The sequence below is a fragment of the Puma concolor genome, chromosome B1 (assembly GCF_028749965.1).
Source record: "Puma concolor isolate L17-30 chromosome B1, mPumCon1.1.hap2, whole genome shotgun sequence".
NCBI classification, from domain to species: Eukaryota; Metazoa; Chordata; class Mammalia; order Carnivora; family Felidae; genus Puma; species Puma concolor.
In genome coordinates this window covers 59,699,682-60,759,396 of record NC_141670.1, presented here as the reverse complement: position 1 = coordinate 60,759,396, position 1,059,715 = coordinate 59,699,682, and the positions used below count along the sequence as shown (strand labels likewise).

The 1,059,715-nt window shown below is 38.9% G+C and overlaps 4 protein-coding genes, 1 long non-coding RNA gene, 1 other non-coding gene and 2 pseudogenes across 22 annotated transcripts; 4 read left to right on the top strand and 4 right to left on the bottom strand.

The window, feature by feature from the left end:
• Positions 1-12,117: 12,117 nt before the first annotated feature.
• Positions 12,118-12,219, bottom strand: LOC112859179 (U6 spliceosomal RNA). The gene has a single exon (XR_003223483.1). It is a non-coding gene; the product is annotated as a U6 spliceosomal RNA (small nuclear RNA).
• Positions 12,220-13,258: 1,039 nt separating this feature from the next.
• On the bottom strand, positions 13,259-127,443 carry LOC112858881 (putative ATP-dependent RNA helicase DDX60). Of its 6 annotated transcripts, none has more exons than XM_086703903.1 (39): positions 127,280-127,437; positions 120,022-120,143; positions 119,097-119,206; positions 118,895-118,964; positions 117,534-117,723; positions 116,128-116,469; positions 113,769-113,885; positions 111,307-111,468; positions 108,880-109,041; positions 101,334-101,475; positions 99,990-100,145; positions 96,766-96,871; positions 95,703-95,818; positions 94,052-94,212; positions 89,871-90,123; positions 88,143-88,309; positions 87,440-87,598; positions 85,511-85,660; positions 82,882-83,001; positions 81,634-81,729; positions 79,930-80,045; positions 78,483-78,613; positions 78,287-78,396; positions 65,147-65,251; positions 64,514-64,642; positions 63,104-63,228; positions 58,643-58,801; positions 55,392-55,539; positions 53,079-53,231; positions 50,809-50,913; positions 45,517-45,717; positions 40,162-40,266; positions 39,727-39,868; positions 37,956-38,077; positions 30,313-30,460; positions 29,400-29,542; positions 24,860-25,011; positions 17,226-17,288; positions 13,259-13,993 (listed from the first exon to the last, which is right to left on the bottom strand). In XM_086703903.1, the coding sequence occupies exons 3-39, from the start codon at positions 119,098-119,100 to the stop codon at positions 13,894-13,896; spliced, it is 5,130 nt and encodes a 1,709-aa protein (XP_086560029.1). In that variant the 5' UTR covers positions 119,101-119,206; positions 120,022-120,143; positions 127,280-127,437; the 3' UTR covers positions 13,259-13,893. The 6 variants fall into 6 exon arrangements, 5 of the variants coding, with proteins under 5 accessions (XP_086560029.1, XP_086560030.1, XP_086560028.1 ...); XR_015250137.1 differs by lacking the exon at positions 120,022-120,143 and adding an exon at positions 21,767-21,909 and having other exon boundaries at positions 13,940-13,993; positions 127,280-127,438; XM_086703904.1 differs by lacking the exon at positions 120,022-120,143 and having other exon boundaries at positions 126,979-127,443.
• Positions 127,444-213,287: 85,844 nt separating this feature from the next.
• Positions 213,288-620,097, top strand: PALLD (palladin, cytoskeletal associated protein). 7 transcript variants are annotated; one of them, XM_086703909.1, is made up of 23 exons: positions 213,288-213,444; positions 232,474-233,465; positions 383,894-384,072; positions 393,990-394,056; positions 395,582-395,687; positions 398,688-398,762; positions 403,364-403,505; positions 404,030-404,053; positions 418,587-418,706; positions 420,990-421,332; positions 577,714-578,394; positions 588,933-589,068; positions 592,734-592,832; positions 593,815-593,865; positions 595,027-595,248; positions 599,170-599,319; positions 607,926-608,020; positions 609,911-610,043; positions 612,957-613,164; positions 615,961-616,126; positions 616,655-616,788; positions 616,949-616,994; positions 617,919-618,057. In XM_086703909.1, exons 2-22 carry the CDS (start codon positions 232,555-232,557, stop codon positions 616,960-616,962), a joined length of 4,056 nt encoding a protein of 1,351 aa, XP_086560035.1. In that variant the 5' UTR covers positions 213,288-213,444; positions 232,474-232,554; the 3' UTR covers positions 616,963-616,994; positions 617,919-618,057. The 7 variants fall into 7 exon arrangements, with proteins under 7 accessions (XP_086560035.1, XP_086560033.1, XP_086560037.1 ...); XM_086703907.1 differs by lacking the exon at positions 616,949-616,994 and having other exon boundaries at positions 213,289-213,444; positions 617,919-620,097; XM_086703911.1 differs by lacking the exons at positions 577,714-578,394; positions 616,949-616,994 and having other exon boundaries at positions 213,289-213,444; positions 617,919-620,097.
• Positions 531,205-543,756, top strand: LOC147581663 (uncharacterized). The gene is made up of 2 exons (XR_015250138.1): positions 531,205-531,584; positions 542,631-543,756. It is a non-coding gene; the product is annotated as an uncharacterized LOC147581663 (long non-coding RNA).
• CBR4 (carbonyl reductase 4) lies at positions 559,015-697,619 on the bottom strand. 5 transcript variants are annotated; one of them, XM_086703915.1, is made up of 5 exons: positions 697,270-697,618; positions 694,635-694,755; positions 693,851-693,987; positions 691,171-691,305; positions 559,015-559,154 (listed from the first exon to the last, which is right to left on the bottom strand). In XM_086703915.1, the coding sequence occupies exons 1-5, from the start codon at positions 697,409-697,411 to the stop codon at positions 559,081-559,083; spliced, it is 609 nt and encodes a 202-aa protein (XP_086560041.1). In that variant the 5' UTR covers positions 697,412-697,618; the 3' UTR covers positions 559,015-559,080. The 5 variants fall into 5 exon arrangements, with proteins under 5 accessions (XP_086560041.1, XP_086560040.1, XP_086560044.1 ...); XM_086703914.1 differs by lacking the exon at positions 559,015-559,154 and adding an exon at positions 594,988-599,627 and having other exon boundaries at positions 697,270-697,619; XM_025922087.2 differs by lacking the exon at positions 559,015-559,154 and adding an exon at positions 676,893-677,237 and having other exon boundaries at positions 697,270-697,612.
• A 26,247-nt stretch (positions 697,620-723,866) lies between these two features.
• On the top strand, positions 723,867-725,289 carry LOC112858882 (Y-box-binding protein 1 pseudogene; annotated as a pseudogene).
• A 68,242-nt stretch (positions 725,290-793,531) lies between these two features.
• Positions 793,532-972,524, bottom strand: SH3RF1 (SH3 domain containing ring finger 1). Of its 2 annotated transcripts, XM_086703899.1 has the most exons (12): positions 972,385-972,524; positions 970,389-970,875; positions 858,128-858,403; positions 856,975-857,070; positions 831,098-831,400; positions 825,926-826,036; positions 817,440-817,612; positions 816,093-816,263; positions 813,402-813,661; positions 812,103-812,464; positions 802,479-802,837; positions 793,532-793,839 (listed from the first exon to the last, which is right to left on the bottom strand). In XM_086703899.1, exons 2-12 carry the CDS (start codon positions 970,779-970,781, stop codon positions 793,671-793,673), a joined length of 2,673 nt encoding a protein of 890 aa, XP_086560025.1. In that variant the 5' UTR covers positions 970,782-970,875; positions 972,385-972,524; the 3' UTR covers positions 793,532-793,670. The 2 variants fall into 2 exon arrangements, with proteins under 2 accessions (XP_086560025.1, XP_086560026.1); XM_086703900.1 differs by lacking the exon at positions 825,926-826,036.
• Positions 938,016-938,605, top strand: LOC112858203 (large ribosomal subunit protein eL31 pseudogene; annotated as a pseudogene).
• Positions 972,525-1,059,715: the final 87,191 nt, after the last annotated feature.

Sequence of the window (1,059,715 nt, the reverse complement as noted above, 5' to 3'; positions counted from 1 at the left end):
ACAATCAACAAGGCATATCATAGTCAAATTCACAAAATACACAGGCAAGGAAAGCATTATGAAAGCAGGAAGGGAAAAAAGTCCTTAACCTGTAAGGAAAGGCAGATCAGGTTTGCAGCAGACCTATCCACAGAAACTTGGCAGGTCAGAAAGGAGTGGCAGGATATATTCAACATGCTGAATTGGAAAAATATGCAGCCAAGAATTCTTTATCCAGCAAGGCTGACATTCAAAATAGAAGGAGAGACAAAGAGTTTCCCAGCCAAACAAAAACTAAAGGAGTTCGTGACCACTAAACCAGCCCTGTAAGAAATTTTAAAGGGGACTCTGAGGGGAGAAATGATGAAATAAAACAAAAACAACCAAAAGCGACAAAGACTAGAAAGGACCAGAGAACACCACCAGACACTCCAACTCTCCAGGCAACACAATGGCAATAAATTCATATCTTTCAGTACTCATTCTAAATGTCAATGGACTAACGCTCCAATCAAAAAACATAGGGTAACAGAATGGATAAGAAAACAATATCTATCTATATGCTGTTTACAAGAGACCCATTTTAGACCTAAAGACACCTTCAGATTGAAAGTAAGGGGATGGAGAACCATCTGTCATGCTAATGGTCACCAGAAGAAAGCCAGAGTAGCCATACTTATATCAGAAAACCTAGATTTTAAAATAAGGACTGTGACAAGAAATGAATAAGGGCATTGTATCATAATTAAGGGGTCTATCCACCAAGATCCAACAATTGTAAACATTTACAACCCCAGGGAACTCCAAAATATATAAATCAATTAATCACAAACATAAAGAAACTCATTGACAATAATAACATAATAGTAGGGGACTTCAACACCCCACTTACAGCAATAGACATATCATCTAAACAGAAAATCAACAAGGAAACTATGACTTTGAATGACACACTGGACCAGATGGACTTAACAGATATATTCAGAACATTTCATCCTAAAGCAACAGAATACATATTCTTCCCAAGTGCACATGAAACATTCTCCAGAACACATCATGTATTGGGATACAAATCAGCCCTCAACAAGTACAAAATGATTGAGATCATACCGTGCATATTTTCAGACCACAATGCTATGAAACTTGAAATCAGCTGTAAGAAAAAATTTGGAAAGAAAACAAATACTTGGAGATTAAAGTACATCTTACTAAAGAATGAATGGGTTAACCGAGAAGTTAAAGAGGAAATTAAAAAGTACATGGAAGCCAATGAAAATGATAACACCACAACTGAAAACCTCTGGGATGCAGCAAAGGTAGTTACAAGAGGGAAGTATACAACAATCCAGGCCTTCCGAAAAAAGGAAGAAAGGTCTAAGATATACAACCTAATCTTACACCTTAAAGAGCAAGAAAAAGAACAGCAAATAAAATCCAAAACGAGCAGAAGACGGGAAATCAATGCTATTGAAACCAAAAACAACAATAACAACAACAAAAAGAGCAAAAACAACAACAACAACAACAACAAACCAGTAGAACAGATCAATGAAACCAGAAGCTGGTTTTTTGAAAGAATTAACAAAATTGATAAACCCTAGCCAGTTTAATCAAAAAGAAAAAGGCAAGGACCCAAATAAAATCAAGAAGGAAAGAGGAGAAACCACAACCAACACTGCAGAAATATAAACAATAATAAGAGAATATTATGAAAAATTATAGGCCAACAAGTTGGTCAATCTGGAAGAAATGGACAAATTCCTAGAAACATATACACAACCAAAATTGAAACAGGAAGAAATAGAAAATTTGAACAGACCCATAACCAGTAAAGACATTGAATTAGTAACCAAAAATCTCCCAACAAACAAGAGTGCAGGGCCAGATGGCTTTCTAGGGGAATTCTATCAAGCATTTAAAAAATAGTTAACACATATCCTTGTGAAGCTGTTCTAAAAAATAGAAATGGAAGGAAAACTTCCAAACTCATTCTATGAAGCCATCATTATCTTGATTCCAAAAAGAACTACAGATCAATTTCCTTGATTAACATGGATGCAAAAATTCCCAAGATACCAGCGAACTGGATTCAACTATACATTAAAAGAATTATTCACCATGATCAAGAGAGATTTATACCTGGGTTGAAAGGCTGGTTCAAGATCCACAAATCAATGAATGTGATACATCATATTAATAAAAGATAAGAATAAATAAATAAATAAATAAATAAATAAAAGGACAAGAACCACATGATCTTCTCAATAGATGCAGAGAAAGTATTTGATAAAATACAGCATCTTTCTTGATACAAACCCTCTAGAAAGTAGGAATAGAAGGATAATACCTCAAGATCATAAAAGGCATATACAAAAGACCCACTGCTAATATCCTCAATGGGGAAAAACTGAGAGCTTTCCCCCTAAGGTCAGGAACACAACAGGGATGTCCACTCTTGCCACTGTTATTCAACAAAGTATTGGAAATCCTAGCCTCAACAATAAGACAACACAAAGAAATAAAAGGCATCCAAATTGGCAAGGAGGAAGTCAAACTTTCACTCTCTGCAGACGACATTATCCTCTATATGGAAAATCCAAAGGATTCCACCAAAAAACCATTAGAACTGATCCATGAATTCAGCAAAGTCTCAGGATATAAAATCAATGCCCAGAAATTGGCTGCATTTCTATAAACCAATAATGAAGCAGCAGAAAAAGACATCAAGGGTGCAATGGTGCAAGAAATTGCACCCAAAGCCATAAAATACTTAGGAATAAACCTAACCAAAGAGGTGAAAAGTCTATACAATGGAAACTATAGAAAGCTTATGGCAGAAAAATTTTTAATGTTTACTTTTGAGAGAGAGAGAGAAAAACAGAATACAAGTGGGGGAGGGGCAGAAAGAGAGGGAAACACAAAATCTAAAGCAGGCTGCAGGCTCTGAGCTGTCAGCACAGAGCCTGACGCGGGGCTTGAACTCATGAATCATGAGATCATGACCTGAGCACATGTTGGACACTTAAGCAACTGAGCCACCCAAGCTCCCCTCATGAAAGAAATTGAAGAAGACACACACAAAAAAAGGAAAACTATTCCATGCTCATGGATTGGAAGAGCAAATATTGTTAAAATGTCCATACTACCCAAAGCAATCTACATATTCAATGCAATCACTATCAAAATAACATCAGCATTCTTCACAGAGCTAGAAAAAAAAATCCTACAATTTTTATGGAACCAGAAAAGACCTTGAATAGCCAAAGCAATCCTGAAAAAAGATCAAAGCCGGAGGCATCACAATTCCAGACTTCAAGACAGTATGGTACTGGCACAAAAGCAGACACTTATATCAATGGAATAGCATACAGAACCCAGAAATGGGCCTACAAATTTATGCCAATTAATCTTTGACAAAACAGGAAAGAATATCCAATGGAATACAGTCTCTTCAGCAAATGATGTTGACAAAACTGGACAACAACATGCAGAATATTGAATCTGGACGACTTTCTTACACCATACACAAAAATAAACTCAAAATTGATGAATGTCCTAAATGTAAGACAGGATGCCATCAAAATCCTAGAGGAGAAAGCTGGCAGAAACCTCCTCTTTGACCTTGACCTCAGCAACTTCTTACCCAAAACATCTCTGGAGGCAAGGGAAACAAAAGCAAAAATGAAATATTGGGACCTCACCAAGATTAAAAGCTTCTGCACAGTGAAGGAAACAATCAGCAAAACTAAAAGGCAACTGACAGAATGGGAGAAGATATTTGCAAAGGACATATCAGATAAAGGGTTAGTATCCAAAATCTATAAAGAACTTATCAAACTCAACACCTAAAAAATAAATAATCCAGTGAAGAAATGGGCAAAAGACATGGATAGACACTTTTTCAAAGAACTCATCCAGATGGCTAACAGACACATGAAAAAATGATCAACATCACTCATCATCAGGGAAATACAAATCAAAATCATAATGAGATACTACCTCACCCCTGTAAGCCACCCAGGCACCCCTACATTACATTTTTTTTAAATAACCAAACTGGTACTGGGAAGTCTTAACATGTTTAAAATATATGAATTCAATCTAAAGGCACCATTTTGACATTAACCTCTAATGGGTCTTAATTTGTTTTCTAATAAAATATTTTCTCTGCAGACACAAACTACCACCACTATTCTGCCCTGAGTCTAACCTTCAAGTTTAACTTAGCTCTTTGTAGTCAGTTTTTTTTTTTCTTAAATGGTCCCTAAACATATGCACTCATGTTTTTTTTTTTTCCTCATCACTTCATCTCTGTACAAGTACAAAACCATCTTTTACTTATGATCTGTGGTTTCTTTTTACAATCTAGCCCCCAGCAACAGTCACAAGATGGTAGGGTGAGAAGACCTAGAAAGGCAGACAGGTACACTCCCCCCCCCGATGGAACCACTGGCAGCAGCCTCTCTACACGTCTGATTCCTACCAGAAATGTTGCTGAAACAACTGTTTCAATATACTCCAAATTAAATCATTAACTTTAGTTCCTCAAATATTTGTCTGATATATCTGACATAGTTTAATGGCATCCTAATCCATTCGGTCAACCAGATGAGAAGCCTACCTCCTCTCCTACAAGATTCATACTGAATTCATTATCGGATCTTGTCAATTGTATTTCCTAAATATCGTTCATATCCATCTCTTCTTTCTACACTTAGCATCCCTGCCTTTGTCCAGGATTTTGTTTTATCACTTCTGACTTGACTATTTTCAGGGGCTCCCAACTAGTCTGTGTCTCCAGTATTACTTTTTACTCCAGCCACTACATAATTGAAAGTTTCATTCCAAAAGAGAAATCTAGACTTTTTACCCACTTGCTTTACTGCTTCTGATGGATCTCCACTAAGTAGTTGATAAAGTTCAACTGCCTATGTGATATCTTCCTCAATAATTCTAAATACATATAACTGCCACCTCCATGTTCACAAAGACTATTGTATTATATATATTTATCTCACAAGGATGCTTTAAGAATTAAATGATATATTACCTGTAAGACATTTAGCACAGTACCTAGCATATTATAAGTTCCCAATAAAAATTGTTATTATTATTGTCAGTTGGAAGTATAGTATGGCAGTTAAGAGAGTGCCTTTTCAAGAGAGACTGCTTGAGTTCAAATTCCTCAAAAAAAAAAAAAAGAGCTGTATACTTAGTAGCTGAATGATCTTGGGCAACTTATCTAATTTCTCTGGGTCTAATTTCTACATCTGTACAATGCAAATAACAATGACATCTATCTCAGAGGCTTATTTTAGTAATTAAAGGAAATAATTTCTATAAAGTACTTAGCACACACCAAGGATAAACTTGTAACTAGTTTTTACTGTACTCCTCCTTTAATGTAAATATCTACTTATCTCAATCTTCCCACTTGACCAGTGCTTCCTGCTGTGCATGGCATATCGTGAGCATTCAACCAGGATGTACTGAGTTGAAGTATGAATATATGAGAGAATGAATGCAGGAAGGAAGAAAGGAAGGAAGTATTTAGGAAGCTTAATTGGACAGTTACATATACGTTTGTCCATTAGACAAGAACTTGGAATGTAAATTCTTTTTTTTTTTTTTTTAATTTTTTTTTTCAACGTTTATTTATTTTTGGGACAGAGAGAGACAGAGCATGAACGGGGGAGGGGCAGAGAGAGAGGGAGACACAGAATCGGAAACAGGCTCCAGGCTCTGAGCCATCAGCCCAGAGCCCGACGCGGGGCTCGAACTCACGGACCGTGAGATCGTGACCTGGCTGAAGTCGGACGCTTAACCGACTGCGCCACCCAGGCGCCCCGGAATGTAAATTTTTAAATGTATTCAAATAGGGGCATCTGGGTGGCTCACTTGGTTGAGCATCCAACTCTTAATTTCAGCTCAGGTCAGGATACCAGGGTTGTGGGATAGAGCCCTGCATCAGGTTCTGCACTGGAGTCTGCTTAAGATTCTCTCTCTCCCTCTACCCTTCTCCCCCTACACGTGCTCTCTATCTGTCTCTCTAAAATAAAATAAAATAAAATAAAATAAAATAAAATAAAATAAAATAAAGTATTCTAATAATTCAATAGCATAGACCTGGGCAAGTATGGTAGATAGAAAAATAAAATAAATTTAAGAGACCCTGTGAAGGCTACATCAATAATATATTAGTATTGTTTGTATAAAGAGATAGAAAATTCACTGAAAGATAACAACTTTATCATAACAAAGTGAAAGATATAAAAGATCTACAGAAAATCTCATGTTGTAATTTCCTTCTATTGTTATATCATACATGATTTGAAAAAAATGGAACGCTCCGGCCTTTCAGTACTATGCTGTAGAAACACTAGTGGCAGTTTACTTATAAAACTCATATTTTCTAGTGAAGGAAGAATTGTTACACGGTACAGAGCTAAGAATGCACCACATGCATGCACACAGACACACACACACATTCTCTCTCTCTGTAATGTACTAAGGTAATACTTCTGCATATTTTCTTTTTCTCTTATGCTTTATATTCATCAATTCACTTCATAACAAACCTGAAAAGTGATGTAGAGATTTCTTTCATGGAAAAATATCAGAAGCCATGGAGGCTAAGGAGAAAAGAAGCCAGAGCTGATGACTGTAACAACTTACTGTTCAGAAGCTAGGAGAAAAACAATAAAAATCTGAAATATTTAATATATGAACCCAGCAAAAAAAGCCAACACTAGCTAAATATATCATTTATTAAACTGAGTTTTATTTTTTCTTCAGTGTTCATTGACTGCATATCCAACCAGCATAAAATCAGCTAAGGTCAGGGCATGATCATACATTCTTTCATGGGGGACTAAATATGTATGTAGAATTTTGTGAAGAAGGCAAGTCATTGCAATGAAAGAGTCTGCCTTCTCTGGTTTCTAGGACACTGTTCATTTGCACTAGCTACAATAAAGGCTTGTTATCAACTCCAGCGTCACAAGGGTATGTGGTACAAGCATTATCGATCTATTTGTTAAGTAGGAAGTTAGATTTGGTTTCATATTGGTACATCCACATAAGCAATAAGAACTCATTTGGCTATACAACCTAATAAGGACTTTGACCCTTTGCAATATTATGAAGATGACAGAGTTAGGGCCTTCATTCAACAGGAAGATATAACAAAGATCAAGATGGATATTGAGAAAAGCAAAAACTGGCTTTCAGAAAATTCTCAGGCTATGGAAGCCTTGCCCACCTGCCATGAGACTTCCTGAACCACACACAAATCACTGTTGAAATCACAACGTTAAGTTATGAAGAGGTGAACATTTCCCTTAACCCAGTTACTGATACAAGTAAAAATTACAGACCCAAACATTTCCCAAGATGTCCGTATCTTCCTTTCTTTTAATAAAAATCCAAGACAGGGTAGCCCCATTCCTCCCAGGTCTTCCTTTTTGCAACAAAAACACCTAGACATAACACAAAAAACAAGAATAGGAAACTTGAGACTTGAGAAATGACATGACAATGAGTTCCCTGAGTTTTCTTGTTGTCTCTTATCTATCCAAAGGAGATGAGGAGGGGCTAATCACCACTGCACTTCACCCTCTCCAGGTGTCATTGGGCTTCTAACTGCCCTCTGACCTAGTGTCAATAAGAATAAATAAGGCAGTGTGTGAGATGGAGCTGATCAGAACCCTGCCTTCACCCCTCCCTGGTGTGTGTGTATCAGGGAGCCGGGGGTGCTGAATCTCTACCCTCAACCCACATTAATTGGGTAAGTAAGAAGGAATTAATTGGGGCAAGAGAGAACTAATCACCTCTGTCTACAAACATTTCCCGTGACAGCTGAGCTTCCATCCTCACCCTAAAACAACAGAACAGTGTGAATCAGCCCTGTTTCTCTTCTTACTTGAAGCTCAGTATACACCCCTATTCAAAGGTAAGGAACAAGACCATGAAGGCACAGTTCCACTTTCACCGGGAAGACGTCACAACGACTGCTGCCAGGGAAGCTGAACTTCAACAATGTTGCTATCTGCATGGAGGCAATGTCAGCTTGTGCTTCTTTAGCTAGAGTGATGTCAACAGGTCTAAAAGAAAGCTGAACCCCCACCCACCTCATCATGCTCTACACTTCAACTCATCTTCTAAAAAAGATTAAACAGGACCTAGAGTCTCATAGCAAATTATATAAAATGTCCAAATGTCCAAAGGATACAATAAAAAAGCATTGATCATATCAATAATTAGGGAAATCAAAACTTGAATGAGAAAAAAACACTGATGCCAATACCAAAGTAAAGCTGATGTAGAAATTAAGTGACAAGGATTTTAAAGCATCTGTCATTAAAATTTTCCAACAAGCAAATGCACATCCTCTTGAAACAAATAAAAAATGGAAAATCCCAACAGAGACATAGAAGTTACAAAAAATGAAATGGGAATTATAGAATGGAAAAATTCAATAAAAGAAATTTTTAAAAATTGCTGGATGAGTTTAATGGTAGAGCAGAGATGACATATGATGGAATCAGTGAACTTTACAACAGATAAATAGAATTTATGAATCTGAAAAACAAAAAGAAAGTAGTCTGAAAAAAAAAACGAACAGAGTTTTAGGGACCTGTGAAGCAATGCAAAAAAGTTAACATTCATATAATTGGAGTCTCAAAGGAGAGGAAACCTGGGTAGGGCTGAGAATATACTCAAAGAAATAATGGCTGAAAACGTCCCAAATTTAGAGAAAGGGTATACCTACAGAGTGAAAAACGTAAGTGGACCCTAAATTTTAAAAAGCATGCGAAGAAAACACCATAATTAAATTCCTAAAAACTAAAGACAAAGAAAAAAATCTTGAAAGCAAACAGAAAGAAACAACACATAACCAATAGCAGAATACCGATTCAAATTACACTGGGTTTCTCATCTGAAACCATGAAGGCCAGAAGTGGCACACTTTTCAAGAACTGACAATTTTAAAAACCTGCCAATCATAAATTCTACCTCTAGTGAAGATATTTTTTAGAAATGAGGAGAAAATAAAAACTGTCCACTGAAGCAAAATTAAGATAATTTTCACTAGCAAATCTATCCTTCAAGAATGGGTAAAGGGAGAGGCACCTGGGTGGCTCAGTCGGTTAAGTGTCTGACTTTGGCTCAGGTCATGATCTCACAGTTCATGAGTTCAAATCCCACATCAGGCTCTGTGCTCTCCGCACAGAGCTTGAAGCCTGCTTTGAGTTCTGTGTCTCCCTCTCTCTCTGCCCCTCTGCATGCTCATGCATGTTCTCTCTCAAAAATAAATAAACATTAAAAAAATTAGAAAAAGAAAAGAATGGTAAAGAAAGTCCTTTAAACAGAAAGGAAAGGATTATAAAAGAAAGCCTGCACCTTCAAAAAAGAAAAAACTAAAATCAGAATGGGTAAAAATAGAGTTAAATATAATAATTCTTCTCATGAGATTCTTACATCATATTTAATGATTAAAACAGAAATTTTAACATTCTGATGTGGTGCTTGATGTATGTAGACAAACATCTAAGATAGCTATATTCAAAAAGGAGGAAGACTAAAGGGATCTAAGTAAAAGTAGCATAGTAAAACTTGATACCAGTAGACTGTGATAAGTCATCCACGTATATTGCAACCACTAAGAAAACTGTGCAAAGTGATATACTCAAAACCACTATAAGTAAATCAATATGGAATCCAAAGATTTTTAGGTAATTCACAGGAAGGCAAAAAAAAAAAAAAAAAAAAAAAAAAGAGAGAGAGAGAGAAACAGAACAAGAAACAGAGGAAATATAAATATTAATAGCAGCTTTACTTCTAATAGCCAAAAGCTGGAAACAACCCAAATGTCCTTCAGTGGGTTAAATGGTTAAACAAACTGGTACAACCAACCATACTATGGAATACTATTCAGCAATGAAAAGGAACACACTATCGACACATGTAACAACCTGGATTAATCTCAAGGTAATTATGCTGAGTGAAAAAAGCCAATCTCAAAAGGTTACGTATTGTAAGATTCCACTTCTACAGGTCTTGAAATGACAAAAATTACGGAATTAGAGAACAGCTGGAGGTTGGTGGAGGTTACAGTTGGGGGCAGGAGTGTGTAATTAGATGGGACTCAGGGAGAAGCAGGAGGGAGTTGAGAGGGGAGTGGTTTTGATTATAAAAGAGCAGGAAGATTCCTTTTGGTAACGGAAGTGTTCTGTATCTCGCTGTAATGCTGGTCACACAAAACTACACATGCAACAAAACTGCTTAGAACTAAATACACAGGAATGAGTGCATGTAAAACTGATGGAATCTGAATAATGGGTTATATTTATATCAGTTTCCTAATTTTGATATTGTACTATAATTATGCAAAATGTTACCATTTAGGAAACTAGGTAAAGGATGCATAGGATCTCTCTGTATTATTTTTTTTTATTGAGATATAATTGACACAATATATTAGTATACCTAAATGTTTTGGTATTTGTATATTTTGTATATATTTGTATATTTATGAAATGATCACAATAAATCTAGTTATCACCACACATAATTACAAATTTCTTTCTTGTGATGAGAACTTTTAAGATTTACTCTCTTGGCAACTTTCAAATATACAATACAGCATTATTAACTATAATCGCCATGCTTTATATTAGATCCTATGATTTATTTTTTTTATGTTTATTTATTTTTGGAGAGACAGAGCGTGAGCAGGGGAGGAGCAGAGAGAGGGAGGCAGACACAGAGTCTGAAGCAAGCTCCAGGCTCCAAGCTGTCAGCACAGAGCCTGACGCGAGGATCAAACTCACAAACTGCAAGATCATGACCTGAGCTGAAGTCAGATGCCTAACCAACTGAGCCACCCAGGCACCCCTATCCTATAACCTACTTATTCTACAAGTGAAAGTTTGTAACTTTTTACCCCCTTTACCCATTTTACCCACCCCACCTCCCACTTCTGGTAACAACCAATCTCTTCACTGCTATGAGTTCAATTTTTGTTTTATTTTATAGATTCAATGTATAAGTGAGATCATATGGTCTTTGTCTTTCTCCGACTTATTTGACTTAGCATAATGACTGACCTGAAGTTCCATCCGTGTTGTGGCCAATGACAAAAATCTCATTCATTTTTATAGCTGAATAATATTCATATATATATATATATATATATATCCCACATTTTTACTTATCCATTCATCCATCAATGGACACTTAGATTCCATCCATGTCTTGGTTATTGTAAATAATGCTTCAGTGAACATCAGAGTGCATATATCTTTTTCAGTTAGCATTTTCATTTCCTTCAGATAAATGTTCAGAAATGAGATTCCTGGGTCATATGGTAATTCTATTTTTTATTTTGTGAGGGACTCCCATAGTATTTTCCACAGTGGCTGCACCATTCCCAAAATAGTGCACAAGGGTTCCTTATTCTCCACATCTGCCAACACTTGAATAACCATTTTCTCAGACATGAGGAAACTACATGATACCTCTTGTAGTTTTGATTTGCATTTCCCTGCTGATAAGTGATGTTTAGCATCTTCTCATGTGTCTGTTGACCATCTGTATGTGTTCTTTGGATAAATGTCTATTCAGGTCATCTGCCCATTTTAATTGGATTATTTGGAGGGTTTTGGGTGTTGAGTTGCATGAATTCCTTATACATTTTGGATATTAACCCCTTATCTGATTTATCCTTTGCAAATATTTTTTCTTCATTGGCATGTTGCCTTTTTATTTTGTTGATGGTCTACATTGCTGTGCAGAAGCTTTTTAACTTTATATAGTCCCACCTGTTTATTTTGCTTTTGTTGCCTTTGCTTTTGGTGTCAAATCCAAAATATCATTGTCAATATCAATGTTGTCAAGGAACTCGCCTAGTTTTCTTCAAGGATTTTTATGGATTCATCTTATTTTTATGTCTTTACTCCATTTTGAATTAATTTTTGTGTATGGTGTCAGATATTGGTCCAGTTTCATTCTTTGGCATGTGGCTGTCCATTTTTCCCAGCAACATTTATTGTAGAGATATTCCCTTCACCATTGTCTATTCTTGGCTCCTTTGTCATAAATGAATTAACCACATATGCACAGGTATATACATATATTTTTAATATGGAATAGTTCACAAATTTGCATGTTATCCAGGAGCATGTGCTAATCTTCTCTGTATCCTTCCTGTTTCAGTGTATGTGCTGCTGAAGTGAGCATGGTATATTATTTCCAGCATTTGCATCTTTTTCTCAACATAAAAATTTTTACAAGTGGCTCTTCCAGAAGACCCTTTATAGACCTAATGCCAATATGATGTTTTCCTCTCATGGGAAAAAAATGGGAATAAATTACGGTGGTAATAATGATTCTCCAGTAAATCTTACCAGGGTGTCTATACATATTTCTCAGAAAGAAAAATTTCACATTATCACAAGAAATGGAACATAAAATGTTTTCAGAGTTCCTACATAAATTCTCTTTTCAAAAGTTGCTCCACGTTACTTTTTAGAGTTATTGCTAAAAGGCAAAAAGGAAGCAAAGGAAGCTGACCATTAGACCTACCTTAAAGAGGTTAGGTATAACTTCCTCTTTTACTAGAATGCCAGTTTATAGGAAATAATCTTAGTCTATCCCTAAAACTTAGGGAGCCAGTTTGGTTCAGTCATGGAAAAAAAATCTTCATGTATTCATCAGACTTATGAAACCACAAGTGAGAGGTGGAAACCAACGTGACAATTTATTACTATTGTGTATCAGTGTTTCTAGGAAAGATCAGTAGTGGGCTACTGACCATTGAGTGGTCAATAGAAACGGCTTTGGTTTCTATGTATTTTGGTGTCCAGAAATTGTTACATTGCAAGTTTTCAATAATGTGAATGGGTCTAAACCAAGGAAACTAGAGACCCCTAACATGGCACATGCAATAATGGGACATGTCCAGGTAACAGAGTATTCTTTTATCTCCAGACAAAATGAAGCACAGGTGTTTTTCTAAACCAATGTAATATATGTATAAATAATTTCATACAAAAGATCATCTTCAGTAAGACATCTGGATAGAAGGAGAGAACAGACCTTTTGCTCTGAGGATAAAATACTCAAGTTGAGGGTCTAAAATAGTTTCTAAAACTGTGATCTGAGGCTTAAGGCTAGGGAGTGAAAGTGATTATATGTGAACTATTTATTATATACAAAATGTATATGTGTGTGCAAATAGTTTGACAGATGCATAGACTTAACACAAAGAGACCAATGGTAAGTTGACTACACCCATTTTATTTCTTTGTGGTTTTTCAGTCATTTATATACAATTAAAATCAAGCCAAATCACAAGCTAAGTTTGTTTTAAAACATCACAGGATTCATGCCAGAACTCTCATTTATATTTTTTAAAAAAGTAGTTCAAGTTTACTACAAGCCAACATTTTAAAGACCATATATATAAGTCATATAATCACATTTAAGTTAATTAAAGAAAATATATTTCAACTTCAGTGTACTGTAGTAGCTTATTCTAGCCTTAATAGACTTTTATAAATTATGACATTGAGGCAAAAAATGTTGAGAACGTAATATTTGTTTAGGCCTCACAGAGTAAAAATTGTTCTTCAGTCACAAACAAAATCTTCGCATTTTCTCAATCAATCCACAAACTAGCTGAAACATAGGCATTATTATTCAACTATATAAAGAAGCCAAGATTCAAAGACATTAAATAACTTTTCCAAGGGTACTCATGAAAGACATGCCAAGTTTGATTATAATTCTGACTCCAAATTGTTACTTCCACTTCATTATATATGTATTTATGACCAAAAATATGAGGATCACAAAATATGACTTGAAAAATGCTCACGGAAAAATTTTAAGTGATCTGGATAGTCTTTGTTTTTAAACTCGGTTAAGTTTTTCAAAAAAGGTTTCACTCAATTGTTCAAATGCTAAGACCACATTGTCATCTTCATTTTCACATAGTTCACGCAAGGAAACACTGTAAATGGAAATACACAGTATTTTAGTGAGAGTCAGTACTATAAGAAGGACTTTCTCCATGTGGGAAGAATTAAGAAAATCCCATTACATGATGAAATGTTAGAAAAATATGAAGAATGATGATAAAAAACATGTTTATCTTAAAAAAAACCTTGAATGGAAAAAATAACAAAATAAAGATAACAAAACAGTTCCCGTACAGTTCCTCTTCACATCAATTACCAAGAGGATTTTAAAGGCCAACAAATTTCATGTAAACCTATCCCTCTTCCCTTCGAAAGCAACAACACAAATTCCCCTCCTTTCTCCATACACCTCTTTAGAGGCTATCTTGTGATTTTTTTTTTTTTGGCTACCGTGTCCAATATATACTGAAACCCACAAGTAACTACTGCTAAGAAGGGCAAAATATTACTTCCTTTACCTATATATGTAAGAAAATTAAAAAGAAAAAAACAGGGTGTAATAAACAGAATAATGGTCTTCCAGAGAGATTTATGTTCTAATCCTCAGAAATCTAGGACCATGTTAGTTTACATGGCAATGGAGAATTAAGGTTGCAGATGGAATTGAAGTTGCTGATCAGGTGACTTTGAGATAGAAAAATTATTCTGGATTTTCTGGGTTAGCCCATTATAGTCTCAAAGGTTCTTGTAAGCGGGAGAGGGAGGCAAGAGAGAGCTCATCTCAATGTAAGACTTTCCCCACCATTGCTGGCTTTGAAGAGGGAAGGGGACCATGATAAAAATAATGCCAGCAGCCTCTGGAGCCCGGAAAAGACAATAGAGCAGATTGTCCTAAAACCTCCAGAAAGAAATGAGCTTTGCCAACATCTTGATTTTAACCCAGTTAGACCCATTTTGGATTTCAGGCTTCCAGAACTGTAAGATAATAAATTTGTGTTGGTTTAAACCACTAAATTTGTGGTAATTTGTTATAGCAGCAATAAGAAATGAATATGCAGGTGAAAAGAAAGGAGAGAGGAAATCCACAAATGAACCGTGCAGCTGCAGTGATAAAGTACTGAACACAATCAGGATCTTTTTATCAACCTATTGTAATTCCTATTACCTTGGTTTCACTAGAGTTCCAGAATTTTTCCTAGTGTCTTCATTGACCTACTACAAACAATGACCAGATCTGTATCTGTAACACTGAATTTCCTCCTAGTTACAGACCTATAATTATGACACCGACCATTTCCTCTTGAATGATTTCCCACAGATATTATGTGACATATATAAATTCTAACTCACTATTTTTGGTTCTTAGTCCTCCTCCAACCTCATCCTTACTTTTATGTTTCTTATGTATCATTAACTAAAATAGAAACCTTGTTATCTTGACCAACTACATGGCCTTTATTGACAGTTTCTTTGAATACTATCTCATAAATACTTCTCTAATCATCATTAGTTCTATTCCTTAATTCAGACCCACACCCACTCTCACCTGCATGGCTGTTATAGCCTTTGAGTTTCTGCCACATATATAAGCCATACACATCTCTGTCACACATATAAACCATAGACCCATATCATACTCATGTCTATGCATTGTCTACACATTATTCAAAATATTAAGCCCAAACTCCATAATATGAGAATTAAGACCCTTCTCAAGGTATCCAAATTGTCTTTAAAGTTCCTTTAAGCAACTCAGCATCTTCCCCCATCCCTATCACAACTCCCATATTCCCTATGCCACTATAGTGAGATCGAAGCCAATACCTGACATATCAGGCCCTTTCTCATTTCTGTACTTTGAAAACACTATTTCCTCCGCCCCCTTAATACACCTTAAGACTTAGTGAAAAAAATTACTTCATTTGAAAATCTTTCTCTGAATCCAAGGTCAAGTTAGTTGCCCCCTTATCTGTCACCCTAGCACTTATTACCTTTTTAATATCTACAAGTAAGTTTCCTCACACTACACTGTAAGATTATGTTCAAAGAAGGGATAGATTTAATGATTATCTGTATCTTAAATGCTTAAACATATTCCTCAAATCAGTAATGTTTCAATAATTTTTAAAGAAAAAAATGAATGATATTTCTAGGATCAGATTTTGAGACAGCTCCAAAGTCTCTGGAGTTTCTTGAGATGCTCTTGAATAACTATGAGCTACTCAAGAAATACACTACATAGAGATACTCAAGAAACTAGAGCAGTTCCCTCTGCTCTAGCATCATCATAGTTTCATTCTCTGTATAAAACATCCAAACAGGTCTAACTAATCTTGTATCAAAAAAATAAAAAAAAAACAATGACCTAATTAGCAACAACTTCATGAAGATGAAGAGATTCATGGCAAATTACATGTATTCATATATGTGAAGAAATATAATTTTTAAAGCAAGTGATAGAATAGGGAAAACCCATAAAGTATTAAGGTACATGCAGAACAGAGGCTTTAGGAAGATGTATATTTAACCAGGAAATACATGATGGGCTTAAGGATGGATCTTCTAATAGAGCCTTAGGATGGGGGTATCCATATAAAGTTTGGAATTGTTTGGGTCCCCACAGAGCTCTGTTAAAGATGAAAACAGGAAGCCAATATGAGAGATTAGTGTCAGATGAAGCCTGGGCAAAACACTGTATAAAGCAAGAGAATCCAGAATATGTAAATTGATATATAACCAGGGACCAATGGAGCCCTAAGGGGCCCTGTGAAGTATCATGTATCTGACAAACACTGGTTATGGAAACAGAATACTAGCATCTAGGAATTCCTGAGGTTTTGGAATATCGTCCTATTATGCAGTGCCTGAGGCTAGGGTTCTGGTCTGAATTAAACCTTACGTCAAATGGGCTTTGGAATTAATTCTACTATAGAACCAGGGCAACAGGGTGTTGAAGAGAAGCTCTGCAAATTGTTTGGGGAGTTGAAAGGTGTGACATCTAAGAAGCTCAGTGCCACTTCTAAGTATAAGGTCAACAGGGGTGCCTGGGTGGCTCAGTCAGTTAAGGATCTGACTCTTGATTTCAGCTCAGATGGCGATCTCATGGTTCATGAGTCTGAGCCCTGCATGGGCTCTGCACTGACAATGCAAAGCCCGCTTGGCATTCTCTCTCTCCTTCTCTCTCTGCTCCTCCCCTACTCATGCTCAAGCACTCTCTCTCTCAAATTAAATAAACTTAAAAAAAGTATGAGGTCAACAAACTCAATTTAATTACCATTAAAATTTTGGAAAATATGAAATCAATACTTAAAGTATATAACATACCTGATAGATCGAATGGTGAGTGCAAAATCTTTCAACAACTCATAAGCAGTTCCTTCATTCATCCTAAACAAAATATCATTTTGAAAATTAATAGTATAAAAACATTAAAGAACTTATTTGATACTGAAATTTTGGCTTTGTCAATAAGAGATTACTTTAATCTGTCAAGACATGTTTATTAGAATGCCACAATCCTAAAGGATAATTCAATCAACAGGAGTGATAATTATGAATTCAAATATCACAAATACAATACGCATAGGAGACTGACCATTTCAGGAGAAAACCAAAGTAGGAAAGTTAAGCTCAGAAGAGTGAATGGGGGCTGCAGAATCAAAAGGGAAGAATCAGACTATTTACTAATGTCACAACTACTTTTATTCATGACAATGAGTCATATTTTTAAAAATATTTAAATATTTAAAAATATTTTTAAAAATGATCAGAAATACATCCGAGGGGGAAGAAGGCGGCAGGGTAGGAAGACCCGAAGCCTGCTTCATCCCATGAATACAACTAGATAACTATCAAAACATCCTAAATACACCAGAATCAACCTGAAGACTGACAAAACAAATTCCACAACTAAAGGTAGACAAGAGGCCACATCAAAAAAGGTAAGAAGCACAGAGACACGGTTTGGGAGAGAAACATACTGTGGCTGCTGCAATGGGGAGGGAGCCACAGGCATGGAGAAGGGCAAGAGACAGACTAGCACATAGGGGATTGTACAAGGAGATGTTTCCCCATACCAACTGGCTTGGAAAATGAGACGGTCTAAATTTCATGAGTTCTTACAACCAGCAGGGCCTAAATAAAGCCTGAAGTTTTAAAGGTCAGTAGCTGTGGCACAGATAGAGCCCAAAGGCATCGGGGCTGCTCTTGGAGAGAAGACAGGGCAAACAGCCCACAGATGCACAGCATGAAAAGAGTTACCTGAAGAGTGGCTGCGGCACACAGTGGGGAGGTTATTTGCTCTTCTCAGAGTATGTTTCAGAGAGGCAGTGTTCACAAGAGACCCCTCTGGGAACAAAGAAACTGGCCAGCATAATTTCCTCCCCCATCCCTCAGCATAGGCAAAGGGCCACCTGCAGGAACCAGCACCATGCTAACAGCTGACACTCGCTACCTAACTTGCTCACACCAAGCCTTATCCCCACACACACTCTGTTGGAACCACCCTTCCCAGTCATTCTTGCCTCAGTCCCAGTGCTGCAGGTACCCTCCCAAAGAAGACCAGCCCAAACCTGTGCCTATACCATGTCTACCAACATAGGAGCTCCTCTACATAAGGCCATTACTGTAAAAAACAGGGGAAGTAGCTGAGTTTCCTAACATAGAGCAGACACAGAGACTTAGACAAAATGAGAAGACAGAGGAATTTGTCCCAAATGAAAAAACAGGACAAGGCCATGGCCTTGAAACAGATATAAGTAACATGTCTGATAGAGAATTTAAAGAAATGATCCTAAAGATACCCATTGGACTTAAGAATGGAAGACATGAGTGAGAACCTTAACACAGAGATAAGTTATAATATATCAGAGATAAAGGGCTCAATAAACAAAAACACAAACATGAATGATGGAATGAACAGCAGGATGGAAGAAGCAGAGGAACAAATTAATGACCTAGAAAACACAGTATTAGAAAGTAATCAAGCTGAACAAAAGAAAAAAAAAAGAATTATGCAAAACAAGAACAGACTTGGGGAACTCAGTGACTCTATCAAACATAAAAACATTCATATTATAGAAGTCCCAGGAGAAATAAAAGGAGACAAATGATTTATTTAAAGAAATAATAGCTGAAAACCTCTCTAATCAGGGGAATGAAATAGATATCCAGATCCAAGAGGCACAAAGAACTCCCAACAAAATCAACAAAAGCAGATAAACACCAAGACACAACTAAAATGGCAAAATATAGTGATAAGGAAAACAATTTAAAAGCAGCAAAACAAAATAAGACAGTTACATATAAGGGAAATCCCATTAGGCTATCAGGGTCTTTTTCAGCAGAAACTTTCCAAGCAAGAAGGAAGTGGCATGATATATTCAAAATGCTGAATAGGAAAAATCTGTAGTCAAGGATACTCTATCCAGCAAGTCTATCATTCAAAATAGAAGAAGAAATAAAGAGTTTCCTAGACAAAAACTAAAGCAGTTCATGACCACTAAACCAGCCCTCCAAGAAATATTAAAGAGGATGCTAAGGAAAAATGAAACACCAAAATTGACAGTATGAAGGTGGGAAACACAAAATCAGTATAAATGAATCTTTTTTGTAAAATACCAGCCAAAGAACTCACAAAATTAAAGTATGAAAATAAGACACCATGTACTTAAAACATGGGGAGGAGAGGAGTAAAGAATGGGTTCAAATTAACTGACCATCTACTTAAGATAGATGGCTATATTCAGAAGATATAACCTAATGGTAACCAAAAATCAAAACCACTAATTAATATGCAAAGAATAAAGAGAAAGAAAGCCAAATATATCACTAAAGAAATCCATCAAATCATGAAAAAGAAAATGACAAGAAAGAACCAGAGAAAATTTTCAGAAAGAACCACAAAACAAGTAATAAAATATCAATAAATATATATGTATCAATAATTACACTGAATGTAAATGGACTAAATACTTGAATCAATGACACAGGGTGACAGAATGGATTTTTTTTAGAAAAAGACTCATCTATATACTGCTTATAAGAGCATTTTTAGTCCTGAAGACACCTGCAGATTGAAAGTGAGAGGATGGACATTTATCATACAAATGAATATCAAAAGAAAGCCAGAGTAGCAATACTTATAATGAACAAACTCAACTTTAAAACAAAGACTGTAACAAGAAGTAAAGCACCCAAATACATGAAACAGTTAATAATGAACATAAAGGAATTAATTGATAACAACACAATAAGAGTAGGGGGCATTAACACCCCCACTTACATCAATGGACAGATCAACTAAACAGAAAATTGTCAAGGAAATAATGGCTTTGAATTACACACTGGATCAGCTGAACTTAACAGATATATCTAGAACATTCTATCCTAAAACATCAGAATACACATTCCTTTCAAGTACACATGGAACATTCTGGAGAATAGATCATGTATTAGGCCATAAAACAAGCCTCAACTAATTCAAAAAAGATTAAATCGTACCATACATCTTTTCTGACCACAATGTTATGAAACTAGAAATAAACCACAAGAAAAAATTTGCAATGACCGCAAAGAGATGGAGGTTAAGTAACATACTATTACACACTGAATGTGTCAAATAAGAAATCAAAGAAGAAATAAAAAATACATGTAAACAAATGAAAATGAAAATACATAGGTCTAAAACCTTTGGGATGCAGCAAAAGCAGTCCTAAGAGGGACGTTTATAGAAAAACAGGCCTACTCAAGAAGAAAGAAAAATCTCAAATAAAAAAACCAAAAAACAAAAAACTAATCTTACACTCAAAGGAGTTAAAAAAAAGAACAATAAGCAAAACCTAAAGCCAGCAGAAGGAAGGATATAATAAAGATTAGAGCATAAATAAATGATATAGAAACTAAAAAAAAAAAAAAAAATAGGTTGATGAAATCAGAAGCTGGGTCTTTGAAAAAAATGAATAAAATTGATAAATCACTCTCCAGACTTATCAAAAAAAGGAGAAAGGACACAACTAATAAAATCACAAATGAGCGGGGAAAAATAAAAACCAACACTAACAAAAATACAAATAATTATAACAGTATATTATGAAAAACTATATGCCAGCAAATTAGACAACCTACAGGAAATGAATAAATTCCTAGAAACATGAAACCTACCAAAACCAAAACAGGAAAAAACAGAAAATATGAGCAGACTGACTACCAGTAACAAAATTAAATCAGTGATCAAAAAACTCCCAACAAACCAAAGTCCAATACCAGATGTCTTCACAGGCAAATTGTACCAAAAATTTAAAGAAGAGTTAAAACCTATTCATCTCAAACTATTCCAAAAAAATGCAAGAGTAAGGAAAACTCCTAAATTCACTCTATGAGGCCAGCATTACTGTCATACCAAAAACAAGTAGAGACACCACAAAAAAAAGGCCAATATCGCTAATGAATATGGATCAAAAAAACTTTCAACAAACTACCAGCAAACTAAATCCAGCAACACATTTAAAATAAATTTCATATTAAAAATAAATAAAATAAAATTTTAAGATTAAAAAATAAATAAATAAATAAATAAATAAATAAATGTAAAAAATATATTAAAAAAGCAATACATTAAAGAATGTTTCACCATGAAAAAAAAATAAAAAAATAAAAAACCATTAACCACAATCAAGTGGGATTTATTCCTGAGTTGCAAGTGTGGTTCAATATTTATAAATCAACCATATGACATATCACATCAATAAGAGAAAGAATAAGAACCATATGATCATTTCAATAGACACACAAAAAAAGCATTTGACAAAGTACAACATCCATTCATAATAAAAACCCTGAACAAAGTAGGTTTAGAGGGAACGTACCTCAACATAATAAAGTCTATTTAGGAAAAACCCACAGCTAACATCATCATCAAAGGGGAAAAACTGAGAGCTTGTCCTCTATGGTCAGGAACAAGACAGAATGTCCACTTTCACCACTTTTATTCAATATAGTCCTGGAAGTCCTATCCACAGCAGTCAGACAACGAAAAGAAACAAAAGGCATACAAATTGGTATGAAGGAGTAAAACTTTCACTATTCGTAGATCGTATGACACTATATATAGAAAACCAGAAAGATTCCACTAAAAATCAGCTAGAGCTGATAAATGAATTCAGTAAAGTCACAAGATACAAAAATCACCGTACAGAAATCTGTTGCATTTCTATACACAGGGAGGAAGCAGCAGTAGGAGAAATTAATAAATCAACCGCATTTAGAATTGCACCAGAAAACAATAAGATACCTAGAAATAAACGTAACCAAAGAGGTAAAAGACCTGTATTCTGAAAACTATAAAATGTTAATGAAAGAAATTGAAGATGACACAAAGAAGTGGAAAGACATTCCATACTTGTGGATTGGAAAAACACATATTGTTAAAATGTCTTTACCACCCAAAGTAAGGTAAACATTTAAAGCAATCCCTATCAAAATACTACCAGCATTTTAACGGAGTTAGAACAAACAATCCTAAAATTAGTATGGAACCATGAGAGACCCTGAATAGCCAAAGCAAACTTGAAAAAGAAAAGCAAAACTAGAGGCAACATAATTCCAGACTTCAGGTTATATTACAAAGCTGTGGTAATCAACACAGTATGGTACTGGTACAAAAGTAGATCAATAGAACAGAATAGAAATCCCATCAATAAATCCACAATTATATGATCAATTAGTCTTCAACAAAGCAGGAAAGAATATCCAATGGAAAAACAATGGTCTCCTCAACAAATGGATAACAAATGATGTTAGGAAAACTAGACAGCAATATGCAGAAGAACGAAACTGGAAAACTTTCTTACACCATATACAAAAGTAAATTCAAGATGGATTATAGACCTAAATGTGAGACCTGAAACCATAAAAATCCTAGAAGAGAACACAAGCAATAACTTGTTTGACATTGGCCATAGCAACTTTTTTCTAGATAGGTCCCTTGAGGCAAGGGAAACAAAAACAAACATAAATCATTAGGACTACATCAAAAATAAGTAGCTTCAGGGTGTCTGGATGGCTCAGTCAGTAGAGTGTGAGACTTTTGATCTCAGGGTCATGAGATCAAGCCCCACACTGGACATGAAGCCTACTTCAAAAAAAAAAGTAGTTTTTGCACAGTGAAGGAATCAACAAAACTAAAAGGCAACCTATAAAATGGGAGAAGATATTTGCAGATGACATATCCCATAATGGATTGTATCCAAACTATATAAAGAACTTACAAAAATCAACACACACACACACACACACACACACACACACACACACACACACACAAATCCAATTAAAAATGCCAGAAGACATAATGGACATTTCTCTAAGGAGGACATACAGATGGCCAAAAGACAAACGAGGAGATGCTCATCATCCCTTGCCATCAGGGAAATGCAAATCAAAACTACAATGGGATATAACCTCACACCTGTCAGAATGGCTACAATCAAAAGCACAAAAAACAAGTGTTGTCAAGGATGTGAAAAAAGGGGAAGCTTCTTACACTGTTGGTGGGAGTATGAACTGATGCAGCCACTGTGGAAAACTGTATGGAAGCTCCTCAAAACGTTAAAAGTAGAACTATCCTTCAATGCAGCAATTGCTTTACTGGGTATTTATCCAAAGCATACAAAAACACTAATTCAAAGGGATACATGCACTCCTATGTTTATAGCAGTATTATTTACAATAGCCAAGATATGGAAACAGCCCAGGTGTCCATCAATTGATGAATGGATAAAGAAGTGATTTATATATATATAATGGAACATTATTCAGCCATAAAAAAGAATTAAAAATGCCATTTGTGATGACATGGGTGGAGCTCAAGAGTAGAATACTAAGTGAAATAAGTCATCCAGAGAAAGACAAATACCACATGATTTTACTCATCTGAGTAATTTAATAACAAAACAAATAAGCATAGGGAAAAAGAGAGATAGAGGCAAATAAAGAAGCAGACTCTTAACTATAGAGAACAAGCAGATGTTATCAGAGGGGGTGGGGGGGCAGGGATGGGTGAAGTAAGTGATGGGATTAAGAAGTGCACCTGTTGTGATAAGCACCAAGTGATCAAAATAAAAACTTTAAAAATATAATAAAATACATCTGCATGAGTGATCTATGAAATATAAAAAAGTTGATCAACATTTCTCAAGTGTCTGGAGTTTTAAATACTTTAATTCAATAAATACTGTTCAGAATTTTATATAAAATGCCTACTGAATTACTGACTGGTATGACAGAATGCTCCTCCCACATCCACCTGCTCAATGTCTGGGCCAATTTTTCTTCTCCCAGGTAAATCCAAGATGGTTTACCCCTCCTTACTGTTTTTGAAAATGTATTCCCTGCCAAAGAGCTAACACAACTGTCATATGCTCAGTCCTCAGATGTGTGAGTTACATACCTTTTTATATACTTCTCTCAGATAATGGTGAGCATGGCACTGTTTGTTATTATTTTTCAGTTTTAAAATATCTCATGATGAATAAAATAGGATAGTAATAAATAAAAACACATCTGTGAATATGCACAAATATTTATATCTGTAGTGTACATCCTTAGGTCAAGTGAGTCAGCCTAAGTCCCAAAAGTATGTTGGTAAACCACAAAAATAACACAGAGTTTGTTATTCCCTCTTGCCATTAATCTACCGGAAAAAAAATTCCAGTATATTTAGCATGATTAACCTATACTTAAAATTATAAAAGGCTTTGCCTAAAATTCATTAGGTTCATCCGTTAGATAGCAACGCAAAGATGGACACATAAATAGAACCAAAGGTAGAGGTAGAAATGAAAGAGAAAGATGCAGACACAGACATGAATGCAGACATGGAGACAGAAATAAAGGTAGAAGTAGAAATGATTAAAGAGCAAGAGAGAGTGGGGGGATAGGTGAGGATAGACAAAACATACCTGTTGTCCTGGACTAGTCCTGTCAAGGAACCATGTTTATAGAAATCAAGTGCATAAGCATTAAGTGGCATTCTTCTTCCTTGGTTATCAAATATCTTTGACCACAGCACAGGAGCCTGAGTGTGATTGATACCAATTGTGCGCAGAATGACCTAAAGAAATACAACTTTTACTGTTATTTATGTATAAAGGAAGGTAATGCTTTCTTATATTGTGCTTTGTAGTTCTTTTCCTTAATCAACATTTTTGAAGCATACTCTTCATGGTGAAGGAAGAGGGGGTCTTTCATACACACTGGTTTGTTGCTGTCCTAAGTACACCTAGATAATAGTACCTATGAACACTGCTAACCTCACAGCATACTCTTGGCAATTTCAACCTTCCAACCAGTAGAATAATAACAAGACTCACTAGGAAATAAAAGCTAATTAAAAATTTTTTCATTATCCTAATTTGTACAGGAGACACCTTGTAAAGAAAGTATCAGAGAACTGGTGCCTTGTTTAAGAGAAGAGTTCAACTGAACAACTCTAACAATTGTTAGAACACAATTACCAGAATTAAAAGGAAAGGGAGAAAGATGTAGGGGGATAAGAGAAGAAGGAGGAGAAGGAAAAGGAGAAGAAGGAGGAGGAGAAAGAGAAGGAAAAGAAGGAGGAGGGGGAGGAGAAGGAGGAGGAGGAGGATGAGGAGGAGGAGGAAGAGGAGGAGGAAGAGGATGAAGAAAGAAAGAAAGAAAGAAAGAAAGAAAGAAAGAAAGAAAGAAGACGACAATGAGGAGGAGGAGCAGGAGGGGAGGAAGGAGATGAAGAAGAAGGAAAAATAAAGAAGAAGGAGGAGGAGGAGAGGGAGGAGGAGGAAGAAGAAAGGAGAAGGAGAAGAAACAGAAGAAAGGGAATGAAGAGAAGGAAGAGGAGGAGGTGGAGGGAAAGGAGGAGGAGAAGGAAGAAAAAGAAGAAGAAGAAGAAGAAGAAGAGGAGAAGTAAGAGAAAGAGGAAGAGGATGAGGAAGGGGAGGAGAAGGAGGAAGGAGAGGAAGAGGAGGGTGAGGAGGAGGAGGAAGAAGAGGAGACAGAGGAGGAGGAAGTAAACAAGCCAATAGCTTTTGATGTCTGCTCATGTTTTGAAAACTGTATGGGGTCAACAGGAAATCTAATATATTAATCAGTAAAACTACTTTCTAAAATAATACGGTAGTAGCTTGGGAAACTCTTTTATTATTAAGAGTTTTGGAATATTCTTGGGGCACCTGGGTGGCTCAGTCGGTTAAGCATCAGATTCTTGATTTTAGCCCAGGTCATGATCTCATGGTTCATGAGTTTGAGCCCGCCATCAGGCTCTGTGGTGATGGTTCAGAGCCTGTTTGGGATTCTCTCTTACCCTCTCTCTCAGCCTTCCCCCAACTTTTCTCTATCTCTCTCCCAAAATAAATAAATAATTTAAAAAAAGAGTTCTTGGATAATCTTATTCCATTATGATCCAGAAGACAGTTTTGACTGCAAAAATCCAGAAGATTTACATTCAAGGGAAAATGCTGCACATGTATACCAGAAATTTGCAGCAGCCCAGTTTGTAACAGTAAAGACTAGAAAAAAACACAAACAGTTTTTAATAGGAAAATATATCAATGGGTTTTTTATATTCACACTCTGAAATATTATGAAGTAATAAAAATAAAATTGAGTTTCACATGACAATATGAATGAAACTTAGGGGCAACAGCGTTGAGTGCAAAAAAGAAAACAAAACAGCAAAAAAACAACATTCTGGAAACTATGGAAACTTTTCATAAAATCAAAAGCAGCAAATATAAAAAGTGACTTTACAGTATTATATTTTTAAAAGGAGCATTAAAAACACAAAATTTTGGATAACTGCCACCAGGGGAAAGGGGAGAAGCAAGGGAATAAAATCGAAGAGGAGCACATAGATCCTGAGTCCATGGGTGTTCATTTTAGTTTTATGCTTTATACCTTATCTCTATGCTATTTAAAAACATTGAACATAAATATTTAGTATTAAACTAAAATCTAACAAACAATAAAAGCTAAATATGCTTTGAGAGGTTATAACTTACACTAGGAAAGTAAATTTGCATAAAGTGAGTTGGGGAAGGCGAAGAGCATGTTGCCATCATGGAATACTCTGAAAATATCCATCAGTTCAAGATGCTACAAAATAGAAGAAATAAAACTGGCCTCCTCTCTCTAGTACACCATCAGGAACAACAATGAGTCTGAATTAGTTCATGTTCTGTACCTTAAAGATCTCTTCTAATTGACGGTGACTGTGTGGCAATAAGACACAGACATTATACCCTATTATAACTGTATTCATGCCCTCCAAAACCCCAAGGAAAATTTTGCATATGGCAAGGAAACAGAAGTTAATGGTACATACTGACCGTAAGTTAAATTAATCATAAAATAGAGAAAAGGGAAAATTATGTCTTGTTAAAATGTCTGGTTTTCAATGTTATTAGCTATAAACTTCTTATGGAAGTAATGAATTGTTTATGATTCTAGAAATAAAATACAGGGGAAAAAAGCTTCATAAAATCTTATAAGCTAAAGTTCAATCCTCTATTATTTCCATGCCAGAGTTTCACATTCCTCCACAATCTGTAAGACACCACTCATATGAGGGTAAAGCCCTATAGCACTAGCCTCAAAGAGCTTCACATAATATCAAGAGCAGTAGTTTCTAATTCATTTTTGAACTATATACCTTTTCGGTAAAAAAAAAAAAAAATCCTTTCCCATCTCTTCTTTCATTAATGTTTTTCTCTCATCTTATAAAACAGAAAGTCTCCTCAAACTTACTATGGTACATTTCCTTGGGGTTTGAAAACGTACAGACTACCAACAAAGAGCAATACGGCTTTCTTATCAAGAAAATGGATGACTTTACAGACTAAGTTAAAAATACTTTTTTTCTTTTAAATTAGGTTGTTTCCAACTATTTGAATTCAACAAAATTAAAGTGGATCTAATTAAGCTATTCATTAAGAGCACATACAAAACATATTTGTGATAATAGATTGCTAGGTGATTTGGCACAAACTCGGAAGGAATTAGAAGAATTGTATACCACTGTTATAACAAAAGTTGCTCCGTTCTGAGCTACTTATCTATTTGAATAAGGTTTCTCAGAATTCAAATTAAGTTTTAATTTTGGAACTCTGTCTCATTCTAAAAATAAGTAAATATTCATCCTCAGTTGTATGGACTAATTTTAAAAGAAATAGCTTCGTCCATCCCATTTGTATATACATTTCTAATACAATGTTAATTTTATTCTTAGCAATGCTTCTCAAAATTTGTATTATATTTAAGTTTCTGTAATAAACAGGAAATAACCATTAAACTGAAATTGCATACTATTTAAGCAAAGAAATGTGTCAGGTAGGGTGACTTCATGTTTAAAAATATATTACATTAAGGTAAAATTATGTAGGGGGAGGTACAATCTAAATACAAGAGAAAAGAACTATGCCATATTTGAGATTGTTAAAAATTTTATTCTTGACTGCTTTTAGCTTTATAATTATGGTTATTCAAATGCTTCAGTATTCATATTCTTTTTTATGTATTAAAATGATATGATGGCTTTATTTTAATTTAGCAATGTTTATCTAAAGCTGGAAATTATATCATCAGAAATTATTTGAATTCATGATTAAAATGCATGTGTCGACTTAAAATGCACAAGGGTCTATTTAGGTTTTCAAGATTCTTTTAAGTGATACTGGACTATTTTACATAATAGGGGACTATCTGATTTTGGACTAGGATGGAGTTTTGACACTAGCGTTAAACCATAATATCAAATGTAACAGAAGTTTTTTTCTTCTCAAACCTTGTGTTAAAATATAAATTAAATTTCTACGAGTTTATTCCAACATGCAGTGGGTTGTCCAGCATATTCCCAAGGTGTCTAGTTCTTTACACTGCATTTTGGACACTAGTGATCCTGAATATATATGGCATTGACAGCATCTATAACAATACTGGGAAAGCTTGAAGATAGTTTTATATGCTCTTTTCATGGCAAACTTGCACCAATCTACAAAGAGAGAAGGGAAGTGTATTACTGGGAATTCTGCATAATGGAGCAGGGTCCCTCAGGCCAACATTGAAAAGCTGAAATCATACTGGCCTCAAGAGTGACATTTCCTGGATAATTCTGATCATACACCTGAATTTTTTTTTCAATTTGAGAAATTTGAATCCCTTCTAAATAGCCTAGAAGGATAAGTCCAATTCTTTCTCCTTTTTAAAAACATTTTTAAATGTTTGTTTATTTTTGAGACAGAGAGAGAGAAAGTGCAGGGGAGGGGCACAGACAGAAGGAGACACAGAATCCGAAGCAGGCTCCAGGCCCTGAGCTGTCAGCACAGAGCCCGATGCCGGGCTCGAACTCATGCACTGGAAGATCATGACCTGAGCCGAAGTCGGTTGCCTAACCAACCGAGCCACCCAGGTGCTCCAATCCAACTCTTTCTTAAGGATCTTTTATTTATAAACCCCATTTCCACTTACATGGTTTGGAGTATTTGGCTGAAACAAATCACCATCAGAGTTTCCAGAGAGGCAAGCAAATGGAGAAATAGCTACTCTTCCTTCTTTGCAGTTCATCAAGTGAGACACAAGTTGGGAATCCTCACATTCTTTTCCTGTGAAATCTTGCCATAACAGGTTGGGATAGATTAATTTTTAAAAATCAGACGAACTGTTGAGCTTTATGCACCTATACTAGACCATGCTGCATATGGAGTCCTTCAACTTTCCAGGACCGACATCAGACTGAGATACATCACATAAAGTGAGTGGTACATCTGACATAAAGTGAACAGCACAGAATTCATTCAATAAATGTTAGCTATCAATATAATTATCAATGTAACATTTTGCATACTTCAGTTCCTTGACCACCAAGTAATAAAAGACTACATTTAAATTGCATAATCTTTTAATATCGAATTACTGTTATTACCTTGGTGCTTTTTCCTATTTTTTGAGAAAATGGAGGCATGAGTATGAACTCATTTGCCCAAGGTCTCACTGCTAATAGCAGCAGAGCCAGAGCTTGGACCCAGGCAATCTGCCAAGAGTCTATGTTCATGAATACTACACATATTTCCTCTCAAGAAAACAAGTGACAGAATAGTCTCTTGTTTCTCTTCATCTTACAGATGTCCTTAATGCATGTGCCAGCCTTGCCCCAAAAGCAACCTTTAATCAAGATGGGTTTGCAAATGACTCTATTTAATTTTATTCTCCATTACCCTTCTGACTTCTAATAATCAAGACTTTCTTTCTTTGGAAAGTAGAAAGAATCCCCTTATTTTAAGGCAGACTGATGTTTCCCAGGCTCTACCCTTCTTCTGGGAAAAATATTCTTAGAAAAATTACTTTTTCTTTCTAATCCACAATGGGGCTAGGATATACTTACTTATTTTTGACAATGGGAGTTGATATTCCTGTTTCATATCAGCCAATTTAGAAACACTTAGTAGGAAGGAGGCGAAGTCTTTTGTAACGTTCATGTTATACTCATGTAAAGCATCATTAAAATCCTCAGGAAGATCCTCAAGGAACACCTAAGTCAGCAAGAAGATCATTAAGAACACCTAAAGGCCAACTATTTTTCAGAAAGATCTATATATCTTTCTCAAAAACTGAAACTTTGGAAGAATGGCAAAGAACACCGCAATATAATTCTGTAGTTACCTATTTATTCAACAATGTAACTGCTTCATTCCTTCATCTGTGAAATCAAGGTAAAGTTCATTTTTTGTTTCTATATGCATTTATAAAAACCAATACCCTCACTCTCAAAAATTTGCTTTCACACTACTTCATCGACACCCTCTTTTTAAAATTTTTTTAAGTTTTTATTTAAATTCTAGTTAGCTAACATAAAGTGTTATATTAGTTTCAGGTGTGCAATTTAGTAATTCAACTCTTTTGTAAAACACCGGGTGTTCATCACAAGTGCAGTCCCTAGTCCCCATCATCTGTTGCACCCATCCCTCCACACACCTGCCCTCTGGTAACCATCAGTGTGTTCTGTATAGTTTGAAGTCTGTTTCTTGGTTTGTCTCGCTCTCTTTCCCCCCTTTGACACTTCTTTTACATTACACTTCTGAATATTTCAAAGAATCTAGTAACATGTTTCGAGAGCAAACAACAATAAAAAGTAGTACACTTGCATGCCTGGAATAACTCTCACTTGGTTGGGAAGGTTTTCAAACCTCACCGGATTCATTTTGTCAATATTTTGTTAATTATTCTTGCACCTACATTCATAAAAGAGATGCATCTATAGTTTTCCTTGTTATAATGTCCTTGTAGGGTTTTGGTATGAATTTTAGGTTTTTCTCCCAAAAAGAGTTTTTATCCTCTGGAAGAGTTTGTGAAAAATTGGTGGTATTCATTGAATGTTTGAAAGAATTCTCCAATGAAATCATCTGGGCCTGTTTTTGTTTGTTCATTTGTTTTGTTTTCGTGGAGATTTTTAAAAACAATTGATCACATTTCTTTGATACCAGACACTGAGGACTTCTTATATCTTCCTTGGTTAGTTTGGGAAAGTTACATTTTCTAGGAATTTTCCCTTTTTGTACAAATAGCCAGATGTCTTGGCATAAATCATTCATAATATCCCCCTTTTGTTCTTTTTGATGACCAAAGTAAGATCTGTAGTAATGTCCCATTTTCCTTCCTGATATTTGAAAAATTTACCCTTAAGTTAGATTTTCTATTTCTTTTGTTTGGTTTCCCAGCTTCTTAAGTTGAAAATTAAATCATTGATTTTTTTTTCAGCTTCTATTCTTTCCTACAATATGATTATAAGGCTATAAATTTCCCTACAATCACTGAATGAATTGCATCTTGTATGTGTATGCTTCTTTCACTATTTAATTAAAATATTTTATAATTTCCATTTTTTTGTCCTATATGTATTTTTCTTATTTTAATTTTTTAATTTTCTTTTTTAAGGAATTTAATTTATACCCAAAATGTATTTTATCATAGTAAACATTACAAGTACAATTTTTTTTTTAAATCAAATAGTGTTAAAAGGCTTACAACTACATGAGGTCTCTGTATTATACCCATGCTTTCAGTCTCAGAAAAATGTTAACTCTTTTGCTATTTCTTCTGATGTCCTACATGTATTTGGAAATGAATCTGTTAATTTTCAGACACTTAAGGTGTTTCTGATTCTTCTGGTATTGATCTGGCATTTTCTGACCTGGCATTTACTTTCAAACTTTCTTGGACTATATAGCTAAGATGTGATTTGTATAAACAGCATATAACTGTGGGTTTTTTTTCCTTAATACAATCTAAAAATGTTAGTATTTTACATGATGCATTTAGCACATATATATTCAATGTAGTTACTTACACAGTTGAGTTTATATATACTATTTTAGTATTTGGTTTCTATCTTGACTATATATTATATATTATTTTCTCTGTTCTTCTCTTTTTTTTATCAGTTTGTCTTCTATCATCACTTATTTGTGCATTATTTTGCTAATCTTTACCCCCAGAGATTACAAAATACATCTTTAATTTACATGACTCTTAATACTGCAAGAACCTTAAAATATTCAAATATATTTACTCTTCCCAACACCTGCATTATAAATGTCATGCATTTTAGTTATGTACATATATTATAAATTTATTATAATACATTACAATTATTTTTAGGTACAGTAGGTATTATCTACCCACACATTATCCTTTCTAGTGCACTTCATGCCCTGTTATATTTTCAAGGTTCCCAAGTTTAGATTTTTTGTTTGCCTAAGGCATATATTTCTTTTAGCACATACACAAAAACTATTAGAACTGATAAGCAATATTAGCAAAGTTGCAGGATACAAAATCAACATAAAAAATTTGTGTTTCTGTACATTAAGTATTTGAAAAGGAAAGTAGGACAATCTCATTTACAATAGCATCAAAGGAATAAAATATTTAGGAATAAGCTTAACCAAGGAGGTGAAAGGTCTCTCCACTAAAAGCTATAAAACACTGCAAGAAATTATAGGGGACACAAATAATGGAAAGGCATGCCATGTTCATAAATTGAAAGAATAATTACTATTAAGATGACAAAACTATCCAAAGTGACCTACAGATTCATTATAATTCTTACCAAAATCCCATGGCATTTTTTACAGAAATAGAAAAATAATCCCAAAATTCATACAGAATCACAAAACACCCTGAATAGTCAAAATGACCTTGAGGGGAAAATAAAACAAAGCCAGAGGCATCACCATTCCTAATTTCAGAATATATATCAAAGCCACAGTATCAAAACAGTATGGTACCAGCATAATGAAAGACCTATAGACAAATGGAACAGAATAGAGTCCAGAAGTAAATCCAGTATATGGTCAGCAGCTCTTTGACAAGGGTGCCAAGAACACACAATGGGGAAAGGATAGTTTCTTCAGGCAAAATTTGATATACACATATAAAAGAATGAAACTGTCCCTTACCATACACTGTACATAAAAATAAACTCAAATGGATTAAAGGCTTAAAGAAGACCTGAAACTATAAAATTCATAGAAGAAAATATAAGGACATGGGTCTTGGAATTTTTTGTTTGTTTTTTTTGTTTTTTATGACACAAAAAGCATAGGCAACAAAAATGAGAATAAACAAGTAGGATTATATCAAACTAAAAAGCTTCTGTACAGCAATAATAATAATAATAATAATAATAATAATAAAGCAAAAAGGAATTTCCAGAATGAGAGAAAATATTTCTAAGCCATCTATCCGACAAGGGGATAATATCCAAAATATATAAGAATATTCTATAACTTAAGAGCAAAAAAAAAAGGGGGGGTAAAGGACATGAATAGACACTTCCCCAAAGAAAACATGCAAATGGCCACCATATATATTAAGTCACTCAACTTTTAATGATGGGTATTATCAAAAAATCAAAAGATAAGTGTTGAAGGGAATATAGAAAAATTAGAATTCCTATACACTCTTGGTGGAAATGTAAAGTGGTACAGCCACTATGGAAAAAATTTGAAGGTTTCTTCAAAAATTAAAAATAGAACCATATGATCCAGTAATCCCATTTTGAAGTATATATCCAAAATAATTGACATAAAGATCTTGAAGAGATGTATGTACCCCCATGTTCACTGCATCATTATTCACAATAGGCAAGATATGGAAACAACCCAACGTCCATCAACCGATGAGTGAATAAGATAATATGGAATATACCTACAGAATATTATTCCATCTTAAAAAGGGAGGATATCTGGGGCACCTGGGCGGCTCAGTCAGTTAAACATTCAACTCTTGATTTCGACTCAGGTCATGATCTTATGGTTTGTGAAATTGAGCCCCAAGTCATGCTCTGTGCTGAGAGTACAAAGCCTACTTGGGCTCCCTCTCTCTGCCCCTCCCCTGCTCTCTCTCTCAAAATAAATAAAAAACATTAAAAAAAAAAAAGAAGGAAAATTTTCTATTTGCAATAACATGGATGAACCTAGAGGATATTATGCCAAGTAAAATAACCCAGTTGTAGGACAAATACTTCATGATTTCACGTATTTGGAAATTATATCTTATAAATTTTTATATTCCATTTATATCTTAAATACTCAAACTCACAGAAGCAGAGAACAGAACGGTGATTGCAAGGGCCTAAAGAAATGGGGAATTGTTTTTCATTGGATATGACATTTCTGTTATACAAGGTAAGTAAATTCTAGAGATCTGCTGTACAACAAACTACCTATAGTTAACAATACAATACTGTGCACTTTAAAATACAAGAGGATAAACATCATGTTAAGTGTTCCTACCAAAAAAACAAACAAACAAACACCCCACACACTAGGAAGTTTGGGGATGTGATGAATATATTTAGTACTTTGGTTATAGTGATGATATCATGGGTATATGCATATGTCCAAACACATTAAGATGTATACATTAATCATGTGCAATTCTTTGTATATCAATTATACTTCAATAACAATAAAGCTAAAAAAATAAGGTAGATATATGCATATCTTCCTGATATGTTATTAATTCAATCACAATATATTTACCCTATTTTAAATTATATTTAAAATATATACAAAATATATATACATATTTCTGTATGAAAATAGAGTAGGATGAAATTTTTGCCCATCTTCTGCTAGCTTCCATTATTTTGGTTAAAAAGTCGGCCTTCAATCTTATTATTGCTTTTTTTCAAGGAAATGTCTATTTCAGCTCTAGCCAGTTTATGATTTTCTCTCTTTTTTTGACTTTGAGTAGTTTTTGTTTAATATTTCTTTATATTTAACCTTCTTGAATTTGACTTATAAGCTTTTGAAACTATGGAGTGCTGGGGCGCCTGGGTGGCGCAGTCGGTTAAGCGTCCGACTTCAGCCAGGTCACGATCTCGCGGTCCGTGAGTTCGAGCCCCGCGTCAGGCTCTGGGCTGATGGCTCGGAGCCTGGAGCCTGTTTCCGATTCTGTGTCTCCCTCTCTCTCTGCCCCTCCCCCGTTCATGCTCTGTCTCTCTCTGTCCCAAAAATAAATAAAAAACGTTGAAAAAAAAATTTTTTTAAAAAAAGAAACTATGGAGTGCTATCTTTTATCAGCTTTGGAAAACTCCAAGTTATTAGTTTTGAGTACTCTTCTGCCATTTGTCTCCCTTCTCTTCTTAGGGGACTCCCATTACATAACATTAAACATTTTGAATGTGATCCATAATTCTCTTATGCTATCTGCCTTTATTTTAATTTTTTCTCTTTGTTACCATTTGGATACTTTCTATTGAGCTGTCAGCTCATTGATTCTTTCTTCTGATATATATATATTCTGATCAGATATATTTTTCAATTCTTAAGTCTCCATTGAATTATCTGAGAAAGGGTGCCTGGGTGGCTCAGTTGGTTAAGCATCCAGCTCTTGACTTCAGCTCGGGTCCTTATCTCACAGTTGTGAGATCGAGTTCGGCATCAGACTCTACACAGAGCATGAAGCCTGCTTGGGATTCTCTCTCTTCCTCTCTCTCTGCCCCTCCCCAGCTCATGCACTCTCTAAATAAATAAACAAATATTAAAAAATTATCAGATAAAATTCTAATTATATGGTGAAAATCTCCATCTTTCTGAATTTTGTCTATCACTTCTCCTATTTTCTTTAACATATTAACCATACTTATATTCTTTGTCTCTTAACTCCAGTATCTGAATCATCTCTGTGTGTACTACTATTGCCTACTTTTCTTCCTGCCATCTGGTCATATGTTCTTGCTTATTCACTTTTTTAGTTTTGTAGCTTTTTTTTCACCAGAAATTGTTTATAAAAGGACCTGGTAGGCTGATGTCATCTTCCACCAGAGTGAGTTCTCCCCTTTTTGTATTTGGTTAAATGAGTGAAGATGTGATCACTTTGATCCAAGTAGAGATTAAAGTGGTATTGTTGGTATTGCTAATATTGTTTTCCAGTTTTATTAAGTTTCAGTCTATATCCATTTTATCTCTGTTCCTGAGTCATGACCCTCTTGGAACTTTGAGTATGAGACTGGTGGGCCTAGTTTTCTCAGTACTAAGACTGCCAAAGATTTACCTCTTTCCTACAGAACTTCCTAACCCTTTATATCCTTCAGCTCTAAAAGCTTTCAAAATGTTTTGAGGGGGATACAAGCCTATGAATAAATGCAGAACCTTCCTTTTTGTGGGTTTTCTTTAATAAATTCCATAAGACTGCAAAAAAATTTTGTGTAGTAACCCAACATTTCATGCAGATCTGGGACTCAGTATAAACATCCTCAGTACACTCACAGAAATACTATGTCTCTCAAGTTTTTGTCACTTTATACCCATGTGATCACTAAAAGCTTTCATAATTTTTTTTAATCTCACAGAAGAGGATCTGTATATGCTAAGAACATTTTCAAACCATGTACAGAATCAACAAATTCTTTGGGAGAAAAACCATGGTTAGAGATTCCTATCACACCTTGAATAAGTTATTGCCGTTGTATAATTTTAGCCAATCATTGTTTCCACAGCTCTCTGTTGCAATACAAATGATGACCATTTACTATACCCTACCTGGAAGTGCACAAATTTCCAATAAACTTTAAGAAAAGCGAGAGAGAGTGACAGTGAGAGAGAGCGGAGGTCTTCATGCAAAACCTTCTTTCATTGTGTATTTTTATGATGTCTTTGTGAGAATTTAGATATTGACTTTCCCAAGTTTAATATAAATCATTTAAACAAAGCGAGCAATACTTCAAGCATATACATGTGATGAAAAAATGTGAAGATGATAGATCAATAACTAAAGATGTGTTCACTGATCAAGACAACATTGTGTGAGGCCTAAGATTTGTATTTGTGGAATTAGACAATATAGATTAACTCATCTCTTTTTGTTCTTTGTCACCTTTTACTAAGATTATGTAGTACAACCGGACTATCCCACTTTCTCAGATTCTTATGGAGTAAATTGGTAATAGTATTTGATGTTGATTTAAAAATAGCAAATCATGATCAAAGAATATTTTGCAAATAAAATCGGCAAACAGTTTTTTGTTTCTATTCTGTATGAGTCAAGGAATGATTTCTTCAATGACTATTCTAATATTTTTTTCAATGAGGACATTAGAGTTCACAACATATACTTCCTACCATAGCCCTATCTCAACATAAAAAGACCCTATGAGAACTACAGATTCAATGATAGGGACTTTTCTTTAAGTTCATTAAAGTTCCTTCAATGTATAATTATCTACATGGTTTCTTTAGCTGCTGAATGCTGTAATTTGATACAATCATACAAGCAAATGGAAAACATGAACAAAATTCTTGATCTTATTTTTCTTAAGGCAAGTGATCTTTTGATAGGTTTACAAGGGATAAGCTTATGAATTTGAGGTTAAATGTAACAGTCATTACAGAAAGAAAAATTATTATTCCACAAAACAAATGAAACCTATGTTGATAAAAATCCTACTGCTGCTGAATCACTTATGATAGGCTCTATTTAATTATACTAATTATTTAATGTTATCAGAAGCATACATTTTACCTTTGATTGATAAAACTTGAGAGTGGTATCTTGGAACTTCGCTGGAAGCAGTCTTCTTCCAAATAGATTTGCCAATACTAACACTAGCTTTTCCATAACATCTTGAGAAAAATGTTTTGAGCCTATATAAAACAAAGTGTCTTGTTACAAATGTAAAAACCGGTATCAATCCCATTTTTAACATTTAAATTGTATGTTCTATTGCATTTCATTTCATGAAAACTGAAAATTTGTGACAAATATAGCAACCAAGGAATGCCTCCGTCTGCTGACAGTTTACATCTGTGCCTTCTTTTTCACTCTTGCTACTCCCACTCTAATTCATACCCTAGCCATTCCAACCACAAATTGCCTCATCTCCTTACCTGGATTCTACTCCCCAAATTCGGGCTATGATCAGTTTTCCTGAAGCATTTTATGATCATGTCTCTCACCTATTCAAAAATCTCCGATTGTATCTAATGCCTCATAAACAAAATCCAATCTCCTTAGTCTAGCATTTAAGGCTTTCCAAAGTACAGCCCACAAATCACCTCCGAGCTTTACCTCCCTGTCTTACCTTCTCGCCACTCATACTAAGATACCATCAACTTGACTTACGTTCTATTCTTCACAACACATGAGCACTATACAGTAGTGATTAAAAAGGTGCTACATTTAATAACTTGGGCTCCAGAGTCAGACTCTTCCTATTTCAATCTTGGCTCTGACACTTAGTAATTTGTGTGACCATGGCAATTTATTTAACTTCTCTGTGTCTGAGTTTCCTCATTTACAAAAGAGTGATAGCCATATTATGTGCCTCATAAGGTTATCAAATTTTCTATCTCCATGTTTATAATAGCATACACCCTCATACCCCACCCCACCGACACACACATAGCAATAAACACAACTGTATTTCCGCTTGCAGGAAATTATTTCTCCTGTTGCAGAGCTTTTTGAGGAGAATTTCCTGAGTATCCTTGTTTCACAGAACAATGCATGGTCAGAGCATAGTAACTAAACCTGCACAAAGTAAACTGTTGTTATCAATTCATGATAGAAGATAAAGAAACGCTCTGAAAGGCACTGCATTTGCCAGGCATTAGGAACTATAACAAATGTAAGCACAAAAAGGAAAATATTTCTTTTAGGGACACTGTTTAAAGGTCCATGGTTTAATTATTAAAATCAAAAAGGTTTTAATAAAAAATGTGTTAAGTGGAGTATTAGCTGGACATTAAAATGGAATTCACAAAAAATTTACATGATATTGGCAAAAATATATTTTGGGGAAAGCAAGATTCTAGATTATGCAATTAGAGTAATTAAATTAAATTAAATTAAATTAAATTAAATTAAAGTAATATCAGTTATTTAAATATAAATATATAGTTACAGTCTAAGAAAATACGATTGGAAGAAAATATACACAAACACTGATGGTGAATTTCCTATTTAACATAATGCTTTCCTATATCCTTTTTCTATGATGAGCATGTGTAACATTTAATTAGAAAAAATATTTATTAAAAAACCATACATTATTTAATAAGTTCTGAATCCTGGAGTCCAGAAATCACTAAAGTTCATAAGAAATTGACATTTTAAAATAGGTGTCACAAAATATGGCTGTCTTCCATACAATTAGTAGGTATATAAAACTTCATTTTATCTAGTTTGGCATCTCTAAATTATCTAAATATTTGTAGAAAAAAATACTCAAGTGTTGGCTTCATATAGTCTCTGTTACTATTTTTAGATTATATACCCAAAACATCAAGCTTACCTTTCTTAGTTGGCTGACAAAGATTACGGAAAAGGCCTTTTACAAGAAAACTGACAAACACAAGATTAGAAGGCTCATGATAATGCAAATGTGATACAAGTCCAGCAAACCCCATCAGTTTACCTTCTTGATCTAAATAGCCCTAAAGAACAAAAATAATTTATTAGTTTGAGCCAACTCACCACAGACATGAATTAATAACGAACTGATTGTCAGTTTAAAATAGTACTTAATGCCAATGTAAGAGAGATTGCTAATCATTACCTCGCCAAGTTTTGGTAATTATATCAAGTGTAAGAAATATCAATCAATGGATAGGACCTTCTAAAGACTATAATTTGGCATGATAAAAAGTAAAGATAGTTCCATTCCTTTTCAAAAAAATAAAACAAACAAAAACAAAAACAAAAAAACAAAAACAAAGGACAGCCATACCTGTTTCATAAGAAACTGCAAAGAAAACAAGAAGTAAAGTTTTAACATCTCCGTGACTCTGGGTTGTTTGAAGGACAACAATGAATGCTTTAGCACTGACAGCACCTTGAAAGAATAATTTACACCATGTTAGTTCTATGAAATTCATTTGTAAATAATAATATGGGTATACTGTAATTCAATTTTTTTTCCCTGTATATTAGGATGTTTTGACATCTTAAAAAAACGTCTCTGGCTGATGAGAGACTGCTCCTCCCAGTGCTGGCTAATTTCTAAACATAATAACAATTTGCCTAAAAGCATGCCTATCGTAGGCAAACCAACCAATCCCAAGCATATACCCCTAACTACTTCCTTCAGTGACTCACATCCACAGAGTCAAAATTTCTTGTATCCTAAATCATCCCAGGGCCAGGTACCAGGCCACAAGAGGCCACCTGTACCGCCCACACAAAGCTCACTAGAATTATTCAAACCAACCAATGCTAAACTGCTTATCCTGCCCTGCCTTGCTTTTCCTATAGAAACTCTAATAAAAGCAGGCACCCAAACCTTCCCACTGCTCTTATCCTCTGCCTCCTGACCAGCCTGCTGTCTTTTGAACAGAGTCCTGCATAGAGTGCCGTGGTTCCTGTCATTAACACTTTTACAGTACTTTATTTTCCTGAGCTCCACCTCTGACTCCTCTTGTGGCTGCACCTGACTGACCATCACACAAAAGAATACAAAACAACAGGATAGGTATTACCCAAGACTCAGTCACATTTCATATTGTTTGCTTTGCCATCTTCTGGCATGGTACATCCTTCTTTTAACAACCAGAACGTATCAAACAGAATCATCAGAAATGAAACGTATTGCCAAATAATCTGACAATAAATGTGAATCCAGTTTAAGAGTTTACAGCTCTTGATTTGTTCTGTGAGAAAACAAGATATGCTGTGGCACGTCCTGCAGTACTGTTGCAAAAATAATGGAACTATCTTGATTAGAACCGAAGTAGTAAAAAGATTGCTTGGTTTCCAATATAAAATAGCATTGAGGTAGCAGTTCAGATATCTTTTATGCGCCCACTAAAATGTCTATGAGGTTCCAACAAAAGGAAAACTTCCCAACATCACCAAAATTTAAGCCTGGCCACCATTAAGCTTATAGAACCTAGGAAGAATCTGCAATCATTTTAAGGCCAGTGGATTCTGTGAAAAGAAGTGGGGGGAGGAACGTAGAGAGCAGAGAAAGAAGGGAGAAAGGAAGGGAGGTATAGTGGACTTCACCTTTACTCTAGGACGATTCTTTCTCAGGGTGCCAAAAATGCCCTTCCTGCTACCTCTTCTCTCTGTCACTCTACATTTAGAATTAGATGGCAACAGCAAGAAAACAGCAGACGACTAAGAGGGTGAGCAATTCATGGTGGTTCACTGTAATCTTAGAGATGTAGACACATAACTAAAGTCTGACTAGGACAGTAAGGACTCTGACAGCAATGCATAATGTAGTTTGTAGTGGTGAATGACATCCACGTGATCAATGTGGCAGCGAGACTGGCAGGAATAGATCAATAAGCTTTCAGTCCAGAAAAGATACATAAGTTAAAAATCTACTAAATACTGACATTTGGGCCAAAAGCCATTCATTTAGCTTCAGATTTAAAAGGGTATTTGGGGGTGCGTGGGTGGCTGAGTCGGTTAAGCAGCCAACTCTTGATTTCGGTTCAGGTCATGATCTCACAGTGGTGAGATCGAGCCCCACATTGGGCTCTGTGCTGGGCATGGAGCCTGCTTAAGATTCTCTTCTCCCTCTTCTTCTGCCCCTCCCCTGCCAACACGCTAAATAAATAAATAAATAAATAATAAATAGGTATTTGAACAGCAATTAGGTGGTGAGAGAGAAGCCAGAGTAAAATCATGTATTTTATTCCTTGGCAATCCATAAGATTTATTTCTTTTTTCTTTTCCTGAAATTTATTGTCAAATTGGTTTCCATACAACACCCAGTGCTCATACCAACAGGTGCCCTCCTCAATGCCCATCACCCAATTTCCCCTCCCTCCCACCCCCCCATCAACCCTCAGTTTATTCTCAGTTTTTAAGAGTCTCTTATGGTTTGCCTCCCTCCCTAACTTTTTTTTCCCTTCCCCTCCCCCATGGTCTTCTGTTAAGTTTCTCAGGATCCACATAACAGTGAAAACATATGGTATCTGTCTTTCTCTGTATGGCTTATTTCACTTAGCATAACACTCTCCAACCATGTTCCAACCATGTTGCTACAAAAAGCTCTATTTCATTCCTTCTCATTGCCAAGTAGTATTCCATTGTACATATAAACCACAATTTCCTTTATCCATTCATCAGTTGATGGACATTTAGGCTCTTTCCATAAGATTGAAACAAACATACCTGCATTCAAAAGTGACCAAAACCCACAATAGATCAACTCTTTATAAGAAAATTGATCATCTTTCTAAAATTATTGTCATGCTAAACAATACTTATTAAATGTGTGCACAAGCCGGGGTGCCTGGGTGGCTCAGGCAGTTAAGCTCTGACTTTGGCTCAGGTCATGATGTCACAGCTCGTGGGTTCAAGCCCTACATCGGGCTCTGTGCTGACAGCTCAGAGCCTGGAGTCTGCTTTGGATTCTGTGTCTCCCTCTGTCTCTACCCCTCCTCTGCTCTCAAAAATAAATAAGCCTTTATGTTCTGTCTCTCAAAAATAAATAAGCATTAAAAAAATTAAATAAATAAATAAATAAATAAATAAATAAATAAATGTCTGCACAGAAATTAGGACAAACGTCTTTAGCCACAGGGTAAATGAGAAAATTTCAATGAGAAATATAGAGAAAACAAATAAAAACGAGAGAGAGAGAGAGAGAGAGAGATTTGATGCTATATAAAAAGAGATATATGCTATATATAAATGAATAAGGATCACAGTGGAGCAGACAGGAGATAACATTTACAATTTAGAAGGCGTGGTAACAGTAGTCTTCACTGACAGTAATGTTAGAACAAAAACTTGAATAAGGTAAAGCAGGGAGACTATGCACACAAAGTCATGGTCCTCAGACTGAAATGTGCCTGAAGTATCTATGGAGCAGTAGTGGGCTCATGTGGGGGGGGAAGAGAAGGGTGAGGTCAACAAGAAAATCAGGGACCAGGTTCTGTAGAACCATCAGGAAAACACTGGTTCTTACTCTTAAACAAAACCAAACAACAACAAAAAGGTACCATAAAGAAAAAAAAGGTCGACCTATAAAAATTGTTTTCTTCATGCAGCAACAAAAGTTTTTGAAAAATTATTTGGCATCCTCGGATGTCCTAAGACAAGACCTCTACAAGACAAGGCACAACAGCATAAGGTAAGTGGACAATTATAAACTGACATTTAAAAAAATAATATTTTATTAAGATGTGAAAGAGTTCACATAAGAAATAGTGAAGAATTTCAGGAGAACTAAAATTCCATAGCAGACTTAATATCCACATGTGTATTACTAAAGAGCAGAACTGAAACTCTGGAGAGCAGCATTATCAATGTGAAATATAAATTTCACATTATTTATCATAATGAAGAAAAACATAGCATTAGAGAACCAAAAAAGGATTTTTGATTTAACAATTAAACCTTTTCCTGAAAAAGTTGAACAAATTAAAACAGAAGCAAATATCAAAGATCTAATTTAAGAAACCTCTTTTGCATTCCAAAACTACTTGAGCATTGCACAATGCAAATACATTTAGCAATACTGAATTGCACACTTAAAAATGGTTAAGATGATACATTTTATGTTATTTGTATTTTACCACAATTTAAAAAATCTGAACATGAAGGGGAGCCTGGGTTGCTCAGTCAATTAAGCGTCCGACTCTTGTTTTCAGCTCAGGTCATGATTTTGGGGTTCGTGAGTTTGTGCCCCTCATTAGGCTCCATGCTGACAATGCAGAGCCTGCTGGGGATTCTGTCTCCCTCTCTCTCTCTGCCCATCCCCTGTTCGCTCTCTATCCTTCTTTCTCAAAATAAATAGATAAACATTAAAATTGTTTTTTAAATCTGAACATAAAGTTTCAAAGCTCTTAACATTTAATAACAAAAACATCAATTTAAAAACTGATTCACAGAACAGAAAATCGTGAGGAAAAGAATTTGACACATAAGGATTTTTTTTAATATTCATATAATTACATAGACAGAAAAAAATCAAACTAACTACAAGAAAACAGGAATTAGCATGGCTCCACTAGGGGAGACTAAAAAAATCTACTCCTCTGTAACAGTAAATGCCGGAAGAAAAGAAGCTATCTTAGTTTGATGTGATGAGTAAAGAGAATATTCTAAGAATTTTATGTCCACATTTGAGCCTTTTATGTATAAAGATTAGATAGATCTTCTCAAATATGCCAAGGCAAAGAAAATAAACCAATTCAATAAACTTTCTAAAAAATATTTTTAAAAGCTTACTAAAAATGTGTTTTTCTTTCCTACACAGAAGTAACAATTAAGAATGCAGAAATGGGGAAAGTTTTGGTCTAAAATGATATGTGCTTGCTTTGTAAGACCATCAACAACACAAGAGCCAACTCATCACAGAAGTCCTAAAAGAACCCTCACATTGACAAACACATTGACAAACACTGATTTCACTGGGCATATACAAAAACAGGGAAGAATGGGTGTCTTTAACAATGCATCTTCATAAGGATGAAAATCAAATTGGTTTAATTATGAATTTTAAACCTCTCATTGTGGGACTGGACTTAAAATATTTACCTGAGCAAATAAACTTCAGGAAAAGTTTACAACCATATTCTGAAGTCCAATTAAATATATCAGTATTTGAAACCAAATGCATACCTATGCCAAAATACCAAAATGATAATATCACTCACTGTCTTTGGATGATAAAACCTTTTCCTTCTTTCAACCTTTTGCATTATCTAAATATTCTTTGATGACTTTGGGTTACTACTTTTTTTACAAAAAAAATATAAACTTTTATTATGAGATAACAACGAATCCTGTTCCTTTTGAAAACCAGAATCTAACCCACATCTTTTAAAATCTATAGCCTGCACGCTTAGTCCTGTAGGATTATGCTGATCACACATGAAAAAGGTAATCTTTAATTCCATATGTCCATCCAGCCATGAATTCTATAATTGATAGAGGAGACAAATAAAACTAATTATTATTCTCCCATTCCACTCCCAACCTTATACTATTTAAGACATTGCAAAACATAAAAAAACCTGATGAAACAGAAGAGTTACTGCTACAGACTTCTAATCAAGAGCAAACCCAATCACAGCGCAGCTAGTAATGAAGACAATAGCTCAGAAAATGTCAAGCACGGTACCTTTGCCTTAGCATCTTCTGGGTCATCTCCCTTGGAAGCCAGCAGCATGAGTCGCAGGACCAGGGTTATGCTGAGAGGAAACTGTCCTCTCAGTTCAGGAACATTGGATTTAATGAGTTTTCCTATTTTGGGCAATGGAATATCAAAGAAATATACATCTCCCATCAGGTCTTGACCTCGTCTTCCAGCACGTCCAGACATCTGGAAACAAAATTACAAAGTAAAACCTCCCTGAAAGATGGCAGAGTAGGAGGAGGACCCTGACCTTGTCTCATCTCTTAAACACAGCTAGATCAACATCAAATCATCTGAACACCTAGGAAATCAATCTGAGGATTAAGAGATCAATCTCCATAATTTGAGGGAGAGAACATGGCAGGTACGCAACGTGGAGAAGTGAATTGGGGGAGAGAAAAGCCGCCGTGTCCCAGAGGAGGGAGCCCTTTTCACAGACGAGAAAAAGAGAAGGAGACAGGGAGCAGAGAGTATCAGGTTCACAAAAGAAAATCACTACCCCTGAAGAGTAGCCACAGAGAAAGAGTGGGGGAAAAAAGGAGTGAAAACATACACACAGGAGTGCACAAGAAAATTGTTCCCCAAAACCACTGACAGGGAAAAAGGAGAGGGTTTCAATACCACCATTTTTTTTTATAAACAGCAGAGTAGAGAGTCTGAAGTTCTGGAGGTCGGCACCTGCTGGTGCTCCAGCGAGGAAGCAGGGGGGAGCCCAGGGAGAAGGGAGAAGTGATTTCCTTATACGGAGTGCATTTGGTAGAGGTGATACAGCCTCTCCATGGGCAAAAGATCTGGTGGGCACCACTGAGCTGCCCCATGGCCTGTATAGGAACAAAGACTCTGGCTGAGGACAGCAAACCCTGGCATCAGCTGTGTGTTGTGATTTACCATAAACTTCAAGCTGCTGCTGCTGTGTGGTTATGCAACTGTTTTATGGGGTAAGCCAGGCCTGGCCATAGCACAGTGAGACCCTCTCCTACAGTGTAAGCATAGGTTGAGCCCCAGAAGTCTCTGAAGTGTATGATTTTGAAACACAGCCACAGCTGAGACAAAACAGAGGAGAGCTATACCACCTGACAGGTGGACAGCTCAGACACAGACAGGGTGAAGGTAGGGATCTGACAGAAGCTGGAGACACAGGAGGAATGATTATTTCTGTGTCTGAGAGGGTGTGAACTTCCCACTCCAGAGACTAGAGAATGGGGCAAAGCCATTTTCACAAATAGCCCACCAGCATTGATTGACTTCAGTGAGCTAAACTGTGCCACTGGGTAGAGAATGGAGGTGTTACACCAAGCCCCACCCCCACACCCTCCAGGCACATCTCCATTTAGGCAAATCCGCCTAAGAATTAGAGCAGCAGGCCCTTCCCCAAGAAGACCAATAATGATCCAATAAAAAGATGTATAGTATAAGAATGGATGAAAATAAAGAAGACCCATCTATATGCTGCCTACAGGAGACTCATTTTAGACTAAAGACATTGGAAGATTGAAAGTGAGGGTATGGAGAACCATATATCAGGCTAATGGATGCCAAAATAAAGCTAGAGTAGCCATACTTATATCAGACAAACTAAATTTTAAAACAGACTGTAACAAGAGATGAAGAAGGGCATTATATCATAATTAAGGGGTCTATACACCAAGAAGATCTAACAATTGTAAATTTTGTACTCCCAACATGAAAGTACCCAAATATACCAATCAATTAATCACAAACATAAAGAAACACATTGACAATAATATGATAACAGTAGGGAACTTTAACACCCCACTTATAGCAATAGACAGATTACCTAGGCAGAAGATCAACAAGGAAACAATGGCTTTGGATGATTCACTGAACCAGATGGATTTAACAGATATATTCAGAACATTCCATCCTAAAACAGAATACAAATTCTTTTCGAGTGCACATGGAACATTCTCCAGAATAGATCACATACTAGGTCACAAATCAGCCTCAACAAGTACAAAAAAACTGAGATCATACCATGCATATTTTCAGACCACAACACTTTGAAACTGGAAGTCAACCACAAGAAAAAATTTGGGAAGACCACAAATACATGGAGATTAAAGAACATCCAACTAAACAATGAATGGGTTAACCAGAAAATTAAAGAGGAAATTATAAAGTACATGGAAGCAAATGAAAATAAAACCATGACAGTCTAAAAACTTTGGGATACAGCAAAGGCATTCCTGTGAGGGAAGTATACTGCAATATGGGTCTACCACAAGAAGTAAGAAGGTCTCAAACACACAACCTAAACTTACATCTAATGGAGCTAGAAAAGGAACAGCAAATAAAGCAATAAAGCGTAAAGTTAGCAGAAGAATGGAAATAATAAAGACTAGAGCAAAAATAAATGATATGGAAACAAACAAAAAGAACACCCAGTAGAACAGACCAATGAAACTAAGAGCTAATTCTTCAAAAGAATTAGTAAAACTGACAAGCCCCTAGCTAGACTTATCAGAAAGAAGAGAGAAAGGACCCAAATAAATAAAATCATAAATGAAAGGTGAGAGATCACAATCAACACCACAGAAATACAAACAATGATAAGAGAATACTATGAAAAAATTATATGCCAACAAACTGGGCAATCTAGAAGAAATGGGTAAATTCCTAGAAACATACAAACTACAAAATCTGAAACAGAAAGAAATAGAACAGACCCATAACAGCAAAGAAATTGAAATAGCAATCAAAAAATCCAAACAAAAGTCTAGGGCCAGATGGCTTCCCTGGGGAATTCTACCAGCAGACATTTAAAGCAGAGTTAATACCTATTTTTCTCAAACTGTTCCAAAAAATTGAAATGGAAGGAAAACTTCCACACTCATTCTATGAGGCCAGTATTAACTCGATTCCAAAAACCAGACAAAAACCCCACTGAAAAGGAGAATTATAAGCCAATATCCCTGGTGAAAATGGATGCAGAAATTCTCAGCAAGATGCTATCAAATCAAATCCAACAGGACACAAAAAGAATTATTCACCACGGTCAAGTGGGATTTATTTCTGGGCTGCAGGGGTGGTTCAATATTTGCAAATCAATCAATATGATACACCACATTAATAAAAGAAAGGATAAGAACCATATGATCCTTTTAATAGATGTAGAAAAAACATTTGACAAAATACTGCATCCATTCTTTTTTTCCTTTTTTTACAGCATCCATTCTTGATAAATACACTTAACAAAGTAGGTATAGATGTAACATATATCAGCATCATAAAGGACATAAATGAAAGACCCATGCGTAATATCCTCAATGGGGAAAAACTGAGAGCCTTTCTCCTATAGTCAGGAACAAGACAAGGATGTCCACTCTCACCATTACAATTTAGCATAGTACTGGAAGTCTTAGCCTCAGCAATCAGACAACAAAAAGAAATAAAAGGCATCCAAATTGGCAGGGAAGAAGTCAAACTTTCACTATTTGCAGATGACATGATACTCTATGTAGAAAGCTGAAAGTCTCCACCAAAAAACTGCTATAACTAATACATGAATTCAGCAAAGTCACAGGATATAAAACCAACATACAGAATTATTTTTTTCATTTCTATACACCAATAACAAAGCAACAGAAAAATAAATCAAGGAATTTATCCCATTTGCAATTACACCAAAAACAATGAGATACCTAGGAATAAACCCAACCAAAGAGGTAAAAGATCTATACTCTGAGAACTATACAACACTTATGAAAGACATTGAAGAGGATATAAAGAAATGGAAAAGCATTCCATGCTTATGGACTGGAAAAACATTGTTAAAATGTCTATACATTTTATGCAGTCTACACATTTAATCCAATCCCCATCAAAATATTGCCAGCATTTTTCACAGAGCTAGAACAATCCTAAAATTTGTATGGAACCACAAATGACCCTGAATAGCCAAAGCAATCCTGAAAAAGAAAACCAAAACTGAAAGCATCACAAATCTGGATTTTAAGCTATCTTATAAAGCTGTAGTCGTTAAGACAATATGATCATTAACTCCATTTTACAATGTAGAAATAAGGACATGGGGAGTAGAAGAAACTTGTCTATAGTTAAACACCAGAAAGTGAAAGGTCCTGAATTCACACCCTGGTAATTGGATTCCCAAGTTCAATTTCTGAAATATTATAAGACCCTTGCTCCAGAACCCTAACTCTGTGATTCCCAAAGATGATGTGGGAGAGGAGAGCTCATGCAGACACAGGAGCAGGAGAAGAAATCAGGAGAACGGGGGTAGAGGTTGGTAAAGTGGTGGGAAATAACAGGGGTGTTATATTGGGTAGGAACAAAGTCTATAAGGGAATAGAAAGTAAGTGCTTAGAGGGGAAAAACTTGAATATTGGCTGATATATCAAAATTTGATGCCACTGGCAGAAAGAATCATCAAATGTTCCTGAGTATGGAAGCCTATAAAGACAAACTATACTGTGTGCGGGGCATAGGAGAGTAAGGAGAATCGAAAATCTAGAGAACTGTTTTAATAATACAAAGCCAAGTGCCTGGGTGGCTCAGTCAGTTAAGCATCTGACTCTTGATTTCAGCTCAGTTCGTGATCTCATGGTTTGTGATATTGAGCCCCGCGTCACTCTATGGAGCCCTGTGTCGGGCTCTGCACTATAGCAAGGAGCCTGCTTGGGATTCTCTCTCCCCTCTCTCTCTGTCCCTTCCCCACTCTTTCTCTCTCTCTCAAAATAAATAAATAAACATTTAAAAAGTAATAATACAAGGCCAAGAATATATGATGAGAGATAGTGAAAGCAGAAATTGCAAGGCAAAAATCAAATACCACTACATGTAGGAGAATAATGAAATGGGCTTGGTAAAAGATTGTGTATTGGGAGCAAAAAAGAGAGAAGTGTTAGCTCCAGAGGCAAAATCATATGCACAGGAAATGAATGAGTAAATGTTTATCCAGCACCTTTGATGTGTATCTTTTGTAGAAATTACTTCATTTAATTTTTACAAATGCTATGGGATAATAATTATTACCCCTATTTTGGAGATAGGAAAAAAGGATCAGGCGGGTCAGATATCTCACCTAAGGTCACATATCTGGTTAGTGATGGCCACACCATTCCAAGCTCACATGCTTTCCCCTATACCACAGCTAAAAATGACAGTCAGGCATGAATGAATGTCAAGGTGTGCTAGCACACAAACTGCAATATGTTTGTAAACTAACAGCTCACATTTTTTACTATTTTATGGTCCTATTTTCATGATGCAATAGTGAGTGTATGCATATTGAAATACCTGTCTGTAATTTAAAGCATCCAGGTAGACTGAGTTTTGAGCAAAAACCACAGATTTACAAGGCATGTTGATGCCTAAAGCAAGTGTCCCAGTAGCTGTCACCACCTAGAGAGAGAAAAAAATTATGTCATAAAATAGCATTTCACTAGAATGCCATATAGTTACTAAAACTCTTTGAAGTTCAGTTGAACCACAGTGGGAAAATGGTATTTTCCCAAGTGAACCAAGTGGCTACAGATACTAGCCACGTTGGTAATCTTGTTATTTCACAAACACATCCAGTACATTCTCAGCCCAGGACCATACCAGTCACTGCTCTGCACGTAATATTCTTCTCCCAAATATTCGCCTGGCTTGTTCAGTTCTATGCTTGAATGTCAAAGAGAAATTTCTGGTCTACCACACCCAAAATAACCACCCACACTATCCTACATTATTTCTCCTCATAGCATTAATGACTACTAGTATAATAGTGATAGTATTTGTTTATTTCTCCTATACCAGACTCCAAGCCGTATTCACCATTGTATCTCCACACTGAGAAGAATAAATGACAGGTGTTCAGTAACTATTTCTTAATAATAACTAAAAAGGGAATTTCCTTATGACACAGTAATAATACTTTTATAAAGCCACTTCTGGGCAATTGCCTACTTCATCCACTGTAACTTATTTGTGAAGTTTATTTCTTTGGAAAGAACATATTTTATCATAATACTAAAACAAAGTTTCATTTTTCCCTCTGAATTGCCTTGATAACTGACCAAACAAAGGGGTAGGATAAACTTTAAAGTTTCTTAAATGATCAACTTTTGCTCATTTTCTCATATAATGTTGGGTATTTTAAATGGCTTTCTTTTTCTCTTTACATTGACTGTCATATATGCTACGGTTTATTTTTAATATTTAAGTATTTAGAATAATTTTCTCTATTTATTCTGTAACTGAATACATCTGTGACAACGCAAAACACATTTATTAAGAATTTTTCTAAAGTTCTTCAATTAAAAAAAGTGGGCAGAGTAAAAACATTAAATTTATGCTGTAACTAGAAAAAAACACCTTTTTAAAAATGTGTTCTTTATAACAAAGCTATCACTATTTCCATAGTGTCTTTTCTACAGTGATCCAATTATTCATTTATTAAAATAATAGTAATTAAGACACTACCACTTAACATATAGTATTTTAGACACAAGACATACTGATCAAAATAAGTGTGCCTATTTTCCTGAGCTTATAATCCTGGAGAAAATTTTGTGTCCAGTTATTGGCTTTTAAAGCAAATAAACAGCTTATTATTAGTTAAGAGAGAAATTAAGCAAAGTTGTTAATGACATAGTTTTGTTTTTATCCAAATTAAAAAAATTACCCTTGAATTTTTCTCAACATCTAGTTCAAGATTAAAGGATACTCCTTACTGTAGTACTCTCTCACTCTCTCCTCTCAACCCTCCTCCTCTTGCTCTGTCTCCCTCCCTCTCTCTCACTCTGTGTCTCTGTATCTCTGTGTCTCTGTCTTTCTCTCTCACACACACACGAATGTAATATCCATCATATAAAAATTTTAATATGGATAATTTTTTAAACTCACAGGCTATTTTTAAATATTACTCAAGATGTAAACAAAGAAATTATATAAATCCTCCTTGTGGATTTATCCAGATTATCCCCATGCACCCTCATGGAACATACTAAGTAAACATAATAAGGGTTGGTTTTCAAGCTATTTAAAGTAATCTTCCTCTTGTCCATTATTAGTGATAGGAGAGAGAGCATTTAGGAGTGACTCATTTAGGAATGATTCATTGCCAAGTTATGCAATGGGGCACTGAGGAAGCAATGCATTCTTGCTCTTATTTCAGCTATTAAATTGCGAAAAGATTTGGTCAAAATCCTATCATAAGCGTCCTCCAAGCCCAGGAAAGAATGTCTGTAGCCAAAATTATATGAACAGCTGACAAAATTTCCTAGATATTATAAATGAAACACAAAGGGGTTGTTCCAAGATCATAATAGGTGTGCTTCATTACAGAAATATTTAGAAAAGTGTCTGTTTAGAGAATATTTTAATCTCTTGAAAAAGAGAAAAGCTAAATGATAAACTTCAAAACTCCTCCCTCAATTAAATGAGATGGAAGAATATGCAGTGACATTATGGGCTATTTAAAAAAAGATATAATTAGATGAGAAAAACGTGGTCCATTTTTCATGGACATTCACTTTCCTACACACATAGCTTCACTTTTTGGAATGAAAACATTTACCTACCTTAATAAATCCTTTCCTAAAAAGAATCTCAACTAACTGTTTTTCTTTGAAGTTTAAAGAGCTGTGATGATATCCAATACCCCTTCTTGCCAAAGCCTTCAGTTGTTCACCTTTTCTTGTGGATTTTACTCGATCAAACACCATCTGCAAAGTCTGAAAGAAGCAAGAGTGTTAGGGATTTTGATCATTTCTTATCTAAGTTTAAATGAAAATAAAATAGTTAAATGAAAATAACAGTCATACTATGCAGTCGTTTGACAAAACGAAGCAAGTGCTTGAAATGGACTCTACGTGAGTACAAACAACATTTTATGGCAGCAGCAGTAACTATAGGAAATATTCCAAAATCTTGAACAGACTGTCTCTCACTTTCTCACCCCACTACTCAGGTGAAAAGTCCTGATGACACAGTAGATAAAACACCCAGAGGAAGTGTGAGTGCATGACCTGAGGGAGCCTTGCAAGCTCTCCCCAGGGAGAAAGAGAAACTTCTCCAGAATGGCCGGGCAGGTTCTTCACCCCATATGGTGGGGGAGTGCTTACTTCTCACTGCAAATCCATCACAAATGGCCTTAAAAATGTCAATTCCCTAAGAAGGAAATCCACTTGTGTAGAGTTATATGTACAAAGATAAATACTGCTTACGAGAGGGAGAAAAAGAAAAACAAAAAACAAAAAAAAACAAAAACAACCTAAGTGTCCAAAAGCCAAAGACACTTCAGTTGTATAGTCATCCATGCAATGGAATATTGAGAAGGAATTCAAATGATGATGTAAATTTATGGTTATTAAAAAAAGAGAGAGACCATGAAGTTTACAAAAAAAAAAAGAAAAAAAAAAGGTATATAATAGAACTGTGTGTGTAGGCGCCTGGGTGGCTCAGCCAGTTAAGCATCCACAACTCTTGGTTTTGGCTCAGGTCACGATCTCACGGTTTCATGGGTACAAGCCCCACGTTGGGCTCTGCACTGACAGTGCGCAGCCTGCTTGGGATTCTCTCTCTCCCCCTCTCACTGCTCCTCCCCACTCACCCTGTCTCTGTCTCTCTCAAAATAAATAAACTTTAAAAGAAAAAAAAAGACCTGTGTGTGTGTGTGTGTGTGTGTGTGTGTGTAGTCACAAATGAAAGGTTCATCCAGAAGAGAAGTGATTACCTCTGATTGATGGCATTGTTTTGTTATATTAATTTGTATTTTCAAATTCATCTACCTTAAGCATGAATTATTTGCATTAAAAAAGGGTTTTTTTGTTAATATATATTTTTATTATTTTTTTATTTTTATTTTTTTCAATATGTGAAATTTATTGTCAAATTGGTTTCCATACAACACCCAGTGCTCATCCCAAAAGATGCCCTCTTCAATACCCATCACCCACCCTCCACTCCCTCCCACCCCCCATCAACCCTCAGTTTGTTCTCAGTTTTTAAGATTCTCTTATGCTTTGGCTCTCTCCCACTCTAACCTCTTTTTTTTTTCCTTCCCCTCCCCCATGGGATTCTGTTAAGTTTCTCAAGATCCACCTAAGAGTGAAAACATATGGTATCTGTCTCTCTCTGTATGGCTTATTTCACTTAGCATCACACTCTCCAGTTCCATCCACGTAGCTACAAAGGGCCATATTTCATTCTTTCTCATTGCCACATAGTACTCCGTTGTGTATATAAACCACAATTTCTTTATCCATTCATTAGTTGATGGACATTTAGGCTCTTTCCACAATTTGGCTATTGTTGAGAGTGCTGCTATAAACATTGGGGTACAAGTGCCCCTATGCATCAGTACTCCTGTATCCCTTGGGTCAATTCCCAGCAGTAGCACTTGTACCCCAATGTTTATAAAAAAAGTTTTAATGAAAAAATTGACATACCACTTTTAGATATAACAATATCTTTTTAGTGGTATGTTTTAACTACAATATACAAAGCTTCTGATTTTGACAAATTCTGTGTACATTATTTAAAGAGCATTGAACCATATGTACCCAAATATTCAAATGAAGCATGTGGGATTGAAGTCTAGAATTCAGGCTGAGAAAACCCTTTTCGTGAAAGAAAAAATAATAAAAGGGCAGACCCTCTCAGGGACTAATTGTTAACAAACAAGAAATAATCTATAAATCCTGATCTTATCCTTTTTAGACATGCTCTGCAAAGCCCTCAAGAGTTATGTGTAACTGGAAGTTCACACACAGAGATTTCTATTCTCGTAGAGATTGCATTTAGTTATTGCATTCAATACTGTCTATAACTGAGAAATAACAGCTGATGAGCGAAATCATTTCCTGGAGGAGCATTTCATTCTAACAGCTGACCTCTGTGTCTATTGCTTTTTGGTTAGCATAGGTACACTCCTGAGGGATTTCCAGGTTCTTCTCTAAAGTCCTGAGTAGATTAGTATGTTCAGCTTCATGTATTAGTCTTTGATCCATTTTTCTGGGATTTTTCTGGCTTTTCTCATCTCTGTGCATAAAAATAAATGTTAAGCAATGAATAGTCAGATTTGCTTACCATAGTGAGCCCATGACTTCCCAGACCCCCTCATCACCCAGACAGTCATTCCTATATACATCTGTACTATTTTGACTCAAACTTCCTCCTCTAATGCACTTCCTCATTAGCTTCTGGGCCTTGTGATCCCATAGCAAAACAATTTCCCTGTACACCCATATTTTCCCTGAATGTTCCCTTACCTTCTTGCTGCAAGTAGCCTTCTTACCACATCCAGTTCTCCCCAGAGGACTTTGATTCCTCTTGCTAAATTGGTGATCATTTTCTCTTTCTCATCTTTCATTACTCTAGGCTTGGAGGTAACGTGGGCATACTCCTTGCTCCACATTGCCAATTTCAGGCCATTCTCCTTTCCTTCTTGTGGTAGAGGCTACAAGCTCTCTGAGTTTGGTTGGTAAGGAAGGGCTCTCAGTTACACTGTTCCCTGGAGAATTGTTCTCAACTGACAAGAGCTTCCTGGACAAGAGCTTACAACCTCTCCTCAGAGTGAGGAAGTTGCCCACAGCCAGTAATTGACTGACATGAAGTACAAAAATCAGCCACCTTGACCCAAGTTGGGCAATTTTGTGATGCTCTCAGATCTCCCTGTTGGATCAGGCTCAGGCAATGTTGCAGCAAGACCCATATCTATGCATATTTTCTTCACTTTCCCTTTTTATGCTTCCTACACTTTCTTACAGGGCCCTCATGAGCTCAACCTTTCAATAAATCACTTACATCGATACCCTCCTTTCAGGGTGCACTACTAGGGAATCTTGCCTAAGTTATGGCCGCATAAACCTCTGCCATGTCATCAGACTGTATTATCCATTACCTCTCAATGTAACAGCCTTTTATAGATACCCAGATCACTTACCCTTTCTTTGATTTTTTTTTCAGTTTTCCCCTTAACTGTGAATATAAGACAACTCCAAATATGAGAAGATGAGCTCACGTGTAACCCATCACTAAGAGGTCTCACCTCCAGCTAACATAACCCTTAACTCAAGGATATAACTATGGAAAGGCCTGGCCCTAATGTTTGCAGAGCATGAGGCAGAGTACTAGTGGAGGCCCACATATTGTGGTTTAACTATTTATAAGTTTTAAATCAAGGTAACAAACTATCAAATAAAATATATTCTCTTCTCCTACTTTGACAAATATAACTCCATAACAATGCAGAATTTAAAAGGGTGAGAATGAGCTCCAGGTGGCCAAGTCCCCTAAGATCCACTGACACCTAATATTATTGGAATAGATACAAAGAGAGGAGGACCAGAGTAGTACTCTCCAAAACACAAGGACCAAGGCAGAGGCCCCCTCTCACTCTCCGTATAATGATGGTGCTGAACAAAGTGTTAAAACATTCTTTGTATTTTTACAGTGTGAATTGTTGGTCACTAATCCAATTTGAAATGATGTCTCCTGGTGCCCTGAAGAAAAGTTGTCTAAAGATCAGTACTAAAAAGGCTTATACTTCCTACACTGTCTCTGGGCTCTTCACCTTCCATTACTTCCAAGGAAATAATACAACAGGCAGAAATAATAGAGGCAGAAAGTTCAGCAGCGAGTTATAGCTTGCCCTAGAATTTGAGAATTCTGAATCAGAGAAGCTCTAAAATCTGTGTCAGCTTTGAAGAAGTATCTGCGTTTGATTGCTCAGACTTATTTAAAAATATTTATGAAATGACTATTACCTGTCAAGCAACATGCTGAGCACTAGAGATAAAAAGAGAGAATTACTAATAATGTAGGAAAAAGAAAGACAAGTAAAAATAACAGCAATACACTATAATAATTGATCTACTAATTATTAAAAGTGTAGCAAGAACACAGAAAAAAGAACACTAAATTCAACTGGAGAATTAGGGAAAGATTCAGAGAAGAGATAGCAAAATTATGAGTGTAAGCTTTGGGGGCAATCACAAAGGAGTGCAATTAGGCAGATGGGTCAGATCATGGAAGAACACAGACGCAGAAGAACAGGTCATGTAAGGAGAACCATACATACTGAATATTGTTGGAGGGGAGTGGTAGAAAGTAAAGCTGAAAAAGTTAGGGCAAAACCTAAAACCTGCTGGCATACCAACAACCGTCAAAAAATTTAGACTTTATCATCTAAGCAAGGAAAAAAGAATATTGAACACGGAATAATTTAACCAATTTGAATGTTAGCAAGGGCCATTGTTAGCTATACTGGAGAGTAGTGACCTCTAAGGCTCTGGAGTCTAAAAAGAAGACCTCTATCGTCATTCAAGGAAGACATAATGAGCATCTAAACCAGACAGCAAGTAAAGCAGAGAGAATAATAGGGAGAGAATCTTGGACCTAGAGTTGTCAGGATTAGACATGAGAACGAGGAAGAGGAGTCAAAAATAAATTTCTACCAGGGCACCTGGGTGGCTTAGTCAGTTAAACACCAACTTCAGCTCAGATCATGATCTCATGGTCTGTGAGTTTGAGCCCCATGTCAGGCTCTGTGCCCACAGCTCAGAGCCTGGAGGCTGCTTCAGATTCTGTGTCTCCCTCTCTCTCTGCCCCGCCCCCTGCCCCCCCCCCCCACTCATGCTCTGTCTCTCTCTGTCTCTGAAAAATGAATAAACCTTAAAAAAAATTTTTTTTAAATTCAACCAAGCATAAAATTGGCATTTCAATGCATTCTAAAATTCATCCTATATTCACTTATGTGACTGTGATGGTAAATCAGTGACACCTCCATGTTGTGACCCAAGACAACATGTGTTGATTTTGATCTGAGAACTGAGAGCTGCAGTCACATATGCTTAGTTTGAGAGATGATTATGTCAGGTACATAATCCACCTATGCTCATAGGCTGTGGTCCTACCTCTCTGAAGTCCTAAATGAGACTCATCTACACAACTGAGGAATACATATATAAATATTATGGCCACTTATCTTCACCTGATTCTCCCACCCAAATTTACACAATTGGCAAATAAGTCCAAGCAGTAATTAGAACTTCTTTGTTGCACGTTCAAAGTATGTTTCCGACTGGACTTATGAAGTATTTTAACCTTTTTAGCCACTAATTTGTTTAGTTAAAATACTTACATTGTCTTTTGTTTCTCGATGGATTTTTTAACTTTTCGAAGTTTGTTGGTCACATCATGGGCTTCTTTATCAGCTTTGAGAGACCTTTTTTCCGCTTGCTTTTGCTCCAGGGAAGTTCCCACACTTAAAGCCCTCTCTTCTACATCTCCTAAGTTAAATCTACAAACAAATGAAAAGACTCCTTGCCTTGAAAACAATATCATATCAAGATTCAAATAAATTTGCACCTACTGTTAACATCCTGACATATACTTGTCAAGTTTTTAATTCCACTAATCTTTAGGTCTACCTCCTAAACAGAATCAAAGGCCCTTAGCATTCTGTAAATATATGTAAGTTCAGATTTCACAAATCTTCTGTGAATTTTAGAGACTCCTTTATTTTTCTCTTTATTTTTTCCCCCAGTTTTATTGAAGTAAAATTGGCATGTAACATTGTATAAGTTTAAGGTGTTCAGTAGGATGATTTCATACACGTGGATATCACAAAGTAATTACCATAATAAGGTTTGGTAACACATCCATCACTTCACATAGTTACTTTTTGTGTGTTAGTGTGGTGAGAAGATTTAAGATCTACTCGTTTAGCTATTCTAAAGTACACAATACAGTATTGTTAGCTATAGTCCCCATGTTGTACATTAGATTCCCAGAACTTAATCATATTATAAAAGTTAATTTATACCCTTTAACCAACATGTCTTCATTTCTCTCACCCGCTGTGTGCCCCCAGTCCGTGGCAACCACCAATCTACTCTGTTTGTATGGGTTCAGCTTTTTTAGATTCTATATATACAGTGAGATCATACAGTAAAACTTTGCTCTTAGGCAGTAATGGAGATAATCTCGGGCTCTCACCCTAACCTTCTGGATTGTAGTTACTTCTTTCCAGAAACCAGATAAACCTCAGGTGTTGCTGGCCTTTACAATCCAGAAATGTTTCCAGGCTCTGGGCTTTATACCTTTTGAAACGTAAATACCTAGGGACCTGGTGGTCCAGACTTCCTGCTACTGTAGGACTTAAACTAGCAACCTAGTGCAGGTTGTAACGATTTGGCCCTTTCAGACCTGATATATAAACTAGGAAAATAGGTAAAAGACCAAATTCACATGGTATGTGAAGAGTAATATGTTTCTAGGGGAAGTAAAATTTAAAAAAAAAAAAAATTCCTTATCTTTACATCACATGCATTTCCCTGAGTCAGGAAGCTAGGACCTTTGATAAGAAGACTGAAATGTCCATGGAAGTTTTAATCTCCTCTCAATATTTTATTGGCAAAATGCTGCGGCTGGCAGTAGCCAATAGCCATCATTACTATACTAACCACAGCTTCTTACAGCAAATCGTAAGTTGGCTCTCATCAATAAAGCTTTCTAAATGTGAGGCAAAGAGTTTTTGTAAAGTCTTTAAAGAGCTAGCATGAAGAGAAAATCTTGTTAGCTACTGAAAAGTAAATAAATTGGCATACTGGTGAAGCAAAGATTTAAAAAAAGGCAGTCTATACCACATGGCAGGAAATTTTATACAGTAGACAATGAAACAATAAAGTTAGTAAACACTTAGACCTGCTATTTTCAGACACTACTCTAACTGTCTTATATATATTTACTCATTTTGTATTCACAATGATCCTATGAGGAAAGCACTGTTACTATCCCGGTTTCACTACTGAAAAAATGGACACATAAGTGATCTGCCCAAGACTCCACATTTGTATGTGGCTGAGTCTGGCCTCCAAGTCCATGTTCTTAACTATGCAATCATGTTGTTTCTCTTTTATATTAATGCAGCTTACATGATCTAGGTGAACATCTGTATGAAATGACATCATTTCCATCACAGTATTTCACTGTTAAAAATCTAAATCACTTGGAAATAATTTTTTCCTCTCAAATCTCTCTGATAACCTATTTGAAATGAATGTGCTCACGACTGGACTTTAGCCAATAATACTGTGTAGTGCTACACTTAGGACTTTCATAATTTATTTGTATTTAATTCTCACCCCAACCCTATGCATTACTATTTTTCTCACCTTATTTTGCAAATGAGGAAACTAAGTTTGAAAGTCATCAGGTAGCTGTTTCGAAGTGCCATACTAATTGACAACAGAGGTAGGATCCAGACGTGAGCCTGACTGTGAAATGCATGTTTTTAAGCACACTGATACTGTCATTAACATTAAACATGCTTCACACTTTTTTTTTTTCTAGAGACCAGACTGGAGACGTTGACAGGTACAACTATTACTTGAAAAGCTCTCAGATGCACAGATTGAGCCCTAAAGTATCCTGATTTGTTGATGATCTGGAGTTACTTATGAGTAAATTAAACTGCATAAGACCAAGGATTTTCATAGTACATTTTCTAAAGAGCCCAAAATTCCATAGACATGCCAAGAATCAATTCCTCAAGCAAAATTAAATCCATGATATTTTTGTGAAATATGTTCCTTTTTTTTAAACATTGATGGATTTTAATGAATCAAAATTAAACAGAATTATTTAACAAAAAATAGCATAGGCAAAGTTAATGGGCAGGTGCTAGACTCAGAGAAGATAACTGCCAAATTAGTAACTGACAATGAATTAATTAGAATTCCTGAAAATAATACTCTGGTTTCTCTTCAGATCGTATAAATCTTCCGCCTTTTAGAATTCCCGAAAATAGTAAAAAAAAAAAAAAAAAAAAAAGCTACAAAACCCAAAAGAAAAATTACTTGAATAGCACATGAGCAAAAACTTGAAAGACTACTTACTTGAAAGAAATGCTCAAAGTCAATCCCGATCAGAGTAATGCAAATTACAACAGTAGCAAGACATGATTTTACACAATCAGAATGGCAACAATTAGAAAAACCGATCCCACAAGCTTGTGACGATAGGTCACAATAGAACCTCATGAACTACTGATGGGACATAAGCTAAGAAACCACATTAGGGGTAAGTCAACTTACCCCATTAGTTTGTCCACACTACAAAATATGGTGATTGTGCTCCTAGGTATAGGTTCCAAAGAAGCTTTTACAGGTGCATAAAACACTATATATTCTATTATACACTGCCCTTTGTTTCTTTTAATTGTGGTACAATTAATATACAAGATTATATTAGTTTCAGATGGGCAACAAAATGATTCAATATTTGCATATATTATGAAATGATTGCAATAATTCTAGTTAATATCTGTTACCATACATAGTTACAGAATTTGTTCACTTGTGATAAGAGCTTTTAACAACTAATCTCTTAGCAATATATGCAATACAATATTCTTAATATAGTAGCTATGCTTTACATTACATCTCCATGATTTATTTATTTTATATGTGGAAGTAAGTCTTGACTCCCTTCACATATTAGGTGAAAATATTTTACTTTTTAAATATTTTAAGCACGTATGTGTACATGAACAATAAATATAGTTATTTTTGGATTTCTATTTTACAGTTAGGCTTCCAGAAATATCCCAGATGCACAGAATTGTGTTTGTTTCTAACTGAAATCTATAGCCACACTCTAAAGTAAAGTAGGTGAGCTGTGTAACTTCTTAGTAGTTTGAAAATGTATTTTCCTTGTCCCAATAACAAAGGTCAAAGGAACCACTGTACTGTAATCTCCAAAAGTTCCAAACACAACAATACATTTAATTATCATTATTATTTTAAATATATATCACCAGTAATGATTAATTACTATATGTCTATTTAGGTGTAAACAATTTCATTAAACTTTGCCACTTAAGCGAGATTATGTTGCCTTATTTATTATTTATTTATTTATTTATTTATTTATTTATTTATTTATATCTGTGGCTTCTTTAAAGTTTCCATGGCTTAAAATAGTCTGAAATTATCTAAAGTAAATAAAGCATTTTTTCTGATCCCAAACTATGTGATACAACTTAATATCCAATTAATAAATATATTTTCATATAATTTATACTTCACCAAAACTGGATGATTACATTCAATTTTAAGCTATTTCATGGTACAGCACATAAAATTTAGCAAGATAGCAGTGTCTCAAAGTTACAGTTCCCATAACCATAAATTAAAAACAATAAAATACCCCGTGAATAAAGATGCTAACATATAGTAAGGATACTTTAATTTTATATGGGATACTTGTGTGCATAAACATTCAATTTATTTTGCAAAGAACCTCATTATTTACTGGAAATGTATAAGACCGAAATAAAAATATAATAGTTTACAATAAAAATATAACAAAAAAAGGAGTAGAAAACTATTTAAAGATGGCAATTTGTAATAACACAAGTAAAAAAAATTTTTTCAAGAACTGAACTAGAAAGATGCTAAATATGCATTCTGCTAACAAATGAGCACCAAAAACAGTAATGAATAGCTTATTACAACAGTGGATTTTGTAACTTTCCTCACCTTAAAAGAATAAGCCTGATACAAATTATAAAAAAAAAAAATTAAATTAGATGACTTACAAAAAAAATAATGCCGGTAACTTTTCCATTTTCCTTAGCTTCTCAACGAGCAGTGGAAACATTTTTACTGTGTTTCCTGAACTAAATACTGAATCAGGACTAAGATTCCTCAGAACCATTTTGGCCTGTAGCAATGAATAAAAAATTTTATTAGTTTTAAATGCTGCATAATAAAAAAAGGAATTACTACTTTTGGCTAAAATATTTTCATGGTCATCTAATCTATGTTTCTGAGCTTTTTAAAATAAAATATAATAACAAAGTAAGTATAAAAATATAAAATTTTGTAAAGAAACCATCAAAGAAATATGTAAATCAATGCACTAAAAGAACAACGACAAAAAGAGGAATATATATATACATGCACACATATATGCAATTTAACATGCAATTATTTAAGTCGACACAAATCAGTCAGAAAGAGGTTGTTGAGTAAATGCTGTTGGTTATACTGTGGCTGAAGGTAGGGTAAATCAGTTTCTCTCCATGTCATGTATAAAAATCACTTTCAAATACATTCTGAATGTTTTTAAATGACAAAATAAATGGAAGGAAATGGAAGTTAATTATGTTTCTGAATGGGAGATGATCTAACTCAAAACGTAATGTAAAAAACTCACATGGGAAAAGTCTAATATATGTCACTCCCCAAAAATCAAAAACCACAATGTGTGACAATAAGACAAGCTTCAAAATATAAAAACCATCATCAACTTACTTAATATAAATATGTAAAACTTACATGATCCCAAGTTAAGGTTTTAATATACAAATAGTTCCTACAAGTTGCAATAAAAATCATGAAAGAAAAAAATTACAATTGGAATGCCTGGGTGGTTCAGTCAGTTAAGCATCCAACTCTTGATTCTGGCTCAGGTCATGATCTCACAGTTCGTGAGATCAAGCCACCCATCAGGCTCTGTGCTGACAGCATGGAGCCTGCTTGGTATTCTCCTCCTGTCTCTCTGCTCCTCTCTCTCTCTCTCTCTCTCTCTCTCTCTCTCTCTCTCTCAAAATAAATAAACTTAAAAAAAAATCCCAAGACAGCAGAAGATAGAGGAGTAAAGAATCTTCTCATTTACTGTTACTGTGATTTCAATCTCTCTGCTGTCATCAAGAACACTGACTCTGTGGATAGTGACCCCTCTGTTCTTATCTATTATAACACCAAACAGGAATTCCTGGCTTCTGGTACATGTTTTAGAAAGCACCAAGTATTAAACAAAGACCAATTTCCTTTTCCTCTTTCTATTCTATCTCTGAATCACTAGACTTCCAGTTCAACTTACAATCCTAAAATGAAAATTGAAGACTAAAATAATAACAATAATAGTAGTGGTGATAATGACACCAAGGTAACTCAAGAAAACAAGGAACATATTGTTTTGCCAAAAAACATGTGAAAATTACCTCCTCAGCATGGCCATTTTTAATCCAACTTGTTAATTCTGCCTTTAAGCTCTCTTCGTATTTTCTAACATCCAACTTTTTAATGACTATTTTATTCTTACAATGAATGGATTTCTCTGGATCCAACTCCTTGAAAAGAAATGCCACAAAGTTAAATAAAATCATGCAAGAAAATCCAAAGATGTTTCTCAATTATACATTTCACTAAAAGAATCACAAGCTTCTTAAGAGTATAAACTATTAAATGTCTTTTTATCCCCCCGAAGTTTCCAGTACATAAACCTAACAGGACACATGAACTCTTCAAAGGAAAGAATGCAGAGCAAAACCAAGTAGAAGATGAAAACAGACAGCAATTAGGGCGTAAAGAGAGAAGGGGAGCACAATGAAAGAAGATGAAGGAATATGAATCCAAGATGTAAAAGGAGACTAAGATATTGTAGCACCCCAGAAATTGAAAGAAAGGAAGAAGAATGTCTGAGAAGGGGCAGTTGTATTTTGGAGAGTGTATGTATGATTTTAAAAGATTAGATGCACATGATCAGAAAGGGTGAGAATTTGTCTTTATGAACAGCAGTGTTACCATCCACTATAATAAAATTAATTCAGATTAATTGTGTAATTATTACTTACTTGGGCCCTGGGCCAGCTTTCCCAGAATTGAAACATGGTATCATAAAGCTGGATGGTTTCTCGAGGGGAAAGGGTAAGGTCAGAAGGAAATCCATACTTTTCAATCTACATTTAAAATAAAATTAACAATTTTAATATTCTTGTATTTTATCTTATGTTCTGTCCTTTGCCTCATGAACCTAGGTAAAACCTCCGAACATGAGAGACGCTATTTTGGAACTAAAACTTTATTCTGTTTTTGAAACAGTAACTACAACGGACTATTGAACTGGGCAAAGGAATAGGACTGAAAACAGGACTGTTGCATGTGCATTCTTGATAAAAACTAGACACTCTGAAAAAGATATTTTCCTAGTAACTGACATAATGTACTCAGAAAACCAATAAATTATAAAATGTCATCACATCTTCCAATCATAATTCTTGGAAAACAACTTGTGTAAGTTTCCTGATAGGGAAAGATAGGATAAAATAGGCAGAGAGGGAATGATTAGGACCTGAGGTACCAGGGTAGGAAAAGACACATATTTTGGAACAATACTAGGAGGGTCTGACCACAGCCAACCCCCCTCAGGGGTAAGTGTCCTCTTAAGAATGTAATAAACACCACCCACTCCCCCTCAGGTTTCCCTCAGGAATTTGACAAAAGACCTAACTAAAAATAAGTAGTAAACCATAAAATGCATAACCCAAAAGGAATGATATGGCCATAGACCACCCCTCATACAATGGAAATGAGCCAATCACGAAGGGACAAGCCAGCACCTAGACTTATCAAGCCAATGAGGGTAGGACCTGAGCAGGAACTAGGGGTAAGGGAAGGGAGGGCCGACCGGAACCCTATAAAACAAGGACTCTAGCCTATAGTTCGCAGGCATTCACTTTCAAATGTCGCCTCTCTATAGAGAGCTTTCCTACTATTCCTCCTTTCTGGTCTTAAACTGTAATAAACTTTTGCCTGCTGCTCATTTTGTGCCCACCTCTTCATTCTTCGAAGCCACAAGACAAGGAACCTGGGGAGTTGAAGCAAAAACTCCTGCAACACCAGGTCTTGCTAATAAAGACCTTTGGCATTTACTTTTCAATGGGACAAAATTTGGGTTGCTACCCAAATCTGTGCTTCCCAGTTTGCAATTCTAAGACCCAAATAAATACTTTTGTTTTAGTTCAATTCTTCCTCTTTTTTTCAGTCAGCAGCCTCAGAGTCACTATCATGAATGCAAAGACTTTCAAAACAGCACTAAACTAAAAAGTTCAAATGATGGTCAGTGCTACATGCAAACAAAATACTAACCAAGAGTGTGCTTGATTTAGCAAAATTGGGGAAAAAAATAAAAACTCCAAAAAGTGGGTTTATTGTTTCCCAAACCTTTTAATTGGGCTAATTCTCTATAGATGCTTCCACATTTCAAATCAAGAGTACTGGGAAGCTAAAAACTTGGTGGACTATTTAGACAAGAAATCACAACCGGTACCCTGCAGGTTGAAATTGATTCAATTAGTAACATGATTCTTTGCTTTAGAGTACCAACCCAGGCTAAAGGGGACAAGTCTTACTTGCTTAAGTTCTAAGATAAGAACTTGGTCAACTTTAACACGAACACTTTCCGATCACCTTCAGGACAGTCAAGAAAGCTTCTTCCCCAGCTCAGTCCCTTGGTTCTGCTTTAAGCCTTTTGGATAATGCAGGGCATTAATTTCTCCACAAGTGTTTTAAAGCATAAATCAAAAATTCCTGTTTCTGAAAAAGCTTGCATTGTAGTATTTTCTGCTGATGTCAGCCAATATTGCTAAAAAAATTGCCTGTCAAACCATGATCCCTGAAATGCCAATAGGTATTCTTTAAAAGAAAGGGGAGGAGGAGGAGGAAGATGGCGGCGTAGGAGGACGCTGGGCTCACCGCGCGTCCTGCTGATCACTTAGATTCCACCTACACCTGCCTAAATAACCCAGAAAACCGCCAGAGGATTAGCAGAACGGAGTCGCCGGAGCCAAGCACAGACGAGAAGCCCACGGAAGAGGGTAGGAAGGGCGGCGAGGCGGTGCGCGCTCCACGGACTGGCGGGAGGGAGCCGGGGCGGAGGGGCGGCTCCCCGGCCAAGCAGAGCGCCAGAGTCTGGCTTGCAAAAAGCGGAGGGGCCTGACGGACTGTGTTCCGACAGCAAGCGCGACTTAGCGGCTGGGAGGTCATAAGTTAACAGCTCTGCTCAGAAAGCTGGAAGGCTGGAGGACAAAGGGAAGGAAAGCTGCTGAGCCCCCGGACGACAGAGCTCAGTTTGGTGGGGAACAAAGGCGCTCGCCAGCGCCATCTCCCCCGCCCATCCCCCAGCCAAAATCCCAAAGAGCACCAGTTCCTGCCAGGGAACTTGCTCGCTCCGCGCAAACACCCAACTCTGCCCTTCTGCGGAGCCAAACCTCCAGCAGCGGATCTGACTCCCTCCTGCTGCCACAGGGCCCCTCCTGAAGTGGATCACCTAAGGAGAAGCAAGCTAAGCCTGCCCCTCCTGCCCCCGTGCACCTTGCCTACCCACCCCAGCTAAGACGCCAGATCCCCAGCATCACAAGCCTGGCAGTGTGCAAGTAGCCCAGACAGGCCACCCCACCCCACAGTGAATCCCGCCCCTAGGAGAGGGGAAGAGAAGGCACCCACCAGTCTGACTGTGGACACAGCTGCGGGCTGGGGGCAGACATCAGGTCTGACTGCGGCTCCGCCCACCAACTCCAGTTATACACCACAGCACAGGGGAAGTGCCCTGCAGGTCCCCACCACGCCAGGGACTATCCAAAATGACCAAGCGGAAGAATTCCCCTCAGAAGAATCTCCAGGAAATAACAACAGCTAATGAGCTGATCAAAAAGGATTTAAATAATATAACAGAAAGTGAATTTAGAATAATAGTCATAAAATTAATCGCTGGGCTTGAAAACAGTATAGCTGACAATAGAGAATCTCTTGCTACAGAGATCAAGGGACTAAGGAACAGTCACGAGGAGCTGAAAAACGCTTTAAACGAAATGCATAACAAAATGGAAACCACCACGGCTCGGATTGAAGAGGCAGAGGAGAGAATAGGTGAACTAGAAGATAAAGTTATGGAAAAAGAGGAAGCTGAGAAAAAGAGAGATAAAAAAATCCAGGAGTATGAGGGGAAAATTAGAGAACTAAGTGATACACTAAAAAGAAATAATATACGCATAATAGGTATCCCAGAGGAGGAAGAGACAGGGAAAGGTGCTGAAGGGGTACTTGAAGAAATAATAGCTGAGAACTTCCCTGAAGTGGGGAAGGAAAAAGGCATTGAAATCCAAGAGGCACAGAGAACTCCCTTCAGACGTAACTTGAATCGATCTTCTGCACGACATATCATAGTGAAACTGGCAAAATACAAGGATAAAGAGAAAATTCTGAAAGCAGCAAGGGGTAAACGTGCCCTCACATATAAAGGGAGACCTATAAGACTCGTGACTGATCTCTCTTTTGAAACTTGGCAGGCCAGAAAGAATTGGCACGAGATTTTCAGGGTGCTAGACAGAAAAAATATGCAGCCGAGAATCCTTTATCCAGCAAGTCTGTCATTTAGAATAGAAGGAGAGATAAAGGTCTTCCCAAACAAACAAAAACTGAAGGAATTTGTCACCACTAAACCAGCCCTCCAAGAGATCCTAAGGGGGACCCTGTGAGACAAAGTACCAGAGACATCACTACAAGCATAAAACATACAGACATCACAATGACTCTAAACCCATATCTTTCTATAATAACACTGAATGTAAATGGATTAAATGCGCCAACCAAAAGACATAGGGTATCAGAATGGATAAAAAAACAAGACCCATCTATTTGCTGTCTACAAGAGACTCATTTTAGACCTGAGGACACCTTTAGATTGAGAGTGAGGGGATGGAGAACTATTTATCATGCGACTGGAAGCCAAAAGAAAGCTGGAGTAGCCATACTTCTATCAGACAAACTAGCCTTTAAATTAAAGGCTGTAACGAGAGATGAAGAAGGACATTATATAATAGTGACAGGGTCTATCCATCAGGAGGAGCTAACAATTATAAATGTCTATGTGCCAAATACCGGAGCGCCCAAATATATAAAACAATTACTCATAAACATAAGCAACCTTATTGAGAAGAATGTGGTAATTGCAGGGGACTTTAACACCCCACTTACAGAAATGGATAGATCATCTAGACACACGGTCAATAAAGAAACAAGGGCCCTGAATGAGACATTGGATCAGATGGACTTGACAGATATATTTAGAACTCTGCATCCCAAAGCAACAGAATATACTTTCTTCTCGAGTGCACATGGAACATTCTCCAAGATAGATCATATACTGGGTCACAAAACAGCCCTTCATAAGTTTACAAGAATTGAAATCCTACCATGCATACTTTCAGACCACAATGCTATGAAACTTGAAATCAACCACAGAAAAAAGTCTGGAAAACCTCCAAAAGCATGGAGGTTAAAGAACACCCTACTAACGAATGAGTGGGTCAACCAGGCAATTAGAGAAGAAATTAAAAAATATATGGAAACAAACGAAAATGAAAATACAACAATCCAAACGCTTTGGGACGCAGCGAAGGCAGTCCTGAGAGGAAAATACATTGCAATCCAGGCCGATCTCAAGAAACAAGAAAAATCCCAAATACAAAATCTAACAGCACACCTAAAGGAAATAGAAGCAGAACAGCAAAGGCAGCCTAAACCCAGCAGAAGAAGAGAAATAATAAAGATCAGAGCAGAAATAAACAATATAGAATCTAAAAAAACTGTAGAGCAGATCAACGAAACCAAGAGTTGGTTTTTTGAAAAAATAAACAAAATTGACAAACCTCTAGCCAGGCTTCTCAAAAAGAAAAGGGAGATGACCCAAATAGATAAAATCATGAATGAAAATGGAATTATGACAACCAATCCCTCAGAGATACAAACAATTATCAGGGAATACTATGAAAAATTATATGCCAACAAATTGGACAACCTGGAAGAAATGGACAAATTCCTGAACACCCACACTCTTCCAAAACTCAATCAGGAGGAAACAGAAAGCTTGAACAGACCCATAACCAGCGAAGAAATTGAATCGGTTATCAAAAATCTCCCAACAAATAAGAGTCCAGGACCAGATGGCTTCCCAGGGGAGTTCTACCAGACGTTTAAAGCAGAGATAATACCTATCCTTCTCAAGCTATTCCAAGAAATAGAAAGGGAAGGAAAACTTCCAGACTCATTCTATGAAGCCAGTATGACTTTGATTCCTAAACCAGACAGAGACCCAGTAAAAAAAGAGAACTACAGGCCAATATCCCTGATGAATATGGATGCAAAAATTCTCAATAAGATACTAGCAAATCGAATTCAACAGCATATAAAAAGAATTATTCACCATGATCAAGTGGGATTCATTCCTGGGATGCAGGGCTGGTTCAACATTCGCAAATGAATCAACGTGATACATCACATTAACAAAAAAAAAGAGAAGAACCATATGATCCTGTCAATCGATGCAGAAAAGGCCTTTGACAAAATCCAGCACCCTTTCTTAATAAAAACCCTTGAGAAAGTCGGGATAGAAGGAACATACTTAAAGATCATAAAAGCCATTTATGAAAAGCCCACAGCTAACATCATCCTCAACGGGGAAAAACCGAGAGCTTTTTCCCTGAGATCAGGAACACGACAGGGATGCCCACTCTCACCGCTGTTGTTTAACATAGTGCTGGAAGTTCTAGCATCAGCAATCAGACAGCAAAAGGAAATCAAAGGCATCAAAATTGGCAAAGATGAAGTCAAGCTTTCGCTTTTTGCAGATGACATGATATTATACGTGGAAAATCCGATAGACTCCACCAAAAGTCTGCTAGAACTGATACATGAATTCAGCAAAGTTGCAGGATACAAAATCAATGTACAGAAATCAGTTGCATTCTTATACACTAACAATGAAGCAACAGAAAGACAAATAAAGAAACTGATCCCATTCACAATTGCACCAAGAAGCATAAAATACCTAGGAATAAATCTAACCAAAGATGTAAAAGATCTGTATGCTGAAAACTATAGAAAGCTTATGAAGGTAATTGAAGAAGATATAAAGAAATGGAAAGACATTCCCTGCTCATGGATTGGAAGAATAAATATTGTCAAAATGTCAATACTACCCAAAGCTATCTACACATTCAATGCAATCCCAATCAAAATTGCACCAGCATTCTTCTCGAAACTAGAACAAGCAATCCTAAAATTCATATGGAACCACAAAAGGCCCCGAATAGCCAAAGTAATTTTGAAGAAGAAGAACAAAGCAGGAGGCATCACAATCCCAGACTTTAGCCTCTACTACAAAGCTGTCATCATCAAGACAGCATGGTATTGGCACAAAAACAGACACATAGATCAATGGAATAGAATAGAAACCCCAGAACTAAACCCACAAACGTATGGCCAACTCATCTTTGACAAAGCAGGAAAGAACATCCAATGGAAAAAAGACAGTCTCTTTAACAAATGGTGCTGGGAGAACTGGACAGCAACATGCAGAAGGTTGAAACTAGACCACTTTCTCACACCATTCACAAAAATAAACTCAAAATGGATAAAGGACCTGAATGTGAGACAGGAAACCATCAAAACCTTAGAGGAGAAAGCAGGAAAACACCTCTCTGACCTCAGCCGTAGCAATCTCTTCCTCGACACATCCCCAAAGGCAAGGGAATTAAAAGCAAAAGTGAATTACTGGGACCTTATGAAGATAAAAAGCTTCTGCACAGCAAAGGAAACAACCAACAAAACTAAAAGGCAACCAACGGAATGGGAAAAGATATTTGCAAATGACATATCGGACAAAGGGCTAGTATCCAAAATCTATAAAGAGCTCACCAAAGTCCACACCCGAAAAGCAAATAACCCAGTGAAGAAATGGGCAGAAAACATGAATAGACACTTCTCTAAAGAAGACATCCGGATGGCCAACAGGCACATGAAAAGATGTTCAGCGTCGCTCCTTATCAGGGAAATACAAATCAAAACCACACTCAGGTATCACCTCACGCCAGTCAGAGTGGCCAAAATGAACAAATCAGGAGACTATAGATGCTGGAGAGGATGTGGAGAAACGGGAACCCTCTTGCACTGTTGGTGGGAATGCAAATTGGTGCAGCCGCTCTGGAAAGCAGTGTGGAGGTTCCTCAGAAAATTAAAAATAGACCTACCCTATGACCCAGCAATAGCACTGCTAGGAATTTATCCAAGGGACACAGGAGTACTGATGCATAGGGGCACTTGTACCCCAATGTTCATAGCAGCACTTTCAACAATAGCCAAATTATGGAAAGAGCCTAAATGTCCATCAACTGATGAATGGATAAAGAAATTGTGGTTTATATACACTATGGAATACTACGTGGCAATGAGAAAAAATGAAATATGGCCTTTTGTAGCAACGTGGATGGAACTGGAGAGTGTGATGCTAAGTGAAATAAGCCATACAGAGAAAGACAGATACCATATGGTTTCACTCTTATGTGGATCCTGAGAAACTTAACAGGAACCCATGGGGGAGGGGAAGGAAAAAAAAAAAGAGGTTAGAGTGGGAGAGAGCCAAAGCATAAGAGACTGTTGAGAACTGAGAACAAACTAAGGGTTGATGGGGGGTGGGAGGGAGGAGAGGGTGGGTGATGGGTATTGAGGAGGGCACCTTTTGGGATGAGCACTGGGTGTTGTATGGAAGCCAATTTGACAATAAATTTCATATAAATTTAAAAAAATAAAAATAAATAAAAAAAATAAAAATAAAAGAAAGGGGAGTGTCTTTTCACAGGTGTTCTATTAAATAGGCTTCTAGAAGGTTTGCCATTGGAAATGTCAAATCTCAAAGAAGGGACAATCATATACAGATTTCTCCAAACTTATGTGACGATAGGGCATTTGTTTTAGTAAATACCTGTTAAGTTTTAAAAGCTAGGTTTGGAAATTCTGGGCAATAAAGCCATGCCAAACACACACATTTGGAAAACAACAACAACAACAACAACAACAACAACAACAACAACTGGTAGAATGGAAAGTACAGTAGAGTTTGAATTAGAAGATTTAGTTTCAATTCTACTTAAAAAGGCCAGTTTAGTTCTTCATCCATAATATAGGAATTAAAATATCTGTACTTCTGCCTGATAGAGTGGTAAAATCAAATAAGATACACATATCGGCATGATTTTTAAACTTTTAAAACTAGTAGATACGTAAGTCCTGAAGATCTAATGCACAGTATCGTCATTACAGATAACAATACTGTATTATAAACATGAAACATGCTAAGAGACTAGATCTTAATTACTGCCACCACAAAATAAAATCTTAATTATGTGACCTGATAGGGGTGTTAGCTAAAGCTACAAGGGCAATCATATCACAACATATAAATGTGTCCAATCAGCATGTTGTACACCTTAAGCTTTCACAATGGTACATGTCAAATATATTTGTTAAAAAATCAATTAGTCTTGAATTAAGCTTGTGAAAAAACTGTAGGATGCAAATCATTCCATGGAATTATCATTTAGCATCTCTCAGTTGGACTATTAAAAGCTAGCTAGATAGTAATGACTGCATTATGTCAACATAGTAACTGAATATGTTATTTTGGAATGTTAGCATTTTGTTCTTTTATTAACACTACTTGAAGGTGGTGGGGCACCTGAATGGCTCATTTGGTTTAAGCATTGGACTTCTGATTTTAGCTCAGGCATGATCTCACCGTTTGGTTTATGGGATCGAGCCCTGTGTCACGCTCTATGCTGACAGCACAAAGCCTGCTTGGGATTCTCTCTCCCCCCCTTTCTCTCTGCTCCTTTCCTGCTCTCTCTCTCTCTCTCTCTCTCTGTCTCAAAATAAATAAACTTAAAAAAAATACTACTTGAAAATGGCAAACTTTTTGCCTACTAAAATACATATATGTAAAATAAATTCAAAATGTGTCACAGTTTTTAAGATATAAATCTTATTTCTGTCACTAGAATGTTTATGATTTCTTAAGTCTCTTATTTAACCTTTGTACAGAGCGTGGCTTTCTTCATTTCCAAAATGGACAATAATTCTGTCTATGCCATAGATTTGTTGTAAGAATTAAGTTAGGGGCGCCTGGGTGGCTCAGTCGGTTAAGCGGCCGACTTCGGCTCAGGTCATAATCTCACGGTCAGTGAGTTCAAGCCCCGCGTCGGGCTCTGAGCAGACAGCTCAGAGCCCGGAGCCTGTTTCAGATTCTGTGTCTCCCTCTCTCTGACCCTCCCCCGTTCATGCTCTGTCTCTCTCTGTCTCAAAAATAAATAAACGTTAAAAAAAAAATTAAAAGAATTAAGTTAGATTACATAATAGGTCTAGTGAAATACTTGGCACGTGGTTGATGCCTCAACTGTCAATGACCAACTTACAAGTCTTAATTTTTTAAAACTAGTTTAATAACTCTGTGGCTAGAAGCTGGGAATTCAATTCAATTTTTCTCCACTACGCAGTGAAAGAACTGGCAAAACCTGAGCCAGCCTAGACACAGAAGGAAGAAAACTAAAGGGTCACAGATTTGTCCCATCCTTCCTTTGTAAACACAATAGTATTATACCATGATGTTATTTTTGCAAACTACATTGTCCCTAATGCCACAGGTGATGGTAGGCATTGATCTGTACTGAGCAAAAAGAGGCAACAGTTCTTTCAAGGACTTCCTGGGGCTGACAGCTCTCCAGGAGTGCGCAGCTGTTCCTGTGTGACATGGTAATTGGTGGCAAAGGCCAAGCTCTGCTTTTTGCCAGAAATAAGCCTCACATGGATGGAAGGGCAATCCTTCACCTCAGTTGGATTAAGGCCAGTTTACTCTTCCTGTTCCACCCCTTCCCTTCTGAGATGATTTCTATGATAGAGCTGTAGGGGCGACAATCAAGGTGGATGGCTCTTCTCTTTATGTTGCCACAATTTATTATGCTTTTTCTCACCACTCAGTTCTCTCATATTAATCTGAAGTTTACTATACAAGATCAGGAATTCTTTACTTGTTTGGAAAAATCTACCTGTTTTTCATTGATGCTCCTTTAAGGAAACATACTATAAAACATATGCTGCACACACAGCTGTCAACACACATTTAATAATGCTCGGGCCTTTGAGTACATCCTCTATGAGTGCTACAAAAGTCCCGAAGTCAAGAAGACTCATACAACAGCATGACCTTTGCAGAAGTCACACAGGGTCAGAGCACACTGTAGCAGTTCTGTTGCTTTCCAGTTACTCCATTAATAGCTACTGAGAATAGAGGAAAGGCACTTGGACCAAAATGCCATTCTTGCTAGGTACTCCAAATCACTGTGCTCATTGCTACTTAAAGATAACCTGCCTTGAACCATCCTCCACAAAATAAATAATTTTTTAAATACTATGCTGTTATAAAAATGCCAAGTGATGACAGGGAAAGAAAAAAGGAGACAGAGAGAAAGAGAAAAGGAGAGAGAGGCAGAGACAGAAAAAGACGTCTATTACTTATGTGTGGGTCACCATCCATATTCTAAGTCTGGGGTGTGAGTTAATTCACAGGAATTTTGTCCATAGTTCAGTTTTATTTAGAGTTTGGATTGGGCCATTGCCACTCAAAAGAGAAACTTTTGTAATAAAATTTATAAGAAAATTACCAGGATTAGGATTCATTCAGTTGCTTTTAGAAGCCATTGCAATATTGCCCAAAAGCTATAGTGATTCTCATGCATTCACTCATTCAAGGATTTATTCAACAGATTATTTAGAATACTGTGATGACAGGGCAAACTCTGTACTCTATCTTGATTGCAACCTGCCCCCAACACTTATTCATGGTGCAAGAATGAGTTAGCTGAATTATCTATGCCTCACCTTCCTCATTTGTAAATGGGAATATTAACAAGACATCCATCCTAAAACTATTGTGATGTTTCCAAGACACAAAATATGGACAATTATTAGAACACAAATTCAATGCTCAATTTAGGTTGGCTGTCTTTATGTACCATACATTTATTAAGCACCTTTTATATACAGTTTGTTAGGAACTCATAAGGACACAAAATTTGTCTTCAAGGAGTTATTCTAGTAAGATAAAGGAGACATGTATAGAAGTAACTTTAGCAGTAAGCTGATCATGACTGCTGTCATACAAGAAATACAGACAAGATGCTATAGAAGTAGAAGATTACATCCAGCTAAGGAGGTCACAGAAGGACTGAAGATGTTTCACATTAGAGGAGTCATAAAAGATGAACAGGATCTGGACAACTGGCATTTAGCATCTAGAGTGAAACACTCCAGGAACAATATAAATTATGAGGTAAAATATAAATCTTACCTCCAGGTAAGATACATCAGATTTTGGGGTGAGGTCAGAGAAGCCATAGGAAGCCAAGCTAAGGAGCTGTGCATTCAGTAACTTCCAAAGGAAACTCATTAAAGCTTGGCAATATCATAATTATGTTTTAGGAGGCTTAACTGACAACTTGGATTTTGGAAGGAAGACAGATTTTGGAAGGAAGACAAACTACTAATTATCACTCTGAGAGGCAATTAAGCTTGAATGGGCCATTCCTAAGAATAGAATGAGAAAGGAAGAGAATTATGAAAGGAAAATTAAGAAATCTTCCTCCACAGACACCCCAATACCCCAAATGATGTCCCCAAACCTCTACTTTATTAATTTGCTACCAGAAAAATCATGTTGTGACTGGTATGTGAGCAAAACATCTTTTCCTTATTTAACCTAACTCAGTGATCAGATTCTCACATATACTAGGAACTGTCCACATATAGTTGTACACTAAGAGTCAATGTCACAGAAGTGGATGGAGAGACACGCATGTTGAGAAGAAGGAAAATGAACAAAGAAAATCTCTAAGAATAAATAAAATTAACCAAAAAACTTCAGGTTAAAATTTTTCATCATTTTCAAGCGTTGTGAATCCAGACACCACTGAGTGTTCATTGAAGACTACAAAGTTGGGGCGCCTGGGTGGCGCAGTCGGTTAAGCGTCCGACTTCAACCAGGTCACGATCTCACGGTCTGTGAGTTCGAGCCCCGCGTCGGGCTCTGGGCTGATGGCTCAGAGCCTGGAGCCTGTTTCCGATTCTGTGTCTCCCTCTCTCTCTGCCCCTCGCCCGTTCATGCTCTGTCTCTCTCTGTCCCAAAAATAAATAAATGTAGAAAAAAAAAAATTAAAAAAAAAATAATAAAAAAAAAAAATAAAAAAATAAAAAAGACTACAAAGTTATTTTTGTTACTTTTAAAAAAACTAAGGTTAGGGGCGCCTGGGTGGCGCAGTCGGTTAAGCGTCCGACTTCAGCCAGGTCACGATCTCGCGGTCCGTGAGTTCGAGCTCCGCGTCGGGCTCTGGGCTGATGGCTCAGAGCCTGGAGCCTGTTTCCGATTCTGTGTCTCCCTCTCTCTCTGCCCCTCCCCCGTTCATGCTCTGTCTCTCTCTGTCCCAAAAATAAATAAAAAACGTTTGGAAAAAAAAAATTAAAAAAACTAAGGTTAGAAATATTATTCAACCCTGAGAAAGGAGGATATCCTGCTGTTTGAAGCAACATGATGCACCTTGATCACATTATAAGTTATACAGAGATAAGTCAGAGCAAGACAAGTAACTGCGTGGTATCACTTACATGTGGAATCTGAAAAAGTCAAACTCGTAAAAAACACAGTAAAATGATGGTTATTGGGGGATGTACGGTAGGGTGGGTGGTAAGATCAGTGTTGTTTAATGGTACAAACTTGCAATGAGTAAATAAAACATAGAAATTTAATGTACAATATAATAAATATGGATAATAATATTGTACTATAATTATGTAATGTGATAGAGGTGCTAAATATTGTTATAACAATTATTTTACAATATATAAGTACATCAAAATAACATGTTATACACCTTAAATTTATGCTACATGTCAAATATATACAATAAACAAAGTAAAAAAGAAAACTAAGGTAAAATGATATAAAGTATGTAGTCTATAATTCTGATAAGAATCATGTAGGCAGCTTTTCAATTATAATATATATACAAGTAATTTATATTACTCATAACAGATATGGCTAAAGTATTACTTACATGATCTGTTGTTAGTGCAGCACATGGGTGAAAATGATCAAAATAGATGTCATCATCTGTTATTGAACATATATGCTTCTCTAAATCATTGTATCTCTCTCCATAGAGCACTAACAATGAAGAACAAGAATTTCCAAATCAATGGACACATAAGGACTGGACTGATTTTAGGGCAAAAGAAAAATTCCAAACATACCAAGTCTAACTTTATATGATTCCTTCATTCGAAAGTGATATTTGTGAGAATTGGCACAATAGCCAGCATTTCTATTTTTTCCCATTGTACTGTCTTCTTGTTTCCAGTAGCGTTTTACTGATTGTAGCCACCTTAAAAGATAAATTTACATATCATGTAAGCAGTAATATAGTAGTACTTCTTGTGACATTAAATATTTTATTTTTTTTTTATTTTTTTTTTTTATTTTTTTTTTTCAACGTTTATTTATTTTTGGGACAGAGAGAGACAGAGCATGAACGGGCGAGGGGCAGAGAGAGAGGGAGACACAGAATCGGAAACAGGCTCCAGGCTCCGAGCCATCAGCCCAGAACCCGACGCAGGGCTCGAACTCACGGACCATGAGATCGTGACCTGGTTGAAGTCGGACGCTTAACCGACTGCGCCACCCAGGCGCCCCGACATTAAATATTTTAAATAAAGAAAATCTCATATGCTGGGGTGCCTGAGTGGCTCAGTCGGTTAAACGTCAGACTCGGCTCAGGTCATGATCTCACAGTTTGTGAGTTCGAGCCCCGCGTTGGGCTCTGTGCTGACAGCTCAGAGCCTGGAGCCTGCTTTGGATTCTGGGTCTCCCCTTCTCTCTGCCCCTCCCATGCTCATAATCTTTCTCTGTTTCTCAATAATAAATAAACATTTTTAAAATTTTCATATGCCTTAAAAATTGTACTTAAAGGAATAGGCCCTGGAGGTATACTACCTGAGACTGAATCCCAGCCTCCTTACTGCTATCTGTGGTTCTTGGTTGAATCACTGACACTCTCTGTGCCTCATTTTCCACATTTTCACATTCCACAAAAATGGAAATAATAACAGTAGTATTAGAAGTACTATTTAATAGTAGTAATCACAAGTAGTAAATCATAAGGGTTGTTGGGTATTTGAAATAAATTAATATTTGCAAAGCACTTAGAACACTGCCCAGCACATAGTAGTCTTTGCTATAATGGTTATTATTAGTAGGCAAAAATCTAGCCCAATGACAAAATGATATGGGCCTTTCAATTATTAAGTCTTTGCTATCTTTCCAAACATCTACAAAGTGGGCCAAGATAAGAAATCTCAGGGTCTGGGGCAGAGTGTGTCATTATACTATTTTATTTTTTATGTCTTGCTGAAGGACTAAAACAAAGAACACAGATCTATCACTTAAAGTGAACTTTTTTAGGGATACAAAAGAAATTTTCTACTCAATTGCAGATCTGCCTGGGACATTCCTTGATTTTCTTTTATTAAGTGTGGCCTTTCTCAGCACCTGCTAGGAGGTGCTATTGGTGTTCTGTTCCTTAAATAGTCGGAGATAAGTTAATAAACTCACCAGAATGTTATGAAACTCATCAGAACCCATATAGAAAGTATAAAATTTTAAATACAAAAGCATTTATATAAGTTGGAACATAAGGCCTACTCAGTAAGATGTTCAGGGTTACTTATGGTAGCTGAAAGAGCCAAAAAGGGACATCGGATCATGACAAGGAGATGCTCCCAGACTTCTGCTCCAATTTCTCCACCAAGACAATGGACCTATTAAAGCAAAAAATTTCTCCTTTGAAAAGCTTACTTAAAAATAGCAAATTAAAACAGGACGTAAGAGCTTGGATCATCATACACACTTTCCTGTTACCTTTAACTGCCCATACGAAGTTTTTATAAATATCCCCAAATCCAGATAATAGAAAAATTTGACATGTATTTTCTTGGTTTTTTAAAATATTTATTTACTTACTTTTGAGAGAGAGGGAGAAAGAAAGAGAGAGAGGTAGGGAGGAGGAGAGAAAGAGAGGGAGAGACAGAGAGAGAGAGAGAGAGAGAGAGAGAGAGAGAGAGAGAGAATTCCAATCAGGTCCACACTGTTAGTGCCATCAGCACAGAGTACAACAGGGGGCTCCATCCCACAAAATGTGAGATCATGACCAGAGCCGAAATCAAGAGTCTGACGTTTAACCAACTGAGCTACCCGCGCACCCCTACACAAATTTTCTGTAATCCTCATAACCAATCCATCAATAATTCCTCTTTCTCTTACTTCTGGAAATTTCTTTCAAATCTACGCATTTCTTTGCACGTCTACTGCCAGCCAAGTCATCATCATATCTCAGTGCACTACCACAATATCCTCCTGACTATTATCCTAGCTTCCCTTAATGCCCCCAGCATTCTTCATATCATTAGCCAGAATGATTCTCTAATTAAATTTCTTCAGTATCTTCCTTTACACATGGAACAAGATATTAATTCCTATTATAAAAATGTAAATATCTTCTATTTGCCCCTATAAATCTCCATTGTTTTCTATCCTGCTCTCCTTGGCCAAAAAAAATGACCTATAGAGATTGCTTTAAAAGAACTCCAATATTCTCATGTTCCACTGGACTTGGCCAATGGACAGCCTTGGCAAGGGATCAGAAGAAGGGAGGAGAATGAGAATGAGGTCTTTGTTCCACTGGGTCCTTTCCTTAATGGTTACCTTGAACTAGCTATGTCCCTCAACTAAGATAAGTACTCACAGTGTGGCTAGCTCAATCAGAATCTCCTTCTGAGTCTAAGTAACTGCTTCTTTGCCTTGTCCCTTAAAGCACAGGGGTAAGTTACTGGCCTAGATTACTGTATTAATCTTTATTAATGTGAGTTTCCCTCACACACATTTTTGGAAAACTCTCTTCTTGAATTGTTGTGTTTTTACTGTGCCATTTGTTTCCTGTTGGGTCCATGACTGATAAAAATAACTTATATAACTGTCATTATTATTAGAGACCAAAATTCTTGGCTTTAGAGATCAAAGTTTGGATTTTGAAATTTCTATCCAGGAAAACTTATGCCATCGTGGTTAATTGTGCTCCCCTGAAACAGTAGTCATCAATAGCAGGTATCTTTGCCACATAGAGCTCCGCAGCATATACTAATAACCCCTATTGAATCACAACAGGAAAACAGAGCCAAAAGATATATGATTCACTGGGGAAACCATTTAAAAGGCAGCACCTCCCCCACCCCCGCCATCACCAAACCTGAACTCTACACAAAGGGACAGAAGTCTTGAAGCACCAAATATCTTCATTATAACACTTACGCACACTAGGAAATCAACCTAGAGAAATAATACCAAACCTACCTCATCAAATATAACATATCTGATCCTTTTCACCCATGCTTGGCGATGAGGAGATAACAGCAGAATTTCAAAGCAGGCAGGCACTGTAATAAGTACCTAAAAATAACATTGCATAAACAAACATTTTGAATACTTACTATGTGCAGACTTTGTTATAAGAATATAAAGATAGAGTTATAACTCCTAAATGTACCTGCTAATAACTAGGATATAGTATTACTTTTGAGGATGTTTCTTTAAAATTGTGATATATTAGGTTGAACCTTATGAAACTATAATTCTTATGCATCAAAGTGGCAAAATATCAGTTTGAAGTTTAAAATTCTTATCTATAAGCATTCAAAGCAATACAAACAAAGTTAATCATCACAGGTTTATTTCCTCAAAATCGGACCCTGAGATAGTTTTGTTTGAAGAATTTCTATTTTCAAACATGGGGAGAAGCAGGATTGGGCTGAGGAAGGAGCTAACCTTCAAAACAAGCCTGAAGAAACCCCGGCCAACCTGGCTCAGAATTCTGGAGTGAATACTGGTTGTCAGAAATAGTCCACATCAGGCCAAAATGTCCCGGTGTTCATACTCTAGCCTAACTCAGCCACAGGACACAGACTGTGGAGGCAGAACTGGAGGAACTGACAGCTAGTATTTGTCTTGACCAACCTCGCCACATTTGGGCAGCAAAACTGCCCTTGAGAGGCAATCTGGGTAGCATATCTTCATGCCTACTTTGCTGTGTTCTACGATCATCTTTTCACTTTTTGTTCAGTCTTACTTGTTTATTTATGAATTCGTTAAGGAGGAAAACTATCTATGATTTACTTAGTGTCAGGTATTCTATCAATAACACAACATTTTTGAAATTATGATGAGTATCCTACTCATCAAGAACGGTAAGAGTTTCCTAATTAGCAAGACAAAGTAATTCTTGTTAGAAATCGGTGTTTGTGAATTTTTAACAACATTGGATTCTTCAGATCATTTTGAATCCATTTATAAATCAAGATGATGCAGTAAACAATAACTGAAATATGAAATCAAAATTTAAGCATCCTCAGAGAAAGACGAGTGCTAGTTCTCACTCTTTGGAATATAACAATATTAAATTTTCTGTAAAGTCATTCATCTCTTGTAAATTCAAAAAAAATATTTCCACAAGGCTTTGTGCAGATGTGGAATCTCTAGTGTAAGAAACATATATTAGTACTATTAAGTAATTTAATAAAAAATGGATTAATTAATATATCCTACCTGACAGTTTAGGGCATCATGACGATAATCCCTTGTAAAAACACCACATAGAGCTTCACCATTTGGCAGATTTTTGGTAAAACGACTCTGAACAGTTGCTGCCACTTGATTAACAAGGGCCTGATTGATAAAGGATTGATAAAGGAAGAGATTCAATAATCACATAATAAAGCACGGGTGAAACCTCAGAGAACGACAGGAACAGTCTAAAAATACGTATGACTACAAGTACAGAAGCTTAACAGCCCCTTTCTTATACCCATCTACCCTAAATACACTCACATATTCTCTTTGAGATATTTGACTAAGCATGTGAACCTCATTGATAAACCTCAACTTAAAGTAAAATGGGAAAAAAATGGCTTAATCAGAAAAAACAGGAAATGTTGCTCACACATAAGAAAGAAAATAGCTGAATACCTTTGACAAAGGCTTAGAAAGAAGCTGTGAGTCTACTATAAAAGAAAGATCAAGTGAAGGATAGTCAGATTTGTAGTTCTCATATTTGGGGGCTTCCTTCAGATACGTAAAGTTTAAATATAGATACATGAATACTTTGGATCAAGTAGGTAGCCTGGCTAGTGGAACTGAGTATGTGGAAATCTATGAACATCTATTTCACACTTATGCACACACCACCCCCCCCCCAAAATCCACATAGATTAAAACATAAAGGTTAAAACATACACATAAAGACACTAAAAGTGAACATTTTCATATATTTTCATACATCTGGGCACACACATGGAAATACTAAATGAAAACATTGATAAGCCTGACTACACAAAGATATGAACAGATTATTATCATTTATATGACCCAATATAGTAAAAAGCCAAAATAAAAGTATATTTATTATAACATATAAAGAATAATATACTTAGTATACAAAACTCTAACAACTCAATAAAAAGAAAAGCCCACTTCTTCCTTAAAAATCAAAACATGGGCAAATGCATCCACAAGTAGTTCATGAATAAAGAAATGTCAATGTCCAGGGGCGCCTGGGTGGCTCAGTTGGTTGAACGTCCAATTTCTGCTCAGGTCATGATCTCACAGTTCGTGAGCTCGAGCCCCACATTGGGCTCTGTGCTGACAGTTCAGAGCCTGGAGCCTGCTTGGGATTCTCTGTCTCCCTCTCTCTCTGCCCCTCCCCTGCTCGCACTCTCTCTCTCTGTCTCTCTGTCAAGAATAAGTAAACATTAAAAAAATTACAAAAACAAAATGTCAATGTCCAAAAATAATCACATAAAGATACCCAAAGGACTAGTGATCACAGAAACGCAAATTGAAATCTGAGAGAAGTTTTCACCTGTCAGTATCGCAGAAACTTTATTTTTATGGCAGAAACTTTTCAAGTGATAATAGAAATGTTGGAGAAGAAAAGAGACTATACACTGCCATACGTGCCAGTGGAAATAAAAATGGATTTAAACTTTTAAGAGAGTAATTTGGCAATACGTACAGAGTTGACTTACTAAAATTCCATCTCTGGTTAGCTTAATTTTTCTTGATAAATATTATTAATTCCTGCAATGAGCACTTAATGTTTTAATAGCCATGAAAAACCAAAAAGCTACAATAAAAAATAAAGTGCCAATTTCAATTAACCGTATTGATCAATCTCGTTCTCAGGCTGACCGCAAGTCACTAAACTTTACACATTTTCCTAGAAACTGAAATGGAATTTGAATTCATTTTAATCTATAGAATTAAAGTTATCTCAACTAAATTTGCCTTTCCTAAGAGTAATCACATTATAAGCAAAGGGTCATGAATGAGGAAATGCAAACATACTCTCCATAAATCAAACTTTCTCCTAAACGACAAAGATCATACTTTCTGTTTTTAAGCTCAACATTAGGCAGTAATAGACATAAAAGAAAAATGGCAAAACAATCTGGCTTGAGAAACAGGCCAGTCACAAATGCCCAACAGCAGATTAGATCAATCTCATAAATTCTGGAAAGGCAGTATTAGATTCCTAAGAGACTCAACATTGCCCAGCAAAGTGTGGGTGCTTCTCTCAATTCAAATATAATGCTGAATGACAAAATCCCAAGACCAGACTTTTTCCTCACAATGGCTCTAAGAAAAGTGTTATTTTGGCCTCTGAAACTGGCAGGGGAAAATGCGGGTCAAAAAACAAAGTAAAAGTTCTGGAAACAGAGAATAAATTGGTGGGTACCAGACGGTAGGGGGAAGAGGGGATGGATGAAATGAGTGAAGGTGGACAAAAGGTATGAACTTCCAGTTTTAAAATAAGTAGTAGATATGTAATGTAGAGCATGGTGACTATGTTTACCAATACTGTACTGCATAGCTGAATGTTACTAAGAGCATATATAGATCTTAAAAGTTCTCATCACTAAAAGAGTTTGTAGCTGTATGAGGTGATGGGCGTTAACTAAGCTCACCGTGGCAATCATTTCACAATATACACACATACCGAATTATGTTTGGTACACCTTAAATAACACAATAATGTTATATGCCAATTATAGATTAAGAAGACTGGAAAATAAATAAATAACAAAAAGTGAAATAGATTCACCACGTGACTAGATGCATTATTTTAAAAGAGGAGGTTCAGGAATGAAAGAGAAAATTCAAGTCACGTGAGCGCTACCTTTGTTGGTGCAACATACACGACCACCCCTTCATTGCTCTCCTTCAGCACTTTCTCCATGCAGTAGTAGGAAGCATAGGTTTTGCCCGAGGACGTTGGGGCAACAATCACTGCTGACTCATTATTATCCACAACATCGAGGAGTTCACGCTGCAGGGTTCAGAACACCATTCATGTGGATAACAGGAACAGCATGTTACCAAAACAAATATATGAATACACTTCCAATATTTTTCTGAACTTCAAATGGAATAACTGGGAGTTGAAAACACATGAAGAAACATAACAGGAAAGTCTGAAGAACTCGCGGCATTGTCTCAGAAGAGAGAATTGTTATGCTTTTGAGCATCCGGAGGTAGGTTTGTGTGTGAAAAATGGAGACTGAGACTGAAGAAAGTTATCTTGTCATTGGGAAGATTATTTTTTTCTAAGTATTTGTCATTGACTAAATACAGCTCTTCTCCAAAGGCTTTGAGAAATGAAGCTCTAAGAACTAACCAGTATGTATTTTTTATGATGGTGAAAAGGTAGCTGAGGAGAAAAAAATCAACCATTCATAATTTTACCAGTTATCTTTTACTTTGTATATAGAAGAATACCAGATCCCTCCTTTGGAGGGCATGTGAAATTTTCATCCCCTCAGTTTATGCTTTTATTCATCAAAATGATGAATAATCAAAAAATCATATGATTTGGCAGAAGATGGAAAAACATCCCAAACCTCACTCAGTCCGCACATTCTTCATCTAGGTCCACTCTGGGCCACACCTCAAAGTGTACATCAAAAGAATTGAAATGTGCAGGGGATTAATGGAGAGCATCTGGCTGCTTTGTGTCCTGCACTAAAGTAAGGAACTAGTCCTCTCATTACTGAAAAGGAGGGGGGAGTTTTTTAAGATATCCCACCATCATCAATATAAGATAAAGTCATATTCTGTTTTTTTAATATGATTATTTATTGTCAAATTGGTTTCCATACAACACCCAGTGCCCATCCCAACAAGTGCCCCCCACAATGCCCATCACCCACTTTCCCCTCCCGCCCCACCCCCCATCAACCCTCAGTTTGTTCTCAGTATTCAAGAGTCTTTTATGGTTTGCCTCCTTCCCTCTCTGTAACATTTTTTTTCCCCTTCCCTTCCCCCACCGTCTTCTGTTAAGTTTCTCAGGATCAACATAAGGGTGAAAACATATGGTATCTGTCTTTCTCTGTATGACTTATTTCACTTAGCATAACACTCTCCAGTTCCACCCATGTTGCTACAAAAGGCCGTATTTCGTTCTTTCTCACTGCCAAGCAGTATTCCATTGTATATATAAACCACAACTTCTTAAGATAAAGTCATATTCTGAACTGGAAGTCTGTTTGATTGAACCTATGAAATTGCACTTTTATAGGTAAACATGTTCAATTTATCAGCAATTTTTTTAGTCCAATCTATGCAGAACCACACCATTTAATTCTAAGTTTTATATCCATCAATTTTACATTTATTTATAGAAGAATGACTACTATGGTGACATGTGTAGCATGTAAATATCTAAACAATTGCTGTACTATTTAAACTACCAAAATTCTGCACATTTACATGTGAAATCCTATTGACACAGGGAAAACACAGAGATTGCTCCGCAATGATACAACTGGATGACACACAGACAACTTTAAAAATATATATGTGAATTCATCAAAGTACCTCCTAGGCAATGGCCAATATACAAAAAAATGAATGAAAAGAAAATTTCACTTTAAGCGAAAAAGAATTTACCAATGACATTTTCAATGACGAAATAATTTTAAATGACAGGACTCAATATTAAGTTCATGCCAAATATAAGATGTAAAGCCACAATAATGAAAAGTTTCTGAGATAACATTTAATAATAAAATACAAATAAAATAAAATTTTTGTTTCATTCAATTATTACCTGCCACGTGTCAGGAATAAAATCCTGAACTCTGGGATCTGAATCTTTTCTCTCATCTCGTATCAAATAATGGCCCATGTATTGTAGTTGAAACCGAACTGGTCCCATGCCAACTGAATATTTATCCATTTTCTTCTCCTTTATGTCATCTCCTACAACCTATATTAATTCAAAAGTCCATTTGGAAAGTGATTTTAAACTATAACATTGTTTAAATAATTAAAATATTTATTACTGAGCACTTTTTATGAGAAAAGTATTTTACCACATTTTCAGTTTTGTAATATTTATTGAACAAGTTCTTTACCACCTAAATCATTATCTTAACTGTGAGTATATTGATAAACATCAAGATTTTCAAATATCCATTATGGTATTTATAGCTACAATCGAATGTATTTAAAGACAATTAAATAATTACTATATAGTTTTTAAACTGTTTGCTAGAATTAAACACAGGATTAGTTTTAAGGCTTTGCAGAAATTACCTGGAAGTTAGTCTGTCCAGACAAGCATTTGTATCAATTTTCTAATTCTAGATTATCTCAAGTACAGGCAGCTGAATCACTAGTAAATGACTTTGAACTTGGAGGAAATACTGTCAGTATAAAAAAAAAAATCTAGAAGAGGTGACTTAATTTGCAAGATACTTTATGTATACCCAATAATTATTCTATTAAAATGGAGCTATTCTGAAAATTACCTGGGTTGGATATAAAGAACTTGTCAATTCATCAAATCCTAAGTACTTCAGACATCTGGCTATGAGTTGCTGATCTGCCTCCTGCAAAAGTTCTGGGTATCTGTCCATCAAGGAGTGGATCCTTTTCATCATTTGAACAGCTATACTTAAATCTTTTGTGCTTTCACCTTAGCAAACAATAAACAACATACAAAGATCATCAAAAGTAATGTTTGATTATCCAAGATTAGTCATCCAGGCTATCAATCTGACCTAGTTAAATTCACTATCTTAACATTAACAAAGGTTTTGGAATAAAGAGGACTAGGAAAAATGTAATAAAAGTGCAGCTATACCCACTTCATCATCTCCATGGGTAACCGGGAAATAGCTGTGCAAGTAACAGAGACAAAGAAAAATCTTATAGTTCATGATAGAAAGAAGATTGTTAAAGTTCAAGGTTGTATAAGCGTTCTGGGGAACAACAAATCTTTTCTCCACCTATTATTTTCATGTGTGCTCTACCGTGGTCAAAGAAAAATATTTAGATGACTTTAAAGATCTGGTTAAAAACTTTGCAACATTTATTGAATTCTACTATTGACCACAGATAACTATTTGGTGTAATCATTGGAGGGTGTCAATTCAATCGGTCTGTCACAACTGCCAGATACAGACTTTGCTAATTCTTCTTCATTTCTTTATAGTTATAAATATCCTTTTTATTCCTCCACACTTCTAATCTTTCCATACTTACCATGTTAGGGCTGTTTTTAATTTCGCCTTTTCTCCAATAAGCTTATATTTTAGCTATCTAACAAATATTACCAAACACCCACTGAATACTGTAAGAGACTACAAAACAAATTCAATATAGAATTCTTACCCTCAGAAGAGTAAGCCACTGAATTCTGATCTTTCTCAGTAGCAATCAACTGCAAATTCTGATACAACATGTTGTTTAGGGAGAAATATATAAGCCAAATCTTATGCTTCTCACTGTGACAGAATCCACAGTGAAAGGCTGACTATGTTAAAGGAGATTGAAGTTAGCAGAACAAGAGTAGAAGGAAAAAAAAAAAAAAAGAACCTGGTAACCATGTGTTAAATGGATTCAAGTGTGGAGATGCTCAAACCGGACAGATCACGTAGGTTTACTAGGAAGAATTGTCAGTTTGGAGCTATTATGGCACATGATCATTCACCTGTTATCAATTTATATGTCTCTACCCAGTTTTATTTCTCCTTTATCTTCCTCTTCTTGTCTCTTCTTTTTTATTCTACCACATTCTACAGAAATTGCAAAGTAGAGCACATGCAAGCAATAGCAACATTTGGAAGAATTCAAACATGCTCAGCAAACATAATCCTTAGTTTTACCTAGCAAGAAAATGTTTGCACTTCAGATATCAAAGATGAGTGACAGATTCTCCCAGGGAGCCTCACCGTCATTGTTGGTTCCCTTGACTATGCGCACAATTTTGGAAGTAGTTATTCTTAAGCCTATCTTTGATTTGATTTGAATTTGTTTAGGAATGTGCTGTATATTTGCTACTTAGACTCTCTCTGAGATTTCACTGCTCACTGATAAAAGAAGTAATAAGACTTACAGGAATTTTGTAAGGATAAAATCACATAATGCATCTAAAGCTTCTAACACAAATTTCCAGTTAATAAATGACATCCATTATCATTACCTTATTTTATTAATTCTCCAGTTATCAAAGCAAAAAATATAGAGTCACATACCTTTACCGCGACACTGTTCTTTCCACGCTTTCAAGCAGGCAGTTAATGCGACCATTTCAACTCGAAATTTCACAGAGTTACTTTTACATGATTTTAAAAAATCTTCCAGGTTCTTTATTCCAGAGTTTAAGTTCTCTTTCATTTCCTCTTCAATGGAAAATGACAGAGCATTCCATTTTTCCTCCTCTTTTTGTTCTTCCTTAGCAAATAACCTCTTCTTATTCTCTCTAGTAATTATTTCAGCCTTGGTCTCCTGACCAAAAAGGAAAACAAAAAAAACAACATACCATAAAAGAAGTTGGAAATATCCCAAGATTAAATTTCACATATGGGAGAATATTTTTAAGTCTATATTGATTATTTTGACAATCATCCCATTCTTGAATAGGAACAACTTTAATTTCAGTATCTGTTTCCTTTTTTTTCCTAGTATCTGTTTCTTAAAGCCTCTGTTAATTGAAAATTTATGACAATTAAATTTAAGACTAAAAAGCCTCTCCACAAATAATTTTGCAGATTTCAAGTGGTGTAGATCAGAAACATCAGGCCATTGTTTTTTCATGTTTCCTGCATTTGTTCCTGCTGCTCTCCCTGTAATGGATTAAATACAATATGGACCCACTTTACTATACTTTCACCAACCCAATTTATTAATCTGCAAAAAACAAATTGGAGAATTGTAGGGGCACCTGGGTGGCTCAGTCGGTTAAGCATCCGACTTTAGCTCAGATCATGACGATCTAAGGGTTCATGAGTTTCAGCCCCGCGTCGGGCTCTGTGCTGACAGCTGAGAGCCTGGAGCCTGGTTCGGATTATGTGTCTCCCTCTCTCTGCCCCTTCCCTGCTCTTGTGTTCTCTCTCTCTCTCTTCTCTCTCTCAAAAATAAATAAATATTTTTAAAAATTCAAATTGGAGAATGTATTGACAAGAAAATTCTGATAAACCTCCCACTACTCAGGTTAGTCATGAAACTAATATCTAAACTTTGCCTATAATAAAGTCAATATTAGTTGCCACACTTCTCAATACTTAATTCTAATCAATATTATTTGAGGTGTCCCAATGTTTTCATCTACCAAGTGGGTTAACTCAGCATGGTTCTTTCTCAATAAGAGTGACCTTTGGCCCTTTGCCATACACAATGCTTATTATATCTTGAATATGCAGACTTACTGAACAGTTGCTACAAAAGCACATTTACACAATGTTGAGGGTGTTTAGTCCCAATGAGAGAATTTATTTAATTACTAATGACATAAAAGAAAAAAATGGGATTTTTTTCCAGTCTTCATATCTTATAGTATGTAATAAGAATTTTTGCAAACTCTCTACTTTATAACATCTCTCAAAAAAACAAAACAAAAAACACAGAACCTTCTTGCTAGCCCTAAATGAGAGAGAAAAAGTCGTAATTGGATGATCTCACTAACAATAAAATTGGCTATGAAAATAAAAACTCTTCTATAGTCTGTTTTCATTTCCTATGATATATACTGAGAAGTGGATTGGTACTTCCTATGTAGTTCTATTTTTAATTTAGTAACCTCCATATTGTTTTCATAGTAGCTGTACCATTTACATTTCCACACACAGTACACAAGAGTTCTCCCTTCTCCAAATCCTTGCCAACACTTGTTACCTCCTTTTTCATGACAGCCATTCTGATAGGTCTGAGATGACATCTCGTTGTGGTTTTGACTTGCATTTCCCTGATGATTGGTAATGTTGAGCACCTTTTCATGTACCTGTTGGCTATTCATATATCTTCTTTGAAAAAAAAATTCTGGGGCGCCTGGGTGGCGCAGTCGGTTAAGCGTCCGACTTCAGCCAGGTCACGATCTCGCGGTCCGTGAGTTCAAGCCCCGCGACGGGCTTTGGGCTGATGGCTCAGAGCCTGGAGCCTGTTTCCGATTCTGTGTCTCCCTCTCTCTCTGCCCCTCCCCCGTTCATGCTCTGTCTCTCTCTGTCCCAAAAATAAAAATAAAAACGTTGAAAAAAAAAAAATTTAAAAAAAGAAAAAAATTCTTTTCAGTACTCAGCCCATTTTTAATCAGATTGTTTGTTTTGCTATTAATATGTTCTTTAGATATTTTTTTTTAATTTTTTTTCAACGTTTATTTATTTTTGGGACAGAGAGAGACAGAGCATGAACAGGGGAGGGGCAGAGAGAGAGGGAGACACAGAATCGGAAACAGGCTCCAGGCTCTGAGCCATCAGCCCAGAGCCCGTCGCGGGGCTCGAACTCACGGACCGCGAGATCGTGACCTGGCTGAAGTCGGACGCTTAACCGACTGCGCCACCCAGGCGCCCCTGTTCTTTAGATATTTTAGATATTAACCCCTTATTAGAGATAGATTTTGCAAATATCTTCTCATAGAGTAGACTGCCTTTTCATTTCAGTGATGGTTTCCTTTGGCATACAGAAGCTTTTAGTTTGATGTAACCTCAGTTATTTATTTTTGCTTTTGTTCCCTTTGCTTTTGATGTCAAATACAAAAAAAAAAAAAAAAAAAATCATTGCTAAGAACAATGCCAAGGCACTTACCCCATTTTCTTCTAGGAGTTTCATGGTTTTAGGTCTTTTATTCAAGTCTTTATTTTGAGTTGATTTTTGTGCATGTTATATGGTAGGAGTCTACTTTCATTCTTTTGCAGGCAGATGTCCAATTTTCCCAGCACCATTTATTAAACTGTCTTTCCCCCCATTATATATTCTTGCCTCCTTTTTCTTGAAACAACCATATATGTGTGGGTTTCTTTCTGGGCTCTCTATTCTGTTCTATTGATCTATGTGTCTGTTTTTGTGCCAATATCTTGCTGTTTTGTAGTATATCTTGTGTATATATTGTGATACTTCCAGTTTTGTTCTTTTTTCAAAATTACTTTGACTATTTGCGGTCTTTTATGGTTCCATACAAATTTTAGGATTATTTGTTCTAGTTCTGTGAAAAATGTTGTTGGTAGTTTGATAGGGAATGCATTAAATCTGTATATTGTTTTGAGTAGTATGGACATTTTGACAACAATAATTCTTCTAATAGAAGAGCATGGAGTATCTTTCCATTTTTTTGTCGCTTTCAATTTCTTTCATTGATGTTTTATAGTTTTCAGAGTACAGGTGTTTTACTTCCTTGGTAAAATTTATATCTAGATATTTTGATGCAATTATAAATGAAATATTAATATTAGTATTAGTATTAGTGTGCATTCAGCCATTCTATGTCTTTTGATTGGAGAATTTAGGCCATTTATATTTAAATTAACTGTTAATAGGTATTGACTTACTATTGCCACTAATTTTTTTCTGACTTTATTCTTCTCTTCTCTTTTTCTCTTCCTTTGTGATTTGATAGTTTTCTCTAGAACAATGCTTATAGTCCTCTTTCCCTGCTTTTAAAGTATGCAAATCAGCCTCTTTCGGAGAAAGATAGGGAATGAGCAGTTTGGTATGCTGCCTCTGTGCTGAGACCTGGGGAGATAGCCAGGCTAAAGTCTTGTGGGTCTTGTGGATGCAAGCTTTGTTGGCATTTCAAAGCTAGATGTTTTAGGGAGGCTCATTCCTCAGGTGGAACTAAAATGTTGGGGTGCTAGACCCAAAATTTTGGTCCCAATCCTTTCCTCCTGAGGGAAAAACTGAAGACTTGTGAGTTCTCTCCCAACTGTGTCTCTGCACCAGTGGTGGAGTTTTTGGCGACAATGTGTCTCAGCCTCTTCTACCTGTTTCATTGTGGGTTTTTTCTCATTTGTCCAATGTGTAGGAGTTCTTTCTCTAGTTTCTGGATTGTCTTCATGGAGAATTCTTCTGTATGTCTCTGTAAATTCATTATGTCTATAGGAGGAGGTGACTTCAGGAAATTCCTATATTGTCATCATAGACCAGAACTCCCAAAGAACTATATTTTTAATCTTACTTCAACATTTCTAAATCCAAGCCTTTAGTAACTTAATATCTTATATTCTTTTCCAAATACATATATATATTTTATTATGCACAGTGGATCATATATAACCTTTTATATGGAGGTTAGACTTTCTTAGCAAATAAATAATAAATAATCCAACGATCATATATAAAAAGAAAAAGCATAGCATGGAAAGAAACTACCAAAGGAATTGAACAAATATCAACTTAAGAAAAGAAAAAAAAAAGTTTTAAATGTGATAGAATTAATAGAACCTACATGTGCCTTTTTGTTCTTGGGTACACTGAAATTACTCTTTGGCTTGACAGCTTGAGTTACAACAACTTTTGGAGAGACTGATTCTAATGAGCTCCCATAAAATCGTTGAAAAACATGATACTTCTGCACAGACCTAAGAAAACGAGGATCTCTAGATTTTTCTGAAAAAGAAAAGACTTGAAATGTAAAACTATTATTTTTTTTCAATAACATTCTCACTAATTCTTCATACCATCCCATGCACACATGTGCTTTTTAGTTTGAATAGTAATTTAGTCTGATTTACTTTTGTTAAAGAGGGAATCTTAAGTCAGGCTAAATCTTGTCTATGGAATAATTCCTTACTTTATTTAAAGGACAGAAGTGACAAAACACTCTTTCACTGTCTACTTCCCAAAGCAAATATTAGGATGCTACAAAGAATGACAGATTCTAGGTATTACCTCTGTTATGTGCCCTGTGAATGAGTTTAAGAAGAAGGTAGGGGCAAAATCTAGAATATATCCATCTTAGATATTCTGGCTTCTGGCATCACTTGATAGGAAAATCCTTACTCCAACCATAGCTGCAGAGCCAACAGTTTAGCAATTGAAGAATACTTTCACTATGGAAAAATCCAATGACACAGGAAATCCCAACAATCAAGGTATGACTTGCTCCCACACCCAAAACAAACTACAATTTAGACAATAATTAAGCTGGTTAATTTTTCTGTGTCTATATCTACATATATCAAATTAAACCACTTTGGAAGGATATTAATGGTTAATCTAAAAGACCCCCCCACATCTTTCAGGATCTTAGTAGCCATTTATAAACGCAGACTGACAAGTATTTCATATGAGCGAGCTTACTATGCACACTCCTCAATTCTTCTGTAAGTTTTGTCAACTTGAAGAAGGGTGGAGGTTAAGCGTCAGGATAGACAAAAGTGAGATGAAGACAAGGGAACCAATGAGACAAGATCCCTAATTCGATCTCTATGGATCTACTGTTAGTGATCTCATGGGCCTCTTTTTGCAGTTCTAACCGTCCTCAGCAGGAAGGTACATAAAATGCTAGAACTTGGTACACGTAATCAACTGGGTGATGTAAAAGCAGCTGAAATTGCTTGAAAGACTATGGCCTTGGTGTTTTGAACTTCAAGGAATACACAGGCATTTTAACTATAAACCATATTTCTTTAAAACAGCTTCTAATTTTTATGGGGACAAATGCAGGATTGGTTCACTTCCTAGGACATCTGCATACCTGTGTACCTATGACTATCAGTAAACGAAGTGGGACTTCTTCATTACCATCTTTACTGTCATACATCTAAATACCTTGTAGACTATCATTATTCAAGAAATATAACTTATAGGGTGCCTGGGTAGCTCAGTCAGTTAAGTGTCTGACTCTTGATTTCAGCTCAGGTCATGATCTTACACTTGTGAAATCGAACCCTGAGTCTGCTTAAGATTCTCTCTCTGCCTCTCACTCTGTCTTTCTCCCAGTTGCGTGCACATGCATATGAGCTCTCTCTCAAAAAAAATTAAAGAAAAAAAAAGAAGTATAACTGTGGCTCCTAACCTGATAATTTTTCATTACAAAATAAAAAGCAGAGACTGAAATTGATATTAATTTATTTCACCAGAGTCACAGTACTCACCATCAAATTGACACTTTGTCCTGTCATAATCATCACTAAGCGGTCTGTGAGAATGCCAATGCACAAGTTCATCAAATTCCTTTTGTTTAACCAGTGAAGTTACAACAGGATCATCGCTATGATACAAAAAGAAATATATGCATATTTTAAATTTCATGCTTCCAAACAGAACACAGCACAGATTTCATTTTTTTAGATTTCATTTTTTAATATTTTTAAAAAATCACAGCCACCTTTCCTCTTTCTGTAAGATGATGTGGGTGTTCGAATCCAGAAAGCAGTTTATTAGGTGCCTAAGAACCCAGAATCTAGCCAACATGTCTAACAGTACCATCAACATCAACAAATATTCATTATTGATCCATTAATTAAAAACATCCAGCTGGAGTACTTTTTTAAAAATGTTTATTTATTTATTTTGAGAGAGAAAAAGAGAGCTGCACATGTGCACATGCATTGGCAGGGGAAGGCAGAGAGAGGGAGATAAAGAATCCCAAGCAGACTCTGCACAGCCCGCATAGCCAGTTGCAAGGCTTGATCTCACCAACTGTGAGATAATGATCTGAGCCAAAGTCAGGAGTCAAACGCTTGACCGACTGGGCCACCCAGGCAACCCCAGCTGGAGTAATTTTACTCTAAGATTAAAACCATGTTGATTTGGGGGCACCTGGGTGGCTCAGTGTGACCGACTTCAGCTCAGGTCATGATCTCGTGGTTTGTGAGTTCAAGCCCTGCGTTGGGCTCTGTGCTGACGGAACAGAGCCTGGACTCTGCTTCAGATCCTCTGACTCTCTCTTTCTCTGCCCCTTCCCTGTTCATGCTCTGTCTCTCTTTCTCTCTCAAAAAGAAATAAACATTAAAAAAAATTTTTTTAAACCATGTTGATTTTAACCTAGTTAATATCAAAGACACTGATAAATTTGCTATTAAACTCATTCGGTATTACAAACACATATTGCATCTAATATATTCCATTTAATCTGTTGCACTTCATAGAATTGCGACATTTGTTGTAAATCATTTGTCCACCCAATCATTTATTGAGACATTTTTGTTCTTATACCTCTTTAAGAAAGGCAAATCTTTCAAAATGTCACCAACAAACTTATCAACCAATTCACATGACATTGGAATAAAACCCAAGTTAGGAATATTTTCCTTGGAAGTATCTGTAAACAAGTAAAAAAAAAAAAAATTAAGACATTGTCAAATGTGAAACTTTCATACAGGAATATTATACATCATTTTGTAAAGTTTTACATTAAAAACCATTTTTCATTGATTTTATTTACATTTATCAATTCCAGACCTTCCCATACAGCTATTACCCACATTAAAACATTTTGGAACATAGCAGAGTATAACGAAATAGGCACCATTTAGGCACATAGGTAAGTAAGTAGAAAAATACCTGTGTCCTCTTTATTCCTTTTATTTTCCCCCATTATAAGGAATTTGAATATGGAACTCTTACTCAGATATCTACCCTATAAATACTTTTAAGAAAATGAAATAAAAAAGAAGTTAGGGGAAATGAAATTTGGTATCTTTACAGTATTTTCTTACATGCTCTTTGATATCCATGTATAGATATATATGTGTATATGTATTTCTATATATACACATAAACTTGATAGATACCGTACATAACACACATATATCCTATATATAATATTTGGCTAATAAATGCTTTTTTATTACTATCTGGTTCATAATTCTAGGTAAGCTGCTATTTCTGTGCCTATTAATCCCTTGGTGTTCACTGTTCTGTGTTTGCCTGACATCTTCCCCCTCCAAGTCTCTGCCAGAGCACTTTTCTTCTTACAGCCATGTGAAGAAGGCCAGAAGTGCTGAGTCTCCACTGCCCCAGAGATAACCCTCAGCCAAAAACATGACAAGAATTTCACAGTAAATGCCCCAGTCTCTTCAGGTGAGACATCTCTGAGGTGGTTTGTACACCATTCTAAGATTCTCAGTGAAATCTACCTGTAGTTACCCACAGTGGAAACCAGTAGCCTGTCCTACATTGGTTTTGTTCTCTTCCCGATCTTACCTAACCACTTCCTTATTTGCTCTTCCTGGGATCAATAAATTACTTGCACTCAATAGTCTGTGTCTGGTGAGGGGTGCCTGGGTAGCTCAGTTGGTTGAGCGTCTGACTTCGGCTCAGGTCATGATCCCACAGTTCATGGGTTTGAGTCCTGCTTTGGGCTCTCTGCTGACAGCTCAGATCCTGGAGCCTTCTTTGGACTCTTTGTCTCCTGCTCTCTCTGCCCCTTCCCCACACGCACTCTGTTTCTCTCTCTCGAAAATAATAAACACTTAAAAATTTTTTTAAAAATTTTAAGTCTTGGGGCGCGTGGGTGGCTTGGTCGGTTAAGCGTCCGACTTCAGCTCAGGTCATGATCTCACCGTCTGTGGGTTCGAGCCCCGCGTCGGGCTCTGTGCTGACAGCTCAGAGCCTGGAGCCTGTTTCAGATTCTGTGTCTCCCTCTGTCTCTGCCCCTCCCCTGTTCATGCTCTGTCTCTCTCTGTCTCAAAAATAAACGTTAAAAAAAAATTTTTTTTTAAATAAAAAATAAAATTTTAAGTCTTGGTGAAACTCATCTGGATATAAAAGTATATATATTCTTCCCCCATATTTGGAAATATATAAACACATCCCAAATTCCCATTAGCTTTCCTTCTCATATTCCTTAGGGGGACATTTTATTCTTCTTGAAATTCAATCGTATGGAAACATCTTCTGTGATGCTATGATGATGGATAAATTCGTTTTTGTATTTCTTACAATGGTGAATTATTTCTTCATTCTTAAATGATATTTTAAGAATTATATGTAATTTCACTATATTCTGATTTCTATCATTGTTATAGGGTAGTGTATCATAGACTAATTTTTGTTCTTTAACTCTTGTTAAGATATTTATTTTTTTGTATTCTACAGCGTTACTATATTGTATCCAGTGTGTGTTTTTATCTATGAGTGTATACGTGCTTATGTTTAATTTAGCCCACTTGGGATTCATCATACATCCTTATATGTGCAATCCTTGTCTTTCATCAATCCAGGCAATACCCAGCCACGATCTCCTCAAATATTGTCTAACCCACATTGGTTCATTCTTTCCTTGTGAATCTCCAAATGAATGAAAGGCTTGACTTCTTCGTTATATCTTCTTTTTTGACATATCTTTTTTTATTGTTTCATCTCTTATTTCTTTTTTTTCTTAAGTTCTTTCCAGCTTTATTGAGATGTAGCTGACATATAATATTGTATAAGCTTAAGGTATATAACATGGTCATCTCTATTTTGAAGTGTAATTCTTTAGATCTATTTCTAGTTCACACATTCTCTTTAGCAATATCCAATCAGCTTTTTAACCTATCCATTGACAATATTTTCATTTCTACAACTTTGGTTACTTTATTTCTCATGTTTCAAATTTCATATTTTTTTAAGCATTTTAAGTATGTATATAGTATATTCTACTTTTGATAATTACAAAATTATTCTAGTTCCATAGCTTATTGTTTCTCTTAGCAGTTTATTTCCTCTGTTGTTTTATAAATTTGTATTTGTAGTCAGATTTTTCAGAGTATGAGTAAAACATGTATCCTGTAAAACCAGGCCTTATGATGTTTTTCCCCAACAGAGAATGTACCAGATTCTTCTGATCACCTTATTTATCTGGCTTAGTGTTATCTTGACCCTACTTACAATGTAATTGAAACCACAGATTCTTGGGAAGATGGACTTATAATTAAAAATTATCAGAGTAATTCATTTTGAATTACCCAGAGATCAGCCTCTCCCTTTATTTTTGACTCCTGGAATTTCCCTTCTATTTTTTTAAGTTTAGCTATGATAATACAAAAAGATGTTTGGTGTGTCTGACCAGCATTTCAATTGTTTCCCGAAAGAGATTTTTCACCTGATTTATACCGCCATATTGATAGAAATGAAACTCACATATAACTGGCATTTTTTTAACTGGCAACAATTAGTTACGAGCAAAACATACATATATATATATGTGTGTGTGTGTGTGTAGATATATGTATGTATGTATATATATGTATATATATATATGTATGTATATATATATACACACACACACACACACATATATATATATAACCCCAATGATACAGTGAGAGGTAACTTATTATTAAAATGCATAGTGCCAGAAAATAATTTAGACCTGTAGCATTTAGTTAGTGGTGCATTCAAAACATTTTCAGAGACTTGAACTGTCATTTCAAATTAATTTATAGATTTATTACCTTTGATTGGTGATGGACTCTTTTCAAGAAAAGAAAGTTTTGTTGTTCTCAGAGGAAATGGCTTTCCAATAGAAAACTTTCTGACCAACTTTGACACAGTATTCCAGAGATGTTCATAATCCTTCATAATGACATCTCCCAAATTCAAATGTAGGCCTATATAATATTTAAAAGTACTAAACATTAAAAGTCATCCCTATATATAGAGAAGCACACATTTTTACTAAATTCATAGAGTTCTGAAATATTTCTCAAACAGTGAAATTTTCAGTGAGTTCCACACGATACCTAAATGAATATGGTCCCTAATGTGACTATAGATTTTCAAATTATCTTGTTTTCCTATTTGATAGCTAAGTATTAAGATTACAACTGTCTTAACTAACAATAACTGTGAATATCAATTTTATAAGGTTAAAAAAGGTTATGCCACATATAACTTCTACAACCAATAAAACTGAACAAAGCTCATTTTTCAGAGATGAGAAAATTTGTAGAGGGTTGCTAAACTTAAATGCAGTTAACTCATTCCAATGTTTGCTATGTGTAGGAACCAAATTCTAGAGGTCAAATAAGTTTCAATAGTGTACAATGGGCTATAGCTCTCTTAAAACATGTTTTTTTTTTCCCTTTTGGCTATTAAGAAACAGCAAAAAATTTATTCTAAGAAAATAATTCAAAGAAAGAAAAATAAATTTTAATTTTTTATTTTTTTCCAAATATATAAATCAGCTTTATCTTTTTTTTTTTTTCAACGTTTATTTATTTTTGGGACAGAGAGAGACAGAGCATGAATGGGGGAGGAGCAGAGAGAGAGGGAGACACAGAATCAGAAACAGGCTCCAGGCTCTGAGCCATCAGCCCAGAGCCTGATGCGGGGCTCGAACTCACGGACCGCGAGATCGTGACCTGGCTGAAGTCGGACGCTTAACCGACTGCGCCACCCAGGCGCCCCAAATCAGCTTTATCTTTGGGAAAAAATTAAAATTCCCTAAATATCTCATAGTAATAGGTTGATTATATTAATTAAAGTAAATATTTTTTAAATGTTATGCATATATTTAAATGAAAAATTCAACTGTTAAAATGATCCAGAAATGCTAAATACCCAAACACATATTTTTTCTAAGAATACTTGTGGAGTATATTAAGTTAAAATTTTTAAAAATATAACATTCACTCTGATTGCAACTAAATAAAACTTATATACATGTATAAACAAAGATTGGGAGGAAAATAATTGTTATATGTTGGACATATAGGAAAATTATTTTGAAATTTTAAGTTCTTTATAATGTTTATCTCTGGGTGAAAGTACATTATTATAATATATTAAGATGGTACCTTCAACATTTTCATTTTCATAGTAAAAAGCAATATTCTTCAACAAAAGCTCATCACTTAAGTCGCAAAGGTGAATTAAATTCAGATTCCAAAATTCAAAAATGTTTATATTACTTAGGATGAAATATTCACACCACTTTTTCTGAAAATTAGAAATAAAACCAAGTCACTGACAATTGCTATACTCGCAATAAACTATTATACAACTTCAAACACATCAATAATCCAATGAAAGACAAGTTGGCAAGGTTCCTCCAATTCTTATTAACGTAAGACCTTTTGAGCTGGATAATGATGAATGCTTTATATCTAAAAAGACTGGATCATAAAATAAAACCAAACTGACCAAAAAATTAATTCAACATTGTTCCTTATTCTGAATCACAGAAACCTGTGTTGGACTCAATACAATTTTTTTCCTCACACTAATGCACAGATATAGTTCCAATGCTACAGAAATAATTCTGCTTTCAAATGCGCCTCTGTTCTTTACTGAGGTTTTAATGTTTTCTGGTTTTACTTTCAGGTCAAAAGAGAATTTAAAATATGGCATTTGTTCAGGGGAAGATGCTGAATCCTCAAACTCAAAGATTCCGCTCCATCTACTTTGGTGTGCTCTTGTGGAGTTTATGACAGTGAGGTTATCTTCATGTCTGACACAGGCAGAATGTCTTCACTGGCCACACTTAGTTCAGAGCTGAGTAGACATGAGTAGACAACCTCAGCGAGTAAAAGCCTAGTCATCTTTTCAGCCAATGATAGCGTTTGGGGAATAAAGTTCAGTAGGGGGAAAACCGAGTGTTCTCTGCTCCACAATCCCTCAATGATAAAACCAAACACTTTCCGAACATGAACAATTTATTTATCTATGTTGATGTGGAAACTGACCCCAGAAGTATCCAATAGAAACGTAACATGGGCAAGCAGCATATATCTCATTCTAAATTTTCTAGAAGTCACATTTTAAAAAAAAGCAAAATTAATTTATTGATCTAACATGACCTATCCAAAATGTTATCATTTCAATGTGTAATCCATGTAAAAATATCAACAGAATAGTTTATGTGTTTTTCATACTAAATTCTTTTGAAATCTGGTGTTTCTTTTAAACTTAGAGCACACCTCAATTCAGACTACCCACATTTCAAACGCTCAATATCCACTTGTGGCTATGGGCTACTGCTTTGAAAACCTAGTTTTGACCAAATAAGTTAGGGAGACTGCCCAAGGTTCATGAGAAATCATAAATATCAAAGTAGGAGCCTCCTGCCTATAGTGTAATTTAAACAATAATAAAATACTAAAAAGACCTCCACAGAGCCATAGAGCAGTGGTTCTCAAACTTCAGCATAAGCCTCACATGGAAAGATTTTCAGATAAAACACAGATTACTAGGCATCATCCCCAGAGATTGATTCAGTAGGTTTGGGATAGAGCCTAAGAATTTGCATTTCTAAGAAGTTCCCAGGTGATGCTGATGCTGTTGGTCAAGGGAACCATACTTGGAAAACCACTGTCATGTAAGGTTCTCTCCACCTAATCCTTTCACAAAATACTACTAAGTACACAGTAACGTGTGAAAATAGTATAGCAAATATTCCTCATTTTATACACTTCCTACAAGAGGTGCCTCCATGTGGTCTCCAAGTGTCAAGATGTGAGTAAACATTAAACTCTCCCTTCAGTTTGCTTAGCTGCTTTCTCCAGAGGTCTCAGAACATGCCTTTCTTTGTGAACATTTCAGAGGCTACCTGAATTTACACTTCCAGTCACTGGGTGCTACCAAAATGAAGCATGGAGAATAGAAAGGAACAGAGGGATGCTTGACTGTGGGATAATCAGTTGTTTCCCAACATTAAGAGAGCAGAGGATGGTGGGAAGGGCACAGATTTGGAGGCTGGAGAGAAATGAAGTTAGCTCCAACTCGATCACTCAGTTGTGCTAATGGGCCACTTAACCTTTCTGAGCCCAAGTTTTTCATTTGTAAAATGAAGATATAAGAGTAGTAGTATTATATGTTAATAGGCTAGGTAAAGTACACACATAAATCTGGTGCCAAATAACTGGTAGCTATTCCTATCTTGCCCAGAAGTCCATGCCATCCTAATTAAAAAATGATGGTTTCTATCAGCTACAACCACAATGTCCTGCAGAGCCATCTTAGAACATTCCACAATTTAGACAGACTTTATAATATCCTTTTCACCTAATGACCATTGTCCATAAAGAAAATTGCTTATAAAACTCTATAAAGGAGGGGCACCTGGGTGGCTCAGTCGGATAAGTATCCAACACTTGATTTCGGCTCAGGTCATGATATCACAGTCCTTGAGATCGAGTTCCCTGTGGGGCTGTGCGCTGACAGTGTGGAACCTTCTTGGGATTCTCTCTCTCTCTCTCTCTCTCTCTCTCTCTCTCTCTCTCAAAATAAATACATAAACATTTAAAACTTACCTAGAGAAAAATTCCCCAATGGGATTTGGGATATAGGAAAATATTTTCTCCCCAAAGCATCAGCAGAACCACATGATATTGTGTTCACCACAACACAAAACCTTGTAACACTTGTTAGAACAGTTGCAAATGCCCATAAATACAAACCTAGATAAACAATCATGAATATTTGTTTCTTAACTTTAATTGTTGATCCTACATCCCTATTATGCTATTTCAATAAATACAATCTAAGCACTACAAAGAAAAATCCAATTCAATTACTTCCTAGTCACACTCAGATCAATTCCCTTCATGAGTCTCCACTGCATCTCCCATGCCAGACTTTGACAGGAGTGTTACCTAAGTGTCATCCTCATTTCAGTAAAAAAAAAAAAAAAAAAAAAGTGCCTACCACTCAGTATGGCTGTCTCCAGTTATACCTCACTCTTTAGTATTCTATACAGGCAATAGTCCCAGATCTCTTCTATAGAGATTAAATGGTCAAATGGCCATGGATTGGCCTCTAGTTGGTTCCATGGAATTCCTAGTCTACTGAAATATAGTCTTCAAATTTAGAGGGTTTTTTTTACATGTCATTTCCCACTTAAATCCCCTCATCTGGCTTCTGAGAACTCTGTGAAGAATCACAGGTTCTCCTTCCCTCTCGATCAACTACCATGACTCATTTAGAGCCTACAGGAATTTTCAGATGCCTTCCCTCAGGAAGCATAGGGAAGATTTCCCACACTTTCATGCCTAGACAACACACTGCATTTTCCAGACAAGTTCCCTGGCATACATAGCCACAGGTATCCTAGGTGAGGGTAGCTTTCTCCCAGTCTTTTTCCTGGGAACTAAATCACAGCTTCTTTTTATACACAGACCCCTGAAACTTTAGGAAGATTCTATCATGCCCTTCCCACCCCGCTTATGGTGATTCTATTCACTTATTCCCCAACTCTCTCCCCCTCCTCAACTCATGGACACTTTATGAGGGAGATGTAGTGGGGGGCAGAAGATAGTAATTGTCTTTTTCTTTTTTTTTTTTTTTTTTTTAATTTTTTTTTTCAACGTTTATTTATTTTTGGGACAGAGAGAGACAGAGCATGAACAGGGGAGGGGCAGAGAGAGAGGGAGACACAGAACCGGAAACAGGCTCCAGGCTCTGAGCCATCAGCCCAGAGCCCGACGCGGGGCTCGAACTCACGGACCGCGAGATCGTGACCTGGCTGAAGTCGGACGCTTAACCGACTGCGCCACCCAGGCGCCCCTGTAATTGTCTTTTTCAATAATATTTGTTATACATAGACCAACAATTATTATTTTTCCCCAGTCCCTAAAGAATCCCTAACTACATTTCAGAGTTATCTCAACCTGTATACAAGGAAGCTGGGGTCTTCATCCACCAACTCCTCATCTGTCATTGGTGGAAGGCATGAGAAACATTAATACCCCAGCATTTCAGATCAAGAAAACAAAACCTTCAGGCAGAGAGTTGCACTTACAGTAAGAGGGAAAAATAGGTAAGTGGGAGACATAGATAAGGAAACAACAATAGCATCTGCCACACTCCCTGATGAATACTTCCTCACTCCCACCTGTTGACCCATGCCTTTAACTTTGTCTAATGATCATTCACAATTCTTTATTGATCATATCAGGACCTCCAGTTCTACAGTTCCTCTACTTTCTCCTTATCCAATAGAGTCCATTTGGTCTGTCTCCAGGAAACTTTGTTTCCTAGTCTATCATTTTTACTACCTTCTTGCAAAGATACTAAAGTCTCTTTTCCTTTTTTATTTTCCATCAAACTGTATAGATCCACTAATAGCATTTTTGTGCCTAAATTATCTTGTCCCTTTTTTCCATACCATCCAATTAGTTGCTTTCCTTGTGCCTATGGCCATGTTGTTGAGACTACAGAAAAAGAAAATCATGCAATAATACATACCGATGCCACTATAATTGGTATCTCGGTTTCTCAGTACAGTTTACTCCCCTAAGTTTCCCAATAAATATTTCCAAAATATTTCCTGGTTCTAAACTTCTGGGCTTGCTTCCTTGCCACAACATTCAGCATATGACTTTGTCTCCTACTTCACAAAGAAAATTGAACCAGCACATAGGAACAAAGTTATCCTACAACTTCTATCACAGCCAATGTTGCACTGTTCTTTCTTTATTGTCTCCTATAAAAATGGCAATATTGCTCCCTCTGTATAAGAATATACTCTAGATCCTATCCCCTCTCACCTTATTTTCCTTGTATTTTCATCCTATTCTCTTAATTTTATGATCAGCATTTAAACATGCTCTGTCTTTGCCATTTTAAAAACATTCCTAATAGACCCACTTTCCTATCCCATTTTATCCTGTGTCACTTTCCTTAATCTCAACCTGTTACATGTAAACTTATTTTCACCTTTATTTTCTCCTTTCTACTCACCACTGAACCCACTCTACCACAGATTTTTGCTTCTAGGCTCTCCATTAATATGTCTCTTCATTAAAATCAACAGTGAGTCCTATGTCATTAAACCCAAAGTAGTATTTTTGGTCCTCAACCTCCATAGCATTTGGTACTATTAACCACAACCACCTTTTGAAAATCCCAGTTCCTTTGACCTTCACAACAATCTATTGTCTTAGCTTTCTGCTCTATTCATCTAAGCAGCTCCTTCTCAGTGTCTTTTGCTAGTGTCAATCTATCCCTAACCATTTAATATTGGAGTATCTCAGGTCTCTGTCCTAGGCTCTCTTGTCTTTCCTAAAATAAGTTTATCCACCGCCATGGCATTAATTAACATCCATAGGCTAGTGATTCCCAATTCTTTACCACCAACTTATTCCACTCCACTAAGCTCCAAACCAGTATTTCAAATTGTCTACTAGATATCTCCATTTGGATATTTCACTGGCATCGTAAACTCAATATTCCCAAAACTGAATTCATAATCTTTCTTCGCAATTATACTTCATACAATGATATTGTCCCCACAAATGCTCTAGCCAGAGATCTAGAGTCATTTGACTCCTCCCTTTTCCTCATGCCCACACTAAACAAGTTTATACTTTAAATAATTCTTGAAATTGCCTACTGCTATTCATCCCTACTTACCATTTCCTTAGTCCCTAATATCATTAGCACATATATCAACTGAGGTAACAATCACCCAAATGGTTTCCCCAAATCCATTTTTACCTCTACAATGAACTCTCTGCATTGCAAGCCAAAGAAATTTTTTTTTAATGTTTTGTTTTGTGACAGAGAGAGAGCATGAGCAGGGGAAGGGCAGAGAGAGGGAGACACAGAATCAGAAGCAGGCTCCAGGCTCTGAGGTTTCAGCACAGCGTCCCACGCAGGGTTCTAATTCACAGACTGTGAGATCATGCCGAGCTGAAGTCAGACGCCTAACCGACTGAGCCACCCAGGCGCCCAGAAGAAATTTTTTTTTAATGAAAGTGCCATTCATCTCCTTGCAATCATTCAGTTGGTTCTCATTGTGCTTATGATCAAGTTAAATCTCCACATTCTCTTCACAGGACCTATACAGACCTATATGATTTGTCTCTTACCCATCTCTTCAGCTTTATCACTTTCTCTTTCTATTCTAGTTCTACAAGTTGTATGACCAGTTCCTTGATCATGCCATTGTCAGGATGATCCCGCATGCTGTTTCATCTCCTAGAATCCAGTGTCCTTCCTCTCACCAACTTGCCAATCCCTCCTCATCCTTCAATATTTGCATTACTTCACATCTCTTCAATTCTTGGAAGAAGCCATCCTTTTCTAACTGAACTGAGACTTTTTATCACCAGACTCTAAAGTATCCCGTAATTCTTCCTTCATATTAATTTTAAAAAATCAGTATCTGTCTTCCTGCAAAATGTAGCTCTATGAAAGTGGTAGGATGAGATGGGTAAATATAGTCTTATTTTTCTCACTGTATCCCCATTGATTCACACAATGCATATACATTAGATAAATATTTTGGGGCTAGCTTACTAATTGATTGGTTCTAAAATATTTTTCTTGAATATTTTGACTAAAAGTGTCAAGATTCTCTAAAATTTTCCATTTAGGGGCGCCTGGGTGGCTCAGTTGGTTGAATGTCCAACTTTGGCTCAGGTTATGATCTCATGGTTTGTGAGTTTGAGCCCCACATTGGGCTCTGTACTGACAGCTCGGAGCCTGGAGCTGCTTTGGATTCTGCATCTTCCTCTCTCTCTGCCCCTCCCTTGCTTGCAGTCTGTCTCTCTCTCAAAAATAAATAAACATTAAAAATTTTTTTTTTAATTTTCCATTTAAATTGATCCACTAATCCCACTTCTGGGCATGAAGTCTAAGTCAACATCCCCAAATCAAAGGAAAAGGCTTACACTCAAAAACCAGGAGAATAGCAGCAGCATTTATAACAATTAAAACCCTCTTAATATTCCACAATATAAGAATGGGTGAGTAAACCATGGTACATCCATTACAAAAATAGTGGCCACTAAAAAATTATGCTAACCAAGAGTATGAAAGAAAATTTCTAAAAATATGTGAGAAGAAAATGTCATATATGAATATGAATATATATATTCATTCCAATGTCTCAAACAATAACAAAAAATAACAGAAAGACTTATTCACTTAAAATTAAGAGAATAAACCAAAATATTAATAGTTATTGACTTGAATAGTGGGTACCTGGGTAAGTTTTTCTTTTGTTTTTGCTATTTTCCTACAGTCTACAAATATTCTCTAAGTAATATCTGTAATGGACAAAAATAACTATTACATTTATATCTTTAATTCCTCTCAAGAGCAGAATACAATGGTTACCAATCTCACATAATTAATAACACAAAAACCTGATCTTGACAGAAACTGGAAGAAGGAAAATAGAGAGTTTTTTCCTTAGACTGGATATATAGCATGCTGTTTGTTATTATTACCAAACAGAGTTGTTGAAATTAGCAAGAAAATGACTTGGGCCATTAAACCTTTAAAGTCCCCAAAGGGCTGCCATTATTCCCTTTTAAATCTGTTTTGAAGGTGACTGTGGTTTCTTTATATCACACAATTGAAACAAAAAATAAACAAACTAATACAGAGCATATTTACCATTTTCAAGAAAGTCTGAATGTTCTTAGCCCAATGGGAAGTGATGAATCTAGCACAGGCCCTTTGAGAAAGAGGTGAGTGGAGTAGAAAAACCACACTGAGACAATGCAGTTTACACAAATCTTCCATTTCTTGCATCATGTTTAAGCAATTACTTTCCATCTGAATAAAATAAAGAAGGCAAAATAGAGACCACCAGGCTATGAATTGCATGTAGTACCACAACAGTCAGCAGCCACATTTTCCTGTGTAGGAACCACACTTTATTACATTCTTAATTCTATGTTTTTGAGTTTTTTTCTTCATACATAAATTTGAATGCATATAAAATACAGAATTCAGGTAAGGGGACAGGGAACTGCCAGCTGAAGAGCAGTTTACATAAAGCATTCGTTAGTATTTTTAGTTAAGCCTAACTTTAGGTGAGCTGGTCCAGCATCTAAAGAAGCCATGATCCCACAGCACTTTGCACTGATGGAGCCATACTTTAAATGCCCTATTCTGTCTAAAGCATCATACTGTAAATTTTTTTCATCTTTTTATTTATTTTTGAGAGAGACAGACAGAGCGAGCGAGGAGGGGCAGAGAGAGAGAGGGAGACACAGAATCTGAAGCAGGCTCCAAGCTCTGAACTCTCAGCACAGAGCCTGATGTGGGGCTCAAACCCTCAAGCCATGAGATCACGACCTCAGCCAAAGTTGGATGCTCAACCGACTGAGCCACCCAGGTGTCCCTAAAGCATCAACTTTAAATTTTTTTTTCAATGTTTATTTATTTTTGAGACAGAGAGAGACAGAGCGTGGGCAGGGGAGGGGCAGAGAGAGGGAGACACAGAATCTGAAACAGGCTCCAGACTCTGAGTTATCAGCACGGAGCCCAACACGGGGCTCGAACCCACAAACCGTGAGATCATGACCTGGGCCGAAGTCGGACGCTTAACCGACTAGCCACTCAGGAGCCACTAAAGCTTCATACTTTAAAAGTAACACTGAACGTTACCACAGTGAATAAACCAGGACACATCTAAAAAACTTACCCAATTAGAAAAAGTGTGAAGAAATGGGCATATTTAACATAATGGGACAAGGGTCTCCAAGCCATCTTCAAATGTTTGCAGGGTTGTCAGTAAAACAAAACTAAGACTTATTTCAGAATGCCCCCAGAAGGCCAAATAGTCTAATAGTTAGAGAAGTTCCAGAGATACACTCGGTCTGGTATCATTTTTGTGATAATAATTTAAAATGTCGTGCCTAATCATGTAAAAAATATTTTACTAAAAATATATTCAAGTAGATATTGGAAAACCAAATATAAAGGATGTTAGGTAAAATGCTGTAAGTCCTGTTCATTTCTCTGAGAGTGTACAAAAATGCTACAAAATGTTTCATTTTTCTTTAATAAAAACTTTCAAGCAAGAATGCCCTCGCAGTCAGGTTGTATATAAAAATAATGTGTGTACACACATGTGTGTGTACATGTGCATATGTACACATATATATATAAGGAGGACTATTTACTGGAGAGCAAATCCATACTGGCCAGCAGATTCTTAAGGGACTCTATCAACCATAAAGAAGTTTAACACATTCGGTGGGGGTGAGGGGGGCGTACCTGGGTGACTCAGTCCATTAAGCCTCCAACTTCGGCTCAGGTCATGATCTCACAGTTAGTGAGTTTGAGCCCCTCATTGGGCTCTGTGCTGACAGGTCAGAGCCTGGAGCCTGCTTCAGATTCTGTGTCTCCCTCTCTCTCTGTCTATCCCCCACTTGCACCCTCTCTCTCTCTCTCTCTCTCTCCCTCTCTCAAAAATAAACATTAAAAAAAAACAGTTTTTAATAAATTAAAGTAAAATTTTTAAAAAGTTTAAGACCTTTAGTACTTCTCTAGCAAGGACAGCACTAAGACACTACAATGAGGATGTTCTTTCTAAAGACAGTTTGGTATTATGGAATTTGAACAAAACAGACATGGGTTCAATTCACACTGCTATTTAATTGAGGAATGTTTCCTGGACTATCTGAACCTCAGGTGTTCCCATATGTGAAGTGGGAATAACAATACCTCCCTTAAAATGCAGTTGTGAGTATATAAAGGCACAAGGCATAGAGCCCAGAACATGATAATGTAAGCTCTCACCATGTGCTAATTTCCTTTCTTATTCCTCCTTCTTCTGGATGATTGGACAAATGTGACTTGAATGGGTACTAAGAAGTACAAAAATCTGTATAGTAAAACACTAGATCATATAACAATATAATAGATATTTCCTGTAAACAAATTCCAGTTTTTCCCTCTTGGGGGGAAATTTACATGAACAAACTAGGGAAATAAATAAAATACCAAAAGGAAGAAAAGGCAGATAGAAATCAATAAAATTTCAAAAGTGGACAGCAATGACATTTCACAGGAAAGTTATAATAATCACACCTCTTGGATGTCAGTGTTCTGATCAGAGATAGTCTTGTTCCTGTTTTCTAAAAAGTGATGGTACATTCTCAAAGACAACGAGCATGAAGTAACGCAAAGAACACGCCGAATGTCAGATCCTTCTGGCCAGAGTTGCTTAAGCTGAGAAATAGTTTCACATGCCTGTCACAGAAGAAAACTGTAAACATCATGACATCTAAAAAAATATTTTTATTCAAGTGATCTTACCAGAAAAAAATCATACAAAGATAGATACAGGAATTACATAAAACTATAAATATTTGTTAAAAACAATAAATAAAATTTTAAGATGAGAGTGCTCGTATCTGTAATATACAGAGAAGTATTAAAAACTGAAAGACAAAAAAAAAGTGATATAATCCTTTTAGAAAGACAATTGATAAGACCTAAGTAAGCAACATATACACTTACCTTTTGACACATCAATTCCATTTTTAAAATCTACTCTGAAGGTATACCTCTAATAATACAAAATTGCACATACATATCATTAGTCATTACAGCATTCATATTTGTATAAATATAAATTTAAATATATAAAACATATTTATATAAATAAATATAAATTCCAGAGTAGGAAATTGGTTAAATAAATTACAGTATATCCACACAAGGGAGTGTTATGCAGCTATATAACATAATGAGACAGATTTTTAAAATCTCTTTAAAATGATTTCTAGAACATGCTAAATCTGAAAAGAAAGTCACTAAAGAATATCTACATTATGTGATCCTTTATTTAAGAAAGAAGAGGATATAAGAAAATACACACGTCTGCTTTTTTGTGCAAAAATTAATTAATTTTTAAAAGGAAAGAAAAGAAACGACACCAGAAGGATAAACCTGTAACTAAAGAGACAAGTTACCTACAGAAGTCTTTGGGAGTGTGGTGAACAGTAGAAAACGGGATCAGAGTAGCAGGGATAAGAGTAAAGTGTCACTTTTTAGAGTATATCCTTTTGTATATCTCTGATTCTTAGAATCATAAGTATATTTCACATACCTTTCACATACCTTCCAAAATAAACAGGTTAATTTTTAAAAATCTGGATATGGTTGGGGTACCTGGGTGGCTCAGTTGGTTGAGTGTCCAACTTCGGCTCAGGTCATGATCTCACAGTTTGTGAGTTCAAGCCCCGCGTCTGGCTCTGTGCTGACAGCTCAGAGCCTGGAGCCTGCTTCGGATTCTGTGTCTCCCTCTCTCTCTCTGCCCCTCCCTGCTTGTGCTCTCTCTCTCTCAAAAATAAATAAACATTAATTTTTTTTTTTTTTTACTTTAAAGATCTGAATATGGGTGGGAGGGACCCAAAATGAAATACAAATATTAACCAACAAACCTAACTGTATTAATAATGAATAACATAACCAAACTGAATGGGGTGAGCAGGAAAAGAACTAACCTAAAAAACTTTGGAAAGCAGTATTTTAACATATTCTATGACTAAGGCTAAAAAGAACTGCACATAAATCCCGTAATCCACCTAGTGAATATGTTTCTCACATGATATGGTTAGCAATTCTAAAACTATATGTATACATTAGAATTGATGAAAAATAAGTAAATATATTGTATGTAATGAGAGAGCTGAATTTCTCACAGTTGGAGAAAGAAATAACAAATAAAGAAATGGGAGGGGTAAAATGAAGGATGCGAAGTTGAACTGGAGTAAAAGTCATTGGTGTGAAAGCATGATATTTAAGATAGATGATAGATACATGATAGATAAATACATAGATACATAGATAGATTTTAAAAAATAGACAGATGTGTATGCATGGCTTAGCATATACACATATATTTCCTAGCTGTGTCTGCTGAAAAGTCCTTATAGTAATGACATCCCAGTGGAAATGAACAAACATTAATTCCCAGATCTTGGCTTCTAAATTCTACTTTCCAATAAAAGCAACCAGAACTGCTTAGAGAAGTAGTTGATTTCAAGGCTGGGATAGAAAAAATACAAGATAAGAATGGTACATCTTATGGTTTCAAAAAGTGTAAAACAGTGCTCAGAAAGACCAGGCTTGATGAGTTTGAAGATAAATATACATCCATGTAGCCATCACCACCATGTATATCATCATCAAGGTCATGAAAGACATCAAGGTCATGAAAGATAAGGAAACACTGAGAAACTACTACAGATTGGAGGAGACTAGATAGAAATAACTAAATGGATGTGGAGCCCTAGACAGAATCTTGGAACAGAAAAAGGACATTCATGGAAAAGTAAGTGAACCTCAAATAATGTCTGAAGCTTAGTTAATAGTATTACACTGATGTTAATTTCCTGGTTTTGAAAAATGCACCATGGTTACATAAGATGCTAACATTAGGGAAAGCTGAGTGAGAAGTCTATGGGAACTCAGTACTATTTTTGCAACTTTTTTTTATAACTAAAAAATTAGTTCAAATAAAAAGTTTTTAAAAGTTTCAGTACCTCGTCCATCATATGTTTCCATTTTAAATTTCCAAAAAGAGATTCTAGTGCTAAAATTCTACATTCTTGCAATTGTTTAATCAGGATTTTATAAGCATTCTCAATCATCTTTTTATTCTGTAAAAGAAAAGCAAGTCACATAAATTGTCATAAATAAAATATCTAATCACTTTCCAACTACAGAAAATCATATATGAAGATATAATTGTGAAAATATATTTCCAAGTTAAAAAAATTACACTAATGCCGGGGCGCCTGGGTGGCGCAGTCGGTTAAGCGTCCGACTTCAGCCAGGTCACGATCTCGCGGTCCGTGAGTTCGAGCCCCGGGTCAGGCTCTGGGCTGATGGCTCGGAGCCTGGAGCCTGTTTCCGATTCTGTGTCTCCCTCTCTCTCTGCCCCTCCCCCGTTCATGCTCTGTCTCTCTCTGTCCCAAAATAAATAAAAAACGTTGAAAAAAAAAATTAAAAAAAAAAAATTACACTAATGTAATTACAGATCATCAACAATACTTTTAAAGCCTGTCAAGCAGCACTATGTTGTCTTTGCTGAATTAATTTTTGTCTGGGAACTTAGTGCATTTTATTTTTTTAAAAACTTTGTAAAAAGTATAATTAGCATAACATAAAATTCACGTAAAGGGGACAATTCAATGTCTTTTGGTAAAGTTACAGAGTTGTGTAACCATCACCATAATCTAATTTTAGAACATTTCCAACATCTCAAAAAAAAAAAGTGCACCCATTTAATACATTATATTTTATTGTGAAAAATTTCAAACATACATGTAAATAAGCAATAGCATAATCTCCCCTCAGGTACCTATCATCCAGCCATTATCATCATACACTGTTTTTATTATTTATATTTTAGTTAGTTAATATACAGTGTAATACTGGCTTCAGAATTCAGTGATTCATCACTTATTACACTGAATTTTTATTTGCATTTCATATAGTCCTCAAATAGATAAGTGAAACAACCTCTTTAAAATGAGTACTCACTAACCTAGGAAACATATTATTATACTAGAAATAAAACCTAAAATTTTAAAAAAATCTTCTTTTTCAATTTTTTTAATGTTTATTTATTTCTGAGAGAGAGAGAGAGAGACAGAGTGCGAGCAGGGGAGGGACAGAGAGAAGGAGACACAGAATCCGAAGTAGGCTCCAGGCTCTGAGCTATCAGCACAGAGCTCGGCGGGGCTCAAACTCATGAGTTTTGAGATCATGACCTGAACTGAAGTCAGTCACCCAACTGCTGATCCAGCCAGGGACCTTTAAAAAAATCTTCTTAAGGACGGACTGGGAAGGATGTTTGTAGAGCACTCTTCAAGCTCAGATTCAGAAACTGTTTTCACAGAATGAAATGAGATCAATTGATTACAGTTCCTCTTCCCAATATAAAAATCAACTCCAGGGCTGATCCTACCCACAGCAGGCAACTAGAGTTGGAAATAGTTTAATGACTGGGATTCTAACTATAGCAAAACAAACTATCTTATCAGATTTCATGACAACCATCTGGATGTTTCCAAATACCAGAAGGAGTATGACAGTATTGTCAAAGAGTAAAAAATGTTAATTGACTCACAAATTATTTTGATGAAATACAGAATTAATATCTCCATATGAGGATTTACTATAAGTAGTGAAAATTAACCAGAAACTAGATTCATTTATAAAATTAGTATTTTTAACTCCCCAAATTTCAATGTAGTAATTGTCAAATATAACAATGCAGCAAAATAACAAGATCAAGCAAAGGATTAAAATCTAAATACTCTGAAAATTCTATTAATGCCTTAATATTATGAAATAAGCATTTTGCTTATTTCCCATCCTCATCACCCTTCTCCATTGTTTTCTCATTAAAACTACCGTATTAACAAGTATTTCACCAGTATGTCTTAGCAACAGAGGCATGAGTTTTTACCTCCAAATGAGTGCATTTCTGACTTTCATTAACTTGGAGGCAGTATACCACACAGTAGTTACGCACATAAGGGCTAAAGTCAGACTGCTCCTTTTCAATCCATGCTTTATTATTCATTTACTATTGATAATGAGCAAATTACTTACTCAAGTATCTATTTCCTCATCTGCAAAACACGGATGATACTTACACCTAACTAAAGGGCTGTTGACAAGATTTAAAAAATGACTCATGAGAAGTACCAATCATTGTTGTTATTACAAGTTCTGAACATATGATTGCATTTGTATTATCATTATTGTTAATTTTCTATACCTCTCTGTGAAACCTATGATAATTTCCATAGAAGTGGTAGAAATAAAAGTCAAGTAACTTGGAAAATTCTGTAAAAGTCTAGAAGAAATTTATATTTAGATATCAATTACCTCTTTGAAAAAAGTTTGGTTCGTGCACGTGCTTGGCATAAGGTACGCATAAAGTCGAAGAATATTGGATGTTTGCCCTGAGGAAAGCACAACATTGACCTTGATTGACCAAGACTGAATAATTAAAAAGTTGAAAAGGTGCGTTTGCAGATGGTTCAGGCCTTCATCTGCAACCATCAGGTAATATGGGTAACTGTCTTCTAAGAAACTTTTCCATCCTTGTGATAAGCATCCAGAAAATTCTGTTTGAACATCAATGGTGGTATTATGCTGAAGATGAAGAATGAAAGCAGTTCTCAAAGGAAGAAGTTCAGGGAAGCTGAGATATGCATACTCAGCATCCTGTAAGAATAGGATAAAGTATATTTTTTTTGAAATTACCATTTAGTTGGTTTACACGTATCATTAAAGTCATAAGAAGAAAAGGTTCCGATACAGTTTTGTTCTGCGTTATAGTCAGACCTTGACTGTCATTTCACAAATACGTGCCATAAATCACAGTTTGGATTTAAATACAGGCGTCCCCATTAAGCAAGCACATAATGCTCAGGGTTTATCATACTTTCCCTTCGTAGTCTAATTCTTTTCCTCTCCAATTTCACTTCAAAAAGAAAAAGGAGAGAAAAAATATGCAAAAGCAAATGGCGGATATAAATTATCCAGAACAGGAAGCTGAGGTGAACCACTTGGAGAGGACTATCCCAATTTAGTATGATTGTCCTGAAGCAGCAGAGGTTTTTCTCAACAGATCAAAATTAGTGCAGTAAACTGGACTGGAAACATTAGGTTAGAATACCGGCTCTGTATTCAAAACATCACTTGCAAGAAGTCAGCAATGTTTAAAAATCTAACAATAGTGTTGACTGCAAAATGACTGAACAGACACATTCCAAAACCCTTAAGGGTAATACCTTGGTTACCTTCAGGGATAGGATAAGGAAAGGGTGGTAGTGGTTATACTTCTGTATTTGATACTGTTAATATTTTATTAATTATATTCATAATCAGAAAAGGAAGACCAAATACCTTCCCTCAGAGGTATTTACTATGGAACAAAGAATAAATGAAGTAGTATCAATGAGCTTGACATTTTTCCAGGCTCAAAGAAACTGACTACAGAGTTCTGAAAACAGAAGCGCTTCTCCGAGTTGGAAAAGTTGAATCCAAATGAGCTTCTGTAGAGACTGCTCATCCTCCTTCATGAGCGTGTGTGTCTTTATATAAAGTTTAATGGTTGCAAATAAAATATAACCTTAAATGTGGTAACTTCTGAATACGGGGACTATGGGTATTTTTTCTGTTCTTCCCTTTAAACTATGAATTCTTATAGATGTATTTAACGTGTTAATAAGAAAAAAATATAAAATAGTAGGGAATTTTAGTTTAGGTCTTAAATCACATGTTACCTTGAAGAAAACTATGGCAAATTGTCCTCCTTTACTGATAAGATCCATAAGATAGCATTCAATTACATAAAAGAAGTGGAGCTGCTGCCCCTGCTTTAATGATTCCTCACATATGCATGTAGCAAGTAATGAATCGCCATCAATCAGAAAAAATTCAGATTCAACAAAATCATTGAATAAACTGGAACGTCTAAAATGAAAACAGTTAAAACAAAAATTACATATTGATTAAATAAGGCCCCCAAAAGACAGTAGCATTGTCATTATTCTCCCATTATCACTATCATCAGTAGGTGAATTTGCCAAGGAATTATTTTATATCCGTCTCTACGCTAAGACTTTTCAAATATATCCATATGTATGACTATCCCTCATAGGAAGAAGGTGGGATCATTCCCATTCTATAGACATAGAAAAAGAGGCTCAAGGGGTGCCTGGGTGGCGCAGTCGGTTAAGCGTCCGACTTCAGCCAGGTCACGATCTCGCGGTCCGTGAGTTCGAGCCCCGCGTCGGGCTCTGGGCTGATGGCTCAGAGCCTGGAGCCTGTTTCCGATTCGGTGTCTCCCTCTCTCTCTGCCCCTCCCCCGCTCATGCTCTGTCTCTCTCTGTCCCAAAAATAAATAAACGTTGAAAAAAAAAAAAATTTTTTTTAAAAATAAAAAAAAAAAAAAAGAAAAAGAGGCTCAAAGAGACAGAGCAAATTATGTAAAACCACATGGCAGAATCTGGATTGGAATCGGGAATTTAGCACCTCTATTCTGAATATAGACCTGTGTTAAATTTCCTCCCTGTTTAATCAATACTATTTCTTTATAAAACAATAGGTTCATTGATAGCTGTGTACAAATAATGCAAGACAAAACTGTTTCCATTCACTATCAAACAGCTCTCAAAGTTCTATGTTAAACAATCATATATGTATTTATATATGCATGTGCATATATAATTGTATATAATATACTATAATATATATACTGAGATAGATACACATTACTTTCATGTCAAATAGATATACAGGAAATATGGTATCCAAATGTACACCTCTTTTTTAATTTATTTATTTAAATTTAAGTTAGTTAACATACAGTGTAGTACTGGTTTCAGAAGTAGAACCCCGTGATTCATCTCTCACATAGGACACCTGGTGCTCCTAAAAGTGCCCTCCTTAATGCCCATTAATGCCTTAATCCCTCCATTTAGCCTATCCCCCCACCAGCAACCCTCAGTTTGTTCTCTGTATTTAAGAATCTCTTGTTCTTTGCCTCCCTGTCTCTTTTATCTTATTTTTCTCTCCTTTCCCCTATGTTCATTTGTTTTGTGTCTTAAACTCCACATAGTGAAATCTTTATTACAATACTCACTTGGCTTTTGGCAATGCACTCATAATTAACTGTGACATTTTTTCTAAAAACATCATGTGTTCTTCTAAACCTAAAAAATAAATTATTTACTTATTATTTGAAAAAGAAGAAATAACAATAAAGTTATGTTAATTCTATTAAATCCATGTAGCTTAAAGAATCATTATTTTGTAATTTATAAATATTTTAAATTGAAAATTACCCATTCTTGCCGCTCTCTGGACCTCGAACCTGAACTGGAAAACATTAAATATAGCAAATTTCCTTTACTGTGGTACCTCTAAGTGGCAGTTATTAATGAAAATGACAGACCTACAAAGAAAGAAGAAAAATTAGAAATTCATTTATTCCATCAACAAATAGTATTAAATGACTACTGTGTGTTAAGCAAAACATCAGGCAATGGGAATATATGAACAAAGAGCAACATGCTGTTAGTTCTCATGGAGCTTAAAATCCACCAGGAAAGACAAATATTAATCAGATAATCATATGGACAATGGAAAATTTAAACTGTGACAAAGAGGATAGAGGAAGCATCCTAATGAAGTAATGCTTGAGTTGATTTCTGAAGGATGAAACAAAATTTAATTAAATACAGGGATGGGGGGAATAGCATTCCAGGCAGAAAAGACCGTGTACAAAAAATACCAGAAAATACCATGTACAAAAGTCTTGTGTCATGAATGAGCGTGGGTGGTTCTAGATCCAGAACAGAAGTCAACGAGGTTGGAATGGAGAGAGTGAGGAAAGAGTTAGCTGTACTAGAGGGTTACAGAAATATGAGAGCAGGCAGAGCCTTTGAGGGCATGTTTTCATCCTAAAATCCACTGACGGACTTTAAGCACGTAGTGTTATGAGCGGCTTTACATTTTGAAAGATTACTCTGGCTGCAGTAGAGAGAATAGATAAGATGGGATCAAAGTTCCTGTTAGTAAAGCAGAGAGAAAACCACAGTTCAGAAGGGTAATGAGAGTAGTTTGATGTAATACAGTTTGATGGTAGTTTGGGGCCCCTATGGATATTAAATATTTGAAAGGTTAGTTTAACATAATTTTGTAATGGATCTGATACGGATGAAGAAGAGGGAAGAGTGAAGGTTGTCAAGGATGATTTTAAGATTCTACCTGATGCAACAGGATGGAGGACGAGGCCATTCCCTGGGCAGGAAACCTTGGAACAAGTCTACATTTCAGGGAAGGATCATGAGTTCATTTGTGGTCACTCTGAGTTTGACTTGAGTTCAAGACTGTAGGACATGTCACGTGAGTAATTAAATATGTAGGTCTAGAGGTCAAACCCAAGGTCTGGGCTAGACCTGAATATGTGAGTAACTTGAATATTATTGTAAATAAGGCCACTGAGGTAGAGGAACCTGCTTGGACAGACAGACACAGTATCATGAAAGAAGAAGAAAGGACTGAAAATACAGTTTTGCAGATCACTAATATTTAATAAATGCCAACAGAGAAGAGGAAGAGTCTGCAAAGGTAATTGAGAAAGAACTGTCAAAGAGGCAGAAGAAAATGCACTTGAGCATTCTGTTACAAAAAACAAATATTGAGACATTCTTCAAATACGCCATATAGTGTGTTAGGGCAGTGGAACTTGATAGATAGATGATAGACAGATAATAGATAAATTAGATAGATGGATAGATAGATAGATAGATAGATATTCATATTATATGACATTAAAGAACATATAATGATGAGGTACACATTGATATTAAATATTAGGGATGCCTGGGTGGCTTAGTCGGTTGAGTGTCAGCTTCGGCTCAGGTCATGATCTCGCCGTTCCCAAGTTAGAGCCCTGCGTCGGGCTCTGTGCTGACAGCTCAGAGCCTGGAGCCTGCTTTGGATTCTGTGTCTCCCTCTCTCTCTGCCCCTCCCCCACTCGTGCTCTGTCTCTCTCTGTCTCAAAAATAAATAAACATAATAAATATTAAAATAACAATGCATGGAGGTTCATGACTGCAAAAAATGAGTAAACTTGAAGAAAAAAGAAATTACTGTGGCTGGAATGGAATGTTTAAGAAACACTTAATGGAGACAGGCAAAAGCATGGTCTCTCGCTTACCTAGTTATTCCCCCTTTTATCAGACCTAAAGAGCATCTACTCCTTACCAAGCATTGCACTTGCTGCCACATATGCAAATATGCATAAAACATGGTCCTCTCCCCTCACAATCTGGTAAGGGTTTAAAGAGAATTAAATCAAAAAGTGTAACGTGCTTAGTGACCTAGCAGAAATGGTACAGAAAGCCATTAGAGAATTAAAAGAGTTCTTCAATCAACTGGAGTAGTCAGGCTCTTGTGTTCTGAGGTTTTGAGGACACATTTAAAATATGAGAAAGAATTATGGAAGCATCTTAGAGAAGGTTAAGAGATACAGAGGATCACATCTCAAAGAGCAAAACAATACTGGTTTAATGCACAGAGATGTGAAACCACATGACAAGTTTGATTCCACAGGTTGTTCCACATGGCATAAAACAGAATGATTTGATTGGAAATGAAATAGGAAAAGTAGCTATAGCTCACATTATAAGGGGCTTTTGCCTAGGGAAGAATTTTAGAGAATTTCCCCAAAACTCTCTGCCATCCAATTCATACAATTCCCAACCTTACTAACTGCACATTAGCCATACTGTTTTACTTCAGTTCTCCAAATTGTACCAAGTTCAAATATAAAAGATGATTCCATGAGAACTGAGTAAACGGGAGAATATTAACCCCAAGTATCTTACAGAAGGGATAGATCCAGAAAAGGTAGGGTCAGATTGAATGAAATAAGGTAATTCATAGGTTCCCAGAAGTTCTTAATGTCTCAAGAATTTTTCTTATGGTACTCCTAGGACAAAATAAATACCTAACAGTTTATTTATTAAGGAGTTAGCTCCAAACAAATTAATAAGTCCTAACATAATCATTTGAAAATAAAATACACATAAACAGAAAGAAATAACATCGTTTTAAATTAAATAACAACAATTACTAATGAGATATGTGTGCCTATTGGACACTACAACTTTTCAACAAAAGCCATGGTGGGAGAATAAAACCCTTCTCAATTTGATAATTAAGGGGTTCCATAGCTTGCCTGCCTACCTCCTCTCATATATCATATAGGAAACTTTTCCTATGAAACTTCATCCTGAACTCAGGCCAAACTTACACAAAATGTACATAGAATTTGTATCACTATGCCCAGTTCTCTCTCATTTAAGGGAGAGTCATGGTAGGGAAAATAAAGCCTGCTACCCACCACAAAAACCACTGAATAAATGTATATTTAAAAATCTGAATTATCAGACATGGGGGGTGGTATTAAGAAGAAGCTGGATGAATAAACATGATTCAAGGCCAGAATAGTCCTTTAAAAAGTTTGAATTAGCATTCTCAATAATCACAATATTATCTAATACAATAATAACAGGCTGCTACAGAAAAAACAAAAGTAAATCCTCAAAAAAATTTATACTTTCAGGAAAAAAGTCACATGCAGAGCAATAAAATGGACATGATGAAATCTCAAGTTACAGATCGGAAATCCAGGAAATTCCTTAGAAGGCATGAGAAGAAAACAAAGAGGGGCACCTGGGTGGCTCAGCCAGTTAAGCGTCTGACTTCAGCTCAGGTCGTGATCTCATGGCTTGTGACTTCAAGCCCCACAAACAGGCTCTGTGCTGACAGCTCAAAGCCTGGAGTCAGCAATAGCACTGCTAGGAATTTACCCAAGGGATACAGGAGTGATGATGCATAGAGGCACTTGTATCCCAATGTTTACAGCAGCACTTTCAACAATAGCCAAATTATGGAAAGAGCCTAAACATCCATCAACTGATGAACAGATAAAGAAGTTGTGGTTTATATACACAATGGAATACTACTTGGCAATGAGAAAGAATGAAATATGGCCTTTTGTAGCAACATGGATGGAAGTGGACAGTGTTATGCTAAGTGAAATAAGTCATACAGGGAGACAGATACTATATGTTTTCACTCTTATGTGGACCCTGAGAAACTTAACAGAAGACCATGGGGGAGGAGAAGGGGAAAAAAGAAAGAGAGGAAGGGAGGCAAACCATAGGAGACTCTTAAAAACTGAGAATAAACTGAGGGTTTGGGGTGCCCGGGCTCAGTCGGTTGAGCATCTGGTTTCGGCTCAGGTCATGATCCCACGCTCTGTGAGTTTGAGCCCCATGTAGGGCTCTGTGCTAACAGCTCAGAGCCTGGAGCCTGCTTCGGATTCTGTGTCCCCTCTCTCTCTCTGCCCCTCTCCCACTCCCCTCCCTCATGCTCTGTCTCTTTCTGTCTCAGAAATAAATAAACATTAAAAAAATATATTTAAAAAAATAAACAGGGTTGATGGGGGTGGGAGGGAGGGGAAAGTGTGTGATGGGCATTGAGGAGGGCACCTGTTGGGATGAGCACTGGGTGTTGTATGGAAACCAATTTGACAATAAATTTCATATTAAATAAATAAATAAAGAAAACATTAAAAACTTTAAAAAAAAAAGTCTGGAGTCTGCTTCGGATTCTGTATCTCCTTCTCTCTCTCCCCTCCCCCTCTTGAGCTCTGTCTCTCTCTCTCAAAAATAAATAAACATTAAAAAAAAAGGAAAAAGAAAAAAACAAAGAGATGGAAAATAGAAAAAGTACTAAGAAATATAGAGGATAGATTTGAAAGTTTTAAATTCATCCCATGTTAATTCAAGAAGGAGAAAAATAAGATTCCAAAATGAGTAGGGATAAAAATAATAAAAGATATAATATTTAAAGTCATACAATAATACTGGGCCAGAGTTAAAGAAAAAATACACATTTTTAGGTTGAAAAGTTTTTCCAAGTACTAAGAAAACATAATGACAGAAGAGAAACACACACCTAGCAATAGCTCCTTCGAACTGCAGAGCTCCAAGAATAAAGATGGGGATGTGCTACGAAGAAATGGAAGTCAGGGAAAGCATATGTGAAATGGTTAAAGGCATGAGCACTCTAAGCAGAAGACCTGGGTTTTCATCCTAGTAATGAAACATAACATAGTTTTATAATCTTAGGCAAGGTATTTACTTTCTCTGTGTCTCAGTTTACTCATCTATAAAACTGGGACAATAATGTTACTCTCCTCTGGCTGTGTTTTCAATGTATGTATGAGTTGATGTATAGAAATTGATTAAGGAGCACCTGGGTGGCTCAGTTGGTTGAGCATCTGGCTTTGGCTCAGGTCATGATCTCACAGTTTATGAGTTCGAGCCCTGCATCGGGCTCTGTGCTGACGGCTTACACCCTGGAGCCTGCTTCGAATCCTGTGTCTCCCTCTCTCTCTGCTCCTCCCCTGTTCATGCTCTGTCTCTCTCTCTCTCCTTCAAGAATAAATAAAAACATTAAAAAAAAATTTTTTTTAATTGATTAAAATTGAACCTGGCACACAGTTAGAACTGAATAAAATGAGGAGCGTTATTGGATGTTTTGGTAAAAGAAAATATAATGTTTTCAAAGTTCCAAGGGGAAAATATTTTGAACTTATAATTCCATACCCAGTCATTCACTCCATTAGGAGGGCAGAAAGACAATATTACTAGATATTTAAGAAGTCACCAACCACCTAGCCTGAATGATAATGTTATTTAAAGAGACAGTTCAGAAAATTAGGGGGTAGATATCAAGCAGAAGGACAATCAAGAAACAGTATAACTACATATGATCCAGGAAAATTAAAGGAAGCTATAAAGAAAAATAGGAGGATCCATGATACTCTGAATTTAGAAAAGTATCGATTTCAAACAGCGGTCTTAATGATAACTACATTTCCAAGTCAACCATATAGATTGCTTCTACAATAAATAACATAATAAATAATTTTGTGACTTGTTTACTTGACTTCCCATTTTTTACTCTACCAGAAACAAATCACAAAAATTAAAGTCATAAACAGGCACCTGGGTGACTGTCGCTTAAGCGGCCAACTCTTGATCTTGGCTCCGGTCAAGTTTGTGGGATAGAGCCCTGGTGGGTCTCTGCACTAACAGCAGGAAGCCTGCTTAGAATTCTCTCTCTCCCTCTCTCTCTGTCCCTTGCCCGCTCTCTCTCTCTCCCTCTCTCTCTCTCTCAAAATAAATAAAACATTTTTAAAAATAAAGTCAAAAATACTGTAAACTATGATAAACCATTATAATATAAAAGTAATATAATTAACCAAATTGGAAAGTTCAGAAAGGGATGAATAGTGGAAAAAGAAGAGCGTATATTAAGTTCCTCATTTTTCATCGCAGAAAGTCCAGAGAGAGCATCTAAAGATAATATATCAAAAATTAAGGGCTTCTGGAATCAAGAAGTTAAATTGCCTTTCTCATATAAGTACTGAACCACTGTGTTGCCAAATAAATATAAATGGGGAAATTTCATTTATACTTATATTTCATTTATACTTATATTACAACTTCTAATGAATTAATAGATCTTGTTATTTTTAGGTGCTAGAACAACAAAAATACAGGCAAATAGCTACTTCCATGTAGAAGTGCATCACTGTTGAAATATTCCAGCAAAGACGAGCCTGGGTGCCTCAGTCAATTGAGCATCTGACTTCGGCTCAGGTCATGATCTCCTGGTTCATGAGTTCGAGCTCCACATCTGGCTCTGTGCTGACAGCTCAGAGCCTGGAGCCTGCTTTGGATTCTGTGTCTCCCTCTCTCTTTGCCCCTCCCTCACTAGTTCTCTGTCTCTGTCTCTGTCTGTCTCAAAAATAAACATTAAAAAAAAAGAAAGAAATACTCGACCAAAAATTTTGACCTGAATTTGATCAAAACTCTAGTAGCAACAATTAATTAACGAGACATTTATAAGATAGAAGAACCTGTTAAATGATACCAGGAAGATTAGAATCTCTACAAGGCCAAAAAAAAAAAAAAAAAAAAAAAAAAAAAAAAGGAAAGGGAAGGGAAGGGAAGGGACTCCAATTTATTAACAAATTACAAGAGGATGAAAGAGACTACAACAAGCCTAAAGACATATTATCCAATCACAGTAGTGCCAAAACCTTATCTGGGTTCTGATTTAAACAATCTTTAAAAGAAAAAAGAGAAGGGATGGGAAAAAGAGAAATCATAGATTATTAGAGACAGCCCAATTCAGAAAATAAGGCCCAGGGAATGATGGAACCTCTTGATGGAAAGAGTCAATTTCCTGAAACACTGGAGAAAAGCTGACCAGCAATGGACAGAATTCTAGATGCCCTCCAAGACTCCAGCCACCTTGGTGCACTGCCCTGTATAATATCCTCTCCTTGGGTGTGGGCAGGACGGGAAGATTGAATGGGATAGTCTCTCCCATGATTAGGTCACATTACGTAAGACTCCAACATTCCAGGAGACAGATTCTCCTGATAGCTTTGAAGACATAAGCCACAATGCTTTGAGAGGACCACCTGGCCGGGAGCTGAGGGTGGAATCTAAAGGCTGAGAATAACCCACAGCCAACAGCCAACAAGAAAACAGAGAACCTCACAATCCCACACCTGCAAGGAATTGGATTCTTCCAACAACTGGAAAGAACCTGGACAAGATGGCAGCTCCAGTAGGCACCTTCATTTTAGTCTGGTGAGGTGCTGAGTAAAAGCATTCAGTTACTCTGTGTCTAGACTTCTGATTCACGGAAATTTATAAAATAATACATTTTTATTGACTAAACTTCCCAAATTTGCGGTAATTTGTCATGCAGCAATAGAAAACAAATACATGCCCTTTGACCATTTTTACATTCTTTTAACTGTTATATAAGAAATAAATGATTATTGCATGAAGCCACTGAAATGTAGGGGTAGGTAGGAATCGCCTGTAAGTTATTCGAACGCAGATTCTGATTCTGCAAGTTTGTAGTTGCGCCCCGATTGTGCGTGGAGTGGGGATGCTATCTGCCTGCCGCTACCGATGTCTAGGTCATACTGGTTACGCTCAGATCTGACCTCGCTTAGTTTCCCTAAGGCCCCAGATCCCAGCATTCTTTCTTTGAAGAGGTCCCCTTAAAAGCCTGAACGCTCGCCCCTCTCCTTCGGATTCCAGACCCCGCGCTCCCCACCTGCGTCCCTTTCCTCTGCCTCTCCCCACGCCTTGCCTCTCGGCGCCAACGGGAGACCCGTCCGCCACCATTTTCGGGGGGGGGGGGGGCGCAGCGGGGCGCGTCCGGAGCCGCTCCCGGGCCACCTCCCGCCTGGACCAGAGAGCTGGAACTGCGAGCGATATCTCCACTCCGGGTTTCTCCCTGCAGTGACCCCGGTCGCCTTGGAGCCCGCTCCCACGCCTCCCCCCCCACCCCGGTTCGCTCCCCGGAGCACCTCCCGTTGCTCCCGCCAACCTCCACCCCGGCGTCCGCACCGGACCTGTGGCGTCGGTGGAGCAGCTGACGGGCACCTGCAGGGAAGGAAGCGACCGACAGGGGCTCAGAGCGCGGAGCCCTGAGTGGCAACTCGAGGGGGCGCCTGAACCTGGGCTTCTGACCTGCCGAGCCGCCTCGGCCAGTCTTTTGTACCCGGAAAGGAAGTTTTGGTTTCGTTTCTCACATCGGGCACGTTTGAGTTTCGTTTTCCTTTATCACGAAATAGGTCCGACGGGTTTCAGAAGAGTGAGTCTGAACATCCTTCCCTTCAGTGGGGAAGACATAGCAGAAACGGTAACCTGGGCTTCGGAATTCGGACAGGAAGCAGAGGGGAGTGAGGCCGAGAGATCTGGGACAGCTGGGAGATAAAAATCAAGGAGGGGCAGAGTTTAGAAATAGATCAAGTAGAACACTGTGGAATCTGAAGTTCCACCGTGGGTCTTGCTGCTCCCCTTTGATTCAAAAACAAAAACAGTGGGAAGGAACACCTGAACGTGGAGTTCTAGTAGGAGAAGATAATGATGACTGCTCTGTGCAAACTATATGTGGAGCCAAGAAACACCATTAAAAAATCAAATTGAAAGCGCAGCCCGCTCGCTTTTTACTTCTGCCTTCTTGTTATTTTCACTAAATGCCTGCCCGTCGTGGCAGAAACTATTGTCAATTTGGGTTTTAACCCTAGCCTCTCTTTCCTTCTAGTCTCTTAATGTGCTTAGATTCATGTGCAAATATACTCGAATTCTAGGAAGAGGCAAGTGGAGGTGACAGTGGATTTGGGTAATATTAGCAACAATGGAGAGCCACAGCTGCTTTGTCTGCAAGGCAGGTAAAGAACAGATGGGCAGACACTGTCCCACAGAAAACAGAGCAGTGCGTGACATATTTTCTTGTCATAAATTGAAGAGTCAAGTTGTTAAAGAAAAAGGTAGGGACGGAGAGACTGGACATTGCTCACATCCATCAGGCACCCATTCATTCATTCACTTATTTACAAATTTGTGATGACGAAACTGAGGAAGGAAACGTAAAAATTTGGAACTTGACACATGACTGGCCTAAAGTTCTATTATATTCATATCTGTCTTTCTCTAACATCTCTAATAATGATAATCCTCTCCTTCCTCCTGTCAAGAAATCAGTGTTCTAAATCCTGCGACCCGTGAACATGTTACCTTCTCTGGCAAAAGGTACTTTGCAGAATTAAGGATTTTGAGTTGTGGAATTATGCAGAATAACCTGATGGGTCCACTCATTGTCTACAACACTTCTTCCCCCTCTTCCAAATCCTCTGGCTCTTTTAGGCCAGATGTGCTCTGAACCTGCCCTGTCAAAGATCACCGATGATGATCTAATCATTGAGAAATCTAAACAATGCTTGTGCTTGTTTAGTCCATGATCCATTTACTTCTCTCTCTCTCTCTCTCTCTCTCTCTCTCTCTCTCTCTCTCTCTCAAATGCTTGACAGATATCTAACCCATCTCTCTTTTCCAAAGAGCTTCTTTTCTCTTGGCTTACAATATTCTTCAAATCTATTCTCTTCCTACCTTGACTATCAAAATGGATGGATTATCACCTAACAACTGTTCAGGTGAAAAGCCTGGGAATCATTGTTGCACCTTCACCTCCCTCAAAACCTTAGTGAACTGGAACTCCTGATACTTACAGAATCTCTTCTCTCTCTCATTTTCCAAAAGCTAGAGCAAACAACACCATTCCTCATCTGGCTAACTGGAACAGCGTATTCCCTTCCAGCCTCCAGTGTGTCCCTCCACTCTATTTTCTAACCTGCCACCAGGGTTATGTATTAGCATGTAAAACCAAGCACATCAAGTCCCTGTTAAAAAACACTTCCATGGGCGCCTGGGTGGCTCAGTCGGTTGGGCGTCCAACTTCAGCTCAGGTCATGATCTCACAGTTTGTGAGTTTGAGCCCCACATCAGGCTCTGTGCTGACAGCTTGGAGCCTAGAGCCTGTGTCGGATTCTGTGTCTCCTTCTCACTCTGCCCCTCCCCAACTTGTGCTCTATGTCTCTCAAAAAGTAAATAAATGTAAAAAAAAAAAAAATTAAAAAAAAAAACCACTTCCAACATTTCTTCATTGCTTTTGGACTAAATCTACCTAGTAGTATTACCTTTCCTTTGAGAACTCTCCAACTCTGCTTTGCTTCCTTTCACTTGCCCTAGAGTTATGGGGATGGGCAAACACATGACATCTAACACTGGATAGATGTGGTTAACCACAATTTATTAGTTATGTATACTCACAGCCCTGCACACCATGTAAGGCTGTATATATATATATATATATATATATATATATATATATATATGGCTTGAACTCAGGAGCAAAATAAACAAGGTGGGACTGTGGGAGACAGACTTTGTAACAACCAGAAGTGGGGAGACCCCTGGTGCCCTTGGGAAGACAGGATTACTTGTTTAATTACTTTTGCTGGCTGACAAGGAAGTGAAACTGTTAGGTAAATGCGGTTGTTCTGGCTGAGAAAGGAACTGGCTAAGTAAGGAACCCTTCTCTCCACATATGATCCCCAGTAACTTTGTTACTTTTTTGCCATTTACTACCCATAGCCCAAATACCTTTATCTTGTCAATTGTTCACATATTTATTGTTCATTTTTCTAAAAGGTATAAAAGCTTCCTGCTCTGGTCCCTTCTTCGGGTCTTTATTCTCTTGTTTAGGTTCCCATGTACATATAAAAATTCAACAAGATTTATATGATTTCCTCCTGTTAATCTGTCTTACGTCAGTTTAATTCATAGGCCCAGCCAGAGACCCAAAGAGGGTAGAGGAGAATTTTTTCTCCCCTACAGCAGCACATGGAAATTTAGGACTTACAATACAATGCTTTGGCATCGTTTTAAGCCTTGGTGACGATTGAAGACCTTTTCCCTAGGAAACAAAGTAGACACTTGACCAGGAGGGAGGGGACCAAATGGAGAGGTGATCATTGAAAACATAATTTTCATTTTTTTAAAGTTTATTTATTTATTTTGAGAGAAAGAGAGCAGGGGAGGGGCGGAGAGAGAGAATCCCAAGCAGACTCCACACTGTCAGCACAGAGCCCAATGCGGGGCTGGAACTCACAAACTGGGGGATCATGACCTGAGCTGAAACCAAGAGTCGGACGCCTAACCAATTGAGCCACACAGGTGTCCCAAAAACATAAATTTTAGAGGTGCCCTCTTTATGGCCAACAAAGTCGGCTAAGAATCTGTATGACACTGATGCAGGCAATGCATGTCTCCAGAAGGCTTGAATTTAGTTTAATAAATCCCTGCCACAGTAGATCCCAATGGGAAATCGATTTGCTACTTTGTTACTTAAGAGCTCTTTGAAGAGTTCATTGGACCTCTGAATTAAACCAATTAAATTGCAAAGGGCATATAGGGAAGGTGGAAATTCCACTGAATGCACTTTTTAAGAGCCCACCACTGTTTTAAGAAATGAAATGAATTTTCAGTCACTATCAGTAATATCTGGAACTCAAATGGATAAAGAATGTCCTCCAGAGGTGTTGTACTGTGGCTCTGATATATGCAGAGATACCTGTTATGTTAATTTATATTTGGGGTATCTGTGAAGCAAAAGATTTCCAAAGTTCTCTATCAAAAGGAGAGACTCTTAGGTCACCACCCAAGAATACATAAAAATGTATTGATGGGGCCAAATTATTGCTCTGGGCATCCATGCTGAGATGACTGTCTAAAGTCTGGCCAATTTTGCTGACCCTTGGGTCTCTTCTTTTATCAGGGAAACTTGGTTAAGAGATGGGAAAGCAACAGCATCCCACTGAGCTCCATCACATAGAGTGGTGGTGATTCTATCTATAAAACCTACAAATTCCCAATTTTGTTCACTCAGTTTTGTTCCTCAGGTAGCCAAAATGTCTGGGAGAGGGGTGACCTCCTCCAACACAGTGGCTCCTGGCAAGGGACTAAGAAAAGGAGATAATGAGGACCTGTCCAAGTAGGATATGCCAGAGAGCCCACATGTGACTCCATGCTATAGCAAGGAGGGCTTGGTTGCCAATCCAGGTTTGTGAGGTATGGCATCCATGACCCAAAGTATAATGGGCAATTGAGTACACAAGGTCATATGTTCAGGGTCTATAAAAGTCTCTATTTCCAGGAGATCCCAGCATGTGGCCAGTAAATGTCACTCTAATAGTGTATAGCACAGAATTGAAGAAGGGCAGTATTGTGTATCAGAAGTCCGTTGGAAACTTATGGACATTATAGGTGGTCCAGAAACTCTGGGAGTCATAAAAGGAGGTCAGTATAGCATCTACAGTAGAGAGTCTCTGAGGATACTTAATGAAGGTGCCCCTTGATTTCAGTTTAGACAGATTTCATAACATTTTGTTGGAGGGGACCCCATTTAAGGTGGACTGACTTGCAAGTTAAAGTATCAGTGAGACTAAAAAAAAATAAGGAAATGCAGAATATGCTGCCTCCAGACCCCAAAAGAACTAAAAGTTGTTGGACTTGTATTAATATTTTGAGTGCTAAGAGGGATGATAGCTGGGTCATGACATTGCCTGAGATGGCACAGTTCACCACATAATTTTCAAGAATTTCATCTGAGTGGCAGGACCTTGCACTACGTGTGGAGCAATGGCCCATCCCCTTTTTTGTAAGCCACTTTGTTGGCATTTGCATGTCCTGAATGAGCATTTCAAGTGAATTAATTAATTTCCCCATAATTGGACATAGATAAGACCTTGCCTTCAAAGACTGTGTGCAATGGAAAGACTGCTGAGGTACCCCATGGGTAGCCTGGTAGAGGTGTATAATGTCTAAGAGGCTGTTGAAATGGGCACTGATGAGAACATATTAACAATTTCTACAATGCCAAATTATTTAGTGGCTACTGTTTGGATGGAGCCAGTAATTTTAACACCATTGACTATTGGGTATGAGGGCCTTCATGAGGTCCACAGCATTAGGCTGTGGTAATCCATTGTAAGAAACCATTCATTCTTTTCAGGTTTAAGAATATGCTAAATTAGGGGCGCCTGGGTGGCGCAGTCGGTTAAGCGTCCGACTTCAGCCAGGTCACGATCTCGCGGTCCGTGAGTTCGAGCCCCGCGTCAGGCTCTGGGCTGATGGCTCAGAGCCTGGAGCCTGTTTCTGATTCTGTGTCTCCCTCTCTCTCTGCCCCTCCCCCGTTCATGCTCTGTCTCTCTCTGTCCCAAAAATAAATAAACGTTGGAAAAAAAAAATTAAAAAAAAAAAAAAAAAAGAATATGCTAAATTAGGCTGCTAAATGGATTAGCAGCAGGGAGGATGATCCTTCCTTCATTCATTAGGTCACATATAATTCTGTCTTATGCTTAAACTCCTGAAAATTACTTGTCAAGAGTATAGCAATTTAATACTACATTGTTTTGCCTTTTACTTTTTCTCTGATAATGATCAGATTGTTGTTTCTGAAGCTTACCTGACATGGCTTTGTAAAGAATCTCAATGTTGTTTTTCCAGATGTGACAAATTTTTTTAAAGTCCAGATTGTTACATGCTTTCTTAAAATCATAATGCTAGCATATTTCATTACAAAGAGAGTGCATTCTCTACTAAATGTGTTCAGATTTGAATTGTGTGATCATACCTCCAATATTAAATTTACAAATCATAAATAAACGTATGGTATTGATAAATTCATATGTATACATATAGAAGAGTAATCACATCAACAATAATTTATTTACTTCTTTATCCTCCAGAAATAAAACATTCCAACAAAATCAGAGATACAGGTACGAAATTAAGTTGAGTTTACTGGGTCTGTGATATTTCTGCCATAGGCTTTTCAACACCTGTTGATAAGTCAGTGAGAGGAAACACTGGGGGCTGGACATGCCAGCTCTGTAGAAATTCTTTCCCAAAATAGTGCTGAGCAAAATGTTAATCCAACAGAAGTAGACACTGAACAGACCTCAGAATTTTGTGTGATAGAGCAACTGTGTCTTCAACGATTGGAATTTTTTAAATATATAACTCCTCCTTTGGTCCAACAGCTGATTTCCTCCTTTACCATATTTCTCCTTCCTTTCTGTTTTCCATGGGAATGACAGCCACATCCTTCTACATTAGACTTCTTTGGTAAACAGCTTTAGAAATTGTTATACAGCTGTCTCTAGTCGTCTGGTAGTGATGACTCCACTTGCAAGTTTGATATTCCCTTGGTATCTCCACGATGATATCTTCACGGGGCATGTAAAATGCAAATTTTAAGAGAAAAAGATGGCTCTCAGTTTTTATTTAGATCAAATAAGTTTGAGAGCCATTTTTAAATAGCCAATTACTTTGGTAGATTTGCCTTTCCCTTCTGGTGAGGTAAAAAAATAAAATAAGATAAATAAATCAAAATGCCTCATCCAGTCAAGCCTTTGTTTCTCTATATCAACTCAATTTAAAACATTAAAATCTTCAGCCCTAAAAAGATGTCTACATTTTTTAATAATGCGTTCATATTGTAAGTACAAATGATTTTCTTCTTTTTCTTTCCATTAGTATTCTATAATGAGTTTTTTTTTCTATAAACACAACATAAACATCACTTTCTATGACCACTTTAAAAATCCATGAGTTTATTTAACCATTTCATCAGTTAGAGATTTAGGGTGTTACCAATTTTTTTGCTATTATAAAAAATGTCTGGATAAACATGATATCATATAGGTCTTCAAAGTAGAGTAGGATGGGATGAATCAAAGGATATGAACTTCTAAAAGTGGGAACATTTAGGGGCGCCTGGGTGGCTCAGTCGGTTAAGTGTCTGACTTAGGCTCAGGTCATGATCTCACAGTTTGTGGGTTCAAGCCCCACATCGGGCTCTGTGCTGACAGCTAAGAGCCTGGAGCCTGCTTCCGATTCTGTGTCTCCCGCTCATTCATGCTCTGGCTCTGTCTCTCAAAAAGAAACATAAAAAAAAAAAAAAAAAAAAAAAAAAAAAAAACCTTTAAATACTCAAGGTAATAAAGCTATTCTACAATAAGCCTCTTCTACCAGTTTTGAAGCATCCAAATCCAGAGACTTTCTTAGGCAAGGTTACTTATTTACATTATTACACACTGGAATTAAATTTTGCTTACTGATTCTTGCCAAAGGAAGTCGATATTCATTTCTCATGTTTGCCAACTTGGAAGCAGGCAGAGGAGGCAAAGTTCCCTAACACTTTTCAGTTACACACATGTAAAGCAGCCTTAAAATGCTTCAGGAGTTCATCCAGGATCACCTACAGGAAAAATATTTCTCAGAAAGATTTTATTTAGACAATTAAACTGCTTGGTAAAATGACTGCATCACAGTTTTGTAGATGAATGTTCATTCGCTGAAGTCAGCATTTACTTTATTCATTTGTGAAATTAAAGTAAAATCCCATTTGGTTTCAACCAACATCTATAAATGCAAGTATCTTTCCTCTTAAAAATCTACTTTGACTCTATCTAATCAAAATCACCATTTACTAAGATGCACGCCCTAAGCTAATCTTAAACTTGTATCTATTTCAAAGACTTTAGGGGCATATTTAGAGAAGAGGTAACAAGTCAGTACAGTGATAACAGTATAAATTCATTATTTAGTTCTGATTATGCTTTGCTGCCCTTTGTGAAGCACTTGTTTGTTACCTCATACAAGTTAATCTATTAGAACAACCTATGAGTTTGGCATTTTCATCTACATTTTATAGATGAGAGAACTGAACGTCACAGAGGTAAACTTGCTCTAAGTCACACAAGGGGGTAAGTAAAGAAGTAGCTGTTGTTGGTACTATAAGCTAGATTAGCTTCCAAATGTTATACCTAAGCAAGAATTCTTTCAGAATCAAAGCTAGAAGTTTCTTTATTTAACTAAAATAGCATAAATGGAAAACTGTGACATTAAACATACTCTTAGTTTTCTTCTGCTACAACTACTGTTTTAATTATTCACTTGGTATTTTCTTTCATTTAATTTATTCATACCATGCACTATTCCAAGAATTAAGGTACGTTATAAGGATGAAGATAACACAAGGTAATATAAATTAAAATGTGGTAAAAGAAAAGAAAAACAAGGGAGAGAGCATAAAACAGGCCACAAATTATACTCAAAGATTTCTAGCAGCCAAACGTGGAAAGAAAACCTCATCACTTAACAAACACATTTCACAATGTCCATGACATACATAGTTATTTCAGCACTAAAACCACATAAGGACGTCTTGGTGGATTCTTACAAAAAGTACTACGTGAATATGATGAAGAAAGTCTCCAGCCAAATCTTTACATGGACAATGTGACAATTCCCCCAGGGCTTTTTTTCATCTGATTCTCTGTATGTGTGCATGAACAAAGACCACAGAAAAGGGCAATAAATTCAATTCTGCCGAGGAGCCAAAGTAATGCGTTAATGTGTCTTCACTCAGTTTTGTACAAATATTACTGCTGTGCTTTTTTTTTTAATGTTTATTTATTTTTGAGAGAAAGAGAGATAGTGCGTGAGAGGGAGAATCTGAAGCAGGCTCCAGGTTCCGAGCTGTCAGCAGAGACCCTGACGCGGGGCTCGAACTCACGAATTGTGAGATCATGACCTGAGCTGAAGTTGGATGCTTAACCGACTGTTGTGCTTTCCATTTGTCTGCTTCTGTGCCAGTGTTGAACACTGTGCTAGGGGTGTGTGTGCTACTTGCCAGGTATAACCTCGCATTGTGAGCCATCTTCTCCGATGTGCAAGCCATATATTACAAGCTAGAAGGTAAGCTCTTTGAAGGCAGGAATCACATCTTCTAACTCTGATTTTTCTACACAGTTTTCACATAGTTATTACTCAAATCTTTGTTAATTGACAGATATAAAAGTTATTCCCAAATTGTGGCACGTGTAATATTAGAAGCACGTGGGAGAATTTAACATGACACACAGATGGAGCATTAAATAATATTAAAGAAGTTTTTAAAAATAAAAACCACCCCTTTTCCAAATCTCTTTACTTCTTTCTGCTAATCCCAGAAAGTCTGGAAGTGGTAGGCCTCTAATATCTCTCTAGAACTTAATCGCCTCTTTTTTTTTTCTTTTTAGTAAGAAGCAGCTTCAGCTGAAAGCCATGATAACTATATATATTTTTATACTTATCTTAAGTTTTAAGACCAGAAATCAGAGATCTTGGCTATCTACTTACAGTTCAGGATATATGAAGTTTCCTTTTGAAATACTATAAAAATGGGTCTATTTAAGAAAAAATTATAGTTTCAGTGGTCTGGAGGTATATCCAGAGGTATACTATGAGGTTAGAGAACATAATTTAGTGCTAGTCTCCTTTTTTTAAATCTATTCATCAGGGTTATACGATAGAAACAAGCTTCTACATTGTCAGATTCTATGGAGGTTTTCTTGATTTGTTGACTATTGTTTTTCTTATAGTTTATTTTTAATACGAAATTGGGAACAAGGAAAATGTTACAAATAAATTTATTATTGCAAATAAATAATTTTCTGAATTATTTTCCTGCTTTCACTCTTTTCAATAGACCTTGAGTTAGGGTACTCTTTCTTAGGTGACCAACTCAATATCCTCTCAAGAGGACATCAAGCTCTTGGTCTAATTCCCCTTCCTGCACTCCCAGTCCTAGATGTAAAACAATCTCAAGGGTTCAGCTGTCGAGTTGTCATTTTATTTAAATGACTGTTTGTCTACATCTTCTCTATTGCCACTGAATGCTCTGATTTGTTCCAAGAAATGCAAAATTTTAGATATTGTTTGTTAGATTGTTAGGGAAAGATGTTTGAATTAAAAATTAAGTTAAATCTGGGGTGCCTGGGTGGCTCAGTCGGTTAAGCATTCAACTTTGGCTCAGGTCATGATCTCTCTGTTTGTGAGTTCAAGCCCCATGTCAGGCTCTGTGCTGACAGCTCACAGCCTGGAGCCTGCTTCAGATTCTGTGTCTCCCTCTCTCTCTGCCTCCACCCAGCTCTCTCTCGCTCTCTCTCTTTCTATCTGACTGTCTGTCTGTCTCTCTCGCTCTCTCAAAAAATAAACATTAAAAAAATGTTTTTAATTAAGTCAAATCTAAACAAAATTGGAGAATTTTACCAACAGCAAAAGTGAGTAATTAGCATTTGCAACAGTAATGAGAGTTGTTCTTACAATTAAATAAATATCTTGCACCCACAGAGGTCAGGGAGCATTTCAAAAACCACACACCTCTCTTTTTAGCAACTCTTGTTCACAACATGCATCATTAACTGGGCCACAGGCATAACAATGTTCAAGTAAGCAGCTTAACAAGAATCATTTTTTTCATTTTTACCTATGAACTAATTTTGCAAAATTTTCAATGGTAAAGTTTCAGAATTGTTCCAAGTGTAAAATAATAATAATAATAATAATTTAAATAGATTTTGATTATAGAAAAATCAACTTAACATTATAAAAACAAATGGAATATCTTATATTAATTCAACCCTACAGGTACTGAATCCTTTATAGTAGCATACATTTAATGACTATCAGTATTGTATCATTATAAGTATCACAAATCTCACCTTTTGTTGAAAACCTAAATTCACATCTTGGAATTTTGCCGGAATATATTTTCTTCCAAACAAGTTTGCCAACACTAACATGAGTTTTTCCATCACATCCTAAGAAAATTGTTGCGAGCTTAAGCAAATAAAGGATAGATATTATGGTAAATAAGAAAAAATGTTGATTCCATGGATTCCTTCCTTAAGTTTGTTTTTATGATACATTTCCTTTTGTGAAGGACAAATTTTTCTGGTAAATATACACCTCAGAAAATGATCATTTCTGCTATGCTATGTGTGCATTTATTTTTAGTAAAGGCAGGCAGTTTTATATTCTGTGCTTCCTTTTAATTCTTGCTACCTTCACCCTAGTTCCACCAACAAAACACTTATCAACTAGTTTCCTGATCTGGACTCTCCTCACTTGAGGCCATCCTTGAGAATGATCCAACTTCCCAAAGCATTATGATCATGGCTCTCCTCTACCCCAAAATCTCTAATGGAGTTTCAATGCCTAATTAAAACAACAGCAAAAAATTCCAGGTTCCTTGAACTGCCGCTTAGTGTTGCAAAATCCAGCCTAAAACTAAGCTCCCAGCCTTACCTATTGATACTTCCCAACACTGGATCTAGATTCTGGTCATCTTTTCTTACTCTCCATTCCCCATAAAACCTGAGCACTAAACCATACTTGTCAAGAGGTGGCTAGGTTTAATTAACCAGACCATGTGACCATGGCAAAGTTATGCAACCTCTATGTGTCTATCTCAGTTGCCTCTTCTGCAAATATTCTTAATTAGTTAAATGATACCTAAATATTTCCCTAATGTTTGTTATTAGTACATGTAATAAAAACAAATTCACTGTCAGTATCTAATTTTGAGGGCATCTGTAAATCTGAACATTTAACATTTCTTTGTAGAACAGAAGGAGAAGAAAGAAGAGAAGAAAGGGTAGGATAAGGAGAAGAAAAAGAAGAAAGAAAACATTTCTGAGGCTTGGGCTATTTTATAAATAGGTTGTTGGGGCACCTAGGTGGCTCAGTAGGTTAAGCGTCCAACTTTGGCTGAGGTCATGATCTCATAGCTCCTGAGTTTGAACCCCACATCAGGCTTTGTGCTGACAGCTCAGAGACTAGAGCCTGCTTAGGCAGGCTCTGTCTCTTTCTGCCCCTCCCCTGTTCACACTCTGTCTCCCTCTCTCTCTCAAAAATAAATAAACATTAAAAAAAAATTTAATACGTTGTTGTCTTTGGACTACATATATAAAATCTGAAGCTCACCTTTTGTGATTGGCTTACAGAGATTATGCAAAAGACTCTCATAAGAAAACTGACACAAAAAATTTGACGTTTCATGACCATGTAAATGTGATGAAAATCCTTCAAATCTCAGATTACCTTCTCGACCTAAATATCCCTGCAAAAAATAGAAAAAAAGAAATGTGTGGTTTAATTCAATTTACCAGGCACTTAAATATCATTTAATACCAGTATGAGTGATTGATTAACACTTGACCTCATTTGATAACTACGTCAATGGTAAGTAACATTAATCACTGCATGCTGCTTATAAAGACTTCAAGTGGTTTGGCATGGTAAGAAATCCACAAAGTATTAATCACAGAGAACAAAAAGCCAAAGGACAATCATACCTTTCTTTTTTTCTAAATTTTTTTTTCAACGTTTTTTATTTATTTTTGGGACAGAGAGAGACAGAGCATGAACGGGGGAGGGGCAGAGAGAGAGGGAGACACAGAATCGGAAACAGGCTCCAGGCTCCGAGCCATCAGCCCAGAGCCTGACGCGAGACTCGAACCCACGGACAGCGAGATCGCGAGATCGCAACCTGGCTGAAGTCGGACGCTTAACCGACTGCGCCACCCAGGCGCCCCACAATCATACCTTTCAAACAAAAGGTAAAGTTTCCAAATTTCCAGGGCTCTGGGTCGATTAAAGCACAGCTATGAATGCTTTAGCATTGACAGCACTCTTAAAGAGGAGTACTTTAATTTATCCAGTACTTGTAAATAATGGTAAGTGATACATATTATATATACAAACAACATAGATAATATATAATGTTCCTAGGATATATCTTATGTGAAAGTAAATTTCACTTGATTTTATATTATTTCTTTGAATGTGTTTTTACATAATATACGCTTCTTAAATAAAAGAGGTCATATAAAGCAGAATTGCTAGAAATAACACATATTGGCAAGCAATCTGGTAATTCTCTGGAATAGTGGTGACCAAAAGTGAGCTGAAAAATAAAGCATGAAAGCCAATCCAATTCACAATTTTAGCTCTCTTAAGCCATTCTAAAGGCAAGCTGTGTAGTTATATTGTTCTGAATCCTGAGATATTCCACCAAAAATGATGGAACTAGATAGTTTATAATCAACAGAATAGAACTATTGCTTGGTTTCTAGTGAAAATGGCAACCACCTGGTCACCCAGGTAATCTCAATTTTTTAAATAAAATATCCATGCATTCTCAAAAAATGACCAAAAACTTCCCAATTTCTTCAAAAGATAGGCTTCAGTCTTTAGGCTGATAGATTTCAGAATTATGGAAGAATTTCCTCTTCCTATAAGGCCAATAGATAAAAAAGGAAGGTAAGAAGGAGAAAGAGAGGAAGTCTGTATTGACTTTAAAATAGGCAGTCACCCCTTTTCTGGAGAAGCCAAAATGCCCTTCTTTTGTCCCCTCCTTACTCTCAGTCAGAGGCTGCAACTATAAGAAAACAATAGGCTAGAATATTGGGTGAGGGAGTCATGGAAGCGTATTTCATCCTTAGAAATAGATCTATAACAATAGTGTTGCTAAAACAGAAAAATCTTCAGAGCAATACATTCACGATATTGCAGTGATTAATGACATCTTTATCATCAACAACTCAGTGAGCCAGGAAATGGATGTAGAAGAGTGTCACTCTCAATATGGCAAACCTATACTCAAGAAAAACCTGGCGCCTAGGTGGCTCAGTCGGTCAAGCGGCTGACTCTTGATTGTGGTTCAGGTCATGATTTCACAGTTTCATGAGTTCATGTCCTCAGGCTGTCAGCACACAGCTCAGAGTCTGCTTGGGATTCTCCCTCGCTCTCTGTGCCCCCCCCCCACATTTATACACTCTCTGTCCCTCTCAACATAAATAAATAAACTTAAAAAAGAAAAAAAGAAAAACCTGCTAGACACTGAGAATTGGACTAGAAGCAGTGTCTATCAACCGACTATCCAAATGTAGATAGTAAAAGATATTTGAACAAATCCTAAGTGAACAAAACATGAGTCCTGAAGAAATCCATACACTATACATTTGACAAACTGTAAGATTTAGATAATTATGATGTATGTTAAAGACAGGAAATAGGTTCAAATAAGGTAAAAATCAACATGGGTTTATAAATGAATTTTTCACAAAAGAAAGTATCACCTTAAGAACTTACCATTAATTCAACAAGTTTTACTAAATTCTTTCTATGTAGCAAGCTCTATTCTTTTTTTTTTTAATTTTTTTTAATGGTTATGTATTTTTGAGAGAGAGAGACCAAGTGTGAGTGGGGGAGGGACAGAGAGAGGGTGACACAGAATCAAAGCAGGCTCCAGGCCCTGAGCTGTCAGAACAGAACCATGTAGGGCTCGAACTCATGAAGCTCAAGATCATGACCTGAGCCGAAGTCAGACACTTAACCAACTGAGCCATCCAGGCACTCCTATTCTAACAAATTCCTAATAGAAGGAAGATTAAAAAATAAGGATCAAAGACTGGAGGATGTCTGGCATTAAGGAACAGGAAACCAGACAGTGTTATAGAAGGTCTTGAGTTACAAGAAAAGTAGGAGATGATATCAAAAAGATCAATAATGGGCCAATTATTTAAACATCAATCACCCATTCATGTTTAATGTAGTTTTCTTTGAGTATTGGAACTAGGTATGGGTAATTTTTTTCTTCTTTCAACTTTTCTATGCTGTTTAAATATTCCTTAACAAATGGATTATTTTATTTTAAAATATTATTTTAATAATAGCAATACTGTAGTCTTCATCCTTATCTATGATTTAGAAGAGTGATATGTTTTGAGAGTAGGATCAATCTTTAATTTCAATTATACATCTTTTAGCGATTTTTAAAATGTAAAAATTTCTTAACCTAAAGAACTAATTTAAGGGCAAATGCTGACAATGTAACAGCATTTAAGATATATGAAAATCAACTATGCCACAAAACAAATCTAGAAAGTCGCAAACCAAGTTCTGTTACCAGTTCTAACTTATACTTGATCTCCTTTAAAAAAGGAAACATAAAATACAACATTTAGAAAGGATGGAGAATTGGGGCATCAGGCTGCCTCACTCAGAAGAGCATGCAACTCTTGATCTCAGGGTTGTGAGTTAGAGCCTTCACTGGGTATTACTTAAATAAATAAAAAACTTTAAAAAAAAAAAAAAAAAGGATGGAGAAACCAGCAAATTGTTTGCCCATTCTTCTCTTTAAAGAAGGCTAAAACACGGGGCGCCTGAGTGACTCAGTCCGTTAAGCATCCAATTTCAGCTCAGGTCATGATCTCATGGTTCATGAGTTTAAGCCCCAACTCAGACTATGTGCTGACAGCTCAGGGCCTGAATCCTGCTTCAGATTCTGTGTCTCCCTCTCTCTTTGCCCCTCCCCCACTCACACTCTGTCTCTGTCTCTCAAAAATAAATAAACATTGAAAAAAATTTTAATAAATAAAAAAAAGAAGACTAAAACAAAAATCAAGCAAACAACAACAATAAAAAAACTTGACAATTGAGACCATAATGATGATGATAGCTGATACATATGTGTTTACTATGAAACAAACATGACACTAAGAAGTCCTTGACCTATATTAGTTAAATTATTTCTTACTACATACTATAGTTGCCATGATTATTCTCACTTTACAGCTGAAAGCTCTGAGGTTTAGAGAAACTAAGTGCCTTCCCTAAAGTTAGTCAGTAAACTGTTGAACCCAGGATCTATTCCAGACCTTGATAAGTCTATAGCCAGTATTTAACCATTATAGTATATTGTTTCTCACACACTAAAACAATACCAGGTAACTCTTATTGTCCTAAATGCTATCTTTGGTGGTGAAACAAAACAACTATTACTTTAATTATTATTATATAACTAATTATAATTAGTTGAGTTATTAAAATAATTATTCCATTTTTCCTGCCCTTAATAAACTTATAATGTGCAAGAAAACATAAAGTATTAAAGAATCGATGAAACGAAGAGTTATAGCTATAGACTTCAAAAGAACAGGAGACCCGACTAATACATAGGCTAGTAATAATAACTCAACCTCACACAATGTCAAGGAGGGCATCCTTTGCCTTAGCCTCCTCTGGGTCATCTCCCTTGGAAGCCAGAAGCATGAATCTAAGAACCAGGATTATGCTGAGAAGGAACTATGCCCTCAGCACAGAAACACTGGATTTCATGAGTTTTCATAATTTGGGCAAAGGAATAGCAAAGGCATAAATCTTCCAGCAGGTCTTGACCTCATCGTCTAATACATCCAGACATTTAAAACCAGAAAAGAATCACAAAATAAAACTTGTCTAAATAATTTCCTATGAATAAGATAAAAGAGCTAAGACTATACCTGTTATCGTAGATTGGCTTAAGTTAATTGTGCATGAAGTCCTGAAATTACTCTATGCTACCATGGTACTTAGGAAATTCAGCGGGCGGGACAAGCATTTATATTTAACATATCATACAGATATCTGTACCTGGCATTATAAGATGCTATGCAAAAGAATTCAAAACGTGGACTCTCCCACACTCAAGAAATTTACAGTGCATTTTCTGTCCCCTGCCATTTCTCTTACCACCCACCCACACAAAGAGAGAGCTATAGAGAAAGAAACACAGACAGAGAGAGAAAGAATGAACAGAAGTAGAAACTACAAGTAAAGTTAAAATTAATGAAATAAAATCAATGTGCCTAAGCTCTTGGAGACACAAATCAAGTAAACTCACTATGATGTTATGAAAAGCTTCTTGGAAGAAGTATGTCAATAACCAATCCTTTAAAGCAGAATTAACAGACATTTATTGAATGCTTAATATGTGCTAGGGCCTTTATGCAAGTTATTTTAGACAGTCCTTATAACAACCCTTTGAGGTAGATAGTATTGCCACCCAAACCAAAGAAGAGGAAACAGCACAGAAAACCTAAATAACTTATCCACAGAACATCAACTGAGAAGTAGCAAGATTCAATCCCTGACATGTTGATTACCACATGTGTGTTCCCCAGGTCCATATTAGCCTGCCTCCAGAATTCTAAAGAGGAGAGTCGTGAACATCACACAGTAAATAATCCAGGCAAAGAAAAATCACACAGAAGAAGGCAAGAAGACAGAGACTAGTAAAGAGTAAAAAGACTAATTTGGTTAGGGTTGTGAGAGTAAGAAGATAGGAATTTAGACTGGTAGAATGAGAAGGAGAACTTGTTGATAAAGAGCTCGAATACTGGCTGATACTTGGAAATTTGATCCAAGGATAGAATAAGTCACCAAATATTTCTAAGCAGGAAAATTAGATTAAAAAAAAACTAGGGTGTCAGTCATTTTCAGAACAGAACAGGATATGAGCAAATGAGAATCATGGGGACTGTTAGAATAACCCAGGGAAAAGAATGAAGGATGGATCCTGGCTGCAAAAATTCTAGGAGATGAAGGATAGGAACTGCCTACAGAAATTCTGAGTCAGGAATCTGAGAGATCACTACAGGAAAGTAATTGATGGTCTTTATAACAGAATGACTATCAAGAGCAAAAGGAAAAGGAAGCATCAAAGGCAACTCCGGAGTGGTAAAGTGTGTACAAAGGATAAGGAAGTGTTTATCAAGTAATTTCAATGTGTTTCTTTCCTACTTCATTTAATCCTTACAAATACTGTGGGGTAGGGACTATAACTTCCATTCTGAAAATGGGAAAGGAGGACCCAGCAGTTTGGATATGTCACCCTAAGTCACACATCTGGTTAGCAATATTCACATATATGGGAACACCCAAATATATAAAACAATTGATAATAAACATAAAGGAACTCATTGATAATAAGACAATAAAAGTACAGGACTTGAACATCCCATTCACATCACTGGACATATCACCCAAACAGGAAATCAACAAGAAAGCAATGGCTTTGTGGTTTTTGTTAATTTTATTTATATTTTTTTAAATTTAAATCCAAGTTAGTTAACATATAGTATAATAATAATTTCAGGAATAGAATTTAGTGGTTCATCACTTACATATAACACCCAGTACCCCTCCCAACAAGTGTCCTTCTTAATGCCCCTCATCCCTTTAGCCCCCAAACCCAAAACTCCACCAGCAACTTCAGTTTGTTCTCTGTATTTAAGAGTCTCTTATGTTTGCCTCCCTCTCTGTTTTTATCTTGTTTTCCCTTCCCTTCCCTTCCCTTATGTTCATCTGCTTTGTATCCTATATTTCCCATATGAGTGAAATCATATATTTGTCTTTCTCTGACTACTTACTTCACTTAGCATAATACACTTGAGTTCCATCTACATTGTTGCAAATGGCAAGATTTTATTCCTTGTGATCACTGAGTAATATTCCATTGTGTGTGTGTGTGTGTGTGTGTATACATACATATATATGTGTGTGTGTATATATATATATATATATATATACCACATCTTCTTTATCCATTCATCAGTCGATGGACATTTGGGTTCTTTCCATATTTTGGCTATTGTCAATAGTGCTGCTATAAACAACATTGGGGTGCATGTACCCCTTCGAATCAGCACTCCTGTATCCTTTGGATAAATACCTAGTAGTGCAATTTCTGGGTTGTAAGGTAGTTCTATTTTTAATTTTTTGAGGAACCTCCATACTGGAAAACAATGGCTCTGAATGATACATTGGACCAGATGGATCTAACAGATATTTTCAGAACATTCCATCCTAACAAAGCAGAATATTCTTTTCAAATGCATATGGAACATTCTCCAGAATAGATCACACATTAGGCCACAAATCAAGTCTCAACAAATTCAGAAACATTGATGTCATACTATGCATCCTTTCTAATAACAATGTTATGAAGCTAGAAATCAACCACATGAAAAAATCTGGAAAGAGCACAAATACATAGAGGTTACATAGCATGCTACTAAACGATGAATGGACTAACCAAGAAACCAAAAAGGAAATCAAAACTACATGGAAACAAATGAAAATGAAAACACAATGGTCCAAAACCTTTGAAAAGCATCAAAAGCAGTCCTGAGAGGGAACTATATAGCATTACAGGCCTACTTAAAGAAGCAAGAAAAATCTCAAATAAACAACCTAACCTTATATCCAAAGGGGCTAGAAAAAGAACAAGAAAACTAAACCTAAAGCCAGCAGAAAGAAGGAAATAATGAAGATTAGAGCAGAAATAAATTATATAGAAACTAAGAAAACAATAGAACAGGTCAATGAAACCAGGAGCTGGCTCTTTGAAAAACTTAACAAAATTGATAAACCTGTAGCCAGACTTATCAAAAAGAAAAGAGAAAGGACTCAAACAAAATCAAAAGTCAGAGAGGAGAAATAACAACCAATACTACAGAAATACAAATAATTAAAAGAGAATATTATGAAAAACTATATGCCACAAACTGGACAATCTGGAAGAAATAGATAAATTCCTGGAAACATATAAACTACCAAAACTGAAATGGGAAGAGAAAACTTAAACAGATCAATAACCAGCAAAGAAGTTGAAACAACAAAGAAATTGAATCAATAATCAAGAAACTCTCAACAAACAAAAGTCCAAGACTGGATGGCTTCACAGGCATATTCTACCAAACTTTAAGGGAACTTAATACCTATTCATTTCAAGCTATTCCAAAAAGTAGAAATGGAAGGAAAACTTCCAAATTCATTCTATGAGGCCAGCATTACCCTGATACCAAAACTAGACAAAGACTCTACTAAAAAAGAGAATTAAAGGCCAATATCCCTGATAAACATGGATGCAAAAATTCTCAATAAAATATTATAAAGCCAAATCCAGCAATACATTAAAAAAATAATTCACCACAGTCAAGTGGAATATATTCCTGGGTTGCAAGGGTGGTTCAACCTTCACAAATCAATGTGATATACCACACCAATAAGAGAAAGGATAAGAACCATATGATCATTTAAATAAATCCAAAAAAAGCATTTGACAAAGTACAATATTCATGATAAAAACCCTCAACAAAGTAGGTTTAGAGGGAACATACCTCTACATAATAAAGCACACACAAAAAACCCACAGCTAGTATCATCCTCAATAGGGAAAAACTGACAGCTTTTCTTCTATGGTCAGGAATAAGACAGGGATGTCCACTCTAACCCCTGCTATTTAACATAATACTGGGAGTCTTAGCCACAGCAATCAGACCATACAAAGAAATAAAAGGCACCCAAATTGGTAAGGAAGAAGTAAAACTTTCACTATTTGCAGATGATATTATACTGTACAAAGAAAGCCCAAAACACCACCAAAAAAAACAGCTGGAACGGATCAATAAATTCAGTAAAGTCACAGGATACAAAATCAATGTGAGGAAATCTCTCGCATTTCTAGATGGCAATAATGAAGCAGCAGAAAGAGAAATTAAGAAATCAATCTCATTTACAACTGCATCAAAAAGATATCTAGGAATAAACCTAACCAAAGAGGTGAATGACCTATACTTTGAAAATTATAAAACACTGATGAAAGAGATTGAAGATGACACAAAGAAATGGAAAGACATTCTGTGCTCATGGATTGGAAGAGCAAATATTGTTAAAATGCCTATACTACCCAAAGCAATCTACATATTCAATGCAATCCCTATAAAAATACCACTAGCATTTTTAATAGAGCTAGAACAAACAATACTAAAGTTGTATGGAACCACAAAAGACCCTGAATAGCCAAAACCACCTTGAAAAAGAAAAGCAAAGCTTAAGGCATTGTAATTCTAGATGTCAAGTTAAATTACAAACCTGTAGTAATCAAAACAGTATGATACTGGCACAAAAACCAGACAGACACATAGATTAACAGAACAGAGCAGAGTACCCAGAAATGAACCTACAACTATATGGTCAATTAACAAAGCAGGAGAGAATATCCAATGGGAAAAAGACAGTGTCTTCAACAAATGGTGTTGGGAAAACTGGACAGCAACATGCAAAGAATGAAACTGGACTACTTTTCTACATCATACATAAAAGTAAACTCAAAATGAATGAAAGACCTAAATGTGAGACCTGAAACCATAAAAATCCCATAAGAATTCACAGGCAGTCACTTCTTAGACATCAGCTGCAGCAACCTCTTCCTACATGTGTCTCCTGAGGCAAGGGAAACAAAAGCAAAAATAAACTATTGGGACTTCATCAAATTAAAAAGCTTCTGCATAGTAAAGAAAACAATCAACGAAACTAAAAGGCAACCTATGGAATGGGAGAAGATGTTTGCAAATGACATATCCAATAAAGCGTTAACTATTCAAAATATATAAAGTACTTATAAAACTGAACACACAAAAATCAAATAATTCAATTAAAAAATGGACAGAAGACATTTCTCCAAAGAAGACATCCAGATGGCCAAAAGACACATGAAAAGATGTCCAACATCACTGATAACCATGGAAATGAAAATCAAAACGACAATGAGGTACTACTTCACACCTGTCAGAATGGCTAAAATTAACAACCCAAGAAACAACTGGCATTGGCAAGGATATGGAGACAGAAGAATCCTCTTGCACTGTTTGTGGGAATGCAAACTGGTGCAACCACTCTGGAAAACAGTGTGGAGTTTCCTCAAAAAGTTAAAAATAGAACTACCCTATGACCCAGCAATTGCACTACTAGGTATTTACCCAAAGAATACGAAAATACTAATTCAAAGGGACACAGTTATCCCGATGTTTACAGCAGCATTATCTACAATAGCCAAATTATGGAAATAGCCCAAGTGTCCATTGACTGCTGAATGGATAAAGAAGATATAGTAGATATATATATATATATATATATATATATATATATATATATATATATATATTACTCAGCCATCAAAAAGAATGAAATCTTGCCATTTGCGATGACGTAGATGGAGCTAGAGAGCATTATGCTAAGCAAAATCAGTCAGAGATACAAATACCATATGATTCCACTCATATGTGGAATTTAAGAAACCAAACAAACACGTAAAGGAGAAAAAAGAGAGAGGGGCAAACCAAGAAACAGACTCTTAACTATACAGAACAAACCGATGGTTACCAGAAGGGAGATGGTTACCAGATGGGCTAAATGGGTGATGGGGATTCAGGAGTACACTTGTGATGAGCACCAGGTGATGTATGGAACTGCTGAACCACTATATTGCATACCTGAAATTACTACTACACTGTATGTTAGCTAATGGGAATTTAAATAAAAACTTATACATACATACATACACACATACATAAAAATAATACAGTGAAAGTTTAGGACAACTAAGTTCAACTAAGACTGTAGATATGGGATTATGATAAAATTGAAGTATTTAAAATATTGTTGGTATAATTAATGGTAAGTGCTCTCACATGTTAGGAAGAGAATTAACATTTTCTCATTCTCAATACATGACATGACCTTTTAAAAAATATAGAGAGGGGCGCCTGGGGGGCTCAGTCGGTTGAGCATTCGAATTCAGCCCAGGTTGTGATCTCATGGCTCCTGAGTTCAAGCTCTGCATGAGGCTTTCAGCTATCAGGAGCCCAATTCAGATACTCTGTGCGCCTCTTTCTCTGCACCGTCCCTGCTCACGCTCTCTCGCTCTCAAAAATAAATAAACATTTTTTAAAACTTAGAAATGTTATTAAAGTTTTCTGCTTTAACTGAATTTCTCCAAACACAGGCTACCTCACATTTGGGAAGACTAGACAGTTATTCAGATGTGTTTAAGCTCAAGGTTTAAGTTCCCAGTAAGGTCTGCCACCCGTGTCTCTAGAAACAAGTAAAATCCAAAGGGAGAAAAGATATTTTCCCTCCCTGAAAAGAAAATGCCAAGGCATCAGGGTAGGATAACAAAATAATGTGATAATGAATAATCATTCACATTTAAGGTCCATAGTAAAAGAATGATACTAAATTTCTTCCAAGAATGAGATTTTAAGGAGAAGAAAAGGGGACTCAAATGCTAAAGAGAATCAGGAGTCCCTTAAAGAGAAACGTCATCTGCTGCACGGAAACACTAAGACCGAGAAGTTCCAACCTAGGGGTTTCTTCAGCCCAAAGGTGATCTGGTTCATACTGATGAGGGACAGACACAGAAAAATGTACATCCAGGAGGCTGACTATAGCCTGCATAGTTTCAATAAGGATCAAATACATGCTGGTTGCTACATCCTTAAAGGGTCTCATATCTCATTAATAGTTAATATTGAACTAAATGGTAAGCAAGAGAAATCTTGTGGAAGTAGCTTTATGAGTATAAATTCGTAGAAACATTTATGATCCTATACCGGCTGCATGCCCCACACCCCTTCTTGAGCACTAAGCATATTAACCATGAGCCTCACACAGCAAAAAGTGCAGCTGTTTCCATCCACAGATCCCATCCCCACGCTACTTAAATAAACTCACAAAGCTGCATCATAAAACTTCTCAAGAATTCTTTCTTGACCACTGAGCTTGATGGCCCTGGGACAATTCCCTTGCCTGAGAAAAAGGCTACATGTCTTTTAAAGTTTAAACAGCAATATCCTAAAAGATCATGAAATGGAGATAAACTCCTTTTATCTATAAAATTACAACCTCCACATTCCTATTCTGAGAGAGTTAACATGATCAATATTTAAATGAGAAAAGAGGAAATGGTTAAGAATAAGCAAAAGATTAAAATTTATATTTTAAGACTTCGTAAATTTTTTTTTTTTGGCAGTGTGTGGAGAAGTGGAAGTTTTTCTTTCCCTCTGACTTGTATACGTGTTTTCACATTTCTCTGCCATACAGTAAATGACCAGATGCTGCAAGACTTCATCTTTGCCTTTGTCTCTGAATGTCTGCTATAGGCCTGTTCTCATTTTTCTCTCTCACTCTCACTCCTGTTTTTCTTCTGCTTATCTCTCTTTCCTCCCTTGCCTGATAGTACAGAATATGGTGTGGTTTTTTGTTTGTTTTTTAATAATTTATTGTCAAATTGGTTTCCATACAACACTCAGTGCTCATTCCAACAGGTGCCCTCCTCAAGGCCCATCACCCAGAATACAATTTTTATTCTTGATGTTTTTAAATTTTTTTTAACATTTTATTTATTTTTGAGACAGAGAGAGAGAGAGCATGAACAGGGGAGGGTCAGAGAAAGAGGGAGACACCGAATCTGAAACAGGCTCCAGGCTCTGAGCTGTCAGCACAGAGCCTGACGCAGGGCTCGAACCCACAGACTGCGAGATCATGACCTGAGCCGAAGTCGGATGCTCAACCGACTGAGCCACCCAGGTGCCCCTATTCTTGATTTTTAAAAAGTTACTTGGGGATCTCCGGACAACATCCTTCCCTCCAAAAATTCCACTAAAAAATTATAATAAGCTTTCTTTTTTAAAAGCACAAACTCACAGCAACAGGGTGAATGGCAATAAAATTTTGGAATTTAGGGGCACCTGGGTGGCTCAGTCGGTTGGGCATCCGACTTCAGCTCAGGTCATGATCTCACACTCCATGGGTTCAAGCCCTGCATCGGGCTCTGAGCTGCCAGCACAGATTCGGATTCTGTGTCTCCCTCTCTCTGACCCTACCTCGTTCATGCTCTTTCTCTGTCTCAAAAATAAATAAACATTAAAAAAAAATTTTTTTTTAATTTTGGAATTTGTAAAGTAGAAGGTAAATGATCCCCAAATAGTCAATACTAAACTTGCAATAAGGAAGTCAAAATTCACCTGATGGCAGAATTCTCGAGACCCAGGAACTGATGATACCAAGTGCCACACACAGAAAAAAGTTGAATGAAAGGAAATACATGATGCAAGAAATGTCAAAATATTTTCTATATTCCCATGAAAAATAAAGGGGCACCATGAAGGATCAGGGAAATAATGATAACTACACTAACATTATTAAGCCATTTCATGCTAATTGTGAGAAAGGAGTGATGCGGACAAATCACACGGCATGAAGCAAGAAGATATAAGGCAACTGTGGTCAAAAGTGTTAGCCCACATAGGAAGTAAAGGGAAAAACACAAACTGTAGCCTGTTTGTAGATGAAAGTGCCACATGACTCGTTATTTCACACTCATCGTTCAGCAGTGAAAGTAGAGATGACCTATCTATAAAACACCTGGGTAGACGGAGTATTGAACAAAAATAATAGACTAACGTGGCTTGTAGATTCCTAAGACAAGTATTCTGGCAGCTGTGATTACCTACAGAAAGAATAAGAGTTAATTCAAAGTATAGCACGTTTATAAAGACACAGGATCTATTTTCTGCTTCCGGCACTGAAAAACTCTTAACTTTAACCCACAGGCTCTTGATGTCAACATATCAGCCACATGGTTCTTCTTTCTAGTTCCTGAGTATAAACAAATATACTCCAACTGCAGGGTCTAACTTCTGTTTGCCTAGCCTAAAATGGTTTCTCTCAAATCTGCATTTGTAGGCTCTTTCTGATCTCTCTATAAATGTCGAAAAGGACTTCCAGGACCACAATTTCCAAGCTAACCATGTTCACCTGTCCGTTCTAGACCTTAAAGATCATGAGGACAGTGACGTCAATTTGTCTTATTCACTGCTGCATCCCCAGTACCTGGAAGAGTATTTAGCACACAGTAGATGTGCAATAACTATGTATACATACACGAATGAATGAATTAAAAAACAGCATACAACCTTCCTTAAAATAACACTTTTCCTTACATACTCTAGACAATCACCTTATCCTATCCTCATGCTTTGCTTATGAAGGTTTAATTTATACAAATAACTGATCCAAGTAACTGAACATAATAAAGTTAAATTTTTTCCCTTACTTTCCTAACATCAGCTAGGAACCCACTCATCCATTTAATGCTGGGTACATATAATTGCCCTCTCTTCCTCTCAAATGCACTGATAGTAATCCATGCCATAATTATTTTAATCATTTAATGATAGAGAAAGCAAAAATACTTTCTAAATGATATTTACAGACCCATCTAAATTCAACCCATTATTTGGTCACCTCAAAAAGTGCATTAGGAAGGAAAAAGACAGACTCACATCACTAAAATTTAGAATTTAACTATGAGTACTGTATTTAAAACTTCTGTGAAGCAAAGGAATCACCATTTCATTAAGAAAGGATGCTGAATTTTGTCAAATGCTTTTTCTGCATCGATTGGCGGGATCATATGGTTCTTATCTTTTCTTTTATTAATGTGATGTATCACATTGATTGATTTGCGAATGTTGAACCAGCCCTGCATCCCAGGAATGAATCCCACTTGATCATGGTGAATAATTCTTTTTATATGCTGTTGAATTCGATTTGCTAGTATCTTATTGAGAATTTTTGCATCCATATTCATCAGGGATATTGGCCTGTAGTTCTCTTTTTTTACTGGGTCTCTGGTTTAAGAATCAAAGTAATACTGGCTTCATAGAATGAGTCTGGAAGTTTTCCTTCCCTTTCTATTTTTTGGAACAGCTTGAGAAGGATAGGTATTATCTCTGCTTTAAATGTCCGGTAGAACTCCCCTGGGAAGCCATCTGGTCCTGGACTCTTATTTGTTGGGAGATTTTTGATAACCAATTCAATTTCTTTGCTGGTTATGGGTCTGTTCAAGCTTTCTATTTCCTCCTGATTGAGTTTTGGAAGTGTGTGGGTGTTTAGGAATTTGTCCATTTCTTCCAGGTTGTCCAGTTTGTTGGCATATAATTTTTCAAAGTATTCCCTGATAATTGTTTGTATCTCTGAGGGATTGGTTGTAATAATTCCATTTTCATTCATGATTTTATCTATTTGGGTCATCTCCTTTTTCTTTTTGAGAAGCCTGGCTAGAGGTTTATCAATTTTGTTTATTTTTCAAAAAACCAACTCTTGGTTTCATTGATCTGCTCTACAGTTTTTTTTAGATTCTATATTGTTTATCTCTGCTCTGATCTTTATTATTTCTCTTCTTCTGCTGGGTTTAGGGTGTCTTTGCTGTTCTGCTTCTATTTCCTTTAGGTGTTCTGTTAGATTTTGTATTTGGGATTTTTCTTGTTTCTTGAGATAGGCTTGGATTGCAATGTATTTTCCTCTCAGGACTGCCTTCGTTGCATCCCAAAGCGTTTGGATTTTCATTTTCGTTTGCTTCCATAGGAATCACCATTTCAGAATAACCCTTTTGTAACAGGCTGGTTATTCATTCATTCATTCATCTGTTCATTCACTCACACTTTAACTTTTACTGAGCAACAACCATGTGACAAGTTCTCCAATAGTGGATGTGAAGAACAAAATGAGTATGGCCCTTGGCCTCAGTTAATAATCTTTTTTTTTTTTTTTTTTTTTTTTTTTTAATGTGCGAGTAGAGGAAGGGAGGAGAGAGAGGGAGACACAGAATCCAAAGCAGGCTCCAGGCTCTGAGCTGTCAGCCCAGAGCCTGATGCAGGGCTTGAACTCACAACTGTGAGATCATGACCTGAGCCGAAGTCAGACACTTAGCCGACTGAGCCACCTGGGTGCCCCAATAATCTTTATACAAACTCTTTTCTCTGGTTCTTTCCTTTTTAAATGACCAACTTATGTTTTTATATATAGTATAAATTTTATATTGCATACATGCACATACACCAACACTAAAAGGAAAACTGAGCAGAGTTGTTCATGGTATTTTTTTTCTGATATATGCCAAGTAATAACCTTTATTTACACTTATACTCTTCAGTTTTCTTGAGATCACAAAGATAAATATCTTGAATGGCAGTATGACTGCCTTTCTACACAACCTTTCACATACACACGTGTGCATGTGCATGAAAAGGATAAAGCTAGTGTCTATTTTTATAAATCACTCAAAAGGAAAACTACAAAAGTAATTTTATGAATATCCTTGGTGAATTTATGGAGCCTATGCCCACCTAGAAACAGAATATTGCATTCTTCTGAGACACACTATTCAAGAAGTTAAGAAGCATTGTTACGGAACCTGGTCTGGATCACCGGGCGGAAGAACTAAGGGGCACTGGAAGATCTTGGAAGGCAGGAGGTTGATTTCACAGTGGGGGGGGTGGCTCAGAGGAAATCACAGCCCAGAGGTCTGAGTCCAAAACGTAAGCAGAGGGGACAATTTATAATCTGTTACTTCTGCATTCCTGGCAAGTGGAGTGGGAAGAAAAACCCGGAAGGGGAGTCTTGGTGCAGGGACTGGAATTCCCCTTCCAGTCCTGTCGGCCATTTTATAACAGATTTTTCCCTATTAGTATTTGCTTGTAAACTATACAAGATTATCCTACTCTTTTCAAATTCATTTAAAGGTACCGCACCTAGAGGCGCCTGAATGGTTCAGCCGGTTAAGTCTCAGACTTTGGCTCAGGTCATGATTTCAAGGTTCTTGGGTTTGATCCCTGCCTGGGCACTGTGCTCTCAGCCCTCAGCCTGGAGGCTGTTTAGGATTGTGTGTCTTCCTCTCTTCCTGTCCCTCCCCTCTCGCGCTCTGCCTCTCCCTCTCAAAAACAAATAAACATTTTTTAAAAATTTACTATGAAAAAAAAGGTACCACACCTATTAACTCTGCCTAGAACCTGTTACTCTAGGGGTGGGGTTATTACTGAGGATGATGAGATTATACACAATGGTTGGCTAGCTCAAATGTAACACGGAGATTAGAGATTACCGGTGGATTGCAGTTAAATTTGGGAGGGGGGTGGGTCTCTTCTTAGGTCACAGGCCTGTGTAACTGCCCTGACTGCGGAACACCTGGGGCAGCACCCTCCCAGGTGTTTCTGCAGTCCTCCCAGAACTCCTCTGGAACTCCACTCCCTGATCTATACATTGTATACAAAGTTGAGCAAAACAATAGGACACTTAGACCCTTGCAGTATATCTCTGATTTAATTAGTCTCTTGTGATTGTCCACCTTTAAGTGATGCAGCCTTTATTTTTGCATGTCTGAAATGTTGTAAGCCCTGTGCACAGCAAATCGAGATTTGTAATTGGCCTGACCCTGCAGTAAATGAAAATATGAGTGAGGCATATGGGATCTTCGTCTGTGAAAGTTGACCCCCATACCTTTTCCTCTCTTACTTAGCACTTCCCCACAGAGGTCGCTGGCCCTTTCCAGAAGTCTAGGACAAGTTTTTTTCCATTCCTGGAAGAGATACCTTCCTCTTAGTTGGACTATGTCATTAGAAAAAGGTCTGACCCAAAGTATATCTCAATTATCCTCAGGAAATCTTTAGGACAAAATAAAATTATGTCCTAGGCACTATGTGTTTAAAAAAAGAAAAAGAAAAGAAAAGAAAGAGGAGTATGCCTAATTACCATAGCTATAATATTTCATTATAGATATTTTTTTCACTATAGAAATAATTTTAAACTCTCCTAATGAGTGGAATAGGCAGAAAAGAGGTCAAATGAGTGTTATGGAAACTGGTCTGGAATCACCTGGCAGAAGAAGCAAGCAGCACTCAGAGATCTTGGAAGGAAGAAGGTTTATTTTACACTGGTGGGCCCAGAGATCATTCTCCAGAGATCTGAGCCCAGAGCCTCAACAGAGGGGACAATTTATAGTTACTTCAGCCTCCCTCATTGGTAGTAATTTGGCACCTGAGGCAGGGGGGTAGGAAGGAAATCCCGAAATGGGAGCCTTCTGGCAAGGACTGGAATTCCCTTATCAGTCCTGTCTGTCATCTAATAACAGATTTTTCCCTAACATGAGTTGTAATAAAATGACACTTTGGTTAGGTGAAATAAACATTTGGCATAATTTTTCACTTTTCACTGACATTCAATACTATGCCTAACTTTATTTTTTAATGTAAAAAACAAACAAACAAAAACTATCTACCCTGACAAATCCTTTTACAAACAGTATCTGAACTGACACCTTTTCTTTAAAATACTTAGAGTTGTGACAATGTCTAACACCCCTTTATGCTAAAGCCTTCAGTTCTTCGCCTTTTTTTTTAATTGTACTTGTTTAAATACCACCTTCAAAGTCTACAAGAAAGAAATTGTAGGAAAATCGATAATTTATTTTAACTCATTTTGATTTCAAACAGAATCAAAGGCTATTTGCATGAACCCAGTGTTTGTACTTTGCACAAAGTAAGGCTGTTCTTTTACATTAAAGCTACATAAGTAAGAACATTTTGTGACTACAGAAGCAATCTTCCCAGTTTTTGGAACAAACTGTCTCAGAGAAGAGATTCTCATAAACCAAAGAGAGAAAGGTGCTGTTAAGGCAGTAAACAAGATGCCACAGACAGGGGAAGTTCCAACCTGCTGCTGTAGAGAGAGATCAGTTCTCTCCTGAAAACTTTTCTTCCCAGGCAGGAAGAACTCTGCTTCAAGAAAGCAGAGCATGGGGGCCCCTGGGTGGCTCAGTCGGTTAAGCGTCCGACTTCGGCTCAGGTCATGATCTCGCGGTCCGTGCAGTCCATGAGTTCGAGCCCTGCGTCGGGCTCTGTGCTGACAGCTCAGAGCCTGGAGCCTGTTTCGGATTCTGGGTCTCCCTCTCTCTCTCTCTGACCCTCCCCCATTCATTCTCTGTCTCTCTCTGTCTCAAAAATAAATAAACATTAAAAAAAAATTTTTTTTTAATAAAAAAAAGAAAGCAGAGCATGGACCTTAACCTAGATGATTAGAGAACTTACTGTGAATCACTCACAACTTATATACAAAGCTCTAAAAATGTCTATACCCTTTTAATCCTACTTCTAGGAATTTATCCTAGGGAGAAAATCCAGTGAGTGGCAAAAATATCAAAGGTAACACTGCTTATAAGAACAAGAAAAAAATTATGAAAATAACCTATGCAGCTGAGGATAAGAAGACTAGTTAAAGAAATTAGCCACCCGTCTCAATACACCCTATAAGGTTATTAAAATAATGATGTAGTTCTATTGTTACTGAGAAAAATGAACAGGTGAGGAAAGCAGATTACGGACTGATTTATATAATATGATACTATTTTATTAGTAAATAAAGATTTGGAATGTCTATATGGGTATGGGGTTTTTTGTATGCTTCCACAGGAAGAAAATCTATGAGGACAGTGAATATCTGTGAGCTGTGACATTGTTTTTATTCTTGCTATTTCTATTTCCGCTATAAACATAACATACTTGCATAATAAAAAAAATTGTTTAAATGCCATACCATCTCTGGATATTTCAATATCTATTTAATGTAGTGAATGTCATACAGAAGGTCTCTGAGACTGAGACATTCTGAAGATATTGCTTAAACTATATTTTACCACACATACCCAAATATGATGAGCATTAAAATATACCATATGGGACTCAATTCTAGAATCAGGCCATACAGTAATCCAGGATAGCAGAATGAAATAAAAGAAGAGACTGACACTCTCACAGGCAAACGACTAAGCAAGAAGACATCACCTATAGAAATTTAGCACATGAAATATACATAATTATTGCAAAGCAAACAAAATTACATACAGAGATAATAATAATTCAAAGATACCGTAATGAGCCAGTCTCCGTCCCGATCACAGAATAGAGCACACTGACATCAGCATATAAGCAGTTTTCAGGGATCTCCAGAATCTTTTTCCGATTCTTCAAGAAATTAATATATTCAGCTTCATATGTTAGTTTTATTTTCAACCTTCTGGCCTTTTCCTACTCTTTTCCAATGCTCTTACTTAAATAAATAAATAAACTTTTAAGTAATAAATGTTCACATTCAGCCAGCACAAGAAGGCTAAGACTTCCCAAGTCCCTTCATTGTCTACTGATTCTTATATGCAGTTCTGCTAATCCTGAGTATAAGATGGATGAGCCAACAGAAAGGAAGGCCCCTCAGATACACAGATTCAGGTGGGAGAGAGTATGTCATACATGGAGAACAAAAAAGATTGAATCTTACCAGATAGGGTAGCAGGAAATGACACAGAGGAAAGCAAGGACCAACTCATGAAGAGCCTTATATACAACACAAAAAGACTACGCTTTCTGAACTTTACAATTAAGGAAAAACACTAAAGGCCTAAATGTGAGACCTGAAACTATAAAAATCCATAAGGGAGCACAGGCAGTAACTCTCTGACAATGGCCATAGCAACTTTTTCTAGATATGTCTCCTAGGGCAAGAGAAATAAAAGCAAAAATAAATTATTGGGGCTACATCAAAATACAAAGCTTCTGCACAGCTAAGGAAACAATCAACAAAACTAAAAGGCAACCTATAGAATGGGAGAAGATATTTGCAAATGATAAATCCGATCAAGGTTGGTATCCAAAATATATAAACAACTTATAAAACCCAATACCCAAAAAACAAATAACGCAATTAAAAATGGGCAGGTTACACGAACAGACATTTCTTCAAAGAAGACATAACAGGGGCACCTGCTGCTCAACCAGTAGAGCATGTGACTCTTGACCTTGGGATTGTGAGTCTGAGCCCCACGTTGGGCATAGAGATTACTCAAAAACATACAGGTAGCCAACAGACACATGAAAAGACATTCATCATCACTCATAATCAGGGAAATACAAATCAAAGGTACAATAAGATATCATCTCACACCTGTCAGAATGGTTAAAAATCAAAAACAAAAGAAACAAGTGTTTCAGAGGATATGGAGAAAAAGGAAACCCTCATGCACTGTTGGTGGGAATGCAAACTGGTGCAGCCACTATGTGAGACAGTATGGAGTTTCCCAAAAAGTTGAAAACAGAATTATCCTATGATCTAGTAATCGCACCACTGGGTATTTACTCAAAAATACAAAAACACTGATTCAAAGGGATATACGCACCTCTATGTTTATTGCAGCATTATTTACAATAGCCAAACTATGGAAGCAGCCTGTGTCCATTGACAGATGAATAGGTAGGTAAAGAAGATGTGGTGTGTGTGTTTTATATCATATAATAATATTCATATACGTAAGAATAAAAAAGAATGCAATCTTTCCAGTTACAACAACATGGGTGGAGCTAGAGAGTATAATGCTAAGTGAAATAAGTCAGTCAGAAAAAGACAAATACCATCTGATCTCACTCATGTGTGGAATATAAGAAACAAAACAAATGAGCACAGGAGAAAAAGAGAGAGACAGACAAACCAAGAAACAGACTCTTAACTATAGAGAACAAACAAACTGATGGTTAGCAGAGGGTGAGGGGATGGGTGAAATAGGTTATGGGGATTAAGCACTTGTCGTGATGAGCACTGGGTGATGTACAGAATATCTAATATTCTTTGAAACTGAAATTGAAATGTACTTAGATATCAAGATGATTTTATGATTTTATGGGTACCAAGTCATGCAAAAAAAAAAAAAAAAAAGATAAAAATCTTTGTTAATTAGAGATTCAAAATAAAAGCTGAGTCAACTTCATGAAGACAAAGGTTCCCAGACAACCTTCAGATATTCAAAGAAATTTCTCTCCCAAGAGCTACCCAGGACAATGACCAGGATCTATCTTAAGCCTTTAGAACATGTGTACTACTTAACTCCTCTCACAAATGCTTTTGGTGTTACTTAGGTGCTAAGCACTGTTTCAGGCACAAGAAGATAAATCCTGCCCTCATGAAGTTTGCACCATAGATCTGTGTGGCTTCAAATATCACTACTTCTAGTCTATTGGGTGAAAAAGGGCTATAATAATCTCCCTGAAACCATGATCTTTGAAAATAATTTTAAGGGTAGATAATCTATGGAAAATACCCTATTAAACACAGTTAGCCAAACATCTTTATTTGAAGACTTCGGTTATGTTAATGTGTACTGTGAATCTCCAAGAAAGGGATATGGCATTATGCTTTTCCCCAACTTATTTGAAGAAGGAACTCCTGCATTAAAAAATAAGCATTACTAGTTCATAGAAGACCAGAAATACTGGGCTAAAGGACACACTCCAAAGATAAAACATTTTGGAAAGAACAGAAGTGTTTGGTGCAGTGGAAAGTGTAGCACACTTGAAGTTCAAATCATACCTCTAATTACTAGCTCCCTGGGTTTGGTCTTTCTCCTCTATAATGTGAGAATGATATTATCTACACTGTAGTCCTTCAGGATTGTGGTAAGATTCAAAAGAATTAAATACATCGGGATTTTCTTTTTATACTATATTATGCAACATAAATATGAACATGTCTTTTATTTACATAAAGATTTATCTAAAGATCATTTAACAATGCTTGGAATGGATCTACGGAATTAGCTAAATGGTAAGTACTACTTTTGTGCACAATGTGCAGTATGTGTACAATGTTTTGGAAAGTAAGAATTTCAGAATCTCCTAAATTATATCTCGCAGGTAACCACATAGTCTGACTATAAATGAGACTATCCCTTACTTAAGCAATTAGTTTTCTAAGAATTTCAGGTTCTGACTGATGTTATGCTTTTATTTTGATTTCTGGAAAAAGAGTGATGCAGTTTCCAAAGTGTCTGCCATCCTTTCATAGATGCCTTAGTTTCCTCATCTCTAAAATGGGGATAATTACCCCAGTGCCACAGGTTTATTGTGAGGACCAAATATATATAACACACTATTAAAATATCTGGTGCTTTTTTGGTGTCCCATTTATAAAGGTGATTGATTATCAACGTGTAGACACTCTTTTTTCAGGTTATCAACACCGTCACTAAAAGGGTATCGAACACAGTTGTTCTCTTCTGTTCCTTAGCTGGTATTCTTTAAACCAACCCAGATGATATATAAAGTGATACAGAACGATGATACATAAAATATCACTAGTTTTCCACTAGATCTTCATTCATAAACACAACTGTTTCATGCCACAGTGCTCTGATTTTACTTTCCAAAAATAAAATAATGAGTCAAAAGCTGTAGATGCTGGTAAATGGAAAGAGGCTGACAGCAGTTCTTTCTAGGACCATCTGGTGCTAACAATCTCTCAGGGAGCCAGGCAGCTTCGTGGTGATGACTATTCAGCTTTTTCTCTCTCTTTTGTGTAATGCTTACCTTAGGCGCTCAAAGAGAGTTTAATGTAAATGCATGCCTCAGAAACTTAACTACAGTTGTCTAAACACTTAAAAAAGCAGAAGTCTTGGGGTACCTGAGTGGCTCAGTCGGTTAAGCATCCAACTCTTGATTTCGGCTCAGGTCATGGTCTCACTGTTCATGTGTTCAAGCCCCACATGCTGACAGTGCGGAGCCTGCTTGGGATTCTCTCTCTCTCTCTCTCTCTCTCTCTCTCTCTCTCTCTCTCCTTCTCTCTCTGCCCTTACCCCCTTGCTCTCTCTCTCTCTCTCTCTCTCTCTCAAAAATATATAAACTTTAAAAAATAAAATAAAGTACAAGTCTTTACATGTATCCCCAGACATAAGAGTCAAGATGTAAGAAGACTCGACACAACAGTACAGCCTTGCAGAAGTCATGTGGGGTCAGAGGATATTATAGAGGTTATGTTTGCTTTCCAGTTACTCCATTAATAGCTACTGAGAATAGAGGAAGGCATGTGGCCCAAAATTATATTCTTGCCAAGTACTACTAGCCACTGTACTCACAGGTGGTTAAAGATAACCTGACTGGAACCTCCCTAAGCAGAGTAAACCATTAAAAAATATTATAAAATTTGGGGTACCTGGGTGGCTCAGTCGGTTAAGCCTCCGACTTCAGCTCAGGTCATGATCTCGCGGTCCGTGAGTTTGAGCCCCGCGTCAGGCTCTGTGCTGACCGCTCAGAGCCTGGAGCTTGTTTCAGATTCTGTGTCTCCCTCTCTCTCTGACCCTCCCCCATTCATGCTCTGTCTCTCTCTGTCTCAAAAATAAACGTTAAAAAAAATTAAAAAAGAAATATATAAGTGACTGGGAATGCTATGTTGAAAATCCAGAAAATCAAGCACCTAGGTGGCTCCGTCAGTTAAGTATACGACTTCAGTCAGGTCATGAGCTCATAGTTCTTAAGTTCAAGTCCCACTTCAGGTAAGCATGAGCCCACATCAGGTGAACACAAGCCCTGCTTAGGGTGAGCCCTGCTTCTCTCCTCATGGGATTCTCTCTCTCTTTCTCTGTCTCTCTCTCTCTCTCCCTCTTTCTCTCTGCCCCTCATTCACTTGCACCCTCTTTATCTCTCTCAAAAAACAAAAACAAAAAAAAAAGAAAAAGAAAAGAAAATTCAAAAAATCACTGGAAAAGTTTAAAAATGATGTGTGTTCATCATATATCTATTCTCTAGGCTTGGAGTAGGTGATGGAGAGAGGCATGAGGGGCCGGAACGTGTGTTATAGAATTTAGATTGAGCCAGTGCAAAGCAAATGAAAAGTTACATAATAAAATTCTATTTGAAAACTTCCATGAGATAGAATCACTTCAGCTAGGTTTCACACACCCTTGATCATCATAGCTCAGTCTTTGAAGTCATTTCCTTTCAGTCACTCACTCAGGCATTTAATCTACAAGTTGTTCAATGAAACCCTAAAGCTGAAAGCATTCAGCCTGGCAATCAGACCATGTGAATTTGTATCCTAGCCAGACAATTACTAACTATAAGTCCTTGGACTATTTAACTTCTCCCCCACTTACTTTTCTTATCTATAAATTGAGGATTATCATAGTATACTTATTATCAAGATTTTGTGAAAATGAAAAGAGAAATACATATAAATTCTTAGCAGGTACTGGCCACACAGTTAAATGTTCAACCCATGTTGGTCATTGTTATTCCAAAAATATATTGAGCAGCCTTTAGATCCATGGCACTATGAGCTAGCTATAAGATAATCCAGAAGTGGAAAAGCACCAAACTTTTTATCGAAAAGTTTGGAATCTAGTTTTTAAAAAAAGACATGGAAAAAAAAAAACAATAAATTACAGCAGCAGGCTGGCCACAGTTGGTGTCATTTTTTAAAATACAAATAAGTTAGAGGTGTCTGGGTGGCTCAGTCAGTTAAGCATCTGTCTCTTGATTTCTGCCCAGATCATCATCCCAGGGTTGTGGGATCGAGCCCCATGTCAGGCTCTGCACTCAGCATGGAGCCTGCTTAAAGATTCTCTTTCCCTGACCCTCTCCCTCTGCCCCTCTCCCCTACTCATGCTCTGTCTCTAATAAACACATACATACATACATACATACATACATACACACATACACACATACATATGTACATACATACAAATAAGTTATATGTTCTCAGAAAACAAGATTACTTCCAGAAGGAGAGATCATAGAAAGACTTCTGAAAATCCCTCATTAGCAGAGACATGGAAGATGAATAAGATCTGTAAATCTATATTTTAGCATCTGAGGTGAAGCATTCTAGATATAATATATATCGTGAAATCTTCCAGGTGAATCTAGTGAATCTAGACTAGAGAAGACCTTGAATGCCAAGCTAAGAAGTAAGGAATGTACTTGTTCCCAGAAAAGCATATTGAAGGCTTTTTAGTAGAAGAAGGAGAGGATGAGAATTATATTTTAGGAAGATGAGTGGAAAGGTAGAATTTTGAACATAGCACAATGAAAAGATCAGCTGTTGGCTAATATCACTGTACCTTCAAGAGGTAAGTTGAGCCTAAATAGCCTAGTCAGGGAACAAGATGGAAAAGGAGAGAAAAGCAAAAGAAATTAATAAATTTTTACACAATCACAACTCATTGTCTTAACTGAGATCTCCTAAAGCTTCCAACTTATCAATCAAGCACGAAAAATCATGTCAAGACTTTCATGTTAATGAGACGTGTCTTCTTCCTTGTTTAGACCATTTAATAGTGATCCCATTCTGACATGAACAAGAGGTGACAATACAGTTGTAGCTGCACTGTTAGTCACAGAAAAGCTAGAGTGAAATGGGCGCTAAGAACAAGCTAGGTATGGAAAGACAATGTCTAGGAAAAAAATCATAATAAGCTAACCAAAGAACCCAAATTAGAATTTTCCATTACTTTTTCTCTAGAGGTAGTTAATAAACTTTGAATGTCACAGATAACATTGAGATTCTAGTCTACAGTCTAGAAAAATGTACACACGCAAAGTTGTTAGGGAGAGTCACAGTCTCCCATGAATGTTTAGCATGCCTGCTCAGCATGACTGATTGCCATATTCATGTTCATTGACCTAAGGTTAACATTATCTACTATAAAAAATACATGCTGCAATTCTATGAAAATTAATTGAACCACTTTCCAGTTGTGATATACATTAATCAAATTCCTCTAATAGGACAAATATGGCTTTATACTTAAAATATTTAGTGCAGCACATAAGTGAAAATGATCGAAATAAACATCATGTTTTACTGAATGTACGTGCTTCTCTAAATCACTGTATCTCTCTTCATAGAGCACTAAAAAGAAAGAATATCCAAATTAATGGACACATAATGACTGCAATATAGATAACGTTAAAGGAAAATATAAAAACCTTCTATATCAGGCTTACTAAGCCTGACTTCTTCATATGATTGATTTATGTGCAAGAAACTTGATACATCTGTCAGACTTTATTTCAGAAATAAATTTTTTCTCATAATCTTGTCTGCTTATTTATAAGACTGTTATACTGACTGCAGTCACCTTAAACAATAAATATGCAGATTATTTAATCAAAATATGGACCCAGTTACCAAGAATTTAGACAAGTTAAGCAAAGATAATTCCTTAGATCTAAAATTTATACTTAAGCACATGAGTTTAGGGTTTAAACTGCATGAATTTGAATTCGAGCTTCATCACTTCATAGTCGTGGACTTTAGGCAAGTTCATTAACCTCTATATGACCTCTATTCCCTATTTCTTCATCCTAAAATGCAGGATAATAAGTTTGTTATTAAGTTTGTTATTAAGAATTCCTCTTAAGTTTGTTATTAAGAATTAAGTGAATTAATATATCTACCACATAGGAAATACTATGTAAAGGTTTTGCCATTGTTTTTCTATCATTATGGTCGTTATATACTAGGGAAAATCAAGTTTGGTAAAAAAACAAAACAAAACAAAAAAAACCCCACAAAAAACAGAAACAAAAAAACAAAAAAACAATACTTGATATCCAAACTATGGCTTTGTTGCTCTTATGATCACCATCTGCAAGGTGGTATCATGTTAAGAAGCCTCAAGGTCAATGGCTGTGCCCAGTTATTTCTGCTGTGGCTTTACTTCTTGGGTGAGAACAAAGAATAGGGAATACAATATCACTTCAGATGACTTTGAGAATGTTTGGAAATTTTCCTACAGTTTCAGACCTGGCTGTGGGAGACCTTGATTTTCTTTTGGAGAAGAGGTCTTCCTTCTGCCTTCCAGGAAATATATGTTCAAGAAATGTTTAAAGAAGTTTATTCTCTAAGTTTCAAAGATAAGTCAATAGATTTATCTGAAAGTTATAAATGTTATGGAAATAACCTTAAAGACTTTAGACCATATAGCTAGTATAATTCATTCAATATATAATAACAATTCTGTCCAAAATGAAACCTATACTTATTTAGTGAGAAACTTAGAGTTTCTTATGGTAGCTGAAAAAAATAAAAAGGGACATTGGATCATGACAAAGAAATGTTCCCAAAGTTTTCCTCCAATCTCTCTGTCAAGAATATGGACCTGGTAGGCGCGCCTGGGTGGTTCAGTCGGTTATGCGTCCGACTTCGGCTCAGGTCACGATCTCACAGTTCGTGAGTTCGAGCCCCGCGTCGGGCTCTGTGCTGACAGCTCAGAGCCTGGAGCCTGCTTCACATTCTGTGTCTCCCTCTCTCTTTGCCCCTTCCCTGCTCATGCTGTGTCTCTCTCTGTCTCAAAAATAAACATTTAAAAAAAAAAAAGAATATGGACGTGGTAAAGAAAAAAATATATATCAGTTGAAAAGTTGATTTGCAAATGATAAATGGAAAAAACACAGAAGCAGAAAATAGTCATACAGTTTCATATAATTAAGCCTAAATAAAGTGAATGGTGATGTCAGGCAATACAAATCACTGACACTTACCTCTTCTTCAATCTCTACAACTAATCTATCATTAATTCATATAAATTCCAATCGTAAAAACTGATTGTGAAGCCATGTTTTCTTCTCCATCCCTATTGGCATTCAAGCTATCATCACCTAGATTTCTACAATAGCCTTCTGATTTTTTTGTTTGGTTCCACTCTTTCTTTGTACACTTCATATTGTAGCTGTAGGGGATTTTTACCATAAGTCACATCAGGCCATGCCACTAATTAAAGCCCTGCAATGTCTTTTTAATGAACGTAGAGCAAAACGTAAACCACTTGACTGGAAGTGTATCACCCTGCTTGATCTGGCCTCTCTCCTTTCCGCCAAGTTCTTTTCAGCCTGCTCTGTCCCCTTATTCACCCTGCTCTGGACACACTGGCCTTGTTTCCATTCCTTGAACACACTTGTCTCACCTCAGGGCCTTTACATATACCACTCCCTCCACTTAAACCCTCACCCATCTCTCTTCCTGACTATTCCTACTTATCCCACAAATCTCAAGTGATGGTCAGTTACTCCCTCAGAAACACCTTTCCTGAGCATCCATGTCAAGCTGTCCTTACCTCCCATTTTACCATTATCATAGTCACAACAGACTAACCTTTTCCTTCACAGTTCTTATCACAGTGTCTACTTACATTTTCATTGTTATGTTTCCTGGTTTAATTATTCTTTCCCTAAACCAAAAGGTGATTGCTGGTATACCAAGGAAAAAGCATGCTTTACAAATAGCAGGCACTCAATATTTGTTGAATGAATCAATTACTTTTCACCAAACAATACAAATTAAGACTTAGAGAGGAAGCTCAAAATTTGATTTTAATTAAACAAAATAAATTAACACACTTGGGACCCAACTGGAGATTTACTACCAGAGCTAAATAAATAAATAAATAAATAAATAAATAAATAAGCAAGCCAGTATATTTCTTTATCCCTTCTGTCTTTGATTTGGTGAGATTATAAACCACTTTACCAAATGTTGTTCTTTTTTTTTTTTTTTTTTTACCAGCTAGCAATTTCTCCAAACTCTCTAAAATAGACATTAATTTGTAGAGTCTTTCTATAGGCAAGTTTCACACATGCATAAATGAGAATAATTGAGTTACCCAAGTTTTTTTCCCCTCTTTTAAAATTTTTTACCATTGAAGTATAGTTGACATACAATATTAGTTTCATGTGTACAACATAATGATTTGATAATTCTATACACTACACGGTGGTCACCACAAGTGTAGTTATCATGTCACCATATAACAGTATTATAATATTATTGACTATATTCTCTATGTTGTACTTTTCATCCCTGTGACTTAATTTTATAAGTGGAAGTTTGTGTTTCTTAAAACCCTTCAATTATTTCACCCATCCTTCCCCCTGGCAACCACCACCTTGTTCTCTGTATTTATGAATCTGTATCTGTTTTGTTTTGTTTGTTCATTTATTTTGCTTATTTTTCAGATTCTACATATAAGTAAAATCATTAGGTATTTGTCTTTCTTTGTCTGACTTATTTCACTTAGCATAATACTCTCTAGGTCCATCCATGTTGTCACAAATGGCAAGATCTCATTCTTTTTTATAGCTGAGTAACATTTCATTATATATACCACATCTATATCTATTCATCTATCAATGGACACTTAGGTTATTTCCATATCTTGGTTATTGTCTCTTGGGCATCTGTCATAGCAACATTTGTCTAGGCATGTCTCCCCAGGCAAGGAAAACAAAAGCAAAAATAAACTACTGGACTACACCAAAATAAAAAGATTCAGCAAAGGAAATCATCAACAAAACAAAAAAGCAACCTAATGAATAGGAGAAGATAAATCCAGTAAGGGGTTAATATCTAAAATATATGAAAAACTAAAATAATTCAATACCAAAAAAAAAAAAATCCACTTAAAAAATGGGTAGAGTTGACCAAGTTTTAACATAATTGTGCTCATGCATTTTGAGATGAGACTACAATTCAAGCTTCCAGATTGTAAACATCAAGGGTTTTGCTTTGTTTTGTTTCCATTTAGAATGGAAACATTCAAGGTCACCAAGACAGAACATAGTCCAGTGAATAAAAAAGAAAGAGGATTTGAGAATTAAACAAAGCAGAACAATGGCATGTTAGCCTGCTCATAATTTCACACAAGGAAAAAGTAGACTCACTATAGGTTTGTCATCTTGTTCTCTTTAAAATTAAAATATCTTCAAACAGAGTAATATAAACTTGTGTACTTCATCTTCAGTTCACATTGATAATAATTTCGCTTTGTCTCACCAGATCTATACCATTCTCCATTTTGCTCTCTGACCAAGGAGTCTGACTTTGGACATTGGCTCAACTGAGCTTACTCATTCTCTGGCTTTTGTTGGGTTTGGCCAGTGGAAAACTCAGGCAAGACAACGGAAGGAGAGAAAATAGGTCAAGGTCTTTATTCTATTGTCTCCCTCCCCAGGAAGTCAACTTTGGGTGGCTATGTTCCTCGATCAAGGTCATTGCTCTTCCAAAGAGGCATGTTTACAGACTCCTTCTCTTTATGAGTTCCATACTGCTTTCTCCTCCCTTCACTGCTACAGATAGTAACAGTGTGGAGCCGGTACTATTTCTGGATTACCACACTTACCTTGTGGTTTTCCTCACACAAACCTTTGTAAACAGCTTCTGGAAAAATACTTCTGTAAAACCTACGCCAATTTGAATATACAATATATTTCCTGTTGGTACAATGGCTGACACAACAATGTAGACAGTTACCATCATAGACAGAGCCCGACATTTTTTAAATTAGAAATTTTAGAGCATAATCACATTAGGCTATCAACCCAGAAATATAACATTGAAGCTACCTCATCAAATATAACATATCTAATCATTTTCACCCATTTTTGGCAATGATGAGGAAGCAGCAGAATTTCAAAGCATGCAAGCACCATAATTAATAAGTACCTAAAAATATGAACAATTACTGTAGCTAACTTTACTGAGCATCTATTTTATCAGACATGGTTATAAGAAACTAAAAACTACAAGTTTTTACTTGTACTTACTGATCAAGTAAGTACTTACTGATCAAGTATTATTAGGATGGAATATTGCTATTTAGGGAAGTTTCATTAAGTTTCATTAAGATCACAATATATCTTTGATATTTGTAATTTAAGTTCTTTTTGTTATGAGGATTCAGATTAATGAAACTAGAAAAAGCTTATGCTCTGTAGTGGTTGCTTTACATTTTTTTAGTTTTAATTGTTTACCTGTAATTTCAGTAAGGGAAAAAAATCTATCTATGATTTACCTAACAACAGAAACACAACATTTTTAAGGTAACTTTTATTTTGAATATCCTTAAATATTTCTTCTAAGAACAAGCAATTTTGAATAGAAAAGAGAGCTTCGGTAGTTATTTTATAAGGTACTGGGTTTGTTAAATCTATTTGGATCGCTTTATAAATTAGAATGAGGAAATAACTTTTTATTTGAAATTTCAAGTCCTAATCCAAGTGTCCATAGAGAATAATGATCGTCGTTCTTACTCTTTAGAGTAAAACAACCTTACATTTTCCCTATAGCAATTCCATTTTTTATAAATTCAGTGAAATTATTTCCACAAGGGTTTGAGATTCTGTAGATTTCCAGTAAAAGAGATATATGAGTACTGTTGTACAATTTAATTATAAATTCATTAATATGCCATACTCGATGGTGTAGGATGTTTTAAGGGTAATCTCTTGTGAAAGGATCACAAAGAGCTCTATCCCATAATAACTTTTTGGTAAAATGATGCTCAACAGTGCTGCCACTTGACGAAGGGCCCGATTGAAAGAAAAAAAGACCCATTAGTCACTTAATAGGGAACAGTCATAAAGACCTCAAAAGACAGTAGAATTTGTCTGTGGGTATATTATTCTATGAGTCTAGAAAGCTTAACCTCTCTCCTATCTCTCAGTATTAACTAATGGATTTGAGGTACTTGACTAAACAAACAAGGCTTAGGTGATAACACTTAGCCAACAGTAAAATGGAGATAAACACAGCCTCATCAAAGGAAAATCCAGGAAAAGATCTCCACACATCAGAAAAAACTTCCCACACAATCAAGCTTAAAGAAAAGGTGTGAGTCAGTAAAGGCAGATGATTCTCTGAATCTAAGCATGAAGCCTAATCTGAGAGCAGACATCAAGAACAGAAAGACTTTTTCTCATCCCTAGTTTTTTGGAAAGTGAACTAAATCTACCACACAACTGAATTATTTTGAAAGGAGAGATTCAGGAAGGAAAGAGAAAATTCTAGTGCAACATGCACAACCACCTCTTCATTGCTCTCCTTCAGCACCTTCTCCATAAGGGAGTAGGAAGCATAGGTCTTGCCTGAAGTCCTTTGGGCAGTAGTCTCTGCTGACTCCTTATTATCCAAAACATCAGAGAGCTCACTGCAGGATTCAGGGCACCATCTTTTGTCGAGGGAGTGAAGAGCATGTTACCAAAACCAAAAGGATCTCATTTGTATTCTTTTTCTTCTTCACCTAGATTATGCAACGTCCAGGAGAAACTTGAATCTCTCAAGATTAGGTGTGGTAAACAGTCATAGAAATGTCAGGAGAATGCCAGATTACTGAAGTTATTAAATTAGAAAAGAAATTTTGTTTTCCATTTTCACCTGGAGGGAGGGGTTTCTTCCTGAAAAATGGAAAGGAAGTCTGAGTGAAGCATCCTTTTTAGTTTTCTAATTATTTGGCATTTTGTAAGTACAGAAAAAGCTTTGCAAAACTGAATTCCAAGAAGTTAGTAATGCCATGTTAGCCTAACTTCACGTACCAGATAGATATTAATATCTTTTCCTGACGATGAAAATAAAAAAGTCAAGAAGGAAAAAAGACAATGAAACATCATTCTCTAGTTATGTTCTCTGGACACAGGAGAAACCTACTACCTTTGAGGACTTCTGAGGATGTGTCCCAGAGACATGCTAGACTGAACTGATCAGAAGAAGTACAATGTGCATAGGACTAATGAAGATTGTGGGTGTCTTGTGATCTATAGTGAAGAACTGCTCCTCCTTCATTAGGAAAAAAAGAAAATCAAGTTCTGACCTCCTACATGGATATTTTAGTCCCAATTCATTAATCAATATTTTTAAATTTTAAATAAATTTTAGAACAGCTAAGATAGTGGGAGTCCAGGGTACAACCGTCTATGGATTCTGCACATCTTTCTGTTTGGTCTGAAACTTTTAGCCCATTTGTCCACAACTCTTCTATGCAAATCCAAGGCAAAATTGACTGATCACGTTAGAAAAAGTTAACTTTCAAAAAATGCCCAAATTACATAGTGACAGTTTGTATTACTAGCAACCAAACAGGAAAGAATGCACAATCAGAGTTATCTTTCTTATCCAGTCATAGACAGTGTTTCTGGAACCTAGATATGAACTCCCAGTTTAGATCACCAAATTTCCCTGTATGTGTTTATACCTACCTACTGGTTTTTCTGTGGTGATAGGCAATATTTGAAAGCTATTTTAGGCTAATACGACTCAAAGATGTCTACGTGACTCCATCAAAGTACCCACAGTTCTTTGTTGTTGTTGTTGTTTTATTTTTCCTTTCTTAAAGCCTTTATTTTGAGACATGATAGAAAAATCTTGGAAAAGTAAGACATGATCACAGTTAAAAGTGAAGAAAATCTAACCAGAAATCTTTAATGCCTATCAGCTAATGTTAAAGCTAAAGTTCTGGTGTGTGTGACATGCTGCAGGGCTGAAAGGAATGGTAATTAGTATTCCTTGCCTTATTCTTCACCCTCTCCTTCAACAGAGCCCACACCAACCTCCTCATAATCCTTCTCAAGGGCAGCCATGTCCTCCTGGGCCACAAAAAACTCTCTTTCCTCCTTGCCCTCACCCATGTACCAGTGAACAAAGGTACACTAGGCATACATGAGTAGGAGACACTCAAGACAAGATGATTAAATAGAACTACTTGAAAAGAACTGTCAGTTTGGAAATGTAAAGATATGTAGTAATTTCATCCAGTATCAAAATTATGTATCTATTCAATCCCATTTTTCTCTAATTTTTCCTTTAGCTGTCACTTCCACATTTCAATCTTCAGGAAAGTAAAGAATAAAAGCACAGACTCTCTGAGTCACGTGAATAAATAATGCCTGAAAATAGTAATACACAAATACTCCTGATATTTCATAAAAATGACTCTACTACTGTTGGAGACATTGATAAAGAAGATCATGGGGAGCCACAGGATCTTCAAGGAGCCCTTAGACTGCTAGGCAGGCAGGACCCATTTCTACCCAACTCCTTCTCTACTAGACCATAGTTTTTTTAAATAGTTGCTATTGGATATCTACTACCCAATAGCTACAGTTCTCAAAGAGTTCTGAAAACCACGCCCTTCCCTCTTCCTGTCAAGAACTATAAAAGGGCTGAGATTTCATCCTATCTGTAGGCTAATCTTTACCTCTGCCTTAGTTTCATTGGTACTGGCAAAAGATATGAAACTCTTAGGTTAGAAACAAATGACTTTATTATTCACATTATTGCTAACACAGCATAAACATCATGTGTGTCAATTCCCTGTGTCCATATTCTCCACAAGGGAGATACAGAGCCCAGGTACAAGCTACACATAGAGTGGGTTTATGTCACAAGTAAGGAATCCTCAACTTAAAAAACTCAAGTCCTCTATAAGGGGCTTCAAGACAACCTACCCATTTGCACTGGAGGAAGACATTATCTCTATTACACTGGAGAGTAACCAAACCTGGCTTTTACTCTAGAAGAATACAAAACTATCCCCCAAGGCTGTTCACTGTACATCATCCTTGAAATCATAATCTGAAACAAAATATGTCAGTGCTTTTGCTCTCAAGGCATGCAGAACAAGAAGAGAGGCATGCAGAACAGTAAAAGACACACAGAGAATCACGTCTCAACAGCAACTTCCTGTCTCCCGGGTAGTGATGGCTTCCCTTCATTGATGCTACCATGTTTCCATTGCAGTGCCTCACCTGCTTTGATGATCCCCTGAATTCTGTCCACAACTTAGGAAAGAGTCCTTTTTTTACACTTTCCTCAATGTCTTTTTGAATGTGCCATTTTTCCCCATTGAGACCTCCTCTTTGAACCTCCGTGCAATTCTATTTCTCATCTGCAAAACAGAGATAATAATAACTATCTTTGAGGATAGTACTGAGAATACAATCAGATAATGTATATGAAGGTTTTAACATAACAGCATTCAATAAATATGCTAGTCATTTTTAATGTTTTTTTTTTCCTTTGCAGGGCACCTGAGTGGCTTGGTTGGTTAAGCGTCCAGCTCCTGATCTTGGCTCAGGTCATGAGTTCATGGTTCGTGAGTTCAAGCCCTGCATCAGGCTCTGTACTGATGGTGCAGAGCCTGTTCAGGATTCTGTCTTTCCCTCTCTCTGCCCCTCACCTGCTTGTGCTCTCTCTCTCTCAAAATAAATAAATAAACTTGAAAAAAAATTTTTTGCTTTGAGTCAGACTCTGCATTTTGTTTTTGTGATTTTATCTTTTTAAAATTTTAATCCCAGTATAATTAACATAGAGTATTGCATTAGTTTCAGGTGTACAATATAGTGACTCAACAATTCTATACATTCCTCGGTAATCATCACAATAAGTATACTCTTAATCTCCTTCACCTATTTCACCCATCCACCTACCCACACCCCTTCTGGTAGCCATCAGTTTGTTCCTGTATAAGAGTCTGTTTTTCAGTTTGTCTGTTTTTTCTTTGTCCATTTTTGTTTTCTTAAATTCCACATATGAGTTAAATCATATGGCATTTGTCTTTCTCTGACTATCTTACTTAACAATATATCCTCTAGGTCCATCCGTGTTATTGCAAATGGTAAAAGTAACATCCTTTTATTTTGTGAATTCCTTGACTGATCTTTATAGATATACTTATTGCCTTTGTGCTTCCTACTTTTCTTACCCCTGCTTATGGTATTTCTTTTCCACTTAAAGAGTCCCCTTTAACATTTTTTGTAAGGCTGGTTGAGCAGTCATGAACTCCTTTAGCTTTTGTTTGGGAAAATCTTTATCTCTCTTTTGATTCTGAATGATAGTCTTCCTGGATATTCTTGGTTGCAGATTTTTTCCTTTCAGCACTTTGAATATATCATGCCACTCCCTTCTAGCCTGCAAAGTTTCAGCTGAAAAATCTACTGATCACCTTATGGATTTCCCCTTTATGTAACTGTTTTCTTTTCTCTTGTTGCTCTTAAAATTCTCCCTTAACACTACTTTTTGCCATTTTAATTACTATGTGTCTTGGTGTGGACCTCCTTGGGTTGATTTTGTTGGGAGCTCTGTTTTCTTTTTCAGATTCAGAAAATGTTCAGCTATTACATTGTCACATGTAATTTCTTTTTCTCTCTTCTCCTTCTGGGATCACAATAATGTGAATGTTATTACACTTGATGGTGTTCTTGAGTTCCCTTAATCTACTTTCATTTTTAATTATTCTTTTTTTTTTCTTGATGCTTTCCAATACTCTGTCCTCCAGGTCTCTGATCCATTCTTCTGCTTCCTCTAGTCTACTATTTATTCTGTCTAGAATATTTTTAATTTTAGTTATTGAGTTCTTCATTTCTAACTGGTTCTTTTTTATGTTTTCTATCTCTTTGTTGAAGATCTCCCTGAAGTCTTCCACTCTTTTCTCAAATCCTGAGTGTATTTATGACCATTATTGTAAATTCTCTACCAGGAATATTACTTATCTTCATTTTATTTAGCTCTCTTGCTGTGATTTGCCTTTTCATTTGGGGCATATTCCTCTCTCTTCTCATTTTGACTAGCTCTCTGTGTCTATTTCCATGTGTTAGGAAAGTTAAATCATCTCCTGCTCTGGAAAGTAGTGGCATTATGAAGAAGAAGTCTTATAGTGCCCTGAAGTGCAATGTTCCCTGTTCACCAGAACCTGGTGCTTCAGGAGTGTCACCTACATGTATTGTGTGCACCCTACTATCATGGCTGAGACTCACTTGCCTTCAGCACAGTCATCTGCAATGGCTCTCTGCCTGCTTTGGGCAGGGTTTGATCCCTGTGTTGCTAGTGGGCTGCTTTGGGTTTTCGTTGAGTCAAACCAGGCATTTGCAAGAGCTGCAGGAGCACGAAGAGCTGCAGGAGCACTAAACTACAGGGTGCTCTCCTTGTGTTGTCCTATGAGAAGCTTTCATTGGTGGGCAGGATCTGCAGTTCATAACGAATATCTGCCCCTAGCCCACTGCTGCAGCCACAGTCAGACTGGTATCTGTCGTTATCTTAACCTCTCCCTGGGACAGGAGTTAGTTTGGAGTGGCACTGGCCCATTGGGGTTGCACACTGCTAGGTTTGTGGTGCCGCTTAGGATGGACTCCTGTTGAGGGTGGTCCACAGAATGTGGGACAGGCACACGATGTTAGTAAGGTTTGTATTTGTCTCCTGTGGGAAGGGACCTGCAACAGCTTTACAAAACTCCTGCCACTGGACTGGATGGGGCAAGTCTGCAGGATAGCATAGTGGCTGAGCACAAGGTGCTGACAAGGTCCACACAGGTCACTGTGGGAGAGGAGCTGCAGCTGCCCAGGAAAACTGCTAAGGCCCATGGATTGGAGGGGGGCAGATCCACAGAAGGGGGGTGGGTGGAGCATGCTGATAGCAAGCTAGATGGAGAGTGTTCCCACTGTACTGGTTCCTGCAGGCGTCCACATATGTAGGCTGGGAGGCAGGGGAAGGAAATGGTGACTGCCAGCTCTTTTGTTATTGGAAAAGTCTCCCAAAGATCCCTGCCCCTCCAGCACATGCTCTGATATTAATAAACAAATCTCTATCTATATACCCCAGGGTTTTTTTTTCCAAACTGCTGCTTCTATACTGTATCTGACTGGGGCTTTTCATTGTGCTCTTTATCGACAGAGACTCATTCTCCTCTCTTCCTCCAGCTCTCCCAGACCTGAGCCCTCTGAATTTTAAAATTCCAAGTGGTAAGCCGTGCAGATTGTGAGAACTTATAAAATCTGGTTTCAAAACCAAATGCTATGGAGATCTGCTTTCTCAGTGTGGATTCCCCATGTCTGGGATGGCTGGCATGGGGTCTGCCTCTCTCTCCTTCCTGTGCCTGCAGCATCCCTCCCTCCTACAGATTGTCCTGCAGATCAGTTTGTCTACCAACTGCATCTCCATCTTTCCCTACCCTCTTCCATGTGGGCTGTTTTCTAAATTCATTTGTGGAGGGGCTGTTCTGCTAGTCTCCATGTCATTTTCTTGATTATTTGCACTGATATGGATGTTATCTAGTTGTATGCAAGAGGCAAGGTGAGCTTAGCGTCCTCCTACTCTGCCATCTTCCCCAGAAGTCTTTTTTTTTTTTTATTTTTAATTGAATTACAGTTGATCCATGATATTATATTGGTTTCAGATGTACAATATAGTGATTTGACATTTACATACATAATAAAATGCTCACCACAGTAAGTGACTATCTGTCATCATACAAAATTATAACAATATTATTGACTGTATTCTCTATGCTGTACTGGGTAATTAATGTTTTTATCGCTACTCTTTACCCACAGAATATAGTCATTTATCTTCACCTCAGCAATATTCTTTCCATGCTCTAAAGGAGGTAATTAACCCTACCCATTTCAACTTGGGATTTCACTGAGTTATCTTACACGATTTCTTTTTAATCTACTAGGTTCTTTATTCCAGAGTTTAAATTTTCTTTCAACTCCTTCTCCATAGAAAATAGCAGATCATCCCATTGTTATTCTATTTTCTGACCTTCTTTGAAAATTGGCCTTTTTCTTTCTCTTTCTAACAATTTTGTCAGATTTAGCAACCTGCTCAGTAAGAAAAGGAACATAACATGAAAAAAAGTGGAAATATTCCAAGATAACATTTCATTAGTGAGAAAGTAGTTTTCATGTATTTACTGATGATTTTGATCATCATCCTATTGTTGGCATATTTTCAATGCACTTTTCTTAAAATTAAAGTCTGTGCAATGCAGACCTACTTAAATTTCAACATAAAGTAAGTAGTGTCTCTCACAGAAAATTTTCTACATTTCTGAGTGGTATAAATTATTAATAAAGGACTAAATGTGATAAAATTAAAAAGAGAAAGAATTGTCATTGAGCTTGACAATAGGGAATATTCTTATGGATTATTTATTCATTAATTTATTCATTCTTTTTTCCCCACAAAGCATTTTGACCCCTCCCTTCCCTGGTGATAGAGATCCAATGCCAACAGTCTCTAAGCAGATATCAAGCAAAGAGAAGAGATAAAATTTCCTATTGAAGAAATAGAAATCCCTCACTATATATGGAATTTAAGAAAAAAAAGCAAAAGGAAAAAAAGAGAGAAAAGAAAACCAAGAAGCACATTCTTAACTACAGAGAACAAATTGATGGTTACTAGAAGGAAGGTGGATGGAGGATGGTTCAATGGGTGATGGGGATTAAGGAATTCATTTGTGATGAGCACCGGGTGATATATGAAAGTGTTGAATCTCCATATTGTACACCTGGAACTAATATTACACTGTAAGTTAACTAATTGGAATTTAAATACTTTTTAAAAAATGGTCTCACTGAATACTCAAAAAAAAAAAAAAAAAAAAAGGAAAGAAAGAAACAGAAATCCCAATATGCAAAGAAGGACCCACACACTCTTGGAGTTGTAATTTATCCCATCTCCCCAAAAGTTGGATCTAACACTTAATTCCCATATTGTGTGAATTGCAGTGCACTCAGCACTGCATGGGAAAGAGTAGTGAGGCACAGTGGCCTAGGCCCTCAAACCATGTGTCAAAGCACAGCCTCAGGGGTAGGGGGAGGTGAAGCAAGTCCTCTGCACTGTTTCCTTCTGGTCCTTGTGCTTAAAGCAAAGCCTGTAACTCTAACCCAGAGTGCCTCATCTGGCCACTCTCAATCAGGAAGAGGTGAGATCTATGGGCTGAGGTGAAGTCTCTGTAGCCAAAAAAGCAGGTGCTCTGGGAAGACAACTTGATGGACCATTGAAACAGTTCTAGGAGACAGACCTCAAAGCAGTGCCAAGAACATTTTAGTGTAATTGGTCATGACCAATTCAGAAACGCTTTGTGCAAAAAACCTCTCTCTAAATGACATGTGTTTCCTTGGAGTCTTTTTGCTCTCAGACTACTCTGTTAGTGTCAGGTCTGGTAAAGAAAAGGAAGAGTAGAGTTCTCATTAAAGATTTCCTGAAATTGGGGGTGCCTGGGTGGCTCAGTCGGTTAAGCATCTGACTTTGGCTCAGGTCAGGTCATGATCTCACAGTTCGTGAGTTCGAGCCCCACGTCAGGCTCTGTGCTGACAGCTCAGAGCCTGGAGCCTGCTTTGGATTCTGTGTCTCTCCCTTTCTCTTTCCCCCTCCCCTACTCTCTCTCTCCCTCTCTCAAAAATAAATAAACATTTTAAAAAATAAAAAAAAAAACAATTTCCTGGAATTCGTATGAAGGGGAATTATTTCCATATTTGTTTTTTTTTTTCTCTGAAGCTTTTATTCTTCATTTCTCAAAAGATTTCCATACCTACTCAAATTTGATAAGGCAGCTGTAATGAATGCCTTTGGTCATCAGTCTGGTATGTGCTCTCTCAAACATTTAGCACTGCCAACCTCAGAAGGGACTTTTAATGAAACAAAGGTCTTTCTTTAATTCCCAACCATGAGGGAATTACAACTAAAGTCATAACCACCATCACAAGCAAAGTCATAAAGTTAGCCATTTGTTCAGTCTTAAACATAGTTACATTACCTGATACTTTTTTTCTGCATTATCTTTTTTAGTTTTTGTTTTTGTTTTTTTTAATTACAGGGATTTTATGTTTATCCACAAGTATAGCCCTTGGTGGAGAACAGAAAGAATATTCTCTTAAAAAAAAAGAAAATGGGTATGGAAGAGCCCCACTCTTACAAAAGGAGACTGTTCTTATCTTCGATCCAAACAAAAGTCCCCAAAAGATTAATGTCATAAGTAATTTACAAATGTTTAGACAATTTTCAAAATTCAAGCAAGATAACAAAGCTGATGAGTATATTAGACAAATTTTTACCAACTATATGTAAAAGACTTTCATCAAAATAAACAAATGCTTCTTTTAATGTAAATTTAACATTTCTAAAATTCTTTTAAACATTTTTTAACATTTATTTATTTTTGAGAGACAGCATGAGCAGGAGAGGGTCAGAGAGGGAGACACAGAATCCAAAGCAGGCTCCAGGCTCTGAGCTGTCTGCACAGAGCCCAATGTGGGGCTTGAACCCACAAACTGTGAGATCATGACCTGAGCTGAAGTCAGATGCCTAACTGACTGAGCCACCCAGGTGCCTCTAAATTTTTTTTTTTTTTACTGTTTATTTATTTATTTTTTTTGGAGACAGAGAGAGAGAGAGACAAAATGTGAGCAGGGGAAGGGACAGAGAGAGAGGGAGAGACAGAATCCAAAGCAACCTCCAGGCTCTGAGTTTTCAACACAAAGCTCAATGTAGGGTTCGAACCCACAAACTGTGAGATCATGACCTGAGCAAAAATCGGACATTTAACCGACTGAGCCACTCAGGCACCCCTTGAATTTAACATTTCTAAATTTAAGCTCCTAATCCTTTCATGATTTACCTTCATTATCAGAGAAATCTATCTTCTACTATCAGAAGGAGGATAAAATACTAAATTCTATATAATTTTCTTAGAATTTCTAATGTCAAATAAGTAAAATAATAACTCATTTATATAAAAAACATAAGAAAGAAAAGCATGGAAAAAACCTCCAAGGACACAAACAAACATCAGGGCAAGGAAAACAAAATAATGTTAGAAAAAAATTAGGTAAAATATATAGAACCTAACTGTAATATTATACTGTTAACTGTACTGGAATCCTCTTTGTACTGGATAGTTCAAGTCACAATGATTTTTTTTTAAGAGATTGATTCTAATGATCTCCCATAAAACTGTTCACAAGTCTGATTCTTTTTCAAAAAAGAAAATATATGTGGAATTTAAGAAACAAATACAGGGGAAGGGAAGGAACAATAAGATAAAAAGAGAGATGAGGCAAACCATAAGAAACTCTTAAATTCAGGGAACAAACTGCGGGTTGCTTGAAAGGGTGTTGGGTGGGGAGATGGGCTAAATGGGCAATGGGCATTAAGGAGGGCACTTCTTGGGATGAGCACTGGGTGTTATACGTAAGTGATGAATCACTAAATTCTACTCCTGAAACCATTACTACATTGTATGCTAACTAACTTGGATTTAAATAACATTTTTAAAAAAGGAAGTGAGAAAAGATCACTCAGGCCTTCTGAAACTATCAAAAAATATGGGTAATGTTCTTCCAAGAATAATTTCCAATCTAGTGATAAGCATCTAGAAAACCTGTTTGAGGGGCACCTGGGTGGCTCAACTGGCTGAGCTACTGACTTTGGCTCAGGTCATAATCTCAAGGTTCCTGAGTTTGAGCCCCACATGGGGCTTTGTACTTGTAGTACAGAGCCTGCCTCGGATCCTCTGTTCCCCTCTCTCTCTGTCTCTCCCCCACTCAGTCTCTCTCTCAAAAAAAGTAAATAAATAAACATTAAAAAAAAATTTTTTTTAATAAGAATCCTGTTTGAACACCAAAGTTAGTATTATGTTGAAGATGGAGAATTAAAACAGTTCTCAATGAAAGAAATTCAGGAAAATCAAAATATGCACAGTCTCCTGTGGTGAGGGAAAAAAGTACACTATTTTGAAATCATCATTTAATTTTTGTTAATTTTGTTAGTTGGAGAAAAGAGGGATATACAGCCCAATTGTTTTGCTCTGAATTGCAGATAAGATCTAGGCTTTAGTCCTTAACTATCATTTCACCACAAGTGTATGCCATGGGTCAAAATTTGGATTTAAATCAAGTGTCTTCTTCATTTAAGCAGGCACACACTACTTAAAGTACTTATCAATTTCACTTTGCACCTTCAAATTCTTTTACTCTCCAAATTCAAAATTGGATAAAAGTAGCAAGGGGATGAATATATTTTATCACAGTTGGGAAGCTAATGTGAATTCTATCAGTAGATAAAATGTAATGTTTCAGGTAATGTGATTTATCCTTAAAGAACGTTAAGTCTTTAATCAGGAGATCAATATTTGCATTTTTTTTTTAATTTTTTTTTTCAACGTTTATTTATTTTTGGGACAGAGAGAGACAGAGCATGAACGGGGGAGGGGCAGAGAGAGAGGGAGACACAGAATCGGAAACAGGCTCCAGGCTCTGAGCCATCAGCCCAGAGCCCGATGCGGGGCTCGAACTCATGGACCGCGAGATCGTGACCTGGCTGAAGTCGGACGCTTAACCGACTGCGCCACCCAGGCGCCCCCAATATTTGCATTTTGAAGAGAAGTAGTCTAGATTGTCAATTACAGAAGAAGCCTAACTTTTCTGTATCAATCAGAAAATTGCTTATATCTTTAAATAATATTAAAACAAACCAATCAAAGAAAACAAAACCTTATAAATAAAAATTGAACACATATACACCAGAATTCTTTTTCTTTCCTTTTCTTTTCTTTTCTTTTTTTTTTTAAGTAAGCTCTATACTCAATGTGGGGCTTGAACTCACAGCCTTGAGATCAAGAGTCACATGATCTACAGACTGAGACTGCCAGGCACCCCTAAACCAGAATTCTTAAGAATAGAATAACAATTGCTTCCAGGGAGTAGGATAGGAGAAATTCTGTATTTGGATTGAGATTTACTAAAATTGGAATCTATTCAATTTGTAATTTTAAAAAGCTATATATATTACCTGATTGGGGATATTTAACATAGAATAAATAACAAGAAGCCTAGTATTTTGGTTGAATTTGACATTCTACTGACCTGTAAATGAAACTCCTGCTGAGTTTTAAAGTCTAAAGTATTTCCTAGAATTTAAGGATAGGTAGCTGGAGAGCAAAAAGGCTATCAATAAAATTGCCCCTCATTTCTCATATTCCCAGATGCCCTTAAAACAAACATCCATCACAACGAATAAAAATTAACTGGGGCACCTGGGTAGCTCAGTCAGCTGAACATCTGACTTCGGCTCAGGTCATTATCTCACAGCTTGTGAGTTTCAGCCCCGTGTTGGGCTCTGTGCTGACAGCTCAGAGCCGGGAGCACCTGGAGCTCAGATGCTGTGCCTCCCTCTCTCTGGGTCTCTCCCCTGCTTGCACTCTGTCTGTCTCTGTCTCTCTCTCTCTCAAAAATAAAAACAATTTAAAAACATTAACTAATGTTAATATATAAAACATATGTATACTGTATATAATAAATATAAAAACACTAATGTCTATTATTTCTTAAAAAACAAAAATAAAATACCATATTCAGCTTTTTAAAAGATTTTTATTTTTTTAAGTAATCGCTCCACCCAACATAGTGCTCAAACTTAAAACCACGAGATCAAGAGTTGCATGCTCTACCGACCGAGCTTAGCCAGGTGTCCCAAAATATCACATTCTAAATCTTTATGACCAAACCAAAGCAAATTCTTAAAAAAATAATTTTAGTTATCAACCACTTTGACTTAATGACATTTCCAAAACTCTTTATCCAAGAACTGCAGAATACTCTTATCAAGAATACATGGTACCTTCACCAAAACGGGCCATATATTGGGCCATAAAACAAGCCCTAATATATTTAAATAACTGATATTATACAAAAATATTTTCTCTTCCCATAATTGAATTATATTAGATATCAATAGCAATAACATAACTTGAAAAAAAGTATAAATTAAAATAACACACTTCTAAATAACTCATTGTCAAAGAAAAATCAAAAGAGAGATTGCAAATTATTACAAAAAGGGATTGCAAAGAGATATTACAAATTATTTCTACTTAAATAGTAAAGAAAAAAACAATAGACATATAACAAATTATTTCTACTTAAATAGTAAAGAAAAGAAAACAATAGATGCAAATTTGTGGTTTGCAGCTAAAGCAGTGCTTAGAAAGAGATTTTAAACATTCATAATAGAAAGGAAGACAGGTCTTGACTTAAGTTTCCAATTTAGTAAGGTAGGGGGAAAAGAGTAAATAAATTTCAACAAAAAAATAATAAAGATAAGAGAGAAAATCAATAAAACTTTTTAAAAAAGAGGCAAATAATAAATAAAATAACAAAGTCAAAGCTGGATCTTTGAAAACATCAACAACATTGACAAACCTCTATGTAATTTAATCAACAAGATAGAAGTCACAAATCAGTAATATGAAACATGAAAAAGGGAACATTACTACAAATCTTCAGACACTAAAAGGAAAATATGAGAATATTATAAACAATTTTATGGCAAAATATTAGACAACTTAGATAAGATGAATAGTCTTGACATATACAATTAGCAAAATGGGCAAAAGGTGAAAAAAAGTATAAATGGCCTGTATCTATTAAAGAAATTGAATTCTTTATCAAAAATCTTCACACAATGAAAATTTCAGGCCCAGATGGTTTCACAGGAAATTTTATCAAATTTATCAAAGGAGAAAATAATATCAATGTTACAAAGATTTTTAAGAAATCAGAAAAGGAGGAATGACTTCCCAACATATTTTACTAGCTCAGCATCATGCTGTTACCAAACCTAGACAGACTTTATAAAAAAAGAAAATTACAGATCACTGTCCTTCACTAATATATATGTTAATTTTAACAAAATATTAGGAACCATAATATAATATTAACAAAATATTAGGAAATGGAATCCAGCCATGTATTAAAAAAAAAAAAAAAAAAAGTATGTCATTTTTTTGACCAAGTAGAATTTCCCCAGGAAATTCCCAGGAATTTTGCCAAGTCTACTTAACCAAGTAAAAATTTCCCAGGAAAAGGTGCAGGAAGATGGCGGCGTAGGAGGACGCTGGGCTCACCGCGCGTCCTGCTGATCACCTATATTCCACCTACACCTACCTAAATAACCCAGAAAACCGCCAGAGGATTAGCAGAACTGAGTCGCCGGAGCCAAGCACAGACGAGAGGCCCAGGAAAGAGGGTAGGAAGTGCGGCGAGGTGGTGCGCGCTCCACGGACTGGCGAGAGGGAGCTGGGGCGGAGGGGCGGCTCGCCGGCCAAGCAGAGCCCCCGAGTCTGGCTTGCAAAAAGTGGAGGGGCCTGACGGACTGTGTTCCGACAGACAGCAAGCGCGACTTAGCGTCTGGGAGGTCATAAGTTAACAGCTCTGCTCAGAAAGCGGGAAGGCTGGAGGACAAAGGGAGGGAGAGTTGCTGAGCCCCCGGGCGACAGAGCTCAGCTTGGTGGGGAACAAAGGCGCTCAACAGTGCCATCTCCCTCGCCCATCCCCCAGCCAAAATCCCAAAGGGAACCAGTTCCTGCCAGGGAACTTGCTTGCTCCGTGCAAACACCCAACTCTGTGCTTCTGCGGAGCCAAACCTCCGGCATCGGATCTGACTCCCTGCCGCTGCCACAGGGTCCCTCCTGAAGTGGATCACCTAAGGAGAAGCGAGCTAAGCCTGACCTTCCTGCCCCGTGCACCTTGCCTACCCACCCCAGCTAATACGCCAGATCCCCAGCACCACAAGCCTGGCAGTGTGCAAGTAGCCCAGACGGCCACACCACCCCACAGTGAATCCCGCCCCTAGGAGAGGGGAAGAGAAGGCACACACCAGTCTGACTGTGGCCCCAGCGGTGGGCTGGGGACAGACATCAGGTCTGACTGCGGCTCCGCCCACCAACTCCAGTTATACACCACAGCACAGGGGAAGTGCCCTGCAGGTCCTCACCACGCCAGGGACTATCCAAAATGACCAAGCGGAAGAATTCCCCTCAGAAGAATCTCCAGGAAATAACAACAGCTAATGAGCTGATCAAAAAGGATTTAAATAATATAACAGAAAGTGAATTTAGAATAATAGTCATAAAATTAATCGCTGGGCTTGAAAACAGTATAGAGGACAACAGAGAATCTCTTGCTACAGAGATCAAGGGACTAAGGAACAGTCACGAGGAGCTGAAAAACGCTTTAAACGAAATGCAAAACAAAATGGAAACCACGACGGCTTGGATTGAAGAGGCAGAGGAGAGAATAGGTGAACTAGAAGATAAAGTTATGGAAAAAGAGGAAGCTGAGAGAAAGAGAGAGAAAAAAATCCAGGAGTATGAGGGGAAAATTAGAGAACTAAGTGATACAATAAAAAGAAATAATATACGCATAATTGGTATCCCAGAGGAGGAAGAGAGAGGGAAAGGTGCTGAAGGGGTACTTGAAGAAATAATAGCTGAGACCTTCTCTGAACTGGGGAAGGAAAAAGGCATTGAAATCCAAGAGGCACAGAGAACTCCCTTCAGACGTAACTTGAATCGATCTTCTGCACGACATATCATAGTGAAACTGGCAAAATACAAGGATAAAGAGAAAATTCTGAAAGCAGCAAGGGGTAAACGTGCCCTCACATATAAAGGGAGACCTATAAGACTCGTGACTGATCTCTCTTTTGAAACTTGGCAGGCCAGAAAGGATTCGCACGATATCTTCAGTGTGATGAACAGAAAAAATATGCAGCCGAGAATCCTTTATCCAGCAAGTCTGTCATTTAGAATAGAAGGAGAGATAAAGGTCTTCCCAAACAAACAAAAACTGAAGGAATTTGTCACCACTAAACCATCCCTACAAGAGATCCTAAGGGGGATCCTGTGAGACAAAGTACCAAAGACATCACACAAGCATAAAACATACAGACATCACAATGACTCTAAACCCATATCTTTCTATAATAACACTGAATGTAAATGGATTAAATGCGCCAACCAAAAGACATAGGGTATCAGAATGGATAAAAAAACAAGACCCATCTATTTGCTGTCTACAAGAGACTCATTTTAGACCTGAGGACACCTTTAGATTGAGAGTGAGGGGATGGAGAACTATTTATCATGCTACTGGAAGCCAAAAGAAAGCTGGAGTAGCCATACTTCTATCAGACAAACTAGACTTTAAATTAAAGGCTGTAACAAGAGATGAAGAAGGACATTATATAATAGTGACAGGGTCTATCCATCAGGAAGAGCTAACAATTATAAATGTCTATGCGCCGAATACCGGAGCGCCCAAATATATAAAACAATTACTCATAAACACAAGCAACCTTATTGATAAGAATGTGGTAATTGCAGGGGACTTTAACACCCCACTTACAGAAATGGATAGATCATCTAGACACACGATCAATAAAGAAACAAGGGCCCTGAATGAGACATTGGATCAGATGGACTTGACAGATATATTTAGAACTCTGCATCCCAAAGCAACAGAATATACTTTCTTCTCGAGTGCACATGGAACATTCTCCAAGATAGATCATATACTGGGTCACAAAACAGCCCTTCATAAGTTTACAAGAATTGAAATCATACCATGCATACTTTCAGACCACAATGCTATGAAGCTTGAAATCAACCACAGAAAAAAGTCTGGAAAACCCCCAAAAGCATGGAGGTTAAAGAACACCCTACTAACGAATGAGTGGGTCAACCAGGCAATTAGAGAAGAAATTAAAAAATATATGGAAACAAACGAAAATGAAAATACAACAATCCAAACGCTTTGGGACGCAGCGAAGGCAGTCCTGAGAGGAAAATACATTGCAATCCAAGCCTATCTCAAGAAACAAGAAAAATCCCAAATACAAAATCTAACAGCACACCTAAAGGAAATAGAAGCAGAACAGCAAAGGCAGCCTAAACCCAGCAGAAGAAGAGAAATAATAAAGATCAGAGCAGAAATAAACAATATAGAATCTAAAAAAACTGTAGAGCAGATCAACAAAACCAAGAGTTGGTTTTTTGAAAAAATAAACAAAATTGACAGACCTCTAGCCAGGCGTCTCAAAAAGAAAAGGGAGATGACCCAAATAGATAAAATCATGAATGAAAATGGAATTATGACAACCAATCCCTCAGAGATACAAACAATTATCAGGGAATACTATGAAAAATTATATGCCAACAAATTGGACAACCTGGAAGAAATGGACAAATTCCTGAACACCCACACTCTTCCAAAACTCAATCAGGAGGAAATAGAAAGCTTGAACAGACCCATCATCAGCGAAGAAATTGAATCGGTTATCAAAAATCTCCCAACAAATAAGAGTCCAGGACCAGATGGCTTCCCAGGGGAGTTCTACCAGACGTTTAAAGCAGAGATAATACCTATCCTTCTCAAGCTATTCCAAGAAATAGAAAGGGAAGGAAAACTTCCAGACTCATTCTATGAAGCCAGTATGACTTTGATTCCTAAACCAGACAGAGACCCAGTAAAAAAAGAGAACTACAGGCCAATATCCCTGATGAATATGGATGCAAAAATTCTCAATAAGATACTAGCAAATCGAATTCAACGGCATATAAAAAGAATTATTCACCATGATCAAGTGGGATTCATTCCTGGGATGCAGGGCTGGTTCAACATTTGCAAATCAATCAACGTGATACATCACATTAATAAAAAAAAAAAAGAGAAGAACCATATGATCCTGTCAATCGATGCAGAAAAGGCCTTTGACAAAATCCAGCACCCTTTCTTAACAAAAACCCTTGAGAAAGTCGAGATAGAAGGAACATACTAAAAGATCATAAAAGCCATTTATGAAAAGCCCACAGCTAACATCATCCTCAATGGGGAAAAACTGAGAGCTTTTTCCCTGAGATCAGGAACACGACAGGGATGACCACTCTCACCACTGCTGTTTAATATAGTGTTGGAAGTTCTAGCATCAGCAATCAGACAACAAAAGGAAATCAAAGGCATCCAAATTGGCAAAGATGAAGTCAAGCTTTCGCTTTTTGCAGATGACATGATGTTATACATGGAAAATCCGATAGACTCCACCAAAAGTCTGCTAGAACTGATACATGAATTCAGCAAAGTTGCAGGATACAAAATCAATGTACAGAAATCAGTTGCATTCTTATACACTAACAATGAAGCAACAGAAAGACAAATAAAGAAACTGATCCCATTCACAATTGCACCAAGAAGCATAAAATACCTGGGAATAAATCTAACCAAAGATGTAAAAGATCTGTATGCTGAAAACTATAGAAAGCTTATGAAGGTAATTGAAGAAGATATAAAGAAATGGAAAGACATTCCCTGCTCATGGATTGGAAGAATAAATATTGTCAAAATGTCAATACTACCCAAAGCTATCTACACATTCAATGCAACCCCAATCAAAATTGCACCAGCATTCTTCTCGAAACTAGAACAAGCAATCCTAAAATTCATATGGAACCACAAAAGGCCCCGAATAGCCAAAGTAATTTTGAAGAAGAAGACCAAAGCAGGAGGCATCACAATCCCAGACTTTAGCCTCTACTACAAAGCTGTCATCATCAAGACAGCATGGTATTGGCACAAAAACAGACACATAGACCAATGGAATAGAATAGAAACCCCAGAACTAGACCCATGAACGTATGGCCAACTCATCTTTGACAAAGCAGGAAAGAACATCCAATGGAAAAAAGACAGTCTCTTTAACAAATGGTGCTGGGAGAACTGGACAGCAACATGCAGAAGGTTGAAACTAGACCACTTTCTCACACCATTCACAAAAATAAACTCAAAATGGATAAAGGACCTGAATGTGAGACAGGAAACCATCAAAACCTTAGAGGAGAAAGCAGGAAAAGACCTCTCTGACCTCAGCCGTAGCAATCTCTTACTCGACACATCCCCAAAGGCAAGGGAATTAAAAGCAAAAGTGAAATACTGGGACCTTATGAAGATAAAAAGCTTCTGCACAGCAAAGGAAACAACCAACAAAACTAAAAGGCAACCAACGGAATGGGAAAAGATTTTTGCAAATGACATATCGGACAAAGGGCTAGTATCCAAAATCTAGAAAGAGCTCACCAAACTCCACACCCGAAAAACAAATAACCCAGTGAAGGAATGGGCAGAAAACATGAATAGACACTTCTCTAAAGAAGACATCCGGATGGCCAACAGGCACATGAAAAGATGTTCAACGTCGCTCCTTATCAGGGAAATACAAATCAAAACCACACTCAGATATCACCTCACGCCAGTCAGAGTGGCCAAAATGAACAAATCAGGAGACTATAGATGCTGGAGAGGATGTGGAGAAACGGGAACCCTCTTGCACTGTTGGTGGGAATGCAAATTGGTGCAGCCGCTCTGGAAAGCAGTGTGGAGGTTCCTCAGAAAATTAAAAATAGACCTACCCTATGACCCAGCAATAGCACTGCTAGGAATTGACCCAAGGGATACAGGAGCACTGATGCATAGGGGCACTTGTACCCCAATGTTTATAGCAGCACTCTCAACAATAGCCCAATTATGGAAAGAGCCTAAATGTCCATCAACTGATGAATGGATAAAGAAATTGTGGTCTATATACACAATGGAATACTACGTGGCAATGAGAAAGAATGAAATATGGCCTTTTGTAGCAATGTGGATGGAACTGGAGAGTGTGATGCTAAGTGAAATAAGCCATACAGAGAAAGACAGATACCATATGGTTTCACTCTTATGTGGATCCTGAGAACTTAACAGAAACCCATGGGGGAGGGGAAGGGAAAAAAAAAAAGAGGTTAGAGTGGGAGAGAGCCAAAGCATAGGAGACTGTTAAAAACTGAGAACAAACTGAGGGTTGATGGGGGGTGGGAGGGAGGAGAGGGTGGGTGATGGGTATTGAGGAGGGCACCTTTTGGGATGAGCACTGGGTGTTGTATGGAAACCAATTTGACAATAAATTTCATATATTGAAAAAAAAAATTTCCCAGGAAAAAAAAAGTTGAATTAATACTCAAAAACAATCAATGTAATTCACTAAGTTAAAAAACATGAAGAAAAACATAATAATTTTAATACATGTAGAAAAATAACTTGAAAAAATTTAACTCTTGTTCATGAAAAAACTCTCAGAAAACTAATAATAGAAAAAGATTTCCTCAATCTGGTAAATGGTACCTACAAAACAACTACAGCTAACACAATACCTAATGGGGAAATAATGAAAGCTTTCCCTTTAAGATAAAGAATGAAATAAAGATACCTACTCACTCTACTTCAACCTTTTGGAAGTACCAACCAGTGGAATAAAGCAAGAAAAAGAAATAAAGACACAAAATCAAAAAAGAAAAAATAAGAATATATTTGTTCACTGAAGACATGTAGAAAATCCTAAGAAAGGTAAATGAGTGACTAAAATTAATAAGACAGATTAACAAAATTGCAGAATATGCGGTCAATAAGAATCAACTATATTTCTATATACTAACAGCAGAAAAGGAAAATATTTTTAGAAATTCAATAGATAACATCAACAACATTAAATATTTATAAATACATATAACCAAAGATGTGGAAGATTTCCACACTAAAAACTATAAAACAATGATGAAAAAAGACAGGATCTAATAAATGCAGATGTATAACATATTTATGAATTGAAACTTTCTAAATTGATCTAAGATTTAATGAATAACAATTATAATCCATTCAACTTTTTTTAAAAATAGAAATTGTCAAGCTGATTCTAAAATTCATGTGAAAGTACATAGAACATAAAATAACCACACTTGAACAAAGAATAAAACTGGGGTGCCTGAGTAGCTCAGTAGGTTAAGTATGTAACTCTTGATTTTGGCTATGGTCAATATATCACAGCCATGGGAAACCAGAAAGGGAAGAGCAAAGTAAATCCAAACCAAGCAAAAGAAAAGAAAGAATATGAATTAGAGCAGCAATTAATGAAGTTAAAAACAGGAAATTAATAGAGACACTGAATGAAACCAAAAGCTAGTTTTTTGGGGGAAAAAAAAATCAATAAAACCTATAAGCCTCCAGTCAAGCTAAGAAAAAAGACAGGACAAAAATTACTAATATCAGAAATGATAGGACATCACTATAGATCCTGTGGACATTAAGATAATCAAGGAATACCTTTAACAATTCTGTGTCCATAAATTTGACAACTTAGATGAAATGGACTGATCTTTAAAGGATGCAATCTGCCAAAACTCACACAAGAAGAAATAGATAATCCAGACAAGTTTATATCTATTAAATAAATTGAATCCATAATCAATGACCTCCCAAAATAGAAAGCACCAGTTCCAAATGGGTTTCCTGGTGAATTCTACCAAACAGGTCAGGAAGAAGTTATACCAATCATCTAAAATCTCTTTCAGAGAATGGAAGCAGAGGAAATACTTCCTAACACATTCCATGAGGCCAACATTACCCTAATACCAAAACCAACAAAGTCACTATAAGAAAACTACTGACCAATATTTCTCTCGTGAATGTCAATTCAAGAATCCTCAACAGAATACTAGAAAATCAAATCCAAGAGTGAATAAAAAAACTATACACCACAACCAAGTGAGATTTATCCCAAGTGTGCAAGTCTGCACAAGGGATTTAGGATATAATCTGGTCATTGACAGCTATTGACAACTACAGAAAAAAGGATGTTTTCCCCACCATCACTAACTTCCTCCCAGAAGTTGAATTATCACTTATATGTTTATCACTTTACAGTGATATCACTTTACAGATATATGAATACACAACATAAAATTTCAGAGCTCTTTATTTTTTATTTCAACAGCACTTACCTAGCTTTTGGCAACATGTCACTCTAAATTATATATCTGTTACATATTGAGGGTTCAAATGGTCTTTTTTTTTAAAGATTAGAAGATTCTGCAATGTGATGAAGTTAATGATGAGTTAATTATGTGACGAAGTTAATTATGAGTTACTGTTAGGGAAAGGAGAGATGGCAATCCAATTATTTTTAATATATTGAATCAGAGCTTCTTACAAGATTGTTGTTTTTTATAAAGTGTAAATATCAAGATTGAAAATCACTGATTGTTACTGCTATTGGGGCTGTAGAATAGAACTGACAATTACTAAATATGGCTAATGTCTTTTATTCTGGCACTTCTAGGATGGCTATATTTTATGTAAATGGCAGCCCTGGAATAAAAGAAGAAAAATAAGAAGTGCACTTATTCCTACAACAAACAGAATGAACAAAAAAAGGTATGGTAACATCCTTCACAGAGCAAAAGATCTAATGCACAGGCAGACATTAATAATCATACCAAAAATTTTAAATCACAAATTCACAAAATGCACAGAGATCACAGGTGCCTTCCCTAAAGAATTAATGCTTGAGCTAAGGTCTGAAGAATCAGGACTGCCTTATAGTTAATGTGTCGGAAAAAAGAAAGTCAGTAAAAAAGTATTTCTGACATAGAGAACAGCATTTCCTATGACAGGAAACAAGGTGGAAAGTACTAGATTCAAAAAAGAAGTTAGTGTGGCTGCAGCAGAGAAAGTGAAGAATCAGTTTGTGTCAGAGATGAGACAAGAGGCTCACAGAGTCTTTTGAGGAATGTTACAGTGGTGTTTCGTTTTCACCCTAAGAGCAAAGATAAGCCATTGATGGGTATTAAGGTAGTTGTAATTTGATTAGACAGTACTGCATCTGGAAAACATTACTCTGGCTTCCATTCAGAGAACATATTGGATGGGGAGGTGTGTAGAAACTATTGAAATAGTTCTGGGGAAAGATGATGGTGGTTTGCATTTAATATGATATTTAAAACTAAGAGATATGGATTTATTTGAGGGATATTTTGGAAGGTAAATTTGACATGACTTGGTAATAAGTCCATATAGAGAGGGCGGGGTGAGTTGGGGGTATCCAGGATGACCCCTTGGATCCCAGCTGGGGCAACAGCATGCATGGTGGATCTTGGGACCAAGAACCCTGCAAATAGAGCCAGTTTCAGGTTCAGACATAAAAATATGTGAGTCACTTGAGTACTAAAGATAATTGCAGAAATTGGTGTAGATAAGAGATAGAAGAAATCACTGTGGGCTGGGATTGTTGGGGAATAATTCATAGACGCAGCGTTTGGGCTCGGTTCCTTGTTCATACGTCTATCCCCCTTCAAACATTTACAGAACACCTACTTTTTGCTGAGTGTTGTGCTTGTTAAAAAATAAGAAAAATGCATGAGCTTTACAGAGAAGCAAATCAACCACTATAGTACAATCCATTGAAGACTCTGACAGAAGTAGCATAGCACAAAAATCTGCAGGAGCATTGAGCAGGAGTGCCATCATCAGACTAGAAGCATCAGAGGATGGGTTTTGGTTGCTAATTTTTAAAGGGAAAGTTGCACTGATGAGGGAGAGCTTCAAAGAAGTGTTGGGAAGTTGGGGCGTGTCAGGGAATACCATAAAGTTATTACACAGCAACTCATGGTATTCTGCTGGCCCTGAATGCAACTGAGTTTGTTTTTGTTTTTGTTTTTGTTTTTTACCATGGCATATCAAGTGACCATGCAATGAGAGACACCTATCAAAGGCTGAATGTCATCAGATCTTCCAAATCACAGGCAGGCAGTACAGTATCCACTTGAATGATGGAAATGATACGTTAAAGATCATGGCCAAATATACCCAAGGGGCATAAGTGGGTTACACAAACAGATAACACGTGTCACCTCTGTTGTTCTGATTCCCCTCTCTCTTTCAGGTCAACCTCTGGCCTAATATGGGGTCCCCTACTCCTAGCTGACAGAGAAGAAGGGAAAAAGCCTGAGCCCAGTTCTTGGTTTATCAGTTCAATATGTTGTTGTAAACCAAAATGAACAGGTGTTGCATGACAAGCTTAAATAGCAGTAACCATGACAGACAGTGGTGAGGGGAAATCCTCCTGGTGGACAGGATTCTGGCAGTACTTCTGGTCATCATTTGATTATGGAAGGAAAAGTGGTTGGAGGTACACATACACACATCCTCATAGGCAGGAACAAACAAATAATTTGGCCGGTTCATCAGGGGCCTGGAAGAAGCAAGTTTGAAAAATTACAGACAAAGTTATCTAGGAGACAAGTTTGTGGCTCAAACTATGATAGTGGATACAAACTGTGCAGTTCTTTGTGTCTCAAGTTCACACCCATAAGAGATCATTCCCTAGTCGGGAGCCTAAACAATCAAGTGGACAGGATGATACATCCAGTAGATAGCAGCCAGTCTCTGTCCTCTGCCTCCTAGGGCTTGCGCAATGGGCCGTGAACAGAGTAGTTGTAGGAGCAATGAGGGAGGCTACGCAAGTGCCCAACAGAATGTGCACTCTTCCACCACAGTGCTTTGGCTGTTTCCACTGCTGAATATCAAAACTACCAGCGGCACAGACCTAAGTAGAGCCCTTGATCTGGTACTACCCTCCATGGAGAACAACCAGCCACTTGGGAAAAGTTGATTCCATTAGATCCCTTCCACACTGATAAAAACAGCAATTCTTCCTTATTGGGAGTGATATCTATTCTGAATATGGGCTTGCCTTTCAGACAAAAAGCGTGGGAAATTAATTACTCACAATTGTACAAAGGGTCACTAACAGAATTCCGTGTATAAATAACCCAGCTCCCTCATCCCCAGGTGAAATATTTGTGTGGTGCAGATTCTACCTTGGCTTCTAAAGTTTCCCAGTAGGATTAAGGATTAGTTACCCGCTGTGAAACCTGCTTCATGACAAAACTGTTAAAAGCTGCCTTCCCTTTCCTGTCTACCTCATCTGCCTACCGATGACTCCTTGCCATTCCCAAAATAAATTCCCCACCACTCCTAAAATAAACTATTTGCACTCAATCCCTTGTCTTGGGATCTGCTTCTGGGAGAACTCACTTTCTCACTTCAGACTAGCCATGCTGTTCTCCCTCTAGTTCTTCAAATTGTACTAAGCTCTTCCCCACCCCAGGACACAGATGCTTAAGGGACTAGAGGAGGAAGATGAGTCATTGAGATTAAACAGAAAAGAGAAAATGAAGCCCAAGAAAAGTACCGAATGGAAAGAGTTTTCAAAAGGATAGTGGCAAATGCCACTAAGAAATGAAAGAGTTAAGTAGGAAGGTTTTTATACCAAAGCAAGTACATGCTCTGTGAAATAGAAGGGACAGAATGCACTTACTCAACAACTGTTCAGTGAGCAACTGCTATGGCAGGCACTGTGCTTGGGGATAAGAATACAGTGACACAAAAGACAAAAGCAGTCCCTGCGGTGGTCAGAGAACAGGAAAAAATAAACAAAATTTACATATTTAAAAACCCTATTAAGTGCCATGAAAAAATAAATAAATAAGAGGGTTATAAAGAATTAGATGGGATTATTAGGAAAGATACCTCCAAGAAAATGACATTTCAGATGAGAACGGAACGAAAAAATGGAACAGCCATGCCAAGGGCCACGGACAGAGCATTTCAGCAAGAAACTCAAAATAGCACGTCAGTAGGGAACACGCTACTTACGCTCTAGGAAATGACAGAAGTCGGCTGTGACTGGCGCAGAGGGAACTAAGTAGAGTGACATAAGCTGAGACTGGAGAGTTAGGCCAGGGTTGACTCATCAGGATAGGGCATAGGGTAGGAATTTCATTCTAAGTATAATCAGAGTTCAGGGCACAATGAAGAGAGGGAGTGACATGATCTGATTTATATTTTTGAAAGATGACATTGGCTGTTCCTTGTAGCATGGCTATATGGAGGGCAAAACTGACAGTAAAAGAGGAAAGTTGTCAAGAAAAAGTGAAAGAGAAAAGGCAGAAATGTTAAACCTCATCTACTTTTTCAACAAGTTTGTTCCTTAAGTTAAAGTATAGAAATAGAAATCTAGGCAGAGGAGAGTACAAAATCCATGCCAGTCTTTTTATTTTTATTTTTTATTTTTTTAAATTTTTTTTTTCAACGTTTATTTATTTTTGGGACAGAGAGAGACAGAGCATGAACGGGGGAGGGGCAGAGAGAGAGGGAGACACAGAATCGGAAACAGGCTCCAGGCTCTGAGCCATCAGCCCAGAGCCTGACGCGGGGCTCGAACTCCCGGACCGCGAGATCGTGACCTGGCTGAAGTCGGACGCTTAACCGACTGCGCCACCCAGGCGCCCCGATGCCAGTCTTTTTAGATGGAAAAGACTTGAGCACATTTGAGGTTTGGGCAGTCTGTGAGGAGAAGGAAGATAGAGGGAAGAACAGATAACAGAAGACTTTCTGTAGGATGAAGGAAATTTCTGCCTCCCTTTCCTCCCAAGATTTCACTGAAATTTCAGAAAATGTACTCATTTTTAGTATTATGTATTCATAATTATACAGGAAATAAAAAGGAATTCCTGGACCATAAAAAATAAAATGGGATAAGATTGGTAGACAAACAGGAGGAGAGAAAATTATAGTCTTATAGTTCCCAAATGTGGCAATGCCCTACAGGGACATTTTAGAAAATTTTCCAAGAGACGCTGGCATTTAATGGTAGGGTACAGAAATATTAGATGTCTTGCAAATCACAGATAGTTTCTATTGTAAAGAATTTCCCTGTATCTTGTACAAATTTTGACTGCCTCACTGGACATTCATGTAGATTACAAATAGACATAATTTTCTAATCCTAGAATTAAACCTTATATTACTTATAAATACAGCTTATTCACACAGTTTTGATATAATGGAGTTTATGCAATCCTGTGTACATCAAAGAAGATTATCCTTTGTCTTATTTGGAACTTAACCCAAGAGTTGTTCACCATTTCAAAATATTATGACATCTACTACAAAGTTACCCAAGGTATCTGAAATACCAGTATAGTCCATTTGTAGATGTTAAATTCATGATAATTCTAATGTAAGTATAATATATGAACACATCATTATTCTAGTCATGCTCAAAGATTTCCATTATAAAAATTTATGTTAAAAATTATTTTCAGATATTTATGCTAATCTTTAAATTCTGTGTGAGGATCTGGGGTCCTAAACACACAATCTACAGGAGAGTTTCCCTAAAAATTCCCAAACACACACTTAAGAGTCCATAATTAGCCTTCATCCTATTTAAGAGAGAAACAGGTTAGGGAAACCCAAGTCAGTCATTTTACTAACCACTGCATTTATTTATAATATGAATATAAAAGGATCGTCAGACAGAAAATAATGATCAGACAGAAAATAAACACCAAAAATAAAGAGAAGCAAAATAAGTAAACATATTGAAAAACACCTACTTTATAAGAAAAGAGATGATTTAGAGGTCAGAAAAGAACTACAGAAAATTCCAACTAGTAGTCTCATAGAGAAACAAAAAGATATTGAATATAGGAAGCAGAATATACTGCTAGTGAAAAGAAAAAATACAGGAAGAAGAAAGTGTTCTTGAAAAGTAAAAGTATAATTGTAGATATAAAATAGTTTGCTGAACAATAAAATTGAGTCCCACGTTGGGGACTAAAATATAGAGTCCAGAAATCACCCAAAATACAGAGGAAAAGACAAAGGAATAGAAACCAAGGAAACATTTGGACATTTGAAGGATAGATTTAAATATATAACCCATTTAACAGGAGGAAACAACTGGGATACCAAAATGAGTAACAAAAGTAATCAAAAATATAATATGACAAAATGTAATTTAAGAAGACTGACCCAGGGCTAAAAGAAGATAGGAGTCCCTAGACTTTAAAAATTCTTATAAAACAAGGCACATTTGATGAAAAAAAGAAACCCACAACTAGATACATCCTGGTAAAATTTCAGTGCACCAAATATAAAGAGAAAATCTAAAATCTGCCAAATAGACATGTTAGCTATGAAGGAATAGAAATGAGAAGCAGTACAGTAAGGCAAATGAGAGCATGAACTCCGAAACCAGGATGTCTGGATTGAAGTGAATTCTTAATTCTCCATCTAATAGGTTGTGTGAACTGAGGCAAGTTGCTTACTCTCTCTTTGCTTCAGTTCTCCCATCTGCAAATTTGGAATAATATTGTTCTAGAGAATTGTCAAGATAAAATATGTTAATACATAATTTGCATAAAGAGTACCTGGACATAATTTGAGCTGATTTATGTAAGCTCTTTTATCATCATGATGAACACTGAAAGCTCTGACACATGACCAATGTCTTTAATATCCTTTCATGCTTTGAAAAGTCTACAATAAGCAAGTTTTCATGACATAGGATACATTTCCTACTATTTGGGTCTAATTACAAAACTTGACTCCATAATGAATGTTTATATAGTTAGAATGTTATAGTGATTTTTATTGTTTTTTAAGTTTTAGACTCAATTTATAGGAAAATAACAATGAACTTAATTTATTCAGAGAATGCAATGTAAATATTTTAAACACTGACAATATAAAAAGGCCAATATTACTAACCAATTTAGGAAACATAAAAAGAAAAGAGTGGTGGAAAAAGAAGTAAGCATGCTATTTCTAGCATTCTTTTTTTGTTGTTGTTGTTTTGTTTTTTTTTTACAACAGGGAATCCAGAAATATCACCCAAAGAGGACATTGAAGACTGAATGTTTACATCCTCCCAAATTCATATCTTGAAGCTCTAACCCCCACATGATGGTATTTGGAAGAAAATGGATGGGTAAGTGGATAGATGATGATAGATAGATAGATGAGAGAGTGAGAATGAGAGAGTGAGAGAGAGAGAGAGACAGAGAGAGAGACAGAGAGAGAAGCTATATATACATAAACCTGTTTCTGAGTAGAATATCAGGCAGGATACATCCCAAACAATTCCCAAAAGCTTTGGATATAGCAGAGAGGCAAGGACCTTGGAAGCTGAAACTCATCCTGGAATCATTTTAGCACCCTCAACTACCAGCACCTGTACTAAACCTCAAACTGCAAGCCCAAGATTCACTGACTGATCTGTTATGGCTTTCAGGGAAACTACTCAAAACCGTAAAGATCCGTGTTACCTCGGTGCCATCTTTCGAACCTCTAATTCTGCCTTTACAGGAACTGCTTCTGCCTGTGGTAGTCTCCTTTGCCCTGCTTCTTCCAGAAGAGTTTGTTAGGCGCTCCATTCTCAAGGCCCCTTCGTAGTTGATGTCACCTTCTTTGATTATGGAAAACCTTGGGAAATTAAATATGAATTTATAAATGCAACTTTGTAAACACAAGAGAAGAGAGAGGGATAACACCGGATAAAAGCTCATTTCCGCAATGAAAAAGATCTATGTCAAGGACAGGAAGAGGAAGCTGCTTGCTGCTACCGATGTCTAGGTCATATTGGTTTTGCTCAGATCCGACCTCCCTTATTTTCTCCTCAAGGCCCCAGATCCCAGCACCCTTTCTTTGAAGAGGTCCCCTTAAAAGCCTGAACTCTCACCCCTCTCCTTCGGATTCCAGACCCTGTGCTCCTCACCTGCATCCCTTTCCTCTGCCTCTCCTCATGCCTCCAGGGCCTTCACTCGCCTAGTGGGCACTCCCCAGATCCCCCACCTTGCCCCATCAGAGCCCCCAGAGCAGCCTCGGGCCACCTCCGCGTTGAATCTTTCCAGTGACAAAGAAGATATAGAACCCCCACAGGACATCTCTGTTCCAGGCCCATCCCTAAGGACACCCTTTACCTTGACCCTCCCACTAGGTCACCAGGAGCCCCGGGGCACCCCCCACTCCTCACCTGTGACCTGAAGAGCTGCGGGGCGGGCGCTCTTTCTCTCATTAACCTTTCTCTCATTAACATCCTCAGCTGCTTCACCCTGTGACTTTCCTCTTTACAGGCAATTTGATCATCTGGACCAATCAAACCATCCTTCTCCTGTGCCAGGACATTGAGAGAAATTGCCTAATAGTTATCACCTCAAATTTATTGCTTATGACCATGACTGCTCTATTTTTTTATAGTGGTCCTTAAAACTCTACAGCATTTTATTGTTCTCTTCAAATCCCCTCAGCATGCATATCTATTTCAGAGAGAATCCTCCCAACTGTCTGATGCTTTCCTCTATATCCTTACTTAGTCTGAGAAGATCATATGGTACTCCATACACAAAACAACTACCCCCCTTTGATTTGGATTTGATTGACTCCAGCTTTCTCAAGAATCTCACCCCATTATCTTTTAATCATATCATTAATCTGTCCCACATCATTAATCTGTCTACTGGTGTGGTAGGGTGAATATTGTTCACCCAGAGATGTCCATGTCTTAATTCTCAGACCTGTGAATATGTTAACTTACGTGGTAAAAGGGAATTTGAATATGTGATTAAGAATTTTGAGATGAAAATATTATCCTGGATTATTGAGGGTGAACCAGAATCCTTAGAGAGAGAGGAGGTCAGAGGGGAGAGAAGACACTGCTGGCTTATAGAGGGGGATGTCGCAAGCCAAGAAATACAGGCAACCCTCTAGAAGCTGGAAAAGGTAAGGACACATGTTCCCCCTTGAAACCCTCAGAAGTAACAGCTCTGCTAAGACCTTCATTTTAGGCTTTTGACTTATAAAATTATAAGAGAACAGATTTATGTGTTTTAAGCCAATGAGTTTGTGGTGATTTGTTACAGCAGAAACAGGAATCCAGTATAACTGGCATTTATCATCCATTCCATTAAAATAGTCAAGTCACTTTCATGCTTGCAACAATGATAGGAATGAGCCTGTGCCCTATTTCATCTCTTCCTTTCCATCATGATATTTCATAGGAGTATACATTCACCATCTCAACTTTGTCCCTTTCAGATACCCAAATGTAATTGATCTGGTCTACCTTTAGACCAAAATCTTCCCTACAGCTCATCTGCCAAATTGTACCACTGATGATCTATTGGTTGCCAAATCCAAACAACACTGTTTAGTACTGACTTACTAGCATCTTGGCAATATTCAAGATTTTATGCCAGTATCTCTTGATTTCAGCTACACTATCCTCTTCCAAATCTATATTTCTTCTTATATTCCTAATCAGGATTAATGTCACAATTATATATTTCTTACTAGTCAAGTAAGAAACCTGGAAGCCTCACTTTCCTTAACACTCAGTGAATTCTAGCTCATGACATATCTAAATTGTATATTCTCTTTTCTTTTTTAAAATTTTTTTATTGTTTATTTTTGAGAGAAAGAGAGAGAGAGAGAGAGAGAGAGAGGGAGGGGCAGAGAGAGAGGGAGACACAGAATCCAAAGCAGGCTCCAGGCTCTGACCTGTCAGCACAGAGCCTGACGCGGGCTCCAAACTCATGAACCATGAGATCATGACCTGAGCTGAAGTTGGCTGCTTAACCGACAGAGCTACCCACCCAGGCGCCTCTGTATATTCTCTTTTCTATTACATCTTCCACTGACTAGTGAGCTTCATGCTTTGTCATCTGGCTTATTGCAACAATCTGTTCACTTCCTGACTCCAAACTATTCTCTCCATTTCATTTTCTACTCTACTGCCAGGGTAATTTCTCTAGCAGGTAAACCTAATTGTCGTTCCCCGATTTAAAATCCATTAACATGACTTCATTGCTTTCAGATTAGCTCTGCCTATTCACATTTCATCGCTTTTTAGACCTCCCAAACTCCACAGCTTCATGGTGACAAACGAGTATTTTGATTCACATGATCCAATACCAATTCCACCACATATTAGCTTCAACATGGTGAATTATAGTTAACAAGCCTCAATTTCCCATCTGTAAAATGGGGATAATAAGACCTAACTCAAAGTGTTGTTAAAGAATTAAATGAACTCGTTTTTTTGTAAAGAAGTCAAGTACAAAGCAATAGGGTACAGATATTATTATCTTCAGTAAATACTGGGAAAGCTGAATGGAGCACTAGATACCATGTTCTTGCCTGAGTTATGAGGAGTGGTACCAACCAACTGCGCTCAAACATCATAACTTTCTAGTTATTCCTTTTTAGGCATTCACTACACATGTATTTATGAAGGATCTAGTATGTCCCAGGCACTTTTTACACACTGATAATGAAATAGTAAACAAAATATAAAATCTCTTCCTTCACAGCTTACGTTCTAGTGGACAGTATAAACAATAATAAGAGAAGTAAAAAGAACATTGTGTTAAAGATAAGCTATAAAACAAGGAAGAAGGGATATAAAATACTGATGGAGAAAGGTTAAATTTTAGAATAGACAGGAAAAGTCCTGCAAAGAAGGTGACTGACTGAAGATCTGAAGGAAGGAAGGGGTCCCACCATTCTGTTATCTGGGAAACACCATGCCTGACTGAGAGACAGCAAAACTCTAAGGTAGAATGAGCCCCATGGGTTCAAGGAACAGCAGAAGGGTCTGTGTGGCTGAAGCTAAAAGATCAGGGTGAGTAGGAGAAAATAAAGTCACAAAGATGAAGTGAGGAGGCAGATTCTGTATGACCCCAGAGATCCAAATAAAGAGCTTGACTTTTACTCTGAATACAATAGGAAGGTAAATACATTGAAATTTTGGGCCTTATTTAAAATTTCTTATTTTTATTGAAACTTGGAATGATTCATGTATACATGTTTCTTTTGCTTTGGATAAAATTTAAAGAAAAAAATCAAATGAAGTTTAGCATAAAAATGGTGTAACCAATTATGTTCCTTAAGTGTTTGAGAACCTAGTACTTTATATATGCTTTTCTTTTCTTTTTTTGTTGTTTTTTTTTTCCCCTGCTACCAATATGACCATTGTTCTCATAGCTTTTCTGACAATTTGCTTGCAAGACGAAATTAAGTCAAGATAGTTTAATATTTTTTAGGATTATAATGTCTACAGCATTTCTTCGAAAAGTTCATTCTGTATCATATTTAGGTTTTAGTTGTATAATCATCAGTACAATATTTAATTTCTAAATTAGAAATGCATACAGAATTAACAAATGCATATGCTGTATCTATAGAAAAGCAATTAGCTAAAAATGTCATAAATGATTTGTTTAGGTTTTCTCTTACGGAGAGGCTCCTTGGTAAAGCAATGATACACTCAAGCAAAACTACAGTCACAGTTACAGAAGTCAGATGAGCACACTGGGTCTGTGATATTTCTGCCACAGGCTTTTTCAACACCTGTTGATCAGTCAATCAGAGGAAACCTCAGGGGCTGAAGGCATGCCAGCTCTGTGGAAATTCCTTCCCAAAATAGCAATAGCTAAGCAAATTGCTAGGCCAACAGAAGTAGAGGATGGACAGACCTCAGGATTTTGTGTGACAGAGCAACTGTCTTCAACGGTTGGCATTTTTTCAGTGCTTAAATCCTCCTTTGGTCTAACAGCTGATTTCCTCCTTTGTCATATTCTTCCTTCCTTTCTGTTTTCCCAGGGAATAACAGCCACACCCTTCCACATTAGACTTTCTTTGGTAAGCAGCTTCTGAAATTGTTTTACAGCTGTCCCTAGTCGTCTGGCAGTGAGCACTTTCAAGTTTAATATTCCCTCACTAAATATTTCCATGAGGCATTTAAAATGCAAACTTTAAGAGAAACAAATGGAAGGCTGTCAGTTTTTATTTAGATCAAATGAGTCTCAAAGCCAGTTTTAAATAGTCAATTATTTTGGTGGCTTTGTCTTTCCCTCCAAATGGAGAAAAAAAAAAAAAATTCAAATGACTTCATACAGTTTGGTGAAGACTTCATTTTTTTTTTTTTTTTTAAATATCAACCCAACTCAATTCGAATCATTAAAATTTTCAGCCATGCAAAGGTTCTTAAGTTTAAGTTATGGTCAAACTATAAAAACTATTGGTTTTCTTTCTTTTTCCCTTAGCGTAATATAATGAGCATTTTTTAGTTGATATAAACACTTTAGAAAAATCAGTTTTTATGGCCACTTGAGAATTCCATGAGTTTACTAAGCTGTTCCATAAATTGCATTTAAGTTGCTTCAGTTTTTCGCTATTATAAGCAGTGTGAAACTGGAGTGTTTTTACATAAAGCCTTTCCTATAGTTAAGATTATGTTCTCAAAGCAGATCTAGGACAGACTGGGTCAAAGGCTATGACTTTTTTAAAAATTGTAGTTAAAACTCAATGTTACATTAGTTTCAGGTGTAGAAGACAGTGATTCCACAAGTTTACACATGATGCTGTGCTCACCACAAGTGTAGGCTACCATCTAAAGGCTATGACATTTAAAGTTAGCCAGGTGAAGTTGAATGTTCACATGTGCAGAATACGGTCCTTTTATAAATGGATCTGATGATTTGCCAATCAGCAGGCAAAAGCGGACCAAGGTTAGAAGAAACCTTATTTAAGATATTTAAAGTCAATGAAATTTATTTTTAATTGTCTGAATTAAAACATACTGGAATCAAAATTTCTTTGATTAATTATGCTCTATTTACAACACAAAGGACTTTAAAAATCTTTTACTCTGTAGTAGATTCATCAGTAAAAAAAAGGATTTTAAAAGATTAAAATGACTGTAAGCTCATTATGTGGTTAACTTTTTTGTCTTAAATTTTTTTAATGGTAAGTATATCAAGCACATACAAATTTGAAATACAAAAAGAAAAAAAAAGATTAATTGGAAGTTTCTTTTAATTTTATCTTCCAGATACAATAACTAACATACAATGTGCTTATCTCATTTAATAGTATATTTGGGATATGCTTCTATATCACTTCTTCTTATATTATATTAGAAAGTACATTTTAAAAATTATTATTATTATTAAGGAAAAATATAATGAGTACAAGGAGTAATGGTCAAGATAAACCCTGATGCCAATTTTTCCCTCTGAGGCCATTTTTTTTTAAGTTTATTTATTTATTTTGAGAGAAAGAGAGAGCTAGAGCCGGGGGGGGGGGGGGGGGGCAGAGAGAAAGGGAGAGAGAAAGAGAGAGAAAGAGAATCCAAAGCAGACTCTGCACTGTCAGCACAGAACCTGATGCGGGGCTCGAACTCAGGAACCACAAGATCATGACCTGAGCTGAAATCAAAAGTTGGACACTTAGGGGGCCCCTGGATGGCACAGTTGGTTAAGCGCCTGACTTCAGCTCAGGTCGTGATCTCAAAGGATTGTGACTTTGAGCCCCTATCAGGCTCTGTGCTGACAGCTCGGGACCCAGAGCCTGCTTCTAATTCCGTGTTTCCCTTGCTCTCTGTCCCTCCCCCCACTCACACTCTGTCTCTGTCTCTCTCTCAAAAATAAATAAACATTAAAAATTAAAAAAAAAAAAAAAAAAAAGAGTTTGACGCTTAGGGACACTTGGATGGCCCAGTTGGTTGAGCATCTGACTCTTGATTTCGGCTCAGGTCATGATCTCACAGTTCATGGGTTCCGGTCCCACATGGAGCTCCATACTGTGCAGAGCCTGCATGGGATTCTCTCTCTCCCTCTCTCTCTCTCTCTCTCTCTCTACCCTCCCCCTGCTCATGCTCTCTCTCGTTCTCAAGATGGATGAATAAAATTTAAAAAAAAAAAAAGAATTGGACACTTAACTAACTGAGCCACTCAGGAGCCCCACTCTGATGCCATTTTTAAAAGTAGCAATACATGCACATTGGAGTAAAGTCCTTTCCTTCATATGCCAGAAAAATAAGAGAAATTAAAGGCATAGATGATATAGATATAGATGTAGATGTAGATATAGATATATAGATAAAATTACACATAGATATATATGATGATACTATGCACAGTTATGCATACTGGTTTTATCCTAATTCTATCTTTATTAGAGTCTCATAACTGCACACTTATTCATTCTACATTCTTTTTTTTTTTTCCAATTTGTGTGAGCTTAAACAACTTTTATTTTGCTCAATGAAATGAAATAGGAATCCAGTTCCTTAAACTATCAGAGGCATCTGTGAAATTGAACAAGGCCAGGAAATAGACCAAAATACATGTAGTTATTTAATATATGCTCCCATTTCAACATAATGTTCTTCCTATACAAGAATAAGATCTGTCATTCCACTTCCCATTTTCCCATTCCTTATTGCTTATCCATAAGGAATTTGTTAGTACTCCAGCACTCTTGAAAGGCTCCTCCTCTAATACTATTTCTTTTCTGACAATTGTCCTGGGTATTTTGCCATGCTAATTCCTCTAGATAAACCCTATATCTGTTTTTCTAGTTCCACCAGAAAAAAAAAAAAAAAGTTGCTTTAATTGAAATATATGACACTTATAGATTATTTTTATAAAGAGTTGTTACAAAATCAGTTCTTCCTATTCTTTTCTTTATGGGATCGTAAAGGTTTGTTTTTGTTTTCTACATCTAGGGTGGATGTTAAATTTTGTGCAAAGACTCATTAATAAGCTATGGAGATAGTCATATCGCTTTTCTCTTTTGACTTATTAATGTGGGAATTAATGTTAGATCTTCAGATGTTAATATAAAACCCAACTGGCCATGCTATATTCTTTTAATATACCACTGACTTCTTTTTACTAATGAGTTTTCCAGATTTTATATTATATTCAAAACACCAATCTGTACTTTTCTCTCTTTATTCATTTTGACATCTATGTTATTGGCTTTATAAAGAAATGTTAAACTTAGTTTGCTTAAATTCAACAAAAGCTGCTTTTAAAATTAGTGATACTGGCTTTTAATCCCAGAAGAATAAAACTTTTATACTTGGACCCTATAACCCAAGTTGAAAATGAGATTATTTCAGATTAAGATTTATAATAGTGCCCAAATACTCATATAAAAACATGGATTATTAAATCTATTCTCATACATCAACTCTACTTTTTTTACTGTTATGATGAAATTATTTTTCTCTATTCATTTTTGTGCACATACACAAATTTGCAAATATCTTGATTAGCAGAAAGTCTGTGATCAAAAGACCACCCATAGGCTTGGGCTGCACATGTGCAGCAGATTTTACTACGGCTTATAAAATAAAACTCATGAGACACAAATCTGAAGTTTACTGTCTCCAAATTATTGTTTGAGTTTCCTTACATCATGACAGTTGGATGTAAGATAATGGAAATATGTAAGAGTTGGAAATAACATTTAATCAAACAAGTCTTTGGGGGCATCCCTGATTCTGTGGCATGTATCCAAGCCAGATACAAAGTAAGAGAAAGGGGGCACCTGGGTGGCTCAGTCAGTTAAGCCGCCGACTTCCGCTCAGGTCATGATCTCGCGGTCCGTGAGTTCGAGCCCCGCGTCAGGCTCTGTGCTGACAGCTCAGAGCCTGGAGCCTGTTTCGGATTCTGTGTCTCCCTCTCTCTGACCCTCCCCTGTTCATGCTCTGTCTCTCTCTGTCTCAAAAATAAATAAAACGTTAAAAAAAATAATAATAAAAACAAAGTAAGAGAAAGAAGTAGTAGGAAGACACCGCGGTTTGAAACACACCAGGATCACCAGATAGACCAATAAGCGACTCATTAGGACAATTCTGTGTTAAACTGAGCATTTTGTGCCTCAATTTTTAGTTTGTTTCTTGATCAGATTTCTGTTACTATTTTACTTGTTGTTCCATAATCCTCATTTGCTGGTAGAGAGTGCCAGGAATGAGGGGAGTAAAATGTTCAGAAGTGGAGGTAAATAGGCCAGTTCCTTGAGAGCCAGAGGATTTTCAGAGCTTCCTGGGCCACCAGGGGAGACAAGGGAGGCAAGTCTGCACACTACTTTTCATACCCCTTTCATCAAAGAAGTATTGTTTGTCTGAACAACGAGGGTCTGCATCTTCTAAAAGGACATTTGTAAACCAGTGCACTAAAATAAACTATGTCCTTAATTAATCTGAAACTGTAAGGCAGACTGATCGATAACATGAAAATAGAGTAGTTTATAGCTTGGAAGTCTCAGTACAGAAGAAAAGTCAGTGTAGTCACTGAGTGAGAGGTCTGGAGGATGATAGTTTACAGTTTTGAAAATGGAGCATGCAAGTGTAGCCAATGGACTAAAGGTGTGTTAGAGAGCCTTCAAGACGACCACCAATGATCTCACCAATTGGTATACCCCTGTGAAGTCCCTCCCACCTTGAATAGTGCTGACTTGTGTAACCAAGGGATATTGCAGAAAAGATAGAATGTGACCTCCAAGTCTAGGTCATAAAAGACAATGTATTGTGACTTACAGTTTCCTCTTTCTTGAATCATTAACTCTAGAGGAATCCAGCTGCCATCCAGTTTCTTAAGGAAACTCAAGCGATGATATGGAGAAGTCCACAAGGCTCCTTCCAACACAGCTTTAACTTTCTAGGCACACGAGTGAGCCACCCTGGAAATAGATCTCTAGGCCAAGTCATGCTTTCAGACAAAAGTAGCCATGGGCAACATCTTGATTGCAATCTCTTGATACCCCAATTCAGAATCACATAGCTAAGACCCTACTGGTTCCTGACACACAGAAACCGTGTGAAATAATAAATATGCATTGCCTTAAGACACTAATTTTTTCAATAATTTGTTATGAAACAGTAGAGAACTAATACATGATTTGAGAGATGGAGCAGGTCCATTTATAACATCTATAAGAAGAAGAATGGAGATGAAGATCATGATAAATAAGCAGGTCAAAGAACCAATATGCTACGTGTGGAGTAAATAAACAAATAGATGCTGACCTCACTCAGGATGATGGAAGCACTCGAAGTAAAGAGAATCAAGAACCCAACTAGATCCAAAGTCTTAACTGAAAAAAAAAACATGGATGGAAGATGCACTTCAAATCAAAACAGCAGGAATTTTTATGAGAAAAAAAAGTAATCATTTGAAAGCTGAACTGAGACACACTGAAGGGGCCACTGACCCCACTTCCCAACCTTGGTACACATAGAAATGGCCTCTGGGGGGGGGCGCCTGGGTGGCTCAGTCGGTTGAGCGTCCGACTTCGGCTCAGGTCACGATCTCGCAGTCCGTGAGTTCGAGCCCCGCGTCGGGCTCTGTGCTGACAGCTCAGAGCCTGGAGCCTGTTTCAGATTCTGTGTCTCCCTCTCTCTCTGACCCTCCCCCGTTCATGCTCTGTCTCTCCCTGTCTCAAAAATAAATAACCATTAAAAAAAAATTAAAAAAAAAAAAAAAAAAGAAATGGCCTCTGGGGGTAAATAATAAAAGTACAAGAGAAACTGTATTACTGTTTATGTACTAATCTCATCTATGGTATTAATGAAACCTTGTTATAATAACTTAAGGGACTTTGCCAGGAGTCTTTTTTTTTAAGGAAAATAAGGTTTGATTTTCAGATTCTTATAATATTTTTAAAACAAGCATGATTTGCTACACTCCTCACAATATACAAGAAGAGTCACATTTCTGTATCTTTTTAAATAGAATCCTATCTAGCTTGGAGGCCTATCTCAGGACCACAAGCTACCTTTTTTGATTTTCTCCTTCTTAAGACTTCATCACTTCTCTGGTGTTACAGTGGTGTTGTAGCAGGATATAGGAACCAGGCAATCCAGGCACATGTGGGAAAGACCCCTTCTGGGCAGTAGACCAACATGCTCACCATTGAGATTCATTGTGAGATTTATTGTTCTAGCCCCCATGACCATGAGAAAGTAGAGACATCTACCTCTTTCAACGCAGCCCCAAAAACCATGATGCTTAATCCCAGTCCCAGGTGTCTTCAATCAGCCCCTCAAGGAATGGGTGCTTGTCCTCCCCTGCATGACCATCACTGTTGACTACAGAACCCACCACCCCTCTGTCCTTCTAGGTTCTGAGAACCCAACTCTCTGCCAGGCTTGAAACCAGGATCTTTTCCTAAGAACACTAGCCCTCATTTCCCTATAGATAATTCAACAGGTTTGTTTTAATAATACATGCAAATCAATATCACTTTGAGAGATTTTACACTTTAAGCCTTTTATTTCTATAAAAAGTTTCTTAGGACAAAGGAACACTAAATATAACAAAATTTGGCTATCCTTCCTGGAAAAAGGAAGGGGAAACATACATTTTCTTTTATTTGTGAATGATTCTACAACAAAAAAGAATGAGTCATTAATTTATTCATAACTCTCTATTTTTGTTATTCTGTGCAGTGAATATTTATTGCATTGCATGCCCATCTCTTCTCTTTTTAGGAACTGCAAGAATGTTTATCTTTCTGGTATTTTTTATTGAGACATAATTGACATATAACATTATATTAGTTTTAGGGGTATGACATACTAATTTGATATATGAATATATTATGAAATGACCATGATACATCTAGTTAACATTCATCACCACACATAGTTACAAATTTTTTTCTTGTGATGAGAACTTTTAAAATCAACTCTCAGCATTTTTCAAATATGCAGTCTTTAAATAAGAGAAAAATATTAGCACAAGTGTGCATGTCCTCAACATACACTTTAGGTGGGATTGTAAAATTAAACTGGGATATACAAAAGTTATTTCTAGATACATTTTGGTCTAGAGAAGTAATATACTTGGTGACTCCTGCACGGTTTACTATTAATACAACAATAAAAATTTTTAAAACATTGAGATGAAGGGTGAGTTATATGTCTAGCATCCATTTATCTTAATAGCATTAATATATTTGTTTTACATGTCATTTTTAACAAGTTGCCTCGTTAATCTCAGCAATTCTGTCCACAATTAAGGTAATATCATGGAGAGGTTACAGCATTTTGATTCCTATAATCCCTTCCATATTCAGTTTATGTTAGGACACAATAGAGATTTTTGTTTAATTTTTCATTATGACATTTTTAAACACAAAGAGTACAGATACTAACGTAACTAACACCCACACCAAGATATATCAAATCTTACCACTTTTTCGTATTTTCCTATCATTGCTTTCTTTTTAGAAATATACTGCTTAATACAGTTGGAGCCACTGTCCCTTCTCTAACCCAACCTCCCAGAAATTTCTGCCAGTGCCTCATCTTTTTCATCTGTGTTTTGTGTTCCTGAGGCTGGAGATTGTCTGTTTTAAATTTTCCAGAGAATATACCTCACATCTTGTCCAAGTGTAGGAAAGGGTAGTCTCCTGGCTTCCTGAAGTGGATATGGGATAGTAGTGTCTAACTCTTCCTCAGGGATTCTTCAAACCAATACTTGTTGTCAGATCCTATCTCACTTCCAGAAATATCCAAAATTGCCAATGAAAATTATTTTCAAGGAGGGACCTAGTGCCCACAATTCCTGAGCCTTTCTGGGACTTTGTGGGGCTAATCACTGCTTCTCATAGGCATATCCTTCTGCAAACACGTAAGTTTTCCAATGTTATTAGACCACTCATTTTTATGTTAACCATTTTCCAACAATTTTGTCCATTTCTGGCATCTTCTACTGTCTTCTCTACCTGGAGAAGGTCCTTTTGGATTTTTACTACTATCTTACAGGGTTTTCGTAAAAAGAAGACAAGTGCATGTATTTCGTCAGTCCGAGGGTCTTTCCCCATAAATATAAATTTTAAAAACACTTATTAACAAGTACAATGGCCGATACAGCCCACAAAAGTATCCAGTTTCAAGAACCATTTATAAAGGGGCAGTTTTGCCTGTGAAGAAAAAGCACAAGAGCAGAACTTCCTAAGTTTTCCACCATCAGAAAAGACTTCTTTAGATAAGAAAGTGGACCTACTCTGATGGTCTTATTTAGACAAAGAAGACGCAGCGCTTCATTTCCAAATGAACTTAACTGGAAGGTTTTGTGATTACTTTCCCCTTAGATTCAGCTCTGCTACCTGACCTTGCCACATAAACACTTTCTGTTCTTGTTAGCTCTATCTGTTAGTTGGAAGTTCAAAATATTAGAATACGTTACGATGAGATGCTATCGAATAAGTAATAAAATGGCTGTGAAGCTTTTCTTTTACAAGTGTGAGAGGGCTCATGATTCTCCTGAAAAATATTCATTTAACTTTTATTTTTTCTTCAACAAATATTTATTGGATGCTCCTAATGTGTTAGTCATTGAGCTACAAACTCAGCGTAGCAGTGTTTATAAGATTCAGTCCCTGTATCTTTATGCCTACTTAATCCTACTATGGACTGTGCCTTTAATACATATGATAGTCCCATAATAATTTTTAATTAACAACTAGAAGTAAGAGAACAGTGGGACTCTCCACTCAATTTGACAGGTGGCTAATTTTTTAAATAGTTAATTTGATTTATTATTTCAAGACAATCTACCAGATGACTCAACGTTGAATGCACAGAGCAGATGATTATAAGAAGAGCATTTCTCATGAGTATCACTTTTTCTACTTAGAATCACATACTGTACTTCTAATTGATTAAGAATATGTTAAAAGGGCAGGTGGTGATTTCCAGCCACAAGGTCAGGGTGTAGAGGGATATGTGTAAATCCTATGTTTATTAGATCTATAAATACAGTTCTCTCTACACTAAGTGCCTTTAATTTCTAAGAACCCAGCCCTCAGACCCAGGGTTGCTTCCCAGTCCGCGGCTGGAATTCCTGATCGTGGCAGTCTGCTGAAACATGAGTTCAGTTACCAAATATAGTTGAGTGGAGTAAGAGGACAGATGCAAGTCTGAGGCCACAGTTGCCTCAAAGTGACCAAGGACCAAGCAGTCTCTAATGAATAGGCAAGACCAACCTCTGCTCCCACAGAAAAGAAGAAATGCTCATCTGAAACCCATCACCTTTTCAGAGTCTTCAAAGTAACCAAGGCTTGAAAAGGTTTGTAAGATATTTCTTAATAAACTATTAGGGCAACATTTTTTAAACTTTTTTTTAAAAAGCTAAAAATATAATAGTTTGCCTGAAATTATAGTACTGTTTAGAAGATGCCTTGATTTTTCTTTTATTTGGAGAGAAAAGCTAATGGGAATTTTGTAGTCTTTCCAGAAACAAATAATACAGATTTGTCTATAGGCTTTATTTCTACCTACACTGTCAAAGAACTGAATTTTCTCTTATAATCTTAAGCATGCTAAGTTTGTGCTATCAGTTCCAAAAGGATTAAATGTAATTATGGAAGCAACCTTTGTCAAGATTGTATATATGTTATGTTTCACAGAAAATATGAATATAGTTAATTTAAAACCTCACCCATACTTAAGCTAAATACCGATGGCCTAAAATTATATTCTTTAGGTTTTAGTAACATTTTAAGTTGTTGACTCTACTTCCAAAGGATTTTTAAAATCAGTTTAGATAGTAATAGCAGACATTTTAAATTATACCCATGAATAAAATTTACATGTTTATTTATAAAAAAAGATAAAGCTTACTAAGGGAAACTACAGTCAAATTTAAACATCACGGTATGATTTTATATCATGTTGTTTGAAGTTACGTATGAAATTGTCTTGAATCCAATATATGAGGTTGATACAGAATGATTTGAGGCTCATATTACTTTTTTAACATTTGCTAAAAATACTAATTGCCTTCTAGTATGAATAATGTGACCACATAGAAAGCCCTGACAATGTAATACTACGCAAAATCTGTTTGATCATGTATGTACAGAAATTGCATGATAATTGTCCTTTCCAGTATTTTTTCTCAAAGAAGTTGAATGTTCACTTGGATTACTCAGATTTTAAAAATCAGAGTGTATTTGACAAACTACTGGTAACAATAGACAAGGTATAAGAGATTTATCTTATTTCTCTTATACCAATAAATGTTTTTTAAATATGTGATTGCACATTCCTAGAATACAAATTAGCCCTCACATTCCAGCATCTAATATGGATTAGGGTCTCTAATATCTTAGGGACTCTTATGTCAGTTCGGTCTGAGCTTCTTTTTTATTGCTAAAACTGAAAATTGAAGGGTTCCTATAGCATACCTCACAATAGACTAAGTATCTAGTTTATACTGGACAATTACAACCGCCTTGATTTCTTCATTGAAAAAAAAATGTAGAGGGGCAACACTGGTCAGGTTTCAAACACTATGATGCATTCTTAAAGATATACTAACTGAAATATGCAAGGACAAGATAAGAGACTCCACTTCATTATTAATAATATGTGTGAAGAATATCAAAGAGTATTGTGATAACGGCATTCCAGTCAGGAATTTCAGTCATCTAGAGTTAGTTAATGGCTAAAGCAACTCTGACTGTAATTTGTAACTGTTAAATCATATTAGAGGATAGAGAAACAAATTTGGTAAATAATTTTTCACCTGCATACTTTTGATATTAAAACTTATTTTTTTAATTTAAATAAATCCATTCCAACCTAAGCCAGCTTGACTACACATAAAATTGCTTTCCCAAGATTCCTTTTCTACAAACCTCAACTTTTTATGTTCATTCATGTTTTGTCCTTTTTTTTTTCTTTCTTTCTTTTTCTGAAACAATCAATTAGTAGTTATACTTTAGGACAAAAAAAAATTTTTCCCCCTTTACAAAACAACCTGCATACCTCACACCTTTGCTTAGCAAATACACATCCTACTTTCCTCGCATAGAGATGTTTCCCTTAATATTTCTAATGGTTTTAATGACATATTCTAATTAGAATTCTTAACACTTAAGATCCTTAATTCCTAATAAAAGGTAAGAAGTAATTGTGGATAGCTATAACACTAGCATTCTATGGGTTGGCAAATTTATAAAGTTACTTTATGATTTCTAGAAGTATATTCTTCATAGTAAATTTTTCAGAGTGGCACAAAAAATGTTTATTTACTAATAGGCCCAAGTCTTTTTAGTTCCTCTGTAAAAGAAGGCCAAAAGTGTATAAACCTATGTTCAGTAATTTAATGTTTCAGCATTTTATCTTATTTGGAATTGATCTAGATATTCAGTGCATATCATTGTTTAACTTATCTCAGTGTAATTTTAAGGTTTTAAGTTACTAAAAAGATTCTGGAAATGATTTTTAAGTAGACATGCCATAAAACATAATTATTGTTTAAAATTCATTTATAAACTTTTATCTTACGTATATTTAATTTACTTCTTAACAATTATGTTTAGATTATTTGTGAAAATTTCATGAGACATTAAATAGCTAACCATCACGTTATCTTTCTTGCTAACAGATTATTTGACTTTTTTATAAATCAAGGTGAAATAAAAGTTGTGTGTCCCCTTATATTTAATGCTGATAACTCAAAAGACATTCCTATTATAATTAAACCAACAAACTTAAACTAGCAGGGTTGTTTTCCCCCCTGAAGATTATCCTTAATAATGTGAACTTAAAAAAATATTAGGGTTACTTTCTATATTTTCAAGAATATACTTGATTTATATAAACACTTAATTTTCTGTAAGCCTATTAAGTAGAGCTCTTTACAAATTAATTTTGGCAATGCTATCAGGAGGTAAAAAAAATTTTGATTCATCTGCAACATAGGTACATAGACATACATAAACATATAAACATATGCAAACAGAAATCTTAATAGCTTTTTTTTTTTTTAATTTTAGCCATGAGACAGGTATAATAATGCAAAACTCATGAGTTTATAAAAGAGCAATTGGGTCCAAATAGTGTTTCTAGAAGATGGAATAAGTTATCTGCTCAGATGGCTGAAACTTTTTACTGATATCTGTGGAGAAGACTTTTATGATTTTTCTATTTCCAAATAGACTTTCCTTTTTGTTTGTTTTTTCTCTTCTGATAAGAATTATCTCTCTGAATTTTGCATTTCAAAGAGATGGCCCTCAGTTCCTAGAGATGACCAAGGCAGAACATTTACATCTCAAAGGCACAGAGAAAGAATGCAAGTTCCCCCAAGAAGAACTTTTGTTTCCTAAGGCTAGGATTTTTATAATAACTACAAGGCTTTTGAGATGAATAGGAGAGGTTTGAGGATTGGTAAAAAGGATAAGTGGACTTTTTCTGGTTTTGTAAAGATTCTATTTGTAAGACCATTTGTACAAGTTGCCCTCAATTGATAGTACAGCTGTTTTTAATTCCTCAAAGGATTGGGTTGCAACTTGAATATGTCAAGGCACTGATCAACCCAGCCAATTACATTATGTTCAATTTGCTTCTTTATATCAGAGAGATCTTTAAGATACAAACCAGAAGTTTCTTATGTCCTGGATTTAGAGCTGTTTGTCTTTGGAATCCCCCCCCCCCCAACATAGTTTTATTTAGCTTAGGAGAAAGTCCTTTGAAGACATTCTTATCGGGATTTGAATATTAGCTCTCAATTTGTCCAACTTCTGACCATAGACAGACTTAAAAAAATCCTTTCAAATATCTTGTTGGGTTTCAGCTGGGACAAACAGTAAATATTCCTGGAAGTATTGAACAACTTCATGGACCCAAGAGGTACCCTCAAAGAGGATGCAAAAGATACTATACAAGTTCCACAGCCACTCCTAAAGATAGCCCCCCCCCCAAAAGTAAGACTTAGATAACTCTGTTGAAAGCTGGCTACAATAAGTAAGACCCCTGCTGCAAACTGGAGTGCAACACACATTTCCGTCTGACCATATTTTGGAGGCCCACAAACTGATAGCTGCCAAGTCAAATTCTCAGATCACAAAGCAAGACAAACAAGAAGGCAATAGTTGTTCCTGGGAGAGAAAGTGATGCAGTTTTAGGGTGATGGTGAGGGGTGGTCCAGAGCCGATGGCCAAGAAAGAATTCTTGAAGACATCTTTGGTGCAAAAAGGTGATTTATTAAAGCACAGGGACAGGACCCATGGGCAGCAGAGCTGCACTGGGGTTGTGATGGGTAACTGATGTTACACCCTCAGGTTGGGAGGGGTTTAAGGATAGAGTACGTCTCTAAGGAAGTTTGGAAGCAAGGTTTCCAGAACCTTGAGGAGCTAGCTGTTGCTAGGGAAACACCATTTGTTACCATTTAGTAAAACCTCAGTCATGAAACCCTTTAGATTATATCAGGGGGCCATAAACTTGGAGTATGATTGTCAGCATATATCTCAGGTGAGTTGAGATAAAAGCAAGTTTCCAAGGAATTTTTACATGTTAAAGTAGACTTATAGGATCCTCAAGGTTGAGATAATGTCAAGCTAAGATTCCCTTTTACCCCTAGCAAAGTGTCATCATTGGGGCAGCTGAGCTCTTAAAGGGAGGTCACTCTGCTGGTTTTAAGATCGTGTCAATGAGCTATAGGCAGTAAAGGAATTTAATTTTTCATTTGCCTTTATTTCCCACATTACCATGCCAAAAACTTAAACCCCTTTCCTTTGTTCTTGGGTAGCCAGGAGTGTCCAAGGAATATCACACATATCCCACCTTGAGCGGGAGGGGTTGTTAGCTTGTATTTTTAGCCTATACTTGCCCTCAGCTTGCCTCATGCTTCCTCATCAAAAGGATCAATAACCAATGGGTCTGGATTTGGAAAGGAAGAAACTGTGTGAAATTTACCTTCCTCTCTGACTGGCACTATAGAGTTCCAAGGAAGCTGATTCTGCTAATAATTCTCACCCTTCACCAACTTCTTCCAGTTTCCCCAGAATTCTTTCTGTGAGCTCCTGAGTGAGTAAGTTTAACATGGAAAGTGTAGCCTGATGAAGTTTTGGGGTAATGGTAAGGTTTGGAGCTGACAGCCAAGAAAGAATTCTTGAAGATGTCTTTGGTGCAAAAAGGTGATTTTATTAAAGCACAGGGACAGGACCCGTGGGCAGAAAGAACTGCTTTGGGGTTGTGAAGAGTGACTGGTTACGTACTATGGAGTTGGGGGAGGTAGGGTCAAGAGGAAGTTTCTTAAATGGATTTCCATATGCTAAAGAAGACTCAGATTACTGGAGGCTTAGCTATTGTGAAGCTAAGGTTGTTTTTCCCTATAGCAAACCATTAACATTAAGACAGTAGGAAGTTCCTGGACTTTAGGCTATTGATAAGATTGCCCCTTTTTTTGTAATTGTACTAAGATATTTGTAAACTGATGGAGATTCTTATCAGTTTAACCATTTGTTTTCTGTCCTTTCCTTTGTTCTTGGGGAGCCAGAAGTGCCTAAGGAATATCATACATATCCCACTTGGTGGGGAGTTTGGTGGAGGGTGGGAATTGTGCTAGCTTGTGCTTGGTCCTCAGCTTACCTTATGGTCCCTCATCATAGCCCATTAATTTTCATTTTAGTTTCCCCTTGGTTGTTTAAGGGATAAGTGATAGCAGTTGACTAGAGAATCTCTCAGAGTCCCTCAGTCTTGGGAGGGGCCCATATGGAGGCCCTCTTCTGAGGGTAAATATGGGGGTATTTGAGTTGGTGTCAAGGATTCGACAAACCTTTGTTGCAGGATTTTTTATCTCAATACCTGATCCGTTGTCTTGCTGCTTTGAAGGATGAAGAGGTGGACACAAAATGAGCAGCAGGCAAAAGTTTATTAGAGTATAAGATCAGAAAGGAAGAATAGTAGAAAAGCTGTCTTTATAGAGAGGGGAAGTTCAAAAGTGAATGTCCACTGGACAATAGGCAAGGGTCCTTGTTTTATAAGGTTCTGGTTGCCCACGCCTTCCCTTCCCCTTTGTTCCTTCTCAGGTCCTACCCTCATTGGCTGGATAACTCTAGGTGCTGAGTAGTCCATTTCTGATTGGCTTGTTTCCATTGTATGAGAGGTGGCCTAAGGCCATATTTAGGTCTTTTGTCAAATTCTTGAGGGAAATCTGAGTGGAAGTAGATGGAGTCTGTTACATCCTTAAGAGGAACCTTATGTCTGGGGAGGTTTGCTGTGCTGAGACACTTCCAGCATTGTTCCAAAATCTATGTTTTTTCCCACCCAGGTAGCTCAGGTCCTAATCTTTCCCTTTCTGCCTACTGAATCCTATCTTTTCCTGTCATACCTTCAAGAACATTCATTTTTCCAGTGTTCCAGTTGATTGCAAATGAGACACCATTTTCTAGGCCAGAGATTTGATTATGGCCCCCCAAAGGAGAATGCAATAGGAAAGGCCCAGTTGTTTTAGGTTTCTAGCCTTAGGGCTATTGCACTCATAATGCTAATAGCTCAGACTTTTTACAGTTTTGTGGTCTCTTCAGAGATGGAGGATAAATTATCCTAGGTAAAGTGGGATAATTTTTCATTAGACTTTTGCAGTGAATATTTCAATGAAGCTGTTTGGAATCTTGAAACATTTTGGAGACTTCTGCATGCCAATTAAAATAGGTATCTTATTCTGTTTGTTGATTTGGAAACTCTTGCTTTCAATTACACTTCTTAAATGAATGATCTTGTCTAATTGGAATGTTCCCCATAATGGCCATTGTAATTCCAGGCTGTTTTAGTAAGATTTTGTCATATTTTTAGATATCTATACTTTCTAGGACCATAAATCTTAGACATTAAATATGTAGGTGTGCCAAAATGTGGTGTGCTCAGTTCTTTGAATCTTGAGAATCTCATTTCTTTAGTTAAGCCTTGGTTCTCTCGGAGTCGAATTAAAACCTAAGAGTGATGTGCCACTGGGTTGGGAGCTTTGCGGTGTTTTTAATATGCCTTATTTCACAAAAATTTTCTTGAGGTTGGTTGGTAAAATAGCATCAATCTAACAGTCCATGACCAACTTATCCTAGCCTGGGAGTCTTAGAATTAGGTGGTAAGTGCTGATAACGGCACCCTGCCCTCCAATGTTGTGGCTTTGGCTTCCAAGTTTCCCATTTGCAATAAATCTATTATTCTTTTTACACGATATCTTTATAATGGCAGACACCATAATGGCTTTTACATGTGCCTATTTAGACTTTGGTTTTGATGGTGTAAACAGTCTTCATTTCTTATCTTAATTTATTTTCCCAAGAACCCCAGTAATTTATGCTGTGAACTCACCTCAGGCTTTGTGAGTCTCCTAATGACTGCCACCCAGTATAACTATCCCCAAACCTTTGCAGGACCCCCAGAACCTTTCTGGGATTTGCTTGCTTGCTTGCTTGTTTATATATACTGTGTGTGTGTGTGTGTGTGTGTGTGTGTGTGTGTGTACTTTTTTTTAATGTTTATTTATTTTGAGAGAGAGAGATAGAGATGAACAGGGGAGGGGCATAGAAAGAGAAAGAGAGAGAGAGGATCCACAGCTGTTAAAATATTTCTGTTAAATCTATCTGTTCTAGTGTGTCATTCAAAGCCACTGTTTCCTTACTGATTTTCTGTTTGGATGATCTATCCATCAGTGTAAGTGAGGGGCTAAAGTCCCCACGATAATTGTATTACTATTGATTAGTTCTTTATGTTTCTTGTTAATAGTTTTTATGTATTTTATGTATTTTATGTAGTTTTTATGTATTAATTGTAAATATGCATACATATTTACAATTGTTATATCTTCTTGTGGGACTGTCCTCTTTATTATTATGTTGTGTCCCTCTTTGCTCTTGTTACAATCTTTTTTTAACATCTGTTTTGTCTGATATGAGTATTGCTACTCCAGCATTCTTCTGACACCATTTGCATGACAAATGTATCTCCATTTCCTCATTTTCAATCTGCTGGTGTCTTTAGGTTTGAAATGAAGTCTCTTATAGGCAGCGTATACATGGGTCTTGTTTCTTATCCACTCTATCATCCTGTCTTTTGATTAGAGCTTTTAGTCCATTCACATGCAAAATAATATCAATAGATAAGTATCAATAAGTACTTATTGCCATTTTGTTACTTTTTTTTTTTTGTGGTTGTTTTTGTAGTTTTTCCAAAAACCCAGACTCTTAACTATAGAGAACAAACTGATGGTTACCAGAGGGGAGGTGGGTGGGAGATGGGTGAAATAGGTGAAGGGGATCAAGCATCGTGATGCTTATCGTGATGAGCTCTGGGAAAGCATAGAATTGTTAAATCACTATATTGTATATCTACAATGAATATAACTCTGTATATTTCCAGTAATTATACTGGAAATTTAAAAAATAAAAAAATGAAAAATATTAAAAGACAAACAATAAAAATGAAAGGAAGAAATTTAGTCTAAGAATTGCCTGTGATTTCAAAATAACAGCAACAAAAGTTTTAAGTCTTTTTCAACTTTTGTTTTCATGGTGTAGTTTTTATTTTGAAATATTTTAGCATTGGAATTTGCTACCAACAATTTTTGTTACTTTTTTAGAAATTGTTTAAATAAACAAATAAAATAATTAAACAAATAACAAATTAAAATGCTTAATTTAAATTGTAAAGTCACTCATAATTTAACTGGTTTGTTTTTCAAAGAATGTGAAATAAACAACAAAAAATGTTCCTAAATGTCCCACCCCTGAACCCTATTTCTGCCCAAGCCCTGCCACAGAGATAATCAACATTAATTGTTGGTTCATGCTGTTCCAATCTTTTTCGTGTAATTATTCCTAACTAATATGCATTTTAAAATGCTTATCGAAATGTTACTACCCCATCTGTACTTTCCTAACATCAAATATTCTTTCTTTCAAAATTATAGTACCTTCTCAACGTCTCTACAAGGTATTGCATAAGCAGATTGCAAAATTTCTCCCCTTATCTAAATTCTTTTATTATTTTTAAAAATTTTTTTTTTAATGTTTGTTTATTTTTGAGAGAGAGAGAGAGAGAGAGAGACAGAGCCTGAGCAGGGGAGGGGCAGAGAGAGAGGGAGACAGAATCCGAAGCAGGCTCTGGGCTCCGAGCTGTCAGCACAGAGCCCAACGCGGCACTCGAACCCAGGGACCGTGAGATCATGACCTGAGCGGAAGTCGGACGCTCAACCGACTGAGCCACCCAGGCGCCCTTCCCCTTATCTAAATTCTTAAAGTAAATAACCATACTATCCCCAACAGGAAAAGAAAACTTTGTAGTTAAATGCAGGTTTCAACCCTAAATCCACCACTTCCTAACAGTTCAACTTTAGCCAAATAATTTAATGTTTTTATGCTGAAGTTTTGAGTACAGAAATAATAAAAAAGAAAAATAATGACTATCCCATCAATTATTCTGAGGATCAAATAGTTCACTACATGAAAGCAGGCACTAGGCAACACTCAGAAGCTGTCTTGTAGGAAGTTCTCAGGGAAGGCTAGCTTTTATTGTTTCTAATTGAATTCTTTCTACTAGACTCTGCTGTTTCTCATGCATATGCCTTGCCTTCCCGCTCCCAGTCCGGGAAATCTTTACATGTCAACAGCCTATAGTGCCTTGTCTCATGGGGATCATGCAAAGGGTGTTCCACAAATATTTTTTAACCGACAAAATAGAGGATTATCTTGATTGTCATAGATCTGGTTTTCACATAATTATCACCAAAAGTCAGCAAGTCTCAAAACAAATGTTATTCATAGTTTCTAAACTTGTCTCTCTTTCTCTTTTCTTTTATTTCTGTATATTCATATATGTTGTGAATCATACATATTTATATTTATATTCAGGAACTCAAAAATAAATATTTTTGCAAATACTAGGGTAGTAATGCCATGACAACTTAAGATGATAAAATGGCTTGTGTTAGAATGAGTGATGTACATACCAAATTTAAAATGTTCAATGAAAACTCACATGAGTGCTCTATATTTCATAGTAGATCAAGAGTCCAACAGAATTCAAATGCTTAACTTAGGAAGAAGTTGTAAGCCATAAAATTATATTTAGAAATAATCCATAAATTAAGCAGCATAAAATTCTTCAGAATGGATGAAATATGCACAGGGATTTAACAAAATAGGCGACCATGGAAGTTTATAATGGAAAGCAATATTTGCTTGGGAGAAGTCAAGATGCTGATAAGCTGTCCACTGAAGTTCAAGGTGGAAGGACATCTATAATGCCTCGTAGCATTTGCTGACCTTCCTAAACTTTGCTTCACCAAATATTTGCTTAAGTCTGGCATCATGCATAAATGTCAAAGCTCACCTGGAAGACTTTACCTTCAGAACGCCATGAGGATACCTGCAGCTGCCTGCATGGTGCAATCTGAGAGAACCTAAAGCACCTTTAGCCTGAGAGTGTCCTCCTCCTGTGACTGTCACCACCCTCCCACTAATAGCATGCCTTCCAAAAGAGCCATGGTCAGGGTGCCTGGGTGGCTCAGTTGGTTGAGCGTCAGACTTTAAGTCAGGTTGACCTCACAGTTTGTGAGTTCAAGCACCCCTAGGCTCACTGTTTGGTGCAGAGCCTGCTTCAGATATTCTGTCCCCCTTTCTCTCTGCCCTTCCCCTGCTCGTGCTCCCACTCCCCCTCAAAACTAAATAAAACATTAAAAAAGATAAAATAAAACAGTCATGGTCTGCAAATACCAATATTAACATACAAATATGCATTTTCTTTTCTTTTCTTTTCTTTTAGTTTTTTTTTTCATTTGTACCTTAACAACTTGCAAGATAATTTGAGGCTGTATACAATAAAAGCACAGTGCAACCGCCCAAAAGCAATGAAAAGATTTAAGATAAATCAAATATAAGAAATTCAGAATCTGACACTTTCTCAGTTTCCTACTTCTGCCTTTTCTCCTATTAGAATGTTAGCTCCTTAGGGCAGAGAATTCTGTCTTACATCTGTGTCCCAGCCTGTAGAAGCGCCTAACACAGTGGGCACACAGCAAAGATGCTGACTGAATAAGTCAGCAAAGAACGTAAAAAAAAAAAAAAAAAAATTGGGAGAGGGGTCTAAAAAGATTTGTATTTCTGTGATTCAAAATTTAACTCTGAGCTTGCTAGCATCATGCCAAAGAGCATTATCAAGGGTTACTCTTGGTCTAGTCGTAAGAATGCCAAAAAACAAAAGAAATGTTTTTCTGGTTCTGAATTTTTTCATGAGAAACTTTCTTGGCCAGTACTGAGAAACACAAAAACCAATGTCTTTAGAGACAAGGTTTTTATTTTGCGGTGTCAGACCTCTTACTGTCTTGTATTGGTGAAACGAGCATGTTGTGTGTGTTTTATGTTTTTACATTAACAGCTATTTACAGATAGCATGGATTACTTTATCAAGTTCTTACTAGGAAACAGAGCCCAGGGCATGAGTAACTATTGGTAAGACAGGTGAAACAGCTGGGTAAAAAGAACAATGCTTCACGGAGGACACCTGGTCCCAGACACATCCTGCAGTGGGACCTGGATGGCTGAGAGCAAGGGGAGGGAATGAAACATTTCTGCCTCCTGTCTTCGTTCACATGGCTCTGTCTCCCATCAAATCCTAGGAAGGGTTCAATCCATGTCTCAAGTACCAAGTATTTCTTGGTTTCTCTTCGTCATCTGCCATGACCCAGACACTGTGCCAAGCATTCGGCATTCCAAGACTGTCAGTTACATCTCTTCTTTCAAGGTGTTCACAGTCTAATGGACAAAGGGTTCTCTAACTCATATTAATAACTCAATAAGACGAATGTTAAAATACTATGCAAAGTGTCACGTTTGGAAGAAAAAAGTACACAGACTGGGGAGTCAGAAAGCACCAAAAACAAGTGAAATAATCAAGTTTTTAAGGACAAACTGGAGTTTGAAAGAGAAAAACAGAAAGGAAGCATGTGCAAAGCACGAAGACATGACAGAACGTGGAATTTTCAAAGAATAGCACATAAAGCAGTAGGGCATGATTGCAGCATGTGTCAGTATGAAGATAGAGGTTGAGGCTGGAGAGTTTCCCTCAGGGCAGGCTGTCCGGAAGCCCACAGATAAACTGCATGTCACGTTTTGGACCTTCTCTTATCCAATGGAGCTTGCACCATTGGAAAACAGATACCAAAAGAATGACATGGCCAAATTTGTAAATATGTTCTCTCCCACCATCTTCGATCTCTTACTGCAGTATGCTTAAACTATGTTTAATAACAACTATCATGGTTCTCCTTGTATTTGAGTTATTTTTTACTCTTGCCTTATCCCTCTAATCTCTCCCATTAGATTACAAAACATTAAAGGAGAGAAACTATGCCTGGTTCATCTCTGCCCTCCTTGAAACTTCCCTGGAACATACTAAGTGATAAATATTCAATTGATTTCACGTTCAAGTTACCTTTCCAGGAAAGGGAGGTGGAAGAAAGGAAGAGTAATTATAAAATGCGCAGGGCTAGCAAAGAGCCATTTTCTCTCAAAGGGAAGAAGCTAGAACTATACAAATTCCAAGATATTAGGAAATAGCTGTGGCATATGAGAGCGTTAAGGGAAGTAACAATTAAAATAAATTATTAATGATGGTTGAAGAATATATGAAAGAGAAAAAGATGAAGAGAAGAATTTCCAAGCAATTCAAATTCCAGAAGAGGGTAGAGGCGGGAGGCAGGGAAGAATTAAAGATGTAGGAGAATACCTTATTCCTCAAAATTTCAATATCTTTCAATTCTCTTTGCTAAATTGGAACTTGTTAAAGTTTTTGGCATTCATCTCACTTCTTTATTCATTAAAGACAGTATAATTAGTTCTCTTCAGTGTATTTCATGTTCTGTATCTAACACACCAGCAGAGAATTACCGAAAACACCGTTTGAAATAAAACATAATATCTGAGGGAAATAATGGAGATGTTTGCAGTTGTATTTCTTTTGATTACAATCTTTTAATTTTGGGGTGTGGACTGACATGAAAATCTCTGAAGCATGATTTCCCAGTGAGTTTGGGCCACCTGGAAACCTCCCTTGTTCATCCGCATTCAATGAGCATTTTCCCTAGACCCTGTGCATGTTCTAGCAGCAATAACTGGGTTGCAAATTAAACCCAAACCATGTATGCCATAGAGCTATTATCTTCTTTTTCACTGTGCAAGCAGTTTTTAAGCTACACCTAATCCTGACAACTGGATCCTGTCAGATGGCGCCTCTTTAAAACCAAAATATAAGTTAATAAGCAGGTGATTTAATCTGCCTCTAGCAAACACTCCCTGTTTGAAAAAAGGAACTAAAAAGTGTTTCATCATTCATAAGTTTCCTTTAAACTATCTCATAATTTTTTATGAAGGCTTAAAATTCATCCTATCATGTTCACTTTGCACTAAGTATAATTAAATTAATGGCAGAACTCTGATATTAGCAGAAATAGCAGAAAACTGATCCAGTTTTATTAGTCTGATAATATTGCTTAGGATTCTTGGTTGTGAAACTATAATATATTGGTAGGAAAGTGTATGGTTAAGATAATGAGCTCTAAAGTCGTTGTCTGGGTTTGAATCTTGGCTCTCCGAGTCACATTTTCTGACTCAGTTTCCTTCTTTATAAACTGGGGCCTATTGTGGGAATTTTAAATGAAATAATCTACATAATGGTTCTTGAGGCAATTCCTACCTATGGTGAGCCATACATTGTTAGCCATTATCATTATCATGATTAGTATTACTAGTGCTTAAGCTAGACGAATTTATTAGGTAGCTGATTTTCTATAGCGGGAGTTGGCAAACTTTTCCTAGTAAAGTCTGCATAAATATTTTAGGTTTTGTCAATCATAAAGACTACTAAACTCTTGCATTTTTCCACAAAAACAGTCAAAAACAGTCAGGTGGCCACACTCTAAATGCAGTCAGAAGTCAAAAGGCTGTGACTCTGAAATGATCAACTCAGACATTTCACTATCTCAATACATCTTTCCAGATCCTCAGTCATTCATACTACATCTTTCTTTTGCTTTCATTGGGCCTTCAGTCCCTTAATCTCTTTATGATCAAACTCCTACCCATGAATCCCAATCCAGCATAGACTTTAGAATCCACCTGTATCTTGCTGATATTCTCAACAACCTTGTCCATTTTCTTTCCATCCTACCTGTGCCTCAGAACCTGGAGCATCTTACTTGCACAGTTTCACCTGGACTACTGAGCTCCAGTGAAGAGAAGTGAGCAATCACACTGATTAATGACATTATAAATACGTCACATTTAACTTCAACTAAACCCTCACCACTGCCCTTAAATCTTTCTTAAGGAAATTTTTCCCTTTCTCTACAACAGCTATTTCAAATCATCTGCTGTCCTTATAAACTTCCAAATCGTCAGAAGTCTCAAGCTAGGAACTCTCCTTTCTTTCAATTATACATGTATCCAGATTCCCCCTGCTCCTCTCTTCCTCTCTCTCTCTCCCTCCCCCTTTCTCTCTCTCTCTCTCTCTCTCTCCCCAACACACACACACACACACACACACACACACACACACACACACTTTAATTACTCCATTACTTCTCTCCTTCGACAATGGAAGAACAATATTCCCTTCCAACCTGAAGTCATTTGTACTATAATAACCCGTTTCATCTCACATCCTGGAAGACCTGGTCTATACATCATCCCCACTTTTTTACATGGTTCTTCTGCTTCTCCCTCTCCATTGGCTAATTCCATTAGCACTGAAACACATACCTGTGCCACATCCTAAACAAATAAACCCATTAGATTTCATACTTTTGTCCACCTACTACCCCTATCTGTCCTCCCTTCTATAAACTTAGAATAGTCTGTAGCACTTGCAATCTATACTTCTTTTCATTCCATAGTTTCTCAATGTATCTGGAATCTGGCTTATATCTCTGTCACATACACCAAAACTGCTGTGGCCAATGGTGCTAAATGTTCCCAGTTGCTAAGTCAGAAGGAAAAAAGCAGCTCCTTTGTGAGATTCCTTGCCTAGCTTCCCTAACAACTGTCTCCTGGTTTCCCCCCAACTCTCTGGAGGATTGTTTCCTTTTTCTCTCTCTTTCTTCCTTGACCTTATCCACTCCCATGTCTTATAGTGCCACCCTTAGCTAATACTTCCCAATCTAGTTTTGTTCTCTTTTCTCACATACCAGTATCTCACCTTGCCTTCCACACAATACCAGAGTTCCCAGTTGCAAAAGGTGCAAATCAAAATTAAAGTTTTTTTTTCCTCAAAACGTCCCCCATTGTGTCATGCCAAGTTAGTGGCAACACCCATCCCATTGTTTGAATAAGAAATCTATAATCTTGTCTCTGGAATTTAGTCAATCACACGTTTCTGTTCTATCTTCTCTCTATTGCTTCAGTCCACTGTTTTTCTTCCCAATGTCACTTATTTTGACTTCTGTCATATTTTTTTTCTACTGTCACTCATATTCCTTAGTGGCAAGTGACAGAAATATTCTTTGGTCAACTTGAGTGCAAAGCGAATGATTGATAAGAGCTATGGCAATTCACAGAATGAGGCCCAGAGTGTATTCTGGAGGCCAGACCACAAGGCCAGAAAAAGGTTCATGTGTGGCTACCACTGCTGTCACAGCCGACTGGTCCACACTTCAGCTCCACCTCCAGGCCTCTGCACAGCCACCACGGCTGCCCCTCCATACTCCATGCTGCTGCATCCATTACCACTGCCAGAAACTAGAGTGTTTTCTCCATGGAACCTGCCTCAAAGTCCAAGATGGACGTGTGTAATTGCCATGTGCCAAGACTTGTACCCAGGCTCCAAGGGGCTGGGAAAGCAAACATTTGGAGGTTTCACATTCCATTATGATAAGTGAGCTTACTTTCTCACAGAGGCTCAGAATATGAGGAATTATCCAAAACTAAAAAGGAGGTTCAGATGATGAGTGTCAAAGTTAAAGCAATGAGAAATGTACATAACTCTGAGAATAGGACAAAAGCCTTCTCAATGACTTCCTTCTTTCAACTTGCCTTCCTCTTCCCCTGACTCAGTCATCAAGTCAGGCTACCATGAGTTATCTCTCTAAAATGCAACTCTGGTGATGTTTCCCACATACTTAGTCTTCTGTGTCTTTTAACCACACCAAAGATGAAATTCAAGTTCTTCACATGGCTTCAGGCCCTCTAACCCCACTCCTGCTTTTTAAATTTGTCTCTGGTGATATCTCCCCTCTCCAGATAGATTTCTGTTTCACTGGAGCTGAGTTACCTGAGTCTGCCATACTCTTCCTGGGATCCAAGACTTTGTATATGCTTCTGTCGCTGCCCTCTTTACCTGCCTAACTCTTTTGTGCCCTTTACATATTATCCAATAGGCTTCATCTTCTGTAAAACTTGTCTTGGTCCTAATCCTATTATTCCTTCTAGGTGCTAACATAGCACTTTGTTCTTCTCTCATCATGGCACTTGATACACTAAATTATATATGCTTATGACTTATTTGTATCCCTCATGGACTAAGTTCCATGAGGGCAGAAACCCATATTGTTCAAAATCACATTTCCCCATCTCTCTCACACTGAGTTCAATATAAAATATTAATTTCTCCAAGGCCAAAAACAAATAAACAGACCAATAGCTTCTCTTGCAAAGAAAACTAAAATTTTCAAGAAATGGAAATAGGGGGGGCGCCTGGGTGACTTAAGCATCTGACTCTTGATTTCAGCTCAGGTCACGATCTCATGGTTCATGAGATCTAGCCTTGCATCGAGTTCTATGCTGACAACACGGAGCCTGCTTGGAAATCTCTCTCTCCCTCTCTCTCCCCCCTCCCTTTCTCTCTCTTCCTCAAAAATAAATAAACTTAAAAAAAAGAAAGAAATGGAAATATGGTCTGTTTTGTCTTCAGTATACTTTTGGCCCAAGCATGTCTCTTCCAGTTTTCATGTCTCTTCTGGGCCAACGTTGCCTGATGACTTGAACCGTCACACAATTTAAGAGTTGACCCCTACATTTGCTTCTCCTAAATCATCTACCAGTTCATGGGTTCAAGCCCTGACAACTCAGAGCCTGGAGCCTGCTTTGGATACTGTGTCTCCCTCTCTCTCTGCCCCTCCCCTGCTCATGGTCTGTTTCTCTCTGTCTCTCAAAAATGAATAAAAACGTTAAAAAAATTTTTAAAGAACTGGTAAGGAATCAGAATGATTCCATTCTGGAGCACAGACAGGACAAAGAAATTAGAGTAATGTTATAAAGACATTATAATGTCTTTATATAAAGTGACAAGACCACTCTAATGGATTTGTAAGATTTACTAGGAGAATAGAGGGTAATATATCTTAGTAGGTACACTAGGACTAGAATGTGGAGAATCTCATGATGCCCACAAAACAGAGTAACTTTCTAAGAGGACATCTGAGACGCAAGTACAAATTTAAACTAAAGAAGATGTCATAGGTTAATATTGAGCTTTAAAATCTGATTACATATCTTCTGTTGAATTGATAGATTCTATGAATCCCTGCATCCTATGTGATGGTAAATCTTCAAGGTAGATTTCTGGAATGCCTCTACGTAATGCTCTTTGAGATTAGAGACTTTTAGGGGTCAAAAATGCAAGCTAGCTCTTTTTTGGTCATAGAAGAGAAAAGAACATTTCACTTAATCAAACAAAATCTCATCACTCTAAGCAGAATCCCTAGGTGGGAAACTGCTTCTGGACAAGCAACTCAGTTCTGTCCTCATGAAGCCCACTTACCTTATGGAGAATGAATGTCTAAGTTTACGCCTGACCCAACCTATAAAGTTGAGTTTTACCACATCCAAGAAGCTTCCTTTATTAACTCCTAGACTCAATCTTGAGGCAAAGTTCCCTTCTTAAGTTTTCCAGATCTTCCCTCTATCGTTCTATGAACAATATACAGAAAAAGAATAGCATACTTAGAGTAACAGGAGAGGCATTGCTTCATAATATTTAGCTCAAAATGCAGTGGAATTTCAATTCTTGCCCAATTATTTTACAGATAATGAAACTAGTGGTGGTATTTCCATACAACGAAAATGGAAATGCTGGTGGTGTTTCCATATAAATGTCCTATGCAAGGCACAAAGTACTCTCATATATCCTTAAAAGGTTAAGTTAGGCACTCATAACAATGAAGCTCTTTTCACTTTCCTTTGACACCCTGTCCAAATTTTATATTATTTGTTTAATATCTTTTCCACCTCCCTGCTTTCACAACTTCACGTGACTTTTAACTCCTTCAACATAAGGACTATGTCCTTAGTCTGGATCAAGAGTCAGCAAACTTTGGCCCCTAGGCCAAATCCATCCTACTATTATTTCTGTATGGCCTGCAAACTAACAATGTTTTTTAATATATTTTTTAACTGTTGAAAAAAATCAAACTTGAAAGAAAAACAATATTTTTGATATGTAAAACTTATATAAAATTCAAATACCATACCGGTGTCCATAAATAAAGTTTTGTTGGCACATAGCCATGCTTATTCATTTATGTATTGCCTATGGTTGGTCTCATGCTGCCATGCAAATTTGAGTAATTACAATAGAGACAGTACAGCTCACCAAGTCAAAAGTATTTACATCTGGCCCTTTACAAAACATTTTGTGTCTCCAGTCTAGAACATAACTATACCTCTAGCACCTGAAACTCAGCAAGTGATTATTAACTATGTCTTGAAATAACTGTTGAGTGAATAAGCATGAATGCACACAGGTGGACACAAGGAAAAAGTGAACCAGTAAGATTTCAAATATTTCACTGAAAACTGAAAACAAATAAGAGTTGGAATCAAAATGTATTTGTGGTTTATGGTGAGATAAGCAGAATCAGATTTACTAAAATATCAACAAGCTACTAATCTCATACATTAATGAAATTAGAGCTTTAATGAGGTGCGAGTGGCGGGGGGGGGGGGGGAGACAGAAAAGAAGGAGGCTCTGAGAAGTGCAGAGTGCCCTACTACACTCTTTAGTCTCTACTGCAGATATTTTCTTTTTGAATTACTCGTCGCTGGTTAGTGAGACACTTAATATTCACCCACAAAGAAAATATTAAATTAAAATGATAAATTATAAACATAAGCATACTTGATGTTTCTTCCAACTTAAAGGATAGAGAAAAATGATTTTTTGCAAAAGTGTATTTTTCACTTTCATGTTTCTCCCAACTTGTAGATTAGTAGTAGTATGATAATAGACGCACATGTGAGCGTTTGGGCGTGCGCGCACGCGCGCACACACCCACACACCCAATACTACTAATGGCAATTCTGTCGGTGTTGTTTTTCAGGACACAAGAAGTAAACTGGTTTCCAGTGCCTCTGGCCTTCCTGTTAAGAGCAGACAAAGAGTGTATGAAGACTATTCAACTATGTCAGAGACTTCCTCTCATGACTCCTTCTATGATTCCCTATCAGACATGCAGGAAGAAAGCAAGAATGCTGACTTCTTCCCTGGGCTATCTGCTTTTCTCAGCCAGGAAGAGATAAACAAGAGTCTTGACCTGGCCCGGAGATCTATCGCCAACTCCGAAACGGAAGATTTTGACTCAGAAAAGGAGATCTCGCAGATTTTCAACACCTCTCCTGTAAGCCTCTGTGAAAACCCTTCCCATAAGGAGACCAAGTTTGGTGAGTCAACCTCCTCAGGAAGACCTCATGATAATAGGTCAACACCTGTCCAGCCTCTGCCTGAACAAACCGCCCCTATCTCTTCACCTGCTTCAAAGAGGAAACCTGCCATATCACCCCTGCTTGCCAGCCCCAGCTATATCCGGAGCCTCCGAAAGTCTGGAAAACGTGGTGCAAAATCTCCCAACCCAAGTGTAAAGCCCAAACCAGCATATCAAAGTAAGACTGGCCCCCAGAGCCAGCTATGTGACAAGGCGGCTAATTTCATTGAGGAGCTGACGTCCATATTTAGAGAAGCAGCAAAGCCAAGAAATAGAAGCCCAAATGGGGAGTCCTCATCACCAGACAGTGGGTACTTGTCTCCTAAAAATCAGCCATCAGCCCTGATGGGTGCCTCAGCCAGCCAGAGCCCCACTGGAGACCAACAGGAGATGGAAGCAGAGGTCAAGTTGCCCGAAGCCAGGCATCGTTACCAGAAAGACCAGAACAAGGCAGTGCCATGCAATAACATGCCTCACCCACAGCCTCAGAATGCACTCCGCTTGCCCTCAGCTCCAAGATTCATCCAGAAGCTTCGGAGCCAAGAAGTGGCAGAAGGAAGTAAAGTTTACTTGGAGTGTAGAGTCACCGGAAACCCAACTCCTCGGGTCAGGTAAGAACGTTTTTATTATGAAGATCAAATGATCTGTGTTGACTTTTGGTTTTACTTTAATGTGGAATGAGATTTCCTGGATAGTTAGCCCTCTGGAACCTGAAGTCGTGTTTTCAAACAGCTGCAGGGCAAAAGCATCCTAGAATCTCAAATAGTAGCTTTGCCAGTTATCACGGGTGGAATGTATCTGTTGTCATGAACCATGTGCTACGAAAGGGAAGGCAAAGGACTGGACAGGCACAGAGGGGCACAAATGTCCTGTTAAACAGGACTCCAGAATTAATAGCATCCAAGGAAACTTAAAATGTGCAACTCATGTATTCAAAGCACTGTGAAAGTGTGTGCATAATTTGAATACGAGTTGCTGAAGATGGTTGAAAGTGTGGCTAAAACTAGAAGTTGTCTGGCTGCATAGAGATGAAAGGCACAGGTGTGCAGTGGCCAACCACAAGATTAACCCTGACCTAAGGCATGGGCTAAGGGGGCACATATTCACTTTAAAAAAAAAAGCACCCCCAACGCACCTTCAATGTAATGCAACCAAGGAAACAAAGAAAGATAAAGCCAACTGAAAACAATGCAGGTGTGATGTTTATACACAGGCTCTGGCCACTACAGCATGGCTGTAGCAAAAAGGTCACGATTCGACGAGTGTGTGGTTGGTTGGAGGCAATATACACTTACGTCACCGTGACCATTCTAATTTCTGTTAAGTTCTTCCTCCCTCATTGCCGAGTTCGTACTTTCTGTGCAAAGAGGTTAAGAAGAGTGACTCTGGAGTCAGACTGCAGGGTTTCCACCCATGGCTCCACCTTTTATCAATTGTGTCACCTAGGCAAGTTACGTTGTCATTTAGTATCTTCATCTGTGAGATGGGAATTAAACTAAAACCTCCCTCCTTCTATTTTATGAGGACGACATCACACGTGTGAAAAAATAAAACTGTGCCTTGCGTCTAGTGACAGTTGCATTAGTATTATCTATTATTTTTATTGTTTCTCATGTCTTAATTTTATATGCCAAAGTGAAAATAACGTTTCAAGTTGGATTGCACTACAAAAATAAGCCATTCATTCATTTACTTTGAAAGTTTTGCTGTTATGAAGAGTGTTTTACCTAGATTATGTAAATATTAAACAGTAAATTTGACGTTGTGAAATTTGGACAAACAGTAAAGTAGATCTCATCCGCTAAAAATTGTAACGCTGGTACATTCTTATTAATATAGCATTTCACAAGCCGCAGACTTGGCCTCTTACCCTACATCCACTAATACACGCTTAGCGAGAGTTGGTTTCTTGGGTTGACAGGGTATTGCTCACAAACATGAAGTAAGCATTAGCATTACTGACTAAAACGTGGTGTAATTAAAGGCAGGGAATTTTTTTCCAACCAATTTGTTCAACTAATTCTTCTTGAGTCACCCTTTACAGTAATTTTACAATATTGCTCTTAGAAACTGACAGCAGGGGGCAGTAAAAAACTTCTTAATGGGTTCCTTTCATTACGTGATCCTAAATTCTGCATTTATGTATATTTCCCATAAAGAATTTTCCTTATCATTTTGCCTATGATGGAAATGAAATCGTGTGATTCTTTTGGATTCTATTTGGGTTGTTTTTAACCTACTAATCTTGGGACAAATAATTCTGCAGGAGAAATACTTTCACAAGTCCTTCAAAACGGTTCCACAGGTTTTCAAACTACATATGACTCCACTCACATTTGCCTTACCAAAACAAGCCCCTTTCAGACGTATTATCGTGGCAAGTAGACTTACCACACCCTGTCAAAAATGACAAAAAACAATCCATTTAACATTAAAGGATTAATTTAGGTGAGCAGACCATAATTACTGTATTAAAGTTCATTGAACTATTTAATAATTTGGAGGACATCAAATTCATGCTTCTGTCTCCTTTTTGCTGGGGGTGGGGGGAGGCTGTGTGCAGGGGGAGCATTAATTTAGCTAGTAACCACAGAATTATTAACTAGTTTTCCCTTGTCATATCCTGGTCTACCAAAGTCCATGCCCAATGCCCATTAGATATTACAAATTATGCCCTTTTAGAGTAATTAAGTCCTTGATGAAATGCTCCATTGTTTAAAGTTAGCTGGTCTTTTTTATATCCTTTTGGAGCTTTTGTTTGTTTTGTTCTGTATTTTGAGAGGGGAGTGTACGTGGGTGCTGGATTTTCTTAATTTCTGTTCCAAAGATCTTGGTACTCTCTTCCATGCATTTGTCAGTATACCAAATGCCTAGGAACATTGAGTTCCTTTTCCACATGAGACTTGAGGGTCTATAGAAATAACCTTCTTTGAAGGAAATTTCACATGAAGAAGAAAACCTGGGGCACCTGGGTGTCTCAGTCAGTTGGGTGTCTGACTTGATTTTGGCTCAGGTTGGGATCCCAGGGTCTGTAGGATTGATCCTTGCATTGGGCTTAAGATTCTCTCTTTCTCTCTCCATCTGACCCTGTCTTGCTCATTTTCTCTCTCTCTCTCTCCTTCTCTCTCTCTCTCTCTTTCTTTCTCAAATAAAAAATTTGTTTTTAAAAAAGAAGAAAACCTTAAACAAAATATTAATACACTATACTGGAGCATTTTAGAACCTGGCTCACACTCAGTCCAAGTGACTCTAAACCCAGAGACTGCACAGACCTATTGATTGCTCTAAGATCCCAGAAGCAGGTAACAGAACCCATAGAGAGTAAGGGGATGTCAGAGGAACCCAAAGCAAGCAATCAGCAAAGGCCTAACAGGCACTGATTGGTAAGCGTGGAGACATTCAGCTGTAGAAAAGTCAGCAACCGTACGACAGGTGAGCGCAACGTGGAGCAATTGCCAATGGTAAGGTCCAGACAGACTTTAAAGGAATGCACCACAGGAAAATATGGCAGCAGGTATCAGGATCCAGACACAGGGACAGGAGCCCAGGTAGAAAATTCTACCCTTCAAGAGTTTAGTTAAGGGAAAGGTGAGGCTGCTGCTCCAAAGAACAATAGGACAGTGCAGGGAATAGAGACTCAGGTATGATTAAATGAGGCAGGACTTTAGGGACTAAACTCATGGTGGGTTCAGAATCGGGAAACAAATTGTTACACTGACAAGACTGGGCTACTAAGCTGCTGGCCTGGAGCTTCTCAAATGTGGCCTAAATAGAAACCATTTGGTCTGGGAACCTGGACATAGTGAAACTTACAGATGTAGATAAAGTGACCCCAACTAAAAAGGAGGCCTGGTGGAAACAGTAGGATTGAAGCCAGGCCAGTCATTTTGAGGCTTTTCTACTTCATCCTCCCACAGATATAGCTGGCACAGATACCAGTTATAACCACAAAGAGGACTGAAAAAAATCTGTTTGCCTTCTTTATTCTTGCAAAGTTCCAACAAAACCTCAACAAAAGAGAAAAACTAATGGAAGAAAAGCTTATGTATAACTGAGGTCATATACAATTTAGATACTACTCAAATTACACACAAATTATTCGTTAACAACTTGAATTATTACATTAAATAAAATTGAGTCAGAATTCATAAATTTTTGTGATTATGTCCCAGTGGTTCATATTTCTCATGTACTTCTTTACAATAGTATACAGACATCGCCTTGCCTATTCCCTCCTCTCTCAACTTTTGTGAGTTGGTGAAAAATTCATGAAGAATTTTAGTTCAAAAGTAACTCCAGTAGTATTAAAATGAGACCTCATATTTTCACTTTATGTTTTTCAAAATATTTTATTATGGCAACCATATATTTCAAACCATTTACATATAAGGGAACTCAGAAAACTAGGAGATTATTTGCCTAGTAACGGAAAAATAGTTAATTAACCATAGAGACCAGACTCCTGTCTTCTGATTCCTAATCAGACACTGAGTGACTCATGAGAAGATTTAGCCACTGTCACTGCTGTTTTGCTTGTTATGTGTGATTACTGAAAAGCTCGAAAAGGACATGAGTGGGGCTACCATCTGGAATTCATATTCCAAATATCTTTAAAGAAAATGATACCCTGATAATTTTCACAATATGTTCTATGTTAAAAAAAAAAGAGCCATTCATGGTCATTCTGTTTATTTGCAGTAAGGTAATACTGCAAAGTAAGTCAATCAACATAAACCAAAAAATGTTAGGATGTGGGGGGAAGTAGATATTCTCCATCAAATAACTACAAACAAAACAATACTGTTTATGAACAGTAGTCCAAACCATCCTCATATTCAAATTGTATTGTGAGGTAAATGTGTACATACTCATAAGGGAGGAAAACACTTTTAAACATCGACTTATTGCAGTAAAAGTGAATCCAGGGGCACCGGAGTGGCTCAGTTGGTGAAGCGTTCGACTTCAGCTTAGGTCATGATTTCACAGTTTGTGGGTTCAAACCCCACATCGGGCTCTGTGCTGACAGCTTAGAGCCTAGAGCCTGCTTCGGATTCTGTGTCTCCCTCTCTTTTTGCCCCTCCCCCACTCGTTCTCTCTCTCTCTCTCTCTCTCTCTCTCTCTCTCCTAAAAGTGAATAAACATTAAAAACATTTTCTAAAAAAAAAAGTGAATCCAGCAGTTGTCCAAACATATCGAATATTCTCAGTACAATTACTCATATCTCATAAGATGCCTATTCGTTCATCATTATTAGCTTAGTAAAGTTTCAATTAATATATGTAATTAAAAGTAATTAAATTCTTCTTTTTAAAATCAAAACCCAGTGCCTCCAATGCTTCCAATTAGTTTACATTAGTGAGACTTTGATCATCATCAAAAGCCAAAACAAGAGAATTAACCACATCAAATCTATGCAACGCTGTCTGTAGAAATTTCCATCTCCTCAAAAGAAATTAGAAATAGAAACAAACCACTGATTCACTTTTCTTACTAAGGACATCAGTATGTTCTGGTCATGGATTGCTTTGGCTTGGGAAAGCATGGCAACAGTACCACTAGCCAGTAGGTTATGAATATGCGGTGCTTATTAAGATCCAGATGGCTTAGTTCCAGGTGTATTGTTTGTTTTTGCTATAGAATATTGTCACAATGCGACACCAGATAATACCATTAGATTATCAGTATGAAAAAACTGACCATACAAGTGTTGTTACAGCAATGTGAAATGTAAATAGATACGCAAAATTTGGAGAACAATTTTGTGATACACGATAAAGTTGAAGATGTACATACCCGAAACTTCTATCTAATAACCGATTGCCTACTTGATATATCTGCTTGGATATCTAATAGGTTTATTAAATTTAATATATCCCAAACTGAACTCTGGCTATTCTCCAAAAACCTTCTCTTTCTAAATCTTCTCCATGTCAACAAGTGACAATCCTCTTTCCAGCTGTTCGAGGGAAAAACCTTAGAGTCATCCTTGGCGCCTCTCTTACTCGCATCTCACACCATCCAATGCATCCAGCAAATCCAGTTGGCTCAACCGTTGATATAGAATCTAGAATCAGACCACCTCACACCACCTCCACTAATCAGGCTGTCATCATTAGCTGGTCCAAGCCACCATCATCTTCCCCTAAGGTATTTGTATTACCTCTTTGATCTGTCTGCTTGTTTCCATCCTTACTCATTACAGTCTATACAGCACCTAGCATGACTCTTTTTAATAAAACTATGATCAATGACGCAAAGCTTTCCAGTGCCTTCTCATCTCACCCAGAGTGAAATCTGTAGGCCTTATAAACGTTAATAATTAGGCACCATCTCTCTGATTTCATCCCCTGCTATACTCCTGTTCGGTCGACTCCAGACGCAATGGTGTCCCTACTGTATTCCAATATGCTAGGATGTTCCTGTCTCAGGCCTGTCTCGGGCCTGTGCACATGCTGTTTCCTCTCTGTTCCCTCTATGAAGTTCTCTTCCCTCAGATATATGCAGGATTCGATACTTCATCTCCTTCATATCTGTCCTTAAATTCACCTTCAGAGTATGGCCTTCCATGATTACTTGATGTAAAAGAACAGATCCTGCCCACCTAATTCTCTATTCTGCTCTCTTGTTTTGTTTTTCTCCATAGACCTTATCTGATACGCTCTGCATTTTACTTGTTTTTGTCATTGTCCATTTCCCTGAGTAAAATATAAGACCCTTGAATACAGGGACTGCCATCTGATTCTTGTTATTGTTTTTTTTTTTTTTTAATTTTTTTTTTCCAACGTTTTTTAATTTATTTTTGGGACAGAGAGAGACAGAGCATGAACGGGGGAGGGGCAGAGAGAGAGGGAGACACAGAATCGGAAACAGGCTCCAGGCTCTGAGCCATCAGCCCAGAGCCTGACGCGGGGCTCGAACTCACGGACCGCGAGATCGTGACCTGGCTGAAGTCGGACGCTTAACCGACTGCGCCACCCAGGCGCCCCTGATTCTTGTTATTGTGTCCCTAGGGCCTAGAATGGTGCCTGGCACATAACAGATGCTCAATAAATATGTATTGAATAAATGAACTTCACTCCTAGCTATGTATCCGAAAAGAACTTTTGCTCATGTGTATAAGGATACATATATAAGAATGTCCATACCAGCATTGTTTGTTTCAAAATACTGGAAATAACCTAAATATTCATGAAAAAGAAAACAGACACCTCTTTGAAACAGTGATTTTATTGCCTTCACATGTAGATCCAGAAGTGGGATTGCTGGATCATATGGTAGTTATCTTTTTAATTCTTTGAAGAACCTCTACACCATTTTACATGGTGACTATAACTTACATTCCCACCAACGGTATACAAGGGTTCCCTTTTCTTCACATCCTTACCAGTGCTTAATATCTCTTGTCTTCTTGATAGTAGCCATTTTAAAACAAGCTCTGTGTCCATTGCTATATGAATAAGGAAAACGTGGCACATATATACTAGGGAATATTATTCAACCATAAAAAGGAAGAAAATCCTGCCATTCACAACAACATGGATGGACCTTGAGGGCATTACCCTAAGTGAAATAAACCAGAGAAAGACAAATACCATATGATCTTATTTACACATTGAATCTTAAAAAAAGGCAGACTTGCGGAAACAGGGAGTTAAAATGCTGGTTTCCAAGGGCTGGGGGACGGTGGTAATGGGGAGATGCTGGTCAAAGAATACAAACTTCCAGTTAAAAGATAAATAAGTTCTGGGGATCTAACGTATATCACAGTACAGTGAACAATACTGTATTGTATACTTAAAAATTTCTAAAAGACTAGATCTTAAACACTCTTACCAGACGCATGAAAAAGAACTTGTAGGGGCGCCTGGGCGGCTCAGTCGGTTAAGCATCCGACTTCGGCTCGGGTCATGATCTCACGGTCCGTGAGTTCGGGCCCCGCTTTGGGCTCTGTGCTGACAGCTCAGAGCCTGGAGCCCGTTTCAGATTCTGTGTCTCCCTCTCTCTCTGCCCCTCCCCTGTTCATGCTCTGTCTCTCTCTGTCTCAATAATAAATAAACGTTAAAAAAAAATTAAAAAAGAAAAGAACTTGTAATCATGTGAGATGACAGATATGTTAACTAATCTTATTGTGGTAATCATTTCACAATATATAGATGTATCAGATCATCACAGTGCACACTTTAGACTTACACAGCGTTATAAGTCAATTGTGTCTCAATCAAGTTAGAAAAAAGATAAGAAAATGGCTAAGTTGTGATATATATTCACACAGTGAATGAACTAGTTTTCTGAGTCAGTAGGTCTGAAACTCACAAATATAATAGCAATCTAAAAAAAAAAAAGCTGCCAAAAAATGGATATAGATTACATGAATAAATTCATCCATATGAAGTTAAATTTGCAAAACAGTACTATTCCAGGCTTGGGGATATGATAAGAGTATAGAGAAATGCATGGGAATAACAAATACTAAATCCAGATAGCAATAATAGTAGAGATAAAGAGGAACGTGATTAGTAAGGGGTGTGTAGAGGGCATCAACTGTGTTTGCAACGTTTCATAGCTTAAGATGGGTAGTAGAGACACAGATGTAAATTGTGCTAATTTTATACTCAATGTATATCATATTTGGTAAATGGGAGCAAGCAAAATGGAGTAGAATCCAAAGGAAACAACACCACTGAATTTTATAGTTTCCTATCTTTCTTTTTCTTCTATCATTTCCCTTTATTTATTTCTAAATCTTTTAATTTTTTTCTTTTTCTGTACATTTGCATTGACTCGAGAAACTAAGTCTTTTATATTTTACAGAGGACAACGTTTCCTAGGACATCAAATTACTATTGAACTAGAAACCAAAAGAGATTAAACAACAGAGTAGCACCTTTATTTTCACTGAGATGAAGAAAACCTTATTTCTGATTCCTCCTCACAGGTGATTTCTGTGAGTTGATAAATTAAGGCACTATGACCTATCATGCTATTTTGTCCTCTTGCCTATCCTTTCCATTCTTTCTCAGCCCCTATCTCCATTCCAATATCTACCCACTTGTAATTCCCACTTGAAAAATGAGCTATACCTCTATGATGCTTTACCTGCCAAAAAACCATCATTAATACGAATATAGAATCTGCTTCTATAGATCAGTGAGTGAAATAGGATAACTCAGTATCACTGAACCCAGGAAATATTGCCTGTTTTGTGGAACTGTTGTTTACTGATTTGAACATTACAGAGTAACAGCAGCTACCTTATTACCTGTTCTTGGTCAACCCATGACGCCATGATGCTGTGATACTCCAATTCCACTGCACATAATGCTGCTCATAGGGATATCTCAAGAAAAAATCAAGAAGCAAGCTTGATATTCACGGCAAGTGTGAAATGTTATTACAGTTATAAATTTGAATTGGTTATAACAGTATTGATATATAGCATGAGGTAGCAGTAGCCAAATCAGACAGCAGCATCTGTTCTAAGAATTGATTCCATCATTTCAAGTTAACATCTCAATGGCCAAGTTTCTGGATTTTATAAGAAAAGCAGTCAATAAACAAACATCAGCATAAATTCTCGGAGGAAATAAGGGGAGTCACAGAGAATCCCTTTAGAATTAAAAATAATGCTTGAGCATTTTTTAAAAAATGCTATGGAACAAAGAGCAGAAGTTTAGGGGCTGACAATACAGATTCTGAAGCAAGAGTGTGAATCTTCCCTCTATCACATATCAGTCCAGTCACCTTGGCAAGTTATTTAACCTTTCTATGCCTCAGTTTCCTTGAGAATAATAAAAGTACCTACCTCTAGTGTTATGATGAGTGTTAAGTCAATTAACACAAGGAAAGAGCTTAGAACTCTGCCTGCACATAGTAATAGCTTAATAAATACTAAGGTATTGTTATGAAGTAATTATTATTACAAAGTGTTCACCTTTATTGTTTATTGTCTTTGATTTGCTATAAGCTCCCTACACTCTGCCTTCTCAAAAATCTTTGAATCTATTTCCTTTCTTCAAAATCTTCATGCTACAATTCTTTCTTGTACTGCTAAGTATTCCCAGTGGTACAGGGTTTATAGAGAAGGAACACTTCAACTTTATAGACTAACCATAATTTGTAAGGAATACAGTATATCTTGAAAGGTGTTTTGATCCTGTTTCGACCATGAACCTTAGATTTGTATCTCAAGTTCAGAATCAATACCCAGGCTGCCTTGGGGTGTTGGGATATTGTCCCCTGGTCTCTGGCTATTGTCAACTTTTACCTCACTTGGCCTTCTGTTCCTTCACAGCCTCAAAGGATGGGATCAAAGCCAAAGATAAGTCATTTCTTTCCATCTCTACCCCTCCCTCCTACAACTAATTATCTCCCCATCCTCTCTTCCTAAATTTTGAAGCTGTGAAGGTCAGCCTTCTTGTGGATTACCCACAACTTGGAAAGCCTTCTAAAAATCAAGTCTCTGACTATTGTTTTCTTGCTGCATTTAAATTGCTTAGCCATTTTCCTGAGTTAACTTCATGGTTCCTTGTTGAATATTTGCCAAAGCCAATTGAAAGTGGTTCCCCAACACTTTAACCACTCCCTGTTTTTGTATTCCAATAATTTCAGCAGGAAGAAAACTCTAAAAATAATTTGAGTAACAAATGCAGGCTTTTCCCCCAGCTAGATATATTGGCTTTGGTTTTGTATTTTCTTCCTGCTAAGTATTATACCATCCAGCAAAGCTCTCAATAGGAAAAGAATGTGCTTTTTGGAAGTTTAATTTACTATTATGCAAAATCCTGTGAAACAGTTGTTTTGAAAGAATTTGACTGAAGTTTGGGATGGATACTTTCAGTCAAAACTGCTCAACACCTCAAGTCTTTTCTGTAGAGTTGCTTAAAGTACTTCTGGACTGTTTCTTCATTTTGCCTTAGGGCAGTGCCGCCTCACGGATCACTGAACCTGTTTAGGCGTAATTACAGCAATTCAAGCACTCCACTTCCATGTTGCATTCTTTTGACGGTTAGAAGGAGTTACTTTATAAGTATAAGTGTAGCAAATACAATTGTAAGTCTGAAACTTGATGCAGCTGAATCTGCTGACCAAAATGCAAAATTTTTCTACCAGCTGGCATGTTCAAATGATGTGTAGCAATAGAAAGGATTCTCTCCTATTCAGTTTTAATGTTTTTGAGCCAAGAAATAGGGCCATAGTTAATATCTGCTGGAACAGGAGTAAACTGCTAGTCACCTGAGCACTGATAGAGAAAAGCATTTCCCGGCAATCAAAAGCCTTTCCTGGTAAAAAATTAAAAATAAAAAAGAGAGAGAGAGAGGAAGGAAGGAAGGAAGGAAGGAAGGAAGGAAGGAAGGAAGGAAGGAAGAAAGAAAGAAAAATTATTAATTCCGAGTGGAAACATTGTTCTCTTGGTTATGAGTTCTAACAGTGAAGTCTGATTCTGTATAATAGCATATGGGAAATCAGGCCATAAAACAAGTTCCTAATCAATGGTTATATGGTCCACATGTGGGCCAGATAACCTAAATAAAAATACCCTACCGAATAGGATTTCTTTTTACCTAAGGTGAAGTTTTAGCCTTAGTTGCTGGAACTGGAAAAGTATTTTCTAATGGAAGAATAGAAGGTAAGTCTGGTTAAAAGGATTTCCAAGTATTGAAGGAGAATCTTTGAAGAAGAAAGAGAAGAAGAAGGAGGAGTGTGGGGAGAGTGGGAGAGGAAGACAAAGGTGAAAAGGAGAAGAAATAAGTTAGGAAGGGAGGGAGAGAAAGAAAATTTTCATTTGAAGTTAATTGGTTCTTTCCTTAAAAGCCAGGGAGATCTTCAAAATCATTTTTACTTCACATTCTATACCCAAGTTTACAAATACTTGCATCTTAATGAAAGAAGATGTTAATTGAAACCTTGAAAGATGGTTTATACACAGTGTAGTTCAATGAGTTAAACACAGGGCTTTTTCCATACACTTCTACACATAAGTTGATAAACATTTATATATTAAGGAAACAAGATATTACTTGAAAGATCTATTATACGGGGCCCCCTGAGTGGCTCCGTCAGTTGGTTGAGCGTCTGACTTTGGCTCAGGTCACGACCTTACGGTTCATGAGTTCAAGCCCTGCATCAGGCTTGCTGCTGTCAGCACAAAGCCTGCTTCAGATCCTCTGTCCTCGTCTCTCTGCCCCTCCCCGACTTGAGCTCTCTCAAAAATAAATAAGCATTAAAAAAAACAAGACTCGGGGCGCCTAGGTGGCTCCGTCGGTTAAACGTTCCACCTCAGCTCAGGTCATGATTGCACAGTTCTTGAGTTCAGGCCCTGCGTCGGGCTCTGTGCTGAGCATGGATTCTGCTTGGGATTCTGTGTCTTCCTCTCTCTCTCTCTCTCTCTCTGCCCCTCCCCCACTCGTGCTCTGTCTCTCACTCTCAAAAATGAATAAACATTAAAAACATTTTTTTAATAAAATAAAATTACAAATTAAAAAAAAAGACTTGTTATACACATTGTAGTAAAAAAATCATTTTTACCATCACCGAAGTTATCACAGACTAATTTCATTAGCAGAGAACACTTCAGTTTTGCTTATGCATAGGGAAGGCAATAGATACATAGTTGATGAAGGCTAAGGAGATAGGTAGAAAATATTTGTTTCAGTTTTGGATTTTGAACCACCACAGACAGAGATTAAGAATTTTCTACATCATTATATGAAGTTGGTTATGATGAAGCAACTATCATGGACCAGTAAGCTTTCTGGACTAATAATACTGAAAAGGTATAATTCACCAATAGGAGGATTTGGTCAAGGCCAAGGACTTAGCTAGGCCTTGTCACTCCTGTCTACAGGCTTTGTCATCCCCTCACAAGGAGACTTTGGAAGTTAACACCAGAAACTTACTATAGCATTCAACCACATCATACATGTCTATGAAGTCATCACTAAACCACTAAACTGTAGGAAGCTCATGCTAGAATGTCATTTCCATTCTTCTCAAACCCTTTGCTTATCGTTCTAAAGTCACAAGTTAAAAGAATTCCTCTTTCTTTTTCTGAGAGAGCTACTGAAATCGAGACCTTATGAATGTTGTTGTCATTCTCCTAATAATAATAATGGAAAAAATGATATTAATAACTGACTTTCTTGAGAACTTAGCACATGCCAGACATTCTTCCCACATATAAACTCACTCTTCCTACAAGGTAGATGATACCATATTTCTTGGGTTCTAAGACATATATTTTGTCACATTTTAGCATCTCCATAATTAGAATGCATCTTGTAGTGGAGAGCATTTTACAGTCACTATCTGACCATAGTTGTGATATGGTTGTGATGACCTGTGCATATACAAATTTGGTCAGAACTGTTCATTTTTTTCACTTTAATTGAGTTGTTTGCCTTTTGGTATTACATACTGGTTTTTTCCTTTCTTAATAGATAATGATGTCTTATAATGAATGGTATATTAGTTTCACTAAGCTATAATATTATTATCTCCATTTTAAAAACAAGAAATAGGGGTGCCTGGGTAGCTCAGTTGGTGAACATTCAACTCTTGATTTTTGCTCAGGTCATGATCTCATGGTTCCTGGGATTGAACCATGATCTCAGAATTTGTGGGATCGAAACTGCTTCAGACTCTGCCCTGTCAGTGTGGAATTCTCTCTCTCCCTCTCTCTCTACCCCTTCCCTGCTAGTGCATGCATGCATGTGTTCGTGTGAAATCTCCCCCTTTCTCTCAAAATAAGTAGACATTTAAAAAAATAAAAATAAAAACAAGACGGGCACCTGAGTGGCTCAGTTGGTAAACATCTGACTTTGGCTCAGGTCATGATCTCAGGGTCTGGGAGTTCAAGTCCCACATCAGTGAGCTCCAGCCCTCATTGGTTGAACATAAGCCCTGCTTCGGGTGAGTTTGTGCTCCATTTTGGGTGAGCTTGAGCCCCACTTGGGGTAAGCACAAACCCCATATCAGGTGAGCCCTGCTTCTCTCTTCTTCTCTCTCTGTCTCTCCTTCTCTCCTTCTCTCTTTCTTTCTTTCTTTCTCTCTGCCCCTCCTGAGATTCTCTCTCTCTGTCTGACCCTCGCCCACCTGCACCCCCCCTCAAAATAAATAATTAAATACATAAATACATAAATAAAATAAAAACAAGAAACAAAAGGATGAATAGCTTACAAAAATTATCCAACTGCCCAGAGTCTTTACTTTTCAACCATTATTACTCTAGTGTCCATAAAATCAGAGGGACACACAGCCTTGCTTACAGAATCGTGCCCCAATAAAGTTCAGGTGAACCCCAGCATGCCACTAGAAACACCTGCTATGGTAGCCATTATCTCCTGAAAAGCGAAATGTCCATGAATTGCTTTCTTCCATTGCTCCAGACAAAAAACTTGGAAAAGAAAAGAGCCATGACCAATGATTTCCTGGTCCTCGGGACAAAACCTTACATCACATATACGTCTAGCCACTCTGTATTGTCTGCGTGAGGGAGTCTCGGCATCTTTATTAGCAGGAGCAATCTCCATTGCTGCAGCTTGTGAAAACATGGGTTCTAACTTCCACTTTCAGAGCCAGTTAGCCGGGTCTCTCTCTTTCTCTCGTAAACAGAGCAGTAATCCCAAACAGAACGTAACAGATATGATTTGTAATCCGGTGTGGTACTATTTAATTCTTGTGCGTAGTGGCCAGCGTTTTAATTAAGAATGTGTTGGCATATGTTGGCCAGCATCCTCATACATGGAATCATTCTGTGCTCCAAGAACAAGGACAAATTATCACTGCCTGAAATAAAGAAGGAACGGGCCCCAACAACACCAACAACGTGTTAGTTCAACTGATTTCTGATAGACATCTTCAACAAAAGGCCGTTGTAAAATACAATACAATAAGGTTTGGGGTTTTGTTTTGTTTTGTTTTGTTTACACAATACACAGTTTTAACTTTGAACAGGCAGCTATTAAAAGGGAAGTATCAGTATGGAAGAAATCAAACTGACATTTGGACAGTATGTAGGATGAGTGCTGTTACGGCGTTGAAAATCAATGCACACATCAAAATGGCAGATAATCCTCAGCTCACCAGAGCATTCATGAGGGGCCACGTGGGGTGGTGATTACAGAGGGGTGGGCATTATGTGCGTAATCAGGAGAGCTCTCTAGAAAAGCACCATCCTACCTCAGGGTTGAGTCAGTTTCATTTACAGGAAACATGTGTACACAGTCAGTTCTACAAATATCTTGACCCATTCATTTCTATCCTACGGTCCTAATAGTTGAGAAAAAAAATTTTTAATTGGAGGGACTGGGACGTATGCTTTAAGTACCCATTTGTTTAACTATTGATTAATGGAACATGCCAATGTGCTACCTCAAACTAGAGATGCCATCACTCTTTGTTAAATAGCAGATAGTTCACAGAAAAACAAGTACAATCGCTCTCACATGAGAGAATTGTTGTGTTTTGATTGTATTTTTTTTTTCAATTCCTAACAGGCCAATGCAGGTAGAATGATGAATCCATTATAATGAGGTGTGCCTATCCTACTCCAAATCAAAGTAATTTTACTACCACTGTATAATAGATAATGTATACCTGTAGCCTACATTGCCAATTAAAATGTTTCGTACTTACCTCGTCTCTTTCATCTGTAAATCTTAAAATCTTAACATTTATTCATCTAGGATACTATGTAAAATGGCTTTAGCTCTCTGGAATTTAAAGGTGTGCCTTCTAACAAGAGCTGGAAGCAGCTCATTGCCTTCCAGCAGAGTTCAGCTTCCCACACATACCTCAAGAGCTCACACAGCCGTATTTTCCTCAGAACACAAGACTAGTGCCGATTCAGAATGCACTATGTGGTCTCAGCAGTTTCTTGACCCCATGGGGTCTTCCTCAAGGCCTCAACTGCCCACATGTGTTTCTTCTCTTCTTTTGATGGTTTTCAGGCTTTCAGATTTTGACAAATCAGAAAAAGATCAAACCCAGCCGAGAACCTGTCTTTCATTACAGTTTGCTCTAGTTGAAATGTTAAATTTTCTCACTTGCATGGAATTAAAGTAAATTATGATCCAAACTGAAAGATGAGTTGGGTTCATCTTCTCTCTCACTCACATCCACATTGCAAATAACTTCTTTTTCACATTGCCTCACCTAACGTATCTTTTGCCCTCTTGCTGCACTTTCGTCTAGCAGGACTGCTCATCCCTTGGGTGGATTTCTAGAATCCCAACTTAGTTTGCCTTTCAGCATTCACATAAAATGCCATACCTGCACTAATCTCTTCTACTTAATGTCCACGGGATGATGGGTGATGACTGTCAGAAATTACCTGAGGCTGTTGGCATGTAGTGTTTTCTCAAAACCTCACCTGCATGGCTATGTTTGGTCAACCAAACCCAGTAAGCAGATCTTAGACTATCAAAGCAGTCAGCAAGCTTGAGGTCGGGGGTTAAAAAAATTATAGACAAATGAAGGCTCAACAAAGAGAATTGGAGAAAGAAAAAAGGTTGAAGGATTTGAAGCAGATGACATCCGACACTGTTCCAAGAAGGCTGAGTGCTAGAGACCATCAAGACAGCCATATATAAAACATTTCCAGATCAAACCACCAGGCGAAACAAATTAATAAACAAGAGTCCCCTGCTTTGCTGACCAGTTGTGGCATTTGTCTCAGCTGTTTGTGAACCAATAGTTGTTTGCTCACCACAACATTTATGTGACAGCAATCCTGAAGTGACATGAGTCATTGCTGAAAAGAGTAATGCTCACAGATTGCTTCCTTATGACTTGGAGTATTAGGTATGGAAGGAAATGAAGACAATACTTCCTTTGGGCTCCCTATGTCTTCTTAATGGATCAGAAAAGAAATTTGAAAATATTCCTTTAGTCCAAGCTGCCACAAAATTGTATTAAGGTTATGAAAACACGAGTATTTAAATATGAGATCTATCAGTCTGCTCTTGTCACTTTGTCCCCCAGGATCCTCTGACTGGTATCTTTCTGAGGCCCAATAGATTCTCTTTCCGCTCTCCTCCATCCCACTCTTGCCCTCAGAAGCTGACCTGTGGAATTCAACAGATTCCTTCAGGCTCTGTTTGGGTTCAGCCCCGGGGAGCCATGACAGGTCGTGGGAGTTCAAGGGACTTGGTTCCCTCACTTCTTCCCTGTGGGTTTATGCTAACTTTCCCCATCAAAAGAAGGTCCTTACTCAGAATGATGCTCTCTTCTGTGTTCACGAATCTGCAGCCTCCCTTTTACTTCTAATTCTGCAGGCTCAAGAATGCTAACATGGCTTTATAGCCCCAGGGCGATACATTATCCCTTGTGGTTTCCTTGTACCTTGACAACACCTTTGGATCTAGTCCTTTCCTGAAGCCTGCCTTGAGTCATCTGGGATTTAGTTTATCCTTTCTTCCTAGTTGGCACCTGATAACTTCAACTAATAACTTCATCTTCTGATTTTTCCCACACCTTTGAGATAAGATGACCCATAATCCTTGAAATCTAGATAAGGGATCATGACCAATTCCTGAAATGCTTTACCCTGAAATTGCTAAGGTAAATTCTAGATTACTCACCGGCAAATTATCTGGCTTGGAAATTATTTTTCCAACCCTATCCTCCCTTTTACTCCTCATTGTTTGCTTTAAGGATTTTTAAGTAAGCCAATTCCAATTCTGTAATTTTGGTAAAAGATGTGAAGGTGCAAAAACACATTTTATGTCATCGGTGGAATTTCCTTATGCATTCTCTGTCAATGAGAACAATAATGACTTAAACTTAATAGGGCGTTCCATATGCTTGGCATTTTTCTAGGGATTTTGTATCCATTCTCTCATCCAATCCTTCCAAGAGCTCTAAAGAGTGGGCTCTCTTATTATCGTACTACCATTTTACATTTGAGGAAACTGAAGCTCAAGGAGATAAGTAAATTACCCAAGGACACAGACCTGGTTAGTGGTGTCTCTGGGATTACTAACTGCAAAAGTTGGCTATTTGGCAGACTTCCTAACTGTTCGTGGCTTACGTATTTGAAGCGGTGTTTTATGTATTTAACGGTGCATAACAAACCACTCCAAAACTTAGTGACTTAAAACAACAACCTACTATTTTCTTCTACTCACTAGTCTATCTGAAGAGCGGCTACCACAGGTGTATTCTCAGGCCTTTTTGTGTGTGTTCTCCTGGACTGAGTGAACTCTAAGGAGAGTACAGAACACAGGATGCTGTGGGGGGAAGGGTGAGGAGGGTGGTAGGTACAACAGGGTTACAGTTTGAATTAGGGGTTAAAACAGAGGCAGGAAGGAGAATCCAGATTGATGGTAAGGAAGAAATGCCTAGCATAAGAATCAGGAGTGCCTTTAAGAGCTGTGCTCTGCCCTTCGAGCCCAGACTCCCTTCTTCAGTCATGTAGCCTGCAGCATGGTATAAACACAGTGTGAGAGCCAGAGGAAGAAAGAGAGCAGAGCATCACACAGTTAAAAAGGCCATGACCTCCTCAAACTCTCATGGAACTCATTACCAAGGTGCACACAGAAATGCCAGAGCTGGTTTTCTCCTCCAAAAAATTAGATTGGTAAATTGCTCTGTTGAATTTGTATCTGCTTTATTAAAACTTGAGAATGATCACTTAATATAACAAAATTTTTGAGGCATTTTCAAAAATTATCTAAGATCCAGTTCAACCACAGTTTCTCTGGGGGAAGCTCTCAGGGGACAGCAGAAGATACAAAATCGAATAAGGGAGGTGTTATTTTATTTTATTTTATTTTATTTTATTTTATTTTTATCAGTAAATCATTTTTTATTTTTTCTTTTTTTCTTTTTTAATTTTATTTTTTATTTTTTATTTTTTTCTGATTAGACCTATTTATTTATTTTATTTTGTTTACTTTAATTTTTTTTTAACTTACATCCAAATTAGTTAGCATATAGTGCAACAATGATTTCAGGAGAGAATTCCTTAGTGCCCCTTACCCATTTAGCCCATCCCCCCTCCCACAACCCCTCCAGTAAGCCTCCGTTTGTTCTCCATATTTATGAGTCTCTTCTGTTTTGTCCCCCTCCCTGTTTTTATGTTATTTTTGTTTCCCTTCCCTTATGTTCATCTGTTTTGTCTCTTAAAGTCCTCATATGAGTCAAGTCATATGATTTGGGTCTTTCTCTGACTGACTAATTTCACTTAGCATAATACTCTCTAGCTCCATCCGCATAGTTGCAAATGGCAATATTTCATTCTTTTTGATTGCCAAGTAATACTTCATATATATATATATATATATATATATATATATATATACACCACATCTTCCTTATCCATTCATCCATCGATTACATTTGGGCTCTTTCCATACTTTGGCTATTGTTGATAGTGCTGCTATAAACATGGGGGTGCATGTGTCCCTAAGAAACAGCACACCTGTATCCCTTGGATAAATGCCTAGTAGTGCAATTGCTGGGTCGTAGGGTAGTTCTATTTTTAGTTTTTTGAGGAACCTCCATACTGTTTTCCAGAGTGGCTGCACCAGCTTGCATTCCCAAGGGGAGGTGCAATTTTAAACCAAAACATTACATATGAATTTATTGGGTTTTGATATTTTTGTTTTTCAAAATAAATACCAGATTAAAGAAATGAAAATAATGTTTAAACAAATATGTACTCACCTAAAATATTGCCTTAAATGTGTATTTTTGTGTTAATGAAAACTTCAAACTGATTTTATGTTTTCAAACAGGTTTCCCACCAGTGCAGATGGTATACAACTTAATAATATTTTACTTCATCAACTTGCTGTGGTCCTCAGGTTCTATGTAGGAATAATTACATGCTATAAAAAATTGGGGGAAAAAATCCTTGATGACAATTCACTTTCTGGAATTGTGCATGTATCTAATTTGATAGAAATAGAGCAGCAATAGCTAACTCTAATTTATTGATTGCAATTGTCAACAAAAGAAAGTAGTTAATTAAGATCTAAAAGACTAGAGGGGCGCCTGGGTGGCTCTGTTAGTTGAGCAGCCAACTCGGTCTTCGCTCAGATCATTATCTCACAGTTCATGAGATGGAGCCTTGCTTTGGGCTCCATGTTGAGAGCGCAGAGCCTGCTTGGAATTCTCTCTCTCCCTCTTTCTCTGCTCCTCCCCTGCTTGCACTGTCTCTCAAAATAAATAAATATACTTAAAAAAATATCTTAAGATCTTTAGGTCTTAAGATCAGTAATCTCAACCCTCTCACTAAACAAAATATTTCATTGCAAATAGGTCCCTTGCCCTTTTATTCCCATAGTGTTATTGAACGTCTATTGCATGAATTTGAAATATATTGTTCATGTGATGAACATTTATAGAACACTCCCTGAGGGTAAAGTTCTGTCAGGTGTCAGAGGCTACCACAACAGTTTGGTCCATCACTTCAGTAAACCTAGAATTGGGGGAGGGAGATAGACAATGCATATAAATGTAATTGGAAGTTTCTGCCTCTCAAGACACAAATACAACTGTCTCCTACTCTTGCTGAGTTTATGGTTTGTGAAAGTTTAAAATGTACCCTAGATTTCTTCCATTTCCTTCCTCACCAACTGGGCTACTGTTTCTGTACATGCTGCTTCTGTGGTGCACTAAGTAGACTCAGATGTGAAAATTCAGAATCTCTTTAAGTTCCATGTTTAAAATGCTTTCATTCACATTATCTAGCTTAATAACCTTCACAGAAAATGGTGCCAAAGAAGGCAGGTGAGAGATCACAGGAATATCCACAATATATATAAGTGAGCTAAGAAGGCAGATCATCTGGGGAGCTCTGTGCCATTTTAAGACATCCGTGTTCACTGATAGCCACTAATGACCACCATGCCGTTGTGAGATTTCAACACATAGCCCTCTCCTCTCCCCATCTCGCTGTCACTTCTCTCCCTAATCCTCTCTACTTCTCAACTTTCTCTTCCCTTCTGCATTGCAGCCGAAGCTCCAAATTGTTTTTCCTCTACTAGTCAGGGCAATGTTGTCCTCCTCAGAAGTCTTGGCATCATCTGGCCCCTAGATATTTTCAACAGAGAATTCTCTCCTTGGGAGAAATTCTTGTGCAAACTATAAACCATATTTAAAAAGTTTTCTCTCTCTTATCACATACTCCTAATTCAAGGCAAAGGAAAATAACACATTATGTTATTAGCTATTGCTTATAGAAGAGAAATTTATAAATCTATACATAGATAGAAATGAACATGTATAACTGTGGGACTATGTGATGATTTTTTTCTTTTTCTACCGTTCGTTAGAATATTGGGTAATAAGACTGTTTTGGAATAACAAAATACATCGCTTCAAAAGACTACATATAATTTTTAAGCTGATTATGATAAATCCAAAATCAACGGTCAGATCCTTATGATTATTTTGCTTGAACAAATTATACAGACTAAAGGCTGTCTCCAAATCTCTGGAGAAAATGTCCCAGGTATGGATGTAATTCATCTTAAAGCAGGGGGTATGATAAAGTGCCAAGGCTGTCTGGAGCAGAGCTACAAGGTTAGAAGGAGTGAATGACTTGGTGTGACAATAGGTGATGCCACATATCACATATGTTCTGTCTCATTTCCAATGAACTTGGCCTAAGAAACTCAAGATATGAGGCTTTTAAGTGAACCAAAACTCTGGGCCATACTGAGAAAACACCTACCAGGAAAATTATAAATGCTGATAGAAATGCTCATACAGTGCAGATACAAGGCAGATATAAACCTGGTGCTGGCCATCAGGTCAACAGACACAGCTACCTTACTGAAGACATGTGTAACAGAAAAGTACTCTCGCACCGGAGTAAATCCTCTCCCGACTTGGCAATTTGAGGGTAAGAGTAGGGTGTCTTACAGGGGAATCTTCCCATTCATAAGCCTTACTCTTATTAGAAAGAACCTGCAAGGCAATAAGATCTTTACTACTCAAAGGAAACACAGCACATTACTTACACCAGTCATCCTAATGCTTTATTCATAAGTATTATCTAACCACCGAGAACCACCAGGTATTACAGGGAAATAAATAGCATGAAAGAACTTTCCTTCTCTCTTTTCATAAAGATGAACAAATAGGGCTAATCTCAAGAGGAAGCAAAGGCATTTAAAGAAAAATTTAAAAACAGATATATATTTTTTTTACTTCTAATTAACAGTAGGAAGACATAGTTCTGATAAAGTAAAAATGTGTTTATTTTGGCAAAAGAAAAAAGAATAAGACAGTGAAATTTAAAGTAGAATGGCAAAGGGGTGCTTGGCTGCCTCAGTAGGTAGAGCATGTGACTCTTTACCTTGGGAATGTAAGTTCAAGCCCCATGTTGGGTGTAGAGATTACTTAAAAATAAAATCTTTATTTATTTATTTTTTAATTTTTTTTAACGTTTATTCATTTTTGAGACAGGGAGAGACAGAGCATGAATGGGGGAAGGTCAGAGAGAGGGAGACACAGAATCTGAAACAGGCTCCAGGCTCTGAGCTGTCAGCACAGAGCCGACATGGGGCTCGAACTCATGGACTGAGAGATCATGACCTGAGCTGAAGTCAGACGCCCAACCGACTGAGCTACCCAGGCGCCCCCAAAATAAAATCTTTAAATACATACATATATACATGCATAAAATAGAATGTAAAAAATAAAAAATTCGATGGATAGTCTGAAAAATCAAACGAAAGGACTAATTATATGGAAAGAAAGCTATGAAGTTTCTTAGAATGCAAATCACAAAGAACAAGAAATGACAAATATAAGGAAAAGGGTAGAGACTGGAAGGACATTCATGAGGCCAAGATCCACCCAATAGAATTCCCATTAAGAGAAAGAAATAATGGAGGGGAAATAATTTACTGAAGGAAACAATAGAAGAAAATTAGTCTTAGCTGAAGAAATACAGGCATTTTTGGGTTGAAAGACACATGAAGGAAGCATTGGGTAGAATATAGGTTAAAAGACTTACAGGGCTCCTGATGAACTCTCAAGATGAAAGAGAAAATTCTAAAAGCTTCTAAAGAATCAAAATAGGTTACTCAAAGTGGAGAATCTGTCTAACACCTGACATTTCACCAGAAGTACTGAACCCTTGAGGGCAATAATGCAAATCCTATTTGAGTGTATATGTTTTAGAATGAGGTCTGGAAGAATATACATCAAACCTATGGGAGTTGAGGGAAGGAGAGAGGAGGACTCACTTTTACCTCTCTACCCTGCTGTTGTTTTAATTTTTAGAATGGTCTTTTATGACTTTCATAATTAAATTAATTTAGAAGAAAATAGTAACTCTGTAGCAGTGAATAAAATTAATTGCCAGGGAAAGAGACTAGAGGCTGTTAACTCAATTAGACTGTTGTTACAGTAGTTTCCAGCAAGAAACTGAGAGAGAAAAGGCTACAGCAATAAAAATCAGAGGCCAGACTCAAGGAGCATTTTGAAGATATTTTTGATGATTTGGTCAGTTATTGAAATTAAGAATAAAGGAGAAAGAAATGAAGATGATTCTTCAAATTCTTAGTCGGAACGACTAAATGCCATCCAGTTAGGAAAGACAGAGGAGGATGAGATTTATACTGGATATTAGGGAAAAGTTGATCGTACATTTATTTTGAGTGTGAACTATAGATAGGGCATTCATATAAAAGGTCTTGCCCATGGTCTGAAATGGAGGCTGGAGCTAGGGAGGAATTTCAGGTGTGGCGATAGCTGGGCCATGGGATATGTAAACAAGAGAGACAAAAACTGATGACAGAGACTTGTGGGAAGCCCTGCACTCAGGGTAGCTGAGAGAAAAAAAAGCCAGTGCTACCTGAGAAGGAGTGTTCAGAAACAAAGAAGAATCTGGAGAGTTCAATGTCACAGCTAAAGAAGGTCATTTTCAACAAAGAGGGGAAGTGTTTGTTACATCAAAAGATAAAGAAGAAAGAGTAGAAATGCAAGTTTTGGCAACTGACAGTGCCATTGAGAAATTTCAGGTTAATAAATATTTGAATAGTCAAATAATCTTGGAGGGTATATTGAACGCTTCATTGGGTTTTTCTAACATGGGTATGTCTTTTTGCTGAGAGGCTTCTAACATCTTAGCAAACAAGGGTGGAAAATCTCTTTCCAGGGTGCATACTAGATTTCAAAAGGAAACCTAAAGTCAAAGAATCAGCCCTTTAGGGATGGGTTTCCAGGATTCCAAGCTGAGGTCAAACTACATATCTATGAGTGCCAAGTCCAAGGAGAAGCAAGGACTGATTCCAGGGCACAGAGACCAAAGCCAATAGGGGCAAGACCAGAGCTAGAGGAAGGACAGAGAATACAAGGACACCAAGAGCAACAAGATGGTCTGAAAATCAGTCAGAGGATATTTTATCTGTTGCCCTATGTGTTTGAGACTAATATGTTTGCTCTCTTCAACCATTCCTTCTCTGTCTTATTAGTGCAAATTAGTTATCTGATAGTATTTCCCACAGAAGAAAGTTTTAGTCATTTATATCCCCAAGATCTATTACCTATACAAATATCCATATGGAGAATATTGATACTTTCCTAATGTGTATTATGATGAAAGAGAACCGTATATCTCCATTGTTGTAATAAGGGAAGTGGTTCCTTCACAATTTTCAACTTTTTACATCTTTCACTGAATATGTTTTCTCTTCTAAAACTTTCTTTTTTTTTTTTCTTACTTAAACCCAAGTTAGTTAACATATAGTGTAATTCTAAACCTTTCTAGTACATATTGCTAACATCACATATCTGGCTCTCATTGTTTATTACCGCGAATACATTCTATCTTCCCTTCTGCAGTACAAGAGATAAACACAGGACTCATGAGTTACTCTCCTTTCAATCCTCTACAGTCCCTAGAACAATGTCTAAAACATCACATGTTCTTCATGTAAGTTGATTATCATTTATTACATTACCCAAAGATGACTGCTGAGGATTATTCGTAATACTTACTTATATAGATTTTTATAATTTTTTTATTAATTTTTTTATGTTTTCTTTATTTTTGAGAGACAGAGAGAGACAGAGACAGAGACAGAGCAGGGGAGGGGCAGGGAGAGGGAAAGACAGAATCTGAAGCAGGCTCCAGGCTCTGAGCTAGCTGTCAGCACAGAGCTCGATGCGGGGCTCGAACCCACAAACCGTGAGATCATGACCTGAGCTGAAGGTGGACACTTAACCGACTGAACCACCCAGCTGCCCCTATACTTTTTTAAGATTTTATTTTTTTAAGTAATCTCGAAACCAATGTGAGGCTTGAACTCACAACCTGAGATCAAGAGTCATATGGTCTATCAACTGAGACAGCCAGGCACCTCTAGATTTTTATACTTTTACAAGTGTTTTAGCGTACATAAGATCTCTTAATTTTCATAAGAATTTATTAAATAGGGAAGTTGATTACCATTTAATAGATAGGCAAACTGACATTCAAGGAATTCAAAGATTTTCCAACAGATTCAGTATTAAAACTAGAATCTAGATTTCTTGATTCTTTTTTTTTTTTGTTTTGAGAGAGGGCGTGCGTACACGCATGTGTGTGTATACACAGGCAGAGGAGGGGTTAAGGGAGAGAGAGAATCTTATGCAGGCTCCTCCCCCAGTGCAGATCCCAACTTGGGGCTCCGTCTCATGACGTGAGATCATGACCTGAGCCGAAATCAAGAGTCAGATGTTTAGCTGACTAAGCCACCCTGGCACCCCTGAATTTTTTGATTCTTAATTGGGTCTTTCCTTTACTATCAGAGCTGCTCATTAATTTTCTATAATAATTGAGATTCGAAGAACTAAATCTACAAATCCTCTGCCAGTGGTTTTTATGTGGTTGTGGCAGGGAGATTGGAGTGGGGGGTGGGGGCAGGTACTGGAGTGCTATGCATATACTGCTCTTCAAGGACCAGTTGGAAATGTACGGTGTTATTACCCTGCACATTACCACAGTGGGTGGGAAACGTTTATAGCATTTAATGAGATGGGATGTTGCACATCTTGCAATACTGGCTACAGCACAATGAGAATTAACCCATCTGAATACCAATTGCTCTTCTATTGAGAAACTCAGCAAGTTTAGGCAAAGTGAATTATAGTTACCTCTTCAAGTTTATAATCTCCCCTTTTGAGATCCATAACAAAAATCTATAAAGTAAAAGTCAAAGCTTTTTAGTCATTATTCTTAAAACAAAAGAAGGTGAACACGTGAATGGCAAAAGTCCAAAAATTAGTCTTACAGGAGGTAACTAAGCAAAAGCAGGAATTCAGCACACAATCCAGGCTCATATTCTTTCTACATAAAAATACAACTACTACTTTATCGAATAAATAATCACATAAGCAGCGTGGTGTGTAATTTACAAGATTTAAAGAACTCTAAGCACCAAGGTGTCAGTTAGAGACTTCACTTAAATTTTAACTTGTTAATCACCCTTTACTTCTCTTAATAGAAAGGAGAGTTACGTAGAAGTATCCTGAATCTTTTCTTAAGGCTAGAAGCTTCCCGCTCCTCTTTATTCTACTGTTAGCTTTAATAATTGAATTACCTCAGACATATGACTCTCTCCTGCGCAGGACTTTCATAGAAGACCCCTGACTTCTGATGCCTCACATCAGCCCTTCTTTAGCCCAAATGGATTCCCTTTGCCCTTTCAGCCAAAAAAAAAAATGAAAGGAAATGACATGTTAGAGAAGGCTCTTTTTCTCACTGCCACAAACTCTCTAACAACTTTTATCCCAGTCAGGATAAAGCACTCTTGGCCTTGAAGACATGAAGCCACCCCTCTTAGTCCCTTTCCGACTATTACCTCCCTTGTATTACCTTTTAAAATATTTACCATTAAAAAAAATTTCCTCGACTTTAGCATTTACAAATTGCCTTTACTACAGACACATTTCTTAAAAGGATACGCCTTTGGGAATTTTGTTATGTTGTTTAGGGGGAGAATGTAAAACAACTATAGCCCTTTAAAGTGTTACTTGTGACAACAAACAAATGTTTTAGTCGATCAATCAATTATAAAATCTTTCCAAAGATTGGAGGGTCACTTAGTTCTAAGAATGTGTTCATTTGTTTTCTGTTCATCTGGTATACCGAAGCAAATTGTTTCACTGTGATATTTTACAAACTAACATGTATCACTTTGTATTTCTAATTAAATTTCAATTAAGGAACCTTATAATTATCTTCTATCAACCAGCCAAGGACAGAAATACCTCATACTGAATCATACTTACACTAATAGTGAGACCCTCAAGGTTTGGCATTTATGTTTACCTCAGATAGACGTCCAAAAATTGTGATGATTATTCAAACTCTCCAAACATCTTGAGTCTGCAAAATTTGGCTGGCAATCTTGTGGGAACAAGCTTTTTCGCAAGAGCCCAGTATGTCTGCTTCAAGTCCTGGCTCAAAGTCAGACTACAAAGGCAGATGAAAATGAGAGAGAAAATTTTATCTAAATATTTCAAAAGCTTCAAATGGGTGAAGGTTCATGGGAAGGAACAGTTTATTTTCTTTAAAACCAGTTCAACATAATTTATATCTATTGCCACATTCATGTTGAACCTGTTACTATAGTCATAAATTGGACTTCTCTCTCTTAAAGTGAGAATAACCATTCAAGAAACTTTATGTGAGATATTTTATATTCTTGGATCCTTTCCCTGTTTTAACACACAAGAGTGACAATACCAAAATAAGCTGTGTTTTTATTTGAATTGCCCTACTATATAGACATAGTACATAAATACTTATTGAAGTATTTACTTAAGCAAGTAGGGTATTAAATAAGATAAAGAAAAAAAAAACTATGAGTTGGGAGAAATGGGAGTGAATATATTGATACTGTATATAGTTATGAAATGTGCCTCATAACTGGAAGTAGAGAACCAGTCAATTAATTATTCTACATTAACAATCCACTCCTTTTTTTCTATCTGGAATACAGTAACATGTTTTAAAGCCCTTTCCTTTCAAGTGAAAAGGTAAACAAAAAAGAGAATCTGTCTTCACAACAATCTCCCAAGTTTGGGATGCTATGGCTTCATGCTCATATTGTTCAGAGTTTAGCCCTCCCTCTGTCCCCACAAAAAGGAGTCATCTTATGGACTATTAAAAAAAAAACCAGACATTTCACAGATGAAGATAAATTCATAATGTGTAATAAAGCTAGTTTCCAGAATTATAATTTGGGGTTTGTCTTTTTAAACATATGGAGTACCTACGAAATAGAGGATGGGTTTTTATACCTATTTCATTTAATTCTCACAACTGTGCTATCCCATTTTACAAATGAGGAAAACTGAGGCTTAGAGAAATGAAGTAACTTTCCCACAGTTTGTCAGGTAGAAAATGAGAAAACTGAGTTCAAATCTTAGTCGTCAGACCCCAGGTCAAGTTGTTTCACTGTTCCAGTTTAATTAGTATTCATTGGGGGCACCTGGCTGGCTCCGTTGTAGAGCATGTGACTCTTGATCTCTGGGTCATGAGTTCGAGCCCTATGTATGGTGTGGAGATTACATCCATACATAAAATTTTAAAAATCAGGATTCATTGGGAAACCTAAGGTTTCCATAAAGGCCTCTTACAATTTCTTTTCACAGTTAATTTGTGTGAAATGCCGCACTCAGTCTCATCATCTAAGGGCTCCAAATTACCTTTGTCATCTTTGTTGATTCCCTGTTGATTCTTATGAACTAAAACACAGCTGCATATACTCAGCTTTGTCATACTTTTTATGAAGGAAACCATGTTGGACTCCAAGAACCTTAAAGGCACCTGAAGCTTAAAAAGAACATTAATTGTGACACCGTAATATGCCCGGGTCATTCCAGTCTTTGTCTGGGAACATGAGCCTTTATGATTTTCTCTTTAGCAGATGCTTTCGCTGGTTTCCATGAAGGCTTTCCACAGTTACTGAGCTTAATAGGGTCTTCTATCAGGTTCCTTCTCAACTTTTCACTTTCACAGGCAGAGACTCCAAAGATAAATTACAGGCAAGCTTAAAAGATCAGAAAGGCTTTCACATTATATGAGTGGGTGATTAAGTTTGATTTGTGTCTGTTACAGTAATTTTGTCTTTCTCCAGGCTTCCTCCTCTGCTTCTGAAACAGAAAACTGCAGAAAGCACCCCACCCTCTTCATATGCTTCAAGATTGCCCTAATGATGTTTTCATCCTGAAACAGGCTGTGAGAGTGAAGGGCCGTGTCAAATGATGACAATTTTATTTCAGTTAGCCAAGAGCCTGAGTTCAAGCTGAAGTTAAAATGAGTTTCAGTTTTTACTTAGTATATGCATTTTTAACAAAAACAAGTAGAAGTATTTTTGTGTTTGTTTTTGCATTCTTCATTCTCTGTCTTCTTGTCTTACCTTGTAATGACTCAGCAGTATTGAAAGATGATAAACAGGGATACCTGGGTGGCTCAATTGGTTAAGCATCCAACTCTCGATTTAGGCTCCAGTCATGATCTCACAGTTCGTGGGTTTGAGTTCCATGTTGAGCTCTACACTGACAACACAGAGGGATTCTCTGTCTCCCTCTCTGTTTGCCCCTCTGCCGCTCATGCTCGCTCTCTCTCTCTCTCTTTCTCTCTCTCAAAATAAATCAATTAAAAAAAAAGATGATAAATTCCTTCCTGGCCAAGAAGCATTGTGGGCATCACACATTCTCCTGTCTCTCTGATCCCTCTCCCTGAACGGAAAATTTCCAGCAGGTTGGAAGAGAAAGTCACTTGCTGCTGGAATGATAAAGGGTCATTTTGCACCATAACATTATTGAATTAACCACAAGACTCTGGAGTTTTTCTTTGGCATTTCTTTCCTCCCCACTTCAGCCTTCATCTCCCATTACATTTTTGTGAAAGGACCAGAGATGTACTCTAAATTGCTGACTGATCTTGGAGACGGCAGTTAGGTCTCAGAATTCCCTAGGGACAAAGTTGATTGCAAAGTCTCCCACTAATGAATACAGTTCATTTCAACGAAATTTATACTTGAAAGAAAACAATGGAAAATGTGGTACAAACACACTGCAGTGTTTATGCAAATATGTTGACTCACTGTTAGGAGTCAATGAACTGAGTAGTTCACTTCTTATTCTGCAGGACTTAAGACGGGAATAAATAGGGAGGCAACTGCATTCCTTCTTTGTCCATTTGTCTGTTACTTAGGTTTTTGCTTTTTTCTTTATTTTTGCTTTTCTCTCATAGGTGAATTGTTCAGATGACAGCATTTCCAACAACAATATTCAGATTCCTATCATAGAAAAATGTCCTCTCTTCATTGTCTTAATTGTGATATAAATTTTATTGTGAACTAAAAACATCTAGGAATTGGATTTTTATTTAGTTTCCTCCTTTCTTCACATGTTTGATACTAGATACAGTTTTTTTTAAGTAAATTGTTTACCCAATTCATTTCCTGCAAAAAATGTTGAAAAGGGACCCTCCCAATCAACAGATATTTACTGAGCAACTGCTAAGTGTAGACACTGCTCAAGGGGCCTGGAATACAGTGTGAACAAAACACAAAAATTTCTGCTCCTGGAACTGACATTTTAGTTGCAGGAAGAAGGGGGAAGGTGGGGTTGGATATAACACTTAACACACCTTTAACATTACTATATGCTCAAATTCTTAAGCTCATAGCATCATTAAGCGCGCGCACACACACACACACACACACACACACATACACACCTTTAAAATTACACGGTAATTGTCCACATTTTACAAATGAGAAAACTAAGGCACAGAGAGGGTAAGTAATGTGTCCAACACCACACAGGTAGTGAGAGATAAGGCCAGAATTCCAGCCCAACAATCTGACCCTGTCGTGTGTGTTTTTACCCTAATAAAACTGCCCTTCCCCGATTAATCACTATGTGGCAGGTTTTTAGTGGCACAGAATTCTGAAGCAGTTTGTTAAGTGGTCTCGCCTGGGAAGCTAGTCTTTTACCGACCTTGACACTCGGCATCAAACACAACCCAGCAGTTTCTAAAAATAAAGGAATTAAACCTGTGACTCTAAAGTTAATTCTTTTGATTTATCTTATATCAGAAAAACTGAGGCAGACAGCAAACTTGGGTGAGAATCTTTCACATTCTTAGAAAAGTCTGGACTTATATAACAGCCTCCCAACTTGCACCATGGTCCACCACCTGCCCCCCCAGCCCAGGATGTGGCCTGGCCCAGAATCAGGCCACAACCTTGGTACTTCTGGGGACAAAGGGATGCCATTTTTTTTCTCATCTGGAAAACACAAAGATAATACCTCTGCGAGTTCTTTTGCATATCAAGTGAAATTTCTAATTTTTATTTTAATTAAAATTTTACTTTAATGAAATAATAAAACAAAAGCACACTTTGTACACTGCATAAGGGGAGGTAAATAAATGCCTTCAGTGCATCCTGAACACATTCACCAAATCAGATGGCCAAAATGCAGCTTCATGCTTCCTTCAGGATGGAGAGCAAGGACCATTTCCAGTAAGCTTTTCCACCAGCCCGCCTTGCTTCACCTTTCTCCTCAGACCTCTTGCTGCTACCATTTCCATATCACATATTCATACACTGTCTTTAGTTATGCTAAGACTTTGTGCCACTTCTACTGGAATAAAGCTTAGATCCTTGTGAGCTGGTACTACATCAACTACTTCTAAATGAAAGAATAACATAGTAGTTAAAAGTACATCCCTGAAACCTGTCAGCTAGGACTCAATTCCCAGCTCCACCATTTACTAGCCATGGGACATTGGAAAATCATTTGTCTGTGTGCGCCTCATTTTCCTCATTTGAACGATGGATAGGATGCGTTGTGACTTGCTTGGGTGGAGGTCGTGGCTCGGGCAGTGAAAGAATTTACTGAAGGCAGAACAAAAGAGATAAAAGTTTATTGAACACGCTGCAAGGGAGCAGCGGCCAGGACAGCAAAGGAGAGACCACCTGCCAAAAGGCGGTGGTGAGGAGGGCTGTAGTAAAGGGGGGAAGGTGAAGAGGTATGGGAATGTATGGAAGTTTCCTTTTTTGGCACCTGTAAGTAGCCGGCTGTAAGTGCTGGCTGTAAGTAGCCTATTGGTGAGCTACTGCTAATGGATATTTTGAGGTGGGTCGCCTGATGGGCCTGTTTGCATTCAGCCAGTGGTCACTGTGGCCCCTTTACCTTACTCAGGTTTCCATTGCTCAAGTCCATTGCCTAAAAGTGGCCTCGACAGGTGATAATATTGTGGAGAGGAATACATGAGTTAATAGACGAAAACTGTTTAGGACAGTATCTGATTCACAGTATGTGCTATGTAAATCATCTTCATTCTTCTTTTTTATGTCTTCCTTCTCCACATAGTGTTGCCTCCAATGTCCAGGGGCTGTGGTTGGGCTAGGCAAGATGTGCTGCTAAATGGGATGTCTAGTTTAATGTAGAAAACACGATTTCAGGAAGTTTTCTTACTCTGCCTTTGCTGCTGTTATAAGGAACAAGCATTACCACCAACATAACGAGGTAGATGAGATGATCTAAAGCCTCAATTTTATTCGTCATTGTATATGGTACTTATTATACTCTGTCCCAAGAGACTGAGTCATTGTTTGAAGGGTGCCTTCCCACACCCATCTGAGCCGAGGAAAAGTTGCCCTGCCTTACAGACACCATTGGTTTCCTCTAATCTTTCAAGTAGTCTTAACAAATACTACATTTGCAGGTCATATTTCATTGCTAAAGTCTCACAAACGTTTAGTTCTCACCGGGTATGTTAGCATCTTTGGGAAAAAATCCACCATCTTTAGAGAGAAAGCAGGGTCCATGAAGGAAGAGATTATTCTAGTTCTGTTTACTCATTAAAATTGTGGAAGGTAAATGAATGAATTTGGTGTACACATGTATTATGTATAGATATATTCATGTATTCACATGTATTTGAAATATATATATATATATATTTAAAATAATTGCCTTATGTATATAACCTTTCTATTTTTACTGCCTGAACACTGGAAACAACCCCTTGATTCATTTCTATAACAAGGCAAATACCACATGATCTCTATTCCAAATGTCATTGACTTCTCTGTCCTAGATCCATTCCATTTGTACAGTTACTACACTATTCTTTTCCTAACCTAATGTTGATATGGTCATAACCAACAGTATTTTTTTGTAATGACAAAGCAACTGAGTTTATATAACATGCATTATCTCTGGTCAAAAAGAAGAATAGTTTCTATTCATATAAATTATGATGGGGAAGGTAGAATGAGCCCTCAGCAATTTTAAATGAGTTAATTATTTTAAATTAGTTAAAATATGTGCTAGGAAGCTGCCATTTTCAAACCCTTCATTTACTTGATTTAACAGACAGATAAAACGCTAGTTAAATGCACAATTCTATTCTAGAAAGGAGGGCTTCTGGTAGGGAAAAAATCGTGGAGTGGCCCTTTTGTTTAACTCAGCATCTTAGCCTTCTTTGTGTATGTATAGGTTGGCTACAACTGAATTTAAGAGTAAGAAATGACAAGAAGTGAATTGGTGTATGCAGTAATCTGAGAAACATGGAATTCCTGTAGGAAATCTGAGAGGAAGTGAGTGAAGAACAAAAATGAAATGGAGTGAGAGCAGTCAGTAAGATCAGAGTGCTGAGAACATATCAGCAGATGTTAAGAAATTTCCAGAAGCAGGATGAAAAAGAAAGAAAGAAAGAAAGAAAGAAAGAAAGAAAGAAAGAAAGAAAGAAAGAAGAAAGAAAGAAAGAAAGGAAGGAAGGGAGGAAGAAAAAAACGAAAGAAAAGGACTTTTAACAAAGGGAATGTTTGTTTTTCAATTTAAAATTTTTATTGTTCCTGCTCCTTAAACCTTCCTTTTCTCCCCTAATTACCAGCAAATCTCTTAGCCCCTAAAAGCCTTGTGTGAGTGGAATTCTGTGGAAGTGAAAAAAAAAAAAAAAAAAAAAAAACCAACCCTGATCTAGCTGGGTTCATGAAGAATAGAGTAAGGGTAGTACAGAAAAAATACTGTTATTTATATTTAAAGAATCAGGAACTTAGAATCAGAAGTTACAAGAGAATTTAAGCCCCTGTGAATTCATAAATGTTTCTTACGGCCATTAAACTGCCCATGAATCCTGGACTGGAAGGAGGTGATCCAGGATGATCTACATGTTGAGGATGTCAGCTAATGTGTGGGTGACAGTGGTCACCTTCCTCCAAACAAACATCAGTTTGTCACTGTTTTGTTTAAAATGTGGTGGCTAAGGGGCTCCTGGGTGGCTCAGTCATCAGATTCTTGATTTCGGTTCAGGTCATGATCTCATGGTTTGTGAGTTGGAGCCCGGCATGGGGCTCTGTGCTGACAGCACAGAGCTTGCTTGGAACTCTCTCTCTCTACCTCTCTACCTCTCTCCTTCTCTCTCTTTTTCAAAATAAATACACTTTTTAAAAAATATGGTGGCTAAAATGACTACAAAATTCTAAGTGGTTTATTTCCAACATGGATAAGAACATGGGAACGTGGGACTCCTCTCATTCACAGACCATACTACATTTTTGACAATGCTATCAAAGCAACGTAACTTTGCACCATGCATTTTAGTCCACAATGTGCTTATCTCATAATCATAGATTTTTTTCACATGAACAAGCTAGGGCCCCTCTTCCCCTCCCAAATCTGCACTTGAGAATTTTCTTTTATAATCTAAACTTAGGACCTTATATTTTTCCCTATTAAATTTCATCTTTTGGGTTTTCTTGGCCAGCATTCTAACCTGTTGAAATATTTTAGAGTTCTGATTCTATCATCCCTTGAGTCAGCTGCAGATTTGATCCATATGCCTTCACCCTGCAAGGGGTTATAAGGTGTTGTGGGAAAAGAAAGGGAATATGAATCTCAAGCCCTAGATTGTCGACCCCTATTTACCGCTAGCTGGGTGTTGCATACACTGGGCTAGTACCTAACCTTTCTGAACCTCAATTTACCCACTTGTAACATAGGACAACCAATCTCTGGCAAATTTGCCTCAGATTATTATGAAAATCAAGTGATATGTTTGGGTGTGCACAAAAATATACACACATACTTGCAAAATCAGCTTTTTCAATTAAAATAATTGTCATGTAAATGTATGTATTCTTAACATGCATATCATCCCTGTATTCTGTAAAAAAGATTACACTGCAAATACAGCTGTGAAGAATATAAAGCCCTCTGGGATACCTATAAATATCTCCTTTCAGGGGTGCCTGGCTGGCCCAGTCAGAAGAACATGCGACTCTTGATCTTGGGCTCATGAGTTCAAGCTCCACATTGGGTGTAGAGATTACTTAAAATAAATAAGTAAAATTTAAAAAAAATCTTCTTCTAGGTGAATGCTTGATACACACAATTATCCAGTTTTTGCTTCTTAAGCGCCTTCTAGATACCAGACCAAATGCACCAGGTGTTTGATATGCAAAAATTAGCAAGACACAAGTGTCCTAGCTCAAGCCAAGGATAAGAAATTCTGAAAGATGAAAGAGGAGTAGAGAGTTGAGCCACTAGGAGCTAATGTTTACTATTATTGCTCTGACTTAAAGAGGTAAAAGGTTGTTTCTCTGCTCTTATCAGATTTAAAAAAAAAGGGAAAAGGGATCATTTCCTTCAGACTCAGGAAAAAAATAAACAGGGAAAAACTAATGCTCTCAGCAGATCTTATTGCTTCTAAATTATCTTTACACTTTTTGAGTTTTGTTTTTTGCTTTTTTTTTTTTTTTTTGATGTATAAGAAGAAAAGCAATGACCATTTGAGATGATTTTTGAAAACTAAGTTCTTCCCACCTAGTGATTAGTTTGATCTAAAGAGATTCCTTGAAGCTGAGTATCAGAAGAGACAAATAAAATAGTGATGTGAGATTCCCACCCCCAGAAATTCTGATTGAAATGATCTGGTATGGGGCCTGGGCATCAGCGGGGAAATCTAATGTGAGGTCCCAATTGAGAATCACTGCATAGGTGATAAAGCCCTAGCAAAAGTTTAAGTTGGAAGCTCTCTGGATGTAAGTCCTATGATGTGAGACAATAAAGATATAATAAAATTCTTATAAAACACGGTCTTACATGTTGGTTTCTTTTAAAGCTTCTTTAAAATTATTACCTTGACTATTTTCATTATTGGAGTTAATTATTTAAATATAATTTGGGGAACGTAGTAAGTAAAAAGAAACTTACTATTTATTAAAGCTTGAGAAAATATCCCAGAAAAAATACCCACTTGATGATTTAAACTACATGACTATTACCTACCATCTGTTTAATTAAACTGCCATGTAGTGTGCTTCTTGAGTCATGAATTTTCCTCCTTCACAAAGATATTACTGTAATGATTAAAATTATCAAGCGATTGCAATGTCACACCTCAAAAAAAAAAAATCAGTGTTAGAGCATCTAAACCAAGAGCATAAGGACAGTCAATGGAAAACAGATGTTCATCCTGGTGGGTGTTCAAAACAATTTTTTTAAGTCAGATGTCTCTGTGTAAGTGTTTGTATAGTCTCAAAACACAGACTCGAACTAACAGTTTAGATTTTTAAATGCTCACTTGTTTGATATGATAATGTCAATTAGGCAAGCCACATATTATTAAAATCAATTATTTGATTAATTGATCTTTTCCACCTTTTATTCCTATGGATTTTTCAAACATCTAGTAGCGCAGAATCTTGCTGTTCTTAACCCAAACCAATCCCTCCGCTTTATTCACCCAACTATTTCCCCAAAAAACAGCGAGTATCCTGTTTCTAGGGAAAAATATATCCCACAATTTATTTCAATATTCTGGTGAGAGATGCAAAACCAAGATATCCATCAAATGGTTATTCAATTTTAGAGAAGGTAACTATTAGACATCTGTGGCCATTTGTTCAAGGAAAAAAAATAAGACTTGGAATTTAGAAAAGAGCTCTCTAACCCTCAGAAAACCAAGAGAATTTTAAATATCTTATTTTATAGATGCATTTGGCAGGGCAATGAAATTCTATCCCCTAAATAAAGTTGATGATGCTGATGATGATCCACTTATGTCGAATTATATTATTTATAAAACACTTCCATACATTTATTCCTCCCAACATCCTTGTGTAATCATTTCATGAATAGAGAAAATAGGTCTGAGTAATTAACTAACTTACCCATTAGCCATAGAGAATATAAATCATTGGAGATTAAAATTCAAGTTTGTTTCTTTCAAAACACAGTACCATTTCCCTGGTATAAAGACATATTATTAAATGCCTAGGATGAATGTGAGCCTAGGACTCCAGAGGGATTGGGAAAAGGGCTTAGATAATAAAAAGGAAAGAAGAGGTCCTCAGAGATTATGGTCGTTTTTAAAAGGATGAATTTCCTTTTTCTGAGACAGTATGAAACCACAAAATTTTCATCAGAATAGAACATGGAAATAAAGTAAAACACACAGGACTTTAATCACACCATCCAGTGGGGAGAGTTACCATATCCAAGTCATCTGAACTCCCTCCCCAAAGTCTACAATATTTCAGCTATTGTATTCTATGTTCCTCTGGGATATAATAGAGTAAAACCTTGCAAGATTCACAGGGAAAACCAAATGTAGAACTGAAGCAAAATTGGCCTCTTTGGCAAAATGACAAAACACAGTAAGTCCCTAGAACCAGGCTGGACATCAAGCTTGAGATTATTTATGAGTTTCTATAGAGGCACTAGAAGAGTCCCCCTCTGCCAGACATTCACCTGGACTTCTGAGTTTACATTCATCATTCACCATGTGGGTATACTCTTTTGTAACTTTACAAATCACACTGGGCTCTCAAAGTCAAACTTTTGCTCTACAAGAAATCATTCTCGTTTATAGGAAGATGTCGGTGTTTAGTTAGCTTAAGGACACATGTCATGAATTCTTCAATTATCAGTTCAGATTTGTTCTTCGGTTTGATATTCTGTTCCAAATTATGTTCTTTCATTGAACTGTAACCTTTCACCTATGTGCCACCATTATCTTGTAGGGGAAAAAATGGCTTCTAACTATACATCTTGCTATGAGTGCTAATGTGCAACTTTGAATTAGTGGAGAATTTGCCAACACTGGTATGTATCTCTTACAAAGTTCTCAAATGCTGCGGGAAGTTTTACATTTTGTAAGTCCAGGAACAAAGGTGTGGCGTTATCTATGCACTATAATTTGTGTCTTTGTAACACATGACACATTTTTGTGCCTCAAATTTTTGTACTTGTTGCAAAAGCTGTTTTCCAAAAGGTTATTCAAACGTATTCTCACACTGGCCTGTATGAAAGAAAGCCTAATCACTGCCTTTTTGCCTGAATTGGATAATCTATTCTCTCAAACTCTAATAATTTGGCAGACAAAACACAAATCTGTTTTTATTTTCATTCTTTGAATATTAATTACATTAAAAATTTTTCATCAGTCATTTGATTCTTCTCTTTGTGAATTGTTTGCTCAGGTGTTCTGTCAATCACTTCAGTAAATTAAAGAAACTCAAGGCCCAAATTAGGAAGCTGTTGACTACGTGGTTTGTTTTTTTTTTTTTTTTTTTTTTTTTTTTTACCTTGCTTGAGAACTATGACCTCATTCAGAGGAAGGATTCCATGAGTGTATCTCATAACTAGAAACTCAGGAGTCACAATGTTACATGTGCATGTAGTAAAATTCTTGAGTACTTTGTATATTAGTTATTAAGAGAAACACAGTAAAGCTTCAAAAATAGGAACCATGACTAATTCTTTACCTACTCTGCTGAAGGAGATATGCATGAGGATAAAAGTAAAAGTGAAGATAAATCTATTAAGACTTTCAAAGTCCTTTGACAGCAGTTCATAATAAAAAGTGATTTTGTTTTGTTTTTTACTGCCTTGTTTTCTTTTAATTGGATCAGGAAGTTGTGAGCTACAGTTTGTAACTTGCTGAGAAACAGGTGATGTGAATCATGGACTTCAAACAGCTTTCTGCAAATAGTGAGCTGATTAACGGTAGGAAGCCAAGGACAAATGAAGTGGAATTAACTAGTAGGGTTTCTATGACCCCTGCTACAAACGTATGATTTTAATATTGTGATAACGATTTGGAAGGTGAGGTACGCAGTAACATTTCCATCCAATTTGCAGCTAACATTGAGCTCCCATGAGCTTCCTTTTCAAGTGGGGCAGATGGGAGAAGTCGGTTTGTTTGGTTTTTTAAGTTGGCAGAACAGAGGCAGGTAGACGTAAGTGTGGACAAGGGCAAGGTTACGTGTTTAAGGAAGCTTAATACTGCAAAACAATGAATCCCTCAAACCTATGGGCTGTCCAAAACCACCCATTAGGTTGGTATGTGAGCTCTGAATACTAGCTGGCCAGCAAAAATCCATCCGGTTTATTAGTTAAATTTTCCTGTTTGGAAACCCAATGGCGCACACTATCCTAGCCGGAACAAAATCACAACACCTCTGCAGTAAGGAAGCTGTGGAAATCTTGAGAAAAATTTTAAAGCTAATCATCATTAGGTATTTAATATGTGTTAGGAATCAAGCTAACAACCACACATGTTGTATCGAATTATCAAAGCCACACATTCTCATGAGGTAAGACTTTGGTATCATTGGTCCATTTTAAGGATGTGAAAACTGAGTCTCAGAGATATTAGGTAAGTGGCCAAGCTTTACCCAGACAGGAAGCGAGGAGTTTGGAATTGAAACCAGACTGAGTCTATCCTTTACTGCCCTCCTATGTGATAGAAGGGGGAACCACATCCGTGAAGGGACCTGAGGAGACTGTGAGGAGGGTAAGTCAGTCTACAAAGAGAGAGCTTCACCAGGGCTCTTGTAAAACTCTACAAAAGGTAGGGACGGATAAAGCTAAGGCAAAGGGAGGGCGCTAACTCCAGAAGAAGGTAATGCCTCTTGAGAGTCATTAATGCAGGGGATAACAACAATTGAAAGATATTTAAAATGTAAAATGTTCAGACAAAAAGTAACAAGCAACATACTTGCGGTCAAGAGATTGAGGAAAACAAGATTACTGGAGAGAATATCTATACACTTGGGCTGGCAGTAAAGACAGATCACTATGTCTGCCCACAACAGAACCCTTGGATCAGGAAAGGAGGACTAGGGTGAATAAAACTAAGTTTCTGTGTGATGTTTCTTAATTTATCCTTAAAACAATTTTTTTTTAATATTTATTCATTTTTGAAAGACAGAGACAGAGCACAAGCAGGGGTGGGGTGGAGAGAGAGAGGGAGACACAGAATCCGAAGCAGGCTCCAGGCTCTGAGCTGTCAGCACAGAGCCCAATGAGGGGCTCGAACCCACGAACTGTGAGATCATGATCTGAGCCAAAGTCACATGCTTAACTGACTGAGCCAACCAGGCGCACCCTGAATCTATCCTTTTAAAAACTATAACCAGGTATGTTTACCCAACTGTTTCCAGTTGGCCTGGCTTTGTTTTTGGAGGTTTTTTTTTTTTTTTAATTTTTTCTTCTTATATTTAACTTAGATTTCTATATGCACAAAACTGCTTCCCCAACTGGATGCCTTGGAATATGCATTTCCCTTTGTCTCGAATGCCCTCCCCTCCTGCCTCCCGCCCCACCCCCCACTATCATTCAATGGGGAGGTCTTCTGGGTAAGGTGGGGCATCCTGTATTTTTATTTGCTAAATCAGACAACCCTAAATTCTGGGAAGAATCTCTGTTGAGTGTATTTCTCCTTCTGGTATTTATGACAATGGTGATTTTTTAAGATTATCCTTTGAACTTGTCTGCATATGAGTGCCCATGATAGCACAGAACGTGTCTGTCCTGCCCCCTCGGTGCTCAGCATAGCACTTGGAACACCGTGTATTGTCACTAAAACCTTGTTAAATGCAAGACACCCTTCAACTTGCAGATGAACAACATTTTACGGGGATGGGAAATATCAAGTCAGCATTCTTTATAAAATATCTGATATTTGAAAACCTGTTATTAGGTCATTCTTGTTTCTTGCTTTATTTTTGTGATTTTCCCTTGTATAGAAAATGTCGTGGGGCACCTGGGTGGCTCAGTCAGTTAAGTGTCTGACTTAGGCTCAGGTCATGATCTCGTGGTTCGTGAGTTCGCGCCCCATGTGGGATTCTGTGCTGACAGCTCAGAGCCTGGAGCCTGCTCTCCATTCTGTCTCCTCTCTCTGCTCCTCCCCCGCTCGTACTCTGTTTCTGTCTCTCTCAAAAATGAATGAATGTTAAAAAAAATTTTTTTTTCTTAAAAAAAGAAAGAAAATGTCACTTCTTGTAATTCCTGATTGTCAAGGAACGCTCGCCCACTTTTCACTTTCTCCAGTGCCTTATTCATTGTCTCTCATGCTTCAAGTCACTAGCAGTTAGTGGGAAAATCCTTACTAACAGTGTTACCAACACTGCAACAACTCAATATGGTGAAATTTGTATCATAAAAGCTACAGCAAAAGGCTTCCGTGTCTCTCCCTCCAATGTCACCACAGACATCCATAGCCTCATAGTGTTACTTATGAGATATGTTTAGAATTTTTGAAAAATAAAAATAATCATTATCATTTAACAAATCATAATACAGACTTGAGAATCTATTATCACAACTCTGCTGCAAAACTTGTTCTACATTTATAGGAAGGTGGAGGGGATATAAACAGATTGAAATATTTAAGACTAAGTAAGCCCTTAATTAAATTTTTAAAAATGGTTTATATTACATAGCAATATGAGAGTCCTCAGTATTTTATATGTAAAGAAATTTTTTTAATATTTTGCTTTTATAGCTTTTTAATAATAATCCTGATTCCAGAAAGTACCAGAATTTAATTCTGGAGCTTCTCAAAATAAACCATCAGCTTTCAGGTTATCTCAAGAGCTTCAGTGATATTTAAAGGGCAAACTTATCAATGCATATCCTTTTATGCAGTATGATTTCAATTAAGTAAAATATGTTTATTTTTGAGAGAGAGAGAGAGAGAGAATGAGTGAGGGAGAGGCAGAGAGAGGGGGTGGGGGACACAGAATCCGAAGCATGTTCCAGGCTCTGAGCTGTCACCACAGAGCCCGATGCAGGCTCCAACCCAAGAACCGTGAGATCGTGACCTGAGCTGAAGTCAGATGCTTAACCGACTGAGCCACCCAGGGATCCCTAAGTAAAATATAAATGGTATAAACTCGAAGAAAATACATCAAATGAAAAACAGTGTTTGTCCCTAGGTAGCATGATTTTCAGTGATTCTTCTGCATACCTCTTTTTTGTTTTTAAGCAAGGTCTACACCCAATGTAGGGCTTGAACTCACAACCCTGTGATCAAGAGTCATATGCTCTACTGACTGAGCCAGCCAGGCACCCCTCTGCATATGTTTTTATATTTTTAAATTATATGCAATAAGATACATTATCATGAGAAAACAATAAAAATACAGTAAAACCTTGGATTGCAAATAACTTGTCCTGCAAGCATTCCGCAAGACAAGCAAACATTTCTAATAAATTTTAACTTGATAAAGTGAGTGATGTCTTGGAATACGAGTAACAGGATGCCAAATGTCACATGATCACAATTGAGCCAATGGTTCTTGAAATTTGCTTTGTTATACGAGTGCTTTGGATTACAAGCGTGTTTCCATAATGAAATATGCTCGCAAACCAAGGTTTTACTGTATTTAGTTTCTTTTACTAGGGTCCAGTCTTCTTCTAAAGAGGAATAAAAGACAAGGGAGAACATGTAGATCTAGCATTATTAAGGATTTCTCCCATTTTTTTTTTCCCCAATGAATTGAACTTGTTGATAAGTTCTGAATACCTGCCCTAAGTGCTATGTGGAGACATGTTAATGCTGGTTAGGAACAGAGCATAGCATAGCGAGTGGAATCACAGAAACAAAGGAGACTAACACCACTCTGGAAGTCTGAGGCCTGAGAAAAACCCTCACTGGTGTGCAGCCTAAGCAGGAGGGAGATGCCAGGATCTGCCTAGGGGGCAGAGGTATAACTGGGTTTGGAGCCACTTTACTGAGACCACTGCATTGCAACCAGCCTTGCGTTGACTCTGCTTGCTGGGAAATCTTGCTGCTTGCTGGGTTTCTTCCAGAACGGCCACAAGGCTATGTTCAAATTATTTTAGAAGTCTGGGTATGAGTATTAGAAGGAAAGACTCAGTATTAGCAGATCAATCATCTCTATCCCTGCTTTCTGTTATACAGTTAAACCAGGGGGTGAGGTAGATCGCCACACGAGTAAGTAGGGCAGCTGTTTCATGTCTGAGCACTCCTGCCAAGTATAACAGATTTGGAAACAAAATGCAGTTCATTCCAAGGCAGTTGATTTAATCCCTCATTATCCATCTATGTATTCAGCATCACGGCCTGTCTTGACACCTTATTAATAATTTATTCAAAAGCTCTGTATAACATAGTTGTTAAGAGCTGGGGATCCAGTCAGAAAGACAGGATCAATTCCAGGCTCCGATGTAAATAAGTCGTGTGACTTAGGGCGCATGGTTTAACCTTCTTAAACTTCCATTTCCTCTTTTGTAAAATGGAGCCAGAACAACCTTAAAGATCAGATCAGAGATAAAATGCTTAAAACCTCTTAGCACAGTTCTTAGCACATATCATGTGCTTATAAATGGTAGCTCATATTATTAATACCTCTCAAAATAGGGAATTTCTAAGAGGGTGAAGTACTTTCCTCCTTGCATGTACATATATTTTTCATTTCTTAAAAGTAGGCTTTCTGAAAGTAAAATTCCTACAGGATGCTTTCAATGTGTGCAAATGAATCTCTTGGTAGACTGAATTTAAAAAGCCAAAAATATCCACCCCCACCCCCCACCACAAGCCTAAAACCTTTACCCTGTGTTATTTTTTAAGTCACATAAGTCATATCTAAGAGGAACATCACTGTCAATATCAGTCTTCACATCCTAATTCAAAGTAGCTGGGGAAAAAAAGACTCTGAAAAAACAGAAAAGTACAGAAATTTATGCTAGGGAGGAAAAGTTTCCGAGTTTGAGGCAATGCCCTGATGCTCTCTTGCTCCTAAAGTATAGGATGCTCCATACTCTCGTGACCAAAGCGTAAAGTCTAATGAGCCACTACTGCCAATAATTTACAGCCCTGTTCTATTGTGAAGGTACCTGCCGTGCACAGGTTAGAGGCAGCAGGGCAGGTGTTTCTGTGACTATCCTCCCCAGGAAGCATCCATATCCAATGGGCTCTCAACTCATAGTTCCACTTGCTATTTAATATATGTTGCCCTAAAGTGTTCCATGCATCTGAGGATGGTTCACTAGATCTGAGTCCATTGCAAACAGAATCTCTATTGAACTATTTTTTATGTTTTCCTAGGGGCAGACTAATGTTGAAACCACAGCCCTTCAATTATATCCATATTCATCCTAGACACAAGCAGTATGCTGATCTAGCCCAACACAGGATGCAACCATATCACAGCGTATTCTTCTCTTCCACTGTCCCTTTAAGTTTATTCCATTGTACTGGGGTGATGCTCCCTTGTCCCTGGATGAAAACTCCAGACACTGGCCACTCCTAGGGAAGACTCCTCACATCTGCTTGAAATCACAAGCACAGTTGCTATCGGTAATAAGAAGGCCTAACCTGGGGCGCCCAGGTGGCTCAGTCGGTTAAGCGTTCGACTTCGGCTCAGGTCATGATCTCGCAGTCTGTGGGTTCGAGCCCCGCGTCGGGCTCTGTGCTGACAGCTCAGAGCCTGGAGCCTGTTTCGGATTCTGTGTCTCCCTCTTCCTCTGACCCTCCTCCCCCGTTCATACTCTCTCTCTCTCTCTCTGTCTCAAAAATTAATAAATGTTAAAAAAAAATTAAAAAAAAAAAAAAAGGCCTAACCTGATGTAACTATCAAACCTCTGAGCTTGACACAGTGTGACATCATCTCCTCTCCCCCATTTAGGACCTATTTCAAGCAAGCATTGGGGAGGGAGACTCCCACCTGCTATTTTTTAAATTAATTAATTAATTTATTTATTTTAAAAGCTTATTGGGGCGCCTGGGTGGCGCAGTCGGTTAAGCGTCCGACTTCAGCCAGGTCACGATCTCGCGGTCCGTGAGTTCGAGCCCCGTGTCAGGCTCTGGGCTGATGGCTCAGAGCCTGGAGCCTGTTTCCGATTCTGTGTCTCCCTCTCTCTCTGCTCCTCCCCTGTTCATGCTCTGTCTCTCTCTGTCCCAAAAATAAATAAACGTTGAAAAAAAAAAATTAAAAAAAAAAAAAAAGCTTATTTATTTATTTTGAGAGAGCGCATGCACATCCACCAGCAGGAGAGGGGCCGAGAGAGAGGGAGACAGAGGATCTGAAGTGGGATCTGCACTGACAGCAGAGAGCCCCACGGGGGGGGTGGGGGGGGCTTAAACTCATGAACCGTGAGATCATGGCTGAGCCACCCAGACGCCCCTCCCACCTGCTCTTTAATCTCTCCCTGTTCACCTCCTTCCCTCCCCCTCAGGTTATACTTCCCACCAGGGTAGAAATGGGAAAGACAGGAGAAGATGGTCCTTACTTGGCTGGGTGACTTTGCTCTCTCTGGGCCTGTAGATGGCTACAGTCAGCTCTTTTTCTCACCGGGGAGTTGTGTGCACTGGAGTCTTCTGCTGACCCTCTCTCTTCTGGTTGCAACAGCCAGGCCGAGGCAGTCTCCTGTCCGGTGGCCACATGTGACTCCTTCTCATCCCCTGCAAACAGGCTACTCATCTCCAGCCCCGTACTGATGAGGTTTCCCCTCACCCCTCCGGGATGAGGTGGGGCCTATTGCAGCTCCATTCTACAAGCCCCCCAGGTACACAGCCCGCTGGCCCAGGCCCACAAACTGGGAGTGAAGACATGATCAGCTCTTCCTTGGCTCCTGCACATGCAGAAACTTGGACCTCCTCCCTCCATAACATTTTCCAGGACATGATAGGCCCCACAGTGTACTTCAGCTTTCCTCAGGCACAAGTCAGGTACCAATCATCTGTGTATCCCTGGTGTAAGGAGCACATTTCAGAGTTCTAGAGGTGGCACTTTCCCCCATCACCAGGTTTGCGGTGGGGAGGTGGCACCTTCCATCACCCCTTCACAAAGGGAGACACGCATCTGGAAACAGCCCTCTTCAAATGAATCTCTTCACCAGTCTTGTCTCTCTCTCCGAACCCTGACCACTGTTTACATACTTCATTACCTGAAGGGCTTGGGTCTTGAAACTGGTTCTTAATTATTTTCTTTACATATGTGGATATATGTATCCCCCTTACTACCACATTTGTGCTTCAGTTGAGGCAGAGGCTGGAAGAGCCCCATTCGAACATCCTATTACATAAGTGAAAATGGAATTTCTTTGGAATGGCATTTATTGTCATGGTGCCAGTTCATCATAATCAGTGTTACAAAGGAAATACCAAAGGAAGCAATAATGATCTGCCATTTATTGTGAAACATGACCTAGGTGTGTCTTCTTTCTGTGTTTATAAAATGCCAAGGTTCACATTGTAATGTAACTTTCCACGTAGCAATTGAAATCCCAGACTAAGAGGTTACTACAGGACTAGGTTAGAGTGGATGGACTGCCCGTATGATTGATTTACTCTAAAATAGCTCCTTATTTTAGATGCTACAAATCCCCCCCTTTGACTTACTCTGAATCACAAAAGCCATTGACAACAAATGCACAAATATTTTCTCTGGAAGAATGCGGTCAAGTACAAAAGGAACCCTGAATTTTTGTCAGTAACAAGTTTTTCACAGCACTTTATATTTGCCCATAAAGTATTGGCCTTATTAAGGTTCTTTTCATAATGAGGTTTTAATCTCTAAAGCTCAAATTATTTGACAAGTTAACCAGCCAATATCAGAGCAAGACTACAAGAAAATGGAGAAGTTCAGAAGAATTTTGCTGAAAAGAAGGGTCATTAAGGGTACAGAGCATGGGGCAATGACCCAACCCTTTTGATAGATGACACAAAAACTATTTACTTCCAAACTGGGTAAACTATGTAAACCAGTTTTACCAAACTGGTAAAAAAACTATTTACTTCCAAACTGGCCCTACTTTGACACTTGGTTTTGATCACCAGAACATACCTGAAATATTTTAAGATAGCATGTTTAAATATGCATGCTTTGGGGGCACCTGGGTGGCTCAGTTGGTTAAGCATTCAACTTTGGTTCAGGTCATGATCTCATGGTCTGTGATTTTGAGCCCAGCATCAGGCTCTGTGCTGACAGCTCAGAGCCTGAAGCCTGCTCGGCGTTCTGTCCCTCTCTCTCTCTCTCTCTCTCTCTCTCTCTGCCGACTTCCTGTGCTCTCTCTCTCTCAAAAATAAACATTTTAAAAATATTAGAAATAAATAAATATGCATGTTTCTAACAAAGAAACATTATTGCAATGATAACATAAGAGCCATTTGTAATTAATAAGCCTCTTAAAGAAAATGATCTATAAACCAGTGCATTTTATCTGACACGTATTAAAATTATGTTTGAGTTCATATAAAATTTAAATAACATCTTTTATAGATTTCAACATATATTTCAAATATAAAAGTTGCCCTCAAAATACAGTCAGGTGGAATATGAAAGAGTGGGATTATCAATACAGTAACTTCATGATAGGCATGAACTGAAACAGGTTACAGAATATTCTTTCTGAAGACCAATAACTAGGTTTGTAGTTTACTTTGAAATCAAATAGTTTAGGTATCCTAAAAGAAACATCTGACCTTTGGGGTACCTGGATGGTACTGGTTAAGCGTCTGATTTCAGTTCAGGTCATGATCTCACGGTTCATGGGTTCAAGTCCCACATCGGGCTCTGTGCTGACAGCTCAGAGCCCCGAGCCTGCTTCAGATTCTGTGTCTCCCTCTATCTCTGCCCTTTCCCCACTCACACTGTCTCTCTCTCTCTCTCTCTCTCTCTCTCTTTCTTTCAAAAATAAACATTTTTTAAAAATTGAAAAAAAACACCTGACCTCTAAAAAAATAATTACAAAAATAAATACCTGACCTTTAAAAAATTCCCCTCTCATTCTATAAAACCATTCACTAGCTCTCCACAATGACACCCATCACCTTACATAATCCTTTAAGAATGAAGTCCTTCTCATCCAGTAAAACTGCAGCTGGAAAGCAGGCAGACAGTAGAAAGCACTAGAATTGTACACAGTGTTGACAGTGTAATCTGAAACTACTCAGCAGTTTCTAGTATCAGGTTCACACATAATTTGAAACAGACAGATTTCTTTTGAAACTTTCTCTAAAAGGTTTTACTTTAACTGGAAGGCAAAGAGTACAATTATCAGGAAAGAAATTATTCTTGCTAATCAAAATGAATTAAATGAAAATAAAATGAGTTAAGTCATTCATAGTATCTTCCCAGTAGTGTGTGTTCCCAAGTCCCTGTTTCTGTGATCAAGCCGTCAGGGGATCAGAGAAAAAAAGCTCGTTAAACCATTTGGACATCCATTCAATCACCATTTATTGAGCATCTAATAAATGCCAGGTACTTTTTAAGCACCAGGCTTATTAGCATTGTGGAAGGTAGACCCAATCTACCCTAATGGAACTTTAGTCCTCAAATACATTTCCACAGAAAGTTGATTTGCCATTTGGATATCCATCTAGAAATGGACAAAGATTTTATTCTATTGAAAAAAAGTATATACCCACACAAATATTCTAGCATAACTAGGCTGTTGGGTATTATGATGATTAATTTTTTGTGTCAGCTTGACTAGGCTCAGCAATGCCCAGATAGTTGATAAAACATTGTTTCTGGCTGTGTCTCCTGAAAGTGTTGCCAGAAGAGATTAGCATTTGAGTCAGGAGACTGAGTAAAGGAGATCTGCTCTCACCTTTGTGGGCTAGAATGATCCAATCCATTAAATCTCCTCTTATATGTCTACATATTTCCTCTTGGCTCTGTTTCTCTGGAGAACACTGACTACTGCATACAGAATGTTATGGTCTGAACATTTGTGTCCCCCCTAAAATTCATATGCTGAAAACTTATGCCCCGGGTGATGGTATTAGTAGGTGGGGCCTTTAGGAGGTGATTAGGTCGTGGGGGTGGAGCCCTCATGAATGGGACTAGTGCTCTTGTAAAAGAGACCCCAGAGAGATCTCTTGCCCTTTCACCCTGTGAAGACACAGCAAGAAATGTCTGCAACTTCCAAGAAGGCTTTCACCAGAACCAGACCACACTGGCACCCTCGTCTTGGACTTCCAGCCTCTGGAACTGTAAGAAATAAATTTGTTTATAAGCTACTCAGTGTATGGTAACTTGTCATAGCAGCCCAAACTGACCAAGACCATTAGGATTCATTTGCTTTGGAAAGCAGAGTTACCTGCCATAACAGAGGAAGCACTGTCAGTGGAAAAGTAGGAAAACACATCGAGTGTCTAGAGGGAAGCATTTCAGGTACCTGCTATTCTGCCCAGGAGCCAGGAAGATGACAGTGAGACCCAGGCAGGCCCTAATGTCTACCCTTTCCTTTAGAGTCCATTGCTCCCAGGCCTTTCTGGATGCAGTCAAGGATGAGCCAGTGAAACCCAAATCACTTCCGGGACCACTTTTCCCAGAGTTGCCACAGACAGATGCTGGAACGGGCTACTCATAAATAAGCAGGCCACCTGGTAAAGGATGATAAGCAAGTGACTAATTTCAAGTATCTTTTTTAAGTTGGAAAAAGGAAGTTCAAAACATATTCATAAGCTTCTTTCTTAACTTATTAAAAACCTTCATTCATGTTTACAACTCACAGATCACTCAAACTTGTATTATTTTTCCAGCCTCTTAAAGGAGATTACCAAAGTTTCCCTTTTTTTGAATTAAAGGAGATTCCATCCATTTCGATGGACTAGTCTATCCGAAATGGGATCAGTTTTGAGATTCCCCGCGTGTACACCTAATTATTTTAGGAGAAATGTCAGTGGAAAGAATAAGATCTACCTCACTCCTTCCTACCCTTAATCTATAGACATTTCCCCACAATAACATTTAAATTTCATGCCTTTATTTTGCTTTTTACAATTTGCAAACCACTTTTACAGATGCTGCCTAAGCCACTTACTGTCATTACAACCAGGTTATTATTTTACAGATGAAGAAACTGAGACTTAGAAAAGTTAACAGATTGGCTCAAAGGTCACATAGATACTAAAATAAACAGGAATTCAAACCCAATACTTGTAACTCCAAGTATTTCTTTCACTCTACTAATTTATTCTCCTTAGTACGTGCTGAGTATTACAGGAAGAACATTCTTACTACAATCACCAAATATCTGCTCAGTGTCTTTTATGTTTCTGGCACTATACTAGGTGATTTACATATATAATTGCAAAATTTACAATACTAAAGTAGGAAACAGAGGCACAGAGGACATAAGTAATGCCTGAGATTCATTCATTCATTATTAAAGGAGGCTTAGAAATAAGTTGGTATTCTAGGCACTGGGGATACGCTTATTAACAACAGGGGTCAAGTTCCTGACTTCAGGGAGCTTATGCTCTGGGAAGAGGAAGAAGGCAGCAAATAAACAAATGAGCGAGTGATATAATTTTAAGTGATATAATGTTAAGTGCTTGAGGAAGATAAAGATATAGGCTGAAGAGTAAGGGATGCAGGATTACTTTAGATGGTGTGGTCTGGGAGCAATCTCCTGAGAGAGGAAAGTTCTACCGGAAGCAGAAACCAGCAGAGACAGATCCAGAGAGCAGCATGTTTGAAGAATAGAAAGCCCAGTTGCCCTAGAGCATGGAGAGAACCAAACCATGTGGGGTCCTAAGCCATGGAAAAGGAGTAGTGACTCTTATTTAATTGCAACAAAAAATCATTAGATGATTCTAAGAAAGAAAGTGATCTGAGTTTTGCTTTCAGAAGATGCCTGTGGCTCCATATACTCTGTGTATGGACTATATCTAGGAAAGTTTATGAAGGAAGACAGGTGAGTGAGTTCAACAGGAAAATAGAATGACTTGTTGTAGCCATGGACATGGTGAAAAGAAGTAGAATTTACAAGATATTTTTGGAGGTATAGCTGGAAGAACTTTCTGGCTGATTGTAGGAATTGACAGATGAGAGAACAAAAGAGAATGTGGGGCCTACACGATTGAGTGGATAGTAGATCTACTAACTGAAATGGGAACAATGCGGGGGGAGGGGGGTCGGCATGTATCACAGGTGGATGACCAAGAAGAGAGTTGGAATCAAGATTTATGCTTCAGAGATGTTAAACCGGAGCTACAGATCAGTGTTCTGACCAGTTATCTCAGCAGTTAGGCATAAGAATCTGGAGCTCAGTGGAACGGATAAAGCTAGAAATAAAAGATTGGGAGATAGCATTTAAAGTCATAGCATCACACGAATCTGATCTGCTAGAAAATGAAATTATTATTTAAGGACACATAGAAAAAAATCCAAGGCACCATGCAATTATTCAGATATCTTCCGCCACCCACCTCAAGGACTAAAGTCAAATCTCAGTGTAACTGAGTATACTGAGAAACCCCCAAAATATTACCTATGAAACTATAAGTTTTCCCCCTCAGCTTTTCTTTGTGTTAGTAATTTTAACATATGTGTGTTTTAAATGAATGTAGATTTTGTGTGTGTGACTAAATATAGCAAGAAAAACTACTCATCTTCAGTGTGCATGTAAGGAGGTGGTGGTGTTCCCTATTTATAGATACAACACATTAAAAATTTGTTGCCTGTTGTGATGTGAGTTGCAAACTAAAGTCTTCCCAGAACTAGGCAGCTCTGCCTTATGGCATCTCTTGCAGTCCGTGTTCCACAGAAGCAAAAGAATTGTGAAGCAATTCTAGAAGGAAGCACCATGAAAGAAAATTTATCTGAGCTTCACCAAAATGGAGAGGATGAAAGCTCCATTCTAAGCCTTGCTGTCCTTAACTATGACGTTATCATATAGTTCACACTATTCAAATGTGACTCACAGGGAATTCACTCAGCATTTACTGAGAGAGCTGAATTAGCATTTCCAGGTCTCTTGTTCAAATGTTAATAAAGCCGGTGTTTCTTACTAAGGTGAGATTAGGTAAGGCCATGTAGATTGCAAAATAACCAGGTCCCAAGTGAGGTGACCTACTCCCCTCAGTCTACGGTGAGTTTCAACATTTCACCTCTTTATAATTCCTTCTAGACAAATATAACTGCTTATTATTCATTCATTCATCTAGTTAGCAAGAATCTGAGGAATTTCCAGAGAAGAACACTGTGTTAGGCACAGATAGAAATACACATGAGATATGTTACTCTTCAAGAGCTTATTCGAAAAGATGAAATAATCTAAAAATATGGATAGACACAAGATATTATCTATATATGGCCAAGGAGGGAATATATCTTGCTTATTAAAATTCATGACTGAGATTAATAGGCAGAAATCCATGGAGGAATTTGGAGTTTAGGGGCTGACCCTAGAAATGGCCATAAATGAAAACAGCAGCCTAGCTAATGATATGTACTACATGTGAATTAGTCTCTCTAGGATTCCAAGAGGGTTTATGTCATTATTAGCTTTAGGTCTGTATCTTCATGTTTTTAGAGAAAATCACTGCAGATTAAGACTAAGTCATAGATCTCCAGATGGATCAAAAGCAGATCCACCCTGGTCGTCTTTGCTCCCAAAAAGAAGCCTGCATCTTCCTAAAGTCAATACGATATTACCCTTGAGGAATCTTTAGTCCTTCACTTTTTTCCCTGACCAATGCTATCAAAACAAGCATCTTTTCCTGTTCAAACCCGTGGTCGCTAAACAAATAATTGTTGAGTGTTTACTATATGCCAGTGGATATTATAGTAGGCTCTGAGGATATGGAAAGGTATGTTTAGAGCCAATTCCTGTCCTTTGCGCACAAGCAATTAGACACGTGATCTATGCTGCATGAGTACTACGGCAACATGGAACAAGGGGAAAATACATCACCCAAGCTGAGACCTGGAGGAGTCTTAGAGAAAAGTCAGGAAAAGGAATAAGGAAGGAAGATGTTTCAGGCCAAGAGAATGTATGTGTGAAAGCTGGGGGTGAGGAAGAATACCACATATTCATTCCTCCAAAACCGCTCCAACTTGACTGAAGCAGGGTGAGCTCCAGAAACAGGGATGGGATAAGACTTGGAGAATTAGGGGGTGGTCAGTTCTAATGTCATCTGGAAGGCAAGGGAAAGCCATGAGGGCCTCAAGAAAAAAAAGCTCATGGTCAGATTTATGCTCTGAAAAGACCTTTCCTAGATGCAAGATGCTGTTGTTTCACAACATTTCTTATTTTTTCTTATTTGTTATTGGACCTGTATTTGTTAGCTTGTCACCGTCAGGCTACTTTATGGGGAAAAAAAAAAAACCAAAATTCAGGGAACCTACTTTGAATTGAAAGGAAAAGCTGTCATAATCAAAAAGCAGATTCCTTTTATATATATATATATATATATATATATATATATATATATATATATATATATATTTTATGCTCTGTGAAATTTTTTAGCCTTGAGAAAATTTTGTCTTCTAAGTCAAGCCAAATAATGCTGATGTCTGTCACAGAATTAGGGTAGTTTGTGTTGTAGAGTGGTTTTTTTTTCTTCTTTCTCAAAATACCCACAAACTTTTGACCTGTCCTATGACCAAATTCTGGACACAAAGGGAGTATTTTGATTATAATAGTGTGAAATAGATCAGAGATAATGTAAGAGAAAGGATATGGTCTCTTAGCATTTAGCTAATCTTTTTGGTCATCATCCAACAGAAAATTTTCTCTGGGAGTGCAAAAGTATTAGTTACTAAAAAGTAATATATTTTATAGACTCTAACTTCAGCTCACACTCTTCTCTAGATTTAGACCTTGTTATAAAGAATAAAATTCTTTGTTTTTATAGGAAGACTCCTACCTATAATTACCAGTTCTAGGTATATATATTTTAGAAATTGTATGATTCATGAGTCCATGAAAATATAAACTTGTTCTGTTTCGTAAATATATTTCTTCTTAGCATGTTTCTTCCCACATGACGTAAGGATTACCAACCTCATTCTTTTCTTCTAGCTTCAGTCTTAACCAGATATCACAGTGGAGTGCTAAGCAAAAGAAATTTGTATATTGATATAAACAATGGGATCATTTACATATGTGTTTTTCATGGACACAAAATGAAGCGTTTCCACATAGAGTCCCTGTGGATAGGCCAGGCTCAGCAGAGATAAGTAAATGCACTGAGCCTAGGGATTCACCACATTGTTCCTTTGGAACATGTTGCCCTGGGGTTCCTTGGTTGAGCTTCCCACTTCTGCTCAGGTCACCATCTCACAGTTCAAGAGTTCCAGCCCCGCATGGGTTCTGTGCTGTCAGTGCGGAGCCCATCTCTCTCTGCCTCTCCACTGCTTGCATTCTGTCTCAAAAATAAATAAACATTTAAAAAAAAAAAGAAGAAGAAGGAAAGAAACATCTTGTCTTAATTGGGGAGGCAACTCAGAAAAACAACTGGAACCGTATTCTGCAACACTCTTTCTAGCTGTGAGCACATCCTCTCACTTGCCCTGCCAGTAGCTTCCTGTAGCTCCATCTTAGAAATAGCCAAATTTTGATAGCATCACATGATCTTCATATGTTTGAGTTCAAGAAATTATTGTTTTAGATGCCAGAAACCTGTTGAGTTGTCCTTGAGGTTATTTTCAGTTATCTAATTTTTTTATTTTAATTTTGAAAACTACCCAAGATGAAAGTTGAGTATTCTAGTGCAGAATTTTTTTTAAGTTTTTTCTTTAATGTTAATTTATTTTTGAGAGAGAGAGAGAGACAGCATGAGCAGAGGAGGGACAGAGAGAGGGAGGGAGGCACAGAATCTGAAACAGGCTCCAGGCATGGGGGCTTGAATTCACAAACCACAAGATCATGACCTGAGCTGAAGTCGGATGGGTAACCAACTGAGCCACCCAGGGGGCCCCTCTAGTGCACAATTTAAGGCAGTATGATCCCTCTGGTTCTATGAAAAATTTGGTTAATCTATTATTAGTTTTTATTTCTATTAATAACCAATAAGCAAATACAGTAAATCCTTGGATTGTGAGTAACTTGTTCTGCAAGTTTCTGCAAGACGAACAAATGTTTCTAATAAACTTTAACTTGATAAACAAATGATGTCTTGCAATAGAAGTAGTATATGAGGCCAAGTGTCACATGATCACAACTGAGCCAATGGCTCTTGAAATTTGCTTTGATATACGAGTGCTCTGGATTACAAGCATGTTTCCAGAACGAATTATGCTCACAAACCAAGGTTTTACTGCATCTAGCAAAAAATCCATTGGTGATAAAGAGCAAATTAGAGGCACACAGATAATTTCTGTCATAGTTAATACTAGTCCTGAGAAATTGTCTGTTTTTTATTTTGTTTTAAGGATTTTATTTTTTTAATCTCTACACCCAACATGGGGCTTGAACTCACAACTATGACATCAAGAGTCACGTGCCCTACCAACTGAGGCAGATAGGTGCCCCAAACATCTTACCTGTTAAGATAAATTATTTATTTCATTTTTTCTCTTAGTAATTGGCACACTAAAATCATTACAAAAAAAAAACTATTTGTTAAAGGTGCACCTAATACATTTGTTTTCATGAGCCTCTGTTCATTTCAAGAAGTTAAATTCATAGTCTAAATAGTCTTTACACAATCTCACAAAAAATGCACTCACACTCAGTGTAAATTGAAAAAATAGTAGAGTATTTCAATACAAAAAAAAATCATCTGCCTTTGTTTAAACCCTGCCTAAATTGGCATGTGCTTTACATTAGTCCCATAGTGTTCAAACTTGCATACATATGTGTGCATTTTGTATGCTCACAGTTTAGTGATGGTGTACACACACACACACACACACACACGCACGCACACACACGCACACCTGTCAATACAAACTGAAATCTGGGGAAAATTTTCCTAATGTAAACCTCCAGTAAAAATAATAATAATTATTATATATGTATATATAATACATTTATACACACACACACACATACACACAAAGGCATCATGGATTGCTTTAATTATGTTTTAATGGGTTCTCAGAGTTAGAGTCGGTGAATTATTCTTTTATATTTCAGGTGTAGTATCCTTTTAAAGAAAACATGTAAATGTAATCTTTTCATATGTGCATCCCGAAAAGGGGAAAATCTAATTTAAACAACAACAACAACAACAACAAAACATAAATCATCTCTGCTGGTTTACTTTTTGCAACAGCTGTTAGAATTCAGAGACGAACGCCGAAATGTCTGTAGGAGTTCTACAGTTCGCCACAGAGAAACATACCTCTTTCACCTTCATCGGAGAGCATCTTATCAGCAAACGCATGAACTCAAACAATAACCACTCTTATCTGCAAAGGCCAGGTTCAGGCTTATTAGTGAAGTGAATTGGCAGCTGCCGCTCCCTGCATAGCAACTGGGCAAATATTGTTCCAGCCCCTGAGTGACCAATGAGAACCACGACAGCGCAGTCGAATCTTTTCAATACAAGTAGTGTTAGGGTGAACAACCTCTCTTTCACTCTCGTTCTCCTCACATTTAATCTTTACCGTTTCAAGCGTATGATCTCATCTACAGACTGTAAATACTTGGGGACTTTTATGAAGGGAAAATATTACAAAGTGCCGAAGTTTGCTTCAAGAACAGCTTAGGTAGGCACTTTAGTTGAGTTACTAGCAATTTGTATACGTTGTGGTATTTGAAAAGTATTGTAGTGTTAGTACATTCCTTATGGATATATCTAAATGTTAGTGTATGAATTAATAAGAATGATGATTTTTATTACTATAGAAAGAGCTAGAATAATGAAAATTAAGCATACAGCACGCTTTCTAATCACTTAATAAATGAACCAGGCACCTTGTTCTGAGACTTCTGGCAGAAAATAACTCTGCAGCAGGTTAATGGGTTAGAGTGACACATGGTGAATCAGGATTAGACTTGACCTCCACTGTTTTGTAATTGAAACTTTGTGTAAATTGACCCCACCCTTCATTAACTCTTCTGCTGCCAAGTTTTTATATTCCAGAAGAGAAAACATAATAACAATTATGAAGTGAGAGTAAATGCAGAGATGAGCTTTTAAAAACACAGTTGGGGGCTGGTTTTTCTTTGCAATCCTAAAGGAAATGTCACAGAATTTAAATCCATACAGCACAACATTGACTGTGTTTCCTGTGTCTTTGCTTCTACTTGTGCTTTTTTGCTTTGTTTTTATGATACTGGCAAGCTTGGAAGCTTCTACCTCCTGCGTAAATGTATATGGTTATAACTCGGCAGGGAATCAGGGCTTCAAATTACGTCCTCAGGGTGCAATAACCTTGGTTATTTACTGAGTGCAAAGTAAACAACTCGCTCTAATATTAAAGGTTTCAGTGCAATCTGTCACAGGGTTTCCTAATAGAAAAAAAGTTGAATAATTGTCTCCATTCAACTGATGAGTTTTATTTCAAACAAATTGATACTGTCCTTGTAAATGCTGGGATGTTCAGTTTTTGTTTTTCGTCCAGAAGAAACTTCCCACAAATGCAAACTCATTCTGGCCACCAAAGAATTTTGTCATAGAAGCAGCATGCTTTCTTTCCCTTGTGGGTTTTGAAACTTGGCCACATGGTATTTTTGAGTTGGCAGGGTAATACCTTTTAGACCGCGCTTGAGGATTCTGCTTAATTGAGTACAGCAGGTTAACAAAAGTGCCAATGTTCCTTAAAAACAAAAACCCAAATGCTCTGTGGATGTAAAGCTAATGCTAAATATTGGATTAAATTGCCAATTGCATTTTTCCATGTTTATCTTCTGAGATAGGAATAAAATTAAAGTGTGTTACCATAGCAGCATCTGTAACATTTTATGAGACAAAAGATCCTTTTTTCCACACAAAGATCCAAGCCAGAAGCATTATCCATTAAGGAAAGCAAATAAGGCTAGAGGGACATATTTTTTACAGTCATATTATGGAAATACTAAAGATCCAATGGCCTGAGGTCAGATTGTGGAACACAGCTGTTCACATTCATTTTTGTCCTGGTTTGACACTCTCCGTTAATTCCTAAATATTGATCAGTTTTTACCCTGCAACGTACCTAAAATTGGAAATGTTTTCTCATCCAAACATTGTAGGGATAACAAAGAAGTGGATAGAAATGTCTACCTTGGGAAGCATTTATATAGGCTTTATGCCTGACTCAGTTTTGTAATCTAGATTTTTACTCTCTCAAGCTTATTTCTTTGGCTCTATTCTTTGAAAATGATCGCAGGATTCCTCTTCGAAGGAAGAAGCACAGAGATCTTAAAACCTTTTGGGGCCATGACTTTACTTTGCACTTCATCCTATCCACCCTTCTGGTCTTTGTCATGTCTTTCTCATTTCTCCTTTCTTCTCTTTATTACCACTGCTGTGTTTTTCTCTTGTACTTCATTTTCTGGTTTTTGTGGGGCAGAACGCAAGATTCTTGGAGGCAAATTTCATGCCGCGTACAACATCAATCTTCAAAAATTGCTTGCTGAGTGGATTGCCAAACCAAAAGATCTTAAAGTTTCCTCTGCACATTTTAAACATGGAGATAAATTAATGTGCTGAATAATTCTATTACCTCCTGAGAGTACTGCAAACAAGTGAGTTACAGCACTTTCACATATAAGCGTCCTCAGTGCCAGCCTCAGTAAGCACTCGGGAAATACTTGCTGAGGGAGAAAATGAGTAAATGAATTAATAAGCAACTGAATATTCATAGTGTCTCATAAAACCTCCTATACAGTACACCCCTATTCAAAAGAGCATTACTTGCAATGACCAAGAAGTAGAAGTAACCCAAGTGTCCACTGACAGATGAATGGATAAACATAGGAATATTATTTGGCCATAAACAAGGAAGAAAACTCTGACACATGCTATGACGTGGATGAATCTGGAAGATAGGATGCTAAGCGAAATTAGCCAGTCACAAAAGGACGAATACTGTAAGATTCCATTGATATAAGTTACCTAGAGTAGTCACTTCATAGAAACAGCAAGTATTTAGTGGTTGTTGCGGCTGGGGGCGGCAAGAATGGGGGTTACTACTAAATGGTTACGGAGTTTCAGTTTGGGAAGATGGAATGAGGTCTGGAGATGGATGCTGGTGACAGTTGCACAACCGTGTGAGTGCACGTAATACCACTGAACTGCACACTAAAATAAGGTTAACATGGTATGTTTTTGTTAGGTCTATTTTAGCAACATTCTTAAAAATCTCATATCCAAAGAGAAATATTGTATTCATGACCAGAGAACACATGATACACATAGTATAGTAACTTGGAGGATAATGTGGTCCTCATAAGACCTGAAATAACAGAAACTTAAAGCATGGGGAAAAAGGCTCTTCTCACTGACAAGCTGACAAGGAGACCTCCTGTTCTCCCTGAGGCCATTGTCAGTGCGGTGGACACAAGTCTCTCTCTATTTGTCAGCGAAGTTCCCCACCGCGTTTGTCCCTTTACCCAGTTCGTCGTGACCGTGATTATAATCATCAGTTTGGGGGTATCACTGTTGAACACTTGCTATGGGCCAAGCATTCCACTAAGCATTTCACACCCACGGTCTAATTTCATCTTCACAGAAATCCCATGAGGCAGATATTTGTCAGATATGAAAAACCAAGACTCAAAAAAGGTAATTATCCAGGATGGTATATTTGATTAAATAGGAAAACTGGGGTGCAGATTCAGGTCTGTTTCAGGCCTCCAGAGGCCAGGATCTTAACTACTTTTCTGTAGTGATAGAAAAATACTAAGGGGACTGTCCACATTTGATTTTCCCTGAGGTCTGGAATCCTTTCAGAAGACGTGGGTGTCTAAGAGCCCTTTCAAATTAAATTTGTCCAAAAATGAACACTTGAGTTGACATCCACTTCCCAACCCCTTCCTTACACAGTCTCAGTTAAGTGGCATCACCATCTCCCCAGATGCTTAACCCGAGCCTAGGACTCAGGCTCTCCCTCCTTCACAATCCACTCCAGCAGCAAGGCTACAGGTACAACCTCCACATGTAAACACTCCACTGCCCACCCCTGCTCCACATCATCATCTCCTCCCTGGACCTCAGCAGCCACCTCCTAAATAATAGCCTTTTTTTAAAAAAAATTTTTTTAAAGCATTTATTCATTTTTGAGAGTGAGAGAGACAGAGCATGAGCGCGGGAGGGGAGAGAGAGAGGGAGACACAATCCGAAGCAGGCTCCAGCTCCGAGCTGTCAGCCCAGAGCCCGACGCGGGGCTCCAGCTCACGGACTGTGAGATCATGACCTGAGCCGAAGTCGGACGCTCAACCGACAGAGCCACCCAGGCACCCCAATAATAGCCTTTTTATTCTTCCTTTTGTCTTCCATGCATAATTAGAGTGGTCTTCTAAATATATAAATCTGATCATGACATTCACCTGCTTGTAACCCACCAGAAGCTTTTCATTGCTTTTAGCACAAACCTGCTCTTCTCAGTATGGTCGACAAGTAAAGCCCAGCTAGAGCCGATCCACCTCTCCAACCTCATCTAATACCCTTTTCCCCATCTTACTCCTATTGCTATGCTTTGAGTAAGTTGATTTCCTTTCCATGCCTTAGGACTCCAAACACAGGAAATCTCAGGACCTGTGCATTTACGGTTCTCTTTGCCATAATGCTCTTTAAAGCCCTTATCTTCTTATGATCACAAGTCTCAACTCAAAAATCACCATCTCAGGAAGGCCTGTCTGAACACCCTGGCTAAAGGATCCCTCTTCTACCCCATTTCTCTTCATCCCATTGCCTTTTTCTGTTAACTGTGTATCATTCGGCGCCATCTAGAATTACTTATTTATCCTCTGTATGTGTTTGTCCATCTCCTTCCCCAAGACCTTTAGCTCTTTAAGAACTGATAGTTTGTGTTTTCCTGTGCTATACCCCCAGTACCTAAAACAGCACCTAAAATACAGAATGAATGAATGCATGAATGAATGAGAAGATTGATGGCCATGTAAGTAAATATAACCTCAAACCCTCTGGCTTTGATCTGTGGGGAAAAGGACAATAGATCAGTTGCTACACTTAAGAAGGATGAGCACCATGATGCAAAGACTTCCAAGGGAATATGGCAAGTTGGGGAGGAACCACCTCAGGCTGGAACAGTCAGGGCTCTCTGGAGAAAGTAGTACTTATAGGAGGCCCTCTTTCCTGAGGTCTGTTCATTTTGTAACAGGAAAGCATAAGGGTATCCTTCTTAAAATGTACGAGGCAGCATAACATCATTGGTGTGGAATACAAACCTTGATACTCTGTTTCTAAATGCTGGAGACTACTAACACAGTCACCATCACTATGCTCAACTATCCTTAGAATAGGATACTTTTGGATCTATCAGTTAAAGGGAAAACAATTTATGGGAAACATCTCCCTCTTTTATAAGGTTTATCTTTAGCTTGCCAGGATGGCTGCATTTTTGGATGGTCTGTGTCACATCTTGCTTTCTGACTCTTATTGATAGTGTCATGGTGCTTAATTAAGCGTAATACTGGCATGAACAATATAGTCACGGAATGCTGGAGATAATAAAAAGGGCATGTTGAAAAGCATCAGACATTTATTGGATAAGTTAAAATATGATTTTTATAAAACCTTCCAAAGTCAGAGATTTAAAAATTTTTTGAATCACCTGAGTCACTTCATACCCCTAGTGAATGTAACGGAACAATGGCTGATTGTAAGTACTTGTGTTTTAGTAGACACTTATATGGATGTCCCTTCTATGTTTTGCTACTGCTCAATCTCCCGCTTACACTCCTACGGTAGCTTCTTACGGATCTCTCTCCTTGTTATTCTCACCTTCCGCAAATCCATCTTCAAACTGCTGTTAGGCCAGTGCTTACGATAAATGATCACTTCATGCCTCCATATACCGCGCATCATACTGCAATAAAATAATTTAGTTGCTGTGTTTGGCTCCCTAATAGACTGTGTGCTCCTTGAGGGAAGGAACTGCCTTTTTGTCTTTGAATTCTTAGTATCCAGTATCATCTGTCTTATGGTCGGTGTTCGATAATCAGTCGAATGATGAGTCATTCCCAAAAACCTTCATATCATCAACTTTCCCCTTTGTATAAGTGGGGAAATATTCAATACCCAATCTTTTCACCTAAATTTGAGTCGAAGGTTTGTAGCATTTGAAAGAACTTATTAGATACAAGAGAGAGCTCACGATATGATGGCTTTGTCAATAGATGCTCTGAAGAGTTAGGGAAAAAATGATAAAGTAAAAGATTAAAGCTAGAAAAATTTCTCCACTTTAGAATGTATTTATAATTCTCTGACTCACTTAAAAATGAGAGATTGACATTCATCCGTTTTGTATTACCTGTCTTTTCCCAACTGTTATGTCTATTATTTTAGCATTCAGGATCAATGGCTTACTTAGCCCTTGAGACTCTAGTTAATGTCTTTCAATCATCATGACAACAAAACAGGTATCTGTCCCCAGCTGGATCCCTTTGCCTTGAGTTAACCTAATGAGCAACTTGCCTTTAGGTGTGTTTAAGAAAAGGCTAGGCTATAGCAGAGTTTCCCTCACTTTAGCACCCATCAGAATCCCCTGGAAGCTTATTGAAACAGAGATAACTTGAGCTCCACCCCACCTCCCCGATATTCTGATTGACTATATCTGGATTGAGGTTTAAGAATTTGCATTTTAAACAAGTTCCTAGGAGATGCTGCTGCTGATACAGAAACCACACTTCGAGAAACCCTGGTGTACAATGCTTCTTTAACCTTGATGTAACAATAATGAATCACCTGGGCATCTAGTCAATATGCAGACTTAGTGTCAATAGGACTGAAGATTGGGGAGGGATTTGAGACTCTGCCTTTCTAAGAAGCACTCAAGTGGTGTCATGGCTATTGGTCCAGGGATGACTTTTGAGAAGTTCTCTTCTCTGGCTGCATACTAAAATCTGAAAAGCTTAGAATATATTGCTGTCCAGGTGCTGTCACCAGGTTCTGTTTCAATAGATTTAGCTCAGGGCCCAGCATTTTTAATGAGCAACCTCAGATGATTCTGTTATAGTCGATCCATGGTCTGTATATGGAGGAAAACTGGTCTGGAAAGAATAAAAGCTTTTGTGGAATTTTTTTTAATGTTTATTTATTTTCGATAAAGAACGAGACAGAATTGTGAGCTGGGGAGGGTTAAAGAGAAAGGGAGACATAGAATCCGAAGCAGTCTCCAGGCACAGAGCCCCATGCAGGGCTCGAACTCACAAACCATGAGATCATGATCTGAGACGAAGTTGGACACCCAACCAACTGAGCCACCCAGGCGGCCCTCATCTGTGGAATTTTTATACAAACACAACTCTTGCAAAAATATATAAACTACTTACAGAATATATAAAGAAATACTATTATATTTTATTGTTTTTAAGATATATTTTTCCATATTTTAATATCTTTAAAATTGGAAGACCTTTTACAATCAGTAGTGCTTACAAGATTTGGTAGCATTTTATTTCTCTGTGGTACACAAAAAGGTTGGTAGATAAAATAAGGGAGTTCTTACTTTCTGCAAAATTCAGTAGTTTAAAATGATTTGAAGAAACCCAAGCATGTCTTAGGAAACCATTAAAATCCTACAGGAGATAAGCAGCAACCTCTTTGACCTCGGCCACAGCAACTTCTTACCAGACACATCGCTGAAGGCAAGGGAAACAAAAACAAACATGAACTGTTGGGACTTTAAGATATAAAGCTTCTGCACAGCAAAGGAAACAATCAACAAAACTAACAGGCAGCCTATGGAATGGGAGAAGATATTTGCAAATGACATATCTGATAGACCTTTAGTATCCAAAATCTGTAAAGAACTTATCAAACTCAAAACCCCCAAAGCAAACAACCCAGTTAAGAAATAGGCAGAAAACAGGAATATACACTTTTCCAAAGAAGACATCCAGATGGCTAATAGAAAAATGAAAAGATGCCCAACATCACTCATCATCAGAGAAATACAAATCAAAACCATGATGAGATACCACCTCACAGCAGTCAGAATTAACAACGCAAGAAACAACCAGTGTTGGCAAGAATATGGAGACAGGGGAACCCTCTTGCACTGTTGGTGGGATTCCAAACTGGTGCAGTCACTCTGGAGAACAGTATGGAGATTCCTCAAAAATCTAAAAATAGAACTAGCCTATGATCCAGCAATTGCACTGCTAGATATTTACCCAAAGGATACAAAAATACAGACTCAAAGAGGTATGGTACATGCACCATAATGTTTATAGCAGCAATATCAACAATAGCCAACCTATGGAGAGAGCCCATTGATCGATTAATGGATAAAAAAGATGTGGTACACACACACAGACACACACACACACACACACACACACACACACACACACACACACACTGGAATATTACTCAGCCATCAAAAAGAATGAAATCTTACCACTTGCAATGATGTGGATGGAGCTAGAATGTCTTATATTAAGCGAAATAATTCGATACAGAAAGACAAATACCATATGATTTTACTCATATGTGGAATTTAAGAAACAAAACAAATGAACATATGGGAAGGTGGAGGAAGAGAAGAGAGGGAAACAAACCACAAGAGACTCTTAATGATAGAGAACAAACTATGGGTTGATGGAGGGAGAAGAGTGAGAGATGGACTAAAGGAGTGATGGGTATTAATGAGGGTACTTATTGTGATGAGCACTGAGTGTTGTATGTAAGTGATGAATCACTGAATTCTACTCTTGAAACCAATATTGCACTGTATGTTAACTAAAATTTAAATTAAAAAAAAATAATAAGCAGGTCTTACCCATAATATAGCAACATCTTTTGGCATAGTTTAATTCAGATTTTCCTTATACGAGAGTTTAAAAAAATATCAAAAGCATTTGCAATTCTCCTTCTCTTTCTACGAAAGAGGATATTTGTGGTTCTAGGAACAGGAGTGAAGGGTAAAGAGGCAGTTTGGAAAAAGAGAGGTGACATTGATCTTTAAAAGAGAAATTCAGTGCCAGGGGCTCTTGAAGGAGCCTTGACAAAGAAAAAAGAAGGGAGGTAAAAGGAAAAAGTTGGCAGGAGGAAATGGGCAGTAGGAAAGCCGAGCTGCACCGGTCTGGGAAGTGGAACTTTGGGAAGAGGGGAGGTGTGCATGAGGAAGGCAAGGGATGTGTGGAGGCACTGTGAATCCCCTCGCTTCCTGAAGGAGTTTTTACAAAGACCTGGGCTTTTTCAAAGTTTTTAAAGCTTAGAGTGTGCTTCCTTTCAATGTGCACATACTGAGACAAGGTGGTCTGGAATATTCACAAACAACTTGTTAATTTAAAATTGAAAAATAACATTGGCTTGCTCAACATTATCTTCTAGGGTAAACACTGTTGCTGAACTTACCCTCCATTAATTTAGAGCATCAGAAAATGTAAGTCTGAATCAAAGAGCCTATTACAAAGGATTTCCCAAATCGGTGTTTTCTAGGTAATCAGAGCATGGAAAATATTTGTGGATGGGAGGAAAAATTGCACACATAGATGATAGATAGGTGATTGACAGATGACAGAGATGGATAGATAGATAGATTCCTAGTGTTAAGGGAAAAAAAACACATATGGTAGAGAAAGTTCTTCATGTTTTCAAACTAAGCAGAGAACACTGAGATGCACACTCATTAACATTCAGTGTAACACTGTTCTGTAGAATTCCAGTTGGTGCCCTCTGTAGATCTCAATTTCCAGTTTTAACTAATGCCTAGCAGTTTTCTATTTGTCAAATTAGGGAAAGGGTTTTTATTAGAAAAGAAGAGCATATGGAGCCCAGAGAAAGGGATAAAGGCAAAAGCATCTAAAATAAACTTCAGCTCTATACTTTTGCCTGAGGCAGACCTTGCTTTCAATCCTTTGGAAGTCCCATTAAGTCTCCTGACAGTGGGAGGGCAAAATAGTTGAACAGGATAGCTACTAACACGAGCTTTGGTCACACCATGTAAAGTCCAGTTGTTTGAAAGTTACTTAATCTCCTTAAGCCTCAGTTTCTACCTTTGTATAATGCGGGTGAAAAGGATGTCTCCCCCAGAGGGACATTGCAAATATGAACTGAAATGCCATATTGAAGCACAGAGTTAAGTAATCATGACTGTCAGCTATCATCATCAAGTGCGACTAATGGCTAAGGTTCAATATATGAATGTTTCAGAATTGAATTTGGGAAACATAGAAATACTCAGATATTTCATCAATCCTTTTTATATGCGGCAATATGTACATGCACAAGCAGATGTAAATCAATATATTTCCAGGTAGATACATGTGAATATAATATTGGGTGTTTAAAGATAGTGCAGTGTTCCTCAACTAAATAGTGAAAAAACAACAATTTTCTTTTTAAAACACCAGAATTACGTTTATACCTCTGTTGTGAAGAACAACCTTTGGTAGCCTAAGGAGGCATTTTTTTGTATTACGTAGAAAATTATTTCAAAATGCTTTCTTACTTGTTGTTTAAAACATAATATTATCGGGGTACCTGGGTGGCTCAGTCGGTTGAGCGTCCGACTTCAGCTCAGGTCACGATCTCACGGTCCGTGAGTTTGAGCCCCGCGTCAGGCTCTGGGCTGACGGCTCAGAGCCTGGAGCCTGCTTCCGATTCTGTGTCTCCCTCTCTCTCTGCCCCTCCCCCGTTCATGCTCTGTCTCTCTCTGTCTCAAAAATAAATAAATGTTAAAAAAAAAATTTTAAACATAATATTATGTTATACTCATTGTTGCCTCCAACTGAAGCCAGTGCCTATGCATGGAAGACTTTCCACTCTTGAGTGATTTCATACTACTTGGTTCCAGTACTTTATCATTCATTGAAGGCCAGAAAGGACTGGAGCAAACAAATGCCTGGAGTTGATAATAAAAGGATATTCATTAGTGAATGTTCTCTTTTTTCCCTCCCTATTAGGATTTGAACTCTTTTCTGCATATTTCAATCCTAATGTACGTATCATCTTGCCTAAGGAACAAGAGAAAAGACAAGTAAGATAGGTCTAAAACTAGGGGCACCTGGGTGGCTCAGTTGGCTGAGCATCTGACTCTTGATTTCTGCTCGCATCATTACCTCACGATTCATGGGATTGAGACTCACATTGGACTCCACATTGAGACGGCAGAGCCTGCTTGGGATTCTCTCTCTCTCTCTCTCTCTGCTCCTCCCCTGCTCATTCTGTCTCTCCCTTTCTCTCTCTCTCAATCAACAAATAAATAAGCTGAAAAAAAAGAGATGTCCAAAACTAAAATAAATATAGAGACATTTCTTTGTGTTTTTTTAGGGAAAGGCAGGAGGATGAGAGGCAGTGAAACCTGACCTTATTCCTAGATATTTCGTTAAGTCTATGTTGTGGATGAATCAAGTGAGGTTTTACCCAAAGTTATCAAAAAAATGTCAATGTGAACAGATGATGCTGAAACTAAGAAGTTGTCTCCCAGATCAGTGCTTCTCCAACATTAATGTGCATACAAATCACCTGAGGATCTTGTTAAAGCAGATTCTGACTCAGTAGGTCCAGGCTGGGGGCTGAGATTCTGCATTCCTGGCAAGACTCTGCATGACACTGATGCTGCTGGTCTGCAGACCACCCTTTGAGCAGTAAGGCCCTAAAGCACACAAGCTGCTGTCTTGTGTTGACCATTTATTTCCTAATCTGGGTTTATCTAAGTAAAAGCTACAATCTACTGATCAGTTTGAGTTGGCTAAAGGAAAGTCTAGACTGAACCTGCTTAAAGGAAACATCTATCTTCCATGTAAGGCTAAAGAACTAATTGGACTGAATTTTACACATATCAGTTGTTGGGATATTAGTGAGATAGATACACACACACACACACACATATATATGTGTGTGTGTATATATATATATATATATATATATATATATATATATATATATATTAGAGAGAGCGAAAGCTAGCGCAAGCAGGGGAGGGGCAGAGAGAGAGGGAGACAGGGACTCCCAAGCAGGCTCCATGCTCAGTGTGGAGCCTGATGTGGGACTCGATCCCACAAACCATGAGATCATGACCTGAGCTGAAATCAAGAGTTGGAACTTTAACCAACTAAGCCACCCAGCCACCAATGTGTATTTATTCCTGCTGCTGCTCAGTGGCCTCACCTGTTAACCAAACCTATCTTCCTTGTCTATTATCCTTCAGTCTCTTTCCTTCCACCCAACCTTCCAAATCCAAACTGAGGTGGTAGGGTTCCTAACCCTGGGAAAGTCACAGTTCCGATTTTTTGTCCACCAGTCCCGTAAGCATACTTTCATTTACTGAGCCTTAAACTTTTCTTCACTGAAATAAGGAGACTGGGAGTACATGAAGTTAAGGACAAGACATGTAAAGTGCCTACAGAATGGCTGGCACTAAGTTGATACCAAATGGTACCAGATCCCATCCCTATGCCCCTTGTCTTGTTTCACTCTAATGTGCTTTTGCATAATCTTAAACCATTACAGGTAGACATCACGTACATTCTAGCCCTAGCTTGAGACCATCGAGATTTTTTTCACCTCTTTTCTTCAATTTTAATTTATAGTAATTAATATTCTTAAAGTCTGATTTCTACACCTTATAAACATCCCTCTACTAAACAATTATAATATTATAGTCTAGGTTGATTTAGAACACTAGCAGATATGGATCTAATGTCAAATAACAAAGGTGATACCTTTATTGGGTCTCTCACATTAAACAGATATAATTTTAAAGAAACATGATCATGGATCACCTTTCCTAGATCTCAACCCCAAACAGTTATTTTATATTTTGTCATCTTTTCATTTAGATTTCAACTTAATCCTTCATTAGAATATGTGTTAACACTCTTAATTTGTATGATTTGCTTAATGAAAAGTAGGATATATAAAATAAAGTCACTTTTAAAGCATCTAAAGAATTGTTTGCCATCTTAATCACCAAAACATGTCAGAGACATTATTTAAATGTCTTCTATTTCAATCTGTAGTTTGTCTCTGCCATCCAAAAATGAATAAACTTTAGGAACACCCAGCTGTTTTCTGAATATGAACAGTCAAATGTGGACCATGTGTGATGGAAAATTCTCTGATGGCTGAGGATGTGGATAGACTTGAGGGGGATAGTTTGATGGAAAGTCATTGTGTATTTTCATTCATTTCTCTAACATTTACTCTGGCTCAGGTACTAGGAGTATGGTGGTGAGCAAAATATCCCCTCCATAAAGTACCACACATGTGCACACACACATACATGCAGAGTACATTTACTCGGAATTCCTACTGGAGTCCCCCCCACACCTTCTATTATCTATTTTATACCAGTTCCAATGTAACTGTAAACTTTTTTATGATGAAAATTAAAATTAGCTAATATGGTAGAATTTCAAATTGACAAGAAGACAGACATTCAGGTTTTAGAAGAAAAAATCTATTTGAGGGGAACCTGGGTGTGGCTCAGTTGGTTGAGCATCTGACTCTCGATTTTGGCTCAGGTCATGATCTCATGGTTCCTGGGATCAAGCCTTGTGTTGGGCTCCGTGTTCTCAGTGTGGAACCTCCTTGGTATTCTCTGTCTTCCTCTCTCTCTCTGTCCCTTCCCTGCTCATGTGCTCTCTCTCTCTCTTTAAAAATAAATACTAAGTAAAACAGAAACTAAATTTACAAAAATCTATTTGATAACAAATGTAACAGCATCCCTAATGTATTGAGAAGCCTCTGAAAGATATAAGGAGCAAAGGATACACCATCCATGATGCATAATAAATATAATACTGAGTTTATAGCACATTGCAGTTTTCCAAGTGGTTCCGTGACCAGTATCTAGTTCATTTCTCACAACATCCTTGTGAGTGGTTTGTGTTATCAATATAAGTAGAATATGTGAGTGTGCGTGAATATGTGAGACTGTGTTGTGGCATATGCATGTGTGCAGGAGAAGGAAGGGGGAACAAGACATTATTAACCCATTTCATAGATAAGGGCATTAGAAGTGTGACCAACAATGTAACTTCAGTAGTACTGGTAGGTCCCAGAAAAAAGATTTGAAACCAGTCTTGCACTGGCACCCCACTTCTCTCCACTAACCCAACAGCTCTAAGATTCTTTATGAAGTAGGGATTAGAGCCATCTCACAGGTCACCTACACAGTAATGACTACATATGCAAGCACCCTTCCACAGAAGAAGAAAGGGAAGGGGGACCGGAATCCAGTCCCCAGTGCAGGTACCATGTGTGCCCCTGACCTGAGCATTTTCATTCTAGGAGCTCAGGGCCAGTCTGATGAGCAGCTGTTGTTTTCTGAGACACCAGCTGAGGGAGCATTGTGGACACAGCAACTGATGAAAAGCTCCCCAGCTGATGGTGGACCCAAGTGGCTTACCCACTACCTACATGAGCAGGGTTTTTAGAACAATTTAAGAGTTGACTTGGGGAATCCTCTCGGCACCCTTCGGAGACCAGACTGTGTGATTTTCACACTATGACATACTATTTAAAAATATTGGATCTCGAATCCTTTATTGAGCAGAATGTCAAGAAAACAGCATTGGCTAGATAAGCTCCTTTCCCTAAAACCCAATAGAGTAATGTTGCTAACTATTGTAAGTCTAACTGCATTAAAGATGTGTTTAGATATTACCAATTTGGCTTGTATTTTGGTAATTTTGCAATTGGGAATAAATGTCTTTGAAATTTTTTGGCTTAACTGGAGTGAGCACTATAAGATAGGTCTAGTATACCACATCATCTCTCCCAGTCCTCAAGAGACCTGAAAAAGAAAGATGGCTTTCTATCCAAGCAGTGCCAATCAAGATTCTATTTCCAACCCCATGAAAAAGAAAGCTGAGCTTCTCCACTCCTTGATGCTAGGATTCCCCACACTCATGGCAAACCATCATGGACTGGAAGCATCCCAAATTTATGTAGCCACTCCTTTTTTAGAATGCAGATCACATTTTTTATACACCTCATTAGACTTCTGAACTGAGGCTTAATTTGACATTTCTTCACCCAGCATAGCCCAGAATTGACTATTGTCTGGATGCAGGCCCCAGTGATCTTAGCTAGAGTTGATCATTGATTTAGGAATTGTGAGGAGGAGAGGAGAGCGGCAACTCTCTACCTTTACTTCAGAACTGGTAAAATTGAAGTAGACAGGAATTTATAGACTTATCAAGCTAAAATGGAAGGTGAATCAGTGTCCAAGTATGGATTAGAATCCAGAATTAGGTTCTAATTATAAACCTAGTTTCTGATCATCAGCCAAGCCACTGGTCCTAGCAGAGTTTGTTGCTTCCTGGGTTCAAAGCAGCCATGCTTATGAGAGCAATTCGGGCTATGTGAAATGGGCCTAACTATAAATACCAGGAGTCTTTAAAACCCTAACTCACCAAATCATCAGTTCAGTCTCTCAATTCCCCATTAATGTTTTTTGTTTTTTTTTTTTTTTTGCAAATTTTAAAGATATTCTCTCCTGGATTTCCTTTTAAAAAATCAAATGCCTTCCTCAGGGCAAGGAGCTATGGCCAGGAACACCTTGCAGCAAGAGGGTAGGTGAAAAGACCAAGTGCAACATCCTGGATGGTACCTGTATAGAGCAGTGCTTCTCAATGGCAGGGGGATTTTGCTTCCCAGGAAACATTTGTCAATGTCCAAAGACATTTCTTGGTTATCACAACTGGGAAAAGAGGCTGCTACTGGCACCTGCAGGGTAGAGGCCAGACATGCTGCTAAATATCCAACAATACACTGGGTAGTTCCCACAACAAAGAATTTTCCACCCCAAAATGTCAATAGTGCTGACTTTGAGAAACACTGGTGTGTAGATAGAAACAACAACCTGCTCGTCTTTCAAATGATGGCAGCTGCGAAGGTCTTCAGAAGTCTAGGAATTTGGAAAATTCTAGAGTCATGATAATGTATCACCAAAGGAAAAAAAAAAACTTGAAGGCCATATAGGCGGCATCTGGTCAAATGATTGCATAAAATTTAAAATAGTTTTCACCTTTTACTTAGCTTGCTAGAACACACCCTTTGCCCTTGAAGAACAGGAACTGATTACATCATCCAGTAGCAGCCCTGCTTGGCTGAAGCAGCAGACAGTTCACCAGATTTCCCAGGAAAGTCTACCCAGCACAGGTTCTGCCAGGGCCTTCAAAGTGCAGGGAGGCTTTGGTGCTGGGGAGAGTGGAGGTGAAGGGGATTGCCAGGGGCCGTTTTGCCAATTTCTCCCAAATCAGGTTGCCCTGTGCATGGCTGAGGTTAGCCCTCACCAGCTGCCTTCTTACCTATTCGACTTCTCTGCTACTGTGCCATTTCTCTAACTAGCACCACTGAGGAGTAAGAATTTCACTGGCTCCTCCCCCACCCCATGCCACCATTCTCTCCACATGGGAATCTACTCTAGAGTTGGGGGAACTCTCCTGCCATTCTCAATAGCCAAAGAGTCACCACTTAGCCTAATTGTACTCAGAAGGCTCGGTTACAAGGCAATGGAGAGCATATAGAGGGTGTGGTGTGTGAGGGGAGATTCAAATGGCAAGGGGAGACTGAAGGGGAGAGGGAAGGGTGAGGATATAACACTGCGAGAATTGTCACAGGAAGATAATTTCCTGCTGCTCATCTGGAGAGCCAAATTCATTTATTTGGAAACTTGGTTGAGTCATTCTTAAGATGAATCTGGTGCTAACTGTTGGATTTGGGTCAGCCTTGAGTATGGTCTGAAAATGCTATGGAGTGTCCATTCCTAGCAGTGGTGATCTCACACGTCTGTGCAATTCTGAGTCACCGATTTGCTTTCTTCTCCCCTGACCCCATTCCCAGTTTCCTACCAGGATCATTGGCTGCCTTGGGAGTTTGGGAATTTGAATTTGTGAAAACTCCCTAGAGCCAAACCCCATGAGCTGTAAAACTGGCCCATTATTCTGAGAATCTTCAAAGGTTAAAGAAATATTAGAAAGGGAAGATGGGAGCTTCTTAAAGTCTATTTGCCCACCTCATCATCCCCAGATAGATTGTCTGTAGATTTTTATGGAGAAAAGGAAATAGTTTCAGATACTTTTTCTTTTAAGCAGACTCTGGGTTAATAATTCTCAGGTTACTTCACTAAATTAAAATGTTTTGATGTAGGAAGAACAAGATATATTAAGGAATAGCCTGTTCAGTGTCTATCAAATATCCCTTCAAGTAATATTATTTTCCTTCAGCCAGTTTCTTCTTTCAAGTATTTCCTATGAAAAGCTTGATTTACGATCTTTGGTAAAATTCATTTCTTAATTTGTGGAGCTTTCATTTTTTTTCCTGACAGTGAGTTTTCATGTTTGGATCAAAACTTGAAATTGAAACAGGTTTCTGTAAAAGTCTAGATAGTAGGACAGCTACGAGACAGCCAGAGTAAAGCTAGCTATTGTCAAACACAAACTTACTGGTTCCCAGAACTGGCTCCCTGAGCAGGGAAAGTTTGCATCATTTTTAAAGCACTTTAATGTGCCATAATTTGTCATTCATAATTGAAATATATGGTAAATTATGCTTCTAGAAAAGTTATCGCTCTGATCCATGTCTGATCTAATGGGACCAGCTGCTTCATACTGCAGGCAGGGTTCTTGTCAGCTTACTCCCTCAGGGCCAAACAGGTGTGGCCTTAGCCCCAGTCTAGGTAGGAGACCTCCAAGGAAAGCCCAGGTGCTTTAGGAAGCTCCACGATGAGATCAGCTATTGGCCCAAATCCCTCTGAGTCAGAATTCTGAGTCATTTTTTTTTAAAGGCGATTCCCTATTCATTTCCTCCTGTGACTACCTATGCCCATGCTTCACAGTCAAGTGTTCTACAGCAGTGAGATCTTCTTTCCTGGAATAACCCAGTCCACTCTTCCCTGTATCCCTACCCCCGTTACCAAAAAAAGTATTGCTGAGCCAATCCCTTCATATTTGAAAGCTCAAGACTGAGGAGATCAAGTTAAAAACTCTGTTCAGAACTGACACTCCATATTAAAGATAGGAAAGAGAGGTTGTGGGGGTTATTGAGGATGAGAGGTTTAGCTATAAAATTATTGAAATTCAGACATTAGGTGAGACTTCTTGCAACTGAGAGAATCAAGCCTAATGGGCTCCTTTGCCCAGTGCCATGCCTGGAAAAGACTTAAACACCTGAAGTTCTCTCAAAACTCTCAACATGATCTCCTTCTCACATGATCTCCTTTGCTTCTGTTCTGCATACATGTGTGCTGCCTCAGTTTGGCTCCAGGTCTACCCAAGCATGAAACTCAGCCCTTCACCAATTTTTGCGAGGAAGTCCCCTTGCACCAAACGTCACATTATGATAGAAATTGCTGTAGCCCCCAGGACTGGCACACTTAGCCCCAAGGTCTTTCCCCTGGTTGACCAGAAGTCTTGACCTCTCTGCAAAGGTCCTAATGTAGCAAACTCCTACTATCTGTCTTAAATCTCTTCCTGCATATAGTTCTCTTCCTCAGAGAAATTTTGAGACCAGTTGGTATCATCCTTGTTACAATATCATTGGAATTCACAAGGATAGCACTGGGGATTTCTATACAACAATGCCACAGAACTAATTCATGTCATCTATTTACCAATCAAATATTTAGTGCCTCCTAAGTAGCAGGAGATGTGGTCTTGAATTTTATCTTTGGCAGTAGGAGTAAGGAATGCTTCCTGGTGACCAGCCTAGACCACCAGGAAGAAGATGTTCAAGGACTGGGTGAGCATGCAGATGTTTATAGCACAACATAGTCTTGGTAATAACGGATTTAACTGATTTTATTGATTACTGGGCAAAACTACACTTCAGTGTAGAAGGACAGAACATCATGGAGCAAAGAGTGGGATGAAATAAATGATGGAGAGCATTTTCTGTTCACTCAGAAGGGGATCTAGAAAGCATATACCTTCCACCATTTCATTGTCTAAGCACCTCCCAGCTTCTTGCCAGAAGAGTTACTGTAACATCTCCTCCTACGCAGTGAATGGCATTGAAGAGGTTTCGTAATACCATGAATCTGCATTAAATGGGGCTCTATACAAAAATTCTTGGGTTCTATAGTCAGGTGATGGGTTTAAATCTCAGTGAGCCAGATACTTACCACTTAATTCTAAGTGAGTCCTTGTCCTCTCTAAGCTTGGATTTCTCAGTTTATGAAGAGATCATGATATCTCCCTACAAAATTGGTGTGAAAATTAGAGATGTAAGGGGGCGCCTGGGTGGCGCAGTCGGTTAAGCGTCCGACTTCAGCCAGGTCACGATCTCGCGGTCCGTGAGTTCGAGCCCCGCGTCGGGCTCTGGGCTGATAGCTCAGAGCCTGGAGCCTGTTTCCGATTCTGTGTCTCCCTCTCTCTCTGCCCCTCCCCCGTTCATGCTATGTCTCTCTCTGTCCCAAAAATAAATAAACGTTGAAAAAAAAATTCAAAAAAAAAAAAAAAATATTAGAGATGTAGGTGTATAACATAGACTAGGGTATAGCAGACACTCCATAAAAGGCAATCACAAGTTTTACTACTGCAGATTCTTTCTCGTCAATAGTACAAACAACTTTTCATAAAAATCTCACTTATAACCCTAAGTATAACCTCAATAATATCAACTGTACACTTATGTATGATTACTTCTATTTCCACATAATGTTAGTATATCTTTTTAAACTGTATTTTGAGAAAATCCAAAATGGTATGCTTTTTGGTATAAAACTCCTGGCCAAAAATGTTATTACATCTTCTTTCCTAAAAAAATAATAACTAAAACTTCCTTTATATCAGTGACAGAAAATACTAGTCTTCATTTAGCTTTAAAGAAATGTTGAATGTTTTCCATGGAGAATGAGAAGGGGGTAAGAGACAAGACTTCAAAGTAATAAGTATATAATCCTAATAAGTCGTTTATTTATTTGAGAGATAATTTTCAAAATATGGATGATTGAAATAAGCCATGGAAATACTACTCCTAATAGTATTATTATAGATCATTATGAACTTGAAGAGAGGAGTCCCAAAATACCACAGGAAATGTATGTAAAAGAAATGTTTACGGCGCGGGGAAAACAATACTGTCCAAACAGAAGAGAAGCTTTACTCAGAACCTAAAGTACCTGGAAGTGTTTTTATTTTGACACCTCAAAAACTGATTGAGTCATGCTAAACTGTGCCTCAAAACCCAATTGTTCGAAGAGGAGAATGCAATTTAATAAACCGATCTGTTCCTAAAATTCAGGGATTTTACTGCATGGAGATCACCAAGTTACAGCAAAAAATCAGGTTAAAGTCTCTTATTTGATTTGCCATTTGACACTTCTTCTATTGTAGTTAATTCCTTAGATATCAAGTCACTATTGTAGAGGTGGCAATTTGAAGTATTTCTTTTAAGTTCATCTTAATCTACAACATGTCTTTTCTAACTTAGTCTGATCTGTCTAAAAGCCAAGGTATAAAGAATAGTGCTATTATACTGCGTGAGGCAATGAGCCCTACAGGACCAAACTTGAAGAGGAATCTAGGTCATTGTTCTGACAGATCTGAGCTTTAATATTTAAAGACACCTACATGTCTAGAACCATGCCAAGTAGTCATGTGATTTGAGGCTTTGCTTCTGAGACTTACAGTTGAGTAAAATGCAATATAATTGACCCCTTCCTTTAAAAAATAGTCAACTATGCAAAGATTACTACAAGAGACTTAATGAAGTATAACACACAGCAAAATTACTGATTCTCAAATAATGTTCTCTGTAAGTTTTATTTTATTAACTCTGGATTTTTAAAAATCATGAAATGCATTTTTAAAAATGTTTATGGTTAATCTAATGCCTTCATAAGGTTTTCCCTCACCATTCTTATAAATTCTCATCTCTTTTACAAAGGTTTTTTTTTTTTTCAACTATAGTTAGATTCTTGAATTCTTTCAAACATAGTGGGCCATTCACTCCAGCTTCTCTCCGCTGGGTCTGTTCTAATTAAAGGCAGTAAGAGAAATCCCTTGGCTTACTTTTTCTATTCAGTATATGTCTATTCAGCCAAGAAAAGTATACTTTGTTTAATAAAGAGATTGCTAATCACCAAGCAAAAGGAAAGGGAAGATGGTATAGACAAAGCCATGGATAATCAAAAGTTTAGATTTGAAATTCACACAAAAAGCACATGTTTTTTTCCATGTGCAAGCTCCACCTTTCCAGCTAGGTCTCTCTTGTGAAGTTATCATCTACTCAGGAACTAGAGGAGGGAAAGGCCAGAAGACAGGAGGGTACCGAAAGCAACTTGATCATCCAAAGACAATCAAAGTGGAAATATGCATCTCTAATAACATAGAATACAAGGAGTCCCTGTTTTAAAAAAATAGCACATTACAGTTTACTTGTCAGTCAGTCGTTTGGAATCAGAATATATTTTCCATTAGACGTAATGTTACAAAGCAGGCATATCCCCAAAATCCATCTAATTTATTAAGTTCAGTTTGAAATAAAGAGAAGAATACAGTGCCGTTCCAATTATTGTCATTACAAAATTTTAAGACATAAAAGTGTTTTTTTATTATTATTTTTCAGAAGTGCTGTGCTTGTGGAACGACACTGGGTTAGATAATTTTATCAGAGGCTTGCAGGAAGGGGACATCTGGGTAGTTTCAGACCATTGGACATTAATGGCCCCTTGGTTTTAGGTGTTATTGGCTCTCTTACATTTGTCGGTCACAATTGGGAAAACTCTTGAAATAACAAGTTAAATAATGCAAGGTAGAGGTTATGGGAAAAGGGGTTGTTTGATTATTTTTAAAAAACTGGGCAAGCTTTGAAAAAAAGAGGGAAGTAAGGAGTTGCTTACTGATGATGCAAATACAAGTAAAAGAGACTGAGGGTAGAATTCACCTATTGCCGATCAGTGAGAGGTTGAAGAAAGGCACCTGGCTATAGGCAAGGCAAGGCATGTGAAAAGTTAGGAAAAGAGGTCAATTCCTTACCCTGGTTTCCAGGTGACAACACCATTCCTATTTAGTTACTAGGCAGAGTAAACAGAATGGTATTTAAGGAGTAACCTGAAAAAATCAGCGGTGTGGAAGGGGAAGCAGTGTCCTATAAAATATTCACAAATCAGACATTTGTAACACAGGAACTGAATTTTTTTTTTCCTTTTGATAAGCTTGTATAGAACTTCATGAAACCAGCAGAGTGTAAAGGGCATGTATTTGCAGTCACACGAACTTGGATTTGAATTGCAGCTCTGTTATGTCATCTTGAACGAATGGTCTAACCCCTGTGATCCTCAGTTGGGATATATTACAAATCAGTATAGAATGTCACTGTGAGGGTTTTATGTTTGCTGGTGAACTAGACATTATGTTGCCGGTGAACTAGACATTCAATAACTGACATTTATCAGCTTTCTGAAATTTGCCAGTAATGCCTGACAGGCTAGATGTTCAGTGACCTACCTGTGGTGTTTGAACCTGTACCAAATCCAGTATATTTTTATCCTGTAATATATTTAAATACATAGTAGATCAAGAACACAATAAATATAACTCACTCTATGTGGGATTGTTGGAGTTGCTATAGAAATTGGGCTGGGCTTCTGACTTTCAAAAGGAATCCTAATTAATAGAATCTTCTCATAGAGTTATCAATTCCAAGTAAACGAATTATCTCTTTTATAGCTAAAGGTCAAATGCATTTGAACTTGTCATTGTGAGACTCATTTTCTCAAGTGAATGATAAATGAGCAAAAGGCTGTGGATTAGATAAATGGACTGGATGTCATTAAAGACCTAAAATGAGTCTGTATCTGTCCTTGACCTCCATGAGGATGCACAGTGTTAGATCCTGAGGTTATTTGCTCTTTTTATTGAATCAGTGATTTGGGTTCTTTAACAATACCTGTCAGTTTGTACGTCTAGAACCAATGAAATACCAGGCTATTATAACTTTCCTAACTCTGCTGTACTTTGGCAAGTGTGGCAGAATAAATGAGAAACGTACACTTCCAAAGCACAATGATTTATTGAGAAGATCTGTACTACATAATAAACAGATGGGATGACGCCAGAAGCACATGGTATAGTGGTTCCCCCAGAGACCTTCTTTCCTCTATAGATCACATCATTTACTACAAATGCTTAGAAGGCTTTGAAGACTTTGTCCAAGACATTTATTAATTAAATAAAGGCATATTTATTAAAGTAAGTGTGCTGTCATTTTAATGCCCAAACCATGCCTCTCTCTAAAAGCTAGTAGTTCTCACTTAATGCAAAGTGTGGTTATATTCGAGTAAATGCATTAACCCACTTACAGTGAAGCAAGACAGTGTCTCCAGATTTCTGTGGTCCTTGGAACTTGACAGTATGGATATGTACTCAGTCATGAGGGTGCAGGATCTGGTAAACCTAAGAATAAAAATCTGCCCTGCAATGTGTGACTTTTGCCTACTCGACAAAGTATCCTTATTATGTTTATCACCAGAACAACCCATGCTACACTTCTCTTGTTATAAATGGAACTGAAATAAGATTTTTTGGTGATTTGGGTATATATCATTTCATCCTCCATTGAAATCACACTTGTAGATTGTACGCACATTCCACAAAAATGTCTTTTGAATACCTATTATGTGCCAAAGCCAATACTGGGTTCTATGGCTTTAAAGATGAATGGGACACACTCCTACCTACAAGGAGTTCAGGGTAGAATAAAGAAAGGATATGCATAATGTGTATTATCTTGTAATACATCTCACGTGCTACAGGGATACTAGGACACAAATGCCCTGAAAACATCAATGAGAGAGTGATTAATTATTCCTTGGGGACCCAGAAAAGTTTTATTGAGGTGGCATTTAAAGTGGGCCTTAAAGGTGAGAAGTGGCTTGTAAGTCAGGTGAACAACAAACATTTGTCATCCTGGGGGAGGTTGCTAAATAAACAGAATGTGTGTCCGTGCAAGGCATTCTTGTCTTTTGTATCAGGTTGGCATTGTTCATTCATCAAAATCCATACAGAGCTAAAAGCCTGGGGAAGTGCCCTTTGGACATTTCATCCAGAGAGAATAAAGGCAGGAGTATTTCCTCGAGGTCACCCCTTAGCAATGAAAATGCAAGTCCTATATGTTGGGTCTATTCTCTGCATCATTTCAAGTACAGAGTAACTTGACCTTGTAGAGAAATGAAGGTGAGGAAACGGCTAGAATCCTTGATTTCTAAGGAAATACATTTAACCATCTCTCCGCCTGAAGAAAGTTAGCAAAGTATCCAGGTTATTGATGTTTCTTAAATTATACTTATCTCATTTAACACTAAAGGTGTTTAATTGAGTCAACCCTGACCTGAGCTTCAATATATTAAATGCAGCACTTTTACTGTTTTCAAACTGCCACTGTCAGTTGGTATATCTAATAAAAATTAAATGTTTTTGAATGAGAGAATAAAATTACACCCTAAGTGAAGTTAAAAAACCAAACTCCAGAGGTACCTAGGTAGCTCAGTCAGTTAAGTGTCTGACTTTGGCTCAGGTCATGATCTCACGGTTCATGGGTTCAAGCCCTGCGTCAGGCTCTGTGCTGACAGCTCAGAGCCTGGAGCCACTTTCAGATTCTGTGTCTCCCTCTTTCTCTGCTCCTCCCCCACTTGCGTGTGCTCTCTCTCTCAAAAATAAATAAACGTTAAAAAAAATTTTTTTTAGAAGACCAAAATATAACTGGAGAAAGGATTTGCAATATGACTGGCAGAGTGGAGAACTGTGCTATACCCAGAGTTCTCACAGACAACATTAAAAAATATATACAGACAAGTGAAAAGCAAAGATAATGAGCAAGAAATTCTAGAGAAAATAATGATACAAAAAAAATGCTCAATTTAACTCATAATGAAATATAAATTAGAATAATAGTCATACATTGGGTACATACCATATATTACAAAGATTGGCAAGTACAAAATTTTAAACATTTAAAAAATTTTTTTTGATGTTTATTTATTCTTGAGAGAGAGAGACACAGAGCATGAGCAGGGGAAGGGCAGAGAGAGAGGGAGACACAGAATCTGAAGCAGGGTAGAGGATCCGAGATGTCAGCACAGAGCCCAACATGGGGCTCAAACTCACAGGCCGTGAGATCATGACCTGAGCCAAAGTCAGACACCCAACCTACTAAGCCACTCAGGGGCCCGAGCAAGTACAAAATTTTAATACTACCCAATATTGTCAAGAACATAGGGAAACAGTCTCTTTCATAAACTCAGGGGAGGATCCAGCATTTGTGCCTAAAGCTCATACAATTTGGGAGGCCTCTTTGAGAAAAATAACTATTTTACACTATTAAGTACAACCTTAAAATTTTACTTATAAAGAGAAAAATTCCAATGAACTATAACCTTTCAAAAGATGACAAACACCACAAACATTGCAAAATCTAGAAAAATAACAATGTTTGTATTAATTTACTGTCTGGGATATCTCTATAATACCTTTTTTTAAAAATGTTTATTCATTTTTGAGAGAGAAAGAGACAGAGCACAAGCAGGGGAGGGGCAGAGAGAGAGGGAAACACAGAATCCAAAGCAAGCTCCAGGCTCTGATTTGTCAGCACAGAGCCCCACGCGGGGCTCGAACCTGTGAACTGTCAAATCATGACTTGAGCTGAAGTCACACGTTTAACCAGCTGAGCCACCCAGGCACCCCTCTATAGTACCTTTTTACCTATATATATTTTTTATTGCATACTTTCTGATTATCATTTCATGTGACAATTTTATAACATTTTATACAAAGAAAATAGAAATAAAAGTCACGGTTGATCAAAAATTTTTTTCATTTTTGATAGCTCAGAAAAGTTTCTTTCAGACTCACAACTTACTGGAAATATCCTATAAATCTCCAGGAGACCTAAATTTGTAAATTTCAAAAACATCTAGAAAGTTTCTTTCACATAAGATCTGTAATATTTCAGGGAATTTCAAATGTTGTTACATAGTGACTAATCAATCTTAATGACTCTTTGAATTGACCGCAATCCTTTGGTAGTTGATATCTTTGTCATGGTGGTATGTGTTGTTATTTTCCATGCCAGTATTTCCTGTCAAATCAACAAGAAACTGAATCATTTTCAATGTATTTATGATTCACTCTTCTTCATAAATTCAATCATCAAATAAGCCAATAGCCAATTCACTACTCCTACTTAAAATTCATTGTGGCCTTTTAATGAATTACTGCTTTTGGAGTGATTTGAATGTTTCCTTTTTTTATTTCCTAAACAATTCACTTTTTTACTTCAAAATAGCTTTTATTGGTTTTACCACTCATCTTTATTGCTTTGGTTTCATATTCCATTAGTTTTTAATCTGAATTTAATTTTATTTCTTCAATAAATAACTTTAAAGATGGCCAAAAAAAAACCCTTTTCCTATATGTCAATATCAGGAGTCTATAATTTATCATGTATTATATCGAAATCTTCTAAAAGGTCTTTACAAATTTCAGTTAAAATGGTGTATTCCCAACTCAATCTTCCCTAAGTCTGATCTCCAAAATACCCAAGAGTCAATCTAACTCCACCTAGCATGTGACAGGTATGACAGCAGGAAAGTCAAAGTAAAGAGACAGTAGTCATAATCAACTGTCGTTAAAATATCTTACTTTTGCTAATTTTATAAAACTATTAGAAACATCTACACATTTCAAGATCCCAGGCCTTGGACGAAGGCCATGGAAGCGAGGCAGTCTGAAGCTAAAGATTAATTAGCTTGCTGTAAATACTCCTCGGCACACCCTCATGGTGAAAGTACAAATTCTAATCATATATTTGTAGAACAATGTGTTACCAAAATTTAGAGTCACACATCCTTTGGTCCCACACTTCCATGTCTAATTACTCATTCTACACTCATTCTACATAGACTCTCACAAATGAACAAAACTTTATGCTTCAAAAATATTCCCTGAAGGATTGCTTGTAACAGAGGGAAAAACACACTCTAAGCATTAATACAGGATTAGTAAACTTAGTTATAGATGTCTATGCTATGATATGCTGTGTAGTTATTAAATGAATAATTAAGAATAAGTTACATATACACAAATATATATTATATATACATAGACACCCAAATTATATTTTAAATGGAAATAGTAAATTATAAAACAGTATATAGAGTTCAGGCACAACTGATTTCTTATGTAATTATATTTATGTAGAAAATTTCTGGACTATTTATCTTCTAAGGATTGAACTGAGGGGACAGAGAACTTCTAATTATAAATCTTTGTATATTTTAATACTATTCCCTTCCTTTTTTGAACACAATATATCATTTTTATAATAAAAAAATATTTACAACTGCTGTTCAAGATTCTCATGCATCAATTACTACTTTTTCTCTTTAAACTCATCTTTTTTATTTTTTATTTTTATTTTTTTTTTTCAACTTTTTTTATTTATTTTTGGGACAGAGAGAGACAGAGCATGAACGGGGGAGGGGCAGAGAGAGAGGGAGACACAGAATCGGAAACAGGCTCCAGGCTCTGAGCCATCAGCCCAGAGCCCGACGCGGGGCTCGAACTCACGGACCGTGAGATCGTGACCTGGCTGAAGTCGGACGCTTAACCGACTGCGCCACCCAGGCGCCCCTAAACTCATCTTTTTTAAAAACCTAAAATAAAAGGGTATTTCTTCAAGAATCCCTGCTTGCAGATGACCTGAGTTTTAGCTATTCTTTTTTATTTTTGGTTTTGTTTCTGACTGCTCTGTATTAATCTCAATCTTGTGACCGGAACTTTAGGACAAATACAAACCCAGAATATCAAGATTTCTTGAATGATGCCTTAGTGGAATAAAATATGGTTGACTGGGTGATCAGAATGATTTAAGGTATTTTGTTCTGAAATTATATTATATTGAGTAGACATCATGATCAAATAGAGGATATAAAGAAATTCTAGCCTTCAAGTGGTTACTAAGGGAGGACAAGAGACCAGAAAACTCACAGTCATCTCAGGAGAGAGTGATGGTTGTATTCTAGAACATTTGTGAGAGAGCCTTCCTTAAAAAGAAAAAGGTAACTCCTGAAGAAGGGTATAATATTTATAACATAATGTCAACTTTGCCTGGGGAGACAGGGGAACGTGCAGGCTTGCCTGTGAGCCGTCTTTAGCATACTTTACTAAATGACGCAAGGATATTAAGAAATCAGTGATTTATCACTATTTCCTTATGTCTCAATGTCTTCTCTTCTGCAAGTTTGGATTTGCCATAGAACTTTTTTTTTTTTTAATCTTAGCTAGTTACAACATAGGTCCAAGAATTCTAGCCTTTCGACAAACTATTTACTTAAAAAAAAATCCAATACATAATAGGTCTGTAGCTTGAAAGAATAAAAGAGATGGAATGGCTTGTTTCAGAGAGGAACTGTTTGGGCATGAATGGCTCCCAGAGCAACAAGACTAGCTCTTGGTCACTTTGGTCCAGAAAACCTCTGGGGCTTTAGCTCAATCTACATGTCATTAGAGAGCACTGATTCTTAAACTCCACATGTGTAAGAACGTTTTACAGAGCTTATTAGAAAGAACCACCACCACCAACACATGGTTCAGGAACACACTGCTTTAGAGCTTTAGGTGTACCCCATGGAAAGTCACCGTGTCTTGCTCCTGCTCCCCGATCTGTAAAAATAGGAATGAAAATGGATTGTCTGGTAACCTAAAGTGCTTAGGCTAGCTTAAATGATAGAAATTTAATGCCAGGACACAAATGGATAGAAAAGAAAGCAAAGCCTTGGAAGTTAGTTGCACAACCCAGTTGGGAGAAGTGGGAATTCATTCCTTGCTGGGAAAAAAAAACACATCAGGGCTATAGGACTCAGCAATAGCTCTCTACTTCATATCCCACAGCATGATTTCTGCCTTCCAGGGGCCATCTTTAAGAACCTCTCCATTTCTGCCCTCTGCCCTCTGTACTTTCTGTGTGCTTCCCACTGAATCAAACCAAGACAAGAGGGGGCAAATGGATAGGAAAGTCCCAATTCAGAATAGAGCATTCTTGCAGCTACTGGCAAGACTGTAGAGGTCAATGTTTGGGTCAGAGAGTTGGCCTGGCCAGCGGGGCAAGAGTAACATTGTCATAAGGTACAAAGTGTGGCACCAATGCATTGAAGACCCTTGAGAATGAGGTTTGGAAAAGACAAGTATCTGTCAAAAGAGGGCAATGTACTTGCCTGGAAAGCTCTGGGTAGACCACTCATTCACTTGGCCATTTAATCATTTCATTGAATGTTTCCTAAGTGTTAAACACAATGCTACATACTAGAAATAAACACACATCAACACACAGTTATCTGACCTCAAGGAGCTTAGAGTCTAATGATGGTGATAAACAGGTAAATAAATATCATCCAGTGTGACAACTGCTATAAAGAAATGTATTGGGTGTGTAGGAACCCAGAGAAACAAGGAATCTAGAAGACTTTCTGTAGGATGTGAAGTTTGAGCTACATTCCAATAATTAATTTTTTTTAATGTTTATTTATTTTTGAGAGGGAGGAGAGAGACAGAGCATGAGCAGGGGAGGGACAGAGAGAGAGGGAGACACAGAACCTATAGCAAGCTCCAGGCTCTGAACCATCAACACAGAGCCCGATGCAGGGCTCAAACCTGCAGACTGCGAGATCATGACCTGAGCTGAAGTCAGACACTTAACCGAATGAGCCACCCAGGCGCCCCTACATTCCAATAATTAGACAGAGTGAAGTGGGAAGGGAACCCACATAGATACACTACTGGATGTGAAGACACAAATGGATTTACCACTGTGTTGGCTGAACTCCAGCAATTTTGCTCACCTCAACCTCACCTCTCTTTATTATGCTCCATGTCTAGACTCCTTTTCAATCATTTCAGAACTGTAAGGAAAATAAAAATACAAATTACCTTTAAAAATAAGGAATTATTACCATCCAAAGAACTGCAAAAAAAAAAAAATGTGGTTTCTGGAGGGCAGCTTTGGGGAGAAACGTACCTGGCTGAATGTATTCAACTATGCAGTGATATCCCAGGCATAGATTAGCCACTCTAAATAGAAATTTTGTTCCTATCAAGTCCATTTATTTCTAACTTATGGACTGACTGTGGAGGATCTTTGAAAGACCTTGTGCAACCCAGTGCCATCTGGAAACTTCCAGCGTTTATCAACATTTTAATAGGCCAGTTAAACATTCTTGACCTGGCTAAGTTACAATGCAAAATGTCTCAGGATTTATTTTCCCAAGAAAAAAATATATAGCAGTTTTTCTTCATCTCAGAATACGTAACAGTAAACTTCACATTCTGAAGTATTTTTAAGGCTATTGATTTGCTTCTGACTAGACTTACAGGAGAGTATTCAAATGAAAATATGTCTCATTAATTATGAATATATCTTTTTACCAATAATTTTATTACATCTTATCAACAACTACAGAAAAGAACTATTTTTCAAAATATAAAAAAATTCTACATCTTAACTCAGTTTAAGTTTGTTCATTATGTTTTGTTTAGGATGTTTCTTACTATTTTTATACTAATCCTCAGGTTAGAAAGCATTTTCACAAGCTGTTAGGGTGAGGTATTATTCCTTTCTTTATAAATGAGGCAAGTAAGTTTTGGGGGGTTTTTAGTTGTTTTTTTTTTCCTTCTAAAACTGGTTGGGGAGGGATAGTGTGGATTGGCCTGATTTCAAATATGCTACAACACATCCATGGGGGCTCCCCAAAGGGGAAATCACCTCCTGCGTGGTTAGACGGGAGCCCCTCTGAGCGGTTCCTGACCTCAGGGAAGTACACACTCTTGGGGGGTTTTGTGCCCTTAGTGTGGTGTTTTGGGCTGAGTCGCTGCAGGGCTCCCACCAAGTGGCCCGCTAATACTGCACAGGATCAGCTAAGTCAGGTCAGCTTGCTGTATCAGAACATCTAGCTGGGCCAGGGGGGCCAGGTTTTCCAAGATGTGCAGTGAGGACCGGGGACCACTGCTCAGTCAAGGATGCCATTGAAAACTAGCTGTGACTGTGGGACTTAAAATGCACAGGCGGGCTTGAGAGAGGTGTTTATGTACACGTGCACACATAGCCACACATATACATACACACATAGGCTTATGAGGTAAGTAAGTTTTAAAAGGTTTAGTGACTTGCCTTATACTGTGCAACTAGTAAAAGTTGAACTGGGGATGCCTGGGTGGCTCAGTTGGTTAGGCGCCCAACTCTTGACTTCGGCTCAGGTCGTGATCTCACAGTTTGTGAGAAAGTGCAGTCCGAAAGTGCAGAGCCTGCTTGGGATTTTCTGTCCCCTCTCTCTCTGCCCATACCCTGCTCACACACACTCTCTCTCTCTCTCTCTTAAAATAAATAAACTTAAAAAAAAAAGCTGAACTGGTCTGCTCCTTCAGTATCTCCCCAAATGTCCACAGGATGCAAAAAAAAGGGGGTGGGTTCTGTGGTCAAAGTAGTTTGGGAAATGTTGGAATTAAACAAAGCCAGATAGTTTGTTGTTTTTTTTTTCTTTTTACACTGCAGACATTTCAGAGAATGGATATGTGCTAATGTGCTTTGTAAATCTCCAAGGAGAGAGAGGCTGCAGCATTTTCAAACATGCTTGAGCGTGAAATCTTTGATACCCAGAAGTATCTTATGAGATTAATCATGGAACATAATCTGGTAATGCTACCCTACCTGAGGCTCCTTATCTTATAGTAATTCAAGAAAATAACTGAAAACCCTCTGTTAAGAAATGAGTTTATGAGGGCTACAGTGAGAAACAAGGAGAGGAAGAAAGCAAGCAAGCCTGACTAATGCCATAGAAGTTGAGGCTCAGGCAGTAACATCAGGAGAGTCGCATAAACGAAGAACAAAAAGACTCTTTATCTCAAGCCAAATTTCTCTGTCAGTAAAGGACTGTCACAGGAACTAAGTGCAGACCATACATCCATCCTCTTGATTTTTCTGAGTTCTCATTTGGTTTAAACAAGATCAGAGGCCAACCAAAGGAGGCGTCTTTGAAGCAACCAACACCCAGAGAAATCTCCTAAAATATTACACATGGAAAACTTAACATGGCCAGTTTAACAGTAAGCCCACTACCTGAAAAAAAATGATACAATAGTATCTGAATTTGAGCATCTCGAGATGTAACAAATAAAGAATAATTACACTAGTGGACTAATCTTGAGTAAGCACAGAGAAATTAGGGGAAACTAAGAAAGTATTTCTATAAAGTAGAAATTTATTATGCTGCATTATGAACATTAACAGCAAAAAAGGTTGAATAGAGTGGGTGTCTCTGAGAATTCCTGCTGTGAGAGACTGCAAAAGAGTTTGCTGGGGAAATGCTTGCTACCGAACAATGCCATTGGTGGTGACTCATCCAAAATTCAGACACAGGCCTAATGAGGCTCTGAGAGAATGCCTGGCAAACTCAGTCCTATTCAGTGAGGCAAATAGAGGGTAAAAAACAAAAGTTCTCAACTGATACAGTTTTCCATGACGCCGTGTGGTTCCTGCAAGTCGAGATATGGCATGTCTTGGTCAAATGATTAGTTGACTACCATCTACCACTTTGGTCATCAGAAGACAGAAGAACACCACAAAGTGAGGAGGGGTTTTTGTATTTTTTTTTTTTTTTACTATTAAAATCCTTCATTTAGATACTTCTGAAACTATCCTTTTGTCGAAACTGCTCCTCTGGTTCAGAGCATGATCAAGCAGGTAATCACCCACCTTAATGGGGTATTTCTGCCGATCACTCGAAAGGTCTATGCAATCTCTTCTGGAGATGCAACCTCCTTGGAGTTTCTCAAACTTGGTGGCTCATCAGATCCACTGGGGAGATTTTTTAAATTACCCATGCCTTGCCCCCATCCTGGACCAGTTAGATAGACTCTCTGGGGATAGAATCTATCTGTTAAAAGTTCTTTAGGTGATTCTAAGTAAAAGTCAAGATTCTCCAAAAGCTGCTGTTCATTCATGACTGGTGACTAAGTAGGTTGCCTAGTCTCTGACGAATGATCCAAAAAATTTCAAAGAATTAAGCGTGAAGAAAATGCTGCCAGCCAATGGTCAGTATATAGTCAGTTGCTCGGGAACCAACATGAGGCCAGTATTGAGGCAACAGAACCTGAGAGCTATGATGAATGCTAGTCAGTAGAATCCAAGAAAATGATCCACAGACTAGAGAATGGAGCCTGGACCAAGGAAGGGCCCCACAGAACTTTCTCGAGACTAGACTTCACACATGCAGGGGCTGTTATGGCATTTTCACTTCCCCTGGTCTCTGTAGCTGCCACCAACTATATTCTTGGCACCATTATTACCCCCCAAAATAAAATCGAATCTTTTTTGTCTCACAATTTTAGATAGCATAAAATATATCAAATATAAATTCCTGCCACCAGAGGAATATACTGTTCATATTATGAATTCAAAATATGAATTCATATTCAGACTTTTTGCTGTGCAAATGCATAGATTCTTGTGCATTTAAGTTTGCCTAATTATCTTCTTAGAACAAATTTCTAGAAATGTAGTTTTTTTTAAGTTTATTTATTTAGTTTGAGAGATACGGAGAGAGCATGAGTAGGGGAGGGGCAGAGAGAGAGGGAGACCCAAGGGAGAGTCTCAAGCAGGTTCCTTGTGGCCCAAACTCAGGAAACTGTGAGATCATGACCTGAGCTGAAATCAAGAGTTGGATGTTCAACTGACTGAGCCACCCAGGCTCTCCTAGAAATGTAATTTTTTAAATTAAAGGGTATAGTTGTTTTAAATTCCGATAGTAATTGCCAAAATGCCTTCCATAATCATTGTATTTGCTTATACTCCTGAAAGTACTTCTCTTTCTCTTCTCCATGTTCTTGCCTACAAAGTTGAATTTGTCTTAATCCTTACCAGTATGAGAGGCAAAAATAAAAATCTGTTTTAATTTGTGTTTCTTTGGTTATCAGGGAACTTGAGTGGCCTTAAATGTGATTTGCAGCCATCTTTTTGTTAATTGCCTGTTGGTGTCCCTTACCTATTTTAGTACTGGTGGTTGTTGCTGCTCTTAACTACCCAAGGCAACCATCTGGGCTATGACCTACTTGCCCTGGCTCAGCTAGAGTGGATCAGGCTTCCATAATTCTAAAGGAGGCTCCCTCCAAGTCAGTTTTCTCACACAAACTATTTGTTCTAGAAAAAGATGAAAGGAGCACCCGGGTGGCTCAGTCAGTTGAGTGTCCAACTTCAGCTCAGGTCATGATCTTATGTTTCGTGGGTTCAAGCCCCACATTGGGCTCTGTGCTGACAGCTCAGAGCCTGGAGCCTGCTTTGGATTCTGTGTCTCCCTCTCTCTGCCCCTCTCCTGCTCATTCTCTGTCTCTCTCAAAAATAGAATAAACGTTTAAGAAAAGAAAAGGATGAGAGCTTGGGGTTGAACCCTTGGGGTTGTACGGGGGTTAGGAACATTGACTACACGCACTAGGGGTAACTGATACCCATCCTGTAAAACCTACAATGCTGAGGCCTGGGGGGAGAAGACTAAAGGAAATATCTTAAGAGGATAAGCTGAGATTTTTCTCTTGCTCATAACATTCAGTTCCAAAGATATAAGGCATAGGAAGATGCTGAGCTAATGAGCTGCTCCCAAGTTTGCATATTATACCACTTAAAGAGTCATCTTCTTCTATGTGAGTCTTATTTCTACAAAAAATCTTCTTTCTTCCAGAAAGAAGATTCTGGTTGGTCCATCTCATCAGGCACCCATCCCTCAACTAACTAGCTGTGGTCCTTAAAGCAGGATCATATTATATCAGGAACAGCAGCTCTCAATATGGCATCTGGAAGAGGCTCTTGAGTGAACAACTGAGTCCATTACTGTACCTACATGGCTTATAACCAAAGTGGTCTGCAGTGTTTCATAGGCACAAGTCTGAAGCATGCCCACAGCAAGCCTCACCGCTCACCTGGTGAGCCCACATCTATATCTCAAGATGGCTTAATTTTCTCCTCCCAAATGCTCTAATGTTCATGAAATATTATACTGTTAATCTTCATGAGACTTGACACTTCATGACTTATATCACTGTGATATTGCCGCTCGAACACAAATCCATAACCCAAATCCTTGAAATATAATTAAGTGGTTACCGAAGTCTCCCAAGAGCAGCTGGGAGGAGGAATGACATCATATAATACACATCAAAACTTTTAAAAATCCTCATTAGATAGTTCTCTTTTTCTTCCCCCAACCTCCCTCTTTTCTTTTAGTCCTTCTCCCACATCCACGGCTGTTTCTGTTCTTATTTTGGTTTTTCCTTTTTTTTTTTTTTCTATGCCCCAATTTATATGAATCACTCTGGCATTTTTGGGTATCTGTCATTTTTCTCCACGCCCTGCTCTGATCAGTATAACAGGCATAGGATAGCAGATGAGGAAGGGGAAAGCTGGAAATACTTTTGGCCTTACCAAATTTTGTCTTGCTGAAATCATTGCAGTTTTCCACAAAGAATGGGCCATCCCAGGAGGCACCCAGGACTTCTTCCAGTTCTTGCCTCAACACCCACCCCCTCTTCCTTCCTGTCTTCTGCTGAGCTGAGTAAAATTCTTTCCAAGGCCCTTGAGAGTCTTGCCTCTCTGTAAAGCCAGGGAATCAAATCCTGAACTCAAACATGCAACAGCAGGGTCCGGCTTCCTCCATTCAGGCAGCCACTGCGTCTCCTGTCAAATGTAGACTAGCTACAATTGTGTTCACCTGTGAATAATAGAAAACCCAATTTACGGTGGCTTAAATCAATAGGGGCTTTGTTTTCTCCAAGAACAAGAAGTATGACCTGAGGGAGCTGCTGGTGTTGATTCCAAAGCAGCTTGACTCATCAAACGGTGATCCCAGAATATAGCAATGGAGTAGGGGGTGGGGACCGAAAGCTGGTGCAAGGAAGCGTGCTCTAGTTGCATGACTAGGGTCTGTCCCTACTGGGACCCCTTGACGATATCTGAACATTCTAACTCAGAACTGCCCAACCAGCAGGTGAAAGAAAGGCGCATTTATCCGTCAGTCCCCACCTACCCACACTCGGTGGGTGGGATCAGTACTTCCAGCTGCTGAGAGGGCTCCTGCAGGCCCTCATTCATGCCTCACAGAGGCCTGCAAGCCGCAAGCAAGAGGAACACAGGCTAGTTTAGGGAACGTGCTGTCCCGGGAGTTATACTTACGGGGAGCTGCAAGCACTGGCTGGAGTAAAAGGTAGGCTATGATGGTGTGATGTGGGACCCAAGACGTGCCTCATGCAGCTCAGAATCTTCTGAACTTGAGATTTTTACATGCTTCTTTAAATCCGGGAAATTCTCCGTCATCCCCTCCATGTATTCTCTCCTTCTGGGATCGCTTCTGTACCAGGGTGGTTTATCGTGTCCTCCACAATGCTTCATTTTATTTTATAGATTCTATTTCCTTATTCCTTTCCAATTCCAAACAAGCTCTGTACCCCAATCTCCTTGTACACTACTTCTTTTTTTTTAATCTATGTCCAATTCGTCATTTGATTCATTTACGCTATTTATTTAAACTAGTATATTTTCCTATTCAGTATCTCCAATTGGTTACGTGTAACTGTTTATTTGTTCTTCTTTTCTTCAATATCTTCCTTCACCTTTGAGAATATTTGATGCGTCTTTATTTTAAACCCCTTAGTTTATCCAGTCCATCAAGTATGTTTCATCTGGGATAATTTCTCCACTTGGGATTTTCCTTTTTATTCTCCTCAGCAGTCTCTGTGTTTTTCCTGAGAGCGCTTATTCTGAGGGCATTCATTTCCTTGGTGGATAAAGAATCTCTGGGAAGAGGGGTAGAAGCCAGGACCTCAGTCTGTACCCTTTCCAGAGAGCTGCCTTAGGGCTGGGAATGCCTAAATGTTACTCTCTGGACACAGTCACTTTTTGTTTAGCATGCCTTCCTTCTCAAACAGGTGACCCTGCCCCTGGGGACTCTCCCTTCACCATGGAAGCTTCTGTGTGGAGGGTTGTTAAGGAGGCAACGCATACAGCTGGCCAGATGGCCTGAATATTTGGTTATCAGCTCCCCACCCCAGCTGGTTGTCACATCACCAAGTGTTCTCAATCCCAGCTACAAGACTGAGAGGGGTAGATACAGCATTGCTCCCTGAACCTAGGTCCTCCTCATGGAGTCCAGCCTTTCCTCCATATTGGGTCAACATTTTCACACACATGTTGTGATCCAGCTTCCTTGTGGCTCCCAGGGGCTTTCTTCCAGTTTTTATGTTAACTCTGGGTTCAATATCCCCCTCCCCATTTCTGTGCATCTCCAGAGTCGGGTTCCAGAGTGGCAACGAGCAGCCTGGGTTAGTTCCTGTTCTGACAGATCTGTAAGGAAGGGAAGATCATGCGTTAGTGGAGTTCTTTTATGAAAACCCCTTAGCACAAATAAGGTGGTTATGTGTGTGACTCCATTTCCCCAAATCTTGTGCAGTCACAGATTTATTGTCATATCTGTCTCCCACCTACGAATATCTAGAGTTTAGCCCCTGACCAGTTTGTGATCAATCCTGGGAAATACCTGTGACTAGGTAAAGATGACTCTGGCTGGCCCCTTTGTCATCAGTGACCAGGCTCTTGCTAGTATGAATCTGATAACAGCAAACTGAGTTCTACTCTAGTTCCCAAGTTTACTCCAAGAGCTATAGCCAAACTCTATCATTTGATCTTGTTTTCCTGAAGGTTGCCACAGTCACTTCATTCTCTTTCTTCCCTCACATGAGCTCCACCAACAGTGAAAATTCAGGTCATTTCACCAATTGGTGGTGAAGTCTAAGCTTGACTAGAAACTCTTTGCTGTAAATCACTACCCACTGGCCTGAACTGAGTGTCTCAGTTCCTATGGATCCTATAAGCTGTGCTCCATCATACCTTTCCAGGGGACCATCTGCCAGAGGCCTTGAAATACAAACATGAAAGTAGGACCTTTCTCTCCCTATCCTGTTTATCAATGACAAAATGACAACAAAGCAAATAAACAAAAAAAACCTTCAACATAGGAATCTCCTCAACTCTTCAACTTGATATGTATATTTTGCAGGACTATTAAATTGCCATAACCAAAACTGAGGTCTAGAAAGTCTTATTCTATACCCACATCCTAATGACAAATCATACAGGCTACATTTAATTTCTGGCATTGATCTATTTTGAGGTTGTGCCTTTCCAATGCCATTTTAATGCATGATTACCTGGAACTTGGTCTCATACTCCTTGCAGATTTTTCTCATTTCTGGTAGGATGTAGCTAGCCTTCACCAGTGGTTTCAAAGTCTGCTTGATTCTTTGCCTTACCAAAAGACCTCAGAGGGTGCAGTCTCATTTAATGAAATCAGAGACACCAATCCTGACATGTCTACTACAAACTTCTCTGCTTCCTAAAATGGCTCAATTTTGTTAAGACATAAGGGGTCTGTCTTAGCTCAGGCTACTATAACAACTTACTATACACTGTGTGGCTTCAACAGCAGACATTTATTTCTCACCGTTCTGGAGGCTGGAAGTCCAAGATTAAGGTGCCATTGTGGTCAGTTCCTGGTAAGGACACTTCTTCCTGGTTTGCAGATGGCTGCTTTCTTGCTGTGTCTCTACGTCACACAGATTGCACAGAGATAGAGGAAGCAAGCCCTCGCCAGTCTCTTCCTATAAGAGCACTAATCCCATCATGAAAGTTTCACCTTTGTGACCTAATTACCTCCCAAAGGTCTCATCTCCCATTGGAGATTAAGGTTTCAATATATGAATTTTGGAAGGACACAAACATTCAGTCCCTAGCAGTGTCTTTGAAGTCTGGATTAAAAAAAAATAAAAACAGCCTATAATTTCTAAAATCATCTTCTCAACCCCTCCTAATTAAGGGAACTCATATGCCACCATCTACATGTGGCAGTTCCCATGATTTATCCAGCCTCAGCACATATTGGCAACTCTGATCCCAGAGAACTCTCCATCGTTATCTCTGATTGGGGGAATGATACTTCAAGAACCATCACAGTTGGGCCAAATTGACCCTCCACTCGTTTGCTCCACATTTTCAACAGCTGAACAATGATGAAAGTATTCTTTGGCTGAATTCTGGCATAATGATTTTATGCAAGGTGCAGCAATGCATTATTCTTTGGGTCCCAAATACAAGGCATTTGCTCCCAAATATAAGCTGAATTAAACCAGATTGCCATGTGCCTACTGCAAAGTCTGTCTCGATATGGCGACTCATCCAAGAGAAACAGGTGTGTCTCCCAAAATATCTTAATGAAAAAATATTTGCCTATTTTACCAGAAGCTCTTTAGATATGGAGTGGAGGGTTTTGCACAGTGTTCCATAGAGCTGAACTTCCTAGAAATCTTCTCATAGGGCCCTTGAGCTAAACCGCACAGCACAGGATCCTCCTTAGAAAGGGGGGTTTGGAAAAAAATGAATGTTCCTACTTTAGGATTGATGTCTCTGAAACCATGGAATTCAAAAAACTCTCTGCACTATTCTCTCATAGTATTCAGAACTACTGAGTTTAAGTTGTAAAGATGTCCGTCTTACCAGTATAATGGCTGAAAGTTCTACTTCTTGAATGCCTCTTTCTTGCTAGCTTCCTTCAGTAACAAGTGGAGAATAATGGAAATAGTCTCAGCGGTGGCATGACAGAAACAATTAATTTCTAATGTCATTTTTAAGTGCATTGTATGAACTTAATCTCTCAGACACCGATGTCTATGTTTCTTATAGGGTGACCAATCATCCCAGTTTTGACTAGGACTGAGAGGTTTCCTGGGATGTAGGATGTTTAGTGCTGAAGCCAAGAAAATCTGCAGCAAACTCAGAGGAATCGGTCACCCTAGTTGCAAGCCCACTGAAATATTGCTAAGCTAAATGTCTCGACTAACGCATCATGTTTTTGATGGCCGCGCTGCACCAAGGAGCATGTACCATAATTCTTTTCAGAACTCCTCCAGCCCTATATCCTGTCCTGATCTTTACCTATCCACATCATCTTTTCCTCATCTTTTGGGTATGTGTCAACACTCCCTAGAGTTAATTGTGCTACATCCTGTATTCTAGATAATGCCAGAAATTGATGTAGGTTTTAGGTTTTGGCTGCAAGGGACTGGTTGTGAAACATACATATTTATAATTGAGAGGAAAGTGGTAGAAGAATCCTACCTCCTTTGGCTGGTTTGTGGAGTGAGCTCAGCCCTACACATCCAGATATGAAGTAATTAGAAATAATGAGCCCCTGGGATTACCCCAAAGTCTTCCAGGGGATACAGAGTGTGCCCAAGTCATGCTGGCTATGAAGGCTAGAACTCATTATGGATAAAAGAGGGAGAATTAGATAAAACTAATTCATGGGCATATGTCCAAAGATTGTTTAAAAACATGGTAGTGGTGCCACATAAATAATATACGGATCCCACAAAGTCATGCCAACATTGTGAAAAGAAACCTGAGTAGTACAGCACCAATCCAGCTGCCCTGAAAACCTAACAGTGTTACTCTTCTGGTTTGTAGCTGGGAATTCATTTAAAAGCTGGAGAACTGGGTTTCGGCTGTTCTTTTTCTGCCTAAGTAATGTCACAAGTAATGTCCATCAGATGTAACTCTGGATGTGGATGACGCCGTTACTTTCATGGAGAAACTCCAGTCTCGAGAAGAAAGTGCAAAGTCTCTACCTCTTGGCTTGGTTTCTGCCTCTTGTTGTCTTTATTTTTATTTTTTTCTATCGTCTGAGTGCTACATTAGTCTTAATCGTCTTTTCTTAAAAGTCCTGGACTTTACTATTATTAAAAAAGACATGTGTACTTTGTTACTCATATTTAAAAAGTAGTAGTAGTCATAAATTAACAGGAGGCCCATGCTGCACTTGGGGAGCTCTGCAGGCCCCCCAAAACAGCCCTCAAACCAAGAGAGAGAGCAGCTTCCCTGGCTGGCTGCTAGGTGGTTTTTGGCAAAGATTTCCTCTCTGGAAATTGCTCATATGTGTATCATACATGTTTGAAATAGTTTTCTCCAATTTGGAAAACCATAAAGCAGCAATAAACAAATGGAATTCTGGTGAAAAATCCTTTATAAATATTGTACATGCTTTTACAAGTGTTGATTCAATGGTCTCATTTTGCCTTTGCTTTTGAATAGCGAACTCTCATTGCTCATCTACACTTCCAGATGTGGTTGGGTCCCTAAGCTGTCCACTAACTTGGGTATATTTTTCACCATTAATTATTTTTTTAAAAAATTCATAAGAACCTAGTGCTGAAAAAGGAACCAAAAGTACAATGAAATGAAATCAACCCGAGTAACAAAGGACACTCTTCTTTCCAAAACGTGTGTTCATCCACAGCTCTGCAGGGTTAACCACGTCAGTGTGGGACACTGCCATTTCCATGAGCTGTTCGAATTGTCCAAAACTGCATACATGAATAACAACCAAAGCAGCAATGTTGTCAATAGGCTGTGGGTCTTTAAAATACAATAGCAGCAAGATATCTCAAAGTGACAGATGGCTGGAGCCAAGAAGCGCTAATGCAGGGATGTTAAGAAGTTGGTGGATTAGGGTCACATGATTTAAGGAATAGACTAAGAATGAATGGCTCATATTTCTTGCAATGTACCTTTTGGATATTTTTGCCCTCATTCCTAAGGAAGATGCTAAGTTAAAAAAAAAACTTTGATTAGACACTACTTTTAAAAATCCATATAAAACACGCTTCCATTTCACACACCTTCTGTCTCGTCATGGAAATACATGTGATTAAAAAAAAAAAAGCTACTTTGTGATCTATACCTCAAACGGCTTGGGTACTGAACAAAGGAAAAATGATTGATCTTCATTGCCACTTATCCACACATACTTTTGGTAATCATGAAGACGTTCTTCTTACTGCTTCACAAAACAAACAAACAAACAAAAAAAAAAAAAACAAAAAAACAAGAACAAAAAAAGCAGAAATTGGGGTCTGAGTATTAGTTTCTGGCCCAAGTGTATTTAGTGGCAAAAAAAATTCTTAAATACTAACATTACATTTCAACAAGGCGGGAGAAGACTGGATTTACATTCCTTCTTGAGTTAGGTTTTGTTTTTTTTTTTTTTAATTTTTTTTCAACGTTTGTATTTATTTTTGGGACAGAGAGAGACAGAGCATGAACGGGGGAGGGGCAGAGAGACAGGGAGACACAGAATCGGAAACAGGCTCCAGGCTCTGAGCCATCAGCCCAGAGCCTGACGCGGGGCTCGAACTCACGGACCGCGAGATCGTGACCTGGCTGAAGTCGGACACTTAACCGACTGCGCCACCCAGGCGCCCCAGGTTTTGTTTTTTATATTCACTCTCTTTAGATAATCAAACACACGTGTAGCCACACCTTGCCACCTCCAGGAGGGATAGATTGGATGCGAGGCAATGGTAGGGATCCTCAAAGGCGAATCTCAGAGGTGTCTGAGATGACATCTGAAAGCCCACTCCGCTGCATCCGTCGCCAAAGGGGTGCTCGTGATTCTTCTCACATTGTCTTTGAGGTGTCAGTCACCAAAGCAATGAATGTCAACTGTTCTCAATCCCACCAGTTGACTTGCTCTGAAAAATGTACCAGCAGGAACCTATAGTTTCAAATAATCACTGCTTTGTGGTCAAACAGGGGAAGAATATCCCAGTCAATTTATGAGGTCTCTGCCTTCAAATTCTGGATGAAAAGACTTTGTTCTAGCTAGCTGAGGAAGGTTATTTATGATGTGATTGTTAAGGAAGGAATGATAATGTTACCATTTTTTCCTCAAAAACATTTGTTTAAGAGGTCTTGGGTTTTCATGACTGCCACAGTATTTTTTGCCTACTCTTTATATACTGCTTTTGGCTGTGAGAGTAACCTGGGTCATGTTTCAAGGAGTCAACCTTAATTTTGTGACCAAAGAATCTGTAACCATAGATATCTTGCCTTCATTTTGTATACTCCCCATCCTGTCTTCTTTCTAACTTGTTTGGTTTTAAATCATGTGGAGAAAGGATTCTAATAGCTGCGTGCCATCTTTTGATATGGTTATTAAACGTTTTCTCATTTCAGGCCATAAGGATAAGGCCTTATCTACATTAGATCGTTTCCAAAAAATGAATCCGAAATTTGAAAAATATCCTAAATTAATTCAGAGCAGGGTAGTTCATAGAATTAAAAGAATATTTTATGGAGGCATCTGGGTGGCTCAGTCGGTTACGTGCCAGATTCTTGATTTCGGCTCAGGTCACAATCTCGCGGTAAGTGAGATTGAGCCCTGTGCTGGGCTTTGTGTGGACAGCGTGTAGCCTGCTTGGGATTCCCTCTGTCTGCCCCTCCCCTGCTCACATGCATGCATACACTCTCTCTCTCTTTCAATCTCTCTCTCTCTCTCAAAATAAATAAAATAACATTTTTTAAAAACTGAAATAAAAATACAAAAAAAAATAATTTATGGGTTTCGCCCCCTTTTCTTACAAAAGAAAATTTACTTGCATTTCTTTCAGCTTGGAAACTTCACTGCAGCTACTAGAGAAGCAGGTTAGATACTGTATATCATTTAACTACAGGAGAAACAAATGGGGTTTATTTTTTTAACCGAGTTCACCAGATTACATCATACCATACCATCTGTTCTCTGTTCCTGGTTTCTGATTGAACCCCATATGATATTTCTCAAGAGGCAGGTGCGTCCTTACCCTTTGCAACAGGAGAACACCTATGCACATATGGGGGGGGGAGGGGCAGAAGGAAAGAGAAGGGAGAGAGAATCTTAAGCAGGCTCCATGCCCAGTGTGGAGCCTGATGTGGGGCTCCATCACATAACCATGAGATCATGACCTGAGCCAAAACCAAGAATGGACACTTAACCAACTAAGCTGCCCAGGCACCCCTTTCCTACCAGAATCTTTAACGGTGGCTCCAAGAATCTGACTTTTTAACAAGCTTTCAGGTGATTCTTAAGTCCCTAAGTTTGGGGAATGACGGCCGTGGGAGACAGTGGCAGGATTCCTTGTTGTTTACCCCAGGATTCCTCAAATAATAGCCTGTGTCTTACCAAGGTGTATGGCATCCTGACCACTAGATGTGGCAGTTAAGACCAGACCACCATGAGGATGTAAGCAGAAGTGTTGTGGGCACCTTGAAAGACAGCTGACACAGGCCCCTACTGCTTCTTCCTTCTTCCTGGCTGGAAGGGGGACGCAATGGTGGTGCAGCAGCAGCCACCCTTAGAAATGAGGTCATATGCTAATAAGGGCAAATTAGCAGAGGAGAAGGAAGCTTGAGTCCCTGACAATCATGAGCAGATGATCATGAGTTCCCAAACATGCTAACTTTACATCTCTTTTACATGATGTCCTCTTTAATCGCTCATTTTTGTGTTTCATTTTGTTTTTAGTCATGGGGTGGGGTAGGATAGATGTTGTATGAAGCTGAACCTAATCCTAAGTGATAAACACACCAAGAAAAATAGTCTTCTTTCCCCTAAACAGTCCTAGAGCCTGCCCATTACCAATAAACGAATTTCTTTTTTTTTTTAAGTATATTTATTTATTTTGAGAGAGAGTGAGAGCAGGACAGGGGCAGAGAGAGAGAGAGAGGGAGAGAGAGAGAGAGAATTCAAGGCAGGCTCTGCACTGTCAGTGCAGAGCCCAATGTGGGGCTAGAACCCAAAAACCGTGAAATCATGACCTGAGCCAAAGTCGGATGCTTACCAGACTGAGCCACCCAGATGCCCCTAATAAGCTGATTTCTTATAAGCAAGCACCTGTTGTGAGAGGTTTGGCGATGGATTCCCCCACTTGGGACACATAGTTTTAGCAGCTCCTGGGTCACAGAGAAGAAACAGGAGCTGATCAAAAGTTGAGGCAGAGGTAAGGTGCTCCACAACCTTGTGAAAACGATAGGAGTCCAGAAAGAGTATAATGAAGTCAAAGAGCAAAGCCTACAGGTTGAGTCAGACTCCCTGGGTCGGGTCCTGGCCCCTCAGTAATTTTCCATGTACTCTTCAGCAAGGTATCCAATTCCTTCAGACTGCATGTCCTGTACTATAAAATGAGGACAGGGGCGCCTGGGTGGTTAAGCATCTGACTCTTGATTGCGGCTCAGGTCATGATCTCGCAGTTCGTGAATTTGAGCCCTGTGTCGGGCTCTGTGCTGATGACACAGAGCCTGCTTAGGATTCTCTCTCCCTCTCTCTCTGCCCCTCCCCAACTCTCTCGCTCTCTCTGAAAATAAATAAATAAACATTTTTTTTATTTTAAAATGAAGACACTTATAAAACCAACTTGACAATGTGATAATGACAAGTAGATGACACAAAATATCAGTAGTAATTTCTCCAAGTAAATAACGATTGTGGTTGTTATTTTTGAAATAGTAAGAAGAAAACTGAAACATCAGGAAACATAGTTAGGAAGTTCCCTCTACCACCTCCCTCACAGCCTGACTTTCTTCAAACTTGCAAAATAGATACTGTAAGGGGTTGAGTTTTGGAGGGAGAAAGAGATGTTTAAATAAGATTTTGAATTTCCTACTATTGCAATGCAAATAAATGACCAGTAAAGTTCTGTGTTGCTCTCAGGGAAGAAAATAAAGTAACTCTAATGAGAACAGGGAAGGGAAATGAGAGGCAGCTATAAAAAGTGATGTGAGGGGCATCTGGGTGGCTCAGTCACTTATGTTTGACTCTTAAACTCAGCTCAGCTCATGATCTCGCGATTCATGGGTTCGAGCCCCACATCAGATTCTGCACTCTGCGCTGATGGTCTGGAGCCTGCTTGCGATTCTGTCTCTCCTTCTTTCTGCACCTCCCCTGCTTGTGCGCTCGCTCTCTCTCTCTCTCTCAAAATAAATAAACAAAATTAAGAAAAAAAGGGGGGATGTGAGCACTCCACTTATTTGACAGGCTGGATGGTCTCAACCAAGTCACTTATATTCCTAGCCTCAGTTTCCTTTTCTGTAGGATGATGATCACTATAGCTACATCGCAGGATAATTGAGATGAGCAATGAAACAACCATGTAAACGTGCCTTGTAAATTACAAAGAATGGTGGATACGTAGGGTCTTATTACATATTTAGACTCCACACTCCATTCCCAGGGGTGGCAGGAACTCTCCAAAGTCTAAGTCTTCTCTATGCAAACTAACCTGTGCTTCTGACATAGGTTATCGACAGAGACTTTAGGCATCTCCAGCTGCTAGCTTTCCAAAGCTGTACTGGCCATACTCTTACAGGTAACCTACCAGAATAAAATGTAACTACATCTCTGAAATTTTTCAGTGACACACGCACCTTAGTCACTATTTTATTCCTTTTCTGGCACAGGGAGAGTTCTGAAAGGCCAGCCATATTCAAATAATAGGAAGAGATACAGAAATCTCTTCTAAATATGATGGGAGTACATGACGGGGTTTACTGTATCGTGATCTGAAGCTCTTAACATCAGGGATCAAACATACTACCTGTCACCTTTGCCTAGCCAAGAGAATGAGCTCTTTCCTCCAAGGTAATACTGGCTGCTATGAAATATGTATTTGTTTATTCATGAGCTTTACTCCTGCTTCATTCCCCAGTTGCATTATTTGGTAGGTCTCTATAAATTCTTGTACACCTTTTTCCCCACATGGTGTGTTATCTCAGATTCATTTTTAGGTTTCTAGAAGGCAACAGTAATTTGTATCATGCTCTTAGTTCAACATCCAGCATATCTGGATGTTTGGTGCACTATATGCAGTTTTTTTGTTGTTGTTGTTGTTTTTTTTATTTTTTTTTTCAACGTTGATTTATTTTTGGGACAGAGAGAGACAGAGCATGAATGGGGGAGGGGCAGAGAGAGAGGGAGACACAGAATCAGAAACAGGCTCCAGGCTCTGAGCCATCAGCCCAGAGCCCGACGCGGGGCTCGAACTCACGGACCGCGAGATCGTGACCTGGCTGAAGTCGGACACTTAACCGACTGCGCCACCCAGGCGCCCCTATATGCAGTTTTTAATAAGGTGCATGTCCAGCCATGACCAGGCCCTGACTGCTTCTTCCTTTTTGAGCTTCTGATATGTGCCATGTCTCCACTGGGTACTGAGCTATGGATAAGAACATGCTCACGAACCACCCTCCTGCAGGAAAGTCAGTTTAAACAAAGACGCAAAGTATATTTGATAAGTGGTGGGAAAGCAAAGTCTAATGATGGAGGAAGACCTTCCGAAGAGATAGATGACTTAAGAACTAAGACCTGAAGGATGCATAGAAACTGGATCGAAGGCCATAAGTATGAAAGCAGTCAGTATGGACCAGGAGCTGAAGGAAAACCAGCAGACTGTAATGCAGATGGGAGATGGAGGGGTTGGAGAAGTAGGCAGCAGCCGCATCACCCATGGCCTTAAATGACTTCAAAGTCACTTAAGTGACTTTTGTTTTTAATGTAATCAAAACGGGCAGCCACTTAGTTGTTTTAAACAAGGAAATGACCTACCCCCATCTGCATGTTAAGGTGGTGATACTGGCTGGGGCGCCTGGGTGCCTCAGTCAGTTGAGAGTCTGACTCTTGATTTTGACTCAGGTCATGATCCCAGGGTCATGGGATTGAACCCTGAGTCGGAGCCTGTTTGTGATTCTTTCTCTCTCTCTCTCTCTCTCTCTCTCTCTCTCTCTCTTCCTCTGCCTCCCTCCCCGCTCATGCTTTCTCTCTAAAAATTAATTAATTAATTAATTAAAATAAATTTTAAAATTCTTAAGTATATTTAAAAAAAAATGATGGCAATACTGGCTGTTGTGGGGATAACCAAATAGGAGGCTCTTCAGTTGTCTGGACTGGAAAGAACTGTGGCTCAGACTGGGCTGGCAATAGAGCTGGAGAAATTTGGGGTCTGCCATTTCTCACATGGTAGTGGGAGATCTTCCAGTAAGTAGAACCATCTCGATCTATGGTGCTTAAAAGTGAGGGATGAGAATGACTAAGGAAAGAGTATTTATAACAAGCTCCAGGGTTCTTACACATACAATCAGTCTGATTAAGTTGAACTGACACCTGAATCTCCTATGGCTAGTGGATGTCTTAAAAGAATAACAACAACAGCAAAGCACAGAATCCACCAGTCTGGGGCCATGCCGGGTCTTATCTTCTGCAAGCTTTCAAGAACATCAGATGTAATTGTGACCAAACTTAGTCTTAAACAAAAATATGTTGCTTCATTATGACAAGTATAGTTCTCCTAAACAATGGGCAGTAGAGTGTGTATATGAAGCTTTTCCAGTGGTAAGGATGAATTTGTGCAAATCCATCCACACATTTTCCTGACTCTAGAACAAAATTAACTGAATCTAAGACATAAACCACCCAAGCTCCATGCTAACAATGTAGTCAATAGACTTAATGCTACAATATTTCTTTTTTATGCTGATGGCAGTTCCAAAAAATGTCCTTCAATGTGCCAAAATTCAGCGAACCCAACCCGAAAGATGTTTAAATTATACTGCTCAATGCAAAAAGTAAGCCACAGTGTAATAAAGAGAGTATAATGTTATACCATGGTTGGATTTGCATTTGCTAGATCACTTTGGGAGCCATGGGGAGGCCAGCTTAGGGAGACAGCCTGGGACAAGAAACACCACACCCAGGCTCTGTAGTCTGTTCCTGCACACCCTGACTTTCTCCCATCTTGGAAAGAGGCGACAACACGCTTGCCAACAGAAGAGTGCAGACTTTAGATGCAGACCCTGACTAAACTCCTGACTAAACTGTCCTCATAGAACATCTGACACAATTAAATGGCATAGTGTTTACAAAACCCGCAGACAGTAAGAACTCAACAAACTTCTACCTCTTTTTGAATAAAGTGATAGAATACTGTAGACCAGCAATTCTCAAAGTAGGTTTTGATGTTCATTTGTGTGAAATCACTGAGCATTCTGATTTAAAATACAAATCCTTGGGGTGCCTGGGTGGCTGAGTTGGTTAAGTGTCGGACCTCAACTCAGGTCGTGATCTCATGGTTTGTGAGACTGAGCCCTACATCTGGTTCTCTGCTGTCAGTGCTAAGCCCACTTTGGATCCTCTGTCTTCCACTCTCTGCCTCTCTCTGTCTCTCTAAAAATAAATAAACATTTAAAAAATTAATAAATAAAATATAATACAAATCCCCGGTCCATGCCCTGAACCTCTGAATTCAAGTGGTCGAGCCAGGAATCTGCATTTGTTCAAGACCCATTTGATTCTGATCCACAGTACTTGAGAACCACATTCCAGACTAGCATATGCGAGCATATTTAGTTTTATTGCGCTTTGCTTTACTGCACTTTTGCAGATATTGCGTTTCTCACAAATTCAAGTTTTGTGGCAATCCTGTGTTGAGCAAGTCTGTGGACGCCATTTTCCCCATTTGTCCTCTTTGTGTTTCTGTGTCACGTTCTGATAATTCTTGCAATATTTCAAAGTGCTTTCATTATTATTTGACTTGCTGCAATCTCATGATAAAACTATAATGGATGAGGAGTTATTTCTTATGGATGAGGAAAGGAAGTGTTTTCTTGAGATGGAATCCATTCCTGGTGAAGATGCTGTGAGGATTGTTGAAATGATGACGAAGGATTTAGACTGTCACATGAACTTAATTGATAAAGCAGTGGCAGGGTTTGAGAGGACTGACTCCAGTTTTGAAAGACATTCTACTGTGGGTAAAGTGCTATCCCAAAGCATTGCATGCTACAGAGAAGTCTTGTGAAAGGAAGTGTCAATCAGTGTGGCAAACTTCACTGCTAACTTACTTTAATAAGAAGCTACAGGGGTGCCTGGGTGGCTCCGTCAGTTGAGCATCTGACTTCAGCTCAGGTCATGATCTCACGGCTTGTCCCTCTCTCGCTCTGCCCCTCCCCCACTCATGCTCTGTCTCTCTCTCTCTCTCTCTCACGTGCGCGCTCTCTCTCTCAAGAATAAATAAAACATTAAAAAAGAAATTTAAAAAAAAGAGGCCTACAGCCACCTCAACCTTCAGTAACCACCACCCTGATCAGTCAGTCATTAGCCATCAACATGGAGGCAAGACCCTCCACCAACAAAAAGATTATAACTTGCTAAAAGCTCAGATAATGGTGAGGTTTTTTTTTTTGCAATAAGAATTTTTAAATTAAGGTATGTATATTGGTTTTTTAGACATAATGCTATTGCACACTTATTAGACTACAGTATAATGGAAACATAAATTTTACAGGCACTAGGAAACCAGAAATTTCATTTGACTTGTTCTATTGTGGTATTCACTTCTTTGCAATGGTCTGGAACTGAACCCGAGGTATGCCTATACATACTTAATTGTTCTGCAGCTGTTTCAGATGCATATGGGTTTGTTTTGTTGTACTTTTTCCCTCTTCCCCAGCCATTGATAAACCTCCGAAAGTTCAGCCCTGGGCCTTCCATCACATAATCCAGCAGAAGCTGGGTTCAATAAACACTTGGTTTATCTAACGGCATGCAAATCGCATTGTTATGGGAAACTTCTCTCATCACTACCCAAATTTTTCAAGACTTACAGTTTATTCACTGTTGTAACTGTCCTATAAATCCTCATCTAAAGTTCATTTCTGGGGGTGGGGGGCGCCTGAGTGGCTCAGTCGGTTAAGCATCCCACTTGGGCTCAGGTCACGATCTCATGGCTTGTGAGTTTGAGCCCTGCATTGGGCTCTGTGGTGACAGCTCAGAGCCTGGAGCCTGTTTCAGATTCCGTGTCTCCTCTCTCTGCCCCTCACCCACTCATGCTCTGTCTCTCTCTTTCTCGAAAATAAACATTAAAAAAATTTTTTTTTAAATAAATAAAGTTCATTTCTGGGGCAAGGGAGAAAACTCCTAGCCTCCAGGAAGAGAGCTGTGGAATCCCACCTGGCAACAAGGACACAACACAAATCAGAATGAGAGAGGCGGGGAGACCTGACTGCTATTTTCAACTCCTTAGCCTTCCAGCCTCTACCCTCCACCCCAGGCTTGATGTTTCGGTACTAGAAGTTTTTCTTATTCACTCACTCTATCCTTTGCTGTTTTTATCTGGAACTCAGGTTCCCAATTTTAGCATTATGCAAAGACTGTGTTTATGCACAAGTCCCTGTCCCAAGTATATAAGAATCCCACGACAAATGGTGAAAGGCATGGCTCTTTTGCCACTTGCCCCCCTCTCTCAGCAAGTGTGACCCAAGACGTCCATCATTTCGTTAGGTGGCAGATGAGGTGCCTGGACTGTGAACTGCAGTGACCTATGACCCACCTTTGCTTTTCAGAAGCTTATCATCTTGAATTTATGTAGGGATGAGATGCTGCGTAAATCTGCCATGAAAGCCTTGTACAGGCAAAAGAGGGTGATTCTTCAGGTCTGTGAGCACATGCTTTATCCGTTTGACTTCTATGGGCACCCTACGGCTTTTATTTGGGCCAAAATATAGAAGCCAAGCTTTCATTGTAAACAGATGGTGCTGCTAATAAGGAAAGTTAAAAATTCTTTCAGTCATTCTCCGACACAAGAAACCTGAAGAGATTCTGCTTTAAAATCTCACTAAACTATCAAACACTCCCTCTCCCCATACTCCATAGGCTCGAGGTCACAACATACACCCCTTGCAAACAGACAAAACCTGGTCTCCATTCTTTCCTTTTCCCCCTACTTCCCCATCCTCTCCCCATGCCAAATTCTACATTCCTTTGGTGTGGATACTATAAATATAAAGTGAACAAACTCAATCCCAAATCACGAGGGGGCTTTTCTTTGCATGACCACAACATAAGCATTTGTCCATCATTTTGGGATTTTTATGAAGCCTCTAAGAATGTTCAGAATTCCAGTCTTGCTCAAACAATGTCTCGCTAGTCAGCGGGATTCAGACGTTGAAACTTAGGACAACTCGGGAATTTCTGGTTAGAAGAAAACATAATCCCAAAATGTCTCAATGTGAAAGATTTTCTTGTCTCTTCCTCCTTTACCCTTTCGCTTTCAGTCCAGAAAAAGAAATGTGGAAATTCTTATGTTTCCTTTAACATGAGGCAATTTGAATTTGATTGTAATCTCCCTGTCCTTAACCCCGAAAGAGAAGCAGCATTATTGTGCTGTGTTGGGTCTTTACTTAAATTTCTCCATCAGATAGCATCTTGTTACATAAATACTTTATGCTTTTAAATCTGAAAATCATTGATAACAATCGCCTGCTAGATCATACTTCTGGGGCTTAAGTCTGAGAATGAATCATCCAGACCCCTGAGGTGTTCTTGGTGAGTGTTCTGGAGGAAGGGGACACCAGAGGTTTTTATCCAGTCACCTGTGCCTTGGGGAAGGACCACACTCAAACTGTTCGAAAGAGATTTTTTTTGGAAAGAGATATTTTTAAAATTTCCCAAGGAAGGTAGATTCCATGACCTCCTTAAGTAAACTGTCCAGTGTTGCAACAACGTTAGCATTTTCAGAAGAGAATTAAATCTACTGTCACTTATCATTAATTTGAAACTTTGTCGTTTGGGCACCAGAAAACATCCCTCCCCGTATCAAGGTCTTTCTGCAGTGTATCTGAAAGCTGAATCATCTATTTGTATGAGAAATGATGAGGAAATGAAATTTTGAGAAATCTCGTCTCAGTATCTCTGTTTAATAAAGATACCTGTTCTTCCAAACTCAGTATTATTAGGAATATCAAAAGAAATCATGTGTCAGGCTGCCCAAGTAAGGTATTATTTGTATCACCACCAAACAATAATCATTCTAAACTGAATCTGGAAATAATTATTCAAATTTACTCTATTATAGAAATAATATGAACTCCTAAAAAATTACTGTGAATATAAGCTTATATTAATGGATGCAAACTTTATGTCTATGAACTAGCATGTAAATACTTCTCTAAGCAAACTAGGTATGGGGATCACCCAAAGCCCCCAGAAGGAAATTCTCTCCCTAAAGTTGAGGGACTCACTTGAAGAACAGAACCCGGAAGCTATACGATGTTTTATAATGCCTGGTGCAGGTACCGGACGAGCAAGAAGGGAGGCAGTGGACTGCATCACGGAATGGAACCCTGTACATAAGGTACTCGGGTAGCTCAAAGTGATTCAGAAAGTAGGAGTGTGAAAGATTGAGAAAAGACACCCCAGGCAACGGGAACTGCAAATAAAGTAAGGTTATGACCCTCTTAGCAGATAAGGTGGAATCTGAGCCAGAAAATGAGTAAGAAAATGGGCACTTTGTAACGCTAAGCAAAAAAAAACTTGAAATGAAGCTGTAACAATTATGAATATATAGTCATCAAAAAATATCGAAGCCATCTTATAAAGCAGAAATTACAAAAGATATGAGGAAAAATACAAAGGAATGTAAACTCTCTCAGTCTATGACAAATAAAGTAAAAATACATGAACTTTGAAGTAGACATAAATACCAAAATTGATAATAAAATATGTTATTCAACTCTGTATCCTGAAAATGTAGAAACTACTATTTTTTCAAGTCACTAAGGAACATACATGAAAATTGACCATAAATTAGGCCACAAAGTAAAAGATAATTGATTTAAAAAATAGCAACATTATGAACAATATTCTCTGATCACAATGCAATGAAACAAAAAGTTATTATTAAAAGCTCATTTATGAATATAATTGAATATAATTATTTATATAATATATGTAATTATATAAATATAATTCCTGTAATAAACTCCTCTTAGTCATGGTAATTTTTTTAATGTGCTGGTAGATGCTATTTGCTAATACTTAACTTGGAATTTTTCCAATGATATTCATGTTCATAATTATATTCACTTATATGTGTAAATATATATTATATTTAATATAATGTAATGGTATATATAATATAATATATGCTTATTGGCTATTTGAGTATGTATATGTATATATCATATAGATTATGTAATATATATAAATGAATATAATTATGAATATGAATATCAATGGAAAAATTCCAAATTAAGTATTAGCACATTGCATCTACCAGCACATTAAAAAAGTTACCATGACTAAGTGGAGTTTATTATAGGAATGCAAGGATAACTCATTACTAAGGAATTTATTATATTCCATCAAATTTATAGATCTAAGGAGAAAAATTATATGATTATTTCTAAAGATACTAGAAAAAAACATTTGCACAAAAGCCAGTAATCATACTTGACCCCAGAAAAAGGCCTCAAGGAAATAAAGATAAATTAACACTTCCTTAGCATAATAAAATATATCATTCCCAACCCAAAGCCCATACTATATCTACTGGGAAAACAGTGGAGGCATTTCCATTAAAATCAAATATAAGACAAGAATGCCCACTATCATTACCGCTATTTAACATCGTACTAGATTTAATAGACAATGAAATTAGAAAAAAAGTGAAAAGTATAAAAAATGGAAAGCAGAAAGTTAATCTTTATTTTTAGACGATATCATTATATAGTTACAAATATAAAAGAATTGAGAAATATCTATGAACAATAAGAGAATTTAGTAAGATGAAATGGCACAAAATGAATACACTGTAATAAATTGATTATATCCAGTAAGAAGATGTAATGAGAGAAAAGACCACATTTACAATAATAATAAAAGGATAAAATACCTAAGAATAACTGTAACAATAAATATTGCAGGACACATCTGAATAAAGCCATAAAACATTGATGAAGGACACAAAATAAGATTTGAACAAATGGAAAGATCTACCTTCTTGGCTAGGAAAATCTGACAACATAAAAGCTATTGATTCTCTCTGTTGTTTATCTAAGTGCACTTATAGTAATAAAAATATAAGGATTTCTATCATTATTTATTATTTAGTCTGAAATTCACGCAGACAAATAAACAAAAACGAAACACAGGAAACAGAAGAGCAATGAGAGAATTAAGCTCACTAGATATTAAAATTAAAAGCCTCAATAGTTAAAACAGTGTGGTAGTGGCACTGAAATTAAAAGATCAACCAAGAAAATAGAATAAAATGTCCAGAAATAGACTCACTATATACAGGAATGTAATACATGTTAAAAATGACACCTCAAAACAGTAGGTAGGAGATTATCATCATAAAGTAGTAGCAGAGCAAAGCACAGGCAACAAAAATAAAAACAGACAAGTGGGACTACATCAAACTGAAAACTTCTCTGTATCAAAGGAGACAAACCACAGAGTAAAACACCAACCTAGGGAATAGGAGAAGATACTTGCAAATCATGTATCTGATAATGGGTTAATATCTCATAGATAAAAAATTCTTACAATTCAACCAAAACCGGGGCGCCTGGGTGGCGCAGTCGGTTAAGCGTCCGACTTCAGCCAGGTCACGATCTCGCGGTCCGTGAGTTCGAGCCCCGCGTCAGGCTCTGGGCTGATGGCTCAGAGCCTGGAGCCTGTTTCCGATTCTGTGTCTCCATCTCTCTCTGCCCCTCCCCCGTTCATGGTCTGTCTCTCTCTGTCCCAAAAATAAATAAACGTTTGGAAAAAAAAAAAATTAAAAAAAAAAAAAAAAAAAAAAACAATTCAACCAAAACCCCCCACAAACAACCTGACTTAAAAATGGGCAAAGGAGGGGTGCCTGGGTGGCTCAGTTGGTTAAGCGTCCAACTTCTGCTCAGTTCATGATCTCATGGTTTGTGAGTTCAAGCCCTGCGTCGGGCTCTGTGCTGACAGCTCAGAGCCTGGAGCCTGCTTCAGATTCTGTGTCTCCCTCTCTCTCTGCCCCTCCCCCACTCACACTCTGTCTCTCTCTCCTTCAAAAAGAAATAAACATTAAAAAAATTTTTTAGGGGCGCCTGGGTGGTGCAGTCGGTTAAGCGTCCGACTTCAGCCAGGTCACGATCTCGCAGTCCGTGAGTTCGAGCCCCGCGTCAGGCTCTGGGCTGATGGCTCGGAACCTGGAGCCTGTTTCCGATTCTGTGTCTCCCTCTCTCTCTGCCCCTCCCCCGTTCATGCTCTGTCTCTCTCTGTCCCAAAAATAAATAAAAAACGTTGAAAAAAAAAATTTTTTTTTAAAATAAAAAAAAATAAAAAAAATTTTTTTAAATAAAAACAATGGTCAAAGGACTTGAATAGACATTTCTCCAAAGGTGATACTCAAATGGCCAATAAGCATATGAAAAAATGTACACCATTATTGATAATTAAAGAAATTCGAATCAAAACCATAATGAGATATCACCTCATACCTATTAGGAGAGCCACCATCAAAAAAGAAAGAGACAGGGGTTGGGGGGAGAAGGAAAGAAAGAGAGAAAGGAAGGTAGGGAGGAAAGAAGAGAGGAAGGAAGGAAGGAAGGAAGGAAGGAAGGAAGGAAGGAAGGAAGGAAGGAAGGAAAGAAGGAAGGAAGGGAGGGAGGGAGGGAGGGAGGAAGGAAGGAAGGAAGGAAGGAAGGAAGGAAGGAAGGAAGGAAGAAAAGAAATTAAGAAAAGAAATTTAAAAAAAATAAATTAACGAGTGTTGGTGAAAATGTGGAAGAATTGGAACCCAGGGGCACCTGGGTGGCTCAGTTGATTAAGCATCTGACTCTTGATTTCAGCTCAGGTCATGATCTCATGGTGTCTGAGATTGAGCCCCATGTCAGGCTCTGAGCTGACAGCTTAGAGCCTGCTTGGGATTCTCTTTCTCCCTCTTTCTCTGCCCCTACCCCACTTGTGCTCTCTCACTCTCTCAAAATAAATAAATAAACTTTGAAAAGAAAATTGGACCCTGTGTGCACTATTGGTAGAAATGTGAAACGGTGCAACTGCTGTGGAAAGCAGTATGGAGATTCCTCAAAAAATTAAAAATAAGGGAGCCTGGGTGGCTCAGTCGGTTAAGCATCCAACTTTGGCTTAGGTCATGATCTCACGGTTTGTGAGTCCAAGCCCTGTGTCAGGCTCTGTGTTGACAGCTTGGAGCCTGGAGCCTGCTTCAGATTCTGTGTCTCCCTCTCTCTCTGTCCACTGCCCCCCCAGCCCCTCCTTGTGCTCTGTGTGTGTCTCTCTCTCAAAAAATAAATAATAAAACATTAAAAAAAATTTTTTTTAAAAATTTTTTTTTTCAACGTTTATTTATTTTTGGGACAGAGAGAGACAGAGCGTGAACGGGGGAGGGGCAGAGAGAGAGGGAGACACAGAATCGGAAACAGGCTCCAGGCTCTGAGCCGTCAGCCCAGAGCCTGACGCGGGGCTCGAACTCACAGACCGCGAGATCGTGACCTGGCTGAAGTCGGACGCTTAACCGACTGCGCCACCCAGGCACCCCTAAAAAATTTTTAAATAAAAAAAATAGACCTACCAAATAATGCAGCAATTCCCCTTCTGGGTATATATCCAAAAGAATTGAAAGCAGGATCTCAAACACACATTGACTGACTGATGTTAATAGTAGCATTATTCATAATAACCAAGAGGTATAGGCAATCCAAATGCATCAACAAATGAAGGGATAAAGAAAATGTGCTCTGAACCTGCAATGAAATACTGTTTAGCCTTCAAAAGCAAGGAAATCTTGTCACATGCCACACCATGGATGAACTTTGAAGACGTTATCCTAAATGAAATAAGCCAGGCACAAAAATGATTCTACTTATACGAGGTATCTAAAGTAATCAAATTCATGGGAACAGAAATTAAGTAGATGGGGCACCTGGGTGGCTCAGTTATGCACCTGACTCTTGATTTCAGCTCATATCATGATCTCAGGTTTTGTGAGTTTGAGCCTCGAGTAGGGCTCTGCTCTAACAGCGTGGAGCCTGCTTGTTATTCTCTCTCTCTCCCTCCTGCTCTGTCTCTCTGTTTGTCTCTGTCTCTGTCTGCCCCTCCCCTGTTCAAGTGCACACCCTCTCTCTCTCTGTCTCTCTCTCTCTCAAAACAACTAAATAAAACATTAAAAAAGAAAAGAAAAGAAAAGAAAAGAAAAGAAAAGAAAAGAAAAGAAAAGAAAGAATTGTGTTTGCCAGAGGCTGAAGGGAGGGGAAAATTAGAAATTATTGTTCAATGGGTATAGTGTTTCAATTTTGTTAAATGAAAAGTTCTAGGAATCCATTGAGCAACAATATGAATATACTTGAAATCCTTGAACTGAACACTTAAAAATAGTTAAGATGGTCAATTTTATATTATCTGCTTTTTACCACAATTAAATTTTTTTAATTATTGTTTTAAAACGTGGTAGTGGGGCAGCTGGATCATTACTTGGAACAAAATAAAGCAGGGTCCATATTTTATCAACTAAACCAGGATAAAATGCACATCTGTCAAATATCTAAATGTCAAAAAATAAAATCATCAAAGTAGATGATATGGAAAAGGCCTTTCTATATACTTCCTCCTATCACATAAAAATGAGATACTTTCGCATGGCAAAGTACCATCAGCCAAGTCGAAAGGCAGATGACCAAAGGAGCCAACAATCTGCAGCTCATACACAAAGAGATGATCTCTTTAATATGTATGAACTTTAAATAAATCTGTAAAGAACAAGGCCAAGAGCCCTGTAGAATATGGGCAAAGTACAACAAGCCACAACAAAGGAAATAGAATTGGAGCCTCAACATACGAAGACATTGCTCAACCTCACCCAGAATCAGAGAAGCGCAAGTTAAACCATCGTGAGACATCCTTTTCACCTATCAGATTGGCACACTCCCAGAAATTTGATCATACACTCTGTTGGTAAGGCTGTGGGAAAACAAGAACAAGTCAATATTGTTAGTGGGAGTGTCAATTGGCTTAGGCCTTTTGGGGGGCAATTTGGCTGTATCTATCAAAAATTAGAAATCCATAATCCAATAATCCAACTTGTGGATGTTAATACCATAGATGTACAAGTGTAAAATGGCAAATGTGGAAGTTTGTTTCAGAGCTGATTATTGGAAACAACTCAAACGTCTATCAGTTGCATCCTGATGGAATAAAATTGCAGTGTATTTATCCAAGGGAATACTATGCAACTTTAAACATGAGCATGTTTCCTGTGTGCTGATATATATGTAAATTGTATCATGTCTCTCCTCTTCTCAAGACCCACCTGATGGCTGTCCATTGCTCTAAGAGTAAAAGCCCAAATCCTTAAACTGGCTTATAAGAGCCTATGTGATCTGCCCCCTGTTGCCCTTCTGACCCTCTGTGACATTCTGCCTCACTTTCTCTGCTCCAGTCACACTGGCCTCTGTTTCTCCTTAAATATGCTAGTCATACTCCCACCTCAGGGCCTTTGCACTACCTGTTCCCTCTGTCTGGATCACATACTCCCCAAAGGATTCCGAAGCTCACTCTCTCACTGCCATCAAGTCTTTGCTTACATGTCATTTTTTCAATAAGGTCACCTCTGACCACTCCATTTAAGATTGCAATCCGCCACCCCACATTCCCAATCCCTACTACCTTGTTCTAGTTTTTCAATTGCTCTGATTATATTCTAATACAATATATAATCTACTTATCATGATTGTTGTCTGCTTCATGTACCCTCTCCCAAGATAGAAATGCTATGGAGCAGGGGTGCCTGGGTGGCTCAATCAGTTAAGCATCTGACTTCAGCTCTGGTCATGATCTCACAGTTCCAGGGTTCGAGCCCCACATCGGACTCTGTGCTGCTCAGAGCCTGCAGCCTGCTTCAGGTTCTAGGTCTCCCTCTCTTTTGCCCCTCCCCCTCCCGTGCTCTCTCTCTGTCTCTCAAAACAAACGTTAAAAAAATGCTCCAGGGTAGAAAGTTTTGTCAATTTTGTCCATACCTCTATCCCCAGCATATATAACAGTATTTGGCATACAGTAGGTGCATAATAAGTGTTTGTCTCTAAGTGAACGAATAATCGAACATATGATATAGACAAAAGATCCTAAAGTATATTTAAGAGAAGGAGAAAAGTAAAGGACAGTAACTGTTCTGCATACAGTCTTTTTAAGAAATGAAGAAAAAAGTAAGAATTTATAATTGCTGGTAGGTGGATAAAGAAACCTGAAAATCTACAGAAAAAGACTCCTGCCTTGGAGGAGATGTATGAACTGGACATATGGGAAACAGTGGTAGGAAGGAGGCTGCACCTTGAACATATACTCAAGGTATATACCTTGAATAAAAGTATACACACCTTTTTTTTTCAAATTATGTGAACATATTACTTATTCAAAACCTTTAATTACACACACACACACACACACACACACACACAGAATAATGGCACAGCCCCCAGAGAAAGACCTAATTTGGTAGCTCTGAGAAGGGCCCAGGAAATTTACATTTTCAGCAAGCTCCCCTCCTCCCCACTCCTGAGACAGGTGCTCTAAGGACCACACACAGTGAGAAAGCTTTCACCACTCCCTCTCCTAACCCAAGAAATTCTGCGGAACATTCAACATTGCAATAGTTGTCATTTGGAGCACAAGCAAGTGGGCAGATCACAGAAACAAAGAGCAATTTCCAGGAACATCTGGCACCACTAATAGGTGCAACTCAAAAGGTGGTCTCCTTTGTATATGATGTGGAAGGACTGCAGAAACTTCACCTTTCCTTCAGTCTCATCTGCACACACAGAGCCATGAGAAAGGGGTGCTGTCTTTGCCTGAGATATGTATGCATGTTGGGTATTTCAACTAAACTTCAGACTTCAAAAAGTTCAGAGTTTTAGCACAGGCAGTTAAAAGGGATATATTCAGGTCTTTGTGCTCGTGGTGATCATATACTAACCACCCCCTGCCCCCATTATTCCTTCTGCTTTCACCTTGGCATTTTAATCAATAAAATGTTCCCCCTAATTCACAGAGGAAAGATTGTTCTACCACCCTTTTGCTGGAGATGAGAAAGGTGGTGAGGACTTGAAATGTATCTTAGAGACACTCACCCAATTAGGCCACCCTGCTTTACAGTGATGCCTTTCAGACAAACAAAAGTATTTGCCTCTGTTATTCAGTGACTCCAGCAAAACTCTATAAATGAAGTGTAGTTAACAAATGAAAGAACCTAATAACATACAAGGGACTGAACCTGCCAAACCCAGAATATTTTCAGTTTGAAAAGCAAACTCATTCTTACTAACTTTACATTGATTCTCAAAGGAGGGGGACATTTAATAGGTGAGGAAAAAATTCAATTATTTCGTGACCCATTACTTCCTCAAGATGCTAAAAATAAAGATATACACCAAAGTCTCAACATTTTATTTCCATTTCAAAAAACATTTTTTGCACTATCTCTATTTTGGGCCTCTCAAGATTATTCTATTTCTGGAACACACTTTCTGATGTTTTCTAATTGACTTCAAGAATCTATCATGCTGTTGACATTTTACATGCTACATTAAAATTAATAGCATCATGGGTCCCTTATGAGTTTCTTCCTTAAATTTCCAAATACAATCCTGGGTTTCTGTTTCTCAAACTGACCAATGAGAAGCAGTTCTGTGACTCTAAGATAGGGAAACAATGGAAGTGGTGAAATAATCCTTAAAAATGTTTAAACTTTAGGCCCTGTCTGAAATCTGTTACAGTTGGCAAGTAGGTAGGTCTTTATTAAATAGTTGGTTTTGTTTCTCCTATTGTTTCTCCATTATATCTGTCTGTGTGGTTGGTAACTGAGTCACTATGACATAATGCTGCAGAGAAAGACTGTAAAACAACCAGACATATGCACATGTTCATCTCTCAATGAGTCGCAATCTTGGGTCTGTTCCCTAGATATTGGTGGAAAGACTTGATTAATGGCAGACTTGTTCAACATAAAAAAGAACAAAAACCAGATTTATTCTCAGCCTTCTTTTTCCTAGGGGCTTCATGTGTAATGTAGTAATTAATTTATAGCTTTACAGTAAGGCAGCATCAGAGAAAACAGTTCAGTTCACCAGAATGTAGATGGAGAATGTAATTGAGAGATACCCCCTGCGTGAAAGGGTAGGTACATAAGGAAGAGCAAGGTGGGAATTGATTTCTTTTATAACTACCACAAATCCACTACTAGTTACCACCTGGATTTCCCCCCAAGGTGTGTTCAGAGACGCCGTGTTGACTAAAAGAACGAGGTCTTTGGGAAATGCTTCAAACCGCAGCTGAACGGGCTTTAGAAACCGTGGGTGGAACTTGCTTATTATCCTCTCCACCGGTGATTGCAATCCCCGACCAAAGTCAAAGCCTTCCTAAGCGTTATAAGGGCTTGGAGCGAGAGGAGCTGATCGCCTCGCGTCCCCGCTCAGGGTTATTTGTGGAAGTGAGCGGCATTCCTCGCCAGGACACACCCTCTCCCCCTCCCCAGCAGCCCCCTCTCTGCCACACGCGCACGGCGCACACGCGGCCCCTCGGCGAGACGCGGCGCACTCGGCGCGGCTGCAGTCGGCCCGCCTCGCATCCAGCCTGCTCGCGAGGGCCTGGCCGCTGGGAGGCTTCCCGGGAGTCCCGGCACGCCGAGACGTCTTCCTCGCAGCCTGCGAGGGGCCGGGCTGTGGGCGGCTCGGCTGCCCGTTCATTTTCTCCGTTGTATTCAGCAAGCTAGGCTGAATTCCGAGACCCGAGGTTGCAAGCTGGGAACAGCTGAGATCTGAAAGACCCCCGAGGGGAGCTTTTTTCAGGGGGCAGAGCGTGTCTCCTGCTCAACTGGTAAGTGAGAGCATTAAATACCATGTAGAGGGGCGGGAAATACTGCTTGGCAGCGTTTCCCCGCAGTGGCGTGCAGGTACTTCAGTGAAACGTACTGTTGTGGGTGTTTGCTAGTCGTGGGCTGGGTAGACCGTCTTTCGCTACGGTTTTCCTAATTCTTCCCGGGATCGTTCTTAGGGGGCGGGGGTGGTGGGTCCAGCTCCGCGCGCGACTTCTCTGTTGTTAGAGTTGGGGTGGGGGAGGGGCTGGAGGCGCGGGGTGGAATTCCCCCCCCCCCCCGCCTTTATTCATTTAAAAAAAAAATGATACTTTGAGAGAAGCTTCTCTTTCGGGCGTTTATATGCCTGGAGCAGCTTGCGCCGAGTTTGTATTCCTTCTAATTTCTTTGTAATCTGTTCCATCCCTGGTTGAAGTAGAAGGAAAACTTTCACACAGGGAGCAGTAGGACAACCTCTAATCGCTGATCAGTTGCTGAATGAATTTTAGCTGGAAACACTTCAACGGAAGGGTTTGGTGTTTTTTCCCATGAGAAGTCTGGGTGTTTTCACACCTGTTGCTTTTCAGTTGCCTGAAAGTTAGTTTGTTTTCTTGGGTTTCACTTGATTGCAGTCTTTTGTCTAACAAAATCAAATGCTACGTTTTCATTCTCTCCTTCTCCTCGAATCCCTTTGGTTGGGGTCCCCTTCGTTAGCATTCAGTTGGCCGTGGTTCTTGGGGAACAAGTGGCAGGCAGAATACAATACGGAGGAATGCATTCCTGATGGCTTGTCTACCATGGAAAGACTAAAGTGAAAAACTGACAATTCCACAGTGGTTTTTGTGGAAAGCATTGCTGTTGCAGTTTTAGAAATATTCAATTTTGGAGAGGTCTTGAGATTTCCCCCAGTCTACCTGCAGTATGAACATAAAGACCCTGCCTGACACCTGTGCTTTCCAGGGATGCTGAAGTCACCTCTCCCTTGACAGACAGACTACTGATGAAAGAGATAGGTGATGTGTTTTGTGGCAAGGGCCAGGGAGGAGGAGGACCACCTCGGAAGGGGCATGAAGTTCGTTTTCAGTTTTCAGAGGATGAAGAAAGTCTTCAGGATACTGGAATGCAGTTTAACATCCTGGTAGGTTAAGTTGAATTCTTGTCCACATGATGAAAAAGACTTTCAATAGCCCTTCTCACACTTCCAAGTGGAGTTCGGTGGAATGCTTGTTTATTTCTGTTGCTGATAAATCCATGGGAAATCTCTGCTGAACCCAGCAATTTTAAAAAAGCAAGTCCTAGCTTATAATTGCACACATAATGGCAAACAGGTTATTTTCAGTAACCCAAGAGCCTCGAATTTTCTTCGACCATTACAGGAACAGCACATACTATGAGCATGCATTTGAGCTTTCATCTCCCCCGCACCCCCCAACTGAAATGGAAAGTTTTCCTTGGGTGTCTGATGAAAAAGATTACTGCCAGATATGATACCAGGCTATAAAATACCATCTTTCTGAAAAGATTATGGCTATTAGACATTAGTGGTCACTAGCTACTATATAATTTTTCATTGTTCCTTTAGGGACGAGACCTGCTTTGACCATCATAGTGTTTTCATTTGTTGTTTATTTGTTGTGCGGTTTTGCTGGGTCTTTTCTTTTTGCTATTGAAAATCTCCATTCTTATAGGTGAAATCACAGACTAGAATTAGCAGCAATGATAGCTCTCTGGGGCTAAAATTAGAAAAGTCCATGGGGCTTTTCATGCATATCTCTCTTGTCTCACACAGATTCCACAGTCTCCTTTAAAACTCTTACTTTAGAGATTATTGTAAGATGATGCTTAAGTACTCCTTTTAAAGCATTTTATTTGGACAGTTTTTTTTTTCTCTTGAGCTTTAATCATACTTTACCAGTGCATGCTGAACTTTGTTTCTGTGAGATGCCCGAGGGCACCCCCCAATCCATTTACCATCCCTTCAAAGTCTATAGACTTAACTCTTTGAGCAGTTCCTTTAAAAAAAAAAATAAATAAACAAAAGTTCCAATGGCACTTACAAAATACAAGGCTGGGTCCTCTGATGTGATGGCAGATGGCAGTCGTTTGAGCTTTATTTATGCCCAGGACAAGCTCAGTGTCTCTTAAATTAATCATGAATTGAATAATTGATTTCTCACACCTTCGGCTGCTCTTAATCTCCAGCTGTAAATTTAAAGATAGGTTACTATTAAGGTCTAGTTCACTTGGAAACGCTTTCAAAGCCTATCAAACGATTTTACAGCTGGGTCAAATCTAGTTGTAATACACATTATGAAATGCGGTGACCTAAACTTCAGGCCCTCCTGGCTTTCTCATTTTGAAGACGGGCTTCAGCGACCTTCCCATTTGTTGGTCAGCTCCAAAGATGGTGGGGTTGATGGATACAATGGGTTTCTGTAAATGTAATTAAACGCGTCTCTGCCAGCTGCCTGTGGTATTCGTGAATGTTTTCATAAGAAAAGCTGTTCTTCGGCTTTATCTGCCCACTGTGGTTTGTGGCATGTTGTGCTATTCTGCAGCCCTTGCAGTTTTTTCCTGAATGATTGAGCTATGATGTCATGTGCTATCTCAGCGCGGAACCCTTTCAGGGCTTTGCTGGGGTCTGTGTGCCTGAGCAAAGGGAGTGGAAGCTCCCTCTGAGCACTCTTGGTAGCGACTCCCCGTCTACTCCAGCACATTCCATTGCCTGGAGACCAAAGCCACCAAATGATTTGCGGTCAGAGTGATTTGGGGCTGGTTAGAGATGATTTAAAAGGAAGGTTATGGGCACATGAAGTGTAGGGTAAAGAAAATATATTTTACTACTTTATTGAGACCACATGGCTCCAACTTGAACTTTTTTTTTTAACATGGAAATTGTTGGCTGAACTGGCTCACGGTGTCTCTCTCCACCCCCCCCCCCATTTTTCTTTTTTATTGCCTAGAGCAAAGAAGTATACTTTCTATTTATTGTAGGCTTGATCTCACCATTTTTTCTGAAAGTTTGAAACATTTTCTATGCCTAAGAAAACAGTAAAAGTTGGATTTCTCCATTGCATTCTTCAAGAGCCAAAGACCATTGTTGGAGAAGAGACTTGAGTCTCTTCAGTAACTGGAGACAGTTATGCCATGTGACTCTTGGGGAGGCATCAGTTAAGAAAGACATGTGGTCAGTCCACCCCATGGTAGCAGAGGGAACACAGAATCTCAGTATTGGCAGGGTATGTATATCTCTTGATGAGTAGGAGAGCTGATTTTTATAACTGAGGACTCATTCCCTGTGATTGATAATGGGGCCAAATAAAATGGAGTCGATTATTTCCAGTGCCCTAATAGTGATGATAGAACTCCGAGCCTAGTGACCATGTCTCTTAGTCATCCATGGGACTACATAACCCTTAGGTCCACACTTCCTTTGTAAAACTAAGCTACCATCTCCTGCTTCTCCTCTGTGGACACAGATTGGCACAGTAAGTCCCCTATTTCCACCGAACAAGTTCCTGAATCTCTGTCCAGCATGAACTTCAGGTACTTATCCTTTCACTTTGTGGCTCATTCTACCTCAGTCTTCAGGGTACATACTATAGCCTGAGAGCCCATTACAAACTATCCAGTAGCCATCTCTATGAAACTGGCTAGCAAAACTGCAGGGAAAGGTAGCTCATGAGTGTCCCCAGTCCCTTGGAAGCTGTCAGTCCAGGGTCTGAGGGCCATAACTGTGATGTAATGGAAGGCTGCTTGAGGCATCCCCCCAAAAGCCTTCAGAGTTGCTGGCATATAAGCCATCTGTGCCAGTCTGGATTTCCACGGTTTGCGTCTGTGCCTATCCAGGGTTTAAAAGGAAAATGTATAGAGATCAAATTAGTGTGGTGGCTTATGAGAAACTCTTATAATTGTAGAATTGGAGACAGGTCAAGAAGGTGGTATTGTTTGAAGGGTATGGAACTACACTGGAATTGAGGGTCCTCCTTTTGCCACCATATGAGTGCAACACATAGATAAAGCTGCTTGGTCACATTTATCGTGTCTTTCATAAACGTGATGTCATAAGATGCTCAGAACGACACTGGGAAGCAGGTAGGGTAGATAGTGTTCCTTGCATTTTACAGCTGTGGGAACTGAATCTCTAGAAGTTAATGACTTGCTCAAGGTCACGTAGCATGTGACTGGTAAAGTTTCACCTCACATCCAAAACTTCTAACTTCAAATGCTCGCTCTTTCCACTGTAGCAAGCAGCTTCCACAACTCTTAACCTCTATGGACCTCACTCTCATTATTTACAAAAATGAGGCCTTTGGCCCAGAATATAATGGTCCATTCCAGCTTAAAATTCTATGTCTGGTGAATCACGGGCTGGAAGGGACTTTAAGAAATCACTTAGTCATACTCTTTGCTTCCAGGAGGACACTGTCTAAACTATTTTGAGAAGAAAATGTCAGATCTTTGGTTTGTTTTTTTGTGTTGGTGGTGGTGGTGGTGGTGGTATGTATGTGTGTTTTAACCCAGAACAGGAAGGGGCCCTGGAAGGTATCTGAGTGCCTTCTGGGGTAAGAAAGGAAAAAGGAGCTACAATGTCAATGCCTCATGGGGAAAGCCCTGTCTAGGATCAGCAGCAGTGCTTGCCTCACTAGAAGTGAATGTCCAGTCCTGGGATTGATGTCTAAAGTAAGAGATCAGAGTCACAGGCGTGCTTTGCTGGTTGGCAAGGAATTCTGTAAGGAGAGATCAGAGACGTGGTTACTCTGCTAAGAGGAAGAAAGAGCTAGGTGACTCAGTAATGATCTTAAAGTTTATTAAGGGCTCCTGGAGACAGAGTGACTTCAAATCAGTAATGGTTCTATTTAAAGATACAAACAGAAGAATCTTCTTCATTCAGTAAATGTGACCAACAGAAAGCTGTGCTGATCTAGTTCTGACTTCGCTTGTATTGGTGGGGTTGGCAGAAGAATAGGGATGGGAGAAGAACGTTCTCTGGAAAGGCGGTACCCTTGAACCTATGAGTTGAGACCTTTACCTCAGTGTCTCCCTTTCTTCACAGCACTGTTCTCTGCATGCTGGAGCTCCAGGTAGGGTCTGGCAGCCTTTCAAAGACCGTGAACTGTCAATGGGCAACTACCAGCAATCAGACCAGATTACAAATCCTGGCTTCCATTACTCAGCTAACTTGATTATAATAAAAACACTCCTTGGTTTCTCAATGTTCTTCCTGTTTCTCTCCCATGAAGTAGATGTTGGGGGGTGGGGGGGGGAGGGGGGGTGGGGAAGCAATGACTTTGGAGCCAGAAGAGTTAAGTGACTACCACAAGTCCACGACTTACAGATTGAGCTTGGATAAGGCATTATCTACCCTAAGCCTTAATTTCTTATCTTTGAAATGGGGTAGTAATAATACCTACGTTAAAGGTAACTATTCCTGAGGATCGATGGAGGAACATAGGAAAACATGCTGTGAAAGTTAGTTTGGATCATGAGTAGTGGTGGTAGTGTCAGGCCCTTTCTGTAAATCGTGAGGTCACTGAAGTTTCTTTTTATTCTGCCTTAATTCCATTCCCAGGCCCAAGTCAGAATTACGGCAGTTTTTCCATACTTGCTATGTGTCAGGAATGTGATCATGTATTTAATCTTCACCAAAATATTATAAAGTAGACCTTTTATCCCTGTTTTATTATCTGGAAATTATGTTCTAACAAAATGAAGCATCTTGCCCAAGATCACATGGCCAATAAATAACAGAGGTAAAATGGAAACCAAGTCTGTTTGGCTCTAAAGCCAATGTGCTTTCAGACCTTGAGAACTGAGGACTTCGCTACCCAAATACAGACCCAGTGTTCTTGGTGTCAGGTTGCGTTGATCAGGCAGTTGCTTGACTGGCCTCCTCAGTAGTTGACTCTAGACCAGTTCCTTGGGCTTGGCTGGGTCCCTTAGCTAAGGCTTCATCTTCATCAGCTTATCCTGATTCATGCCCCATAGTCTTCTGTCCTTTATATGTTCTTATTCCTAGGTAGCCTGTAGGGAACCCCTATGTTCTCCTCCTGCTCCAGGTATATTCTTCCTCGGGAGTATCCTGCCTTCTTTTCAGCTTTCTCTCAGAACCAGATAATCCCCCATAAAGACCTTGTAGCTCTCTACAGTTTGCCCCAACCCATGACATGAGCCCATCAAGTCCAGATCAAATGCCCACCCCCTCAGCAGGTTTACTGTTTGCACTCCATTGGAAAGAAAACCTTAACCTGTTAAATACAGCTACCACATTACTCTAGAACATCACAGAATGAATTTTGAGAGCTGAGAAAGAAAGCAGTGGAGGTCATATTATAAATGTGGAAACCAGGGGCGCCTGGGTGGCTCAGTCAGTTAAGCATCCAACCTCAGCGCAGGTCATGATCTCATGGTTTGTGAGTTGGCACCCCACATCGGGCTCTGTGCCGACCACTCAGAGCCTGGAGCCTGCTTCAGATTCTGTGTCTCCCTCTCTCTCTGCCGCTCCCCACTTGTGTGAGTGTGTGCGCGCACGTTCTCTCTCAAGAATAAGTGTTTAAGGGGCGCCTGGGTGGCGCAGTCGGTTAAGCGTCTGACTTCAGCCAGGTCACAATCTCGCGGTCCGTGAGTTCGAGCCCCGCGTCAGGCTCTGGGCTGATGGCTCAGAGCCTGGAGCCTGTTTCCGATTCTGTGTCTCCCTCTCTCTCTGCGCCTCCCCCGTTCATGCTCTGTCTCTCTCTGTCCCAAAAATAAATAAACGTTGAAAAAAAAAATTTAAAAAAAAAAAAGAATAAGTGTTTAAAAAACAAAACACGGAAACTGAGGCCCGGAGAATTGCCAGCCCCAAATCGCAGCTCTGGGCCAGAGCCATGGCTGATGCCAAATCTAGTCAATATTATCCTTCCTTCCAACTTTAGAAATAGTGTAAATTAGCATTTTGTCACATCCACATACCATAGTCTGGTGTGGCCCCTTGGTCAGTGTTTGGAAATAAGTCTTTCTTTTGCTACAACAGCCTGTTCAGACCCTTAACATTCAACACAAGAACAGTTTTCCTTTCTGCAACATGCATCCCTTCTGCTGAACTTAAGCCTGTTTACCCCTCAACAGGATACAAAGAACAGTTGATCATTCTCAACTGTAATTCATGGATGGGAAGAGTTAAGTCTCCCCTTAGCTTTCTTTCCCTAGGTTAAATAATACCAGATCTTTTTTGCTTTTTCTCATAGTTCTTGTTCTCCAACAATTTCATCATCTTTATTTCTATCTGTTGAACTATGTCCAAGGACTCCATGCCTCTCAAGCTGTGAAGTCCAGAACTGGACAAAGAAGTCTCATAAAGGTATGATAAAGTGACGATTACCTCACAGTTCCTTCAAACTGTGCTTCAGTTAGTGCAGCCAGCTTTCATGCTCATGTTTTAAGTGACAGCCGGACCTCACTGGATCATTTTCAGCTTATTATCCTCATTTGGCTGGACATTTCTTAGCCTGTGTTTGTGATAATCATTTCCTCAAAGTATTATTCAGAACTTTTCCTATTGAGTGTTTTTTTTTTTTCGTTCTTTATTACTTCTCCAATTCATGAACTCATTTGGGATTCTGATCCTATCCTACTGCTTAATTCTTAACCCAGCTACTGTCCCCAGTAGCTTAGCACATTAAATGTCCCTGGAATTCACCCCTGAGAAGCAGACCCCTGAGACTTCTGGCTGCTCAAAGCACTTCTCCCTCATGACTCCAGGATCTGAAAAGCAAGCAGTCTGCCTCCCAACACCAGGCCCGCAAACCATCAGACAGAGTTTTTAAGTGCTGGCTGTGGTAAGCACTTCCATTGGAGAGCCTTCCAGGGGACACCTAGCTAAGGCCAAAACACTGGCCAATTCAGAGATAACTAACCAAACCCAGATCTGTCCTAGGTACAATGGCAGGGGTCTCCAAGATTTCACTTTGGCTCAGAAATGGGATAATTACAAACATTTGCCTTCACAGACTACATTGATCTCCATCGACTTAAGCAACTCCTCTGAAGAAATACATTATCTGTGTTTCACAGATGAAGAGACAAAGTCCCAATAGAGTCAAGTGACTCCCAAGATCACACAACCAAGATTAGAACTCAAGATTGCTGTCCTTAAATTCCTTATGCTTTGGGGTGCCTGGGTGGTTCAGTCAGTTAGGTATCTGACTCTTGGTTTCAGCTCAGGTCATTGTCTTCCAGTTTGTGAGTTCAGGCCTCACATCAGGCTCTGTGCTGATTGTATACAGCCTGATAGTATTCTCTCTCTGCCCCTCCCGCTCATGCTTTCGCGCTCTCTCTCTCAAAAATAAATTAAACATATTCTTACACTTTACCATACTTTAGTGTTTTTAAAAGCTTAGAATTCTTAAAAATCCTGAGTGGATAGGGTGGAGAAATGCTTACAAAAATGCAGATTCTGGGGCCCTCTTTCCAAGTCCTGTTGATTCATGAAGACTGAGTAGAATCTTGGAATCTACATTTTAAGTGACACCTCAGAGGGTTCTGAGGGCAAGTGTCAGTAGATTATATTTGAATAAGCCCTCTCTTAAACTACACTTTCTAGAACAGAATCTTTAAATGTATCAGATCTGCCTTTGTACTGTGACAAAGCTCTTGCATGAAAACCAGCCACAGACCTCTCCTAATGAGATAGTTGCTCAAGAAGGCACCCTGGACCCATGGCTGTGGCTCTCAGAACCTGCTACCCAGATCTTATTCAGTCCTGCCTTTGACCCCTTCACTTTGCCAACCTGTTTAACTTTCCTTCCTCCAAGTAATCTGTCTTGACTCCGCACTCAGCTCTGGGTAACTTCTGGCCCCTGGTTTTGTCATTCTCCAGATACGGCTCCAGATCAGAAAGCATATCTCCCTGAGGTCTTTCCAGGTGCGACCATATAATAGACTTGAACACTAAATCTTGAGAGGGAATCTGATAACTCCCCAGGAGGTCTTTATCTGGGGAACCTTCTAATCACCTGTACCCTAGTTGGGCATCACTTTTCTAGAGGAAAGATTCACAGCCAGCCCCCTTAGAGACACTGTGGTTCTTGCATTCCTACCACCCAATAAAGCTCACAATTCTTTTTTACTTGAAAACCCAGCTACTCCTGTAGGTTAGGGAATGGGTGATAATAATTAGCATTGATTGAACACCCCCAACACAGCACGTACTGTGCTGACTCCTTTTCATGGGTTGTGTCTTATTACCTACCTTTCACTGATTAGCACATCCAGGATGGTTGTGCATGGTGCCATTTCCCAGTCTCGGGATTATGTGTTCATTGAATTATCAATACTGAGTCCTACTGTGTACAAGTTACTTGAGTCTTTCAGGCTCCCCAAATCTATGAGAGATCCCTGGCTAGATTCTTGAACTATTATATGTAATATATAAAATTCTTGATTTATTGAGGAGGAAGTCCAGTCCTGAAGAAAAATGTTTCTGGAGTCAAAGCAGACTGACAGTGGTTGAAAATTTATGTGGAACCCAACTGGATTCCTGCTCTTGGTAGATGTTCCACTCACTGCCTCTTCTGTCTTCCCCTTTTCAAGAGCGGGCATCTTCTACTCTACAGGCTTGACTCTCCCCACACTTTTTAAGAAATGTATCCAGATTGTGATAGTGAGGGCAGGAAATAATCTACTTTGACAGCAGATGACACAGTGCAAAGAAATGTGTTTTTTCTCCATCTTGGTCTCTGCTATCTTGTGACACCCTGAAGAAAAATTTCTGAACATAAACCTCCTGAGTGATTGTCAGATGTATACCTTGCCTTATGTTTAGTAGATGTGAGAGCTCTTTGAGATTATAGCAGAATATTTGGTGCTGGAGGGAGAGGGATGCTTGAAGCCTTTGTGGAGCCTGGGCTTAGAGCCTTAGGATTATTGTCCATACATAAAAGCTGAGGTTTTGCTGAAATATCCCATTACCTTGTGTTATAACTTGGCAAATTATGGAATAAGACTGATGTCAAATGACTTGGTAAAGGGTCTCTGCATATTGTGGCAAAATTCTACGCCCATCCTTAATTAGGTCAAGTTAAACTGAAAAGGAAAAACAGTCTGGTTTGCTAACCACATTGGAAGTATTACTTTCAGGTGGAATTCATATCCAGATTGCATTGTCTGACTCGAGGATAATACACAGGAAGCAGTCGGGGGTTTTCTTCCTTTGCGTAAGCTGATCCAGAAACTGATATTGTAGCATCAACAGTTACCACAGTGCACTAGCCAGAATAGCCCCGCTTAAGGTCTTGCTATTTGTCTTACTGTGAGCGCACAGTATTTCGTGGACAATTTCTAATACACACGTGCTGGTTATTACTACCAATACGGATAGCTACTGAGCTGTTAGGGCACCAGCACGTCCTGCCCATGTACTTTGAAACTTTATCTGCTGAAAAAAAAATTTCCCTCCACTAATGAACTCTTTTAGGAAAGAAGACTTGGTTACAAGTGTCTGAAGCAGCAGAGTGACAACACAAGTGAGCTCCCGTTTCTAGGTTGCGGGTGATCTTGCGAACACTGGGAAATAAAAGCCGAGCTTTATATTGTAGTTTCTCATGAAGATCTTCACTTTAATAAGTTAGCCTTTACTAAGGTCTGATTGGGAGCTTCTTTCCATTTAGTTTCTCCTTTAATCTAGTAATTCCATGTCATAAGTACAATTATTGTCCCCATTTTCCAGATGAGGAAACCGTTTCGGAGAGGCTAAGTACCTCGCCCAAACTCAAGGAGGAAATGACAAGAGCCATGGTTCTAACCTAGGTGTGACTGATGCCAGAGCCCATGTTATCTGGAGGCCATTCTTTCAAAGCCATTTGTTGGGGCACCTGGGTGGCTCATTGGTTAAGCGTCTGACTTTGGCTCAGGTCATGATCTCGCAGTTCGTGGGTTCGGGCCCCTCGTGGGGCTTTGTGCTGACAGTGCAGAGGCTGCTTAGGATTCCCTCTCTCTTCTTCTCCCTTTGCCCCTTCCCTGCTTGCTCACTCTCAAAATAAGTAAAACAAAAAGCCGTTCGGTGCTTCCACGGAGGAAAATAGTTAAGTAGTTACTCCCATTTGTTTCAAGTGATAGACAGGAGCTCTTTGGATGTTGACATCTTTTAAACATTTGTTGAGCTTTGACTGTCCCAAGGGTTTAGATAGGCTACATCATTGAATACCCTGCAATAAACAAATCGGCCTGCATGGCCATAGGGGTTCACATTTTCTGTTTGGCTGTGGTATATGAGTAGGGCTAGAAGAAATAGGCTTTTGATAGTTGCAGGAAAGAGGACCCAGCAATAGAAGTCCAAAAGCGTGGTTCTAATCCTGGATACCATAGCTCATGATACTCTCTTCAGCTCTAGACCTCTATTTCTTATTCACTCACAGTTGTTTCCTTTATGTAAATTGAGAGTGCCACCTGAAGTTCCGTGGGAATAGCATATGCATTAGAAGCAGACGTATTTCTTTTCTAATTCTGGCTCTTCCAACTAAATATCAGTATTCAAATTAGTCTCTGATCCTCTGTATCCTGATCTGTAAAATGGAGTCAGGAGTACCTATCTCTAAGTGTTGTAAAGATTAAAATGAGACAATACCTGTGATGTGCATAGCACGGCACCAGAGGGGTGTTATGACTACTGACCTTTAAATGTTAGCTGTGTCCCTTTCTTCTACGCCCTTGTAGTCTGTATTACTGAGTTGTGTTTAATACACTGATACGATAAGGAATTTGTGTCCTGAGTTGTGCCATCCACAATGTTGCTTATATGGAGGCAGTATTGAGTAGTGGTTAAGAGTATGATCCCTTTAAGGAGACTAATGAAGTGGAAATCTGTGTTCTGCCATTTCCTGTGTGACCGTGGGCAAGTTACTTAATTCCCTAGGCCTCCATTTCCTCTTCCTTAAAATGGGTCTAACAATGGGCACTTTGCTCAAGGAGTTTTTGGGAGAGCTGAATTAGTTAATAAATATATAATAAGCACTTAGAAAATAACTGGCACAGGGTGAGCACTCGTTAAATGTCGTTATTATTACCTGTTATCTTTGTGGCCCCTTGTAAGCTTTTTAAAATAATTGGTTATGGTTAGTTGTGCAGGGTGAGGCCATGAAACAGATTTTCTCAGTGCAAATGGGGCTGCTCACAGGGGGCTCGTGAGAGGCTGAGTGCTGACCTTGGCCCCATTAGCACCGTTTTCTAACCAGCTCAGGCACGGGGCCGTAATGAGGATTATTGAAGTAACATATGGAAAACTCTTACAGTTAGCTCTTGGGAGAGGAAAAGGCACTAAATAAATACAAGGAATTATTAAAAACTAGGAGACGACCTCACAGGGATGCTGAGCCTTGTATATTATTTGCTATTCTAAGAAGAAACTGGGGCAGGAAGCCAACTTCATCACCAGGTGACAAAGTGGTCTCCTGGCTGTTGTTCAAGGGACGGCGGCATGTAGCTTCACCTCAGCAGATCCTAGGTCATCCACAACCTCTCCCTGCCTGCAGGCATCTCAACCTTCCCATACAGACTTGGGAAGAAGAAGGGCCAGGGTCCCTGGTCACAGGCCAGCACCCCTCCTCCCCGCCCCCCCCCCCCCCCCCCGCCCCGCTGCCCCCACTCGACCTCCTATGTACCATCACCAAGGGGCTTCCTTCCTCAGGATTGCTGAGAGGTGGTATTCTAAGTTAGGACCCACGGAGCAGAATGCTGATGCTGAATTCCCTTTGGTACCAGTGCAGGTGACTCAGGGGCCACCAGCGATCTGCTTCCACAGCAGGACTCCAGTCCCCATCTGGGCCAAGCCCAGGGCTCTGTTGCCAAGTTTTGACAAGTGTGTGAGAGCACACAGCTCTGTAATTTTGGAGATAGCAGGCCATCAGTCCCTATTTACAACTTTACCACCCACCCCTGAAACGTTATTCTCTGCAGAACCAATGCTAACACCAAAATGAAATCTACTTAAAGTGGTCTCCAGGTATCACTTGTGAAATGGTGTATAGGAGGCTTCCAAGAATGAATCAAGATCTGGCCCACCGCCACCACATAGCTTAAGGCCTCTGGTTTCCCCTTGATAGAAGTGGCATAAGATTAATTTCCATGGCTCCAAGCAGTGATTATAGAAACAGCCTATTTCCCGTTGCCACAAAATAAATAGTATCTCAGCCATGATATCTTTCATTATGAAGTCTCAGAAGATCAGGATACCTACGTAAGTCTCATCACTCAGGAATTCAGCACTTAACGACACATAACCTTAATTTGTACTTTTCTGGTAACAATACGGTTTAAAAATACAGATAACTTCTCTACATAATGGTACACATACCACAGGATCTCAGTCCTTAAAACTAAAACAATTAAGGCATTTATGTAAATAACACATTAAACGATACTTATGCATAAAATATTGTGAAAACATAGCCTGCTCTCAGTTTGCATGGCAAGAACAGTTTGAGAAACAACGAAACCGTGAAAGGTCCACCACTCAAAAAGATAGGATTCTCTCTCGTGTTCCTTTCTGCAACTAGCTTCAAACGGTATCATCAAATATGAAAAGGCTTGAACATTTCAGTAGCCTTTTAAACCTAGAAGTCCTGAAAAGTGAAGATCAGAATTCTTTTCTCTGACATCTAAAATTTTAGAAGGATCTGGCTCGCTTGGTTAGGTTCTTTGGAAAGGTTTGGCAGACTGCATTGACTACAGTGCAAAATATATAGAGATATTCTGGCCCCATTATTACAATGGAATATTTTTTTTTCTTCAGAGATCAGGATTAGTTATTACAATATTGAAAGAAAAAGATGTTTTCCAAGGCTGCTGTGGAGGCATATCTTAACAGTCCACCCCAACAATAATATGCTTGTGTGTGAACGACCTCTTGAGCATGGGACAGTGGCACATACCCTCAGAAGCAGTTGGGGGAAAAGCCCCGCGGGTTTTCAGAGGCCCCTCCATGTATTCCAGTGTACCCCTCAGATTAAGGAACTTTCATGCGTTTAGCACTTTTCTAAAAAAAAAAAAAAAAAATTACATTATTTTCCTTATTTATTCAACTTGTACACTTAGAACAAGGCACAATCATTACCCTCTTTTCTCTTCCCCTTTCAGGTCATTAAGGCCATTCTCTGGGGCCTTGACATGAATTCTATCCTGGTGTGTGGTTTGTTGTTTTTTTTTTGGTTTGTCTGCTTCTTCTAAAGAGCTAATGTGCTCCAGAGAGTACCAGAGGTGGTTCTTAACCAAGAATCCTATAAGCTACTTTTCTTCTTTTCTCATTCACCAGAGTCCCCCCCGCTCCCCCCCCCAACATTTAAGACAGAGGAGAATGCTCAACAGTTTGTAAAAACTACTAGAGAAATGCTCACAATGTAATAGCTTAAACTTGAAATCTGTCCATATGCATTAGAAACAGCTGTTTTACAGCCTGAGAGAGAAAAATTAGAATTCTGTGGCATAAGGGTGGGAGAAAATGGGCCATTTCACTGTAGAGAGGGACTCGAATTCTGTATTAAGTCATCTAAGTGAAAAGTTTTTGGTCCTTATGGGTATAAATTAATATGAGAGAATGCTTTCAGGAAAGTGTAAGTTCTGTTTGCCCAGAAGGTGAGAGATTTGCCAGTTAGTCCTAATAAATCCAACGAGGGAAAGGAGCCCCTTTGGAGATAGGTGACGTGATGCTCATTAATGGAGAATGTCTTGGCGTGAATACTTTTGCATCAAGTATCTGCTTTCAAGGTCTCTTCATGAATGTTCTTTTTATGTGCTGGTATCTTTTTCCTTACACAATCTTGGTGAAAAATACTGTAGCGGGGTAGTATGAAATGACCTCACTCTCTTCCATAACTAGCCTACCAAATGTAGCTCTGATCATTCTCACTGTGTTTTGTTTTTTTCATGGCATTGCCCTATTTGAAATTACTTACGTGATAATTTAAGTGATTATTGTGTCTCTCCCCAACTGGAGTAAAAGCTACATGTGTGTAGGCACATCTCGTCTTTTCGTGTGTAGCCAGGTCTTCATTTTAGCTTCTCTCAATTAGCTTCTCTCTTCTTCCAGCAAGATTGTCAGGTTCCAACCCAGAGGATGCTTGAGGGATGGAACTTTGATTCATTTGACCTCTGCAAGAATCGCTTCATAGTTTAAAAGGCATTTTGTTGTTGGGACACTGACTCAGCAGAGCCAAGAACTTTCCTATAAGCTGTTGCTTGGTCGTTAAGGAAACACAACAGAATACAACCCTAACATGTCACATTCTACAGATCCTAATTTGTGATACACTGTGATATTTTTCACCCACTGTCTGAAGCAAGATGAGATAATCCCTGGCTGGTGTGAATTTTTTTTTTTTTTTTAACATCTTTTTGCATTAATAGATCTAGTTTTAGGATTAAATACTTAAGTGTATAGGACAATATGCCAACATTTGTTTTCTTTAATCAAGTCCATTTAATTCTTAGTGTGACTATGGCTTTAGAAGGTACAGTGGCTCTCATAGCAGGGGGAACCTTCCTGGACAGCCAAAGGAATAAGGGCACATGTTACAAACATATTTATAACCCAGATCAAATGGAGGAGCTCTCAAATAGGAACAAAAGGAACAAAAATGAAAGACTAGTAAGTAATTGAATACATCCCGAGACTTAATTTGCTTTCTGTGCCCCCACAATGTACCCTTCCCTTAGCTTTTGTAAGGAATAACTGGCTAACCTTTTGAGTAAAATGAATGAAGCCCCGAGCCAAAGGTTAGAACTGCATCGCTGTGTTTAATCTTCCTAACAACGTTATGAGGTGGTGCAAATAAAATAGGGGTTAAAAGAGCCTAGTAGTTAATGAATGATAAAGTGGTAATACAAGTATCTTTTAATAGAGCACAATTGCCCTAAGAAGCGTATCCTTTTTTTCAGCTTTTAAAATGCTGCATGGGGCACGTGGGTGGCTCAGTCGGTTGGGCGTCTGACTTCAGCTCAAGTCATGATCTCACGGTTCGTGGGTTCGAGCTGTCAGCACAGAGCCTGGAACCTGTTTTGGATTCTGTCTCCTTCTCTTTCTCTCTGCCCCTCCCCTGCTTGTGCGTATGCGCTTTCTCAAAAATAAACTTAAATGGTGCATAGATGGCTTTTCAAATTCATGCTTTTCTGTAGGTTTCTTTTTGGTAATTTTAATAAGTTTAGCATATATAAAGTAATATTTGCTTTTGGTTAAAAAAAAAATCCTGCAGGAAGCTCCAAGATGAAAAGTGAAACTTCTCTCTCTTGCCTCTGCTTCATTCCTCCCCTCCACATAACTTCAGAGTTTTAAGTTTCTTATAAGACTCTCCGGAAGTTTACTCTTCAGGTAAACACCATTGCGGTATTCCTAGACACAGTATGCTTTTTGACAGCTTCACCTAACATTATTTTTAAAGGCTGCATAGTATTTCCCTGGGTGGAATACCATAATTGATTTGCTCCTTTTCTCCTCGCTGATGGACATTTAGGGCAAGATAAGTGTTTTCTGTTACTTACAAAGTGCGGAAATGAACATTGTTGTACAACCGTGTTTCATGGGTCTTTGTGCCTTGTATGAGCATAGCAGAGCATAACTTCCTAGAAACGAAACTGCTGGGTCAAATGCATGTGTACTCTAAATGTTAGTGTTGCCAGATCCTCCTCTTGAAAGGTCATACCAGTTCATATTTCCCCATTAGTTTCAACAGCTTTCCATATATAGGAGTCTTAGCTCATGTTTTAAATGTATTCCTTTTCTTTTTAGATGTTCATAGAGCTCCCACTTGGAAACCACCTGTACCCACCTCCACTAAGCATACATACTCTGCATAGTCATATGTGTATAGTAATGCTGTCTGAATATCCTTTTCTTTCCTCCTTTATGTAAAGTATATACATTTTGTTGGGGGTGGGTGGTGAAAGAATGCCTTTCCAGGATCACAGTTTAACTTAGCTAATTGCAGTTCGGAGATTGATGGAAGAAGGCAAAGGGTTCAAGAGTGAAGTCAATTTTTCCTGAAGTTGGGAATAAATCTATAAATTCTGGTTCTGTGAATCGCTGAAGAATTATTGTGTAGGGATCAATAAATCACTTCTAAAGCAGTGTTAGAAGACTATTCCCTCTTCTCCGTGCACTAGTTACAATTACATTATTAGACTCCAGGGTGCTGGGCAAACTCATTCTGTTAGCTTTTAACATTGCAGTAAATGACCTGGCAACGGATTTAACATTTTCTTTGTAATGTCCAAAATTAACTCTTTAGTTACTGGCCAGAAAATCTCTAATGCCACCAGACTCTTAGAGCTATTTAGTGTTTCAATTCTTAGTCACTTAGAAATCATAGGATATTTTCTTTGTGGGAAGAAGAGGTGGGGAAAGAGGGAGGAATTTGAGCTCCACCTCAGTGACGGATGTGAGGATAAATGAGAAAAATGGGAGGTCAGGATTATCGGATATCCGCATATTATGTATATTGAGCAAAAATACACATTTTACGTCTTATTCAGGAGAATTGCTTTTGGACAAAAGTAAATAACTGTACAGAATCACAGGTTTTAGCTAAAGGGTGGGTTTTCTTTTTCGTGTTTTGTTTTGGTTTTGTTTTTATTTCTCAACACTGAGAATAGACCATACCTGATGGGACAGAGACAGACGAAACACAGCACAGGAGCTGGAAGGCGGGCACACCCTCCAGAGGCTTGGGTCTGAGGGTGGAAATGTTGAGGAAGCAGACGGAGGCTGTGAAGAGTCCTACACAGCATGACTGTGGCACAGAGTTCCTTCTGTAGAGAACTGTGCTTTCCTCTCCCAATGGATATTTTTATGTGAGTGCCAGTCCCCAGCAGAAATCATGATTTATCTTCACCCTTTGGGTGGTATGTGATTCTTCTCCAAGAAGAGTGTTGAAAAATGCAAGAGGATATCAAAAGGTAGGAAATGGGAGGATTTTCAGAAAACTATCAGAATATATTTGCAAAATTTCATGAAAATCAGTCTTTAGTTAAAAGACAACTTTTTAAAAATCCCTTTAAGGCTCTCAAACGTGCTTTTGAAAAATGTAATTATACCTCATTGGATTTGAAGTTTAGTGTGTGATTATCTAACAGACATTTTTAAAGTTAGAGGTCCTACATTAATAAGGCTAAAATGTGAACTTGAGCAAAGAGAAAGTAGAAAGTTTAATACAAAGCAAGTTAGCGATGAAGGTGATTAAATTTAGGAAGTCTTTTTTTTTTTTTTTTTTTTTTTTTTTTTTAGAAGAAATGGTCCAATATCCTGTATTGACCCAGGTTTTTGTACAAAGTGTGAAATTGTTTTCTTGTTAAATTTTTTTTACTGTTTATTTTTGAGAGAGAGAGAGTGAACGGGGGAGGAGCATAGAGAGGAGGAGACACAGAATCCGAAGCCATCTCCAGGCTCTGAGCTGTCAGCACAGAGCCTGACACAGGGCTCCAACTCACGAACTGTGAGATCACAACCTGAGCTGAAGTGGGAGGCTTAACAAACTGAGTCACTCAGGCGCTTCGATTGTTTTTTAAAGTATATTTTGTGACACACTATTTGCAAACATGGAAATGTAGCATTTTGTGTGCTGAACATAAGTTCCATTTAACAGCTAATATATCCCCAATAAACCATTCTAATTAAAAAGCCCCTGGAAACTTCAAGAGTTACCTTGATTAAATTAGGCTAATCTAATAAGTGCATCATAATTAAGAGGATTATGCCAGTCTTTAGTATTCAGCACACCAGGCCTTAGATGTTTTGTCCCACTTTCATGCGTCAGCTGTCAGTTGCTTGCTAAAAGAAAGATCATGGCACCAGTCATCATGGTAGTCGCTCCATCAATCAGCCATTCGGTTCTTGAATTCTCTCTACAAGATTCCTATTTTCCTCCATCTTGAGTATATCTAGTGACCGGGAACCCCCTCATTCCAATCCATTCCATCTTTGGGCATGTGGAGTAATTTTAGTCATAAGAAACCTCAGGGAATTGCTTTAGATCCTTCAAAATTGACTTAATCACAGTACCTGGACACATTTTTTAAGCCTACCTCCAGATAACCTGGAGAAACTATGAATCAATGGAATATTAAAATCTGGAGGGACACTAGGATTTTCTTGCCCAAGAGGATTGAGAAAAGACTATGAATGTGAAACAGCATTTACATACAGCATGAACTCCCTCTGTCTTTTTCTAGCACAGGGTAACTGTGCTAGAAATTTCTCAACATCCACAAATTGCCAAAATGATAAGGTAGTGTAGAAAGGCTTTCTCTTAATGTGCACAGCTTGAAAGAGTGAACTGTTGGCCAAAACTCTTCCTTGTCCCAAGCAATTCTTGAGGACCCCCAAAGAAAGGAGTGGCTGAGTTGGAGATAGTATTATCTAGATGTCTGGATATGCACCTAGTGAACTCTGAGAATTAAAATCCTCCACAAGATAAAGTCTTTTTTAAAAATTTTTAAAGTTTATTTATTTACCTTGAGAGAGAGCACAAGATGGGGGCAGGGGCAGACAGAGAGAAGGAGAGACAGAATCCCCAGCAGGCTCCATGCCATCAGCACAGAATCCAATGTGGGGCTCGAACTCGAGAACTGTGAGACCGTGACCTGAGCCAATACCAAGAGTCAGACGCTTAACTAACTGACTGCACCTCCCAGGCTCCCCAAGGCAAACTTTGAATATACTGTTCTTTTCAGCCACAGCAAACATATGTAGCCATTATCAGGGACAGTTTAAAATTACAAAAACACGTATTTTTATTTGCTATGCAAGCGAAGGAACTATTATAACTTCCTCTAACTAGCAAGTATAATATGCTAAAGTCTCCCCCACCCCTTACCCTGTACCACATAATAGTTTTAGAGGTTTGTTTGGTTTTGTCTTTTGCCAAGTCTTTAAGTACTTCTGAAGCCAATTTTTAAAAGTTGTGTATTGTGCCATCAAAGTAGCTTTGGGGCACGCAGGATGTGAGCACTGACTGATGGAATGGAGCCAGGTGGGTGCTCAACTTGTAATCAGCAAAGAGTTTTTTTTCATCATGAAAATCCATATTTCTCAAAGAAAAAGATTGAAGTCTGTATCTAATCATAACATTAATTTTAACACTTGAAAACTTAGAGTCGATTGGAGTGAAATGCCAGCCTGAGGTCATTTGCTCTGAAAAAGCAACTGAAATGAAACCTGCCAGTTTATTTGTTATTCAAATAGCCTAATAAAACAAAGTATAATTAGTCCTGACTTCCTGCTCTTGCTCACACACCTGAGGCCCCTCCCTGCTCCAGCCACAGCTCCACACACCCAGGATGTAAGGGGAAGCAGTGGAGACAGCTTTCTTGGGAAATGGCTCACCGTTCTACAGACTCACAAGTATGTATCTGATCCCAGTTGATGGGGGTAGGACAGATGCTATTTAGAGAATTACCTGTGTGAATCAGAATCAGAAAGGTAGTTGCACAGCAGCGTTTGCTGGGTGTTTGTGACTCTTTCAGGAACTTGATTCCAGGAGCGCGTCAGATGTTTAATTCAGGTTTCTCTGTGTGTGGGTATAAAATGTGGCTCAACGCTTCGATGAAAACATTCTCTGTTAAGATAGTTGGTGCAGGCATGTGAGTGCTGTGTGCCAGCCCTGGAACTCCCTCTATACGTACCTCCTCATGGGCTCATTCCCAGTTCCCTCCTTGGTGGATGCTTCATTTATTACAGTTCTTCTAGGAAAGCTGACCTCCAAGTGTGGACTTCTAGAAGGAACACAAAATAAGAAAAAGGGAAAAGCACTTAGAAAAGGGGGGTGGCTTTGATGTGAGCTAGCTGGGAAAATCTTGGAAAAAGAAAGAAAACCAGTTTCTGTAAGTAGTTATGGACTGACGGGACCAGTGTATGGTTGAATTTTGCTGGCTCGCATGCTCTGTTTTTGGTGTTGGTTTTGTGGTTCGTACGGGACCACGCTAGCTAGCCAGACTTGAACGCCATTAGACTAGGGTCAGAACATTGTGCGAGGAGGCCACCAAGCCTCCCCTCCACCTCAGCCAGATTGTCCACCAAATCTGAGAGGCTGAAGCGCCCACCCTTGCCTGCTGAGCCTGGTTCAGCTGATGGGGACTTATCAACCAGTGCGGTGTTAGCTGAAAGCTCTTGTGGAGAGGGGATGAGAGAGAAGCAAAGCCCTTGGAATTCTGAAGTTTTAGCTTTTTCAGAAAGGGATATTTCCCACTCATTTTCTGTCCCCACTTTGACCTGTTTTCTCCTCCCTTACCCCTGATCATGGTTAGCTGGCTGCGAGATTAAAGCAAGAAATGGAGGTACTGATAAACTAGGAAAAATTATAGATGATCCTCCTGTACTTTGATTTGGGGGAAGAATGTTCCACTGTTGAGGGAACAGTTGTATTCAATGTAATTGCTTGTCACATGCAAAGAGAAAACTACTGGGCTTGCTAACGGTCTATACATCAACTGTTTTATGTGGGTTTCTGTATTTATGTCGAGTTGAAGATACCAAGAAGTCTTATTTCCCTATCCTTACTTTGGTTTTAGTCCTTCTGGGTTTCGTAAGTCTGAGGTAATCGTTGTATCTCCATGGATGGGTTCCAAAAGCATAGAAGACTGACAGCATTGTCTAATAAAACATCTCCCATTTTATTTCCTTTGGAATGCAATCCAAGTTACAACAATAGCTAGTAATTACCTGCCATAACTGTAACAACAGAATAGCTGAATGTGCACCTCTAGCTGTTTTATGTATGCAATTTCTCATTCTCGGCCTCTCTCTCTAATCCATTCTTTCCCTCAACGCTGTGAAGGCTTGGAAACATTCAGTACCAATTTTCACAGTATAGGTAACTTTGAAGTATGACTTGTCAGGTCATGCTTACTTATTTGTCTGCCCGCATAGAGGATTGGTAAGGATGAATCTGTTTTTTAACAGGTGTAACAAGAACTTGTGAATGAGTGACAGGAAGGTTGGGAACTTTTTTTCCCCCTCATAGACTGTGAAGTTTACTTTTGTCTACTCATGGGGATGAATCACATTTGCAGAGTCAAAATATCCACTAAAGCCAAAATCACATTTTCGAGTTGCTCTTGCAATGAAGTAAAGTAGCCATGTTCCTATTGATTCCTGTAATTATAATGGTAGCCTGTTTCATTCTTTGAAATGACCTGATTTGGACATCATATTATACATTGACCCTGAGCATTTTCCAAAGGCGTGGGGGTAAGGGAGGGCCCAGTAATGCCATGTGCCATGGCAAAATGGCTGCTTGTCCAAAACAGAAAAAAAAAATTCTTAGAGTTAACAGTCAGAGCTAGCAGTCAGCATTTCACGTTGACTCCTGTCTAAGAAAATAATACGTAAACATAGACTGTTAAATCAGACATGGCCAACATGTTTCAACTCAAGTGCCAGCTCTGTCTAAATGGTTGGTAGCGGTTGCCCAGAGCACCGCTGGAGAACTCCAGAACGAAGTCTGGGGCCAGCGAGAAAGAAGTTTTGCTTTGTTACTGATGTCTGTCATCAGCACTGGAAGAGGTAGTTGTAAAGTGTAGGGCTGGTATTCAGTGTCACTATTGTAGAGTTAGATGGGATCTTAGTGATAATTCAACCGTGTGTTTTCCAAAATGTGTTCCATGTACCATTAATCTTTCAATATGATTCTCAAAATATGTTCTGTAGTCAAATAAGATTGAGAATGATGCCTGCAGTTTTTCTCTCTTGGAAATTTAGTGTATATTGGCATAGTCAAAGTTCTAGAAAGTTCTATAGTAAAGACAGATGTTTAACTCCTTGCTCCACAAACCTATTGTGCCACAGGACCCTTTTTCAATGCTATCTGTTAACTTGCTGCAGAAATAGTTTTTTGGGACACATTTGAGGAAACACTGGTCTAGTTCATTCCTCACATTTCACAAATCAACTCCAGCCCTAAAAGAGAGGACAACTGGATTTCATTCAGCTTAGCTGGTCTGTTGACCAGGTGAAACCAGAATCCTGGACTGTTGATTCCCGGCCCCTAGGCCCTTTCTACTACATCACCAGCGTGGAAAATACTGGACATAATCTCAGATTTTAAGAACTTCAGCAGCACACATACTTAGTGTAGATTCTACCTGCCCACTTCTATGCTGTTTCTTAGGGATACTGATTAACACCTACATGCTCCTTGAGTCCAGATATGAAGAAGCTACCTCTTCTGGTCAAAACAAGATAAAATCATTTTAGAAGTTCGGTTTATTTGAGCTGCATTTACTCCTCTATTTTATCTTTCTTTCTTACGAGATAAATGATTATGAGAGGAAAAAATTGGTAGACCTGAGGCTGGTTTTGGTTCAAAGGCCATTTTATCACTTCCTGGGCTTTGAATTTCAAAAACTCAGTCTATTGGTCTCTTTTTGACCAGAAGGTTAAAGTACATCTGTTGTCCACACAAATTTAGCTATTGTCCTTTGAGCTAAGAAGTCATGAAATGATAAGTATAGTAAATTTAGACAAGGCCTAATTTCACTTTGGTCTGCCTATAAATTCACATGACAGAATAAACATGGTGTGTCTTGTGGTTAATGTGAACATGTGTAAAAAATTAAATACTTGGTGACAAGACAAAAAATACTCCATAAAAATTAATTGGTGTTTAATTGAGGATGTATGAAATGCACCATTTACGGATGGCTTGACTTTGAGCTCAGGCATAAATAAAATTCATCTTGGACAATCACCAAAATTGGGAACTTATGCCCATTTCATGGGAGAGCACTGTCATTCCTGTCATTCTTTTGGGAGAAAGGAACACCTAGAAAATAGAACCCCTTGTGGAACCACTGATGTCTCTGGGTTTTGTTCCGTTGGTCCCCCCCCCCCCCCCCACCTACCCTGGCCCCTTGATTTACATTATAATAGCATCTTAAAAACTAGTTCCTTTAGTTTTCTTTGACCTTGTGCTTCTGTGAAGTCATGTGGCTGCTTGTACTTAGGGAGAAAGGGGCAGCTGCAGGCTAAATTTGCCTTCCTATAATCATTGCTATCCCTTTGAAGATAAATTTTTGTAGGAAGCACAAATCAGTGGAGTTGGGAAGTAAAAGTGGAGACACATCTTTCAACATAACTTTGTTTCTCCATGACTATTAGGAAACGTGACTTAGAGAAGAAAATGAAAACTCAACTATTCTTAAAGGCTTTTATTTAATAAGCACTCAATTTTCTATTAACTGGCTTCCAAGATTTACCATTTTCCTTAGAGTTGGAAAATATTAGCCAAGATTCATTGATGCAGCATTATAAATTTTATAAATCAGATTTTTCCATCTTAAAATTTGTTCATGTTTAAAATGCAGGGCACAGAAAATTTCCACAATACATAGTTGTGGTTCAAAATGAGAAAGATACTGAAGCTGTCAATCATAAAATCTGTATTTCTGTTTGTGTATTGAATAGATAGTTCTAGTCAACGGTTAAACCAAGCGATGCCATATGTGATTTTTTTAAACATAAAGTATTAGTATATCATGCTGGGTAGTACATATTCCACTTTGCCTGTGGATTTGCTAGTCCCTTCCATTTAACAGTTGAATTTATTATCATAAAAATCAACAGTATTGTCCTGTTTTGGAGAACCAGAGTGTTCTGGGCTTTCCCACATGTGTATCCCACTCCTAAATACAGTTCTGAGCCTCACTGCCAGTTGCCAGGGTCCTAAGAGAAGAAAAAAAGGAAGGCCACATCAGAGAGGTCAACTTAAAAATTTTCTTACACTGTCCAAGAATGGAAACGATTGTTGGTTTTCAAAGGAGGTCTCTTGTTCAGAAGCAGCTGTGATCCCCCTGATTTTAGTTACCCTTGTGACCCCTTTTGATCCTTAACCAAACCAGTTCCTGTGACTGTAGTCAGATACAGCCACTCTCTTCCAACAGCCGAACTCTAACCAAATCAGAGGTTACATTTGACCTCACCTTGAAATGTAGAAAGTGAACAATTAAATATTGAACGTTTCTATGTAAAACACCTTCTTGAATTTCAATCCTGCCATATCCTGCTGGTGCTATAATATGATCCTTGAATTTTTGGCACTGTCTCATTTTTAGTCTGGAATGTCTGAAAATTTCGGAAAAAAAAGACATTATGCAACAAGAAGAAATACATCTATTAAAACAATGTAGATTTCAAAAAAAAAAAAAATCCCAGCATGAGTAATATAAAGAAATGTGCCATCTTACAGACCTTGAAATACTATGATCCTTTTTTCTGTCATCTCTTATGGACAAAAAAAAATTCCAGTCTTGTAAAGTTCATCAACATTATCCCCTCTCTAATAAACTAAGTTTAACCTAAGTATTCTATCCAAAACTAACCTCTAATCTATATGTATCAAGGTATAGCCAATTTTTAAAAATTTTTGAAAGCCGTACGTGCTTCCATGTGATAGAAGAGCCTCTGTTCATTCGATGAAGTGTATTCAGTATTTCCTAGGTCTATAGTTGGGTTTTCTTCTCTATTTGCCTAGCACTGGCCTCATGAAATAAGAAATCCAATTTAGCTGACATTGGTACCCTCGAGGAATTCCTAGATCGGAGTCGAGGTGCCATCAACCCCTTGATGAATGAACAAATGATTGATGAATGAATGAATATGACTGTATCTCCTAGTCCCTTTTACATTTTATTTCCCATTAATGCAAGATTCTTTTCATGCCCTGTTTATGACCTTGGAATCTGACAATCAGTCTCAACTGGCTTACTCCTATACGAGCAACTCTTAATTCTTTTAAATAGAGATTTACTCCACTAATTTTCAGTGTTTGCGCCTTAGCTCCCCATCACATGGCAATCACATGGTTGCTTAGCTCCACCAGATTAGAGGGGAAGAATCTGTAAAACTTGTTAAAATTTGTTTATAGCTATAATAAAAAGTTTGATGAAAGATGAAACTAAATGTATTAAAGAAAATGAAATTGTGAAGATTATCCGGATTTAATTATCCACATTCTTTCCTTTTTAAATTTCTATACATAAATAAGAGTAGCCATTATCTAAAGATAAAATGAGAACTACTCCACAAGGTTTTGAGGGAAATAAGGCCATATGTACCAAGTGCATGGCATAAAATAGGCATTAAATATATACATATTTACTCTCTCGATTTGAATTTATATAAGTCTTTATGACTATCATGGTTCCCAAATATTGTATCCTCATCCTAACTATGAGATTGTAGTTATATATTTTAACTATTTAATAGTTAAAATGAAGTATGGACAAGGTCTGATTCAAGTTGAAATTTATTAGAAGTACAGAATGGGAATGTAGATAATTAGCATTTTGATTTTCCAGTATACTAACCAGTGTTTTACGCACTAGTTAAATGACTTCCAGGTGTAATGAATAGAATTAAAAAAAAGTCCAGGGGTGTCTTTCAGTGGAACTTTACCTAAGTAGACTCTCCCAGCTATATTACACACTTCCACATGTGTTCTCTCTCCACCAAACCCTCTCCCCACTCTTAAAACAGAAACAGCTTCCAGGATCTGGAGGAAAGGGAAAAATGTATCTTCCAAGAAGGCACCACATTGAGTATGGCAAATGTGTTTTGTTTCAGAAGACTTCAACTTCAGTTGCTTTGTACCCTGCCTGCCCAAACGGCCATGCTGAGAATTCTGAGACCTCCAGTTTCACTAGCAAAGAATATTCCGACCAATTAGAGATGTCTGCCACAGGGTATGCAAAGAACACAGTGTCATTACGTGTTCCACGCATTTACCAGACCTGTGTTTTTGTTCTCTTTTCTGGCTTACCACACCAGTATTGCCTTTCCTAAACTGTACTGGCAACCAGAATGTAAGATAGGAAAAATTTCAGGTCAGAATTGAATCAACAGACCTTTTACCTGTTCTTTAAAGAATACTGAATGTCTTCAGTCCTTTCCAGAAAGCTGATAGAAGTATGACCTTCAAGAAACTTAGCAAAACAAACATGCTGTGAGTACATCTCATCCATCTCCTTTGTTGCACCAGTGCTTTAAATCTCCAGGATTCTCTTAGGTTAGGCAAGAAAGTGATTTGTATTTTGTTTATTACATAAAGAATCAGACAATGCTGATTTCCTGTTTTGAAGTAGATGATTTTGAGTTTAATTTTGTATTTTTAAGATGTACTTCGGTATGAGCAAGTGAGGGTAGATAGACATCTCTCTCTATATGCCTTAAGGCAAAAACTGTAATAGGTATTATTTCAGCTATTGGTTCAATCCTTTCTTCATGTGTAATCTAATTCTTTGATCAGTTCAGTGCTTTAAAATGTAGGTTTTGGGGTGCCTGGGTGGCTCAGTCGGTTGAGCATCCAACTTCAGTTCAGGTTATGATCTCACAGTTTGTGAGTTCGAGCCCTGCATCGGGCTCTGTGCTGACAGCTCAGAGCCTGGAGCCTGCTTCAGATTGTGTCTCCCTCTCTCTGCCCCTCCCCGACTCATGCTCTGTCTCTATGTCTCTGTCTCTGTCTCTCTCTGTCAAAAATAAATAAACTTTAAAAAAAAATGTAGGTTTTATGGGGTGTCTGGGTGGCTCAGTTGATTAAGCATCCAGCGTCAGCCTAGGTCATGGTCTTGCCATTCCCGAGTTTGAGCCCTGCGTTTGGCTTTGTGCTGACAGCTCAGAGCCTGGAGCGGTTTCAGATTGTGTGTCTCCTCTCTCTCTGCCCCCTCCCCCCGCCCCTGAAAAATAAACATTTAAAAGAATAATAACAAAACCTGCATTTTATATCAGGTATGGCAAGGCCAATAGACTAGGACAGGACTGCCATTGAAAGATAGTTTTTCATAGTTCCCAAGATTAAGGAGCTACACCATGGGGGAACACAGGGCAATCACCAGGTACTCCCTAGGAGAGGGAAGCATGGGTAAGAGCTTTTATGGATTTTCTGCAGGTAGGAACAGGTGAAGCAGGGTAAGCAGATTTAAGATTGGCTAGTTTGAATAATCACAGGGAACTCCTGGGCATAGGGGCTGCTCCTAGTGTTTTGCTCTCTGGCCCTGGGGTGATTAGAGCAGGGCAATTGTGTCCCTGAGTGTGAGAGCCCAATAGAAGGGGTGGTAGGAATGTGGCTCTAGAAGGATTAGCTTTCATATGGAATGTGCACCCAGAGGAGTCATTTACCGTTGTGAAGAATGGGCTAGCTCTGGGAGGGCTGGTCTTTCTGGGATCAGCAAGGCCCAGATGTCAAAGCCTCAGAATTACAGAAAATAAAAAGGTATGATTAATACATTCCATATACCAAACATTGTGCTGGAACATATAGTATGCTTATAAGTTAAAAAGGCCAGGCCTCTACCCTGGGAAAAGTTGTATTCTAGTAGGATAGAGAGGCACATGAAGAACAGATTTCAATAGAATGTTGGAAGTCAAGTACCACAGTAGTGATAAAGACAAGGTGCTAAGTCCCTTGACACATTTAAGGACCCAATGTGGGTATATAATCTTAGAAGTGCTATTATATTTAGTATATTTAATTACTTGGACCTTTCATCAAAGAATTTTCTGTATCACTTCTGGAAAGACTTCAAATGTAGTCCTAAATATAAAACCCTCCCATTTCACCAAGAACCTTAGAATCATGAAATTTTACAGCTCTAAAGTCTCATGTTCTCATATATATGAGGAACCTGAACCAGGAAGGCTAGCTAACTTCCCTAAAGTCACAGTTGAGCCTCTGCTAGGCCCTTGCTGGCTCCAGCGTGCAAATGGTTCCAATCATAAATTAAACACATTTATCTAAATATTGGCCAGGAACCACGCTGCCCTTCTTGTTGCTACAGGGAGTCTGCCATCTAAATATTTGCAGTTCCCCCCCCCCCTTGAGTCACACCCTATCTTAACCACATTTTAATAACATAGAACTGGTCACTTGACAGGTACTTAATATCAGTAACAATCTGACTTTCCTGAGTGTCAAAGCAATATAAATGACTCACATTCATTATTGTACTTAATGCTGAAATGGGACAAATTTCATCTTTTCTCTGCACTAGGTCTTCTGTATTTTACAATCAGAGATGCTTTTTAAATTTTATTCATGGAGCTGGAGAACAAATAGCATTAGTGTTTAGAAAGCAAGAAGCAGATCAGTCTAATGGTTTGTAAGCAAAGCACCAACCGTGTCACCATATGCAATTTTTGAAGACAAGGGTTGAACCATCTCAGAAGACAAAATAGACCGTTGCAGAAAATGCATTTGTTGCCTTACTCCTTCTGCCATTTTTAAAGTATATTTCAAGTATTTTATTGTGCTTACAGATTAGTGTCTTCAGCCGTATACGTATCATCATTGCTCAGGTTATAATTGGTCTTAATTCATTTTTCAAAAACTACAGATTGTATGGGATAAGTATGCTAGAAAGCATTCTGCAACATATACTCGGAAAGTAGATGCTAAATTTAGAAAGAATCTCATGGTCAAATAAGTTGAGTAAATACTAGATTGGACAGCGTTAAATTTCTTTTCTGCAAGACCTTCTGGGCCTTTAATGAGAAAATGGGAATTGCAGACACCAAGAAGTGAGACAGAATATATAGCATCTTCCAGATCTAGTAGTCCATAGATCCTTCACTGTTGGGTTTTTCATGGAAAGCATATTCCAGAATAACAAGTGGCAGATAGTATTTTGAAAGCATCAAGTATACAATACACAATGGATCAATAAAAAAAGTTAAGAATTTTTTCTGCCATGAGGAAGCCTATTTCCTAGGTGGGAAAATCACGAATACAGTAGGCCTCAAATAACAGTATGAGGAAATAGTATAGAAGCTATCACAAAGTGCTATGTGATCAACTGTCAAAGGAAAGATGTTCAAATGTGTTTAGTACAGAGGTAGGAGAAACAGAACGTAATTCTACATGCATTTTTGTGCAAGGGACTAGAGGTACAAGACCCATCAAATACGGTTGCTATATTAAAGAAATGAGCATCCTAGAGGGAAAGCCAGGACCCAGTGATGCAGGTTAGCATGGTCAAAACCTAAAAGGCCAGAACTGCTTAACCTTTGCATGCACGTGAGTTTCCTGGAGGATCTGAACTGACGGGAGTAGATTTGGGATGAGGATCAAGATTCTGCATTTCTCATAAACTCCCAAATGATGCTGATGCGGCTGGTCCAAGGATCACACTTTGAGGAGCAAGAAGTTAGAGCAGGAGTTGGCAAAGTTTTTCTATAAAGTCCAGATAGTAAATATTTTAGGATTTGTGGGCCATGTGCTCTGATGCAACTACTCAACTCTGTCACTGTAATGCAAAAGCAGCCAGAGACCATGAGTTAGTGAACGAGCATGGCAGTGTTCCCAAAAAAACTTGATAGCCTCTGACATTTGGACATTCTATGATTTGCATATATCACAAGTTTATCCTCTTTCTGAAAAATTTTAAAAATCTAAAAAACATTCTCAGCTCATGGGCCATACAAAAACAGGTTATGGGGGCTGCCGGCTGTAGGTTTGCTGACCCAGGAGTTAGGAGTTAGAGGACCAGATATCACACTCCTCGAGTACGAGGCAGAGGTCTCCTTATGAAGCATATCTAACCAAAGCAGTTACTCTTTCCTTCTCTTAAACCTCCACTGTACTTATGATGCTTAACTTTACGTCCAAATGTTGGTTTGTATCTTTTCCATGGAAGATAAGGACACTTATTGACAGTATAAACTCAACTAGTTGCAGAGTTTACCAGGCATTACCTGTAAGATGTAATGTAGTGCCTTTCATATGGAAGGTGCCCAGCAAGCATGTGTTCAGTAGAATTTCATCTGTTACAGGAGCCTATAGCTTGACTATGAGGAAGAGTGGTTCCTAGGTGGGTTTAATGAAGAGGGGAGGAGAGAATCCCAAGGAAGGGAAAGGATAGGCAAAGGAAAATCAGCAAGTGATACATGAGGACTATGTAGGAAATAATAAATTCATGCAAATATTTAATAGAAGCAGAGGGTTAGTATAGGAAAATGATAAAAAAATAAAATCAGGGCCAGGTATATGAATGGCTGCAATGACAGGTCTGAAGTTGAAAGACTGATGTATGTAGGGAAGAGCTTTAATCTGATATAGAATAGAGAAAGAATCTATAGTTTACTGCAGATGGGGAAATCAACTTAATCCACAGTCAGTTCTCATGGGTGAAGATCTGGTCTGGGATTATGGAAAGAGAACAGGATAGAATGAACTGGAAGCTGGCTCTAGGCTGGAATGTTCTCTAGGACTGTATGAAGACACAGGAAATGAGAAAATGCCCTAGAATCAAGAAATCCTGCCCTTCTCAACAGTCTCAGAAGTAGTATGTGTGTTGTTGCTGAGGATGCTCTGTTGGCTGAGTGGTGGTGGTAAATGTTTTCTAATTCCCAAAGTCTTATCTGTTCCTTTATGACTAACCCGTATTTAATTTTTAAGTTCCGGGAATTAATCCCCTGAGTAGTATTAGCAAACTGGTTTTATTTTCAGATTAAATATAAATACCTATATTCTATCTCAATATAGAAAAAAGTCTCTGATGCCCTATTTTTATAAAAGGACGCAAAGTCCAAAGAATTTCATAGAATAGGAGACTCAGAGGAAATCTGAGTGCTGATTAAGAGGTAAGTGGACAATACTGTCCCAGAGACTTCATTGCTTTTGGTTGCAAGTGGTACATTCCTACATATTTCTTTAAAAATAAATCACATTTAGGGGAGGTTTTAGGGCAGCTTCATGTTTTTTTTGTGAAAATCCTGTTGAGAGTATGAGGTGCTGGGGGAATAAGGCAAGTGTGTGTGAGAGACAGCATGTGCTAAAACAGTCTGGCAGCCTGCAGCCTCTTACACCCAGGTCCTGGTTGTTTGGGAGAGGAAAAGTGCTGACCAGCAAGAATGAATTACAGCACATCCAGCATCTCTCTACCTCGTGGAGGCCAGGCGGTCTGCTAGAAAGGTTTGTAAATACCAGAAATGTGGAAGCCATTAAATCTGCTATTGCTCAGCTGATCGGGAGTCTTAGGGTCAACAAAAATAGTGCTGCCTACGATTTTTCAACATGATGACTAGTTTCCCCTGATACATTAGATATTTTGAGCATAATGTTTAGATTTCATATTTTTCTTTAGGTAAGAATCATAAAGTTGTAAGAGGCATCTACGATAAAACATTTTATAAGAAGACACTTTGAATTTCTGTTCCTTTTATTTTGTAACTAAAATGGTCTTTCCAAGTTTGGTGATATCCCTTATTTTGAAGTTGATGTACAAGATGCTTTACGAAGAAAACCTATGGGCAATGTCTAGTCATTAATTTCACAGTCTCTAAGGTTTCCCTCAGTAACATCAGCACAGATCTTTTTTTTTTCTTTTAATCAAACAAGCATCTTATTACAGCCTTTCACTTCTGCTTTATTGTTTTAAACATCACCATTTCCTTTCTTTCTCTCCTGCCCTTTGACCTCCATTTGGCCTGCAGATGGTTCTGTGAGGGGAAGGAGCTACAGGACACTCCCGACATTCAGATCCGCTGTGAGGGTGGGGACCTCCACACCCTGGTCATAGCAGAGGCCTTTGAGGACGACACAGGTCGCTATACCTGTCTGGCTACAAACCCCAGCGGCTCAGACACAACATCTGCCGAGGTGTTCATCGAAGGTAAGGAGAGGTGCATGATTTAAAGGGGTGGTTGGGGTCTGATAGCTTGAGTAGAGCTTCCCTGTGAACATGCTTTCCCAATGCAAACAGCATAACAGCGTGATTCAAACCTCATTTCTCCTGAGAATTTTATAACGAACAGTCTGACACTTGCGCATACATCAGCTAATGTCAATATTTGTTCCTTTTAATTGAAAACATTTCAGCTGTGTTAACTTGAATTTACTTAACATGTAAAGTGTCTAACTCATTTTTGATTTCTCTAGTGAAGAGAGAATGGGAACATCTAGAAAAACCGTGTCTATCGACCAGATAGAGTTAAACTATAAATGACTTGGGAAATCGTTCATGGGAATGCTAAATGATTGAATATTTTTAAATGTTCTCATTTGTATTCAATTCTAGAATTTTTGCCTCTTTTGTGAAATTCCGTTATTCCAGCTAAATGTATTGTGAACTTGCAATCGCAGGATGAAAAAACTTCAAGGATCAGTGTTGTATTAGAAAATGGGTAGGCAGAAAGTAGAATATTTCTTTTGTTCTTGACAAGACTCAGCCTGCGGGGAATTAGAAAGCTTGACGTGAAAGTATATAGTTTTACACTATTATTGGATTTTGATCAATACCTATAATTTAAGTTGGAAACGTTTTCAGCACCCACAGTGTATGTTTTGTTTCTATATCCATAAATTGGTGAGTACTCTGTTAATTGGTTGCTTTTCAGAGTAGTAGTTAAGGGGAGTCTGGGTGGCTCAGCCACTTAAGCGTCTGACTCTTGATTTAGGCTCAGGTCATGATCTCACAGTAGGGAGATCCTGAGATCCAGCCCTTATTCCCTCAGGATTCTCTGTCTGGGTCCTTTTGACCCTCCCCTGCTTGCGTGCGGGCTGTCTCTCTCTGTCTCTTTCTCTCTTTCCCTCTTATTCTCTCTCTCTCAAAAAAAAAAAAAAAAAAATCAGAAGAGAAAATAGTAGTTGAAATTCAAAAAAAAGATTAAAATCCTTGAGGTCTTCATGAACTTACTCTTCATCTTTTTGTTTTTTTTAACTGTTTAACATCACTAAATTTCTTTATTTAAAGTAGAAAAAATCAAGATATGAATCATAATTTGTAACTCTTTCAAGAATTGACGAAAGAAATTTTAGAGGAACTATTACCACTGACTAAAAGCGTGTATCTTTACTTTCAGTAAAAGGATCCTCTGCACTGTCTTTGAATATCTGTGAGCTCAAGGGACCTTGCCCTCTTAATGAAAGCAAACACTTTTTATAGAACAATAAATAATATTTACATGGCATTTATAAGTGTGTACATACTCATGCATAATGATCAAAACCTCTCTGTAAGTCCATGAGATATTATTAGTACAGTATCTCCTTTTTATAAATGGTGAACTGAGACCCAGAGAGGTTAAAGCGACTCTTGCAAAGCCCCCTGGGGATTTGAACCCAAGCAGTCTTGCTCCAAGGCCCAGATTTTTAACCACTGTGTCATACATGTTTCAGAGTGCTAAATGAATGACAAAAAGACTTAAAATTTAATAAGTTAACGGTTTTAGCCATGGGTGGGCTGTGTGGCAAACATGGTAAAGTATTTTAGAATACAATGAAGGGAACTTAAACTTGCATAAGAAACCTGTTTGCTAAGGATGATCAGATTTGTCTTCTAAATCCAACTTCAGATAGAGCCTCTTAAAATTAAATGCTTTATTTGCTTTTAGCTTTGCTAAAATATGGTGAAATATGGTAAAATATGGTGAAAATGGTGAATTTTAGAGTTTATTGCTGTTATAGGTGTTATGTGAAATCACATGCAGTTGAATAGACTACCAGATCATTTCAGCCTGCATTTAATGTCCTACTGTGGTCAGATAATGCAGGTACAAACATGATTAAGACCCATTCTTCAAGTATCAAGGAGTTCCCAATCTAACAGCAGAGATGGGCACGTTAAAAAAAAATAACCAGACTCTAAGTGATGTTATAATAAGTGATATAATAAAAATGTATCCAGTGTTACAGGGATACAGATTAGCTTAAAAAGGTTAACTGGAAGATATGTAAGATAAACCTACTATTGATATAATGAAAGGAAATATTTCTCTACCTCTAAAATCAGTTTTGATATCTAACTCTGGTAGACCCAAAACATTCCCACCACAGTCTTTATTTTTATTTCAGTAAATTGGGCTCTTCTGAGCCTAAATGTCCATCAACTGATGAATGGATAAAAAAAATTGTGGTTTATATACACAATGGAGTACTACGTGGCAATGAGAAAGAATGAAATATGGCCCTTTGTATCAACGTAGATGGAACTGGAGAGTGTGATGCTAAGTGAAATAAGCCATACAGAGAAAGACAGATACCATATGTTTTCACTCTTATGTGGATCCTGAGAAACTTAACAGAAACCCATGGGGGAGGGGAAGGAAAAAAAAAAAAAAAAAAGAGGTTAGAGTGGAAGAGAGCCAAAGCATAAGAGACTCTTAAAAACTGAGAACAAACTGAGGGCTGATGGGGGGTGGGAGGGAGGGGAGGGTGGGTGATGGGTATTGAGGAGGGCACCTTTTGGGATGAGCACTGGGTGTTGTATGGAAACCAATTTGACAATAAACTTCATATATTGAAAAAAAAATTGGGCTTTTCTGTATGGAAGCTCCTGAACTGCCGGTCCACTTCTGCCTTTGAAATCATTTGGATGAGTTATCAATATGTGAGAAGTAATCTCTGGTTCTATATACCGTGCCAGGACTTTAACAAAGATAATGGATTTTTTCCCAGTGCGCTGTTAACAGTGGACTTACTTAGCCAACCAGCCAGCAGGTATCTGTGAGTTCAGACAGACTGTGTGTTAGGAGAGGGTGAAGGAACTGGGCAGAGCAAGAATAAAGATCCATTAGGAGTTAGTCTCCTAAGCCTAATACAAGGTACTTCGGAAAACTGGCTCCTTGGCCTTGTAAAGTTTGGATCATAATTCACAGGGAAAAAAATGAGATTTTTGTGTATTTTCATCCCAAAGAACAATTACGTGTAATAGAAGAGAATTTCACATAAATTCTTACTCTCGTATTATGACCGAAAGTAAGAAATTTTTATATGTACTCATTCCAACACTGAATTAGACTCAGACATATCTCTACTGAATTGTATCCTAAGCCACACTGCTATTACTGTGTCAGCATGCAGTCATTTGCAGGATCTACTGAGGGTAGGACATTTTTTTATAGAACTTCAGAGTCTCAACAAAACCTCTAAAAACTTAATGTAGTGGTTGGAAACTGTCTAAATTTCACTGTCCTCTGCAGCAAGTTTTAGAATGACACAAAATAAATTACAGCTTAAATCTCAGTCTGCGCCTGGGATAATCTTTCCTACATGTTGAACTTCCAAGAGGATGGCCCTGGGATGGAAGAGAAACTAGTCAGAGTGGTGTAAGAGGAGGCAGAAGACATGTTTTGGGAGACAGGACGATGCCAGCTCGCTCTCCAGATGCTTGAGAGCCCAAATGAGATGAGGACAAGGAGGAAACCACTGGGTTCAGCAACTGTGGATGTTGTTGGTGATTTTAACAAGAGGGGTTTGGGGAATCTGGAGAGCACAACGGTCAAATGGAATGAGTTGAGAAAATGTGTGCAAAATATACGAAGAGAAGCAACAAATAATAGATCATGTTGGGGAAGTTTTGTTCAACCATCAGCAGAGGTGTGAGCCAGAATCTGGGAAGAACTGTGGGGTAAAAAAGATTTTTTTTCTTTCACTTTGCTTATTTGTTTTCATACCAGAATAACTAGAGTATGTATCCTATGCTAATGCAAATAATCCAAGAGGGAAAACCTAGATCATGTAGAAGGGCAAGAAAGAATGAGACCAAAGTCTTGGAAAAGGAGAAAGGAGATGGAATCTGGCCCACATCTGGCCTAGATGGTGAGGGGGGTACCCTCCAGGACTAGATGGCAAAGAGATAATCTTAAATTCGTAATATAAATAGGAAAGGTAAATGTCAGCATGTGAAATCCAGACACCTCCAGTTTCCATCATTGTCACCCTCTTCTGATTGTAAAATGGGTTACACAGATCATTACAGCTTTAGGAACTGCAAAGAAGGCAGGATAGGATGGTGGTCCTGAAATGCGGGATGAAGGAAGTGGAATTAAACCTGACCTTGTAGGAGTTGGACGGAGAGGAGGGCAGGAATGTGGGGAAGAGGCAGGGATACTTGAGCAAGTGTAATGCACCGTGGCAGATCTTGTGTGACATTTATAGGTTCTCAGTGCTTCGAGTAATCAGGTAAAACATGTGCCCCTTTTAAGGGACATTTTGAAACATGCTGAGATGTTGTATGAGTAATGGCTCCTGTTGATCTCAGCAGGGTAAAGCCCTTCTGAGTACATGGTTTCTTCTCCTGGATTTTAAAAATACACTAAGGGGCACCTGGGTGGCTCAGTCAGCTGGGCATCCGACTTCGGCTCAGGTGATGATCTCACAGTTAGTGAGTTTGAATCCCATATCGGGTTCTGTGCTGATGGCTCAGCCTGGAGCCTGCTTCGGATTCTCCATTTCCCTCTCTCTCTACCCTTCCCCTGCTCATGCTCTTTCTCTCTCTGTTTCAAATATAAATAAATGTCCTAAAAAAATTAAAAATACACTAAGAGAAGCTGAAGGAATCTAAGCACAGCCTTGGCCATTTTCACATTATTTACTTTTAAATGTTTCTATAATATTTTCTGGCTAGCTTAGCTTCTAGTTCCATGACCTTGAACAGTTTTTCAGTGGCTCTATGCTTCATTTCCTCCATCTCCTCTGGGAGAAAATTGGATTGCTATAAGGATTGAGAGCAGTGCCTTGATACAGAGTGTGAGCTATGATTACTATTATAAAAATAGCACATTTTTATTTTTAGAAACTGAAAACACACACATAAAAGGAAGGTATAAAAATCAAGTGTAATGCTACTGCTCTGTGACGGTTACTCTCAATATTTCGATCTTTCCAGTCTTTATCCTGTATGTGTATATTTTACTCTACATACTCCTTTGTACCTTGTTTTAAATTTAACCTGTCACAAACATCTACCCATGGCATTAAACAGTCTTTAAAACTCATTTTAATGTCTTTATAGTCATTCATTATTTATAAAATTTTAAATCTTTGGCATTGTTTCCGTTGGTCTTATCTGAGTCTTAAATGATTATTGCTGCACTGGTGATTATAGCAACTGAGAGAGTAGGGAGGGAGAGAATGAGTAACTCGTATGGGGACAGAGTATAGTCACTCCTTAAATTTTGAAAGGCAGAATATGCACACGGGCTGAACTCCAGGAGTTTCTCTGTGAGGCTGGTTTCACTAAAGTCTCTCGAGGTCTCAAATATATATTTAATATGTGAATATATATTTTCAAATGGTTGATACTTGCTTTCATGAAGACTTCCTGTTTGCCGAAGTTGAAGCTGTATCATTTACTTCCAGCTTGCTTCCACCTAGAAATGTGGCTTTTTTTTTCCTTCATCAAGGAAGATGCCAAATAGACAAAAACAATGAAAACCTAGTGTTTTCATGAGGGTGAGGCAAATGGGCATTTTGATGTATTGCTATTCTACACACCTTTCTAGGAAAATACTTAAAAATGGAAATAATCTATCCATTCCTAGTGCAGAGATAAAATTATTGTAAAGCTGCCCATGTGTATTTAAAGCAGCCATTAGAAAATTATAAAGTAGGTTTCTGATGTCAGAATCCCACATCCCACACCATTGGGATGTCAGAAATCCCAAAGGTGTTTCACAATGTATTGAGTAGGGGGAACGAGCAATAACTTAGCAATATGCATAACATCATCTTTTAAAAATGTTTATGCATTTTTAGACAGACTTTGGAAGACTTTGGAAGGATATACCCCAAAGTATCTTGAGTGGTGGTATTCCAAATGATTTTTTTTCTTTAATTTTTGCTTATTGGGCATTTTCTGGGTCTTTTCCTATGAGGAAGTATTAAATAGGGTACGTTCTTTAAGTGAAAAGAGAACACCTTTTAAAGGCAAGATAGCAGGTGTATTTTTGTGACCTTTGCACTGGCACTTGTATCTTCAGAATAGAGCAGAGATCATGGGCATTTAATTCCCTTCCTCTGTGTGGGGAGCAATATAGAAATAGCATTTAGGCTGATGAACAGATAGACGGATAGTAATTGTAAGTTCTGGAACATGTCAGACTGGAGCTTCCATCAAAAGCTGAAAGTGGTGGTTTGATGAATACGAAAATGTTAACCAGAGACAGGAATGTCCTTTCCTGACTAGCAGGTGCAAAGCAGATGACCAAAGGGAGGAGACAGAAGGAGAGAGGGAGGGGAGAATCCTTGAGGGGGGAAGGGAACTTGCTGGCACAGAGAGGGAGATTTGATCCACCACCGTCTGCAAGAGCTGCTCTGACACCTGAGACACAAGGTGACTTTGAGATTTCACGAGGGTTGGACAGGTGTGCAAAAACTAGCAAAGGTTTTCTTTTCCAGGGGTTGAAACCTTTTTGGCCCTTTACCTTTCTCTGAAAATCAGCTGGAAAAAAGGAATTTGAAAAAAAGACTTTCTAAGTAGATAATCAGGGGATTTTATTTTTAAGATTTATTAAATGTTTGAAATCAGATGAAAAACAGCTATTGGTGTCCCCAATTTCTAGCCACTTTGAGAGCATCTGTGATAACTTCTGTAGGACTTTTGCTACTCTCTCCCTCTTTGAAACTCTGGCGACTCTAGTAAAATTGATCTCAGATGACCCATGATTTTCTGGTAATGGAGTCTACTGATTTTTGCTCATGTTTCCCCAGTTCCCTTCCCATACCTCCTCCTCCTTCCATCTCTATCACCTATTAAATTTTTTTTTTTTAATTTTGAGAGCGCTTGCACACAAGCGGGGGAGGGGCAGAAAGGAGGAGAGACAGAATCCCAAGCAGGCTCTGTGCCACCAGCCAGAGCCCCACAAGGGGCTCGAACTCACAAACTGCGAGGTCACCACCTGAGTCCAGACCAAGAGCCCCACCAACTGTGCCACCCAGGTGCCCCTCTGTCATCTGTTTGTGATGGTTGGCCAGTTGTGCTGCTCTTTCATTTTGTTACTCCCCCAGCTCATCCTGCATGACTGACTTTCCCCATCACCGATCTCCGTGCCTAGAATGAAGTCCAAACACTGTGGCCCTGTCTTCTACATCTCCCCTTCCATTTCTAGACTTGCCTCCCGCTGCTGCCCCCTAGCATGCTGCTCTTCTGTGGTTGCTTAGTTCACTTTCCAACCCCAGACAAGTGTTGCAGTTCCCACGGTTCCATTCACTCATTCTACAAAAAGTTGCAGGTCTGCCATTAGCGAGGCATGAAAATAAGCCCTCAGAGGAGTTACGGACCTCCATGGCACGTGAAGGTCATAACGGTACGAGGGAAGTCATGGACCACAAGTTCAAAAAGCCTCTCACCACTGCTTTCTAGTTATGTGACCTTATGCAAATTACTTAATCTCTTGGTTCCTCAATTTTCTGATGTGTAATTGGACATAGTTCACCTCTTAGGTGAGTTATTGTAATTAAATGTTGGGGCACCTGGGTGGCTCAGTTAGTTAAGCATTCAGTTACAGCTCAGATCGTAATCTCATGGTTCGTGAGTTTGAGCCCCATATCAGGCTCTCTGTTGTCAGCGCAGAGCCTGCTTCAGATCCTCTATTCCCGCCTCCATCTCTGCCCCTTCTCTGATCACATGCTGTCTCTCTATCTCTCAAAAATAAACATTTAAAATAATATAATAGGGGCACCTGGATGGCTCAGTCAGTTGGGCATGCGACTTTGGCTCAGGTAAAGATCTCACGGCTCGTGAGTTCGAGCCCTGCATCAGGCTCTATGCTGACAGCCTGGAGCCTGCTTTGGATTCTGTGTCTCCCTCTCTCTCTGCCCCTCCCCTGCTTGTGCTGTCTTTCTCAATAAATAAACATTAAAAAATATATATGTTATAAAGTGCAAAGCAGATTGCCAGGCAAGCAGTAAGTACTCAAAAATTGGTAACTAACTCCACCTCAATTTTTCAAAGAACTTACAATTTTCTAGCATATAGGATGTTATAAGGGACCTGAGTAGTAAAGTAAGAACATGGGGAGTTCAGAGAAGACAGTGCACGCCAGTATGTTCAGCTCTTTGCATTGGGGTTCTAGGACATGGAATTTGGCCGATAGAGCTAGAAAATCTGGTTGGAAATCATGCGAGTCACTAAATAGCAGGGTTTTAGGTTTTTAAATTTACAGAATAGAAACTCATCATCTTAGTTTTTTTTTTTTTAACATATGTTACATTAAAAAATGATAAGAGTTTGAAGACTGACCTAAGAAGACAAGATAAGAATCTATTGTGGTAGTGCAGGAACTAAGTGAAGAAAGTCTATACTAAGTATTAAATAAATAGGAATGGACAGCAAACATTCCAGCAGAGTTACTTAAACATGACTGTTAAAACATTAATAAAAGACTAGAAAAATACAGTCATGGAAAGTAGCATGGGGTAGCCATCCAAGAAATTACATTAATGCATATATTCTAAATGTATTTATTTTTTTTAATTTTTTTTCAAGGTTTTTTATTTATTTTTGGGACAGAGAGAGACAGAGCATGAACGGGGGAGGGGCAGAGAGAGAGGGAGACACAGAATCGGAAACAGGCTCCAGGCTCCGAGCCATCAGCCCAGAGCCTGACGCGGGGCTCGAACTCACGGACCGCGAGATCGTGACCTGGCTGAAGTCGGACGCTTAACCGACTGCGCCACCCAGGCGCCCCTATTCTAAATGTATTTAAAATATACTGCAAAGAGTACGTATAGTGTGATTCCATTTGTATAGACATATACATAAATGTATGTTAATAAGTTTTTCTGACAAATACACATTAGCATGTGCAGAATGGCATTAAGGAAGATACTGTCTTTAGTATTATGTCACACAATTCTCTCTTTGGTTACTTTTCTGTAAGCATGTATTAGTTTATATTAAAGTATCTCTAACTCAAGTTAAATACATTTCATCAAAGCAATACCAAGAATATACCTCTAATCACACTTACTTTAAATTTTTTTTTTTCAACGTTTATTTATTTTTGGGACAGAGAGAGACAGAGCATGAACGGGGGAGGGGCAGAGAGAGAGGGAGACACAGAATCGGAAACAGGCTCCAGGCTCTGAGCCATCCGCCCAGAGCCTGACGCGGGGCTCAAACTCACGGACCGCGAGATCGTGACCTGGCTGAAGTCGGACGCTTAACCGACTGCGCCACCCAGGCGCCCCTGATCACACTTATTTTAAATCTGTCACCTAAAATCTCTTGTGACAAAACACATGAGCATTAAAATGTTAAGTACATTTTGTATTTTGACCAAAAACATAAGGTGACCCTCAATTCACAAACAGTAAAGAAGCGAATGAATTTGGGAGAGGGTGATCCAAAATTGGAGACATTCTTAGTCAAGAATGAAGCCACTATTTTGTTCTAATTTATCAAAGACTCAGAAAACATCTCCTAATTAATGAGTAATGAAGACATTGAGAATCCACACAATGTAATCTCCCAAGAAAGGGTTAAAGTTTAAAACCTTGGATGTTTTACACAGACACATACATTTATTTCATAGTTTATAAGCCACTTAGAAATTTGGTTGTGGTGGCCAAAGTGATAAGAAATGAAACTAATAGTAGATTTGGCATTCAAAACAATTGCTTTGAAGAAAGCTTTTTATAGTAGATCTTTAAGTAGGTTTCTGAAAAAACAGTCCAAATAAAAATGGTCTGAATCATTCCCTATTTCAAAATAAGACATTGTATGTTATTTAAAAATGAAAAATAGTACTCTCTGAAGCAGTTCTAGATACCCTCAAATCTTAATTTTGTCATTTTCTACTTTTTCAGGTGCCAGTTCAACAGATTCTGAGAGTGAAAGTTTAGCTTTCAAATCAAAACCTGGAGCCATGCCACAGTGAGTGCCTATGATCCCATCAATTGTCTGTATAACAAAGAATGTCACGAGAATCGTTGGGGTACAAAGCAGCACGCATTGTGCTTTGAAGGAAGAGGTCTGCTGATGTCAGTCAAAGATCAAATATCTGAACGTGAACACATTTTTTTTAACTTAGGAATTTAGACTTTGAAGTCTGCATTTCATCACTGAGATGCCAAAATCAAACCATATACAATGTTAGTCTCAATGACAACTAACTGGTTGTAAATATGTAAAACTAACAGTCACATCGAGAGGAAACTAGTTAAATCATTACCAAAATATAAAGGAGGACCACTTTATTGATACAAACTGGAAAATGTCTAATTAAGCCAGAAATGGGTTTCCATTTGGATAAAGTCTATTACTGGTTAGATCTTATGAAAATGGTAAAATTTAGTTATTCTTAGGAAGACAGATGGGTTATTTTCCAAAATAATAATTATGTAAATTGATATTAATAATTTTTTGCAAAAATAAAATCAGACCTACCAGAATCTTGCAGAAAACGCCATGAATATTGAGACTGTGCTAATCAGTTTCTTTGATGTGCTAGTATATACATAACAATTATATGTATCCAGGAGCATATATATATATATATATATATATATATATACGTATATATATATATATACGTATATATATATATACATATATATATATACGTATATATATATACACATATATATATATATACACACACACACATATACTCTGCCACCTCTGACTTCAGATAAAGATCTCAAGCATAGTAAAGTTACATGACTTGCTTGAGATTGTACAGCCAACCTCTTAGCAAAGCTGGGCCTACCAACCAACTGTTCTTAACCTTTCTCTACACCTCACTAACTTTTATGGGTAAGAAGAGACAAAAATGCCAAGACATTCTCAACAAAATGAGGAACCAGGACAAAGAAGAGCTGCTAGACTTAAAATAGACCACTAAAACCATGAACTAAATACAGAACCCTAACCCTAGGACTTTTTCCAGACATTTTCTTTTCTCAGGATTTCCAACATCAAACTTTAGGTTCTCTGATAATGGCTGAATTATATATAGCTCCTTTTCTCTTACCCATGTATTTATTTTGGTAAAATCTATAAGGCCCATTCTATGTATGTATTGACTATAGCCATTCTAACTGTAGGTTATGGTTTCCCATTTCTGAAGCAGTTACAATTGAAGTGGACTGAGTACACAAAAAGAAACTGAAATATTCTGTGGAAATCTTTCAAAGAATAATTCCTGATTTAAAAAGTTCTGGGACGCCTGGGTGGCTCAGTTGGTTAAGCGTCCGACTTTGGCTCAGATCGTGATCTTGCGGTTCATGGTTTCGAGCCTCGTGTCGGGCTCTGTGCTGACAGCTCAGAGTCTGGAGCCTGTTTCAGATTCTGTGTCTCCCTCTCTCTCTGCCCCTCCCTGGCTCATGCTGTCTCCCTCAAAAATGAATAAACATAAAAAAGATTTCTGATGGAACCCACTTGCCTTTTTATTTTCCAGAGCTCAAAAGAAAACAACTTCTGTTTCCTTGACAATAGGATCATCATCTCCAAAGACAGGAGTGACCACAGCTGTGATTCAGCCATTATCCATCCCTGTTCAACAGGTAAGTCCTCGTACCTGAAACCACAGGAGTCAAACTCATTAGCAAACTTTGTGAAGCAGACTTCATGATTACAGCTTCGATTCCAACTAGTACACTCCCTGCAATATTTTCCTAAGTGGGAGCACAACAGGGGGAGGAAAGAAAACGGTAGGTAAAGTTCTTCCTTTTAAGCACTAAAAATAATGTTTAATCAAAAACCTAGTACCAGTTAGTCAACATCTGCTTTCCCATTGGGAACATCTCTAACAGCCAATAACCTGATAATACGCTCTCTCTTTGAGCTATGACTATTTGATTATTCTTCCACAACTGTGCCCTCTTCCATTTAGCCAAATTTATTAGCTCATTTAAAATAGAAGCAAGAAAAGTTGACATACCAACAAAAGTTTTTCCAGGAGCTAAACATAATCATGCCATAATAATAATAGTAACTATTATTATTATTATTATTATTATTATTATTATTATTATTGGCTTAACCAAGCATTTTTACCGTGCTTTTATTTCATTACAAGACTGCCATGTCCAAAAAAGAACAACAGTACAAACTACTGAGGTAATAGTGAGCTTACTTTGCAGATACAACAGGAATTAAAAAAAAAAAAATTAGAATCTTTAAATGTTTTAATTAGATGTATGTTACTTTGCCTTTGTGCTATGATGTGTATATTTAAAAACAATACTCACAAAAGCCTTCCCCGCCCCCACCCTTGAAGTGTAAACTAATTCCTAACTAATCACTATGTTCTGTGAGCATCATCACCAGGCCTTCTATCTATTGAGCACTCAGGTATTGTAGAGTAATACTCTGGGATCTGTGGTATGTAGAAACCATAGAGAAGAGACATTTGAAACTTGAAAAGAACCAGCCAGTATACCTTCACTTAAAGATGGTCTAAATATTTGTTTTAAATCCCTAAATCAGAGTGGAACCTATAGAAATATATCTGATTGGGGCGCCTGGGTGGCGCAGTCGGTTAAGCGTCCGACTTCAGCCAGGTCACGATCTCGCGGTCCGTGAGTTCGAGCCCCGCGTCGGGCTCTGGGCTGATGGCTCAGAGCCTGGAGCCTGTTTCTGATTCTGTGTCTCCCTCTCTCTCTGCCCCTCCCCCGTTCATGCTCTGTCTCTCTCTGTCCCAAAAATAAATAAAAACGTTGAAAAAAAAAATTTTAAAAAAAGAAATATATCTGATTATATGTAGATTTTTTTTTTTTTTTTGGTGTTCGATATTTAAGTATTGATAAGTGATGAATGCTTAGTACCATGCTAGGCATTTCATTGGAGAAAAAAATATCTGTCACCATCTTCATTCCCAGTTTATAATTATTATTAATTATGTAAATTGATATTAATAACTAAGTTTTTGCAAAAATACAATAAAACCTACTGGAATCTTTCAGAAAACTCCATGAATATTGAGACTATGCTAATCCTATTTCCTATGGGGAAATAAGAAATATAAAAATATGAATATTGCAGAACACATTAAAAGCCTAAGAGCAGGGGCACCTGGGTGGCTCAGTCGGTTAAGCATCCGCCTTCGGCTCAGGTCATGATCTCACGGTGAGTTCGAGCCCCGCATCAGGCGCTGTGCAGACAGCTCAGAGCCTGGAGCCTGCTTCTGATTCTGTGTCTCCCCTTCTCTCTATGCCTCCCCTGCTCATGCTCTGTGTCTCTCTGTCTCTCAGTAATAAATTAACGTTAAAAAAAATTAAAAAAAAAAAGCCTAAGAGCAGAAAATATGTATTTACATATGTAAAACCATAATAATGTAAACAGTACATTTTAAGTGGTTTAAATTCTACAGGAGCACTAAATGGAAGGTAATCTAATCTATTCCGACAGTATAGGCAGGAGGCTGAAGGGCTCACAGAAACTCCGTTGCTTTATTATCATCAGCAACAGTCACATAAAATTTTAACACGCTGGAGCCAGATTGCCTGCGTGTAAATCCCAGCTCTACCACTTACTAACTCGAAGAGACCTTGACTAAGTGATGTAACCTCTCTATGCCTAACTTCTTCATCTGTAAACTGAAGATAATACCATCTCTCTATCTCATAGGATTATCATGAGGATTTAGGGAGTGAATCTCCACATAACATTTAGAACAGCGGCTGGCACAGACTAACTACTGTATAAGTATTCAAATAGTCTATGCACATAAAAAGGCAGTGAAAAGTGAAACCCAATCCTAAATCACAAGCCAATGAAAAGTCTTACAAAGATAATGAATAGGCCCTTTCCATCCTAGCATCTCTACAACTGCCAACATTCCTGATGACATCTTGTCATATTTAGAAACATAATATCAGATCACTATCATCTCAGGGTAAGAAGCTAACAATTGCTTATATAGAGCAGAATAAACCCAAAGTGCTTGAAAATAAATGAATGTAGAAGGAGAAATCATTTCCATTTACTACTCTGGAATCCTTCTATTTCCCCAGAGATGAGTTCCATTCAGTAAGTATTTCAGCACCTTTATTTTTTGCATATCAAGAAAAAACAGTATCCTTCTTTTTAACTTCCTATAATTCCTTATATCAAAAAAGAGTTCAAGTTAAAAATAAGGTAGGGGGATGTTTGATAATTTACTCTCCACTGCCAGTAACTTGTGCTTTTAATTCAATGAATCCAGACCGTATTTAAAAATAAAATATAATGTCTGTGAGAACTTTGGAAAAGACCCCTGTGAAACCCCCACACACAGAAATCCATTTGGTAATAGCATTTAAAAGCTCATGGATCCCTAAGGAACCAGGGAACTTGTACCTTGAATATCCTTTTGAGTAGAGAAGAGTAACAGATGTGAAATGAGGGTGTAGAACAATGTCTGTACTGTATGTAAGAGTAGACCAGCAAAATGATATATGGCGATGTTTTCTTTCCCTTGTTTCATTCATGTGGAGTGATCCCAATAATGAAAGGTTTCTTTAGCCCATCTGTTCAGCAATTTATATATTCAGAATTTGATCCCTGTGTCTCTGCTTTTTCAGGTTCACAGTCCAACCTCGTATCTCTGCCGACCTGATGCAACCACTCCTGCCTCCTTTCCTCCAATTTTTACAAAGGTCTGACATCTGCAAGTCTCATTCTCTGTGTTTGCTTTGGTCCTGAAATTCCATTCACATGGATTCACATGTGGCTTCATGTGGCAGTCTTTAAAAATGAAAACGAACAGATCAGTAGGCTGTCATGGTTACCTTTGGGACTAAATAGGTATTTACCGAAAAATTGCTGGGTGATTATAATCTTGTGAAGGGTCTAAAAAATGTGGGCATGGTCAGTGACCTGATAGAGCTTACAATAGAGTGGGAAAGCCAAGACAGGTGGGAAAAAAGACAAAATGCTGTGTTTGAAATTGTTTGGGAGAAACAACAAGTTTTATAGAAATAAAAAAAATGGGTAATAATTCAGTTTGTTCTAAGTTTGTGTTTTGCCTTGCCAAGCTGAATGACCTCCATTTCATTTGTCAACTGCTCAACTCAGAAATGGTTCCATGTAGCATATCTTCTCTCTCTTTCTTTGTTTTTTTTTTTTTTGTCTTTGTTTTGTTTTGAGAAAATTATAAACCTTTATTGAAAGACCTCTAAAAAGGCCTAAATAAGTGAAGAGAAATACCATGTCTGTGGACTGGAAAATGGTCAAGAAATCATGACTCCCAGATTAATCTGTAAATTTAATGAATCTAGTTGAAATTCTAACATGTTCCTTGTTTCATTTGTTTGTTTGAATTAGAACTTGGCAATTTGACTCTAAGATAAACCCAAAAATAGCCAGGGTACTGCTGAAGAAGGAAAATCATATGATGGCAAGGAAGGCAGGAGATTTGTCCTTGGAGATGTCAAGACTTTGTAAAAATATAGTAGTTAGGACAGTATGGTGCTGGCATAAGACTAGACAAATTGACAGGTAATCAGAACAGAGCCCATAAAGACACTCCAGTATTTACAGAAACCTGCAGATCACTGGGTAAAGAATGAATCCCTCAGCAGAGATAAAATATATATATATATATTGGACTCCTATTTCATACTTTTTACAAAAGTCTACTCCCAGTAAACTAAAGACAAATGTAAAGAGCAAATCCATAAAACATGCAAGGCAGTGGAGAAGAGCATCTTGCTTGTCTTCTTGGGGGGAATGATTTTTTTTTTCTTCTAAGCCAGCCTGAATCCAGCTTTATTAAAGATCTTTCCATAAACAATATTTACTTTAAGACATGGCAACAAATGATATTTGACAACAACTTTGAAAGCCCCCTCCTGGATACGGGGCGCCTGGGTGGCGCAGTCGGTTAAGCGTCCGACTTCAGCCAGGTCACGATCTCGTGGTCCGTGAGTTCGAGCCCCGCGTCAGGCTCTGGGCTGATGGCTCAGAGCCTGGAGCCTGTTTCCGATTCTGTGTCTCCCTCTCTCTCTGCCCCTCCCCCGTTCATGCTCTGTCTCTCTCTGTCCCAAAAATAAATAAACATTGAAAAAAAAAATTAAAAAAAAAAAAGAAAGCCCCCTCCTGGATAGATTACAAAAAGAAAAAAAAAAAAAAAAAGATTGTGTGAAACCTTAACAAAAACAGTGCCACTCTAGTAGTCCATGAAGTTGTCCTTCGTTGCTTAGAATAGCACGTGTTACCAAGGTGTGGATAATTCAGGTGCTGTGTGACTTTAGAGGTTTTTGAAAACAGCTTCACCAGATCATCACCAGGAAATCTGTTATCTGCTGTATTGCTACCCAAGACACGGCTGATTTTGAGGGTGTCAATGCACCTCTTGATTTAAGTAGATAAAGAAGATGTGAGGTTTTGCTTTCCCTCCTCATGGGGCTTCACCACTGGGGCCTGGCATATAGAGATGTTAGGGAATTCCTCCTGGGCACCAAGAGAAATCCTTGAAAACTAGACACAAAACCTTGTTCCTCCTGAATCAGTGACATATTAGTGGTATATCCCCTTTCTCCAGAAGAAAACCATGAACCATACTGTGTGCCAAACACACAGCGTAGTAAAAAGAAACATAAAACAAACTTCTATATTTTTATAAAGGAATTCTATATTTTTATAAAGGAATCACAAACTATGGAGTGACTGGAAGCATAGAGCACCCCTCCCTGGGCATTTTCGGTGCCTTTTACCCTCTGTGTCTAGACTGTAGACCATCTCTGTTCTCTGTAGGATTGCTTTCTTCCTTCCTTGCATTTGCTTTCCCCTTTATCCCTTTGGGCATCTTTTCTCCCTGCTTTGCTGGGTCCTTTTTGGGCCTGAGCTTTGGTTTTGGAGGGGCAGGTATAGAAAATAAATCTGCTGATCTCCTTTGTATCTCAAACTAGCTTTCCCTTTGTCACCCTTAGCATCTTTGGGGGCATGATGGTGACAGTGAACGCCAGGTGGGCTTTGACAGTTTAAGAGGTGCCTCCATCTATTTCCTCCTACTACTCTGGTAAAGATTCCCAGGTTTCGCAGCTGGTCAGAGGCAGAGCAGCACTTCTGCCTGTGGGCCACCGGGCTTCGCTTGGGACGGCAGAGCTGGCATGGACTGTGGGACTTTGGGCGGTAGGGACACATGAGAGACTGGGAGAGCAGCTGGCCTCATGTGGCATTTCTTGCTAAATAGTTGGACCCCTTCAAGGAATTGCAATATCAGGTGGGCTTGGTATATGACATGAGATACCCTTATATGGACCTGAAACACATTCAGGAGTCCCAAAGTTTACCGAGTGGGTGGTGCAGATTACCAAGCACAACTTCTGAATGCAGTCTCCTTCAGTGCTCCTCATCATGTTCCTGCAGGTTCTCCTAGTGGCTCATTCTGCCTGGCTGTGGCTTTTCTCAAGATAAAAATGTTTGCTGCAGGGCGCCTGGGTGACTCAGTTGGTTAAGCATCCGACTCTTGGTTTTGGCTCAGGTCATGATCCTATAGTTGGGGAGTTCGCGCTCCCCATCAGGCTCTGTGCTGACAGTGTGGAGCCTGCTTGGGATTCTCTCTGCCTCTCTCTCCACCCCTGCCCCCCTCTCTATTTCTCAGCATAAATAAATTAAAAACAGAAAAAAAGTTTGCTCCAGGTGGAATCAAATTGTGATCCTAACTGGAGTTTTGACTCTTCAGGTCCTTGGCATCCTGCCCATTTTCTCTATCTCTGACTCTCCAAAGTTTGAACAAAACACACAATCCTAATAAATCAGAGTCTCCTTTGGTGCCTGAAAGGTCAAATATGAAACATATTTGTGTACCCTTTGAAATCTACCACAAGCAATTTCCTGGACAAGCCTGGAAGTGTTTAATAATCCACACAACCTGGAGCCTGTGAGCAGCACTTTGCCTGCTGTGGTCCATTAAATTGGCTCTTCTCTGGACCCGATCACAAAGTGAAAAAGCCCATTTAAAACCAGAGATTTCCTACATTAAAAAAAGGGGGGGGGGGTTGAAGAATGCAGTCAGAAGTAGTTAATAATCTTAACCTTTTTACTTAAAAAAGGCATTCTTGTTAACTACCGAAATTATCAAATGCCTTCTCCGACTTAACACTAGATTCTCATAGTTCCTCTGCCAACCTCATCAACTTTGAGAATTTCCTTAGAGCTCTAACACACTCACCGAAGGCCATTTGCCACAACACTTGTTTTTCCCAACAGGCCATTTGTCATCCCTTCAGATAATCCTAAGTAAATAATAAATGAAACCGAAAAGACCACACAACTTCTTGATGTAAGTTTGTTTGCTTTTGGTTGATGTACAGGTGAATTGCTTTTTCATATTTGAATTATTTTAAGATTTCTATATGACCTATGTAAGATCTCATGCTGCGAATTCAGAAGTTTAAAAAGTCAAAAAGTTTAGTTAAAAAGTCAAAAGTTAAGTTTAAGCCATTGCTAGGTCCTCCTGGAGAAAGAAGGTAGAGAACCTATGGAAGAAGACTGGGCATCTTTTGATATTTAATAACAAGTATAAAAGCTTTTACCTCTTTGCATCTGTGAAGCCAAATTAACTTCTAATCCGTCGGACTGTAAAAATGTCCTGGTCTGGAATTGGAGTGGGGTCCGGGGCAGCGAGGGTAATTGCAAAGGAAGAGGAAATGAAGGTCATGAAGGGAGATGTACTATGGGTTTTATTGTTTTACTCAGAACTTTAAAATGAGAAAATCCCCAAGCCCCTTGTGTTAATAAACCATGTTAATAAACCTGATGTAGGAAACCCATTGGCAAAGGTGTGTTGGGGGGTGGGGGGGGGGAGTACATGGAAAGTTGGAGCATGTGAAAACAAACGTATGCCTTTTTTTTCCTTCCTGTCTGGTTTTCCCAGGAATCTACGTTCATATGAAATATAATGGTTTGGGGAAGTTTGCATTCCACCAGCTGACTCTTAAATGTAGATAAAGGTAACAGGCATTACCATAAAATTCCATAAATATGAAGTGGCAATAAATTTGCAGAGAGACACGAAGTTTCCAGAGGCCCAGTAGTAAACCCTACTAATGTCATTACATGGAGATTATGAAAAGCTGACAACCAATGGGTTTAAAGGTGTTTCTTTTTATCTGAGTTAGTGGTAATTATCTTATGATGCAAGTTTTGCCTTTTTTTTTTTTTTTTTCCGGGAAGCTTTGGAAGCGTTATTGTCTGTTGTGAAATTGTGGACATGTGCACCAGTCTAACAGGGAGTGTTTTCCTTGAATTTTAGGAACTGCAAAACATAGCTGCATCAGAGGGTCAGGTGGTGGTACTGGAGTGCCGGGTCCGAGGAGCGCCCCCTTTGCAGGTCAAGTGGTTCCGACAAGGGAGTGAAATCCAAGACTCTCCAGACTTCAGAATTCTACAGAAAAGTAAGGAGAGGTGCCCATTCTCCCACATTCATTCATTTTCTTCCCTCAAGCTTCCAAAAAACCAAGAAGGGTTTAGTCATTTGGATGAATTGGTTTCTATTTTTGGGAGAGTACTAAGACCAGATAACCTGCAAATATGTGGGGTCCAGTGTATTTAAGCAGTGGTGGTCACTTGTGTAACCCTTTGAAAGTCTAATGAAAGTTGTATATACGTCAGAAAATGTTACAACTTGTGAACTCAAAGTAGGGCAAATAATTTGAGGAGGAGTATAAGCCTCCTATAAGCCCCTCTATGGATTGTGGTTTATAAAACTTCCTAGTATAAGCTGTTTGTTACTGGTGGAATTTGGGTTTCTGTATTTCTAGAAATATAAATTGATCTATCACTTTACTCTTTTGTACTGTGGAGTTCCCTATATTCTGTAGACATGTCCTAGACAGAGAAAAGGTAGGTGGATTTATTATTAATGGAATCCCATTCTAATACTCTGTTTTGATTTATTTTTTCCTCATGTGGCAAACAGAACCTAGATCTACAGCTGAACCTGGTAAGAAGCTTTTTCTTTTTGTTCGTTGGTAACGTATCTTTGGGGTTTCAATAGTTCTTTGTCTCAGTTTTAAAGCCATAAGCAGAACCATGTTTTTGCAGTTCGCTGGAAATACGAAACCCCCTTAAAGACAATATCTTCTTTATCATGGGGTGTGTCCACTGCATTTTACATCAACTTCTTTATTAGTAAAACATTAAGTTCCATTCAGACAAGAAGGTCAAGCTCAGTGGTTTAAGGCTTTTTTAAATATAGTCTTTTATATTCAGAAAGCAAAGCAAGTTAATAAAAAAAAAATCGTCCTAAAATTCCAGTAGAAAAGAACCATCTGCTACATACTTTCGCTAACCAAAGCCCAGGAACAGCTCGACCCTCCAGCTTAGAAATGCGTCTCACATGAGAGCAGCCCAGAGATGTAAGCAAAACTGACCACCGGTATTTCTCATTTATGTAGCCTGAGCCATAAACTTGTACAGTTCTCCCAGCATGAAGAAAGTCATCTTGCCCTAGGATCTCTCTTAATTACTGGGTCATTTGACCTCATCAGAGTGCTATGTTATCCGGAAGCGCCAGATCCAACTCTTCTGCTTCAGACTTCGTGGATATTTATGACTCCTCATGAACTAAAACAACATTTGAAAAAGAAACAATAATGTTTCTCTGTGTATTTTACAGGACGCCCACCTCAAGAGTACTTTCTTTTGTGTTTCTCCCTTTGGCAAAATTACAGTTTTCCTTACTCCTTGCCAAAGGTTGAAAAGCTGATTTGTGCTTTTCTCCAGCTTTGAGCAGCTTCTGCCATCATGTCCCTTAGGAGCCATGGCTTTGCTCTGTCCCTTCTTTGACAACTTGAAAGTTCTCAGTGGGCTACTGCAGGTCAGGTTACTATGGTTAGTCCCGGACCTCTCACATCCGAGCATTGGGCCATTAAAAGTAGGATGTGATCCTTTTAGGATCCAAAGGTTAAAGGGTACTGAGTAGCATCCTTAAGGAACAATTGGAATTGATCTAGTGCCTTCTTGTCATGATTACAACCAGAGATGTTGCCCCACTTAATGTGTCAGTCACCACACCAAATACTGTAGTCACTTTCCAAAACATAGAAATAGACAACTTCATATTCTGTGATAGGTCTTTATATAAAATTGCATCTTGGGGCACCTGGGTGGCTCAGTTTGGTAAGCGTCCGACTTCGGCTCAGGTCATGATCTTGCTGTTCGTAGGCCCCATGTTGGGCTCTGTGCTGACAGCTCAGAGCCTGGAGCCTGCTTCAGACTCTGTGTCTCCCTCTCTCTCCACCCCTCCCCTGCTCACACTCTGTCTCTCTCAAAATAAATACTAAAAAATTACAAATTAAAAAATTGCATCTTGCTGGTTCCCTGATACATGGAACTTCTGAGACTCCATCTGCTGCATGAGCTAAGATGTTAGGGCACACTTGTGTTTACTATTTTAAATAGACTTATTGATAGATATAAAAGTAGGAGCCAGATACCTCTTTATCTACAAAAAACGTTGATGTGAAAAAGTCACGGGCAGTTTATATCTTACGATACTTTATGTGCAAATAAAACTGAAGTTTTGAGCCACAAATTCTAAAAGCATTATTACTGGAACGGATTACTGCTTTTGATGTTGTGTTGTGGATTTTGTGCAAATTCGTGCAATTCTTTTTCATCATGTTGTTATCCCTTGTCGTTACCTACAGAGGTGATGATGATTTATGAGATATCTTCCATGATCTGTGTTGGAAATTCATAAACTAACCATCATCTGAAAACTCATAACACTGGTTAGAAGCTGCATAGTTTAGTTTCTGAGTACATATGTATTTGGAAATTGAAAATACTCAATATATTGGCTAAGAAGGAATAAATTTGGGTGTGGAGGGAGAACAGAAATGTCTGCTACCACCCCCCCCTTTTCCATCCTCTTCCCTTTTATCCCTCAAACTACAAACTTTTTCAATTATGATTTTCTGTTTTGCTTCTAGCACAATCATGATTTGATCATGATTATTTAATAAAATTAGTTCTCAGCTTGGTGGATAAAATGACCTCTAGACATACATCGGTGCCTTTTTAACATGGCAAAATCATGAAGAAAAGAGCAAGATAATGAGGGGAACTTCCTTTTAAACTGCATATCCTAGCAATATAAGTTTCTCCTTTCATGTTCACTGAATTTTCTTATTTTTCCCCCTTTAGTTAGATCTGGAAGCATTTAAGAAAACAGGGGTGCCTGGGTGGTGCAGTTGTTGAGTGTCCAACTCTTGATTTTGGCTCAGGTCATGATCCCAGAGTCGTGAGATTGAGCCTACTTAAGACTGTCTGTCTCCCTCTCCCTCTCCCCCTCCCCTTCTCACAATGTCCCTCTCTCTCTCTCAGAAAGAAAGAGAGAGAGAGAGAGAGAGAAAGAAAGAAAGAAAGAAAGAAAGAAAGAAAGAAAGAAAGAAAGAAAGAAAATGGACTCTTCCATTCTAAGCACAATAATAGAATTTGCTGAGAACAAATATATCTTGGTACAGAAATATGTCAACGAAATCTGTCAATATAAGAAAAAAGGGGTGTCTGGATGGCTCAGTTGGTTAAGCATCCAACTTCGGTTCAGGTCATGATCTCGTGGTCCGTGGGTTCGAGCCCTGCATTGGCCTTTGGGCTGACAGCTCAGAGCTTCAAGCCTGCTTCGGAGTCTGTGACTCCCTCTCTCTCTTCCCCTCTCTTGCTTATTTGTTCTTTCGTTCATTCTTTCTCTCTCTCTCTCTCGAAAGTAAATAAACATTAAAAAAATAATATAAAAGAAAAAAAAACTTGTATACAGTCAGCTATTAAAAACAAAACCCGTGTGGCGTTGGTGGCTCATTTGGTTAAGTGTCTGACTCTTGATTTTGGCTCAGGTCATGATCTCAAGGTTCATGAGTTCAAGCCCTGCATCTGGCTCTGTGCTGACCACCTGGAGCCTGCTTGGGATTCTCTTTTTCTCCCTGCCCTTCCCCTGCTGTCTCTGCCCTTACCCCCTTCTCTCTCTCAAAATAAACATTAAAACACACACACACACACACACACACACACACACACACACACACACACAGCTAGTTTTCCCTGAACCGATAATTTCTCCACAATTATATTTATTACATTACTAGAATTGCTCATTTCTCTTTTATGCCAGAGCATTAAAATGCTCTCCATCAGGGAATCTACAATAGGCATGTAGTGTCAAATAAAATTCATGATCATATTTTTTAAACAAAAACCCTTTAAACAAATGAATTCAAGTGGACTGCTTCTGTGAGCTGCTGCTATGAGAACTTCAGAATAAGCAAATGTTAAAATATAATTTCTATTTAAACAGTATTTTGGCATGCCTGACAAAACTAAGTATGATTCTGATTCTTTTACTAGTAGCCAATTGTTTTCCTTACCCTGAGCTTAAAGTTGACCATCGACATTGTTGGGGGAAAAAAACCCAAAAGATATTTTGAACTGCTTACTTTCCTTAAATGACCTGATTGGCTATCCATTAGGCCACTGAACTATTCAACTGTATAAAGTGGATGCAGGAACTGACTTCCCTGATCACCGTTTTTTAGCCACTGTTTAAATGGAAAGCAGAAAAACAGACATGACTACAGTACATCTGAGGAAAGAGACAGATTTTATAAGACTAGGCCAGTGATGTTTTCCGAATGCTAAAACATAAATAGTCTTTGAAATTCAGGAACATATCTGAGCATTTGGGTTTTATTACCCTCTCTTCCTACTCTCCAGTTCTCTGACACATTCACTCTTGCTCTCTCCTCCCTAGTTGGTGCTCAATCTCTTTTCCTCTCTGCTTTTCCCTGCTTCATTCTTTTTATCTCTTTATGCTTCTTCCCTTTTAAAATCATGTGTTAGAGCTCTAGAAATGAAATTCACTAGTACCTAGATATAGCCCCATTAGGGATTAGATATTCAGATAAAAAAAGGAACCACCAGATTCTCTCCTAATGCATTTAAGAGACTGAAACAGGTTTTTCTTGTCACTACTGTGTTGTATCTGTCTAATGTGTTTTACACTCCCTTCTCTGTCTAGACAGAAGTCGGCTTGCATCACAAATCTTTTCAGACTGTTTTGTGAATTAATAGCTAGTCAGCTTACTTAAGACCAACATCCGTTTGTCATATTACCTGCTCTGGCCTCTTTCCTTGACATTCTGACTTTATACTGATTGAATCCTTCAAAGACTAGTCTGGGGTGGAGGTGGTGTGGAGGGCACAGAACACTCATTTGACAGCTGTTAATACTCAGGCCCTTACTCAGCTGTCTGGACATAGCCACAAACTGTATTGAGTTACTTCTATAGCATTGTCTGGTGGTATGCGAAATTAAAAATCCCGTGTCTTGCTGGCTGGGAAGTTACACTTATAAAAATATGATGCCTTGTACTTTCAGTATAAATCTCTGCTGACCAAATGCCACCCATCATCTTAGATCTTCTATAATAGAATCCATGTTTTGATTCTGTGATTCAGAATGTGAAGTTAATTATATTTGTTAGATGTACTAAGGTGCTGAGTTGTAGGACAGCAATGGTAAAGATGTTTGAGATCCCAGTAGATTATACATAGTTAAGAGCTTAAAGGTTAAACAAAGTTTAAACAAAAGTGGATTGTGTGAAACCTGTGATTCTCAAACTGTGTGACGAGGTGCCCTGGGGCACCACACAGATTGACAGAGGTACTGTAATGTTTGAAAATTTTAATGCAAGTACAATGATACTCAGCATTTGATAGACACAGCTATTAGCTTGAAACAGTTCAGGGTTTCAACATGAGGTCACTCCACATTCTTTTCTATGACATCATATCTATGTGAAACTGCGTTTTTGATGTGTACATGTGCTAAACAAGTAAGTGCCACATGAAAATCAATGTGGAACATGAAATGAGGCTGGCTGTGTCCCATCTGATCTCAAGAGTTCTGCAGTACCCAACAGATGCATGCATTCATTAGTTAGTAATTGTGGTTATTTAAGAATAAAATAATATTTTTCTTTCAACTTATATGTGTTTTTTCTAATAGTAACTAACTTGTTAAGACCTAAGTACTTACTATATTCTTTCAAAATAACTACGTAACAAATGAAGGTATATATTTTGGCTTAGGAGCATCATAAAAAAAAAAAAAAAAAAACAACTATTACTGAGACACTTAGGATCCCATGGACCAAGAAAGTTTGGTTTAATCTTTTGGAAGAGAGGCACATTTGAGAGTGCATCAAAAAGGAAACTCAGTGACTCTTAGAATTCTAAATTCTCCATGATCTTACTCCAAGTCATCTTCTGCACTGACCTTCTAGAATGCTGGCCTGTGAGCCTTTCCTTTCCAGGCAGAGCCTAAAGGACTCCTTTCTGGGCAATCTGAACATCCCAAGAGAAACAAAAAATCCATATGTGTGATATGGGAGTTTTTCCAACAAAGAGGCCATCTAGATCACCATACCGGGAAGGCCAGAGTGGGCAAGCTCCTCTGTCTTCCTCTGAGCATCTAATCAACTCAGAACCATGTCAACAAAAAGAGAGAAAAAACCTCTGAAGAAACCTGCATCATGGATGATCTAGAAGAAAAGAAGCATCTTCCCTGGAAAGCAACTTGAATAAAACAGACTTGCAGAGAGAAGAAAATGTAAAAACCCAACCCTCTTCTCAGATAAGAAAATCAGCACATCCAAAGAGTGAAATTGAAAATGCCTTAAGAAGAGGGGAGGAACATTCAGAAAAAAGCTCTTGGAATGGAAAGCTGGTAGCAGAAATAAAAGTTGAGGAAATGTTTCACAAAGTAGGGCAAAAAGACAGCAAAGGACTATAAGAGCAAAGGTAAGAAGAGTAGATACACTAGAGAACTTGCTTAAGTAGACTACACCTATATATTGGAATCCCAGAGGAGAGGACAAATAAGGGGACGAGATTATCAATGAAATATTTTTTAATTCCCTAAACTGAAGGTAACTGTTCCCAGATTGAAAGGACTCACTGTGTGAACAGTGGATGAAGATAACTTCACAGCAGTGTGCATCATGAAATTCAGAATATCCAGGACAAGGAGATGATTCTGCCAGTGTCCAGGGGAAAAAACATGAAGGCACATAAAACAAGATAGAATGGCTTCAGACTTCTTAGTAGTCATGCTAGACATGAAGAGACAATGAAGCAAAACCTTCAAAACTCTGAAGTAAAATTACCTCAAACTTAGAATCCTATACCCTGCCATACCTTCAATTCTTTGTGAAGATACAGTCAAGAGTTTCCAGACTTGCAAGGTCTCGGAGGTTTTCCTCCACAACTCTTCAGGTGGGATGTGTTCTACCCAGCAAGAGAACTCCCCTAGAAAGAGGAAAATGTGGTGGATGGGAAGCAGGCCATCAAGTGCAGATGAGAGCCAAAGGGAGCCCTGCAGGAGGGTGACAGCTGGGCGTCAGGAATGGAGGATAGTTCCAGACTGGAGTTGTGGGGCACAAGAGACAGACACACTGAAGTTTTCAGCACTAAGAGCTCATCGCCACTGCTTCCTCCTTTACCCTGGTGACAGAATGGCAGGGTGGCAGGCCTGTTGTGCTCTCCCCTCCCTGCACAGCCTCCCGGTTCAGCTAAGAACATTCATTTCATCCTCCCTTCCGCCACCGGTCTCACTTGTTCTGGTGCTGAGATTTGGAAGTTGGCCACGTTGAACTTAAAAACAGAAAGCATAGGGACACCTACTTCCCCAGCTATTCGTGCTGGCTGTCCAGTTCCTGCCCACACTTAGCCCCAACAGACTTCCTCATGGAGGTAAGCCTTAAGGTTCCCAGGACTCATTCAGGGTTACTTGTCTGCCGATTACTCCTGTGGTGGTTTTTGTAAACATCATGGGGAGGCTGAAGCCAGTTTACACCCCAAGATAGTTCCTGTAAACTTTTTCTGACAAGTTGGCCTTTTCTTTGCACAGTAAGACTTGTGGTTAGGACTCAATTTTTAAAAACCAAACACATTTTTTGAAGGATACAAATACAAGAAACATAATCAAAGGACGGATGATCTCAAAAGAAGGGGGAGGATTCAATTGGGGAGGGCATGGGGGCATTTCTAAAGTATTAGTAATATTTTATTTCTTAGACTTGATGGGTGCACAGGGGTTCATTTTATTGTTATTCCTTAAACCGTGCATTTAAAATATCCTCTATATATGATACAGTTTGCAATTGCAAAAAAAAAAATCCTTTATGAAAATTTATGCAAACATTACATTTACCAGCACTGAATCTCATCTTGTTGATTTTAACCCAGACTCGTTTTTATCAGTTGTGTTAGATAAACCCACTTGGTTTGGAAGGTAAAAGCTGGATTTCTTTTTAGTTAGGCCGGACTCCAAAGGCTGGCGGGGAAGCTATGAAAGAAGGCATTTTATGAAAATGTCCCCTTATCACCCAAAGGACATAAGTAATATTATCCTTGCTGCCTCATCATTTTATAAGGTTTGGCAAACAAAGTTATTTGTATTTAACAAAGTGTTAAGTACGTCCAAAAATCTTAATGAAACTCATGGTTGAGTTCTGAGAGATATTTACATGATTAAGTAATTTTTAGCTAACTATAAAAAAAAGTATCAACAGTAAGTTTCCAATTTAGTAATTTATCACATGCCATCCAATCAAAACCTTTCATCTAAGAAAAATGGATTAAAATGGATCATAGAGCTACTGGTAATTTAAAATTTTTCCATTTTTTAAAACGGACAGTTTTTTAAATAGATAAGTAAGCCTCTAACCACCTTTGTTGGAGATAAACAGTCATCTCTTGACTTCCATTTCTGACCAGAATGTATTTTACAGATGTCTTAAAGGACTTTGTTCAAATAAGATGCTTCCAGATGAAAATGCAATATTATAGCCTAGCTCATCTCATTTCCTCATGGCTTTCTTCATTTTGGTCGTGTCAGAACCATACAAGCCATGATGCTTACTTTCTCTGAACAAGATGTGAGCCTAGTGTCACTTTGGGACGAAATTTTCTAAGAATAGAAAAGCTAAACAAGCTCTGGGGCATTTGACTAAAATTTTATCTAGTACAAGTCACTGAGACATAGCAGTGTGTGAAGATCACTAGAGGAACATCCCAATGATTGTCCTTCTGTGGTGGTGATGGTGTTCAGTGAGGTTGTAGCCTTTTCTAGAAGTTTAATCAATCTGTACGTGACGATACGTTTATGCAATGGAAGTATTCCTGGAAACTCGCATACAATGAGTTTTATTCAGTCAAATGTGAAACAGTCTTTTTGTAAAGCAAATGTTTACTTTTTTCCTGGGAACTAAATTTCATTCATACATTTATTCAAAAATATTCACGGAGAGATGCTGATAACATGCCAACAGACCAAATGCTTTCCATGTTCACAGGGGCTGTAGTCAAGGTACCAGAAATGAACATACTAATTTCACAAAAAATTATTTATAGGTGTGAGAGCTGTCTCCCAGGAGAGTTTGCCATCCTAAAATTACAATATAGATGGTGGATCTGACCAACTCTAATCAAAAAAGACTCCTCTGAGAAAATCATGTTTAGGTGGAAGCATCAGGCTGAGGGCTTAGAGACGGAAAGAAATGTGGCTTTGCGGGGAGAGCCAGAGTGCATGAAGCTCAGAATGAAGGAAGGAGAGAGGCACAAAAGGAACCTGGCAAGTAAGCAGCAGCCTGGTCATTTAGGGTTCTGTGACCACATTGAGGATTTGTAATCTGTCCCCAGAGTCATGGAAGGATGGGGTGATGATAAAATTTCATTCGCAAAAGTGCCCTATGGTTTAGAAGGGGTAATTATATATAGTAGGTCAGGGTGTTTTTTTAATGGCATAACTAAAAATCACAAAATCATAGGTAGCATAAGGAACTTTAAAATTGGCAAGATCATCAACTCCAAAACCACTTTACATCATCCCTGCTAGATAAGATTTTATCCTGTTTCTGAATGTAGGTTTCAAGGTACAGAATTATGTCTATGTTTACAGTTAAGGCATTCTCAGGCATGAACTGGTGATGGAAGTTTCTCCAAGTGTCTCCAGAAACTCCATCTTTCTAGGTATGAATAATCCAAGGTTGAGAGAAGACCTTTCCAGAGAACGCCAAACACTGGGGAGATAGTGCAGGACTGAGGCAGTGGCTCCCTGGGCAGGATGCACCTCGGTGCAGCTGAAAGCTGGGAAGGCTTCATGGCTTCCAGCAGCATCTGCTACAGGGGACAGAGGTGACCTACCTGTGCCGTAAGCCCATCTTCAGAGGGCTGCCAGTATATGAGGGTTTTTTTTTTCCCTCAAATCTCAAAAGATCAGGCTGTTTTTCTTCTGATGCCAGTATGTCCACATTACAAGCCCTTTGACTGGTCTTATATCCTATTCCAATTTATCATTGAAGACACACAGCACATCTCCTTGTGCCGATGAATTTCCTATTGAATTACTTGGGTAGTGAGAGTAATTAAAATTTTCAGATTCAGAAAACTCCTTGTTTCCTATCTTAAATCTTTCCTTACCTCATTTTACACGGAGTTCCTTGTGCCCTGAACTAGGAAAAATGCAGAACAACTAGAGAGGCTTTGTCCTCTGAGGGGGGAAAAAAAGCTTGCTCATAGGAGGCAGGATGACAGTCTTCCGAATTTTGACTTTAATGTTAATTAACCATGACCTTGAGAAAATCACTTTAGAACTCACCTGAAGAAATGAGAGATTTGGGCTAGACAACTCCAAAATCCCTTATGGTACTAATATCCTAAGTTTTCCCTTCTTTGGTTAAGTACATTTTTTTTCTTTCTGTTTAAGTATACTTTTAACTCATTCTGTAACCCTGTGTATTTAGTTATAAAATTTCCTATCCCGGGGCGCCTGGGTGGCTCAGTCAGTTAAGTATCCAACTTCGGCTCAGGTCATGATCTCACAGTTCATGGGTTTGTGCCCCACATAGGGCTCTGTGCTAACGGCTCAGAGCCTGGAGCCTGCTTCGGATTCTGTGTCTCTCTCTTTCTCCCCCACTCACATTCCCTCTCTCTCAAAAATAAATAAAGCTTAAAAAAATTTTTAAAAATTTCCTATCCCTTGTACCTTTCTAGATATATCTCACTTTCCAAATGATTACTCTTATATGAAGCTCCAACTTGAATTATTTCCACACTTTCTATCTTCCTTTTCTTTTTTAATTTTTTAATGTTTATTTTTGAGAGAGAGAGAGAGTGAGTGGAGGAGAGCACAGAGAGAGGGAGACACAGAATACAAAGCAGGTTCCAGGCTCTGAGCTGTCAGTACAGAGCCCGACGCGGGGCTGGAACCCACCAACCGTGAGGTCGTGACCTGAGCCAAAGTCAGACACTCAACCGACTGAGCCACCCAGATGCCCCTCTATCTTCCTTTTCAATTGGAAGGCCAACAATTGTGTACAGCACAGTAAGAAAAACAAAAACCCCACAGGATAACCTCATGGTTTCTCTTATTCTCTTGTTTTTCTTCTATTCAGTGAACTTTTTAATCAAATAATAATTGTGCACTTCACATGTATCCATATCTCTCAAACCTTTACCTGAAGCCACCTCCCCCCCCCCTTTTTTTTAATGTGCCAGAGTCCTCTGTCAGAATTTATTGGTGTTTATTGAGCCAGGAGCTGTGCTAGGTCCTATAGAGTATGTTTTTAAAGCTGCTGATCGTGACCCATGAAAGCAGAGGACAACCACCATTATTTTAAAGAAAATAGTCAGGCACACTTCATATAATCTTAAATATTGTTTTGAGAAACGTTTACGTTATACACGTGTATGTATGCATGGGACTGGGTCAGGTACAAAATGTATTTTCCCCCTCTGTGGGTTGCAATAAAAAAAATGTGTGAAATCCATTTTTGAGGGCAAAGTTTTCCATACTTTTCTGAAGATAAAAATAAACTGCAAAGTGTTTTTTTGTGTTTTAAATCGTTGGCCCCACCTCAAGTATACTGCATCAGAATCTCTAGGGGAGAAGAGAGGGTTAGGTAATCAACATGTTTAACAAGCCTCCCAGGTGATTCTTATCTAACAGGTTTGGGAAACCGCATCATGATTCAACATTCAAAAAAATTAATAGTCTGCACCCAACCTTATAAATAGCCCTCCTTCCTCCCCGTTGCAATAGCCTGATCTTATTGAGGAGCTAAGACATGCAGTTGAATTTAAATAATAATTATATCTAGATCTTTGTGTATGAAAGGCCAGATGTAAGGTATAAGTAAAACCAGAGTAATGCAGAGCCCTGCCAGTTTCATAGTTGTCATTTATTTTTTCTTTTAGTTTTTCACCTTTTTAAATAAAAATTGCTGATTTAAAAATACCAAAATACTTGAAATATACATTGCATTTCATAGTTCCACCATGTATTCATGGTGCTTTTCCAGTTTCCAAGATGCATCCTGAGACAGGGAACCTTTTACACTGATTGAGACAAAGGTGAGCAGAGGTGAGCATGCCTGACTTCATACCTACCCAACCCATTACACCACAACTCCTGTTTTATGAGATGCGGTCATAATTTGAGCACGATTTATGGAAATACATTATTGAAATGATAAAACATAGTATATTACCTAGGTTCAGAATTTGAATGAATTTTTCTTGTGCCATTATCAACACTACAGCAATTGGAACTGAATAGTTTGCTATTATTGAGCCCAGTTGGCTTTGTTTTCCACCGAGGTAAATACTGGGAAAGCCAGAAGATTCTATGGTGTTCTCTGTTTAAATCTACATTTGTAGTGGGCGCACCAAATGTGCCTCTTAAAGTCTATTTTGATTGCAAAATTTCAAAAATGTGTGTCGCTAAGAGGTGAGACATGAAATGAGTTATCAAAGTCATCTTGTCTTAAGTCATCTGAGGCCTGATGTTGCCGTATATAAAACTGCTTGCTGCAGTATAACCCAGTGTGATCACGTTATATTGCCTGCCAAAAGTATCCCAGTTACTTGTGGAAACACCAGAGGTGAGTTTTTAATTAACCAGTATTTTTCACTATTTTTAACACAGGAAGTCTTAAGGGATACCACCCTCTCAAAAAGAAAATAATTCCATTTGAAACAAAGTGACATTATTAAGAAGGCAAGATATAATTGAATAAAGTCAATGAATGGAATTCATGAATGGAATATAAAGGAAGTCTTTTTCATTTTATACTTTGTTTTATTTTTCATTTATTACTTTTTTAAGTATTTTTTGAGAGACAGAGAGTGCAAGCAAGTGGGGTAAGTGCAGACTGAGAGGGAGAGAGAAAATCTTATGCAGGCTCCACACCTACCACAGAACCCCAGGTGGGGCTCCATCCCACAATGGTGAGATCATTACCTGAGCCAAAATCAAGAGTCGGATGCTTAACCGACTGAGCCACCCAGTGCCCCTACATTTATTACTTTTATTTGTGTTTTAAAAATAAGATCCTTAAAGATCCTTTTAATAGGTAAAAATGTTTTTATTGTAAGGTAGGCCTTTTAACCTGCAGTTAGCACTTTTTCTTCCAGTGTTTAAAACATAAAATATGCTTTGAGACAAATTTGCTAGTTTTTATTACTGATAGTTGAAAGAAGGTACATTATTCTACAAGTCTCAAAAGTTTGCCTTTGTGGACTGTCAGAAAAGGAGGTTGGAAGAGAAATATTTTCTCTTCTCCATTTACATCAGTTAGCTATTGCTCCCCAGGACAGCATCCCCTAAATGAATGGCTTAAAGCAGCAACTATTCATTTAGTTCATAATTTTGGGAGTCAGCCATTTGGCTTGGCCTCAGCTGGGCAGTTCTGTGGTCTGCACCAGGCTCAGCCAACCTCAGTTGGACTAACTTGCTCCGGCTGTGGTCAGCTTCCAGGTTGGCTGGGAAGGAGTTAGGTTAGGATGGTACCTGTTGAAATGGCTTACCTCTGCTCTTTGTAGCTCTTCCTCCAGCATACCAGCATAGTCTTACTCACCTGGGACTTCAGTAGAGCTCCAAGAGATGGAGCAGGATGACCAAGGTCCCTTGAGGCTTTGGCTCAGCACTGACCAACGATATCACTTCCACTGCATTCTAGGTTAAAGCAACTCACAAGGCCAGCTGGAATTCAAGGGTTAGGGCAACTAGATGGTGCACGTGATGGAAGGGCTTGCCAAGTCACATTACAAAGGGGTGTGGATGCAGAGAGGAGGTTAATTGCAGCCATTTTTCTAGAAAGTCTGTACAAAGTCTTACCCTACCTACATAATATGGGAATAATCGATAGAGTGTGGGAATCAGAAAAATATCAATTCTCTTAACATTTGCCAATATAATCTTTATTTTACTGGTAAAGCATAGATAAGTATTCAACTTGAAATTAGTTAATACATTCTAGATCTAGCTTCTTTCTAATGCTAACTGGGAGGGAATATGTACTGGCAACAAAGCATTTACCATGTGCCAGGCAGTGGCCTAAGTGCAACGTATAGCCTGTCACAGGAATAGGTGGTTGGTGGGAGTGTGGAGTCTGGAACTTGACTGGGCTTGATTTCTAATTTTGCCACTCATAAACCAATTTGGGCAAACCAATTTGCCTTATGGTGCTTTAGTTTCCTATCAATAAAATGGGCTTATAATCTAAATTGTAAGGTTGACAAAAGGCTTAAGTCTAAATCTATTTTCAGTGCTGATAACTGTACCTGGTGCCTGATGAGGGCTGTGTAACCATCAGCTGTTGTTACGGTCATGATCATCATTACCCACAGTAACCCTGTGGTGCTTAATGCTTCTTAATTTTATGAGGCATGATTAATACCCTATAGGTAGGTTCTGTTATTTTCTCCTCCAATTTACAGAAAGAATGTTGACGTTCAGGAACGTTGACCAAAGTCACAGAGGCAAGATACAGCAAGACCCTTATCCAAGCCCTGACAGCTGGTTCCAGAGTCTGGGCTTTTCACGCTCTACAAGTGCAAGACTGCCACACTGTGTAATGGTAGCTTCCAAAGAAGTTGTCCGTAGGCCCAGCATTTACATATTTTGTTTCCCCCCCCCCCACTCCCCCATTGTCAGCATTTCAGAGAAGGTTGATTTTCCCCACTAACTGCTTTTCGGTTGAGCAGATGTAAAAGGCAGCTGCGTTGTAGTTGAAAGAGTTTCCACACATACTGAACCAAACTAGCTGGAGGAGAATGGAGCCGGAATCTACTGAGCATCTCTCGCGAGCCAAGTGCAGAGATACACACGTTGCAGACATCTCCTTTCATCTTCACAGATACCCCGTTAGGTATACATTATCCCCAATTTATAGGTGAGGAAACCAAGACTGCTCTTGTCCAAAAATCACAAAGCGCAGGTCTGACGGCAAAGTTTTTGCCGCTACACTGAACTGCTAAATTAAATGTAGAGACTCTATTGTGAATAGTAGGTAAAGAGATTCTACGCCAATTGTTGCCTGATTTGTTTGTTTTAGAAAGGCAGGGTGTCCGACTTCTTCAAGGTGACTTCATGGTTTCACTCTGATGAGTTCTTCTGCTCTTTTCACTTCCAGAGGAGATCTGTACCCTGGTTATCGCTGAGACTTTCCCTGAAGATGCAGGGGTCTTTACGTGCTCCGCAAGAAATGATTACGGCTCAGTAACCAGTACTGCCCAGCTGATTGTCACCTCAGGTATGTGAGCAGTAAGAGATCAACTGGGTTCTGCTCCCTAGCATTTAGTGTGTGGCTCACCACAGCAGGAAGAACTACCCCAGAGGAGAGCTCAGCCTTTAGGAATGCCTGCTGCCACTCCAGGAGTTATCCTGACAAACCAACGTCTGGTCAGGAAACAAAGGCTTTGTGGGGAGAGGGCGTAGACATGGAGATGAAGAACGAAAAGATAATGACAGTGCAGCAACTCAACACACATGGGGCTGTTTTCTCAGTCATGCAACTTGGTCTTGGAAACAATGGATCTGGTTTCCAAACATCCGCATACAACCTAGAATCATGCTGACATCAGAAGGCCACCCCTGCATCAGAGGCGCGGTCAGTGCTGTCAGCAGTTCCAACTGGAGTGCCGGTACTCATACAAACAAATCCTTATTTAAGCCTCGATTGAAACTTCTGAAAAGGTAATACAAGATAAACCTAACGTAACCCGGAGAAGCCGTAAAGATCTTAGAAATCAAATTATCATTGAAAGTGGGCTATAACTCTGATATGAAAAACTGAAGCAGTATATTATACTGTTGAAACCAATATGCAGAACTGCTTGGATATTTTTTAAAACTCAGAAATGTACCACTAGCAAAGATAACATGAAATGGCTTTTTCCTTTATTTTCTTAGAACTTTACTTGATTACTTTCTGCTATTAGTAAGTAGCTTCACTTTAGTTCGCTTTTTTTTTAAATTTTTTTTTAACATGTATTTATTGTTGAGAAACGGGGACAGAGCATGGTCATGGAAGGGGCAGAGAGAGGGGGAGACACAGAATCCAAAGCAGGCTCCAGGCTCTGAGCTGTCAGCACAGAGCCCGACACAGGGCTCGAACTCACAAACTGCGAGATTATGACCTGAGCCGAAATCGGACGCTTAACCAACTGAGCTAACCCAGGTGCCCCACTTTAGCTTGCTTTTATTGCCTCATTTCTATTATTTATTTTACAGTAGCTTTTAAAATAGTGCTTTGGCCAAGCCTGGCACGTAGTACATACAGTAGGGAACCAAGAAACAGGTTGTAGCTGCATGAGATAGTCTTGGGGAGAACAATGGAACTGCACTTGGATCTCTTTGGAAGAGTAAGAAGCTGGTGCTAGGTGGCAGCAGAGGCACAAACAAGACTGGCTTAAGGATATTAAAATGGAAGTTGTAAATGCTTCCTCGTCTTATTAAGAAATGTCAAGTTCACTGGATTGGTGATGGAGTCGATAGGAATCGGTACTTTAAATGGGCAACAGAAACGCCAGTGCTGTGATTGGAGCTGCAGAGCAGGGAGGCCCGCAGGGTTTGTTGCAGAGCTGGCTTGAAGACTGTCCCGTCAGATGGGCATAGCAGTATCCCAGCAATGTGGCCAAAACTCTGGGCTCTAAGCATCTTATGTGGCAAAAATTGGCATGCGGTATTTCCCATTTTCACCTGGGGTAAATCTGCTGGGAGCCGAACATAATCAACAAATAGTTTTGAGCGTTCAGTTGACCTCAGTAAACCTTTTTGAGTCCATTCCTGGAGCTCTGCTGGGCTCTGGGCAAGGTGGGGAATCCAAGGATGACATGATCTTATCGCAAGATGCTTTCTCTCTGTTGAGAGTTAACAAGTAAGTTTCTTTTGTACTGAATTACAGCTGTGGCAGTTATCTGAATTGGAAAAACATGATGCGATCATAAGACATTTTATTTAAACTCAGAGTTTTACTTTCCTTAGATTTAAATAAAATGCGTATCCATCATGTACCACATAAAGCCGTTATAGTTTGAGCTAATGGGTGGTGTGTTCGTGCAGATCCACACGGAAATGTGAGCAAACGAAGCATTATTCATTGACGTTATTTGTATTGTCATTTTTTTTACCAACCTCTGTCTTTAATTGACGTTATTTGTATTGTGTCATTTTTTCTTTTTTACCAACTTCTGTCTTTAATTGACATTATTTGTATTGTCTTTTTTTTTTTTTTTTTTTTTACCAACTTCTGTCTTTAATCCTGTTTGAAACTTGTTAATAATGAGTTGGTAGCTGGTCTCCCCGCTTGTGGCCCCAGTCAGGAAATGAAACAGGTTAACAGTCCCTGAAAACCAGTTTGGAAGAACCAGGTCCTCCAGCTGGCTTTGCTTCTGTACCATAGAAGCAGAGCAGAGCTCCCACTGTTTAAACAACTTAACGGGGCGCAAGGGATGCTCAGGTAGTCTATGATAGCACAAAAATAACAGTTGAACTGTAACATCTTATTTTTTTTCCTCTCTTTCCCCTTCCTTAGCCAACGCTGAAAACTGCAACTATGACTCAGTGGGAGAATCCAACAGTGATCACTTCCAACACTTTCCACCTCCCCCTCCCATCTTGGAGACAAGTTCCTTTGAGTTGGCTTCAAAGAAGCCATCCGAGATCCAGCAGGTGAACAGCCCGGAATTAGGACTTAGCATGGCAGCCCTTCAAATGCAGTTCAGTTCTGCTGAGAGGGAGACGAACGGAGTCCATCCCAGCCATGGAGTAAATGGACTGATTAACGGCAAAGCTAACAGTAATAAATCTCTGCCAACACCAGCTGTCCTCCTTTCACCCACTAAGGAGCCACCACCTCTGCTTGCCAAACCCAAACTGTGAGTATTTCTGCATGGTTTTATAATACTTTCCATACCCCTGCTAAATTGCCTTTCTGGCCAGGGAAAACTTTTTGCCTGGACTCAACTATGTGGCAAGTTGCCTTTTCTGCAGGCAAGCTGTCCCTGGCCGATGTGACCTTGCTAACAAGTGCGGGGGTGTAGGGGTTGGGAGGGATGTCCTTCAGTAATACAAAAGATACCTAAAAATAAGGAAGGTAAGTGAGATGCTTGGTCAAATCTACCTTTTGCTAAAAGCTATAACTGGTTTCAGCTGTGAAAATATCTGTCCATGGCCTGGCCTTCCAATGTATAGCAAGGATGTAGCCACTCCCCAAAGGGGATGGGAAAGGAGACCTACTCTGAGCTCTCTATTAAAAACACTTCCAAATGTTTTAAATTTAAGAATCAGTAAGGAAATCGGATAGAGATAAGCCTGGGAAGACTGAAAGCTCAGGATGGAAATTCAGTGTGCAGAACCTGGGGAAGGGAACAAAACCACAGATAACCAGGCTCGTCAGGAAGAAGAGTGCCCCTCACAACGCAACCTACTTGGCTTTGGGATTCCATAGCGCTGCGTATTTCTGTGAATACCATCTTCATATTGGATATCCATTATTTTCTTAGCATGATAAATCTGACATGAGCTGTTTCCGTTGGCACACACAAGCAGAGAGTTGTTATGAATGGAGCCATTACAATGTCAGAGAGAGGCAGAAATCAATTAACTCAATAGGTTCTATCATAGCGTAACAGACCTTGAATTACTGCCCCGATAGGGGTCATTGGAAATGTCAGAGTCCTATAAAATGTACATATATTCTGTGAGGTCATATTTCCATGAGAATGAATTTGCCAGAATCTAGGAGTTATTCTTTGTTTTTCTGGTACTGAACAGCCTACTCTCTTCTCTCTGTCATCAGCTCATTTGTTAGAAATGTCAGAATGTATAAGATATTTCAATGAGAATATCTTAGTGTATGTTGCTTTGTTTACTGATTTCATGAACCTTGTTAGACTGATCAACCAGCCAAATGAATGTCTTAAGTTAGCAAATGGGCAGACAGGTTTAGAAAAATAAACTCTGGACAATCTTGCGTTGCAGTTTCAAAAATCTATTACTACGCCATGCTTAATTTTGCATTTCGTCAAAGTTCGTTTTTCAGGTAGCAAGGCTCCTAGGTTTGTGTGCAGTACTGTGAGAGATACCAGGTAAACATTTAATACCTGTGCTCCAGCTCCCCTGAGATGCCAGACAGGTAGAATGGACTCAAAAGTGGCAGCCTTAAAAGAGATTTATACCCTGGTAGCTCCAGCCCATAAAATTAATTGCCGCTGCTGACTCCTTTTATCTTTGTATTTTGAATATGTATTTGTTGTAGTGCTTTTAATGAAATGAGGAACCTGCTGTCTCCAGGGGAAGACTTTTAATGATGAGGACTTGACTGTGCTCTTTGATTAAATGAAGTGTATCGACCATAATGGCTGTCATAAATCGGATATAAATCACAGGCGAGCAAACATGAGGAGCTGTGAACAGGCATTTACAGCCCTTCTTATCTCAGGAGTTTCAGCAGCTCGTCAGCTTGTTGCTCTGCTTTCCAGGGATGCTCGTGTGCGTGACGGGGGCGGGCATGTCCACAAAAGAGAACAGTTCTGTGTGGATTAAGAAGATGTGTAGCTTAAGCACAGGTTTGAGGAATGACACCATGATTTGCTTGGTAGTCAGATTTTCAGTACAATTTAAATTATAGGAGAAATGGACTTCAGTGTTTAATATCCACATAAAGGGGTTACTCCCCCCTCTTCATAAGGAAATTCAGGGAAAGGCAGAGTACCTAATCACAAAACCTGGTAGCTTAGAAGTAACGTTACTCGTACCAGGTTTTGCCATTGTGTTTTTCTTCCCAAATTTTTATGTGCTTAAATATATCCTTACAACATCACTTAATGCTTTTCATATTGTATAATTACCTGCCGTTTGCTAGGCAGAAAATAATTTGTGATGACACTTTCAAAATATATATATTTCAAAGTTTTCTTATGAGGTATAATACTTTTGGGGCACCTGGGTGGCTCAGTCGGTTGAGCGTCTGACTTAAGCTCAGGTCATCTCACGGTTCGTGGGTTCGAGCCCTGCATCGGGGCTCTGTGCTGACAGCTCAGAGCCTGGAGCCTGTTTCAGATTCTGTGTCTCCCTCTCTCTCTGCCCCTCCCCCACTTGTGCTCTGTCTCCCTCTGTATCAAAAATAAATAAACGTTAAAAAAAAATTACATGGGGCGCCTGGGTGGCGCAGTCGGTTAAGCGTCCGACTTCAGCCAGGTCACGATCTCGCGGTCCGGGAGTTCAAGCCCCGCGTCAGGCTCTGGGCTGATGGCTCTGGGCTGATGGCTCGGAGCCTGGAGCCTGTTTCCGATTCTGTGTCTCCCTCTCTCTCTGCCCCTCCCCTGTTCATGCTCTGTCTCTCTCTGTCCCAAAAATAAATAAACGTTCAAAAAAAAAATTAAAAAAAAAATTACATGAGGTATAACAGCTTTTTTTGGATTTGTTTTAATTACAAAGTAAATGCATGCTCAATGTGCCAATTCAAACAATACAGAAGTAATTAAAGACAAAGTTCATGCTATTTGTTCTTCCTCTTCCATCCTGCCTTTTTCAAATAACCAGTGTTACTGGTTTAATCCGGTCTTTCCCTCCTTTATTATCATCATCTTTTTTGAAAAGGTTTTATCATTGGTTTAAAAGTTGTATCCATTGATAGAGGAATGCTCGATCATTCCATTGAATGACATCTATGAATAACTTAGAATGGCATTGAAGTTATTAACAGTGACTACAGGTAACTACCGAGTAAAATTCTTACATGTGTCTGTCTCTTTTCGTATGTTGGGAAAATGAAATTTTGCCTCTTATGGTTGACAGTGAAAAACTATGCATCACCTAATCTTTTTCCATTAGCCTGTGATTTTATTCCCATTTATGAAAGGAGAGGCTTCTACTTTGGGGCTTTATGGCATTTTGTTCTTCTGAATCCTTCGTAACCAAACAAATAGGAAACAATTAGGAGGGGGCAAATAATAGGAATTAAAACATTTACTCTTGTAATATGCTAACCTGGAAATCACCTTTGACCTAACAGACTCCTGAGGAAAGATCATTTTCAAAAAGAAAATCTCTGCATTTTTTCTCTCAGTAGTTCCAGTACTGATCATGAGAAGAAAAAAAAAAAATCAAAGACTAAAAGGAAAAGATAGAAATGTCATGAATTCTCTTCTTTAGCAAGGTCCAACCACAATCCCTTATTACCCAACAGAAGTCCTCACCAATAGCTTTGCAACCCTCCCAGACCTCCAGCTGAGTCCTTCCCACCCGTCCTGAGGGTGAGTTTCCTGGTTTGGTGTCATGTTGGCCTCTACTTCAGTTTCTGCATCTCTCAGTGTCTTTGTCTCAGATACTGTCCCTCAAGTAGAAGTTTAACACAGTTCAATATAGGCTATTCAGTAAGTGCCATATGCTAAGCACGGTGCATTTGTGGCATAACTGACCACTTGCTGTAGGAACAGAAGTGCACTTAGAACACTACACAGGAAAAAGTATCATGCGTGAGAGTTAGTTATGTGACCGAGTGTCTGATACTCGTGATCTTCTGTCACAATGCAAAGAAAAGAAGCAACATGGTGCTTAAATCTTACTTCTTATCAGAGAAAAAGAGAAAGGAATAAATATAAACCTAACTTATGAAGTATTTGTTACATTACTTTCCTTGTTCAGAGTGCATCAGATTAGCCTGTTGCCTCCCACTCTCTGCAAATTGTGTCTGAAGGTTCAAAATAAACATAGGGCTCAGTTTGTTAAGAGGAAACAAAATCCCTGCTTCTCTTTATTCCTGCCAAAACATAGTCCTTCAAAGGCATGGATATGCGTGGGATCCCCAGGAATAAACCATGGAGGGAGACTTGTGAATGCCAAATTTAGTAGGTGATTTGCAAAGCATATAGAAAAGCATGGTCATGTTTTTCCACTGAGCTCACCTCCTAAATTTGACCAAACAATATATGAATAACAGGCTGTTTTCAAATCTCATTTATTTCTTTGTTTTGAATATTCTTCCTCCATCTTGTGGGAGGGAGGTAGAATATAAACTTGTGGAAGAAGCAACATGAAAAGTCAAAAGGGAGATTTCTGAAGGATGAATCAATGGACAAGTCTTTACACCCAGAAACAGGACAGGTCAGCAGATAAAATGATACACATTTGCCACTCTAATGCCAGTAATATGCACCTTAGCATGAAAAATCATGCCCTTTCTCCTGTATTGCTGATAAAACAAATTCCTAAATGCCAAAAAAAAAAAAAAAATCCATGCCCTTTGACTGGAAGGATGGCAGTAAGCTGTTTTCAGAATTTTTACATGCTTAATCAACAGCAAAACTAGATAGGGACTTAACTCTCTCTGCACCTGTTCTTCCTGCTTTCTCTTCGCCTAACCTCTAAAGAGAAAACAGCATCATTTCCTATCTGAAAGGGGTAAAATGATTTCAGCCTGAATCAGGCTTTTCGAAATAATTGCATTTCACTACCTTTGTTTATGTCTTTCTTCCTTCTCTCAGTCCCACCCTTAGACACCTAATTGTTCTGCACTTCTTGTCTCAAGAGAGGGGCATGTCCTATAAACTTATTCATACTGAAGGTAGTGGGGATTTTATGTGTCACCTCAGTGCAGTTGTGGACTGACAAAGTGAATCTACATCTTTGTAATAATAAGCACTGTGTAAGTCAGACTCCCGTCCTTTGACTGCATGTGCAGGAAGGAGGATGATAGGTTTGAGAGATCGAGGACGAGGAAATAGCAGCCTGTATCCCTGTCTTTATCAGTGATTGAACTGTGCGTGGCTTGCTATATTTGGAAGTTCCTTAAGGTTTCCTCCACACTGCAAGCACAAGTTGTTCCCTTGCCTGGAATGTTCTACTCCCCAGAATGTTCTGCTACTAATAGTTGGCTCCTTTTTGCTTTCAACTCCCAGCTACATGTCACCACCTCCCCTGACCACCCAAACTAAAGCAGCTACCCAGCCATTCTCTAATAAATCATCCACTTTAATTACCACAGAGCGTGAAACTCTTTCTGATAGCTTCTTGTTGACTTGCTTGTTAGCATGTGTATTGCTTTTGCCCCATTCTTAGAATGTAAGCTTTTTGAGAGTAGGAACCTTGACCTTTTTTCACTGCTTTTTTAACCAGACCTAGATCAGGGCCCAACGAATAGTATGCTCAAAAACATTTTTGAATGAGTGAAGCAAAGCTAGACCAACGAAAAGGAAGAGCGAGCTCTCCCACTTTTAGAGCAAGCCTATTTGTTCCACTTAACTTCATACCTAGATACACTGTAAGACTTCTGTTTTCAAACCTCACCAGTTCCAGAGTTTTCCCACTGTGTCATACTTTTCCAACTGATATCATTCACCTTATAAATGGGATGGTATGAAGAATTAAGTAAAAATCCCATGGAATAGAATTACATTGGAAAAATTCATCCAGCCAAGTTACTCAATTTGGGAACCCTTTTCAACTTCTTCTTCATTTCTCCTGTTGTTTCACTTGATCAACATCTTACTTTAAAACATTATGGGGAAAGTGAGACATTTGGAAGGTCCAGAAGGACATTTTTCCTCTCTGGTACATACTTGCAATGTTTTTTGGCCACAGTACAATCGAACTGCTAGTTCAAGGTGTGTGTACTTGACATGTTAACACCCCCATCAGATGCCAGACTCTTGATGAAAGGCTGAGAGCTTCTGTGCTACTCCCTTCCTGTCCTGTTGATGTTGGACTCCTGCTCCAACTCCACTGTGTGGCTTGGTCAGTATAACTTAGGAAGTTGAACATTTTTCCATCCTTCCACCTCTACTAGTTGGGGTTGAAGAACTCACTATATCACTGACCTCAGAATATAAATGGTTTCTTAGGCTCTATTTTACAAGCCTTACCTTATAGGTTTACGTGCATGAGCACGTACACACACACACACACACACACACACACACACACACACACACACAGAGGCAAGGAGAAGGTCAGCACAACAATTTGAGGCAAACTAAGCAACAAAGGTCAAGGAGATGTAATCATAAAGCAATTGTGAAGACGTCCTTAAGTGTACATAAATGTATTTAAAAATCTAGCACATTTCATCCTCTCAATAATTGAGCATCTATAAAGTGTTAGGTAGTGTTGGCTACTGAAGACACAAAGATGAAAAAGACAAAAGCATCGCCTTTGAATAATCTGTATAATCTAGTGATCTCTAAGATCATATTGGCAAGCACATACACAAAAATTCTACCCATCTTTTAACACCATGTCAATGTTGTAGACAAATGACCGATTCCTAGATGAATTTCATTGCAATCCAGTTGCCTTCTTTTCCCATTTAATGTTTGGAAGATAAGCCATTCTGCTTTTGATCCTGAAAACTTAATAGGCATCCGCTTCTGTTTCTGGTTAAGTGATTTTTGTTATCTGCTGAGTCTAGTCAAATAGCAAAGCAGTTTAATAGTGAAAGTGCAAACTACAGAATCAGCTGGGCCTTCAAAATAATATTAGGGCAAAAAAAAATAGGGCTGAAAGTATTGTTTTAAATTTGTTATAAAATCACATGCTTGCAAACACACACACACTCAGGCTCACACTCACCAAGCACATTGGAGAACGGTGAATAAGGAATGTAGGCAAGATCATGGGCCTACTTCTGAAGCACCTGGCTGTGCACGTAGATACGGGCTCTTCATAAATACAGTATAATGATGACTTTGCATTAACACTGTTGGTGTTGGATCACTTTAAAAACAACCCCTCCCTGATATGGAAAATTCAATCAAGGAATTTCCTGAAGTGTGAAACTTAACTAAGGAATAACATTTTGATGTATTCTTCCTCATTTTTTTTTTCATGTAAATATTGGCTCTCAGTGTCACATTCTTAGATATCAGGATAACGGTGCTCTGCTCTGCTAGCGTTTCGGTGAATGTAATGTTTTCATTACACTTACAAAAGGAGGTTGAGTCCTTACTTTTATGGCTAGTCATCTTATTTGGGGTCTAAAATATAGTTGGAGATACTTACAGATACCCCATGTACATTCAAAGTGGTGCTCAACCATCTATAAGAAATACTGTATGTACATTTCAAATATTAGCTGCTTTCCATGAAAGAGTAACATGATGGCGTAATATTTCTTTAACATTTGCATCTCATCTTGTCTCATTATGTGCGAGAGCTCCTTCAGTGATTACAAAGTAAGTTGAAAGAAGTCCCTACTGGGTAGACGCTTTTTTGAAGAGAGAGGGGCTCAGCTCAGAGATAAGAGGGAGCCACATATGAACAGTATGCCCAGAGATTATGCCGTGGATCTCCTGTCAAAATAGCAATATAGTGTTAAGCCCCAAGAAACTAGAAACAAAATTATATGTGCAGCTTAATATGAACTTTATGAAAAATAAACACCTAAATCAACTAAAATGTGTATTCTATCTTAGAAGGAAGTATATCAGAATACTACCAGTGGTTCTTTGGTGGAGTTTTGAGCAGGTTATCTTTTCTTGTTAACTAGTCCTGATTTTCCAACTTTTCAACAATAAGGTTTATTATTTTTGTAATTAAACAAAAATAATTATTTTAAAGGAAATAAGCACTTCCAATTTTGTCTCCTCCATCGTCTCTTCTGCTTTAACCTCAGCTCATTTTTCTCTTCATCATAGATGCTCCCTTCTCCTTAACAGTAACCAAGCTCGATTTTGCTCACAGTTGAAAGCAGGATGTTCTGGCATCCAATGCTCTCGCTTCCCCTCTTGGAGCTCCTCTCTTCTAGAAGCCAGTGACTTCAGGATTCCATATGGGTTTCTAGAACACACCCCGGGAAGCTCTCCACAGACAATGTCCTAAACTCGTAAATGACTTCACTTCTCCATAAACACTCTCTTTAACACCCCCACACCAACCAAAACTTTCTTTCAGTTGCACATTTCAAAAGTGACAGGAATAAAATAATTTTTCACTTTAAAGCTCAAAATAAGCCAGCTATTTTAAAGACCAGCATTTAATGTATAGTCCATACAAGGCCTTGCACAGAAAGTAGGATGAAAACGTTACCCTCAAGAACAGCAGTGAAGGAGAAGAGATGTGGTAAAAGAAAACTGAGATCCCAAGTCAAATAACAATATTATCAGCAAAATATGTGATGAAGGCACCTGCTGAAATAGGAATAATGTTGTGATAACCATAAGATTAGGAAGAGTGAAAAAGTGGGGCGCCCCGGTAGCTCAGTCAGTTAAGCATCTGGCTCTTGGTCTCAGATCATGATCTCATGGTTTGTGGGATGAAGCCCCACATTGGGCTCTGTGCCAACAGCATGGAGCCTACTTAGGATTCTCTGTTTCCTCTCTCTGTCCCTCCTCTGCTTGCACTCTATCTCCCAAAATAAATAAATTTTAAAAATAGCTTAAAAAATAAGAGTGAAAGGGGCACCTGGGTGGCTCAGTTGGTTAGGCAACTGACTTCGGCTCAGGTCATGATCTCGCGGTTTGTGAGTTCGAGCCCCGCGTCGGGCTCTGTGCCGACAGCTCAGAGCCTGGAGCCTGCTTCAGATTCTGTGTCTCCCCCTGTCTCTACCCCTCCCCTGCTCATGCTCTGTGTCTCTCTGTCTCTCAATAATAAATAAACATTAAAAAATAATAAAAAATAAGAGTGAAAAGGCTGAAGAGAACTCTGAGAAGTGATCACAAGTACGTAGAAAGGAATCACGTATTTCTTAGCAAGAGTGAAAACCCATACTAGACTCAGCATGTTCTGTGACTTTCTTTCAGTCATAGACTGTACTCTGAAGGGAGGAGCTGGAACAATGGGGACACTGTAATATTTAATGTTATGATCCTTGAGAAATGTCACTGACATCTATCATTGTTTAAAAAAAAAAAAAAAAAAACAACTCTAGAAAAATTTATTTTTAAAGGGCACCTGGGTGGCTCAGTCAGTTAAGCAGCCAGCTCTTGATTTCGGCTCAGATGGTGATCTCATGGTTCATGAGTTCGAGCCCCACATCGGGCTCCATGCTGACAACACAGAGCCTGCTTGGGATTCTCTCTTTCCTCTCTCTCTGCCCTTCTGCTCCCTCTCAAAATAATAAACATTTTTTTAACTCAAAAATTTAAAAAAGAAATCATCACTCAAGCAGTGTGTGGAGTCAGAAGGGAAGGCAGATTAGGCAAATTCAGGACCTTCAGGGGAAAGAGATCTGACTTCAGAAAGTGGAAGTAATCCCAAGAGTGAAAATGACTCAAAGGGAGGGTGAGATGGGAAAATAGGAAAAGGGGACAGTGGTTGTGATCAGAAGACTCTGAAAGTTCAAAACCTTAAGAAAGAACGAACCTTCAAGTGATAAAGGAATTTAACAGATGTCTGTTTAAGTGGAAGTTAAGGTCACAGGAGTAGAGGAAATGAAGTCAAGATGCTAGAAGAACTTAACATGGATGATGGCCAAAGGTGATGGCAGGAAATGAAAGGCTAAATAGTAAAGTCATTGAGAAAAGTGAGGAAATGGCAGAGGTTGTTGGTGAAAAGCAAGGAAGAAAGAGTGATTATAGGTGGAGCACACAAACTTCAATAAAGAAGAGATGCTGGGTGATGATGGCAAAACTGTTCTAAGAATAGCTTTGGGGAACAGGGAGCATGCAGAGCCCTCTGTGCTCAGAGAAGGTCCTGATGAAGTTAGTGACATCATCAAGGAAAGACAGATTTCAGTTAAGGCAAAAGCATTTCTATTGAAAATAGAAACGGAGGATATTGGTTAGAAATAGTCAAAGAAGCCCATAGACAATGGAAGGAATCTGGAGAAGGATCCGGGGGACGGCTGAAGAAGGAAACACCACAAGAGGGCTCTAAGTAGAGGTTTGCATCCAGAGAGGTGAGGTGAGAGAATAAGACAACAAGAATATCCCAGGGGATCACTTGCTGTTATTTCATGAAGATTATTTGTAGTTGGAAGTTGATAGAGCCATTTCTAGTATAATTCATACTTCTTTTTAGTGCCCTATTTATTTCAGTTACATTTCAGCACCATGATCCATTTCGGAGTTCCTAACCTTTTCTATCCAAGGAAGACCTTGAGTTGGGTTTTTATTGAATAAGCCTATTTCCTATATTTGGATATTTTAAAACAATTGTTCTCAGTTAATGAGTCTCTGAGCCATATATATTGAATTTCACTTTGTGTCTTCAGTTTCTACTATTGGAGAATTTATTTCCGTGCACTTTAGGCTAAAATATGTCAGGTTGCCAATTTTTTACCATTGATTTATTTTTTCTGTGAACGTGGAAGTTTCTCATTCAAACTAATACATCACCTAATGGTAAGAACATTAGTAATAGGGAAGTTTATTTTAGTTGGTTTCTATTACATGTGTAAAAGCGGACTATTCACTTTCTCAACAAACCTAAGAATGACTGCTTCCTTACTTGACTACAGTTATGACTATACAAACCTTGTGGATAACACTGGAATTGATGCAGATTTTTGAAAACCTTTTCCATATGTGGCAAGGAATTAGATATTCTTTCATTTGGTTTTAAGAATAATTTATACATTAAGCTAATTTAACAAAATATGCAGATTTTCATGAAACGAGGTGGCTGGATAAATCACATACAAAATTGAGCACATAAATTTGCTTCATTGTTCAAAAGAGAACTGTACATTAATTGTAGAGTCTCGAACTTTGCTGAACTAGGTTCATGTCTTCTGACCTCTGGATGTGAAGGTTCCCACTGGTATAATACTGCCTCCTCTGTTTATGAAGGCTTTTGTTAGTATATATGTTGATTGTAGGGGCACCTGGGTAGCTCAGTCGGTTGAGCTTTGACTTTGGCTTGGGTCATGTCCTTGCTTTTCGTGAGTTCAAGGCCTGCATCGGGCTCTGTGCTGACAACTCAGAGACTGGAGCCTGTTTTAGATTCTGTGTCTCCTTCTCTCTCGGTCCCTTCCTGGCTCATGCTCTATCTCTCTGAAAAATTAACATCAAAACAAATTTTTTTTAAGTACACACGTTGATTGTAAAGGTTTTTGATGATGCTCAGTGAAATACCTTAGGAAATATATCCATCTATTTAATTTCTGCATCCACATTCCCACTGTGTTTTCTCTATCCCATCTCAATTCAGAAACCTTAGAAATGTATTTGCTCTGTGCCCTCCTCCATTTCACAATGCTCTTTACATCTGTTTTTTTATTTAAGTTGAATGATGTATGTGTCTACAGTAGGTAGTGAGGGACTCCGGCTGCAAGCCTCCTGATATGAGGCTAGTAAAACTGTGGAATCACTAACATTACCATCCAAATATTTTTGCTTCATTATATATGTCAGGAACCAAAAAGAGTAGGTGCAGCTATCTGGTATTCTTTTTCTTCAAAAGAGTTTGTAAATAGGTCAAATATGGGTAATTACATGCCTCAGCTATAATTTTAAACTTGCTGCTTTCCTAGTAATTGCCATTAAATGTGAAGGTTGTGAAAGATTTTTGGAAAGACCGCAAAATATTTTCTTGTCCTTGTTTTTTTCTTTGTTGAAATAGTTCATATGCCATCTGGTTTCAGGAATGTATCATTAAATGCAATGTTTATAGCAAAAAAAAAAAAAAAAAAAAAAAAAGCCATAAAAGATGGCCTCAGTACAAAGCACTGAAAAGTAAAAACGTCTTTTCTTCTCTGTACTTTCTAAAACAGAGTTTATAGTTTGGACTTCCAAATACTTTTAGCCACAGAGGTAAATCCTTGCTCCGGATGACTGTGTTTTCATGTCTTATGCCCTCCTTTCCTTCATAGCTCTTGCTTTCTTCAAAGGGCATCCTTTAAAAGAAATGCGAAATGTTCACATTTATTTGTATTCTATCACAAAGCAACTTTTCACATAGAGGAGAGGATTATTCATGATGAAGCATTCTGGAATAACATCAAGAGTTTCACTGCATGTTTGTTCTAATTATTCTACCATTAGAAAGCAGAATTATATTTAGTTGTGTCATTAAATTTTTCTGATACTAAACAGCTGCCTTATTAGAAATAATTTTTTGTTTTTACCAAAAATTGGCAGAGGTTTCTAAAAGCAACTGGATGGCTCCAGAACATCCCTTTACTTGAGGGACCCCGTCCCCATTTCACCATGCTATTAGCTGGAGAGAAATTTGTATGTTGTTATTTTGCATCATAACTAATGAACAAAAGCTGTTGACTCTACAGTGCTATCCCATAAGCGGCAGTTCTGCGTTTGCTTTGTATCTGGTGCTGTAGCTGATCTGCTGTCTTCTCATACGGGAAGATCTTGGAGTAGATGAAATGCAGGCAGGCAAATAAGCAGACTTGAACCTAGGTCCAGCTCAGGCATCAAACATAGACATCTGGATTTGGATGGAGTGAGGAGAATGCAAAGGGTCCATGCTAGTGGGAGACATCTGAGAATCTGGAGTATTTTGGAGGAGCCCATGCTGCAACTCCAAGTCTGTGTCATGGGGCTGGGTGGGAGGTTGGTTTGAGTTAAATTGACATTTTCGTAAGAGTGTAACCTCTAAAAAGGGACCAGAAGTTACCCCAACTTTGTAGATGTCTATGGATGTATAAATGAAAATTTTGAATTCATGTCCTTCTTCCAGATCCATATCAGTCTGAATTGTATACTCCGGGTCAACAAGAATAAGTAAATTTCAGATGATATGAGAAAATAGACATGTTCCTCTTGCTAACTGCATTCCCCTGGGTTTACGAGCAGTCTGTCAGATATAAGCCCAGATGAATAGGTCTTTTTTCCCCCCTCATGTCAAATTTCCTCCATGATCTATTTTCAGAGGAAATTTATAAACATCAGTATTTTTTATTCTAGGAAACAAACTACTCATTTCTAGGTTCTGGTGAATTCAGCATGTGCCTCAGTACACTGTTTAAAGGTAGAATAGGATTATCATGGAATTTATAAAAATTGAGAAACCACTATATACAGTCATAAGCCAAGAGATTCTACTTTGCACCAAGCACTCCACCCCTAATAAAGGCAAGTAATAGTTTGGATATTTATTCTGATAGAAGCCATTGTTGTCATCCTGTATTTAGGACAAGTAGACATTTTTGACATTTTTTTTTTCCTCCAGAAACTCTTACTGTTCCTGGTTATGTAACCTGGTCATGTTTCATATTGATATGACATTTTAAAATAAAGGATTATTCCTTTAGTACAAAAAATTACTTCAGAGGCTTTGCACAAATACAAGCGATCATTATTAATTATTATTGACATATTTGGCACATTTGTGCTTTATTTTCCAGTCTTGGTCTTGTTTTGTTTTGTTTTGTTTTTGGTTGTTTGGTTTTTTTGTTTTTCTGTTTTTGGTCGGGTCTCATTGGGACCATCAGTGCACCTAGTCAGCCTTTTTTTTTTAAGTTTATTTTTGAGAGAGAGACAGAGCATGAGCGGGGGAGAACAGAGAGAGTGGGGGACACAGAATCCAAAGTAGGCTCCAGGCTCTGAGCTGTCAGCACAGAGCCCAGCAAACCCACAAACCATGAGATCATGACCTGAGCCTAAGTTGGATGCTTAACCAACTGAGCCACCTAGGTGCCCCTAGTCAGCATCTTCTTAAATATTGTTTTTCTCGTGACATCTTCCTGCTGCAAAAGGAGTGCCTCTGAAATGCAGAAGATCTCCCTCTTGGAATTCCTCATCCTCTGCCCCTTCTTGACCGTCTCTCAAGGCTTAGCGCACAGCCATACAGCTGGTACCCTAAAACTTACCTTCAGTGTCATCCTGGAAGTGGTTTTCACCTTTTTTCCTATGCCAGCTCACTTGATTCCTAAAGGCCATCTGTTTCACTTTTTTGTTTTATTCTCTTATTTACCAGAAGCACACCTTCCAGTAGCTCTCAGAGAAAGAGTGTAGGACAAAGTCTTTTTTAGACCCTACTTCTCTGAAAAATTTTTTATTCTATCCTCACACTGAATTGATAGTTTGGCTGGGTTTATAATTCTAGATTTGGCCTAAGAACTTTTAAAAAATTGCTTTAGATTCTTATAGTTTCTTGTGTTTGAGGAGTCCAGTGACAGTCTGCCTTCTGGGCCTTTGTGTGTGACTTTTTTTCCTCCTAGGATACATAAAATCTTCTCTTTATCCCTGGTACCCTGAAGTTTCTTCAAAGATATACAGTATTTTTCAGATATGGTAGAGAGGATATTTAGTGGCCCTTTCAATCTTAAAGCTCCTGTGTATACATTCAGGAAAATTTTCCTTATTATATTTTATTTCCTCTTCACTTTCTCTGTTCTCTCTTCCTGAAACCTGTATGTTACCCTGATGCTAGAACTCCTAAACTGATGTTTTCATTTTCTTGCCAATTTTCACTGTGCTTTCTGTAGATCTCTTCACCTTTGTCTTCCAAATGTTCTGCTGACTTTATTTCTGTCTTTTTTCCCCAAGACTTTCTTTCATTCTCTAATTTTTTTATGGCATCCATCTCTTTACAGATGTCAATCATTGGAGTTTACTTTTTTGGGGTAGGGTGACTGTTGTTATAATTTAGCTCCCTCACTCCATTCCATGTATTTTCTCTATTCAAGTTCCTTTTCTTCTCAGTATTTATTTGGACTGAATTTCATGTTTGAGGGTCTTTGGCACCAACAAATTGACTGGGAACTGTGATTGGTTGGGATTTGTCAGCTGGTAGGCATTACCCTAAGATTGAACAAGGACCCCAGATGCTAATATCTATAGGTCTTTTCTCAGAGGTTAATCAGTTGTGCCAGAAAGAAAGGCACTCGATTTCCTTCCTTGAGAAACTGTGGACAGGACTGGTGTTTGCTCAGTGGACAGCATTTGGGAGCTGAAGAATGGAAGGGGCTGTCTTTCATCATTTAGTAGATACATTCATTTAATTCTGTGTCCTCATTTTCAACCTCTTCTCTGCTCCTTCATTCTGTTGTACCAGGTGTTTCTGGATCTGTTTCCCACTGGCTCTGTGACTCTATAATGGAAGCCTCCTGTCTCCTACATGGTGGAGGAGGAATGGTGGACCAGCTGCAAGAGTAGGGGGATGAGTGGAGATGGCTGGTCTCCTACAGACTTTGAACCAATCCTCTTGAATTCAGCTCCATCCCTTTCTCCCACCTTCAGAGGATTCTAGTGATCAAGTTTTCTGTTGCTCAAGTTAGCTTCCTTCTTGTGTGCTTCACCTTCTGTAGCACTTAGATTTCCACTTTCCACTCCTGCTAACTTGATGACGACTCATCCATTCACTTTTTATTCCAATGAACTTACAACATTTTACTTCTTTTCTCTCTCTCCCTCTGCCTCCCTCCCCCCTCCCTTTATTTAGGATTTAAGGGAATGAGCAAAAATAAATGCATCCATTCAGTCACCATTTTTATTTTTATTTAAAATTTTTTTTTTTATTTTTGACAGAGCATGAGCAGGGGAGGGGCAGAGAGAAAGGGAGACACAGAATCCAAAGCAGGCTCCAGGCTGTGAGCTGTCAGCACAGAGCCCGATGCAGGGCTCGAATTCATGAACAGCGAGATCATGACCTGAGCCGAAGTTGGACGCTCAACAGACCGAGCCACCCAGGTGCCCCTCAGTCCACCATTTTTAAATAGATGCCAATTTATGGCTTTGGACCTTCTTTTTTAATTATTTAAATTCAAGTATAAAAAATATATATAAAAAAAAAATAAAAAAAATAAATAAATTCAAGCATAGTTAATATACATGTTATATTAGGTTCAGGTGCGCAATATACTGATTCAGCAATTCTATATGTCACTCACTGCTCATAACAAATGTACTCCTTAATCCCCATCACCTATTTCACCCATCCCCCATTTCACCCATCCCCCACTCACTCTGGTAACCATCAGTTCTCTGTAGTTAAGAGTGTTTTTCTTGGGTTTTTTCTTTCTCCTTTCTTTTCCCCTCCCTCCCTCCCTCCCTCCCTCTCTTTTTCCCTTGTTTGTTTTGTTTCTTAAATTCCACATATAACTGGAATCATATGGTATTTGTCTTTCTTTGACTTATTTCACTTAGCATTTTACTCTATAGCCCCATCCGTGTCATTGCAAATGGCAAGATTTCATTATTTTTGGTGGCTGATTAATATTCCATTGTATATACATACAACTCTTCCTTATCCATTCGTCAACTGTTGGGTACTCTAATTGCTTCCGTATCTTGGCTATTGTAAATAATGCTTCTATAAACCTTGGGGTGCATGTATCCCTTTAAATTCATGTTTTTGTAATCTTTGGGGAAATACCCAGTAGGGTAATTGCTAGATCATAGGGTAGTTCTATTTTTAACTTGAGGAACCTCCATACTGTTTTCCAGAGTGGCTGTACCAGTTTGCATTCCCACCAACAGTGCATGAGTGTTCTTTTTCATCATATCCTTGCCAACACCTACCTGTTGTTTTTTGTGTTGTTGATTTTAGCCATTCTGACAGGTGTGAGGTGACATCTCATTGTAGTTTTGATTTGCATTTCTCTGCTGTTGAGTGATGTTGAGCATCTTTGCATGTGTCTGTTGGCTATCTGTATATCTTCTTTGGAGAAATTTCTGACCATATCTTCTGCCCGCTTTTTAATTGGATTATTTGATTTGGGGGTGTTGAGTTTATAAGTCTTTATATATTTTGGATACTAACCCTTTACTGGATATGTATGTCATTTTCAAATATCTTCTCCTATTCCATAGGTCGCATTTTAGTCTCATTATTTCCTTTGCTGTGCAGAATGGACCTTCTTTTTAAAGGAAGACTTTTTTCTGCCTCAGAAGGCAGTATAGGACAGAGACAGAATCTCTACCACTGACAAACGAGGTGACCTTGGATAAGCATCCCACTGCCCCTAAGTCTAAGTTTCTTCTTCAGTAAAAGGGAATTATGACCGTACCTACTCCATAGGATGGTGGTCATGTGAAATAATGTGCTGTCCTAGAACATGCCATGGGGCAAGTACTCAGCTAATATTAGCTATCATTGTTTTGTTATTATAAGAGAATGTTAACAATAAATCCATTGTTACTTTACATATAAAAAGTTTCTGAAATAAGCAACTCACAAAACTTGCAAAAAACTACAAGTGAATTCTTTATATTCTTTTTTCCTTTCTCTACCTTAAAAAGATGGTAAGGGAAAAAAAATATATTAACAGCAAAACCACTGACCAATTAGGAGAAGTTTTTGTTTTCATTCAAATCACCCTAGGGTTCCTAGAAAGTATACGTATTAACTCCAGTGGGCTAAATATCAGAAATGGGGGTAGTGATAATAGTAGGCTACAGATGTCAGGCTACAAAATGTTGATAGACATCTTGTTCTTTTGTATAAGCTTAGATATGCAGCCATGCAGAAATCAGTGTTGACAGACCATTTTGTGTGATATGTTACATACTCATGGCTAAAGGCTGAAAATTCATACTCACCATGCTTTCTGCTTTGAAATATTGGAGCCTTCAAAACATTTTATTTTAATAACCAACTGAGATTTCATTAGGGAGATGTTTGTAAATGTGCCGAGGCCTGGAGACATCTTCTCCTATGACAAAGAACTGAGCAAAATAAAATATACCTAGAATTTCTATCCAAGTGTCTGGCATCCAAGAAATCCCTATTCTACAATATCATGTGTACAGAATTTCCTACGAACTAATGCTTTTCTTTCCCATTCTCTTAAAGTTCCCACTTTTCCTTTTCCCCTCCTGTTAGGTATTTGACTGACTTAGAGGCAGATATAACTAGTACATAACTTGAGAATCAAATCTGGAGATGATCTGGAGACAGCTTGAATCATTATACACAAAAAGAAAATGAATATATATTATTTGGGATAAGCCCAGAACAACCTGAATTGACAGTGAAGGAATCCAGTAGCCTTTTCTTGAAAAAAGCCAAACACTCCTCCACTCTTCTCTGCTGCTAAGCCAGGCAACATCACTAGAAGTTCAGAATCATGCCAGGTGTGTGTAGAAAGGTTACTTCAGACCAGGGATCATGACCAGAAAATTCAAAAAAGCATAGGGTGTTTAAGAATGGTTCCAAAAGTAAACATGAGCACAAAGTACAATTCTTCCCTTTTCTTAATCCTAATTCAGTTCTTTGTTTTTTAAGTTTATTTATTTATTTTGAAAGAGAGAGAGAGAGAGGGATTGCACCCAGGAAAGTGGGGGAGGGGCAGAGAGCGAGGGAGAGAGAGAATCCCAGGCAGGCTCCATGTTGTCAGTGCTGAACCCAATAAGTGCCTTGAACCCATCAATGGTGAGATCATGACCTGAGCCAATATCAAGAGCCAGATACTTAACCATTTGAGCCACTCAGGTGCCCCACTAATTCAGTTGTTAAGAAGAAACTATCTAAAGGCAAATCAAAGTGTTAAACTGATTTAGAATTTGATTCATCAGAACATTAAAATGTATATTATATAGATTTATTTATTGTCATCTGAAAGTTTATGCATACTCCAGAGATGTTGCAGGTTTGGTTCCAGACCACTGCAATAAAGCAAATACTGCAAATAAAGAGACTCAAATTAATTTTTTGGTTTCCCAGTGCATATAAAAGTTATGATTACACTGTAGTCTGTTAAGACTTAAATAGCATTATGTCTGAAAAAAAAAAAAACCAATGTACATACCTTAACTTAAAAGTACCTTATTGCTAAAAAATGCTAAAATACCTTATTTCTTAAAAAGCTCATCATCTGAGCTTTCAGAGAGTTGTAATCCTTTTGCCAGTAGAGGGTCTTGCCTTGATGTTGATGGCTGCTGATTGATCAGGGTGGGGGTTGCTAAACTTTGGTGTGGTTTTGGCCATTTCTTCAAATACGACAACAGTGAAGTTTGCCTCGTGGATTGACTCTTCCTTTTAGGGGCGATTTCTCTGTAACAGGTGATGCTGTTTGATAGCATTTTACCCACTGTAGAACTTCTTTCAAAACTGGAGTTAATTCTCTCATAGCCCACCACTGCTTTATTAAGTTTATGTAATATTCTGAGTCCCTTGTTCTCATTTCAACAATCTTCACAGCCTCTTCACCAGTAGTAGATTTCATCTCAAGAAACACTTTCTTTTAAGTTTTATTTTATTTCAGAGAGGCAGAGAGTGTGAGTGGGGAAGGGGCAAAGAGGGAGAGAGAGAATCCCAAGCAGGCTCCTCACTGTCAGCGCAGAGCCCAGTGCAGGGTTTGAACTCATGAAACTGTGAGATCATGACCTGAGCCAAAATCAAGAGTCAGACGCTTAACCGACTGAGCTACACAGGTGCCCCAAGAAACACTTTCTTTACCCATAAAAAGCAACTCCTCATCCATTCAGGTTTTATCACAAGATTGCAACAATTTAGCCACATGTTCAGGCTTCCGATTCTAGTTTTCTTGCTTTTTTCACAGTGTCTGCAGTTACTTCCTCCATTGAACCCCTCAGAGTCCTTCCAGACTTCCTGTTAATGTTGGTATTTTTATCTCTTACCATGAATTATAAATAGTCTTAATGAAATCTAGAATGGTGAAGCTTTCCCGAAGGTTTTTAATTTACTTTGCCCAGATCCATCAGAGGAATTACTATCTGTGGCAGCCTTAGACTTGTGAAAGCGTATTTCTTGAGTAACATGACGTGAAAGTCCAAAATACTTGACCCATGGCCTGCAGAATGGATGTTGTGTTAGCTGGTATGAAAACAGCATCAATCTCATTGTCCATCTCCATCAGAGCTCTTGGGTGACCAGATGCATTATCAATGAGCAGTCATATTTTGAAAGGAATCTTTTTCTCTCAGCAGGTCTCAGAATAGGTCTCAACAATGGACTTCTAATATTTAGTAATCCATGTTTTAAACAGATGTGCTATCATCTTGGACTTGTTCCGTTTATAGAGCACAGGCAGGGTAGATTTCCCATAATTCTTGAGAACCCTAGGATTTTTTTTTTTTACTGGGTATTTATTTTTGAGAGAGACAGGGTGTGAGTGGGGGAGGGGCAGAGAGTGGGAGACACAGAATCCAAAGCAGACTCCAGGCCCTGAGCTGTCAGCACAGAGCCTGATGCGAGGCTCAGACTCACTAACCATGAGATCGTGACCTGAGCCGAAGTCGGATGCTTAACCGACTGAGCCACCCAGGCTCTCTGAGAACCCTTGGATTTTCTAATGGTAATGATCATTGGCTTCAATTTAAAGTCACCAGCCGCATTAGCCCCTAACAAGAAAGCCTGTCTTTTGAGGCCTTGAAAACAGGCATTGACTTCTCTGTACTATGAAAGTAGTAGATGGCATCTTCTTCCAATAGAAGACTGTTTCATGTACACTGAACATTTGTTGTTTAGTGCAGCCACCTTTATCAAATAGCTAGATCTTCTGGAAACCTTACTGCAGCTTCTATGTCAGCGCTTGCTGCTTCACCTTGCGCTTTGATGTTATGGAGCCAGCCTTTTTCCTAAAACCTTATAAACCAACATCTGGAGGCTTCAGACTTTTCTTCTGCAGTTTCCTCACCTCTCTCACAGCCCTCATAGACTTGAAGAGAGTTAGGGCCCTGGTGTGGATTAGGCTTTGGCTTAAGAGAATGTTGTGGCTGGTTTGATCTCTCCAGACCACTAAAACTTTCTCCAGATCAGCAATATCATTGCTGTTTTGCTTTCTTACTATTTGAGTGTTCTCTGGAGTAGCACTTTGAATTTCCTTCAAGGACGTTTCCTTTACATTCACAATTTAGCTAAATGTTTGGTGCAAGAGGCCTAGTTTTCAGCCTGCCTCAGCTTTCAACATACCTTCTCACTAAGCTTAATCATTTCTACCTTTTGATTTAAAGTGAGAGACATGTGACTATACCTTTCACTTGAGCACTTAGAGGCTATTGTAGGGTTATTTATTGGTCTAATTTCAATATTGTTACATATCAGGGAATAGGGAGGCCTGAAGAGAGGGAAAGAGATGGATGAATGGCTGGTGGGTGAAACAGTCACAAGACACAGCATTTATCCATTAAGTTTCCTCTCTTACATGGTCGTGTTCATGGTGCCCTAAAACAGTTACAGTAGTAACCTCAAAAATCATAGATCACCATAACAAAGGAAATGTATGAATATATGATGAACAATTTGAAAAATTGCAAGAATTACCAAAATGTGACACAGAGACACGGAGTGAAAAATACCATTGGGAAAAAAATGGCACCAGTAGACTTGCTCAACACAGGATTGCCACAGACCTTCAAGTTGTAAAAAAAAAAAAAAAAAAAAAGGCAGTATCTGCGAAGTGCAAGAAAGCAAAGCACAATAAAACATGGTGTGCCTGTATATTCTTCACAGCTCATGGTTTGCTTTTTAAAACGATTTCACAAAAAGAATAGTCCTAACTAGAATATTGCCATGTAACTAGACACTCCAATGTCAGTGGTGGGATAGATTAGAAACCTTATGTAGAAATTCCTCAGTCTTACCTAGAGAAAGTGGATTTTCTTACATATGAAATGGAAACTTAAGGAAACTTCCTAAAATGGATTTTCTTACATATGAAATGGAAACTTCCTAAAAGAAGCTTTTAGGACCTCATATAGGCATAGGTTGTTGGTATCCTTAATTTAGCTCTTTTTTTAAATTGAGGTATAATTGACACTTAACATTATATTTCAGATGTGCAACATAATTATTCAATATTTATATACTGCAAATGATCACAATAAATCTGGTTAACATCTGTCACCATGCATAGTTACGAAAAATTTTCTTCTTGTGATAAAAACTTCTAAGACCTATTTTTTTAGAAGCTTTCAAATATGCAGTAGTATTATTAGCTGTAGTCCCGAAGCTATGTATTTTACATCTATATTCATTTATTTTATAACTGGAAGTTTGCATCCTTTGACCATCTTCACCCATTTTGCCCACCTTTTTTTTTTTTTTTTTATAAATTTTTTATTTTTCAACGTTTATTTTTGGGACAGAGAGAGAGACAGAGCATGAACGGGGGAGGGGCAGAGAGAGAGGGAGACACAGAATCGGAAACAGGCTCCAGGCTCCGAGCCATCAGCCCAGAGCCCGACGCGGGGCTCGAACTCACGGACCGCGAGATCATGACCTGGCTGAAGTCGGACGCTTAACCGACTGTGCCACCCAGGCGCCCCCATTTTGCCCACCTTCTAATCCCCTGCCTCTGGCAGCTACCAGTCTGTTGTCTGTATCTGTAAGTTCGGTTTTGGGTTTTGGTTTTTCCCGTTTGTTTGTTTGCTTGTTTAGATTCCATATGTAACTAGGATCCTGTGGTATTTGTCTTTCTTTGATACATTTCATGTACCATGGTGCTGTCAGGGCCCATCCATGTTGTCACAAACGGGAAGATTTCCTTCTTTTTTATATGGTTGAAAAATACCCCGCTGTGTATATATGTTTTCTTTATCCATTCATTCATTGGTGGACACTTAAGTTATTTATATATCTTGGCTATTGTAAATAATGCAGTGAACGTGAGTGGGTATATTTTTTATAAATGATGCTCAGTGAATGTGGGAGTGGGTATATCTTTTTAAGTTTTTCCATTTTCATCAGATGAACACCCAGACGTGGAATTGCTGGATCAATGTGCTAGTTCTATTTTTAATTTTGGAGGAACCGTCAAATTGTTTTCCCTCATGGCTGCACCAACTTGCATTCCTACCAGTGGTGCCCAAGGATTCTGTTTTCTCCACTTACCAACACTTGTTGTTTCTTGTCTTTTTGATAATGACTGTTCTAACAGGTATGAGGTGCTACTCATTCTGGTTTTGATTTGCATTTCCCTGATGATTAATGATATTGAGCACTTTTTCATGTACCTGTTGGCTATCTTTATATCATCTTTGAAAACGTCTATTTAGATCCCCTGCCCATTTTTTCATTAGATTATTTTTTTGCTATTGATTTATATAAGCTCTTTATGTATTTTGGATATTAACCCCTTATCAGATATAAGACTCGAAAGTATTTAATCCCATTCAGTGGATTACCTTCTCATTTTGTTGATGGTTTCCTTTACTGTGCAAAAGCTTTTTAGTTTGATGTAGTCCCACTTATTTGTTTTAGTTTTTGTCACTTTAGCTTTTGGTGTCAAATCCAAAAAATCATTGTGAAGATGTCAAGAAGGTTACCACCATGTGTTCTTCTCAGAGTTTTATGTTTCTAGGTTGTACGGTCATGTCTTTAATCCTGAGTTCATTTTTGTGTATGGTGTAAGATAGTGGTCTAGTTTCATTCTTTTGCATGTGACTGTCCAGTTCTCCCAACACTGCTTATTGATGAAACTCTCCTTCCTCCATTGTATATTCTTGGCTCCTTTGTCATAAATTAATTGACCATTTACATATGGGTTTATTTCTGGGCTTCCTATTCCGTGCCATTGATCTGTGTGTCTTTTTTTTAATATCCAATACCATACTGCTTTGATTAGTATAGCTTTGTTATACAATTTGAAATCAGGGAGTGTGGTACCTCCAGCTTTGTTCCTCTTTCTCAAGATTGCTTTGGCTATTGAGTCTTTTTTGGTTCTATAGAGTGTTTTAGGATTATTCTGTTTCTGTGAAAAATGCCATTGGACTTTTGATAGTGATTGCATTGAATCTGTAGATTGCTTTGAGTAATATGGACATTTTTTTTTTTAAACGTTTATTTATTTTTGGGACAGAGAGAGACAGAGCATGAACGGGGGAGGGGCAGAGAGAGAGGGAGACACAGAATCGGAAACAGGCTCCAGGCTCTGAGCCATCAGCCCAGAGCCTGACGCGGGGCTCGAACTCACTGCGAGATCGTGACCTGGCTGAAGTCGGACGCTTAACTGACTGCGCCACCCAGGCGCCCCGAGTAATATGGACATTTTAACAATATTTGTTCTTCCCATCCATGAGCAAGGTATCTTTCCATTTATTTGTCTTCTTCAGTTTTTTCATCAGTGTCTTATAGTTTTCAGTGTACAAGCCCTTCACCTCCTTAGCAATTTATTCCTAGGTATTTTAGCCTTTTGTGATGCACTTGTAAATGGGACTGTTTTCTTAATTTCTCTTTCTGACAGTTTGTTTATTGACGTATAGAAATGTAACAGATTTTCGTATATTGATTTTGTATCCTGCAACTTTAATGAATTTATTATTTCTAACAGTTTTTCATGGAGTCTTCAGGGTTTTCTGTATATAATAGCATGCCATCTGCAAATAGTGACGGTTTTACTTTTTCTTTGCCAATTTAGATGCCTTTTTTTGTTTTTCTTGCCTAATTGCTGTAGCTAGGAATTCTAATACTATGTTGAATAAAAGTAGCAAGAGTGGGCCTTGTTACTGATCTTTTACCTGTGATTATGTTAGCTGTAGACTTGGCATATATGGCCTTTATTATATTCAGGTACAGTCTTCTCTACCACTTTGTTGAGAGTTGTTATCCTAAATGGTTGTTGAATTTTATCAAATGCTGTTTTTTACATCTATTGAAATGATCACAGGAGTCTTTTTTTTTTTTTAATATTTATTTTTAAGAGACAGAGAGACAGTGTGAGTGGGGAAGAAGCAGAGACAGAGAGGGAAATACAGAATCTGAAGCAGGCCCCAGGCTCTGAGCTGTCAGCACAGAGCCTGATGCGGGGCTCAAACCCACCAGCTGTGAGTTCATGACCTGAGCCAAAGTCATACACTTAAACAACTGAGCCACCCAGGCTCCCTGAGTTTTATTCTTTATTTTGTTAATATGGTGTATCACATTGATTGATTTGTGGATGTTGAACGATCTTACATCCCTGATATGAATTCCACTTGATTGTGGTGTATGATTCTTTTAAGGTATTGTTGAATTTGGTTTGCTAATTTTGTTGAGAATTTTTGCATCTATATGCTTCAGGGATATTGGTCTGTGAAATTCTTTCCTTGGAGTGTCATTGTCTGGTTTTGGTATGAGGGTAGTGCCGGCCTCATAAAATAAGTTTGGAAGTCTTCTGTCCTTTCTGTTATTTGGAAAAGTCCACAAAGGATTGGTATTAATTCTTCTTTAAATGTTTGGTAGAATTCACTAGAGAAGTCATCTGGTCCTGGACTTTTGTTTATTGGGATATTTTTGATTACTGATTCAATTTCCTTATTAGTGATTGGTCTTTTCAAATTTTCTTTTTCTTCCTGATTTATTTTTGGTAGGTTGTGTGTTTCTAGGACTTTATCCATTCTTCTAGATTGTCAAATTTTGTTATGTATAATCGTTCATGGTAGTCTCTTCTGATCTTTTGTATTTTTGTAGTAACAGTTTTAATGTCTCCTCTTTCATTTCTGATTTGAGTCCTCAAAAGCTAAAAGCTTTTTTTTTTTTTTTTAGCTAAAAGCTAAAAGTTTCTCTCTCTTTAGTTTCAAAGAATCTGCTCGTAGTTTCATAGATCTTTTTTATTGTCATTGTATTCTCTTTATTATCATTTATTTCCTCCTTTTTCTTTGTTATTTCCTTTCTTCACTAACTGTGGGCTTCATTTGTTCTTTTTTTTCTAGTTCCTCGAGATGTAAAGTTAGACAGTTTGAGGTTGTTTTGTTTGTTTCTTGATACAGGTATTTATCTTTATGAACTTTACTCTTAGAACTACTTGTGCTGCATCTCATAAGCTTCGGTGTGAGTTTTTTTTTTTTTTTTTCACTTGTCTCAAGGTATTTTTTAATTTCTCTTTTGATTTCATCTATGACAAAGTGGTTATTTGCTAGCATTATGTTTAATCTCCACATATTTGTAAATTTTCAATTTCTCCTGTAATTTATTTCTATTTTTATACTATTGTGATTGGAAAAAATGCTCAATTTCACTCTTCTTAAATTTATTAAGACTAGTTTTGTTGCCTAATGTATTACTGATTGAGGAGAATGTACCATATGTGCTTAAGAAAAATGTTTTTTTCTGTTGCTTTTGAATGGAATGTTCTGTATGTATCTATTAAGTCTGTCTTGTCTAACATGTCACTTGAGGCTGATGTTTGCTTATTATTTTCTGTCTAGTCCTATCCATTGTTTTAAGTGAGGTGTTAAAGTCCCCTACTATTATTGTATTGCTGTTTATTTCTCCCTAACAGACTTGTTAATATTTATTTTGTATATTAGTTTCTCCTATGTTGGATATGTAAACATTTACAGATGTTATATCTTCTTATTGGATTGACCCTTTTGTTATTATGTAATGCCCTTCGTTGTCTCTAATTATGGTCTTTGTTTTAAAACCTGTTTTTTCTTATATAAGTATAACCTCTCCAGATATCTTTTGGTTTCCATTTTCCATGGTTTTCACTTTCATTATCTTTTCCCTTCACTTTGAGTCTATGTGTGTTCTTGCATCTGAAGTGCGTCTCTTATAAACAGCATACAGATAGGTATTGTTTTTTAATCCATTTAGCTACTCTGTGTCTTGTGTGTGGACAGTTTAGTCCATTTACATTTCATTAATTGATAGGTATGTATTTATTGCCATTTTGCTGTTTCCTGGCTGTTTCATAGTTCCTCATTTCTTTCCTTATTCTATTCCTTTATTATTTCATGATTTTCTGTAGTAGTATGCCATCATTCCATTCTTTTTATCTTTTGTGTATCTGCTATAGGATTTTGCTTTGAGCTTACCATGAGGCTTACATAAAATAATTTATATTTATAAGTCTATTTTAAGTTGATAACTTAAATTTGAAAGCATTTTAAAGTTCCACATTTTTACTACACCATGTTTTATGGTTTTGTTTGGTTTGGGTTTTATATCTTTTATTTTATGCACGCCTGACTAATTATTGTAGCTATAGTTGTTTTTACTGTCTTTGTCTTTTAATCTTCATACTAGCTTTATAAGTGATTAATCCATCACTTTTCCAACATTAGATTCTGAATTCTACTGTATGTTTACCTTTATTGACCTGTATGCAACAAGCTGTTTTGCTGCTTGTAAGATTCTGTCCTTATCTTTTGGACCCCCGGTTGTCTTAGTTGGTTGAGCATTCAACTCTTAATTTCAGCTCAGGTCATGATCTCAATGTTCATGGATTCAAGCCCTGCATTGAGCTCTGTGCTGTCAGTGTGGAGCCTGCTTGGGATTCTCTGTCTCCCTCTCTCTCTGCCCCTCTCCCACTTGCACTCTCTCTCTCTCTTTCAAAAATAAATAAATAAATAGTTTTTTTTAAAAAAAGATTCTGTCCTTTGTTTTAACAAATGTGTCTTAGTGGGTTTCTTTGGGTTCATCTTTTTTGGAACTCTCTTGGGAGATATCTGAATTTTCCTTCCCCAGATTAGGCAAGTTTTTAACGATTATTCCCTCAATGTTCTTCCCCTTTCTCTCTTTCTTCTCCTTCTGGAATCCCTATATTGTGACTGTTGGTCCACTTGATGTTATTCCATAAATCCTCTAAGCTATCTTCACTCTTTTTCGTTATTTTTTCTTTTTGCTATTCTGATTCATTGACTTCCACAGCCCTAATTTTGAGTTCACTGATCCTGCCTTCTGTTTCATCTAGCTAGTCTGCTGTTGAACCCTGTTAGTGTATTTTTCAGTTCAGTTATTGTATTCCTCAGCTCTGAGTTCTCTGTGGTACTTTCTTACATTTTATATCTCTTTGTTGAAGTTCTCACTGTGCTCATCCATTCCTCTCCTGAGTTTGGTGAGCATCTCTATGACAGTTATTTTGAACTTTTTATCAGGTAAGTCATTTTTCTGCATTTCATTAAGGACTTTTTCTGAGGTTTTATATTGTTCTTTTGTATGGAAGTGGTTTTCTGTTTCTTCATTTTCTTTGTCTCGCTGAGGTTTTTATTCATTAGACAAAATATCCAGCTGTCCCATTCTTGAAGGAGTGGCCTCACATAGATGAACCTTATTATTCAACGCTGCCCCAGCTCCTGGTTGTCTCTCAAGCCTTTGTTTTTGCCCAAGCAAACGTCTTTTGTTTTAGCAGCCCCCAGTAGTTGAGGGTGTCCAAGACCTGTCAGTGTCCCAAAAGGATGGATATTAGCACCTAGATTCAGGCTGATTAGAAGCCAGACCCTCAGGCAGCCACTTTTAAAGTATGGCAATATAGGTACAGTATTGTGGGACTTCAAGAGTAAGTCACACTGGCCATGATAGCTAAGTATTCTAGAGGCATCTTATGGGCAGCAATCACAAAAAACTCAGGATGCCAGATAAGTGTATAAACTCTTCCCCAGGAAATTCCAGTGACCTGGAGTAAGACAGAGAACACAAAGATGCATTCACCAGCCTCTGTCCCTGGAGTGTATCTCAGGAGCACTTAGATGTGTACTAAACCATAAGCCCACTCCTCAGGCTGAAACTCTGGGACAAGCAATTAGACCTCTTTTACAGAAAGACTAGGGATATTTTTTTAGTCTACTTTGTGCACAGTACCCTGGGAATGGTAGCTTGCCAAGAATTGTCTCTCCATTTCTTACAGTTCTGTGGGACTAAGGAACACAGGGTCTGTTGGCCACCAGAGCTAGGCAATCAAGATGCATTCCCTGGGTGGCAGCCGCAGAAACTGGGGCACCAGACACATATAAAAGTTCCTTTCTGGGAGATGCTGGCACTTTGGAGCGTGGCACAGGGAGAATGCCAAAATAGCTGCCTGCTGAGGTCTCTGTATAGGATTATAGTAGGGTCTTAGGTGTGTGTTTAATTAGAGGCCCGCCCCTCAGGCTGCAGCTGTGAAGATAAGCTGATTGGCCTTTCATAGACTGAGTTCCTTTCTCTGTTTGTTGCCTGTGCCTTGGGGGTGGTGGCCAGCTAAGAACTTGCTTTCCATTGGTTACAATTCTGTGGGAACCGCAGACGGAAGTCTTGCTGGCCACTAGGTCGGGGGATCAAGAGATGCACCCTGGTGGCAGCCACAGAAAATTAGGCACCGCAGGGTACAAGCTTCTTTTGGGGAGAACCTGGTAAGTTGGAGTGAGGCAGACCTTCTACCCCTGGAGAATATGGTAGCAGGTAGGCCCCTAGAGTTGTGTCCCTGAGTGAACCCTTTTAGTGCCGTTTCCCAGCTCTCCATAGCCTTGTGGATCTCGTGGATGGGAATCCCATTGGTTTTCAAAACTAGAATTTTGGGGGCTCATCTCTCAGGTGCAAGTTTTAAAGTGGGGTGGGGGGGGTCCGTGACATGGGGTTGCAGCTCTTTACTCCTCAGGGAGAATCTCCTAGTTTCTAGTTCCTTCCCAATCAGGGATCATGGCAGGGGGGCTGGGGTTTATGGTGAAACTGAGTCTCATCCTCTCCTACCTGTTTCAGTGTGGGTTTTTTTTCTCATTAGTCTGATGTGTAGGAGTTGCTCGCCTCGTTTTTTAAATTTTTCTCACAGGAGATTATCCCATGTGCAACTGTACGTTCAGTGTGTCTGTGGGAGCATGTAAGTTCAGGGTCTTCATATGTCACCATCTTGAACCAGAGCCTGTTAATTTAACCTGTTAAATTATTTAACTCAAATACAAAATACTGTTGTTTTTGATCCTGAAATTTGATTAGTTTACTGCTTATGGAAAGTGCTGAATATTAGCTGTATTTTATTAACTATTTGATTCTTTTAAAAAAAAACTTAATGTTTATTTTTGAAAGAGAGAGAGAGAGGGAGGGAGGGAGACAGAGGATCCGAAGTGGGCTCAGTGCTGGCAACAGAGAGCCCAGTGCGGGGTTCAAACCCACTAACTGTGAGATCACCGAAGTCAGATGCTTAACCAGCTGAGCCACCCAAGTGCCCAACTAATTCTTTTTTTTAAGTTGTTGAGATTTGTTGAAAAGTTTGACCAATGCAATAATTTTAATTGTAAAATATTAGTGTTCTTCAGTCGTTAACAATTAAGCCAAAATGAAATGCTTTAATCACTGATACTGTTGCTCACAAAATCTCAAATCCTAATTATCTGAGGTACCAGTTTAATATACTTAGATAATTGTGAGCTCTGGAGACATTTTTCAAAATTGTAGCTAGGATTTGAATCCAGCTCTTAATGAGGCAGACCAGTATTAACTGTAGCAATTCATTTATTTCCAAAAACAGCATTTACTGTTTTAAGGCTAAATATTAAGTAGCGATGTAAGCCCTGGCATTTATTTTTCAGCTGAGAAAGTTATCTGTGTTCAATAGGTGGAGGGAACCAAGTAGACATCCTGCTCACACAAAGCTAATCAGTAGTTCGACAGCTGCAATCAAACATCCAACACAGAGTGTCTCAGAGGCCGTAATCTCTGTGTCTCCTGCATTGTTTTTTGTTATGAAAGGTTTGGGGAGCATGGAGGAGGGATGGTGCAGCTTGAGATTGTGCATAGTCACCACCTTTCTTTTTTCCTAGTTAGAGCATTTTACTAGCTCGACCTCCTTTCAGCTCAAAGGAACCACATCCTCATATTATTTCATCTCTGTCTTCCATCTTTATTAGCCTTTTTTAATGAATAAGCTACTATGAAGGTTTTTAAAAATCAGCCTTACAAAATGTACTATTCTACAAAAGTGAACTTTCCAGAAAACTGACACTATTCCCTTAAGCACCAAAATGAAGTAGAAGAGGAAAGAAGTGGGCAGGACGGGGTGGAGAATAATAGTAGTGGTAATAGTGTAATAATGATAGAAATGTTCTGAAATGTCTACCCTTCTGTGTAGCCGAAACTTTTCTTGGAGGCCCAGGATCATTTTCAGGAATATCAGAGATGAATCCTGTTATCTGTTGAAGAGCTCTGACAATATAATATTTAGGTCCAATGGGCCCCTAAACAATATCTTCCTCCTGCACAATCAGCATGCCCACTGAGGTCAAAAGACAGGTCAAAACAGTTGTGTGGCTTCTCTCATTAACAGACAAACCATCCATTTTACATCCGGAAGCCCATCTGTCCCTCCCTTACTGTCCTTGCTGCCCTGCCCTTCGCTCCAGGGTCCTGGCCCTCACTTCATCAGTTCCAGTTAGTATTTCTCCCCAGGCTGTCAGTAAGAAATAAGGAAGGTATTTAGAAGAGGTCATTCACTTTGCTGTGAGAACAACTATGAGAAAGGAAGACCTCTCTTCCTCATATTAACCACCTATTATATTAAAATTGGAATAAATTCGTAATCTGACTACATCTGGCTCTTTTCCTCTAACCCTTCCATTCCTATCATGTTGTGACCCCCGAGTCAGGGTGAAAGATGTAGGGTGAGGGCAAAACCCCATTCATACTTTAAAACTCCTTTTCAGGGCTCCAGGGTGGCTCAGTTGGTTAAGCATCCAACTCTTGATTTTGGTTCAGGTCATGATCTCACGGTTTGTGAGTTAGAGCCACATGGTAGGCTCCGTGCTGACACTGAGCTGGCTTGGGATTCTCTCTGCCCCTCCCTGGCTTGCACACTCTCCCTCTCAAAGTAAATAAACTTAAAAAACACAACCCTCCTTTTCTCTAATTTTTAAAACAGTAGTCTGCCTCATTGTATATACAACCGACAGTCATGTTGGTGGAAATATTTTTGCAAGGGCTGGAAGCAGTAAGTTTCAGCTTTAGGTCTTTGTGCCTGGTGGTTGTTGGAAGTGTCTCTTGTAGAAAAGCAGGGATTAATTGTATCGTTTTTTAAACGTTATTTATTTTGAGAGAGAGTGAACATGAAAGTGGGGGAGGGGCAGAGGGGGGGGTGGGGTGGGGAGAGTGAATCCCAAGGAGCATGGAGTATGACTGGGGGCTTGATCTCACAAACCGAACCATGAGATTCATGACCTGAGCTGAAATCAAGAGTCAGATGCTTATCATTTTTGACTGATTTTCTCTTTCCCTTCACTTCTATCACCCACATTTACAATTACTTTTATTGTTACTATGTGAAACATAGTTATTCCTACTAAATGCTGTACATCTGACTAATATCCCATAGATTAACATAAACTTTACTGAAAGGAAACAGGAGAGAATGACCCAGAAACTCTCCAGTGATTTAGTATCAGTGGATGAGTTCTGCTGTGGAAAGTCTGCCTCTGGCTACTTTTTAATTTGGCTCTATTCATTGATGCAATGTTTCTTTCTTTTCTCCTTCTTCAAAAATGGCATCATTTTGTATGAAATTTTGCCTTAACTATATGCCTTAATGTTGCTATATATACATACTTGGGCAAACATTACAGACACATACACACACACACATAGAGTATCTATGTATTGGGAGTATAGGCCCATTTAAGGAGCTTCAAGATGTCAGACTGCATTTGGGATCTTTTTGCCTTTCCCTTATGGTTGTAGGATGGGTGTAGCTGCTCAAATGCCATGTAGCTGCTCAAATGTCCTCACACCAGTTTCTAGACCAGGAACTATGGGGGAGAGGCAGGAAGTTTTGTTTATTTTATTCTGAAGAAGATCCTTTCCAGCCAATTTTCCCTTGAGCGTCATTGACCACAACTGTGTCTTGGGTCCATTTTTCATTCCAAAAAAGGATGAGAAAGTGAGTATTTTGCAAAGGGGAATGGAATCACCATGACTGGCTAAGACCTAACCATTCTTGGGGCTTGGAGAGAGCCCAACATTCAAACGATTCTTCACCCACTATCTGAAAACATTGGAATTCAAGTTGGGTGGAACAGGATGGCCATTAGGGAGCTAACAGTGAAACATCGTCTGCCACAGTATGTTTAAGAACATTCACTAAGGTTGCCCTCAAGTTCATGCTTCCGTTTGCTAGTGACCTTGGTGTCAAAAATATGCTGCCAGTTGTGATGAAGAGACCGAGAAAGAAGAGCAGACCATTCGAAGAAATAGCGGTGGGGGGAGGACAATGATCAGTAACATGAAGTGTGAAACATTGAAACATAGGAAACAAGGAGCTTAATCTGTGTACAATGGGTAAAGAGGATTTGTCTGTATTGGGTTGTTCTAAACTTCATTCTTTCGAGAGGCAGCTTTATGTGCCTTTGGAGCACAAGTGGAATATGCAAACTGATGACTGTTACATAAGATACTATGCATGCAAAATAGAATGCCAGCTTGTATTGCCTTCTCTTTTGAACACTCAGCCTTAATCTGACCTACAAAGTGAATAGGGTTAAACATTGAGTGTACTTATCAAACAATGGAATGGAGACTAACCAGATGCTCAAATCTCTAAGATAATTCAAAGATAGTTGATATAAAACATATTTGGGAATTTTTTAAAAATAAAATTGTATGCAAGTAACAGTATTTTTGAGTGCCAGATGGAGAAGACATCTGTAGAGTGAGAAACTAAAGAAAACACACTTGCAAGATTAAGGCACATTTAGAAGAAAATTGTTGGCTCTGTTACTAATGAGGAGTTAGGAAAATATTTTCTCTATGTACAGAAGGTTCACTTTACTTGATGGATCACCCAAGTGGCAGATGCCAATTTTTTTTCTAAGAATTTTCTTTACTAACAAGGTGCTTTGTAGTAAGTCAAAAGTATACTATCTGGTTTCCCCTGTGCTCTTTTCTCTATTCTTCAGTGAGATTCTGGTTATTTCCATTAATACAGGGCAGCGCTGTCAATCCCTAGATAGATAACCAAGCTTTACAAAGAACCTGTTTGGTAGAACTCTTTGATCCCTATGTCTACAGTGACCCTCTGTTGGTCATGAAACAGGCAAGACCAAGTAAGAGAAAGAAGGAATGATTTAACCCATGCCCCTAAGCCTTCAAAAGAGCCTATCTTATTGGAAGTTACGTAGTCTCACTTCAAAGACCACAGACAGCATGATTTTCCGAGATGCTGCGACAGTGGTTTGGGACTGAGCAAAACACACATAGCATGCGGACCAGAGACAGCAACAGCTGTGTGGCTCATCTGTTTCCCAATGTATTTCCTGAGCTATGAAGTCTGCTTGGAGTAGTAGCATCAGTGAATTCCAAGCATGCAAAGAATCTGACCATTCTTTCTCATTTTTAAACCACATTACCTTTGTCCTTTTCCTCAACCTTCAAGGCCATTTCTCTGTGCATTTTTCATTGATTTGTGGCCAGAAACTGATGAGGCAATGGAAAACTTAAAACCTGCTATTAGTGAGGGTTTAAAAGTAAGTATCCTTCAGGAGTCATTTTCTGTAACTAAGATCTCATTCTCAAAAGACACACACATAGAACATAACATGACCATGGGTGGGGGTGCGGGGGTACCTCAAGAGTGCAAAATGACTGAGAGAGCCTCTGTGGAAGACAGAGGACATCCATGAGACTTGTGTGTGACAAGTATCATGAATAGTCTGCAGTGTCTGGTCATTTTCATTTTGCTTCTTTAATGTATGTTTTCCAGACATTCCATTTCTGCTGCCCTCACTTCATTATAGGCCTTGGCACCTCATTTCCAAGTATTCCGACAATATCTAAACTGAACTTTCTACCTCCGGTCTCTCCTCATGTGGACCCTTCTTCACCCCACATGCATGCTCCTACCCCAGCGAATAGCAGAGCACTTACTTTAGTTTTCATTATTTACTTCTATATTTTTACAAATAATACTTAGAATATTACAAGCTACTAATGGCAACATTAATAAGTATATCATTTATTGAATGCATAGCTTGAATCACAAAGCTTTCTTGGAAAACAAGTCGAAGGCTTTCAAGCATAAAGTCCAGGCAGGAAAAATGGTCTGTTTTGAGGATACTTAATGTAGAAGCAGCAGGCCTTCCCATCACACGTGTGAAGGGCATCACTAGAAGCAAGCCCAACATAAGGGTACCCACCTACTGTGTGAGTTTTTGTTTCTCATCTACTTTATTACTGCTCTCATTAGAATTCTTCCCTGTCCGTATGCCTTTATTTATGTCCTCTCTTCCCTGATGTGGCAGAGATCATGGTTTCAGTTCAAAACAGCTCCTGGTTGGAGTGCCTGGGTGGCTCAGTCAGTTGAGTGTCCAACTTCAACTCAGGTCATGAACTCACCATTCGTGAGTTCAAGCCCTGCATCAGGCTCTCTGCTGTCAGCCCAGAGCCTGCTTCAGATCCTCTGTCTCCCTCTCTCTGCCTCTCCCCTGGTTGTAAATGTGTACCCTCTCTCTCAAAAATAAATAGTAAACATTAAAAAATAAATAAATAAAGGGATGCCTGGGTGGCTCAGTCAGTTAAGCATCTGACTTTGGCTCAGGTCAGGTCATAATCTTGCGGTTCATAAGTTCGAGCCCCATGTTGGGCTCTGTGCTGACAGCTTAGAGCCTGGAGCCTGCTTCGGGTTCTGTGTCTCCCTCTGTCTCTGCCCCATCCTGCCAGAACTCTCCCTCTCAAAAATAAATAAACTTTAAAAAAAAAAAATGAGTGAATGAATGAATGAAACAGCCCCTGATTTGTAGTTGTGTTAGGAGGCTTATATAAACAACAGACAGCATAACAATTCATTGCTTCCTCATAATTACCATATCTGTAGGAACTTAAAAAATGGTGCATGCCATTTACAGTAAATGGGGCTGACTCTATAAAAAGTATTTGTAAATTTTGTAATTCTAGGGATATATGTCAGCAATTATCAGATGGTCTCAAATCCTGGCAAACATCCCAAAAGATATTTTAAAAGATAAATTGGATGAAAAATAGTGATGAGACTGTCAGTAATCCATCTCTGGTCACTCTTACAAGTTCTACATTTCCTTTTTATGAATGCATTTTTTAAGATAGTAAACCTGCTTCATTTCTTCATCCTGATTTGAAATTTTGGTTATTTCAAGAAAACTTTGTAATTTTGAGTTTTGGATATCCTAAAAGATACATTGAAAGTCTAATAATGGATGTCCGTTCTTAAGTTAACTATGACTTTTTCTCAAAAAATTTCATGATGCTATGTTTTTTGTCCTGAGCTGGAGTTGACAGGTATTAAGTTTCTTAGTTAACCTTGCAGGTGCTTTCAAGATAATTGAACATGAGACTACCGGAAAGGACTGTAAAAAAGCTGCAGTCAGAGTTGGTGGTATGGAAAGTTCTTTGAAAGATGGAAAACATTAATTTAAAAGAGTTCGAGAGTTTAAGCCAAAAGAGCTGGTCAGGTTGTATAGCAAAAGAAAACTCTACAAGACCCCCCCCCCCCCCGCCCTTTGCTGTACTTCTCTTTGAATCGCCTCTCTACTGCTGTTTATATGAAATTGATCTAAATGCTCCCATTCCAGGGACTCGTGAACTTAAGTACAGGGAATGATAGCAACTGCAAATGAGTTTAAGAAGACAAGCTGACTGTCATTATGACCTTTTTAAAACGTTCTGTGACATCTGTTTTCCATTTTTGCTAGGCTGTTTGATTAACTTTAGTTTTGCAGAATTGCGGAAATCTTTTTTGCTCAAAATAGTATCTTGAAGGAAGTGACCCTTATTTAATAGAGAAGAATGTTAAGTGTAATATGGGCTTGATTAACTTCATCCCAAGTTTCAGATTTTTCCCATTGGCTTCAAGGTCTCTTCCTCTGTATGGCTCATTTCTGTACAACCAGATAAAACTTCGGGTGGTGGAATGCTCTGATCTGGCTGGTGCCAATGTCATATTTCTAAGATGGCAAAAATGGAAGAAATTTCAAAGAGAATAGTGACAGTTCAGAAACTATTCCTGTCCTTATCTCTATTATACGAGGTCTTGTGGGCTTCTGAGCTAGTGAGAGTGTCAAGTTGTGAAAACTATTCCTTCCTTATAATGAAGGTGATCTTTTTGATAAGAATAATTGTCTTGAAAGAGAAAGAGGGACAAAAAGGTCAGTACATCCCGTAAAAACCTGGGACATGAATGCCTCTTTTGCTGTAGTTCAGTGGTCCTAGAAAGCTCATACTGGACATGGCTTAGAAGGCAAAGCAGAGCATTAAATCAACAACAGACTGTATTTTTCTGTTTGCCAGAGCACACAACAGCCCGGTTGCCCTGAGATCAGGACACAAAGGGAAATAGCTGCATTTCAACATGTCCTGGCTTCACTAGAGAAAGCCTACTGGGTTTCTGGCTTTCCAAAGTGGACAGAAGCTGGCAGATCAGCTGCCTTTACCCCTATGTGCTTAGCTATTCTAAGTAGTTTCTGAGAAAGCAATGTGGATTGTACTAGACCTGATTTTTCTATTCAGAGGAATTAATGAGCTTTAATTAGTCACTTTTTACATGGCTTCTCTGCTTCAGCCTGGCAAGTGCTGCTGGTTCCTTCATTTTCCTTGAGTTCTATACCCAGTGTTTCTTGAACAAATCTGTCTTCTGTATCTGACTTGGGCTGGTTTCATTCTCCCAGCTCCTACTTAACCCTCAAATGAGGTGACCTTAGCTCTCTGACCTCTGGCTCAGTATCGAGGCCAGATTTGTCCTGGAGAAGGAAAAAGTAAATTGGAACCGAGTTAGGTGGAGGAGAAGACTCTGTGTTTTAAAGAAAGGTTTGTTTAATGTATTATGGTAGTATTGAGATGTTCCCTTAATATCTTACAAATAATTCATTTGGAAAGAAAGCCAAGTGCATAGTGTTTTGAGGACAAGAACACTTCCTCCTTAGTGAACATACCAGATACATCATTCTGATGCTCCAGGCACTAACTTAACCAGGATCCTGTTTCCCAACTATGTTTTTTTTAAAAAAATTAGTAATAGTAGTTTTTAAATAGCTTCCAGTATTTCAAAACATCTAGTAGGTTGCACAGGTCAACTGAAGTTACTGATTTATTTCCATTTAGCTGCAATCATATTAATTCATTATGGTAACCCAACATATGCTGATTGATAGTTGTGTAGTCTCTGTTTAGCACTAAATGAGAAAACACTTTAAGTAATTTATTGGATGTAGTTGGATTTCCTTTAAACTATAAAAAATGCCTTGCCTATTTCATTCCCTCCTTTCTATTTTCAAGGATTCATTTTCTCTTTCTAGATTCCCAACTTCCCACCTGCTGTTTCTCCTCTATTCTTTTACAAACACCATGCCCTGCTTTTCAGGAGGCATAGACTAGATTAGGTCATCCTGTGTGTCCTCCACCAGCACTGAGGACTTCTCCCATGATAACCCCCATGTAATTACTCACTAGGGTTGTCTCTCCACAAGATTATATGTTCTGTGACATCAGGCTTGTATCACTCCTGTTCTTCACTTTGCCCTATCCCTACCCCAGTGCCTGGCACATCATAAACAGTAAATATCAGTGGGTTTAATGGCTAGATTGAATTCATTGTCAAACTGAGTGGCATTTATTTATTTGAATGCTTGACTGACTCCATCACTAGGCTATCATATTCTGGAGGAATATGGTATCTGTGGAGGTATTAATCATTTTTTAATCCCCAGCACCTAGCACTATATCTAGGACAGAAATTTAATTCAACTACAGTTGAGATTTTAAAAAATGGGGACACTGTAGATTTTGATAAAGAATTTAATGATCATGATTCTTATTTTATCACTAGGCAGTCCTATGAAAAGATGATCCTTTGCCCAAAATTCCACTCAATTGATGAGTCTATGGGCTTACTCAATTTCTAGTAAGTGAGTAATACCATGATTTTAGGTCTGTAAGTAGCTTAAATTTAGAGTTTTGGTTAGCGATGGTCCTACCAATCCCTGTTGTAGATAAAGAGTTTGAATGAGGTTGCTGACTGGACCTTTTAACTTGCTGTTCTTGTTTATTTTCTGCTTGTTTTGTTTGTTCAGGTCTGGCCTGGAGCCTAAAAATAAAAGCGTGCTTGCAGTTTGACTTTTGCTGTGATTCAGTTTTGCAATCTTTTCAAAACACCCTTCAGGAGACCTCCATATATCTGTGGACATCTCCTGGGTTTTCCAAAACAAACACAACACAAGTGGGGGGAATTTGGAAATTTCCAAATTGTAACAGATGGGAACTTACTTTCTTTGTTTAAGAAATGTTTGCTGCAGAGAGGGGGGAATCCCAGAGGAAAACATAAGTCTGAAATCTCCACAGGGTCCTCTGCCTTTGCTTTCCCTGGCTGGGGGGAGGGAAGGCAGCAACCATATGTCAGAAGCCAGCAAAGACCTCTCCATCCTGATAGCTCTCAACTCAGAGAATACAACTCTGGGGCAGCTACCTCAGTCCTAGGATGTTTCCCTGTGAAATCACTTCCCTCTTCAGATAACCCAGGAGAAAAACTTAACTTGTCAGGGAAGAGTGGTGTCTAATTAAGATTCAAGAAGGCTTTGTGTCCAGGAAAAGGGTGCTACTATGGAATGACTCCTGGTGGCCCTCTTTTCCTTTCTGCTTCTGCTTACATATTGGATCAGCTTAGGTAGGAATATGGATCAGGGAGACTAAAGTGTCCCTTTCACAGCCATTTTTTTTTCTCTGTACCACAGTCCGTCTACAACACCAGCACAATGGCCACAACCTTGGAGTTATAGACCTACTACCCCAGTTCCTCCATAGTATAGAACAGGACAAAACAGCCATGATGAGGGCTTGGGAAATTTAGACCTCAATTCTTATGGTCTTGCAGCATGAGATGAATGAAAGGATTCATGAAAGGAATCAAAGGATTCATAAAAGTTTAAAGCCAAAGGGAACTGCAAAGGTCACCTGGTCCAACTCCTCCATTTTTCTAGGAAACAAAATGACACCACAGAACTTCAGTGAGTTGATAGATACAATCGAGTGGCGGTAAAAAGGACACTGCATGCTTCGGGGTCAGGAATGAGCATGAATCCTGTCTTACCTCATTAGTTTAGCTATGACCTTGAATAAGTCACTCATACTCATTCTCAAACTCAAAGTTCCAGGTTTATCTATAAAATGGTATCATTATAGCATTTAAAGGATTATGGAGATGATTACCTTAGAGGAAAGTCATATAAAACACAGCATAAGGTCTGCCACTCAGTAAGTGACTACAAGTTGGTAGCAACCATTTATCATCATCATCATCATCATCATCATCATCACCATCAAAGCCAGAACCCAGGACTCAAGTTTTCTGGTTCACCACTTCTTTTATTACATTTCTGTGAATCATCTTTATATATTGTCAATACTGTATTGAATGACCCCACTTTGTATTAGTTGAAGCACAAATAGTGGGGATATCATTAGAGACCATGAGATGATGGGCAAATGATGATGTAATTCCTAAAATAAATAAATAAAGATATAACACTTAGAGAATCAAGATAATATAAACTGAATTTTATATTGAATTATGTCTTCATATCGCATTCTCTTTATTATTTTAATGATGTTTCCTTTTAAAAACACATTCTCTAATGTATTAAGAAGAGTTCTCTCCTACTTACTGTTTTCGTTCCTTTCTTATTCCAGTATTGTCACAGTAAACTGCTAAAATGGAATGCATTCCACCAACCAAATTCCAAATGATTGTTTTGGTAGTGAAAGCATTATTGATGTAGGAACTACTCATGCTGTTCTGCATGTGATCTAAATCCAAGAAACTGGTTACTTGGGGAAATGTTAAGGACTGTGTGCGGGAGAGAAAAGGACAGTTGAATGAAACCTTCCCAACTGTAAATTTTTTACTGCCACATGTGCTCAGGAATGTTGAATCTTTGCCCTCAGATTTGTTCATTATTTTTGCTTTATCATTAACGACACTAAGGTCAGGAAATCGTGGATCCAAGTAAAAACAGACTTGAGCCCTACCTCATTCTGGCCTGTTAAATGTCCCTGCTTTTTATCAATTTTCTCTCTCACCAGCTTGGATTAAGTCTCCTAATCTGACACCATTTCTTTCTTTCTTTCTTCTCCCTTTAAGAGCAGTGTGTGCATATCCTCCTTGGATTTTCAGAGTACTCTCATCAAACTATTCCCTTCATCAAGAGGAAGGACTTGAAACTCTAGCATTGGCACTAAAACCTGAGAAGGAAAACCCTTGCGACATAAAATATAAAGCTTTAAGGGCAAGAACAGTTTTCTATTTATTGGCATGCTTCCAGGACTAGCACAGTGTTTTCGCACATAGTACATTTCAATGTATATTTGAATGAATAACAAGCCTTTCTTGATTTCCAGTTTATGAGTTGTAACAATTCTCATAAAAGATTTACGAACCTATGAATCTTGTGCAAGTTACTTCTTTTATTGAGGGGTAATTAACATGTATTAGTTTTAGATATACAGCATAAGGATTCAATATTTGCATATTCTGCAAAATGATCACAATAAGTCTAGTTAACATCATCACCATGTGTAGTTACAAAATTTTTCTGGTGATGAGAACTTCTAAGATTTATTCTCTTAGCAGCTTCCAGATAGGAAATACAGGATTATTGACTATAGTCACCATGCTGTACGTGACTGATTTATTTTATAACTGGAAGTTTGTCCTTTTGACCCTACTCACCCATTTCACATCCCCCCTACCTCTGGCAACCATCAATCTGTTCTCTGTTTCTATAAACTCAGTGTTTTGTTTTGTTTTGTTTTGTTTTGTTTTAATTCCACATGTAAGTAATGCATGGTATTTGTCTTTCTCTGTTTGACTTTTTTCACTTAGCATAGTGCCCTCAAGTTTCATCCATGCTGTTGCAAATGGCAAGGTTTCATTCTTTTTTATGGCTGAAAAATATTCCATCGTGTATATATATATACCATTTTTTTTTATTCATCCATTGATAGGCTTAGGTTGCTTCCATTCTTGGCTATTGTAAATAATGCTGCAGTGAATATGGGGGGTGCAGATAATATTTTTGAATTCATGTTTTCATTTTCTTTGTATAAATATCAAGAAGTGGAATTTCTGGATCATATGGTGGTTTTATTTTTAATTTTTTTGAGTAACCCCCATACTGTTTTCCATAATGGCTGCACCAATCTGCATTCCCACCAACAGTGCATGAGGGTTCCTTTTTCTCCACATCCTCACCAACACTTATTAACTCTTATGTTTTTCAATGATAGCCATTCTCACAGGTGTGAGGTGATACCTCATTGTGGTTTTGATTTGCATTTCCCTGATGATTAGTAATGTTGGTTGGACACCTTTTCATGTACCTGTTGATTATTTGTGTGTTTTCTTTGGAGAAGTGTCTATTCAGTTTCTCTGCCCTTTTTTATTTTGTTTTATTTTATTTTTTAATGTTTCTTTAATTTTGAGAGAGGGAGAAAGAACATGAGCAGGGTAGGGGCAGAGAGAGAGGGAGACACAGAATCTGAAGCAGGCTCCAGGTTCTGCCCTGTCTGCATAGAGCCCAACACAGGGTTTGAATTCATGAACCATGAGATCATGACCTGAGCTGAAGTCAGACGCTTAACCAACTGAGCCATCCAGGCACCCCTCTCTGCCCATGTTTTAATCAGTTTTTTTTTTCCTATTGAGTTGTATGAGACTTTATTTTTATTTTTAATGGCATAGACATTAACTCCTAGGATTAATCCCGTGGTACATCCAGACAGTGAAGTATTATTCGACACTAAAAAGAAATGAGCCGTCAAGCCATGAAAAGACATGCAAGAACCTTAAATACATATTACTGAGTGAAAGAAGGCAGTTGAAAAGTCTGTATACTGTATGATTCCACCTATATAACATCCTAGAAAAGGCAAAACTATGGAGAAGGTAAAAAGAACAGTGATTGCCAGGATTTGGGAGAGAGATAAAACACAGGATTTTTAGGGCAGTGAAGCTACTCCATATAATACTATAATAATAGATACACATCATTACACATTTACTAAACTTCTAGGACGTACAACACCAAGAGTGAATAGTGGGGTAGATTATGGAGTAATGACACATTAATGTAGGTTCATCAGTTGTAACAAATGTAGCCTTCTGCTGGAGCACTCTGGTGCTGTAGCACTCTGGTGAAAGGAAGCACTTCCTTCCAATAGAGAAAGCTGTGCATGTGTTGCATGCTATGCATATGAGACATCTCTGTGCCTTCTGCTGTATTTTGCTATGAACCTAAAACTACTCTAAAAAATAGAATCCATTAAAAAATAAGGAATAAATTAGTTGATATATCAAGAGGCCAAACAATATGAATGATAACCACTGAAAAACATTAAAAAGATTATGCCTAGAAAAGGAAAACAACCCCAAAAGCTAGAAATAATAATTGAATGCCAAAGCAGCACCTGAGTGGCTCAGTTGGTTAAGTGTCCAACTCTTGATTTTGGCTCAGATCATGATCTCACGGTTTGTGAGTTGGAGCCCCGCATTGGGCTTTGTGCTGACTGTGCAGAGCCTGCCTGGGTTCTCTCTCCCTCTCTCTCTGCCCCTCCCTTTGTGCTCTGTCTCTAAAAATTAATAATAATAATCGAATGCCAGAGAAGAGTAATGAAAGTAATGTAGGAGTAGGATCTAAGAAAAAGTATTTGCCATTTCTCTGAGCGAGAAATCTGCATGATCAAGTAACCACACTCAGGTTGGAGATGTCTCCAGAGAAAGCAATTTACACCTGGAAGCCAGCCATAAAGTACCATGGCTAAAGTAGAGTTCACTCGATAGGTAGAGACTTCGGAGCTAAGACTGAAAAGAATCAGATTTTAGATCAAGTTGGATTCTATTTACTACCTATTGCATCAATGTATAGACAGGGAGAGGGACTCAGCAGATACACAGTAACAGCTAATTATTACTATTTGTCATTTGTATCCTGAGGTTTCTCACACTTTCCGGCATAGTAGTATGGGTGCTCCACTCTCATGGGCCAGACAGATGAACAAATAAAATGTAGACAGATGGTCAGAGGCCCATGGGAGGGGACACACTGGGACCCTACCCTGAGGTTGAGGCTTTGGGTGAGGATGTCCTTCAGTTTGAGGGGCAGTTTTCACTCCTGTGTAAAAGGTGGCCAGGCTCAGCAAAGGCATGGAAATCAAAAGAGGACCATAAAGGCAGTAGCCTAGTTTCAACTGTAGGTATTATTCTTAAAAGTGTACAGATGACTGTAGGATGACTGTATGTGTGTATATGTATATACATATGTATATGTATGTATACATACACACACACACACACACACACACACATTTTTAGAAACAGTATGAGTGGGTGAGAAAGGCAGAGGGAGAGCGAGAATATCCATGCTAAGCATGGAGCCTGACACAGGGCTCAGTCCCATGACCCTGGGATCATGACCTGAGCCAAAATGTAGAATTGGAAGCTCAACTGACTGAGCCACTCAGGGACCCCAGATGACCATATTTTGAAGTAAAAAAAAATCAGACACATGCTATGACAATGAGACCGCATATTTGAAACTACAACTGTCTGAGGAAATTGAGGCTATATGGTCACTATATGTAGAAAAGAGAGGGAAATTTAATTGCATGTAGAAAAAGAGGCCAAAGCCTCCAATCTATTAAGCCAAGGGATAAAGAGTTACAAAGGCCTGCAGATCTTTCCTAATTTTCTCTAATTTTTCCTGTTTTCCTAATTTTGGGGAGGGCAAGCAACTTCCCCAAGCTACATATTAGCTTGTTGTCAGAGGCTTTCTAGCGAATATTGAACCTAACGGTTGAGATACGGTAAATATCATCAAAGGATTTCCAACATTTTGAGAGATTATAACTGCTAGAATGAGAATAATTATTTTTGCCGTGGATATTTTGCTCCTAATTTAATAGTAGTGCAGGCTCTTTGCTACCAAGTCACAGCTCAAAAGTTGGGAACAGTTGGATCCCTTTTCTCATCACTTCTGATTTTGTATTCCTACCGTGTTTGGTTTTCTGCATTTATTTGTAATTGTTTCCTCACAAGACAAATATGGATGATGGGTTGAGGGACAGGAGAATATGTTAACGTAATGTTGACACAAAGGCGTCAGTATTTTAGATTACATTTGAGAAGTATATACTGTAGCCCTTTTGCTTTAGAGATGTAAATTAACACAGAAAATGTTTAGAGAATAAATTGATAGAGACCAGTGGTTTTGAAAATGTGGTCCCCCAAACCAGCAACATCAGTACCAGCTAGGAACTTCTGGGAAATGCACATTCTCAGGCTCACTCCAAATCTCCTGAATCAGAAACTCGGGTGGGGGGTTAGGAAGCAAGCAGTCTGTAATTTAAAAGCTTACCAGATGATTTTAACCACTGGTATAGATGAATCATTCAGACAAACACAATTGGTTTAGAAGATAGTTCTAAGCAAGACTGGAGTGAATGCATCAAGTCCTTAAAAAAAAAAAAAGTTTTATTCCGGCAGTGTAGTAGTTTTCTAATGCTATGTAACAAGTTACTACAAACTTAGTGGCTTAAAACAACATGTATTTATTATCTCACAGTTTTCATAGGTCAGATGTCCACATATAGGTCAACTGGGTCATCTGCTTGGGTCTCACGAGGCTGTAACCAAGGTGTCAGCCAGGCTGCACTCTCATCTGGAGGGTCAACTGGGGAAGAGTTTATTTCCAACTCCTTTCAGGTTGTTGCTAGAGTTCCTTTCTTTTCAGTAGTAGAACTGAAGACCCTTGTGTCATACCACCGAGTGGAGGCTGCCTGAAATTTTTGCCCTGCAGACAACCCCAAAAGCTCTTCATGGTACGACAGTTTGCTTATTCAAAGTTTTCAAGGCCAGCAGTAGAGTCTGTCTCTAGTCTGCTAAGATGGAGTCGGATATAAGGTAACATAATTTTGGGAGTGATGTCCCATCACTTTTGCCATAAGCTGTAACCTAATCAAGTGAGTGACTGCCTGTCACCTTTTCCATATTCTGTTGGTTAGAAACAAGTTACAGGTTCTGTCTGCACTCCAGGGCAGACAGGTGTGACTTACAGTGGACCTTATGGGTATATTCACCACCTGTAGAAATTATATATATATACATATATATATATACATATACACACACACACATATATATATATATATTTTTTTTTAAGAAATTGACCACAACTTTTAGTGTACTTTTTATTTAAAATCACATTTGAGGGACGGCTGGGTGACTCAGTTGGTTGGGCGTCTGACTTCAGCTCAGGTCATGATCTCACAGTTCGTGAGTTCAAGCCCCGCATCAGGCTCACTGCTGTCAGTGCAGAGCTCACTGCAGATTCTCTGCCCACCTTTCTGTGCCCCTCCCCTACTTCCACTTCCCCTTTCACAAAATTAAATAAACATTTAAAAATTTAAATAAATAAAGCACATTTGGAAAAGTGTATCTTTTTAAAGAAAAAGTAATGTCATTGCTCATTACAGTTTTAACAGGTTGAGGTCAAAGATAGATTTTCTTCCAACTACAAGTAAAATTTAATGTTGTTTTAAAAAAAATCATCCTAGGGGCGCCTGGGTGGCGCAGTCGGTTAAGCGTCCGGCTTCAGCCAGGTCACGATCTCGCGGTCCGTGAGTTCGAGCCCTGCGTCAGGCTCTGGGCTGATGGCTCAGAGCCTGGAGCCTGTTTCCGATTCTGTGTCTCCCTCTCTCTCTGCCCCTCCCCCGTTCATGCTCTGTCTCTCTCTGTCCCAAAAATAAACGTTGAGAAAAAAAGAAATCTTTAAAAAAAAAAATCATCCTACTTAACCAGCTTTGACCTAAACACTCTCCCACCCTGCTCTCCCATACCCACGTCCTGCTTGTTCTTCAGGGCCCCACTCAAGTATCTTCTCTTCACAAAGCCTTTCCTGATGCTTCTAACTACAACTGTTCTTCATTTTAATCCCCACCATTTTATTGTACTCTTCTGGCTTACTAGTCATCTGGGTAGATGACTTATCTCTTTGTCATTCTTTTCTGTGTCATTGAAGCCTCACTAAGTGGATGTAAGGGAAACTGAACAAATAGATGTTACATAAATGAGATCACATTTTACATCTCTGGAGCTACTCAAGCAGCATAATATATGCTACTATTCAGGTTTGTGGAATTATGAAAGCAATTAATTAATTTTAGGTGTCTTGATTTACTAAAGTCTATTCAGTGTAAAGTACCACGTTAGGGATGTAGAACAATAGTATGTAGTAGCAGCTTTGGAATCAGATACCCCTGAGCTCCGTTCCTGGCTTCTCCAGTTAATGACTGTGTGTGGCCTTGGGCATGATACTTAATGTCTCTAAACCTCACTTTCCTTAATACAGTCATTACCTAATAAATATCAAGCCGTTATTAATACCAAGTTGGAGGCATTAAAATTTCTTGACAACACTTAGCACAGTTCACGCAAGGGCGAGGGCTCTAGAATTTCAGCTCAGTTCTGGAAGGATAGCATGCACATGTATCATGCTCGTTTGAGAGGATAGTGACTTTCTGGCCAATCAGACTCAATAGACATTGTATCATTCTGGGGGTTATTTATAAATATTCTCCATCTTTGGTGGTGGTTTTAGTGGTTAGAAGAATAGAGAAAAGAGTGGGTGGAGTGACAGGATAGCGGGACTCTGTTTTGGTCAGTAGCATGGGAAGACGGGTCCCGTTCAGAGAACGGAGGGAGATGAAATAAGCGTTTTTTCCTAAATGCTGCCCTGAGGATTACACAGACATTAGGAGCGGCTTCCAGTGAGTCAGGGCTGGAATGTTCGACAGAGCAGTGCTCTGTTGAACACCAGAGTCCCACGGCGTTTCCCCGCAGCCTTGCCAAGTGTAGAAATTCACAAGGTCAGGCTCAAACTTAAAAGTCCTTTGCTTCAGTATCACGCTGAAGTCATTTTCATTCCTTGCAGTAATCTAATGGGTTCCTGTAACTTTCTCAATGAAAAGGCGAATGTTAGTGTGTTTTTCCCTAGAACGGAGGAAGTGTTTTCTTGGCCAAATTGGATATGTGAGGGTGTGGGTGCTAAAATGACTCTGAATTTGTGCCTTTCAAAAGTCTGTTGTAGAGTTCTGTGCTTGTGGGTTAGGTGAGATTGTGGTCCAACCCCCCTCCCTTTTTCCTGTTTTCACATGATAGGGCTATATAGACACTTGTAAATGATCCTTGCTAACTACCCAATGGATAGATTAGCATCAGCATCTATATGGTTTGAAAATATGGTTTTACTTATATATGAATTTTTATTTTACACACATATATTTGCCATTTACATCTACTGGTAACCTCCACAACTCAGAATTGCTTTTTAGTGACCACAAAACTTACTTAAATTCCCAATGTACATTGGCTGTTACTACTTACAATGTAAATAATTACAAAATAGTTTAGAGGAGGAATTTGGAGAGTGAGACAGGAAGAAAGTGGAGAAGGAGTAAGAGGAAGTGGCCTAGACTTGTGACCAAACCTTTTGGTATAAGGATGAAAACCCTAAACTAAAATATATTAATAGTGTAGAGGAAAAGTGAATAGACCAAGAGTTTTGACAAATCTCAGTTGAAAGAATGTTTTCATCGCTTACCCTTAGAAGCCATATGGCAACCACTTGACTACTAAAAACTAGCTAATGCTAGATAGACTCTTCAGACTTCCCCTCTTAATATTAATCACATAAGTCTCAATTTATCATGCGATTTTAAGTGGAAGGAGAAAATATGGAGTTTGCATATAGTTAATTCTTTTAGCATTTGAAAGTCCATTTTGGTCCCAGATTCAGATACCTCAGCATTTCTACCAATAACCTTTTCCTTTCCTCCTCCTCCTCCTCCTTCCTCCTTTTCTCCCTCCCTTTTTTCTTTCTCCCCAGTACTCCCTCCCCCTTACTTCTTTCTCTCTCTGTTCCTGTATTCCCTCCTTTTCAGTTGGGAGGTATTTGAGAGGAATGAGCTCATATTAACTGTGATAGCTAGCATTCAGGATGGACTCATATGAATTTTGCCTACTGGTATTCATGCTTTTCTGTCGTCTCTCAGGTTGACTCAGAGTTGGTCTGTGTGACCAATAGAATGTAGTAGAGGTGACAATGGATCACTTCCACACCTAGCTTATAGAAGACATTGTGGCCCCCTGGTTTACCCCTCCATGGCAGCCTCCATTTTGTGAGAACACTCACCAGCCCAGTTGGAGGGGCCCACATGGATAGGGACTGAGGCCTCCCACCCACAACCAGCACCAATTTGCCAGCCATGTGAATGAGCCACCTTGGAAGTGTCTCCTGCAGGCCTGGCCATCATGACTGCAGCCACATTGTGAGAGACGCTGGGCCAGAATCAACCAGCTAGAACATTGCCAAATTCCTGCCCCACAGAAACAAGGAGATAATAAGTGTTTATTGTTATTTTAAGCCAGTTTGGGGAAATGTTATACAACAAATACATTTTACACAATACGTACACACAAATAAGCAATGCTAAAAATACTTTAAAAGAAAGAAAAATTCAGAAATACAGGATTAAAAAGTCTAAAACTTTTTTTTACTTAATAAAAAGTCTATCTCCCTTGAATGTTTGGAGCCTAAGTAACTGTCTTTGTATAAATCTAAGAAGGCTGCCTCCATGTTTTTCTCTGTGTTTGTTAGAAGAAACTGAAATGTATACACACTCTATAAGAAATCACTGCTAATCTGTATCTGAAAAGCCTCTCCACTACTCACTTTTTTTGGCAAGTTATCAATGCTGATCTCTTCTGTGTTTTTAAAGTTTTAGTCATCCTAAGATTATTATGAGTATAACGTTTAGTTTATGTCCTTTTGTCATAATGCTTATTTTATATGCCTAAGTAGTGATTGCACTTATGTTTATTCATATGAGTTGATCTGAATGCAAATTCCTCAGTGCTCTGAAGTGAAATTACTATTAATGTCTTCCAGAACAAATCTGAGAGAAGATCATAATTGTGGTTTTCCAAATATTGCTTTCCAAATACTGTTAAATTATGCTGACTATTATTTTCCGTTCTGGTGCTTCTTAAGCTTATTACATGGTGATGATTTTTATATGGGAACAGTCTAAAGAAAAACACTTGTGTGATTTTAGATAGAACCAAAAACCAGGATTCAACCAAAATATCGTGGAGGACCTCAGAGTAAAATGTGTTATACCCACCTCACTGACTCACTCCCATCATCCTAAACAATGTTTGGCTCAAAGTCATTCAGTCTTTATTTTACATACACTATACAAATGTTCGGTGAGGACCTAATGTGCATGACTCATTGCTCAGCTGTGCTGAGCACTGTTCCTAGGCCTGGAGGATAGAACAGTGAACGAGACAAAGCCTCTGCCTGAATGAAGCTTACATTTTAGTCCGAGAGACAATAGATAAACAAATACTAAACAATATTGGCAAGTATTAAGGAGAAAAAGGCAGAGTGCAGGGATATAAAGAGAATGACACATAGAAGGATTTATTTTTTTTAATGTTTATTTATTTTTGAGAGAGCGCGCGCACAAGTGGGGGAGGGGCAGAGGGAGAGAAAGACGCAGAATCCGAAGCAGGCTCCTGGCTCTGAGCTATTAGCACAGAGCCCAACACGGGGCCCAAACCCCCAAAGTCGGCACTCAGCTAATTGAGCCATTCAGGTGCCCCTACAAGGATTTATGTTAGGTGAAGGTCAGGGAAGTAAAAACTGAGCTAAGACTTGGGTGATGTGAAAAGAGTAGATCATGCAAGGATCTGGAGAAGAACATTAACCAGCAGAGAAAGATCAAGTTTAAAAGCCCTGAGGTGAAAATAAGCTTGATGTGTGGGAGCTCAGAGTTAAGAGAAATTATAGAAAGGCCATCAGAGTAGGTAGAGTATGACGGGAAAGAGGGATAGAAGTGGAGGATGAAATTGGAAAAATGAAGAGAAAATTTGCAGGCCAGAGTAAGGAGTTTGGTGTTTATTCCAAGTATGGCGGGAAGCTAAAGGGAAATTTTAAGGAAGTTACGTGATTTAATTTAATTTTTAAAATATCTCTCTGGCAGCTGCATGGAGAATAGGCTGGACATAGCCAAAACAAAAAGGGAGACCACTTGATAGATTATTGTAGTTCAGGCCAAGAATGATGGTGGCTTGTGAGGATGATGGTAGAAAGTGGAGGGCATAGAAGTGATGGAGATTCAGGAGACAGGTGGTAGAATTTTCTGCTGGGTAACATCTGGCATGTAAGGGAAAGAGAAGAAGGATGACTCCTGATTTTGAGTCTAAGAACAGGGCGAAAGTGGTCATTGTGGATGTGGTAAACAGTAAAGGAGGAACAGTTTGGAAGGTGAGAGAGAATCAAGTGTTCTGTTTGGGCCATGTTAAATTTGGGGTATTTTGTACATTTCCATATGGAAATGTGAAGTAGACAGTTGGAAATACAAATCACAAAGATGTGGAAGTAGGGCTAGCAATCTGAGAGATCCCACCAAAAAGATAACATTTAAGGCCATGAGACTATGTGTTGTCTTATAAGGGAGTGCATATATATGGAGAGGAGGTCTAAGAGCTGAGCCTTGAAGCACTCCAACATTTAGAGGTCTGGAAGGAAATGTGAAGAAATACACAGTAAGGCAGGAGAAACCCAGGAGAGTGGGGTGTCAAATGAGGAAAGTGTTTCCAGAAGAAAAGAAATGAACAATCAGTTCTGTCAGTGCTGCTAAGTGGTAAAAAAACAAAAAACAGAGGACTGAGAATTATCTTTTGGATTTGGCAAGATGGAAGTCATTATTGACATAGGCAATTGAAGCTTCTAAGGACTGTGGAGACAAAAACCTGAGTGAAGTGCGTTAAGGAAGGAAAAGGGAAGGTAAGAAGCTAGACACAGTGAACATAAACAAGTCTGTTTAAGCATGTGCCGTGAAGACACATAGCAAAATAATGTAGTACCTACCTGGAAAGGTTGATTTCCTTACATTTCTTATCTGCAAGGAGAGAGGTTTTATATGACCTTTAAATTCCAACAGACTATGTTTTTCAGTTAAATAATTTGGAGTAATAGCCTGAAAGGCTTAAACTGCCTTTCAGTTTCCTGGCCCCAATTGAATGGCATCATCGTTGCCAAGGGACCATGTTAGCATCATTTGCTTCAGATGCCCATGTAATGATTTGGGATAATAATACAAACCTTAAGACATGATTTGAATATTCTATTATCAGAACATCTTACACCCATTACTTTATTTACAGCCATTTCTGTGATGCAAGTAAGTATTGTGACATTTTCTGATATAATAGGGTCAATCTCAGAGCAGAGCTATGTGCTAGTGATTAGACCTCAAAGCCTCCACACTGCCCCATGGCCAAATGGACCACAGCAGGTGGAAGTGTGACCAGGGATCTCTGGCCTGTTGTAGCTGCCGATGACTGAAAGTGAAAATAATAGCAATAGTAACTGGTAATATCCTACTACTCTGAAATAATTTTCACAAAATTATGTAATCCTATGGACCATTTAAAATGCCCTTTTATATACCTTAAATTCTCTAACTCTGATGGGTTTGAGCACGGCTCTGCTCTCCTGATGACTGTTTCCTGACTTTACCTTCTTGGAAAAAAAAAAAAAGTTCACAACTCATGTCTTCAACCTCAAGAACCGTTGCTTCGGAGAAGGTTTGAATAAGCATCTGAAATTGTTGGCCCTGAGATTGATCTAACTCGAATTTCTGAAGCTGCTACCAGAATGCTTTTCCCGTGCAGTTCAGAAGTGATTAGGAAATATTGCCCACTCCCTTGCCCTGGTCTCCCTTTCAGAAGCGACTCCACTTTGAACAGTGACCCCCCTCGGGTCAGGCAGCCTTGGTAAAGAGTCCTCTGCTCTGGTATGCGTTCCATACATTGCACTCTGAAGGTTCATCCTGCGTCTCTCGGGCCCATAAGCTCTTCAGCAGGAATGATGCAAAATTGGTGAACCGTAAACCTCTCCCTGTGGATATGAATTTGTTGGTATTTTAGTCTGCTTGGAAACAGTCTGAGAAACATTAAACCCAGCTTTTTTGAGGTTGGTCCAAATCATTTTTTTAGACAGGAGAAAAAAAATATTATGTCTCCTAAGGAAACTTGTAACCACGAACAGTAAATTTAAAAGGTTTTAAATGTTTTTTTTTTTCCTCCCACATACCCCACTTGTGCATAGTTTAAATCCCTAGTTCCTCTCACCAAAAAATAAATGCTAGACTGCAGATCAATGGGTTCGGCCCATGCAAATGTATTTCTTAGATTAAAATCCAAAAACAATGTGTGCTGGTGATACCCCACCAATCTTATCCTTTCTCCAGTTCTCCAGTAACCCATTAAATAATCATATGTACTAGGTTTTTTAAATCTGCAACCATTCATTTGTAGAAAAGTACCTTTATTTATACCATATGAACACAACTTGCTCTACTTGATGAGAAGGGACTTAGACCTCAGCTCTCCTATTCAAAGTAAACAGTCACTTCCTTTTTCAAATGTAGACTTTTCCAGGTTAACTTGATCTCTCTGGGGTAAATACTCAGGCTCAGAGGACCCGTCCCATCCATCCTGTCCTCTCTACTGTGAGGTAGGAGGAGCCTGTGACAGGAGGAGAGCCACGCAGCATAGTGGTTGCAGAGGAAGACACTTCCGGTCTGACGTGGCCTTCATTGAGATGACTTTTCCCTCTGTGTTGCTCGCTGGGTATTAGCTTCGGTCCTTGTTGGAAACCTACTCTGGCTTCCAGCCTCAAACCCTTCACATCCTTTGCCCTCCTCATCTTGACTCCAGGATCTTCAGGATATTTGGCCTGCTTATCTCACATCCACTGGAGCATATGGAAACTTCTGACTCTTCCTCATGCCATGCTCTGGCTCTCGGCCCTGGGGGAGCAGGTGTAGGGCTGGAACACACGATTGCTTTTGCTACTCTATGTGACTAATTCCTTTTGGCTTGAGGCTGGGTGACCTACTTCCAAGTACCAAATTGCAATGTGGGGCCTTTCTGATTTTGGACTTCCCCTCAACCTGTCTGAGATTTCTATATGTCTTTCATGTTTTTCCTCCTCTCTTACATGAGGCCCCGGGGAGCAAGGGGTACTGCTATGTGAAAAGGGACCGAAATAGCAAATTAACCTTAGCTGATGACTTCTAAATTTCTTCAGGAAAATATTCCCCTTGCCCAGGAGAGACTTTTACCACCTCCCTCTGAGGAGAGAAGCTACCCCCTACAACCAGATCTAACATCTGCCTCACTCATGGGCATACTGGAAAGTTCTTAATCCTCTGTGTCCCAAGATCGGGTCTGGAAATTCATTGCCCAGCTATGGGAGACCAAGAAAACTAGATTTTCTCCCTTGGGTGCCTTCTTAGAACTGAAATCCAGAACAGTTGTCCCTATGGGTTTTTCTTACAACTTTACAAATTTTCTTTTGAAAGTCAGAGCTGAGCAATGATTTTCTTGTCATGCATTGAGTTCTGCCTTTTTTGAGAAGTGTGCATGGTTCACCCTCCACGGGGCAATAGGAATTACCAAGGAGGAAAATGTGCCACATAATGTTTAGAATATCCTCTGATGCATTTTTAATTCTCAGACATTCTTTCAACTAAAGAACAAATCAGAAGTCCAAGGATTCACAAAAGTTAAGCTTGAACCAAAACCTAAAATCTCACAGTAGTTCTTTCCTCTCATTCTTAAGCTACTTATACATTAGATCATTGCTGGGTAAGAAGGAGCACTCTTACTTTTTCATACGGAAAAATTTTAGGACACACATTTCCATGGAATATGTTTTTCCCACAATATTTTCCAAAGACTTGGTCTTTGGCTCTGAAGCAACAGCGCTTCTCCAACTGGAAGTTTCACCAACGAGTCCCCCGGGTTTCTGTACTCCTGTAGGGACACTCTTCAGTCTCTGCTTTATCCTGACATAAAACTTAGGGATTCTTTCTCTTGGGTTAAAATTAGTCACTTGATTTTCATGAATTACAGTATCATACATGGCACCTTTCTTTGTAAGATAGCTAGAAAATGGCTTAAGGAAATATTCTGCCTGGTGACAGAAGAGGAATATGGTATTCTTTCTGTTTCTCTCCTAATGCTTAACCTGCAAAGGATTAGAATTCTAGTCATTCTTTCCTAATGAACCATGTTTAGGCTTTATTACTTTGTAATGATCTCTTGATCCATTCTCTAAACTAGAAGTCTTACTTCCCCATGATTTTTATTTAGAGGGAGGGATGGAGAAAGAGGGAGAAGGAGAGGGAGGGAGAAAGACAAGTCTATGTTAAGGAATCATTAAAAAATTCATTTCATAATAATTGCAAACACTGGTGAGGTAACTTAAGACTCAAATACGTATACTTACAAATTCTAATGATTTAAAATTGCTTCTTCAGGCACCTGGGTGTCTCAGTCGGTTAGGCATCTGACTTTGGCTCAGGTCATGATCTCACGGTTCATGGGTTTGAGCCCCACATCGGGCTCTGCGCTGACAGCTCAGAGCCTTCAGTATACTTCCAATTCTGTGTCTCCCTCTTTCTGCCCCTCCCCCACTCATGCTCTGTCTCTTTCACTCTCTCAAAAAATAAACATTAAAAAAATTTTTAATTGCTTCTTAATAATATGCTCACTAATATTTATTGAACATTTAAACATTGACCTCAAAGCACATAAAAATGCCATTCTTTACACAACGATTTTGATATATTTTTTAATCTTGGAGCTTGAAATCTGTAGTGCCATTGTTTTGAAATATGTAAAATTATTTCAATGTCTTTCCATGGAATTTATACCCAATCTCCAGACACTGTGGATTCCTATTATGTGCCAGCTACTCTAACTGGTATCGTTCATCAGTCAAATTCTCACAAGAACCTTGCAAACTGGACACATTCTCTCCTTTGCATGTATGAGGAAACTCAGGGTCAGAGCCATCACAGAGCTCCAGGTCATACACTGAGTAAGGGGCTCTTTTAAGCCCCATTACATATAAAATATTTGAATACATGTGAAAGAGATGACAAACTTTTTTTTTCTTTCAACAATTGCATGCTTACAGAAAAAATACTAGTAGATGAGCTGAAGATCTTATTACCCTGGGGGAGCTCTGTTGGTCCCGCATCGGTTGGAGTTGGGACAAGCCATATTCTCCTCTGAGTCAAGACCCTGAGGACTACTCTAGGGAGAGAGATTAGGATGAATGCTGGCGCAGGGGGTCCTTATAGCCTGGGCAAAGTTTTTGTTTCAGGTCTGCACCAGTTATAGAAGTGCAGAACCAAAGAGAAATTCACTCTGCTCAGGTTCCTTCAGGTCAGGGCACTATCAGGCTCTCAAAGACCCTTGCCTTTCCCCTCTCCCCAAAGGCTAGCCACAGAGCCTCCTTATCAAATTCACATCCAGATACTCTTTCATATCGTCAGGTGGTAGCAGTCCCACTGGGGAAAGAAGGAGATACTACAAATTTTCTATGTAAGGAATACATTTACTACGTATCTTCTTACAGATAAAGCATGTTGTAAATAGTAAGATAGTAAGTATTCAGTAGATATTTGTGAATAAATTAATAGAGGAATGAGTGACTAATTCTTGTTCCTTGACCCAGAATAACATGATTTAGAATGGGACCAATTTGTTCTATGTCATTTCCCTATAGGAGAATGATTTCGATAGTATACATGATATTTAATGTAAAATATATTTTGTAAATAGATCATCTCTAGGCTAGAAACCTTTTTCTATACCTTGGCCCTTTGGAACATTTTGTACTTTTTTTTTCTGTTCCAAAAAAAAAAAAAGTTCCCCTCAGAATGTTACCTCAAACCCTTTCTAGCTGACTTCCGTGTGTCAGGCAGAAAGATTCTCTCCAGGCTTCTCCAAGTATCCTGTGTGGCCTCAAAAAAAATCATACCATCTCTAATCAAGTTCCCTTTTCCCTCTAACCTGTTTCTGGGGTCCCCACATCTCTCCTGTCCTCCATTATTCATAAGCACCACCTTCTGTCTTGTCTTTCCCTTGCCCTCCTCCTGATCAGAGAAGACTCCAAGCTAACTTCTTGTCACGCCTCATTTTAGCATCAAGTCTCACTTTGCCTCACTTGGAACAGGGGATTATACAGTGTCTAATATACATTTTCCAACATATATTGGAGAAAAGACTATTCATCTTGGTAGGCAGGCTTCTCTCCAAGTCCTGTAGGGTAGTGTGGGGGTTAACAGACTTGGGAGTCAGAGAAAGCTTGTTTGAATCCTATCTCCAGCACTTAATAGTTTTGATTTGTGTGAGTTATTTCAATGATCTAAAAGATGAAGATAAAAAAAAGTAATGAATACATGAGATAATGCATGTAAAATGCATAGCACAATATTTGACAAAGAGGGTGTTCAGTAAATAGAAGCAATGATGAAGGTGGTGATGAAGATGGAGGAGAAAGTTGCTTTGAGTAACTAGTAGCCATCTTGGGAGGCCTAGGGCATGGCCCTGAGGAGGGGAGATTAGGAATGGCTACATTTTAGTAGAGAAAGGGAATGTCCTATAAGAAGGGCTCGAGGTAAATGCAAGTAAGAATGGTTTCTCTGGGGTGCAGAGTGAAGATGATATCATATCGCAATAGCATCTATTTTGTCTTAGACTAATTTAGTCCCATGCTGGTGGACATTAAGCTTGGGGCCAGTTTACACTGCAGAAGTAGGTTCCGGTTTTGTGGGCCAACTTACTGTGCACCACAGATCTTAATCTCTTTCCCAAAGAACAGACATACCAGGAGCCAGAAAATAGCTTTTAATTAATGAATTTGTCGTCTACAGTTCACTGGTAATGAGGGAAATCCTGTACTGAACATTCTTTTAAGTATAGATTCAGGATCTGGATATGCAACTAGTGAGGTAAGCAATTCAGCCCTTTTCCTATGATTGTGAGCCAAATAAATGGCTGACTTACTAATGGCTATGTGGATTTGTTTTAAGTGTGGTGGGTGGAGGTGGGGAGCAGAAGAGGGTGAGTCTTTTCTTGGCATGGGCCAAAATGAATGAAAATGCTTTGAGTGTTTTTATAGTCTGTTCTGTGACGATTTCCAGGTGGCATTCTGCCATTACTCTGGGCACACCCATATGGACTCAATCCTTTTCTGTAGGGATATCACACTTTCTAGTTGGCAGGGTAGGAACCAAAGCAAAAAGATAGTTTTCTCCCCACTCAACACATCCCTGGTTCCTGCCAAATGTGAGGTGTGGGAGTGATGTACCAAAGTAATGAGAGTAATAATAACCATGATGGGCCCTGCTAGACACTGGAAAACTACTAAGAAGTGTCTTCCACCTTCATTTTGCAGCCACTGTTCCAAAGTTCCTAGACTTCTCTTTACTGAATATTCGAGCCCTTTTTTAACACAACCCTAATCTTCAGGACATTTCCCCAAATTCAAATTATAGCAGCTTAAATTTGAAAGCAGTCTTAGAGATTATCCATTCCAACATCCTGCCTATCACAGGCATTCCCTGGGAGCACCCTTCACAGGTGGTCATCCAGCCTGTGCTCCTCAGAAACCTCTAGAAACTGGGAACCCACTTCCTGGGAGAATCAAACATTGCTGGGTGTCTGCAATGGCTTGGAGGCAGCATGATGGTGGGGTGGGGCATGGTGTTGAGGGAATATTGGACTTGGAGGCATGAGAATTAATTTGGCCCTTGTTCTTCTACTGAAGGGTCTTAGGGATAAGTCACTGTGCCTCAAGATGAATCACTCTTGTCAACTATGAGGCTGTTAGATAGATCTCAGTCACTTCTAGCCACAACATTGTGATTTAAAATTGTTTTTTCTATGTCCAGCCAAAATTGGCCCCCTGTAGCTTCTGGCTATTGGTATTAGTTCTGACTCTGAGAGTTCTAGGGGATGAGTTTTCTCTCTCATTGACATGGCAGCTCATCAAGTATTTGAAGATGGCTCCAGTGACCTTCATAAGTTGTCCCTTCTTTAGTGTAAACATCTCAAGATACCATAAATCTTTCTTTTATGACTTGGCTTTTGGACATCCTTATCTTTCTCATAGTCCTCTTCCGGACAAACTCAATTTCAGCTCTTTAAATTGTGGTCCCCAGAACTGGATGGAACATTTCAGAACCGTTCTCATAAACACAGGAAGTATTAGGACTATAGCAACCATCTTCATCTGCGTCCTTATCTAGACCGTGTGCTGCTTTTAGTTAAGTTTGCATTTAACACAGGTGTTCGAGCTGCCGTAACCATTCCCTAGCACAGGCTGTGTCTGTGGCCAGCTACAGAAAACCACTGGGTTCTTGCCACATGAGCAGCTCTTCAGCCAATTCTTCTCCCCTGTTGTGTACATGCACATTTAGTAATCCCCCCCTTTTTATTATACATGTAATACATACACCTAGCAATGTTAAATTATTGAAAAATAGCCTCTGAAATTGCAATACCCGGAGATAACATTGTGAAATTTTCTTATGTTAACATATGTAAATTATTTTTTAGAAAAATATCAGCATTTATGGTTTTTCTTACATGCTGATTTTTGTATCACTCCTTGTCTCTGATTTTGGCATATCATTCTGTTTCTGAGTATTCCTATAGCCCATTGAGCAGAGGACCTCAATCTAAAGCTGGGTTTAACCCTACTGCAGCCTCTCTTTCTAGCCTTGTCTCCAACCATTGCCCAGCTATTACCCATGCCCGCCACGGTTCAGACTTCCATATGTACTGTAATCTCCTAGAATCTTTGCCAGCCCTCCTGCCCCCATTTGTCCTTTTGGGGAATGCCTATTCATCGGTTAAGAGACAGCTCAAATATGACCTCTTCCCTGAAGTTTACCTGACTTCCTCTTCCATCCCCATTCCATGAGAACTCACTGTTCCCTTGTCTATATGTATGTTGATCTTTGACACAACTCTTTTACAGCACATGCAAGTGTATAGTTGGAGATCCCTGACTAAGATTATGTCCTACCCTGGGAGCCTTATATAAATTATCTAAACTGTAGTGTCTAAAAACTCTGTCAAAAGAGAAAGAGCTAAGACAGCTTCTCTGCCTGTTATGGCTGCTCTTTTGATGTTCATGTTAATTACCCTATCCCTGAGACACTTTGCTCTAAGACGTGGCAGATTAAATGTTGGAATAAAGGTCAAGGTTAACATTAGAGGGAAGAGAAAAGGATATGTTCTATTTGAGAGACTAAAGACAGTGGGTTTCAAAAAACTTTTTCTTACAAACATTGATACTCTTGTGTGTTCATGATTCGCATGCATACAGTCTGTTGATTAAAATTGTTTTCATTAGTAATGTGTATCATAGGCTCAATTTATTTTTGGAGAGCACAGACTAATATAAAAATAAGTTCAGCCAAAGCAGCTCATTTGAATGGTATGTGTTTTGTTTGAGTGTGCCTTTGGTGACTCTTTCAGTGAAGAACATCCATTTTTAACCCAGTCAATTATTAAAAATGAGCTGTTCTCCTTGCTTCTATAAATCAGATTTTCAAGCACACTTAATCTTAGAAGAGTGTGCATGTGCACATGTCTGCCCACAAGCATGGAACCAGAGACATTCGTTAAAACTGTCCTCACAGTGACATTGAAAAATTTGCTTTGTCTGTGTAAGTTCCCATCTTCAGGGAGAGGAAAAATGATTGGGAATCACAGGCTTGAATCCCTCAAAGGGCCAGACTTGTAAGGTTAAGATTGAGCGTGGAGCCTGGGAACTCTCCCTTGGTCTGTGAGAGGCAGGATCGCCGATCTCAGAGCTGCTGCCTAGAATTTAACTGTGAGCTGGCGGTGCCCTTTTGAACTCCCCCTGCCTGCTAAAACTCTGGTCTCTACTCTATCACGGGTCCCAAGACAGTTTCTGCTCCAGACTGTCTGAGGAGCCTGGGGAACTCAGAAAGGAAACCTTTTAAGTCTGCTTTTCTTGAGAACGCAAAACCTGCAAAACTTGGCCAGACATCACGTTGGGTCTCCCTCTGTGGTGACTCAGAAATCTCAAGGAGAGCAGGAAAATCTAGGAACACTAATAGCGTTGAGAGGGCCAGAGGGCAAAAGGGATGAAATTTGTGTTTCCATTGAGTGGGTGACATTTTTCATTTCAAAGCCTGATGTAAAATCTTGCTGGTTTTTGGTTATCTGCAGACTGAGAACATAAACACTGCTATTAAAATATTTCATCTCTCCCAGATGAGGCCCTGCACAAACTTCCTTCTATGTGCAGGACTTTCGGCAACATCCATACACAGCTTGGGAAGGCATCCAAAGTCTACTCTTGCTTTTTTTGAAGTTAAACGGCACTATCTCTGTGGGAGACAGGGTGGGGGTCAGGGAGGAGGGGTCCTAAAAGAAGGTCAAGGATGAGCCCAGGGAGAGGGAAAACTTAACACATTGAGAAACCAATCACAGTGGTTCCTTTCTATCCCTAACAGCGTAGACTCCTAAACCAGTTGTTCAGAGTTAGGCCCATTCTAGCAATATTCAGACTTGGATTACCCACAAGCTCAGTTCGAGGATTTGGTATGACTTCAGATGTTCGATGGCTGCTTAGAGCAGAGAAGTGTGTATCCCTTCAAGTGGGGGCCATGCCCTGTGCCTCCTGTGAGCACTGCTCAGCTCTGATTGCTGAGCTATAGAAGGTTCGAGATCAATAATCAATGAGCCACACACCCTGGCAGCTCTCCAACACTGCCTACTGACTTGATGAGTCCTTGCAGAAAGGGGCCAGGGTTGATGTGCCATGTGGATCCCCAAAGCTAACCCACTTAAGTCTGAATGTTCAGCTTGGCCTGTGAGAAGAAAGTATCTCTGGTTTTCACGGAGCACTAAGTCTTTTCTGTACTTTTATGCCTTTTCTTTCCATTGATCTTTCTGCTCTTCCCTAAATCAAGTGGGTCTCCATGACTTTAGATGAACATCTTCAAAATTCTATAAAACCTCTGAAGCCAGAGCTTCAGGAACCAATTAACAAGTACCCAAGAATCAAAACGTAGTCTCTAAAACCAACAATGCAAATAGATATTCCTCCCAAGGTCTTAGAACTCTTACCTCAAAATACACCTTTTATTTCAAATATGTGATTTGCATATCCCTTTGGCATGCATTTGTATGAATATCTGGTGAAAGCGTGTAAAATGTAATAAATAGAAAATTTTCTGAGTACCCCCTCCTGCAGAGGTACTTAAAATATTCAAAGCATGACACATTCAATATTAAACCTATTTTATATGCAGAATTAGAACATGAAGACAACATAAAGTCTCTGGCCTGAACTTTAAAAACTTGTAATTTGCCCAGAGCCTGGAAGAGACATTCAGGAGGTGGGCTCAACTAGCCTTGCCATTGTGTGGTCCTGCCTACCCAATTGTTGCTCAAAAGTGTCTTTCCCAGGACAAGTAAAAGGTAGGCACCCACACGTTCACACTGACAAATGTTATGTCATTTTCCCAAAGATCACCAGGCCCAGAATTGACCTCCTATGAGTCAATATAGTGCAATCCACTTCTTTGCAGTGGGATTGTTCCTAACTCTGGGTACACACACATATGAGGGCCTGTCTACACTCATTCTCAGCCATCACTCTATGCCCCCAAACACTCCCAACAGGGATTCTTTACCATCTGGTTCCATCAGGGCTACCCTCTGTCCCTCTTGCTTGTAGGTTCGGAGGCCTCTGCCCAGAATCGTGTCCTGGGACACTTTGAAGTTCCATTTGTCATCTGGTCTCTGGTATCTACTCTGTGTCCCCTGAAAGTTAGGGAAGACAGCACAATGCCACTGTCACTTGCTAATCAAGACAGCCCCTCTGAAAAGTGGTATTTAAGATTGATGTGGGGGGGGGGGCAGGGTAGAAACAGTATATATTTTTATAGATAGAAATATATTTTCCATTAATAAACCATTTTGCTGACAGCAAAAATTTTAGCACAGGTACACTCTGTCGGCTTGTGGTTGACTGACATATAGAATCTCTTCTTCTGAACTGTATTATCAATAATAGCATATGGCAAGCATTCGGCCCTCACAGAAGCCCTATGAGTCAGCCCTGTTTTTATTCCCATTTTACAGATAAGGAAACAGAGACACAGGGTAATACCATATTTAAAGTTACAGAGCTAGCAAATGACAGAGCTAGGATTTGAACACAGGCTGTGGGGCGTCAGAGTGTAGGCTCCTAACACCGCATAGCATGCCAGATTAGCGCCAAAGTGATCCCATGCAAATGACACTCACCATCATCTCCCTCTTCCAATTTTTATATTATCTCTGCTCTTATTTTCAACTTAATTGTGTACCTCTTCTTACATGTCTTTTTCAAGTCTCTCACTTTGCAAAATGGAGCTGATCTTTATGAAACATCCTCAAAACACATACAACAGTGGACTGATGATGCCCCAGACTAAAAAGACCATGCTTAATCAGGGTCACATAGTTAGGGGGCTGAGATTTGATCTTATCTATGGAAGCTTTTAAGTTGAAAGCCTATAAATAGATAGTTCCTATATTCTGTGAATGATACACGTATATAGTTCAAATTGTATTCTCTGCAGCCTGTACACGTCCTCGTCATATTAACAGACCTGACACCCCAACGGTGCAGCAGGAAGCATGCATCCCATTCATCTTTGTGTTTCCAGGGCTTAGCATTAGAAGGTGCTCAATAAATGTGCTGAGCACATGAATGAATAAAGGTATTAATAAAAGACCAACATTTGTCATACCCCACAAAAAAAGAAGAAAAAAAGAAAGGGGAAAGAGTGTGTAGAATTCACCTACCATAAAATCTAGCTGTTCCTAATCCAGAATAATCCACTGACTGTGCATATGGTGGGTTTACATTATTCCTTAATAGTTATTGTTTCAAAATGAGGCATCCCATCTCTGAGGGCTCCATGCTGGCTTGTCTGTGACATTCTCCTAAGAATTTAGAGTATAAGAGTATTATTTGGAAATAACGGTAACAAATGAAATCAGTAGGTTTAGGATCCAGGCACCGAAAGATTACCTTGAAGTGAATCACTGTTTATGAAGCCATATGTGATTTGAGCACCTCAGCCTGCCTCCTGTCTCTCAAAGTGCTGGTGTGTCGGAGGAAGCCCAAAACGAAACGTACTTTAAACGGATTTCCTGGCAGGAGCTCCTAGCAGGTGTTTATCATGGCAAGTCTTAGAAGTAGCCTGAATGCAATAAGGTCTTTTTAAACTCATGTTCCTTCAGTTAGCTACTAAGATTTGTAAGTTTAGCTGTAACAATTGGTAACTTGCTTACTGGCTGTCAGGCATTATTTCTAAGTGGCGTACAGGTATTATCTCATTTAAATTTCACAACATTTCACATCATTGTCAGGACATTACAAATGAGGAAAGTGAGGCAGACACCAGGAAAATACTTGTCTAAGTGTAGAATGAAATTAGAAATCCAGGCAATCTGACTCTAGAGCCTTCACTGTAAACTGTTGTCCTGTACCACCCCGTGATGGATTTCATCTAGAACATGCCAAGACCTGCTGATCTTTGGCCCCTTCCCTTTCTTTCTCACTAATGTCTGTTCCCTAGCTTCAATGGCATCTGCTGAGCCCCACCCTGCGCCCCTGCCAACCTCCCAGCCAGTTCTCCCACTCAGGTCCGAAAGGTCACAGGTACACACCCAACTTGCGATAGCATTAAGCAAGCTTCCCTCTCACATTTAGGAAATGTTCGTTAAATGCTCCAGCCATTTAACAAGTCTATTTAACTTCATTTTCAATTTAACCACATATCATTTCAATTTCCTTTTCCTCAGTATTGTATAGTCCTGGGAATAAAAGTTGGAAATGTGCCTATCGTAAGCTGAGTCATATTTTATGTGTCTCTTCCTCTCAAGCCACTATTTCCTTAACTTTTTTTTTTTAGGATTAAGAGATATTTTTATTGTAAAATAAAACACAGATCCAGAATATATGGCACACAAAACAAATATATGGCTTAATACTTATTGAGAAATATAGCTTATTATATAATTTGTATACGTGATGATTTCATATATAATGAATGGCTTGCTTTTTATAGCAAGTGCCCTGGTATCACCACCAGGTCAAGAAATAGAACTTTGCTACTAGCCCAAGAACCTCCGTCTATGTGATGTACCCAACTCCCCACCATCCCACAAAGTTATTACTCTACTCTAATTTACAGTATTCATGTTCCAGTTGATTTTTTTGGATTTCATCATTTCTTTAACATTATTTAGGTTTAATTGACAATAACACCTAGTTAATGGGTAAAATTTGATAAGTTTTGACATATGTCTGTATATCCGTACAACCAAGGTAATGAATATGTCCATCACTGTCAAAAGTTTCTTGCTACCCTTTGGAATCCTCTCCTCCTTCTACTCACTACTTTGAGGTAACCGCTGATCTGCATTCTGTCACTATGCATTTATTTGCATTTTCTAGATTTATGTAAATAGAACATACAGTATGTACCTTTTTCCTTTTTTTTTTTTTTTTTTTTTTGACCTGGCTTCTTTTACTCAGTGTTATTAAAATATATATCTATGTTGCATTGTATGAATAATTTATTTTTATTGATGAATAGAATTCCATTACATATATATGTACACACGTATATATGACACATATATCTATACATGTGATATATATCCCAGTGTATGCATTCAGTTGATATTTGAATTGTTTTCAGTTTTTTAATATTACAAACAAAAGTACTTGTGTACAAGTCTTTAAATGGATTTATACTTTTCTCTTAAATAAAAAACTAGGAATGGAATGCTAAATTATATGGTAGGTGAACGTTTAACCTTTACCCCAAGTAAAAGTTTTACTTTTACTTTCCAAAGTGACATATCATTTTACTTTCCTATCAGTATTTGAGAGTTCCAGTCCTTCTACATCCTAGCCAGTATTTGCTTTCATCAATTTTTTTAATTTTGATCATTTTAATAAGTGTATAGTCATATTTCATTGTGATTTTTAATTTTCATTTCCCTAATGACTAGAGCATCTTTTCGTGTGCTTATTTGCTATCTATATATCTTCCTTAGTGACCTTTTTAACATCTTTTGCCCATTTTTCAATTGAATTGTTTGTTTCCTTATTATTTTCTTATTATCAAGTTCATTATAGTATTTATATATTCTAGGTATAAGACATTTATCAGATTATGCTTTGCAAATATTTTCTCCTTATCTATGGATTCCCTTTTAATTCTCTCAATAATAACAGCTGAAGTTTTTAATTTTCATGAAGTCAAATCATAATTGGTCATATTTTTGATGTCATATGTAAGGAGTTCTTATCTAATCCACGCTCACAAAGATTTCCTCCTTTTTTCTTCGAGGCATGGATAATATACATAGGTTCAGACCTGTGATCTACTTTGTTGTTGTTTGTTTAAAAGATTTTATTTATTTGTTATTTGGTAAGCTCTATATGCCCAACATGGGACTCAAACCCATGACTCTAAGATCAAGAGTCATGTTTTGCCAAGTGAGCCAGCCTGGCACCCCCTTATGATCTGTTTTGAATTAATTTCTGTATATGGTGTGAGGTATAGACTGAATTTTTCTTTCTTCCTCTCTCAAAATACATAAATACACTTAAAAAAATATTATCCTTTCTCCACTAAATTGCCTTTGTAACTTTGTCAAAAATTTGTTGTTTGTATATTTATAGGTCTCTTTCTGGGCTTTTATTCCCTTCCATTAGTCTCTTTGTTTGCCTTCATGCCAATATTACACTGATTTGACTACTGTAGCTTTATAGTACGTCTTGAAACCAGTCATTTTAGTCCTTTGCATTTCTGTATGAATTTTAGAATTAGCTTGTCAATGTCTGTCTAAAAGCCTGTTGGAATTTGAACTGAGATTGTGTTGAATCAGTAGATCAATTTCAGAGAACCGACATCTTCAAAACATTGTCTTCTAACTCATAAGCAAAGTATATCTCTCCATTAACTAGGTTTAATTTCAGTGTATAGGACTTGTTCATCTTTTGTTAGATATATTCCTAAGTGGTTTATATTTTTATTCTACTATAAATTGTTTTTAAATTTCAATTTCTGATTGTCCATTCTTGGTGTACAGAAATAAAATTGATTTTTATATTTTGGTCCTGTAAGTTGCAACCTTTCTTAACTTAGTTTTTTGGGTTTTTTTCTTTTTTGGAACTTTCATAAGATTTTCTACATAGACTCTAGTGTTTTATTAAAAAAGGCAATTTTACTTCTCCTTACAAACTAGTTGTTTACTATTTCTTTTTCTTGCCATATTGTAGTGGCAGTGCCTTTAATGTTGAATAGAAGTGGTGAGAGTGGACATTTTTGCTTTATTCTTGATGTTTGAGGAGAAGGCATTCAGTCTTTCACTGTTAAGTATGGTATTATCTGTGGTTTTTTTCATAGATATCCTTTATTAGGTCGAGGAAATTCCTTCATTTTCCTAGTTTACTGAGAATTTGTATCAGGATGTTGGATTTTGCAAAATGCTTTTCTACCTCTTTTGAGATGGTCAAATAGTTTTCTAAAATATGGTGAATTACATTGATTGATTTTCAAATGTTGGACCACCCCATTTCATCATATTATCCTTTATATATATTATTGGATTTGACTTGCTATAATTTTGCTTAGTTTCTATATGTTTTAAATATTCCCATATATTAATAATTTGGGGCCCCCCATCTGGTTTATGAGTCTGTGCACTAAACTCCAGCTAAGCTAGCCAGAGCTTACTTAATGGCTACAAGTAAGAGTTTTTTCCTCTGCTTTAAATATTTATGTGATTTTTGACCTAGGACCATTGAAAATCAAGGAGACCCCCCCCCCCCCCACACACACACACACAAACATAATTTCTACAATCTCACATAGAGGGTCTGATTGAGTTTCATAGAGGGTCTGACTGCAGTAACACCGTAAATACTGTGCCATCCATTTATTGCTCTATAGGCCATCCTTGACACAAGCCTTCGTGCTGCCTTGGACTGAAATAGAGTCCCTGTCCCAAGGTAAATGTGATGGAGGAGACAGGCCTTAGGAAAAATGTACAAATGCTACCGTAGACTAGAGGGTTGCCCTCTGGCCGTTGTCTTTAGCTTATCAACAAACATCAGTATATTTCAATACGACTTAGGTTCTGACCATAGGGGAACTAGGCTCAAGATTTGTAGATTTAGGGGCGCCTGGGTGGCGCAGTCGGTTAAGCGTCCGACTTCAGCCAGGTCACGATCTCGCGGTCCGTGAGTTCGAGCCCCGCGTCAGGCTCTGGGCTGATGGCTCGGAGCCTGGAGCCTGTTTCCGATTCTGTGTCTCCCTCTCTCTCTGCCCCTCCCCCGTTCATGCTCTGTCTCTCTCTGTCCCAAAAATAAATAAACATTGAAAAAAAAAATTAAAAAAAAAAAAAGATTTGTAGATTTAAGCAGGAAGCGGTAAGTGACAATATGATATCCATGTGACAGTAGAAGTTGGAAGGCAAAAATTAGAAGGCAAGCAGGAGACAAACTCAGTAGGTTCCAGTGTGTTTTATGCATAGATTCAGAGAGTATCAGTGGGAGCAGGAACCATGGAAACTTTCGAACCTACCTCCCTCAGTTCACAGATGAGACTGTTAATCCAAGAACATCCCTGTTTTGTTTTGTTTTTTTCTTCTCTTGATATGATCAGAAAATACTCCCTCCCACCCAAGTTTAGCCATAATTTATTTCCTTGGAAAATAATGCCTCATCACACATGTTCAAGCCTTAGGTTAGTACACACAATGGCACTTTGCACTTCCCGGGACTCTCACCACCCTGTTCAGTCAACACTGTCTAATTAGCACTCACTTCTAGGCCCTCACCTGTCCTTTGAATCACCAGGCCTGCACTATAAGTCAGGGAGCCAGCTGGCTTGAGGAAAAGAACATACCTCTGCCAATAGTTCATAATGATCTCAGATGATTTTATAATCAGCCCCAAAGAACCCAGAGAGGGTACCAGACTCCCCTCCACCTGAGACTGTCCTTTTGTATCCATTTTTCTCCCTCATGGATGAACTTCATGTGTTTGAGAGAGGGCACCGTGAGGGATGAACAAGGAAAAGGAAATGAGTAGGAAAGCCAAAGCCAAGAGAGCTCTTCCTTACTCTTACCTCTTTTGTATTTGTTCTCTCTAGAAAAGGCTCTGAATGCTCTAGTCTCTGCTCTTTAAAAGAATTATTAGTGGGGTGCCTGTGTGGCTCAGTCAGTTAAGTGTCCAACTCTTGACTTCAGCTCAGGTCATGATCTCATGGTTGGTGAGATCTAGCCCTGGGTAGAGCTCTGCATTGACAGCATGGAGCCTGCTTGGGATTCTCTCTCTCCCTTTCTCTCAGCCCCTACCTAACTCATGCCTGTGCACTTTTTCTCTCCCTCAAAATAAAAAAATAAACTTTGTTTTGCTTTTTAAAAAAAAAAAAATGATTAGTAGAATCTTTCTGTTTCTAACTCACAGAATCTTAGCACTGGAAGACAGTGGGAGGCTGGACACTTTTTAGCAGACATGCATCACCCAGCCTTCTCCAAAAGAACATCCCAGCCTCTAAGGAGGTAATCCAAATTGTTCATAGGCTTATATTAAACCATAAGATGGATGAAGTACCTTATATAATTACTATATTCAATGTATTTGACCCATTTATGGGCACTAGAATATCAGTTTTTAAAATCAAAGTAGAGACTTAAACTCGTCTCTCTTTTGTGCCTTTTAACTATGATTGAGCTGTTGTTGAATCCCTTTAGGGCAATAGATACTCAGTAAGTGTTTACATAACAAACCTTTACATAGTACTGGTTATATACCAAACACTGTTCTAAATAACTCAGAAATGTAAGTTCATCTGTTCCTTACTCATTATAAGAAACATGCTATTAATACCTGCATTTTACAGAGGAGAAAATGGCATCCAGAGAGATGGAACAATTTGAGGTCATACAACTAGTAAAGGGAGGAGCTAGCATTTGATCCCAAGCAGACTGGCTCTTAACACTTAGCTAAGAATATATTGATACGGAATTTTTAATCATTAATGTTGATGCTTATGAGATTGTGATATGGTTTCAGCATGAAAAATGAGGATCAGATGAAGTTTTCGTTGATCTAAAAGAATGAAGCACCAGACATCAGAACATATCTTCTCTTCCAAAATTACATACAGGTTATTGGTTACAATCTGGTTGATCCCTTAGTAGTCATATGTTTATTGCAGCATAGCCCTTACCCTATATCACCTTTCTTAGTTAAAAGAGCATCATTGCTTTTCTTACTCTATGGAAATAAAAGAATCCTACAGCCATTTTGTCTTTTTACTTTTTGTGTACCTCATTACAGATCTGAAATCACTTGTTTTTCTTCAGAAACCATTAATTTTGAACTCTCCTATATAAAGAATGTTGGGGAGAAAACATTGTTTTATTTTGATAGTGGAATAGCGTCTGGCTTCAAAGTTCACAGGTGTAAACTCAATTTGAGTATCTCCTACACGCTCTTCATCTAACTTCCGGGTTCTGGCATAGCTGTGAACACATATTATTAGATTTTGTGCTCTATTTGGATTTTAATGCACTGCATAGGAAAACTCTAGCCACTCTGTCATGTCTTTCTGGTTCTTACCCACTTACTAAAGCCTGTAATTATGTGAACACTGCTGGAATATTCTTCACCAACTACTCGATTCTGATATTTCTCCAAAATACTTTGTATGCAATGACTCCGAGGAGATTCGTTTTCTCTTCTAATAAATACCCTTACAACTTTATCTTCAGATTTCTTCTACAATTCTTTATTTTGGTATATATTTTTCTATGCCTCCTTTTCTTTATTTCTAATGTACTGTAAATTCTTAATATGGTCTTGTTAATCCATCTATTAGAACAGAAGCTTTTTGTACTGTCTCCCCTGTACCAGGAGAGTGACCAAGTTGTCACTTAAGAAGCTGCAATCCCTCACTGGTAGTTTCACTCTCTGAAGATTTTAATACAATTTTCCTATTCTTCATGAAACTAGATAAACATGTGCTTTTTCTTGCTACAGTATATTACTCATATCTATCATGTTTTTTATTGTTCTGCGATTTCTTCTTTCACACAAAATTGTGTGGTCTTGTCTCTTACCCTACCTCATCCTTTTCCCTTTCTGTAGCCAGTTCTTTTGTTTGAAATGTTTATTTATTTTTGAGAGACGAGAGAGAGACAGAGAGAGACGAATACAAGCAGCAGAAGGGCAGAGAGAGAGGGAGAGAGAGGATCCCAAGCAAGCTGACTTTGTGGAGCCTGATGCAGGGCTCCATCCCAAGAATCGTGAGATCATGACCTGAGCCAAAATCAAGAGTTGGACCCTTAATCAACTGAGCCACCCATGTACCCCTATAGCCAGTTCTTAAGAAAGGAGTGGCCACGGATAAACCCAGTGGTTAGCTGTAGGAATCACCCACAAGCTAATGCCCAAGATTGTATGTGTAATGTGTTGTATACATAGGTTGTTCTAAAAAGAGTCATAGAGAAGAGTCTGTATTTGAAAACATTCAAAAAACGTTTTTAAGATGCCAACATAATGATATTTACCCAGAATAAAAGAGCTACACATATTTATTGGTTTGTTTCTAGTTTTTGTGATGAGAAAATTGTTGCATGTGATTTTTGACTGATAAGTGTGTCCTTGGGGCCTTTAATAACTCCAATGTAGAATAAAAATGAGGAAAACTACTGGACTCTGGCTATATATGTAGCGGGTTTGTGATTGTTGAACATTGTGGTATTTGAGAAGACTTAGGAGGGTTTGGAGCTATTTTCCTTCCCTTCATGTCATCCAGTCTCCAGTCAACACTGGGCAGAGCCCAGTTGAGTGCAGTGGGGCAGGGCAGATGGCGAGTGGCCAGGTAGAGAACTGTGCTGTGCACTGGGCATATACAGCTGCAGGTGCTTAGCATGGCTGGTGCAGCAGTCAGGATAACCACAACATGGTACAGGGCCAAAGGCAGAGGCCAGGTGGCCCATCACAGCACACCGTGGTGACATGATGACAGGAAGTCGGGAAGCAGATGCTGTTTGGAGGTTTGCAGGAGTTGAGCAAGCTGTCACCTTTGAAGAAACTTGTCAGCAGGCAGTAGAGACCCAGCCACTGGGCTGCTAGTCAGAGTCAGAACTCCCAAGGACTATTCGGATTACACAGTCAAAGGAGCAGTGGTAACCAGGCAGGTTCTTAGGGAGAGAGTCAGAAATAAGGAGTAAGACAGTTCGCAGTCATAGTTCCCGGAGGCCAAGGATGAGGCTGGACCAAAAGAAATTCAAGTAAAAACTTAAAGTCACTCCATCACTATACTGAAAATATGTGATTTTCTGCTTTGCATTATTGGCCCACTCTTCCTGTCATTGCCTTTGATTAAACAAAATCAAACTACCCTGGCACCCATTAGAGCTAAATGCTGTCTCTGCCTGCCTTTGGAAACCAGGTAATGATGCTTAGAGATTTTATTAGCCGTGTCTCTTTTTTGCCTCCATTGGCATGGAAAATCTAGGTAACAACAAGCAAATTTGACCAGACTGCTAACAGTCACTGAGACTTCATGTTTTCCTGCAGTTGTGTGAAACATTCAAAGGTGTGGATCCCAGCAGAACAGTGAGGTTCAAGAGAAACTTTGGAAAAGGGGAAGAAACTTCAGAGCACACTGCCTTGGCACACTCTAGTGTACTTGCAACTGTATTATGATGCAGAGCAAATTATGCTGACTGATTTTGATCCCAAACCATACGTAGATGCTTTGTTTGAAAAGTATACAGATAGTGTCAAGAAAATTAATAAGGAAAAGTAAATTCAAATAAAAAGCAGTGAGCAGATGTGTCTCCTATTCAGACGCTTTGTTTAGTTTTTGTCTAAAACAGAGATCAAACTTTTTTGGTTAAAGGCCAAATAGTAAATATTTGGGATTTAGTAGGCCATATGGTCTATGGCAAAATATTCAATTATGTCCTTGTGCTGTGAGAGTAGCAATAGACAGGACATAAATGGCATGGCATTGTGCCACTAAAAGTTTATCTACAGAAATAGGCAGTGGGACAGATTTGGACCATGGGCCCTCATTTGTTGACCCATGGTCTAATGAAAACAAGAAAACAGCATTTCTACCCACAAATACATGTAACGTCCTATTTTCATTGAACGGTGAAAAAAGCATATTGTAGCCACAAAGAGCCAAAGACACCTTTAGGTAATTTTTATTCTTTTTTTTGGATAGAGGCAATATTTATCATTTTGATTTAAATAATAGATACTGAGTACCGGTTATGTTTTTACTCAGTACTGGGGGGCGGTGGTGTGGGAGAGTATGTTGGTGACCTCTGACGTCCAGGAGCTTTTGGTGTGGTAGGGTGATGACACAGGTAATTGTGCGAAGCAGCAGCAGAGGCAGCCTGCAGAGAATAAGTGAAGGAGACTGTCAGAGGGGGAAAGACTAATGTGAACTGGTTGAGTCTTCATTAGGAGGTGTGGCTCTTAAGGAGTCCTAGAAACCAGCGTATATGTAAAGTGGAAAGAGGTGAAGAAATCAGGAAGAGCATGAACAAAGGCTATGTGTTCAGGAAAAAAATAGCGAATATTTAAAGTGGAGCAAGGTAGCCAGGCTAGCCAGGGCAAGGTGATGGATTGTGCTGTCTGTGCCTTTTAACCTTCATTAGTAAGAGAGGGATAACAATAGTAGCTTCCTGCTACGACTGAAGATTTAAGAAGTGGATATTTGTAAAGCACTTAGAACAATTCCTGGCACATAGTAAATGTTATATGAGTATTTGTCAAATAAATGCTAGAGGTAAGGATTGGTTAATAAGATATGGTAAGATGGAGTATAATTGAAAACAAAATAATTTTCCAAAGATACGTTATCAGGTAGTTACACAGTCAAGCATCTGCAGTGTCAACTAGTTTCTGGACAAGGGCCAAGCTCCTCCATTGGGCATCTGTGATTGTCCTCTGATTCTAAATGAACAACGAGTAGGTGAGGAATGTAAGAGGTAAATCACAGTTTCCAGCCTCCAGTGCCACTAAAGTTGTAAGGAAGCCAAGTCAGGAAAGTTGATTCATGGGAAAGAATGGAGAATGATTTTGCACACATGGTATTGGGGTACTGGTAAAAACATGCAAGTGGAGGCAGCCTGATGGCAGCGGGTTGCTTGAGTTGGGGCTGGAGGTGGAAACCTGCGAACCATCAGCCCAGAGGTGACCACTGAGGTCTTAAGACAAGGAAACCAGATCAAGAGAGAGAACAGGGCATTGACTATTGACCTTACACACACCTCTATTTATTTGGAAGAAATAAACTACTGCTGTTAACCCAGATCTGTGGGAAGAAAAGAGGATACAACATTCCCTGCCTCCCCTTTACTTTGTAAGTGTGAGTCAGATGTGAGTTTCATAGAAGAATGGGGTGTGAAGTTGTAAAGTACACAGTAGTCTATGTGAACAGATTTTTCCCATCTCAAGCAGACCCCACAGAGCTGCAAACAATGCTGCCTTATGAGCTCTGGTCAGTCTGGTCATGGGATACCTGTGGGGATTTCTTTCCTGCCTCAGAGAAACGGCTTCCCCAGGACTTGGCAGAGAGACCCGTCTGAGGAATGCTTCTGGCTGTGGGTGCATTCCAGCTCAGGATGATGTCCCAGACATTTTCCTTTTAATGAAGCACCAGCTCTTTTCTCCCTCTTTTAAAAAAAAAAAAAAAAAAAAAAAGAAAGGTTGTTACAAGTGGAACATAATGGGGTCCTGACTGTGTTTCATTAACTTTTAATTTAAGCTGTTAGTATGGAATTAGTTAGCAGACTTGTGAATCAATTAGCCAGTGGGATTCCGTTTTAACAAGGGGAGTACTGTGTGTTTCCAAATGCTTGCTATGTGTGTGAATGTGCAGTACAAGGAACTTTGTTGTTTGTCCAAAAGATGAAAGAGAATCCCAGCCTTGCTCCTGCCTTCTGGTTCCAGGTTGGTGACTCGGCTAGGACAAATTGTGCATCATCAAACCCTTATCTTCTGTGCAAATATGGCTGGGTTTCTGAATAAATCCAGCAGAAATTCATTTTTCATGGTGATGAACACAGACTTTCAGAGTCAGATCAAAAACTCTGCCCTGAACGATAGTGAGCAATTTGAACATTTACTCTTTGATGCAGAGACTCCTCATACTCTGGGAAGCAGCAACTCCTTGGAAATTCCACAGGAGTCTTATTAAAGTTCCCACATATGCTCCAGGGACAAAACTGTTTTCCTCCTTACTCCCAAATCCCACCTCTAGGTTGGGAGATCTGGCAGCTGATGTTCTGGGTCTTGCTTACCAACCCCCTACTGGTTAGGGAGAAAACCCCATTAGCAATTTCAGTCTCAAATCTGAAGTCCTATCATCTCACAGGAAGATGGTAACATAATTGGGAAATCTAGGGGGAAAGGGTAGAGTCAGTTCTAATGCATTATGGAGAATTACGTAGAGTTTTAAAGCCAATTTGGATAGATGAAATTGTTGAAGTAGTATCAGAAAAACTACATAGAGGGGTGCTTGGGTGGCTCAGTTGGTTGAGTGTCCAACTTCAGCTCAGGTCATGACCTCGCAGTCTGTGAGTTTGAGCCCCACGTCGGGCTCTGTGCTGACAGCTCAGAGCCTGGAGCCTGCTTCAGAATCTGTGTCTCCCTCTCTCTCCGCCCCTCCCTCGGTCGTGCGCTCTCTCTCTCTCAAATAAGCATTAAAAAAAAGAAAGAAAGAAAAAGAAAAACGACATAGAAAAATGCATAGAAGGAAAAGATAGGATTGTGATTCACATTAATATTTTGGCAGTGGAATGCTGTACAGACAATATAATTGATTAAAATAGTGTACTGACTGGCATAGAAATATATTCACCAGTATTAGAACATTTGAAAAACAAGTTAAACTATTAAGTACGATCCAATTTTAATTTTAGAATATTACATGCACATGTATGTATAGTCAGAAAAAAGAAAACAACAACCAACCAACCAGCAAAACAAACAAAAAAGTGATGGATAGACAAAAAAAATTATAACCACTATTATCTCTGGGTCCTGATACTGCAGATGGTTTTATTTTCCTTTTGAGGGTTTTGAAAATTTGTGTAATTTTAAAATTATTATATAAAATGGACTCCCTTCTCCTGAAGCAGAAAAAAATAATGTAGGGGTTGAGAGAACGTGTAAAGTCTTGGCTTGCAACCTTTAATAGAGTACCAAAGCAAGATAGAGTCATCCCAGTGGGAGTTTCTGCATTTAAAAATCATTTACTAAGGTCCATATATCAAACTAGCTATCAGTCTATCTAGCTAATTTTCCATCCATCCACCTCTGTTACCGTTAAACTCATTTTTAAAACGATGAGAGATATGGAACTAGAGTGTTTTATACTAAGCAAAGTAAGTCAGAGAAAGAGAAATGCTTATGATTTCACTCGTATGTGGAATTTAAGAAACAAAACAGATGAACATAGGGGAAGGGAAGCAAAAATAAGATAAAAACGAAGAGGGAGGCAAACTGTAAGAGACTTTTAAATTCAGAAAACAAACTGAGGGTTGCTGGAGGGGTGTTGGATGGAGAGATGGGCCAAATGGGTGATAAGCATTAAGGAGGGCACTGGATGAGATGAGCAGTGGGTGTTGTAGTTAAGTGATGAATCACCAAATTCTGTTCTTGAAATTGGTATTACACTATATGTTAACTAACTTGGATTTAAATTAAAAAAAAAAAAAAAAGAACTGAGAGATAATGGCTCTAAATTTCCTAGAAATTCTTACCCTTTGCCATAAGGCTTTCTATTCTCCAATCAAGGAGTGAAAGAAGTTGCCTGCCAATTCATTCATGAACTTACTTACTCGTTTTCTCCCAAAAATTTATTCAGAACCTACTATTAAACTGCATGGTAGTAATCCTACAATAAAACAGCCACAGTAATTTTCATTGTTCAAGAATTCTGTTTGAGATCATCTTTTTTGTGTTCCTCTTGAGTGCAGACATCAAGAGAAGTTACCACAAATTTTGATTTATGGTACTTGTGGTTTCTCCAGAAATATTATAGAAGTTATTTTAAATGTACTATTTTTTCAGTAGGAAAGGACAAACTTGTGCTGTCCAATACAGGAGCTACTAACTACGTGTGGCTATTTAAATCTAAATTAAATTAGAAATTCAGTTCTTTAGGCACTCTGGCCACGTATCAAATGCTGAATAGCCACATGGGAATAATGGCTACCATATTGGATAGTATAGACATAAAACATGCACACTGTCTCAGAAAGTTCTGTTGGACAGTGCCGGTCTAAACTTAATTGGTAAGAAACTTGTGTGTATGGGGGCATTTTTTACAATTTTTCTCTTCATTTATTAAAATTCAGATGTTTATTTGTAGGTAACTACTTTTGTTTATTCCTTTTTTTTCTGTACGCTCTTACTGCAAGCTCTCTAAACAATAAGCTTCTGAGAATTTCAACATTTGTTAGCACTCGCTCCTGAGAATAGGCATCAAAAGCCAAATCAGTCTCTTTACACACTCACATATATGTATGTACTTTTGATTAAATATTAACTTGAAATGATTGTAAATGAGATTTGAGGCTTGCAAGGACAACAGAAAAGTCTGTATAACTTTAATTTAAAACATGCTTGGTAATGTTAAACTGTTAAACTATAATCCAGCATCTTTGTTAAATAGCTAGCTTTCACTTGGTTTTGCTCTATAGCAAACTATTTTTAAAATTTCACAAACTTTTAACAAGTGTTGTTCATTCCCATAGATAGAAATGACCTAATTTCTACTTTTTGAGTAGTAACTTAAAGATTAAATAACTACCCAAGAATTTTCACAAGTTCCTTATGTTTACATTGAACTGGATCTTCCTTAGGAAGATGTCTAGAAAAGCAGAATATATGACAGTTATTACTTTATTCTTAAACATAGCATATTCTTTGTGCTTAAATATGGCATTACTGGCATGTCTGGGTGGCTCAGTTGGTTAAGCATCCGACTCTTGATTTTAGCTCAGGACATGATATATCAGTTCCTGGGATCAAAGCCTGCATCAGGCTCTGTGCTCTCTCATTATAAATAAACTTTAAAAAAATACAGCATTACTTTTTTAAGTAGAAAATTTGTTTACTTTTGTTTTTTTGGGAGAGGGAGAGAGAGCAAGCATGCATGCATGGGGGAGGGGCAGAGAGAGAAGGAAAGAGAGAATCCCAAGCAGGCTCTGTGCTGTCAGCAAAGCCCAATGTGGGGCGCAATCTCATGAGATCATGACCTTAGCTGAAATCAAGAGTCTGGCACTTAACCGACTGAGCCACCCAGGCGCCCCAAACTCGTGTAGTTTTTAAATTATTATGTAAAATGTACTGCCTTCTCATAAGTAAACACTATCTGTCCTTGAAGAGGCATGATTTTTGAAATGCATAAATTTGAATGATAGATTTAAACGATATTTAAATATCATATTATTGATGGGTAGCTCTTGGCTAAGGGTATAAACAGTTTTTTTGCAAAATAACCCAGGCCTGGCTCTCTCCAGTGTTGTGAGGACCAGGAATGCAAAAGCCTCAAAATTATGCTACTGCTCTAAACTGAGATTTTGTGGTTAAAATTTTTTTAACTCAAGAATTTAAACCATCTGGAATTTGTGTTGTCATATAGTGTGAGGTACAGATTGAAATTTATTATTTCCTGTGGTTTATTGAATAATCCATACTTTCTCACTGATTTGAAACAGCCAACTTTATCATTCTCTAAATTCTGCGTGCTTGTGGATGTTTCTGGTTTTCTCTTCCATTCCATTGACCTCTGTCTACACTTGAGCCAGTATCACACTGTTTTAATTATTGTACCTGTTTGTATCTGTTAGTACAAATACCTTAACGGGCATATACACACATACACGGAATACTCCTCTTTTTGTACTCTTTATTCTCAGATAAACTTTTGCATATCTATGTCAGTTTCAGTAAAGAATTCTGTTACGATTGAGAGGTATGGACTTAAAATTTTAAATCGGTTTTGTGGAGAATTGACATCTTTAGGTCACTGAATCTTACCATCCGCAAAGATGACTCCTCCATTAATTCTTCTAACTCCCTTGGTAAAGTTTAGTGTGAAAAAAAAAATCATGTCCCCATGTATAGACTTTGTAGATTTCATATAGAACTTGTATGTCTCATAGTTCTGTTACTCTCAGGCCTGTCACTTGCCATCAGCAACTGGCATCCAAGGCCACAAGAGTGATCCCCAAGCCTTCTGCTCCCACTGCCACTAGGGCTGCAGAGAATGGTGCATTGATCGTTCTGAGCTAACATCTCCTCCACATGGTGATCTCCCACCTGCCCAAAGCCCCCCTGGAATCCTAACCCAGTGTCCCTCTCCAGAGCAGCCCTTTTTTATTCTCCTAGTACCACCATAAGGTCAAGCTCCAATTTCCCCTTTGGGACTCTTGTGGGTTTTAAGCTAGGTATTTATTGATTATCTGATTGAAATAATTCCTCTGAAGATTACTTGAAGCTTCCATACATCAAACTATAAACTATTAACAAAAATGCCTTCTGGGGGAAAGGATGCTTTACTCTGCATGCTTCCCTACTGTTTTGTTTCATTTTTTTCTCCAAATAGGTATTCTTTGATGATACAAAGTCTTAAACAAAAATGCCTTCTCCTTCTCAAGATGAGTTCTGTTTTAAAGGAAGAACTACTCAAATGAATAGCTAGTCCAGTAATTCTTCTCTTTTGGGATCAAGGAACTCTTCAAATATTGGATGAAAACTGTGGACACTTTCCCCTGAAAATGCACATAGACACACAGTTTTGTGTAGTTTCAGGGAAGCAAGGTCACTGCACTCCAGTGGAGATTAGGGTCTGTGCATAATTGGTGTCTTGTAAGGTACATACCACTGAATTAAGATACTTGTGGAGGTTTTTATTGCTTTCAGCTTCCATGTCACACGTAATATTGCATCACAGAACAGAGGCCACTGTTTAGGGCCTAACTCCCAAAAGTTACTCCACTCCTGTTTTAGAATATTTAGAAAATTTAGAAATTTGTTCAGAACAGAGTTGCTAAAAAAAAAAAAATCATAAATTACATGATATTTAATGAGGTAAGGAAAACTACTAGAACTAATCAAAGGGGGGCACCTGGGTTGGCTCAGTCATTAAGTGTCTGATTTCAGCTCAGGTCATGACCTCACAGTTCCTGGGTTCCAGTCCCCAGCTCAGAGCCTGGAGCCTGCTTCGGATTCTGTGTCTCCCTCTCTCTCTGCCCCTCCCCTGCTCACATTCTGTCTGTCTCTCTCTCTCAAAAATAAATAAACATTAAAAAAAAAAAAAAACTAACAAAGGAATATAACCAAGTGAAAGAAATTTGTCCTTAGTTGACAGCCCCCCCCCCCACTTTCTGAGTCTTTCTTGTGATCCTTCTGCCTTCCTGAATCTACCCCAAATTTGGGTACCCTTAAGATGACCTAAGTTCTCTCCATTCCCAGAAGGTTTCCTTCATCTTTCAATTTAAACATCTCAGTTATCAGACTTTCCCAGAAAAGAAACCCAAACAGAGGAGAGGGGTGAGCCCTTATACTGCAGGAACTCTAGGGACAGATTTTAAACTGATCTGCCACAATCAAGAATCCTACTCCAAGATCTGTCCGAGTACATTGAGTGTGTGTACCCAGTAGAAAAAAGTATATATTTGATCTTACTACTCTAAACTTTATAATGGGGAGGACTTATTTTTTAATGTACCTAATAGTACAGGAATATATGTATTTTATAAGTAAATAAAAATGTATAAAATGGACCCTGGTACTTTCACTGTATACTAATTAAAATGTTTAACTTCCCCTTCCTGCTGCCTCCCACCCCAATCATACTGCTGCAAAAAGAAGGATCAGAGAGTATTTAAGTGACTCTGCCTGGGTTTGAATCCTAGCTCTGCTACTCATTAGTATGAAACTCTGGCTGGAGATAACTTAACCTCTCTCTGAGCATCAGTTTCCCTAATCGCAGAAAGTGGTAGCAAAGTACTTATGTCATGGCGTTGTTAGAAGGATTAAAATTATAATGTGGTCAGTAAATGTTGAACATGTGCAATAAGGACATAATCTTTCCCCTCCTCAATTGCTAAGCTCTTGCTCTGTTTTTCTGTTGCTCCCCTGCACTGGGTGAAATCACACAAGATCCCATAGCTTTAGAGTTTTACAAGTTTTCTCATCACAAACTAGAACATTCTCAGTATAGTAATTAAAATCTGTCTGTTACAATAATCCAAAATTGGGTCCAGTCCTACGTAAAATCTGTCCTACCCCCAACCCTATCTCAAGTGAGCCCCAACTCTGCCTGGGACACCTGTGGTCAGGGAGGCACGAGACTGGCCTCCCCTCTCTGGCTCTTGGTCCCTTATCTGCTTCCCAACTTTCTAGCTGCTGTTGCTCCTACAAACACAGGAGACTCCTCCTCTTCTCCAGGCCTCACCGTCTGGGCTTCTAGAGGCCACTCCACACAGTTAGGTTCCTTCACTCTGTCAGTCTTCTTAAGGGGAGTTCTGTTTATAATGATCCAGGCAGCCTCCCTCCCAGGCTCATTGGGACCAAGGGGGACTTCATACATGCTTGTCCAGTGGTCAGTGGGAGTGCTACCCTCTCCTGCCACAGCCTGAAGTTCCCAGGGACTTAAGCCCTTCTAGAGGAGCTCTTGAAGCCCCTCTCATTTATCTGAAAGTTAGGGGAATGTGACCTTCCCTTCCCCCAGGGTGGAACTCTAAAGACAAAACTAACTCCCTCTCCCTCTCCCCCTCCCCCTCCCCCACCCCCTTCTCCCTCCCTCCCTCTCCTTTGACAGCCTTGATCCCAGTTTTTCATTGGCTGGAGGGGGCAATCAATGGCTAAGGGTGGCAGAACTGGTTTTTCAGTCTCCAGACACATCCTACACTCAGGCTTTTGGTTTCTTGGCAAGTGGTTTAAAACTTGCCTTCAGGGTGTGGGGCATCTACCTGGCATCTATTTTATTGTTCAGAGCCTGTGAGGCTTTAGTCAAAACTGAAGCTCAAAGGTTTGCCATTTAACATCCTGTAGTAAATGTGAGGGCACTTAACCCCCAGGGTTTGATATATAGTAAATGCTCAATAAATCTAGCTGTCATTGTTATTGGCAGTAGTAGTTTTTCTTTTGGTCTTGTAAAATCTCTAACATGTATATAGGTTTACCATAGTTTGAAAAATATAGTCTGTGGCGTGTTTTATATAACCACTGTTGTGAAATCAATTTAAAGGTTCTCAAGTGGCAGTTTTTAAATGAAATAGAAGTAGGAAAAGAAAAATCAAGAATACATTGGTCTAAACAGGTATCATTTTGCAAAATTCTTGTTTTTAAATAAATGTGTTTCATCCATCTGCGTATATGTATATGTGTGTGTATGTGTGTGTGTGTACATATATATATATGTATACATACATATGTATATATTGTGATTAAAAATGTATTTGTTATAGGGGTACCTGGGTGACTCAGTTAAGTGTCTGACTTCAGCTCAAGTCATGGTCTCACGGTTCGTGAGTTTAAGCCCCACATCGGGCTCTCTGCTGTCAGCGCAGAGCCTGCTTCGGATCCTCTCTCTCTTTTTGCCCCTCTCCTGATTGTGCCCTTTCTCTCTCTTTCTCTCAAGGGTAAATAAACATTAAAAATTTTTAGTTAAAAAAATGTATTTGTTATAGGTTTCAATCAAAAACATTTGAGGGGCACCTGAGTGGCTCAGTCGGTTAAGTGCCTGACTACGGCTCAGGTCATGATCTTGCAGCTTGTGAGTTCAAGCCCCAAGTCAGTCTCTGTGCTGACGGCTCAGAGCCTGGAGCCTGCTTGGGATTCTGTGTCTCTCTCTCTCTCTGCCCCTCCCCCGCTCGTGCTCTGTCTCTGTCTCTCAAAAATTATAAATAAACATAAAAAATTTTAAAAATTAAAAACAAAAACATTTGAAAGCCACCAGCCTGTAGAACAGGATCTGAAGTTTTCCTCCACAATAATTAACAGGAGAAATTTTGTTAATTCTTGTTTAAATTCATGTTTAATAAAACATGAAGTTTTCCTTCCCGGTAATTAACATGAGAGAATCAGGGTGTTCTTACTAAAACAAGTGGGTGTGTTGATAAACTCTAAGGAATATAGAGCACTTTGTTCCTCACAGGTCTCTGCACTGAATGTAGTTTTAATCTGTGGATAATATCGAACCATTTTATTGTTCTAATGGTTTCTTAAGAACAAGTGTTGTGTACCCCAAAACAGGAGGCGCAAAGTATGTGCTTTACATTTCTGATGGGCTTCTCCCAGGGCCCAGCCAAGGAGAACACAGTGTTGACTAATGACTGACATTCAGTTTGGCTGTTTTACTGTCCTCTGGTAGTTTTGGAAGGAGTTAACTTATTCTGCTGCAATTATAATACTTAAAGTAACTCATTGCTTTCTATTCTCAAACTTGAAATACAGGGGCTCATTTCTTAAAGGATGAAAAAAATCATCGTTCCAGTACAGCTAAATCGTCCAGCAAATGTAGATGGAAGAAAAAGAGAAAACCCCTGTTCTTTGCTTCATCCAGAGTAGGCAGTTAATTGAAAAATAATCCTAGCCCCTTAACCTTAAAAATTTTTCTAAAACATTCTTTAAACCATACTATTCCTAGTCACCATGAACATATAGGCAAATTCCTTGTCACTTGTACTAACCCATCTTTTATTTAGATAATGAATTTGGGACTGGTGTTGGGAATTCAAGTTCTGTCTCTTAATGGAAGAGTGTGTACCATGTACTTCAATGTAGTTCTGTACTTCTTTTTCTTTCTTCTTTTTTCAATGTTTGTTTATTTTTGAGAGAGAGAGAGAGAGAGTGCACAAGCTGGGAAGGAGCAGAGAGAAAGGAAGACACAGAATGTGAAGCAGGCTCCAGTCTCTGAGCTATCAGTGCAGAGCTTGATGGTGGGCCCCAACCCATGAACTGTGAGATCATGACCTGAGCCAAAGTTGGATGCTCATCCAATAGAGCCACCCAGGCACCCATGTAGTTCTGTACTTCTTAAGTAACCAGTAGTGTGTGTGTGTGTGTGTGTGTGTGTGTGTGTGTGTGTGTGTGTGTGTGTGTGTGTGTGTATAAAAAGCACATGTGAAGTAATTGAAAATCAGCATGTCTGTTTGACAGGTAAATTCTTGAAAGAGCCTATGTAGGGGCGCTTGGGTGGCTCAGTCAGTTAGGCTTCCGACGTCCGCTCAGGTCATGATCTCACGGTCTGTTCTGTGAGCTTGAAACTACGAACCGTGAGATCATGACCTGAGCCAACATTAGATGCTTAACAGACAAGCCACCCAGGTGCCTCTGTAACATTCCTACTTCTTAAGGGAATTAGCAGATTGGCACTTTGTTGTCCCTAAAGAAGGTATATAATCTGTGTGCCTCTTATCAGAGGCAGAGTGCATGTCTGTTATAAAGGAAGAAAATATAAAACACTTTAAAAGTTCCTCTTTTTATAAATATTAGCTGCTAACTTTTAAGCTTCTATATTCTAAGATAAATTTCTTCCTTGTACCTTATGCAAAAATTAATTCCAGATTGATTACAAAAGACATAAAAGGAAAAGTTTGATAAATTCAAATACATTAAAATAAAAAACTTATGATCATCAAAAGACATTACAAGTGAGTAAAAAGCCACAGAGTAAAAAATATTTTTAAATCCTGTAGACAATACCAGACCTCCATCCACCACAATATGTAGCTTACAAAGTAAAAAATTCCTGCAAATAACTCTTACAAAAGGAAAAGGCAGTCAGGCAATTAAAACAAAAAAAGGTGTAAGACGTGAACAGCTGCTTCCCCATAGAGGGAATGGGAATTCAGATTGCTAAGAAACATGAAAAGATGTTCAACCTCATTCGTAATAAGGAAAATATGAATTAAACCAACAAAGATATATCATTACACTCCCACCTGATTGGCAAAAAATTTAAAAGTCTGACAATACCAAGTTCTGACAAGGGTATGAAGTAACAGGATATTTCATACAGTGCCAGTGAGAGTATAAATTGGTAAAAACCACATTGGAGGAGAGTTTGGCATCATTTGATGAACCCGGTGTTACACAAACCTTGTGACTTCGCAATTCCACTCTTAAGTATATTCTTCAAAGCAGTGCTTACTGGTGTGCACCCAGGGTCATGGATCAGAATGCTCAGAGCAGCCAGAAGCTGGCAGCATCCCAGAAGTCCATTAACAGTAGAACAAATAGGGAAATTGTGGTAGAGTCATTCAGTTCAGTATTATTCAGCGAGTAAAATAAATGAACTATACCTAAACAAAACAACAGGGACCCATACTCCCAACATGATATGGAACAAAAGAAGCAAGACAAGGGATACATACAGTATGACTCCACTTAAATAATGCCCAAAAAGGGGAGAGACAAAGAGGTGCATACATGGAATAGTAAAACTATTAAAGAAAATCTTGCAAGTCAGGATTGTAGGTACTGAGGGAGGCCAAGGGTCTGATGGGGACAGCACATGCAGGACATTTCTGCAGTGCCCAAGTGCCTGGCTTGTTCTACTTTTTGACCTGGGCAAAGGTTACATGACTTCTTTGCTTTATAAAGCTTTGTTGAGCCCTAAACGATTTTTAAAAAGACATGTAGATAGAAAACAAATCTAAGAATTACTTAAAAGAGGGAGAGAGAGAGAGAGCTATCCCCCAGAGCCCCCAGATACATTAGGCTACACTAAGTACCTGCAGCCCAAGGAAAGTAATAGAGTTAGAATCTGTCTCATTTGTTACTAGTAACACCCAGCTGTGCTCAGGGAGGCTGGCGCTCTGGCAAACCTTCTGTGGCCGCCTCATCACTATACCAATAACAGCAGCTGTGAATAGGGTCCATGTGAGCAAATGAAGACTTTCTTCCAGAAGCAGGGGGCAAGAACAGCATGGCCAAATATCTAGACAATGCTTGGTTGGTACCGCCTTTTTCTTTTTTTTTTTTTTTTTAATGCTTATTTATTTTTGAGACAGAGAGAGACAGAGCATGAACGGGGGAGGGTCAGAGAGAGGGAGACACAGAATTTGAAACAGGCTCCAGGCTCGAGCTGTCAGCACAGAGCCCGACGCGGGGCTCGAACTCACAGAGTGCGAGATAGCGACCTGAGCCGAAGTCGGCTGCTCAACCGACTGAGCCACCCAGGCGCCCCAAGTACCGCCTTTTTCTTACTGATTATAGGAGTTCTAACTATAGGAGAGGCTGGGGAAAGTAATGGAACTCTGTGCCCATGAAGAAGAAGGAAACATGGATTTTTGGCTCCCAGCCAGCAACCTCAGCAAAATTCCTTTGCTCCCCTCTGGCCATTCCCCGATTCACTGCCTACAGCAGCGAGGAGTCACCTATTAGGAATTCTCTAAGAAGGGGAAAACTGCTTCACTTATTTGCACAGTGACTGTCCCAATGTCTGAATTCTGGGTCCTCAATTCTAGGTCCCGAACAAGAGTTCATTGTTCCAGCAACACAAACCAACAAACACCACTCAACAGTAAGGATCTATAAAAAAGAATCTACCTGACCTACGAAACTGCTTTCTGGCTCACCAGGGAAACAAGGATTTCTTTAGTTGCGAATTGTCTCAGGGATTTTTTTTTTTTTTTTTTTTTTTATTTTTGGCTCCCTCGTGGGCCATGACCGTGAGGGTTTAAAGAACGGCTTCGAGGCCTGTGTTGTTAGAAAGAGAGAGAGAGAGCACTCTGCTGACCTTGGCTCGGTGAGGACTTTGGCGCAGAAAGGTGAACAGCGTGTGCTGTCAGTGGAAGCTAATTTACACCCCGTGCGGGACTGAGGCCTGCTTGTTTGGAGTTGTTTTTCCTGTGCTTACAGGATTCCTGGGAATGCTGTTCAGGCATGTCTCTGCTGGTGATGTGCTGTCATCTTTCTCTTTTCCATTTACAGTATATAGCTTTTACAGGTGTAAACAGCCTGGACTTTTTAAATTATTACTCACCGTGTGTGGGAACAGCGTATGTTAATGACATGCATATTGCTTTGCTCAGTATTGCCCAAAACAGCACCGGGTAGGAAATTTATCTTTGCAGATTTTATTTTTCTGATGGAAGTGAAAAAGGAAGTGTGTTACTTCTTAGTGAAGCCATTTGGAAATACATTAACTCGGAAACTAACATGCTGTACGTTACAGCTCACTAGGGAGGTTCCTGGGATAATTCCCCATATTTGTCCAAAAGTTGTATAAATCAGCAACCCATTGGCTTATCACAGATCTGGTAATCATCTAGAAGCTAGCTGAGGGTCAACAAATAGACATGTTTCAGGACAATCTTCAGAATTTCAAAACCATTATCTTTCAGTACATAGTTGCTTTAAAAAACTAATAATTAAAGTCCCTTCACATTGTAAGATTCTGTGGCTCTGGGCATGTATGATCTCTCTGGTTCATGATGATGACAAATGTGGATGCAGAGCCCCATAACCAAGTAACCCCACTTGAACTTAAATTGGGGCTGCGTTTCTGGGGAGCAGTGGTTAAACAGTCACAAAATATCTGTTTATAGAGCCATATGCCCACACCTGTCCTATTATTAAATAAGCGTATAAATTAGGTTTCCTGTTCGTTGTGATCAGGTAAGTATTGTATTTGATGGTGCACAACATCAAATCTTTGTCAGTGTCTTAAAAGGAATTGTGTTTTCATGCCAAGAGCCACATATTGAGAAGAAATGTGAATGAATGCTATGTGTTTTCTCTGTGAAGAAAAAGGACCAGGAGTGGCTCGTTTCCAAAACGAGAACATTAGCTGACAGATCGAGGTGGGAAGCTAACATCACTCTGCCATACGTTTTAAGGGTTGGTGTTCAGTAGGTAACCAAGCCTTTCCTAGGCTGTAGGCGGAGTCTCTAATACAGTGGGTAGTAAGTACACTCTCTCCTAAAGAATGTGAGATTGGAGGAAACTTTGCATTAAGGGAGGGGGACTTAAGCATGGGCACTGTTTGGAAGGAAACACAAATAGGAGAGTAAGAAAAATAAAAATATTTAGAGAATTTTCCCCCCATTTGAGGCCTGAAGCACCCTTTCCTTTCCTGTGTCCAATCCAATGCTTAAACTTGCCCAAATTTCCTTTAGGGTTATGTCCAAACTCATTTTCACAGTTCTGCGCATGCGGGGCTCTTGCACAACTTCGTGCCTCTCTGTGCATAGTTTTTCCGTAAGTTGGAATGCCCCTTCCCCCACCAACCCTTTAAACTCCCACTTAACTCATATTTTGGGGGCTCAAAAGAGACCTTTGTGAACTGAGACCCTCCCTCTTCTTCCCCCTACAGAGGTAATTGTTTTGACCTTATCTGTTTTACCTCCTGGTGAGTTATAGCATTTAGCACCTTATAATTATAGGGCATAGTTTATCTCTGTTTCTCTATTAGAATGTGAGATGTTCGAAGGAAGGGATTTTATCTCATTTATTATATTTGTTCCCCTTAAACCTGGCCCAGGGTCCAACACAGCGTAATAGATATTCAGTAAATGTTAATTGTGTAGTCCTTTGAGATCCAATCATCTATCATTTTTTTAATGTTTATTTATTTGACAGAGAGTGTGAAGGAGGGGCAGAGAGAGCGAGAATCCCAAGCAGCCTCTGCACAGTCAGCACAGAGCCCAGTGTGGAGCTCTGTCTCACAAACTGTGAAATCGTGACCTGAGCCAATGTCAAGAGTCAGACGTTTAATCAACTGAGTGACCAAGTGCCCCAACTATCATTTTTGAATACAGAATCAGGTTGCTATTCACTTATTCTTGTTTGCTCCAAATTGAGTAAAAATATAATTTAAGGGGCGCCTGGGTGGCTCAGTAGGTTAAGTGTCTAACTTCAGCTCATGTGATCTCACATTTCATGGGGCTCTGTGCTGACAGCTCAGAGCCTGGAGCTTATTTCAGATTGTGTGTCTCCCTCCCTCTCTCTGCCCCTCCCCTTCTCGTGCTTGTTCTCTCACCCTCTCTCAAAAAAAAAAAAAAATATATATATATATATGTATGTATATGTATGTATGTGGTGTAAAGGGTCTCCTTCCAACTGGGAGAACTGGTCATTGAACATGGATAATTTTTATCAAGAAGTGAGCAGTTAGAGTTGAAGAGTTAAAAAAAAAAAAAAGTAAAATAGTTCTTTCCTGGAGCTTACAACTTGTTTGACAGGGTGTGTGTGTGTGTGTGTGTGTGTGTACATACACTTACATATATACAGTTTTACTTGCTCTTTCAGCAAGTGCGTGTAGAGTGCTAACCATGTGGCTGGAACTGTGCCACATGGCACTGGAGATCCAAATGCATATACCATGGCACCTGGCCCCAACATTTAAATACCAGTGTAGAGCGTGGTGTGATCCAGAGGCAGACAGAAAGGGAGGAGCTTAGCAAGAGGGGAAAACAACATAAGTAAACGTTACAAGTTAAAAAATGAGCATGGAGTTTACAAAGGGCAGTGAGGAATCTGACAAGATTGAAGGTTTTACAGAGCTATTTGAGGGCCAATAAAAAGCTGTAAATAGCAAAATTTTATATTATGCTGCAAGAATTTGAGAGCTGTGAGGGACTGTTGAGCAAGGTGAGTGATATTTAACTGAACCTAATTCTGCAAACACATGTCGATTTCTGACTGTATAGAAAGCGCTGTGCAAGTACTTTGTGTGACACATTCAGAAAAAAATTTTATATATTTATAAATACATATATATTTCATTTTTTTTAAATTTTTTTTTACTGTAAGCCACTGGTGTTCCTTAGGAAAGTGTGAGAATTCCTAGAGGCCTGCGATGAAGGTGCCTTCTTCCAGAGAGAATTTGTCCTGCCAGATGTCTAAAGAAAGCACCAGTCTGGTGCTATTTCAAACTAAATCCAAGGCCTGAGGGTGTTTTTTTGTTGTTGTTGTTTTTGTTTTTGTTTTTTTTTTAAATCATCCTGATGATGGCAATCTGGGTTGTAAATCTTCAAGAAAAAAAAAAAAAAACAGCCCCCTGTAACTTTCAGTTTCTTGGGACTATTTTTCTCCCGTCTTCTGATACCAAGGTAGCTTCCTTTGTAACGCCCTCGCCTTAGATGTGTCTGTAGGTCATTTTACCTTCTGGTATACCCTCTACTGAGGGCCTTTTGGTGAGGGGTTTCAACGTGAAAGAGTCTGTGGTTATTAGGACAGCCTTGGGATTTTTTCTTTTGTCTCTTGTTTTTATGAGGCCATGAAGACTCAAGCTCATTTTCTAGCTTCTGAAAAATTCCCTCAGGGTAAAGCACCTTTAAGTACTCTGCTTACCACTCTATGTTCCTATCTTTATTTAAATTTCCCCTTATAAATTCTTATTTCTTGATAGTGTTACAGTGTTTTAAGAAAGTGATTTTTGCAATTTATCATGTGTTTTGTTATTGTTTTCAGTGAAGGGTCGAGATACCCAGGCAGGTCTATTACGTGAAACAGAAATTCTAAAATAAGATTTGCATTTTAGGTAATTAGCTATGTAGAGGATATATGGGAGAACAAATTTAGGGGATAATTATGATAGTACAAATAACAAGTAATGGGGATCTGAACCAAGGCACTTGGAGTAGAAACAAGGGAATGGTAAGTTCAGTTTTGGACTTATGTTTGAGGTGCTGGTGGGCATCCTAGTGGACATATCTAATATGGGGTTGGAAAGATGTTTCTGGAACTCAGAAGAAAGGTTGAGACTAAAGACATATTTCAGTCATCCACATAGACAGAGTGATTAAAGCTATGGAATGGGAGAAATACCCCAGTGAGGGTCTATAAAGTAGAAAAGAAGAAGGCTGAAGGCAGATACTTGAGAAAAACCTACATCTAAGGATCAGATGCAGGAAAAAGTGAAGTTAGTGAACAAAACTAAGAAGGAGTGGTCTGACAAGTAGAGAACTGGGAGGACAGGGTGTTGTAGCAAACAATGGTGGTTGGTGTCAGCCTCTGAGGAGGGCTGGGCTCATTCCTACCATGGTTTAAGATTGGGTTGGGGGGGGAGCACTAGGAAGAGGCTATTGGATTTGGTGCTTCAGTGGCCACACAAGACCTCTTCAAGGCCATTTGAGTACAATGCAAAGGGAAGAAGCAAGATTGTAAGAGGGTGAGAAGAAAATAGAAAAGGGGTATGTGAAGACAGCAAGTATCGAGACTGTGCTTTTAAAACATTTGGTGATGGGGGCACCTGGGTGGCTCAGTCGGTTGAGTGACTGACTCTTCTTGGTTTTGGCTCAGTTCATAATCCCTGGGTCATGGGATTGAGCCCTGCATTGGGCCACGCTGACAGTGTGGAGCCTGCTTGACATTCTCTCTCCTCTCTCTCTCTCTCCACTCTCTGCTTTCTCATTCTTTCTCTCTCAAAACAAATAAATAAACATTAAATTAATTAGTAAATAAAATAAAACATTTGGTGATGGAAGGAAAGAGAAAAAAATGGTGTCTCAGTGATCCAAAGGTCCTTGAGGGAGTGGGAAGTGGCCTTAGGATGAGAAACATTTTCCCATTGACAAGAGGAAGAGATTTGAAGATTGGAAGTTCAAGAAAGCACGATAGCTGGATGTGGGCCCTGGATATGGAAGGAATGGGACCTTGAACACCAGTTGGGGCTTGGATAGTATTTCAAGGGAATGGAAGCACTTCCCCTCCCAAGTTAGAGGTTGAGGAGGGAAAATTGAGTGATCTCCTAGATGGACTAGGTGTGGAGGGACAGGGAGAGAGATGGTACCTTGAGGAGAATGGGCGAGGAGAACAACATCTATTACAGTGACTCTTTGAAGGAATCAACTTTGTACCCAAAACAAAAGATTGTGAGTAACCAAAAGAGACAGAATTGCCTGGGTTTATGGTTCAGCTAACAAAATGAAATGTGACTTCTCCAGGATGCCTTTCTGATCTTCTTGCTTGGTCTTTCCCCAGTACTCCTATAGCAGCTGTGCTGGGTTCAACACGTTCTTGTTCCTTCACTTCTCCATTAGTACTCACCTCAGTGGAATTGTCTACTTGGAAGGGAAGATAAGTATCCTGATCCACTTTTGTCATCAGTAGATAGGGAAGTATTTTTTAACCAATAGGTATTCAAAAAATGCTTATTGAAAAGAAATGGGAAATTCAGAATATTAAGAAGATTTCAAGGAGAAAAGGATATGTTCAGCTTTGGGTGTTAGGGGTTTGGAGTAGGAGTATAAAGACCAAATAGAAATATGGGTTAAAGGTGACAGTCCTACCCTAAGCTACATGCTGAAGATCTGGTGAATGAGATACGAGAGGTGGTTGCCATAGAGCTGTTTTCAGGAAGTTTGTTAGACAACATGGAAAAGCCCAAAGGCATGAAGTGGTACATCAAAGAGTAGGAAAACGTATTTCAATAAAAGGAAAGGAAGAGCATGAGGTGAAAATGGTTATGACGACAGATGAGATACATGTCAGTAAATGACTTCGTGAAACTCTCCTTGTTCTGTTAGATTGGTGAACAAAAAGCCAGACTTCGGTTCACAGGACACTACCTCGAACTGTGGCTTGAAACCAGTTAAGAGCCAAGCAAGGATTACTCTTGACCCTCTCAGTCCAAATCTCAGCTCCTTAGAAATATGTCAGTACAGACCATTAATAAGAGGCATCCAGCGTGTGCTCAGATTCCCTGCTGTCTGCCATTTCATGAAGCTCGTTAGTTTACGTTCATCTGTCCAGACAGTGTGTATGTAAAAACATCTCTCTTGGACCTCATATGGTTGATCACAGAACCTGTCAAATAGAGAGCTGATCTGCCTGGATAGAAAAGGAGGGCGGGGTCTGTGGAACATAGTTTAGCAGAAATTTCAACAAGGAAGCGTCCAGGATGGCAGTCTGAGTCATGACCAGATGTAAGGGGAGAATACATTTCCAACACACTGCTGGCAATAATTTAAGTTACACTCTCTCTCATTCTCCTGCCTGCTAGTTTGCAAAGATTTTCCAATTCAGGGGAGATTTCTGCAGCTCTTCCTAATAGTAGTTTAATGTGAAGACATTATGTTATGAGCTTGTTACATTCACAATTAGGCCTCCTTGATGAGTATTTAGGTTCAGAGTCAAATCTGAGGAATCAGCTTCCAATTATACTCATTTACTTGAAGTTGTATAATGAAGAGTTATGTGTGTGTTTCTCTTTGCATTTGAAACAAATGTGGAGAAGCATATGGCAACCATTTTCCTTCTTTCCCCATCAAAACCTGGAGTATAAATACGGGTGTGGAAATTACAGCCGGCCTAAAAACTGCACAGACTCCCAACCCCCACATCCACTTAAGGGTTTGAATGCCAGGCTCTCTGGGAGAAAGGCTAGCAAGGAGGGACCTCCCTAAAGGCAAATAGATGGTTGGAATGCTAGTGTGGAAAGTCTCATTGTCTCTAGGGCTTTTTCAGGGTAGATTTTTTTCTTTTGTAAAAGGTAATCGTTTTGAAAAACATAAATTGGAATCCATTTCCTGCCCCAGGAGGGAAGGTCCAAATGATGCATTTTTCCCCCTCAAAATAATGATAACTCCAAGTAAAGATTCAGGCCTGGGGAGGGGGGGGGGTTACAGAGGGGATGATATTATTGACTTTATTGGAACCATAGAATTGTCTTCTCACTTCCAGATTAGTGCTCTTCTTACTACATCATGCCACGAACACTCTTGTAGGAACGTACAAGAAGGACCTGTTCTGAGAATCCTCCCCTGCCTCAGAGCAAGATGGTTACAGTCAATTTAGGATGAAAAATTAATAGCAAACTCAAATATATACTTAAATGGCAAATTTGACGTATATATTATTTTGACTCCCCTCTGCAAAACAAAAAAAATCATTCTTTCAGCTGTTTTGAAAGTTATTGTTATGACCAAATCATGTGTGTTCATCAGAAACCTTCTTTGCCACCTCCAAGCTCCACCTCATGGTGTGCCCTGAGCCCAGAGGTAAGATGAGAGGTCGGGGGAGCTCAGGGATGGGGCAGAGAAAGAACCAAGCTAAAGCGAACTCTGAATCCAGTCGGGAATGTGTGGGATGAGGCAACAACAAAAAAAATGTATTTAAGCCTGTCAATAATAGGTTTTGCCAGCATTTTTTAGAAGTTCCAGACCAGTCTCAGAAAATACATGATCCCAAGAACATGAAGAGGAACGTCAGTCAAGTCACCCCAAATTTATGGCTGAATTTGGGAATCGCTCCTGTCAAGACCATGAATCAAAATCTAGGAACCAATAACCTTTTTAGTTCTGAGAGTTAGAAGTTTAGAAATTATTAGAAGTTATTTTAATCCAGTAATTCCTGATTTTTTTTTCACTTAAGAACTCTTATTTTAAATCCCTCCACTAATGTATCAAATGTGTGTACCAGCAAAGCAGGGGCAGTGGAGGTGGAGATCCATTAAGTGATGGCTAAGATCGCCTGTCTTGAGCAAATATATGGTTTCTGCTGGGCTTCTGAGGATTGTTGAACTCTTACCACATCGGGAATTCTGATTTAAAATATCTGTGTTTTAAGGATGTGGAAAGTAAGATTCAGAGGTATGAGATGACTTCCCCAAAAGTGATACAGCTGCTTTGCAACAAAACTGGCTCCAGAATATAGGTCCCCAAGCCCAGTCTTGGGCTAGTTTCTTGATGTCAGTGATTGTCCGTGATACTTCCCAGAACATTGGGCTTAAAGTGAGCAATGATGGTCTTTCCCAAATCTTGGTAGAATGTTCTCAATTTAGATTTTTTCTCCCATAAAACAATGAATTTTTTGATGTTTTAAGGACTGCTACCACTTTCCTTCTTAATGACAACAAGATGAATGTGCAAATGTAAACATTAATTTCAAAACCTCGGAAACAGACTCTCACAGATGTCTTTTTCACGGACATGTGCTGTGACTGTGCTTCAGTACTGCAGGCATGCAAAGTCGGTTTCTTTTAGCAGAACTGCGTGGTGTTCCTATGGTGGAATTAAATAGAATGGTGTGTAGAGTGTCACAGATTCCATGTGCTGTAAAACCTGAACGAGTCTGAATTCACAAGCCACGTTGTATGGCACATCCAGATTCCTTCAGGTTACAGCCAATGGGAGTGATGGAAGAAAGTACGTCTATAACGTACATCCTGCCTGTATCCAAGAAAGATTTAGGGCTTCTGTCAACAAGAATTCATCCAAGCCGGTTTGAAACTGTTCAAAATCAGAGGGTAATACACTTTGGGAATTTGGTAAGCTGAATGTTATTTCCACATTGGTCACCATGGTGAACACAAATAAGCAAAATTGGTGGAATGGTAACAAGGCGGAAAGAAAATGTGCTTTCTATAGAATTTGATCTGTTCTCAGGAATGATCAGTGGTGACCATAAAGGCTGGTTGCAACATCTAGTCCAATAGCTGATAAATAACAGGGCTTTGGTAATTAGCACGATGGACGAGGGAAAGTACTGACTATTTTCAGTGGCTAAATGAGAAATCACATTAAGCGATAGGATATCCTGTATGTTTATATTACTTACCTTTGGAAACCAGCTCTGATTCTTTTTCAGGGCAAGTGTTAGGAACAAACTGTGGCTCTTTAATCACTTAAGGGTACTTCTGGGAAAATAGCTCATTCTTAATTTCTCTGCCGAGTTAGACAAGAGCTAATTGCAAAAGGATTAAAACCTTGAAAACTGCTTTGTTCAGCTTATTGCTTCAGGTTTCCCTTTGGAGTGTGGATGATGTGTTTATTTGACATAATAAATACCACCATCCGCTTTGTTCCAGGAACCAAAAGGCTATGTGCTTGCCCAAGGAATTTCTCAGTTGTTTATATGTAAGGAAACACTGCTCTGTTTTATTGGATGGAGCCATTGCAACTTCTTTCTTAAATAGGGAATGCAGAGAGCTGTACTTTCCCCACACACAGAGAAACCAGAAAAGACCCTTCCACACTCCAAATGCCTGGTTGTTTTCAACTCCGGAGAGCAAAGTGAATTAACAGTTACTGAAAGGGGTGTGTTCTTTACTTAGGAAGCTTTTCTACATGTTAATTGGAATATGCATTTGAGCCTATGTTATAGATTTCTTAGAATATTAGATGGGAGTATTTGCCATTTGCTATATATAGGTCGGAGAAAGTTGAAAACAAAACAGAACCGCTCTATGAGCCAAATTGAAGAGCCAGAATGCAGAAGAATAAACTAATCACAAGTTAGGCAGCCTGGAGTTTTTTCTGGGCTTTTGTTTCTTTTTAAATACATACCCTGCCACATGAGGAGGGCAGTTGTGTGAAATGCATGCTTTGTGGTGACTTAGAGTGTACGCAACAGAGCAGTCTTCCAAACAGCTGAAAGCTCTCTGGTCTCTTATGATTTCCAAAAGGTACTCCTTAAATGGGCATAACTGATGGGTGATTGGCAAGTGAACAACAGAGAAGGCTGAGTCAGAGTGACCTGCTGAAGCCAGCCGGGTGTCCGTGTGCGTGTGTGTGTGTGTGTGTGTGTGCTTGTGTGTATGTGTGCATGTGCGCGCGCGCGTGTGTGTGTGTGTGTGTGTGTGTGTGTGTGTGTGTGTGTGTGTAGGAGGGGGGAAGCAGTGGGCAAGGGGCGGGGGTTAAGGGAGGCTGCAAGCTTAGCAGAATGTTTGAACAAGACAAAGAGCAGTTCCAGCAACCAAATAAGGAAGTCAGCGCCGAAGGATTTCAGAATAGAAGTGTGTCAGAGACTCAAGGCAATCTGGGAGAGTAAAAACAAGCAAAGAAAAATGTCAAAGGATTTTTGTTCCACTTACACAAAATATAGAAGGAAAAAAGTATCTCTGGTCCTTAAGCAGTGATAGAAATGCAAAGCATATCTTTCCCCTTCTGTTGGCTTTTTGTAGACATGTGTCTGAAGAGATGTTTAGAAACTCTTTGAGCAGCTGAAATAATAAGCATTTTTTTGTTAAACATGAAAAAATGCAAGTTGTACATTAGAAGCACTGTAGTATTCCTTTTATGTATAATTTATGAAACTTGTCAAAGATGATAAAAGTTTCCAAGAAGCCACAAAAATATCTTGAATCCCATTTTCAGATGTGCTCTGAACACTGAGTTACAACTGTGTCCATTGAGAAAAAGCTTACCTCTTAACAAGTTCATTAAATATCCATTAGACATATTGTCTAATTAAATATGTTGATAGTTACTGAAGAAGATGTCAAAGGAGGCAATTATGCAGAGAAACTGTCAGTGCCTGTTTTAATCTTCCCAGTCTCATCTCCCAAATTCTCTATAGTGGCAAATAATATTTGTTACCAGTAATATGAATTAACATTGATTTTATTTTGATACTTTTTTGTAGCGTGGGTGGAGCAGAACAGAGATTTGGAAGAATTTCAAGACATTCGTAAACATAGTTAGAAACACCTTTTTGTGCTATAGAAACGACATAGAGAAATTGTTTCCAATAACCAAGAAATCATTTAATTTATGTTCATAGCCAGGAATAGACAGAGGGCATTAATCTTGTATCAGAATTTGTTTAAATCTTAACTAAGTTTTAAACAACTTTAGGGTAAGATAAGTGAATGAACCTACCCTTCTGCTCCTACCCCAAATACACAGTTGGCTAGCCCTCAGTTGAATCAAAAACTACCAGAACACTGCTTACTAGTAAATAGAATTTGCATGTAGAGCTAAGTGGAGGGCAGAAAAGGTCCACCTCGTCCATGTCGAGGTAATCTTAGAATGCGGTGCAATCTACTTCCGAAAATAACCACTCTTTAAAAAAAAAAAAAAAATTAAGTTTTTAAATGTTTACTTATTTTTGAGAGATAGAGAGCGCAAGTGGGGGAGGGGCAGAGAGAGAGGGAGACACAGAATCTGAAATAAGTTCCAGTCTCTGAGCTGTCTGCACAGAGCCCAGTGAGGGGCTCAAACCCATGAACCGCGAGATCATGACCTGAGCCAAAGTCGGATGCTTAACCAACTGAGCCACCCAGGCGTCCCCAAGAATAACCAGTCCTTTTAAATTTAGATATAAACCCTATTTAATTTTTTTTAATGTTTATTTATTTTTGAGACAGAGAGAGACAGAGCATGAGCAGGGAAGGGGCAGAGAGAGAGAGAGAGAGAGAGACACAGAATGTGAAGCAGGCTCCAGGCTCTGAGCTGTCAGCACAGAGCCCGACGCGGGGCTCGAACTCACGGACTGTGAGATCATGACCTGAGCCGAAGTCGGACGCCCAACCGACTGAGCCACCCAGGCTCCCCAAACCCTATTTAATAAGCCACTGTTATTTATCAGTTTCTTCAGGAAGATATCAGCCTCATGAAAAATGTTTATCGTTACTAGCAAAGAATTAAAATTTTTAAAAACGTGCAATTTAGCAATAAGTGTCAAGAGTTATACAAACAGTATTTGACCCCAAAGTTATACTTTTCAGTATTTGCCCTGAGGAAATAATTCATAAGAGGAAAGATGTATAAGCCTGAAAATGTTCACTGTAGCATTTTGTTAAAATTTCAAAACAAAGAAAGAAACATAGAGCCAAAGAACACAGAATGTTAGTCCTCTTGTCTTGATTAAGTAAATAATATGCAGCCACTAAAACTAGCAATGATAAGGCTATGAAGGTGAAAACATTAATGATAAATAATATAATGAGGGTGTAAATTTAGCTTATAAAATTAAATACTCTCAGTGTAGCTATGCTTTGAAGACTGGAAAAGAACATGGGGAAAAGAATCATGCTAGTGTATTCTGATTATGGATACATTTTTTGTTGCCTTTATTGTATGTTTTCATAATAAACATTTCTGAAAAAAAATGATAAAAAAAACTAAGGCAATTTCCAGGGTAAGAAAGAACTGAGGCTTCAGAGTTTATCTGTACAGCAAATATAAATCACAGAGCTCAGTGTGCATCAGGATACTGTGACAAAGTTAGTGATTTAGAGAACTGCTTTATGTACTGACCCGGTCTGTCGCTTATCTGCAAAACAGCAGAGCCAGCTGTAGTCCTCTGAGAGGGACACAGACAAAATATAACTTCAGAGGCTCCTGGACCATTTCTCTGTGATCTCTCCAGAATAGCTCTGGCAGAGTTGGTACAGGATTCAAAAGCCTTACCAACGGTGCTCCAGTTGAAAGAGAAGACACTGGATCCACCCCCACAGAGATCTCCTTCTCAAAGCACTGGATGGTACCCGGTAACAAACCTTGGCATTGCGAGCTCAGAATTCTAGTCTCTGCCCTCAGAGAGAGCAGTTCATTTCATCTTTCAGTGCTTTGTTTTTGATCCCTCTGCTACTGAAAATAATTATAAAGACTTCCAAGTGTTGAGGAAGTACTTTGCATAAAGCAGCTCATTTGCATTATTCACAGGAAAAAGTTAATTGAGACTTAGAACAGTACACAAATTATATACCCAGGTGTCAAAAAGCAGAGAAGCAAAGAAATCTATCTTTATAGAATTTCCTGTGATGATTTATAATAACTGGATAAAAATTAGAGATGTTAGCTATAATCCCATCCAACTCCCTATAGTGCACATTTGAAAATTGAGACACAGGACTCGAAGAGAGTTAATGGTGGAGCCCATTCGTTTGTTGAATATAGTATTTAAGTCCCTAATGGATGTTTTTCTGTCCAGTCTCTATTGCCCTTCCCTTCTTGCTCTTTTCCTGTGGTGAACTTAAATGACACTTCCATCAGTTTTGTTTTGATAGACTAAGAGTTGGAAGGAGCTTTACTCTATATTCTTAGTCAAGGTGGTACCTTAGTCAAGGTGGAAGCAACCTTGCTTCATCTAGTTTCTTATTTAGAATATAGACTCCTTGATGGCCATGTTTCTTAGTAATAACAATAGAAATTGCTAAACTGTTGCAACAGTACCATGTACACTGTGCCAAATGATTTACAGCGTCTCAGTGAACCCTCACAGCTTTATTTCCATTTTACAGAGAGGGAAAATGAGGCATGGAGAGGTTGAATGGGGTATCCAAAAACGTCCGCTTAACAAGTGACAGAGTTGGGATTCAGATCCAAAGCATGGGCATTCGAATATGAAATTGTATGACTTCAGTGAAAACTTTGAGGGTACACTTAAAATATCACGAGCAGGTGGCAGTTCTCTGCAAAATAACCACAAGTATGAGAAAGAACTTCCACTCTAATTCAGAAAATAAAACTTTGGGCTTCAAGAAGCCGGGTATCCAAATGGCAGTTTGTCCGTTTGAATATGGGAATGATAATTACAGAGACAGCTCCAAAAGTTACCTGCATGAATAAAAATTTGGAAGTCGATACATAAAATTTGAAATATAAATCCGTGAAGCAATGAAATGATACTTTTTTTTTGTATTAAGGGAGGGTTTCAGTTCAAATGGTTGAGAACTGATTGTCTCTGCATTTTCTTACGTTATGGGCCCTGCCACATCAACAGGAAAAAAGATTTGGCAGGTCAAATGTTCTGCTTGTGTACAACTTCCAAACTCCAAGCATAGGAGACATAAAGCTATAATAATTATCATTATTACTGTAATTATAATTATTCTGTAACTTACAGGATGGGAGGGGGTCCAGGCAGTGGCAGGGGAACTCTAGACCCCTGCTGTGCTTTCTCGTCTTCAACTGTCTGGAAGACATTTCCTTCTTATAAGGAAATAATTGGAAGGAATTACTTTGACTCATTCCATACCCCTCCCCAAATTAGCGTGGACCAAATGGCTTCATCTTAAATTTTCATGTTCGAAGCTATGTATCTATGAACCAAACTGTGCCAAAGGTAAAGCTGGAGATGGAAGTCTGAAGCATACCCTCAGCCAGATATTGTCTGGTGACTTGAGTTGATTACCTATTTGTTCTCCACCCCTTTCTATCTTTGCTTAAAACCATGAGATACTAAGTTTTTTGGTCATTTATCCTTGTTAGAAAAATATTTTGTATATATTATGTGAATGTGTGTGTACATCTGTATACAAATATGTACATACAGGTATATTTCGTGCATGTGTATGTGAAAAAATATATACGTATTATGACATATGTTGTAAATATACACAAAGATAGAAAGGTTTAAAGGATAAGATGAATATAGAGATTTTAGTATTTTTTTTACTTCTCAATGGATTATCATTGAAAACCACTGCTCTCTGTAATGCCCCAATACCCATTTGAAATGTTGCCACAAAAGTCCTACACCCAGCTCAGGGTGGGTTGACCTTAGGCCTCATCTTAGAACCATTTAGCTGAAGAAAACATGCAGCTCAGCCTCTTCAATGAATAGATGAAGAGACCATGAGACTAAGGGACTTTTGCCGAAATATCTCATTTCTAAGCATTTGATGAGATGATTTGTTATATTTAGAGCCTGGTATACTTGAAATTTGTTAAGATGGTAGCTCTTAAGGGGCATCTGGGTGGCTCAGTCAGTGAGGCAATGGATTCTTGATTTCAGCTCAGGTCATGTTCTCATGGTTCGTGGGTTCGAGCCCCACATCGGGCTCCATACTGACAGTGCAGAGCCTGCTTGGGATTCTGTTTCCTCTGTTTCTGCCCCTCCCCCGTTCATGCTCGCACACATGCACACTCTTTCTCTCTCTCAAAATAAATAAACCTTAAAAAAAATTTTAAACTACCGTGTTGTATACCTTAAATGTATACAATTTTTTGTTTACCAATCACAGGTCAATGAGGCTAGGAAAAAAAATCAGTTTTCAAAAAATAAGTCTGAGTAGGTATATGATAACAATGAACTGAGTGTAGCCATTGTTTTACCAAATAGCTGAGCTTTTTTGGTAGCAAAAGAGCTCTTTGCTCACCATGAACAAGTTGAAATGGAAAACTCCTTAGGAACTTAAAAAGTGAAAGGTAGAACATTTTGCAGATGAAGTTGAATGACACCAGATCAGTAGAAGCTGTGGGCAAAGTGGCTGTATAACTATAACTGACAGCGTGGTAACCCAGGACGTATCCGGAGCTGCAATGCTAACTTGGAATCACATATCACCATGTTGTTAGCCTGCAACCCAAGGCCAACTCGTTCTTCAGACGCAAGTCCAACTTCTAAGTGCTTAGGGATTTTTGTTAAGCCTTTTAAGGGTATTCACATGAATTAACTATTGTACTTTACCTACACTCCCGTAATTCACTTTCAGTGGGGCAGTTTTATTTTCCCAGATGTGCAGTCTGTTCACAGGCGAGTTATGAGTAATTAACTCGTAAAAGGAATGTCCGAATGAATGAACAACTGCAAAGCACCTGTTGTTAACAGCTGATTTTGTCTCCTCACTTAGATTATAACGAGCTTGAGCATATGAGACTGTGTTTTCTTCTTTTAAAACCTTGTGACACCTACTGATTTAGGTTCACACAGAAGACTCCGTGAATAGAGACTAAGTGGTAGAGTTTGTCTTTCTATCTGATGAAAGGAAAGTGTCAAGAGTTCAGGCAAACATCAGCTACCTAAGATTAGAGCTGCATTATGACTTTTATAGGCCCTAGGCTCTTTTGTCTTGGTGTGTCCCTTTCTCCATTAAAAAAAAGTTAGAATTGTATTGTTAACTGCATTGGTATAGAGATGAGTGTAACCCAAATTAGGTTCATTATTGTATAGTAGTCCTCATTATAATTCTTACATTTAGTTTTTCCTAAGTATAAAAATACTTAAAACTAAAAAGTTTTTTGTGGGCTGCCGAAAGTGTTGTGGGCCCTAGCCACTGTGTCCAGAGTGCCTGATGAGTATATTGGCCACCCCTAAGGTTATGGATGCAGGAGCTGCATAAACCACAAATGTCCTCATCTATTTTTACTGTCATTGTAGTAAAGAACGTTGCTAGCCACTTGTAACTTCTTCTGGTTTTCCTGATGCTTCTCTCTGAGTAACAACAGGTGGTTCAGGGATTTCAAGGATAGCAATTCCCTTCTCCTTAAGTAGCACCATGTGGCCCCGAAAAGCCGGAGGGTGCCCCCCAGCCTGCACCCTGCTAGAGCTGGTCACGCGGTCTTTCAGCCATGTCGTGATGACTGTGAGGCAGGTAACTGAATCCAGAATGAATCCTTCTGTGATGCTGAAAGACTGTGCCTTTGTTCTCTGATATGGAGTCAACTTGAGAGGATCATTTTTGTCAGACCAGTTTATCCATTGCTGGGACGCAAGGTTTTGTTAAGTGTCATCCACTTGGGCAAACAAACAAGGGAACAATGACACCAAAGTTATGTCAGGCTTCTTCCGTGCCACCCACAAGTGAAGATGGAATAATGTTGCCGTCTATAAGCTAATGAACTAAATGCAGCTGTGGTGCTAAACATGTATGTACCTGTTGCTAATAAATTAATCTCTATTGAAGCTTTTCAAAAATTGAGATAATGATTGGCAGAGGGCTTGGTTTTCAGGAGGCAAGACTGAATTTAGTCCTTATGATTGCTGTCTTTTTCTTTCTTGAATTGAAAACTTTACCTTCTGAATCTTAACCTTGTCAACTTTGCACAGAAATGACACTTTTTAAACTGGTGCTCTAAGCTCCGATGACTCTCAGCACAGTCTTCTTTCTTTGAACTTTATTTATGTGCCACATCTCATTAAATTTCATCACATATTATGAAAGATGTGGCCATTTGAAAACATTTAATAGGTAGCTAGTTTCTCTGAATAAAGCAGATTGAACCAAAGTTTAATTTGAAATGTCACTTGATATCATCCCAATCAAGTGGCCACATTACCTCAAAATCAGTTCCCTTTGTCTTAGGCTACTAAAAACAAAAAGGGGTGCCTGGGTGGATCAGTCAGTTAAGCATCTGAGTTTGGCTTAGGTCATGATCTCGGGGTTTGTGAGTTCGAGCCTCGCGTCGGGCTCTGTGCTGACAGCTCAGAGCCTGGAGCCTGCTTTGGATTCTGTGTCTCCCTCTCTCTCTGCCCCTCCCCTGCTCATGCTCTGTCTCTCTCTGTCTCAAAAATAAATAAAACATTAAAAAAAAAAAAGACAAATATACTGATACAAGAATAATGATCTTAATTCCTTGGGACCATACGACTCTCATTCACATCTAGTGAACTCATACATAAAAATCTTTATTTTTATCTCTTGAAAACTTTTACTTCATTGTATCAGTGGCAACACAGTATAATGGACCCATCCTTTAATAGGCTTATAACAGGCAGTATCAATATTATTGTCAGTTGTTGTAACTGTCCATCATATAAACTGTATATCAGATAAATTCATTCTTTTAATTACTGTTACCAAATATTTCCTCTTATGAGTTTTACGATCTACAGTGAAAGAGTTTTCCATTGTAAAATGTGTCTATTAAGTTTTTATTTTTGAAGAAAATTTAATTAGAATATTTACCCCTTATTCTCTCTCTTGTCTCATTCCCTTTCCGTGCTAGAGCCTTGGTTTGCACATTTTATTGTGTCAAAGATGTATACAGTAAAACCTTGGGTTGCAAGTAACTTCTGTGAGTGTTCTACAAGATGAGCAAACATTTCTAATAAATTTTAACTTGGTAAACAAGTGATATATGTCAAATGTCACATGATCACAACTGAGCCAATGGTTCTTGAAATTCGCTTTGATATCCAAGTTCTCTGGATTACAAGCATGTTTCCGGAACGAAGTATGCTCGCAGACCAAAGTTTTATTCTACCATAAAATAATCTCCCCAATTCTTAGTAGTCAGGTATCTTTGCCCACAGACTTTTCATTGCTGCCCTCAACCAAATCCCTGTGTATTTCCCTAATGAGAAAAATTAAGTACTTTAGAGAACATAATCCTATTAATATGAACCAAAGGATTAGTTTATTAATTCAAGGGGATGGATGCTCAAGTTTAGGATGTAAAGGATTTGGTCGAGGAAAGGTTTCGGAGTTAGGGAAAACAGGCCCAGTGCCCTCCTCCTGGCAAACGTTTGCGTTTAAATTGTCCTCCTGAGAAAGGCACTGCAACACCCACAGCAGCTCCATTACTGAGGTAGTTTTACTTCCTGTGTTTCTGGGAGCAACAATGGAATGCTGGCTGATCTGTTTGTTTTCGAAGTGTCCAAAGCATCTATGTGAAATGTAACACAAGCTTCCTTATTTTGCTGTCACCAGAGGTAATAGTATCAAGAGAATCATCTCACCCATAACCTCCTGAACTGCCATTGGGATTAGTATAAAATCTGAAAATGTGTAATCTTAAACTGATTATGTCATATTTATCTATTATCAGTCACTGTATTTTTAAGGCACAGCTTAAGGTATTTCTAATGCAGGATGAAGTTAAACTAACCAGTCAACTGATAACAGTATTTCGCCATTGACTCAGGAGAGTCGCATAAAAGTCAAATTCCGGCTCTTAACTATGCCTTTTCAGTAATCCACGTGGAATCTGTGGATGATTCCATCAGAGCCAGCATAACTCATTTGATTTGGAAAAGGATACTCAATAATGAGTCAGATCCTTCTGTGGATGAAGCAGGACATGTTTAGAAACTGCCTTAACTATTTCAGGTCAAACTGACACTGTGTACCATTAAACTTTGTAGTAATAAATTGCTGATTTACTGTTGGACATCGTAGTGTCCTAAGATTGTTAATGGACTCACCATAATTATATACTTTTCACTCCAGATTTATATTCTCTGGAGTTAACAATTTATGTCATTCATTGTTCCTCCACTTGCTTACCCACTGTTTGGTTTTGGATAAGTTACCTAACCTCCCTGTGCTCATCTTCTTCCTCCATGAAGAGGGGCATGGCCATAACAACCATATTTCCCCACGGGTTGTAGAGTAAGATAAAATGTGAGAACGCGTGTGAAGTAATTGGCATAGTGTCAGCACAAAGTAAAGTTCGGGTTATTATTTTCTAGTCGTTCCTAACTAAAGACTGTATTGTGTAAAATACATTCTTGAGACACTAGAAGGTTATAAATATACACATAAAAAGGGGAAGAACACCAGCCTCTACCTTCTACATATCAAACACCATGTTAGGCACTATACACGCAGCCTCTCACTTTATATTCTCAACACTACTCCAAGGTAAATACATTTACCTCCATTGTACAGATGAGAAAACAAAAGCTCTGTGAGTTTAAGTTTATGGAGACAGCCTCTGATTGACCCCAATCTGTCTGGCTCCACAGCCCTTGCCCTTTACAGGGTACCCTTGTAGTAGATCTCTTCAGGCCCCTGCTGGCTCAGATTCTGTGCTTCCTCTCCAGTTGCTTGGAGGCTCAAGTCTTACTTTGCTCACACAAATGCGATCCGTTCTTTTGTTTACAATTGCAGGATCTTTTTTTTTAATTTTTTTTTGCATTCCACAACTGCAGACCTTCTGGTTGTCGTGTTCCCTCTCACATGCTCTTTTATGTTCATTGGGTTCTAGTCACATTTACACAAGTACAAACAGTCCATTTCTTTTCCCCTTCTCCCTCCTCTTAATAAAAAGCTATGTACAAACCAAAGAGCCAGAAAGTTCTCTTGGCCAATGAAATACATTAATTTGTTTTTATGTTGAAACTATGAATTGTCCTTGGAGGCTTGCCCTGTACCTCCTCCCCTAATGGTCTGTCTTCATGATCAAATAATGCACAGTGTTTAGCCTCTTGAGAAGATGCACATTTTCATGTTTAAAGATTTCTTTTGTTAAAATAATTTGGTAGTTGTTGTTATGGAAACAAATGTGTTTCGTATAAAATGCTGCACTTAATTAGAAAAGGTCCATATTCAAAGTGGTCCAAGAGTTTTTAAAGGTGTACATCTTTTAAAATGAATACAGATTAAAGTTAATCTGAAGCATTCTACTCCCAGAAACATTTTCACAGAAATAATATTAATTGGAACCAACATCAGATAAAATCTATACTTGCTGTATACTATTTTCCTAGGCTTGTTCTTGCTGGCTGTATGTGATTGGGAACCATTGCAAAAGTAGTTACCTATAATGAAAGAAATGGTCCATTCAGCTACGATTTTGTACCTTTAAAAATATAGCAACAGCCAAATCAGCAACTTTTTAAAAATGATATCAAAGTGACAGAAATGAATGGAAATACTCCCTTATGCTGAATTGATATCAGAACGTATTGTGCACAGCATTGATCATTCTGAGAAAATACGTAGCAAAAGCCTCCGTATAGAAAATGTGCCAACCCCAAAGCCAAGAGTTAAGAAAATCCCAAGGTTTGGGTAATTTTCATTAAAATATTATTTTAGTGGGGCGCCTGGGTGGCGCAGTCGGTTAAGCGTCCAACTTCAGCCAGGTCACGATCTCGCAGTCTGTGAGTTCGAGCCCCGCGTCAGGCTCTGGGCTGATGGCTCGAAGCCTGGAGCCTGCTTCCGATTCTGTGTCTCCCTCTCTCTGACCCTCCCCCGTTCATGCTCTGTCTCTCTCTGTCCCAAAAAAAAAAAAAAAAAACGTTGAAAAAAAAATATTATTTTAGATAAAATGCCTGAAGACATACTAACATTCTTTTATTGCTACATGTAAATAAAGGGAATGAAAAATACAGATTTTGGCCTTAATTTATATGTTAGTAAAGCATGGTTGAGCAATCAGTGTAGAGTTGGTAGTTTTGTTGTTGTTGTTGTTGTTTTTTGAATGGGCATTTGCTGATGCTATCCATTTTATAAACTATTGTTCCCTATGCTGAGCACATCTGAGGTGCTGTGTGGTACCAGTTAGCAGTTATAGCTGTATATCTATATATATACTCTATGGTTTAGCGTCACTGCCAAGATCTTGTTTGTTCAGTGAACGCCATTTGTTTTTAGTTGTCTTTTGTCATTCTGTTAGCTTTTAACCACCTATGTTTCACCTTTTTCATTTGTGCGAGAGAATATGAAAAGGAATGGTTTGAAGGATTACTTTTACCCGTTCCACATTTCTCCCCAAACAACCAGGCCCTTGAGCAAGTTATTTCATCTCCACAATTAAATTTGCCCATTTGAAGCCATAGGTCTGTGAGCCAAAGCATGCTAACAGTGAAGCTAGTCAAAAGTCCTAAAACACAACCCTTTAAGTCCTAAATGTCAAATATTTCCAGTGTGGCCAGACAGAATCCAAAGAGTGCAGCCCCTGGTCAAATAAAAGTTGATTGCATACTTGTTCTCTATGCCTTTCATCTTACCTTAAAACCATAGAACTTTAAGGTTTAGCTAAGGGAGAATGAAGAAGAACCATCTAAAGAGAAGGTTGTTGATCAAAATCCTCACTATGCACGAGAGGATAGAGTGTTCTTTTTCAGGCTTGGCAGAAATTCCTATCAGTGCTTCTACAGATAATAGTTTTCACAGTTCTGGGACTTGCCAGAGTGATAGCTAAGATGTATCCACGCCTCCCACGCTTCACGCATAAGAGCCTTAAAAGTTGAAAACATTAAAATATTCAGTGTTTTGCACCAGTTCCTTAAATCCCCCTGGATTTGAGCTCTGAGAAATGAAAACTGGTCCACATGAATGCTGCTTTCTGGGCTCCTATGGAAGGAATAAGGCAGATATGGCAGATCTAAGGGGTCACCCTTCTTTTGCTGCCTCTTGAGAGTAAAGGAATTGGATGTTTTCTTGCAGCTAATCAACCTGTCTGTTCCACCCTCCACACCCTCCCGTGGTGGGGAAGCATGTGAGGCGGTAGTAACTCGCGCTTATCTAATTTATTCCTTCTGTGCTCTTGCTGAGAATGGACTCTTAAATCATAATATTTTAAAATTTAAGAACCGAAACTTTAAAATTCATCAAATTAATCCCATTATGGTGGAAGTAAGAAAACTTCACAGAGTTCCACAGTTAATGGCACAGATTACTAAATCCTAACTCCCCTTTTAGAGTTCATTCTTCACTGTCACACTGCAGCCTGCAAAGAAAACCCTGTGATGCGCCAAGTGATGTCATTGCTGCCGCCCTCATGGCCATTTGACACGGGAATGAGCACCCGAGAAAGTCAAAGGCTAAATAGTTAAATAGTTAAATAGTGAATAGTTAAATAGTGAAGTTAAATAGTGAAATACTGAGGTTTTTACCTGCTCATCTTCTCAAAAATTGAAAAGATGGCAGTGCCTCGGGCTTTGCCTAGAAAGAGGACTGCATTATATTGTAGGTTAAAAAAAAAAGTAGGTTACAGATTCATATGTAAATGATGATCTCATCTCGGTTTTATAATGTGTTTAAATACACATACAAAAGTCTGGAAGCAAAGACTGTAGGCTGTTAACAGTGTTTATCTCTGGTAGAATTACGGTGAAATATCCACTTTTGGTTTATTTGAATATTTTACAGATATTTTAAATTTACAGATCTATTTCAGAGGGAGGAAAGTAGAATATCTGTCTCAGGGCTGGGAACCTAGAAACCCGACTGCTCAATATTAATAATGAAGGTAGGGATAAAATTACTTGATACTTCAAATATGCAGTCCACTGGCTATTCAAATCTAGTTGGCATTATTGGCAGTTATTTGAAAGGACCTGCCCCGACAGTAGATGTTCAGTAAATGTTAGGTACTAACATTCATTCATTTATTTTATTGACAGCTTGTTGGGTGTAAAAGAAATTTGGTCACAGTGGTCAAGGAGCTTGTAGGAGAAATAGGACAGAAATAATAGTGTGCCAAACTGACTACTGGAGGATTACGCACAGAGCGAGGGTTGGTGAAAGGAAAATTTGCTGATCTGGCTGGCTTTAGGTTTGGGCCCACAATAAATCAAACAAATTTTATGCAGGAAATTAATTTGGGAATTAATGTGTCCATTTCCTACTTTAAAACACTCTAGAGTCATCCCCATGTAGGTTAAAACAAGTGACTCAGGGCCTCTTGTAGTTTGACAGAAGAAAAAGGCCGATAGGGAACGCGTTCCTAAGATGTTGCTAAATCAGAATGAGTTACACTTCTTACCCTAAGGGTTCCTAAATTTAGTTATTCATTGACACTCAGAACCGAGTAAACTAATGGAACTCTAGAAATTATCCTTTTACTTTAAAAGAGCATATCACAGGTTACTTTGTACTTTTTAATTTAAATGCTGCACATTCTGCTTGTACCTGCAAATCTGTAGCACCCTAGTTAAATATGAGTAGCCCTCGGGAACTGGACCCTCCCTTACCCCAAGCTCCAGCCCGGAGGATTCATTCCTTCGGGGCTGCTTCCATTACACCTCCGGCTTCCATTCCTGGCCCCGGGGAATGTTGCCCTGGAGTCAGAGTCATTGGACATTTCTTTTTAGTCTATAAAGGAAAAACAATGATAAACTGGGGGGGGGGGGGGGGGAATCATCCTGACTTGGCAGCCAACATCTCCATTGGCCTGGGGGCGGGGGTGGGGGGAGTTAAATTCTTTCCCATTATCAATTCTTCCTGAAAGTTCTGAGAAAGCCTGGTTCATCGCTGGCTGCCCTTGGAAGGGGCACCAGAAAGATGCAAACGGAGGAGGGTGGCCAGAAGGAGGGGGCGGGAAGCTTTGGCTAACCTGGGGCCGCTAGCTTAGTTAGGCTCGAGCCACGCCTCCTCTGAGGACTCTTATTTTGAAGGACCATAGACACAAGCCTTTCAGAGATTCACTGAGTCACACAGCGGTGCTGTGCAGCTCCGTATAAAGCGCCGGTACCTGCTGGTGGCCACAGCCCGCTGAGCCGGCAGGACTGGGAGTAAAGGAGCCCCGGGGCCCCCGGCTCTGAGACCCGAGGTAGGCGAGGGGGGAGTTGGCCCCTTGACTGGTAGAAATGTATGAATTAAAAGGAGCGGAGGGTTCGGTGGTCGGCGAGCTAGGGTGGGAGGGCTTTAAAAGTGGACGAGGGGGTGGGGAGCAGGGAGGCAGAGTAACTTCTAAACGCAGACTTTCCACCCGAGGAGGGTCCTTTCACGGAGCCCTCTCCCTCCCCCATGCCTGATCAGAGCAAGAATCACTGAAAACAGTTCCACGTGGGAATTTTGCTTCATCTTAACAGGATCGGGACTGGAGATGCTTTGCTGCCACGGATGATCCCTCCCTCATAAACTTTTCTGGCCTCATCCCTCGCTTATCGTGGCCCCACTCAAACGGGGATCAAACCTGTTGTGGAAGGGCAAAGAAAGCGAGGCTGGCGGAGAGTTAAGGGATGAGGGGATGACCTCATTCCCTGGCAGCTGGAGGGGGATGCAGTGGGGGAGAAAGGGTCCGTAGGGTCCGTTCATCTGGAGCCATACCAGAGCACTGCGTCCTTGCCCCTCCCCAACCCCATCCTCCTTTCTTTGGGGGAATTCACCTCAGTACCATTCAAAGAAAGTTTGCTTGTCACTTGGGGGCTTTCCCCCGATCAGGGTGCGGTGGCTGGAAGGCAGTAGGCTGGTCTTGTGAGGCTCGCTGGTGGAGAGGGGGTCTGCAGCTCCGCCCCTGCAGTTCCCGGTGGGAGCTGCTTTGTTAGCTGCGCTGGGCGGGCGCGGGCCCCTGGACGTGGCTGCAGAGTTAGCGGCGTGCAGCGCGGCCACGGCGGGGCCAACGAGAAAGGGTTCTGTGAACGGTCAGGCTGGCCCACTCTGGTATGCTGTGTGTTCAGAAATCTGCAGAGCTGGGAGCTGGCCTCCGGAGGAAACGGACCCCACCCTGGGTCTGGGGGCTTCTTCCCTGTTTGCCCTATTTAACATTCGCGGAGGTTCTGTCTGGAATGGTGAGTGGTTCTGACTCCAGAATGGGAGAGTTTGGCCACTTGAGCCCGGAGTGAGGCTAGCGAGTTTTGCACTTGCTGGGGACTGAAGGGGGCGCACAGGCATCTTTCCACCCTGCTGAGCTGGGTCTTGCTCCAGTGGCAGGCCTGGACCAGCCTAGCCCAGTTGCTGGTCTGCAGGCCAAACACCAGGAGGGTATGCATTCTTCAGACCCGGGAGTCTCTAGAGCCCCGTGCTAGCTGGATCTACATTTTGATTTCTGGTCACAGAGAACTAGTATGAGAAAGGCAGAAATGAACGGACCCGATTTTTGGAGGCATGAATTGGAAAACTAACCATCACACCCACTCCCCCACCTCCCCCATCCTCCAGGCTCAGCCTTGGTCTTAACCAACTTTGGAAACTGCCAAGTTTTGCCTTTCAGGACACCTTCTTAGTTGTGTTATGAGGCTCCTGTCAGAACTGCATCAACAACAGCCACTAAGGAAAAATTGTCCCACTAATTGTCCAGGCATTTTGGTTTGGTTTGCTTCTGGAGCTCACAACACATTAGCTTTTTTACTATATTTTCACATCCTCAAGGAAAGGGGATATTTGCAAGATCTGACAGACTTCGATTTTGTGATAAGTGAATTTTTCCTCCTAGTCTGTATACATTGATTGATCCGGGCAACAGTATGAAGTATACGCATCCGTATGCCTTAGAGTGAGTGCCTTCTTGTACTTTGAACAATAAATGCATGCTAAATAGGCAAGAGTTATATAATCAGCAGGTATTTCAACTAATTCCTGAGCTTTATTTTTTATTTATTTTATATAAAATAAGATTTATTTGATACTTATCTTTTTTTGTCTTTAGAATGAGGGTTGCCCAGTGCCCATGCCGCATCCATTAATCAGAAACTAGGCAAGTACAGCAGATAACAAACGTTCTAACCATCTAGCCAGCATTCTAACCATCTCTTCAGCTGTGTGAAAACTTGATCGGAGTGAAGAGCATGGGTAGATGGTTAAGAGAGTAACATAGCTTTCTTTTGGGGGACTGTTGGAATCCATGAGTCCTAATTTGACAGCTCGTGTAATAAAGTAGCTCACCTGCTTTGAATAGTGTAATGACTGCATGTCCAGTCTGTCGCAGGTGAGGACATTGACTAAGTAAACAATAGAGAAATGTCCTGTGTGGAGTAGCCCTGGTATGCTTCAGTATGTCTTTGTGTGCTCTAGTTGACTTTTAAGACTTTCTAAGATTAACAGAATGAAATTTAAATGCCACTCACCACATTGCACTGTGGTTGATCCCAAATACCGTACAATATTGTCATCTCTGTAGAAGGGCTGTAGTATTTGTCCTACTTGGAGAATAGTTGCTTCTTTCTACCCCCCAAAATATTATTTTCCCTAGACTGTAGTAATTCTTCTACTCTACTATATTTGAAACAACTATGTATTACTGAAATTTCCTGGAAATTGTCAAGGAGTCTGCACTGCTCAAGGTGGTAAGGATATTATTTCAAGAGGAAGTTATTAATCTGTTCAACAGTTGTTTGATTTTTACTCCCACTCTTTTTTCACAATCATTGAGAACTGCAAAAATATGTATTAGACACCATCTCCCCTTCGGTGTATGTTTCAACATAAACAATTTCATATCAAAAGGTATTGTACTTTTTCAACATTTCTTTCAGAAGATCCAGATAAACATTGGGTAATCAAAGTTCACTATGCTTCTAAAATTGCCTATTGTTCAGTATCTTGCAAAATAATTCTCTTCAAGGAGATTGGGGGTGGGAGGACAGACACTAAATATAAGCTTTAAAAATTAAAGTTATGTTAAAAGAGCACTCAACTCTTTTTTGAAAGTTAAATATATTGGTTCATCCTACTAATTAAACACATCAAATATATTGGTTCATCCTAATAATATTCTTTTGAGACACAGAACAAGAAGTGAAACTCTACCAGACTTTAAAGACAGGTGTAGGGAACATAAGAGTGTTGTCCAGGATCATACAAAGATAAAACTGAGGCACTTAATTCTGCCTAGTTCTATGTCCCAGGTTTCTGGCTCTAGAAAATCCCTGTGAGGCTACACTAATTCAAGAGCTGTTTTAAAGAGGATTTTGTCAAAGGGTAAAGAATTAGAGGTGTTAGCTGAGAAAGGTTTCATCCAAGGAGATTTTATGAATAACATGCAGTAGCCCATTCTTGTAGGGAAGGTCTGGAGATACGGTGGAAGTAAGGAAAGCCTGAGGTGTCCAGGAAGGAGAAACACCATTCTGACACCAGGGCGTTTACAGCTTTCTGCCCGACCCCACTAACTACTAATGGCACAGACTTCTTCCTGAGCAGTAAGTCTTCGCTGTCTTATGGTTATGTGCTTTAGGGTTAACCGTAATATGTAACATATGCCATTCCAGTTAGGCGAGCTCCCTTACTTGTATATTTTGGATAACGACTGCAAGGACAGAAACCGAAAATGTGGGATGGTTAGTTAACGTCTGTTCCCAGTCTCCCACTCAATGAGCGTTGGCCCAATTGCCAAAGCTTCACCACTCTGGGAAGCTAAGATGGTGATTTTCACAGTTTGGCATGGACTTTTGGAAGGCATAAAGGCTTATTTGATGGAAAAGATTTCCTCCTGAGGGAGAAGCTGCCATTTGCAGACAAGGTGTGTCAGCCAGAAGAAATGAGCAAATAACCATTTTCTGGTTTCTGTTGGCAAAATGTTGCATTTTTTTTCTCTATGTAAGTGTTAAAAATAGATTCATAGGAAGACACACAAAACCAAGTAAAAAGAATAGACACTGAAGTTTCACCAATGGGAGGGAAGAGAACTAACTTTTGTTAAATAGCTATCACTAACCAGGCTCTGCCAGATGCGTCAGGTTCTTTTGTTTGTTTGTTTGTTTACTTATTTATTTTGAGGGAGAGAGAGTTTGCAAGCAGAAGAGGGGCAGAGAGAGAGAGAGAGAGGGAGGGAGAATCCCAAGCAGGCACCTCACTGTCAGCACAAAGTTGGATGTATGAACTCACGAACTACAAGATCATGACCTGAGCTGGAATCAAGAGTCAGACACTCAACCAACTGAGCCACCCAAGCTCCCCATATTATGTTCTTTTACCACACTCAGTTCTCACAAAATTCTCTGAGCTAGACCCAACACATTTCCTGGTATTACAGAACTGGGATCAGGTACCCCATCCAAATAGAAATGAAGTTCCACTCGACTACCATACATAAGACTCTTCAACTTGATCCTCCTTTTCATGACATTTGTGATATCTTTGTGAAATTGCCAACCCTACTGAGAATTAGCAACCCTCTCCTTTCAGACGGGTTAGATTCTGAATGTGGATTTGTAAATTAGTTGCTGGGAATTCTGAACATACTTTTTTATTGAAATTATGTCCCACTTTGTGGTTAGGTTCCCAGGACAGCCCAGAAATCATAGCTGAAATATTCTGCTTTATTAATAGTACCATAGAACTGAGCCACTATATATAACATGGGTTTTGTGGGAACATGCACTCAAAGCTCCAACTTGATTTTTTTCCCAAGGTTTTTAATCCTAGCAACAATGGCTGAAAGGACCCCACCTTCTCTTTTTCCATTTAAACCCTAAAGGGAAAATAAAGGTACAGAGAAGTACATTTCCTTTCATACTCCCCTTGTGCTAACAAGAGACCCCACCCTGGAATTGCAGAGCCACGGGAAGAGAGGGTCCCAGCAATAGCTGTCTTTGTAACAGCAGAGGGGGAAGAGAATGGGAAAAGGGCCCAGGCACTAGGGCAGAAGTGAGGCCCATTTGTCAGCTATGGGACCTATTTTGGATGGCCAGTCAATGCGAGGTGCCTACTGGTTGACATTATTTCCTTACTAAACATAATTTTTACCATAGAACCTCAGTCTAGACATTAGTACTACTGAGTTGTATTTCGTTATTTTTATTTTTATTTATTTTACATTTTCTTTTTTTAAAATGTTTTTATTTATCTTTGAGAGAGACAGAGAAAGAGAGCAAGCAGGAGAGGGGGCAGAGACAGAGGGACACACAGAATCCGAAGCAGGCTCCAGGCTCCGGGCTGTCAGCACAGAACTCGATGCGGGGCTCCAACTCATGAACCGTGAGATCATGACCTGAGCCGATGTCGGACGCTTAACTCACTGAGCTACCCAGGCGCCACATATGCTCATTATTTTTAAAGTCAGGATCAGGTTTTGAATGGAATCTTTAATAATAGGAGGAAAACATATTCATAGACCTTTTCTTTTTCTTCTTGATGCCAGTCCACCAAATTCCCAAACAAGTACCTGTTTGGGACTAGGTAAACTTAGCGTAACCTTGAATGCTAATGTATAATTATTATATTGTAAGTAACCATATAATAAGAACCATTTGTTGGGCACTTCACACCAGAAAATGTGCTAAAATGTTTAACACACTTTGTCGCTTAATCCTTAACACAATCCCACAATCCCACGGTACTGTCAGCACCGCCATCTTAAAAATGACAAAAGGGAGATTTCAAGAGGGTAATTTGCCTGGAGTCACATGGATCAGAAATGGCAGGGCTGGAGCCTCATTAATTTGAAGATCCTTGAGCAAGTGCCCTGCCAACTGGCTGGACTCTGGGAATAAAGCAGTGGACACATCTGCAAAAACCCCTGCCCTTGTGAAGCTTCTATTCCAGTGGTGGGATGGGAGACAAACCATAAGCAAACTAAACACCCAGTGCTTCTGGTGGAGTTATGTGTTATGGGGGGAAATGAAGCCAGGGAGGAGGACAAGGAATGCCAGGTGGGGGTTGCAGCTTGATGAGACAAATATAGCAGAAGAGTGGCTCAAAGTCCACAAGATGAATCCAGGAGTGCTGACACAATTGTTTCCCGCAGCAAGCCATATTATTTTATAACACCAAATGTTTGAGTGTGTGCCATCTTCATCAGTCACTGAATACTCCAGCAAGCGACTGGGGAGGGATCCAAGAACAAAGGATGAAGGGCTTGACATCGTCTGTCCAAAGGCCAGTGGGATCTGGTGCACAAGCAGAGCGCTTGGGCTTTGCAAACGACACAGAGGTGGCCCCATAGTCGCCCTGGGAAGAAGGCAGTCTGCGGGCCAGAGGCAAAAGTGGACGGAAGAGACAGGGGGAGCTCATGGCAGTTCTCTACTGCGTGTTTCTGTTTTTCTCAGTGAACTAGAAAGCATGGTCATCAGTTGAGGGCAGGGGGAAAAGAACAGTTGAGGGAGTTTTGAGGACAGAGGAAGGTGTGAAACAGACACTTGGGAGAGGAGAAGCCTGAATTTGGCTGGAGAAATGTACACACAGGGTCTGCCTAAGGTCAAATTCTGACTCAACATCCACAATATATGGTACCTCAGAATTCTGAATTCCGTAGTCATGAGAAGGACTGTCTTACTGTTTTTTTCTTTACACATCACTTCAGTGGAACAGAGCCCTGCACTTAGTATATGTGTGGTTTGTGTTGTTGATTGGCTGCTGTAATAACCTACCTATGCACTTGTCCAGAAATTTCCTTTTTTAAAAATTGTCCTATCCTAATCACATTAATCTCATTCCACTCTGAAATGCTCAGATACATACACTTCCTAAAACAGACAGCACTGGTATACCAATTTATTCTATTCCTGATTATTTCACTGAGTTAATTGCTTTTTTTTTTTTAATGGTTTTATTCATTTTTCAAAGACAGAGAGATACAGAGCGCTAATGGCAGAGGGGCAGAGAGAGAGAGGGAGACACAGAATCAGAAGCAGGCTCCAGGCTCCGAGCTGTCAGCACAGAGTCCAACACGGGGCTTGAACTCATGAGCTGTGAGATCGTGACCTGAGCCAAAGTTGGATGCTTAGCCGACTGAGCCACCCAGGCGCCCCTCACTGAGTTAATTTCATCTCTCTAACATTAAGACTGAGTTTTTTAGACTCTGAAAGAGCTCTTAATGGTATGCTTTTTTTTGTATTACCTTGCAGTGGCTACATAAACCAAACCTCATCTTTACCATATTATGCCTTTGTTGAGTGCAATAAAGATGCCTTCTACTTTTGTATCATTGCTGGGTGGTTAGCACACTGCAGGGACACACTATAGGTAGTCAGCTGGGAAACAGGAAAACCAATTGCAATGGTTAGAATAATGCAGGAAATAGATATTGGTGGTTTCAGCTAAATTAGTGGTAAAGGAAGTGATTGGAGTAGTTGGGTCCAGGCAAAGTTAAAGGATAGAATTGACTGCACTTGTTTGGTATTGATGGCATGCAAAAGGTAAGGGAGTGTGTGATGCATCAAGGATTCCTCCCAGGGTCCTGCCAGATGGTGGCTGGATAGGGCCAAGAGGGACAAGAGGTGGGACAGCTCTGAAGGAGGGGCAAATTTTGTTTTGAACCTACTAAGTGGAGGTATCCAGCAGGCAATTAGATGCCTAGATCTGACGTTCTGGGAGATCAAAGTGGGGACAGTGAGTTGGCAGTTATCTCCACAGGTGGTAATTAAAGCCTTGGGGGAAGATGGCTGCCCCAAAAAGAGAGTGAAAAGAGAAAATCTGACTCAGTATTTGGGGGTGGGGGGGAGGAGTGAAGATCCTGTCATTTGACTAAGCTGTCATCTGCAACATCTGCCCAGTAACAGAATATTGAAGTTAAGCATATCCCAGTGTAAACCCACAAATGAACTAATTCAAAACTGGAGTTGGAAGAATTTGTAGTTTTTCTTGATCAAGTCTCATTTCCTACTTGTGTTCATAACCATAAATGGATGCATTTATATGGAAGGTGATCGGTGGATTAAAAAAAATCTATTTCAGGCACTTATTAATAGAGTGAATCCACACGTGCTCCATACTTTTCCTACACCTCACATCACTGTGCTGTGTAACAGTGTTGGAGCACATACTGTTCACATCAGCAACTACAGATCCATCCCGGCAAGTGACTGGAGATACCCAGGGACAGTAGATAAGGAGCTGGACCGTGCCTCTCCAAGGGGAAGCTTGTATTTGCAAGAGACAATGGTACATAAGAACTTGCAAATCTCCTTGAAAGGCAGAAAAATCATGTAGGGATAAGATGGCAGTTGTCCAAGTGCAGGCTATTCCTTGGCCCATCTTCACAACCAGCAAGAGTTGTCAGTTTGCAACACACAGAATTCTGTTTACTGTCAGTGCATCTGCTTTTCCAGAACTCTTCAAAGTGGTCGTGGATGGTCAGGTAAACCACCAGGTATGTGAAGCTGTCAGACCTTTTCTGTACTCAAGTTGGCTTCCTTGCTTTAGGAGACAAATAAGTGATAAAATCTGGCAGTGCGCTCAAGGAAGTTACTTGGAATTATTTTATATTTAGAGATTTAGATCCCAGCCCCTCACAAGCAATACCAAGGTTGAGACTTATGAAATCCATTTCTTTTGATAAGGGCCGAGTTCTCATTCCAGTAAAAAAAAATACCAGGGCTTTTGCTGCATCCCAGTAGGGTTGGTGGGTCGGGCAGCTGTCCTTCCCTCCGCCCTACAGATTAAAAAGTATAAAGTGTATAATTGGTTGACTCTGAAGGTGCAGTTATCGTAGGAACTTGCACCTCCTGACTCCCAACTCTGTTTTTCTTTTCAGCACACCAAGCATCCTGAGATGCAAGGTGATATTACCACCTGAAAGTGTGCACTCTGGGCAACTACAGAATTTTCTGAAAGCTTAAGCACAGATGGCAAATCTGGCAAAGTCCATTTAAGAACGCTGATTACAAGTTCAGGAGGAAAGGTTTTAAGGGTAAATGCTAGATGCTTCAAATCCTAAAGAGCAGTTTACCCGGGAAAAGAATCCCAACGGAAGAATCCGGTTGGGTTACCGAGGGAACCACACAATGACACTTTCTGCAACTTGGCCACCTGCCCTGGCCGGCAGCTGAGGGGAAAGTGTCACAGTGGTGTTGAGTGGACGGCTCAGCCATGGAGTGGCAGTCACTGTGTACCAGGTGCTCTGGCTGCTCCGCGTCTGTCCCCGCTGTGTACCTATAATGTCGGGAGCTCCCAGGCAGGCGCCAGGTGACTTCTATAGCTCGGCTTCGAGCTTGACCTGCCTGGTGTTTATTGTCTTCCTGACCATATCATTTTGATTTTGTCTACTCATTAAGCCAAATGCAAATCTGATAATGAGAGAGAAGGCTTATCAGATTGGATTTTTAAATAGTGGCTCCGGTTGCTTCATTTTACTGTAATGTTCTACTTACATCTATAATCAGGTCGCCTTTCAGAATGACATTGATGATGAATGATTTCACAGCCTGTGTGGTACGATAATTACTGGGTCACTGTGTTTGAAGTAAGCAAAATAAATTATGTAGCATTCACAGAGTAATACAGTACATTGTTAATATTTACTCATTTGAAGAATTAGCAAAGAATATGAGGAAGACTGATTATCTTGAGACAAAGTTTGGTGATATGGTTGGCTCTGCTCTGAAACGTGGGTGTAATTTTCTCTTTCACGCGATGGCTTAAATGGATTCTCTTCTGACTTGGAGCTAATCAGCTCATCCTTTCATTGCTGCTTTTGGTCTGGCTTCAGATACCATATCCCTTCTGCAGTTTTCATTTTAAAAAAATCGCTTTTGTTGGCGAGAGGCATTCAACTAAAATTATGAATCAGAAAAATAGGGCATTCTAGCTCTCGGCAGTCAGATTAAAGGTTAAAGTATTATGAAACCACAGGATCTGACTGAACCTGTGGGTCATATCCTGGCAAGGTTGACGTACACCTGGTGTTCTCCTTGACCACCCAGAAATCTGCATCGTGGTGTAGTTGTCTTAAGTTGTCTTAAGTTGTCTGCATCTTGGTGCAGTGAGGCTCAGAACTGTGTCAGTGACTCACAGGCCTGTTGCTTTCATGCTGCCTCCTTTTATTTTATTTTATTTTTTTTATTTTTTATTTTTTTTCTCCTTTTATTTTCTGACCTAGCTGAGGAAATGGCAGTCGGATCCCGTCTGTCTTCTGATGTGCTGGGGGTTCTCGCTCAAGCTGTTCACAGCCAGCCGTCTTTTCCCAGGCAACCCATGTTGCCCCTGGGTCTCTGCTGGCTTCTCATTAAAAAAACGACTAGATGAGGTGAGCTTCAGTATCCTTAGCTTTACTCTCCCGGTGCCATGTAAGGAGAGAAACAAAAGGGCATTCCCATCCAACTCGGCCTCTTTCCTCTTCATTTTCTTTCCATGATCTCTTGGAGGGCTTGATTAAAACATTTAAGAAGTTGATGACTTGATGGGTTGTGATTCCCTAGTCTTGGAGAAGTAGAAAGCTGTATCTCAGACATCAGTAAATGACACATTGTTGTTTACATCATAAACCTGAGCGTGATCAGTAAAACTGTATTAGATGTAAAAGCTTCACAGAGATCCCAGGTGCCAGTTACGCCCCTCCCCCCCAAAAAACGATAGAGATGTTGAAACAAATGTGTGATTGTGTAGATATCATAGTAGTCAAAGACCAGGGAAGTATATAATGTCATCTGACCTCACTCTAGCTTCTGTGGCTTTGCCAGGAAGGGATTCTAAAGGCAGTAAGGTTTACCATCAGTAGGCCATGTAGCATAAATAAAAGACTTCCTTGCAAACGTTTTAGAATTTTGTATGCTAATTTATATTTCAGGACATAATACCCTTTGGGTATACTGTAATTTGGGAAACGGAGGATAATTAATGAGTTGGAGCAACCCCTGAGCTAGGGTAACAGAAAGTTTAGCTTGCAAAAATCATAGGTTCCATCTGGTCAGTTTATCTTCTGTTTAGCTCAAGTCAGAGGAAATTTACATAGTTTAAAAAGAGCATTTATAGTTTACATTTGATTTTCAGCGATCCCAGTTCCTAGACCTCAGGATAAACAGACTGCATATAGTACTTATGTACTGTGTGAGTTATGTTGACATAAGGCTGCAGCCATAGCCCATTATTCTAGGTAATAATTATACTATAATCAGAAAGTCTTCCCATTGTACAGTGGTTTTGAACTGTACGTTAGTAAATGCTTTTGCTGTTTTAATAGTCAAGTAGATTCATCACATGAATTAGAGGTCTTCCATATTAGGCTTTTGGAGACACAGCCATCCTGGGGAACACATGAGGTCTTCGAGAAAAATGGAGCCTAACTGAATGCAGAGGCAAGCAGAGTAAAGAATTCAGTCAAATGATGTCATCCCAGAGAAGCAAGCCCATGCCCGAAAAACTGGCAGCAGCTTACCCATACCAGGCCACCTGAGACATTTCCTGGGCTGGAAACAATGTTACGGAAATGGAACTTCCCTGCCAAATTTACCACACCTTGCCCAAGCATGGGTACCTCTCATATTGCCTCAAGAATAATCACAGCTTTACAGCACATCTACCAAGAACTTCCGTGAAAGTGAAGAAGGAATCAGTCATGCTTGTAATTTAGCAGACTAGAGGACAGTGTAGATGTGCTTCCCCTGCCCATTAAAAGTGAGGCTTTTAGAGGTACCTGGGTGGCTCAGTCGGTTGAGCATCCAACTCTTGATTTCAGCTCAGGTCATGATCCCAGGGTCATGGGATTGAGCCCCACCTCGGGCTCTGTGCTGAGCATGGAGCCTGCTTAAGGTTCTCTCTCTCCCTCTCTCTCCCTTTCCCTCTTCCTCCCCCTCTCCCTGTCCTTCAGCCCCTACCCCCCAACTCTCTCTAAAACATAAATAAAAATAAATAAAAATAAAAATGAGGGTTTTACAGTGTGCATTTACTGTGAACTATTATCCATGAGAAAGTAATGTATCTGGCTGTGAGAATCAAATAGCTTTGTCTTTTGTTTGGTTTCAGACCACAATTCCTCCAGAAAACAATGACTACATTATCGTTAAAAATTAATAATCATGACTGTGCCTGGAAGTAAAGGTTGCTTTTTTTTTTTTTAATGTTTATTTATTTATTTTGTGTCTGTGTGAGAGAGCCCAAGCAGGGGAGGGGCAGAGAGAGAGGGAGACAGAGAATCCCAAGCAGTCTCCACACTGTCAGCACAGAGGCCAGTGTGGAGCTCCAGCTCATGAACCATGATATCATGACCTGAGGCGAAACCAAGAGTTGGGTGCTTAACCGACTGAGCCACCCAGGTGCCCAAGATTGCTTTTGACTGGTCTTTCTCTCTACCCAAATCCACCTGAATAGCTTTATTCATTCATTCAATAAATATTTAATGGTACTGTTAATTTTCAAAGTGTTGTTATATACCTTCTATATTCTTACAACAATCCTGTGAAATCCTTTTTATCCTTTAAAAATGTCACACACATATGTATATATATATGAATATATATGTGAAAATTCATATATATGTGTGAAATTTTTAAAGAATAAAATACACACACACACACACACACACACACATACACATACACACATACACACACCTCTGTTTTAGAGGAGGAAAAAACGAACCTTGAGAAGGGGGAGTATTTCCCAGAGTGGTCAGGTAGCATAGAGCTCGCTCACTCAGCTTCCCTCACCGTGCCCTAGACTCCACTCACAACCACATGCCCTCGATGTACAAGACTGCGTGACTGCTGTGGTATTCTTTAACCCATAGAATTCTAATTTTATCTAAGATTTATTAGAATATATGAGGTAAAAAAAAGTTGTGCCACAGGGAATTGAACTAAAACATCCTACAGCAGATTTTCCCTGCCAACTTCCTAATAAATGAAGGGTGAGTTCCAAACACTAAAAAGTTACCATTGGAGTATGACATGCTTTAAAATCTTTCCATATGCTTTTTAAAAAGCTAGCAAATAAATCCGGTATTATTCATTTACTCAGCAGACACTTACTCAATGTGTCCTACACTCAGCAGGTCCCCGAATGAGTAAGGAAACGTTGGCCAGGCCCTCTCTTAGACTGGGGGAGACAGGAGCCCGCAGCAGAATGCATTGGTGAGGACTATGCATCGAAGCGGATAAGGGGATGCAAAGCCCTCAAAGGAAAGGGTGCGTGTTCAGCCCCAGAAGCACCAGGGGAAGCTTCAGGAGACAGCTGAGACCTGACCGCAGACCAGTCTGAAAGAAGTTGAAGCTGGGTGGAAAAGGCAGCTTGGCTCCACACCCAAAAACTCAGAGGTGGAGAGAAGGTTATGTGCCTGGAGGGTGGCGGGCACTTGTATGGCTGGAGAGGATCCCACGTGGACGGAGCTGGGGAAGGCTTCACCAGAGAGAGACAGGCCCTGCCTGTCACACTGAAGTGTCATGGGAAGTATGCAAATCACTTTTTCGGTGAAGGGATACAGGCACAGATTGGTCAAAATATATCCCATATGTCTATATAATGTGAGAAATCTTTCTAGATACTTTTATAAAGTATTTATCTTAGTATTTTAGGGCCTGTTTATCACTTCTTACTAACCCCTTTATTCTTCTTTCAGTAACATTATCTGATTTCGATTACCCATAAGACAGGTGGTTATGAGTTTAAGAGACTCCAAAATCATAACTTTCTTAAGAAAGATTATATAAAGAATTCGACAAATGTTGGTGGGAACTGGAGCCATGGTTGTAAATATTAACGTGATGTATTCTTCCAAAGGACTTGAGAGTCCTTTTCAGAGTGGTTTGTGAAAAACTCTCAGAGGTACCACAAATTTAAATTAAAGTAGTCTGAATGAGTGAAGCTTCCTCTTCCTGTAGTTGGAGATAGCAAATAGTTGTTCCAGGATCGTTGTTCTTGCTCCTCTCACTTCTTTCCCTTCCTGGTGGTCCCTTTGGCCAGTTCATTACTAAATTATCTGCTCTAACATGAATTCAACTACTAATGTTATGACTTCACTCTTAAAACACCCCATGAACCAGGTATAGCACAACTGGTGAAAAAGCCTCTAGTTTGACAACACATCCTGATTAGATCTCTTCTTCAAACAGTACTTCCTGCAACCTCCCTCCTTCCCTTCTCCAACAAAATTCACTCTTTTATCACGAATGTGCAGATATTAACTTGTACATTTGGTGCAATTTTACACCTCTACACACTTTACCACTTTCATTCTTAGATATAAGATCCAGAACAGGAAAATACATTGGAAGTGCTCTGTGGATCCACTATATGCAGTCAAGGTGAAGATTCAAGTTCATACGTCATTTGTTTTCTCATGTTTTCTTTTATAACTTGAATAACTGAGAGCTAAATTTTTCTATTTGATATGTGTAATGTAAGTGGCTGTAAGTACCTGGTGATCATCTTAAACTTAAGGCCTTAAATAACAAACAAGGCATCAGTATCCATATTAGTAATATCTGATCAACAAAGAGTTTCCTTTATAAGAGGGAGAAAGAAAGAAGAGGCGCCTGGGTGGCTCAGCTGGTTAAGTGTCCAACTCTTGACTTCAGCTCATGTCATGGTCTCACAGTTCATGAGTTCAAGTACCGCGTCGGGCTCACAGTGCTGACAGCATGGATCCTGCCTGGGATTCTTTGTCTCCCTCTCTCTCTGCCTCTCCCCTGCTCGCTCGCTCTGTCTCTCTCTCTCTCTCTCTCTCAAAATTAAATAAATAAGCATTTAAAAAAAAAGAGGGAGAAAGAGGTACAATTATTTTGTAGTTGTCTTATGTGAATTTTAAGTACTGGTCCTGTAGGGAGAGCAAGTCTGGGGCATAAGAGATAACCTTAGGGAGCAATCATGTGGAATTTGTAGCTTGCTCTTTGCAGGTGGCCTGTATGTCATGGTAGTGAAATTGCAACAGAAGATTTATTACAGTAATTAAAGTGACTGGTTGTCATTCAGACTCCTGTAAGGCACAGTCTACCCAGAGTAAGCTAATGGTCTGTTCATTGCAAGTCTGCCAGTAATTAAAGACTATTCTGAAAAGAAGAGATTCTGAAAATGTGGTCCCCATACCAACAAGATCAGCATCACCTAGAAAACTGTTAGCAATTTAAATTCTTGGGCCCCATCCCAGATCTACTGAATCAGGAACTCTGAGGATGGGGCCCAGCAATCTGGTTTCTCAACCTTTCTAGATAATTCTGATGCCTACAAACGTTTGGGAACCAGTCCTGTAAAGGAGTATGTTGTTCCTTAAATAAGTAAGATTTGAAAATGATGATCTACCAAATGCCAGGACATCCATTTCTTACCCAAAGCAGTACCTTCTTTTTTGGCTGGCCGTATTACCGCGAAAAAATGTCAATTTGGCAATTAAGACCAAAGCCAAACAAAGTTTTAATGCTTGCTAATGAAGAAAAAGCCTGAAATTAGTGGACTAGCTAAAAGCAGACTGGCTTTCAGAGCTGCCCCATCTTCCATCCTGGTTTTAAAAGCTTCTTAATTAATTTGAAAGTTCAGTTGGAAAAAGATTGGAAAAAGATCATCTATTCTTTCCTCCTTTTTCAGATAAAGATATAGTCGTAAGATCTTTTTGAGGGCAATTTGGCTGCAATCATTGAAATGTAAAATTCACATACCCTTTGACCTGACAATTTCTAGAAATTTTTCCCACAGAAAACTCAAAACAAATATGCAAGTTGTGCAAGGATCTTCATTGTTAACACTATTTGTGCTAATGAGTCCTTGAGGAGAACATGTCCGTCATTAATAAAGAATGGCATATCTGTACTATGGAATGCCGTGAGGCCATTGAAAATCGTGAAGTGCATCTGTGTGTGCTGACGTGGATGGATAGCCATGATATGTTGTTGAAAGATAAAAGATCCCTTAGGGAAAATGCAGACACACGATCCAATTTTTGTGGACAAACAAAAATCCAAACTATAAACATAAATGTGTTATATGTATTTATATTTGCATAGTTCTGGAAGGAGAGCTTTAAAGTATTAACAGTGGTTTTCCCTGGTGGGTGGTGATGGGGAAGAATTTTCACTTTTACTTTATTATTCAAGTAGTTTCACTTTCTTATACTTGAATTTCCCACAATGAGTATGTATTCCTTTGGGGACAATAATTAGGAAGAAACTAAGTCCTCAGAATATTAAGAGAGAGCTAATTAGCAGTAGAACAAACTCTGGCACCCCGATCTCCTATTTCCCGATAGGTGTTGCTCGGCATTATTTTTCACTTCCCCATAATGGAGTTACTCAGAATTTTAGAGCAAGAATGTAGCCTAATCTAATTATACTTGTAGGAGACTGAGCCTAGTGGGGCTGAGTGATGGAGAGGGGTCTCCTCAGATTGTGGCTGAGGGAGGAAGCAGGTAGAGGCCCTTCCCAACCCCCTGGAGACATGAAAGTGAATCAAAGTAAAGGGAGGCTTCATGCTTGAAATTCATGGTCACTCTTGAATATGAGCCTGCCACTTTGTCTCCTCTTAGGGCCTATCCTTGATGGGTTCCAAGACTAATAACAAAAGCCAGAAATTTGTGTAATTTAAAGATTGAATGTACTTATTATCTTGGTGGGTGGTGACTGGAAGCCAGGGCTACTGAGCAAGAACCAGGATTCATTAACTGCCTTTCAACCCGGCAAGTATGCCATATAGAAGGACCTGACTTGGAACTCCTCTCTTCTCCCACTGCCTCTCCCTCTCATCTTAAAAGAAGGCTTCTCATATCATTACAGATGATAAAATAATTTGAAGAAAATGTAAGCAAACTCAGTATAGGAAAGAGACAGTACTCCAGGTAGTTGTCAAACTTAGAATTAAGCTCATCGGAGTTCTGCGTTCTGGTGGAATTCAAACCCTCAATATGGAATATACTTTCGTTCTGTACCTTTAGTAGTAGAAAGGAAAGGCTTAGATTCACAAAATGTGTTTTGTGCTGAATAATTGTCCTGAATCATAGTCTTTAGCAAAGGAATGAGAAGATTCTACTCTGTGACTGTATTTCATTTTTGAACTTCATCAATGTCAAAGCCTCTTGGAACTCTTATTTCCGGAAGAAAGAAAGAATTTCAAGATATTTGTTCTCCACCGTGATTTGTAATTTTATTAACTTCTTGAAGTTTATTTCTTTAAAGTTTATTTATTTTGAGAGAGAGGGGGAGAGAGAGAATCCCAAGCAGGCTCTGCACTGCAGCACAGAGCCTGACAAGGAGCTCGAATTCATGAACCCTGAGATCATGACCTGAGGTGAAGCCAAGAGTCAGACGTTTAACTGACTGAGCCACCCAGGCACCCTTGTAATATGATTAACCTCTGAGGTCACTGCAGACACAAATGAACTTCCCCTTAAAATGTAACAGAAGAGTACTTTACACTCAGTAGAGAGGGGATAGGTTATTTTGCAACTGTTCCTGTAGGGTGTAAGAAGGTTTTTTTTCCTTAAATCAGAGTATACAACTCAGTCCTCAGCATGAGAGCCACTTAACATCTGAACGTAAATGAGTCCAGTGTATTACAACGTTCTCTTTTCATTCTCGGCCGCAGCCCAACCCCCTGTTATAGTATTCTTGAATGTATTCACGTTCCGACCGGGCACGGCAGTAGACTTTCGTCCTTATCTTTCCTTGGCAACTGATAGCGTCAGAGGAAGAGATAAGCCGCCCCTGGAGAACTGAGCCATAATGGGTTCCAGACCTGGACATGCCCTCTGCGCAAGCATTTCTTTTGAAGACTCGGGGTTACATTAAGTGTTTGGGAAGTTTTGTTGTTTGCTGCTCAAGCAGCCAGATCAGATTTGCTTCATTGTAGAAACTGCAGCCAGGGACGAGGTATACATTTTTAAGGTGATCTCTCATGCTCCGGCGCACTTAGCTGTGGAAAGGAAAAGGAGGAAGGAGACAGTATGTTTTGACATGTGACAGTTTCTGTAGCAACGCTGAATTCATGGACAGGGTTGCAGAGAACCTGATGTCTGCTCTTAAAAGTCTGAATTGAATTCCTACTAGATTCTGAGATCTTAGAAGAGATTTCAGTACAAACCAAACTTTACATTTCATCAGTGTTGAAGGAAAGGAAAAGGAAACCAAAATTCTGTGGAAGCCAGGTTTGGCGTTACTTTTACATTCAGGACTTCATTTAAACTTCCTAAGAATAAACTTTAAAATAGGCTTTAAGTAAGAATAAAACTTAAACTTTATAAGAAAGCTCAGTAGTAGTATCATCCCCATTCTTGAAGAAGAGAACACTGAAGCGTGGAGAGGTTGAGTAGCTGGCAGTGGTGAGGTTCAGAGCACACGTGGCTTACCGATCACACCGCACATGGTAAGAGAAGCAGGGAGAACCAAGCCGCGGGTTCCATTCCCTCCTCTCATGCCCACACCCACCCTCCCCCCCGCCCCCGCCACTAAAAGAGAGATCCTGGGGCATATTTATTCTCTGTTATTACGTACACATATGAATGAATTTGCTAACACTTGGTGTCCTAAAATACAGTGAATAAACTCCTGACCAGTTGTTCAATGTATTTAATTCTAAAAAGCAATCGATTCCTTTAATCCTCCCTCATAGTCGAGGCATACTAAGAAATGAGGATCTGATGACAAGCAGAAGTTGTGTCTGGCCACAGAGCCAGGAAACTTAATTTTCCTAGCTCCCGAGGTATCCATGTTTGCTGGAAGCTGAGTGTGAGTGGTAGCTTGTGAGGCCTTTCTGCCTCCCGAGTGAGAGGCCTTCCTGCTGTCACCTGGCTCCTGGAGGGAACAGATGCTCTCCCTCCTCACCCCCTCCAAAAATTCAGAAGAGGAAAACCTTTCCCTGACCATAAAATGGCTTATTTTTAATGTGGTGTATCTAGACCTGCAGTGTTAAACTTCCTTATAAAAGTCCTTTAAAAGATGACAGTTCCTCACATTCCGAAGCTATTCAAAAAGCCTGGAAAATCCAGTCCACCACTGGGGAAAGTCCATCTCTCTTGTCACTTACATGGTTTCTAATGGTATGATTTCTAAATCTGTCATCTGTAATATGCTCTCCTGGATCTAGATCAGAAGAAGACAGGTGTCGTACAAAATGTGCACTTTTAACTTATGCTTAGCACGAATGTCCCCAGATGTGATCGCAGGACCTGGCATACCGTGGGTGGGCAAGACGCATGCACAGCAAGAGTGAGTGTGGCCCGCACACTGAGAGAGGGCAGGTTAGCGGGGCGGCCATGTGCCAGGCCAGCCGTGTAATGCACCATTGCCTATGCTTGGTCTCTTTCATTGCTTTGTCTCCATCGTTACAGCCTCTCTTCCCTTCCTCCTGCGTGTTCCAAGCCTGCCAATCTCACCAGCATGGATTCTCTACTTTGGATACTGCTGACCTTTCTCCATCTCCAGAATATGTCTTTCCCTCATACCCCATAAATTAGAAGTAAACCTGCATTTTCTGTAAAATAGGAGAAAGTAGCCGCCCAAAACTGTTTGTTACATTAACAGGACAATTGTGCAGTTTTGGGAATTGAATTGAAATTCAGTGGATTTTCTTGTTTTCCTCGGAACCCATTTCTATTGAAAGACTTATACCTTAGCATTTTAATAAGTAATTTATCAGAAGCCATTAATGCTAGGTGTTAAAAACAAACAAAACTATGACTCCTTTATGCCCATCGGATAAACGCACATGTGACACTAATGGAAACCCAAATGCTAGCCCTTTCTAGAAAACTAATCAATGTTGAGCCCTTCCACCACCTTTCATGTCTTCCGGAAACGTGCTGTGGTCTCCTGGAAAACTGGAAAATGGGGGTAGCGAGTTGCTGGTAAGAGCAGAGAAAGGGAGTGTAATGAGCAAGGTCTTGCAAAGCTTACACCAGCTTTATGGCTACAGTCTAGCTTTTGCTGACATTGAAGTTGATTTGGAAATCACCTGCCCTCCTGAGTGAGATATATAGAAGCTGCCTGGCAAGGCTGGTGAAGTGCCGGGAGCGGAACAGACAGAGCCCCAGTACCTGACTGGGAATGCCAAAGGTATTTACATCAGACATACAGTGCTGCACACATTTAAAGCTAAATAAATTGTGTAGTGAAGAAATACAGACTATACCCAGCAATGTGATTACACTGCTTTTATTTTTTTTTAATTTTATTTTTAATTTTTTAAAATTTACATCCAAATTAGTTAGCGTATAGTGCAACAATGATTTCAGGAGTAGATTCCTTAGTGCCCCTTACCCATTTAGCCCATCCCCTATCGCACAACCCCTCCAGTAACCCTCAGTTTGTTCTCCATATTTATGAGTCTCTTCTGTTTTGTCCCCCTCCCTGTTTTTATATTATTTTTGTTTCCCTTCCCTTATGTTCATCTGTTTTGTCTCTTAAAGTCCTCATATGAGTGAAGTCCTATGATATTTGTCTTTCTCTGACTAATTTCACTTAGCGTGATACCCTCCAGTTCCATCCACGTAGTTCCAAATGGCAAGATTTCATTCTTTTTGATTGCTGAGTAATACTCCATTGTGTATGTATGTATATATATGGAAATGTATATATGTATATATACACACACACACACAATGTATATATACACAATGTATATATACACAAATGTATACACACACACACACACACACCACATTTTCTTTATCCATTCATCCATTGATGGACCATTCATCCATCGATGGACATCTGGGCTCTTTCCATACTTTGGCTATTGTTGATAGTGCTACTATAAACATGGTGCACATGTCCCTTCTAAACAGCACACCTGTATCCTTTGGATAAATACCTAGTGGTTTAATTGCTGGGTCATAGGGTAGTTCTATTTTTAGTTTTTTGAGGAACCTCCATACTCCATTTTTTCCAGAGTGGCTGCACCAGCTTGCATTCCCATGATTACACTGCCTTTTTTTTTTTTATTTTTTTTTTAGCGTTTATTTATTTTTGAGACAGAGAGAGACACAGCATGAACGGGGGAGAGTCAGAGAGAGAGGGAGACACAGAATCTGAAACAGGCTCCAGGCTCTGAGCAGTCAGCACAGAGCCCGACGTGGGGCTCGAACTCATGGACCGTGAGATCATGACCTGAGCCAAAGCCGGACGCTTAATCGACTGAGCCGCCCAGGCGCCCCGTGATTACACTGCTTTAATGCAGCTGAACACCATTTTAGTCCATTCCATGCTTGCTGGCTTCCTGTAGCTTCAGTGAAGGCAAGCTCCATGTCTGTTTTTTGGTCATTATTAGATTCTCAGCACTGAGCCTAGTGCCAGCATGTGGTAAAGCTCATGGGTAAGAAGACACAATGAAAAAATAAAAGGCCATCCCCAAAATTAATAGTAGGTACAAGAAGCTTATAGTTGCTCTTTAAGCTGGAGTTTTTTGTTACTTTCCAGGGGGCATTAAATTTTGCCCTGATAATTGGATTTACTGTGTTTTGTGGACTATTAGGTGAATTAAGTGGCCAGTATTTCTTCTGATTTCCTCTAGTGCTTTCTGGGTTTGGATATTATATACCATATTTGGAATAGGTATGACTCAGTGATAACAGTCCTGAAAGTAGGACTTTGAACTAGAATTGCCTTTTCTTCTGCCTCATTTGTTTTTGATAATATTAATTGTTCATTCACTGGTGAACTCTGCAAAAAATGTCAGGTTTACTTTTTAGAATTAGTAAAATCAGTTTTCATAATTCTCGTCTTTTGAGAGAAAACAGAAAAGACCACAGTGTTCTGTGGAGGGAGAAGAGTGACAACCAGCCAATTAAGAGAAAAATGAGAGCTGATGTAGGGGCACCTGGGGGAACCTAATATGTGAGCATCTCATGTAGTAACTTTAGCTTTTATGCAGCATAATTTCTAGCTTTTCCCATGTATATACAGAGAATTTTTTTTAATAGAAATGTTGCCCTTCAGACACCTGGGGGCTCAGTCCATTAGTGTCTGGCTCTTGACTTTGGCTCAGGTCATGATCTCATGGTTTGTGAGTTTGAGCCCCCCACTTGGGATTCTCTCTTCCTCTCTCTGCCCCTCACCTGCTTGTGTGCTCTATTTCTCTCTCAAACTAAATAAATAAACTTAAAAAAAATGTTGGCCTTGAATGTCTGGTACAGGTTATTTTACAGATGACCACAATGAAGTCCAGAAACGACCACACTGGGAGAAGTCCACACCAATTCCCAGGTGTTTTCTAGACCAGCTGTCATTTCTTTGTGTTAGCCTGTGGCCTCCCAGTTCTCATTTTACTGAAGCGGGAAGAGGCCTTGAGGGTCTGGGCAGGTGGAACCATCAGACTAGATAAAAGATGTGCAGAGTATGCTCATGTGGCAAATGCTGTGAAAAACGTGCCCAGGTCTCTGAGGACAGGAGGCTGAAGCACTTGATAAAGTTTGAAGGCCTGAAGAAGGGGCCTTTCCCCAGGGACTGATATTGGAACTGACATCCAAAGGGTGAATGGGGGACGGGACAGGCATTAAGGCAGGAGGATTGGCACCTTGAAGGGTAAGGCTGAAACTCTGAGAATGGGGGCAGTGACAAGAGGCTAGAGCCAGGCGAGCAGGCCCGGTGGGCCCGTTCAGAGAATTCAAAATTTATCCCAAGAGCAAGCAGAGCTACTGGGGTCCCGGTAAGTGAGAGAGTCACAAGACTAGATGTGCAACTGGAAAATAAATTTCTGGGCTGCATGATGAGAACACTGCAGGGGAGACGTTAGGAGAGAGAAATGCAGGACTTGGTGGTGATGTAGATATGGTAGGTGAGGGGCACCTGGATGGTTCAGTCAGCTCAGGTCATGATCTCACAGTCTGTGGGTTCCACCCCACGTCAGGCTCTGTGCTGACAGCTCAGAGCCCGGAGCCTGCTTCGGATTCCTTGCGTCTGTCTCTCTGTCTCTGCCCCTCCCCCACTCTTACTCTGTCTCTCTGTCTCTCAAAAATAAATAAATGTTAAAAAAAAAAAATTTAGCTATGGTAGGTGAGAGACAGGGCTGACTCCTGGGGTTCTGACTTGTGAAACTGGCTCAGTGATGGTACCATTTACTCAGGAGGAAGAGAGGGTTCTAACAACAGCCAACAGAGCTCACCTCTGTGCCATGTGCTGGTCTCACTTTATCTTTGCACTAGCCTTCTTACATAGGTCCTATTATGCCATCCCGTGGATGAGAAAACTGAGATACAGAAAGATTAAGTTGTCTGAGATCATACAGCTAGTGGGAACTAGAGAGAGAGAGGAAGCATACATACAAAACAGGACAGTGCCTGGCGTTTATTAAATATTCAGTAAATGTTAGAGATCACCTCCTCTTCCTGTCCATTGATTCTTGGATTCATTCATGGACTGTGTGCCAAGCTTTAGAAAATACACTGGGGAATATAATAGATGGGGACCCTGCCCTCAGGGAGATTGCAGCCCAGTAGAGGAAACAGACCATAAATAAACCAACTGTTATCTTGCTTGGGCAGGTTGGTAGGATGGTAGGATGGTCCAGGACCCTTAGACTGAAAAGTTAGAATTCTAGCTGTTGCATAAATCTTGGATGGACATACAGGGGGAAAAAATACACATTTTGACTATGCCAAAAAAATGTTTCCCAGATGTTCTCTTGAGGTTCCACAGGCAACCCCAGCAAGTTAGGTCAGAAATAGGCATGGTGCCAGTTGTATAGGTGGGGCAGCCGAAGCTCCAAGAAGAGACTGCAACACGACAGTGTCAGGGTCTAAAGCAACACGGGTTTCTGCATCCTGGCCGCTCCCGCTGGACCTCAAGAACAGCTGCCTTTGGGCACGAGGTGGAAGGAAATGGCCCAAGTCTGACTGCCTCTGAACAGGTCAAATCACAGCTCCCCACTCTCAACTATATATAGTAAAGAACTTACATAAGAGTGCTATTAAAACAAGACGACAGAGAGGAAAAGAGAATGCCAGCTGAATTTTTTCCACTAAAGCTCATATTTAACAGATGTGTTTTCTCTGTTTCTGCAATGACAGTGTACGGGGGGACAGTTCCCTAGGTCAGGAGGGAAACAGTTCACTTACTTGTAGAGTTGCAGTTGGGTCCGTCTGTACTGAGCACAGACTGGATCCATGGTAAATACGATGATACTGTTGACCTTTTTACGTAATGTTGCTCCTCTTCCCCAGCTCCCAGATCTCCTGACGTCTGTGGCAAAGGGGCTGTGTGGAAGAATGAAAACATGGCTGAAATGATTTAAACTCAACTTTACAATATATTTGGGATATAATGTTGAAAAGGAATGTTCTCAATTCAGTAAAATGGACTAACATATTACTGTTAGGTCTCTTTTCAGATAAATGCTTTAAGTTACTATTAGCGATTTCATTTTATAAAGGCATTCTTAACCCATCTAATCTCTTACTCTCTAGTGCCTGCTGATGCACAGATTATGTTAAATTTATACATTAGTTTATGCCTACATTATGTGACCTTGACATTATATAATATTAGTGGGAGGACTACAAGTTCCATTTTTCCCAGGGCTCTCAATTTGCCTGTTGGCTGAGAGTCCAGGGTCCACATTTGGACCCTAAATTACATGGTCATCCTGAATATTAATTACTAACAGTTATTGAAGGTTTGGTCAAGCTTTGCTCTAAACACTTCATATGTAATAAGGAATTTCGTCTTCACAGCCTCAGAGGGAAGGGCTATTACAATCCCCATTTAGGGATGACGAAATAGGCTCAGAAAGATTAAGTGATCAAGGACACTCAGCCACTAATTTAAACACAGGTGATTTAACTCGGGTGTCTACACTCCTGAGAAGTACACCATTACCTTTAATTCCAAAGTCAGTAAGAAGTGTGTAGATAAAACTCCCAGGAGATGGTAGCACCTGTTAGACTAGAGAGCTCTTTGAGTTCTTAAATGGAATTGGTTTCCCAGTTTGCCAGTGCTGAGTCCTTTATGGAGACAGCGAGGACCGTCCACAGTCCAGTTTCGGTTTTACTGAGCACAGAAGACTCAGGTGAACTTGTTTTTCTTTCCTTTGAAAGAATAAAACTTAAAAGAAAAAAGTTCTGGAGGAGGCTAGATTTAGAAGTATAAACTCGGAAGTATTAGAACCGTCCTCCCTCATTTTCCAGGCTGGCCTTCCTTCTCTCTCTACGCCCTTCTCTGGAAGCCCTTCCTTACCTCCCGTATTTTCGTGATCTTGTGGTAAATCTGATTTTGTTAGTGAACCAAAGTGAAAATGAACAGTAACTGAGAGGTTTGTTATTTACTACCTGCTGAAGGCTATAAAAGAAGGCCTCGTGTTCACATTAGCACATTACTCTCACGATCCATTGCGTCTCAGGGTTGTTCATTTATAAATTAATTATTTTACAGTATCATATTAGCTTTGTCAGCACCCGGGCACCATTGTGGACTTTAGATTTAAACCTTTTTTTTTTTTCCTACTCTCTCTCATTTCTCATAAAAGTAGTCCTTATATCAAGATGAAAGAAAGGTCAAATACCAGCTAGAATCAGCACACTGATGAATAATCCTGTTTATATTCATGGAAAGCTAATTGTTTCAGGGAAGGGTTTGCTCTGATTGATATTTACTTTACCCATCTTCATCAATCTTACCTTTCATACCAAGAAGTCTAGATCAGTTGACATGGTTTCTGTTTTTGCAAACAAGTTTATTATGTAACACATCAAAATTCAATTCCTTTTCAGTTTTATTGAGATATAATTGACATAGAACAGTGTGTTAGTTGAAGGTATACAACATAGTGAATTGACCTGTATACTCCTGCAAAATAGTCCCCACACTAAGTGTAGTTAACATCCATCACCTCAAAAACTTACATCTTCTTTTCTTGTGCTGACAACTTTTAAGATCTACTCTCTTAGCGCCCTTCAAATACGCAATACAGTACTGTTCACTATAGTCCCTGTGCTGTACATGGTATCCTTAGAATTTACTGATAACTGAAAGTTTGCGCATTTTGACCTCCTTTACCCATCCCCCACTCCCTCCTTTAGCAACCACCCATCTGCTCTCTGTTTGCACAAGTTCAGTTTTTTTAGATTCCACATGTAAATGAGATCATACAGTTTCTGTCTTTTCCGTCGGGCTTATCTCACCTAGCACAATGCCCACGAGGTCCATCCGTGTTGTCACAAATAACAGCCTTTCCTTTTCGTGGCTGAATAATATTCTATCGTACATAATACATATAACTATATTTTCTTTACCCATTCATCCATTGATGGACACTTAGGTTGTTTCCATGTCCTGGCTGTTGTCAGTAATGCTGCAGTGAACATGAGGGTGTTTGTTTGAGATAGCGGTTTGTTTGAGATAAATGCCCAGAAGTGAAATTGCTGGATCATATGATAATTCTATTTTTAATTTTTTGAGGAAACTCCATACTGTTTTCCATTGCATTGTTTGGCCACACCAGTTTACGTTCCTACCAAGAGTGCACCAGGGCTCTCTTTTCTCTACCTCTTTGCCATGTTTGTTATCTCTTGCGTTTTTGACGATAGCCATTCCAACAGGTGTGAGGTGATATCTCTTTGTGGTTTTGATTTGCCTTTCCCTCATGATTAGTCAGGTTGAGCATCTTTTCATTGCCTGTTGGCAACTTGGATATCTTCTTTGGGAAAATGCCTATTTAGTTCCTCTGTCATTTTTTAACTGGAGTCTGTGTATTTTTTGGAATTGAGTTGCATGAGTTCCTCCTTTATTTTGGATATTAACCCCTTAATCAGATATATGATTTGTAAATCTTTTCTCTTATTACCTAGGTTGCCAGCCTTTCATTTTATTGGCAGTTTCCTTTGCTACAGAAGCTTTTTAGTTTGATAGAGTCTCCCTCATTCATTTTTGCTGTGGTGGCTAGGTTATGATGTTAATATGGTAATGCCTCAGAGCAAAAAAAGATCATCCAAAGTTGTGTAACACAGTAAACATCACACTGAGGACTGTTTGAGGAGAGCAAAAGAGAGCTATTTCTTGGCTTCTTAACTTCCACATCTTTACCGTAAGATCAATCAGATAGAAAAATCTTTGGTTACAGCCAATATTGCAATTGTGATAAATCAAGAATCTAACAATTTCTGACTTCTCTGTCTGTTCACCACAACATACATACATACATACATATATATATATATACACACACATATATATATACACATATATATATATCAGAAAAATAAAAAGAAAGCAAAAATTTGAGGAATGTTAAATATTAACATTTAATATTAATATTAATATGCTTTCTTAAAGGTATCTTCTTCAAGGAGCATTATATGCACCTTTTTAATGTTTTCCATAATGGTGCTGTTGTTTAGAGAATTAAAATACCATTGTGAAAATGAGCCTATGTGTCACCCACATTTCTCCTGCCATATAGCAGCCCTCTGCTGGTAGGGCAGCTATCTATCTAGAGTTGCTCATTGAGAATTAAACACTGATTGTTTAGAGCAAAATGGCAGGTTTGAAGAAGCTTTCCTAATAAGGAAGAATGATGTAATGTTTATGGAGGGGGGCCAGGTTCCCTCCGTTTGTTTTATTTATATTAGCTGAATTCCAGGGGAAAATGTGCTACGAAGCATGAGGGCTGCTAACTATATTTAGCCAAGCTCCGTAAGTAACACCAGAAGAAGGCTTTTTTTTTTTTTTTAAATTATATACTCACCAGTGTACTATATGATGTTTTTTTCCAGGCATCCTGTTTGTATATAGTTTGATTAAGGATAAATAATACTTTTAGTTACATTTTTATCTTCTCCTTTGAGGATGAAGAAAGTATCTTTTGCAGTCTCTCTTTAACTTGGCAGGTTTTCTGTGAGATGCTGTTTTGGGGGGTGAAAAGATAGATAATTAATGATGATACCATGGTTGAAATGACTCAGTTTTTCAGAATGGAATTTAAGGAGGCAAGAGCTGGTGACTGTAGTCTTTCAGAAGTAGGATCATACATGTTAGAGAGCCATGTTCTGTCTCCTGTCTGGCCAGTTTCAATCTAGATTCTCTCCCATCCACGAAACTTTCTCTAACTAGAATACATAGTCTGTGCAATTTAAGACAGTAGGCTGTGATTCTTGTACTTCGGCATTGAGACTTTTATTTAAACATTTTTATAAACCAGAGGAAAAAAGTAAAATTTGCAGCCTTATTTAAACATCAGCTTTGTAATTTGGGCATTCCCTCTCTTGTTGATGTGTTATATGATGTTTGCTTTTGCTTTGTCAAATGATCCAAGGCTTAGGTTGTATTTCATATGAGAGAAAATTCAGATTCATCTCCAACCCAAAGCCTGCTCTCTCCGCCTTGCATCTCACCGATCTTCCCCGTGGCTGGTCGATACCCACGCTCACTGCGGCTGGCAGGGCTGACTGTCCCACATAACCACGGCCTTCCAGTGTGCGTGTTCACAGGATATGGCTCTCTGTGGAGTTGGAGACTCCTCTTACTGCCAGGGAGAATGCTGTCCGGGATGGTAGAGTGCCCTCATCTATATGATGAGTAGCACCAAGGGTGCCCCGAACAGGCCTACCTGTGTGAATGTCTCAGCAGAGTGGAACAGTTCGAGAAACACAATCTTAGAAAAATTTCTGATTATCACTTGCTGAGAAATCAGTAAATATGTTAGAAAATGAATAAGAATTTGGAAAACAGCTTTTCCACCACCATGGACACATCCATCACCGCTCCCCCATGATTCTAAAGCCCTGCAGTATGATTCCTGTCCAGAATCTTCTTGTGAGAAGAAGTGAGGGGACTTCTAGAACCAGGCCTGTGGGGAGTGCTGTCTAATAGAAATATAATGTGAACTACAAATACAGGCCACAAATGCAGTTTTAATTCTTTCATAGTCATATTAAAAAGAAAAAAAGAAATAAGCGAAGTTAATTTTAATAATACCTTTTATTTAACCCCATAACTTACAAATGTCTTTTCAACATGTAAGTAATATACTAATGAGATCATTTTTTTGCACTCTTTCTTGAACTAAATCTTCAAAATTTGGTGTGTTTTTTACACATATAGATCATCTCAGTTCGGACTAGCCACATTTCAAGTGTTCAATAGCCACATGTGGCTAGTGGCTACCGCGTTTGGACAGCACAGGTCTAGAGGATATAAATTGCGTATACACTCTAAATCAGTGTAGCAGAAACAGCGTTCAGTATTCTAAATGGTCATCTCCATCTTTTCACAGCTGGAGATGAATTTGCAAACCGTATGACAGGAATAAGAGCCGATCCCGGTGGTAGAAATGGAGTTCACTTAGCAGAGAGGTATCTGTTGAGTACCTACTATGTGTCAGGACCTACTTCACATCCTGAACCACAGTTGTGTACAAATGGACAGAAAAAGTCTCCCCCCCCCCCCCCCCCCCGCACCCCCAAGGCACTGACCTCCCAGGGCTAGAGTAAGGGTGGACCGGAGGGCTAGGTGTTCAGGCAGAAAGTATAAAAAGAGATACAGAAATGTAATAATTCTGTGGTAAATGCTATGAAGAAATAAAACAGGATAATGAATTAGAGCGACGTGGGAGTCCTTTTCTTGCTCATTTGAGTATTACATGAGTCATTTAGGAAGTGAATTGGGCTGTGTGGTGTGAAAAATGTTTTTAGTTCAGCCTTAGGCAAATACTTCCTCTAATTATCAAAGTGACTCAAGAGATTCTCCTTTTCCTTTAAAAGAGAATTTCATTATTGAAAAACACCAGTACCCGAAGAAATGGAAGCCACTGAAAAAACTGGTTTCTATGTACTTCAAATAATGTTTTAGGACCAGGCCCCAGATGACAACATCTCTCCCCCAGGATATAACAGCTGACATAGCTAAAATATGAAGTATGGCCTAAATAATACACAGAGAGACTGATAATTTAGGAAAGATTTTTATGTTTGTTTTAACAGAGGCAAACAAATTAAAATTTTTTATCTGTTCCTTTTCCTCATTTGCTTAAGTAAACTTCAAAACTAAGTACTTCCAAAGAATTTGGTCTCAACTATGTGCATGAGCAGCGAATGTTGTCAAGATATGGGACTAACTGAATAATCTAGTAAGTGTACGGAATATGGAACTTTTGTGTTGAAAAAATATCTTGTTGTAAAGATGCAATAGAACTACCATATAGTGTGTATCTGTGTTTTTTATGTAGGACCTGGCTTAGAAGACAACCGGGAAATGGTTAACAGTATTTAGTTGATGCTGGGGAGGGAAACAGGTGGAACCTTTTCATAGTGTCCTTTTTGTATCTTTTGAATTTTGAAGGGCGTGAGTTTTTACTTTTAATGAAGTCCAGTTTAGCAGATGTTTTTCTTTTGTAGATCACACATTTGGTGTCTTACCTAATAAATCTTTGCCTTACTGATGGTCACAAAGATTTTCCTATGTTTTCTTCTTGAAATTCTGTACTTTAGGTTCATAATTAGCTAGAAGATACGTATCGGTTACTTTTATATAAGGTGTGAGTTGTGGGTCAGGGTTCATTTTTTTTTTGCCTATGGAAATCAAACAGGATATATGTTTGCATTTTTATCATGTGCACTTTAATATAAAGAATTTAATTCCAAAAGAGATAAAAAGGAACAGTGTACAGAAATGTCTGCAGCTATTCATTATAATTACAAATCTACTTTTAAAAAGAAAAAGTTTCGTTCTGACTACCCTGCTGATTTTCAGGAACTATCATTATCCTTGTGCTTTAGTTCTCTAAGCCAAACAAGTTAAATTCTGTTGGTCAAAAAGATTATGTTGATGCCTTGTTTTTCCAACCAGTTTCCCAATCAAAACTTGATGGCAGTATTTTATTATGGATAAGAAACTAAAAATGTTACCGGCCTTTGTAAGAGTAAATTTCAACTACATAATTAGATCCGCTGACTGGAAAGGGGTTATAAAGACAAACTTGCTGTCTCCAGGAGAAGGTGGGGATACTAAAACTTCACTGGAAATGAAAGGTTATGGATAAATTTGCGATTGCCAGAATTCCTCAGGGAAAGCACGATGTAGAGGGCTCTTCCATATCCCTTAGATGAGGAGTGGCGTCCTGCCATCAAATCGCCTTCCAAGGGGGAATGCATCTATTTAATGCTCCTATTTTATTGTACTGAGCCCATCGGAGGCCACCACACCTTCTCCGTCCTTGAGCAGAGCTGGGGCTGGAGAAATAATGACTAATGGTTTGAAAATACACTAAGTAGCAAGGGAGCCCATATATCGAAGGTTCTTTCGGACCACTGAAGTGCATGAATGATTTCTGTTTGAGGCGGTGGTGGTAGGGAGGGTGCTATCCCTTTTTCCTTTTCAAGTTTGGGACCATTGGAGGGATAACCTGAGGAGACAGAAGGAGAGGGATCCAAGCCTCAGACTTGTACTGGGGAGAACTGGAGGAGAAAGGAGGTATGTGGCTGGGCCAAGTGAGCTAATACTTCCCCCTGCAGTTAAGCAGGCATAGCTGCCCATTCACAGATTCACAGGCAGCATTATACATTCACTGGGGCAGACCCCGCTTCCCAAGAGGGAGGAGAACGCACTCTCCCTGCAAGCAGCAGGTCCAAAGGGGAAGAGGAAGGAAGGGCTGATCTGAGCATGCCCAGATGCACCTCCCATGCACTGGAAAGGGTTCTCTTCTTATGGAAGTACCCTCCCCCCCCCCCCGGCCCCGCCCCACAAAGTGGAAACAGGGTGAAGGATGGAGTGTCACTCCTTCAATGGCCTAATGTCCTACTGATGCTACAAAGTAATACTTTTTAAAGAGCATAATGCTCTTGAAAGGGGTGTGTGTGTGTGTGTGTTTAACATACACCATAAACAACTAGTGTCCTCTGGCTTATTTTCACATTTTTATGAATTCTGTGGATCTTTAATTTACTCATATATTTTAGAGACCAGGAAATATGTCCACGGCCAGAAAAAAAAAATCACTTGCAAATTCATAACTCATGTTTCTATACTTACTACATTAATCCTGTCTGATCTAGAAGGCATTAACAACAAAAATTCATATTAATTTTGGTTCCCTCGTATGAACTCCTCCTGTGCTTCTGAGATTACAGATATGCTTCTGTTTACTGGTGGCCACGATCAAGATAGAAGATCGTATTTGAAAGGTCAGGTTAGGAATAAACGTGCGCACGCACACACACACACACACACACACACACACGAATGTTGTGACTGTGTTACTAGGACATAACACTGTTAGCCAAACAGCTGTGCGTGATTCCTAAGCAAGGGCCCAGTCCTTACTCTTCTGGGAAGAACACAGTTCCCTTGTTGGAGCCTGACTGATTGATAACATATCTTTCCTTTGTTTTTTGGACTGTTTATCTGTATTCTTGTTAGAAGTGGCTTTCTGGTTTAATTGTTAGTGAAAGCCTGTTAGTGAAAGAAGTCTGTACCTTGGTGTCTTCACATGAGTAGCTGAAAGCAAAAACCTAGTTACTACTCGAAGCTCTGTCAGTGGCCTCCTGCATGATATTGACAGATGTACTTCTTACTCTGCTGTACAAGATCCGGGTTCCTTCCATCTGTCATTCTGTGAATCTCCTGTTCATATCGTCTTACAGATATTTATTTATTTATTATGTATGTTTTAAATGTTTGTTTATTTTTGAGAGAGAGCACGCGAGAAAGGGAAGGACAGAGAGAGGCGGGGGACAGAGGATCCGAAGTGGGCTTTATACTGACGGGAGAGAGCCTGTAGTAGGGCTCGAACTCATGAGCCAAACGGTGAGCTCACGACCTGAGCTGAAGTCAGATGCTTTACCAACTGAGCAATCCCGGTGCCCCTCATCTTAACAGATATTTATACCCCAGTAGCTTTTTTCCATTGTTTGTTTTAAATTTTAAAAAGAATAGTCTCATCCAGGTGTCTATACTACTTCCCTAAATGAAGGGCCACCTAATTTGTAAAATCTTATAATCTAATCATAAAACCAGTATAGTGTGCAATAAACTTTATTGTTTACATGTTTTGGAAAAGATTAAGAAAGTACAATAAGACAAGCTCAATACTATAGCTGTATATACTATGAAGTTTTCTTCTTTCAAAAGGCATTGCAAGATGTTGCAGGGCTTTAATTGTATTGAGAGGTCATAAGTATCATATTGTAGAAAACTCCATTTAATCAAATGCCAGGTAAATGCCTCTTGACTATACACAGTTGTATATAACCATGCTGAAACCTCATGTAGCTATGGTAAATCTGTCTCGTTTTTTCTTAAGAGTAATTACATTAAGTAATTGGGCTGTTTTATCTAAGAATTATTTTCGTGGTTTTAGTCATTTCTCAGGGAGGGAACCTCATTTATTACAGTTCTTCCCAAGACACATTTTGATAAGCTTCATTTACTGCTGGAAGGACTGGATCTGCCTCCTGAGGGGGAAGGTCAGTCAGCACTGTCATTACTGTGTCTCCTCCTTTGGCCTCTAAGGAATGTCAAGGTCAGTTGGTTATAAGCTAAGAAAGGTCAGAGCCATTTAAAATTTGCAATGCTTTTCCGTGGTCACAAGTCTCTTAGTGCATGCTGCTAAGCTACATCTCTTGAGCTTGCCAAAATGCGTTTTTGAGTTTTTTTTCAAGAACCTTTTTCCTCTTTGGATAAGAGGTTGGAATTGGAGCCTGGTGATCAGGGAATGATTATAGTCACACTGTGGAACCCTTGGCTTATATAACTTGGCCGTTAACATTTAATCTGGCAATGGTCAGGAGTACTGGGTGGCTCAGTCAGTTAAGCATCCGACTCTGGATTTCGGCTCAGGTCATGATATCGCGGTTTGTGAGTTCAAGCCCTGCATTGGGCTCTGTGACAGTGCAGAGCCTGCTTTGGAGTCTCTCTCTGCCCCTCCTATGCGTTCTTGCTCTGTTGCCCTCTCTCAAAATAAATAAATAAACTTTAAAAAGATTTAAAAAATAAACTAGCAATGGCCAACCTTTAAATGAAAACAAATTACTCTTTGAGGACTCAGGTCCAACCGTGCCTTCCACTCATTTATTTACCTTTGCAAGACTGAAATATGTACAAAATGTTATTGGCAGCTTATGATCTATTCAGAAATGTGGTTCACTTCTTCAGTGATAGGCATATGTTTTTTAGTTTGTTTTTTTTTTTTAATGTCTATTCATTGCTTTTGAGAGAGAGCAGGGCAAGCAGGGGAGGGGCAGAGAGAGAGTGGGACAGAGGACCTGAAGTGGGCTCTGCGCTGACAGCAGTGAGCCAGATGTGGGGCTCAAACTCATGAACTGTGAGATCATGACCTGAGCTGAAGTCAGACGCTCAGGTGACTGAGCCACCCATGCACCCCATGATAGGCCAACATAGAAATCTAGAAAGTCCTCTTTATAAATTAGTGTTGTTCGTCAATACGTGAAAGATACTATTTTTTTTAATTCCCGCATATTCAGTAACGTAGCCTCTCAAAAGATGGAGTATAAAACAAATTAATATTCACATGTCCAATCTTGAAAGACTAGATTGTGGATTTTATAGCTTGGAGGAACTTTAAAACCTATGTTAAGGGACTACTTAACAGTCGTCCAACTTGCTTTTTCACAGATAAGAAAAAACTGAGACCTGTCTCAGTTAAGGCCACACAAATAATTTGTGGCACAATCACCTCTGCCAGGGAAAGCGCTGAGTAGCCCAGAGGCAGCGTCTGCAAGAAATAAAAGTCTGTAAAGCACAGTGTGTGAGACATAAGGCATTACGTGCCTAAAACTGTCCATATGGAATATCTTCAGGATGTAGCCAAGTTGTCTCTATACGTGGCTGTTTGGGGCTCCGTTGCAATGTTTATATTCCAGTAATAAAGAAACAAAGGGGTAAGACTGACAGAACCAGTCTTGGGTGGAACCCACATTAGAAAGGTCCCCTGCGGCTGAAGGGATCGTAGTGCACATGGAACTATGGGTAAGTCCTGCTGCCTTGACCAGAGATACCACCACGTAGTAGTCCTGAGCCAGGCTTCCTCAGTTTAAGCCCATTGGCACCACCGTCCAGCTGTGTAACTTGGAGCAACTTACTCGTATCTTTGTGCCTCTGTTTCCTCGTCTGTAAAATGGAGATAATAAAAGAGGCCTTACCTCTAGGTTTTTATAAAGATTAAATATAGTTAATATAGATTAACTTCTTAAAACGGTGTTTGGTACGTAGTAAGTGCTCAATAAGAGCTATTATCAGTAGTAGTAGTAATCATCATCATGATTGATTAAATATTTGGATGAGGCCTCCCCTGGTGACTTCAGATACATGGAATGGATGTTCTCATGCTTCCAGGGTGTTGAGTTATTCGGACAGTAGCACTGTGTCGTCTTTTATGATGTGACCTGCTTTAAAATAGAAGCTTCTGCAATTTTATGCTTTAAGAGTTAATATGTTTATATGTCTTAAGAATTGTATATATTGTAAACATTATATTGTTTCTATGAACAAGGCTAAAAACACTCAAACTACTAACGGAGGAGACTATCAAATGCAAAGATGAGCGGAACACTGTTAGCCATTTGTTCTTACAACTTCCAGTGGTTTCTTTCGCCATTTTATGAACAATATACGCATTCATTGTTTACTGATTCATCAACTTCAGATAGTGCTAGTAGTGTTTAAGATGATTCTTACCAGCAAGATATTCTTGTCAGGCCTTTGGCACTGACCAGCTGATAACTGTGTAATCTCTACATTTCCATTTCCATATCGGTAAATGAAGGAAATTAGACTGGTTGGTCTCCAAGGCTACTTCCTTCAAAGGGTCAGGGAACATTTGAATTAACTTAAGCAAAAAAAAAAAAAAAAAAAAAAAAAAAAAAAAGGTGGAAGAGAGCAGTTATCGTGTACGTGGGATTCAGAGATAAAACTGATCTGAGAGTTATCTACATCCAGGTGCTAAAATAGCATCCCGGTTTTACCTCTCTTGTCTTCTCTCCACTTGGCTTCTTTCTATATATTGGCTCTTCCATGGCGGCCAGCAGCTCTGAGGGATTCTGTCCTTTGGGTTAGCTGTCCAAGGACAGAGACACATTTCCCTTTCATCTTCAGTATGAAAAATCCTGACTGGCCTGGCCTGACCTGGATCATATATTTATCCTTGAATGATTTGCTGAAGCCAACAATGATTGGCTAGTCCTGGGTCATATGCTCGCCCTGTGACCAAGGCTTGGGGGATTATGACAGGCAGACCCACGAGGAATAGAGTAGAAGCAGATCTGTAAAGGAAGGGATGAACTACTTTTACCAGATGAAAGGAAGAATGGCAGATAAGGACAACAGATGTCCACTCTTCTTGGAGTTTCAGGAAACCCATTTGAAGAGGGAACTCATCCAGTTCACCAACTAGTGAGTCATTACTTGCTTTTATGAATGCTTACTGCCATGTCGCCAACCACTGGCCTCATTCTCCTTCCAGAAATAAAGCATGACCTCCACCTCCACATTCTTTAACTTAGTGTCAGCCGTTAGGAACTCCCGGCGGTGCCTCCACAATACTTGAAAAACGGGTCCAGATATCAACATCAAGTTGTGGGCAGACATCAGTGCTTCTGATTCCAGACCCAGCACAGTCATCCCTCGCAGCTTTGTTTGTAGCACCGGATCGGGGCTTTATGACCTGCCTCACGACAGACACGCAGGGAACCATTTCCTCTTTCGGTACGGGGGCCAACTTTGTTATCACAGGATCCAATCCATGCTTTGAAAAAGAACATTGCAGCAATGGGCAGAATGCACCCTTCTAAAGAAAAGAAATGCCTAGAGATGACTAAAGTTCTCACCGAGTCCTGAAAATATCCCTGAGACTCTTTTCCTCAAGGTAAACATAAACTTGAGGCGTTTCTGACTGAAAACCAAATAAAATGGAAAACGGGCACTGGTACAAGCTTCCGCTGCCTGGAACATGATGGAGTTGCCTCACAGATGCCAGATTGGGAACCACGCTGGCAGCTTCACAAACACTCCCCTTTGGGGGATGGGAGTTTCATATTTTGGATACTGAAAAACCAGAGTATAAGTACTGTCTTATTATGAGAGCTCTGATTATTTCACCTTTCCCATATGCCACATAAAAGGACACCTGCTGATCTCACAGGTAGGGACATTGACGAGCAAACGAAAGCACAGAACACACAAACCTGGTTCTAGAAGATCTGACCCGTGGGTGTGTGAGAGCGTCACTGCGGAACTTCGACAGTGCCCTACCGGCCTTGAGGGTAGGCACAGCTTGGAGGAGGAAGAAAGAGTTGCTAGATATTATCGGGGAGGACTTCAAGGAAAGACAGATGTTGAAATGGGCACGAAAGGATGAAGACAGCCTCAGTGGATGGAGAGAAATTGGTGGGGTGTGAACCTTCCAAAAGAGAAAAGACCAAGAAGGAAAACCCAAGGTTTTCCTTGGGGGAGTTTGGGGGACAATGAGACTAATTTGGAAGAATGAAAATGTGGAGATAGAACAGGAGTTAGGGATAAGAAGGGCTGTTTGGAGCCAAATTGTGGGAATCTTCGAATTATCATGTTATTTAGGGGGAGAAATTAGAGAAGGGGGGGCACTCTGTCTTAGGCATGCTAAGTTTCTGTCACATGAACTGGGCAACAGAAGTGGAATTCAGGACTAGGGTCTGGGTCAGAGATAGATTAGGGAGTGATCGGAAAGTTCTGATGTTGGGGGAGCACCCATAGTTAGAGAGCCAGGGAAGAACCCGGGAGGAAAAGGCACAGTATCAAAGGCAAGAGGACAAGGATGCTGGTGGTAGTGATGGCAGCAGAAAAGCTTCGAGAAGGAGGGGGTGATCGCTATGCATTGTCAGGTGCTGCAGAAGGAGGGCGGAGAAGTACGGAGGAAGCACCAGCACTGACAGATTATAGGTCCAGAGCACAGCATAACTGTATCTTTATGGTGAACGAAATACCTTGATTTTCAGGAGGTTTACAAAATCAAGCCAAAGGGATAAGTTTTGCAGTGGAAAGAGAAGGGTTTATTAATGGAACGGTGAGTGGTTCCTGAGCCACTGAAATAGTTCACATTTCTTTAAGGGAGAACATTCTAGCAGAACCATAGCCAACCCAATTCCCACGGGAGCTGTTGTGAGACACACAAAACCCTAAAGCTATTTTTCTTAACTTATGGACAGAACTTATCTGTATTAAGAAACAAATGCAGTTAATGTTCACTAATCAGGTGATGATTGTTTACTGCATAAAAGTATCCTTCCGGGGGCACCTGGGTGGCTCAGTTGGTTAAGCGACCGACTTCAGCTCAGGTCATGATCTCGCAGTTTGTAAGTTCGAGCCCCGCGTCGGGCTCTGTGCTGACAGCTCAGAGCCTGGAGCCTGCTTCGGATTCTGTGTCTCCCCCTCCCCTGCTCACCCTCTGTGTCTCTCTGTCTCTCAATAATAAATAAACGTTAAAAAAAATTAAAAAGTATCCTTCCTTTTATAAGAGTCATTTGTGGAAGGATTTTAGTTTGCCTCTCCAATGCCTTGAAATCTATTTCTGCTTACCAGGAAATAACATATTCATTTTCCAAAAACTGTTTCATTGGACATGAAAACAGCATATGCATAGGATGAATGTATATATACGAATAAACACCACACTTGGGCTTGGGTAGCTGTTTATGAGTTCCTTTAAAATCAGTTTCTTTATAATGTTTAAATGTTACTGGACTGAAGAGTAAGGATCATAAAATCCGAAAGTTTATTAGGACCTTACAAATACTATGTTGTAAGTTCCCATTTTATTTTTTTAAGTTTATTTACTTATTTTGAGAGAGTGAGAGAGAGTGGGAGAAGGGCAGAGAGCCAGGGAGAGAGAATCCCAAGCAGGCTCCCTGCCGTTAGCATGGAGGCCGATGTGGGGCTCGATCTCATGAACCATGAGAGCATGACCCGAGCTGAAATCAAGAGTCAGACACTGAACCAACTCAGCCACCCAGGCCCCCTGTAAGTTCTACTTTGAACATTTCTCTCTTCGGTTGACTCTGTGTTCTTACCGGTAAATAGCCTGTGGGAGAGTGGCTTTATCTGCAGGGTATCTGTACTCCCTTAGAGCAGCACATCCGGGTGTCCTGAGTGCCATATAGCCTGATGGAACAGCTAGTCTTGTACATTAGCAAAATCTGAGGATTCTAGTTAAATTCTGCCAATATTTATTGATCTTACATGTGAGCACAGTGAGATATTGAAGATAAAATGTTTAGAAGGGGCAGGCAAGTGAGAGAATTGTTCTTCTGTTCTCTGAGTGGATTAAAGCCATTTGGTGAGTAGATAATGGTTATTTCTTTTGAGAGATATGACACTTTGCCCTTAGTAATAATGCAGTCTTACCAGTACAGAATGCACACCACTGTTTTAGATATATTCAGTTCAGCAAACATAACCTAAAATGGATGACACAGTAGGCTCTCAATGACAACGTGGAAATTTGAGCAAATATTCATATTCACCATACGAAACCTTAAAATATGATACGAATTCTTCATCTCATTATAAGACCGAAAGCTAGGTATCTGTCCATCATTTTCCCCCCAATTATTTAAAATCTCAGAGAAATGTAATGCTCAAGACCTGAATAGTTCCTCAACATCTGCCTCACAGGGAGTGGGTTTTTGTTTGTTTGTTTGTTTGTTTGTTTGCTTGCTTTTTGGTGTTTCCTTTAGAAATGAGATCACTAACTCTGCCCCAGGTATTGACAGAAAAGGTTGGAAACCAGATTTCTCTTCAAAAGTACACTTTGCCTGTGTTAAGAATTAATACTGGGGCACCTGGGTGGCTCAGTCAGTTAAGCATCTGACTCTTGATTTTAGATCAGGTCATGATTTCACCATTTATGAGTTCAAGCCCCACGCAGGGCTCTGTGCGGACAGTGTGGAGCCTGCTCAGGATTCTCTCTCTCTCCCTTTCTCTCTGTTCCTCTCCCTCTGTTCCTCTCCCTCTTGTGCACACACGTGCGTTCTCTCTCTCTCTCTCTCAAATAAATAAACTTTAAAAAAAAAAAAAAGAATACCAAACATTTTCAGTTGTCAACATTCCTTGTTAATTTCTGTTATGTCCACTATATTTTAGCAATTTTTATAAGAATCAGCGGCTATTATCTTTCGGCTGTTTTCACTGGCCTATGCAGCAACAGAAATGAAAATTATTTAAGGCATTTAACTGTGATGTGGAATTGATGCTTTTTAGATCCTGACCTCACATTCCTCCTGTGAAAAAAAAAAAAAAAAAAAAAAGGCTAAGGCTGAGACACCAGCATTCCACCCCATAGATTAATCAGGCTTATTCATTATGACTTGCCAACACCATCTGAATCTGTCCCTTATCGTATATAAGTTAGTCAGGATACAATCCGGGTTTTTTGTTTTGTTTTGTTTTGTTTTTTTGGTAAGACTGTAAATGCTTTGGACTAAATCCCTTAGCCTTCGCAAAGCCAAACTGCTACTTACGCGCCCCATAGAGAGTTGCATCTCCACAGACCTCCTGAAGGAGACCCCTGTGCATCTGGGAAGCCAGCTGCGGGATTCACGTTCTGAGGAACAGCTCAGGTCAGTGTCCGCCCTTGTTAGGAACACCACCCCTACCTGTTAGTCCTTATTCCCTGAGCTACATGAGGGACACGGCCGTGCTTTGATACTCCAGAGACGTTCCCAGGAGGATTATGGATTGGTCCGCACTTGCTCCCTGTTTCTCATGGTACATGGAATGACTTCAAATAGACATCAGCTTTATATACGAAGACATAAAGAGCTACTGTTTTTCTGTAGCAGAGCCAAATGCAGTTCTTATTCTAAGTGGAAAGGACGAGTCTTTCTAAAAGAGACTGAAGTCATGTGCTGATTTCACTCAGGTCACTTCTTCCCTGAACCCTCCTATGTAATTAATTGTGCTGAGTCCTGGCTCTATCTAGAGAGTCAGGATGATTTACAAAAGGCTCAGAATAAATTAAAGATCAAAGAGCAGGGCTTTTGTAAAGAAACCTATGTCATTTTGCAATAAATGTTAGACACACATTCCTGAGAAGTGGTCAGTTTTAATTTAATTTTAACGTTCTCTTGTTTATGGTACTTTGTAGAAAATCCAAATCTTTTATCCCTGCCCTCTCCCCAACCTTAGGAGGGATGTGTTTAAACTCAGTTATTTTTGCACTTAACAACCTCCCCAAAACCTAATGTAGTACATTCTCTTTTGGCTTATATTCACTCGTTTTTATTATGTAAATGATTGTTCTCAAGACTGTGATTTATGGACCTTTTACCAAAGGGCAATAATAAATTAGTCCTAACCAAAGCAGGTTGTTAGATACTAACGCTCACCAAGTGGACCTTTTTTTATAGGATACGAAGACATAAAGTATGAATAATAGAAACAAGAGCAAGACAGTTGAAGTACTAATATAATAAAGTAGATGGAACTTAATCAGTACTCTCTGAACTGAAGCCCGTGTAGGAGTTTTATATTCCGTTTTATAAGTTCCCAGAATTAATATATTGAGTTCTCTCATAGATCTGATACTGAGCTAATCCCAGCTGGGGAGGAATGTTGTGGGAACACCCAGTTTATTCCCTAATTCACTTACCTACTTTCCTTTGAGAATTCTTAAAATTCCCCAGTCCAGTATGGGGCCCTCCTGTTGTAGGCCTGAATATACCGAACATACCTGATAAACCCAGCATGGTATCGAAATTGCAACCGGAAATTAACGACGGTTGTTGTCATTGACAGTGATGTGTCTGCCCTATGCGGGTGTTCGGCTGGGTGTTGGGAGGATGCTGGGAGTCACAGCCCTGGCTGTCAAAGTGCATATAAATAGCAGGACCAGCACAGCTCTCCGTTCAGAGGGTGCAGCTACAGCCCCGCTTTGTCATACAATGGCTTCTGTATCACACAATAAAAAATGAAAGAAAATACATAAGCCAACAGCATATTTATTCTGAAAGCACAAATGTTTTCCAGCTTCGCGATCCCAAGAGTTCCTCCAGACAATTATAAATACTCCATCTTTATTAACATGAGCAGGGGATAAATTACTTCTTGCGATCCAGACATTGCTCCGGAGAGAGATACTGGGAATTCCCAATTTACATAAAAGTTGTTCTCCAGAAGTTTGCTTTCACATCATTTATTTTGAACTTGGGCTGCAGTTCCCCAGAGAAAAAGTGATATGTAGTAATAATAAACTAACATTTTTAATAAACCTTTTTTGTTTGTTTATCGAGCACTTTAGAGAGAATGGTATAGCATGAGGCTTTCGCGCCAACCAACCCTTCACATCCAGGTTCTGCCCTTAGACAAATTATTTGACCTCGCTGACCTATGGGGAATTTGTGAAAGGGGGATGAAAATGCCAGGTACATGATTGGTGCTGTCCCTCCTCTCCCACCCCTACTGTGGCTTTCTGAGTACGAGAAAGCCACTACTTGCAGTGGGAAGAGATAAACAGGAAAATCCCCTTGCAGTAAGGAGAACATTATCTCCATTTTTCTAAAGGTCCATTTTGTACAGTAACCAGAATTCATGCGGTGGTTCTCTCCTGTTGTGGAACGTTTCTTGAGTTCACACTGTGAACCAGGCACTGTGCTCATTTTATCCTCGCAATGATCCCGCAGTTAGTAGCGGGTGGAGTTGGCTTTCAAGCCAGTACCGTCCAGCTCGAGTCTAGCTTCTTTCTCCTGTACCACACTGCCGCTTGGCTGGTTACGTTTTCCAGGGTTGCTTTAGTCTGGTGGCAAGACAGATGACTGAATTGGAAAGTAAACTGTGTTCCACATCTCTCTCTCTTTATCCCTGTCAGATCTAAATCTTGGCCCCATCCAATGGTCTGTACAACTGCTCTAGTTAAAATCTGTGTCCAGGGGTGCCTGGGTGGCTCAGCTGGTTGAACGTCTGACTTCGGCTCAGGTCATGATCTCACCGTTGAGTTCGAGCCCCGTGTCGGGCTCTATGCTGGCCAAGCTCGGAACCTGGAGACTGCTTCAGATTCTGTGTCACCCTCTCTCTCTGCCCCTGCCCCACTCGCACTCTGTCTCTCTCTCTCAGAAATAAATAAATATAAAAAAATTTTAAATCTGTGTCTAAACCATTAGGATTGGGGGAAGGAGGCTCTTGATTTTCTATAATGCAGGAGGAGAATCCAGAGTTAGTATTTACATATTCCCTTTCTGAGCTACCCAGGTCTTCTCATCTTTGCACCATTTCACCCTAAAGAGAATCAAGTTTGAGGTCAAATATTCTTAAATATATTCTTGAATATGTAAAACTTAAAACTTTGATGATTCAGATCTTTAAGGCCCTCATGCTGTGGTGACATAGAAGCATGAGGAGAGAAAGTTCTTAGAAGGGAACGATGACCACAGAATGTTTTAGTTTTTTTTAAATCACATTGGAAGTCGGGGTTCTTCCATGTTGACATGCCTGGTGCAGTTAAAGAAGCCAGACACAGACACAGATCTAACCTGGCTCTACAGGTTACTTGCTCTGTGACCTTGAGCAAGTTACCTGAAGTGTCCTCATTTGTAAATGGAGTGTGACAAGTGCATGACAAAAAGCCCAGCCCTCTCATTTCCTCAACTGTTGACGCCTTTAGAATTGCAAGAGGGGTAAGAGTAGAGAATTTCTTAGGTTTTTTGAATGAGGGTTGTGGTACAGGAAGGGGAAAAAGGCTGGAGGCGGGGGAGGTGTTGGTTGATGGAGTAGTTGTGCAAAGCCAGACACTTTAATATGATGCTCAAAGTGCTGTCCTTGCGAGTAGGGCTTCCCAGAACTCTTTAAGCCTAACAGTTCAACCTTTACCCAGTATTTCCAAGAAGTTAAGTTTCATTTTCAGAAAAAAGCAGAAAAAAAAAAAATGGGGAAACCAGAAAAGTGATGACTTTTTATAGTATATCTTTTAAAGTAACTTCCAAAGGCTTTTCTGGAACCTCTCATTCCCTTTGTAAGTTAATGAGGACGAAGAAAATGACTTAGAAGTGTGCATTTCATCACCTCAGAGTCCAGGTTTTAGATCCATTTAACTCCAGTATTCTTTAAAATACGATGATCTGCCAGAAATCAAGTCAGACACTTACTGATTCAGAATAACTATTTTACTTCCCTTCCCACCTCTCCAGTTCCCTGCATATTTTATTCTTCTTCCAGTGCAAAATGGGGGAGTAGAAACCCTAGCAGAGTTCTTTGATGCAGCATCTGTCGGTAGCCAAATCACTGTAATGCCTGTTCATTTCTTGTGAAATGCTGCATTAATACTTTCTTGAACTGAACTGTCTAAAAGCATGTCAGCAGCTTTAAGCCCACATGGGTTAACAAACTTGGTGGTTGTTTTAATGGCCGAATGAGTAGGCTTGATCCCAGGAGAGTTAGAATACAGTGGTGGTCTGGGCTTTCCTGCCCTGGCTTCTTTGAAGACTGGCTTCTCAGAGCCACTCCCTAATCTTGGGGCAGGGAGTCCTCACACTAGATATAGGGAACGATATGTTGTCTGTAGCAACCCTGCTGGAGCCACCACACGCAGTTATTTGCTGATGCCAGGCCAAGCTTAAAATACCTTAAAACACATCGGAGGCTCTGGCCGTGGTGAGCCCAGCTGGCCAGAGTAAGGGAGCAGTGCCTCTGAGGAGGGCCATGCGGATGACTCCCAGTCCAGATGCAGTCAGCCAAACGTTGAAGATGAACATTCGAGGACTAGGATGCATAAGTAGGAAATAAGGTGATAGAACAGGCAGGGAGATCAGAAAGGAGATTTGGGGATTCAAGATGAGCACTAGATGATGGGGTTTAGAGCTGTTGGGTGGTTTTTTATGCATTCTATTCCTGGGCCAGTTCTAAATACGTGAATGCAGGGACACATGTGCTGGACAGTGGACCCAAACCACACCGACATCTGGAACTCAGCATCTGGTGAATCCTAGCAGTGTCATGGCTTTAAAAACGCTCCAGTTAAAAATGCTTTTAAAACGCTCCAGTTAAGTTCCACAGGACTGACCCCACAAAGTTCTTTGGTGTTGAAATCTTTGATACTCTGCACAGATTAAACATATAGGATCATCCTTATACTTCATACACATACTAGACCCACCTAATACATACTTTTCAGTTCCCAGGAAAGTATTTCTTGCTCTCTTTGTGGACTTAAGTGTAATCAGTTTACTGGATAATTATGGAAGGGAATGGAAAACAAGGGAAGGATGTTCCTACATCTAATGATACTTGTTAACAGAGCTAAAATCCTTTTGTTTTTTTTTTACTGTCAGCAACTTCAATTCCTTTTATTGCTCTGAATCTCTAAAAGCTTGATTTTGAAAATTAAATAATTAAATTAATAATTAAATTAACTCAATAATTTCATTATTTAATAACATTAAATTTTATTAAATTAATTAAACAATTAAATTGAAGGTTTTGTGTTTTAGTTTCAAAAGGTTTAAAGTTAAGAGCAAAGTTAGCTTTACGTATTCATGATTGTTTTATCTGGTTGTTACAGTGCCACCTTCTGTTGAAGTTTCTTTTGACAGCCATTGGTGCACTGAATTAAAAATGTCTTGGATGTAAAATTCAGCTAACTAGGGAAGCTTGAGTAAAAGAGAGTTAGATTTTAGCTAATTGTTAGCTGCTTACTAACTTCTTTTGTAAAATCTAAAATTCAGACTATTTCTTCTCGATGGAAAGTACTTGGGGAATTAAAACTGCATTATTTATTATTATTAATAATTATTGTAATTTACTCCTTATTGAACACTTGCATATTAAAGATAGGTGTCATTTGTGTATTTTAGACATGGCACAGAATATCGGTGTGTATTAAGGTTTGTATAAATAATTGGCAGTTCAGAGTCTAAAATTTTGGTGATAGTAAATTTTGCATATGTCTTTGTAGGTAACAAATGCAGAAATTAAAGTGGAAATCACCATGTGGTATTTATTAAATGCAGAGTTGATAGCACTAAAATAGGCAAATTGGATGAAGCTAGGTCTTCCAAAAACAACTTAAATGTTTCTTTTAACTTTCTCATTATGACAGGATTTTCTTCCAAAAAATTGACAAATGAGAGGACCGAGAACTCATGTCAGAAATTTTTCTCTTCATATTTCTGGTTCTATTCAAATGAAATACGGCCCCTGGGAGTCAGACGTAAAATTTCCATCACTGAGATTTATTTGTAAACTGATTTGGATCATCTTGGGTAAAACTTCAATTAGACATTGAGATAACCGGTTACTCGTAGTTAACCTAGCGCTTTGTCCACAAACGATAACGGGCAACACACTTGAGGCTACTAACCAGTGACTTACTCCGACCGGGTGTGGCCTGGAGCTGCCAGTCGCGGGGAGTTCCGTCCACACGTGATCCTCACTGCCTCGCACGAACGTTCCCCTAGTTCCCTCTCTGAAGGTGTCGCTTTTCTCTCCCCTCAGGGACCCTCTGAAAATCCAGCAACTGCAGAACCAGGTCCGGCTGGAGCAGGAGGCCGGCGCGCGGCACCCCCCGCCTGCCGGCGCCCCGCGCAGCGCGCCGCCCTCGCCGCCCTTCCCGCCGCCGCCCGCCTTCCCCGAGCTCGCGGCCTGCGCGTCGCCCGCCTCCCCGGAGCCCATGAGCACGCTCGCCTCCCGCTCCGCGCCCGCCATGCAGTCCTCCGGCTCCTTCAACTACGCGCGCCCCAAGCAGTTCATCGCGGCGCAGAACCTCGGCCCCGCGTCGGGCCACGGCACGCCGGCCTCCAGCCCCAGCTCCTCCAGCCTCCCGTCGCCCATGTCCCCGACCCTGAAGCAGTTCGGCCGCGCGCCCGCGCCGCCCTTCGCACAGCCCTTCGGTGGCGCCGAGGCCGAGGCTCCGTGGTGCCCGTCCTCGCCGTCGCCCCCGCCGCCGCCGCCCCCCGTCTTCAGCCCGACGACGGCCTTCCCGGTGCCCGACGTGTTCCCGCTGCCGCCGCCTCCGCCGCCGCTTCCCAGCCCGGGCCCGGCGTCCATGTGCGCCTCGCCCGCAGCCCGCTTCGGCCACAGCCAGACGCCCGCGGCCTTCCTCAGCGCCCTGCTGCCCTCGCAGCCTCCCCCGGTGGCCGTCAACGCCTTGGGCCTGCCCAAGGGCGTCACCCCCGCGTGAGTGACAGCCCCACGCCCCCGCTTGCCCCGCCCCCTGAGCTCGCGGGGCAGTGCCCCCTGATCCGCAATCCAGGGGTAGCCCTGGGCCTTTTTTACGAATTTCCATCCAGCCCGTGTTTAGCTTCTTACCACAGCAGCTTTACCAGACTCTTCTTGTTCAGCTCCCTTACCGTTGCCAAGTCAGTACTTTCTACTCTGCACTAAGCAATACAAGGTTCTGCTCAGAAACTACCCAAAGTCTATGCGGTGCGCCTATGATTTTGACGGTAGTGGCGCTGGCTACTATATAGGACGTCGTGCTAAGCAATCCATGTATGTTACCTCATTTGATACACTCCTGAGAGGTGTCCTTGCCCCACTTAGGGCTGAGGATTCCAGTAATTAAAGAATTTGCTCAGGGGCACATTAGCCCCCGAACTGAGATTTGAGTTCATGTCTGTCTGACCTCAGATCCATGCACTAACCAACAAACTACCCAGATATTTGAGATCAGTATTAAAATAACCGTGGAGGGGGTGGGTTATTAAGTGTACGTTTCATGTTTTTGAATTATCTAAATTAACAATTAAAAAGCCAGCCTTTACGTAGACGTAGTGATTGAGCAGAAGAGAGGAAAACGTGTACGTGTCTTTGTGTTATTAATGCACGTGAGTGAGGACGTGTGCAATGTAGTGAAGAAGTGACCGTGCCGGTTCTGTCCCTGACAGTGATCTCTATGTAAACTACATGGAACCTCCAGCTCAGTTTTTCTATTTGCAGATTATCTAAATACCTGTTTTCCCTTATGTCACAGTGATGTGGCAGCCGTCTGAAATCTTTAAGTAGGAAATCCGTGAGGATAAATAAGATAACATCTACAAGAGTACATTAAAGCCCTCAAAAGAAATATATAACGTAGGTGTTTAGCACATTCTGTCGATGCCTAAAAGCTAGCACATGCTCATTTCACTGAAGAGTTCAACACAAGTACATGTCAACAAAGGTCAAGACATTTCCCACATCTCTGAAATAAATTCAGATCCTACTTCAGTGTCTCCCAGAATCCCAATATTGTCCAGAGAGAGAAGAAGGAAACCCTACTAAAGAACAAAATGAGGGGCATCCCGTGGGTGGCTCAGTCGGTTAAGTGTTCGACTCTTGATTTCTCTTCAGGTCATGATCTCACGGCCATGAGATCGAGCCCTGCGTTGGGCTCCACGCTGGGTGTGGAGCCTGCTTAAGATTCTCTCCCTCCCTCTGACTCTGCCCTTCCTCCCTTCTTGCTTGCACCCAGTCTCTCAAAAAAAAAAAAAAAAAAAGAATGAGAAGACCTTAATTCAGGTTATTTTCATTGATATGAAAAAGTTTTCCATTCTCGGATATACTGACACCACCTTAGAGATGAGCATTGCTATGTTTGACTTTGACAAGGTGTATGAAGGAGCTTCAGGTAGCAATATCATGTTTTGATAAGCACTTTCTAAATGTCGATTATATGAATTCTATATTTGAAATCTGGCTTCTCAAATCCATATGGGAAAAACTTCAGTCAAATGAATATGTAAATAGAATAAAGGAGGAGAGTTTGTATAGTAACGTTGTGATAATGGGCTTCTACTGAAAGTTGAATGAGTCAACTTGCCTGAGAAAACTTGCTTTTTCCCTCCTACTTTTTTGTTTTCTTTTATTTGGCTGCTAGGAAATGAAGTATTATCTTGCCACAAAGAAGCTCACTGTTGGATTCAAAAAGTGGTAATTTGTTGCAGGTAATTTGTTGCAGGGACTGTTTTGTCCCTCTTACTAGGAAATGGTACCAAATCTTGCTTCCCAGGAAGATAAGTACTCATCTGTGTAATATTTCTCCTCAATGGTGTTGGGTGGTCATGCCTTTTATCATCGTAAATAGTCTTTTATCCTCTTAAGTAGAAATAATAGATTATTCTGATCTTTGAAATTCTCTTAAGAAGGTATGCAACTTCAAGAGCGTACCTCAAGTAATAGAAGCATTTGTTTATCAACATGTATCACAGTTATTAATTTTATGGAGTAAAATACTGTGTAATTGTTATCACTAAAAATTCTAGCAGCTCCTGCCATTCCTTAAAAATTAATGGAGAAGCCATGCTAATTTTGTGGATCCTATGGAAAACTGTACCCAAAGATAGACACTGTGACACCAAAGATAAGTGGCAGTAGCAGGCTACAGATTTTTAGCTCTGTGCTGGTCCAGTAAGCCCTTATTATACAATTACCCTTTCGTCTTCAAGGAATTTTTCCTTTTGCTAATAAATCATACATATCTGAAGAATTCACTCTTCTGATTCGATATATGTGACTTTTGGAACATATTTTTTCCTCTAGTATTTTGTGGGATCCCTCATTTGTATTCTGAATTAAAAATGAAAAGGTAGTTGGGGCGTCTGGGTGGCCCGATCAGTTAAGCGTCCAACTTCAGCTCAGGTCATGATCTCACGCTTCATGAGTTCGAGCCCCTCATCGGGCTCTGTGCTGACAGCTCAGAGCCTGGAGCCTGCTTTGGATTCTGTGTCTCCCTCTCTCTCTCTGCCTCTCCCCTGCTCACGCTCTGTCTCTCTCTCTCCCTCTCTCTCAAAAATAAATAAAAATTAAAAAATTTTGTTTTTAAAATGAAAAGTTAGCTTTTATCCTTCACAGTAATCCAAATGATTTGCCCAAGACCCAATTTCTGACCTCTTTGGACTTGTAAGAACTGGCCAACTGTTGTCAAATGAATCTTTTAAATGACTTTCACTTATACTTCACTGGGAATTTGTGATTATGATAGCAAATTCAGTTTTGCTTAGATGTATGGTTTCTCAAGTTGAATGGTTTTGCCATATTTATCAAGCGCCGGTAAGTAGGTTGATTATACATGATTCAGTAAGCAGAAATACTGTATTTTTTCTTTGCCCTCCTTGTTTTACCAAAATCTTACATATAAATATCACTTATCTTAGTTTTCTTAATCATCAGTTGCATAGTAGTTGTTTTATTGTTTGTTTAGCAGTGTCTTTGTTTTAATTCGCGAAAGGTCACGCACTAAGGTTTTAAATAGTCTGTGGAGATAAGGTTCTGTTTCTCACATGTCTGGGTAGCACAGGTCAAGTCAGGAAACAAAGGCCTTGGATGCCAGTGATAGACCACAAGGTCAAGAAGGCCGGTGACAGTGGGCTGCGGTCAGACTCGCAACAACAGTATTTGGTTGTTGGCTGATTGTGGTTTGGGAACTTCTGCACATCCAATTCCCCTGGTGCCTTCCTTTCTTCAAACAGCTTCATTCTTCCCAAGGGTTACTGGGGTCACCAGCAGCTTCTCAAAGCTGTTGACAGACACAAATGTTAAGTTGACTAAATCTTTCAGATGGAGGCAATGAGGAGAAAAGATGCCTTAGAAAGAAGCCTGTTTGCACTTTGATAAAAATTAGCGTATTCTATTCCCCTCTCAGTCACTGATAGTTCGTTTTACAGCTTCCACTGCTGTAAGCCTGTTCCTTGACACAGTAAATCAGCCCTGCAAAATGGTGGCAATCCAGAGGATTCAGGAACGCCACCTAGGAATAGTGCAGCAGGTCTGTCTCTGCTGGTCTCTGAGTGGCTGTACCAAGTCTTGTGGTGAAGCAGGTCAGAACTGTCCCCGAGAACGAGACTGGCGCTTGTTGGCACTGCATTTTTTGCCCATCTTCACATTCCTACAACGTGTTCTCATAAGGGAGTGCCATATAGCCACAGTGCTACAATGTTTCCTACTCTTAATTGCTTCCTTTGTATAAGGAGGCCTTTGGTGTGAAGTGATACCCCATGTTTGTCCAAAGTTAAATCGAGTGTCAATAAGAGCTTTTATATACATGTATTAATGAGAGCTTTTATTCTGTAGGCGCCCAGCTCTTTACAGACATTATCTCATTGTCCTTCTCCTTCACCCTGATTTATAAGAAACAGGTAGGTGGGGACACTGTCATCACTCTACATGCAAGGTGAGGGCACCAAGAGGTGAAGCGATTCCCCAGGGTTCTGGAATAAGCCTAAGCAAAGAGGGAGTGACTTAACCTTGGCTGTATTGCCCAGGTTGATCTCAGTTAAGTCTGATGTCTGCTATTTCTTGATTAAAGAAAACGGCTGCAGACCAACAAAACAAAATCCCCTAAGAAACAGTTTGTAAAGATTTATTTGTGTTTTAGGCAGTTTTGAAGTCAAGATAGTGGTTAGATAGTAACTAACAGAAAAGACAAAAGCTGCATTGGACTCTGCAGACATTCTCTCATTCTTGTCTTTCTCCCCCCTTGCAGGAAACAGGTAGGTGGGGGTAGGTGGGGGCCTTGTCGCTCCCCATGAGAGGCAGAGGCCCAAAGGGGTTGAGGACCTTCCCAGGGTCTCATTATTGGGTTCATTAATGTCTAGTATCCTAGAGGATTGCACAGAAAGTTGCATCCAATTCTGAACAAGTATTTCCTAGCAAATGAGTAGGCAAGTTTTCGGGGTCTGCTGTGACTGATGATGATCTGCTGAAATGTCTGCCCCAGGAACAGGTCAGAATCAGACCTGCTCATCTCAGATGGCTCTGTACCAAGTAGGTATAGTGAACACACATGTGTGAGTATATCCTTTAAAGAACCCAAAAGGTAACGTGAAGAGAACTTAATATTTTTATAGTCACCTATTTTCCTTTAAGAGCTCAGTTTATCCATTTGTACTCTAACAGCTTGGGCTTTGTCATAGAATTTAGTAAGAAAATAGAATTGATACACAAAAATTCAGTTTGGGTATCTTGGGCTCTTTCATATATTAATTCACATATTACATTCGTGGATATGAGGGATACCTAAATGCCAACATGTTAATGATTTTGCTTCCTCTGAAATGTTGTGGAGTTTAGTTATTATTAGATATCACTGAATATGAGAAGAGGAGAATAAGAGGACTTTCAGAAGTTGTATCAAGGGCAGGATGCTTTCAAGATTATTCAGTAGCCAAGAAGAAAAGAAAAAGAAAGAAAACCTCCCAGGATTTGGTGGTGTTTGAATCTGGAAGATTTTACCTTCCAGATGCATGTGTGTGTGCTTGAGAAGTTCTTACCCCCAACCACATGAATATTATTTTAAAATGTTAAGTGACTTACTGTTTAAGCTAGAGTAAACAGATCAGTAATATTTTTTGCACAGTTGGGCTGAATTGTGTATACACTGAAGTATTTATATTTCGTGTGGGAGGCTTGCATGAATTGTTTACTGGTTAAGATTTGCTTCTGAGGATGAGTTTTTGTGAAGAGTTGTGGTTTTAGTAACAGTTTACTTTGAATAAGCATTTAAGCAATTTCATTTTTAATTGTACAAACCATCATGAAAGGAGATCACCTCTTTGTCATCAAATTCTCTTGTTAAAATTTCCTAATGAGTTGTTGCTCTTCATTTATCAAAAGTGGTGCCACTGGGGACAACCAGCCACAGCCATCTTACATTAGGCTCCAACAAAGAATTCATCTTACAGGAAAACAAACTCAGTTGCCGAAGCTCTGCCTCAAAAACTTACAACTATTTTTCTTTTCTACTGTAACATTATATAGGAACCCTTAACTCTGTGCTCAGTTTTTAACACAGTTGCTTGAAGTGTTTTCTGAATTATGTCAGTCCAAATGAGATACTCTCTGAAAAAAAGGTTCCATATTAAAACAAGGGTGAGAAATATTGTGTCCTACCCCTCTTTTCTCAGGGTTCACAATGCCCTGTTGACCCTGCCACGCTCATTCAGGCCCTGAGACCTTTGCACTGCCTCGCTCTCCCTCTAGTCTTCACTCTGTCACTTGGGCCTCAATGGTTCTGTCATCTCCTCTGACCTGTGATTGACTGCACTGTGTAATACAGTCATCCACTCACACTCCCGTCCTTTCATGGCACTTACCACCTCCTGCTATGCCCTTCCTTTCACTCTTCTATTTCCTTTCTCTCTCTGCCATCCCCACCATAGAATATAATTTTTCTGAGTTCAGTCCCTTAGTTTTACAGGAAAATAAACATGGTATTGCTAGCACTCAGAACACAGCTGAACACTGAAAAGCCAATCAATAAAGGTTATTTGCACCTTTTTGGAAATTGGTCAAGAGTTCTTGGCATCTTTTTAAACTCCTTTATGGCCTTCATTCCGTTCTCCTTGGCCAGTTTCATCTCTGTGATTCAGTTCCATACTGGGTAGTTTCTGTTGGCCTCTCCAGAGCCCCTCTTAGTATGCCAGGCACAATCTAAATACTCAATATGTATTAGTTCATGTCATTTTCCTAATAACCCTATAGGTACATGCTATTAATACCCACATTTTACACTTTACAGAGGATGAAACTGAGGCACATAGACATAAGTAACTAGCCCAAGCCCCAGTGTTTTAGGGAGTAAAAAATAAGAGATTGTCCCTTCTACACCTTTAGTCATGCTGATTCAGAATTCCTTCCTCCCCCCCCCCCCCCACCTATCTACATCCTTATGATGGTTCAAGATCCTGGATACTGCCTCTTTCACAGAGCCTCTGCAGTCAGTCTAGCCAGCATTCTTTCCTACTTTTTTTACTCCTATTGCTCCTAGAATCACCATGACATAGTTTGTTCCTTAATTTATTCTCCAACTTATCAGCCCCTTGAGATCAAAGGTCACCCATTAGGATTTGGCTATCTTCTTGTCACATAGTGTTGGGACTACAGTGATGTAGCTTTTGTTTTATTATTTTTCGTTTTTATGTATAGAACTTCTACTGCCTAGAATTCCAAGGTGTCATCAGGTGACACAATTGCTTGTCTTACAAACCAACTGTTGAATTTCAGGCTTAACAGAACTCATATTGATGCTTGCCTAGCATTGTGCCTTGCTGTATACTCAGTAAATATTTGTCAGTGACTGTTAGACATTTAAAAATCTTTTAGTTGATTGATTTGATTTCAGTGTTAATTGTTCAGAACCAAGAAATTATGTGTACCTTAAATTCTGTGAGTCAAAGAAAATGTCTTTAAAATGGCGGGGAATAGAGATGAAGCAAATGCTCTTCTAATGCTTGTGATCTTGATACATTTAGGGAATCACCTTGTTAAGAGAAATATAGAATGGCCAGGGTTTTTATTTGGGTCAAAGAGTAATTTTAATTGTACTCTTTGAAACAGTAAAATACCTGGGTGGCAGGGATCCAAACCAAGGTGAACGGCTTCTCTATGAAATGTCCTAGGGCAGGTGTTCTCAGGTCCCTTAAAGAGTCAAAGATACTGAGAACTGCTTTTTAAGCAACAGGACTTATTCTGTAGTGAATAGACAGGTGTTTACTTGTCCAAGGGGACTTGGGGCTGTCTTTTACAAAAGCAGTTCCCTGTTTATATTGTTTAGATGATCTGTTCTGCCCTTGATAGCCGCCCTTTGCCCCTTTCTTTCTTACTGGTGCAAGGAACATGGCTCTCAGTGTATTCTGCCTGCAGAAACACAGTGAAGCATCTGTCATCAGAGGCTGCTCATCATCACGGAGTTGTGCAACTCATTTATGTTGTCAAGTGTAAAATAATGGGAACCTGTGTGTTCCCAATAATAAGTGATGTAACACAGAGCTAGCTTTAATGTTGCCTTTCAGGTGACTTCAAAACCTACCTCTTCCAGTTCTCAGATGTAAGGCTTTAGTCAAAAGCAGTGTAGAACTTTTTTCCCCCAAAACTATGTAATTTGTATTTGTTCTGAGCCTAACTTATTTACATGTGGTTTGATTATATGGATAGCTTTGGCATAATTTTTCTTGCCTGAGGAGGGAAGAGAGAGGTCAGAAGTGAAGATAGTGCATCCATTCACTAATTCCATGAATGTTATTTGAGGATCTGCTGTTTGGCAGGCATTGTCATGGACAAAAGAGGCATGGTGAGAGAGGGACAATTTAAAAAGAACGTACATTAATAAACTTTGATAGGTGCTATGAAGAAAACAAACATGTTACAATACAACATGGGTAGACTGGGTCAGGGTCCTCCTTTCCAAGGAGACAAAAAAAACTGAAGCCTGAAGGCTGATGACACCATCTTGAGGAAAAAAAGGAAGGGAGAAAGGCTCCAGCTCAGGGAAGCTGGCAATGTGTGCACATTTTTGTTAACCGATTATATGGTCCTAAAAATTGAGGTTAAAAATCACTATTTCTATGGCTCTTGTTGTTAATATGTCACAGCTTCACTGCCCAGCTCCTTAAAATTCAAGATCAACTCCCAGTGAGTAAGATACAACGAAGTTTGACCTCATTCTTGATATTCAAACACAGGATATCACAGTATTTTCTTTAATACCAATGTTTAACACCCTCCCACTTGAACTTTGGGGCAAGTGACTAGAAAGAAAGGACCTGGAAAAGCTGTCAGGGTAGTTTCTGTTATAGGTATCAGAAGATTAAATGCACATGGTTTATTGATTTACATAACTAGTATGGGGTCAGGCAGTTCCACGGTGGGTTAAGGGCTCCAGGGTCTCTGTCCTTCCAGACGGTCATCATTAGCCCCTTGTGGTCAGCATGGCTGCAGCAGTTTTGCGCATTTCCTTTTGACATAATGGCAGCCATTGAAAGAAGAGGCGTATTTCTTCCTGTGTGCTTCTTTTTAGAGATGAGAAACTTTTAGCTAGAGCATCTCCCCCTCTCCCACCCTCATTTCTCCAATCTCACTGGCCAGGGCTCCATCACAGGTCTCTGGCTATACTAATCACCATCCAGGAGATTGGGACCACTCAAATTAACTTAGATCACTCACCCCTGAGTTTGGGGAGGTGGTCACCTTGGGGAGGTGGTCACACTGAGGGGTGAACACCCAGCAAAATCAGGGGAAGCTCTGCAAGGAAACAAAGGGGAATAGACCGGAGGAGCCCAGGCCTCAGTATTACTGATGAGGGCCGAGTACACAGCTGTTACAGGATGCTTATGCTTTCTCTTGCATATTTAGTGATTGGCTGTTCCCAGCATTTTGGGGTGAAATGGTGAGAAGCAGAGGGTTTGGTGAACTTCAGTGTTAAATGACATCCTCAGCCTTACTAGTGCTTTCTACCATATCAGTAAGGTGGTATCAGGCACAGGATGCCTTGACTCATTTGCAGTAAACCTTTTTTTTAACTTAGAAATGTCTTATCATAAAACATATAAGCTAAATGAGGAAGCATATACAATGTATATATATAGTCTAAAAGAATAATAATAAAAGTCATACCTGTTTCTAGTATCTTTGAAGGTTCCCCACATGACCCTCCCTAGTCGTATTCACAACTATCCCTAGAAGCTAACACTACCCTGAATTTCAGAGTTAATCCTTCTCTTGTCTTAATGGTTTATATATGTGTGTTTCCCTAAGTTTATATCTCAAACTTTTTTATGAATCAGAATCACCTGGAGGGCTTAAGACACAGACTGCTGGACCCTAACCCCAAGGTTTCTGACTCAGCAAGTGTGGAGTGAGTCCAAAAATCTGCATTTCTAACAGTTTCTCAGGTGACGCGGAAGCTGCTGGCCAGGGACCACCCTTTGAGAACCCCTACCTTGGCAGAAGACTGCTGAGCTTTTTGCCTGTTTATAATTGGAAGCATACTTTATGTATTCTTCAACTTGGCTTTGTTTTAGCTTAGCATTATGTTTTTGAGATTCATCTTTGGTGATAGGGTAGCTATGAGTCATTCATTTTCACTATTGTATAGTATTCTCTTTCTGTTGAATCTTTACTCACAGCCCTGTGAGGGCAAAGGAAGAGAAGTGGGAAGCAAATTGCTTACAGCACCAACAAAAGCAATACCACACCCATCAAGCATCCAGCCCCAGCGACCCCTGGCTCACATGTTCCGACGTTGTTGCTGTCCTTGGAAAGAAACATTCTGAGGTGTCACCTGAGAGCCCTAGGCTCTCCAGGGGGTTTAGGAGGCTTGAGGAGTACCCTGCAGAGCGGGGCCTGCAGACCTTCCAGGGCCCATTAGTATAAAATAGACCTTTTATAACATTGACCTCCTCTAATCAAATCAGGATAGAAGGGAAGGTAACAAACGATATTTGCTTAGAATGAGCTAGACACTTTGTTGAATAAGTTGATTACAAAGGATCAGAAGGACTGAACTTCTGAAAGTATGAAAGAAATATGTTCTCTTTGAACTCTTCTCAACAGCCCTATATGGCATATATTTTTATATTTGTTTATAAAACATGTTAAGAAACTAATCCAAAGTCACAAACCTAATACAAGGCAGAGCCGGATTTTAAACCTGTGATTACAAATCGTTGTCTTTTCACTTTACATTGCTGCCTCCCTGGGACTGAAACACAGGCCTGCCCTATCCTTGGCATGTATCTGACCACCTGAGACACACTCCCTAAGGCATTTCCACTTTCTCTGAAAGCTGGTTCCAATTAGTGTTACCTGAACACTGCAAGCAGCTTTCATGGTTCCTTCCATAATTAGTTGGAATAGATGTAACATTAGAAAAGAGTGGGATACGTTGATACATTGTACTCTCTTTGTTGAACTTGAATGCCTGACAACTGACCATATTGTCTTGTGCTTTTGTCCTACAGGGGATTTCCAAAGAAAGTCAATAGAACCGCTAGAATAGCTTCTGATGAGGAGATTCAAGGCACAAAGGATGCTGTCATTCAAGACCTGGAACGAAAACTTCGCTTCAAGGAGGACCTCCTGAACAATGGCCAGCCGGTATGGAGAGACAGATTTGGGGCTTGTACTTGGAATATTAGCTACCCACATCAGAGAGCTCTTCCCTGACTTAGGTTCTTGCAATCTGTCCATGAAATGATTTCATTACCCCTAAACCTCAGTGTTCTTCTTAGCATTATGGCCTGAATCTGGGGGAAAGGGAGGAAAGTAGAAAGCCTTCCCTCTACTCAGCCTTCACTGTTTCCTCCTATTCATGAAAAACATTCTGGGAGTGAAGATAGCAAGTTGGAGATAAAGAGGAAAGGCTGATTTTAAGGTGGGGAGTAAAACAAAGGAGGAATTGCAACATTACAAAGAAAAAGGAACAGACCTGGGCTGGGTAGGAGGGGGAAGGCATGCTCTGGAATGATTTGTATCTAAGACATGTATTCTAAGACATGTACTGCTTCTACACAAAAACTATCTTCACTAAGGAAACAACCCCTGAAGTCTAAGACTGTCCTACTAGACCATAAATAGATAATGATTCAGTAATGAAGGAGTAATGCTTGTTCTACAATATTGTTCTAGTTTGTCAAAGCCAGACAACTAAACTCAAGAAAAAAAAAAAAAAAAAAAGAATTACATTTTAAGGGGGCAGAATTGTAGAGCAGGTTTAGTATAGTATCTGTACGGTAGATTTGGGGCACCTGGGTGGCTCAGTCAGTTAAGCATTCAACTTCTGGTCATGATCTCACAGCTCATGAGTTTGAGCCCTGTGTCAGGCTCTATGCTTACAGCTCAGAACCTGGAGCCTGCTTCCGGATTCTGTGTCTCCTCTCTCTGCCCCACCCCCACTCATGCTCTTTCTCTGTCTCTCAAAAATGAATAAACATTAAAAAAAATTAAAGATAGATAGATAGATAGATAGATAATTCCTCCATTGGACTTAAATGTTTTCTCATCAGTTGTTTTTTTTTTTTTTTGTTTTTTATTGACCCTCCTCTTACCACATCCAGGTTATTTTTAAGGGGACAGGAAGAACAAGTCTCGCAAATAAGATTTCCCAGGTGAAGGAAAGGAGCCTTTTGTGGCTTTATTTTGGAATTGCCACTGGAAAAATTTGCCTGGCTCTTAAGTAGAAGAAAAGGGCGTCTTTGTATAAAATCTCCCTCTCAGATACCTTTTTCAGAGTAGAAAGCTCTCTATGTTAAATATGTTTTCCAGGAATTTTAATTATCTCACATTGATAAATAAAAATGTGAGAACAGACCATGTTTGATTAGAAAGGTGGAGGATGGAGGAGGGGTGCTGAATGCTGCTTTTAATTATTAGGGCATCCTAATCTGAGTTCAGGAAGATTAAAATTCTAATGAGATCTTGTGTTAGTCATTCATTTCATTGAGAATAGAAGATTTTCACAAAGGGGAAATATTTTTTCCCTGAAATAAGTAATTGCATGTGTAAATACACATACGCAGGAAGCTTTCCCTGCTCCGTCAATGAAAGCCTTTGAAAGATTAAAGCAAATACTTACGGGAACTTATTCAAGCCAGGTAAAGGCATTTCTCCAGTTTTTTGGGTTTTTCTGGACCTTTGTTTAAATATTCCTTATGGGCTAAGATTCTCTTGGTTAAAGAGTCTTAAGACTTCTATAGGCTGTGATATCATACTGTGTATATTATGTTATATATTTATATTTCTTTGTTTAGCAGTGAATGACATTCACACGTCCCATGGATTTCCACATTTGAGAGTTTAAAAGGACAACTTTTTCCTAGTGTTGCATATTATTCTGTTACTTATTTTTGTCCTCTGTAGACAGGGCTTGGATAGCCATATAGCCTAGTGGTTTAGAAACAAAACTGAAGTAAATCTGGCTTTTAATGGTAGCAAGTACATTGTGGGAAAGGAGTTAGTATAACTAGTTGATATTTCTGCTTATAAGAAACAGAGTGGAAAATATTCCACTCCTACCTTTGATATTGCTACAGCTCTCCATGAAAACATTAGAGGCATTTAAGAGAGCAGGTATTTAAAACTCCTTTTGAAAACTTGAATTCAATGATTCTTTAACAGATGTGAGAAAATTAATTTAAATAATAACATAGTGGCCTGAGGCAGCCCATGCACGAAACACCTGCCTCTACCTCTTCTTGTCTCCTGCCTCTTCTTCAGTAAATGAAATAATTTGAACTTCGGGACTGTTTGTCATTTGGCACTGACTTGTTTCACTTCCCGGTTTCAGCTGGGACTAGAACCAGCAATTACTGGAAACTGTAAATTTATTCAACATATTTTCCTGATTAGAGAGTTTCCAATAGAATTTGCATCGATGTTCAGAAGTTTGGAAGCTTACTGAAATAACTTGTCTATTTTTTCTTTTAAGATTCCGTCTTACTAATTCTCTCTTTTGAATAAAACACTTGTTTGTAAAATGCCCTTCGTGGGACAGAGGGTCTCTGAAAGTTCCTCCTAGAACTGTCAATTCTAAGGTTTTTTAGGACCAACACTCAAAAGCAGGAAACAGCCCACTGGACAGAACAAACACGTTGGCATAAGAACGGCCCCGCAAATATGTTTTGGCCGGATCCAGAGCACTGGCTGCTATACGTGAAAACTTTACCACTTTCTCTGCCTGATGGGCAAGCAATCTGCATCTGAGTAGAATCTCGAATTGTGGAGATTAGCTTTGGCAAGCGTCCCTCACAGTCCTTTTGCTAATTCAGCCATGTGCAGTCATTCTCTGTGGACTATTTGCCTACCTTCACCTGCCACACAGACAGCCTGGGAAGTGCCTTTAGAGGTGAGAACCCTGAAACAGAGAGGATCATCACTGCCAGCTGGTCTAAAATTCCTTATCAGAGGCTTGGAGCTAACCAGGCTGTTTTGAAGCTGTGGATGGTTATGAAAATAACCTTTCCTTAAAAAAATACTTTGCTATTTGAATATCTCTTTTGTCTATATATTTACCATTAAAGATTGGTATATGACACATATTTCCTATGTGGTTTCTGCCTTGTTTGCTTATTATATTCACCTTAAATTTGTGCTGTATCAGTCAGTGGCTCTCAAGATTAGTTACCTCATATCCCAACACTATATTAAGCCACAAAGACCAGAAGGAGAGGTGACAGACTGAACAACTGAAGGAAGGGAAAGAAAGAGACTCCTTTTATATATAGGTATCTGAAGGTTGAGGGGAAAATAGTTACAGAAAATATCAAAACTCATTTTTTAAGATTCTTTTTCAGGGTGCCTGGGTGGCTTAGTCAGTTAAGCTCTGACTCTTGATTTCAGCTCAGGTCATGATCCCATGCTTTGTGGTTTCATGCCCCATGTCGGGCTCTGCGCTACTCACAGCATGGAACCTGCTTGGGATTCTGTCTCTCCCTCTCTCTGCCCCTCCCCTGCTCACATTTGCTCTCTCTCTCTCAAAATAAATAGATAAACTTTAAAAAGTGTTTGGGGCATGTGGGTGGCTTAGCGGGTTAAGCCTCCAACTTGGTTCAGGTCATAATCTCATGGTTCGTGAGTTTGAGCCCCACGTTGGGCTCAGTGCTGACAGCTCTGGAGCCTGGAGCCTGCTTCAGATTCGGTCTCTCTGTCTCTCTGTCTCTCTCAATTCAGTTTAAAAAAAATGAATAAATAAAATTCTTTTTCATCAGGCAGTATATAATTATGACTTTTCTAATTTTGTCTTTTTTGTGACTTACTTTGTCTAGAGGTTAACATATGAAGAAAGAATGGCTCGTCGATTACTAGGTGCTGACAGTGCAACTGTTTTTAATATTCAGGAGCCAGAAGAGGAAACAGCTAATCAGGTACTGTGTTCATCTGGACTTTTTTTTTTTTTTTTTACGTTTATTCATTTTTGAAAGACAGCACAAGCAGGGGTGGGGCAGAGAAAGAGGGGGACACAGAGTCCGAAGCAGGCTCTAGGCTCTGAGCTGTCAGCACAGAGCCCGACGCGGGGCTCGAGCTCACGAAACGTGAGATCATGACCTGAGCTGAAGTCGGACGCTTAACCAACTGAGCCACCCAGGCACCCCCATCTGGACTTTTTAGAAATATAATAATTATTCTGTTCCCTCTCCCCATAGTCTTCATGGCCACTATTCTTGGGGCCAATTCTGTAGGAAGTAGAGGGAAAGTCAAAGAAAAGCAGTATTAACATCATCAGTCAAGGTCATAGCTAATATTTATTGAGCACATACCATGTGCCAAACAGTGTGTTAAGTGACTGCTAGAGTTACTGCAGTCGGTGATAACTGTTCTTTTTATCTTCCTGTTGATCACTTTATTCTCCCTTCAAGTATCTTTCTGTTTTTGCTGTCCTGTGCTTTCATGCAAAATCCTTTTGTGTGGAGAAACATATTTCACTGAAATTATTTGAAACAGCCAGTGAATATTTAGTCAAAGTAAACTATTTATTTATAGAAAAATTATGTCTTTATTTTCCTTCACATATACATTTATACGTCACTAATCAGCAGAAAACCTAAAATGCTATTTTTGTTCCCCCCAAAAAAGTCACTGCATGGATTTGATGTAAGCTGTTTTATAATCTGCACTGTTTCTGCTTGGAGTTTCCAAATGTAGTCTCAAGATTAAAGAAGGCTTTTTAAAACCTGTTTAAATGATCAAGTCAACTCTTATAGATGTTAAAAAATGGATCTGCCTTTAATATCTGAAGATTTTTCTGTGTTAAATATTGCTACTGCAAAAATTTCACTTAAAACTAGGTATCTTGCTAGATTCTTATTTCTGTCACTAGTCTTCACTTCTTTTTTTCTACCATTACAGGAAATTGGGTCTCCTCATGCTTCTGTAGGGAGTCCTCTGGATGGTCAAAAGGTTAATAAGCTTTTCACCTTTCTTCTCCTTCTGGTCTTTCACTGTATCTGTTATCTCGTGTTCTTTGTTTGCCTGCATATCTATCTTTCCTGCCACATCTTAATTGGAAATACTATGACCAGTGTCTAAGATCAGATGAACAAAATTACTGCAGTGTGATTTGTGTCATACATTTACGAACTTGAATTTGCTTCTGTCACTAGTGGACACTCTGAACTGTGAATTGTTTCTCATTTGTTGTACCTTTCTAGGGATAAACATGCCCATTCTTAAACTGATTCATTTGATAGTAATTAAAACAACTCATTTGCAGTTTTATTCATACTGTTGTATTTCTTCCCTCAAGACGACAAACTTTTTTTAAAGGTTGAGTAACTTCTTTAAGGAAAACCTAGCTGAAACATCTTTTATTTATAATTAAATAGAGAGTATTTTCTAATGGGCTGCCTTGTGTTCACTGTGCTTTGTAAGCAAGAGAACTGTAGGGTCCTCCTTGATCACCACAGGATGTTGATGGGTACTTTGTTTTTGTCTTTTTAATCACAGTTTTGACTAGACTGCCAATCCCATTTTTCTTTGAAACATTGGTGGAGAATAGTTCCTAATAGCTGCACAGCTGAGGAGGAGTTCAGAGGCTTTGTGGCCGAGGACTGTTATGAGTGAAAAGAAATGCCATTTTTCCCATTATTCATTTGATAAAATGCTATGTAATATTGCAGCTGCTGGCCACATGTACTGTTACCCTTCTGAAGAGCTGCAGCACCCCCCCCCCCTCCCGCATCAGCTTTTACTCTACAGAAAGAAATCAGTGTTCCATCAGGTTTTATTCTTATGAACAGTTTGAGAATATAAAGCTGTTGCCTTTTTCTTTCTTTCCCCCTACCCCCCAAGAGACAAGAGAAAGAAATTCATCTTCATAGTTTTTTGGGGGAGGAGGATGATAAGACTTGAAGACAATTTGAAATATCATATATACTTACTTCCAGATGTTTTTTTGTTTTATATGGGACTGAGTTGGGCTCAGACTTGTTTTTAAGCTCCATGGTAAAAATATCACTGTCTTCTGAGTGCCTTATTGGAGGGGAGGGTAAGACTCATGAGACACACTGTACCACAAGAAACTGAGGTTGCTAACATGACCTTTATTTTTACCTGATGTAGGAATACAAAGTCTCCAGCTGTGAACAGAGACTCATCAGTGAAATCGAGTACAGGCTAGAAAGGTCTCCTGTGGATGAATCAGGTGATGACGTCCAATATGGGGATGCACCTGTGGAAAATGGAGTGGCACCGTTCTTTGAGATGAAACTGAAACATTACAAGATCTTTGAGGGAATGCCTGTAACTTTCACATGCAGAGTGACTGGGAATCCAAAACCAAAGGTAAGCTAAAAACATGGCTTTTTAAGAGTCCTGTTTTCTGAGGAAAAATTAGGCTTCAAAAGTACAGCATGTATAATAGGAGGAAGAGATACAGACTACCTTTCTCAGTACCCATGATGTAAAATGTTTAAAGTACTATTAAGTTCAAGGCCTTCCTCAGGAGGCATTAGAAACCAGAAAGAGCAGAAGAAGGGTAGAGTTTGGGTTCGAAGAATAGAATAGGAGAATAACAATTAAATAATTGACAAGGAGCTTTTCATACACCTACATCATTTATTCCTCATGTGATATTATCAGTGTCACTCCCAAATTACTGATGACTGAACTACGCTCAGTGAGGTTTAATCAACTTGCCCAAGGTCAGGGAGCTGGTGAGTGGCCAGGCTTGAACACGAACCCCATGCTGTGTACCATACAAAGAAATAAAGTTTACCATGGATTATAAAAACTTCAGGTCTTTAATCTATAAAACCAAGCCTTCCTGTATTTATAAAGGGGCTAGAGGCCAGAATACTGTTGAGAAAGGATAATCAAAGGAACTTCTGACACTCAGGTAGTCTAGGCTGACCTAGATGGGAGCCCTCTTTCTACAGATGCATGGAAATGCTAGATAAAGCATTGCCCTGTCTCTAAAGGGAGACAAGAATAACTAACTGCTCACTAGCCCAGAAAACAATGCACAGATTACACTTTTCCCTAGAACTTGGGAGAAAAGAATAAAAAAGATACCCATGAGAAACTGAAACTCCAAATTTACTTTAACACATGATATGGAGCCAAAAGCTGAGAAATTAATAGGAAATTTAGTCCAGGATGGATTAAAATCCTTAAGTTTCTGGCAGAAGCAAGCAAAAACTGCCCTATAGAACACTCTCACAGTTTGGGGCATATCAAACTTCTGTAGAGTAAGAGGGAGGAAAAAGAAATTCACAGTAAAAACTTACAGACCATAGGAGAAAATAAGCAACAATAAGGAGAATCAATAGCACAAGAAACAAGACAATAGAAGCTTAAGTATTGTGCAGTGTTGGGTAATCTTAAGCAAACTGTAAAATACCTGTGTTTAAAATGATTGAAACAATGTTAAAAGAAATAGAAACTTCAATGAAAAAAACAGGACAGTACCAAAGGCCAGGCAAATTTGTACAATAAGCATATAGAAGGGAAAATACACTCACTGAAATTAAAAGTTTAACAGTGGTGTCATAGAAAAAAGAGCAAAGAAAATAGCCTTAAAATTTTACATATGTATCCCCCTGCTAATAAAATGAGACTTTTAAAGTAAACTGTTGTTAGAGAAAACTTCTTTATTCTTGACATGATTTGGATAATTGCTGTGTATTCACAAATATGATATCCAATGCACATACTAAAAATAAATTTGCAGCTTATGAATGAAACTCAACAAGATATTGTTGTTTCCAAATATCTTAAGCTTCCAAAATATTCACAAATCCCTTGTTATTTTTAAATCTTACTCAAGGCTTAAGATCATTGCTTAAGTTCTAAGATCACCGATTCTTATTTTAAAAAACACCATGTTCACCAGAAAGATGAGCTGTTGTTTTTAACATAATTTTGCATTTCTGGTATGAATTTCAATGTTTCACAGCTTTAAGGCTTAATTTTTTAAGAACGTTTTATTGTTAGATTTTCTTCTTCACCTTTCCTTCCTCCTTCCCCTTCCTTCCTCCTGTCCTCACTGCCGCTCTTTTCCTTCCCTCCCTATCAAAGTGTGGAATATTCAGCATGTTCCAAAAAATACATCCTTTCTTTTAGCTTATGCTTTTAAAAAAAAAAAAATTCTGCCTTTTACATGCTTGTTCTGACTGAGACATGAGAAGGTTGAAAGGCGTTTCTAGTTCACCCTGTTTTCATCTTGTATATCCTCCCCTTCCCTCTCCATCAACAGTCTTGGTAAAATTGTTGGACTGTTTCCTAATTCTCATTTGAAAGTTGTAGTCCAGATATAGCAGAGGTGAGGAATAGGATTAAAGGAAAGAAACAGTTCTGAAGAACTGGCATAGTGGCCAGAATGCAAAAGGAGGAAACTGTGTTCTAATCACAGCTTCTGGGTTCCATCAGAAATAATAAAACCACCAAGCAGAGAATGATAATTATGAAGTATCATGCTTTACATAATTTAATTTTTAAGACTGAGAGTTATTAGTCTAGTTGGTGATTCATCTTTAGTTCTGCGGATTAACAATACAGGCTGTAAATTTAGAGCTAATTGAAAAATGGGGGTTGGAAGAGTTACAGCAGTCAGATCCCGATTATTCATGCCCTTATTTAGTGCTATATATTTCTAGCCTGTCCTTTCTTAGAAATGTATGCTTTGGAAAGATTTTTCAGATTCAGAAGCTTTGATAGAGAGTTGAATTTGAATGCCAGTTGTGGTCTCAATGTGCATTCTGATTTACATTAAGGAAGAAGCTCATTTTAAAAACTGAAGGCTCTAAAGGAGGTTTCTTCTGTTAGGAATGAGTTAGGAAAGCTTGAGTTTGCAAGGAACACAGATGACAACAGAGAACTTGTTGTGGCTTTAGAGAGGGGGATTTGTTTAGTTCCCTAGCCAGAAGTCTGGAGGCGGGCTGATGGCAGGCGTTAGTTCTGCATCTAGGCCATGGTAGGGCTGCTGACACTGTGATTCATCATGATGGCCCTGTGTCTCAACCGTCCAAAATAATAACTAAATCATGAGGGATCCGCCGGCCAGTGATTTTATTTAAAGATGACAAAAGGTAGGAGGACCTAGGGAAGAGGTAACTGGACCATTTTAAAATGTGTTATTTAGTCCAGATTTATTTTTTACTTTATTCTTCACATTTAATTTTCTATCAAACCAAGTTAAAATATTATTGAAAATTATTGTAAGTTTAAATACTACTGTGTTTTTTCTTAACATAGTGGGGAGAACTGACAAACACTCAACTTTGAGCATATGCTCCTTGGCCCAGAATGAAAACAGTAGGCCTCCACCCACCACCAACCCTTAACTGTTGCTCACTCCTCACTGCCATTTTGTCTAACACAGTTCAGTGGAATGGAGTAAGGAGTCTGTTACTGTTCTCTAAAATAACCTTTTTGGGGCACCTGGGTGGCTCAGTCAGTTAAGCATCCAACTTTGGCTCGGGTCATGATCTATCTCACAATTGAGTTCAAGCCCCGCGTTGGGCTCTGTGCTGATAGCTCAGAGCCTGGAGCTTGCTTCGGATTCTGTGTCTCCCTCTGTCTCAAAAATTAACATTAAAAAAATTTTTTTAAATAAATAAAATAAAATACCTTTTTACCTTTACAAGTAATATTTTTAATTCAGTACATTTGAAAATAGAAGCAAAAATGGAAAATGCCTGTGAAGCCACCCCAGAAGTTATTACTGTCAACGTTCAATCTAGATCCCTCCAGATAAATAATATGTAAAAAAATATGTCAGTAATATGTGAATACCTACTTACATACATACTTTTTAAAATATAAGGATGTATCATTTTTTAATTTTTTTTTAACGTTTATTATCGAGAGACAGAGACAGAGCATGAGCAGGGGAGGGGCCAGAGGGAGAGGGAGACACAGAATCTGAAGCAGGCTCCAGGCTCTGAGATGTCCGCACAGAGCCCGACGGAGGGCTCAAACTCACGAACCGCGAGATCATGACCTGAGCGGAAGTCGGACGCTTAACCGACTGAGCCACCCAGGCGCCCCAAGATATATCATTTTTAAAAACTAAAATAGAATTAAACCTGTTTCTCACGTACTTTTTTCACTCAAAAATCAATTTCCTGTTCAGATGTTCTGTTTAACATTTTAACATGAAAACTCAGATCAGCTCTGCAGATCACACAGTTATTCCTTATCAGTCCCCCAAACAGAGTAATACTACACACATCCTTAATCTTTAATCATTGTTTCCTTTCACAGATCTATTGGTTTAAAGATGGAAAGCAGATCTCTCCAAAGAATGATCACTACACCATTCAAAGAGATCTTGACGGGACCTGCTCTCTCCATACCACAGCCTCCACCCTAGATGATGATGGCAATTACACAATTATGGCTGCAAACCCTCAGGTAAAGATTAAGGGTATAGGTCTGGCTTCAGTTCTGTGCATAGTGTTTACAGGCATTTATTTGAAGAAAGGAACTGTTTAATTAAAAAGGTGGAATCTTATTTCTTTGACTTGAAATGATTTTCCCAAATTTTACATCCATCTGGATTTCAGAAGATAGAAAAATTCTTTATTAGTATCTATTTCATCAGGTGTTTTTCACATGAGTAATTCCAGTGTAGACGTGCATTCTTTCCACCAATGTTACTGAGGGCCTCATAGGTACACTTATGCAGGTGATGGGGTTGCAGTGCTGGACAGAAGAAAGTCCTGAGATAGAAAGTAAGCCAGTAAACAAATACATAAATAATATAATTTCAGATAGGATTAAGTTCTATGAAGGAAAAAAAAAGGAGAAAAGTGTAGTGAGTGACATATATCAATAGGCTGTAGTAAAAATCCTCAAAAAAGTAAGATATTTAAAAGAAATACAGATACACTTAATTCACTGGAATTTAAGTCGTATATAAGTGTACATAAATTATAATTTTGATAGCATCTACATATGGCATTCAGGATTATTTGTTTCCATCCAAATGTTTTCTCTTGTATTTGCCCTTAGATTTAGGGTCAAAAAACCAGCTGACTCCTTTAGAATTTAACAGGCAGCTACTGGTACCAAGTCCCCAGTTCAAGCCTGCAGATTCCTTTTTGAGTACTGTATATATTTGATACACTTTGCTGGGTACAGAAGATGCAAAAGTGAGTAAGGAGTGATTCTGTACCTTAAGACCTCCATGTGTGACAGGGTAATTTTACAAAGTCAGCAGAAGTCACTTTAAAAAAAAAAAAAAGAAGAAGCTAAAATTAACAATTATAGAACTAATGAAGATTGTCCAGTTATGTTTTTTAAATCTCTGATCTATTTATATCATTCCATATTTCATTATTCCTTTAGAAGGAAACATGAAATGTTAGAAAATGATACAAATAATTTCAGCAAAGCTTATAGACCTCTAACAGTTTGTGCAATGTTTGTCCTAATATTACATTGTCATATAAACATCTGTTTCTGCAATACAACTAAGATTAGAATGGAACTCGAATTCTCCACAAATGAGGTTGTGAGGGAGCACAGCCGACTTCACTGTCACAGTTTCCATGGTAAATATGCACTTTCTCCAGGTTCCAGTTTTTCAATCGGTGAATACATGACCATCACCTTGAAAAATAGTCAAAAGCGCAACTCTTATTGAAAGTTACATTTTAATACTTATTTGTGTTCATATTTGGAGGATTTGAGGGAACAGAAGTGCAACTTGCTTTTTTTTCTTACTGTATTTTCAGTATGTTTCCTTGAATATTATTAACAAATTTCAATTCTCAATTTTCTGCCTTTAATTAAAATAATAGAGAACTCCACAAAATCCAAACTTTTTCTTCATGCTGGGTCCTTTGTTCCTCTGTCCCCTAGAAAGCCTGGGATATATTATGGAGATCGAATTAACTGTGTTCCAGCACTCCCCAGTGCTGGTCCCGATGTTAATTTTGAGGCATTTTTCCTAGTGAATGTTTTAAACTGTTACTGGAGTCAGCGGTTTTATAGAACAAAGAACATAAATGTAAAATTGCAATTATGAGTCTGCTTCTAGTCTTCTTCAAATTATACTAACCTAGTTTTACATATGGAAAAGTTCTAAACGGGGAAGGACTTGCTGCTCATGGCCAATGGCAGGGTGCAGAGTTGGAGACTGCGTGCCAGCCTCTGAGCATTTAAACTACTGACAAACTAGTTGAAGTCATTCGATATCTATTGAAGTCATTAGATACAGGAGGGCTGCTGAAGATCCCCTTTGTAATACAGAAGAGGAGGAAGGGAAAGAAATAATACCACAAAGGCCAGAAATATCGGACAGGGTTGATGCTACCGAAGAGCCTAAATGTTGTCATTCAGGGGTTAAGAGCATGAACTCTGGCATCAGACAGATCTGAGTTGAATTTCTATCTCTGCCACTCACCACCTATGTGACCTTTAGCAAGTGGCATAATTTCTCTGTGCCTATTTCCTCTTCTGTGAAATAAGAGTAATAATATGGATTTAAATAATATACTTGGTTTACCTGGCATATAATATGCTTTCGGTAAAAGCTAGTTATTGTCATTATTTTAATTCAAAGACACTAATAACCCTGTCTTAAAGCAGCAGCCCTAAACGTTGGCAGGAGCCTGTGGAATCAGGATGTGAAGGATCAGTTCTGTTTCTAGATACTCCCCTACAGAACTGTTAGAGAGTAGGCAAGTCAGTTCAGGATGGAATTTCTACCCAACATGTTGCTGGTGTGTGGTCTTCTGACCTCCTGGCTTCTCCTCCTTACCACCCCCATGGGAAAGGAGTCAGGCAGCAGATGTGACCGTGCCACAACTGCCACAGCTGTGGGCTTGGGTGGAGGGAGCTGGGAGCAGGAGACCGGCCACACCCACAGCACAGCTGACGGGAGCCACACAGGAAGCTGGGAAGTGGCTTTGCTCCCAGCACGCTCAGGGCCCTCATCTCAGTCCCTAGCCCCCAGCGAATTCTGCTGCTTTAACCAAGCCCTGGGGTAAGTCCCTCCCTTAACTCTCTCTCAATCTTGGCCTCTACCCTTTGAAGAGGAGACAAAGGAATGAGAAGTGCACCAGTTTACCTCAGGTTGCCAAAAGCCCAGCCCTTCTAACAGAATGCCCATCTCACCTGGGATTTCAGCAAACAGTAATGTGACTGCCCTGGGTCTGTCAGAGGGAGCAAAAGATTCAAAGAGCTCCGAGGCCACAGTAACCAGAGCACTTCCTGATACCAAGAATTCCAACTACCTCTCAGTGTGAGTTGATCCACCCAGTATTCTAACTTAAAGAGGGTGAGGCTAAATTAAGTCTCCTTTTCTACCTAAGGACCAGGGGCAGGCATAGGAGGGGGAACTTGTGAAGAGAATCTGAGGAAATCCTAAAAGTGGGCATGCAGGCCTCAGATTGAAATTGCTGTGAGAGAATTTTTAGATTTAGGGTACTTGGTATTACATGCCATTCCAAGTCTCAGCATGTTGCCTGGTTGATTTTAGTTTCGAGAGTAAAACTCCTTTCCTCTCCTGGCGTCTTCAATACTGAGCAAGTATGTGCAAATATGCCACATGTAGGTTTTGTGAGTTATCACCTAGAAATTGGAACAAACTCTACCATTCATTAGACGGACAAAGAGGTATTTAAACCATGACAAACAGCAGACCATTATCATTTGTTGCTATAGGAATACCATAATAGAAATGTTTAACAGTGTTTTATTTCATCTCTACTTTATAACATCTTTTATTGTATATTAAAGTATTTTGCCATTTTGTAATTTGATTTAAAAGAAGCATGATAATAAGGCACTGGAAAACATTTACAGAGTCAAAGCTGAATTTTTCAGGATACATTAATCATGAAGGCATAACATACAGTCAAAAGAAAACTTAAGTTGATTCCCCAATTCCTTGATGGCATTTAGTTACCTTAAACTTTTTTTTCACATTTTAAAAGCATTCAGTTTGAAAGGGAGACCGCTCCTTCTATTTTTTTCTGGTACACTGGACTGTACATGACGTGGAATGACCAAGGGAAAGAGGAAAAGGCTGGCCTGGAAAAATGAGTTCAGTAATGAAACACAGACGGCAGGGCTTTCCTGAGCAGTGGAAAATAATTACACAAAGCAGCCGGGAGAAAGGGTGAGAACCAAGGAAAGAGAGAAATACTAAAGGTTAGCAGAATATTTTATAGAATATTTTTCCACCTGGGTTAATCTTTGGGGAATAAGAAACACGTTAGATATTATTGACTGCATCCAAATTCTACTTGGGATGGAACCCACAGCTCCAAGCACATACTGGACTGTGTATCACACGCCATGTATGCGGCTCTGGCAATTCATGAGAGACCAAAGCAGTCACATAGTTTAGTGAAACAATGAGTGATTGTGCGGTGCTACACCAAACATAATGCCAAAATGAGGATCGCACACTCGGTTTAAGACGCAAGTAAATCTAAACATGAATGTTTTACTTTTTGTTGTGTTGCTAAGTTACGCTGTGTTGCGCTTGGAGTTTGGAAGGGCTGTTTTGCAATTTGATGTTTCCTCAAGTTGCATTATGTATACAAGTGGCAAGCTTATATAAAGACCTGTGTGCCACAGTTAAATTTCATAAGCTAGGAAATATAAATGTTATTTCCATATTATACAAATAATTGGCTTTGCGTGAGGCATGAATAATCTTTACAAGCTGAATGTTTAATACATAATCACTTTAAGAATTCAAGCTTATTACTTGTTCTATAGCTTTAAACTCCGTGGATTTGTTTGGAATAGAAAAGTAACACACAGCTGAATTAAATTTAAGAAGTTGGTTTGCTTGTGTTTTGTTTTAGCATTATAAGGTTTCCTGGCTCGTTTCAAACTTTGAACATTCACTTCCATTACTCCTTCATGTGTTAATAATAAAGTAGATAGAAATGAGAAAGTTAAAAGCAAATGCAGCAGCATTAATGTCCATCAGAGCCCAGCAGTCACAAGGATTACTGGGGTTCATTTGCACATTAATATGATTAAAATTTTGTATGACCTTCATAAATAAGATGGTCAGACTTAAAAATCTGAACTTTCAATTGCATACACCAGAGGCATCCTTTCAACAGTGTTACAGTGAATTCTGGGATCTTTTTTCTAACTAAAAATATCAAAATTATGAGTTTGGGTGCTTTCTAATTTTTTTAAATGCTTATTTATTTTTGAGAGAGAGAGAGTGACAGAGCATGAGCAGAGAGGGGCAGAGAGAGAAGGAGACACAGAATCTGAAGCAAGCTCCAGGCTCTAGGCTCTGAGCTGTCGGCACAGATCCCAATGCGGGGCTCGAACTCATGAGCTGTGAGATCATGACCTGAGCCGAAGTCGGATGCTGAATCAACTGAGCCACCCAGGCGCCCCTGGATGCTTTCTAAATGCTCCTGGTCATTTACTGATTAGTAATATGTATTTAGCCAATAATACTGTATTATCAAACTAACAATTCTGCTTCCTGAAGGTCATGACTTCCCCTTTTATGTTCAGAAGTGAAAGATGGTGTAGGAGTTAAAAACGTGACAAATGGTGACATACTCCTTTTTCTTAAATTTGGGTAGTTAGGAAGATACTCTGTGGCACTATTTGTGTATATGGTTCTAAGCAGTAGTGTAGAAATCTTGAAAACACTGTAGAAATGTGTGATCTTGACAAAGCAGTATACCAACCTGTTGTTATTTTTTGGAGATGGAAGAAGAGGCAGGGTTTATCCTAAGTGGAGTCTAGTGGTTAGAGTTGAGTAGGACAACTTTTATCTCCATACCTCAAATGCAGCCATTACATAAATACAGTGACTATACCCGTGTGCTTGGCACCTTTCAAACAACAGCATAAGTTTTTCCTTTGGAGTAAATTATATCCTAATACCGAAAGAGAGAAAGAAAGAGAGAGAGAGAAGGAAAGAAGAAAGAAAACCTGTTGCATATGAAAAAATAATTTTTTTTGAAAAGAAAATGTTTTTAAAACAATTCTAAGGGATACTTCATGTCCATCTGGTTGTTATTATAATTATATCCATATTCAGTGCTATAATAATTTAACATTTTGAGTGTTTACTGTGTGCAAAACATAATACTAAGTACTTTACGCCTACTAACTCATTTAATCTTCATAAGAACCCCTGCAGGATTGATTAACTATATGGTCCTACTTTATCGATGAGGAAACTCAGGAGGTTAAATTACCTGCCTAAAGTCACTCAATTATAAGGGACAGAACTGGTTTATAAACCTAGACTGACTCCAGAGCTAAGGAGTGTCCTACAAAGGTGTCTGAGGCTCATCCCAGCATTAAGAGCACTGAGGGGCAGGGAAGACACTCATTAAAAGAGTTATTTTAAGGAATTAAAAAGGGGGGGGGGGGGGTAAAAGCATACTCAGGCAAAGTATAACCACTTGGAAAAATTTACTGCAGTCAACCAAGCTGTTGGGACCCCTGAAAATCATCCTGGTGCATGTCTGTGCATGTATAATGTCTCAGACTCACAGTAAAAATACCAGCAATGATTAATAATGGTAACTTGGTAACTTATGACATCAAGTACCATTTGATATTTGGAAGATGAATATCATCTTGGGTTACATCATTTAATCTTTACAACATCCATGTGAGACAAATATAGTGCACTGGTTTTTACAGAAGAAACAAAGGCTTGAACAAATTTGGTGATTTGGCCAAAATCTTCGGAAAGTCAAAACTCAAATCCAGGTTAGAGAAAATTTTCTTCTCTGCTTCCCCAAATTCAAGGTTAAAGATTGAATTTAACTTACATCTTTCTCTAACCACAGAAATGATAACTTAATGTTAACTTCCCTTGTGGGTCCTCTGGGTTTTACACAACGAGGAAAAATGTATACAAATTATATAAATCTATTTTAAGATATTCAGATTAAAATTATTTGCTTAAGTAGCAAAGCAAATACTAAGGAAGTCATATCCCATATCAGTACAATTTTGAAGCTATTTGTATAAAACAAAATATAAAATTCCTTGCCTTTGGCTTCCAAAAGAACCATGGATCTTACATGTTCACTTGTTAAATCAGTTACTACAATGCATCAATTGCATAATTTTAATGGGGGTCTTCTAAACAAGTCATGTCTAGATTTTCTGTAGCAGGCATAAGACTTAGAGGCGTTAGAGAAAATTAATTTTTCAGATTTCAGGCTGGCTTAGGGGGGCCTCCCAAGGGTTTGGCAAGAGATTAGCATGAGAGAACTGACCTGAACTTCAGATGCAACAAATCTAAATTAGAAATAATCCCTCTCGGGGTGCCTCGGTGGCTCAGTGAGTTAAGGGTGTGACTTCAGCTCAGGTCATGATCTCACCATTCGTGGATTCAAGCCCTGCGCCAGGTTCTATGCTGACAGCTCAGAGTCTGCTTTGGATTCTATGTCTCCCCCTCTCAGCCCCTCACTTGTGCTCCGTCTCTCTCTAACAAACAAACAAACATTAAAAAGAAATTTTCTTAAAGAATCCCCCTCATAATGTTCTACTTCATGTCTCCTTGGAAATTTTCAAGAAAGGCCATGTTTAACTATGACCTCAGTAGCAAGTACTGTGAATGCCAGGGTAAGTTACATATCTAGTGGGATAACACTTCTTCAGTTTTCTTTCTTTATGACCACCTCTTTCTATCTGATAGCCCCCGGTTCTTCTCCTGTCTGTATTACAGCACTAAGTGTCTTTGCCTTTTCGGAGCGGTCAAGGCCCCAGAGAAGTCCAGTCTGCGGGGAGACCCTGACAACCCTGCTGACTAGATTCCTGCCCTTCGCTGAGTCCTGCTGTGGGGTTTCTGTGTGTCCCCTCCAGCACTGTGCCCCCCTCACGTAGTTCATCATCGGCTGGAACTCAGAAAGCAGCTCCTCAAAGCATACAGCACACCTTTGCTCCTGTTACCTGCCAGTACTGGCAACTTGGAATGAAAAGGAGATTCACTTGTCAATTCTGACTCTAAGTGCACATGAGGGCAGCTCATCCACTATGAGCTAGAAATCACTGAGTCTGATCATTAATAATCTGCTTATCATTTTTCCTCTCTTGCCGTTTCCTTCCGGCCATCATCAGAATTTAGAAGTACAACTGCTCACATTCTCCTAGGATATGAGAGAAGAAAATCACTGATTTTGCCACTCTGCTAGTAATCGGGGAAAAATTAAAAGAAGGGGCTAAACCAAAAAGCCAGAGTAACAGTGGGGATTTATTCATATCATCTGAGTCCTCTAAGTATTACTTTTGTCTATCCTAGGAGAACATTTATCAATTTTTCAATTTTTCAATTTGACAAGCAACTTTAAGAGAGAAAATTTGAGAGAGAAAATATGGCTTTTCATTACATAGGCCCATATCATATGACCCCCCCCCCCACATATTTTAGATATTTAACTGCTTCTGATTTTTAAGTCATGCGAATATGATGACCTATGTATGGGTCATTATACTCTCCTTGACACCCCCATGTGTATTCTCACATAATGTTCATTTTATCATGCTGGCATCTCTTTAATGTATGGTTTTTGGAAGAAACACTACTCACATTTAAAAAATATATTACTAAAAAGATATGTTAGAAAACTAAAATCATCTCGTTTGATTTCAGAATTAGCTACAACCAATAGATATTTGACCATGAAAATGGAATTATCGCAAGAGAGTAATGTCCCCCTGCCATAGTTCACAATCCAACATTGTGTCTTAGGGAGACCATAGCAGATTACAATGAATTTGTGAAGGATTGTCATTTAAAGACCATTCCAGATAAAACAGTAAAGCTTTTTTAAGAGTCCTAAGTCAGACCTAGTCACTGAGTTCCTTAAATACAGAGTGCACTGAGGAGTTTAACTCAGGGAAAGTACATTTCTGAGAGGGATTGGTGTCGTTACTAATATGGTCTATTTATTGGTTAAGAAATAATGTCTTATGGAGAATAGGACAGTAAACACGGTGGTGCTTGAAGGTTAGTTGTTTTGCTTGCAAATCATTTCTTTTCCTGATGTCTCTGACAGGGCCGCATCAGTTGTACGGGACGGCTAATGGTACAGGCTGTAAACCAAAGAGGTCGCAGTCCCCGCTCTCCCTCAGGCCATCCTCATGTCAGAAGGTATTTCACACGTTGCTTCTCATAGGTGTTACTACGGTTTCATTTCAGTTATTACTATAAATTCAACACTACTAGAACCGTGATATGACCCCAAAAGTGAACACAGTTGCAAGACAGAAGAAAGTGAATACAATCTTAAAATGATACATTGTACGGCTCCCTGATTATTCTTGTCTGCAATTCAGAAACGGGAAAGGAACAAACGGTTGCCAATGTCGCTAAGCCCAGTTAGATATACTATCACTAATTTGTTAATTGGGGCCCAATTTATGTATGAAGATATCAAGACTCAACACCTTTAAATGGCAGCACATTAATGTGAAAATACCAGTAAACGATACACAGATATTCAAAACCAAACTTCTCCAACCAACAGCTGTCTAGACTGCCCATTACAAATTATTGCCACTAGATTTCTTAAAATCAGCTAGTTTCCTAATGTTCACATTTCAGTCACTTCTAAAGAGTTTATTTTAGATGACAGTTTTGTAGGCAAGGTGTGTCCTATTTTAAATGCTCAACAGATACTTGCTAACAATAGAGTGTGCTTTCTAGTCCTAGTTAACCCTGAGTTTGTGCAAGGATGTTGATGGAGTAACAGTAGGCAGAGACAAGGAAAGGATATTGCACTTAAAAAAAGAATATGGTAAGTCAACCAGCCTGTCATCTTGGGTTCCTATTTAGGCATTTTACACAGTATGCTCAAATAGCCCAGACAGTAAACTACAGGCCACAGATGCAAACACTTTTGGTGAAGAGAATGCATACTAAGTTAGGCTCACAGAAGGTAAGCACCAAACAAGTGGTGTTTCTGCACCTCCTCGTGATTGGATGCACAGAGTCCTTTGTTCAACAATTTGGAAGACAATTCTGGCTCTGAAACACACGGGGGTTTAATTCTAACTTGTTTGTGACAGTGTCTGTTCACAGGAACCTGTGCCTGTATGTGTGAACGTAAACACAACATAGTACCACATCCATGCTCTTGCATTTTTTTTTCTTCTGCTTCGCTTGTGTCTTCAATACATTTAAGACTGTCCATGTGCCAGTGTCTCCTAGGAAAGCATTTTGTTCATAAATTAGACCTGTAGTTAGAGAAGAGGAAACTACCTAAAACTGGGAATTACTGACCTATTAATTATACCGCTCTTGCATTTGTTCTGCTTTTTCTGGTTAAATATTTTTAAACTTCTAGTGATTAGTGACAATCTTATTCCTTTCTTACATCTTCCCTGCAATTACTTTAAATTTTATTGCTCTTAAAGGTGCCTCTAGCAACATACTTAAAAGTGAGAGAGGTACACAAAATCTGGAAGATTTGCACAATTTTATTTTAAAGCTAAAAAATATATAATTTGTTTTCCTGGTTAATATGAAAAGGAATTTTGATTGGAAAGATCTGAAATTCTTACAAAATAATAAGAAATGTTAATTTCCTATAAATTTAAAATCATAGTGGGAAGTTGTAATTACTACTGAAAAAGATTTGGCAAAAAATGAGCAGCAGTTGTTGCTACTTCTCATATAGCTTTCGAAAGTATTTAGGAAAAAAATAGGTTAATATAGAGTACTTCATTTTTTCCCATTTCCCCTTTTATTATTCATATTAGTTCTAAGAATTAGGATAGCAGAGTTATTTAACACCAGAAAGTAGCAGACTATTAAATTTCTAATAAACTTGGAAATGAACAAGGTTTTGCTTTTTTGACTTTATGTGTAAACTGTAGGAGTAAGAATCAGGTAAGGAAATTATATTATTGCTCCACATATTATTAAAAAAATAAATGACTGAGAGTCTGAAAATAACTTCTATCTTCCCCTCCCCCTCCCTCTTTGTTTTCTTCCTTTCCTTTCATCTTTCTATCTGTTTATTATCTGTCTTGTGCTAAGGCCTCGTTCTAGATCAAGGGACAGTGGAGATGAAAACGAACCAATTCAGGAGCGATTCTTCAGACCTCACTTCTTACAGGCTCCTGGAGACCTAACTGTTCAAGAAGGAAAACTCTGCAGAATGGATTGTAAAGTAAGAGCTGGTTATTGCCTGCAAATCTCTGGCTTCCCTTCTCCCCTCACTGACATTACTCTTGAATTCCTTTTAGGGAAATTATGTAAGGTATACATACATCTTTAAAATGTTTTCCAGCATACATCAGGGAAAAAAATGAAATATACTAGATGTTTATATATTGTTTTGTCATTCTTTTAAATTTTTACTAAATGTTTTCTTTCTTTAGAACTCTAAAACAAAGTCACTGGGAGGTTTTTTCCCTTTAAGTTTCCAATTTTGTTGAAGTAGTAAATGTGTTAAATCTGTTACATGTCCTAATAATTTATCTTCATTCTTTTTTCATATAAATTTTGTAGTCATGTATTTACTCTTTTATTCCTCCCATTTCCAAGGTTAGAGTGACATCCTTCTCTCACCCTTTTTACAGCAAGGCTTCTTAACCCAGGGTCCTTGGGGAGGCAGCTTTCATTAGGTGTGTGAGTTTTGAAATTGCATACAAAATTATGTATATGATATAGCTTTCACCAGTTTCTCAAAGGAGCTCAAGGCCAGAAATGTTTAATTACCACTGCTCTGAAATTTTTTATGATTGTTTTGGTTTTTTGCCCCATTATTTATTATAAGTTTTAGCTCTTAAATACGGAAAAGGTTTTTAAAAATTATTTGGGGTCCCTCTGCTGGTTCTGTCTGGGATTGCAGAACACAAATGTAAGGTACTTGAGTATTAAATCTAGGTTTATAGAAATGTGTTTTAAAAAGTACTCTTCAGAAGTATTTTATTTTCCAACATAATTCTCTCTACAGTATAAGTACAAAAGTTGAGTTTCAGCATCTGTGTATTTATATGTATATTTTTGGTCTATAATTAATTCATATAGACTACCTGTAAGATGACATTTAACAGAGTAAATTTTATTTTAGTTATTAGATGATACCAAGGGATTATTACTTCATGTGTAAAAAGGTCTAAAAAAATCTACATTTTTTTAAGAAAAAAATTATCAGTATATGTAAGCTTTAAGAAGAAAAAAATCAAAGTAAGCCTTATATCACTAAAGCAACAGATAGATTTACCCCCAAAAAAGCACCACTCCCCTGCTTTTTTTTAAAAAAAAAATTTTTTTTTCAACGTTTATTTATTTTTGGGACAGAGAGAGACAGAGCATGAACAGGGGAAGGGCAGAGAGAGAGGGAGACACAGAATCGGAAACAGGCTCCAGGCTCTGAGCCATCAGCCCAGAGCCTGACGCGGGGCTCCAACTCACGGACCGCGAGATCGTGACCTGGCTGAAGTCGGACGCTTAACCGACTGCGCCACCCAGGCGCCCCTCCACTCCCCTGCTTTTAACCCATTAGGTGCATTCCTAGACACTAACTACCATTGACCTGGTACTAAGTGCTAAAGGAAAATGACTAATCCAATCCCTCTAGTAACAAATTTGCTCATCTCCCTCCTCCCATCCCCATATCAGCTCAGAGCATGTATCTGTTCAAAATTATGACCTGCTTATAATGACCTTAAATTTCTGAAATCAGGCCTTCTTTACACAACCAGAAAAGCTGGAATTAGAATAGGGGTAGAAGAAGTGGGCATTTTCCCTTTGCCTTTAACGTGATTAGGTCTGTACTGGCAGAGATGCACGTGGATCAGTGGTTTGAGAGTGCACAGTTACTTTGAAGGACTCTCCTACTAAACATACCATGACCTCAGTCAGGATCTAACCTAGCAAGGTGGCAGTGAGCAGTGCCACCTTATTTCTAACCTTGGGAAAGGCCTGGAGCCTGACCAGGAGTGTCCACTCCCTCCTCCTCCTCCTCCTCCTCCTCCTCCTCCTCCTCCTCCTCCTCCTCCCACCTCTAGTGACCTCCAAACAGGTAAAGCAGTGTATGTGGAGAGCTGAGGGAGAGCAGGTGCCCAGATGGAGAACGGAGAGCCTGCCCTCTCCGAAGCCAAGCTAACTACTGCTGTTTGTTTCCAAACTGTCTTCATCCTTTTAGCCAGTAATTTCAGTTTCCTTTTTTCCCTTAAATTCTCGAGAACTTTGCTATATGTGCAGAGATGGGTATCTTATAGATACTCTTTTAAAGGAGAGTATCACGCAGCAAGAATGGAACTTGGCAGAGCTGGTTTTTCAAAAGAATTATTTTACAGTCCAAATGATATCTTTTTGTATGCAATTTCCCACTAGTAAATCTGGGGTGGGGGTGGGAAAAAAAAAAGCCTTCCTTAATGGTGCTTTTCTTCCCTTGGACAATCAAGGGCAAAACTATAAAGAGCTGACAGATGGCAACCATCCCTACCCCTTCACAGCACAATGTGTTATTAGCAATTAAATGTGCTTTTATCTGGTCTCTGGTCAACACAACTGTCATGCTCTCAGGATTTTATGTTTCCATTGTGATGCTAATTTGTTGAGATGGCTTTCTGGGTAATTTCATATTGCTCTTGTTACTTAATTTCAAAGATGATAAAATAATAATAGCTCTGTGTGCTGATGGATGCATTAACTGATGTCTCCATAGCTATGGCAACCCTTTGATAATAAGCTTTATAGTGTATAAATGCCAGCTGAGTGTGTTATTGTGGTTGGACACCTTTTTCCAAAGAGCTCAGCGCCCTGATCCCAGTAATCTTCATAACCGTGGTGAGGTAAGACAACAAATTTTTTTAAGTCCCCTGTTTTCCTTTTCTCTAGGAAATCTAAGAGATCTAAGATATTATAAGAGATCTAAGAGATACAAGAGATGTTTAGAAGGGAGTCCATGACTGCTCAGTAAGCCATTGAAAGGTTTAAGCAAAAGAGTAACGTGAGCCGACACTAAAACCCATCCTTATAGTACCAGAGGAGGAATCATGGTGGTTTCCCAGCTATTAACGATTTCATTGTTTCAGTATTAGAGAAATTTATATGCTCCTTTCTGGTTTAGGTCAGTGGGTTACCAACCCCAGATCTAAGCTGGCAACTAGATGGAAAACCTATACGCCCCGACAGCGCTCACAAGATGCTCGTGCGTGAGAACGGGGTGCACTCTCTGATCATAGAGCCAGTCACGTCACGAGATGCTGGCATCTACACATGTATAGCCACTAATCGAGCAGGACAAAACTCATTCAGCCTGGAGCTTGTGGTTGCTGGTAAGCAAGTCTGTGAATTTTTTTCTCTCAGAATGAGTATCGGCTGTAAAAATGTAAATTGATCCTGCATTATTAACCAGTATGGAGAACACATAAAACTGCTGAAAAAAATAGAGTGTATCATCAAAGTAGCCAACTAGGACACAAGACTTACCAAATCAGAAACATAAATTGTTTTCAGTGTAGCCATTATTATTTATCTTTCCCTTCTCCCATTAGCCTGGCCAAGAGAGAGGAGGAATTTAGCAGCTGTTCTGGTCATTCTGTTTCTCATGTGTGAGTTGGCCTCCAGTGTTCCATAGAGGAGCAATGGCATCATGGATTCCAGAACCAAACTTACATATAGGATTTGGCTGATGCATACAGTGCTACCCAGTTTTTAAAGAGGCACTGGCTTCAAAATTCAAAACTTCTAAACATTATCATTTACCCCTAGTGTCACAGTCATATTCAAATTTGCTTTTTAATGAATCACATACTATTAAATTTTGTAAAAGTACATAATGTTATATAAAGTTTTACCCTTAGATAAGGAAGGTTTATAGTATCCTTAAGAGTTGAGCATCTATTATCTGTTCTCTTTTAAAAAAGAAACAGTGTTTATTTCTCATATCCCTATTTGCAAGGTGCTTCCTAACCACTGTATCACCTGGTCCTCATAAAAGCCCTAAGAGATAATTAGAGCAAATTTTCTTCCTCATTTTACAGGTGTAGAAATGAAGGAGTGTAAGCGACTCTCCCAGGGTCCTATTTAATAAACTGAGGGCCAGATTCCCATAGTCTGTTGACTCCTAGTGCTCTTCCCCACATGATGAGTCTTTATTTCTCTTTCAAGAAATAAAATAGCAATGAGAATAAAGCCCAGGAGGTCGTGGCTAAAATCCTGGATAATGATGCTAATTAAGGCACCAGGACATTTTTCACACACAAAAATCATAAATACCTGGGCTGTTGTAGTAGGTCTTAACTGTGCTTTTAAATTTTACATCAAGTATTTGATATTCCTACACAACTAGGATCAGTTTCATCCATTCCTCTAACCATCCCTCCTCCAACCAAAACTGTTCAGCATTCTCCTGTTTAATGTTCCCTTGGGTCATATCTGTCCTCAGGATGAGACTTGAAGGTCTGAAAGACACAGGCATCCTGGTGTGCCTGGTCAGCACTTGCATTAGAAAGGTGGCAGTGCACAGCGATTACAGGTGTCATGTCTTTGGCGTCAGATCTCAGTTCTAATCCCCACTCTCGTCCGCTGGCTATGTCCTTTGACACATACATAACATCTCTGCAACCCAATTCCCCCATGTGTAAAATAGGGACCATAATGCCTCACAGAACTTTTATAAGGATTATGTCATTTTAAATGTTTATTTTCGAGAGAAGAGAGAGCGTGAAATGGAGAGGAGCAGACAGATAGGGAGACACAGAATCAGAAGCAGGCTCCAGGCTCCCAGCTGTCAGCACAGAGCCCAACGCAGGGCACGAACCCACAAGCCGCAAGATCATGACCTGAGCTGAAGTTGGATGCCCAACCACCTGAGCCACCCAGGCGCCCCAAGGATTATGTCATTTTATAAGGATTAAATCATGCAAAGCTCTGTATCATCAGTTCCCTGTGTAGCAATGCTCCCAAATGGTGGATGTTCTTCCTACTGGAGAGTGGCTTTGACATTAAGGTTCATTTTATGCCTTGTATGCTCTTTTCAAACTGGGATCCAGAAAAAGAATATTGAGTGAGGTCTGGTCCCACTTTCCCTCAAACAGCCTAGGGCAGGAAACCATATGAAATACGGTTAATGAAATAAAAGTATAATCCTCTACATCATTCAAGGTCTTAGAGAGTCTTAGGTATTTGAAATTTTCAGGTAGAATTTTTATTCTCTTCACCTGTTTCTTCCCTAGCTGTTTTGCCTTGACATATTTGTCATCCCAAAGGAGAGGGTGGTTGATAAAAACATGCATCCTCAAGTTCATTATTGGGAGCTCAGAAGAAAATAATTAAACTTTATTCTTTTTCTGAAATTGTTTACACCTCAGATCTAAGAAAACAATTTCCCATTGGATAGTAATACTCAGAGTGTTATTAACAAATAGTTCTAACTTTTTCAGTTTAAGTCATAAAGTTGTCTCTTATGGCTTCCTTCCTTCAAGGTAATAATAAAGTTGTCTTTTTATAGCTTTCTTCAGAGAATACAAACCGGAGTTTATAATTTGGAAGATGTATATTCCTAGTTTATACATAACAATTTAAAGCTGCCAAATTTAGATAAAGATGTGTCCCCCACTTTTTCCCCTTTAAATTCTATGGTATGTCTCATTTAAGCCAAGACTTAACAAATCTTCATAGCAGACATTTCAGATTGCAGGAAGGGAATCTGAGTGGATCAAATTCCTAGAAAGACTTGTTCTCCTCAGAGTCACTAGGTGGCAGTGGTTGGTAAAGGCTGCGAGTGCTTGGTGACATAATTAGTAGTGAAGCCATCCCAGATGCTAGCAATGACTTAGGAGTGTCATGCAGCCTGTCAGACAGGCATTCTGTGGACCAGATGGCCAGTGGACTGTGTGGGCCTGTCAGACTTGAATTAATTGAGGAAATAAATGAGTGGAATGAAGCATAGGAACCTTTCTTGGTAAAAGAATAATTTGGAGAGAGGACTAGCATCCTAACCACCTGAAGTGAAAAATGGTACCATAAAATAAAAGGTCTGTTTAAGCGATATTTCTAAAAGCTTCTGGATTCTTTATAGTGCCACTTTTGTATATCACTGATACATCATGCATCTCATGTTTCCTTAGCTAAAGAGGCACACAAACCCCCTGTGTTTCTCGAGAAGCTGCAAAACACAGGAGTTGCGGATGGGTACCCCGTGCGACTGGAATGCCGTGTTTCGGGCATGCCACCGCCTCAGATATTTTGGAAGAAAGAAAATGAGTCACTCACTCACAGCACTGACCGAGTAAGGTGAGAATACACGATGACTTAACTTAATCCACACCTGCTCAATAGGCCCTAAGGATATATAAAGATGCACTTTATATAGCACATAAATCTGTGTAAGAGTCATGCTATTAATGATATCAAAGACAAAAATCACTCTTCACCCTAATGTATGATTAAGCTTTTGGAAGGAAGCCCTAATGGCATGTGATGAGGCACATTCTAACTTAATTTCATCGTGATTTTTGAGTGTTATGTCTAAAACAAAAGATGAATTCATTCGCTTCAGTGGCGATACAGAAACTATTCAGTGGGCTTTGTAAAGGCAATCCTCGACTAGAAATTAAGTGCGCACATTTATTCAACCTCTTGATGTCTGCTCTTCTCTCCCATTAACTTTAATGGGGCTAGCAGCCTTTCCAGAATAAGTATGACCCTATTATCCGCTACTTGCACAATTCTGTTTCTAATGATCTAATTAAAAATGATGCTTCGTGTCCAAAGCCACTCTTTAAAAATTTAGAACGCTAATGACTTTATCCATTTCTCCAGCATGCACCAGGATAATCATGGCTACATCTGCCTGCTCATTCAGGGAGCCACAAAAGAAGATGCTGGGTGGTATACAGTGTCAGCCAAGAATGAAGCAGGGATTGTGTCCTGTACTGCCAGGCTGGACGTTTACAGTGAGTGCCGCTTCATCTCATCTCATTGCATTTATTCGTTAAATCATGAAAAATTAGACATCGGGACAGCAAATCACATGACTTTTATATAAGCTTATAAACAACTCTAGCATTTTATTTGCCAAAAATTTCATACTGCTCTTTCTCTTTCTATTTATAGTTTCTCAACATTAATAGTGAACTACACCAGGAGAACAAATACCCAAGTATCATTCAGGAACTTTGCATTAGTAGCCAAATATGCATGTTTATTTCTCTGACTTTGGCTAGTCAGTTGTTGGCTTCCTTACTCAAGCATCCTTAGGAATTAACAGTAGGCAAAGACATAACCATGTTGTTCACATTTTCTTGTTACTGTGTTCTGCAAATGACTACCTCTTAACATTTCTTCCTGTATTATAATCCTATCACAGTGTCTTCATGCACTCTAAATGTGTGTACCATTGATCCTGGAATGCATACTTCTTGTGGCTTAGCGCTTTCCTCCTTAATATACATTAAGCAGCTTAGCAATAGGTTTGTGTTTGTGTATGAATATTTGTGTACACGCATCCTGAGTTATTCACGGACTAGTACAATAGCATTATGCGATCTATTGACGTAAAGAAAACTACTAGAAAAAATTAAGAACTGATTTTCAAACTTTACCTCTTCTTGAATAGGAAGTAACTTTGTGAGGTTCTTCAAGGTTGAGTGACCTCAACCTTCCCTACTGCCCAGTTTTTTTCAATTGATTAGTGTTAAAAACATCCATCCAGAATACACCTATTGTAATTATTATAGCATTTATACATTTTGAGCTTTGAAGATTTTTTTAAGAGGGAAAGAGTTGAGAATTAGGAATCTGAGTGACTATTTCGAAAGATTTCCTGTGCTGCAGTAAGTATTTAAAACAAACTACACCAAACTACTGTGTAGCTATTATAGTCCCACTACCCTGCAGTAAATCTGCAGCATATGAGGAAAATGCAAAACTGTGCTTAAATTTTAGGATTTCTACCATGACAAAGAACGTGTGTCTGGTACATATATAAAGACATACTGTATTTACTTGAAACATTTAAGTGCTTTCCAATTACATCTTGTTTATTTTAAAAATGTTATTTTTCCTTTTTCCTTTTTTATTGTAGCCCAGTGGCATCAGCAGCCACAGAGCACCAAGCCAAAAAAAGTACGGCCCTCAGCCAGTCGCTATGCAGCGCTTTCGGACCAGGGACTGGACATTAAAGCAGCCTTCCAACCTGAAGCCAGCCCGTCTCACCTGACACTGAACACTGGCTTGGTGGAAAGTGAGGACCTGTAATCCAACATTCTTGTTAAAGCTGAGACACTGAAACAACCATTGCCTTGACCAACATACTCCTTTGTCACATTACATAAAGGGCAAAAACATACCTTTGACTGTAAGAAATAAACACCAAAATAATATTTTTCTTACTTGATATACCAAATTTAGAGTTTAAGTAGGTGATGCTAATAGAAATGTACACATTGCACAGAAAATTCACATTCATCATCCAATTTAAAACTTTTGGAATTTCTGTGATGAAAGCGATCTGAAATGCCAAATGCTAATGGAAATCCACTGTTCAAAAGTAACCAGAATTTGTATTTTCAGACGTGCCTTTAAACACTAGCTATAGGTGCTACATAGCATGACAGTGTGGAATGCTTAACACGAGGCAGTTGTACAAGTTAATACTAAAATGACTCGAAATGGGCAGCGTATTCAGACAGCTACAGTGAACCAAGTGCAATATGTGGGGATGAAAAGGAAGAGGAAATGACAAATCCAAGTAAATGCCTTGTCTTTGCAAATTGTTTTATATTAAATCATAAGGAAGGAATTACTTGCCTTAAATCTTAATAAGGTTGATACCTTAGTTCTTAACTTTCTTTTTCTTTATGTGTAGTATTTTCTTCTCATGCTACCTTGGTAGGAAGCTTACTTACAGACCATATTAAAAGGCTAATTTAAATATAAATAATATAAAGTATCCTGAATAAAGCAGAACTATATTACAGTCCATTCCACGAAAGACACCCCCACTCACCCAAATGGCCAAGGCATATAGTATTCAGAGGAAAGACGGGCCTGGAAGGAGTAGGAAGAATGAAGGAAAATGCTACCGGCACACTTACGTTGTATTCATGGAGATAAAAGTCGATGGGCGGGAGACATGATAGAGGCCAGGCTTTTTTTTGGTTTTCCTCAAAATTAAAGTATAGGTGGAAAAACACTGCCACTCAAAAGTCAGGGGATCTAGGGGCAGCTGGGAGATTGGAGCACATGTGCTATGGAAGTTTCAGTGTGTCTGAAGTCTGTGTAGTAGCTGAAGAGGTTAGATGTGTTGAGCAAGTGGAAAATGGGCCGAGACTGCAAGATTGGCATCAAAGAGAAACTGCCTGTGGGAGCTAGTCTACTCGAGGGAAATGGATTCTTGGGAGAGACAAAAACAGGTTTGTGCCATAATCTATTTTTTTTCCCAATGACACCAATATGGTGAGTGAAAAACATTGGTTCACTTCCACGCTGCCATGAAACCTTGCCTTAAGGTGCTGGGTTCTGGGTAGTTTGTAAAGGCATCTCTGCAAAGACAGACTGCTTTTTGAATGCATATTGATCCTTGCAACAGCTAGATTGAGAGGATTCTGACCAGACTTGATGGCTTTAAGTCGGAACCAATAAACTTTAGAAAGGAGAAAAAACAATTTGGCCGGATATTATGGTATTATAAGACATGAGGTTTTAATGGTACTTTGCTATGAAAAGAAAACACTGTATTCCTTATGCAAAACACATATATCTTTCATTATTTATAATAAAAACGTTGAACTGTCTTAGCTCAGTTAATTCAATACGTAGTATTTTTTAAAATAATTTTATATCTGTGTACCACCCCATATATTTCATATTACTGCTTCACATGTACAGCTTTCTACTTTTTAAGAACACCAACCAACCAAGTTTTAAATGATTCATAGGCTTAATCACTGGGTGGCAGATGTTCTTTGCAGAGTGGTGCAAGTTTCTTTGACCACACTTAATATGCATTGCTAATATGGAATTTAAGATACCATACAAAGTCTTTCATGGACCTATCTATATTGTAGAATTATGACTTACGTCATTATCTTACTTGCCAAATTTTTCTGAATGTGACTGTTTGCTAATTTGCTGGGTTTGGGGTTAAGTAGCATTATTTGCCACCTTTTATGTTGTATTTATAAAAAAAGTACTATCATACTACTTTGGATTGTTGTGCTGGTGTAATGTGGATTTAACATCAATAAATATTTAACAAATAATAGTTGCAATTTTGTGAAGCAAAATATTCCATTGGTGTAGTTTTCTATTGGGGCTGTAATTAGTACAAACTTAGAAGCTTAAAATAACGTTTATTAGCTCACAGTTCTATAGGTCAGAAGAGCTGGGTTCTGTGCTCAGAGTTCTAGAAGGCTAACTTCTATCAACACATCCATGGGACTACATTCTCATCTAGAGCTCTCCCAAGCTCGTTTCTTTGCAGTTGCAGGACAGAGGTCTCAACGTAATCTGTCAGCTAGGAGCCGCTCCCCACTCCTACAGGCCACCTGCATTCCTTGCCATGTGGTCTCCTCCATTTTCAAAACCAGCAAACAGACTCTCCCTCAGGACAGATCCATCCCACGCCTTGATCTTGTAAGGAGCCCAGCCCCTTCTAAGGGGTCACCTGATCAAATCAAAACCAAGTGAATACCTCTCTTTCCTGATAATCACCTGGTTTTTTTATCTAATTACATATGCAAAATCTTTTCAAAGCAACACCTCAATCTGTGTTTGATTGGATAACTGAGAGAAGGTGTATATACACCAGGAGGTGGTGACATTGAGAGCCATCTTAGAATTCTGCCTACCACACCAGTTTATATAAAAATTTCCTCTAAAATTGAAAAACTAGCCGAATCACTGCTACACATCAGGCAAACAAGAGACAACCCACAGCAAAACAAATAGAAGAGGATGAAACAATCTTGCCATAAACCCCACCCCTGGTGCGGCAGCCTACAATCAGGAGGGAGCTCAAAATCGCGCTTCAAGGATCAAAGGATCTGAACCCACAGGAGCACCCTAACTTTTAAGACCAGCACCTGAGAGACAACCCCCAAAACACCTAGTTTCACAAGCCAACGGGACTTAACATCCACAAGACCCATAAGGCTATAGCAATCTGCCAAACACTTGTTAAAAGGCTCCCATGGGGTTGCCCACACTAGAGACCAGTGCAGAGGCCGCCCGCTGAAAAGTGCCCAGTCTTTCTGTGAAAGAAGCCTATTTGCTCACCTTAAAACTTCAGCATGAGGGGTGGACACCTGATTTAACAAACATCTAGGGGCCCACTGAAATAATCTCCAAAGACTGAGGCTGGTAGGTACCATCTGTCTGCTCACCCCCTGCCTCACTCTAGGTCGCCAGTATTCCCAGGAAGAGTTTATGCAAATGCCTGGCACCCTGATTTTTGCTGCTGCCACCCAGGAAACACCCCTTGATTGCCTGGCTGTGGTGGCTAGCGGAAGCAGATCCCATGGGACTATAACAGGGAAACCGTTCTCAACCACCTACTGCCTGAGGGCTGAGCAGAGACAGAATGAAACAGTCTCTCTGCTAGAGACGACTATTGCTTATCGTCATAGCTGCAGCCAGAGGGGCAGGCTTCTGACACACACACCTAAGAGCCAACTATAATCCTCTCCAGAGACGACCTCCAAGGCAAGGCCAATCACTTCCCACTCTCCCGCTGCTTCACTCTAGATTGCTGGTATCGCCCCCAAAGGAGCTTGGGCACATGTCTGATGCCCTGGTTTTTGCAGCTGCTGCCCAGAGGACACCCCTCAACAGCCTGTCTCTGGTGGCCAATAGGATTTACATTCAGGAGCCCCATAAGGCTGTAATGAAGGAAATTCGTAACCAGCTATCCCTCCCACAAGATACAGCATAGAGACAGCAGACTGAAAAGCACTGCCAGTCTCTCTGTGAAAGAGAGGACAATTAGCTTGTCATCATAGCTGTGCCCTGAGGGGAGGCTTGTAATTAAATACACATCTAGGCCAGCAGGCACTATCTTCACACTCCGCCTCCACCTGGCCCCAGTTCACCAGTATTTCTAAGAAAGGAGCTCGTATACACATCTGGTACCCCTGCTTTTCTGGCTCCTTTCCAGAGGGCACATCGCTTGACAGCCTAGCCCAGCCCTGGTGACCAGCAGGGCTTCAACAGAATGGTAGCACACAAAGAAATAGCTCTTAACTGGCTATAGCCCCAGGATTCAGTACAGAGGCAGCACATATGCCCTTCTCCCAGTCTTCCGCTGAAAGAGGTATATTTGTATACTTCAAATGTTGCTGAGAATCTGGCTTCCAAACAGCCTGAAACTAGGTGCTGACTGAGGTTCTTCTACAGTTGGCACAATGACAAGTCTTGGCACCAGCCCCAACTACTAGGAGCCACTAAGGATGAAGTAGGCCGCTTAGACAATATCAAAGGTTCGAGCTAGGGCAGGGTTGGACAATAAAATTCATCTCCTACACCAGGCCACTCCTTCAAGACTGGGATAGGTGGCTACTTTATCCAAAGCATAAAAACCAATACAGAGTGTCAAGGAAAATGAACACAGACAACATTCCAAAGAAAGAACCAGATAAAACAAGAAAAAGGCCTTAGCATAATGGAAATAAGTGACTTACCTATTAAGAGTTCAAAATAACATTCATAATTATGCTCACCAAGCATAGAGGAAGAATGAATGAACAAAGTGTGAACTTCAAAAAGAGGCAGAGAATATAAGTCAGTACCAAACAGAAGTCTCAAGGCTGAAGAATAAATTAACTGAAAAATACAAGAGGGGTTCAACAGAAGACTAGATGAAAAAAATTAGAAAACGTCATGGCAAAAAAAGACCAGATGAAGAAAAAAGGATCAGTGAACTTGAGGATAGGGCACAGGAACTCATTCAATCACAGCAGCAAAAAGAAAAAAATGAGAGAGTTAAGATAGCTTACGGGACTTGTGAGACAACATCACACTGATCAACACTTGCAGCATAGGGTCCCAGAGGAAAAAAGAGAGAGAAAGAGGGAAAAAAATTTATTTCAGGAATAAGGGCTAAAAGCTTCCCTAACCAGGGGAGGGAAACCGACATCCAGACCCAAGAAGCCCACAGAATTCCAAAAAAGATGAACTCAAAGAGACCCACACCAAAACACATTATAACTAATGTGTCAAAAGTTAAAGGTATAGAGAAAATCTTAAAATCAGCAAGAGAAAAAAAAACAAACTTGTTACATACCAGTGAAACCGCAAAAGACTACCAGATTTTCAGCAAAAACTTTGCAGGCCAGAAGGAAATGGCATAATATATTCAAAATGATGAAAGAAAACAACAACAACAACAAAAACATCTAACCAAGACTACACTACCCAGCAAAGTTACAGTTCAGACCTAAAGGAGAGATAAGTTTTCCAGACAAAAGTTAAAGTTCATCACCACTAAACCAAACTTACAAAAAAGGTTAAAAGGTTAAAGGGACTTACTTAAGGTGAAAAGAAAGGGCACTAATTAGTTGCAGAAAAACATATGAAAGTATAAATCACACTGGCAGAGGCAAATTTAATACAGCAAAGGTAGTGGATTAATCACCTATAAAGCTAGAATAAAGGTTTAAAAAGCAAAAGGAATAACTATAATGACAATAATTGTTTAAGGAACACACAAGATAAAAAGCCATAAATTGTGACATCAAAAACATAAAATGGGTGGAGGAGAGTAAAAAAATAAGCTGTAGAATGTATGCAAACTTAAGTCATTATCAACTAAAAATAGACTTAACAACAGAAATTGTTTTATAGAAGTTGCTTTATAGAAGTTGTTTTATATAGTACCCACAAAGCTGAAACCAATAATAGACACACAAAAGATAAAGGAATCTAAACATACCACTACAGAAAACCATCAAATCACAAAAGAGCAAGGAAAGAAAGGGAAAAAGAATTACTAAACAACCAGAACAAATTAACAAAATGACAATAAGTATATACCTATCAATAAATACTTTAAATGAAAAGAGACTAAATTATCCAATAAAAAGACAAGAGTCGCTGGAAAGATGAAAACCAAGACCCATCTGTATGCTTCCTTTAAAAAATTCACTTCAGATTTAAGAACATACACAGACTGAAAGTGAAGGGATAGAAAGAGACATTCCATGAAAATGTTTCTGATAAAAGTCAAGATGGTAACAAAACACAAAGAAGGTCATTATAAGTAATAAAGGGGTCATTCCAAGAAGGGGATATAATTGCAAGTATTTATGCACTCACCTATTTAGGAGCACTAAAGATATAAAGCAAATATTAACAGATCTAAAGGGAGAAATACATAGCAATACAGTAACAATAAAGGAGTAATACCTCACTTTCATCAGCAGATAGATCATCCAGACAGAAAACTGGTGAGGAAACAGTGGCCTTAAACAACACATTAGACCAGATGGACTTAACAGATATATATATACAGAACATTCCATCCAAAAGTAACCGAACACACATTCTCAAGCACACATGGAACATTATCCAGAACAGATCATAGGTTAGGCCACAAAACAAGTCTTAACAAATTTAAGAAGGTTAAAATCATATCAAGCATCTTTTCTGACCACAATGGTAAGAAACTAGAAATCAATTACAAAAAGTAAACTGGAAAATTCACAAGTATGTGAAGTTTAAACAACATGTTACTGAACAACCAATGGGTCAAAGAAGAAATCAAAAGATAGATCAAAAAATACCTTGACAAATGAAAATGTAAATATATCACAACTTATGGAATGCAGCAAAAGCAGTTCTAAGAGGGAAATTTCATAGTAATAGATGACTACATTAAGACACCAGAAACATCTCAAACAACCTAATTTACATTATCAAGGAACTAGAAAAAGAAGAACAAATATAGCCCACAGTGAGTAGAAGGAGAGAAATAACAAATATCAGAGCAAAAATAAATACAGACAAAAAAGGCAATAGAAAGTAGACAAAAGGCAATGAAAAGAGCTGGGTTTTTGAATAAATAATCAAAATAGACAAAACTTTAGCTAGACTTACCAAGAAAGCGAGAGGACTCAAATAAAATGAGAAATGAAAGATGAGACATAGTGCTAATACCACAGAAATAACAAAGGATCATAAGAGACTACTATGAACAATTACACACCAACAAATTGGACAACCTAGAAGAAAATTATGTATATTCTTAGAAACATAAAACCTAACCAGAATGAAACATGAAGGAATAGAAAATCTCAACAGAACAAATACTAATAAGGAGATTGAATCAGTAATCAAAAACCTCCCAACGAACAAAAGTGCAGGACCAGATGGCTGGTCCTGAATATTACCACACATTTAAAGAAATATTAATACCAATCCTCCTTAAACTCTTCCAAAAAATAGAAGAGGAGGAGGGGACTCTAATGTCATTTTATAAGGCCAGCCTGACCCAGTATCAAAACCAGATAAGGACATCACAAGAAAAGAAAATTATAGGCCTGTATTCCTAATGAACATAGATGCAAAAATCCTTAACAAAATATTAGCAAACCGATTCATCAAAACATAAAAAGGGTTGCACAACATGATCAAGTGGGATTTATTCCAGGTATGTAAAGATGGTTTAACATCCACAAATCCATGTGATGTACCACATTAACAAAATGAAGAATAAAAACCATGACTATCTCAATAGATGCAGAAAAAGCATATGACAAAATTCATTACTGATTTATGCCTTTTTCAACTCTCAAAAAAGTAGGTACAGAGGGAATGCACCTCGATATAATAAACACTATGTATGACATGCCCATAGCTTACATCATACTCAATGAGGAAAACCTGAAAGCTTTACCTCTAAGATTAGAAACAAGGCACAGGTGCCCACTCTCACCACTTTTATTCAACAAATTACTGGAAGACCTAGCCAGAGAAATTAGACAAGGAAAAAAAAAGGCATCCAAGTTGGAAAAGAAGAAAAACTATCATTATATGCAAATGACATACTGCTATATGTACAAACCCCCAAAGACTCCACCATAAAACTATTAGAATAAATGAATTCAGTAAGTTTCAAGATACAAAATCAGTTGTGTCTCTATACACTATATATTAGAAAGAGAAATAAAACAGTCTTGGGGTACCTGGGTAGCTCAGTTGGTCAAACGTCCGGCTTCTGATTTTGGCTCAGGTCACAATCGCACCAGTTCACGAGTCCAACCCTACATCGGGCTCTGTGCTGACAGTGAAGAGTCTGCTTGGGGATTCTCTCCCTCTCCCTGTCTCTCTGCCCCTCTCTTGCTCATATGCACATGCATTCTCTCTCTCTCTCTCTCTCTCTAACTAAAAACAAAGAAATAAAGAAAAAAGAAAAGAGTCCCATTTATGATTGCATCAAAAAGAATAAAATATCTAGGAATAAATTTAACCAAGGTAAAAGAACTATACACTGAGAACTATAAGACAATGATGAAGAAACTTTCATGAAAAAGACACACATAAATGGAAATATATTCTATGCTCAGAGATTTTAAGAATTAATAGTTAAAATGTCCATAATACCCAAAGAAATCCATAAAATCAACATAATTCGCATCAAAATTCCAACAGCATTTTTCACAGAAAAAGAAGAAATAATCCCAAAATTGGTCTGGAATCACAAAAGACCGTGAATAGCCAAAGCAATCTTGAAAAAGAAGAACACAGCAGGAAGTGAAATTAGTCAGAGAAAGACAAAAATCATATGACTTCACTCATATGAGGACTTTAAGAGACAAAACAGATGGACATAAGGGAAGGGAAACAAAAATAATATAAAAACAGGGAGGAGGACAAAACAGAAGAGACTCATAAATATGGAGAAGAAACTGAGGGTTACTGGAGGGGTTGTGGGAGGGGGGATGGGTTAAATGGGTAAGGGGCACTAAGGAATCTACTCCTGAAATCATTGTTGCACTATATGCTAACTAATTTGGATGTAAATTAAAAAAAATTAAAAATAAAAATAAATAAATGAATAAATAAATAATTTTTTAAAGTGGGAAAAAAAAAGAACAAAGCAGGAAGCATCATGTACCCTTGTTTTAAATTATATTACAAAGCTACAGTAATCAAAACAGTATAGTATTAGCATAAAAAAAGTCACAGAGATCAATGAGACAGAATTCTGACCCCAGAAATAAATCCACACATATATGGTCAATTAATTTATGACAAAGGTGATAAGAATATACTCTAGGGAAAGAACAGTCTCTTCAATAAGCAGTGCTGGGAAAACTGGTCAGCCACATACAAAAGAATGAAACTGGACCACTATCTTATACCATACATTTAAAAAAATAACCCAACATGGAATAAGACTTGAACATAAGACCTAAAACCACAAAATTCCTAGAAGAAAAACATTATGTGGAAAGCTTGACATCAGTCTTGATGATGATATTTTGGATTTTATACCAAAAACAAAGGCAACAAATACAAAAATAAACAAGTGGAAGTTGTTTATTAAAATTAAAAAGTTTTTGAACAGCAAAGGAAACGATCAACGAACAAAAAGCCAATCCACTGAATGGCATTAAGTATTTGTAAATCTTATTCTCTGATAATGGTTAATATCTAAAACTTATAAAGAACTCATATAAATCAATAGCAAAAAAAAAAAGTCTTATTAAAAAATGGGCATAGGGGCGCCTGGGTGGCGCAGTCGGTTAAGCGTCCGACTTCAGCCAGGTCACGATCTCGCGCTCCGTGAGTTCGAGCCCCGCGTCGGGCTCTGGGCTGATGGCTCAGAGCCTGGAGCCTGTTTCCGATTCTGTGTCTCCCTCTCTCTCTGTCCCTCCCCCGTTCATGCTCTGTCTCTCTCTGTCCCAAAAATAAATAAACGTTGAAAAAAAAAAAAATTAAAAAAAAAAAAAATGGGCATATAGGGCATCCGACAGGCTCAGTCAGTACAGCATGTGACTCTTGGTCTCAGGGCTGTGAGTTTAAGCCTCATGTTGAGTTTAAAGGTTACTGAAAAATAAAATCTTAAAAAAAAACAAAACAAGGTAAAGAATCTGAATAGACATTTTAGCCAAAAAAAAACATACAGATGACCAAGAAACACATGAAAAGAAGCTTAATACCATTAATCATTAAGGAAATGCAAATCAAAGCCACAATGAGATACCACTTCATACCGATCAGAATGGCTATTACTAGAAATAGCAAGTGTTGGTGAGGATATGGAGAAAAGGTAACACTTGTGCACTGCTAGTGGGAATGCAAATTGATGCAGATGGTATGGAAAATAGTATAAAGGTTCCTAAAAAAAAATAGAAATAGAACTACCATATGATCCAGCAATTCCACTTCTGGGTATTTATCCAAAGGAAATGAAAACACTAACTAGAAAAGATATATGCACCCTACATTTCTTGCAGCATTATTTATAATAGTCAAGACACGGAAGCAACCTAAGTGTGCACTAATAGGTGAATGGATAAAGAAAACGTGGTATATATGACAATGGAATATTATTCAGCCATAAAAAAGAAGGAAATCCTGCCACTTGTAACAACATGGATGAATATTGAGGGCATTATGCTAAGTGAAATAAGCAGCAGAGAAAGGCAAATACTGTATGATCTTCTATGTGGAATCTAAAAAAACAAAAACAAAACAAAAAATCAAACTCACAGATACAGAGAAGAGATTGGTAGTTGCCAGTAGCAGGGGCTAGGGAGTAAGCAAAATGGTGAAAGTGGTCAAAAGGTACACACTTCCAGTTATAAAATAAGTAAGTCCTGGGATGTAATATACATGCATGATGCATGATGCATATTTGAAAGTTGCTTAAGAGGGGTTGCCTAGCAGGCTCAGTCGGTAGAGCATACGACTCTTGATCTCAGGGTGTGAGTTTGATCCCCACACTGGGCATGGAGCCTACTTAAAAAAAATAAGTAAAATAAATAAAATAAATATTTTTTAAAAAGTTGTTAAAAGAAGTAGATGTTAAAAGTTCTTATCACAAGAAAAAAAAGTTGTAATTATGTGTGGTGATGGAGGTTAACTAGATCTTATTGTGAGCATTTTGCAATATAAAAAGAATCATTATGTTGTATACCTTAAAGCAGTAATAAATGTCAATTATGCCTCAATAACAAGATACAAAAATGAAATTAAATAATTAAATACATCAATATATGAAACATTATAAATCTTGCAATAAAGAAATTTTTTCAATCTAATGTATTCCAAAGAAATTGCCACAGGATATGTTTTTCAAGAAGTATCTCATAAAAGCTTTTTATTCAGTGCTGATAAGATCAACATCCTGGGAAAAATGCTTGAAGAAGTAAGTGATGTCATAGAGGACAATTTTCCTTACAAAACTTCTGATTCTCAGGCTAGGAATGATCATCATCTTCTTAGACTTCTTCATTCATCCTAAGTACCATCAACTGACATTTCACTAGGAAAGAGTGTTTCTATCACTGCAAGGGAGTTGCTACATACATGACAAGAACACAATACAAAAGCCGTGGTGCTATGTGGGCACGAGGTGGGCTGCTGGTAACGCTATTACTTAAGAAGCTACCACACCAGCCCGAGACATTTAACGACTCAAATTAGTGCTCTGCCCAAAGTGCAAATCACATATCACCACATATCATAAAGGTGACAATTCAAACTAATAAGCTTTTTTGATTATGAAAGGACTTGGAAATATACATCTGTGGCCTAAAGCATGGGGACTGTGTTGTCACGTGATATGAAGGCTAAGGGTTGTGCTAGGTGATAGGCAGTACAGCTACTGATTAATCTCTGAGCCAGTTAGCAGGTCATTAGATAATTTCTCCAACTCTCTACCTCAACCAAAAGTAGGATAACAATTATTTGTACAAGGAGGTGTACCTATGACCAAAGATGTTGAGATCTTCGGAAAAAAATTTATGTGGAATAATACTTCAATTACTGAATATGGCAAGGTGGCTTGCTAAGGTAGACATCTAAGTAAAATTATGAAAACAAAATTCCACATAGGTTGTATATAAAAAACAATTTACGGGGAAAGGGGAGTAAAAACACTCAAAGGAGTCACAAATAAACTGACCATAATCTAATTCAGAACAAACTCCCCTCCTTGATTGGAATGGACATAAGTTGTTGACTATTTGGCTGATTGTACATACTTGCCTTTGATGTGTAAAATAAGAAAAAAATGTGTCAGGAGAAAAATGTTCTGTAGATGCAGTAAAACCTTCCCACCCATGAAATTCTTATTATAGCCAGATCATACCCAGTATCCTTTCCTAAACCATGACAATTTTAGCTTCAGTATGAAAGATGTTAAATCACTTCTGTAAGGAATAATTAGAAAAGGGGGTGTAAAATAAAAGCCTGAGTAAGAACAGAGAATTTGGCAATGCAGCCTTGTGAAAAATAAAAGAAACGGAAGTAAAACCTTGGAGCCACAGGAAGGAAGAACCTGGAAAATGGTTGCCACCAGATGTCAGTACTCTGCTCTTACAGACTGTCACACGCCACTATCCTAGGTAGAGCTATCGAAAGCCATACATAATCCTGTACATAGAAGAGGGTTTGAGAAAACAAAGCTAGCCCGCTGGTAAACTGGCCAGTGGAGGTTGGCCATACAACGCCACACAGAACAAAGTTTTAAAAGGTCACTTTTTTAGGGGCGCCTGGGTGGCTCAGTCGGTTGAGTGTCCAACTTCAGTGCGGGTCATGATCTCACAGATCGTGGGGTCAAGCCCCAAGTCGGGCTCTGTGTTGACAGCTTTGAGCTTGGAGCCTGCTTTGGATTCTGTGTTTCCCTCTCTCTCTGCTGCTTCCCTGCTTATGCTCTCTCTCTCTCCTTCAAAAATAAACATTAAAATAAATAAATAGTCGCTTTTTTATCTTAAGTATCACAGTATGTTTGGAATCAACAACTTCAAGTCAAAACACCAGAGACAAGGTGAACATGCAAGGGAGGTGCTAAACCACGCCTCTGAGAATACATTATTACAATTTTTATACTCCCTTCTGAAAAACACTCTTGACTTTTTTAGTAAATATAAAATTATTTATAGGACTTTCATGGGTTCACTCTCACTTTTAGTCTCTCAACTTTATTTTTCCATAAGACTTTAAGTTCCTCAACGACAAGAGATAGTTTAATTATGAATTTGGACTATATTTTTGTCACAAATTGTTAATTATTCAAAAGAAAAAGGACACTGAAGAATTTAATAGGAAAAATTTTAGAGATCTTTCTTTTGGTATCTATAAAACAAAGCATTGGACAAGGTGATAGATATTTAATGCCACTGTGCTTCTAAAGTGCAATGGAATTTATGTGTATTCATTTATATTCCTATGTGGTATGGCTCTCAAATGTTTGCTTACTGATTCTCATAAATAGAGTCTGTCAAGCATATAAAACCAGAAAAATCCATTATAAATACCTGTGCTGTTCAGAGCATGCAACACTTCAGATTTCACCCATGTTATGAGATACTTTTTTATTCACACTGATCTGTATTCTATGTTAAAATTTTATCTAATTAAAGAGTTTGCCTACTTCAGGAGGAACAACTCCATGTTAAATATTTAAATTAACGCTTTCACTAAATTCCTTCTTTTGGGAAGTTTACCTATTAGGGCAATGGCTCTCCAAGTGTGATGCACAGATCATCAGAAACTTACTAGAAGTGCAAATTTTTGACACCATACCCACTGAATCAGACCCTGAGGGTGGGACCCACCGATCTGAGGCTGAAAAAGCCCTCCTGATGATTCTGGCACACTAGAGCTTAAGAACCATTGTCTTAGGAGGGATCAGAAATCCTAATTCCCTACCTGCTCAGTTGATTCTAAGAGCTGTTCTTACTTGTTGTGTTCTGAAAGAATCTCTGTAAGGTTAGCAAATAAATTATTTTCCTTCAGGAAGACAGTGGTGTTTGCATGTGGTTCTTCACAGTACCTGGTAACAACAGACTAATAAGACAGTCTGCTCTTTGCCAATGAGAGTACCTTTAAGAGGCCTCAGGAACTTTGTCTTAATTTGCTGAAGTAGTGGTTGCTGCTCCTGTAGAGGTAGCCTCACTATCTGTTCAGGGTCTTCAGGATGCTAGATAGCACCAGAATCTTTCCCAATGTGAGAAAGAGGATTATCTGAGGAAAGAGGTAAACTCTCTCTAAGAATGTCCATTCACCTCATGAAAATAATGTATTATCACAAAATGTGAACAAGTTATAGAGAAACATCCTTATAAATGGAACTGGTGGGATTTCCAATTCAAGATGGTACTTTAAACACATATTTTTAGCACCACTATGTCCCCAGACAACAAAAGCAAAATACTTCAAGGGTGTGTTTGTTTGTTTGTTTGTTTGTTCAGGTATAAATCCAAAGGGGCAAAGTGAAAGGAGAGGAGACCAATGAAAGAACATTTTGATAACTAGAAACAAATGGAATTTGGGCACTAACTTAACAGCAGACTCAAAACTGAATTCTGGCCAGAATGAGAAAACTGAAAAACAACCCAATTTCCATGAGAGACCCCACAAAATTTCTAGAATTAGGGAATTTGGTACTTTTGGAAGTCAAGATGATGGCATAGCTTATAACAGCAAGACTGGTTGAAAATATATTTTAGAAGCAACTGGACTCTCTGATCCTCTCCAACACTTTGCACACAAGAGTAGATGGTAAAACACAAATTTTCTGGACTGGTCTGAGAGATAATCAGGCACCCATAGTGATAGAATACCAACAACTGAGGAATCAAGTAAAAGTTTATAGGTTTCTTCCCTCCTTTCAGTTCCAGAATACTGACAGCCAGCATTCCAGACAGTAGATATCTTCCTGGAGAATCTGACCAGCTCAAGAGAAAACCAGCTAAAATACTAGTTCTCAAACTATGGCCCAAGAACCCCTAAGAGTCCCTAGATCCTCTCAGAGAGTAAGCAAGGTAATACTAAAATGTTATTTTCCATTTTCACTCTCATTCTCTCAAAAGTATCAAGTGTTCAAAGACTACACTATGTGTGATATTGCAAAACACTAAAAGCAGAAAAAATATGGGCCCAGCTGTCTTCTATTAAGCTAGATATTAAAAAGATTTACAAAAATGTAAAATAATTTCACTTCTTTTTTTGTTTTAAAAATAACATTTTTCATAAAAATATTTATATTAAAATGAAATGTTAATACAATTTTTGATGGATAAATGTTTTTAATATTCAGTTTTAATTCTGGTAATTACTTATAGAAGTAACCCATGGCAAATACTAATAGATGTAACCCACATAAACAAGTTCTTTGGGGTCCTTAATCCTTTTTAGCACATAAATGGGTCCCTAGACCAAAACATTTGAGAACCAATGAGCTAAAAAAAACTGACTTGGGATTCTGCCAGTGAAAATGTCCACATCATCCCATGGTGAAGACCATAGCCAACAATCCCCACCTATGTACAAGAAGCTATTTCTTTTAAAATAATTTTTAAAAAAAACTTCATATTTCAAAATAAAACACATATACCAAAAAAAAAAAAAAACCAATAAAACAAATATGTAGATTAGTGATTTGTTCTAAGGCTAACATTCTTAAAATCACCATCCAGGTCAAGATACAGAATTTTGCCACATACCCCAGAAGCCCCTCTACATGTCCTATGAATATTATCATTTCATCTTGCCCCTGTTGTTTTTGTTGTTGTTGTTGTTGTTTTAAATTGTGGTAAAATAGATGCAACATAAAATTTACTGTTTTAGCTTTTTAAGTGCAAAGTTTAGTTTGCCCTGTTTTTAAATTTAATATGTTTTTAAAGTCTCTCTTAATCTATAGTTTTCCTTTCATCTCTTTCTTTTTCTTATAATTTATTTATTGAAGAAATCAAACAGTTGGGGCTGTACCATGTTTTATAGACTGGATTTTGTCAAGTGCTACTCATGGTGCAATTCAACATGTTCTTCTGTCCCCAGTATTTCCTGCAAATTAGCAACTGGCTCTGGAGGTAGATCAGCCCTGAGTTCAATCCATTGTGGTTTTTAATATCCCACTGTTAAGTATAAACAAACAGCCAAAAATCACAAAAGATCTGAGAACAGCATCTAATATGCTAAGAATCCAAAAAGTAAAGCAACTCGGAGAAATAGAGTACCTGAAGCAGAAAATTTCTATTATTAATAAACTCAGAGAAATAGAAGAAAACACTGCATCTAGGAAACAAGCACAGGATGCTATGAATAAGGAATATTCAGAAAACAAAAAGAATATTTTAGGAATTGAAAATAAGCTGCTATGGGGCGCCTAGCAGCTCAGTCAGTTAAGCATCTGACTCTTGATTTTGGCTCAGGTCATGATCTCGCAGTTCATGAGATGGAGCCCTGAGTCAGGCTCTGTGCTGACAGCATGGAGCCTACTTGGGATTCTCTCTCTCTCTCTCTCTCTCTCTCTCTCTCTCTCTCTCTCTCTGCCCCTTCCCCACCCAGCCCTCTTTCTCTCTCACACACACACAAAATAAACTTAAAAAAATAAAAATAAATAAAAATAAAAGCTGTTAATTGAAATGTAGTATCAAGATAAAATTGGGGGACATACCCAGAAAGTAAGGCAAAAAGGAGAGTGAGAGATTGAAAGGTTCACCAATAGATGAAAAAAGACCCATGCCAAAGCATACCATAATAAAATCTTATAATGCTATGGGCAAAAAAGAAGGTCTTAAGCACTTCCAGAGAGAAATATAGATACCAAAGACACAGGTTTTCTTTAAAACTTCTTAATATCAACACGAAGACGTAGGACTTTGGAGGAGTTCCTTGAAAATTCTGAGGAAAAAGGATTCCTAACCTAGTATACCATACTCGGTCAATTTAACAAATAGGAAGAATTAAAGACAAAGAATGAAGTTCTCAAAAATGTTATCTCCTATGCACCTTTTCTCAGGAAGTTACCTGAAGATGTGTTCTACCAAAGAAGTCGTAAATCAAAAAAAGTAAGATATGAGATCCATAGAGGATCCAACAGATGGGAGAAGCAAAGGGAATGTGTAAGATGATACTGAGGGAAGATCCCAAGAAAACAGTTATGCAGCAAATCTAGAGAATAACCAGTCAAGACTATAGCAGATCAGGAGACAAGAAAGACTTATTGAAAGCATGAAATTGATTCATTACCCAGTGTTTTGGCATACACAGTTGACCCTTGAACAACACACGTTTGAATGGTGCAGGTTCATTCATATGCAGAATTTTTTCAATAAATACAATACAGTACTATAAATGTATTTTCCCTTTTTATGACTTTCTTAACACTTTCTTTCTCTAGCTTACTTTATTGTAAGGGTACAGTATATAATACATATAACATGGAAAATACGTGTTAAACAACTGTTATCAGTAAGGCTTCTGGTCAATGGTAGGCTACGAGTAGTCAAGTTTTGAGAAAGTCAAAAGTTATATGTGCATTTTCGACTGCATGGGGGGAGGCAGGTCAGTGCCCCGAAACCCCGCATTGTTCAGGGGCCAACTGTATCAACAGGATATTTATATAATTGGGAAAGGTTTGGGATTAGTGAGTGTTGAGAACACAAAAAACTAAACAAATAAGATTATCCATTCCAAGGAAAACAAAATATTGTGCCGGGAAAGAAAAGTAAACACCAAATACTAACACAACTCAGCTATGAATACTGTTTATGTAATTATAATAATGTAACTGCTCATTATGATGTAACTATACTGAGAACTGGTGGAATGGGAAGTGTGCTTGCACCCAGAATGCTGGGGGTGCTTGCGGCTCACAGAGAGAAAATCATCTGCTTAGTGGGATGTTGTCACATAATGCCTAATTCTGAAAAAAACAAACATGTTAATTACAAATAAGGAGGTTAATATCAAATGACTCTCTGTCAATGTGTAAGTGACACATATAAAAACTAAATTTAAATACTGAACCATAAAAATGGTAGTGCTGGAGTTTTGGACAGTAGGTACTCTTTCAAATATATTTTATGCTTCTTTGGTTTTCTCTTTGATTGCTTTCAATCTGTAGCTTAGGTCACCTTTCTCACTCACAAGACTGATACACTGTTTTCCCAGTTGTGAAAAATTGGAAAGAAAGCAGGGCCATTATGGAAGATACACTGCAAAATATTCTGTAGGAATATATTCTCAGTCCTAGCCCCAGCCCACTCTCACTATGGATTGAAGTTTAAGGCCACCCAGTTTTAGAACTGACTTCTTGTGCATATCAAGAGACTGGTCAGAGCAAGCCATGGAGCATGGGCCAAGAGCAGAAAAGCTGCCAGCTGTGGAACAGCAATGTCCATAGGGATTAATTGGAACTCATACAAGAGAATCAGAGAAAGGTATGATTAAAATGACTCAGACTCTGGGAAACCATGAAAAAGTTGCATGATGGCTTGCCAGTTCCCTGATGGCCTAACAGCATAAATATTTACTTCTAGCAGACCCCTTTAAGGGGAATAAAGTGCCTGATGTAAAGAATGCAATAAACACAGCAGACAATGATTTTAGATTAAGTTTTCACTCTCTGCGATATTCTCAGAGATATAGATCATGGTTAACATTTTGTGAATAAACCAAAAATATTGCTCATAACCCATACGTTTCAGATCAAGATGAATAAATTTTAAAAACAGGACTTGAAAAAATAAAGCTGAGAAAGTACATCAATAAAAGTGGAAACACTGGAGTACAAAACATAATGCTGCTGGCACTCAGAGAATCCAAATACAATGCTAAGAGCCCCAGAAGAGATACCAGAAATCCTCTCAGGAGGAATGGAATTAACACTTACTAAACATCTACTACATGCCAGGCATTGTACTAGCACATTAGTGCTATTTTATTAATCCTTACAGCAATTCTAGAAATTGTTATTCTTTTACAGGTGAGTAAACAGGCTGAAAGGAGGAATGTAATTTACCAAAATCACTCAACAATTTACAGAGTTAGAATGTGAAACCAAGACTTTCTAGCCTCAAGGGCCTTATTGTTCCAATAACCTCAGCGCAAAATATATGAAACCCTCTACTGGGGCCAGACCTTATGAAAAGGAACTAAAAATTAGTGACATAACAACCTTTTAGTAGATGAGAAGTTACTATAAAAGATCACTCAAAATCAACCACAAGAAAAAAATTGGAAAGGTAACAAATACCTGGAAACTAAAGACCATCCTACTAAAGAATGAACGGGCTAACCAAGAAGTTAAAGAGCAATTTTAAAAGTACATGGAAGCCAATCAAAATGATAACACCACAGCCCAAAACCTCTGGGACACAGCAAAGGCAGTCATAAGAGGAAAGTATATAGCAAACTAGGCCTTCCTAAAGAAGGAAGAAAGGTCACAGATACACAACCTAACTTTACACCTTAAAATGCTGGAAAAAGAACAGCAAATAAAACCCAAAACCAGCAAAAGACAGGAAATAATAAAGATTAGAGCAGAAATTAATGCTATCGAAACCAAAAAAACAGAACAGATCAATGAAACCAGAAGCTGGTTCTCTGGAAGAATTAACAAAATTGATAAACTACTAGCCAGCTTGATCAAAAAGAAAAAGGAAAGGACCCAAATAAATAAAATCAAGAATGAAAGAGGAGAGATCACAACCAACACAGCAGAAATAAAAACAATAATAAGAGAATATTATGAGCAATTATACACAATAAAATGGGCAATGTGGAAGAAATGGAAAAATTCCTAGAAACATATAAACTACCAAAACGGAAACAGGAAGAAATAGAAAATTTGAACAGACCCATAACCAGCAAAGAAATCAAATTAGTAATCAAAAATCTCCCAAAACACAAGAGTCCAGGGCCAGATGGCTTTCCAGGGAATTCTACCAAACATTTAAGGAAGAGTTAACATCTATTCTCTTGACGCTATTCCAAAAAACAGAAATGGAAGGAAAACTTCCAAACTCTTTCTATGAAGCAAGTATTACATTGATTCCAAAACCAGACAAAGATCCCACTAAAAAGGAGAACTACAGACCTACTTCCCTGATGAACATGGATGCAAAACTCCTCAACAAGATATTAGCCAACAATACATTAAACAATACATTTTTTAAAAATCCAATAATACAGGGGCGCCTGGGTGGCGCAGTCGGTTAAGCGTCCGACTTCAGCCAGGTCACGATCTCGCGGTCCGTGAGTTCGAGCCCCGTGTCAGGCTCTGGGCTGATGGCTCAGAGCCTGGAGCCTGTTTCCGATTCTGTGTCTCCCTCTCTCTCTGCCCCTCGCCCGTTCATGCTCTGTCTCTCTCTGTCCCAAAAATAAATAAACGTTGAAAAAAAAAATTAAAAAAAAAAAATCCAATAATACATTAAAAAAATTATTCACCATGACCAAGTGGTATTTATACTTGGGATGCAGGGCTGGTTCAATATCCACAAAACAATCAATGTGATTCATCACATCAATAAAAGAAAGGACAAGAATCCTATGATCCTCTCAACAGATGCAGAGAAAGCATCTGACAAAAACACAACATCCTTTCTTGATAAAAACCCTCAAGAAAGTAGGGATAGAAGGATCATACCTCGAGGATCATACCTTGAATCATAAAAGCCATATACAAAAGACCCAACACTAATATCATCCTCAATGGGGAAAAACTGAGAGCTTTCCCCCTAAGGTCAGGAACAAGACAGAGATGTCCACTCTCGCCAATGTTATTTAACATAGTATTGGAAGTCTTAGCCTCAGCAATAAGACAACACAAAGAAATAAAAGGCATCCAAATCAGCAAAGAGGAGGTCAAACTTTCACTCTTAGCAGAAGACATGATACTCTATGTGGAAAACCCAAAAGACTCCACCAAAAAACTGCTAGAACTGATTCATGAATTCAGCAAAGTTCCAGGATATAAAATCAATGCACAGAAATCTGTTGCATTCCTATACAACAACAATGAAGCAACAGAAAGAGAAATTAAGGAATCGATCCCATTTACAATTGCACCAAAAACCATAAAATGTCTAGAAATAAACCTAACCAAAGAGGTGTAAAATCTATATGCTGAAAACTATAGAAAGCTTATAAAAGAAATTGAAGAAGACACCAAAAAATGGAAAAAGATTCCATGCTCCTAGATAGGAAGAACAAATATTGTTAAAATGTCAATACTACCCAAATCAATCTACATATTCAATGCAATCCCTATGAAAATAACATCAGCATTCTTCACAGAGCTAGAACAAACAATCCTAAAATTTGTATGGAATCAGAAAAGACCCCAAATAGCCAAAGCAATCTTGAGAAAGAAAACCAAAGCAGGAGGAATCACAATCCCGGACTTCAAGCTATAGTACAAAGCTGTAATCATCCAGACAGTATGGTATTGACACAAAAACAGACACAAAGATGAATGGAATAGAATAGATAACCCAGAAATGAACCCACAAATGTATGGCCAACTAATCTTTGACAAAGCAGGAAAGAATATTCAGTGGAATAAAGACAGTCTCTTCAGCAAGTGATACTGGGAAAATTGGACAGCGACATGCAGAAAGATGAATCTGGATCACTTTCTTACACCATACACAAAAATAAACTCAAAATAGATGAAAGACCTAAATGTAAGACAGAAAGCCATCAAAATCCTTGAGGAGAAAGCAGGAAAAAAATCTCTTTGATCTTGGCCACAGCAACTTCTTACTCAACACGTCTCCAGAGGCAAGGGAAACAAAAACAAAAACGATCTATCAGGACCTCATCAAAATAAAAATCTTCTGCACAGCAAAGGAAACAATCAGTAAAACTAAAAGGCAATTGACGGAATGGGAAAAGATATTTGCAAATGACATATCAGATAAAGGGTTCATATCCAAAATCTATAAAGAACTTCCCAGACTCAACACCCAAAAAACAAATAATCCAGTGAAGAAATGGGCAAAAGACATGAATAGACACTTCTCCAAAGAAGACATCCAGATGGCCAACCGACACATGAAAAAATGCTCAACATCACTCATCACCAGGGAAATACAAATCAAAACCACAATGAGATACCACCTCACACCTGTCACAATGGCTAACATTAACAACTCAGGCAACAACAGATGTTGGCGAGGATGCGGAGAAAGAGGATCTCTTTTGCACTGCTGGTGGGAATGCAAACTGGTGCAGCCACTCTAGAAAACAATATGGAATTTCCTCAAAAAATTAAAAATAGAACCACCCTACGACCCAGCAATTGCACTACTAGGTATTTATCCAAGGGATACAGGTGTGTTGTTTTGAAGGGGCACATGCACCCCAATGTTTATAGCAGCACTATCAACAACAGCCAAAGTATGGAAAAAGCCCAAATGTCCACTGATGGATGAATGGATAAAGAAGATGTGGTACATATATACAACGGAGTATTACTCGGCAATCAAAAAGAATGAAATCTTACCATTTGCAACTACATGGATGGAACTGGAGAGTATTATGCTAAGTGAAATTAGTCAGAGAAAGACAAATATCATATAACTTCACTCATATGAGGACTCTAACACACAGAACAGATGAACACAAGGGAAAGGAAGCAAAAATAATATAAAAACAGGGAGGGAGACAAAACATAAGAAACTCTTAAATATGGAGAACAAACAGAGGGTTACTGGAGGGGTTGTGGGAGGGGGATGGGCTAAATGGGTAAGGGGCACTAAGGAATCTACTCCTGAAATCATTGTTGCACTATATGCTAACTAACTTGGATGTAAATTTAAAAATAATATTAAATAAATTAAATTAAATTAAACTAATTAAATTTTTAAAAAGCCTAGTATATTCTTCATGGTTGAACAGCTGTGTACTACTAGTGGAAATGCTTACCTGGTTCTTTATATACGTACAAATCTGAAATTTTAAAAGAATATGTGCAATGTGATCCATGAGAATATATGTTAAAAAAAATCCAAATTCAAAAAAAAAAGATCACTCAAAATGTCAATATGATATACACAATTCCTATTACACTCCTGGCAAAGCACTGTATGTATTAATTTCAAAAATACACACAATACTAAAATATGTTAGTCAGCTAAACTAATTTCAAAATAAAGCACAGATTTACATCACTCTCAGGAAGGAAGAATTGTATTGCTTCTTCAGGATATACAGCATTCTGAATACCACATCAGCATTATTTGAAAACTTGATCACCAAAAGCTTTTTAAGGAAGAAATTAATACTAAACTCTTCTACTTAAACTAAAAGTGATTTTATTTACTGTTGAAGACAATTTGGAGGCTTCCAATTTAAAAAAACTAAATAATCACTTTGGTTGTTCTGGCAAATGTCACACTAGATGACATACATGACATGTTACTATAGGACTGGTAATTAAGAAGATGTTGTTGTGCCCCTAGGGAAAATGGAGGGAAATTTTGTTTTCCAAAGGGTATGCCCCGAGTTGTATTCTCACCCAAAATTCATAAATTTATTCCCCCCTCCCACCATCCTCCTTTTCTTTATTATCAACACTGAGGTATAATTCATTCATTTAAAATGTATAATTTGATTAATTCTGAAGACATATACACCCATAAAGCTGCCACCACAAGACACAAAACATATCCATCACCCTGAAAAGTTTCCAATGCCTCTTTGTAGCCCCCCCTTCATCTACCCTTAGGCCCAGACAACTACTCACATACTTTCTGTCATTTGAGATTAGTTTATATGTTCTAGGATTTTAGATAAGTAGAATTACATAGTATGTACTTTTTCTGGTCTGTTTATTTCACCCAGCTTATTTTGCAATTCACCCACAATTCACCCACGTGTATCAGTAGTTGATTCTTTTTGTACTGCTGAGCAGTATTCCATTGTATGAATATACCAGTTTTTGTTTATCCTTTCTCTTATTAATGAATATGTAGTTGCTTACAATTTTGGCTATGATAAAGCTGCTGTAAACAATAATGTACAAAATTTTGTGTGCACATGTATTTTTATTATAGTGGGAAAGTATTTAGGAGCAAAATGGCTGAGTGGTACACTAAGTGTATAACTTTTTAAGACACCACCAACAGTTTTCAAACAGCTTTTAACACTTTAAATTCCCATCAGTTACATATGAGAGTTGTGGTTACTCTGTATACTCAACAATAGGTATTATCAGTCTTTTTCATTATACTATTCTAATGGGTACATAGTGATATCTCACTGTGGTTCAATATGGTTTTAATTCAGATTTCCCTGATCACTTAAGCTACTGAGCAATTTCTGGGGTACTTACAGTCATTCATAGATCTTCTTTTGTGAAGTGTCTAATAAAATCCTTTGTCCATTTTTTATTTGGCTGTCTGCTTTTTAGTTGTAACAGCTTATTACATATTCTGAATACAAGTTCTTTTTCATATATGTATTGCAAATAGTTTCTACTAGTCTCTGACTTACCTTTCATTTTCCTAATAGTATCTTCCAAAGAGCAAGAATTCTTTATTTTGATAAAACCTAATTTACCATTTTTTTCTGCATGATTTTTGCCTTTTGTGCCCTAAGTAATCTCTGCCTATCTCAAGGTCACAAACTTTTATTTCCATATTTTCTTCTAGAAGTTTTATAATTTTAGTCTTTATATTTATGATCTTATCCATTCCAAATTAACTTTTATGTATGGTGTGAAGTTAGGGTCAAGGTTCATTTTTCTATATGACAGACTATACAGTTGTTACAACACCATTTGTGGAAAGACTTCCCTTTCTTCATTCAATAGCCTAGACAGCTTTGACAAAAACCAAATGAGCATTCTTGAGTGGATCCAGCCCTGGGTTCTCTTTTCAGTTCCACTGATCGATAATATCTATCCTTTTACCACTACCACACTTTTTCATTAGTGGTGCATTATAATTAGTCTTGAAATAAGGTAGTAATTTTTCCAAATCTGTTCACCTTATATAAAATTGCTTTGACTAATCTAGGTTGTTTATAGTTCCATATAAACTTAAAATCAGCTTATCAATTTCTATCTTTTAAAAAAAAACTGTTGGAATTCTTATTGAAACTGTACTGAAGCTATATATACATCAATTTAAGACTTAACATATTACCTGACATGCTGAATCTTTTAATCTAAGAACACAGTAAATTTCTCTACTCATTTAGATCTTAATTTTCTCTCGGCAATCAATATTCTGTAGTTTTCAATGCAGAGATCTTATACTTCTGTTAAATTTATTCTTTTAACATTTATTCATTTTTTAATAGAGAGATACAGCATGAGTGGAAGAGGGGCAGAGAGAGGGAGAAAGAATCTGAAGCAAGCTCCAGGCTCTGAACAGACAGCACAGAGCCTGACGCGGGGCTCGAACTCATGGACCATGAGATCATGACCTGAGCCGAAGTCAGACACCCAACCAACTGAGCCATACAGGCGCCCTAAATTTATTTTTAAATATTTGAATACTTTGATACTATTGTAAATGGAATTTTCCCCCATTTCCTATTGTTTGCTACAATACCAGAAATTTTCCTTTCTTTTTTATACAGTGTATTTGGTGGAAAAAGTGAATTTCTATGATGGAATCATTATTTCATTACAATATATTGTATGAAAGTTGAACCACTTTTGTTTTTGTTTTTAATGTAGTAATCATTTTTCCAATGTCAACTATTCTGCCAAGCACCACAACAAGAAAATGCTTAATCAAACTGCCTGATCAAACAAGCATGGGTATTTTTCTGGTAATGACATCTAAGTCATCATAGCACAATACTCTGACCATTAACCCTATTCAACTCATTCCCCTTGCTTGTGTTCCATGATTAGCCAACTGTATGATCAGAATTTAGGCTACTGTGGAAAATAAGGATCTGAGAGATTTGAGCATACATATGTTCTCTCAAACTTTTTCCTTTAACCTCAACTTTACTGTGGCCCTTTCGACAGTTTAATTGCTTTCATACATGATTTTTAATATGAAATTTATTGTCAAATTGGCTTCCATACAACACCCAGTGCTCATCCTAACAGATGCCCTCCTCAATGCCCATCACCCACCCTACCCTCTCTCCCACCCCCCAACAACCCTCAGTTTATTCTGTTTTTAAGAGTCTCTTATGGTTTGGCTCCCTCCCTCTCTTTTTTTTCCTTCCCCTCTCCCATGATCTTCTGTTAAGTTTCTCAAGATCCACATAAAGTGAAAACATATGGTATCTGTCTTTCTCTGACTGACTTATTTCACTCAGCATGGAACCCTCCAGTTCCATCCATGTTACTGCAAATGGCAGGATTTCATTCTTTCTCATTGCCAAGTAGTATTCCATTGTATATATAAACCACATCTTCTTTATCCATTTGTCAGTTGATGGGCATTTAGGCTCATTCCATAATTTGACTATTGTTAAAAGTGTTGCTATAAACATTGGGGTACAAGTGCCCCTATGCATCAGCACTCCTGTATTCCTTGGGTCAATTCCTAGCAGTGCTATTGCTGGGTCATAGGGTAGATCTATTTTTAGTTTTTTGAGGAACCTCCACACTGTTTTCCGGAGTGGCTGCACCAGTTTGCATTCCCACCAACACTGCAAGAGGGTTCCTGTTTCTCCACATCCTTTCCAGCATCTATAGTCTCCTGATTTGTTCATTTTAGCCACTCTGATTGGCGTGAGGTGGTATCCGTGTGGTTTTGATTTGTATTTCCCTGATGAGGAGTGACCGTGAGCATCTTTTCATGTGCCTGTTGGCCAACTGGATGTCTTCTTTAGAGAAGTGTCTATTCATGTTTTCCACCCATTTCTTCACTGGATTATTTGTTTTTCGGGTGTGGAGTTTGGTGAGTTCTTTATAGATTTTGGATACTAGCCCTTTGTCTGATATGTCATTTGCAAATATCTTTTCCCATTCTGTTGGTTGCCTTTTATTTTGCTGATTGTTTCCTTTGCAGTGCAGAAGCTTTTTATCTTCATGAGGTCCCAATAGTTCATTTTTGCTTTTAATTCCCTTGCCTTTGGAGATATGTCAAGTAAGAAATTGCTGCGGCTGAGGTCAGAGAGGTTTTTTCCTTCTTTCTCCTCTAGGGTTTTGATGGTTTCCTGTCTCACATTCAGGTCCTTTATCCATTTTACGTTTATTTTTGTGAGTGGTGTAAGAAAGTGGTCTAGGGGTGCCTGGGTGGCGCAGTCGGTTAAGCGTCCGACTTCAGCCAGGTCACGATCTCGCGGTCCGTGAGTTCGAGCCCCGCGTCAGGCTCTGGGCTGATGGCTCAGAGCCTGGAGCCTGTTTCCGATTCTGTGTCTCCCTCTCTCTCTGCCCCTCCCCCGTTCATGCTCTCTCTCTGTCCCAAAAATAAATAAATGTTGAAAAAAAATTTTTTTTAAAAAAAGAAAGTGGTCTAGTTTCATTCTTCTGCATGTTGCTGTCCAGTCTCCCAGCACCATTTGTTAAAGACTTTTTTTCCATTGGATATTCTTTCCTGCTTTGTCAAAGATTAGTTGGCCATACTTTTGTGGGTCCAATTCTGGAGTCTCTGTTCTATTCCATTGGTCTATGTGTCTATGCTTTTTGTGCCAATACCATACTGTCTTGATGATTACAGCTTTGTAGTAGAGGCTAAAGTCTGGAATTGTGATGCCTCGCACTTTGGTCTTCTTCGTCAATATCACTTTGGCTATTCGGGGTCTTTTGTGGTTCCATACAAATTTTAGGATTGCTTGTTCTAGCTTCGAGAAGAATGCTGGTGCAATTTTCATTGGGATTGCATTGAATGTGTAGATAGCTTTGGGTAGTACTGACATTTTGACAATATCTATTCTTCCAATCCATGAGCACGGAATGTTTCTCTATATCTTTATATCTTCTTCAATTTCCTTCATAAGCTTTCTATAGTTTTCAGCATACAGATCTTTTACATCTTTGGTTAGATTTATTCCTAGGTATTTTATGCTTCTTGGTGCAATTGTGAATGGGATCAGTTTCTTTATTTGTCTTTCTGTTGCTTCACTGTTAGTGTATAAGAATGCAACTGATTTCTGTACATTGATTTTGTATCCTGCAATTTTGCTGAATTCATGTATCAGTTCTAGCAGACTTTTGGTGGAGTCTATCGGGTTTTCCATGTATAATACCATGTCATCAGCAAAAAGTGAAAGCTTGACTTCATCTTTGCCAATTTTGATGTCTTTGATTTCCTTTTGTTTGTTGTCTGATTGCTGATGCTAGAACTTCCAGCACTATGTTAAACAACAACGGTGAAAGTGGACATCCCTGTCATGTTCCTCATCTCAGGGGGAAAGCTCTCAGTTTTTCCCCATTGAGGATGATATTAGCTGTGGGCTTTTCATAAATGGCTTTAATGATGTTTAAGTATGTTTCTTCTATCCAGACTTTTCGAGGATTTTTATTAAGAAAGAATGCTGAATTTTGTCAAATGTTTTTTCTGCATCGATTGACAGGATCATATGGTTTTCTTTTATTAATGTGATGTATCACATTGATTGATTTGCAAATGTTGAACCAGCCCTGCATCCCAGGAATGAATCCCACTTGATCATGGTGAATAATTCTTTTTATGTGCTGTTGAATTCAATTTGCTAGCATCTTATTGAGATTTTTTACATCCATATTCATCAGGGATACTGGCCTGTAGTTCTCTTTTTTGCTGGGTCTCTGTCTGGTTTGAGAATCAACATAATGCTGGCTTCATAGAATGAGTCTGGAAGTTTTCCTTCCCTTTCTATTTTTTGGAACAGCTTGAGAAGGATAGGTATTATCTCTGCTTTAAATGTCTGGTAGAATTCCCCAGGGAAGCCATCTGGTCCCAGACTCTTATTTTTTGGGAGATTTTTGATAATTGATTCAATTTCTTCCCTAATTATGGGTCTGTTCAAGTTTTCTATTTCTTCCTGTTTGAGTTTTGGAAGTGTGTGGGTGCTTAGGAATTTGTCCATTTCTTCCAGGCTGTCCAGTTTGTTGGCATATAATTTTTCATAGTATTCCCTGATAATTCCTTGTATTTCTGAGGGATTCGTTGTAATAATGCCATTTTCATTCATGATTTTATCTATTTGGGTCATCTCCCTTTTCTTTTTGAGAAGCCTGGCTAGAGGTTTATCAATTTTGTTTATTTAAAAAAAAAAAAAAAAAAAAAACTTGGTTTCATTTATCTATTCTACAGTTTTTTTTAGATTCTATATTGTTTATTTCTGCTCTGATATTTATTATTTCTCTTCTTCTGCTGGGTTTGGGGTGTCTTTGTTGTTCTGCTTCTAGTTCCTTTAGGTGTGCTATTAGATTTTGTATTTGGGATTTTTCTTGTTTCTTGAGATAGGCCTGGATTGTGATGTATTTTCCTCTCAGGACTGCCTTCACTGCATCCCAAAGCATCTGGATTGTTGTGTTTTCATTTTCATTTATTTCCATATATTTTTTAATTTCTTCTCTAATTGCCTGGTTGACCCATTCATTCTTTAGTAGGGTGTTCTTTAACCTCCATGCTTTTGGAGGTTTTCCAGACTTTTTCCTGTGGTTGATTTCAAGGTTCATAGCATTGTGGTCTGAAAGTGTGCATGGTATGACCTCAATTCTTATATATTTATGAAGGGCTGTTTTGTGACCCAAATGTAATCTATCTTGGAGAATGTTCCATGTGCACTTGAGAAGAAAGTATATTCTGTTGCTTTGGGATGCAGAGTTCTAAATATATTTGTCAAGTCCATCTGATCCAATGTATCATTCAGAGCCCTTGTTTCTTTATTGACCCTGTGTCTAGACAATCTATCCATTGTTGTAAGTGGGTATTAAAGTCCCCTGCAATTACCACATTCTTATCAATAAGGTTGCTTATGTTTGTGATTGTTTTATATATATGGGGGCTCCCATATTCGGCACATAGACATTTATCATTGTTAGCGCTTCCTGATGGATAGACCCTGTAATTATTATATAATGCCCTTCTGCATCTCTTGTTACAACCTTTAATTTAAAGTCTAATTTGTCTGATATAAGTATGGCTACTCCAGCTTTCTTTTGACTTCCAGTAGCATGATAGATAGTTCTCCATCCCCTCACTTTCAATCTGAAGGTGTCCTCAGATCTAAAATGAGTCTCTTGTAGACAGCAAATAGATGGGTCTTGGTTTTTTTTATCCATTCTGATACCCTGTGTCTTTTGGTTGGAGCATTTAGTCCATTTACCTTCAGTGTTATTATTGAAAGATATGGGTTTAGAGTCATTGTGATGTCTGTAGGTTTCATGCTTGAAGTGATGTCCCTGGTACTTTGTGGTCCTTGCAACATTTCATTCACAGAATCCCCCTTAGGATCTCTTGTAGGGCTGGTTTAGTGGTGATGAATTCCTTCCGTTTTTGTTTCTTTGGGAAAACCTTTATCTCTCCTTCTATTCTGAATGACAGACTTGCTGGATAAAGGATTCTCGGCTGCATATTTTTTCTGTTCATCACATTGAAGATTTCCTGCCATTCCTTTCTGGCCTGCCAAGTTTCAGTAAATAGGTCTGCCACTACTCTTATGGGTCTACCTTTGTAAGTTAGAGCCTGATTATCCCTAGCTGCTTTTAGAATTTTCTTTATCCTTATATTTTGCCAGTTTCACTATGATATGTCATACAGAAGATCAATTCAAGTTACGTCTGAAGGGTGTTCTCTGTGCCTCTTCGATTTCAATGCCTTTTTCTTTCCCCAGATCAGGAAAGTTCTCAGCTATGATTTGTTCAAGTACACCTTCAGCGCCTTTCTCTCTCTCTTCCTCTCCTGGAATTCCTATGATACGGATATTGTTCCATTTGATTGCATCACTTAGTTCTCTAATTCTCCCCTCAAACTTCTGGATTTTTTAATCTTTTTCTCAGCTTCCTCCTTTTCCATAATTTTATCTTCTAATTCATCTATTCCCTCCTCTGCCTCTTCATCTATGCTATGGCCACCTCCATTTTATTTTGTACCTCATTTATAGCATATTTTAGCTCCTCATGACTATTTCTTAGTCCCTTGATCTCTGTAGCAATAGATTCTCTGCTATCCTCTATACTTTTTTCAAACCCAATGATTAATTTTATGACTATTATTCTAAATTCTTGTTCCGTTACATTGCTTAAATCGTTTTTGATCAATTCATTAGCTGTCACTACTTCCTGAAGTATCTTTTGAGGAGAATTCTTCCATTTTGTCATTTTGGGTAGTCCTTGTGGTGGCTCAAAACTGCAGGGCACTTCCCCTGTGCTGTCTGGAGTAACTTGTGTTGGTGGGCAGGGCCACAGTCAGACCCAATGTCTTCCCCCAGCCCACCGCTGGGGCCACAGTCAGACTGGTGTGTACCTTATCTTCCCCTCTCCCAAGGGCAGGACTAACTGTCGAGTGGTGTGGCCCCTGTCTGGGCTACTTGCACACTGCCAGGCTTGTGGTACTGCTTGGATGGGATCTGGCGTATTAGCCGGGGTGGACCGCAAGGTGCACAGGGGCAGGAGGGACAGGCTTAGCTCCCTTTGCTGTCGGTGGTCCCCTGCAGGAGGGGCCCTGCAGCACCAGGACGGAGGCAGACCCATCGGAGGGATAGATCCACAGAAGCACAGCCTTGGGCGTTTGCACCGTGCAAGCAAGTTAGATGATAGGAACTGGTTCCCTTTGGAATTTGGGCTGGGGAATGGGAGAAGGATATGGCGCTTGCCAGTGCCTTTGTTCCCCTGCCAAGCTGAGCTCTGTCTTCCAGGCTCACCAACTCTCCCTCCCGGTGTCCTCTCGCCCTCCCACTCTCCGAGCAGAGCTGTTGACATTCCAGATGTTAAGTCCCACTGGCTGTCAGAACTCAACGTAGTCTGGCCCCTCTGCTTTTGCAAGCCAGACTTCAGGGGGCTCTGTCTTGCCGGGTGGGCTGCCCCTCCACTGCTCCAGCTCCCTCCCGCCATCCGTGTAGCGCGCACTGCCTCTCTGCCCTTCCTACCCTCTTCCGTGGGCCTTTTATGTATGTTTGGAGCCAGAGAGTCCATTCTGCTAGTCTTCTGGTGGTTTTCTGGGTTATTTAGGCAGATGTGGGTGGAATCTAAGTGGTCAACAGGATGCAGTGAGCCCAGCAACCTCCTATGCCACCATCTTCCCCCTCGTGAAAAGCCGTCTCCCACTTTCATTTATGATTTTTAAAGAAGGTGATCTGAAAATTTTATTTCACTCTCCAGAAAAACCCTCATTGATATTAACAGTTGTGAAGTTTTTGTTAATCTTCGATTGCCTTTTCTTCCAGGAAATCAGTAATCTTAAATATTGAAAAGATTCACAGTATTCATCTAACGTAATCATTATCCATACAATTCAAATTTGTCAAAATCAATCTGTCATGGTGCCAGACATAGGACAAAACAATGAGGGGGAAAAAAGGACCCTTAATATAAACACACAATCCACTACTGGAGACAAGTAAAGACTAAATTAATACAATATAAAATATTTTTTCCCCTGCAAAGCCAGGGGACCTTCTCTTTTTTATCAACTTTTTGTTGTAAGCAGTGCTAAAAATGTCACAGAACAGAACTTAATATATACTCTTAATAACAAACCAATCCAGCCATTATGGCAACTATACAGAAACCCCTTAATAACTGTAACTCCTCAAATTCAAGTACAGACATTAATATAAGAAATAATCCTAATAGGGGAAGAATGCAGACAAGAAAAGCTTCTTGCAGGATATAGAAAGTAGCCTTAAAGAGAAAGATTTCAATAATTGGGAAAAACTCTGTCAAGAGATGACAAGGAGCTGTCAAGGGGCTCCAAGGCTGAGGCAACATACTGATTTAGTAAATCAACAAATGTTTACTGTGGATTGGGGTTGATCACTGTGTTAAACACTAGATCTAGTTACAGTGAACTAGACATGTATGCTTATATCTCACTGGTTAGAATTTAATCGCATGGCTACACTTAACTGCAATGTAGTTTGGGAAGTATACTTTGTTTTTTTTTTTGTAGAAGGCCATGTGTCAAACTTTCATTACAATGAAAGAAGAGTATAATGGACTTTGGAGAACAACCAACAATCTCTCCTAGGATAATAAATCATCCAAGACAAAAATAAGCCCAAAGAAATTTCCAGGGTGGTGGTAAAGGAAAGTCCCAGTTTGAAAACTGTACATCACACTAAAAAGCATTCAGTCCAGATTGGAGCAGGTGGATAGGGGAAAATGCAGGGGGAAGGGGGGCACTAGGAAGATACCTCAAAGTGATAGGTCATGCTATAGAGAGGAGTTTTAGAGTTCTGTTAAAAAGTTTAGGAGACAGAACCTTGATGGATATACTTCAAACCAAACAAATATAAAACAAAGCAATTATTAACTCCAGAAAATCACTAAAAATGAGGATGGGAAAACATAATTCTAGAATACTCCTCAACTTTGTAGCAGATAATCTTCAAACATGGCCCTCAACACTACCTGGCAATTATATTACCTTCCTCTAGTCACCTCACTTTCTCACTCTCCACAATGACAAATTCAAGCCTCCCCTACTCTCCTCAAACCTCAATGCCCCTTTGAAGGTGATTCTAGAGAGTCTCTCACCTTCTCTACAGAGAAAATAAAAGTCACCATTTGAGGTTGATAGTCATGAATTTCACATAAAACCATTTTTTCCCTTTTACATGACTTCCTAACACAGGCTTTAGCTCTTCCAATATAAGCACAGAGAAAGCCAAGAGTTGATCATGTAAATTTATGAGTTTGCCAGAAAGATGCAATAAAAATACAAAAAGGACAAGGGAATGTAGGACATTGTCAAAGAATGTTATTATCTAATATAATGTTTTACTGAATTTCCAGACAATCAAGGTCCCTTTGGAATATATTGTGACAGAAGGAAGGAGAGTTGATACAGCCCTAGAACATGACCAACCATAAACCTGTACTTTTTTCCATTCTAAGTGTGTATGAACTGCTTCTTATCCCCCTTCCTGATAGATACTTAAAGAAGGCATTCTCCATTATCACTTGCTTGCTGCATATGAAGTGCCACAGGCTGTGCTGCTCTAATCCAGTAAGGGTATCTTACCTGATACAGCAGCTGTGGTCAGCAAATTACTTGGTTAAATGTGTAATAGTTCACCATCACTTACCATCAGTCCTTTGCAGGGAAAATCTCATTAATTCAATGGGGATTTGACAGGAATCACTACCTTCAACTGTTAAGTCTTTGAGACTAACGTTAATCTCTACCATTCAACCAGGAAAGATTACTGCTTCTGATTTGCTATCTTGTCAGAAGTTCCAGTAGTTTCCACCTGTCTTTTCCTACCATGAGGACTCTTACTCTATAGGTTAAACATGATGGTTCTGTCAATTACTAAATGTATCCATGATAATTACACATTCAGGAACAGGGAAAATGACCACACAGTGAGTCTAGTGATACAGTGAGCCCAGTTGTGAGACAGACTTGAGCCAGGACTCCATTTATCACCTGGCTTCTATATGCCCCCATATACACACGGGAATCATTACAGTGTCTAAAATCCCCTAGTAACAAGTGAGCTTGACCCAGTTCCCAATAATCCTTGAAAGATCTGGATAGATCTCTTTCTCCAGTGGACTGTTAAAATGTCCACACTACCCAAAGCAATTTACAAATACAATGCAATCCCTATTAAAACTCCAATGGCATTTTTCCCAGAAACAGAACAATTCTAAAATTGGCATAGAACCACAAAAGACCCCAAATAGCCAAAGAAATCTTGAAAAAGAAGAACAAATCTGGAGGAATCATATTCCCTGACTAGAAAGGTATAGAAATCAAAAAAGTACACTATCAGCACAAAAACAGACACATAGTTCAATGGAATACAATCAAGAACCCAGAAATTAAAAATAGACAAATACAGTAAATTAATTTATGACAAAGGAGCCAAGAATATACAACGGGGAAAGAACAGTATCTTTAACAAATGGTGGTGGAAAAACTGGACAGCCACATGCAAAAGAATGAAACTGGATCACTATCTTACATCATACATAAAAATTAACTCAGGATTTGGAGACATGAATGTAAGACCTGAAACCATAAAACTCCTAGAAGAAAACACAAATGGTAAGCTCCCTGACACTTCTCTTTGATGATTTTTTGGTTTGACACCAAAATCAAAGGCAACAAAAGCAAAAATAAACATGTAGGACAACATCAAACTAAAAAGCTTCTGCATAGCAAAGGAAACCATCAACAAATTGATAAGGCAACCTATCAAATAGGAGGAAACATTTGCGAATATCTGATAATGGGTTACTACCAAAATTTTATATTAAAGAAACTCATGCAACTCAATAGTTAAAAAAAAAAAAAAAATCTGATGAAAAAAATAGGCAAAGGACCTGAACAGACATGAACAGCACATGAAAAGGTGTTCAACATGACTAATCATCAGGGCAATGCAAATCAAAACTAAATTCACCCCACACCTGCCAAATGGCTGTTATCAAAAAGAGAAGAAATAACAACTGTTGGTGAAGATATAGAGAAAAGGAAACCGCTGTGCATTGCTGGCGGGAATATAAATTGGTGCAGCCACTGTAGTAAATAAGAGGCTCTTCAAAAAATAGCACTACACTATGATTCAGCAATCTCACTTCTGGGGATTTATCTGAACAAAATGAAAACACTAACTCCCTAGTGGATATAACTCTAGGGAACATAAATTCCCTGGCACTTTTAGCTCTATGTGCAAGCAGGCAAACAGTGTCCTGGAAGCCTTAGGATAGCCTGTCAACAGAAAGAAAAAGGTGGTGGCTACTGGGAATGAAAAGTACACGAGGACCAACATGCACAAGTATGGTAAAGGGTTCCAAAGAGAGATGGATAGAGATCTGACAGTTCTATGTTTTCACTCGTATGTGGATCCTGAGAAACTTAACAGAAGACTGTGGGGAAGGGGAAGGGAAAAAGAGAGAGAGAGAGAGAGAGAGAGAGAGAGAGAGAGAGAGGGAGCCAAACCACAAGAGACTCTTAAAAACTGAGAATAAACTGAGGGTTGATGGGGATGGGAGGGAGGGGAAAGTGGGTGATGGGCACTGAGGAAAGCACCTGTTGGGATGAGCACTGGGTGTTGTATGGAAACCAATTTGACGGTAAGTTTCATATTAAAGAAAAAGAGAGATCTGACAGTTCTGCTACATGTATGTCTCCTGGTGCACATATGCAAGAGTTCCCCTTGGATAAATAGTAGGGTTATAGGATATGTGTGTGTTCAACTTTATTAGTAATGCCTATTTTCCAAACTGTGTACCAATTAATACTCATTTCAGCAATGTCATATTTAAACGCTCCCATTCACTTATATCCTTTACAACCTTGCAACTGAAATTGTGGTCCACAAGACCATCAGCATAGGCATCGCTTAAAACTTTGTTAGAAAGCCGGTATATGTCAGACCCCACTCCAGATTTGCTAAATCAGAACATGCATTTTTCAAAGATCTTTAAGTAATTCATATTAAAATTTGAGAAGTCCCACTATCACTTAGTATTATCCTACTCATTAATTTTTGCCACTCAAATGCCAAATGAAATTTCATTGTGGTCTTAACTTGTATATCACTAATTAGTTAGAACATAAGTTCAACATATGTTGACTATGTGTTTCTTCTTCCATAAAATGTCTGTTTTGTAACTTTTGCATATTTTCCTACAAGGTTATTGTTACTGATTTATTACTCATTTTATATTCTTGATATTGACTCTTCTGGAATTGATCTTTGTATTTAATGTGAAGTAAAAGAACCAATTTCAATTTCCTTCCCCATTTGCCTTTGGATTCTGTTTCCATCATTCCACAAAAATAACTCTCATTTAAGAAATCAATCATTTCCATATTAGCAATCCATCTTTTACTTCCTTACTTAACATGTTCAGCAGTACTGATATTCAGGACTCCCTCCTTCAAGAAACTTTTCTTTTAGTGGCTTCTAAAACACAGTTCTCTCCTCATTTCCCACCTAGCACTCTGACTAGTCCTCAAAACTCTTTTGCAGGCTCATCTATCTCTAACCACTGAGTAAACGCCATTGTTACTCAATACTCCACCCTATGTTCACACTTAGAACAGTGCCTGGCACATAGTAAGTACTATCCAAGTATTTGGGGAATATCATCATCATATTTTCACTCTAAACTCTCTACCTGGGCAATCTCTTCAATTCTTAGTGTTCAAGACTTTAAGTACTATTTATACAGGGATGATTTACAGTGTATGTCTTGCCCAGACATCCCCCTTGGAGTTCCTAATTTATGCCTATTTGATGTCTCCTCCTAGATATCTCCAAGACACCTCAATTCAGCATGTTTGAAATTAAACTCATGATCTTCTCTCTCCTCCCTCCATAAAATTTGGTCTTACTCAGTTTTTTCTGCAAATGCTACCACCACTCATCCATGTCTGTAAATCAGAAATGCATCTGTTTCCTATAATCAATCCATTGCCAAGTACTGCTGATTTAATTTTCTCTGACCACTTACCTCCATTATTCCCACTACCCCTAGATTCAACTTCCTATTATCTCTCACTTGCATTACCTCAAATGTAGGTCTCCCCGCACTATTTTCTTTTTCAACCTTTTCTCCCCACTAAAACCAGCATGATCTTTTCAAAATGCATCACATTTCCCTCCTACTTGAAATCCTCCAATGACTCTTAGGATAAAGTGCAAAACATTTAACATGAGCTACAAAGATCTGTACAGACTAGACTTACAGCCTCTTCTCACACCACCCTCCCTTTTGCTCTGCATTCCAGGCATAATGAATGGCCTTTCAATCCCTGATTCACCATGTTCCCTCTTACCAAAGATTTTAACACATGCTGTTCCTTGTAAATGGAAGGTTTGAGTTCAACTATCGCTGCCTCAGAGAAGCCATCCCTAACGTTCCAGAATAGGTCAAATTCCCCAGTCAGATGATTTAATAGTAACAAGAGCTTCTCATTGTTGTCATGCTTATCACAATAGGCATTTTCCATTTGTGTTATTGTTTAAGGTTTGCTTGCCCCCCACCACAACCCCATTAGTCTGTGAGATCCAGGAAACCAGGGTTCATTTCTGTTTTTCTCACCATTGTACTTCCCATGACTAGTAGTATCTGGTACATAGTAAGAATGAATAAGCATTTATTTAATGAAGTAAGGAACACTCTGAATCACTGAAAACTTTTCTTTCTAAAGTATGTCCACATTTTCCTCACTCTATCATACACATAACAAAATTTCCAGAAATGGGGCTCCTGTTAATGTGTTTAAAATTGGAGTGGGGGGGGATAAAAAGCTGGTTCTGGTCCAAGATGGCAATACAGGAAGACTCTGAACTCCCCTCCTCCAAGGGCACAACAAATCTATACCTATTTATAGAGCAATTCCTCCTGAAGAACGATGGCTGACTGAACAGCCCCTGCACAACAAAAGATAGAGACCACACAGAGAATGGCAGGAGGAGACACAGTAATAAAGACAAAGTAATGAAGTAATAAATGAAGTAATAAACCCCCAACACTGCAAACTCCAGTGGGGAGGGAGAGCTAGTACTGAGGAACTGTGAGCAGACTCATCTGTCCTGGGGCATAGAAAAAAAGCTGCAGTTTATAGGACAACTAGAATCTAAGGGAACTAGAACCCTGCCAGATGTCAGAGGAGATGCTGGAACTCTTGTCTGGGTCAGAAGGGCTGGCGGGTGTCCCGGTTTCCATTCCCCTGCCACCTGATAGCACAGACTGGAACACGGTATGAATGTCATAGTTGGCCTGCTGTCTCAGCAAGCCCCAGGTGCAAAGCCCACACCAGCCCAAGACACCCTGGAGCTGGTGATTTAAAAGGGCAACTAGAATATAAAAGAACTTGCCCTAGAGCCCTGCCAGCTGGCAGGGGCACTGCTGCAACTCTCTCGGGGTCAGAAGGCCTGGAGCGCTAGTTTCCGTTCCTCCTCCAGCTCGACAACTGGGATGTGAACAAGGGTCCAAGCACACAAGCCAGCTGATCACCTTAGCAAGCCCTGGGTCCCTGGTGACACAGCCCAAACCACCCCATTCAGGCGGCCTTGGCACAGTGCACATCAGGACACCACTGGCCAGCACACTCGACAGTGCCAGCCATCTCACCAGAAAGCCACAGGCTGAAGCCCCCTGGAATACCCCAGGCCCACAGCACTTGGGCTGCAGACAATTTGCACAGGCAACCCTGGTACATGGCACTACTGGACATCCCAGCTCACACCTGCACTGGCTCCAGCTATCCCAGGGGCATCTTGGCCCAAGATCACCTCGGCTAGAGATATCCTGCCAGGGCACCCCTGTATAGAGCACCTGGGGAATGCCACCTGTCCATGTCCCATCTTGCATCCAACCACCTTGCCAGAGTGCCCCCTATGAAGAGTGCCCCAGAAGTCCCCCAGCCGTTCACTTCAGCTCCAGCTGCCCCACCAGGGTGCTACATAAACGAAATGTCCTGGGACCAACTTGCACCCTGCCTTGATTCCAGTCACCCTGCCAAGGTTCCCCCTGTAGTGAGCACTCCAAGACACCCTAGTCTGCACTCACTTCAGCTTCAGCTATCCTACCATCCTGGCCTCTGTGAGGATCATCCCAGGACTCCCTGGCTTGTGCTGACTTCAGCTTCCTCTGCCTGGGCATCCTCTACATGGATAGCCCAGGATACCCTGGTTTGCACCTACTTCAGCCTCAGCTGTCTTGCTAGAGCATCCTCTGTACAGGGAGCCCTGGGACCACCCCAGCCCATGCCAACTTCAGCTCCAGCTATCCCACCAGGGCAGACCCAGCAAGAAGTGACCTGATCCCCAGCCCACACCAGTCATAGCTCCAGCCAACCAGCCTAAGTCACCAAGCACCCACAGTCTATACAAAGAACAATATACATAACACCATCCCTTCAAGTTTAGGAGAAGTAGCTGTTCTGCCTAATTCACAGAAACAAACATAGCATAGAAAGTCAAGCAATATGAGGAGACAAAGGAATATACTCCAAACAAAAAGAATAAGACAAAACCTCAGGGCTGGGGGGGGGGGGGGGGGGGGGCAGGGGGGGGAGGGGAACACCTAAAGAAACAGAGTTTAAAAATATGCCTAACAAAGAGTTTAAAGAAATTAGCATAGCCTGGATGGCTCAGTTAAGTGTCGGACTTCAGCTCAGGTTATGATCTCACAGTTTGTGAGTTCAAGCCCTACATTGGGATCTGTGCTGACAGCTTAGAGCCTGGGGCCTGCTTTGGATTCTGTGTCTCCCTCTCTCCCTGCCTCTTACCCACTTGCATTCTGTCTCCGTCTCTTTCTCAAAAATAAATGAACGTTAAAATGATCATAAAGATCCTCAGCAGACTAGACAGAAGAAATGATCATAAAGATCCTCAGCAGACTAGACAGAAGAGTGGATGAACTCACTTATAACAAAGAAATAGAAAATATTTTTAAAAAATAATCAGAGTTAAAGAATATAACTAAAATGAAAAATATAGAAGACAAAATCAACACTAGATTAGAAGATGCAGAACAACAGATCAGCTCTCTGAAAGACAGGATAATATAAAGCACCCAAGCCAAACAGAAAAAAAAAAAAAAAAGAGAGAGAATTTTTAAAAATTAAAATAGATTAAGGGACTTCTTGGACAACATCAAGCAAACAAAAACGTTCATACTATAGGGGTCCTAGAATAAGAAGACAAAGGGGGCAGAAAAATTATTTGAAGAAATAATAGCTGAAAATTTCTCTAACCTAGGAAAGGAAACATACATCCAAATTTAGGAAACACAGAGCTCCAAACATGTTGAACCCAAAAGGTCCACACCATGACACATGATCAAAATGTCAAAGACAGAGAATTTTAAAAATAGCAAGAGAACCAAATAGTTATGAACAATGGAAACCCACTAACGCTTTCAGCTGATTTTTCAGCAAAAACTTTGCAGTCCAAAAGGGAGTGATGAAAGGAAAAAAATATGCACAAAGTGATGACAGGAAAAAAATCTACAACCAAGGATACTCTATCTGACATGGTTATCATTCAGAATTGAAGGAGAGATAAAGGATTTCCCAGGCAAACAGAAGTTAAAGGAATTCATCACCACTAATCCAGCCTTATAAGAAATGTTAAAGGTACTTCTTTAAGTGAAAAAGAAAAGGGCATAATTAGAAGGAGGGGAGGGAATAGTAAACATGAAGAGGGGAGTAAAAAATATCTTTTACAAAGTGTTTGAACTTGTGACCATCAATTAATACAGACTATTATATATTTAGGATGTTATATATAAACCTCATGGTAACCACAAACCTAAAACCTATACCACATACACACACACACACACAAAAAGATAAAGAAAGCCAAACATAACACTAAAGAAAGTCATCAATCAGAAGAGGAAAAGAAAAGAATGAACAGAGAAGAACTACAAACACAATCAGAAAGCAATTAACAAAACTGCAGTAAGTACATACCTATCAATAATTACTTTAAATGTGAATGGCATAAGTATTCCAATCAAAAGGCCTAGGGTGACAGAATGGATTAAAAAAAAAAAAGCCCCATATTTATGCTGCCTACAAGAGACTCATTTCAGGCCTAAAGACACATACAGATTGAACATGAGAGGATGGAAAAGATACTCCATGCAAAAGGAAGTGGAGGAAAAGAAGAAAAGCCTAGGTAGCAATACTTGTATCAGATAAAATAGAATTTAAAACAAAGATTGTCACAGAGACAAAGAATGATATAATGATAAAGAGATCAGTATAACAAGAGGATTAGTATAACAATCAGGCCAGGCCAGCAATTATAAATACCTTATGCAACTAACACTGGAGCACATAAATACATAAAGCAAATATTAACAGACATAAAGAGAAAAACTGAAAGAAATACAATAACAGTAGAGGACTTTAACATCCCACCTACATCAATGGATATATCATACAGGGCAGAAAATCAATATAGAAAAAAAAAAAGAAAATCAATATAGAAATAGTGCCTTTGACCTGTAACACATTAGATCAGATGAATTTAAAAGATATAGAGCCAACATTCAATCCAAAAACAATAGAAAACACATTCTCTTTAAATGCACATGGAACATTCTCCAGAAGAGATCACATGTTAAACAAAAGAAGCCTTAATACATTTAATAAGACTGAAATCATATCATGCATCTTTTCCAACCACAATGGTATGAAACCAGAAATCAATCACAAGAAAAAAAATGGAAAACACTAACATGCAGAAGCTAAACAATATGCTACTAAACAATGAGTCAAACAACAAATCAAATTAAAAAAATACATGAAGACAAATGAAAATAGAAACACTATGTCCAAAATCTTTGGGAGGCAGTGAAAGCAGTTTTAACAGGGAAATTTATAGTGATTATAGGCCTACCTCAAGAAACAAGAAAAATCTTAAACATCTAACCTTACACTAAAGGAACTAGAAAAAGAGAAACCAATAAAGCTCAAATTCAGTAAAAGGAAAGAAATAATAAAGATCAGAGAAGAAGTAAATGTAACAGAGCCAAAAAAAAAAAAAAAAAAAATAGAGACAATGAAACCAAGAGCTACAGCTTTGAGACAATAAAGAAAATTGATAAACCTTTAGCAAATAAAGAAAAAAAATAGAGGACCCAAATAAATATAATCAGAATGGAAAGAGACGAAATAACAACCGACACCACAGAAAGACAGGGATTATAAGAGACTACTATGAAAAATTATATGCCAACAAATTGGACAACTGAGAAGTGGATAAATTCCTAGAATATTCTAAAACTGAATCAGGAAGAAAGAGAAAACCTCAGCATACAAATTACTAGGAACAAAAATGAATGAGTAAGCAAAAACCTCCCAAAAACCAAAAGTCCAGGACCAGATGGATTCACAGTTTAATTTTATCAAACAAGTAAGAAGAGTTAATACCTATACTCCTCAAACTATTCCAAAAAGCAGAAGAGGAAGTAAGGTTTCCAAATACATTCTATGAGGACCACATTGCACTAATGGCAAAACCAAAAAGGAAACACAGAAAAAAAGGAAAATTATAGGCCAATATCCCTGATGAACATACATGCAAAAATCCTCACCAAATAGTAGGAAATCACATTCAACAATACATTAAAAGGATCATTTACCATGGTCAAGTGGGATTTATTCCAGGGAATTAAGACTGGCCCAATATTCACATATAAATCAATGTGATATGTCACATTAATAAAATGAAGGATAAAAATCATGATCATCTCAAGTAGCTCCATGAAGTGGAAGATGGCAGCAGAGTAGGAGGGCCCTAGACTCACCTCATCCCACAAATACAACTAGACAACTATCAAATCATCCAAAATACCCCAGAAATCGATCTGAAGACTGGCAGAACAAACTCCACAACTAAAGGTGGAAAAGATGTCCCATGAAAGAAGGTAGGAAGTGCAGATATGCAGTTTGGGGGAGGAACAGATCATGGTGACAGGGATGGGGAGAGAGCCGTGGTCACAGAGAAGGGCAAGAGACATCAGTGTACTTGGCTCTGGGAGAGCTTGGAGGACATTAGAGCTGCTCTTGGAGAAAAGGCAGGGCAAACAGCCTGTGGATGTATAGCATGAAAACAATGATCTTTAGAGCACCTGGGATACCAGTGGGGAGGTTAGTTTTTAATCTCAGAGCTTATCCCACAGAGGTAATATTCACGGAGAGACCCCCTCTGGAAATAAAGGAACTAGCAGGTACCATTTCCTTTCCCCACCCCTGAGTGTAAACACCAAGCCAACTGCATAGCACAAACACTTGCTACTTAACTTGCTTATATCAAACCCCACCCCACACTCCGGTGGAACCACCCTTCCCAGTCTCGCTTGCCTCAGTCCCAGCATGGCAGGCATTCCCCCCTAAAAGACAGGCACAAATCCCTGCCCACGTCATGTCTCCCAACCCAGGAGTTTTGCAAGGACTTGGTCCCAATGGAGGTGGTGACAGGTCTCATTTCACAAGCAGACTAAAGTACAGCTAGTTAAAACACACCACATTCAGGCCAGGAACCAAACACTGACCACAATAGGCAAAGAGCCTCTACAGACAATTGGCTTGAAGGATAAAGTGGTCATGACACAACAGCAGAGCAGATGCAGCACACATTGGAAACACTCCCAGAAATGCCAGGCCCTGAGGCCTTCAATGCAGGTCACTACAGGATGTCTTCTTCATAAAGCCATTACCCTCAAGAACCGGAGACATAGCTGACATTCTTAACACAGAAACAGGCACAGAAACATAGACAAAATAAGAGAAGAGAGAAATTACTCCCAAATAAAAGGACAAGGTCATGGCCAGAAATATAAGCAAACAGATATAAATAACGTGCCTGATGGAGAATTTAAAGCAATAATCATAAGGATACTCAATGGACTTGAGAAGAGTGGAGAAAATCAGTGAGACCATTAACAGAGATAATGAATAACACAGCAGAGATAAAGAGATCAATAAGCAAAATGAGAAATATACTTAATGGGATGAACAGTAGGCAAGAGGAGGCAAAGGAATGAATAATGACCTAGAAGACAGAATAATGGAAAGTAACCAAGCTGAACAAAAGAAAAAAATGAATTACAAAAAATGAGAATAGACTTAGGAAATGCAGTGTCTCCATGAAACATAATAACATTCGTATTATGGGAGTCTCAGAAGAAGAAAGAGAGAAAATGGGGCAGAGAATTTATTTGAAGAAATAATAGCTAAAAACTTCCCTAACCTAGGGAAGGAAACAGATATCCAGATGCAGGATGCACAGAGAACCCCCAGCAAAATCAACAAAAGCTGATCCACACCAAGACATATTATAATTAAAATGTCAAAGTATAGCGATAAAGGGAAAATATTAAAAGCAGCAAAAGAAAGAAGACAGTTACATACAAAGGAAACCCCACTAGGTTATCAGGACATTTTTCAGCAGAAACTTTCCAAGCCAGAAAGGAGTGGCATGATATATTCAAAATGCTGAATGGGAAAAACCTGCAGGCAAGAATACTCTATCCAGTAAGGCTAACATTCAGAATAGAAGGAAGGATAAAGAGTTTCCCAAACAAAACCCAAAGGAATTCATGACCACTAAACCAGCCCTGCAAGAAATATTAAAGGAGATTCTTTAAGTGGAAAGGAAAGACCAAAAATTGCAATATGAAGGTAGGAAACAAAAACGCAGTAAAATGAATATTTCTGTAAAATATCAATCAAGGAATTCACAAAATAAAAGGACGTAAACTATGACACATATCCTAAAATGTGGGGAGGAGAGGAGTAAAGAATAGGTTGAAACTTAAATAATCATCAACTTAATTTAGATGGCCATATGCATGTTATATATAAACCTAATGGTAACCACAAAGACAATACTACTAATAAATACACAAAGAATAAAGAGAAAGAAATCCAAATACATCACTAAAGAAAACCAGCAAACCATGAAAGACAGAAAGGCAAGAAAGGATTAGAGAACATCTTCAGAAATAGCCACAAAACAAGTAATATAATAGCAATCAATATATACTACCAATAATTACATGAAGGTAAATGGACTCACTACTCCAATCAAAAGACATAAGGTGACAGAATGTATACAAAAAATAATAAGACCCATCTATATACTGCCTACAAGAGAATCATTTCATACCTAAAGGTACCTGCAGATTCAAAGTGAGGGGACAGAGAAACACCTATCATGTAAATAGATGTCAAAAGAAAGCTATAGTAGGAATACTTATACCAGACAAAATGGACGTTAAAACAAAGACTGTAACAAGAGACAAAGAAGGACACTATAGAATAATAAAGGGGACAATCTAAAAAGAAGATATAACAATTACAAATATTTATGCATCTAACATGGAAGCATCCAAAAACATAAAACAGCTAAAAACAAACATAAAGGAACTAACGGATAATAATAAAATGGTAGGGGACTTTAACACCCCGCTTACATTGATGGACAGATCGTCTAAATAGAAAATCAACAAGGAAACAATGGCTTTAAATGACATACTGGAACAGATGGATTTAACACATATACAGAACATCCCATCCTAAAACAGCAGAATATACATTGTTTTCAAGTGCACATGGAACATTTTTTGGAATAGATCACATATTAGGCCACAAAACAGGTCTCAACACATTCAAGAAGATGGAAGTCATGCCATTCATCTTTTCTGACCATGATGCAATGAAACTAGAAGTCAACCACAAGAAAAAATCTGGAAAGAATACAAATACATGGAAGTTAAGTAATATGCTAGTAAATAATGAATGGGTTATACAGAAAAAAAAATAATAATAATGAAAACACAAAGGTTAAAAACCTTTGAGATACAGCAAAAGCGATTCTAAGTTTATAGCAATATAGACCTACCTTAAGAAGCAAGAAAAATCTCAAATAAACAACTTTATACCTAAAAGAGCTAGAAAACGAACAAACAAAACCTAAAACCAGCATAAGGAAGAAAATAATAAAGGTTAGAACATAAATAAAGGTTAGAACATAAATAAAGGATATAGAAACTAAAACAACAACAACATAACAGATGAATGAAATCAGGAGCTCATTCTTTAAAAAAAACAACAATAAAATTGATTAACTTACAGCCAGAGTAATAAAAAAAAAAAAAAAAAGAGAAAGGACCCAAATAAATAAAATCACAAATGAGGTGAAATAACACCACAGAAATACAATTATAAGAGAATATTATGAAAAACTACCTGCCTAGAAGAAATGGATAAATTCCTAGAAACATACAACCTACCAAAACTGAAACAGGAAGAAATAGAAAATATGAACAGACCAATTACCAGCAAAGAAATTGAATCAATAATCAAAAAACTCCCAACAAAGTCCTGAACCAGAGGGCCTCACAAGCAAATTCTACCAAAATTTTAAAGAAAAGTTAATACCTATTCCATTCTTGTCAACTATTCCAAAAAATAGAAAGGGAAGGAAAATTTCCAAATTCATTCTATGAGGCCAGCATTGCCCTAATACCAAAACCAGATAAAGATACCACACAAAAAAAGAGGACTACAGGCCAATATCTCTGATTAACTTAGCTGTAAAAATCCTCAACAAAATACTAGCAAACTGAATACAACAATACATTTTTTTTAAAAATCACTCACCACAATCAAGTGGGATTCATTTCTGGGTTACAAGAGTGGGTCAATATTCTCAAATCAATCAATCTGATACATAACATGAATAAGAGAAAGGATAAGAACTATATTACTATTTCAATATATGCCAAAAAAAAAGCATTTAACAAAGTACAACATTCTTTTTTTACATTTATTTATTTTTGGGAGTCAGAGAGAGACAGAGCACAAGTTGGGGGAGGGCCAGAGAGAGAAGGAGGCACAGAATCCAAAGCAGACTCCAGGCTCTGAGCCACATCAGCACAGAGCCTGATGTGGGGCTTGAACTTACAAACCGTGAGATCAGGACCTGAGCTGAAGTCGGACACTTAACTGACTGAGCCACCCAGGCACCCCGTAACAAAGTACAACATTCTTACTTAATAAAAACCCCTCAACAAAGTAGGTTTAGATACTCAACATAATAAAGCCCATATATGAAAAACCCACAACAAATATCATTCTCAATGGTGAAAAATTGAAAGCTTTTCATTTAATGGCAGGAACAAGACAAAGATGTCCACTCTCACCACTTTTATTCAACACAGTACTGGAAGTTTTAGCTACAGCAATCAAACAACAAAAAGAAATAAGAGGCATCCAAATTGATAAGGAAGAAATCAAATTTTCACTCTTTGCAGATGACATGATGTTATACATAGAAAACCCAAAAGACTCCACCAAAAAACCGCTAGAATAAACGAATTTAGTAAAGTTCCAGGTTACAAAGTCAATAAACAGAAATCTGCTGCATTTCTATATACCAAGAATCAAGAAAACAATCTCATTTACAATTGCACCAAAAATAAGATACTTAAAAATAAACCTATCCAAAGAGGAGAAAGACCTATGTTCTGAAAACTATTAAACACTGATGAAAGAAATTGAACATGACATAAAGAAATGGAAAGACATCCATGGTCATGGATTGGAAGAACAAATATTGTTAAAATGTCCATACTACCCCAAAGCAATCTACACATTTAATACAATCCCTATCAAAATACCATCAGCATTTATCACAGAGCTAGAACAAACAATCCTAAAAGTTGTATGGAAACACAAAAGACCCTGAATAGCCAAAACAATCTTAAAAAAAAAAAAAAAAAAAAAAAAAGCAAAGTGGGACCACTTACACCAAACCCTGCCCCTTCTTGCCTGGTAACTGTTTATCTACTGGAGTGGGACTGACACTGACCAAACCAGACAGCCTCTCCTCCAGACCAGCACAGCCCTTGGTCCCAGGCATCAACAAACAATTGTCCTGCAGTTTTGTATATTAGTCTGAGTTCTTTCTCTTTTCTTTCCTTCTCTTCTATTTTCCCTTTTCTTTCAACCTTTTTTTTTTTTCCTTTAGAATCAGGCTCATAGTTTCTAATTTGATTTTTGGTCAATTCTTATTATATGTATAATTTCAGACCTATATTATTTTTTATTTCTTTATTTCTTTCTTTCTCTGTTCTGTTTATTTGTTTGTTTAATCAGGCATTATTCTGTTTATACCTTTTCTGTACCTCCTTTATTTTCCTCTCTCTCTGTATTAAGCCTTATAGTTTCTTTGATTCTCTGCCTGTGTTGTTGTTTGTTTTTGTTTGGTTTTTTGCCCCTTTCATTTTTCTCTTTGTATGGGATGTCCCCCCCCCCCCCAACACCTTTCCTTCTTTCCAGGGTTACTTCAACAAACAAATCAAAGCACACCTGCTGGAAAGTCCAAACAATCCACCACTAAGAGCAGTGGGATAGAGAAGCCAAATACACAACAACTTAGTGCACACAACACACTCCAAAAACACTTCCTAGACAGTCTATGACCCCTTTTTAATATAGTAGTACTTGCAGGTACAGGACACATAACAAGATATTAAAACACTTAAAAGACAGAAACATAGCCAAAATGATGACACAGAAGAATTCTCCTCAAAAGAAATTCCAGGAAGAAATGACAGAGAATTGCTCAAAACAGATAAAACAATATACCTGAACAAGAATAATGGTCATAAGACTAAGAGCTCAGCTTGAAAAAAGCATAGAAGACAGCAGAGAATCTATTTCTGCAGAGATCACAGACCTAAGAAATAGTCATGATGAATTAAGAGGTGCTGTAAATGAGATGCAAAATAAACTACACAAAGTGAGAGCAAGGATGGAAGCAGAGGAGGGAATAGGTGAAATACAAGATAAAATTATGGAAAATAATGAAGCTGAAAAAAAAGAGAGAAAGGAAACTACTAGACCATGAAGAGAAGTAGAGACCTATATGATTAAATGAAACCAAATAATATCCATATAACACGTGTTGCAGAAGAAAAGAGAGAGAAAGGGGCAGAAGTTTAATCGAACAAGTTATAGCTGAGAACTTCCCTAATCTGGGGAAAGAAACAGACATCCAAGTCCAGAGGCACAGAGAACTCCCTTCAGAATCAACAAAAACAAGTCCATGCCATGACATAATCATAGTGAAACTGGCAAAATACAAAGATAGAGAATCCTGAAAGCAGCTAGGGACAAATGGGCCTTAACCTACAAGGGTAAATACACAAGGGTAGTAGCAGTCTTGTCTACTGAAACATGGCAGACCAAAAGGGAGTGGCAGGAAATATTCAATGTGCTGAATAGGAAAAATATGCAGGCAAGAATCCTTCATCCAGCAAAGCTATCATTCAGAATAGGAGAAGGCTTTCCCAAACAAAAACTAAAGGAGTTCACGACCACTAAACCAGCCCCACAGGAGATCCTAAGGGGGACTGTGAGTGTAATGCTGCAAAGACTACAAAGGACCAGAGACATCATCACAAGCACAAAACCTACAGGTAACACAATGACACCAATACATATCTTTCAATAATCACTCTGAATATAAATCGACTAAATGCCCCAATCAAAAGATCAATCAATCAATCAATCAAGATCCATCTATATGCTGCCTACAAGAGACTCATTTTAGACCTAAGGACACATGCAGATTGAAAGTGAGGGGACAGAGAACCACCTATCATGTTATTGCAAATTAAAAGAAAGACAGAGTAGCCATACTTATATCACATAAACTAGATTTTAAAACGAAGACTGTAACAAGAGATGAAGAAGGGCACTGTATCATAATTAAGGGATCTATCCATCACAAAGAGCTAACAATTGTAAATGTTTATGCCCCCAACATGAAACACCCGAATATATAAATATATTGATCACAAACATAAATAAATGTATAGATAATAACACTGTGTAGGGGACTTTAATACTCCACTTACAACAATGAACAGATCATCTAGGCAGAAAATCAATTAGGAAACAATGTCTCTGAATGATACATTGAATGATACACTGAATGATACTTAACAAATATATTCAGAAATTTTCATCCAAAAGCAGCAAAATACATTCTTCTCAAGTGCACATGGAACATTCTCCAAAACAGATCACATACTGGGTCACAAAACAGCCCTCAATAAATATAAAAGGATTGAGATCATACCATGCATTTTTCAGACCACAACGCTATGAAACTTGAAATCAGCCACAAGAAAAAATTTGGAAAGCCTCCAAATGCATGGAGGTTAACATCCTACTGAAGAATAAATGGCTCAACCAGGAAATTAAAGAAGAAATTTATATATGGGCATAAATGAAAATGAAAATATGACAGTCCAAACCCTTGGTGTGCAGCAAAGGCAGTCCTAAGAGGAAAATATATTGCAATTCGGGCCGATGTGTGGAAGCAAGAAAGGTTCCAAATACAGAACCTAACCTCACAGCTAAAAGAGCTAGAAAGGCAGCAGCAAAGAAAGGCCAAAGCCAGCAGAAGAGAAATAATAAAGATAACAGCAGAAAGAAACAATATAGAATAAAAAAATTATAACAGATCAATGAAACTAAGAGCTGTTTTTTTGAGAGAATAAACAAAATTGATAAACCCCTAGCCAGACTTCTCAGAAAGAGAGGAGACCCAAATAGATAAAATCACAAAAGAGGAAAGATCACAACCAATACCACAGAAATACAATTATTTAGAGAATACTATGAAAATTTATATGGCAACAAACTGAGGCAATCTGGAAGAAATGGACAAATTCCTAGACATCTACACACTACCAGAACTCAAAAGGTAAGAAATAGAAAATTTGAATAGACCCATTATCAGTGAAGAAATTGAACTGGTTATCAAAAATCTCCCAACAAATACGAGTTCTGGGCCAGATGGCTTCCCAAGGGGAATGCTACCAGACATTTAGAGGAGAGTTAATACCTGTTCTTCTCAAGCTGTTCCAAAAAATAGAAATGGAGGGAAAGCTTCAAGACCCATTCTATGAAGCCAGCATCACCTTGATTCCCAAACTAGACAAAGACCCCACTAAAAAGGAGAATTACAGAACAATGTCCCTAATGAACATAGATACAAAAATTCTCAACAAGATACTAGCAAATTGAATTCAACAGTATGTTAAAAGAATTATTCACCATGATCAAGTGGGATTTACTCCTGGGCTACAGGGCTAGTTCAATTAATATACTGATTAGTATATTGATTAGTGCAAATCAATCAGTGTGCTACATCACATTAATAGAAGAAAGGATAAGAACCATATGATCCTATCAATAGATGCAGAAAAAGTATTTAACAAAATATAGCATTCTTTCTTAATAAAAACCGTCAAGAAAGTTCAGATGGAAGGAACATTCCTTAACATCATAAAAGCCATATATAAAAGGCCCACCGCTGGGGCGCCTGGGTGGCGCAGTCGGTTAAGCGTCCGACTTCAGCCAGGTCATGATCTCGTGGTCCGTGAGTTCGAGCCCCGCGTCGGGCTCTGGGCTGATGGCTCAGAGCCTGGAGCCTGTTTCCGATTCTGTGTCTCCCTCTCTCTCTGCCCCTCCCCCGTTCATGCTCTGTCTCTCTCTGTCCCAAAAATAAATAAAAAACGTTGAAAATAAATTTAAAAAAAAAAAAAAAAAAAAAAGGCCCACCGCTAATACCATCCTCAATGGGGAAAAAGTGAGAGCTTTCCCCTGAGATCAGCCAGGGATGTCCACTCTCATACTGTTGTTGAACATAGTGTTGGAAGTCCTAGCCTCAGCAATCAGACAACAAAACGAAATAAAAGGCATTCAAATTGGCAAAGAAAAGGTCAAATTTTCACTCTTCACAAATGGCATGATACTCTGCATGGAAAACCTGAAAGACTCCACCAAAAAACTGCTAGAAATGATACATGAATTCAGCAAAGCTGTAGGACATGAAAATCAATGTACAGAAATCAGTTGCATTTCTATACACCAATAATGAAGCAACCAAAAGAGATATCAAGGAAATGATCCCATTTACAACTGCACCAAGAACCATAAAATACCTAGGAATAACCCTAACCAAAGAGATAAAAGGTCTGTATGCTGAAAACTATAGAAATCTTATGAAAGAAATTGAAGAAGACACAGTGAAGTGCAAAACCATTCCATGCTCATGGATCAGAAGAACAAATACTGTTAAAATGTCGATACAACCCAAAGCAATCTACACATTCAATGCAATCCCTATCAAAAATAGCACCAGCATTCCTAACAAAAGTAGGATAAACAATCCTACAATTTGAATGGAACCATAAAAGTCTCTGAATAGCCAAAGTAATGTTGAAAAACAAACAAACAAACAAACAAGGAGGCATCACAATCCCGGACTTCAGCCTGTATTACAAAGCTGTAATCATCAAGACAGTATGGTATTGGCACAAAAACAGACACATAGATCAAGGGAAAAGAATAGAGAACCCAGAAATGGACCCACAAATGTATGGCCAACTAATCTTCGACAAAGCAGGAAAGAATATCCAATGGAAAAAAAAGACAGTCTCTTCAGCAAATGGTGTTGGGAAAACTGGACAATGACATGTAGAAGAATGAAACTGGACCACTTTTTTTATATCATACACAAAACTAAATCCAAAAGGGATGAAAGACCTAAATGTGAGACAGGAAACCATCAAAATCCTACAGGAGAAAACAGGCAACAACTTCTTTGACCTTGGCCACAGCAACTTCTTAATTGACATATCTCCAAAGGCAAGGGAAATAAAGCAAAAAGAACTATTGGGACCTCATCTAGATAAAAAGCTTCTGCAAAGTGAAGGAAATAATCAGCAAAACTAAAAGGTAACCTACAGAATGGGACAAGATATTTGCAAATAACATATTGAATAAACAGTATCAAAAATCTATAAAGAAGTTACCAAACTCAACACCCAAAAAACAAATAATCCAGGGAAGAAATGGGCAGAAGACATGAATAGACACTTTTCCAAAGAAGACATCCAGATGGCAAAAAGACACATGAAAAGATGCTCAATATCACTCATTATCAGGGAAATACAAATCAAAACCACAATATGATACCACATCACACCTGTCGGAATGGCTAAAATTAACAACTCAGGCAACTACAGACACTGGCGAGGATGCAGAGAAAGGGGAACCCTCTTGCACTGTTGGTGGGAAAGCAAACTGGCGCAGCCAGTCTGGAAAACAGTATGGAGGTTTCTCAAAAAGTTAAAAATAGAACTACCCTATGACCCAGCAATAGCACTACTAGGAATTTATCCAAAGGACATGGGAGTGCTGATTCATAGGCACATATACATCCCAATGTTTATAGCAGCACTATCAACAATAGCCAAATTATGGGAAAAGCCCAAATATCCATCAACTGATGAATGAATAAAGAAGGTGAGGTATAAATGCACAATGGAATACTACTTGGTGATGAAAAGAATTAAATCTTGCCATCTGCAACAATGTGGATGGAACTAGAGGGTATTATGCTAAGTGAAATAAGTCAGAGAAAGACAGATATCATATGATTTCATTCATATGTGGAATTTGAGAAACTTAACAGACGACCATAGAAGGGAAGGAAAAATAAGATACAAACAGAAAAGGAAGCAAACCGTAAGAGACTCTTAAATACAATGAACAAAATGAGGGCTGGTGGGGTGGGAAAATGGGTGATGGGCATTGAGGAGGGCACTTGCTGGGATGAGCACTAGGTGCTGTATGTTAGTGATGAATCACAGGAATCTGTTCCTGAAGCCAAGACTACACTGTATGTTAGGTAACTTCACAATAAATAAAAATAAATAAAATAAAATATTAAAAAAATAATAAAAAAATAACCACTATGGTTATGGTAAAAAAAAAATAAAAGATGCCTCCAAAGAAGGCATACAGATGGCCAACAGGCTCATGAAAAGATGTTCATCATCACTTATCATCAGGGAAATGCAAATCAAAACTACAAGGAGATATCACCTCATACCTGTCAGAATGGCTAACATCAACAACACAAAAAACAAGGGCTGGTGAGGATGTGGAGAAAAAGCAACCCTCCTGCCCTTTGGTGGGAATGCAAACTGGTGCAGCCACTCTGGGAAACAGTATGGAGGTTCCTCAAAAAGTTAAAAAAAAGAACTATCCTAAGATCCATCAATTGTACTATTTACCCAAGAAATACAAAAACACTAAATCAAAAGGATACATGCACCCCTATGTTTATAACAGGATTATTTCAAACAGGCCAGATTGGAAGCAGCCCACATGTCCACTGACTGATAAATGGATAAAGATTTTATTATTATACACACACACACACACACACACACACACACCCCTCAACATCAAAACCCCAAATAATCCCATTAAAAATGGTCAGAGGACCTCATTCAACATTTTTCCAAAAAAGGCATACAGATGTCCAACAAACATATGGAAAGATGCTCAACATCACTAATCATTAGGAAAATGCAAATTAAAACCACAATGAGATAGCACCTTACACCCATCAGAATGCCTAAAATCAAAAAGACAAGAAATAACAAGGGTTAACAAGGATGTAGAGAAAAATGAACACTTGTACACTGTTGGTGAAAATGTAAATGGGTGCAGCCACTGTGGAAGATAGTATGGAGGTTCCTCAAAAAACTTAAAATAGAAATACCATATTATCCAGTAATTCTACTACTGGGTAATTATTTAGGGAAAATGAAAATACTCATTGAAGAGGATATACGCATCCCTATGTTTATTGCAACATTATTTGCATACCCAAAATATAGAAAAAAATCCAAGTGCCCATCAGTAGAGGAATGGATACACAAGATGTGGTATGTATATATACATACACACACACACACACACACACACACACACACACACACACACACACACACTGGAAGATCACTCAGCCACAAAAAGGAATCAGATCTTACCATTGGTGACATCATGAATGGACCTAGAGGGTATTATGCTAAGTGAAATAAGACAGTGGAAGACAAATAACACATGATTTCACTTATATGTGGAATCAAAAACAAAACAAACAAAAAATAAAAACATACCCCTAAATACAGAAGTCAAGCTAATAGGAGGAAGTAATCAAAATGGGTGAAGCAGAGTGGGAAGTATAGGCTTCCAGTTACAGAATGAATAAATCACAGGAATGAAAGGTACAGCATAGGGAATATAGTCAATGGTTTATAATTGTGTTGTATGGTGACAGATGCTACAGTTGTGAATATAAAGTAGTTGAATGACTATGTTGAATTGCTGATATTAACATAACATTGTGTGTCAACTATATACTTCAATTAAAAATATTCTTTTGAAAAAAAAAGTTCTGCAGGTAATACTGATACTACCCTTATCTCAACTATTAGCCCAAGAATTCTAAATTAAATTTCTGGTAATTATTCAAACTAAGGTCTATTGCCTAAGAGAAAATAGTTGATTGGCTTAGCATAGCAAATTCAGGTTTGTTTTTTTTTTTAATGTTTATTTATTTTGAGAGAGACAGAGAGAGAGAGAACAGGGGGAGGGGCAGAGAAATGGAGAGAGAGAATCCCAAGCAGGCTCCTCACTTTCAGCTAAGAGCCCAATGGGGAGCTCAAACTCCCAAACCATGAAATCATGACCTGAGTCAAGATCAAGAGTCAGATGCTTAACCAACTGAGTCACCCAGGTGCCCCACAGCAAATTAAGTTTTAAATTGAAAGTAAGCATCAAAATTAGAGATAAATGACCAAAAAAGATAAATTACCAAAAAGTAAATCATAGGGATTTGATCAAAAAAGAATATTCCAGGATACATACTAAGAGTCAGAACAGATATATCTCAATAACTATCACCAACAACAGGACAAAGTAATGGACTGATGATCTTAAACCAAAAAATCATAGTGGTTTAGGGAAGCCTGGGTGATACAGTCTGTTGAGCGTCTAACTCTAGATTTCAGCTCAGGTCATGATCCCGTGGTTGTGGGGTTGAGCCCCAAGTCAGGCTCTGCGCTGAGCTTGGAGCCTGCTTGGAATTCAATCAATATTTGGTTTCTTAATTAGCTAAATGAATGAAAACACCATATGGTCTTTATTCCCAGGAGCTCACAATGTAGTTGAAAGATGAAATGAATATTAAAAAAAACTTAATTATTAGATAATTTGAATATAGTTGACCCTCAAACAATGCAGGGGATTAGGAACACTGACCACCTGCACAGTCTTAAATCCACATATTGTGATGCCCAAAAACTTAATCATTAATAGCCTACTGTTGACTAGAAACCTTCCCAACAACATAAACATTGAGTGAAAACATTTGTGAGCTATATGTATTATATTCCGTATTCTCACAATAAAGCTAGAGAAAATGTTAATAAAATCACAAAATACATTTACAGTACTATAAGATATCCATATATAAGTGGACCCACATAGCTCAAACTCATGTTGCTCAAAGGTCAACTGTATATTTGCCAAGTTGTTAAGAATTCACTGAAGTTCTTGAATGGCTGCACATAAAAAACACCTGCCAACTGATTTGAGCAACAGGATGCATGCATTAAATTGCAAACTCTACCAGGTCAGAGGGAGTAGGAGAATTCGCCTGGAATGGAACAGTAAAGGCTTATTTTACCTATTTCAAGATCTCTTCCCGTATTCTACTAGTTTGTTATGACCTGGGTGAGGGGGGTGTAACAGTTAAAAAGGTTTTATTTCTTGAAGTACAAATACACACACTTAAAGGTTAAACCTATCTGTAGCTTTAATGTCATTAAGTCAGTGAAATGTATTGCTTTCTTCCTAATCACCAGTCAAATCACCCTCACTGATGATTTCAGAAGATGTGATATCCAGAGAAACTCAAACCTATGTGGGATGTTATAAAGAAGAAATGCAGGTAGCTAAAGGCCTGCAGGCGAGGCAGCATTAGAAAAATGGCCTACTCCTCTCCATAACCTCTCCTACCTTAAAAGCATCAGCTACAACACTGGAAACCATCCAGACTGCTCCATTTCTTTTATGCACCTGGAACTGTTAATGCCTAATAAAATCCAAGTACTACCATGCTAGCATTTAGTAAACAATTTGATTAGTGACACTCATTTTACTCACACTAATTAACTTTCCTACTTCCTAAATTAACTTCTTTAAAGATTATGTTGAAGATAAATTTAAAATAATTTTTTTAAGGAATCAGGAAGCTTGACATAGAAATTAGATCTGACTTTATTACTTTTTATTTTTTATTTTTATTACTTTTATCACATTGCATTTATTTAGTACATCCTATTCACACCTTTGCACTGACTTGCAATATAAAATAAAATCTGTTTACATAAAATAATGTTCAGCTCCAATAAAACTTACTTTTTAAAGTGCAGTAAATATCTAAACCATATTTCAAAATGATAAATAATAAAAATCAACATGAATCCAGTGACATTTAAAATATCACACTATTCCCCAGAAAAGAGTTCAATGCAAAATAGATGTTGCCTGATATTTCAGTTTGTGTCTTCCATTCTCGGGCAAATATTTTCTTTTAAAATTAATGCTTTAACTGTTCCTTATAAAGACATCTTATTCACTGTTACTGCATATTTACTTAAAGTATCATTTATGCTATTCATAAGTAATTATTTCTAAAATTTTATAATAAAAATTATTACATTGACTCATACAAAATATTCTGAATTTTTAAAATGTCATAATTTCTTACACTGTTTTTAAGCAGTTTGCTAAAACTAGTGTTTTGAGGATAAAAAAACACACAAAAAAAAACTACTTCTATTTCCTAAGTTGATAATATCTATGTAGCTCATTACTATACGAGATATTAAAACCTTAAGGGTTATTATTACACATCACTTTGAGAAATTCTATAGGATGGATCAACTGTACCACACTTGTATTTGTAAATTATTTTGCCCAGCTGCTTAATCAGGAGTAATGCACTCAAAGAAATTGGATTCTAAATTTATGCCTGTATCTAACTGATGTTTTTTTCCAACCTGTATAAAAATTGCTCTTCTAAGGCATATGTAAAAGGAATACAATGTTTAACTTTGGCAGGACTGCTAAAATACTGACAACTAACCAATGCCCTATAAATATTCTTATCTTAGCAATGGCTCACAAGGAACTTCTAGAGAATTTTGCCTGATACAATGAAATAATTCATGACCATCAGACCATATAATTTTTGCCACTTTCACAACAAAATATGTAAATTAAAATAATGTCTGTTTATAGCACTTGCAAATGTCTGTATGTTAAGATTGCTACAGCCTATAAGGTTCTTAGCATTTAGAAAACACAACTGGTCACACACTGTTCTTTTTAGACATATTCATATAAAAATGGAAACATGGGGCGCCTGGGTGGCGCAGTCGGTTAAGCGTCTGACTTCAGCCAGGTCACGATCTCGCGGTCCGTGAGTTCGAGCCCCGCGTCAGGCTCTGGGCTGATGGCTCAGAGCCTGGAGCCTGTTTCCGATTCTGTGTCTCCCTCTCTCTCTGCCCCTCCCCCGTTCATGCTCTGTCTCTCTCTGTCCCAAAAATAAATAAACGTTGAAAAAAAAAAAATGGAAATAGTATTTGTAGCATCAATAAGTTTGATTAGCAAATGTCACCCATGTAGGTATCAACAGCCCAAATACAAATAAATCAACAGCCCAAGTGTGCCTTTGATTATAATCACTATTTTAACTGAATAATCTGTAAATTATATCATGAGTTGTAATCCCCCATCCACTACCAGAACATGCCCTGTAACATATGGTGATTCTAAAAGAAACACAACCGCATGTGCCACATCAATAGGTTCTCCAAACCTCCCAAGAGGGATAATTTTCTTTAAATGTTCTTCTTTCAGGTCTTTCGTCATATCTGTATGAACAAATCCTAAAAGAAAAATGTTTATTTAGTTGACACTTAGAGACACTAAGACATCTGCGCAATTCTAAATAAAAATCAATTTGCATCAGAAAGTTTGAGATTATCAATAAACTTGTTTAGGAAATACAGAGTTCCGCTAGCAATCAAGCATGTTCATTAAGTTTAACTGAATAACACCAAAATATTTGACTCCCAATTATTTCGCCCAATTCATAGCACAATACAAGTGGGTAGATACAACATGAATAAAAATTTCATTCCTTGGGGAACCTGTAGTTTATGGAAGAAACACTCACTTGTACCCCTAAATATAATAAAAGGACATCTGATGAATATCCTTATATATAAAGTATCACAAAAAAGTAATTTTTACTTGATTGAGGGTAGAGGGGTAGTAGGGTTAGAGGGAAGAAAGGTGGTGACATCAACTGATTCGACAGTTCTGACAAAAATTAGTTTCATTTGCTATAGCTAAGATAGTTGATCAGAAAGACCAATATTTCCAATATTCATAAGAAAAAAATCTTATGGGATGATCCAATTCTTTTTTTTATAAAGTTTATTTACTTAGGGGCGCCTGGGTGGCGCAGTCGGTTAAGCGTCCGACTTCAGCCAGGTCACGATCTCGCGGTCCGTGAGTTCGAGCCCCGCGTCAGGCTCTGGGCTGATGGCTCGGAGCCTGGAGCCTGTTTCCGATTCTGTGTCTCCCTCTCTCTCATGTCTCCGTTCATGCTCTGTCTCTCTCTGTCCCAAAAATAAATTAGAAAAACGTTGAAAAAAAAAGTTTATTTACTTATAATGAGAGAGAGAGAGAGAAGGGCGGGGGGGAGAACAAGCAGGGGAGGGACAGAGAGAGGGAGAGGGAGAGAATCTCAAGCAGGCTCTCAGCTATCAGGGCAGAGCCCAATGTGGGGCTTGAGCTCATGAACCATGAGATTATGACCTGGGCCAAAATCAAGAGTCACAGGCTTAACTGACTGAGCCACCCAGGCATCCTTGAAATGATCCAATTCTGATGCAAGCATAATACAACATTGAAAATTCAAAATTTAACATGGCATTGGTATATGAAATAAAGCTCAAAAAGAACATGTTCTAACGTGTAGAGGTTTATAGTAAAAAGTACTATATATTACGCAACCAATTCTAAATGGTTCATACTGTAGATATATGCAAGAATTCTAAATTTATTAAGAAAATCTTGTGAGATTAGTCTGAGACAAATACATATTACCAATAAAGTGCTCAATTACATAATCACTATACTGTATAGTATTCAATCATTTAAACTTTTAAAAAGAAAGCAAATAATTAACCCTCAGGAAATTAACAATAGAAAAGATCTTTAAAATGTTAAGGTCATGAAAAATATATGGACTAAAAGTCAGACATGTGAAGTGAAATTTTAACGTGCAATCTCAAGAATACAGTTTTCAAAGCGGCTTATGTTAAAATTAAATTTGTCACTCAAATTGTAAATCAACCTAAATACAGTGACATTTTAAACTATAAGGATAAATGTGAACTAAACACTATACTGAAAATTAACATTCACTGGTTTATTATATAATACTATGTTATTATTTAATTGTTCTTTGCCTTAGATTTCACTCATAAATATCCAAACAGTTTCTGAAAAGTCTTATGAGAAATAATCATAGATTCTTCTATCACAAGGCCTATGACAGTGAGAACTTTATTAGGGGAAAACCAGAAACAAATTGAATGTCTTTCAAAAAAGAACTGTTTACAGAAATCATGGTATATCCACATGATAGAACAATATGTATCTATGAAAAATGATGCTATAGAAGAACATTTAAAAGTGGAAAATAATATTTGCATATTAAAAAGGTGGTTACAAATGCATTATCCCATTATTAAAAAGAAAACAAAAATATATATACTAACAAAAAAAGTCCCACCAAAATATTAACAGTGGTTATCACTAATTACTAGCATTACAAGTAATGATTTTTACTTTCTTCTCTGTACTTGTCTGTACTTTCCAAATCATCTACAACAGATATATATTATTTTGGTATTCAAATAAAAAGGTACTGAAAAAGATGCACAGTACTAACTTCAGATGATCTGTAATGAGGGCCTGGAATAACAAAATAATTTTACATTGTGAGATTTCACTGTGAAATAAGACAGTGAGACTTCACTGTTTCAATGTGAGATTACACTGTAAAATATGACCTCTTCTGCTACTACATTTATTTAAAAAGTCAGCAACATTTCCTTCAATCCCTTTCATCTTTAAGAACAATGAGATGGCCAGAGGAAAAAAGAATAAAGAGAAGCAGCTGACACAGATAACACTGGATAACCAGCCTCTGCAGAATTTCAAGTGAACTGTAAATGAAACTTCATCTACAGTGAAGAGTCAGAATGATCAACAGGCAATCCAAATTACCTTAAAAAGCACTATCACGGGACTGCTTGATATCCAAAGTTTTAGGTCTTTGGACACACTTATTTTCAAAGATACCTCAGAGTGTATTAGGAAAAAAAAACCTATCTCACATGTTTAAGAAGTTGAATGCATTAGGGGCATCTGGGTGGCTCAGTCGATTAAGCACCTGACTCTTGATTTCAGCCCAAGTCATGATCTCATGGTTCGTATTTTGAGTCCCGCCACTACCCCGTCAGGTTCTGTGCTGACAGTGTGGAGCCTGCTTGGGATTCTCTCTCTCTCTCCCTCTCTCTCTACCCCCTGCCCCCACTCACGCTCATTCTGTCAAAAAAAAAAAAAAAAAAAGAAAAAAAAAAGCTGAAGGAATTAAAATTATGAACCTAACATTTAAAAGACATTATTTTCTCAAAGAGTTCATGATACACTTATTTTAATCTAAGGTTGTTTTAATTCTGGCAAAACTGGCACGTTTCTCCACTAACTCTCAAAGCCCTCAACAGAAAATCAATAATGTGTTTTAATCTTAAAAAAAAAAGAAAGGAAAGAGAAAAAACTCAAAAAAACTACAGTAAAAATGGTTTGCAAGAAAGACCTTGTGACAATCAGTTAGCAAATCCCAGGCTCAACTTCTAACTGGTCCTAGTAACTTTTTCTCAAAAGCAGCATTTTGTGGTAAAAAAAGACCCTTGGATTAGGACACATTAAACTAGATTCTGGTTCCCCGCTCTGCTAATACTATCAAAGCTATGACCCAAGCAAAGTCTTGTACTATCTAAAACTGTATGACTATTTCTGTATCATATAATAAGTAGATTGAAAATGATGGACCTCTGAGATTTCCTTTAGCTCTACAAAACTATGATTCAAAGACGAAAAGTATGCCTCATTAAATGACTACTTGAAGCTTAGGAAAGTGGGCTCCCCTACAAGGACCCTCAAGTAGAATAGCTCCAATTCAGGAAGCGCTGATGCTAATCTAGGTTTTTATTCATTCAGTGTGGAAAGAAACTCATTTGCCCAGCTTCCGGCTGGATATCAGTCCTTATGGGTCTGTCCTTTTGGAGACAAAGAATAAGGCCACACAATCTGTGAGAGGCCATTTGAAGGCATTCCGCCTTGGAAAAAAAAAGACAGATCTAGAACAGAGCATGAGGTACTGAAAAGCAAATCTTAGATTTAAATAGTGAGACAAGGTTTTTTGGGTTTTGTTTTGTTTTGTTGAGGGGGGGGAGGGAGGGAGAGGGAGAGAGTGAGAGACACGAGCGCACACACAGGACAGGGGCAAAGGGAGAGGGAGTAAAAGAATCTTAAGCAGGCTACGCGCCCATGAGTGAGATCATAACCTGAGGCAAAATCAAAAGTTGGACACTTAACCAGCTGAACTACCCAGGCACCCCAAAACAGTGAGACAATTCCAGTGAGGTGAAAAGAAGTCTTATGCCACAGATATGGGCCATGAAGGCAGACTATAGTCTTCCAAAAAACAACCAGGTAAGTGAGATACATGGAACAGAAAAAAGTATCTTGAAGCTTTTGATAAGATCTTGTTCAACTTTACAACCTGGATTCAGCCCTGCTACAATCTGTGTCCATGTTAGGTCGAATTTGAGAAGGAGAGAGATGTGTGTCCCCTGAATCCAGCAATGATTGCAAGAAGTCCAGAACCGAGATCATGATGTTCAAACACCCACCTTACATGAAGATTTTCCCTCTACTGCTCAAGTTTGGATAAGGGTGTTATTTCATGAAGGGAAGTTTGCACAGATTCTCTCCAGGTCTTTGTTTTGTTTTGTTTAAATATGAAATTTATTGTCAAATTGGTTTCCATACAACACCCAGTGCTCATCCCAAAAGGTGCCCTCCTCAATACCCATCACCCACCCTCCCCTCCCTCCCACCCTCCATCAACCCTCAGTTTGTTCTCAGTTTTAAGAGTCTCTGTCTTTGAATGAATAGTTATAATGACAATCCTCATGGGATCCCTGAGGATCCCATAGCCATCCCTGAACTCTACACCGAAAGCCTAAAATAAAGTAGGCATGAGAGCCCAAGTTGAAAGGAAGGGATGAATTCACCAATACTGGCTTTTCCTCTTTGAATATGATGTTTGATATTGAGACCAAGAACAGGTCCAAGGAACAAGAACCTTTCTCTCGTCACTATCAGCAGCTTTTTTAATTAATAGACTTATTTTTAGAGCAGCTTTAGGTTTACAGAAAAATTGAGCACATTACTCCATTTTTCCCCAATTATTACCATCTTGCCTTAGGGTAGTACATTTGATGATCCAATATTGATACATTATTAAGTAAAGTTTGTAGCTTACATTAGCGTTCACTATATGGCTGGTATAATAATTGTATCCACCATACAATATAATAATTGTATCCACCATACAATAGCATAAAATAAAATAATTTTATTGCCCTAAAAATCTGCCTTCAGCTTTTAAGAATTCATGTATATCATCCCCAAATTTATCAGAAATCAAATAAAAAACATGTAGCTAGTCTCTAATGATAAGCTACTCCAGGCTCTACCAAATTTCAATGTCATTTTATGCTATAGCTCATGAACCGTGTGATCCTCATTTAAAAATATATTCACAACCCAAGACACTGACCGCATATAAACAGCCTGTTGGATTCTCTATCATATATCATAAGACCTGAGCAGAAATATTAGTAGTCCTTAAACATGCTCATTTTTGTGCTTGTATTGCACAAACTGTGCTCTCCCCTTGGCCCCACAGGCCTCTCTTCCATATCATTATTACTTTATTTATAAAGTTCTGGAAATGTTGCTCTCCTACTTGCTTTACTATATATATATGTATTTACAATGCCTTTCAAGCTGGGTTATAAAAATTACAAACTACCAGTAGGTGCCACTGTCTAGCAAATGATGTTACTGATCACTTGGGCAATTCAGGGTTTCCAGCTAAATACAAAGCTGTCACTCCTTAAACAGATAACTGAAATGTATCCTTGTACTAAGTCGAGTGCATGTCTTCCATTTTAGTTCCACAAACATGACAACACACTCAGTAAATTGTTTTTAAAAAGGTACAGATATACTCTTCCTCATAAAATCATGTACATGGTTCTTGTCCGATGAGAATTTATATTTGATAAATTCTAAAGAAAACATATTTCTTTTATCCATTTTTGGCTAGCTATATAAATAAACAGCATCTCATTTCCATATCTGTTGGTCACTACTTTAGTTTTGAGAGCTTTTATGTACAGCACAGATCATGTATTTAAATAAGATGCCAGGATTTTAGCCTATCACCAGTATTAACAATTGTGGGATGTAAACTAATTGATACACCTACCAGCTCAGGTATCAAGTCTTTGGTATATAGAAAGAATTAAAATAACCCCAGACACTTTTTTTTAAAGAAGAACAAATAAAGTTGTTGTCAGAAACTAGACTAAGATTTTAACCAGAACAAATTTCATATGTCTTAATATTATGTTTGTAAAAGCATATAGGAAAGCAGTGTGAAAAATCATCTCCCTATCAAGTGGCATATTAAGAGCACCAAAATAATATCTGTTTTGAGTAGCTGCAAAGCTTATGCAAGCATTTGTCAACAAGATTTTCTCCAAGTAGTAAATGTAAAAGCTCTTCAACTTAAAAAGGGGGAAAGGGTAGACACTTAAGGTATCCTACACAAATAAATACAATGCTGTACTACTTGTCAAAACTTAAAATGCATATACCCTTTGAGTCTTGGAAGTTTCATTCCCAGGATTATACTCATATACTCATACATGTACAAGATAAATTGCACACAGGTACTGTCACATTATTAGTTATAATGCCAAAAAATCAGAAGCAACCCAAATGCCCATCAAGAGGCAACAGGTTAAATAAATTATGGTACACCCCTAAGACAGACATTATTGTCTTTTAATTCGGCCACTAAAAGTGATACAGCAGTCACATAAGACCACATATTGTATGATTTCATTTATATGAACTGTATCAGAATAGGGAACTCTACAGAGACAGAAAGTAGGTTATAAGTGGTTGCTAGAAGCTGGGGAGATTGGAGGGAAATGGGGAGTGAATGCTAACGGCTACAGGTTTCTTTTGGGATGATGAAAATGTTCTAAAATGTATTGTGGTGATGATAGAACAATTCTTTGACTATACTAAAACCACTGAAGTGCACACTTTAAATGGGTGAACTGCATGACATATGAGTTATACTTCCATAAAGCTGAGATTTTAAAAATGTAAAGCAATTCTATATACAATAATATGGAATCAACTCCAAGATACACTACTGCACTATGAATAAAGCCAAGGTACAGAACTCTACGAACTCTATGATACAATTTGTGCTTTCTTTTTATATATATATTTATATATTCACATATTGTATATTCACATAAATACAGATTTATATTTTTATATATTATATGTATTTATACACACATACATACTTTATTGGGTTGTGTGTGAAATACTGAAGACTCTAGTTAACTCTAGTGGTTGCTTTTGAGAAAAGAAACTAGATGATTAGAGAAGACCCACTTTTCAATCTATGCCTTTTTATACTTTTGAATTTTGTACCATGTTTGTGTTATCTACTGAAAACACGTTTTTAAAGTTATGTACCCATTATAGTTTCAATTTATCAAATATTGTTTCTCATATTCAATATTTTCTAATCAGTGAGATTTATCCATGATGAGAATTTATTTTATATTTGAATACCAAAGCTTAGTAACTAACTGATCTTTAAAAAGTCAATAATATTAGGCAGGGATTAATGGCCTAATTTATTATTTTCCCTTTCTTGCTTTTTCTGTTATGATTTGCTTCTTAATTGTTTTCCTTAACTGGAAACTCCATTTGAAGGTGACCAGGAAAACTGACATAAGAAGAAACATATTTGTTAATTCTGAGGTTTGTCAGTTCTATTAAAAGACATGACAAATCTGGTTGAAATTACTACCCAAAATAAATAAATAATCCATAGAATCAATTTAATTCTTCTACTTCCACTTACACTTCACTTCTGATCAATAAACATATTCAGACTATGAATCCTGCTAAATATGTATCCCCAACATAAGAAAGGTTACCCTATGAAATGGCCACATTTTTAGCAATAAGGTTTTTTTTCTGTAGTACAAATTGGCACTGGAAAGTAAAATCTTTAGGAAAGGCTATACAAACACACTTCCATTAACACTCATAAAACTTCCCTTTGTATACAAACTGGATTCCCACTATTTAGTCTGTTGCCTTGACGACTGATTCACTTTGACAAAATTAAGCATTCCTTCTTCAGTGTTTCCATAGCATCATATATATATATGTTCCTCTACTTTATATTCATCATACAGCATTGTAATTATTTGTTTACATGTCAGTCTTTGTCACTGTACTTAGCTCCTTGTAGCAGAAATATCTTACTCATTTTTTTTTATAATTTTGGAACCCTTGCATATAGGAGACACTTCAGGAAATCTGCTGAGTTATTATTATGAGTTAGAAACACTTGCATTACCCTTAAATCATTCAACTTTTAGATCATCATGAACTAGAACTAACTCTTCACCACCCACACTACTGCAATCCCTAAAGGAGAGAAGCAAATACATACATCCCAAATCTCAAGTAATCGAGAATCAAGTAATTCTGTATATGGTTTAACTAAGCTAACACAAAAATCAACCAGGTTACATAAGCATACACAAACAGAAAGCAGTGTCAAAATGACTACAGGTTTTAGTTTATTTTCTTTTCTTTCCTCCCCTGCCCCCCCAAAATGGCTGTATCGAAACCACAGTCATTTATCAAATGTTCATTGAGATGAAGTCACATTACAGAGCACAAGGGTTATCAGGACATTTTGACAATTCCCTGATCCCTGCTAGTTCAGCATCACTGACAAATAAAACACCAATTCCAATATACAAGCTGGAGTCATTAATGACTTGAAATGGAAAAGTGGCAAAGATCTATTCCAACCTAACACTCTCAAACAACCAACCAATGAACCAAAATGTCTTTTCTCATATAGATAATCAATTCTTCAATACCTACAGTAAGCTAGGACAAAGATCCCATGGCTAACTGGCACAGGTATACAAAAACAATCATTTTATCCAAAAGCCAAGGAAATATCTATGCAAAACTTCTATCACACCAAAGAGTGATCATGTAGATTTGAGTTTTAGCACCTTTTTATCACACTCTTTACTAATCCAGGTAATTTGTGTATGTTTTTGGTTTTTTTATATCCATTTGGTCCAAGGATAGTTTACACTTTTTATAATAATGCCATGGTCTCATGTCCTTGGTAAGTTAAAACTTCTGTCTGTACTACCTACGATCTCCTGAACTGACAAATCACAAAGAACCAAGCTCTCCATTCTGCACCTCCAGTGAACAGCATTGCCACATAATTCACATGAGAACTAATAGCTTGTTAACCAATCTGCTGAAATAATGGACTTATCAAAATCTTTTTTTAAAAAGATTAAACATCAACTTTGTACAGCTCTTTCTTATTTTTTAATTCATTTTGTTATTTTCAAATTTGTACATTTAAATGGTTCTAACTTCCAGATAAAATGATTTTTGATGTTATTGTGAGACTTCTTCATATTTTTGGGATACTGAACTGTAATGTTTTCTTAAAACTAGAGTCTATTTTGTTATACTGTCTGCTTATAAATTTATGGAATCCCAGATACTTGATGCAGCATCCGTAATTTTCATTTTTGGATTTCTAGCTGGATTAGTACTAATTTTATACATGTTTAACTGGTCTGTACACTTTGGGATGGTACTTGAGGAAGGTTTCTGACTAATCTTAAAGTCATTGTAATTAATACTTACCTATTCAACATTTCTGGCCCTATTTTGGCTGAAGAGTGACATATAGTTATGACCATTTTGCAGTTCATGTTTAGGAACTTAATATGTTTTTATATAGGTATTCCAACTGCTTCTATTATCCTGTGAACTAAACACACTGCATAGCACTGAGTCTTCTGATAGATGCTTATATGCTGCATTGTTTCAGTCCCCTCTGGGAGGCCTGTAACATCTGTAGATCAGAACAGAGACCAGAATCTATAATATGGTCCCTTTCTCAAACTGAGCAACTAAACCACTTCAAGATAAGCTTTGGCAAAAGTTTTCTCTTGTAACTCTGTGCTCGCATTTGGTATCGTGAAAGTTGGCTTTATAATTATCTTGAAGATTATATCAACACACTGACACTTCATCCCTCTTTCCCTTTCCATCTTACAGATTATTTAGCATAATGTGGAAATTTAAATTGGAGGAAATTTTTAAAAGGGACTTAAGTGATCTGTAGAATGCTTTTGTTCATGAGTACAGATGGCTATTGAATAGAACTTGTTTAAAATTTCAGGCAATTAATTTGAAGACCAAAAAAACCAGATGTAAATTGTATATTTGAATTTATATTTTAAACCATTAGCATAAGTTAAGAATTGGAAAATTTATTTTGCCTTTACCAAACTACACTATTAATTCTAATCACTGTTTTAATATTTCCCAATTACCTGTAACTGACAGACCAAGTTAATTGGCTTTGCATCCCATTTAATCCACCAGTATTTTCAAGCCATGAGGAATGCCCAAAGTCAGCACATTAAAAGAAACAGGTGCACAATAATGTTCTACTTGTTTTCTTGAGAAGTCTCTGATTTCTGTGTACTTAGCCCAAATCAAACTTGCTTTGTCTTACAAGTGAATTGCATCTCTGCTGGCTTGGTTTTTCCTACATATTTAACAAAAAGACAAGTGTTCCTGATAGATTTCCTACAGAAGGCTAGCTCTATTGCAAGTTTCCCACTGTGACTTCTACTATTTTGAAAATTATTAAAAAGCCACATCTATTAAACAGTCATCTTCATTGTTGGCCACTTCAACATATGTCTGATGTTAGGAACCTTAGTTCCTCTAAGCAGTGCCTTATGCATATGTAATAGTACTTTCTGGTGCCAGGGTATTCACATTCTCATTTCTGTTACCATGTCCTACCACTTTCCTCCTCCCATGCCATTGCACAATGAGCCTCAGAGCCCCCATCCATTCATTAAGGAAACAACCACAAATAAAATTGCTGTTAAAATCTTGCTACTTCATAGACTGACTTCAAAAAGGATGTTTCTTCCCCGAGTCTGTGTAAATATCTTTTTACCCTTCAAGTTTTTCTTTGTTTTGAAACTCTAACATGAATCCTGGGTAGTTCTCTGGGGTACAATGAAGTCCAGTGAAGAGCATCTTGTCTATTTTGAAAACAAACATGTGATCCCTAGCAATTCTTTTTCTGTCTGAATACTGACTTTCTAGAGAAATTACTATGTCAGTACATGACTGCTTAGTTAAATGTGCAAATGTCATCACATATGCATTCTTGTTTGATTATTCCTTCTGGTTTGTGCTGTTATTAAAAGCATATTTTATTATAGACCTATTCAAATATTTTAAATATAAATAAGTATTGTTCCCATAAGATAAACTTAAGAAACATATTTAGGTAATAGATGCATTACTTGGAAAGTTCTGCTTTGACACTGACAAAGTCTAAATTAACTAGCAAATGTATGCCGATGAGCAATAAATCAATGGAATATTCCAAGAAGAGAGAGGACACTTAAAATGGAAATAGTTCTCCAATAGTCTACCATTTTGAATTGTTCAACTAGTGGATATGTTACCAATACTCACCCCCTACCTACCTTGAAATTCTTAACATTCAGCTCTTAAGAGTTCTTAATTTATAACTGATTTTTAAATGAGAAGTTTCTCTTGTGGTTTCAGTTTGAGAGTAATCATTTATTTAAAAATGCAATGTGGTTTATGCAAGCAAACTGGCATTACTCTTGGTCTCCTTCTTGAAGGTGGCGCACAGACTGGCAGTGTGGCCAGATGTAGCCATTTAAGTTCTGTCAAGATATAGTCATACCCTCACAAATTTCACTACCCAAGTATTTAATGAGGAGCCTCAGTGGCTCAGTTGGTTAAGTATTAGACTATTGATATGGGCTCAAGTTGTGATCTCAGAGTCATGGGATCAAGTCCCAAATCGGGCTCTGTGCTTAGTGGAGACCACTTGGGATTCTCTCTCTCCCTCTCTCTCTCTGCCCCTCCCCTGCACTCATGCATGCGTGTGTGCTCTCTCTCTTGCAGAATGAATAAATAAACCTTAAAAAAAAAAAAAAAGAATTTATTAATAGTGAAGAGTCCATGCTCCTATTCTGATACTCTCTCAGAAGTGCCTGATGATGCTGATGTACTTCCAAACACAGGAACAATCTTTGCTATTACTGTACAAAGCCATAAGTATACATAAGTTATGTTTAAAAAGAAAAACATAAAACTGGCACTATTTGAAGATGACATGATCTATATAGATATATATAAATCTTGAGGAGTCCACCAAAACCTACTAGAAGTAATAAATGAATTCAGTAAAGTTGCAGGATGCAAAACCAATACAGGAATGTGTTGTATTTCTATACACTAATAATGAACCAGCAGAAAGAGAAATTTAAAAAATAATCCCATTTACAATTATACCAAAAAGAATAAAATACTAAGGAATAAACTTAACCAAGGAGGTAGAAGACCTACACTCTGAACCCTATAAGACACTGATGAACGAAATTGAAAATGCCACAAATAAACGTAAAGATATTCCATGTTCATGGACTGGAAAAATTAATATTGTTTAAATGTCCATACTACCCAAAGCAATCAACAGATTCAGTGTGATCCTCATCCTAATACCAATAGTAATTTTTGACAGAACTAGGGACAAAGAATCCTAAAATTTATAGGGAATCACAAAAGACCCCAAATAGCCAAAACAATCTTGAGAAAGAAGGACAAAGCTGGAGGTAATACAATCCCAGATTTTATACTATATTATAAAGCTACGGTATTCAAAGCAGTATGGTACTGGCACAAAAACACATAGATCAATGGCACAGAATGGAGAGCCCAGAAATAAACCCATTGTTACATTGTCAATTAATCTGTGACAGAGGTGAAAAGAATATACAATGAAGAAAAGACCGTCTCTTCAGTAAATTGTGTTAACTGGACAGCTACAGGCAAAAGAATGAAACTGGCCCACTTTCTTACACAATACATAAAAATAAACTCAAAATAGATTAAAGATCTATATGTGACATCTGAATCCATAAAATTCTAAAAAAAAAAAAAAAAAAAAGAAGAAAAGAAAAAAGAAAAGCCAGACAGTAACATCTTGGACATTCACCTTAGCAATATTTTTCTGGATCCGTCTCCTCAGCCAAGGGAAACAAAAGCAAAAATAAACTATTAGGACTACATCAAATTAAAAAGCTTTTCCACAGGAAAATATTATCAACAAAACCAAAGGCAACCTACTAAATGGGAGAAGATATTTGCAAATGATATATCCAACAAGGAATTAATATCCAAAATATATGAACAACTTCTACAATTCAACACCAAAAAACCACAAATAGCCCCATTAAAAAATGAGCAGAGGACCTGATTCAATGTTTTTCCAAAGAATACACACAGATGGCCAACAGACACATAAAAAGATGCTCAACATCAATAATCATCAAGGAGATGCAAATTAAAACCACAATGAGATATCACTTTATACCTTCAGAATGACTAGTATCAAAAAGACAAGAAATAACAAGTATTGGCAAGGATGTGAAGAAAAGGAAACCACTGAGCACTGTTGGTGGGAAGGCACAGCCACTATAGAAAACAGCATGGAGGTTCTTCAAAAAATTAAAAATAGAAATACCATATGAGCCAGTAATTCCACTTCTGGGTATCTACACAGAGAAAACAAAAATACTAATTCATAAAAATATATGCCCCCCCCGTTTAATCTACTATTATTTACAATAGCCAAGAAATGGAAAAAACCTAAATGTGCAACCATGATGGATAAATGGATAAAGGTGTGATACATACACACACGCACACACACACACACACACACACACACACATATGGAATATTACTCAATCATAAAAAAGAATGAAATCTTGCCATTGGTAACAACATGGACAGACCTAGAGGGTATTATGCTAAGTGAATAAGAGAGAGAAAAAGACAAATAGCATGATTTCACTTGTGTGTGGAATCTAAAAAACAAAACAAACAAAACCAGAAACAGACTCATAAATACAGAGAACTGATGGCTGCCAGAGGGGAGGAAGATGAAGGGATGGGCAAAATAGGTGAAGAGGGTTAAGAGGTACAAGCTTCCAATTATAAAATAAATAAGTCACAGCGATGGAAAGTAGAATATCGAGAATATAGTCAGTAATATTGTAAAAACTTTGCATACTGACAGATGAAAGCTACACATATCATGGTGAACATTTTATAATATACATCATTTTTTAATCACTATGTTGTACATCTGAAACTAACATAATAGCGTATATCAACTATGCTTCAATTTTTTTTAAAAAAAAGAAAAAAGTTTTCTCTGACCTGGTGCGACCACATTCACTCTAATTTTCTTTCTTGCTACTTCTTTAGCAAGAGCACGTGAAAACCCAACTAATCCTCCTTTACTGGCGCTGTACACAGACTGGCCAGAATTGCCTTTTAAACCAGTAATACTTCCTAGAAAAAATAAAATGAAAGCAAATTCAAACCAATTAATGGATTACTTGAATATTTAGATAATCTTACAGGAAACAAACAAAGGCACAAAGCATTTTACCGTGTCCTTTGCTAAAATTAGGAATTCTAACCAGCATCATTTGAGTAGTAAGACTTAGGGTTGGAGTCTGCTCCAGATACAAACAGAAAACAGGTTCTGAAAGAAGCTTACATAAAACTTCGTATGTCAGGCAAGGGCTTGAGAACTGATCCATTAAGTGAAAGAAACCAATCTCATCTCTTAGTAGGTGAGAAATGGTGAAAATCCTATAGTATTTTTAAAGGCTTCCAGTAGGAAGAGGTTAAAACCAGAAAAAGTCAGACAAAGGCTGATTAATTTTATGATTCTACAACACAGATTAAGGACATATTCATTTCCAACTAAAAAAAATAGTTCATCTGAAGATAAATCTCACTAAGTTTGAACTACCATCAATCTCAATTAACTAAGGTTCATTATAAGCTTTTTGTAAAACTGCAATTTAGTTATCTTCAGTGATGTATTATAGCTAGTACTGCCTACTAAAGATTCTTGGGTGGTCTCATTTATATGAATATGAAAGAATAATTTATAATTCAAATATCAACTGTATGCAAATAAATTCTGGTAAAACAGAAGTGGGGAAACAATTTTCTGCACCAGTGACCTGTACTTATGATATAAAAATTAATCAAGAACTTCACAAAACTTTCGAAAAAGTAATTTTATTTTAGGAAAAGAAAAACACCCCAAACACTTTTTATATTAATATATCTACATTATATATTACATGCCAGTTAATGACAGAGGAAAAGAACTGTGAAGCACAGAAAGAGAGAAAAGAGGGGCACATAGGTGGCTCAGTTAAGCATCCAACTCTTTAGCTCAGATCATGATCTCACAGTTCGTGAGTTTGAGCCCTGAGTTGGGCTCTGTACTGACAATGTGGAGCCTGCTTAAGATTCTCTCTCTCTCCCCCCCTCTCTCTCTGCCCCTCCCTGGCTTGCTCAAGTGTGCACATTCTCTCTCTCTCTCTCTCAATTAAAAAAAAAAAAGAAGAAGAAGAAGAAAGAGAGGAAAAAAAACATCAGAGAAAACACAGAGAAATGGGTATTTGGGAGAAAGAGAAATATGGAGAGACACAAAAAAGAAAGAAAAATATAGGCATGGAAGAAAGGCCAAATAGGAAACTTTAGTTCATGCCACACACTATTGTTCATCTAGTGAGTAAGTGTTAACTCCTAAATCAATGAACTTTTGGTAGTTGAAAGTAGTCCTTTCTGTAAAAAGATTCTCCTAATATATTTTCAATTATTATTTACTTTTTGCACAATTCTAAAAGTTTTGCATGTACACAAAGGACTGATGTGGGTTTTTTAAATATATCTAAAAAGGGGATATTTTAGAGTTAAACAATACACCCATATTATCAGGTGACATATACAGGCCAGTATACCAGCTTCTGAGAATCCAAAATCATTACCTGGCTGTGTTACAAGGCAAAGGTCAACTAAATCTTTTACTTTTTAATCATTTACTAATCTTTTTTAAGAAAACCTATTTCTTACATTTTTAAAGGTAAATGTCAAAAATGTTCTAATTCTTATTAGCACAGTATTCGTGTTGCATCTTCAAAAGAGAAAAACCCTACATTTTGGCTTGGACAGCCATTTCCTATATTAAAAACAACAGGGCCATTTACTCTAATGGAGCAGCATTCCCCTTTTGCAGCCTTTTAAGGTAAGACCACTTAAAATTAAAAGGCAGATGATATGCTATTTTCAAATTACCAAACTGAAATAAAATTCTAAGTCATTTTGCGTTTTAAGGTCTACAAACACACCTATGTGGTTTATCTACTACTCCATGGGTCAGATGAACTGAAAACTAGGGGTTAGTTACAGTCACTCTAAAAAAACTAAAAAGATTATTCACTGAAAACTTCCTCCTAAACCTCTGTACTAGATTTATCAGTGACACACATAACTGCTGTAGAGATCATTTTCTATCCTCCACTACCTAAAATTTTTCAATCTACTTTCCTTATCTGTATTTTAAAAACCAGGTTTCACATGAAAATCAGGGTGTCCAATTTCTCTCAAAAAGTAAAACAGCTTGGGGCGCCTAGGTGGCTCAGTCAGTTAAGTGTCCAACTTCAGCTCAGGTCATGATCTCACAGTTCATGAGTTTGAGGCCCAAGTCGGGCTCTGTGCTGACAGCTCAGCCTACAGCCTGCTTCAGATTCTGTGTCTCTCTCTCTCTCTCTCTGGCCCTCCTCCACTTGCTCTGTGTCTCTTTCTCTCAAAAATAAATAAAAACATTAAAAAAAAAATGTTAACATTTTGATCACTAGAAAGATGTGAATCCGTGATTCCCGTTTTACCCACTAATCACCTAATCAAATCCTTTTTCCACAAATAAAAAGACCCATTTCATCCAAGTTTCACACATGAATAAACTCCAAATTAGTCAATTAAATATTTTTATGGCACTATGAGATAAATAATTTCACAGGTGAAGACTTACCTACATTAACAATAGACCCTCTCTGTTGTTGAATCATAGTCTTCAAGGCAGCTTTACAAGTCAGCATGGAACCCAAGAGGTTAGTATGAAGCTGGGATACCATATCTTCAGTTTTTGTTCTTACTAAAAGGCTATCCCTACAAAAAACAGCAGTGGCATATAAATTAAAAACGGGATAAAACAAATTTAAAAAGTCAAGAAGTATATATTTGAGCTAGAAAGCCTAGAGAGTCCCATTTTAAATCTGATTTGAGAGGCATTAAAATAAGTGATAAACTAGAAAAGATAACTTAGAAGCTGGCTGAGAGGTGAATATTCCTATCAGCTAAAAGTAGCCAAAAAAGCTTAAATAAACTGAGAAAATCCCATATTATAGTAAGCCTTGTTAGCAAGAAAATTAATATACTATTCTAAGTATTCTGTCCTAAATTCACCTTTTAAAAAGAAAAAAAATATCTACTCTGATACCATTAAGTTCATGAACTGAAAAAACTTATATAATGGTGACAGAAGTCAGAATAGAGGTTATCTATAACTATTAACTGGGAAGAAACTAAAGAAAGCCTTCTAGAGTGCTAGAAATGTTCTACAGTTCACTATGAATGTGATTACACATGTTAAAATTGATCAAATTGTACCCTTATTGTATATCTCAATATAAAAGGAAGTATAGATAGACCAATTTTTAAAATACATATTTTCTTCCACTTAGAAGTAAAGTAAGTTAATATATTTACTCATACCAAAACAAACAATTAGAAAAGTACTTAAGTCTGTGACTAACCTGTTAATTCCAGCTGCATTTACCAAGAAATTAACTCGACCTAAATTTTTCTCCATCTTTTCAAATGTATTTTGGACATCACATTCTTTGGCAACATCACAGCTAAATGCCAAATGATCTCCTAGACAACAAAGTTAAATTAGAACTACTTATAAATTATGACTTGAATTTAAAAATTATTCAATACACATTTGTTAAGCATCTACTAGGACCTACACCTGTGCTAATTTAGAACCTACAGAAAAAAGATGATTATGTCATGGATTCCTCTACTCATGGAGTTCAGTCTAATAAAATTGGGATGGAGGTCGGTGGGGAAGTAAACCTTAAAAATATTTCTTCATCAACAAAAAATGGCAGGAGGGCCCTTTTTATGTTCATAAGGCTTTGTAAGACTCATCTAACAATATTTATAGCTTCCACAATGACCCCATGCTACCCAATTCAACAGTGTTCTGGGTTTTATATTTTTTTGAAATTTATGGGACAACTGGGTGGCTCAGTTACCTAAGCCTCTACTCTTGATTTCAGCTGGGGCCATGATCTTGCTGTTCCTGAGACTGAGCCCCAAGTCAGGCCTGCACTGATAGCTCAGGGCCTGCTTGGGATTCTCTCTCTCTCTCTCTCTCTCTCTCTCTCTGTTTCTGCCTCTCCCCCACTCACCCTTTTTCTCTCTCTCAAAATACACATTTTTTTAAAAAATAAATTTATGTAAAGGGGCGCCTGGGTGGCGCAGTCGGTTAAGCGTCCGACTTCAGCCAGGTCACGATCTCGCGGTCCGTGAGTTCGAGCCCCGTGTCAGGCTCTGGGCTGATGGCTCAGAGCCTGGAGCCTGTTTCCAATTCTGTGTCTCCCTCTCTCTCTGCCCCTCCCCCGTTCATGCTCTGTCTCTCTCTGTCCCAAAAATAAATAAACGTTGAAAAAAAAAATTTTTTTTTAAATAAATAAATAAATTTATGTGTAATTGTTACAGTTGTGTTTAACTGGTTTCCTGATCCTGAGAATATACCCTAGGGTTTCTCACACTTTTTTTTTTTTTTCTACTATGGCACATATATTAGAATAACTATTATTCAAGGCTGACCATTACAAAGCAGGAAGCTGTAAAAACAAAATGCAAAAACTAAAAAACACACCAAAAAAAAATAACTTTTTACTAAAAACAACTGTTACTTCCCTTTAAGTGTCCATTTTTAAAAAATGCATAAATATCAAAAGAATACACTTCAAAGAAAGCATTCTCTATTTAATAATACATCATTTTAATACTCTAAAATATAGGGGTTTTTGAAAACTAAACAATTCCTTATTTTCTGGCTGACCTTGCCTATTATGTTAACACTAAAATTACACTCTCATGTCTCTGGAAACAGTGTGCAAACCAAACACTTATGGAACACATAATTCAAGGAAATGAAAGGCCCAAAGCATCCTCTGTGACTCACCGTTGGTGTTCATCTGAAAACCTGTTGGGTCCACAATAACCCTTGGAAGTTCAACCAACAGTTTTTATCTATTCCAGCAAACACTAATGGCTTGGGATGACCCCATAAGGAAAACCACTTTCTCACTCTCTTGTCAGAATAACATAATGGTAGTGAATATGAGCAGCAAGAAACATTCACTGAATTTCTCCCTGCTCTGTAACTTGTATTTTGTTTTGCTTCTTTAAAGAGCCTAATATTTTCCCAACCCATGTGCACAATTAGGGTGAACCAATCAGTATTGTTATTTTAAGGGTTACAGCCACCAGATGCATCCCAGGCCTCTAAACTTCCCAGTGCCTCCATGATAGTGAATAAGGAGCATTTGTCCGTTCTAGTAAGTAAACAATAGCAGCGTCTTAGCATCTATCCTACATCCTACTTCTCCCTACGATCAAAAGACTTGAGTTTGCAAAATAATGAAAAGTAATTACTAATCCATTATTAATAAACAGAAAAAAAAAAGAATTTTAAATGCAATAAAAAGGAATCTGGAAGTCTCATTTGTCCATTTGTAAAAACCACCAAAACAATTTAATAACCTATTAAATGCTTATGGAGGTAAAGGGCCAAAACAGGTATATCTCAAAACTAGCTGGTACTAAAAAGAGTTTTGTCTATGAAACACTGCTTTGTGTATTTGCACGTGGGCCAAAACAGCCCACAGCAAAACTATACAGAGCCTTTCAGGCTTGACACGCCTACTCTTCCTGCCTTAACTCCTTTCCACCCAGCCCAGTCTCCGGGCGGCGCCCGGGACCTCGCGGCACCAGTGAGCCCTTTACCCTACAAAGAAAGTTTGTGTCTCCCTCCTTCCAGACACCAAAACAAAACAGCGCCTCACGGTTAGCACTAGCCTCAGGGAGGTGAGGGCTTAATTAATGGGGCCTCACAAGACTAAGTCTCAAAGAAAACCCCAAGTTGTTCTGCCCTTGGCTGCAGGCAGCGTGGCAGGAAACACTGCGGGAAACGGTGATAAGGGGTTCTCCACCCAGTCTGTTGTCCACACTGAGGAAAGGCTGCTCCTGAACGTGGGAAGCCAAACGGCTAAACCTCAGAGCCTTAAAGGCCAGGCCTCGTTTTACAAACGAGGAGACTTTAGGCTCTCGGGCTGCAGCCCCACAAGTGGACAATTCTAGTTTGGTACCTACCGCCGAGGTCACCGGCGGCGGCTTTGGCCAGTTCCAGATTTCTGGCGATGATGGCCAGTCGGTAGCCTTTCTGAGCCATTAACTGGGCCACTGCCCTCCCAATGCCCCGGGAGCCTCCAAAAATAGCACAGACTTTGTCCATCTTGGACCGCGGAGTCGCAAACTCGGAGGAAGGAGGGCTAGCAGTGGCGGCCCCTATCCAGATTCCCTCGGGTTTTTAAGCCACTGGGGCTCCCCCCCAAAAAACCGCCAGACAGCCTCGGAAAAAGCACCGCTTTACGCCTCCTGCCACCGGACTTTAGCCACCCAGAAGGCGGGGGAAGAGGCGCGAAGAGTATGACGTATACGCATCAACGTCAGCACGCACAGGCCTCCAGGCCCTGCGCCCTACGGGAGACACGGGCGTGAAAGAGCCCGAGCGATGAGGACTGGCCTATTAGAGTTGCGCTGCATGCTGGGACTTGTAGTCTTCACGCAAGAATGGAAGAGGCAAGGGCGCAGTGCTCAGTGGGAAATGTACTCAAAGGAATCAAGGCGGGAGGGTACCTCCATACCCGTTGGGACCTGGCAGTCGGAATTAGAGTTCGGATGACCTATTGATTATCGTAGTTAGAACCCAGAATATACATTATTCAGAGTTCCAATGTCTGCCTTTCATCCAGGATTTGTTTTTGGCTAGAGACTAGATGCCCTGCCTATTGAAGAAGTGATCGCCAAGTACCAGAGTCATGCAAAATCTGTCCCTCCCCAAGTTGCAGACCTCACCCCATCTAGATACTACCCTTCATCTCAAAGGGTGTTGCAAAGGCAGATGCCCCATCAAGAACACCATGTATAGTAGGAACTCAAGAAACGTTAATTGAATGACTGAATAGTCTTGCAGGATGATGAAACAAGCATGGCTACTGCAAACACAAACAGGTTCCTACAATTTTAAAGAGGATGTGCTGAGTGTGCTGAGAGTTAATTAGCTAACAGTCAAGCGTTCCTTAAAAATTATACTGTTAAAAGGAAGCATTTCTTGATACAATTTTAATGCATTAGATGATTCAAAAAGTGGAAGCTTCATGGGCCCTGCTACTAAAAAATACACAACCTGGAACAACAGGACTAACACACACAAAACACTAGCTAGTAGTCGGAAACCATAAAGTGCAAAATGATATTAAAACAAGAGCGCAAAGAAAGGGGACAGATGGCAATGAAAAAATGCAGGAGTGCATGGAAAAGCTGGATTTGAGGACTGGATGCAGTTTGAATAAAAGGAAAAGAGGAAAAAAAACTATAAGCGAATTGACCATTGTTTTTAAAATATTTGTATTCCATCTAGATCCAAAATGGATTTGAAATGGCTTGCAAAAATACACAAGTGAAACTTCACACTCTTTAGGATGGCTACTATCAACAACAACAAAAAAGAAAGACAGTAACAAGTGTTAGTGAGGACATGGGGAAATTGGCACTTTTCACTCTGTTCCTGGGAATGTAAACATTAGCTTTGTAAAACAGCATCCTCCAAAGAATTAAAAATAGAATTACCTGGGCTCCTGGCTAGCTCAGTTGGTAGAGCATGCAACTCTTGATCTCAGGATTGTTAAGTTCAACTCCAGGTTGGGCATAGAGCCTACTTAAGAAAAATGAATAAAAATAGAATTACCATATAATCAAACAATTCCATTTCTGGATATATACCAAAAGAATTAAAGGCAGAAGCAGAATGTCAGAGGGATATTAGTATACCCATTTTCATAGCAGCCATTACTCACAATAGCTAAAAGTTCAAGCATCCCAAGTGATCTTCGACAGATGGATGGATAAGCAAAATGTGGTACACATACACACAATGGAATATTATTCAGGATTAAAAAGGAAAGAAATTCTGCAACATGTGACAACATGGATGAATTTTAAGGATATTATGATAAATGAAATAAGCAAGTTACAAAAGACAAATATTGTATGATTTCACTTATATGAGGTACTTAGAATCATGGAGACAGAAAGAATGGTGATTGCCAGAAGCTGGGGGGGTGGAGGTTGGATGGAGAGTTATTGTTTAATGAGTATAATGTTTCAGTTTTGTAACATGGAGCATTCTGAAGAGCCATGGTGGTGACGGTTTCATAATATGGCTGTGCTTAATACTACTGAGCTGTACGGTTAAAATGGTTAAGATAGTAAAATTTATGTTGTGTGTATTTTACCACAATTTCTAAAATCAGGGGAAGAAACCTCAGCAATACAAATATTACCATCGACATCATGAACACTATATGCAGTTTAAGATTTCTTAATGGAGTTTTTTTTGTCCCTAAGGCATACGGCAATATTGTCAAAATACTGTAATTTAAGAGCCCTTTAAACATTTCTTTTCTGAAGAGTTATACCACAAACTTGATATCAGGTTATTTATAATTTTTTTAATGTTTATTTATTTATTTTGAGTGTGTGGGGGAGCATGCAGAGAAGGGGCAGAGAGGGAATCCCACGCAGATTCCAGCACAGAGCCTGACTCAGGGCTCAATCTCCTGAATTGTGAGATCATGACCTGAGCCAAAATCAAGAGTTGGATGCTTAACCAGCTGAGCCACCCAGGTGCTGCTGTAATTTTTAGAAATTACTTTATTTTTGTCATGTTTATTTAATTTTGTCTTTTAATTCTATAAAACATTTACATGGTGTTAAGTGTAAACCACAGAACAGGTACTTCAGGGAAGTATAGCTTTCATCCTTGCCCCTGTTTTCTGTTCTCTTCCTACCCCTATAAATGACATTTTTGTTAACTTTTTATTTATCCTTCCATTCTTTCTTTTTGAAAATATTAGAAAACACATGTGTTTCCTGTTTCACCCTCTTTCTTATACAGCAGGTTGTATTTATAGTATACACACCTTGGTTGTTTTGGGTTTTTTTCCAGCATAATAATATACCTTGGAGATCATTCCATAGCTGTGTACTGAGATCCTCCCCCATCCTTTTCAAAGCTGCATAGTCCACCATTATGGGGATTGTGATTGGCAGAATTCTATAGATGGCCCTCCCCCAAGACCCGCCCCCTCCCACCCCAGCTAGTCAACCAAACACTAATCTAGGAACCACTGTGAAAGGAATTTGAAGATGTAATTAAATCCCAACTCAATTAACCTTAAAATATGTAGAGTATCCAGGTAAGCCTAATCTAATCAGGTGAAACCATTAAAAACAGAGCGTTTTTCTCTTGCTGGTGGCAGAACCAAATCAAAGACATTTGAAGCATGAAGGGGATTCAGAGCAGGAAAAGTGTTCCTGCTGGCCTCCAGACAGAAAGCAAACAGCTACACTGTGAACTGTGGATGGAGAGGGATAGCCTCTAGAGGCTGAGCTCAATCCTCAGTTAAGAACCTCAGTGCCACAGGTGCAAGGAAGTGAATTCTGCCAACAGTCTGTGAGCTTGGGAGAGAACCCCAAGCCTCAGCTGAGGTTCTCAGCTGTGGCAGCACGAGGCCACATATAGACATCAAGTCTGAGACATGAGCAGAGGATCTAGCTACATGGTACCCCAGCCTCCTGACCCACGGAAAATGTTAGATTAATAAATGTGTGCTGCCTTTTTAAAAAACAAAACATGAGTACATGATTCTAAAAGATAGGGAACCACCCTTACCTGCCCCCTCCAAGGCCAGAACAAAAGCATGAGGTTTGTTGAAAAGCTATACAAATAAAACCACGCTCTAAGAATCTATTCAGTACTAAACAAGAATGGCTTGGGGCGCCTGGGTGGCGCAGTCGGTTGAGCGTCCGACTTCGGCCAGGTCGCGATCTCGCGGTCCGTGAGTTCGAGCCCCGCGTCGGGCTCTGGGCTGATGGCTCAGAGCCTGGAGCCTGTTTCCGATTCTGTGTCTCCCTCTCTCTCTGCCCCTCCCCCATTCATGCTCTGTCTCTCTCTGTCCCAAAAATAAATAAACGTTGAAAAAAAAAAAAATTAAAAAAAAAAAAAAAAAAGAATGGCATACGTGATTCCAAGTTTCCTAGTGGTTAAAGCAAGCAAGGAAACACAATTAGTTACAAGTAGTAATTTTTATAAGAAGTAAAATCACAGAAATGCAGCATAGAGGTTGACGGGAAACTTCCTCCTCACAGATCCACATAAAGGGCTCACAAAGGATTATAGTGGACTTTGTCATAAAATGTATATGTTAAGGCTATTTTTATAGTATCTATTGTTGTAAGCAGAGAACATAGCATCAAAACCCCTTTTAAAGAAAGTAAATACCATAGGAAGCTAAACAACATAAGCAAATATTTAAACACAAACAATGAGTCTTTGTATATATGAAACAATGAGGGAATAAACCTGATTAGGGGGAAATTAGGATGATGCTGGATAATAGCAGGATTTAAAGCCAGAGGCTGGCATTAAATGAATCACTTTAACCAGAAGTCACAAGATAAAAGCTGCACCTAAAAACAAATCTAGTAATGATATCATGATGGGTTGTCCGATTTGTCTAAGCCCCTCTCCCACTACACACTCATCATATGTAATCTTGGAAAGGAAAAGCTCTTTTAGACAAATTACCAATATGTGGGTCAGCCTAAATGCCAGGTGTATTCTTGGCATCCAGCTTCACAGAGCAATTCACAGAGGTTCGGACTTTGTGGACAGTTCTGTCAATTTCATAGGAAAAGTGTTATATTTTTTCTGCACACTGTTATGTTAGCAAAAAGCATGTTTTTACATCATTAACACACAATGCAAGGTGACATTCAGAATTCTCAAAACCTTCCAATTTTTCTCACTGTGCATATATGGTAATGGTAGGTAGAGCTTTTCTTTTGCCACTTAACTTCAGTTTAAACCCCAAAGCTATTATTTAATTTTTTCCCTCTTAATGTAATACCACTACTATCCTGAGTGAGAAAACACTTATCACAACATATCAGCCATTAGCCAGGTTGGTTATTGGCAGAGGAAGTCTCTCCCTAACGCCTTGATAGTGAACTGAGAGTCTGTAAATTAAATTGGGTCTCCTTTCCCCAGCAGAACACTGAAGAAAGCCAATGGGTCAATCCATCTTTAGTCCTTTCTCCTCATGACACCAGTCACTTTTGCAATAATACGTTGACCATATTTTACACTTTTCTTTCATTTAAACCCCCATAAGAATGTATTTTCTCTTGACTCCCATTATCGGAAGCACCTTAGAAAATTCCTTATGTGTAAAGACTATTAGATTTTAAATATTGTATGCTTTATATTCTTTTTTTCTTGTTACAAAAGGAATATTGTTTAATTGTAAAAATTATTTCTGAACAACAATATTTTTGAAACTCATTGAAAGTATTGTTCATATTCATTGGAATAATTATATGCTATGTGCATTATGTCTCAACAAAGCTGTTCTTTAAAAAGTTAATTGAAAGCTCATTTCCTACTACAGTGGATCCTTGTACAACACAGGGGTTAGGGACGCCAACCCCCATGCAGTCAACAATTCACATGTAACTTTTGATTCCCTGAAAGTTTAACTACGAATAGCCTACTCCTGGCCAGGAAGCCTTCTGATGATATAAACAGTCGATTAACACATATTTTGTATGTTGTATGTATTACATACTGTGTTCTTACAATAAAGTAGAGAAAGAAATTGTTACTTAAAAATCCTAAAGACGAGAGGTGCCTGGGTGGCTTATTTGCTTAAGCATCTGACTCTTGATTTTGGCTCAGGTCATGATCTCATGGTTGGTGGGATCAAGATCTGTGTCAGGATCTGTGCTGACAGCGTGGGGCCTGCTTGGGATTCTCTCTCTCCCTCTCTCTGCCCCTCCCCCACTCTCCCACACACGCTCACTTACTCTCTCTCTCTCTCAAAATAAACATTTAAAATAAAGAAATGAAGATAAAAATCCTAAGAGAGAAAATACATTTATAGTACTGTACCGTATTCAGTGAAAAAAATCTGCATATAAGTGGACAGGTGCAGTTCTAACCCATGTTCAAAGGTCAACCATAAATGGGGGCACATGGGTGCTCAGGCAGTTGAGCATCCAACTTCAGCTCAGGATCTCATGGTTCATGGGTTTGAGCCCTGCATCGGGCTCTCGGCTATCAGCGAGGAGACTGCTTCAGATCCTCTGTCCCCCTCTCTCTCTGCACCTCCCCCATTTGCACTCTCTCTCTCTCTCTCAAAAAAAAAAAAAATAAATAATTAATTAAAAAATTAAAAAGTCAATCACAAATGAGGTTTGAAACTGCAGCTAATTGTAAGTGGATTATAACTTTCATGGGCATTTTTATTATAAGTCAAGACTTATAATTCTCACTATTCCTAATCCATAAAAAAAAATTATAATTCATAGTTATGGTTAAATATTTGTTGGGAGTCCTGTTTACACAACACTCTGTACTAAGTGCTTCCAATCTAGTGGGTCTATAATTGAACTGTCGCCTTTCCTCCCAAAAGTTGTCAAGCCATGAAGAGTAACTTGCAGTACCCAGACTGCATGTGGCCAACCTAGCTTCTCAACACAGCTCATGCTCTTATCTCAAGAAGAAAGATTAGAAAACTTCCTCAGAGTGGCTGCACAGATAGAACTTTTGTGATTAGTCGGTGCAGCTGCAGCGTTGGTTTTCTCCTGACATTCTTCTATCCAATCTGTTAGGTAATCTAAGTTGTAAGGAATGTACTTTTTATCATTTACAAAAGCCTATTTCATTTTGAACTGGAAAAAAAAAATGTGTCTTGGGAGCACTTTTATTTTGTTGAATTGGCATTCATGCCAAAAAGGCTGCCAGGGAGCCAAGACTGCCCATCATGCACTTGATTAAAACAAAAACTTAAAGTTTATTCCTACCTTCTCTCCCACAGTCCATCACAAAGTCCTCCTGATTCTTCTTCCCAACTACCACTCCAGCCTACACCCTCTCCTCAAACCTCATTGCCTGAGTGACTCACAGAGCTGATCTACCAGCCTCCAGGAATTCAGCCTTTAATCGGCCCTCAACAACACCACCACCAGAGGGCTCCTTCTAAAATACAAATCTGATCCTATCACTCCCTGAATAAACCCTGCAATCGCTCCCCATTAAGCACAGGTTAGAGCAAAGTCCTCTTATCCAATAACCTCTCCAGGATCCTCTCCTGACCACCCTCCTCACCCCTCACCCATCAACCTTCTTCCCAATCACACATTCTCATCTATACAAGGTATTTGCAATTCCCTGAAATGATATGTTCCTGCACACTTCCATACTTTTCCAAAAATTGTCTTCCCAACCTGTAATGCTCTCACTTCTTCTCCTAGTAAAATCATATTATCATTTAAGCCTTGACTCAAACATCTCTTCCAATGGAAGCCTTTTCTGATTCATAGCAGGATACGCTGATGCTCTCTTTTATTCCTCTCCTTACCTTGTTTGTGTCTTTAAGTCTGTTTCATGGAGAGATCCTGACATCAGAATTCAGGGAATTTTAGGAAAACAGTGAACAGACTCCCATGAATCTGTGAACACAGCTAGTTAAATACAAAGTCCATTTTAAGTGTGTAGTTTCTGGGCAGACGGATGACTTCTTTCATCAGGTTCTCAAGGGGAACTTTCACCTACAATGGTTAAGAACTTTCTGTACCAAATTGTAAACTCTTTGAATGCAGACATGATCACATTAATTTCTGTTTCCCTGGTTGTAGCACAGTTCCTAGGGCTTGTGAATGCTCAGTACGTTAGCTAATGGATGGATAAATGAGTGAATGAAATAACCCATTGAAAAAGAATTTATTGCTATGGGCAAGAACCAGTGTTGGATATAGCCATGATTAAAATAGCCCTGGTTCCTGTTTTCATTGGGGAAATAATCTGGCAAGGAAGACAGACATTAAACAATTAATCATGCAATTACTGTTTAATTGCAATAGTGGGAAAGCTTATAAAGGAGAAGTACAGGCTGCTAAGAGAGGACATAACTGAGGGCTTTGATCCAATCTGGGGGTCCAAGGTCAGAGAAGGCTTCTCTGAAGATGTAATGTTCATAAGTTAAAGGAAGAACTAAGACCTATTACAAAGAATGATAACTAGAGTTACTATCCATGAGTATAGTACAAGGTTAACTAGGAGATAGCAAAATTTATACATAAATAAAAATCCTAATTAAAATTCGCTTTTCATTATGAAAGAGATCATTAGCCAAAGTAGGGTTAGTGTTACTCCTGGATGAGATCACTTAGCTTGGATGTTTCACCAGGAAGCACCATGGAAGGGTATAATGCCTGAAATCTAATGAAACTCCTTTTCTTATCTACCAAAATGTTTCTAATGGTGTAAGTCCAGCTCTAGATGCTTAAGATCAAACCCCCAATGCAGCCCGTCTGCCAAGCTACACATAAGAGAACTCTGTGTTCCCAAAACTAGGTCTGAGGCTGGCCTCCCCCGCTCTAACCCCATTCTCCTATCATTCCATTCCCATCTCTTTGTTTCTTTGGCACTTTCCCTGCTCTGTCCTTCTGGCTGGAGACTATCACTTGGCTCTCAACTCACCTGCTGCGTTTCTCAGGCTCAAGTGAACTTTTCCCATCCTGGCCCTGCCACTCCTCAGGCTCATAGATCTGTATCAGAGGCCCTGGGGAAACTCTGGGACATCCCACCTCCTCCATGGACTGTGTCTGGCAGCTGTGACTGGAGTTGGACTCTGCACATTCTGACTCTTCCAAGTTCACCCAGGAAAATGTGAATCTACACTGTGTGGCTTTAACATTTGAGACCAATCTAACACGTAATGGCTTCTGCATTTCCAGATCGCACCTATGTGACTACAGGGATCTCATTTGAATGATCACTTCTTTCTGTCACTCATGTATAGGCTATAGACAACCCATCCCTCAGCTTCAATTTTGACTACAAAGTTATGCAGAATAGGAAACTTGGGCCTCTCAGACAGACACACACACACACACACACACACACACACACACACACACACACAAACTCTTAATTAAAATAGGTTTCCAGGGGTGCCCAGGTGATGCAGTCAGTTGAGTGTTGGACTCTTGGTTTTGGCTCAGGTCATGATCTCACAGTTGGTAGGTTCAAGCCCCATGTTGGGCTCTGCGCTGACAGCACAGAGCCTGCTTGGGATTCTGCCTCCCTCTCTCTCTCTCCCACTCCCCTGCTTGCGCTCTCCCTCTCTCTGTCTGTCTCTTTCTCTCTCAAAAATAAATAAACATTTAAAAAGGAGGTTTGCAATTGGAATTAATGCATGTTATGGACTGAATTGTGTCTCCCCCTACCAAGATTCATATGTTGAAGCTCTAACTTCCAATGTCACTGTATTTGGAATAGGCTTTTAAAGAGGTAATTAAAGTTAAATGAGGTCAGAAGAACTGCTATGACAAAATTTCAGAGATTGAGTAGTTTATAAACAACAACATTTATTTCTCACAGTTCTGGAGACTGGGAAGTCCAAGATCCAGGCAGAGATCAGAACCCTCTTCCTGTTATGGTCTCCCCATGACCTCACATGGCACTAGAGGCAAGGGAGCTCTCTGCAATCCCTTTTATCAGAGCACTAATCCCATCCATAAGAGCTCTGCCCTCAAAACCTAACTGTCTCTCAAAGGCCCCACCACTAATACCATCACGGCGGGGGGTTAGGATTTCAACATATGAATTTTGGAAGCCACAAATATCCCGTCTGTAGCAAAGATTAGGCCCTCTTCCAATAGAACTTCTGGACCTTTTAAGAAGAGGAAGAGACAATAGAGAGGTCTCTTTTTCTTTTTCTCTCTCCCTCTGTGTGCACACGGAGCAAAGGCCATGTAAGGCCACAGCAGTGCAAGCCAGAAAGAGAGGCCACACCAGAAACCAAACATGATGGCACCTTGATCTTAGACTTCTAGCCTCCGGTACTATGAGAAAATAAAATTATGTTGTTTAAGCCACTCAGACTGTGGAATTTTGTTATTAGAGCCCCAGCAAACTAATGAAATGTGACGGTTCACTTTCTTCTTTGCTACAACCAAGCTGATCACATAAGCTGAGTTGGGAAGAGAAATGTTACTATGAGAACCATTCCAGAACAAAAGTATGAAGAACACGAATCTCACACACTTAACGCTTGCCCATCGCTCACAGACATCCAGACTCCTAAAATCTCTCACTTACACTTTTGCCAAAGCTCAGTTTTGGTGAGGACTTTGAAATTCATTTCCTCTAAGTGGTAAATAATACAACAGCATGAAGCGTTAAGTCGCTTAGGGACATGTGAATTTAACAGAGAGACAAGTGTTAAGCTAAAGAGATGATAATCTAATAGTGAAGTATCATCTAGCATCTACCTATCCAACAATATAAATCTGCTGTGAGCTCAGGAATATCCTCAGTACCAGACACAAAGCTCTGGGGATAAGAGAACAAAGAAGGTAATTACCTGAATTGTGAAGCTCACATGTGTTGAGGGAAATGATACATAAGTAGGCTATAATGCAGTGTGATGAAGGCTATAATATAAATGTGAACAAAGAGCTGTAGGAACACAGAGCTTCAGACTTAGGCCAAGTAATGAGGGTGTGTGTGTGTGTGAGTGTGTGTGTATACATCTCTACATGTGTATACATATATACATACATATAAATAGATTTTATTATAGGTTTTTTATATTATAGGCATATGTACATTATTACGTTTGTATATATGTACATACATGTGTATATGTATGAGTGTGTGTGTGTAAAGCCAAGGCCTTACTAAGATGACAGCTGGTGCTCATTGGATATTTGAAATACTACACGCCAAGTACACTGTTTACATGGGTTTGATCCTCACAACAAACTACGATGTCGAAAAATATTATTACCCTTGTGTTTACAAACAAACAAGGAAACCAAAGCACAGAGAGGTTAAATTGTCCAAGATCACACAACCAATAAGCAGCAGAACTGGGATTTCTAACTGAGCCATAAATGCTATAGAGCCTGCCTTCCCAGCCACTATGTTACAGTACCTCTATCTGATCTTCCCAGGAGCCCTGAAAATCTACCATATCCACGTAATGCCAAATCTGGAAAGTCTTTAGGTAGTTGTAATTGTATTCAAGACTTTCTGTTGCAGGAAAGAGAAATTCACTAAAGCAATTCAAATACCCAGAGATTATTGTATAGGGCATTCCATCAGAAGGGAGCAACCTGGGGTCCCCTGGGAATATCTGGAAAGTCTTTAGGTAGTTGTAATTGTATTCAAGACTTTCTGTTGCAGGAAAGAGAAATTCACTAAAGCAATTCAAATACCCAGAGATTATTGTATAGGGCATTCCATCAGAAGGGAGCAACCTGGGGTCCCCTGGGAATAGGAAATGGTCATTGGGAATCCTCAGAAATCATAGCAGCTTCTTTCTGCCGCCTTCCTGCTCTGTGTAGTCATAAGATCTCCCTTCTTTGCTCTTCCCTGTTCTAAATTGCCACTTTTTCCTGAAGAACCACTTTATCTATGCACAGAATTGAAATAGTCTACTTTAGCCCAATAGCACTTTTCAGTTCAAGTGGCTAAAGTCTGTCTCTCTTTGTTAAGACAGGAAATTTGATTGGTCATTAGCCAGGTGAGAGATTAAAAGTGTGCTGTGTAAGTGGGGTGCTTAGAGACTTAAAGTACAATCTTAGCCAAATAACCTTGCCACAAGGGCTCAGAATGGGAGGCTGTTATTAAAACAGACAGGCTGGGCAGTATTCCACTACAGGTCAGATAGACCTATACAAACATCATCCTCCTAGGTGATCTTTACTAAAATTAAGCACTTTTTAAAAATATTCAATTTAAATTGAAAATAAGAACAAAAATAGTCTGCCATTTCTCCTACCCCCCACCTCTGGCAACCAACAATCTGTTCTCTGTATCCATAAGCTTGATTGGTTTCTTTCTACCTTTCTTCCGATTTCTTTCTTTCTTCATGTACTTTTAGATTCCACATATTACGTGAGATCACATAGTACTTGCCTTTCTCTGTCTTACTTCACTTAGAATAATGCCCTCAAGGTCCAACCATGTCACAAATGGCAAGATTTCATTTGAGAATAGGCCATCAAGATGACAGAGCAGCATGGATATCCTCAGCTTGTCTCATCCCTGAAAACACAGATTAGCAACAAACCATTTTGCACACCTAGGAAATTGATTTGAGGATCAACACAACAATCTGTATAACCTGAGCCACAGAACTCAGAAGGTATGCAGTGCAGAGAGGTGAACTAGGGAAAGAAAAGCCGCAGAGGGTAGGGAACTGTTTTTGCGGAGACAGAACAGAGAAAGGGAGAGAATATAGCACATCGGGAGGGTGCAGGAAAAACATTCCCCCGAAAATAGCTGGAGAGAAAGAGAAAGAAAGAGTGAAAACACCCCCAGGGGAATGAACAAGAAATCTGTTCCCCAAAACCATTGATGGAAAGAAAGGAGAGGGTTTCAATACCACCAGGATTCTATAAACAGTAGAATGCAGAGGCTGAAGTTTTGGAGCTCAGTGTCTGGCGGTACGCTGGTGAGGAAGCAGGACTAATCCCCAGGACCAGGGAGCAGGATGTGAAGGGTCCATGTGCCACATGGGGAGAAGCAGTAATCTTTCTGGGAGAGCATTCGGTAGGGGTCATATGGCCTCCCCACAGGCAAAGGTCCCAGCAGACCCCAGAGAGCAGTCATATTTGCTGATATGGGACAAAGACACCAGAGAGCAATGAAACCTGGTGCCAGCTGTGTGTTGTGTGACTTGCCACAATCTCTGAACCTCTGCCACTGCATGATGACACAAATGTTTTCTGGGATAAGCTGGCACCTTGCCATTGCTCAGTGAGACTCTCCCCCAGAGAGTCAGCAAGGGTCCAAGCTGCAGGGGTCTCTGAAGTGTGGGGTTTTGAAACACAACCCCTTCTGAGATAAAACTCTGGAGGGAAGTGCCTACTGGCAGGCGGACAGCTTGGACATGAACAGGGTGGAGGCGGGGAGTGGACAGAGGCCTGAGACAAAGGAGGGATGCTTGATTACCAGTTGGTGAGAGCACAAAATTCCTGTGCCAGAGACTACAGAGCTGGGCGAAGCCATTTCCACCTCTCCCACGCATCTGCATGCGCAGCAGACTGATACACCCCAGTAAGCTAAGCAGTACCACCTAAGGGACAGTGGAGCTGTTACACCAAGCCCCGCCCAACTGCACTCTCCAAGCACATCCTCCAGAAGACCAGCACAAGTCCCTCCACCTGCATAGTGTACAGATTACAGAGGGCTTCATAGTTTCAGTTCTAGGGGAAACTGGATGTAATTTCATTTGGGTTTCATTCTGTTTGTTGGTTCATTTATTACTTCAGTTTTTTTTGCTTCCATTTTTGTTTAAATTGTGTCTCCTTTTTCTTTTTCTCCTTTCTTTTCTTTTTCTTGGATACATAAAGAAAAACTTTATTTTTATTTTCTTTATTTTTAAATTTTTATTTAATTATTTTTACTTTATTTTTATATTTTTTAACATTTTTTAGGGGCACGTGGGTGGCTCAGTTGGTTGAGCTTCTGACAAGCTCAGGTCATGGTCTCGCAGTTCATGAGTTCGAGCCCCGTGTTGGGCTCTGTGCTAACAAACAGCTCAGAGCCTGGAGCTTGCTTCATATTCTGTATCTCTCTCTCTCTCCCCTCCTTTGCTCATGCTCTGCCTCTCTCTGTCTCTCAAAAATAAATAAATGTTAAAAAAAAGACCTTCCATTATAACAATTTTAATTCTATTTCACTTTATTTCATTTTATTTTATTTTATTCTATAATTTTTCATTTTTAAATTTTTCTTACCTTTTTTCTTTTATTTTCTTCCCCTTTTTTCCCTCTTCTATTCAGCTTCTATCAACAAACAGACCAAAGCACACCTATGATCTATCTTACTTTATTTGATTTTTTGTTTTGTCTTTAATTTTTTAATTTTAATTTTTTATTTTATTAATTTATTTCTTCCTCCAAAATGACAAATGAAGGAATTCACCCCAAAAGAAAGAATGGGAAGAAATGACAGCCAGGGGCTTAATTAACACAGAAATAAGCAAGATGTATGAATTAGAAATTAGAACCACAATAATAAGAATACTAGCTGGGGTTGAAAAAAGCATAGACTCTGCAGAGATATAAGAAATAAAATCTAGTCAGGACAAATTTAAAAATGCTATAACCGAGATACAATCTGAAATGGATGCCACAGTGGCAAGGATGAACAGAGCAGAGCAGCGAATCAGTGATTTAGAAGACAAAATTATGGAGAATAATGAAGCAGACAAAAAGAGGGAAATAAAGGCAAAAGACCATGATACAAGACTTAGAGAACTCAGTAACTTATTAAAAAGGAACAACATCTGAATCATTGGAGTCCCCAAAGATGAAGGGAGAGAAAAAGGGGCAGAAGGTTTATGTGAGCAAATTATAGTGGAAAACTTTCCTAATCTGGGGAAGAACACAAACATCAAAATCCAAGAAGCAGAGAACTCCCATTAGATTCAACAAAAACCGACCATCAACAAGGCATATCAGAGTCAAATTCACAAAATACACAGACAAGGAAAGAATTATGAAAGCAGCAAGGGAAAAAAAGTCCTTAACCTATGAGAAGACACTTCAGGTATGTAACAGACCTTTCCACAGAAACTTAGCAGGCCAGAAAGGAGTAGTAGGATATATTCAATGTGCTGAATCAGAAAAATATGAAGGCAAGAATTCTTTTTATCCAGCAAGACTGCCATTCAAAATAGAAGAAGAGATAAAGAGTTTCCCAGACAAACAAAAACTAAAGAAGTTCGTGTCCACTAAACCAGCCCTGCAAGAAATGTTAAGTGGGACTCTTTGAGTGGAGAAAAGACAAAACAAAACAAAAAAAGACCAAAAGCAACAAAGACTAGAAAGGACCAGAAAACATCACCAGAAACAACAACTCTACAGACAACACACTGGTCCTAAATTCATATTTTTCAGTACTCACTTTAAAAGTCAATGGACTAAACACTCCAATCAAAAGACATAGGGTATGAGAATAGAAAAGAAAACAAGACCCATCTATATGCTGCTTACAAGAGACCCATTTTATACCTAAAGACACCTGCAGATTGAAAGTAAGGTGATGGAGAACCATCTATCATGCTGATGGTCATCAAAAGAAAGCTAGAGTAGCCATACTTATATCAGAAAAACTAGATTTTAAAATGAAGGGAAATGAAGAAAGGAATTATACCATAATTAAGGGGTCTATCCACCAAGAAGATCTAACAACTGCAAATATTTATGCCTCCAATGTGAAATGCCCAAATATATAAATCAATTAATCACAAACATAAAGAAATTCATTGATAATAATACGATAATAGTAGGAGACTTCAACACCTCACTTACAGCAATAGACAGATTATCTAAACACAAAATCAACAAGGAAACAATGGCTTTGAATCACATACTGGACCAGATGGACTTAACAGATATAATCAGAACATTTCATCCCGAAACAGCAGAATACACATTTTCTCAAGTGTACATGGAACATTCTCCAGAATAGACCCATAATGGGATACAAATCAGCCCTCAACAAGTACAAAAAGATCAAGATCATACCTTGCATATTTTCAAACAACAATGCTATGAAACTCAAAATCAACCACAAGAAAATATTTGGAAAAGCCATGAATATTTGGAGATTAAAGAACATCCTACTAAAGAATGAATGGTTTAACCAAGAAATTAAGGAGGACATTAAAAAGTACATAGAAGCCAATGAAAATGATAACAGCCCAAAATCTCTGGGATGCAGCAAAGGCAGTCATAAGAGGGAAGTATATAGCAATCTAGGCCTTCCTAAAGGAAGGAATAAAGGTCTTGAATATACAACCTACACCTTACACCTAAAAGAGCTGGAAAAAAAACAGCAAATAAAACCCCAAAACAGCAGAAGGAGGAAAATAATAAAGATTAGAGCAGAAATCAATGCTATCAAAATAAAATTAAAAAACAAAATAAAACAGTAGAACAGATCAATGAAACCAGGAGCTAGTCCTTTGAAAAAACTACAAAATTGATAACCCTCTGGCCAGACTGATCAGAAAGAAAAGGGAAAGGATCCAAATAAATAAAATCACAAATGAGAGAGGAGAGATCACAACCAACACCACAGAAATACAAACAATAATAAGAGAATATTATTATAAATTATACACCAGCAAACTGGGCAATCTTGAAGAAATGGAGGAATTCCTAGATACATATAAACTACCAAAACACAAACAGGAAGAAATAGAAAATCTGAACAGACCCATAACCAGTAAAGAAGTTGAATTAGTAATCAAAAATCTCCCAATGAACAAGAGTGAAGGGCCAGATGGCTTTCCAGGGAAATTCTATCAAACATTTAAAGAAGAGTTAACACCTATTCTTTTGAATGTGCTCCACAAAAAAGAAATGGAAGGAAAACTTCCAAACTCATTCTATGAAGCCAGCATTACTTTGATTCCTAAACTAACAAAGACCTCACTAAAGAAGATAACTACAGGACAATTTCTCTGATGAACATGAATGCAAAAATTCTCAACAAGATACTAGCAAACCAGATCCAAAGCGCATTAAAAGAATTACTCACCACAATCAAGTGGGATTTATTCCTGGGATGCAGGGCTGGTTCAACATCTGCAAATCAATCAATGTGATATCTCATATTAAGAAAAGAAAGGATAAGAACCATATGATCCTCTCAATAGATACAGAGAAAGCATTTGATAATATACAGCATCCTTTCTTGATAAAATCCCCCAAGAAAGTAGGGATAGAAGGATCATACCTCAATATCATAAAAGCCATATACTAAAGAACCACAGATAATGTCACCTTCAATGGGGAAAAACTGAGAGCTTTCCCCTTAAGGTCAGGAACATGACAGGGATATCCACCGTCACCACTGTCATTCAACATAGTGTTGGAAGTCCTAGCATCAACAACCAGACAAGACAAAGAAATAAAAACCATCCAAATCAGCTAGGAGAAAGTCAAACTTCCATTTTTCACAGATGACATGATACTCTACATGGAAAACCCAAAAGAGTCCACCAAAAAAACCCGATAGAACTGATCCATGAATTCAGCAAAGTCAAAGGATATAAAAATCAATGCACAAAAATCAGTTGCATTCCTATACACCAATAATGAAGGAACAGAAAGAGAAATCAAGGAATCAATCCGATAGGCAATTGCATTAAACACCATAAAACACCTAGGAATAAACCTAACCGAAGAGGTGAAAAATCTATACACTGAATACTATAGAAAGCTTATGAAAGAAATTGAACAAGACACAAAGAAATGGGAAATTTTTCCATGCTCATGGATTGGAAGAAAAAATACTGTTAAAAACTCGATACTACCCAAAGCAATCTACATATTCAATACAATCCCTATCAAAAATAATATCAGCATTCTTCACAGAGCTAGAACAAACAATCCTAAAATTTGTATGGAACCAAAAAAGACCCCAAATAGCCAAAGCAATACTGAAAAAAAAAAAATCAAAGCTGGAGGCGTCACAATCCTGGACTTCAAGATATATTACAAAGCTATAATCATCAAGACAGTATGGTACTGGCACAAAAACAGACACTTGGATCAATGGAACAGAATAGAGAACCCAGAAATGGACCCACAAACATATAGCCAACTAATCTTTGGCGAAGCAGGGAATAATATTCAATGAAAAAAGACAGTGTCTTCAGCAATATTGTTGGGAGAACTGGACAGTGACATGCAGAAGAATGAACCTGGACCACTATCTTACACCATACACAAAAATAAACTCAAAATGGATGAAAGACCTAAATGTAAGACAGGAAGCCATCAAAATCCTAGAGGAGAAAGTAGGCAAAAAACCTCTCTGACCCTGGTTGCAGCAACTTCTTACTTGACATTTCTCAGGAGGCAAGAGAAACAGAAGCAAAAATGAACTATTGAGACCTCATCAAGATAAAATCCTCTGCACAGCAAAGGAAACAATCAGCAAAATGAAAAGACAACTGACGGATAGGAGAAGATATTTGCAAACAACATATCAGATAAAGGGTTAGTATCCAAAATCTATAAACAACTTCTCAGATTCAACACCCAAAAAACAAATAATCCAATGAAGAAATGGGCAAAAGACATGAATAGACACTTCTCCAAAGAAGACATCAAGATGGCCAACCAACACATGAAAAAATGCTCAACATCACTCATCATCAGGGAAATACAAATCAAAACCACAATGAGATACTACCTCACACCTGTCAGAATGGCTTAACATTAACAGGCAACAACAGATGTTGGCAAGGATGCAGAGAAAGAGGCTCTCTTTTGCACTCTGGTGGGGATGCAAACTGGTGCAGCCACTCTAGAAAATAGTATGGAATATCCTCAAAAAATTAAAAATAGAACTACCCTATGACCCAGCAATTGCACTACTAGGTATTTTTCCAAAACATACAGGAGTGCTGTTTTGAAGGGACACATGCACCCCAATGTTTATAGCAGCCTTATGAACAACAGCCAAAGTATGGAAAGAGCCCAAATGTCCACTGACTGATGAATGGATAAAGAAGGTGTAATATATATATATATATATATATATATATATATATATATATATATATACAATATAATATTACTCGGTGATCAAAAAGAATGATAACTTGCCATTTGCAACAACATGGATAGAACTAGAGTATATTATGCTAAGTGAAATTAGTCAGTCAAAGAAAGACAAATATCACATGTTTTAGCTCATATGTGGAATTTAAGATACAAACGGATAAACATAAGGTAAGGGAAAGAAAATTAAGATAAAAACAGAGAGGGAGACAAATCATAAGAGACTCTTAAATACAGGGAACAAACTGAGGATTGCTGGAAGGGTGTTAGGTGGGGGGAGGGTCTAAATAGGCAGGAGGCAATAAGGAGGGCACTTGTTGGGATGAGCACTGGGTGTTATAACTAAGTGATGAATCACTGGATTCTATTCCTGAAATCATTATTTACTATATATTAACTAACTTGGATTTAAATTTTTAAAAAATAAATAGAAAGAAAATTTTAAAAAAATAATAAAAAAGTAAACTTCCAAACAGTCATAAAAAAGGCAAGATTTCATCTTCTTAGAGCTGAATATTATTCCATTGTGTATGTGTATATATACCACAAATTCCTTATCCACTCATCCATTCATGGGCACCTAGGCTGCTTCCATGTCTTCACTATTGTAAATAATGCTGCTGTGAACATGTGGGTGCATATCTTTTTAAGTTAGTGTTTTTACTTCCTTCAGATAAATATACAGAAGTAGAATTACTGGATCATATGGTAGTTCTATTTTTTATGTTTTAATACTTCTTTCCATAGTGGCTATACCAAATTACATTCCTGCCAACAGTGTGCAAGGGTTCCCTTTTCTCCACATCCTCACCAACACTTGTTATTTGAAGTCTTTTTGATAATAGACATAGATAATAGATAATATACAGGTGTAGGGTGATATCTCATTGCGGTTTTGGTTTACATTCCCCTGATGATTATTAATGTAGAACATATTTTTGTGTACCTCTTGGTCATCTGCATGTCTTCTTTGGCAAAATGTCTATTCAGATCATCTGCCCAGTTTTTATTCAGATTGTATGTGCTTTTTCTTTTTTTTTTTTTTTTACTATTGAGTTGTATAAGTTCTTCATATACTTTGGATATTAGCCCCTTATCAAATACATGATTTATTTTTATTTTTTATTTTTAAATTTTTTTTTAACATTTATTTTTTGGAGACAGGGAGAGAAAGAGCATGAGCAGGGGAGGGGCAGAGAGAGAGGGAGACACATAATCCGAAGCAGGCTCCAGGCTCCGAGGCATCAGCAAGAGCCTGATGCAGAGCTCAAACTCACAAACTGCAAGATCATGACCTGAGCCAAAGTCGGACACTTAACCAACTGAGCTACCCTGGCGCCCCATCAAATACATGATTTGTAAATATTTTCTCTCACAGTAGACTCCCTTTTCATTTTGTTGGTGGTTCCCTTTGCTGTGCAAAAGCTTTTTAGTTTGATGTGGTACCACTCATATATTTTTGCTTTTGTTGCCTTTGCTTTCAGTGTGAAATCCAGAATATCATCGCCAAGACAAATGTCAAGGAGCTTACCACCTACGTTTTCTTCTAAGAGTTTTATGGTTTCATCAGGTCTTATATTCAAGTGTTTAAACCATTTTGAGCTAGTTTTTCTGTATGGTTTAAGCTAGTGGTCCAAGTTTCACTCATTTGCATGTGGCTGTCCAGTTTTCCCAGCATCATTTATTAAATAGACTGTCCTTTCCCCATTATGTATTTCTGGCTCCTTCATCATAAATTAATCATATATGCATGGGCTTATTTCTAGGGTTTCTATTCTTTTCCATTGACCTATGTCTCTGTTTTTATGCTGATACCATACTGTGTTGATTACCGTAGCTCTGTAATATACTTTGAAGTCAGGGAGCATGATGCTTCCAAATTTGCTCCTTTGCTTCAAGATTACTTCCGTTGTTCAAGTCTTTTGTGGTTCCATACAAATTTTAGAACTATTTGTTCTATTTCTGTGAAAAATGCCATTGCAATTTTAATACAGATTGCATTGAATTTGTAGATTGCTTTCGGTAGTGTGGACATTTTAACAGAATTAATTCCTGCAATCTGTGAGCATGGAGTATCTTTCCAATTATTTGTTTCTTCCTCAATTTCTTTCATCAATATCATAGTTTTCAGTATACAGGCCTTGGTTCAATTTACACTTAGGCATTTTATTCTTTCTAATGCTATTGTAAACGGGACTCTTATTAATCTCTCTTTCTGATAGTTTGTCCTTAGTGTTTAGAAATGCAAGATTTTTATATATTGGTTTTGTATCATACAATTTTACTGAATTCATTGATTAGTTCTAACAGGGTTGTGTGTGTGTGTGTGTGTGTGTGTGTGTGTGTGGCATCTTTAGGGATATATAGATACATATATATCATGTCATCTGCAAATAGTGACAGTTTTACTTCTTCCTTTCCAAGCTAGATGACTTTTATTTATTTTTCTTCCCTAATTTCCCTGAGTAGGACTTTCAGTACTATGTTGATTGAAAGTAATCATCTTTATCTTGCTCCTGATCCTAGACAGGAAAAACAAATGATCACTTGTCTTAAATGTAAAATGTACATCATTTAGTCTCCTTAACAGACTACTGTATTTTTCTCTCCTTTAAGTAACTAAAACCAATGCCCCATGAAATCTAGAAATGTTTTGTTCCAATTAAGCAGTAGTGGGTCTCAGAACAGCATGTAGCATATAATATGTGGATAAATGGAAAAGGAAGTCATGATATCTGAGGTGAGATATATGAATTATTTTAAAAAGTGAAACAGGTACCAATACTATAAGGAGTAATAATCAGTCCCCTCTGGGAAGAAGTACTCATAATTTTTTTAACTTAGGGCATTAAGGAGCAAATATTTACATGTTCCTCCATAACTTATGAATGGGGGAAAAATAGGCCAGAATTCATTTTCTTATTTTGAAAACTGACATATTAATTTATTCAGCTAATTTATTAAGCTTACTCCTAGACTATATTAATTTAAAATAAATGAGTATAACATACATGATTCTTAAAATTTTTTAAATGTTTTTACTTATTTTTGAGACAGAGAGAGACAGAGCATGAGCAGGGGATGGGCAGAGAGAGAGGGAGACACAGAATCTGAAGCAGGCTCCAGGCTCTGAGCTGTCAACACAGAGCCCAACGCGGGGCTCGAACTCATGGACTGTGAGGTCATGACCTGAGTCGAAGTCAGATGCTCAACCGACTGAGCCACCCAAGTGCCCCTAATGTAGATGATTCTTAACCAAAACTATATAAAGTATCCTTTTTCCATTCTGCAAAACAGAAATCGAGTAAATCTGTTGAAAAGAATTTGCTTAGAATGTGACAAACTAAAACATGAATATTTTTCAGTCAAAGTGAAGTCTTAGTCTGCTATTGTAGGCAAGACTCTAAAAACAAATATGAGATCGGCAATATAACATCATGTTTAACTACAGTTAGACTATTCTGGCTGTACCAACAACTGAGTGATCTTGAGTAAGTTATTAAAGTCTCCAGGTTAAATTATATTTGAAAAATGGGAAAAATAACATACACATGAGGTCATTCACAAGCATGAGATGAGTCAATCTTAAATAAAGCATATAGAACAATGCTGTCACTTCAAAATTACTAATAATTACTAGTTCTTTCCATCAGTGGGCTCTCTGGGCATATGCATTGAGAGTCATGGCTTAGTCATCACCATTAAGAGTCTCGTGTTACATCATTCTTCTGGTTTCTAAGACTAAAAAGCATTCTTTTCTTCAGCTTGTGTTTTTCTTCTGATATCTAGTACTTCTTGTACCTTAGACAAAATACATCTATCACATTTCTGGTTTCTAACTTCCACCCCTTTCATTTCTTTCAAATCACTGGATAAAAAAATATTTAAAAAATATTTGTTACCTGAGAGCTCAACTCATAAGTTTTTTTTACTTAAAAAGAATTATCCTCAAATATGTTTCTAATTCCAGTCCTCAGAATGCTACTAAAATACATTATAAAATGTGGTTCCCTGTTAGTATCTATCACATCCTCCTTTTCCTTTGTGGCATAAGTTGCACTAATATACAACTTTGGGAGCTGTTGTGAAGCTATGATAAAGTAGGGAATCAAACAAAAGTAGATAGGTGCTGGGGCACCTGGGTGGCTCAGCTGGTTAAGCATCCAACTCTTGGTTTTGGCTCAGGTCATGATTTCACAGTTCATAAGATCAAGCCTGCATCAGGCTCTGGACTGACAGCACAGAACCTGCTTGGGATTTTCTCTCTCCTCTCTCTTTGTCCCCACCCCTCACATCTCTCTCAAAAATAAATAAATAATCTTTAAAAATATCCTCTCCTCAGGCATCCAAATCGGCCAGGAGAAGGTCAAACTTTCACTCTTCACAGATGACATGATACTGTATATGGAAAACCCAAAAGATTCTACCAAAAAACTGCTATAATTGATTCACGAATTCAGCAATGTTGCAGGATATAAAATCAATGCACAGAAATCGGTTGCATTCCTATACACCAACAATAAAGCGACAGAAAGAGAAATCAAGGAATCGATCCCATTTACAGTCACACCAAAAGCCATAAAATACCTAGGAATAAATCTAACCAAAGAGGTGAAAAATCTATACACTGAAAACTATAGAAAGCTTATGAAAGAAATTGAAGAAGACACCAAAAAAATGGAAAAAGATTCCATGTTCCTGGATAGGAAGAACAAATATTGTTAAAATGTTGATACTACCCAAAGCAATCTACATATTCAATGCAATCCCTATCAAAGTAATGCCAGTATTCTTCACAGAGCTAGAACAAATAATCCTAAAATTTGTATGGAACCAGAAAAGACCCCGAATAACCAAAGTAATCTTGAAAAAGAAAACCAAAGCAGGAGGCATCACAATCTCAGACTTCAAGCTATACTACAAAGCTGTAATCATCAAGACAGTATGGAACTGGCACAAGAGCAGACACTTGGATCAGTGGAACAGAATAGAGAACCCAGAAATGGACCCACAAACATATGGCCAACTAATCTTTGACAAAGCAAGAAAGAATATCCAATGGTTAAAGACAGTCTCTTCAGCAAGTGGTGCTGGGAAAACTGGACAGCAACATGTAGAAAAATGAACCTGGCCCACTTTCTTACACTATACACAAAAATAAACTCAAAATGGATGAAAGACCTCAATGTAAGACAGGAAGCCATCAAAATCCTCGAGGAGAAAGCAGGCAAAAACCTCTTTGATCTTGCTCGCAGCAACTTCTTATTCAAAATGTCTCTGGAGGCAAAGGAAACAAAAGCAAAAATGAACTATCAGGACCTCATCAAAATAAAAAGCTTCTGCACAGCAAAGGAAACAATCAGCAAAACGAAAAGTTAACCAATACAATAGGAAAAGATATTTGCAAATGGTATATCAGATAAAAGGTTAGTATCCAAAATCTATAAAGAACTTATCAAACTCAATACCCAAAAAATAATATAATCTAGTGAAGAAATGGGCAAAAGACATGAATAGACACTTTTCCAAAGAAGACATCCAGATGGCTAACGGACACATGAAAAGATGTTCAACATCACTCATCATCAGGGAAATACAAATCAAAACCACAATGAGAGATCACTTCACACCTGTCAGATGGCTCACATTAACAACACAGGCAACAACAGATGTTGGTGAGGATGTGGAGAAAGGGGAACACTTTTGCACTGCTGATGGGAATGCAAACTGGTGCAGCCACTCTGGAAAGCAGTATGGAGGTTCCTCAAAAAATTAAAGATAGAACTACCCTACGACTCAGCAATTGCACTACTAGATATTTATTCAAAGCATACAGGAGTGCTGTTTCACAGGGACACATGCATCCCCACGTTTATGTCAGCATTATGTTCATCAACTGATGAATGGATAAAGAACGTGTGGTGGATATATATATATATATATATATATATATATATGCTAATCACACATAGCTTTAGAGTAAGCCTTCCCCTCATTTATGTGGGCCTCTGTTTATGGTATATTTTTAAAATATTAAATATGTATAATGTGTGAAACACATTTTCTACTACTAAGATATTCTTAGATTATGTAATGAATAACTCGGGAAACAAGAGATGCCACACACACACACATACACACACACACACACACACACACAATGGAATATAACTCGCAATCAAAAAGAATGATAACTTGCCATTTGCAAGAACGTGGATGGAACTAGAGTGTACTATGCTAAGTGAAATGAGTCTGTCAGAGAAAGATAAATATCACATGATTTCACTCATATGTGGGATTTAAGATACAAAACAGATGAACATAAGGGAAGGGAAACAAAAATAATATAAAAACAGGGAGGGGAACAAAACAGAAGAGACTCATAAATATGGAGAACAAACTGAGAGTTGCTGGAGGGGTGTTGGGTGGGGGGATGGGCTAATTGGGCAAGGGGCATTAAGGAAGACACTTGCTGAGTAAGCACTGGGTGTTATATACAGGTGATGAATCATTGGATTCTACTGAAATCATGATTGCACTATATGCTAACTAACTTGGATATAAATTTTTAAAAATTAATAAGTTAAAAAAAGAGCTTCTTATGGTTTGCTTCCTTCTCTGTTTTTATCTTCTTTTTCTTTCTCTTCCTCTATGTTCATCTGTTGTGTTCTTTAAATTCCACATATGAGTGAAATCATACATTTGTCTTTCTCTGACTCATTTCACTCAGCATAATACACTCTAGTCCTATCCACATTATTTCAAATGGTAAGATTTCATTCTTTTTGATCACAAAGTAATATTCCATTTTCTATATACACACCACACCTTCTTTATCCATTCATCAGTCAATGGACATTTGGGCTTTTTCCATAATTTGGCTCTTGTTGATAGTGCTGCTATAAACATTGGGGTCCATGTATCCCTTTGAATCATCATTTTTGTATCCTTTGGATAAATACCTAGTAGTGAAACTACTGGATTATAGGGTAGCTCTATTTTTAATTTTTCGAGGAACCTCCATACTGTTTTCCAGAGCAGCTGCACCAGTTTGCATTCCCACCAGCAGTACAAAAGTGTTTCCCTTTCTCCACATCCTTGCCAACATCTGTTGTTTCCTGAGTATTACATAATCTAAGAATATTCTTAGTAGCAGAAAATGTATTTCACACATTATACATATTTAATATTTTAAAAATATAGCATAAACACAGGCCCACATAAATGAGGGGAAGGCTAACTCTAAAACTATGTGTGATTAACTATTTTCAAATTTTCTATTAACATTTCATTAGTAGTTCTTTGTTAATTTGGGGGATTACACAGGTATTTCTGAGGATTCAAGCCAAAGTTTTAAAATAATAATCACAGAAAAAGTTAAGTTGGGAAAAATCTATTTATTTACACAATATTTTCCAAGCACTAGGGAAAGATCTGTTTCCCAGGGCAATGGAATACCTGATCATGGCCCACTGGAGACACACGCCCACCAATACACAGTCAGAAGACATTCCATCACTGTGTTCCCTTCACTGTGTTAGGGCCTCAAGAAATAGTGGTGAACAAAAGTTATTCCTTTTATAAAGCTTATAGTCCAGCGGGGAAGGTAGACGTTGAACAAGTATTTACGGTTGTGACAAACGTTATGAAAGAAAAGCGCAAGTGGGGCAGAGGGAAATAGAAATGTACAATGGGGGTAACATAGCCTGGAGAAGCAAGAGAAATTTCCTAAAGAAGTAACATTTCAATTCGTCTTGGTAAGAAAGAGTGAGAAAGAGTTAATCGAATAAAGAAGACAACAGGGCTGGGGTTAGTGTGGAGAAAAGAGGTATGGAACCTGACTATGCAATCATCTGAGATGGAAACTATTCTAGAAATGAACATTGGGCCAGTGTGCCTGAAGCTTGAGAGAGGAGGGAACAGTAAAATAAAATGAAAAAAAAAAAAAAAAAAAGAACTGAAGAACTATGAGTTGCTGTGGGCCTAGTTACCATCACATGCTGGGGGGAACCTCAGCGGTCACAGCTGCCCCAGTCACCATCACTGCAACTGTGAGTGGTGAGGCTGGGACCCAGCAGCCACCTGCCCTCGGCACTGCTGACACCAAGCTGGGCTCCACTGGCAGCAGCCAGGGTGTAGGGAGTGGGCCCAGGTGACCTCACATGGGTGGTACATGCCTGTGGGGGCAAGGTCATCGCAACAAAGGTTTGGGGAACAGTAAAATGGTTCAATGTAAGAAACAGATAAAGAAGATGTGATGCATTTATACAATGGAATACCATTTAGCTGTAAAAACAATGACATTTTGGCATTGCAATGACATAGTTGGAGCTAGAGAGTATTATGCTAAGCAAAAAGTCAGAAAAAGATAAATACCATATGATTTCACTCATAAGTGGAATTTAAGGAAAAAAACAAATGAGCAAAGAAGGGGGGGGTGAGAGAGGTAAACTAAGATATAGACTCTTAACTGTAGAGAACAAACTGATAGCTACCAGAGGGGAGGTGGGGGTGGGAGTGGGTGAAATATGTGATGGGGATTAAGAAGTGTGCTTGTCATGATGAGCACTGGGTGATGTACAGAATTACTGAATCCACTAAATTCTACCCCTGAAACTAATATTGCACTGTATGTTAACTAACTGAAATTAAAAATAAAAACAAAAGAAAGAAAGAAAGAAAGAAAGAAAGAAAGAAAGAAAGAAAGAAAGAAAGAAAGAAACAAAGAAGTGGATATAGTTTCATCAAAAGGAATGACACCAAGGAAGATGTATTTGTACACAAGACTGCTATGAACAAGAATGATGCCAGGAAGTACCTTCACAGTATAGGAGATGGAGAGGCTGTGGAATATGATATTGTTGAAGGACAAGGAAAGGGTACAGAGGCAGCAAATGTCACAGGCCCTGGTAGAGCTCCAGTTCAAGGCTGAAAATATGCTTTGGTTGGTAACCACTATCGATGCTATCCATCCAGGGAGTCTTCCACACAATTACCTGCAGAAGTCCCAGAATAACAAGAGTTACGGGGGGGTGGGGGGAGGACCCTATTGGCATCAACCACTGTCTTCCAACCCTTCTGTGCAGGGAGAAGTGGTAGAGGGAGCTGACAAGCCAGGTTCAGGAAAGTAAGGTAGACCAGCAAGACAGAATATGTATCAGGGTTATATACCATGATTCCGCAGGAGTTATCTTCCCCAAAGATAGCCTAGAGAGGATGGCTTTGAAGAAGATAATGAAAATCAAGATAAGACCCTATGCCAGCAGCCACCTCAACATAGGCAGACACCCAGAAAACTCTAAACCACACCTTGGCAAAGAGACAATAGCAGTCAATCCAGAAGCTGAGAATTCATCGACTCCCAAAGTTGAGCAGATCAGGTCTGAGTAAGTACCTGCTTATCATCTATACTATCATCTGGTTTACTCACCTAACAAGAATAAATGAATATGAAATTCCAGCAATAAGAAGTAAATGCAAGGTTGGAGCTGAAGATCTTAAGTGCTTGCTTTTTGCCCTTGACTACATAAATAGAACTATCTGCACTATCTATGCAGCATGGGGGTTTGATTATTTTTACCCAAAGATGTCTCTTTTTGGTAATGACAAGTGTAGTTTAAAAAAAAAAAACCTAGTTTTTCTCAATACACCTTTAAAGTTTTTTAAATTGTTCATATCTGGTCACCTTAAGAAACTTAGGAACCTCATTTTTAATTTTTTTTTTCTTAACATTTAGTTTTGGGAGAGCGCAAGCAGGGGAGGGGCATAGAGAGGAGGACAGAGGATCTGAAACAGGCTCTGTGCTGACAGGCTGACAGCAGTGAGCCTGATGTGGGGTTCAAACTCATGAACCACGAGATTATGACCTGAGCCAAAGTCGGACACCCAAACAACTGAACCACCCACATTCCCCTAATTTTTTTTTTAATTTTAGATAGAGAGAACACAAGCAGGGGAGGGGGCAGAGGGAGAGAGAGAGAGAATCTTAAGCAGGATCCATGCTCAGCACAGAGCCTGATGTGGGGCTTGATCTCACAACCCTGGGATCATGACCTGAGCCGAAATCAAGACTTGGACACTCAACCAACTGAGCCACCCAGACACCCTTCATTTTTAATTTGTAATAAAAGTTTACAACTTGTGGGTTCCTGGCTGGCTCAGTTGGTAGAGCATGTGACTCTTGATCTCAGGGTTATGAGTTTGAGCCTCACATTGGGCATAGAGATTACTTCAAAATAAGATCTTTAAAAAAAAATGTTTCCAACTTGATTTTTTTCAAGAGTCAACCAACAGCAAGCACCTATTAATAAAGTTCTTGAAAGAAAGAAAGAAAGAAAGAGAAAGAAAAAAGAAAAAGAAAGAAAGAGTAAGATATATTTTGCTAGGCCTCATAGGACACCTTGCAGATTTTGAAGTGTATGTTAAAGAAAAGAGAAAGCCATAGAAGAGCCTTAAAACATGACCATGGATACACTAGAGAAGATGTATTTGGAGGGAATAAGAGATGATATTTGGGAACCACATAGGAGCTCACTATAGTAATCCAAGCATGAGATTATGGTGGATTATACCGGGGTAGCTATAGTGAGGATGGAGAAAAGTTTATGGGTTTAAGAGATATTTTAGAACAAAATCAACAATCCATGACATGGATTATTAAAAAGTAGTCTAACAGAACAATTTAATATAGAGGGTGGAAATATAAACTGATCAGAGAGACTGGGATTACTGGACTATATTGAGGGTCCATTTCAACCTGATGACTGTCATTTTCCCGGGATGTACTCCGCAGCCAAGTGCTACTGAGCTTACCCAGAAATGCTGATTTTTCCAGGCCAAGTGTGAAACATAAACAACTCAGGAAATTCAGTGATGGCCAAGAGAGTGACTGGAATGCTGGACCATGGAATCCAGGCTGCATAAAGAAGATAATAAAGCAGGAACAGATAATATGAGGTAAAATGCATACTGAGAGTAGTTGAGAAAGCAAGTGCAAAGGCTAGGAGGTTGCTGGTGATCAGAAAAATGATGTATATATTGGCGATTTTCTAGACAATTTTGGAAATTGCTGAGATAGAAATGGAGGATAAGGTCACTGGCAATGAAGAGTTAACAAAATGAGAAGCTGGTATCAGAGCAGTGTGACCATATGGATGTGGAAGTCAACCAAGCTGATGACAGGGTTCCAAATGGAAAGAGAGACTATAAGCCAGATACCAAAGTCTCCACTGAATAATGGAAAGTGTCAAGGATGAGACAGAAGACAATCATGGGATGGGAAAAAATGAGTGTAAGAGTCTTAGCTTACCAACTGTTAAAAATACCAACTGTTAGAAACCATAATGTTAAGGGGTACCTGTGTGGCTCAGTCGATTAAGCGTCCAACTTCAGCTCAGGTCATGATCTTGAGGTTTGTGAGTTTGAGCCCCACATCAGGCTCTGTGCTGACAGCTCAGAGCCTACAGCCTGCTAAGGATTCTGTGTCTCCCTCTCTCTCTGTCCTTCCCCTGCTTGCACTCTCTCTCTCTCTCAAAAATAAACATACATTTAAAAAAAAAGAAAAACATAACGTTAAACACACACACATACACACATGCTGGAAATTTTACACTAAGGTATAAACAGAAAGGGTTTAAATGGATGAAGGAAATTAACATTAACCGAGCACCTGCTATGTGTTGGTGCAGTGGAAATCTATGCTTTTTCTGCTCCGAATACCTTCCCATTTTTCTTTCAGTAACACTATCTCCCGTTCGCTATAGAGAATGTTGTTCCCACTTTCTTCGTGGTTCTGGTGAGGCTGCCAATGACTTAACCCAATCCCCCAGCCTTTGTAAAATCAGGTGACCTAATCTAGAACAATAAGAGTCTCTTTCCTGGGAATTTAAATCTTGACAAGAACTAAGACTGGTTGGAGATGATTCCACTCATGCATGAAAATAGCTGTACCCAGAAAACAGTCAACACTTCCTGCTGCAGAGATACCAAGAGTCTCCTAGTTCTGAAACTGGGTCGTTCATTTCTTCCTTGATTCTATGATTCTAATAGATCTGCTTCTCTGCCTTAAGTTTGGCAATGTTTTTTTCTGTTGCTTGTAACCCAAGAACTCTGACATTGCCAGGCAGGGTGCTGGGTGCTTTCTGTGTGAATTTGTTTAATTTAATACTCACAATGTTCTTAAAAGGAAGGTATCATAATCCCATTCTATGCATAAGGAAAATGAAGCTCATCAACGTTAAAGTAACTTGCTTACAGAAACACAGCCAGTAAATGGTGAAGGGTAACAAGGGGCTCAAGTCTTTGTCTTGGATGCCAGAGGCTATGCTGCTTCTACTTCACAAATAAACAGATATTAACAAGTATTCCTTGATTTCTACTTTCAGACATAATCTGCTTTAAATGATCTCTGCTAAATATCACCAGATACAACAAATGGAAGTTCTATATATTGTTTTACTGTATATGAGCACTTATTTCCCTATTTCAAATATCTCTTAATCAGGGGCGCCTGGGTGGCGCAGTCGGTTAAGCGTCCGACTTCAGCCAGGTCACGATCTCGCGGTCCGTGAGTTCGAGCCCCGCGTCGGGCTCTGGGCTGATGGCTCAGAGCCTGGAGCCTGTTTCCGATTCTGTGTCTCCCTCTCTCTCTGCCCCTCCCCTGTTCATGCTCTGTCTCTCTCTGTCCCAAAAATAAATAAACATTGAAAAAAAAAATTTTAAATATCTCTTAATCGCATAAAATCCAGATCTTTTATTCTCTATTCTCTAATGTTCCAAATTCTTTTGCAGTCCATAATTAAGAACAAGTTAATTGCACATAATTTCATAATGGTGATAAGTGTAATTATGACTCCAAGATCATGCTTAATAACTGTGGTGTTAAGCAAAGCTAAAACACAAAGTCCATAAAGATGCCCTATACAGGGAAGGAAATCTACTGGACGTCACAGGAGAAACAAAGTGTAAGAAGTTAATTCTGAGGGAGCCTGGGTGGCTCAGTCAGTTAAGCATCTGACTTCAGCTCAGGTTGTGATTTCCTGATTCATGGGTTTGAGCCCTGCATTGGGTTCACACTGACAGTGCAGAGCCTGCTTGGGATTCTCTTTCTCTCTTCCTCTCTCTCTCTCTCTGCCCTTCCCCCACTTGTGCACTCGCTCTCTCTCTCTTGCTCTCTCTCTCAAAATAAATAAATAAACTTTCAAAAAAAAGAAGTGAAAATTCTCCGCCAGATATGTTCTTTCTAATTGGGAAAAACAAATTACAATGGTATGAAAAGTAAAATAATAGACGGAAATGGAACAAAGATGCAAAAGTTGTATGTGATTCACTGGGAGATGGATATTTTAAGAGAGGTGACTGTAATGTCCTACGAAGAACTTAGACATCCCTCAAATCTAGGGAAATAGGAAATGAGGAACAATATTCTTGCTTCTCTCCACAAGAAAAAATGTATGATGCCTAAAATAATAAAATGTTTCTGTGATACATGGCTGACACATAGTATATCTTCATCCCAGGGGAGAATTTCCAGAAGTTGATTTTCCAGATTTATAGAACACAACTTCTGAGTGGTCACTGTAGCAACTGTGATATTTCCCTGTGTCTTCTGGCTGAACCAGTGACAAGTTACATCACTAATCCTGAGTTTATTAAGAAGCGTCATCATCTCATGTTAGAAACGTCTCTGGAGGATTTGGTGCCGTTCTCTCATGTTGATTATTTGAGATTTATGTCCTGAAAAGCCAAACTGCATTTCTAATCTGTCATCAAAGCAGATTATCAGAACCAGAAATGACAAAATTTAACACACAGTTTTTCATGCCTAAGACTAACAGCAAAGCTGCAATACATTTCACCACATTCAAAGTAAACATGATATATTAATAAGTAGTTTTTCCTCTCTCACCAAATAACTATAGGTTCCTTCTTACTAAAAACAAATTATTTTTATTTCCCTTAAGAAGACTATGATTAATTGTACAAAATTACACTTGTCTGTAATTGAATAGATTTCCTCCTTTCCTCTGGTTTAGTGGTATATGATATATTATTAAATAGCTTGGGAAAACCCAAAGAAGGAAATCTTCCTCTTCAGGACTAAAGCCAGCTTGTTAATGACTATGTGGAACTATACGCAAGGGTCGACAAGTTTCATTCCTTCATTAATGTGACCTCTGGCAAACTGAGCAAATGGTGTTTTACACCTCAGTCTTAGCCTATTCATGCTGCTATAACAAAATACCACACAGTGGGTATCTTATTAGGAAAAGAAATGTATTCCTTGCAATTCTGGAGGCTGGAAGTTTAAGACCAAAGTGCCAGTAAGGTTGGATGAGGGTCCTCTTTTTTTTTTTTTTTTAAACATTTATTTATTTTTGAGAGACAGGGGAGGGGCAAAGAGAGAGGGAAACACAGAATTGGAAGCAGGCTCCAGGCTCTGAACTGTCAGCACAGAGCCTGATGTGGGGCTCGAACCCACAGACCACGAGAGCATTACCTGAGCCGAAGCTGGTTGTTCAACCGACTGAGCCACTGAGGTCTCCTGGAGGAGGGCCCTCTTCTGGGGTCACAGCCACGGGCTTTTCACTGTGTCCTCACCTGGTGGAAGGGGCAAGGGAGCTCTGCAGGGTCTTTTTGTAAGAGCATTAATCCTATTCATGAGGGCTCCACCCTCATTATCTAAGCACTTGCCAAAGGTCCCACTTCCTAATATCATCACATTGGGCTTTAGGATTTTAGGATAAGAACTGGCGGGGGGGTGGGGGGGGGGGGAAGGGGTGGAACACAAATGTTCAGACCACAGCAAGCTCCAATTCTAATTTACTGGAAGCACCTTGCTATCACCCAAATCTCCCCTAAGAGGACACTAGTCTTAGAAATTTGCTTATAAAAGCACAAATGAGGGGCACCTGGGTGGCTCAGTTGGTTGGGCATCTGGCTCTTGATTTTGGCTCACGTCATGATCTCACAATTCATGAGATCGAGTCCCATGTCGGGCTCTGTGCTGACAGCGCAGAGCCTGCTTAGGATTCTCTCTCATTCTCTCTCTGTCTCAAAATAAATAAACAAACCAAATACATACATACATACATACATACATACATAAAAGCACAAATGAAAGCCAAAACATTGTTATAATGTGGTGGGCTAGGACTTTGTAAAGATATATCCCTAAGGCAGGATTTCTGAACCTCAGCACTACTGACATTTCAGGCTGGATAATTTGTTTTGTGAGGGGGGAGGGGTCTGTCCTGTGCATTGTACAAAGTTTGGCAGCATCTACCCACTAGCTGCCAGTAACACACATCACTCCCGTTAAGACAAACAATGATATCTCCAGAAATTGCCCCTGGTTGAGGACTGCTCCCCTAAATTCTAGCACTTCTTCTTGGCCCCAAAGGTAGAGGGCATTTATCTGATCCTGCTAGTTGTTCCCCAGTATCTATAATCCCGTTCTGGTAGTAGAAGCTCCTGCTAATCTTATGGCACTCTAGCATGCAGACCGCATTTCCCAGCATCTTGCAGCTAAGTGGGACAAAGATGCTAAAGTCAGGTTAATAGGATTCAAGACAAAATTATGTGGGTAACTTCCTGTCATGCCCATAAAAGGAAAGGGTTCCCTCCTCCCCCCATTCTACTTTCCCCTTCTCACCGGTTAGGTGTGAACGCGATGGTGACAGCTAGCCATATTGGACACAGGGACTGAAGCTGCCTGTTGAGTATGGCAGAGCAACAACATAAAAGGCAACCAGATGATAGAGATGCCGTATCAACTCTGGGCCCAGACAGAGAAATCAACTTCTGTCTTGTGTCAGCCACAGCTATACCGGAGTCTTTGTTATAGCAGCCGGCATTTGCATCTTGACTAATGTAAATCCCAAACACTTTTACATGTATCAAGTCAAGAAGGTAGCAGTTAAGATAGGAGGAGTTCTCTTTGACCCACTGGAGTTTAAGAAAGGTTCTAACTGGGTCTCCACCCTTGACTGAAAAATAGTCCTTTTTCATTCCAACGTTGTTACCTGGGAAACAAACACTGAGCCGTGAGGGAGCACAGTGTCAGTGATCCAGCCAGGTAGACCAGCTGAACTAACACATGTGATCAAAAGGAAGACAGTAAATATGGGTGGCCCTTTTTAGGCTTAAACAGAGATTTCCATCTGATCAGGTGAGACTGACAGAGTCCCCTCCTCAGTTGTTCACTTGCATTATATGATTTGCCACAGAAAGAGCATGCTAAGATATACTTTTGTGTGCATGTCAAGAATGAAAAACACCTATCAGTGGAAAGGATCGTCAGTGTCCTAGTCACGTGCCTAGCCCATGGACAAACTCAAAAGCAATGGAAAGTGAAGGTCTGCAGGCCAAAGTGATTAAATGCATTCAGGAAGGGCTTCATGAAACACAAAGCACAAGGAAGGGAGGATATGAGGGTTCAGTTCCTCAGTGACAGCAAGAAAACCATGGCAGAGGCCTAGGGGAGGACAGGACCCTACAGACACCATTGTGCCTCACAGGACCTGCTGGAGCACAGTAATTCTGAGTGGGAGAGGGCTTTGCTTATAAGCACAAATGAGATACCCCTGTGGTAAAACCCAGAAATACCTGAGGGTGGGCCATGCATCATCAGGTGAAGCTTTAAGCTGGCCAAAGTCGACCATTAATGTGTACTGTCCTATGTCAGACAATGGTAAATGCCTGGCCCACTGAGCTTTTCAGAACTCACTTCCTATAACATTCCAGCCATGAGAAACTCAGGACAGTGTTCAGGACCAAAACAGGAAATTGTACCGACATTCTTGGGAAAACATTTTCCTTCCTGGTACAAACACTATCCTATCTGCTTCTCTCTTCTTCCCAGATGAATTTGGTATTGATTCCTGAAGCAGTAGCTGCCATCGTCTTTGAGCCTCTGCAACGGCTGGGTTCTGGACTTCTTGTTAAGGAAGGAAAATAGGCCCATGTGCTTAACTGACTGTAACTGGGTTTTCCTCACTTGCAGCCATTGCTAACTGACACACGGCTACGGGCTAATAAAGTCTGGGGGATTTATATTACAACAAATGTTGCTGAAACCCTCCTGAAAAAAGTGGTCTTAGGCTCATATACAAGCTAAGTACCTCCATGCATTTGGCTCAGTGTCTACATGGCCTTTGTGTGACTTCCTACAATATTTTGATATTCATTTACTTATCTAAAAAGACTGGTGCTGGTAAGGATGCAGAAAAAAGTGGATTCCTCCTATACTGCTGGTAGAAATATAAAATGGTATAGCCACTTTGGAAAACTGTTCAACAGTTTCTTATAAACTAAATGTACACTTTCCATATAACACGGCAATTATATACTCTTGGGCATTTATCCCAGGGAAATGAAAACTTGTGTTCAAACATGCATACATAAAAACCTGTACAGTTGATCGTTGAACAACAGAGATTTGAACTGCACAGGTCCACTTACATAGGAATATTTTACAGTATAGTACTGTAAATGTATTTCCTCTTCCTTATGATTTTCTTAATAACATTCTTTTTGCTAGCTCACTTTATTGTAAGAATGCAGTGTATAATACATATAATATACAAAATATGTAGTAATTGACTATGTTATCAGTAAGGCTTCCAGTCAACAGTAGGCTATCGGTAGTTAAGTTTGGGGGAGTCATACGTTATATGTGGATTTTCTACTGTGTGAGGGGGGTCAGTGTCCCTACCCTGCCATGCTGTTCGAGGGTCAATTGTACAGGAATGTTCATAGCAGCTTTGAAATTACAAAAACCTGGACACAACCACTGTCTTTCAAAGAGTGCATTGTTGAGCAGCTCTGGAACATCTGCAGAACGGAATACTACTCAGCAATAAAAAGGAATGAACTGTTAATACACACGACAACTTTGGATGGACCTCGAGGACATGATGCTTAGTGAAGAAAGCCCATCTCCAAAGGTTGTATACTGTGTGATTCCCATTCTCTAACAGCCTGGGAATGACAAAAGTACAGAGATGGAGAACAGATTACTGGTTGCCAGGGGTGGGGGATAGGAGACAGAGGGAGGGAGGATGTGAATCTAAAGGGGCAGAACAAGAGAGGTTCCTTTGTGGTGAGGGAACAAACAGCTCTCTGTACCTTAATTGTGGGGGCTGTTACACAGACTCATATCTGAGATCAGACCACATAGAACTATAAGCACACACACACACACACGTGCACACACAAGAATGCATGTAGAAACTGGTGAAAACTGAATAGGTCTCTAGTCCACTTAATAGTTTGCTGGTTTTGATTGTGTACTGCAGTCACATAAGATGTCACCATCAGGGGAAGATGGGTAAAGAATACATGGAACTCTAGGAATTGATTTCACTATTTTTTGTGAGTCTATAATTATTTCAAAATAAAAAGCCTTTAAAAAAATTAGCCAATCTTAATAATGGAAGAAAGAAAGAAAGAAAGAAAGAAAGAAAGAGAAAACTGGCTACCCAGAGTATCTTTTCTGAATGGAATCTATAATCATTTTCTTTAAAATTTCTCATATAGTTTTAAGTGTGAGAGATGTTTTGCCTTATTAAAGTGAATGGGATATAACTATAGAAAGAAAAAGTTGGGGATAAAGAGGAAGAAAGCAGGGAACAATACATAGCCTATAAACTTAGAGACGAGGGGCGCCTGGATGGCTGAGTCAGTTAAGCATCCAACTTTTGATTTCAGTTCAGGTCATGATCTCACAGTACATAAGTTCAAGCCCCACGTAGGGCTCCGTGCTGACAGTGTGGAGCCTGCTTAGGATTCTCTCCCTATTCCTCTCTGTCCCTCCTCCGTGCACTCTCTCTCTTACTCTCTCAAAAATAAATAAACATTAAAATAAATAAATAAATAAATAAATAAATAAATAAACAAGCAAACAAACTTAGAGATAAATGGGAATAAAACAATGAAAATATTATCAACTTTTTAGTTAAAATATTGAACTTAAGAGTCCTGTTCAAGCATGAACTATAGGTCAAAAATATAAATGCAGTGCAGATGTGAATGTTTAGGCCAATGACATTTTTTTTTTTTTTCAGAATCTTTTGATCCAGTTCCCTTTATGGGCCAAAGAAAGAATCACTGTTACCCACCACACAAACTAATCATTTTCCACCTCTCTTGGGGAAAAAAAAAAAGATGAAATTAACCAATTGTGACAATTAAACAATTTACACAAAAGTTGTATGCACTTTTCTCAGAAAGATAAATTGCACACGTTCACAACAAGTAAAACAAGAGATGCTTGGCAAGTTCTTACACCATCTCTCTTGGAGGGGAAAACAGAAGGCACCCATTGTGCCCCTCCCCCACCCCCTCGGTTGCCTCAGAGGAGGTAGTGAGTTGTGATTGAATGTACCAGTTATCCTTGAATGTTAGCATTACCCTTATTTCTATCTAGAGGCAGTGATAAAGGTGTCAGAAAGTTTTTCCTTTTTGAAATAGCCACCTGGTTATTCATAGAAGTAGCTATAGGTTCGGGACAAAAAAATCTCAAGATCAAGTAAAAGGGGGAGTCAAGATTGCAAAAAATTATTCTCCCCGGCAGTTGAGACAGGTGTGGGGTTAAGTGAATGTTGTGTAGCATAATCTTGGGTAGAAGACCGAGGAACCAGCACAGAAACTGGATTTCAGTCGCCAGGTGTTCAGAAGCTTGAGACACCTTGCTTATTAAAAGGAACTGAACTTAGCCCTTCAGGGAAGGGGTTTATCCCTGATTTTGTCAAAGCCCCCATATATATTCGTGAAACTTCACTTTTTTTTTTTTCAGTTTTACCTGTGACCTCTTGCAGTGTGCAAACATGTATAGACTTGAAATATATCCTTGAGGCAAATTACATACATTGAAAAATCCCGTATATCTTCTCCCTGGACACAGTCCAGCAAAGACAGACACACATTAAAATTGTGACAAATATTGGCTGCAGAATGAACACCCGAGTAAATGAAATTTAACACAAACTTCTAATTTCCACTCTCATTTAAAAATACCAACTGGGGATTGCTATATCATCAACTTAAATTTCAGTGGTAATTTTCAGAAAAATTAAGAAATAAAATGCCAGAAGAAATGAAATGCTAGAAGAACCAGCATAGTTATTTGAAATTATCTATTAGGATGAAACCTATTGGGGAAAACAGAGAGCCATTTGAAGGTTTATTTATTTGGCATCACATCCGTAGAAGAACCACGTTTTAAAAAAGCAAAAGGCTGAGCTACAGCCCCAATTTGGGACTCAAGATATTCAACTGTTATGAGAGACTGGAGCAAGGGAAGACTATAATTGTGACCATAATTCATATTGTACAAACTAGTCAATTTCTTTATCTTTAGCAGTGGCCGCAGAAAATGTCAAAGCACAAATTTTTTTTTCCTCTTCCCATTCTTTCATATTTTGCTGTGTTACTCACGTCCTGTAGTAACTCCTGGCTGACTTGAAAGGCTCCCTGGGACATCAATTCCCAGGACTCAATTTTCTCTATCAGATTGTTGCAAATAAATCTCATTTTATATCTCAGCTCATAACCGCAGTGAAAATGCTTTACCGTGCCTCTGCTTTCTATTGCTGTGTTTAATGCTACAGCTGAGGGCTTGATCATCTCTCCATGAGACACAGAGGATGGGAATGTTATTTCCCTTCCCCCACCCTTCAGCTCCCAGTAACAATTGAGCATTAAGGTAGTAAATCACCGTCATAATTGTCTGGATATATCCAGTCGACTGGCTTAATGAGACGGGAAGTAGGTTGCTGGGGAAGAGGAATGACATTTTAACAAGACAACTTGCATCAAACTGTAATTTATCCTTCACAACACATTTAATTTTTCTGGAAAGTTATCAGAAGCAAAATCGCCATCTTGAAGATGCCAAACCCTGCTTAACCCTTCTGAGTTACTTTATTAAATCAACAGAAGTATATAAAACATTCTTTAAATATTTGAAAAGATATGCTAGCAAAATGCTATCTACCTCATTTCTGGTGGCTCTGAAGCATGTGGGATTTAAAGTATCCTATTTAAAAAGACAGTAGTTCAACACAGTGGTCCCCCCCCCCTTATCTGTGGGGGATATGTTCCAAGACTCTCAGTGGATGCCTGAACCTGCAGATATTACCTGAACCCTATTTATACTATGTTTTTTCCTATACATACATACCTATAATAAAGTTTAATTTATAAAGTATGCACAGTAAGAGATTAACAACGGAGGTTAGTATAAATAGAACAACTATAACAATATACTGTAATAAAAATTAACTGAAAGTGGTCCCTCTCGCTCTAAAAATATCTTATTGTATTGCACTCACCCTTCTTGTGATGTTGTGAGATGATAAAATGTCTACCTTTTGGAGAAAGTGAGGTGAATGACAGAGGCACTATGGAGCCTTAGGCTACTACTACTGACTTTCAGAAGGAGGACCATCTGCTTTTGACTGTGGTTGACTACAGGTAAGGAGGACTACCTTTTCTGTATTTTTCATTCTGCAAGACTTGGCCAGTTTCAAACTTGCATTTCCACCTTGTCCTGACGAAGAAACTGACTAGACCTGAGCTTTCTGTTAACCACTTCCAAGCCTCATTAACTCTCTCAAGATCATGATGGTTCAGCATCCCAGAGTCCATGTGGGGCTGTGTTCAGATTCCGAAACAAAAGTAAAGGCTTCTCAGGGGTTTGTCAGGGCAGCGTTTTCTGCAGGCACATGGGGGTGGGGAAATCGGATTCACCCAGGAAGGGAAGCACAGAAAGAGTCATACAGTGTGAAAGTATGGCAGTGGTCATGCTTATTTCTTGATGCATAGCAGCTTCGTATGGCTGTATTTCTGAGCTTAATGTACATTAGGACTAAACAAGAAAAGAAAGAAATCACAGATGCTTCTCCTGGCTCTCTTTACTTTTTGGTTGAAATGCTTTACACGTGCTCTGTTTCAACCTGAACCATTTATAGCCGAGGCCTGCAATCACTTCCTTACCATTTTCTCTTCCTCTTTTCCTTCATCCTAACCTATCCTTGTCCCTTTTGTTCTTTTGTTCTTATTCCTCCTTTCTCCCCTCCCTCTTTCTTTCATTCCTTCCTCCCTTCTTCCCTGCTTTCCCTCTTTAGGTATCTCAGCCTCACAGAGACCCTTCCTCTTGCCCTCCAAGTTGCCTACTGGCATTTCATTTAGGTGTAATGAAGACCCATATTTCATACTTCATATGGGTCTTTTAGTTGGAATTTTGTTGGTGCTTAAAGCCCACATTTTTGGTCTTTAAGCAAGAGGCAACCACTATAGTGGAGCAGCTTTCCACAATGTCCTGAAAGAGGGTATTCTGAGAATGTGTGCTTAGCACACCTGCTCCCTCAGCTGGAAGTAGGTTTACTTACTCATGGTTTTGACTAACAACAACAAACAATTCAAACAACACAAAAACAGCTGGACTAAATGGTGGCTGCATCAGGTTTGTCCTGATTTACTCTTCACGACTGCCCTCTATGTACTGTTACTATCCCCAACCTACCCCTGTAGAAAGGGAGGCACAGAGAGGTTAAATACTTGCCAAGTTATGCGCAGCCGATCTGTGTAAGAGCTGGAATTTGAAACAGGCAGGCTGACTCCAGAGGCCCCGGGTGTAACCCACCACAACTCTACACTGCTTCTGTCGGTCAGTGGGCATAGAGGTCATAGTTTGGAGGTTGTTAAAAGCACAAATGGGATAAAATTGTATACACTCTTCTGACATTTAAAGATCATTTCTTGCAGTAACAGAGAGTGACTGATTAATGGGTATGGGGTCTCATTTTGGAGAGAAGAAAATGTCCTGGAATTACAGTTGATGGCTGCATGACACTGAGAATGTACGAAATGCCACTGAACACAAATTTAAAATTATTAATGGTGGGACGCCTGGGTGGCTCAGTCAGTTGAGCATCCAACTCTTGATTTGGGCTCAGGTCATGATCTCATGGTTCATGAATTCAAGCTCCGCATGGGGCTCTGTGCTGACAGCAAGGAACCTGCTTGGGATTCTCCATCTCCCTCTCTCTCTGCCCCTCCCCCCTCCTCAAAAATAAACATAAACATTTAAAAATAAGATAAAATGATTAGTGGTTAATTTCGTGTTGTGTGACTTTTACATCGGTTTTTAAAAATCAGTTCTTAGTACCTTGGAGATCTTTCCATATAATTGTATGATAATTAATCTAACCACACTCCTATTTGTGGATAATCATGTTTTGCTATTATAGGGCATGTTTCAAAAGAACTTCTTGAACTTACATATTTGTACATGTAAGGGCAGATTCCTTGAAGTGAAATTGCTGAGTTGGAAGATGTGCCTCTTTTAAGTTTTGATAGATACTGTCCAATTTCCCCTCAAAAAGATGCGTCCGTATATACACTTAAATAAAAATCACCACTGGAAGTAGATTTCTATTTGCAGTGTGGTTCTGGGGTTCTCTTCTTCTGGGGAAGTTGTATGTGCCGTGTGTTGATCTCTGCAGCCATGTATTGAAATACAATAGATATCCTCTGAAAGCTCAACTACTCTACTCTGTGACTCAGACATCAGGGCCCCTACCGTAAACTTACAGTTTTAAAGACCCCTCCACTTCCAGATCCTAAGTCCACACATCTGATCTCTGTTCCACAGTTAAGCGACCACCTTCACTGGTTTAAAAAAAAAAAAAAAAGAATCCTTTCCCAGCAAACATTCTGGACAGTTGCAACCTATCCTCATGCCCTTCTGGGGCCTTCTTCCACCCCTTCCTCTCCCCCACTCAGGCACCATCCTCTATGAGACAGAAGTTGCCTGACTGGCCTCTGAATGCTGGGCTTTGGCCTAGCCAAACCCAGGAGCCTCAGCAATTCCCAGGGGGGATCGTAGGGGTAATTTCTCCAAAGATGGGTTTCTCCCTAGGAGGAATTTTTATATCAGCTTCTAAAAATATACAATATTCTAATCCTCATTCCACAACGTGTCAAGCCTTTTACCCTGAAGAAAGAATGTGCTGACTCCTCTGCGCAGAAGTATTCACCCATCCACCTACTCTGATTTCCCTTTCCCACACCTCCCTCCTCCCACACAGTTGGGGAGATATCTATTTCTCAGGCTCCTACACTCAAGATCCCTCATTAACTCTCTGTCAGATTGTCCTCATCAGGTTAATAACACCCACCCTGGCATAAATACAGCTAATCGTTCTCAGCAGGTAAAATGAGCAAATTGTCCTCCTTTGCCACTTTCCTCTGTGCCCCGCCCCCTGCCTTCTCTAAAGGTCTACCGACACTGCCTCCTCTCACTCAAAGACCACATTTTAGTCTCCTCAGGCATCGGGAAGATTGTGGCCTAGTCACCTTCTCCCAGTGTTCACTTTGTGTGAAGAATGAAGTTAGTAAAGGGACAGGAAAAAAAAAAAGTTTTCCATCACCTACTTTATTTTTTTTAATGTTTATTTATTTTTGAGAGAGAGAGAGAGAGAGAGAGAGAGAGATAGAGAGAGCACACGCGGGGGAAGAGCAGAGAGAGAGAAAATAAGAGAGACACAGAATCTGAAGCAGGCTCCAGATCCTGAGCTGTCAGCACAGAGCCCGACGCAGACCCACGAACCTTGAGATCATGACCTGAGCTGAAGTCAGATGTTTAACTAACTGAGCCACTTAGGCGCCCCTCCATCACTTTAGGAAGCACAGCATCTTAGTTCCTACCTTTTCTCAAAAGAAGAATTTTTTTTAAACAGAAAACACCCCAGGAAGTACATCTGTGGCAGAAACTCATAAAAGTAATGTCTTCCAAGAATCCAATTATTCAGACTCTGTGCCTCGAAATCCTTAACTCTCAGGGGTTTGGGTTTACCCTGAAGGGGCAAGCATCCAAAAAAATGAAAGGTTGGAAGGAGTGAACTGTTTCCTAAGGGACAGGAGACACCTGTCACATCTGAATCCCCAGAAGCACAAAGGCTGTCCTCTAATTTTCTGAGAGCTAATTGTTCCAAGCCCCAGAGGGACCCTCTACCGAATCAATTTCTGCAGAGACTTCAGTCCCTGGCAAGAATAGCCTTTTCCCTTATTTTTTTTTTTTTTTTCTGATGAGCTTAACCCATTTAATTCCATCTAATTCTTTAATGAGGCTCTGTTTTCCATATGGATTCTCACATTTTTAAATATACTGTCCACTTGTATTCTGTAAGCGTTGACAAGATTGTCTGGTTTGCTTAACTTGAGCTGTACCTATTCCATATCAAAGGCAAAACAAACAAACAGAAACAAAAAAACCGAAAAAAGCAATTAATTGATTTGATTGTCAACCAGACGATTAGTTAAGCTGACTGCCTTACTGAACTAGCTAGTGATTTGGTCGACGGTGATTAGTTGATTCCTTTAAAACTATCAAACCACACAGATAGCCAAATTCCAGAAACTCTTCTAAGTAATTTCTATATTTTCTTCCTTTAAAAGCAAGCAGAAATAAGGCTCCTCTAAATTCTTTTGGGGGAGGGGGAATTTCTGCCAACTCCTGATGAGTGTCATATGACTAAGAGTTGAGCAAAAATGTAATGCAATGGTATATATCATCCAGAATCAAGAAACTCATCCAAGAAGTACGATAACTTAATCCCTCACGAAAGAATCTCTAGAAACATAAACACCCTGGATCCTGAGGAATTTTTAGTTTATCTTGTTGGAAATTCTGCAGACTCATCTCTGAATTTCAAATGGATTCAATTTTCAGTTTTTAGAAATGGCAAAGGATAACCGTTGATTTCTCAATATGGCCTTAGAGGGCCTCTTTGGTGGTCCACAGCAGGACCCCTAAGTGAAAGATTAATTATAAACTACCATTCTGGGTAGTGGTTGGACTCAGATGGGTATCCTGTATCAACTAGTAACCAGGTTTTTTCTTTAAATTCAAAAAGATTTTAATCCAAGTGTGCCCTGATCTGACAAAAACGTGAGATTATTTTTCATCAGCCTCCTTCCAGCCCCAACCCCACAGCTCACATGTTACAGCTTTCAATGAGGGGTAGTTGCTCCAGCATCAAGGACTGAGATGGAATGCCCCTGCCTCCTGGCATCTTTCCAGACCCCATACTATTTCCTTACCCCAAAATCAAGACGTGCACAAATGCATGTATGTACAAACACGCCTCGCCTTCTTTGTCATAACCTTCCCTTAATTTCTCCCCTTACAAATTTGAAATTTGTAATTTCAAATACAAACAATTATCAGAGGAGTTGAGTAAGGGAGAGACAAAGAAATCAGCTGGATATGACAATATGTGAATCAGACCTTTTACGAAGAACACAAACATTCGGACCTCAGTTTCTCCTCCTATACAACGAAGGCAACTGTGTCACTGTATCTGCCAGTGGTTTGAGAAAAGGATGAATAGGATCATGTTTCCTAAGTCTCTTTAAGTTTCAGTGTACAATGGTGCCAGCAAAGAATAAAGTGTCGTTTTCCTTCGGGCAGAATAATTAAAACTAAATCTCATGAGTCCCATCTCTATGCATGTCTCCCAAATTGATCACGCAGTGATTTTTAAGAACAGAGCAGCTCTGTGTCATTTATTTATAATCGCTTTTCATTGTTACACTGCAGCATTCACACACATCACCTTCGGGCTCTGGGGAACTGTTCACATTCATTAGGGAAAGGAAACAGTCTTTCTTTCAAATAAGCAATTTGATTGCTTCAGCAATAGGTCTGTAATTACTGGAGCACTGGGATATGTTATTGTTAATAAGATGAAGAAACCAGCCTTTCTCCAAATCAGAGGGGGTTCAGTCTCTTTTTTCCGAGACTGTAATTAAAAGGGGTGGCAGGGGTTCCCTGTGCCCTGTGATGGGTCTGGCACCAGACTGGAGACACCAGGTCAGAGACGCTTCCTCCCCTTCTTGTCCTCTGTGGAGTCGGATCGTATTTCCAAAGTCTCTTTAAGTTTCAACGTACAGCGGTGCCAGCAAAGAACAAAGTATAGTCTTCCTTCGGGCAAAAATTGAGCAGACCGTAGAACGAATACAGTGGTGGTCAGGCAGAGAGGACTTCATGCCATCTCCTCATACCTATGGCAGGAGGTCAAGGTTGTGACATCTATCCACATTCAACATAGTATAACAGCATTAACTGTGGAAGCCTGACAAGCTTTTAGAATTTCACTTTTTGTATCCTAAGGCTACATCAGAGTCTAACTGAAACGGACAAATTCAGGAAGATTTAGTACAGAAACAAATTCATTTTGTCAAGCCTTTCAGTCATTTGTTGATTTGGTCAGGTAACCGCACATTCATTGTTCAGTTCCTGTTCTAACCCAGGTGAAGCTCTTGGTTCTGGACAAAAAGGTCCCAGACTTTAAGGATCTCACTTGTGGAACTGCTCCCCAACCTAGCTTCTTGTTTCGCTATTTTGGTTCTTACCTTTATTCTTTCCTTCACTCACCCTTTTCACATTCATATTTAAAGTCTTTTATGGGGCGCCTGGGTGGCTCAGTCGGTTGAGCATCTGACTTCAGCTCAGGTCATGATCTCACGGTCTGTGGGTTCAAGCCCTCATCACGCGGTCTGTGGGTTCGAGCCCTGCATCAGGCTCTGTGCTGACAGCACAGAGCTTGCCTCCGATTCTGTGTCTCCCTCTCTCTCTGCCCCTTCCCCGCTGATGCTCTGTCTCTCTCTGTGTCAAAAATAAACATTAAAAAAAAAATTTAAAGTCTTTTGCCATTTTCCCCCATATTTTTCCTTTATGCCCAGCCTTATAACGTTACCAGCTATAAATAAGAAAAGACTTTATGTTGAAATAGGAATAATCATCGATAACACCAGAAACGACATCAAATAAAATCTGGTTCGGGGACACTGTACATAGAACCAAGTCTGAGAAGGCAGTTCTTTCAGTTACACTACTTGGTGGAGACACTTTTAGCTAAGGACAGTGCAAATCACTTAGGAGGACGTTTCAGCCACGCATTTCTGAGGGCAACTTTTCATTTTCATGAAGATTTCCAGAGTGTGAGGTTTTGAACTTGTTTCTCAAAGAGCAGATTCTTGGGGCGCCTGGGTGGCTCAGTCAGTTGGGCAGCCGACTTCGGCTCAGGTCATGATCTCACGGTCCGTGAGTTCGAGCCCCGCGTCGGGCTCTGGGCTGACCGCTTGGAGCCTGGAGCCTGTTTTGGATTCTGTGTCTCCTTCTCTCTCTGACCCTCCCCCATTCATGCTCTGTCTCTCTCTGTCTCAAAAATAAATAAACGTTAAAAAAAAAATTAAAAAAAAAAAAGAGTAGATTCTTCTGGCAGTACCTCAGGGAAACTCTTTTCTATTAGAAAAAAAGTCAATGTTGAAATAGAAAGAAGAGCTTTCCATGCTCTGGAGGATTGACGCAGCAGCCCTTTGTGTTCAGAAATAATGCTGTTGGTGCCATTCCTTCTAGAAGAGGGTGCTCTTAGATGGTTTCCACTTCAGTGACAATGGATTCGTACTTATCCACATAGTCCTTCCTGCCCCTCATTACCAACAGTATTCTCTGAGGACATGGTGGACAAGGTTTTGAAGGGAAACAGAATATCCCCCCGCCATAAAAACAGGCCACTTTGGTATATTGATTATTTTGAGCCACAGCCATTCAAAGAACAGCAAATGCAGGGAGAGGCTTTCTCTGCCCTTCCCTTATCTGCCACAGCACAGATCCTCCAAAAGGAACTCATTTGTCATAAATCCCTTCCCTGAGAGTTTCATCACCCAAGGAGGACTGACTCTTGTCACAGGAGAGGCGACTAGAAGTCCACACCACATCTGGACAAACTCTGTCACAAACTATCATACCTTCCATCTAACCTTCTAAGGGCCCATTTATTTTTCACAAAATCATATACCCTTCCCTAAAAGACTTCATAGGAAACATCCCTCTCCTTTCCTTATCAAGATGGCATTTAATCCTGAATTCTAAGCCATTTTGGGGAATTATTTTTTTCTGGGCATCTCCCAAGTGTACATGAAGTAAACATGTTAATAAAGTTCTGTTTATTTCTCTTTTGTTAATCTGTCTTATTACAGGAGACTCAGCTAAGAGCTCAGAAAGGTGGAAGGAAAATTATTTTTTTCTCTCCTAGAGTTTAAAGTTATGACAGTTATGTTAGTTAGACTTTTTGGTGGCAAGTAACAGAAACCAAATGGAGCACAAAGGGGGAATTTTATCACAGAATTGTGCTGAAGAGCTAAGTATAGAAGTACAGTCACACTTTAGGAAGGGCTAGAATTAAGAAATGAAAAGCATCCATATTCCCAAGATATGCTCTCAGACCATCTCTACTCTGTTTTTTCTTGCACATCTGCTTTATTCTCCAACACTAGAGTCCAGCTTTCCCTGATTTTCTTTCCATAAGGCCAAATATGGCCGAACCACAGTTAATGACTTTATCTGTGACTGTTCCAGTCACTAGAAGACACTGACTGACTGTCTCTCCATACTTACTGCTGGAAGAGAGAATCTGATTGGCCCTGCATGAATCAAGTGCTCACCTCTTGTTCAATCATCTGAGGCCAGCAAGGTGAGCCACACAACAGGAAGAGTCTCTAGGCGCCTACCTAGGTGGATCAGGGGCACCTCTCAAGGAAGTTAGAATAGGTTGAGTTTTGTTAAAGATCTCCCCCAGGGGTGCCTCAGTGGCTTAGTTGGTTAAGCATCCCACTCTTGATTTTGCCTTAGGTCATGAAATTGCCGTTTTGTGAGTTCAAGCCCTGCGTGGGGCTTTGTGCTCACAGCACAGAGCCTGCTTGGGATTCTCTGTCTCCCTCGCTCTCTGCCCCTCCCCCACTCACACTGTCTCTGTCTCTCTCAAAATAAATAAATGAATTAAAAAAAAAAAAACCAATATCCCCCAAAGTGTCTCCAGGCTGGCCACTAAATTCTGGAAATACAGATTAATACATGATAAGTGATTTAACAATATTATATAAAATAATATTATTTGTGTTTCTACACCGTGGTCGCCACCTTGAACTACAAGGGATGGCATCTATAGTCTTAGAATAGAAAGAAGCTACACAGCATGAATCCATGATGTTGTCATTAACATGGACATCCATTTATCTGAGCTAACCAGTCATAAATGCCCATGTGGATCATGTAAATAGATTCATACATAATGAAGAGATAATTACCTCAGCTTTCTAGTTGCAACCAAATATCCTCTAGTTACAGAGAATACTTAGCAGGCTAATTAGTAGCATTCGTTATTCTCTCCCTAGTCCCCCAAGAATGATTCGTGCTAATTCCTTAGTAATCCAAATCCTAGTGCTTCACATTCCAGCTATGTATACCCAGCTTGTGTGTTTATTTACCATCCCCTTTATTAGACTTTCAGCAGCTGGAGGATCATGATCATGTTTAAAAAAAAAAGTGCTTTCTATAGTATCGCATTTTTAGTGTAGCTGGACTTCTTGTGCATCAACTAAAGGCTCCCAAGATATATGTTAAGAGAGAAAAAGAGAGATAGGAGCTGTATCACCTTTTTTTGACTTATCCTCAGCATCATGTTTCCTGTATTCAATTTGTTAATAGCAGCAAACTAAAGATGGACCATAATTAAGGGAAGGGGAATTAGACTTTTCCTTTTGATGGAAAGAAGGTCAGAGAATTTACGGATATTTATTTATTTATTTGTTTATTTTTAGAGAGAGAGGGAGCACACACATGCTAGCAGGGGAGAGGAGCAGAAGAAACAAGAGAGACAGAGAATCTTAAGCAGGCTCCAAGCTCATCTGGAGCTGGATTCGGGGCTTGATCCCACAACCCTGGGATCATGATCTGACCTGAAATCAAGAGTCCAACGCTCAACTGACTGAGTCACCCAAGTGCCCCCTGGATATATTTTTCAATAACTCTAAGAAGTTTCTTTTCCTTGCACAAGAAGTACAAAGATAGATATCCCAAGGCTATTACAGTGAGTCAACAGTGTTATCAAGACTTCACGCTCATGGTGCCTGGGTGGCTCAGTTGGTTGAGCATCCAACTCTTGATTTTGGCTCAGGTCATGATCCTAGGGTCGTGGATAGAACCCCATGATGAGCCTGGAGTCTGCTTGGGATTCTCTCTCTCTCTCTCTCTCTCTCTCTCTCTCTCTGTCCCTCTCCCCAGCTCATGCTCTCTCTCTCTCTCTCTCTAAAATAAAAAAAAAAGACTCCAGACTTCTTTAACATCTTCTCTCAGCATCTTTAAGGACTTGGCTTATACTTTGTTCATATAATGGCTGCTGCATCTCCAGGCATCACATCTGTATTGTAGGCAGGACAAAGGCAGAATGTTACTTGTCCCCCACTCTCCACGCCCTTCCTTCCTATGCAGGAAAGTAACAGCTTTCTCATCAACCATCCAGCTGACTTCCTCTTAGATTTCATTGCCCACAGTTGTGTCACGTGGGTCTGTCAGGAGCTCCACTGAGCTTGAAGAGAAAGCTGAGCCGTCAGGTATTGGAGGAGCCAATTAAAGCAACAAGGAGCCAAAATTAAAGTTAACAGTGAAGTCTTTAATCAGTGCAATAGTATAAGCAAGAAGTTAAACTGAGAAAGCATCTACTCTCTCCTGTTTCATTTCCCGCCTGAAATGATGTGCTCCCACCACTGGAGGATAGGATGGATCAGCACAGCATAGGGTTGTCTTACTTATGAAGAAGTCCTGAGCAAACGGCTCCTGTCATTTTATGGACCCAGGGGGAGGAAGGAATGTGAGAGAGAAGGCCTAGGAGTGTAAAAGTACAGAGTCAGAGCAAAGTGTCTTCAAAGTGCTCCAATGAGGAGACCTCCAAATGGAAGTACCCAGGCTAGGAATGCAACTACACATGAGTACGTGGCCAGCCAGGGGTCCCCGGGTCCTTGACTACAATTTCCCTTAGAGGCTGTGATGCACTGGCTGGGTACCCAGTCTAGTGTCGGGAGTGCAGCTTCCCCCTGGGAATTCTGTCAGGTAGAGCAGTTGTAGCTGCCCATGGTCAGACGTGAAAAATCACACTTAGGTTTCTAACTAGGATCCAGACTATCTCAGGTTCCACCTAGCTGCAGGAGAAGCTGGAAAGTTGAAAATGTTTGAAAATGTTTCTTTCTAGCCTCTACAATAAAGGAAGACAAGGGCAAAGGTGGACAGGAACGCATGTTGAATAAACAGATCGATATCTGTCCAGCAGCACAAAGTGCCAGAAGGATGTTCAATTTCATTACAGACATTTGGACGTTTAAGGATTCACCTGTGAAATTGTAAACATATTTTCATGCATATATCTGATACCAAGTATGAGAAAGAAAAAAAAAATGTGAGTTTGAGGAAAGTAAAGTAAGGGAAAAAATTGGGAAAGGAGAAAAATGAGAGAAACGAGCAGGGATAAAATAAAGATGGACACTCTGAAACCCACAAGGACAGGAAGTGAGATCGGTAACCTGGGAGTTGAGTTTCTCAAGCCAAGGGCAAGTTGGTGTTCCCGTCATTTGTCGTGTACCTCATGACGGGCCGTTTTACGCTTGTCCCTTCAGCCTGATCTCACAGCATTATAAAATTGATTTGGCCTGTTTTTGGCAGTAGCAGGATAACTCCCCTGTCAGCATAAAAGATTTATAATCCAAAATGAATCTTGCAGTTTTCCAAACTCCTCTTCCAGCAGAAAGTTCTGAAAATGAACACACCCTAGCTCCATATGTTTATTGACCATCCGCTCTGTTAGGCTTTCAGCAGCTGTGGGATCACACTCATGTAAAAAAACAAAACAAAGCAAAACAAAACAAAACAAAAACCCACAAAAAAACAACTTCCTGCCAGATTCATTTCTTTAACACTTAATTTTTTTCTGCCAAAATCAGAGATGAATTAGCAATGATTTGGCAGCCAATTAAAATTCATAGTAAGCTATTTTGTGACCCTGGGGTCAGAAACAAATTTCCTATAAACCTTAGGAGAGTATCTCTCCTGGGTTTCTTTGGGGTGAGAAAAATTCCTACCCTCCTCTCTGGTTCTCATCTGTTCTCATCCCTCGTGCAGGGTGATGACCAGCTGTGTTCCTGAGACATTGTTTGTAAAGCCAAGAGACAACTCAATTCCCTAGTCGGTTATTTCTCTGAGATGCGGAGAGAAGATCTGTGGCTACAGCTGCCAGCAGGCGATTCTCAGCTGCAGTTGTGGGTAAGTTGTGGATCGAGAAGGGAAACAGAGAGAGGGTGAAGAGCAAAGGTTGTCTGTTTTCCACACTTTGGAGATTGAATCGTTCTACTGAGCTGAGAAGAGAAAGGCGTAGAAGGACAGCATGGCCAGGTGTTTCACAGGTGTGAAAAATATGCTAAAGTTGAAATGAGTCTTTTCCACAAGTCGGTGACAGAATTGTGTGGTGTAGGGTCTGTAAGGGAATCTCCATGAATGGAAAAGCCTATTTCACAATGTGTAAAATTTCCCATTCCAGAAGAATTAGAAAACTCCCAAATCCCCAGTAGTTGACAAATCTTTTTTGTCGATGGTCATTCCACTGAGGAAAAAAAGCAATCTTTGACCTTAAGTCATTGAAAGGATTTGATATATGCAACATGTCACTTCATGTTTCTGTATTTATATAAGGAGCAAATGCTTCCCAACATGGAACATCTGTGAAGATAATATGCCATTTCTGATCATGTGCTGTCAAAAGGACAGGAAAAAAAAGATTTATATAAAAAGAAATGCAAATATAGCTAGCTAGTCAACCAAGAGGGCAAAGGTAGGGGAGACTTACATTAACCCAATCTTCACAGTTGCTAAAAACCTGACAAAGGAAATATGAATTTTAACTAGCTGCCAAGCAATTGGTTACTCATGTGTGTCACAAAAAACAAGGGAAACTTTAATTTTCTCCTTGTCCGTTTTAAACAGAAAGGCTGTCAATTCAGCAAGTGAAGCTGCTAAACATATTACAGCAGGGCACCGTCCTACCAGCATCCAGTCTCAATACGGCATCAAGCGCAAGACCTCCGCGTCATTACCCTTCCATCAGATTTCAACCAGCCCTGTCCCTGTTATGGGCTATTTCTTTCTTGGGTATCACCATGCTTCCTGGGCTCTGCCATAGCCCCCTATTCCCAGTAAAGAAAACGTGGCATTACATCCACTCTTTTATTTTTTCTTAATTTGTTTTTAATATTTATTTATTTTTGAGAGAGAGAGAGAGAGAGAGCAAGAGGGGAGTGTCAGAGAGAGAGGGAGACACAGAATCTGAAGCAGGCTCCAGGCTCTGAGCTGTCAGCCCAGAGCCTGATGTGGGGCTCCAACTCATGAACCATGAGATCATGACCTAAGCCAAAGTCAGACACTTAACCTGACTGAGCCACCCAGAGGTGCCTCTGACATCCACTCATTTAACATGCACCATTATGAATTTATCTTCTTGGGCCACTCTCTGGCACCATCAATGGGATTTTTTGGTCACGTGCATTTTTCCAGTCACTGGTCTGTTGCTAATTTAGTTCAAGTCAATGTAACAAAAAAGATTAAGCATTAGGTTAAATACTAGGTGCTAGGGCTCCATGTCATGTACCTTGTTTTCCCTTATGATTTCAAAAATGCTCTCAAACCATTGGAAGTCTGGTCACAGTCAGAGACATCCCCAGAAACCCTTTGGGTGTTTAGGAAATGTTATTACATTAATTAATTCATTAAGCAAATATTTATTAAGTGCTGCTTACTCTCCTACTCTCAAGGAACTTACATTCTAGTAGGAGGAAGTGGGTAATAATATATCACCAAAAAATAAATAAGTTGAACCACGGAAGTTCCCACCATGAATATGAAATATGCTAATAGAATAAAGAGATTACTGTGGGGAAGAGGGATGGAACTACTTAAGATAGGGTAGTCAGGAAGAACCTCTCCTAGAAGATATTTGAAATGACTCCTGAATAACAAGGAGCTAGGCAGGCAAAGATAAGGTGGGAAAGAGTTTCAGGTCAACTCTCAGGCAAGAATAAAGCAGGACTTTAAGTAGGAGCCAGATCCTTGATAGAAGACCCTTGCAAGGAGACTGGATTTGATTCCAATTGCAACAGGAAGCCATTGGAGGGTTTTCAGCCAGATCATGATAAAATGATTTGGCTGCTGCGTGGGAAATAGACCCTGCAGAGCAAGAGGGGAAGCAAGGATTCCAGTTAGGAGGCTTTGCAGCAGTCTAAGCAAGCTACAATATCATTCTTCACAAATGAATAGTCTGTCCTATCAGGCTCATACCAAAACTGTGACTAAGTCTTACATGAATTGAATGCTCAGTGTTTGTTTGGCTGATTGTCAATCATACATTATATCATTATATCTTTACAATATGGGGTTCTTCTGACCTATAGTTGAGAACTCCTGAAGAATTTACTCTGACCTACCTACTCTGAATGTACCCTTTGAAAACAACAAGCATTTGAAAAATATCTGACTAGGGCTTGAATCTGAGGCCATGAAACGGAGAGGAGTTCGCTGATACAAATGGTCCTTAGTTCATATCTTTTTCATGACTGTGTTCCTAGCACCCAGCACAGAGGTTGACACACAAATACTTGTTGAAGGAGCTAGTGGAGTAGCCTAGTAAAAGCCCAGGAAATACTATTAAACCTTGGTAGTAGTATAGCTCCCCAATCAGCTGAACTACATAGACTTGGACACTAGCCCTGGTATTTGAAGACTGTTTTTGTGGGAGGGTAGTGTGAACTCACATCTACACCAACATTTGCATGCCAGCATCCAAGGCTTATTACTGCTCAGAGCTTCTTCAACTTTCTGACCACTCAGACAAATCCATCTTTAGCCCATCCTCATGGCCTCCAAGTTCTCATCCTCCAAGGAGACACGGTAGACCAGCATCTGACTCACACACAATGCCCTCCCTACGGGCCCCGGTCCCCCATCCTGCTTCCCAGCTGCCTTCTCCTCTGCCCTATTTCCCACTCTGCACCAAAAACAGGGGAGACTTTTGTGGGAGCAATCAAGCTGTAAATCACTATTTATATTTCTTGGAGTAAACTTAAGGCTGAGAAAAGGTTCTGGAATGACTGCCCTGGGGACTAAAGCCCATCTGGAAACATGAATAACGTGAAATTTATCCTTCCATGGATCCCCCACAAGACCAATTATAATATCATCCTTTCCGAGAATTTCTGCCAATTTTTTATGGGGTCACCAGAAAGTTATATCTTAAGTGAAAACTGCACAGATTTATATAGGGGGTAGTTATCTGGTGGCAGGAGGTACGTGGATGTAAACTACAGGAAACAATGATACTCCACAGACGGAAATGTGTGTAAATTTGCCTCTTCACTTCAGGAAGTGGAATGGATTTATTCATCCAGCCACAGATATTTATTGAGTGACTACTGTGTGCCAGGCACTCTTTGAGGCACTGAAGAGAGAGCAATGAGCAATATTCACTTTGCCCTCGTTCTAGTAGCAGTGGAAGATGGGCCATAAAGTACTTGCTAAATATGGTACCAAAAATCAGTAAGTGGCAGAGACACTCTGAGCAATGTGGAGAAACCATATAGTTTTTATAGTTAAGAGTGACATAGGTGTGCTGCCCTATTTCTTGAGAAAGTGGAATGGAATCATATTCATTGTTTGAAAACTCCTAGCATAATAAGAGATTTGACATTTATGTGTTTCCTCATACTTCTCTCCCGAGGCTGCAAAGTTTGACTGTGAAGTATTTGGCAAAAGACTTCTTTTGCTGAAGCAATCACCTGACAATGTGAGTGGGGATCTGAGCCAGCCAGGTTCTAACTCAACTGAAGCAGTTTGATTAGGTGATGAGCACACATTATCATAAAATTGCAGAGCAGTTGTAATTCACCGCATCATGGCTAGAAATTATCTGCCTCCAAGGAAAGATGTCAGTGAGCGGTCATCTTCTTTAGTGTCAGTAGTTCTTAAATTTTAGTTTCTGAAGAATCAATGGGTCTATAACTGAGATCCCAGCTTCTCCCCTAGAAATTCAGGTAGAGAAAGTCTGGGAAAGGATCCAGAAATTCGTATTTTACCACCGTCCCTTTTGATTCTGCTGCAGGTGGTGCCACGCTTGGAGAACCACCACTCTGTGTTAACCATAACATAAAGAATACTGACCTCCAGTGCCTCTCCCCTACATGCAAAACAGTATGGCCAGGGTGTCTTCCTTGGAAGGGGAGGAGAAAGGGAAAATGGTTAGAACAGTCTCCTCCACTGATTATAGCTTATTCCTTCCTCTCATGCATTCAGCAAATATTGCTTAACAACTACAATGGACAAGGTGCAGTCTACCCCCAGAGGGAGGATATAACCTTGAACAGGCATCACTCGTTGCTCCCTGGAGCGTGAGAATATCCTTAAGGATGACAAAATGGAGTTGACTGGGCCTGAGCTTGCCTGATACTGTACTGTGCCAGGTGCTCTCTCGAACATCCTTTTGCTAAGTCTTCCCAAGTTTTCTTTCCTCATTTCCTTCAAGTGCATACTGAACTGTCTCCTTTTCAGTGAATCCTCTTTCTTAGATCATTCAACATCAAACTCAACACATCAAAAGCTTAATTCCTAACATTTGCCCCAACCTACTCCTCCCAGACTTTTCTCCATCTCAGGAAAGAGCAATTCCATCTTTCCAATTGCTCAAGCCAAAAATGGAATCAGTCTACTTCTGTACTGCGTATCTGATCCATCATAGGTACTGCTGGTTTTCCTTTAAAATCTATCCAGAACCCTCCTGCTCCCTTTGCTACCACTCGAATCCAGACCATCACTACTCCTTGCCCAAATTATAGCAGTAGCCTCCCAACTGCTCTCCCAGCTTCTGTCTTAGTCCCCCCCCTCAGACTATTCTTAGCACAGCAGCCAGAGTGATCCTGTTAAAATGTAAGTCTCACCAAGTCACTTCTCTGCTTTAAACTGGCTTTTCATGTCACTCTAAATGAAAGCCAAAGCCCTCGTAATAAACCATAGGGCCTTGACCGGTCTTGGCATCTATACCTATCTATCTATTTTTCTTTTCTCCTCCTCACTCACTCCTTTCACCCACATCAAGATGGTCCTACTTTGGCACCTTTGTACTTGCTGTTCTTAGGATTCTCTTGCTCCATGTGTTCACACAGCTTGCCTCCTCACTTTCTCTGCATCTATAATCAACTCAATAGGCTTTCTCAATAGGCTTAGCTGGCCTCCCTGTCTAATATTTAAATACCTCTACTCATTTTTCCCATCCATTCTTCCTGCTTTACACTAACATCTCCACATTTTCCTATTTTTATCTTGTTTCTTGTCTCCCTCCCCTGCCATAACAGAAGCTCCATAAAGGCGGGGATTTTTGTCTGATTCTCTCTGCTATATCCCCAGAGCCTAAAACAGTGCCTGTCATGTGGTGGGCTTTCAAGACTATTTGTTTGAATAAGTGAATGCATTAAAAAATAAATGAATGAGTAAATAAAATTACAACCTTCCCCATGCTTTCCATCTCTCCTATTTTCTCCATAGAATTTATCTGTATAATTTACATATTTACTTTATTTACCGTCTACTTTTCCTTACTAGAATGTAAGTGCCATAAGAACCAGGATTTCTTTTTTATTTTTTTTCTTTAATTTTTTTTTTTTAACGTTTATTTATTTTTTGGGGGGGACAGAGAGAGACAGAGCATGAACGGGGGAGGGGCAGAGAGAGAGGGAGACACAGAATCGGAAACAGGCTCCAGGCTCTGAGCCATCAGCCCAGAGCCCGACGCGGGGCTCGAACTCACGGACCGCGAGATCGTGACCTGGCTGAAGTCGGACGCTTAACCGACTGCGCCACCCAGGCGCCCCAAGAACCAGGATTTCTATCATGTTCTCCGTTATATCCTCATCACCAAGAAGAGTACCTGGCTCTTATGTTTAAGACATATTTATAGAATGACTGAACTCTTGATGTAAGAGTTAGTTGTTTTACAGATTAAATTAGTAAAATTAAATTACTCTTGAGTAAGTTAAGTAAAATCATTTATACAACTAGCGTATAGCAGAGTCAGGGTTAGAATTTGGGTGCGTGTAGCTTTTTTTTTAATCTTTATTTATTTTGAAAGAAATAGCACAAGTAGGGGAGGAGCAGAGAGAGATGGGGGAGAGAGAGAAGCCCAAGCAGACTCTGTGCTAAGAGTGTGGACCCAGACGTGGGGCTCAATCCCACGAACCATGAGATCATGACCTGAGCCAAAATCAGGAGTCTGACACTTAACTGACTGAGCCACCCAGGTGTCCCTGGGTATGTGTAGTTTTGAATCTGTCCTCTCACGGATTGCTGGGTCTGCTCAAGAAAGCATGCAAGCTGGGTAGGCGGTTAGCAGAATGATTCCCTCTCCTGCAGAGTTCCTTCCCTCCTTTTCTCCCTCTCCTTCACCTAGCTAACCATCATCAAGAATGGATGATAATTTATGTGTCCCTTCCTCTGGAAAGCCTGCTATGAATCCTCAGCGTGCTTGGGATTAGGGTCCTTGTCTTCCTTTGTCCCAGTACTTCCCCATATCCTAGCTTACCAGCTATCTCTCCTTTTGTTTTCTCTACTAGATTATAAGATCTTTATGGGCAGGGGCTGTTTCTATCTTGCTCGTTGTTGCACTTTGGACCTACCACATGATCTGCTTCATAGTAGGTGCCCAATGAAGATTGGAAGATTGATTTGTTTAATGAAGAAGGGGGAGGGAGATTCAGGCATAGAAAATAATTAAACAAGACTCAGATAATCAGAGATGGCAAGTAGTGCTGTGTGCCTGGGGCAGAGGTTTCAGTGAGAGACGATGTGGGACACTATAGAAAGGTGAGGACAGAAAAGGTTATAAAAGCCCTGAGGGTGCTAGATAAAAAAACTTGTCTTTGCTAAACTATGGGAACTACTGAATTATTTTGAACAGAATGACACAAAATGCTTCTTTCAGAAGATTAATCTGATACTGGGAATAGATTGAAAGGAGATAGGGGAAAGGCAGAATCTGCTGCAGTAGTCAAACAATAAAAGTGAACAATATCCCAATATGAATGGCGGTAGTGGGATTAGAATGGAATAAACAGATGAAAGAAATACTGAGTAAAGATACTGGATGTTAAAGACAAAGGAGACATGGGAACCGAGGCTGGTTGCAAGGTTTTGAATCAATGTGGCTGGAAGAATAGTGGTGACTTTCAATGGGAAAAATGGATAAATTGGAAAGAGGACATAATTACGTGGAAAGAAAATGAGTTTGGCCTCAGACATTTCGAGTGTGAAATGTTCTCAGGACATTCTTGTAGAAATGAATTGAACTGAAGCTTCAGGTCTAGAATTCAGGAGAGATGTCTCTCTATAAAGCCTTAAATACTCGAGCCTCTATAATAGTAGGTGAATTAATGCTTAGCTTTCTAGGAGGCTGGCTGATGTAGACATTGGAAAGTTTTGAACTTTGATAAAAGGGTTCATTAGTTTTCTGAAAATGTTTACTAATCCTTTGTTATTAAATAGGGCAAAACTCTGAGTAGGTTAGGATGTTTTTACACCTATAACCTTTGGAGCCGGGGCTTCTTGGCATTTGGCTAAGATGGATATTAACCCTATGGACATTTGGCAAACTGCTGGGGTAAGATGCACAATGTAGGTCTGAGAAAATTTGCTCAAGTGTCGAGATAAATGCTTTACTGGCCATCTTTCTGGTTGGGGCAGATCACTGGGACTTCAGTGTTGTGCATAAATGCATAGTTTCCATTATCTGAAGATTCAAAGGAAGCTGTTGTGTACAACCAGAAACTTACCAGAGTGAAACCTGTTTATGTTTTTCTATCTACTAAAAATAGATATTTGGCGATTTAACTCTACTGCAATTTTCCAAAATGTCTGCTACAAATAGGGCAAAACGTTAGTATTTGTTAAACCTAGGTGGTGGGTACTTGCATGTCTAGTATATTACTTTCTGCACTCTTCTATATGCTTGAAACACTGTGGTTCATAATTTAAAAAAAAAAACCTTCAAAAAACAGATATATAAAGCAGAGTAGAAGACTGAGATTCTGAGACTGCAGCAAGTCTGGGAAGATGACCTCCAGAAGGCATGGAGTGACCCCACTTTCCAAAGTTTTTATCCCCTCCAGGAACAAAAGGCCATGGTGGTGACCAGGCTGTTAGAGGTCATGGGATAGAGAGGGAGGTAGTATTTCTTTTCTCAGGCTGTAGGTCCTGCAATGTCCAGAATAGTTCTCTTGAGGTCAGCGACCAGCTTGGGGAGTCACAGATCCACCACTGATGGTTAGAAGTCAACATGCTCCCATGTTGACAATTACTTGTAACCCAAGCACAGTGACAGAGAAACTTCCTTTATATCTACACCCACATTGTGTCCCTAAGCTCAGGCTTGGGCAGGGTCACTATGTCACTTAATGTGATGGTGTCCTTCTGAACAAACATACAAAAGCATGCTATGAGTCTTAGGGGCCATTATTTTTCTCCCAGGGCTGTGTGTGAGCCTATGTGACCTAGAGAACATGGGGAAAGAGCTCTCAGTCCTCTGACAGCACTTCAATTCCTTCAAGTCCTCAAAAGTCTCCAGCTTTTGGCTCCCTTCCTCTGGATAAGTCACCAGAGCCTCTATCTGCAGGCTCATGACAGTCTGTCTAAGGCTTATGCCTTAGGAAATTCAACATATCTCAAAGCTGACAAACTCCTCTTCTGACCTCAGCTGCTTCTTTCATTCAGGCCTACGTTGGAAATACCACCGTCTGATAACATCAACCACACCAAGCACATAGTAGGCCCACTGTTCCAGGGAATCAGCTTTCAGACCAAACACACTGGTAACCCCACTTGAAAGAAGTGTTCCTCGGGAAAAGCTTTGAGCTTCAGACTTCAGGAGAAGGAATCCTGATAAAGGACAAGGACCAGATACTTCTTTCAAGTCAGAACCTAAGTGGAAATCGTCTCAGTGAAGTGTCTTTCGACAAACTGCAGCAAACTTAGCTCTGACTTTCAGGCCTTTGGAAACAGCATCTAGTTCACAGTGCATCCTCTCTGGGGCAGAGAAGCCTGCCCACAGCTCCTGTGGAGGTTCCTCCGGGCCTCCCACCCAGCTCCCCGGGGGAGGGAGGAACGCGATCCTTTCCTCTCGGAGCTTTGTGATCTGAGGCGCCTCCAGATTGCTGCCTCTTCGCTCACTCACACAAGTCTACGCTCTTGCTGCCAGCCCTGCTGATCACTCTCCTCTTCCAGCCAACACGCCGCTCTGCCAGGCAGTAGCCTCCCTTCTTGCTGCACAATTAGGAACAGTTTCAGTATTCTCAGCTTTTCCTTCCTGTGCCTGTCATTTCCCCCACGAACACATGCTGCTTTGCAGTCCTCGTCACACGCAAGGCACTGTTACTGAGACAGGTCGGGCGTATGGTGCTGATCAAATTTGCTGTACCAAGTTGCCAGGACTTTCTGGAACAAATAAAAATGTAACATTCATCTCTCGGAGCACCCCCGAAACCAGACTTCCTAAAGTCTGCTTCGTTTCCATCAAAGCAGTTGAGTCCCAGATTTTACTGTGGGAGATGAGTTGATCGGGGATTTTGAAAGTCACGCTAACCACATTCCTCATATTTAGCTTCTTGGGATAATCGGAGACACAATGCCTCCTGGGGTCTTGGGCTTTGAAGGTCAACACCACTGAGTTCTCTTTCCAATTGAGAAATCCTAGATAATCACCAATACATTTCCATTCTTCTAGTGGCTCCTCTTTACTACTCTTTCCCTGTATTTTTCTTCCTGGACCACTTATAAGAATACACGAGCTCTCTTTTTCCCTGTGGCCAGGTTTGTGACCACCAGAGCAGGCAAAATGATCTGGAATCTCATCATGGCTGTGATTGGGGCCTGTTGGAGCACAAAATCAATTCTACACAGTTATACTGATCGTCAAGACAACAGAAATAATCTGAGTGTTGTTGTTTTTTTTTAGTTTGGAGGGCAGGGTATAGGAAGGGAGCCCATGTCAGGCATGGGTAGATGCTTAGCAGAAGAGGAAATGAGGGCCCTTTGAGAAACTCCAGAGTCTCCCTGGGTAAAGAGAGAGTGAATATACCTCTTGCAGCACCCAGCTTCCAGGGCACAGAGAAAAATTCAAGAGACTAATCAAAGCATCTAAAACCTTGGGCTTTGAGGTGGAAAACTACTAATCTCATCATTACTGATCCTGGATGCGGTTTATTAGGCCACATATACCAGTGCTAGTGTAGAAAAACAAAAGGTGACGGGTTGGCGAATAACATAATTCAGCTTGACCATCCAAGTTGCCTCTTGTCCCCAAAATATATGTTTTGGCAAATAGCATTTGAAGGACAAAAAAAAGGGGACGCCTGATCAAAATTAACATTAGAATAAAACAACAGAAAGTAGCAACCACAGGTGAAATACCCAAAGGTTGTTATTTACAGATGTTTTGTGCTTTCAAAGCACCTTCTCGGTACCTGTCTTTCACAGACCCTCTTCTAGCACATTTAAAACTGCTGCTTACATCTTTGGGTGTCACAAGACTTGCAAACTGTATGATTTTTTTTTAGTATCAAATAAAAACCAGAGCCTTTCTAAATTAAGCCAACACTCCTTTCCTCGAGTTTTATCTCGCTTACACGGGGCACAGAGAGTCGCAGTCTCGCCACTATCAACCTCTGCCAACACCAGCTAATATTAAGTGAATGTGTAGGATCAACAACCGAGGGTAGTTCAGATTTTTTTTAAAGCCTCTCCCATGCTTGGCTCATCAGGATCCAAACCTCTCTCCCCGGGGCTCCCAGCTCTAAAATTATATGACTCTAGCTGCTTTGGCAGCATTTCAGAGGAAAGAGAAAATAGAGAGAGGGGAGGAAAACAATAGTTACTTAGGCATCACCCCCCCAAATTCTGATGGCATTGAACAGGAGCGGGGTTTAGAGAACACCCCGGATCACCCTAGGCAGACCGACAGTGGTAGGACAAGCAGCAGCGCGTGACAAGGACACACGCTCACTGTTCCTGTTCCGTACTTTGTTGTCATCGGTCCGGCCTTGATATGTAAACAAAAACGTTTTTTTAAGTAAGAGTTCCCCAGGGCCATGTGGCTTTATCTTTTCCCTTCTAAATCAAAGGGGGAAAGAGCAGCCGCACAACCGGTTCTGTGTATTTCTTATTATGTTCCTTAGTGGTTCCTAAGGTGGTCATAAAGTGAACGACTCTGTTACATAAGACGGTCATTGTTGAACTGAGTTCTCCCAGGGCTTACGTCCTTCCCTGGTAGCAACCGTGAAACACATTAACTTTCCCGAGCAGAGTAAAATACACCCTAATGGGGAACAACTGTAATTCCTCAGCGAAATGCTGCCTTTGTGGCCTCTAAGTCAGTGTGCCGCCCCCCCCTCCCCCCCCCCCCCCCCGCCAAACTCCAGCACACTAGGACGGAGGAGTCACTGCACTTTAGATCTATCAAAGCACGCCCTTTGTTCGTAGCTGTGTCACCGAACACCAACTTTGACCAGCCAACTGCAGCACTGACATAGCACAGAAGACAAACGGAGGGGTAGGTAACAAAAGCGACATCACTTGCATGTCCAGAAAGTCAATGGGGCAGATGCATTGCTTCACTCTCTCCTGAAACTCATCACGGTAGGGCTGTGGGAGGTGGGGGAAGGGTGGTTTGACTGTGCTGGTGGGCACTGGAGCAAGCAAACCCTCAAGAGCGGAAATCCGCCCTTTCTTTGAGATGCCCTTTGGTGCTTTATTTATGCCCCCACCCTTCACCTCTCCTTCGAAATAGCATGGTTAAGCAAGTCACTGAACTGGGGGCTTTGGGTTTTGTGCCGGTCTTCTCATCAAGAAGCTGATGTCGGTCCTTGTTCGGCATCCTCCATCCCATCAGATATGGCTACGCTGTGAAACAGATAAGATTGAAGCCTCCAAATCCCTCATCTGCACAGGTTCCTTCCAAGGTCCTAGGAGGGCTCCTAGCAATGTGTTTCTCTACTTTTTAAAAAAAGTTTATTTATTTATAATAAACTTTATTTATTTATAATAAAAGTTTATTTATTTAGAGAGAGAGAACAGGCACAAGTAGGGGAGGGGCAGAGAGAAAGAGAGGGAGAAAGAGAATCCCAAGCAGGTTCTGCACTGTCAGCACAGAGCCCGACATGGGGCTCAATCTCACAAACTGCCAAGATCATGACCTGAGCCAAGATCAAGAGTTGGACACTTAACTGACTGAGCCACACAGGCGTCCCGTGTTTTTCCGCTTTGTAATAAATATATAGATGTGAGAGACTTTAACTTCAGATGGTTAAGACCATTCACATTCCACCCTAGGCCCCCTTGTTTTAGATGCCATAGAAGTGGCCATGTGTATTTTGGGAATCCAGCTAAGGAGAAGTTGAGTTAGTGAATTATATTTAGTTGGACAGTTAGTTGGACTCGGTGGGACACATTCATCTGGTTCACAGGCATATCTGTGTAAGTTCAAATCATAACTAGTCATCCTGATGTAGGCATGGATTCTAGAAAACTACCACCCATGGTGCCAACTCACACGGCATGAGGACAAGAACATGGAGGGCCAGAACACGTGTCACAGCATAGATGTGTCCTGTGGCTTCTGGCACCCTCAAGGGTGTGCATTGTGAACCTAAAACACAGTTTGAATCACATGGAGCCAGAAGCCAGTCTGGGGGAACATTCTTCCAGACTTCAGAGCCTATATATAAAGGGAACTTGATAGAGGCTATCCCAAATTTAACATAACCCTAGAATTTTATTTTTTATTTTTTAATATTTATTTTTGAGAGAGAGAGCACGTGAGGGGTGGGGGGCAGAGAGAGAGGGGACAGAGGATCTGAAGGGGGCTCTGCATTGACAGCAGTGAGCCCGATGTGGGGCTTGAACTCAAGAACCGTGAGATCATGAGCTGAGCTGAAGTCAGATGCTTAATCAACTGAGCCACCCAGGTGCCCCAACATAACCCTAGAATTTTAAATGATGTTACCAATGATTATCAATAAACAAAGATCAGTTAACCATGCCAGAGGAAAGAGTACGATTCTATTCTCTCTAGAGCAAATGAAATTATAAAATTGTTTTCTTTAAAAAGGTAACCAAAGAATGTAGAGAGGAAAAGTGTTACAGAAGTATAGCAGGCAATCAATTAATGAAAATGTATTATTTTTCTGGATTTTGTGATTTGTGTCTTATTTGTTAGCTTTTTAAAATACGTAATTTGCTGTGATTTCTTTACTCATTATGTCATAACTTATTTTGTGTACGTAATTTCCATATAACCAGGATCCAGCTCTGCCCCCCACAGCATGCAGAAAAGTGATGAGTAAAATGTTGGAAGTGGTACACTCTAAATGTTCACTGTGTTAAATGCTAATGTGAAATCATTTCCTCTGCCAAACCTGATGGCTCAGTCAAGCATCTGACTCTTGGTTTCGGCTCAGGTCATGATCTCACAGTCTGTAAGTTTGAGCCCTGCCTCGGGCTCTGCACTGACCGTGTGGAGCCTGCTAGGGATTCTCTCTCTCTCACCCTCTCTCTCTGCCCCTCCCCCACTCGCTCTTGCTCACTCTCTCTCAAAATAAATAAATAAATATTAAACAATTTTTTAAAATTTTTTTAATGTTTTGTTTATTTATTATTTTTTTTTAATTTTTTTTTTTAACGTTTATTTATTTTTGAGACAGAGAGAGACAGAGCGTGAGCAGGGGAGGGGCAGAGACAGAGCGAGACACAGAATCCGAAGCAGGCTCCAGGCCCTGAGCTGTCAGCACAGACCCTGACGCGGGGCTCGAACCCACAAACTGTGAGATCATGACCTGAGCTGAAGTCGGATGCTTAACCGACTGAGCCACCCAGGTGCCCCTAAACAATTTTTTTTAAAAAAGAAAAGAAATCATTTCCTCTGCTTTTTTTACTCTCTCCCCACGTGGCCAAAAAGCCCAGCATCAGCTGCATCAAGCTCACACATTCCTCTGGGTCCCGAAGAGCTGCCTCTTGACCACTTTCTCCACCTACCATGAGGATGACCCCCCCGAAAGCTCATTAACTCTGCTGAGATGCCCACCGACACTTCCAAGATCCAGGAAGCTGGGGATGGACTGGGCGTGGAGGGGAGGTGAGGGGAGTGCGGGCGATGCCTGCACTGGCACTGGCCTGCAATGGGCCACAGGAGGCCCAGGGAGACATAACAGCTACCCTTGTGGTCGCTGCTGCCGCCAGGCGCGGCACCATCTTTTCTGCAAGAGAAATTTACAAAAAATACATCACAGGCAACATAAAACTAGTCCAAGGCAGACCTGAAGAACAAAAACCTAGTTTTCTTCTAAAACAAAGTCTTTATGACAATAAGCTACAAAACAAATCATGACCACTGTGTTCATTTAAAAATCCATCAGGGGCGCCTGGGTGGCTCAGTTGGTTAAGTGTCTGACTCTTGATTTCAGCTCAGGTCATGATCTCACAATTTGTGGGTTCAAGCCCCACGTCTGACTCTGCACTGATGGCATGGAGCCTGTTTGGGATTCTGTCTCTCTCTTCCTCTCTTTGTGCCTCTCCCCTGCCTGGCCCTCTCTCTCAAAATAAATAAATAAATAAATAAATAAATAAATAAATAAACAAACAAACAAACAAACAAACACTTAAAAATAATCATAAAAAATAAAAATAAAAATGAATCAGTTCTTTATAGATGAAAACAGGAATCCAGACTGTATAAGCCTCCACTAGATTTCGGCGAAGGCAGTGTGACCTACATGTGATTTTTTTTTTTTTTTTTTTTGGTGGGATGGTTTGAAAACAAAAGTACTGACAAACTTGGTGAGTTACTTTGAGCTTATACTAGGGAACACCAGCCTTTCATCAGAAGTAGGAAAAACTAAAGGTCATCTTGACTTTTATTCACAAATTTTGATCTTCATTGATTTGGAATGGAGGCCTGTGGGTTATCAAACATTAAAATAATACTTTAAAAATTTATATTGAGGTTCTTTTCCTTCCCAAAGTTATTGGCCCTCCACCCATTGGTTCAATGGCATTCATTACTTAAGGAGAAAGTGGAAACAGCCAGAACAAAGCAGTCAGTGGAGGTGCTAAATGGATTTATAATTCACAACATCTGATGTTGAAGAGACTTGAAAGAACTAGTCCTGTGTGGGGGAGAGGTGGTTTTTTTTGGAATTCCAAAAGGGCTTAGCCTGAAGATAATAGTCAAAGCTTGGAGGACTAGAGCATAGAGTTTACAGGTGTTACCCTTTAAAGGATACAGGTCACGGTACAAGGTCATTTCTCCATCATATACACACACAAAAGCAATAAAAGTATTTCCTGACTCAGGACAGAGGGGTGGGGTAGAGCATAGACAGACAGGGAGAGGAGAGAGAGTTATACAAAGGTGCATACTATGGGGGGAGGGCTGGGGAAGGGGGAAAGTTAGTAGGGCAGATGTGGACTGAGAGAGGGCCTCAAACCACTGCCCCACCTTGAGTCTCCCTCGCTTCCTTTCTGTGTGGGGAAAGTGAGAAAAGAGCCCATGGCTCCTTGGGAGGAGTGAGGAAGGCAGTTGAGAATGGAGAGTTGATGAGAGCAGCACCAGTCACTGCAGAGCGGGGAGCAGTCACCACATGCTGCCTGACAGACACAACAAGGCAGGCCGGTGGTAAAGTCAACTGGGACCAAAGCGGACGCCCATGACCAAGGTGGCAAGATGTGTCCAAGGGGGCAACTGGGGCATGGAGCTCAGACCCAGGGCTTATCCAGGAAGGAGGACGAGGGAAAGCAGCCTTGATGGAGTTAAAATCCTGAATTGTCAGAGGAATTATCCAAAAGAGGCTTTTAAGCCGGAATGGGGTCAATTATCCTAAAGTGCCAAGATTGAGTTTTCCACTACCTCATAAGCAAATTGAGTGCAGTTTCAGAGAAATAAAGTTTCATTTTTGCACGTCTGAGTTGTCACTATAAATTTGAAACCCGCTATACACATCTGAGATCCCTGCCCTCCCTCTCTATGCCCCCAAAAGTTTCCAATCACAAAGGCAGCCTTGTACGCTGAGAATTTGCCTACATTTTGGGGTGTGATTAACAGGACATGAACCAGACATATAGGAACACTTTGAACTTCCAGAAATCTACTACTATCAAAGCACGACTATGAGCTTCCAGAAAGTATCTGAGAGACAGAAACAACTAGTCTCTTACATAGGGTCACAAAGACATGCAAATGGGTAGCCCCAATGTCACCCTCACACTCATTATTACTATCATGATGTCCTAATCTAAGATAATATAAGTAATCCAGTGTCTATTTTCTCACCCCTTTAACCTATTATCTTGGAAGCAGAAAATTATAATGTAAACATTCACTAAAACTCTGTACTGAGCGGCATCCACAATGATTAGGAATACCTCACAGACACCACTCCTGTCTAGCTGGGTGCACTCTACCTGGTGTTCAACCCATATGACTATGACATTTCCTTTTACAAGGCCTCTGAATTATTTATTTCCCGGTATGTGGGGCACAAGCCTGAGACCGTAGTTCTCCAAGTGCCCTGAAGCTGAAGGTCCTTGTTTGCTTTCTCTGGAGTAATCTCACTCCTTCCCTTCTCCCCTCCGTACAAGGAAGCTGCTCACGGACCTTTGTGCCTATAATGATTCATGAATAACTGAAATAAAAACATTTCGAACCCTGTAGGTAAAATAGGGATGTTCTTTAAGTTCCATTATACATTGGGTGTACCCAAGTAGTCAATGGAGACAAAATCAGAGACTACTGGTTGACTGCTTTGGTTGTTCTTGGGGAAGATCTTATTGGCTTGTGAGGGTAAACAGGGAATTCCCTCAGACTGAAGTTGAGGCACTGTTCTGAGACCTTCCTTAAGAGAGAAACTGGAGGTGCCTGGATGGCTCAGTCCGTTAAGCATCCAACTTCAGCTCATGTCATGATCTCAACGGTTTGCGAGTTCAAGCCCCACGTCGGGCTCTGTGCTGGCAGCTCAGAGCTTGGAGCCTGCTTCGGATTCTGTGTCTCCCTCTCTTTGCTTGTGTTCTGTCTCTGCCTTCCTCAAAAATAAACATTAAAAAAAAACATTTCTTTAAAAAAAGAGAGAAACTGAATTCCTGGCCATCTGTTTCTGGTATTGTGGCCCACACGTACAAAGTTCAAACCAAACAAGCCCAGGAAGATTTTTGCCATTAGCCTTTTTTTTAAAAACTTTGAGTGCATTTTATTTATTTATTTGTTTGTTTGTTTGTTTGCTTTAATGTTTATTTATTTTTGAGAGAGAACGCACAAGCAGGTAAGAGGCAGAGAGAGAGGGGGACAGAGGACCCAAAGCATACAGGGCTTGAACCCACGAACTGTGAGATCATGACCCGAGCCAAAGTCAGATGCTTAAGGACTGAGTCACCCAGGTGCCTCTTGCCATTGGTCATTAATGAGCCCTACCACACAGCATTTCTCCTCTCTGCCGTTGGAGCTTCCTATGTAATTCCCAAGCAATCTCTGTCAACCTCAGGTGATCCACGAAACATCTTTATGCATTTTTTATATTGAAAACCTATATACAGAGGCACCTGGGTGGCTCAGTTGGTTAAGTTTCCAACTTGGGCTCAGGTCATGATCTTACAATCCATGAGTTCAAGCCCTGCATCGGGCTGTGTGCTGACAGCTCAGAGTCTGGAGCCTGCTTCAGATTCTGTGTCTCGCTCTCTCTCTGCCCTTCCCCTGCTCACCCTATGTCTCTCTCTTTCTCTCAAAAATAAATAAACATTAAAAAATTTAAAAAAAAAGAAAACCTATATACATACATACACATATATGTTAAAATAATGATATTACCTTTGTAATGCCTTATATTTTCATAAAAAATAGAACCTTGAAATTCTAAGAAAAATAAAACTATTGGGACTACATAAAACTAAAAAGCCTCTGCACAGCAAAGGAAACTATCAACAAAATGAAAAGACAACCTACTGAAAGGGGGGAAGATATTTACAAATCATATCTTAGATAAGAGTTAAATATCCAAAATATATAGAAAATTCATGTAACTTAATACAAAAACCAAAAATCCAATTTAGAAATGGGCAGAGGAGAAAAATTAAGAAAGAGAAATTAAGAAAACAATTCCATTTACAACTGCTCCAGAAAGAATAAAAAACCTAGGAATAAATTTAACCAACGAAATGAAAGACCTATACTCTGAACCCTGTAAGACACTGAGGAAGGAAACCAAAGATGGCACAAACAAAATGGAAAGATATTCCATGCTCATGGATTGAAAGAATTAGTATTTTTAAAATGTCCATAATACCCAGTAGCATCTGGGTGGCTCAGTTGGTTAAGAAGTTGACTCTTGATTTCAGCTCAGGTCAAGATCTCAAGGTTTGTGGCTTCATGCCCTGTGCTGGGCTCTGCACTGACAGCGTGGAGCCTGCTTGAGATTCTCTCTCTCCCTCTCTCTCTCTTCTGCCTCTTCCCCAGTTCATGCTCTCTCTCTCTCAAAAATAAATAAACATTTTTAAATGTCCATAACACTCAAAGCAATAGATAGATTCAATGCAATCCTTATAAAAATATGTATAGTATTTTTTTTACAGAACTAGAAGAAATAATCCTAAAATCTGTATGGAACCACAAAAGACCCCCAATAGCCAAAGCAATCTTCAGAAAGAACAAAGCTGGAGGTATCGCAATCCCAGATTTCAACATATACTACAGGGATGCCTGGGTGGCTCAGTCAGTTGAGTGTCTCTTGGTTTTAGCTCAGGTCATGATTTCACAGTTTCATGGGTTTGAGCCCTGTATCAGGCTTTGTGCTGGCAGCACGGAGCCTGCTTGGGATTCTCTGTCTGCCCGTCCCCCACTCACGTTGTCTCTGTCTCTCTCAAAATAAGTAAATAAACTAAAAAACTTTTTCTAAAGATATACTACAAAGATATAATAATCAAAACAGTATGGTACTGGAACAAAAACAGACACATAGATCAACAGAAGAGAGTAGAGAACCCAGAAATAAACCCATGCTTACCTATAAAAAGGAGGCTAGAATATACAATGTGGAAAAGACAGTCTTTTCAATAAATGGTGTTGGGAAAACTGGACAGGTACATGCAAAAGAGTAAAACTGGACCACTTTCTTAAACCATACACAAAAATAAACTCAAAATGGATTAAAGACCTAAATGTGAGACATGAAACCATGAAACCCATAGAAGAAAACATAGGCTATAATCTCAATATTGGCCTTGGCAAAATTTTTCTAGATAAGTCTCCTGAGGCAAGGAAAACAAAAGCAAAAATAAACTATTGGGACTACATCAAAATAAAAAGCTTTTGCACAGTGAAAGAAACCATCAATAAAAGTAAAAGTCAACCTACTGAATAGGAGAAGATATTTGCAAATGATAAATTCAATGAAGGGTTAATATCCAAAAGATACAAAGAACTTCTACAACTCAACACCAAAACAGTAAATAATCCAGTTAAAAACTAGGCAGAGGAGGTGTGCCTGGGTGGCTCAGTCAGTTAAGCATCCGACTTCAGTTCAGGTCATAACCTCATGGTTTGTGGGTTTGAGCCCCACATTGAGCTCTGTGCTGACAGCTCAGAGCCTGGAGCCTTCTTCGGATTCTGTGTCTTCCTCTTTCTCTGCCCCTTCCCCCACTCATGCTCTGTCTTTCTCTCTCTCAAAAAAAAAAATTAATGTTTAAAAAAAAGTTATTTTAATTGGGCAGAGAAGGGATGCCTGGCTTGGCTCAGTCAGAAGAACATGGGACTCTTGATCTCAGGGTTGTGAGTAGAGGTTGGATGTAGAGATTACTAAAAAAAACTAAATAAATAATCTTTTAAAAATTGGACAGAGGGCCTGAATAGACACTTCCCCAAAGAAGACATACAGATGGCCAACAGACACATGAAAAGATGCTCAACATCACTCATCATCAGGGAAACATACAAATCAAAAGCACAATGATGTATCACTTTACATCTGTCAGAATGGCTAAAATAAAAAACACAAGAAATAAAAAGTGTTGATGAGGATGTGCAGAAAACCTCATACACTGTTGGTGGGAATGCAAATTAGTACAGCCAGTGTGGGAAATAGCTTGGAGTTCCCTCCAAAAATTAAAAATAGAATTACCATATAATCCAGTAATTCCACTACTGGGCATTTACCCAAAGAAAATGAAAACACTAATTCAAAAAAATAATATGCACCCTTATATTTATTGCAGTATTATTCTCAATAGCCGAGAGTTAAAAGCAACCCAAGTGTCCATCAATAGATGAATGGATAAGGAAGATGTGTATTTTCTATACAATAGAATATTCCTCAGTCATAAAAAACAATGGAATCTTGTCATTGGTGACAACACAGATGGACCTAGAGGATGTAATGCTAAGTGAAATAAGTCAGGGAAAGACAAATACCATATTATTTCACTTATATGTGGAATCTAAAAAACAAAATAAATGAAAACAAAAAACAAAAAAAGCAGAAATAAACCCATAAATAAAGAGAACAAACGGATGGTTTCCAGAGGGGAGAAGGTAGAGGGATGGAGTGAGGGTGAGGATGAGTGGAGGGTACAGGCTTCCGGTTATAAGTCATGGGGATGGAAAGCACAGCATAGGGAATATAGTCAATGGTATTGCAATATGGTGACAGATGGTAGCTACACTTGTAGGGAGCATAGCATAATGTATAGAGTTGTGGGATCACTGTTTTGTACACCTGAAACTAATTTAACATTGTGTGTCAACTATCCTTCAATTAAAAACCAAAAGGACGGAGGATCTGAATAGATATCTTTCCAAAGAAGACATACAGATGGCCAGTAGGTACATGAAAATGTACTCAACATCATTGATCACCAGGGAAATGCACATCAATCAAAACGATGATTTATCATGTCATACCCACTAGAATGGCTATTATCAAAAAGACATAAACGAGTGATGGCATAAGTGTGGAGAAAAGGAAACCCTTGTGCACTGCAGGTGGGATTGTAATTTAGTGCAGCCACTATGGAAAACAGTATGGAGTTTCCTCAAGTAATTAACAATAGAACTACCATATGATCCAGCATTCCACTTCTGGGTATATATTAAAAAAAAAAAAATACAACTCCCCACTGACCTCCATGTTCATTAGCATTATTTACAATAGCCAAGATATTGAAACAACCTAAGTGTCCATTGATGGATGAATCGATAAGGAAATTATGGTATGTATATATACATACATACATATAGGAATATTATTGAGCTATAAAAATGAATAGTCATTGGTATTGCAATAGTGTTGTGTGCTGACAGATGATAGCTACACCTGTGAACATAACACCAACAACACCGTGTGATTATGGCAACATGGATGGAGCTTGAGGACATTATGCTAAGTGAAATAAGCCAGACAGAGAAAGACAAATACTATATGATCTCCCTTACATGTGAAATCTTACACACACACACACACACACACACACAAATTAGCTCATAGATACAGAGAACAGATTAATTGCTATAAGAATAGGTCTTAAAAGTTCTCATCACAAGAAAAATTTTTGTAAACATGTATATGGTGAGGGACGTTAACTATACTAGTTATGGTGATCATCTCACAATATACACAAATACCAAATAATTATGCTGTACACCTGAAATAAATGTTATGTCTATTCTAATATAAAATCTTATTGAAATTTTTTTTTTACCATTTATTCATTTTTTGATAGAGACAGAGAGTGAGTAGGGGAGGGGCAGAGAGAGAGGGAGACAGAATCTGAAGCAAGCTCCAGGCTCTGAACTAACAGCACAGAGCGCCACGCGGGGCTCGAACTCACAGATCACGAGATCATGACCTGAGCTGAAGTCGGATGCTTAACTGACTGAGCCACCCAGGCGCCCCTAATATAAAATCTTAAATAAAAATATTAAAACAAAAAAAGGTTGAAAGTTCATTTATCCTAAGCATAGATGAGGCTCCACAACAGCACCTATGAAGACTGTGGGACTGGCCACTAGTCTCTTACCTGAATATCTCCATTGACAGGTAACTTACTACCTCCCAGCATCCAAGGCTCTTCCGCCTTTGGATTACTCAGGTCGAAAGTCTTTCTTTTATAAAAGACTGCCTATGATTTGCACTTTGGCCTTACTTTTAACTCGTCACACCCTGTGGGATAAATCTTACCTTACTTCCATGTGCAAGCTCTTTGGGTAACTGGTGGCTACTCCCTTCAAGGCCTCTCTTCATAGGCCAAGCTCTTTCAGTTTCTCTTACCTTTCTTCCTATACCAGGGGTCTGAGATTGCTCACCAACCTGGTGCTCCCCCCTGACCGTCCTCCAACTTGTTAGCTCCTGGTAAACTATGGTGCTCATAGCTTGGCACAGTGCTCAGCTGTGGTCTATTTAGTGCGGAGTGAGGCAGGCTTTGTTCTAAATACTGTGCATCTATTCAAGCAGCCTAGGGCTTAATTAGCTTTCTTGGCAACCACATTAAACTATGGCCTGTTTCTTAGCAGCAACTACATATGGTAGTAGCTGGATTTTTAAAACCCTAAAACAGAGCCTACCATTTACTACTGATAGACTTTGTCTTGTAATATGGGCTGATTGGTTCAGACTTTTACAGATCTTTTGCAATTCTGATTTTGCCCTTGCATGTATTAGCATTCCACTCTAGCGCTGTGTCACCTACAAATAAAATAGGCTTATTTTCTGTCTTCAGCCAGCCACTCATTAAAAAAAAATCTTGTATAGCACAAAAATGCAGAGTCCTGTGGTATGCCAATAAAAACCTTCTTTTAGATTAAAAAGGATTGATTAATTAGCAAGCTTTAGCTGTGGTCCTTCAACCATTCATAAACCTACCCAATTACCCTATCCCTCAGCCTCTGTGAGTAGGACATTAACCATTTTTTAATGGCAGCCACCATCTGAACCTCTTTTCCATTTGGGGCAATTACCTACCTTCTGAGTCTTTTAGAAGGCAGAGATCATCTTTCCAGGTTAAAAGGTGAAAAATGTTAGCTCCTGGCTGTCTCAGCTTCTTTTTGCAGCTGGAGTGCAGGCATGTGATCTATGCTCCACTAATCGGAGGCATCATGCTGTACTGCAGATCCAGGGGCTAGAGACGCAAAGAGGTTGGAACTTTAAGGATTCTATTCTGCAGAGGGTGGGAACAGCCTTATACCCTTTTGGGGACACCAGGGTCAGCAGTGTCGGCCATGCAAATGGTGGTGTTCATGCCAGTGTTGATAAGCTGTCATGTGCTCACAAGACCAGCTCTGTGATGTTTGGATGTGATTCTGATTTGTGATTTCCAAACCTGATGGTCTAGCCCTTCAGAAGAGTCTGCAAGCTGCTCTGTATCGTTGAATAAACCGCCCCCCCCCTTTTTTTTCTTAAGCTAGTTAGAACTTGTTTCTGTTGTTCACGATCTAAAAAAAGCAAATGATATCCTGCTTCTTCCCCTTATCCCAAGAGTACTGGAATGACCATGTCCGATTCCTTCCTGGATTGTAGACAGCTTGTATCAATCCCATTTATAAGTTTGCCAGTCAAATAATCCTATCAGAAAAGGAGATGAAAACATTCTGACACAATTTCTTTTTAGTGATCTTGTGCTGGCTCTTCATAATCACTGATTCCCTTTCTAAGAGCTCAGGAACCACCATCTAGTATTCTCTTTAAGATTCTTACCAAGAATCAGTATCAAGCTCCAATAATCTATGGTTTATAGGATTTGCCTTCTTTGTCTTTTTGAGAATTACAATTCCATTTTCCCCACTGCTTGTGGCTCTGTTATCTTTCATGATTTCTCAGAGATTATCCAAAAACTTTCTCGGTCACATCTCCAAAGTCTCTCGATATCTTGGGATCTGATTTTCCTTACTAGGAAAATTCTGTTATTTTCACATACCACACCACCCAGTTTACACTACAGAATTTCCCGAAAGCCTTTCCACATCCCTGAAGACCAAGGCAAGGTGTAGTAGCCATCTGTCTGTCTTCAGTATCAAATGTCTGAACCCAAATCCCCTGCCCTGAAGCCTATACACATCATCCTGATACATAGCAAGTGCCTTATGATTGGTGGAGGAACAAAGCCAGCAAATGACCTACAAACTACCCCAGACATCCTTTCTTGTCATTCGAACTTCACTGCTATTATTGTATACTTACAGTCTGCCATAGAAAAATATAAATGATCGCGTAAAAGGTAGTTTATATTATCCAGGCCTTATTTAACTTCATTAAACATCACCTTTTGGTCTCAATAAAGCTTCCTTATCTTTGGCCAACAAAAGCAGTGCAAGATTATTTCAACTTGTTTCTTTGAAGTGTGAGTCTTAAGATCATTATATTAAATTCAATGAATTTGTGCACAAATATTCACTTTTTGGGTTACCAAGACATTCAGACCATTAGAAATGGGGCTGGAGATGAGAAAGGGAAATTTCCAGAGAAGGAGAATAAGGAAGGCGGGTAATAGAGTTGGGAGAGAAGTGGTTTTCAAGGACAATGATTATATTCAGTGTAATATACCACATATTTCTCTAAAATTTTTTATATCCTCCACAATTCCTGCAAAACATGTTTAAGCAGCAAACTAGCAATTTGAACACAAAATCTCCAGGCTTCTGTTCAATTCCTAAAGAACAAAGGGCCCAGAGGGATTGAGGAAAGGGAGTTGAGAGAATATTAGCACAGGGGTGGCTGACAGAGGGAGGGAGACAGAGAGAGAGACAGGGAGAAGGAGGGGGAGGAGCAAGGAAAGGGAGAGGGGGAGAGGGAGAGGAGAAGGAGAGAGGAGGGAGGGACAGGGGAGAGTAGGAGGGGAAGGGAGAAGAATAGATAAGGAGAAGGGAGAGGGAGAGAAGAGGGAAGGAGAAGAGCAAGGAGAGGAAAGGAGATGAGAGGGAGAGGAGGGAGAGAGGGGGGAAGGAGAAGGGAGGGAGAGAAGGTGCAGGAAAGCAGAGAGAAGACAGAAACACACAGTTCCCTACCCAGCTCCTGACCCTACTGAAACCCTATGGTAGAAGATAGTTTTCTTTTTTAGTTTTTGAAACATATGCATTCAGTATTCACTCAATTGCTTTAAGTCAGTGTTTCATTTTTCTATTTATTCAAACCCATTTATCTGAGGTTGCTACTTCCCAGAGGGTGTGCTTTCTCTAAATCAGCCTCCCTCTCACAGAGCCGCACCCTCAACATAAAGGCTTTCTGAGAAATCGTCAGAGTTGTCTAGTGTCCTGGAAGCAGTAAATGATTCAAATATGGGCAATTAGACTATTTTAAGGAATTCAAAACACCACAGTTACCAAGGCTCCGGGATAGAACTGAAATGTTTCTTCTGCAGCAGAAGCTGGGTTCCATAGAGCACTCCAGAAGAATTCTCAACACATCATGCCCAGAATGCCCCCTGTTCTTCAAGAAAACGGGATAATAAAAGAGCTATATAGCTCCTAATAGGTAAGGATAGTGCCAGCCGCATGCCAAAAACTTAGAGGAATTTCTTTAACATGGATTATGGTCAAGATAAGAGAAAAAGGATTCACCAAGCCATGATCCATTGCATTTAAGGGAAAAGTCCTGCCTCAGAGAAGCAAAGGCATGCCCACTGGGAATGAACCAACCTCTCTGGTTTGGGTGAGGACAGAGTGAGGCCTGAGGTGAGGTCAGTGGGCAATTGGAACAGGGCTAACCTGTTCCATGGTTGCCTTTTAGAAGCTACCAGATGCTGGATCCCATGCAGAGACATCTCCCTATAGTGCTTGGCACTTACATTTAGCACAGATGGGATGATGAGAAAGCCAGGTCCCTCTCAAATGTGGCTCCTATGAGCGCAGCTGTGTAGTTGAAGAAGGTTACCACCCTGCATAACTTCAGATGGCCATGAGATATATGTGTGGTTGGTACCCTTTTAAAATGGTGCCCTGCCAGAAGTTAACTTGGTGTTATTTTCCCTATGTGATGAGAAAGAGGAGACCCTTCCTCAAGACAGTAGAAATGTGTTGAGGACCCACATCAGCTGTAGGAAAGGGGCAAACTCACAAGACACTTTGTGCTTTGAGGTTTTCAGTTGAAATCTGTCCCATCCCTTAGAGAACAGATGCCTGAAGAACATCTTGGGTCCACAGAGCGGTGAGCTAGAAATCACCACAACGAGGGCTTCCAGCAGTACTGCGACCTTGCCCAGCTCCAGAAGGCATCGTTCATACAGGGCACAACAAGGGTGTTCTCTGAAGTTGTCTAAAGCTGAGCCCACCTCCTGGGATGGGTTTATGTTCCTGGGCTGAATGTGCTAATGAGGAAAGAGTTGGTCATTAAGGGCTGTAACACTCTAGGCTTGGGCCTAGTAGGGAGAGAGTCCCTCACAACCAAGCCCAGTTCTAAGGAGTCAGTTACAAAAGGGTTTTGCTCTAGCCCAGATGGAACACCAGGGGCACAGGACACAAAATTAAGGAAAAGATTGGATCCCTACTCCATCCCCCTTTACTGAATAAACCCAACCATTCCCAACTGCTTAGCTGTGTCCACCACTACCCTCTGCCACCCAATATCCACGAGCTGGTAAGAAATTGAAGGGGTTTGACAGAAAATCCCAGACCCTGGCTCAGATCCCCCTACACTGAGATGAAGGTAATGTGGAACATCTTTAACCTGAAGGCCTTTGGCCAGTAAGACTGAAGAGATGGGGTACAAACTTGAATTAATTTCTACAGCAGATACTAAACACCCTCGGCCACTAGGTCAGTTCAGGGATTCGTCCTGGGCTCTGGACATGAATTGCCAACACCAAGCTCTGTTCAGCCATCAACTCCTCTCCACCCTAATCACTTACTGACATGGAATCAAGTCCATCCGGACCCACCTCCACATCCAAGCTACTAGGAAACTCATGGACGGGTAGGAAAGAAGGGGGTGGAACATTTCGGGAAGACTGACATCTGAATTCTTTGCCATTATGGGAAGCTCTTCAACGCTTGCTCTCTGGGGACAGAATGGGTCATGTTATTTCTCCAAGAAATCTTCAGGCCCAAAAGATACTGCCTTTGGTGCCAACAACCCTCCACCTATTCTCATCCTTATCTGTAAGATGTCAAAGAAAAACTACAATAAATCTAAACATTTCCCTTCTCCCAAAGGTTTGCAGTTGAATCCACACACCATTCTAAAAGAACACATCTTAATTCCCATTACTGGATACATGTAGACTTTCCTCTTTAAGAATAAGCAAAATCACAACAGAAAAAAAATTACCGAACATATGAAAAGGCTGCACATTGTAGAGGAGACAACCTGACACCAGAGCAACTAGCCCCTTTCAAAGAGTACTGCAAGAAACAGGAGAAATGCTTAAAGAATCTTTTATTTTATTTTATTTTCTTAATTTACATCCAAATTAGTTAGCATATAGTGCAACAATGATTTCAGGAGTAGATTCCTTAATGTCCTTTACTCATTTAGCCCATCCCCCTCCCACACCCCCTCTAGTAACCTTCTGTTTGTTTTCCATATTTTTGAGTCTCTTATGCTTTGTCCCCCTCCCTGTTTTTATATTATTTTTATTTCCCTTCCCTTATGTTCATCTGTTTTGTCTCTTAAAGTCCTCATATGAGTGAGGTCATATGATTTTTGTCTTTCTCTCACTAGTTTCACTTAGCATAATACCCTCCAGTTCCATCCACGTAGTTTCAAATGGCAAGATTTCATTCTTTTTGATTGCCTAGTAATACTCCATTGTATATATATACCACATCTTCTGTATCCATTCATCCATCAATGGATATTTGGGCTCTTTCCATACTTTGGCTATTGTTGATAGTGCTGCTGTAAACATGGGGGTGCATGTGTCCCTTCGAAACAGCACACCTGTATCCCTTGGATAAATACCTAGTAGTGCAATTGCTGGGTCATAGGGTAGTTCTATTTTTAGTTTTTTGAGGAACCTCCATACTGTTTTCCAGAGTGGCTGCACCAGCTTGCATTCCCTAGAGAATATTTAACTTGCATTCTTTTATTTTTGTAAGTAACCTATACACCCAACATGGGGCTCCAACTCATGACCCAGCCCTGAGATCAAGAGTCACATGCCCTACTGACTGAGCCAGGCAGGTGCCCTGTTTAACTTGCATTCTTTTTTTTTTTTTTAATGTTTATTTATTTTTGAGAGAGAGAGTGCACATGCACATGCATGAGTGGGGGAGGAGCAGAGAAAGAGGGACAGAGGATCGGAAGCCACTGACAGCAGAGAGCCCAATGCAAGTCTTGAACCCACAAGCCATGAGATCGTGACCTGAGCCGAAGTTGGACGCTTAACCGACTGAGCCATCCAGGCACCCTAACTTGTTCTCATAATGAGTAATCACTAAAGAGAGAGTCTCCAGGTGGGTCTCTAAACTAGGTTCCTGCACCGAATTCCAAGGTGGGGCAGGGGCTTCTTCCTAGAAAACAGTAAGCAATTCTCAGACACCAGTAGGGCATCCAAGAATCCAACTCAATTCTGACACTATCTACCTAGAGATAGTGTCAGATCCCACAGGTTAAGGCTCTGTCCCACAAGACCGCCCTCCCCAGGCAGCCCCCATCGCCACCATGACGTCAGACTTGGGCTGTTACCCATGTTTCTGACTGGCTACCTATTGAGGGTTCTAATGACCTCACTCTCATGTTTGATTAATTTGCTAGAGAGGCTCAAAGAATACAGAGAAACATTTTACTTACCAGATCACTGGATTATTAAGAGGACGTCTTTCAGGAACAACCAGATGGAAGAGATGCATAGGGCAAGGTATGGGGCAGGTCGTGTGGAACTTCCTTCCATGCCCTCTCCAGGCACACCACTCTCCCCCCCAGATATTTGCGTGTTCACCAATCCAGAGGCCCTCCTAACCCTGTCCGTTTCTTCTGGGTTTTTACAGAAGCTTCATTACACGATTGATGAACTCATTCGTTAGTGATTGATTCAACCTCTAGCCCCTCTGGTTGCTCAGGAGGCTGGGTGTGGAGAGTGGGGTGAAATTGCAGCCCTCTAAGCACACTATTGGCTCCTCTGAAGATCATCATTCTCAGGTGCTTTAGAAAGTCACCTCATTAGCATAACAAGAGACACCTTTGTTGCTCTCAACAGGTAGGAAATTCCAAGAGGTCTGTGCCAGAAAAGGGGATGAAAACCAAATATATACTTCTTATTATAAATCACGATACCATAGCTTTCTTCAGCAGCTTTCCGCACAGACAGGTGGCAGTTATTTACCTACAAGCAGAGGAACCGAGGCGAGCCCGGAAGCGCTCGAGTTTGCAACAAGACCGTGCTTTCCAGCTCCACTCTGCAAGTGCCGCGCAGCGCAGATTGGTACCCTGTGACACCTGACGGTCCCTTCAGGGTTACGTGTGATAACCTACCAACCCGGACAGAAGGAACAAGGAGAGTATGTACAAGCCCAGGTCACTGGGGAGAATCTTGAGTCGTATCAGATGACAGCTCCGCCAGGTTGCCCAGCCACGCAGAAGCCAGCCCTGTGAGGGCAGTTTTTGTCCCACAGCATTAGCAAAGGGAACGTGCTTTGCAACTTGAGGAACCGGAATCCACTGTCTGGACTAGCTGTCTTGAAGGATCAGCAAAGAGTTGTCTGGCTTTCATGATGTTTCCTTTCTGCAAGGAGGAAACAAACAATTCTGGATACTTCTCCATTTTGTCCTACCAGGAAGGAAACATTTTTCAAAGTCACCCCATGTTCTCGCTCTTGAGAAATCACCAGCAGAGTTAACAGACATTACAAGTACTGCAGAATCAACAACAATGTGTGTTTCTTCCGTCTCCGTGGCCATATGCCCAGAGTGAGCAGTGTAATATAAGAAGCAGAGAAAATGATTAGAGATGGGGGAAAAAAAATCACATAAAGGGAACGACCAGTCAAGATGTGAATCCAAATAGCAAATGGAGATGCTTGTAAGTGTTTGCAGCAGCAAGCACTTGCCAAAGTTGTTACTCATATCAGGCATGTGGGTTCTCTGCACACAATTGCATGAACGGCACAGTTAGCAAGGGGGATATGTGACTTTTCATAAACGATCTGTTCTTATTTTATACAAGAAAAACCAATATAAGGAAAACACTGCCATATTTATATATCAAATATCATGCTGTGTTCAATGAGACTTTTATATTATTTTAAAGACATCCTTTTTATATGTCAATCCCCATATGATCTGCCAGCAGGATTTATACATTACTGCACAATTACATTACAGTGAGAACACCAAAATTTTATTTCAACTCTGACTGGGTCTACACGATCTTTGCATTTGCTTCCTGAAGAGCAATAGCTTTCTATATATATATATATATATATATATATATATATATATATATTAGCTGAGGAGGGAAAGGGGTCAGGATTTCTGCCAAGAGTTCCTTGGGTTGGTTCTCTGAGCAGAATCTCTCAGAATGTCCAATGTAACATCCCACTTGGGGATTCAGTTGGATTGTCAGCGACAATGAGAAGAGATCGGGAAATACAAAGTTCTTTCTTGCTCCTCTCTGCTGTGGGACATACTGTTGACCTCTGCTTCTGGAAACTGCTCTCTTGGCTTCTCTGAAGTGGGACTTATCCTGACCCTCTCTTCCTGACTGTGTTACCAGTAAGAAATGCTGTGCAATGTGCCTTTCCAAACTGCTGCCTTTGGCCCTGGACTTATCCATCACCCATGCTGCTTTTTCTTGAAGGGGTTCAAAATCACCCCATTGATATTTTTCTCACTGTCACCCCAGGTGAACTGAAATTTCATGTCTTCAGCTATCTACATGACATTTACAGTTTAAACTCCTGACGCTATTTCAAGTCAACAGTCCCAAAATAAAACTTTCCCTTTTGCCTGGAAATGCTCTTCCTATCCGACCTCTGAGTCCCTTCCAAAGGCCACTGCCACAGTCACTGTGATATAAATCTTTGGTGTTTTTTGTTTCATCTCCTCCATTTCCTGTATTCATTCAGCCATTAATTCCTATTGGCTCTTTTTTCCAAAATGTCTCTTCTGGCTTGATTTTTCTCCTCATTCCCTCTGCCCCCCGCCCCTCAAGGTATAGTTCCTTATCTCCTCATGTTCTCCCTTGACCCCTCCCCCGCTTATCTCCATAACCCTGATCTTACAGACGGTTGGGGTCGCATCTTTTTTCCACGTGACTTCCATATTAGGAAACCTTTAGCAGCATCAAGGTAAATACTTCTTTTTGGCTTTCATGACTTGCTAGCATTTGGCCATAAGCTAACTATAAACTGCACATTTTCTGTGTTAGTCATGGGTTTTCCATCTCCCTACAAATATGCCTGCCTGATGTCTGCTGCTGAGCCCTTTTGCTGAAGGTCTCCTCCCTTGTAGGTCCTTTGCTTTCCCTGACACCTATTCAAAATCTCTCCACTCTTCAGTGTCCAGGTCCTATCACCTTTTTATCTAAACCTTATTCCTGTCTTCTGTGGCCTCCCTCTCCTCTGAGCTCATACTGCATTTGTAATCTTAGTTATTATAATGATGCACTGCCTTCTCATTACAATTTTCAGTTTGTGTTTTCTCCCCCACCAGACTGTAATCTTAAGGGCAAGGACAGTGTCTTTTATTTCTTCTTCCTCTCCTCCTCCTCCTCCTCTTCTTCTTCTCCTCCCCCCCTCCCCTTCTCCCTCCTCCTTCCCCTCTCTCCCTTCCTCCCCCTCCCCTCCACCACCTCCCCCCCCCTTCTCCTCCTCCTTCTTCTTTCTCTTCTTCTATTTTAAATAATCTCTACACCCACCGTGGGACTCAAACTCACAACCCTGAGATCAGGAGTTGCATGCTCCACTGATTGAGCCAGCCAGGCACCCCTATTTCTTCTAATTATCCCCTCCTCTTGCTATCCTATTTGTTTTCCCTAATCACACATTTTACCTATTTGCATTTTTTTTTTGCCATTTTTATTGTATATGTTATTGTAAGGTACCTCCAAACATTTGCAGTATAAAAAAAGTATTTCTTCTGTATCTGTCACAAGGATTGTTTTAGCTAAACACACGGTGGGTTGTGAGAACCCACTCAATAAAATAATATAATTGGTTTTGAAACATAGTGGGGCATAAGTGTATGAAATTCAGGCAAATAACAAATACATTTCAGCTCCTTGAGAATCTGAATCCAGATGGAATCATTGAAGTCTTCTTCCCCCTTTTGATTCAGCTGTGTTGTCTTTTATTATATCCCAGTACCCTGAAAATGACTTAATACAACTAAAACTAAGGAGAGAGAAAAGGCAACGACAACAACAACCCTCAATGGGTTTTCAGATGGGAATTTAAGAGGAGTAGTTAGGGGCGCCTGGGTGGCGCAGTCGGTTAAGCGTCCGACTTCAGCCAGGTCACGATCTCGCGGTCCGTGAGTTCGAGCCCCGCGTCAGGCTCTGGGCTGATGGCTCGGAGCCTGGAGCCTGTTTCCGATTCTGTGTCTCCCTCTCTCTCTGCCCCTCCCCCGTTCATGCTCTGTCTCTCTCTGTCCCAAAAATAAATAAACGTTGAAAAAAAAAAAAAAAAAGAGGAGTAGTTAAGTATATGGAACATCACACCAGACACCAAGCTCCATCACCCAACACCTACTCTAAAGAGAGAGTGAGGGGTTGGGGGGACAGGGATAAACAGGCAGAGATGGAGACACAAGAAGAGAAACAGAGACAGTGAGGTAGAGAGAAATAATCCAAACCATAGGATTTTTTTTTTTTTTTTAAGAAAAGAAAATAAATGCATTCTCTGGCATAAAGAATTGTTCAGGATCAGAGGGCAAGATTCTGATTTTAAAAGTTTTGAGTCTGCTTTCTTCAGGCCTGAGCCACTGGGTGAATTTAAATGGTGGGAGAGATTATTACAGCTTTGCTTATGGGAAGCATTTCTTTTGAGATACCCTCTTGAAAGCTTCACCCACGTCAGTTTTCTTCCAGGGGCTGACTGATAACATGCCAATCCCACACATCTGTGTCAGTGGGTAAAGAAATCACAGGAAAAGAACAGTTTAGCGTGAAGGGTGACATTCCAGCCCAGCTTTGATTTCTGTACCCATCACCACATCATAGCAATCCCACAATTGCTACCCAGTACAACATGCAGTGGCACTATATGGGGGACCGCCCTACTGCCATGGGGGCGGGAGCCAGAGCAAGCAGGCGGTTTGTCGTGTTTCCTCACATCTTCAAGAGCCCAGCTCTTCCTCTGCAGACAGGAACAGAGGAACGATTCCTTACTCCTTACCTCAGACTTGCGTCCTTGCAGGTGGCTATTGTATAAAGACTTGGCTGCTTGAGTACCACGGGACCAATATAATATATGAGCCTCCTTTGAGCACTATGTCTCTTAAATTACCCTCTATGTCCATCTTTACTTACTGTCCACATGTTACGGATCTATCACAGCCCTTAACTCAGGAATTGAAGGGAAGCCCTGGTGCAGTGCGGGGGCTGACTGCTCCCTCCTGGGAATCCCCTTTGGGACAAGGGGCTAGGCAAATCGAAAGCACGGTTGGGTTTGCCAACACTCCTGCCGGACAAACTCAGATAAATTGGTCCCAGGAGAAGCCAATAACTCAAGAGAGGAGGGTTGGAAAAGAAAAGCGAGAAATTTACCTCAGGTGCCAGCAGTTAGGGGAGGTGACAGGCTCTGCCCACAAGATAGACACCTAGAGTTCTACAGGGAGAGATTGCGGGTGAGGGGTACATGCACGAGAGCAGGCAGAGAACGTCTGATCGTGGGTGGGGGTCCGTATATGTTCAGCGTGTGATCATAGGCAGGGGAGGGGATGTGTGGGGTGTGGTCTTACGGCATTCTGTTGTTATCAGAGGGCTTTTCTGGCCTGGCGGTTGGAATGTCCTAGTCACTACAAACACCTTTATCAATGCCACAGGAAAGTGCAATAAGAAATAAACACAGTATGTTGTATTTAGAGCATGCGTTAAGCAGTCTTATGTACTTCAGGTTTCAACTCTTGGGCTTCCTGGTTGAGGAAGAGGGCTTGCTGACACACAGAGGGCTTCAAGAACCAACGTGGCCTCATTCAATATGAAGTAATTTAAAGCCAGCAGCTGTTTCACACATAGGACCCACAAGACATGGTGATGCTGGCGTCTGCTATCGTCCAGATACCCACAGAATCTCCCCTCCCCCCAGAACTAAGGTTCCCGATCCAGAATCAGTTCTTAACAGAACCTCTTACTAAACCTTTGTGAAAGGAAAAAAGACCAATCAAGACCGCAGGCCATGGCTGAATTAACTTGTATTAAGGAGTGAGCTGGCAGAGGGGCCTCAGTCTTCATGACTTTGTTTCTGCCTTTAGGGAGTTTATTGAATGTGCTTTTGTGATATAATTTATAAGGAAATTGGTTTTACTCGAAAGGACGTTTTTGCTTTATGCCTTGTAGCACCCTCGGGTGCTTAAAAAAAGGGAAAAGGTAATTCCATTAAGCTTTCAATTTTCTCTGGCAAAAGAAATGAACTAGATGTGATTGGAAAGATAAGGCACTGGCCTTCACTTGAACGGACCTTGCTCCAGGGCCTGGGGAATAAGAAGCATGGCCTTTGTTCCACAGGTGTCATTTCATGTTTAATTAGAGGGGCTACAATTCCATTTTTTTCCCCTCTATAAACCCCAACCTCAATCCGCTGAGAAAATGTTCATTAAGTTCCCAGTAGGCAGATCATCTGATCATCATCTTAGCAGCTTTGAGAGTCATGTGTTCATTCTGGGGACTCTTAGTGGGCTCAAGATCAAGGTGAATGTTAAAATCAAGACAGGCTTAGAGGAGACGAGGCCTGCCCTTTGAAGGATGACAGGATCTCTGCTTGTATCGAAGGCACTGGTCCTTTCTGCCACACCAAAAAGCTTCAGTAGGGGGGTGCCTGGGTGCCTAAGTTAGTTAAGCAACTGACTCTTGATTTTGGCTCAGGTCATGATCTCATGGTTCGTGGGATCGAGGCCCACCAGGTTCTGCGCTGACAGCACAGAACCTGCTTGGATTCTCTCCCTTTCCTTCTACCCCTCCCCTGTTTGTATGTGTGTATGTGTGCACAATAAATAAATAAACATTAAAAAAAGAGTTTTAGTAGGATCTCCTAATTCTCTTCTTTAACTTCTTACTTCATCTACTTTTGGGGGGGCAAAAGGGGGAAATAACTGATGAGGGACCATAAGGCAAGCTGAGAGTCAAGCCCTACCTAGCAACCCCCCTCCCCAGGTGGGATGTGTGTGATATTCCTCAGACACTCCTGGCTGCCCCAAAACAAAGGAAAGGACAGAAAATAAGTGGTTAAACTGATAAAAGTCTCCATCAGTTTACAAATATCTTGGTAAAATTACAAGAAAAGGACAGTCTTATCAATAGCCTAATAATGTCCAGGAACTCCCTACTGTCTTAATGTTAATGCTTTGCTAGAGGGAAAAACAACCTCATCTTGACAATAAATAGCTAGGCCTCCAGTAATCTGTGAGTCTTTAGCATATGGAAATCCCTTTAAGAAACCTCCTCAGGACTTTATTTCCCCCCACTCCATAGTTTATAACCAATCACTCTTCACAACTCCAGTGTAGCTCTTTCTGCCCAGCGGTCCTGTGCTTGTGCTTTAATAAAATCACCTTTTTGCACCAGAGACATCTTCAAGAATTCTTTCTTTGTTATGGAACCTGGTCTGGATCACCAGGCGAAAGAACCAACCAGCACTCGGAGATCTTGGAAGGCAGGAGGCTTGTTTCACACCAGCGGGCTCAGAGGAGATCAGTCTCCAGAGGTCTGAGCCCCGAGCGAGAGAGAGATGGAGCGAGTGAGTGTAAGCAGAGGGAAAAATTTATAGTGTGTTACTTCCGCATTCCGCATTAGTAGTAATTTGGCCCGTGAGGCAAGCAGAGTAGGAAGAAGAACCTGGATGGGAAGTCTTCTGTCGGGGGACTGGAATTTCCCTATCAGTCCTGTCAGCCATCTTATAACAGATTTTTCCCTATCATCTTGGCCATCAGCTCCGAACCCCCACCAGCCCAAAACCCCACCAGAAATTACTGAAAATTAAAAGAATAGTCTCTGTTGCCCAAAGTTAAGATGTTTTCACGTATCTTGGGAAAGTTTCTTTGTTAGAATCCAGTTCTGTGATCCTTAACTTATAAATTGGTGCCTCCAAATGAGAAGTCGGATACAGGGTAGCAATGCCACATTGTTTGCTTTTACATTTTGTTTTTGGTCCGAACATTTAAAAATAGTTATTGTCTTAAACTGCACTGTCTAATATGGTAGCCACTAGCCACACGTGGCTACTTAAATTTAAATTTTAACTAGTTAAAATTAAATCAAATTAGAGATTCAATTCCTCACAGTAGCCACTTTTGAAGGGATCAATAGCCACAAGTGGCTAGTGGCTACCATATTGGACAGTGCAGATAAAAAACTGTAAAACTTTCCATCACTTTCTGGAGCATAAGTCCTATTAGACAGTGTGGATCTAGAAAATATAAACTGATAAAGTTTATCATATATATTATATAACATATATTTTATCATATATATGATATATTATATATATAATATGTAGTATATTATATATATAATATATAATATATTATATATATATATATATATATATATATATATATATATATTCAGAACAGCCAAACACTTAAATAACAGTTCAAATGTAATTTTACAGCTGCCATTAGAAACATTTCAGCTATGAGGTCCTGTGATTTAATGGCCAGCTGGGTGTGGCAGACTGATCTCCTTCAATAATGGGTCTTTCAGAGGCTCCACCTTCAAAAAGAATTGAATTCCTTGAAAGGTAAAGTTGAAAATCTGCAGAAAGAGCTGGAGAAAACCTATCTATATAGCTATAGTGTCAGCAAGGACTGTGAATCTTACATCTTACTTGATCAAACATCTTCTGCTCTGGGAGGCAGGTCTTGGTGGGGCTTTTTTTGCTACTCATCCTCTTGCCGGTAGCAGCTCCTCTGAGAGGATTAAGGCTAGAGGCCTCTTGATTCTGCATGATCCAAGAGGAGTGGGTGAGGTCTGTGAGTTCAAGTTTGCCAAGCAGATAGTCATTACTCTTGCTCTCTCATCTTGAACCACCTGGATGATGAGCGACATGTTGAATGTCTGAATCTATTTCCATTATGTGTAGGTAGTATGCCTGTCTAGAACTGCTAAGGACTCCTGTGGCAGTTTTCATACCAAGACCACCACCTGCATAAGTCCTGCCTTGTTTCAGACTTATCCTTAGAGAAGATCAAAGTCTGGAAGCCTGCACCATAGCATTTGTCTTTTGTTGAGACTTTCCCTTTGTTTTGCACCACAGCAAGTGTGCTAGTTCTATTTCTTGGAAATACATGCAGAAACCCTGGTGGAATCTAATCATTGACTTAGTTGTATATCCAACTTATTTTGTTAGGTCTTTTTCATGGTATCCATTGTACCATAAAACAAGTCCACTGGTTCTCACTTTCTCAAAATAACAGCAGAGGAATAAAAGTCAGTTCTTTGTGGAAAATCAACCTCTGGGCTATACTGGGTTCTTAAAGACAATGTGCTCTGAACAGGAGTGGAATGTGGAATGGCTCTCTCTCAATGAGATAATTTTTCTGTCTGGTCTTGAACTCAGCAGTAACATGATGAATCATTCTCACTAAAGTGGGTATCCTTTTGCTTTCTAACTTAATTTCAAAGATCTCATTTTCCTAAAAAATTTTTAATGTTTGTCTCTGCCCTTCTTCATTCTCTTTTCCAAATACAGTTGACCCTGACCAACATAGGGGTTAGGTCACCGGTGCCCCATGCAGTCAAAAATTTTGAATCCCCCAAAACTTAAGTACTAAATAGCTTGTTGACCAGAGCCTTACTGATAATGTAGGTAATTAACACATATTTTGTATGTCATGTGTTATATTGCATTCTTACAATAAAGTAACCTAGAGAAAACGTTAAGAAAATCACAAGGAAGATGGGGCACCTGGGTGGCTCAGTTGGTTAAGTGGCTCAGTACAGCTCAGGTCAGGATCTCGTAGTTCGTGAGCTCGAACCCTGCGTAAAGCTCTGTGCTGACAGCTCAGAGCCTGGAGCTTGCTTCAGATTCTGTCTCCCTCTCTCTTTGCCCTTTCCCCACTTGCACTCTGTCTCTCTCTCTCTCTAAAAAATAAACATTAAAAAAATCATAAGGAAGAAAAATACGTTCATAGTATTATACTGTATTTATTGAGAAAAATCTGCGTATAAGTGGACGTGCACAGTTCCCACCTGTGTTGTTCAGGGTCAACTGTATATGGCTTCCATTGAAGACTGGAGTTTCAGTTTCTTGTATCTTTCTGAGAGACTTACTATAAGTTAGCATAAGTCCCATCTTCAATGGTGAAGGCAACCAACATTCTATTTCTTATACATCCTTCTAGAGAGCTATATATACATGCTATCGATGTACTATATATAGTCTTTCCCCTACTGACTTTTTCCTAAACAGTAGCATACTCTACCTTATCTTTTTCATTTAATGGTATATCTCAGAGATGTTCCCATATCCATGTATAAAAGACTTCCCCATTCTTTTCATGGTTATGTAGTAGTCTGATATTATAGTAAATTTACTATAATTCAACAGTTTCCTATTGACGAACATTTAGGTTGTTTCCAATATTTTCCTATTGTAAATAATACTGCAATGAATATGGTACTGTCCTTTTACACTTGATAAATAAATAAACCAGAAGACAAATTCTTAGAAGTAGAATGAGTAAATGCATTTGCAATTTTGATATTTTCTAGATTGCTCTCCCTACACATTTTATCAAATTATATTCTCAATAGCAAAATACTAAGTGTTCCTCATTTTGCCAACACAGTGATTTCTAATTTTTTAAAGTTTCCAATTTTATAGGTGAAAAATACTTCACTGTTGTTAATGTGCATCTACATTAGGAATGAATGGAACTTTCATATATATTAGAATTTCTTTTTGATGACTGTCAATTTATGTATTTACTTTTAAAGCAAGCTCTATACCCAGTGTGGGACCCGAAATCGAGTCACATACTATAGGGGTGCCTGGGTGGCTTAGTCAGTTAAGTGTTCAAATCTTGATTTCGGCTCAGATCATGATCTCATAGTTTGTGGGTTCAAGCCCACAACAGGCTCTGTGCTGACTGTGGAGCCTTCTTGAGATTCTCTCTCTCCCTCTCTCTGCACCGCACTCAAAATAAACTTTAAAAAAAGTCACATACTCTATCGACCAAGCCAGCCAGACCCCCCCAAAGTAGCAATTTATATTGGCATCAGTCATGTTGGTTAAGGGTAAGAGATCACACTTAGAGTGGCTTAAATTCAAGGGACTTAGTCTCACATAAGTTATCTCTGAAGATGGGTAGTTCAGGCTGGCATGAAGGCCACAGTGTATCAGGGTCTCAAGCTCTTTTTTTTCCTCCTCTATCACATTAAAGTGTGGCTTCCACACTGGGTATTGTCGGTAAGCGATGAATCACGGGAATCTACCCTGAAAACCAAGAGCACACTGTATACACTGTATGTTAGCCACCTTGACAATAAATTGTATTAAAAATAAAATAAAATAAAATGTGGCTTCTATCTTAAAAGTTGAAACTTACGGTTCAACAGTTGCTAGAGTACCAGCCTTCAACTCTACATTGCAGGCTGGAAGAAGGAAAAGCAAAATGGCCAAAGGGTGTGTGCCCTTTTAGGAACTTACCAGAAGTTTCCTTTAACACTTGAACTTCTATTTCAACAACTTAGTCACATGGCTGCATCCACGAAAAACTGGAAATGTAGGTTTTGATTGAGTACATTGCCCAGATATCAGTTAATAAGGAAGAACTGAAAAATGAACATTGGGGGGCACCTGGGTGGCTCAGGAGGTTAAGCATCTGACTTCAGCTCAGGTCATGATCTCACAGTTTGTGGGTTCAAGCCTTGCATCGGGCTTTGTGCTGACAGCTCAGAACCTGGAGTCTGCTTCAGATTCTGTGTCTCCCTCTCTCTCTCTGCCCCTCCCCCTGCTCATGCTCTGGCTCTTTCTCTCTCAAAAATGAATAAAGATTAAAAAAAAAAAAACTTAAAAAAAAAAAGAAAAATGAACATTGGGAGGTAATTGGCAGTCTCTGTCACAAATCCTTGGTCAATTTTACTTTTGGGCTTTTGTTCTTATTCTTACTGATTTGTGGGAGCTTTTTATATATAAAGGAAACTTTGCTATAGGAGTTACAAGTACCTTTTTTGTCTATTATTTCCTTTTGACTTTGGTTATGGTGTCTTTTTGTGTAGATATTTTTCTGTAGTTGAATGTATCAATGTTTCCTTTTTTATGGCTTCTGGTTTTTGAGTCATATTTAGGAAGGCCTTCTCACTCTGAAATGTCTGATGGTTTTTTCTAGTACAAGGATTCAGACCTTGAAAGATTCAACTCAAGGTCAAAGCCTTCTGGAACCAAATTTCTTATTTAAGTTGGAAGCAATAGCAGTGACATCTGGCTCACTGATTACTGGTAGGGATAGTTTTGTTGTCTTTGGAGACTTAACAGTATCACTAAAGTAGTCTTACCATATAATAATAGTATTGAATGATGGCTCAAAGATTAATGTGAATTGCAGGTCCCTTCAACATGATTATTGAATGTCTGGATGACTGCAATGCAATAAGAATTTGCCCTGAATGAGACCAAGGTGGTGTTTTCAAAATGGAAATTGAAGTAGCCAAGCCAGAAAGTTATTAATAGGAAACACGAAAGAAATAAAAGAAACATTCATTTGTAAATCGAGAGAGAGTCTTTTAAAACTGTCACAGTTCACATTGGCTGCTTACCACTCCAACAGCTTACTGTCTCTGATGATAATTACTCCCGGGAATAGAGCAAAGTCCCATTAGAAACATCCATATACACTGGAGCATATCCCATTATAGCCTGCAGTTCACAGGAGTTAGTGAAGGGCAAGGCCTTCTAAGCCTTGACATTGGCCAATCTCTTTTGTAAATATTCTCTCCATTACTGTGGTAGCTTGGCAAATTCTTTTTCTTGGAAAGGAATAGTTTCAATAGGATGCTACTCGATAAGGGCATAATTTAATTGGTTTCAGGTAACTTTAAATTTATTTATTCATGTTGAGAGAGAGAGAGAGAGAGAGACAGAGACAGAGAGAGAGGACAAGCAGGGCAGGGGCAGAGAGGAGAGACAAAATCCCAAGCAAGCTCTATGCCATCAGCACAGAGCTTGATGCGGGGCTTGAACTCATGAACTATGAGATCATGACCTGGGCTGAGATCAAGAGTCAGATGCTTAACCGACTGTGCCATCCAGGCATCCCGATCCTAGTTAATTTTCTAAAATTCACACGGATACACACAACAACTTAGCCTAACATCTATTAAAAGCATTTTCCAAACTTGAATTCTAATGTTGCTTAGAGCTCTGGATTGAAATATTCTGAACTTCTACAGGTATGAAAATTGTCCTATTCTCATCAGGAACAGAAAGTTAAATGCATAACAGCTGGAAACATCACCTTAATTTGCTCCTTCTAAATCTAATTAGACACAGTAAAGGCATTATATGCATGTACTCCAAGAGAATGAGATGAAATATTTGAAACCAGAGATGAAAATGCTGCCGTTTATTACAATAGCACTTTTCAAAACAGTGGCATAGTCTCCTTTGCTCCTCGCCTTCACTCAATGTGGCAGAGAGGGCCGTCACAGGAGGACACTAAGTAATAATTGACTTGCTCAGGTGGTTACAAAGGTAGATTTAGCAAAGCTATGATACAAACTGGAATTCCTGATTTTAATTCTGTTAAGTAATTTGATAACTAAGTTAGGAAAATATTTTTTTAACATGACCAACACAGTCTCTTTAAACTTACAACTTGCTGGCATTCCATTAGTCATGAAGTCTAAAGATGATGTTCCCAAGCTCTGCTGAGACCTATTGGTTATCATATAGTTGGTTATAGGTCTAGTACCTCTTTCTATGGCTAAGATGTATCTTCTAGCAGTCACCAGAGATTTTAGTACCATGAAGGGGGAGAGGGGAGCAGATTATATAGTCCCTGGTAAATCTCCACAAGCTACTTTGTTTTTTAATGTTTATTTATTTATTTTGAGAGAGAGTGTGTGTGAGCAGGAAAGGGGCAGAGAGAGAGAGAACGAGAGAGACTCTCAAGGAGGCTCTGCACTGTCAACGCAGAGCCTGATATAGGTCTGGATCTCACAACCGACAACTGTGAGATCATGACCTGAGCCGAAATCAAGACGCTTAACAGACCACCATCCAGGCGTCCCTCAACAAGCTGTTTTAAGAAGATTTTAAACTTCTTGGGGAACTAACCAAACAATGTTTGCTAGTTGGAGAGGTAAAATGCTTCATAACCACTGAATTGATTATTGTAGACATCTTCTGTTCGAGGTACATGGAAATAATTTTTATGAAATGAAATTATATATCAAATGTGTTTCAGGTTAAAAAAAGGGGAAAAAAGAAAAATTTTAAGAATTAACACAAGGGACATGTAACGGTTGACCATCAAATTTTAATCTTGAACCTTTTCTCCAGTCTTCAAATTATTAACACGAAGCGGAATGATAAATTGTAATTTTATCATTACCATATCGCTGTGTAACAAGCCCTTGTTACAAAATCTCCACCTACTGTCTCCAAAAAACCAATAGAAAACCCATACATTATATTATCTAAGTGATCTATTAACAGATGAAATTTTAACCAACTTCATACCAGGAAACTATTAACAGAGGTACTTCAATCACATAGCTTAAAATATGGAGAAAAGACAGGTAAAAAATTATCTTAAGCTGTAGTAGTCTTTTTACTTTTTAAAATTTTTATAAAATACACTAATTTCCCAAAATAAAGAATATTATGACACATTGGTGTCAACTTACACAGATGAAAGCTGATGTCAGCTTTTTTTCTAACTAAAATTCATTTCACCAAACCTTTATATATTACATGAATATCCAAGTAAAGTATTTTTTTAAAAATTCAACACACAGGAACATAATGTACAGTGTTTTATATATATATATATATATATATAAAAGGTTAATTTAGGAATGATTTCATTTTCAACCACATGATATATCTTTTTAAGACCATGAAACCTCTTGCTATCGCAAGAAGACTTTTCAGTTCATGTTTCTATTTCCCAGTTGTAATTCTTAAAAGTAAAAAATGAAAAAGGGTTTTTTATTTGTTTTTCACAAAAAAACTGTAGCAACAATTTCATTCACTACCAGGATGTCTTCCCTCCTTTTGATTTTAGGACTACCCAGACCCATGACCGCTTGGTGCCGGAATGTAACGGGAAGAGGCCAATGACATCAAAGAATGGATATAAAAAGACGGGCTCAGCTGGATCCTGCCGCCGTTGTAAGGTGTGGGCACTTTCACTCGTGAAAGGCCTCCCAGAGCTGCAAGAGAACAGTCACAGGAGCAGTCTCCCGGCTCATCCTTTACATCCGTCAGCTGGGAGGACATAAAGGAACATTTTCATTAATGACTTGTCTAATGGCTGATGGATTCCTTAGCCAGGGAGGGAGCGAGTACGCTCAGAGACCTCGGTCAGGAGCAAAAAGAATACTGTTTATTTTACACCTCCTGCACTGGTCACTTCTGAGCGCAAACCAACCTCAACAGGAAATTGCAATGAAATATACACACCATGCACAGTCCCTATTACTGTGGGAATCCAGTAACACATGCAGGATGGTGGGAAAAGAATCACAAGGGATGAATGTAAACTTTTCACAGTGTTTCTTATAGCCTTTGACTTTAGCACGAGTGCACCACTTACCACCACAATCTCACAAACGTTTTATTGTGTCCTGGGCATGCAGATCACTTGGGGTAAAATGGGCGATTACATTTCATAGCCATTCTCAGACAGGAGTACAACTTCAATTTTCCCAATTTCCAACCAATGAATCAGCTGCTTCTGTTATAAAACTAAATACATTTCCGAATACATTTTTGTTTGAGGTTGTGCTTTATTCTTATCACTTCACTGGCTTCATTCTAGGGAAATTAAAAACCCATAAAATTATACTGAAGACTAGGTCTTAAGGGTGATTCCTGACCAAACCAGAAAGATAGGGAATCACCAACTTCTCTTCTCTTGTTTCTGTCTGCCTACCCCAGGCCTTTATTGATATTGATTCAGTTATAGGTTTTAGTTTCCTAAAGAAGAAAACCAAATTAGAGAACTGGCATTTCTGTCTTAAAGAAGTAAAAAGTAACACCAGTGAGGGGAGAAAGGGGGATTCATTCTATGTCGAAAAAAAAAAAATCTCTTGCTCTCAACAGGAGATAATCCAGCTTCTCCTTAGCTATTATTTCATAAATTAATAATTTCTTAAAATCATAATCCAAAGAATTTATCTATTACAAGAAAAATTCAAGTGTAAAAAAGGAAATAAATTAGTTAAGCCTTGTAAACAATTGTCCATTTTAGCTATATATCTTTTTAAAAAGGTTTCTCTGTATAGCAAATCAGACAGTACAAGGCACACCTTACACATCAGAACCCAGAATAAGACCCATACACACGCCTTCTTCACACTGTTGGCTGGCCTAACTGTGCTGAGGGCACTGGGGTCACACACCCATCCTCTGCTCATCTCCTGACCATCTGGAAGTCCAAAATGTGCTCTTTCCATTAAATTGCTTTGTGCTATTTTGTTGTGTGATGTGACTTCAGCCTTCTCAATGTTAGTCTCCTCAGATGTTTTCCACAAAGCTTCCTGGGAAAAGGCCAGTTTTCCCATTACGTTGTAACGTGCCTTTGAACCAGCCATCTTCTCGCTTTTTATGGACAAACACGATATCTCCTTCTTTAAGTTCAAGTTCTGCCTCACTCTGAGGAGGATAGGAAACTACCACCCTGTGCCTAGAAAAGAGAGATATATTTTAGTTAAAGCCACTCAAAGTAGTGAAAAAAAAAAGGTACACTATTGGTCTACAGAGCATTAAACATAAACAGAATAGAAAATAACAGAAGTTTATAACATCTGTAAAACAACTCAAAATACAACGACTCTCTGCTTCGTAGAGACTTGATTTTAATAGAGTTGACATGTGTGTAACAGCCCATTATCGATGAGACTGGTTTATCTGAGTGACCTGTACAGCAAAAGCTATTCTTGTCCCTTTCCATTGTTTGTATCTTGTCCATACAGAAAATTTTATTCCGTTTCCTAGGAGGAAATGCCCTGTCCTTCCCTCTTCTCCAAGAAGAAAGGAATGAATTCATTTGATTGGTGAGATTAGGAGAAGTGGTTGACTAGATGGATTCAGTCCTCTCTGAACTCCCTGCCTCTAGGCTGAGTGGCTTCTGCTCTGCTTCTGCTTGTAAGCACGGATTGATCAAGGGCCAGGGGGGTCAGGCCTGCCTTCTAGAAGTGAGTCTGGAAGTCCATCTCTCTGTGTCCCTTACTTTGGGGCTTGACATGGATGAGGCAGCAATTCTAAGGCAGTTCATCTGCCTTACATACCCAAATTCTCCTTCAGGCAGGCTGTCCTACGGTCTAGACAAGGAGGGAAGGACAATGACCACAAATTCAATCCAACACCACCAGTAACGAGGCTGATACCCATTTGTCTGACAACTGTGTCTGTTTCTTTATTGGTTCTCAACTCAGATATTAGTAGGAAAAGGGATAATTATCAGTTAAAACCCCAAGAAGCCTTGTTGGTTTAATATTATCTTCCTTCTTCCTTTATCCTTAGTCTCCTTGTGCAAAATTATGATTAGCTGCCATGAAAGCCAGATGGAGGCTTTGAGCCCCATATTCTTTTATTTTTTCCAGCGTTACTTCACTCCTTTACTCTCTCTTGCTTTTTCCAACCAAGGCAGAGGAAGGGGGGAGGGTGGTATGTGGTAGTCAACCTCCAAGATGACCCCAGTGACCCTTGCCTCCTGGTATTCAAACTCTTGTGTAGTCTTCCCCCACAATGCATGGGGATGATCTGTGTGACCAATAAAATACTGTGAAAGTAACTGCGTGATTTCTGAGTCTAGGTCATAAAAGGCCTTGTAGCTTCTACATTAGTTTCTCTTGGATCTCTGAAGAAAATGAGCTGCCGCATTGTGAGAAAACTCAGCATCCCTATAGAGAGGAGAACATGGTGAGTAACCTAAGTTTCTTTCTAAAAACCCAACTAGCCAACAGTGATGTCAGGAAGCCACCTTGGAAGGGACTCCTCTAGCCCTGGTCAAGCCTTTACAGGACTACAGCTGAGGCTGATATCTGGATTGCAACCTCAGTAAATATCCCAAGCCAGAACCACCCAGAAAACCCACTCCCAAGTTCCCAGCCCACAGAAGCTGTGAGGAAATAAATGTTTATTGTTGTTTTAGGCCACTCAATTTTGGAGGTAATGTGTTACATAACAACAGATAACTAAAAAAATGTGAACATATATTTTTCTCCATTTGCTGTTATGCAGTATTCAATCATAAAGGTGATTTTAAGTTTCTACTTTCGTTTGGTTCTTAAAGTCAGAAAATAAGTTCAGAGCCTCACAAGACCCACTCTTGACTGTAAGTAAAGAATGGTATGGCTTAAATAATGATAGTCATAACAAATTCTATAGAACTGCCCCTAAACTATGAAACCCATCAGAGACTAGCCCTTTCAGAAGATTGCTAGCTTCATCAATCTCCTCTCATAAAAACTAGAATCCACTCTCATTAAGAAGGACCCCAGCAAGAGCCCCAGACTATTACTCTATAAAAAAAGGCATCTCTGCAAAAGTCAAATGGCTTCCCCAAACAATTCCTGAGCTACTCTGGGCACATGAACCAAATTATCCTCCAAGGTCTGAAACAAAGTATAGCATAGAGGCTAATTTATTATTTTTCTTCCTTCCTTCCTTCCTTCCTTCCTTCCTTCCTTCCTTCCTTCCTTCCTTCCTTCCTTCCTTGTTTGTTTTTGAGAGAGAGAGAGAGATGGCCCAAGTGAATGAGTGAGGGGCAGAGAGAAAAAGGAGAGAAAGAGAGGGAGAGAAAGAGAGGGAGAGAGGAGAGAGAGAGAGAAGCAGTGCTCACCCGAAGCGGGACTTGAACTCATGAACCATGAGATCATGACCTGAGCCAAAGTCAGATGCTTAACTGACTGGACCACCTTGGTGACTTATTATTTCTAAGAAACGTTCATTTAATTCAAACATGAGTTAACATGTTGAACGCACTGAACCCACCAGGTTCAGGGTTCAATCAAGCATGCCCACACAGGTGCTGTGTACTAAGCTTGGGTCTAAGGGCTGACATAGACTTAAAGGTCATTTAGAGCAGTTTAACTTTGGGCTAATTATCTCTGCTCTCTCAGCCTCAGTTTCCTCATCTGTAGGAAAAGGTTGTAGTAACTTAAACAGGTATTTCCATGTAATGGAGTAAGATTATGAATGGGATGCTCTTAAGTGGTTTCTGTTACATAGTTTACACCCAAAATGCAAGCTCCCATTGTGATCACGTGGCTCAGGCAATAGCAGGCGGGGGTCTGTGCTTCAAGGAGGTGAAGAATGGACCAGGAAGTCACTGGTCACCTCTATCCAGGAAACAGACTCAGGCCACAGTCTGAAGAACTGCCTGATAATGAGACATGACACTTTAGAATGATAAAGTTAGGTTTTGGAATCTCTTATCTGATATCATTAAAAGCAGGACAAATAATTTCATTATAGACTTATCTGAAGAAGGGTTTCAGATGAAAAGATTTCTCAAGTCGGATGCAAACATGTTAAAAATCCACGTGGAAAGCAATGTAATAAGTTGCCATTTGGGGGAAGTTAAAATTTGAGCAAAGCTTTGTAATTCTGGAAAAAGGCATACAGGTGACTCAAATCATATTCAGAGTAGATCTTTCATGAAATGTATTCCCCATCGGTTCTCTGGGAGATGCCTTAAAGGTGAAATGGAACAAAAATAGTTCTTGAAAAACTTGAAGTGAATTAGATTAATATTTGCATTTTATAAAATGCACTAAACCAATTTCGTCAAAAAATTTTTTGAACTACAACTGCTGCTGGGCTAAGAACATAATCTTCCTGCCAAGTTCCCAGTGGGAGCAAATTTTCATTGCAAAGTTATAAACCTCTGGGGGGCGGAATGAGAAACCCTGTGCATAATGGAAAGTGTGACACAGCCCTGATGTATGAAGGCTACCAGGTGCCGCGGTAACAGACTCTACTTAGAAATCTTCCAGCTAGGATCCTGGCCTCGAGCCTTGCAGTTTGCACACAGATTTCTAACATAGACTCCTAAGGCCAGATTCTGGGCGCAAATGGCCAACTATGTCAGGCATGGAAAGTAGAATGTTTACAGACCAACAGACACATATAAGGCACAGCTGCAGAAGCCCTTCACATCTGTTCCTCCACCCTCCGCCTCGCTTGGATTATGCTTATCTGAGTAGGGCTTTTGGGAAATTCTGAACCTCAGGAATCAAAGACCCCTCTCCCATGACATCCATGGGACCTGGTAATAATCCCACTTTCAAAATCTGCACCCCATCTACTCCTCTTCATCGTCACTGCTGCCATCCTGGTGGACAAACTCATGACGTTCACCCGGTCAAATAATCTACCTGCCCTCCCTGCCTGTATTTCTTCCTGCCTCCATTCCATTCTACGCAGATCCAACAGACCCATTTTCTTAACTGGCAATTCTGCTTGTAGTTATCTATCCCTCAAAAATCGTAACTGGCTTCCAACGCCTGTGAGGAAGGTTAATCCTCAGCCTGGCATATAAAGCCCTCAATGATTTGACCCTCATCTCTCTACCTATTGCTGCTATTATCTCCACGAGTGTGCCAAATATGCCTCTACACCTGAATGTGCCCTCCAAATATGGCTTCTACCTCTCCGTTCCTTGGTTCATGTGGTTTCTTCCACTGGGAACTCCCCGTGATGACGCCTCTGCCCATCCACACCTGATTAGCCTCCCACAGCCTGGCTCTAGTTTGCCCCTGCAAAATCTTGTCTAGCCCGTGGCTGGAAGTAATTTCATGCTTGCTCAGGTCCCAGAGGCCTCATGTACATTTCTTACGGCACTTAGCACGGTTTACATTGCACTGTTACCATCTGCATCCCTGTCTCATTCATCTTCCCAGACCATACGCTGCTTGAGGGGGAGAAGATGGTAAATTCACTTTACGTGCCTCATACCACTTAGCATAATTCGTGATAATTCTTTTTTTTTCCATGGTAATTCTGAGTAAGTGTGCTGAATGACAAAAGAAAAGGCACAATGTATAGAAAACTATTTTTAAAAAGATGCAAAGCTCCTTAAAAGGAATGTAATTTGACAAATGCTACAACACGGATGGGCCTTGAGAACATCATGCTAAGTGAAATAAGCCACACACAATAGGACAAATATCATACAATTCCACGTACGAGGCACCCAGAAGAGTCAAACCCACCGAGACAGAAAAGTAGAGTGGTGGTTGTCATGTGCTGCCAGTAGAGGGAATGGGGACTTACTGTTTAACAGGCGCTGAGTTTCAGTTTGGAATAACGCAAAACTTTTGCAAATGCACAGTGGTGATGGTTATTCAACAATGTGAATGTACTTAATGTCACTGAATTTTACCTTAAAAAATGGTAAACTTTATGTATATTTTACCACAATTTAAAAATAAATGAATAGGGGCGCGTCCGACTTCGGCTCAGTTGAGTGTCCGACTTTGGCTCAGGTCATGATCTCAAGGTCTGTAAGTTCGAGCCCCACGTCAGGCTCTGTGCTGACAGCTCAGAGCCTGGAGCCTGCTTCAGATTCTGTGTCTCCCTCTCTCTCTGCCCCTCCCTCGCTCATGCTCTCTCTTTCTCTCTGTCAAAAATAAATAAACATTAAAAAAAAATAAATGAATAAGTGAGTGAATAAAAAATAATGGAAAGAGTAGGGGAAAATAAAAAGAAAAATGAAAAAACATGGAAAGCTGAGTGGTCACTTGGCTGTTGTAAAAGTATCCCTTTGAACAGAGACCCAGGGGACAGTGTGAGGTGTATAGCAGGGCTCACAGACTTGGCCACGAATGGGTCTCTGCCTGTTGGTAGCTTTGTGACCCTGTCTGTGACAGTCACCAGAATTGAAGAAACAGGCTTGCTATACAAAGCAGCCCCATCCACATCCCACTGCCCATCTTCCCACCTCAGGCTATGGTGTTCCAGCTTCCACCTAAATGAGCACTTGCAATCTTTCATTTGTATAGATTTTCTATTTCCTTTATTTTTCTGGCCTCTCATGCATTCTCTGCAATTCATACATTTTTTGTTTGTTTGTTTCTAATCTCTCGTGGTATCAGCCCAAATTGGACCCCCTGTGGCTCTGGGAGGCACTCTATCCATCACCCTAGTCTGGGTAAGTAACCTTCACTGCTTTCTGCCAGTTGCTACAGCAATCTAATATCCAATTAAGTATTTCACTGGCAAAACCATACTAGCTCGCTTTGTAGCTTTGCTTGAAGTCCAAGTAAATTATGTCCATTGCTTCACCCGGTGGGTTCATTGTCACTGACTCAAATTAATCATGCTGGTGAAACCCGACTGACTTTCTGTAAATCTATCTCTATCCAATTTGTGTGTTTCCAAGTGTTCTAGCTTAATCCCTGATCAAAGATCACAGGTTCTTTTCCAATTTAAGAGATGGGCTTATAGGTATGTGGTTATCAGTTTAATTCCTAAACTTCAAAATACACAGAGATGATGTGCCATGTCTCCTTAAGCCCTTATCTGTCTATGCTGTTTTAGTAGGAAAAAAAAGAAAAGCCTGTCACATATACTTTCTTTTACTGCCATTCCTTCTGAAATATTTCTACTTCCTCTTTGCAATTTCCTAATTATTTTTTCTCCATTATCTAAAATAGAGTCAAAAATATCTGTTCTGTTATTTCTGCTGTCATCAATTATACATGTTCTGCTTCCAGGATGTAGCATTTCTTGCTTGTTTTCCTCAGCCTCTCTAACAAACACAAAAGAATCCTTTTGTTCCTCAGAGAATTGTCTCAGCTGACACCACAGCCGTCAACACACCTCAAGGTTCATCCCTTCTTACTGTGAGATTGCTTAAGTCCTTGTATCACGTGAATGCTTCTTCCCATTGAAGGGCTGCCCTAGTCACATTCTTTTACTTTAGATTTATGGGACAGAGCCATGGTTTGAGGGGAAATTTTATGCTTGTTCTCGTTATACTCTGCTCTCATACGGCACCAATACAATACAATGAGAACTACTTCTATGAAATTCTATCAGGAAAAATTCTACCAGAAGAACCCCAGGCTTCTGCACTTTGCCAGAGCAGGAGTTGTTGCTATTTAGGTTGTGAATCAAGGAATCTAAGATCCTGAAATACTTTCTGAATCATAGAGATGTTAAAGTTAATCTTCCCTCCATTTTTAGTACTAAGTACTTTTAATTGTGTTAAAAATTTTGAAATATCAAAACAGGTAATCCCTAAACGGCATACTTGGTAGTTTCCTACTAACCAAAAACTTTCATTCCCAGTGGATAATAGGATGTTTTCCTATACTGTTTCCACACCTTTTTCCTACTGTTTTTATAGCCAGTCGGACCTAAGAACACAAGTTAAATAAATACCATCACCATCAGTGTATGAAGGCAACAGGGTGGTGAAAAGTTGGTCAGGCTGGCTATAATATTTAATATTCTGTTGAACATATGGATTATAAAAATATAAACTTGAGCAGAAATCTTCTCCAAAGACCCCTTTTCTACTTGTAAAAATGGAAATGGTTATATGAAAAACCTGCCAGAGAATTCCAGAGTGCCCATGCCCATCTGTTCCATCATTAAATTCTCCATGTTCCCTATGTGATGTGCATCCCCGGCTCCCTGGACCACCATCACCTGTCTGCATTAGCGATTTCTCCCTTTCAGATGCACTGAACAGCAGGAGCCTGCTGTTAGAAATGAGCTCCTCTAAGAGGAAAGGGCAGGAATGCAGAAGCCACAGAGATTGAGGACATCTGGCAACTGAAAAGGAATGCATAATGGGGGAGGGAGGCAGCAGTGCCAGAGCCAGTGCCTAGGGAGAGGCTGGGCAAAATGAACGATCGCTCAGAACAGTCACACAAACACCACAAATGACAGGGAAAAGAGGAGAGAGACTCAGGGTATGAAGGAAAAACTGCAGATCGATGCCTGGGGGTGGGGACGAAAGAAGGAGCCTTTGTGACCAAAAGAAAGTAAACAAGTCCCTGGACTAACTCCAGGGACAGAAGCCCTATCCCTGGAAAGCGGAGTATTACTGCAGGAAAAAAGGCTGACTCTCAGAATAAAGGATTAAGTGAATGCAGGACAAAATTTCAAAGCTTTACTAAGAGCACAACAGATGAGAGGGAAAGATAGAATGATTTTATTTGTGGGGGAGGAACACTTTTCAGAGTACTGTCTCATTTCAAAACTGGTTTTATAAGGATTAGACCTATGTAAAGCTATTTCACCTCACTATGAAAATATATAATAAATTGTGTACTTTGTACTTAGTGCACGTAGGCTGTTTAAAGTTTCTTCTTGTCCAGCTTATTTTTTGATAATTCAAATTACACGAATGAAGGCCTCAAATTTTGTGGGTACAGATGTCCATCTGAAATACAGATTTGTAAATTTAAGTCATTGGAATGTGTAACAGTTTATAGTAAGACTTCAAATCAGTAACTGAAAATGAGACCTACACTGTAACACCTCCACAAATCAGAAATTTGATTTATAAAATGCAGGTACAGAAGGAATAAAGCTTATAGAAACAATAAAACAGATGGCACTTTTAAAAACAAATGTTTATATATTTATGCATTATGTGAAAACAGTCCACTATTTTAGTGTACTTCATGATGTTTTCCTGGCCAACCACCGGTGCTTCATTTCTAATTCATATAATCCTAGCAGATAGTTGTCTTGCTAAATATATAGTTTCTCCTAACATATTCCTAGAACCCCACTGGTTGTATCAAACAGAACTACTCCCGTGTGTAATCATGATTCAAGGCCAGAATCAGTAACACAAGGCCCCTCATTCCGAGTGGAACCCAACCAACTCAGTGTCAGGAGGGGGAGTCAGGTCTCTCAGAACTTAGGCATACTCTCCTAGCTCAGAAAGAATAAAAAGAGAATTCTCTTGGTTGGCAGAATTCTCCAGCTGCTTTACAACCAGCAGGTACTTATGTAAATGTTTAATAAAAAAGGCAAAGGATGAAAGGAGGGAGCAAAAGCTGGCGATGGAAGAGAAGCAAGAAGGAAGTAGATGCGAACCAAGTTCCAGGGATTAACACATTTCATCTGGTTACAATTCTGGAGGGGATGTCTGGAGAAAATAAAAAGAGGGCTGGAGGCCTAACCCATGTAAGGAGCACAGCAAATGGTACAAGAAGGCCAGTGCTTGCCTGTTACTACAAATTCAGTTAAAATGAATTTGGAGGATGTGGAAAAATATCCTCATGTTGGAATAAATATTCCAGCACAAAGCTTGTTTGCATTTCTTCGTTTCTCCGGGAACGACAGTGAACTCACCTCTCACAAACCACAGGCCTAGACTCATTCATGACAGGGCCCAGGGATGAACATGGCTGACGAGGAGGTGGAGCGATGGGTACAGCGGAGTCCAGGGAGCTAGTCTTCCGATGAAGAGCGTCCTGGGCCACAGCAGCAGCCACGGCCACAGCGGGGGCCGGGCAGTCCCCATCGGCAGGGCAGGAGCCGGCCCTGCCGTGGGCGCCCCCTAGAGGCAGCTCAGGTCCCACTGCTCCCTGCAGAGGCAACTCCCCGCCACCCAGCTCCACTTCCAGGGTGGGTGAGGCTGGTGGAGATGCTCGGGGCTTACGTTTAGTGGACGCGCCAGAAAGCAACTTCAACAAACCCTTTTTCTCTTTCTAGGAAAAAAAAAAGTACATTAATTAGAGATGGATGGTACTGTTGTTATTGTAATCGATAGGGTGCTAGTTTTCTATTTTTGGTTTGATTTTTTTTTTTTTTTTTTTTAAGATTTGTATTTTTAAGTAATTTCTACACCCAACGGTGAGGCTCTACCTCACAACCCTGAGATGGGGAGACTCATGCTCTACCGACTGAGCCAGCCAGGTGCCACTGGTTTGGTCTTTTAAGATTCATTTCTATGGATATTTGGTTATTTATGATCTAGCTCCCAATTCCTTCCTGTATGATGTTAACCTGACATTTGGTTGTCTTTCCTCTCCCTTTCTGCCTGCATGTTTGTGCTTGTATGACACTCCACTGTTCATCTTCTACTGAGGCAGAAGTAGATAAAAAAGTAAAGCAAAAAAAAAAAAAAAAAAACTCACCAAGTCACATCTCTGGCTTGGTGAAGACAGAAGTAGACATTTTAGGACAAAATGGAAATTTCTGATTATGGATTTAATTTCTTGAGATTATGCCTATACTGCCTCTAATTCTTATGTGCTGAACTAAACATTACTCTCCATCCATAGAGCATTTTACTCTCCATCCATAGACTTGATTCTTATCATTTATGGAGAGTAATGTCTTGATCAGGGTTAAGGACTAAAACAGTTCTCAGATGTCACCACCATGAGGAAATTTAATAAGCCAATAATGACAGAAGTCAAACCATTTCTATTGTGCAAGAATATCTTGGATTAGAAAGCCAAAACAACTCCACAAAATTTTAAATAAAGCTGCAGTATAATCAAAAACATTTTTATGTCTCTTTGCAGGCAAAAGTAGGAAAAAATTTTTCCCCAGCATCTTTCTCCACAAAAACCATCTCTAGAATCTCTTGTCTCTTTTGACACTCTTGTTCCTTGGACTGCTAGGAAAACCAGACCTAGAGCTAGGTTTTCTTCATTTCCAAACCCTGTGTCAATGTTCTTTCTGACAACCAAGCATAGACAACAATCATTTCACGTTGTTTTACTAAGATGTCAATGACATCACCAAGTCATCTGAATGGAAACATTTCAGAGGGAAATAATTCTTCAGAAAACTATAGGCAATCTGGAATCACTAAGGTCCACTAATAGAGAAATAGAATTATGAGGGGCCCACATGGAGATAGAACCCTGAGGAATTTTTCTTGAGAATATGAGTTAGTTCATACTCCATAAAAATCCCTTGGGGAAAAGGGTCTGAATCCATAAAAACACAGATCCATTAGAGACAGAATGGCAGGAAAAAGGAAGAGACAAAAGTAATGATTTAGCCAGATGACGATAAAGCATTCCAGGGAAAAAGAATCCCAGGAAACTGCAGGCCCCATTTAGAGAATACTGTTCACAGTATGAACCAACCCATGGGTTGGAAACGGGGGACAGGGAAAGATGGTGGGAGCGCTGAAGTCATCTCTGTACAGCTCAACGCAGGCTGGAGATGAGCAGAGCCAGACACTGAATCCACACCCCCCTTCTCCCCATCCCAGCCTGAGGAAGGTTCTTTGGCATTTTTCTTCAAGGCCTGGCCTTAACTCACCTTGCAGGTTTTTGCTTCATTTATTTAGCTTCTCATTTCCCAAGGGGCTACTAATACATTCCAATAAACGACCCTATAAACTTGGACTACCTGCTTGATGCCTGGACCCCATCCACCCAGTGCCTAATGCAAAGATGCATCTATTGAGCCAAGAGGCCAAGACTGAAAGAGACTGAGATGGGGGAGGAAGGGAGATGATTTAGTGAGTCCCAGGGCTAAAAGAATAAGAGAGGACATTTTGTAATTCTCAAATCATACAATGTGCGGTGAAGTGGGCCGAACAAACACCTGCCAAAGCCACAGCTATACTTCTTTAAGGGAGCCTGAGGTCTGGAGGGCCGAAAAATGAGCTGAGAAAAAATAACGTCTACACTTCTATGGGGGCAGTCAGCCACAACTTCCAGCTATTCCTGCCATGATGGAAGAAAGCACGCTCTAATCCCTGGACCCCCCACAGATCCACTGAGAACATCAAGTCCAGCGGTAAATTACAATCTCAGCAAGCCACAGCTACAGATGTTTCTTAAAAGCTCAGTTCTGGGCACTCAGAAAAATTCAGTTAACTGAATGGTGCTCAGGGAACAGCCTCTAAAGTGATTAAGAAGAAAGATGACTTGGTTCATCTAAAATGATTAAACACATTAAATACAGCTTGCTTTAATGACTTCTAAGAGATATGTTATCATCATCAGCTGATGCCGACTACCCACTGAGCAGAAGGCAGAGGATTAGGTGTTGTGACAGGGTGTGGGGGTACGGGGTGGGGGTACTAACAAGGAAAAGATGCTGCCCTAGTTCCACCCAAGTGTGCTTTTAATACCATATTTTCATGTTTTCTATGTTAGCAGAACAGTGTGCCGCTGGAGAGAGATAATTCTGCAAACACAGACACTTATCATCTAAGGGTGCCTTTGTTTTATTCAGATTCCAACAGCAGAAATGAAAATTATAGATGAATTAATAAGGACTACACTTCAGCAATTTTTCAAATGTAGTGTTAACATGCATGAAAAAGGGACATATCTTTGAACATGAACCTTAATAATTCTTCTCCTGTGGGTTTTTCAAGAAATTATTCCTAGATGGAATAATGTTTTTATACCCATAATCTTCTCTTCAGAAGATCAACTATTTGGTTCAGAAAATAATTGCCAGATGATGAGAAAGAGTAATTTCTACACGTAAAAATAATTTCTGAACATCACTAAATAGCTTTCCATTAGTCATATCATGGAGGATGAATACAAAATGGGAAACCTCGAGTTCTCCTTATCAAGCAAAAATAAATTTGATTTGAGCAACTCACGCAGCTGAAAACATTCTACCCACTGAATCTTCTTTATTCCTCTCCTTGCCTTCAGATGTACAAAGAAAGAAGCAAAAGATAAATACTCTTCCAGGACACTGTCATCAAATATCTACAGTCATATTCCCAACAATCAGTCACTATTCTTAGATAAGGCATCTCCAAAGCTTAATTCATATGATTGTCTAATAATAATCACTCACTCTTTCAACAAATATTAACTGAATGTCAAATATGAACCAACAACGCGTGAGGTTCTGGGAATACAAGAGTGAATAAGACAATAAGGGGTTCACGTTCTCTAGCAGAGACATAGACATGGCTATAAAACAGGTGCTCTGCAGAAAAATAAAGCAGGGTAAGAGGAGAGTGAATGACCAGGGGTGCTGAGATAGGGAGCTCAGGAAGGGCTTTTAAATTTTTTTAATTTTTATTTTCAAATTATTATTATTTTTTAAGTAGGTACCACACCCAACATGGGGCTTGAACGCAAAACCCTGAGATCAAGTCACTTGCAGTACCGACTGAGCCAGCCAGGCACCCAGGAAAGGCTTCTTTAAAGAAGTGAATGGTGGGGCGCCTAGGTGGCTCAGAAGGTTAAGCGTCCGACTCCAGCTCAGGTCATGATCTCGCAGTTTGTGAGTTCAAGCCCCGCATCGGGCTCTGTGCTGGAAGCTCGGAGTCTGGAGCCTGCTTCAGATTCTGTGTCTCCCTCTCTCTCTGCCCCTCCCCCACTCACACTCTGTCTCTCTCTCTCTCTCTCTCTCAAAAATAAATAAACATTAAAAAAATAATAAAGAAGTGAATGGAGATGGGGAAAGGCCATGTGAAATCTGATGATCAAACACCACTGGGTTCAAGAATCTTGTTAAATGCTTTTATAAAGATTTCCCCATTTATTCCTCACACTCACCTGATGCGACAGGAATCAGTAGTATTCCCATTGCCATTATTCTCTATGCTTGCCTACAATCATACTGCTAGTAAGGGGTGGAAGTGGGATAACCCGGCCTTTGCTCTTCTCTTCTGAGAGTTCGGCACAGGCAACAACTCTAGAAGCACATCTACTCCATGGAGTGATAAGAGCAGATATGTTTGCTTACGGGTTGTACAACCTAAGAGTCACTCTGAAACTGTGTGCACATCTGCACTGTCCACAGCTGGTCTGGATCCCAGCTGCTAGCACGGGCAGGAATGTGACTCCGATCACTTAACATGGACAATAACTTCTCTGTGAGAAAATGAAATGGCAAAGCTCACAGACCAACTTGGTTTGGACAGTGAAATAAGAACTGGGAGGAAGGAAAATCATGCGAGCAAAGAAAGTGATCAGTAGGGACTTTAGGACAGTGTTCAGAACAGAAGAAAACAGGTATTTATTTATTTATTTATTATTTTTTTAAGATTTTATTTTTAAGTAATCTCTATACCCAACATGGGGCTCCAACTTATAATCCTGAGATCAAGAGTCACATGCTCTTCTGACTGAATCAGCCAGATGCCCCAAAAATGGCTATTGAAAAACTAGATGGGGATGCCTAGGTGGCTCAATTGGTTAAGTGTCCAACTCTTGATTTCACCTCAGGTCATGATCTCTCTTCCTGAGATGGAGCCTGCCTCAGGCTCTGCGCTGGCAGTGCAGATCCTGCTTAGGATTCTCCCTCTCCCCTTCTCTTGCTCGCAAAATAAAAAAAATTAATAAAAATTAAAATAAAAACTGGATGGACCCTCTGCTTAAAAAAACCAAGAATAAGAGCAAAGGTCCTCAAACAGCGAATTGTTTGAAGACCTGTGCTTGGCTCCTTAAGGAAAGGAGTCAGTAGGACTTTGGGGGTGGGATGTTTGTGGTACTAAATGTTGACCTTTTTGTGGCCCGCATGTAGAAATGTCACCTCTTAGGAACAAATCCAGAATATGGGAAAGGGCATGAGAACCAATACCTACTTCTGCTAATTGGTAAAGGAAATAAATGAATATGTCAGAGAAAACTTATACTATGAAGGTAGGGGAAGGAAATGGAAGCATGTGGGAGTATAAAGTGGTGCCTCAGAGATGGTTTCTTCTCTTTTACTATGTGATGGTTAAAATTGTAAAATTAATTAAACCATTAGAGATTTAATTAGAGGCCATTAGGACTGAGGTGATTCTAAAGCCCTAGCAGCTCCCTTAGCAAACCAAACCCTAAGCCTGTAAACACCTCAAAACCTATAAGGACATCAAAACCTATAAGGACAACCAATCACAAACAGCCAACTGGGCTTTCCCCAAATAAGGCAACCACTTAAATTACAGCCAGTCAAATAACTTCCTTGCTCTGTTTTGTGTGTCCTTTACATAATTTTTGCCCCTGGTTCCTTGATAGAGTGGGTGCTGCCTGATTTGAATATGTTTTTACTCAAACTCTTAGAATTTTTAGTATGTGTCAGTATGTTTTCTAACAAAACTTAGAGAATATAAGAACAACCAATAATTGGTGCTGGAAAAAAAGATTTTATTTTCTGGATAGAAGCTTAATGTACCAAAATAATATTTACTGTATTTTGGTATATGAGGGGGAAAAAAGCATATATACACCATAGTATTAATGGCTACCTTTGATATCTTAGATCATACATAGGTGTTCTATTTGGATATTTAGACTTTCTCTCACTTTTAAATAAATATGTATTTTTTAACAATTTTATAATAAGAAAACACAACATTGTGTGTGTGTGCATGTATACATACATACACATGAGCATCTCATAAGGATTGGGAAACACATCTGCCTGGAGACTAGCTACTCAAATAATGAAGCCTTTAAATTGAATATGAAGTTAGAAAAATGTTCAGATAAAGCTGTTAAACTGATAACTGTAGAAGACATAGGGGATCTCATAGAAAGAAGAATAACAATGACAGAAAGGCCCAGGATTTCAAACAAGAAGTAACTGAGATGATGTTTGGAAATCTATTATAGTTTCAGATGCTTATTTATCAAACCACAGAATGCAGTTACCAGACAAAAATGAGCCAGAGGGGGAAAAAAACACTTTTTTTTTTAAGTCAAGGACAAAAATCACACTTCTGAGACTTTGTGAGATAAGAATTCCAAATAAAATAGTGTTCAAAAAGAATAACTCAGTTAGGAGAGGGGCTGCAATAGTCCTGTGTGCACATCAAAAAGTTGTATGTCTCTGTGGAACATCAGTGGTAGGTAGCTCACTGCAGACGATTTACACATAGAGAAAAGGACAGGGAAATCGACAAGCTATCGTTTGGCAGATATACCACACACTATCTAAAGAGTTTAAGTAAATGGATGATGCTGATCACAAAATGATGAAAGAAGATGGAGATAACAAGGGAATTGTCAAATATCTAGATAGTTGTTGGAAGTCTCAACAAAAACTAGGATCTCTATAAACTTAGAATCTCTGATAGACATTTTTCTTGAATTGTTCATAATTTAATCTCACATTGGATCTAATTCTGATCAACTGGGGGAACAGTAGAGACAGGTAGGAGTGGAGTGGTTTGGATGGTGGACAGAAATATTGAAAACTTCGAAGTAAGCACCCAAAGAGAAGTTGGCTATAGTCAGATTTGAACTCTAAAGTTTAAAAGAACTGATTTTAAAAGTTCAGAGAAAATATATGCATGACCTGAAACTCAAAAGGAAAGATACTTCAAGAGCAATGGGCGGGCTCTCCAGAATGATATTCTAACCATACAACTGTAAATTATCTGAGCAGATGAAAATGTGGAGACATCTAAAGGCACTAGTGTGATCTCCCAGAGAGCAGACTAATGGGCTCAAATTTTTAAAGGACTCAGTACAAAAAGATCAAGAGAAGTGACCATAAGAAAGAACATATCATGGCCCATAACAGCTTAAACTTGAAAAAAAAGGGGGGGGGGGTGGATAACCTTAAAGTTATGTTTGAAACAAGAACAGGAAAAATATAGACCTGCTGTTTGAGATGGATGGTGGTTCTCAGAAGGTATGAAGAAAGAGAAGGATAATCTTCAGACTAGAAAGAACAAATGCTGACAGGAGGGAAATGAGTGTAGATATTGGGGTTTAGAGATTTAATAATTATGTGCCAGGATGAATCACCCCAGCATACAGAGAAAATTCACAGCTGAAATGCAACTGTTCTTTTCATAAAATGCAAATAATCTTTGACAGATCCTGATGAGCCTGAGATCAGGTCAACTCAAAAGGTCAAGAAGGGCATGTGTAATCCTAATTTTCAAAAAGAATACAACAATGTTCTTTGCTGACTGTCTGGAAAATTCTAGAACAGTGTATTAAATGAAAGGAACACTGAGGAAGAGACTCCTCTAGGAGACCCTTGCTAACATGAGTAACAGCTGAAATGATGGGGAGACTGGGGAATAGTTTGGATGGGAGAATGCAAAAGACCTCTGGATTTTGACAGGCATCTCATAAGTTCTCCCATGATATCCTTATAGACATGATGGAGGAGTATAGACTAAATGACACTTGAATCATGTTAATTATGGAATTACTGATTTTATATCAACCAGGAGAATTCTCCCTGGTGGATCCGGAATACTAAATGAGGTAGTAGATTTAGGAAGGAAAATTTATAATCTGTGACATAAGTAACAGTGACAAAAACTTCAGGAATGTAGCCTTAAAAAAATAAGATAATTCTTAAATAAGTCAAGGCATCATATAGAAAGGAGATCAATACTTTCTGTGTAGCTCCTCAAAATAAAGAGAATGGAATGGCACACTTTGGAGCTAGGATACTCAAGGTCAAATAAGGTGTCCAAACAGAGACCAGTGGCCATTTGTCAAGGATAGGAACTCAGCAGAATAGCCCATTAGGTCCTGTATTAGTTGCTGCTATAACGAATTACCATAAACTTTGTGGTAAAAATCAAGTCTTAAAATTAAGGTGTCAGTAGGGCTGCATCCCTTACAGAAGCCCTACTGAAGAATCTGTTTCCTTGCCTTTTCCAGATTCTAGAAGCTTCTTGCATTTTTTGGCTTGTGGCTCCCTCCCTGAATCACTGATCTCTGCTTCTGATGCCACATTTCTTCTGGACCTGATCCCCCTGCCTCCCTTTCAGTAAGATCCATGTGATTTTACGGGGTTCACCCAGATAATGTAGAATAATCCCCTCATCTCAATTAAACCTTTAATTTAGTCATATGTATAAAATCCCATTTGCCACACAAGAAAACACATTCTCAAAATTCAGGGATTAAGTTATGGACGTCTTTGGGGAGCCATTATTCTCTCTGGCACAGGTCCCTTTCAAGCCTCAGATTTAATGAATTCTTTCCTGGGAGGGCAGAAGCTGAACAGTCTGTTAGTGACAAGGGCCCTGAGACACACTGTCCTAAAACCTTAAATTCTAAAGTACAAAACAATTCTTTAAAGATCTTGACAAAGTTGAACATGTCAGCTTGAGTACAAGTTTAATGTAGTTAATTATAAACACTGAACAGATACCAATCTTTTTCAAAAATGTTCATGTTAACCTAACAATTAAATATTAACTTTTTAGTAGGCTGTAAAGTTTATTTCCTTATAAACTCCTATTTACAGGCTTACCTAACCATTTAAATAGAGCGACATACAATACCACTGAACCAGGTGGCTCAGAGTTTATGATTAGCCTAGAGCTTCCCAGAACCTGGCTAGAGCTTTAGGAGAAAATGCATGAAATACTGAAGAAAATACAATATTTTCCTCAGGTTGTCACTTCATCTGATTATAGTACAATTATCCAGACTTTGTTATCCCTCTTAACATTTCTGTTCACATTCAATCACCATCAATTTCCTTTGCCTCCAACCACCTGTCTCCAAACCCAACCATAGGTTAGTCTTTCAAACACAGCTTTCCATTTATATTTTCTTTGAAATTCAGCCCCAAATGAGAGCTTTTTTAAACATCTATGGATTTAGAAAATAGCTTTTCACCCTTATTTCACATCAAGAGAAAAACTATCCATGCTGATTATAATCTAATATGCTGTAGGAAAAATAAACCCACAAATAACATTTTTTATCAATAATTTTAACTGCTTTGTATATTAAATACTTTTTTGCAGAACTGACTGAACAGGAAGAATTAAGGACAGCACAATGATGAAAGAATGAGTAACTAAAGGAGAAAGGAAACTCCTCCATAAGATGTAAGCTGCACAAAAGTGACTTAGTCTTATTCACTGTGGTCTCCCTAAACATCCAATATTAGGCTTGCAACTTAGTGGGTGTTTCAACGCAGAGAAACATGAATCTAGCAACGGGCGTAGTGTCTCACACATGGTGAGCACTTGAAGGACTCATTGTTCAACAACGAGTCCTTTCATTAGTTAGGATGGGACACAACATCAGCAGGGGAACAGGACGTTGGTCTTACTTTACTATCTTTATCTGGCTTGGTTGCTGAACTGTTCCCACAAGTCAATGATGCGCTGTCAGGAGAGGTGGGAAGTCCAGGAAGAATGGTCACTGTCCGACCACTGGGCTCAGTCTCCAGAGAGGCGGTGGTGATGCTCGGAGAGGTCAGTGAAGCAGTTGCAGCACAAGCCAGGGGGGCATTGACTCGACCCATATTGATGGCAGCTACGTGGGTGGCAGGGCCTGCCATTGGAGGTGGAAGTTGTGGGGAGGCCAAGGGATGATGAGGCAGGCCCACAGATGCAGGGCCCAGGCAGGCAGTGTTCTGTACCTGGATGGGCGTCACCGCTGCTGTAGGGCGTTCTTGGTTATGTGCTGCAACTAGTAGTGATGGGAGAGAAAACAGCAAAATTTGACCTTCTAATAAATGCTACTCACCAAACCATGAGTCATTTCACTGCATCAGACCATAATGAAAGGTTGCTATTGCACTTTTATAAGAAGTAATGGAAGCACAGTGGTTTAAAAGCACTTAATCTTAGCTGGGTCCTTAGACACTGTTTTCCTTCCAGATCAGCCCTTGAGTCCACTGAGAGCCTGGAAGCTTAGCGATAACCCCAGGCTGTTCAGTTAAAAAGTCTTTCCACAGATTTATGGACAAAGCCGGTCTTTGATGATACTCTACAGTGTCAGATTAGGTTGGCCTCCAGGCCTTTTGAAAATTATTCTCCATTTTCTTCAAACAAACAAACAAACAAACAAACAAGTAAATAAAATTATTCTTCCTTTTCTTATTAATCATCTTCCGTCTTTTGGTTTTTCTGACAGAATTTACAAGTTTACCCTATCACCGTTACCCAAGACTCTTGGTAGGTTTTCAGTGCTATAAGAAGAAGAAAAGTATTTAAGATCCCATTGGGTTTAAAACAAACTTGGAATTAGGTTCATCAGAAATCATCAGCACACTAGTTCATGGAGTATGATGTAGTGGTCACACGGCTGGCATCAGGGAGATTTGAGCTCGTATGGTCTTGAATGCAGAAGCCATATTTCCAAGTCTTATTGACATTCTCAGGATCAGCCTAATTTCTTTCAGATTTTCAATCTGTAGATCAGGCTTGAATTCATGTGGGGGACAGGCTTAGCCAAAATAAGCAGATGTGAAGTGTGCCACTGACTAGACTGTGCCTGCTTCTAATTCCTAATGTTATTCATGACTTTAACATTACATCTGCTCTTCTCAACATCTGTTATAAGGGATCTGGTACTAGGCAAGCAACCCTCTTCCTGATACTTTTCAGTCTGGTCTCCTCCTTACCTGTCCTCACAGCATTACGGGCCTGGTTGACTGTCATCTGCCCAGTCATGTGCAACAAGACCTTGGCCTGAGGACTTGTCTGGATATGAGCGGCTGACACAACGGCTGTGGGGACAACACTGGGACTTCCAGCCATACCATTTCCCTGGAGCTTCTGGGCAGGCCCTCCTGCAGTGGAAGGACTGACCATAGTCACCCCTCGACTGGTCTGACCAGCAGTAGACATAGGGACTTTAGCTTGGGAAGCATTTGTCACGGCCCTGCCAAGACAGAAACACAGACAGAAAGCCCAATCCATCAGCAAAATGGGAGAGAGAACAAATAAATGCAAGAAAAATGACTCAGGGCGTTAAGACAGAACATTTTAAAGAATGAATGGAATAATTTTTAGAAAATGTAAGAATCACAAATTCAAAGTAAAGATGGCCCTGAGGGAGAGAAAGGTCTTGAAATACATTCTTAGTCATAGAAAATTATACATTGCACGCTGCTCAAGAATATTCAGTTACTGGGTTCGGCTTTCCAGATCAAGGCTCAACACCTCTTGCCTATAAGGTCCTGGATTCTTCTGCTTCAGCTCTCAAAGAAGCTGATTTGTTTGTTATTGCTGCTAGTAACATTAGCAGTTTTGTTACATTTGCATAGCTTGCTCATGGTTTTTGCCCTTCTCCCTGCTTGTTCCTAGTTCTACATCACAGAAGTGCCTGTGTACGTGCATGTGTGTGCACATACACACATGCACACACTCTTAGAATGTTCTCTCTGGCTACTCTTGACCTGTCTTAATCTCATGTATGTTTCAAGGTCCACAAATCCTGTCCTTTTAAGAAGCCTTGCCTAAGGCTTAGGCTTAAGACCTTATGTATGATTCTATTGTTTCATGTGAATTTCTTCCTTCTACAGCCCTTGATTACAAAATATGTCATTTTTAATATGTAAATTCTGTATTAAATACTCCTGATTCAGTAAAAGTTCCTTGAAAGTAGGCCCAGTGTAAAATGGTTCTTCCACATTCCTCCAGTTATCAGGATACAGCCAGCTCTAAACAAACATTTACAGGTTGAGTTAAATTAAATTAGTTCAATGTAGTTTTGTATAATGTATTTTTTTAATATTCTAAATTCGTTTAAATAACAATTCTACACATAGTAACTTTGTACTAAGTAGAAAACTTCATTAACTCAAACATCCTTATTTACTACGATAAATAACAGAGAATTTATTGCATCTCTTCAGAGACTGTTAATAATTTGTTTTTGAATGTTATGAAACTGCTTTCCTTCATTAATTTAGTCTTTTTTTGTGGTTTGGTTTGTTTTATTTCCTTTAGTTGTTGTGGTGGTGGTGGTTTATTGTTTGTTTTTTTCCTCGCCCGGGAAGGTCTATCTGCTATTTTCTGGATCCTGAATGTAGATTTAAACATATACAGAAAAGAAGGTTTATATTGATTAAAAATCTGCAAGTCAAATTAAAGCTAACATTCTGTCACCATCTGCAACAATAGTGATTTTCATTTGATTAGGCTGCTGGCCAACCTATAAATCAAGGCCAACAGCTGACAAACATGTCAGTTCATTAAGCCATTTATTTAAAATCAGGGTGTTTGAGGAATGATTTAACACAGTTAAACCTAGAGCATTTATTAAAAGCCCAGTGGCTAAAACTGGGGCTCCCTCAATGCCATTATAGGTCCTTCCATTCAGTTTCTAAGACTACTTTCCTTAGTGACCAGAAGGTAGACTACTTTTAAATAAAGAAAATTTTGAAAAAAGAAAGAAAATTTTGTATAATTAAAGCTCTTACTTCCTAGTATCCTATAACAAGGCTTCTCAACCTCAGGGACATTCTGGGTCAGATAATTCTTTTCAGCAGGAGGCTGTGCTGTGTAATACAGGACAGTTAGCAGCATCCTTGGCTTCTATGCACTTCATGCCAATAGCAACCTCCTCCCACGTCCTCCACAGCAACAATCAGAACTGTGTTCAGACATTGCCAAATTCTCTTCAGGAGCAAAATCACCCTTAATTGAGAAGGATGAAGGATCAATGTCGTATTTCAGGAATTTTATTTCTGACTATATTATAGAAATTATTGTTGGACTTCCGAGGTAATCCCCAAGCTATTGGAATAAATACAGAGCCAGACGCATAGGCTTAAGCACTTCTTCACTGTGTGATCATACACAAGTTATTTAACCTCTCCATGCCTCCATTTTCTCATCTATTAAGTGGGGATAATAATAGTGACTATATCGACGAGTTATTTAAGGACTCAGAATTAATATGTGTCATCCATTTAGAAATCTGCCTGCCTGGCATATAGTAAGCCTTATGTAACATGTAAGTGTTAATAATATAGCTTTTGTTTATACTAAACATGATATTTTTTACTTTTGAACAGAAAAATATCGAAACTGGTTGGATCTTCGCACATACAACTTAAAACAAATACTTAAACCCCAGTACATTTATTGGTAGAAACCTACAATTTCACATATACCCATGTGAAAAGTAAGCTAAGAATTTGAGTTAGAAGAGACTTCAGCAAATATGGATAGGAGTTTTTAAAATGTTGGCTAGGTAACAGGCAATAATTATAGTGTGAGAAGGCAACTTGGATAGGCTGAAAACCATGGAAAAAAACAAAGCTTCTCTGTCTAGAACTTAGTAAGCCATTTACTCAGAACCATACCTTGTGACTGGTGCCACATAATTGCCAGGGAAAACCCCTATCTTGCTGGTATGCATCGATGTCCCTTTGAACCAGCCATCTTGGCAACGTTCAAATACTAAAAACATCTCCCCTTTTCTCAGCTCCAGCTCATCCTCTTTCCGGGGAGTGTATGGATATATAGCAACATACCTAGAATAGAAAAGAATATTTGATTTCAGGCTGAGTAACAGACAAACCCTGGCATGCTCAAAAACTCTTCCTTGGTACAAAGTCTTGAATATTTTGTACAGATATAAACAGAAAATATAATACTTAGCCTGTAAGTAGCATTGGTAACTGTCCATTGAAAGAGGTTTTGCTGCCTACATTTGAAAGACAGAGGCCTTCCTGATTAAGAACTGCCCACCTGGTCCCCCCAGTGTGAAGGTGACTATCCCACCAAATGGTATTTTCAGGGTGTGAAAGAATTAATGCCACTTCCCAAAGTGTCTAACCTGCTGCTGGGGTTTAGGGACCCACTGGGAAACTTGAGCTCTTCAAACAGCACTGGTAAGACGTGGGAAGTAGCCCCACACGAGGACATATGGCACAAAATCCTGCTGGGAGGCACAACATGCTGCTTTCCACACACAAGCTGAACCTAGAGGCTTGGGTTGCACCTGCTTTTGTATGCTCAGCCAGGAAAAATACTGAATTTGAAAAAGTCAAAAGGGAAAAAAAAGTCCAGGTCATAGAGAGTGCAAAACCACCCCACAGTGCAAGGTGACTGTGCCACCAACATATGGAAACCAGGCAGGTAACGCTAACCAATAGTTTTTGCCAGGGTTCTAAACTGTTCCATGCATAAAATCACGCAATGTAGAAGCCAAAAAATCTAGCTGTATTCTGCCATTGGTAAATGTTAACAAGACAATTAGATTTTTCTGGATACTTATGGTTGGGTCTTATAGCTTTTCCAATGCATATTTGCACTAGATCTGATTTGTGTGGAAAATGCCTTCCTGTTCCTTAGTATCCTAATGTAAGGAATGAAAACGGAGACCAAAAGCTCAAACAGGAATTGTACAAAAAGACGGCACTATGTGCATATAATATTATGAAGAAGCAAACACTATGTTTCCCTGGACTGTAAAAGGCCTCCACTCAGCAGGATGGCTGCCTACTGAGCTCATGTATTGGGCCCATTTGGTTTCAGCAGTTTCCTAATTATATGCATGACTGGGTGTAAGTTTGCAGAACACAAACCACTTTGGTGAGCCATAAGCCTGTCACCAGCTCATATCAGAAAGATGTTTCTCTACCTCTGCTGTTTGGGCTTAGTTTGAAATAAACTTTAAAGCAGTAATAAATGACACCCTCACTTACACACTGGGGCGAGTCTGAGGCCGTAAATGTGCAATCTGGTCAGTGGGTCCCACTGTGGGTCTCGGTCCCATTGAAGCAGCAGCAGCAGCAGCAGCAGCAGCAGCAGCAGCAGCAGCAGCGCCCGGAGGTGTGGAGGCCAGTAGAGGGGGTGGGGGAAGAGGAGGATTCATAGTCTGGTATGAGAAGACAGAGAGAGAGAAGAAAGAGAAGAGAGGGAGAAAACGAAAGAGAATAATAATGAATTATTTATTTACATCTTTCATGGAAGGTGGGAGGGAAAAGGAATCAGGAATCCATAGGAAAAGACTTTAATGGAATCCACAGGGAGCAGAACCAGCAGGCTACTTTGTATGAAAGCCTCCTTTAAAAAAAAACAACAAAAAAACTCATCTCTTGTTCTGCTTTAAGATCTTAGAGCCACAGCAACTTTTTCAGCAAACAGGTACGTAATGACACTTGGAAAGAGGGAAAGAAAAAAAAAAAAAAGGAACAACTGCATGTAATTTTAAGATTAATGGCATTTTTAAGTATAGACTTGGATAAGAATCCAAACACCTTTGAAGAGGGCAGCTATAATGTCACACTGCTTGCTAAGACGTAATCTGTGATTGTTTCTGTAACTTGAAACTTAAACACAACACAAAACAATTTAGCTGCACTATATCTCAAACCATTCCCTCAGAAGAAAATTTCCTTTGATGCCTGGTTTCCAAACAGCCCAAACAATAGCAAGCCACAATCACTGGGAAATTGTTGCTACTTTCGCTTATTCTTTTCTTAACTTTGCCAGCTTTTGAAATTTAGTACTATCAAGCCTGGTAATCTTTAACAAGTAAACCAGTGAAAAGCTGCTGGTTCCTTTATGGGCACAGACTAATGGGGTTCTGCCTACAGGATTCCATGCCTTTTGAAAATCAATGGAGCAATTGTTACTTTCTGATCTATAAACCCCAGATGATTCTTTAGGGTCTGTATACTGAAACTCCTGGGAAAACAGGCACACAAAGACTTGCCTGAACCCCCACCTCGCCCTCCCCAAATCTTTGAACCACTAGATGTAAAAACTGAATTAAAAGAGAAATAAGGAGACTAAAGAATGCACCTAGGAAAGCATAAATGGCTTCTACATATCAGTGTATAAACACAAAAAATCCAATGATTTCTAAACATCGTTCACAACAGTCACTTTGTTTCTATTTTTTTAAATAAAAATTCACATCTCATCAACATTTGCTTCCTTCATCTGCGGATTAGCTGATTAATGTACACAGTTCTGGAAACACAATAAACTACGCAGAAAAAATTTCAGAATTCCTGACATATGTTGCAACTGTTTCACACATTGTAATTTAATTTTTTGCTGAAGTGACTTTCAGGAAGGATTTTTCCCGTACCGAAGCTGAAGGTGTTGTAGAACATTCAGTGCAGAAATAAATGAGGCGCAGCGCTGCTTACAGAGTGCTAACCTGGACAAGGCAGAGGGCAGTTCAAAAAGTTAGAACTGCATGAATGTTGCTCACATCATCCATGCAAAACATGGCAGGCAGACTTAAGATTTGTTACAACTCTGGAATTGCCTGTACTGGGGCTTAGATTCTTCAAAACCTTTAACCAGTAGAAAGTCAAGCATTCATTCCACTAGGTCTCCTCCCAGTGACAAAGTAGAGAGAAACAAAGATAATCCTGGTAAAACACTCAGTACATGTGACCTGGGCAGTTCACCGGTAATCACAACACATCAGTGGCTTGTCGGGCAGGATAACAAGTTTAGACTGTACTCAGGATAATATATGCAGACTGTAAAATTACCACTCAACCGATTTCCACTTAAATCTTCCTAAGCCCGATTTCTTAAATTTTTTTTTTTTCAACGTTTATTTATTTTTGGGACAGAGAGAGACAGAGCATGAACGGGGGAGGGGCAGAGAGAGAGGGAGACACAGAATGGGAAACAGGCTCCAGGCTCCGAGCCATTAGCCCAGAGCCTGACGCGGGGCTCGAACTCACGGACCACGAGATCGTGACCTGGCTGAAGTCGGACGCTTAACCGACTGCGCCACCCAGGCGCCCCATCCTAAGCCCGCTTTCTAAACAGCGTGGCTACGGAAATGGGGAGACCAGTGCATGTGCTCAACACGGGGCCCAACACAAACTGCTCCTAGAAATTACTTAAAATACTACCCAAGGCACAGAACCAAAAAGCTCCATTTCACACTCTAAGTAGAATTCTATTTTCAAGAGGAAAGGAAATTAAAATTGTCTGTTATGGCTTAACATTATTAAAACAGAGGCTGTACTGGGGCGCCTGGGTGGCTCAGTCGGTTGGGCGTCCAACTTCAGCTCAGGTCATGATCTCGTGGTCCGTGAGTTCGAGCCCCGCGTCGGGCTCTGTGCTGACAGCTCAGAGCCTGGAGCCTGTTTCAGATTCTGTGTCTCCCTCTCTCTCTGACCTTCCCCCATTCATGCTCTGTCTCTCTCTGTCTCAAAAATGAATAAATGTTAATAAACAAACAAACAAACAAACAAACAAATGGAGGCTGAACTAAATTAACCCTAAGAAGAAAAAGGCAAAACAACATCTACGGACCTGACAAAAACATGTCACATTTTGTTAACAAAATGTAAAATAAGGTCACCTCTTGTAGTTAAAAAATACAGTAAACTAATGTTTCATGTACATTCCTTTCACGGAGAGTAAGTCAGAAGTCATTTGAGGTACAGCTTACAAGAGGATATTCTGAAAGACCCCAAAGGCTGTGCTTGAGAGAAAGTGTAGTTCTCTCTCTTTTTCTGTTGTTGGAACACAGATTGTCTTAATAAAATTGGGCAGATTTTCCCGCAGTGTTGGGCTACATATCTTTGGGGAAATAGGCATTTGTGTGTGCATGTGTACTTGGGATATATGCACACAAAGACCAAAGAGAGAAAGTCTGATTAAAATCAGACTCTTAGATGTTGTTCCACCCTGTGGGGTTGGTAAAATGATAGGGCTCTGGTGAGTCCAAGGCTGTGACAGACTAGGAAGTTCTGTGGGTTGCTTTATAAACAACTTAAACTGAAATAATCTGGTGATGTGGAAGTTCAAAAGGTAATCCACTGTGTGTTGTGCTTCAGGCAGTTTGCTATCCTGCAAGACCTGAAATTTCTACAGAGCAAACCACAGCCTTCCATTCACCCAGAGCTGACCTGGAGACCTGCTTATTATTTCACAGTCCGGGCCAGCCCAGGCCCCAAAGGCCAAGGCGCACTCTCCACCAGCAGCAAAAAACATCTATGGACCTGCAAGAAGGATAGGTCACATTTTTCTAATAATATTTTGTTAACTTAATACTGTTCAGAACCAAATACCACACTTAAATGTCATTTTCACTAGACATTGCGTGCTAAATTAATAGGAACTTTGAAAAGTACTCATCACTTATAGTTTTATTTTATGGAAATGAAGCAGGTCTATGTTATCAAAGTAAAGCTGTCTATAGCTATAGGCTGGGCTGCAGAAATACTGGTGTAGAAAACTAGATGTTATTCTGATATCCATTAAAAATGAGCATCCTCCTTATGTTTCTTTAGATTCAGATCTTCTGTTTGTAGTATGTGGTAACGGTCTGAGGCAAGAATTACTATTTCTGAATAACAGTAAAAACAGGACAACAGTTCTGCTGATGTGAAATGATCATACTTTGCCATGTCCAGGTTCTCTGTTTCCCTGACCCACTGACCTTGAAAGCAGTAGAAGAAGCATGGGCTTTGGGGGCAGATAAACATAGATTCCAATCCCGGCCCAGTGTCTTAGGGCAGTCCTCAATTTCCCTCCTACGTTAGAGTGAGCACCAGAAAAGAAGTGTCCTCTCCAAGTGGACTGGATTCTAGGCCAGATGAGCCTAATTCTAGTGAGCATTGTGAGTGAAAAGTTCAAGTGCATGGGTGTGATACCCTTCCTCTCTGGTGCTCTTTCCTCTTTGTGTCCTTTGATACAACCAAAGAGTGGTTAGGTCTGGGTCTGGCTAAAGACAGGTGACAAGATCCATTAGGTCTTAAGCTTGGGCCAAGGGCTGCAGGCCACCTTACCAGTAAAGTGCTTTGCATTGGAGTTTGGGCAACAAGTACAACTGACAATAAAGGATTCATTTTCTTTCCAACTGTTCTTTAAGTGTGCATTTCCCTCATATACATTTCTACCTCCCAGAGTAGAAAAGTGATGGGCAGGATAGACTCTGGGCATCTCTGGGTCCCCTGGGAAAATCCCACTGTAATACCCCCCCAATCCCAGCATCCTTTTTTTCCTCACACCTGATTTCCAAACAACCCACCTTCAACCCTACACATCAACATCTCTAAACAGCCTGAGTACTGAACTCAGACGCATGTAGACAGGCTGGTGGAGGAACAGTTCAAGCTGCTGCATGATCATGCTTCCTCAAGTCGGGAGTGTTAGCAATTTCAGCAGCATTACCACCTGCATACAGCAGTGTTTGTGCAATTATGTGATTAGCTGGTTTTATTTTATGACAATAAGCAGGAAGTAGAAAAGTGGAAGTACTGACACCAGCGATCAAAAAACAAAAACAAAACAAAACAAAAAAACTTAGTGGTATCAGAATTCAATAAAATTAAGATAAAGATGGAAGGTCCCTAGGTCTTAAGTCTCAACTGGATGCTCATTGGAATTAAGCCAGTCAGTTGTGGGTACAGCTATGAAGAAAAAGGAATAAAATTTAAAAATATATTTAAAAAATACTAGAAATCGATGCTTAGATGATTATGTCTAAAGGGAAAGATGTAATTAAGAATTTGGCAATTTTTAAAAATCTCTCCAGGAATGGAATTTCCCTCATAAATTATAGATTTATTGTTCTACATTTGATTTGTAAGAAGAGATACTTATGTTAGTTAACTGACTTTGTATCAATTACATAAGCTCTCTATGCCTCAATATACCAATCTGTGAGATGGAGCTGTAATTAGAAATAGTTTAGGTAAAGCTGCCTTTCCCAGTGCCCTGGAGCACAGCAGAAGCTCAATAAATAGAAGCTGTTGTTATGATTCATGAGACCATGAAGTCAGAAACTGTCTTACTCATCTTTGTATTACTGTCACCCAGCTCTGCAGACAGAAGTTAATAGACTCTCAATGAGTATTTCACAAATAAGAAAACATTCTGTGCTTCAACTTCCCTTAGGACAATATGATATGAATCAAGAGGTCTTGGTGTCTGAGATGCTAGAGTCCTTTTCTGTTGTTGCTATGAACATTCTGACCATATTCTATCCCTAATCCTGACTTACAGAACTCATACCAATTCCAAAGCCTCAACTTGTCCCTCTCAAACTATTGACATGGTAGTTTCATTCCCCTCTTTGCAGAGCCCGTCCCTGATCCCATGGATCAGTAATTCCTGCTGAGCCTTCCATCATGGGCTCCAATGGACTAATTACATATTGGCTATCCTGAGAACCAGACATCATTTAATTTGCTTCTTTAAATATACACACAGACACACACTATGTGTGTTATGTGTACAATTTTTTTAGTCAGGGTTACATATTTTTGGAATGCAATCTGTTTATAAGTTGGCCACAGGCTGTATGGGCCTTTATTGACCTGCCTAATTCGTGACATCTTGCAGCTAAACACCTCTCAGCTGGTACAGAGGATCAGGGATTATTAATCACTTATTTGAAAGTTTTTCTGCCCTTGTGCAGAAAATACAAGACTAACATAGATCCTCACCCTCCTCCCTTCCCAAAATTAGTTGTGGAAAAAGCCCTCACTACTATTAACATCTTGATGTCTGAATTAGATAGATGTAATGCCAGTTTTGCTCCTAATATTAGATATCTAACATTTTAACTGTTACATGTGAAATGTATAGGACAGTATGATCCTAAGTTCATTCTGCATGAAAGATTAGAAAGTCTCAATTCATAATAAAAATACTAGAAATAATTTTCATTTCCTATTCTAGTGTTGGCATTTATTACCTAATAAATCCACACCATGAAAAGCATAGTTTTCTCTCTACCAAGCTGCATACAATATTGCTGTGATGGTGCTCTGTGTCTTAGAAAATATTTCAAATTTTAAATAAGATACTTGCCATGATTAATGTAAGATACAGAGGGTACATGCTACTGAGATTTTTTTCTCATTTAAACCTAACATATTAAATCCAAACATTACTGCCAACCTACCAGGGACTTTGAGATCTAGACATCTCCTGGGATGACAGACAGATCTGTTTATAATTAGTTTTTCATTAAATGGAATTGGCACAGTAGACATACTGTTTAATAAACCTTTCGCTTGCTTAACATGCAGGCTTTCTTATATAATCCTAGGATGAAATGGTTGAATGTAAATTAATTTTTGTATATTCATGCTCTCCTGTGACCCGTCCCATTGATTTGCCCTAGAGTTGCCTCCAGCTTAGAGCAACTGGCCATTTACTTACTACACTGTAAAATTTTCAGCCCATAAGGGATGAAATTCAGCCAGCTCTATGTCTTTTCCACTAATTAATTTTTCTAAGATCAGAAAAGGCAGTCTTTTTCCCTTAAGAAATTATGTTAGAATTTTCCATGTGAAGTAGTCATCTGGAAAGGGAAATACCAAGTGGTTGTGTATGTATTGGGGTGAGAAGAGAAGGAGGGAAAGGAGAGAGTCTTCTCTGGAGATGAGAGGGCAGGATGATTATGGAACTTGGCTCTGGTCAAAACACCCAGGGCTAACAGAATCTCATGGAAACCACATATCAATAAAAGTTAAATGAATTTCATCTTCTCCCCAGAAGAATCAGCACAACCTTTCCTGCACCAAGTAGTGGTGCTATCAAAGAAGCTGTAATCGTTCTGGGAACATTTAAAAAAAAAAAATACAACTTTAACCTCTAACCAGAACATTATTAACTTCCATTTAAATACAAGAACATGGTTAACTCTATAAAAAGTTTCCTAAAGTCTAAGTCAAGCTAGGTAATAACTCCACATTTATTTATATCCACCTTGTTTCAGAGCAAAATGAGGCAAAAGGAAAATGAGGACAATAAAACTGGATGGAGCAAACATCTTGACTAATGTACTAATATGTTGTGAGGTCTTTGTTGGAGGGGGGTACAGATTTGGCTCCAAGCATTCTAGCAGAAGGAAACATAATCTTTACAGCATATATAAAATCCACAACCTAAAAACAAACCAGCTGCCTAGAAGTCTCACTATTCCTGGTACAGAGAGCAGAGAAACCATAACCCAACAAACCAGGCCCTCCAAGGCATTCTGAGAACAAACCAGTGGCACATGCCACAGGCCTGCCTTGCAAGGGTCCTCAATAGAGACCAATAATGAGATCAATAACAGTCATCCCCTACTATAGTCTTGGCATGGTGCTAACTCTCCAAAGCAGAAAATAGTTGTTTCATTTTACAGGTAGGGACACTGAAGCTTAAAGACGTTGAGTAACTTTTCATGGTCATGTAAACAAAGAAGTGACTGAGCTGGGCTTCCAACCTAGGTCTGTGTCCCCACCATCGGGCCACACTGTTTCTCCAAGAGCATCACAACCAGTGAGACTCTGTAAAGCAATTTACGGGAGTGGGGCCCACTGGGGAGATCTGATTTAGTGATCTTTTCTATTATCATTCAACTCAGCACTGAAAGAAAGAGTGTGAAAGCATAAGCCAAGGCACAGGACTGGATGAGAGATGTCTCACAATTGCTGGTTCCTTGTAGTTCAATTGCCTGCAAGTTCAGGAAACGGGGATTTATACTATTGTGTTTCTGCTTTCTAAGGCTGAATTTGCTTGTTTCTTCCCTTTTAACTTTCTCTCCATAGTGTTCTTCTTTGTGTCTATCTCCCTTGGCTGCCCTCATTTCTCCTATTAATTTCTCTTGTGAGGATGTTTTAAAGCAATTAGTGTTTGGACTCTGTAGGATGCTAGGTGTTCAGAAGGAAAATCAACACAATCTGAGCGAGCCTTCCAAGACAGCAGTTACGTTCAGGCAGCCAGAGCGGCAGCTACTGCAGTGGAAGACAACCTACTAAAAGGTGAATCATAAATGGAGAGATTTGGAATTGACACACCATGTGACTCAAGGTAAACCATTTAGCCTTTGGGATCCTGGTTTCCTCAGTATTTCTATAAACCTGTCTTTGTAGGAAATAAGTGAAGTCTTCTAGAAACTCAAAAGAAATGAAAAAGAAATTTTAGGTTAAGCCTTCAGGAAATCAGGCTGGACTTTAATGAAAATGGAAAGCATTTTATAGATCTCTTCTAATGCCTTCAGGCCACTGATCACTGTTAAACATTTTGCAGGCTGTAGGCAAGAGGCTTTCTAATTTTTTCTGTAAGATCAGCAGAGATAATAGATGAAAGAGATCCACCTCCACCTAGCAAGTGTCAATGTAAACTGCAGGTGTTAGGAGGTGGGATGTGCCAGATTAACGTCACTAAATACCTGAGAGAGAGACAGAGATAGAGAAGCTGTACTCACTCCAAGGGCAGCTGGGTAGGGAACATCTGATGGGAAAGTGAACGAGGGGCCAGTTGTCACTGGGCTGCTGGGGGGTGGGGTCACAATTAACCCGGTGGTACTTATATGAACCTGCCAAGAAAAAGAAAAGTTAATTAAAAGACAACTACATTTAATACAACAGATTACTGGCTGAACCTTGGGGAGGCAAATCATAATTTTAAAAAAATCTGTAGTTTCTAGTATTTGGGGGAAGGCAGAATCTCTTGCAGCTTATTCAATCCACATTTACTGATTACCTAATTTGTATTCGGAACTGGGAGGTAATGTGATAATATTGGCCACTGCTGATTTACATACAGAATTCAACTGCTGCTGGCTTTCATAACTTGGGAGGCTACTGTGAACCAAACTGACCTTTCAGATGGTTAGTCGGCTGCTTGCTTAGCCCACTAGCAATTTCCCTGAAGACCCTATTAAGGTAGGTCATGGCTGAACACTCACCTGTCTATCAATATGTAAATCTATGTGAAGTGCTTAAGGTATTTTGTTATTCTCAGGATCATTTTTCATGACTTCTACTTTTCAGTGGGGATGCATAATTAAAATGCAGCTGCCTAGACATGCCTAGAGCAGGTAATTATTTATAAAACCTTTAAAGGAACAATGTCAAGCCAAATTAGCTGTTTTCAAAGGTGTCTTATCCATGATACTATCCAAGATTAATTTACTAGAAAGAAATTGAGTTATTCAGGTCATTTCATTGCCTGTGTTCAGTTACTCGTTCAGTTTCACTCAAGCTGCGTATCAGGTCCAACTGCAGAATGCAGGCAGGAGTAGGCGTGTGGGCCTGAACAAATGGGATGGTTTTCCTCCACTGTTAAAGGAATGTGGTTGGCTGGTACCTTGTTTCCCCCAAGGAAACGATACACCCAAAACGCTAGGCCTTTTGTAATAAAAACTTAATCCCAAACATACTTCCCTCAATTCCCATATGTTGAGAAAAAGATTATCAGGACAAAGAAAAGCTCAGAGATTAGTTCCCAGAAGGCCTGAAGGAAATTTTGAGTTTCCTGCTTAGGTTAGGCCCTGCCAAGGCCAGGGATAAACAGCATCACAGCATACAATTTATTTTCACCAATAAATCTGTGTTATATATGGAATTCACATCCTTTTAAAATCACATCTGTGCCTGTTAGCTCACACATTGATCGAACTGGAGGCTTAAACTTAGCAGATCTAAGGGATGCCTAACAAGAGTTTCTCCCCAAACCCTTCTTTTGTCTCTTCTGTGAACCAAAGTCTATTATCAATCAATTTCTAATGGGAAGCACACTGATTTTCATTCTAGGATAAAATCCAATGGTCTTTACCTGTTTTAACCAATAAATCTGTTTATATACATAACCCAAGGACATTTGTAAGTTGGCATTACATAAGAGTCTTTCTGAGAAGATACAATGAAGCTCACTTCAAAGTGCATGCCATTATCATGGAATCAAAATACAGCTTCCTGGGCCCGACCCTACAAATATCTAAGAAAGATCTCATGACTGACCAATGTTTCCCTAAGAGCTGCAGACTGGGAGTCAAGATAATTAACTGCTAATGAGCTCATGGTCTTAGACAAGACACTTCACCCCCCTATATGAGCTAGACCAGAGCCCCCCTAATGTGTCCACCGTCATAGTCATGGAAGTGAAGCACTAAACATTGAGACTCCTGCAAGCACCAGCGAACACAGGGCCTCTCCTAGTATTTGAGTAAAGGAAGAGATAAAAGTCACCAAAGAATGATTAAAAGCAGAAGCAACAGGGGGCACCTGGGTGGCGCAGTTGGTTAAGCGTCCGACTTCAGCCAGGTCACGATTTCGCGGTCCGGGAGTTCGAGCCCCGCATCGGGCTCTGGGCTGATGGCTCAGAGCCTGGAGCCTGTTTCCGATTCTGTGTCTCCCTCTCTCTCTGCCCCTCCCCCGTTCATGCTCTGTCTCTCTCTGTCCCAAAAATAAATAAACGTTGAAAAAAAAAATTAAAAAAAAAAAAAAAAAAAAAAAAAAAGCAGAAGCAACAGAAGTAAATTGCCTGAAGGTGAGCATGCCCAGAATAAATGTCCTGAATAGGGACAGACTGACTTTCTGCTGTTCTTTTCCTCATGGAACTGCAAATTAGTTGGGCTCCTCTACAAGAAGGGGCTCTGTGAAGGGGGGGAAAGAGGTGGGGTAAGCAAATGCAAATGAGTGGGTGCATCTCTGGCTTCCCCTGAAGCCACTGACAATACAAATATGCCACAAAACCACTTAATATCATGAATCATTCCTCCAGCTGGCAGAGGCCAAAAAATATCTTGAGTGTGGCCAGAGAAAGATAAAATGTCTTAGTTGCTTGTAGCATCATGTGCTTTTACAGATGTCAATCACAGGTATCTGTGCACATCTGTTCTGGTGACCCACCTAGACAGCACAGTCTATAAATAATCTTCTAGTTTATGTATTTGAAAGTTCAGCCTTCACTCAATAGTCACCATATATAATAGCAAGCCAGCCCTTTACTCCTTTCTTTCATTTCCCCATCCTGTTGCCTGGAACTTGGGATGTCCTGGTGAGATCTCTAAATTCCGTATAGAAACAGGAGGATAAGGTTCTACCCATATGGTGGAAAGGTAAGCTGAAAAGCACATCACACCAGCACTGACTGCCTATGTGTATTCTATTCAGGTGAGAGAAAAATGAACGCTCACTTCTTAGGCTCCTTCCTTTAGATTTTCTAAGTGCAACCAAACCTAATTAAGGAAAAGCAAGACAAAAAGTGGACCAAGATGTTAAAACATCCTTTTCCTCAGCTCTGTAAAAAAGGAAAAGAAAAAGGAAAAGAAAAAAGAAAAAGAAAAAGAAAAAGAAAAAGAAAAAGAAAAAGAAAAAGAAAAAGAAAAAGAAATGGGCCATAGCAGGAGGAGTCACATCTCCTGATCGGTCCTTTGCAAGGCAGAGGAAAAGGACAGTCCTATTTCAAAGAGTCTCACATGAGCCATCTTCCCATATCCGCTGATCTCCACAGTCAGGAGAGTGTCTGCCTGTCACACACTCCTGCTATGCTACACACACCCATTGCTTTATTATAGACTGTAGTTCCCTCCAATGCACACACTATGCTAGACAAGTAGTGTTTTCTGTAAACCTGAGCCGGAGAAGCCAGGCAGCACTTGAAACATCTCCCATCGTCTTCTTGAAATCACTTCTCCCTGAGGCAACATATTACCACCGAAAACAGAACGAATTAGAATATGGGAGGAGGGGTGGAATGGTTGAAGGGGAAACTGTTTTAATGGAACACAGAAAGAGCCTTGTTTCCTAAGCTACTCCAACCAAAACAAAAATAGCTCTACTTTTATAGTCTTCATTCCCAGCTCTGGTGTGGCACCGTCAGACATGCTCACACCTGACTGCCGAGTTCTCTACAAAAGACATAAACTCGAGCTTTATCCTCCCTTTCTCTTTTAATTTTGTCTAGTGCCAAAAGATTACTGTCTATTTTTTTAAAGCTATTCCTATTCTGAGTTGCCACTATTCTTACCAGAAACTTATCTTTTTTTTTTTTTTAAACAAAACATCATTGTACAAATGTTGCTAGGTCACAAAATAAAAAACGCAGTCAAATGATCCAATTTTCTGTTAGTGAATGGCCAGCTTTACTAGACCCCTCTGTCAGAACCTTATTCAAAAATCTTTTGAACCTTTCCAGAGTAATCTCACTTGGTACTTCTTACTCCAATCTATAATCCATGTCTATTTTTCACATGGATATAATTAGTTACATGTAAAGTAACATAGCTCTCCTCTCTACCCATTTTCAAGGGACGCCTCATTCAATAAATATTTATTGAGTGTTTACTGTATGTCTGACACTTGGAATACATCGGTGACCACAACAAAGATGTCTGTCCTCATCATATTCATGTTCTAGTAGGCTTTGTCTGTGTGTGTGTGTGTACTAGTTCCCTCAAAAGATCAAAAGTTTCATGGCCCCACCACCTAAAAACTACCAGTGAACCACAATCCCATTCAGAAAGTGAATGCATTTAACTCGCAACATGCAGGATGAATCTAAAGGAGGTCAAATAAATGAGGCCGAGAGAACATAATTTTTAATAAAATTGGCAAGGAATACCAGAAACCATGTTGTAAATTTTTATTCTGTGGCTCACAACAGGCACTTATTAAACTGTAAACTTTCTGAGGACCAGGACCCTGTGTGTACGTGTTTCTTTGTTTAAAGGAAAATAATTTAGTTTTGTATTTTTTGAAAAACACTACAGCTGTATTATAAAGTAGAACGTAACATCTGCATGAATTTTAACAACTAAATATGAGATTTGAAAGAAATTTCTCCTACTTGTGACAGGCTACTTTGGACCGGGCTCTCTGACCTTTGAGTTGAGGAAAATATAGTGGTCATCTAACTGGATAATTACAGCAGCCCTGTGAATTAGGCAGGTAACAGTTAGGCTCATTTTGCAGTCCAGAATTAAGGCCTAACAAAGAAGCATACATGGTGCCTAGAAGGTTCTAAAAATAAGGCACTCAATAAATGCCTGCTGAATGAATGAATGTTTCCAATCATCTTGTGTATTTTTATTAACACAAGAATAATGTGCAGCAATTTCTTAAGATAGTCCAAAGCCTTGATGAACTAATAAGCTTTTTAAAAAAGCTAGGCCAATTTCTAACTTAAATTAAATGCTTTTTCACGTCCTTTCTTTTTTCTCTATAGCTCTTACTGGGAAGCCTGAATGTCGGGGTAAATTAGATGGATGCAGGCAACCGTCAACTATGGGTTTCAACCACAGCATCTTTAGTTTGGATGAAGATAAAGTTTTAGTTGGCAAGATCTCCCAGAGCAGCCTTGTGAGGAAGTTCTGTAAAACTGAGCAGTTGCTTGAAACTAAGTATGTAAATCATCTTGTAATTTCTGATCCTTCCTTTGAAAATGACTGAGTAAGTTCAGGTTAATACACTCAAGTTAGTTTTCTCTTCTCCATTTTTCTACCTACAGAATGGAGAAAAGCTTTATTACATCTCAGGAAAGCTACTATCTTCTGAAGGCAAAAATAAGCAGTCTTGTTTAGCTAGTGAACAAACATGTTTGTGAATAGATCATTTTGTACCTGAGCTCTGTTCACGCCTTTTGGATGATTTACCTGAGAAGGGGCACTGCAGGAAAGGCCAGAGAGTTCACTGATCCGCGCGGCAGCCGTAGGGTTACTGGAGCTGATGAGGACAGGAGGGCTGATCTCCATGGAGTGGCGGTTCTGGGATGCCTGGGAGGATTTGCTGGCCATGGTGAGGGAAGTAAAGGAGTGCCGCTTTTTGGTGTTCTTCTTGGTGTCAGAGTGCTTTGGGGCATTGCTGCTCTGGGCTGCTGCCAAGGTACATTCTCCAGCATCAACTCCTGGCCCAGGAGGCTTATCCCATTCTATCAGCTGCTTAGCTGCCGAGTTAAACTGCAAACCAAGAAATCGACACAAGACAGTTACACAGTTCTCAAGGATTCACTGAGATTTCTTTTCAACCAGCTTTATCTAAAATTTAATGTCATCACTTTAGAGTTTGCATTTGCAAGCCTCTTTATATTTTTTCCATGTGGATATCTTTTCTCTCAATAGTGGCATTTCATTAGATCTGTCATTAATAGATGTTAAATCAAGAATAAACAATTCTAGGGGCAGCCGGGTGGCTCAGTTGGTTGGGCATCTGACTTTGGCTCAGGTCATGATTTCATGGTTCGCGAGTTCGAGCCCCGCGTAGGGCTCTGTGCTGACAGTTCGGAGCCTGGAGTCTGCTTCGGATTCTGTGCCTCCCTCTCTCTCTGCCCCTCCCTCGCTTGCACTCGGTCTCTCTCTACCTCTCTCAAAAATAAATAAACATTAAAAAAATTAAAAAAAAAAAGAATAAACAATTCTAATTCAACACCAACAAGGTAAAAAAAGTTTTCTCCAAGAATATTCAGAATATCTAATTTTAAAACTTGCCGGTAACAAATGAAGATTCAATTTCAGTTCACTGATGAAATTTAAATCAGAACAATTAAAAGGGTCCATTTGTCTACCTGAATACTCTGTTGTCCAATAATGGCTAGGTGTTTCCTCAGAGCACAAGTGAACACTGAAGGGGCAACTTTTGGGTCTGGTAAAAAACAAGCGAGATGACAAAGAACGAAACCATTACATGTTAACTAATATACTTCCACATAAATTAATCTCCCACTTCTGTATATTTTGGGAAAACTTCACAAAAAAGTTGGTAGACATTGTTTTTTTATTTTTTAAATGTTTATTTATATTTGAGAGAGAGCAAGAAGAGCGAGAGAGAGCAAGAACACATGCGTGAACGGGGGAGGGTCAGAGAGACGGGGAGACAGAAGATCTGAAGTGGGCTCTGCCCTGAGAGCAGAGAGCCTGAAGTGGGGCTCAATCTCACAAACCATGAGATCATGACCTAAGCTGAAGTTGAACACTTAACCGACTGGGCCACCCAGGAGCCCCAACATCCTTGATTATCTGTCATGTCACTGCATCAATTCTTCTCATATGTACTTACAGTTTAAATCATAAGGGGGTAAAACATGAAATTCAAGTCCTTTGGCAAGCTAACTTGTCTCTTTGAAAAGTTCTCTATTAAGGGTACAAGGGGTCAAAGGCTGTGCACTGGGCTGATAGCACCAGCAAGAAAGGAAAGAGCATGAAATTTGTTTTTCCTGAGGTAGAATAAAACGTTTCCACAAAACTTCCGTGATAATAAGCTGTATATAACTTACCAAGATATTACAGTAATAGGAAATCATTGAGCACATAGTTTAACCTCACATAAAAAAACATTAAGATAAAAAATAATGGACTTTTTAAAGGTAAATTTAGGTAAATATTAAGGATAATAGGGATTTTCTTATCTCAGTTTTGCATGCTCAGCACTTTACAAACAACCTTAGATAAAATATCACCATCAAATGTTATTTTCCATCTACCTCAATGGTTAGGACCATGTCTCCTTGCCCTGTTGATGAGAATGTCCTATTAGAAGAATGGAAATCTTGTCAGTCAATATGTAACAAAGTGAACTTGCTTTGGAACAACTGGCTGCTCACAAAGCTGTACTAATTGCAGCTCAGTAGCCAGTGCTTCCATAGATGACTGCAAATTGATTAACAATTTGTTCCTGTGGCTCCCCAGAGCCTTGAATTCACCCGGCCTGTCTGATCTACAGTTAGTAGGATACATCTTTTTCAAACATGAGCATGCCTCTCCTTCAGACTTCAAGGATTTTTTCCACATGATAAACTTTCAAGAATAATAGGCAGTGATGCTACCATTAACACCTATCAATGCCTGAAGTATCAATGGCAGGAGAGAGAGGAGACAGACGATCATAAGGACTCTGTGTTACGTGTTCAGGAATGAAGAAATGAGGTACTATTAAAGGGTGGCCTTAATATAACATTACACTAGCATTTGGCCAGGAGATCCAGTACTTACAAATCCTACCTTGGCCTAGCCATCTCACCTTCTGGTGGTCTCTAAGAAAATCAGATGCCGGAAGGAAGAAATGTAATGTTTAATTATTATGGTGGGAGTGGCCCAAACCTCAACAATACCAGAAGAAGAAAAGGAGTCACAAAATGCCTTCTTCTACTATAAGCTCATTTAGATCCCAAGGCACAAATCCTCAAAAGCATGACTTAATCCACATGCTGGAATCTGACCAACTAACTCAGCACTCATGTTGCATTGAGTAAGAAATAAGGGAAAGAACTGAGAAGATTTCCTTCCCATTAAGGCCAAAAATACGAATTGAAAAAACTATTGCATCTACTTGATATCAAAGTTAAATTTATTCTGGGATCAAACCATAGCTTCCATTAGCAATGTCTGCTTTGAAATAGTCTGAAATATTACCATGGTCCTGTTCATACCCAGCCAAGTGTTGCTTTAGTTAAAATGAATTAAAATTTCAGGTTTCTGTATGCCGTGCTCTGGAATAAACATAAGAAATATATTTCCTACATATATTCCCTATATTTCCTGCTGTTTTTCTCATTATAAAAATACAGGGTGCTTTCCCTCTACCTTTTCCTATATTTTCCATTAAATAAATACATACTGATCTTTCCACTAAAATAAATACACATCGATCATTTGTTACATGATGGGTGATGTGCTAGGAGCTGGAGATCTATACATGCAGACAAATGGTTCCTGCCCTCAAGGAGCTTACAAACAGACTTATAAATAACACTCTTTATATTTTCCTGAGTTTTACTTCTTTCAGTCAACAACACACTTTTTGAGACTTATCCATATGGCCTATGAATCGGTCATTTTTTTAAAGTGCTATATAATATTCCATTGTGCAGATACACTACAATTTATGCATTCTATTGTTGATTGATATTTGGGTTCCCTTTACCTCTCCTCCTGTCCCTTCTCCTTCTCTTTCTGAAGACTTCCTCCTTCCTATAAATTTTGGCTATTAAGAACAACGCGGCCATGAATAATCTTGTGCATATTTCTTGGTGGACTAAGCACTCATCTGGATGTTTGGTATATGTCTAGGAGAGGAATGGCTGGGCTACACAACTGGCATGTTTAGAAAAATAAAGTCTACATGCAGAAGTATGTGCATACAGGCAGACCCATCGCGGTGTGGTGGAACCAGCAAATTGCAGAGAGAAGACCACAGTTCTGGTCTTTTGTCTCTCTTAGCTCTCACATGTGTAATGCATTATGTCACTTAAACAGATATAATTCATTTTTCTATTTCACATCTTTCATTTTTATTTCTCTAAATCACCTATTATATTTTTCCTGCACTTCATTTTTACACACAGGCAGTCATATTTGTTACTAGAATGCTGCCATACGTTAAAATGATGTTAGGCATCTTCTGAAGCAGCAGAGGTTAGTACTTAAAAATGCTATTTGCTGCCTTTGTAAGTTCCAAGGAAAAGCACAAAGTTAAGACTATTTGGTAGAGGCTTCAAGTAAATCAGGCAGAAACTTAAAGAGGCTTTTATTGTAAATGTACCTTAACATTCAGCAACAACAGGAGAGCAAGGATCTGACAGCTTTTAGTGGAATTTTGATAATGTTCACTTATGAATGTTTGTTTGAGCTCACTAGTGTAAACTTTCTGTGACATTTATCTAACCATGACCTTTTAGTTTAGGAGTACACTTATCACCTATGAAATAAATTTGTATCCTAAAATACCTTCTTTCCAGCATTTGGTAAGGAGTATCTGATGAGACCTGGTTGCCTACAAGGTAAAATTCAGTACATTGGAGCTAAAGTAGGGACAAATGAGATTTGTTAATCTTAAAACTGCAATGTCTTTTTTTTTTTGGAAAATCTAAAATTTAGATGGAATATTATCAGAAAGATAAAGAAGTATGAGAAAGGAAATACAGACAAAATATTGATAATACTAACAACAGCAACAAGACAGCTGAAGAAGTATCAAATAATCTGTGGCTGAAGCTGTCTTCGCTAAAGAGACTATGATTTTTTGAAGAAATTTTTAACGTTTATTTATTTTTGAGAGAGAGATGGAACACCAGCAGAGGAGGGGCAGAGAGAGAGGGAGACACAGAATCCAAAGTAGCTCCAGGCTCTGAGCTGTCAGCATAGAGCCCGACGCAGGGCTTGAACCCACAAGCTGTGAGATCATGCCCTGAGCCGAAGTCGGATGCTCAACCGACTGAGCCACCCAGGCGCCCCTAGAGATTATGACCTTTTTAAAAGATGGAACTTACATTTTTTAAAAAGGAAAAAAATTTTAATGAAAATGAAACTGAGTAGTCACTATTTGATATGAAGCTTTACAGATGTATCTGTTAGTTTTTGAGCACCAGAGAATACAAACAGTAGGTCTGATGGAGGAGCCTATACTAATTCACAACCCACTAGAGTATCCCTTGAACGTAATAGGTCTTTTATGACAAATAAAAACTTTAGAAAAACATATTATAAAAGTAAGATATGTTCATGATTTTTAAAAAGGAAATACTATAGAATAATATGAAGTAATAAGTGAAAGGCCTTGGCCAGTTTCCACATGTCTCCCCCTAATTCATTTCCCAGATGTATCTAAGTTTAACAGTTTAGAACATATCCCTCCATATATTTTCTATGTAGATATTGTTAAATATGTAAAATATGTATTTATTAATTTTTAACACAAATGAAACCAACTGGTATATACTATTCTCTCCTATAACAATATCTCATCTTTCTGCATCAATAGAGACAGCATGGTATTTCATTGTACAGAGATGTCTCATTTAATACATCTTGGCATGTTTGTGCAGGCATATCTGCAGGGCAAACTCCTAAAAATGAAATTGTTAGATCGAAGTATAAGCTTAAAACACTTTTTTGAAGGATATTACCAAATTGCTCTCCAAAAAGTGGTCAATTTTCATCACCTCTGATGGTGTATTTTTTTATGGCAATATATTTAACATACTACATTGCGTAAATTTTAGCTGTACCTCCAGTAGACTCTTAAGAAGTCTCTGTTTTGAGGTGCTTGGGTGGCTTAGTCAGTTAAGCGGCTGACTCTTGATTTCAGCTCAGGTCATGATCTCATAGTTGGTGAGATACAGCCCCACAGGCTCTGCCTTGACAAGGTGGAGACTGCTTGGGATTCTCTCTCTCCCTCTCTCTCTCTGCTCTTCTCCTGCTCACACACAATCTCTCTCACAATAAATAAATAAACTTTAAAAACAAAAATGTATCCGTTTCTCCACATTGTTAACGGTATTGGGTATTGTCAATCATTTAAAAAATATTATTTGGAGAGGTAACAAACTATATTATACTGTTTTAATTTGTATTTCTCTATTTGTTGAGATCAAACATCTGTGTTTTTTGGATTTGCATATTATCACACTTTATCCATTTTTCTATTGGGTTGTTTGTATTTTTCTTATAGATCTATGACTGTTCTTCATATATTATCTAAGTCATTCTTTAATATAACATGTATGCATGTATATATATATATATATATATATATATATATATATATGTGTGTGTGTGTATATATTCACCAAGTTACAAATATTACTCCAATTTGTTTTTTAATTTGTTATGTTTGTTATATATACCTTTTTATTTTATGTGCCAAATTTATCTTTTCCACTAATGGCATCTTAATTTATCATGCTTTAAAAGTCTTATTCTATAATTATTTTTAAAAAGAAAACCATTTTTTTCCTACTATTTTGGTGGCTCCTTCCACCCTTTTTTTTCTTTCTTTACATCTCAATCTTTGAACAATGTGCACATTTGCATAAAGAATAAGGTGAGGGAGGCACCTGGGTGGCTCAGTCGGTTAAGCGTCCAGCTTCAGCTCAGGTCATGATCTCAGTTTGTGGGTTCGAGCTCCGTGTCGGACTCTGTGCTGACAGCTCAGAGCCTGGAGCCTACTTCAGATTCTGTGTCTCCCTTTCTTTCTGCCCCTCCCCAGCTCGCACTCTGTCTCTCTCTCTCTCTCAAAAATAAATAAACATTAAAAAAAATTTTTTTTTTTAAAGAATAAGGTGAGGATTGTGCTATGTTTTTTTCCACGTGGCTCAGGAGCTGGTCCATCACTGTTTATCTAATAGTCCACTTTTTCCTCATTGGCTTGAAATGCACCTTCACAAAGCTATGCTTTAAAAGAACTTCAGTGTTCTGCTACATCACAAGGTCCAGTGTTCTTTCCCCAGAGAGTTAGACACTTTGAATACCAGTGAATGAATGTTACAGGATGTAAATTCATGCCATTTACCTCCTCTTAGCAGAAACAAAAATATTTTGCCTCACATTACAGTCCTTTGCAAAATCTTTTCACATAGTAGCAATGAGGAATTTGTATTTCCATTAGTCTTGTATTCTTCCCTGCAATTTAGGTAACAAGATTTTTGTTTTTGTATGACTGAAATACAAAAGCAAGCTCAGTCTTCATTTATAATACAAGACTCCCCCATAGAAAAGGAATACTTATAAAGACTGAAGGGATTACTCAGAAGTCTTTTAAAATTGATCTGAAAGCCTCCCTCAGGTAGCAACTCCATTTAGGGCTCGGTAAATATTTGTTGAGTAAATAAAAATGTCAGTCTCTTAGAACTATCAAGGGAAGGAGGAGCTCCCTCTAGACCAGCACTGTCCAACTGAAGTATAATATGAGTCACGTGTGTAATTTAAAACTTTTAATAGCCACATTTAAGAAGATAACAGGTAAAGTTAATTTAATATATCTTATTCAGTCCAATTTATCCATTATCACTCAACATGTAATCAACATAAAAAAATTATTGAAACAGTTACATTGTATTTTTTGAAATCTAGTGTGTATTGTATACTTATGTCACATGTCAACCTGGAATAGGCATATTTCAAGTTCTCAGTAGCTACACATATTGAAGAGTACAGCTTTGGACTCTCAGGAGTTGATGAAGGGGAGAGGAACTACACCCAAGATGGCTGTCTCCTGAGGCTCATTAAGCACAACAGATTTGCCAAACAGAGAAAGAACAACTGAAACTACTCCCCTGACCTCCCCTGGCCCACGTTTGTGAAGGCTTGTGAGCCTTGAAGTTGTTCACTGGTAATGAGGGTTACTCCTTTACCCAGCAGGGCAGTGAGGAACACAGACTCAGTACAGCCTTCATGACATCCTACGGGGAAAAGGATTTTCAAAGTAACTGCCCCAATGCACTAAGTTAGGAAGGTGAGAAACATCAGTTATTTAGCTCCTCGCTTACCTTTTTTAAGTGTTTATTTTGGCAGAGAAAGACAGAACATGAGTGGGGGAGGACTTGAACCCATGAACCGTGAGATCATGACCTGAGCCAAAATCAAGAGTTGGATGGTTAACTGACTGAACCACCCAGGTGCTCCTGGCTTAATTATCCTCACCTCTGTTGGCCCCAGCTGTTAAAAAATAAACAAACCAGAATTTTCTTTTTCAGGTTGCTGATTCTGAAATATAAGGGACAAAGGGAGTGTTCACTTCATTGAAAGCCTAAACAGAATTTTAGCTGCGGGAGCTGTATAAAAGATTGTTGAAGAAAACCACAGGAATTGAGACGCCTGGGTGGCTCAGTCGGTTAAGCGGCCGACTTCGGCTCCGGTCATGATCTCGCGGTCCGTGAGTTCGAGCCCCGCGTCGGGCTCTGTGCTGACAGCTCAGAGCCTGGAGCCTGTTTCAGATTCTGTGTCTCCCTCTCTCTGACCCTCCCCCGTTCATGCTCTGTCTCTTTCTGTCTCAAAAATAAATAAATGTTAAAAAAAAAAAAATTAAAAAAAAAAAAAAGAAAACCACAGGAAAAGCTCTGAACATAAAGTTGAAAGGTCTGGGTTGGAGTTAAGTCTCTCCTCATTGGCCAAGTACTCTTGGGGAGACCATTTAAATTCCATGGCTTCAGTTTCCTTCGCTGTATAAAACAGGGAAGGTAATATCAATTCTGTATACCCCAGGTAAAAATGAGTACAGGTTAAAGTGCTCTGTAACCCATAAAGCTCTATATGAATATGAGTTATTCTCACTGTTCCCAGAGAGATCCCAGCTGGTCCTTCACATGCTCCATTGCCCTGGGCAAGTCACTTTTTTGTATGTGTGTCTCCTATTTGTCATATGTAACATGAAGTTGGACTTAATGATCTGTAAAGTTTTATTCCTATGTAAAGTAGTGGTGATACCTTTTCTCAACCCAAATCAAAAACATCCCATTCAAAATACTCAGAGGCAGAGACCTCTTTGTCAAGTATAAAGCCCTCAGGCCCAAGGTGACCAGAATCAAACATAAAGACTTTCACTCATTCAAGTGTTTTTTGAGTGACTATTAAAAGCCAGGCACAGTACTGTGTGGGGTAAAGGGGACAGAGAGAAACAACCCCACCCCCGACTTGTGAAAAAAGAAACCTAGAAAATAGCACGATGGATTTCTAACATTGGGTAGGAGGTGCAAATTCACCTGTCAGCAGAGCTCATTCAATGAGACCAACAGGGAGCAGTGGACTGTATGGTGCATTGGCAAGTGTCTGTCCTCTCTCAAGAGGCAGCTGCCTGCTGGTGTCAGCTGAGTTTTTTTTTTTTTTAAGGAAAGCTAGAAATTTAGGCTTATGTAAAATGTCCTGATTTTTCCATCTTAACAATGAATTAAAACGAACCCACTCTGTAAGCCAAGCATAAAATTCATATGGAGTCATTGTCTAACTAGGGAAGTAAAAGTACAGAAGATAGCAGAAGCAGGAGGGAAAAGCAAAAAGGCACTCAGAATTTCAGGTTACAGGGGCACCTGGGTGGCTCAGTTGGGTAAGTGTCCGACTCTTGGTTTGGCTCAGGTCATGATTTCATGGTTCATGAGCACATACTCTCGCTCTTTCCCAAAAATAATAAATAAACTTTTTATTAAAAAGTTAAAAAAAAAAAAAGAATTTAGGGCTACAGAAAGGCCTTGCAAAGTTTCCCAGACCAACCAACCAATATGCCAGAAATGAAAAAGGCAAGTAGTTACAGGGAGATTAAGAATAGTGGTTGTGATGGTTAATATTATGGGGGAAAAAGAAAAAATCGTGGTAGATGTCCCGGGGAGAATAAAACAACAAAATGAGAGCTACGAAAAGGCAGTTAGTTGGCAGCCAGGAGGGCAGTTTCTGGGACTGAAGTAGCCAAAGCCTAACAGTAGGTAATCGGAAAACAGAGGCACTGAGCAGGTATAAGTGATTCTTATGAGAATTTTGGCAGGGAAAGGAAGGAAAGAGGTAGAATCATAACGTGAAGGGAGTGCAGTCAAGGAAAATAGTTTTGAGGTGAGCAAAAAGCTGCTCATTTCCCTACATAAAGGGGAAGCCAGGAGGAAAGCAAATAACTGAACTGCAGAACAGAAAAGATACATATGATGTGACCACGTTCCTGGAGAATGAAAGGTTTGGGAGGAGGAGACAGAAACTAAAAGGAAAAGAAACACTTCATCCATCAAGATGACAGGGAGACTGTGAGCAGCAAATATGCAGAAGAATTCAGAGAGAGAGAGAGGAAAGCTCTACCCTGACGGTTAAAAATAAAGAGTCAGTCACACCTGTTACTTCTGAAACAACAGGTCTACAATCTTACTATGGTGTCAAGGACTGAGACCAATGGTTATTTAGAAGTTGGGCTCAGTTCAGTTCTCTGTGCCCACTGACTCTAATACTCTAGGTTTTGTGTGGGTCTCTTTTGGTGTGGTATTCGTTCACCAAATGCACACCACAAATAAGAAATGTCTATAAACCAAAAGGATACATTCCACTCATACATTTTATTTTCAAGGACCTCATTACCAGATGTAGCAATACTACATCTGGAATAGGTATCTCAGGAGGTTAAGAATATGCAATTGCCATTAAATTCTAAGTAATAATTTGTCAGTGTGAAATGACACACTGACAGAAATTCCACAGTGATACATAATCAGTTAATAAACTAGTGAATGACTATTTCTCCTGCCCTAGTACCTAATGTGTGTTTGTGTGTGTGTGTGCGAGTGTGTGAGAGACAGAGAGAGAGAGAGAAAGAGAGAGAAGGGGTGGAAGGTTGTAAGGCACAGGGAGGAAAGCTAATCACCAAGAAGGAATCAGATACAGAAAAATACTGAGAATAATGACTATCATGAATTTGCACTTTTGTTTAAGATCTTCCTTCTCCTCAGCCTGTAGAGAAAGTTTTGCTCCACACACATGTGAAACCTAATAGGCACACTGCCACTAAACACTATTTTAAAAGACAATGCTGTTTTACAACACTTAGGAAAAATTTTCCAGAAATACATTCAATTTCATTTTAGAGAAGCATGTTCCTCAGTGGTTTAATAATCAAGATGCTTCTGTTTATGCCATTTATATGCCACGTATGTGCACAAATGTGCAGAATAAAGTAGAATATCCATTCAACCTTCTTCAGGATACAAGACAGAACTTAACCTGTGTTAATTAAAATGAATCTAATTTGTTTCTTAAAGCCTAGTTACCACCAAATTTAGGATGTATACCGAAATATAATATTTTTAAATATCAATAAAATTGAAAAGGTCTTATAATGGTTTTAATTAATTTGTGATTTTTCTCTTAAAAAAAGGCAACCTCAGATATTTGAAATTGTGGAATAAAGAGTCATTTCTGAAAATTAACCTTTTAAGTGTTAGAATTTAAAAAGCTATCATTATTCTTGCTGAAAAATCAAAATGTCCTACATACTTTTTAAGCAAAGCTTGCTAATAACAGTGACTCTATACCAGTATTTGGAACTCTAGTATTCCATGTGCTGTAAGGCTAGCACAGGGCAGAAATGTGGGGCATTAATGGACTGCAGAATGGAGACCACAGTTTGCTTTTCAATTACTGGCTGTGTGTCCCTAAACAAGACACTTAACTTGTTTAAAAGATGGGGAAAAAAATTAACTAAATTATGATTTAGCTACCAGAATGTTTATTATGTAGTAAAAACCCTGATGATTAGTAGTATTATAATAACATAGAGAATGGCAAAATCATGTGTTAAAGCATAAGGGGAAAGAATGGAAAGATATTTATCAAAATCATGTGTGATGGGACTAAGGGTTATTTGTTTCCTCTCCAACTTTTCCACAATGTGATTATATTACTGAAATAAAATCATTAAAAATATTCTTTATGTAAGATGTGGCTCCCAAGGAACACAGGAAAACATTAAATCATCTACACACATAATTATATTCTTAGCATGTGCCAGATCTAAAATGGTACAAACTGAGTATCATAGATGTTCGAAGCAAGGAGGAAGCTGTTTGTTCTGTTTTGTTTCTGCACAGGAGAATTAGGAAAGAAGGACTTCATGAAAAATGACAGTATTCACCTGGACCTTGAAGAAAGAGTAAACTTTCTACAGATAGTTGGACAAAGAAATATCCCAGATGAGCTGTAAAGGCAGCAATTCCAAACTATGTTTTCCAGGAACAATCAGTAGATCAACTTAGTGAGGGCCCTGGTTATGTACAGGGGGATACAGCCAGGCTAAGTAATTTGAGGGTTCCTTGGGGAATCATTGTGGATGTTAGACACCAGTTGGTCATTATCCTCAGTCTCTGATGAAGGCACCACAGGAGACCTGTATTTTTATGTTCTCCAAAGCTACTCAGAGTACTGGAAACTGCCCATTCATGCAGTGAGAATTCAATAAACATTAACTGATCTTTAGAATCTCAGCTCCCAGAGTGTTTTCTTGATAGGAAACTTTTAAATTAGAAAGGGTTACTGAATAATAGATGGAGTGCAAACTGCCTTAAATAAAGTTCCTTACCTAATTTAAAGGCCTCTTTGTCAGATTGAATCTAGTCAAGTTGCCTCGAGCCATATGTATTAAGCAGTTGTTCCTGTAGTCCAGAGGAGACCTGCCTCTGCCCTTAGAAATTCAGAAACCAGTGCTCATTTTTCCTTCTGTCATTGTGGCAGAACGAAAAGGCAACAATTACTTGTATCAAGGTAATAACATTCAGAAGATAACAAAACATGCACTATGAGATGGAGCCCACTGTGCTAAGGAAAAAAAAAAGCTACTTCAATGTATTTAGTTATTAGAATTAAAAATGGCAGTATGAAAGAAACATCAAAATGAAGTAGGTATTGCTAGGAGAGCTATTTAAAAAGAAGCCAGGAAGCCATTAAGGAAGTAAGGCTTATGCATGTCCTCACCTGAAAGAAAAGATGAACTTCAAAATATAGGTCACTGCCAAACCACAAGCATCCTGGAGCACTAGCTGCAACTCTGCCATTTCAAGAGAAATGAACTTTTTTTCTTTTACTTAGGAATGGACTTTTTGCTTAGTGATAGACCTTAGCAACCAATCATGTACAGGTAAGAATAGCTTCAGTTTTTCAGAATCAATCATATTACTTGACAATTTTTATAGCTTTATTGTAAATTCCCCCTTTGCCTTTAAAAGTCCTCTTCTTTTCTCCCCACTTCAGAACACATTTTCAATTCCTGCTCGAATCTGTGTCACTAGAATTGCAATTCTCAGACCCCAGATAAAAGCCTTTGGTTTGCCCTTCAGTCTTGCTGCATTTCTCATTTGATATTACGTGGTGTCAGAAGTGGGATCCAAAGCAGCTGACCTTCACCTCCACCTCTGCTGCTGTTGTGGATTCAAGTAAGGTGCCTACAAGAGTTCAGTGCACTCTGTTGTCTCCTGTGTTTTGGGTTACAGTAGTAGTCCTCTTGTTCCTGAACCTCCCAACTCAGTCAAGGTTCAGGCTCTGTTTTGGTGTCCTGTGTTGCCAGCCTTTACTAATAGAAGATTTTCTGTTGTGTCTCTGGTAAGTACACACTCTTTGTTAAAATAGGTAGTTCACTGTCTAAAGAGGAGGCTACTAATCAGTCCCCTCTGGAATTCCCGCTGGCTTTATGTATAAAAACTATGGACCTTTGTCCTACAAATGTTTGTCATGCTGAATGATGATTACTCAGGATAACTTACAATTGAACTGGCTCACTTGGGGCTCTTTTGAAATTCGTAAATTGGTTTATCTGTGCAGCCGATTGAAAGAGGTTGTAAGACAAAACAGCCTGAGTGGGAAGCCTATTTTCATTGGCATTTCAAGGGCTCTAAATGCATAAATACTTCCAAAGTGCTTCCCTCCAGAATGCTAACTTGAAATTAACCAGGGCTAATTCTGAGCTGTTTCAGAGACTTACTAAATTGGAGGAGTCTTTCAAAGGTTCCTCTGATATCTCTGCTCATATTCCCTTTGCTCCTCCTCCTGCTTGCTCACCACCTCTCTATCCTTCACTAGCTGAACTTCCTTACTCTAATGACTCAGATCCTGAGCCACCAGCCTTTGCCACTCCCTTTATGGTTAAACCTAATATAAGTGGTTAGGGATCCCCCTCCATGATCTCTACTCTTTGGACAAAAATGGAACTCTGGGCTATTACTAAAGAGTTCCCAGATCCTAAATATAATCCTGTAAGTTTTGCAAAGGAATTTAATCTAGTGGTCCATGCTGAAGATTCAGCTCTTCTGAAGGAAGAGCTAAAGAATGCATAGAGTAAATTAGAAAAATCCTTTCGAGAATTTCAGTAAGTGGAGAGCAACTGACCAATTGAATATTCTCAAACTAGCAAAAAAAAAATACTTTATAGTGATTCCTAAACTTTTTCCTAAAATTATTGATTGGGAAAATACCCAACACTTCACTCAAAACCTGAGGAAGTTATGATTAATCACCTTGAAAGAATCTAAAACAAATATTGTCTAGATTTAATTAATTATGAAATGCTCACCTATTTATTTATTTATCTATCTATCTATCTATCTATCTATCTATTTAATTTTTTAACATTTACTTATTTTTGAGAGACAGAGAAAGAGCATGAGCAGGGGAGGGGCAGAGAGAGAGGGAGACAGAATCTGAAGCAGGCTCCAGGCTCTGAGCTGTCAGCACAGAGCCTGATGCGGGGCTCGAACCCACAGGCCGCAAGATCATGACCTGAGCTGAAGTCAGTGGCTTAACCGACTGAGCCACCCAGGCGCCCCAATGCTCACCCTGTTTAACTCAACCTTCCTGAACAGGTTAAATGAAGAACTAAGCACATTTGTTTAACCTAAGTAACTTAACTGGGCCATTATGGATATTTATAACCTAGTCAACTTGCCTGAACTAGCCAAAGGATCCAAAGAAAAAATTGAAAAGCCATTCAAATTTTAAGTATCCATATTCAAGCTACCCAAATAATGAGCTTACAAATGCAACATTTAACAACCAAATCTATCTTCCAAAATCCACCAGTCAAGCCATCCATCCTTAGAGGGGTTTGCCACTACTGTAAAAAGCCCAGACACCAAGAAAAGTTTTGTTTACAAGTGAAAGTCTCCTATAAGACCAGTAGCCTCAGAAACTATGATTTCTCCCAGGAATTCCAACCTAAATACTCCCAACAGTAGAGATGCCCTGAGGATTGAAAGAGGATTTTTCCCTATGCTTTTGACTACCTGGGAAAAACAGACTTACCCATTGGGAATGAGGTAACTAAGGCTCTAACAGACACTAAAGCCATATACTCAGTCCTCATCTCCACCAGCCTCACCTTTCCCCTTTCTTGGTGTACTAAAACTACACAAATGGTGGGTGTTTCTAGTCAACCCATGACCATTTCAAAATTCCTTTTCTTTCAACACAAGCCCAATGAAGGAACTCATCAATTCCTTTTAGTTCCCTCTGCCTCTATTCACCTCCTAGGACGAGATATCCCTGAGGCATACAAAGCTCACATTTTTTTTTTTTTTTTCTCAAAAGACAGTTTTTACATCTCCAATTGACAATCCTCAAGAAGACTTGTCCATAGCTATCACAGTCTTCTCAGGCACTATAATTGAACCAAATCCCTTCCTAGATTCCATTCCACCCGAAATATGGTCTAAAATCAAAACAGAGGGGGCACCTGGGTGGCTCAGTCAGTTAAGTGGATGACTCTTGATCTTAGCTCAGGTTGTCTCAGGGTTATGAGTTCAGACCCTGCGTTGGGCTCCATGCTGGGTGTGAAGCCTACTTAAAAATAAATAGATAGATAGATAGATAGATAGATAGATAGATAGATAGATAGATAAAATGCAACTGACATTGGGTACATTCATTATATACTACCAATACAAATATAAATTGAGGAAAATAAGCCCCTGCTTAATATTCACCAATACCCTTTAAATACAGATGCTACTCAAGGAATTGAGCCCATTATTGAGGAATACATTAAGCAAGGTCTCACAGTTCCTCATACAAGTTCTTGAAATACTCCTATCTTGTCCAAAAACCTCTTGGAAGGGAATGGAGGTTTGTCCAAGATCTGAAAGCAATAAACAACACAGTTATACCTAAGCACCCAGTCGTGTCTAATCCTCACAACTTTCTTTAAGTCATATGACCAGAAAGTAAATTCTTTGGAGTCATGTATCTGTGTAGTGCCTTTTTCAGTATTCCTATCAATTCTAGAAGGTAGTTCCTATTTGTTTTCACTTGGGAAGGACAAGTACCCTTGGACAGTAACGTCTCAGGGATACACTGAGAGTCCAACCTATTTTTCTACAATCTTTATCATCAATAAAGAATTTCGATATCAGTCCTCCCTTCTATAATATGTAGATGACCCCCGTGTTCAACTTCTGGAGAGGCATTTCTCAAAAACAAATTCCATCTCCTTCAAGAACTAGCAAAAAGGAGACACAAAGTATCTAAAGAAAAACTTCAATCCTATAAATCCCAAGTTAAATATCTGGGACATTTGATCACTGACCATGGCCTTCTCTGGATCCCAAAAGATTTCAAGGTATCTCGTGCCTTCCTGCCCCTAAAACCAAAAGACAATTCAGAGGGTTTTTAGGGTTGGCAGGATGTTGTAGAAATTATATCCTAAATTTCTCTACCATGGCTTAGCCCTTCTATTCCCTTCTTACACTGACCAAACAGAGACCTTTACATGGGCAGAAGGATCTCAGGAAGCCTTTAATAAGATAAAGCACAGAGCCTATATAACCTTCCTGCCCTGAGGCACCCTATTGATTACCTTTTTCCCTTTTGTTCATGAGAGAGAAATGTAACTGTTGACTCTTAATTGATTTACAGGAACCCCTCTTGAAAATATTGAATTAATTTGGTTTGCTGATGGATCTTACCTAAAAGAATAAACAAGTCAATATCAGGCTGGTTACAAAATTGTATCCTTAAATGGAACAACTGAAGCTGACTCAATGCCCCAAGCAACTTCTACCCAACAGGCAGAACTTCATGCATTATATCAAGCTTGCATCTTATCCAAAAATAAAACTGCCAATACTTATACTGACAGCCAATATGCCTTTGGTGTTGTCCATGACGTTGTATTATTTTGAAAACAAAAGGTTTTCTGACCTCCTCTGGACAGAAGATTAAAAAAAAAAAATTAGCGCTTATGTTTTAAACCTTTTAGGAGCCATTCAACTACCTAAATCTCTACCCTACAAAAACCAAAAACTCCAACACACTCTATGACAAACAAGAGAAAAGCATTTGGCTGATGCTTCTGCCAGGAGAGCAGCCCTAAATTTAGCCCCTAAGATAATCAGGGCATCCTTAACCTTGGCTGAGTCCTTTATCAATATGAAGGACCAACTTCTAACAGCATATTTGGCTGCACAACAAAGTAAGAAAAAATGTGTTGAACAAGAATGCAAATTTAAACCAAAAAGAAATTTATGGGTAGGTCCAAGTGGATGGCCAGTCTTCCCTGACTGTCTGCAGAGAAACAAGTATTAACAATAAATGCATATCATGACTTTTAACGATTGGAACACTGACAAAATGATCTTATGGGGAAATCAGTACTACTGGAAGCTGTCTCTCAAAGTCAGTTCCCAAGTATACCAAAAATAACAAATTTGTTCAAAATAAACCCCTAAAAACCCATTCATACCTCTATGGAATATTTTCCCTATCTTAGGTCCCTTTGTTATGTGGCAAATGGATCTCATCCAGTTGCAGCCTTCTTAGGGATACAAATTTGTATTGGTAATGATCCGTATGCTTTCTCACTGGGTAGAAGCATTTCCATACCACAGAGCCACAGCCTCATCAGTGAGCAAAATACTATTGGGAAAAAAATATTCTCATTTGTAGAATTCCCTCAGAACTCCCTAATGACAGAGGTTTCCATTTCACTGGTCAGGTAATTCAATCTGTAAAATCTGGCACATCCTACATTTTCATTGTGTTTACCATCCCCAGTACTCAGGACTGGTGGAATGCACCAACAGGATTATCAAAAATCAATTGGCAAAACCCATAGAATCCTTTAAAGTGCTTAGGCCCAGAGCTCTGACCTTGGTGTCACTCAACAGGAAAAAGCAGGTTGTCACCCTTTGAACTAATCACTGGCAGACCTATGAGGCTAGATGGAAGGAATATATGAACCAGCTTTCCGAAAAGGAGACCTTTTAATCTACTGCAAGGAACTCATAAACTAACTTATAGCTCATAGAGCAACCTTTTCACAGTATGCTCCCAGAAGACAAAGACATACATTACCATGACCTGTAACCTGGTGATGATGTTTATTGGAAACGTCATCTCCAGGAAGATACCTCACAGCCAAAGGACCATACCAAGCATTATTAACCAATCTCTGTACTACTAAACTCAAGGGTACTGATGCATAGATTCATTTTAAAAGTGCATCAGCTCCTGAATGGTCATCTGAAGCCACTGGGGACCTTACATTTAAAGGCTCCAGACAGCCAAGGACCATCTTGAAGACTACTCAGCCAGGATTAGAAGCATATGACACCTGATACAGACTGCTTCCCAAGAATCTGGACCAGGCCTGTATATTAAACCCTTTAGCCAATAAACATTCATGAAATATTTGGTATCCTACTCCTTGTTACAGCAATAACTGTACTCCACTTGATTCTTCTTTTTCCTCCTGGTTTCAATTGTTTAACTCTGTTTAAAGGGTTCTGATTTTACTATACCCAAGGATGATTTTTCTGATCCTATTCATTCTGTCCTTAGTCCACAGGGAAATTTGGCATAAAAATACCCTTATTTGGTTATCCCAGTCTATGGCCAAAATAGGAGACTTATCTAATTGTTGGACATATCATCATAAGCCCCTTACCAACTCTATGGTAACTTTGTTATACCTGTCAATAATTTTTCATCCCTTCTGAATTGTACCACAAATCAAACAACCCCTTCAAGCTCCACTTACTGTGTCAAGATAGTTTTGCTGCCAGGCAAAACATACCCCATGATTTTGGGTCCCCCTGTCTAACGGAGTACCAACGATATCCATGAGCCCTCCTTTATCAATGGCTTGAATCAAAAATAGATATCCTTCTGTATATCTTGCCCTGACCCTCTATGTAACACCTTCTAACAACTAGAAATGAGATCTATAGGCTGGGCAAACAAGCCACTCAATTCCTGAAAAAATAATTACACTAAACTACATACAGATCTCTCATTTGATCATAAACCCTCTTCCATACTGGTAAACAAATCTATAAATAACCATACACTAGCAGGTGTACTTTGTGTACCCTCAGGACACATTTGTCTGTGCATATAAAAATAAACCACAGACATTCAATTGTTTAGACAGACTCTTCGGAAAATGTCTCCTGGGTTATATAATAACTCCATTCACAATTCTTAAATTCATAACTCAAGGTTCCCAGAAACCAGGAAGACAAAAGAGAGTCCTTAATATAATTAAAGGTTAACCTGATGAAAATCCCTCTGAATGAGGACAACAGGTGTGGCCACTCCCAAAACCGTCAACCTAGTTTGGGGGTCAACTCTTTAGAAACAGCCTAGTTTGGGAAAATTTTTAGTTCCTGGCCTGGGATAGTACCTGCATGGAACAAATACATGATATGAAACCTATCCCAAACTATAAACAGAATGGCCAGATCAACTTCCAGAGCCATTAGAGCTCAAAAGAAGTCTTTAGATTTTCCCTCCTGTGTGGTCCTTGACAACAACATAGCTTTAGACTACCTGTTGGATGCCCAAGGAGGGATGTGTGCTATCACAAATACTTCCTGTTGCACCTGGGTTAATGCATCCAGCCAGGTGGAATGGGAAACAACTAAGCTTTTCAAACCCACCAAACCCCTAAAAGGAACTCCCTCCCCTGGAATAACAAGCTTGTTTAACCTTAGATTTCCATATTTATTCAGCTGGCTTCCAACTGGGATGGGGACCATCCTAAGAATGGGGCCACAAATAATATTACTCACTGTTTTATTAATCTCGTTGTCTTAATGCAACTATTAACTCTGCATTTCTCAGTGTTGTACAACTCAGGAAACAAAAATCATTGCTCAAAGGCTTCAAATGATACGCCAAGCCTACTCATGTGGACTTCCTCATGCTCCCATCATCAATTTGATAAACTGCTCAAGTAAAGACAGTGCCTAAGTTTTGTCTCCTGAAAACCTCCCTGTTGCATAATTGTGGTCACAAGCTCTCCTCAAACAGACCAAACACCCTGCCTCTAGTTTCCCTCCTCTGTGGGATGTGACTTTCTAAAAACTAGCCTTCCTAGTGCAGAGGACACCTATACCAATGTTGGATGACCTATTAGTTGAGGAAAGATTTTGATCAAAGGGGGAGAAATGTGAAAGAAGCATCAAAATGGAGTCAGTCTTGCCAGGAGAGCTATTTAAAATGGAGCTGGGAGGCCATTAAGGACATTTATGCATGTTCCCACCTGAAAGAAAAGATGAACTTCAAAATATAGGTCACTGCCAAACCACAAGCATCCTGGAGTACCAGCTGCAACTCTGCCATTTCAAGAGAAATGAACTTTTTTCTTTTACTTAGAAATGGACTTTTTGTTTCATGATAGCCCTTAGCAACCAATCATGGCCAGATAAGAATAGCTTCAACCTGTCAGCACCAATCATAATATTTGACAAAAAATTTATGTGGCTTTACTGGAAATCCCCTCTTGCGTTTAAAAGCCCTCCTCTTTTCTCCTAACTTTGGAACACATTTTCAATTCCTGTTCAAATCTGTGTCTCTTGAATTATAATTCTCAGACCCCAAATAAAAACTTTTGGTTTGCCCTTCAGTCTTGCTGTATTTCTCAATCGACAAAAGTACAATGCCAAGCATCAGAGTAATTCTCCCTTACTGATTTCTCAACAATATCTCTAAATTTCATTTGTAAAAATTAATTTATTTCAGAATTGAAGGAAGAAGTGTGGTAAGCAACACAGTAATTCTGCCCTTATGACTTTCCAACAATTTCTCTAAATTTCTTTTATAAAAATTAATTTACTTCAGAATAGAAGGGGAAGTTTGAATGCCAAGCAGTATAGTTATTCTCTCCAACTTCCCCCTAACTTTCCTGCATTTCTTTTTTACAAAATGATTTCAATTAACTGAACAATTTATTTTGTAATTTTAAAGAAAAAGAATACACTCAAAAATACAGATGATAGAATATCTTTTTATACTGCTCAAGCAACTCTCTCTGATATTAAATCAAGAACTATTATTTTGGTCTTTTGATCTCATTATTCTCTAGAGGAAAGGCTTTAGGTTAAGAAAGAAAGTTATTGCTATTCTGAGCTCCTCCAAGGGTCAGTCACCTTGGCAACTTCAAACTATGTATCTAAACCTCTACTTCTTCCTGGAGCACAGATGAGATTTCCCAATTCCCCAACTCTGTAGAGGAGGAAGCTAGCATTCCTTAAGGCCACTTGTGCCCTCTGAGACCTGCACATATGATTTTCCACTGTTAAGGCTGATAACACTTCATTCTATTCCCTAGCCACAGAAACATGTCCCAAGATTCGCCTATGGGTTGCTTCTAAAAGTTGAACACAACAAATAACACCTCATCAAGTTGTATACTTGAAATATGTGCAGTTTACTGTATGTCACTTATAACTCAAAAAAGTTATTTTAAAAAAATGAGGATCCTTGACAACAAGACCACCCTAATTCTGCTCAAAGTAAGCCAAAGGAATAATCCCAAGCAGGTGAAAATTCATCCAGAAAGTATTCGGGGATTTTCTGTATGTTAAAGATAAATAATTAGTAGAGGCTTCAAAATCTAACCCACAGAATATGGCTACTATTATTTGGTCTGGAAAAATGCTAGACACAACCAAACCCTCACCTAGCCTCATTAAAAAAAAGATCTCACTAAGGTAACACAACAAACCTTTCAGCTTTGAGAAACAGAACTTCCTAAAATAACACTAAGATAAATCAATGATGAAATATATGAAATGTATGCCTAGGTTGTATAAATGAGCAACTAACAACCAATAGTTATTGAGAGTCTACTATGGGCAGATGCTGTACAAGGACCTCAGGAGACCAAGGTAAACCAGAATGAAGACAAGGTGCTGCTGTCAGGAGCTCACTTTCTACTGGGAGCAGGCAGAGTTAGGAGACAGTAACCACATGAACAAATAAATTATTAAAGGAATAATAACAATGGTGATAATAATCACAGCTATCACTTATACAGCTCTTAATAGGTGCTAAGGCACTGCTTGGAAGTATCATTGGAATGAAACCACCCTAGGAAGTGGTTCTATTTTACAAATTAAAGAAGAGGCCCAAAGTCAGTTAGTGGTAGAGTGAAAACTTGATTCCAGTCATCTGGATTCAGGGCACAAGTTTTTCTCCACAATCATACCACCAAATGTGTGAGGTAAAGCAAGCAGATGAAAAGGAACTACTGTAGATAAGGTAGTGAGGAAAAGTTTGTCAGAAGAAGTGACATTTGATCACAGATCTAAAAAACAAGAAACATAGCCCTTAATTCTGATAGTGACTTAAGAGTAAAAATAGTTGTCTATTGGGCATACCTACTTCATGACATCTGCACAAAAGGAATGCTTATTTTTATATTATATCCATGGCAGAGGCACAGGTTGCTAAATAATTAAATATTTTGGTTGCTGTTAAAAAAACTGGACAATTGATATTCAAATGAATGACTAGGAACCAACATAAAATGATAAACTTAATACAATTTATAGTTCACCAGAGTCTACAATACACAATGGTTGAAAAACATCCCAAATCCCACATTTAGCAGTTACTTCATTCAAACTTTTTTGCTTGCTAAGAATCATGTCATACTTGTTCAAATGACTGCTAAACTTGAATGAGTCAGCTCTGAATTAAAGACATTGTTAAAGTCTTCCATCCTATCTTACAGAAGACTGGTATTTTTTAACAAATAAAGAAAAAAGCTACTGGTTTCTTTTTTTAAGCTGCATTCAGTCCTTGACAAATATACCCTTTATACATATTCTGGCATGGTGTCTTCAAGAATTCCCCAGATTTCCCTAAGAGACCCCTACCCCTCATGACTTTCCAGCTTGCTCAAGTCTAGGCAGATCCTATTTAAGCAGAATAGAATCCACAACCTCTATGACTCAACCCCAATCTTAGGAGCTTAAACAAAGGCTCCAAGTGATAAATTCAAGGACCTTTATAGGGCCATTTTTTGCCCTACTCATTCCCCTCAACCAGAGGCTCCTTCTCTGTTCAAAACTTGAAGAATTTTGTACTTTAATAAGGGGCCATTTGCTTGCAAGTTGCTATACCATTTTATCACCTTATTCTAATACAGATACAGACTGTAGTACACAGTTATGGGATGTGGAGGGAGAAGAGAAAGGACAACTGAAGACAAAAAGGGAAGGCAAACTATTCGAACAGCATTTCTATTTCTATCTCAATCCTCCCACTCAATTCTCTTTACCGACCTCTAATGCTCAGCTCCTTTCAAATTACCCTACCCTCTAATTCCCACAGCTGAACCTCTGACCCCATGGTTCTACTCCAGGTCCACAATCCTATCCTCAGGCCCATCCTGTTTAGAGTTTCTGCCGCAACCAAGTTCCTTGAACATTTCCATTATCAAAGCCAACCAGCTAGGAGTTGAGGGGGAGTTCCAGCCTTTGCTGAGATCAAAGATGTCACTCTGGGACTCAGAATTCAATTGTGAACTCATTTCTCTCATTATATGTGGTGGTGAGATTCTTTTATTTGATCATACTATACTCTGGCATATTCTGGATTACAGACTAATCTGAGCTCCAAACCACTATGCATAAAACACAGCATGTCAGACCCTTCAAAATATGTTATACATGTGATCCTCCCAGAACTTCTTGGGGGGTAACAGTTTTTGGAGCACTGTGGAAAAAGCAAAATCACTTAACAACCATGGAGACTTAAATGTATATTTATAAGAGATAAGAAAATTATTTACAAATGGATTTTTATAACACAGCCTATTTTTATACTGGGGACAGTCTGGACCCTGAAGTGGTTTACAGAGCAAGAGAAAGGCCATTATTCAGGAAAAAGGCTCTGTTTTTGATTCCTTATAACTGGCTTTACCCCATCTAAGATTGTCTTGTAAGACAGTCTATACTTTATTTAAATAGTTGAATTTTGGTAAGTTCCTATTGAACTCTGCCTCCCCTCAATTCCCCTAAAGGCTAAACCAGGTGTTACTAATCCCCAGATGCTCTGCTCCTACCAGAGACTTCAATCTGATGGCCTGACATCAAAGAAATGTTCACAGTCTCTTAGAGATAGATGATTTGTTTACTGTGTCTCAAATGGCAAAATTCTGGTTCAAATGAGAAAAATACTCATTTGAAAGAAAGGAGGCAGAAGAATGAAAAAACCTTCCACTGGGTAGATGTTTATCTTTCCAACTTAAGTTAGAATAAATAATTCTAATGACCCGAGTGACTCACAGTGACTCTGGATTTGCCAGGGGTGGATCTTTTACGCCTATCTGCACAATTCTACACCTGCTCAGTAACAAAAGTATAGCAATCCTTTTTCATGCATCACAAACCAAGTATTGGCATGTAATATTGATAATACCTAACAAGTAAAGACAGGCTTTCATTACTAATCTTGTGCTTACCCATGCTTTTCAGTGTAACTATTCAAATACTTGGAAATGCTTATAATTTTCCATGACCCACAGCTAGAATATATATAAATAATGTACAGAAAGGATTGCCTGAGATGTAAGAATTTTTTTCCTGTTGTTTACTTTCAAAGGAGAAAAAATATTTCAATAAATAGGAACATTTGAAGGGTATGGATAAAATTCAAGGCTCATACATGGTTTGAATTATTTTTCCATGGGTATACAGTAGTCAAACTGATTTTTAATGAAATCTTTGGCAATCTTACTGTCTATGGGAAAAATTGAGTGCTAACTACAATGACACAATTTGTCATTTTAGTTTTCAAAATCATGCCAAAACAAACGCCTCAGATAAAAAGATGAGAAAATAAGTGCTGGTGGTTTTTCCTTCTCATATGCTTCAGATACATGCTTTAATATCTTAAGCAACAGAATTACTTTCAGTTCCCCCAAACAATCGGTGTTCTCTCTTACTTTTTGGCTGTTGCACATTCCAGTCTTCCTGCATGGATGTTCTTCCTGCCATAAAAATGTTCTTCTTCCATTCCTCTTGGTTAACCCTTATTTATCCATCACACAGATATGCGCAAAGAATTCCCATCTTCCAGAATCCTTCTGTGACCTCAGCTAACCCTTTATGGTTGTTTGGGCTGTGTCTCATTCTTTAAAAATGCCTTCAATTTTCAGCAAGAAATTCTTATAACTAAAGGACATGAATGCTTATGATACATGATGTAGGCCTCTTGTAAACTGTCACATCCTATTTCATTTTTAATTTGTGCTATTCTTTAAATAATAGAACCGTGTTACTTTATAGATACTGTCTATAAAGATTTCACTGAGTCAGGCTGGCCGTAACCTTTCTGGGTAAAGCTGATTAAAAAGGGAGAAGGGACTAAGGTGTTGCTGGGATGACATGGGGGAAGATTCATTCACTTACTTCATGTTTATTAGAGGCCTACTCTGCAAATCACCATTCTGGTTCTGATGACGTGGCAGATAAGGAAAGAAATAGGTACACAGATACACTCACTTCCCACCTCACTCAGAACGTTATCAACCAAAGCTGGCAAACAGAATAGAACACCTGCAAACAATATAGGTACTGACAGGAAGCATACAGTAACATTTAACAAGACACAGGAATGCTTTTGGCAGGGGGATAAGGTAAAGAGTTTCAAGCATTTCATAGTCTTCAGTAACTGTAGGTGGATGGAGGAATTCTTCCTAATCCATCCAGTGATCTGGAACAGGGCATTCCTGATGTTTTGTGTTGTGAAGACGATGATTTCTTCTCCTTCCCCATTTCCTCCTTCTCCTTCCCCATTTCCTCCTTCTCCTTCTAGGTTTTTGTCTTTCTTTTTTTACCCCAGTTTTACTGTGATATAATTGACATATAATACTGTATTCCTTTAAGGTGCACAACCTAAGAATTTGCTGTGTGTACATATTGCAAAATGACTGTTAAGGACTTCGTAATACCCAAATTGCATAATTAAGATTTGTTTACTAAGCTGAATACTAACATGTTTGAATTTTCTACAGATTAACTTACCTCAACATATGAAATTGGAAATATTCCTATTTTGTCTGCCAGCATTCCTTCAGCCCAGTTTTCATCCACTCTGCGGATCACAGTCAGAACATCATCCTGAAGAAACAGCAAACATTAGTCTCTTTGATCCCATTAAGTTCATCACTTAATTTCCCTTTTCAATAAAGGGGCTCAAGTTTCAAGAGTAAATGAATCAAAATGCCATGACCTATCTTTAGTACATGAATCCAATGTTGCCACAAACTAAGTGGCCACTACAACCTGTTGGTTCTTTCAGACCGTTGTAAAACTATAAACTCCTTCTATACAGGGGTTGGCTGCTCATTATGTTAAGATCCACAAATTACAACCTTAAATGCTACTCACCCCAGCCTCTTGAACTTCCGTTTTAGACTGGCTTTCAGGCTCTTCTCACATTCTCTCTGATAATACACCAAATACCCACCTTTAAATGCATATCCTACTGCTTTTCTTTATAAAAAACACTATTGTGTTTATCTACTTAAAATTTTAAAGGATTTTATCAATTCAGTGGATATACTCCTGTGTGCTTTCAGCAAAGAAATTTATGTATAAAATAAGGAAGTAATGATGTTTCATTTTGTTATTCATAATTCAGTAAGCTAAAATCCCTGAGTGGCACACATACCGTATAAAGTGGCTTAGAATTAAATTTAGGCTATAAATATGAAAATGATACCACACAGACTATCAAACAAAATTATCTTTCATATAAGAATGGTCTAGTTTTAGGGGCGCCTGGGTGGCTCAGCCGGTTGAGCATCCTACTTCAGCTCAGGTCATGATCTCACAGTGTGTAAGTTCAAGCCCCGCGTCGGGCTCTGTGCCGACCGCTTGGAGCCTGGAGCCTGGAGCTGGCTTGGCATTCTGTGTCTCCCTCTCTCTCTGCCCCTCCCCCACTCATGCTTCCTCTGTCTCTCTCTCTCTCTCTGTCAGAAATAAATAAACATTAAAAAAATTAAAAAAAAAAAGAATGGTCTAGTTTTTTGTGACTTTAAGAAAACTGCTTCCAGGTATTTTTAAAAGCACAGGTATTTTTAAAAACTATTTTATCTTCTTGTGAAAGGAAATATAAGCCATATTCCTGTGTATCTGGGTCCACAGAAAGAGTTGGCAAACATTCTAAATTTACCTTTGCAAACGGGAGGCAATCTTTGTCTGCTTCCTTGTCTTTCACTTCAAAGTCATAAAGTGCTTTGCACTGAGGTGGGGGCTGAGGTAACGGCTTGATGATCTGCACAAAATTGGTGGGAAAAAAGCCATGGATCCCGTTGACTTCCCCATGGTACCAATTTTCATCCACTTGTCGCCGCAAAATGATGATGTCACCTTTGCTGAATTTAAGGTCTCCAGGCTCTTTCCCTTCGTAGTTGTATAACGCTTTGGCACAAGGTAACTGAGGTATACCCTTAGGGAAAGAGATGAGTTTTAATTAAAGAATGATCCAAAAACGTCTAAAAATTTAACTGTATTATTATTTTAAGTCAAGGTCAACTCAACACAGAGTGCAGGTCTCTGGAGTTTAGCAGGTGGGAAAATGAAACACTTTCTGGAGGAAGTGACACATAAGCCAAGTCTTCAAGGATACATAGGAGTTAGCCAGGCAAAGCTGGAGTAAAAGATAAAAGTAAGGCATTCTCACCAGAAGGCACAGCACCAGCAAAGACATGGAGCACAGTGTGCAGAGGGACTGAGTTTTATAAAGAGTGCAGGAATTATGGAATATAAAGTGTAGGAGAAGTAGAAGCTAACTCATGGAAGATCTAGAATGACATGTTAAAGAGGTTCAATCGCTGTGTCCTTCAGGCAAAGACAAGCCCTCACAGGTTTGAAATACAGATGGCCATGGTAAGAAGCATGTGTCAGTCAGGCAGATGAGGCTGGCATGAGAGTGGAAAATGGACAGGAAGTGGGCAGGTGGACAGATAGCTATGTGTTAAGCACAAGCTTTAACTAGTTGAATTTTTTCTTTTTTTACAGCTTAATCTTTCTAATGAATAGGAAGAAGCATTACTCACAGTACTGCCCTCTCCCTGTGCTCCTCCATCTCCCCGCTCCCCAAAAAAGTGGATCACAGTTTAATACTCTTGAGGCAACAGAACTTCGTAATACACTTTTTAAAAATTACTTTGGTTTCTGGTCAGAGAGTTAGAGTCTGGCTTGCTCCTAAGCCAAATTTCTTTTGTTAAATATTTTTGTTTGGCTTAAGAGGAATAGCCAATTCTTGGCTCTCAAAATGCTATTGGCAGTCATCTTGTGTTGGCTTGATCCATGTGATGTGTTTGGTTAATGAGAGCTGCTCTAGAGGCCAATATCCTGAGAAGACAGGAGCTGAGCCTTCCAGAAGTTCTGAAACCCTCACGTGCCCTCTGACTTTTGGACCCTGACCTAAGATCCTGCCTATGAAGGCATGACTTCTGTTATCTGACCGTGACCTAATCTCATAAACAATTCTGCTGTGCCCCTTGGTTTCTGCAGAAGGAAAATGCCCATCAGGAACTCTAGCGCCTCACAATCCTGTGAACTTTAGTCATATTCCCCTTCAGTGTCGAATGCTAAGGAAGGACTCTAATTTTTGTCTACTCTCACAGAGATGCTTCACTGCATTCTCTACTTTATTGTATATTTATTGAAGTCTGGTTATCAAAATATAACAATATTTCCCAAGGCAGGCTTGAGGAAATATTAGTAAATAAACATAGAAATGAATATTATTATGAAACAGTGCAAGAGTGATGGAGTCAAAGACAGAGAACTGACAAGTCCTGTAATAAACCAACTCTTGGAACACAGCTGTATGGGACCACGATAAGGCAGTTTTACGTAAGGGTTGGAAACATAGACTCCAGAGCCAGAATGTCTACGTTTGAATCCCAGCTCAGCCACTTACTAGCTGTGTGCCTCAATTTCTTCATTTGGGTTGCTGCGAGGATTTGGTGAGTTAATGTATGTAAACCGCTACAAAAGACCCAGCAGTTAGTAACTGCTGTCGCACTCATGAACTATTATCATCATTGTCACTGCCCAGTATGAAAAGCCTTGTTCACCAGTGAAACACAGCACCTGAAAATGTATTTGTCTCTACGCAGCTGGATGCTATTCCTTTTTGGACGAATTCACATAGCAATTACATTTTTAATACATATTCACTGTATAGCAATGCAAAGAATGTTCCTCCAAGGAAGTGCTGGAATCTTGAAATGTGCGTTTCTGAAGCACACATTTGTTTTCTAAGTGGAATCCATTCATCTTCTGGTTGAACAGAAGAAATTACAAATTCACTGACATGCACGGTTTAATAGGGGATGGCATTTTAGATGTGGCTGTAGTTCATCTTGACAGGGCTAATGTAAGGCATTGGAAGCCTGCATGAATTAATTGAAAATCCTATTACAAACTCGGTGACAAATAACTCTATTCACCATTATGGCCTGTTCTCTCGATTTTTTCCCCACCTCAATTAGCTCTGTTTGGCCTACTCTGTCCAAATCCATGCCAGCCAAATCCCTGCACCAAGATACAGATTTAGCACTCTTAGAAACCATTCTGAATTGCTTCTTGAAGAGATCTGTAAAATTCCCAAAAAAACCACAGTATGGTTCTTTTGTGATATGCTCACGTGGAAACTGAAGGAATTTATTTCTTCACAGATCACTTCCACACACCAGTGGCCCAATGGACTTATTAACTTTTCCACCAAAGCAAATCTATTAAGTACCCCTAAAATCATCACACATACTTAATACAATGAATGGTAAGGATAAAACTCATGATAAAAGTGATATCCATTATGGTTAGCCTAGTTACATCCCTGTGACTGCAACCTAAAATTCATTAATTCACACTGTTTTGCTAAATCTTGACTGCTAAGGCTATTTCAGTGATCAATAACCACAGAAAAAAGAATCATAAAGCTTACGGCAATCTAATCCACAAGCAGATATTTGCGCATCTGGCTGTGTTTTTCTATGGTGTTCTTTTTCAATTAAATTCTAAGAGGCTAAAAAGCCAGTTTGTGTCAAGTTTCTCAAAAGAAGGTTTCCCACATTAAATAAAATGAATTCTACTCTGATTTCAAATCAAGCAAAGTTCAGTGATCTTTAAAAGACTTATTCCCACACAGACTGCAGATGATTAAGGATAAATGGTTACACGACTTGGAAGGGCAATAAAAGAATGAATTTTCCTTTTGCAACATCTGAAGGATAAAGTCAAAACAATTGGTTTGATAGCCTCAGACTACTCTTGTGGGTAAAATACGTCCGGGGCCCACGGAGGCACTGCCTTCTCATTCATCTCCTTTGAAAGGTCTGGGAGTCATGTCATCACCCAGGCCCTTTGCCCCCCGTGCCTTCGGCAGGCTTTCCAAACTGCTGCCTTTCTTCTGTATCCTCTCATCAGGCCAAGGCCCCCGAGGATCTGTAGAGCTTACATTTCACTTGGCTACACATGAAAGGGAGGCTTAAAAGGAGAGAAAGCCAGAGAGAAACGGACTCTGCAGTCTAACCTTGAGTTTGCAGCTGTCATTCATGCTGCCAGCTTTATCAAAAACCTTGGCAATTTAGACAGGTGAGCTATTATAACGATTCTTAATCTGGAATACATTTCAATAAACAGTGACTATTTTGGTCATATAGAAAGGAATAAATATGACGGTGGACTAGTTTTACTCTTAAAGTAATTTTTGCTTCTACATTATGTATACAGATATTTTACATGACATTAAAATCCTTATGAGACCCACACACAAATATTTTTGATGAAATACTCTACACTCCATTTTTGTATCATCAAGTGTATTCCAATATATCTAGCAAAGCAGTACTTGATGATGTAGCTGAGATTCTAATGGGTAAATAAAACATTCACTGCCAATTTATTTTATAGACTCTAAATGCCAATGCTCAGATATACATGCAAGACAGCCTCTTTAAATTCAAATTCCTTCATGCATTTCTTACTGCTCCATAAAGTAAAAAAGATTCAATGACCTACTAAAAAGAATATCTGGAAGATACTCTTGCCATAGGAACAGCACCATGGTGTACATAATTTAAGAATTTAGTTAAATCTAAATGGGCATGAACTATGGCTGATTTCAACTTGACTTTCAAAAACTTTCCAGAAAGAACTGAAGCATAAAGAAATTACAGTAATAGAAAGTACTACATACAGAGTAACAAGTAGCAAAATGGTTCAGGAAAGGATTTTTTTAAATGTCCTTTGGACAACAAAATACATGTTGGCTTTTCCCTACAAAGTGAAAATCTATCGGAATATACCAATAGTATTTTGCAAAAATATTCTTCAATAGTTAAAAAAGTCTTACGTACTGATATCAAGATGTCTAGGTTGGATTATTATTCAAATATTATTTGACCATCCCTTGAAATGTTTCAACCTCAATATAACAAACATCCAAAATAAGTATTACAAGTTATTTTTCCAAAGCAGTATCAGAAAGGACTAAGAATCCCATAATTCCATAATAATCCATTTCTTTTTTTTTTTAATTTTTTAAATGTTTATTTTTGAGAGAGAGACAAGGTGTGAGTGGGGGAAGGGCAGAGAGAGAGGGAGACACAGAATCTGAAGCAGGCTCCAGGCTCTGAGCTGTCAGCAGAGCGTGATGTGGGGCTCAAATCCACAGACCGCGAGATCATGACCTGAGCCGAAGTCGGACCCTCAACTGACTGAGCCACCCAGGCACCCTACGTTTCTTTTCTTTTTAATGTTTATTTACTTTCTGAGAGAGAGAGAGAAAGAGAGAAAGAGAGAGAGAGAGAGAGAGAGAGAGAGAGAGAGAGAGAGAGAGAGAGAGAAGATCCTAAGCAGGCTCCATGCTGACAGCAGAGAGCCCGATGTGGGGCTTGAACTCACAAACCACGAAATCATGACCTGAGCTGAAATCATACACTTAACTGACTGAGCCACCCAGGCACTCCCATAATAGTCCATTTCTCATTTGTTCTTTCCTTTAATATTTATTTCTGGACAGCACTGTGCTGAGACATTTTCTCTGATGATCGCTCTCTTAAGCTACCATCTGCTATCCACCCCACGTTTGTCACATAAAATTTTCTCATCAGACTAATCATATCTACCAGCACTCTGAGGATGGCAGTTGTGAATAGACAGAAATGAAGAAAAACATGTTTTCTTCATTCACATTTATTCGTTTTTTGGTCCTTATTTTACTATTTCACTGCCATCTTTTCTTGCATGCTCATTTTCTTCAGCATTCTCCTTAAGCAGACTCTTTCCAGGTTGCCTATCTTTCTCCTCCACTCCAGACACGGTGCCTCAAGAAAGTGGGCTGAAGCTGGCTTTGCACTGCTTTAGTGCCCTGTGCACTCAGCTCCTGCTCACACTGCATACACTCTATCCACTCCTCCTCACCCTCAGCTTCTACAACCCAACCCATAAGCCCTTAGGGAGTTTCTATCCCAACCCATGACTAAATTGCAATCAGCCAGTTATTGCTTTCAACCTCGTTGTTTTAGTGATATTAACGGCTTAGGGAAAGGGTGGAGAGAGGGAAAAAAACAAAAAACAAAAAAACCCAAGGTTAAAAGGACAGGAGACAAAGTAGCAGATTTCTCACCAATTTCCCTGGACAGTATTCTCACTGCTATTTAATCAAATGATAATACATAGTCATTTATTCGGTCAATACTTAATCAAATACTTAACCAAATGCAAATACAGAATGAAGTAAGTTGAGGTTATAAGATTATGTTCAGGGGCACCTGGGTGGCTCAGATCATGATCTCACAGTTGGTCAGTTTGAGCTCAGAGCCTGCTGGGAATTCTCTCCCTCTCTCTCTGCCCCTACCCCACTCGCATGCACCCACACTGTCTCTCTCAAAATAAATACAGTTAAAAAAAAAAAAAAAAGATTATGTTCAATCATCCAGAAAGAGAACAAAGAGAATTTTCCAAACTTAAGAAAAAAATTATATGAGACTCTTACATCTTTTTCTAGGAACTGCAGTATAGAGAATAGATAAATACATCTGTGTAGGTTAGAATCAGAGCCTGATGTGGGCCTTGATCTCACAACCATGAGTTTATGACCTGAACCAAAACCAAGAGTTGGAATGCTTAACTGACTGAGCAGGCACCAGACATGAATCAGAAAGGGGGCCTTCACCAGAATGAGGCCGTGCTGACACACTGTGAAAAATAATTTCTATTGTTTATAAGCTAACCAGTCTGTGGTATTAGAGCAGCCCAAATGGACTAAGATACTCCTTCACCAAAATTCAAGAGCAGCCCATCTCTCCATCTTCCTACATTGAGAGTCCCCAGCACATATCTTGATACAGCTGCAGTTGATAATTACATGCTTTTATTTCACTTCTATTTTTATTTTCTCTAGCATGACTACTTCTGTTGCTTGGAATCAGATGTAAATAAGGCTAAGATCAGAGACTGATTCCGGTGCAGGTCAGCAGGACAGACTCTGTTTTCCAGATGTAGTGGCCATTGCCTCCTTGGGGAAGATTCTCCCAAGCCTGCCTCACCCAAATCTGGAGAAAGTGCTTCTCTTATGCTCGCTCATCCAGCATGTCTTATGCATACTGTTACTATGGCTTTCATCTTACTCAGTTTACAGCCTGTTTCCCCTACCAGACTATAACCTCCTGCAGATTGGGACTATGTGTTATCCATCTTTATTTTTTTTTTTTAATTTTTTTTTGACTTTTTATTTATTTATTGAGACAGAGAGAGACAGAGCATGAACGGGGGAGGGGCAGAGAGAGAGGGAGACACAGAATCGGAAACAGGCTCCAGGCTCTGAGCCATCAGCCCAGAGCCTGACGCGGGGCTCGAACTCACGGACTGCGAGATAGTGACCTGAGCTGAAGTCGGACGCTCAACCGACTGAGCCGCCCAGGCGCCCCTATGTGTTATCCATCTTTATATCATGAGCACTTACCTCACTGTCTGTGAATAAATTCTTGCTGGAAAAATAAACAAAAAAAAATGAATTTATCTAGGTGGCTGAGGTCTATGACGTGGATGACTAAGTGTAAAAATACCATATCCAAAGGAAAAACAAAAGACAATTCTGTGGACAGTCGGGCTCATTGGCTTTAAATGTATTGCACAGTATATGTACGCACATATTTCTGTGCCTCTGATACTCCTCATGAATGACAGATCGTGAACCCATCTTTTTGAAACTGTCTTCAGTGCCTTCTATGGAACACAGTATATGGTGGGCACTTGACACTGAGACACAGGAGGAGCAGGAATACGGAGGAAAGAATTTCATTCCTCATTCCAAACCTGTAGCACATGAAAGTGCCAGAGAAAAACAGGGAAATGTGAGCTAATCTGCTAACTGGTGTGTACTTCAATGTGCTCTGGAAACAAGACTAAAAACATGATCTGTTCTGGAAATGGGCAGTTCAGTTTGTACTAAGCAAACTGCTGGCATTTGAAAAATGTAAAGCAAATTACATAGCAAACCATACAAACAAATATTTTCCTTTTAAACTCCTCTGGTGGTTATGAGGAAATAGTCACGTAGATGATATATAGCTTTTTTTCTTGGCTGGCCTTAAAAAGGGAGTATCCATCTGACAGACAAATCATTAAAGAAAACAAATCTTATTGAATTTCTCTAAGGGAAGATAGCTATTGAGAATGCAGTCACGGAAATAAAATGCAGGAAATTTATGTCACTCATTGCCCTGAATATTAGTTTTCTGTTTCATCACATGTTTAATAATTACAATAGTATTTTGCAAAGGGGAGGAAAAGTTATTGGGAAAATTTTCTGCAGTAACTTGAGCTATGATCTTGGGGACTCATGGCAGGATGAGGGATGTTTCCTGGTAAAAGGTCAAGTTTCTGTCTATTTGAAAAACAGCTTGATTCCTGGCAAGGAATCTGCCCCTGCCCTTTCCTAAACCTCCCACCTGCCCATGGGGGCGTGGGACTAGATGGAAAAGAACGACTGTGTATGAGGAACTCTGCGTGGTCTTTGCCTAATCCTTACAGAAACCCAGAAGGGTAAGGAGAGTCAAAAATACAAAGGAAGAGGGGTGTGTGGGAGCAGGTTTTCATATTAAATAGAAAGGTCAGGTAAGGCCTCAATCTAATTCAACTGCCTCGTTTTAGACTTTTTTTGGTCCAGTGTTTTCATTAATATCCCAGAGAGATATGCTCGTGTAATTTAGACATGACATTATATGTGAAAGAAAAGTTCAGAGTTTCAGACTTAAAACACCACTGGAATGAACCCACATGTATATGGGCAATTAGACAATAGTGCCAAGGCAATTCAATTTAGGAAAACAAAGTCTTTTCAACAGATGGTTCTGGGATAATTAGAAGCCCATATGGGGAAAAATGAGTCTTAACTCCTACCTCACATCATATACAAAAATTAATTTGAGATGAATCCCCAAAACAAACGTAAAAGTTAAAACTGTTTTTTTAGAAGAAAACACAGGAGATTATCTTAGGGATTAGGTGGGTCAAAAACAAAAACAAAACCCAAAACCCTAACTAACCATAAAAATGTATAAACTGTAGTTCATCAAAATTGAAAAATTCTGTTCATCAAAATGCAATTAAGAAAATAAAAATGCAAGCCACACAAAGAGGAAAATATTTGCAATACATATATCTGACAAAGGATTTGAATCCAGAAATACAAAGAACTTCTACAAATCAACAACAAACAGTGCAATTTAAAAACAGACAAGATTTTGGGCACCTGGGTGGCTTAGTTGGTTAAGTGTCTGACTCTTGGTTTTGGCTCAGGTCATGATCTCATAGTTTGTGGGGTTGAGTCCCACGTCAAGCTCTGTGAAGACAACATGGAGCCTACTTGGAATTCTCTCTCTCTCTCTCTCTCTCTCTGCCCCTTCCCCACTCTCTCAAAATAAATAAATACATTATAAAAAAAAAACAGAAAGATTTGAAGATATAATTCAAGAAGGAAGTTATTATATAGCCATGTAAAGGTACTCAACATCATTAGTCACCAGGGAAATGCAAAATAAAACTATAATGAGATATGCTTTCACAACCATTAAAATGATTAAAATTAAAAAGACTGACAACAGAAAATGTTGTGAAAGATACAAAGCAAACAGAACTCAGATATGTTGCTACTGGGGGTCTAGAATGGTTCAACCGCTTTGGAAAAACGTTTGACAATTTCTTGTAAAATTATTCATACACTTACTCTATGACCTAACATTCTAATCCCAGGTATTAACTGAGAAATGAAGACATATGATCATACAAAGACTTGTCACAGAAATGCTTACTGCAGCACTATTCATAACACAAAAGTCCATGAACAAGAGACTAGACAAAAAATGGAATCCTTAGTTATATATAAAAAAAGAATCACTAATACACGTGAGTGAAAAAAATCAAAATTGATACTACACAATCACACTTCTTTGACTTCAAGAATAGGCGAAAACAATCTACTGTAATAGAAATCAGAATAGTAGTTGTCTATCAGAGGTGGAGTTGTTTGGCCTGACGAAAATTTCTGAGATTAGAGACAGAGTCTATATTTTGAATAGGATGTTGATTATCCAGGTATACAAATGTGTTAAATGTATTAGATCGTACCCTTTTTAAAAAAGTTTTATTTACTTAAATAATCTCTACACCTGATGTGGCTGAACTCACAATCCCAAGATTAAGAGTTGTGCACCTGTCTGACTGAGCCAGCCAGGCACACCTAGATTGTACACTTAAGAACTGTAATTCACATATGTAAATTTTATCTTAATATTAAAATATATAAAAAATAAACCAGTAGCAGCACTTAGAAAAAAAATGAGAAATAACCACATATGCCAAATATGTGACTCTATATGTACATGGAAGAAAAGATACAAAAGCATCACAATGAATAACAACTTACGCTGGCATCAAGAGAATGGCAAACCTGGCAAAACAAGAAATCTGAAGTCCAGAGGTATGGAGATTAGTGCCTAGAAAGACGGCTACTTTTTGAAAAGGAAATCCATCACCAATGTGCAGAGTATACATAGTATATAGGGTCTCTACTATAATCAGACCCTACACTTAGCACTAGTCAGCCTCTCACTAGATGTCCGGGTTAACATTCTGAATTCCACAAGCAAAATGAACAGAGAACTGCAGTGTGTTCAGTGGGGAGAGGAACAGATGATAAAAGTGTTGGAAAGTATTATGATGGAGAAGCTGCAGAAACTTGAGATGTATCAGTGGGGCAGTATTAAAGTGAATATTCAAATATAGTGAAAAGGTCTTACACAGGGAAAGTTAAGTCGGCTTCATATTCACTGAAGAAAAAATAAAGGCTTAAACTGATACATGCATTATTTAAGTTGGATAAAAGAATTTCCTGACAGTGAGGGTTGTTAAATATTGGAACGGATTATGGTATCTCTTTCACTGGAGACTTTTAAAAATAGGACAGCCTCACAAGTTTGGTTCTGCCCAAAGGCAAAGGAACAAAGATTATGACACGTGATCTCTAGCAATGCTGTGATTTCTTTGGCAATCAGACCATTTGAAAGAATAATTTTACTCTTGATGATTTTGTGATTTGTTTCTTTTTTAGGCGTAGAATCCCAAGAAGTGCTAAGGTATGGGAGAGTGAGCTGTGAGGGGACATTTAGAAAGAAAACAAAGTGACGGTATGAATTAGCTTGTAGAAATCAAATTATGCCAGCCTTACTACTCCAAAGTCTATCACAACCTGTTACAATATTATCAGCAAAAGTAGAGGCAAGCTGAGCTGTGGTCAGGCACACCAAGTTGTCTTTTACTTCATTATTTTTATTTATATCAAAAAGTAATATGTAATATGTGTGTATTTCTGTTACGATTCTCCAAAGGAGTGTTCTGTCAGTTAATAAATACGAAGTTTACATAGTGAAGATTGAGTAATTACTACAGGATAATATTCTCTTACTTTGAAACAAATCCATTACCAGGATATAAAACCAATTCTGTGAAACCCACAGGGTAGAATCAAGATCTTTAAAACATAATTAAGTCTTCATTGAAAAAAAAAAATCTATCTATATGCATATGCTTTAGAAGTCTGGCTTTCAAAAAAATTCTAAAGTATGAATTGAATGTAGAGACAATCTTATAGTTCTTTCAACAAAGCTCTTTTACCTTTAAGTCTGTTGTAAAATGATACTATAAAAATACCTGTAAATATTCTATGACACTTAAATGAGTGTTATTAGAATACACGAATTGTTTTTATTATCTACTTTCTTTATTATATGACTGCACAAGACATGCTACTATAAAGGAAAAAAATTTGCAATGAATAATTTTACCAATAGATAATTATTTTAAAATAGGTAGTTTATTGAAGTTCCCCTTAAAAAAAAAAAAAGGTATTCCAATTGAAGTATATCGATCAATAATAAAAATATGAAATAAAGGAGAGAAACTTAAGGGGGAAATATTTAGTAATTAATCCAACAATGACTCTATTTTCCCATAAATAATTCAACAGTAAGATATTAATTACAGGTATTTTCAACCAAAATGAACTATCATATAAAAATGATGTGTTGTGGGGCTCCTAGGTGGCTCAGTCGGTTAAGCATCCAACTTCGGCTCAGGTCATGATTTCATGGTTCGTGGGTTTGAGTCCCGCATCAGGCTCTGTGCTGACAGCTCAGAGCCTGGATCCTGCTTTGGATTCTGTGTCTCCCCCCCTCTCTCTGCCCCCCGCCTCAAAAACAAATAAACATTAAAAAAAATTTTTTTTAAATGATGTGTCGTTTTTTACATTTCTAGGTTATTAAATATATGGCAAAGAATATAAAAATTAAGTGCAGAGTCCACATGTGTGCATCTGAGACTACTTTCATTAAGCATTTAGTACATATTGCACAAAGAAGATAAAAGATCATTCTAGCTATGTTTGTAGTAATAGAAAATTTGAGATAATTAGAAATTGATCATCTGAAATAGCCACTGGCAAATTAAGTTACAGTTTTAAAATATCTATTAATATAAAATACTACATTTGTATGTTTTTAAAAATTGTTTAAATGTTTTTTTGGGTAAAGCAACTAGTTTTTCATGGGCACCAGGCTGTGACTGACTTGAGGGCAGGCTCTGGATCTCATTCATCTTTGTATCCTGACAGCACAATACAAGGCACAGAATCAATCTGTTAGAGGACTGCTTTCTGGCTGCCTCTTCATTTCACCCTAAAGAAACCTGCCAGATTCATCTTCTTAAAATACAGCTTTTACCAAATCATCTGTCTGATTGGGCTTTTTCTAATTCCGCTTCTAGCAAATTTAGCTCAAATCCTTCTCTCTGGCACTTAAGATGCCCACAGTCTGACCCCGAACTGTTTTCTCAAATACTTCACACTCCTCTCCAACAAGTATCCAATATTCTAACCAAACTAGATTCCCTCTAGTTCTCCTAATATGGTCCTTCCCCCCCCTCCAACCCCACCTCTGGGTCTTTTCTCTGTTATTTGCTCCACCCTAAGAGCCCTCTTCCCCAGACTACATGTCCACTTGTCAGAAGTCCATCCAGCCTTTAAGACACAATTTAAACATCATATTTTCTAAGACCCTTATTCTCCAACACAGATATATATTCTCCTTTTGAACCTCAGAAGGTTTTGTTTGCAGTTCTCTGTTGGCTTTATTATACCTTTTATTATATATATTTGAGTACTTTAATAACGCTACCAGACTAAAAACACTTTGACGGCAGAGATGGTCTCTCATCTTTTCTTGAAATCACTTGCAGAGTCTAATAACATATCTTGCATATAGTAAACATATTTTACTGAAATGAACTGGATCAGTGTCTCCCTCTAGGCAATTCTTCTTCCCACCAACTACACAATTCTAAGAAAGAGAAGGAAGCTCTCTTTCTTGTACCTTCTATTCACTTCTCTAAGGAATTCTGCTTAGGAAATTAGTAGAGTGACCCACATGGAACTGCCTGTATGTACCAATCAAGCAGAAGGGCAGGGCACTGACATGGGTGTTTGCTTGTATTTTTGTTATTTTATCTGACCTAAGCAAGGAAATAAAAGAAAGAGACTTAAATCAAGGCAGAATTTAGCAGTGATGGGCTAAACACATGCATTTAATTGCTTGAGTGACCTCCTTTCCTAAGGTCATAGTGAAATAACAAAAAGTATTTAAAAAAAAATAAAACCACAGCAGTTCTAGAAAATAGGGAAAACAACCATTAGCATACCAGAAAATTCTAGGAATTTCTAGAATGAAAGGAGGTGGAATCAAAAAAATCTCAATCAGTGGTGGGATTAAAAAATATAGGGCCAAAGACCAAGGTCATAACCATCATCATGAAGTCAAGTAATTATCCCAAACACAGGGAAAAAAGGTAAGAGATGAAAAATAATAAAAAAAAATTAAGATATATGAAAGATAGCTCTAAAAAAGTCTAATATCAATCTAAAGTGAGACTCATAAAGAAAAAACACAATAAGGGGGAGAATCATGAACGAAATTACAATAATGAAAGAAAAGTTTCATGAACTAAAGACACCCAAGATCTGAGCTATAACAATCTCATTAAGAACCAAGCAGGGTTAATAAGGGAAAAAAATATATCCATATTCAGATATATTTCATTACACTGCAAAATTCCAAAGATAAGGAAAAAATTCTGAAAGATTTAGGGCAGAAGAGTTTACCATAATGGAACTAGAATCTGACTTCCTGGCAGCAACAGTGGATTAAAAGAGAATGCCTTTGAATTTCTAAGGGAACATGATTTAGAAAAATATAGTCAACTAAATTATTAAATATGTGTGTGGACAAAATTAAGATATTAATGAATATATAAAATCTCAGAAAGTTTATCCCCCATGCATAAAATAAATAAAAAATAAGTCAAATCAAATTTTTAAAAAAGTTCAAGGAGGTATCTCCCATCCTACATCCCCCAAACCCATAGAAAACTCCTAGAGAGAGGATATGTGATACAAGAAACATGTATGACTAAATATGATCTAGAAGACATGAAGAAAATGGGAAAGAAATTTAAGGAGAATCCATTGGACTTAAAAGCTGGATTCATCCCACTTGCAATGAGGCAGGATCTGGTGACACAGGTTATGTTTCCTTTTTAATCAACCCAACCACACTACAGTGAATGTTTATATAATCACAATACCACAAATGGTGTTTTTAAGGGGTCTTGATTTACAGAATCAATCTCCAGGGGCACCTGGGTGGCGCAGTCGGTTGAGTATCCGACTCTTGACTTCAGCTCAGGTTATCATCCCAAAGTCATAGGATCGAGGCCTGCTTCAGGTTCTGCAGTGAGCATGGAGCCTGCTTGAGATTCTCACTTCTTTCCGTCTCCAAAATAAAAATTTAAAAAATTAAAAAAAAAAAAAAAAGACATAGATCGTGTTCACAATCATGCTCCCTACTTCTGTAAGACCTGGTGATTCAACTAATCAATGTGATTTCACCTTGAGAGTTTTTATCTAGGACCTGGTGATCCTGATATGCCGTAGATCATGGGGCCTGGAGAGTTAAGCATGTTAGCTTTGGAGAAAATAAAAGCATAACACCTACTCTCAGTTCAAAAGGGGTTAGTTTACTTGTGAAATACACGAAAGTCACTTGACAGATCATCTTCAAAAATACCTATTTCTCATGCAAACTTAAGAGGTCAACGTATAATCCTAACTAACAGTTATCTCATCATTTACAAGCTGCTTTTGAAGTCAGAGGGGTAGCAAGTTGGTAGTATATGAATTCTTAGAACCATAGTTGAAAAACTTAATCACAGACAAGATTTTGAAATGTTTAAAATAAAACCATTTCTCTCTTTGTCACGAAGTCTTTTAGAAATATATGGAGTGCCTGGGTGGCTCAGTTGGTAAAGTATCCAACTTCGGCTCAGGTCATGATTTCACAGTGAGTTTGAGCCCCGCGTTGGGCTCTGTGTTGACAGCTCAGAATCTAGAGCCTACTTCAGATTCTGTGTCTCCCTCTCTCTCTGCGTCTCCCCTGTTCATGCTCCATCTCTCTCTCTCTCTCTCTCTCTCTCTCTCTCTCTCTCTCTCTCTCTCTCAAAATAAATAAATATTTTTAAAAAAATTTTTAAAGATATATAAGGGCAGTTTCTACCACCAACACCTTTAAGGATACAGCATTATACTTCCATTTTAATTTTCCCTGAGGGAGAGAAGTGAACCGGTGACTGGATTCATACTTAGTGCAAGGCCTATCCTGGTTACACAATAAAAACAGGTGCTTTTCAAACTTTATTTATTTTCAAGCTTATGAGTCATTGGGTGTTCCCACTGCAAACAATTCTGATTCAGTAGTTCTGGGTAGGGCTAGAGAGTCTGCATTTCTAACAGTTCCCAGGTGACAGCAATGGTGATGCTGCTGGTCCAGGAACCATACTTTGAGCAGCATGGGAATCAGGGATCAGTCACCTTCCGTATTTCTTTGCTCATTCTTCTTCCTCGGTAGCCCCAGGGTTCAATCTTCTGACAGTTTCTCTTTTCTAAGTTCACTCCCAAGCTGATTTCATCTATTCCCTTCTTTTAAAGCCATTTATGCCAGCTATTACCAACCCTGGCTGCATATTAGGATCAACTCGGGAGTTTTTCTTCTTCTTTTAAAGTTATGTAAGGTCCCACCCCAAACCAATTAAATAAAAATTTCTAGGGTTGGGTCAGAAGTATAGGTTTTTAAAAAAGCTCCTTAATGGTTCTATAAAGGCTATAAATGGTTCTAAAGGCTAAGACCTGTTCTCTACCCACTGATGTCTCCCAGACCTGATCTCAGCTACAACTTTTCCCCCGAACTCAAGTGTCTACTGCACATCTCCTGTTGAATGTATAATAGTTGACTTGTCTAAAATAGACCTCTTGACTTCACCTGCCCTCACCAAAACCTGATCCTCTACCACCTTTTCCCATTTTGGTAAATGGCCCCATCATTCATGTAGCTGCTCTGGCCCAAAGACTGAGCTTCACCATGATGCCTCTGTTGCCATTCTTTCTAATCTTATATCCAATTCATCAGCAATCCTCCTGGATCTACCTTCAAAATACATCCTAAACCATTGCATTTCTTACAACTTCCACTACTACCAGCCTAAGCCAAGATGATACTACCTCCATATTGCTACTCCTGAACCCCTAGAGTTTGATGTCCACACTCTCTTGCCTATAAATTTCCCACTGGCTTTCTTATCCACTTACAATAAAATACAAACCCCTTCCCATGGCCCCAAGGCTTTGCATCATCTAGCCCCTACTTTAACCAACTTCGTTCACTCCTTTACCTCCAGCTCCTACTAACCTCCAACTCCTAACCTTGTTGCTGCTCGTGACCACTATACCTCTTTTCTGCCTCAGGATCTTTCTCTTATTTTTTCTTATGCCTACAATAATCTTTACAGGCTTATGTCTGCACAGTGGTCAGGTCTCTATTCCAATGTCACCTCAGAAAAGCCTTCCCTGACCATCCCCAAATAGCCTCACACACAACCAGCACTTATCATAATGTGCTTACCCTAGTCTTTCTACCATGCTTATTTTCATCGCATTCATCACCACCTGAAGTTATATTAGTCATTCCTTTGTTGGTGTGTTTATTGTCTCCCCCGACCCACCCTAAAACACTAGAACATAAGCTCTAAAACACACTTTGTCTTGTCAAGGTAGGATCATAGGCCTATGTCCATACCTAGCAAGATGTAGGCACTCTAATGCATGTTGGTTGTTATGAACAGAAAGTTTATGTCCTCCCCAAAATTCATGTGTGAAAGCCCTAATATCCAACGTGATGGTATTTGGAGGAGGGGCCTTTGGGAGGTAATTAGGTTTAGATGAGGTCATGAGGATAGAGCTCTCCTTGTGGGATTAGTGCTCTTAAAAGAGGAGACACCAGGGTGCCTGGGAGGCTCAGTTGGCTGAGAGTCTGACTTTGGCTCAGGTCATGATCTCAAGATTCGTGAGTTCGAGCCCCACATCAGACTCTGTGCTGACAGCTCAGAGCCTGAAGCCTGCTTTGAATTCTGTGTCTTCCTCTCTCTCTGCCCCTCCCCCACTCACACTCTGTCTCTCTCTCTCGAAAATAAATAAACATTAAAAAATAAGAAGAAGAAGAAGGAGAAGGAGAAGGAGAAGGAGAAGGAGAAGGAGAAGGAGAAGGAGAAGGAGAAGAAGAAGAAGAAGAAGAAGAAGAAGATGATGAAAAGACACCAGGGGCACTTGGATGGTTCAGTCGACTGAGCGTTCAACTTCAGCTCAGGTCATGATCTCACGGTTTGTGAGTTCAACATCGGGCTTGCTGCTGTGAGAGCAGAGCCAGCTTCAGATCTTCTGTCCCTTTCTCTCTGCCCCTCCCCCACTTGCACTCTCTCAAAAATAAAAATAAATAAACAAAAGAGGAGACTTCAGAGTTTCCTTTCCCTTCCTCTCTCTGTGCACAAAGGAAAGGCCATGTGAACCCACAGCAAAAAAGTGGCCATTTACAACCAAGAAAGTAGGCCCTTACCAAGAAACAAATATGCCAGAACCTTGACCTTGGACTTCCCAGCCTCCAACATTATGGGAAATAAATGTCTGTTGTTTAAACCTCACAGTATTTTGTTAAAGTAACCTGACACCAGTAAAATGAATAAATGAGTCACAGAATTCTGTAAATGAGTTACAGAAAGTAACCTGGATATAGGGCTCTGTGATGTGCCCCAAAGGTTTGTAACTATCTATCCTTTGGGATGTCCAGGCTTTTTAGCAAGAATTTGAATGAAAGTATTTAGGGCACAATTAATTTGCCAGGGACACAAACCTAGAAGGGACCTAGCTAGCTAATATGATGAATGACAGAAATGTGATTTTGAAAAATTTTCACCAATGATAAAATATGGACCAAACAACAAAGCAAGCATTGGGGGAATGAACATTCACTGTGTATCTCATTGCTTAAAACCACTTGCACAGATATAGGAAACTACAAAAGACCTGCTCCAATAAAAGATTGAATGAAAAAGACTCAAGGGCTTTTGCTATCTACAAGTTCAATATAAGCCACAAGTAACACAGCCACTGTCAAAATTTTAGGCACATTAGCCTGCATAAATGAGATATCGGTGGCAATCAGAGAAATGGACAGACCTTTCATGTACTGACTGATCAACAACGTCTACAGAATCTTGTTCATTTGTGTGTATCCCAATTTAAGAGGAATATTATTAGTAAAATGATCTTTAGAAAGATGAATGGTCTAGAAATCATGTTAGAGAACATTTGTCTGAAGGACTTAGAAGACTTGAAAAAAAAAATGAAGGTAGTAACATTTGGTTTTTGCTGAGCATTCTCAATGTCCCATCATACATTCACACACACGATACATCTGTGGGGTAGGCAATCATATATGGGCTGCAGAAACCGAGGCCCAGCAAGGTTGTGTAACCTACTCAATGTTACACATTGGGTAAGTGGTGGGGTTTGATTCCAGAGCACACACTTACCATCAGGAGGTAGTCTTTAAACACTCAAAGGGTTGACATATGGAATGATATTATACTTATTCTCTATAGTTCTAGAGCGTAAAACTAGAACAACAGAGGAAAGTTACAATGGGCCAAGCACATTCTCAATGTGAAGAAGCGTTTTTTCTAATGATGAGCTCCTTCCTGGTCAACAGCAAGTATTCATATGGAGAAAGGCTAACACTGTCAGTATGCTGCCCAGAGGACAGCCAATTTGGGTGAGAGCTCAGAGGTTCCTTCTTCCTCTCAGCACTATTCTTCAACAATACATGTTTCTTTTTCCATCTAAGTACAGCAACGAACACGGAATGGAAATGTTAACAACTCTTCAAAGCAGGGTTAGCTAGTTACATTTGAAGGAATGATAAGCCATCTTGTAAGTACAGCTGAACACAAAGTAGATGCAAGCATATTCACCATTAGGGTTTTGCTTACTCTCTGTCCTCCAATTTTAAATTCTTTCAGAAAACAGAGATCTTTTCCTAAAGATTTCCTCAGCTTGTACCCTAGAGATCTTTACTTTATAAATACCCACTTGTACCAAAGGAGACATTTTTCATCCTCTAATTAGTAAGACATCAACTAAATAAAGGACAACACTTACAAGGTCAGAAACACAGAGAAGTTACAAAATTAAGCACTGAAAGATCCCCACACTGATTTTAATAAACATACTATCTGTATTTGCAATGAAAGTTTAATAAACAAGAAAGAACATTCATAACCCATTCTATATGTCCATATCACTAAAAGAATTAGTCTAGTAAAGCTATCTTCTATATCAATAATTTTACAATGAGCCACATTTTAACTATGTGTTAATCGTGTTATCTACCATTTTAAATTTTAAACTAAACACTGAAATGTTTTAAAAGATCTCCATATTATAAAGTTGCTTATATATATGTAAACAGGTTTCCATGGAGTTAAGGGGTTAAAAGAGAAAAGATCCAATATGTAGTTCATACACATAGATTCCAGTATATTTGAATAGAAAACATCACATATGTGTAGGTATAATGTGAACACACATACAGATAGATACTCACTTACAAAGCTGACAGATAAAGGTGCTAAGGCCTTGATTCTCACAGATGACATCTTAGAGACTTGGAAAAAAAACCAAAAAACTGGAAATTATGAACCTAACCCTATTTTGAAGGAAATAACCAAAGGATATTGGGGCTGAAAGGGGCCTGAAAGATTATTTAGCCCAGCCTCCACACATCAGGATAGGAAGGTGAACTGAATGACCAAAGTCACACGGCTAGTAAGTGGCAAAACCAAGACCCTAAAACTTGAGAAGATGTGCTTTGAAGTCAAAAGGAACTTTGCAAATGTGATGAAGAACCTTGAGATGGGCACGTTATCCTTGATTATCTAGGTGGGCTGAAAGTAATCATCGGGGCCTTAAAATCAGAGAACACTCCCAGCTGAGTTCAGAGTCAGAGGCAGATGTGACTATGAAGAACAGTGCTGGCTATGAACGTTGATGCAGACAGATGCATCATTGCTGGCTATAAAGATGGAGGAAGCCCACAAGCCAAGGAGCGTGTGTAGCCTCTAGACAGTAAGAAGGCAAGGGAACAGATTCGCTCCTAGAGCATCCAGAAAGCAAAACAGCCTTGACTGCACCTTGATTTCAGCCCAGTGAGACCTGTGTTAGACTTTTGACCTACAAAACTGTAAGATAATAAAGTCGTGTTGCTTTAAGTCACTAAATTTGTGGTAATTTGTTATAGCCAAAATAAACGAATTCACTATGTGAATCCATATCCAGCATTCTCATCCCTCGGCCAGCTGGATGTCCAAGACCACATGGGGCAGACCTCACGCCTCTCTTTGAGGAACTTCCCACACTCCTCAGGTTATACAAGGATAAGTTGAGTAGAATGGAGCACAGCTTGACAACAGAAGAGAAAGCTGCTGAAAGCCCTACACAAAGAAAACACCGCACGAACTTTGAGTAAGTTAAATTTCACTGTTTACTTTAGCCCATTCTTTGAACTACATTTGCTTCCAAGCGAAATAAAATTGACTTTGAATAAATTTTATAGTGTTCTGCTTGAAACAGCTGGTTGGGACTCTTCAAAAAGCATATTGTTATAATTACATATTTTTTTCCTAAGACATATTCCACCCACTAAGTCATAGCAGCAGCCTTGTTAATCACGGTAGATTACAGTGTGAATGCAAATCCCTTAGATTTCCATTCCGCAATAAGCTTCTTACAGGAAGGTGTGAATATATAAAATACCTTAAATTTAACGCAAAGGAAACCTGAATAAATCTTGGCCACATCCACTGCATGGAGGGAAAAGCAGAATGAAAAGGAAAACTTGTAGTTCTAGTGCTGAACAACCAATGCCAAGGCCATCTGCATAACAGCAAAGGCAAAAGAAGCAAATGCAGCAAAATGAGGCCCAAGCCTTAACCGATTCTTTCCTTTCCAATTTCCAACTTAATGTGTCTTGATTTGGGAAGGGATTATCCATGAAGAATTAAGTAGTGTGGGAAAGAAAAAGAGGAGTTAAACTGAAAACCTGGAGATGAGAAAAATGAGCCCAAACCAGAGAGGCTAAAGGCTCGTGTTCCAAGTCCCGCTTGTATAAATACTGATCCTCCACCTCATTGAATTGTTGACATGACATAATTAGCCAGTTACAATAATAACACTACAGCTTAACACACTGCCACAACCAGAGGAATTTTAACTAGTTTAGTGAATTGCCCGTCACCAGCTACATTTGTGCTGAGCTTCAAAGCAAAAACGGAAAAAGAAAAGGGATGAACGTTTAGTATGCAGACTAACACAGAGTAATAAACAAGAGGAGTCTAGTTCATCCAGGATTTGGGTTCCTGGTCCCCTCCCCACCCCCGTTTGTTTTTGGTTTCATTTAACTGGTTCAGCCTTTAGTTGTTGCCTAGTTAAGTAAGATTCAGTAAAAGCACCACATACACACTGTGATATAGTAAAAAATATATATATATTAATTTACATCATATTAGTGTATACATGAAACTCAAGATACTTTTATTCTTCAACTGTATAAACTTTAACATAACTCCCCCCCCAAAAAAACCCATGGCTTAAACCCAATACTTTCAGTTTCATTCTTCAACTTTTTAAACTCTAACCTAAACAAACAAACAAAAATACTTTAAAAATATTCTCAGATGTCTTGGGCACCTATTAGCATTCCCCTCACTAGCCACAGAAAAAGTTTCACCCGCCAGTGACCCTTTCTTTTCTCTTTAATCACACGTTAATTCTAGGAAATGAAGGGTGCTGTATTCCTTCTTAGTAAAGTAAATTAAATATGAAATGCAGCCTAACTCAGGATGTACTCAGGAAATGCAGGTACTCAGGAAAATCACATATAGTATTCCAAATATTCTTAGATATACTGTACAGAAATGCTCAATCCTTCAAATTGAATGCCAAGTATTTTTCCTTAAAATTATTTAAGACCACAGGCCTAGGAACTATTAAATCTGGAAGGTTCAGTTTAGAAATCATCTATTCCACTTCTCTTGTTTTACAGAAGAAACAGAATTGCAGTATCTTTTCTCCCCTGTTGCAATGAAACCACAAAACCTTGCTAGCTAAGCATTCCACAGTGGGTCAGTTCCTCCTGCCACTGCTGGAGGGTAAGGCCAAAAGGAGAGGACTGAGGCTCATGTTTCATCCAGGGAGCCATATTGAAAATAATGACCCTTCCATGTAATTTGTCATGTTCTTTCCTCCCTTATTTGGTTGGTGCCTAATCTTCATGTCATCTCTCCCAACCTATGTCCCACATCCAAAATACTTTTAGGAAACACTTTGGGAAACCCTTGTAAAAGAAGTCTCCTAAAGATTAATAAGATCATTTAGATATCAAAGAAATGAAAATAATGGTGAAATCCGAGGCATTCTGAGGATATGTGAGTGTGTAAAAGTCCCACCAGGACTCTTCTATCTATATTATGTGGGCAAACTATTACTACGTTCATATAAATTTAACTCCTTATCTTGTCCAATTTTTGTTTTATTTTTTGTTGTACTTATTGTGGTAGGAACTCTTAATAAGAAACCTACCCTCTTATATTTTAAAGGGTACATTACAGTATTGCTATCAGTAGGCACAATCTTATGCAGCAGATCTCTTACTCATCTTGCATAATTGAAACTTTCTACACCCAAAATCCAGCATCTCATCCACTCTGTCCTTTTGAAACTGCTATTCTTGTCCTTTGCATTCTTCTAAGATCATGCTGACAAAGAGTGGAATGCAGACCAGCACGAGGCCATGACACTTGAGGTTTCCAACCTCTTCAGCTCTTGGATTTGAAAATGAAGTTGTCTCCAAGCTGGTCATTCCTGCAGGTGGTCTCTGGCACTTGAATGAATTCTCCTCTCCCTTCAGGGTTTCACCAACCCTACTGCAAAAAGCCACTGCCTGACCATCATCTTCCTGACTAAATTTTCAAAGTAAAAATTAAGATGCATGGTTTGACAAAAATGGTCTGATATTTCTGTTCCCACCACTCTCTAAATCCCCTTACTCAGCTTCATTTTTCTTTATGGTGTTTATAGTCCATATCTATCCATGCACATATATATGATGTTCTATTAGGTATCTATTTTTTTGCTGTATACTCTTCTATTAAAGTGAAGAGAGGGACCATATTTGTTTTATTTATTGCTGTATCCTCAGGATCTAACAATGTGCCTGGCATAATGTAAGTACTTATATAATTTTTGTTAAATGAATAAATAAGGCTTCTGTTGCTTATGTGGGAGAATGGAATAGAATATCTGAAATAGAGATTAATCTGGAAAACTCAAATATGCGTTTTCATACTTACACTCTACAACCTTGATTCAATATAGAGTCAACTTAATAATTATAAAGTTATTTGTATCTTACTCTAACTCAATAAATTAAAAAAAAACATATTATAACTTACTTGTTAGAAATGTTGACTTTCATAACCAAATCATTAATGATTATATAAAACACAATCATGTCCAAAAGATGATGACCAAAAAAGATCATTTACTGAGCAACTGCTTGTACATGAGAACATAGTATAGAATGTATACATGTTTCAGCACATGTAGCATTAAGAATACCAAAATATTTTCTCTCTTCAAAGTATTCTTAATTTTCTAACATTATCTAGAAAATTCAAAACTCCTCAAAAATATTATATGAAGGCTTTGAGAGTATGGAAACTAATATAACATAAAAACTAATCTCTACAGTTTAAAATAAAAGAGACAATTTACTAACCTCTATCATAAAGTAATTTGGGGATTTTTAAATCCAATCTTGCTCTAATGTGACAAAGGGCTTATGGAAAATGTTTTTTTCTGAACATGAATGATCAGTTCAGCACCCTGTTAATGACCCTCATTCCCTTCTCGCCTCTTTTCATAGTAGGTTCTACTGCAAAAGGACTGTTTTAAAAAAAAAAAAAAGACAATAGGCCCAAAATAGAGTCATTATGTCACTGAAACAAGACCTAACACCTAACCTAACTGCAGCTTCAACCTCTCCCAGGAATTTACCTTTTCACCAAGCAAACTGGAATTTCCTGATCAGCACCAGTGAGGTAATCCATCCAAGACTCCTCCTAGTCCCCACCTTAGGAGGGTGACTTTGCCTGAAACAATGCATTCTTGGCTAATAATTTCCTTTTCTGCCCCAATTTAAACTCAAAAATCTTTCCTTCTCCTTCTCCGTAGCTCAGCAGGGCTCCTTCCTATTTGCTAGGTGGGATGCTGCTTGATCCATGAATCACTGAATAAAACCAACTTGATCTTTAAATGTACTCAGCTGTATTTTTGTTTTGTAACAGATTTGGTGGCAATGGTGAGATCTGAAGTGAACTTCTGACAGCATTCAGGGACAAGGAAAAATGTGCAAAACATAGTCATGATACTCTGCAAACCCTTTTGGGTTCACAGTCTTTCCTCAGCCCACTCCTTTGCTTTGAGCTCCCAATCTAATTAGCTTCCCAAGTCAGGGCTTAGTCGGTCAGTCTGATCTGGCAGACAGTTCCATCCAGAACCCCAGTCCTTGTCCTTGGTTCTGTTGGATAGAAGCTAGACCTGAGCAGTGGAAGGAACGCACCCATGCAGAGTCTCAAGTCTTTGAAGGGGAACAATAGAGACATGAGCTGGAGGCAAGGACAGTGATAAATAAGCCACACATTAAAAACCCAGGAGCACAACATCCTGACCCTTGTGGCTTCCAAGATTGTGGGCCTGACAGATCAAGAGCCACGGGTGCAGAGCATACACTCTCTTCTTCCCCTTCTGCCCCAGAGTAACTCCTAAACACATTATAATGCATTTGCATTGCAGTTATACACCCCCGGATGGAGAGAGGCTGCCATGATGGCTCCAGTACAAAACTCCCCCTCCCAATCTGTGGGAAGAGTCCCCCAAATGACTGGAAACACACCCCATTAAAGAGCACCCCACTGTAGGTCACAGCTCCTCTCAGCCCAGAGAGAAGGAACAAATATCCTACCCCTAAACAACCTAGGGACTGGTTTCACCTCCCAGAACCTGTCCACTCTCCCACCTGGAGAGTGTACTTTTGTTTTAATAAACTGCTTTGTGCTTGCTACTTTCCTTCTGGCTGTCTTTATTCTAGCACATATCTCCACATAAATCTTTTTTTTTTTTAATGTTTATTTTTGAGAAACAGTGTGAGCGGGGGAGGGGCAGAGAGAGAGAGGTAGACACAGAATCTGAAGCAGGGTCAGGCTCTGAGCTGTCAGCACAGAGCCTGATGCAAGGCTGGAACCCACAAACTGTGAGAAAATGATCTGAGCCAAATTCAGATGCTTAACCAACTGAGCCACCTAGGCACCACCCTGCTCCCCCTCCCCATACATCTTCTTGTGGGGAATCCAAGGACCAAGACTTCATTCACACAATGCTTTACCACCTGTAATACTTCAGTCAGCAATTGTCCAGTTGTTTGGAATCACTTTGTCCAGTTCCACAGTCCCCACTTACTGGAGTTTGCCGATTTAATCCACCCTGGGAATTGCTGGTGGTGTGCACGGCCTTGTCTTGGCCAGTATGCAATAATATCTCTTGGTTATCGGTGGTGTGTTAAGATGCACATGTTTTGTGTAGACAAAGGCTAATGGCTAATGGGAATCTTGGAAGTCAAAAAGACATAAAGTTAGACGGCACAGGCAAGCACTTTTTAAAGGCTGATAGAACCCTTGCCACCTATTTCAAAAACTCCCACGTTAGGGTAAGTTGGTCATGGGACAAGTTAAATTGATACTAGGTTACCTGCTAAGGTCAAGAAAATTTCCATTCAACAAGATATACCGTAAAGCATCACAACATCCCAAAACCCAGGGCATATCCCTTGTAGCTATTAATTTGGCTCAGAGAGACCTAAAGGCCTAGCTAAAATAATGATAGTAGTAGTAACAGTTATTATAGTAATGGTAATAAAGATGAGATCCTCAAATTCCAGTTAAAAATACCACCTTCTTGGGGCACCTGGGTGTCTCAGTTGGTTAAGTGTCCGACTTCAGCTCAGGTCATGATCTCACGTTTTGTGAGTTCGAGCCCCAGGTTGGGCTCTGTGCTGACAGCTCGGAGCCTGGAGCTTGCTTCTGATTCTGTGTCTTCCTCTCTCTCTGCCCCTCCCCCGCTCATGCTCTGTCTCTCTCTCTCTCAAATATAAATAAAACATTAAAAAAATTAAAAAAAAAAAATACCACCTTCTAGGGGTGCCTGGGTGGCTCAGTCAGTTGGGCAACCAACTTAAACTCAGGTCATGATCTTAAGGTTCATGAGTTCAAGCCCCACATTGGGCTATTGAGCTCTGTGCTGACAGCTCAGAGCCTGGAGCCTGCTTCGAATTCTGTGTCTCCCTCTCTCTCTCTGCCCCTCCCCTGCTCATGAGGTTTCTCTCTCTCTCTCTAAAAAATATACATTAAAAAAAATTTTTTTAAGGGCCACCTTCTGACACACCTGTTTATTTTATGTCTAACAACTGCAGTCCCAGAAGCTATAAATAGCTACAAAAATGACAAAATCCTACTAAAGCCAACCTAGAATTACAATGGCCATTATGGGAGACATTCCAATTAGACAAGATCAACTTAAGATGGGTACTTGAAATTAAGGGTTCTCTTATCAAATAAATAGAATGGGATACCTATTTCCATTGGTATGTAGAAGCTTCCAAAAGGCTTTAAGATTCCAAAATAGCTTTACTAAAATATTCACCGCAGAAAGCTAATGAAAATCTAAAGACACAAGATCATAAACAAAAGCTTGCCAAACCATTAGCTTTATAGCTACAACATTTCAGGGGTGCCTGAGTAGCTCAGTCAGTGAAGCATCACCTCTTGATTTTGGCTCAGAATATGATCTCACGGTTCGCGAGATGGAGCCCTGCATCAGGCCTGTTTGGGGTTCTCTCTCTCTCTCTCTCTCTCACACACACACACACACACACACATATCTTGGTTCAGATGAGAGACAGAGAGAGAGAGAGAGAGAGAGAGAGAGAGAGAGAGAGAGAGAGGAGGAAGGAAGGAAGGAAGGAAGGAAGGAAGGAAGGAAGCAAGCAAGCAAGCAGTCTTATAGGTATGTAAGGCCAGGGATTGATGTCTTACAGGTACAATGGCCCAAGGATCAATGTCTCAGTTGTAATCAGCTAGGAAGGAGATTGTCCTGAAGGGCCTATGCAAATTTTTCAACATCAACTCCAAAGTCTTCGTATCTACCCTCAAAGGAGCCCATATAGCATCCCCCTCCTCTTCACTCAGAGTTGATGAGACTCTGAGGGATTTTCTGGGAAACTGCTATGTTATTCCCTTAACCAGCAAAGAGAAACTAAAAATTAATGAAAACCCTTGCCAAATTCTGGACACCGGAGCCACACCCCCTTTAAACCCCACTCAGAGCCTGCAAACAGAATCCTAGGAAAACTAGCAGAAGCTGGCTAAGGGTAAGAATTCTTACCAGCCTCAGATTTTCTGGATCTCTGCTGTACTACTCAGGAGAAAGAGGAAAATAAAATATCTCTTGCACCCTCTCTGGGAATGTGTCTTGAGTCCAAGGGGTTATTCAATACTGCCAAAAATATTTACTGTTTGCCCCGGGTAAAAAACTACAAAGTAGTTCTGTGGTGAGGAATTGGACAATTGCAGAACCTGATAGAAAAATACTTTAAAGCCTTCTCTCTTAAGTTAAAATAAAACTATGTACCCAGAGCAAAAGAAAATCTTCCCAAATCCCTTGTGAAATGATTTATGGGTGGATCAACCTATTAGGTCAATTAGGTTGCAACCCCATTCCTTGAGGAATAAAGAGCAACTGTCTTTATCTCACAAATCTTTGCACAGCTACAAATGCAACTCCAGAGGCAATTCAAATTTCACTGATTCCTTTTCAGTAATCCCTAAATCTTCCTTATTTATCTTAAAATTCTTGTAACCTGCATTCTTCCCTGTGCCTTTGAGATGTAAATATTAAGATACAAACCTGCGGTGGGGGGAGTCATTTGGAACTCGGGCTAGTGGGAAATCTGAAGTGTTCCAAAACTATAAGGTTTCTGATTGTATCTGTCTGTATGTTTATGTGTGTTTACATATGTGTTACAGATGGGTGACATTTTCTACCTCTGGATGCTACTGCCAAAATTAATTTGTAAAAGACCTCTATATAAGTGTCTTAAAGAAAAACAAATGCTTGTATAAATTAAGTATTCATAAAAATTCTCAACACTACAATAGAAACGAACCTAACTACTTTTTAGTTTCATTAATCCAGGTTAATATCTGATACATAAAAGCTAGTTTGAGTTTGGTTTAATTAAAATAAGCATGTCTTCCAAGTTACTAGCATTAAATATAATACAGACATACAACTTCTATTCTACCTGGGGTTACTAATCAAGTAAATTCACTTTATCTCTTAAGAATTTGTCAGCAAGACAAACAGCTTGGCATGTGGCTGATTTTGTCTGTCTCATCAAGTTTTTGTGGATAGTCTAAATGTAATTGTTAAGAAACAGTAAATTAAATAGATGTTAAGTGGAACAAAAATGGTTTTAAGCAAACTTTTTTCTTTAATGTTTATTTATTTTTGAGACAGAGAGAGACAGAGCATGAATGGGGGAGGGTCAGAGAGAGGGAGACACAGAATCTGAAGCAGGCTCCAGTCTCCGAGCTGTCAGCACAGAGCTGGGGCTCAAACTCACGGACTGTGAGATCATGACCTGAGCCGAAGTCGGACACTTAACTGACTGAGCCACCCAAGCGCCCCTTAAGCAAACTTTTTAAATACTTTCCCCTAATTTTTTTTTTGTAACCAAAAAACCTTAAAGTTTTGCTAAATTACGTTAAATGATGAGTTAAGTTAAACTCATTAAATATCAAGATCATTTCCAAATAAGAGAAAATACTGAACATCAATTACTGAACACAGGCTTATCTACCTTTTGTTTCCTTTTACAGAGGAACTAAAAATATTTGGGTCTATTAGTAAACATGTTTTGTGCCATGCTGAAAAATTTACTGTTAGAAAACATGCATTTTTAGAAATTATAAAAAGTATTTATATATTTGTCAAGCCACAGAAAGCTAATTTAGAACAGAGTCCATAATTGTGTAATTCTTTATTTTCACTAACAAGGTTCTTAAGGGTTAAAAATTCTAATATATGTAATTAAAGCCACTAGAAATAAGGAAAATATCTCCAAATGCAAGAAAAGTAAGATGTGTGTTTTCACTAAAAGAAGGTATGAGGAACAAAAATGCATTTTTGTTGAAGGGAAATAAAGCAATTTTATTCTAAAGAGAAGCTAATTATTTCAAAATGGTAAAGAGGAAAAACATAAGGCAAATGTTAAATGTAAAAAAGAAAGTTGTAGGTTTATGGAAAAGATATCTGTGGAAAGAAATTTTAATGTGTGGTCAAGCTGGCTAAGATTAGAATAAAATTAATTAAGTTAAATGAATTTTTTTTTTTTTAATTTTTTTTTCAACGTTTATTTATTTTTGGGACAGAGAGAGACAGAGCATGAACAGGGGAGGGGCAGAGAGAGAGGGAGACACAGAATCGGAAACAGGCTCCAGGCTCTGAGCCATCAGCCCAGAGCCTGACACGGGGCTCGAACTCACGGACCGCGAGATCGTGACCTGGCTGAAGTCGGACGCTCAACCGACTGCGCCACCCAGGCGCCCCAAGTTAAATGAATTTTAATATCAAAAGTAAGCCACTGAAAAATCAGAATTTGTTTTTTTCTACTCTTGACAAGAGATTATAAAAGGTTTTTCTTTACCTTTTAAGTTATCTGCCTGGAAAATAAAGACTTTGGAGAACCTTGGTGGCTCATTCGGTTAAGCATCCAACTCTTGATTTTGCCTCAGGTCACGATCTCATCGTTTGAGACACACATTGGGCTCTGTGCTGATTGCACTGAGCCTCTTTGGGATTCTCTCTCCCTCTCTCTGCCCTTCCCCCACTAATGCATGTGCTCATGCTCTCTCTCTCTCTCTCTCAAAAATAAATATACTTAAAATAAGAGAAAAGAAAAAAATTTGTGTCTTGTGAAAATAATTTTATCAGATCTTTGATTACTCAGGAAGGCTGAGTCTTCTGGGATGCCTGGGTGGCTCAGTCAGTTGAGCGTCACCTTCGGCCCAGGTCATGATCCCACCCTTCGTGGGTTCAAGCCCTGCATCAGTCTCTGTGCTGACAGTACAGAGCCTGGAGCCTGCTTCAGACTCTGTGTCTCCCTCTCTCTTTGCCCCTCTCCCACTCTCGTCTCCCAAAAATAAATAAGCATTAAAAAAAAAAAAAGGAAGACTGAGTCTTCTCTATTAAAAGAGCTAAGGTTTTTGAAACTAACTTTCTGTATTTGCCTTCAAAGTTTTTAATTGTCACTGCAGTTAAATGGATAACTATTGTTTTACAGTGACCTATGATCCTATTTGATCAAGTGTTTTAAAACTTTTTGATATTTTTGACAAACTTCCCCCCAAATCAAATTCATCTTTTTGACCTCAAATTAACTTTAGGATTTTGCAGAAGATCTCTGTAATGTCTCAAAAGATTTGTTCTCTTTCCTTGTAACAAAACTGATGTTACAGGTATTAGGCTTATTGGGTCTGTTAATTATATGGGAAGCATTGTCAAATAAGCGATACCAAACCTTCTTAGGTTATATTTGTGTGGATATGTTATGAATATGTGTTTCAGAAATTGTATGAAGCTGATATCACTTGTAATCCTAGTTCTTATCTTGAAATGTTACCAGTGTTATCACTGAAACAACCAAACTTCTTTATCAACTGCACTGTAATGAACTTTCATCAGATCTTTAATCATACCCATTCTCAAGGTTTTTCTCATTGACTGACAGTTACTGTTTCACTCTAATGCTTTTGCAGAAGTGTTTCATCTTCAAGGACATTCATGGAAAGTCTAGAACATGGCTTCTGATAACTTTAAGATCATAAAACTGAACTGGATAAGAATTTCCAAAACTAATGAAAAAACTTGATTTAAGCCAAACAAGTATTAATTCCATGAGACTAAATAAACTGAGGAGGAGGAACATCATTTTAAGACTTATTGTTTGAAACACTGCTGACTCTTTAATATTTTGTTTTTCCAGATTTTAGGAAACTTTGTTTTCTTCTCTCTTAAGCTATCAACAGTTTGGTAAAAGATGCCTTTGTGAACAAAGATGAAATACTTACTTTTTCTCCCTGAGCCCTCCAGAATTCAGAAATTCAGAAATAACACTACTGTTATTTGCATAAGTTCAATAAGAATTGTTCTTCTTGTAATAACTCAGTTGGAAATATTGCTTAGATCACCAAGGCTTTAACTAGAATGTCGTATTTGAGAGAAGTATGTGTAGACTCAGATATGACTAGACAGTTTTACAGAACCAAGACTGACTACAGAATAAAGCCCCTTGAAAAACTTGGCCTGGTACTTGTTTACAAGGTTCTTGCCTACAAAGCAATCATAAAAGGAGCTTATATGGTCAATTACTATTCTTGCTGCACTTGTGTAAATAACCACGTCAAATCTAATGCAAACAAATTAGTTTTACTGTGATTATCCTTGGGTGAAAAATGGGATAACTGTAAAGGAAAATTATGTTTGTGTCTTTGTCTATATTAGATTCTAATCCTGTTGTCTTTGAGGTTTTGTTATATACCTGTAAACTGGACTGGATCCTGAATCCTTCTAGTTTCCTCAAATACCTGGCTATAACTTACCAAACTAATGTTTTCAATTCTCTCTCCCCCTCGGATTTGGAATCACTAAGAACTAAGGCTGCCCTTTAATCACCTTTGGACTATACCAGATCCTCCTCATTACCCAGATGGAAGCCAAACTTCAGGCACTTAAACCTTAGGTACATACTTCACAGAGGAAGAAGGCTCCATCTGACATCTGGTCAGGTGCAAGGGCTGGAGACCTCCAAAACAAACTGACTACGAAGAGAAGCAGCTGACGGTGAGGTAGACTGCTTCCTCCCAAAACATCAGATCAAAACTTCATACTTTAAACATAAAACCCCTTCTTTTCTGTCTTTCCTTTACTCTGACACTGGCCTAGAAAGATAACACCACCATGAGTATTTCCTAGGCCATTGCCGGGGGCAGGGCAGGGGGACGACTTTGCCTTTCAGACTGCTGGATTTATCACCAAAAACTCCAATATTCCATTAAAAGTACCACCTTAATGGGAGTGGTTTGTGCCTTCACAGGATTTATCCTGGTCTCCAGTGATTATTATTCTCCTTGGGCCTATGAATGACTCAGACAGCTGGCATACAACTGAGCAATGCCTCTTAGGTTATCACACTGTGCTAATTCAAACTGTGTATAATTCAGCTAATTATACACAGCTAATACAAACTGTGTATAATTCAGGATTCACTTCCTTTGGTAAAGCCCTATAGCCCTGGTTAGGAGTAAATGTAAATGAGGCTATGATTGGAAACCTCTCCTTAACTCTTGAAAATACTGCAGAATCCACTGCTAAGACAATAGCTGCCTGATAAAAACCACTAGACTCTCAGACCAAAGTTGTTCTTGATAATAGAATAGCTCTTGCCTATTTTTTAGCTGAGCAAAGAGGCGTCTGTGTTGTGCTCCACCTGGATTAACACTTCTGGAGAAACTGAAACTCAGTCACATAAGATCACTGAGCAAGCAAGCGCTTGGCTTAAATGGGTGACTCCTTCAATGAGGTCTTCCTGTGACTTATTTGATTTTGACTGATTTGGGTCTTGGGGACCATGGAATTATCCTGCTTCTAATAATCATAGTAAGCTCCCTGGTGCATTGTATTCTCTCAAAACCTTGCAATGCGTGTTCACAGCTGCTAACTGTCAAGCAAATGATCTCCCTAAGACTGGAATTTCAGAAAAAGAATGAATAACCAACTTAAACATTGTGAACCCAAAATCATGGCCTATCACAGAGATTAAGCAAAAAATGTCATGCCTGTGAATACCACACAAAGGATCAACAAATGTTACAAAAACTACAGAGCGGTAGCTGAGAGTGGTGCTAATGCCTTAAATTTTGATCACATCTCTCAGTAAAGCTGAGTCTGATCAAAAGGGGGCATTTTTTTAAAAAGAGACAAGAGGCCCAAAATGGAGTCGTGTGTACTAAGCACCACATCAGCAAACCAAGATTTAATACCTAACCTAATTGCAGCTTCAACTTCTCCCAGAAATGTAACCTTTAACCAGTCAATCTGGAATTTTGTGCACAGTACCAGTGAAGTAATCTGCCCCAAAGACCTCTTCAATCCCCCTTAGGAGGATGCGTGACCCTGCCCAAAATACTGCACTCTTTGCTAATAATTTTCTTTTTCCACCCTCTTTCTGCCTTTACAAACTTTTCCTTTTCTGGAAATAGCCTGGTGGAACTTCTACTTACTACAGGGGATGCTGCTCAACTCATGAATCCTTAAATAAAGCCAATTTGAACTTTAAATTTACTCAGCTGAATTTTTGTTTTTTAATAGGACTCCAAGGAGGCAAAGTGGTCAAGTGTAAAGAATAACAAATCACCATCCAGATATTAGGATGCTTACTCCGTTTCCTTAAAGAAAGTACATTATAAAGCAGTATGTAAATAACTGTCTTTTTCTATCACAAAAGAAAGCTGGCTTTTAGTGGATTTTTTTCAAGACTTTTTAATAATTGCTGAAGTTTTTTTTTAAAAATGCCAACAAGAAACAAACGAGTTAGGACATGACTGCCTGTTGGAAGCCTTTGCTAAGATAATAGGAATGTAGGAAAGAGACTTGTTACTTCTATAAAATCATGAAGTTTATGAAACTACAAAGGTAGAGCTGACAGACTGTCTCCATTAGCAAGACTAACAAGACGGTTTGCTTGTTTTTAAAAGCAATAATAGCTTATGTCACTTTCTGCCTAAATCTGTTACCTGGGATATAGTAGTAAAGAGGCTGGAGAGCATTAACAATCCTTGGTGGCAACAGAAATTCACTCACAAAAGGTACCAGACCTCAAGGGCACCCCATCAGCAGGCTGTGAACCTATATCCTCTACCTCTGAAATCCATTTGATACAGCAGGATCTCCTGCAGGATGTCTATATTTTCAAGGCAAATTATCTCCTGAATGCTTTCCAGGCAACACACTTTGTTCAACTCTAAATCTTAAGGTGTTTCTAGCTCTATCAGCAATAACAGGGCACATCACACATGCCCATATCAAAAAATAGATTTGACCTTCCACGCTTGATGATTCTAAAAAACAAATGGCGAGGCCATGGAGCAGTGTGTAACCAGCATGGGCGGTGAAGTCTGTCAGACCTGGGCTTGAATCCAGGCTGCTTCACTTCATCACAACTTACTTCACTTTCCTGAGCCTCACGAAGACAGCTATTCTTTCCCTTTTGAGCCATTCAAGTCAAACAATGTAATAATATTCCAAAGAGAGCCTTGTGACCTTTGCATGCAATCCCCAGCAACCACTAATTAACTATGAGCCACTGAAAAGAAGATGCCTATCTCTGGATGATGAAGGCTGGTGGAGAAAAGATTCCTAACTTCCCAATCATCTGAGGTAAGAGAGTTTTGTTATTTTTTTTGCAAACTGGCGATGTGTAGAATATGCCAAGACAAAGTCTGTGCCCTAGGGTGTACAATCTAAATTATGCTTGAATAGCATCACCTAAAACTAAACTGGGACTCAGCAGTGGAAAACGGACAACAGTGGACAAGATTATACATGTGAAGGCTTATCTACAAGACAAAGAGCTTACTTTCCTGACTCAAATTCTTTATGCCTCATTTTAGATTTCAAATAATTATATTACAAGACCACCAGGAAAAAAGCGTTCTTATTGCAAATGTCTTACAAGTAAGTTTGTGTTACCTGCTTCCTAGGATGAAGTTTTAGGCGAAAGGAACAAGTCTTTCTTTTAAGTTAGTGGCTCTCTCTTTTTCTAAAAAAATGTATTCATTTTGAGAGAGACAGAAAGAGAGAGCATGCACGTGCAAGCAGGGGAGGGGCAGAGAGAGAGAGGGAGAGAGAGAATCCCAAGCAGGCTCCACACTATCAGCACAAAGCCCACCCGACGCAGGGCTCAGCCCCACTAACAATAAGATCATGACCTGAGCCGAGATCAACAGTCGGACACAACCAACTGAGCCACTCAGGCGCCTTCAAGGGATAAGTCTTAACAGAAGACTTATTTTCTCTTTTCAGAAAATGATTCTCTTTGGTATTTCTTATTAGGGCTACTAGCAACTACTTCTCTAGTTTATGGTTAAAAGCTTTAAATGAGTTTGTTTCATATTGTTCTACTTTTTTTTTTTTTTTTTTTTTTACAACAAATCTCTCTCCCAGTCTGCAAGCAACTTGTTTAAGTTTTTCCCCTTTCTCACAAGAGCAGTGTTTAGGTATAACAAAGTAGTCAAAGGTCTTATTAAAAACACTAATCATCTATAAATTAAAAAAACTTTAAGCAAGTTAATACCAGATATAAACAAATGAAGTAAATATGTTTTGAAACAAATGAGGGGTATCTGTACAGACATACCTTGGAGACACTGCAGCTTAGGTTCCAGCCCACCCCATAAAGCAAGTATTGCAATAAAACCAGTCAAACGAACCTTTTGGTTTTAGTGCATATAAAAGTTTTATTTACACTATACTGTAGCCTATTAATCATGCAATAGCATGTCTAAAACATAATGCACATACCTTAATTAAAAGCTACTTTATTGCTAAAAACTGCTAACCATCACCTAAGTTTTCAGTGAGTCTTAATCCCTTTGCTGAGAAGAGGGTCCTGCCTCGATGTTGATGGCTGCTGACTGATCAGGGTGGCGGTTGCTGACAGCTGGGGTGGCTGTGGCAGTTTGTTAAAATAAAACAATGAAGTCTGCTACAACAATTGACTCCTTCCATGAATGATTTCTTTGCAGCATGCAGTGCTATTTGATAGCGTTTTACTCACAGAACTCTCCAAATTGGAGTCGATCCTCTCAAACCCTGCCACTGCTTTACCAACTAAGTTTATGTCACAATCTAAATCCTTTGTTGTCATTTCAACAGTCTTCACAGCATCTTCACCAGGAGTAGTTTCCATCTCAAGGAACCACTTTCTTTGCTCATCCATGAGAAGCAACTCCCCAACCTTTAAGTTTTATCATGAGCTTGAAGCAATTCAAATATAATAATGAAAAAGTTTGGAATATTGTTGAGAATTACCAAAAATGTGATACAGACATGAAGTGAGCAAATGCTGTTGGAAAAATGCTGCCAACAGCCTTGCTCAACACAGGGCTCCCACAAACCTTCAATTTATAAAAAGTGCACTATCTGTGAAGTGCAACAAAATGAAGTGCAAAATGAGGTATGCCTGTATTGGGTTAAACAGTCCAAAATTCATGTCCATCTGCAACCTCAGAATGTGACCTTATTTGGAAATAGGGTTTCTACTGATGTAAATTGTTAAAACGAGGTCATCCTGGATTCTTGTGGGTTCTAAGTTCAATGGCAGTTGCATTTCTATGAAGGCCATGTGAAGATATGGCAAGACATACACAGAGGGAGGCTATGTGACATCAGAAGCTGACTTGGGAGTGATGGAGATACAAGTCAAAGAATACCAAAGATTGCTGGCAATCACCAGAATCTAGGAAGACAGAAGAGATCCTTTCCAAGAGCCATACTCACGGATCTGCCAACACACTGATTTCAGACTTCTTACCTCCACAACTGTGAGAAAATAAAGTTGTTGTTTTTCTTTTAATATTTTAATGTTTTGGGGCGCCTGGGTGGCGCAGTCGGTTAAGCCTCCGACTTCAGCCAGGTCACGATCTCACGGTCCGTGAGTTCGAGCCCCGTGTCGGGCTCTGGGCTGATGGCTCAGAGCCTGGAGCCTGTTTCTGATTCTGTGTCTCCCTCTCTCTGCCCCTCCCCCGTTCACGCTCTGTCTCTCTCTGTCCCAAAAATAAATAAACGTTGAAAAAAAAAATTAATATTTTAATGTTTTTTATTTATTTTTGAGAGAGAGACAGAGTGTGAGTAGGGGAGGGGCAGAGAGAGGGAGACACAGAATTTGAAGAAGGTTCCAGGTTCTGAGCTGTCAGCATGTAGCTGGACTGGGGTCTTGAACTCACGAACCACAAGATCATGACCTGAGCCAAAGTCGGACACTTAACCGACTGAGCCACCCAGGCGCCCCTAAAGTTCTGTTGTTTTAAGCTACCCAGTTTGTGGGAACTTGTTGCAGTAGCCCTAGGAAATTAATATAACATCTTTGGCTGAAAAGTATGCTTAGATAGAGAAAAGCAGCTTTCCCACAACCATTCATTCTTTTTTTTTTTTTTTTTTAACATTTATTTATTTTTTGAGAGACAGAGAGACAGAGCATGAGCAGGGGAGGGGCAGAGAGAGAGAGGGAGTCACAGAATCTGAAAAGGCTCCAAGCTGTGAGCTGTCAGCGCAGAGCCTGACGTGGGGATGGAACTCACCAGCTGTGAGATCATGACCTGAGCTGAAGTCGGACACTTAACCGACTGAGCCATCCAGGCGCCCCTTCACTACCATTCATTCTTAAAGTGAAATATTAATGCATCAAAAATAGATAACATTGAGGCAAATTCCTACTCAGTATTTACAACACAATCTTTACACTTCCTACATCACCCTCACTGTAGACACCGGTGTTCGTACATTCAAGCAGCTCTTTGCCCTTCGATTGCTGCAAGGTAAGAGCAAAACCCAACCACAAACATGAAAGGCGGTGTAAAAGTCTGTTATTCTAACAGTATGACCACTGAGGAACGATACATTGCTTTTCTCTAATCATTTCTGAAAACCTTTCCCATATTTACAGTACAAAAGATAATGAAAATGTAGTTGGCAATCATTATAACTCACTGAAAATCTGACAGAAAAAAAAGCCCACATCTAAAAGCATCAACATACTCAAAATCTTTAAAGCTTTTCTGGCTTATTTAATAATTTCAACCTGCCTGCCACAGTTCAATAAATTTTAAATGAAAAGCTTTGTGCAGAAGTGGACAAAATTGGCAAAATAATTTCTTCCATACTCCCTATCTCCATTTTTTGTATGTGCTTCAAGCTTTCAGCAAGGAGTGTTAAACACATGCTCTTTTCTTCTCCAATATTCTGGTGGCTGCATCACTAAGGAAATAGTTCATCAATGTACTAGTTGTAACTGACTTTTTCAATGAAATTATGTAATCACCTTGACATTTTCAAGAAGTTAGCTACAGTGGAAAAGAATACACACACACACACACACAGGCACACATGTATGTATATACACACACTAAAAATGAAAATTTCTGGGGATACAAATAATGGTCTCATTCTAGTAAAGATAGCTTTGGCTTACACAGTTACCGTGAAGAGAGTTTTGCCAGTTTAAGTAGAAACTTTCTAAATGTCTAAGATGAACACATTGTGGTTTTCACCTTTCTATTTTCATTGATGGTACATTCAAGTGCCCCCAGAACAAAGCAAACATGTATCACAACACAGAACAAAGTACCTTTCCCAAACCTTTTACATCAATTCAGAAATGACCCTCTGCAATTAGTCAAATAAATCATCAAGCAGTAAAGTCATCAGCATCTGCTGATATTTTGCTGCTATTTTGGTCCTATTAAAACACTCTATTATAAAGATCTGGTAATCCATTTCGACGGGTGCCATGTGGGGCCAAGCAGAGCAAAAGTCATGGTGAATTAGCATGAATTTTCTTAACTCCTCAGCACTGCACTGGACATGAAAATCCAAACAAGGTCAGCATTAGGGCAGGGAAAAAACAGGGAAAAGAACTTCCAGAGACTCTTCTACAGATTTTCACAAATTTTCTGTTTCAAGAAACAGGCCATTAGTGCAGCACCGTAAGTTAAAAATAAAATCAGTGTTTCCCTACACCGTTAAAGAGAGTAGGGTGTACGGGAAAAGAACAAGCTTTGGGACTTACTCCACCACGGTTGGTAGCTACTTACTCATAGGGAAGCTGCTTCCCTGAAGTTCACTTTCTTGGTTCGAGTCCTGTGGGGCTAAGAGGTGGGGTGGGTGGTTGGGAAGCGTGCAAAGCACCTAAGACTACCGAGGTCCGCTACACTCAGTGTATGGCAGGCCCTCTCCCTCTTCTCCCCTTCCCCCAACTAAGTTTAGGTTTGTTTTAAGTTTCAGCAGAACGCTGCAGATGTGTCAGCCTCCAACAAAGTGCAAGGACTCCACCCCCGGAGAGTTATTTGGGGCATATTTTTTCTTTTAAACATAAATAAATGCCTGTAGCTATTCCAGGGCCGTTATGTTCTACTTCAGTATATACAGATATTAAGTCTGCAAGTTAAAACTGTCATTCCGAAATTGTTCCCTCTGGGACAAATAAGGAGACTTTGCCCTGTTACTAAGGATGCTTGGCTCACCACATGGCTGAGTAATTATTACAGCGTAAGCCCTGCCACGGAACGCATCACTCCATCAATACAATAAGGAAGGAGGTTTCACCACATAGCCCTGCCAGTCACCTGAAGAATAGGTCCCTTGGCCTGGGAACTGGAACGGAGTATGAGATCTCTATTTAGAAGTTAACAGACACTCTTTCAGCGATGGAAAAGGACAGAGTCTATGAGCCTTGGGAATAAATTAGCTGTTGTTAGATTCAAAATCTGAACAAAAGAGACTGTAAGATTTATATTCCTTTGTTGTTATTGGTATTTTTTCTGCCTTTTCTTCCTTGGATATTTGGTTAAAATCTTTCATGCAGCTGTGCTAACAGTGAGAGGGGATTTTGTTCATATTTGGGCCTAAGGGGTGGGGTCTGTGTTCATATTTGGGCCAGAGTTGTAAAAAGGGACTAGCATGCTCCTGGTGGCTAGCATGAGAGCTGCTAAAAAACTGTACCAAGAGAACCTCCAAAATATGTGTTCAAACAGAGACAAAGACAGACACACACACCTAGATAATAAAAAGTTAAAATAGTTCTTCATCTAAAACTTCTTCTGTATGGTTTGAAAATTATATGAGTATGCATTTTAACATTTTTGTTATGAAATATTCACAGTAACATGCACAAAACAAGATGCGCCGTTCAAAGATTTATCACAAAGGAAAAACACGTAACCATTACGAGGGTCAAGAAATACAACTTGCCAGAACCTAGAGGCCTCCCTCCTGATTCTACTAATAACTAGCCCCTCCCTTTCCCAAAAGGCAACCATCATCCTTTTTACCTTAGCATGCATTCTCAGACACTATGGTTCCATTTTGTCTTTTTAAGATGTAGTTTAAGTGAATCATGCAGTCTTGCTTTATGTCCAGCTTCTTTCGCTCCAATTATGTTTGTGAAATTTATCCAGGTAGCTACATGTAGTTGTCAATTCATTCCTTTTCACTGATGTATAGTCTATAGTACAAATATACAATTTGCCCACCTAATCTTGGTGCACAGTGGAGTTCTTTTCAGGTTTTAGTTATTCTGAATGGTTCTGTTATGAACATTCTTTAATGTGCTCTCACCTAACTTCCAAGATTCAAATTATAAGTGTGTCAAAACTTCTTACCACATCCTTTATGTCTCTTAGCCTCTCTTCTGTATCTTTCATCCTTTTGCTCTGTGTTTTATTTTGCATATTTTCTTTCACCTATTTTGTTAATTCCGTCCTTGGTTATATCTAATCTGTTGTTAAATCTATCCTCTGAGTTGTTCATTTTGGTCATCGTAACTTACAGTTCTAGAATTCCCATTTGGTTCTTATTTATACTTAGCAGTTTTCTTGAATTCTTATCTTTCCTTGAAAACAGTAAACAATAATTTTAACATCTGATTCTAGTAACACCAATATATAAAACTTCTATGCATTTTTCTATTGCTCCTGTTTTTCTAGGTTTTGCTAATGTTTGTCTTTCTTCCTGATGAGGTTATTTTTATTGTCACTCTTTTTGCAAAATTGTTAGTAAAAATAATTTGAGGACTAGGATGTTATATTCTTATTCAGGGGATTTAAGCCTGTTTCTGCCAGATATCTGTGGGACTAGTACTCTGGAATCACCTTAATCTAATTTCAGGAAATGAGATGATTAGAAGCTGCGCCTCTTTTCTCCCTGATCCGGAGTCATAACTCATCACTATCTTACAACCTCCCCAATGCCTCCAAGCAGAATTTTTTCTTAATTTAAAGACTTCTTTTTTTAGAGCAATTTTAAGTTCACAACATAATTGAGAGGAAGGTACAACAATTTTCCATATGTCCCCCCCTTATTCCACACATGCAAAACCTCCCCCATTATGAACATCCTCCACCAGAGGGGTACATTTACAACAACTGAAAACCTACATTTACATATCATAATCACCCAGAGTCCATAGTTTACATTACAATGCACCCTTGGTGTTGCTCATTCCATAGGTTTGGACAAATATACAAGGACATGTATCAGCCATTACAGTGTCATACAGAGTATTTTCACAGCCTTAAATATCCTCAATGTTCTGCCCATTCATCCTCCCCTACCACTCTCCACTCTCTGACAACCAATAATCTTTTTACTTCTCTATAATTTTGCCTTTTCTAGAATGTCATATAGTTGAGTAGCCTTTTAAGGTTAGATTCTTTCACTTTGCAATATACATAGAAGACTCCCCAAGTCTTTGCGTGGCTTGAGAACCTGTTTCTTTTTAGCAATGAATAATATTCTAATGCTTAGATGTATCAGAGTCTAATTTTTATCCACGTATCTATTGAAAGATATCTTGGTTGGTCCAAGAAAACTTTTTTATATTTTAACTTGCTTCTCCAGTCTTCTTCAGCAAGGTTACCCTAAATTACCTAGTCCACTACCCCGGCCCTGTGTTTTACTTTAACAAGCTGTTCCTTTACTGTATCTCCTCAAAGCCTACCTATATAACTAACCTATGAATTTGTCTACTATTGCTTTGGTTTTATCCCACAAAATATGTTATTCTCTAGTTTTTAAGCCCTTTAAATACTTTTGACTATTTTACTTAAAACATACTAAGAAACCCTCAAAATGAAACAAAACAAAACAACATTCAAGTAAAAGAAGACACAGAGGGAAGACCAAGTGAAGGCACCCTAAGTCAGCCAACTATAAGCCAAGGAGACAGGCCCTCAGAAGAAACCAACTCTACTAACACCTTGGTCTTGTACTTCTTGTTTCCAGAACTATGTGGAATTAAATTTTCATTGTTCAGGGGGAAAAAAAAGGTAAAAGAAAAAAATCTGTAATTCTATCAGTTCTATTTTTAACTATACAAAGTTAAAAGGCCCCTACCCTAGAATAACTACACTTGCTGTATTATGTTTTATAAAACAAACTGCATCTGGAATAGTGGGAAAGGGAATAATCTTTTCAATAATAATAAAATTATTAACATTCTATATTAAAATCAGAAATTAAACAGACCTACTACTCTTATAACTAATAAATGATAAAATTTCTCTAGCACCTTTTGGTTAAAATAATATTATATCCTTTTAAAATATGATTGGAGTGCCTGGGTGGCTTGGTCAGTTAAGCATCTGACTCTTGATTTTGGCTCAGGTCATGAATTCACAGTTCGTCAGTTTGAGCCCCACATCAGGCTCTGCACTCACAGCATGGAGCCTGCTTGGGATTCTCTCTTTCTCCCTTTCTCTCTCCCTCTCTCTCTCTCTGTCCCTCCCCCCACTCTCTCAAATAAATAAACTTTTACAAAATAAAAATAAAATAAAATAAAATAAAAATAAAATAAAATAAAATAAAATAAAATAAAATAAAATAAAATAAAATAAAATATGACTAAAATTGGCACTTGGCTACAGGACACTAATCAATAGAAAATATTAAAAGTTTCAACTGTTGTCTCTGTTGTATAAGAAAAAACAATTGATACACACGAGTGGAATGTTAAATACAAAGTGACCCTTAAAATCAGAATGTTCTCCCTTGAAGGAAGAAATGAAAAAGTCTTATAATAGTGCTTTAGAGAAATCACTTGGTATAAAATTATTGCATCTAATAAGATTTTCCACCCTTTCTGTCAATATTTTTGTGCTGGAGCAAAAGATAAATTACATTATGGAAAGGTCCACAACAAGGTCTTCTGTCTCTACCTTTCATTTGCTTTCTGTAATCAGAAACTGTCAGGTTACCATAGCTTTCAACACTTTAAACCACCAATAAAGTCCTAACTCTTAGAATACAAGCAAATGAATATTTTTAACATTCTTGATTATATTAATATTAGTGTTCTCCTTCTGCATTGCATATGGTCTACATAGGGAAGAATGTTGTCACCAGGTTCTTAACTTTTTATGTGCTGTAGTTTTTCACAGGACTGGCCAATATAAATCTGTACTTGACATTATACACCTTTGTAAGTATAGAAAATAAATAAATTTTAAAAATATATTTTTCTCCTATTTTTTATATCATGTTCAATATAATATATACATACCAACACATGAATTTTGATTTGTATATTTGAAAATAAATTTGTTAAAAATAATGCACTCTCTCTGGAAATAAATCAAATGATTGACCTTTTTTAGATCATCCAATTTGTCCAAATCTTTGAAAAGTATAAATAAATATATTAAGCAAAATGAATACTAAAGAGGATAAATAAAAAGAAATCACACCTAGATACATTATAATCAAATTGCAGAACATCAAGCACAAAGATAAGACTATAAAAAGAGAAAAAAAAAGAGAGCATCTAGCAAAGGAATGACAATTAGACTGAAACAGATTTCAACAGAAATAAAGGCCAAAGTTCATGACAATATCTTTGAAGTGTTTACATAAAATAGCCATCAACCTAGACTTAAAAGAACAAGAGAAAAATAAAGACACATTCAGACAAGTAAAAACTGAGAGGATTTATTACCAGTAGAGTTTTGCCCACTAGAACTTCTAAAGTACATACTTCAAGAAGGAAAATGACTCTAGGAAACAAGTCTGAGTGACAAGAAAAGAAGGCAGGAAATAAATCGGTAAAATGGAGGCAAAGCAAAACAATAATAATGCCTAGGGTTTAAAAAAAAAAAAAGAAGAACATGTAAGATAAGAGGGACACAATTGGAGGTGTGTTCTAAGATCCTTGTATTACGGGAGATGGGTTTAAAATCAGATTTCACTTTAGACTCTGCTAGTTATACATGGACAAGAGGATCACTAAAAAGAAAAACAGTGCACAATTTCTACATTACTCAAGAAAATACCATCTACTATAACAAACACCCTGGATTTCAGTGGCTTAACACAGTATTTCTCAAAACAGTCTAATGTTTGGTTGGCAAGCGGTTCTCCTCCACATAGAGATTCAAGGTCTCAGGTTCTTTCCATTGTGTGGCTCCACCAATCCTTAGAGTATCATTGTGATACTTGTGAGTTAGAGCCCCACACTGGGTGTAGAGATTACTTTGGTAAGTAAGTAATTTAAAAAAAAAAAAAAGAAGAAGAGGAGGAGAAGGACATAAGTTTAGGATCTCAGCTGAGAGACTTGTTATATTTCCAAACCAGAGGTATAGTATAGTGGAATAAGAAAACAAGCAAGGGGTGCGTGGTGGCTCAGTCCGGTAAGCATCCAACTTGAGTCCAGTTCAGGTCATGCAAGATCTCCTGGTCATGAGATGGAGCCCCCAAGTCTGCTCTGTACTGGGTGTGGAGCCTACTTAAGATTCACTCTCCCTCTGCCCCTCCCCCACTTGCCAATTGTGCACTGGCTCTCTCTCAAAAAAAGAAAAGAAAAAAAACAAACAAAATTCAACCAATTAAAAAAGGGAAATAAAAGAGAAAAAAGACTAAAAAGTGAGACAAATAGAAGATATAAGATGAAACATATCAGCAATCATAATAAATGTAAATTAATCTGCCAGTTAAATATTAGAGATTGTTATGATGTATTTTAAAACAGTAATAAAATCCAGCAATACAAGAGATATACCTAAAACATAATGACATGGAAAAACGCAAAGAAAACATGGAAAAAATATACCAAATATTAACCTAAACAAATGATGTTAAAATGCATTAATATCATTTAAAAAATGAACTTCAAAACAAAAATATTAAAGAAATAGAGAGCATAAAATGATAAAAATTTAACTTAACAGGAAGGTATAACAATTCTCTCTCTACATATATTAAAATAGCCTTAAATATGTATAAAGCAAAATTTAATAAAAACATAGGAGGGGGGGTGCCTGGGTGGCTCAGTCAGTTAAGTGTCGAACTCTTGATTTTGGTTCAGGTCATGATCTCACAGTGGTGAGACTGAGCCCCACATCGAGCTCCACACTGAGCCTAGAGCCTGCTTGGGATTCTCTCCCTGTCTCTCTGCCCCTCCCCTGGTTGCTTTAGCTCAAAATAAATAAACCTTTAAAAAAAAAACACACAGGAGACATTAATAAACCTTTAATACAGTAGGAAATTCCAAAAAATGTTCAATGTAGTAGACACATGCAGTATGCCAAATAATCAGAGTATAGTTTTCACATACCCATTTCAAAAATTTTGTTTTGCTAAGCCACAATACAAGTATCAATGGATTTCCAAGAATAGGTATTATATAGACCATGTCTGCAATCACAAAGCAATTAAGTTAGAAATCAATAATATAAAAATAAATTTAAAATCCCCATATATTGGGGAAAATTTTAAACATTTCTAAATAAGCCACAAGTCAAAGTAAAGACTGGAAAAGAAATGTATACATCAGTAAGAATGAACCACAGCTCACACCAACATGGGTGAATAAGCACAATACTGAACCAAAAAAAACGAATTGCTAAGCTGATGTGCTATTTCTTCAAAACTACTTGTACTTATGTGGTAAACTACACAACTCTTTTTACAAAACAAGTGAATGTTAAACCCAAATTGGAAGAGGAACAGGACAGTGAATGAACATACAAATAGCTTTGCTGGTCCTGGTAATGTTCTGAATCTTAAGTTGGGTGCTAGGTTTACCAGTTTATAGGTAAGTTTCACAACACATATATACCTCACATAGTCTTTCATATATGTCAAGTATTACTGTCACCTGATACACTGGCAATTAATCTGTGACCAATTCAGCTATGTCTTCCTTTTACCACTTTTAAATTCCCTTTCATTGAAAAGAAACCTCCATTTATTCACTATTCTCTTCCTAATCATAGGGTAGGAAAATACTTCAGATCCCAGAATTGACTAGGAAGAGAGATATTTTGGATCCCAGAGTAATCAGTGGTACTAACTGAAATAAGTAAACTGACACATTTCTAGAGCTTAAAGGGCCAGAACAACTATGAAATTCCTGTCTAGAACTGTTAGCCCTTTCAAAGCAAAAGGACAGTAATAACAGAAGTCTTCAGTGTGCCCTGGAGCAAGTCAGACACAATGTTAGTTAAATAAATAAAAACACTAGAGGATTCCAAATATAAAGAAATAAAGACAATGAGCAATAATATAGCCCTGTCACCACTTCCAACTTTCTTTGACAAGGTTTACAGTATATGACCAATGTTTTTTAAACAAGCATTTTTTTTGGAAAGAATTGCATTTACTGAACAGATATAGAAACGATGATTTTGGAAATAAATTTGCTATGGAAAAAATAACACTGTTTTTCACTATACCCCCTCCATCTGACTGCCAGAGTTGGCTTTAACAATTAACAAATACCAGCGCTAACATACTTTACAGGGAATGTGTTGATGCAAAGACCAGGAAACGGTTTATCTCTACTGGGAATATCTTGAAGGAGGAATTAGAGGAGTATAGGCAGTGAGGATCAGAAAAAAAACAACAACAGAAATATTTGCTAAACTAAAAACACATATGCACACATGGGAATTATTTTACTTTCAACAAGTTCTGAAAGTAGTAACAAAACCAGGGAGAGTTAAAAGAATAATTTAACACTGATGTTTCGGGAATGCTAAGAGGGACTAGGCATTTAGACTTCATGTTGCTAAATTTGTTCATCGAAAATCTGAAAGGCACTGTCATGACAACAACTTTGCTATTTCTCAGCATTTTGTCTCCGTAGGCAGCTTATTTCCCACTCAAGGTTATAATTCTGTATTCATAATACCATAATCATTTCCATGGTAACTTCCTGTGATGTCACAGGGAAAACATTACTGACTTCCCCTGCAGCTCCTATTTCCCAGTCAGAATCATACATTGATTTTATTCTTTCCAATGTAAATAAAAGATTTAACTATTAAAATTCTGGGAATAAGAACCAAAATCCCCTGGGGCGCCTGGGTGGCTCAGTCGGTTGAGTGCCCAACTTCGGCTCAGGTCACGATCTCATGGTTCGTGAGTTCGAGCCCCACATTGGGCTCTGTGCTGGTGGCTCAGAGCCTGGATCCTCCTTTAGATTCTGTGTCTCCCTCACTCTCTGTCCCTCCCCTGCTCATGCTTTGTCTCCCTCTCTCTCAAAAAATAAATAAACATTAAAAAATTAAAAAAAAAAAAGAACCAAAATCCCATCTCTCATCACTACAGAGGCAAGCAGAGAAACCTGGTAGCACAGGACGCTGGTTAAAACTGCAAGCACCAGCATCAGCCTACTTGGATTCACTCTAGGCTTCACTAGTCACGAAATAAGGGTCTTTGGGCACAGTATCTAGCATTCTCAAACTTCAGTTTACACATCTGTAAAATGGAAAAGTACCTCATTCAGGTGTTTTAAGGATAAGATAAGACAATGTATATAAAACATGTAAGCACAAAACCTATCAAACTGTCAACCTAAAAAAGAAAATATCTTGAGTTCCCCAGAACTCGGTTCTCTCTGACCTCAGGATTCAGAATTAAAGAGGAAGTTACTGTTTTAGTTATTCGGCAAATATTTATTGATATTTTGTGCTACACAGTGTTTGAGTGCTGGAAGATAAAGGACAGTGTTTGTTCTACGGCCCTAACAAAAACTGTTTCTTTACTCTGCTCCTTCATTTTAATGCTTACTTCCCTCTGTAGGAGGCTGGTTCCTGGTATGAGATCAACCTTGAGTCTCAGCCCTCGCTATTTTCTCTTGTGCCCACACATGTAGGCAAATAGAGTACACATTTAACAAACTCAAACAGTGAGTCTCTGTGTAGATGAAAAATGGAGTCCGGGGTGGGCAGAACTATTTCAATTTACCAACTCATCTGAAGGAGGGATGTGGTTCTTTTTAAAGGGTAATTTAAAATGAATAAAAGTCTTCATCTTGCCGCCAGCTTATAATTATTATTTGGGTTTAAAGCATGGTGACAATTGTCTGAACCTCTGAAAACACAATGGTAGTAAATACCTACCTTCAAAAACCAAAGTATCAGTTAATTCCAGGCCTGTGTAAGTGCCTATTTCTAAAGAAATAACATAATAATTTTACCTAGCAACTTCATGACAAGCAGAGAAGCAGTCTATGACAAATGAGTTCCTTGGAGTTCTTTACATATATTGTTGTCATTAGATATTTAATCTTTGTACTTAAAGTTTAATATGTGTACCATTAGAAATGCTGAGGTCTTCAATAAAAGAACCTTAAAAGACCCAATTATGAGCTTTCTGAGCATGAAAGAAAAAAAAAAAGGTAAAAGAGGAGGACATAGCATTCTATATCTAGGTAGTACTGTGAAGTTCTCCTGAACACTATTTGGGCTAGACAGATGATAGAAAAAAAGTTTGGGGCACCTGGTGGCTTAGGTGCCTAGGTGCCTGACTCTTGATTTCAGCTCACGTCATGATCTCATGGTTCGTGAGTTTAAGTTCTGAGATGGGCTCTGTGCTGACAGTGTGGAGCCTGCGTGAGAGTCTCTATCTCTCTGCCCCTCCCCAGCTCTCGTGAGCGTGCGCACGCACACACACACATTCCCTCTCTCTCTCTCTCTCTCAAAATAAATAAACTTTAAAAAGGAGAAAAGTTTGGGAAATACTGTGCAAAATTAACAATGCATATTAGTTAGCATATTGAGGGCTCTAAGAAGTTCTGCAGTAAAGAAATCTCTTTATACTTAAGCACACATTTTCCAAAATGACTTAACAAAATACTCTAGAGAACACACCTAAAGAAATGCTGTTATTTAGTACTTTTCAATTATGCCACATATTAACATAGTTGCTAGATATATGAAGTGCATCAGAGAATATTAACTCACAACTCAAAACATTTTGATGTAGGGGCACCTGGGTAGCTCAGCTGGTTAAGCATCTGCCTTCAGCTCATGATCTTGCAGTTTGTGGGTTCGAGCCCTGCATCAGGCTCTATGCTGACAGCTCAGAGCCTGGAGCCTGCTTTGGATTCTGTGTCTCCCTCTCTCTCTGCCCCTCCTCTGCTCACACTCTGTCTCTCCCTCTCTCTCTTTCTCTCAAAGATAAATAAACATTAAAAAAAATTGTAGTTCCTCCAAAATGAAGATACCTTGGAGTTGTTCTAACTGCTCAACAATCCCTACCAGAAATAAGAGTTCTCTTCTATAAATGTATAAATTATAGCTACATGATGTAAAAAAAAATGTAAGCTATTTTGCCTATTTGGTTGAAGGTACATCTAGAACAGTATCTGGCATGTGACAATATTTGCTAAATGAATAATTAAATAATCTGCATTTTTCCCTTCAATTCTAGTCAATAGATAACTCTTGTGATCTGCTCTTCCAGACTCCCTAAGAGGTACCAGCCAGCAATCTGTGATTCTATGAAATCATACATTTAGAAGCACATTGCATAAATACACATATATATACATACATACATACATACGTACATACATACATACATAAAGGGGTGGCTCAGAGGGTTGAGCATCTGACTTTTGGTTTCAGCTCAGGTCATGATCCCAGGGTCGTGGGATTGAGCCCTGCATCGGGCTCCACGCTGAGCATGGAGCCTGTTTAAGATTCTCTCTCCCTCTCCTCTTGCCCTTCTTCCCACACCCCTGCTCGTGCTCTCTCTCTCTCTCTCTCTCTCTCAAACAACAGGGAAAAAAAAGCACATTACAGAAGAAAGAATACAGAGCTTGGTGCTAAACTAACAGCGTTTAACTAGGTGTGTGCTCTTGAACAGTTACTTTTTGCAAAACAAGAATTTAAACTGTTTTTATCCCAAAAGACTACTGTGAAGAAAGTGTCTAGCATAATCTTGGCACTTAGAGGGATTCAAAAGTTAACAGTAATCTCTTTCTCTCCCTCATTCTAATTTACTCTTCCATATTTAAACCCTGACGAAAAAGGAACTCAAGGGATAAGTAAAACTTCATGATAGCGTATTAAATAAGATGAAATAAGGCAAAACAAATCCCACACTGAATATGATAAAATAGAGAATTGGTTTCTAAAGAATCACATTCTAAAGAATGTGATACTATTTTCCATCTGTTTCCCTAAAGGTCCTGAATACAGTAGCTTCTTTTAATTTTGAGGGATATATCTTCTTTTAATCAAACTAATTCAACAAAACTTCCAGCACATAATTTCATTAAATTACCTTATTCCCTGTCAGAGGCTTTATCATCCTCAAAATTAAAACAGCGTATTTCTACAATAAAATAATATATTGCCTATCCAATAACCTTCAAACATAAAATTTCCTGAAGTATACCAAGTTTAAGGTTTTTCATATGCTAAAAACAATTAGAGTATGACGTTGGGTATTTAACATACACCTAAGTGACACAAATAAGACCAAATCCTGTCTAGCTATCACAGATAGCAACTTCTTCCCTTTGAAGAGTCTGGGCTCATATCTTGTTTCTGGAATTTGAACCAATTTTAAAACATTAAGAAGTCGATTTGTTAATTAAAAGATTTTATAAGAAGGCTGAATTTCCTTTCTCTGTCTCAATCAGTCATTAGTGAATGAAAGATAGGAATCATATATTAAAATGGAAATTTACCAGCAACGTGAAGTTGCCTCATATGCTGACAGAACAACAAGGGATTCAAGAGAAATAGCTTCATTAAATACGCTATTTATGTTCCAGTAAATCCAGTGTTTTAAAATTTTGACATTTGTTTTGAAACCAGATTCAAATTTAGTACGTAGTATTTCTTTGTTGGCAAGAGCTGCAAGAAAGTTAATGCCAATAAGTCTAGCTATTTTACACACACTTTTTGTGTGTTAGGGTATCAGAGGACCTATGAATCAGGTCAAAATTAACACCACATGTATGGGTTTGGAGAAACAGAAATAACTTGTCAGACTTCTATGATGAAAACTAATTTATATTTTTGTAATACCACTGATAAGGCAATAATAAGCATGGCAAAGTCTCCCATGCACTCTCTTTTATATTTAATAACTCTGTCTTTGTAAAAATAAGATCAAATCACCTAAAAATGCAGGCCAATCTTCAGGCATGTCAAATATACTACCCTAAACTGAGGGACATAGTGCAACACTGAGCATATCCTTCTTGAGTTATTTTTAAGCCATTTGATCTCATTAAGGTGTTGACAAATACTCACCTGTCAGAAAAATCTCCCAGCACATTTTTTCACTTAGTAATATAGGCAGTAACTCTGAGAGGAGCCTTTAACCAGACATAACGACATCCTTAACTGGACTAATAAATTTCTATCTTTCCCTTTCTTGAAATTTGCCAACATACCATACCAACACTGAATGAAATTTTCCTAACTCAAGAAAAGGAAAGAGAACATCAAGGATATTTGAAATATTTCTTAACAACACACACATACACACACAGAGGGGAAAAACCCATATCCTGACTTAAGAAAACAAGCAAACCATGTCCAAAGGAGTTCTCAGATCCCCTTTGGCAAGCCGCCTCATTCCAGCTCATTAGGGACATTTACATTTTAACTAGGCTTAGAATTTGGAGCATTTTATAATTGGTTATTCCCCTCTTCACCACCACAAGAATAATAAATACATTTTAAGTTAATATCTTTTTCTTAAGTTTGTTTCTTTAAGTAATCTGCACACCCAACGTGGAGCTCGAACTCATGACCCCCAAGATCAAAAGTCGCTTGCTCCTCCAACTGAGCCAGCTAGGTGCCCCTTAATTAATGTCTTTAAATGGGAAAAAACAGTAATGGAATTCTGGAATGCAGCAAACGCAGCAACCTGAGAAGCATACAGAGCACCTACCGTCTATGAGATCAGTAATTTCAAGGAATTAAGAACACTGGTTCTAAAGAGCACTCTTAAATATATCAGAACACTTCAAGAGAATGTTGAGAAAGAATGATGAAATGTATGAAATATTTACTACTATAAATGACATAGTACTTCCAACTATTTGAAAATGATACCTTTGTGTGCCATACATGATTCTGGTTACAGGGGATGCTTGAAGTTCCACTGGATTCATGACCTCTTGCAACCAGTCCTCACCAGGGATGTGCCCTGATGTCTAACATACAAAAAACACTGCTCATAGGATTCAAATTAAGTAAATGGGTCAAGCACTCACCATATGCAAAGCTCCACAAAGTTGCTATAAAGATAAGTTACACAGGCATCCCCTGCATTTTGAACATTCACCTTATACCTCTTTGCTTTTACAAAAGACCTACATTACTACCTGTTTTTGCTAACCAAAAGAATTCTGAGGAGGATTCACTTTTACACAATGGTAACTGCTTCTTCACTATAAGCCATTTTTACTTATAAAAGGTTTCATAGAACCCTCTACCTTTGGATACAAGGGAAAAACCTGTATCTGTTCCAGGTAACCTGAAAGAAATCCCAGAAGGAATTTTGCTATTATGAAAAAGGCAAAGAGCAAAAACAGCATTCATCATTTGTTTTGCAACCAGTCGTTACAGACACGGTACGCACCTCGTGCAGCCAGAGGGGCATCACCAAGCTCCTTTTTCCTGAAGCTACACTCAGCATCTCAGCACCAAGCTCCATAGCTTTGAACTGTGTCTGTGAACATCTGTGCTTTATCTCTATTTATTTTGTGCATCCATTAGGAAGACGTGTCCTAAGGTATCAGAAAAGCCTACAAGAGGTTATTTTTGGGGCCTGGAAATGCTCAAAAACTTTCCCACATAAATTGATACTATTTGCTTCTTCCCTTTGCACCATTTTGGCTTACGAAAGGTTGCAAAGGAACACTCTACTTTTGGATAGCAGGGGAAACCTGTACTGAAAATTTCAGCTTCAAGCTCTCAGGATACCCTGGGAATATCGAGGGTCCAGTCTTTACAGGGTGTGCAGCAGAAGATACACAAAGCCGCGGAAAATGTAAGAAAATTACATTTAGAACTGTTGCCATTCTACCAATGGGAAATGAATAAACAGGTTAGGGACAAAGTAGAATAGGCAGTAATCTAAAAAGAAATGAGATCTGCTAACTTCCGGATATTATACCATCTGCTAAACCAAAATTCTTACATTTTAAAATAACTCACCACAATACACTAAAGCCCTTTAGGATTTAGACTCTGGCCTCTATCCCAGAAAGAACTTTTAAAAAGCTCAGAGTTCTGTCTATATATGTGGTCAGCTCCACAGTGGTCTGCACTCTTGAAGCTCAGCCCTCCAGGTTCTGGCTGCTGTGAGCTCGGCTGGGAAGATAAACCTAACAGAAGACTGTGATGATTAGTCCAGTTCCAGCAGATCTACCTCTGTGGAGGACACTTGTTTAGAAAGCCCCCTTTTCCTCAACTGCTTGTGTACTGTGTCAAAAACCACCAAGATACGACACAGGACAAGGGGAGATGCGGCTGTTTATACAGGTGCCACTTTCCAAAGGGCACTCACAGGAGCAGCTCTCCCTGCAGAGCTGGACTCAGATCACAGGCCTAAAGACAACACCATTGGGGTGTGAGGGGGGTGAGCAGATTCTACTTAAAGAGAGGAGCAGGGTCTGGGGGTGGGGGACCCAAACAAAACTGGGTAAGTACCGCCCCTAGTCTGCTTTGCCAGGTTATTCCTGTCTGTGGGTACGCGAGGCATACAACGAAACATACTAAAATAATGGAACTTTATTTAAAAATGTAAAGATTTAGCTTAGACTCACTTAAGGCCTCCAGTTTTGTTTTTTTTCCTAAAAGGAAACTACATTCCTTCACTAACCCTCCTTCATCCACATCCCTGCTGTCTGACCCCAAGTATTAGCAGTTTCTGCCCAGAGTTTAAATGACCTTTGCCCTTCCACCCACTTTATCTTCTACAGGAATTCCATTCATCCTTTTGTTACTCACTGAAACCCATTGTGCTCTCATTTTCGCTCTCACTTTTATTTATATTCCTAAAGAAACTCTTAATAAAGAAAGGAAATAGTCACTGAGCAGGCAAAAGAAAAAGATGAAAAATAAATTTTAATACCACAAAGCTATACTTTTTTAGTAAGACAGACACAAAAGTTTCTTAATAATATACATGTGTGCGTACACACACACACACACAAATCTATTTTACGTTAGATTTTTTTTAAAAACTTGAACAATTGCTATCAAGTCAAATGTTTCTTTCCTAATGGTTTAGTAAATAACTGTTTTCATTCCATTAAATCAAATACACATAACCTAGAAGGCCAAAAAATGCCTCCTGGCCATCTTAGTTAAACAAATTTTACCCTGTCCTTGCACCCCCAAGGACAAAATGAGCTGGTACAGAGTTCTGAATCAAACATCATACATCTACCCTGAAGTTGCATTAGGTTTGCCTTATCTTATCTCCTTCATTCAGGTCCTGCTCCTACAAAGTTGCCCGGCATTAATCCAAGTCATTTGTAACCCAAGGGACAAAGCCAAGAAACAGGCTGTGAGCCTCAATCATGCATGAATCCCCAGGCATGAATAAAGATATGAAAATTTTTCTCAAAAGTTGCATTTCTATGGCTCAAAAATAAGCAAGGGATTGAACAAAAAAAAAAATAGAAATGAGGAAAAAGATGAAAAACAGACTAAAAAAAAAAAGAGGTAGTTTGTTACAGGAGAGGAGAGTGGTCATTGTCAACTTGTCCTTCAGTTCTCAAACAAGTATTCACTTTATCCAGGAAGCTCTCCCTGACACCAAGTCAGCGTGAGGTGTTTTCACCCTGAATTCTCCTACTACATTCCACTATCTATAGTACTTATCACCTGCATTGTATTTGTATAGTTACTCATCCACTTGTCCCACTGCAATTTAAGCTGTATGAGGGCAGGGATATCTACCTTATAATTATAGTATTCTCAGTATCGAGCTTGGCCTACGATGAGGGTCAATAAATATTACTAGAAAAATTAAGTAATATGAGTTCAAACCCTGGTTCTACCATTAACTCACACTGTAATATAAGATACTCAAGTTTTCTGGGGCATCTGAGTGGCTCAGTTGGTTAAGCATCCAGCCTTTGATTTCAGCTCAGGTCACGATCTCATGGTTCGTGACACTGAGCCCCACGATGGGCTTCAGACTGACAGTGCAGAACCTACTCAGGATTCTCTCTCTCCCCCTCTCTCTGCCCATCCCATGAGCACCTGCACATGTGCAAGAGTGCTCTCTCGAAATAAATAAACTTCAGGAAAAAAAAAGATGCTCAATTTTTCTAACCTACAAAATGGAGATAATAAGATAGATAATACTGTAATATACCAGTATATGCTAGCACAATTCACGGCATTCAACATATGTTAAATGTTTACCTTTCTTCATGCCTTTTCATCAGTCCTCAAATCTCTACATTCTGATGGGTCCCTTCCTGCCTTCTCCCCTCACTAAATACCTTTCCCTCTCACTTTCATCTTCTATGAGTCTTTCTCCCATTGTATCCTTTACCTCCCTCTTGCTTTCCCTTCCTGCTCCTCTTTCTAATTTGCCTTGCTGTTTATTTTCATCTGTTAACCATAAAGGATCATTTGCATTTGAAAACTGCAAACTTTACCTTCTAACTCACATCAAGATAAAACATTTTCTGTGACCGTATGGCTCATATTCTAGATACGTTTTAACCTATGATTATTTATAGTGATGCAAAAACTGAAGCAAATGTTTTTTGGATTTTTTTTTTTAATGTTTTATTTATTTTTGAGACGGAGACAGAGCATGAGCAGGGGAGGGGCAGAGAGAAAGGGAGACACAGAATCTGAAGCAGGTTCCAGGCTCTGAGCTGTCAGCACAGAGCCCAACGTGGGGCTCAAACCCACAAACTGTGAGATCATGACCTGAGCCTAAGTCAGAGGCTTAACCAACTGAGCCACCCAGGAGCCACAAAGCAAATGTTAATTTCACAAAGTATACTGAAACAGTATGCAGATTTCAGTTTTTTTCCAAAAGAGGTCTAAGCCTAATGGGATGTTTAAAATAATAATTTTTAAAACCCTACTGAAACAAAATTACAATTACTTAGTTCATAAAAACTATTTCTTTTCATAATAGCACACACAACTTTGCATAATTATTTTTTTGGTGATGCTGCTTCAATGTAATGTGCTCAAAAAAACCCTCGAAACAGTTCTTTATTTTCACAGGTCAATGTAAATAAGAACAAAGGACAAAACACTTAAACTCTTAAATCAAAAGTTCCATTAAAAGTCTCAGTTCTATTGTCCATTAGTAAACAGGTTTTGGTATTTTGACCCACTCTCTAAGGAACTAAATCCAACATCACCATGCTGTAACCATTCACTGCAGAACTTAGAATAAGCAGGTTATTCCATCAGCACTGTCTACCCTGAATGAGGAACTATGTCAAACTGTTCTTAGTGAGTTCCTTCAGTTTGAATGAAGGCCTTGCACGCTTGTACAGTGTTTTTCATAATTAAAGGAAGAAAGCTCCATGAACAAAGCCTAGATAATAAATATATGTGTGTTGGTGGATGACAGCTTTCATAAGTTTTATTTCCATGTATACCAGATGTCAATAAAACTGGCATAAAATCGTGCTGATGCCATCCCAAGTCACCATTTAGTTGGCTACCACTCCTGACTCTCCTCTCATAGAGGAGGCCTCTCAAAGTGATATTAATTTATGATCTGCTTTATATCCTAATACCAAAAGTATAAGAAAAATTGGGGGCTCCTGGCTGGCTCAGTCAGCAAAGCATGCAGCTCTTGATCTCAGGGTTGGGAATTTGAGCCCCAAATTGGGTATAGAGATTACTTAAAAATAATTTTTTAATTCAAAAATATATGAAAAATTACAGAACTCAATTTTAGATAATTCTGCCCAAAATGGCTAATTTTTCTACTTTTCATATCACTACTTAGGCTTTCATGAGTAGTGTTAAAGAGAAATAAATGTTTCTGTTGTGATTTCTTAGTCATCTAGTTTCTAAAATATTCTCTGAAATATTTAACCATTAGTAAAGACAAAGTAAAAATTTCTAGCTTGAAGCAATAAACTAACACAATAACCTCAGGGCTCTTTTTAATACTAAGTAAATATATATATATATATTTGTTTTTCATAATTTCCTTTCATTTTTTCCTTTTAAATAGAATTTACTTTTTAGAGCACATTTAGATTCACTGAAAATATTGAATAGAAAGTATAAGGAAATTCCCATATATCCCCTATACCCCCCACACATGCACAGCTTCCCCCACTGTCAACATCCCCCGCCAGTATCGTACATTTGTTACAAACAGTAAACCTACACTGACATATTTATCACCCAAAGTCCAAAGTTCACATTAGGGTTCACTCTTGATGTTGTACATTCTATGGGTTCTGACAAATGTAAAATGGCATTCTACCATTATAGTATCATACAGAATATAGTTTCACTGATACAAAATTTCTCCAGTCTTGCCCCATAACTCCTGATAACCACTGACTGTGGTTTGCTGTCTCCACAATTTGCTGTGGTTTACTGTCTCCATAGTTGGCCTTTTCCTTGCCATATAGTTGGAATCATACAGCATTCAGCTTTTTCACATTGGCTTCTTTCACTTCGTAATATGCATTTAAGATTCCTCTGTGTCTTTTCATAGCTTGATAGTTCACTTCTTTTTAGTACTAGAGAATATCCCATTGTCCAAATATGCCAGTTTATTTATCCATTCACCTACTGAAAGACATCTTGGTTGCTTCCAAGTTTTGGCAATTATGAATAAATATCTGCTATAAGCATCTGTGTGAACATTAGTAAATATCAAGGAACACAATTGTCAGATTATGTGCTAAGAATATGTTTAGTTTTGTAAGCAACTGCTAAACCGTCTTCCAAAATAGCTGTAATATTTTGCATTCTACCAGCAATGAATGAGAGTTCCTGTTGCTCCACATCCTCATCAGCATATGATGTTGTCAGCGTTGTGCATTTTGGCCATTCCAAAAGATGTGTAGTATCTCATTGTTGTTTTACTTTGCATTTCCCAGATAACGTATGATGTGAAACATTTTTCCCATACGTTTATTTGCCATCTGTGTATATTCCTGTGTGAGATACCTGTTCAGGTCTTTTACTCCATTTTAATAGGGTTGCTTGCTTTCTTATTGTTGAATTTTAAAAGTTCTTATAGATTTTAGATAACAGTCCTTTATCACATATGTCTTTTGCAAATAGTTTCTCCCAGTCTATGACTTGTCATAGTCTCTTGACTGTCTTTTGTATGGCAAACTTTTAATTTTAATGAAGTCCAGCTTATCAGTTTTTCCTTCATGTACCATGACTTCGGTGTTGTACCTAAAAAGTCATCATCATAGCCAAGGTCACCTAGATTTTCTCTTAAGTTATCTTCTAGGAGTTTTATACTTTAGCATTTTTATATTTAGGTCTATAATCCATTTTGGGTTAATTTTTTTGATAGATATAAGGTCTCTTTCTTGGTTCATTTTACTGCATGTTGATGTCCAGATAAAAAGACTATCTTTTCTCTACTATACTGCCTTTGCTCCCATGTCAAAGATCAGTTGACTATATTTACATGGATCTATTTCTGAGCCTTTTGTTCTGCTCCATGAATCTATTTGTCTATTCCTTTGCCAGTCCACCCTGTCTTGACTACTCTAGCATTATATTAAGCAAGTTAGAGGGCATCATTCCTCCAACTTTATTATTCTCCTACTATATTGTATGGACTATTCTGGGTCTTTTGCCTCTCATATAGACTTTGCAATCAGTTTGTTTATATTCACAAAATAACTTGCTGGTATTTTTGAATGGGACTGCACTGTATTTAGAGATCAGGTTGGCAAGAACCAGTATCCTGGCACTATTGAGTTTTTCCATCCATTAACATAAAATATCTCTTTATTTATTCAGTTCTTCTTTGATATATTTCATCACAGTTTTGTAATTGTCTTCACACAGATCTTGTACTTATTTTGTTAAGTTTATATAGAATTTTTTAATTTTTGGAGACCCTAATGTAAATAGTATTGTTTGTTTATTTATTTATTTGAGAGAGGGGGGTGTGGGGAAGAGGGACAGAAACAGAGAGAGAGAGAGAGAGAGAGAGAGAGAGAGATAATATATTTTTTTTAAATCTTTTAAGTTTACTTATCTATTTTGAGAAAAAGAGAGAAAGCGCTAGCCTGAGCAGGGGAGAGGTAGAGAGAAGGGGAGAGAAAGAATCCCAAGCAGGCTCCATGTTGTCAGAGCAGAGGCTGATGTGGGCCTCAAACTCATGAACCATGAGATCATAACTGAGCTGAAACCAAGAGTCAGACATGTAACTGACTGAACCACCCAGGAGCCCCAATAGGAATGTTTTTAATTTTGAATTCCATTTGTTTGTTGCTGGTATAAAGGAAAGCAATTGATTTTTGCATATTAATCTGATAATCTTAGCAATTAATCTTGCTATAATTGCTTATTAGTTCTAGGAGTTTTTTGTCAATTCTTTAGGATTTTCTAAATAGACAATTGTGTCATCTGGTGAATAAAGACACTTACATTACTTCCTTCCCAATATGTACACATTTTATTTCCTTTTCTTGTCTTATTGCATTAGCTAGGACTTCCAGCATAATGTTGAAAAGGGGTAGTGAGAGGAGATATCCTTGCCTTGTACCAGTTTCTCACCATTAAGTATAATGTTAGCAATAAGGTTTTGTAGATGTTATTTAACAAGTTGAGAAAGTTCCTTCTATTCCTAGTTCAATGAGAGGTTTGTAAGAAATGCGTGCTGGATTTTATCAAATGTTTTTTCTGCATATATTGATAGTCATGTGACTTTTTTGTTGATGTGATGAATTACATTAATTCATTTTTGAATGTTGAACCAGACAGACTTGCATACCTAGGATAAATTCCCCTTGGTCATGGTGTATAATTCTTTTTATACATTATTGGGTTCAATTTGCTAATATTGTGTTGAGGATTTTTGCATCTATGTTCATGAGAGATTATTAGTCTACAGTTTTCTTTTCTTGTAATGTCTTTATCTGATTTTGGTATTAGAGTAATCTTGACCTATAGAATGAGTTAGAAAGTATCTCCTCAATTTCTATCTTCTTAAAGAGAATGTAGAGAGTTGATATAATTTCTTCCTAAATGCTTGACAGAATTTATCAGTGAATACATTTGAGCCTGGTGCTTTCTGTTTTAGACGGTTATTAATTATTGATTAAATTTCTTTAATAGATTTAGCCTTATTCAGATTTCCTACTTAATTACATCCTTTAAGAAAGTTGCATTTTATTTCTCTCAGAAACACGAAATTCACAGATTTTATTATCTCTGAATATGCAGTATATTCACGTGTTTTCTAATAGTCAAGAAATGTAGTATATGTGGTATATATTAGCTGTATGTCTGACTCACTATTTCTAAGCGAGGCTAATAATAAAGAATCTTTAAAAGTCCATATTCTGTAAAAGGTTTAGGACAATTAGAAATTATACTGTTTAAAATGAAGAAGTTTCATCACTAAAAAAATTAATTTAGCATTTATCTTCATGACTCCTGAATTTAAGATACCCAGGTATCTTTGTTTCCCACCAGTATTTGAAATCTTTTATTTTTTAGGTAAAATTTCCTGTAACTGCCTTTACATACTGTCATTATTGTTAATATATAAATAAGAACTATGCAATGACTACTGTGAAGCATAAAAATGTCTGTTCACAAACAAGAAATGTTTTCTCTTCATGTTTTTATATCAAAAACTCATGCTACACTCTAATATCAAGGAATAGCTCATGAGGGCAATTCATTTAAAAATTTTATCTACATGTGCAACGCAGTGTAACTGCCTACTTACTTCAAGCAAAAATTCTATTCTCTAGGTTTTCTAGAGAATATAAATATATACACACACACATAAATTATATATAACAATTAAACAATTACTTAGGTGTATTTAACTATTTATTTAAAAAAGTTAACAGTAGGTTCCCCTTAGTGGTTCAGTCGGTTAAGTGTCCAACTCTTGGTTTCTCGCTCAGGTCATGATCTCATGGTTTGTGGGTTCAAGCCCCATATTAGGCTTTGTGCTCACAGTGCAGAGCCTGTTTGGGATTCTCTTTCTCTCCCTGCCTTTCCTCCACTTGCACTCTCTCAAAATAAATAAACTTAAAAAAAAAATAAATAAGTTAACAGTAAACTAAATCAAGTTAGGAAAAAAGTTTAAAAAATATTAGAATGTAAAGTAAATAAAAATCATCTTGGCATACTGTCACCATGTAAAGAATTTGGACCAGAGCGAGAGACTATGTAGAGAAAGGCCAAAGCAGTATCTGCTGAGGGTGAAGCCATCTTGGATGTTCCAGCCCCGGTCACGTATCCCCAGTAGATAGCACATGGAACAGAATAGAACAACTGCACGGTTAAGCCTAACCAACCTAAGAATTAGAAGATCTAATAAATTGTTTTAAGACATCAAATTCAGTGATGGTTTGTTACACAACAATAAATAGCAACACAACAACATAGGAAAATATCTTCATAACTTGAGTTAATACATATTTCTTAGATTTATTAATGGGAATTATTCTTCCATTTTTTTATATTATCCATTAATAGCTAACTGATAAATAATTTCGACAAAGCTAGTTAACAGTCTTCAGTGTTTTCCTGATATTTACATTCTTGGTAAATGAAATACATTTGATGTTTCTTTTTTCATGTTACATGTCATGATAAAGTAAAATACCATTTAGTAGTACCTTGTATAGATTTCCAATGGTCTTCAATACAAGAAGCTAGTTTAGCCTCTATTGTTTCTTACAAGGTCCCACAAGGCTTGGTTAACCACCATGGGTAGGGCAGGCTGGACAGGACCAAGGCAAGTAAAGGCAGTTGTAGGAAGAACAGAACAACCTGGGAGAAAGACTAGAAGCCAGCAGGCAAAACATCAAAGCCAACAGGTGAGCAAGAAAAAAAATGATCCAATAAAGCTGTTGCCATCAAGAATGTCTATTACCAGTCAATAAATCAGAGAAACAGGAAATCAGGGTAGGTAATGGCTAATAAAGTCAGACAAAGTCAGCAAAAGGGCCCAGGATACTAGTCCAGAGCTCAGTGGCAGTTGAAAGGGGAGGAAGTACTAGAGACAGAAAGGCAAAGCTCAAACCTGAAGGGCTTACTAAACCAGGGGTTCCAGACAAAGGGTAAAACCACATGTCTCAACTAGATGAACATTAGATCTAACTTGATAGTGAGGAATAAAACATTAGCCTGTCTCATGTGTACAGAGTTTCAGCTGAAGAAAATGAAAAGTTACGTAGATGGATATACAACAGTATAAATGTACTTAATGCCATAAAACTGTGTGTTTTAGTAAATTTTCTTATATGTATTTTATCACAATAAAAAGAAAAATTTCAAAAATATGGGGAAAATGTTTAGTAGCATCACTGATCAAAAACACTGGGTCTCAGGGTGTCTGGGTGGCTCATTTGGCTAAGTTTCTGACTCTTGATATTGACTCAGGGCATGATCTCGTGGTTCATGAGTTTGAGCCCCACATCAGACTCTGTGCCGACAGTGTGGAGAGTCTGCTTGCAATTCTCTCTCTCTCTCTTTCTCTCTCTTTGCTCTTCCCCCACTCTCTCTCTCAAAATAAATAAATAAACAAACTTAAAAAAAAATACTGGATCTCTTCAATTTCCCTAAAAAACCTCATATGACCCTGAGGCGCCTGGGTGTCTCAGTTGGTTAAACATCCAACCCTTGGTTTCAGCTCAGGTGATGATCTCACAGTTCATAAGTTCAAGCCCTACATCTAGCTACGCACTAACAGCACGAAGCCTATTTGAGATTCTCTCTCTCTCCCTCTATCTCTGCCCCTCCCTGCTCGTGTTCTCTGTAAATAAATAAACAATAAACTTAAAAAAAAAAAAACACTTCCTATGATGCTCCAAATCACCACTGTACAAAAAATAGTCTATAGACTGAACTGCAGCAAGAAATTATAGCTGACCCTAGAACAACGGCGGGGATGAGGCACTGACCACCATGCAGTTGAAAACCTGCATGTAAGTTTTAACTCCCCCAAAACTTAACTGTTAATGGCCTACTTTTGACCAGATGCCTCACCAATAATGTCAATTAACATATATTTTGTATGCCATACATATTATATACTGTATTTTTATTAATAAAGTAAGCTTAGACAAAACAAAATGTTCTTTAAAAAATTCATAAAATACATTGACAGTGCTCTACTGTATTTATTGACAAAAATTTACATGTAAGTGGGCCTGTATAGTTCAAACCCACATTGCTCAAGGGCCAACTGTAATTCAAATGTGAATGCATTTATCCATAGCAAGAACAAGCAGTAACCTGGGTCTGCATCAGAATCAAGTTTGATACAGCCATGTTTAACTATGTGTATACATAAACATACATATATACATATACATAAATATATACATATACACATTTAGGGAGCAAAGATTTTATTATTTAAAATATTTAAGTAAAATATTTTACCCTCCCCTGCATCATAAAAGTCTCTGGCCTGAACTGAACTGCTTTTACCCTTTCCTTGAAGCTGGGACCAGGAGTCTGAATATAGGGGATTAGCCCCTCTCACCATAGGGAGGGAGGGCTGCAGAGCAGGGACCAAAAGGCAATACCACCACTCTTGATATAAAATGCAGAAAAAGTCAGTCATTTTATCATTAATATAAGAACCAGAACCACATTAGTTATAGCTGGCTGAAGCTAACATTGAAATGCATTTGTGGGTCCACAAAGTAGGTAGTGTTGTGCCTAATAAATATAGAAGTCAATTAATTTATGGGAGGAAGCATCTAAGAATAAAAAATGTTAAGTAAAGGTCACCTAGAAGTAAAATTTTGCTTCAGGTAATTAGGAGTTCTTTCAAGGTGCTTTAAAAACTTAGTAATTTACTGCTAGGAATGTACCCAAGGGATACAGGAGCACTGATGCATAGGGGCACTTGTACCCCAATGTTTATAGAAGCACTCTCAACAATAGCCAAATTATGGAAAGAGCCTAAATGTTCACCAACTGATGAATGAATAAAGAAATTGTGGTTTATATACACAATGGAGTACTACGTGGCAATGAAAAAGAATGAAATGTGGCTCTTTGTAGCAACATGGATGGAACTGGAGAGTATGATGCTAAGTGAAATAAGCCATACAGAGAAAGACAGATACTATATGTTTTCACTTTTATGTGGATCCTGAGAAACTTAACAGAAACCCATGGGGGAGAGGAAGGGAAAAACAAAAAAGAGGTCAGAGTGGGAGAGAGCCAAAGCATAAGAGACTCTTAAAAACTGAGAACTGAGGGTTGATGGGGGGTGGGAGGGAGGGGAGGGTGGGTGATGGGTATTGAAGAGGGCATCTTTTGGGATGAGCACTGGGTGTTGTATGGAAACCAATGTGACAATACATTTCATATATTAAAAAAAAAACTTAGTAATTTATAGTATTTAAAAGTCAAACTTTTGACAGATCCACCCTCTAAAACATAGCCACTGAGCACAGAAGCATGATTACACCACGCAGATACAACTTGCCACAAAGCTTCTATACACAAACTCCTTAATAACCCTTCCTTACATAACCGAGACTTCACAGTAAACCTAGCTATCTAATTTCTCAATTTAGAAGGAGTAGCTGACAGAGGCAAGCGTAACAATATGGAAGAGGTGATAACTGACATCTACAAAAGACAGAAAACGAAACAGACTCTGGACTGTGTTGAGGCACAGTGCAACAATGAATGTATATAATGGTAATCCTAACCCTTCAGAAAAGGGTTAATCTATGCTGTGCAGCCTTTGTTCAATCAACATAGGGAGCACTACGGAAAGACTTCATAAAAATTATAAGAAAAGAAAAAAGGTTCTGGGAATTCACATAATAAATTCCAGTTAGATTAAATATTCATCCATGAGAACACCTTATTTCCTAACCAATGTCAAATAAAGGAGCCACTGCTTTATTTTTAAGTTTTTCTTCCTAAAAGAAACTATTTCAATGCTATCAAAATTGCCTGCTAAAAAATTAATGTACTCTCCTCTGAAATCCCTTACCAAATATTTGAAGGATGTGTTTAAGGGGCAGCTTGTGTTTGTTCTTCTTTGTCTACTGTTTTCTGTTTCCTTTAGGCCTATTTGCAGGCAAAGAGCCAGTAGACAGCTGCTCTAATTACTCAAAGAGCCCAAACTCAAGAACCCTGTTCGTGCATTCCTGCTGTTGAAACCAGGGGTTTACAAACTTTGGATTTGAGACTATTTCTTCACGTGTGCCCCTCTACTATTTTTCTTTATCAAGCAATCATCAGAATCAATTACTTACTTGTCATCCTGTGTAAAATCATTTTATTCACTTATATGTTACGCTTTTTATGCCCAGATCTATATTTTGTCTCAGCTGACTAAAACGATACATGAATAGGCAGTTTGTTATTAAAAATCAACATCCATGCAATCAATTCAAATTAGCCTGTGGTAATCTAAATTAGGGGAAAGGCAGAAGGGAGGAAAGAAGAAAAGAGAAAGGAGAAACTTTTGGTTTATGCTTCAAAGAAATACTAAAATTACTTCAAATCAGCCAAAATGAATCATCTGTCTACCAGCATGCCTCATATTACATGGCCTATTTATAACCAAGAGAAAAGTAACTAATGCAGGAAATAGTTTTGTGTTATAAACTGTGCATAATTTTACTGTTTTAATAATGAAATTAAAACTGACATAATTTTCTTTCTTTCCTATGAACTTCTTATAATTATAACTGGAAGAGAAATGTCAAGTGGTGTCCACAGATAGCTGGCTCTTCACAAGAAGACTGATGGAGAATATATTTCATTTTAAATACATGTCATTTCACAAGTTCTATGATTAAATATTTACACTAGCTTTCCTCAGTCAAAAAAATAAATGAACCGACTGAACTTCTGTTTGATCCTCTCTTCCACAGGATAAATTTCTCTTTTTCTAGTACTTTTAGAGTACATATTTTGGCAAGGGTGGGTTGAGGAGTGGGGCAGGTGCTGGGGATGGGGAACAGTTGCTTTGTTCCAAGAGCAGCCATCTTCTGGCCTTTGGTGATTTTAGCAATCCACGGTCTTGCGCACCCTCCAGAAATCTGGAAAGTCTGGGCACCTGAGCACCTAGCTCCAGTGCTCCAGCTTTCACTACACTGGACTCAAGCAACTGACCCACAAAGCCCTAGAGTTCACCATCATGCAACATAAAACTTGAATGTACTAACAACCACTTATTATTTATTGGTAAGTAATGCACAAAGGAACTTGAGTTAACATGAAGATGCAATCTGGAATAAGAATCCACAAATCCATACATTTATGAGGTTAGTATTTATAATTTTCAAGACCAAAGTCATTGCAGAGGTTTTGATTATTATTAAAATTAATGAGATTGAAGATCCAGTCACAGGTAAAATTTGCCTTAAAAGCAGAAGTTTGACAAATAATTCTGGTTCAGTCTTAAAAGTATTTTGAGCATTATGTGCCAAACAGTTTGAACACAACTTTAAAACCAAAAGGTCTCAAGTGGTTAATCAGAAATGAGAGGCACACACTGCATTTTATACTGCTTTCAGTCTGCTGACACAACATCATTCTGTGCTCTCTAGTGAGCAAGAGTAATCCTCTATGGCATTAAGATGAGAGGTTGAGCATGAAACCATGGGTAAGTCAAGTAATGATTTTATTCTTTTTGTCATTTTTCTTTCAAGTGGAAGATTCCTAACACTCTCTGCTGCTGACAATGTTTATAAACAGAACTCTGAGAAGCATTTGAATGCAAAAAAAATAAAATAAAATAGCTCTTTCCTACAAAGTGTGATAGACAGTCAACCAGCTGAGTTCTCATTCTGCAGACACGGATTTGGAAGCACTTTTAAGAACTAGTTTCGACAAAAATAAAATTCAAAAATTGCCCAAATTGCTACTTTTAATCTCCATCAAAGAAAAATAATGTTTAACTTAAGATTTGCCATAGGGGCGCCTGGGTGGCTCAGTCAGTTAAATGTCCAACTCTTTATTTCAGCTCAGGTTGTGATCTCACAGTTCATGAGTTTGAGCCCTGCATCGGGCTCCACACTAAAAGTGCAGGACCTACTTGGGATCCTCTCTCCCCCTCTCACTGTCCCTCCCCCACTCATGCTGTCTCTCATTCTCTCTCTCTCTCTCTCTCAAAATAAATAAACTTAAAAAAAAAGATTTACCATAATTAGCTATACTAACAACTCTGTTCTGGGAAAATTTAGAAAACATTAACACTGGGAAAACAGGGTTCAATCAGATATATACATTAGGATAAGAGCTGTGTCATGGTAGCATTTCATTTTAACAAACCAACCTTCTACTCCTTATACCTTGTAATCTACAATTTTATGGCTTATAATAAAGGAATCTAGCTGTTAGATGCAGGATGACCCAACACTTCATCTATCACTCCCTAAAATTTGTCATGAATTTTAAAATTCTTCTTTCACATGGTATCTGCATTCTACATTTCTGATAGCCTTTCTGAGAAGGATCCTAAGTCTCTGACAGTGAACTGCTAAGCTAAAGCATAACGTTAGTGTTTAGTGGATGATCGGACTTCAATAAGAGGAACTATATAGTTCATCCTTCTAAAAGTAAAGTCTGCCTCCCCGCATCCACTGAAAAACTACAACTAATTTTTCTTGTAAGAGCATCAAGTGTAGATGTCTACTATGTGATAGTAACATACATTCGATCCATGTACTTGCTTTTTTAAGGTTGACTTGTTTTCCTCCCAAAGCAAAACATACTGCACTGCAAAATCAGTGATGTTGCAATTATTAAATTACCAATCATTGCCTGTTCTGTACATTTTGACACCGTTTTAACAGGGATTTAAGATAATAGAATCTAACTCCAAATTAACAACATTGTTAGATAAACACCATAACAAAATAATAATAAACTCTGCTTCCATAAAAGTGGAATTGTAATCTGAGGACACATTTCAGTCAGTTTACTGCTTCCCTTGTTAATCTTTCACCTTCTAAAATGCATTTTACAACTAAAAGTGAGAACGAACGTACATTAACAACTCTCTACTTTGTGACACTTAACTTTTATAGAACATATTTATTCCCCATATTCTGCCCTGCTCCCCACAACACCTCTAATACAGGAGATCAGCTGAGAAAATTGTGTCTAAAATGGGAAGCTCTGGAGCACTTGGGTGGCTCAGTCAGTTAAGCATCCGACTCTTGGTTTTGACTCAGGTCATGATCTCACCGTTTGTGAGCTCGAGCTCTGCACTGAGAGTGTGGAGGCTGCTTGGGATATTCTCTCTCTCTCTCTCTCTCTCTCTCTCTCTCTCTCTCTCTGCGCCCCTCCCCACATACGCATTCACACACATGTGCACTCTCCCTCTCTCAAAATAAATAAATATTTTTAAAAGTAAATAAATTTTAAAAAATAAAATGGGAAGCTCTGAGCTGACTATGAAGCCAAACGGGCTGGTGCCTCCGCCTGTGTAGACGGCATCTGTGAATTTTTAAGAGGTGCAGTGTCATGCTTCACGTGGCTTGCTCAGCTGCAGCTCTTCACAAAGATGAAGCACACACAATACTGCCTCCACTTTTCTTCCCAATCGTGTCAGTCCTCCAACATGCAGACTCCTTTATGGCATTCCTCCAGGGCCATAAAATGTCAAGGGGGACCCTTTCTCCCAGGAAGACACAAAAGGACACCTATTCAACTCACAGGTAATAGATACCCAATGCAAGGTGTCATGCTCAGCACACAGAGATGGTAGGTTGTAATGGACACTGAGCATGGCTGAGCAAGGGAGACAGAAACATAAACAAATAACAGAAGTCAGTCCACATAATAAGAGCTATAAAGTTCTATGAGAGTTCTAAAGAGCTGGTAAGATCAGAGAAGCGACTATGAAGAGGTGACAGCTCAAGGGGCCCTCAGAGAATGGGTAGGAATCGGAGATACAAATAAAGTACACTCTGAATAGGTGAGCAAAAGGAGACAGCACAGCATGAGGCTGGCAGGTATATAACATCTGCTCACTCTTCCTATTTGTATCCCAAACTTATTCTACTCCATATCCTAAAGTGATTCATATCTAAAAATCACTGCCAACAAATGTTTACTCAAGACTACACTGTCACAGGCACTGTTCTAGGTGTTGAGGATGCACTCTGAATAAGACAGGCAAAATCACTGCTCTCGTTGAGCTTATTTTGCAGTGGAGGAGATGAACAAACAGATCCATAAAAAATATAAAAGTTAATGTCAGACAGTGATAAGTACAAAGAAGAAAAGTAAAACAGGGTAAGGGCACAGTGATTTAGGGGAATTTCTGTAAGAGTGAACAATGAGATGGTATGTGAGCAGACCTGAACCAAGTGAGAAAATAAATTATTCAAACAGAGGAAAGATGGGGAAAGAGTGTACAAAGGCCCTGAGGCAGAACAGTTTGGCATTTCCTAAGACTAGCAAGAAGTCCAGTGTGGCTAGAATGCAAGTGAAGCAGAAAAAGGTAAGAAATGCTCTGGAAAGGCAAGTGAAGTGAGAATAAGTATTTCTCAATAAGAGCACTATTGTCATTTGGGACAGGATAATGTAGTCTTGTTTCCATTCAGTATCATGGTCCTTTGAGGCATCGAATGCCAATAACACTATCCTTATAATGATTGAAGAAACCATCACTTATTTCTAAACACTCCTATAGGTGACAAAAAGGGAGCAGTACCTCCCACTGAGAACCACTGAGCCAGATGCTGTGTGGCTTTGTTGTTATAGTTGATATAATGATGTTGAGTGTAAGGGAGAAGCCACTAGCGACCTGAGGACATATGAAACGTTGTCTCTTTTCGTAGAGCTATGATCTGAATTTCATCTTTAAAAGATGTTTCTGTCTACTTTACGAAAAATTGAGTCTAGGAGATCAGAGTAGCCCCAGGATAACCAGGTACAAGGCTCCTGCCATCATCCAGGAGATTATGACAGCTTGGACTGGGGTAGTTATAGTGGAGATGCTGAAAAGTACCAACATCAGGGGCATTTTGTTGACAGAGCCATCAGAATCTACCTAACGTGTCTTCATCCAGTTGAAGCAGAGTATTGAAAAGGGAAAGCCAAAGACGAAGTTGGGGTGGGAAACTGACACAAGACTGCTGAGGACCTAGAGAGCTAGCCTAGGACGTGTAGTCTCATTCTGTGGGCAACAGGGTGCTGAAGAATGCTCCATGCTTCTGGCAGAGTAATCCAATAGCAGCCTACAGACTACATGGCAAAAGGAAGAGACTTAAAACAGAGAGACCAGTCAGACAGAGGGTGAGGCCAGTTACAGCATCCTTCGGGGTAAAGGAAGCAGGCTCCCTGATGAATCCAAAAGACATCACAGAGACAAAGGCAGTGCCAGTTATGACTGGCTGACCCTGATATTCCACTCTGGGTGACAGAGGGATCACAGGGCCATGAACAAAGCTGGGCATTATGGAGAAATGGGCAGTTTCAGAAGAAAAATACTATGTCCAGCATCAGCTTCAGATATGTTGGGTTTGAGTGCCAGCCAACCTCACAAGTAGGAAAGTCAGCCGAATATGTGGGACCAGAGCTCAAGCACCAGTTAGGGCTGCAGATCATTGTTTGGGAGTCATCAGCAAGATGATGACTGTAAAAGTCACACATGTGAAATAGCACCACCACCAGAGAAGTCAGAAGAGAAAGCTATGGATACAGAATGTGGCGACAGAAGAGAAGGAAGAGGCGGTTTTAAGAACACAGTTATGTGCAACAAGGTCAAATGCATGGATGTAAAGGGGGATAAAGACTGAGAAAAGGCCAATTTTTCTTGTGACTAGAGTTAAGAACTGCCCAAAGTGCAGTTTCATCAAGAGAGAGAGAAAGGTGACTTCAAAGTGCTAAGGGAAGCGAATCAGTCTTGGAAACATAGGTGACAGTACACTATTTGTCAAGGTGTGGTTATAAAAGGAAGGACATAAAAGAGTTGGAAGCTTGGGCAGAGTTGTGAGGAGGTTGTGTGAGTGCACATGAGTGTATGTGTCTCAGGAATGAGAATTAACTTAGGGAGTTTAATGAGAAGAATTCCAGTGCAAAGGGGGAAACTAAAATTGCAGGATGACACCACATACTAACAAAATAACAGGAGAGGAGAAGGGATGCTTCTTCCTCTGTCAAACAAAGGAAGATGGTCAGGCCTGGGACCCATGGTGGCTGCCATGTTGCTGACAGGCCCTCTGCACATAGCAGACTGGCATCGACAGCATGTGAAACGCTGAGGTGACTGACAAGACAAGGAATAAAGCTGCAGACAGCAACGCACTTCCGACAATCACTTTAGAAGAAACAATATTCTGACTAATGCCTAACGTTATTCTAATCAATGTCGTGACATCAGAACAACCAAATGTTGTGACTCACAGTTTGGCGCTTTTGTTTAGTGCACTTGATGTGAATGAAAGAGGTGGGTGGTTAAGTATCTTTGGTAAGTGAATAAAGAATAACCTTCCAGACAAGGCTCAGCTTGCTATATATAAAACAGTATATTTTGTTTCTGAAATTCATTTAAACTCCTATTGGTTTGTCTTTGTCAATCACTTGACATTTATAATTCAGTTTCAAATTCATAAATCAAAAGGATTCCGCTTTTTACCATAGCTGTCGTGTCTACATATCAAGTTTTTTCCTGGTCACCACAATATCACCATGCCATAGCACTGAAAAGCAAAATATACAGAGTGCTATAATGAGAAAAAAAATTGATGGAGCTTGATTAAAAAAAAAAAAAGAGCAGGAAAGAACAAAATACAAAGATGAGCTAAGTAATTAATGAGATAATCAATCATAGCTCATACTAACCTCATTTAACTATCCCTCCCCCAAAAAAGGAAATTACAGAAAAAACATGAGCCAGGAGCAAAGGCCTTTAAAACAGGAGCTTCTGAAGTAATTGGCCATGATGCACCATCAATTTTATAAGAAACTTCTAGAGATGATGAAAATTATCTTTGTAAATATATTTTACAGTTTGCCAAAATTACCAGCAAAGCTAAAGTCTTAAAATAACTATGAATGGGTGACACCCTGAATAAGTTAAAACAGCATTAGTTACCCCAATTCTAAACCTAAGTTGTACCATCTCAACTACCAAACTAGTTTTTAAAACACATAAAAGTGGGGCACCAGGGTGGCTCGGTCGGTTAAGCATCTGACTTCAGCTCAGGTCATGATCTCACTGTTCATGAGTTGGAGCCCTGCATCGGGCTCTGTGCTGGCAGCTCAGAGCCTGGAGTCTGCATAGGATTCTGTGTCTCCCTCTCTCTCTCTGTCCCTCCCCCGCTCATGCTCTCTCTCTCTCTCTCTCAAAAATAAATAAATATTTTTTTTAAACTATAAAGGAATTGAGAGTTCATTTAATTCCAATTATAAAATAATAGGAAAAAATAAAAAATTCACTAGATAATAGGAAAAAATTTACAAGTTCACTGTCATCTATCAGTAACCCATTTTCAAAGAACTCTTAATTTATTAAACACTGAAAATACTTGAATGGAAAATGATGAACAAATAACTATTACCTATTTCACATATTTTAAAAAAATATTCCTGTTGAAAAAACTGTATCTGTCACCAAATATTTCACCTTTCACTGATAGGTACATGGCAAAATGATTCATGGAAACCATCCATGGCTACAAAAATGTGTGGTTTTCTTAACAGGTGTCAGGTATCAAGTTGGAATTTAGGCTTTGCAACTTGTAATGGAGCCCAGAGCAGCAAAATGTTTCTTTTAAAATCTGAATTGTATTTTATATTCTGAAACAACATTTGGCAGGGGTAGCTGAGATCCCTGGGTGTTCCATAACATCCATGCATTATTTATTTTACTATCCTACCATATTAATCTATAATTACTCTGTGTGCCTTTCTCCACCAGTGGACTGGAAACAACTTAAGAGTAGAGAGACCATTTCCCCAGGAAGCAGAACAGTGTCACTGAGATAAACCCAGCCAATTTTAAGAGGAATGTCAAAGGGCAACAGGATAACTACAATACAATTTCTCACAGGAAACATACCATCTCTGGATACTTGAGCAGAATCTAATTGCATCCCCAAACACTTCATCTCAGAAAATTCATAAGGAAAACTTTTAAAAAATAATGCCACAAGAATGAATGAAGGGAACTCCATAAATTCTGGAGTCATAAAGTGATTCTGAATCCCAAATGCCTGGTCTGAACTTTATTAAGGATTTTATTTCCTATAAAAGTAACATAATACATTTTCAATTTTAATCTTTCTTCAATAAGTTATTTCACTATTCTACTTTTTCAAACTATTTCCATGAGCAGTAAGATCATCATCAAATATACATTCTAAATGTGTATGTTCTAAAAATCTGCACTAGAAAATACAGGCTATAAAATTAAGTGTTCTTCAAATACAGGGAGCCATCTAAACATATTATAGTATGCATGTGCATTAGTTTCCTATTATAGTATGCATGTGCATTAGTTTCCTATGATTGCCATAACAAATTAAATTATTAAAATAACACAAATTTATTATGTTATAGTTCTGGAGGTCCAAAGTCTTAAATGAGTCTCGGAGTGCCTGGGTGGCTGTCAGCTGAGAGTCCAACTTTAGCTCAGGTCAAGCTCTCACAGTTCATGAGTTCAAGCCCCACATCAGGCTCGCTATTATCAACACAGAGCCCACTTCTGATCCTCTGTCACCCTGCCTTTGCCCCTACCCCACTTGCACTCTCCCAAAAATAAATGAACATTTTTTTGAAAATAGGTCTCACTGGGCTAAAATCAAGGTGTCAGTGGACTGCATTCCTTTCTAGAGGCTCTAGGGAAGACTCGGTTTTCTTGCCTGTATCAGCTTATAGAGGTTGCCTTCATTCTTTGGCTCATAGCTCCTTCTTCCATCTTCAAAGCCAACAGCAGCACCTTGAGTTTTCTTCACCTAGCATTAACTCTGCTTCCCTCTCCCACTTCTAAAGGCCCTTACAATTACATTGGACCCATCTGGATAATCTAAGATCTTCTCATCTCAGAGTCGGCTGATTAACAAATTTAATTCTATCTGCAATCTTAATTTCCCCTTCCCATATAACAACATATTCACAGGTTCCAAGGGTTAGGAGTGGACATCTTTGGGAGAAAGGGGCATTATCCTGCCTGCCACAATTTGTAATCACCTATTAGTACACTGACCATTTTATTTTTTCATACAGATACACAGACATACGCCATAGCCACACACACACAATTCTTTAGGTTTCTCTGTTTTACTTTATGAATTCTAGACTAACTCTGCTGAATAGTTCCATAAACATCTCCTATAACTTTATAGTGTTAAATTTTTATTTAAAAAAAAATCTGTTCTTGAAAGAAATTCCAGATGGTTCAAAGAGTGTAAACCAGAAAATATTTTACTTTGGTTAAAAAATATGCTAATAGGGGCACCTAGCTAGCTCAGTCGGTAGATCTCGGGGTTGTAGGTTCAAGCCCCACATTTGGTATAGAGATTACTTAAAAATAAAATCTTAGAAGTATATATGATAATAAAAACACAATAACTCCAATGAATAACTCTTTTAGGATCTCATTTTAGGCTTATTCTAGAAAAGGTCCTAAGTCTCTTGTTCATAGTTACAATTCATTCTGCTATAGGCAAGTTGACCTTACGGCTACATTTTTGTTAATTTTACATTATCTCAAAAGAGTGAGTTTTTCCAGAAATTCTCAAGGTCTCCATTCAGTTAACCAAGGATATCTGAACTCTGTCTCAACTGTCAGTGCTTTCCAGTAAAAATAAATCATGACACTTTAATTCCAACTTTAGTTGTGGGAAACTGGACTCATCTTTACAATTCTTTTCTTATTAAGTGAAGAGACTTACATAAAATAAAGTATTTGAATTTAATTTAGAATGGTTCTTTTGTCATATTCAAATCAATTCTCTAATACTTCTGCTGGCTACTTTACTTTTTTTAAATTTTTATTATTGAAGTACAGCTGACATACAATGTTATATCAGTTTCAGGAATATAACGTAGCCACTTTCTTTAAATGATGATCAAAGAAACAATTTCTGAAACTTCAAAACAGCAATTTAAATAGTAATGGTCTATTCTCAAATACATGACTTTGTTCCCCAAAGTGTGTTGTGTGAACACTTGGTAATGTAAATTAGTATACCTCTAAAAAACAAAACAAAACAAAAACCCCGATTCTGTGGTCATATATATCTAGAAAAGGATGTACATTATGCCCCCCTTTTGGAGGATCACAATGCACATTAACTTTTTAAAACTCTTAACAAGTCCCAAAACACTGAAACCTCTAAGTTTGTTCAACCTCACTCACTGTTTTCCAAACACAGCTATAAATATCCTGGGCTGAAGCAGGAAAGTGAGAAGAGAATACTGATGTAGAGAATATCTCCATAGAGTATTACTTATTGAGCACTCAGAGCATTCTCAACAGACCTGGGAATAAAACCAATCCCAGTTTAGCTCATGAGAGTTTATGAAACATATTTACAAATGTCAAATGTAGAATCAATGCCAAATTGCAACTATGATTAAAATTTACTTGAAACAACACAAACATGAAAATGTACTGCAGCCTCTAATTGTATTTATATGGATGGGTCTTCTAAAATAAATGTTTAACTCAAGAGGACTTTAAATGATCCAAGTCTAAACAAACCATACCATCTATATAAATAGTCAAAATGTATCTCATTCAAAATGTTGGCCCTCAAATAGAGCTATGGATGTCCCATCTACTACATATAAGCAACAGATTCATAAAAAGCATTTCAAAGGTTGTTTTCCTTCATTCACTGAATAAAAATATTTAATTAAAATAAACTGAAGTTAATTTTAAAGGGATAGGAAATTTCTTTCAAATGGTTTTCACCTTGTTTTTCAATAAAATTCTAGAAATATTTCAATCTAAATTTAAAAATTTAACTTTAATCTTAAAATGTTAAGTATTAACTATTCAAATAAAACTGACTCCTCCTTTTTAAAAATTCTACAAAAATGAGATCTACAGTGCACTAGGCTCAATACATTTAAAAGCAATGTCTTTGATCACTCAGTGTCCCGCTCCTGTGAGATGATAAAACACAGCATGAAGACCACACACTCTGGGGTCTGGGGTGGGATCTAAACACTGCCTCGCAGCAGCTGTGTGCCCTAGGCTTACTTAGCTTCTCAGTGCCCACACTGCTTCATTTATATAAGGGAGAGGGTAATAACCTCTACCCCGTGGGGCTGTTGTGAGAACTAAGGGAGTTAAAATATGCCAAGCAGTTAGAATAGTACTGGCACATAGCATTCAACAAATGTGTCCTGTTACTACCATACTATTGTTATTTTTACTACCCTCTACCCATGTTTGTTGCCATAAATTGTTATTCATAAATGAAAAGGAAAATAAATTTCTCCAAATTCTACCTAAATTGCCTACATTAGTTTCTGCCCAAAGCTGTGACAGGATACCTACACCTTCACCAACTACCCATAACCACCAATTACCCATTCTGTTCCCATCAGAGTCCTGAACAATCAATGCCTTTGTCTACTTCTGCTTGAACCATCTCTCTTCAATTATTGATTCATTCAATTATATTCAAATCTACCGCATGTTGACCACTGTTCTGCACGTTAGAAATATAAAGATATGTAGGTATCAGGTCCTGTCTTTAAAAACCTGTTAGTCCAGAAGAAAAGCAAAAGAAAATATTTCAACAGTTTAAAAAATTCCAGAATGGAAATATATCTAAGACATAGTATTGACAAACAGAAAGGCCTGACACCCTTGCTGAGGGGACAGAGTGCCAGGCCAGGGAGCTGGTCAGGGGAGAAAGGGGAGAAAGGCACTGCAGGGGAGGGGACAGCTTGCTCAAAGGCAGACAGGCAGGAACGGCTCAGAGTAGTCTATACACTGGATAGCCAATGAGGGCACTTACAAGGTCCTATGAGGTGAGAGAGTAAGTGGATGTCAGACCCAGCACGCTCTTGTAGACCATGCTAACATTTTTGGACTTTATTCTCTATTCAGTAGAGGGCTCTAAAGAGATTTAAACAGGTAAACAGGGGAGCTGGTGGTTCAGATCCATATTTTGAAAAGATGACTGCAGCAATGTGTAGAATAAAATAATAGAAGTAGACACTACAACAAACAGGTAGATCAAGTCAATAGGCTTCATGATTTTTCCCAGTACCTTCAAATTTAGAACACTCTTACAAAAACGTTGTGTGGAGTGAGCTTTATTACCCTCATATTCAATGTCAGACACTGAGCTTCAAGAATATCAAAAGACTTGCTCAGGGTCACATAATGATGAGGAAGTAACAGCCAAGAGGGTCCCTTGAATCCAGGTTTTCTCATTCCACTGAACCTCTCTCCTCAACCCTCTGATATTAAAATAAAAGGCAAACTTTTGGTCACAGCACATCCCAGAGTTGTAGTCAACCTGGTTTAGCTGAGACAAATGAATTGAATTTGACTAATCAGATAACTTTCTTTTTTATTTAACTTTTAATGTTTACTTATTTCTGAGAGAGACAAAGCGTGAGCAGGGGAGGGGCAGAGAGAGAGGGAGACAGAATCCAAAGCACACTCTAGGCTCTGAGCTGTAAGCACACAGCCTGATGCAGGGCTCGAACTCACGAACCGTGAGATCATGACCTGAGCTGAAGTCGGACGCTTCAACCGACTGAGCCATCCAGGCACCCCTAATCAGATAACTTTCTGATTGAAATGGCATAGTACATGTCATAGCTACGTAAAATGAAGTTGATTCAGCAAGTTTTTATAAACTTTAGTCCTGAAAGTTGGCTGCTACTAGATATTTTTTACCCTTCTTCCGTGATGTGCATAAACCCCCAAATAAGATTCATGCCCATCAAACAACTAAGCAGAAATTTAGTTGAATCCATAAACTGTGAACATCATATAATCTACAACTCAGATCAATGGTGGAAACTGCCTGGTTGTAAATATTAAGTCTTACTATGTATCAGATTATTAAAAAACTCTGATTTCCTCAGAATAGTCGGTAAATGTAATGTTCTCGTTAATTTACTATTCTGATTATCTGGAAGGTAACACATAGGCTATGTATCACAGAAAAATTACCAACTTTCAAAGAATTATTATAATAAAATAATTTAGAATTAAAACTATACTGAATATGATAATTCACGGTCTTCATTTGAACAGCTGATGATAACCAACATTACTGAAAGGTTACCATGGGACGACAGGTACTCTTCTAAGTGTCTTATATCTAGTAACTCACTGCATTACATTTTATCTCATCAACTTGTTGATAAATAAGAATTGTCACTGTAAGTCATGAAAAACAAACCCAGTTACTTAGGTTCTTTTGGGGGGGAAGGGGGTGGTTTGGCTTCTGGAAAAATAAAAGTTCTATTTCACCACAGTAATTCACTGACTGATTTTCTTCATAGCCTCCAGATAATGAGCAACTTAATCAGAAAACCACCTCCCTCTACCCCATTATTTCACAGAACCATTACTCTTTCATACTTGTCAGCTCTGCCCTTACAAGCTGACATTTCATTAAGGGACATAATTGAAAATCTAGCTTTCAGGTAAGTCTGAGGGTCTTCCTTCCCCTTCGATTTCTCTATTTTGATCCCTGCCCCAAAGCAGCTATAAAACATTTTCTGTCCCTGCTAGTTACCATCTGCTTCCTGATCCTGTACTCTGAAATCTTCTTCAATTATCATTCTGATTCTCTATATATCCCTAAAGCTGAAACGTACTCCTGGTTTACTGGGTTTTTTTTTTTTTTTTCCATTCCTACCTTACTCTGCTAAACCTGTCCATTTAATCAACCTGAACACTCCTGAGAAAGCAGTGTCCTCGTCCCAATTACTCTAGAACAGAGATTCTTCAGTAGGCGCATCCCGGTCCACTCCCCCACCAGGGAACATTTGGCAATTCCAAACCGTTTATTGTCCCCACTGGTCAGATGGAGGGGATTGGGAGGAGTATGCTACTGGCATCTAGTGGATGGATTTCAGGGATGCTACTAAATATCCTACAATGCACAAAACAAACCCCACAAAAAAGGATTATCTAGCCCCAAATGTCCATGGTTCAAGGCTGGGAAACCCTGATCTAGAATATGATCTCAGTCTAAGTACCACAATCTTCCAGTTCTCCCAAGAAGCACATTAACATAAAACTCTTCAAATATACTGCCATGGTGGTTAAAGAATATCAGTTTTGGTGAAGAACATTTACTACATCCAAATAGAGATGTCTTAATAGCTGCTTTCATAGGGATTAATTAACACATTTCTAAGACTAGACTTCTTATTTAATAGACATTGCTATACCTCACAGCACACCTTTTTAGAATGAACTGCTTGGCAGTGTTTGGAAATAGCCTTACACTTCCAATAGGTCACTTGAGCATTCAATGGTATTTAGCACAAGAGAAATCTACCTGCACTCTAAGGATTCTTTCTATTTAAGGCAATCCATGGTAAATTGATTTGTTTCCAGGTCAGCGTTTCTCAACCTTGCCACTATTGACATTTGGGCCTGATAATTCTTGGTTGGAAAGGGTGGCTGTCCTGTGTATTGTAGGATGTTTATCAGTATCTCTGGCCTCGACTCAGCAGATGCCAGTAGTAATGCCTTTGCCAGTCCGATATGACTAATGTCTCCAGATATTGCCAAATGTCCTCTAGGGAGCAAAATCACTCCCTTGCCCCCATTGACAACCACTGTTCTAGAGCTTTAAAAACAAAAGCCAGCTTTCCAACCTGGGCCTGGCAGAATGGCTCTTGCAAGGAAGGGTGGTAAGAAGATAAGCCATCCTTCCGTCAAGGAAGCAGTGACCAGAGAACACACCGTCAACACTCACAAGCACATCCAAGGAATGTGTTTCAGGAAGCATGCCACTCGGGCCTTCAAAGAGATTCAGAAATCTGCCATGAAGGAAAAAGGAACTCCATATGTACACTTTGACACCAGGCTCAGCAAAGCTGTCTGGGCCAAAGGAGGAAGTAAGATCTCATGCCATATCCAAGTGCAGCTGTCCAGGAAATATAATGAAGATGAAGAGTCACCAAATAAACTCTATACATTGATTATCTACATGCCTGTCACCACATTCAAAGTCTACAGACCGTTAATGTGGATGAGAACCAACCACTGAGTTTCAAATAAAACCGCCACACACACATTCACATACACACAAAACCACCTCTAATTTAAGTTTTCTATACCTACATTTTCATGTATTAAGTTTGCTGGGCACAGATATTTTTAATAATTAAGTCAACAAGTTCTTTTATGTTGATATTCTTAAAATAGTATTCCACCTATAATCCTACTGTGGAAATAAGACTCAGTACAACACTGCTCTAATTCTTAATAAATATAAATGAAAACATATAAATATTAAACAGTACCGAAACACTATGATAATCTGGCTTACATTAACACAGTGGTATCCTTACAGATGAACCTAGTCATCAAACTATTTTGTTTACAGTTAAGTTTTTAGAGATGTCATTTATTCTGTAGCATGACAAAATTCATAACAAAAAAGTGTAGGTAGCATCTTTTCAACATTTATTATGTATTCCATACTTCTTATTCTAACAGCACCACATGCACAATTTTAAAAATCCCTTTCATTGATACAATAACTCTGTATGATAGGTGCTACTATTTTTCCCATTTAAATATGAGGCAATTAAACAGAGATGTTAACCTAGTAACCTACCAAAGGTCACACAGGTATCTGTGACAGAGCTGGCATTGCAATCCAAGCAGCCTAACTCAGAATTCGTGTTCTCACCTATTATGCTATACTGCATCTCATATACTAGCATGTCCTGTTAATAATTGTAAATCATATAATAATGAGCATACTACAGGGAAATTTTACTTAATTTCTTTCAATGCTACTTCCTCTTCAGCCTAAGTGACAAAACTGTTCCGGACAATATATGTCTCAGTTATGGCCACTGTGCTATAATAATGTAACAGCCTCTGTAGCCTGACTGCCTGGTTTCCAGTCCCGGCTCCACCACTGTGATCATTGTTAGGGCTGTTCACAAACACTCCAGTTCTCTTCTTCCTCTGGGCACATGGCAGGACCACACTTCCCTACCTCCTTTAAATGGAGCCATGGCCTAGTGACTTTGTTTGAACAATGAAATGTGAGCAGAAGTAAAATGTGTCACTTCAGGTAACTTGAAGAGCCAGAGCTTGCCTCACCATTCCTTTCCTAGAAGAAGGAGTTTAGATGGAGCCGTTGTCAGGCTGGATCTCTGAGTAACTATAATGAGGAGAGCCCCTGTGACCCCACACTGGCCATTTATCATGAGTGAAAAATAAGTCTTTACTGTGTTGAACCTCTCAAATTTAAGGGTTGTCTATTATTACACCAAGGCTTAACCTATTCTAAATAATACACTTACTTTTAGATATGTGACCTTAAACAAGTTACTTAACCTTTCTGTGTCTATTACCTCATCTGTAAAATGGAGATAATAATGGCAACTACCTTATAGTGTTGATGTAAGAATTAAAAAAGGGCCCAGAACATTGTTTAGCATACTGTAAGTACCCACTATTTACCCTAGATATTCTCAGGCAAGCTAACTCATCACTATGGTCACAAGTCTTTATGAGAAACGGATATGTAAATGCATATATTGTTTCTTATTACTCTAACAATAAAATGCTAAATACACAGACCCAAAAGCTAACCAAATAATTGGTCAGACCCAAATAATTGACTGACAGGCATAAAAACTGAATAATAAAACCCATGATCCCCTTGCTACAAAATGATGAAGTAAGGAAAATAGAGGAAAGATGATTATATTTAATCAGCCCAACTTTTGCTTCTGCCCCATCCTCTGCCAGTAATACACATTTAAACAAAGACAAATAAGCACACACACACACACACACACACACACACACACACACTCTTCTCAATGAAGAGATTTAAGTTGCCAGCCAACTAGAAAGATATTCATCAGAAGGAGCCAAAAATGTAGTGCCAACTGGCCGTGTGACATGCACAGTAATGTCTACTAATGAACCAGTACCTGACGTCACGTAGCTAGGGATGGAAAAAGCGGATAGAAAAGCAGTGATGTGATGTGGAAAATCAACTTGGAATTTTCCTAGACACACGGTAAAGGTGACTTGATTAGGAAGAGGATCATGCTTAGAATCAAGAAACATTTTTAAAGAGCACAATCACCAAAGACAATTTTCATCAGGCGCTTTTTTATTTACTCAGGAGATAATTAAAACTGACTTCAAGAGGGGAAATGGTTGTAGCTGTCCATAAGATGGCTGTCCATATCAACGACTAGCATACTACAACTACGAGATTCTAAAGTCTTTAGTAGACATTTTGGTGAAGGAAGCAAAGGAAGACTTTCTTAAAGTTAGAGAAGAACCACAATTACATATTGAAAAAAACATCCTACTCTACTGAAAATTAACCTTGTCTGGGGCTGCTATAATAAAATGTGTATGTAGAGTTTTACATATTTTTAAATGCAGATATGAATTACAAGGCTGTGAAAGTGGCTAATGGAAGGGAATGATACATCCAGCTAAGTCACATGTAGAGTGATGAAATCCAAGCTTGGTTGTGGCAAGTTATAGATTTTTAAAAACTTAAGAAAGAGTGCCCTGAGACCCAAAAGGTCAGCAAGAGGACACAAAATAGTGAAGGTGAATTAGTAATAAGACTGCAGAGAGAGAATACCCTATAGTCTTAATCAGGAAATTAGAAATAAGCTTATTAGACATCTGTGGTTCTTAACATTTTAGAGTTACAGAGCCCTAGGAAAATCTGAGAAAAGTATATGGATCCTCTTTCCAGAAAAAAAAAATTTTGTTTTCATGTACACACAGAATGTTCATAAACTCAGAAGAAAGAAAATAGAAAAAGGTCAGAGATTTCTGGATACTCTACACAGATGTCAAAGGTCATGGGGAATAAATGAGGAAGTAGCAGAAACTTCCCCTTCCAGGAACTAGAAGATGGGAAGCTAAAACAACAGTCTGACAAAAGACTGAATATCAGAACAGGAAGATAAGCCAAAAGGATGACACAAACTTTACAAGCACTTGGCTGCCATTCCAGGATGCCTCTAGAAAAACGCTCAAATACTACAATTGTTTCTACAATGTGAATGGTGAGGAATGAAAATACTGAGACTGGAACTCAAAAAAGAAAAGAAAAAAAAAAGTTGAGACTAGAGTGTTGTCTCCAAACTTGTCCAGAATTGGGACAGCAGCCCAAATCCAACCCGCAGAGGCAGAACCCATCACATCAGGGGGAAAGGAACCTGGCAGGTGTTCTGGTATGGAAGGTTGTGGGGAACTCTGGCCCTGACCAAATGGTGCAGCCCAGAAGCCATCTTTGCCATTGGGAAAGAGACAGAATATTAAACTCCCATAGATTCTCTGCTGCCTTCCCATTTTACCAATACCATGAATCTATGGGACTCCTCGGTTGCAAACATACAGTACATTCTTACAGATCTGTCCTATAGACGCCTGTGAGGGAGAAGAGGCTGAGAATTATGGACTGTTGTCTATCAGGGTGAAATGACCTTCTCAAGATCCACAGAAAGGTCAAGAATCAGTTCTGTGTTCCTTTCACAAGAAACAAGCCACTGCCTCCTTTATTCTGGCACAACTCAGCCAACTATGCTGCCAGGGTTCATTCCTCCCATCATCTAACTGCTAAATAAAAATTCTTTTAGGCTTGTTGGTTTAGGGAATGTGAGAAGCAAGGAAGATGATTCATTTTCAGAAATACCAAATAAAAGCTGTGCTGTCTAATTAACAATAGGTTTACAACCTATTGGAAATATGTACAAACTCCCCCCACCATGGAGTCCCAAACCCTTAGGCACTTCACTTTCTGGTTCTTCTTCCCCCTAGGCATTTCTCAGGCTTATTTTCAAGGGCTTTGTAATGAGCATGGCCAAAGAACAAAGGGAGAAGGGAATGAAAGTCTCAGTATCATCTCAAGGTATGTACATTTGTTCTAATCAGACTACTTCTTCCTTTACATGGGCATAGGCAACATCCAGCTAAGGCTGCAACCTCTGTAGTACTCACCCAATGAGGAACCGGGGGAGGGACTTGCATTGCTAGGAGATAAACTGTCTGCTATAACTGCCCTGAGTGTACCTGTCCATCAGACACCCCCTCTTGCAAGAACATTGATTAAAGTCTCCCCTCATGGTGCTCCAAGTCTCCACATCCCTCCTTTGATTGGGTCGATGGGCTGATTTCGAACAGGGAATATTCACTTCCATTCTGAAAATGCTTTGGCTGTGGTAATAGATTGCTGTAAAGAACTCTTTTATCACACCATCTTCCTTCTACTCCTGCCTGCCTCACATTTAGTTCTGCCTCCCATCACTTCCAAGGCAGCATTTAAGTTTCTCCATTCTTATCTTCCTATTTGATTTCTAGATTATTTAACTATTTCAGGCACAAAAATTGACAAATAATTTCCAAGCTAGGTCTGTCTTTCTTTTCCTCCCTTCCACTTTTCTGGTTTCAAGATACCATATGGGTCTTTCATGCATTCTCACAAGACAGTTTAACTGCTCAGCCACTGGCCTTGGTCAATTCTTATACTAGAATATATTAGATACATTTGGCTTACTTAAGTAATGCTTCACTGATCTTTTTTCTTTCTTACCTCCCTTTTCTACATGGAATTTTGGCCTTTTGACAGTCATATGTGGGTCGCTGTTTTAGCCAAGACTGCACCAATAAGAAAGGTTTTAAAACTACTTACTTTGTATAAAGGGGATATTTTTGTTACCATCACATATCTCTGTCAAACCATGAAGGATATAATGCAGGCCGAGTGCACAAGCAGCATGCAGAAAAAAGCTGACATTCAAGAAGTCAAGCATAGAGGGAAATAATGAGAGGTTAATGAAGTGAGCTCTGAGTCACAAGTGTTATTCAGAAAACAAAACAGACATCTGTAAGGATCAACCTTGGAACTAGTCATTGCACCTTAATCAATGTGTATATATGCGTTTTTATTAAATAACTGTTCAAAGACTTTCAAATAAATTAAAAGTCTAAGTTTTAAAACTTTTAACCATTCAAGCTTTAACAATGTCCACCTCATTATCAAACATTCCTATATGAATGAAATGAGTACATTATTTGAGGAAAGTACTCAGAATAACTGCCATTAATTAATTGCAAATTATAACACAAAACCTATCAATAAAAACTTTTCTTTAAAAATCATTAAGGTCTGTGGTAAGATTTATAAAGCACAAACTCAAAGTAGACACTGAAATACCTAAGAGTGGAATCCTAAGACAAGCAACTTTTTCAAAGTCAATTAAAACTTCTCAAGGTGTTTTATAATAAACTCAATTCCACTTAAGAAAGCATAAGAAATTGTGTTCAACTCAGGACACTACCCTGCTTTATTCATTACTCAACTTACTGGGCTTATACAACAGGCCCTCATTCAGTACAATGATCATGTGCTTACAAGACCTAATTGAACTTTATCCAAGCATCCTTCTCATTGCAGGGAGGTCTTCTTAAAAAGAGTGAAGCCTTCTCTTTAAAGGTTTAGTAGAGGCTAAAAAATTTAAATCAATGCCATAGCTCAAGTCTATGAAATGGACCAACTTTAAACATTCAAATTAACATAAGGAAATACATGTTAGATACCATTTAGAAGGAACTTGAATATATTTTCTTCAACAAATTCACCCTTCAGCAAATAAACAGCTGAACTTCACCCCCAATTCTATATAGAACTGTTGACCTGATTTTGTGAGGGTTCTGTCTGTATTTTAAATTACCCAACTAAAGTAATGGCCTTAGGGGTAGAGAAGGGTTGGAATGCATGTGACCATGTGAGATGTACTTTGGCACAGGCTCACCGCCAACATGGGCACACCTGAGCTCCCCCTGGGTAGACCTGAGAAAACCAGCATGTCTTCCAAGTTCAGCTGCTCCAAAAATGCCAAAAGGAAAATGTGGCTATCTTCCTAAAAGGAAAAGTCAAAAACCCAGACTGTCATCCTGCTGAAATGTCATTCGGGCAACCTGACCAGGTAGTGTAGTTATTGAATACATTACTGCACTTCTTGGGATACAGGAGCTAGTTCCCTCCTACAAGGCCCTCTGACCCCTACTAAAGTCAATGTGGGCTTCTCTGGCCCTTATGGTTCAAGACCCTAAGTCTACTCTCTGTCAAGCCCTAAGTCTACTTTCTGTTAGTTAAACAACAGAAAGCATAGTATCAAAAAATGTTTTTAGGGCTGCCTAGATCGTTCAGTGGGTTAAGAGTCTAACTTGGGCTCAGGTCATGATCTCATGGTTGGGTTCATGGGTTCCAGCCCCATATCGGGTTCCACACTGACAGTGTGGAGCCTGCATGGGATTCCTTCTCTCTTCTCAAAATAAATAAACTTAAAAAAAATCTGTTTTTAAAAAATAAGAGATAAAGTTTATGAACAATAATGCTTAAATGCCAAAAAAATTATAAATTGGATTCTTTGGTAGGAAATGAGAGATTTGATTCTTTTTTTAAAATTTTTTTTTAGGCTTTATTTATTTTTGAGAGAGACAGAGACAGAGACAGAGCGTGAGTGGGGGAAGAACAGAGAGAGGGAGACACAGAATCTGAAGCAGGCTCCAGGCTCCGAGCTGTCACCACAGAGCCTGACATGGGCTCGAACTCACAAATCACAAGATCATGACCCGAGCCAAAGTCAGATGCCCAACCGACTGAGCCACCCAGGTGCCCCAAGAGATTTGATTCTTAATCAAATATTTTTCTATTTCAATTAGAATACTTTTTTCCTTAAGTTTATTCATTGATTTTGAGAGAGAGAGAGAGAGCAGGGGAGGAGCAGAGAGAGAATCCCAAGCAGGCTCCACACAGAGCCCAACATGGGCCCTGATCCCACAAACCCTGAGATCATGACCTGAGTGAAACTCAAGAGTCAAAGGCTCAACTGACTAAGACACCCAGGCACCCCAGAATACTTTTTTTTTTAACAGAAGAGTAAAAATTATAGTGCTAAATGATTCTGCCACTCCCCAAAGGGGAAATACTCCTAAAACCATTTCAATCATTAATCTGATGTGTGATTTAACCACAAACATAAAACTGCTTGCCATGAAAACTTTTCTCCCCACACAGGCACCTCACTTACACAGTGGCCCAAATTCTAGCATCTATGTAATCTTTTTCTATTAAGCAGTATCTGTAGGATGAAATACCATTTCTAAAATTATACTCAGAGGAAAGAGATTTGAAACATTAAATCTGTGTGGCTTAATAGCTAAGATTTGCATTTGATTTTGGAAGTATTTTCCATCAAACATTAAGTGTGCACAAGAACTTATTCAAAATACAGATTCCTGCATCTCAGCACCAGGAAATGAAAATCAGTGGTCTAGGCTGGGACTAGGAATCTGCATTTTAAATAAGCACCCTGGTGTTTCTGATGCAGGTGGTCTAGAAAAATAGCACTGCAGGGAAGGTAATTCATTTCCATTATAGCTGTCCAGTCTTCAAGCCTCTTCTCCCAACTCCATGATTTTTTTTTTCATTTGACACTTCTTAAACAATCCTTAGTTGGATTAGTGTTTTTCAAGGAAAATCTTTGAAATGTCATTTTCACTGCAACTACAGAATAACAATAATGCCAGAAAGTAAGACATAGCAGAAATGGTTAAGAGAAAGGTGAAAAGCTCACTTGCTCTAAGGAATCGCTCAAAATTAGAACTGGATGGGATCTTGATCATTCCAGGCTAACTCTCTCATTTTAATCTTTAAACAATATTTTAAGCACTCCCCTGACTATTAATTTTGTTATCTATGTTCTCCAGTTACCTCATTCATGCTACTAAGTGAGATGATGCCTGAAATTTAAATCAGTCTCAACAGCTCTTACACTGGGTTTTCAGTAAGTCTTGCTTTCACTTACTGTGTTTTCCTATCTGAACTTTTTAGAATCAGAATTGTTTATTTGATCCATTTATTTCACTATTCTCCATAAGATGATTTAGAACCTTCTGGAAATTCCCACCCAACCACAAATGTAATTGGTTGCACTGACTACAGTAAACTTATATTTTTAAGTCAGAAATTCAGATTTTCACTTAAATAACTGCAGACATGGCAGGCTACCCTGGAGTTGCCAAAGTCAATATGTTAAGTCTGTCTCTAGGGCAACAGACTAAAGAGTAGTAAATGAGGTTTTGAACTGCATTCCTGTTCATTTCTGATTTAGCAACAGGCTTCTACATGCTCCCATTATGCTCTGGCCATCCCTTTGTCTGATCTCAAAATTACATGGAATGACTTTTTGGTTGTTGTTCTACTTTTTTTTTTTTTTTTTAAAGACATTCTATTTCAATTTTTCTTGCTGTTTCCACATACATTGTTTTTTTTTTTTTCTAATTTTCACTATCAAGTCATTACAAGCAGCTCCCCTACACGAACACAGGAACGTACACGCGCCTCACCACCATTTTAAAATTTTTCCATGTGAATTGAGGACTGTAAGTATTCAGTGGCTTAATTAGAAATCTGCAAACCCCTCCACACAATGGACCAGTGCTGATTCAGTAAGTACTTCCTGCTGCTTTTGTAAAAGCTCTTCCCAGTTTTGTTTTGTTTTTTTTTAAGCCACTAGACAGATGATCTCTTTCTACCCAATTCTAGAGTTTCACAATACATCTTTTTTGTGGACTCAAGAATATACTATACTGCTAATGCCAGAATGTCAATCAATCTAAATTTTCCTAGACCATAAGTTAATAAATTTAAATTCATCTCACTATAACCAGCATCACTTGAAGGAGAAAGACACATAAAATACAGTGCCCTAACTACCCAAAATGCATGTGGAAATATTTAAGATAAACTGATTTGTACACGAAGGATATCTAATAAAATAATATATAGGACAGAACAATGATTTTTTCTGAGTTGCACAAATTTAACCAAGACACAATGACAACCCTGTAGCACTATGCTTTTCCAAACTTAATCAATGGTTTTCAGTTCTGTTGTTATACTCTCCTAATCCCTCTAATATCCTTAAATTGTACTAGCATTTAACATCTTATTAATAAGAACAAAGAGGGTGGTATATAACACTCAGCATGAAGAGGGATACTGAAACTATAACAAACCAAAAAACGTGAGTCATCCAGTTTTTAGTAAAGGTTATGCAAAAAACATGGGTTACATACTTAGATAAATCACAACACACAGAGGTAAATATACTACAGTAAACATACCCATATTGTGTAAGCAGATATGCCATCATAATGATAGCATAACTAGCATCAAATAGTTGCTAAAATAATACATTTATCTTTTGCTGTATTGTAAACCAAATTCCTACACTGGTGTAAATTTTAAAACAATTTGCTTATGTTTACCATAGTAAGAAGAGTAGTTTGTATCAAAGACTAAAGGAAGAATAAACTTCTCAACACAGCTTTAACTACCAATTTTCACAGGGTAATCTCAAAACACGAAGTAAAATGGCACCGTCACCTCTGACCAAATCTACTTAGGTTTAGGCCTGTGTCTATGTATGAAGTGTGAACAGAAGGCCCTGATGATGGTGTGTACTCAAGTTAGAGCACAAGCCATATTAACCAATAATCTACATATTCAGATGTCTGTGTTTCAAATCTCCATCTAAATTTGTCTTCATTCACCTAAATCCATTATATTTTGATAGCCACAGATTAAGTAGGCTATGTTCTCACACCAAGATTAGCGAAAAACAGTCCAGAAAGCAAACTCTCAACTGGCCTAACATCACTAAGCTATCTACCCTCAAGATCCTGTTTGTGCCTACATGGAGAAAACCACATAATCCAGTTATAAATATAGCAATGATAGTAAACCTCAGTTTCTGCTACAAATAATATGGCCAGAAATACAGCAAAAGCAGCTGAAAGAAAAAGCAAAATCACTGTGGTAGGTTGGTAATAAAGACTGTAGTCTTGTAACTGCAGGATATCCTATAAAATGAAAATGTAATTTATAAATCATTTTTAATGCTACCAGAAACCAAAGGAAGGGCAATAGGGGAGTATTTATACAAGACCACCTTCAATAGACTCTTCCAATAAAAGTGAATCTACTGAAGAGAAAAATGGTCACATTAGTTTTTAATGAAAGGCAAGAAAAACACCTCTGTTCATTCACCTGTACAAATATCAATTGCTTAAGTTGAAAAGAAAAATAGTTTGTCAAAGGTGTCACATCCACCGTAAACTGCAGCAGTTGAAGACCTTGATGGGATGAAACTACTTCCCCACATGACACTTTTCCTGGCCCCTCCACCTTGCCTATAACTGAGTCATGCAAATGGGAGGCTGGTAGGCAAGGTGCTACTTATTCAAGTTTTACTCTGAAACTCAAATTATTTCATAACATTCAGAATAGGACTCAACCATAGTTTACTCCAAATTGGGGTATGAAAAAAAGATTTCATAAAGAGAACTCAGCTTTGCAAAAAATAAGATTTGGAAGTGGTGGGGGGGGAGCAAAACATAAATTTTCCCTAGTATATTTTAATCTTTCTATCTAGGTGTGTGTAGGTATTATCACCGAAGTATCAAATTGTGAGCCAGGAGAATGTGTGATCCTGCTCATCTGCATTCTGTCACTCTGTTCTGCTCCATAGACACTGCTGAGGTCATGCTTAATGGCCAAAATATTCACTACGTGCCTAAAGGAGAAAGTAGAAAAAGACAAGCAGGCCTGAGGGTGTGATTATCTATTTAAGCATGCAACTGTATTTTAAACATAATTAGACTAATTGCCTCCCAATCTTAGCTGATGCATCTGCACATGCAATTAATTAGAACTGATTTTAAAAGCTCTGTTTGGAATCCTTTGTTCCCCACTTCCTACAAATCAAATTATCAAGGAACAAATTTAATTTTTCAACTTTTATTTTAAGACAGACACAAACTTATGTTAACTAGGTCTGATAGACAAATGTAAGTCACTTAACTAGCAATTATTTTACTCGGAAACTAAAGGCCAATTCAAATTTTTTCATCTATAAAATAGATGGTAAATACATCAATCCTGCAAGACTGCTGTAGAAAAACTGAAACAATCTCATAGGTCTTCATCTAAAATGGGAAGGTACAAAGAGATAAAGTTCCATTTTGCAGAAAAATTGAGAAGTATACTATTAATGCCACTTTTTACCATGTGCTTTATTCTGCACTGCTTTTTCTACCATAAGTCAAATGCAGTTAAGGGATTTTTAAAAGGACACTAAGACATATGATGTGCTCACTGGGAAAAGGATAAGGACTATAACACAAAGACTCAGACACTGAAACTGGAGATGGGGCTGGGAGCAGGTAACTGGGAGGGATAAAAAGAGACAAACAAAAAAGTGAAGGGCCAAAAAAAAAAAAGAAACTTTGATAGTTTGGACAGACTGCAGTGCATACAGAAGAGGTGGTCAAACTAGCTCAGGATCTTCTCCCAAGTAAATATTTACTGACTGAATGAACAGTGGATAATCCACAGCAACATTAGGGGTGTGTACCTGATCCAGGGGACAGCAATTAACACAATTAACAGCTCATACAGCCTGGTTAATGTAAGGCAAGACTGAAGTTGGGAGCCAGAGCCTGGAGAATGGGCCTATTTACAGTGACCTTGTAGAATGGCCCCAGAATCATTAATGGATGGAGGAAACGTCCTCTAATTCTACATGGAAAGCAGACTGAGTACCAACACATGATAAAACACAGAATTACCTGTTGGCGAAAAAAATACGAAGATCCATTCCCTTACTGGATGAACACAGGCTAACAATGGGAAAAACAAATTTACAGCAAGCTGACTCCTTGTCAGTAAGCTAAAACACATGCAGGTTTAAGGATAGTAATTGGTGAAACATGTGACTGTGACATGTTTCTATGTGGCTACACAGAGACCCTTAAGTGAATTTTACATGTAATGTATGTAGCAATGATTAGATTAGAAAAAATCCATTTCTGATATTAACCAACAGGCTCAGGACATTCAACAGAATCACCCACAATTCGGTAGTATTATTTTGCAATGGAAAAAAAACGATATCTGAAGGCTAATTTGAATCTACACTACATCCTATGAGGAAATATTCTCAAGTCACGACACAGCCAAGATTAATAGGTGTTTCCACCCACTCCTTAAACAGTTTTAGGTACAGAAAACAATGTCACTTCTCTTCCAAAGAATATGTTAAGTATAGGAGTTTGCAGAAATATATGAAAAAGACAGGGCTCCTTTCCATGCTCTCATTATCTGGTGTTCTGGGTACCTTTAAAAATATGAGTACTCAAGCACACTGACACCATCAGTTATAAAGGGTGTGTATTCATTTCCAAAAGCAAAAAACAGAGATGCTGCTATAATTTGAAATCATGTTGTTCATCTCTTGCATTGGGAAAAAAAACTACTTATAGCAAGATTATTTTTTAAAAAATTCTACATTTATATTCGTAAAACCGAACAAATATGCAAATATGATACTTTAATATACTCATCTATAAAAATTTTTAGTTCCAACTTAAACATCTGAACAATTGACATTTTCCCATTTGCCATATTTTTTCAACATGAGGTTTGCAGAGTTAAGACCAAGATATATCAAGTAACTGATTCACTGATTTGTTAATTAAACAAATTCTTACTGAGGGCCTACTTTGTACCAGGCAGTGTTTTGGCTGCCGGGTATACTGACAGGGATAAATTTAGAGAAAGTCCTGTCCCTCATAGAGCTTCCTGTCTACTGGGCAGTGGGGGGAGGGAACAAAGCAAACAAATTTTTAATTTTTTTTTTTTAATTTTTTTTCAACGTTTTTTATTTATTTTTGGGACAGAGAGAGACAGAGCATGAACGGGGGAGGGGCAGAGAGAGAGGGAGACACAGAATCGGAAACAGGCTCCAGGCTCCGAGCCATCAGCCCAGAGCCCGACGCGGGGCTCGAACTCACGGACCGCGAGATCGTGACCTGGCTGAAGTCGGACGCTTAACCGACTGCGCCACCCAGGCGCCCCTAAATTTTTAATTTTAAATGGACATAAGTGGCATAAGCGCTACAAGGAAAAATAAACCTATCAGACTAGAAGATTGGATATGGTGGTCAGAGAAGACCCTCCCAAGGAAGGGACACTTGAGAAGAAATCAAACTGAAATAAAGAAGCCAGACATGTTGAACTCTGGGTAAAAGCAGACCTTCCTTCCAGGCTTCACAAAAAGCAGATACAAATGGCCCCAGGTCTGAGTGGTTTGATGAAGAACAAGAAAACTTGTATGGCTGAAGTAAAATGCATAAGCTTAAAAGATAAAGTGGAGGAAAAGATATGGCTCCGTTATACTGTTTCAATCTAATGGACCATTATATAAGTTTGAGCAAGAGTGTGTCACATCACACATCACACACATCACACCACACATCTCTAGGAGACACAGGTGGAAGAGGAAGATTAGTTAGGAGACCATTTCAATAGTTAGCTTCAATAGCTTAATCTCATACTCTGTAAGTGCTTTAACCTGTTAGGTTTCGTGGGGGTTGAGGAGCTACTTCTTAAATTTAATTCTATCTAAAGAAACAGACATAAAGACGTTTGTATATTTTATACTATACATTCCTCTCAGTGACTATTAGTTTGAATAAATGAAAACTATTGTTTCAGATAATCTCAGTCTAACAGCCTTAAAATTATGCACAAAACAAGATGACCATCCTCCTATCTTTTATTATAACTACATGAAAGTCATGTAGGAGTGAATAGTTCTTTTGTCCTTAAACAGGCTATTTGAAAAACAGAAGCATACTGTCTTTTATTGTCAATTCATGGTTCACAAAGCCGGTGAGGTTGGCTTTCGTCCTTCAAAAGCTTTTAATGGACAGGTACATTTAAGCCTTATTTTATGGACTGTGAGAAATGGAATGCACTGGGAGCGGTCCACATCTCCCTTTTGTGAAAGGAAAAAGATATCAGCAATGCAGAGTGACCTCACCTATAAAGAATGCATCAGTGACATGGAACAAAGGTGGCTTCCTTCGTAAGGAAACACAATCTGTTTCAGAAAACTGCTTCATTACTTTTGAATGATTTAGGGCTGCACAGTCTACTAGAAACAGTTCCAATCCTTAACCCCTATTTATTTTATTAACAAAACTGTTTGTGATACCATTCTTTTTTCAATCCTTAAGGAAAAGTCTGGTGTATTCATTAATCAAACCTGTATACTGTTCAGATTACCTTTGATCCTATGTGTTTGTGCCAAATAAGTATATTTATCAATTGAAGACTGTAAATGATAAATTGCGTATCTACGGAACTAAGGATTCTGGTATGCTGTCCAGAGACTCAAGAACTTGATCAGATGTGGAAAATAAAGGCAATTAACCAATGTTTCAGTATATAAAAGGAAGCCCAGCATTTTCACATTTTAAGGCATGTTGCATTTTCCAGCTTATGAAATTCATTACAGCTTACTTTTTCAAACAATGATATCAATGCAAAGCAAGTTATTTGACAAAAGAATGAATTCATTCATCGCTAACCTAGATGCGACAAACAGAACACTCACTAAAATAGTAGCTGACTCAAATTCATTAGTTTACTCAAGATCACAAAACATCTTGCTACATATTTTCCCTCAAGGTCAGACAGTGAATGGGGCGCCTGGGTGGTGCAGTCGGTTAAGCGGCCGACTTCAGCCAGGTCACGATCTCGCGGTCCGTGAGTTCGAGCCCCGCGTCAGGCTCTGGGCTGATGGCTCGGAGCCTGGAGCCTGTTTCCGATTCTGTGTCTCCCTCTCTCTCTGCCCCTCCCCCGTTCATGCTCTGTCTCTCTCTGTCCCAAAAATAAATAAAAAACGTTGAAAAAAAAATTTTTTTATAAAAAAAAAGGTCAGTGAAGAATTTATTTTCTTGAATCAGACATACATTATTCCATATGATAAGCTCTTACAATGATTTCATGACCATTTAAAAGTGATTTTGCTGTCAAACTAAAATTGCTACTATTTTCATCCTAAAGCTAAACATACATAGTTGTGATCTAATTACTCCCCACCTGTGCAGACTGTATCATCCAGTACATGGCTGCAAACTTGTCAGATGACACTCAACTGACTAGGAAAATTGATATTAAGTGTCAAACCATAAATCAATTTTGGCCTCTATCTTTAATCTACCTATTCTATTCTTTAGCTTAACATCCCAGTATGTCTGGTAAGAGTGCCAAGAAACGGTGACCCTTCATTTCAGACACAGAGAAGAAATGTGTACTGAATGACTGATACATGCATGCACTGAACACAATCTCCATTTTCATACATTCTTAATTTCAACATATATCACTAAACATGAGGCATGTTAAATAAATCCTAAACTGGTCACGTTAAATAAATCCTAAACAGGTCCAAAAAAACCCAGTTTCAGAAGGGCTGGGTGGCTTACACCATGGCTGTACTTAGACAAACAAGACACTAGCTAATTGCTAATGATGCCCAGATACTGACCTGACACCACCGAACTAGAAGGAGAAAAAAGCCACCAGTGGGGGCTGACAAATTTACATATCAGGTAAATGTGAAAAATAAACTTGCCACTCAGTCCAGGAAATAAAGAAAGCTGGGATCACAAAGAAGAAACTTATATAAACCCAGCAACACACACAAATTTACATAATAAGTATTCACATAGCATTCTTACCCCTTCCACACAAAGCTGTTCATTCATTGCATACCTAAAAACCACAGCGTGACACATTTCTAAAGTTACCAAGCCTTCCTGACGTGCTGTTCCCCAAGATAAGCCATTCTCTTTCATCTATAATGAAATGTTAGGTGGACCTACTGTTCCTTATTTGTAGGTATCACGTAGCTTAGTCTCCTGAGAGAAGTAATAATAACTGGAGGTATTTCCATGCATTTTAGTTAAATATTTGATACATTAACAATCACAGAAAATCAGCCTTGCAGGTATCTGAACTAAAGAGCCTGCAGTTCTTGTCATGTTTCGTATCATAGCTGGCTGGCTTATAATTCAGGAATTGGAAAGAGTCCCTTGGGGCTAATTTATTCTTCTAACTGCCCTTTTTTCTTTTTTCCCTTTCCACTTCATTCTCGAAATTTTAATTTTATTTTGAATGTGCATGTTGCCTCTTATGGGAATTAGAATGTGGAGGTGCTATTGCAAACCACATCATTACCTGTGCTTCCAATCATCCACAGGATTACCTATCCCACAGGAATTACTTGTATATAGATAATCTGCATCAAAACAGAGGCCTTTAGGGGCGCCTGGGTGGCTCAGTCAGTTAAGCGTCCGACTTCGGCTCAGGTCACGATCTCACGGTCTGTGAGTTCGAGCCCCGCGTCGGGCTCTGGGCTGATGGCTCAGAGCCTGGAGCCTGTTTCCGATTCTGTGTCTCCCTCTCTCTCTGCCCATCCACCGTTCATGTTCTGTCTCTCTCTGTCTCAAAAATAAATAAACGTTAAAAAAAAAAACTAAAAAAAAAAAAAAAAAACAGAGGCCTTTATTACATGTAATAGTTGCATTCCTAAAGTAAATATGCAAGCAGAGAAATCACAAGATGTTTGGTAAAGATCAACATGACTGTTGGACAGCTAATTCCTATTAGATCCATTTCATTTTCCTCTTTGTCAGAACGATGATGTGCCTAGGGGAAAGGAGATAACAGATCACATATTTTAACTTTTGTAAGGCTTTTGATTCAATTCGGTAGAACATTCTTTCTAATAAAACTAGGAAAACATGATTTCCAGACCACCATAGTGGATGCAACACAAATGTTTCAAGGGCCACCCTCAAGTGAACTGTTATTCAGGATCCAATTACAGCCAAGTTTCATGAGGGTTTACCCAGCGTTTGGGTAATACTTTCATTGCGGACTTAAATAATGGAGAAATGAGGATGATTAAGTGCACCAAAAATATACATGTGGTTAAGCACTCTCTCTTAGGAAGATGTGAATGTGTTCAAATGAACTTTGAGATTCTGGAATGTGAAGAATCTATCATTCCCATCAACATGTGCTTATTGAACTGAACATCTAGTTTTCAACAGTAAAGAACAGAAAAGACCTACAACACAAGAGTCCCTGCTCTCGAGTTACTTATAACTTGGTGCAGGAGACAAAACTAAAACACAATTACTTAGAGAACAATCAAATACCAAATGGGGGGCAGAAGATACTCAAAATAAATATGATAAACAGGTTATATATGTGTTTAAGATCAAACCGATATAATTACAAGTATCTACTAAAGAGATAGCATTTGGGATGGACATTTTTCAGTTTCCATTGATAGCTGCAAATTGCTGACAGCACAATAAGGATTATAGAAACAACAGGAGGCAGTTTAACTAGAAAGGTAGTAAAAACTAACCACTCAAATAAGAGAAGGAAAACAAATTTATATAAAAGAAACTCTGAGGGGGGGAGCCTGGGTGGCTCAGTCCGTTAAGCAGCCAACTTCAGCTCAGGTCATAATCTTGCAGTTAGGGGTTCAAGCCCTGTGTCAGGCTCTGTGTTGGCAGCTCAGAGCCTGGAGCCTGCTTCTGATTCTCCCTCTCTCTCTGCTCTTCCCCCACTTGTGCTTTCTCTCTCTCTCAAAAAATAAACATTAAAAATAATAATAATAAAGAAACTGAGGGTCTAGGCAAAGTATGAATCAGCAATGTAGTGAGTTATTTTTAGACACACAGCATCAAGAAGTAAAGACAAGCAGCACGCTCAGGAGGATCATGTGATAGCCTTCCACAGAATGATGATCTATTCAGAACTTTATTACCATGCTAAGAGCTATTCTGGACTTGAACCCGAGCAAGATGAGAAGTTGGAGTGCGTCCAAAATGATTAAAATGTTAGGAAATGAGTCCTAAGAGGACATGTAAAGGAAATGCAGTTATTAGGGCCAGATAAAAGATGGCTAGGGAGGAGGTCTGGCTACATGAAGGCCTGCAAGGTTATGAAGGAGAGCCTACAAGGGAGCACTTCTTTTCCATTAAGGACAGGACTAGAAGAATGTGATTAAATTGCAAGGACAGGGATTTGTATTTGATACAAAAGAAAGAACTTCCTGGCTATGAAGCTTGCAAGGCACAGGAATAAGATACCAACGAGCTTTTGAAATGTCCTTTTCAAGAGACTTTTTAAATACGGTAGATGACCATCTTCATAAAATCTTCACTCAGTGTCCTTTTTTACCCTTCAAACTCAGGAAGTGAATATTTTAACTATAAATAGAAGCTCCATAAAAAAAAAAAAAATATATATATATATATATATACATACACAAACTTGCTGAAAGTTGGAACACAGCGAGGCTCTTCACTGTTGTGGCATTTCAAAATTCATCAGAAAGTTATCAGTTACATAAATGCATTTATTTAGCCTGAGATGGCTCTAATCACATAAAAATAACAATTAGTTGCTCTAGATAGGAGATATAAAAATAACCAAAACATGGTTAAATTGACCAGTAATATCTACTTAAGGAACATAATCTTGATGCTGTATTGACGGAGGGGCAGGAAAGGGAGGAAATGGTAAAAGTCAGCCACAAAGGAATAAAACACACACATGCATTCTATATCCAACATGGCATTAAAGGACCCATGTGATGGCATAAAAATCCTTCCTAACATTAATTTTTAAAAATGAGAACTGCGCTACAAAGCACATCTAGTTTCCCTTACAGAAGTTTTAGAGATCTAAGTCTTTTTAATACTACACCAAAGAACAAAATCAAAGACCAGTATTTTAAATCATTTGAACTATTAGTTTCCCATATCCACAATGAAGGGAGGGAAGAAGGCAGGCAGGCAATGAAAACAATCACAGATGGTCTAATATATAATGAACCCCGCTGGCTGGGTCTCTTATAGGATGAGAGAACAGAAAGAGGTATGAGAGATCATGTTGCTCACCATCTCCTGTCACAGATGAGGCCCAGAGAAGCACATCACACCACAGTTAGTGACAGAACCAGGACTTAAACCGAATAGTTAGCATCATGTGCAGTCACTAAGTGACGATCAGCTTGTCTGCCTCAAGTCTGTCTGTTTAAAAGAGAACAAAATCTCCTGTGGCATTAACCTTGTAAACTTGACTGATTAAATTACCAGACTACACACGCCCGCATGCACGTGCACAAACACACACAGTTTATTTTACAATATAACCGATACAAGGTACTAAAAGTTCTAATTTCTGGGAAGAGAGAAAAACAGAAGGTACTAACACATATTGAATATCTAACTAGGTCCTAGGCATTTAACATTCTTTATCTCATACAGTCCTCACAACCCTGGAAAGCAGATCCTCACCATTTTACAAATGAAGAAATTAGGCTAATGAACTAACATGCCCAGGAGCCACACAGATAACAAAGAATAGAGGAAGGTCTGCCTATTGCTAAATCCCCTGCCTTTCCTACTACATCACATTTTCTCTCCAGCAAAAACCACAGAGCCCACAGAAAGAAGCATTCAGAGGAAGAAATCAATTCCCCTGCATTTCCCCTAAAAATGTTTGAAAGAGCTTCTGTGTTCATTGGCATCTTCCCCATACTGGATGAAACTTTCTTCTATTTCCTGGGCTCACTCACACTGCCCTCAGCTAGGGTGGCCATATGGCCTTGTTTGCCCCAGACAGACCCAGTTTACCCCTGTTGACTCTGCAAAATTATCAAAAGCATCCCTTCAAGCTCAAAAGTGTAGACAATAAGTTACATGGTCACCCCACTTAAGCCCCTTACTGCACTCTTTACCCAGGCTTGTCTGACCCCAAAGAAGCTCACTTACCACCATCTTTCCCTTTTAGCATGAAGAATACTGTCCATCAGAACAGGTGTTCTCCAAGTCAGTAAGAATGGGAAAAGCAACATGTTTAGATGATTCCATACCCTTCCAGAGAGCAGAGAACATTTTAAAACATCGACCATCTCTGTCAGGATTTTAGGCAGTGTAACAACTACATGAAGATAATATTCAGGCAGAATACAGGTAGATCAGTCCAGGGAGAAGAGGCCCATCAAGCATACTGCCCTCCTTGGAGCTTGATACCAAGTCACGCTCACTAAACTGTCCTTGCTTTTCTTCTCTGCCTCACATCTAAACTGCCAGATTATCCAACAGTTCCTCTGAAGGCTCCTGTGGCAGAAATAGTGTGGGCTCCTCAGGGATATTAGGGTCTGGTGTCCATGGGTGACTGTAAGAGGCACATTTCACCTCATTGCACCAAGGTGATATGCAGACACCAACCTCAGTTTGCTCTGCATGTTCAATGTCAAAGTGGCCTTTGCTAGCGTAATTATTTCAAAAAATGTCAGGGAAGCAAAGGAACTCAAGCAGTCAAGCCCTCATTTTACAAAAGGAAACTATAGCCTATAGAAGAGAAATCACCAGTGTATAAAGTCAGTCATACAACCAGGACTAGAAACCAGGTCTCCATCATTCTTGCCACCATGTAAGTGATCCCCAACTTCTACATAGCATACGTATTCATGCTCACATATTGAGACCCAATACTTTCTGATATCAGAGTTGGACTTTCTTGGAATATGTAAACATTTCAAGCTGTCACATGATGATGTCTTTCAATCAACACTTGAGTTTCAGCAACATCACTGTCTTTATACAGGTGACCTTTATAGACCTAAGGTTATACAAGTGACCTTTATAGACCTATATAAAGACCTAGGCTCTTTATAGACCTAAGGTTGTTAATATCATCTAATATTCTATACTTGTTTATAAAAATGAAGAGAGAAAAAATGAAAGTAGTAATACCAGCACATAGCATCATCTACAATGAAATACAGAATGAAAATAATTAGGCAAAAATTAGCAAAAATATCTAGCCTATAGACTTAAGCTCTTTAGCTGTGTTCAACTGTGGAGGAAAAAAGTAAAATCACATGAAATACTAGAAATAATCAAAAGTGTGCTTCAAACATGAGTTTAACAACAGAAAAACTAAGAGATTTGCTAACTAAATGTCACTTTGAATAAGCTGAGCAGATAAAAATGTGTTTGAAATATAATTTCACCACATATAATACTTAATCTATCCATTAAAGAACTTTTAAAATTCTTTAAATGGTAAGCTGTTATGTAATTAGGAGTGTACATATGTTTTTAGCTCTACAGGAATTGTATCTCTTTTTAACAAATCAAGTGTTCAACTTTTAAATATTAGTCTTCAAATACTTCTAAAAATTTTAGACAGATGCCAGGGGTACTGGTACCCCACACTGATATTCTTACTCTATTTTGGGGGTGGGGGGGCATCCCTCACATAAATTAAAATTAGATCTGGAACACACAGTAAACTTTAATTTTACTTCTGTATAAATATTTTTCATTGTTTAGGAACACTCACTACATCTTAAAATAATGAAAACCCACTCCTGTTTATTCATTCCAACATTATAAACAATAAACATACATTGTTTCAAAAGGATTTTTTCCTTGCAAAAAATAAGGACTTCTTTATTTCCTCGGGCTAACAGAAAAATGTTCAAACGTGACAGTCCATGCCTTTCTGCACTATTTTCAATGTAACTTGAAAATTCATTTGCACAGTCTTCTGCTCCCTTTTATCCATGTTTCACAGCTCAGACAGTCTACTATTTAACTGCCTACTGTCAACCATTTGAAATGGCACCTCCATTCCCTTCCCTGTTACCCCGGAAGAGCCCACTCACACATTTATCTTTAAGATGGCTGTGTTTACAGCTACCCATATGTCACCATTCATGAAGCAATTGCTGCCATCCTCTTGACTAAGCATTGGCAGGCACATACGCTGCAGAGGACTGCAGGACCACAGGAAGGGTGACTGAGGCTCAGAATTTTTCTTTTTAAGGTTACTACTTTCAAAAGACTCTGAGATTTAAAAAAAAAAAAAAAAGTGGAGAGATGTACACACTCTTTGTGATAAAAGCTTTGGGAGGCTGAGGGGTCTAAGGTTCCACAGTGAGAGGGCCTTACTAGCAAAGGTGTTGCCAAGGGTACTATTTCTATCACAAGTACTCACTACGCTAGGTTGCTGTGTAAAAGAGGCTTGCCTGACATGGTATCTGATTTGACATCTGAGTTCCTCACTATACTATGTTGCTATACATAATATTTCTATCACAAGTATGCTCACTATACTGTACTATGCATACTACATCACTCTGCTAGGGTGGACCCTCATAAAGAATCCTGCTAGAAAGTGAATTACAAAGTCATTTGCCTCTTGACCTTAAAATAAAACATGCTTTTTCATTTTTTGTCTCAGGGTTACTTAAGCCATATTAATGCAAAGGAGGGGTGCTTGCTTGGGTGGCTCAGTCAGTTAAGCCTCTGACTCAAGTCATCAGCTTTCGGCTAAGGTCATGATCTTGCAATTCATGAGTTCAAGGCCTGCATGGCGCTCTGTGCTGACAGCTTAGAGTCTGGAGCCTGCTTCGGATTCTGTGTCTCCCTTTCTCTCTGCTGCTCCCCCACTAAGCATTCTCTCTCTCTCTCAAAAATAAATAAACGTTAAAAAAATTTTTTTAATATATTAATACAATGGACTGGAGAGAGTATGGATTAATAGTGAGTGTCTGACTGTGGTGGGGAAAAGCAGGCATTCTTAGGGGCAGAGGAGGAGAGTTAAGGAATGGAGGCATGCAAAGCAGAGCCAGGGACTCTTGGAATGATGAAGTCAAGGTCAGAAATGACAGACTGCCCCCACCTTTTTTGGACCTATGTTTAACCTTCCACTATTTCTTCCATTTCCCCCTTCCTAGCCACTTGGAAAATGCAGACCATGGTTGTATGAAAGGACAATGCAAGGTGGCTAGAAGGCAGAAGAGTGAACCACAGAAGTTCCATACCAGCAGATGCTAGAACCGGGGGGGTGGGAGGGGGGATGGAGGCTGAAGCCAGAGAACCAGAAGCAGAGGTGGGGCTTTTCAGAGAGCAGGAAGAACGGCAAGGGCTTGTGACTAAAGCAAAAGTAGACTTTCTCTCATTGTCTTCCCTTTCTCTGTCCAGCCAGCAACAATAGAATAATCTCGCCTTCCCTCCCTCTCTTTCAGTCACCCACAGGAGAAATAAGGGCTGAGGGAAGAGTAATAAAAATGGGGGAAATGGGGAAAAGAAACTCCAAGTGGTAGCCAAAGAGAATGAACATTCATCAGGTTATTTCTCACAGGTAAGGGACCAAAATTACTGAGCCCATGTCCTCATTTTATGTAGTTCTACATCCATTTTTGTGATCTTTTCGATTTCTTCTCAGTTATTTGGTTCTTGTTACCCCGAACAGAAATGGTATCACATTCCTTGTGAGGAAGACTGATAATTCTTACAGTAATGATACTAATAATATATCCGTTTACATTGATGTTACAATTTTCAAAATGTTTGCACATCAATTCTTGCATTTATCCACAAGGCAACCTATTTAGAGGTAGAGAAAGTGTTAACCCGTTTTTACAGATGGTGAGGAGACAGCACGAAGAAAGGGGTTAAGTATAAATAAACTGTTGAGAGAATGGACAGCCAAGAATTCTTAGAAGGTGACTTGAATGCACATCACTCAACCATTCATTCATGCATCCATTCATTCTGTTATGGGTTGAATTGCATCCCCTAAAAAGGTATGTTTAAGTTTTAACCCCCAGTACCTGTGAATGTGACCTTACTTGGAACTAGAGTCTAGCCGATATAATCAAGTTAAAATGAGGTCATGCTAGTTTAGGGCAAGTCCTAATCCAAAGACTGGTGTCTTCGTAAAAAGAGGGAAATTTGGACACAGACACTCGGGGAAGAAATGTGAAGATGTAGGCAGAGACTGGAGTGATGCATCTACAAGCCAAGAAACACCCAGGGCTGCCAGAACCACCGGAAGCTGGGAAGAGGCAAGGAAGGATTCTCCCCTGAAAGTTTCAGGAAGAGCATGACTCTGCCAATATCCTGATTTCAGACTCTGGCCTCCAGAACTGTGAGAAAATAAACTTCTGTTGTTCTAAGCCACCCAGTTTGGGGTGATTTGCTATCGCAGCCCTAGAAAACTAAAAACATTCATTCAACAAACCTCGTTTTGAGTGCATACTATGTGCCAGACACTACAAAGCATTCTGAAAAGCGTAAGATGAACCAAACTCGGCAATCCTTGTCCCCCCACTCCCTGCATGGAGCTTAGGGACCTAAGGTTGCGCGGTCCTGTGCTGAAACAATAAAGCCCAGAGAAGCCAAGCAGCTGGTTGATGGCAGTGTTGGAAGTAGAGGCTACAACCTCTGACCTCCAAACCACACTCCTCCCATGTACCAAGCTAACCGTCTGGTTTCCTGGCCCACTGTCACTGTAAAGGAGCTTCATCTGTCCCTTCAGAGCAACAACCACAATGCACACAGCAAGGACAGTGAGGAGACAAGAACCCCCACTTCAAAGCTTTCCCTGCTACAAACCAGGACCCAGGAAGATTGTCTGTCACTTAAGTAGAGTGTGGGTAAGGGAAGGAAGCTCTTGGGACCCGACAGGCCTAAGGTGGAATCTTGTCTCTATCATTTCCAAGCTAGGAGATCCAGAACAAGTTATTCAGCCTCTGTCAGCCATCCTTTCCACATCCATAAAATGAGAATGATAGTACATAATGCCTTCTTATACATCAGTGAGAGTAGATATGGAAAGCTATGAAAGATACATCATCAAACAGAAAACCTCAAATTGCAGAACAGCACATATAATATGATCCTATTTCTATTAATTTTTTTTCTGGGAAAACACACACACACACACACACACACACAAACACAAACCTCTTCTCAGTCGTCACTCTTGGAGATTAAGAATAGAGAGATTAGAAACTTTGTCTCCATTACATCCTTTTCTACCATTAAGTTTTTTTACTATGAACATGTCTGATCTTAATTTTTTAAAACAGGGAGGGGCGCCTGGGTGGCGCAGTCGGTTAAGCGTCCGACTTCAGCCAGGTCACGATCTCGCGGTCCGTGAGTTCGAGCCCCGCATCAGGCTCTGGGCTGATGGCTCAGAGCCTGGAGCCTGTTTCCGATTCTGTGTCTCCCTCTCTCTCTGCCCCTCCCCCGTTCATGCTCTGTCTCTCTCTGTCCCAAAAATAAATAAACGTTGAAAAAAAAAAAATTAAAAAAAAAAAAAAACAGGGAGAAAAATACTAGTCATTTACAAAGAACGAAGCATGGTATTTCAATGAGTTGCTCACTTAAGATAGGTGCACTTCTCTGTGTACATATTAAACCTCAATAAAGAGGTGTGATGTTTTTAATGAGGCAGACAGATGTGCTCAGATATGAAGAGGTTTCCCAGACAAAATAATGAACTATCAAGTCATCATACACACAAAACATGAAATTCCATTTATGTAAAAAAGCAAAAAAAAAAAAAAAAACTATATGCATATACATACAATTGCATATGAAGAGGTGGAATAATATACACATTTCATAACATTATACATGTACATTGTTGAGTTGTTTTACCACCAGAACTCCCTTTAAAATTCACATTCTTTTTGGGGCGCCTGGGTGGCTTGGTGGGTTGAGCGTCCAACTTCAGCTCAGGTCTTGATCTCACCGTTCATGAGTTCAAGCCCCACATGGGGCTCTCTGCTGACAGCTCAGAGCCTGGAGCCTGCTTGCGATTCTGCCTCTCTCTCTCACTCTCTCTCTCTCTCTCTCTCCCCCTCCCTCTGCCCCTCCCCCACTTGCAGTCTGCCTCTCTCCCTCTCTCTCTCTCAAAAAATAAATATTAAAAAAAATGGTAATTCACATTCTTTTTAAAGACTTTTTATTTTTTCTATTTTTATTTTAATTTTTAATCTTTTTAATGTTTTATTTATTTTCGAGACAGAGAGAGACAGTGCATGAGCAGGGAAGGGCAGAGAGAAAGGGAGACACAGAATCTGAAGCAGGCTCCAGGCTCCGAGCTGTCAACACAGACCTGACCTCGAGCTGTCGAACCCAGGAACCGTGAGATCATGACCTGAGCCGAAGTTGGACGCTCAACTGACTGAGCCACCCAAGTGCCCCTTTTTTTATTTTTAAAATGTTTTATTTATTTTTGAGAGACAGAGAGCACGCGTGAGTGACAGAACACGAGTGGGAGAGGGGCAGATAGTGGGCAACACAGAAGCTGAAGCAGGCTCGGGACTCTGAGCTCTCAGCAGAGAGACCCATGCGGGGCTCAAACTCATGAACCATCAGATCAAGACCTGAAGCTTAACCAACTGAGCCACCCAGAGGCCCCAGAGACTTTTTAAATAAGAATAGTACTTAACTTCAGAGGGTTGTTGTGAGATTTACATGATAATGGTTACATGATACTTTGTGTGATATAAAAAAAAAGTCACTAAGCATTTCTTTTTTTAATTATCAATCAGTATGCACCGCAGACTCCTTCTCCATCCCTGCCTTCTATCTCTGTCCCATATCTGAGCCTTGAGCCCCAGCCATTGAGCCTAACTTGGGAATAAAGTCAAGTCAGGAACAGGATGAACATGAGAACTGAAGCAGGGGTCAAGAATGAAATGATAAATAAAATAAGCCAAAAACATCTGGAATACACATTGTTTGGCAAAAACAAACACATTTTCTATTTTAACTCAGCCATTCAGAAATATCCTAACGTCTCCCTCATCCAATCCCCCGCATGAAGGAAGGCATCAATTCTTGTGTCACTGGTAGGCTGCCTACTCTAATCCACACTCACTCTGCTCTTTGATCAGACAGTTAATCCAGGGGCCATGAAACAGGAACTTTACTATAGAGACTTATTCTATTTCTTATCCCAAGGTTTGATGCTTTACAATATGCTGCCTTGTTGGCTGTTTCTTGTGTTTTACCTCCCCATAATGTAAACTCTTTTCCAAGAGGAACATGCATTAATGCCACCTCTGTCCTAGGACAGATCATGGCCTAGAATGGAGCTGAAAAAAACTCTCCACAGGTACCTGTTCACTGACTGCAGGTCAAAGATGGCCAATGAGGCAACTCATAGCACTAGCTTCCCAAACCCTAGCTGGAGCCACACTGTAGTCCTTCCTGTCTTTCTCCCCTACCCTTCCTTCAATTCCCTTTCTGGCCTTTGGGTCATGCCTCAACATGCAGTAACATGCACCCTCTCCAGACTCCACTTCCAGAAGAACCTGTAGATAAGCAAGTAGTAATAGTTCTCTCCTCCTGACACTTCCTTCTCTCAACTCTAAAACTTTCTGCGTATCTGGTTTGTTGTCACATAAACCTCCTGTCTGTTTTGTAAAACTATGCCGGGCCACTTGTGCAGCTGAGGAGGGCAGTAGGTACTAAACAACCTCTCAAATTTATTGCACCTTGGAGTAAAGAGCACAGAAGGATTAGACCACTGCAGATCTTTGGGGAAGCCAGGACTGAAGGGCAGTGGACTGAGGCCACTCAAGGGGCTGACCTTTACGAGTACATCCACAGTTAGTATATTAGTTTTTGCTAGGGCCGCCATAACAAAGTAATACAGATTGGCTGGCTGTAACAGACACTTATTCCCTCAGTTCTGGAGGCTAAAAGACTAAGATCCAGGTGTCAGCAAGGCTGGATTCTTCTGGAAGCCTCTCTCCTTAGCTTGCAGATACCCATTTTCTCTGTGTGTTTTCACATGTCTTCCCTCTGTCTCACTCTGGGTCCTAATCCCCTCTTCTTGTAAGAATACCAGTAAATATTAAAAAAAAATTTTTTTTTTTTTTTTTGAAAAAGGGATTACCTGGTTGGCTCAGTTAAGCGACCAACTTCAGCTCAGGTCATGATCTCACAGTCTGTGAGTTTGAGCCCCACATCAGGCTCTGTGTTGACAGCTCGGAGCCTGAAGCCTGCTTTGGATTCTGTGTCTCCCTCTCTCTCTCTGTCCCTCCCTCTCTCTCTCTCTCTCTCTCTCTCAAAAATAAATAAACATTAAAAAAAAAAAAGAATCATATTGTGGATTAGGGCCCACCCATATTTTACTTTATTAGGGCCCACTCATTTGACCTTAATTACATCCTTAAAGTTGCTATTTCCCAAATACAGTCAGATTCTGAGATATTAGGGGATAGGACTTCATCTTATGAATTTGGAGGGGACACAATTCAGCCCATAATAGTCAACAATAAGGGAGAGAAAGGAGTTGTGAGTATAGCTATGGAGAAATGAAAGCATACTCTACACACTTGCAGAAGAAATTTCACCTGTTTCCCCCAAATCTAGAATTCCCTTTCTTCTCTCTCAGTCCTTTGACACCAAGCTCCTATTTCTGTTCTCAGCCCTGATGATCATCTCAGTCCTAATGATTCATTTCCCTAATCTCACTTGCAGAGCACTTACTAGCTATACCACTCATCTGGCCCTTGACCCCAGATGGCCTGTGGTGCCTCTTGATGCCTTGTACATTACTATACTTGAGGCCTCATCTCAGTCACTGTCTCTGTCCCTTGCTTAGTTCACACTCAGCTTATATCAGTTCCTCCCAGGAGCCATATAGTGGGCTGTAGATCAAGGACACTGGAATACTGCTCCCAACCCCTCTTCACCTGCCCAGCCCTCTCTCAACTAATTAATATCATTTTATCCTTAAGATCTCAGCTCAAATGCCTCTTCCTCAAGGAAGCTTTTGAAGACCACACACACACACACACACACACACACAATATTTATCCTGGCACTAAATACAGATCCTTCTCCTACCCTCTCCCCTCACTTTGTCATAACACTCACCAAGTTTAATTCCATACTTGCATTGTTATTATGTCATTAATGTGTGTCCTTCAGATTGATACATACTCATAAGTTCTTAAGCAGGACTCTATCTGGTTTATCCATCATTTTCTACTGAGCAGCTAGACCAGTGCCTGGCACACAGTAAGTGCTCAATAAATATTTGTTAGCTAAAGGAAAGAGTAAGTGAAGTGTAAATTAGTGTAAATCACTGGTTATGTGCTCTATTTTTACTAAATAAATTCACTTTGAAATAGAGGCAGTGTGAAATCATTAAGTAGTAATTCCTAGACAGATAGAAAGGTGCACAGATATTAATAGATCTTGAATGAATGGAACCACACATAGAAAGTTAGAAATCTAACTGTTCCATTATGTGATAATTCTGCAGAAATTACTTAAACATATTTTCCATATGTAATTTTCCATAGACATTTATATATTATTTCTCTTCTGCAGGTATTTTTTAGTCCATTTGAACAGATATCTGCAGTCACCCTCTCCCTATGGCTCATTCCACTGCTTGACTTTGGCCTAAAACCAAGAAGAATTCTTTACTTGTGCTAAAGAACTGACAGATTCCCATGGTGACTCCAATCCAACACTTTTTCATTTTCTCCTTCATATTAGGCAGGAAACACTAAAATTCTGGGAACAAGATTTGTGTCACACATTGGAAATGTTCGTATCTGCTGATAACACTCCATCTACCTCGGCTAAGCGCATGAGGAAGCCACATGGTCACAATCTAATGGAACATAGAACATAACTAATAAACTGAAGCAACATTCCACATGTTATCACTTTCAGCTTTGCGCAACATGTGGAAACAGGCTCATGCACCACTCGGTTGTGTCAGAACATCTAAGAGAGTAGAATGCTTGCTTGGGATTTATTATGGTCACTCACCTCAGGAAAGTGTCCAAAAGAGTGCATTACAACCTCCACATGTCTGTACCTTACTGATTTCTTTTTTTAAAAGGAGTGTTTTCTGAGATGTATTTATCTGTCAGGTATTTGGATATTTATGTAGCCCTGATTCTTTTGAATACTTGAAAGCAAAAGCTACCAGTAACTGCTAATGAGAAATTATTTTAGACTAGAAAAATAAAACTGTTCTTTTTATAAGAATTGCAACAGTTGCATGAACCCAGGTTACTGAATAATTTTGTTTCTTGTTTTGTCCTCTACTTTCTATGCCTCCCCACCCCACAACGTAACAGACATCATCTTCTGTTTTATGGACTTCAACTATTTTATCCAAGGTGCAAGGCTCAAGTTGAGCAGGGCTTCTTGGTGAATAATTTTTCTCATGCTAAAGAAGAAACATGAAGCAAATTAGGAAACCATAGAAGCCAGAAAAATAACAGCAACATCATCAAAATCTGAAAAAAAAGTTTACCCTAGAAAAGTGAAGCTCAATATGGGAAGTTTAGCAGTTGAACTAAATGAACATTACAACATTACATAGTCAATCTCCATTATTAGAAAGAAAACTTAAAATGCAAAGCATGTTAAGTTAAATGCTTGAGCCCTTTTCTTAAATTCCTTTTTATCAGTAATCAAACATTCAGTGCATTCCTCACAACAGGTAAGGCAATGGGTCAACAACTAAGATGCTTCCACCCATAGCCAGAAGCTACAATCTCTCCAGTCCAATTAAGAAGGAAACAAAATCTCTCCAAAAGAAGCAAATCCACTCTCTCATTAAGCTGAGCAGACCTGGGTCAGGTGTCTCAGAAATAATCAACTTGATCACTGGTTCTGAGGCTAAAATATTAATGACCATACACATTAACCAATGCACCAGGAAACTCCATAAAATAAAGGAAATCTAAGAAAAGTACTATAAGCAGACCAAGTTCACAGCACACAGTCTTCTAACCCAAAGTTCTCACTATCTTCAAAAAAAAAAAATTTAAATATAAATCAAAAGAAGCTGGATAGCCTAGTAATGAAACTGTTTCCTAGTAATTAAGACACTTTCCTATTTTACATCTAGTGATAGAAACACGTTGTATCATTTTAAAAGATGAGCCTGAGAAGAAAGTGAGGGAATGGTTATAGCTGTCTGACACTCACATCTGTGAATTAACACCGTCTAACGCCATCCCAATAGGCTGTTCCAACACTAAATAAGTCAGCTATGAGTGTTTACCAAGAATATTTGAGAAAGAAATATATATTCTCATCCAAATTAACTGTTCTTTAAAAATATATTTTATCAGTTTGGCCAATCATTAGAATTGTTTCTTCCGACAAAAATGAAATTGTTTTAATTATCTGATGCCCATAACGACTTTTTATTTTTACAAAAATGAGAAAAACATGTCTTACTTGGAATGCCATTACCCATAACATAATATAGATTTATTCAGAATACCTTACGTTCTAGGAATTTAAAATGTGGTAACTGTCCAAATATTTACCTTCATTTAAAATTATTTCAGCCCAAACCCAAAACCCCAAGAAAAATCATTCTGATGGAAACATTTCTTTTCACTCCCTATGAAACCCAACATAAAGCTAGATTCTCTGTTACACTGTAGTCCTAAATGACATTTCGTTGCTACAGCAACGAAACTCTGCTACCTGTGGCCATGATTTGTTAAGAATTCCTCCAACCAGTAAATTCTGTGCTGTGCATTCATAAAACCAAAAGAATGGCTCGAATGGCCCAATGCAACATACAAATTAAGGTTTAATTTCCTATTATGATCCACCCACACACATATTTACAACATATATCATATATGTATACATCCATACATGATTATGGTTTCCCCAACTCCATGAAAAAGGAAAAATCATACCAAATTTCCATTTTAACGTGAGCACCAAAAAACTGCTTTGTTTTAGGTTTCAGTGAATAATTGCTACCTGTTTCCCAAAATTTATCTTAAAAGGTAATAGCGGCTATCTGGAGAGAATTTAAAAAACAAAAATTTGTTATCTGCATGCACGCTCATTCCAAAAGGAAAAAAAAAAAATCCCGAGGCACAATTTCCTATCTGTTCCAGTAAGTGTGGCTTCCTTAGCAGTGAACTGATTTAGCAAATCTCAAGCTGAAGCATAAAGAAAGAAAATGTAGCTGTCACCACCTTGATTCACCAAACTGCTTCTGCAGGCTACTCACCCTCACCGGGGGGCTCCAGGCTTGCACCCGTGGCTGCTGTCCGCCCTGGGAGCTCTGCAAATCTTTTGAGCTACAATTAGCCACCGTGCTGCTCTGAGCCCTTAATGCATTTGTGCAGTTGGTCCCACTGCCCCCACCAGGGCCAGGTTTCCAAGGCCTCTGCTTGATGCCATCCAGAAGTCTGACCAGCAGGATGTTACTTGGAAGCTCCTCAACACCCGAGCCAACAAGAGTCCTGCACTCTGGACATCTGAGTTCATTTCGGGAACCTACAATCCCCAGCAAACATCGTTTGCAAAACGTGTGCTGGCAAGGCAAGACCTTTGCGGAAGCATCAAGCCGCTCTAGACACACAGGACACTCCAGAAGATCCAACAAGGCAGATTCATCCATCTTTATCTCGCCTACTGAGAAAAGGCTTCAGAAATGTTCACAGTCGTGCGCATCCCTGAAAGTGATTCATGTAACATCCATTTCAGACTTCGCTCTGGAGTAACGGGGGAGGGGGAGGAGAGAAGACGGAAAATTAGTATTGTTACTTGTTGAGACGTTTCACAGCGGAGCCCCGAGAACCAAAAAAGTACACAAAAGTGCTTCCTCTGAATAGTGCAGCTTTGCTTTGGAATGTGGTTCCTGAACTCCAAAGTCAACAGTTAAACACAAAGTGGACTTTTTAAACAATTCGAAACGAATCCCTAAAGATATCTAGGAGTTCACTGGGCAGAAACGGCTGTATCAAGCACTATATGGGATTCCTGTAATGCAACGGGATTTAGGAAATGCAACAAACAGCATAACTTCTTCAGCCCTCAAAGCGATACCGGCTGCCTTAATAAAGTCGTCCTCAACTCATACGAGAAGCTGAACAGAAGCAACTCAAAGTTTCCTCTACCTGAAAGTATCTTTAAAGCCAACAAACTTCCCAGTCTTGAAGCCACTTTAGTGCTTAAGAAACCATGCCTCATGTGATCGCCTGTGGTAAATGATCCCAATATTAAATACATATGTTTCTTCATCGGCCTTAAAAATAGAACTGCTTAATCTTGCCCAACCAAAATGAGCCGAAGGTTGACAATTCTGAGGGACACAACTCGCTTGCAAGCAGCTGAACTAGAAAAAGCACCCTTCGGGGGCAGCGGTGGACAAACTCCGAAACGGATCTCTGGCCAGCCCGTCCTAACCCCATTCAGAAAAAGCTGGCAAAATTATCACCAAAAGAATCTGACAATGGAATGCCGGGCTGAAAACTGTGAGCGTCATAGGAAAATGGGGCCATTCGGGGAAAAAAAGCATTTAAAGCGGTGCCTGCGCCGCTCCCCCCACCCCCCCCCCCCACCTCCGAAGTAAGTGCAAATGGGAGCGCCTGGGAGAGAGAGGGCAACAAGATGTGGATGTTCTTGACGGAGTCGGGGGAGCGGGGAGCCCCTGAGCCCCTCTCCCACGCCGCCGAGCACAGGTACCCCGCGACCCGCTGGGAGGCGCGGCGGCCGCTCGCCGCGGACACACCCCGGAGCCAGGTGTCGCCGACCCGCGGCAGGGGAGGGTCCCGCGCTGGGGCTGCGGCCCGGCGGGTGCCGGAACGGGGATCTCCTTCAGCAGCCTCCTCTCCGCCACCCTTCGGGTCAGGCCGGGCACACAAATCCCCCCCGAACGACTGCTGGAAGTTTTCAAGGACTTAAAAATACATTCGAAGCCTTAAGTTGCGAAAGTCAGCCCCACAAAGTGCCACCGGGAAAGGTCTGTGACGCCGCACAGATGAGGCGGGAGTCCCCAGAGAGACCGAGCCTCCGGGAGGGCAGCGAGTGCTGGGCTGCGCCCCCCGGGAGACCGCGGCACCGAGCCCGGGCAGCTTCCTGCCGGGAGAAGGCGGCGAGGCCGCGCCGCCGTCCCGGCTCCGGGGCGGAGGGGCAGACGGACAGCCCAGCGCCCCGACCACCGCCTCCTCGGCCGCGAGCGTCTGCCCGCGCCGGCTCCCCCGCGCGACCCCGCGCCCTACCTCGCGCCTCGGCTCCTCCTCTTTGTTCGCGGCCCCGCAGCGGCGGCGGAGACCGATGCAGATGCGGCCCCGCCGGGCCCGCCGCGCGCAGTGTCTCTGACGCCGCGGCGGCACCCGGAGACTCCTCTCTGCCGCCCCCCTCACGCGCGCGCGCACACGCACACACACACACACACACACACACACACACACCCGCCGCCGCCTCCCACTTTCCCAGCCAAGGAGGGCGGAGGAAGAGGAGGAGGAGGAGGCCGAGCCGCAGCGGGCGCCCGGGGCGCGAGGGGGCGGCCCCGCACCACAGCGCCTCCCCCCGGAGCGGGCGCGGCACCTCCGGGAACCGCGGGGCCGGCGCAGCCTCCCTCCCGGCGCTGAGGTACCTGCGCGCGGTCCCCGCTCGCCCCCGGGGGCGCGATGGGGGCGGCGGCCTGAGGGGGCGCTGCGAGGGCCGCGAGTCCAGGAAGCGGGGTCCCCGAGCGCGAGTGAGAGGGATGGTTCAGGGGCACGCGCCTTTCCCTGGGGAAAACACGCCCGAGAAGATGAAGCAACCGGAGGCGGAGAGCTTTGGGAGTGGCGACGGAGTGGAGAAGGAAGGCGCCACGGGGCAGGGACCGGCCGCGTCCTCCTCCTGCCCAGCGGTGCCCGGCGGCCCGGGACGGACGACTCGGGGCGGGACCCGCCGGGGCGCGGGAGGGGCCGGGGCCGGGGCCGCGGAAAGGGCGGGAGCGGCCCTGGCGGGAACTGATCCCACTTTTCCTCTGCGTCTGTTCTCCCGGCCCTCCGGACACGCTGGGGAGAGTGAGAGCGAAGTGCTGTTACCCCCGAGGTCCGAGAGGGGCAAGTCGGATCAGCGCGGGGACAGTCCCGGGGCAGCTGTCCGCCCGCCCATTCTCGGGCCGCCGCCGCCGCCGCCGCCGCAGCCCGGCCTTGCTCCCCGGTCTGCCCGCACCCAGGCATCACGCCGCCTCCCCGGGGCACAAACCCGAGCCGGCTGGGAGGATTGCTGACCCAGGAGCTCAAAATGGGAGGGGAGAGAGGCGAGGAAAACAGTTGTGGGGGGTTTACTGTCAGACCTGCCCTAAACGGGGAAAATTCAAAGTCTGACCCCAGGTGAGCTGGCACCGTAAAGCTAGCTGAGAGGCGCCTCTTTTATCTGAGCCTAGGAGGCAGCCATAATCACCACTGTAATCTTTGTTTCGGTTGCCCCAGGCGCACACCTGTAAACTGAAATGTAGTTTTGAAAAACACGTCCACAGGTTTTGAGGTTTGTTTTGCAGACTCGGTTGAGAGGGGGAAACAAGTTGAAATGTTGTCAGTATCTCAAAGTTGCCTAATTGTATTTGCATTTACCGTCAGCTTAAAAGAGTTATCCCAAATACCCTTCCTCAAAGGTAGGCAGACACTAGGTGAACATAAGAAGGGTTAACGCATATTGTGCAAGAAACCCCTGCCTGGCCAGCGACCACAGTGACCTGCTGAAGGGAAGTCAGATTATTCTCTCGTCTCCACCCAGGCCACACTCAACTCTTCAAGACAAATGAGATCACCTAAGTGAGAAAGAAAGTATAACAGTTAATAATTATTGATCATACATTGCATGTGCTAAACATTCTACACCCATTAATTCAATCCTTACTGCAATCTGATACTCATCCCTCCTCAGCTTTGTTTTAAATAGATTAATATGCTGAGAATCATCTTGTGTGAACACCAGAAACAGCCCCCTTCCCCCTCCGTTAGAAGTGAGCAAATACACATGCATTTGAGCTGAGAAGGCAAGGGAAGGAATGAACAGAATGAAGTGGGTTTTTTTTTTTTAATATTTATTTATTTTAGGGAGAGAGCAAGCAGGGGAGGGGCAGAGAGAGGAGGACAGAGGATCAGAAGGGGGGGGGGGGTTGTGCTGACAGCAGCCAGCTCCCATGTGGGGCTTGAACTTAGGAACTGTGAGATCATGACCTGAGCCAAAGTCCATCATCTTTCAACCAACTGAGCCACCCAAGTGTCCCCAGAATGGAGAATTTTTAATCTGATAATCTAGAAACAAGACACTCTGAAAGTGACTACTTAGCCTATGTACTTCTGTATCTGGAACTGTGCAGATGAAGGTGAGGCTGACTGGAAGAGTACAGTCAGTAAGCACAAATATTAGTATATGCAGTTCACAGTTTTTAATATTTCTTTTTTAATTTATTTTTGAGAGACCGAGCAGGAGTGGGGGAGGGACAGAGAGAGAGGGAGAAAGAATCTGAAGCAGGATCCAGGCTCAGAGCCTGACAGCTCAGAGCCCAACACGGGGCTCAAACTCATGGACCGTGAGATCATGACCTGAGCCGAAGTTGGACGCTTAACCGACTGAGCCACCGAGACGCCCCTGCAGTTCACAGTTTTTGAAAGCAAAGTTCAAATAGGTTCATTTCAACCCTAGGTCACAAAATCACAAGACAACCTCAGGTCTCTAGATTCTAAGTACCCTCTCTTAACATTCCGCCTCAGGCAAAACCAAGTGTACTATGTCTGCTCCCGAGGGAAAGAAGACACTGTTCATCATGTAATTACTTTGGAGAGCAAGGGACAATTCTGTTTTGTTTGTTCTTATTTTGGTTTTTTGTTTGTTTTTACAGCGAACAGTATATAAAGTCATGGGTGGAATGGTGCAGCTCTTGAAACTAGGCAAGAAAATCAGTCACGCCCATTATCAAAGAACTAAAGACAGTGTGCCCAAGACTGCAGTGATCAAAAAAGCACCCCCATACATCCCATGAATGTTATTGTCTGGCACATAGCTGCAGTTCCTTGAATGCCCCTGGTGCTACTTCACTATATTTGGTAGAGCACAACTCTTCTATTAGCCTTAATTACTCTAGCTGTAAAATGAAATTTTAGGCGAATTACTTTAAACTCTTGAGCCATCTTTCTTCCATCAAATGGTGAAATAGATCATACCTTTCTTAGAGTGTTCTTGGAAGAGTCAATGAAATCATGTGCTGGTTCTTTGTAATCTGTACATCTCTATTAAAGAAAGATGTCATTATCGTTATCTGCTGAAAATTACCCAGGCAGAGGTACATTGGGCAAAATCCTTCCTTCCCACGGTCTTTGAAAAGTTTGGGAAAACACTTACAATTGCAAAATCCTGTCAAAAGAATACTATAGCAGAAGGGACAGTTGGGTAAAGAGAAGCATGTTCATCTCACCATTTCTGGGAACTGAACTTGAAGAATGTAAACATGATATACTTATGGCCCCTGTGACTTTGAGTAGATACATGAAAATATAAACACACCCTGTACACAATAATGATAGCTTGGCTTAATACCGTACAGATCCTCCCAAGACTTCAAAGTACTTTTATATATGTTGTCTCATTTATCTTCTAAGCATCCCTCTGAAGCAGTAAAGACAGATATAATCATCCGCGTGTGTAGATGGGAAAAAACGAGGTGTAAAGCAGTTATTGCTTTTAGTGACAACGTTATGACACAAATCGGGCTTTTAAATTCCAGGCCAGACCACTCTTCTATAAGCTTTGGTATCATACTCACACATACGTGTATCTGGTCATCGTTTTCCTTCAAAACTTACCCTGCCTCCAGTTGCTGGCGACATTGGGAACTGGAAGCACTGTTTACCCAATTGCGTAACTAGAAATGTAGAGGTCATCTTTGATTTCTCCCTCTTCCTCTCCAACCTTCTCCATCAGCAAGCCTGCCAGCTGCTCTCAGAATATATTTCAATTTCTACTACTTCCCTTTGATCGACTGAATCTTTATTCAAGCCACCATTGATCGCTCTTTGCCTCTGGCCCTCCTAACCAGCTTCTCTGCTCCCACTCCTGTCCCCACAGTCTTGTCCTGAATGTAGTGACACCCAGAGCAAGATACAAAAAATGCATAACAGATCATGTCACTCCCTTTCTCAAAACTCACCAATTTCTTTCTATCATACTTAGAATAAAAATCAAGCACCTTCCACATCTTAGGAGCCCTTGTGTCACTTGGACCCTACACCATCATGTTCTACCACAGCACCTTGTTTATCTTCTTTATGGTACTCTTCAGAGTCTACCTTTCTGATACCTTGTTTATTGCCTATCTCCCTTGCCTGAATATAAGCTCCCTGAAGGCATCAGGTCTGTCTTCTTCACTACTGTAGCCTGGACAGTCAACCCATGGTGGGTACCAGTGAATGATTCTCAAATAAAAAATGAGTCAAGTGTAGAATTATATTTATCACCATCCTAAGGCTACAAATATACTTAGTGCTTTGCTGATCTACAGATAGGAAATCAGGCAATGTTCCAAATTCCATTGAGAATCTTTCTTAGAATCTATCAGTCACTAAGTTTTATGCAGAAGAGGACACATGATTCTTTCTCTTCACAGTTAAGCTGCAGAAAAAGCTAAATTCCAGCTACATAACACAGAACATGAATGTAATGCCAGTTTGTCTTCATTCTAGGTCTTAGTCATCATCTACTTAGTTCTCCAAGCAAGAAAGTTCAGTTTGTCTCTCCTTTTCCCTCTTCTCCCTGATAAATCTTCTCCCTGATAAATGATCCAAAGATCATCAGAAGTGCTTTTTATTTTATTTTTAAAACAATTTTTTAATGTCTGTTTTTGAGAGAGACAGACACAGAGCGTGAGTGGGGGAGGGGCAGAGAGAGAGGGAGACACAGAATCCAAAGCAGATTCCAGGCTCCGGAGCTGTCAGCACAGAGCCCAATGTGGGGCTCAAACCCACCAACCGTGAGATCATGACCTGAGCTGATCCTGACACTTAACCGACTGAGCCACCCAGGCGCCCCAGAAGTGCTTTTTAAATCTGCCCCTTCTCCCAATCCTTATTTCAGGACTCTTTATCTTCTATTTGAACAGCTAATATTTTCCCTGCTTTCAATCTTTCCAGAGTACCTGACTCAGGAAAGAGCTTTGGAATCAAAGCCTTCTCCATCTACTAACTGGGTGAATTTCAGGCAAGTTTCTAACCTCCTATGTCTAAATTTCCCCCATAAATGGGCATAAAATTAATATTGTGGAGATTTTATATAAGTTAATAAAAAAAGAATACTTGGAACTATGTCCTACACATGGTAAGTACTTAATAAATGATAGTTAATATTATTTTGATTAGAATCTAAATTCAATCCTGGATCCACTACCTGTTAACTAAATGGCTTTGCAAATTTCTTTAATTTTTCTGAGTTTCAAATTCCTTATCTGTTCAAATGAATATAATGTTCTCTATTTTGAAAACTTATTGTAAAAAATTAATGACAGAACTCACTGAAAAATCTAGCTCAGTGCCTTTATGGCACATAGTAGGGACTCAATAAGTCCCAGTCTCCTTTTCTGTATACATCGGCATCTGTTTCCACATAATTAGAGGGTGGATTGGATTATCTCTGAGGTTCTTTCCAGCATTAAAATTTTATCTCCATGCTAATTGCATAAAGGACATCTAAGGGCAATGGATTCCTCTTGTAAAAACCCAAGTGGTCTTGAAGCACCCTAGTTGTCAGGAAGAAGGGTTCTTATCAGTTAGAATCAGGCAAGCCCAGAGAAGTTATTTCAGTCTACAGTAGTGGGAAGGTGGTGCAAACTTCACTGTCTGGCAGAAAATCTGAGCAGATGGAGTATTTATAGACACTCCCCAAAGATTTCAGTTCAATCAGGATGGATGCTAGGGAGAAAGACTGATGAGTGGGAGGAACCGAACTGAATCTTCCTCCAGCCTTCTTGAAACAGGTCTGAACATTTGAGGAGCAATTTGACAGCGGAGTACTTGGCGAGGGCCGGAGTACTCTAAGCTGACTCTGATTCTAAGCTGGCCTTCAGAGAGTGGTTCTTGAAGTTCAGTGTAGTCCAAATCACTTACAAAACTTATTTAAAATGCAGACATCCTAGCTTCATTGGTACAGATTCTTACTTAGTAGGTCTAGTACAGATTCAAGAATCAGGTGATTCTAATGTAGGTGTTGCTGGGACCACAATTTGAGAAATGCTAACCTACAGTCACCCAGAGGCACATTAAAAGGGAGGTACCCTGGGCACTGACCAAGGAAGCTCATCTCTAATGGGCCTCCAGGGCTTTGATTTTGCTGAGAAGGATATGCGAGTTTGGAGCCATTCCTGGTTTTCTGGAGACAACAGAAGAGCCATTGAGTGTTTCACCCTCATTCATTCTAGTCTGTCCCCCTTTTTGCTGCCCACTTCACCATGTAGTGCTGTTTCTCCTCTTAATAAATACTGGACAGATTTTTAAAGAATATGTGTTTAAAGGGAAGCAAAAATATTAGTCTGCCCAGGGAAACACACATGGCTGACCCCAATTTACCCCAGGACTCCAAATATGACCAGGGTCACCCACATCATGCCTCAGAAGGTCCTGTTGCTCAATACTGTTAAACTTCAGTGAAAAAATGCTTGAAAACCAGATGCCTCTAAGATATTTCTGACCCAAGTACAAAAAAAATTTAACCTATATGAGGAAAATATAATAGGATTTCTTCCTTTCTATTAAAAATACTTTCTCTTGTCAAATTCCATTATCATTTTAAAAGTTTAAGCCTTGAAGTGGTCTTTTTGCTTCTAAGCAAACTTTACCTAACCCAACTATTAGAGAGTAGATAAATATCCATCACTTTATCTAACCATCTTCAGGAAATGAAATTCCATAATCTTTCTTGGTAACCCATCTTTATATATTAAAGATTGTTTATCAATTTTCAGACTTCTTTTTTTTTCTGATCAAATATAAGGATAAAGGTTGACTTTTCTAATGCATTTAAGTAGGCCAGCTTAAACATGAGCGTGCACACACACACACACACACACACGGAAATGAGCAAGAATTTACTAGAGGTTCATAATATGTGACCCAGGTTTCTGTTTTTATTATAAGACTGCAAAAGATGTGAGTCTTTCTCAATTTATCCAAACTAATTCACATGTGTACTCAAATACAAGCCTATATTCTGTGATTTCATAACGACTAGAAATGATCCCATAACATTTTCATTCATCTGTAGTCAGCGCTTCACCTCTCTCTTCCTTGCTTCTAAATAAAGTGTGTTTATTCATGTTTTTAAAAGCATAACTATATGGGGCACCTGGGTAGCTCAGTCCGTTAAGCATGTTTTTAAAAGCATAACTATATGGGGGTGCCTGGGTGGCTCAGTCGGTTAAGCATCTGACTTCAGCTCCGGTCATGATCTCGTGGTCCATGAATTCAAGCCCCACGTCGGGCTCTGTGCTGACAGCTCAGAGGCTGGAACCTGTTTCAGATTCTGTGTCTCCCTTTCTCTGACCCTTCCCTGTTCCTGCCCTGTCTCTCTCTGTCTCAAAAATAAATAAACGTTAAAAGAATTTAAAAAAAAAAAAAAAAGCATAACTATCATCATGCTGGGTACTGATCAAACTATACTTCAACTCATTTTTCTGAAAACTTGCCTGAATTCAGTAAGTGGTTTTCCTCCTTCTGCTGACATCAGTTTCCTTATTATTTTTCTGCCCCTCATTTCCCTAAACCTGTACCACCAAAATGTTCACCCCAACCTTTACACTGTTCCTTAGGATTCCTATCCTCATGGCATCTTGTACGTGTTTCCTTTAAAAAAAACTTTGTGGGGGGCGCCTGGGTGGCGCAGTCGGTTAAGCGTCCGACTTCAGCCAGGTCACGATCTCGCGGTCCGTGAGTTCGAGCCCCGCGTCGGGCTCTGGGCTGATGGCTCAGAACCTGGAGCCTGTTTCCGATTCTGTGTCTCCCTCTCTCTCTGCCCCTCCCCCGTTCATGCTCTGTCTCTCTCTGTCCCAAAAATAAATAAACGTTGAAAAAAAAAAAATTTTTAAAAAACTTTGTGTCATGCGTGAATCAGGCAAACATAAAGTTTAAAGGGGCACTTTGAAAAATTTGTTTAAGTAATAAACATAATTTTTAAAATTAAATTTCCATCATCATTTTGTGCCATTGACATTTGATGAAATACCTAATAAATTTATTATAAAGCATTCCCCATGTAAATGACATATGATACAAGTATTTAATAACTCATCAAAAAATGTATTAACAGTTGGGGTACCTGGCTGGCTCAGTTGGTTAAACATCTGACTTCGGCTCAGGTCATGATCTCACAGCTTGTGAGTTCGAGCCCCGTGTCAAGTCCTATGTCAAAACCCATGTCGAACCTTTCGTCAAGCCTTGCTTCAGGCTCTGCACTTACAGCTCAGAGCCTGGAGCCTGCTTTGGAGTCTGTGTCTCCCTCTCTCTCTTTCTGCCCCTCCCCCACGTGTGTGTGTGTGTGTGTGTGTGTGTGTGTGTGTGTGTGTGTGCCTGCGCGCTCGCCCCCCCTGCACGCGCGCACTCTCTCTCAAAATAAAATGCATTGATATTTGATGTTAATGAATTAGACCTCAGCATAGCAATATAGAAGTTAATGTTTTTAATCATCTCATTCAAAACAATCTCTTTTCTCCATAATTCAAAATGAATGGTTATAGGGGCACTTGGGTGGCTCAGTCAGTTCAGCAACCAACTCTTGATTTTGGCTCAGGTCCTGATCCCAGGGTCATGGAATCAAGCCCTGAGACAGGCTCTGTGCTGAGAGTGGAGCCTGCTTAAAATTCTCTCCCCCCGCCCCCTCCCCTCTCCCCAGCTCTTACGTGCTAGCTCCCTCTCTCTCCTCTCTCTCTCTATAAAAAAAGAAAAAAAAAAAAAAAAGAAGAAAAGAACAAAGAAAAAAATGAGTGGCTATTGAGTTTTTTAAAAATAGGAAACCAAGATGGTATCAGTCCAGTTGACATATTTCCCTTTGACAAGATTGTGGAAGACTAAAGATTAAGATAATTTCCTTGTTTTCCGTGATGCTTTTATGCAAAACTGATAATTTGCATAATTTCTTTTCAGTCTCAATTGAATTTCTGAAGCTATTTTCCAAGCAAACTTCCACATGTCTCCAGTGTACACCATCTGTCTCATCTCTCTCTCTCTCTCTCTTTTTTTAAGTATTACAATTATCTTGTAACAGGAGCTGTCAAATCTTTATTCCCCAAGGATTCTTTCTTTTGATAAATGAAAAAGAACTGTATATATTGTTATGTGCGGTTGTATGAACGTGACGGGGGTTAAGGAAAGGTTAGATGTTCAAAGCAGTTAAGGCTAAGTTGACATATTGGAGGAAATGTGATCAGGTAACGCTGGCTAGAGTCTTTAAATCAGATTCTTTACTCCAGGAAAATGAAGGAATGTGTAGTCAAAAGGTCAGGAGGTCTTAAAGCAAAGAAGAATTCACAAATAGCCTTACTAAGGATTCTGTGGCCCATATTACAAGCATCGGAGACAATATGGGAAAAAAAGAAGATGACCTTACTCACAGGCTGCAAATTGCTTATAAAGCCTATTGGCATTTACAAATGGTTGATGCTTTTACTGGGGAATCAAGTTTTATGTTTACATAGTAAGTTTATACTCAGTAGGAACTTCAGGAAATCATGTGGATTGCCAAGAAAAAGCCCATATTGAAGTATTTTTTAGAAAAAATCCTGCCAAAAACATTTCAAGGGTTTTTTTTTTAATGAAGTTTGCAAGGAAATGCAATAGATAAAATTTATGTAGTAATCCAAATTTACAACCAATATATTTTACAGCATTTCATAAAAATTTTATTTGCAACTCAATTTCAATCAATTTATAGAGCTATAATTACTGAAATCTAGTAAGAAGCTGTGAAGTACAGTTAAAGCTTCAGCTATCCAGAATCCTTGAAGAGTGGGTCACTCTGGAAAACCAAGTTTTATTTGGCTGAAAATATTTGAAGTATAGTTTAACTTTCCCTGATTTTTGAAATGAAAGGCACAGAAGGGGCTCCTGGGTGGCTCAGTCGGTTAAGCATCCAGCTTCGACTCAGGTCATGATCTTGCAGTTTGTGAGTTCAAGTCCCGCGTCAGGCTCTGTGCTGATAGCTCAAAGCCTGGAGCTTGCTTCAGATTTTGTGTCTCCCTCTTTCTACCTCTCCCCCACTCGCACTCTGTCTCTGTCTCTCTCTCTTTCAAAAATAAATAAACATTAAAAATTTTTTTTCTTTAAAAGGAAATTAAAAGCACAGGAAATTAACATTTCCGGATGACTCCAGGCATCATTAAAAATATCAGTTTTTCTACAAACAGAATAATTAATACTATAGAGGCAGACAGGCTTGGGTTTGAGTCTTGGCTCTGCAAATTTTTACTTATGTGACTTTAAGAAAGTTATCTAACCTGTGTCAGCCTTAGTTTCCTCACGTTTAAAATGGAGATCAGGGTACCTACCTCACAGGTTGTTGTGAAGCTTAGAAGAGAATGCACTTGAAATTTATTTTTAAGTTGGCTCTGTGCCCTACATACAGCCTAACACGAGGCTTGAACTCCCCACCCTAGGACTGAGATGTGAGCTGAGATCAAGACTCGGACGCTCAACCACCTGAGCCACCCAGGTGCCCCCACCTGATTATTTTACACTGAAGTGTTTAGGAGCCTTTTCTCTTAGCAGCAGAATTCTCTATTTCAAAATCTTGTGTTTTCATTTTTTCTTTGTTTGTTTTTGTCTTTCTTCCCTTTCTATTGGCACCAGGAGCTGCCCAAATCTTTTACTGGTGGGAATTTGTAAGTGCCATGCAGGAGGAAGAGCAGAAGGACCGACCCAACCAACCTGCTCTGTCAGCACTTTCACTTCTCTGAACTATCGTTAAGTTCCAGACCCATGTTCATCTTCCACTTATGTGATTCTAACCATTAGACTGTGATCCTAAGTCTTTACACATTCGTGGCCTGCAATGTCATCTGGTGCTTGACTCTCGTGCTGGGAATCTTCCTCTGCTCACCACCTCCTACTGCCTTTGATAAATAATCATCACCTGTGGACTTCATCTTACATTTCTCTTGGCCCTCTATTCTCACAAATTTTTTGCTGAGCATGTTAGTCACTTGTCTTGCTTCCAACTGCTGATTTTTTCAGATTCCAGCTTTCTTAGTTGGGGCCTGACAATAGATCTACAGACTACGCTCACTATTTTCATGGTAGCAATCTTTCGCAATTAATTTACCCAAATGGCTAGCATCTCAGTAATCGATTAACCCAGCTGATAAGACTTGTCTATAGAGCAATAGAAATTAGTCAAAACAAGGCAATACCATCAGAGTTCATCTCCTCCTTCCTATTTGTATCCACCCCTCCTCCCAAACCAATATATGGTATGTACGTGGGTATGTTTCCCTATCTTTCTACATGCTAATATAATCATATATAAAATATATGGACATATACTGGGAAGTTCACTTTGTTTAAAAAATGGGATGTCTTATATATTTTCTCTGTATCTTGCTTTTTCTCTCTAAAAAATACAATGTAGGAATACCTTTCAGTCAACAGGCACAGAGCTAACATTCTTTATATTGCATAGTTTTCCTTGGAATGGTTGTGTCCCAATCATTTTCCTATTAATAATTCACTATTTAAAAATATTAGTAATAATTCACTATTAATTCACTATTTTCTCTTTTGTAATTAGAAACAAAGCTGCAATAAACATTCTTGTTTCTGTGTCATTCTATAGAGAATGGGTTCCCTAGGATGGAATTTCTGGGTCAAGGGGCACGTACTTTCAAATTTTGGGGGCAAGGAGGAGCGCCTGGGTGGCTCAGTTGGTTCAGCGTCCGACTTCAGCTCAGGTCATGATCTCGCAGTTGGTGAGTCTGAGCCCTGCATTGGGCTCTGCGCTGACAGCTCAGAGCCTGAAGCCTGTTTCGGACTCTGTGTCTCCCTCTCTCTCTGCCCCTCCCCTGCTTGCACTCTGTCTCTTTCTCTCTCAAAAATAGACATTAAAAAAATTTTTTTTTAATTTTTATTGAGATTTAATCACCATATAGCATCATGTAAGTTTGAGGTATTGGTTTGACACATTTATATATTGCAATATGATTACTACAGTAGCATTAGCTAACATGTTTATCAGTCACATAATTGTCGTGTTTTTTTTGTGTGTCTTGAATAAAGATCTGGTCTCAGATCTAGTAACTTTGAAGTTTGTAATACAGTATTGTTGACTATAATCACTATGTTGTGCATTAAATCTGCAGAACTTATTTATCTACTAGTTGCAGTGGAATGCTATTTTTTAATGCTTATTTTACTTTTGAGAGAGAGAGAGAGAGAGAGAGGGAGGGAGGGGCAAAGAAAGAGGGATACAGAGAATCCCAAGCCGGCTCCCCACAGTCAGCCCAGAGCCCTACTTAGGGCTTGATCTCACAAGCCTGAGTTGAAATCAAGAGACCTACACTTTTTTTTTTAATTTTTTTTTAACATGTATTTATTTTTAGGACAGAGAGAGACAGAGCATGAACGGGGGAGGGTCAGAGAGAGAGGGAGACACAGAATCCGAAACAGGCTCCAGGCTCTGAGTGGTCAGAACAGAGCCCGACACGGGGCTCGAACTCACGGACCGCGAGATCATGACCTGAGCTGAAGTCGGACGCTTAACCGACTGAGCCACCCAGGCGCCCCAAGAGACAGACACTTAACTGACAGCCACCCAGGCACCCCTGGAATGCTTTTTTTTTTTTTTTTGAATGCCTATTTTTTGGTGTTTTATTTATTTATTTATTTATTTATTTATTTATTTATTTATTTATTTATTATGAAATTTATTGTCAAATTCGTTTCCATACAACACCCAGTGCTCATGAATGCCTATTTTTTAAACAGATATTGTCAGATTCATTCCACAAACACTTAACAGTTTAGGTTCCTATCATCAGAGCATGACAGTACTCAATCCACATCCTCAATTCACCCTTTCTGGCTGCCACTTCTAAAAATTTGTATCATTTTTCTCACGGTTTGTGAGTTGAGCCCCTCTGTGGTGACAGTGCAGAACCTGCTTGGGATTCTCTCTCTCTCTCTCTCTGTCTCTGCTCCTCCCCTGCTCACTTTCTCAAAATAAATAAATAAACTGTAAAAAATTTAAAAAGCCATTGTATCATTTTAATAGGTGCCTTATGATATTCAATTAGTATTTAACTTAATTTTTAAATTTTTTTTAATGTTCATTTATTTTTTGAGAGACAGAGACAGAGCATGAGTGGGAGAGGGGCGGAGAGAGAGGGAGTCACAGATTCCAAATCAGGATCCAGGCTCTGAGCTGTCAGCATAGAGCCTGATGTGGGGTTCGAACTCACAAACCTCGAGATCATGACCTGAGCTGAAGACGGACACTTAACCAACTGAGCCACCCAGGTGCCCTTCAATTAGTATTTTAAATTTCATGTCCCTGACAACTACTGAGGTAACTTCTTTTTATTTGTTTATCGTTCACTTCTCATTTCGATTTTCTCTTATTTGAGTTTGTTAGTCTATCTTGTCAGTTTAAAAGGAGTCCTTTGTATGTTAATGATATTGGCCACTTCTCTGACATTGACATTGCTAGTATTTTTCCAGTTGGTAGTCTTTTCACTTTTCCATAACTTTAAATTTAGAAGAAAAAAAATTTTTTGAAACACCTGCACCTGGGTAGCTCAGCTGGCGAGCCTCTGACTCTTAATTTCAGTTCAGGGTCATGATCCCAGTGTTGTCAAATCAAGCCCTGCATCCAGGTCCATGCTGAGCATGGAGCCTGCTTGGGATTCTGTCTCTCTCCTTCTGCCCTTCTCCCTGACTCATGCATGCTCTCTCTAAGATAATCAATTAATTGATTAATTAACTAATTAAATTAAAAGTTTTAAAACAATCTCAAATTTACAGAAGAGTTGCAAGTAAGCATATCAAGAACTTTCATTTTCCTGAACCATCTGAGAGGAAGTTGCCAACATGATGCCCATCACCTCATGGTCATTCTCCTGTGTAACCACAACACAACCATCAAAATTGGGACAATGACAATCATACATTCCCACCAGCAAATTTTGTCAATAACAGCAACACAATCCCCAATAATATCCTTCAGAGCAAAAATCCACCCAGTTCAGAATCCCACATTCCACTTAGCTATCATGCCTCTTTAACCTCCTTCAACTTGGAAATAACTTCTCATTCTTGGATTCTTTTGAAGATTATAGGCTAGATGTTTTGTATAATTTGGGTTTGAAACTATCCCTTATTATTAGATTCAGGGTATGCACCTCTGAAAAAAAAAAAACCCTCCGCAGAAGTGATGCTGTGTTCCTCTCAAGGCATCTTATCGTATAGCACATGATTTGGCTTCAGTAGTGTCCAATTTGATAACTTGTTTAAGCTAGTGTCTTCCAGTCTTCTGTACTGTAGAGTCACATTTTCTCTCTGTAGCATTTTCTTAGAGAGTATTTTGAGATTAAGTAAATATTCAATGTACTCATATATGTATATGAATAGGTATATATATTCCCATAGTTTGCAATTTCATTCAAAGGATTATTTGTATTTCTATCATTAGCTAGCTGTTTTGGTGCTTAATCTGCTCCACATTTGTGGGCTTCTCCTTAGGCTGGCTTCTGTATCTTTTTGCTATATCCCCAAATTCTTTCAACATCTCCTTGCTTATGTTCCAGGTTCCTTTTTTTTTTTTTTTTTTTTTTCAAGATTTTGGGAAAGAGAGAAAGAGACCATGAATGGGAGAGGGATGAGGCAGGGGGGTGGGGGGAGAGAATCCCAAGCAGGCTCCACACCATCATTGCAGAGTCCAATGTGGGGCTTGAACTCATGAACCACAAGATGATGACCTGAGCCAAAGTTGGACACTTAACTGAGCCACCTAGGTGCCAACCCCCCTTTATTTTAATTTTTTAAGGTTTATTTAGTTTTGAGAGACAGAGGGAGACAGAGCATGAGCAGGGGAGGGGCAGAGAAAGAGGGAGACACAGAATCTGAAGCAGGCTCCAGGGTCTGAGCTGTCAGCAGAGTCCAACATGGGGCTTGGAACCCACGAACCGTGAGATCATGACCTGAGCTGAAGTTGGAAGCTCAACTGACTGAGGCATCAACCCAGGCGCCCACCCCCCACCCTTTTTTTTTTAAAGTTTATTTCCTTATTTTGAGAAACAGAGAGTATGTGTGCATACATAAGGGAGGGGCAGAGAGAGAGAATTCCAAGCAGGCTCTGCACTGTCAGTACGGAGCCCTATATGCAGCTTGATCTCAGGAACCATAAGATCATGATGATCATGACCTGAGCCAAAGTCGGATGCTTAACGGACTGAGCCACCCAGGTGCCCCTCCAGGTTCCTATTGACCTTACTCTGCCCCAGTCCTCGCATCTCTTTTCTCTGAGGAGTTCTGGCCTTTTAATGGAGAATGGTTTCCAGAAATCAAGATCCTCGAACAACTGTGCTCATTGCTTTTGGAGTAACTCTGCCTTGGACCTTCTCAGTGGGTTGATAAGGAATACACACACACACATTTGCATCTATATGTATTTCTGTAGTTATATATATTGAAGTCCCTGATCTCAAGATACTTCCAATTTCAATCAATACCACAGGGCTGATTCTGGTCTCTCTCTTTCCATATTTATAATTCCCTCAACCTGATCCCCATTTCCCCTCAGTATTATTTACTTCTTTGATCAATCCTCTTGTACATAGGCAATCTCCCATAACTGTATGCTGGCCCTTCCTCCTTGAAAAAAACTCTCTCACTCCACCTGTGCTCTGCCATGCTGCTCCCCACACAGATGCCCTCCCTACCTAGTTTAGGTTCAGCAGGGCCAGGCCAGATCCCTGTGAGGGCAACTTCCACACCCGAAAGGTTCTCTTATACCCTGCACTATGACGTCCTTCTATACAGAGCCCCTCCTGACCTTGCTTGGGCCCTGGCATCCTATGCTGGGACGCCTCCCAGTGTGAATCCTCCCATTCAGACACACTATTTACCCTGCTTGGTTTCTGACAATTCACACCTGGCCACCCCTTCATGGGGACACCTTCTTTATACTGCCCAGGTTCTGAACCCAGGTTATACACCTTCTTCTATACTGCCCTTTCTGGACTGCTCTCTACACAGAGACCCCTCATCCCATTAGATCTCTTCTATTATGGCAGGAGATTATCCCATATGGAAGGTAATGCAGCATCACTTACTTCAATATACTCCTCCAGCTGATGAGACAGAAAACTAAAAATTCAAAAGTGGGATTGAAGAGAATCAGCTGGGCGGAAGTTGCTAGCCTGGATAGGAATGCTGAGGAACGCATTCATTTCCTTCCATTCCCATCACAAACCAAGTGAGGCAAGCTTTAAGAAATATAGTTGTAGGGGAAAAAAAGAAATATATTTGTAAGAATGGATGTTTGATAGAAAGGAGGCAGGCATTTCTCTCCCTGGCTGTGGGGCAAGGGCAGAACACAAGAGGAGTGTCAGGAAAGCATGACTTGTGTCTCCTGATGTGTGAGGTTCACTTGTGAATATAACACTAGAGCTTCTCTCTTTCCTAGAGGGGTCTGGAGGAGGTATATGGCCTGGAGCAGTCCCTACAACAAGGCAGGGAGACAGAGTTGCTATGGAATGGGTGTATCTCCACCATCTGACAGCAAAAGGATGCTTATGTTTTTTTCATGGTACCATTAAGTAACAGGGCTTGGGTCATCTTGAAATGAATCCTAGAAAGAGGGCTGCTTGCCAGGGTGAATTGAATTCCAACCCCTCCCCCCCTCCCAACCTACAAAAACAAAAGGCGGATGGCAGGGCTAGGGATGCCTGGAGTGTTGCAGAAGTCAGCTGGCAAGTGCATCAGCTGCTCCAAGGAAAATGAGTGCAGGTGAGGAGGTCTCCAAGAGAAATCTCCCAAGGTCATGTGCTGCACACCATGGAAGAAACAGAATTTGAAAATAAGTGATGAGGGAGGGCTTGTGACCAACAAAAGAAATAGTATAAATGGTGCAGGCTGGTCCTTTCCCTCCACACACTCCCCTTCCCAACTCTGGAGGAGGCTTGTGGGGAGTGGGCATAGATAAAATGGGCACTTACATCCCTTCCTCACCTTGGTCTACAAAGCGGGGAATCAGACAGACCTGAGCTGGGAAAACAGGAAAAGCACTGAATTGGAAGACATACCGAGGTTTTCATTTAGACTGGATTAAACTACAAAATATCTAAACATGGGACTGTTTTTAGACTCAAAAGTGGGTGAAAAGCCATAGGCTCTACTGGAAATGTCAACAAGAGCATGGAAATATTTCTGAGAAAAGAAATGTATGAGGTGGTGGTGGGAGAAAACAAAACTGTTTCCTGACCACTCCCTGGTAAGCCTGGCCACTTCAATAAGCCTGTTGTTACACCATTGTTCCTTGGCTCCTTGCATTTTCCTTCATCAGGCTGGGACTTTTTCTATTTAGAGGAGTCTTTCATAAGAATCTGCTTTGAGATATACTTACTTATCTTTTCTACTTTATTTGTTTTCCATTCATTATTTTCCATCTTCATTCTCTCTTTCACGTTTTTCTTTGGTTCATTTTGCCGTTCTTGTTCTGATTTCTTAGACTGACTTCTAAATTTCTTTCTCTTTTTTCTTTAATAATAAAGCTTTTAAGGCTATAAATTCCCAAGAGGAATAGTTTGAGCCGTGTCATGTATGTTTGGGTATGAAATTTTCTCCATTATTGCTTCGTAGGTGGTTTGTAATTTCTGTTTTATTTGTATTTTATTTATTTATATTTACATTAAACTATATATAGTTATTATAGTTTTATATTTTATTCATATTTATTTATATTTTAATGGTATTTATATTTTAACGGTTATTTGGGATGCTGGTTCTCAATTTCTGAGTAATTAGAAGGGTTTCTTGGGGGTTATCCCCTTTTCATTATTTAATCTTCCCCCCCTGCCCTTAGATTACAGCCAGGGAATGTGGCCTATAAAATCTCTACTTCTGTGAATCAGTTATTAGATATCCTAGATATTATCTGAACCAAAGACAAGACTAACTTTTGTAAATGTTCCTTTAAAATAACAAAGAAATGTAGTTATGAGATGTAATGTTCCATACATCTTTTAGGTCAAATTTGTTGGGTTTTATTCTATTCCCTCTTCCTATATTTTTTCTGCTAGATTTGTCAGATTCTTTTCCTTTTTTTTTTTAAATCCAAGTTAGTTAACATATAGTGTAATAATGGTTTCAGGAGTAAAGTTTAGTGATTTATCACTTACATACAACACCCAGTGCTCATCCCAACAAGTGTCCTCCTCAATGTCCATCACCCATTTAGTCCATCCCCCTCAACCCAACACCCCTCCAGCAACCGTCAGTTTGTTCTCTGTATCTAAGAGTCTCTTAAGGTTTGCCTCCCTCTCTGTTTTTATCTTATTTTTCCTTCCCTTCCCTTTCTTAAATTCCACAAATGAGTGAAATCATATGATATCTGTCTTTTCTGACTTTCACTTAGCATAATACAGCCACTTGGTTGCAAATGGTAAGATTTCATTCTTTTTCACTGTTGAGTAATATTTCATTGTATATATACAATACACTACATCTTCTTTATCCATTCATCAGTCAATGGACATTTGGGCTCTTTCCATAATTTGGCTAATGTTGATAGTGCTGCTATAAACATTGAGGTGCATGTGCCCCTTTGAATTATCATTTTTATAGCTTTTGGGTAAATTCCTACTAGTACAATTGCTGGGTCATAGGGTGCCTCTATTTTAATTTTTTGGGAAACCTCCATACTGTTTTCCAGAGCTGCACCAGTTTGCATTCCCACTAGCAGTGCAAAAGTGTTCCCCTTTCTTTGCATCCTCGCCAACATCTGTTGTTGCCTGAGTTGTTAATTTTAGCCATTCTGACAGGTGTGAGGTGGTATCTCATTGTGGTTTTTATATGCATTTCCCTGATGATGTGTCTCATGTGTCTCATGTGTCTGTTAGCCATCTGGTTGTCTTCTTGGGAAAAGTGTTTGTTCATATCTTTTGCCCATTTCCTCACTGGATTATTTGGTTTTGGGGCATTGAGTTTGACAAGCTCTTTAGAGATTTTGGATGCTAATCCTTTATCTGATATGCCATTTGCAAATATCTTCTCCCATTCTGTCACTTGCCTGTTAGTTTTATTGACACTTGTCTGATTATGAAAAAGGAACATTAAAATCCTGTATTAAAATTTTATTTTTACTACATTCTCTTAATGTTTTTGCTTTATATATTTAGCTTCTGTATTAACTGGTGAGTGTGGTTTATGGTTGCTATACCTATCTATAAATTTGCCGTTTATCATTACATAATATCAATATTCATCTTGCTTATTCCAACATTGCTATTGCCAAACTTGGCTTCTTTATTTTTTATTTTATTTTATTTTATTTTATTTTATTTTATTTTATTTATTTTGAGAGAGAAAGAACATGTGCAGGGCGAGGCAGAGAGAAAGGGAGACAGAGAGAATCCCAAGCACATTGTCAATGCAGAGCTTGATCTCATGAACAGGGAGATCATGACCTGAGCTGAAATCAAGAGTCAGATACTTAAACAACTGAGCCACCCAGGCTCCCCCTGGACTTGGCTTCTTTTGATTTATTTACCTGATGATATCTCTTCACATCCTCTGAATTTCACCCTCCACCACTTTGTTTAAAGTGGATTTTTTTACGAACATGTGGATGGGTTTTGCTTTACAATTTTTTTTTGATGTTTATTTATTTATTTTGAGAGAGAGAGAGAGCACATGCATATGCAAGTGGGGGAGGGGCAAAGAGAAGGAGAGACAGAATCCCAAGCAGGCTCTATGTAATCAGCATGCAGCCTGATGCAGGCTGGAACTCACAAACTGTGAGATCATGACCCCAGCTAAGATCAACAGTCAGATACTTAACCAACTGAGCCACCCAGGCACCCCAGTTGGGTTTTGCTTTTTTAATCCACATTGATAGTTGCCAGCAGATATGATTGTACTGTCTTCTGATTTCAGAGAGAGAAATCTGAAGGCAGTCTGGTTCTTTTTCTATGTCAATAACTTGTCCTTCCTGTCTGGAAGACTGTAGAACTTTGTCATTATCCTTGGAATTAGCACAGTTTACTGGAATCTGTCTTGTACACTCCCCATTTGTAGCTCCTTCCTTGAAACTCAAAGATTCCTTTCTATCTGAATGGTTTCTTTAGCTCTGCAAAATGTTCTTCACCTATTTGTTTAAATATCGCCTCTCCATTCTTTATTGCTATTTCTCTTTCTGAAATTCCTATTTATTTACACATTACAACTTATGGGTCTATCTTCTGGTTCTCAGATTTGCTCTGATGGCTTCTGTCTTTAAATTTGTGCTGTTTTGAGAGATTTTTTTCCACTTGTTCTTCCAGGCCTCTGTTCACTTCTCAGCAATTGCCATACTCTTTTTCAATACATCTGTATTTTTAAACTTAAAAACATGTTCTTGAGTTCCAGTTCTAGCAGTTTAATGCTGTAATTGGAGCCCCTTGATTGCACTAATTGCTTTTTTTGGTTCAAGTTGCCCTGCACTTCTCCAGCCATTAGATTTTGCTGGCCACTGCCCATCCAGGGTTCTCTCTGCATTCTTTCCCTCTCTGGCTTTGTTGTTACTTTGCCTACCTGCAGTATTATTCAACCTGGGCCAAAGTCTTAAGCAATCCCATGGGTTATTGAGGGCTCAGTGCTCTCTGCCCCTGTGAACAGACAAGGTATCAGCTGGAAAAGCCTCAGGTCCTCATTCAGGCTTTTCTGCACCCTAGTTTCCTCAGCTACAAAAGTTAGTGTCCTGGCCTCCAAGACGCAGAGGCTTTAGCTCATCTGTTAAGTCACCAGCCACTCTTTAGGGCCAGAAAGACCAGTAGGTCCTTCCAAGGACAACTGTGTCAGCTGTAGAGTTGCCAGATAAAATATATTACATGGGACATACTTGTACTAAAACAATTATTCATTGTTTATATCAAATTCAAATTCAACTGTATTTCCATCTCTCTCTCTCTCTCTCTCTCTCTGTCTCTCCCTCTCCTCTGTTCAATCTGCCCATCCTAGTCAGTTGGGTTGTTTTCCCTCTCATCTTTCCTCTTATCTGCAGATCCGATAAGCCAACCTCTCTCCAATAACTTTGGAACTCTGATCCTTGCCTTCAGGCACCTTTCTGAGGCCCCAAACTCTCTCTGGTCTGGAGGATGCCAAGGTCCACGTCCAGTACATGCTTTCTCCATACTGGATCCCCACAGCACAGAAGGCCCTGCATATTCCTTCCCACCTCCAGGGTGCCACTCAAGAAGGTGTTCACACTTACACTTAGTTGGGAGAGCAGAGGATGCTGCTGAGGTACACATTTAGCCAGCTCTCATAGAATATATGAAGAAAAGAATCCTTATCCTAGAGCTCTGCAGCCAACCAATCTATCAATTACATAGAATACAGGCAAAAATAGTTTCAGAACTGCAACTGCTCAGAAGGACTATCCCTCAAGTATTTTTCTGTTTCCTTTTTTGGTTTGTTTTAGAGAGAGAAAGAGAGAGAGAGAGAGAGAGCATGAGTGGGGGAGAGGGGCTGAGGGAGGAGAGAGAGAATCTTAAGCAGGCTCCATGCTCCTCACAGAGCCAGACACGGGGCTCAATCCCATGACCATAAGACCATGACATGAGATGAAATCAAGAGACAGAGACTCAACCGACTGAGCCACCCAGCTGCCCCTCTCAACTATTTTTCAGAAGAAGTAATGGGAAGATGTGCTCAAGCAAACAAGGGAGTAAAACAAGAAACAAGAAGACATGGGATCTGAAAAGGAGTGGGTCCAACCGAGGAGCACAGTGAAGGGAATTACAGAGTGCGGTTGGCAGCTGGCCTGGAGAGGAATCAGACCACATTGGAATAGAAGGACAGAACTGCAGAAGGGCAAAATGCATACAATAAATACCGTGTAGAAGATAATGGAAGAAGGTAACGACTTGATAAAAGAGAGACAATCCAGGTCCTTCCAGTTATTTTTTTTCCTCCAGTCAATTTTTATTTGAGATGGGATCAGACTACTTAGAGCTTCTTCCATCAGGGATCTAACTCAGAGTTGGTCCTATTCAGATTCACACCCCCAGGGCCAGACTGAAATTACACCAATCCCTGAAGAATGAGATCGAAATATGTTAAAGGCTAATAAATGCAGTAACTTCTGCCCAAATTCAGACCTCTGGAATTTTCAAGATAATTCATTTCAACACTTGAGTTCCTACTTTTTTTTCTGCCTCCACTCATTCCAGCTGATGAAAACTAAACTAAGAAATCCACTTTGGGTTCTGGTCTGGCATGGAAGGAGCTTGGAAGTTGTCACTCCATTCTAACAACAAGTAGAAAGCTGAACAAACTGAAAAATTAACAACTCTACTTAGATCTGTCAGAGAAGTAAGGGAACAGGGCACATCACTGCCTCCAAAATTGGAAAGACTGACAGATGGCTACAGAGAATCACAACTTACTAGAGCAGCAATCCACAGCTAAAGCCTCCACAGAAACTAGTACCAAAGTAGGAAAACCTGAACTGTACAGGCAGGCTTCATTTTATTGCACCTCGCTTTACTGTGCTTCACAGATACTGTATTTTTCACAAATGGAAGGTTTGTAGCAACCCCGTTTTAAGAAGTCTATCGGCACCATTTTTCCAACACCATTTGCTCACTTCATGTCTGTGTCGCATTTTGGTATTTCTCACAATATTTCAAACGTTTTCATTATTACTATGTTTGCTATGGTGACCTGTGATCATGGATCTTTAATGTTACTATTGTAATTGCTTTGGGGCTCCAAGAACCACACCTATATAAGATGGTGTACTTAATCAAGAAATCTGTGTGTGCTCTGATTGCTTCACTGACCAGCCCTTGCCCCATTGTTCTCCCACTCCTTGGGCCTCCCTATTCCCCAAGACACAACATAATTGAAATTAGACCAATTAATAACCCTACCATGGGTTCTAAGTGTTCTTGCATATCTCTCATTTTAGATCAAAAACTAGAAATGATTAAGCTTAGTGAAGAAGGCATATGGAAAGCTGAGATACACTGAAAACTATGCCTTTTGCACCAGTTAGTCAAATTGTGAGTGCAAAGGAAAAGTTCTTAAAGGAAATTAAATGTGCTACTCCAGTGAACACACAAATGCTAAGAAAGTGAAACATTCTTATTGCTGATATGGAGAAAGTTTTAGTGGTCTGGACAGAAGACCAAACCAGCCACAACATTCCCCTAAGCCAAAGCCTGATCCAGAGCAAGGCCTTACCTCTCTCCAATTCTATGAGGGCTAGGAGAAGTAAGGAAGCTGCAGAAGAAGAGTTGGAAGCTAGCAGGGGTTGGTTCATGAGGTTTAAGAAAAAAGGCTGGCTCCATAGCATTAAAGTCAAGGTGAAGCAGCAAGTGCTGATATAGAAGCTGCAGCAAGTTTTCCAGAAGATCTTAGCTCAGAAGATTAGTGAAGGTGGCTACACTAACCAACAGATTTTCAATGTAGATGAAACAGCCTTCTATTGGAAGAAGATGCCATCTAGGACTTTCATAGCTGTAGAGAAGTCAATGCCTGCCTTCAAAGCTTCAAAGCACAGGCTGATTCTCTTGCTAGGGGCTAATGAAGCTGGTGACTTTAAGTTAAAGCCAATGCTCATTTATTTACCATTCTGAAAATCTTAGGGCCTTTAAGAATTACGAGAAATCCATTCTATCTGTGCTCTGTAAATTGACCAACAAAACCTGGACAGCACATCAGTTTACTACAGATTATAAGCCCACTGAATATTATAAGCCCACTGTTGCGACCTACTGCTCCAATAAATAATAAATAAATAAATAAATAAATGATTCCTTTGAAAATATGACTCCTCCCTGGCAATGTACCTGTACCTGGTCATCCAAGAGCTCTGATAGAGATGGAAAACAAGATTAATGTTATTTTCATACCAACTAGCACATCTAATTTGCAGATCAAGGAGTTATTTTGACTTTCAGGTCCTATTATTATTATTTATTCAAGTCCTATATTTACAAAATAAATCTATTTTGTAAGGCTATAGCTGCCACAAATAGTGATTCCTCTGATGGATCTGGGCAAAGTCCGTTGAAAATCTTCTGGAAAAAGTCACCATTCTAGATGCCATTAAGAACATCCATGATTTGGGGCGCCTGGGTGGCGCAGTCGGTTAAGCGTCCAACTTCAGCCAGGTCACGATCTCGCGGTCCGTGGGTTCGAGCCCCGCGTCGGGCTCTGGGCTGATGGCTCAGAGCCTGGAGCCTGTTTCTGATTCTGTGTCTCCCTCTCTCTCTGCCCCTCCCCCGTTCATGCTCTGTCTCTCTCTGTCCCAAAAATAAATAAACGTTGAAAAAAAAAATTAAAAAAAAAAAAAAAGAACATCCATGATTCATAGGAAGAAGTCAAAATATCAATGTTCAAAAGAGTTTGAAAGAAGTTGATTCCAGCCCTCATGGATGACTTTGAGGGGTTCAAGATTAGAGGAAGTAGCTGCAGATGTGGTGGAAATAGCAATGAAACAAAAAATAACTAGAATTAGAAGTGGAGCCTGAAGATGTGACTAAATTGCTATAATCTCATGATAAAACTTGAACAGATGAGGACTTACTTCTTACGGATAAGCAAAGACAGTGGTTCCTTGAGATAGAAATTACTCCTGGTAAAGATGCTATGAAAATTGTTGAAATGAAATGATTTAGAATGTTACATAAACTTAGTTGATAAAGCAGCAGTGGGGTTTGAGGGGATTGACTGCAACTTTTAAAGTTCTGTGGGTAAAATGGCATCAAACAGTACACGTGCTACAGAGAAATCATTCATGAAAGGGAAAGTCAATCAATGCAGCAAACTTCACTGTTGTCTTATTTTAAGAAATTCCCACAGCCATCCCAGCCTTCAACAACCGCCACCCTGATCATTAGCAGCCAAAAACTTTGAGGTAAGACTCTCCACCAGCAAAGAGATTATGACTTGCTTAAAGCTCAGATGATGATTAGCGTATTTTAGCAATAAAGTATTTTTAAATTAAGATATATACATTGTTTTTTAGACATAATGCTCTTGCACACTTAATAGACTACAGTATAGGGTAAGCATAACTTTTATATGTACTGGGAAACCAAAAAAAAAAAAAATTCATTTGACTTGCTTAATTGTGATATTTGCTTTATTGTGGTGGTCTGGAACCAAACCTGCAACATGTCTGATCTATGCCAATAACTGACAAATTGCTGATGGCTCAGTGTGGTTAAGGTTGGCAGCGGGATGAGAGGGCAATGGAAGGTTGGGGGGGGGGGGCAAGTCACAGTTTTGTGAGTTTTACCTCCTGGAGCTCTATTGGGTTCTCATGAAATAGAGAAAATCTCCCCTGCTTCTGGCAGAAAAAGGAGAAAAAGAAGCATTTTGAAATATTCCAGAGCATTCTGTTCTTAAGAAAGTCTGCCCTCAGCAGAAACTATTTAAACAGAGCCTAATCTGTTGGGTTTTATCAGAGGCTAACTGACCTGTAGGAAGGGAAATACTCAATTCCAGCCCACTCTAGCCGCCCTGTACCACTTAAGGGATGGTGAGGGGGCAACCAAGAAGCAATATGAAGTTCACAGCTACAAGCACAATCTCATGAAAGACTGAGACCTAATGATAGTACTGTCAAATTCTTCCCCTTCCCCCACACCTCACCACCACATTGTTAAAAGCCCATTTACAGTGGTTTCTTTTTCCCATTACATCATGCCCAGCTATCAAAAAGTTAAGACATACAAAAGGAAAACATTCAAGGAAGAAATACCAATTCCCTACGATCTCTTTCAGAGCACAGAAGCAGAAGGAATATTTTCTAACTCATTCTATGAGTCCAGCATTACCCTAGTATCAAAACATGTTCAGATCTGTATGAGGAAAAATTCATAGAAATCAAAGAAGATGAAATCAAAGAAGAACGAAACAATTGAAGAGATATTCTATGTTCATGGATAGGAAGACTCAATTTTGTCAAGGTGTCATTCTTCCCAACTTGGTCTAAAGATTCTACAACCTAAATCAAAAGCCCAGCAAGTTATTCTGTGGATATTGAAAAACTGATTCTAAAGTTTGTGTGGAGAAGCAAAAGACCCAGAATAGCTGATACAACATGAAGGAAAAGAACAAAGTCAGAGGACTGACTTGAGGACCCCATCCTCAAGACTTACTATAAAGTTATAGTAATTAAGACAGTGAGGTATTGGTGGAAGAATAGGTTCCAATAGATCAATGGAATAGAATAAAAAGCCCAGAAATTGACCTCCTTAAAAATAGTTATCTGATGATCTTTGTTATGAGAGTAAAGGCATTACAATGGAGCAAAAGTAGTCTTTTCCACACAAAAAATTTATCTAGATACAGACTTTACACTCTTCACAAAAAATTAACTGGATCAGAGACCTAATGGTACAATGCAAAACTTCAAAAGTCCTAGAAGATAAGATAACAAAGGAGAATATTCAAATGACCTTAGGTTTGGTGATGATTTTGAGCTATAACAACACCCAGAATGACCCATGAGAGAAAGACTTGATAAGATGGATCTCACTAAAATAAACAGTTCTTTTCTTTGAAAGATATTGTTAAGAGAATGAGAGATAAGCTACAGACTGGGAGAAAATATTTACAAAACACATATCTGATAAAGGACTGTTATGAAAAATATAGAAAGAATTCTTAAAGCACGACAATAAGAAAATAAACAACTCAATTAAAAAATGAGCCAAACACTTTAGCACACACTTCACCAAAGAAGATATACAGATGGCAAATAAGCATATGAAAAGATGCTTCACGTCATGTGTCATCAGGGAAATGCAAATTAAAACAACAATGAAATACCACTACATACCTATCAGAATAGCCAAAAACCAGAACACTGAAAACACCAAATGCTGTCAAGGGTGTGAAACAACAGGGACTGTCAATCACTGCTGGTGGGAATGCAAAATGGGACAGCCTCTTTGGAAGACAGTTTGGTGGTTTCTTACAAAACTAAACAAACTCTTTCCACATGATCCAGCAATTGTACTCCTTGGTATTTACCCAAAGGTGTTAAAATGCATGTCCACACAAAAACCAGCACATGTGATTTATAGCAGCTTTGTTCATGATTGTCAAAACTGGGAAGCAAGCAAAGTGTTTTTCAGTAGGGAAGTAAATGGATAAATAAACTTTACTACATCCAGACAATAAAATACTATTCAACGCTAAAAAGAGAAATGAGCCATCAAGCCACGATAAGGCATGAAGAACCCTAAATGGATATTACCAGGTGAAAGAAGCTCATCCAAAAAGGCTACATACTGTATAATTCCAATGATATGGTATTCCAGAAAAGGCAAAACTATGCAGACAATAAAAAGATCAGTGGTTGGCAGGGGTTGGGGTGTGGGACCAATGAATAGGCACAGCATGGAGGATTTTTAGGGCAGTGAAACTGTTCTGTGTGATACTATAATGGTGGACACATGGCATTATCCAAACCCATAGAAATTACAACACCAAGAGTGAACCCTAATGTAAACTGTGACCTCTGGGTTATAATGTGTTAAAGTAGGTTCCTCAGTGACAGCAAATATACCACTCTGATGAGGAATGTTGATAATGGGGAGGGAGTCTAGCATGTATGGGAGGAGGGATATATGGGAAATAAGCTCTAATACACACACGCATACACACACACTTTTGGCTAGCGAGGAAAAAATAGAGTGAGTGTGTGTGTGTGTGTAACAGACTATATCCCCATCTCTTGATATAAAAACATAATAGATTCCAAAATTTTACTTGCCTTGGTCTCCTCATCGGTCAAGTGAAGTTTATAATAGCAAGTACTTGAAAGTAATGTGGGGAGGGGCGCCTGGGTGGCTCAGTCCGTTGAGTGTCGGATTTCAGCTCAGGTCATGATCTCGCAGTTTGTGAGTTCAAGCCCCGCATCGGGCTCTGTGCTGACAGCTCGGAGCCTGGAGCCTGCTTCGGATTCTGTGTCTCCCTCTCTCTCTGCCCCTCCCCTGCCACGCTCTGTCTCTCTCTGTCACAAAAATAAATAAAACATTAAAAAAAAAAATTAAAAAAAAAAAAGAAAGTAACGTGGGGAGGATTGAATGAGTTAAGTATAGAAACAGTGCCTGGCACATGGTAAGCTCCATGTAAATGTCAGCTCATATAATTAATGAATGACAGGAATGTCTTGTATTATGGGGAAAGTGAGCTCAAGAATCAAATTGGCAATAAGAATGATGTCAGTTTGCAATTATTATAGAAAACCATATCACTACATGAATAAAATGCAAGAACAAAAATTCCTTTGGCTACTGAGACTCTGTAGTAGCTATAACCATGTTTGCTACGTTGACATACCTACTTGCAGATGGGGCAAGTTGGTGGAAACTAAGAAGTAAAATAGTGTATTTGGAGGCTTTTTTTTTTTTACAAAATAGGACAATACTTTCCAATAGGGCACTGTATGTCACTGCAAAATCTAAGGAAATGTAGGAGCAAGTTGAATATAAATTTATGCCAAACAAATACTAAGGAAAACTTGGTGCTGACAGAATGTGATGTCACCTGCTTCTCGGTAAGCACTCACAAGGCCCCGAAACCCTCTGAGCATGAAAAGTTTGCCTGGATGACAAGATTGTCACTGTGACCTCATCTTGGCTCAAAGCTGCTTGTTTATTTCTGGTTTTCAGTTATGCTCTGGACATAGTTGAAATGCTCAAGAACATTTATCATCCCTGTTCATGTTTCCAAAGAGGACAGGATTTGCTGTTCCCTGCATGGAGCAAGAACACCTGCTGTCCTTCCCAGGATGGGGAGGGGACAGCTCATATGATGAGTGAGCGCCTGGCATTCCCTGGGCTCCCCCTTACTAGAATTCAGGATTCCGTGTTCCAGGCCCCAGGTGCCCAGCCTGTGGCTCTGTTGGGCCTGCTGGCCATCAAGCAGCCTGTAACCTCCCTTTCACTTCCAGTTCCCAGTGTTTAAAGGGCTCCTCCTCTCCTTCCTCTCCTTTTTGTCCATTGGGAAGATGAGGCCGGTTTCAGGGTCCTGGCAGCTGCTCTGTAAGTGGACTGAGTGAGCCCCAGAAGTCTAGATTTTGGGAGGAAGCTGAACACCCCAAGAGGCTTCAGTGCTAAGCCTCATTCTTCAACACTGTTTCCCAGAAACCCTACTCAGCCATTTATTAATATAAAACCACTTTATATTAAAACCATCAATTAACATAAATGTTATGCTCTGATCCACATTCATTTGGTGATTCTTGCAATCTACCCTTTCCATTTGTGAAAGCCCTGGAGAAACAAAGGGAAACAAATGGGAGAATCCAGAGCCTAATACTTCATTTGAGTAAAACCTTACAGGAAACATTTGTAGAGCAAGCACTAAACACTTATGCATCTACACACATAAAAACACTAATTTGGGGGGACTGGGTAGCTCAGTCGGTGAATCGTCTGACACTTGATTTTGGCTCACATCATTCATGATCCCATGGTTCGTGAGTTTGAGCCCCGTGTCGGGTTTTGTACTGACAGTGCAGAGCCTGCTTGGGATTCTCACTCTCTCTGTGCCCCTTCCCACTCACATGCTCACTCTCTCTCTCTCTCTCAAAATAAATAAACTTTAAAAAAAAAACAGATTTTTAAAAAAATGTTTATTTATTTTTGAGACAGAGAGAGAGAGCGCGAGAGCATGAGCGGGGGAGGGGCAGAGAGAGAGAGGACACAGAATCTGAAGCAGGCTTCAGGCTCTGAGCTGTCAGCACAGAGCCTAACGCAGGGCTCGAATTCACAAACGGTGAGATCATGACCTGAGCTGAAGTCGGACACTTAACTGACAGAGCCACCCAGGCGCCCTAAAACCTGGTCTCAGATCTGAATTCTGTTTGTGCCGTGTACTAAGTACATGACCTCAAGCAAATTGCCAACCATCCTGAGCCTCAGTTTTCTGATCTATCAGAAGTTCTATCACGTGGGGGGAGCCTGGGTGGCTCAATCGATTAAGCGTCCAACTCTCGATTTTGGCTCAGATCATGATTTCATGGTTGTAGGATTGAGCCCTATGTCAGGCTCTGTGCTGACAGCTCTGAACCTGTTTGGGATTCTCTCTTTCTGTCTCTCTCTCTCTCTCTCTTTCTGTCCCTCTCCCTCTCAAAAATAAGTAAATAATAAATAAATAAATAAATAGTCATCTGATCTGACCTATGATCTGATCTATCATCAGGTTCAAGGAACTAGTGGCAGATATGGCAAAATAACAAAAAAGGGGGGGCACCCAAGTGTTTAATTCACATCCACATTTCCCCTTTGAGATGCAGAGCAGATGGGTCTACAGGCAATCCCCACCTCTGAGGATCCTGTGCCACTTCCTAGTAGCTTTCAGGAGTTCTGTCTGCTCTATAATGAGCCCAATTCAGTTGAATATTTCCAAGCTTATCAAAGATCAATCCATGGACATTGTGGGCTCACTATTTTGTAGGAAGACCAGAGCCATGCCCTATTTACAAAGTCTTTGAAATAGTCATGACAACTTAGAAAAATGGTTATAGCATTAGAACCACCCCATATCACCTTTGACAAGACCTACCCCTCTTGGGATAGTCTCATGTATGCCAAGAGAGACTCTGCCTTAAGACTGCCCAAGTAGCCTTGTCAGTAAAGACCCAGGAGAACCTCAAAGCAGGTGCCATAAAAATACAAACCATTGGGTTGAACTAGCAGATTGACCTCAAAAGCAGCCAAACTGAATGTACATTTTAAACTTGGTAAAAACATGCAAGCATGAAAACAAACTGAGACCATAATCTCCTCAAATTAAATAATAAAGCCAATCTTTTATATAAGCCAAATCACAATTAAAAGCTACTCTTCATTGTCAGGGTAAGATAATGTTGCACATGGGAAACATGTAGTAAGAAGTATGAAGTAACAGAATTGTTCTCTGATGGTTTAAAGTATCTTTGAGCCTTACATTCTGTCATTCAGGCTCTCTGGGGGCAACGCTGTTCTTGGAATTCCGTTCATAGTTGATTAGTTTTAAAGGAGCTAGCCTGTATCTGCCGATGAGCAAAGCGAGGTCACTAGGAGCTGTCAGCACAGAATGGGGAGGACCCCGACACAAGAACTGCTGAGGTTCAGGTGTCAGGGAGGGTGTGCATATGAGACCAGAATCCAGCCAGGGAATGAAAGCAAACAGGATACAAAATGGGGTCAGAAACCTAATACATTTTTAAGTTTATTTATTTCTTTTGATAGAGAGAGAGGAAGCAGGGGAAGGCAGAGAGAGAGAGAGGGAGAGAGAGAGAGAATCCCAAGAAGGCTCTGAGCTGTCATCACAGAGCCCGACTCGGGGCTGGATCTCACGCACCATGAGATCTTGACCTGAGTGGAAATCAAGAGTTGGACGCCTAAGCGACTAAGTCACCCAGGGGCCCCATAAACCAAACACATTTTGTGACTAACTTATTCTTATGGCTATAAGAGGTATGGCATGCTGCTCCCATCAGACAAGCTGCGCCTGAAGGTCTTTTATATCTATAGTGGGCAACCAGTAGCATCTATTTTGAAATTGTTTTTAGACCAAAACTATTTCTGCCTTGCTTTATGGGCAAGAACTCAGAATTTCAGGGTAAACTGTATTTGAGTGCTAAGGTGGTCCCAGAGCTATTGAGAAAATTCTATATTTATGTGATCACCTTCTTTGTAAACATGGCTTTCTACTCTGGCAAAAACATAGGCTGGGACCCACAACTTTCATATTAGAACATCATCTCTACAATCCCCTCCTTTGTTCTCCTAAAGGAACTGACCTGAATCAGAAATAGAGAAGGCCAGGGGCACCTGGGTGTCTCAGTTGGTTGAGATTCCAACTCTTGATTTTAGTTCAGGTCATGATCCCAGGGTTGTGGGATCAAATCCCATGTCAGGCTCTACATGAGCGTGAAACCTGCATAAGATTCTCTCCCTCTCTCTCTCTCTCTCTCTCTTTCTTTTCCTCTCTCTGCCCTCCCTCACTCATGCTCTATCTCACTCATAAAAATGGAAAGAAAATAGAGAACACCAGCATGATAGTTCTTGTCAGGCAGCAAATGGTTAAACTGTTTGCCATGAACTCTTATGAAGAGCCCTGTAGAGGGACAGTATTTGGAGAATGCCATAGGGATGAAGTCTCTAGAATTCAGCTGTTCTAGGCTCTCTAAATTCTACCTTAAGTTAGCTTGCTAAACATTGAATGGTATAACTTAAAATAAGTAAAAATTGTATTTTGCCTATGTTCTATTTACCAAATACTGCATACTTGTATGTATGTTGTGTGTATGCATGCTTTCGTTTATGAACAATGTAAGGAATTTTGCAAGAGTATTTTGATTAAGCATCATTTTTTCCCATACCCTAATCTGGAACCTAACTCACGTGGAAGACTAGTCACACTAGACATCACCACTTAGGGTGCCCTCTCTGACCTGGTGGGGCTCCTGTCAGGCCAAGTCCCTGATTCTGTGAGCTGAGCTAGGAACCCACTTGTAAAGCTCACCCTACTGAAAGGCACAGTTTCCTGCCTCCTTCCAACTCACTGGGCACTTCCTGCTCACCTGTCAGGCAACACTCCCACACAGTCTATAGTTCACTTCCTACACTTGAACTCTTGCCCACTTGCTCGTTACCTGCCTGCTCAGCTCACAACCTTTGGCGTCACCTGGCCATCAGCATCTCAGGAGCAGTCTACCTTACTCTGTTTTACCAGCATTTCATGTAGTATCTGGAACATGGTAAATGGCAAATCAATATTTGTGGAACAGAACTTATCTGTGTTGGGCTTTATCAGTGCTCCTGCTGCAGCATTCCTGAGAAAGGAGCCACTGGTAACAACCTTCCACTCAGCAAACATCCCTTTCTGTGCCTAGCCTTGCAAACAGCCTACAAGTAAGCCTGGGCATCTTTTCTGTAAAGACTGCAGCGAGCGTGCACAAGCAGGGGAGGGTCAGAGAGAGAATCCTAAGCAAGGCTTCACACTGTGAACTGTCAGCACAGAGCCTGATGAGGGGCTCGAACTCAGGAACCATGAGATCATGACCTAAGCTGAAACCAAGAGTTGGTCACCTAACCTACTGAGCCACCCAGGTGCCCCTAAAAACTATTTTTTAGTATCTAGTGTTAGGAAAACACTTTTCTCCTCAGGAAGTATACTTTCACCTTTCCACCAATGAACACCTTGTAAATTACCATCTTTTTCTTTCTCTGCAGAAGATCTCAAAATAAATTTAAGCTACATTAGAGACACCGCATTGACCCTTTCAGTTGCTATTTATATATACTTTCTTCCCTTTGATCCTGATTCTGTTTGGGGATTCTACTGTAATATTTCTCAAAGTCACACCTACATTAGAATCACTGTAGGTATTTGTTAAAAACACTCATTCCTGGACCCCTCCCCAGACATATTAATCAGACTCACTAGAAGTGGGACTCGGAAAATTTGCATTTTACACAAACATCCCAGGGATTCTAGCCTCAATGAGGTTTGAGAATTACTGGCCATTTTCATATGTGATTTGTTATAAAGTGCCCCATGTATTTCTTGGAAGGAAAGGGAATTTGTACACACGAAATAGTATGATATAAGAAAATATCCTGTATGTTATGATGCAGAAGTCATCCAGGTAATGTTAATAGCATTACTCAAAATAATCAACATAGTTATTAAACATATTTCCTTGATTTTTCCTTGGCCTTTGTACAATATATGAAAATCATTCTCTGTCAAGATTGATGGTCACAGTACTCTAAGTACTTACTACTTTTTCTTCAGAAATTAAGACAGTATTAAGTAAAACAAAAAGCAGTGCCTACGAGCTAGAAAGAAACTAAGATATTCATTCACTAAAGTATGTAGTGAGGGCCACAATGCTCCTGGAGCGGCGCTTTGTCTGGGAGACCCTGTGAGGGACAAGGCTCAGTGCTTGCCCTCAGGTTGCTTATGGTCTGGTGGGAAATGTGGGCAGGAAAGCCAGGAAACGTGTCGGTTGCCTACTGCATCTGGCTGGTCTGTGGGTACAGAAAATCATCTATTAGCCATACAGAGTTCAGAAACTGGTGCAAAACCAATTCTTTATTCTCCCCAGATAAACGAATCCCTTTCAGTCCATACTGGAGCAATCAGAAGGTCCTCCAAAACCACTCGGTCTCTGGGCCCCTTCCTCTCCCCACTGCGTGCCTTCCTCCCTCTCAGCCCTCCCTTCCCAGCCTGGCTCCTTGCGAGAGGCAGGCCAGTCTGCTCCTTACTGCCGGTTGCACAGAGTGAATTTCCTTTTCTCAGATTTTTTCCCAGCTGAGCATCTAAAAAGATCAGCCCTCCCCAGCTCAACTGAGTCACATGAAGCCTGTTTTCCACAAAGTACCGGTTCCACCCGCCCTGGGAGGAAGTGTGGACAGGGGGTGAGCGCAAGAACGTCCGTTCCCGGGGCGGGGGCTCCTCAAGGGCACGGGGAGGGCTTCCTGAGACTGGCCTGGGACTGGGGCTCAGCGCAGAAGCCAGAGGTGGCCGCTGGGAGCCAGTGCGGGAGGAGTGTTCAGGGCAGAGGGGACCTCCGTGTAAATACCTGGAGACCAAAGAATACTGAGCAGTGGTGGAATTTTGGGCCATTCTGAATCCCCAAGAAGTAATTTTAAATCCTACTCCTATTTCAAGTTTCCATATGAATCACACCTTATCCATGTAGTTTTCTAGAATTACGCTGCTCTCGTTCACCTTTTCTTATAGGGGTCAACAATACCAACCATCACACTGCTGACCTGACATTTCATTGTACTGTGACTTCCTGTTGTTCACTGGTTTCACGGGAACAAACTGGTTTTCTTTTTTTACATTTTTTTTTAAAGGCTTATTTTTGAGAGACAGCACGAACAGGGAGGGACAGAAAGAGGGAGACACAGAATCTGAAGCAGGCTTCAGGCTCTAAGCTGTCAGCACAGAGCCAGATGTGAGGCTTGAACCCATGAGCTGAGAGGTGAGATCATGACCTGAGCTGAAGTCAGAGCTCAACTGACTAAGCCACCCAAGGGCCTCCAAACTGGTTTTCTTAGACTGGAGACCTTAGAAGGACAGAGACCATGTTACTGAGTTTAGCTTTTAAATAACTGCTTTATGGAAATATAATTCACATAGCATATAATTCACCTATTTAAAGTGTACAAGTCAATGGTGTTTAGTATTTTCAAACAGTTGGGCGACCATTATCACAGTCAATTTTAGAACAATGTCATTATCCCAAAAAGAAACAGTGGACCCATCAGCAGTCACTCCCCATTTCTCCAAGTTGTGAGTTGAATTGTGTCCCCCAAGAGACACATTCAAGTCCTAACTCCCCAGATCCTGTGAATGTGACCTAATTGGAAACAGGCTCTTTGTAGACGTAATCAAGTTAAGATGAGGTCATACTGGATTAGGGTGGGCCCTAAATCCAACATGATGTGGTATTCTTTTTTTTTTTTTTTTTAATGATGATGTGGTATTCTTATAAGAAGAGGGAAAATTTGGGTGCCTGGGTGGCTCAGTCGGTTAAGCGTCCGACTTCAGCTCAGGTCTTGATCTCACAGTTCATGGGTTGGAGCCCCATGTCAGGCTGTGTGCTGACAGCTCAGTGCCTGAAGCTTGCTTCAGATTCCATGTTTCTCTCTCTCTCTCTCTGTCCAACCCCACTTGCGCTCTGTCTCTGTCAAAAATAAATAAACATTAAGAAAATAAATTTAAAAAAAGAAGAGAGAAATTTGGATGCAGAGATACAGGCACATGGGGAGAAGTCCCTGTAAAGGCAGAGACAGAGATTGGAATGATGCTTCTACAAAGAAAAGCCAAGGATTTCAGGCAATCGGGAGCTAGATAAGGTAAGGAAGGATTCTTTCATAGATCCCCAGGACCTTTTTCCCTAGGTCCTTTGGAGGGAGCATGGCCCCATCAACACTGATTTTGGACTTCTAGCCTCCAGAACTGTGAGAGAATAAATTTCTGTTTTTCTACAGCTCATGATTCTTTGTTATGGCAGGTCTAGGGAACTAATACATTCTCCCAAACCTCCTTCAACCCCATCCGAGGCAACCACTAATCACTTTCTATTTCTATATATTAATCTACTCTGGACATTTTATATAAATACAATAATACAATATATAATCTTTTGTTGCAGCTGTCTTTCATTGTAATGTGTGTGTGTTTTAAGATTTTATTTTATTTTTTAAACATTTATCTATTTTGAGAGAGTGCAAGTAGGAGAGGGACAGAGAGAGAGAGAGGGAGAGAGAGAATCCCAAGCAGGTTCCAAACTCAGCATGGAGTCTGACGTGGGGCTCCATCCCACAACCATGTGATGATGACCTGAGCCGAAATCAAGAGTTGGATGCTTACCTGACTGAGCCACCCAGGCACCCCAAGATTTTTAAGTAATCTCTACACCCAATGTGGGGCTCAAATTCACAACCTCGAGATCAAGAGTCTCATGCTGCACTTTCTGACCAGCCAGGCAGCCCTCATGTTAATGTTTTCAAGGCTTGTCCATATTATACTAAGTATCAGTGCTTCATTTTTATTGGTAAATAATATTCCATTATATGGGTATACCACATGTGGTTTATCCACCCATCAGGTGATGGACATTTGGGTTGTATCCACTTTGGGGTCTTTTGAATAAGGCCACTATGGAGATTCAAGTACAAGCTTTTGTGTGGACATGTTTTAGTTTTTCTTGGGTATAAACCTAGGAGTAGAATTGTTGAATCATATGGTAACTATATGTTTACACTTTTGAGGAAATGCCAAGCTGTTTTCCAAAGTAGCTGTACCATTTTGCATTCCCATCAGCCGTGTATGAGCATACCAATTTATCTACATCCCTTCTAACACTTGACATTATCTGTTCTTTTAGTTATAATCATCCTAGTAGATGTGAAGTGGTAACACACCATGATTATGATGGCCAGTGAAGTTGAGCATCTTTTCTTTTGCTAATTAGTTGTCTTCTTCTAAGAAATGTCTAATCAGATCTCTTGCTCATTTTTTTTAAAAAAAAATTTTTTTTCAACATTTATTTATTTTTGGGACAGAGAGAGACACAGCATGAACGGGGGAGGGGCAGAGAGAGAGGGAGACACAGAATCGGAAACAGGCTCCAGGCTCCGAGCCATCAGCCCAGAACCTGACGTGGGGCTCGAACTCACGGACCGCGAGATCGTGACCTGGCTGAAGTCGGACGCTTAACCGACTGCGCCACCCAGGCGCCCCATCTTGCTCATTTTTTAATTGGATTGTTTGTCTTTTTGTTGTTGGGTTATAGGTGTTCTTTATATATTCTGGATGATTGGGTTGTCTTTTGATTATTGAGGCTTAAGTGTTATTTTTATATTTTATAGTTTTTAAATATTCCACAGTCATCTAACAATAGTGAGCACATGATGGGGATTGTGTTTGTATGCTTGTATATTTCTGGTGTTCAAAAAGGATCTTTTGGTTGAATGGGCTGGAATAACATTTTCCAGAGCTGTCCATTCAAAACCGAGGGTAAGCAAAAGAAACTAATATTTGCTGATGGCACATGATAGGCCAAGCATTGTTACTGGGAGAACCTCACAACAACCTAAGGAAAATCTGTGTTCTTATCCCCTAATAAACTGGTGAGCACAAAGGAATTACTTACCAGACATCTCACAGTTGATAAGCAGTAGAGCTGCTTTTGTCTCTAAAGCCTGTGCTTTTAAACCTCCTGCCCCTCTGTTCCTTCATGATGTGGTAAAACAAAGAGATATCCAAACCAGAGGACTCACTCCTCAGGCCCCTGATGCATGTAAAATGTCACCTTTTGACTTCATGTCTCACCCAAGGAACTATAAACAGTTTATACGGTTTTTCAGCTCATAAATTAATGAAATCCACGCAAATACTTCTCTTGCAGTGAAGTATAGGAATAAAGGAATTGTGCCAATTCTTCTGTTAAAAACTACACCACAGAAATGAGAATATGCCTAAGTTCACTGAATAGGAAGAAAAAGAACATGTGATTCTAGACTTCAAGCAGAAAGTATGTGAGTCCTACAGAGGTTACCTGTATATGCATGCTTCAACATCCAGCGGCACTTTCCAGGCAGTCCAAAGTGCAAATGGTTTCCACAGCTCATGATTCTGGCTCCAGGCCAGTGACATGCTCACTTGAACTGCAGCCAAACACCCTCGGACTCGCTGCCTGAACATGTGACTGGCCTGCTTACGCTCTACAGAGTGTACTCTCCTGGAGACCCGCTGCCATCTAATTCTCTTGCATCCCATTTCAGTTTTTATAGACAAGTGTCTTTACCCTTAAAACCCTAAAAATAGAGGAGAGATGAAGACATAGTTTGGAGGGTCTTAAAAGCTCTAAATAATGTCCCTAAAACATTTAAAATCCTGAGATTCATCTCTGGGAAATAGTGCATCTGATTATCTTAATTTACAGCCTATCCTGGAAATGTCTCTTCTGGGAAAAAAAAAAGCCATCTGCAAGTGATTCCTGTTTGTAAATATTTTTTTTTTTTTTTTATGTCAGAGGAGGACATCAGAAAGTAGAAAAAGAAATTAAAAGTGAAAGAATTTCTTGACATGACCCAAGTAGATCATGGGCAAGGCAACCTATAAGAATACAATTAATATGGCCATATCAATAGTTGAACTTGACTTATTTTCGCAGGGCTGCCCGAGCAGAGATAGAAAAAGGAATTATAGACGTAGTTAAATCACGCCTGGGAAAGAAAATCCAAAGGAACATTTCTGCTTATGCAGGAAAGATCAGGTCTGTGCTGATCGATTCCCTGGGGGTTTCCTTACATCGCATGTGCCTGTGTGGTTCTGTCCTGTTTATGGACCCGCTTCCTGGTTGAAAGTCCCCACAAGGCAGGCTGCATGAACACCTGCAGGACGCTGTTGCTTGCCAGAATTGTAGGAACAACAGTCAATGGAATTTTGCCTTTCTGGTATTAGAAAAGGGCAAATCCCCCAAAGGCCAGTAGACTAATATCACATTGTCCCAGAAGTCCAGCCCTGGACCTTCCCCACTGCTACAAGTCAAGTGGCACCTCCAGGTCCTTGGTTTCCCTTGGTGACTGACTGGTGCAGGGTGAGGCATCCCTGGGCCTTAGTTCAGCCCAGCCCTGGACAGCTGCTGCTATTGACACTTTCTTACCCAAGGGAGGAAGTAGCTTCAGAAGATTCTGAGACCCAGCTCATAGTCTGGATGTTTGAAAGGGTGAAACTTAATTTTAATAGAAGTTTAAAGAAGGAATTTATATTTATTTATATAACGCATGTTTCTTTTTTATTCTTTATTTCCCGGGCAACAAGTTAATTGAAAGTGTATGTCATCCTAGGTCAGAACGTGATGAAGTTTGATGGATAAATTTTCTTCTGGCTCCTTCCCCCCAGCTTCACTGAGTTTTATCCACCACATTTGAAAACCTAGTATGAACCACAAAACGGGTTGAGAGGATTAATTAGATGAAAGGATGAGGTTTTCCTTCAGATAACAGTCCGTGGGTGCAAAGATCCAGGGACTTCTTGTGTTGATTGAATAGTTGGCCTTTACTTGGGTTAATCCAGTGAATTTATGAAAGAATTACGTAGAATGGGCACAGAAAATTTTACATTACGTGAAAATACGTAAAACAGTATTTTAGATATAAATCCATATTCCTCCTTCACCAAAAAGCTGTCAGATTGATGAACATATGGATTTGTGCTTATTTTCCAAAACATAAAAAATTGCCAGACTAATTACTATAGTACCTCTGGAATAATAGTACAGATTTATTGAGTACCTACTATGTGCCAGTCACTTCATGAATATGATTCCCAATCACTACAAGGTGGATATTCTTACTCCCAATTTACAGATGAGTAAACTAAAGTTCAGAGAGAAATCATTTGTTCAAGGACTGAGCCCCATGGGATCAAATCCCAAGTCCACCAGGATTTAGCAGATCCAGTAGGTCTGAAGTTGCTAAAGCGAAGCACAGTAAAAGACATAGTTATTCAAGATAAATGTAAAATACAGGAGATGCCAGGACAACAGGCAAACCAGGACATACGAATACTTAAACTATAAGGCATCATCTTGAAAATACACGCACTGCTACCTCACTCTTTGCAAATTCTGAATGTACAAGGAGCTGAGAAAGTGAGTATAGGGTGAATACAGCAGAGAGTTATGGGAGTACTTAACAGAAGAATGAAGTGTGAGGAGATAGAAACAGAGGGTTAATTTCAGGAAAGTTGTTCAAGGCTCAACATGCCAGGAAAGGTGTTTGAACCTTACCTGTAGGCAGTGCCACATAACTGTTGACATCTGTATGGTGTCTGACCAGTGCTTTCACACACATTATCACACTTGACAGGGAAAGCGTGATGGGTGGTATTTCTAGAGACATTGGGTGACTTTCCTGAGACTACTAAGCTGGTAAGCAGCAGAGGTCCATGTTTCTGCAAAGCTTGGCTTTTCCCACTTTTTTCATATTAATTGCCACCTTCCAAACCAGACGGTCCTTCAGAATTGCAAGCTGCCATCAGAAATCACCAATAAAAAGCAATAAAAAGCAAATGGAAGAATGGCACATGGCCAATCCATTATTCTGTCAGCATGTATGATAATAGTTTTCCTAGAAGAGAGGTCAGTCCTAAGGATTAGATGTTAGGTATAAGAACATAGCTATTCATAATCTTCTCTTGATTATGAAAGGAATAAATACTTTCTAGAAAACTTGGAAGTAAAGAATATAAAGAAGAACACAAAAATTATTCACAAGTTGGGGCACCTGGGTAGCTCACTCGGTTAAGCGTCCGACTCTTGGTTTTACCTCAGGTCATGATCTCATGGTTCATTAGTTTGAACACCACGTCAGGCTCTGTCCTGACAGCACGGAGCCTGCTTGGGATTCTCTCTCTCTCTCTCTCTCTCTCTCTCTCTCTCTCTCTCCTTCTCTCTCTGCCCACCCCCCCCCCACTCACTCTCTGTCACTCCCAAAATAAATAAATAAAAACTTTAAAAAAACTATCCATAAGTTTCCATCTAATAGACCATTTGAACATTTGGGTGCATTTGTTTCCTGTCTTTGGTGCACCCTAGCAAGATACTGGAATGTCATTCCTCCCTCACACATTGCATCCAACCAGTCTCCTAGTCCCACGACCCTGTCTTCTGAATATATCCCAAACCTATTCAGTTCCTGTCAGCCTATATCTTGGCATAGGCTACCATCATCTCTTGCCTAGATTACTGCAATTTCCTCCAAACCAGCCTCCTTAGCTTCAGTCTGGCACCTCCTCTCCCCGTTCATTTGCCACACTGCAGCCAGAGTTGTTTTTCTAAAATGATAACTGCTTAAAATCTTTGGATGGCATCCACTGCCCTTAGGATAATGCTCACACTACTTACCATGGCTTCCAAGGCACTTCATCTGACTGCCCCCACCTTACCTCTGTCTCCCCACATCCAGCTGTGCAGACCTTCTTTACCACCCTCTGCTAGCTACACCTCTGAACAGCACTCTGTCCGGGATGCTCTTCCCAGGCTCTTTTCCTAAGTACTTTCCAGCTTTCATTTCAATTCCAGCTCATACGTCAGTTCTTTTGGGAGGATTTATTTGACACCCTTCCTCTCTTCACACAGGATTAGAGGCTGTTACAATTCTCCCCCTATCGTAACATTTATTTCATTGTATTATTATCCTTTTTGTTTAACTACCTGTCTGCTTCACTGGTTGTGAGCTGTGAAAGCAGGGTCCCTTACCACTTTCATTCACCACTCCACATACCACATGTGACACCATTCTGGGCAGGGTGTAGGCATTTGATACCCACTGGACACACATGGGCATACTGATACATGACATAAAACATGTTTAATAAATTTTAATAATGTTTCTATAGATTCTCTTGAATTTTTGATGTAGAAACTAATGTTATCGTGGATAATGATGGTTTGGCTTCTTCCTCTCTAGGCCTTATCCCTTCTATTGTTTTGCTTGTCTTATTGTGCAGCTAAGATCTCTAACTTGATGCTGAATAGATGTTGATATTTGGCATTTTTGTACCTTGGTTTTCAAAGGAAAGGTTTAGGGGCATGTGGGTGGCTCAGTTGGTTGAGCGTCTGACTCTTGATTTTGGCTCAGGTTATAATCCCAGGGTTGTGGGATCGAGCCCCGTGTCAGACTCCGTGCTGAGCATGGAGCCTGCTTGGGATTCTCTCTCTCTCTCTCTCTCTCTCTCTCTCTCTGTCTCTCTTGATCTGCCCCTCTCCCCCATTGTGCTCTCTCACTGAAATAAAATTAAAAAAAATAATTTTAAGAAGTTAGTGTTTTCTTGTAATTGTTTGAGATCAAAAGAAGCTGCTTTCCAAGGTTGGCTTCCATTTTTTTCTGTCGTAAATCTTCTTTAAAGTATGAATTTGCTTTGCATCTTCAGGGCCATGTTCTTCCTACTTTTTTGTTGGTGCTGTTTCAGTTTATTCACCCTCAAATAAGGAAATTTGGAAAGATCATATATATCTGACTGCTGGAAAATATTGAGATGTCTCTTGGATATCTATTAGCTTGAATAACACTGTTGTGCCTGAAAGGTTATGTATCATTCCAGTATGCATTTTTCACCAAGCCCTTCATGAGAGAGGCTTTTTCCCAATGCTCAGCACTATCTGGTGTAGTCTATATGCAATTTTACTGCTGGAAATTTCACATATGGCCAAGACATAGCCAACACAGGGCATCAATTAATCGGCTCGTGACAGCATGGTACAGGGATAACAAATAGGTCTCATCTCAATTCCAACTCACATACCAACAGTGACTTCCTGGACAACTTTGTTGAAAACTATTCTGAGGTGCTTTCTGGCTCAGCAGGAAAGAGTGTTTTGATTTGTTAGTTACACCTGTTGGAAGTATGGGAGTGGGGAGTGGGGAGTGGCAGAATGAATGCCACTATTTGCTGAGCCATCCTAATGACTGTCCACAGGTGTGGCATAAGATATAGAAAACAATTGTTAGTGAGGCTTACAGGGACCTGGCCTTCTTTTTTGTTAATTTTTTCAATGTTTATTTATTTTTAAGAAAGAGAGAGAGAGAGAGAGAGAGAGAGAGAGAGAGAGAGAGAGAGAGACAGAGTACGAGTGAGGGAGGGGCAGAGAGAGAAGGAGACACAGAATCTGAAGCAGGCTCCAGGCTCTGAGCTGTCAGTACAGAGCCCGACGTGGGGCTAAAACCCTTGGACCACGAGATCATGACCTGAGCCATGCTTAACTGATTGAACCACCCAGATGCCCTCGGGACCCTGGCCACCTTGAAGCTGATAAGGAACACAGTTCCGCATGACCTGGCATTATCTGACATTGGGTCTGTCTTCTACAGTGCTTTCCTGAGACACTAGTGATCAGAAAGTGGCCCAAACTTCAGAGGTTGGCAGACTAAACCCAGGCCAGCTGTGTGAATGATTAAGGGGTGAACTTCCCAAGCCCTCACATGCCTAGATGTAGAAGCACTCAGCTGCTTCACAGCCATATCAGAACTGTGCCTGCATAATCCTTTGGATTATAGAATCCTTTGGAAGTGGGCATCTATTGTTAGATCCAGCTAAGATCTCCACCCACACCTTTTCACCTTCCCCCTACCCAAAGGAACCGGCCATCCTGGCCACAGAATTAGGCCTTTCACCCAGTTTCCCCAGTTCAGAATGTGTCCCCAAATGGGTATGTGACCTAGGCTGGAACTGAGAGTCCTTGTCTTGGAGATTATATAGGAGCATTTCAAAGAAACCACTCTTTCCTCCTCTAGAACTGCTGAGCAGGGATGATACTTTCCTTGAAGCAAAAGGCAGAGTGTACCCAACATAGAGGTTTCTTTCTCAACTCAATCCATCAAAGATGTGGTTTCCCAGGTTTGGGCACACAGCTTTCAGTCGACAATGCTGCCCGCCTGGGTCTCCCGGGGCTCTCTGCGAGCAACTGAATTGCAAAGCAAGGAGGGATGAATGGGGTGCTGTTCGTTGGCAATAGGGACAATGTGGAAACTTCTAGACAGGTACGTTTGACGGTGTGTTGGGGACTGGGGGTGGACCAGAGCCTTGGCACGGAGGACGGTGGCCGGAGGCAGCTGGGAGGCAGCCAAAGATCCCAGTGAAGGGTGCTAAACCGAGGAAAGGAGTGGGTGGTAGCAGGGACAAGCTTCAATAGCCTGATGACTTTGCCTCCAGCCTGCCCTGACCAGCTTAGGCTTGTTAACTAAAACGTTCTCCCTGTTCCCTTCTCGGCCCAGTTTTGAATGATGACAGGATTGTTGATAGGATGCATTTACAACATTTAGCCACAAATGGCACCAATTAGTCATTTCATAAAGTTCAACATGCAGCGATACAGTTGCTTATCTCCGCTCTCTGGGGCTGGCGGGCGGGGGGGTGGGGGGGGTGGGGTGGGGAGCCAGGAGTGGAATACGCTGCCTCTTGCCTGAAGAAAAGTTGTCAACAAATCAGCTCTTCATCTAATTTGAGGTGACAAGGACGGATGATACATTCTAACTAAAGCACTCTTGACTCTGTATGACTTTGTAAAGATAATAAAACTGGCTCCTGTTCATCTGTTCGTCAACATCTCCACTCCTTGACTCAGCAGATTTTTGAAAGCAAAAATTTCCCTCTTCTTCACTCCTCTTTACTAACTGATGAAAATATAAAATGTTATACTAAATCAATCTCTTTAAAGATCATCTGCTTCTTTGACAAATAACGTGCACATAGTTTTAGAGAACTGTCGGGGGAGCGGAGAGAATTAAATTAGGCATTTATTGAGGGTGGGGACAGAGCTAACGTGGTACTCACAGCCTAGTTACAGAAGATCTAAGAATAATATCTATCAATAACTGTGAAGATGCTGAGAATTAAACTATATCCAAACTAACAAATTAACCTGCCAGTTTCCTGGATGCTGATAGAACATATGAAATGCCAGGACTGGGGACAGCTGACAATTTATTCCTCACAGTAACAGCAGTAACCAAAGTATCAGCATCTTGCACCAGTCCCCAGACTCCAACTCCCACAGGTGACGTGAAGCAGCCAGGTGACACCTGAACACACAGTGGATTGCATCACGGGGGAGAAAGCCTGAGTTTAGGAACCCACGTTTTTCTATAAGGGCCAAATCACACCTGCCCTGTGCACTGAAGGGAGACACTAACTCTTTCTTCCAAGGCAATTCCTTAAAAAGAGAATCCAGAACTAAGAGCAGTCAGTGCCTTCCTTGCAAGATATACCATAAAAGGAGATACTTACAGAAAAGTTTCTTCCAACAATATCCAACCCTCATTTCAACACAGCTGTATTAGTTTCCTGAGAGTACCCTAACAAATTGCCACAAAATGGGTGACTTAAAACAACATAAATGTATTCTAGTGCAGAGGCCAAAATCAAGCTGTTCGCACAGCCAGATTTCCTCCAAAGGCTCAAATCCTTCCTAGCCTCTTCCAGCTTCTGGTGGCCCCAGGTATACCTTAGCTGTAGATGTGTCACTCCAACATTGGCTTCCATCTTTACACAGCCTCCTCCTTTTAATCTCCTGTGTCTCTCCTCTGTGTGTCTCTTTTAAGGATACTTGGTATTGTATTTCGAGCCTGTCTGGACAATCCAGGATGATTTCACCTCAAGATCCTTAACCTAGTTAATCTGCAAAGACCATTTTTCTAAAAAAGGTCACATCTACAGGTTCTAGGGGTTAAGACATAAAGATACTTTTTGGGGGGGCCACAATTCAACCCAATTATCTGAATTCCTGGTACGTTTTTCCATGAATATGCCACTCCGTCAGCTATACTCATCAATCTGACAGAGAATAAGACCAAATCCATTCAAGTTGGCTCATACAACATTTAGTTAAAGTTACTATTAACAGGACTCCAAGCACCAGGATGAGGCCAATTTAAAGTATCAATCTCAAGCGCATTCCCCCAAAATCCCAGGCCCAAGTTGAACAAATCCTATAAACCATCAGGGTCTACCTCGGAAATGCAGGTGCCTTGCTCTTTCTGTTTTCCTTTCCACCTGGCTGAAGGCACTACTCCAAGTACAGCAGTATGTATTACCAATTGCAAAAGAGGAAGTCTTGGACAATTCTGTGATCCATAACAATCGTGGCCAGTGAGTTGACATGAACTAAATATCTTCAGGACTTTAGTTTTCTGTAAACACTTGAAGACCTTTCATGACTACTTCTGATGTGCAAGTCAGTATATTTCCAGGAGGGAGACAAGTTAATGCCTGGGTTCCACATAAGAATTACAGTCTTTGGAATCCACATGATGGCCTAGAAAGAATTTATAATTATTGGTGCCACTCAAACGGGATCTACATCAGCTGGGGACCATGGTCGACCATGCCTCAAACACGATCTCCTGGCCGGAGAGGCTTTTCTGGGCAGTAGACTAATTTAATCTAATCCCTTTTTTTTTTTTTTTTTTTTTTTTTGAGGGACTGCGTTATAGCAGCCAGTTCAACCTGTCCTTTTGTCCACACCACCAGTTGAGTGGCAATGTTTGCTCCATGGAATAATTGAGTAACGCCTATGAGTGTGTGAAGACATCCAGAAGTGTTGACCAGTATGTTGCAAGAACTGGGGCTACCCCCTTACTGTTTCTGTTCAACTTTTTGGTAGGGTTAAAAAGGAGTGAGGTCAAATCCTGGTCTGAGTTGTCTGCAAGGGGATAGCAGACCCCGCAGCCAATTAAAAGAAAGACAGTTAATGTGCTAGGGCACTTTCCTTTTGTGGGGAAGCTTCTGGGTGATTCTGAAAGATAAAGATCGCTAGTGTCCTTCCCTCCTTCATATTTTTACTTTTCAGGGTCTACAGTATTCATTTCCCAGTTTCCACCAACGCAAAATCAGTGTATCCATTCTGGTAGTTATAACTTTTTTCTAATCATCTCCTACATGCACCCAGACTTTTTGCTTAGAAAGTTTGGGTACAAGAGGAACACATGCATTTTTATAAAACTTACAGAGACCCACTATATCCTCCGCTTTGGCCCATGTGAGCCACTGTAGGAAGATTCAATGAGCAGTGTACTTAACTGAGTAGTCATTATCCTGATGATCTAGGTCATGTCCATCCAACAAGAGAACCCAGGTATCTGAACAAGAATTAAGTTGGAATTCCCAAGGCCTCATTTTGGATAGGCTATCACCCAGAGAATGTACAAATCAGGCCAGCCTAGGGTTTCTGTTAGGGGAGAGAAAGATGTACCATACCCAACAATTGTCAGAGCAGAATCTTGAATTTCCAAAAAAAGATCTCTCCACCATTTTTATCATGAAAGCAGCCAAGAGAAGAGGATCAGTTTCTGGAGACAGACAATTCAGTTACCAAACTACTTAGACAAGTGTAGGAACTTGGATGAATTAAGACAGGTTGAGTCAGAAATCTTTTTGAGTTACGTGTTGAGGAGGCCATTCCAGTGGTCAGTAATATCAGATGCCTGTGGGTTGTAGGGAGCATGGAAGGTCCATTTAATATCTTCACTATTATTACTCTACTGAACAGTTTTTGTGATAGAAAGTGCATTATCATCAGACTTTAATCATCCAGAAAGCCAAATGTTGCCACAGATAAATTCCAAGGGCCACAGTGGTGTGGGCAGAATCAGCTGCTCAGACTATAAGAGCAATACTATTACCTAAAAAAGTGTCAGTAATGCTGAGGCATCACCAATAGCCCTTAGAAGGATCAACAGTTCAACTTCTTCTATCTGTCAGGAGTTTACAGACGTAATGCAGAGTGGCCTTCCTCAACATAAGATATATGGATCAACTTAGGGCAGAAATCCCAGGCCTGGCATGTAATGGTGGCCCCTGCATCAGGCACAGGATCCTCTGCTTTGTGCCAAATGGTGGATTGGCTGCCATGTCCAATATGATGATGGATCCAGCAGCAATGGTGGCAGTCTGGGGAGTGCAGGCTAACTCAGCAGCTTGATTCCAGCTAGTCTCATCAGAGAATGGGCCCCTAGTGTTAGTACCTATGTGACTGACCCACACAGTTTAATCAAGAGCCATAATTTGTTTCCACAGTTCTCAGCCACAAAGACAGGTGTCTTTAATCTGACAGGCTATAGTTTTTAAAGCGGCATCCAGCCCAAGAGTCAGTAAAAATATAACTAGCTTCATCAAGATGAGTACTGGCCTAAGTTAGGAAAATGCTCTTGATTTCTGCCCACCTAGTAGAACAACCACATCTGCCTCCGTTTCTGTAAAGCTGATGTGCTAAAATCGAACACACGCAGCAACCTAGTGGACACTATCAGGTATTGGCTTGGCTAAATCATCAGCGAGCCAGGCCCTGGCACTTAAAGGAAACCCTGTGAGTGAAAGACCCCACTGAGCCAGCAGCTGGCTTCAGGTGGTAGGATGAGGATAAAGTTTCCCCCAAAGAAATAGCTGCCACTCTTTCATGTAAAGCCAACATGTCATGTGAGCTGGGCCAGCTTGCCTTTGTATGTACCACTGCCACTTGACCAGTGAGGCGCATTGGACCCTTCCCACCTTGTTAGACATTGGGTCAAAGTTGATCCAACCCAAAATAGGAATACAGGATGGAGAGTCACAAGGCCTCCATGGGCCAGGCGTTCAGTTTCCAACAAGAACCCAGTAGCAAGCTAAGAGCTATTTTTCAAAATGGGTGTACCTGATCATCACGTCATGCAGATGACAAGTCTAAAACCCTAATGACTGACAGGATAAAGCCTTCTTCCCTTTGCCAGAGGCTGTGATCAGCATAATAACCAGTCACAGGGACTTACAGCTCAAAGACTTATACCCCAAGTAGAGTGTGTCAGTTTGCTGGGTAGCTTCTAATGCAGTCTGTTCGTTGGGGCCCCCAAAGTATCCTGATGCAAAGGAACAAGTTGAGGGACACCTGGATGGCTCAGTAAGTTAAGTGTTGGACTATTGATTGCAGGTCAGGTTACGATCTCACAGGTTGTGGGATTGAGCCCCACATCCCGCGCTGCACTGACAGCATGGGGCCTGCTTGGGAGTCTGTCTCTCCCTCTCTGTCTCTCTTTCTCTGCCCCTCTCCCACTTGCGCTCTCTCTCTCTCTCTCTCAATATAAATAAATAAACATTAAATAAGCAAATAAATGGAACACTTTGAATTCCCAGTGAAGCACATACTTTCTCCAGTACTTACAGAGTCCATGAAGGATCTGGGCATCTTTCGATGGTGGTGGTGGGAGAGCTGAAGACAGCCGTTTTTCCCTAACTGCCGGGGTGGCTGAGCATTGCAAATCTGCCCACATAGTCTTAAGGCACTTGGTGAGCTGGCTCCTGAATTCTGTCAAGGTTTATCAGCTTCACCTGCTGCCAGAGATATAATAATACCACAGGTAAAGCCATTGCGACTGACGCGTCTCACCTGCCAACCGATAGGACATCATCCATGTAATGAAAACTCTGGACACCCTGGTGGAAACAATTGCACTAAACTCTGACACACCCACTAGTGGCAAGTGGCAGGGAAATTTAGGTACTGCTGAAGGAATACTGCAAATGTATACTGGAGGCCCTGCAGTGGGAATGGGAACTGTTCTTGATTCGGAGGTGCCAGTGGTATGGCAAAGAAGGCACTAGCAACGTCCAAGACTGTGTGCCAAGTGCCACTGGCCTGTGCAATGGATTCAGTTACAGTCACAATGTTTGGAACAGCTGGGGCTATGGGATCAACAACTGAATTCAGTTGGCAGTAATCTATTGCAAGCCTCCAGCTCCTGATAGTTTTTCTCGGTGGCAGCACTATGACATTGAGATACTGCGTCTTTTATCATCACCGTTGCCTTTAAATTCTTTAATCATGGCTGTTGTCTCCTGGAATTTTACACTCTTTCTGCTGAACCACCCAGGAGGGCCAGGGAGGTGGAGTGAGAAGCAATGTATATGCTCCACTAGTACTTCTGTAAATGTGGCTCTTTTCTATCAGTCGATTCCCCTCTGGACTTGATGAACATGTACAATACGAGTATGTAAAACATCAATAACAGGGATACATCTGGCAGTGGATCCACAGCAGCGCTACGCTGAATCGGCCCCAAGGACCCTAGCACAAGACCACTTTAGCTTCCCTTCCCCACTGCCCAAATTCCATCGGTTGAATTGGAGCCCCCTCCTCGCACAGGACCAGATAGGATATTAACTTGGACACCCAGATCCAAGAGCCATAGCAATTTAAGTTCCTCCCTTTCCCCAAATCCCCAAATGGACTGGAGTGCATGGCCTCTTCTTTAATTTTATTAAAATATAGTTGACATACAATATTATATTAGTTTCAGGTGTACGACATAGTGATTCAACAATCTATACTCAGTGCTCATCACGATAAGCTACCATCTGTCACATACAATGTTATTACAATATCATTGACTAAGTTCCCTATGCTGCAGTTATCACCTATATGACTTATTTCTTTCATAACTAGACGTCTGTACCTCTTTTTTTTTTTTTTTAGTTTATTTATTTTGAGAGAGACAGAGAGCGAGTTGGAGGGGGGCAGAGAGAGAATATCAAGCATGTTCTGCACTGCCAGTGCAAAGCCCAATGTGGGCCCGAACCCATGAAGCCGTGAGATTGTGATCTGAGGTGAAATCAAGTCGGATGCCTAAGCAACTGAGCCCCCCAGGCACCCCTAGAAGTTTCTACCTCTTGATCCCCTTCACTTATTTTGCCCATCTTCCCCACTTCCCACTTACAACCACCAGTTCATTCTCTGAATTTATGAGTCTGCTTTTGTATTTTCGTTCATTCGTTTGTTTTGGTTTTTAGATTCCACATAGAAGTGAAATATTTGTCTTTCTCTGTCTGACTTAATTCACTAAGCATAATACCCTGTAGGCCCATCCATGTTGTTATGAATGGCAAGATCTCATTCTTTTTTATGGCTGAGTAATATTCCATTATATGTAAATACAAGTGCCACCTCTAGTTGTTTCTCTTCTTAAGGTGATTGAAGTGAAGGTACAGGAGGAGGGAGAAATCAGGGGACATGCAGGTAGAGAGTGGCTATGATAGACTTAATGTTTGTGTCCCACCCACCCTGAAATTCTTAGCCCTAATTTCCAGTGTGAAGATATTTGGAAATAGGGCCTTTGGCAGGTGTTTAGATTTAGATGAAGTCATGAAAGAGGAGCCCCCATGACAGCATTAGTGTCCTGAGAAGAAGAGGAAGAGAAACCAGAGCTCTGTTTCTTTCTCTGCCATGTAAGGACACAGTGAAAAAGCAATCATCTGCAAGTCAAGAAGAGAGCTCTTACCAGGAACCAAATGAGCCTTCACCTTGATCTTGGACTTCCCAGCCTCTGGAATTGTGAGAAATAAAACTTCTGATGTTTAAGCCACCCAGTCTATGGCATTTTGTAATGCCAGCCTGAGCAGACTAATACAGTGGCTCCGTATATTAAACAAGGCTTTTCACTTACTTGTATTTTCAAACAATGTGGCAGTGTCTCATTGCTCAATTCAATGAACTTCATTGCTTTTGGCTTTCACAGTGCTCTATATTAGGTAGTGATACCCTCATGGCTGGTATCATTTATGACAGCCTTGGGAACCCTGGACTCTGTAGCCACAGCCACAACCACATTGCTTTCTGGATCATGGGGTTTGTATCCTCTTATTTCATTTTTATTTTATTTTGAGAAAGAGAGAGAGAGAGCAGCTGCTCAAGCAGGGGAGAGGAGCAGAGGGAGAGAGAAAATCCCAAGCAGGCTCCACACTCAGCACAGAGCCTGAGGTAGGGCTTGATCCCATGACCCTGGGATCATGACCTGAGCTGAAATCAAGAGTTGGAGGCTCAAATAATTGAGCCACCCAGGCACTCCTCGTATCCTCTTTTGACTTGAGCATAGCTCAAGGTCACACAACTGTGACCTTCTTTAAGGAGCTCACCTTAATCTGGGACAACCATTACCCCATTACTAAGACCACATCTCATGTTCTCGTTTTGTACTATGCCTCATTGCCTGATTAGCAAGGGAATCCCCCACCTGGAGGAGACTTAGCAACAAACAGGGCACTATTTGGGCAGCTGTCTTTGAACCTCTTATCTATAAGCCCCTTCCCAATTTTCCCTCATTATCAGGAAATAAAGTGGAAGATCACTCATTATTTTGTTGACCATAAAATTTAATCAGCATGCTTCCTGTCAATTCCTATGGGCTTTCTTCAAATCCCATTAACTAGTTACAAGGCCCTTATCGTTCTTATTCCAGAAAGTCACATCTCTCAGTATCCCATCCTCATCACCAAAACTGTCAAGAACTCTTAAGGGTCTGAAATTTTAGCCTATTTGCAATCTAACAAGTTAACCTGGTACAGTTTCGTGGGTGCTGGCAGAAGACATGAAACTCTTGGATCAGAGGCAAAGGACAATGTATTACTTAGAGTAACCAAACATCCTGAGTATTAGCATTTTTGCACTAGTTCCCTGAGCCCCAATTCCTACAGAGTGACACCAAGAGGCCCCCATGATACCCACTTACACAGTGGGCTGTGTACTGAGAGGAACTCTGAGCTTAAGGAACCTACATATTTTTTAAGGGGCAATAAGCATGCTTGTCCTTTGCACTGAAGAGAGACAGTCTATCTGCCAAGGGTGTTCACTAAGCAAACTTCCTTGAAGAAATCATCCAGAACAAAAACAATCAGTGCCTCGCTCATAAGGCATGCAGAAACACAAGAGACCCATGGAGAGCTGGCTCTCAATAATACATGTTCTCTTTTGACAGAATATTTTTCCAGTTCACAGTTATTTGAAAATGTATTTCTGTGGCCTAAAGTATTACAAGACAATGAAACAAAAAATTTTATCATGAAAATCATGAGGAGATAATATTAAATATTCACCTCCAGAATGACTCTGAGAAGGCTAATAATGATGAAGCTTTTTTGCCTTTAATGCATCTAAGATATAGCAGAGTAATACCTTTTAGGGACTTTTTAAAATTAAACTTTTAATTTTGAGATAGTTGTAGACTTACATGCAGCTGTAGCACATAATACAGACAGATCTTACATATCCTTATTCAATTTTCCTAATGATAACATCTTGCAAAACTATTGTTCAATATCACAACCGGGATATTGACATGGATACAGTGAAGACAGAACATTTCCATCATCACAAGATCCCCCATGTTGCCTATTTTATAGCCAGAAGTATCTTTTTACCCTTCTCAGTTTTCTTGAAATATACTTTCTTAGCTAATTAATTCCTTCATTTTATCTGCGAAAAAATAGGATTTTAACTAACCCATCTCCTTGGTTTTAAGGTAAATTAGTGCTTTATCTAATTAGACTGTTTGCCACAGACCCAAGGGATAAGATGGTTTTCACTTAGCAAGAAAATATATGTTTTTAAAATGTTTTCTAACATTTATTTATTTTTGAGAGACAGAGAGAGACAGAGAATGAGGGGGGAGGGGCAGGGAGAGAGAGAGAGAGAGGGAGACACAGAATCAGAAGCAGGCTCCAGGTTCCAAGCTGTCAGCACAGAGCCTGACGAGGGGCTTGAACACATGGACCGTGAGATCATGACCTGAGCTGAAGTCAGAAGTGTAACCAACTGAGTCACCCAGCCGCCCCAACAGGAAAATATTTCATAGTTTATTTTTGTAAATATAAATAAAATAGCTTATCATGGAACATTTAGAAAGCACAGTAACAAAGAAGTGGGAAAAAATCATTTACTACCCAGAGACAAAAAAGTGCTTACCAACTCACTGTATTTACTTTCAACCTTTTTTCGTTGTTGAGAGAGGGACAGACAGACACACACACAGTTGAGAGAGAGAGAGAGAGAGAGAGAAAGAGAGAGAGTATTGTTTATCTACATATTCATATATCTATGTATAAATACATTTTGTTATATTTGGAAATGAGTTATATCAGTGAAAGAGACAATTCTTATGCCCTTTTACTCTCACCTTTTCTACAGAAAGACAAGGAAGTGGGGCGGCTTCTTATGGGTAGTTTGTCAAATCTCCAAGACTATGACCCACTACAGTTACCCTACACAGCAGGCCCAGGGACTGTCTATCAGCCAGGGGCTTCTGAAGGGGCTGAAAGAGGAAGAAGAAGCTTACTAGATTTTGTGTTTGGCCAGAAATTGGAAGGGGACTGGAAAGCTGAGAAAGTGGTTGCCTGCCCAAAGTGGGCAATAATCATTAGGCTTATTTCAACAATCATTAGGCTTATGATTTTAGAAGATGTGAGGACAAATAGTGTGAAATATGTGACTGTCTCCTCTGAGATCAGGACAAGAGTCACCGTGAATTACACAGTCAAGGGTGGCCCTTTTTTGTGCACTCACTGCCCCCATCAACCAAGGGTATTGTTCCTTTGTACCCCTCCCCACTTCGATGAGGGCCCTGGCCAGGATGGAGTGGTGAGAGGGGAATTCTGCCAACAGGATTCCAAATGCCAATGGGCTGATAGGTCAATGCTGACTCAGACAAGCCTTCCCAGTGAAACTATAATTACCTCCCACTCTCAGAACAGGATTTACAAATGCAGTTATTTATGTATGATATTTTTACCCATGATCTCATGCATTTTACTCATGTAATCCAATATTTCCCATTAGATTTATGTGTCTTATGAGACTTTACTATAAGAAAAATCCTCTATGGATGTCATTACAAATAAATTATTGGCATTAAAAAAAAAAACCTTGTTAGCCACACATCATGAGGGTAAAAGTGTTTATCCCTTCATACAATAGTACATTTCTTTTTTTTAATTTTAAGAACGCTTTTTTTTTTCACTTAATTCATGAGTGAGGCTGGGAATCAATTAAGTTTTAAGTACTGAGACAAGGGACATCATTTCTAATAATAAAATAAAGTGAATGTACTTTAGAGGTAATTATAATAGGATTTTATTCAAGAGCTCTCATAGACCCTAATATAACTCTGTGGGCTTATGAACATCTATTTGAACACCAATTTCATCATCTATAAAATGGGGGTAATTCATGCCCACCTCATAGAGATCTTGATCCAATAATGGAGGCTTGTTGTGTGTGTCCTTCCAGGAGCCCCAAGGGCAAGAGACTTCCCAGTGTCCTGACAGTCTCAAGGAGCACTCCTGGTGAAAATCTCAGGCTCTCACTGGCTGTGCTTCTTAGTCAGGAACACAGGGCTAAATTGAAGTTGTAAACTAACCATCATAACCGGCTGCTGATGAGCAAGTCTTCAACTCTCCATGTCTCACTTTATCTACAAAATAAACTCAGAGCTGGGGAGTAGTCAGACTACATCAGAGGTTCTTGGCTCCCCCTGGTATATTAGGATCACCTGGGGATATTTTTCAACTCCTAAAGCCCAGTTCACACCTGGGACCAATCACATCAGAATCTGTGGGGTTGAAGAAGCATCAGAGATTTCTGAAGCTCCTCAGGTGATTCCACTATGTAGCCAAGATTGAGAATCACTAGCTAGTTGTCTAAGTCACCATTCAACTCAAAAGTTCAATAATTCTATTTTTTTAATGGTTATTTATGAGAGAGAGAGGGCATGAGCAGGGGAGGGGAAGAGAGAGAGGGAAAGAGAGAATCCCAAGCAGGTTCTGCGCTCTCAGCACAGAGCCTGATGCAGCGCTTAAACCCATGAACCGGGAGATCATGACCCAAGCTGAAACCAAGAGTCATCAAGAGTTGGACACTTAACCAACTGAGCCACCCAGGCATCCCAGAAATTTGATGATTCTAAATGAAATATTTGATAATATTCTGAAAAACAAGATACTATCATTGTTATTGTTGTGGGCCCATAAAATTTTAATCCAAGGACCACAGTATTCTCTATTGGGTGGGGATGCCAAAAATGGGGGCTAGAGCATCTATGAGAGGAAAAAATTCATTGTAGAGGGATTGTGCCTCACATAGTCCTCAAACCCTCTTCAACCATTATCGTCTCTGACAAAGATTTCAACTGGAATCTCTCATAAATTCTGTAAGTAATGATGTCGAAGGTAGAGTGTGACCTTGGGAAATGAATCTTATCTTATTTGCCCTCATTCTCTTCTGTTACAGGAGTGTGTTCAGATTATGTATCGCTGTGGTTTACTCCAGCTTTCAACTTTAAGGATTCCAGGGCACTGTTTATTCACAGTAAGGAACTGAATATCTGTGACAGTAATAGTGCTCTAGAAGAAGACATAAAAATGTGTCTGGTAATTCTGGTGTTTTAAAAGGAAGTCAGCCCTATGCTAGTCAATTCTGGAGAGAATTTTTAAGAAGAAACTTTACTTTGCATACTTAGAAAGGAACGTTGACTATTTTATTCCAAGTAGGCAGACACCCTAGAGATCAATGTCATATATGTGGCTTTTATACTTTAAGCAGTTATTTATGGGATTTAGCCACAGCTTTTATGCTTCATTTTGAACCCCTGTGATGCTGGAAGTCCTGCTTTTTGAAATCTTGTATGCAAAATAAGCAACTATATAATTAAGTCATCTACAAGAATAATGAACTCATAAATCCCAATAAACATAACATTTTAACAACAGCAAACTACAGCTCTGAATTATGTTTCTGTTGGTAAGTTATAACCATATTTGAGTTATTACTCAAATATTAAACAGGAAATGAACAGTTTTGAAGTCTGTTTTTATGTGTGTAAATTTTAACAGAATACAAATATTCTATATTGATTAAAATTTATCCAACTTCCTTGATAGTTTTTCTGTACAAAATGTACAGCAAATAGTACTACCTCTTTTTTTTAATAAATAAATATATGTTTATATTTTGTAGTTAAGTGGAAAGTTTCTTTCTCCCTTTTCTACATTGTTTTATATAGTGTGTGCTATTATTAGTGAAACTTAAATACTTTAGACTATTGGGACAAGGTTGTGCCCAAACTAGAGGAGAATGAAGCTTTTTGTAGCGACTGATAAGGCTTTGGATACATTTTTTTTCTGTGTCTCCTATTCTTTTCCCAGGATTTAAAACAGCATATAAAAAAATATGTAATATACCAAGATCACATTAATTAAATGTAAGTAAAAATATGTTGCAAGGGAAAAAATTGATAGAGATATAAAATAGGAATGAAGTTAATGCAAGAATATACCCCATGAATTTCTATATACTTGCTAAATCTAAGCAACAAATTGGACTCTAAGCTTTCTTCTAGCCCACAGAGAGAAATTTGATCAATTGCACAATTCATAGTCAAGAAAAACACAAACTAGTTGCTTGTGAGAAATGTATCTATTTCTAATATTAATACTGAACCAGAAATTTCTCCAAGGGTCTTTAACTAGTAGGGTATATTGTAATGAGCATAAATCTCAACAACAAGTGGCTGTAGGGTATTTTTATTTGATATTTTATTTTTAAGCGTATTTTTAGTACAGTAAGTAGCTATATTTGGAGTGCCTGAGTTAGTGTTCTATTCTGCAACCATGTCACATGCACAATGGGACTATTCAAGACGCAATTTGAAAGGAGAAAAAAGGAAACTTAAATATATTGGGTTCTCACTGTGGGCCAGACACATTTTATAAGTCATTTCTTTTAAACTCAACAAGGTAGAGCACCTGGGTGGCTCAGTTGTTTAAGGGTCTGACTCCAGTTCACATCATGAGCTCATGGTTCATGGGTTTGAGCCCCGTGTCAGGCTCCGTGCTGACAGCTCAGAGCCTGGAGCCTGCTTCAGATTCTGTGTCTCTCTCTTTCTCTCTGCCCCTACCTGCCCCCCTCTCAAAAATAAATAAACATTACCAAAAAATTATAAACTCAACAAAGGATTTTACATGTTATTTCATTTAACCTCAGTAACACTTCAAGGCAGTCCTATTTTACAGATGTGGAAACTGAGAGGTAACTTGAACTGTGTTACCATGCTAGAAATCACTTCTTTTGGGAGCAAATTTCATCAAGTCTGAGTCACTTCCTCAGAGTATATTACTATTTTGTGTAAAAGTCTGTAACCTAAAAAGGCCTTTATTTGTATGAACTGCCTCAAGAATATTAATAAAACTTCAATTCAACAAATTTCTGAAGCTTCTTGTTGGACGCTCTTAGGCAAACCAGAGGGAACTTAATATAGTCCCTTTTCCAAATATGGAGCTCAACCTTAGTGAGTTATTCCTTGTGACATTTTGATTAGGTGAGTACATATTTCAAATAAATGTGAGAATTCTGTTACAAAGTTCTGTGCCCATAGTTCAAGGCTTTATTCTGTGTTTTATTCCTCACTTTAAAGACTATATTGTATTTTGTAATAGCCTTTGGCTAAAATCATGAATTAGTTGACCCTTTTTAAATGTTAAATCTCCAAAATTAGAAGTTCTGCATTGTAAATTCCTTCCCAGAAAAAGGAATGGACAAGGAAATAAGATCTAAAATACTTATGCTGTGGGGCACCTTGGTGACTCAGTCGGTTTGGCATTCGACTCTTAGTTTCAGCTCAGATCATGATCTCACGGTCCATGAGTTCAAGCCCCATGTCTGGCTCGGTGCTGACAGTGTAGGGCCTGCTTGGGATTCTTTCTCACCCTCTCTCTCCGCCCCTCCCTGCTTGCTCTCTCTCTCTTTCTCAAAATAAATAAATAAAATAATAAAATAAAATACTTATGCTATAATTCAGGGACCCCTTCTGAACAAATCTCCCCTCTTCTATGATGCTTCCCTTCTAGTCTGCAGTAGGGCATAAAATCCACACAGAATTTCCTCTTTGAGCAAGTTTATTTTTTTATTTTTATTTTTACTTTTTTCAAGTAGGCTCCATGCCCAATGTGGGGCTTGAATTCAGGACCCTGGCATCAAGAGTCAGGTGATCTACCGACTGAGCCAGCCAGGCGCCCCTTCTTTGAGCAATCTTAATCTGAAAAGATTAAAAGGTTGACCATTCAGAGATGTACATAGATATAAGTGACAGATTACAAGCTGACTAAATATTTCCTTGGGAAACAAAGGCATAGTCTCCAGAAATAGAAAACAGGACGTGCAAGACCTGTGGATGGAGGGAGCAAGGGCTCGAGCAGGCAAGCAGCAGGGTGAATGTGCTGTCTATTCAGAGAAAAATGTTGAAGAGATGTGAGTTCAGGAGCCTAGAAGACAGATTCCAAGTCTGTGAGAAGAGGCAGTAAGTGATGTATGGAAGAATAGCAGATGTACGGTTGGCCCTTAAACAACATGGGTTTGAACTGTGCAAGTCCACTTACATGTGGATTTTTAAAAAAAATTATTCAATGTTTATTTTTTTGAGAGAGAGAGAGAAAGAGAGAGAGAGACAGAGCATGAGTGGGGGAGGGGCGCACACACACACACACACACACACACACACACAGAATCTGAAGCAGGCTCCAAGCTCTGAGCTGTCAGCACAGGGCCAGACGAGGGTCTCGAACCCATGGACTGTGATATCATGACCCGAGCCTAAGTTGGACACTCAAGTGACTGAGCCACCCAGGTGCCCCTTACATGTGGATTGTTAAAAATAAATAGAGGGGCGCCTGGGTGGCTCAGTCGGTTGAGTGGCTGACTTCAGCTCAGGTCATGATCTCGCGGTCCGTGAGTTTGAGCTCCGCGTCGGGCTCTGTGCTGACAGCTAGGAGCCTGGAGCCTGTTTCAGATTCTGTGTCTCCCTCTCTCTGACCCTCCCTTGTTCATGCTCTGTCTCTCCCTGTCTCAAAAATAAATAAAATGTTAAAAAATTTTTTTAAAAATAAGACAGTAGAATACTGTAAGTATGTTTACTCTTGCTTATGATTTTATTAATAACATTCTCTTTTCTCTAGCTTACTTTATTGTGAGAATACAGTATATAATACATATAACATACAAATTATGTGTTAATCAACTGTTTCTGTTATTGGTAAGCTCCTAGTCAACAGCAGACCAGTAGTAGTTAAGTTTTGGGGTAATCAAAAGTTATACATAGATTTTTTAACTAGAGTTGATGTCCCTAACTCCTACATTGTTCAGGGTCAACGGTATTGTTGAAGGATGGGAGTTGACGAGGAAGAAGCTAAACTCTGAGAAACAGACATTTTTTTCCATGTCTGATCTGGAGAAAAATCCAAGAGTATTCATCCTATCCAACCAAATTTTTCTGCTCTCCTGAATATCTATAGGTCACCTTTAATCAGATACATTCCATTATAATTGTCCTAAGTTTCAGTGTTCTAAGAAGCATTTTTATGCTGTCAAGAAAAAAAAAATCAACTCGTTTTTTAAAAATCATTGTGATTCCATCAAACTACACTGCTCCGAGTTTGGAAGCAATAATGGCGACCAGCTTAGTCAGCTAATTAGCTGATGACCTCTTCCAGAGTGACGTCAAAGAAGGGCATGACCAGCTACAAATACCGCATTTGGCAGTGCAAGGAGCCGTGACTGCCAAAAGGTGCAATTTGTTGAAGCATGAAACCAAACCAGGGCAAGATAAAAGAAGCTTAGTCCTTATAGAAATAGTATTGTTTTTCGTTAATGAGCTCTTTTTAATCAAGTGCTCTTAATCAAGAATGCTTTTCCCAACTGAAGTTTTTTTAAGTTTCCATTTTCAGGTAAGAACATTTCTGCACCAAATGTAAAACTTATCTGATGAGGCTCAATAACTTTTATTGGCATGCTAGTGGTAGTTTATAATTTTAATTGCTTTTGTCTAATTAATACAAGATACAAACCTTATACTGAGGATAAAATTTATTTTCTAGAGTTTCCACAGGCTATAAAGGATTTCTTTATTCATCCACTCAGCAAACATTTACTGAATACCTACGGTAAGCCAGGCATGGAGCCAGACATTAGAAATGCAAAGACGAGTAAGACATAGTCATTGCTCTAAGAACCTCACAAAGTCTTTAGGGAAGGAATATTAAATCAATAGTTTTTGTGCAATATAGGAAGTGCAAAATTTTCTGGTAATCATAGCGTTGAGGCATTGACAGAGGTAAGGAGAATTAGCATTGTCTTAGGAAAGTAAGAGGGCATGGAAAAAGTCAGAGAAGACTGAAGTGGCCACCACTGAGTGGAAAGTCAACTCCTGAATGTATCATATAAGTGAAAACAGGCAAGCCAGCCTGTGCAACACTGCAGTCATCTTTATGCCGATCTAACAAATTTTAATTTATGTATCATTTATGCCACTATTTACTTGACATTATTCTTGCAAATGACTCACTTTGAAAAATTAAATTCAGAGGTGCCTCAGTTGTTTAAGCATCCAGCTTGGGCTTACATCATGATCTCGTTATTATTGAGTTCAAGCCCTGCATTGGGCCCAACGCTGCCAGTTCAAAGCCTAGAGCCTGCTTTGGATTCTGTGTCTCCCTCTTTCTCTGCCCTTCCCCTGCTTGTGCTCTGTCTCTGTCTCTCTCTCTCAAAAATAAAACAAAACATTTAAAAAAATTAAATTCAGTTTTTGGGGTGCCTGGCTGGCTCAGTCGGTGGAGCACGCAGCTCTTTTTTTTTAACAGAATTTTTTAAAAAATATAATTTATTGTCAAGTTAGCTAACATACAGTGTATACAGTATGCTCCTGGCTTCTGGAGCAGATTCCCATGATTCATTGCTTACATACAACACCCAGTGCTCATCCCAACAAGTGCCTTCCTCGATGCCAATCACCCATTTTACGCTCCTCCCTACCCCCCATCAACCCTCAGTTTGTTCTCTGTATTTAAGAGTCTCTTATGGTTTGACTCCCTCTCTGAAACTATTTTTTCCCCTTCCTTCCCCCATGGTCTTCTGTTAAGTTTCTCAAACTACACATATGAGTAAAAGATATGATATCTGTCTTTCTCTGACTGACTTATTTCACTTAGCATAATACCTTCCAGCACTATCAACAATAGCCAAATTATGGAAAGAGCCCAAGTGTCCATCAACTGATGAACGGATAAAGATGTGGTTTATACATACAATGGAATACTATTTGGCAATGAGAAAGAATGAAATTTTGCCATTTGCAACAATGGGGATGGAACTGGAGGGTATTACAGAATTTTTAAAAAATTAGTTAATTTAATTTTTAAATTAAGTTAAAGCACAGAGCTGGACATGGGGCTCAAATCCATGAACTGTGAGATCCAGATCCACTTTTCCCCACACGTACAGAGCCCCACTACCAGGGAATTGCCATCCCAGGGGTGTCATTTAACCAATGCCTGAGAGCTATGGGAGTATGAATGCTCTGTTTCCTTCCCTTGGATCCGGCAGTTTGTCAGAGTTCCCTGGGAGATCAGGTTGAAGCCACCCTTTGCAAAACTGCCTTAAACTATCCCTTGCCTGTCCTAACCCACCTTCCTTAGTACTAGCCTCCCCCAGGGCCACTTCCTTAATAAATCTGTACACAAATCCTTGTCTCAGGATAATGCTTCTGACAAACTTGATTTAAGACAATATGAACTCCCCTTCCCACAAAAGGAAAAGTGTTCATCCTTGTACGTAGAAAACATCTTGTCTACCTATCTCAGTGACATACACACCTCTTGAAACACTAATCTGACACTGTTAACGTGTTAAATTCAGTTAAACAGAAAACTCAGGTAGTTGCATGGCAGCTACTTTATATCCTTCTCCAAGAACAGGCTATTTAATGACCCTGATTCTCTTATTAGAAAAGTCCTGCTTTTTAGCTTTCTAAACTCTATTCATTTGCATATCCTTCAACTACCTGTTTCTGCCTTCTGATAGCCCTCTGTCCAGAGGTCCCGTCTGCTTCAGGCCACATCTTTTTGATTCTCCACACCACACACTGAATCCCATTTGCACATATTGACTGTTCTTTAAATTGGAAAACGAATTCCCTTCTTAAAAATTCCCTTTCTCAAACTTTAATAATTCTTATGAATTATAATTTATTCCTTGTCATTTTTAATGATATAGGTATCCCAAATCAGTAAAATACATATTTGTATCTGTTTGCTCATTCTCTGTTGCCCTGAGCTCTAAAGGGTGGACTTTGCTAACCTTAATAGTTCTATGTCCCAATACCTAAAACAGGGCCCAGCACTTTTAAAAAGCATTCAAATATTTGGTGAGTAAATCGTGTTGAATTTTTCAACGACATAATTCCAAATTAAATTCTCTGTTCTAAGTCCTTCTGTGTTCAGTGAATACACCAATATATGTCTATCATGTTTGTGTAGGCTCCTGTGACTCTTCCTTTAAATAAAAAATGTGAGGAGGTAGACCACTCCTAATCTATCTTGGTCATCTCTGAGGATATAAAATTTTTGGCAAATCAGCATTATACTCAAAATAGTTACTATCAATAATAGATCAGACTGTAGAATCAAGCTTGTCTGTACTACTGGCACAGGTGATTTTTCTTTAGTGCACCGATATGAGTAGTCAGAGAAATAGAAAGTGCAGAGGATGACCTTACAAAAAAACTGAGTCTAGCTTTGCCTTGGTCTTGTGCACAGCACAGATGCACCGAGCATCACTTTCCTCTTTTATAAAATGAGGATAGTAATAAACTCCTTCAGTCTCATGGAATTGTTATAAACATTAAACCTGAAAATTTATGTAAAAACCAGTAGTGTAAGTTGTTAGGTACTATGCAATTATAAATAATTATGGTTTTTCCCCCTAAAATTTCAAATACAACCTACACACAAACTCTCTACTCATAGTTCATACACATCCTTAAACTTCCAAACGTATTTGAAACTGAAACTAAAATTAAAAACTATTTGCAACAGGGACACTTGGGTGGCTCAGTTGGTTAAGCGTCCAATTCTTCACTTTGGCTCAAGTGATGCTCTCACAGCTTGTGGGTTCGATCCCTGCATCCGGCTCTGTGCTGACAGCCCAGAACCTAGAGCCTGCTTTGGATTCTCTGTCTCCCTTTCTCTCTGCCCCTCCTTGCTCACACTCTGTCTCTCTCTGTCCCTCAAAAATAAGAAACGTTAAAAAAAAATTTTTTTTAAACTATTTGCCACCAAGATTTGGCAGGGATATGGATCAATTGGAATACATACAGTGATCTAGGAAATATGAATTGGTACAACCATTTTGGAAAACTGTTTATGCCTGTCTACTAAAACTGAACATATGCATATCTTATGACTCAAAATTTCCATTCCTAGGTATCTAGTCAACAGAAATTCATATATATTTTACCAAAAGATACGTAGATAGATGGGTACTATAGTTCTATTCTAGTCCATCGCTTTAACCACTCGGCCACGACTATTTTATAGTTCTATTCTAAATATCCAAACAGAAGAACAAATACAAAAAAATGTGGACTATTTTAATAGCAGAATATACCAATGGGAATGAATAAAGTCAACATGTGCAACAACACGGATGAGTTTTACAAACATAATGTTGGGCAAAGGTAAGTCCCAGAAGAGTAGTATATACCATAAGGCTCCATTTATATACAGTTCAAAAACATATTTGTGATGTTGGAAGAAAAGATAGAGGTTACCTGTGAGGGATAATAATAGAATGGAAATTCTGGGGTACTAGAAATGTTCTTTCTTTATCCACATGCAGGCTACAAGAGTAGATTCTATTTTTGAAACGTGACTGGGAACATTTCTATATGTATGTTTATATTTCAATAACAAGTTTACTTAAAGGAGAACAAATTCAATTTTTTAATGTTTAATTATTTATTTTGAGAGAGATGGAGAGAGAGCACACACACACATGTGAGCAGGGGCAGGGCAGAGAGAGAGAGAGAGAGAGAGAGAGAGGGAGAGAGAGAATCCCAAGCAGGCTCTGTGATGTCAGTGCAGAGCCCGACACAGTACTAGAACTCACAAACTGTGAGATCATGACCTGAGCTGAAATCAAGGGTTGGACACTTAACTAACTGAGCCACCCAGGTGCCCCTTAATGGAAGTTTTAAAGAGTAGATTAGACTCAATGTTATACTAAAATACTGGCACATATAATTTGTCGTATCTGCCTATTTTATGGTGTAAACACTCTTACCATGTTTGATTTCAGATTATCAATGTTTTAACAACCAGCTCATAAAGGTCCTAAGTATTTAACAATCAGATCTCACAAGTTGGAATAAGCCATTCTAACACACCAAGGAGATCACACTGATGAGAGAATTGACTCTAGAAATGCTTTCTACTTTACAGTTAACTAATGTTCTTTAACTCTAAGCATGCTTTTGCCTTATAAGTCCCCAAAAGAAAATTATTATATTATCATAAAAGATTTGATTTGTAAGAATGATATGTGCTGAGAAGATCAAAATATACAAAGCAAAATTAACAAAACTACAAGAAGAAATGCACAAAACCATCATCATAATAGGATATTTTAACACATCTTTCCAGTAATTGATAGAAAATCAGTAAAAATCAATAGATAATAACAGATAAGTAAAACTGAGTTAACAGTTCACCCACTGGGTATACGGAATGGATCTCACCTCTGCAGAATGCACATTCTTTTAGGCAAAAGTACATCTCAACAAATTTCAACTAATTGGCATCATATAGGAAAAAACTCAGTAAACTATGCTCTGTCAGCCAAATCCAGCCCACCACTTGCTTTTGTAAATAAAGTTTTATTGGAACAAGTCATGCTTATTTGTTTATGTCTGGCTGTTTGTGCACTACAGTGTCAGAGTTGAATTTTGCCAACTCCTGACAGACCACATATTCTCTGACCATAATACAACAAAATAAAATATGCAAAAAAGTTTAGAAATTTAAAAACACAATTCTAAATAACTCATGGGTCAAAAAATAACTCATAAGTGGGGCCCCTAGGTGGCTTAGTCGGTTGGGCGCCCGACTTCAGCTCAGGTCATGATCTCATGGTTTGTGAGTTCGAGCCCCACATCGGGCTCTGTGCTGACAGCTCAAAGCCTGGAGCCTGCTTCAGATTCTGTGTCTCCCTTTCTCTGCCCCTCCCATGCTCATGCTCTGTCTCTCTCTGTCTCTTAATAATAAATAAAACGTTAAAAAAATAAAAAAATAAAATAAATAACTCATAAGTGAAAATAATAGAAGTTGAACAATAGCAACAATAATATAAAAAGCAACTGAAGAAGTACTTGGAAATAAAAATAAAATAGGTTCATTTTATATTTTATGAAAAAGGGATCAAGTTATTAAGAGGATATAACAATCTTGAAATGTTTATGTACCTAACAATAGAACTTCAAGATACATGAAATTAAACCTGGTAAAACAACAGGGATAAACAGATGAGTAGACAAATACTCAAATATGGTGTACTACCTTTTCATTGCTGCATAGCAAACTACTACAAATTTAGCAACTTGAAACGAAATCCATTTATTATCTCATAGATCTTCATGTCAGAAGTCTGGCATAGCATGACTGATTTTTCAGGTTAGGGTCTCCCAAGGCTGAAATCAAAGTGTTGGTACAACTGAGCTCCTATCTGGGGCCTCTGGGAAAGAACCCACTTCCAAGTTCATTCAGGTTGTGGGCAGAATTCAATTATTTGTACTTGCAAGTACTTTGTACTTGTACTTGAGGGAATGAGGTCCCTATTTGCTTGTTGGCTGTCAGTTGGGCACCACTTTCAACTTCTGAAGCCCACCAATATTTCTCTTCACATGGCTCTTTTCATCTTCAAGCACATCAAATCCTTCTCACTTGGGGCGCCTCAGTGGTTCACTCCTTTAAGGGTCCAACTTCAGCTCAGGTCATGATCTCACAGTTCATGAGTTCAAGCTCCACATCGGGCTCTGTGCTGTCATCTCAGAGCCTGGAGCCTGCTTCGGATTCTGTGTCTCTCACCATTCCCTGCTTGCTCTCTGTTTCTCTCTCTCAAAAATAAATAAACATTAAGGGTGCCTGGGTGGCTGAGTTGGTTGGGTGACCAACTTCTGTTCAGGTCATGATCTCACGGTTTGTGGGTTTGGGCCCCACTTCGGGCTCTGTGCTGAGAGCTCAGAGCCTGGAGCCTGCTTCTGAATCTGTGTCTCCCTCTCTCTCTGCCCCTCGCCTGCTCATGTTCTGTCTCTCAAAAGTAAATAAGCATCAGAAAAAAATTAAAATAAATAAACATTTAAAAAATCCTTCTCATGCTTTGAATCTCTGTGACTTCCTTTTCTGTGACCAAAGAAAACTGCTTTTAAAAGGCTCATACGATTAGATTAACCCTGCCTGGATAATCTCTCTTTTGCCATATAAGATAAAATAACCATGAGAGTACTATTTCTTTATAGTCACAAGTTCTACCCATGCTCAAAGGGGAGGGGATTATATAAGGGTGAGATTTGTTCACGGTCATTTTTAGAAGTCTGCCTACCATAGTCTGGCTCCCGATAATCCACCTCCATCCCACGTGTAAAATACACTAACTCCTATCGCAAGGTCCCCAAAATCCCATCCCATTATAGCAACAGCTCAAAAATCCAGTATCTTATCACCTAAATCATCTAAGTCAGATGTGGACGAAGCTCTGGGTATGTTCTGTTATGTATGACTCTTGGGACATAATTCCTCTTTCTGTGTGTGCACCCATGAAACTGAAGAGACAGGTTATCTGCTCCCAACACTCCCAACATGCAATGGTGTAAAGCACGGGATATAGTTATAGACTTTCCAGTTTGAAAGGGAGAGATTTCAAGGTTAAAAGGAGTTACAGGTCAAATGTAGTTTTGAAATTCAGGTGGGTAAATTTCCCCTGGTATTCCCTGCTTAGGCTACAAAGACTAGGAATAATCTTCCATGTTGCTCAGCCCTGCCATCAGAGCTCTCAGCTCCCACCTCTGCACTCTTGGTCCCACTTTGAGTCTTTTTTTTTTATTCCCCAGATGAGTAGTTTTACAAGCCTGCTTTCCACCTGTAGAATTTTCAGGATCTACAGCCTTCTTTCATTTTGTACACATCTGCCTTTTCAGTACAAGCTGAAAGTGTTTCTGCTGATACAAAATTCTTTTTTTATTATTATTATTTTTTAGTCTTTATTTATTGTTGAGAGAGAGAGAGAGAGAGAGAGAGCAAGCAGAGGAGCAACAGAGAGAGAAGGAAACACAGGATCTGAGGCAGGCTCCAGGCTCTGAGCTGTTAGCACAGAGCCCAATGTAGGGCTCGAACTCACCATCCATGAGTTCATGACCTGAGCCGAAGTCAGATGCTCTACCAACTGAGCCACCCAGGCGCCCCTGCTGATACAAAATTCTTAAGAACCCTGTGGATCTTGAGTAGATTCACAACACTGACAGAACTACATTCACAGATTTTTTTTGAGATAATGCCTTCTCTGAAATTGGTTTCTATTAAGATGACTGAGAGAGAGAATTGGAGGAAGATGGCGGCGTAGGAGGACGCTGGGCTCACCGCGCGTCCTGCTGATCACTTAGATTCCACCTACACCTGCCTAAATAACCCAGAAAACCACCAGAGGATTAGCAGAACGGAGTCGCCGGAGCCAAGCGCAGACGAGAGGCCCACGGAAGAGGGTAGGAAGGGCGGCGAGGCGGTGCGCGCTCCACGGACTGGCGGGAGGGAGCCGGGGCGGAGGGGCGGCTCGCCGGCCAAGCAGAGCCCCCGAGTCTGGCTTGCAAAAAGCGGAGGGGCCTGACGGACTGTGTTCCGACAGCAAGCGCGACTTAGCGTCTGGGAAGTCATAAGTAAACAGCTCTGCTCAGAAAGCGGGAAGGCTGGAGGACAAAGGGAGGGAGAGCTGCTGAGCCCCCAGACGACAGAGCTCAGTTTGGTGGGGAACAAAGGCGCTCGCCAGCGCCATATCCCCCGCCCATCCCCCAGCCAAAATCCCAAAGAGAACCAGTTCCTGCCAGGGAACTTGCTCGCTCCGCGCAAACACCCAACTCTGCGCTTCTGCGGAGCGAAACCTCCGGCAGCGGATCTGACTCCCTCCTGCTGCCACAGGGCCCCTCCTGAAGTGGATCACCTAAGGAGAAGCAAGCTAAGCCTGCCCCTCCTGCCCCTGTGCACCTTGCCTACCCACCCCAGCTAAGACGCCAGATCCCCAGCATCACAAGCCTGGCAGTGTGCAAGTAGCCCAGACAGACCACCCCACCCCACAGTGAATCTCGCCCCTAGGAGAGGGGAAGAGAAGGCACGCACCAGTCTGACTGTGGCCCCAGCGGTGGGCTGGGAGCAGACATCAGGTCTGACTGCGGCTCCGCCCACCAACTCCAGTTATACACCACAGCACAGGGGAAGTGCCCTGCAGGTCCTCACCACGCCAGGGACTATCCAAAATGACCAAGCGGAAGAATTCCCCTCAGAAGAATCTCCAGGAAATAACAACAGCTAATGAGCTGATCAAAAAGGATTTAAATAATATAACAGAAAGTGAATTTAGAATAATAGTCATAAAATTAATCGCTGGGCTTGAAAACAGTATAGCTGACAGCAGAGAATCTCTTGCTACAGAGATCAAGGGACTAAGGAACAGTCACGAGGAGCTGAAAAACGCTTTAAACGAAATGCATAACAAAATGGAAACCACCACGGCTCGGATTGAAGAGGCAGAGGAGAGAATAGGTGAACTAGAAGATAAAGTTATGGAAAAAGAGGAAGCTGAGAAAAAGAGGGATAAAAAAATCCAGGAATATGAGGGGAAAATTAGAGAACTAAGTGATACACTAAAAAGAAATAATATACGCATCATTGGTATCCCAGAGGAGGAAGAGAGAGGGAAAGGTGCTGAAGGGGTACTTGAAGAAATAATAGCTGAGAACTTCCCTGAACTGGGGAAGGAAAAAGGCATTGAAATCCAAGAGGCACAGAGAACTCCCTTCAGACGTAACTTGAATCGATCTTCTGCACGACATATCATAGTGAAACTGGCAAAATACAAGGATAAAGAGAAAATTCTGAAAGCAGCAAGGGGTAAATGTGCCCTCACATATAAAGGGAGACCTATAAGACTCGTGACTGATCTCTCTTTTGAAACTTGGCAGGCCAGAAAGAATTGGCACGAGATTTTCAGTGTGCTAGACAGAAAAAATATGCAACCGAGAATCCTTTATCCAGCAAGTCTGTCATTTAGAATAGAAGGAGAGATAAAGGTCTTCCCAAACAAACAAAAACTGAAGGAATTTGTCACCACTAAACCAGCCCTACAAGAGATCCTAAGGGGGACCCTGTGAGACAAAGTACCAGAGACATCACTACAAGCATAAAACATACAGACATCACAATGACTCTAAACCCATATATTTCTATAATAACACTGAATGTAAATGGACTAAATGCGCCAACCAAAAGACATAGGGTATCAGAATGGATAAAAAAACAAGACCCATCTATTTGCTGTCTACAAGAGACTCATTTTAGACCTGAGGACACCTTTAGATTGAGAGTGAGGGGATGGAGAACTATTTATCATGCTACTGGAAGCCAAAAGAAAGCTGGAGTAGCCATCCTTATATCAGACAAACTAGACTTTAAATTAAAGGCTGTAACAAGAGATGAAGAAGGACATTATATAATAGTGACAGGGTCTATCCATCAGGAAGAGCTAACAATTATAAATGTCTATGCGCCGAATACCGGAGCGCCCAAATATATAAAACAATTACTCATAAACACAAGCAACCTTATTGATAAGAATGTGGTAATTGTAGGGGACTTTAACACCCCACTTACAGAAATGGATAGATCATCTAGACACACGATCAATAAAGAAACAAGGGCCCTGAATGAGACATTGGATCAGATGGACTTGACAGATATATTTAGAACTCTGCATCCCAAAGCAACAGATTATACTTTCTTCTCGAGTGCACATGGAACATTCTCCAAGATAGATCATATACTGGGTCACAAAACAGCCCTTCATAAGTTTACAAGAATTGAAATCATACCATGCATACTTTCAGACCACAACGCTATGAAGCTTGAAATCAACCACAGAAAAAAGTCTGGAAAACCTCCAAAAGCATGGAGGTTAAAGAACACCCTACTAACGAATGAGTGGGTCAACCAGGCAATTAGAGAAGAAATTAAAAAATATATGGAAACAAACGAAAATGAAAATACAACAATCCAAAAGCTTTGGGACGCAGCGAAGGCAGTCCTGAGAGGAAAATACATTGCAATCCAGGCCTATCTCAAGAAACAAGAAAAATCCCAAATACAAAATCTAACAGCACACCTAAAGGAAATAGAAGCAGAACAGCAAAGGCAGCCTAAACCCAGCAGAAGAAGAGAAATAATAAAGATCAGAGCAGAAATAAACAATATAGAATCTAAAAAAACTGTAGAGCAGATCAACGAAACCAAGAGTTGGTTTTTTGAAAAAATAAACAAAATTGACAAACCTCTAGCCAGGCTTCTCAAAAAGAAAAGGGAGATGACTCAAATAGATAAAATCATGAATGAAAATGGAATGATTACAACCAATCCCTCAGAGATACAAACAATTATCAGGGAATACTATGAAAAATTATATGCCAACAAATTGGACAACCTGGAAGAAATGGACAAATTCCTGAACACCCACACTCTTCCAAAACTCAATCAGGAGGAAATAGAAAGCTTGAACAGACCCATCACCAGCGAAGAAATTGAATCGGTTATCAAAAATCTCCCAACAAATAAGAGTCCAGGACCAGATGGCTTCCCAGGGGAGTTCTACCAGACGTTTAAAGCAGAGATAATACCTATCCTTCTCAAGCTATTCCAAGAAATAGAAAGGGAAGGAAAACTTCCAGACTCATTCTATGAAGCCAGTATTACTTTGATTCCTAAACCAGACAGAGACCCAGTAAAAAAAGAGAACTACCGGCCAATATCCCTGATGAATATGGATGCAAAAATTCTCAATAAGATACTAGCAAATTGAATTCAACGGCATATAAAAAGAATTATTCACCATGATCAAGTGGGATTCATTCCTGGGATGCAGGGCTGGTTCAACATTCGCAAATCAATCAACGTGATACATCACATTAACAAAAAAAAAGAGAAAAACCATATGATCCTGTCAATCGATGCAGAAAAGGCCTTTGACAAAATCCAGCACCCTTTCTTAATAAAAACTCTTGAGAAAGTCGGGATAGAAGGAACATACTTAAAGATCATAAAAGCCATTTATGAAAAGCCCACAGCTAACATCATCCTCAACGGGGAAAAACTGAGAGCTTTTTCCCTGAGATCAGGAACACGACAGGGATGCCCACTCTCACCCCTGTTGTTTAACATAGTGCTGGAAGTTCTAGCATCAGCAATCAGACAACAAAAGGAAATCAAAGGCGTCAAAATTGGCAAAGATGAAGTCAAGCTTTCGCTCTTTGCAGATGACATGATATTATACATGGAAAATCCGATAGACTCCACCAAAAGTCTGCTAGAACTGATACATGAATTCAGCAAAGTTGCAGGATACAAAATCAATGTACAGAAATCAGTTGCATTCTTATACACTAACAATGAAGCAACAGAAAGACAAATAAAGAAACTGATCCCATTCACAATTGCACCAAGAAGCATAAAATACCTAGGAATCAATCTAACCAAAGATGTAAAGGATCTGTATGCTGAAAACTATAGAAAGCTTATGAAGGTAATTGAAGAAGATTTAAAGAAATGGAAAGACATTCCCTGCTCATGGATTGGAAGAATAAATATTGTCAAAATGTCAATACTACCCAAAGCTATCTACACATTCAATGCAATCCCAATCAAAATTGCACCAGCATTCTTCTCGAAACTAGAACAAGCAATCCTAAAATTCATATGGAACCACAAAAGGCCCAGAATAGCCAAAGTAATTTTGAAGAAGAAGACCAAAGCGGGAGGCATCACAATCCCAGACTTTAGCCTCTACTACAAAGCTGTCATCATCAAGACAGCATGGTATTGGCACCAAAACAGACACATAGACCAATGGAATAGAATAGAAACCCCGGAACTAGACCCACAAACGTACGGCCAACTCATCTTTGACAAAGCAGGAAAGAACATCCAATGGAAAAAAAGACAGTCTCTTCAACAAATGGTGCTGGGAGAACTGGACAGCAACATGCAGAAGGTTGAAACTGGACCACTTTCTCACACCATTCACAAAAATAAACTCCAAATGGATAAAGGACCTGAATGTGAGACAGGAAACCATCAAAACCTTAGAGGAGAAAGCAGGAAAAGACCTCTCTGACCTCAGCCGTAGCAATCTCTTACTCGACACATCCCCAAAGGCAAGGGAATTAAAAGCAAAAGTGAATTACTGGGACCTTATGAAGATAAAAAGCTTCTGCACAGCAAAGGAAACAACCAACAAAACTAAAAGGCAACCAACGGAATGGGAAAAGATATTTGCAAATGACATATCGGACAAAGGGCTAGTCTCCAAAATCTATAAAGAGCTCACCAAACTCCACACCCGAAAAGCAAATAACCCAGTGAAGAAATGGGCAGAAAACATGAATAGACACTTCTCTAAAGAAGACATCCGGATGGCCAACAGGCACATGAAAAGATGTTCAACGTCGCTCCTTATCAGGGAAATACAAATCAAAACCACACTCAGATATCACCTCACGCCAGTCAGAGTGGCCAAAATGAACAAATCAGGAGACTATAGATGCTGGAGAGGATGTGGAGAAACGGGAACCCTCTTGCACTGTTGGTGGGAATGCAAATTGGTGCAGCCGCTCTGGAAAGCAGTGTGGAGGTTCCTCAGAAAATTAAAAATAGACCTACCCTATGACCCAGCAATAGCACTGCTAGGAATTTATCCAAGGGACACAGGAGTACTGATGCATAGGGGCACTTGTACCCCAATGTTCATAGCAGCACTCTCAACAATAGCCAAATTATGGAAAGAGCCTAAATGTCCATCAACTGATGAATGGATAAAGAAATTGTGGTTTATATACACAATGGAGTACTACGTGGCAATGAGAAAAAATGAAATATGGCCTTTTGTAGCAACGTGGATGGAACTGGAGAGTGTGATGCTAAGTGAAAGAAGCCATACAGAGAAAGACAGATACCATATGGTTTCACTCTTATGTGGATCCTGAGAAACTTAAGAGAAACCCATGGGGGAGGGGAACAAAAAAAAAAAAAAAAAGAGGTTAGAGTGGGAGAGAGCCAAAGCATAAGAGACTGTTGAGAACTGAGAACAAACTAAGGGTTGATGGGGGGTGGGAGGGAGGAGAGGGTGGGTGATGGGTACTGAGGAGGGCACCTTTTGGGATGAGCACTGGGTGTTGTATGGAAACCAATTTGACAATAAATCTCATATATAAATAAAAAAAAATAAAAAAAATAAAAGTAGAAGCAATGAAATAACAAAAAAAAAAAAAAAAAAAAAAAAAGATGACTGAGAGACAATGCTCTTAAGCTTCCAAGAGGTACTCTAGCTTCACGGAGAAGACCTAGGAAGCACATCCTTAATCTCTTGTGAGTTAGTGCTCTGTACCTTTGATCATAATTTTTTGTTGTTGTTGTTGTTGTTGTTGTTGTTGTTGTTGTTGTTATGCCACACTTTCAGTAGCCATCTCTGAATTTTAGCATCCTTTGCCATCTAGATAGGATGAAAACTTCTTAAGCCAAGTCCTATACCCTTTTTCGCTCAATGATTTTTACCTAATTTGGTCTCTTTTTTCTGACATTTTACTATAAGCAGAAAGAAGAAGCCAGGAAACACCTTCAACACTTTGCTTGGAAATCTTCTCAGCTAAATACCCAAGTTCATTTCTCATGAGTTCTGTTTTTCACATCACTGTAAGACACAATTTTGCCAAATTTCGCTACTATGTTACATGGGCCTTTCTTCATCCAATTTCCAATAATATATACCTGGCCTTTTTGTCTGAACTGACACCAGCAACATTCTTTTTTTTTTTTTTTTTTTTAATTTTTTTTTCAACGTTTATTTATTTTTGGGACAGAGAGAGACAGAGCATGAACAGGGGAGGGGCAGAGAGAGAGGGAGACACAGAATCGGAAACAGGCTCCAGGCTCTGAGCCATCAGCCCAGAGCCCGACGCGGGGCTCGAACTCACGGAGCGCGAGATCGTGACCTGGCTGAAGTCGGACGCTTAACCGACTGCGCCACCCAGGCGCCCCACCAGCAACATTCTTAACATCCATATTTCTATTGTTTGTTCATGGTGATTTAGGCTCTTTCTCTAAAGCAATTTAGGATTTCTCTGTAAAGCTCCTCATTTCCTTCTGAATTCTCAATAGTAGCATCTTTAACATCAATATTTCCATAAACAGTCTTTTCAAAGCATTGTAGCCTTTGCCACCATGCCCCTCAAAATTCTTTCAGCCTCTGTTCACTGCCTGATTTCAAATCACTCCCACATTTTTAGATATTTATTACGGTAGCACCCAACTTCCAGGTACTAAAATCTATACTAGGATTTCAGATTTTTTGTTTTTTTGTTTGTTTGTTTGTTTGTTTTACGATGTAAAACATTACCACAAAATTAGTGGCCCAAAACAACACTCATTTCATATCTCACAGTCATGCAGGTGAGAGATCTGAAATGGACTGGTCAGGGTGGGGGGCACCTAGGTGGCTCAGTAATTTCAGGTCTTGATTTCAGGGTTGTGAGTTCAAGCCCTGCATTAGGTTCCACACTGGACATGAAGCCTACTTAAAAAAGTGGACTAGTAGGTCTGCACATAGGGGCCCTTTTATTGCCTTTTTCAGCTTCTGGAAGTTGCCACATTCCTTAGCTTTTGGCTCTGAACTGAATTAGATAATCATCTGGCAAAAAACACCCTACTATAATAGACTTGCATATAGAAATGCAAATAAATATATAATATCTACAATAAAATAAAACAAAATCTTTAAAAAGTAAAATTAAGATAATCATCTGGCGTTTCTTTATTGCTTTAAATTTTTTTATGTTTATTTATTTTTGAGAGAGAGAGAGGGAGAGACAGCACGAGCAGGGGATGGGCAGAGAGAGAGGGAGACACAGAATTAGAAGAAGGCTCCAGGCTCTGAGCTGTCAGCACAGGGCCTGACGGCAGGGCTCAAACTCATGAACTGGGAGATCATAACCTGAGTAGATGTCAGATGCTTAACTGACTGAGCCACCCAGGTGCCCCCCCCCCTTTTTTTGATTAAGATGGTATATCATCATTTTTATATATTGCTGGATTTGATTTACAAAATAATATAAAAATAAAGTTTGTATTTCTATGGTGTCAGTTGTTACTTCTCTTTGATTTCTGATCCTGTTTATTTGAATTCTCTCTTTTTTCTTCATGAGGTCAGCTACATGTTTATCAATTTTACCTTTTCAAAGAAATAGCCTTTGGTTTCATTGATATTTCCTATTGTTTGTCCATCTCTATTTCATTTATTCCCACTCTGATCTTTCTTATTTCCTACTTTCTGCTAATTTTGGGCTGTTTTTCTTTTCTAGTTCCTTTAAGTGTAAGATTAGATTGTTCATTTGCGATTTTTTTTGTTTCTTGACACAGGTCTGTATTGCTATAAACTTCCCTCATAGAACTGCTTTTGCTGCATCTCAAAGATTTTGGAGCATTGTGCTTTCATTTTTATTTGTCTCTGTGTATTTTTTATTTTCTCTTTGATTTCTTCATTGACCCATTGGTTGTTTAGGAGCATGTGGTTTTTGTGTTTTTTCCAGTTTTCTTCTTGTAGTTGGTTTCTAGTTTCATATTGTTGCATTCATAAAAGATGCTTGAGATGATTTCAATCTTTTTAAATTTTCTGAGACTTATTTTGTGGCCTATTGTGATCTGTCCTGGAAAATGTTATATGTGTACTTGAAAATATGTGTATTCTACTGTTTTTGGATGGAATGTCTGAATATATTTAAGTCCATCTGGTCTAATGTATTATCCAAAGTCACTGTTTCCTTAGTGATTTTCTGTTGATGCCCTATCCATTGATATAAGTGAACTGTTAAAATCCCGTACTATCATTCTATTACTGTCAATTTTTCTCTTTATGTCTATTAATATTTATGTATGTAGGTGGCCCTATGTTGGTTGCATAGATATTTGCAATTGTTATATTCTCTTGTTGGATTGATCCCTTTATTATTATGTAATACCACTCTTTGTCTCTTGTTACAGTCTTTGTTTTATTCTTTTAAAGTTTTTATTTATTGGGGCGCCTGGGTGGCTCAGTCAGTTAAGTGTCCAACTTCAGTTCAGGTAATGATCTCACAGTTCGTGGGTTCAAGACCCGCATTGGGCTCTGTGCTGACAGCTCAGAGCCTGGAGTTTGTTTCAGATTCCTGTGTCTCCCTCTCTCTCTGCCCCTCCCCTGCTCATGCTCTGTCTCTGTCTCAAAAATAAATAAACATTAAAAAAATTATTTTTAAGTTTTTATTTATTTATTTTAAGAGACAGAAAGAGAGAGAGAGCAAGCGGGAGAGGGGCAGAGAGAGTGAGAGAGAGAATCCCAAACAGGATCCACACTGTCAGCACAAAGTCCAACATGGGGCTCAATCTCATGAACTATGAGATCATGACCTGAGCCCAAATCAGGAGTTGGACATTTAACTGACTGAGCCACACAGGCTCTCCATGGTCTTTGTTTCAAAGTCTATTTTCCTTGATATAAGTATTGCTACCCTGGATTTTTTTCCACTTCCATTTGCTTGGAATATCTTTTTCCAATCTTTCACTCTCAATTTGTAGTTGTCTTTATAGTCTTTATAGTCTTTTGTAGGCAGCATATGGATGGGTCTTATTTTTCTTGATCCATTCAACCACTTTCTTTTGATTGGGGCATTTAGACCACTTACATTTGGTAATTATTGATAGTTATGTGTTTATTGCCATTTTGTTAATTGTTTTCTGGGGTTTGTTGTTGTTGTGTTTTTTGTTTTTGTTTGTTTTGGTAGTTCTCTTCTGTTCCTTTCTTCTTCTCTTGCTCTCTTCCCTTGTGATTGGTGACACTCTTCAGTGCTTGGATTACTTTCTCTTTATTTTTTGTGTATCTATTATACGTTTTGGGTTTGCATTTGCCATGAGGTTCATATATAAAATCCTAAATACAGTTTATATTAAGTTGACGGTTGCTTAAGTTTGAACACATTATAAAAGCACTACATTTTTACTCCTCCTTCATGTTTCATGTATATGTCATGTTTTACATTTTTTATTTTGTAAGTCCCTTAATTAGTCCCTTAATTTTTTTAGATATAATTGATCATACCACTTTTGTCTTTTAACTTTCATAATAATTTTATACGTTATTGATATACTATCTGTATTATATGTTTGCTTTTACTTGTGAAATTTTTTCCTTTCATATTTTTCTTTCTTGTAATATGACCTTTTCTTCTCTAAGAAGTCTTTTTAATATTTCTTGTTTAGTGGTGATAAACTTTTTAATCTTTTGTCTGGAAAACTCTTTATCTCTCCTTCAATGCTGAAATATATCCTTGCTGGGTAGATATTTTTGATTGTATGGGTTTTTTTCCTTTTTGATACTCTGATTATATCCTGCCACTCTCTTCTGGCCTGCGCAGTTGCTGCTGAAAAATTAGCTGACAGCTTTAATAAGCTTCCCTGGCACCTTATTGGTTGCTTTTCTCTTGATGCCTTTAGGATTTTCTCTTTCTCTTAATCTTTGACATTTTAATTGTTATGTCTCTTGGTGTAGACATTCTTTGGATCAACTTGTTTGGAACTATCTGTGCTTCCTGGACCTAGAGGTCTGTTTGCTTCCCCAGGATAGGGAAATTTTCAGGTATTATTTCTTCAAATAAGTTGTCTGTAACTTTATTTCTCTCTTCTCCTCCTGGGACTCCTATAATACAAATGTTAGTAATCTTGATGTTATCCTAGATCCCTTAACCTATCCTCATATTTTTTAAATTCTTTTTCTTTTCTTATATTCACTTTGAGTGCTTTCTATTACCCTGTCTTCCGGATCATTTTTCTATTCTTCTGCATCCTTTATCCTGCTATTGATTCCCTCTCGTTGTATTTTTCATTTATGTTATTGTGTTCTTCAACTATGATTGGTTCTTTTTAAAATTTTCTTTGACAAAGCAGGAAAGAACATCCAATGGAAAAAAGACAGTCTCTTTAACAAATGGTGCTGGGAGAACTGGACAGCAACATGCAGAAGGTTGAAACTAGACCACTTTCTCACGCCATTCACAAAAATAAACTCAAAATGGATAAAGGACCTGAATGTGAGACAGGAAACCATCAAAACCTTAGAGGAGAAAGCAGGAAAAGACCTCTCTGACCTCAGCCGTAGCAATCTCTTACTTGACACATCCCCAAAGGTGAGGGAATTAAAAGCAAAAGTGAATTACTGGGACCTTATGAAGATAAAAAGCTTCTGCACAGCAAAGGAAACAACCAACAAAACTAAAAGGCAACCCACGGAATGGGAAAAGATATTTGCAAATGACATATCGGACAAAGGGCTAGTATCCAAAATCTATAAAGAGCTCACCAAACTCCACACCCGAAAAGCAAATAACCCAGTAAAGAAATGGGCAGAAAACATGAATAGACACTTCTCTAAAGAAGACATCCGGATGGCCAACAGGCACATGAAAAGATGTTCAGCGTCGCTCCTTATCAGGGAAATACAAATCAAAACCACACTCAGATATCACCTCACGCCAGTCAGAGTGGCCAAAATGAACAAATCAGGAGACTATAGATGCTGGAGAGGATGTGGAGAAACGGGAACCCTCTTGCACTGTTGGTGGGAATGCAAATTGGTGCAGCCGCTCTGGAAAGCAGTGTGGAGGTTCCTCAGAAAATTAAAAATAGACCTACCCTATGACCCAGCAATAGCACTGCTAGGAATTTATCCAAGGGACACAGGAGTACTGATGCATAGGGGCACTTGTACCCCAATGTTCATAGCAGCACTCTCAACAATAGCCAAATTATGGAAAGAGCCTAAATGTCCATCAACTGATGAATGGATAAAGAAATTGTGGTTTATATACACAATGGAATACTACGTGGCAATGAGAAAAAATGAAATATGGCCTTTTGTAGCAATGTGGATAGAACTGGAGAGTGTGATGCTAAGTGAAATAAGCCATACAGAGAAAGACAGATACCATATGGTTTCACTCTTATGTGGATCCTGAGAAACTTAACAGGAACCCATGGGGGAGGGGAAGGAAAAAAAAAAAAAAAAGAGGTTAGAGTGGGAGAGAGCCAAAGCATAAGAGATTGTTGAGAACTGAGAACAAACTAAGGGTTGATGGGGGGTGGGAGGGAGGAGAGGGTGGGTGATGGGTATTGAGGAGGGCACCTTTTGGGATGAGCACTGGGTGTTGTATGGAAACCAATTTGACAATAAATTTCATATATAAATAAAAAAAAAAAGGAGTATCCAAAACAAACAAACAAACAAAAAAAAAGAAATTAAAGCCTTTAAAAAAAAATTAAAAAAAATAAAATTTTCTCTCTTTGTTAAAGTTCTCACCGAGTTCATCTACTCTTCTTGCGAGTATGGTCAGTATCTTTATGCTTTACTCGAACTCTTTATTGTATAGATTCCTTGTGTTTCTTTCATTTAGTTCTTTTATTATTCTTTCATTTAGAGACTATTACTCTGTCTCATTTTATTTCATTTTCTGTGTTTGTTTTTTTGAGTTAGATAGAGCTGCTATCTGTCCCAGTCTTGGAGACTAGGAAAGTTCCATGTGTTCCATTGCATGTGCCTAACAGCTTTGGTTGGCTTGCTGGAGCTGTGGCAGGCATGAGAGTCCCAGAAAGACAGGAGATGGCAGGGAAAAAAGTGGTAGAAAAAGAAACAATGGCCAAAAATTTCAGACTGGGTAGACTGACAATAGTAAGTATTGATCATGTGGTGCAATAGGAAGTCATACCACTGGTAAATGTATGAATTCATATGAACACTTTGGAATGCAATGTAAACATTACCTTGTAAGTGTGAGTCATTCTGGAAACTCAGTAACTCTATTCCTATGGAACAGGAATTCTTGATACATGTATGTATCAGGAGACATGTATAAGAGCACCATTGCTTGTAATAGAAGGAAAAACTGGAAATATTCCAAATATCCATTGATAGAAAACTGAAAAATAAAATTGATATATTACATTTGGATACTTTTTAGCAGGTAAAATGGATCAACTTCAACCACTTTCATCAACATGGATGAATCTCATGAATACAATGTTAAAATTTAAAAGTAAATTATAGGGTAATAGTGCAATATGGCATTATTTATATAACATTCAAAATAAGCAAAATTATACAATATATAATTTAGGTATTAGCATATAAGCAGCAAATCTGAAAGATGATAACACTCAGGAGGACGGTTATCTCTGGAGGAGAGATAGGCAATGTGAGGAGGGAAGGACAAAGTGGGTTTAATTATAATGACATAATTTGTTTCTGAAGCTGAGTATATAGGTGTTTATTTCATCTTTATGCTTTACAAATTATGTAAATTATATTTAGTCCATATTTTTGAGTTATTTCATAAATTTTTAAAAGTTGAAGAAGGAAGGAAAAAAAGAAATTGAAGGAGGAAGGAGGAGAAAGAATCACAAGAAAAGAGAGAAGAAAATTGGGACCAATCAAAACATGAAATTAGGTCAAGAGTTGATCAGAGGAAATATATGTACCCTAGAAATCCCAGAAAGTGCATATTGGATTTCCCACAGTGCTTGGAATGAGGATTCAACCCATTTTTATTTAAGTATGAAAAGACAGGATTTATTGAGTACCTGTATATCTAAGTTCTATTCTCAATGTTAGCCTTTAAAAAAGTTTTTTTTGGGGAGCCTGGGTGGCTCAGTCAGTTAAGCATCCGACTTCAGCTCAGGTCATGATGTCATGGCTTATGAGTTTAAGCCCCGCATCAGGCTCTGTGCTGACAGCTCGGAGCCTGGAGGCTGGAGACTGGAGGCTGGAGCCTGCTTCTGATTCTGTCTATCTCTCTGCTCCTCCCCTGTTCATGATCTGTCTCTCCCTCTCTCTCAGAAATAAACATCAAAATTTTTTTTTTCAATTTTTTTAATGTTTATTTGAGAGAGGCAGACAGAGTGTGGGTGGGAAGGGGGACAGAAAGAGAGACCGACAGGGAGACACAGAATCTGAAACAGCCTCCAGGCTCTGAGCTGTCAGCACAGAGCCCGAGGGGTGCTGGAACTCAGGAATGGCAAGATCATGACCTAGGCCAAAGGCGGATGCTTAACTGACTGAGCCACCCAGGTGCCCTGTTTGCTTTTTAAATATCAGTTCTACTTCAAAAATTATGTTACTGATTCCTATTAACTTATACATCCCTATTAATCTGTTTCTGATTTCACTTTAAAGACATGGTAATCATGAGAAGAGCAGAAACTTATCCTCTTGAAATACTGTGCCAGTGTGCAAATAAATAGATGATGATACCATTCTGTGTAAAACCATTTGGATAGTACAGATTGGTAAAACACCAAATAGGAGAATTAACACCCATGAGAAGGTCTACATGTAACCTTAGAAAACAGGCTGTGCATCTCAGTTCTCTCCTGCCTGACATAAGTAAGAATGATAGGTAGTTTTATGTTTACAGTTCACATCTCTTAAATGTGGAGTTCTACAAGTCTAATGTATTTGATATTGGTGTGGAGCCACAGATACCAGATATGTCCATATTAGCAAGAAAATTCAATTATTTATCTGAAAGTAATATTGGTAATGGTTGTGAAATTTGAATGTTTAAAGCCATCTGGAAGATGGAAGATGGTCTCCCTTCTAAATGAAATAAACTATTCCATGAGGGTCCTGCATTCCTTTCAAATGAGAAAAATATTCTAGTGCTAATTGTGAGGCTTTGATAAATGAAAGACTGTGTTTCTTGCTCTACCTCTGTACATATTCAAGTTTAGAATTTCTACAAGAAACCAAGTGCAAAAGCAAATTTACCTTGAAAGCTAAGATGTTCCATAATCTTGCCTAGAGTCATGATTCAGCACACAAAATCAACATTTTTTTGTTAATTCCCTAAAATGATTTCTTTTGAATAATTTACAAAATTACTATAATTATCAGAAAAAGCAACCCCATTATGCTAGATTTCCTTTCTAATTACTGGGGACCCTGATTTAAGTATAATTAAATAATTACAACTGAGTGTTTTTGAACCATTAAATATACATTTCAAAATCTTGATAGAATATCAGACACAATTTTAAGAAACTGTGTTTTGCACTAAATTTATTTTTACCAGGGAAATATAATCTATAATTTTTTCTTCTGGAGATAGAATCGTACATTTTTAAAACTCAGCACTTAAAAGGTGCAGTAAATGCTTCAATGTGTATGTCTTAACGTGTAACACTAATTTCTAACAGAATGTTTTTTGAAAGACAGTATTCCTCATCGCTCCTGGCTGACGGTAATGTTTCTCTAACTCTTCAAAATCTTGGTTTTATACTTAGAAAACAGAAGTTCAAATGGGAACAAAGCAAAGGTCTTTAGTGAATTTAAACAATTTTTTTTATTTTTTAATGTTTATTTTGAGAGAGAGTGCGTGTGCGCGCACACACACACGCACACGCACATGTAAGTGGGGAAGGGGCAGAGAGAGGGAGAGAGAAAATCCCAAGCAGGCTTCACCCTGTCAGCCAGAGTCTGACACAGGACTGTCTCATGAACTGTGAGATCATGACCCGAAGTGAAATCAAGAGCTGGATGCTTAACTGACTGAGCCACCCAGGCGCCCCTAAACAATTTTTTTTAAGAGAGAGAAATTTGTTTGCTAACATTTTCACTGAGCTATAGCTTATGAAACATTCCACAGTTATTTTCTCTTTTGATACAATCATCCTGGGACTCATTTGGCAGTTGAGAACTCTGAATCCTAACCACTGGACCACCAGGGAGCATCTCAATTGGCACTTGAATAACAGAGTTAGGTCAACTGAGTTAATCAAGTGGCTGAAACAAGCCTGGGATTCAGGTCTTCTCACTACATGCCCAGCAAGAAAACATAATTAGCATATACAACCATTCATTTTCCATTTTGGTACATTATATTCCCAAGCATAAATATGTATACCCAAATCTGGTAGCCTGAACATGATTAATACTGTTGATTAAAGCAAGTTTTTGGTCCTAATTCTGTAATTTGCTTCTCTAGAGTCAGTTTATGTGATCATACACTTACATGTGACTGTCCCTGTAATCCTTTGAAAAAACCCAAGACCTAGGCTCACATTCAAGGCAGATTCCTATATATCTAATCACCAATATGACAATTTCACCTGGCTTTTTCAAATTTAATAAGCCAAAAATTGAACTTATGAGCTTGTTTGTTTGGGTGTGTTTGTTTGTTTGTTTGTTTTTGAAAACCTGCTTTTACTAAAAATGTCTTTGTGAATCTGCTTTGTCTCTTCTCTACTCACCCCTCTCCCCCAACCCTGTAATTCAACTGTCCCTGGCCATTGCCTCTGCAGATTATGTATGGCCATGTTATATTCCATATAATATAGCATTTCCTCATCATAGTTGCTTAGACAGGGATGGATACTATATCTAGGGCCACAGGATAGTATTCAACATCTTATACTTCTAGGCTCAAGACCAATCTGATTCTTCCTGAGACAGAGTGAGTAGCAGTTGTTTGTGGGAAATAAAACTGAAGATCATGTAAAATTAGTCTAAGACAGCCTTTTTAGGGCCTATGAATTACATTTGATGCCAGGGTCTCAGAAGCACCCAGATCCATCTAGGAAAGTTCTCAATGACATTGGAAGTGAGGTGCCACATATCAGGAGATGCCAAGAGACCACAAGAAGATCACTAGATAAGACTTCTGAGGCCAGATATCTCTGAAATTGGCATGTTTACTTTTCTTGTTTTTCTGAAACAAGAATGTGACTTTATTGTTTTTCAAGGGAAATGGGTTGTTACAACAATAGGCCTATGGGCAGAGAGTATGTAACATTTTAATGAAATGGAATTATAAAAATACTGCAAAATGAGGTATTTTTAAACTAGTATACAATAGGGTCAAGAGTCCTTTTCAGAGTAGAGTTTAGGATATTGCATTGCTTGCAGGAAGTCAATCAAGTTTCCCTACTATTTTGCAAACCAAACTTCTCTACAGGACTCTGGCAGGCCCATGGAAAATATATCTGGCAGGGACTATAGTCCTGGAAATGATAAGAAGTGTATAAAACTGCACTAATGTTGATAGGTACTGGCTTTTGTTAACACTCATGTAAACATCAGAATATTTATTTCAAGTTATCTTGAACTCTTTAGATATCTACTTATGTATACTAATTATCTAGGAGGATCATCTCAACAATCTTTATTGGTTAACAGTTTTTACCTTGTTTGGTTAATGGGATATACTTGGGTCCAAACCATTTTCTAAAGGTCGTATTATGACTCTCCCACTGTGAATGAATAATATTATAATATAAAATTGAGTAGAATTCTCTTTATAAAACGCTTTCTTCCAAAAAGTGCAGAAAACATATCTGTAAAACCGTATCTAATGGTTTTGAGGGAAATATCTGTCATCACCTCCTAGCCACTTGCTTAGAACAATTGAGGCAAGCAGGAACTATCACTCCATCACCGGCTCTGTGTCTCCTAGTTGCAACACCTCTCCCCTTTTATGATAATTTATTTTCTGATTTTTCTCTGTGATTTTACCCTTTATGATTGCATCCATAAGCCTGTTTAAAACTTTATTTTTTCAAGTTTTATTTATTTATTTTGAAAGAAAAAGAGAGAGAGAGCATGAGCCAGGGAGTGGCAAAGAGAGGGAGAGAGAGAGAAAGAATCCCAAGCAGGCTCTGCACTGTCAGTGCAGAGCCCAATGTGGGGCTCAAACTCATGAACTGTGAGATCATGACCTGAGCCAAAATCAGTAGTCGGCCAACTGAGCCACCCAGGCACCCCTAAAACTTTAAAGAAATTAAATCCTATTGGGTACATTCTTTGTTACTTTGCTTAATTCACTCAAAACTCTTGACATAAGATTCATTCACATTTTTTACTGCTGTGTAATATTGCTTCATATGAACACAGTATAATTGAGCCATCCATTGTAATGTTGATGGATATTTGGGCTGCTTCCAACTTGGGGCTCCTAAGAACAATGATGAAATGAACATCCTTGGGCATGAATCCCAGTAAAAGTGTGCACACATTTCTGTGGTTATATTACCTAGGACTGGAATACTGGTCGTAAGATATGCGTATCTTCAACATTCTTCAAGATAATGTCAAATTGTTTTTCAAAATGATTGTACCAATTTACATTCCTATCACAACATATAAGAATTTATTTTTCCCCCCAAAATTGCCAAGAATTGTATTTATCTAATTTTTGCCAATCTTATGGGTGATAGCTTTGCAATGTGGTTAATTTGCATTTCTTTGTTTACCATGAGATTGACCATCTTCATATCTCTATTAGCTATAAAGGAGCTTTTTATGTATTCTAAATACCAGTCAAAAATCATTATGGCTTGTTTTTTCACTTCCATTATGGTATCTTTTGAAAAATGAAAATTCTCAATTTTGATATACTTGAATTTATCAATCTTTTCTTTATGATTAATGGTTTTGGACTTAAGAAATTCTGTACCCTGAGGTCCAGAAGATATTCACTTCTAAAAGCTTTAGTTTTAATCTAAATTAAATTAAGTCTAAATTAAATTAAATCTAAATTAAATTTAAATTCTATACCTAAAACTAAAGAAAAATTTTTTAATTAAAAAAATAAAATCTTTACTTTTTTTGTTACATTAATTTTTACCTGGAATTGATCTTTGCATGGAGTGAGTCTAGTGTTTCCTTCCTTCCTTCCCTCTCACTTTTCCTCTTCTTTTCTTTCTTTTGTCTTTATAGATACTCCATTGTCCCAGCACCATTTAAGAGACTGTACTTCTCCACAGTCCACAAGTGCTACTCTGAGCCATATCAAGTATCTGTATATAGATTGAATCTGTTTCTGGGCTCTCTGCACTGTTCTATTGGTTGACTCATTTTCCTCTGCACTAATATCTCATATCTTTATCACTATAGTTTTATAATAATTCTTAATATCTGATACAGCAAACCCATCTACCCTTTTATTTCCAAAAGTGTCTTTGCTATATCTGGCCTTTTCTATTTTCATATAAATTTAAGAATGAGCTTAAGATTTAGATTGTGATTGCACTGAATCAATGTATCAATTTGGTAGGAACTGACATTTTTATAATGTTGAATCTTCTAATTCATGAATATGGTACTCCATTAACTTATGGTTTCTTTAATGGCTCAATACTATTTTACAATTTTCCTTTGTAGATTTAAGCATATTTTGTTCCTTGATATTTTTGATGCTATTATAAATGGGACCATTCATTTTCTATGATCCTTGCTGATATACAAAAATACACTTGTTTATGCACTTGTGATGAGCACCAGGTATTGTATGGAAGT

What these genes read in the sequence shown, in the direction of transcription:
- LOC112858881 (XM_086703904.1), bottom strand. An exon ending in AAAGCTGGCCCAGGGCCCAA is followed by an intron (nt 64,643 to 65,146) that starts GTAAGTAATAAT and finishes TTTCTTTTCAAG; the next exon opens with GAGTTGGATCCAGAGAAATC. An exon ending in ATCGAGAAACAAAAGACAAT is followed by an intron (nt 55,540 to 58,642) that starts GTAAGTATTTTA and finishes TTTTATGCACAG; the next exon opens with AGATGAGAAAAGCCAGAAAA.
- PALLD (XM_086703907.1), top strand. Translation starts at nt 232,555, where the DNA reads ATGTCAGAGACTTCCTCTCATGACTCCTTCTATGATTCCCTATCAGAC. An exon ending in TAGATCTACAGCTGAACCTG is followed by an intron (nt 404,054 to 418,586) that starts GTAAGAAGCTTT and finishes TTTCACTTCCAG; the next exon opens with AGGAGATCTGTACCCTGGTT. An exon ending in CTGCTTGCCAAACCCAAACT is followed by an intron (nt 421,333 to 577,713) that starts GTGAGTATTTCT and finishes CTCTCCCCTCAG; the next exon opens with GGACCCTCTGAAAATCCAGC.
- CBR4 (XM_025922087.2), bottom strand. Translation starts at nt 697,411, where the DNA reads ATGGACAAAGTCTGTGCTATTTTTGGAGGCTCCCGGGGCATTGGGAGG. An exon ending in AATGCAGCTGGAATTAACAG is followed by an intron (nt 693,988 to 694,634) that starts GTTAGTCACAGA and finishes TGTTTTTTGTAG; the next exon opens with GGATAGCCTTTTAGTAAGAA. An exon ending in AGTGAATGTGGTCGCACCAG is followed by an intron (nt 677,238 to 691,170) that starts GTCAGAGAAAAC and finishes TTTTTCTTTTAG; the next exon opens with GATTTGTTCATACAGATATG.
- SH3RF1 (XM_086703899.1), bottom strand. Translation starts at nt 970,781, where the DNA reads ATGGATGAATCTGCCTTGTTGGATCTTCTGGAGTGTCCTGTGTGTCTA. An exon ending in CCTCAGACTCGCCCCAGTGT is followed by an intron (nt 816,264 to 817,439) that starts GTAAGTGAGGGT and finishes TTTCTATTCTAG; the next exon opens with GTATGTTGCTATATATCCAT. An exon ending in TATGTGGCACCAGTCACAAG is followed by an intron (nt 813,662 to 816,092) that starts GTATGGTTCTGA and finishes CTGTCTTGGCAG; the next exon opens with GGCCGTGACAAATGCTTCCC.